The 1,063,305-nt window shown below is 43.6% G+C and overlaps 9 protein-coding genes, 1 long non-coding RNA gene and 1 pseudogene across 24 annotated transcripts; 6 read left to right on the top strand and 5 right to left on the bottom strand.

The window, feature by feature from the left end:
* Window positions 1-110,195: 110,195 nt before the first annotated feature.
* SNX29 (sorting nexin 29) lies at window positions 110,196-692,865 on the bottom strand. Of its 3 annotated transcripts, none has more exons than XM_037814025.1 (21): window positions 692,766-692,863; window positions 668,970-669,034; window positions 664,849-664,901; window positions 639,111-639,235; window positions 614,708-614,888; window positions 610,417-610,487; window positions 608,978-609,226; window positions 606,813-607,185; window positions 599,344-599,447; window positions 592,794-592,869; window positions 590,528-590,610; window positions 536,745-536,808; window positions 534,406-534,534; window positions 473,553-473,635; window positions 401,413-401,519; window positions 317,218-317,334; window positions 289,546-289,601; window positions 285,851-285,932; window positions 199,904-200,044; window positions 149,371-149,510; window positions 110,196-115,704 (listed from the first exon to the last, which is right to left on the bottom strand). In XM_037814025.1, exons 1-21 carry the CDS (start codon window positions 692,770-692,772, stop codon window positions 115,575-115,577), a joined length of 2,436 nt encoding a protein of 811 aa, XP_037669953.1. In that variant the 5' UTR covers window positions 692,773-692,863; the 3' UTR covers window positions 110,196-115,574. The 3 variants fall into 3 exon arrangements, 2 of the variants coding, with proteins under 2 accessions (XP_037669953.1, XP_037669954.1); XM_037814026.1 differs by lacking the exon at window positions 110,196-115,704 and adding an exon at window positions 141,256-141,325; XR_005213521.1 differs by lacking the exons at window positions 110,196-115,704; window positions 149,371-149,510; window positions 199,904-200,044; ... (1 more) ...; window positions 289,546-289,601; window positions 473,553-473,635 and having other exon boundaries at window positions 692,766-692,865.
* LOC119517400 (serine-threonine kinase receptor-associated protein-like) lies at window positions 239,926-241,108 on the top strand. Its single transcript, XM_037814027.1, has one exon. The coding sequence runs from the start codon at window positions 239,968-239,970 to the stop codon at window positions 241,003-241,005; it is 1,038 nt and encodes a 345-aa protein (XP_037669955.1). The 5' UTR covers window positions 239,926-239,967; the 3' UTR covers window positions 241,006-241,108.
* Window positions 692,866-694,607: 1,742 nt separating the features above from the next.
* TNFRSF17 (TNF receptor superfamily member 17) lies at window positions 694,608-700,273 on the bottom strand. Its single transcript, XM_037815479.1, has 5 exons — window positions 699,816-700,273; window positions 699,444-699,548; window positions 699,017-699,140; window positions 698,118-698,264; window positions 694,608-696,557 (listed from the first exon to the last, which is right to left on the bottom strand). Exons 1-5 carry the CDS (start codon window positions 699,909-699,911, stop codon window positions 696,301-696,303), a joined length of 729 nt encoding a protein of 242 aa, XP_037671407.1. The 5' UTR covers window positions 699,912-700,273; the 3' UTR covers window positions 694,608-696,300.
* A 5,894-nt stretch (window positions 700,274-706,167) lies between these two features.
* Window positions 706,168-706,861, top strand: LOC119517246 (annotated as a pseudogene).
* Window positions 706,862-792,503: 85,642 nt separating this feature from the next.
* GSPT1 (G1 to S phase transition 1) lies at window positions 792,504-822,476 on the top strand. Of its 4 annotated transcripts, none has more exons than XM_037815473.1 (15): window positions 792,504-793,014; window positions 804,302-804,346; window positions 804,443-804,484; window positions 805,199-805,423; window positions 806,312-806,345; window positions 808,008-808,085; window positions 809,210-809,390; window positions 810,017-810,171; window positions 810,343-810,483; window positions 811,654-811,747; window positions 812,518-812,598; window positions 815,149-815,322; window positions 816,311-816,400; window positions 816,562-816,730; window positions 817,923-822,476. In XM_037815473.1, exons 1-15 carry the CDS (start codon window positions 792,639-792,641, stop codon window positions 817,973-817,975), a joined length of 1,938 nt encoding a protein of 645 aa, XP_037671401.1. In that variant the 5' UTR covers window positions 792,504-792,638; the 3' UTR covers window positions 817,976-822,476. The 4 variants fall into 4 exon arrangements, with proteins under 4 accessions (XP_037671401.1, XP_037671400.1, XP_037671403.1 ...); XM_037815472.1 differs by having other exon boundaries at window positions 805,196-805,423; XM_037815475.1 differs by having other exon boundaries at window positions 792,639-792,999.
* Window positions 822,477-835,532: 13,056 nt separating this feature from the next.
* Window positions 835,533-849,636, top strand: RSL1D1 (ribosomal L1 domain containing 1). 2 transcript variants are annotated; one of them, XM_037815478.1, is made up of 9 exons: window positions 835,533-835,910; window positions 836,393-836,532; window positions 838,034-838,172; window positions 838,745-838,893; window positions 838,984-839,085; window positions 841,076-841,169; window positions 841,258-841,383; window positions 843,226-843,537; window positions 845,405-849,636. In XM_037815478.1, the coding sequence occupies exons 1-9, from the start codon at window positions 835,704-835,706 to the stop codon at window positions 845,732-845,734; spliced, it is 1,599 nt and encodes a 532-aa protein (XP_037671406.1). In that variant the 5' UTR covers window positions 835,533-835,703; the 3' UTR covers window positions 845,735-849,636. The 2 variants fall into 2 exon arrangements, with proteins under 2 accessions (XP_037671406.1, XP_037671405.1); XM_037815477.1 differs by lacking the exon at window positions 843,226-843,537 and having other exon boundaries at window positions 835,577-835,910.
* A 51,025-nt stretch (window positions 849,637-900,661) lies between these two features.
* ZC3H7A (zinc finger CCCH-type containing 7A) lies at window positions 900,662-936,702 on the top strand. 4 transcript variants are annotated; one of them, XM_037814145.1, is made up of 23 exons: window positions 900,664-900,796; window positions 911,981-912,082; window positions 913,091-913,130; window positions 914,697-914,894; window positions 915,880-916,038; window positions 916,268-916,348; window positions 916,437-916,475; window positions 917,180-917,213; window positions 917,677-917,960; window positions 919,484-919,685; window positions 920,766-920,830; window positions 921,359-921,545; window positions 922,653-922,814; window positions 923,714-923,910; window positions 924,203-924,303; window positions 924,717-924,898; window positions 925,262-925,338; window positions 925,957-926,090; window positions 926,493-926,598; window positions 929,170-929,278; window positions 933,096-933,229; window positions 934,784-934,947; window positions 935,791-935,980. In XM_037814145.1, the coding sequence occupies exons 2-23, from the start codon at window positions 912,015-912,017 to the stop codon at window positions 935,978-935,980; spliced, it is 2,913 nt and encodes a 970-aa protein (XP_037670073.1). In that variant the 5' UTR covers window positions 900,664-900,796; window positions 911,981-912,014. The 4 variants fall into 4 exon arrangements, with proteins under 4 accessions (XP_037670076.1, XP_037670073.1, XP_037670074.1 ...); XM_037814146.1 differs by lacking the exon at window positions 900,664-900,796 and adding an exon at window positions 900,923-901,205; XM_037814147.1 differs by lacking the exon at window positions 900,664-900,796 and having other exon boundaries at window positions 912,015-912,082; window positions 935,791-936,702.
* A 3,655-nt stretch (window positions 936,703-940,357) lies between these two features.
* Window positions 940,358-1,043,745, top strand: TXNDC11 (thioredoxin domain containing 11). Of its 6 annotated transcripts, none has more exons than XM_037813577.1 (12): window positions 940,358-940,681; window positions 952,308-952,442; window positions 955,489-955,586; window positions 976,765-976,894; window positions 985,723-985,816; window positions 1,021,326-1,021,438; window positions 1,023,496-1,023,696; window positions 1,028,801-1,029,584; window positions 1,034,777-1,034,919; window positions 1,035,244-1,035,353; window positions 1,037,923-1,038,003; window positions 1,042,990-1,043,745. In XM_037813577.1, exons 1-12 carry the CDS (start codon window positions 940,436-940,438, stop codon window positions 1,043,630-1,043,632), a joined length of 2,778 nt encoding a protein of 925 aa, XP_037669505.1. In that variant the 5' UTR covers window positions 940,358-940,435; the 3' UTR covers window positions 1,043,633-1,043,745. The 6 variants fall into 6 exon arrangements, with proteins under 6 accessions (XP_037669505.1, XP_037669504.1, XP_037669508.1 ...); XM_037813576.1 differs by having other exon boundaries at window positions 952,226-952,442; XM_037813579.1 differs by lacking the exons at window positions 940,358-940,681; window positions 952,308-952,442 and adding an exon at window positions 975,932-976,081 and having other exon boundaries at window positions 955,494-955,586.
* On the bottom strand, window positions 985,355-1,019,603 carry LOC119517086. Its single transcript, XR_005213468.1, has 3 exons — window positions 1,019,576-1,019,603; window positions 991,309-991,411; window positions 985,355-985,432 (listed from the first exon to the last, which is right to left on the bottom strand). It is a non-coding gene; the product is annotated as an uncharacterized LOC119517086 (long non-coding RNA).
* On the bottom strand, window positions 992,567-993,080 carry LOC119517083 (lysM and putative peptidoglycan-binding domain-containing protein 2-like). Its single transcript, XM_037813582.1, has one exon. It carries the CDS (start codon window positions 993,078-993,080, stop codon window positions 992,706-992,708), a length of 375 nt encoding a protein of 124 aa, XP_037669510.1. The 3' UTR covers window positions 992,567-992,705.
* On the bottom strand, window positions 1,043,743-1,053,796 carry SNN (stannin). Its single transcript, XM_037813583.1, has 2 exons — window positions 1,053,697-1,053,796; window positions 1,043,743-1,046,904 (listed from the first exon to the last, which is right to left on the bottom strand). Exon 2 carries the CDS (start codon window positions 1,046,815-1,046,817, stop codon window positions 1,046,554-1,046,556), a length of 264 nt encoding a protein of 87 aa, XP_037669511.1. The 5' UTR covers window positions 1,046,818-1,046,904; window positions 1,053,697-1,053,796; the 3' UTR covers window positions 1,043,743-1,046,553.
* Window positions 1,053,797-1,063,305: the final 9,509 nt, after the last annotated feature.

The following is a 1,063,305-nucleotide window of genomic DNA, read 5'->3' as shown; positions in this document are numbered from 1 at the left end:
TCTAATGCTCCCCCTTCCAGTTCATCATTTTAATTGAAAAAAATATATATGGGGCTGCTAAAGGGAGACGTTTATTTCAAGTGACCTAGAATTGGATTGTCAAGGCTGAAAAAGAATGAGTTCATGGACAGGGTAGAGACGTGATCATCTAATTGCCATTTACTTTGGGCAGTAAATAAGTTTATCTCAAGTCTTTGATCATGTTTCTCCTAATGTTGAGGGAAAAAGGAAAAAATCTAGTAAACTTTATGGGGATAGCAAACAGAACCATCCATCATGTCTTGTGCTTTTCAGCATTATGAGATTGTCAGTCATTGTCAGAGTTATAAGGCAAATGCTAGTTTTAGCCTGAATGTTACCAGGACCAATTATATTTCTGTAAAAGAAACAGAATTGTGTGTAATTGTAGAAAATTGTATACTTGGTACAGTTTAACACCGTAGTCTGTGTTCTAATACAGAATCTTTTGAGGAAAAAAATAGCAAAAACATCATTACTCAAACTCTTAGTACCTGCTGCCCAAGTAGTGCCTGAGACAGCTTTGTGCAATCACCAAATTAAGTAGCAGAATTGTATTGAGCTGGGGGGGAAAAGAAACAGATTGTCAAGGCAAGTTCTATTAAAAGCCTTCTGTGATAGACACCAGGGATTTTGTATTCAGATAACCGTAGCAGTTTGGGTTACACATGCAAGAGATAGTACTTGACAGGTAAAATTTATTTTTTTTATAACTTTATAAAATATTATGACACTGGAGAGCTCATAGGTATTTTTAAATATATGTGTTGTAAAATTGGAGGATTCTTTTCTTGGAATAATAGTGACTTTCTAGAAAAGATTTTACTGACAAAATCCTCCCTGCCCCAAAAGGATTTGTCCTTTCATTTTTTTTTTCTAAAAATTTTTATTTTGAAAGAATTTCAAATTTATGGGACAGTTGCAAAAACAATATAAAACTTATACAGAGAACTCCAGCATACCCTCACCTGGGTGCCCAGATCCACCAATTTGAATATTTTGCCACATTTTCCATGTCATTCTACCTACCTATCCATCTGTCTATCCATCTATGCATCATCTGTCTGCCTATCTGTCTGCCTATTTTTTTAATACATTTTATTGAGATATATTCACATACCACGCAGTCATACAAAACAAAGCGTACATTCGATTGTTCACAGTACCATTACATAGTTGTGCATTCATCACCAAAATCAATCCCTGACACCTTCATTACCACACACACAAAAATAACAAGACTAATAATTAAAGTGAAAAAGAGCAATTAAAGTAAAAAAGAACACTGGGTGCATTTGTTTGTTTGTTGGTTTGTTTTTTTCCTTCCCCCATTTTTCTACTCATCCATCCATAAACTAGACAAAGGGGAGTGTGGTCCATATGGCTTTCCCAATCCCATTGTCACCCCTCATAAGCTGTATTTTTATACGATCGTCTTCAAGATTCATGGGTTCTGGGTTCATTATATTTTAATATCAGTGACTATATATATTTGTGTGTATGTATATATGCACATAAACAAATATATATATACATGTGTACATAAATATATACAGATTGGATTTTTTCCCTTTAGGTTTAACTAAGTCAATTGACTGTGAATAATCATAAATGTCCCTTCATTATTCAGTTCTGATACTTTTGCTTTAAAAAGAAATTTTATTCATTAGAAGAGCTTTGCATCACACCTAAAATAAAGTCCAAACTCCTTACTCTGATTTCCCAGGCCCCATGCAGTCTGCCCAGTATCTTCTTCTCAAGCCTCACCTCACGCACCTGCCCTTGCTGACCACTCTGGTGCACTGGCCTGTGCACCTGCTGTTTCCTTGGATGGGAATTGGTTTCTTGTCATCATTTTGATCTCAGCGCAAATGATCCCCCACCCCCAAGAGTGGCCTGCCTTCACCATCCTGTGGACTGGGATGCAACTTATACCCAGGCACTTACATTGCCATTCCCTTGCTTATTTTCTTCTAGCACATTACTAAGAAATTTCCTTATTTAATGACTTGCTGTGTCTCTCCTGCCAAAATGCAAGCTCCAGTACAGAGGCAGTGCCTGTCTTGTTTGTCACTCTATTCCCAATGCCTAGAACCATGTCTGGAGCATAGACCAGCTGCTCAATGAATACTTGGCAGATGGTAGTGGGATAAAGTAAGTAAAGGCATATAGCAAAGGCAGTCATACACTGAGGGTGGCCATTCCTTCAGTGTGCAAATCATCAATATTAACTTTCAATATAGATTTAAGGAAGGAAAGAAAGGAGGTCATGTTCCTAAGTGTGGTGATGACTGTTTTGGGATTAGTTCCCAAATTAGGTATCGTCAGTGTGTTGGTAAATAATTAATAGCATCACTGTTGTCTTTGTTTTTCTGCTTATGTGCAGAAGTTGGAGGTGATAACATTTGTCTCCCTGTCTTAGAAATTCCAAGACTGGCTCACTGAATGAATACTGTACCAGTAATGGAAGCAATTGAGCCCAGAGAAGGGACTGTTCCTAGACTAAAGGTTATGTATGGAAATGTAAAGAGGTGAGTGGCAATAAAGTTTTGGAACTCAAAAGAGAGTGAGAAATTCAGGTTGAGAGTCCTGCCCACCGAGGTTATATGAGTGAATGGTTGAGGTTCCTGAGAAAATGTGGCAGCATGAAGAGAGGCCTAAGGACAGAACCTTTAGGTAGAACTTTAGGGAACAAAGAAGAGCAAGATGGAAGCCACAGGAATGAAGGGGAATCTTTGAAAATTCAGACTGTTGCACACTGAACAGAAAGGAAAAGGAATTGGCTCCACTTTGACATTGATGGTTTAAGTCCCCTACAAAGCTACCTGATGATTTGGAGAGTGAACAAAAGCATGCAGGTTGGCAAAAGAGTCAAAACTTGGCGAAGCATTAACACAGGGTGATTTCCCCTCTTTTTTATTCCTAGCTTTGCCCAGAGGGAAAACCATAGCATAGAGCAGCACAGCAGGGATGGCTAAAGTGTTTATCTAATGTCTGCTATCTATTTGGCCAGAGAAACCAGGAAAAGGAGCCCAGGATACTGGAAAGTGACAAATCCTAGAGGAGAGAGCCCTGGGGATGGGAATTCCTAAACTTGTCTATGAGCTTCCTACAACTCAGCCTATGGAATAGGGTGACCCATATAGCATGTATGAGCTGAACAAAAAGGGAAGCAAAAGCGTAAAGAATTGAACTGCCCACAGCAAGCAAGACTGAGTTTATAGTTTGAGTCTAAACAAGTTAGTTACCTTTTAAAGTGCCAAAAAAAAAAAAAAAAAAAAAAAAAAAAATTCTTCAGAGAAACATAACAGAATCCAGAGTCTCCACAACATAACATGTACACTGCCTGGGATACAATAAAAAAAATCACTTGACACACAAAAACCAACAAAAACAAAAACAAAACAAGATGAGCCACTCTCAAGGGAAAAGACAGTCAACCCAAGATGCCCCCATTGTTCGAATCATCTAGAACTAGGACTAAAGACTAGTCCTATTACAGGCTACGACGACTCTAATCAGCTGTTGTAACAGTGCTCAGTGAAGTAAAGGAAAATGTGCTTGAAATGAATAAAGAGTATCTCAGCTGCGAAATAAAATATATTTAAAAAATCAAATGGAAATTTCAGAACTGAAAAAATAAAATATCTGAAACTTAAAAATTCATTGGCTAGGCTTAATGCAGGATGGAAATGAGAGAGGAGAGTCAGTGAGCATGAAGATAAATCAATAGAAATCATCTTTTCTAAAGGATTAGAAAAAAGTATTGAAAAAACGATGCCTCAGAGACCTTTGGAACACTATTAAAAAAATCTAATCTACTGGTAGTAGGAGTCCCAGAAATAAAGGAAATACAGAATGGGGCAGAAAAAAAATATTTGAAGAAAGCCACCAACTTCCTATATTTGGTCAAAGATGAAAATGTGCATGTTCCAGACACTCAGCAAACTCCAAACAGGGTAAATCACATCTGTGTATATCATAGTCAACATAATGAAAACCGAAGAAAAAGAGAATATCTTGATTTAACATTCAAAAACCAAGCAACATGAGCCACTATATTACCAGAATAAAGGGGGAAACCCATGGGATCATGTCAATAAATGCAGAAAAAATCATTTAACAAAATTCAATTTGCCTATATAATGAAAACTCTCAGCAAACTAGCAATAGTATGTGTTGAATTTTGTCCTCCCCAAGAGATATATTGAAAACCTAACGCTTTAACTCCCAGTTCTTCAGAACATGACCTAATTTGGAAATAGGGTTGCTGCCAATGGGATTCGTTAAAATGAGGTCATCCTGGAGTAGGGTGGCCCTAACCCAATATGACTGGTGTCCTCATAAGAAGAGGGAAGTCAGCAGCAGACAGAGGAGATGGCCACGTGACAACAGAGGCAGAGACTGCAGAGCTGCAGCTGCAAGCTGAGGGACACTAAGGGTTGTCGGCAAACCACCAGCCGCTAGGAAGAGGCAAGGAAGAACCACCACACACACAGACACACACACACACACCACACACACACAGGCTCCAGGGGAAGCTTGGCCTGGCCAACACTTAGATTGCAGACTTCTAGCCTCCAGAACATGATACAATAAATTTCTGTTATAGCAGCCATGTGGAAAATAATACAGTAGGGACCCCCTTCATTCCGATAAAATACATCAGTGAAAATCTTAAAGCTGACATAATACTTACTGCTTTCCCCCTAAGATCAGAAACAAGGCAAGAAGCCCATTTTCACCCCTTCTGTTCAGCATGGTACTGGACTTCTTAGCCATTATAAAAAGACTAGGGAAAGAAACAAAGGACATAGAGATAAAAAGAAAAAACAGCCAACTTTCCCTATTTGCAGTTGATGTGGATTTTATGTAGAAAATCCCAAGGAATCTACAAAATGACTACTAGAAGTAACAGGTGAATTTAGCAAGGTTGAGAATAGGAGGTCAATGTACGAAATTCTTGTATATTTATGTACTAGCAGAGGTGATTGGAAAATGAAAAATTTTTAATGTAATTTACAGTAACAATAAAGATATACTTAGGAATAAATATAACAAAAAAGTGTATAAGACTTCTACATTGAAAACTTAAAGAAGACCTAATGAAATAGAGACATACCATGTTCATGAATTCAGAGACTCAATATTGTTAAGATGTCAGTTCCCAAATTCAACCCAATCCCATGCAAAATCCTGAAGGGCTCTTTTGCAGAAATTGATGTGTCGATTCTAAAAGTTTTGTGGAAATTCATAGGCCTAAATTCCAAAACAATTTTGAAAAAGAAGAATAAACTTCTTGCCTTACCTGATTTCAGTACTTACTAGGAAGTCACAGCACATGATGGTTTTGGTTGACAGATAGTCATAGAGACTCATGCAACAGAATAATGAATTTAGAAAGAAACCCACACATTGTCTATTGTCAGGTGATTTTATACACAAGTACAAAGGCAATCTAGCAGGGAAAGGAAAGACTTTTCAATTAATACTTCTGCCATAACTGTATATGTGTATGGAAAAAAAATGAACAATGACCCTCATTTCCCATCATACACAAAAACTAACTCAGAATGGATCATATTGCCAAGTATAAAAGCTACAACTATAAAATGTTCTGGTTTGCTAAAGCTGCCAGAATGCAAGATACCAGAAACGATTGGCTTTTACAATGGGGGTTTATTAGGTCACAGATATACAGGTCTAAGGCCATAAAAATGTCCAAACTAAGGCATCAACAAGTGGATAACTTCACTGAAGAAAGGCCGATGGCATTGGGAGCACCTCTGTCAGCTGGGAAGGCATGTGGCTGGTGTCTTCTGGTCCTTTGCTCCCGGGTTGTGTTGCTTTCAGCTTGTAATTCCAGTGGCCTTCTCTTTAAGCATCTGTGGGTTCTCACTTAGCTTCTCCGGAGCAAACACTAGGCTTCATCTCTTAGCTTAGCATCTCCAAAGTTCTCTCTGTCTGCATCTCTAAGCATCTGGGTCTGAGTCAGCTCTCAGGTCTCTTAAGGACTCCAATGAACTAATTAATGAACGGGTGGGATCACATCTCCATGGACATAACCTAATCAAAAGGTCCAACCCACAATTGGGCAGGTCACATTTCCATGGAAGCAACCTAATCAAAAGATCCCACTCATAGTAAGTGCACCCACAAGATTGGATTAAAAGAGTATGGCTTTTCTGGGGTACATGATAGATTCAAACCAGCACAGATATCCAGAAGAAAACATGGGAGGATATCTCTGCAAACTGAAGTAGGAAAAAATCCCTTAGATATAACACAGAAAACATGAATCATAAAACAAAATATTGGCAAATTGGACTTCATAAAAGATTTTGTTCTTCAAAAAACATCATTAAGAAAATGGAAGGCAAGCCACAGGCTGGAAGGAAATATTTGCAACATATTTATCAGATAAAGGGCTTGTATCCAGAATATGTAAAGAATTCTTACAACTCAATAAAAAGCAAAAAGCATAACAAAAAATTAGCAAAATATTTGATCAAAAACTTCACAAAGGAAAATATATGGACAATAAACACATGAAAAAAAAGGGCTCAGTACCACAGTCAGTTTGAAAGTGAAAATTAAAATGGCAATGAGCACATCACACCCAATAGAATGACTAAAATTAAAGACCAAAAATCCCAAGTGTTGGTGAGAATTTGGTGCACCTCTAACTCACATACACTGCTGGTGAGCATATAAAATGATACAGCCATTTTGGAAAATACTTCAGCAGTTTCTTAAAAAAATTAAACTGTACTTTACAACATGGCATTTCAACTCATAGGTATTAACCCAAGAAAAATGAAAACATACGTCCACCCAAAAACTTATACACAGATGTTCATAACTTGGTTTGTAATGACCAAAAACTAGAAAACCCACATGCCCATCAGTAACTGAATGAATAAGCAAAACTGAACTATTCCTATAAGAGGTACTACCCAGCAGTAAGAAGGCAGGAACTATTGATACATCCAATAACACGGATGAACTTCAAAATTGTTATGCTGAGTGAAACCCATCTGCCTTTGTTCCATATATTTAAGTCAGTTCCATTTACATGGAAGTCCAGAAAATGCAAACTAATCTACTGCAACAAAATGCAGATCAGTGGTTGCCTGGGAACGGGGTGGAGGAAGGGAGGGTTTGCAAGAAGCACAGAGAAACTTGAGAGGTGATGGAAGGTTTCCGTATCCTGTACTTGTTCCACAGGTGTATAATCTGCCAAACTCATAGAACTGTACATTTTCAGTATGTGCAGGTTAGCGATTTATTTTACATAAATTGTACTTCAATAAAGCTGTTGGATGATAAAAAGAAAAGAAATTTATCCACCCTGGAAGCAGGCAGCATTTTAGAAAGGAGGGTCAGGCACAGCTCGGGAGCTTTTTGTCACGTGAGGTAGTAAGTTTCCAGCGTTCATGGGTCTGTGGAGTTTGAATCTGAGCTCTTGTGCTTTACTGGAGCTGTGGGTTCTTTAGCAAGATTTCCTAATCTCCCCATACCTGAGTTTCCTCGTCAGTTAGAATGCTTTAAGCTGTTTGTAACAAAGTCAGATCAGAAGTGGCTTTTACAAATAGGGGGATTATTTTCTCACACTATATCAGTTCCGAGTCCTGATGTTGGTGGTTCCGGGATGTTCCAGAAGCTCAAAATGTCAGTCTCTGTGCCAGTGACTCCAGGGTTCTTATTTACATTGTGGCTGCCCAGCCTCCAAGCATCACCTCTTCACAGAACCAGGTTTAAAGATAGGAAGAAGGAATGGCCCTTCCCCCCAGGAGCTGCTTTTCTGTCTGAAAGGAAACTCTCCCAGGAGCCTCCCCCAAAATTTTCCCTCAGGTCCCAGTGGCCAGAACCAGAAACGTCCATGAGTCAACCCAACAGTTGTCATAGGTAGCAAAAAAGACAGGTAGGATGTGGGGTTTGGGACCATCAGGGATTTTTGAAAGAGTATCTCATTAAGTGCAAGGAAAACCACAACTACAAGTTGTTGAAGAAATTAATAATGAGAAAGAGCAGGGAATAAGCAAAGGCCAGTTCTTCCAGGGACCTCGGAAGAGATATAGACTGAGGGTTATTGGGTGGAGCATGGTAGCAGCAGAGAGGAAGCACTCAGGAGGACGAGGGTAAAAACAGACATGGAAAAGGGAAATACAAGGACATCAGAAGGAGAAAGAAGACAATTCCCAGCACAGCCTTGGCATAGAGCAAATATACTTCCTTTCTGAACCAAGAATGAAGAGGATAGAAAGGGTGATGACACCAAGAGGGCAGACGGAGACATGGGTTGGTTGGTTGGTTGATTGACTGATTGATAAGCATGTGTCCATTTCTCCTAGGCACTCTGGGTCTGTGCTTTGTTATGAAGCAGGTGAGACTTTCTGGATCTTTGCACGGTTTACCTTCATCTTCTCAGGCAAGAGCACTGGTGTCCCCATCATCTGTAGAGAATTGGTAACCATCAGACTTCCACTGAATCTCTGCCTCCAGGTAGACCATAATGATATGGTTTAGGCATCAAAGGAGAGCAAATTCAGGATGGGGCTTATTAGAATGACATATGAAAGTCTCCGCTTGGTCTTTGAACTGTCCTTTCAAGCTTTCATGGAGAAATTAGACAATTTCATCTCTTCTGATAGCTTTGAAAGACTCTCTGGATGTTTTTTCCCTCTGACTACCAAACTGGAATATCATATCCTTAAACCACATATATTAGCTGTCACAGATTTCACAAAAAGCCATTTAAATGAAATTTTACTGTACTCATCATAGAGGCCTGCCCTTTCCTTTTTGGTATATTTGTCTGGCAAGATCACGAGCCTCTGAAGGCAGGATCCTGTCTTATTGGCCACTGTGTTCTCACCTCCTGGCCCAGGGCCTGGGGTACCATAGAAATAATTGAACCTCCATCCAGCAGCCCTTCCACAATGAGTCTTCCCTCCAATTATTCATCTGCCCCAAAGACTTGTGCCCAGAAAGGATGTGCCACTCCCTGTGGCAAGCGCCAGTGGAGAGAAAGCAGTCTTCGACTTCATCGCACCCACCAGCTCACACAAAAAAGAGACCATGTAAATGTTGATGTTTCCTGTGATCTGGGCAGCCTTCTCTGCTCCCTTCTGTCCCTGGGAAACCTCATCTAAACCGGTAGTATTAATTACCATTTTTGTGGTGACCATTCCCACATAAACTGTTTCTAAGAGCAGATAAACTTCTGAGTCCCAGAGTCTTATATTCCAGCTGCCAACTGGGCAGTATCATGGGGTTACAAAGAGGACGCAAATGCACCCTTTTCAAAATGCAATGCCACTCCCTTCAAAACCAGCTTCTCTTCTGTTGTTCCCATCTCGGCAAGTGGCAACGTCACTCACCTATGGCCCTGAATCAGAAACCCAGTGTCTCCTGCTACCCCCTGCCCCACATCCAGTCTCCCACAACTCCCAATGCCTAAATGCCCTCCAAATCCCTTTGCACAGGGGTTAACAGCAGGAGCTCCCAAGTCAGACTCGGGATCCAAATCCTATCTGGGCCACTTCCCGGCTGCCTGACTTGGGGCAGGTTTTTTGTTGTAATGGTACCTGGGGAAGGATTAACCGAGGCAGTGCGTGTGGAGATGATGCTCGGGAAACATCAGTGTGACTCCTCTTCAACACCCCATAGCCACTGCTTCACTCCAGGGCACCTCACCCCTCACACGGACCACCACCCCAGCCTCCTCACCGGTCTCCCTGCCTCTATATGCTTTGCCCTTTCCAGCCCATTCTCCAGCCTGGAGCCAGAGACCTCATGAGGGCAACCCCAGAAAGCCCTTCCAAGTCCAGTACCTGTGAATGTGCCCTTATTTGGAAATAGGGTTTCTGCAGATGTCATCAATCTAAAAGGAAGTCATACTAGATTAGGGTATGACCTATGACCTTTGGCCTATGACACCAGTGACTGTTGTCTTTATAAGAAGGAGGAGATTTGGACAGAGACACACAGGAGACACGGAGGCAGAGACTAGAGTGAAGTGTCTACAAGCCAAGGACCATCAAGCGTGGCCAGTCACCACTGGGATCTAGGAAGAGGCAAGGAAGGATGCCGCCTCCATGCTTGAGCTGGAGCATGGCCCTGACGACACGCTGAGCTCAGACTTCCAACCTCCAGACCTGTGCGGAGGAATTTCTGTTGTTTTCAGCCACCCAGTTTTGTGGTAATTTGTTACAGCAGCCCTAGGAAACTTACACAACCACCTGCAAAACAAAACCAATTCCCCAGTGGCTCCCCATTGCCTTTTGGTTCAAGTCCGAGCTGCTGAAATGCCTGGCAAGGTCCCTGCCCAGCCTTTGGGCTCACCCTCAGCCCCGCCCCACCTCGGGCTCCACAACCTGCTGTTCTCGCTCATACTCTCACCTCCAGACCTTCACACACGTGCTTAGAGGTCCCTTTAGGTGCAAGCCCCTGCTTCGACAGCATCCTTCAGGGTTGGCCCTGTCCCTTGCTCTGTGTCACCCTTTCCCTGCAGTGTCACACCCCCTCGCCACTGCCTGGTTAGAGGCGGCCTTGCCCTCTGAACTGGGGGCAACTTGGAGCCATGGACCTCTTCCAGCCCTGTCACCGGGCACAGCACCCTGCATGCAGAAGGCACTCAGTAGGGTTGTTTAATTAACTAATGGGGTGTCATAAGAGCAGAGGGGAAGCGCATTGGGGGATGCTTGCCAAAAGAGATGATACCTGGATATGCGCCGACAAGGTCAAGCAGAAGTTGGCCTGAAGAATGAGGCTGTGTCAGGCATGGAGGCTTGGAGCAGGAAGAGTAAGCAAGAGCTGGGTTCACCGTTCAGCCTGTGGCTGGGGTGGCGGGAGGTGAGGCTGTTGTGGGGGGCAGTCCCACCAGGCTCAGGCACAGTGGGACTTCTGTGGTGCACCCCTCTGGCCTCACCTCTTCAGATTTTTCCCGTGCTCTCCCTGAGCTGGACGCCATCCTGCCCACCAATCCAGCCAAACAGCATCTTCTTTCAGGGCCCAGCTCCAGTCTCACCACCTCCAGAAAGCTCTCCCTGAGTTCACCAGTGGAACCTGGACCCCTTCCCCAGAACTGTCACGTGGACTGCACAGTGGAGGAGCATTCAATTCCCCTCTGCTAAGCGTATAGCAGGCACAGATTACACAGAATGTCAGCTTGAGGGTGGAGTCTGAATCCTCAATTCTAAGATGCACTATTTGTTTCACTATTAGTGTTTCTGAAACCAAAGTGTGACTTACAATCAGCATCTTCAAATGGGGGGAGAGAGTGGGGAGGAGAAGCAGTTAATGGCATGGGATTAGCCCATGGGGACTTGAATCCTGGCTCTGCCACTCAGTAACCCTGCGGCTTTGGGCAGGTCTGTGGGACTCAGTTTCTCTATAAAGTGGGAATAATACAGTACCTTCCGCAGAAGGTTTTAATAAGCTTACTCATTAATGCACTGAGCAGAATGTGTGCCCAATAGACGACAATGATGGTGATTTCATCACACATGATGTGTTTCACTGCCCACCCCATCCCCATCCCAGCACGGACCCCTGCAGCCGGTCCTCATGGGGCCCACTGTCACCCAGCTCCCGTGTGTTGAACCTTCACAGGATCCCATTGACTCCTTTATAGATTTATATCCCAGAATTCCTAGTATAACATCACCGGTGATAATTACATAAGGCAGCTGGGGAGGCAGGTGGCCTGAGAGAAGGGAAGACAGAAGAAAGGTGCAGTAAAAAGCAGAGTGGCAGTTGATGTTTTATAATTCAGCCTCAAAAGACTAAAAGGAGCTGCACTCTTTTCCATAAAGGGGGAGGCAGCTGAGACGGTGTGGTGGGTGGGTAGGGGCGTCAGCTAAGTGCAAGGCCCTTTTGCAGTCACTTCACATGTATGAATTCACTGAACGCTGAAAACAGCTCTACCAGGCAAGTATGATCCACATTTTACCAGTGGGGACCCTGAGACAGAGAGGGGTTGAGTAACTTGGCCAAGGGCACACACTCAAACATGGCACAGCTGCGTGGTTCCAGAACCCATGAACTGTACGCTGCACCAAGCTTCAGAGGGGCCCATGGGGGTCTGCCATGGGGCCAAGCCTCCAGCCTCCTGCAGCAGAAGGTGTTGAGACAACACAAGGAACCTCCTTAGCCGAACAGGGTCAACCATCATCTTGGTTTCCAGGCCACTGTGAAAAATACCACACAGCGGACTGGCTTATACAACAGGAATTTATTGGCTCCTGGGTTCAGAGGCTAGAAGGTTGGCTTCCTCCTAGTGCAGGAGCGTTCCGGCTGGCCTGAGACCCTTGGGTTCCTGGGCTTTCCTGTCACATGGCAACATCCTCTCCTTTCTCTTCCAGGTTCCGTTGACTTCCGGCTTCTAGCTCCTCCCCATAGCTTTCTCCCTATGGCCTCTCTGTCTAAGGCCTCCAGTGATAGGATCGAGACCATCCTTATCTAAAACTAACAACCTCAAAAGGTCCTATTTACGGTGGGTTTTCACCCACTGGAATGGATTAAGAATAACACGTTTGCCTGGGACGCATAACTCAACCCACAGCAAATGTTAACAAACAGGGTCCCCCTTCTTCTCCCAAACACAGAAGTCACTCTGCTCATCTCGGAGTCATAGACTGGAAGGCAAATATTTTCATCCTAAAATTATTTCTCCACTGACAAATGGAACCAAGTTCATCTATTTAATTATTCAATTGAGTTAAGTAATTTTTTTTCCTCTCCAAGGAATTCTGGCAATAAAGTCACACATTCCCCAAAAGCTCTCCAGCCGTGGGGTTTCTGGGCCAACCTTACTCACCTCTGGAGCCTCCGGCACAGACGAGAAGAAAGTTTCATTAGGTTTATTTACTGTTCCAGACATAATTGGCCAGTGGAGTATAAATGCTGATGTCATGTCTAATTAGCGGCGGCCTCTGCCCTGGCTCTCGGTACCGCGTCTGCTCTGTTTGCGTGGAAGGAGCAGTTTCCCAGGGAACGCCTTTATGAACTAGCTCCCCCATAGAGATGCTCTAATTGTCAGTTAGGAAAACAAGCTTTTGGATGTTGTGTAGACAGTTCGGCAACATCTCTCCAACTGGGCTAATTATGACGGTCAGTGCCCCATGGGTCTCCAAAGGTGGTAACATCAGATTCTGGGGACCAGAAATTACGAACTCATCTCTGGGTCTCCCTGTCCTGGAACCTTTGTCAGTTTTGACTCCAATCCCATCTTTGAAGAGCTCTACAGCAAATTATTTGCACTGAGATGAATTTCACCAAGCATCAGAAATTCAGGTTAAACCACTGATGCAATCACCATGCCCATGGGTACCATTTATTGTTGTGAAATCAAACCCAGCCTAAAGGAAAATGGTTCAATACCTAAAGGATTAAAGTGGATACAAATATTAATTGACACTGATAAATGTCACAATCTCCTTTGTTTAAAAAGAAAAAGAGTAGGGGAATAATTTGAATTCCCCAGTGGCAGGATTCCATTGAGCTACGGAGAGGTAGAGATTTTTAACAAAGTTAATTACAGTCTGAGGATGTCAATTCGGTAACAGGGCTTTCGTCTCAATTTACATCATTCAGTTCCAGAAAATCAGTAAGACAGAAGCCATGGGCCATGGGGAAGAGAGGCGGGCGTGTTCCAAGTTGATTCTGTTGCCCTCATGGTGTTTTCTTCTTGAACCTTGACTTCACAGCTTCCCCTCCATGGCTCAACCCTGCTTTCACTCTCGGGGCCCAAATCGCTCTCACACACATATGCACACACATGCACGCTCACACTCACACAGACACACTCACTCATTTGCACACATATACTCACCCATGCTCACACACTTGCACACCCCCCACAGTACACTCGCAACACTCAAAAACACTCACACACTCATACACGCTCACAGCCATTTAGGCTCTTATACTTATCACACACTTGCTCTCACAGTCCTACACACACACTCATACACACAATGCACTATTCACACACACCTCAACCCCAAAGGCCGCTCCTCTTCCACCCAAGCACCACAGAACCAACCCACCAGACACTTTCCTCCAGAATTCCATGTGGGACCCTGCACACAGCTCGGTCCCCCAGCTCCCCACCTTATCATCCCTCCTCGCACCACACTCCAACTCCCTCCACTCTCACAGCTCTCCCACACCATGAAATGCTTCCTTTCCCCCTTCTGCTCAGTTCTCCAGCTTTCCCTCCCCAAACCTGCCATCAAAGCCCTTGGATCTCTCATTGCTATTAAACAAACCCCCTGCATTTTCAACCTGAGCTCTAATTACTCCCTCCTCGGCTGACCTTGCTCTGCCTGCAGCTCCCCGAGTAAACGGGGCTCCCTGGCCAGGTGCTCGCAACACGATTCCCAAGAGGGAGACTGGTCCTCCCAGTACCCCAGAGTGTCTCCCACACCACTGTGCTCCACTGCCTTTCAGTCACTCCTCCATTCCTTTAGCAAATTACGTGGGAGCTGCCCTATACTGGGGGTACACCTCATGGCTCCTGCCATGCAAATACCCCACCCCCTTCCCTCCTCATCAGAGTCATCTGCCAATCTCCTGGCAACTTACCCTTCTTTTCTGGAAGGCTCTGGTACCTAATTAGCAGTCTTCCTGTCCACCCGAACCTAAGCTTCACCAGGGGTGATTCAGTGACCATGAGAACAACCCACCTATGACTGACATCAGTTGCTTATGCCTGGGCAGCACCCCTTACTCCTGATTCTACTTTGGGGGACCTTCTCGACCCACTTTAGTCTGTGGCCATTGGATGGGGGCAGTCCCATTCCCAGGCTTTGCCATGGAGGAAATAGGAGTGCATGTGACACAGGGTGACGCAGTTCTGGCCACATCCAGAGGTGCCAGGGTGCCAGAGGTGGCCATGAGTCCTGGGAATCTTGCTGGATGTATTGGGAGGAGAAGCTCTCACTGCTGGGGTTTGCTATAAGGCTGGTGTATGTTTGGAGCTGTGGTGTTTGCACCTAACAGAAAACCTACCTGAGAATGGAGCCAGAGCAGAGAAATGGGAAGAGGGAACAAAACAGAAGAGGAAGGAGACTGGATCCAGCCATGCCTGAAGTCAATGAACCCCTGGCTGCTCAGTTACATAAGCCAACAAACTTCCTTCTTTGCTTAAGCCTGTTTTCTGTTGTTTTCAACCAAAAGAGTCCTGAGTGATACACCATCCAACATGTTGCTCTCGACCCCAATTATCTTCTCCATTCCATCTCTGCAACTTATTTTCATAAACTGGAGCTGGAGATTAGATGGCAGAAAAGTAAGGCATCCTGACTAATCAAGAGACAGCACAGACTCAGTGGAGAGATGCCAGAAGTTCAGGGCCAACCCATTTGGGGTGGGTGCACTAACACTCCATGGAGGGCCCTCTTCCAGGTCCAGGGATAAGCAGTGAACAAGCAAGATGAACTCCCTGCTCTCAATGTTTCTTGAAGTCCACTGGCTTTTATGTCTGATCTGCACCCTAGTGTTGCTATGGAACAGTTCCAAATAGCCTGCCTTTCCTAAGCATCAAAAACGATGGCAGTCCCTGTATATTTTTATGATGTCATTAGGTTGTCACTTGGGTGACTTTTATTCTGCCAAAAAGAATAGATACTCTCAACTATTTCAAAATCTAGGCCATTTACAACTTGTGAATTGATGAGCTTTGTGATGGCGTGACAATGTTCCTCTTGACTGACGTCCTTCAACTGAGGAAAGCCTGCTAGGGGAATCTGGCAGTTGAGCTTCAAGAGATGTCTGTATATGGATAGGAAAAAATTTTAGTGCTGTGATAAAAATTTGTCAAGATGAACCTCAAAAACATGATGTTGAGTGAATAAGCCTTACACAAAAGAGGATGGGCCATCTATGTACTGCATGATTCCATTTGTATGACATTCTGGAGCAGGCAAAACTAACCTGGAGCGAAAAATACCGGAATAACAGTTGCCTCTAGGGAGTGGGGACTGGAATTGACTGGGACGGGGCATGAGGGAACCTTCTGGGGGGTGATGACCTTCTGTATCTTGGGAGGAGTTTAGATTACAAACGTACGTGCATTTGTCAGAACTCAATGAATGGGCACTTAGGATTTGTGCATTTCATATTAGGTAGATTTTTACATCAAAAGAAAGAAACCACCGATATTGAACTCTAGTTAACAACAAGCATGCCTAAGTATTTAGGGGTCAAGTAAATGAAGTATATGATGTCTGAAATTTACTTTGAAATGGAGGGATAAAGGAATGGATGGGTGGATGGAGGTGTGACAGAGAAAAATAGAGCAAAATGGTGGTAGTAGAATCTAGGTGGTGGATATTTGAGTGTTCCCTGTAAAACTCTTTCAACATTTCAACATGTTTGAACTTTTTCATTTAAAAATATGGAGGGAAAAAAGGTACAAGAGCTCAAAAATCTCTTTCACCCCAATTAAGAAATTTAACAGCTATCTGTTGGCATTTTTCATTGGCAGGTGCTGTGCTAAGAACTTTACATAGACATCCAATTTCTTTTCACAAGAACCCTACGAAGTAGTTGTGATACCAGTTGACAGGTGCAGACTCTGCGGCTTTAGATGGTAACTTGTACAGTGTATGCTGGTGGTACATGTCATAGCAAGCATGTAAACCCCTGACCCCAGCCCCTGCCCACTCTGTGCCACTGCCCATGACCAGGGCAGAAACAGGCCTCACTGGGAGACTACACTGGGCTCATGGATGACGGTCATCTAGGCCAAACTTTCTTAGCCTTTCCTTTGGACTCCCTCTCCCGTAAAAAGGCACATATGCATGCAATGTCCACACAACTCCAGCGGGCCCACCTATGGCTCCAGAAACCCCTTTGCTCAGGTCTGCATTGCCTCCATCCCACCACACAACCCTGTGTTCCTAGCTTCCCTGCCTTACCTTGAGCTGTTTCCTCTCCCTTTCCAGTTTTTATTCAAATCGCCACTAGAATGTAAATTCCTTAAGATCAGGACTCAGTCTGGTTCACCACCACATCTCCTTTGCCTAGACCCGTGTCTGCATATAGAAGTTATGCAAGAAGTATTTGTTGATTGGCACATTTTAAAAATGTATCTGTGGAGTGCTCACCGTGCACCAGGTGCTGGAGACAGTGTGAGCAGCACAGCCAGGGTTTCTACTCTCGTGGAACAGCAGTTTGAAGGACATATTCATTATTTATTATTGCATAACAAATTGTCCCCAAACTTACCAGTGTAAAACAATAAACATTTATTATTTCACATATTCTCGGAAATTAGGGAAACTGGGAGCAGCTCAGCTGGGTGGTTCTGGCTCCTGGCTTCCCGTGAGGCTACAGTCAAGCTTTTGGCTGAGGCCACAGTCTGCTCAAAGTCACTTGCGTGGCTCTGGGCAGACTTCAGCTCCTCATTGCTGTTGTCAAGAGGCCTTTGTTCCTCCCCCCGTAGGCCCCTCCATAGACTGCCTCAGTGTCCTCACAACATGGAGGTGGCTTCCCCCAGAGTAATGATCCACAAGCGACAGAAGCCATAGTCTTTTAAAACCTAATCTCGGAGGTAACATGCCATCACTTCTGCCTCATGCTGTTGGTCACATAAACCAACCCTGGTGCACGGTGGGAGCCGACCACACACGGTGTAAATACCTTGGGCGCCATCTTGGAGGTGGGTTGCCACTGTGGGGGAGAAAGACAGCAAACAAATAGTGGCACTAATGGATATATAATTACCAATTGAGAGGTGTGCTCTGAAAGTTCAGACCATGGTTCTGGGAAAGGAGAGAACAAGAGTCTAACTTAGCTATTAAGCGGGAGCCAGGGACAACACTTTACCTGGCATCTGAGGGATGAGTTAGTAGGAGAGATGGGCAGAGAGAAAGAGCAAGCTGGGCCAGTGGTTCTCAGTCTTGGCTGCTCATTGGAGTTACCTGGGAAGATTTGAATAATACCAAAGCCCAGACTGCTTCTCCACGGGTTCTGATTTCATGGTGGGGGGTGCAGCCTCGGCATCAGGATTTTTAAAAGGTCCCAAGGTGAGTTAAGTTTGAGAACCACCTGTCTAGGCTAAGGGAACAGCTGTGTAAAAGCCCTTTGCCCAGAGGGAGTATGACATGTTTGAGGAACTGAAAGGCTAGGGAGGCTGGAAAACAGAGAGGGAGGGGAGAGTGGCACGAAAGGGGGATGGGAGGTGGGTCAGGGCTGGATCACATAAATCCTCAAGAGAGCACGTTGGGGAGGTTAGTCTTGAAGGGTACAAGAGGATACGGGTGAGTAATACGATCCCATGTGTGTTTCAGAAATCTCACTCCGAAGATTTGGAGAACAGATTGGAGGGGAGCCCAAGTGCCTGTGGGGACACCAATTTGGAGTGTTTGGACCACGGTCTTGACCATGACAGTGGACTAAGGCAATGACAGTGGCAGGTGACAGTAACATGGTCAGCCAAGCCAAGAGGGATACGTTACCAATCATTATAGCCTAATCCAAATATTTTATTTCACAAATGGGAAACTGAAAGGCCATGGGGTTTATTCAAGGTGATTCAATAATAGGGAGAGGCAGAAGGAAAGAGAAACCAGGTTGGCACTGGGAACCCGGGGTTGTGGTCGAGATGATAAACAAAACCAGAAAAGACAAGACAATGATGATTAGGGGATTGGGTTAAGAAGGCACAGCTCAAACACTCAGCACTTACAAATGAGAAGACGAAAAGTTTACTGTAAGTTGGAAAATACATGGTATAATTATAAAGCTGTCTGAAATGCCAGCCAGGGTTGGCCCTGTGACCCGTTGCTCCAGGCTCGGTGGGGATGCTGGTGGAGGGTTGGAGAGCTCCCAGCCTCCCTGGCCTTCAGCCCCTGTGGGAGGTTTGGCTCCATCTCATGCCTTGCCTTCTTTCCCCACAAGTGAACCACCCTCCAAGACAGCTGACGCCTGTTGACAGCCTGTCCCACCTCTGCCATCACATGATAAAAGGTTATTTCCAGCATCCCAATTTTAGCCACACGTTAAACAGAAGGGGTCCTTCCCTTTTCCGTTGGTAATGACCCCCTGTCTCTAGAGAGGTGGCTTTTCAATGTCTTTCTTGGGAAAAAGAAGAAGGTGACTCACATCTCACAAGCCTGAAATCATTAGTTTAGGGGCAAGTGCATGTAGATATGGGTATATGCTTTAAAGGTAACCCCTCTAATCAATAATCTCTGCATTTATCAGGAAAGGAGCAGATGGCACGAGGTTTTAAAAGGAGCACAGAGTCCAGAAATAAATATTCCCCCTACATCCTGGGTTATACAGCTCAATAACTGGGTACTACATGCTACTGAAGGTTTAAGGGAGAATATATAATTCTGGAACATTAGAGCTAGAAGAACTCTCTAAGAAAATCTAGTCTAGGGATAGTCAATAAATGGCACTCTCGCCACCATCTCTCCTTGCACACCTGTGCAGACATTAATAATCTATTACCGCTCTACTGCTCTCTGAATCCTCAAGACACTATTCTAGGCATTCATTATCAATCCTGATTATCATCCTAGATCTGTGTTGTTCTATATGGTAAAATTAAAATTAAATTGAATTAAAAAGTTGATTCCTCAGTCACACCACATTTCAAGTGCTCAGTAGCCACATGTGGCTGATGGCTGCCATAGTGGACAACACAGATCTAGAATATGTCCATCCTTGCAGAAAGTTCTACTGAACAATGCTGCCCTAGCTCAATGCTTCCCAAATGACAGTCATCCATGTGTCATCCTCACGGTTTTTGCCACATTGACTACTTTTTAAAAGGGCATTTGTCATATAAAATATAAAGAAATTTTATCTCACCAACCAAAATGGAAAGCTGGCTCTACTGACCATAAAGACAAGGCATCCATTGGCATAGCCACTGAAAGGCAAGCACAGTTAACTTAATTCTGGATGGATATGATTGCTCCCCAAATGCTCTCAACCTAAACACTGGTTAATCCTCCACTGATATCAATTGACTGAATATGTCCCATGACGTCAATGAATTCAACAGATTTTTTTTAAATCATGTTCTGGAAGCTACTGATTTGCTTGAAGCAACTTGTTAAAATGACATGTAGCTAGTCTTCAAAGATAGCTCTCAGTTAACTGGTTTCTCAGTTTTCACACCCAGTGTTTTCCCTTCTCCTTGAATGTGGGCTGCTCATGAGACTCTCTTTAACCAACAGATGTACAACAGAAGTGGTGCCATGCCAGTTGTTGACCTAAGCCGTAAGAGGACGTGGTGACTTCCAGTTTTGTGCCCAAACTACATGAAAAGACAATGTGAGCAGAACTGTCCCCTCCACGGTTTTCTGTTTCTTGCAGCCCAAAATGGTTGTACCTTTTTTTAGAAGAGAAACTGAAGGATCAGCAAGAGGGAAACAGCTGCTCAAAGTCAGACAGCCAGGCCCCAGTGCTGCCAGATGTTGATCTCAGGGATGCCTGATTACAAAGCCAGAGTCCTTAGCATCCCCACAGCTCAGAAAAACTGATGGCCCAGAACTTACTCCAGGGATGGAGAAGGATTAGTGGTGAACTCAGGGTCATGCATGTCCGATGTTTGCCCCCTGGAATGAGCTCTCTGCAGAAAAGGCCTCTGTGGCTGTGGTTGATGCACCACAGCAGAGTCAAAATAATGCACATTTGCAACTGCCGTGGCCATTACAGTGCAGTGTGTTTGTGTGCTGGGAGACTGGAGTGTCAGGAAACAAATATTAAATTGAATATGATTTTTAAAAATTTCTCTTGAATGCTATGGCTGGGGAAATTTAATTAGGAGAGGAGGAAGTTGATGGAGATTTTCAGAGATTTGGAGGGAGGCTTTCGGATGGATTCAAAGGCCTTATGGGTTAAAATGCAGTTGCTCCCAGTTCTCCGCTGACAGAGTTGTGCAAGCTGGCCCTGTCCCTCCCCTGTTTAAACCTACAGGTGACTCCCTGTACTTCTAGGGCCAGCAGAGCCCAGTGGTTAAGAGTATGGACTTTGGTGTCAGACTACACTTGGGTTCAAGTCCTGACTCGGTCACTCTCCAGCTGTGTGGCTTTAGGCAAGTTGCTTACACACTCTGAGCCCTGTTCTTTCACCAGTAAAGTGTGGATGATAGTAAAGTACCATTCCAAGGGTAGCTGTGGGATGTAGGCATTATAATACAAGGAGTGCCCAGACTTGGGCACAGGGTGAGGATTCCGTGCCTCTCAGCAGCTGTTATAATTATCTGAGTTCAGAATCGAGTCCAAACTCCTTGTCTGGACACAAGGCTCTCTGTAACCTGGCCTCTGCCTGTTTCTGTTTGGCTCTTGCCACATGCCACCCCACGTCAAATGAGGTTGGGGTTCCTAGGGGCTGGGATGTGGCTAAATTGCTCTTGTCACCCCAGCAAAAAGCAAGCTCCCCACCCCCTGGCGGCTGTTGCCGTCAACATATATGGCTCTTGTTACAGCTGCAAAAGCATCGTGAACTGTACTCGCTGGTGGGGTTAGCATGAGTGGGGGACTCCCGACCACAACGACAAAAGGGAAAGGAACCTCTTTCCAAGGTTCCTGAATGAGTATTGTGAGAGGAAAGGTGATGGCGAGTGTGCATGTGTGTGCGCGCGTGCGTGCGTGTGTTTGCATGCGTGCTGCACAGCGGCCTTATAGAGAGCAGTGGTTGTGAGTGGGGGCCCCAGATCCAGGCTTCTCCCAAGTGAGATCACCTCCCTGAGCCGCAGTTTCCCTTTCTCTGAAATGGGAGAATTACACCTGCTTGAGCGATCCCTGTGAGTCAGGCTCTCAGCCTCGGTGCTATGGGAGTTTGGGGCTGGATGACTCTCGGTTGTGGGGGTCCGTCCGGGGCATTGTAGGATGTTGAGCAGCGTCCCTGCCCTCCTCCCCTCCTCCAGCTGTGACAATTAAAAATGTCTCCAGATAGTGCCCTATGCAGTAAGGATTCCAGATGCCATATGGAAAATAACTAAAGGTGCATTGTACATATAAGCACTCATTAAATCAGAGCTTCTGCCGCTATTATTAATAATATTATGATCATTATTACTTATTCCACATTTGCATTTTGAGTGGGGTTTATCATCCCCACTTTACAGATGAGGAAACAAAGACAGATCGAAGCTTGAACCGAGTTCTGGGTGGGAAAGTTACAGAGTCCACGCTGTGGGCAGGAAACCAGGCCACCTGCCTGGGAAATAATGTGGACTCCACCCCGTACGTATGTTAGACCTTCTCTAAAGGGTCTGACTGGTCAAAGAAGAGGGATGGTGCATTCAAATCAGTGCTTAACCACCTGCCAGCAAATCAGACTGAACAGGCGGATGCCCGCGTTTCAGGAGAGATGCCCAGCGGAGCCCCCAGGAACTCACTCCACAATGCCCCTGGCTCCATCCCCCCATTGTAAGGCTGACACTGACGCTAAGAAAAGCCTAACATCTGACCCACCAGAGATGATGTAGTGAATTTGTTATGAAATTGCTTTTATGCCTCCAAATACAGTGCAATTATCTAACCTCTTGTCCGTGAAGATGATCATCTTTTTATGAGCTCATCAGAAACCAGAACAGTGACTTCCAAAGTCAGGATGAGGGGCAGTGGCTAAGGGTTGATGCTGTCCATTCTCTGTTGATCTCCTAAATTCTATTTGCTCATCTGGTGACATCCACATCGTGATGCCTGGTCGTTTCCCCGCCCAGTCCTATCCCTCTCCATTTGGTTCTCCACCTATCCCTCCACACTGTTGTTTTTGCCACAAGAAGCTCTCTGAACAAAAAAGCATTCAGCATTTAAGTAAGTGTGGAAACACTTTACTCTCTCCCTTTATGGCAATTACAATGCATAATTATTTATTAAAGGCCTCCCAAAGTCCCACAGTAATAACATCTGTGTAACTGTTTCAAATACATCTTTTTCCAAACCTATTTCATCACAAACTCTTTTATATATAGGTAGCAAAGACTGGCTGGAAGCTCACCCAATCCACTCCCTCTCCTTCCAGGTACCCAGAGGGACTACATTTCCCAGCCTCTCTTGCAGTTAAATGTAACCATGTGATTGAGTTCTAGCAAATGGAAAGGGAGGGAAAAAGCAATGCGCACCACTCCTCCCCAGCCTGCCTCATAAATACATTCCACACTTAAGCCTCCATTCTCTTCCCTATCCGCTAGCTGAATGGAGTGGACTCTGAGAGGAGAGAGGCAGATGGAGCCACAAGGTGGAAGGAACCTGGGTTGCAGACTCACCCTATGAAAGGCTGCCTGCCAAACCCTTGCATCGGCTGAAATGTCGGCTGTTGACATTGTGGGGTTTCTTTATTAGAGTAGCTGGTGCTCCTTGCCCTGACCTACAGATTCTGGAGGGCCTGTGTGCTCCAGGACACATTTTGGGAAATCCTTAATTCCAGTCAAAGTGAACACTCAATGATATTTGGATATTACATGGTGTCTAAAGGGTGCCCTGCTTTATCTCCCTTGGATATTATTATATAATTTAAATGATCTCAGCCACAAGTGATGGAAAACTCACTCAAACTAGCTTAGACCAAAAATGAAAAAGAAAGGAAGGAAGGGAGGGAGGGAAGAAAGGAAAGGAAAGGAAACGAAAGGGGAAGGGAGGGAGGGAGAGGGAAGGAAGGGAGGGAGGGAGGGACGGAGGGAAAGGAAAGGAGGGAGGGAGGGAGGAAGGAAGGAAGGAAGGAAAGGAGGGGGCAGGGAGGAGAGAGGGAAAATAAATGCATTGGGTCCTGGAATTAAGGATGGGCTGCACACCCAAGTCAAGGGAAGGGGGCTACAGAGTGGTCTTGAGGGTTCAGATGTCCCCAACGTCATCCCTGGCTCCTCTTTGCCTGCCCTTTCACTTACTCATACCATAGACCGTTTTCTTCCCATATATCAGGAAACCCAACTTCCAACAGTGCCTGAATTTTCCATCCTAGAATGTCCATCACCCAATACAAGGAAAAGAATGACTAATGACTCAATTGTGGTTGTAAAAATCCCTCTGGGAAACCCCGATTGTCTTGGTTTGGGTCAGGTACCCACATCTCACCAGTCAGCTCCGGGCAGGGCAGGGTAAGGTCACGTGATAAAGACAGGGTGAGGGGGTTTCCGTCCCTGGACCGGAGCTGTCCCCCATAGTGGTCTCATTCTGAGCCAGCCGTCCCCCCAAGGGGTCTGCCCCAAACACGTGCTCAGCATCACACTACAAGTGGACGAGGATGAACATTAAGATAGAACCACCTCTATTCCTTCAGGGAAATGTGTGTTTTAATCTGAAAAAGCAATGGAAAGGGGACATGATGATGTTTTCTCTTCTTTTTCTTATTTTTCAGTGTAATAATTGTCAGTCTAAAAAAGGCATTCTATATCACGCAAGTAGGTTGGAAATTACAAATTTAATGGAGAAAGGACAAGGGGCTTGGGGAAAGCTTCAACGTCAACACCTACTTACTTTAGCACCTTCTATAGAAACTCCTCACTTTTGTATCTGTCCCCACGTGGACATGGCCGCCCAGTCTCTCCTTTGACAGTTGCCACCCCGTCCAGCGTCATGCTATTTGACTCCATGTCTGTGCCCATAGATGACTGGTCCAGAGGGAAACACATGTCCCCAGTGAGCCAATCAGATTCTCTTTCCTAAATCCTGTTCTGTCTGGGCTGGTCTCCCCAGGGAGACACAGATGGGCGTTTTCTGCCCAGCACCTGGGTGGGCAGGCTGATGAGGGAGAGGAAGGTGGCAAATGCACAAGGAGAAGCAACAGTGGGAGACAGAGAGGCAGGACTGGCTCAGGTTCAGAAAGTGGTAGCTTTCTCCTACTTCCTTTTTTTCGTAGGTTTTGGGGTACCCAAATCTATGAATGTTGCATTATATCTAATTGCTAAAAACACATACGTTCACATACAAATTGGAGCATTCTTCTGCACCTTGATTTTTTTTTTCGCAGTTAATAAAACATTTTGGACATCACTCAATATTACTCCATATAGAACTGCAGGATTCTTTCAACAGCTGCCCAGCACTGTCTGCCCTCGAATTCCAGACGATGCCCCTGGGTTTCTATGCCAAATTTCCTCAATTTTTTAAATAACTGAAAGTAGCCTCAAAAGGGTATCCATTACTGTAACTATGGATCCCCAGCTAATTCTCTTCTCTCTGCATTAGTTGATAAGCCTCCTTTACATCCCAAGCCCTGGGCTCAGGAGTCCACTCTGAACCTTAATTTCCTCATCTATAAATTATGAATAACAACAGCTACTTCATAGGGTTATAATAGAATAAGATAATAAACCTGGGAGTGCTTAAAAACTGTTAATTATAATATATTGCTTTTTTTCTTGATAGACCACAAATTACTTCAGAGCAAGACCATTTTGCTTTTTAATTTTTTTAATCACCAATGCTTAGCAAAAGATTTGGCACATCATAGGATGCTTGATCAATGTTTGTTGAAAGAAAGAAATAGCTAATATTTAATGAATGCTTACTGTGGATTAGCTCATTTAATACTTACACCCCCATGAGATATTATTGAGAAAGATATTATTAACTCCATCTTATAGATGAGGAAACAAAGACTCAGAGAAGTTGGGTCAATTTCCCAAGGTCACACAGCCAGTGGTAAAAGCAGGAATTGAACCCTGGGCTGGACACATGGTGGGCTTCAAAGCCGAGCAGCTGCTTCATAAACATAGAAGGAGGAGCCGGTAGTGCTTAAGAGACAATCAGGCCTCAAAGAAGCAGGAAGATAAAGAACCTGCCTGCCCTAGATTTGTTATAGGAAGAAGCATCGTGATTAGGGTGAGCTGGTTTGCAACTCCAGCTTCTCAGGTAGGGGCTTTGCATGCAGTGTGCAAACCCTCGCTGCAGTGGGGGCTGATGATGGACACATCACGATTGGGCCCACACCTCCAAGCTCACCCACTTTAATTAGGAGGAGGTGTCAAGATCCATGAGGATCACCAAGAAATCCCATGCTGGGGTCTGCACTGCTACCTGCACATATCCCATCTCCCCGCCTTTCTGCTCCAGTAGATGCTTCATTAACATTTATTTATTTATAGCTAGATTTTTTAAATTAAGAAGATAAAACATCCACAAGGTAAACTTTTCAAACACCACAGGAAGATATACAATAAAAAGCAAATCTTCCTTTTACAACCCAGACCTCTGACGCCACCTCCCCACAAGGCACAATTTTAACAATCTCTTGTGCATTCTTCCGAAAACAGCTTATGCCGTTTTATACCCCAAACCTATGAACATTCAGTTATATCTAATTTTTCAAAACACGTACAGACACAAACTGGAGCATCTTCTGCACCTTGATTTTTTTTCTCAGTTGATAAGACATTTGGACATCTTTCAATGTTACTACCTGCAGAACTGCGGAATTCTTTTAATGGCTGCCCTGCACTCAATGACATGAATTCTGTATTATGTTGATGGATAATTACATTGTGTCTCAATGACATGAATTCTGTATTATGTTGATGGATAATTACATTGTGTCCAGCCATTAGTTGTTACAAACAATGCCTCAGTGAGCTTTTGTGATCATCCATCTTTCTTTCATGTGCACTGTAGCCATAGGATACCAATTCCTGCTAGTGGAATTACTGGGTCAAAACTGGGTGTATTTTTAATTTCAATAGGCAATTGCTACCCATTGCAACAACCCAACCCATCCTTCCCCAACAGTGGGTGAGAGCCTCTGGGGGGGGACTTTAGTCTTGGGGGATTTCAGTGTCTCACTTAACTCTCTGTCCTGATGTGTGGGTCTGACTTGTCTCTTTCAGATTCCATAATGGTCCCTCTACCCATGCCATGGGCCTGGCTAGGGTACATCCTCCCATGCAAGTTATAAACCAGAAGTATGAGGATGGCTTTTAAAACAATTTTTAAATAAAAAATTCATTTGGATAATATAAATAATGCATGCTCATAAAAGTGATTGAAAAGAGCTTGTAATGGTAAAGAGGAATGTTTATGACATCATATTAAATGAAAAAGGCAGAATACAAAGAGTGGTGCTTGAGCTTGGGGCTGTATCCATATGTCCTGGGAATTTGTTTAAAATATAGATGTCAGGTACCCAGCTCCAGAGTCGCTGATTCAGTAGGCTTGGGATAGGGCCAGGGCAAAAATCTATATTATAAGCATGCTCACCAAGGGATGCTGTGCACCCACACAATTTTATATATTCTCTGTAATCTCAGATACAATAAAAGACCAATAAAAGGGGGAATCCATCAAAGAGTGAACAATGCTTGTCTCTGGGTATAGGAATTCTATGATTAGTTTCTTCTCTGTGTTTTGCTTTCTAAATTTTCTTACTCAGAAACTTAGATTTCAGAAAACTAAGGATTCTCTAAAAATCTTGAGATGCCCATTCCTTCCTCCCTCCCTCCCTCCTTTCCTTCCTTCCTTCCTTCCTTCCTTCCTAATGGCAGCCTACATGAGGTCCATGCTGAGCCAGGTAGACAGGACAGCCCCGCAGGTCAGGAGATTGCTGCACACAGGGGAATGAGCAAATAGAGAAATATATCAAGGACATTAGGAGAGGGTGGTGAGCAGATTTTTGGGAGAGGGTGGTGAGCAGATTTTTCACTGACAGAGAATGAAAAGATACAAATATGGAAAAGGGAAAGCTAGAGTGTACTCTGTAGTGTTGGATTGAAATTGAAGCTCTTAGTGTGAGCAATATATAACTCATGATGATTTACAAGATGGAGAGGTAGACAGACATGATAGATAGATGATAGGTAGACAGGAAAGTAAATATAGATGTAAAGGTATTGTATTAGTTAGGGTACACTGTCACCCAGAGCCTTCCTTTGTACAAGAGTATGATTAAGAGAATCAGACGGTGCTATTTTGTGTATCTCCTTTGCCAACTCACGCCATGGACTGTCAGTGCCACCTTGATTATTGGAAATGGAGTCATTAGTGCCTTTGAATCTAATCAGAGTAGAAAACAAATTGTAAAAGCCCATTTTAAGATTCTGTTTCTCAAGAACCACTCCCGGTACGAAGTTGTATTAGTTAGGGTTCTCTAGGGAAACAGAATCAATGAGAGATATCTATGAATAGAAAATTTGTAAAAGTGTCTCATGCAACTGTGGGTATGCACGAGTCCAAATTCCGTAGGGCAGGCTGCAAACTGGCAACTCCAATGAAGATGTTCGATGAACTCCTCAGGAAACGAACTGGCAACTTTGACGAACTCCTCAGGAAATACTTCGCTGGTCAGCCCAAGAAGAAGTGAAGGTCCTCTATCTGTTCACTTAAAAGTCTTCAACTGATTGATTGGATTAAATCCAGCCAACTGCATTCTCTCATTGTGGAAGACATGCCCTTTGTTGATGTCACCAGTCACAGCTGCAGCCAATTGACTGATGATTTAATAAACCAGCCTGTTGGTTTATTAACCAGCCACAAACGTCCTTGCAGCAATGGTTAGGCCAGTGCTTGCTTGACCAGACAGCTGGGTACCATCACCTGGCCAAGTTGACGCATGAACCTAACCATCACAGGTATGTACATGTATTTACAGACACACACACACACATATATATATATATATATATATACTTTCTAGCTCTGTCCACTGAGAGAATCTGGAATCAATCATACCCCAGTAACAATGAGCATATCTAGTACCCTCATTGTGGTTTCTAAATACCATGCTCCACTCAAAAGAACCAAGGCTTCTTGAAGAAATGACTTATTCCAGGGTTGAGGCAAGCAAAGCAAAGCAAAGCAAAACAAGGTGGGCCTAGAACATCTTGCTGTGACAAAAAGTAAGGAAATGTTCAGAGAACAATGGGACATGCCAAAAGGACAAGAAGCCTTCTTGAAGGGATTCCCATTGGCCAAATATGGAACAATTTGAGCCCAAATTAAATAATAAAAGCAATGGATTATAACCCACTAAAGAAAAATACACACGTGCACATCAATATAGAGATGAGAGAATCTTTTGCCTTAGGTAGCATGCCAAATAATAAATATATAGAAAAAGATGGAATCAGAAAATAAGCATAGCAGCCACACAGTAATAATTAATTTAGGCAATACATATCAATGGATGCTAAAATTAATGGGTTAAAGTGGGGCGAAGAACAGGATATTTACATAGCCTCAAACATCCACACACCAATACTTATTGATTAAAAAGAAAAAAAGCAACCTTATATGAAAACAGCTAGCCATATTAATCAAGTGACTAAAAGTAGCGTCACCAATAAGGAAAAATGAAATCATGTACCTCCTGATACAATGCACTGAGAAGGACACAAACAAATCGCTTCTGTGGTGTTCCTGCCAAAAAATGCATAACCTGAATCTATTCATGAGGAACCATGAGACAAACCCAAAATGAGGGCCATTCTATAAAATGACTGCCATGTAATGTGCAAACCCTGAGGCACTGTTCTGGATTCAAGGAGGCTGGAGGGACATGAAAACTGTAACAAGCATCATTGGGGAAGTATCGAAACTTAACTAACGTCTCTGGGTGAGAGTTCTTTGTTAAAATTTTGTAATGTTTCTGTAAATTTGAAACTTCAAGACTTTATGAAAACATCTCACCAGCACCTTGGGGCCGTAGAGTTCCAATTATAACATGTACCAGGTGGCCCCAATAGTAGACTTTTACTATAAAAGTGCTAAAAGACATATAATGATGCCTTACAATGCTTTAGGATTCAAATAACAGAAAACCCTGACCAAATGTGGCTTAGCTTATAAAAGCATTTTATTGTCTCACCTAAGACATCTGGAGATAGACAGTTCTTGGGTGGTTGAGTATATTTGGAACAGTGTCTGCCTTTTTTTGTTTGTTTGTTTGTTTTTTGCTTTCTCCCATGATCTCAAGATTTCTGCAGCAATTCTAAGCATTGTGCCCTCAAATGCTCATGCTCTTCCCAAGCAGGAAGTATAGGATTGTTAGAAAAGGGGTCTCTTCTTTTATTAAAAGGAAAAATGTTATGAAGTATAGGATTGTTAGAAAAGGGGTCTCTTCTTTTATTAAAAGGAAAAATGTTATTCAAAATCTATCTACCTCCTGGCTTCCTCCTATATTCATTGGCCAAAAGAAAGCCACATGGCAGCCTTCACTGCAAGGGCTTCTGGGAGGTGAGTGTCTGGCCAAGCAGCGTGGGTTGCTGTGAGTGGTTGAGACCAGTTACAATCCATCTCTGGGGCTGAGTGTGTTACCACCCAACAAAATTGGAGTTTGGTTAGCAAGGAAGAAGGCAAGAACATCAGTGAATACAGGGCCACATTGTGACTTGCATGGGCCCAGGAAATTTTACCTTCATGGCCTCTTCTTCTGTAAAAGTTATGAAAAATCATAATTTATGACTGGATTGGTATAAAGATGAACATAATATTATATATGAAAACATTTTCCTTGACCTAAAAGTTCTTTTTTCCTTCTGCTTTTAAAAGAAATTGAAACATTTTTGCAGCTGTAGCACTGTGCCTACCATGTCTAACGGAGACGCTGGCCCCGAGAAAACAGAGTCCACCCCAATGTAATGGTTGGTCTTTATTTTCACAAAAATGGGACCGTGCTAAATATATTCCTCTGCAAATTTCTTTCACATTTAACATAGCATAGCTACTCCTACAGGTCAACTGACAATTAAACTCATTCTGTGTAAAAGCTGCATAATAATAGTATTGCCTAGTGTGGATTTACCACAACTTATTCATTCATTCCACTCCCAGTCCTGCCCTGTGCCCTTGACCCACCCTGGAGGTCACCTGCACTCAGGCCTGAGCCCTCCAGGCTCCCTCTGCCTGAGCCTGTTCTCCCTATGGGTCTGTGTCCACAGGGCCAGCTAGAGGAGCTGGACAGCTGACACCCCAAGGGACTGTCCACCGTGAGGGACAGGAGTTGGTGGGCAAATACTCCTGCATCCTTGCCCTTCAAGAGGGACAGTTCTGTGGGGTGGTTCACAGCCTCAGGGACTGGAAGTACTTCCGCTAACCCCCTGGTGGGGTTTCTCCCTTCCCTGTCTCCCCTCCCCTCCCTGCCTCAGTGTCTCCTGGAATCACCTCCCAAATAAACTACTTGCACTTAATCTTTGTCTTAGAATATACCTTGGGATCCAAACTAAGTCATCCCTAGTAATTTAAGTTTTCTTTTTTTTTTTTTTTTTCCCTAATTTGGGGCCATGTAAAATAAAGCCATAACTCATATCCGTGGAAGGAGACAGTTGACTGATTTTTTATTTCTAGTATAGCTTCTTAATATGGGAATTGCTGGGTCAAAGAGAATGTGCTTTTTTTAAAAAAATGTAATAGGTATTTTCAATTATGTTCCCAAAAGATCATAGCAAATTCCCAGTCCCACAAACACTGATGGCCCCATTTTTCCTTCTAGGGTTGAATTTTCTCCTCTTTCTCTAGCTACTCACAGTCAATAGAAAGAGCCAAAAAAAAAAAAAAAAAAAAAAAAAAAAGCTGCATCATGTAGCTAGAAAATCTAGGCAGCAACCCTGACTGGGCCACTTTCTATTTGAGTGGCTGTAGGTGAGCACATTAAACCTCCAGAGGCTCGTTTTCCTCATCTGGAAAAGGGAGGCATTAATACTTACAAATTCTTTAAAGAGGTACTTTTTGGTAATTTTTTTATTTTGAAATAACTCTGTGTTTACAGTAATGTTACAAGAATAGTACAAGGAATTCCCTTACTGCCTTAACTCAGTTTCCCCAATGTTAAGATTTGACCACACTTGTTTTCTCATTCCTATCTCTCTCTCTCTCTCTCTCTCCCTCTCTTTCTCTCTCTCTCTCCCTTCCCCTCCTCAACTATCTATCTCTATTGTTTCTTTCTATCTCTAGCTCTCTAGCTCAATTTCCATCTGTCTATCCCCCTCTCTATATATAAATGTATATTTTATTCTCTGAGCCATTTAAAAATAAGATGCAGACATCATGTCCCTTTATCACAGTTACCTAGTCTGTATTTCCTAGGATCAAGGACATTCTCTTACACAATCACAATGCATTTATCAATGTCAGGAAACTAAAGCTGATATGGTTCCACTGCAGATTAATCTTCCCAATAATGTCTTTTATAGTGAAATAAAATTTCCTTTTCTGGTGCAGGATCCAATCCAGGATTATATGTTGCGTTTAGTGGTCATGCCTCTTTTATCTCCTTTTATTTAGAACTGATCCTCAGCCTTTCTTTGTCATTCATGACCTTGACATCTTTGAAGGAGACACCCAGTTATTTTGTAGAATATCTCTCAGTTTGGGTTTGCCTGATGTTTTCTTGTTATTGGATTCAGTTTACGTAGTATGGGCAGAAATATCACAGGCCAATGTCATGTTTTTCTTAGCCGGTCACATCAGGAGAGACATGATGTTGGTTTGTCTCATTTGCTATTGTTAACTTTGATCACTCGATTAAGGTGGGACCTGCCAATTTTCTCCATTGTCAAGTTGCTATTCTTCCCTTTATGATTAATAATAATATGTCAGGAGATCTTTCGAGACCCATGTAAATATCATATTTCTCACCAAACTTTCACCAATTAATTTTAGCTTACATTGATGATTCTTGCCTGAAACAAGTATTATTTTATCAATTGCCAAATCTTATGACATTCTTGAGAGGATTAGATGAGATAATGTGGCAGAACTTTCCAAAAAGCAAGTACAGTTCATTCTCATTATCTGTGGTACTCACGTTCTCTAAAGTTGCTTTGAAGACGTTAGCAAATACTGAGCCATGGCTCCTAAGGGAAATACACAGTTAGGTTCCTGTGAGCTTCTGGTCCTGTTTTTGTCAACAGGTCAATGTATAACTTTGTTTTAGGTGTATTTCTGTTTAATTTATATTGTTGATTCATTAACATTGAACTCATGGCCACCAGCACTATAACCCATGCCTGAAAGAAGCTCATCTAACACGTTTCCTCCACAAGACACATCACAGCCTTTTTGCACTTAGGAACACTAGACAGCTCTTCAGTGCTACACTTGAGAGCCACTTTAAAATGAAATCACCAACAAAAAGCAGGGCACTAAATACCGTGAAAAGGACACTTGTTTACAGAATGAGAAGTAAAACAAGATGGCAGAGTATGGCCTTGTTCAAGTTCGGCTGGGAACGTTTGCATCGGGCGACTCACATTTTTCACCGCTCTGTGCATCTCCATGAATGAATGTGAAGGTGCCTCAAGTATTGATTTGGGGTTACAAATGAATTTTAGCAAGTGGGCAAATTCACAAAAATGGAATCCGTGAACAATGAGAATCAACTGCATCAAGTAAAGGATCCTTGAATCTACTATCCTAAGGAAACAATACAAGATGAGAACAAAGGTTTAGGTGTACAAATTTCATTGCACCATTATTTATAAGAACAAAATTTGGAAATAACCTAAATCAAACCACATAGTAAATCAATATCAAGAAATATTAGGCAGTCATTTAAAACTAAGTTTTTGGAGGTGTTTTCACTATATAATGCAAAGTAATAAAAAGCAAGTAAAATTTGGCTAAAAGCAATGTGGTATCCTGGTTTGGATCCTGGAATAGAAAAAGGAAATCAGTGGAAAAGCTGGCGAATTTCAAATAAAGTCCATGGTTTAGTTAATGGTAATGCACCAACATTAATTATTGGTTTTAATAAATGTACCGTGGGAGTGGACCATTTAACATTAGAAGGAGCTGGGTAAGGGGAAAACAGGAGCTCCCTATTCTCTCTTTGGAAATTTTCTGTAAATCTAAAACTATTCCAAAATAAAAACTTTATCTAAAAAAGTGACTTGGGGGCAATGATCTGTTCATAGTTTGTGACAATGGTTGCCCAGGTATATACAGCTGTCAAAACATCAAATTATATATGTTAAATATGTGCAGTTTATTGTATGTCAACTATACCTCAGTAGAGCTAGTTTTTTGTTTGTTTGTTTGTTTTTAACAGACTGTATTTGGTAAGTTCCCAATTATGTTAAAATAAATGCATAGAAAAAGGACCGGATGGAAATTTCCTAGAATAGTAACAGGCATTGGTATCCACAGCTAGCTGGATTATAGGTGATTATAAATTTTACTTGTATCATTTGTTGTAGTTTCAAAATATTCTCTACCAGGCATGTAAGAGTTTAATAAAAGGGGGGAAACATTATTTTAAAATGGGGTGATTGGTAATTGTTTTAGTTTGCTAATGCTGCAGAATGCAAAACACCAGAGATGGATAGGCTTTTATAAAACAGGGGTTTATTTCACTACACAGTTACAGTCTTAAGGCCACAAAGCGTCCAAGGTAACACCTCAGCAATCGGGTACCTTCACCGGAGGATGGCCAATGGCGTCCAGAAAACCTCTGCTAGCTAGGAAGGCAGCTGGCATCTGCTCCAAAGCTCCGGCCTCAAAACGGCTTTCTCCCAGGACGTTCCTCTCTAGCAAGCTTGCTCCTCTTCAAAACATCACTCCCAGCTGCACTCTCTTTCCTCCCCCCCGAGTCAGCTCATTTATATAGCTCCACCGATCAAGGCCCACCCTGAATGGGCGGGGCCACGCCTCCATGAGAACATCTCATCAGAATCATTGCCCACAGCTGGGTGGGGCACATTCCAAGCAAATCTAACCAGCACCAAAAACGTCTGCCCCACACAAGACCACAAAGATAATGGCATTTGGGGAACACAATACATTCAAACTGGCACAGTAATAACAAAACTTTTCTTCCTTGTCTATAAAGAGAATGCAGGTAAGTAAAACCTGAAGAAAACCGCTGACAGCTGAGCGCCCACCCACCCATCCCCATCCCCTGTGCCAAATCCCTGAATCTCACTCAGAAAAAAGAACCTGAAACTACACACCCAGAGACTGGGGTCCTGGAGCAGTGGACCTCAGGCTCTCCTGTGATTGGGGGAGAGTGGTTTTGGGGATTGACTCGTGTCCCCCACAAAAGGCATGCTCAGGTCCCCCTGGCCCTGTTGGTGTGACCCATTTGTCAATGGTGCCCACACTGCAGGAGGGTGAGCTCTGATCCATTACAGCTGGAGTCCATATAAGCAAAGGGAATTGGACACGGGAGGAGTAGCCACGGGGAGCAGCCAGGAGCTGGAAGACAGTGAAACCCAGAAAAGAAAGGAGAAGATGCCACCATGTGCTTTGCCCTGTGACAGAAAAGCCAAGAAGGACCCAGAATCCCCGGCAGCCAGCCCCAGACGCCACCGTCCTCGGGAGGAAGCATCGTCCTGCTGGTGCCTCCACTTTGGACCTCCCCTGGCCTCAAAGTCATGAGCCAACAAATTCCGGTTGTTTAAGCCAACCCACTGTCTGGTATCTGTTTTAGCCATCAGGAAAGTAAAACAGGTGGGGAGGGGGCGTAGGTGTGCAGGGGAAGATGCTGACGACCGCCCCAGCAGCAAGCACTTCTGACCTGGGGGTCTGGGGAGCGGCCAGGAAGTGCTTCCCGGGCTCCGTGGGTGAGGCCCCGCAGGTGGCTGGTGTCTCGGCTCTGGCTCCCGAGGCTCACCTAGGCCAGGTGTGAGCCACGTAATCCACCGGCTCAGGGCCCAGGTGTCTCCGCCCCACACTGGTGGGCTTTTCCGGATCTCCACTAGCCCCGGGAGAAGCTCCGAGGAAGTCAGCGAGGTAAGCAGCCCTCTTCTCAGCTCAGCTGCACAGGCCACCTCCTGCTTCCACAGCGGGGAGTGGGCAGGCCTGGGGCACCCTGTGGGCCTCGGACGTGTGGCCATTCCCCTGGTGGCCCAGCCTTGGACAGGCCTCTGAGATCACTCATTTCGGGGGGACTCAGCTGACAGCTGGGGTTTAGGGAAGAGAGGGAGGGAGGGAAGGGGGTAGCTGAGAAAAGCTGAGTGTGGTGGGGCAGGGGCAGAGAGGCCAAGGGACAAGGTCAAGTGGGAGGCTGGATGGGTTCAGGCAGGAGGGCAGGAGGGCAGGAGAGGCGAAACCCTTGCCAGTGAGCCCTGCACAGGCTGCAGATGGCTAAGGGGGGGTGGGGGCAGAGGCCGAGCGCTGGGTGAAGCTTCTTAAGCCGCAGGCTGCACATTCTGGATGCTGTTGTTCTCGGACTGAGAGAACCAGTGTGAAGAGGGAGAGAGTGACCCTCCCTTTCTCCCCTCCCTGGCTGTGACCTAGTTAGGAAGCAGCTCCAGGGACTGCTGGGCTGGGAGTGGTCACCCCCTTCCCCAGTAATAATTCAACCCCAGGGACGCAAGACTTCTAAGTCCCAGCTCTTGCAACATCTGTGTCTCCACCTGGCTTCTTGTAAATGCATTCCTTCTGGTGACTGGAAAGTCACCTTGACTAGCGGGTTCTCCCCAGAGGAGCCTGACAAGGGCTTCGTTCCCCGTTGTGCAGGGGACTAGCTGGGGAGGGGGTGGGCCCTGAGCAGGAACTGGGCATCTTGAGAGGAGAACTGCAGAGGACAGTGCAGCTTCCTTCTCCTGAGCAGGCACAGGGGTGGGCTGGGGGGGGGGGTCTGGAGAAGGGACCCTTGCTTCATGGTGTGGTGGGGGCAGCTGACAAGTGACAGAGGCCTCCAAGAGAGCTGGGCAAGTGCAATGAGAGAAGGGGCCACGATTGCCCGGGAAAGGGGCTGGAAGTCCAGCCTGGGAGGTCAGGGAAGGATTCCTGGAGGGCATGGACAAGCAGGGGTGAGTCCCCCTGGACATCGGGGCAGGTGGAGGTGAGAAGGAACACCACAGAGCAGCAGCAGCAGCAGCAGCTCCTGGGAGCTCATCAGAAATGCACATTCTCAGGCCCCTCCCAGCCCTACTGACTCAAACTCGGAGGGTGGGGCCTGGTGGTCAGTGGTTTATTGTGCCCTGCAGGTGATGCTGATGCACCCTGGAGTCTGAGAACCACCACTTAATAGTTATCCAGCAGCTGAAGTTAGTCCGTGGCAGATCCAAGTATCCCAGGGCCTGAAGCAGATGCAATCTGGTGGGCCTCTTGAAGAAAAGATTACAAAGTGATGAACATAAAATTGGGTATGGGGCCTTGCAAGGGACCCTTGCAAGTGAGAGAGGCTGAAGCTTAAGCTTCATTAGCTTCCTTTTAAATCTGCCTCGGGCTTGGTCAGATCTCCTTTTCAGCAGAGGGGAGGCTGAGGCTGGCAGCGGAAAGCACAGGTCCGTTTGTCCCAGCTCCTTTCCGCAGGGGGACCCCTGGTTGTGCCTCAGTGGAGAAGTTCCACGTGGCCTTGGCCGATGCCTGCCTTAGGCAGCAGCTCTCAAACCTGCAGAGTATTTGTTAAGCAGATCGCTGCGCCCCGCCCCTAGAGCATTTGATTCAGCGGGTCTGGGGTGAGGCCCAATAATTTGCATCTCTAACTAGCTTCCAGGCAGGACTGGCTAGGTAAATTGCAGGGCCCTTGTTAAAAAAATTATTAAAAATTTCAAGGTGAGGAAAGCAGAGTCTTTAACCAAACACGGGGCGCTTCTGAGCATGGCGGGGGAGCAGTGAGGCTGCACAGGTGCACCCCATGGAGCTGGCCCTGGCCTTGGGGGGCACAGAGGCTGTTGGCCTGGGAGCCACACTTGGAGAACCACTGCCTTAGAACATTCAGAGTTAGAGAGACGAGTGCCACTACTGGAAATAGACATTGGGACAGGACATTACAGGGCACAGATTGGTACTTTACAGTTTGCAATGTGGTGTTCGTTACCTATTAAGTCAGACATGTGTTCAGCATCCTTTATGCATTCCCCCACAGTGTGCTCATCCACCCTCAAAGTAGCTGCTGTGTTGTCCCCATTTTGCAGATGAGGAAACTGAGGTTCAGCAATTTCACACGAGCAGCCCGAGAGCCTGCGGTGAGGCCCAGACCCAGGCTTCCAGCTCTAGGGACACAGACCTGCCGTTTTGTATCCGTCCAACTCCTTCTCCTGCCAGTGCCATGTTTCTTACCACCCGTGCGTGATGCACACACTTCGCTGGGTGGGTCTCAGTCGGGCTCAGGCCAATGAAAATCACTGCGATTTCCTGAGCTAAGGGCCGGCTCTTTCCAAACATCTTCTTTGAGGCAGGTGCTACCATCATTTCCATCTCTGCATAGGCAGGAGCCGGAGCTCAGAGAAGTTGAGGGGTTCGTCCCAAGCCTGGTCCTCGCCCCCTTGTCCCATCACACGGCCACTGCCGCCTTGTGTGAAGTGAGATGTTGCAGCTCAGAAAGGCCCCAGGATGGGAGGCTTCATGGCTGGGGAGGGTCCCTGCCTCAAGCGGCCACCACGTGACCCCAGCAAGGGAGCAGAGAACCCAGCCCTGCCAGCCGTCAGTGTTTTATTTGCTCCCCTGTTGTTCAGGCTCAGCCCTGCTTCCCTCATTCTGGGGCCAAGTGGGAATCCCCTTTCCTGACATCCAAGGCAGCCTCTCTGGGGGTGTCCCTGCTTCCCCCACTGCAGCCAGAGACATCCTTGGATGATGCCATCAGTTGACGCTGTTCTGGTCTTACGGCCCTGGAAACGCAGCCAGCTGCCCTGGGAATAACATCTAGGCTCTTCTGTGGCTGGAGGGCACCCCCTCCCTCCCACCCACTCACTGCTGCTGGACTTCCGCGCCCCTCCACCTTGCCATGGACGTTCCTGCCCCAGGGCCTTTGCACTGGCCTTACGCTCTGCCTCGTGTGTCCACCCCAGGACGTTCCCGGCTGACTTCTGCTGGTGGTTCAGATGTCAGCTTTGCAGAGACACTACCTGACTACCCTATGGAAAGAAATCCTCCCTCTATCAAATCGCCCTCTTGTGTTTGCTTCCTGGGGCTTGCTGCTACCCAAAATTTATTCATTATTAATTTGTTGGCTGGACTGTTGCCTCCCACTCAAATGTAAGCTTCTGTGAGGGCAGGGACTTCTTCTCTTTTTACAGCTTTGTCCCCAGCATCTAAAACTGTGTCAGGGTCATAGTAGATACTTGATGTTGTTTGCATATAAATGCCGCTCTCTCTTTTTTTTGCTCTGATCAGAAACCTTAAACTTGTCCTTGACTTCCCCCTCTTTTTCATATTCCACCTCTAATCCTTCAGAAATCATCTTGGCTAATCTGATTACTTCTCACCACCCTCAAGCCTCTCCTGCCTCTTGCCTGGACTGTTGGGGTCGTCCAGCCGGCCCCTTTTCTTCTGTCTTTCCTTTCGGTGCATTCCCCGTGGAGCCCCAGTAGCAGGGCTCCTCACCTCGGCACTGTTGACATGTGGGGCTGGATAATCCCTTGTCTTGGGGCTGCCCCATGGACAGCAGATGTTCAGCAGCACCCCTGGGACCTGCCCACTAGATGTCAGTTGCAGCCCCCTGCCCACTCATGACAACACAAACTGTCTCCAGATATTGCAGATGTACCCAGAGGGTCAAAGTCGCTCCCGGTTGAGAACAACTGCTCCTGGAAATAGCCTCTTGAAACATCAGCTATTTGTGCTCCTTTTTTGCTCAGAACCTTCCAGAGGCTTCTCACCTCGCTCAGAGGGACATCCAGGAGCCTTCTATTGGCCTCTATTGACCATCTCCCACCTCTTGCTTTCTCCTCTTCCAGCCACCATCACCTTCTCACCAGTTTGCAATCCCACCAGGCATGCTCTGCCTTGGGGTCTTTGCACCCAAAAGTTCTCCCTGCAGTGTCCTTCCCCTATGTCCCCCTGCCCACACTCGCTCCCCTCGGCTCTCTGCTCCATTGTCCACGGCTTGCCCTGAGCCCTCCATCTCCAATAGCTCCCTGGTCACCCTCTGGCCACTACCTCCTTCTCTTCCCCTTCATGGCACTTACCACTACCTTACCTGTTATTTGTCATCAGCCTTCTCCTTTGAGGATGTGAGAACTGTGAAGGCAGAGGCCTGGCATTGCCCAGCACATGGTGCAGTTGATTTTTGTTATGTGGTCATGTTCTGTAAAGTTCTATAATTTGTCATGAATGTGGAATTAGTGATCCCTGAACCATTGCTCCAGGGGAAATACAGGGTTAGAGGCTGTGAGCCTCTAGTCACAACATGTGTTAACTGACCAGTGCAGAACTTTGTTTCATGTGTGTTTCTGCTCAGGGACGTCTTATTTACTACACATTGTTGGTTCATTAACACTGAAATCACAGCCAACAGCACAATAACTCGTGCTTGAATGAAGCTTATCTGACACACGTGTTTTCTCCATGAGGCACATCACAGGCTCCTCGCACTTAGAAACACTAGACAGCACTTCAGCACTACGCGTGAGGGTCATTTTAAACAGTGAAATCACTCTCAAAAAGCACAAACATGCCAAAAATATGGCAGTAAATACACTGCAAAAAGACAGTTGTTATCATTGAGGATTGAAGTAAAAAGGCAGCTTGTCACCTTGTTCAGCCTCAGCTGGGAACGTGCATGGCAGGTGACTCAAATTTTTCTCCAATCTGAGCATATCCGCAAATAACCATGAAAGTTCTGCAAGTATTGATTCGGGGTTACAAATAAATGTTAGCAAGTAGGTGAATTCACAAATCCAGAATCTATAAATAATGAGGATCCAGTGTTGGTGCCCAGGGTGTGAATGGATTAGTGGGAACAGGAACCACACACTTTGGGTGGATCCCCTGATTATCCAATTCAGGCTTTATCGGAGAATGGTGTTGGCTTAGAGACGGTCTAGAAAGTGTCAGGGCCCTGGAGGTAGGAGTGGGAGTGGGGTGTGGGGAGACAGGACTTTTCTAGCTGTCCTGTTGTTGGGCACTTCACACCATGGGGCTCTGGAAAGATGGAGGCTCCCGTGTCAAATTTATCCTGTGTCCAGAGCCCCCAGCACCCTCTCAGCTTTTCAGCGTCTATATAGGTCTCGGCAACCACTAATCCGCTTTGATTTTCTATGGATTTCCCTATTCTGGACATTTCCTATAAATGGAATCATGCAATATGTAACCTTTCCGGTCTGGCTTCTTTCATTTAGCATAAAGTCCTCAGGTTCATGCATGTTGTAGCATATATCAGAACTTCATTCCTTTTTATGGCTGAGTAATATCTCATTGTATGGATGGACCACATTTTGTCTATCCATTCATCTGTTGATGGACACTTGGTTTGCTTCCACATTTTGGCTGTTATGAATAATGCTGCTGTGAACACTTGTGTACAAGTATTTGAACACCTGCTTTCATTTCTTAGGGGTATATACCCAGGAGTGGAATTGCTGAGGTTTACGGTAATTCAATGAAGCAATTCTTTTCTAGGAAACACCATTCAAACAAGTACTTGTATACGGTACTTGTAGAACTGTTCTACACCTTAGATCTCTGGCTGAGAGAAATGTCACTCTGTTATCCTGTTGGCATGTGGAATGGGGTAGGAGGGCCCCAGAAATAATGGTAACCATTGCTGGTGTTTATTCAGCACTCACTGGGGCCATGGGTTATGTTATTTAATCCTCACCATAGCCTCATGAGATAGGAACCATCATCATGTCCAACTGTCAGAGGAGGAAACTGAGCACAGAGACTGTGACTTGTTCCCAGAATCACTCCGTTCCCAAGAGGCAGAAGCAGCCTCTGAACCCAGATTTCAGAGCCCACACTTTAACATACTAAATGCGCTAACTGAAACACATGGAAATATTACAGAGAAATAAAACACAATGTTCTTTGTAGACTCAAGCTCCCCTAGGGCCCAGAGAATATGGTGGTAGCATATTCTTGATTTTCAGATAAATACATTTTCATATTCTAATGATTCTGGAATCGGCATGTGCCTTTGAGTTTACAGTACATTACAACTTACACAGCATTTCCACATTTTCTCTCACATCCTCTTCATAACCACTGTTCTGATAGGGATGGCAGTGCCCGCGAAGGTTAGGGCATGCTGAGCATGGGGCTACCTGCGCCCATACATCATCTCCTTAACCTGCTCCAGCTGGTGGGTGTGTTCTAGGATCCTCAGATCAGGAATGAGGAAATGGGCACAAAGAGGCTCGGTAACTCGCCCACAGCCGGGCAGCTGGCAAGGGTGGGAGTGCGGGTCTACCTGATGGTTACCTTTATGTGCCGCTGGTTATTCCTTCAGGAAGGTGCTGAGCAAACGGCCTCACTTCATGCTTGGTGCAGTGCTGGGTGAGGAGGGAGCCCCAGCCTTTGAGAGCCCACAGTCTGGCTGGGGAAACAGACTAGGAGGCGTGGCCCTGGGGCACGATCCACGGCTGTGATAATGGGAAACCCAGAAGCAGCCCCTGGGGCCAGCGTCAGTTTCAGGGACGCCTTCCTGGAGGAAGTGGCATCTAAGCTGAAACCTGCAGGGTGGGTAGGAGTCAAGGCGGTGGTGGGGGTGGGGGGTGGGGGGCATTCTTGGCAGGAGCAAAGGGTTGGAGGATGGGATCCTGTGGCCCCTGGACCAGAAGACAGAGGGCTGCAAAGGAAGTCAGAAGGAAGTATTGGGGAGCTGCTGAAGCGATCACACAGCCTGAGTGATGCACACTGCTAGAAATTCAATGGGGAGTCTGTAACGGTGGGGGCAGGAGACGGGAGTGATGACCTCATCAGCTGTCTCTTGTTGGCTTTCTAGCTCCGGGGTGTCCATGGGTGACCACATGCGTCTCTCCAGCTTTGGATGAAACCTCCCTTTGTTCCTGGCCCCTTCTCTTGCACCCCCTTCCAAGTCCCAGAGTGATTGTTTCAGTTTAGACTCAGCATCTGCCCCCAGCCTGGCCTGCACTGACCATTGCCACGCTGTCCCTTGAAATAATTAGAGCCCTGAGAAAGAGCATCCTCCTGCAGCTCCTCTGTGGGAAAGGACATTTGGGGGAGGATTATGTGTGAAGGAAGCCAGGATCTCTGAGAAGTACAATATGATGGGCGCAAATCCTCTGGAAGTTGTGTTGAGTCACTGATCCCCGGAAATCAGGCAATTGCTCCTTCCTGGCTCCCACACACCTGAATAGACCTCTGTTCTACCCCATGCTATGCTGGACCTAGGGTTAGATGCACAAGTTTCTGTTCCCAGCTCTTTATTAATGCAGGAAAGGGCAATGCCCCAGTCAGGCTGCCAGCTGCCTCTGTCTCGATCTCTTCCATGCAGTGACAGCAAGATCCTTCACTTCTCTGGGCCTCAGTTACCATCTCTGTAAAATGGGGATAACACTAGTATGTCTCCCACAGGCTTATTGTAAGAATTCAATGCAATGGCGCTTGGCACAAATTGTGATGCTCAGTGAATGTCACCTACCATCATTATTTGTCAGCTCTCAGTGCCCATCTTCCCATGACCAACCTTCGCCTTCCCCTCAAGACCAAATCAGGATCCTCTGTGAAAACCCTCTATTTTGCCTTTTATTTTCTTATATAAGTTCCAACATATAATTCTTTTTGTATATAGTATTTGGGGTTGGGTTGAATTGTGCACCCCAACAAAATACATGTTCTTACTTTTAATCTGCATTCCTGTGGGTGTGAACTGATTTGTAAGGAGGACCTCATGACGATGTAATTTTTAGTTAAGGTTGGCCCAACTGAATGAGGGTGGGTCTGAATCCACATTACAAGAGGCCATAAAAAGACGAAACCAGAAGCTGGAAGCCAGGAAGAAGCTGGAAGTCAGAAGAGCAGACACGAGAAGAGAGCGATCACCATGTGACGGGAGGCAGAGATGCAACCAAGGAACCCAGGCCAGCCGGCACCAGAACCCTGCAGACTTCGGGGAGAAAGCACTGCATTGATGATGGCTTGATTTACGACTTCTGACCTCCCAAACCAGGAGCCAATAAATGCTTGCTGTTTAACCCAATCATTGTGTGGCATTTATCATAGATGCCTGGCAAACTAAGACAGTATTTGATTAATGTTGGTCTCACTGTCTTAATCAGGGTATGTTTTGCTATGCTGCAATAACAAACAAACCCCGACATCTCAGTGGCTCAACACCCAAAAGCCTATTCCCCAGTGATGCAAAACTCCACTGCAAGTCAAGCTGTCCTCCGCATGGTGACTCCAGATCTGGGAGTCACCCAGATACACCATCCCAGGGTGACCCAGAGTCACCCTGGGATACACCATTTCTGTATCCCAGGGGCCTTGCCAGTGTCCGGCACATAGTAAGTGTTCAACAAATGGTGTTTGCATGAAAGGATGAAGTTGGCTTGGAACCCTGACTCTGCCATTTACTTGCAGTGTTGTCTTAGAAATGTCTTAGCTTTTCTAGCCCTTCGTTTTCTGTTCTGTGAAATAGAGATGATGGTCCATAGCCTGCAGGGTGGTATGAGGCTTAGATGTGAAAGTACGTGCAAATCTTAATCCAGTCCTGATGCACAGTAGGTGCTCAATAATCTATTCCCATCACACTGGCCTATGGAGTAGCTCATCGTAGAGCACACACATGCAATAATGAAAATACTTTGGCCTGATGTATTACAAATTATACTTGGTTATGACCCAGATCCCTGAGACAGGTGTTAGGATCATCTCAAAGGTGGAAGCTGAGGCACAGGTGAAGATACCCAGCCTGGGGCTCTTTCTCATTCATCAAACAATAAGAAAACAAACAACCCAGTTTTTTAAAAAAAGGCAAAAGATCTGAACAGACACCTCACCAAAGAAGATATACAGATGGCAAATAAGTATGTGAAAAGATGCTCATCATCATATGTCATTAGGGAATCACAAATTAAAACAATGATGCGATACTGCTGCACACCTATTAGAATGGCTAAAATCCAAAACACTGATGACACCAAATGCCAGTGGGGATGGAGAGCAATAGGGACTCCCATTCACTGCTGGTGGGAATGCAAATGGTACAGCCCCTTTGCAAGACAGCTTGGCAGTTTCTTACAAAGTTAAATGTAGGCTTACCATACAACCCAGGGATCGTGCTCCTATGAATTTACCCAAACAAGTTGAAAACCGATGTCCCCAAAAAACCCGCACACAAATGTTTATAGCGACTGTTCATAATTCCCATACAGCACAAGTCATCTGGGAATAGCATGGGAACACAGACTGTATGATTAAATCCCAGCCCTGCCACTTCCTAGCTGATTGCCCTTGGGCAAGTCAGTTGCTGTCTGTAAAATGGGGGAAATAAGCGTTCCTACTTCAGAAGTTGCTGTGAGAAATAAATAAGTGTCTTCATGTGAAGGACTTAGCAGAATGCTGGATACACATGGGTTCTCCCTTCTACCATCCTGGTCAAATGTTGTCTGAGAAGTCTCAGTGCCCCAGATGAGATGACAGAGGTCCCAAAGGGAAGTTTAGCAATTCTACAAGGAGTGTTGGGAGACCCGTTGGTAACTGGGGCAGAAAACATTCTCAAAGAGAGAGTAAAATGCATGTGGCGGAGGGGCCTTAACACACAAATGGAACAGAGAACAGCGAAGGGAAGAGGGGAGAGTATGGGGGCTGGGGCTGGTTAACTCTTGTTCCAAGCCATGGGGCTCTGTGGATCTTCAAATTGACGATTCTGCAGTTTTCATTTCCTAAAAGTCAGACTTGGCTTGTGAAAAGTCATTTAACAACATGCAAAATGTGAAATGTCAACACTGCCTCTAAACTTTCCCTGTTAATAGGATCGGATTGAAGACTACCAATGACGAAGAAGGTGACAAGGATGTCAGCAACTGGGAGAAGTGTGTCCATGCAGAGGGAGCATCAGGACGAAGGCCTTGAGACAGGAGTGTTGTGTGCACTTAGTTGTCAGGAGGACAATCTCTTTGGAGAGAGATGAGGTACGAGAGGATAAGGTCAGTGGAGCAAGGGGGTACCTTCACTGGAGGATGGCCAATGGTGACCGGAAAACCTCTGTTAGCTGGGAAGGCACGTGGCTGGCATCTGCTCCAAAGTTCTGGTTTCAAAATGGCTTTCCCCCAGAACGTTCCTCTCTAGGCCACAGCTTCTCTTCAAAATATCACTCTCAATTGCTCTTGGGGTGTTTGTCCTCTCTTAGCTTCTCCAGAGCAAGAGTCTGCTTTCAACAGCCATCTTCAAACTGTCTCTCAGCTGCAACTGCTCTCTCAGCTCCTGTGCATTCTTCAAAGTGTCCCTCTTGGCTGTGGCTCCATTTCAAAATGTCATTCTCAGCTGCACTTTCTGATTTTGATAGTCCACTGAGGAAGGGAGTCTAAAACGTGCTGTATACTTTTTTTTTTTTTTTTTTTTTACTTCTTTGTGGGTTTAAAAATCTTTTTAATTATAGAAATTGTAGGTTTACAGAAAAATCACAAAAAAAGTACAGCATTCCCAGATACCCCCTCCCATTATTAACAGTTTGCTTTAATGTGGTACCTTTGATACAACTGTGGTATTAACTATAGTCCATAGTTTATATTAGGGTGTCTTTTTTCCAGTAACCACCCTATTTTTAACACCTCCAATTAGTGTGGTCCATTTGTTATAATTCATGAAAGAATATTTTTATACTTGTACTATTGCCTATAGTCCCTCATTTGCAATAGGGGTCACTGTGTTGTACAGTCCTATGTTTTATCTTTTAATTTTTTATTCTAGTTATATATATATATATATATACCACCTAAAATTTCTTCTTTAACCACATTTACATATATAATTCAATGCTGTTAATTACACTAACAGTGTTATCTACCATCACCACTATTCATTTCCAAAATTTTACAAACAACCCAAATAGAAATTCTGAACAAATTAAGAATTAACTCCGCATTTCCTACCCTGGTAACCTACATTCTAGATTCTAACTCCATGAGTTTGCTTATTCTAACTATTTCATATCATTGAGATCATACTATATATGTACTTTTGTGTCTGGCTTATTTCACTCAACTTAATGTCTTTAAGGTTCATCTGTGTTGTCGCATGTGTCAGAACTTCATTCCTTTTTTTAATGTTGAATAATATTCCATTTTACGTATACACCACATTTTGTTTATCCATTCATTGGTTGATGGACACTTGGGTTGCTTCCATCTTTTGACAATTGTGAATAACAGCCTTATAAACATCAGTGGGAAAATATCTTTTCAAGTCCCTACTTTCAGTTCTTTGGGGAATTTACTTAGTAGAGGGATTGCTGGGTCATATGGTAATTCTATACTTAGATTTCTGAAGAATTGCCAAACTGCCTTCCACAGCTGCTGCACCATATTACAATCCCAGTAGCAATGAATAAGTGTTCCTATTTCTCCACATCCTCTCCAAATTCTAATGAGTGTGAAAAGCAGTTTTGATTTGCATTTCCCTAAGAGCTAATGATGTTGAACGTATTTTCTTGTGCTTTTTAGCCATTTGTGATCTCTTTGGAGAAATGTTTATTCAAGTCTTTTGCCCATTTTTAAATTGGGTTGTCTTTTTATTGTTGAGTTGTAGGGTTTCTTTATATATTCTGGTCATTAAACCCTTATTAGGTATGTTGTTTCCAAATATTTCCTGTCCCCCCCCCCCCAGCACCCTCCATTATGTAAGTTGCCTTTTCACTTTCGTGAACATTTTTCACAAAGTTTTTAGTTTTGATGAGGTCCCATTTATTTATTCTTTTTCTTTTGTAGCTTGTGCTTTGGGTGTAAAGTCTGAGAAACCATCTCCTAACACAGATCCTGAAGATGCTTCCTACATTTTCTTCTAGTAGCTTTATAGTCCTGGTTCTTATATTTGGTCTTTGATCCATTTGAGTTAATTTTGCATATGGTATGAGATAGGGGTCCTCCTTCATTCTTTTGCATATGGATATCCAGTTCTCCCAGCACCATTTGTTGAGGAGGCTGTTTTTTCCCAATTTAGTGGTCTTGGCAAGCTTGTCAAAAATCAAATGGCTAGAAATGTGAGGGTCTACTTCAGAACTCTCAATTCAATTCCATTAGTCTATATGTCTATCCTTGTGCCTGTACCATGCTGTTTTGACCAGTGTAGCTTTGGAATAAGCTTTAAAGTCAGGAAATGTGAATCCTCCAACTTCATTGTTCTTTTTCAAGATGGTTTTGGCTATTATCAAATAAATTTGATAATTGACTTTTCCTTTCCTGTAAAGTAGGCTGTTGGAATTTTATTGCAATTGCATTCAATCTGTAAATCATTTTGAATAGAATTGACATCAAAAAAATATTTAGTCTTCCAATTCCTAAGCTTGGAATGTCCTTCCATTTATTTACATCTTCGTTGACTTATAGCGAAGTTTATAGTTTTCAATATGTAAGTCCTTTACTTCCATAGTTTTGGATGTTTTATCGCTATTGTAAATGGATTTTTTTTCTTGATTTCTTCTGATTGTTCATTACTAGTGTATAGAAACACTACTGACTTTTGTGTGTTGATCTTTTACCCTGCCACTTTGCTGAATTCGTTAATTAGCTATAGTAGCTTCATTGTAGATTTTTGGGGACTTTCTGTATATAGTATCATGTTATCTGCAAATAATGAAAATTTTATTTCTTCCTTTCCAATTTGGATGACTGTATTTCTTTTTCTTGCCTAATTGCTCTAGCCAGAACTTCCAGCACAGTGTCGGATAACCATGGTGACAGTTGGCATCCTTGTCTTGTTCTTGATCTTAAAGGGAAAGCTTTCAGTCTTTCACCATTGAGTATGAAATTTGCTGTGGGTTTTTCATATATGCCCTTTATCATGTTGAGGAAGTTTCCTCCTAGTCCCATTTTTCTAAGTGCTTTGATCAAGAAACGATTCTAGATTTTGTCAAATGCCTTTTCTGCGTCAATTGAGATGACCATGTGTTTTGTTCCCTTTGTTTTGTTTATGTGGTGTATTACATTAATCAATTTTCTTATTTTGAAACACTCTTGCATACCTGGGATAAAACCCACTTGATCATGGTGTATAATTCTTTTAACATGCTGTTGGGTTTGATTTGCAAGTATTTTTGTTGAGGATCTTTGCACCTATATTTATTAGAGAAATTGGTCTGTAATTTTCTTCTCTTGTAGTATATTTATCTGCCTTTGGTATTAGGATGATGTTGGCCTCATAGAATGAGTTAGGTAGTGTTCCCTCCTGTTCAATTTTTTTGGAAGAGTTTGAGCAGGATTGGTACTAAATCTTCTTGGAATGTTTGGTAGAATTTACCTGTGAAGCCATCTGGTTCTGGGCTTTTCTGTTTGGGGAGGTTTTTGATGACGGATTCAATCTCTTTACTAGTAATTGGTTTGTTCAGATCTTCTATTTCCTCTGGAGTCAGTGCAGGTTTTTCATGTGTTTCTAGGAATTTGTCCATTTCATCTAGGTTGTCTAATTTGTTGGCATACAGTTCATAGAATGCTCTCATGATCCTTTTTGTTTCTGTGGGGTCCATAGTAATGTTCCCCCTCTCATTTCTGATTTTATTTATTTGCATCTTCTCTCTTTTTTTCTTGGTCATTCTAACTAAAGTTTGTCAATTTTATTAATCGTTCAAAGAACCAACTTTTGGTTTTGATAATGCTCTCTATTGTCTTTTTATTCTCAATTTCATTTATTTCTGCTCTAATGGTTATAATTTCTTTCCTTCTGCTTGCTTTGGGTTTAGTTTGCTATTTTTTTTCTAGTTCTTCAGGTGTGCAGTTAGGTCTTCTATTTTAGCTCTTTCTTCATTTATAATGTATGCATTTAGAGCTATAAATTTTCCTCTCAGCACTGCCTTCATTACATCCCATAATTGTTGATATATTGCGTTCTCATTTTCATTTGTCTCAAGATATTTACTGATTTCCCTTGTTATTTCTTCTTTGACCCACTGATTGTTTAAGAGTGTGTTCTTTAACTTCCATATGTTTATGGATTTTCCAGTTCTGTGCCTGTTATTGATTCCAGCTTCATTCCATGATGGCCAGAAAAGATGGTTTGTATAATTTCAATCTTCTTAAATTTTATTGAGGCTTGTTTTGTGATCCAACATGTGGTCTATCCTGGAGAATGATCCATGTGTACTTGAAAAGAATGTATATCCTGCTGTACTGGGGTTTCGATGTTCTGTATATGTCTGTTAGTTCTATTTCATTTATCATATTATTCAGGTTCTCTTTCCCTATTTATCTATTGATAATATTGGTGTATTGAAGCCTCTAACTGTTATTGTAGATACATCTATTTCTCCTTCAGTTTTCCCTCATTTCTATATTTTGGGGCACCATGATTAGGTGCATAAATTGTAATGATTGTTATTTCTTCTTGATGGATTGACCCTTTTATTAACATATAGTGTCCTCCTTTGTTTCTAGTAACAGATTTTGACATAAAGTCTATTTTGACTGATATTAGTTTAGCTACCCCAGCTCTTTTTTGGTTACTATTTTCATGGAATATCTTTTCCATCCTTTCAATTTCAATCTATTTGTGTCTTTGGGTCTAAGGTGAATCTCTTGTAAACAACATAGAGTTGGATCATCCTTTTTAAAATCCATTCTGCTACTCTGTATCTTCTGATTGGGGAGTTTAATCTATTAACATTCAGTGTTATTACTGTAAAGACAGTGCTTACTTCAGCCATTTTGTCCTTTGGTTTTTATGTTTCATATATACTTTGTCTCTCTTTTCCTTTACTGCAACTTATTTTCTTCATAGTTGATCCTTTGTGGTGTATCTGACTGATCCCTTTCTCATCTGTGGTTGCCCTGGGGTGGTACTACACAACCTGCATCTGTAAGCTACTAATTCGAAAAGATACCAACTTAGCTTCAATAACATACATGTTCTCTGCTTGCACATCCCCTCTATATGTTGTTTTTGTTCCACATTACTGTTTTTATATTTTGTGTATCCATTATCAGGAAATATGCCTTTTTCTTGTTCAATTGTATTTTGACTCATAGGAATTAAAGAGTAAAGTTGTATATTGAGGATATAGTACTAATAGGTTTTGCAGTTACCCTTTTAATTATCTTTACTGAAGATCTTCATTTCTTCACACTATTCCAAATCTCTCTCTACTGTCTTTTCCTTTCAACCTGCAGAACTCCCTTTAGTAATTCTTGTGGGGCAGATCTTTTATTGGCAAACTTTCTCAGTTTCTGTCTGTTTATCTGTGAATATTTTAAACTCCCTCATTTTTGAAGGACAGTATTGCTGGCAGTTTTTCTCTTTCAATAGCTTAAATACATCATGCCACTGCCTTCTCACCGCCATGGTTTCTGAAGAGAAATAGATCTTAGTCTTTTTGAGGTTCCCTTGTAAAGTGACAGATCGCTCTTCTCTTGGTGTTTTCAGAATTCTCTCTTTATCTTTGGCATTTGACATTCTGATTTATATGTGTTTCAGAGGGGATCTGTTAGGGTTTATTCTGTGTGGAGTATGTTGTGCTTCTTGGACATGTATATTCATGTCTTTCCTAAGAGTTGGAAATTTTTCAGCCATTATTTCCTCAAATATTCTTCATGCCCCTTTTCCCTTCTCTTCTTCTGGGACACCCATAATGCATGTTTGTATGCTTCATGCAGTCACGCGAATCCCTGAGACACGGCTCCATTTTTTCTATTCTTTTCTCTGTCTGTCTTCTCACTGTATGATTTTGATTGTCCTGTGTTTTAGTTCACTGATTCTTTCCTCTGCCTGTTCAGATCTGCTGTTGTATGCCTCTAGTGAATTTTTAATCTCTGTTATTGTGCCTTTCATTCCCATAATTTGTTATGTTTCTTTTTATACTTTCAGGTTCTTCTTTATGCTCACACACTGTCTTCTTAATGTCCTTTAACTCTATATCCGTATTCTTCTTTACCTCCTTAAATTGATTTAGATTTCTTTGAACTTCTTTGATTAGTTGTTCCTAATCTTGTGTCTCTCTGAAGTTTTAATTTGTTCCCTTGACTGGGCCATATCTTCCTGTTTCATTTTTTGCTGATGTCTGGGCATCTGATTATCTCGATGTGTTAACTCTGAAGGTCAGTTTCTCCCTCTTGTCTAGGTTTTATTGTTGGTTGGCTTTGTATTAAGTCTCTTCTTTTCACTTGGTCTCTCTTATTCTGGACCTTCAGAGTAGCCCATGTTTAACTGTTCAGATAGTCTCAGCTCTTTTTCATCTGATTCTTGCCCTGGATATGTGGTACAATTTTTAAGATTGCACTTGTTGTGCAATTTTTTCCCCTCCAGGAGAATGCTTCCTTTCCTCTGTTTTTTCTCTGGTAATCTTGATGTGTTTTCTTTGTTTTTTGTGCTGAATTTTCCGCCAGCTCCTATGATTTGTTTAAATTCTCTCCTTCACTCAGTGCCCCTTTTTCCTTACACTTTTCAGTTCTGGGACTTGTCCTGTCTTACAGCAGCTCAGCCCTCCTGTTCTGGTTTGCTAATGTTGCCGTTTTGCAAAACACCAGAAATGGATTGGCTTTTTATAAAGGGGGTTTATTTGGTTGCAAAGTTACAGTCTAAAAGCCATAAAGTGTCCAAGGTAAGGCATCAGTGGCAGGGTACCTTCACTGAAGGATGGCCATTGGCATCCAGAAAACCTCTGTTAGCTGGGAAGGCACATGGCTGGTGTCTGCTGATCCCAGGTTGCATTTCAAAATGGTGTTGTCTAAAGGGTCAGTTTTCAATGGTTGTCTTCAAGATGTCACTCACAGCTACTCTGAGTTCCTTCTGTTTGTTAGCTCTTTTATATGCTCCAGTGATTTAATTCAGACCCACCCTGAATGGGTGGGGTAACACCTCCATGGAAATTATCTAATCAAAGGTCTTGCCCATAGTTGATTGAGTCATATCTCCATGGAAACACTCAATAAGTTCCAACCTAATCAACACTAGTATGTCTGCCCCCACAAGATTGCATCAAAGAATATGGAGTTTTGGGGGACATAAAACATCCAAACCAGCACACCTCCCACCTCCCTCCCCCCATATTTTTTTCTGAGAGGCTTTTCTGACTCTGTTTTCCTCCTCTTTAGGGTATTCTACCCTGGGACCCAGATGGGGTCAGTCCAGAATGGTGGGTCAATCCAGAAACTTCCACTTTGCATTTAGGTGGGCCAGTGAACAGTGACTGTACTGAGTGAGCAAACCTCTTGCCCACAGTCTGCTGCAGTCTCTCTCGTTGCTGTTCCTTTAACGACCCTTTGCCCATGCCCAGCCTGAAATACAAGGTTGTTGATGAAAAGTATCTTTAATAAGGCTGGACACAGTTTGCCTTATTAAAGACACTTGAATAAATAAAGTGTCTTTATTTATTAAAGACACTTTAATAAATGCCTTTTTTTTTATTTAAAGACACTTTAATAAATAAAGTAGCATCTTAACATGCTACTTTAACATTCTAAGTCTCAGTTACCTGTCTGTAAACTGGAAGTGTACAGATTATAGGTAAAGCCTGTCTAGCATCTGGCACAAAGTCTGCTCAATGAATGAAATCTATTATTTTTTATTGTTGTAATTTTTATTCCTATTACTATTTATTTACAGTGCTAGAATTCGAGATGTGCTCATTGAGGCTGTAAGGGCTGAGCCATGGACTTCACGGAAAAACAGTTGCAGCAGGAACAGAAGAGGGTTATGGGTGGTTCCATCAGGAAGGACCAGAAGGCATGGGCAGTAGGGTAAGTCTCTTAATACTTATTAATATTGATCAGAGAAAGCCACTGTGTCAGGTTTACAGAGATGGAGAAAAGAACTGCCCCTGCCCACAGCCAGGTCATGGGTGGAGACAGATTTATTCTAGAGCTGTGCTAATACAGGGGCCACTTTTAAGCACTTGAGAAATGGCAAGTGTGACTGAACAAGTTAAGTTTTAATTTTGTTTAATTTTCACTAATCTAAAATTAAATTTTAAGCCTGATAATTGGTTCGGTTATTGGAAAACTTTCATTGGTATTTACATGAACTCGGGTATATGAGTCTGCTTTTTCAACAGAAAATTTTATGAAATTTAAATACATTTCCATTAAAAATTTATCTGAATTAAGATGTACTATAGGTATAAAATACATATCAGATTTAAAAAAAATTAGTACTGCCCCAAAAGAGAATGTAAATATCTCATTAATGTTTTCAATAATGATTATAGTTGAAATGAAAATATTCTGATATTTTGGGTTAAATACATATATTATAAAATTAATTTCAACCTGTTTGGTTTCAATATTTTAATGTAGAGCCTGGAAAATTTTTAATTATTTTTGTGGCTTAGATATATTTCCTTTGGGTAGCTCTGCTCTATCTTTGTCAGCATTAAATATTACTGTTATTTTTAATTTTGGGCCATTTGATAGCCCAAAAAGGTATCTCATTTGTTTTAATTTCCCTTTCCTTGATTTCCAGTGAGATCAACATTTTCTCAGGTTTGCTGGCTTATAATTCTGGAAAGTGTATATTTATGTCTATTTTTCTACTAGAGAATTACTATTTTTCACATTGGTTTATAGCATATCTTTCTATATTATATATGGCATTTATTACTTTTTAAGGTTTACTGTTTGCCTTTGAAGTTTTGCTTATGATATTATTGAAGTTTTTATGTAATCAGATATATCAAATATTTCTTTTGTGTTCAGGAACCATATTATTTGATGATTTTTAAAAAACTGTTTCATTTTTACCATTTGGCTGGTTATTTATCTGAGCTTTTGTTTTAGAATGTGGTATGAGTTAAAGATCCAACTGTTAAACTCTTTGGAAAGAAACATTTTTCTATTTTAAATGAATTTTTAATTACTCAAAGAGTATGTATGTACTTTGTCCTGGTTTATAAAAAAATTGCTTTGGAGACTAAAGTCCACTCTGGATTCCAGTCCTGGTCTCCATTTCCTCTTCTCTTCTCTTCTCTGGGGCTGATCTCTGTTACGGGTTTATATTGTACATTTCCAGACCTTTTCCTATGCATTAATGTCTGCATGTTGAGAAACTATTGTTTTTGTTTTTATATTAAAAGAATCATATTTTATCATTCTTCAACTTGCTTTTCCCCGAACTTAATACATCTCAGAGCTGTATCAGCATGCTTAGGAAGAATCCCTTCTTTCTCGCCACTGCATAGTATTTTTATGGTGCAGATATATCAGAGTTTATCTAGCTATTCGCCCATTGGTGGGCATTCAGATTTATCTTCTATTTTGCTGCTGTGAACATCCCCATGCATTCATTCTTGTTTACCTGGGCAAATGCTTTCTGAGGGGAGATACTGAAAAGTAGAACTGCTCCATGCACTTGTTTTACTGCCAAAACATTATCCAAAATGCTTATGGCAATTTACCACCATGCAATGTATGAAAACACCTTATGAGACTTTTGGTGATTTAATAGGTAGAAATGTTAATTCAGTGTTTTCATGGGTTTTTCTCTGATTGCGGATCTGATTGAGGTCGAACCTCATTTCATGTGATCAATGGGTACTTGTACTTCCTCTTCTATAAATCATTTGTTTATACCTCCAGACAATTTTCCTCCTTATTTGTCCTTTTTAAAATTACCAATGTAAAAGAGTTTTTTTTTTAACCTAAAATAATATTCTAGATAATAACTAATTTTTATGTTAAAAATATCTTCTGGAATGTTATAGGTCTTTTAACTTTGTAATATGTTTTTTTTTTCATGCAGAACCCTAAAATTTTGGTAGGGTCAAATTTATCAGTCTTTTCTTTTATGGCTTTTAAAAAATCTTATTTGTAAAAATCTGTAATACCCTAAAGTCATAAAAATTTGCCTATATTTTATTCTAATATTTTTATAGTTTGGGTGTTTGCTGGTATTTATTTCTGTGTGTGATACAAGGTAGAGATTTATCTTTGTTGGAGGTTGTTCCCATTTGCTAATGCTGCCATTATACAAAATACCAGAAATGGATTGGCTTTTATAAAGGGAGTTTATTTGGTTACAAATTTACAGTCTGAAGGTCATGAAAATATCCAAATTAAGGCATCAGCACAAGTATACACCGAAGGAAGGCCAATGGCTTCTGGAAAACCTCTGTTAGCTAGAAAGGCACATGGCTGGTGTCTGCTGATCGCAAGTTGTGTTCCAGCTCCTCTCTCAGTGCCTGTGCATTCTTCAAAATGTTGCTCTTGGGGTGTTTTGTCCTTTCTTAGCTTCTCCAGAGCAAAGTCTGGGCTAGAATCTCCAAAGCGTTAGCAAACGTCTGCTTTCAACAGCCGTCTCCACTATGTGTCCCTCAGCTGCTCTCCAAAATGTCACTCTCAGCTGCTCTGAGGTCCCTCTGTTTGTGAGCTCTTTTATAGGACTCCAGTGATTAAATCAAAGACCCATGCTGAATGGGTGGGGTCACATTTCCATGGAAACATTCAAACAAGAGCTCACACCCTAATCAAAGGTGTCACTCACAGCTGGGTGGGTCACGTCTCCATGGAAACACTCAATCAAAAGTTTCCAACCTAATCAGCACAGATACATTTGCCTCCACAAGATTGCACCAAAGAACATGATGTTTTGGGGAACATAATACATACAAACCAGCATAGGGTTTCTCTAAGACCATCTCCATGCTCAGCAATTCACCGGGAGGGCTCACAGGATGCAGTATACAGTCAAACTCACAGCCGTGATTTATTACAGTGAAAGGATTCAAAGCAAAATCAGCAAAGGGCAAGAGGTATGGGGTGAAATCTCAAGCTTCCAAGAGTCCTCTCTCGAAGGAGTCACACAGGATGCGCTTAGTTCCTCCAGCAAATTGTGACAACATGTAAAATGTTGTCTAAAAGGGAAGCTCATTAGAGACTCAGTACCCAGGGTTTTCATTGGGAGCTGGTCACACAGGTACCTTCTGCCTGGCAAGTGCCAAAATTCCAGACTCCCAGAAGGAAAGCAGGTGTTCAGAATAAGCTCCATTGTTTGTAGTTTAGGTACAGTGAGCCTTTCTTAGTCTGGGAGTGGTGGGAACCGTCCCCAAATCCCAGTTCCCAGACATCAGCCAAGGGCTACCTTGCAAACAGGCCTGCTATGTTAACTCTTTCCTGCACAGGACCCAACTTTTTTTTCTAAAGGCATAGCTGATTGTTCCAACACTATTTATTGATGAATATTTTCTTTCCATGCTCATTTGAAATACCTCCTTTAAGATATATTAAACTCTTATCTCCATTTGGGTGTATATTCTCTTTCATTGATTTATTTGTGTATTTCTGCCCTATTATCATATAACTTTGTATATAAGTTTTTGGTATCAGATGGATAAATTTCCATTTTCTTTCTCGTTGTTGTCCTGCCTCCTTTTTTCAAATTTCAGAATAAGTTGTCAGGTTCTATGAAAAATATTATTGGGACATTGACTGGGATTGCATTAAATTTATAGAATAATTTGAGAAGAATTGACTGATATCTTTATAATATTGAATCATCTCATTTATGAAGTTGCTGTATCTCTCCACTTATATGAGTCTTTTTTTATTAGGTAAAGATTTATTGTTTTTTTCTATAAAGACCTTGTTTCTTATAGTTTATTCCTAGGCATTCTAAAGTTTTGTGGCTATTGTTAACTTGATTTTTAAAATTTCCTATTTTATCTTCTATTTGATTCCACTTGATGTATAGGAAAAATAATCATTTTTATGTTCATCTACCTGGCCTCTTTGTTGAACTTTCTTATTTTTAAATGGTTTGTCGATTGGTTTCTGTTCCGGTTTGCTAATGCTGCCATTATGCAAAATACTAGAGATGGACTGGCTTTTATAAAGGGGGTTTATTTGGTTACAAATTTACAGCCTGAAGGCTTTGAAAATGTCCAGATTAAGGCATCAACACAAGTATACCTTCAGCAAAGGAAGGCCAATGTCGTCCAGAAAACCTGTTAGCTGGGAAGGCACATGGCTGGCATCTGCTGATCCTGGGTTGTGTTCCAGCTCCTCTCTCAGCTCCTGTGTGTTCTTCAAAATGTTGCTCTTGGGGTGTTTTGTCCTCTCTTAGCTTCTCTGGAGCAAACACTGGGCTTGCATCTCCAAAGTGTCAGCAAAAGTCTGCATTCAATGGCCATGTTCAAAATATCACTCTCAGCTGCTCTGAGCTCCTTCTGTTTGTAAACTCTTTTATAGGACTCCAGTAATTAATGGGCGGGGCCACACCTCCATGGAAATAATTCAATCAGAGTTATCACCTACAGTTGGGTAGGTCACATCTCCATGTAAACAACTTAATCCAAATATTCCAACCTAATCAACACTACCATGTCTGCCCTCACAAGATTACATTAAAGAACATGGCATTTGAGGGGACATAACACATCCAACTGGCAGTTTCCTTTGAAATTTCTAGCTAGACTATTATATTATCTGTAAATAATAAGTTAGTATCCCCCTTTCTAATAGTTACCATTCTTATTCTTTTCTTGTTACATAGGCTACAACCTGCAGTATAATTTTGAAAAGTCACAGTGACAGTATGCATCTTTGTCTTGTTCCTAACTCTTAAAAAGTTATACTGGGGCCCATTTTAAGGATATTAATTTACTTCCATTGATTTGCAGGCAATACTTATATAATATCATAAAGCCTTATTGTGCTTTAATATATAGATGACTGAGTCACCACCAATAATTTTTTTTTCCTTAACTAATACTGCTTTATTCTTCTGATGTCTTTTTCTCATTCTAAATATGAACAACAGCTTGATTTGGCATAAAAATTTTAGGTCATGGTCTTAACCTTAAAAATCCTTTAGATTTTATCTTATTTTTTTCTGAAATATCTGTGGCCTTTTGTGGTTAACTTTTACTTTATCTTCCTGGAAATTTGCAGAATTGTTTATGCTATCCTTGTAATATATAGATTTTGCCAAGATATAGATCTTCTTTCACTGTATTTTTCATGGCATGCTTTTCTAATCTGTAAAATGAGAATGATTTTCAGCTCCAAATAATTTTTCCAACTAAGTCTTCGTGTTTTCTTTCTTGTTTTAATTAATTGGGGGAACCATCAGTTTTAAGGTTCACTCTTTTTTTCTTATTCTCCATATCCATTATCTTCTCTTTGGGTGCCTTCAGTTCTTTGGCCCTTTCTTCTGCTGTGTTGGACAAATGAACTTTCTAATGTGCTGATTGCGTTCCTCATCTTAGTGTATTGATCCACTGACATTCTGTTCGATTCACTAACCTCTTCTGAAACAAGGGAATCTTCTACCTTTGGGCATAGCTCAATTTAGAGAAAAGAGAGTCCTTAAGGTTTTTTTTCAGCACTAAGATCTTTAAAAATTGTCCATGATAATAATGGATTAAATTTGCATATATATTATGACTTTGAATGCTTTCATGCACGTCCTCTGATTTGTCATGCATGGGAGGGATTCATAACCCCATTTCACAGAGAAGATGAATTCAGGATGTTCTGTACTACTCAGGATATCACAACTCTTAGGGGAAGGCAGAGCCTCTGTTCCTTAACTCCTGGTCCTCAAATTGGCTGACCATTGAATCACCCAGGCAGCTTTCCCAAATCATTCTTGTCAGGATCTGTTTCATCAGATCTGTGTACAGGAAGCACACACCAGTGCCTGTGAAAGACGGTATAGCTCATCGTGAAGAGCACAAGAGCTAGACCCAGAGTGTGTGGTTTAAATTTCAGATTTCCCACTGTGTACCTTGAGCCTCAATTTTCACATCTGTACAAAATGGATAATAATAGTACTTACCTGTCAAAGTGAGGATTTAACAAATTAGTCCACATAAATTACAGTAACTGCTACATTGTAAGCACTTGATAAATTTTGTCTTCTTTGATTTATTATTATTACCATAGTTGTTGTTGTTGTTGTTATATAATCTTTTAGGACAGAAATAGACAAAGCACATTTAGAACACTTACTTATTCCCTTTTGCTAGTTCTTTCCTTCCCTTCCATTATCTCCCATTAAATAACATCCCACATAGATATATAAAGCTTTAAAATTTTTTTACATAGTTTGTACACACTATTAAAGACTTAGATCATGGTAATCCACAGAGTTTATTGCCCTAAAATGAAGCAAAATTGGCTGGCTGTAAAATGTGAACTACGTTCATGTGAAAGGCGGGGTGCACACATCAAGAGATATCAGTATACATGGTCAGACATTCATTCCATTTCAGAATCAGGCTGCTCTACAATTTCAGGTTATAAACTGATGTTGAGCAAACTTGTCAGGAGCTGGCATGTGAGCCCAAGAAGAAAAGCAAATATGCATGATTCCAGCTCTGGTTCCAAGGCACTGTGCTTCCTTCGAGTTTCTCTTTGGACTGTTTAGTCTAAACACAGCAGCCACTGGAAAGTTTCTCATGGACCCAGAGGCTGTGGAAGGGAAGTGAGCAAGAATCCTCTCTTGGATTCTGTCTCTGTCTCTCAGCCCTTGAGTTCAAAGACAGAGGCACCCAAGTATTTGCTGGGTTAATAAATTATTAACATCCACCGGGCTGTAAAAACTTTCCCTGGGAACATGACCAAGCTCTCTCTCTCCCATTCTTCTCTTTCTGGCTTGAGTGTAGCTTTCCTCTAATTTACAATCTGCATTATAATTACAAAATCGTGAGGCTGAAAGAGACTTTAACCTCAAGCATTATCTAGTCCAGCGATTTTGGGGGCCCCCATGGGGAAGAAGGGGGAAATGTAAAAGTATCTTCCAGGGTCTGCTACCTCCCATTTCAACCAGAGCAGACCCCTTATTTACATATTGAGGTTTGATGTGAAGTCCCAGTGTCATCTGGGGGTCTTCTGGCCCCTTAAGCGCTACATAAGATTGGTTGAAATCCCCATTCCATGGATTTTGGAAGTTCAACGTGCCCTTCAAGATTTCCCCAAATCCCCAGGGCTTCCTACAATCTCATCACAACTTCTTTGATTTTATGCTTCCACTGTCTTCTTATCTGCCTTTCATCATGAAGACTAGTTCAGTTTCTCTGCCAAGAGGTGGCCTCACTTAAGGGATGGAGTCCTGTCTCTTTGACCCTGTCCTTCCCTTCCTCCATCAGGACTCCCAGCCCCAAACAACAATGAACACAAAGCTGGTGCATTTAGCCAATTTTACTGGTTACTAGGGTTTATGGAGAAGAGCTACATTTCACAGTGAACAGCAAACACCTTCAAGTCAAAGATTGGCCTTTTTTTTTTTTTTTTTTTTTGCCTTCCTTATTTAGGAATTCTCGCTGGCTATGTTGATGCCCCAGCTTTTCTTCCCCAGCCCTTCTCTCCTCAAAACCAGTTGGGAGCAAAAACACAGCCTCTAACTTTCTCAGCCTGAGAAACTTGGGTCCCTCCTTTTTGGCCTCGCTTCCCGCCAATACCCGCACTCTCTGGGTTTCATGAAGCAATTTTCCAGGTATTTTCCTAAGACACAAACTGTCTTCACAGCGGCTGTACCATTTTACATTCCCACCAGCAGTGAATGAGTGTTTCAATTTCTCCACATCCTCTCCAACATTTGTAGTTTCCTATTTGTTTAATAGCGGCCATTCTAATAGGTGTGAGAGGGTATCTCTGTGGTTTTGATTTGTATTTCCCTTATAGCCATTGAAGATGATCTTTCCATTTACTTTTTAGCCATTTTCACAAACAAAGATGCTTCCTTCCCTAAGAGGAGTTCAGGTGCACATCAGTAAGAGTTCAGCTACAGACAGCAAAAGTCACCCAGCCCAGCTACTTCAAGCAGAAAAGGATTGGTCCCAGGAAGTGGTAGTTTACAAAATCTTTACAAAGAGGAGATCAGCAGGCTTTAGGTTTCCCTTCCAGGAACCCCACCCTGCCCCCAGAGTCACCCAGCCTTTGCTGCAATCTGGAAAGCAGCCGCTGCAGGGAGCTACCAATTTGGGATTCTGACAACCACATAGTCACCCAGCAACTGCCTCCACTGGTGCCAGCAAAATGAATTCCTCTCACGCAGGGCATTTTGATTGGCTGTCAGAATCATATCTCACATGACCATATCTGATTGGCTGAACCTAGCTGCTGCAAAGGAGTTTGGGAAATGTAGTTTTATGCTCTCTCCTCTGCAGAATGTGGAGGGGCCAAGGTGGAAAAAGTTGGGATGGGTGGTGAGGGAGTCGGTCCACAGAATCTGCCATGTGGTGTTTTCCCCCCCTGTTTGTTTATTGAATCTGCAGACTTTATTGAGATATATTCACATACAATATATTCTATCCAAAGTATGCAATCAATGTCTCACAGTATCCTTACTTAGTTGTGCAATCATCAGTCTCAATTTTACACAATTTTCATTGCTTCAAAGAGAAAAACAACAGACACACACAGAAAGAAAAGAAAGCCCCAAACACCCCATATCCCTTATCCCTCCCAATTATTTACCCCTAGTACTGGTGTGTAATAGTAAGGTATTACTGTTTAATATAGTCCATAGCATGCAATAGGTAATTTTCCTCATATACCATTCTGTTATTAACTCTTTGTACAAGTGTCATACATTTGTAGGAGGACATACAAGGACATGTTTATATTTATAGTGTTAATCAGTGAAATACATGACTTTAAACAACCCCTTTCAAATAAATTCACCTTCCCTCTGGCACTATTACTTATAATCCCAATAACAAACTACCATCATCTCTGTCCATTCCCAAACACTTAGGTTCAACCTTGTTAACAGTTCTGTAAATATTAGGTAACCACTCCCTTTCTCTAACTTCTGTCTATCTCTAAGTCCCCTATATTCTACATTTTAAGACTCCTAGTTTACATTTTCTAGGTGGTTCATATTAGTGAAATCATACAAGATCTGCCCTTTTCTGTCTGGCTTATTTCACTCAGCATTATGTCTGTAAGATTCATCCATGTTGCCACATGCTTCAGGACCTCATTTCTTCTTATTACTGCATAATATTCCATCATATGTATATTCCACATTTTGTTTATCCACTCATCTGTTAATGGACACTTGAATTGTTTCCATCTTTTGGCAATTGTGAATAATTCTGCTGTGAACATCGATGTGCAAATGTCTGTTCATGTCACTGCTTTCAGATCTTCTGGGTATATACTGAGTAGCAGAATTGCCAGGTCATTATGATATTTAGTTTTCTGAGGAACCACCAAACTGTTTTCACAGAGGCTGTACCATTTTACATTCCCACCAGCAGTAAATGACTGTTTCAATTTCTCCATATCCTCTCCAACATTTGTAATTTCCTGTTTGTTTAATAGCGGCCATTCTAATAGGTGTGAGAGGGTATCTCTGTGGTTTTGATTTGTATTTCCCTTACAGCCATTGAAGATGATCTTTCCATTTACTTTTTAGCCATTTGTATTTCCTCTTTGAAAAGAATGTCTATTCATAACTTTTGCCCATTTTGTAATTGAGTTTTTTTGTCATTTTGTTGTTGAATTGTAGGATTCCTTTATATACTGGATGTCAAAGCTGTATCAGATATACGGTTTCCAAATATTCTCTCGCATTGAATTGCCTCTTCACCTTTTTGACAAAGTTTTTGAAGCTCAAAAGTGTTCGATCTTAAGGAGTTCCCATTTATCTATTTTTTTGTTGTTGTTGTTCTTTTGCTTTGGGTATAAGGTCTAAGAAGCTACCTCCTATCTCTAGGTCTTGAAGATGCTTCCCTACATTTTCTTCTAAGAGTTTTATGGCACTGGTGTTTATATTTAGGTCTTTGATCCACTTAGAGTTAATTTTTGTATAGGGTGTGAGGTAAGGTTCCTCTTTCATGCCTTTGGATGTGGATATCCAGTTCTCCCAGCTCCATTTATTGAAGAGATGTTCTGTTCCAGTTCAGTGGATTTGGGGGCCTTGCCAAAAATCAATTGACCATAGATCTGAGAGTCTATTTCTGAACTTGCAGTTCAATTCCATTGATCAATATGTCTATCTTTGTGCCAAAACCATGCTGTTTTGACCACTGTGACTAATTGAATCTCTTTACTTGTGATTGGTTTGTTGAGGTCTTCTATTTCTTCTCGAGTCAGTATATGTTGTTCATGTGTTCCTAGGAAATTGTCCATTTCATCTAAGTTGTCTAGTATTTTGGCATATTGTCGTTCATAGTATCCTTGTATGATTTTTTAAAAATTCTTTGGGGTCTCTGGAAATGACCTCCCTGGCCCCATTTCTGATTTTGTTTATTTCCATCTTCTCTATTCTTGACTTTGTCAGTCTAGCTAAGGGTTTGTCAATCTTGTTGACCATATTAAAGAACCAACTTTTGGTTTTATTGATTCTCTGTATTGCTTTTTTGGTCTGCATTTCATTTATTTCTGCTTTAATCTTTATTTCTTTTCTTCTTTTTGCTTTAGGGTTAGTTTGCTGTTCTTTCTTCAGTTTCTTCAGTTGTTCGGTTAGGTCTTTGGTTTTAACTCTTTCTCCCTTTTTAATGTAGGCATTTAGAGCTATAAATTTCCCTCTCAGCACTGCCTTCACTGCATCCCATAAGTTTTGATATGTTGTATTCTTGTTTTCATTCATCTCCAGATATTTACTGATTTCTCTTGCAATTTCTTCTTTGACCCACTGAGTGCTTAAGAGTATGTTGTTTAACCTCCATATATTTGTGAAAGTTCCATTTCTTTGGTGATTATTAATTTCCAGCTTCATTCCATTATGCTCAAAGAAAGTGCTTCAAATAATTTCAATCTTTTTATATGTATTAAGACTTGTTTTGTGCCCCGGTATATGATCTATCCTGGAGAACATTCCATGAGCACTTGAGAAAAATGTATATCCTGGCGTTTTGGGGTGCAACAATCTATGTGTGTCTTTTAGGTCTAATTCATTTATCACATTGTTTAGGTTCTCTAGTTTCTTATTGATTCTCTGTATGGTTGTTCTATTTATAGAAGAGAGTCATGTATTGCAGTTTCCCACTATTATTGTAGAAACATCTATTGCTCCCTTCAGTTTTGCCAATGTTTGCCTCATGTACTTTGGAGCTCCTTGTTTGGGTGCATAAACATTTATGATTGTTATTTCTTTTGGTGAATTATCCATTTTATTAATATACAGTGTCCTTCCTTGTCTCTTATGACATCTTTACATTTAAAGTCTATTTTGTCTGATATTAGTACAGCTACCCCTGTTTTATTTTGGCTACAATTTGCGTGGTATATCTTTTCCATCCTTTTACTTTCAACCTATTTGTATCTTTGGCTTTAAGATGAGTCTCTTGTAGCACCATATAGATGGATCACATTTTTAAATCTATTCTTTGTATCTTTTAACTGGGGAGTTTAATCCATTAACATCCAAAGTTATTACTGTAAAGGCATTTCTTGATTCAACCATATTATCCTTTGATTTTTATTTGTTAGATCTATTTTTCCTCTTTTTATCCTTTAAGTTACTCTTACTAATATACTTCAATTCTGTGCCCAGATCCAGACCTCTTTCTCCTGTCTATTTTTTCAGAGCTCCCTTTAGTGTTTCTTGCAGGGCAAGTCTTTTGTTAACAAATTCTCTCAGCATTTGTTTGTGAAAGTTTTTAACTCTCCATCTCTTTTGAAGGATAGCTTTTCTGTATAAATAATTCTTGGCTGACAATTTTTGTCTTTCAAAATCTTAAATATATCATACCACTGCCTTCTTGCCTCCATAGTGCCTGCTGAGTAGTCAGTACTTAGTCTCATGGCTTCTCTTGCATGTGGTGGATCACTTTTCTCTTGCTGCTCTCAGGACTCTCTCCTGTTCAGCATTCGACAGTCTCATTATTATGTGTCTTGGAGTGAGTCTATTTGGATTTATTCTATTTGGAGCACACTGGGCTTCTTTTATTTGCATATTTATGTCTTTTATAAAGGTTGGGACTTTTCCCCAATTGTCTCCTCAAATAATCTCCATATCCCTTTATTCTTCTCTTCTAGGCCATCAATGATTCTTGTATTTGTGCACTTCATGTTGTTAATCATTTCCCCGAGATCCAATTCAAAGTTTTCCTTCTTTTTCACCATTTGTTCTTTTGTGTATTGGAATACAGTTGGTCCTCTAGGTCACTTATTATTTCTTCTGCCTCTTCAAATCTGCTGTTGTGTGTCTCTAGTATATTTTTAATTTGATCTACAGTAATTTTTATTTCCATTAGATCTGCTATTTTTCTATTCTTTCAGATTCTTCTTTATGCTCTTCTAGTGTCTTCTTGATATTCTTTATGTCTTTAGCCAACTCACTGAAGCCATTTAGGAGATTTATATGAACATTTTTGATTAGTTGTTCCAAATTCTGTGTATTCTCTGGCTTTTTAATTTGGTCATTTGGTTTCTTGTATCTTCATGTGCTTTGTGATTTATTTTTGTTGGTTTCTAGGCATTTGATTGTCCTGATAAAGCTATTTTGAAAGTTGATTTCCCCTCCTTGCCTACGGTTTTGTAGTTACTTGGTTTGTGTTGAAAGTCTCTTTGGCTCTTGGTTTGTCGGTAATTCCCAGCCAAAGCAAGTCTGGGGCCTCACGCAGGAGGTGCAGTTCTCTTTGGAGATCTGTTAGAGGCTGGGAAGAAAAGCAGTTTCTAGAGTTTATTTTCCCTGTCTTCCCAGCAGATGGCACTCTTGGGCCACCTCTGTCCCTCAAGCCCGCCTCTTCCTGACTGTGGCAGCTTGCTGGGCATGGTCCAGACCAAGTGAAAATCCAGTCCATGCTGCAGGTCTCCATGCATGTGGAAGCTGCCAGCTCCAGGGGTGGGGGGTGGGCACTGTGCACCTTGCTGGAGAATCCACTTATAGGCACAATGGGTCTGGTGATTCCCAGACTCCTGGCTGGAATGACCATGGGCTGTGGGACTGCATGGTTCAGCTTTGCTAGCCCACAGCCAGCCCAGGAGTGCCCTGCTTTTCACCAACCCACAAGACCCAGCCAGGTGTGCACCTGCAGGCCTCTGGGGTAGGGAAAGAGCTCCTGGTGCTGCAGTGCAGCTCCCTCCCTTGTCCCCACTTCTCCATCCATGCACATTGTGAGCATTCTGGGCCTCCATGGAGAAAGGATAGAGGCAGCGGGATCCAAAGTGTCTCTCTCACCAGACAATTGTCAGATAGGCTCTGCTCTGCATCACCCCCTTCTCCCAAGGGGAGGGCCCCCATCTCCCTCAAACCCAGGCACCCACAGTGGCCTGCCTCAGGGATGGGAGGTAGGCACTGGGCACTACAGTAAGGTCTATGTATGTGGATTAAACAAGTCTGCAGGCCCTGGGGTTCCCATATGGGAACTCCCTGCTGCAGGACTGAGAAGGGGGATCTCCCCAGCTGGCTGCAGAGGTGGGGGTGCAGAAGTGCACAGCACATCCAGCACCTGACCTGGCTGATGCATAGCAGCTGGCCCCAGGTGTGGTCACGATTGAATAAACTCACTCCGTCCTTTCAGTTGTAATTTCTCTGCCTTTTCATCCAGGTTCTCTTTATATAATGTAATGTCCCTCTCTGGCCCCTCATACCCTGGAACTGCTGTCCCAGTCATTTTCTGCCTTTGCTCTAGTTGTTCCATGGTGGAAGAGTGAGTTTTGCCTATCCTCCTCCACTGTCTTCCCAGAAGTCTCATCCACCAAATTTTGATTCTTTCCTGGGTGCCCTGAAAGCACATTACTCCCAACTTCATGATCCACTCCCAGTGTGCAGTGGTGTGTTTTTAAGGCAATATATTTTTCACCACTGCAGCAATCATAAAAAAGAAGTTTTCCTATAGATCAGGGTTTTTCAACTTCAGCACTACTAATATTTAAGCCAGCTAATTCTTTGTTGTGGGGGATGTCCATGCAGTATGTTTAGAAGCATCCCTGGCCTTCCATGGATGCCAGTAGCATCTACAACCACCACCCCTGCCCCAGCATGACAAACAAAAATGTCTTCAAACATTGCCACATGTCCTTTGGGGGCAAAATTTCTCCAAGGCAATAACCACTGCTATAGTTTAACAATGATTAAGGGATAAAAAGAATTACATCCCATGATCAAGTGAGATTTATCCCAGGTATGCCAAGCTGGTTCAACATTCAAAAACCAAAAACCAGCATGGTCTACTATATCGATAGACTAAGAAAAAAAAAATCATATGAATATATCTACTGATGCAGAAAAAGCATTTGAAAAATTCAACACCAATTATGATAAAAACTCTCATCAAGTTAGGAATAGAAGGGCACCACCTCAGCTTCCACAAAAAACCTACAGCTAGCATTATACTTAGTGGTAAAAATCTGAACACTTTCCCACAAGATAGGGAACAAGGCAAGGATATCTGCTCTCACCACTGCTATTCAAAGTAATACTGGAAGTTCTAGCCAATGCAATAAGGCAAGAAAAAGAAATAAGGCATACAGATTGGAAAAGAAAAAATCAAACTGTCCCAATTACCAGAGTATATGATTGTTTATGTAGAAAATCCAAAGGTATCTACAACAACATCAATCTTACAGAAGCAATAAGTAAGTTCAGAAAGGTCTCAGTATCCAAGACCAACATAAAAACTCAATTATATGACTAGATACTGATGATGAACATGTGGAAACCAAAACTGAAAACACAATACCATTTATAATCACTCCAAAGAAATTTAAATACTTAGGTATAATTAACAAACATGCACAGGATCTATATGTTGAAAATTATAAAATCCTGATGAAAGAAAGAACAGGAGATCTAAATAAATGGATAAATAAACTGTATTCATGGGTTGGAAGACTCACTATAGTAAAGATGATATTTCTTCCCAAATTGATCTGTAGGATTAATGCAGTTCTTATCAAAATCCCAGCAACATTTTTGTAGACATAGACAAGCTTATTCTAAAATTTATATGGAAAGGTACTGGCCCTAGAATACCTAAAACCATGTTGGAAAAGAAGGATAAAGTAGGAAGAATCCTTTACTAACATTAAGGTCTACTATGTAATGACCATAACCGAGACAGTATGTGGTATTGGCAGGAAGATGGACACAGAGATCATTGGGAGGATAAGTCTTTTCAACAAATGGTGGCTGGAGCAAGTGGCATCCATAGGCAAGAAAAAAAAGGACTTCAACCTAAACTCACACCTTATAAAAATTCAACTCAGAATGGATCACGAACTTATGTATGTTGTAAAGCTATGAAACTTTTAGGAAAATACTTACAAAAAAAAATCTTTGGGATCTAGGGCTAAGCAAAGAGTTCTTAAACTTGACATCAAAAGCACAGTCCATAAAAGAAAAACTGGATAAATTGAATCTCATCATTTTTTAAAAAATAAAAAAAACATTTGCCTTCTGAAAGCCCATGTGGAAAGGAGGAAATGACAAACTATAGAATGGGAGAAAATATTTGTAAATCACATATCCAACAAAGTATTGGTATCTAGACTATATAGGAACTCTCAGTACTCAACAGTAAAAAGAAAGAAACACAAAGGATGCTATCAGAAAATGGGTAAGAGACATGAATAGACATTTCACCTACAAGGATTTACAGATGGCAAATAAGCACATGAAAAGATGTTTAACATCATTAGCCATTAGGGAAATTCAAATTGAATGCACATGTATCAGAATGGCTAAAATAAAAAATATTGGCAACATCAAATGCTGGTGAGGATGCAGAAACTCTGGATCACTCATTCATTGCTGGCAGGAATGTAAAATGGTACAGCCACTCTGGAAAATTGGCAGTTTCTTTAAAAAAAAAACTAAACTAAAAATGCAACTACCATTCAACCCAGCAGTTGTACTCTTGGGCACACAGCCTAGAGAAATGAAAACTTATGCTCACACAAAAGTGTGTACATGAATACTCATAGCAACTTTATTCATATTAGCCCCAAATGGGAAAGAGCTCAGGGTCCTTCACCAGGTGAATGATTAAACAAAGGGAATACTACTCAGCAACCATAAGGAAAGAACTACTGATACATGCAACAACTTGGATGAATCTGGAGGGAATTCTACAATTCCAACAGATTATGTACTGTATGATTCCATTTTAAAAATCTCTGAAATGACAAAACTATAGAAATAAAGAGCCACTTAGTGGTTTCTGGGGATTTGAGTCAGAGGAGTGGAGAGAGAGGTGAGTGTGGCTCTCAGAGAGAAACATGGGGTCCCCTGGGGTGCTGGCTGTTGTGTACGTTGACTGTCATTGCCAGCATTCGGCCTGTGATGTTCTATGATGGTTTTTCAAAATGTTACCATTATAGGAAACTGGGTAAAGGGGATATGGGATCTCACTTTATTGTTTTCTTACAACTACATATGAATTTATAATTATTTCAACATAAAATGTTCAATAAAAAATTACACTGAGAAAAGATAAAAGAGAAAGAGAGGCAGACAGACTTAAGTATCAATCAATTACAATGTGGCAGGCCAACAGGATCCTGAATCAAACAAATCCACATTGAAAAAAAAAATACTATGTGATAATTAGGGAGATTTGGACATTGACAGGATCTTTGATGATATTGAATAATTCTTTCAGTTTGGGGGATATGTTAGTTATTTTTCAGTAGATTCCTTATACAGTTGCTGTAAAGACTAAATGAGTTATTAAAAAGTTGTTTAATTTCTACAGAGTTTGGGCTTTATGATAATTTTCACCCCAGCTTTGCCTAGAAAATTATGTTCATTCTTAGAATGACATGAGAGACCCCTGCCCCAAACTCATGTGTCCCTGAGCTAGCAAGCCTTCATCCCTCCTTCGCCCTGTGTGATCATCTGCTCTAGCCAACAGACCTGTTTTCTGCCACCATCCTGTTACTCACTCATGCCCCCTGTCAGGGGTGCCCTCCCCAGAGCCCCAGCCCCCCCCCAACACGGACAGACCCCAACAGGCCACCCAGCTCAGTTTGAGAAGGCCACGAGCTGCCTTCCAAGTGGGGTCCAGGAAACTGCAGGTCTGCTAAGGGTATCGTCAAGGACGTCTGGGTCCCTTCAGCTCAGACCTCAAGAGCACCACACTCTTAACTAAATGGGGGTCACTGATCCCATCTCCCCATCCTAATCACCGTCCTTTCCCCATGCACCAGAGCAGATGGTGGTCATTTGCCTTCACTCTCCTCTGTCTCCTAATTAGCATTGTTCTTCCTCTGCCAGATGGTACATGATGACCCTTGTTTTGAGTCAAGTGTTCCTCTGGGGACAGGGGAGGAGCTTGCAGCAGCTTTGAGGAGTGGCAGAGTAGCTTTTGGAGACTCTGGCTCACAGTGGGGTGTGCTGAATAGGATGCTGTAGAAGGGATGTGTCAGGAACCCCAAACAAGGCACCCCCTGTCTTAGTTTCCCTGGCTGCCATAACAGAGCACCACAGTCTGGTTGCCTTAAATGACAGGGATTTAGTGTCTCCATTCTGGAGGCTTGAGTCTGAATCAAGGTGTCAGCTGGGACATGTGTCCCCTGGAGTCTGCAGGGTTCTGGCGGTGTTCGGAAACCCATAACTCAATCTCTGCCTCCATCCCATGGTCATCTCTCTTTTCATCTGTATCCAAATTTCCTTGCCTTACAAGGGCACCAGTCATTCTGGATTAGGGCCCATCCTGATTGGGTTTGGCCTTATCTTAACTAATTCCATATTCAGAGATCCACATTCAGTGGATCGGAGGTTAGGACTTGAATGTATCTTTTTGGGGACATGGTTCAATCCATAACTCCCCTATACAGTCCATTCTCATTCGCCATAGTTATGCTCTGTAAAGTCACCGCACACTCTGAATTAGCAAATACTGAGCCATTGCTCCTAGGGAAATACAGGGTTAGGTTCCCACGAGCCTCTGGCCACATTTTCATCAACCAGTCCATACATAACCTTGTTTTATGCATGTTTCTGCTTAAGGACACCTTATTTAATAGATATTAATGTTCATTCATTAACAATAAACTCAAAGCCAGCAGCACTATAACTCAAGCCTGAATGAAGCTTATGTAATGTATTTTCTCTGTGAGGCACATCACAGCCATCTTGCACTTGGGAACACTAGACAGCACTTCAGTACTACACTGGGGGTCCATTTTAAACAGCAAACTTTCCAACAGCATAAAAACATGAAAACCATGGCACTAAATACACCATGAAAAGGACACTTGTTTAGAGTATGAGAGCTGAGACGAGACAGAGCATTGTCTTATTTAACCTCAGCTGGGTACAGGCACATTGGGTGACTTCTAGGTAGAGGGTAAGGACCCAGGATCTGGAGGGTGTCTAACTGGTCGTAAGTCCTGGCCCCTCTGCTCACTAGCTGAGTGAACCAGCAAGTTGCTTAACCTCCCTGTGCCTCACTTTTCCCATCTGTGGATGGGGATAATATAAAATTCATGGTGTGGAGGAAAGCTTGCAGCCTGGCACAGGTGATCAGTAAGCAGGAGTGGTATCACTTCTCAGACTCCCCCACAGTCTTCCCCTTAGTTATTTTTCTTCATGGGGAAGAACCTCCTGCCCTCCCTGTCCCCCATCAGTGCCAGAGGTTCTGAATGTTAAAGGTCTGTGAATTAGTTTCCACTTGCTGCTGTAACAAATTATGCAGCCTTAGTGACTCAGAAGAACACTGATTTATTACCTCATCATTCTTGTGGTCAGACGGCCAAAATGGGTCTCACTGAGCTAGAATCATGGTGTCAGCAGGGCTGTGTTCCTTTCTGGAAGCTCCAGGGGAGAATCTGTTTCTGCCTTTTTTAGCATCCAGAGGCTGCCCGCCTTCCTTGACTCATGGCCCATTCTTCTGTCTTCAGAGCAGCCATCACTGATCCAGTCCTTCTCTCCCGGCCTCACTCCAACTTCCCTTCTGCCTCCCTCTTCTACTTTGAAGGGCTTGTTATTACATTGGGACCATGCAGATAATCCCGGATAATCTCCCAACTTTAAAGCCAGCTGATGAGAAACCTTGATTCCCCTTTGCCATTTAACATGACATAGTCATAGGTTCTGAGGATTAGGATGTGGACATGTTGGGGCATTATTTTTCTACCACAGTCCATGACCTCTCTCAAGCACGTGTCCTGGGGCAATGAAGACAGCAGCTCTTGGTGATAGAAGAAAATTTGGTGCCCAGACAAGGGAAAGATGAAATGTGTCCAGGGCAATGAAAAGTAGCTCCTGTGGTCAGGAAGAGAAGCTGGCTATGTCTGGGACCACAACTCACCTGAACAACCAGCAGTGTCCAAAACACCACGGACACCTCACTACCTTCTGCACAGCTCCCATTCCATCCACATTTGTTCCTCTCCAGCTCCCCCTTGCCCAGGAAACGGCACCCCTACTCCATTTCTGGCTCAGGACAGAAGGGTGTCATCTTGCCTTCTCTTTCCCCCACATGGCCATATTCAATATATCGCCAAGACCTATCCATTGTGTTCCTCTTCTCTGCCTCTCCAGCATCTCCACCCATCTCTTGCCTTGATCACTCTCGCTGCCTCCTGCCTGTTTGCCCAGCTCTGCTCTTGTCCCCCAGTTCTCCACTCAGCACCCAGAGGGGTCATCTCAGACTTAACCAGATCCTCCCATTTCCCCCAACTGGTCTTCAGATAAAGCCTTGTGTGACTTGTGTCCTGCCTCCTTCTGCAGTTGTCCCCTTCTCAGGAAAGCGTTCCATGACCTCACTCCCAGCCCAGTTGCGTTCTCCTGTGTTAAGTTCTAATAGCATCCTGTACTTCTCCTCCAAAGCACATTTTATGTCTATACTCAAGTCATTAAGTAACTCATCCATAAATGTCTCCCCAGTTATAAGCTTCACAAAGGCAGGGATGCTATGCCAGTCTTACTCATTTCTCTATGATGAAAATGAGAAGCAATTTTACCACGGGCACTTATCATGTCCCAGGCACCCCCGAGTTCTTTGTATGTGCAACTTTAGGAGATAGGTACAGTTGTTATCCCTTTTTAAGATGGGGATTCTGAGGCATAGCAAGGTTATGTAACTTTCTAAATTCACCCAGCTGGGAGGGGATAGAGCAGGGTTTAAGCCCAGGCAACCTAACTCCAGAGTTTAGGACAGACCAAAAGCCACCTCTCCATCCTCAAGACAGAAGAGACACATAACAAATTGCATTTTGCTGACAACTAATTATATTTGGCATTTTTTTCATGTGCTTATTGGACATTCATATATCTTCCTTTGTAAAGTGCCTATTCAAGTCTTTTCCCCATTTTTATCTTATCTTTTTACTATTGAGATGCAATATTTGTTTATAAATTCTGTATACAAGTCCTTTGTCAGATATATATATATATATTAGAATTTTTTTCTCCCAGTCTGTGCTTACCTTTTTATTTTCTTAATGGTGTCTCTTGGTGTACAAAAGTTCTTTTTTTTTTTATACCTTTTTTCCCTTTATTAGAGAAGTTGTGGGTTTACAGAATAATCATACACAAAATACAGGATTTCCATATACCATCCCACCACTGACACCTTGTACTGATGTGGACCAATGCTACGAAAAGTTGATGATAGCACATTTTTATAATTGTACTATTAACCATAGTCCATGGTCTAACTTAGGGTTCGTTGTGTAGTGTAGTTCCATGAATTTTTTTTTTTAATTTCTATTCTGTTACCATATATACAATCTATCATCTCCCATTTTAATTTCATTCAGATAAAAATTTCAGTGCTGTTAATTACATTCACAATTGGTGCTACCATCACCACCATCCATTGCCAAAATATTTCCATCATTCCAAACAGGAACCCCTTCCCCTGGTAACATATATTCTAGATCCTAACTCTTTGAATTTGCTTATCCTGATTCTTTCAAATCAGTGAGATCATACAATTTTTGTCCTTTTGTGCCTGGCTTAATTCACTCAACATGATGTCTTCAAGTTTCATCCATGTTGTAACGTGTCAGGACTTTATTCCTTTTTATGGCTGAATAATATTCATTGTATATATAGACCACATTTTATTTATCCATTCCTTAGCTGAGGGACACTTGGGTTGTGTCTATCTTGTGGCTATTGAGAATAAAGTCACTATGAACATAAGTGTGCAAATATCTGTTCAAGCCCCTGCTTTCAATTCTTTTGGGTATACACCTGGTAGTAGGATTGCGGGTCATATGGTAGTTCTATACCTAGCTTTCTGAGAAAAGTTTTTATTTTGATGAAGTTTATTTTAACTTCTAAAAAAATTTTTATGATCCTTTCTGTTCCTTGTCTAAGAAATCTTTGATCACTCTCAAGGTACAAAGATACATCCTTATGTTTTTCTAGAAACTTTATAAATTTAGCAGGTATATCTAGGTCTTTGACTCATCTCAAATTAACTTTTGTGTATGAAATGAAGTATGAGTCATAGTTCATATTTTTCTATGTGGATATCTAGCTGTTCCAGCACTGTTTGTTGAAAAGACCTTCCTTTCCCCATTAAGTTGCTTCAACACCTTTTTTGAATCAATTGATTTTATACGTGTGGGCTCGCTTCAAGGTTCTCTGTTCTGTTCTACTGATCTATTTGTCTGTCTTCATGCCAGAACCATCCTTTTTTTCCAGAATTGTTTTGGGTTTTCTAGGTCTTTTGCATTTCCATATAAATTTTAGGTTCATCTTGTCAGTTTGAAAAAAATCCAGCTGAAATTTTTATTGAGATGACATATAATATATATAGATGAATTTGAGAAGAATTGATATCTTCAGAGTATTTACTCTTCCAATCCATATATATGATATATCATAGATGAATTTGAGAAGATCTGGTATCTTCAGAGTATTTCATCTTCCAAAGCATATATATGATATATGATGTATCTATTCATTTATTTCAGTTGTTTTCTCTCAGCGATGTGCTGTAGTTTTCAGTATAGAGGTTTTACAGGTCTCTGGTGAAATTTATTCCTATGTATTTTATGTTTTTAATGCTATCATAAATGGTAGTTTTAAAATTTTGTTTTCCAATTATTCACTGCTGGTATAATAGAAATAAATAGATTTTTGTATAATTTTTATATCCTGTAATGTTGTTAAATTCATTTATTGGTTCTAGTGGGTTTTTTTGTGGATTCCTTTGGATTTTCTATATATTAAATCATATAATCTGTATATAAAGATAGTTTTAGTTCTTCCTTTCTAGCTTTTATTCCTTTCTTTTCTTGTTTTATTGCACTGGGTAGGACTGCCAGTAAAATGTTGAATAGAAGTGGTGAAAGCAGACATCTTTGACTCATTTCCAATCTTAGGGAGAAAGCTATCTTTCACTGTTAAGTATAATATTAGCCGTAGGATTTTTGTGGATATGCTTTATACTGTTGTCTAGCAATTTTTTTCATAAACGCATGTTGATTTTTTTCAAAGCCTTTTTCTGCATCTATTGAGGCAATCATGTGGTTTTTTCTGTCTATTCTCTTGATGTGGTGAATTACATTGATTTTCAAATACTAAACCGATATTGTATTCTTGGAATAAACTTCACATGATTGCTGGGTTTGATTTGTTAATATTTTGCCAAGGATATTTACATATATATTCATGAGAGTTATTGGTTTGTAGTTATCTTTTCTTCTAATGTCTTTGGTTTCATATTTGATTTTATGTTGGCCTCAAAAAATGAGTTTGGAGGTATTCTTTCCTCTCTCTTGTGAGTTTGTGTAATATTCATATTGTTTATTCCTTAAATGTTTAATAAAATTCACCAGTGAAGCCTTGGGCCTGAAGTTTCCTTTGTGGGATGCTTTTTGATTCAATTATTTTAATAGATATAGCACTTATCAGATTTGCTATTTCTTCCTGGTAAGTTTTGGTAATTTGTTTCATCCAAGGAATGTAATGATTTTATCTAAGCTATCAACTTTATTGAAATAATTGCTCATAAAATTATCTTATTATCCTTTATATATCAACTTTACTGAAATAATTGTTCATAAAATTATCTTATTATCCTTTTAATGTCTCTAGGATTGCAATGATGCCCTCTCTTTCATTTCTGATGTTGAGAATTTGTTTTCTCCATTTTTGTCTTAATCATTATAAATAATAGCATATCAATTTTATTAACCTTTCCAAAGCATCAATTTCTTTTAAACTGATTTTCTCTATTACATGTTGTCTGTTTGATTGATTTTCAATCTTATCTTTATTGTTTCCTCCTTCAGCTAGTTATGGGTTTAATTTACTCTTCTTTCTCTAATTTCCTAAGGTAGATGTTTAAATAAATAACTTGAGACATTTCTTCTTTCAGATCCAAAAACTCCCATCTGAGCCCTGCTTTAATATGGAAGCACTGATCCAATCTTTCTTCTCCTTCTGATGCTCCACTTACATGTATATTGGGCTGCTTGACACTGCCCCACAGGTCACAGAGGCTCTGTTTTTCCAGTTTTTTCTTCTCTCTGCTTTGATGTGGATAATTTCTATTGCCCTGTTTCCAAGGTTATTAAGCTTCCTTTTTTTCCCTGCAGTCTATAACCTGCTGTTAATTCTATTCTGTGAAAATTTTCATTTAAGATATTGTATTTTCAGTTCTAGAATTTCCAATATTTTAGTTTCCACTTTCTATTTAGACCCCCTATTTGTTCCGTCATTTTCTTCTTGTTTTCCTTTAAATCCCTGACTAAGTCTTTGTCTGCTAATTCCATGCTAGCTGTCATTTCTGGGTATGTTTTATTGACTGATTATTCTCTGGGTGAATAACCGTTTCCCTGCCTTTTCTTGTCTGGTATATATTTTATTATGTGCTGTATATTACGGATCCTCCGTTGTTGAGTTTCTGGATTTTTCTGTCTTAAAATAATTTTTTCAGTGGGCATTTATTGTGGATCAGCTTGATCCTTTTGAAAACACACCTTTCAAAACCTTGTCCTTGATATTTGTGACTGCAGGTCTGGGGACCCCAATCCCCAAGTCGGGGCCTCTCTGGGGTCTCTCCCACGTGTCCACGTGCTCAGTGAGGCCCTCCCCTCTGGCTGGGTTGGGGGCCACTGCCTCCCAGCACTGGGTGAGCTCTGGTATTTGTTCAGATCACAGCAGAGCAGTAAATACTCTCTCCAGACAGTTCCTTCCCCAGCAGTGGTTCTCAGCCCAATGTCACGCAGGACTGCTCTTTGCGCTGACAGCGTTCACCCCTACGCGGATCTCAGAAGCTCCGTAGTTCTCTCCAGGACACTTCCCCACAGAGTCCAGCCCGTTCAGGTGCCCCAAACTCCCGTCCTTCTGTCTCTTCAGGTTGCCTCGCTCTGAGGACTCCCTCTTTCTTTGCTGTCGTCCAGAAACAGACTCCAGGAAGAAATGCGGGGCTCACCTTACTTGTGCCCCTTCTCTCGGGGATGCCAGTGCTGCAGAGCCCAACGTCCAGTCCGAGCACAATCATCTCTTATATGTTGCCCAGTTCTATAGTTGTTTATTGCAGAAGGCTTACCCAGGTACCAGTTACTTCATCGTGGCTGGAAGTGGAAGAGAGAACAACGTTTTCACTCTAAATTAAACTGATGAGAAGAAGGGCTTGCTGATAAGAGGAGCTGGGAGACAGCTAAAACATTACTCACCTCTACCTTGAACAATCACAAGGAAGAGACAAGGTCACCTTTTCCTGCTGTTCTTTTCCTGTCCTGTTGACATGGGGAATGATGGAAAATTGACTTGGCCACAGTTCAAAGTCTTCATGTTGCCCTCTTGTCCCTACATCCCCTACCTTTCTAAATATATATACACATTCCTCCAAATAGCCCTGAAGTCTAGGGTGGTCGTCCTATTTGACAGATGGAACGACTGAGTTTTGGGGATACTGTCAGGCTGGGCACTCAGCAGCCACGGCTTCCTAACTCCAAAGGCTGTGCTCTTGGCTGCAGCAAGTTGCCTCCCATAAAGTGTGCACTGGGCCATTCCACCTCGATTCATTCATCTTAGGGCTGGAGGAGTCTTCAGGGTCATCCAGCACCACAGCCCACCCTGCACAGGGGCTTCTGCACATTTCTGACAGATGATACCTCACTTCCGCGTGGAAAGGGTTCCGTGACGGGAGGCTCAGCCCTCTGAGAGAGGAGAGAATGAATGTACGCTTTAGAGTAGCCCAGACCTGGGGTTGACTCCCGTGAGGATTCATGGTCCCAAATAGATTTTTAAAGCTAGCTGTGTCCCCAGGAAGGTTCTAGGCACTGGGGAATCCAGGGTGAATAAGACACTGCCCCCCCCCCCCCCAAAGTGTTTAATTTTATTTAGGGCTGGGAAGCTGGACTTTCTCATAAAGGTCAGTTTCTCCAAGAGCACTGGCTCTGTCCTTCAGGATGTGACTGACGTGGGTTGAAGTGGCAAACGGATGACACGTTAGACGGTGTCGAATCACATAAGGGAGAAGATGTTCCTTTTCCTTTCCCTTTCAAACCTGATCATAGCAAGGAGAAAGTCTCACTTGGGTTCTCACTTGCTTTAATACCTTTCTAACACTTGGTAATTTCTTTTATTTTTTAACAAAACGAGGGCAGGCCTTAGACAACAGATGCTTCTTAGATATCAGTCATGGGCTTGTTTTTTGTATTTATTTTTATAGTTACTATTTCTTCTAAGTGATAGTTTTTTCATTTAGAGGAGTAACATAAAGTTTTCTTTTTTAAAAAAAAATTCAGTAAAAAAGTGAGAGACTTGAAAGAAAAATGATAAGTGAAGTAATGATTGCACATAAAAATTTAACCAAGTGGTGTGCAAATGACCAGAGTTTAGGCAATGGAAAACCGCTGAAGGCTTTTTAAATCACTTAATTGAGATATAATTTATATAACATAAAATTCAGCCATTTAAAGTGTACAGTTCAGTAGTTTTTATTATATTCACAGAGATGGTGCAGCCATCACAATGATCTAATTTTAGAATGTTTTCAACACCCCAAAAAGAAACTCTAGCCATTAGGAGTCACTCCCCATTATCCCTGCCCCCCACTCCTGGGAAACATGGATCTAATTTTCTGTTCTATGGTTTCCCTTTCTGGACATTTTATATAAATGGAATCATACAGTCTATGGCCTTCTGTAACTAGCTCCTTTCAAGCAGCATGATGTTTCCTAGGTTCATCCGTGTTGCAACATGGATCAGAATTTCGTTCTTTTTCATGGGTAAATACCATTCCATTGTATGGCTAGACCACATGGCATTTATCTGCACATCAGTTGATGGACATTTAGGTTGCTTCCACCTATTTTTTTTGGCTATGATGAATAATGCTGCTATTATTTGTGAACAAGTCTTTAAACACCTGTTTTCAGTTCTCTTAGAGATATACCAAGGAACTGAATTGCTAGATCCTATTCTACTCTATATGTTCAACCTTTTGAGGAACTTCAGATTGTTTTCTAAGCATCTCCTCTATTTTATTTTCCCACCAGCAGTGTGTGCGATCCTACTTCTCCACATCCTCGCCACCACGTTCGTTGTCTGCCTTTTTGATTATAACAATCCTAGTGGGTGTGAGGTGGTATCTCATTGTGGTTTTAACCTATATTTCCCTAAAGACTACTAATGTTGGACATCTTTCCATGTGCTTATTACCCGTTTTTATTTATTCTTTGAAGAAATGTCCACCGAAGGATTTTGAGTTAGGGCACATGGCTGCTTGTTTCCTAGGTTGCTTAAAGCAAATACCATGAAATGGGTCAGGTTAAACAGTGAGAATTTATTCGCTCATGCTTTTGAGGCCAGGAAGATGTCCAAATCAAGGAATCATCAAGGCAATGTCTTCTTCCCAAGGACTGGCTGCTGGCGATCCGTGGCTCTTCTGTCACATGGCGAGGCGCCTGGTAGCAGCTGCTGGTCTCTCCCTTCTCCTCTGGGTTTCGGTGATTTCAGCTTCTTGAGCCATGGCTTTCTCTCTCTGTCTGAATTTCATTTTCTTATAAAGGACTCCAGTAAGGGGATGAAGACCCATCCTGATTTAGGTGAGCCACACCTTGACTGAAAAATCATCAAAAGGTCCTACCTACAATGGGTCCACACCCACAGGAATAGATTAGATTTAAGAACATGTTTTTTCTGGGGTATCTACAGCTCCAAACCCTCACAGTGGTGAATGAGTTGGCACTGGATGATGGCTTAGAATGTGATGACATCAGAGGCAGGGCCTGGAGTACAGTCAGTCCTCAAATATCACATTCTTCTCTTTATTCTCTATTAACTCAATTTTTAATAAAAGGATTTTTTTTTTTCATTTTTGAACCAAAATATGCCCTCCTGAAATGTCCAGTCTTAAAAGTCTCTTTGTCCATTCCCCAGTTCTCCTGGGTCTTCACAGAACGAGCCCACTCTGCTCCGACCCCAGTTTGAGGCCAGGGGCCGTGTGTCACTTTAATCTTCTCTTCCCTGGCTGAGCGTCACTCAGGACTTCAAACACTGATTTCCAGTCACAATCCCCAGACCCCACACTGTCTGGTGGCCCTGTCCTGGATTTTTTCTAGCTGTGAGCATCTGCAGTACTGGCATAATTCCATCTGTAGGTAATAAAAGACCTAGAATAACAGCCGCTGAAACAAGAAAGAGGTGGTTCTGCTCCGCAACCGTGTCCAGGGCCTGGGTTCTTTCTATCTCGTTACTTTGCCATCCCTGAAGCACTGCCCTTGCCTTCGTGACCCACGATGGTGCACCTTCGTGGCCGCAGTTCAGCCAGCAAGTAGAGGAAAGGGGGAAAGGGAAGGCACACGCTTTTCCTTTTAAAGGCACAGCCCAGAAATTGCACATTTCACTTCTGCTTACCACTTACTGGCCAGAAGTCACATGGCTGCGCTTAAATACAAGGAGGCCTGGAAATATAGTCTGTATCTTTGGTGTCCACACGTCCCATTTAGAACACTTAAAATTGAAGGGAGAATGGATATTGGGGGTCTTCAGGGGTCTCTCTCTTTGCCACAGCTTGGCCATTTGGAAATGGGTTCTTGGGCTTAACAGTGTGCATGTGTCCCCGGGTGTGTTTCCTTAGCTGAGACATAAGGCCCAGCCAAATTCAGCAGTTGTTAACAGAAAGCTCTAGGAAGGGTTGGGAGAAAAGGCCAAGGATGCATGGATGACAAGAAAGGATGGAGAGGGTACCAGGTGACTTTTGCACCATTTTCTTGTTCTTAGTTCCAAGGACACTCTATGTGATGACTGTGGCTGGCAACAGATGTGACGTTAATGGCCCTCTTGGGCCAAAACTGTTTGCTGCGGGGTCTCTAGTTAATCTGCTTTGATTGCTCCTATGGAGCCAGTTGAAAAGAGTCCTAAATACTCCATCTAACCCAGTGGTTGCCAAAATGGAGGACATGTGCCCCAGAGGATGCATAAGAAAATTGGTTGGGAAGCTACATAAATCTAAATAAAAATTCTACTTTAGAAGAATTTCCTTTTGGGGTATGTTTTGTAATATAAATAACTCATTATACTAGAACATGTTTCAAAATTTCTAAACCCCTAGAGCGGGCACGTGATCAAGAACATTTGGGGAGCACTGGACCAAAGAGAAGCTGATGTCATGGTAATTCCCCTCACCTGAGACTCCTCCCCAACTCCTGTCCATCACAGCCAGGACCTCACTGGGGCCCCTCCCCTAAAACTCTCACATCTGAATCACGGAGGGGACGCGCATCCTCCGGAATAAAGTTACAGTCGTGCTGGTTTGAATACTTTAGTTCACAGGGCCAAGACTAGAAACATCAGAAACTAAAACACTTGTCTGGTCAAATCACATCTTCAGCACAAAGCTTCCTCTCGACAATCATCAGTTTTATATCTGAATATTGTCATAATGTGATTACTGAATATGTCTGCTCTTTGCCACTGCTTTTCTCATTTTCCTCAAGTCTGTTTCACTGGCAATAATGGCAAGTTGCCTTGAACGAAAAAGAGAGTCTGAATTCTGAATTTCAATAGCAAAACAGGAGACCTCGGAAGGAAACTGTTTACAACAAGTAAATTACAGGCAGATGAGAAGCCCTCCTTTCAAATAGTTATATATAGTTATTGGTGCTTTCTCAACAATAGACTCCTACCTTTCAATGCAGTGTTGGCATTTGGTGTAGGAGTGCTAAGACAACTGCTGGGCACAGCAGACGTTTTCCCTCTCATTCAGTCTGATATCCATCCGCCCATCCATCATCCAACAAATGTTTATTGAGCACCTGTTCTAGAGACTAGGAATTCAGCAGAGAACAAACCAGACAAAAACCCCTCCCTTCTAAGAGTGTACGTTTTAGTTGGCAGAGAGAGATAGGAACAAATTAATATGTAAATATAAAATATGTGGCGTGTCAGACAATGATGGCTGATGGAGAAATGGAAGGGAAGGAAGTGGGGTAGAGGGCCTGGGGGAGGGTGTTAGGGGAAATCGTACTGGGAGGGTGACATTCAAGCAAAGACTTCAAGGAGGTTAGGGAGCAAACCATGGTGATATCTAGGGTGGAGTTTTCCACCAGAGCACTACTGACTTCTAGCCAGACAATTCTCTGTTCTGTGTGGGGATTGGGGGGAAGGGGGGGAAGGGGGTGCCCTGCACATTGTAGGATGGTTAGCAGCATCTCTGGCCTATACCCACTAGATGCCAGTAACATCCACCCTCTCCCATCCCAATTGTGAACAACCATGTCTGTAGACATTGCCAAATGTCCCTTAGGGTGCAACATTCCACCCTTCCCCTGCATTAAGCATCATTGATAAGAGGAAGAGATTTTCATGCAAGAGGTCCAAGCAGGAGAGTTCTTGGAGTGCTCACGAAATAGCAAGGAAGCTAGTGAGGATGGAGGAGAACAAACAAGGGAGAGAGTAGAGGCAGGTGAGGTTAGAGAAGCCTTGGAGAGCCAGGTCATCGTAAGTCACAATGAATAATGCACCTATGGATATTCTTATGCATATCTTTTATTGGTCATGTGGACTAATTTCTGTTGCGTATGTATGCAAGAGTGGAATTGTTGGACCATAGGGTAGCTTATGTTCAACCTCAGTAGATACTGCCAAATAGTTTTCCAAAGCATTTGTACCAATTTACTCTCTCACCAATATTATATGACAATTCCAGTCGCAACACATCCTGGTCAACACTTGGCATGTCCAGTCTCCATTTTAGGATTTGGGTGAGTGTATAGCTATCTCTTTGCAGTTTTAATTTTCATTTCCCTGATGATGAAAGACATTCGATATGTTTTCATATGCTTATTTGCCACTGGGTCTCCTATTTTATAATGTATCTATTCAGGTTTTTCACTCATTTTTCTATTCATTTGTCCATCTTTTTCTTAATGCTCCATAGGATTTCGTTATATCCTGGATATGAGTTGTTTGGGGGATATATGTATTGCAAATGTCTTCTCCCACTCTAGGGGTTTGAAGGTTATTATTTGTATTGGTTTTCTGTTTCTGCATCAAAACTACCACAAGCATAGCCTGTTTTAAATAGCACACATTTATTAGCTCCCAGTTCTGTGGGCCAGAAGTCGGGCACAATGTGGCTTGGTTCTGTGCTAAATCAAGGTGTCACATGGGTTAAGTAATCACCTGGAGGATCAGGGGAAAATTCCACTGCCGCGCTCATTCTCGTCATTGGCAGAATTTGGTTCCTTGTAACTGTAGGACCAAGGTCCCCATTTCCTTGCTGGCTGCCCATTGTGGGGTGCTCTCAGCAGCTGGGCTACCCCCATTCCTCTCCACATGGCCCCCTCCATCTCCAAAGCCTGCATAGTTACATCAAATCCTTCTCATGCTTTGAATTTCTGACTTCCTCTGTCTTTCACTTCTAGACTCAGACTTAAAGGATCCCCATGATTAGGTCAGACCCATCTAATCTCCCTTTTGGTTAACTCAAAGTCAACTGATTAGTAACCTTAATTATGTCTGCAAAGTCTCTTTTGTCATGGAGGGTGATGTAGTCATGGGGGTGGCACTCCATCGTATTCACAGACCCCGCCCACTCCAGAAAGGCACTGGGGGTCCTCGCAGAATTCTGTGTAGGGCTTTATTGAGATGGTGACACTTGAGCAAAGACCTGGAGTTGGTGAGGGAAGGAATCATGTAGATACCTGGGGGAAGAGGATTCCAAGAGAGGGTAGAGCAATTCTAGAGGCCCCGAGGTGGACACATGATATCCCGGGAAGTCAGTGTGGCCGTGGAAACAGGGGAGAGTCCAAGGAGATGAGGCCGAGGAAGCTGCGAGGGGCTGGTGATTAGGGCCCTGTTTGTTATTGTTAAGGATTTGTTATTAAGGATTTTGAATTTTACTCTGATAGAAACGGGGAGCAACTGAAGGGTTTTAAGCAGAAAAGTGACATTCTCTGAAGGATTTTTTTAGGCTGTAGAGTTGTGGAGGGAATAGTAGATGCAGGAGGGAGTTAGAGGCGAATGCAGTCATCCAGCTAAGACGTATGGGTGGCTTGGAGGAGGACAACAGACAGGAGGTGGTTGTAAGTGGTTGAATCCTAGATATATTTTGACAGGGTTTGCTGATAAACTGGATATGAGGCATGAAAGGAAGAGAGAATTTGATTATTCTAAGGTTCTGGCCTGCTTGTCCTAGTGACTCAGGCCCCCTGAGATGGGAAAGATTAGGGGAGGAACAGGTTTGAGGGAAAGACCGGGAACTCTGTTTTAGACATACATTAAGTTTGAGACGACTATGAGACAGCAGGTGGTGATGCCAGGTGAGCAGGTGAAAATACAGGACCGGAGTCCAGGGAGCAGACTGGATTAGAGATGTAAATTAGGGGGTCGTCAGCATGTGGCTGTTCCTGGAGGCCTGAGACTGGATGGGGTCACTAGTGGAGTGGAAAGACAAGGTCCGTGAGCCCTGGGAAATCCACATTAAGAAGTCATGGTGGGGCCCGAGGAGAAGGGGCTTCAAGAGCGAGTGGGAGGAGAGGAACGTGGAGAATGCACATGGGAAGGACACCTTCAAGTCAGGATAGGACAGGCTGGGATGGTAACAAACATCCCCCAGATCTCATTGCCTGCAAACAGTAAAAGTTTATTTCTTACTCGTGATACATGTTTGACACCGATCAGCAAGAGGTCTCTGGACATCACAGTTACGCTGGGACCCAGGTTGATGGAGGGTCTCTCTCGACGCACACTTCCACGATCACCGCGGCGGAGGAAGGGGGTATGTGATTCGCCCACTGGCCTTTTTTTTTTTTTTCATTTTTATTGAGATTGTTCAGATACCATACAATTATCCAAAGATCCAAAGGGTACAATCACTTGCCCCTGGGTACCCTCATACAGCTGTGCATCCATCACACTTAGTTTTTGTTCAATTTTTAGAAACTTTTCATTACTCCAGACAAGAAATAAAGTGAAAGATGAAAAAAGAAAAAAAGAAAAGGAAACTCTGATCCTCCCCTATCCCTAACCAACCCCCCTCAATTGTTGACTCCTAGTATTGATATAGTACATTTGTTACTGTTTATGACAAAATGTTGAAATACTACTAACTGTAGTATATAGTTTGTAATAGGTATATAGTTCTTTCCTATATGCCCCTCTATTATCAACTTCTAATTGTATTGTCATACATTTGTTCTGGTTCATGAAGTGATTTCTAGTATTTGTACAGTTGATCATGGACACTGCCCACCATAGGATTCAGTTTTATACATTCCCATCTTTTGACCTCCAACTTTCCTTCTGGTGACATATATGACTCTGAGCTTCCCCTTTCCACCTCATTCACACACCATTCGGCGCTGTTAGTTATTCTCACATCTTGCTACCAACACCCCTGTTCATTTCCAAACATTTAAGTTCATCCTAATTGAACATTCTGCTGATACTAAGCAACCACTCCCCATTCTTAAGCCTCGTCCTATATCTTAGTACCTTATATTTCATGTCTATGAGTTTACATATTATAATTAGTTCCTGTCAGTGAGACCCTGTAATAATTGTCCTAATGTGTCTGGCTTATTTCACTCAGTATATTGCCCTCGAACTTTTGTCATCACCCCATTTTTTATTTTAATATGGTTTTGTTCACTCACCATACATTCCATCCCAAGTAAATAATCGATGGTTCTCTGCATGGTCATACATTTATGTGTTCACCACCTTCACCACTATCTATATAAGAGCATCTACATTTCTTCCACAAGGCAGGAGGGAGAGTCAAAGAAGGTAGAGAGGCAAAAGAAAGAGGAAAAAAAAAATGACAGCTAGGAAGCAGCAAAAGGAAAAATAACCTTAAATCAAAGTAGAATAAAGAATCAGACAGTACCACCAATGTCAAGTGTCTAACATGCCTCCCCTATCCCCCCCTCTTATCTGCATTCACCTTGGTATATCACCTTGTTACATTAAAGGAAGCATAATACAATGATTCTATTAGTTGCAGTCTCTAGTTTATGCTGATTGCATCCCTCCCCCAATGCCTCCCCATTTTTAACACCTTGGAAGGTTGACATTTGCTTGTTCTCCTCGTAAAAGAACATATTTGTACATTTTATCACAATTGTTGAATACTCTGGATTTCACCAAGTTACGCAGTCCCAGTCTTTATCTTTCCTCCTTTCTTGTGGTGTCTCACATGCTCCCCACCTTCCTCTCTCAACCGTATTCATAGTTATCTTTGTTCAGTGTACTTACATTGTTGTGCTACCATCTCCCAAAATTGTGTTCCAAACCACGCACTCCTGTCTTCTATCACCCTGTAGTGCTCCCTTTAGTATTTCCTGTAGGGCAGGTGTCTTGTTCACAAAGTCTCTCATTGTCTGTTTGTCAGAAAATATTTTGAGCTCTCCCTCATATTTGAAGGACAGCTTTGCTGGATATAGGATTCTTGGTTGGTGGTTTTTCTCTTTCAGTATCTTAAATATATCACACCACTTCCTTCTTGCCTCCACGGTTTCTGCTGAGAGATACGCACATAGTCTTATTAAGCTTCCTTTGTATGTAATGGATCACTTTTCTCTTGCTGCTTTCAGGATTCTCTCTTTGTCTTTGACATTTGATAATCTGATTATTAAGTGTCTTGGCGTAGGCCTCTTCATATCTCTTCTGTTTGGAGTACGCTGCGCTTCTTGGATCTGTAATTTTATGTCTTTCATAAGAGATGGGAAATTTTCATTAATTATTTCTTCTATTATTGCTTCTGCCCCCTTCCCCTTCTCTTCTCCTTCTGGGACACCAATGATACGTACATTATTATACTTTGTTTCATCCTTGAGTTCCCGGAGACGTTGCTCATATTTTTTCATTCTTTTCTCCATCTGCTCCTTTGCGTGTAGGCTTTCAGGTGTTTTGTTCTCCAGTTCCTGAGTGTTTTCTTCTGCCTCTTGAGATCTGCTGTTGTATGTTTCCATTGTGTCTTTCATCTCTTGTGTTGTGCCTTTCATTTCCATAGATTCTTCTAGTTGTTTTTTTGAACTTTTGATTTCTGCCATATACATGTCCAGTGCTTCCTTTACAGCCTCTATCTCTTTTGCAATATCTTCTCTAAACTTTTTGAACTGATTTAGCATTAGTTGTTTAAATTCCTGTATCTCAGTTGAAGTGTACATTTGTTCCTTTGACTGGGCCATAACTCTGTTTTTCTTAGTGTAGGTTGTAATTTTCTGTTGTCTAGGCATGGTTTCCTTGGTTATCCAAATCAGGTTTTCCCAGACCAGAACAGGCTCAGGTCCCAGAGGGAAGAAATATTCAGTATCTGGTTTCCCTGCGGGTGTGTCTTAGAAAATTGCTCCACCCTTTGATGCCTCGGGTCACTGTGCTTTTCTGCCCAGCAGGTGACGCCTGTTAGCCTATAATTCTTGACTGGTGTGAGGAGGTATGGCCGTGTTCCCCCAGGCTCTGGGGTCTGGTTCTGAATGGAAAGGGCCCCACCCCTTTCCTCCTAGAGAAGACAGACCCCCCAGGTGGAGGTCATTAGCATTTCAATGGTCTCGCTCTCTGCTTGTGCTGTCTCCACCCTTCCCAGAGTCACAGCCCTGGAAACTGAAGATGACTGGGACTTTCTCCACTGAGCCAAAAAAGAAACAGATAGTCCCCTTCAGACCCAGTCCAAGGTGACCCTCCGGCTCTCCCAGGTCAGTCGTCACCCAAAGCCTCTGTCTGTTTTTTGGGGCTGCGTACCTGTAGTGAGCAGTTCACACTCGCTACTTAAAACCCCAGTTGGAGCTCAGCTGGGCTATATTCGCTTGCTGGGAGAGAGCTTCTCTGTGGCACCACGAGGCTTTGCAGCTCAGGCTATGGGGGAGGGGGTCCCATGACCTGGTTCCGCAGGTTTTACTTAAAGATTTTATGCTGTATTCTTGGGCATTCCTCCCAATTCCGGTTGGTGTATGATGAGTGGATGGTCTTGTTTGTCTCCCCGCAGTTATTCTGGATTATTTACTAGTTGTTTCTGGTTTTTTGTAGTTGTTTCAGGGGGACTACTTAGCTTCCACTCTTCTCTATGCCGCCATCTTGCCCAAGTCCCCCCCCACTGGCCTTTAAAGCTTCCACCTGGAAGAGATGCACATCACTTCTCGAAGCTCCTTGGCCGAAGCAAGTTATGCGACTACACCTAACTTCAAAGGGTGCCCGTGAGGAGAGAACCAGGAAGATCAGTGAACATCACTGATGAATAACACAAAAACCCTACCCTATAGTTGAGCATTCTTCCACGTCACTTCATTCATTCAACAAATATTTGTTGCCTGCTACTGTTGTGGATTGAATCGTGTCCCCCCAAAAAATGTGTTGTAGTCCTAACCCCCAGTGCCTCAGAATGGAATATCGTTTGGAAATAGGGTCATTTCAGAGGGAAATGGGCAAGTTCAATGAGGTCATGCTGGATAGAGTAGAGCCTTAATCCAGTGTGACTGGTGCCTTAGAAGAATAGGATATTTGGGCAAGACAGAGAGAAAAAGTGGAGAAACACCCTGTGACGGCCGAGTCGAGAAGCCTTGGGTTGTCGGGAACCAGCAGAAGGTAGAAAGCAAGGGAGAGAGTCCACCCTCTGGACGCTGAGGGCCTCGGAGCTAGGAGATAGTACATTTTTGTTGTCTTAAGCCACCCGTTTTGTAGTACTTTGTTGCAGCCCTTGGAAACTAAGGTGGCTGCCCGTCCAGAAGTTATCCCAGGTGCTGAGTTAGCATCACGCATAGAGCCCGGCCCTCGGTCCCTGTTGAGTCTGTGGTCTGGGGGGGTAGACCAGTCGCACACCTGCCAACCATGAGGTAACTCAGAGTAAAGTCAACCAAGGTGATGTGTGCACGGGTGTGTGTGTGTGTGTGTGTTGCTATTTTAGAATTCCCAGGGAAGGCCTTTCTCAGGAGATTGCAAATGACTTCAGATGGAAGGATGAGAAGGGTTCAAAGATGCAAGCATTTGGGTAAAGTGCAAACTGCAAGGCCAGGATACCCTGGGCATGTCCTGGGGGGAGAAGGAAGACCACGGTGCATCTTGGCCTGTGAGCAGGAGGCACGAGGAAAGTTGTGAGGTCACAGGGTCAGCAGAGGTCAAAGCCACAGGAGGCCCAGGGGCCACAGCGAGGGGTGGGGATTTTAGTCTAAGTGCCAGGGAAGCTGAGGAGAGTTTTAAGCCCAGAGGTGATGTAATCTGATTATATTTTTCAAAACATCATTTGGTGCGATGGAATACTACTCAGCAATGAAAAAGAATGAATTACCAGTACATGCAACCCCATGGGTACATCTCAAAAACATGACAAGAAAAAGAAGCCAGGCACAAAGATTACCATAAGATTATGATGTATAAGACATCTATGAATAGGCAAAGTTCATCTACAGTGATGGAAATGAGTAAGTGGTTTCCTGGTGGGTTGAGGGATGGGTGGGAACTACGTGGCAAAAGTGCAGGAGGGAATATCTGGGTTGAAGGAAATACTGTACATTTTCTTTTGAGGTGGTCACACCAGGGTGTGTGTTGTGTGCATATGTACATAACACACACACACATAAATAATATATACATCTATACACTATATTATTCATTTATTTTTGGCTATTGTGGAAAATAAAATGGGGGGTGGAATAGAGACCAGCTGGCAGTCTGTGGCAGAGTCCATGTGAGGGATATTAGCAACTTGGAAGGGGGTGATGACAGCAGAGATGGAGCAAGGTGTCTGGGTTGGATGGATTTTGGAGTTAGGGCTGAAGGGACTTGCTAGTGCATTGGATGTAATAGGAAGAGGGGTGATCTAAGAAGGGACATCAAGTATGACTCACGTTTTACTTTGCCCAACTGGGTAAAGGTGCCCTTCACTCTCACGGAGTCATAGGCCTGGGGGAGGCCTCGGGGTTCTGTTTGGCGCATGTGAAGTTTGAGATGCCTGCTGGATGCTGTTCCGGTTTGCTAATGCTGCTGTTATGCAAAATGCCAGAAATGGACTGGCTTTTCTAAAGGGGGTTTGTTTGGCTACCAATTTATAGCTCTATGGCTAAAAGTGTGCAAACTAAGGCATTAACAAGTGGATGCCTTCACTGAAGAAAGGCCAATGGCATCCGGAACAGCTCTGTCAGCTGGGAAGGCACAGGCTGGTGTCTGCTGGTCCTTTGCTCTTGGGTTGTTTCAAAATGGCTTTCTCCAAAATGTCTCTGGGCTTCTGTCTTCGCTCCTCTCTCTAAGCTCCTGTGTATCTTTGCTTCTTTCTCCCAGGGCATTTCTCTCTAAGAGTCTGAGGGGTGGGGTGGAGGGGGGAGTCTCCTCTCTTAGCTTATCTGGGGCAAACTCTGGGCTTCATCTCTTAGCTTAGCATCTCCAAACATACTTCTGTCTGCATCTCCAAGCATCTCTAAGCATCAGCAAATGTCTGGGTCTGTGTCGGCTCTTAGCTTCTCAAACACTCCAGTGAACTAATCAAGACCCACCATGAATGGGCGGGGTCCACACCTCCAGGGAAATAATCTAATCAGAGTCCTCACCCACAGTTGGGCGAGTCACATCTCCATGGAAACCCTCAATCAAAATTTCTACCCAAGAAGATTGTGTTAAAAGATCATGGCTCTTCTGGGGTCCATAACAATTTCAAACTGGCACAGATGCCCACGTGGGAAAATCTGTGAGCAAATACCTTTCTGGGTCCTCAGTGGATAGTCGGTTTGATAGTGGATGCCGTCCTCCAGGAGGGCACAGACAGAGAAAACAAGAGCATCAGGACCCAGCCTTGGCCTCCAACACTGAGAGGTTCAGAAATGGGAGGAGATATGGAGAAATATCAGCAGCATTTGTGAAACTTCAAACACAGAGAAACAGAAATGTAAGCCATGGTAACAACAATAAAAAAGCGTGGATTTCAAGACACTGCAACTGCATTGCAGAGATAAAATTATGTTCATGTTGTTTGACAAAACAACCTACTCAAATTCACGTAAAGTCAGACAAGGAAACACTTCTGCTTTTCAAAGAATGAGAAACTATTACAGTATTCAGCAAAATACTAGAAATAGAGAATTTCCAGCCTTGGGTTGATTCACTGGAGTTAGGCAACCACAAAAGTGAATTTTCAAGGGAGCGTCTCTGCACTGGACAAAGGATTCCCCAGGTACAGGATACAAGGGGCTCTCTAGAAGATCCCTGCTTTCATGGGATCCATGTCCTTGGAGACAGCCTACTGGGTGCCCCTTTGAGGGAGGGTAAACTGAAGTTTCCTGATGCCAAGGATGTGCCTGGAGCCCAGTGTACCCCGTGCCCTGGTTCAAGGCTTGGTTCAGGATTTGTAGACACCTGGGCAGGGTGTTTAAAGATGCATGAGCCCTGAAGACCAACATGTTTGCCCCCATTCTAGGAGAAACTTCTTGGGGACTGGACACAAGCTGGGATGCAGCAAAAAATAAGACACAAGTTATAGACCCTCCCTTGGGGTTTTTAAGTTTAGAGCTAAGGATCCCTTGGCATCTTCATGGCCAACTTTAAAGAGAAATCTCATGAACAAAAGCGGGTACTTGTGCCTTTTGACGAAGAAAGATGATAAAGAGCCAAAAGGGTGAGGAGCATTCATTCATTAATTCCCTTAATCATTTATTCACTCAACAAATACTTGCTGAGTGTCTACTGTGTTCCAGCAATGGTTTATTCACCATTTTATTCACCATTTTATTCACCAGCAGGTGAATAAAATGCTGCAGGGCCTAGTTTCCTCTAGAGCTTAGTCTAATGATGACAGCTGCCATTAAATAAGCAAACTTACAAATAATTATCAAAATAATATTACATGCCACAGGGAACTGAGAGACTGCTGGAGAAGGACGGATGGTAGACCAGAAGGCTTTCCTGAGAAGTGATGCTTAAGCTGGACCCAAAGGATGAGTGAAGTAGGCAGGGAATGTAGGAAGAAGAATCCAGCAGGGGTTGAGCATGTGCAAAGGGTCTGAGGTGGTAATGGGCTTGGTGTGCCTGGGTCACTGGAATAAGATCAGAGAGGTGGGTACAAAGGATTAGGGGAGGAGGAAGGCATAAGATACATTTGGAAAAGTATGCTTGGGCCAGAGTATGAAAACCGAGGGCAGAAGGCTGAGCAGGAAGTGGTGGTGGGAGAGACGTGTACTCTGCAGCCAGGAGGATGTGCGGGGTCACCAGTCCAGTGGAAGCACTGGCCCCAGGCTCAGAGTGTCCCCCAAACCAGAATGTAGGCACAGGCTTTGGAGGTTGCAGGCCTGGGTTTCAGTCCTGGCCTCAGCCCCAACCAGCTGGGTGGCCTTGGACAAGCTTCCTAAATGTCTATCAGGGGAATCTGCCTACGGGATGCTGAGCAGATTGGAGACAATGAACACAAAGCCCGAAGCCTGGCATGGAGGGGGTGCTCCATAAATGGAAGCCATCGTCCTCACCACCCAAAGCGGGGCTGAGTCAGCTCTCCCTGAGGGGATGTTGGTCTCGTCGCTTGGGCACTGAAATCTTGTTTCTCAATGGCTATTGATGCTTGACCCTGAAACTTTATGTCTGACCCCACCCCCTTCATCCCATGCCTGAGAGCCAGTAAATCTAAGTGGTGGACATTTCCCTCCTTTTTGGACAATGCCTTGTGATGTTTCTGGCTTTGATCTTGATGACCCTGTTCCACCTGGCACCTGACCCTAGACCCCCACCCTCCTTCCCATCCTTCCCTCTATCCCTCCTTTCTTCCTTTCTTGCCTCCCTCCCATCCAACCAATCCATCCAAGAGCCATTTATTGAATACTTGCTTTTTGCCAGGTGCCTTCATTTGTCCACTGACCTTGGGTATTTCCAAGCTTGCCCCAGGTCCTCTTTGGGGATGTGGCATCTGCTCACCCCCAGGGTCTGCCATCACAGGTGCTGTGGCTGCCTTTGGGATGAGTGGTTGTTGGAGTGGGCACATGCAGCCGAGGTACCCATCTGGGGCCGCTCGGGGCCGACCTTTGGGGTTTCCACAAGCCCTCCAGTGATGCTGACGGTTACGGGCTGAACTGCATCTCCCCCAAGGAAATGCGGACATCCTGACCCCAGCACCTGAGGATGTGAGCTTATTTGGAGGTGGGAGGATTGTAGATGGGGTTGGTCAAAGCGAGGTCATATTGGAGCAGGGTGGGTGTGAGGGAATCCATCTCTGCTGAGTCAAGCCCCCCAGTGGGTGGTCCTGCATTATGGCCCCTGGGAAATGAATACCCCTGTGCCCACTCAAGCGTGAGGGCCACTGAGGCATGGAGGCGGCGGCCGGTGGGTTTTTGAGCCTCACTCACGGGAAACCAGGAGCCGGCAGGGCCCCACGAGACCCTGGCCCCAGCCAAGCTGCTGCTGGGGGGTACCTCCCAGGCCCGGGGCTGCCCCTGGGCTGCCGGCCTCTTGTGTTGTGTGCTCACTGCATTCGGCAGTGATGGCTGTTCCGAGGCAGAGGACTGGCCTCTTTGAACTGCAGGCCCAGCTGGTGGGGGGTTTACAGTCCTCGGCCGCCAGGTCTCCAATTCGGAAAACCTGAGCGAACATAACTGCCTGTGTGTGCAACCCTTTGCTCCCTCCCAGAACCTGCTGATCACAGGAAGACAAAGAACCCAAGTGATAAATACACTCAGGCTAAAGCTGGAGAAAGGAAACAGAACAGGTGGACGCGGCAGGCAGGTAGATAATGTTGAAACCATAACGTCTGCAGAGTAACTATGTGAAATAAGAGCAAATTCAATTTTCTTTTTTCTTTTTTTTTTTGTATGGAAAAGGCACATCTTGGCCAAGCTGTTTAATTCCATCCACCCTCGTGTTGGCAAGACCTTGAAGAGTGAGTGGTCGTCCCAGGGTGGCAGAGGCTTGGCCCGGCAGCCCCACCGCTTAATCCTCGGCAGACATCCCCAGCCCCCCACCCCAGCCCACTGCTTTCTTATTTAAGTCTGCCTTGGAGTGCTGTGTGGCCTTGGGCACATTCCACAACCTCTCTGGGCCCTGGTTTCCTCCCGGGGCTGCCATGAGGCTGGTGGGGGTAAAGCCCAGTGCTTGGCGCATGGCAGGTGCGTGGCTATCAAGAATTATTGTCGTCATCAGTGATACGGGGGCTCCCGAAATAGCAGTCCATGGGCCTTTGTTTGCTGCTGAGGAGCTCTCTGATGGGACTGCCCGGGTTCCACGATAAGAGGGTGGGAAGGGCCATCTATTGACGCCAGCTGTATGCCCAAGGCTCTCATCAGGTTCTCCCGAAACCCTGTGGAGTGGGTAATACGTCATTCCCGCCTGAGAGGGAGACCGAGGCCACTCGGGAGGCCGCCTGCTCGGATCGCATTCCCTGTCGCTCCGGAATCTCTGCTGAGCTGCTTCGGGGTTCTGTGGTGTGCGCGTCACTTCCCTTCTCTGAGTCTCAATTTCACCATTCGTGAGAAGAGGCTGATAACAGTCCCCATCTGGGGGGACTGTGAGGATTTTAAATGAGATAAGGCGGGTAGAGATGTGCCCATGCATTCACTTTACAAAACATTTCTGGCTCCGACAGTGAGCCGGGTGCCCTGTGCTGCAGAGTCAGAGCAGAGAAGGTGAGAAGCAAGTGGAGCCCTGGACCGTGCAGCCTGGGGGGCGGGGCGGGGGGACAGGCAGGTGACGAGCTGCTGACGTCAGTGAACCCTTCAGTGCTGGCGAGGGGCCGGGCAGTGTTGGGTACGCTTTATGTATTTTACTCACTAACTGACAACAACCCATAAGGAAGGTGTGCTGTGATCCTCATCGAACAGACGAGGAAACTGAGCCCAGAGAGGTTAGGACACTTGCCTAAGGCCACACAGCCGGGGCATGCTTGTCCACTGCTGCTCTCAGGCTTCTTTCTGAACATCACACTCCTGCTCCTTGAACGCTTGATACTGCCATGTACGTTTCCAAAGAACAAGGACATTCACTTACGTAACCACCTCAAGTGCAGTTATCAAGTTCAGGAACTTCAATGTTGATATAAAGCTTAGAGTCTTTGCTCCCATTTTTTTCATATGTCCCAATAATGTCCTTTTCGTGCCCCCCACCTGGGTGAGGCCCCCTCCCCTGCCGCTTCACAGATGGCTCCACGGTCCAGAGGAGGGAGGAGAGGGGTGGGAGCCAGTGCTCTCTGCAGACCCCCTGCCTCTCCAGCTCCTCCAGGGACGTCACTGTTCGTTGTCCTCAGAGCACCCTGCCCGGCAGTGTTACGTTCTGATAGAAGACACTGAGGCTCCTAGATGGTGTGCAGCCTCCCCAAGGTCACTCAGCCGGAGAAAGGGCAGGTGGAGAACCCCAACCCAGGCAGGCTCCGGGCTGCTTCCTTCCGGGGGTCCCACCTCCACCCACCCACTGACGAGTCTAGCCTGTCGGATTCGTCTTGGCAGCTGTGACCCACCCCTGTCACCCAGGGAGCGAAGACGATAACCGACCCCTTACATGGAGCCCTTGGGGGGCCGTCCGGCCTCCATGTCACAGGCTGGGAAAGGGGGGCTTGGGTAGGGCCCGACCCCAGGCCCGGTGGCTAGCAGGCTGCAGAGCCGGGCTGTACACTCGAGTCCTTCTGACCCCAAACTCTTGCTTTTAACCTTCTGCCTTAGTGTCCTGGGGCTGTCAGAACCAAGAACCACAAATGGGGTGGCTGACAACCTCAGGAGTTTCTCGTTTCTCAATCCTGGGCTAAAGTCTGAAGTCTTGGGGTTCGGCAGTCACCATCTGGGACACTCCCGGGCTGTGGTGGTGTGACCCCATCTCTGGCTCCGTCACGTGACTGTCTCTCCTTCTCTCTGTCTCCTTCCGACCATGTAAAAAATTCTTCCTTTAGGGACCCCAGTCACGCTGGGCTTGGCCCACCCTCATCCAGTTTGGCCCCATCCTTAAAGACCCTATTTCCAAATAGGGTCACCTTCCCAGGGCCGGGCCTTGGGACGTGAGCGTGTCTTTTTGAGGCACACAATTCAATCCATGACACCATCAATCTAAATTAAAAAAAAATAAAGTGATCACATAGGTGCTAGGTTAAAGAAAGTTAAATCTGCTTCACATTTATCTCACAAACATTTACTGAGCACCTATTATGTGACAAAGGGCCCCATGGGCTGGATTCAGCGGTGAACAAAGGGCCGAGTGAGGTCCCTGTCCTCGTGGAGCTTACGTCCCCGTATACAGACCCCCGTGGGTCTGTACAGTTAACACATGAACGTACACGGCGCCCGACGGGGAAACGTGCTTGGGGGGAGATAAAGCAGGATGGGGCCGGGGGATGCTGGGAGGTGCTGGAACCGGGGTACACAGTGGCCCCGGGGGCCTCTCTGATTGTGGTACTTGCTTGAAGACCTCAGGAAAGTGAGGCCGACGATGACATCAGAATCTCGGGGGGCAGGGCCAGGCCTCAGCATTCCTGAAGCTCCCCAGAGATTCCAATGGGCAGACGAGTTTGGGTGCCACCATTCCGGGGTGATGGTTATGTGCTCTACCTTGGCATGGGGTATGGGTGACACAAAAGTGTATGCATTTGTCAAAACTCTTGGAACGGAAAGATGTGTGTGGTAAACAAAGGAGTGTAAAATGGTGTTCTGGTTTGCTAATGCTGCCATTCTGCAAGATACCAGAAATGGATCAGCTTTTACAAAGGGGGGTTATTTGGTTACAAAGTTACAGTCTTAAGGCCATAAAAGTATCCAAGGCATAAACATGAGTACACGTTCACCGAAGGATGGCCAGTGGCGTCTGGAACACCTCTGTTGTCTGGGAAGGCACGTGGCTGGCATCTTCTTTCTGTGCTCCCAGGTTGTATTTCAAAATGGCTTTCTTCTAGGATGTTTCTCTCTAGGCATCTGGGGGTGTTCTCTTAGTTTCTCCCAGGCAAACTCTGGAGGAGCAAAAGTCTACTTTCAATGGCCATCTTCAACATGTCTCTCTTGGCTGCAGCAGTGAGCTCCTTCTGTCTGAGCTCTTATAGGGCTCCAGTAAAATATTCAAGACCCAAGCTGAATGGGTGGGGCCACACCTCCATGGAAATAATCTACTCAAAGGCGTTACCCACAGATGGGTGGGTCACATCTCCTTGGAAACAACCTAATCCAAAGATTCCAACTTAATCAACACTAAAATGTCTGCCCACACAAGATTGCCTCAAAGAACATGGTGTTTTCGGGGACATGATACATCCAAACCAACACAAATGGTAAAGGTAAAATCTAGGTGGTAAGTGGGTGTTTGTAAAATTCTTTCAACTTTTCTGTATGTTTGAAAATTTTCATAGTGAGGATGGAAAGAAAGTGAGATGGTAGGTGACACATCTAACCAGGGCATTCGTGTTCCCACTGAGGGAGGGTGATGCAAAGGCCCTGGGACCAGCGGATGAGGAAGTGATGAAGGCAGAGATGCGGGACCCTGTGGGCAGGGCCAGGTCCACATCGCTGGCTCAGAGGACAGTCACCGGCCGGCTCAGAACAGAGGATGACGAGAAAGAGAGAAGCAGCCAGAGCAGGCCTGGCCCCCACGGCTAGACCTTGGTGCCCTCCTGTTGAGGATGAACAAAATTTCCAGGGCTTCTGTGTCCACAGTGGAGCAAGTGAGAAAGGCCATTCCATAACCATGTCTGGACACAGACAACATGACATTGTTCAAGCCACAGAAATGACCGAACAGCCCCCATCTTGGCTCATGTAAGTCGCTGCTGCTTCTCTATCAGTTAAAGCCCTTACCTGTTTCGGTTCTCCCCCCAAGAGAGAAGATGTAAGTTATACAGTTGTAGAAATATCCTGCTTCCTGACAGCATCGATCCAGAGCCAGGCTCCGCTTCCGTGAACTCTCCCCAAATCCCACAACACATCCTTTCCAGCACCTTCTTATCGAGTCACTCCTCAGGGTCCCAGTGTGAAGCCCCCACCTCATTACAATGGGCCATCAACCCAGCTTTCTCAATGGCTGGCGTGTCCCTGGTGGCCTCTGGCAGGAAGACATTGATAAGGGTGACAGATGACAGATTGTAGCAGCTCCCCCTGGCTCCATGTGGGCGGCAGACTGTAGGGTGGAAGAGGGAGACCCGCTGGAGACCCCCGCCCTAATCCAGCCCTGAAGTGATGGTCAGCCCCATGAGGTGGCCACTCCGGCTGCCCCACTTACAGGTGCCAAGATGGAGATTCAGGCAGACAGGGGTCTCGTCCACGGGCAGAGGGCTGGAAAGCAGCAGCATGAGGCTGTAATCAAAAATTGATGGAGGTGAAGCTTCCTGCAGAGTCGGGGTGCAGCAGGATGGAATTGGGGTGGGGATGGCATCCGAGCGGGAGGAAGACAGGGCAGGAATCCAGCAGCCACTTCCACTTTAAACAGCCCCATGATCCTCAGCCCCCGAACTGGGCCGGGGTGCCTTGTGGAGAAAGCTCCTTCCTGCATCTTGCCCGGCATGGTCCTTAGGGGGCGGCTCATCTACCAGGGGGGCATATTTGGATGGAGACTTGGTTGACAAGAAGGAGCCAGTGGTGGGAAAATGCAGGGGAGAAGAGTTCCCGGCAGGGGCTGGCCTGTGCAAAGGGCCCGAGGAACCGTGTTTGAGGAGCAGAGAGAAGGCGAGTGGGTGACAGGGTCGTGGGCACAGCGGAGAGTAAGAGGAGACGAGGCTGGGGAGGTGGGCAGAAGTCAGTGGAGACTGCGGCCAAGGCCAATGGAGGGTCTGAAGCAGGAGAGCGACACGACGTGGCTGATGGTTGGAGATCCTGGCTCTGGCTGCTGGGGCAGATGGGACGGTGCAGGCCAAAGTGGGTGCAGGGAGATGACGGAGGGTCCGGGCGTCTGGGGTGGCCTGGGCTAGCAGGGAGATGGCCAGACTCGGGGTGGACTTCCCAGGTGGGTCCAGCAGGACCTGGCGATGGTTTGCATGTGGAGAGGGAGGGAAGGGGCAGAGTTAAGGGTGACTCAGAAGTTTGGGGGCTCAGCAGCAGGATGTGACAGCAGCCAAACCGTTCCCCCCAGCACCAACCCATGATGGCATTAACCGATTAGTATGTGTATTTGTAATCAGTGGAACAAATCATCGAGCTTGCAGGGTAACGCGTCCTCACGGGCATCTGAAAGCCTCCAGCCGCAGAAATCTGATTTCAGTCGCTGCTGTTTTTCCCATCAGGTTTGCTCGGGTTTGGATGTGAGGGCCCCTGTTTGAGGAGGGGGATGTGGTGAGGGGTGTGGTTGACAGTCACACATCCATCAGCTAATATGATTTGCATACCTACTGTGCGCTCTGCAGAGATAGAACAGCAAAAATAATCCAGGGAAGTATTTAATGTATAAACAAACAGTTACAAATGGGCCCAGGTCACTTCCCTGTTTAGAAACTTGCAGTGGCTTATTGTCACATTACATGTAATCTGTCCCAAATTTCTCTATCTCACCACACAATGCCCCCCCCCACCCCCGGCCGTGCTTATTTCCCAGGACTCAAAATATCCCTGCAGGCTGGCCTTCCTAACCAGGGTAAAGTTATCTACAATGCATTTCTCTAAACAGTAGCTTCCAAATCAAACCTTTTCTGCCCAGACTCACTCCCTTGGAGATCTCATCCCAGCCTCATGGTTTTTTAAGATCATCAGTATGCTGTGTCATCTCCAGCCCATAATTCTCTGCTGCACTCCAGCCTTATAGAACCTCCATTGGGACGGCTAAGACATCTCGAGCTCTCTCCCTCCCTCCCTCCCTCCACACATCAGATCCATTAGGAAATCCTATTGGCTCTACCCTCACATTATACACAGAGTCCAATCACTTCCCACCTCCATAGGAACTGTCACCTCTGGCTGGGATTGTGGCAATAGCCTCCTAGATGGTCCCCTGCCCCACCATTGCCCACCCCCAACAGTCTGTTGTTGACACAACAGAGAGGTCCTTCTAAAATGCAGGGCAGGACACACCATGCTTCTGCTTAAAGCCCCTGCTGGCTCCTCTTTCCCTCCAAGCCAGAGCCCAAGGCTCACAGTGGCCCAGAAGGCCCCACACGGTCTGCAACCCCACGCCCAGTCTCCCTGTTCCTTACAGCCCCTGCTGGACCAGTGTCCCTCGGGGAGCTGCACAGCAACCTCAGCTGCTTCACGTCCCTGCTCCAAGTCCCCTTCTCAAGGAGGCCAATTCAGAACCCCAGTCGGGGATTGAATCCTGCCCCCAAACAAGTCCCATTCAGGTCACACCCCTAGTCCTGTGGGTGTGAACCCTTTGTAAATAGGGCCTGTGAAGATGCTATTAGTTCAGGTGTCCACACTGAAGGAGGGTGGGCCTTGATCCAATATGGCTGACATCCTGATACGCAAACAGGGAGGAGAGAAGAGCGAGGAAGCCACGGGAACCACCAAAAGTTAAAAGTCAACAGAACCCAGAAAAGACAGGAGAAGTCACTGCCATGAGATAGAAAAGCAAACACCAAGGTTGCTGGCAGCCAACCCCAGCATGCTGTAGTCTGCAGGGAGCAGGCATCACTTTGTTGACACCTTGATTTTGGACTCCTTTAGACTCAAAAATGCGAACCAATACATCCCTGTTCTTTTAGCCAACCCATTATATGGTATTTGTTTTAGCAGCTGAAAAACTAAGACACTACCCTATGTAAAATCAGTTTTCCCGTCAGCCTTCCTGATCCCCTTGTCCTGTGTTTTTCCTTAGGAAATATCAACTTCCCACATCCTACGTAATTAGCTTATGCATTGTGCCTGCTGTTTCTCGTTTAACTATATGTAGTAGACAGAATTCTCAGATGCACCCGAGATCTCTGCCCCCAGAGTCAGGCCCTACAGGATCCCCTCCCCTCGAATGCACATCCTGTGAGTGGTTCTAGCCAAGAGAATATGGCAAAGGTGATGTGTTGTCACTCGATTGATTGGGGTGCACTGTACAAGCCTTTCTCTCGGCAGACTAGAGTGAAATTCTCCTGCTTTGCTTGAAGAAGCAAACAACTGTGCTATGAGCTGTTTGTGGAGGGGGCCCATGTGCCTGGGACTGTGAGAGGCTCCTAGGACCCGAGGGTGGCCTCCAGCTTACAGCCAGTAAGAAACTGTGACCCTCAGTCAAACAGCTGCAAGGAAATAAACCCCCCACACCTGAATGAGGCTGGAAGTTGATTCTTCCCCAATTGAGCCTCCTTATAAGAACATAGCCCTTAAAATCCAGAATATAGAAAGATCTCTCACAACCCCATAACAAAATCCAAACAACTCAATTGAAAAATGGGCAAAGGATTTGAGCAGACGTTTTTCCAAAGAAGATCATAAAACAACCAATAAGCAAATGAAAAGCTGCTCCACATTATTAACCTTTAGGGAAAAGCAAATCAAAAACACAATGAGATGTCATTTCACACCCACAAATAGGGCAATTAAAATAATGGAAAACAACAAGTATTGGAGAGGGTGCAGAGAAATTAATTGGAACTCTTGTACATTGCTGATGGGAACATAGTGGTGCAGTCCTGTGGAAATCAGTAATGGCGGGTCTTCAAAAAATTAAATATACAATTACCATATGACCCATCAATTCCACTACTGGGTATATAAGCAAAGGAATTGAAAACAGGGATTCAAACAGATGCTTGCACCCCAATGTTCATAGCAGTGCTATTCACAATAGCCAAAGCAACACAAGTGTCCATCACAGATGAATGGATAAACAAGACGTGGCACATATACATAATGGGCTGTTATCCAGCCATAAAAGGAATGAACATCTGATTCAGGCACCAGTGTGGATGAACCTTGAAGACAGTATGTTGAGAGAAATAAGCCAGGCACATATGATGATTCCTTGTCTATGAAATATCTAGAAATAGCAAATTCTAGAGATGGAAAAAAGTGGTCTTCAGGGGTTGGGGGAGAGGATAAAGGGGAGTTGTTGCTTGGTGGGTACAGAGTGTAGAGTTTAGACATTTCAGGAAAAAAAGAAATCAGGAACCATTCCTCTAAAAGGGAGTGGTTTTCATATAGAGTATTTATAGGAATATGACATGTTTGCCAGCAGCGTTTCTGTACTAAGAGTTTTCACAAGTTAGTCATAAATCATACTGTTTTCTTCAACTCTTTCCTCAAACCAGGTTATAAATATCCGGTGAGCTGTGTGTTGTAAGTGACATGGCTCAATTGAGGAAGGACGGGCTAATGAAAATAAATGACTAAAATGAAGACAGCCCCAATTAGCACCTTGAGTGCCACCTCATTAGACCCTGGGCAGAGCAGCCAGCTAAGCTGGGCTTAGACTCCTGACCCACAGAAATGGAGAGATGGGAAGCGGGTGTTGTTTTAAGCTGCTCAGTGTGTGGATTTGTTACACAGCAGTAGAAAACTAACTGATACACTTCCCCTGCTGAAATGCCAATGCCACAATGGGGATTGTGGTTTGATCGCCTGTGTCCTGAGGGTGTGAAGCTCTCCCTGGCACATTTTGGGGGCTCAGTAAATATTTATATGAATGATGAGTGGAAATGTCTTCATAGACATTTCACATCCTCTTTCCCCCACTGCCGGCTGACGACTGGCTGATTAGCTGTAGGAAATCCCCTCCCACAGCCTCTCCTCCAGATTCCCAATCCCAGCCCATCCCCAGCACCTTTCGATTCCTCCTCCTTGTCACGCTGGTCCAGCTGGCTCCATCCCCAGTCCTGGTACCCAGGCAGGACCACCATCCCCTGAGCCCTGAAGCAGTCTCTCATCCATGTCCTTGTCCCCACACACAGTGACCAGAGGGATCTTTCTGAAGGTCAAAGCTGACCCCATTGCACCCTTGCTGGAGCCTCTTCCAAGTGGTGGGCAGGATCAAATCCTTCCAGATCCAACCCCACCCCACGTTCTGGGGTACATCACCCCTGGGTGATGCAGGGTCCCCAAAGCCGCCACACCCTCTGCACCCACAGAGCCTGAGCTCAGAGTACCTTCTTGTCTGCTCCCCTGACTCTTCCCAGCCCTGTCTCCTGGCCTGGGTCCCTTCTCCTGGGTTCTGGGTGCCCCCATCCCTGAGAATCCTTCCCGGCCCCTCCAGCTGCTCAGGGCACCTTGTGGAAGCAGCACGGCCCTGGGCTTCCGGTGCCGCCACAGTGTGGTGTCAGATTATAATTGCCTTTGTTTTTACAGCTTCCTTGGGGTTTAATTTCCACAGCGTACAATTCACCTATTATGAGTGTATGATTCAGTGGCTTGTAATAAATGTGTGCAGTTGCACAACCATCACCACAATCCAGTTTTAGACCATTCCCATCACCCCCAAAAGCTCCTTGTACCCATTTGCAGACAACCACTGAACCCACCCCTAGCCCCATGCAAACACTGACCTGATTTCTGTCTTTATAGTTTTGCCTGTTTTAGGAATTTCATATGAATGGAATAGGTGATCTCCAGTATTTGGTGTCTGGGTACCCAGCATAATATTTCTGAGGCCCATTCGTGTTGCTGCTTGTATCAAATTGTTTCTTTTTATTTGTCGAGTAGTATTCCATTGTGTGGATGTACTCCATATTATTACCTTTTAAAGCTCATTTTCATTATGCAAATAGAACAAGAATCATTCACCCAGTCCAAAAATTTAAACTTGATAAACCAGAGTAGAGCCCCCATCAATCTTCCCCCATGGGGCTCCCCTCCCCAGAGTAACTACCAACACTAACCTGATATGGATCCTTCCAGAACTTTCAAAAGTGATTAATCAACACGCCTACATATAAATCCAAAGAAAATATGTGCTATTGCTCTGTTTATGCAACTGATATTATATGGAATGAATCACTCTGCAACTTGGTTATCTTCCCTGAACAATTTGTCTTTAGGAAGGCTGCCAGTCCCATGGACCAGCCTAAATTCCTTTACCCCACCACGTGGTGCACACATGAGGATGTAACCAATCGAGTGGCCTTTCCTGCCTTCTTATATGGGTAGTTTCCACTTTGCTATGTTAGGAGCTAAAAGTTACAGCTGACACAAATTGAGCACATGCCACCTACCAGGTGCGCTAATCTCCATGGCACCCCTTGGGGGCAGATGCCATTTGTTTCCTCATTTCATCAAGGGGGAAACTGAGGCACCCAGAAAAGGTGAGCATCTTGCCTGTGATCACACAGCTACCAGGTGGTGCAGCTGGGATTGACCAACAGGTTGTTTTCATCCTGGACCCACCTCTGTGCACCCACCTTCATTTGAGCAGTTCACATGTTTTTCTAGATCAGGCTTTCTCACCTCGGCATGATCGACACTTGGGGCCGGATTGTTCTTTACTGTGGGAGCTCATCCGTGCAGTGTAGGATGTCGAGCAGTGTCCCTGGCCTTGGCCCGTTAGATGCCAACCAGCATCCCCGTCTGCTTGTGACAACTAAAACATCTCCAGATGTTGCCAGAAGTCCCCAGCTCCCCGGGAAAACCCCTGTGCAGGGCAAACCCAGATGTGTAGGGTTGCTGGGTCACAGGTACCATGTGGGTGGGTGGGGAGGGGATGGTCCCAGGGCAGCTGCCACCTTCCCCACGACCCACAGATCAGCTGAACCCTGTGCTGGGGACTGGGTCAGCCTGGCCCCTTCTCGGGAGCCCGGAGGTAAAGAGTGTCAATCACACCCCCTGGCAGAGAGGGGCCATGGCCAGTGTCCTTCCCCTGGTGCCCCGAGCGTTTGGCAACAGTCTCTGGAGATGGTCTGGCTAATGCATGTCCGTCTTATGGCCCGTGGCTCACCCCCATCGCCAGATCTGTTCCTGGCGGGGAGGGAGCGGCCTGCCCACTGCAACACAAGGGGTGTGCGTGGACCCTCTCCCACGGCCGTGGGGGTCTACGTCCACTAGTGAAGCTGGCCTTGCTGTGCCTCTGTGTGTGAGTGAATGCAGCTCCAGCCAGGGCCCGTGGGAGCAGTGATTTTCTTGGCGACTCTGACACCTTTATTGGACTGGGTTGACATCTCCTTGGTGTCACTTTCTGGCCGACAGCTTGCTGACTGTTCGGCAGTGTGGACGCCTTCAGATTTGGTGGACCCTGCACATAGCCCCCTGGAAGGGATGTGTCTGGTGACATTCGTCATGGCTGCTTTACTTGTCAGTCTCCTGCCGACCGTGTGCCCCCTGAGGACGGGGACTGAGGCCTGGTCCCACTGTGTCCCTGATACTGACCTTAGAGCCAGCCGCCCCTTGGGTGTCCTCCACCTTCTCGGCCACAGGCTGCAGCCCGCCATGCTGGCCCTGTCCTTCCTGCATCTGCACCCCCGGGAGGCTGAGTGGCCTTGTGGGTGGGTCTGGGTTTTATTCGCCAGTGGATCATTGGTGCCAACGAGTCAGCCCTCGGGAAATGGGTGCCGGGTGGCTGGTGACAGGCCCTGCTTGGCGACTCTGAAGGGAAAGGCCAGCTGGTGGCACTGGCCGTGGACTGATTCCCTCCTGGCCCTGGGGATGGCTCCACATGGAGCCCCCAGCTCACAGGCCACTGGGTCTGGTTTCCATAGTGTTCCCGACTGGGGTCCCCGTGGGCACCACACAGGGCCCCACCCACCTGATGGCAATCACCGGGTTTTACTGCCCTCCCTTGCACCTTCCTGGGCACCCATGGGAGAAAGGCTGTCCTCTGGAGGATGTGCAGGGCCGGGGTGGGCCCGACAGCCCACACACAGACCCCTGTGGGGTACGGTGTAGTACGTCAACGCAGGTGCTGGGAAGGCCCAGAAAACCTGCAGTTCACTCTGCAATTCTGAGGCCCTGTTCAGACGGGGACTTTTATTTTCTCTGCCTTTCCTCGAGTTGGCAATTGTTTTCCTCCTTGTAAATCAGGATATCCAAACAGCAGACATGACTTTAGCAGAACTGGAACCTCTGGCTTGATTCAGTCACTCGCCACGTTTGCTAGCACCAGGTACATGGCGGTCGCTGTCCCAGGGCAGGGAGTGCAGCCGCCAAGGTGTCTGCTCTCGTGGAGTTCCCGACGAGGGGTGACACATGTGCAAGGCCGGGGCAGGGTGTGATGACACAGATGTAAAGAGGGCGATGGGGCAGGGGTCTGGGACGGCCTCTGGAGGGGGGGGAGGGGGGCATCTGCGCCTGGAGGAGGAGCTGGAAGCAGCCAAGGGAAGGCTGCAGGGAAGAGTGTTCTCAGCAGAGGGAACAGCAAGTGCAAAGCCCTGCGGCCCAGGGGCTGAGGGGAGACCACGAGACTGGGGTGCAGGGGCTGAGTGTGGCTCCTGGAGATGGACAGGGCCGGTCACCTGAGGCCTTGCAGACCACTGTGAGAAGCTTGAGCTTTATCCTAACGCTCGGGGGCCATGGAAGGGAAGCACTGAGATTGTGTGTACATTAACAAAAAATTCTTCCTGTCCACCATCGGGAGAGGGGACGCAGCGGGGCACAGCAGGGTGGGAGACCTTTGGAGGGGACGGGCGTGAGCAGGTGTTAAAGGTCACGCCGGGTGCCGTGTGGAGAATGGATGAAGGGTGACTTGACGCAAAACACAATGGCAGCCGGCCCGTGGTGGTGGGAGGGGGCGCCGGGAGTGGCTGGAGCCGTGATATCCAAAGTGGGGCGCGAGAGAGAGTTGAGGAGTGGTGGCCCTGGCGGCTGGTGGAATGGAAGTCACCATCTCCTGAGCTGGGGAGAGCTGGGGCTGGGGGAGACCCTGGAGCTCGGCTGTGGGCAGGCTGTTTGCGGTGCTTGTTAGGTGATCCGAAGGGAGATGCGGACGAGACCACGGGGTGTGGGCAGGTGTTCAGGGCTGAGACTCGGGGCTGACAGGCAGCACGGGGGTGTCACCGGCCGGAAGAGCTGCACTGCCCAACTGTCCAGCGCAGGAGCCGCTGTCGCAGGGGCCACTGAGCACCTGATGTGGGGGTGGCACCAATCGAGATGAGCTTGAACAGCAAAATATATACCTGATTTTGAAGACTTAGTACCCCAAAGTATAAACGATTCCATTAAGTTTTAAAATAATGACTACATGTTGAAATAAACTTCTAAATATTTGGAGTGAAATGGAAGATGCTGGTAAAATTAATTTCACTGTTTCTTTGTACTTTTGAAACTGGGTGACTAGAACATTTTAAATTTCGTCTGTGGCTCAAGTGAAGCTTCACTGGTGTCGAAGGCAGGGAGGTGAGCTCGCTGTTAGGGGTTCAGTGTGTACCCCCAAAATAGATATGCTGAGGTGTTAACCCCAGGACCTCAGGAAGTGACCTTATTTGGAGACACGGTCATGTCCGGTGGAGGTGGTTAAGATGAGGCGAAACTGAAGGAGGGTGGCCCTTCAGCCAACACGACTGGCGTCCTCACGAGAAGGGGAAATTCGGATCTGGGCACAGAGCAGGGAGGTGGCTGCGGGTCGCCGGCCATCGCCATCGCCTGCCGCAGGCCTCTGCTGGGGACCGGGCACTTGGGTCACTCCAGGCCACCGTGCATGGTCCTTTGCTCTTCTCCTTCCATGCCGTGTCCTAGGGGGTCTCAGGTTCCTCGAGCTGCCAAACAGAGGCATTTAGAGGTGGGGGAGGTGGGGACAGCCCGACAGGGGTGACAGGCCCACGAGGCTCAGGAGGCCCCAAAGGAGCCGGGGTGCTGTCATCCCCTACAGGCGGGGAAGGCGCTGGGGAAAGAGGGGTGAGGGCCCCCGGATGTGTGTGTGGGGAGGCAGCTGTGCCGGCCCAGGGTCAGTGCTGGGGAGGGGGCAGCGAGATGCTAGGGGACGGTTTTGAAAGAGTGACAGACTGGAAGAGCTGCTGCTGTGGGGGCACTGGAGGGACACATCAGGAGGACAGAAGTGGACCTGAGTGGCAGAAGGGAGGCCAGTCTCCCGGGGGCAGCACGGTTGTTGCTGACGTGCTCGTCTAGAAGGGGACAGGTGGGGCGGTAGCAGAGTAGTTGGGGTGTCCGTGAAGCAGGGGCCAGCGAGCCGCGCCCTGATTATCAGGGATGAGTGAGGTGCAGCCACCGGGAGGTCAAGTAGGGAACAAGGACAGATGTGGGTCAGGGGAGAAGAAAACAAAAAATGGCCTCCTCTTGGAGGGCTGCAAGGGGGTGGCGGATCAGGGTGCGCGGGAAAAGGACCCCCGGTTTCTCCACTGCTCCCGAGCTGTGTGACCTCAGGCAACCCAGGAGGCTGTGTGGAGTTTTCTCATCCATTCAAACACAGGATGAGGTTGTTAGTGGGAAGGAATACACTGGAGGCTGCACCCCGAAAGCTCAACACTGGCCCCCCATCCTCCTGCGCTCTATTGGCCCGGGAGCTGCCTTCTCACAGCCCTGGGATCAGGGCTCTGCAGGACCCACTTCATGGGCCCGATTAGGGCAGACCCCGGGTTTTAGGGTATGAGTTTTGGATGCTGGCCTTTTGTCTGGTGTCTACTTAATAGCCTGGGAACCTTTCTTCTTCTCAGTTACCGTAATAGTTTAAAAATGTAATATACCCTTGCTGTATGGATTTATAAGCCAGGGTAAGTGACTCTGGGGGACAATGCAGTGTTTATTTCTCACCCCTTGGGTTTCAGCTTAAATGTCCTTACTGTGAAGAAGAGCCCTTGGCCTGGCCCTGTGGTTTTCAACGGGGGACATTTCTGTCCCTCAGGGGATCCCTGGTGATGTCTGGAGGCACTTCTGGTGGTCACGGCTGAAGGGGGGCTCCTGGCATCCCGGGTGCTGCTGAGAGTCTCAGGCTGCTTGGGGCAGGGCCGCCACGAAGGCTGCGCTCGCCCCGGGGCCGGGAGAGCCGAGCTGCGAAACCCCGGCCTCACCCGCCTGAGGCTGGGTCCTGTTGGTCTTTCTCTGGGCCCCGCTTATTTCTTCATGGCACTCGTCACAGGCTCAGATTACCTGGATAGTTCCTTTAAAAACAACCATCACCACAAATCTTTATTGTCTTTCGCCCTCCCCTGGAAGGTAGGGCCTTATCTGTCTTGTTCAATGCCACATGCTCACAGCCTGGCACCATGTCTGGGAGGTGCCCATAATGATCTGTTTCTTCTCTGAGTGAATGTATAGGAACCTGTCACAAGTAACTTGTTTTTCTATTGGGAATTTGGCTTCTACATCTCCAATTTATCCAGCTCTAATATAATTAATTTAAAATGGGATTCTGCCATGTTTCAATGTAAGTAAAATTGACGTTAGTTCAATCAAGTCCTGTTGTCCAGGAAATCATGCAGAATGGTGAAGGGCAGGCCTTTCTGGAAGATTTCATACTGTGCATGTCAAACGTGTCCCTAAATCCCCAACTGCTGAAAAAGAAATTAGACAAAGAAACAGAATCCAGAAACTGAGCATCTAACTGAGAAAATGTCACTCTTTTAATTTTGCCAATGTAAAGAGGTGTATTTCAACCAGATTGTAACAAAATTACCACAGCTTATTCCAAAAGAAAATTTTAATACAAGAGATTTTAGAAAATTAAACACATTTGTTTAAAAATTCTATTGTGTAAACGTTAACATAGGAGAGTGGTTAAGATAATACTACAGGTTGGGGAGCCTATCTGGGACCCTCCAGGCTTTATTTACACACAGCCTACCTCAGACTGCAGGTGGGGTTCCTTATTAACCCTTCACAGGCAGCGCCCCGGGCCAGGCCAGGGCTCCACGCTGGCTGCTGGGCTGGGTAGCATCTCCCCTGCCCTCAAAGCACACCAGGCCTTCCAAAAGTCGGCATCGGGCGAGCGAAGCAGACTGTCCTGTGCCAGGGAAGGGGACGCCACAGCCGCAGAGGTATAAAGCCATTCTTTCTAGGACAAATCCTCGATAATAGAAATCCTCAGGCTCCACCCCAACCCCCCACCCCAGAAATGCATGTTCTTGGGCTCAGTTCTTGGGAGGTTACCTCCTCTGGGCGCACTGCCCGTTTGCTTCCTCCTGTGGCCTCAGGCCCAGTGTCTGCAAGGACCTCTCCTTGGTGTTCTGAACCGATGGTGGAAAGTCTTCAAGGCTGAACAGAAAGTGTCTGCTAGTAGCCTTTCCTCACGGTTCACGAAAGCGGGGAGCAGGGCTGATGGAATCTGAGAGAAAGGTGGCACCCGGGGTGAGCTCAGCTAGTGGTTTTCCAGTTATGATGGAACAACGTACACGTGCCATAAGGACTGAGCCTCAAAACAAATGAATCTAGTGTCTTCTCACCTGGGGGCACCATCATCTTTTAGAGAAATCAGATTTTTCTTTTCTTTTACTTCTCTGCAGACTCTGTCAGAAGCTCATTCAATTTGATTATATTAGGATTTAGGGACAAAAGTAAGGGCTCCATGGTAAAATTTAGAGCTACTGAAAACCAGGCCCATATGTGGCAGCAGCTCAAGGTTAAAGAGACGGTGAAAGAGTCCAGAGGCGACCTGACTGGGTGCACGTTAGCAGCCGCGGGATGGACATACACTTGGTCTGCCCTCGGCGTTCCACTCTCATTCCCATCGATCCAGTAGCTGAAGTTTTATTTTAGAAACATAATCGAGACTGTGTGTTACAGAAACATAAAATGAACTTTTTGGCACAGAAACGTTAGATAAAATATACAGTGCTACAATTGTGCAAAATTAGCACAGAAACCAATCTGAAAAGCAAATATTTAATGTTAGGTTTAATAAAATAATGCACAATATTTTGAAAAGTGTTTGTATGATAGACCTTGTTTGGTAAGCAGACACCTGCCTTCTGGAAGCCTCCCCCGTGTCTGCCCAAGTCAGAGCCTTGACTGGGGAGAAGGTCTGGGCAGGTCTGGCGCTGCTCCTGAGGAGACACTGAGAAGAGTCAGGGCAGTTATTGCAACAGGAGCTCGGGCGGAGGTGGGCGGGAGGCACGGCCTCTCCAAGATGCCTCCTACCCGGTCTGAGAGCCTGGACAGGGGCTGCAGAGTCTTTCTCAGGCGGGTGATGGGATGTCCAGCCCCAGCTCCGAGCTGAAAAACCAGCCTGTCCTTTGCCAGCAGCTAAGGGCCCAAGCAAGAGGATGCTTCTGGAGTGGAGAGCTCCACTGGTGCTTGAGCAACGGAGCCAGCCTGAGAGATGGAGGATTCCGGGGGTGACTGGCGAGGAGGGCACCCACTGGGACCCACGGGATGGGGCCTGGCCTCCACAGGAGGAGCCAGCTGGTGTCCTGGGCCGCATGGATGGATCCACGTTCCCATGAGAAGCCAGAGCATGTGGGGGAATCGCCCCAAGAGAAAAAGAGGAGGCCGCTAGCCTGTGTCTGACACACTGGGGCTGGCTGGCAGTGTTCACTCCTGTTCGCTGCTCCTGGGACCCACACCTGGGGATTAATGATTGGGCCTTCAGAGCCTGCTGCTGCTTGGCAGTGGCCACAGCTATGTTACCCATCAGACTGACGCACACAGATTTCGATGGCCTCTGTTGGCTAAAGGCACAGCACACAACCTGCTGGCTGTTCCAAAATGTCTGCAGTTATCAAAGAGCTCTTCTTAATGGAGTCAAGAGCCTGGAATTAGACTCTGTCCATGAGCACTTGCCCACAGCCCTTGCACCCTCGCATTTATGCCAATCACTGGCCCTCATGAGGTGGTGTCGTCTCCTTGTTGAGTCAGTCCTGCAATTTCCTGTATGATCAGGGCCCCTTGGAGGTGCCTGGCTGTTGGGTTTTAAGGCCACCAGCTTCCTTGATAAAATCTCCCTACTTGCCAAGGGACCGAGCTTAGAGAAACGCTCTGCTTTCTGCTGAGGCTGGCTAGTCACAGTGGGCAGTGTCCAGCCAGGAGACTCCAGGGAGCTGGATGCGGCCTCCCAAGTCGGGATCTGGCGCCGACTCCAGGAAGAGACGCTGAGAAGGCTCTCCCCATCTGGGCTGCTCGGGCTAGTTTACATCAGCCTTCGATATCCTTCCTGGACGCTTTAGTTTTCTCTTGTCTGGAGAGACATGTCTGCCAGCTCTACTTTTCCTGAGTTTCGTTTCACCTGGGGGAAAAAAAAACAGAAATGAACAAGATGATGCCAGAGATGAACTGCTGATGCTCTGTTCTTGGTGAGCCAGGCTGCAAGTGGACAGTTTCTCCTTGGCTGGAAGGCCCGGGGCTGATGTTCCCTCCATGGGGCTGGTCTGAGAAGAGCAGGAGAGGCCGTTCCTGTGGGCTTTGTTCTTAGATGCTAACTTCAGAGGCACCAAAGAAGCTTTCTATTGGCTCAAGGAGACAGAAGCAAGCTCAGCTGGTCCTTTCTGTGGATGCTCTTTCCTCCGAGGGCCTGTGGGTGGCTGCGCGGGTGCCGCAGTGGGACAGGATACAGGTCCTGGTTTGACTCCAGGTTGGAGGGCGTGACGATGCTTCCTTGGGGTAGCACTTCGTGCACCGAGTTCTCAGTCTTGACCTCACTAGATGTGGGTGGTCTTGACCTTTCTCCGGGAACTGGGCATTCTGCCACTGTACAGTCAGTCACTGGCCTCTTTGGCCTGAGGTTCGTCATGACACCAGGAGCAGGGCAGGAGCACTCTGAGCAGCTGGGTGGATGGAATCGTCACAGGCCACCGGCCGTGATTCCTGGGTGCAGGCTCTGCAGAGCTGCTGGGAGGTTCGTGCTGGAGGCCTTTTTGAGCTGATCTGTGTGCTGCAGGATCACAAAGAGGGGTGCACATAGGAAGCAAACAATGGTTTCCATGTGGCCCTCGGAACATGAGTTTAAAATCAACATTTGGGGGAGAACAGGGCACATTCTCCAATGATACTTAAACACTTAAAAATGGGGAGCGGCCTTTCTTCTTCCTTTGAACCGTAGGCTGCACGCATCGCTCTCTTGGCGGCTGAGCACCCTCAGCTGCGGCTCTGGGGTCTTGCTTTGGTTTGTTGTGTAACGCCAGGTGCAGGCCTCAGAGCAGACGGGGGTCCGAGTGGGATGGATGGAGACAGCGAGGACAGACTCACACTCAGATGTGTGCCAGGTCAGCTGCCGGGGAGAGCAAGCTGACTACAGACCGTGGCCCGTGTGCAGGACGGAGAAGGGCACTCCCTTCTGCAGCGACTGTAAGGGAGAGGAGATGTGCGAGGTGCTGCTCAGAGGCCCTGCCGAGCACAGGCACTCGCTTGGCACTGAAGACCTACTCCAAATTAGCCAGGGCAAAGTAAATCAAGCTCACCGAGGCCGGCGTGGGGCAGCCGGCTCTCCATGTTCAAAGCAGCCAGCCACGGCGGCCTAGAATCCGCGCTCGGGGACTTGGAATTCAAATGGAGTGTTTGTGCAGCGGTGACCTTGGCAAACACAGAGGAAAGAAACCCCCCACCTGACAGAAGGTTCCACGGAAGCCATTCAGGCCCCTCCTGTTTCCCCGCAGGGCTGTGTGGAAACGGTCCCGGCTTTATCTCCTTTCCCCGAATGAGCTTTCTTCTGGCCAATGGCGGAACATGTAGCATAAACCTTCCAGGGGATTCTTTCCAGAAGTTTCCTTGAGCTAGAAAGTGTGTAATGCTCACCTAGGTCATCAAGCAAGTTTTACGCCAATGCGTTCAACAGTCTCAGGAACGGTGCGTGGTTAGCCTCTCAATGATTGCCTTTCACACACTTTTGCTTCATCAGAGTCCCCTACGTCTTTATTTTCTCAGTTCAAAGAGGAGTGAATTGATTCCTGTCTGGTCTATTCTAAAACCTCCTTTTCAGCTTGTAAATACTCCTCCCAAGCTCTTCGTAACCTCAGCAGCCGAGAATGGCTCCTGACCGGGGTGGGAGACACGTCCGCGAGTCCAGCGTCAAACTGGCAGAGGGGCTGGTCCCGTGAGGTGGTCCCTGCCATGGGAGCTGCGGCCTGGAGACAGGCACCTCCACGCTGCTCGCCCTCCTCCCTGGGCTGCTCAGTTCTCTGGACTCCAAGGCCTTGCTCCGAGATGGGAGGGATGGAGAATGAGGGGTCTGGGGCCAACAGGGCTTTCCTCCCAGAGCGCCTGGCACGGGGGCAGATGGTGCCTCGTGGCCCTGTTTCCAGGGAACAAACCTGATGTGTCCAGAGGGGACACTTGCGGGATCAGCTTCTCCCAAACCTCCGTGGTGGCCCCCAGGGCTGAGCCTCTCTACAGAGCGCGGCCTCCCCGCTGACTTGTGGACAGCCTGTGGGTCCTCCTGGAAGAGTGACGCCCACGACAGCCGCTGCTGGCCATTGTGACGATGCTGTCAGGTGTCCAGTGACCATTGGTCGAGAGTAGAAAGGAACAGAACAAGAACCCCAAGCCCCTATTTCCACAGGTCTAGTAGGCAACTATGTTAAAAAGGAAAAAAAAAAAAAAAGAGGGTAACAGTCATTCTTATCCCCATGTGGGAAAGTGTCAAGAGGCTGATTCTGAAGGAACCTTCTGGCCAAATGAGACACAGAGTCCTACAGCTCAAGATGGGTCTCGGGCTGGCCTGGCACTCCCCCTGCTGGCCCCCGAGCTGCGGGAAAGGGAGTGAGGGCCCTCGGCGCCCAGGCAGACCCCAGGGGGGCAGTGACCGCGAGTCTGAGCCGTCCCAGTGAGGAGCTGCTGCACTGAGGACAGGTCTGTGTGTGGCTTTGAGACTGACCAGTTTAATCGGGGTGTCACGTGGCCGGCAGGAAGGAGCACTCGCCTGGGGTCACCGGGGGGACACGGCTGTCATCCGGGGTGGAAGGGGCCAGCTGCTGCAGCCAGTTGGACACAGTTACCGGGTCGGAGGCAGCTGGTGCCACACACGGCGCCCGCTCCTGGGGTTCCATCAGGGTCAGAGGTCACCGCTCTGGGGCTCCACGTTGCGCGTCTCCCTGGGGTGGCCCCGGGACAGCTTGGGGAAGCGGGAAGCCACTTTGGGGCGGCTGTTCTTGCTCAGTGGCTCTCCAGGAGGGGTAACGTCACTGCAAGACAGAGCAGGGGAGAATGTGATTAGGTCAGGGCTCCACATTCAAACGGCTACGGGCAGGGAAGGAGCTGGGTTGGGGAGCAGCAGAGGCAACAGTTACAGGGGACAGTGGCTACTTGGCTGTGACTGGGGAGCAGCACTTGGAGAAATAGGAAATCCGTATATTTAACGTAACGCTTCCATCTTTCAACAGTAGCACAAGGGTCAGCTGTGCGTGGCTGGCTGTGTGACCCAGCTCGTGGGCCCCAGTTCTGGACCCTATTTTAAGGGTCTGAAAGAATGCACCAGCCACAGCTTTTTTCCCTGCCTTTTCTCTGATCTCCCAAGAAAGGCACATTTCAAAATCAAAGAAGAGAAAATGCTTTGGAGAACACTGCATTCGGGGTCACGGAAGATGCTTGGCACTCCTGAGGGAGTAATCCGGATGAATGCCAAAGTGTGATGGGAAGATGCCCATTTGCCCTGGGCAAAATAGCCCCAAACAGGACACAAACTAGGAGGCCAAGAGAGGGGGTTACTGAGATTGGTTATAAAACACCGACCCAACAGGAGAGTACATGGCCCCCAGACACCAGAGCTGTGTCTGACCCGCCCGTGATGAGGTTGAAGCGCAACAATCTGAACACAGGAGAACACAAAGTCGGTGGAGGATGACCCACCAGGGAGAGGAAAAGGGGAATATATGTTTCTCCCTCCCTCCCTCCACGAAAATTCCTTGAGGCCCCATATGGGCCAGCACCATTCTGAGCACTGGGGATACAGCAGTGAACAAAACAGATTCTCCCAGGCCCCATGGAGCTCACACTCCGGGGGAGGGTTAAAGACGAGACGCCATCAAGATTCCGGTTACGAACGCGGCCGGTGCATCTGAGAAGCAGTCTCAGGTCGATGCTTGCAGAAGGTGCCTGAGAGAGGGGCGCGTGGGGCTGGGAGAACACGGCGAGGCCCTGGGTCTGGGGGCCCGGGTGCAGGAGGCCAGGGGAGTCAGTTTCCTGTGGCTGCTGTAACGACTTAGCACAAACCTAGAGGCCTAAAGCCACACACTGTCATCAGCTCACAGCTCTGGAGGGCAGTCTTGAAATGGGTCTTATGGGGCTAACATCAAGTATCGACAAGGCTGGTTCCTTCTGGACACTCTGCAGGAGAATGTGTTCCTTGGCCTTTTCCAGCAACCAGAGGCCACCGGCGCTGCTTGGTTTATGGCCCCTTCCTGTCTCCCTCCTCTAGGACCCTGGGGACTACACTGGGCTCCTGGATCGTCCAGGATGATCTCCCCCTCCTGAGACCCTTCACTTGTCCGCCAAGTCCCTCTGCCATGAGGGTGACACAGCCACAGGGTCCAGGGACCAGGAGGTGGACGTATTTAAGGCTCATTATTCTGTCTCCCCCAGACTATGGAATTTGATTAGGAGGTAGAATCGACAGGACTTGGTGGCTGATGGTGCAATCGTTACCTCTAAGTGACAAGATGACAGATGAGTTAGAAAATATAAATAAAAGGAAAGTTTTCTACACTAAATAGCTCATTGGTGCCAAAGGCTTTAAGATCCTAACTAAAATTAATGCTCGTCCTGGGTCCTGCGGGCCTCCTTGGTAGCAGGCTCCAGGCTGGGGGCTTTCCGGATGGGGGCTCTGGGGGACAGAGCCCACCGAGGCTCAGGGGCCTCGAGGTCAAGGGCACCAGCAGTTAAGTGGCAGATCCAGGAGCCCCACTGCCAGGGTCAAAGTCGTTGCACAGAGCAGATGAGCTGAGGGAGTGTCCCTGTGGGGTGCCCTGAAAGAGCCACGCCCCTTCCTGCATTTCAAGAGAGGTTTCGTTCATGATGATCTGACCTGCATGCGCCTCTGCACGGCACAGCCCTGTGCTCAAAGTGGCCGTCATTTCAAGTTCCAGGCAAAATCTTGACGAGATCATAACTGACAAATCCCTTTTAATTACAAATCCCTTCTAATTATTACCTTCTCCTTTGGAAGTCAGGTTTTGTTTCACCTTCTGTGCATGGCAGAAAAAGAAACATTTGACCTTGAACAAAACAGCATCCCTCCTCGGTGATTTCTGAAGTAAGTGCAGCCCAGTTTGCCACAAATTCCTCCCTGTAGAACAACACTGGGCTGCGGCCCCAAAGCAAACGTGCCCCCCTCTTCCTTCCAAAGGCCTGCGTTAGTGAAAAGCCTCTTTATTCCTGAACACTCTGTATTAGGGTTCTCTAGGCCGACAAGAGGTATCTGTAAATATGAGATTTTATAAAAGTGTCTCATGCAACTGTCGGGATGCATGAGACCAAATTCTGTAGGGCAGGCAGCGAACTGGCAACTCCGATGAAGGTGTCTGATGAACTCCCCAGGAGATGCTGGCTAGCCGAAGAAGTGGTGAAGGTCCTCTCTCTTTCTCCCTTAAAAGTCTTCACCTGATGGGATTAAATCCAGCTGACTGCATTCTCTCATTGCAGAAGACACGCCCTTCCTTGATGTCATTAGTCACAGCTGCAGCCAATTGACTGATGATTTAATAAACCAGCCTGTTGGTTTATTAACCAGCCACAAATGTCCTCACAGCAACGGTTAGGCCAGTGCTTGCTTGACCAGACACCTGGGCACCATCACCTGGCCAAGTTGACACATGAACTTAACCATCACACACCCCTTTAAGGATGGGTAGAGGATGCTGGAAGGAGATCCATGCTCATACCCTAAGTGGGGCTGATTGTCAGAAGTGTACAAGTCAACTTGGATATTAGTTTTATTTTAAAAGTTCAATGCTCACCCCTGCCCCCTCCCTGCTGTTCAGGATCTGGGCTCCAGCCGGCCATCCCCAAACCTGCAGCTAATAGCATCAAAGAGAACGAAGTGCGAGGCCAGGATGTGACGCCCTTGCGGTCGTGTCATGGAGGGAAATGACTCTCGTCAGGTCCAGGAGAGGCCAGAGCCTCACTCGAGTGGGAGGAAGGCTTTGAGCCTGCGTGGGCCAGGATGGTGGACGCTGCCTGCGAGGAGAGCTGCGGGGTCTGGGCTGGGCTCCGAGGCAGCCACCTGCACACAACCCTGGCCCTGCTGCCCATGGGCCCTGTGCCTTCCTGTCTGTGAGCTCAAACCGAGAGGCAGAGAGGAGTGACGTGGAGGCCTCCTGTCCATCCTGGTCTATGGGGACATCTGTCACCAAGATTAGAAGCTCTCAGGGGACCTCACGCTCCCCCTGGCTGACACTTGCACCTGGCTCTCTGCTGGACGCTGGCCTGGACCCTCGGTTGAAGGCAGCTGGAGAACCAGCCCCTGGACACCGATGGCTGCCCACGCCAGCCCAGACGTCCTGGTGGGCCCTCCTCTCCTCTCCTGCAGGGACTGGGGACTCGGCCGAGGCAGGAAGCTCCTGAGAAACTCACTCCATCCCTTCCGTCTCTCCCCCTGCTGGCTACTGCCAAGGCCCCAAGGGTGTCACTTCCGGGTAAGTGGCACCCCCAAACACCCAGAGGCGACTGCTCTTTGCACTCAGCTTCTGGGGGACAGCACCCACGGCATCCCGTCCCCACCTGGGGGAGTGGGAGGGACTGAGCCAATGGTCTCAACCCTTAGTTGGGGAAAACGGCCACTGGGAGAGATTTGCTTTTCATTTTCCTTGTGAGCTGGGTTGGGAGGGCCGGTCAGTGTTCTGCCTGGCAGTCTGGAGGATGCTTCGCAGGAGCCGGGCTGCTGCTCGCGGGCTGGGTGCCTGGACAGAGCTGCGTCAGCCAGACGCGGCCGCCCTCCTCTGAGCCCCGGCTCCATGAGGAAGTTGTTTGCAGGAGTCTGAAGAACTGAGCTCTGCCTCCTGGACGTGCAGACTGTAGAGAAATGCTGCTTCCCAGAGGTGTCAGCCAGGCCTGCCAGCCCCATGGCCTTGGAACTCAGGACTACGGGGTAAGCGGCTGGGGGCCCAGACTCTCCCTGTCTACACCCTGTCAATCTGCTAACGATTATTAGGTTTCTCCCCGTGAATGCCTCTTCACTTCAGTCCTTCACTTCCAGGGTTCCTCAGCGGATGCATTTAAGGCCAACCTCGGACCCCGGACCGGTTCCCACAGGGCTTCCCCCACGGCTTGGTCCTGCAGCTGTCCCGACCCCTCTCTGCGCTGTTCCCGTCAGCATGGAACCGGGTCCTGAGCCCCCGGACTTCCCAACTGAGAGCCCTCCCTGGGTCTCAGGGTCCCCTCTGGTTAGCACTCGACTTCTCAGTTCTCCTGCACAGTAAGAGCTGTCTACTCCTTCATATCTCAATCCCTCTTCAGTTCACCCCTATTTCACTTTAAAAACTCTTCTCAAGGTCACCAGTGGCCTTCATGTTGCCAGATCCAATGTTCAGTTTTTTTGCTCTCACCCACTTGACCACGTGGCGGCATTTGACAGGATGACAACCCACTCCTCTCGGCGTCGGTGCCTCCAGTTTTCCTTTGACTCTCTTAAGTGTTCTTAGCCACTAAATCTTGGTGTGTCCTGGGGCTCGGTCCTCTACTCTCCTCTGTCTACACTCTGCAGGTATGAGCGCATCCAATCCAAAGGCTTTACTCAGATCTAAATGCCAAAGATTCCCAGATTTACCTTTCAGTCCCAACTTCCCTTGGGAGCTCCAGTTATGGATCCAGCAGAGTATTTGGCATTTCCACTTGGATGTCTAATAGGCATCCCTGCCTTGGACATGGCCAAAATGGAAATTTTTATTTTCCCCTTCAAACTTGTGGCCTTCTCCTCTTTAGTTCAATGGTCCAACTGCCTGGCTCAAGCTCAAGCCTCGGTGCACCCGAGTCCTCCTCTTTCTCACATCCCACGTCCAATCCACCAATATGCCCCTCCAGCCCCCCTCCAACTGCATGCACAGAGCTCCCCCCCACCCCCACCTCCAGCTTCCCGGGACCATCCTAGGTCCAGCCACTGTCATCTCTGGCCGGGACCCCTGCTACTTGTTCCCGAGTGGTCTCCCTGTTTCACACTCTTCCTCCAGCTGGGCCTTGTCCTCCCTGTGCTTCTGGCACCTGGGACAGCCTTAGAATCAGAAAGCCCCGGGCTTTCAGCCACATGACTGTGAAAAGGCCAGGTGACCCCTCTGAGGTTCAATTTGAGCACACAGAGAAATAATCCACACTTGGTTCTCTTTGACTAGATTGTGAATAAGAAAAGTAACCTCCTTCAAAGCATCCCCTGATTTGTCCCATCAGGCAAAAGCCACAATAGTTAAAACAGTATGGGTGTAGTGAACAAATAAGGAAAGAAAGGAAATTTAAAAACTGGCCAAGAGAACCATAAAGGTGGCATTTCAAGGCGGTGTGATGTGAACAGACCTAAGACCAAATGCACAAATAGATAAAGGAGAGGCCGTGAGATGCGACGCCCTGAAACCAAAGGCAGAGCGGGAGGGGACAGGCATCAGAACATCCCGAGTGGAGAAAGGGCTCCTACAAACCAACAAGAAAGAGGCTTGCAGCCCAGTGGACACCTCGGGGCAGGGTATGGAGACATGTCACAGAAGAGAAAACACATCTTTCAGTAATTCTATGACTGATACTCGCTGAGGATGTGCTGTGCTCCCAGTAGCACGGGGGCTACGAGAGGCACCGAGCAGACAGTTCCTGCTCTCGGGGAGGTGATGGCTTGGTCCAAGCCACCATCATCTCCGACCCAAAAGACGCCCGTGGCTGCCCAACAGCCCCCGCTGCGTCCGCCCTGCCACATAGCTGAGGACAAGCCAGGTGGTGTCACTCTTCTGCTCCAACCCCGTTGCTCCCACGATGAGCTCCCAGGCCCCACTGGGTGGCGCCCTCTTACCCGTGCGACCCGAGCGCCTTCCACCCTCCTCCCGGCGCCCACACCCCCTCTGCCTCAGGCCCTTCACCCCAAAGAAAGGATGTCTGCCCGGTTTTCGCCCTCACATGCTTTCCCAGTGCGGCCTTCCTTGCACCAGCCCCCCCATTTATCTCCCCTGCTCTGCCTAGTTTTTCCCCCTGCACTGTCTGTTTGATGCACCTTTGTAGTCCTGCCCGCTGCTCTAACTCCAGCACCGAGAGGGTGTGTGGCACCGAGTAGGTGGTCACTAAAGATCAGTGGAATGAATGGATGAATTCTAGAGGGGAATATGAAACCTCCAGAATGTTCATCCTTATTAGTCATCAGGGAAATGCAAACCGAAGAAATGCAAACTAGAAAAACTTAAAAGACAGTTAGTATCAAGCGTTGGTGGGGATGCCAAGAAAATGGCAGCATGTGATCCTGTTTTTATGCAAGTCTAACCCCCATGGAAAGTGTGTACAGGTACAGAAGCACACATCTAAATTCAGAGACTGGAAGGATGGGGGCGAAGGGTGATACTCATGTTTTGTTCTGTATACTCATATTGCTTAAAATGTTTCAACCAGAACTTACTCATGTATTACTCATTTACTGAAAAACACACTAAAGTCCAAAACAGCTACCGAGCTGCCACTTAAGAGACCCCCACGGAGCCCTTTCACTGGCCCCTTCTCCTGTGCTGTGATCACAAGTTTGCCTCAGCTTTGCCTTGGTTTGAACCATCCGAGCCAGGCTGAACCAGGCTCAGCAGTTTGCAGCTGATCTAATCTGTTTATTGGCCACTAGAACTGCTTATGGCCAGTTCAAGTTCCTACCTTCTCCAGGACACTCAGACTGAATTGCCTCCTCTGCCCTCCTCATCACCAAGTTTGCAAGCAGCCTGTGGCCGAGCTTTTGGTGTCTCTTTCCTCCACGCGCCGGTCCCCAGGCAGACAAGCCTCCGAGTCTCCCTCCATTCCCAAGACCTGTCCTCTCATACCACTGACGGGCGGGAAATAATTACTCTGTGGTGTAGCTGTACTCTGAATAAGGATTCTCACAATTCCAGGAAGACTCCAGAGCTGTAAGCCAGCTGTCCGGGACCTCCCCAGCCTGTAAAACCAAGGTCAAGCCGGAAGCGCATGGGAGTTCTAGGAAAAGAGAGCTCAGCCATCAGAATTATCCTTTCATTAGGTTTACATAGTTTCTTAGGACACGAAGCTGAGGCTATCACCCTCCCCTTCAGAGGCTGCCCACTGCACCTTGAATAAATCCGTGCTCCTTACAACCAGATCCGGCTCCCACCACTGGCCGTGCTTCCGTCCCGCTGGCAGCCCCGGTCCTCTAGCTGCCAAGCCCTTCCTGGGCAGGGCCAGGCCTCACACCTGCTGCTCCTTCCACCAGGAACACTCCCAATGGAGCTACATCCATGCTCAACTTGAATCCACATACTAGCTTGGCAGTGACTCCTCTTTGGAGAGAGTGTCCCTCACCAGCCCCCCAATCTAACAGCGCACCCCCACCCCCCCGTCACTGTCCTTCCTGGTAGGTACATCCTGCTGTAGTGATTTTAGCAGTTTGCTGCTTGGTGTTGGTTTAGTTTTTCTGTCTGCTCCCTGCGTGCAGCGCCTGTAACATGGAAGGTGCTGGAAGACCGTTGAGGAACAAATGGCCACCTGACCATACGTGCTGCTTTACACAGACCAACTCATCTAAGCCTCATGAGAGCTCACCTGGAGGTAGTGCAATTAACCTCTCTGGACCTCAGTTTCCTCATCTGAAAACGAGGGTAACTGGCTCAAGATTCAGAACACAAAAGGGAGGGAGCAGGGTCAGGCTGCTGGCAGCTTGGCTGGCATCCTCAACCACTGCACCTCCTGCCTCACGTGGGGCTGTTTCCCTTTTTACAGAAATGCTACTTTGATAGATGAAAACATTCTCACCCCAGCCTGGCTTGCGATGCTGGAGCTAGTAAGGAAGGCAAGATCAAATTAGAGCAAGTGTGCAAGGCCTAGGGCCTGCTGCCTGGCTTTGTAAATAAAGTTTTACTGGAGCACAGCCATGCCCATTAATTTCCATGTGGTCTGTGGGTGCTTTAGGGCTAAAACGGCAGAGTTGTGTTGTTGCCATAGATTATGAATGAAAATACTGAAAATATTTACCATCTGACCCTTCATGGGAAGTTTGATGCCCCTGACTCAGCCTCCTCTAAAGAAAGAGAGAGACCCAGGCGAGGGTGTCAGGAGAGCCAGTGGGCACTGCCACGACGGAGCACTTACACTGTGGGGAAGCAGCCCGCCAAGGCCACCCATGCTCTCCTCCCGGCAGCCCTGGGGGGGTGCCATAAGCCATCTCCCTCAATCCTCAGAAATCACCTGTGGGGGAGATGGCAGTTGTATCCTGTTTTACAGACGGTGAAACTGAGGCTCAGAGAGAAAGTAACTGCGCTCAGGCCACACAGCAGGGGCTGAGCTGGTGTTTAGCCCAGGTGGGTCTCTAGCCTATTAAAAAAAGCAGGGGTTCTCAACCCTGGGTACCCCCATAGCATGACCAGGGGAACAATCTCCTCTCTCTAAGTGCCATGCTGCGCTGAGCTGGGCAGGGCTCGGCCTAGGTGTTTTCGAAAAGCTCCTAAGGTGACCTAATGCACAGTCAGGGTTGAGGAACACAGCTTTACAGGAATCACATTCTTTGGGGGAAATTCTGCAAATGTGGAGACCAGTTAAAAAGAGAATAAAATTCTGCCTCTGATAAGTGCATTTATCTCAAAGGCAGCTCTTTGGTGAGTTGGAAAATCGGTTGAACATGTACAATTGCTGTGCCCTTTGTAGGGAAATGATTTTAAACCATCCTCGGAAGATGGCGGATAGGACACGTCTGTTTGTGGAGGCTGGTGGGTAGGAGAGCTGCAAGTTGTCTCCCAGGGGATTCCAAGGGTTTTCCAACTTTTCCCAGCAGCTGAGTGCAGATGTTTAATCATTCCAGATCCGGCCTTGTCCAGGGAAAGAGCTCTGCTCCCCTCCCAGGCTGGCACCTGGCTTGGGAGCACGGATTGCCCAGCCCGAGAGGAAGAAACGCTGAGCTCTGACACATCTTTCCCCAGGGCCCCGAACCTTCCTGTCTGTATGGTCCAATTAGAAATCTACTTACATTTAAATATAAATGGCAATTCAGAGTTTCTCTCACAGGTTTCCTCCCAGAAAGGTCTGTTACTAAAAAGATTCTACCAGTCAAACAAAACACGGGCCCACGTAAAGAAGACAGCCCCATCTTCCTTAGAAAGTTAACAGAAAGAAGGCAACAGATATTCCTTCCTCCATCTTCCTTGTCTTGACTTTTCAGCCTCAATATACTTTGTGAATTAAATTATGTAATTACTTGTTTGAATAGGTAACACAGAACGTGGTGTGAAATTGAAATCACAAAGCATGCAAAGATGAACAGTATAAAGAGCTTCTCATCCCTGTCTTCCAGGCAACCAGATAGTCTTTGCTTATGTATCTTTCTAGAGCTATTCTTTGCATAAAAAGCATATATGTATACACAGGTATATGTTGTGTCTGTACAAAATAAAAATATATATATCTATTTTTTTTATGCTATTTCTAAAAACAAACTTATACTGATGCTGCATCTTGCTTTTTTCCTTTTAACAATATGTCACAGATTTTTCCACTTCATATATATAGATCAGCTACAATGTTTTAGCCCAGGTATCGGCGAATACCTTTATATTTTCTGTAAAGGCCCAAATTATATTTTAGGCTGCGTGGGACATTTGGGGTCTGGCATAGCTACTCAGCTCTGCCGTTGCAATGTGAAAGCAGCCATGGAGAATATGTAAAGAAATGGGTATGATTATGTTTCAATAAAATTTTAATCTACAAAAACTGGCAGTGGGCCAGATTTGGCCTGTGGGCCGTAGTTTGCAGACTCCTCTTCTAGTCTCATTTCCCTTTGGCTGTCTAAGCCCAGTAGCACCCATCCATGGCCACCCCATACCAGGAAGGGCTGCTGCCCCAAAGCCCAGGGACCACGAATGGGCTGCTCTGCTCCTTCGTGAGCACTTGGCTGCAGACAGAGAACACCCACCTGTTTATCACCCGACAGATACAGCCTAACAGCCAGAACAGACATGGCTTGGCCACTCTGCTGACCCCCGAGTGGCATCCAGGACACCCTGATGCCAGGCCTGGGGATGGCCTCCAGCTGGTTTAAGCAGCCTGCTTTCTTTTTAAAGATGCATGAAGCTGAGTGCTCTGAAGCTTCAGAAGGCACCTGGTGTGGTGGGGGTATGTGGGCACGCGGGTGGGGGTCCTGGGTGTGAGCCCTGCTCCATCCCTTACCCACTGAGTGTGAGAAACACAGACTCTCCAGTCCAATGCATCTTGTAGGACGCCACGCAGGGAGACACTCAATAACCGGCAAACGTTATCATGATGATGAAAACTATTCGATAAAAGCGGAACAAAATGCAACCCCAGGGCTTTCCATCTGTCGTGTCCCCAAGGAACTACACAGTTCAGCACAAAGCCAGATGCCACAATGACTACCCATTTGCGAGTGCGGCCACACACATTCCAAGGTGTTCCGTGATCTGGCCTCGCTCGCCCGGCAGGCCTGGCCCTCCCCCCTGCCCACCCTCTTTTTGGCTCTGTGCTGGATCGCTTGCCCAGGTACCCTCACGTGACTGACTTCTGCTCAGCCTTCCAGACTCTGGAGAGACGTCCCTTCTTCTGGGAATCCTGCCCTGACCCCTTGCTGGGTGAGTGCCTCTCCTCCTAAGGGTCATCAGGATTGCCTGTTTGAGTTTCTGCCTCCCTTGCCTGGCACAGATCCTGTGGTTACCTTGAGGGCCTGGCCGTGCCGCCTCAATCAGTGCTGGCATCTTTGGGATACACACTAAGGACCCTGGCTAGAGACTGAGGGACTGAGAAAGAGCTGGACACAGCAGGCCCACCCCAGTCCAAGGCCAACACCTGCCCACCCTCCAACACAGGCCTGAGCTACTTGGTTGGTAGCTTCTCTTTCCTCATCTGGTTTTCCTGGGACACTACCTGTCAAGGTGCTTCCCACCCCCAATGGAAAAGGCCTTTTCCTCTGGGGTGATATAAAATAGAATCAAAGGCTTGCAGTCTGGGGGGGGACGAGGTCACCTAGGAAAGGGAAGGCAGCTAAAGGGATGGAGGGACGGACAACGCCTGCTCAGTGGCACAATTAGGCATGTGGCCTTATTTCATTCCACAGGGTGATCTTTGATTGATTCTCCCCCTTTTGAAAGAAATACCTGATTATTGTAAAGGTCTCAAGATTTAACTTAAAAGTGCAAGTCCCAGAAGGAGTGTGCTCTCTGGAGTGTTTCTGAGCATATACACACATTACACCAATGGACCTCTGAATATGTTTCAGGTTCCCTTAAGTCTTAATTTACTCTTTAGCAACCCCAACAGAGGGTTGGAGAGACTCAGGAGCTCCTGCCTGGACCAGTGCCTTGGGCCACTGAGGTTCCCGGGGAGGGGTGTTGTGGGTCAGGGCTCGGGAGAGGTAAGTAATTTGCTCAATGTCACGAAATCTGCCCCATGTCTGAGGTGTTAGGTGAAGGCACGCTGGGTTTGAGTGCAGAAATCCTGGGTCTGAGTCATGATTTTGCTGTGTGATCCTGGGCCAAGTCCCTAGCTTCTCTGAGCCTCAGGATCCTGTCATCACGTGGGGACACCATATACTCCACAGGATTTTGGTGAGGATGAAAGGATGTGGCATCCACTAAAGGCACCCCGGCTGGTACGTGGAGGGGCCAGGCCGAACTCGGAGCCATCGCAAGACGCCATGTCAGGGCTGCCGGCCCAGCACCCTGTTGAGCCCTCACGGGCCTGCTCCAGCAGTCTAATTGCAGTCTAACCCAGAGCCCTCACTCCTTAGATGGGGATGAAAAACAGTAGCTACCTTCATGGGCATGTTTGGAGAGAAGGAATGAGATCGAGGGGGTAAAGCAGCGGGCCCAGGAGCCGGCCCGGTGCCGCACGATGGACGGGGACGGTGCTGCCGGGTCCTGTGGAGAGCTGGACGGTGCACCGTCCCCACGGCTGGCATCAGGCCCTAATCACCTGCCCTGCTAGGTCAGGCATAGAGGAGGTGGCTTTCTCTCCGCCAGGGTTTCTCTGCCTCCTTACTCCTACGTATAAAGTGGGCATCCCAGGCTGCAGCGTGACGCTTCTTTCAGCCCCTGACACACCTGTGAAGAGGGCGGCCACTGAGAGGAGCTGCAGGAGCAGCAGGGCCCGGGCCCTGGAGGCAGGCGGTTCCACTTCCTCACCTGCACCTGGGGACCGCGACAGCAGTTCTGCTGTAAGATTGAGGATGAGGACAAAAAAGGCATACAGAGTGTTTCACACGGTCTCAGAGATAGGGTGGCTCTCAAGGAATGACAGCCACGATTACTGTCATCAGTGCTATTGTTATTATTCTATAAGAGTCCCAGATCACTTTCATCTTCTGAGCCAACCTGTTCAAGTGCTGAGGTCACCCCTGGGCCTGGCCCTACTTGCTTCCTCAGGGGGTCTGCCCTGGGGCCCAGGGGAGGGGCGGCCCGCATGCCAGGGTTGGCCAGGATGACATGTGCACTTGGTGCTGGCAGCGGCGCTCCACAGTGCACCCCAAATGGACGTGGCATCTGGGGTGCCTCCGCCACACAGCCAAGGGAAGCCACTCTGGGATCACAGCCAGCTCCTCTGAAGAGCCAGCCAAGCTGGTACGTCAGCCAGGGGGTGGCCTGATTCCTTCAGCTGCTTTCACCCACAGCAGACCACACTCGCTCAGGGGAAGGTGCCAGAGAGGGTCTTAGAGCTCCGGGTGCAATATGCTTACTTGAGAAGTGAGGAAGCGGGCACGAGCGAAGGCACGGGAGTTGTCGAGGGTCTCCGGCACACTTCCTGTTCCTGCCTGGGCCCAGGTGGCCCTCGCCGAGCCCGGCGCCTGCTCCGACCCCTGCTCCCTGACCCCCGCCTGCCTCGTGCGCACACTGCCCTGGAGCCCAGCCGGGGCACTTAGAGGGGGCCCAGGACAGGCAGTGCTGTGACGAGACCTAATCTCACTGGTTCCACCACCGTGACCTGCTGAGACTGAGTCACGTCACGCCCTTCACAGGACCGAGGTGCCACATGAAAGGATGAAGAGGCCGGAGCAGACCGAGGCGGAGCCGGAGGAAGCTCCTGCAGAGGTGACGGAGAGAAGCTGGGGCAGGCAGCAGCCCGGGAAGGGCCCAGCTCGGCTCGGCCTGGGGCTGCCACGGCCCTGCGCTCTCGGCCCAGCTTGGCTGCAGCCACGTACTTGGAACAGCGTCTGCTGCAGGCCGGGGCTTCGCGCGAGGGTCAAAGACTGGGAAACCACAGCTGTGGGCAGGGACAGAGGGGACCCGAGGGAACCAGCCCAGGCAGAGGGCACCCTCTGAGACGCACATTCCCGTCAGGTCACGGCTGAGCTCCTGGGTGAGTAAGTGTCACGGCGCCCCACATGGCGGGAAAGCGTGTGGCTCCCACAGCCTCCCTGCCTCCTGGACCCGGTTTAGAGAACCTTCCAGTCCAGAGGAGCCCCAGGCCTTGTTCTGTCTGCCTGCCTGCCTGCTGTGTGTTCTCACTGGGCTTCCAGGCCCTCACCCCCAGTCAGATTCTCCTCTGATCGCCATGGCCGCTCCTTCTCCATCTTCCCACCTGGTTCGTCCTTGTCTCCCCAACCTCTGAGAGTTGGGAGGGTCACCTGCAGTCCTCCTTTCTCCTCCCCAGGCTCACCTGTCCCTGGGTGACCTGAGTTTCTATTCCCAGCCCAGACCCCTGTCCTGAGCCCACCCCATGTCCCCACTGGATGCCTGACAAGCATCTGAAACGTGACACGCCCAAAGCAGCCTCGTGGGGATTGCCCTGCCCCCTTGGTCTTCCAGCTCTGTAACCACGAACCCTGTCCTGCCGCTGCTCACTCCAACAATCTTGGCGTCACCTGACCCCTCTCATCCTCGCACACCCACCTCCTGCCATCAGCAGATCCACCAGCTCCAGTTCTGGAACGCATCAGCATCGGACCACTGCTCACACCTCTCGCCCAGGGGACTGCGACTGTCCCAAATGGTGTCCCCGCTTCTCCCTGGAACCCTCCGTCAGTTCCCGACCGGAGCAGACAGAGCCCTGCTCATAAGAGGTCAGTCCCGTCCCTCCTCCGCTCCCACCCTCTATCGGCCCCATTTTACTCCGAGTGACAACCTGTGCTGTCCCTTAGCCTACGACGCCCCCTGTGTGTCCTCCCTGACCTCAGGTCCTCCTGCTCTGCCCCCCTACTCACTCAGCTATGCCCCACGGGCCGCCTCACTGTTTCTCATGCCAGCAGAGCACACTTGGCCCCAGGGCCTTTGCACTTGCTGCTTCCTCGGCCTGGCTCAGCCCTGCGGTCCCCACACACGTCACATGTCCTCGTGGCCTTCTCTCCACAGCCCCTTCCCTTCCTCACCCCTATGGTGTCCGCTCCCTGTTTTAGTTTTCTCCACAGCAATCACCACTGGCACATACACGCTCACTCATGCATTTAATGTCTGTCTTCCCACTAGAACCCACTAGAATGCCCATGAGTGCAAGGACTTTGTTTTAGTCACTGTTGAATTCTCAGGATCTAGAACGGCGCCTACTACACCTCAGGTACACGATAAATACTTGAGGGAGGGAGGGAAGGCGAGACAAGGGCAGGATGTTTGTCGAGAGGGACAGGTAGAGGGAGGGACTGTTAGAGAGAGAGGTGGGAGGAGGGACAGACGGACGGATGGACAGACTGAGGCACTTTGCTCCACAGCATCCCTGCCCAGGGGGAAGCAGCTGTACTTGTCCCCGGAACTCTGGCAGATTCTGGGGAGAAACAAGCTAGCCTGAGCTTACCTTTTAGTGTTTACACTAATTTTAATCCCTTTGTTATCACGTATTCTGAAAGCAATCTTAATCATTTATATTTAAAATTTCCTTTAATAAATGTACTTGCACGGAAGGTAGCTGTTTAAATGTCTCTGTAATTTTCTCATCATATTGTCTTGGTTTTCCAGTCAAAACAACAGCTTTAATCACTGTGGTTCCATATGTATTAAGAAATAAAGATTTTTCCACCTTATTCCTTTGTAATTGTTTTTAATTATCAATCAATCAATCTAGTATTTATATTCTACTCATATTATTCTTTTGGGGCGGAATAAAAAAAGGAAACAGAAAATTAATTTGTATTCTACAATGCTGAACGCTTCTGATGCGCCTGAGTACTTTCAATTCCCTCTCTCCCTCCCCACAGCTGCCCTCTGAGGACTGAGTCATTATTTCCATTTTTCAGTTAAGGACAGATAAGGTGCAGAGAGGAAAATAAATGGTTCAAGGCTACATAATTAAGTGACAGATCAGGGATTTGAATCTTGGTCTGCCCCACTCTTTCTAGCTGTTGTGGATTTAGATGCTTTTGTTTTGGGGGCACCCAGATATTCAAACTACAGGCCCCACCAAAGCACAAGTCCCACCCTTAGTTGTCAGGAGAATAATAAATACCCCCAAACATCTGGGCGCCCCCCAGGTGACGGCCCCGAGGCTCGGATCCTTCCTGACTCTTCGTCTCTCGGAAGCGACATGCCCCCCTCCATGGAGGAGACCCCTGTGCCGAGGGCCGAGGCCTGCCTGGGGCGGCCCTCAGGGTCTGACGACAAAATGAACCAAAGAGCCCCCCTGTGCCTAGCAGAGCAGTGAGAGCTGTCTTCCAAGGCCGCCCCTGGGGCTCAGGAGGGCTGCACACCTCACCCCGGCCCTGAGGGTCTGCCCCAGCCTCCGTCCCTGGCCTTGTCTCCTGTGCCCACCGCACTCCCCGCTGCCAGCCCCCCTCCCATCCACGCCCGTCCTTGGCCCGGCCCCTCCTGGCCACCCTTCCCGCTCAGGTTCAACATCACTTCAGCAAAGACCTCCCCGAGCCCAGAGCGAGCAGGCGCCCTGCGGGATGTTCTCGTAGTGCCTGTCCTGGGTCCCCGCTGGCGCCTCAGTGGAGGGGAAGCCCTTTCCCATGTGAGGGTTTCCATGGCTTGCTCACTCTCTCGGTGACAGTGCCAGGGGGCTGCTCCCCTAATGCCTGCCCTTCTCGCAGCTGTGTGAAGTGCTAGACAGACAGACCTGGCTCGATGAGGATCTCTGAACCCCACACCAACCCACGGGGGAACCGCCCCCCCTCCATCCGAGACTCTACGCTGATGCAGAAGTGCCGAAGGCCACAGCCCTGTGCCTTCCTAAAGGCCAGCCCAGTGCCTGGCACCTGGGAGGGGCTCGACAGGTAGTTTTTAAATAAAGAAAAGATCTCAAAGTAGGGGATGTAAGTCTCCTTTCCACCCTTGACCTCAAGGCCATATATCCGGAACATGACTTGCTGTCTGGCTGTGTGACGAGGACTTTAAATACATTAATCTCACTCCATCCTCTCAGCAACCCCAAGATGGAGGAACTACAACTATGCCCATTTTATAGAGAACAAATGAGGTTAAATGACTGTGCCAGTTTGGATATATTATGACCCCCCCCAAAAGCCATATTTGTTAATGCAATCTTGTGGGGGCAGACTGATTAGTTTGTTGATTAGGGTGGAAATGCTTGATTAAATTATTTCCTAAATTATTTCCAAGGAGATGTGGACCCTGCCCATTCAGAATGGCTCTTAATTAAATCACTGGAGTCCTATAAGAGCTCACAGACAGAAGGAGCTCAAAACAGCTGAGAGATGCTTGAGAGCTGACAGAGATGCTCGAGAGCTGACAGAGATGCTCAGAGATGCTTGGAGATGCAGAAGGAAGGAAGTTTGGAGATGCTAAGCTAAGAGATGGAGCCTAGAGTTTGCCCTGGGGAAGCTGAGAGACCCAGAGACATTTTGGAGAAAGCCATTTTGAAATGCAACCCAGGAACAAAGGACCAGCAGACGCCAGCCATGAGCTTACCCAGCTGTCAGAGGTGTTCCAGATGCCATCTGCCATTCTTCAGTGAAGGTATCTTCTTGTTCATGCCTTAGTTTGGGCATTTTTATGGTCTTGGAACCGTAAATTTCAACCAAATAAACCCCCTTTAGAAAAGCCAATCCATGTCTGGTATTTTGCTTAATGGCAGTATTAGCAAACTAGAACTGACTCACCGAGGTTCACTAACTGTTCCGGTTTGCTAATGCTGCCATTAATGTAAAATACCAGACATGGATTGGCTTTTATAAAGGGGGGTTATTTGGTTACAAAGCTACAGTCTCAAGGCCATGAAAATGTCCAAACAAAGGCATCAGCAGTAGGGTACATTCACTGAAGAACACCCATGGCATCTGTTAGCTGGGAAGGCAGGTGGCTGGCGTCTGCCAATCCTGGGCTGCATTTCAAAATGGCAGTCTCCAAAATGTCAGCGTCAGCTTTCAATGGCCATTTTCAAAATGCCTGTCTCAGCTACAGCAAGGGTCTGGGCCTGCGTGGCTCTTTTTAGAGTACTCCAGTAATTAAATCAAGACACGCCATTGAATGGGTGTGACCACACCTCCATGGAAATAATCTAATCAAAGGTATTACCCATAGTTGGGTGGGTCACATCTCCACAGAAACAACGTAATCCGAAGATTCCTACATAATCAACACTAATACATTTGCCTCCACAAGATTGCATCAAAGAACATGGCGTTTTGGAGGACATAATATATCCAAACTGGCACACCGACCAAGCACCAGAACTCAGACCTGTGCTCTTAACAACTGCAATTACGGTGGTGGCGGCGGCAGCACAGAGTGCAAATGCGAATGCCACCCTGGTCACGGGCCGGGCACCGTCCATGTGTTAACACATCTACTCTCTGCTCCGACCCGGCCAGCAGGGTCACTCTGAACTCAGAGACTGGGAAACTGAGGCCAGGAAAGGCCGGGTCCATGTGGGAGCCCACACTGGGCTCTGAGGTCCATGTTCTTGATCGCCATCCTAGACTCTCTGCCAAGACGGGGCCTCCTCTCTCTCTAACTCATAGTCTGAAGTATAAAACTGTCCTTCCCATCACCACCCACCCAGGCCACTGCTGGGAACTGCTTAAGGCTGCAGTGGGCAAACTTTTTCCATAAAGGGCCAGACAGTAAATATTTTAGGTGATGCAGGTCATGGGGTCTGTGTCACAACCACTCAACCCTGCAGCTATATATCAGGAAACAACGGGCGTGACTATGTTGCCATAAAGCTTGATTTCCAAACACCAGGGGCAGGCTGGACTTGGACCCCTGGTTTAGGCCACAGTGGGGCTGGGTTTGCACTCACCATCCACTCTCCTTTGCTCAGAGTCTACAGGCAAGGCCGAGGACCACAAACTGCCCATGAAACAGCCAGCCAGCCTGGCCTTTGCCTTTCTATCTGTCTAGATTCCAGGGGAAATTCTAGGCCCCCTGGCCTGCTCCAGCAGAGAACCCCACACTGCTCATTCGGTCCACCAGGACGGCTGAGTCTTGCTCAAGGCTGCAGGCAGGAGAACCGTCAGGACTGTATCAGTCTGTGCACAGCTGAAGGGCCAGTGCCGGGGGACGGAAAGACATGACGACTGCAGCCGGGCAGGCGTGGGCTGGGAGGGTGCCCGTGTACCTGCCTGTGGCGGTGGACTGCTGCCACCTGTATGCGCTGGGAGTGAATGTCCACCCCTCCATCAGATCGCATCAAAAGTAAAAAAGTTTTGATATGCAAAAGAAAAGAAAAAGACAACCTACAGACTGGGAGAAAATACTTGCAAATTACATATCAAACAAAAGACTTTTATCCAGACTACACAAGGGACTCTCAATTTCAATAGTAAAAAAGTAAAAAAAAAATATACATATATATATGTATATATATAAAACAGATATTTCCCTAAAGAGGATATATGGAAGAAAAACAAGCATGTGAAAAGATCCGCAACAGCATTAGCCATCAGGGAAATGCAAACTAAAACCATGATATTTAGATTAGTAACCCTGATGAGATGCTACTACAGATCCTTTCAAATGGCTAAAATAAAAAATTGTGATGATACCAAATGCTGGTGAGGGCACGGAGCAACTGGAACTCTCACACACTGATGGTGGGGATGCAAAATGGTAGAGCCAGGTTGGCAGTCTTTTACACTCACCCTATGACCCAGCGATCCCATGCTTAGGTATTTACCCTAGAGAAATGAAAACATATTCATACAAAACCTTTATACAGATGTTTATATCAACGCTATTCAGAATTGCTTTATTCAAATTGACTGGAAACAACTCAAATGTCCTTTGCAAATGGGTAAATGAACTGAGGTATGGCCATACCATGAAATACTACTGAGTGATAAAAAGGAACCAACTACTGATACATGTAACAACATGGACAAATCTCAGGGGTATTATGCTGAGTGAAAGAAGCCAGTCTCAAAGCTGTATGATTCCATACATAACATTCTCAAAAAGACAAAACCATAGTGATGGACACAGATCAGTGGGCCCCAGGGCTGAGGGGCGGGGGAGGGCATGACTAAAAAGGGATAACACAAGAGAATTTTGGGAGAGTGATGAAAATATTCTGCATCTTGATTGTGATAGTGGTTGCTCAAATCTATATATGTGTCAAAATTCATAGATCTGTATACCAAAAAAATAAGTCAGCTTTACTGTATGTTAATGTAAAATAAGTTTTTAAAAAAGCCAAGGCAAGCAGGATTCTAGCCAGTATATTAAAGGAATAACACTGACCCTTTCCCAAAATACAGTGGGATGACCCCTATCTGAGCCCCACTGTTGATTTATGGGTAGTTTTGGTTCCGATCGCTGGTTTTCCTTCTATCTTCTTACTAGTCTAAATATCATTTGCCTTAGAATTTCACAGCCATGCCTCACTCTCAATGCTATACTTCTTCTTTCTACCTAGAAAAAGTTAACATGTAGCTGTTGCAAAAACTGGCTCCAATTATTCACCCCTCTCTGAATCTTGCCCTTTGCCATGTAACTTTGCCGTGCCCTCCCATGCTGACTCAGCTCAGGCTTGTGATTTCCTTTGCCAAGGGGATGTTAGCAAACGTGTCAGTCTGAGGTTGAAAAGTGCCTTTGTGACTGGTCCTTCCCTGTTCTTGCTCTCTGCCATACATACCCAGGCTAGCCTGCTGGTTGCAGGAGGATGGGAGACAAAGGGAGCCAAACCTAGGGGTCCCCCACTTGTCCCAGTCAAGGCCACCCAAGACGAGCAGACTGCTAGCTGATGCCCAGACACGTAGGGGGCACAGCCAAGATCAGCAGAGCCTCCCAGCCCGCAGCCCAACATAAGCAATACGTTATTATAATGGCATGTCACCAAGGAAATGGGGTTGTCTGTTACACAGCATTAACGTGGCAAGAGATAACCGATACATAATGGAATAAAGTAGTCTTTACCAGTTACCACCCCATAGGTGTCATTTAAAAAGTAAATTGGGAAATGCAGGAAGCTGCGAAATTGTTTGACTGCTCAGTGGGACGGGTTATATTTGGTGGGAAATGGCAATTCCGTCTGTAAAGGGGAGTCAACTTCTTGGACGGTGTGGCCTCACCTCTGTATTTCAGAGAAATTTTCTTCTTATTATTTTACTAACCCCAAATCAGATGGAGATTATATTGTGCCCAAAATAACCCACTGTGCTTTCTTTTCTCCAAACTAAATTTTCAAAGGTTCCAATGTTTAAAAATAAAAGACATGAAGTAGGGCAAGCAATTGTAATAATATCTAAGCTGCCAACTCAAATCATTTTGGGACTGAAGTGAGAGCCTGAACAAAGATGTGAAATGTGACTGCAACTAAAATAGCTTCCCTTTGAGAAGGTCCTACTGGGTGACGTTTCATGTAATCCTCTTGAAGAGCCTGTGAGTTCTGCGCTACAGATGGGGACTTGGAGGCCTGGAGGTCAAAGCCACAAGGCTGTGAAGTAGTAGAGCCTGGATTTGAACACACATCTCTGGGTTCAATGACTTGTTCTTTCGGTTATGTTCAGACAGCCAGCTTATCCATTTATTATAATGAAATCTGCCTACCCACTATGCTGACCAGTTTACTGGGGTGGGGAGACGGTCTTCAGGGGCTGTTTGTAGGGAACCTGGCAAATTTGCAGGTGGGTCTCTGTGCCCAGTAATTTAGGCTCTGCCATGGGAATGCCAAGTTTGTGCGAACAAGATCATGGAGCCCCAGTTTCCTAGAGCAACTTGGCTGCCTAAATATCCTTGCTGAATGTGCTTGCTCTGCGCTCCTCTGGCTCTCATGCCTTGAAAACATGTAGTGCCAAGCTCGGCCTTGGTTCTAAGGACTCCACAATCAGCTATGTGCACAATCCCGATAACAACCAAAACAACTGTTATCATTACTGCAGTCACAGCTAAACCAGTAAGTGCTTACTGTGTGCCCTGTGTTAAGTGCATTCACATTGTCTCATCATAGCTTCAAATCCACTGGAGGGAGGGACTGTTATTAGCCCCATTTTACAGAGGATGAAACTGAGGCCAAAGCCCCCAAAGGGACTAATCCACAATCACCGAACCACTAAATGGCACAGCCTGGAGCCGACCCCGGGCCTGCGTGACTGCAGCCCCTTCTCTTAGCCAAGCTGACATAATGTGAAAATCCTCACCCCATACCCTGACAGCATGGCCTGCTCCCTGCTGCCCTGGTAATTTTTCAACCTGCCTTTCCAGAACAAGCTAGTGAGACAAATATCCATGACTCTGTCACAGCAAATTCTCAAGTGTGAAAGAGAAAAATAAAAACACGGAATCCTGTTCTTACTCAGCAAACCATGACCTGCTTTATCTTCCAAGTCAGGCTTCCTAAGCCAGCAGACTGTGTGCTCAAATGAGAGTGTTCCTGGGCAAAAAGAGGGCTTCTGTTCCTCTGGCTAAAACAAAGTCGACTGATGAAGAAAAAGAAGGGGCCACAGCTGATGAACAGGCCGGCTGGGAAGGGGCTGGTGGTGGCATGTGGGGAGCAGGAACCCGGGACCACATTGTCTCAACTGGGTGGAAGCCGTCAGAAGCCCCTCAGCCCTCCTGCCTCACTTCCCAGCGCTGGGAGTTAACCCCTTAGAGGTGGAGGGGGACAGGAGGTCGCCCCCCCACCCCCCACTACCCAGAGCCCTCATAACAGACCCAGGCAGTGAGAGGCTGCAGCAGGGACCTGATGAGAAGTGGCGGTGGTGAGTCCTCAGATGCAGCGGCCCTCGAGGAGCAGTGGGGAAGGTGGGCATGCTAAAGCCCAGAGAGCAACTCCTAGGGGCACGGGGGACCCACAAAGCCAAATGCAGCACACGGAGCAGGCCGATCATGAAGATCCGTAGGAGAGCTCCACTGTGTGCCCCATCTTGATGTCATGGTACGGGCAAGCAGAGGCTTCCAAAACACAAAATCCGCACAAACCCCCTACTCCCGCTCGCCCAGCTGCAAGGCGATGGCACGGTTGCTTCACTCTCTGGGGCTCAGTTTCCTCGTCTGAAAAAAAAGAACAGTGATGCCACCCTCAAGAGTGGATGTGGGACTCAGTGAAGGAAATCTGGCCTACTCCCTGGCCCCTGGTAGGTGCGAGCTGAACACTCGTCTCTTCTCCCTCTCTCGCTCTTGGCTGCGGAGTCTCGGGGGTTTCCAGCTGGTTACACAAGATCCAGTGACTGACGGGCAAGGCCGGGTTTGTCACTGCAGCACTGTCGACATCTGGGGCGGTCGTTCCTCACTATGGGGCTGCTCCGGGCACTGTGGGGCATTTGGCCGCATCCCCGGCCCCTACCCACCAGGAGCCGAGAGCACCTCCTTCCCCTGTGGTCACTTCTCAACTGAGGCTGAAGAACGAAGCTAATGCTCTTACCCCGAATTTCACACATATATTAACCAGCAGTTTAAGTGTCAGGGTGCTTATCATAGGACTTAAATCCCCCCAAACAATCGTGTCACCTTAAAAGCCACACCATTTGCCTATGTGTACCCAGTGAAAGCCAAGACGATGCTGTCTGCACCTCGTACACACGTCCTCCTTCCTATCCAGATTCCTCAAAGGAGCCCATCTCTCACCTGGCATGGCCAAAGGAGCTTAGTGGGACAGTCCTGGGAACACAGCAGATGCTAAAACAGTGCTCTCCGATCGATTGCATTAGATACAAAAACCACAGTGCCTGCTCCATTCATTGCCAGGTGTCCCTGGAGCTGGGGAGGCAGGCAAAACCACCCCCCGTTGAGAACCAGGGGTTAGAGGTACAAGGAAGCCTGCTGGGGGTCCGTAGGGTAGGGGCAGTGAGGAAAAGGAAAGGAGAGACATCAACAAAATCCGCTCTGCACGAAACCCCTTCAGATAAACGCTATCTGTGAAAAGAATTTGTTTCCTGAGACCATCAGATTTCCTTTTCAACCCTAATAACTTGTGACCATTCCCTTGAACAGTCACAAGTGCCCTCCAAGGACCCATGTCTCCTGATCCATTAAGAAAGTCAAACCATGACCGGCTGTGCTCTTTTCAGATAACCAAGCTCTGCCAGTAGCTACTCGAAGGGGGCAAGACACTGAAAGAACTGCCAAGAGGGCAGGGAAAACTCTGGCAGGGCAGAACATTTAGCTGGTCAAAGAAAGGGTCCTCTTTGGGAACGCGGCATCTCCTACCTGGGTGCTGGGTGGGCACTGACAGACCCATCCCTATTGGCTCCAACTTGGTTGGAACTGCAGGGGCCCGAGGACGTGGCATTGGGGCTACCCTGGTTGAAGTCCAGCCGTCACTATCCCGTAGTCCCGAGTGGGTCTCCACTGCCTGCTCTTAACCTGCATTTCCTCACGGGTTAAACAGATGCACCTGCCACAGCCTCTTTGAGCTCCAGGAGGCTCCTGATGTACAACAGTCTATAGATCGGTTTTGTTTGGCCCACAAATTAGTTGCCAACACTTAAAAATCAGAAGATTTTATGAAAAAAATGTGGGTTTCTGCCACCTCTTGAGGAAACAAATGAACAAACGGAAGATCTGGTAACCTGCAGTCCCATGTGGCAATCAGCGACCAGGTGTGTGACAGCCAACCCCTCCCACGGGGCCCGTGAGTCCCCTTCACGTCCCTCCCTGCCATCACCCCTCAGCGGCTTTACTCACCCTATGACCTGCCGAGACCCTGCCACGTTCCCCCAACCCATGAGGAAACTGAGGTGTGTGTTGCTGTTGATGTGGGACGCTGAGAGGGTGCCAAGCCCCTATAATCAAGACACTGACAGTCACAGAAACAAGTCAGGGGGGACCTCCCACCAGGGCGTATGTGCCCCTTTTAGGGTGTTGGTCCTGGTGGTGGCTCCTCCTGCCCCAGTCAACCCTGCTGAGGTGAGCGGGAGATGTTAAGAAAAGATGGCAAAGGCTGCCGGGGCAGCAGTCTCCCCTGTTGTGTGTATGCGCTGGCACCACGGTCCTCTCGGAGATGCGGGGAGGCATTAGTGCTTTGCCCCCTACAGGGTCTGAAAAGAGCCCCAAGATTCTACAAGTCCAGGTGGCCTCCAGCTAAGCAGTCCCAGGGCCCCAAGACACTGGCCCCATAAACAGTCACCAGTGCTGGCTTTCCAGGGGGAAGCTTCGAACTGTGCAAAGTGCTCCGCAGCAGAGTAAACTGCCCTGCTTGCAAGAAGCCTTCTCCGTTGCCAATGGCAAACAGTCCCGTGTGGCCTCGGACACTGCCGGCCTCGGAGCCCAGCTCACTCGGAGGCCCCGGCTGGCACACGCTGGCCACAGGGCTGCCTAAGGAGGGCTGCGGAGTTGAACCTGTTCCCACGTGCAGCCGCGACTATGCTGCCCTCGAGAACCTGTCTGCGGCACTCTCCCCACCACCAGGGTTGACAGGGATGCCACCACGGCTGTGCCTCACCATTTGCTCCTTGGTCCCCAGCCAGTCGGCAGACGGGAAAGAGGTCGGCGATTTACTCTAACTGCTCTGGGACTAGGTGTTAGATTTTGAAGCCCTTTCACACCCAGGACGGCTTCCTTGGAAACCCTCTGTCCCTGGGGAACCCTGATCTAGCCTCCCCGCCCTGCTTTGCTGGCTCCACAACACTGCCCGTGTCCCCCCCTCCTGAGTGGCCATCTCTGTGGCTCCTCTTCCTGCTCCTTCCTACCCTGGGTGTCCGTCCTTCCCCACATCCATGACCCCTGTGATTCCCTATGTGAACCATTCCCAACTTTATATCAGGAAATCATATCCCAAAGAGGGTTTCCAAATTCCTGAAAGGGATTACTCTTCGGGATTTGAGAATGAGAAGTCAGAATTCCTGAGAATTCTTGGGAATTCCTATAATCTTAAGTTTTTATTAAAAAAAAGTCCAACATTCTTCATACTATTTATTCATTAACGTGGCTATCTGAAATGATTTGCTTAATAAATGAGAAATATTGACTTCCACAATATTTACAAAGAGCTGTAGCCTAAGGCAAATACGTGAACGGTGGAAAACACCAGCAAACATTATTGGGTACTATTAGAATAACGCAACATCCAGTTTCCTAGAGAGGTTTACACAGAATTGTGTCTCAAAATTGCCAATTGAAGGACTTATTTTGCTTCCCTAACTTATTTCTTGGAATACCACTCACATTGAGTATACTACACACATAAAGGCATTTTATTTGCAAGAATGACTCACCGTTTGCAGCAGGGAGGGCCACGCACACCCTTATAAAACGGCCTCAGCCAACGGCAGGACTGACTCATCATTTCTCTCCTCTCATTCCTGGAAATGTCCATCTTCACCCCCAACTCCAGGCACGGCACTTCCTGCTCTTGCTTTTGTCACGGATTCTTCTGAACCAGGAATACTGATTGTTATGCTTTAATTTTCACAGAATTATAATACTTTTTCCCAATGTCTTGACTGATTTTTCCTGAGATACGAGACTCGAGATTTGAGGGAAAACATAAATTTCCTGATCCGGAGACATGGCTCTCTGGAAATCTCTTAAATGTCCGAGTAGAGCAGTGGAGAAATAAACTATGAAAGAGCCACTGCAAGGGAGATGATGTAGCTGCCGGAAGGAAAGAGCCAGCTTTGTTCAGTTAAACTGGGCACGTTACAGAATGGTGTGTAGAATTTGTGTTTTCTTGCATAACTAGCAACAATTTCTGCAGTTAAACAAGAAACTTGACAGTGATTACCTCAGGGGTCGGGGTGAGGTGGAGTAGTGTTTCAATTATCACTTCCCTAAAATGTCTGCTAACCAGATTCCCCCCTCACATGCTTACTGTGTGCTCATGAAACCCTGTGAGGCAGACACTGTGAGTATCTCCATGTACAGATGAAGACACTGAGGCCCAGAGAGGTTAAGGGACTTGTTCAAGGTCACACAGCTAGTCAGTGGCTGAGCTGGGGCACAAACCAGGCAGTCTGACACTGCAAATTCCTGTTGAATGAAAGAATGCATGAATGGAATTCTGCCTTGTATTACCCTGACCTTATACATGTGTTGGCCCTTGATGGCTGGGACCAGTCTGATTATTTGTGTGATACCCCTACCTACCTCCCTGCCTAGCCCAGGGGCCTGTACACAGTAGATGCTCAATAAATGTTCACTTGAATACAGAGGTTTTCTATTGTCTCAAACCAAACCTACTCAGCTTGGCAGGGCTCTTTTCCTCACCCCTCAACCAGCCCGTAGATCACCCAGAGGTCAATCATTCCTCGCACCCCTATAATCCCCATCTTGGTCCAAGGAACCAAACTCCTCCTGCCCGGACCCTAGAGGCCTCCCAACTGGCCCCTTTCCAATTCCGTCTTCTCCCGACATCCTGAAAGAGGGGTTTTTTTTTTTTTTTATCTTCATTTTATTGAGATATATTCACATACCACGCAGTCATACAAAACAAATCGTACTTTCGATTGTTCACAGTACCATTACATAGCTGTACATTCATCACCTAAATCAATCCCTGACACCTTCATTAGCACACACACAAAAATAACAAGAATAATAATTAAAGTGAAAAAGAGCAATTGAAGTAAAAAAGAACACTGGGTACCTTTGTCTGTTTGTTTGTTTGTTTCCTTCCCCTATTTTTCTACTCATCCATCCATAAACTAGACAAAGTGGAGTGTGGTCCTTATGGTTTTCCCAATCCCATTGTCACCCCTCATAAGCTACATTTTTATACAATTGTCTTCGAGATTCATGGGTTCTGGGTTGTAGTTTGATAGTTTCAGGTATCCACCACCAGCTACCCCAATTCTTTAGAACCTAAAAAGCGTTGTCTAAAGTGTGCGTAAGAGTGCCCACCAGAGTGACCTCTCGGCTCCTTTTGGAATCTCTCTGCCACTGAAGCTTATTTCATTTCCTTTCACATCCCCCTTTTGGTCAAGAAGATGTTCTCCGTCCCACGATGCCGGGTCTACATTCCTCCCCGGGAGTCATATTCCATGTTGCCAGGGAGATTCACTCCCCTGGGTGTCAGATCCCACGTAGGGGGGAGGGCAGTGATTTCACCTTTCAAGTTGGCTTAGCTAGAGAGAGAGGGCCACATCTGAGCAACAAAGAGGCATTTGGGAGGAGGCTCTTAGGCACAATTATAGGGAGGCCTGGCCTCTCCTTTGCAGCAACCACCTGAGGAGGTTTTAAAACATAAACTGGGACACATTACACCCTTGCTCAGTACCCTCCAATGGCTTCCCAACCCACCTACAAAATAAATCCCAAAGTCACTGCCATGGTCTCGCAGGCCCCTGTTACCTCTCCAATCACAACCCCTCGCCCTCTCTGTCCCCGCTGCTCTGGCCTTTGACACACGAAGCTCGCTCCTGCCTCAGGGCCTGCGCACTTCCTGCTCCCTCCGTCTGAACATTCTCCCCCCAGAAACTCATTCACAGGACCTTCCCTCAGGGGCTCTTCCTGACTAGCTGAAGGAACATTGCCCAGGGGACTCTATCCTCTTACTCTGCATTAATTTTCTTCGTAGATCTATTTGGGAGAATATTATATATTTACTTGTCCATTTCTGTCTTCCAACTCCACGAAGGTGGAGCTATTGTTTTTCTGTTTTGTTCTCTGCTCTATCCCAGGTGCTTCCTGAGTACTTAATAGATAGATGCTCAATAAACAGCGAAGGGATGAAAAAGATGTTTGCTGAACACAAGCCCCTCATGGGGAGAGCTCCCCTGTGTCTGCTGGGAGGTGTTTTATGTCCCTGAAGAGTTCCAAATTCCACCAGTTTTTCTGGAACTCATTAAAATTGCACCATCTCCCTCCCCTCACCCCCAGGAGAACTGATTTCTTCCATCTCACCATCAGACAGCAAGAAATGGAGCATAATGACCATGCCGGGGAGGCCAGGGGACAGGGAGGTCATAGAAATATCAGGGAAGAGGAGCTGTCACCCTCATCATTCTCAAAAAGAGCAATTCATTATCCTCTCCCCGGCGGGAGCCCCTCGGACCCAGAGGAGCAGGACCTGGGACCACAATCTCGCTGCATCTCTTAACAGCAGCCCCAGGAACCGGGCGGCTGGAGGTGATCAAGTGGCGTTTTGCATGTCACCTCCTCAGGCCACAGGGCAGTGGGTCCCCGGGGAGGGGCCTCCAGGTCATGATCTTTGGAGGCTGGGTGCCCTTTTCCTGCCGGGAGTAAGGCCAGAGCCCAGGGCTCCACCTGGTCACCCCAGGGAAGGCCCAAGTCCCTGTACCCAGACTCAGAGATCCCAGGAGGGGAAGGAGAGGAGGAGAGGTGGTCTTTGGGTGGGTTCATATTCTAACAGCCACCATTTCGTGAGCACCCACTGTGGACTCACTCCCCTTGGACTGACCTCAGGCAAATTCCAGTTCCTGAGACTACAGTTCCTCCCCTGTAAAGTGTCCAGGTGGATGGATGGATGAGGACATGGACAGAGAAACAGCTGTAGGGTTTTTGTAAGGATTTCTCTCCTCCTCTGCCTGGCGATTCTCATCATTAAGAGCAGCTAATGCACAGAAACACTGTGCTAAGCATTTTTACACAGATTATCTCATTTAGTTGCCCAACAAATCAATCAAGTTGGCACTTCTCTTCCCATTTTACACTAAGATTCAGAGAGGCTGAAAACTTGCCCAAGATCACATCCTTGGAGATAGAGCTGGGGGATTTCACTGACTCCAAAATCCCCATGCTTTCCATTTGGCAACCAGAGGTCTCAAACCCATCAGCTTTCAGGGGCCAGGTAGCGGACGTAAAATCAGTGAACAGGCCGAGGGAAAAGCAATAGGGAGTAGTTGTAAAGATGTCAAATTGTGACATACCCACCCCATCAAAAATCAGTCTGAATTTAAGTCTAAAACATTGCCTACACCTCACTGGTCCGCCAGTCCAATGTGACCGCATGTTTTGGTTCTCTTGAACAGCAATTGTACTCCTTTCTGATTATTTGGGCAATGCTGAGGACTTTTGAGCCTGGAAGCTTATGGGCCAGCCACAAAAGCAAGGCAAGTTAGAAGGTCCTAGGAAGGAACTATTTAATTCCCATCCACAGCAACTTCCAACTTAAGTCCAAGTGACCCCTGGCAATGCATAGGCTGGGGCATTTCATGCCTGAGCTAGACCCCTGCTCACAGGGAGAACAGGGAAGCTTATGTTTCAGCAAAAAAGACCTTTTAAAACACTTTAGGAGTAAATGTGGCAGCAGATGGGGGTTGGAGAGGTGGGGAAAACATAGACTGCATTTTCTGCTGAAAATCCAGTTGGGAATTTGTGCTGTGACCTATATTACTCTGCCTTCCGCCCCCGTAACGTTTTCTTTCCCCTCAAGGAATAGCAGAACTTGATGCATTTCCCAAGGAATTGCTCTGCAGAAAAACATTTTAATAGCTTGCTAAATGACAGCTCAACAAATCATTTAAGCCTTCACCGACTTGTGGTCCTGTTTTGCAAAATGAATTCTTGGAATCCAAGCCCTCCTTCATTAGCACACTTTCAAAAGAGCACCTGACATTTCTCTCGGTATCTGCTAACATCTGCAATGAGTCATGTCTGTGTCCACCTCTCCCCCAAATGCCAGGAGAATGCAAAGACATGGGACTCCGCAAAGAAGAGGATGTTAGGGAGCTGCTGATCCTCTGCTCTCCCTTGGGGAGTGGGGGGAGGTGGGGATGGTGATCCCCACCTGGGCCATCTGATGCACCGAGTTCAAAATGGAAAAGAAATGCCCCACTTCCTACTGTCCTACTTTCTCATTCAGAGCTGCTGCTGGCATTAACAAGGAAGGCAACCGGAGGCAGAGAGATTTGGGGGAAAAAAATTAACCTGCTGATTCTCTGATTCTCAGATATGCGCAGATGGCACAACCTATGGAAGTCATGATGTCCCTTGCAAAACACAGTAAAGTGCTGATATAGTAAACAGAAAAAAACCTAAATGGACAAGCATGTGCCAAAGGAGGCCCTGTCTAACCTGGGCTCTGGGTTGTACAAGCCCTAATGTTTTAAAGAATATTTTTGAGGAAAGATACTGAAGGAAAAACACAAACAAATTTTACCTACTAGTTTTTGTCCTCCTTCCCCGCCCCAGTGCAAACCGCAATGGGCCACCACCGGAGTTCAGCAGTGGACTGGTTCATGGAATGCACTGGTCGCTGCACAGAGTGTGACCCGAATGCATCAAGGGTCAAGTGGAGCATCTGGGCTTAAATCCAAAGCCCAAGATCGGAGAGGCCGACGGCAGGGGTAAGAGCAGGGCTGCCAAGTCACATGCCGCACCTAGCCGGGCAGGTACTGCGAGGGAGTCACGCCGCCTCGGTGTCTGTGGAGAGCGGCTGAGCAGCCAGGACGAAAGGCAGGGAGGCCCAAGAGCTAACGGGAGTGGGGGCTCTGTGGGGGCTCTGTGGGGCCGGGGCGGTGCTGTGCGGTTCCCCCAATGTGCGGTGAATGGCAATGCAGGTGTGAGCGGCTCTTCTGATGTTTCAAGGGAGGCCTGACATCTAGACTTTTAAATCTGAAACCTCCTAATCTGTTAATGTTGCCAACTACTTCAATTAAAACAAACAAACAAAAACACCCACTGCACTGGACAACTCAAGCATGTCGGAGGGCCAGGCCTCACCTGTTGTGACTTACACTCCCCTAACCTGGGCTTTGGCAGCAAACAGACCTGGACTGGAGCCCCGGCCTCCGTATGATGGGTGGGGACCCCAGGGAGCAGCCAGGTAACCTCTCTGAGCCCCATTTTTCTCGTGAGTATAGGGGTAACCTACCTAATTAAATGGAGGTAACGGTGCCCACCTGAGAGGCTTTCAGGAAGGTGAGATGGGATAAAGGAGGTGCAGCACCAGGCCAGTGCCTCCAGGAAGTGCACAGCCAACCGGGCTGCTCCCAGTAACAAAAAGGACCTTTAAAATCCCAAATTAGCCTTTGAAGGAACCAGAGAAAACCTGTCAAGATTGATAAGGATAATTATGCTTTCAGTGGGTTATTTTCATAGCCAACAGAGGTTTAAAAAACAAAACAAAACAATTTAACTAGAAATCTCTTGGGGTGAGCTTTTTAGCTGAGATTCCAGTCTCGCTGTTTTCCATGGGCAAGCACAAAAAGGAAATTATCACCGTGGTGATTCACTAGCATGGGCAAAACTTGGCTTCGGCTCATTGCCCATAACAGAAAATGAAATGATCTACAAATTTCAACCTGCAATCCCACCTCGCTCAAAACAAAGGTGGGGCGGGGTGGGGGCTGCAGCTTAACTTGGAACTTTGAGGAAAGACAAAGGAAAAAAACCTGAATTTCAACTAGGGTCTAGACCAATGTTTAGTCAAAATTCTGGTGTCAATATTGTATCATTTGCTACCATCCCCAAGTGAAATTCTTTTTAGTTTTTGGAGAGCCCAAAATTGAATCTTATGTTCTCTGTGCTAATTAGGCACAAAAGGTTTCTCTCCTGGCACTGATTAACGACAACCGTGAAGCTGAGAGTGCACATCAGGAGGAGAAGCTTGCATTGACATACATGTTGTACAACCTGGTGGGCTAATGCTTGGTGAGCACAGCGGAGAGATGTTGGCTCCGGAGCCAGGCGGACGGACACCTACCCCTGGGACCACGTTCTCTGATCTGTGACCCTCAGCCTTTCTAGTGCCAAACCTCCAACTCAATCCCAACAGGGAATTTAGCCAAAATGCATCTACCGCAGGGAAGATGACTTCCATCATGCACCCCAGGCAGTGGGCCACCTTTAGAGGAGGAACAGGAGCTCCTTCTCTAGTGAACTATAATCGTGGCACTTTCCAAACATTGACAGCAAAACCCTGGCATCACCAACAACTTGGGAAAAAAGGAAAAGACATTTTCTGTGTGGTGTAGGCTATTTGGAAAAGAGGCGTTTTTTATCACAGGCAGCACAGAACAATCACGTCGTCTCACAAAAGCTCTGCAACAATCAGGAAGACATAAACCAGCATCTTGGCTACAGTTCCCAAGGCCCACAGCAAGTAAGGAGGCAGCCCTGCCGACGTGTGTCTGGCTGGAACGTTGACTGGGAAATGCTGGCTAAAGTGACTCCAAAGGCACACCCCACAGACGGAGCAGAAATAAGCCCCCATTTTGAGCTACAGCATCATGGTTAGAATGAAACTGAGCCCCCCAAGCCCTCGGCATACAATTTTAAAGGACTACTCATTTTCTCCCAGCAATTCACACAGACCAGTGTTTCTCAAATGATGTGTCCTAAACCCATTATTGGAGAGCCACAGGCTTTCCATATGGATTTTAACATTTTGTATTCTCATTGCAATAATTTTTAGAAATGATGTAAGTATTTTCTACAGCACCTGAAGACTCTAAAAGCCACCTGACTGCTTCATCATTTTGGATTCCCTAATTCTCAGCAATCAGAGAGGAGCAGAGGACTAATCAGCAGTAAGGTGGTAACACTAAATAAGGGCTGCCTGCCCCAGGGTGCACCACAAATAAATTTTTCCCAGCAACGTGACGAGAGAAAAATGGCAGGGAATGGAGTCCACCTGCACACAGAGCCTGCACACACAGGGAGTGGAGCCAGACTGCATACACACCTTGCACACAGGGAAGGGAGCCAACCTGCACACAGATCCTGCACACAGGGAATGGAGCCAGCCTGCACACAGATCCTGCACAGAGATGGAGCCAGCCTGCATACAGACTCTGCACACAGGGAATGGAGCCAGCCTGCACACAGATCCTGCACACAGGGAATGGAGCCAGCCTGCACACAGACCCTGCACATAGGGAGTGGAGTCAGCCTGCACACAGACCCTGCACATAGGGAGTGGAGCCAGCCTGCATCCTCCATTGGGAGCCAAGATTTGGTTGCAGAAAAACAATAGCATCCATTAATGTAAACTGACAATTTTGTAAACCAACAATTTTGAATTTTAATGATTTCATATGTACTTAACAAGCAAATCTTTTTTCCCCACTTTTATAAGAGATTTAAGAACAAGGAATTTAAACCTAGTTTTAAGTTTGTTGATACTTAAATTATATTAATGTGAAATAATTTAAGTCCATACTGGTGGGCACCTGTGAGAATTTCCCTTTGGGTTCATTACCCAAGCTTGAGAAATGCTGACAGACCATTTTGTAGATTTGGAACATTTGTGAGCTTTATAGAAAATGACCCTTTCCTTTGATCAGAATGTACAAAAGTACAAAACCACGCAGCCCTGCACTTATTTGCAAACCTCAAGTCAAAGCCACTCATCTGCAAACTGGCTCCCCCCTGAAGCAGGGTGGTTGGAGTCTCTGTTTCAGTGCCTTGGAGCTCCAGAAGCACCACACAGAGGCCCCTCATCCCTAACCTCGGAAGAAGGAAAGAAGGGACGGCCCGGCGGGCTGCGCAGGGCACGCCCGCATCGCTGGCACTCACATGAAGAAGGGCATCAGCTGGATAAGGGTCTCTTTTTGGGGGCTGGCGGCAAACTCGGGGGCCATCTGGATGACTTTGTTCATGACGCTGCGCAGGTAGTTCTGGAGCTGCTTCCGACGTTCCTCTACGAACTTGGCGTCCTGAGAAAACACAGAACACGCATGCTCAGGGAGGCTTTCCTTGCCCACTCGGAAAGAATCCCAAATCCATAACAATCAGCGGCATTGCTAAAAGAGCTGACAGGAACTGAGCAATGACCACAGGCAAGCGGCCTCTGAGTATGTTACACACATTAGCACACGGATGATAGGGAAGGGGCTCCTGGTATTACCTCCAGGTAGGAGGCGAGGCAGGAGCATAAAACGACACAGAGTGTGAGCCCATTTTCAGGGTTTGGCATGGGCCAGAGACTTAGACGTGTTAAATGAATGAATGTTTCTAATGTTTTAAATATTCTATTCATAGAATAGAAAAAAACAGCAATAACAATTGTGGCTGTTATTTCTGGAGTGGTGCTGAGCAGTAGGGATGGAACCATGAGCACAAATCGTTCATGCCTGGCTCTCGGGGATCCCCGGGCTGGTGAGAGGGAGACACAAATAAATCCACTGGCCACAAAGGTCAACACGCAATTATTGATCTCTCGAAATGCCACCTTCCAGAGAGGTTTGTGTTCCCAGTAATTTTTAGAAATTTGAATCCACTGTTTAAGAAAGAGATTTTTGTTGAGAGACAGACAAATTGCTAACTTCTCTTGAAAAACTAGGAGCTGTGGCCCTGTGGCCCCACTCCATGGGCTGCAGGATGCTGAAGCTGAACAGATTATTCCCTGAAGCAGACACAGGCAACCCAGGCCAGGCCGTCTGCACCAGCCCGAGCCCCTGCTCCCCTCACTCACCCCCGTGTCTGCATGCCCCTCGCAGGCTTCGCGAGTGTATGACCTGTGCAGTGGCACAGGGTCCCACATTTGATTGAATGCTCTGCTGTTACCATCTTAAAATTATTGATAATTTTGGAACAACGTACCCTGCATTTTCATGTTGCTGTGGGCTCCCCAAATTATGTGGCTGGTCCTGTTAGTACACATCCAGTGCATACAAACTGGGGGATCCTGGCTTATAACCAGAAACCCTGGCCAGTGGTGGGGCTGGAATTTTCTCCAACGCAATGATACTCCTGGTCTGAAGGCCGAGGGGAGCGAATACGGGGAGGAGTGGAGCGACGGGGCGTGGGTGACAGCCCCGTGTCATCCTCCTGAGCACAAGGAGGGACCCGGAGTCATCTTACTTAAGGAACGAGGAACCGGAGGTCCACAGCTCGGGCTCGGGCTCTTGCCCACCTTCACTCACTCCCCCTGGGTCAGCACAGAGCCAGCCCAAGGCACGGATGCAGGAAGAATTTGTTCAACGGAACAGTCACAAAAACCCCAAAGATGAGCGGCTGCTGCTCAGAACCCGCCTAGCGCAAGCCTGGCCCCTGACAAAGGGCTCCCACATCCTGAACAGCGCCTCTAAGCTGGGGCCACCAGGGTTAGCACATAAAATGAATGATTTTTCAGCAAAAGTATGCCCCATGTAATAAAACCTCTCCATACAATATTTTGGTCTTAGTTATACTAAAAAATTATTCCTTGTTTACCTGAAATTTAAATGTAACAGGGCCTATCATATTTTATCTGGCAAGTTCCTCTAAGCACTAGGTGGGATGAAGAAATGTGGAGCATCGGCCGCCCGAGGGGGCCCCTTAGGGCTACCTTAAGGTCACAGCAAGGTCTTCTTGTCCAAAGCCCCCTGCCCACCACCCCTGATGAGCTGCCTCAGCGGGGACCTTCCTCCAGAGGGGCGGCAGCTCCTGAGCCAGCTGCACCACCTCCGCAGGCCAAGGCCAAGGCCAGGGCCTCGAGGCCTGGCGGGAGGGATGCTGCGTGGGAAGGAGGGAGGCATCTGGCTCTGGGACCTGCAGCGCCACTAGGCCCCGCTCACCTGGTCTGAGTGCCGGGGTCTGCTCCCGGGTCTCGAGTTGTGACCCAGCGTAAAGCAATGGAGGCTCCTGCTTGGGAAGGTGGCTAATGTTCCAGGTTAGCGCGATCGGGGCTGGCAAGCCTGGATTTTATTCTGCACCAGAAGCCCTTGAGGGCTCCTGAGAGCATCTGCCTCGGGAAGAGGAGAAGGGAGCTCGTCAGCCCTGGAAGAACTTGAGAAGGTTTTTCTTTTTCAGGGTGGGGGGTGTGGGGAGCTCAGAATGCTCTAAAGCAACAGGAGAGGTTGAGGACGGCCCCCTGCCCTGTGCGAGGGGTGGGCTGGGCCATGGAGCCCAAGGAGGGTGAGGACCCCCCAAAAAGAAGGTTGGAGGAGCCCCCTGAGTCCAACCTGTCACTGTCACTGGAGCAGCACACCCCACCCAGGCCCCAGAGGTGCATCCCAAAGGCTTCCCCTGTGCTCGCTTCTCTGAGAGGTGACAATGGTATTGTGACTATGTAGGAAAACATTCTTAGATTTTATGAACATACACTGAAGCATTTAGGGGTGAAATATCACGATGACTATAATTTACTTTAAAATACCTAAACAGCAAAAGTAAAAATGATGAAACAAATATGGAAAAGGATTAATACTGAATTAGATGAAGGAATATGGGGCTTCATTATATGATTTGCTCTGCTTTTTTGCCATATTTAAATTTTTTCATAATTAAAAAAGCAAAAACTAAAATCACGGTCCTTGGAAGGAATACTGCCTTCTGTGCACTGTTCCGAGACCTTCCCTACCCCTCAGGCCTCTGCCCAGGCTGGGTGCCTGGCCTGGGACACCTTGCCCCTGAGGTGTCTGCTTGTGTGCCACCACCGCAGGGCCTGCCCGACACCCCAGCCCAGGCCTGCTCCAGCCGAGTTTCTGCTCTCTTTTTCCCACTGCACTGTGGCTTCCTGGAACGTCTCATTCACTCAGCGCATGCCTCCCGCTCCCCCACCTCCACTTGCTAGACTGCAAGCTCCACGAAGGCAGGGACCTTCTGTCTTACGTACCCCTCTGTCACCAGAGCTCAGCACAGCACCTGGAGATTAGGTGGGGCTAAGCACTGGTTGAAAGAACAGCAGGGGAGGATGGATTTGGGGGAGGTTGTTGCTAAAGCCGGGAGAAATAACAAAGGCCCCTGGTTGGGTAGTGAGAGGGCAAGCAGAAGGCTGGCCCAGAAACCAACTCCTGGCTTCAAAGGCTGCTGGGTGGGGAGTCCAAGAGGAGACAGGCAGTAAGTCAACTGAGACAGGGGGCTGCTCCTCTAGAGACCCCGCTGCCGTGCACCTGCATCCATTCCAGCTCCTCTGGGGTGTAGGTGTTTATGAGTTTGCAGGCCGTGCTCCCACGGCCTCAGCCAGGCCCATGAGCAGTGACGGGCCTGGGTGCCAGCCCGGCCCCTGGAAGCCGCTGGAGTCCTCTCGTGGCACCTAATGAGCACCCAGCGCCGGGGCCCGGCGGTCGCTTCCCGTGGCATCCCCATCCTAACAGGACTGTCAGCGGTGGCTTAGAACTATTACTAGAGAGTCCGGGAGTCAGTCCTTGCTTTATAAAAAGAACACTCGGGACTATTTTAACGGGAGTACTGTTTCCCCTCCGGAAAAGGATAATTTTATATTGAATTTCAAGAAGATGAAGATGTCACCAAATTAAGGATAGGTATTTTAAAACAATGGAATGTTGTCAAAAAGGGTGGGTGTTGTTCCTGGAACAAACGCTCAGGCTCCCCCTCTCCCCACCCTGCACTTTCCTGACATTTTGCTTCCCGGGTCACTCCTGAGAAGTGCGCCTTCTCCACGGATGCCCCAGTGGTCCCATCCCCGAGCGCCGACCTCCACGCCAGCCGCCACGTGGGCAGAGGCGCCCCCTCTGCATTTCCGGAGTTCCTTCTGGGTTTCCTCTGAGAATGATGACGACATTTTATAAAACAAACAGAAGGGCCAGTGCAGCAGGAGCCACAGGCCGCTCAGCCCCTGTCCAGGGGTGGCTGCCTCGGAGTCGGCTGACCCGACTGCTGGGTGCTGGCACGGGAAGGCAGGGGCGCTGGCTGGATGCCCAAGGAGCCCAGCTTTAAGGCCCTCCGGCTACAGGATTCCCTCCCTCGCCCAAGTTTGATTAGACTGACTCACCAACCCCATTACTTCTGGGAACAAAGGGAGACGTGGTTTCTCAGCCACCTCTACAGTTCGACTAGAGCCACGGACATGCTCTGGCTGGGGTAAAGAGAGTGGAAGTGACTGGTGCCACCACCAACAAAGCCCCACGCGATGCCCCCACTACCTGCCCCAGAGCGTGGGGGCTGCATGAGGACGTGGCAGAACCACACAGAGAAAGGACCCATTAGAGGCCCCTGGACTGTGACGTGAGGGAGAAACTGGCTTCATTGTTGTCATAAGCCACCAAGTTAGAGACTGAAGCCACATGCTGGTTTCGGGCACTCCTGTTGATTATGCCGACTGACACATTGCTCGCTCAATGCCTACTTGTTGCAGGCCTGCCCGTGTCCATGGAAATGGGCCCTGGTAAGCGGAAACGGGCCCTGGTAATCAGACACGGCCTCTGCACCAAAGAGCTTCGAGTCTAATCGGGGAAAGAGGGAGGGCACAGGCTCCTGAACACCCCTCCGTGACCGCTATGAAGGAACCGGTCTGGGGTGGGGAGGGAAGACTGGCTCAGCCTGGGGTTAGGGAAGGACAGCAGCTGGGAGGAGGGGACTTCACACTGAGATCTGAAGGATGAGAAGAGCCAGCTGGCCAGAGTGGGCACAGACCTTCCAGGCAGGGAGACGGCAAGTGCAACGGCCCTGAGGAAACAAGCCTGGCATCTTCCCGGAACAGAAATGAGGTATTCAAGAGAAGTGAAGCTGCACAAGGCAGGGCAGGGCCAGGGTAGGCGGGGGGCGGGGGGATGGGGTGGGCATGGCTGGGGCAGGGAGGGGCTGGGGAGGGCAGGGCTGGGACAGGGTAGGTGGGGCTGGGGCAGGCAGGGCATCGTTGGGCAGCTGGACTTCATGACTGGTGTGAAGGGAAGGAAGCCTCCGGAGAGAGCAGGTTCTTGTTTGAGAAAGATCTGCCTGGCTGCTGGGGGCTGGATTAGAGGAGGGCAAACCTGGAAGCAGAAAGCACAGTGTGGAGTCCACTGCAGTCATCCGGCAAGAGACGGTGCTGGCAGGGCCCAGGCTGGCGGCCGTGAGAGCGAAGTGAATGGATTCAAGCTGTATTTTAATGCTAACAACCCAGCCAGGACATGGAGATGGACGGCAGTCATTCGCCCGCTCATTCAAGAATCCAGGTGTGCAGCTTTCATTTGGTCATTCATTCAATGGACATTTCTTGGAGGACTTCCATGAACAAAAAAATAAAGAAGCCTAGACCCTGCCCTCACAGAGCTTAGAGCCGGTTGGAAATGACAGACACATCAACAATCCCAAAGTGTCACAATAAAAGTAATGCAAAAGGTATATACAAGGTCTGCAGTGGAGACACACGGGGGCACCTGATCTGGAATGGGGGTCAGCGAAGCCTTCCCAGGGTTTTGTAATATACTAACAATCGTAGTGGTGGTAGTGGTAGTAATAGAAGTAGTAGCAGCAGCAGTGTCGGAAAGAGTACTTGTTACTACTAACATTTGCTGAGCATCTCCTCCGCGCCAGGCCTGGCTAAGCACACTGATGCATTATTCTATTTAATTCTCAGCAGACTGTTGACATCAGTATTTTTCAGGATTCCCACCCGAGAGAAGAAACTGAGGCTCAGAGGGGCTTAGTACCCCTGCACAGACACACAACCAACTGGCCTGGGCAGCCTGATTCCAGAGCCCTCCCCCCACCCCGCCCTTTATGTACTCAGTCCTGAGGAGAGAGAGAGAGAGAGAGAGAGAGAGAGAGAGAGAGAGAGAGAGAGAGAGAGAGAGAGAGAGAGAGAGAGGGAGGGAGGGAGGGAGGGAGGGGTGTTTCTGTTTAGGGAACACTCTGGAACCGGGAATGCCTGGAGCTGGGGGCCGCGGGCCTCAGAGAGCAGGGGCTCTGCAAGTGTGGGCCGTAGGGGAGGCAGGCCAGCCCTGGGGATGGCAGGAGAGATTGAGGATTCTGCCTTCGATGTGATGGGGATTTTGTCAGAAAGCAACAATCAGCTGTTCCTTCCATGAGAATGAAAAAAAAAAAATCGAATGCTTCAGGTTTAAAAAGCCACTATTTTGTCCCTGGAGCACTGAAAACCTGCCTTTCCTCTCTTGAGCCTGGGGCCAGCTGAGGGGCGCACGCAGCTCATCTAAACCATGGGCCCAGTTCGCCGTCCTGTGCCGTGGCAGCGAGGTGCATCCCACTGCCAAATGGATGCAACCCTGCGACCTTCGCTTTGGTAGCGTGATGCCTGGGCTTGCAACACTGCCACCGAGCAGCCGTTCCCAGGGAGACCACTCTGAGACTGTAACTGGGAGGACTGAGGAGAGAACCTCCTGTTGTTGCCAATTTAAAAACACACAAGGAGACACCTAGGAACAATGACTGGCAGGAGGGAAGCTCGCTGATGCCCCAAACATCCCGAGTCCTACTAAGCTTCTGATCTGACGCTTTTAGCGGAGCTGCACAAAGCACCTTCACCTGGTCAACGTGAGGAAACAATGGGACTGCGAACTTAGAAAAAGAAACTGTTGCTAATTTTTACGTTGGACTGGACTCCAAGTGTCGGGGGCGAGGTCCTGGTGTCCACATCTGGGCCACCCAGCTGGGGCAGCAAAGTGGTGCAGGGATTCACACACACAGCGCTTTCTTCCAGGTCGATCGTCAGTTGGATATGTCAGGTGTGGATCAAAGGGGAACGGAGGAGGGAAGGGGCAGGTCAGGACGTGTCTCTAAGGCATCCTTGCTGCGAATTTCCCCCCATAGACCTCTACAGACATCCACTAACTTAGAGGACAGAGTCACTGCCCCTCCTGGGGGCAAGAGAAGCCAAGTCCTGCTAATTATTTTACCCCAGTAACTCGACTCCATCCCCATTTATCGAGCATTTATTTTGGTGGTGGACTGGGAAGGACGGGGAGAGATAAGAAAGGGGCCTGGCCGCAGTCTTCCCTACCCCGCTCCATCCTGATTCCCTCTCCGAGTTTTTATTGGGTCCGTGCTGCATTATTGAGTTATCTCTTCAAGCAAACATTTACTGGCTACCCCTCTGGGCCAGGGGTAGTTAGAGATTAAAAGAGCCTAGTTCTTGCTCTAAAGGCACTCATGGTCCGTAGTGTGTTGAAGTGTGGCCCTAAAACAGGTGAGCCCACACCCTAACCCCAGTGCCTGGGAGTGTGACCTTATTTGGAAAAATAAAAGTCTTTCTCTGCAGGTGTAATTAAGTTAAGGATCTCTAGATGAGTTCATTATGGATTTCAGGTGGGTCCTGAATCCACTGACATCATAAGTGCCCTTAGAAGACACACGGAGGAGAAGGCCGTGTGATGCAGAAGCAGGCTGGGGCGATGCCTTTACAGCAGCTACCGGACACTGGGAGACAGGCAGGGAACAGGTTCTCCCCTGGAGCCTCCAGGAGGAACCAACCCTGCTGCCACCTTGATTTCAGACTTCTAGTCTGCAGAGCTGTGGGAGAGTAAGTATGGCAATTTGTTATGGCAGCCCTAGGAAAGGAACACACTATCCTCCACTCATTCACACCTCCAAGCAGAGGATAGACTCCCATCCAGCCATCCACACTTCTAGGCCTGCCTCGTGCCAGGGCCTGTGAGAAGGTGCTAGAGAAGGTGACCACGGAACCTGCCCTCACAGGGGTCAAATCTAGAATTCTTTCATTCTTCCAGTAAGGTTTATGGGAAGGGGCACCCCGGAGGCCAGGTGACATGAGCAAGCCACAGTGCTGATCATGAGCCAGTGGTGAACAGCAGATTGGTGGATAATTAACGAAGCTGTGTGGAGTCCCTGTCTGGTTCAGTCAGTGTGGAAGAGTGTTCGGGAAGGAGACACTTTTAGACTTGCCCTTGATGGCTGGGTAGGATTTCAACAGAAGGGAACCCAGGGGAAGGAAGGGCACTCAGGTGGAAGGAAGCACCGAGCAGAGGGAGGTGAGTGGAAGCAATGGGAGGAGCAAGGGCTGAGGGAGTCGGGGTGAAATCCTGCCAGTGACGGGGAGTGAGGCGAGTGTGTCCTGTGGAGAGAGCCCAGGAACATCACCCGGCATGGGCTGAAGCAGAGCAGAGGGGCAGCTGGGACACAAGCCAGCTGTGGGAAGAGCCCAACGGGAGGGCAAGGTGCTAGGTCAGAGGGGGTAGGGCCAGAGGGTGTGGGGGGCTTCGTGGGGGGGAGGACAGAGGGGGTCAGGCCCTTGTCTGGAGGTCAAGGCTCAGGGCAGGAGATGAAGGAGTTGACAATCTAATGCTACCATGTAACAGGCACTATTTACTCTCTGTGGCCTCCTGGGAGGCTGGGACTATTATCCCCATTTCACAGCTGAGGTAACTTGTACAAGGTCACACATTGGAGTCAAGTGGTGGAGCCCGGATTTGAACCCGGGAACAGTGAGGTCCCAGGGCAGACCTACCATGCCATGCTCCCACTTCTGAATCCTGGGGTGGCCATGTGAAAAGTGAGTGTGAACCCCAAAGAGACCCCACTTACAAAATGCCCCAGGCCTTCTGGGAAGAGCCTACATGGTGACTGCACAAGGGATACCCCAGGGTCCTCTAGTAGAGCAAAGTCGAAGTCTGGTCATGTTCGCTGCCAGCCGAGACGCCCTCAGTGGCTGCCCAGCGCCTGGGGACCCACTCCTGATTCCCCAGCATGGCCCTCAGGGTCTGCCTTGCTGTCTGCCCGCTGGCCCCTGGGCTTCATCTTCTCACCACAGGGGTGTCTCACCTGGGCAGGGCTCCCTTCCCCTGGCACCTTCATGGCCCAGGGAGATGCCCTCACCCCCAAACTCAATCCTCAAAGTCCACTGGAAATGCCTCCCTAGTTGCCTGGGAAAGGCTGGCTGCTCGTTCTACCAGGGAACCGGTTACGGTTTGGCCTCTTTTATTGATGTGTGTCTAACTCTCCCAGTGGCTGCAGGTTCCTCCAGTGCAGGGACCAGTGCAACTGGCTGGATCCAACTGCAGTGCCCAGTACAAGGTCAGGTTCATGACAGATGCCCCTAAGTGAATGTTTACAGCCACTGTTCACAGAGCGGCTCATAAGGTCATTTCCCTGCACTGCCCAGCAGGCTCCAGTGGGTCCCTGGCGCAACTGAGCAAAACCTCAAGGCCTCGCTGTGGCCCCCAAGGGCACCTGTGGCCTGGCTCCTCCCATCCTCTCTGACCCCATGTCCTTCCAGTCTCCTCCTCACTACTGAGTGCCCGGGCCTCTCTGCATATCAAGTACACTCCTGCCTCTGGGCCTTTGCACGGGCTGTCCCTGCTGCTGGAATGCTCTTCCCTCCAGACAGCTGCAGGACTCACGCCTGCTGTCTCTTCACATCCCTGCTCAAATGTCCCTCCTTCAAGAAGCCTTCCTGTCCGCTCTGTCTCAAAGAGCACGGCCATCACTCCCTAGCCCTCACCCTGCTTTTTCTGCATGGCGGGAACACCACACAACCACAGCACCTGGCGATAGTGCCCGGTATACAGTAGGTGCTCAATAAATATTTGTTGACTAAATGAACCCTCTGAGCAGGATCTCTGCTTACGGCAGGACACCTCTAAGGTCAGAACTGTTCCTCTCCCACTTGGAAGTTTGGGAAACTGAGGCACATGCCTCAGCTCACACAGCTAATAAGTGAAACCCAGGCCTATCTCACTTCTCATTTGAGAGCCCACACTCTTCACCATTTGCTGGGGTTTTAAAGTCCCCAGTGATGCTGTGACCATCCTTATTAAGATGCAAACACATTCCTTGGAAAAGCAGCACACTAGGGTACTCTCACATAACGGCCACCGTGTGAGAGTCCTGCACTCTTTGGGACAGCAGCTTCCTGATACCCCAGGTGGCTCCTTTAAGCAGCGGATGGGGTGGTCAGTGGGGCTGGGCTGCAGTGAGGGGGTGGGGGCAGGGAAGAGGATGTTGCCAGAGGCAAATTTTACCCTTTCAGTCCTCTCTAGCAGCAGTTTTTATGGTTTTCTTCTGCAGCCCTGGTTGGGGTGCTGGAGGTGAGACTCACCTCCCGTCCCCCCATGGGATAGGTTTGACAAGAGCTCTAGATGGGGGCATGTGGCAAACCCTACGAACCAACAGTCAGGAAAAACTGGCATCTAGACACCTCCAGTTCTGAGTTGAAGCCCAAAGAGACCATTTCCTTGATTTCATGCACAGAATAAACATGGCCCTCGGCTCCTCTCCTTGCCTGGCAATCTATGGCTAACCATGGTGTGGTGAGGTAGTGGGGTCACCGGCTGGGAAATGGGGGACCCGGGTCCTGGCCTCGGTGTGGGCCTTTGGGGAAGTCAGGCCATCAGAGCCTCAGTTTCCTCACTTAATCTGAGTGGGCCGGTCAAACAATCCCGCATTCCTTCCTGTGTAGAAGGGCTTTGGTCCTTGATTTCATTAGGCTACAATTCCTCCTTTTGTTCAAGATTTCAGGACTAATTAGAGAAGAAAAGGTCGAATTCCCTAGGTAGTCTCACCCCACATCATCCTTACCAGTTACAGGGCTTCTCTACAGCATGTGGGACAATGTAAACCCAGCCCTAAAATGAGTGCAACTTAGCCAGTTTGTTAAGGAAAAATGCAAAATGGCCTGATATTATTCAAGATCAACATGGTATAGATCTAAGAAGTCCTGAATCACTGCAGGTCTTTGAATAACTGACCTTCTGTAGCAGGAACCTCATTTGGAGAAAAAAAAGCACAAGACTGACAATCATCCCATTGCCTTATTCAGCCTGAAATCTGCCAGAGCCTTTTTCATTATTTGGGTACATAAGCCCCACTGTTCTCCCAGGATTCCTTTGATAACTTTAAAGCACTTGCTACCCTCCCCACCCCACCTCGCCCCGCCCCCTTTGCTTTTCTCCCCATCCTTGCCCCCTTTCCTACTGTCAAGAACTGCTGCTGTTGGTTTGTGAATGGGGAAAAACAGTAAGGCCAAAGGAAAGTACTGACCAAACCCTAATCAGGATAGCAGCTAACACCGCAGAGCTGGCAAGAGGCCCATGACCCTGGCTGGCCCTCACGGGCCCTCCGATGGGTACTGTTATTACCAGCTTTCCCCGGAGAAGGAAATTGAGGCTCAGAGAGGTCACGCGCCACGCCCAGGGCCAACAGCCAGAAAGCAGTGGTGCTGGAACTTGACCCTGGGTTGTCTGACATCCTAATCACCCAGCAACATTTTCCATAATATTTACTTAAGGAAGAAAGAAATCAATATTTCTTCAAGTCAGTGAGCTGGGTATATTCACAGGGGGGATTTTCCTCTAATCCTTTAAACATTTGGGCACCCTTGACAGTCTTATCCCCAGGGCATGGTGGAGGATGTGATCTAAGAGGTTATTTACTGCCTCCAAGGTCGTACAAAAAGTGCAAGGACCAGCATTCAAATTCTGGACCTGCTGGCTCAGTCCCCTCCCCTGTCTTTCCACTACACTAAACTGCTGCCCCCCAGTTTTGGGTAGAACACTGTGTGTGGGGAAGGCAATGAAAATCAAAAAGAGCACTGCCTTTCTAATGAGTATCACAGAAACTCCCAGGAAACCAAAGCCACCCTCACAATAGATGCACAGGTAGCAGTAGTAGTAGTAGTAGTAAGAATAATAATAGCAGCAAACATCTGAGTCCTGTTTTAAATTCTCTTCACCTGTCATCTTGTTTTACCCTCGGAACTTTACAAGGTGAGCAAGACGGCTTTATGGCTCCCCTCAGCTGGACTAATTTTGGAGAGGCTTGTCCCCGACCCCAGGCCCTGACACCCTCTCACCCCGGCCCTTATGGAAGCCATGAGGTCCGTGTTCCATCTGGCCCTTTTGCCATGTGATCACTCCACCCCATGGCTTGACCCCCACTGACGTCTTCCTGTCCTTCTCCGTTAACTCACTCCAGTCCTTAAAATTCCTACGCACTCCACTTCAGCAGTGCTGAGCTCAGATCTAGTTCTGCTCTCTCTCCTACTGCAGTAGCTTTGAACATAGTCATCCTTGCCTGCTGCACACTGTCTGGGGCAGTTTTTGCTTTGACAAGGGAAGGTTCTATAATCACTATTCCCATCTCACAGATGAGGACTCAGAGGGACGGGGAGACGAAGACACCTGCCCAGACCCATGGATCTGGTCAGTTATGGAGCTGCGATTTGGACCTAGGTACTCTCATTCTATGCAGAGCAAATGCTAACATCTCCATGGCCAGCCAGGAGGGTAGTGGAGACCTAATTGCTTCCCCAATACATCCTGAAATATGACTTTGCATGTAACGTAGATGAGGATCTATGACTATGTCGACAGCCCTGGGGCTGGGTGCTGACTGTCCCTGGGTGAAATGCTGCATGTGACTGGGGGAAGAAGGGCAGACTCAACCGGACACCACAGACCAAAAGCCTCCTCCATGCGACCTCCTGGAAAGAGCCTAGGGCTTGGCACCCACCCCAAACACAGGCCTGCCCCGCAGTCGGGCCAAGACCCTCCTCCTCCTCCTCAAACAGCCCCGTGTGGCTGGGGGGAGCCAAGGCTTGAAGGTGCAGCTGCACTGTTTACAAGCTCCTTCTTAAAAATGGGGGGAACCCAATGCCATGTTTCTGAAATCCTCCCGTTGGTCAAAACCCGAACAGAGCACAATGATAAGTGTTTGTGGCTGGATGGATTCTTGTCTTCCCCTCAACAGAGCCCCTGCTCTGCAGGAGGGTGGCCCAAGCACAGAGGCTCCATAGAGGCCTCTCTTTCCTGAGCTGGGCAGGACATGACAGCCTTTCTCCCACAGGCAGGAGCCACCTACAACAGTGTGGGGAGAAAGAGATATTGCCCATGTACAAAAATTTATCCTGCAGTCCTGAGCAACCAAAGGGGCCGGTGTGGACAGGGCCAGCCATGACTTCAGTCCTGGCAACTGTGCCTGCAGGGAAAGTGGGCCCACTCTTATCAGATCACTTAGAGTGTGAGCCGACAATTTTTAAAAAATGTAAAGACTATGTGGACCAACCAAAACACAAAGTGCGGGTCACAGAACGCCACCAATTTGAGACCTTGAATCAAATCAGATGTGAGCACTTTCCACAAATTCACAACTTCACGGCAGCCAGGCCCAAGGCCGGGAATTCTTCTGGAAAGTGTATGGTGTGTCCACAAGAGTCACCCAAAGCTGGACTCAGATACCAGCTGCAACAACTGCTTAGCCGAGTGACCGTGAGCAAGTTACTCGATCTCTGGGCCTCAGTTTCCCCACCTGTGCAACGGGGAGGTTAAGAACATCTGTCTCAGAAGATGACCATGCGATTGGACGACATGATGCTTTAAAGCAAAAATGGGGGCTGTTTCCTACCACAAAGTAATACTCGGTGAATCTGTAATCTCGGTTACCCGGAATTCTCCTCAAATCCACAGTGAACTTCCTTTTATGGAGCAAGTACAATTCAGGTTCCTTATGCCTTTAAAAATGATAATATTTGTGAGTGATTTGGTCAAGTGGACATGACCCAGCAATCGCTGTTAGAGAATCCCAGAGAAATTCCCACACCAGACTGTGAACATCACACACAAGGATATTTCTTGCTGTACTGCTGTGGGGGGTGGGGGTGGGGGCCAGGAGTCAGGGGCCACTTGGCAGCCAGTTCCAGGGGAAGGATAAGTGAAGAGTGGTGAACGCACACTCAGAAAGACAATGAACATTTATAGAAACAAAGCTTATGGACACACAGCCACATGGAAGGATCTTAAAATGTGACACTGAGTGAAAAGAGTAAGTAAATTAAAAATACACACAACACAATACATTCTAAAAGGATAAACACAAATTCACAGACACATGCCAAATACTATGGGGCTGCAGCCAGCGGTGGGGAAAAAAAACGGGAAGGTGACGGAGATCAGAGAGAACAGACAGTAACAGGGCTGTAGTGTCCCCCGGGGACAAGCACTAGCTCACTTCTCTGCACTGGAGGTGCCAACTGTTAGGGCTGGGCCCTGGGCCCCAACCCCATCTCCCTGTTTTGCAAAACCAGCCTGCGGATCAGCCCGTGCCTCATGTGCGCCCACTTCCCCCATTTCATGCCACTGCCTCACTGCCTTTGTTTGAACCCATCACTGCCCCCTTCCTTTCCCTGCTTCGGACCACATGGTTGTTCCCTCCCTCCCCCACCTCTCCTGTTTGAGTCTACAAACCAGGCATTGCCAAAGTTACATATCTTACATGTTCAACACACCGTGTAACCCCCTGATTGGCAAAAGACCCCATAAAAGGAAATCTCACCACCCGACTGCGCACTTTCCCCTCCAAGCAGCCTTACTGTCGGTGGGGGCAGCCCTGAGGTTTTTCTCAAATAAAACTTTTCTTTGTTACTTGTCCATTTGGTTTTTTTGCCCATCTTTCCAACCAAACTACCTTACACCAACAGTAGGAACAAAAGGGCCTCCCTATCTCTGCCAGGCCCTTCCCCATCTGACCCCCAGGCCCAAGCGGGAACTCCTGGGCTCAGATGTGTTCTGCCTTGAGAAAGCTTCCAGGTCCAACAATCCCAAGGGCTGAGAGGGAGCTGGGAAATCTGAGGACTCTCATATATGCTCTGTTCATCCCTGGGGTTGATAGGGCCCCACTGCCCCCACCCCAGTAAGTGAGCATGGTAGCGGGTGAGCACAATGACTGCCATGTGACAGATGGCACGCATGCTGCCACTCCCTCGTCACCAGCAGGTGAGCTCCCTCCCTATGCCCCTAGTCATTTCACACTCTTCTGCAAGTGGGATGGCTATAAGGGCCTGGCTGAGAGATGCTCAAAGGCTTTCACAGTAGCGGCAGCGGCATTATGCAGGCCCATCTCGAACTGTCTTAACTGTAGCCTCTACAATCAGTATAAATTCTTAACTGCCGGATGCCACAGGCTGGGATGGCTGGGTGGGCAAGGAGAGGCACAGCGGAGACACACTGCTGTGCAGAATGCCAGGCCCTGGGTGGAGGCACTTAGGAACTCGAACGTTTCACAGATGAGCAAAGCTAAGGAGCGGCAGAGCCTGCACCTGAACCGACTCCAGAGCCCATCCGCCTTTTACTCCGCCAAGCTACTGTGCCCCCAAGGAAGGCTCTGGCAGGGCTGGAGAAAGCTGAGGAGGGACAGACACCCTTCAAAGCCAGGAAAGAGAAGGTGGGAGTCATGTGCATCCTTCCCAGGGGCAAGTGGAGAGAAAAGAGAGCAGGAGTGAAGCAGAAGCAGACGCCCCGAAGGCACGCTTACCACCGCACTGCCAGAGGGTGCCAACTCAGGCATGAGCCACCAGAGGCCAGATGGGTAAAGGGATAAGTCCAGGCCACAGAGAATGACGGGAACGCTGGCGGAGCAGACTGCTCCCCGCAGATGACCGCTATGTGAGAATGGGTGGTGCCAGCTCTTCCCGGTTTTTAAGGGAAGCTGCAAAGCTGGATTGCTGGCTGAAGTCTCTCAATTCTCAAGTCAGTTGGTAGCTAATTCAAATGCAGACCAAACAAAACATATCTGCAGGACGTCTAGAAGCAACAGAACAAATCAACAGGTCACCTAAAACCTGTCTCTGCAAGATCAGTCCCGCCCCACTGTTCACCGAGCTGCTATTGAGAGGTTGGCGGTGGTGATGGCGATAGGTGTGTGTGTACGTGTGTGTGTGTGTATGTGTGTGTGTGTCCATGCTTCTGAAGGCTAAACAGAAATCTACAGAAACAATCCAGACACCCAAGGAAGGGTGAGCCCAGCTCTCCCTCCAGAGTGGTGCTGGGGAAGCCTGTGGTGGCCACTTCTCTAGATTTCTGACCTAAATTATAGCTGCTACAGACAGAACATCACCACACCCACCAGGGGCCAGACATTCAAAACATGGTGTTTTATTTAATGCTCAAAAATCTCTTCTGAGGAAGGTGGCAGTACCTCTGCTTAACAGATGAGGACACTGAAGCTTAGTGAGATGAATTAACTTGTTTATGGTCATGCTAGCGAGAATCAGAGCTAGAATTTGAACCAGGTCCATCCAACTCCACTGCCCCACCTTGTCTAAACTACTTTGTTTAACCAGTGGAAGTTTACACAAGTTCCATTCAATTCAGACTTTGACTGAGCTCCTTCCGTGTGCCCGGCACCAGGCTGGATCTCGATGATGAGAGAAGAGCACAGGAGCCCTGTGCTCTGGCACCTGTGAGTTTAATGCAAACCAAATGGTTAAAGGGATTACTTTCAAACTCTACCTGGGAACTGTATTTACCCTGGACCTGGTGCTGGAGTTTTCCCACAAGAAAAAAAGCAGAAGTAAAATCACAGGCAACAAAGGAGCCATTCTAGCTGTAGGTAGTATGTGACCCAACTAAGGGTCATGGTTTCTTCATCGAAAATGAGAGCATGGAGGCTGGAGTCATCCATTCATGCACCAACACAATATGCCAGGCACCGTGCTGGGAGCTGGGGTGCAGTGGTCGACAAGACTCCAGCAGAGAAAGCTGGTGCCCACAAATATCTCCAAGTGCCTCTCCATTTCTCAGGAACCTTTGTAATTCAGCTGGGGTCATAGGACTAGTTGTGGCCAATGGGTGGGAAGTACCAGTTCCAGGGTTAAGGGGAGAGGCAGTTAAGGGCTGGTGTGCCTCTCCCATCTCTCGCTCTCCAGGGGTGCTGAAGAGACCATGGGGAGCCCATCATTTCCCCTTCTCCTGCTCCCTGACAGTGTTCCCTCATAATGCACTCCTCACTTCTCCCCTCTAGCCCCTAATGACCTGCTAATGGCTGAAAGGTATTGTCAACCTCCCTGTACAGATGGAGCCCCAGAGGTTTGCCTGGAGCCAAGAATCAAATCCAGGACTCCTAGACCCCATAGTCCCTGAGTACCGAAAGGGATTTTTGAACTCAGAATTCATGGATTTTTCAGAGGTAGCTGAAGGGTCCTAGGGATCTCTAGAAGTATCTCAGTTAGGGGCTGCAGCTGGGAGATGAGGGGAGCCCCTGTTTCAACCAGGTGACTCCCCTTTAATCTGTTAAAGGATTGGGGATGATGATGTTGGGGAGAATAACAGCTGCCAGTTATTGAGAGCTTACTCGGTGCTAGGCTTAGTGGTAAACACTTTCCATAGACTATCCTGTTTAATCCTCACATCCTAAGTGGTGGACACTATTAATAAACCCATTTTACAGATAAGAAAATCAAGGCAACGAGATAAAGTACTTGTCCACAGTCAAACATCCAGTGAGCACTGGAGGCAGAAGTCAAACTTGGCCCATCTGGCTTCAGAATCCACCCACTATGCTGATCCCAAAGGGATGCCACTGCCAAAATTAAGTAAAATAAAAATAAAACGTGACCCCAATGCCCATCCTCAGAAAAGAAAAACCTGAGGTCCTGAAGGTTCTTTCTTCCAATCTCCAGTCTGGCATTCCTTCTACAAGATGATGGAGCATGCACTAAACACTTCTAGATGGCTGAGTCAGCTGGGGGCCAGGAGCCATTCTATGAGAAGTATTTATTTTTCAGGAGCAAGTAAGTATACGACACAGATAAACTTATAAAAATCCAACCCAGTTAATGAACACAGGTAAAGTGCATCTCCACTCTGGACACCTGTAACGTTCTCAGCTTGCTCAGTGCAGTGCGGGGGCACTGCTTCAAGGGGCTGTGGCAGAGACGGGCAGCTGGCCAGCACCCCACTGCTGCTCCCCTTCCAGAGGGCAGACATAGTGTTGAAAAGCAGCTGCCCAGCCAGAGGCTGTGCTTCCCAGCTCCCCTTGCATCCAGGTGAGGTTGAGGGACAGTTCAAGCCAATCAAATGTGGGAAGCTATGTGTCACTTCTGGGCCAAGGCATTGAACAGTGGCTGCATCTTCTTCCTACTCTCCTTTTCCCTCTGGGTCCACTGATGAAGAGTATTCCAAGACCCAAGGGGTCAGAAAACTGTGGCTCATGGGTCCAATCCTGCCCATCAACTGTTTTTTAAAATAAAGTTTTATTGGAACAGCCATGCCCATCCATTCCCATGTAGTCTATGGCTGCTTTTGCAGAGTCAAGTAGTTGCAACAGAGACAGTATGGCCTGCAAAGCTGAAAATTTTTACTATCTGGCCCTTTACAGGAGAAGTTTGCCAAATCCTCACCTAGGGGAGGTTAGAGGATGGAAAGAGATAGGGTCTATGAATAAGCCACATGCCGACCGCAAACATCTGTACTGGACAATAGCACTGACAGGAAATAAACTGAGAGTGTGGGGTTTATATTTGTTATAGCATCTAGTGCTACCACAACAAATACATGCTGAGAATGGAATCAGGCACAGGACTCCCTTCCCCACTAGGCAATGACTGTCCAGACTGGGATGAGGGCTCAGCATACAAATATCAGCAACATAGGACAGTAGTAAAAAATCTCTTTCTATGACTACGAATAGCCATTAACCTTCATCTCTATGCCCGGTACTGTTAAATGCTTTGTTTTGTTGGTAAAGAATCTGGGCTTGGGAGTCAGAGTCAGGCCATTTGGGTTTGAATCCTGGCTCCACCACTTACCAGGTCTGTGGCCTTGGAAAAATTGTTTCAGTTTTATAATCTCTAAAAGAGGGACAATAGTAGTAGTCATAGTGTCTGGCACAGAGTATGAACTCAGTACGTGTTAGCTCCTCCCATCACGATTATAATCATCTCCATCAGGTCATTTAATCCTCACAGTAACCCATGGGTTCCCTACAATAATTACCCCACTTAGCAGATAAGCACATAAGACATGGTTGTGCCGGTTTGAATGTATTATGTCCCCCAAACGCCATTATCTTTGATGTAATCTTGTGTGGGCAGACATTATCAGTGTTGATTAGATTATAATTCTTTGAATGTTTCTGTGGAGAAGCACCCCACCCAGCTGTGGGTGATGACTCTGATTGGATAATTTCCATAGGTGTTGCTCTGCCCATTCGGGGTGGGTCTAAGTTGAGTCACTGGAGCCATATAAATGAGCTGACAAACAGAAGGAACTCAGTGCAGCTGTGAGTGAACTTTTAAAGAGGAGCTACAGCCAAGAGGGACACTTTGAAGAAAGCACAGGAGCTGCAGATGAGAGACAGATTGAAGATGGCCGTTAAAAGCAGACTCTTGCTCTGGAGAAGCTAAGAGAGGACAAATACCCCACGTGCAACTAAGAGTGACATTTTTGAGGAACTGCAGCGTAGAGAGGAACGTCCTGGGAGAAAGCCATTTTGGAACCAGAACTTTGGAGCAGACACCAGCCACGTGCCTTCCCAGCTAACAGAGGTTTTCCGGACACCACTGCCCATCCTCCAGTGAAGGTACCCGATTGCTGATGTGTTACCTTGGACACTTCATGGCCTTAAGACTGTAACTGTGTAACCAAACAAACCCCCTTTTATAAAAGCCAATCCATATCTGGTGTTTTGCATTCTGGCAGCATTAGCAAACTAGAACAGTGGTTTTCACACTCTGGTTCACAACTTTGTCAGACACATGAGTGCAAACTGAATGATGATTAGAAGGTAGCAAGGTAGGTGATGTGCTAAGGACAAGCTCCGAGGAGAGAGACCTGAACAATGGGAAGGTTTCAGTTGGATTCAGGGGGTGAGTTGAGGGGGAGGTGTGGTTAGTCCATGCTTTCCAGACAGGGAGATCCTGCCTCATCAGCGAAGACTTCATTACCACCATTTGCTGACCAGAGAGGATGCTCTTAAACCTGCCTTATCTTAAGCCCTTGATCTGTTGCTTTTGCTGGACACAACAGCTCAACAAATCACCTCCCTATACTAGATGCTAGAGAGCTCAGTGATTTATTTTCACTTATTTTATGGGGTAATCAAATGGACAATAACCTTTTAAACACGTCTCTCTTGCATCCCTATAACTTTAGATGCTTTAGTGAAGCTTCAATTGTAGGACTATATAAAAGACATCTTTTCTTCTTCTTTTTCATGTCAGCCTGCCCTGCACCCATCCCTTCCAGGACTCTGTGAGGAGCACCATAATAAACCTGTTTGCCTCCCATTCTGAGATCTGAGACTGAGAGCTCCCATTTCCCACTCTCATCCCACGTGCTTGGGGAAGGACTACCCCCACCCCCCGACTTGCAGGGCAAGTGCAGGAATCAGAGCCAGCCCCTACATGCCCCCCTCCCCCAGTCACAGAGATGGGCTCAAAAATAGACACATGAACAAAAGAAGTACAAAATCTGTACTGTGAAACATTGTTAAAAGAAATTAAAGGAGACCTAAATAACGGAAAGACATTCCATGTTCATGGATGGCAAGACAATGTTAGTAAAATGGCAACACTCCTCAAACTTTTCTACATACTCAACATAATCCCCATCAAAACCCAGCTGCCAGGGGTAAGACTGCGAGGAGATGGTGGAACAAGGAGCTCCAGGAATTAGCCCCTCCACCAAAGTAACTACTGAACTGGAAGGAACTGCCTGAATCAACCATTTTGGAGCTCTGGAGTCCAGTGGAACACCATGCAATATTCAGGGAGGAGGGGGAAGGAGACACTGGTGAGTCCTGGTAAATAGCAATGAATCTCAAACTCCATGTAGCCAGAACTATCCTCCATCCCCCAGATGTGTGGCAGGCAGCAGTTGCTGCTCAGGCTCCTGGTGCATCCTGCTGGTGCCAGGGTGAGATATAAGGACCCATCCTCCAGCATCCCTGGGGTATGTGGTCTGATTGCAGATCACAGCTTTTGATCAGCTATATCAGATCACTGGGAAGCCAGCTCTGAGGGTGGGCGTTGTTCCAATCCTCCTCCTTTAAAAGTGCAGAAGAGTCTTAAAGATGGAGTACCTATTTAATTTTTTTCTTTTTTCTTTCCATTCCCTGGTTGGGAGCAAATATAGTTTGAAGAAGTTACAGATTGATGGCTCTAGCCCTCAAAAACAAAACAACAACAGCAAAAATAAAAAACCTAGCAATCCCAGTGTTGTAAAAACATAATGCTCAGAATGTCCAGCACTCCACAAAAATACTGCAAAATGTACAAAGCAACAGGAAATTATGGACCACTCACAGGAAAAAAAGAATTTGCCAGAAACCATCCCTGGGAAAGGTCATACACTGGAATTATTAGTCAAAGACTTTAAATTAACTCTCTTAAATACATTCAATGAGCTAAAGCAATCCATATACAAAGAACTAAAGGGAAAGATAGGAATTATAAAAAGAACCAAACAGAAATTTTGGAGGTGCAAAGTACAGTAAATGAAATGAAAAACTCATTAGAGGGATTCAAAGGCAGATTTGAACAGGCAGAAAAAAGGATCAGTGAACTTTAAGATAAGACAATTGAAATCATCCACTGTAAGAGCAGAAAGAAAAAATAATGAAAAAAGAAAAGAAAAGAAAAGAAAAGAACACAGAGTCTGAGAGGCCTGTGGGACACCATCAAGTGTAGTAACGTAAGTAGTACTGGAGCCCCAGAGGGACAAGAGATACTGAAAGAAGCAGAAAAGGTATTCCAAGAAATAATGGCTGAAAACTTCCCAAATCTGATGAAAGACATGAATATACACAGCCAGGTAACTCAATGAACTCCGAGCCTAGAGAGCTACAGAAAGACACATTATATCACAAGTGTAAAAATTCAGAGACAAAGAGAGGATTTTGAAAGCAGCAAGAGAGAAGTAATTTGTCACTTACAAGGGATCTTCAATCAAATTAACAGTGGATTTTCCATAAGAAACTATGGAGGCCAGGAGACAGTGGGATGGCATATTTAAAGTCCTTAAAGAAAAAAAACTGAACCCCAAATTCCATATCTGGTAAAACTATCTTTCAAAACTGAAGGAGAAATTAAGACATTTACAGATAACCAAAAGCTGAAAGAGTTTATTACCAAAAGTCCTGCCCTATAAGAGATGCCAAAGGGAGACCTTCAGGCTAAAATAAAAGGACACTAGATAGTAAATCAAAGCCATAAGAATAGATTAAAAATATTGGTAATGGTAACTACATTAGTAAATATAAAATCCTGTATTATTGTACTTTTGGTTTGTAACTGCTCTGCCCCTCCTATATGACTAAACAGGTAAATGTGTAAAAATAATATAAATTATGATAATGGGCCTATAATTTAAAAAGATGTGATCTAAGACAATAATGATATAAAGGGGGAGGGACAGAGACATATAGGAGTACAGAGTTTGTATACTACCGAGACTGTATTACTACAAGTCAAATGAGGTTATTAGGTTAAAATTGTTGTGATGGTTAGGTTCATGTGCCAGCTTGGCCAGGTATTGGTGCCCAGTTGTTTGGTCAAGCAAGCACTGGCCTAATTGTTACTGTGAGGACATTTCATGGACTTAAGCCATCATTAAGTTGATTGCATCTGTGGCTGATTACATCTATGAGCAACTGAGGAGACTGCCTTCAGCAACGAGAGATATTTCATCAAATCAGCTGCAGGCTTTAAAATAAGTGATGATTTCAGCAGCCAGAAGAAGAATATTTTCATCTCTACTTCAGCCAGCCAGTTTCTCCTGGGGAATTCACTGAGAACCTTCATTGGAGTTCCCAACTTGCAGCCTGCCCTGTGGAATTTGGAATTATGCATCCCCACAATTGTGTGAGACAATTGTATATAATCTCATAATATTTACACATATCTCTTTTCAGTTCTGTTTCCCTAGAGAACCCTAATACAGATGTTAAGTGTAATTTCAAAAATAACCACTAAGAAGATAACTAAAAAATGTAGAGCAAAGAAGGAAATCAAAATGGTACACTATGAGAAAGCAACCCGATAAAAAAAAAAAAAAAGGCAGTAATAAAGTAATTGAGGAACAAAACATGCAGCAAACAAACAGCTAAATGGCAGAAGTAAATGCTTCCTTCTCAGTTATTACCTTAAATGTCAATGGATTAAATGCCCCTATTAAAAGTCAGAGACTGGCAGATTGGATGAAAAAGCATCATGTTGTCTACGAGAGATTCACTTTAGGTACAAAGTTACAAGTAAGTTGAAATAAAAAGGGTGGAAAAAGATGTTCCATGCAAACATTAATAAAAAAAAGAGCTGGAGTGGCTATATTATTGTCAGCCAAAATAGACTTTAAGTAAAAAAAGATTATAAGAGAGAAAGTAGGATATTATATCTTGAAAAAAGGTCAATCTAGCAAGAAGATCTAACGATTATAAAACATGCACTTCACAACAGAGCCCCAAATTATATGAAACAATAATTGACAAAATTGAAGGGAGAAATAGATAGCTCTACAGTAATAGTTGGAGACTTCAATGCATCACTCTCAATCATTGGTAGAACATATAAACAGAAGATAAGTAAGGAAACAGAGGACTTGAACAACACTATGAACCAATTAGATCTAATGGACATAAAAGAACAACAACAGAATATACATGCTTCTAAAGTGCACTTGGAATATTTTCCAGGATAAACCATGTATGTTAGGCCATAAATCAAATCTTAATGAATTTAAAAATACAGAAATCATAAAAGTATCTTCTTGTACCATAATGGAAGAAAGCTAGAAATCAATAACATCAGGAAAATTGGAAAATTTACAAATATGTGGAAATTAACACACTATTGAACAACCAATGGGTTAAAGAAGAAATCTGTTTCCCTAGGTAACATCTTGAGAAAAACGAAAATGAAAACATAACATACCAAAACTTATGGGATGTAGCGATGGCAGTTCTCAGAGGGAAATTTATGGCTCTTAATGACTACATTAAAAAAAAGTAGAAAAGTTGCCTCTAGGCCTTTTGGCTAAGATTCAATGTAAAAAAGAAGAAAGATCACAAATCAATAAACCTAACTTCACACCTAAAGAAACTAGAATAACAAGAGAAAACTAAACCCGAAGTTAGTAGAAGAAGGAAAATGTAAAGATTGGAGCAGACCTAAGTGAAATAGAGAATAAAGAAACAATAGAAACATCAACAAAACTAAAAGTTGATTTTTTGACAAGATCAATAAAATTGACAAACCTTTAGCCAGACTGACAGAGAAAGAGAGAGAGAGGACATAAATAACTAAAATCAGGAATGAAAGTGGGATGTTACTACCAATGTTACAGAAAAAAAGGACTACAGAGGGTTCTATGAGCAATTATTTCCAACAAATTAGAAAACCTAGATGAAATGGACAAATTCCTAGCAACATACAAATTACATAATCTGACACAAGAAGAAGTAGAAAACCTCAAAATACCTATAACAAGTAAAAAGATTAAATTGATAATGAAGAACCTCCCCTCAAAATAAAAGTCCAGGTCTGGATGGTTTCATTACTGAATTCTATGTAATACTTAAAGAAGATTTAATACATATCCTTCCCAAACTTTTCCAGAAAAATAGAAGAGGTGGGATTACTTCCTAACTCATTCTGAGTCTAGCATTATACTGATACCAAAGTCAGATAAAAATAGCACAAGAAAATTACAGACCAACATCCCTTATGAATTTAGATGTAAAATTCCTCAACAAATACTAGCAAGCTGAATCCAACAGTATATTAAAAGGATTATAAACCATAACCAAGTTGGGTTTATTTCAGGAATACAAAGATGGTTCACCATAAGAAAATCAATCAATATAATACACCACATTAATAGAACAGAGTAAAAAAAAAAAAAAAACCCACATGATCATCTTAATTGATACAGAAAAGGCATTTGACAAAATCCAATATTCTTTCATGATAAAAAACATTCAGAAAACTAGGAATAAAAAGGAACTTTCTCAACAGAATGAAGGGTATTTTTGAAAAACCTACATCAAATATCATTCTCAACGGTAAAAGACTGAAAGCTTTCCCCCTAAATTCAGGAACAAGACAAGGATGCCCGCTCTTACCACTGTTATTCAAAATTGTACTAGAAGTTCTAGCCAGAGCAATCAGGCAAGAGAAAGAAATAAAAGTCATCCAAATTGGAAACGAAGACATCAAATTATCCCTATTCACTATGATCCAATATATACAGAAAATCACAAAGAATCCACGAGAAAACTACTAGAGCTAATAAAGGAATTCAGCAAAATTACAGAAGACAAGATAAACATGTAGAAATCAGTTGGGTTCCTATACACCGGTACTGAACAATCTGAAAAGGAAGTCGAGGAAACAATTTATTTGCAATAGCAACTAAAAGAATAAGATACCTAAGGATAAATTTAATCAAGAAGGTAAAAGACTTGTACACTGAAAACTACAAAACGCTGCTGAAAGAAAATAAAGGAGACCTAAATATGTGGAAAGACATCCTGTGTTCATGGATTGGATGGCTTGATGTTGTTAAGATGTCAATACTACCTAAAGTGATCCACAAATTCAATGCAATCCATATCAAAATTCCAGCAGCCTCTTTTTTTTTTTTTGCAAATATGGAAAAGCTAATCCTTAAATTCATATGGAATTGTAAGAAGCCCCCAAAACCATAACAATCTTGAAAAAGAACTAAGTTAGAAGACTCATACTTCCCAATTTCAAAACTTCCTACAAAGCTACAGCAATTAAAACAGTGTGTACTTGAATAAAGATAGACATATAGACCAATGAAATAGAATCGAGAGTCCAGAAATAAATCAACACATCTATGGCCAGGAGATTTTTCAACTACTGGCCACTGAATGGTCTTGATACCCTTTTTGAAATTCTCTTCAACAAATGGTACTGTGACAACTGGAAATTCACATGCAAATGAATGAATGTGGACCCCTACCACTTGCCATATACAAAAATTAATTCAAAATTTTTCAATGATGTAAATATAAGAGCTATCAGTATAAAACTCTTAAAAGAAAACATAGGAAAGTACCTTCAGGACCTTGTAGTAGGCAATGAGTTTTTAGATTTTATACCAAAAGCACAAGCACCAAAAGAAAAAAATAGATAAAAAGACTTCAAAAATAAAAGCTTTTGTGCATGAAACGACATCAACAATAAAGTGGAAAGACAACCTCCAGAATGGGAGAAAATATCTGTAAACTGTATTTCTGGTAAGGGTTTAATATTCAGTTTATATAAAGAACTCCTCCAACTCACCAACAAAAAGGCAACCAACCCAACTAAAAAATGAGCCAAGGATTTGAACAAACATTTCTTCAAAAGAAGGTATTCAAATGACTAGTAAGTATATGAAAACATGTTCCACATCATTGGCCATTAAAGAAATGCAAATAAAAACTAAGAGATACCACTTCATACCCACTAGGATATCTACTATTTAAAAAACCCTGAAAAGAACAAGTGTTGGAGAGGATGTTGAAATTTGGAACACTTGTACATTGTTGGTGGCAATGTAAAATTGTGCAGCCACTGTGGAAGGCAGTTTGGCGGTTCCTCAGAAAGTTAAACATAGAATGAACATGTGCTCTAGCAATGTGTATTTTACCACAATTAAAAATAAATAAATAAATTACATAACAAATAAATTCCAACGGGGTTTTTTTTTTTTTTTTAAGAAATTAACAACCTGATCCTAAAATTCTTATGAAAATTCAAGGGACCCAGAGTATCCCAAATCATCTTGAAAAAAGAAGAAACACATTGGAGGCCTCACACTTCCCAACTTCAAAATTTACTACAAACACTACAGAGCTTTGTAAGTGTGACACTAGGTTAAACAATACTTTCTTACACGTGACACCAAAAAGCACAGGCAGCAAAAGAAAACAAAATAATATTGAAACGCATTACTATTAAAAACTTTTTGCTACAAAGGACACCATCAAGAAAGTGAAAAGATACTCCATAACATGATAGAAAATATCTGCATATTGTATGTCTGTTAAGGAACTTGTGTCCAGAATATTTGAAGAACTATTATTAATTCAACAATAGAAAGACAACCCAATTTAAAAACGGGCAAAGGATCTGAATAGACAGTTCTCTGAAGAAGTTATACCAATGGCCAAAAAAGCATGTGAAAAGATGCTCAGTCTCATTAATCATTAGGGAAATACAAATCAAAACCACAATGTGATAACACTTCACATCAACCAGGATGGTGACAATAAAAAAGACAGATAATAACAAGGATTGGCAAAAATGCAGAGAAATTAGAACCCTTATACATTGCTGGTGGGGATGTAAAATGGTGTAAGCACTTTGGAAAACCATTTCTTCAAAAGGTTAAGTTAAACATAGAGTTACCATATGACCCAACAATTCTACTGCTAGATTTATATCTAAGGGAAATGAAAGCATATAGTCATGCAAAAACTTGTGGGCAAATGTTTACAACAGCATTAACCATAATAGCCAAAAGTGGAAATAACTTAAATGTCTATCAACTGATGAATGAATAAGCAAAATGTGGTATATCCATACTATGGGATATTAATAACGATAAAAAGAAATGAAGTACTGACGCAAGCTACAAAATAGATGAACCTTGGAAACATGCTTCTGTAAAGCCGTACATGATTGCATAGTGTACATATATATACTAAACCCCACTGCATTGTACACTTTGAGAGAGTGAATTATATGGTATGTGAATTACGTCTCAGTTTAAAAACAAGAATGAAATTCTAACTCAAGCAACAACATGGATGATCCTTGAAAATATTATGCTAAGTGAAAGAAGCCAGTCACTAAAGATCATGTATTATATGATTCTATTTATTTGAAATGTCTAGAGTAGGTAAATCTTTAGAAAGAGAAAGTAGGCTGGTGGTTGCTTAGGGCAGGACGTGGGGTGAGGTGAATTGGGGGTGGTGGTGACTGCTAAAGGATATGGGGTTTCTTTTCAGTGTGATTAAAATGTTCTAAAAATTATTGTGGTGATGGTTGCATAACTCTATGAATACACTAAAAACTATTACATTCTACACTTTAAATGGGTGAATTGTATCATGGAAATTACATCTCAATAAAGCTGTTTTTAAAAAAAGAAAGAATGGCACGTGACCCAGGCAAACCAATGAGATCTACTCAGGACTTTTGCTGGAACCACTGAAAAAGAGAAGTTCTTTCTGCTGGGGTTGATGTCAGGATGATGAAGCCAGCACAGAGGAAAGCAAAGGAGAGAGGGAGAGAGGAAAAGAGGGAAGGAGGAAGAGATCAAGTCCCGATGGTGTAACATGAGCCCTGGAGCCAGTTAATGTCTGAAGCTGCAATCCATTCCTGCTCTTTCCAATCACATGAATCACAGAAATCCATTTCCTTTCATGCTTCAGCCTGGGAGGATTTCTGCTTAGTTCCTCATGGAAATTTTGATTCTTCCTTGACATTCCCCACCCCGGCTCAGGTCATAGCCCCCTCCCCCTCTGGGCTTTGCATCCTGGAGCCTGACCTTACTCCCCAATACCCCAGCTCTCCCAGGCACAGGCTTAACTAAAAATACTCTCCCTCCCGCTCAGCAGCAGCCTCTCATCAACCACACGGCGCCTCCTTCCAGCCAAAGACACTTGGCCCACCTGGACTGCACCTGGAGCAGGGCTCTATAACTCAGCTGCTTAAAAATAAACATGAGCTGTGTTATTTCCACCCTATTAATTATTTATCCAGCACCTGCTTCACAAAAAGGGACCTAGCAGGAGCAGAAAAAGGAGAAGAGACAGAAAATAGGGTGGAGGCTCAGCCAGCAGTGGGTGCAGTGGTGTGCAGCCATGGGGGGTCAGGGGTTGGGGGAGAAAAGGACTCTGGGGTCTGGGGAGGCCCTCTCCCATCCTTGGTGATGTCTATAAGGCCTCTTAATTCTGTCTTTAAATTTATGAAGCAAAATATATAAGATTGGAAAGAAAAGCACATCTTAACACAGCTATCAGAACTGCAATACAGGAATTGTAAGGACTTCTTTGCTGCTGTATTCAATAACAAGAGCTAGCAGCAGGTCTAATGACTGCTGGAATTTCAAAGTAGTGATGGGCTCTAACAGTATTTGGAGACACCCTCAGCAAATGCGATGCGATATCAAAATACGCTTGACTGATGTCTACAAAGTTGGGGCACCAGTGCCCATACTAACTACTATTATGGTTTGTTGCCTACAGTCATGTTTGAAGGGGTTGCTACATTTCAGATAGAGGTTAGTGAAAATAAAACTGTAATTCTTTTTCACAGATCACCTGAGTTTTTCCCTCTGACCTCAGGACAACATCTCCTGGGCTAGGAGATTAGGCTGAGGCCCTGAGCAGACCACTCTGAGCCACAGTTTCCCACATGTAGAGTGGGGTTGGCAATGGTGTCCCGCCCATGGTTGGGATGGTGGTGAGAGTGGGAGTGAGGAGATGGCATGAAAATGGCATCTTGGCCAGGAGACCCAGAAATTCCCACCTGTTGCCTTGGTCCAGTCACAACCACCAGCTGCGTTTACCGGGTGCTGGCTGGGGGCTAGGCCTGGTGCTAAGGGCGTTACCTGCAGCTCCTCACTTAACCCTCAAGAAGCCTCGTGAGGGAGACATCATTATCTTTATTATCTTCACACTTGAGGACACCGAGTGGTGCCAGGACTCAACCCCATACGCTGACTCTGGAACTCGTGCCCTCCACTGCCTCTCACTTCCGCAGTACGAGGGAGTCAGACTTGATTCTGAGCTGGAGGCCTTGGTTTGAAATCCATGCACACCTGTACAGAGCAAGTTCTCTGCAGTTGTGAGCCTGGAGGAAAGCAGATCTGAGATTTTCGCCGAGAGCTAGGATCTTTACATGGCAATGAAGATGAAGAGCTGGGTGTGTCAGGAAAGAAGAGGCATCTGCACCCACCGGCTAGTGTGGAGCTGGCTGCAGGCTGGCATTTAGCCTTGCTGTTTCCTCTGCCTGGAGCACCCTCTCCTGGGCTGTTTCCTGGATGACTACCACACGTCCTCCACACGTCAGTGAAAGGTCCCTGCCCTGGCACCCTGACTAAAGCAGGGCCTCTCTCTTGCAGCAACCTGCACTGTTCTGACATAAAAACTTAGCACCATTTGAAAGTATGTTTATTTATAGGTCTACCTCCTCAGCTAGAATGAAAGTTCCACGAAGACAGTGATTATGTCTATCTTTTCGCCACCATCTTAAACACAATTGTTGAATGGATGTGAATGAATATCCCACAGGCAGGAGAGAAAGCATTGAGAGCCAGAGCCTGCCTGCTTCTGAGGAGCTTCCTGCTTCCTCCTGGGAGGGCGAGACAGGACTCAGGCACAACTCAACGTGCCAACTTAGCACGTGGTGACTCTGCCCACTGACAGGTATGGCCCAGAGCCCGGCAATCTGACAAGCTGAGCAGCAATCTTTCTCCTTGGAGGGGAACAAGGAAAGCAGGGCTGGAGGAGCCCTGTTGGAAGGTCCAGTCAGCTGGCAAATGCCAAAATGACATGGAGCAGTGCTTCTGGAACTTTCATGTGGTGTAACTGACCTGGGCAGACTGTGAAACATGCAGACTCTGAATCAGTAGGATTTTCCCTTTCTAACAAGTTCTCAGGTGAGGCTGATGCTATTGATCCACAGGCCACACTATAAGTAGCAAGGTATTTAGAAAGAACAGATATGAGATAGAATTTTAAAAGCCATTCTTTGAGGTTCAGTTTGATTTAATTCATCTCAAGCCATATTTTGGTTGGAAAACCTGGCACCAGCTCATGAAAACATTTGCCACCATAACTTTTTCTCCTCTGTATAACAGCACAAGCTTGACAGTGAGTTTCTGTTAAGGTTCTAGAAGAGAAGCGGACTCATATCATAAGTTCCAGGCATGGCTCTGGGGACATCTCGCAGTGTAATGCTGAACACGTTATTTCCTTCCTCTGGACCTTAACTCAGTAGTCCCCAAGCACTGGTCTACAGATAAGCTGTGCCAGCATGGCCCAAGGACCTTTCTAAAATACAGATTTAGGATTTCACTCCTAGAGATTCTTGTTCACTGGGTCTGGGGTGTGATCTGAGCATCTCAATTTGTGTAAACCCCAAAAACTCAGATGTGGCTCCAGGGAGGGAAACCAGAGGAACGACAGCCACGCAGAGCTGTCCGCGGTGCTGACAGCCGTGCCCAATGTGGCCTGAATACAGACTTAGGAGACCCTCGGGAACAATAATTTACCACTATGCCTGAGAAGCTGGAAAAGATGTGGTTCTTTTTTGCCTTGTTCTGTGCTGGCCTTATTAGTACACCCATCAGTCACCTTCCGCACAGCAGTGAAGCCTATCCCACCAGAAAAGGGAAAATAATGATGTTAAATTATTTCCAAAATCAGTGCATTTGAGGCATCTGCAACTGTCCCCAAAGCGACAGTGAAAGGCATGATTTACAGATCTCCAAACCAGCCTGAACACTACTGGTATTACTGAGGAAAATGCCCCAGATAGAAAAACCATTTTTTATTTGTTGCTCCAGTTTATAGAATGCCTGTGTGAAACCACAGCTTGTGCTTTTTTGCCAGGATTTCCCACTGCAGGAGGGAGAAATGAGCAGAGGCCAATGGGAGATGATAAAGACGGAAATGAGGATTAAGCAGAGTGACAGGTTTGCCTGGATGGTCCATCTTTCTAGTTTTTCAAAAAGATTTATGCACCTGTTCAAAATGAACTACAGTTCTACTGCCTAGCACCCAGAGCCACTTCTGATTTCAAGCAGCAGAGGGTCAAGCCTAAATAATAGTTCATTGCTAGCTGAACACCTTATCAACACTATTTTTACCCTTGTCTTTCAAAGGAGCTAAATAATTTCACTTTTGTTTGCAGTAGTGGGCAAAAAAAAGTTTTGTTTTGTTTTTTAATTTGCAAGTTGCAGAAAACTTCATACTGTATCGTTCAAAACTTAATACTTCCTTTCCAGGGACAGTTCCTATAGTGAGATCTCTACTGTGATGCTTTCTGAGCCACTGGACTCCATCTCAGAGAAAGAAGCTATAGAGCTGGTTTACTCCGAGTCTGCATTAAGGACTGCAATCCAGGGCCCAATATTCCTTCACGCAAATAACCACTAATCCTACCTCTATTTACACAAGACGCTATGCCAGTCCCTAGTGTGTACAGTCTAATGGGAAGTTATTGCTCCCCTGAAAAATCATCCCACCATGCAAGAAAGATACAAGCAAGTATGGGCACTATTGCATTGTGGGGACTGTGAAGGAAATGGGTACCAGGTCGGCAGGAAGCACAAGGTGGAAGGAGGGAGTGGTTCTACTGTGAGGGGAGCAAGAGAGGCTTTGTGGAGTAAGAGACAAGAGTTACAGCTGTTTAAATGTCTGAGATGACAAAGAATGGATCAGAAAACATAAATAAATCCAAGAAATCAATAAGAAGAAGTCAAAAACCCCAGTAGAAAAATGGAAAAGAGGATAGAAACAGCCAAGTGAGGGAAATGGAAATCCAAATGGTCAATAATTGGGAAAAGATCATCAGTTTTATTGGTAATCAGGGAAATGCAAATTGAAATCCAGTAAGATAAAGCGCTCTGTCACCCCCATTGCTCTTTCCCCTGCGCTGGCTGCGGGGGCCCTCGGGAGGACCCACGGAGACCCCAGGAGGCAGGAGATGATGCCTGTTGAGAGCAGCCACCAGTCAAATACTCGATAACAAAAGGTTGCTACTGGCTACCCTGCTGGACAAAGGAATAAGCACACTGATACGATTGGCTGGCACAGAGAGGTCCTCTCTTCCTCCCTGGCTGCCTAAGGATCAGCCACCAACGTGAATGACACGGTCACTAGCCAGGCCAGGAAGTTCACGACCAACTGACCACTTTAGCAGAAACAAACAATGTCTTTCATGCAGGGAAAGCAACAGAACTTAAGACAGAAATTTGGGAAAAACTAGCCAAAATGTACAAGACTGCACAAGATGTCATCTTTGTGTTTGGATTTACAACCCATTTTGGTGGTGGCAAGACAACTGGCTTCAGCATGATCTATAACTCCTTGGGTTATACAAAGAAAAATGAAATCCAAATGCAGACTCACCAGACACAGCCCGTATGAGAAGACCTCAGGAAAACAGCAATAGGGACAGAACAGAATAAGGAAAGTCAGGGGGACTGCAAAGGCCAATATTGGTTCTGGCAAAAAGATGGAATAAAGATTCTGCAGTGAGTTGATTGGTGATTGTGCACATTTTTCACCAGAAGATTTCTACGACTATAAAAACTTTAAAAAAAGTGAATAGACTACCAATCCACAGAAGACTCTACTGTAATTTGGAACAAAAGACACCTGATATAAAAATCATACATTTTGATTCCATTTTCATGCAATCTAAAATATACAAATTAAAATATTGATTTATGGATGCATACACAGATGATAATAGCATCAAGACAAAGCAAACAAATTTTCATCATATAATTCAGGACTCTGGTGACAGAAGGAGAGCAGAATGGGACTTATGATTTTGTGATTAGGAATTAACTCAAGTGGGGCATCTTGTGGGAGGATGTCTGTATCCTTCCCTAATTGTGACTGCAAGGATGTTCATTTTATAATATTTCTGCCAACCATATATTTGTTGGATTCATTTTTCTGCTTGTATGCTATATTTTACAATAAAACACTGTAAAATTAATGCAGGATGACACATTAAAGGAATAATAAGTGATTTGAATAGATGCGAAACAAATGATAGGGCTGATAAGAGCTTTGGGGTGTTTTGGGTTACAATAATTGTTTAAAATTTAGAGTGATGATAATTGATTGTTGACCTGCCAGAATATATATGAAATGAGGACCTCCTACTTAATAAGTCAAGCCCTCCACCTTGAGGCTTGCTCTAGTGAAACTTATGGCTGTAAAGAAGAGGCCAAGCCTACCTATAATTATGCCTAAGAGGCACCTCCTGAGAACCTCTTTTGTTGCTCTGATGTGGCCTAAGTCCAACTCTGCAAATAAATTCACTACCCTCTCCCCTACGTGGCATATGACTCCCAGGGGAATGAGTCTCCCTGGTGAAATGGGACACGACTCCCAGGAATGAGTCTGACCCTGGCATCAGGGGATTGAGAATGCCTTTTTGACTAAAAGGGAGAAAAGAAAGCTAAGAATATAAGGTTTCAGTGGCTAAAAGATTTCAAATAGAGTCAAGAGGCTATCCTGGAGGTTACTCTGAAGCAAGTTCCAGCTAGATATTCCAAATGCCCACAGTAAGCCAAGCCCTAATCACTGACAGTCTTTAAATATTAAAGAATACCCAGGTCCCAATCTGAGGCTCTAAAAGTTTCACTTACTAAGTTTACTTTTCAGAAACCTAGATCCTCCAGAGTGTTTTTATGCCAGATAAGTCCCCAAACCCAGAGGCAACAACCTCTTCAAGAACATCAAACAGATGCAGCCCCCTTCCCCATAATGTCAACACCCCTTTCCAATATGAACAAGTTAGGGTGGTCACTACCCAGCTATCCCTGAAGATTGAGAAAGTGATCAAACAAGAGAGAGGGGTAGCAACTGACAAGATAGGATTTAAGAAAGGATTATGAATACTGAATCTTTATATAAATAAGTATATATCTATATTTAGTTTCTAGGCTACTAGAATAGCTAGAAGGAAATAACTGACATGGTGGAACTGTAACCCATAATACGCTTTGAAATTTTCTGTATAGCTATTTGTTAAATTGTACGCTCAAAGTTATCACATTTCTATATATATGTTATATTTCACATTAAGGAAATAACTGAAATTGTGGAACTGTAACCCATAACATTCTTTGAAATTTGTTCTATAACTACTTATTAAATTGCACTTTGAAAGTTATCACCTTTCTGTATATATGTTATATTTCACAGTAAGGAAATAACCAAAATTGTGGAACTGTAACCCAAAAGATTCTTTGAAATTTGCTCTATAACCAAATTGTTAAATTATACTTTAAAAGTTATCACTTTTCTGTGTATATATTGTATTTTACAATAAAAAAATATATTAAAAATCCAGTAAGATACCATTTCATACCCAGACTTGGCAACAAAACAAAACAAAACAATAACAGTCTAACAATTCCAAGAGTTGTTGAGAATGGCGGGCAATGGGAATTCTCAGCCACCTGATGGGAGGGAATAACTGGTATCACCACCTTGGAGAGCAATTTGACAACTGCTAGGGAAGTTAAAGGTAAATATACCCTGTGAGCCAGCAACCTTATTCATAGATACGCAGCCTAGAGAAACTGAGTCTCAAACACGTGCACTAGGAGATACGTACAAGATGCTCACTGCAACATGGCTTGGACCGGAAAAAATTGTCGACAACCTAAATGTCCATTCAAAAGAAAATAAATAACTACAACATTATATATTCACACAATATCAGTAAGTATAGCAGTTAAAGTTAGTGCATTAGAATGTCATATATTTATCAAATGAATAAATTTCAAAATGTTATATAGGTGGAAAACCACTGGTTATATAAGGATAGGTAAGGTATGGTACCATTTATGTGAAGAAATTAAAAAAAAACCTTGCATAATTGTATGTAATAAAAGTTTAAAACCATAGACAGGAAGGATACAGAACTACTCCAGAGAGCGTTTTCCCTTGGAGAAAGGGTACATAGAAGATTTGGCTATATCTGCTTCACTTCTAAACATGAGCAATTAGTAAATCTGGATGGCAATACATGTGTGTTCATTATATTTTTTCTTTTTAGGCTGGGATACATTTGAAATATTTTTAAATGATTTTTTTAAAAGCCTAGAAGCAAATATGGCAAAATTAACAGTTGTTAATTCCAGGCGGTGGGAATGCGGGTGCTTGTTAACTTATTCTTTGTATTTTTTCCTTCCTTTTAAAAAAATCATTACTGTATAGCTGCCTTAGGAAACTCTCTGGCAGTATTTACTAAAATGGAACATATACACACCCAGTGACATACAGTAGCTCACAGAAATCAATGCTGATATCCACCCAAACACATATACAAGAATGTTAAAAACAAGAACAAAAACAACCCATGGAAGTGCACAACACAAACAGTAAGTTAAACCATGGACTATAGTTAATAGTACAATTATAAAAATGTGCTTTCATCAGTTATAACCAATATACCACACCAATGTAAGGTGTTAATAATAGGGTGGTATATGGGAATCCTATATTTTATGCATGATTGTTCCGTAAACAAAAAATTTTTAAAAAGAATATTAATTACAGCACTATTCGTAATCACACCAAACTGGAAACCACCTAAACGTCCATCCACAGTAAAAGACAAATAAGTTATGGTTTATTCATACAATGAAATACTACACAGCAATGAAAATGAAACATACGATTGCTATCCACGATGACACAGATGAATCTCACAATGTGATGTTGAGAGAAACAAGCCAGACACAAAGTAGTACATGCTACACGATTCCATTTATGCACAGTTCTAGAACAGGCAGAACTAATCCATGGGATTAAAAGTCAGAGAGTGGTGACTCTAGGGGTTAGGAGGTGACAAGAGAAGGCTTCTGGAGTTCTGTTAATGGTGTATTTCTTGATCTTGGTGCCACGTGCATAGGTGTGTTCAGTTTGTAAAGCTGTGCACTTAAGATGTGCGCACTTTTCTGAATATACATTCTATTTTAAAAAAATTTAATTTTAAAAGGGAAGGACCACCACCAGCATAACAATAAGAAAGAAACAACTAGGAGTTAGCAGGCAACAAGTGTGTGCGTGTGGGGAGGGTGGATCTGGAAGAGGACTGTCAGCCAAGGCCACGGCTCCACCAGTGTATATGGGGGCCGCTGCAGCTGTTTCACAGCACAGAGCATGATGGGGGTTCACGTAGGACAAAGGAGCCAAGGCTGGGAGGGCCAAATCATGGCAGCAATGAGCACTGTGGAGGGTTCCACCGGGGCTGTAAAATGGTCAGTCTGCAATGTAGAAAGATCCCTTTGGTGGTGGTGGAGGAGATGAGTTAGAGGAGGCCATGGTGGTTAATCTGTGCTGGTTAACTTGGTGCCCAGTTTTTTGGTCAAGCAAGCACTGACCTGTTACTGTGAGGGTATGTGGTGGATTTAAATCATTAGTCAGCTGATCGCATCCATGGCTGATTACATCTACAATCAACTGAGGAGCTGCCTTCAGCAATGAGAGGAATCTCCTCATCCAATCAGTTGAAGGCCTTAAAGGGAGAACTGATGATTTCAGCCGTTAGAAAGAAGAATTTCTGTCTCTACCCCCAAAAGCCAGCTTCTCCTGGGAAATTTTAGCATCACCTTCATCCAAGTTCCCAACTTGCAGCTTCTCCTAGGAAATATAACAACACCCTCATCAAGCTTCCAACCTGCACCTGCCCTATGGAATCCCCATGGTTGCGTGAGCCAATACCTACAATAAATCTCTCAGTAGTTACAAATATATATCCTGCTGGTTGCAGTATGGAGGTTCAGACTGACAATGGGAAGACTGGTTCAGCTGGAGTTACAACAGTTCAAGGGAAGGTGCTGGGGGCAGGAGCAGGGGCTTTGGAGAAGGAATATACCCATCTTTGCTGTGGGGTTAAGTCAGTCAGAAACGAAAGCACCAAGCGCAAGGTCCTGCAGAGAAGCTGAGATCCTCCCCTCTGGTCTGCAAATGGCTGCCAGACAAGTTAACTTCCTCAGTGCACACGGCCACTGGGAGCTCCTGGGTGAAACACCCAGGTGAGCCTCCATGGCAGAGGTAGGCATCAGGGGTGCCACAGCAGCTAAATAATCTACGGAGAAATCCAACCCAGCTGCAGAGTAAATGGCAGAAGAGCGGAGGAAAAAAAGTGAAAGCAAAGCCAAGACCATAGAAAAAGAAAACAGAATAAAAAGCACAAATCCTTAGAAATGTTGATGTGTGGAGTTGCCCAGCACCAACAGAGCAAATGTTGGGACTGGGAACACCATTAGCCTCAACATCTCAAAGTCTGCTTAGAGACTGGAAACAGCGCTTGCTTCCTTAAATTGGAAGATAATTAAAGGATAGACATACTACATTGGGCACCTGCAGTTGCAGCTTTTAAAAAATCATTAACAATAAAGGTAAACCTCTCCAGCTGGATAATAATTCACCACAAATGGCTGTTCTGGGGGATTGAGAGCATTCACACAGACACCCAGCTGACACTCCCACCGCCCCCTTCATGTGTTTCCCTTAATTTCAGCTTGAAGGCTTCATCAAGGGAGATCAGTTTTCTGATTGGAAGATGAGTGGGGTAAGGAGGGGAGAAAGAAGAAAAGGAGATGGGGAAGAGGAAGAAGTGAGGGAAGAAAGAACTCAGGCATGCATATGTCTGAGTTTCCAAAAATTACAAAAGAATGGAAACCAAATTAATGAGGCTCCACTGTAGATCTAATTTTTTGAGCTAGCGTTTGAGGGCTCACGATGTACTGAGCACCAGTTAAGCAGCTGGCTTGCGTTATCTCGTTGATCTTCACAAAGCTCCTGTACCCCATTTGACAGATGAGACAACAGAGCATTGGGAGGGGGGTGACTTTCCCAAGGTCACACAGCCAGTGTGTGCCAGATCCAGGATCAGAATCGAGGTCAATGAGACGCCACAGACCCCAAATCTTAACTCAATGTTGTGTGGAGTCTAAAAATGCACATGGCCGCTGGAGCTGCAGAGAAAGTAAAGAGAAAGAGTGGGGGGCTTCCTCCATACAAATTCTGAACCCTAGAGAGGTTGTATCAGGAAAAAAACTAAAATGGAAGTAACCCGAGAGACCAAAAATGTTTTTTTTTTCAGCGTGCTAAAGAGGAACCAAGATTGCGATACACAGTTCTCAAATATTAATGGGAGAACTGAAGGGGAAGGTAGCAATTATTCTCAATTATTCAAGAAGAAAGTAAGAGTTGAGAAGTACTCTTTTAAGTTGCGATTTTAATCAGGAATCCAAAAATGTGAGGGGAAAAAAGCAGATATGACATGGGTTAAGTATATTCAGAAGGCCTTTAGAGCTGGAAGAAGAGATTAAATAATGACGAACTTGTAATTTAAAAGCCCCAGAAATATTTTGGGCAACACTTAATGCCCAGCAGAGAGTCAAGTATCTGATAATTCATGTCATTTTCAAAACCAATGGGTTCAACACAGCTTACAGAGCGCCTTCAAGCTGAGATGAGGGAAGTAGGAGGAGCTGGCCAATTCCAACTGGTTAATTGGGAAGTTCAGACCTCAAATGTGTCAAGCAATTTGTCTTCATCACCAGAAAGGACCAACATAAAGTTTCTGTAGACCCTTCTGCAAATAAAATCGATTCTTGTTGTTTGCAGTAGTTATGTCCTATAAAGTTGTCACAAACACTGAGTTAGTGATTACCGAGCCATTGCTCTGAGGGGAAATACAGGGTTAGGTTCCTGTGAGTCTCTGTTCATGACATTTTCCTCAACTGCTCAGTACATAACTTTGTTTTGTGTGTTTTTCTGCTTGGAGACACCTGTCTTGTGACTCAGGCCCAAACAAAGCTCATCCAACACGTGGATTGTCTCCAGAAGGCACAGTGCAGCCACTTGCACTTAGAAACACTAGACAATACTTCAGCACTATGCTTGGGGGCACTTTAAACAGCAAAATCACACACACAAAAGAGCACAGAAATATGAAAACTGTAAGCACTAGATATACCCTAAAAAGGACACGTGTTTACCATCTGAGCTGAAACAAGAAAGCAGAGAGTCACCTTGTTCAACCTCAGCTGGGCAATACGTGTTGGTGACTCAAATTTTTCTCTGCTCTGAGCAAGTCCACAAAAGACCATGAAAAAGTCACAAGTACTGATTTTGAGGTTACAAATAAATTTTAGTGAGTAGATGGATCTGCAAGTTCAGAATCTGCAAACGATGAGGCTCAACTGCTATTGGCAGTGCGGGGGCAATGCCCAGTGGGTAGCATCGCATGGACAACTGAGCATCCCTTTCTACGAACAATTATCAAAGGTGGCACCCTGAAAGGTGAAGTAATGAAGGGCCTGGGGAGAAAGGGAATTGATACCCAAACAAAACCGGTGTCACACCGATTTCTATATAGCTTGAGTTCATTTTTTTGACAAACACTTTTTACCAGGCGACACGCTGAGAAGACCAAGACACAAGAAGGTCTGGTTCCTGCCCTCTGATTTCATGGCGTAACGTGGGGGAACCTGTCAATCAGGCAGCCATGATGGAGGGTGAAAAAGGAACACAGAAGAGGACAGCTAACCACCTGAGTTCAGGGAAGGCTCCCTGGAGGAGGTGTTGAAGCCACTGAGGAAGGTGGGACCTGCAAGGTCCGTGACCTGGAGGCTGTTTGGAATTCACCTTCTCCACGTACTACACATAGAGAATGTTCGCCAAATAATCTTTATTCTCTCCTCTTTCATTAAAAGATGGGGCAGAGAAGCAAATACATTTCTAGTTATCGCCTCCAGATTATTTGCTTATAAAATAACCTTGATTTTTCTTGGATTTTAATTTGGTATTATAGAAAAGTCCTCTCAAGAAACCCCATTTATTAAAAGTATATACATATATGTACTCCACAACTGAGGCTCATCAATGTTCCTCTCCCAGGACGATTTTTCTGGCAAGACAACTTTAGCGACTGCTCTCCTGGAAAATATCTTAAGACGCGTTTACCGTATTAAAGAGAAATGCAAAAGTATGATGTATAATGAGCCCAATTTCTCTCTTCTTCAGGCTTAATGCATTAAATGCCAGGACTATTTACACAGTGGTTGGCAAAGTGTCAAGATTAGAAACAAGGCTGAGTTTATGGCTCCATTCACTTGGAGCTTCTTTATTCTCCCCTCTCTGCCTGGCAAAGCTTTAGCTTCGGGTGACGCTGTGTGTGCTCCCCGTGTCTCCATTCCAAGGAAGTGGGGGCATTGTCATTGTCTTCTGGAGCCTTTTCCACAGGAGGGTGCTCCTGGCAGAATCCCCCTGAGATCTGGCAGATCCCCATGAAACCTGCAGCACCGTGGGGCTCCTGCACTACCAGCACCCAGATCTGAACGTGGAGTTTTGGGGCCCCTGGACCCAGGAGCTGGCAGCGCGGGGGCATCAGCCAAGCCTCCTGTGATCACACAGGCCTGCCATGTTCCTGGCTCCGGCATTAGGAGCTATGGGGGCCTGACAGGGGGCTTCCTGCCTCCAAGCCCATGTCTGCATCTGTAAGACCGAGTCACACTGCCCATCACTGAGGGCTCGACAAGAACTCCAGGAGGAGGAAATGAACAGAAAGCAGCAAGATACATGAAAAGTCTGGCATGAGCTGGCTGGTTTCAGGGGACACAGAAATGTAGGGTGCAGGGGCTCTGCAGGGACCACCTGTATTAAGCTCAGCCACTGCACAGGTTCATAGTCCCAGCTCCCCCCTACAGAGAGAAGGCACCGAGGTCTGCTTGCTCCTCCTAATTTGTAGCCCAGGTGCCCTTCTATTCAGAAAACCCAGATTAGCATTTCCCACAGGCCAGGCACTATTCTAGGCACTGTACAGATGCTAGCTCCTTAAACCCTCTCGTAACAGCACCAGGAGGGAAGGCTGGGACTATCCTTGCTACAGAAGAGGAAACTGAGGCACGGGGAGGTCAAATAACTTGCCCAAGGACACACAGCCTTTTTTTCTTTTCTGACTCCCAGGGTCTGTGTGTAGCCTCTTACAGAGTTGGCAATGCATGAATGAATGGACAGATGAATGAATGAATGAATGAGTGTTTGACTATCCCTCTGTACAATGAGGCTTACCGGGAAAGTTTACATAAGCCAACAGACAGACCACGAGGGTATCGGCTCCTGGCTCTGCAAATGGCTCTGAAGTGAGTGTGCAGGGGCGGGGGCGGGTGGATGGTTCACAGAAGGGGAGGCAGTGGGGGGCCCTCTGCTTCCCCAGCTCCCTGTGTTCTGCCCCACCGGGGCTGAGGAACAGACTTAGGGAAACCATGTAAATGTCCACAGATGGGCAATGGCTAAGTGATCTATGCTCATCCATCCTGCAGGGGAAAGAACGTGGCAGAGCATGGGGTGGAAGGCCCCATTTGGGGAGACAGAAGGCCAGGGCCCTATCAGGCCACGTGCTGGGGCCGGAGAGCAGCCCTGACTCTGCCTCGCGAGATGACCTTGGATGAGTCAACTCATGCCGTAAAGTAGGGATGACGGTATTGGGTCTCCACGCCAGGCACAGAAAGAGAGGCGCGTGGGAGCAGGAGAGCGGCCCCCCGGAGCCGTCCAAGCCCTCATCCTCGGAACCTGTGGACATGAAACCTTAAGGGTAAAGGGGAATTTTCAGGTATGATTAATGTTAAGTCCTGACGATGGGAGATTGTCCTGGATCACCTGGGTAGGTCCAATCTCCTCTCCTTCAAAGTGGAGAGGACGGTCTCAATCCTATGAGGAAGTCTTCTTGGCCAAAAGGGGGAAGAGAAATTAAACAAAATAAAGTTTCAGTGGCTGGGAGATTTCAAATGGAGTTGAGAGGTCATCTGGAGGTTATTCATATGCATTATATAAATATCCCTTTTTAATTTTTAGTGTATTGGAATAGCTAGAAGGGACATATGCTGCAACTGAAACACCTAGTAGCCTTGATTTTTTTATTTCATTTTTTTAAATGCAATTTATTCTGAGATATATTCTTCACAGCATACAATCATTCAAAGTGTACAATTTCACAGTATCATCATATAGTTGTGCATTCATCACCACAATCAATTCTTCGAACATTTTCATTACTCAAAAAATTAAAACAAAAACAATTTTAAAAATAAAAGCAAAAGTAAAAGCGAACAACCAAAACATCTCATACTCCCCCCCACCATTATCCATTTACTATTTGTCCCCCTTTTTTCTATTCATCTGTCCATATACTGAATAAAGGGAGTGTGAACCATAGGGTTTTTAATCACACAAGCTATATAGTTAAATTATTGTTTTCAAGAATCAAGGACACTGAATTGCAGTTCAACAGTTCCAGGTATTTCCTTCTAGCTATTCTAATACACTAATAACTAAAAAGGGACATATATATAATGCATAAGAGTAACCTCCAGAATGACCTCTCGATTCCATTTGAAATCTTTCAGCCACTGAAACTTTATTTTGTTTCATTTCTCTTCCCCCTTTAGGTCAGAAAGTCTTTCTCAATCCCACGATACCGAGTCCAGGCTCACCCCTGGGAGTCAGGTCCTGTGTTGCCAGGGTCATTTACACCCCAGGGAGTCATGTCCCACATAGCAGGGAGGGCAGTGAATTTACCTGCCAAGTGGGCTTAGAGAGAGACATAGCTTTGATTTTTGAAGATGAATGCACAACTATGTAGCTTACATGGTGCAACTGTGTGATCGTGAAAACCTTGTGGCTTACACTCCCTTTATCCAGTATATGGACAGATGAGTAGAAAAATGGGGACAAAAAGTAAATGAATAATAGGGGGAAACAGAGGGATGGGATGTTTTGGGTGTTCTTTTTGCATTTTTATTTTTATTTTTTGGGAGTAATGAAAATGATCAAAAAATTGATTGTGGTGATGAACGCACAACTATATGATGGTACTGTGAAAACTGATTGTACACTGTGGATGATCATAGGGTATGTGACTATTTCTCAATAAAACTGAATTGGGGAAAATAAAAAGTGGAGAGGAGACTTTCTGGCTATGGTGAGAGGGGCACATGGTGAAGGAAGCAGGGTCAGGGAACCGCAACACTGCTGGCTTTGGAGACGGAGGAGGGGGCCGTGAGCCACGGCATGCAGGAGGCTCCCTAGAGGCTGGAAAACACAAGGAAAGAGATTCTCCCCAAAGAGCCTGCAGAAGGAACACAGCCCTGCCGAGATCTTGATTTTAGTCTGGCGAAACTTGCATTGGACCTCTGACATCCAGAATTGTACGATGATAAATTTTTGTAGTTCTCCACCACTAAATTTGTGGTTATTTGTTACGGTAGAAACAGAAAGTGAATACAAAGTGTATAGAAGTAACCCCGTTGCAGAGAATGAAAGGATGACCCTGAACCGACCCCGCTTTCCCACTGGCTCCCTCTTGTGAGACTGATCACTCGCTGGCCCTTTAGGCCTTTCCCTCCCCACAGAAGTTGCCTCTGCCTCCTCTCCCAGCCCCTTCCAGACGGCTCTGGGGAACCTACTCCAGGTCTCAGGCCCTGCTCAGCAAGATATGGTTTACTTGTCTTTCTCCCTGTGGTGGTGTGGCGCTATGTACCCCAGAAAAGCATGCTCTTGTACTTGATCCATTCCCGTGGATGCGAACTCGCTGTAAGTAGGACCCTTGGATGAGGATGCTTCAGTTAAGGTGTGGCCCAGCTCAATCAGGATGGGTCTTAATCCTATTCCTGGAGTCCTTTATAAACAGAATGAAATTCAGACACACAGAGAGAAACCCACAGGAGCAGCCAGAAGCTGAAGTCACCGGTACCTGAGAGAGAAGCTACCACGTGCACTGCCATGTGTCAGAGGAACCCAGGACCACGGATCACTGGCAACCAGCCCCAGAATGCCACAGTTGTTGGGGAGAAAGCATCGTTTTGATGATGCCCTGATTTAGACGTTTCCCAGCTTCAAAACTGTGATCCAATAAATTCCCATTGTTTAAGCCAACCCATTGCTTGGCATTGATTTGAGTAACCAAGGAAACTAAAACACTCCCCTCTGGGACAGTGAACTTCTCAAGGACAGAGCCTGTATTTTCATACACCTTTGTATCCATGGCATGGGACCCCAGCGTGCTGGATACGTTCACCAAGCAGGAGAGTGATTCAGCTTCTGGATCTTCTAGACGTCCCCCCATTTCCACCTCGGCATCTACGATCCGCCCAGTGCCCTATCTGTCTCCAGGGCTGCGTTTAAAATCACACCTCCCAAGAAGCTGCAAAGGAGCTTTCCACAGCTCAGTGGGCACTGGTCGGTTTCCCAAGCACACACTGGTGTATGTGTTTTTAATGAGGATTTTAATGCATAATTTCTCCAACAAGTTGAATTATCTACAGCTCAGGGGAAAGCGATTTGCCTTGCCTTAATGCCAAATGAACTTTCAGAGCCCGAATCTATTATCCTAAGAAGGAATGACATTACTAAAAGCGAGTCCTTTACCTAAGCCCTAATGCGGGCAAAGCCTGTATGGGCAGGATGCTCACCAGTCCCCCGCTCAGGCCCTTAGACAGCCATCTTTCCTGTCTCCAAAAGCTCTCTTGGCCTCTTGCCCATTCTGTGAAAAAAATATTTAGCCATATTTTTTTTGAGAACAACCTCCCAAGTCACCCTGAAAAATTTTCTAATCACTTTTGGAATTTAGACTTTTTGTATTTGTGATGAGACGCAGGAAGGGAAAAAAGGAAAAAAACGGGGGGGGGGGGCTTTTCCATTTAATTTCCATTCATTTACTCATTAATTCCGGCCCTGAGGACGTCAGGCATGCCAGGTGCTATTCTGGGAGGGGGAACGGCACAGGAAGCTGAACCAGACCCAGGCCCTGTTTCACAAGCCTCACTCCAGGACAGACAGGCAGATCCCACTCAGGAACACGCATAAATAATTCCGATTAATGGTGAGTGCCAGGAGGAAAATGAGCAGAGGGGGGCTGAGGAGCGCCTGAGGAGCGGGACCAAGGCGGCTGGGAAGGCCTCCCTGAGGAGGTGACACATGCGCAGAGGCCTGAGTGAGCCGGGTAGCTGGTCCCGCAGAGGACAGCAGGTGCAAACGCCCGGGGTGAGAACCGGAGGTCAGTGTGACGGGGGGTAGAAGGAGATGAGTGGCAGGCGATGGTCTCGGGGTGGGGGTGGCAGGTAGGAGGGCACAGGTCAGGCAGCCCCTCACCGGCCACAGGAAAGAGGCCTGATTTTAAGTGCCACAGATGCACGGATGCCACTGGAGGGCTTTAATCGAAAGCAATGCAATCTGATTTATGTTGTACAAATTCAATTTGGCTACAGTGTGGAAAATGGATTTAGGAAGGCAAAAGTGGAAATGGGCACCCAAGCCAGAGATGGCAGTGACGTGGGGTAGACCAATTGAAGCAGAGTATCATTTGGAGGGAGGGCTCGGAGGACTTGGCATGCCAGTCTGGGATTGGTGGAGTTGCATTCCCTTCTTATCTCGATCCTGCTCAGTGATGTGCTTAAACAGAAGCTCCCCCGTGATGGGGTCATCAGAGCTGATCATAACAATTCTGGTTCTCTTGTGGGCACCTGGGAGGAGTGGATTCCTCTGCTCTCTTGGCATCAGGCATGACCATGTACCATGCTTGGGACCATGCACAGTGAGTGAAGCTGACCCATGTCACTTGCAGCAAAAGCTGTAGTGCCGGCATCTGCTCTGCCCCATGCCCCAGCCCCTGTTGCAGCCACCTTGTCAACAGGAGCTGCAAGGGAGCCTCTGGCAGCCTGGGGCCCTGCCTGCCCGGGACAACAGTGCTCCAAAGCAACCTGCAATGGACATGGACACTGAGAAAATGCACACCTTTATTGGTTTAGGCCACTACAATTTTGGAGTTGTTTGTTACCTTAGCCTAACCAAGCTGATCCTGACTGATACCAATTCCATGCCCGTGATATCTAAAGGTTAAGGAATAACTTTGATGTCTATGTTGAGGAGATAATACCTGACTCAACCACAAAGGAATAAATTTCATTGAGTGGAGGACTAATAGACAGGCAGATTATTTTACTTTGATTCTGGCCTGAGGTGGTACATGAAGGTAGGGATTCTGGGCATTCTATGCTTTTATAATTAAATACATGCATGGCATATTAAGGCAATAGAAAGGATTTAATAAAGACAAATCTTCAGCCCGCAAAGTAGATGATGTGCTAATCATTTCAATGAGGGCTTTGAAAAAAAAAAGTTCAAACGGGCTGATTTAAGATCAAATTTAACTCTAAATTTGGCAGAAAATCAACAATGGTGCTGGTGCTGGGAAAACATCTAGAAATTCAGGTTAGAGAGACACTGATCTCACAAATAAAAACAGCTAAGCTTTGTTTAATGTATGTTTGAATAATGTCCAGGTCTGTGGATTCTGGGGTGAACCATTCAATGGGCCCAGGGCTTGGAGCAGCAGGCATGTGTTATTCAACCAACACCAAAGCGCCATCTTTGCAGCTTTGTGTTCCTTACTGGTCCAAGTGGACAAGTGAGTCATTCACGAAGGACCCAATCAAAGAAAAGATTCCGACGTGGTTGAGTTACCAGGCCAATTTAGAATTAAAGCTCCCTAGACATTCTGCCCTTCGCGTATGGATGCAGGCATCCTGCACGATTAGGCCCCACTGGGGCTAGCACAAGGTCGGCCTCCTGACCCAGCCCTTGGTTCTGCTGGCAACGAGGGTCTTTCCCCGACTCCACCTGCCCTCAACGATCAGAAGGATCGCCCAGATGTATCCTGGGCAGCAGCCAGGTGCATTTGGGGAAGCGATACTGCCTCAGTCAGTCAAATGTGAAGGACAAGGAGGGAATCAGAGTGCAATCGCCGCCTGACTGATTCAAAGTTAGAGGGGCAGTACTGGCTGCAAAAGGGGTTGAAGCCCCAGGACTGGTCCTGAGCTGCAAGCTTCCTGAAGAGAGGAAAACTGTCAGACCCATCCCTGACCATGGGGAGCACGGCAAGAAATCTGGGGGAGAGCCAGCCTGTGCACCTGTACAAGCCATCCCTCATTGGGCCAGGCCACCAAGGGGCACCTTTTATTTCTGAAGCTCAATTATTTGCAGGTAAGAGTTGTGAGGAGAACCACCCCCTTCCCCCCAAAAACAACAACAACAAAAACAAAAAAAAACAAAGAAAAAAAACCCACTACCCTCTTGACACAGACCTCCCAGGGGAACAGTCACTGCTGTTGAGGGCAGTCCCATCACTGAGAGGGGTGGACCTTTTTTACCTGGAGATGAGAGTGCAGAGCAGGAAACAGGGCTGCAGGTGACCTACTCGCCATCGCCTCCCCCTTGCTCAGGCACAACCTGCAACTGCGTCACGGTCTCTTTCTAACCTACTTAACTCCGGAAACCCCTCCTACACCTCAGGCCTGAGCTTCATCTCACTAAATTTGAATCTCCTTGCACTACCGTGTTCTTAGGATTGGCAGTGTTCTTAGGATTGGCAGTGTTCTTGTAGGTTTGCTTTGTTTTGTGTAACCTTGAGGCTTGAGTGTAGGGAGGGAGGGAGTTGCTGCAGGCTGCAGGGAAAGCATTTAGCAACCGAACAATGCCTCCCCCACCCCAATCCCCCCAAAAGGAGGTCAGTGTCCTATTCCCAGAAGCTGTGACTATGTTACCTTACATGGCAAAGGGGACCTGCAGGTGCAGATCAGTTAAGGTCCTTGAGATAGGGAAATTCTTTTGGATTTCTCAGTGGGCCCAGTGTCATCACAGGGGTCCTTATAAGAGGAGGTAGGCAGGAGGTCAGATCAAAGAAGGGAAGGTGACCACTACTATGGAAGCAGAGGTCAGGAGGAGGTGACCACTGGTTTTGAAGAAAGAAGGGACCATAAGCCAAGGAATGTGGGCAGCCTCTAGCAGCTGGAAAAGGAAAGGAACAGATTCTAGAACCTCCAGAAGGAACACAACCCACTGACACTTTGATTTTAGCCCCGTAAGACCCATTTTGGACTTCTGACCTGCAGAACTGTAAGATAATAACTGTGTTGCTGTAAGCCATTAAATTTGTGGTAGTTTGTTACAGTAGCGAGAGGAAGTTAATACATGATGTAAGCCATTTCACCACCTGAATCCCGCAGTTTAGCCCTGTGCTGGGACAGCTTTCCCTTAGCAAAGCGCAGACAGGCCAGGTTCACTAAAGAGGGTGTCATGGAAGGGATGCTGCCGAGTTAGGCTTCCTTCAAATGAGATTATCTTATAATGATAATAATGTGGTTATGCCGAATTTTGTTTTATGACATTTTAAGATATTCTAGATGTGTTTACAAGATTTGTCAGAGCCTGCAAGTCATTAAATAATTTGTAATTACTGTCCCCTCTTTTCAAAAGAATTATTTTACTTGCTGTGAACAAGTGTAGAATTTCTAAGTCTTCCACGTTTATAGGTTCAACTCCCATTTTTCGTCAACAGAAAAATGAATGACATATTTATCCTGGGCCTGTGATAAACCTTTATAAGTATCTAAATTAAAATACAGCAGACCTTGACGTGTTCAGATTTCTAATCTGGTTTAAACACAGACAACTATGAATAAGTAATCACAAGGGTCAGTAACAGTTTCCCAAAGGAATCCCCAAGTGTTGGGGGTGAGTTATGGAAATTCTTGCCCTGCTTTTCTAAGCTAAAGCTCAGAGGCAATCCTAGCAGGCATCTCTTCAGGAGAGAAACCTGGAAATTCATCCCATATGGAATGTGCCACAGGCTTTCTCCATACAGCAGGGCAGCAGTTCTCCCAGGTCCACGCATCTCATCAGCCTGGATGGCTTGTGGGACCCACACTACTGGGCCCCACCCTCAGAGCTTCTGAGTCACCAGGTCTGGGAGGTGCCTGGTAATGTGCATTTCCAACAAACTCCCAGGTGATGCTGCTCCTGCCTGTCTGGGACCACACCTAGAAAACCACCACCATGGTGGAGAGCTCTGTCCTTAACACACTCCTGTTTCTCACCTGTCCCGAGAAGGCTTGTGACATTACTTCATCTGTTTGGGCTGTCCCTGACAAGTTTAATATGTTGAAATTGTAAAGGTATCTCTGTTTCCTACTTGACTGTCAGCCAGTGGTTCTCCACCTTGGCTGCACATTGGAATTACACGGAGAGCTTTTTAAACCCTCAATGCCTAAGTTGCACCTGAGACCAATTAAATTAGAATCCCCAAATGATGTCACCTGGCTGAGGCAGATAATTCATCAGGGATCCCAGTGCTGGGTTCCCGACCTTTGCCCAGGGACACACATCAATAAATGCTCAATAAATGCCTGCGGAATGAATGAATACTAATCGGCCAGCAAGCACGTGCGGGGCTAGGGCCTCCTTTCTCAAGGATACCTGGATGCTTGTACAGAAGCAAACTGTCATTATGAATGATCAACCTTCCCAAGAAGAGCAACCCTGTCACCATCTAAAGAAACTCCTTTGAGAAAGCTCTACTTTGGGAAATAACCCCAAATTGATAAGTCCAAATAAATATCGTGACAACTAGGGAGCAAAACTAGAAAAAGAATTAGGTTCATAACAGGAGTTGGCAAACTATGGCCCATGGGCCAGATGCAGCTGCCCCCTGTCCCTGTAAATAAAACGTTATTGCCACAAAGCCAAACCCATCTGTGGCTGTGCTGTCTATGGCTGCTTTCGCGCTACAGGTATAGCAGAGTTGAGTGGTTTGGGTAAAAGCAGTACGGCTCACAAAGTTGAAAATGTTTACTGTCTGGCCCTTTACAGAGAAAGTTTGCCAACCCTTGCTTTAGGAGATGACAAACAAAATATAATGCAATGGTCTTTAGCTTATGGAACGGTGGGTGCCTATTTTCTTTGTCCTACTTTTTCTTATCCAACTATATTTAAAGAAGAATGTATTTTTAAATAATGAAAAAGAAAAAAAGACAATAAAATGATCCGTCTCAATTGTAGGCCCAAGTGAGTGGGGCGCCTGGCACCCCGCGGTGGGCAGTACCTTGTTTCCAATGGCCTTTTTGGGTGGGAAGCTGTAGGCCCTCACTTGAGGGTACTTGGTCTGTAACTTGTGGTGCAAACTCCTGAACTCCGTATACCGCCGGTAGACATTCCACTCATCATCTTTTATCCGGATGTAGACCTGTCAAGAAGAGCAAAGAGAGAGAGTGCGTAAGCTTCTCTTAAAAACACGCATTCCGAAGGGACAGGATTTCGACAGTGCTCCAGCTATAATGACCAGGCAGGGCCCACGGCTGTTGTGTGCATACTGGATGCCCAGTGCCTGGCAGGGAACAAGGACCCAGCAGCTACGGAGTGAACAAATGTGAGACATGAAACAATCCACCCATCAGACAAGCTACGGAAACAACATGCTACACGCTTTTCCCGCTATCAGCGAGAAGGTCAGCCCAATTAACCCCAGAGATGCATTTTTCACACTTGTGTCCCAGACACACTGCTGGTGAGAGGCTCCCTGTGAAAACCGCCCAGCAGCCCGCGTGCAGACATCATGTAAATGAAGTGTGGCAAGGCGACTGAGGGGTCTTCAAGATATCCTTGTGAACAAGATGGAGAAAGGAGGACTTTTACTGAAGCATTTCAATTAATGGATAGAAGTTCCCAGTGTAGTTAAATGGAGAAGTAGAAGGCCGGTCAAGTTTGTAGAGGCCCCCAAGCAAAAAGGGAGTACAAATCCACTGGATGACAGGCATCAAACGATCTCAACTGGCCTGAGGAATGAGTCTAATTGAACATGCTGAGACTCAAAAAGGTCAATGTCAGGTTCTACATGAAAATGTTGAAAACCAGCAACATTAAGTATTCTTCCAGAATAAAGGAGTTGAATGTCCTGCTCTATTCTAAATTGACTAAACCAATTTAGGTATGTATGGTTATGGTTGCTGCCCATTAAGAGACAAACTGAAATATGTTCAGAGAAAGGCCCAGACCACTGCTACGCAAAGTGTGGCAGCATTACTGACATCACATGGTAGGAACATGATAGAAATGCAGAATCACAGACCCCACCCTCGATGTACAGACTCAGACTCTGCATTTTAACAAGCCACCCTTCCCCCCGCAGTGATTCACATGCACTTTATAGTTTGTGAAGCACTAGGCACTAGAAGATTTGAAACCAAATATCAGAGGGAGGATGGTGAAGCTGAGCATCCTCAGAGTGGAGGCGACAGGGACCGCTGAATTCCTGGAAAGGCTGTAATGAGGAAGAGGAGAGATCAGGATGGTCTGTTCCAGGTAATCCCAGGAGGCAGACTCCCAGGGGGTAGCAACTGGAGGAAACGGATTTCAGGGAGGGAGAACTTCCCAGCAGCCAAAGCTGCCCAAAGAGGAAAAGGTATGTCTCGAAAGGTTTCTTTGTACTGGGGTGTCCAAGCAGTGGGTAGATGATGACTGAGAGGATTTATTTCAAATATTCACAAATTTGGCTTATAACAGTGAAGTATACACTGGACCCCAAAGGCATCTGGAAGGGCTTTGTGCTTTCCACCAACTGAGACATGATGCACAGGGTACCAAGTAAACCCAGCAGAGCTCAGGGGACTTAGCTGTAGCACATTTGGGGTGTGGTTTTAGTCCTCCCAAGTAATGGCAAGTGCTAGTTGCCCACCCTATCTGTCCCCTCGCTCCCCAATTATTGCTGGGGATGGCAATGTGCTTTGCCAAAACAAAAACAGAGAATTACATTTTCCTGTCTCCCTTGCAGGTAAGAGTGGTCAATGATATGTAAGCAAATGTCATTGTGATGATCGGGTTCATGTGTCAACTGGGCCAGCTGATGGTGCCCAGTCAAGCAAGCACTGATCTAACTGCTACCATGAGGACATTCTGTGGACTTAAATCATCAGTAAGTTGATTGCACCTATAGCTGATGACATCTACAATCAACTAAAAGGAGTGTCTTCTACAATGAAAGATGTTTGATCCAATCAGTTGAAGGCTTTAAAAGGAGAAGTGATGACGTCAACAGTCAGAAGAGCGAATTTTCATCTCTACTTCAGCCAGCCAGCCTCTCCTGGGGAATTCATTGAAAACCTTTATCAGAGTTCCCAGCTTGCATCCTGCCCTATGGAATCTGGACTTGTGCATCCCTACAGTTGCATGAGATACTTTTATAAAATCTCGCATAGGAGATAGCTCCTGTTGGTTCTGTTTCCCTAGCGAACCCTGACTAATAGAGTCATTATTTGGTTTTTCTGCTCTTCTCCCTTACTTTTTCTTTCTTTCTCAAATACAGATGTGATAACTGGAATCCCAGCAGCCATCCTGTGATCATGAGGTGACCTTGAGATCACCCTGTGTCTGATGACATTTTAGAGCCACCACACCAATTACCTGACTATCAACTCCAATGTTTTTTCTAACAAAATAGAAAAATTCCTCCCAAATTTGTTCAGGCTAATGTTCTGGAGGTCTTTCCTTGTACTATCAGCTCAATGCAATTCTGAACCAATATATCTTGGATGGACTGTATCTGCTTGTAGTGTATTCCTATGCAAGTCCACAAACCCCCTGAAGAGTGGCAAATTCACAAAGCACATCAAGCACAACACTAATCATTTAGACTGGGGCAGGCTGACTGGGCCCAAGGCCAAAGCAAGCACATCCGTTTGTTTACTGTTGTCTATGAACATGTTTGTACCCTAATGGCAGTGTTGAACAGTAGTGGCAGAGACAGAAGCTGTTTTTCCCACAAAGCTAAAAAGATTTACATTCTGGTGCTTTACAAAAAAAAATTTGCTGACCCCTAATCTAGGTATTTAGGAAGTCCCTGTTATTGTTATTTATCCAGAGACATGTTCTGGGGGCTGGCAGTTTTCCAAATATCACCAGCCCCTGGGTGGGCAGCATTTAGCCCTCTGGGGCCTGGGAATTCACATGGTTCCAAAGCTTCCCTGGAGATTCTCGTGAGTGGGCATTTGGGGAACTGCAGGTGTGGGGCAAAGACATGGGTGTCAAACAGACAAGAGTCAACCTCTCTGGCCATTCGCTAACAGAGATGCTAACAGCACGGCCCTCCCCAGGTGCTGGCGGGGAGCGCAGCCATGTGGGTCAGTCACACAGCCGTGCCGGGGTCATGCCTGCCTCCGAACAAGGAGATGGGATTCAATATCCCATCGGGGGAAGCTGGGAGAAGCCGGGGTTGAGACCCAGCTGTCAATGATCACACCACCTGAACAAGGTCACACTCAGATGAGACGAGCACTTCCTGGGGCACAAAACTTCTTTATTTTAACGAGGCCCTGACTCTCGGGAGAACACTCTGTTAATGCCAAATGCGAGGGCTGTTTCATCAGCTTTTTACAGGATCTGATACCTTCCGGAGACACAGAGCAACTACCTTGCAAGGGAAAACAGAGAAGTGGGAGAGAGTTCGATATATTTTTTCAAAATCATACGAGTGAAGAACGGCACAGAGAGTAAAATCTCCAATGATAAATGGCTACTGTAATTTGAAATCAGTGAATGCCAATAAATATCTTAAAAACCTCTTTAACATAACTATAAAAATAGGCATCTCTAATATGGGTGATAAATTCTGAGTTTACATTTTTCAAAAACATTCAAGAGCCAATTGTTTCATCCCGTGAAAGCTCCAGCTCCCGTCAATGGACCACACGGTTGCAGAAGCTGAAGCACAATGGATGCATTTTATTATTCCTGACAGAAGGAGCCAGTTTCAATGCCAGGAAAGTTTAGATACATGTGCTTAAATTTGGGGGATTTCAGTTCTGCTGGATTGGAAGCTCCCTGAGGGCAAGGACAATCTTCTATCTGTGTCCCTCAGCAACCTGCAGAGCCCAGGAATAATATAAGCAAGAACTGGACTAAAGCCCCTCCTGGCTTCCCTCCAACTGCTCCTTCTCAGCTTCCACACGGGAACCTCCTGTCCTGGCCATGCCTTAAAAGCTGGGCTTTCCACCTGGCCCTCGTCTCCCTCATACACGCATCAGCCCAGGGCTGCAGGTTTCTTCTGTGTCAGTGATTCCCAAATAGGTATTGCCAGCCTGGAAGTCTGATATGAACTCCACAACCAGTCTTCACTTCCCCATGGCACCTAAAACTCACCGAGTCTAAATCTGAACCAATGATCTCCCCTGCAAACCTGCTCCTCCTTCTCCTGGGTGTCACTCTCAGTGAATGGACCACCACATTGCCTCCAGAAATCTGGGCATCAATTTTGGTCAATCCTATTCTGTATCCTCCATTTCCCACTACTGAACCACAGGGCCTACTGAGGCCACCTCCCCAAACTGCCTCCAGGGCCATCCCTGCCTCTGCCTGGGCCACTGCAACAGGTCCCTAGTTATTCTTCTGGCTCCTGTTTTGTCCTCTGTAATCTGTTGTCATCTCCCGTATGTACAACCCTTCAATGACTGACCAGGAAGGCACGCTCACGCCAGGGACGGGGCTCTGGGGTGGTCTGGGGGCAGCCTCGGTGGGCCCAGAAGGCTCCAGCCCTCAGGAAAATACCTTACTTTAGGCTCTGCTCTTTGTTTTCACAAACCCAGTCCATTCAGGATGGTGCCCATTTGCCTCCATGTTCTGTCTTTTGGAATGTTCAGAACAAATATCCTGCTCTAGAAATAACATTCCCTGGCCTTCCAGCTTCCTCCTGGTTGTATCCTCCTGCTATGGGGAACAGAGGGGAATCAACACCTGGGAACGTCACTGTGTTTGGACTAGACTGGACCTCAGAAACATCAGCTCGACCCTTCCTTTTACAAGTCATAGGACCGGTGTGACAGGTTCTCTGACCTCCCAACCCCCAGTCCCATGTTCCGTGCCTCAAGGAGGCGTGGCCCCGTCCTGGCTCCCACGGACCCATGGCAATGGGGGAGCCACCGGGACTGATATGAGTAAACACTCCAGAGAGCGGGGACACCACAGGCATGGCCAGGGCAGGACAGGGAGAAGGATCCTTCCACTGGTGGGGAGGAGACGTGGCACTGGAAGAACGTGATCAGGAAGGAGAGGAGAGCACAGGGGCGGGTAAGAGTAGACTCTGCAGCCGGATGCCCCGACTCAAATCCTGCCTCTGCCACGTGTGTGGCTGTGTGCCCTGAGGAAGTCCCTCCCTTCCTGGTGCCTCAGCTTTCTCCTCTGTGAAACGAGGGTGATGACATTACCTCCCTCGCTGGGTCCTGGAGAGGACTGAGTCAATTATGCATGTGATCTCCTTAGACCAGGGCTTGGCACATAGACGAAGCCGGTGTCTTAGTTTGCTGGGGCTGCCCTGACAAAGAACCCAGATTGCAATTTATTGTCTCCTGGGAAGAGGCTAGAAGTCTGCAATCAAGATGACAGCCGCACTCCTTCTGAAGGCTGTAGGTTCCTGGCAGTGGCTTGCCGACAGTCTGTGGCATAGCTCAGCCTCCCTCACGTGACAGCTGCTCTCTGCCTCGACCGCCCATGTCCAAGTTTCCTTTCCTTATAAGGACTCCCATCATGTTGGCTTAGGACCCACCTGATCCAGCTGGGCCCCATCTCAACGAATCACAGCTTCAAAGCTCCGATTTCCAAGTAGAATCACATTCCCAGGACTGGGTAAGGACTTGAACATCTTTTGGGAGGACACAGTTCAATTCAAAACACCATGTAAGTGTTTGAGGAATAAGCAATTAGAAATGGAACCTCAATGGTTAGGCTGCCACTGAGAAATGACAAGAGGCCTTGGATGTCTGAAGGTGCTTTACATGGCGATCAACTTTCACATTAATCACCTGCGACAGTCTGAATGCTGGCGAGCGGGACCAGAAGTCGGCACCTCACCACCACCTACCAGTTACGTGAGGTCAGGAAAACTGCTTCTCTCTGAGTCTCAGTTTACTTGTTTGTGAAATGCATGTAACCAAAAAAGGTGCCTGAAAGCATTCATCAAAGTGCCTGGCACTCTTCATTAGCTGCTTCTGCTATTACTATTGTTGTTACTGTCGTTGTCATCTCCATCATTATCATCAAAAGCACTAAATCCTGCAAACTTTAAGAAGCACTGCCACTGAAGCACACCTGCCTTGGCTTTATGACTCTATGAAAGAGTTTCTGATTAATAAAGAGCAAGTATGCAGACTGCCACTGAGTTTCACGCCTAGGGCTTAGAAGAAATTATGCTTTGGGCCATTAAAAATTTTAAGCAAGAATATAAATTATAATGTCCCCTCCCCCCAAAACATTATTTCTCAGTAAGACATGAAAGAAGCTCTGTCCCCAGGACCTGGATGACATCCCCCCAGCCCCGACCACCGTGCATGCTCCTGGGGACACCCCTCCTTCCTTCTCCCAGAGCTCTGTTTCCTCATGTACAAAACGCACTAGATGGTCTCCAAGGCCCTCCGCAGCACTTGAGTTCTGGTCCTCTGGGTCCTCAGGTGTTTTACACACTTAAGTACCTCACTGGGCTTCTTCCCAGTTATGCTCTGCTTGCATTTCATCACAGCATCCTGTGGCTCACAGAACCAGGCCGGAGGCTGGCCTCAGGCTCGCTTTAGGAAGATTTCATCCTCAAGGAGAAAATCAGAGCAAAAGCCTCCTTAGAGCCCGTTTCTCCAAAGCTCAGTTGTCTGAGAGTCATGCTGCCATGCTGGGGAATGCTGGGTGGTGACAGCTGATGCCACCAGGGGAGCTGGTGCAGGGGAGGTTCTGGGTGCTTCCATTGTGTTTGGTGGTTGCTCACACACCTGCTTCTGCCAGCACCATTAGTCCAGGGCCCTCTCGAAGGTGAAAAGGAGCCAGTGGGCATTTCTGGCACCGGCTTCTGTTAAATCTGGAGGTCATCTGATAATGTCCTGAAAATCAGTAATGTTGGTTTTTATAATGGCAAAATATTGGATAAGATCCAAGTGACCAACAATAGCAAAATGGTGACACTATGATACAGCTACATGATGGAATGTGACACAAATGTTTAAAGTAATACTGATGATGACTTTGTAAAAGTGAGGACAAGGGCTCTTTCTCATAATGTTAGGTGAAACAAGCAGGACACAAAACTATGTATACCTGATGAGCTTGGCTATGTATGTGCAGGGCCACCATCCCTTAGCCATAATTCCCAAATTCCCAAAAGCTCTGAAAACCAAAATGTTTTTCCTGTAAGTTTTCAGCAAACTCAAGGGAGTTTTGGTGGGCAAAACCTGAGCTGAAATGATGGGAGCTCTTTATCATCTTGGTTCATCCAACCTCTTCTATGGCCACAACGAATTCTTCATTGGTTCTCCTGAGCCCACTTCCAGGCTTCTATATATCCCATTCCCTTCTCATAAGATGCCTTTTCCCACCTTTCCCACTGGTGAGTGGTCAGGCCTGGCTGGGGTCTTATGTGACATCTTTACAAAAGTTGACAGACTCTGAATTTTGAAATACATCTGACCCTGGGGCACCAAGGGCCCGTGCACACACACACATACATACACACACACCTGCACATGCATACGCATCCCCCTTAAAAGGGCAGGAAAGAAACACACCAAAAGAACATAATATATTGGTGATGGCAACATGCCCAATTTTCATTTTCTTCTTCCTACTTTTCTATAGTTTCCCAATTTCTAGCATGAGCATATTTTACTTGTATAATGAAGAAACAAGTGAGCTTTCTATTTTAAAGCTAAATGTTCAAGCAGCTAGTTTCTCAGCTAAAATAAGCTGTGATCACATGAACACTACTGGAGGAAACGTCATGAGCCGTCTGTTCATGGAGAACCAGAGTGGGTACAAGGATCACTTTCATGTTAGGCTCTTTTTCTTATTTCAGTGGGCTGAACCTTACAATGAGCTGTTGCCCAGTGACAGATGCTAGAACAAAGACCTGACTATGCGGTGAGAGGAGAGGAGCCTCCTTCAGTTCTACGAGGAAGAACAGAGCTGTGCGGAGCTCAGCTCCTTGGCAGAGCTGCCAAAGAACTTGAAAAGTCTAACCACTCACCCTCTTCTTGGCCACAAGGAATTCTTCATTGGTTCTCCTGAGTCCATAGTCTCTTTCACTTCCAGGATTCTGTACATCCCATTCATTCTCATAAGATGCCTTTTCCCACCTTTCCTTCTGGCAAATTTGTAAACGTCCTTTAAGACACACCTTTCCTTCTGGCAAATTTGTAAACGTCCTTTAAGACACAGCTCAAATGCACCTTCTGTGACACATGTCCAATCCCACCAGAAAAGAATTAGGGACACACCTTCCTCTGGCTCCCACCGGTCTTTGTTGAAAACTATCGACGCTTTTCCCGGGTTGCGTTCTGATGCTGCCCTCCTGTGCTGACTGCCCCACAGATCACTGGCTTATTGTGAGCAGGGAGTGGGTCCTTTACATCTTAAAATCTCAATGACAAGCACATGGCAGGGACTCAATACATGGGTAGCTGGGTAAATGGACTAGACGGATGGAGGTGTGGACGGTCTGATGGCCGTCTGGTACAACTTCCCGAGCATTTACTAGGCTCCAAGTGCTGCACTAAGCACTTTGCACAATTCTCTCATTGAACCCTCTGCCAACCGTATTCGCCTTATTAATGCACAAGGAAACCAGCTCAGAAAGGTTAAGTAACAGGCCTAAGATCCCTCAGCTAGTAAGTGATAAAGCTAGAATTTGAACTTGGGCAGCCTCACTTTCAAAGTCCATATGAGAAGCCACTGGTTTAATAAACAAGGAGCAAGGGTCATTTGTCCTCATTAGGTGTTGGTGACAGAGGAAAAAGCTGACTCATTATACGTATTTATTCATTTGTGCCATGATCCCAGAGTTCTAGATGCTAACAAGGGTTTTTCTTCCATCACAGTCTCACGTCCAACAAATAACACATTGAGTAAGATTCCCATGACGCGGCTGAGGAAACCAATGGTCATTTCCAACAGTTTCACTGGGGACTGTGAATCCCTCAATGACGTACAAATAATAGTGCAAGTCAGGGCTCTTCTGAAAGCTGGGAACAGCCTGTTCAGAAGCTAGCCTAGGGCTGGGCCCCTAAGAAGACTTAGCCTGCATCTGCGGTGCCCCCTCCTACACCAAGCCCACCCCGTATCCCAGCTGCCGCTGGGTGCACTGTCGACCCCCAGGGGGTTCAGCCTCCTGAGCATTCACGGTTACACCCCTGTGTCTAGCCAGGCACCTGGAGCACAGTGGGCATTTAGCAAATGCTTGCTCAACACACGCAATGCATGAAAGAACAAAATTCCTTTTAAATAGTACAGGATTTCATAATGGTAACTGATTATTAAAAAAAGATTTGGGAAGAAAACAAAATTTCACTATGCTTCTGAAATTGCTGGTAATATAGAGGCGGTGTGGTATTAAGAAACCAGAATTTGACTTGGAATTAAATATCCAACCTGGACTCAAAGTCCAGGTTGAAATTATTTCGTCATTCCAAAATAAAAATAGTTATTGAGCCCTGTGGTAAACTGAATCATGTCCCCTCAGAAGACATGTTCAAGTCTTAATGAGCATTTCTGTGGGTGTGAACCCATTTGTAAATAAGACATCTGAAAATATTTTTAGTTAAGGTGTGGCAAAACTGAATGAGGGGCCTTAACTCAATGTGGGTGAAGTCCTTACAAGCAAAGGAAACTGGACATGGAAGTAGAAGCCAGAAGTCAGCGGAAACCAGCAGGACGGACACAAGGAGAGAGAAATCGCCATGTGACACAGGCAGAGATGTGAGCCAAGGAACCCCAAGTGTTGCAGAAAGTCAGCACCAGAAAGCTACAGGCTCCAGGAGAAAGCACGGACTGTCAAGACCTTGATCTTGAACTTCTCAGGTTAACATTCAAAGAAGGAATGAAGTTCTATGAGAAATTCAACAAGAGGAGAGTTGCCCATTGCTAGACCCAAGAGAATAAAATAGTATTTTTTCAAAACTCCTGTAAAATATAAATACCTCTAACACTAACAACTGTCATTTATTGAGCACCTACTATACATCAGGCAATGTATCAGGCACTTGACATGCCTTATATCTCATCCTCACGTTAATTCTGCAGGGCAGAAGGTTTGAACCTCCAGCTCTCACAAATGAAGACACATGGGGGTCAAAGAAGTCACATCGCTTGCCTGGAGCTGGGGCGGGGTGGGGGTGGTGTTAAAGGATTGAACCCAAATCCGCCTGGCTTCGAAGGCCCCACCCTTTCTATTATAGCACATGCTTGCCCAGCATTGGGGGCAGCTGGGAATGGCAGCTCCCAAGGTAAGGGTCCTATTCAAGTCCCTTTGACGTCCAACTGCCCCTTCCCCAGGGGGTCGCACACCCTCAGAATTGTCTCCTTGAATTGGTACCAGATGCTCAAATGCACCAGAATTGGTACCAGATGCTCAAATGCACCTTCTCATTTACGCCTCTCCTTGGGAAATGAGATGCCCTTAAAATCACCCAGAATCATCAGAATGGTCCGTCTTCAATTGCTGTGCTCTTAGCATCCAAAATTGTGAAAACTTCTCTGCAAATTAAGCTGTCCTTGAATTATGCTTAAACAAATTGTGGACTTATTTTACGGAAGAACGGAAAGGCCTTATGCCCCACATTGCTAGGTTTTTTGTTTGTTTGTTTTCTTTTTTACTTTAAAGGGCTTCCCACTCTGAATTAAGTTTTATAGGCCCCAATTCCTTCTGCTTGAGTCATAAAGATAATAATTCCTCAGAGGAATAAAAAGAGTTGACCTCTTCAGGCAGTAATAAGTTCCCTTTTAAAACAAGCAATAAAAAGCCACTTCAAGTCTAATCTCTTTGACTCAGCAAAGGAAAGAGAGGAGGGTCACCGCTGTAATCAGGAATCGGGACAAACCCTCTTGGCTGTTTTTAGAGGAACTTCAAATCTTGAGGTTTCTTTTCCGCTGGGAAAATCTGCTCCGGCATTATACTGGGGAAAGGGGGAGGTGAAGGAAGAGTAAAGGGTACAACTCCCAGTGTGACAACGAACAGAATCCAGAATAAACCCCTGCATAGGGAGGATCTCAGGGAATTGCCTTCATTTCAGAGATTATGAACAGCTACAGAAGCAGCCCCAGGGCCAGAGGGCCCCCTGCCCCTTCCCAGTCACTACTCACACTCACCCCCATGCTGAGCCCTGTCCCCATAGATTTGCTTTGCCCGGTTTTGAACTTCACAGAAATGGAATCATATGGTGTGTGCTCCTTTGTGCCTTATTTCTTTCACTCAATATTGTGTTGGTGAGATGCTCCCAAGTTGTTGGGTGTAGCATGTAGCTCTTTTCATTCATCTTTTTCATTGCTGTATAGTATTTCCATTGAATGGATAAGGCTGCTCAAGGTCTCTGAACTGGGACCAGGCATTTGGGCAGCTCTGGACATTCACGTGTGTGGATTTTGCACTCATTTCTTTGGGGATCACTGACCTAATGTGAAAGGTAAAATAATCAAGACATAGGAGAACGTCTTCATGACCACAGGAGTAGGGAAGGATTTCTTAGAGCACAAAGGGGCACTAAAGAGCCTTTTGGGTGCTGGGAATGTTCTATATCTCTATCTGGGCAGTGACTACACAGGTATATACAGGAGTAAAAATTAATTGAATTGTAAACTTAAGATTTATGCATCAGACTATATTTAATGTAAACCTGAATTATAACATAAAAGGGAATAAAGCCATGTCTTTACTACCCTCAGGAGAGTAGCCTTTATCCTAATTTACTGCCCTAGCATATCTACGCTAGACTAGGGACAGGGTAAGAGGCAGTGCCAAAGGCCCTGGGGGAGAACACCCACACGGACCTGCCATGTGTAAGATGTTAGCATTCAGAGGAGCCCAGAGACACAGGCAGGCCTGGTTCAAATTCCAGCTCCATCTCTTGCTAGTCAGGCAATTGTGGCTAAGCCAGTTTACTTCTTCAAGCCTGGAGGTCTCCATTTGGAAACTGAGGATAGTGCTACTTCTTAGTGGGGAGGAGAAGAACTAGGAATTACATTCTAAGTGCTTTACATCCATTATTGCATCAAATCATCAAGTCCTGAATGCTCCAGGGTAATACCCACACACACACACACACACACACACACAGAGAGAGAGAGAGAGAGGGAGAGAGAGGGAGGGAGAGAGAGAGAGAGAGAGGGAGAGAGAGAGAGAGAGAGAGAGAGAGAGAGAGAGAGAGAGAGAGAGAGAGGGAGGGAGGGGGAGAGAGGGGGGGGACAAAGAGAGAGAGAGAGAGAGAGGGAGAGAATGACATGAGATCAGATGAGCTGTGATGTGATATAAAAGTCTAGTTTTAAGTGGGTTGAAGTCCCAGATCTGGTTTAAAGGTCTGACAAGCACAGCCATAGAATCTTTGGCTAACAACATCGTGGATCTTGGGCACTCTTGAGGCTTTTCTGGTAAGATAATGGCATAGTGAACACAGGTTGTACAGGGCGAGAGACCTGGGTTCAAATCCCAGTCCTTTCGAGCTGTGACCCTGGGAGTGATACTCCATCAGAACACTCAGCTTCTTAATCTGTAAAATGGGGATAATACCCATCTTGTTGGGTGGTTGGGAGACACTGTACCCCACCCTATGCCTGGCAGGCAGTAAGCAGTGGCAGCTGTTAATATCGTAACCCCATCACCCTCATCGGTGTCTGCCTTTGTGTACATGAACTTCCCTATTACAGAATTAGGGGTAATTACAGGATGCGCAATCACAAAATTAAAGCAGGTAATTACCATGCCTAATTAATTGTCAAATGCTAGGCAGGCGAGGAAACACAAACATAATGCACAGTCTGTGGGTTGGGCAGTTAAGCCTCCCTTTTGCTTCCAAAAAACCATCAACAAAAGCAGTGTGTTCAGCAAATGCCCTTCTCGGGTGGGTTTTCCGGTACTCAGACAGAACCTGGGCAGCATTCCTCTGGCTTCTGACTCAGAATCAGCTTGGCACTTCTCTCCCCTGGCTGCGGGCTGGTGGGGGCACCTAGAAATGCCGTTTTACAGCCCTGTCACACAAGCACCAAGGGTCTGGGACAACAGGGATGTTTGTGGAGGACCCTCCAAGGAGACATTTGATGAACGCTGCAAACCTCTGTGCAGATTGGACCCCGCAGGGAAGCCACTGACGTGAATGCGGCAAGAACTTGAAATAAATGCTTTTTTACACACACTGGTTTGGAAACAAAACCAGGTTGCCCCTGCTTCTCTCAGCATAGATCAAATGTATCCCTCTCCATCTCAAACTTCATGTAACTTTTTTATTTATTAGAGAAGTCATAGGTTTACAGAAAAATCATGCAGAAAATACACAGTTCCCACCCACCCTCCTGCCATTATTAGTACTTTGCATTAGTGTGGTACCTTTGTTACAATTGATGAAAGAATATTATTATAATTTTACTATTAACTATGGCCTACAGTTTACATTAGGGTTTACTGTTTGTGCTAAGGTTGTTTTTTCTTACATTTTTATTCTAGTAACATATATACAACCTAAAGTTTCCCCTTTTAACCACATTCAAATATATAAACCAGTGTTACTAATTACATTCACAATGTTGTGCTACCATCACCACCATCCCACTACCAAAACTTTTCTATCACTCCAAATGGAAATTCTGTACCAACTAAGCATTAACTTTCTATTCCCTACCCCCCACCCCATCTGCTGGTAACCTATATTCTAGTTTCTGACTATGTATTTCCTTATTCTAATAATTCTATTTTATATCAGTGAACTCATTTGTCCTCTTTGTTCTGTTTTATTTCACTCCACATGATGTCTTCAAGGTTTATTCATGTTGTCACATGCATCAGAACTTCATTCCTTTTCACTGCTGAATAATATTCCATTGTATATATATACCACATCCTGTTTATTCATCGGTTGATGGTCACTTGCTTCCATCTTTTGGCAATTGTGAATGACGCTGTTAGGAACACTGGTGTGCAAATATCTGTTTGAATCCTTGCCTTCAATTCTATTGGGTGTACAGCTAGAAACGGGATTGCCAGGTCATATTGTAATTCTATAGTTTCTGAGGAACTGCCATACTGTTCTCCACAGTTGCTGTACCATTTTTTCATGTAACTTTTCAGTTATCCAAAGTCCTCAGAACTAAACACTCTTTTATGCATGCTGTAATATTCAAGAGTCAAAGCTGGCATTAACTATGCTTTCTTGGACTTATAAGATGACAACGTAGCATTTAAGTAGCACCTATCATGTGCCAGACAGTATATTAGACATTTTATATATGAGTTTTACAAAATTCCTGCCATTTGATATGCCTTGAAAGGGAGATTTAGAGCAACTAAGAAACCTGTCCAATATGACTGAGTAGTGAGGGGTAGAACCAGGACTGGTTTATGCCGCACCAGGAGTTATGTTAAGTTGATGCTAAACCAGAAGTCCACGCTATGTCTTCTCCATCTTGGAGAAAAACAAGTGCTATAAACTCTCACTGAAACACCAACGCCCTTTATGAGGAATGTTAAATTGAAAGATGGTCAGATGATATTAGGATAACAAAGACTCTTGTAAAAATGGCTTTAGGTTCCTAACTCATTTTGCTTCCTTAATAGCCAAGGAGTGAAATGATTTGTGTTTTGGTTCGCAGCCTGTGTTAATGCATCCTAACAAAACTTCCCTTTTAATGAAATGGCTTCATGTGTTATTAACTATAAGTGTCATCATTGCTAGAACAAAATGCCTGAATTACAGTCTGACCATCTTGATGGAGTGATATTATTACAGCCAAACGCCAAGAATAAGATGAAAAGCTTAGCCAAAGAAAAACGACTTCTCAGTCCACTGGGTTGTGTAAATGAGGCAGGCTGGGAATGGAGGAAATGCATTATTTACTAAGAGTTGCCAGCACAGCCCCTGCACCTTAGAAAGAAGGAGGACAGAGGATGACTGGTTTAGAAACAGACTAGCTGGGACCAGCACGTCTAAAGTCCCAGGCGCTGGCTGGCGAGGAGACCCTTCCCTTCGGGAAAGCACCGTGGTGCACGTGTGTGTGCTTGGCCCCCGCCCAAGCCTGGCTGCCATGGGATCTCTGACACCAAGTACAACGCTTCTGAAAGCCGCACTGCCAACCTTCCCACAGGATTCTGCCTGGACCAGTTTTTTTTTGTTTGTTTGTTTGTTTTGTTTTTTATTAAATTCAGTTTTATTGAAATACATTCACACACCATACAATCATCCATGGTATACAATCCACTGTCCACAGTATGATCACATAGTTATGCATTCATCACCACAATCTATCTCTGAACATTTTCCTTACATCAGAAAGAACCAGAACAAGAATAAAAAATAAAGGTGAAAAAAGAACACCCAAATCATCCCCCCATCCCACCCCATTTGTCCTTTAGTTTTTATCCCCATTTTTCTACTCATCCATACACTAGATAAAGGGGGTGTGATCCACAAGGTCTTCACAATCACACTGTCACCCCTTGTAATCTACATTATTATATAATTGTCTTCAGGAGTCCAGACTGCTGGGTTGGAGTTTGGTAGTTTCAGGTATTTACTTCTAGCTATTCCAATCCATTAAAACCTAAGAGGTGTTATCTATATAGTGCATAAGAATGTCCACCAGAGTGACCTCTCGACTCCATTTGAAATCTCTCAGCCACTGAAACTATTTCGTCTCATTTTGCATCCCCCTTTTGGTCAAGAAGATACTTTCAGTCCCACAATGCCGGGTCCACATTCATCCCCGGGAGTCATATTCTGCATTGCCAGGGAGATTTACACCCCTGGGAGTCGGGTCCCATGTAGGGGGGAGGGCAGTGAGTTCACCTGCCGAGATGGCTCAGTTAGAGAGAGGGCCACATCTGAGCAACAGAGAGGCACTCAGGGGGAGACTCTCAGGCACAATTACATGTAAGTTTAGCCTCTCCTTTGTGGTAACGAGCTTCATAAGGGCAAGTCCCATGATCGAGGGCTCAGCACATCAAACCGTCAGTTGCCTGGACTGGTTTTGAGGATGACAAGACCAGGGCACTGGGCTCAGGGTACCTCGCCTTCCACGAAGATACTGCTCCAGTCAATTCTCTTTCCCCAGCCCCACTGGCCCCCAACAGAATGGGCTGCTCTCTCCTCTGGGGAACTGCTGGTGCCTCCCCCAACCCTTTATTTTCTTAAACTTTAGTTCGAAGTAATTTCAACCTTACTGGACAGTTGCAAAAATAATACAAAACCCATACAGAGAACAACAGCATGCCCCCTGCCCCTCCCAGGTACCCAGATCCGCCAATTTTAACATTTTCCACATCTGCCATATCATTCTAATCATCTATCAGTCCATCCGTCTATCTAATTGTAGTTATCTATTTCCTGAACATTTGAGAGTAGGTTGTACACATCATGCTCCTTGAACACATAACCCTTCCATGTACATTTCCTAAGAACAAGGATATTCACTTATGTAACCACCTTAAGCGCAGTGGCAAATTCAAGACCATCAGGTGACTCTCACGTACCAAGAGTGGGTTAGAACCTGGGTTGATCATGAAGAACTGAACCATGTGAGACCCCTGCCCCCCTGGAGCTCACAGTCAGTTAGGGAAGATTGTGGATGTTATGCAAACAATCACACAAACATGTATAATTTCTACAATAAGAGCTCTAAGGAAAGGGGTGTGGTTCTTTGGTCAGCCAGGCAGTTATGTCTGATCTGGGGAGGAAAGAATGAATCAGAGTGGGTCAGGCAGGGGAAGGAAGGCAGCTCCGGGGCAAAGGGCAGCGTGTGCTCAAAGGCCCTGCAGCAGGGGGAGCATGGGACAGGAGAGAGCCGAAGGCAGGTAAAGTGGGTGGGTGCAGGAAGCGGAGGGTGAGAGGGACACGAGAGGATGCTGGACGGGTGGGCAGAGCCATGATTCAGGCGCTGAAGGCTAATAAAGGGGGCAGAGCCTCAGGGTCACTGCCTTCGCTGCAGCTCTGCCGGGAATGTTCTCCTGGGTGTCCCCTCCTGGCCTCCCACCCCAGGCTTCTGCTCAACTGACCCTGCTGCTCCCCAGCACCACCACCATCTGACAAGCTCGGCATTTGGTTTGTTACTTGTCTGTTGTCTGTTCCCCTCACCCAGGGCATAAATTCCAGGAGGGCAGGGCCCTGGCCGGTTTTCTCCACTGCTGTGTCCTCTGCCCTAGTACAAAGGAGGTGCTCAATATATATTCACGGAAATAAATTTACGGATGGTGAATGGATGGATGGGTCAAAGTGGACGCGACGCTCTGTTCAAGTGTCCCAAGGGCACTGCCAGCAGCTCCTGTGGACAGGCCTTGCCCGTCTGAGACCGCTGAGCCCACAAAGCAGGGACCTCAGCTGTGCATCTGCGTGTGCCCGAGGGATACGTGTGACACGTGCACACCAGCTGCTCAGAGCACAGGACTGTCCCCCCAGCTCCCACGGACAGGGCAGGGTGGGGTGAGGAGAACACAGACAGCGACTGACAGCGATTTGCAGACAACTGTTCTTTCACTCATTTGTAGAGTAGTGGACGGAGAACACAGACCTAAGTCTCTGTGAAGAGAGGAAAACTCTAAGAAAGGAGGAGGGTTTTCTTTTTTTTTAGACTGCAGGCCTCGGACCATGGCTGCCTACTCACACTTTCCACAGCCCGGTGGAGAGCTGTGGGCCATTCTGTTTCATCGAGGCAAAGTCACTGTCCCACACGGGGTCGTTGGAGGGGAGCAAGGACAGAAGGCCAGGCCTGCTGGACTCCAGGGCCGATGTCTTCCTGTTCCTGCCAAAGCTTCCCCCCTCGAGGCCAAGGGAAACTGGAAAAAAGTGGGGACCCTCGTTCCCTCACCTCACTGAGCTGCTGACACTGGCACCCACACTTTGGCTCTAGAATAAAGTCCAGGCTAGAAAAGTCATGGGGTAATGGCACTTGCAAGAAAGGTGGATAAAGATGGGCTTGCACGGAAGTCACAAGCACCGTCCTACCCCATGTCACCCCGGCAAGTTAAGGGTCTTCCAAACCCCTTAGAGCCCGCTGAGGCCCCTATTCAGCCAGACCCCTGCTGCAGCCCCCCTCAGTCCCAACACTGCTAACAGCAGCTGATGGCCAGGAAAGGGGGTGGTAAGCGGAAACCTGCTTCTGCCTGGGAGGGAGTGAATGAAGGAAAGAAGGGGGAGGGAGGGAGGTGAGAGACAGAGAATAGGAATATGAATAAATAACCTGTTACCAGACCCAAAGAGGGTGTGATGGTGGGTCTCTGCCTGCCAAGCTCTCTCCAAGTGTCCTTCCAGAAGCTTCCAGGTAGGGAATAATGGGATGATCTCCCAAAACATATGCAAAACCCAGTGTCCTCTCCAGGGTTCTCCATTTAGCTAAGGGCACCATGATCCGCCAGGAAGCCAAACTGTCCTTGACATCTCTTTCTCTCGTTCTTCTTTACCAAGGGTTGAATCTATCATACCAGGTCCTTGTGCTCTTTGCTCCTAAATATTCCTTGACTCCTACTTGTCTTCACCCAAATGCATAAGAATTACTTGATCCAGCCACTACAAGGGAAAGTTGTGGGGATTCCTCACTGGTCTCCCCATCCCCCTGCCCTCCCCCAACCCTTCCCACACAGCAGTAGAGCCCACTGACCCTTGCTGGGAAGCTCGGCCAGCCTCATCCGGAAATAGGCACAGCCCAGGCTTTGCCCCAAAGGGGAGGCAAGACTGAGATGAGGAAGGGGCCTGGGCGTGGGGCAGCACCACCCCAAAGGGTCAGCTCGCAGCCCGCATGTGACTCCACTCAAGGCTCCATGGGTCAGGCTTTGCAAGTGACGTCCACATTCAATTCCTGTGGCCGCTGCCTGCTCATCTCCCAGGACCAAAGCACAGTCCCTGGCGTCAATCATCAGGGGCAGGAGAGCAGGACTGAGCAGGAGGCCTGAGGCTGGACAGGGCTGCAGTGGAAGTTTGTTTGCACGATGGCCTCACACCCAGCCCTCTTCGTAGGTTAACAGCACTTAGATTTTCCTCCTCTTCACCTCATTCCTTGTGGTTTAGAGGAGACTGGCACCCACCAGCTCCAGGGGTGAGGCATGTGACCAGCTGGGGCCCATCAGTGCGACTGATTCAGGGGGAAGCGTGTGTCCCACGATGGGCCAAAGCCAACGAGGTTCTATCGAACCTACTTGGAGAAAGAAGCTTGCTCTCTGCTGGGCTTGCTAAGCCTGGGGCTACTGTAGCCATCTGCTACTCCTTGTAGAATGTAAGAATAAAGTCAACCCAGTAAAAAGCAGAGCCAAACAATGGATTATCATCCTCTTAGCACCTGGATCTAGCCATTCCTGGAAACAGATTGTTCCTGAAATTTTCAATTATGTAAACCAAAATATTTTTTTATTTTGTTTTGTTTTTGTATACAGTCACTGAAATGAATTTCCTGTCACTCATGTCAAATTGATTCCTGACCTTTAGAGGAAGAAAATCCTATCTGTCTCAGATCCGTGTTTGTTGAGCCTGGGCTCCAGATAGACCACTCCCCTTGTGGGGCTGTAAGCTGGCTCTGTCAAGGGGGTTGTGGACCAGAAGCAAGGCAGGGAGTTACCCTCCAGAGACCCCCTGAAGATTGGTCTGCTGTATTTCTCTCCCATGACCCTGCCCTCTTTGTACAGTGTGACTAACATTTATAGGCTGGTCTTGGTGTGCTGAGGGGCCAGAAGCAACAGGCCCAGCTGTCATACCTGGGTCTGGACAGCAAAGCAGAGGGAGCCCTGCACCCCTCCCCACCCTGAGTCCAAGCGACACCTATCACCGGTGGGCGGCTCTGCCTGGGTCCTGGTGTTCCAACAGTCATCCTCAGCATGGGCAGCAGCAGCAGAGGCCAAGGAGAAAATCACGAGGGGCACATCCCTGAGAGAATGTGAGGCTGCTCCAGGAAAACTCAAAAATAGACAGAGCCATCTTGATGGGAGCTAATTTCCGGCAATCAAGCTGCCAGGGGCTCCAACCATCGTATCTGGGGAATTTAAAAGGAACTATGACTTCATCGGGCAGTCACATGTTACAGCCTGGATATTTGAGTCATTAAACTCCTTTACCCCAGTGCCTTGCAACAGACACTCACTTGGAAAAAACTGGTTACTTTGTAGCACCAAAATTATACATAGAGTTTCTGACATCACTGGGAAAGTAGAAGTCTTCAGCTTTTCTCCTTACAGATCTAAAAAGCAGCCAAGTAATCTGGGGGTGGAGGGGCAGGCAGAGGCTGGACATCTGTTTATTCAGAAATAATTTAGGGACTACTTATTATATATTGATAAATATGATTCTAACCACACATGTGTGTAAGTGCAATTTTATCCCCAGAAATAAGAGCAGAGGGATACAAATCAAGACATAAACAGAGGTTATATTTGAAGGGTGACAGATTTAATTTCCTTTATGGTTTCTCTATGGTTTCCTGGGTATCCAAATTTCTTTCCTCTAATGAACACTGGATTTGGTAAGAGAAGAATTAAATGATATTTTTCAAGTAAGTGAGACTTCTAGGCAGCCCTGTGGAGACAATGCCCATATAAGTCTCCCTCCTGTCTCCAAATACAATTGGATGCATGTTAAATTATTAACATTTAGAGAGAAGTATTTTAATACTCGGCCACAACCCAAAGCAAAGGGAAGATCTCTGTCAATTAGGAGCAAACAGGAATCGTCACCCCCAGGAGTGAGGGGATGCGGAGCAGGCCACACAAGCAGGGCCCGGATCCGGGTGTGGGGCCAGGGCCTGAAGCCCTGCTGGGACTGGGGTCAGGCAGGGGCCCAGAGCTGGGGCCCAGGAAGTGTGCGATGCTGATCTCAACACATCCCTGAATTTTTTTTTATTCTAAAAAATTGAAAAGAGAACCCTCTTGGCAGTTTTGATGTTCCAGATTGCTTTCAGCCTCAAATAGAAATACTGCGATGGGCAGGAGGCTACTCTTCACTTTTCATAGAGCCAAAGCCTTTGAGAAAGCTGCCGGTGTGGGAGACGAGTTTTAATAACTGAGTGAGTTTCTCTTCCTGAGAGGGAGCGCGGGAAGGGCTGAGGTATGAACTTGCTCTCTGACTGCAGAACTCCACATGACTGGGAGGCCAAGCCTGCCTCAACTCTCCAAAGGCAGCAACAAAAGAAGCAAAGCCACATCTGGCAACATCCTTCTAAGTTAGCCGAGCTGCACATTTGCAGGTATCTAATTTATCTGAATCCACTCACTGTGTGCTGAGCACCTACATGTGCCAGGACCTGTGTCAACTGCAGGAAATTTATGGAGCTGGACTGGCAGTTTGGAGCAGTGCCTGTAAGCTCAGCCTTGGCACTAGGGCTGCCTGGCTTTGAATCTTGAGGTCACACTCTTATTAGCTGTGTGACCTTGAGTAATTTACTAAACCTCTGCAGGTGCCTCAATTTCTTCCTGTAAAATGATGACAATTAACGGTACCTGCTTTCTAGGACTCGTGAAGGTATACGATTGTGTGCCGGTTCTAAAAAAGTTCACATATTTGTGGGGCAGACAGACAAACAGACAATAACAATAGTCCAGTGGAATACGTGCTAAGCAAGAGGAAAGCACAGGAGGCCAGGAGAAGGTGATGTGGAAAGCAGGGTGAAGGCCACGAAGGAAGGCTTCCTGGAGGAGGTGATGCCTGAGCAAAGCTTTGAAGTTCAAGGAGGAGCTGGCCAGATGGAGAGGGACAGGGGGAGATGGGAAGGGGAAGTCCAGGTCGAAGCTACTGGAGGAGGTTTCTACTTTCCCTGATTACACCAAGACCTTTCCAAACAAAATGTTCTTGAGAACAGGAGATTAGTAAGAAACTGACTTTTTAACAAGCAGTATACTCAACTCGGAAGAAACAAAGACAAACCCCCCAAAAATGGTTTTAGGGCCACCCCTTCTAAACGCAGGGTTTGGGTCACACTGGGGCTGCTTGGCTGCATTTGGCCTCCAAGGAGTGGGTTGTGTGATGGAATATCATCCAGTCAGTGGCTCCTATATAAACAAATGGATCAGGGAAGCCATAATTCAGCAAGGATGGCTTTGAGTGTGACACTTTATAATGTAATTAAGAATGACCCTCTTCCTCCTAATGCTACTAATTGCCTTTTGAGGAAGTGGTAGCTTCTCTCAACGTATATGGAATTTGACCCAAGCCAGGCTCTTTTCCATCGCATTGAGCTTCTATGTGGCTCCCTGATCCCCACCAGGAGCCAGTACTTCTCTCCTAGAGAGAAACCCTTGAGCTGGTCTAAAGGAGTCCCCTGTCCTCTTGTCCTGTTCTTAGTCACAGACTCTTTGCCACTTGCTCTGGCTTCAGGGGGAAGCACTAGAAGGATGCAAGGGGTATCAGAGAACCAGGGCTGGGAAGTGCTGGTGGCCCCTGAGGGACTGGACCGGAAACCAGAAAGGCATTCAGAACCAACCCGATCCTGCATGCTGCAGGTGGATATGTGGTGTTTGTGTCTGCCTGGCCTCCACTCTCCTTTTGGGATCCTCTTTGCACCCAATCTCAGACTCTGCTTCCTGTGGGTCCCATTGCTGTGCTGATCCTAGGGATGGGCATGCCACCAAGGTCTGGCCAATCGGGGGCTTGTCTGCCGGGAAAGAGGTGTGCTGTCTTTTTAGTTACATTTGGCCTGAGAAGATGTAAGCCCAGAGCTTCTGAGGACCACCCAAAGGAGGGGCACCTGCCAGAGAATGAAACCACTGCAGAGAGAAGCAGCAAGGGAGGGAGCCAGAGCGGACAAGCCCCTGGATTAAGCCACAACTGGACTTTTTAGTTAGATAAGCCAATAAACTCTGTTGTTTAAACCCATTTAAGATGAGATTTTTGCTATTTGCAATCAAAAGAATTTAGACCAAAACTTTGGTTGGGCCAGTATCTGGATAGTTTCCCCCTGGGTTGGGTGCCCACCCTGGCCAATCAGCTAAGACAAGTGCCTGCCTCTGTATCTCAGAGGAGCAACAGATCAGTGAAGCACCTCAAAGGATACCTCCTCCACGGTGCTCAGAGCAGTCCTCTTTCTGCGTTTAACTGCGCTTGTTAACTTACACAATTCAAAGACTTTTCTTACACCCTTAGCAAAGACTCTGGCCATTGTTGGTGGGGACAGCCATGCAGCCCAAATCTTGGAGGAGGAATAGGACAAATGCTTCCCTCCTCACTCCAGAAACAGGACGAGTGATAACTTCCTAACAAAAATGCAGCTCATGACCATAGGACTTTCCAATTAGAAGTGATCCTTCATCAAATAGCTACTGATTCCCAGGCTGTCACTGAAGCAAGATTGTATGGTATATGGAGGGACACACTAGGACTAGATGTTTCTTCCTCCTTGCATTCACTCCAGCTCCCTGGGTGTCTTCTGAATGCCTCAACGTCCTTATCCTGGCATTGTGGAGCCCTACCCGCCACTGAAATGCACTGGGGAGGCTTTAATTTAATAACACCAAAAAGGCAGTACCTAGCTAAGAGCCCAAATGATACAAGACACCAACTTAGTTCCATCGGATTCACAGTGGGAGTGTGGCAGGTGCACCTCCCAGCCTCCCTGTGAGTCTGAAGGTTTCTCCACGGGCCACCCAAGCCCAGGGTGGTGTTGCTAAATCTCTCTACCCAAAGCATCCCAAAGAAACACAGATGCATGCTCTCTTTTTTTTTTTTTTTTTGACACAGCTGCAAGACTGTGCTTATGGTCTTTAATCTTCCTCTTTGAAAAGCATCCAATTTAAGGATTTTTGCAGTAATCATTTCAGAGTAATGAAAAACAAACAGAACAATAGAACATTTCAGACGTGATACAAGCAGCTCTGTGCACCTCTCTCTAATGCACGTTTAAAGAGACATATTTGCCATTATGAAGAACCCTTTTTATTTCCCTATACAAGCAAATTTTGCCTGCATGCAGGCCACAAACTTGTAATATAGCTAATTTACTCAATGTACTCATTTCTCCCTCATAATGATGCCCATAAGATATCATTACATTAAAAAAAGTTTCTGATTCCAAAGAAGGACTTGAATGAACCATTTTCATCTCTTATGCTTGCAAGGCGCTATAGGGGATGCTCAATGTGTGCTACTTTGTCTCATGTGCACCTTTTAATGGTGAGGTAAATGATGCGTAAAGAAGGGCCTTGCCCAAAGGCTGGAAGCCAGGAGGTGGTGGCGCCGTGATTTGAACCTCTGCCTTTTCAAGCCCCAAACCCATGCTTCTTCCACCAGGTCACTCTGTCCCCAAGCAGCAGAGAAAGAGCTCGGACCCAGGAGAAGGCAGCCTGGGTCATCCTTCAGCCCTGTCACCTCTGCAAAACCCAGGCAGATGCTCCCAGCCCTCCTCCAGGGGATGCAGGTTCACACGGTGGAGGGAACCTGCTTTCTCAGCTGAACCCTGCCTCTGCCACCAGATGTGTTACTTTGGCTGAGTCGCTTAACCTTTCTGAGCCTTCATGTTACCCCTCCATACATTGGGGGTAACATTAGCATTTACCTCCCAGGGTTGATGCGATGGCCTAATGGCATAACGCAGGATGGATGCCACCATACTATTATTAGCAACTTCATGAGGGCTTGAATTCCCCTTAAATGTTACAGGGGCTCAGAATGTGACTTGAATCCCCATGGCTGTACTGCTACTTGGTAAGGGGAAGGAAAGGGATATTTTGGTCTGAAATCTCAGCTTACAGCCCACTGAAGAGGTGGCACAGCAGCAGAGGAGGCCCACAGGGTCCAAATCAATTTCGTCGACTCAATTCAAACACTACTATGGCGCTGAGACATGCATAGTATTTTCTCTAGAAGCTGTTGGCAGACAGGAAGATGATAAAGGCCCCCTGCTTTCCAGGAGGAGCTCTAGAGCAGCTCCTATGTACTCTGGTGTACCTCCCTCTAGGTCAGTGGTTAGTAATCTTTCCTGGGTTACAGATGCCTGGGAAAAGCTCATAAGACCTGTGGATCCTCTCCCTGGAAAAAGGCTATTACAGTCAGACACACACACACCAGGTCCTGTACCTGTATACACACCCCACTAGGTACACACACACATACACATATCACCAGGTAAACACACACACACCACCAGGTAAATATACACACACAAACACCCCACCAGGTTCACACACACACACACACACACCACCAGATAAACACACACATACACACACCATCACCACCACCACCACCAGGTACACATATATGCATGCACACACACATACACACACATAAAGCCCCCACCAGGTGTGCAAACACACACCACCATCAGGTAAACACTTTTACAAATCATTTCAAGGTATTCAGGGCATTCAAAAAGCCCTGGGGGGAAACTGAGGCTCAGAGGGTTTCATGATTTGCTCGTTGCAGGGCAGGGATTCTACCTAAATCTGTCTGACCTTCAGAGCCTGAGCTCTTTAGCTCATGGCTTTCCTCCAGCTTTCATTTTGTTGGTTGTGAAAGAAGAATAAGGAGACAAGCTTCATGTATCTACATGGGATCCTGGGCTGGAGAGAGGAGAAATGACAACTTTATTTTTTGGGGGGCTGACTATATATCCAGGACAATGCAAGGCACTGGAGAAGAAGTAGAAAAAATATTAGACATGTAGAACTAATACTAATTATGACAACTTTCATTTCCCAAGAACCAAGTGTGCACCAGCCCCTGGTAGAAAGCATGTATATACCATATTCAATCCTCATAAAAACCTCAAGAGGCAGGTACTATTGTTATCCCTATTTTACAGATGAATAAACTGAGACACAGAGAGCCAGATATTATGGCCAAAGTCCTTGTTTCATAACTACACTCAACTTAAAGTCTTCAAATATCTCTCCCCATTGCCTAGGTCTTAGTTTTCAGGCATCCTTTTTAGCCACCACACGTCTTTTCCAACAAAATCCTATGTGTAGATCTGATACATAGAAGAGACAAGTGCCGAGCTGCTCCGGTTAAAGTGAGGAAGGAGTCAGAACCCCACCTGTCCCTTGCTGCTCACAGTGGATTTGAGGCACATCACTGGAGCTAGGTCACCACAAACTCAAATCAGAATGTCCCCCAAGCGGAAGATAAAATCCACACTCCCTGCCAGCACACACAAGGCCCCTCAGGGTCTCCTCCCTGCTGCCTGCCAGCCTCATCTCTCTCACTCTGACTTGCAGCCCGGGCCCTGATCCTGCAGAGACTCCTGAATCCTCCCTCCTCCAACCCGTGGCACCCCTTCTGCCCTTTGCCTGTTCCCAGCCTTCTGCCTGCAAAGCCTTTCCCTCTTCAGTCTATCGGGAAAAATCCCACGTTTCCTGAAAGTCAGCTCACGTCCACTCCTACCCATCCTCAATTCTCCTCCTCCAGTAAAACTGACCTCTCCTTCTGTTGTTCCCCCACTGGGCTCCATACAAACTGTTATCCTCCACCTGAAAACTGTTCTCTACCATCTTCCTCTTGATATATTTCTTTCTAACATTTGGCAAAAGCAGCAATTATCTTGCATATTTATTTATTTACTTCATTGCTCTTTATTTATTTACAACTAGAATATAAGTTCTTCAAGTCTCATTCACTAAATCTGGTACTTTAAACAGTACCTAGCAAATAACAGGTGCTCAATAAACACTGTTCAAAGAATAAATGAACAAACGAATAAATGAATATTACTTGGAACTTGTTGGATGGATGTTTGGATGGATGTTGAACAGACAGATGGGTGGATGGATGGGTGGATGGATAGATGAACAGCTGGATAGATGGACAGATGGATGAAAGGCCAGAGGGGGTGGGGGAAGGAGGGAAGTAAGGCTGGAAGGAAGAAACTCACTGCATCCAGTGATCAACATCCAGCCACGCACCTAAGCGTCTGTCCTCACTGGCATGACACCTCGCCCAGTCCCCCACACAAATAAAGACGTCATAAAACCCGTCTGATGAAATGCTCAGGCATTTACAATAGTGAAAACTAGGAAATTGGAAGGGTGTCCTATAAGACAAAAATAGACAGAGATAGGATCTGGATCCAGAATCCAGGGAGGGAAAAGACAGGGAACACTGGCTAATGTGGAGGAGAGAAAGAGGATATCTTGGTTGCCATGCCTCTGAGAGCCAGCACGGCAGCTGGCCACCACCGCCACCTAGAGGTCAGTTACAGACACGGCGGACGCGGGCCAAACCAGCTTCTATTTGGCACATGTCAGAAGGAGAAGGCTCTCAGCCAAAAGGTGATTGGTGGGTATGAACTAGGGTCTACAAGGCCCATCCCAGAATCCCGAGAGATGTGGGTACTTTAGAAAATGCCAGCTGCAGACCCACATCTGATTGGCTGCCCCAGCAAGTCTCAGGGCTCTGGTGTAGAAAGGGGGCCCTGGGCTGACCGACAGCTCAGGTCTTCTGAAGGGAGAAGGAAACCTGGTCAAGATGAGTGAAGTCGGCTCTCTTCCCTGTAGTCACTTCTCACCGTAGCCAGAGCAAAGGTTACAAACCACAAGTTAAAGTTCAATGGCTCTCCGCTGAGCTCAAGATCAAGGCCAAGTTCCTGGAAATGACTTAAAGGGCACCGCATGATGTATCTTTGCTTACCTACCTCCTCAGATTCTTCTGTGGCCATTTCCCCCTTAACCCAGCATATGAGCCATACTACTCAGCAGCACCTGGTGCATGTGGGAAGTCATAAATAGCTGCTGAATAAATGAACTCCACATCCCTTAATAACATGTGCGATGTCACCTGTAGGTTTCTGGACATGCTGTTTTCTCAACCTCTTTCAAAGAACTCTCTGTATCAGTTGGGAATTGCATTTGTCTCCAAAATAGCAGTGGCGTAATGATTGAGGGTTTATTTCTTCATGTCAAGCAGACTGAAGGGAGGTGGTCCACAAGTCCTCAGGGACCAGGTGCCCTCCCCCTGTCTGCTCTGCCATCCTCACTGCATGGCTGCCATTCTTAGGGACACCTCATTGTCCAAGATGGCTGCTGGAGCTCCAGCTTTCAAGTCTAAATTCTAGACAACAGGAAGGAGAAAGAGGAGAAGGACAAAGCATGTATCACCAAGCGGAGGTTGTCTTCCTTTTAGCAGCCCTTCTGGAAAGCCACACTCAACACAACCATCTGAATCTCACTGGCCAGATCTTAATCACATAGTTATACCATGGTCTCATAGCTGCAAGAGAAGCTGAGAAATACAGTGTTTTCATGTAAGCATATTTGCCCAGAATTCTGTTACTGAGACATAAGTAAAATATGGGTATTTTGGGTAAGCAAATACATTCTCTGCCACACTCCTATATATCCAACTACCACATCTTGATGGAAGGCCGGGGAACAAAAAGATCCTAAGACCCCATCCTTGTTCTCTAATGGCCTACAGTCCGACTGAAGAGTTAGACCAATAAGTCCTGGAAAGATAAATGACAATATCAGACAATCGGACCACGAGTCCTATTCCGGCCTTTGAAAGCTAAGTTTTATGCCAACAGGAAGGCAATTATTGAGCACTCACCATATGCTGGGTGCTGTGGAAGGCACTTTAGATATTTCACCTCACTCAGTTTTTGTAACAATCAGGTAAGGTAGGCATTACTACCTCCATTTTGCAGAAGAGGAAACAAACACAGAAGAGGTCTGTGATTTGACCAGGCCACATAGCCAGTAAGGACTTATAGTAAGAATGACAAATCTGCCAACTGTAGAGCTGCAGCAGTGGTAGCTGCCTGGGGAAAGCAGTGGCTGTGTGGAGAAGGGGCCTGAGGATGGGTCTGAGCAATCTGTGATCGATTAGTCAGGTCTGCCATTGACACAGTCGTGGGGAGACTGGCATGGACTCCCGGGTCTTCAATGTTCCTGTTTTGGAAATGTAAGGAGGTCGGCTCCCCTGTGGAAATGCCACATTTGTACTATGGAATCTCCCTCTGAACAGAGGGTGGGGGAGATGGAGGCTGCGAGGGGAGCAGACTCCACGGCCGGTGAGAGGGCCCCAGGCCTCGCTGTTTTTTGGGTCTAGGGCCTGCATGCCTTGAAAAAGTGGGTGCTTAGCAACTTGCCAAAATGAAGGCCACTGCCAGGCTCTAATTTATTCCTCTTAGTAACAAACGGACTCAATTAACTAAATAAATGACAGCTATGGTCAGAACAAGGTGCCATTTTAAGACCCAACTTTGAAAGGGCAGACCTGCATCCTGGATTGGAGCTGAGGTGACGGACACCGTCCGGAAGGCCGTGCCTGCCACCAGCTCGCCACCCTGCTACTCCCCTCTCCTCGACAGGCCCACGTGATGCACAGCCAGAGTGGTCCAGGAGTCCCCTCGGCAGGCCACCACACGTCACACCCCAGCCCTGGGCTGCTGCACTTCCCCTCACATCAACCAGGCCAAATGGAGCAGAGGAGGGAAGATGAGTCACAGCGTGTTCAGGTCTTGGAGAAGCCACTCCTGAACCTTCCCAGACTGGGTGTGCCTCTCCTCCGCACTGCCGTGGTCCTGACAGTACCTTTACTGCATCGCCTGGTAAGTTCACCTTCGACCTCTGACCCTCTGAATTTAACACAGGGCCTGGACACAGAATCCACCAGTTTACAGCCAGCACCAAGCACTGTCCTAAGTGCCTTCTGTACATCAGGGCTTCTCCACCTCTGTGTGATGACACTTTGGGCCAGACCCTTCAGTGCTGTCCTGCGCATTGTAGGATGTCAAGCAGCATCCTTGGCCTCTACCACTAGATGCCAGGAGCACCTCCCAGTTGTGACAACCAAAAACGTCTCCAGCCATTGCCCAATGTCCCCTTAGGTGCAAAATCACCCCTGGTTGAGAATCACATTATCTCAGAGAAGTTAAGCAACTTACCCAGGGTCACACAGCCAGTACTCCCACTAAGCACCTTAGGGTTGTTCTCATTTAAGCTTCACAACAGTACAAATGCAGGGTAGGGGGTGGTTTACAACTGCCCCAACATTCACAGCTGAGGTTCAAAGAGGCCTAATAACCTGCCCAAAGCCAAAGAGCTGGGAATGGACCTTCATTAGAACTGAATCCAGAACTATACAGCTAAAGCTGCCTGTACATGGTCAGATGCATCACTCCTTTATTTTAGGACAGAAAGAGTGGGAGGTGTCCACCAAGGCCAGTTTGGTTTTAAACAATCTGTTTCTTGAAGCAATGCAATCACTGTGCGCCAGCTTTTTGTGTTTATTTTAGTGCTGAAAGGCTGCTTGCATGGGATATCTTTTTGTTGGTACATAAAACAGGGGGTCACGGGTCACCCTGTGCACTGAGCCATCACCAGATCATTAAACAATGGGTTCCAGGAAGCAGCTACCACTTGGTGATTAGTAACCAAACTCCTGACCCCAAGGACTCCTCCACCGCCACCTCCTGCTCCCCCCACCCCACAAAGAATAGCGCCATCGATGGAAATAAAATCTCAACTTGGAGGGACTGGAAAGGAAGCTAATTTTCTATTACAGTGCAACTCCGTTTTCTCGCAGAGCCCTGAAACTGCGTTTATGAACATGATATGTACTTTAGAGGAAGGAGGTGAGGAGTAATGAGGATGGAATCTCAAGAGTTTGAGGGTAGATGATTGAATAAATAAAAATAGCCCTAAGAACTTTTGAAGCTCTTCTATGCAAGGATGAAAGTGGCTACTTTTTCTTTTCTTTTTTTTTTTTTTTTTTTTGCAGGCAACAGACTTTCTCGGTTTCTTGGGGAAGGTGAGCATTCAGTTCAAAATCACTGCCAAAAGCCTCAATTACTCCCTGGCACTTGGGCCCCGACTTGACTGCTCAATTCAGTTCAACTCAGTTTTCTCACTGGTCAAATGGGCGTGTCTGGTCCAGCCAATTCCTCCTCCTCTGGGTGTGTTCCCTCTTCTCCCCTCCTGAGCTCAGCTCTTCATCGGCTCTTGCCAGGCCCCCAACAGCCTCCCTTCAAGCCCATCTTCCCCGATGCCACCTCAAGGATGGGTCTCCATCACCAATTACACTGTGCTGTCCCTTCCTTCCTTAAAATGCTCTGCAGGCTCCTGGTCCCATTCGGGGTCATGCCCAAGCTCCCCAGTGTAAAAGACAAAGCCCCACATCACCTTTGTTGCCCTGGGCCCCGAGTCCTGTTTGTCAGGGCCCCGTTTGTCCTCTTCGGTAACCGTGGCCTGGCTGCTCTTCGGGAAGTCACCGTCTTCCCTTCTCTCACACCACGTGCTTTGGCGGAGTCTAGCACCCAGGGCTAGGTGGAAGCTGCGTAACCTCATTTACCTGGCCACAGGGATTGGTTCAAGAATGGGCATGTGACCTCCTATGAGTTGCTGAGGTTCTTCCCAGATTACTGAGAGAGTGTCTTACTCTTTTCACACTGACTTGAAGTCAAATCAATCAGACTGATAGCTGCCAAGTCGCCTTCTACTCATGAGAAGAAAGCCTCTCTGAGAACATGCCCACAGTGAACAGAGCAGGTGGACCTTGCTTGAACCGTTGATCAACCTGTGCCTGAAGCCAGACCTATCAGGGACTTTTCGCTAACAATGGAGTAATAAATTCCCTTTTTGCTTAAGTCAGTTTGGCTTTGCTTTCCTGCCACTTTTAAGAGAAAGCACCAGATACCAACTTCATTATCCACATTGAACCACATGATCTAACTAAACTAAATATTTTCTAGCTTTCCCAGTGCTTTCCCTCTCCGTGCTCTGCCTTTGCTCAGCCTGCTCCCTCTGCCTCGCCCTATCCTTGCCTTCTTTGCCTGGTGAAATCCTCCTTATTTTTCAAGGCTTGCCTCAAGCATCTTCTCCTTGGAACATCTTTCTCTGTTCCTCCTCTAGCTCCTGATTGTACAAAATTTCTGCATTCCCCTAGTGCCCTAAGCAAACCTCCATCACCAACCCCCCACCTGCTGCAGGGCCTGTCCCCCTGTTTTCCTACCTGACCGAGAAGCACCTGAGGGTAAGGAGCTACGTTGCCTCCATCTCTTGACCCCCAGTTTTTGCACCATACCTGGCAGAAAGCAGGTCACTAATAACAATTTATTCAAACTGAACTGTTCCTGGCTCCACAGTAAACCTCACAGGCAGCCAGAAAACATTCACCTTGGATAGCCAATCATTTGGAAACAAACCATTCCCTCCGGGTAGAGTGAATGCTGAAACCAAAGCAAATCACTATGTCTAAAAGGCAAAAAGAGATGCTTAAGTAGAAGTGAGAAACTGGGTAGGGTTGGATACAATGAGTTAATATTCAAAGCAACTCATCTGGACAGCGTGCATGTTGAAGAAAGACAGACAGACACAACTGTGAACCCAGATACTTTATGGAAAGTCTCAGCTGTGCTTCAGGGCAGTGGGAAGCCAATTTCATAATTAGCAGCATGGACTGAGGTCTGCACAATGGGATGAGGCCCTGTGACAGGGTCAGGCTTCTCCAGGCAACCATGAGGAGGAGACGATTATCTGGAAAAACAATCATCTGCCCTCTTGCTATCAGAACCCTGAGATAGCACAGTGAAAGGAAATTACATGTCAAACAGGATCACTGGATGAGGACTTTAAAAAAAGTTCCCATACAAACAGACATTTGGACACTGATATTCAGAGCGGCATCGTTCACACTTGCCAAAAGATGGAAACAATCCAAATTCCCATCAACAGACAAATGGATAAACAAATTGTGGTTTAGATATACAATGGAATATTATGCAGCAGCAAGAAGGAATGAGGTCCTGAAGCATGAGACAACACGGATGAATCTTGAGGACATAGAATGAGTGAAATAAGTCAGACACAAAAGGGCAGATATTGCATGATTTCACTAATATGAACCAATTAGAAAACATAAACCCAGAGTCTTAAAATGCAGAACATAGGATACCTAGAATAGACAGAAGCTACAGAAGGGGAAGTGGTAACCTAGTATGTTCAGAATGTATAATGAAGTTGAACTAAAAATTTGGAAATAGAGATGGGGTAAGGGTAGCTTGCTAGTGGGAATATAAGGAACAGTGCTGCACTGTAGGTGAATTTGGTTGAAAGGGTTGTTGAGAGTCATGTATATCACCAATACTACAAATTTAAATAAGTTCTTGCATAAACTGGTACAAATGTACAACACAGGTACAAAGAGTCAACAATAGAGTGGTATGTATGGGGAACATATCTATTGCAAGCTGTGGCCTATAGTTAACAATAATGCCTTAAAATTATTTCATCAACAGTAACTGGTGTACTAGGGGTCAATAACATGGGGAGATAAGGGATATGGGGTGTTTTGGGTTGACTTATTCTGTGTCTATCTGGTAATTTTCTTTTTGGAGTAATGAAAATGGTCTAAAATTGAGTGCAATGATTACACAACTAAGTGATGATACTGTGAGATACTGATTGTATAATTTGGATGGAATACATAATAAATAGATATATCTTGATAAAATCTGAGGGGCAAAAGACTTGCACAGACCTATTTCTCCAAAGAAGATATACATATAGACAAAATGCACGTGAAAAGATGCTCAACACTATTAGCCATTAGGGAAATGCAAATCAAAACCACATTGAGATACTATTTCACATCCAATAGAATGACTACTATTTAAAAAATGGAAAATAACAAGTGTTGGAGAGGATGTGGAAAAACAGGAACACTTGTTCACTGTTGGAAGAATGTAAAATGGTACAACCACTCTGGAAAACAACTTGGCAGTTTCTCTGAAAGTTAGGTATAGAATTACCATATGATACAATCCCACTTCTACGTATATATGCAAAAGAATTGAAAGCAGGACTTGAACAGATATGTGCACACCAATGTTCACAGCAGCATTATTCACAATAAAGCATTATTCACTTGGGAAGCAACCCAAGTGCCCATGAACTGATAAATGGATAAACAAAATGCAGTATATACAAGCAAAGTATATTCAGCTGCAAAGTAGCATGAAGTTATGATACGTGTTACATCATAGAAGAACCTTACGCTGAATGAAATAAGCCAGACACAAAAGGACAAATAGTGTATTAACATTTCTACGAATACCTAGTGTGCCAGTTTGAATGTATTATGTCCCCCCAAACGCTATTATCTTTGATGCAATCTTGTGTGGGTAGACTATCAGTGTTAATTAGATTGAAATTCTTTGAGTGTTTCCATGGAGATGTGCCCCACCCAACTGTGGGTGATGACTCTGATTGGATAATTTCCATGAAGGTGTTGGCCCGCCCATTGAGTGGGTCTGAATTAAATTACTAGCACACTATATAAGATCAGACAGAAGGAGCGAGCTTTCTACAGCCAAGAGGGACACTTTGAAGAAAGCACAGGAGCTGCAGATGAGAGACAGTTTGAAGACAGCTGCTGAAAGCAGACTCTTGCTCTGGAAAAGGTGAGAGAGGACAAATATCCCAAGTGCAACTGAGAGTGACATTTTTGAGGAACTGCAGCCTAGAGAGGAACGTCCTGGGAGAAAGCCATTTTGAAACCAGAACTTTGGAGCAGATGCCAGCCATGTGCCTTCCCAGCTAACACAGGTTTTCCAGACACCACTGACCATCTTCCAGTGAAGGTACCCGATTGTTACCTTGGACATTTTATGGCCTTAAACCTTTAACTGTGTAACCAAATAAACCCCCTTTTATAAAAGCCAATCCATCTCTGGTGTTTTGCATTCCGGCAGCATTAGCAAACTAGAATACCTAGGATAAACAAATTTATAGATTCAGAAAGTACATTTAGAGGTTACCAATGGATGGGGAGGGGTCAATGGGGAGTTAATTAATGGGTGCAGAACTGATGCAATGAAAAAGTTTGAGATAACGGTTGGTGTTGATGGTAGAACAACTTTGTGAATATAAATAATACCACTATATTACACTCTCTAAAATGGTTAAAATGGGAACTTTTATGTTATATATATGTTACCACAATAAAATTTAAGAAGAAACAAAGAAGTTCCCAATTGCCTTGAGCAATTTTAATTGAAGACATGGCTCATCTACCATGAGAAGAGTGTGAAAACATTGCTACATGGTGTATGCCAGGGTTGCCATCATCTGACCAAGGGATTTCAGCAACAGGATTGGGGCAGCTCATTGGAGCTGGGGAGGCAGGTGATCGGCAGAAAACATTTAGGCTGGGAAGTAATGTAGACCTGGATTCAAATACTGGTTTTGTCATGGCAAGCTGTGTAGCCTTGGCCAGCTCAGACAACCTCTCTGAGCCTCAATGCTCATTCAAAAAATGGGAATCATCATTTGTTAATAACGTCACCCTGTGGAACCCTTGGGAACACCAGCATTGTCCTCATCAGGCCTGAAGCCTGGTCTTCAGGCTTCCGTGGGCCAGATGCGGGCAGCCTCAGCTACCATTTTCTAATTTGGGAGGAAATTTTTTATCTTAGGTAACCATTTGAAACAAGTGTTTTAAAAGCCCTTCCCCCATCCTTTCCTGAAAACTGTGCCACCAATAGAGACGTCCTGAAGGATGCTGAGAGGGGCAGGATGCAGGGGAGGAAGCCACCATATAGCTGGTGGAGCTATTTTAACTTTTATTCAGAAAAATGAGGCATTCTAATTAGTCACATCACAAAACAACCCTCTTGGGACAGAGCTCTGAAAAGTAATACATGAAGCCGACACCTCAACTCAGGCTAGAGGATTCTCAAAATCCAATTAGACCCCTCAGCCAACTGGTTTCCACAATCTCTGCTATAGCAACAAGAGGAAATTGATTTTGCTCTAAGAGTAAGAGCAGGCTGCTGGCTTAGACTCACTCCCTTCCTATTTACGGAATTTCAACCTTGTCCCAGTGGTTTTCTCTGGACTTCTGCTTTCATGGTTAAAAATGAGATTTGATAGAAGGTAAAAATTGATACATTAAGTACCAACTGAGTCTTTGGAGCATCAAAGACTGGGTAGAATCAGGCACTACGCAAGTTTTCATTTTTGTTTCTTTAAAATTCTACTAATGACAAACACCTACTAATGTGTACTTCTATCCATTTATAGAAAAAAGGCAAAGTAGAAAAGGCCTCTGAATTCATGCTGATACTCGGTGGCCTTATTCAACTATCCGAATGCTTTAAGAATCAAAGATTTGATTTGAAAGAACGGCGGCAGCTCATGATATTTATTTTAAATATTTATTTCCAGTCCTGCTAAAATAAAGAATGTAAGGCGCTTCTGTAATGGTGGAGAGCCATTTAATAAAGCAGGATATAATAAATAACAGTCATTTCACATTGAGAGCTGAGTACGCATCAGGGCCTGACCTAAGGGCTTTCCATACGTTAACTCATTCAATCCTCACACGACTGGAGACACAGAGGTTGTCACTTGTCCAAGGTTGCACAGCTAGCAAGTGGGGCTGCGACAGAACCCAGACCATTTGGCTCCAGAACCTGCCCTCTGACCCTGGTACAGGCCCAAACGAGTGCCAGTGAAGACCTCCTGTGGATAATGCCACCAGGCAGGTCCAAACAGTGCCAGGGAATACGGGAGAGAGTGAGGGACCTCGAGTTAGGTGAGAAGATTCAAAATGGGTCTTGGAGGGCAGAGAAGGAAAAGATGAGAGAGAATCCAGGCAGAACAAACATCTAAATTCTAAAGAGACCACAGAGGCAGGATAAAGTGCAGGAATGTTTACAGAACACTTTGGATAAAACAAAGGGGAACAAAGAATTGACGCTCAAGACCCAGTTTGAGGTGAATGTTATCTGTGGTATGGCTCACATCAAGTATGTGAGGCCACCATCAACACCTGGACCGTGATCAAAGGTCAACGGGGTCGTCAGTATGTGGCAGGTAAAGAGATTTTTTTCCCCAAGAACTTGGAAAATTGAGAGAGGAGACTGTCCTTAGGAAGTTGAAGTGTGTGAGCCACACATGGTAGATGTGAGCTGAACTTGGCAAGCCACCTTAGAGAGAGTGCCCCCTGCTCACAACACCACACAGTTAACTACATAAAGGCTTACGTTAGGTTGAGCCATGTGAAATTACCAACACTTGACTACTTTTGACCTATAAAAAGGGAACTTTTGACCTAATACTCAGCCAAGAAAGACTGTGCTGGGCTGGAGGAAGCCAACACTGGCAAGGCCCAACCCAGCACTGCCCCAGGTAGGGAGAGTTTCTGCCAACAGGTCTTGAGGAGTTCGGATTCCATAGGCAAGAACTTCCCTACTGTGAGATGAAACATCCAGCCCCGAACCTGGTGCCAGCAATATCTCATTCAGCCAGTGGCCCCTGGGGGCTTGGAGTCGCAGCGTTCCTCTGATTACCACCTGGCTTCCCTCAGTGCTCTCCCAGTTTCCACAAAGGCAAAGGACAGGAGTGTTTTGCCCGTTAATGTACTCTCAGCACCTAAGACGATGATTAGCATATTTGTTGATTGAAAGAAAGAACAAACAAGAAAGAATACACTAATCACACACACACACACCGTTTCAGTTCCTGTGGCAGTAAAAGCAGGAGACGTTTTTCTTGTTCGTTTTGCGGTTTTGTTTTTCGTCCCAGTGTGTTCACTCCCACTTCTTGTCGTTGATCTTGCTTTAAGGGTCCTTTCTCTTACCCTTACTTTAACCAACCTCCTACCACCTCCAGAAAGACAAAACCAGGGCTCCTTGAACGTCATTAGAGCTTCACTGCCATGAAATCATGCAAGGCATCTCCTCCACAGGGCCAACTCTTCCAGAGGAAAACACTTACTGCCAGCTATTCTGAGAATTATTCCTCACGAGCTCTTTCGACTCTCTTCTGTGCTCATCAAGCCCACAATGGGTGCCTCTTGGAGTGTTAGATCAAACCTGAATTACCCATTCAATTACAGGAGGTTAATTTCATTAAGTATGCCACAGGATGATAAAGCACAATTACCGACTGTGCTGTGCTGTTGAGATTGGCAGTGGAGAAGCTGAAAGGAGCTTTCTTGTCTTAGCACACAGGGAAGAAGACACCACTGTGTCCCATGTGCTGAGGGGCCACAGTGAGGCAGGACGCTCAGTGGTGGGGGGCCTGGACCCTGGGCTCAAGTGCACGGGTTTGAATGAGGCATCCCCCCCCGCCCCTCACTAGCTGGGTGACCTCGGGCAAGCCACATATAAGCCCTCCGTGCTTCGATTTCCTCATGGGTAGAGCAGAAGCAGCAACAGCACTTCCCTGCCAAGGTTGACGTGGGTCTTTTAACACCCATAAAGCACTGAGCACAGTGCCCGGCGCTCAGTGGCACCACACTGAGTGTCAGTCACTTTTGCTAGGGACCCCACCTGCAGGCTGGCCGGGGCTGCACTGCTGGACTGCAGAGAGGGAAGGTGTGCAACAGCTGTGCACTGGGGCCACTTTTCTGCAGAGGAAAAGCTTAGCTTAAGTCCACCTAAAAAGAACTCCACCTTAATCAATATTTTAATGTTTGCTCCCTTCAGCCAGTCAGTCAGTCAGTCTGTCAGGCATTCAATGTGTCAGTCAGCAATCCATCCCTTAAGGTAGTGAGCACCTACTACGTGAGGAGCCACCACCCTCAGGGAGCTGCTGGTTTAATGGGGAAGCATACCCAGGAAAGCGCAATCGCTGCAGTGTGCACAGTGCAAACGCGGGCACCTCAGTGACGTCTAGACCAGGGCCAGCAAACGTTTCCTATAAAGGGCCGGATATGGAATATTTTAAGCCTTGCGGGCTGCTTGGGCATAGGGTGAGACCAAATTAGCAATTAAAAGACCGGGTCTGTCAGAGCAAAGAGAACTGAGAGGAGGAGCAGAAGCACAGCAGAAGGAAAGCAAAGGGGGAGACGAGCACCGCACCCCGCTGGGCTGCTGAGTGGGGTGAAGGCTCCCAGGGAGAGGAGAGGTGCCGCCCTGGCTGGAAACTGCTAGGGAGTGGCAGGTCTGCCATGAACAGCCCACAGTGGGGGCCTCGCAGGGGGCTGCCCCGAGGCCACCTGATGCCATGAAGCAGGCCAGAGGCCCCGGAGCCAGCCCGCAAGGCAGACCACTGAGGCCGCCAGCAAAGGGCAAGAGCAAACTCTCCATTCATCCCAACAGGACGGGCTGAGAGCTGCCCGGTACTCCTCTAAGCCCAGAGCTCTGTGTTTGTCCCCTCACAGGGTACAGGCACCCAGACCATGCAGGGCTGGAGCCTGGGCTTTGGGGAGCTATGGAGAGCTGAGTGAGAGTGCCAATGAGCCCTCCTCAGAGGCAGTGAAAGGCCAGCCCGTTCACTGCTGGCCTCGGCAGAAATGAACAGCAAGTGCCAGCAGCCAGCGCGCGTTTCTCATTATCATCCTATAAGGGGAAGAGGGGGTGATGAATCGTGGCGCTGGGGTGCTCCTGGCATCTCCCAGAGTCTTTGAGTCCTGGGGCTGGAGGGCTGGGGGCCAGGAAGGAGCTGGGTCAGAGGGGAAAAGGAACGGGATCTGTCAACCGGAAAGCGCAGGGGATGGAGACGTTTCCCTAACGCCAGCCCCATCCTCACCGTCACTTCCTTTGCCATCTGTTTCAGCCCATGGCCCGAGACTCAGCTCGGGCAACACCCCCTCCCTGGCTCCTGGGGCACGGGCAGCCCACCTCTGCATGTCACCACCCCGGGTGCTCCTCTCTCACCACACCTGGCCCAATGCATCACTGTGGTCTGACCACACGAGTTTCTTTCCCAAAAGACTGGAATACAGTGCATTGTGGCCAGGGGCACCATCCCTTCTACCCCCAGCCCAAGCACTGAGCAGTGTGGCATGTCACAGGCACTCAGATGCTGAAGAGAATGAATGAGTGAAAAGAAGGGAAGAGGAGGAGGAGGAGGAGGAGAGAAAGGATGGAGGGAGAAAAAAGAAAGGAAAAAAAAAGGGAGCTAGAAAGAAATTTACCACATTCATTTTAGCCATGTTGAAACAAAGGATTTCAGTAACATTAAAAACAATCACGGAGGGTGTGGACGGTGTGGGTCGTGGCTGAGCCGCTTCTCCAGTTGTCTCCCCTCCCCTCCTCTCCTTCTTCCCTCCCTTTCCCTCCCTCGGTGGCTGTCGCTCGCCGGTCGCGGACTCCCTGACCCTTCCCCACCCCCTCCTGACCTTGGTGCCACAGGATCGTCCTCCTTTTCCTGTTTTCCAGTCAGGGTGGGGGACCTCAAGGAATCAGAGGCACCACAGTTGAGGAGAGAAAGGACAACGATGACCCTCAGCTCACCAGCCAGACCGCTGGTTCGCCGCCGCCATGGCAATGAGGCAGAAGCCGCTCACCTGCTCCGGCCACATGAGACCAGTGGTTGATTTGGCCTTCAGTGGCATCGCGCCTTATGGCTATTTCTTAATCAGCACTTGCAAAGATGGTAAACCTATGCTACACCAGGGAGATACAGGAGACTGGATTGGAACATTTTTGGGTCATAAGGGTGCTGTTTGGGGTGCAACACTGAATAAGGATGCCACCAAAGCAGCTACAGCAGCTGCAGATTTCACAGCCAAAGTGTGGGAAGCTGTCTCAGGAGATGAACTGATGACCCTGGCTCATAAACACATTGTCAAATCTGTGAATTTCACTCAGGATAGTAATTACTTGTTAACTGGGGGACAGGATAAACAGTTATGCAAACCTGAAGCAGAACCCAAGGAAATCAGTGGTCACACCTCTGGTATTAAAAAGGCTCTGTGGTATAGTGATGATAAACAGATTCTATCAGCTGATGATAAAACTGTCCGCCTTTGGGATCAGGCTACTACGACAGAAGCGAAATCTCTAAATTTTAATATGTCTGTTAGTAGTATGGAATATATTCCTGAGGGAGAGATTTTGGTTATTACTTATGGACGATCTATTGCTTTTCATAGTGCAGTAAGTTTGGAGCCAATTAAATCCTCTGAAGCTCCTGCAACCATCAATTCTGCATCTCTTCATCCTGAGAAAGAATTTCTTGTTGCAGGTGGTGAAGATTTTAAACTTTATAAGTTTGATTGTAACAATGGAGAAGAATTAGAATCCTACAAAGGACACTTTAGTCCTATTCACTGTGTGCGATTTAGTCCTGATGGAGAACTCTATGCCACTGGTTCTGAAGAAGGAACATTGAGATTGTGGCAAACTGTGGTAGGAAAAACATATGGCCTTTGGAAATGTGTGCTTCCTGAAGAAGACAGTGGTGAACTGGCAAAGCCGAAGATCAGTTTTCCAGAGACAACAGAAGAAGAGCTAGAAGAAATTGCTTCGGAGAATTCAGATTCCATCTATAGTTCAACTCCTGAAGCTAAGGCCTGAATCTGACATATGCCACAGATAGTACAAACTTATGGACTAAAACAAGCAAGCAGAGAAGAGCATCAGCCTTCCAGAGAGCTGCTCTCCGCATAAGGCAAACACAGGCAGTAAATAATGGGAATCTGAATTAGCTCCAGTGCGGGCACTAACTTGGTGTTACCTGTAAGTGAAAACTTTTGAGTATCAGAAGGTGGCAGATGGAGTAATTCGCTTGTAGTAATGACCAGCCTACTGTCTTTTTGAATGAATATGTGTAAGCCAACATTCAGTTTCTCTTATTACAAGACTTCTTGTAACTGTTTATGTTATTATGGAGAAAAAAATATATAATGGCCTATTTTTCTGACATTTCCCTTAAAGGAGAAAGCCTTTTATGCTTTAGTTGTAAAGAAAAGGGAATACATGATCAAGTAATTGGTTTGATTTCTCTTTCATTGTATACTGCTTCTAAACAGCTCATTGTTTTTAGTTATCCAAATAAAATGTCTCTAAAACAAGAAAAAAAAAAAATCATGCACATGTCTGTCTGTCTCTCATCCTGAGCGAGACCACAGGCCATGTTTCAGAAGTGCAGCTCTGATACCCTTCCTTTCATGTATTCAGAGATGTCGGGTCTGCAGCAGGCAGTTGAAATCACGCGAGCCTCAACACGCACGTTTGAAGACAGGGAAAGCAAGGCCCAGGGAACGGACAGGACATGGCCAAGGTCACCTGCGGCAGATGAGGGGCCGAGGCCCCACAGAGGCCTTCCAGGCAGTGGGAGCTGGGAGGGCGCCCTCAGCCGCAGAGCCCAGAGCCAGCCGGCAGAGGAGCAGTCGGGCGATAGGATGGCATCTTCCCGAAATGGCATCTGGCAGGAAGACAAGCCACCAGGTGCTTGCTCTCCGCTCCAACAGGCAGCACACACCTTACACACAGAAATGTCATGCATCACACGTACACCAGGCTGTTGCCATCTCCTCATACTAAAAATGGCACCATGTTGCTATCTTAGTTCCTTCCCTCCCTCCAAATAGAAAGGCCTGTCTGTGAGCGCCTTAACCCACCCCCTCCAGGAAGAGCCAGCCGCTGGACACTCGGGCCCACAGGGCAGACATGGCCCTCACCTGTGCTGATGCCACTCCCAGGAGGGTTGACAGAGCATGGCAGTGGTCTCGGGCATTTCCAAGACAGAAGCTTTAACTTTCTTTGGAAAATCGACCTTGAGCAACGTCTGCATTGTCGGCCTGAAACTACGGGGGTTGTGTGCAGCCCCGACTTAGCTCCATGGATCACCGTCCTGCCTGGTCCCAGCAGCCACGCAGGAGTGAGGCGGATCAGAACCCAGCCTCCGTAACTGGCCCAGGTGCGGCAGAACTGGGTGCACCCCACCATGCCAACCTGCCCCCGGCCCAGGGGGGCAGGGGATCAAGAAGGAGTTTCCTTGTGGCGTGTGGCCAGCGACATGCAGGGAGTTCCAGGATCACAGCTGAGGGTGGCGACCGAGGATGGTGACCCTTTCCAGCCAGGATCTCAAGGAAGCAAGGAGGCCCAAGGATGAAGCCCCCAATGGGCTCCTCGATGCAGCAGCTAATCAAGGGGGGCACAGGCATCTAAACTAGTGTTTTCTAGTGAGTCCCAGGAGATGGCTACAGGTATTCATAACATTTAACTTCCCAAAGCCAGGCCCACTCTGTCTATGTCAGGTTTATACCCACCTCTGGGCAGTGTGAACCTCCAGGAGGGTGATCCAGAAAGAGGTGGTTCCCTAATTGTTGGTCAAATAAGTTACCTGACCACCTCCTTGCAGGTCTACAATTTAATAAATGGGATACTTTTCTAAGCCAGAAAGAGAACAGTCCAGAATTCTAAGAAACAGGTGTAAGGTAGAAGAGTTTTCCTACAAAGTCCTTTTGTTTTTGACAGAGGCTAACATCAGGTAGCTTATAGGCAGGTATTATTTGCACTGCCATTGCAAGGCAGGGAGGTAGGGTGTTCTCTTTAATGGAGGAACAATTCCAAAGGTCCAAGCAGAGATATGACTCCTCCACCCACACCCTGGGCCTGAGGAAGGTCGGCCTGGTCCAAGGTCAAGCTCCTCAAAAATGGCCCAGTCCTGGTCCAAGATCAAGCTCATCAGATTCAGCCCAGTCCTGGCCGAAGGACAAGCCCCTCAGCTACAGCCCAGTCCTATCTCCCCAAGGTCACACTCGTAGGATACAGCCCAGTCCTGGCCCCCCAAGGACAAACCCCTCGGATACAGCCCAGTCCTAGCCCCCCAAGGACAAGCCCCTCGGATACAGCCCAGTCCTGGCCCCCCAAGGACAAGCCCCTCGGATACAGCCCAGTCCTGGCCCCCCAAGGACAAGCCCCTCGGATACAGCCCAGTCCTGGCCCCCCAAGGACAAGCCCCTCGGATACAGCCCAGTCCTGGCCCCCCAAGGACAAGCCCCTCGGATACAGCTCAGTCCTGGCCTCTTCCCCTTGAAGGAACTGGCCTCCCTCTTTTAAACCAGATGGCAGCAAAGACGCCATCATCACTGCAGTTCTCAGGGTACAAGGCTGTCCCCAGGGCCTAGGTCTCTGATCTTAGAGCTCAGTGATCAGCCACATCTATTCTGGACAAACAGAAGCGCAGGAACAGTCACCGAGAGCTTACTACACTGCAGACACTCTGGTCAACCCTTCATATGATCTTATGAAATTGTTCCTTTTATCATCCCCATTTTACAGAGAAGGAGACTGAGGCTTGGAGAGGGCAAATAAGTTGTCCAAGGACACGAAAGAGAAGATGGTGAAATGGGGACCTGAAACCAGGGTGTTTGACTCCAGAGCACAAACTCTTGCTGCCCCATCATCTCAAATGATATGAACTAAATGCCACCTGGTAAACCTGCCCATCACCCTTGGTCTAGGGTTGGGAGAGATTAAAGCGATGCCCAAGTGAATGCTGATGTACGCTACCACATGGATGAACCTAGAAAGCATCAGGCTAAGTGAAACAAGACACATGCAAAAGGACAAATATTGCAGGATTTCTTTTACAGAAAAGATGTAGAATGAACAAATTCAGAGGTTACCAGGGACCAGGGAGGGTTGGGAACAGGGAGTTACTGCTCATGGGGTACAGAGTTTCTGTTTCGGCTGAAGAGAAAGGTTTGGAAATGGAAGGTGGTGACGGCAGCCCAACACTGTAAATGTAATTAATGCTACCAAACTGTACACTTACGAATGGCTAAGACGGCAAATGTTGTGTTATATATATGCTACCAGAATAAAATTTTCAAAAAATGTTTTTAAATTCCATCAAAGGGGAAAAAAGGATACCCAACGTGAGAAACTTAAAAAAATGCCCCCCAAACAGGGTGGGGGACATGCACCTTGGCAGGCTGAGTCAAGCCCAGAGACTGATTTTACAAACATCAAGAAGAAAAAAAAGCTGCTAGTTGGAATGACCAAGAAGGGGGTGGGGTGGGTGGCTTTTAAATTCTCTCCTGTAGGTCTCTTAACAGTTCTGGGCTCTGGCATTGTTTTCACGCAAACACCAGAAAGTTGGCCAGGGCCTCTGATCTCTGCAATTCTCATTATTTTCCTGTTGGAAGATTTTCTAAAGGGCATATTCCAATTAATGGACATTAAAGCAGACTAGGGAGGCTCATTATGTAGACCATTATCTCCTCTCAAGACCTTTCTTTTCCTTTCCTTTTTAATTTTTAATTTTTTTTAAGTGACAAAAGCTGCCCAGAACCACGGCTGGCCAAGATGTGAACGAAGGAATTACCCCTGGCGGCAGGGACCTTACAAGTGGATTTTCTTTGGGTGGACTTTCCTACTCCACCGAGCAGCCCTTGCCACAACCCAGCGTTCACATGAACATGGTTGTTTTTGCTTGTGCCTCTTCCTTTCGGGAACCTCCTCACCCGGGTGCGCTCGGTCCTGGCGGCTGGTCACAGAAGCCGCCTCTCCCCGCAGCCTCACCCCGTGATGGGGTCCAGGCCCGGCCCATGACACTACGCGCGGCCCTCGCAGCAGGGACTGCTCAGTGGGGTGGGAAAGTCTACCCAAAGACTGGTCCTTTGTCCTCAGGGGATCTTACGGTCTGGTGGAGGAAACAGATGCATTTTTTTTTTAATGCTGTCATATAATACAATGTAGTAAATTAGGGGTAAACAGAAGACTGGAGAAGTCCAGGGTTTGGGCTGCTTAGTTCAGGTGGGATGGGGTGGCCAAGAAACACCTTGGAAGAGGGTGCCCATGACACTACGTGTGGCCCTTGCGGCAAGGACCGCTCGGTGGGGTAGGGAAGTCCACCCAGAGAGAATCCACTCAAGTCCTTCCCTGAGGCGAACACACAGTAGAGAACTGGGGAGAAAGTGCCCTTTCCACTGGCGTTGCTTTCCTGGGAGAGCAGATCTCGTGGGAAGTGCCAAGAGAGGGATGTGGTGGGTGGTGGCAAGTCCTGATCCCGGCCCACGGCTCACCTGTACTCTCCTAGCTGCACAGGATAAGACCTGTCCTCTCCTCAGTCATTTCTTTCATTTAAGCTGGCCAGGTTCCAGTAATTAGCAAGCGAAGATGCAGGGGAAGGCAGCTCTGTACTTGGACTTCACAATAAACAAAGATCTGACTCTCTGCCTTTCAAAGGCACATTGCAGCTGTGAGGCCCCCGCGGCTATTCTGACAAAGCCTTTTCATGGGTCCTGCTTTGTCCCTGCCCCTCCCCGCTCTGCCTGATCACTCTTCCACCCGCCCAGCACCCTCCTCCCAGTGTTTCTTGACCGCCCCATCCCGCCTGAGCTAAGCAGCCCAAACCCTGGACTTCTCCAGTCTTCAGTGTTTACCCCTAATTTACCACACTGCATTATAAAAAAAAAATGCATCTGTTTCCTCCACCAGACCATAAGGTTCCCTGAGGACAAGTCTTAGAATACAAAGATGTACAAACAGCTGGAAGTAGCACTGACAGGAACTGTCTGTTGAACCTGAATGGGGAGGACGGATTCACTCAGGGTTGGGATTGCCAAGAAGCCAAAGGACTTATTCCCAAGCAGACTGACGAAGAAAGGCCCTCCCTCATTACCCACCCACAGCAGCCTCTCCACCGAAATATGTCCCAATTCTCGCTCATCACCCCATTTTATTTTATTCCCAACATTAATCACTAAATAAAACACCAGTGTTTACTTATCTATTTGTTTGCGGAGCCTCTGAACTAGGACACATGCCCCGGGGCAGCAGGACCTTACCTGTCCGGGCTCACTGGTATCCCCAGGGCACAGAAGGTGCCCAATACATATTTGTTGGTGGTTTCACTGATTGGTTGGTTCACTGAATGAATGAATGAATGAATGAATGAATGAACGAACGAACAAACTTCCAGAAAGGAGCTTGTGAGTGCTCACTACGTTGCGGGCATTGTGTGACCTCGTGGTGCCAGCAAAGGGTTTTGGTACCAGCTCAGCAGATGCCAGGAGCAAGAGCAGCATCTCTGAGTTCTCAACCCTGATGCAGAAAAGGTCATTCACTTGGCTATTCTTTTACTTTGTCCAACTTAGGGAGAAAATAGAAGAGACCGGTATCTAACACAAATGGACCATTCTCAGAAACTCCTTGTAAAAGGTCAACTTTTTTTTAAACAGGGAATGAGTCGACTTCACTTTCCTATGTGCTCATCAAAGTCCGAATTTTTCATTATCCCACAGAGACAGAAAGCATCATTCACAGATTGGGGATCAATAACTTAGATGAAAAAACGCCCCAAGACTAAAGCAGCAAGAAGAAATCACAATCTAATACTCACCTCCCCATGAATCCCAAACCCCCATGGCTGAGTTAACTGGGGGGTGTTCATGGGATCGGGACGGATTTGATCCTTGGATCCAGGGTCCGAGCCTTTCCTCTGACAACCCCCCTTCTCCCTTCACCCAGCCATCCCCGGCTTGTTCTCGTCTCTGGCCTGTAAGCACACTGGGCCCTCGCCTCTCTTACCCAAACTCAGCACTAAAGACTGGTTCAGGCATCACCTCCTCCTGGAATCTCCTATGATCTTCCACTACTGCTCACAAACAGAGTGAAGACTTCCTCCTTATTCTCCCACAGTAGCGTCTGTAAAGCTCACTTATACTGTGCTGATAATACCACAGATGATAAAAGTAATAATGATGATGGTGGTGGGTACTACATATTAAACATAAACCATATCCAGGTACCATACTAAGTGCTTCACATAGACAATCAAATTTTGTTAGTCTCATTTATTCCTCATAATCACCTTATGAGCCTTGTATCACTGTCCCCACTTAACAAATGAATAAACTGGGGCTAAGAGGTGCTAAATAACTTGTCCAAGGTTACAGATCTGTCAAGAAAGAGCTGAGACGTAAACCCAGGCATGTCTGATTTTGAGGTCACTGCGAATCAGTCCTTCTCTTACTTGCAGCCAAAAGCACACCCACTGAGACAAGTGGCTCCTAGATGCCAAGTACTTCACAGTCACTATTCCTAAACTCCACATAATTCTGGAAATTGGGTGATATTGCCTCAACTGTGCAGATGAATAAAGCAAGGCACAGAGTGTCTCATAGTCTGCTGTGATCACAAGCAAGTAAGCAGTTGGGCCAGGATTGGAACAAGTCTGTGCTCTTTCTAATATACCACACTGCTGCCCCCTCTTCCAAACACAAACCTATTTAGAAAAAGAATCTAAAATACAGAACAGGCCTGGAGGACAACGTGGTTCCCAATAGCTATTTACGACACTGAGAAATCGGAAAGATCCTAAATGTTGCACAACTGGAGGGATCAAAGAAATTATAGTACCTCACTAAGGCAGACTATCACACAGCCGCAAAATATGCTTTAGACCTAAAATACAGAGTAACATGGGGAAAATATGTCATGCTACAAAATTATAAAGCAGGACACAAAATATTATATATGGGTGATTCCATCTTAATCATAGAGAAAAGACTAGAAGCAGCTATTAACTGCAATTGTATCTATGTGGTGGGGCTGTCAATCACTTGTTTTCCTTCTTTATAATTTTCCCTAATTTTCCAAATTTTCTAGAATGAGTGTATTAGTTAGGGTTCTCTAGGGAAACAGAACCAATGACAGGTATCTATGAATATAAGATTTATAAAAGTGACTCATGCAACTGTGGGTATGCACGAGTCCAAATTCTGCAGGGCAGTCAGCAAACTGGCAACTCCAATGAAGATATCCGATGAACTCCTCAGGAAACGAACTGGCAACTTTGACGAACTCCTCAAGAAATGAACTGGGATCTTCGACAAACGTGTTCGATGAACGTCTCAGGAAACGAACTGGCAACTTTGACAAATTCCTCAGGAAACGCTTCGCTGGTCAGCCAAAGAAGAAGTGAAGGTCCTCTCTCTGTCTCACTTATAAGTCTTCAACTGATTAGCTGGATTAAATCCAGCCAACTGCATTCTCTCATTGTGGAAGACACGCCCTTCGGTGAGTCATCAGTCACAGCTGCAGCCAATTGACTGATGATTTAATAAACTAGTCTGTTGGTTTATTAACCAGCCACAAACGTCCTTGCAGCAATTGTTAGGCCAGTGCTTGCTTGACCAGACAGCTGGGTACTATCACCTGGCCAAGTTGACACACGAACCTAACCATCACAATGAGCATGTACTACTTTTGGCTTTGTTAAAGTTTTGCTTTGTTTCTTTAAGAAACTGACTATTATTAACTAGGGTTAAGTCCCAGCTTATTTTAATCCTTGGAATGGATGCCACTCTGAGTTCTGAGTAAGGGTAATTCAAGCCTTTCAAATGTCCAAATTGTCTCTGTTGATTTTTTGAGGCAAATAATTGCATTTTATACTAAACTTATTTGTGGCTCAAAACCTTGTTTTGATTACTTGTTTAGGGAAAGAGTTACATTAGAAAATGCATAAGAACTACATTTGCATGATGGGTGATGAGGCAGGGAATTACAGTTGGGGAAAAAAAAAAAGAAATGGAAAAAAAGCCCTGAATATTCAACAGATGTATTGAATCTAAAGACTACTCCGACATTCACATTTATATCCAACAAATTTTCCTTTCCCAGTCCATGCAATCTCCCGTGTCTTTAAAGGCAAAAGGCACATTTGGCAAATGAAGCTGCTGCAGCGAGTTATATTTTGAATAACTGCTAAATTGGAGTTTAAACATTTGATTTGATTTGATTTGATTTAGCAGCTGTTCTGGGAACTTGCCCTCAGAATGTTTCTCCTTTTTCCCACTGAGTTAAGTGGCTTCTTTCCAGATCTCCTCGGTTACAGGGTCATTTTCAATAAAGACGCCCAGGAGTCTCCTACCCCAGCCAAGAAAAGCCAGCAAAGTGGATTTTGGTTCTTGAAATCAACAAACTTCAAGGAAGACCTCTGTGCTTTCTTCCCTGTGACCTTCTCTTGGATTTGGGCCTTTCCTGATCACGAGCATTGGTCTTGGTAGTTTTACTGACAAATTAAGCTACTCCAAGTTTGGATGATGCTTTGGGTCACTATTTTTTGATTAGCCACCAGCTATCAACTGAATAGAAAATTAAAAAGTCACGAGCAATTCTTGGAACTAAAATCCACTTCCTTTCATTGATGGCTTTGTTTGTTTGCCCCTCATTGTTATTTGTCATAAAAAAACACACAGTTTTTAGGTAAAGTTAGAAAATACAGATCAGTAAAAAGTAAGCACAGTGTGTGCACATACACACATACACACAAACACACAAAATCTCACCATCCAGAGACAGTCATTTTTGGTTCATATTAGGCTGCAAAATTGCAGTCTTTGTGGGTTAAATTTTTAATTTAGTTGGCAATATTTAAAAATAAGAGATTTTAGCATTTAAATCCAGATTTCCATCCTTAAAAAAAATAAAACCTGGAAGACTGGGGGATGCAGAGCCCGAATCCCTGCATGGTGACAATTGGTTGGCACAGAGAAAAAGTCATTCATTTCCCACCTGGGCTCTGCAGACACCCAGGTTTGTTACATCTGGCCTAGATTGTTCCATTTTATTTTTCTGTCCTAATACACAGCTTTATTTTTTTTATTTGAGAAAAATGGGACTGCACTATGTATTCTATTTACTTGCCTGCTTTTTGTTTTCCATTTTTATATATATAAATAATCTTCCAAGCTGACATATAAGATCTAAATCATCATTCCTACTGGCTACATAACCCTTCTCCATCTTCCCTGATGTTTCTAAAATGAGGGACTACCACTTGCTGAGGTACATCACATCACCGCTACACCAGATGCTCCAGTTCCCCTCTCTGCAGAACCCCCCAGTGAGAGGACTATTCTTCTGGGCCCATTGTCATCCAGCTTGATCATGTGTCTTACAAAGTGATGTCTGTCAAGTCTGAGCAGAAGCTTTTAGAACCAGAGCATGGTTTAACCGTTTCTCTCCTCCTTCTGCTGTGAGAGTGGCGTGTTCCAGCCAAGGCTGCTCCTTCGTTCTGGATCTCGGCACAGAGATAACGTGGGGCACAAGCACAGCTGACCCACAGTGGGTGTGCAGGGGAAGAGAGAAATAGACATGTACTAAATCTTGAAGCTTCTGAGATTGGGGGATTGTTTATCACAACAGCATAACTTGGCCCAGACTGACTGCTGTACTTAAGTATTAAAACCACTTTTAAAAATACAATAACAAAAACAAAACAAAACAATTTTGAAAAGGTCCAATGCCCAAGGCCTGGCCCTGAAGGTCTTGGTAGGACTGGCCTCACAGAACACACACCAAGTTTTCTGCCTGAGACAAAAATGGTTATTTGTGTCAGTGGTACTTTAAGCAGCAATATATGCATAATATGAAAGGGATTTAGAAACTAAGGGTGGCGAAGGGAAGAACAGATCCCTGCCACCATGTCATGTACACTCCAGGACACGTGCTCTCTGAACGGAAGAGCCAGCCCAGGTCTTCCGGGATTGAAATGAGGATGCAATGGGGCTGTCAGCCAAGCAAACGGCTCCTGGGTCCTTCTCCTCCATGGCCCTGTGGTCTCAGAGCCAAAACTGTCTGCTGTTCCCTTGACTAAATAATAAGGGTGATAATCCAGAGACACAGGGACTCAAGGGGGTTTTCTGTAACTTTACGACATTTGCTGAGCTAATGAATGTAGACAGTTTCAGTTTGCTTAGCCTCTTTGGAACCCGTCATACCTGGTTTCTCAACGTGTGCTTAGTGATCCTGCTCCCTCTCTCCCCTGAGCCCTGCTAACACCACCCACACCTCCCATGCCCCTTGGAGGACAACCACAAGGCAACCTCCAACAGCAACGATTAGCCTTGCCTGCCTTGTATTTAGATAAGTACATGTACAGAGCACATATTTCTTGTATTTGACTTCTTCCATTCAACATTATGTTTGTGAGGTTCATCCATTTGGCTCCATGTCATTACAGCTCTTCATCCTCATTACTGCCCAGTGTCCGGGGAGTGACTATCCCACCATGAGCTCAACGTTCCTTTGTGGATGGACATGGCACAGTGGTTACTTTCACTAATTTATGCAGTTGATTAATACTTATTTTCCCCTCACTAGACTGTAAACTCCATGAAGACAGGAACCTTCTCTACTCTTCTTGATTACTACACCCCGGTCCTTAACACAGTGCCCGACACATTAACAGGAGCCCCAAAAATATCTATAGGAGGGGAATAAGGAAGGAAACACCTAAACAAATTATTTTGGAAAGTGGTTGTGCCAGTTTGGATGTATTATATCCCCCAAAATGTCATGTTCTTTGATGCACTCTTGTGGGGGCAGACATGTTAGTGTTGGTTAGGTTGGAATCCTTTGATTGTTTCCATGGAGATGTGACTCAATCAACTGTGGTCAAGACCTTTGACTGGATAATTTCCATGGAGGTGTTACCCCACCCATTCAGGGTGGGTCTTCATTAAATCACTGGAACCATACAAAAGAGTTGACAAACAGAAGTAACTCAGAGCAGCTTAGACAGACATTTTGAAGATGGCCATTGAAAGCTGACACTGACATTTTGGAGAACGCCATTTTGAAACGCAACCTGGGAGCAAGCAGATGCCAGCCACGTGCCTTCCCAGCTAACAGAGGTTTTCCGGATGCCAATGGCCTTTCTCCAGTGAACTTGGACACTTTATGGCCTTAAGACTGTAACTTTGTAACCAAATAAATCCCCTTTATGGAAGCCAATCCATCTCTGGTGTTTTGTGGAACAGTGGTGTTATAAAGGCCGTAAGAACAGAAAAATGCAATGGAACGTAAAGGGAGTGGGAGGGGACTTCAGCTGGGGGTGGTGAGGACAGGCCTCTCTGATCTGCAGCTGGAAGTCAGGAGGCAGCCAGCCAGAGACACACCTGGAAAACAGCATTCCAAGGCGAGGGAAGAGGAGCAGAAGCCCGGAAGAACCGGGGCAGCCAGTGCTGACTCCGAGCCCAACGGCTGCTCCCCAGGCCTGGGAGATTCCGCCCTCCTCTGACACCTTTCCTCACTGGGTGAATCCCCTGTTCTCAGGACGGAGCAGGTTTCTGCCTGCCCGCCACCCCCTCAGCCCCAGACAGGTGTGGAGGCCCATCGTCTGCGCCCACAGAACCTGTCCCCTGGCCCCGTCACGGCACATACCCCCACTTCCCTGCTTGCTGTTTCAGAGCTGCCTCCCCAGCTAAGCCATACTTCAGAGACCTCATATTCATTACCTTGTCATTCCCAATATGAAGACAAAGCCTGGCAGTATGCCCCAATCTCAACTTCCTGGATTTGATGATGTACTATGTTTAAAGATTTTATCATTGGGGGAAGTTGCGTGAAGAATAGGCAAAATTCTCTGTACTATTTTTGTTAACTTCTTTTGAGTCAAATCGTCTCAAATTAAAAATTAATAAAAACAAGGCCTGGAATACAGTAGGCATTAAATACAAGTCTGGTGAACAGACCAATAACTGGAATGAACACAGAAATGAATGAGTCAACAGCTGGTAATATAAGAGTTCACTGAACCAAGCCACCATCAATGTAGGCCTATCCTGATTGCAGAGATGTCAAAACATGAAAATGATGCCTGTCTCAGAATCAATACATTCTGGGGGTTATCTTCTACTCCAGAGGCCTGGGGAGTGGGGGTGGTGAGAAGCTGCTAAGCAAATCCTCCTCCTGAGACCGAGTGGTGGCTCCCTGCAGGGTGCTGGCAGCTGGCTCACATGGAGCCTCAGGGTGGAGCATGGGGTTGAGTCAGAGAGGCCTGAGTTCACACCCTCCAAGGGCAAGAAGTTTCTGAACATCTCTGGGTGTCAGTTTCTTGCGTCCATAAAAAGGAGAGTAACAGTGCTGGCCTCACAGAGTTGATGTGAAGATTAAGCGAGACAATGGAGGCAAAATGCTTAATAGAGGGTGTTGCTCACTGCAGGCACCCAACAAAGGCCCCATGAGAGGAAGAAGATGGAGGTGACAATATTAGAGAGACAAGGCATGCCCAAGGTCATGGAGCTCATGCTTCCTGTAAAAAATATTTATATCCCTGCACCTGGGAGGGCAGGGGAGAGGAAAGGAAGGAGAGTGCAGTCTGTGCTGCTGAGAACACCATCTCCTTGCCTCTCATGCAGGAAGTTTGGCAATAAGATGGGAACATGCAGGAGACAAATGTCTATTAAGCACCTACTATGTGCCAGGGACTAAGCTTGGCAATTTTTCTAAATATCTCACCTAATTCTCACACCAACTGCTGCTACATTTTAAAGATGGGGAAACTGAGGCACAGAAAGGTTAAGTACCTGACCTAGAGTCACACCATTGATAAACAGAGGCAGGCTTTGAACCCTGATCTGCAGGGCTCCAAAGCCCAAGGTGTTTAAAAAACATACAGACAGAAACCAAGACAAAAAGAATTACTGAATTTTTCCTCAAAAGGGCTGGAAGTCCAAAAGTGATGAATGCTATTCCTAAGAGCCAAGGTGGTGGAAATTCAAAGTAGCCAACTGTTCCCTTTTAGCAAGTCCAGGAAAAGATCCAGTCAGGGGGACAGTAAAAACTAAGGTCTCAAAGGAGATTTAGAGACTGAATGGGGCTTTCAGTTCTGCAGGCTCTGTCTGGCCCTCAACCGTGCAACTTGAGAACCAGCTGTGACAGGGAGAAGCTGTTCTCTGAACAGTGAAGAAATTCCAGGATCCTTCTTGATATGCTTTTCCTTAACACAGATGGGGTAGTCAAAGGAAACAATGGCCTCTTCTTATCCTGCTGCTGTAACTAGAACTTATGCGTAGGGGTGTTGTGAGATTTTAGGGGGATAAAGCAAGGAGAGAATCTGGCAGAGTGTCTGGCTCATGCTAAGCACTCAGGAAACATTATAGCTGCCGCGGCCGTCGTTGATCATCATCAGTCAGCATCATCATTGATCATCTGCACAGCACCACCTCCACCACTATGACCAATCATCATCACTATTATCAATCATCATCATCATCATCGTTATTTCACATTCGCTCTCCTTTCTTTCTTCGGGAAACTCATGAAAGAAAGAGGCAGTGGAGGAACTTTCAGGGAAGATGGTGGAGTAGGGAGCTCCAGGATGCACTCTTCCTGGCATCCTGGAAACATAGCTGCACACAGTTTCCAAAACTGTCGGAAACAACTGTTCTGAGGATCTGGAGGCCAGGGGAGCACTGAACAGCATCCAGGAAAAGGCAGGATAGAGCATCTAAGATGGTGGCATAGAGAGGAGTGGAAGCTAAGTAGTCCCCCTGGAACAACTAAAAAACACCAGAAACAACTAGTAAATAATCTGGAATAACTGCAGGGGGACAAACATGACCGTCCACTCATCATACACCAACCTGAATTGGGAGGAATACCCGAGATCACAGCATAAAATCTGTAAGTGAAAACTGCGGATCCAAATCGGGAGACCCCTCCCCCATGTCTGAGCTACAAAGCCTCATGGTACCAGAGAGAAGCTTTCTCCCAGCAAGCAAATATAGCTCAGCTGAGCTCCAACTGGGGTTTTAATTAGCAAGTGTGAACTGCTCACTATGGGGTACAAATCCCCAACAAGTAGACAGAGGCTTTGGGTGATGACTGACCTTGGAGAGCTGGAGGGTCACCTCGGACTAGCTCTGTTCCTTTTTCGACTCAGTGGAGAGAGCCTAGGCCATTTTCAGTTCCCAGTTCTGTGACCCAGACAAGAGTATAGCACAGGCAGAGAGAGGCCACTGAAATGCTAATGACCTCCCCCTAGGGCGTCTATCTTCTCTAAGAGGAAAGGGGTAGGGCCCAGCTCTACTACCTGCCTTTCATTCATATCTTACACCAGTCAAGAATTACAGGCTAACAGGCGCCACCTGCTGGGCAGAAAAGCACAGTGACCGGAGACATCAGAGGGTGCACCAATCTTCTAAGACACCCTCAGGGAAACCGGATACTGAATATTTCTTCCTTCTGGGACCTTAGCCCATTCTGGTCTGGGGAGGCCTGATTGGGGTAACCAAGGAAACCGTACCTAGACAACAGAAAACTACAACCTACACCAAAGAAAATGAGGTTATGGCCCGGTCAGGGGAACAAACTTGCACTTCAACTGTGATGCAGGAATTGAAACAACTAATAATAAGTGAATTCAAAAAGTTTAGAGAAGTATGGCAAAAGAGATGAACCGTATAATGAATACACAGGACATACATAAGGTAGAAATTGAAAGTTCAAAAAACCAACTGGCGGAATCTATGGAAATGAAAGGCACAACACAAGAGATGAAAGACACACTGGAAACATATAACAGCAGATCTCAAGATGCAGAAGAAAACACTCAGGAACTGGAGAACAAGGCAGCTGAAAGCCTACACACAAAAGAGCAGATAGAGAAAAGAAAAATACGAGCAACATCTCCGGGAACTTAAAGACAAAACGAAAAGCAAGAATTTACGTGTCACTGGTGTCCCAGAAGGAGAAGAGAAGCAAAAGGGGGCAGAAGCAATGATAGAGGAAATAATCAATGAAAATTTCCCATCTCTTATGAAAGACATAAAATTATGGATCCAAGAAGCGCAGTGTACCCCAAACAGAAAAGATCTGAATAGGCCTACGCCAAGACACTTAATAATCAGATTATTAAACATCGAAGATAAAGAGAGAATCCTGAAAGCAGCAAGAGAGAAACGATCTATCACATACAAAGGAAGCTTCATAAGACTATGTGTGGATTTCTCAATAGAAACCATGGAGGCAAGAAGGAAGTGGGGAGAAAAACCACCAACCAAGAATCCTATATCCCGCAGAACTATCCTTCAGATATGAGGGAAAGCTTAAAATATTCTCTGACAAACAGACGACAGAGTTTGTGAACAAGAAACCTGCTCTACAGGAAACACTAAAGGAAGCACTGCAGACAGAAAGAAAAGACAAGAGTGAGAGGTTTGGAAAACAATTTTGGGACATAGTAGCACAACTACGTAAGTACACTGAACAAAGATGACTATGAACATGGTTGAAAGAGGAAGGCTGGGATCATGTGGGACACCAGAACAAAAGACGAACGACAAAGACCGAGACTGTGTAACTCAGGGAAACCTAGGATGCTCAACGATTGTAATAAAAGGTACCAATGTTTTTACATGAGGTAGAACAAATGAATGTCAACATTGCAAGATGCTAAAAATAGGGTGGGATTAGGGGGAAAATAAAATCAATGCAAACTAGAGGCTAGAATTAACAGAAACATTGTATTATGCTTCCTTTAATGTAACAAAAGCAATATACCAAAGCTAAATGCATATGTGGGGGAGGGTGCAGAATAGGGGAAGGGTATGGGACTCCAGGACTCTTTATTCTACTTTAGGTTAATGCTATCTTTCCTTTTGTCACCTTCTAGCTATCAAGTTTTTTCATTTGTTTGTTTGTTTTTCTCTCTTTCTCTTGCCTTTTCCTTTGCCTCTCTGCCTTCTTTGACTCTTCCTCCGTCTTTGTGGAAGAAATGTCCTTATATAAAGAGTGGCCATGGTGCTCAATACATAAATACGTCACTATATGGGGAACCAATGATTGTTTACTTAAGACGGAATGTATACTATTTGAACAAAACCATCTTAAAAGAAACGGTTTGATGAAGAAACCTTGAGGGCACTACACTGAGTGAAATAAGACAGACACATAAAGGCAAATATTGCAGGGTCTCAATGATATGAACTAATTATAATATGTAAACTCATAGACATGAAATATAAATTACCAGGATATAGAATGAGGCTAAAAAATGGGGAGCAGTTGCTTATTACAAGCAGAATGTTCAACTAGGGTGAACTTAAATATTTAGAAATGGACAGGGGTGATGGTAGCATGTAATGAGAATAACTAACAGTGCTGAATGGTGCATGAATGTGGTGGAAAGGGTGAGCTCAGAATCACACACGTCACCAGAAGGGAAGTTGGAGGTTAAAAGATGGGGATGTTTAAAACAGTGAATCTTGTGGTGGACAATGTCCATGATTAACTATACAAATATCAGAAATCTCTCTCACTAACTAGAACAAATGTATGTCACTATAATTAGAGGTTAATAATAGAGAGTCATATAGGGGAAAAAAATACCTATTGCAAACTATATACTACAGTTAGTAGTATTTTAACATTCTTTCATCAACAGTAACAAATGTACTATACCAAAACTATGAATCAATAATGGAGGGGGGGCATGGTTAGGGGTATGCGAGGATGTGAGTTTCCTTTTCTTTGTCTTTGTTTCTTTTCTGGAGTAGTGAAAATGTTCTAAATATTGAAAAAAAAATAATTGTGTTGATGAATGCACAGCTGTATGGTGGTGCCGTGGGCAACTGATTGTACACTTTGGATCTTTGGATAGTTGTATGGTATCTGAACAATCTCAATAAAAATAAAAAAAAATTAAAAAAAAAAAGGTGGGACAAGGAGGCTGAAAACCTGCAGTAAAGAACTGCGAGTAGCTCACTCCACAGCGGCTCTGCCACCACCCATTCCCCACTCTCGAGGCAGGTTTCCCCGGGGTCCAGTCCCTGGCTGGCTGCTATGGATTGAGAGGGACAAGGAAGCCCTTTTTCACAGATGGGGTGGGAGCAGCACAGCAGAGCACTGAGCATGACTTTTAATGGTGAATTCAGATCACTGAGTACTGGCTCTGAGTGGCTGTTTCAACCTGCCCTGGACAGGGACAGCTGCAAACATTGTTTAAACCTCATCTCCAACAGGGGCGCGAGCAGTTGACATTTAAAGACACAGTACCTCCTTAGGGATGCAGGGAACAGTTTGCTGAAGGGTGCCATCTGCTGGGCAGGCAAGGAAAGCGCAGCTTCGGGGAGCCATCAAAAAGGCTTTAGGCGTCTTTCCTAACCCTCTCCCCAGGTCTCTTTGGAGCAGGTCTGAGACCCCTTTCTGGGTCCCTGGCCCTGTTTTGGCTGGGAAACACTGACATGGGAAAGTCCTCTCCAGGGTGACCCTCCTCCCAGAATTTGCCCTCCAGGAAAAAGCCGCTGGAGGCAATGAAAGGAGTGTTAAAAAAAAAAAAAAAAAAAAGAAAAACTATAGAGGCAAAACAAAAACAAACAGAACAGATCAAGATTCCCAGAGAAAGAACAGAGGAATAGAAGCTTTCTCCTGGGGCTGAAGCAATTGCATGAATATTGTAGTCATAAAAATTATACAACATATCTAGGGCAAGAATCAGATGAAGAAGAACTGAAAAAAATCTGATCAAACATGGACAATTGTAAAGGTCTCCAATCATTTGAACCAAGTGTTACAAAAGATCTTTAGCACAAAGCCAATCAACAATAAAACTCTAGGCAAGAGAGAGAAACCGACCTTCAGAATAAACTCATCAAGATAATCAGATTCCTAGACAATAGCAAAAAATTACAAGCCATATTTAGAACAGAAATATATGGTCCAGTTAAAGAAACAAATTAAAACTTCAGAGGAGACAGAATCTGGAACTAATCAAAGATGTTAAAACAAATTTCCTAAATCAATGCCAGGAGATGAGGGAAAATAAGGCTAAAGAGATAAAGGATATTACAAAGACACTGGGGGAACATAAAGAAGAATTTGGAAGTCTAAAAAGAAATGTAACAGAAATTATGGGAATAAAAGGCAAAACCAGAAGAAATTAAAAATACACAAGAGGCAGATTTGAACAGCCAGAAGAAAGAGACAGTGAACTAGAAGACAGGACAATGAAAATCTTTTAGACAGAAGAACAGATAGAGAGAAGAATGGAAAAAAAATTGAGCAGGGTGTCTCAGGAATTTGAATGACACCATGAAGCATGCAAACATACATATCATGGGTGTCCTAAAAAGAGAAGAGAATGGAAAAGGGGCAGAAAGAATATTTCAGGATATAATGGCCAAAAATTTCCAACTCTTATGAAACATATAAATATACATGTTGAAGAAGTGCAATGTACTCCAAACAGAATAAAAAGGCCTATATGAGACACAAACTAATCAGAATGCCAAATGCCAAAGATAAAAGAGAACCCTGAAAGCAGTAAGAGAAAAGAGATTCATCACATACAAAGGAACCAAAAAGACTCAGTGTCAATTTCTCATCAGAAACCACAGAGCAAGAAGGCAGCAGGATGATACACTTAAGCTACTGAAGAAGAAAAGCTGCCAGCCAAGAATTCTTAATGAAGAAATGAACAGAAACGAGAGAGTTCATCAAAAAGAGACCTGCCTACAAGAAATTCTAAAGGGAGTTCTGCAGGCTGAAAGGAAAAGACAGGAGAGAGAAGCTTGGAGTAGTGTAGAAATGAAGATTATCAGTACAGATAACTAAAAGAATACAAAGAGACAAAAATAAGATATAACACATAAAAATCAAAGGAGAATGTGGTTGAAGTAAGTACTGCCTTTAGAGCAATAACATTGAATATTAATGGGTTAAACGCCCCAGTCAAAAGATACAGATTGGCAGAATGGATAAAAAAAAATGATCCAACTATATGCTGTCTATAAGAGACTCACTTTAGACCTATAGACACAAATAGGTTGAAAATGAAAGGTGAGAAAAGATATTCCATGCAAACAAAAACAAACAAAAACTGGGTAGCTATACTAATATCAGACAAAATAGACTAAGTGCAAAACTGTTATGAGACAAAAAAGGACACTATATATTAATAAAAGGGGCAATCCACCAAGAACAAATAACAATCATAAACATTTATGCACCTAATCATAATCATGGTGCCCCAAAGAACATGAGGCAAACACTGGCAAAACTGAAGGGAGAAATAGACTCTTAGACAAAAATGGTTAGAGACTTCAATACAACACTTCCATCAATAGATAGAACATTTAGATAGAGGATCAATGAGGAAACAGTGAACTTGAGTAATGTGGTCAATGAACTAGACCTAAGAGACATATACAGAACATTGCACCCCAAAACAGCAGGATATGCACTCTTCTCAAGTGCTCAGGGATCATTCTCCAGGAGACACCACATGGAGGTCACAAAACAAGTCTCAATAAATTTAAAAAGATTGAAATTATACAAAGCATATTCTCTGACCATAATGGAATGAAGCTGGAAATCATTAACAGGTGGAAAACTGGGAAAATCACAAATATATGGAGGTTAACCAACATATTCTTCAACAATCAGTGGGTCAAAGAAGAAATTGCAAGAGAAATCAGTAAATATATCAAGATGAATGAAAACAAGAATGCAATATATCAAAACATATAGGATGCAGTGAAGGCAGTGCTGAGAGGGAAATTTATAGCCCTAAATGCATACATTAGAAAAGAAGTGCTGAAATCAAAGACCTAACAGCATCCCTAGAGGAACTAGAAAAAGACAGCAAACTAATTCCAAAGCAAGCAGAAGGAAAAAGATAACAAAAATTAGAGCAGAAATAAATGAAACAGAATAAAAAACAACAGAGAATTGACAAAATGAAAAGTTGGTTCTTTGAGAGGATCAATAAAATTGATAAACCCTTAGCCAGAGAGACAAAGAAAAAAAGAGAGAAGATGCAAATAAAATCAGAAATGATTGGGGGACATTACTACTGACACAGAAATAAAAAGGATCCTAAGAGGATATTATGAACAACTGTGTGCCAACAAATTAAACAACTTAGATGAAATTCCTAAAAACTCACAACCTATACTGTCTCTAGAAGAAACAGAAGACCTCAACAGACTAATTCCAAGTAAAGAGACTGAATCAGTCATCAAAGCCCTCCCAATAAAGAAAAGTCCAGGACCAGATTTTTTTACAAGTGAATTCTATGAATAATTCCAAGAAAAATTATAACTAATTTTGCTCAAATTCTTCCAAAAATTGAACAAGAGGTAACACTATCTAGCTCATTCTATGAAGCCAGCATCATTCACAATTGCGAAAAGACGTAAGCAGTGTCCATCAACCAAAGAATGGATAAACAATTATGGTATATACCTAAGATGGAATATTATTCAGCTATAAGAAGTAATGATGTCCTTCTTCATCCCCTCTAGGGATGCTGTTACGTCTTTGACTGCATGTGTGAACATGGATGAACCTTGAGGACATTATGTTGAGTGAAATAAGCCAAACAAAAAGGATAAATATGTATAATCTCACTGATACGAACTAATTATAATAAGCAAACTCACAGAGTTCGAATCTAGTATATAGGTTACCAGAGGATAGAATGGGGGTAGACAATGGGAAGCTGATGCTTAATTTGTATAGAATTTCTTTTTAGGTTGATTGTAAACATTTGGAAATGGAAAGTGGCGAAGTAGGCACATTGTTGTGAGTGTAATTAACAGCACTGAATTATGTTTGTGAATGTAGTTGAAAGGGGAAGTTTGGGGAAACTTAGAAGATAAATCATGGGACTGTATAACACAGTGAACCCTGTCATGGACAATGAACTGTGGTTAATAGCACAACTATTATACAGATATACAAAACAGACACTATTACAAGGTGTTAATAATAGGGTAGTATATGGGGGAAAATACACCTAATATAAATTATGGACTATAGTTAATAGTAATATTTTAACATTCTTTCATCAGTTGTAACAAAAGTACCGCACTAATGCAAAGTGTCAACAATAGGAGGGTATATGGAAACATTTTATTTTTTATATTACTTCGCTATAAACCTACAACTTCTCTAATTAAAAATAGAACAATAAAAAAAGCGGCAGCATTTTCTTTTAAAGAACAGAGGGCTGGAAGGTTGTCTAGACCTAGGCCTGCAGCTCAGCTCAGCCACCTGCTAGCTGTGTTACCTTGAGTAGGTGACGTCACCTCTCTGAGCTCGCAGCTTACCCATCTGTAAATGGAGATAAAAATACTTCCCCTTGCAGAGGAAGAAGAATGTATGTTAGACCTATGCATACAGAAGATTCAGTAGTTATCAGTGCTTACTGATCAGTGCTTGCGGTAGCTTCATGTATCGGTTTCCCATGTCCTTTTTCCATAAATACATCAATCCAAAAGTGAGAGGGAGTAGGGCAGACGCGGTAGCATGGAACTTCCTCTAAATCCCACCCCGCAATTTGCAGCTTTTTCCTTTTGACTTCTTCTGTGTCACCGAGGTGTTCTAACTTCTTTCCCTCCGAGTCTCCCCTGGGCTCCCTTCTGTAGCCCTGCCTCCTGTTTCTCTGGGCCAGGTCAACCACAGCACCCTGTCCCCATCTCTGCCTTTCCATGCTCTGGCGACCATAATTCTGTTGGGACTTCTTGAGACCCCAATCAGCAAATTACACATTTTTCTACACACTCCTTTCTCAGCCCCTGAGGACCAGCCTCCATGCTGCCGCCAACTCTAGCTGCTGCTTCCAACTCTAGACAGCTAAAGCGGTCTGACAATTCCACTCTGTCGGCAAGTCTGGCCAGGAACTGGAACTGACAGTCTCTCGGGATGTGGCTGCCAGTGGCACAAGGAGATAACCTTTAAAGGGTGGAATAAAAAATGCTTTTCTTGATCTGGAAGGGGTAGGAAAAAAAGAGGCAAAGCTAAAAGCAACAGCCCCTCCCTGTCTCCTTCAATACAAGACTAAGGCTCCTCAAAGCCCAGCGCAGAAAAACCAGACCAGCCCTGCCGGAGTAAGTTCATCAAATGAACACTTATTAAGGTGATGCTAAAGCACAATGCAAGTTCCAAAGATCCTGAGAGAGCTCACCCAAACTTAGAGAGGCATTTACTCACCAACATGCAGCACTGTGTTTTTCAAAACACAAAAATAAAATAGGTATTTTATTCTCAAGTCGCAGCCTTGGTAACCATTTGTCACATAAACATAAATCATAATAGCTGGCATTTTATGCTCACAAACGGTCCCTAGGTACCGCCTCCTCCAACCTCAGGCTGAACACCGGGGCGAGCAGCGTCACCAGTCTCAGAGGAGGAAGCTGCTGCTCGGCAACACCTAGTTAGGAAGCACAAGAATCCAGTACGGGAACTCTAGTGTCCATTAAACCCCATCAGCAGTGGAGACACAGGCAGGTAATTGTGTCCAAATGTTAAATCCACTAGAATGAGGGATGGGGTAATATAAGTTCCTAATTCTCTGCTGGAGAGGAAGAAGTTTCTGAGATTGTTGGGCCACTGTGTGTCTACAAGTACACACACAAGGGAGTCAAGAACCACGCCACACATGCACCTATAAAATCATGGGCACATGTGTGGGCCCGAGGAGGCAGATGCTGGTTTGGTTGAACAAATGATAATAGCAGCTCCATTCATTGAGCCCCTTCCATACATCAAGTAGGCTAAGTGCTTTAGAGACACTTAAATCTAAAGCTCACAACAAACCTATAAAGGAAGCACCAACCCTATTTTAAAGGTGAGACAATTGTGACTTTGAGAGGATTAGAAAGATTCCATCATCCAAAGCATCCAAAGTCATGCAACTGTGAGACTAAGTGGCAGATCCAAGATTTAAACTTGGACTGACTCTCTAAAGTGCACAGGTATCCAGACCTCAGGTATCCAGAACCCTGACCAACTTACATTGCAGACTCATCACCTGCTCTCCTTTCCAAGGCCACTTAGTAGGTCTTAACCATAATTCTCTCTCCTCTGGACTCCTGCACTAGTGATTAGTCTTGCAGGAAGGCAAGCAGGCAGGTAGGTAGATAAGCGTGTAGGTGGGTGTGTAGATGGATGGATGCAGACCCCCGAGCCTGCCCTCCCACTTCTCTCGCACTCTGCTCTGGCCACCCTGGCCTGCCAGCTCCGCTCAGGCACCAAGCTCTTCCCTACCTCAGGGACTCCGTACCTGCTGTTCCCTCTACCTAGAATATCCCTCTTCTGTTTACTCAGTGAAATATAAATCATCTTAGGGAACGGGCAGATGACCCAAGTTAAACCATGGACTAGTGTTAACAGCACAAGTATAAAAATGCACTTTCATCAATTGTAATAAATGTACCACACCAATGCAAGGTGTTAATAATAGGGTGGCAATGGGAATCTTGTATTTCATACATGGTTGTTCTGTAAACTCACAACTTCTCCAATTAGGAAAAAAAAAAAAAAAAGAATGAGCAGATGTCCTCAGAGAACTACTCTCTTGATCCACAATTTAACTGGGCCCCCTAACAAATCTCTGGAACCCTATTCAGTATTGCTGTATAGCACATGCTACAGTTTGTAACTATATATTTATTCATGTATTATTTTTACACTGATGTGTTATAAGGTATCTTTTCTGATGAGACCGTAGGCTTCATGGTGGGGGGGTGGGGATGTCTAGAATGTTCATTGCTGTATCCCCAGGCTCTAGCACAGTGCCGGACTGACAGAAGAGGCACAACTTTTCCCTGTTGTCTGACCTTCACCATAAAGTCCCTCTTGCTGGCCCTCAGCTCTTACTTGCAGATGTCTCATGGAGTTGGGGCAGGTGCTGGGCTAGGGACTTGAGTAAGTAACCATGATTATGAGAAAGTTTGGGATTATAGGTGTAAACACACACACACACCCACACACACAGACACTGACTATGTATGAGGCATTCTTGACTGCTGAACTCTATAGAGAAACTAAATGCTATTAAACCATAAAGCAGCATAAACCTAGGGCAGGTAAAACTTTCTGTACTAGGGCCGGACCAGTTTTAAGTAATGAAGAATGTTGTTGCCAACAGTAAGGAAACAAGGCAGAGCTGACCATGAATGATGAAAGGTAGGTTTTGGGAAGGGCTGGTACTTTCAGGAAGAGTTTGATAAATCCAAAATGAGAAGGCTGACAAGAGGGTCCTATTGGCACTTGCTAGGGTGGGAGAATTGGAGTCAAGCATATGAAGTCAAGACGAGAGATCAGGGGCCTCCTGCTAGAATGGTTTGTTCATCCATTTGACAAATATATAATGAGCTCACCATCCCTGTTCCTGGCGCTGGGGATACAGCAGTGAAAAAAACTGACAAAGAGCTGTGCCTTCCTGGCGTTACTATTGGGTCTGGGGGAACAGCACCCCTAGAGAGGCAGGTCACAGCCTGCATGGCTGCACACTACAGGCCTGGGTCCAGACTTCAGGGGCGAGGCCCGGGCTAGTGATATAAGCATGGCACCCGTGACTATGCTGTGTGAGAACCAACGCCTTCTGGCTTTTCTGAGTCACACGGTGTGCAGTGATGGGCTGAGGCTGGTACACCCTCTGCTCTGGGGCGCCACAGGTTGGTCAAGTCTTCTGACAATAGTCCTGACTCTGCCAGCTGCAAAGAGCCTGGACAGAGTTCCCTCCAGAAGTGCAAGGTAGGAGACCCAACAGTATATTGGCTGCTTCTTGCACTTGGGACAGCCTCAAGATGGATGGGTGCCTATGTACCCCACTGTTCTTAGAGTGGCAGTAAAACCAGCAAGGACAAAGGACAATGTTTGTCCATGCAGATCGAGAAGGTCTGAAAGTCAGCAAACGTTTCACAAACTCATAAGCTTGGAAAGGGGCCTCGGAGGTCAGTCTTGCATGGACAGGTCTTCCAGCACCCATGAGATGCATGGATCTTGGGGATCAGGCTCAGAATTTGAAAAGAGCATCCTGCCTTTGAACAGCTCTCCACATTCAAATATTCCTTCTTGTATCAGTCAGTTGATACTATGTCTCTCTATCATTTACAACTCCATTCCCAGCACCTAGCCCAGTGCCAGAAGGTTGGACAGATGATCAGATGAGGAAAACCTGTTTTTCTCTCACTTCTACCCATTAGTCCCCATTGTATCCTCTGGTAGTCGATGGAAGAAGAGGAAAAAATCCTGGACTTGGTGGGAAGAGCAGCAAGGAATCTGGCTCTGATATGTTTGAGAGGTGTGACCTTGGCCAAGCAATTTATTAAGCATTCTGAATATCTTTTTCTCTACCTCTAAAATAGAAAGATATCTAAAAACTCTCAGAGCTTTGATGACAATAAAATTAAATAATGCATAGTAGTTTGACAGGCCAGCTAAGAAATCCCTTTCTTCCCTAGATTTTGGGGGTTGAGAAACAAAAGAACAAACAATAAATCTCGTAAACCAAGATAAAAGAAAAGTCAGAGAATGAAACATATAAAACAAAGGATTACTATCCAAAGAACTCCAACAAATTGATGAGAGATGAACAATATCACAGAACAATGGGGAAAGGATACAAACAGGCAATTTATAAAATAAAAATACAAATGGCAAATTAAAGCATAGAAATATCACAAGTAATAAGGAAAATTTCAACAGTGAAATGTCATTTTTCCCATCAGATTGGTAAAAACTTAGAAGATTGATAATGGTCAATGTTGGCAAGGACATGGGAGCAAAATACTCCTTACTTTGTTGGTGTAATTAAAAATTGGTTCAGCCTTTTGGGAGAGCAATTTAGCTGGGCCTATTAAAATAAAATATGGGTATATTTCTCATCTGAGCAAATCCACCTCTCGCTATTTATCCTAGAGAAATGCCTAAAATGTATGCAGTGAGTTCTATATAAGGACAATTCTTGCAGCTTTGTTTTCATTGGTCAAGAAATGGAAATAATCTGAATGTCCATCATCAGAATAGTTGCAGGAATAACGGTTGCTTCATATCAGGAAACACTGTGCAGAAGTTTTAAAAGAGTAAGGAAGAGAGGTGTTGAGGTACAGATGAGGAAGGTGTGTATCATATGATCCTTCTATGTCAAATAAAACAAAACCTTAACACATTCAGTGGATCAGTATAGAGCAGGGGTCTCAACCTAGGGCAATTCTAACCCTCAGGGGACATTTGGCAAATGTCTGCAGACGTGTTAGGTGTCACAGCTGGACTGGGGGTGGTATTACTAGCATCTAGTGGGTGGAAGCAAAGGATGCTGCTCAGTGCCCCACAGTGCACAACCAGACCCCCACAACAAAGAATTAACTGGCCCAAAATGTCAAGAGTGCCACAGTTGAGAAACCCTATATACACGAATGTCACCAAAATGGTCCTTAAGCCAAGGTTGGACCAAACAGCCCAAGGACTGTAGTGGACATGTGCTGTGTGGTAAGTCTGGCCCCATCCCTTCTGCCAGTAAGAGCACCTTCTTCTTCCTCTGGGGAGAAAGGCCTCTCCCACACAGCTGCAGCACTAGGAGTAGGTATATGACCTGAAAGCCTCACACCCACTGGCAATACACAAGGGGCACAGCCCAGAACACCGAGAGTCAGTGAGACTCAGTTCAGGACTGTTGTCAGCCTCGGAAGAAACAAAGGCCTCTCCTATGGGGGCTACAGAGTTGAGGGGATATAAGCCTGGAGCTGTCCAGAGATTTCTTGCTACCATAGCCTGGCCGTGAACAGAGCAGTGAGCAAAGGAACTCTCTGGGAAGATTGCAGACTGAGTTCTGATAACAGTGAGCCACTGATATTCAAGCTCTGCCCTTGTTTTTTTTCCATTAGGCAGGTCAGGGATATCCTTCATTTCTAAAGCCAGCGTGATTTGGGCTTCCTTCTTCTTCAACCAACAAAGTACAGGTGTAGATAAAGAATTAGTATTTTGGAAATCTAGTATCACGGAGTTGACCAAGATGGAAGCATAAGATACTTTGGGGTGCTGTTCCCTCACAGAATCTTTGAACAACTAGCAAAACTTGGCAAAGCCATGTTTTTCAAAGCTCCGGAAAACAGTTAAAGGGTTGTAGTAATGGGCAAGTGCCAAATCAAGAAAAATTCAGCTTCAAAAATGGTAGAAGATCCTGGTGCCTTGCTGGGCCCCTCCCACCCCTTCCCCAGCACAGCACGGAGCCAGCCTGCACCCCACTGTGCATCCCGGGTCTCCCACCCTTCCCCAGCACAGCACATAGCCAGCCTGCACTCCATTGTGGATCCCTGGTCTCCCACCCTTCCCAGCACAGCACATAGCCAGCCTGCACCCCGTTGTGCATCCCTGGTCTCCCACCCTTCCCCAGCACAGCACATAGCCAGGCTGCACCCCGTTGTGCATCCCGGGTCTCCCACCCTTCCCAGCACAGCACATAGCCAGCCTGCACCCCACTGTGCATCCCTGGTCTCCCACCCTTCCCCAGCACAGCACATAGCCAGGCTGCACTCCATTGTGCATCCTGGGTCTCCCACCCTTCCGCAGCACAGTCTGCACTCCCACTGTCACCCCTGGGCTTCCACCCTTCCCCAGCACAGCACGGAGCCAGCCTGTACTCCCATTGTGTATCCCTGGCCCTGCATAGAAGGAGGAGAGTAATCCCTATGCACTTACCGAGGTTCCTGTATGCTGGTGCCAATCTACCAGGTGGTAGCTGAAAAGACGGAATGGGGAAAGGAGTCTCTGGCATGCCCTCCCACAACTTGCCCTGTAGGCAGAAGCAGCTTGCAGACAGCCAAAATAATTTAATAATCAATTAAGTCAAAACAGCCTGGAGCAAAGGATTACCTGATTTAAATCATAGGATAGAGCATGCAGGAGGAGGAGAAAGTACATTTCATAGGGAGTAGGGGAGGAGGTTATTCAAATTCCTGTAAACAGGGAATTTCTAAGGCCATAAGCAAGCCCAGGACAAGACACTGCACCTCACATCTGCTTTGGACAAATCTTGAAAGGAGGGCTAAACTCTAAAAGAGAGCACCAGCTAACCCAGATCCAATTTACAAAGACTGTGAAAGGTGTTTTTTGCATTGATTTGTTTGTTTATGTTAGCTTCTGGCATGTGGGAAAATCTCTGTAATACTGCTAGCTGTATACAAACTTAAGAAACAGACACCTCAGGGACTAAATCCAAGATTTAGCACTTTAGAATATTAAAAGTACAATGTGCAAAAAAGACTAAAAGACAAACAAAGAAAAAGGAAATGATGGCACATCCAAAAGAACAAGATAAAAATCCAGAAACCAACAACAAAAAAGACCAGACTTCGGACATACTAGAAACAGCTAAAAAAAAAAAAAAAAAATCCTCAATTTACTCAATGAGATAAAGGAAAACACAGAAAGAACTAAAGGATATCAGGAATACAATGAATGAATGCTATGAGAACACCAGTAAAGACATAGAAATTTTAAAAAGGAGCAAAAGAGAAATACTGGAGCTGAAGACCACAGTAATGGAAATGAAAGCTTCCTAAAAGGTTCCAACAGCAGACTGGAGCTGGCAGAAGAAAGAATCAGTGAATTAAAAAAACAAGACAATTGAAATGATTCAGACTGAAGAGTAGAAAGAAAAAAAGAACTTAAAAAAGTGAACAGAGCCTAAGAGACCTGTGGTACACCATCAAGCATGTCAATATACACATTATGGGAGACCCAAAAGGAGAAGAGAGAGAGAAAAGGGCAGAAGGAATATTCAAAGAAATATTAGCATAAAACATACCAGATTTAACAAAAGACATGAATATATGCACATTTAAGAAGCCTAACAAACCCCAAATAGGGTAAACTCGAGGAGAACCATACCCAGACACATAGCAGCCAAATTATCAAATAAGAAGACCAAGGAAAATGTTCTAAAAGCTGCAAGAGAAAAGCAAAGTGTTAGTACAAGGGAGTCCCAATAAGATTAAGAGCCAATTTGTCACCAGAAACCATGGAGGCAAGAAGGCAGCGTGACAGAATATTTAAGCGATGAAGGAAAACAACTGCCAACAAAGAATTTTACGTCTGACAAGGCTGTCTTTCAGAAATGAGGGAGAGATTAGGAATCAGATAAACAAAACCTAAGAGAGTTTACCACTAGCCCTTCACTGGAGGCAAATGGAAAGAGAGTTCTTCAGACTGAAAGGAAAGGACACTAGAAAGTGTACTGAAGTAGCATAAAGAAATACAGGTAACCATAAGTGTAATTATAAATGCCAGTACTAGCGCTTATAATTTTTGGTATGTAACTTCAGTTTTTACTTCTTACAAGTTCTAAAAATGCAAATGCATAAAAAGTAATGTTAAATCTATGGTTTTGTACATACAATGTATAATGATATAATTTGTAACAGGTACAACAAAAGGGTTGGAGGTCGGGGGTAAAGGAACAGTGCATGCATATGCTATTATAATGTTAAGCTGGTATCAAATCAAACACGACTGTTATGATTTAGGATGTTAAATTTAAGTACCAAGGCAATTACAAAGAAAACATATGAAAAAATACATACAGAAAGAAACGAGAAAGTGCTCACAATGGTATAAAACAAAAAAAAATTTTTTTTAAATGAAAGTAAATATTACTGGAAGAATTCAGGGTGAAAAAAGGTATAGAACTTACAAAGATCTAAAAGAAAGATGACAGAATAAAGTCCATTATTGGTAGTTACTCTAAATGTAAATGGATTAAACTCTCCAGTCGAAAGGCAGAGATTGACAGGATGGATAAAAAGCATGACCCAGCTATATGAGTTTGCAACAGACTCACCTTAAATTCAAAGACACAAGGAGGTCGAAAATGAAATGATGGGAAAAAATGTACCACGAAAAGTTACCAAAGAGAGCTGGGGTAGCTATACCGACATCAGATAAATGACATTTTAAGTAAAAACTGTTACAAGGGACAAAGAAAGTCACTATATACTGATAAAGGGGTCCATTCAACAAGAAGGCGTAACAATTACAATAAATATGCACGTAACAGCAAGTCCTCAAAAAAAAAAAAATGAAGCCAATATTGGCTGATTAAAGGGACAAATAGGCAATTCTACATTAATAAGTGGACTTCAATATGCCATTTTTAATAATGGATAGAAAATCCAGACAGAAGATCAATAAGGAAATAGAAGACTTGAATGTCACTATAAACCAACTAGACTAACAAACACACACAGAACACTTAACCAAACAGCAGAGAATTCACATTTCTTCTGTAGTACACATGGATCATTTTCCAGGATACATTAGGTCACAAAACAAGTCTCAATAAACTAAAAAACGTTGAAATCATACAATATATCTTCTTCAACTACAATGGAATTAAGCTGGATAGCAATATACCAGAATAATAATTTTTTAAAAAACCATAGTGGTACAACACAGTGACCCTATTGTAAACAACAGACTATAGTTAATAGTACAATTATAAAAACATTCTTTTGTGAATTGTAACAAATGTACCACACTAATGCAAGGTGTTAATAATAGGGTGGTTCATGGGAACTCTGTATTTTATGCATGATTTTTCTGTAAAACTACAACTTCTCTAATAAATTTTTTTTTAATGCAAAAGACAAACAAAAAAGAATTAGCTTCTCAGTCAGTCAGCTGGCCTCCCATCCTGTCCCAGGGAGAAGGGCCCCCCTGGAGGTGAACCACAGCCTGGTTATAGGAGCAGGCTGGGGGCTGCGAAGGCGATGGCTGCATCCAGAATGCCAGGGCCCTGGTGCACCCAGGACTGCTCGGAGTCCACCTCCCCAACGGGCCCTTGGCCTAACGTGGCTCCCCAGGTAAACGTGCCCACAAGGGGACAAGCACAATGACCAAGAAACTGAGGCACCCAAACCACCCGATGCTTTCGTTACTACTGTAGACTGGGGTTTCTCCACTGCAAGACTGGTCACATTTAGGCTGGATAGCTTGCTTTGGGGGTGGGGGTGTGTCTATGCATGGTAGAATGTTGAGGGGCACCCTTGGCCTCTACCCGCCAGGTACCAGCCTCCCCCCCCCACCCCGGTTATGACAACAGAGACGTCTTCAAACACTAATAAACATCCCCTGGTGGGCAAATTTGCCTCCCGCTGAGAACCACTGCTGTAGATGACAGAAGAGCCTCTGGTTTTTCACTCAGGTCTTCTGGTGTGTGTTGGTGTCCTTTAACCCCCATTACCTCTAGATTCTCAGACCATCTAATTACTGAGCTGTCAAAGTTGTCTTCAGTGACCACACCAAGGGACAGACTCACTGGAAGAGCCATCTGGGGGATCATCCAGTCTGTCCAAGTCACACCTCCTCTCCTGGGGGGGGGGGGGGCTCTTCTTTCCAGCAGCAAATGTTTAATAAGCACCTACTGCACACCAGGCATGAACGGGTCTAGCACAGAGGACAGACTCAAAAATATGAGCTCAATCAGAGCCTGCAGAAGGAAAATTTCCATCAAGGCGTAAGTGGCCCAAAGTCTGCAGAGGAGAGAAGGTGTGAGGTTGTGGGGACTCCCCTTTGTGAGTTTGGGGTTCTGCCCTACCTCACTGCACTTAGGGAGCCTGCCTCACATTCCCCGGGGAATGCCCCTTGTGGGACACATCCTCCAGGCCTCCTGAGGGCTCACCTCCCATCAGCAGGTATTTCCTGAGAGCTCACAGCATCCAGGAAGACAAAGGAAAGTAGATGGAGTCATGCCAGGGGACGCACAACACCCAGCACACACACATAACTCATCTCAATATAATGTACAAGTCCAAGGCAAAATCCAGATGAGCAGCCACGACGTGCTGGCACCGTGCTGGCCACAGGGTGATGCTGGGGAAGGAGACTGGGGGTCTGCTCTGAAGGAGGCCTTGGCCTGGCAGGGAGACGCCACATGGGCCAGGTAGCTTTCGGTTCTGCTCGTGGTGAAGACGCTGTGATGGGAGAAGCTGAGGGGAAGGCACTGACCCACTCCTGAGACAGCAGCAGAGCTTCTGGGGGAAGGGGGTGCCTGAGTGACCTCTGCACAAGAGGCCCCCAGGGCTCAAGGCCAGAACCGATATCAGGGACACCCCGATATACAGAGGGACGGGTAGAAATGACCAAGCCATGCCCAGAAACTCCAAAACGACAACCAGAAGAAGCACGGCTCCCCTCCCCCTTCTTATCTATTACACGTGGAAAAGAACCTTCTGGCAAAGAACCCTCATCTCGACATGAACACCCTAAGTCTGATTTGTGCTATGACTCAAGATCTGTTTTCTTTCTTGATCAGGTTAATTTCAGGGACACTGGCATACGGTTTTATAGCAATGGGTGAAAAATAGTATTTAAAATTCTTACCTCCTTAAGAATAAAAATATCACCAACCAATTAACATTTATTTTAAATGTGTAACAGAATAATTGGTCATTAAAACACTGCAGGTGATGATTATTAGGAGTGACGAGGAACTCATGCCAGGGACCGTAACCAGTGTAGAGACTGCTCAGCTAGAGCTTCCGAGAAGGCCTGCGGGTCTGGGGCTGTCACATGTGCACGCGGTTCAGGCTTCCAGGGAGTTAGTGCCCCCTGGGCCTTGGCTGACCTCTGCCCTTTCCCCTCAAGAGCTCGGAGCAGAAAGTGGCCGCCAAGCAGAGAAAGGAGGAACCCGAGAGGCCCTCCAGTGGCTGAAGGCAAAGAAGCGGGGAGGAAGTGGCCCTCCCCCTCCGCCTCCCCCTCCCCTGCCCAGGGCTCAAGAGAAACAGGTGGATGTGGGGGTTGGGAATTTCCCCAGTCAGGGATCAAAGAGGGGCAAAGAGAGAAGGAAAGGGAAGGCAGGAGAAGAAGGCTGGGAGGCCGGGGGGTAGGCAGAGACCAAACAGAGAGCGGGAAAGAGGAAAGGATGAGAAGGAGGAAAAATGGGGGTGAGCAAGGGGGGATAGAGGGAAACGACGGAGGAAAGGGAGACAGCAGAGACAGGAGGGAAGGGGTGGGGGTGAGGAGACCAGAAGAGGAGCAAGAAAGAAAAGAGGGTGGGAAGGGAGAGAGCAGGAAGGTGGGGTAAAGAAGGGGATGGGGGTGAGAAGTCCCCACCTTACCCTCACGCTCTAGCCTGTCTTCTTGGTGGATGAACCCAACGGACGGCCTCACCCCCCAGCTCCACCCCTGCCTGCATCCACGGTCCTGGGGACCTGGGAGAGTCCAGCAGCTCCAAACAGGCACATCCATCTGTTAGGGGAGGCTCTATCTAATCCCACCTCTGGAACCGGGGCCCCGAGAAGCTGAGCATATGAAGGGGTCTGCCACAGGGTAAGCAAAGCCCAGGCTAAACATAAGAAACACGGAGCATTTTCACTACAGATCAGCCTGGGAAATACATGTTTTTTTGTGATAAAATAGGGACAGATTGTGGAGGAGAAGGCAAAATGCCCCCATGGTCAGGGGCCTCCTGAGTCTGAGTTCCAGGCGGGAAGTCCCACACCATCCCCTTTACTCCCTCAGGGCCCGGCACGGAGCAGGAGCTCAAGAAAGGTTTGTTGAATGAATAAAGGACTGGGCTGGGACCCTGAACTCCCCGGCCTCCACTGGCCTCTGCGTCAAGTGGACTTGAGTGAAAACGTCTGAGAAAAGCTGAGCGGGATGCAGCGTTTTGGAGGAGGGCCATCGGTGGCCCTTCTGGTTCAGATTTGAGCAGGGGGCTGCCCTCTCCCTGGGGTGGGGACTCCCGCCATCCTGGTGTCCTCATCTCCCCACAGCCTGCTTTAACTTTACAAACCAGAGGACAAGACAACGAGAGCTCTGCTTTCAAACAAACACCTTTTCTTGGCACAGCAACAGTTGGCAGAGCCCCCTGAACCACGTGTCGAGGCAGGAGAAGGTGGGAGAGAAGAGGAAACGGGCTTCAGCCATGCTCTGGAAGGAAGCTTCTCGCCCAGCACTCCTCAGGTGAGCTTGACAAACCAGCTCTCCATCAGCTCCCACAGCCTCAAGCTCCTCCCCAGTAGAGACGGGGATGAAACAGCATCACTCACCACTGACCCGAGTATCTTAGGGTCGTACTGGTGTCAGGGAAACAACTCGGCATTCGCGGCCAGGGATCGGTAGCAGATAGGTACATGGTCTGGCACCTTAGACGAGGCACCGTCTCTTCTACATGGAGACTGGCTGGGGAGTAACCCATCTACCCACCAGCCCTGACAGGTCTACTCACTAGGCCTTCTCTCCTGCCCTGGATGAGGGAAGTAACATCCTGGGAGGCTGCACACCTCCTTCCTCCTGCTGCAAATGACAACTGACTGGCCCCAGCCACCAGGCAGCACCTTGAGACGCAAATGCCAGCCTTCCTGTGAGGAGACCTTCGTGGCTGAATTAATTCATCTTGGAAATTGTTTAAGTTATATATTCTGTTTGGGAGGGGGTGCAAGGTAGAGGAGCAGGGAGAGACAGCGTCTTCTTCCTGTGTAATTACAAGACTTCATTCATTCAGATATGTTACATGGTGTTCTGGGTCAGTATGATATGCAAGGGTACAAGAAGCAACTGTTGACTGCATTTTGATCAAATTAACTTTGACTCCAAGACGGTCCTGCCAAGTGGATGAGAGGAAGGCCATTTCAGCCCTTATGGGGTCCTGCTCCCCCTCCCATTTTGGCCTGCAGGACAATCTGGGTGCTGTGTGGTGCTCCGACCATGCACAAAGGGCCTTGAACCTGAGTAACACCGGCACACTCGCTGTCAGCTGCAGGGTTGTGTGTGTGCTGCTCCCGTGCCACGCAAGGCAAATGAGGGATGTTGCCCAGGCTGAGAACTCCAGCCCCCTTGGAAGTCCTGTGTGACCTGGGCCCTGCCACCAGGAGCTTTAGCTCCCTCCCTCACTCTCTATTTGTCTCCAGAGTATGCCAACAAGGACACTTAGGAGTCTCTTTTTAAAAAAACAGATTAATATCTCAACAAGTTATAGTTTCTTAGATTTTTATTTCTGTTTTTGGAGGATGGGATATGCTGACCAAGTTTAAGCCATGCTTAATAGGCTTAGACGAAAAGAAAATGGCTTTCAAACAACCCTTCTAACTTATTATGTAATTATTTATACCCTGCCTCATTTCAAAAAGAATTTAAGGTGGGCTTAGAAAAACCCACACTGCCCTTTAAAAACAATAAGTGAATAAGGTAACCCTTTCCCCAAGGCTTGTGGAAGCTGTGCCAGGGCATCGGTCGCTAGTAGACGCCCTTGCAAACATGCGCCACCTCTGCTCAGAATTCTGAAGGCAAAGAGGCAGTTTCAGTTGTATTTGAAAATAAAGCTGTCCTCCTCCTCTTCCTCCTCCTCCTCCTCCTCCTCCTCCTGCTCCTCTGCCTTATCAAAGGAGGGGCCGGGAGGGGCTGGGCCAGGCCCTGGAGCAGGGCGGGGGTTCTGGGGATGGAATCAGGCCCCCCACAAAAGGCATGTTCAGGTCCCAACCCCTCGTCCTGAGGGTGTGCACCCATTTATAAAAACGACCTTTGAGGATGTGACTAGTCAAGGTGCCCACACTGAATGAGAGTGGGCCTTGACCCAATATGGCTCAAGTCCTTAGAAGCAGAGGAAATTGGAGCAAAAGGAGAAGCCTGGGGAGCAGTTAGAGGCTGGAAGGCAACAAAACCCAGCAGAGGAAGAAGACGGCGCCATGTGCATTGCCATGTGACAGGAAAGCCAAGGACAAGGACTGCCAGCAGCCAGTCCTGGAACGCCACAGTTTTCTTGGAGGAAGCAGCGCACTGCCGACACCTTGATGTGGACTTCTCCCAGCCTCAAAACTGTGAGCCACTAAATTCCCATTGTTTAAGCCAATCCACTGTAAGGTACTTGTTTTCACAGCCAGCAAACTAAATCATGGGGGGCGGGGGACACCAGTCTCCCTGGGAGCCTGGGGAACAAGGGCTTTGGCACTGGAGGGGCCTCAACGACCATCTCCTCACACTTGCTGCCCACCTCTTGCTGGACTGGGGAGGGGACGGAGACCCAAGGAGGGGCACGGCTGGGCCAGTGACACACAGGGCAGGGCGGGTCTTGAGGCCAGGGCTCTGCACCTCCCGTCAGCTCCTGGGTCCATGGAGTCAAAGACTCAGGGTACACCGGACCCGGCCTCCCAGGTCACGTCCCTTCCCCTCTCTCCCTCTGCCCCTTTCCGCTGAGTCGCCCACCAAGTCCTTACATCTGGGTCTCTTTCTGCCGTGGTACATTTCCTGCCGTCTTCCACTTCGCCCAGCTCCCTCCATCTCAACCTTTAGGGCTCCTCTAAGAGCTGACTGCTCTGTGATCCCCCGGGATTGGAGCAGACGCCCTGCTATGACTTCCAATGTCCTCCCTGTACAGCCCCCCAACACCCCCAGAGTTTTCATTTCTGAGGGGATGAGAGTTCTCAACCCCACGGCACTCTGGGCAGTTAGGAGACACCGACGCCATGCCAGCAGTGGTGGCTAGGCCTTTTATTGTTTTTGTACACTCTCTTCTGGAACATCTCTGTATTCGTAGTTATTATTTAATATTCACCTTCTTCATTACAACTTAACTGTTTTACTCACAGGTGGACCTTGCCCAGCTCCACTCCCTTCCCCACAAAAACCAAACATGCGGTGAGTGCCACCTGTGACAAAAGCTGCCGATCTCCACGGTAAGAAGATTCTTAAGCACCACGCCCTGGTTCTCTGAGCCACCCACCTGGCCAATGCCCTGGGCAGTCTCTGGATTAAAGCTGGGTCGTTTCCAGGCCCTGGGTGAATTAGGAACACGAGAGGGCCCGGGAGCCCTGCAACAGAGAGGAAGGAGCAAGGACTAGAAGGCGACGTCCCCGTCTGCTCCACCTGCTACTGGTGTTACAATCGTGTGCAAATCCCCTCTCGGTTTCCTTAGTGACACATAAAAAAGGAGTCAGACCATACTCCCCCATTGCCTGCCACATGGAGTGTTCACCTCTACTCTCTATAGACTGCGTGATGACAACGGGCCTCACCTTTCTCTGGCTTTCCAAAGATAAAAGGCACACTGTACACGCCCTTCAAAACACACGAACATTCACACACATACAGGCACACACACAGGTGACCCCTACAACTTCTCCAAGCTCTCATACTCTATGATTTATACATTTAGGCTCAAAGTCTCTGCTTTAATGAGTTCCTCAAATTGCCAGGGACTGTCAATTCCATACCCCAGTCTCCGCAGCTCTCTACCCTCTGAGGCTGTAGCTTTGTCACCAATATCAGCTGCCCACAGCAGCTTTGACAAGGAGTGATGGATCGACGAAACAGCAGGCAGAATTCCTTGGAGGAAAGACGTTACAGAAATGGGTTCATTTCACTGAAACAAATACTCATGGAGCAGGAACTACGTCGAGGGTGCTGAGCAAACAGAGGGGACAAAGAGAGGGCCAAGGCTGCATCTTGTGTGTGACCAGGAGAGGTTATTTAACCCAGAGTCACAGCTTCTGGATCTACCAAATGGGATGATAATAACTTGCCTACCTCCTGAGGTTGCTGAAAGGACTAAATGACGCTGTGGATTAAAGTGCTCACAGCAAACCCAAAGGCCAGCTCCCCACCCCTTCTCCCTTGGGGCAGAGAGATGGACAATGCCAGGTGCTTGTTTTCCCAGCCTCCTTTCAGCAAGAGCATGAATGAAAGTTGCCAGGGGCTTCAGGTAAAGATTTCCTACCCGATAAAAGGAAACCTCCCTTCTTCCCAATTCAGACGTTGTGTAGTAACGAGGTAATGCCAGGAGCTCTGGGAGCCATCTCCCAGGCATGAGGGGAAAGCCAAAAGAACCTCTCGAGGCAGGCTTACCCAAAGCACTGACCTCACGGGCCTGCGGGACATTCCCTTCAAACTTTCTATGTGTACTGACTCCTATTATTTAAGTCACATTGAGCAGAGTGATCTATTACTTGCAGCTGAAAACATTCCTAATGCAGCACTTAACACTCTAAGTGTACCAGAGTCCATTTCTACGCCAAATCAGTGCTGGAGATGTCCCGGAAGTGACTCAAGAACTACTGCCCATTCACAGTCTGAAAATGCCTTGCAAAGGGCAGAGTCTACAGAGCAGCCCTCAAAGCACCAGGCGGTTCGTAGGCATGGCCATGTGCCAGCTGCACAGCACCACGAAGCAGACAGGCCAGAAGGGGAGGAGGGGGCAGTGCCCCCCTTGAGGCTCACCTCAACTCTAATCCCACAAATGGAAATCAAGGACGTCTGTGCTTAAGTAATCCAGTTCTGTACAGGAGCCAGGCTCACGGCTACAGACACAGGGGCAGGGTCTGACTACGACCCCACCTCAGGGAAAGCTCCCCAGGGAAGGCCGTGAGGTTGCCAAAGCCATGGGAGGACGTGTGGGCACCTCGGAGCTGCCAGGGAATTCCCTGACCCAACCCATGGACTCAGTGAGACACGGTTGGGCTGCGATTCAAAAGGAGGCACCCAGGCCCACGGGGCAGCTCCCACCTAGCAAGACAGGACTTCCTGGGGCTGGGCGCTCAGTCTAGGCCTCTGGGAAGTCACACGTGCAAAGGTAAACATGACACTGGATTCTCTTTACTAGGCCCCTACTCTGGAAGCCCGTCCTGATCTCCCAGCTAGAAGAGCTTGCCCAGGGCAAAGTCTTTGCTGAACCTCTCACAGACACAGCCTTGCATTTCAGCTACTTGAATGGAGGTCCTTCCTCTCCACTGGACTCAGAGCCCAAGAGGACAAAGCACCATGCTTCCTGCAGCCCCCATGGCAGCTGACGTGGAGCCCTTCATAAGTAGGTGCTAAATAAAGGCTTGCTGAACCCACCAGCATGTCCAGAGACATTCAGTTAAAGAGGGGAAATTATGTCTGTGCTTATATCCCAAGTCAAGTGGTTATTATTATCACTAAAGGCAATTCTTCCACAGTAGATTTGTACTGTTGGGTCAGTTACGCATTGTCACCCACTGTCATGTCCACTCTGCCAGGTAAGGGGTATTACGTCCCTCCCACCTGTAAAGCACCACATGCCCCCTATCACAGTGGCAATGCTGCATTTACTTGACAGCAGTGGTCTCCCCCACTAGACTGTAAGGTCGGGGAGGGTGAGCTCAAGGTCAAGTTTTGTTCCTCCCAGCGCTACAGAATCTAGCACATGCCTGGATGCCGTAGGCCCTCAAAATGCAGCTTTTGGATGAATAAAGGAATTATACAGTGGAAGAAAAGGAAAAAAAGCAACACCACGTTCTTTCTATTAGGAAAGATAAAAGCTGTAAGAGAGATTAATAGTAAGACATACCTGCAGGGGAAGGAAACAGGCTTTGAGTTTTTTTGCTTTTTGTTTTCAGACAAGTCACCTATATCAAGCTTTCCCTGAGGCCTTGAGCACTCGAGGAAAAGCAGGTGCTAGACTTGGTGGGATGGAAGGTTCCCAAGGGAGGGCAACAACAAGAACCAAGCCAAGTGTCCCCGCGGTTTTGCTTATGTGACGGCACAGGGGCCAACGATGGCTGGACTGCAGGGCAGAAACCAAACCGCCAATGGCTAACTCGGTCCACGCGGGCTTTCCTGCTGGCCTGATGTACAATACGGGCAACAGGAAGGGCCAGACGTGCAAAAGACAGAATCACTTTAGTCTTATTACTGGTCGTCCCACACTCCCCCCACCCCACCCCCAATCTGGAAGGGGATTCGCTAGAACTGAGGCTTCTTACAGCCCACGTTACTGCAGCTGCGGCTCACAGTTCTGCACTTGGCTCACCCCCTTCACCTTGACCTAACGAGCTCCTCCCTGTCTGCCCAGCTACACTGGAAGTGAGCACAAAGACAGAGCTGCAGGGGAAAGAAAAGTTGAGGGCCCAAGGAGAGAACCATTTTAGGAAAGAGGATGAAAAGGAAGAGCTGAGCAGCTCAAAGCCCGAAGTCCAAAATCATCAGCATCCTCCAAACCATTAAAGCCCCATGCAGCTACCTAGATCCTGTGACCTATTATTAATAGGAAAAATAATGGATCTTCCCTGTATCACATATATAAATATGCTCAGCTGGAATCAACCTTTAAAAAATAATCGTCCAGGCTACTTGACGCCCCTTGCAATGGGACCTCAAATATCGGACAAGTCTTCCTGGGGAACCTCCACTCCTCTAAGCTGAGCCTTCACCCTGTGTTGTCTAAGAAAGGGGACTTAATTGAGATTAAAAAAAAAAAAAAAGAGTCTGGCTGAAACAAAGCAAACTCCTTTACAAAGGAGACTAATTAGTTTTGCGAAGCAAATGGAATATTGTACGATAGCCAACGATGTTTCTGGTGGCTAAATTTGAAGGCGGAAATTAATCCCACACAGAGTAACTGGCGAGGACCGGTTCCCGCAGCACTTAAGAGTTAAGGCCGTTTTCAAAGGGAGGGAACCCAAGGATTCAGAAAGTAAGCGCCCTGATGTATTATTTCATACCGCAGTAGTGGCTGTCATGTTTGCTTAAGGGCCAGCAGACCTCTACTAAACTTCAGTGGGATCTTAAGACAGTGAATCTCCAACGTGTTTGGAAGTCAGGGTACTTGGGAAATGAGATCAACATTTGAAAAGAGATAAACTAGGAACCATTTGATGAACAATAAATTTAACTATGTCACATGGAACTGATAGAAAAATCAAACTCACAAACACTCCTGCAGGGTAACAGAGAGAGGGAGAGAGAGAAACTAAGGAAGACTGGTCAGTAGATTGAGGGTTTTTTAAAGTTATTCATTTTATTTGTTGCTGCTTACGTAATCATTCTGTCTGTGACTAGTGCCTGCTGGCAGCCAAGCGTGAGCAGGTGCCAGGAGTCAGAAATATTCATGGATGAAAAACTTCAAGTTGGGAAAACTCTAGACATTGACTTTACTTTTCCTCTGAAAGCTGGGAAAAGGATGCCATTTCTTTCTTTTAGTGGCGGAACGCACCTCAGCCCACCTAGTGTGACACAGGAGCACAGCACAAAAACCACAGTGTTACAAGGTCTGAGGATTTTTTAATAACTTGTGTTCAATCCTGTCAAGGGACAGCACTTCTTGCTGGAATCCTCTGTGCAAAACAGGAGTCCAGGTGTCTTCCACGACAAACTGGGGAAGGCCCAGTAACTGCAGGCAGCAGTGAATTACCTGGGTTCCTACGTGTCCTGACTGGTCCCACGTGGCAGGCTCTCTGGACCCTGACATTGCTCAAATGAGAAGTTCTGCAGGAGCACCCCCAAAACATTCTACCACCAGAGGAGGTCACCATGAACCAGCACCTGCTCTGTTGACTTTCCACAGCAAACTGTGTTGGCCTGACTCTGGGATTTGGAGGACTTGATGCAGCACTGCAGTGGGCCCAGAGCCTTTCTAGAGAACATTCCGGTGTGGCTGCCGGCGTGCCTCTGGCCCACTGTCTCAGGGATGCAGATGACCATCCATCCACACAGGCAAGATCTCAGTCAGGCTGGCTGGCTCCCCTCACAATAGGGCACGTGTCCCAGCTGCTTCGCAGATTCTGAAAGAGCTTGAATCAACCCTCAGTCAGTAGCACAGAATCTCTGCAACGCAGCACTTTGTCAGAAAATGCTACTTGGGCTGAAAAACAGGTTATCAAACCAGATGCTTCTCCGGTTTAGTTTCTTCCTCTATAAAATGGGAGACAAGAGTTTGTTACCTCGCAGGGTTGTTGAACTATTTGCCGATTGAATGAGCTCTTTTATGTTAACACACATGGAGCAGTGAGGCAGCTTATTTTTATGATCCCTCCTCCAACTGATATTATTTTATCATAGTCTATTCATTCCTTAGATCGGTGTTTCCCAAACACTCATTCACATAGCACTGTCCTGAAACTTCCTGTGTTTTCACTGCCATTTATTTAGTATTTTTCATTATGTGGACTTGCTTTTCTTTTTTACTGAAATTTATTTTAAATGGAAACTGTACATCACCATGGTAAAGGGAAAACTAGTATCCTGTGCTATAACCAGAAGGCAAATGTAAAAAATAGACACAATGAAAACCAAACCCCGTGATTAGAATCAAGTCTGTTGCCTTCCTCTGTCTGTGCTAAAAGAAGGATTAGAGGTGCAGTAGCAACGCACTGAGACTTTCTCCTCCAAGTAATCAGAAACCAGGAAAGAGAGCTGAAAATCCTTCTCCCTGAAGGATTTGTGAATTAATGCCCAGGCTCCGTCCCTCTAAAACTCGACTGAAGCAGACATAAAATAATCTTGCTTGCCCACGCTCTGGGAGAATATGGCTCTAGAGCAGTGGTATCCATAGAACTTTCTCCAGTAATGGAAATATTTTCTATCTGCATTCTCCAATATGGAGTCACGTTTGGCTGTTGAGCACTTAAAATGTGGCTAGTGTGACTAAGGAAGTGAATTTTTAATTTCCTTTTCATTGTAATCGAAGATTATATGTTATATTGGACGACACAACTCCACTGAGAAAACTACATGTTCTGACCCTACCACCTTGGCTCTCCAGAATTTCAGTGCTTGTGTTCATTTTGGGGTTATGACCTTGGCTTTGGGGCTATATCCTTGACTTCCCTTGAGGGAATTCTTATGAAACCTGACAGTGAATTTCCTCACAAACATAATCAGGGATCATCTACTACATTTGTCACTATTGCTGAATCACAAAGCCCTGGGTAGACATTTCTTTTACAGCTCCCTTTAAGGAATTAACATATTGTCTCCTTATGAGCACTGAGAATTATCCAATTAACCACATTTCCATTTTCACAGTTGCTGCCAGGAAATTCACCCATTAATAAAGCAACTATGTAGGATCTCATGACAATTATATGTATTTTCCACTTTTCATTTAAAACTCTTTGTTCACATTTTATCTGACCCTGATATTTTATTTTTTACTTCTCTTTTATCATTCCAGTCTATGAGCTTCTCTAAATTAACTCAAATCTTTTGGGAAATTAAATTTAATGCATTTTCTTTAGAAAAACTAAGAAAAACAATGTCCAATGGTACCAGTATCTTAAAAGTCACCTTCTATCCAATATCATTTTACAGTTTAAAAAAAAAAAAAAGTCATAACAAGGGCTTTCTAAAATGATTCCAAACACATGCTCAGATCTTGCTCCTCAAGCACTAATCAGAAGCACCACTAGTTGAAAAGAGAAAAACAATTGCATGCAAGAGGTGCTATTTCACACACTGTAGCTTCAAGAAAGACTTCAGAGGGTCCAAGGTGTGGGTTTAAGTGGCTCTGGGTGATGTGGGAGATGCCCAGCCCATGGCTTGCTGAAATCTGGGACATGTCCTCAGTGCACTGGCTGGACCACCCCTAGGAAAGCTCTGGAAACAGTGAAGGATGGGGAGAGAACGGCTTTAATGCCACTCGACCGCTGTGGAAACAATCTCCCTGGCAACGGCATATTGCTGTGTCCGTCTCATTTCATAGCTGACTTTCAGAAGCTAGAAAGTGCCAAGTTGCTTTATGGGGTGAGGGGGGGAAAGGGCAAAAATGAAAGGCCAAGGAAACCTCTCAAATGATATCACATTTTAATTTCACTCTAAAATAAAGCTGTCTGCTTCATTTTTTTTTTTTTTTTTTAATCCACCAGGCAACACCTCCCAGCTTTCTAATGACCACAAAGCGGAACTTGAAGGGCACTGAAATAAGAGACTTTTTTTTGGGGGGGGGGGGGGTTAAAAAGAGAAAGAAAGGAAGAGAAGATATTCAGAATCTGTCGTATCTAATTCTCTTTTTTAAAACAGAGCTGAAAACATAATGAACCTTCTGATTTCTCCTAACACTCATTAGTGTGCTACTGTTGCCAACCTGAACACGTAAACTAAAATGACCTTCTGGTGCAAGCTTCTTTGTGAAACTTAAGCTCATTTTTTTGTACGACTGTAAAACTCACATGTATGTACTCAAACCCATTCCTGCGTATCACATGCTCACCACCAGTACCTGCCACCAAAGCCCAAATGTGGCGACCATTTGGAAGGCAAGAAGCAAGGACTGAGAGCCGTCTGTGTGCCACATGCTCCTAATCCCAACAACAGCTTTGTAAGGTTTGCATCATCATTATTTCTCTTTCACGGCTGAGGAAACTAACATTAGCCTAAGGTTACTGGATTCAAACCAGGGCTGCTATTTTCAAGCTCACTGTCCTTTTTTCATCACCCCAGTCGCTGGGGAAAACATCTTAATAGCCAAGAGGACTTCTTCAATAGGCCAATTCCCCATGAAGCAAGATGTCACAAAACTTGAGGCTTTTCACCGAGCTCATGGGGAGTAAGAACAGAACTTTGTGAAAATTCCTGTGATACAAGAGGACAGTAGAACCTGGGGGCAGTAAAGAGCGTGAAAACAAAACAGTGAACAGAATAGACTGAACATCAGGACCCACAGTAAGAAAGAGAAAGAAAGACAAAAAGGAGGATAAATAGGCAGCGCTGAAAGAAGCATCAGAAAGTCAGATAGAAAGATGGAAACTGGGGTTCCATTTACTGAGGCAAAATCACCTCCACGGCAAAGTTCTCACGCTCCAAGGCACTCAACCCCCATCTTCACCCCAAGGGATAGCGTTTTTGCTTATCACATATCCATTTTCAAAAGCCTGGTTTTCTTTGGGGAACCACCTGTCTCCACTCTCGGCTGACGTCAGCTCCAACCCTCCCTCCAGTGGAGTCACATGATCCTGAGCTGGCCAATCACAGAAGCCCATGTCCGACCGCGGAGTGAGGCACCACCCGCCAGTGGGAGGCGCCGACCCAAGCGCTGGTGGGAACTTCCCAGCAACCCTCAGGGACTCCAGCAGCGGGAGGGCGAGGGCCTCCCAAGTGGAGGGCTCCACCCCCCAGAGGCAGAACAGCCTCACAAGCAGGAAGGGGGGACCCCCGCGCTCACCTGGTACACGTGGAACGCATTCGCTGCCTTGCCCCGGAGGAACACCGATGGGATCCAGACATTGATCAGCGCCCGGTTGGATCTGACCGAGAGAGAGATCAAAATTGGTCATTTCAATCTTAAATTAAAAAAAAAAAAAAAAAAAAAGCCAATCTTCCCTTTTAAAAGGCATTACGTAGAAGCCATTTATGACAACCTGTATTACACTTAGTAGGAAACTAAAGGACAGGCTAAGTCTCATCATTCAGTCCCCCAAGACTATCTTTAAGGGCAGTTTGTTTATAAATACATTTAGCATGTCTGTATGTACATGCATGCCACAGTGCCCTGCCGTGGGAAAGAGCTAGAATAGCTCTGGCTGCGTGGCCTCGGCCAGAATTAGTCTGAACCTCGGCTTCCTCATCCAGAACAAAGGGACAGGCGTTGGAAGCCCTAGTGACGCTGTGAAGGGCTGTGTGCAGTGAGGCCACTGAGCTCCTGCTCACCCAGTGGGGTCACTGCCCTCCTCCTTGTGCCCATGTGAGACCCTGAGTCCCACTTTAGGATCAGCCTCCATGGAAGAGCTCAGAAGAACATTCTGGCTATCAGAGTGACAGCTGGTGGAGGGGGAGCCAGGGAGGAACACAACAGAAAATGGCAAACTGGAAAACCAGGATGTCGGGGCCCAAATACTCTTTCAACTTTTCCAAAAACATTTTGTCTATGGGTCTAATCAAGCCCTTTTTAAGTTCAAATATAACAACTTTTACTGAGTACCTCCAATGTGTGGGTCCATGCTTTGACTTATCTGATACCATGCAATCCTCCCATGGGCTAGTTAAGTGATTTTCAAGGGTAATTTTGTTATTTTGGTTATATGACAATTTTGCCTTATGTGATGGCTTTAAACTTATAAGCCATTATATGTACACACTCACACACGCCACCTCCAAACTCCCGCCTGGCTGGATCCATAGAGATGACAAGTTGACTGCCACTGAAATTTCAAGATCAATAACTACAGCTATCAAGACGGTCCTGCATGATTCTGGATGTTCTCCTGCCTTGGCCTCTACTCAGAGCTGTCCAGGATTAAAAGCTTTTTTCTCCAAACTCCCTTTCTCTGAAGAGCAGCTCATAAAAATTCACCAGCCTCCTGGGCTTGGAGCATAGTTTGAAATAATGATGGAAGATTCCACAATGCAACATTTTCACAACCTCAAGAGTAAAGAGCTTTTTATTTTCATAAAGAAAATAGCCCTTCAGGCAATGGTTCTCTCCTGAAGCAGCATTTCTTCTGCGTTTGAACTGAGGTGGTGGCATCCTTCATGGGGCAAAATAAGCCCTACTGATCACTTCTCCAGGGCTCAAAGTACAAACTGCAATTGTGAGCCATCAAATTGGTTTGCATATCTAATGACAATCTTCCTGTAAAGGTCCCCAAATTGTGTCAGTGCCCAGAGTGGTCCCTTTCACTTATCTTCCAGAGGGGGTGCAGGAGGACATCTAACACTCTGTTTTATGTTAACCTTCCTGGAGAGGGGAAGGCTGGACAACTTCCCAAGGCTGCAGTGAGGTCAGCCCAGGCTGGGTAGGTGCTTCTCCCTTTCTAAGCCTCTCCTACGTGCTTTCATAATTGATTGGTTACCATCTTCCTCCCTGATATGAGTTCATTGTTCATATATCCACTCATTAAACAAGTATTTTTTGAGAACCTACTACATTACAGAGATAGAACAATAAACAAAGCAGATGTGGTGCCTGCCCTCAGGGAGCGTGCAGTCTATTATCTCAGGAGGGAGACAAATCTCCATAAAAATGACTGAATTACCATCATGACAAGTACCACCCAGGAACACTGGATGCCAGTGAGCAGAGCAGGGGCCTGATTTGGCCAGGGGCACCTGAGGCTTCCTTGGGGAAGCAATATTTGGGCCAGGCTTTCAGAAACATGGAGGAGAGTTGGCCAAGGTGGGGAGGGGAGTCTGAGGATGGGACTGTTCCTTAAGGCACAGGAAAGGCATTTCTGAAGAGCAGAGTCTAGATCCAGACCACCTGGGTTTCCATCCTGGCTCAAATCCCTTGGCTATAAAACGATGCCCATCTAAGACGGCTGCTGAGGGGCTGAACGGGGTTACAGCAGGCCTGGCACAGAGTAAAGGCCGTGTACATTTGAGTTAAATAAATACAATAAACATTAGGTGGGGTCAGGTCAGCGGGGGTGGCTGGTGTGCAAGGAGGGAAGAGGGAGGCTCTAGATGAAACAGGAGGTTGACCAGGGACTTCCCTGTAAGCCCCATGAGGACTCTGGTCTTCCTGCTGAGGGGGGAATGGCCCCATTGCTGCCCTCTGGCCTCACTGCAGAGGAGCACGCAGGTCAGGAGGATGTTGCCAGCCTCCAGGGACAAGATGATGTGGGCTGCACGGGCAGAGGCTGCTAGAGGGCAGGGGCTGGCTTGTTCACCCCCCACCAGGCACCCGGCCTGTTACCTGACCTCCAATAAGTGCTCGGAAAATTCTTGCTTTCACAAGGAGTCTCTTTTGCCTCACCACCCACTGCACCCGTCATCTCTGAGATCCCCCCTCTGTGGCTTTCACCCCTTTTCCCAGCTTGGCCCCACCCTGCCTGCTGCCAGGCTGACATCCTGTTTCATCTTCATGCTGTGCTCCCCACCCACAAGCCCACAGGAGGCCGACTCGCCCTGGGTTCTCATCCTTCACCTCTTAGCCACCTCGGCCTCTCACCTACCAACCTAGCCTCCTCCTCTGCCAGTACTCAGTGCTCTTTGAGGCCCTCTGTGGTCTTCGTAATCTCACTGTGGTTACTGATACAACCCCGCAAGCTCGGTGTCCTCATGAATAAGGAAACTAAGGAGCAGCAAGGTCACGTGGCCTGCCCAAGGTCACACCGATGGAGCCCTCAGCTAAGATTTCAATGCAGGTCAGCCTAACTGACACTAATGTTCTTTCCAAAGCCCTCCCCTCCCTCTCCAGGAGGAGGATTTTCCCAGCTGACACCTTCTCTGGAGAAGCTGAACCTTCTTCCACTCACCACGACCGAATGAGAGAGGAGGGAGGTTCTGCCGGCCCATAGCCAGGACTCACCCCACCTTCTTCACAGTCCAAGGCAATCGTCTGCCCACAAACCAAGGCAATCCGCTCAGAAATAAACACTTGGAAGACCAACTAAACTCCTTAAGGGTTATCAACAGAGGCATTAAATGGAACCAAATCCAACCAAAAATCAGACCAGTGCACTGAACCACTGCTGGTTCCGCTAGCCCAGGGGTCATGAACTCAACTGCCTCCAGCAGATAATGAAATGACAACACAGGCCGGGGCAGTGCAACAGGGAGGAACGGGGGCTGTGGTGCTCTGCAGGAGACAACCAACTGTGGCCACGCAGGGATGTGGGTCCATGAGTCAAGGAAAATAGAGAATTCTGAAGTTTTAGGTGAAATCTCCCATCATTTAAATGCCAGCAAAAATTCAAAAACAACAACAATAAATCAATGTTTTAAATACCCAACAGGGAAATACAATATGCTGGAAGGCTAGGCTCAGGCAAACAGCTCCCCACCTCCACAATAACCAAATCAGCATTGTGCAGATTTAAACAATGATTTCTGTTCCTCCCCACGGGCTTCTGGGACACAAGCCAAACAACAGAACCCTATTTCTAAGGATCCCCTCATGAGCAGACGCCCTGGACTTACATTTCAAAATCCGACAAACTCTGGTCTTCGGATGTCTGACTCAAATCTCCAGGCACCTGCCATCAGGAGAGGGGAAGGGAGGGAGAGAAAACGCAGAACAGTTACTACGGTTTACATAACGATGGAAGGATTCTGCCTCTCAGTGACTGCCGAACATTTTCCCTTTAGCGTGAGGTGGAAGAGCAGTTACTGGAAAACAATAAGAGATTTTGTGGAGGGATGGTTGGGGACTGTGTTGCAGTAATAAAAATATGCCACCATGAGAGATCTCAATTATGTTTATGGGAAAAGGACTGCTGATCCTATTGAGATCATCACAGGCACGTACAAGCATGTAATTTTGGAACTGTAAAGGCCTAATTAGGATTGGAGATGTCGGGTATCAGATGTGCGGTGGGAAAAACAGTCACTGTTGTCTGATGAGCACCACTCACACACACAGGCAGGCGCTGCACACGAATGTCCAAGGCCAGTGTCATCCCCAAAAGGGGCTCCACCCTATCCTCCTCCTAACGTATGAGCAATCTAGTCAGCAGAACGCAGTTTCCCCTTCAGACTCACAAGGGCCACAGGAGAACAGGATTTGGAGAGAGAAACTAAACGGCCTGGCACCCCTCAGGGCCCCCATCGGCATCGCTTAGGGGTCTGACCATACTCCTTGGGGGGAGCTGAGAACCCAGGAGGTGCCCATCTGCCGGGGTGACCTCAGGCAAGCCCTGCACCTCCCTCGCCCTCAGCTGGGAAGATGGATTCTCAGGGCTGCCACAGGATTCACAATTGCTTTGTAAAGTCATTAGCAGAGTGGCCAGCACTCAGCAGACGCTCAATATATGGTGACATTATTGTCAAAAGAACGGGAATGAGCTTTCTTTTTTGATCCAATCAAATCTGAACTGGCGAGATTTTTAAGAATTTTGGTCAAGACTAAGAGGATACAAGCGGAATAGAGAAGGGAGTGGTGTGACGAGGAAGAGGAGGAGAACATTTGTGTCGTACCTTGCACGCTTCACACCTTACACCTTACACAGGTTATCTACCATCTTTATCACAGGAATGGGAAGCAGTCCCCTCATTTATAAATGAAGACAAAGTCTCAGAGCAGTCACGTCATGTGCCAAGGTCACACAGCTAGGAAGAGGCAAAGCCAGGATTCAAATCCAGCCCTCCCAAAGGCTTTCTGTTATGAATCCTCAGCAAACAGCGGGAAAGTCAGTGCACTAGAAGGCAAATGAAGGGGAGGCCTGAAGACGATCTGCCTGCATAAAGATTTGGAAGACCCTAGGGGGAATTCCTAAAGAAACAGTGGGTTCTGCCTTTGGGGCAGGAGAATGCAGTAGTTACAGAGCCCAGGCTCTCGGCATCAAATCCCAGTCGCCTCTTCCTGACTGCGTGGTCATAAGCAACTCATTGGGCCCCCTGCGCTGCCCTGCCCTCACCTGTAAAACAGGGACAATTGCAGTAACACGCACAGGGTTGTCCTGAGGACAGAGTGAGTTAACACCTCTAAACTGCTCCCAACAGTGCCAGGCAAACAGGAAGTTCCCAGTAAAGGATGGTGGCCTAAAATATTAACATGGCCCTTTCTGAGAAGTAAAGGCAATGTGCTCTGCTCTTCTCAACACTGGAGGTAAAATCTGCTCTGCCAACTCCAAGGGGTGCCTCTCACACCATACGGGGCAGCCTAGAGGGAGAATGAGGCAAAACGAGGCCTCTACACATATCCGGAGTTAAGCAAGTAAACTGGGTTCAGGCAGCAGGCCCTACTGAGAGACTCCTGTGAACACAGCAAGGAGTTTCATAGACCTGAGGCCTCACTGGTCCAGGAATTTGCTGGGCTGGGGTTAGCATGGCCTCACTGTTACGGCAAGACCATTACTCTCCTGTGGGTGGCTGGGAGGAGACATGGTACACTCCATCAGGGAGGTAATGCGGTCACATGTTTCAAAACCTCTGAAAACATGCAGGCCCTTTCACCCAGAACTGCAGTCCCAGAATTTATCCAGGGGAAACAATCGGAGACACCAACCAAGACTTACACTGAAGATCATTCCCCTTTTTGTTGCTTAGACAAGTAAAAAAAAGAAAAGAGAAGAAAAGAAACAATCTAAAGGAATGGTCCATGAAATTATGGCTTATCTACATGAGATGGCCAGGTTAAAAAAAATAAAAGGTTTTCTGTATACATATATATAAACACATTCTTAAAGGTACAGGCATAAAAATAATTCTGGAAAAATATGCAGGAAAATAGTAACAGTGGCTACCACTGACAACAGATTAGGAGTGGTGCTGGAGGGAAGAGAGACTAATTTTCCATTTGCTACCTTTCTGTAAGATAAAATACATCTCTAAGATGGAGTGCTAAAATAACAAAACCTGAGCACACTTTTGAAGAATGAGATAGCTTTCTGTGCACTCTTGTGGATCTCCAGGATAGCATGTTGAGTGAAAGCAAAAGCACCCCCTGGGTGTAAAAAGGAGAATTACAAATATCAAATTGTATTTGTTTGCTTTTGCATCAAGAAGCTATAGAAGCAAAATACAAGGCACTAATAAAAGGGGCACCTGTGGTGCTGGTGGATGGGGTTGGGGGCAGCTCACAACACTGGGAGTTGGGCTTTTCATTGAACAAACACCCTTTCATTTCATTGAGTTTTTAAGTAAATCAAATGTATTACCAATTGAACACACAAATTCAAAACTGTAGCCCCCTCCAATAAATTTTTGATAAATTTTAATGGAATAGGAAAAAGCTCATGGTATCTGTTTAATAAAGGGCACAGGCTAAAACTGCACATGCCCAGGACGATTCCTAAATATGACTTACAATGCCTGTGTGTCAGTCAGGCTGGAGTGAAATACAGCAGCAAGATGACAGATAGCTCACAGGGATGGAAAATTAATTTCTATTATATTTTGTACTCTTCTATGCTTTCTACAATGAAGAAGTATTAATCCTGTAATAATTACTGTGCATATTATATATTAAGTGTGTATCTTATGACTATGTAAAGTAAATAAAAACTTCTTCCCAATTCCCACCCACCTCCACCCCATATCATCTCACTAGGATTCTGTGAGCCGAGCCGGGTAGGAAGGACTCCGCCTTTAAACTCTCAGGCATCAGAGTTGGAAAAAGGCAGAGGGAGGGTTCTGGAGACCCACCTCCTGCCAGGCGACACCCACCCTCCCCTTCACTCCCGCGTAGAACCGAGTGGAAGTGCTCCTTGCCGGTGGGGACTGTAGGGCAGCTGCCCTCAGCGCCTCCTTTCCTCAGAGCGTCCCCCTCAGCACCTGAGGCAGCCGTATGAGGGTCAAGGAAAGGGCTCTAAGGAGGAACTCAAAGTATTAGACACCCGCTCCGGCATTCTGCCAACTCCCGCCTCCCTTCAATGTGCCACATTTCAGACGGAAGGTGAGCAGAGCTTGCCCTGAGGGAACCTCTTTCACAACAAGGAAGGTTCTGACTCTACCCACACAGCAGAAGGGAAGGTGACCGAAAAGACCCAAGCGAAAGAGAGGATGGTGTTTTAAAGGATGGACATCCCTTTACAGTCTCACTACTGCAGACAGGAGCTGATCTGTGTGCCCTTGGGTTGACCAGAGGTGGCTGGTGGGCTTCTTGCCCACCATGCTCCCTTCTTGCAAACAGAACTCTCCGCCAACACACAGGACTGGGCTTGTCATTGGGGGAAACCCTCTGGGTGGAGACTGGGTTCATTTATTTTTCCATTTCCAGAATCTAAACCCAGGATGCCTCCCCATAAGCTAAATCAGAGGTCGGCAAACCATGGCCCACAAGCCAATTCAACCTGTTCTTCTAAATGAACAACCTGTTCTTGTAAATACAGTTTCACTGGAACACAGTCACACCACCGTGATGTCTATGTTTTATCTCTGACTGCTTTCATGTCACAGAAACAGAGTGGAATAGCTGTGACAGAGATAGCATGGCCTGCAAAACCGAAAATATTTACTCTCTGGTCATTTGTAGAAAAAGTGTGCCAACTTCTACTCCTGATAACGGAACAGATGTAGAGGGATTATTTGTAACTTCAGGGAAACACGTCAGGAAGAAACCTTTGAGCTCCACGGCTTCATGAAATGACACACGGTAGCTATCACAGTAGCTTGAGGATAAAGTGAGGCCCCAGCTCTTGATGCAGAAAGGATGAGAAATGGCCTTTAAGGAGCCAGCATTTATGTGCCTTCACTCACGGACTCCTCGGAGCAGCCTTGAGACATGAAAATTATGCTTCCCATCTTCCACGGGAGCTCACAGAGGATAGGTGTGGTTCCCCCAGGAAAGCAAGAACCCCAAGCCAGACTTGGCCAAATCCCAAGCTGTGCTTTTTCCACTACACCTGCCACCTCCCCAGGAGAAACCTGGGTGCCAAACAAGAATCCAGGCTCATCCCTGAAGGCCTTTTACTCCCCTTCTCCAGGAGGGAAGCCGCAAGGCTTGGCATCTCAGAAAGGCAGTTTCTTGAAACGAGAAGTGAAGATGCTCGGGCAGTTGGAGCAGGAGTACGTCTCTGCACTTGCTGCTAACTACACGTATGGCCTGTATTTTTAACATTACAAGTGTGATGACTGCAAGTGCAATGAGGAGGCGCCGTGCTAGCTGTTAATTTGCAGATAAAAGCAAAATGACTCTGGAATGTTTCCTCCCAGAGGAATTCTTCCTGGAATTTAATTTTCACCACTTAGAAGTAAGAAATCCCCATTCTGGAGGCCGCTCTAGGTAGTGTGAGGGGTTTGTTTCTCATGAAGCTCTTTTTTTGAGAAGTTATGGCTCCTGAGGTCCTATAGAAAGACCGGGAGGACCCGGGCCTCGCCATTTATTAACTGTGAAACCTTGAGCAAGTTTTATAACTCCTCTGTGCCTCAGTTTCCTCGTCTGTAAAATAGGGCCACTACTCATCCACTGGGACCACTGCAATGTCAAATAAGATAAACTTGTAAAATGCCAGCACACTGCCTGCTCTATAATAATGTATTAGTCAGGGGTCTTCAAAAACAAGCAAACAAAAAACACACAGAAGATTTATTATAAGGAATTGGCTCATCAACGGTGGGGACCGGCAATTCCAAACCCTACAGGGCAGGTCACAGGCTGTACACTTCAGTAAGGGTGATGGCTCAAGTCCTTAGTCTGAAAACCCAGGGGAAACTGGTTGGCTACAGATTCCAGCAAGGGTCAAGGCTAAAGCTGAGACAGAAATCCTTCTTCTGACCTTGTAAATCTTTAGTTCTGGCTTTTAAGACCTCCAGCTAATTGGATAAGGAGACTCCCCACATTGCTGAGGGCAATCTCCTTTGTTGACTGAAGATGCAATCAGCCATGGATGCAATCAACTGATTATAGATGTAAATCCCAGGCAGGAAATACCCTCACAGTAACAAGCAAACCAGTGTTTGACCAGACTGGACACCATAACTTAGCGAAGCTGATACATGAAACTAACCATCACAAATGATCAGCTCTCAAAAAGTGGCACCTTCTCCTTTACTTCCCTGTACCAAAACGGTAACAGGAATGAGGGTGCAGCCTGCTGGGAACCTGGAGTGCTCCTTTAACAATCTCCCTCTCAGCTCGTTTTTGGTAGGAACCTTTTCTTTGCTTTTAAGAATCCAAAGTTTGTCCTGATCTGCCTCTGGGGAATCTCAGGGCACACGCACTGGCCATTCTCAGCAGAGCACTGTGCCACTGGGAAGAGTGGATGCTAGAGAAAGCTGTCGGCTTTCTCCCTGGGCCGCTGCATTTGCTAGACCCATTCAGTTGTGCAACAAGGAACAAAGAGAATCTAACAGCCCCGCTTCCCTGCCAATCAGTGCTAAGTGCTCAGGCACCAGGAAGTGACTAGCCAACTCAGTGTCTGTGTATCGTTATGGAAGCCTGGGTGCTGTGCCCCCTCTCTCTCACTCTCTGTCTCTTATTTAACCTATCCTTCATTCTGGAACAGAAAGCTTTTTATTTTAGTTTTTATCCCTTCAGCTCTTTTCTTACTAACACTAAGCTGGCATCTGCATTTGCCACTTGTCTAGAATGAGTCATCCCAGGCTGAAAACACACATGGCGTTTCTGTCACCTGTGGTTTCAAGGTTTCATTTTTTTTTTTAGCAAATTCTCTTGCATGGCATCTTACCAGGAGCCCCATGTCAGTGGCAGTGCCACCGGTGCTTACAGGACAGCAGTCTGCTGCCAGCAGAGCTGAGGGACTCAGTTTTGGGGAGAGTGGCTGAGAGCATGGAGCCGGGAGCCAGCCGCCCTCGTTCAAATGCCGGTTTTCCTCTTCCTAGTGGTGTGAGCTTGGCAAGTTACTCGACCTCTCTGTGCCCCAGTTTCTACCTCTGTAGAATAGAAATAATAATTCTACCTCCCCCATAGGGTCATTGAGGAGATTCAATGAGACGATTTATGTAAAGCGCTTGGGAGAGTGCCTGAAACCTCAGGGCTCCGAGCAAGCAGAACTATTGCGACACTACGCCACACCGAGTCCCAGGCGGGGCCCTTAGCTGGTCCCAAGGCTCACAAGAATTGCCCTGGTCTTCAGTCCACAGGCCCAGAAACATATGTGGACCAGGCTGTGCTGCCTGGGGAGCCGGAGGTGAGGGAGGAGGATTTATGTAATGGCTGGGTGGACACACTGCAATCTGTCCAACGGCAGCATCTGTGACTGGTGGGGTACACCTAGCCCAGGCGGGGTTGCCCCTGTGTGTACCCAGACAGAGGCAGGTATGCTGGGGCTGGAGAAAGGATCTCAGGTTTCCAGAAGGTCTGAGGTGCCCCTTGCTTCTCAGAACATGGCAGAATGGGCTGCTAAGATTCAGGCCTTGGAAGTGGCACATCCCATTAGTCCTGGGCAGCGTGGTCCCTCGTGCTGCCATGCGTCCCAACCTCACCAATTCCTTATATGTCCTCCACATGACAAGACCTGAAAGGTTACTTTAGAAAGTAACCCAGGTGGTGTTCCGTCTGGTCTTTCGGTCAGTCTGTACCTATGACTGTCATTTGTTAATACAGCCGTTGTCCAAAGCACAAAGGCTCTGCTTCATCTGTATGTCTGTTTGGGTGGTTTGGGACACCTGTCAAAGATTGGAGGAGGGTGACTCTAGTGCTGACAAGCCCCTCAGTGGAGAAGAGCCTGCTCTGGTCCAGAGCGGGGGGTGAGGGAGAAGCCCTGAGCTCTTGTCTCCTTCTGCCTCCCCACCCCCCTTGGTGCTACGGCCTCTTCTTAGAGCCCAGGGGCCCTGTGGGACACAGCTGGAAAGCCACTACCCCATAAAGAAAGAATCCACATCCCTAAGGACAACAACCAAGATCTTCAAGAAACTACTTGTCTAGATTCACTTCCTGCCGCTGGCCACATCCACTTACACAGTTATCCACAACTCCACAAATGTGGATCTTTCTTAGTTTACATCTTTCCAAGCCTGCAAAGCTCAGGGGTCCCCATTCTGTAAAGCCTTTGAACCTGACATTCCACTCTACCTGACAGAGCTGACAGTGCCCCTTTTTCCCCACAGTACTCGTCTGTGTGTCTATCCCAGCACCCCCACACTGCCTTGAGACCTTCACTTTGCTTCCTATTTCCCTTAGAGTCTGCAAGCTGACTGAGCTCCGGGGCTGAGTCTCCACTCATCTGGAGCCCCCAGGGCCCACCACGGTTCCTGGGGATGGGGTGACACCACATGATAACATGCCTTTCTATTGGAACAGATCTGGAAAGAGATGTGGAGGAGAAGCACCAAACTTGCCAGGGCAGTTATCCCCAGGGAGGGGAGTGGCCAAAGAGATTTTTAACTTTAACTTAATGACAGAATTTTTACATTGGGCATGTATTCATGTATTACTTGTGTCTTCTAAAAAAAAAAAAAAAAATAGCAGATGTAGAAGTTTGAGGTGGCCCCCAAAAGATCTGCCTAGGCCCTACCCCCAGAACCTAGGAATGTGACCTGATCTGGAAAAGGGGTTCTTGTAGACATAATTGAGATGAGAGCCATCCTGGGTTATCCAAGTGAGCCCTAAATCCAATGACAAGTGTCTTGGAGATCCCGAAAGGAGAGACATGCAGGAAGAAGGGAACAGCACGTGAAGATGGAGGCAGAGACAGGAGCGATCCAATGACAAGCCAAGGGATGTCTGGAGCCACCAGAAGCTGGACGAGACAAGGAAAGATCCTCCCTAGAGCCTTCGGAGGGAGCAAGGCCCTGCTGACACCTTGGCTTTGGACTACGGCCTTCAGAGCTGCGAGAGAAGAAACGTGTGCTGCTTTACACCCCCAGTTTGTGGCAATTTGGTAGAGGAGTAGCCTTGGGAAACATGCACTGAACTCTTGCTTGGTGCCAGGCCCCATGCTACACATTTTGTATATCTCATCACCCTAAGGGGTAGATACTACAACGATCTTCATTTTACAGATGGGGAAACTGAGGCTTGGAGGGTTTATTTAACTTGCCCAAGGGCACAGGGTTGTAAATGGCACAGCCAGGACTGGTGCCAGAGGAGGATCTCGAGTCCATATCTTTAAGCCACTGGCCATAAGACAGCCTAGAGAGAGGCTCTGGGGTTACACAGGTCTAGGCCTGCACTATGACTTTGCTATGTGAACCAAGACACCCTACTACTCTGAGCTTCACTTTTCTCTTCTATAAAGTGGGGAAATAATATTGCCCTGCTAGGCTTCCTATGGATTACGTGAAAGAGTGAAAATACAGAGCCGGGCGCACTGCAGCCCCCAGAGGAGGTGCTCACTGGACATCTCCTGGATGAATGAAACGGGCAGTGCCCAGGCCCGGCTGCTGTCTCCCCTGAGCTGGGGCCCAGGTGCTCGTCGTCCATGGGGACAGTCACTTCATAAGGCCAGGGGTAGGGAGCACTCAGAGCCTTGATCCTCTTCACCACGATGAAGTTGAGGACTGGAGGTCAAACCATTTTCTATATTCACTCTTCCCACCTCCATCCACCATGGGCTTTTGGAAATGCCAGATGGCTGGGTGGATGGATGGGCAAATAAACTTCCCAGAACAGTTCAGGCAGCTGATTAGCCTCAGGAGTTCCATTCTTCAGACTAGAGATTCTGGCACTAATGGCAGAATGTAAGAAAGAATTCTTGGAGCCAAGCTCTCTGTCCTCAAACACCAAGAAATCACATTCTGGTACCTTTCTCCTGGGCAACTTGTTCTGTGGCATTCAACAGTGAAGACCAGCAGTAACTCCAAAACAGTGCCTTCCAGAAACACTCATACGTGGAGGCTAACACTCCCCCCCACCCCACACCAGCACCTCCCAGGACCAATGAACAATGGCCTCATCACGGCTGAGCAGCCCCACTGCTGGCAGTGATGACTTAGGAATCCAATCACCAAAACCCTCAATTAGAGACCCCAAACCATTCCCCAGAGAGATCAGATGCAAAAGGCAGCTCTGCTAAGGAGAAATCGGCCTAATTTTCAATCTGTCTTTTGTCAATAAGCAATAAATGATCAAGGGCTGCTAATTAAGGTGACAGGCATGGTGCAATTTAACATCCCTTTTATGATTACATCTCCCAACACGTGAGGCTTCCCCAGCTCCCTCTGCTAGCGATGACTCCTTGAGAGGAGGTTTTTGGAACTGAGTCAAAGCAATAAAAGGATTCAGTCCCAGCCCCACAGCCTGTCCCCTGCTCTACTTCTAACAAGCTGAGTGGTATCAGGCAAGTCATTTCCCTGTGTTGAGCTTCTGTTTCTCCCTAAGGAGAGGCAGGGGCAGGATACAGGAGGGGGTCGGGGGTGGGGGGACTGTTGTTGTCTGCTGCCCAGCATCCAACCCCCTCCCAGGAACTCACTCCACCAAGATATTCGTGTGGAATGAACCCCAGTCCTGATCCAGGTAAGCACTGAATAGCTTAAGTCAATCAGCACATCCTGCCCTCCTGGCCACAGTGACTGGTTCAGAATTGGTCAATGAACGAAGCTCGATTAATCAGAGTGAGCCTCGGGGTTTTGCTGGCAATGTTGGTTATCAGCTCACTCTTTCTCTTGAGGAGGAGGGTGAGGGTGAATGGCCTGGGACCACTGCAACTACTGTTGTTTCCATGAGAGGAGCAGTCCTGGGGGTGAAGCGGAAGAGGGCAGTGATGACAGAATCATACAGAAATGGACCAAGGTCTCAAGGAAATTGCAAACCTCTGGGTCAGTACAGAGCTGAAACTCGCCTACTTCTGGTCTTTTGGGTTATCTAATGCAATAAGTTCCTTGCTTTGCTGAACTGGGTTCTCTGTGTATTTCACTGAAAGCATCCTAACTGATACAGAAACAATGACCCTAAAAGTCCCTTCCAGCGTGAGCATTTTATTTTATTCTATAAGCTTCCCTAGCAAAGCCAAGCCCTAAAAACAAAAACCCAAAGGAGAACCCTCAGTCCCTGCTGCCAAGGAGAGATTCTGAACTACTTAAGGACACAGGCCATGTCTCTCTTGTCTTTCTTCTCCAGTACAAAGCACAGTACTCAGAATTCAGCAAACCGAGAAACTAGGCACAAAGTGAATGAACGGATCAGTAAGACAAAGATTTGCAAACTGTAGGTTCCTAGAGAAGCTTGAATTCTCTCATCAGCATCACTGCCACCACCACAACCACATCTAGCACCATTAGTGAGTGCTTACCGGGTGCCAGGAACTAGACTTTACATGTATCATCTGGCTGAGTCCTCATAACCACCCTGGGAGGCAGGTTCGGCAGCCACCTGTGGAAACCATCAGGGCTGCTCACACGGCAAAACGTGCTTCCCCACCCAGCTGCGGGTAGGTGCATCCATGGGACCTGCTCTGCCAATGAAATAAGAGAGAAGGGCCATGTGTCATTTCTGAGTGGAAGCTCTAAGAGCCAGTGTGCACTTGGCTGGACTCTCTTGTCCCTCTGCCACAGCCAGGGCCTCCCAGGATAGCGGTAGCTTGCAGCAGAGCCCAGCCAACCCACGAAGGACAAGTAACATGAAAGAGACAGGCACCTTTGTTGCTTTCCGTTCATGAAATTCTGAAGTGGTGTGTTCCTGAAGCATAATCCAGCCTACCCTGATGCACAGATGTGAAAGCTGAGGCTCAAAGAAGTAAAGCATCTTGCCCAATGCCTCAACGTGAATGAGATGGACAGGGTTTCATAGGCCTGGAAGACACAGAAAGCCCCGGCTGCTGTTCCCTGCGTTCTGGGAGCACGTGACTCCCCTTCAAGCCAGCTGACTTAGGACTTCCCATGAGAGCCTTGTCCACATGCTCCCGGCTGGACAACCCAGGAGCAGGAGAACAGAGGCGTCTGATGGTCACCTTTGGACCTCAGAGACCAAGTCTACCCCAAGAAAGAGTAAAACTCACAGAGACCAAGTTCCCCAAACCAAACCACAAGACATATGAGATCACATGCTTGTGAGATTATATACAATGCAATAAAATAGAAAAATGTAGAGAGACAGAGGAAAGGATAAACTAGGAGTGTTATTGAAGACGTGACCAAAGAGAGTCAGTTATGTAGCATTTCCTGCTGTGGAATTCCTGCATGATGAATTTCTGCATGATCAACTAAAGGAGAGCAGTAAATCTGATTCAGATGCCTGGTGGCCAGTGTGAAGAGTGAAAAAGAACTAGTCACTAAGATTCGTTTTGTCCACAAAACAACCAGTGTTTACTTAGAAGTGGTACAACTTCTCCAGGCATTAGGACCCAAGAGAACTCTCTCCTGTGGGTGCTCCTAAAGGAGGGATGTGATCTAGGAGGTGTCTTCAGCAACATTCCTTCTGAAAGAGACTGCCATGATCCCTGTCTCCTGGTGATCACACCCATGAGCTCCCTCTTCCATGAGTGTGGGCTGGGCCTAGCGACTCGCTTCTTAATGGGCAGAGTAAGGCAGAAGAGATGGGATGGCACTTCCGAGATTACGTGATAAAATACCATAGCTTCTGTCTTGTTGGACTCTCTCTCTCTGTGCTGGTTTGAATGTATTATTTCCCCCAGAAAAAGCCATATTCTTTGATGCAATCTTGTGGGGCAGACATATTAGTGGGGATTAAGTTGGAACGTTTGGATTAGGTTGTCTGCATGGAAATGTGCCCCACCCAACTGCAGGTGATAACTGATGAGATATTTCCATGGAGGCGTGGCCCCACCCATTCAGGGTGGGCCTTGATCAGTGGAGCCATATAAATGAGCTGATAAACAGAAGGAACTCATTGCAGCTGTGAGTGACATTTTGAAGAGGAGCTACAGCCAAGAGGGACACTTTGAAAAAAGCACAGGAGCTGCAGATGAGAGACAGTTTGAAGATGGCCGTTGAAAGCAGACTCTTGCTCCGGAGAAGCTGAAAGAGGACAAATATCCCAAGTGCAACTAAGACTGACATTTTTGAGGAACTGCAGCCTAGAGAGGAACATCCTGGGAGAAAGCCATTTTGAAGCTGGAACTTTGGAGCAGACACCAGCCACGTGCCTTCCCAGCTAACAGAGATTTTCCGGACACCATTGGCCATCCTCCAGTGAAGGTACCCGATTGCTGCTGTGTTACCTTGGACGCTTTATGGCCTTAAGACTGTAACTGTGTAACCAAATAAACCCCTTTTTATAAAAGCCAATCCATCTCTGGTGTTTTGCATTCCGGCAGCATTAGCAAACTAGAACAGTCTTTCCTTCATGCTCACTGCGATGAAGCAAATGGCAGGTTGGAAAGGCCCATGGAGAATCAAATCCTGCCAGTAGCCGCGTGCGTGAACTTGTAAGCGGATTCTACCTCAGATGAACCTTGAGGTGACTGCAGCCCCCAGCACACCTCCACTGCAGCCTGTGAGAGACTCTGAGAGAGGACTCAGGTAAACTGCACCGGGACCCCTGACCACAGAAACCGAGATGATAACTGCTGTTGTTTTGATCCTTTAAGGGTTGGGATAATTTGTCATGCAGCAATAGTTAACTATTATAATCTCTAAATAACATAATAGTGAGTTTTGTTCAACCATTTCTAGTGCTATGGCTTGGTGAATCATTGGCATACCCGAGTTAGTTTCAGTGATTCTATGGAAGACGAAATAATGAGGCCGACTGCTTTGATCCTGTGGTAAAATCTAGAAGGGTATTTCCCAAACTTCAGCCAGCCACAAGGCATTGTCATGATTTCTGCCACACTCACACAACACTTACGTGATGCTTTACTTAATATTTTTAAGATACCTTTTTTTACTTGTAAAATTTACTTCAAAAGGAAAATGTATATCACTCAAACAACCAGAAAACCAATATCCCTTGATATGTATAGAAAGCAAGTGAATTCAAGAAAGTTTATAAAATCCAAGGTGTCCGTGGTTCTTGTCACCAGCTGTGTCAGAATTTCCAGAGGTGCTCTGGGAACTAGGGATGCCCAGGCCCCACTCCAGGGACTCTCCTTCAGCTGGTCTGGGGTTGAGCCCTGGCACTGAGAAGCCTCGAAGCTCCTCTGGAGATTCTACTGTAGCCAGAGTTGAGGAGCCCTGAACTAGGGGCCATGGCCTACCGGGGCCTACCAGGGCCCTGATCCCAAAGCCCAAACTCAATTCTGAAGGGAGGCTGAGAAGTGTTAAAGATGTGCTAGCACCAGACTGAGACAGAACCAGCATTGCTAAAAGAAAACCCAAAAGGCAATCATGCCCTCTTCCTAGCAGAGCCCACCTTATTTAACATCTGACTCCTGAACCACATGAAATCATCTTGCCCATCACCTGGGCTACACACCTCATGCTTCAGGAAATTGTGATCCCAAGAACTAGACAGATGTGCCTCACTGGGTAATCCTCCATGGGAGGGATCTCTCAGAATAAAGAGGTTGTGAGCAATGGATTCGTGCAGGGTACAGTCCCCGGCACGTAGCTCGGCTCCCACGGGCACCTCCTCTGCCAGTAGGGCAGGACTGGGGGGCAGTGCCAAGGCCTGCGTTCTGCCTCACCGGTGCCCAGAACAGCTCCTGGCACATGGAGGACACAAACCAGCATCCAGGGAATAAATGAATGAGGTGATGTCCGGACTGGATTTTGGGGACAAGCAAGGTTCAGACTCATCCAGAGGGAAAAGTGATATCCCTGAGGGAGGCCCAGAGAGCTATTCTACCAACAGCTTCTCCAGTTGAGCTCAGGCTTGTTCTGAGAGCCACCACCCAAGCACAAGTTCTCTGTACTGATGGGAATTTCATACCCAAACTGGAAACTTTAAATCAAGGCATCAGGAAAATCAGGGGTGGGAGACATCTGATGGCTCCTTGTAGTTCACAGCAAATAAAAATAGAAAGTGGCAACCTTGATCATCCCGACATAAATTCGTGGCCCCTTGTTGGTTTGTGGAGCTGGCAAAGGGCGTTTAGTTTTTATCTAATTTACTAAGAATTTTGTGGGCACCCATAGTCAGGATGCTGTGGAGAGACCTGGGAACTAATTTTTATTCATCCATTCATTCATGCATGCATTCATTCAACAAATACTTAATACTCCACACCACATACACAATGGACAAAGGGAAGCCACACACGGGGCGGGTGGCGGGGGGCATCAAATAAACAAAAACAACTCAATGTCAAATGGTGATAAATGCTATGAAAAAAATTAAAACAGCGTGGGGAGTGTGCTCTTTTATTCGGGGTGGTCAGGGATAGCCTCTTTGATAAGGTGATATTTGAACCTCTACTTCGGATGATTTAGAGGCATTATCTTATTTAGTTTACAAACATACATGCAACTGTCTTTGGTGGGCATTACTAGTCCTTTTTTTAAGACAAAGATACTGAGACTCAGAAAGAAGAGACATGCCAGCTTCACTACTTACTAGACACGAAGACTTGGGGAAATTAGCATCTTAGCTGTGCCTTGGTTTTCTTATCTACCTCATGAGCTTGCTAATGCATGTAAAGTAGTTGGAACAGGATTTGGTATATAGCAAGTGCTCAGAAAATGTTACCTCCTGTTGTAGTAACTGGTGGAGTGTGAATGTCACTCCCACTTTTCTTAAAAATTAGAGAAATTGTAGGTTTACAGAAAAATCATGCAGAGAATACAGTTCCTATATATCTCCCCCCATCACCAACACCTTGCATAGTGTGAGACATTTGTTACAACTGATGAAAGGTTAGTATTATAATTGTACTATTAACTATTGTCTACAGTTTACATTAGGGTTCACTGTTTTGTACAGTTCTATGTTTTTTTTTTAAAAAAATTTTTTATTCTTATAGCTTATACACAACCTAAAAATCACCACTCCCACTTTTAAGGACTTTATTATCTCATGGAGAAGCCAGCAGACATACCGGATGAAACTGGTGGATGATAATACCCATGAGCAAACTATGCCAATGCATACCACTATTCCCACTGCCTAACAGGCCCATCTTCCTGGCCAACTTCTACTCATCCTTCAAGACCCAAGTCAAACATCACCTCCTCTTTGGAGCCTTCTATGATGTGTCCTACCAGAGTTAATCAACCCCACCATTGTGTCACCATTATACCTGCTACTGACACAATTATATTTCTTGTTCATTCATTCATAAATTCAATCAATCATTACTTATCAGGAGCTCACCATATGCAAGATACTCAACATACTCCACTGAAATTATGTATTAACATATCTCTGACCTCCATTGGGCAACAAACTTCTTGAGGGCTGAAAAATAACTGAGTTTAGTTCAACAGAATGAATGAATTAATAATAAACAAAGAATAACATGAGAAAAAGAGACAAAACGCATGATCCAAAGAGAAAACAGGATTGCAGAAGTTCAAAGAAAGTTAAAAAAACAATAATTCAGTCTTGGCAGGGCCAATAAGGGTTTCTAAAAGAATGAGCTGGACTTTGAAGGATGAGGAAGATTTGGAAGGGTGAGGAAGCCAACACATATTCATGAATGGAGAAAGCAAAGTTTCATATATATATATAAATCATAAAGAAATATCTGGAAGGGTACATACCAAAGGCTTAATAGCAGAAACCTCTCAGAGAGGAAAGGAAACTTGTATTTTGTACCTATATAATTTTATATTATTTAAATCCTTTTAAAATATATCTCTATATTCTTTATTTTTTAAAAATTCTGAAAAGAAGCATGTCTAACAAAAGACAAAAACTGGCAAAGCAAAGCAGTGCAAGTAGAAGAAAAAACAATAGGTCATGTCAAGGGGCAGGCCCCAGTGCTGTGCAGGGCTCAGTGAAGAAAGAGTTGACGGAGAGATGCAAGAAAGATGGCTAGAGTGAGGTCTTGCTTCAGAAAATAACCAAAGCTAAAAAGTATCTACACTGCATCGAGGCACTGGAGGCAGCAGGTGGCTACAAGCTTTGCTGTGCAAGAGAGGGAGGTGACTCCCACTGGGGGCACACACGCTTGTGCTAGCAAAGGTGATGGAACTTCCGGACAGCAGAAAGAGCACTGCCTTTGCTGAAAAGATACAAAAATTCTGAGCTAGCCCGAGGTTTTTCCTCATTTTATCAAAAGCTTTGGCAAAGTCTGATTTCAAATGCCCGTCTGGCAACTTCACAGTCTCTCAAACCCCAGTCACCCATTTTGGTGTGGAAAAGGCCTTGGATTTTGAGCACCTGGGAGAACCCCATTTGAATCCTGGTCAAAAAAAATCACCTTCTTCAGGAACCAGAGAACCAATTCACCAGACCCCAAGGGCAAGAGGGCTGCAACTCAGGAGGGGGTGTAAGTCCAAGTTGGTTCCTGTCCATGAAGATGTCATTTCCAATAGAACAGGTCAAGGGGGCCAATGGTTTGGCTTTCTGCAAGTAAATCAGGGATCTCTTTCCCAAGATGCCTCAGTCCCCATCCAATCACATGACCTGCTGGTCTCACAGGAAAGAGAAAATGACATATCTAGGCACAATCTGCTCTGGAACCCACAGGCCAATCGGCCAGTGAATCACTCTCCATGAAACATACAGCCAACACGGCATTGGTTTTTACTAGAAGACTGTTTACATTCACTTTGAGCAGATGGAAAAACCTTCCAGAACAAAGTATAAGATGTATTTGATACCCAAATGTTACTCAAAGTTAAATCTGCTCACTCAGAGGCCTGAAGTTAACCATGGGCCAGGAGAGGAGGGAATCAGAGATAGCCCTTTAATTTTTAAGGGAGATTAACAAAAATAGAAAGAAATCTTAAACAAAACAAAATGTAGAAAGACATGTGTTACTGATGGAGAAAGGAGAACTAATTAGAAAGGAACTCTCTATTATCTTGAAGAGAAAAATTTATTAAATTAAGGAATAAATACATATAATATATTTAGTTAGAGGGTTTGTGCAAGTAAAATCATTTGGTTATTAAGTATCTTTGGAAATATCATGTGTGCTAATTTAGCAGAAACAGAATAAATTAAATTAGGATTTAGATGGATACGTCTTGGTCAGTAAGATTTACAAGGCACGGTTGAGACAGAATGAAAGGGGCCGGGGAAGTCTACATTTTGAGGATGACAAACGGCAAATGGGTCAAGGACAGCGCCACGGTCATCACATGGGCCTGGGGTCCTAGCCCAAAGTAGCGGCTCCAGGAGTCCCCTGTGGTTGCCCCAGACCACAGTGAAGTCAAGCTGGAGGAACAAGTCAGAGAGAACGCTCTGGTCTCTGGCCATCTCCAGGGCTGAAACCATGTCTTTCCAGTCTGCTCCATTCCCGCAGGCAGCCACAGGAAACATGAGGCAGGCAGTGTAACCCAGTGCTGAAAACGACCCCCTCAGCTCACAGCTGAAGTCGTTTTCCAGCTAAAAGTCTATGAATCTTTATTTTGTACCTTGCTAGTGCTTCCTATTTGCATCAGTATGGGGCCAGCTTTGGAGTGGAGCTTGAGCATGCTGTTTGGCCAATAGATCCACACCTCTGCCCTCACTAGAAGTGTATTTTCAAAGTCTCATGACCACAGGCCCTGGAAAGCCAGGCTCCGCCCACCCACACCCCAAACTCCACTCCCTCAGGGCTCCCCGGAAGAATCCAACTACCCATGGTGATGATCGCTGGGCATAAACCAGCAGCAAGAGCTTAACAAAGGCCCAGCAGGAGGGACCGACCTGGGATTCCAGCAAAGCACTGAGGGGCAGAGGCATTTGTACTCGGGTCAAGGAGCAGCGATCGCTTCAGACATTTGACCATCATCAGAAAAACCTAGCTGAGCCTTGGAGGGGCTTTTAGTTGCCAGCACTGAGAGGTTTTAAGTGGGTTCTGCAAGCATTTTTCCAGATGACTTTTGTGTAGAAAATTGAAATTTCTAAGTTAAACCTTCAGGTGAGACATATTTTTAGTAGCATCTCTTCAATGGCACTTTTAAAAATAATCTCCTTCAAGACTTGGAATGTCCAACTGCAGAATTAAAAAAACCTCATAATTTGGAATGTGCTGTTTAGAGCTGCTGAGGGACTGCATACAATTTAGTACTCGATCATTAGATATGTGGCAAGTGCCACCCAGCTGAAAAGTATATTTCTTATTAAGCTTCTGCACTTAAATAGCATCAGCCCTCAAATGAGATCACTCCTCTGAAGATTTTAGAGATATCTGGAAAGTCCCAAGAAGCATTTTATTTCAAAGTGAACCTTATTACAAAACTTTGGATGGGTTTTTTTCCATCTATCCCACCCCTGAATTTTAAATTACTCCTCCGTCTCTCCCACCAGCTCGGTCGTTTCAACAGTGGATAGAAAGTGTCAGGTGGAAACGGTAGGCAGCTTGCAGTATGAACTAGCACAAAGCCTCTGTTATCCAGTAGGATCCAGGGAGGTGGGTTTCCAGATAATCAAATGTTCTGGTTAATAGAGTGTTGCCATAGAAACTACAGGCACCTGGGCAGATTTATACAACACATGCTCCGAGACTGACTGTGTGTGCCAGGCTCTAAGAAGAGGCTGAGAAGACATGGCAGCCCCAGTTCAGGGAAGCAATAAGTCCCCTGGGGGGCCTGGGGGAGGTGGGTGCAACAAAAATTCCACACAAAGTGATAATACAGAGCGTCAAATGCTAGCACAGAGGGAGGCACAAAGTGCCCCGAAACACAGATTAGGGGCCAGCCAACTGCTCAGGTGGGGAGGGGGCAAGAGGGGACTGTGTGTGGAGGCACCCGTGGAGGTCGATGACACTGTACCCCACTTCAGGGACATCCTGTGAGGCACAACAGTCCTGGATGGGGAAGAGGAAATGGAGAGGACTTGCTTTTTTTCCAGGGCAACTGCAGTGAAGAGCCATTATCTTGGGGCCATCCAGCAAGGCAAGTGTCTGTTGAACTAAACAGAAGAGGAAGGAAGTGGCGAGGGGAGAGACAGAGGCACAGACACACAGAGAAAGGCACACAGGCGTGGGGAAGTGCAGACAGACAGTGAGACAGACAAAGAGACCAATGCACACTCACAGGGGATGTGAGGGAGGCAGAGGAATAGAAATAGACAGAGAAAGAGGGGAGCAGAGAGTGAGAAACAAAGACAAAGATATGGGGGGTGTGGAGAGAGGTGCAAAGAGACCAAAGGGGCACCAGAGCAGCGACAGACTGAAAGACAGAGAAACAAAGAGCCACCGAGAGCGATCAGCAAATACAAGAGAACTAGGGCAACCTGCTCAGGGAGAGCGATATCACTTAACAAAGTAAGTGGGGCAAGGAAGGGGCACAAAGGGCCTCGGAAGAGAAGATAAAAGACCCAGCCTGGGCTGGGAGTAGGGGGAGGCTGCTCAGAGGCCCAGCCTGCCACCCACCGCCAGCCATATAACACCACCTCCTCTCCTCCAGGCCCCACAGATGCCCTGGCCAGGCAGTCTCACCAGATGAAGCCGGCTCTGATGACCTCTTTGCTAGCCAGGGCATCAGTAACAAACAGGAGATGCAAGCCGCCCTAACTTTCCCAAATGTATTCCTCAGGAAACACTTCCATAAGCATCTTCTTAGAAAAGGTGTGCCTTAGGGAAATAATTTGGGGACATTACGCACAGCATATCCACCACCCTTGGAGAGCCACAAGGCAGCCGGTTCATTGGCACCCATAGGAATTCCTACAGTAAAAAAGCCCACCAGGCTTTCTTCAATCCAGTACTTCTCAAATGTATTTGACCATGGAAACCCCTTCACCACCCCCTTTTTATATGAACCAGGACGCACAACTCTCTGAATCATTGTTCTGCTTTTAGGAAACTTGGCCTTCCCCAGGTTCCAAGTTTCCAAAGAGCCTTTCTCATACCAAGGAAAAGTGATCTGTATGCTAAAAAAAAATAATAATTATCTAAAACAACACTTTGATGCCTAATATGAGAAGGAGAGACAAAGAAGAAGGAAGAGCTTCATTTTGGGGGTAGGGAGTGGTGACACGGAGGGCTTCACCAGGGCAGCATCTGAATCTCTCAAACCACCTCGAGTCTGATGCCTGGAGCACAAGGGACAGTCACTAGATTTTGCCTGAAATGGAGGGGGATAAAGAATAAGCAGTGTGGAGTTACGGAATGACTGCGTCCTGGGGTGCCTCTGGGTGCATCAGAAAACCTCACTGTCCTGATTATGGGTTGAATAGTGTTCCTCAAAAGACATGTTCAAGTCTAACTCCCAGGCCTGTGGATGTGACCTTATTTGTAAATAGGGTCTTTGAAGATGTCCTATTTGAAGTAAATAGGATGAGGAGGGCAGACCCTGATCCGACAGGACTGGTGTCCTTACAAGGGGAGGAGCTCTGGATGGACAGCCAGAGACAGCCACATGCCGGAGGCAGAGCCTGAGTTACGGATTCTCAGCAAACCGCCAGAGACCGTACAGACTTCTGAGGGGGCATGGCCCTGTCAATACCTGATTTCATACTTGCAGCCTCCAGAACGGTGAGACAATACGTTTCTGTTGCTTACAGCCAACTGGTCCATGGTATTTTTTTATAGCAGCCCTGGAAAACTAAGATAGTACCTCAGTTTGCTCAGCTGGAAAATGGGCCTAATAAAGTAAATTATACAGAGTTGTCCTGGGGATGAAATGCAAACCCCAAGGACACAGTATGTGGGTAACAAAGGGTGGTCCTCTCATCAGACAGACGAGGGAGGACACAGGTCTGGGGACAATGATGGGCAAAACAAGATGATGGGGGATATTTTGAGTCAGGACAGAGATTCCACAGACCTCCAATCATACCAAGCCAGAACATCTTTTCAGTGTAGGTGGTGGAGATCAGAAATGGGACCAGGGAAGGAGAAATAGAAACCCATCAAAGGGACAAAAAAAAAGAGGACTCCAACTTCAGTTATATAAAGTAAGACCATGTTTCCTCCCCCACTGGAACAACCACCTGCATTTAATGAGTTGCTTTGCCTTTAGCTTTCACTGTGCTGTGACTTTAATTGACCTCTACAGCTTGCAGTCTTACAAAGATTCTATTTCCTTGCCTTGATTTATTATTCAAAATAAGATCTGTTCTCCCAGAGAATTTTCAGGGGTGTGATCAAATCCAGCTAAAAGGTAAAAAACTCCCAGCATTCATTCACATCTTACACCAGAGGGAAAAAAAATAATAATGAGGAAAGAGTCCTAAAAATACTTACATTCAAAAAAAAAAAAAAAAGAAAAAAATTCAACACTTAATCCCCAATTCCTTTTCCTTAAAATAAGTGACTTAGCTTAAAAGTCTACAATATTTCAAAAAAAGATACCACTGAGCGGAAGCTGTGTGCCCTGCTCCAATCTGTCTTCTTTATTATTATTAGGTCTATGCTATCATCTTCTGCTGTATGAAAATGAAGTTACCACTTAGCAAACATTTACTGAGTACCTGCTATGTGCCAGGCACAGGGCCGGGCACCAGGGATTTGGAGATGAGAAAGGGACGGGACGGGATGCTTTCCTTGGGCTGAAGGCTGTGGGCCTTGCTTAGCTGGCAGTCCACTGAACAGCCCAATGAGGCTGGCTCCATGCTTATTCCCACTTGGCAGAAGAGGAAATTGGGGTTTCCGAGCAAAGGAGAAAATCCTAACCCTTGAGTCACTTAAATACTTGGTGGTCTGGGAGGACGTGCAGTCCAGTGTCATCAGAGAGCCAGGTCAGGAGGAAATGAAGGAAAGGGAGGCTGAGATCCCCCAACACAGATGCCTCTCACAATGAAAAGGAGGCAGTGGCTCCAGATCCGAGCCTGAGCTTGAAACTGCTCCTTCCTGCTGCCTCGGCCATCTAACTCAGGGGACACCACAGTGGGCCTAAGGCAATAATGACAAGGTCAAGGCCCCTTGAGGCCACTGCCAACCCAATCATCCCTGACTGGCCAGCCCTCCCCAACAGCCTTCAGGCCCTTAATGACCGTCTTACTCTCTCCTTCCTTGTGGCCACCACAACCTGCCCCCAGGAAAGAATCTGATGGCAATTAGAGCTACTTCCGTGTGAATGGATGTGACTGTGCTGAAGGGTCCGGACTTGAAGCAAAAGGGAGCATGGCACAGAGAGGATGGGCTTGCATAGAAGATGGACCCCAGGGAAACCTGGACTCCGCCACTCACTACCCAGACAATCATTCCTTCCTCCACTCTCACTCAGCCAGCCCTCATTTATTGAGCATCTACCATGTGAATCACTGGGATTCAAAGGGAGCAGAAAGAGACAGGGATTACCTTCATGGAGCAGGGAGACAGACACTGATCAATGACGAGTTGGTGTAAAATTATATGAAGAGAGGGAGGGAGTGATACATATAAACACCCTACTCACCAGGGAGAACCTGACCTTGGCAGGGCAGCAAGAAGGCTTGCCTGAGCAAGAGGCGAGTTGATACTGAGGGGTGCACAAGTCACCTGGGCCCAGAGCATCACTCCAGGCAGAGGGAACAGGTGATGCAAAGGCCCTGTGGTGGGAGAAGCAGTGGGCAGGAACAGGAAGGAAGCCCATGTGGCTGGGGCCAAGCACTGTGCTGGGGCCAAATGGGAATCCCATCCATCTCAGCTGCCATGTTTATAAGAGGGGATAACAAACGCAACCTGACTCACAGGGTGGTCTTCAGAATTAAAGAAGAGAAGGAAGGTGACGAACTGATGTGCACCTGACACATTGGGGGAACGCAGTAACTCACGAGCTCCTGAAGGACGCTGGCCCTCTGGAAAGATTTTCCCACAGCAGGTGGGGGAGGTTGGGAAGAGCCAGTGTCCCTTCCCAATGCCCCAAGAATCCTGCACGGGAAGAGCTCTGGGTCTTCACCCAGCCTGAGTCCCAGGGACTGCCAGACAACCTTCTAATCTGAACATGAGATTTCACACGGATGTTATTCTAACATTGTCATAAAAACAAAAATTGGAAACAACTCAAAATCCATCAACAGGAGCCTGGTAAACAAATTATGGTCTTGCCAATTCAAGGGAACATGATGCAGTTATTAAAAAGAATGATGTAGACCTACATGTAAAGAAAAATAAAGAGATTTCTAGAGTATATTATTACATGGGGCAGGGGAAGTAATATACAGAGCAGGGAATACAGCAGGCTACTAGTTATTAAAGTGTGGCGGTGGGTATGCAGCTTACAAGGCATCGATCATCTCTGGTAAAATAAATCAAAGACCAGTAACAGTTAATGGCTCTGGAGAGAATAACTAGGGATCCAGCGGTAGGAGGGAGGTTTATTTTTTCATTAAATACTCTTTTTACTACTTTATTTTTTAACGTGTATATATAATGCTTGTCAAGAGTCCAAAAAAATTTGATAGTTTTCAATTATTAAAAATAAATAAATCCAGTCTTTCAAGTCAGACAGACCCAGACCTGCCACTTCTCACTGTGTGGCCGTGGATGAGTTATTTCACCTCTGAGACTCAGTTTCCTGTTCTACAAAATGGGAATCATAAGAGCAAGTGTTGCTAGGGTTGGTGAGGATTAACGACTACTACTACTTCAAACGTATTCAATTTTGGGGGCAGATACCAATTAATCGATATTAGCTATTCATACTAAGAGTTATTGATTTGTACTAGCTAATTTGTTTTTATTATTCACAAGGAGAATGACATGCCTAATTTGCTCTATGGAAATGCAGCATAAAGGAACCACAAGGGCTCCATCAGGACCAAGCTGACTCGGTTCCTTGGGGAGGGCCAGGGCCTGCTTCACCCCTGTCCCTCAGCTCCTCTCTCAGTGGGGTGGGCCCTGGAGTGGACTGCACCCTTGGGGCTGGGCAGGGGCAGGGAAGAGACTTACTTGCCCTCCAGACCAGCCCTGCTCACAGCGGGAAACAGGTCAGAACCAGAACTGCCCAACCCCCACAGGGCAAGACGAGACACTGCCCAAGTCTTTGATGTGCCCTGCTTGGAAGGCCACACAGGGACCATGAAGACCTTGCTCAGAAGGGCATGGATGACATAAAGGACCCCCTCATCCCTGCTCCCTGCACTTCCCTGGAGTTGGTATAGTGTGGTGAAAGAAAGCAGGCACGCAATCAAATCTGAGTTTGAATCCAGGCTCCACTACACACTCACGGAAAGATTTTGGGCCTCTCTGAGCCTCAGTTAACTTATAAAACAGAGATGATACCACCTCCCTCAGAGGGTTCTTAGTACACAATAGAGGCTTATTAAATGTGCTCTCACTCAGGGAAACTGACATTCCCCTAATTAAAGAAGTCCACAAAGACTTCTACTAAGTTTTGTATCTGTTGGAGTCAGGGAAGGACACACAGGCGGTGACGTTAGCACGCTAGCCTCACAGAAAAGAAGGGGGTCTGAGTGAACTGGCCCCTCCAACAGTGCTTTCCCACTATAAATGCTGAGCCTCCTGATGGAGTACTGACAGTGACAGTACACACTGTCAAAAAAAAAAAAAAATATATATATATATATATATATATATATCAAACCTGCATTTCATCAAGCCTCTAGAGCTCATCATCAATTTAAAGGAAAGAGGGGAACAGAGGACCATATTAAACAGCACTACAGGGTTGCAATCACCAACTCCAGACTGTGAAAACCTATCGTACAAAAGACCAAGTTTCTTCAACAACAAGAAAAAAGACAAAGGAAAGGATAAAAGATAAAAGAGTGAGATGGATGGGGAGTCAACATATTATGAGAGACTTACGAGACATATCAGCCTATTGCATTATTTGGACTTCATTAGGATCCTAATTTGAGCAAATAAACAGACAAAAATTTTGAGATAATCAGAAAAAAAAAATTGAACATTGAGTGGATATTTGATGATGATAATAAATTCTTAATTTTTAGGTGTGATAATGGTATTGTGAACATCTTTGAGAGATAAACATTACAATATTTATGAATTAAGTGATTCAATGGCTTGGATATGCATGCAAATAATCTGGTTTGGGAAGTGGATGAATAGAATGCATATGCATGAAGCAAGACTGGCTGTGAGTTGTCTAGAATTGAAGCTGGGCGATGGTCTGTAAGGTTCATTGTAGGGTTATGTCTACTTTTATATATGTTTGAAATGTTCTATAATATGAGGCTTCATTAATAGTGAATGATTATGCACAGATTGGGAGGAGATACTTATAATGCATATAACTGAACAAATACATAAAGAACTGCTACAAATCAGTAAGAATAACAGATACAATTCAATAGAAAAAAAAGGGCAAAGGCTATCTCAGAAACAAGTCATAGAAATGTAAATAGGGCAATTCTCTGTGAAGTTTAAGATACCCCCACATTGACCTTAAGGAAACAACTGTGACCTAAGAAGAGATAATAAATGGGCTGCTGCTGTCGTAAGAGAGAAAAGTAGACATTGTGTGTCTCCTAATGGAAAATACTGCCCGACAATAGAGCTATGTTACCAACAAAATTAAGCCTGAACTGAAGACTCTAGAGCCACATGCCAATTTAAGCAAATACAAGGAACACAGGGACGTTTCAAGTAACACCACAGAGATGCAGTCAGGAAAATCCAGGTGGTGAAAGTTGACTCAGTGCCTTCAATAAATGAGTCATGAAGAAAAAAATGAGAGAAAAAGATGGAGGAGGGCTCTATAGGTTAAAAGAAACATAAGAGATACATCAACAGATTACAATGTGTGGCCCTCACTGTGGATTGTGATTCAAAAACCTATAAAAAATTATAAGGCAATTAGAAATTTGAGCACTGACTGGATATTTGATGATATAAAGGAATTACTGGTAATGGGGGAGAATGATAATGATATTATATTTATGTTTTGTTCTTCTTAGAAATATATACTAACACATCTAAAGATGAAATAATACAATTTGATTCAAAATAATATAGAAGGGGAAAGTGGGTGCAGCAACTTGAAACAAGACTGGCCGTGCTTGATAATAGTTCAGCTGGATGACAGATTTGTAAGGTGCTTTATAATCATCTGCCTGCTATTGGGTATTTGCTGGGTATTGAATCATGTACCCCACAAAAGACATGTTCAAGTCTTAATCCTCATTCCTGTGTGAGCCCATCCACAAATAGGACCTCTGAAGACGTTATTAGTTAGACTCATTTGTGAATAGGAGCTTTGAAGACCCTACTTAGATGAGGCCAAACTGAATAAGGGTGAGCCTTAAACCATATGTTCGGGGTTCTTGTAGGCAAAGGAAATTCAGAAGCAGTGACTCAGAAGGAGCCAGAAGTCAGTGGAAATCAGAGGACCGGACAAGGAAAGAGAGAAGGCCATGTGACAGAACGCAACAGACTCTGGGACAAAGCCAGCCCTGCCGGACCTTGGAGTTGGATGTCTCACCTCCAAAACCTTGAGACAGGAAATCCCTATTGTTTAAGCCACCCACTGGGTGCTTTTTATAGCAGACCTGGCAAAGTAAGACAGTATTTCACATTTAACATAATTTTTTTTAAAGGTTTTAAAACAAAGAAATTATTTTACATGTGAACAAAAGGTCAAGTATTACAAGGTTCATGGCATCAAGGTTCATGGCAAAATACTGAAAACAACTGGAATGCCTATGAATACAGGACAGGACTAAAACTATTTGTGGTATTTCATTCAAAAAAGAACCAAGAGCAAAAAAGCAAATGACCCAAATGAGCATGATTCTGTCCACCAGGGGCCCTTTGGAATGTCTGGCAACGTTCTTGATTTGTCACAATGCAGTGGGTGGGGTGGGGGATGCTACTGGCATCTAGCGGGGAGAGGCAGGGACGCCACCAAACATCCCACAATGCAGGGGACAGCCCCACGACAGAGGATCACCCAGCCCCAAATGCCTTCAGTGCTGCAGCTGAGAAAGCTGTTCTACAACTACATGGGTACACTCCAAACCATAATATTGAATTCAAAACAAAACAATTTAAAAGGTGGCAGACAGATTTTCAGCGATACCATGGAGGGAAGAGTTAAGAACAAAGCACTAAGACTGTTTAGTGCTCATGAGAATGTATCTGTGTAGTAAAGTATAAAAACCATGGGGGTTATCCAGCAGGGTGGGGGTGGGGTAGGAAATAGGGCAAAGGGGGCTTCAATAGAATTTGTAATATTTTATTTATCCCAATTTACCCTACCAAAAAATCCCAAATTTGGTAAAGGTTACTACAGGTAAAATCTAGGTGGTGAGTACACAGATATTACTTCTTTTGGTCTCTGTGCTCTTCTATCCTCTTGACATTGCTAATAACTGAAAAATAAAGTGGGGTGGGGGGCCGCAGAGGCAGGTGAAGGGACAGGGAAGCAGGCAGCAGGGCGAGGCCGAGAGCTCCCCGCGCACACACTCACCGGGCCCCGGAGATCGATGAGCTCCTGTCTCATCTGGGACACGAGGGCCTCCCTGGCCACCAGCGCCCTGTGCAGCCGCTCGTTGAACTCGATCAGCTCGCCGTGCATCTCCGCCACCTGCAACACACAAGCGTGGGACACGGAGCTCAGAGGCAGCCCCTCTCCCTCCTCCCTGATGCTCTCTGCTGGGCCTTGGCAGGCTGTTGGGGCTGGAAACGATGGCATGGCTTCTTGCCACTAGACCCAAGGAGCTCATGTAAACCTACCCATGAGGAGAGTAAGTTTTTCACTTGGTCGATTTTAACACTTTAGCATCCACAGTCCACACATCAGAATATGCCCGCCACTGGACTATTTTGGACTTCTTTTATTCTCAGTTAGTGAATACTGTTCTAGCAAAGGCTTTCTTTCTAATCTGAGTTGTACCAAGGCCTCATCAAAGATGGTGACAATGACGGTGATAGATCCAGTTGCAGCAGCAAAACTACCCTTTAGTCACTGCTCATTCTGTGCCAGGATAAATATTTTCTAGAAATGTCAACTGTCTTCATCACAGTAGCTCTAAAATGTGAGCAGTATCATTCCCATTTTACAGAAAGGGAAAAAATATCTTTGGAGTTTAAGAAGCTTGCTTAACGTCACCTAGCTAACAAAGAGCAGAGTCGGGGTTCAAACTCAGCCACAACTGACTCCAGAGTCCCGGCTCCTGGCCACGGGGCAGTGTGCCACAGTCCCTCCACCCAGGTGCCCGGCTCGGGGTGGCAGCCCACTCGGATCTGCTGTGAGCACTCAAGGTTTTCCCAGTGTAGTCAATACACTTGGCTGATCGCAAATAAGTTTAAATGGAGGTGGCTCTAAGGTAGGCTGCAGTCGATGTATGCAATGAACAACAGCATTTCCAGCTGTAACTTACAAAGGGCACAAAGATATCCCATATGTCTGAAGCATTCAATAATTTCTCTGATTTCAAGAGTGATCTTGCTGGGGTTTAAAAATCAAATTCAGTACTGATACATGCCATAACCTGAATAAACCTTGAAAACATTATGCTAAGAGAAAGAAGTTCAGACACAAAAGGCTGCACATTGTACGAATCCATTTATGTGAAATATCTGGAATAGGTAACTCCATGGAGACAGAGAGCAGATTAGTGGTTGCCAGGGGCTGGGAGCAGGGAGACACGGGAGTGACTGCTTAGTGAGCATGTGGTTTACGTTAGGGGTGACGAAAATGGTCTAGAGCTAAACAAGTGGTTGTGATTGCACAACACTGTGAATGTACTAAATAAATGCCAAAGTGAACTGTACACTTTAAAATGGTTAAAAAAATCTAATTCAACTATAATTTTTTTATTTCAAATTTTCTAAAATTTACAAACACTCTAAACCCATCAACCAACAACTCCCCCTCTCCCCTCCCCCAGCCCCTGGTAACCTCTAACCTACTTTCTGTCTCTACCAATTTGCTAATTTACTATTTCATATAAGAGGAATCATACAGTATTTGTTCTTATATGCCTTGCTTATTGCACACAGCATGTTTTCAAGGTTCATCCATGTCATAGCATGTATCAGAACTTCATTCCTTTTTACAGCTGAAATTCAATTATAATTTAAATGACATTTTAGAGAAATATAAAAGTCAATTCTGCCATATTCTTCAGATACTCTGAATGAAGAATCTTGAAATCATCTTAAACAGAAGACTCCCAGAATGCAGAGATGGAGCAGACCCTCTCCAACCCCTGTCCCCCTGCTCTTCCAAGAGACCACCCTCTTGTACCTCCGACTTCACAGGCACTTGTCAACCGCATGTAATGTGTAAATAGTATCAGCCCACTTGCAATAAGTATTCTAACTGAGATAAAGCATACTCTCAAAATAAAGAAGGTATGTAGGGAGAAGCTTGGTGGGGAAAAAAATGTCATTAAGCTGAGCCTTGATGTCTCAGGCGGAATAGAGTGGTCCTCCTTTTTTTCCTTTTGATATGTTATACAAATAGTAAAAGATGCAGAAAGAAACACACCAAGATATTAACGTTAGTCAAAGAACTGTTTTCTTCCCATTCTTTGTACCTTCCCATAGTTTTAAATTGTCTAATAATGGGCACTCTTTCATTTACTGGCAAGGCAAATCACTCAGACCCTTTAAAAGAATTAAAATTCTCCACCTGAACCTAAAGAGTCTTCGTGCAATCAACATGAAATTTGTCAGGCTCCCAACCGCAATCCTGGTTCTTGCATTAAGTTGCTCTGTGACTCTGCACTGAAATGGCAACCACCCTGTCCCTGAGGTGACTCCTCTTTCAAACCTGAAATACAAAGTGAAAATGGCACAAAAGACCCTCCCTGCACACACCATGCAATTAACGAAGCAAGAAAAGTCACTGAGCCTTTTAACCGGCCTTTTTCCTTGTATACACCCAAAATTAACATTCCGCAGTTGCCTTATTCCTTTTGTATGAATAAAGCTTCAGTTGATCTTCTTTTGGCCTTTAACAAACCAACACAATATTACTAATAATGCCTGTCCAAAATCTCTACAGGAGCCACAAATACCCTCCAAGAGCCTCCTCAGGGCTGTGAATCCATTTACCAGGCAATAAGCAAAGAAATACACAACTGCCAATACTCCTGCTAACTACCTGCTAATGTGCCCCACAAAATGCAAGCTTTAAATAAATGCCACTGTCACTTCCAGAGCAGAGCAGGTTTTCTGTTTGGTTTTGTTTTTGTTTTGTTTTGCGGTGGGAGCCTGAGTGCTAAAACAATTTTCCATTAATGCATAAAACATCGAAACATCCAGGCTTCAAGTAGTGTTTATTATGAGCTGTCAAAACCCTGGTTCTCTCTTGCAGCCAGAACAGTGACTTGACCACATCAGACAAAGAGTTCATTTTCACTAGGGAATGGGGAAAAAAAAAAAAAAAATCAGATGGAACCGAGGAGACAAAATCTGATGAAATTTCTAGCAGCTATTAAAACTACAACATTCGTTGTTACTAGGTTCTGAATTTTCACATCACATATCCCTATGTTCAACCATCGATGTAAACAACTTTTATCTTACATACACTATACTGAGCTTACTATTCCTCAAATAATTATTTCCAAACCTAGTAAAACTAGAAATAAATTCAAGACTTAGAGAGAGCTGCAGAAGAGGCATCTGGGATCACAAATAGTTCTCATTATCATAAAAATAAAACTAGGCTGCACAACCACTGCCTGCTGGAATTTCCATTAGGCTTTGAGGACACATACAGGTCTCATCTGACTGTCATTCCTTATTTTAAACAGCCAAAGAGAATCGCTGGGAATAGGAGAGAAAGAGAATATGTACACTCCAATCCATTCTCTGCCAAGCAGCTAGTGATCTTCCCAAAGTAACATCTGATGTTGTCACCTTCTGTTTAGAACCCTCAATGCTGCCCACTGCCCTAAAGGTAAAATCCAAGCTCCTCCAAGCTCTGGCCCCAGCTGGCCGCCCACCCCAACTGCCATCCCATCCCCACTCAACTCCCTCTTGGCTCCTCACTAATGTTGCTCCAGCCCCCCAGGTCTTGGCTGTCCCATAAACAGCCTGCAGACAAAGAGGAAAAGGACACATCCAGCAGAGGAAACTATATGCAAAAGTCAAGCGTTTGGCAGGGAGGCCCTTGAGAGAGGTGGTTAAGGGCTCAGGTTTGGTGCAAATCACCAGAGGTGATTCATCTAGGAAATGAGGATTAAAAAGAACGTACCCACCTTTATATCCATACAGTGGAATATTAGTCAGCCATAAAAAGAAATGAAGTGCTGAGACATGCTACATATGGATGAACCTTGCAAACCTTATGCTGAGTCAAAGAAGCCAGATGCAAAAGGACAATAATTGTAATGACTGCAAGTACATGAAATATCAAGAATAGACAAATTCACAGAGACAGAGTAGATTAGAGGGGGAGCAGGGATGAGGAGTTATTACTTAATAGATACCGAGTTTCAGTTTTTGGTGGTAAAAAAGTTTCCTCAAAAGAGGCTAAAATGGCAAACTGTAGGTGCTACATATGTTACCACAATTTAAAAACCAAGTCCCCACCTCGCAGGCCACTGTGAGGATTAAACGAGCTGCAGCCCTCTTGGCGCTGCAGCACCAGGTCAGGAGCAGGCTCGAGGCTCCAGGAACGAGAGCTGGTTTTACTTTTGAATGCTGAAGCTCAGGATGGGTAATCAAGAAAGAGGACATGAAGGAGGATGAGGACAGGCAAGTTTCCAGGGGCCAGCTGGAAAAGGGGCCACACGTACCTGACCGAGGAGCTCAACCACCTGTAGGGAAAGACTCAGCATCCCGAGCGAGAGCATCACAAGCAGGATGACTAACCCCCTGCCAGGCATTGTGCTAGGAGCCGGGGAGCCCGGGAAGCAGACGGACAGGACCCCTTGTCATGGAGTCATAAAGTCCCCATCCATGCGGTCAGACAAATCATGACAGAGCTCAATGAGAGAGGACAGCATGGAAGGAAGCCTGGGTGTCAGGGAAGGCCCCTCCAAGGGATGATGTTGAGGGGTCACTTGGCACCATCAAGAGGACAGCCTCCTATGGCAGGACAGATCCACCCCCTACACCACCAGTAGGCACTCACTGTGCCCCGGTACCACCAAGCTCAGGGCCAGCTTGAGAGTCTGGCATAGTTCTTTCTTACTTTCAGTAGTTACATTTTCACAAAGAATAATCAGAAGGCAGTGAAGGAGGTGGTGCCACTTGACAACACTAATTACTGTCACAAAGCAAAAGCCAACACTGGGTAGAGATACACTGACCAGGGCTGATATGGCTTCAAACACAGCCCGAGGTGGGCCAAAGGACTGGGAATGGAGTCTTGGCTCTCTGCAAGGCTTCAAAGACTTTATGGGCCCAGCCCAGGAGAAGAGCTGGCTGATAGAAGATGTGGCTCCTAAGTGGAGCTTGGAATGGGCACAACTTAATGGTTAATAAATTAGTATGGTGCAAATGCTTACTGGTCATCATTTTGGTTTCAATCCCTTAAGATGGGGAAAAGAAGACAGAAAAATTTAAGAAGTTTTAAGTCACAAAACTATTTGTTACCATCTATCAAACTTTTAAAATTGCTCACCTTTGGCTTGGCACATTGCTGCTAGGGAGTTATCCTGTCCGTAAACTTGCATATGTCCTTGAAGCATGATTTTAACTGGAACCTAACCTAAATGCCTACCAATTAGGGGCTGGTAACATATCATGATTCAGCGTCTTTCTCCTACTGCCCCCTGGACAGACATCACTAATCAATCATCACACTCCTTCCTTAAGAAAGTGCACTGGCCTGCAAGATGACCCCTATTTGGTATCCCTGGTGTAAAACGTGGGGGAAGCATCATCAAGGTGTGATTTGAGTTGGGCTGTGGAAGATGATGCCTTGGAGCTTCAGGAGACTGAGCAATCCCTTTCAGCTAGAGCTGGAAGACAGTCAAAAAATAATCTGTGAAAAAGCCTTTCAGTCTGTAAAAATCCCAGGAATTATCATAATTACCTGCCAAATCACAAAAAAATTATAAATTAAAAAAAAAAAAAAAAAAAAAAGCTGGTCTGGCAATTCTTTTTGTATCAGAATGTTCTCTCTAATCACATTCAGGTAAATCACGCTTTGTCATCCTTTGGCTGACTAATTAGATATTTCCTGATTAATTAGATCAAGACATCCCCCAATTATCAATGGCAGCTGAGGCTCTTCTGTTCATAAACTCCAAAACTCTCCAAAAACATCCATTCAGATGCCTCAGAACTAAGTTTTCATAAAACTCACAAGTCATTTTCTGACCCCACTAACACTGGCTACAGAGAGGGATCTAGAATCTTTCTGTGATGACCACTTTGCTGTACCTGCCTGGTTAAGGGCAAACACCACCTAGCCAGTGCCCACTTTGCCTTAACATGCAGCACCAACCACAGTCAGGCATTTCATGTACACCCCGTGCATTGGCTCGTGTAGCCTCCGCAGCCCTCCTGCGGGGTGGGCACATCCATCTAATGGAGGAGGCCGGCAGGGCTCAGAGAGGGGACAGCGGGAGCGTGACCCCACACCCTAATGGTCCCTGTCTGTGCTCTCTGCACACTCTCACAGCTCTTGGGGTATGGAAGAAAGCTGACCCCCTCCTAGTGGTTGATGGAGAGAAAGTTTAAACCACAGAGTAGAGAGAAAACAGTGGCCAGTGACAGTGGCTCTCAACCAAACTGGTTCTTAGTCACTTAGAGCTAGAATGATGCTATCAACATTTGTCATTCTTTGAGTGTTCTTGTGGAATTTTCAGTTTTGCTTTCCTGTGGAGTGTCAATGTAGACTTGAAACTAAGAGAATTACCTAATTTGTCTAGACCTAGCCTAGGACACATGGGCAAAGGCAGGAAGCCCTTAAAAAATGACAGTTGCTATTACTCTCTCTGACCCTGGGCTGTTGAGGCTTCTGCACAGGCACCTTACGGTATCAGGTCAGGGTTCTCCAGAGAAACAGAACAGGAGAAAGAAATATATATATTATTAAATCTTATACGAAATCTCTTAATGTATAGATTAAGAGATTTATTCTAAGGATTTGCTCCTACGATTGTGGGGGCTGGTAAGTCTGAATTCTGTAGGGGAGGCCACAGGCTGGAAATTCTGATAAAGGTGATATTGAAGTCTTGACTCCAAATTCCTTCAGGGAAGCTGGCAGGCTGGAAATTCCAGTATGAAAGATGTGATGTGGAATCTTGAGGCAGGATTTCTTCTGACCTCTGGAACCACCAGTTCTTGCTGGTAAGATGTCCAACTGATTAAATGAGGCCTTCCCACATCAAGGAAGGTAATCTTCCCTACTTAAGGTCAAGGGGTTACAGATGCTAATCTCATCTACAAAATGCCTTTACTATAACAAGCAGGCCAGCATTTGACCAAACAACCGGATGCCACAACCTAGCCGGCTGACTCATGGACTTAACCATGAACACATACGCCCATTTCCCACAGGAGGAAGGTGAGTCTCAGACACTGAGTCACAGAGCTGAGGAGCGAGAGTTCAGATTGGATCCCAGTTTTTACAGCTCTAATGCCCATGCCCTTCCCATCACGTGGCCCTAGAAGGTGACAGACAGATGAACCAGGAGAAGTACTGTGCCCACTGGAAAGTGGGGGACACCTCGGCTCAGGGAGGTTAACAGATCCATCCAGGCACACGCAGTCTATTCCCTCACAGAGCCAAATCGGTAGGCAGGTTTCCTGCTTTCAGATCCACTGCTCTCTGCTCCTCCCCTGAGACCGTGAGACACTCAAAGGAGATGGGAAACGGGGAGGTATCCCGTCAACTGACACTCTCTCCCCACATAAGGGGCACTGATGACAGTGGGGAGCAGGGGCCGTGGGCCGGGCACATGGAGCACCCACTCTGTGCCAGGGCTGCTCTGAGCACTCTCATGAATTGCCTCCTTCAGCCTCCACAACTCCCCTGGGGGGTACGTGCTGTGACTGTCCTTAATTTTACAGATGAGGAAAGTGAGGTACAGAAAAGGTAAGCAACTTGCCCACAGCCCACAGGAAGGAAGCAGCAGATCTGGGATGCGGGCTCCTGAGCCCACGCCTCGCAGCCTGACCATCGCCGTGATTCTGAGCCAGCGTTCGCAAGGCGGCAGCAGGAAGCTGAGGACCTGATGAACCGCCGGACAGGGAGCATCTTAGCTTCTGAGCCAAAGGTCAAGAGCACCGCTGCCCCGCTCCTGGGGAAAAGGCACTGTCAGCCCTCGGCAAATGATGCTGATCAGCAGACTGTGGAAGAAATTTGCAAACATCCCCTTTGGGGTGAACCTAGCAGTAAAGGAAGGAGCACCCAGAGTAAGCAAGAACCTCGGCAAAGGCAGGGCCTGCTGGGTTCTGGGTTCAGAGTCCAAAGCAGACCCCCAGAGATTCCAGGAGCTTCCCGGCAGCCAGGATGAAGCTTTGCAATTGTATTTGCTTCATGTGAAGGCGTTCTGGAGACCAGTTTCAAAATGAAAATCCCAATATGAAGACATTGCTACAAACTGTCAGATATAACTTCTGAATGTTCCATATTAAGGAACCCTCTAATGGGGAGAAGCCTCAGATGGGGTGTAGAAAAACAAGGGGCATGTAGGTTAAATCCAGCCGAGGTCCTGTCTACTCACTGCTGTGTGACCCTGAACGAATAATTTCACATCACTGAATTTTGATACCTTATTTGTAAAATGAGGCTATTACCCCCCCCATTGAACAGTTTTTCGTAAGAAACAAAGAAATAATAACTTCCCAAGGCTCTCAGCTTTGCAGACCATCACTGACTCATACTTAAGCAATCATAATGAGTGCTTCCTGACTGTCAGGCACTGTCCTAGGTGTTGTACACATTAACGCTCAACAAGCCTGGAAGGTACAATTTATCCCCATTTTACCGATGAGGACATCAAGGCTCAGAAAGGTAAAGCAACTGTCCAGAATCATGACACCTACCAGGAGGGCAGATGGTCTGCCTCCAGAGCTCCCAGGCCAGGACTCCCACCTTCCGATTCCCTCCAGCTTCTTTGTCTTTCCTGCCCACCTTTCACTTTAGTTCTTCTGGGGATGGGGAGTGACCCCAGGAAGGTGATGGGGAAGGAGCTGTGGTTTCTTGGGCCTGATCCTCCTGGACATCCCATCCTGAAGGTGCCTGAGCACGTGCTCAAAGCCCTCAAGGCAGATCCCGCCTGAAGTGGCCCTGAGATAAAGTTGCAAGGGCTCTATCTGCCTGAACCACTGAGATAAGTACAGGATTGTAAGGATACCCTGGTGATAGCTCCACATTTAAAAAAGACCCCCTTAATCTCCTCTGTAACAAGCCCCTCTGTGCTCAGAATGTGGAGTTGGAGAGAAGAAAGACTTCAAAACATTTGGCTGAAAGTAGGGTTTAGTAGAGGGGAGAAAAAAACCTAGCGCCAACAACAGCTCAATTAATAATGGCATGCTTCTGAGAAACAAATGTTTATATAACTGTCACAGCTCTGCCAGGAGCCACTGAGCCCCGGTCCCTCAGGCTGGTTCTCATCTCCTGTGATGTGTGACCTTTCCGGGTACACACAAGGCAAGCCACAGGGAAAGCCTGCTCTGAGCAGCAGCTGCGAACAGCCCCGATAACACCTTGTCTCTCCTGTCCCCCACTAAGGGCCCTTAAAGAGCAGAGGCAAAATATAAGGAAACGACAATGATAAAACACCAGACAACAGCTTTCTGGTGGTTGTTTGAAACAAGTAAGCAATGATGGGAGAAAAAAACAAAAATGAAACTGTAAGTTCCAGTCCTCTGCAAGATGCATGCACACAGGAAGGGAAGGCGAGCAGAGGCACACACACAGCTGTTAAGAGTTTTACACAGGTTCCATCGATTCTCATCCATCCTTTTAGAGCAACACTGAAGATGCCACATGGGTGAGGGCAGCGACTATGCAGCCAGGCGGCAAAACCCATCTGCCCCCAACTAGCTGTGACTTCGGGCAAGTGACTCCATCACTCTGCACCTCAATTTCTCATCCATAGCTGAGGTGAATAACACTGCAAATTCCACAGGGCTTTACTGAGGTTTAAATACGTCAGTACATAAGAAGTGCTTAGCTCTGGCCTGGGCATGCACAAGGTACTCCCTGAATGTCAGCCATTGCCATCCCATTATCCTGGCGCCAAGGAAAAATCCCAGTGTGCTCGCTGCTCCTGGGGATTCAACATCCTTAATCAGATCTGCCCTTTCCCCTCTATTCCCCGCCCCATCCTGTCCCCTCTTATCTTCCTTTCCCACCCCCAAACTGACACTCAAATGGCCCTTCTAAAATGCCCCCTCTGCAAATAAAAATATAAAAAAAAATAAAAAAAACCCTTTGATGTTTACAAATAAAATATGATGTCTGCAATTTCTTTCAAAATAATATGGGGGAGAGGGCTAGTGGGGGACAAGTATTGGGTAGGATTGGCCTTGGGATGATGGCTGCTGGGGCCTGGTGGGCCATGTAATGGGTACAGGGAGGTACCTTATACTGCTTGTCTACATTCACTTTTCTCTGTAGTAAAAAGTTTAAAAAAAATCCCTCAATAGCGTCTCACTAGTCTCCTTGGCATGAGATACAAGCAGGGGAGGGAAGGAGAGGGGAGAGAAGAGGGGAGGGGATACTGTAAAAGAAGAACTGGCACTGACCAAGCGAGAACACCTTCTGCCCCTCCACCTTGCCCCCGCCCTTGCACCCCTCCTACAACCCTGTCGACCATTCAAAGTTTAACTCAAATCCCAATTTACCTCCCTCCTCCACACCTCTGATCCATTTATCCATTGTCTCCATAAATGGTTCCTCCCAAGTAAGAACAGCAGCAGTTACTGTTTCCTGGGTACTTTCTACATGTCAAGCACCATCAGGGCCTCAGATAAAGGCTCTTTGGTGCAAATAAGAAAAAGGTGTGCCTTCTGAGAGGCTGCAGCCCCCACAGGGTCTTGGCTTGGTAAACAGAGCACAGGCTGGATACAACTTCCTCTGGTCCCCAGAGCCATGTGTCCTTGGACAGTGTACAGCCTGCACAACTGCACACAGCAGCCTCAGACACTGTGCTGGACGCTGGGGTTGCTCCCATTTTACCAAAGAGGAAACTCAGTTCCAAAAAGACTAGAACACTTGCCCATGGTCATACAGAGATTGCAAGTAGCAGCAGTAGTAGACACCCAGACCCACCCTCGTTTTGTTACACAAACCTCCCACAGAGAGAGGCATGGCACTGCCAGGGTGGGCCCTCATGCACCCCAGCAGACAGTGCTGCTCCCCAGCAGCTCACACAGTCCTGGCCCAGTCCTGACCAGAGCACTGGATCTCCCCCAACTACACCAGTCCACCGGGGATCCTGCCAAAGCCACAGTGAAACCAGACACTTGCAGAGCTTATCTTTGCTCAATCAGTTATGGGAGGGTCAGTGGAGGAGAAGGGGGAAAAGGCTCCATGCTGGTGACACAGCAGATAATGGAGTTTACCTGGCACCATACAATGGTGGTAATTACAACCCATTACAAGCATAAAACACTGCTCAGCTGGGCTTGTGAAAGTGGATCAAGAATTACTTGAAAAGGCTCTGCAGCCCTCTCTTTTCAAACACACGGCTGTTACACGCTCACAGAGGATGGCTATCGATCTACCAAGAATCCAGGACTAGAAGGCAGCTCAGGCCTTGGCCCCTTTGCTCCCCAGCCCAGAACACCATCTCCAGCCAGCAGGACGGGTGGCGGGGGAGGGAGAGCAGGGCAAGGAGGAGGTGGTAGCAGAGCCGGTTCTCAGCATGCCATCTGCGTAAATTCATCCAGAAGGTCCCTTACGTGACCTGTCCATGGCACAGTCCCTCCTATGGAAACTCATCTTGAATATCTAGGAGTTTCAGATCTGGGCATTTACTCATCATTCATTCATTCAACAAATATCTACTGAGCATCTCCTCCTGTCTACCAAGCCCTGTTCCAATCACTGCAGATACAGTAGCAAACAAGAGAAAAAATTCCATCTACCAGATCAGGAAAGAGGCTTGCACAGGGTCAGTCCTAGTGAAAGCTCATCAACAGAGGACTTCACATCAGAACCCAGAGCCTGTGCTCTTAGCCACTGGGCTGCAAAATCTCCTGCAGCTCTGGGGCCATTATTGTTGCTACAGAGTTTCTTCTCTGTGCCCTTCTGGAACTACTTACTCATCCACTCATGAGAAAATAATGCAGTGCACATTGTTTCACTCATTCAACATTTACTGACTGAGCGGCTGTGCCAGCCACTGTCCTGGGTACTGGTGTCACTGGTGACCAGGACCTTACCCTCAAGAAGCCCATGGATTCTTTTAGACTCAGATGGGCAGTCCACAGTTCCCATACCGCATGGCAAGGTCCCTGGGGCCTGGAGGAGAGCCACCCACCCAGCTGGGAGGTCAGGGAAGGTCCAGAAGAAGTTACAGTCAGCGAAAGCTTTCAGGGAGGGAAGAAGTCAGCCAGCCTGAGGCAGGAGAACAGATTCAAACCCTGGCACAGCCACTTCCAGGCCATGCCACTTCCCTGCTCCTGCCTCCTAAAATGGGGACACTTCAAGCTGAGTGGGCAGGGTCCTTCGGAGAGTCAACTGTGTTAAGAATGGACTTGAAAGCACACAGCTGGCCCACCACAGGCAGCTTATTATTCCTCAGAATTGGTTGCCAGGCCCAGAAAGTTATATAATATCACCCATCTAACATTAGGCTCCCCGATTCAGAGGTTTCTCCAGAAAATAAAAAGTGTTGCTTTTACAGTAATTGTGCAGGTTGCTGGAAAGCAGAGAATTTCATATGAAGATGTAAATTCTAAAACTATGTAGCTCTTTGTCATATCCTAATATCTTCCAGAAACCAGGGAAGGCTGGTGTGCATTTTTAATCATATCCTTCGGAAGGAATACACAGGGAACTCCCAAATATTTCAAATGCAGCTCAATAAATTATGTCCAAGTTTCAGATGAAAGACAGTAAATGAAAAACATTAAATTTTATGAGGATCAAAACTGTTTTTCTCCCTTGAGAGCCCCTTCCTCATACCAAGCGGCACTTGCTTAAAGCTGAAAAGAACCCCCTGTGGGCAGCGACCACCTCGCTTCTCTAGGGAGGACAAGGTCACGGCTTCATGCCAAGTGGTAATTTGTGATGCGAACCCCCCTGCAGGTGTATAAACTGGCGCTGCGGGGTGGTGCTCAGGAGGAGGAACTTGGAGGCTGAGGACCCGGATTCAGATCCCAATCTGCCAGTTACTTGTCCTTAAACCTCTCGGGGACTCAGTTTCCCATTTGTAAAAAGGCAGGCAATTGCCATGATGAATGGAGGAGGTAATAGCTAACTAGCGCCCAAAAAATGCTACTGTGATCATGATCCTGTTTAGAGCCTCAATTCAACACTGAAATGTATGCAGCTCTAAAATTTCTTTAAGCCCCCCAGGCCATTGCAATGGAAAGACAAGATGGGACACTTAAACACACACACACACACACACACACACACACACACACACACACACACACCATGGAATTTAAAGACAGACTGGGTAGGAATCGGGGACCAAGCTTTACTAGGTGTGTCCCATCAATGCGACCAGCTATTATTTCCAAACAGAACCAAAGTTCTGAGTCTCTCTCTGCCTCACTGTTTCACCTGCAAAATGAGTACTGCAACCTCTTCCCTCGAAGGGGTACTGTGGGCTGTGAGAGCACACAAGTTAAAGTACCGACAGACCGCCTGGCCCCGGGCTGGCACTCAGACGTTAGTTACCTTCCTTCCTTCCACAGAGGGCCACAGGGAATACAACTTCTTCTCTGGGTCACAGCAGCCCCCATGACATCCTCAGTGAAGACAAATGTAACAATACCGCAGTGCTTCCCTCCCACCACCGCCTCCAACACGGTGCTCCATCATGTGTGATTTTCCCCGTTTTCTATGACTCAAAGTAACTGGCATTACTGACCAGACTCTGGAAGGTGAAAAGGGAGTTCACGTTGTCAGCAGCATCTGTCAAGGTAGGGGTTTAGATCTAAATTTCTTCACCTCCTGGCAGAAAGCACTGACCTCAAAGTGGCCTGGCTGGCTATAAAGTCACAAGCCCACAGTTGTTCTAAAATGGAAATGATACTGTGATGACGTATCACTCTGCCTCTGGCAGAGACAGTGGTGCTTACCAAATATTCCGTCAGCACCCTACATTTCCCAGCCCCCTTTGCACAGGCTTTTGACTCTTCTGGCCAACGGGCTCCAGGCCAAAGCTCCATAGGCTGCTTCTGAGTCAATGCACAGGGTGGCTGGTACGCAACCCTGCGACTGACCCTTCCCTGGCACACTCAGTGAGAAAGCCATGTTCTCCAGATGGTGGGGCTGCAAAATGCCGGAGCCTCTGCCAGCCCAGATACCCAAGTGCCTGTCTGGAGCTGAGCCATCCCACCCACCCCTGCTTCTGGACAACCCACATTGGACAAAGTTATGAATGGGAAATATACTTGTTGATGTTAACGGTTCACACTGTTGAGACTGGAGGTTGTCTGTTACAGAACCAAGGCTATCCTGACTTACACAGCCCTTCTACTTGACAACTCTGTATCTTCTTGGCTCTCTCAATGGGCCTGAACATATAAGAAATGCCACAGAAGCCAAAGAGGCTTGCTAAAGACCTGTCTTAAGGCATCCACATGAAGTAGATATCATGATCCCCCTTGTACTGAAGACAAAACTGAACTCAGATAAGTTAAATCACTTGTCCTATCCAAGGTCATGCATACTAGCAAGTGGTGAAGCCAAAATGTGAACCCAGGTCTACCCATCCAAAGCTTGTGTTCTGGGTAAGACATGGGTCCAACAAGTAGCTCCTAATGTATTCTACATCCTGCGAAGGCTCTAAATACAAATCAGATCTCTCCTTGGGTCCCAGGGATAACAGTGACCATAGTTTGGATGCATTCTATGTGACAGACACTGTCCCAGGTCCTTTACCAACAGTCCTTCACTGTATTATTCTCATCTCTGCAAGGTCATTTTCCCATTTTACATATTAAGAAGTAGAAGCTTAAAGAGACTACAGGCAGAGTACTCACAATGAGATGATGATGAAAGTACGGGAAAGATGCTGACACAGATGGGCAAAGAATATATGTTCCTTTAATGGAAGCAAAGAAAAATACTCCACAGCAGGAGGCGCAGGTACACTCCCTATCAGGGGATCCCTGGCCTTCAAGAACCCTCAAAGATGCCTCGATGCAGAAGACACCACATGATCAGAATGATCTAATCAGATTCATAGAGATGTTCCTTCCTGGGGTGGAGTTGGGTGGGGCAGGGAGGAGGAGGATAAGCCCTTCTGTGCCCTCCCAACCGTCCTGAGGTTCTAGCCTCTTGTCTACCTGGCCTCTGGGTAGAAAGAGCAGAACTAGGCTTCAAACCCTTATCTGTCCAGCTCAAAGCCATGTTCTTTCCTTTATGCCTCCTTGTCCATCCATCCATTCATTCATCCATCATCCACACATACAAATATACAGCCAATAAATATTTACTGAGCATCTACTACAGACCCTGAAGATAGAGCAGTAAATAAACAAAAATCTCTGCCTTCCTTGTGCCTACCATCTAGTGCCCAAGATTATAAATGATTCCTAACCAAGGAACAGAATCTTTGTGCCCAGTTATAGAGAACAGGACTTCAAACAAAAAGTCAGGCTTCAACTGACATTCTGCTTCTTTTGCAGATTCCAGATTCCGCATCTGAGAAATCAACCAGGGTTCCTGTGCCACTAGGGTTTATTCTAGTTAGTTATCCCAGAAAGGAGAGGGGGTGAAGAAGACCAAGAAGGTGACAACGAATAGAAAAAAGACAATGAAGAAGATGAAGATGAAGATGAAGAACCAACAGCAGCTGCAGACACTTTGTGACTATGACATTAGAGCTGGTCATTACATCTTAGATAAGAAGATCTCCAATTCTCCATTTGATGCTCGAGGACACTTTACCAGGGGCCCTCGTGGCCAATATCCCTTGTTTTTGTCCGCCCAGTTCCCTCTTCTTCAGCTAACGAACCCTGCTCTTTCTTGGTAAACCACTTCTTTTCCACTCTTAGCTCAAGTGGTTTGGTGAGGGTGACCATACCCCCTCTGCCCAGGTGGGCATGTGGCCTGACCCTGCCAGTCAGGACATTTCATCCCCTTGACCATGGTGTTTGGTTCACGGATGGAAGGAGACCTAAGCGAGGCTAGGAAGACTCAATTTTCATGATCCTTGTTGGAGCTATTGGGAAAAGTTCATAGGCTATAAGCCTGGAGCTGCTGGGAACTACCACAGGGGGAGAGCCTGCCTGAGAATAAAGACCACAGAGAAGAAAGCAGAACCAAGTGACAGAAAAAGATGAAGTTCACATAATATCATCTGAACCCTGGATGCAACCTTGCCTGACGTTAGACTAACCCTAGGTTTTCCTGTTTTTGTGAACGCAGAGACTTTGTTTTTTGTTAAATCCAGTTTGAGTTGGGTTTTCTGTCATTTTGGCTTCAAGTCCTGACTAAGAGAGCCACTAAGTAATTGCCTAGTCTCTGCTTGAATACTTCCAACCGTAAGAAATTCACATCACTCATCTCTGAATGGCAATGATGGCACAGTCCTCTCCACTTACTGACCTAAATTTATCTGTGTAGCGTCCTAGGACAGCCAACGAGTGTGGAGAGAACAAGCTCAATCCCTCCCTCCCCTGACATCCCCTTAAATAGCCGTGGGACAGCATCGTCAATTCTCCATTGGGGAACAGTTGCATGGGCTTGGGCCATACATTGTGAAATCTATGTCTTTCAATGTCTTTTATTCAACAAATATTCCATGAAGGACTCCCATATGTAAGACAGGGAAGGGGGTGCTGTAGAGAAGGACTGGTATAGCCCTATCCCCCAGTCCCCTGCCATCCAGTAAGTCAAGAAGTTTTAGGATGACGCACTTTATTAAGACACACAGCAGTTTCTGATTTGCCTGTGGGAAGGTGGCATGGGCTACGGGTTCAGGCAGACCTGGTATAAATGCTACCATGTGACCTCGAACAAATTATATAGCCTCTATGAGCCTCAGTTTCCCCACCTGCAAAATGGAAATGTTAATGATACTGAGTTCCCACAGCTGTGAAGAGAATGCAGTAATGCCCTTAGCACAACCCCTGACATGCAGAGAGCAGGATTTTTTAGTGTAATCAGGAACAGATCACAGTGGGGAGGCAGCCAAGGGAGAATCATTCGCTGCTGGCCCAGGCCCCAAGGAGCTTTGTTATCCACAACCAAGATTCTGGACAGGGTGTTGCTTCTTTCCTCCTCCAAACCAAGGCCTCCCAGGCTCCTGCCATACTGGTTATGGAAGTGGACTGTGCTCTAACACTTTTCTCTTTCAAAGAAAAGAAAGGCCTTGCCTTCCGCAAGTTAAAAAAGCAGTCAATGTCTGGCCTCAACAATTGATCAACCTCCCACCTCCCAATGACTCAGCCCCTGCAAACACCGATGAGCCATTTAGGTAGAAATCTTTCTGTGCCAAAAAGAACAATTCATCATATGCCCATTCCATGAGGCACTGAATATTCATTCTCCAATTGCAGAAGCCTCACAAGCTCCCCTGGAAGTGCTGCAGAGAAAGCACCACTCAGCTCAAAGACCTCAGCAAATTCAAGGTGAAGCAGCCGAGGGAGGGCCAAGGAAGTGTTATGCAAAGTTACTCAGCCCCAGAAACTTTCATTTTGCACTAATTTTGCAGGCAATCTATCTGCTTCTTCAGTACTTTTATTCCTAAGACCTGGGATGACGAGAAAGCTGCTGAGAACTGCAAGTGATGGGGAAGGAATGTGAAATCCCAGGGCTTCTCCTCACTGCCAAGCAGACCCCTGCCCTCACCATTACGGGGACACGATCCCTTATGAACCAGCTGGTCAAATGGGGCCCCAGCCTTTAAAATTAAAGAGATTTTAAAACCTCTTTAGATGATCTCAGCCAGCCCCATGGCTTTAAACACCACCTGTACTGACGGCCACTCCAATATGGCTCAGCACAGCCCTGACCAGGGTGGGATGTTATTTCCTAACACAGACATTTACTCATTCGACAAACCTTTACCAAGCCTACTGCTGGAAAACAGGTGCTGCTTCTCTGCTAGGCTTGCACCTGGGGAGATACAAGCTACTAAGAGGAGAGCGACACATGAGCGTGGAGCCAACACTGAGGAAAGACTAGCAGGTGGAGGGCCAGGAGAGGAACAGAGCCCTAATTCAATCTGCTGCACTCCTGGATGCAGCAGGAGCAACTGCTGGATTTGCCAAGCGCATGAGCAAATAAAGGCCCTTTTATGCTTAAGCTAGGTCAGGTGTAGACCGGGTGTAAATGAAGCACTGCTGAGGCAGGTGAGAGGCAGTGGCCCAGCTGGGGTATGGGGTGTATGGAGACAGCACATTGGCAGGTGAGGTGGGAGGTGTAGGCAGGAGCCATGTGGTGTGTGTGTGTGTGGGGGGGGGGGTGTCCTTGTTTGCCATGACAAGGGGTTGGAGCTTTATGCAAACCCTTCACAAGGTTTTCTCAGGCAAGTGTCACTGTCAGGCATGGCTGCAGCGTGAAGAGAATGAAGTGGGGAGATGAACTAGATGAAAGCTGCAGCCAGGCTAGGGGCAATGCAGAGTCCAGGTGAGAAAGAAATACAAACAAGGACGTTTCATTGGGAGTCCATCCCACAACAACAACAAAGAAACACTACTGACTTAGAGTCTTCGAAATTCCCCTCCTGGGTATATATATCCTATGACTTAGAAATTCCACTTCTACAAAATTCCACTCAGGTATGTAGCCAAGGAAAAGCAGTACATGAGTCGGTCCAAAATGCAATGGAAAAACTTATACAAGGATGTTCATGGCAACTTTGTTAACAACAGCCCCAAACTGAAAATTATACAAATGTCCAACAGGAACCTGGAGGCAGCGCTCTGTGGACTAGTCACACAAAGGATGTCTCAATAATAAAACTCAATGATACAAAGCAACATACTGAGTGCAAGAAGCCAGACACAAACAAGTACCCACTAAACGACTCCACTCTATGAAGTTCAAACACAGCAAAGTTAATCTCCAGTGACAGGGTTTGGAGGGGGTAAGTCCTGGTGAGGGCCGGGGAGGGAAGGTACTAATTAAAAAGGGACCCAAGGGAACTTTCTGAGGTGAGCTGGGTGGGGGTCACGCAGCCACAGATATCAAAGGTCAAGCTGTACACTTAAGGTTTGTGCATTTTCCTCCAGGTAAATTACAGTTTGATAAAGTATGCAAAAAAAAAAAAAAAGGAGGAAATATGAAGAGTTCACAAAAGAAGGAAAAGAAATTACCTATTAGTATTTTAAAAATATTAAAAAAGAAACAATACCAAAAATCCAACCACATAGACTCCAGGACTATTTCCACAGTGAATGACCTGCATTCCCACAACCTCTGCCCACAACGAAAGTTCAGGGTGTGGCCCATGAACCAGCTTTTGCTCAAGAAACAAAGAGGAAGATGACGGAGGAGGGTCTGACGAGCCTCAGGTGAAGCTAAGGCTGCCAGCCAGGGTCACCGCCTGGTCCTGCTCCTCCACAAGTCGGAGGGCTCTGCTGACGACCAAGGTCCCCCGCAGCTGCCCCTGCCGTGCCCCAGCAGACCATGTGGGGACTCCTGGGTCCTGGAAGGTCAGCTCAGCTCTGATGATGAAATCACAATGGGAATGATCACATAACTCTTTTTGCATACCCGTGTTTCACAGTGGACTGGAAGCTGGTGTGATTTAGGCAAGGACTGTTTTGTTCACCACTATATAAGACAAAAAATAGTAGGTGGCGCACAGTCCATGCTCAAAGATCATTCGCCAATCAATCGATTGGTCAGTCACTGCAGAAAGCCCAGAGAGTCCATGCCGTCGAGAGCAAATGCATGAAATACCTGCCCTTATTCCCAACTGCTTCCAGGAAATCCTTCCACACAAAGCCAAAGCCTCTCTCTACACCTGTTTACGGGTCCCTGGCAACTTCTTTTGGGGATTTTTAACTGGACACTAAGGATGCTTTCTGATCCAAAGCATTACAAAAGGAAAAGAAAAGAGTGGGTGTGGACACAGAAAGGGGACAGGCTGTGAAGGCAAGTGGGCGTAAAGATGGAGCCTTCCTCCGTTCCTTCCCAGCTGGGAGATCCTGGGCAGGCTGACGAAACGTCCTGGGCCTCAGGTTCCACATCTGTAAAACACAGGCGATAATGCGCCAGCTCCTTGGGTGGTTGTCAAGAATTAAGTAAACTTGTATACATAAAGTTCTGAGGAGGGCACCTAGAATACAGCAAAACAGAGGGCAGAGGAAGAGGAAAGAAAATATGACAGCGAAACAGAATACAAAGGACTGGCCTCTGGTCTGGCCCTCCTGCCTGTTAGTCTCCTGGAGTGTGCACACTGTACTGAGAAAGGTGAACCCTGAAGCCAATGACAGGCTCTGGGACCCTTTCCAACTGGTCAAGCGTGAATTCCCAAATACAACTTATCTTGGAGACATTCCCCATCTCTGAGAAATCTGCCATTTACACTTCGGTCCTGAAGTCCATTCTGGCTCCATCTCCCTCTATTTCAATGGTGAATGTATCACTTTTCTGTCTTCACATGTTCCGTTTCTTTTACCAGGCAGGATCTCTCTCCACCACCCCATCTGAGGAACCACTAGATGTCTCTTCCAGAAGGTGTTGTCTCTTCCAGAAATCTTCCACCCGTCCCCTCCAGCTAGACATGACCAATCTGACTTCGCCTCTGTTCTGGTTTGAATGTATTGTGTCCCCCAAACGCCATTATCTTTGATGTAGTCTTGTGGGGCAGACGTTTTGGTGCTGATTAGATTTGCTTGGAATGTGCCCCACCCAGCTGTGGGTGATGACTCTGATGAGATATTCCCATAGAGGCATGGCCCACCCATTCAGGGTGGGCCTTGATCGGTGGAGCCATATGAATGAGCTGACTCAAAGAGAAGGAACTCAGTGCAGCTGTGAGTGACCTTTTGAAGAAGAACAAGCTTGCTAGAGAGGAACATCCTGGGAGAAAGCCATTTTGAAACCAGAACTTTGGAGCAGACGCCAGCCACGTGCCTTCCCAGCTAACAGAGGTTTTCCGGATGCCATTGGCCATCCTCCAGTGAAGGTACCCGATTACTGATGTGTTACCTTGGACACTTTATGGCCTTAAGACTGTAACTGTGTAGCCAAATAAACCCCATTTTTATAAAAGCCAATCCACCTCTGGTATTTTGCATTCCACAGCATTAGCAAACTAGAACAGTCTCCCAGAAGGCCGTGTGTTTCTCTACCACCTTCTGTTTGTGCCTGTGTCCTGTAAGCTCCCTGAGGTCTTGGATGCTATCACTCTCACCTTAATATAAAGCCCATGGGGCCCAGCCCATTGCACTGTGCATAGCTGGCCCACTGCACTCAATAATTGCATGACTCTCTCCAAATACAAAGGGCTAGGATGAGTGGGCCTGCAGCCAATCCATGAAGATCAGTTGCAGCTCAACATAAAAGTAAAACTCCCCAACAACTGCACTCAAGCCCCAACTGGATGGTAAGCTCCCCGTCACCTCAAGTTTTGAAGCAGAGGGTGGTCCCTGCCAACCTTTTCAGCACTATTTTTTTAAAAAAACACACTGGTCTCCTTCTAGTTCCTCCAACAAGCTCTTCCCTGCCTCGGAGTCGACACGTGCTGTCCCTTCTGCTTAGACTACTCTTTCCTGTACTTCCACGGCCAGCCTTCTTCCTTCTCATCACTCAGGTCTTAGCACAAATGCCACCTCTGCAGAGAAGCCTTCCCTGATTGCTCTGCCTGCAGGAGGGTCTTCCCAGAGCCCTTTTTGGTTTACTGCCATTCCTGGTATGGTAAATAGCTTCTAAGATGGCTCCCAACAATTCTGCCTCCGGGTATCCATGGCCTTGTGCAATCCCCTCTCTAGGGGTGTGAACCTCCTACAGCTAAAAAATGACAAAGTGTTGGAATGTCACTGCCAAGATTAGGTGTGACTTCTGTCTGGCTCACAGTTTGTCTGGTTCTTCTAGCTTGTTCACTCTGAAGAACCAGCCCTCACATTGCGGCTAGTTCCCCGGAGAGGCCCAGGGCAAGGAACGAGGGCGGCCTCCAGCCAACAACCTGTGAGTGAGGCTTGGAACTGGGCCCTGCCCCGGATGACACCTTGACTGCAGCCAGATGAGAGAGATACTGAGGCAGAGGACCTAGTTATGTCACCCCTGGGTTCCTGACTCACAGAAACTGTGAGATAAAATGTTGCTTTAAACCATTAAGTTTCGGTATAATTTATTATTCTATTAAAGTTATTAGCAAGAGATACCCAATACACCTAGTCATCAACAAATCATTTATAGTCTCTTTCCTGTGCTTGAATATAAACTTCACAAAGGCAGTGCTAAGTCTGTTTTACACACACAGACACACACACACACATACACACACAGTGTCTGGAAGAAGTACTCAATTAAATATTTGTGAAATTTAAAAAATAACATCAGCAAATTTTCCATGTGTAGACAAGGACTCTGGATCCCCCCCACAGCCCCCTCAATGACAGGATTCAGGGACACTCGGCTGCCCACGGAGATGATTTCCTGGGAGAGTCTGCCTGGGAAGCTCTTCAGTGGGACTTCCACACATGGAGAGAACATCTCATGAACTAACAGCCAATAACGACGGCTGATTTTTACTGAAATGTGCTAAGCACTTTATATGAACTGCCTCATCCAATCCTCTCACAACCACATGGGTATTATTCTCCCTTATTCTACAGAAGAGAAACCTGGGACCAGAAAGCCAAAACCACCTGGCCAGTAGGATTCAAAGCCAGGTCTGTCTGATTCCCAAACTGGAGAGCTTCCCCACGTAACCCTAAACCTCACACTACTGCTTCTGGCACAGACAGGTCTGGAAGAGTCACGATTCTGCAGCTGCCCCTTCTCTTTGAGAAGTTTGTTCTGGGGATGGGAACTGTCAGGTGATTTGGGTATTGATGGACTAAAACACTCATATGTTGGTTGGACTACTTAGCCATAAATCAACAATAAAACAGCTCTTTAAAAACAACTTGATGCTCTGCTAGCACCCTGGTCATGGGTGCTTGGGAAGGGCTGTGCAAGGGGCAGGGGGCACTGACACACTGTTCTTCACTTTCAATCGGGGCCACTGCCTGGGGGAAGGGGTTCTATTGGTAGAAAACATAGGCCAGACTAGCCGTCCCTTTGCTCAGTGACAAATGGAGGTATGCATGCCTGTCACTTGACAGGATGAGACCTGGAAGGACTGCGGCAGTCAAAGAAAATACTGTATGTGCCAAGGACAGATATTTTAGGGGGAAGCTATCTGACTGGACCAAGCATGTCTGAGTTAATAATAGTAGCAACAGGTTTATTATATCAAACATAACTTGAATGTCACACCAATCCCAACCCCTCACCCACTTCTTGACAACACCCCTCCCCAAAACACACACACACACGCAGCATGTGGACTCCAATCTTCCATGAGCATCTCCTTGTAGTCGTGTCTGCTTCTTATTGTGCAGCATCAGCATTTAATCCTCATTGCAACAGAATCGGGACTTTCCTTTGCAAAACCATCCCTCCTGAAAACCCTATACACTATACTATACTACACTATATCGTACTATACTATTCAAGATGGACATAGTTAAGTGTACAAAAATGTTAAACTTTAGTACGAACAAACAACCATCAACAAAGTCAACAGGCCAGTGCAGTCACACAGGGCCCCTCACTCAGAAGGGGGCCCCATGCGTGGGGATTAATGCTCCATGGTCACCATCTTGAAACTCTTAATAATTGTATCTTTATATTTGTGTTCTGAAAGCGAAGTCTGATGGGACAATGGGGCACATATGTGAGCACAGGTGACCTGGGTTCTGGGATGCCCACTCCCCACCTTACCTAGTGACTGCTGCCACCCTCTTCCCTGGGCAGGGACAAACACACTCTGTGTGTCAAGTCATGGGGTCAGACCCCAGGTACCCGTGAGGGTCTGCACTGACCCTGCAAGTGTCCCTGTGCCCAAAGAAGCATAACATTAAATAGAGACAAACCAGCAAACAAAAACCCATGTCAGGGCAAGAGAGAGACTGTGGAAGAAAGGAAAAGATTTTATCCTGCTCCTTGAACAAAGGACCCACCTTTTCATTCTGCACTGGGCCCCACTAATTATGTAGCCAGTTGTGGATGGGCAAATGACAGATCTAAGGAAAGTATTTCTAACACAGATGACAAAGGGCTTTTAGAAATTACCAAGTGAAACGGTCCCTCTCCCACTTTTTGCCATAAGCATTTGGCAGGACTGATCCCAGCCGTTCCTGGTCCACACCCACCACCACCACCCACCCCGCCTGGAGTGAACGGTACAGGGTGGCCACGTCAGAGTCAATGGAAGGCGAAAAGAGGTTTGTGGAGGCTTCTGGAAAAAGAAGTTGGCTCCTCCTCCCACTGGGTGACATGGCCAGAGGCTGTGAGTTCTGGAGCAGCTGAGGAAGCTGGAGTAGAGGCTTGAGGGCGGCCACGGAAGCAGGACAAAGATGCAGAGCTCTGGTCCTTGGTGACCTCTCCTCGGCTACCTCACCTCAAGCTACCTTTGTCAGAACATTCTGGAAATGCTCCTCTGGAATCATGGCAGATAGTCAAATGGGCCCCTTGGGAAAAGTGGAACTTCAGTGGATAATTTGTAAGATCTACCTCCAACAGGGCAATGTGGTATGATGACACACACATGGCTTTTAGAGGAAATACAAACTTAAATTATGAGGTAATTAAACAAACTTCCTATTATGAAAACTTTCAAACATATATAAAAACAGGGAGAAGAGTGAGATGACCATCACCATTTCAACAATTATCAACTCACGGCCATTTGTGTTTCATCTGAATACCCTTTCTCTCATCCCTACCCCAACTGATTATTTTTAGGCAATTCTCTGACATCATAAATTGATCTGTAAAAATTTAGTCTCTACTTCTTAAAGTAAAAACTCTTTTAAAAATACAGTGTAACCACCTGCTATTATCATACGAAGCAAACGGTAATTGCTTAGTGTCACCCAACATCTTGTCAAAGTCCAACTTGAGTGAGGTGGTTTTGAGATAGTGGCATCTTCCCTGCAGAACTTGACACCATACCACTTCTCTGCCAGGCATATCCAACCAAAGTAAGAGTCCTCATTATCTTGATGAGGAAGGCCCCAAGGGACTTGAAACCATCAAGTGTGCTCTGAGAACTGGAGAAATCCCTCTGCTTGCAGCATAAAATGCTCCTCAGGAGGCAATTTAAAGACAAACCTAGTTTTGCATCTCACCTCCAACAGCTATAGCTGGGTGACCTTGAGCAGGTGACAGATCTGCGTACTCAGTTTCCTTATCTATAAAATGGTATTCTACTACCTGTTTCCTAGGAGAGTGGAAGAAGATAAAATTGGAAGAATAAAAATCTCAAGGACCTGGCCAGTTGCTGAGACTCAACTCATGTTCAGTCCCTTTGCCTTCCAAGACCTCCCCTGGTGCCAGCCTCAGGTACAGGCTACAGGAAAACAACATGGTTTTACTGTACCATTATTTCCCAACTCTAAAATGGGAGAATAAATGATTTGTCACTTGCCACCCCTTCAGAATACACACAAAAAAAGAGCAGATGTTACCCAGTTTAAATGCAAAACCTAGACAAAGAGAAAACAGCATTCCAATGAATTTTCTCTAAGAGGATACAATTTTAAGAAATTTAGAGGTACGGCAATACAGAGAGCAGCTAGAGAAACACGCCAACCCGCCCAGGCCATCGGGGCAATGCAGGGACAGACAGAGGGCAGTGAGGGCGGTTTCATGTCACTTGCTACAAGCTTTTTTTAATTCCTGTTCCTGCCAAGAACTGCTCTGCTCAAATTTATTTGTGGCTCCCATGCTGTGGAGGGATGCTGAGCAGAGACTACTTTGAATGCCTTGCTTTACCCATGTTGCAGTGAGTTCCAAACCCAAACTTTCTCCCTAAAAGCTGAAAGGCCAACAGTAGTAAGTAATTTCACCCTTCTGTAAGCTACTCTGAGAATAGTCAATGCCGCTAGGTCTCTGGCAAAGGTCTAATTTAATTTAAAATGTAAATATTATGTTTTTCTACATCCCTACATGCCAACTGCTTTATCTTCTAATTTGATAATGGTTTAATAAAAACAAAGTGCCAGGCCATTGTTACACACACAGAACCAGGCAGACTGTGTGGATGGGCCCAGGCCATGGGAGGCAGGAGGGTTAGGTGAAGATTCCAGTGACCTGGGTTCAAATCCTAACCCACCAGGTACTGGCTGTATGAGCTGCAGCCTGTGACTGATCCGTGCTGGGCCCTGGGGTTAATTACGGCCTCCATCCCATGGGGCTCTCACCGGGAACAGCTGAAATCGTCTGTGTGAGGTGCCCAGCACACTGTCTGGCACATAAGAATGCAAATAATGTTAGCTGCTACTGCAGTTATTAATAAACATCACCACTTAGAGCCTTTTAAAAAATTGTGAACACACATATATATAACAAAACAAAAAAGTTCCCATTTTAACCTTTTTTAAGTGTATAATTCAGTGGTATGAATTACATCTGCAGTATTGGTGCAATCATCACCACCACGCATTAACACAATTTTTTCATCACTGCAAACAGAAAGTCTGTACCCATTAAGCAATAATTTCCCATTCCCAGCTGCCCCCTACCTCCAGCTCCTGGTAACCTGTAATCTATGTTCTGGCTCCATGAATTTGCATATTCTGGGTATTTCATGTAAGTGGAATCATACAGTATCTGTCCCTTTGTGTCTGGCTTCTTTCACTCAGCATAACGTCTTCAAGGTTCATCCACATTACAGCATGTACCAGAACTTAATTCCTTTTTACAGCTGAATATAGAGCTTTTTTGGAGGGACAAATTCTTACACTCCAGGCAGCAAGAGCTGTGGGTAACATCGAAGATTCTTTTCCAAGTCTAGAAGACCCCCTTGTCCCTGCCCCGGGGTCCAAGGACTTCAAAAGTCTATAATCCAAGTGTCTAAGACAACAGCAAAACGATGACCACTCTTCCTGGAGCTCTCCAGCGAAGCCCCTCATTTATGGGACACCACCTTGGGAAGTGCTGCGGAGCGTCCTGCTCATCTCCCCTGTTGCAATTTCAGTCGTCACCCACAGGAAAAGTAGAGAAGCAGCAGCCAACCTCCCCTTGTCAGCATTGTGGCAAATTTCATTTTTTGGCACAGATTTGCTGAATGAATGTTGAATGGATGACATGTCTGAAAGTTTGTGTATAAAATCAAATTTGACAAACTGTTGCCTTAAAAAAACCCTGGGATGGTAGCATGTTATTGTGAGTGTAATTAACAGTGCTGAATCGTGGATGAATGTGGTGGAAAAGGGAAAGATTAGAGCCATGTATGTGACCAGAGGGAAAGCTGGAGGTTAAAACATGGGAATGTGTAACACAGTGAATCTTGTGGTGGATGATGACTGTCATTAAGAGTACAAATATTAAAAAGTTCTTTCATGAAGTAGAAAAGAAAAGAGACCCTGGGGGCTGATAATTTAAAGCAGAGGGGCCAATGCAAACACCCACCAGGACCAGGCAGGTTAAAAACAAAAAAGTGAGAAGCCGGTGAGACAGGAACATGGTGATGCAGAGAGAAACCATTCCCCTTGAAATGGGGCAGCTGCTACTCACCCCAAAGTGGGCTCCCTAGCACGAACACAGACCCAGTGCTGTTGGATCTTCCCATTTTTCCAAGAGAAACCAGTAATCGAGGGTTTTATGGGAACTGCCCTGCTTGTTCAACTTTTTCAACAAATTCCATTTAAACACTGCAGGAGCCAAATGGACAGATCTACGGACTGGATGTGGCCCCAACTTTGCCAGATCCCAACCTCTGATTCAAATGAGCCCCAGAGATGAATTTGGCAGGAGTCCTTTGTAATCAGGAGTCCTCTGTAATCCCTTCATCTGTGTGCTTCACAGGTGAGAATTAAATGAGATGACACCTGCAGCGTTCACACATGTCTGGCACACAGGAACATTCAAATGCTGCCTGGTATTATTTTTGTCCCTGAGGTGGGACCATCTTGATACAAAAGACAGATTCACAGAAGCAAAGCCCCAGGCATCCAAGTCTCCAATGTTTCTTCATCAAAAGAACCAGCAACAAGCAATAGTGATGAATGTTGCCCCAAGCTAAGATGGTTCATCTGTGTTGTGCTTTGTTTTAAACATCGCATCCAAAAGGTCTCCAGACTTTGTAGAATTGTAAATCAACATTTATTTCTTTGCACTTGTTTCCACTCAAAAATTCAAATGCCTTGAGGAGAGGGCTGCAAAGGTGACACTGTCTTTAGAGTGTGATTCTTGACTTGTTTCTAACAGAAAGGGGTGATCCACCTTTTCTTTTTCCTAAAAGGCTACCCAGAAATTAAACAACCCAGATATTTAACAAAAAGGCCCAAGGGCTACAGAAGGGAACACCAAATAGCCCCATGAGGTTGCTTTCATTGCAGTGAAGTGACAAAGATAAGCACAAGACACAGAAACAATTGTTTGGGCAGCCACAACTGTTGTTGTCAATCGGGTCTCTGGAAACAACCAAATTGGACTTGGCTAAGCACAGTCTTTCCTAAATCTGTCATCCAACCTTATGGGAACCTCTACTTCCCACCCAGTCCCCAAGAGGCAGGTTCTGTGAGACATGCAGATAATGGCCAAGTGAGACCTTATCTCCTGGCTGGGAAGAAGTCCTTATCAGACAACGTAGTGTCACAAGAGAAACAGACAGACCTGGGTCTCAGTCTGGACTGTGGGACCCAGAAAAAAGGGAACCACACCCATCTTGCTCCCAGCCACCAGCCCAGCCCCTAGAACAGTGTGAGACCCACTACAAGTGCTCACCAAGCTTGATGAGCACTTGTTGAATGAATGAATGAATGAATGAATGAATATCACCAATGAAACTGATTTAACAAGACATCCCTAATAGGCACGACTACTAACGGGCAATCTTATCTGAAAGCAAATGGTAATTTTCTCAGAATCCATGGAAAATGGCAGAGCTACGTGCAGAGGAAAACCAGAGGCAACCATCTGACGAGGAGCTCAGGACAGACACACTTGCACATACACACGCATGTGCACATGCACTGACACTTGCGTGTGCACACACACACACACAAACCTGGGTCTGAGCCAAACTGAAATTTCTCTCTTCCCTGACCTCAGTTTTCTTCTAAGATCAGTTTAATAGCAGGGACATTAACAACAGCAGCAATAACCACAAAAGTAAAAACCATGTGCAACAGGAAACTGAAGCTCAGAGGACTTAAGGAACATGCCCATGATCACACAGTGTGTCTGATACAAAAGCCCATGTTCCCAGCACCCAGGTGTAAGATATGGGGTCTCAAATGCTTTTTGGAACAAGACAGGGTATAAATCAATAAATAACAAAGCAAGCTGTGGGCAGCCTCTGCATCCATTTTTGGCTCGAGAAAGTTTAGAAGCTGAATTGTTTCCAGTGAGTGGACAGCAGTGAAGAAAGCCTCTGTTAGCAAAAGCGAGATGTCTATAAACAGGAAGAAGCAGCCTGAGTGGTGTGAACAACCACATTCTGCCATCAGGGCTCTGTCCTGGAAATCTTGGTAAGCAAATGCAGAAAGACAAGATTTTCTTTTAGAACATGGAGCTGCCCCCAAACCCATCGGCCAGTCAGACTACATTGGACTGGGTGAGAGCAGTGAGGTCCACGGCTAAAAATACGTGATGTGACTACTGAGAGCCAGGATGCCGACTTCATCACTGGACATGCAGTAGGTGGGAGGCACTGAGTCGCTGGGACCAGTGCACTGGGCAAGAACCAGGTCTCTGGGAACCAGCTGCCCGCTCCACTTCCTGTACGCTGCAGCCTCGGGCATATTTGTTAAGCTCTCCGGGACTCAGTTTCCTCATTCTTTAAAATGACTAAAATTTTAACAGTACCCATCAGAGCTTCTGGAAGGATTAAATGGTTCACACACATAAAAACTGGCCCGAAGAAGCACCCCGTGAGTGTCAGCTATTTTTTTTATTTTATGTCCATTTCATAGGTGAGGAAACTGAGGCTCAGAGGGTCACCAGGGGCCTCCATCTCCTGAGCACCACCTCTGTGCCAGGCACCAAGCTGCCGCGTGACATGTGCTACTCCTCCCACGCCTCCCAACATTAGGGTGGTATTAGGTCCCCTGTCTACAGAGACTGGACCCCGAGAAACTAACACAGCCATGGTCACAGAAGAGTAAACTCGGGGCCAGGATTAACATCCAGGTCTTCTTGAAAACAAAATCTACATTCTTCTGACTATCAAGTATTCTCTAATGACCAACCCAAGAGATGAGAAACGCCACCCAGAACCACTTAGAACAGGGGTCGGCAAACTATGGCCCACAGGCCAAATCCAACACGTGACCCGTTTCTCTAAATAAAGTTTTACTGGAACACAACCATGCCCATTCATTTACATACTGTCTATGGCTGAGATCACCTTACAAAGACAGAGACCGTATCATCCACATAGCCTAAAATATTTATTATCTGGCCCGTAACAGAAAAGGTTTGCCAAGTAATGCCTGGAAGAGAATAACAAATGCATGGCAGCTATTATCATCACTACCCAGGTTATTTCCACTATTGCATGTAACATGGTACAATGAGAAAAAGCAGAAACTAAGCCACCAGGTCAGCTTCAACTCTAATTCAGGTTCCACTACTCACCAGCTGTGTGACCTTGGTTTCTTCGCATGTACAAGAAGGAGAAGGCTGCCTGGGGTTTCTCAACCTTGGCACTACTGACTTTCGGGGCTAGATAATTCTTTGCTGTGGAGGGCTTCCTGGCACACTGCAAGATGTTTAGCAGAAGTCTTTGCCTCTACCCACTAGATGCCAGTTCTGTTAATGCTACCAAGTGAACGCCACTGCGGGTCACACAGGGTAAAGTGGGCCAGCCTGGGAAGTGAGGCACCACAATTTATAGTGGTTTCTATGGGGAGAGGCATGACCCGAAGGACTGACATACAAACCCAACTGACAAATGACACTTGCCACACAGTACATTCTGAAAATGGAATCAGCTGTAGACAGGGGCACAGACACAATTCCAAAACATATAATCCTTTTGGAAAAAGCCCTTTAATCAAAGGTTACGAATGATATCTGCACTATTCAATGAACATGTCTAGAAAATACCCATTCAGGTGATTCAAAGTTGGCTGAAAAGAGAAGGGCCACTCACACAGGTACCAACACCTTTATTCTACCTGCTCAGTGACATAAAGCAGGAGGATGAATTGCCAGGAACTGTGATCCAAAGAAAGCCAACACACTCAAGATAAACGTGCTCAATGTTTGGCATGTGTAGACACTAAAATAACACATGCTCCAAGTGACATATTCGTGGACCAAGTGATGCCTATGTCACTCTGCCCTACTTACAGAAAACACTCCTCCTTTTAGGAGGAAAGGAAGTGTCTGGAAAAGATACCAAGAGGAAAAAGGTAGCAGGAAAGAATCAGCTCAGCCAACATTGCCCAGATACCACAGAGATGCCAGTGCCCATGCTGAGCATGTATGGCCGAGACGGGAAAAGCTGCCATGCTGCCCCTGACATCAAGAGCAGAGAGTGAAGTTCAAGACACAGGAGAACACAGGCAATGCCTCTCTCTGTCTCATCAGTGCCTCATCTGTGAAATGGGGAAAATCACCTACTGTCCCCATTCCCTAAAAAAAAAGTTTTGATGAGAAGAATCCAGATAAAGTGATGTGCAGACACCTCTGGCTGCAACCCCAACATCCATTCTCTCCTTTCTTTCTTATAGAACCTCATGCTTTTGAGGAGCAACCATGTGTCCAGTTTAGAAACTACATTTCCCAGCTTCCCTTGCAGCTAAGGCTGGCATCTGACTCAGTCTGGCCAATGAGAAGCCAGTAGAGTGGGGGGGGGGGCTGGGCAGTGGTTGAAAAAGAGTTTTCAAAGAGAGCAGACTAAGCCAGCGAGGTGCTTTGTGCCCTCTTATCTCTTCCCTTCCCCTTCTTCCTGCCTGGAAGGTGGGGTGTGTGGCTACAGGTGGAGCAGCATCCATCTTGCATTCTGAGGCAACAAGCATGGCTAAGCAGAAAGATGGTACTGTCTGGGTCCCTGACAGTATCCTAGAACCATCATCCCTCAGCTGGTTCCAGGTTTCTTGATACACGAGCAAAATAAACTGTGAATTTTGTTAAATCACTCTTGGTTTTCTCTTACATGAAGCTAAATTTATTCCTGATAGAGAACCCAGTACAGTGCCTGGCACTTGATAAGTGGCCATTATTATGATCCTGTTTACCACATAGGGCTGTATAGGGTACAAATCACTCTCAAATCATTTATGTCACTGAGAGATACAATCACAAAAGCCAGTAGGAGGGCTAGGTCCAAATGAGGATCCAAATTATCTTCACATGACAACACTGTTCAATTCTTGCGATGGATCTGCCAGGTACTAGGAAAAGGGGCTAGGCAACAATCCCAGCAAGCCAAAATTCCCTGCCTTTGAGGAGGTTAAAGGTTCATCAGCTGTTTGTGGTAGCCCAGCATCTCCTCCGCTTTGACTGATAACAGCACAAGGTTTGGTTTGGAGAAGCCATGACTTACCCAACACCAATCTGCATGGCACCAGGGATTGAACCACTGCCAGGTCCTGACCAGTCTACCTAGTCCCTCCCAGGTCACAGGAACATGCACACAACCTGGGCAGCCACTGAGATCCCATCGCAGGTCTTTGGCCAGGTACTTCACCTTCTGCTGGGGTTCCTAAGGTAGGATGGAAGCCTAGAGCCGCTGGTGAGGATTTTGCTGCTGCACATGAAGAGCCCACCGAGAATGAAGCCAAGACACGAAAGCTGAGCTATGAGAAGCAGGAAGATTGTGCACTGACCACATCACTTTAGCACCCATATTCAGCCATGCCTGAGGCTGTCAACACTTACAATTGCCTGTTATATAAGCCAATAAATTTCATCTTCACTTAAGTACAATTTAAGATGAGTTTCTGTCTACTGTAACAATTTAAATAAGCCTGACTGACACAGGAGACACACATGTAAACATTAAAATACAGGAAAAGTTAGCCGAGCTTGATAGAAACTTATCCAGGTTTAGAAGGTGCCCCAGGAAAGGGATCAACAATTCCTCTTTGTGAAAGGCTTGAACGTGGTAAGATAATGGAAGCTGACTGATCAGTTGGCAAGATGGGTTCTCTGGGGACAAAGAGCCACAAATCCCGGGCACACAGGAATAGGCCATGCTCCTGGAAGTCTTGACATCAACAACTCACCCCGGCTAAGAGTGAAGTATTCCAGGGCCAGGGCCACAGCCTGTGCTTCCATCTTCTTAAGGTGGTGCTAGTGTGAAAAATACCATTACAGGATGTGACACAGCGCAATGGGTTGCCCAATCTTCTCCACATGTGGCTAAGATGCTGGAAATCATCAATTCACTTTTAGAATTAGTTGCTTTAAGAAACAATATTCATCCTAATGATCCACAATCTAGAAACATCTTTGGCTGAGAGTAATAGCAGTAGTAGCAAAATAATAAAAATAAACAAAAATAGTTATAATTTAAAAAAAATCTAACATTTATCAAAGGTGTGCCTTTGGGCCAAACTCTTCATTTTTAAATTTTCACTAAATCTTCCCAATAATATCACTTCATATTATATTACAATACATAAATAATATTCCACTTTACAGATGAGGAAACTGAGGCTCAGAAACGTAGGTGACTTGCCAGAGCATGCACAGCTAGAAGCAACTCATTCAACTTTGGAATCCACAATAGTCTGACTCCATGATGCAGTTCGTGTCACCAGGCAACACCACCTGAATGTGGTTCCTGAACAGGACTGAACTCCAAACAGAAGTTCTGTAGGAATCAGGGGACAGTGCCACAACCCAGGCCGGTGGCATGGGGGGCCCTGTCCACCCGGCCCTCAGTAGAATGTCACTCGGGCATAATCTCAAACAGCCACGCAGCCAGAGAGAAACCCTGCAAGCCTCAGGGGCCTCACACTCTGTTTTTCGCACTCGCTCTCTCACTTACACATCCTCTCTTCCTGTGAACCAAGAGATTCCATACAATCTCCTCCAACTGGAGAAACTCCTGGCTAGTTGCAAAGGCTGAAATCCATTCAGGAAGCTTAAAAAGGCCCACATCTTCTATGAAGAAAGCTGTAGGGGGTGTTATTTCACCCGTGTTGACTGGAGATCAGTGTGACTTACACATTGATGTGACTTGAAATCCGAAGCCAGGGCATGGTTTTACTGGCCTGTTGGGGGAGGGGAGAGGTTGGGCAGATGGGGTATAAAGTGACCCCAAGGGGGGGTCTATGGTTCCTAACCAGGGTCACCCCTCCTCTTCTCTCACAGAGCAGCCCAGACTTCCGCCAGCCGAACACGGAAGCCTTGAGCCTGGCTCTCCTCGTTGAGCAACCCCCTCACCCGTAGCCCAGTGCTTCCCACGCAGCTTTGGTCGCAGCCCACAGTAATGAACACACGGAGTTCCAACCAAATGGGGCTGCCTCCACCTCCCCGCTCCCCACTCGCACAAACGCTCCCACGCCCTCCACACGGCTTCAGGCCTCCGAGCCCCCTTCGCTAGACCCCCAAGAATACATGGGGTACTACCGTTGCCCTCATTTTGCCCTGAGAAACCTAAAGCACAGAGAAACTTGTCCAGGCTTGCAGCCTCGGAAGTGACCTGGATTCACCCAGGCCGCCTGACTCCAGTAAGCAGGGGTTGGCAAACATGGCTGGTGGGCCAAATCCAGCCCACTGCCTAACACGAAGTTTCACTTAAACACGGCCCCACCTATTTGGATATGTACCACATATGGCTGCGTGAATGATACAACAACAGGGTCATGACTCAGAAAGCCTGGCCCGCAAAGCTGGAAATATTTATAATCCGGCCCTTTACAGAATCAGTTTGCCAATCCCACTCCAGACTCCAATCTCCAACACCATGCCCGTCCTCCAGGGCCTCCCCCCACCCCGGCTGCCTCTCACAACCAGAGAGAAGGAAGGAAAAAAAAAACAAAAGACTAAAAAAATGTTTAAATATAATCCCACTGATAAAATAAAGAGTGAACCTAATTCTCTGCAGATTCCTTTGTTCTCAGAAATTGCCAAGATGTCAACCTCACACAAGATGATAAATAAGAACCAGCAAAGTGCTTCCCAAATATTTAATTAATGCATTTTATCTGCTTCACCACCTGGGAACAATGGGCCACAGGTTGGAAGATCAAGTTTAAACCTTAATGCTGAATTTTTGGTTTTATAAAGCGCTTGTCACAACCTTAATAAAACTTAAATGTAGTTTTTTTCTGTTAATATTACTTAGGTTTTCCCTAACATTCAGTATCATAATTAACCTTCAAAGAAAAGCTGCCAGAATGCATTTAACTAATTTTTAGAAAGCAAACCTTTGCCGAATCACAGTGCCCCCTTCCCTTCCCAGTTCTTCCTCTCAGGCAGTTTCCTTGTCAAATTGAAGGTGGCTAGGACGCCACGTCACAGGATGCCCGTGACATTCGCATAATGCTGCTCCTTCTAAACAATGCCTTTCAGAGAGGGCAAAATGGAATGGCTACAGTAAAAGTTTAGACACTTTGCTTTGTATTCTCTCTCCCCATTAGGGGGAGACCTGCAGAATGGCAGACGTGGGATAAATTGCCAGTGAAAGGCAAAATTTTGCAAAGGATGACACCGGTTAAAAATTAGGGGCAGTAACACATCTCCATACCTTTCACAGGGCAGTCATTTTGCAATATTGTTGCAATATACCTACCATTATGGGGGATTATATAAAGGGCCTAAGGGGGGGAAAAAAAAGTCTTCCAAGTCAAGTCACCCAGAGCTTGTGCCCTGGTTGAAACTTGGTTGTTATTGTTACTGAGGTTCTAATTTCCCCAGGTACCGTTCATTACCTGCCAGAGGAGTTCCTGGGGTTTTAGAAATGGATGTCTGGGTGGCTTGGGAGGTGTGGGTAATTTCCCAGCCAGGTAGATGCTGAGTCAGGAGGGCCGTTCTGACAGCTCGGAGTGGAGCTCATGGTATCGTTTCCCAACCACGGGCCAAGAGACCCGCCAAGGGCCAACCTGAACCTGGAAGGCCCACCATGTGGGGGCAAGAGAGGGAAATGGAGTCAATCAGCAAATGCACTTAGGCCAGAGACTACAAACAAGGTTTACTCACCCAGTGTAGCTTAAGCAAAGAAAATGTTAATTAGATGCCTGCACTTAAATGCCAAGAGCATTCCTGCAAGGCACCAATCAGCTGGAAGTGAGGAGGGGGCATCCCCAGGAACACTCCCATCTGCCCTCACCATTCTCCTGCGGCTTCTGTCCCTCACCCACAACACGGGCCTGGACCCCGCTGGCATCCGAGTCGGGGACCCCCACCTCTGCAGCATCCAGGGACCAGTGGGCAACAGGCTTCTCTGTCTTCTGAGGTTCGAAGGACGTCATTTTCAGTGTGACAGGACCCCCAAGAGCCCAAGGCTGGCCCCCTGGAATGTTGGGAACAGGGAAAGTCCTACGTGAATTTTCATACTAACGACGCACACACAAAAAACCCAAATACACCTATGATGACTCAGTGTGGCTCGTCTCAGACCAATCTGATCTTGGTCCCATGGAGAAGTTTGCCAGATTCTTCTGCGGAATCAGATTACTCAAAAAAAAAAAAAAAAAAAAGAAAGAAAAGAAAAAAAAATACTTAAAGTCAAACTCCAACTTACTATTATTAAATTTAAAATAACTCCTAAAAAGTCTGGGACAATTCAAATAACAACTCAAGCCAATAATAATAAGAGCTAGCATTTATCAATAGCTTGTTACATGTGAGGAGACCTAAAAATGCTATTCCATTTAAACCCAACCATCTGCTGTTGTAATTTATAAGCAAAAATTACAGAACCAAGGCACAGGAGGGAAGTGATAAAGACAGTACTCAGCCCTGGTCTGTGTGACCTCAGAGCCTGAGCTCTTATCCACTTGTTTCCCCAAGTGCATTACTCAGAACCCAGGATCATTTTCTGTAATGCCAGGGCACCAGGGTGAACACACTGAATCCCAAAGGCAAAGCTTCCCCTGTCTTAATATGCTCTCAGTCCTTCTGGAGGCCTCAAGAAGAAATCTCAGTCTGCTGTTCACCTCCTTTGTCCTCTCTAACCTTTGTTCACCCCACCCCCCCCCCTTTTTTTTAACCTTAGGGCAGGCAATAGTTTCTACCTAGAAACTCACCATTCTTTCCTATTCATCATGGTACTTTTGCAGTTAGTTTCTACAGATGGCAAATGCTACTGGTTTTCTTTACAGATACATTTATTTTAGACAAAACTAGGAAATAACTCAAAGAAAATATTAAGTAAGCAGGGGTGGGCATTGATGGCAAAAATCCTGCCAGGCGAATGGGAATGACTCAAGGGGAACGGAGTGAGTCAGCCCTGGGGCGCTGCCGGCAGCTCCAGAAAACCCGCGGGACGCAGAAGGAAACATCGCAACTTCCAAGTCCAATTTATTTTTACTCCATTACCTTTACCTTTCTGTTTTCTGCTTGTATATGATAAATAATATAACTGTATATTGTGAAGGAACATTTGTATATTAATGTGTGAGCTCAAAGTTCTGTTCATCAGTAGGGAGAGTTCATCAAAGAGCCTGTCGACCCCATCACCAGCGCCCTCGCACCTTCCAAGACTCCACAGCGAACACTGCCCAGGGGCCTCGCCAACACCCGCCTGAGTCCCTCCCTAGGGGGACCCCTGAGCCCCACCCCCAGGGACCCCGAGTAAATTGGGCGGGCTGGCTCCTCCCCCTGCTGCAGGGGCGGCACAAAGGGTCTGCGTTAGCCAATCAGGGTGTCTCCCTCTCCCCCACCCTCAGGATTGGCCGAGGAGTGAGCACGTGAACCAAGGCGGCCTGGGGGCTCCGGACCAGCGCTGGGAGCAGCTTGGCCTCGTCCTTCGGCGAGTGGAGCGGCCAGTGCAGCTCCGCCATCTGCACGGCCGGAAGTGGCTGTGATTCTGGGGAGGGGGCTCTTGGGTCTCGACTGCGGGTGTGAATCCTGAAGGCGCAGCTGTTTCTCTCCAGCTAGCTGGGCCTGAGCTTGGGCAGTCATCCCTTCACCCGGGTGTGAGCAGGCTCTTCCTGCGCGCCCTGCTCCCCTGGGGGTGCTGGGAGCTAGGGCAGGGCAAGGCGGACGAGGAGCCAGCAGCGAGGAGGTGGGCAAACCCAGGATGCCGCGGGAACAGGGGAGGCCTAGTGTGGAAGGTGAGAGAAGGGCCTGCTCAGGAAGTCAGGGTGCAGCTGAGGCCGAAAGAATGGGGTGCAGAATGGCGGCGCTCCCTGGGCCTCCTGGGGAAAGGTGAGAAGGCAGCTGAGGAATTCCCTCCCATACAGTTTTGTTCCCGTCTTAATCCCTCACTCCCAAGGTGGCGTTACGTTTTCCCGACTTCACTTACACACTTTCAACGCTGCCCTAGCCCTTCGTGCATGCCTGCATTGTAGCTAAGTTCCCAGAACTGCTCTTCTCGCACCCCTCCCCCCCAAAAAAAATCCCAACTGCCCTTTCATTTAAAGAATTGGAACACAATTCTTATTAAGCCTTGAATCTGACTTGGGAGTTGTGAAAAAAAAAATCATGACCATTTCATCCATAATCACATTGCCTGGTGATGCTATTTTCATATTTGTCTTTTTCCCTAGACTGAGCTCCTTGAAATGGGGCCACAGTGATCTGCAGTTTCCTCAGCACAGTGCCTGGCTCACAGCAAGTGGTTCAGAACATTTTAGAAGGGACTAAGGATCACTCACCATTCCTAAATTCATATAGTGTATATATACATTTAGTTAATATTAAGGATTTGCCAGGGAGGGCACTAAAACAGAGAACCACCTGGCCTCAGACAAATAATGTATCAGTCTGCCCAGCTCCTGCCCTCCAGTTCCCACAGCTCCAGGCGGCTGATGGTGGGCAAGTGCTTCCTGCCCTCTTTCGTTCCTGCACACAACAGACATGCATAAGGCACCTAACATGGGCCAGGCACCATGCTGGGCACAGGAACTAGAGCAGCCATGAAGATACACATGGTCCTGCACTCACTGACTGCTCTGCAGTTCCTCACCAAGCCCCTAACAACCCCAGGGCCTTTGCATGGCTGTTCCCTCAGCCTGGGATGCTCCTCCCCAAGTCTCCATGTGGCTGCTCTTTCTCCTGCAGGTCCAACTCAAAGGACACGTCTTCAGAGAGTGACCTTCAGTGAGCGGACAGGATCAAACCTAATCATCTCCTTGCTGGCCCTCATATCTCTCAGCACAAGATGTAATTAGTTGGTTAACTTCCCTCTTTGTTTAAGGTCCAAGTCTGCCCCACTAGAAGTTAAGTTCTGTGAGGGCAGAGAACAGTTTGTTTCATGCACCAATTAAATATTCTGTTGACTAGAAGAACAACAACAAAAAGACAAACAACCCAACTAAAAACTGGGCAAAGGACTTAAAGAGACCTTTCTCCAAAGAAGATACACACATGGCCAATAAGCACGTGAGAAGGTGCTCAACATCATTAGTCATTAGACAAATAATGTAAATCAAACCATGAGATACCTCTTCACACCCACCAGAATGGCTATTATTTAAAAAAAAAAAAAAAACATAATAATAAGTGCTGTCATAGATGCGGAAAAATAGGAAACCTCATACATGTTATTGGGGATGTAAAATGGTATTGCTGCTGTGGAAAATAGTTTGGTAGTTCCTCAAAGAGTTAAACATAAACTATCATATGATCTGGCAATCTCACTTCCAGGTATATACCTAAAAGAACTGAAAGCAGTAACTTAGATTTCCGTACACCAGTGTTCATAGGAGCATTATTCATAACAGCCAAAAGGTGGAAACCAGCCAGGCACCCATCAGAATCTGGATATACCAAGTGTGGTCTATACACACAGTGGAATACTACCCAACCCTGGAAAGGAATGAAGTACTGACACATGCCACTACGTGGATGAACCTTGAAGACATCATGTTGAGTGAAATAAGTCAGAAATAAAGGGACAGATATAGTATCACTCCACTTATATGAAATACCTAGAATACCTGACCATGTCAGGTATTAAACGAAATGTACAATAACTTACTCACAAGGTGAGGAACTGAGAATGTTATGCAGCAAGACATAGAAATGTAAACCATATTATTTGTTCACCATGATTTTATAAGCAGCATGCTCCCACCCTGAGGGGATGGAAAGCTGGTTCTGACTCTGGGTCTAAAGACAAACCAGGAAAGGCCACCAGGGCCTCACGTGGTCCCAGGGTCTGGGGCCCAGCTGCCCAAACTCCCCAGCACTTCTGGATGAGTCATCAAGCCCCATCTCAAAAGAAAGGGATGAGAAAAGAAAGGATTTATCTGTGAGGGCTAGAGGAAACAGCCAAGACAGAAGAAGGGTACAGAAACCAGGAGGAGAAGGGGCTGCCAGAGAACAGAATCCACCTGCTCTAACCAAGCACAAGGGAGCAGGACTGAGCCCCACGTGTGGGGGGCCTGGGGGTGCCAGGGGGAGGGGGAGTGGCAGTCACCAGCAGAGGCCCCCCACCAGCATGGACCCCAGAGGCAGCCACCCCTGTGCACTGAAACCAAGCCTGTCCACCTGTCCCTTCTGTAGAAGTTCTGGGTTCCTGCAGATTAGGAGGGTGGAAAGAGAAAACTTCCAGGGACAAAACAACCATGACTGAATTTCCCCCAAACTGGGCAGGTAGGACGCAAGCGGGTCAAGAAGGTCCAGGCCAAATTTCATTTGGTGAAAAGCCAGATAAAACTTGATGTTTCTATATCTGAATGATGTGGGGCTTCTGCCCTGGCCACACCCTAAGGTGTATTTCCAACCCAACAGATGGAATGAGCCTTTAAAAACCTGTCTCTGCTCAGAAGCCCCCAATGGCTCACCCATATGGCCCTGGGAGAGCTCACTTCCCACTGCCAGCTGGGATTGTCGCGCCAGCCTTGCCTCATTCACTCTATCCCTAGAGGGCTGCAGAAATGAACCAGGACAGAAAGGGATACAGGGAAAGCAGGAGAAGGAAAGAGGCAGAGAAGAGGACCCACCAGCTCTAATGGGGCACACAGGGCAGGACCTCGAGATGGGCAAGTGTGGGGGGCAGTATCGGGGACTTTGGGAGCATGGAGGGAGGAACCGAAGGTGGGGAGGGAGGGATCACACCTGAGGTGACAAAGAGCAAGACTGGTTCAGGTGGGAGGGGACGTTGTGAATGTGACACTAGTTTAGATGTGAGTCAGCCCAGACCCTGGGGAATCGATCCCAAAGTCCTCTAGCCCTTCCAATCTGCTTGCTCCAGCCTCGGGCCTTTGCTGTCTCTCTCTGCCTGGGACATGCTCGTCGTACATCTTCATGCTTCGAGCATCACCTCCCGAGTGGACCCACCTGACCACCTCACTTAAAACCATACCACCCTCCACCCCCACCTCAGCAGTCACCTAACCACATCGTCCTAGAGTAGTGTTTTCCTTCAGAGCGCTGAGCTCCATCTGCAATCCCCTTGTCTGTGGATGTGTGGATTGTTTCTTTCCCCGACTGGAATTGCACATTTGTGGACTCTCTCTCTCCCTGACCAGAATGGAGCCTCCACAGGAGCTGAGGCCTTGTGCCTGCCTCACCCCTTATGTCACCAGCACTTGGCCCAGGTCCCGGTGATTTCTTTAATGTTGACATTTCTCTAGAGCAGGGTCCAACAAACCATGGTCCATGGGCCAAATGTGACCCATCTCCTGGTTCGTATAAATAAAGTTTTATTGGAACACAGCCCCACTCATCCTTTTACATTTTGTCTATGACTGTTTTCATGTTCTAACAGCGGAGTGAAGCAGCTGCAATGGAGACCACATTTCCTGCAAAGCCTCAAGTATTTATAATCTGGCCCTTGAGAGAACAAGTTTGCCAAACCCTGGTCTAGAACAAGGTTCCCCTATGTTTAACACGTCACAACAACTGCCGTTTTCCCTGTGGCTCTCCATTGGAACATCCTATGAAAGCCCAGTCCAGCACAGCCAGTTTCTTTCATTTTGCTTCCTGATTCCCAGTGGTCTCCCATGATTCCAGCACATAAAAAAGCATAAGCCTCACAAAATTGTCATTAAGGTATACCCAGGAAATTAAGGAATAGAATTACCTGTCAAATACCAGGCCCAGAGCCATTTGGCAGGACACGTGGTTCCCTAACATCACGTCCATCAATAATTCAGAAACCACTTGGGACCATTCAGAAGACAAGGGGCTCTGGTGTTTTAGGGCTTCTGATGTGAGACCAAGTGACCCCATGTGTGTCTCTTTATCCACCAAAATGTATCAAGGACCAAGGACAAGACTGGCTTTTATTCCTCTTGTTACTTTTTTCTTTCTGGTCAACCACAATTTCGCTAAGAATCAAAGAACGTCAGTTTCAAAAGCTCACAGAGAAGATTCTGAAGAACCAATTTCTATTTTTTTAACAAAGACTTAACATAGCGCTTACTGTGTGTCGGGCACCATTCTAATCTCTTCATGTATATAAACTCCAGTAGGCACAAAGACCTGACGAGGTAGACACTGCAATTCCTCACATTTACAAACCAAGGCACAGAAATGCTGAGTAACTCCACCAGGGTCACTCAGTAAGTCATGGAGCTGAGATTCTAGACCCCGCCATCTGGCTCCAGAGTCTGCTTTCCGCCATCACTCTGTTTCTTCTCTTTCAGGTCTGAACTATACAGATAGGTCACACTGTGTTCATTCATCCAGCCAGATCTTTCTAAAATTAATAGAGCAGGGAGATTTAAAATAAATGTTAATTAGCTTGGAAACCAAAGGTCTGGCTTGAATCCTGGAACTTCCGTTTAATAGCCAGATGGCCTTTTCTGAGCCCCGGTCCTGCCAGCCGTAAAACAGGGATGACAAATACTCTCTACATTACAGGAAGCCACTGTTGTGAGACTCAACTGTGTTGGCTCCAGTTTACTGGGCATTTATTACATATGGACTCACCCCCTCAACCAGTGTTAATGGGGTTACTACTCCAGGCCAAGTGCTGGGTGAGGTGTGAGGATGAGCAAAACAGACACCGTCGTTTACACGGCCCCTGGGGGGCTTTCAGTCAAGTGGCAGAAACATCACAAAAGAAACACTCACACACATAACCACAGAATTAAGAACTAGGATGAATGCCACGAGGGTAAAGAATCAAATGCCACCGAAGCATTGTGGGCCGCGGTCCCTGGTTACGCAGGTGGGCCGTGGGAGGGCCCTCCTCACCTGGAACCTACCAGGTTGTGGTGGCAGGAACTTTCCAGGAACTGAGAGGAACATGTAAAAGGCCCTAGATCAGGCTGTGAAAGAAGGGAGCCGTGGCTTATCAGCACCATTTTATCCTCTCATCAACTCAAGAGGTGGGTATCACTATCCTTATTTCTCATAGGCATCATTCAAGATACTGAAAGGTTAAGAAGTCTTCCCCAAGTCCCAAAGTTCCTAAGTGACAATGTCCAGATCCAAAAAAACAGCTCTTCCTGACACTGAAGGCCATCCCATATCCAGTGGGCTGCATAGCCTCCTGACTGTGAAAGGACTTTTAAAGCAGCACAAAAATTGGGGAAAGCTTTTTTCTCATTCTTTTGATACGCACTAGAATGTCTCAGAGCACCACAGAAAACAAACTGTTAAAAACTCTTCGATTTCCGTCTCCTAACAGTAGATAACACATCTAGAGAATCATTTTCTTCCTCAACTTGGAAGTTATTTAACCTATAAAATTCTTTTAAATGATGGGACCCAAGACCATTTGGAAGCTCCCGCTCTCAGTCTCCAAGACAAGCAGAAATATCTGACATTCAGCAAAGGGGCTTCCTGAGACAGGGAGGAGCAAGAGTCAGCTCTTAAGTTCCAAAGCAATATGAGACCCCCCTGGGGTACACTCGCCACCCTCCATCCCCACCTCACCCCTGCTCCCGGCTCACAGGACTTATTTCCTGACAAATCTGGCTGAGTGGGACGCTTCATTTTCATCTTCATTTATAAGGAAGCGCTCTACTTGTAGATGAAAAGACCGTTCTCAAAAATAGACCCTGAAATGCGCCCCCCACCCCACCCCCCAAGTGGCTCAGAGGACGAGAATGTCTTGATAGTACAGTTGTTGATTTTTCAATTCAACTTTCCCTAGGCATCTCTTATGTACCAGGCCCTGGGTTAAGTGCTGGGAATTTGGAGATGAATAAGTCATCTAGCTTGGCAAGTGCTGTGCTAGAAAGAAGCACAAGAGGGCTGGGGGAGTATCATTCATTCATTCATTCATTCACTCAGCAAATACCAATCAAGCCCTGTAACAGAGATATCCTTTTTGTTTTTGACTAACAAAACCACTGAGCTGTAGCTGACTACATGAATACCAGATACAGGCAGGCGAGCTCACATCCGAGTGACCGTGGGCATTCGTTCACTGGACACTGACATTTGAAAGACCTACTATGTATGGTGCTAGGTGCAGCTAGGTGTGGCCATGTGACTAAATTCTTCCCAGGGGGATGTGAAATATGTGGTGTGGGCAACTTCTGGATCACGCATCCAAACGGTCTGCCTGCCCCTTCCTTTTTCCCCTCTTGCCACAGGCCCGCAGAGCAATTAGATGGAAGAAATCTGGGTCCAGGGCCCCTGAGTGACCTACTACCCCAACCCCACTGCCTACCAACTCAGACTTTTATATAGGAGAGAAATGGCTCTTTCGTGTTGTTTAACCCACTGACAGTCTGTGGTAAAGAATCTGAATCAATATCCTTAATTAAAACAAGCCCGAACAGTGACAAAGTTTGGGTAATGGATGATAGTGATGGTACTACTGAATTGTACACTTAAAATTGATTAAAATGGCAACTTTTATGTTTTATAGATTATCACAATTTTAAAAGTTTTTGATAAAAGCCCCAACTATGTGGCTGGGTGCCTGCCTGTCCTAGATGCTAGGCAAAAGGCAAAATCCCTGTCCCCAGGGAGCTCACACTCCAACTAGAGATAGTGAACAAGTGAACAAGACATTTATTTAGATTGCTGTTCTGGAGGAATAAACGGGGTGAAGGGAGAGAGATGAATGTCTGTGAGCACACGCAGTCAAGAGAGGCCGCTCAGGAAGCGAGGAGAGCTCAGGCCTGGAGGCCGAGGAGCGGCCAGCTGTGGGAAGAGCCTTCCGGCAGAGGGAACGGCAAGTACAGCAGCCCCGAGGTCAACGTCGCTGGAAGGAATGAAGGGGAGCGAACCTGGCGCCGGCCAGTGTGCAGACGGGAAGAATGAGACTGAAAGAGAGCTCCAAGTAAGATCCCTGGCCCCACCAGAGCCCTGGGGGCTGCCCAGAAGAAGCCGCGCCTGGGCGAGGTCACAGGTGCCGTCCAGGGCTGGGAGGGAGTCTTTCGAGCAGGGAAGTGCACAAGCAAAGGCACAAGGTGGGACATCCGGTTCCCATTCCCGCTGCACGGAACGGAACCAGGTGGAAGGGACCTTGACAGATTTCAGCAGCTTCTGGGGAGCAAGGTCTAAGGGCACTGAAGGGTTAGATAGAAAAGTTTCCATGCCTGGGGAGGTTTCAGAAAACCAGAAAATGACTTGTCTGAGCCCCAGCAGGGTCTCAAATGAAGAGCCTGATTTTTCAGCGATGAGTCTCTGTCCTGCAGAGTTGATTATAAATGACCAGCCCTCACTTATAATTTTCTCTTTAAAGGGAGCCTTATTTACTTTCTTTTTGCTACAGTTTATCACTGGGTTATGGTCCTCCTAGGGAACCCTCACCTCATTGCCTACCTCCTTCCCTCCCTCCACAGCACTTATTTTAGAAATAACAAACTTCTCCTGTGGGGTGATGTGCTCCTTGCTCACATGGCTTCTCCCTGAAATGAGGGGTTTTTACTGAGCTTTAGGAGCAGTGGGGCACTGCTCCTAAACAGCTCTGTTGAGGTAGAATGGACATAAAATCAACTGCAGTTAAAGTAAATAACAATATTTTTCATACGTTAACACCCATGAAACCATCACAAGTATCAAAATAGTGAACATCCCCATCACCCCCAAAAGTTTCCTGTGCCCCTTTGTGATCCCTCCCCCCATCCCCAAGCAACCACAATCTTGCTCTCTTTATAGATTATTTTTCATTTTCTAGAGTTTTACATAAATGGAATCATACAGTATATACTCATTTTTGTCTGCTTCTTTCACTCAGCATAATTATTCTGAGATTCATCCGTGTTGCTGTGTGAACCAACGGTCCGTTCCTCTTTATTGCTGGGTAGAATTCCGTTCATGGATACACCACACTCGGCTTATCCAATCTCCTGTTGATGGAATCCGGGTTGTCCCCCAGTTTGGGGGTGTTACACACACAGTTGCTTTGATCATTTGTGTACACGTCTTTGAATGGACACATATTCCCTATTTCCTTTACTCTTGGATAAAAACCTAGAAGTGGAATTCCAACCTTGCCTTTGAAGGAGTATGCTGTCCCTTTGGTGCATCCCCTTGCTCGGGTTCAGATACTGGGATTAGTATTTAGATGATTTTAACCCACAGGTGGGTTAAAAGTGTGTCATCTCTCCAACTGCAGTTCACATATGATCTCTGATACGAGAGAGAAGTTTAGGTGGTACAGGGATAAAGGCTTTTATCTTATTACTATTAACATTTTTGTGCATTTAATACATGCCCCAGGACTGTGCTAAGCACTTCATTTACTAACCAAATGAAACCTCTAAAGCCTTATGAGGAAGGTATTATCATCATCACCATTTTGCAGACAAGGAAATGGAGGCCCAGACTTGGGCCACGGTGACTGATACGGCAAATGTAGGCAGATACATGATGGAGGCAGGATTTGAACCCAGCCCATTAACCACTCTGCTCAGCTGCCTCTCAGTGCTTTAATATATTTTAATAGTATATCTAATAGTATATACTTTGTGGTGGCTTTGTAATGTGTCAACTTGGCTAGGCTGAACCAAACTTCCCAGAATTCCCTTTCCCCCGTCTCCAGGTAAGGTGGTCCAGGAGCGATTCTCGTAGAGGAGGTGGGGGCAGAAGTGAGGCAGGCGACCTTCCGCAGCGCAACACGGCCGGGCTGGTCTGCTGACTCACCTCAGGGTGAAGCAGCGGCTGGGCCCACAAACACTCCACCAACTCCGCCTTCCTGTGGATCCGCCGTCCCGGCTCCCTCTCCTGGGCCAGAGGAAGGGCCCCTGCTTCTGCAGGATGCCCACACCACCAAGGTCAGGGGCCACAAGAACTGGCGTGTTTGGGCCTGCGGGCTCCAGCCTGCTCCTATCGCCCCACTCTACACCCAGCCTCCCTCCCTGGCTGCCAGTACGGTGGACTTCAAGCTCTGCACACAAAGCCTTTTGAGGCTGCTTATTTGACTCCCACAAAGTGAGTTGGCCCCAGCCCAGCATCACTCACAGGCAGGCGAGCCCACATCCGAGTTGCCATGGGCGTTAGTTCACTGGACACCAACGTTTGAAGGACCTACTAGTATGGAGCCCTGCGGTGCCTCAGGGGATGCCAGCACAGCCTCCACCCCACGGAGCCCAGAGGACGCAGGTAAGGCGGGGGGGGGGGGGGCAGGAGCAGGATGGGAGGTGTGGCGGCTCAGGAAAGAAGGTCCTGATAGGCAGAACTTTCAGCGGAGACCGTGGAGAGCCTTGGGCACTGTGCCCGGTGCAGTGAGGGAGCCTGCCCTGGTGGCTGGCTATTGAATTATCTACTGCACATCTGTCCCGTCTCACCCAGGACCTTGAAGGCAGGTAGTGTGGCGCTCTGCTTGGCAGATGACATAACTCTTTATCCACAGCACAGATCTTTTGAACTGAATAAAATAACTCCCAGGCACACTTGGTAATTTTCTTTTTCTTTTTCAGTCTAACGTAAACAGAGAATCTCTTGGCCTCTCTGCTGCAGAGTGGGCACTGGCACAGGGCAGCACCTGAGTAAGAAGCCCACTGGTGTCTTTTTGCCTTAAAACCCGTGAGTGACCTTATCAGCCAGCTTGGAAACAAGGATGCCCTTCTCCTGGTGGGTAATCTTAGAACAGTTTCTCAGTCGCTGCTAATGTCCCAAAGAGAGAGAACCTTTCTATCCCCCTCTCTTGGAGCAAGTCTTCCTTTCCAACCGTGTCCGCTGTAACTATTCACGGTTGTCCCATTAGCCACCTCCAGGCGCAGCCCGCTTGTTTCCGACGCGCACGTCCCGTCTCTCCATGCAGCAGGTGTAATCGCCTTCCAATGTACTTCAGCGTAATAGACAGTTCACCTAATCATGGGGATCGTGGCACCTTGTCGGCACTCTTACCGCTTTTGCTCATTAGATAAATAAATCCCTACGTGTTGTCAAGCCCTCCAGCTGAGAAACTGATGGAATTGTCTTTAATTTGTACCCAGCTAGAAAAATTATTTATGTGTAAATAGCAATGCTGAATATTAAGCACGTGTTGCGGCAATCAGCCTTAGACTGAAGAAGTCAAGAGTTTTGTCTGGTTTGCTCACTCCTTATCCCTGGCAACCAAAGCAGTGACGAGCACAGAACAGGTCCTCAATGACTCTTTGTAGACGAGGTCAGTAAGTTAAAAACACTTAGCAGCAGAGGATGAACAATATCTGTGCAGGGGGCCCAGGGGAGGGTAGGCCAACCTCACTTACCAAGCAATGGTGCCTATTAAAAGGCAAATCCATGCAGAATGGAGGGCATTCAGCCCCAAGCCTGAATGAAATTCGGACACCCTGTGTCCCGGCGGGGAGCATGCACACAATATTTAATCATCAGTACGGGACATGGCAGAGCCTGCAGGTCCCCAAAGCCACCGGGGACTCGAGTGGAGTGCCAGCAGTGGGGGGCACAGAGGAAAAGCAGGGATTTGCCTACCTGGGGCGAGGGTTTAACTGCTGCTGCCCGTGAGGTGCCACCTCTGCCAGTGGGATCTGGACCTGCTCTGGTTGTGGAAAGGCTCAGAGCAGGGGTGGCTGGCAGGCAGCTGTCCAGAGAGTCGAGGCCACTGGGGAGATGGAGGATGACACTTGGGGTGTGTGTGTGTGTGGGGGGGTGGGGTTAGAGTTCAGGGCAGCAGCCCTTTACCTGCCAGTGGGGGCACATCTCCCCATTTTGCTCAACAGCCCAGCCCTGCGTGTGCACACGTGCTAACACCCAGCCCTGACCGCGGGGCAGCCAGGCCCTTACCACCGGGCGCACAGACCCAAACTCCAGGGCCACTTCGGGCTCGGACAGAGGCAGGCCACTGGGAACCTGCGTGGCCTCCACTGGCCATAACCACAGACACCTTCTTGGCTCTTCTTGACCTAGGTGTTCATCCAGCAAACATGTACACCCACGAAGCCACCTGGTCTGTGGCTGATACTCAGGTAAAGTCATGAACAAAGAGAACCCAGACCAGCACCACCTGAGACAGGTGGCTTCATGCATCCATCCCTCCATTCAACACCCACAAAACACGCTCATGGTGGCAATTCCAATCGCCCGGCTCTGCTCTGCGTGCTCCTCGAGACATCGCCTCAGTTCCTGATGGGAAGTGTGTCCTCATCTATACTGAAGGAAACAGTTCTCTCTGCCCTCTTAACAATAAGCACTCCTTTATCCCACACCTCTATCTGCCAGGCACCTGACACATGTAACCATTCTTTGTCATGGCGATATGCAGTTAGCATCATTACTCAAGAAAGTTTAGACTCAAAGTTGTTAAACATACCTAGAACTTGAACTCACAGCTTTCTGTCACCAAAGCCATTATAGTTTATAGGGTCCTCTTCCCAAGTCCAACTATTTAAGAACAAGGAAACTGAGGTTTGGAGAAGGGGAGGGACCTGATTCAGGTCACACACACCTTGTAGGGACAAAATACTGTGCTCTCTAGGACCCCTCCTGCTTCCCGCACCTCCCCTCCCTCCTCGAGGGGCACAGGCAGCCCACCCAGCCGTGTGCCTGCAGAGCCCAATGCTCTGGCTTAAAACAAAGCTTTGAAGAGCAGCTATTCCACCTGCCTCCCACTGAAATAAAGATTCTGCCGCAACTGGGGGCTGGAGCTTCTGGTGAGTCTTGCAGGACAGCTCAGCTGACAAGTCTGTCCTTTGCTGTCAGATTCCTAATAACTCTTTTGAAGAATTCCCAAAGTGCTGGGGAAGCGGAATCGGACATCTTGCTGTTATCCCCGAAGGCCAGGCCACTGCGGCAGAAGCTGTCATTAGCAGTGGGCTACACGGAGCCATTATCATTAAACTCGAAAGTTGCCTTCAATTTCAGCTGGGGGGAATGTGGCTGTAAAGGCAGCGAGATCTGTATTCGAAGGCATTTACACACTCAGCCTTGGCCAGGACAGGACAGATATCTCAGAAGCTCTGTAACATCCCAATTCCCCAGCTAAAGATTCTGCTATCTCAACAAATCATAAAATGAATTTACGGTTATTTCTTGTCAGTACTCTGCCTTGCCATCTAAGAAGGACAAGTGATTTGACCAACTTCTAAGTGGAAACACTGTCTTTTCCTATTCGAAGCCCAGAGAACTGAAAATGAACCACATCACTGGTTTGTGGGTTTCCCATGGGTCCTGAGAGCCCAGCGCAGTCTGTGTTTCAGGGCAGGGTCCAGGGAGAGGTAAGGGAGGCACTCGCTGTAGGGGCACAAAATTTAAGGGGCACAAAAATCTCAGTAATCATGATAAAGAATATTTCCATGCAATATTTTGAAAAACCAAAATTAATGCCAAAAAACTAAGAAAAACAAATTTTCAAATAAAGCACAATCAGTATTACTGATTTTTCCTTTGGCCTCGGGCTCCAAATATGGCTCCACACGGCACTGCAGCGCTTTCCAAAGATGGTAAAACATACTCAGAGCTAAGTGACTTGCCACCATCACCCAGCAACTTGTAAGCAGAGTTTCTGGGTCTCCAGGACCACAGCACCGAGCCTTCCTAGACCGTGTCATCCTGTGCAGGGATTCTTGCAACAGCCTCCAAACCTCACAGCCGTCCTCAGGAGCTGTACAAAACGCACATCTCATCTCCTCATCTCTGCTTAGGGTCCTCGATGGTGCTCCCAGATCTGCAGAGGGCTTGGCAGAGTGGCAGCCAACAAATTGGATTCAGCCAGCACATGTGGTTTCTGTGGCACCCAGGAAATTGATTGCCAACATTTTTCAAATAAAATCCTGGATGTATGACTTCTCTTCACAAAGAAAGGTTTTGGTGGCACTGAGCCCACCTTCCAAGTGGCAGAAACTGACCACAGCTGATACATGCGGTCTGATGGGCCTGGCCCCACCACCTGCTGGGCACTGTTCAAGGGATCACACGGGGTTGGCATTCCAGTGAGGAGAGATGACGAATAAAGTGGACAAAGTAACAGTAAATCAGAAGATGATAACTAATGTGGAAAAAGACAAAGCAGGCAAAAAAGACTGGGGTAGCTGTCCAGTGGGGGAAGGGCAGCAGTTACACATAGGGTGGTCAGGGAAGAGCTAAGAAGCTGCACATGAGGAAACACCTGACAGAGATGGGGGCAGGGGCCCGAATCCAGGCCTGGGGCACCCTCTTCTCACTCCTGTCTCTGGAGAAGTGTACTTAACCTCTCCATGCCTTGGTTTTCTCATCTACAAAATGGGAATTATAAAAAATACCTACCCTTATAGGGCTGCTATATACCTATAGTACTTATAATGCCTGACACAGAACTGCTCAATAAATGCTGCAACCACCATCACTATCTCTATCAGCACCACCTCCATCACCCTCCTCCATCACCACTATCTTCTCATCACAACTCCATTACCTACTCAGACATCCCACCCCCACCCCACCACTACCAATTTACATCACCATGAGGATGAGGACAAGGAAAGAGATGAGTTTCTAAAACAACCCAAGCCTTCTTAGATCTTTACACTCCCCAGTTCACCCACACTGTACCTCCCAAATGAACACGCTACTTCCTGGCAGGGTGACTCCTTCACTGAGGTAAGAAACCATTCTGTGGTGCCAAAGCTTTCACATTTATTTAAACATCTATTTACATTCCTGTCTTTCACACTCAACCAAAAGGCAAAGACTTGTTTTAGTTGCCCTTGTATTTTTATCACCCAGTACATGGTGGGCACTATCTGGCAAATGTAGGGGAAAGTAAATTCTTTCCACTATGACCCCCTGCCTTCCCTTTTCAGACACTAATCAACTGTGATATCATATGTGAACTCATCAGATGTGAGGGTTCTAACAACCTATATATACACTGAACAAATGCATAGACTATAAATTCTAGTTCCTACAGATTTCAAATAATGAGAAAACTGAAATACCCAGATTTTTTTATAGTGCCACACTATGATAACTGATGTTCATAATTATGGCCTTGAGGCACGGCAAGTTCCTTAACTGCTTTCTAAATTATCAAAGATCAAATTATGTTCAGTCATGTTTTAGCGTTAAGTGTATTTTAATTATATTCTCGTTCTTTGGGAAAATTAGTAACCCACGTGGCTGAAATAGATGATCTAGGCAGCTTTGTGAATAAAACATTCTGGATAAAGCTCTGATTTCCAGAATGTTCTCACAAAATCATATTCTGTCATCATTGTAGATAAATGAGAGTTTATAATTTATATCCTCCCTTTTTCTGAAAAGAATGTGGCCACTTATAAAAAGATATATTATAGATAATATTTTTAAATTAAGTGAGGAAATAAGGAGAGTAAGGTTAAACAGTAAGGTTACAACATAAAACACATGTCACAAGGTCTCCACTTTTGCTAAAATGGGCATCCATCGGCCTCTGAGCTTCCAGGCAGCCAAGGCAACGAAGAGTGCATGATCAGTGACAGCACTCACAGCATCCAAAAGAAAAAGTAACCACTAGGTCAAGAAAATCATTACTCAGACCTCAGAGGCATTTCTCTCATACAGACAACACACAATGTGGATATAATCAAACACCTCCTTACCAACCAGCTTCCAGGTAATACAACGATGACTTTCAGCAGATTGCATCTCCTAATACCCCTCAGTGTAGACCAGGAGTCAAACAGAGGGCAGTAGGAGAGATAGGCTGTGCTAGGGGAACAGTAGGGGACAGTAGGGGATTAAGGACAACGGTAACCCAGAAAGGGCATATCACATTTGACAGAAGCAACTAAGACTCGGTGCCAGCCAACTGATGCTATGTGGGAATATGGGCCCAATGCTTCCAGATCATCTAATGTTAAAGATTACAAAATATTTCAAGCATACAAAAGAATAATGTGCATCTGTATTTGTGTGCATGAAATAAATAACAGTAATAAACCAAACATTGGTGGGCCCATTGCTCAGCCTAAGACACAGAACTTTCTAGTACTTTTGACACTCTCTCCCTAATCTTAGCCCTCCCCCCCATTATCACCACCCTGACTTCTATTTTATGTTTGACATCCCCTTGCTTCTTTGTATAGTCTTACCACAACTGTGACTCCAGAAGCTGTTATTCCATTGTATGCCTCTGATCTTTACAGAAATGTGTTCTGCTGTAACTGGCTCTCTCTGACCACATGATACTCATGAAACCCACTGTATCCATGTGCTGAACTGATGCTCATCCCTTTGCACTGCTTTATTGATTTCTGTCCTGTGCTGCACGTTTTTGATTTGGTTTTGTTTTATCTACTACCTTCTAATGAATATTTGAGCTGTGTTAAATGTTTTGTGTTGTGAGCAATGCTGTGAACATTGTGTGTGTTTCCTGGCACACATGGGCAAGTGTTTTTCTAGGGTGGGAGTAACTAAAATCTAGATTTCAATATTGGCCAAACTAATTCCAATAGGGAAAAAAAATCAAATGTACCAACTCCATATATGCAAGCAAAACACATCCGAGAGCTGGATGCCATCTATGGGCTGCTGGTCTGCAGCCTCCAACACTAGCTGACAGCTTCATGGTGAACCACAAAAGAGTAATTCTATAAGCAGTGAAATAACTCAAGCCACAGATGCACCTGCCCATGATCTAGCTAATTCAATGACAAAAGGGTCTAGACTTGCAAACTGAGCAGACTACATGACCTTCAGGCAGGTGCTCGTGAATATAATTTCTTGAAAATGAACTTCTGAAAACCTTTACACAACAGAGACTTTGACCTTATACTCACTACTCAAACCCAGAGGGGAGACATACATGCTGGGGACCAAGTGCAGATCCTGAGTCTTTCAAAGCCTGTTGGTTAAGAGGGAAATCTGCTCATCTGTTAGGAGGTCACGTGATGTACTAAGAAATGTTGCTACGAACAACCAATTACAGACAACGCCTCAGTTGTGGGAATTTGATTTCAATGACAAGAGAAAGTTATAACACTCTGCAGAACATATGATCCTAATTTTTAAAAATTAACACATTATGGTCAAAAAATGACTACATTAAGTGGTATAAAACACTCATCATTATGAGATAGTTATGCATGGGAACAAAATATTATCAAAACAAACCACAAACTGTCTCCAGTAATAGTCTCTGGACAGAAGTGCAAGTGAATTTTATTTTTAAAAACTGTATTTATCAGTACTTTTTTAAATGAACACATATCACTTTTATTCCTAGTAACATGAGCAGGTATGATTAATCACGACTACTTTTGATTACAATAACTCTTAAATAGTCCGAAAGGGATCCTCTTGAACTTGACATGCTTTTAGAAAAAAATATACTGCTGAGATTTCTTTCAAACTGCATTCACCCTAAAGTGTGGCTCCAAGACACTCCTCTGTGCTTTGTAAAAGGTATGGCCCAGCAGAAATTTACAAAATAACAAAACAGCAGATACCAGAATCAACAGCATTAAATGGAAAATTAGTGCCAGTATAAAAAACATATAGGAAATATGCCTTCTTTTTAACTGTAGAAGTTCGTTTTGATTTTCATGTTTTGGAAATTGTTTTTTATAAATATTTTTATGAATAAAATTTTGTTGCAACACAGCCACACCCATGCATTTACTGTCTTGTCTAAAACTGCTTACATGTTACAACAGCAGAGTTCAACAGCTGCCACAGAGACCACCTGACCTACAAGTCTACAATGCCCACTATCTGGCCCTTTACAGAAAAAGTCCGCTGCTCCCCATCTCAGATCATCAGATATCACACATCTTCTAGAGGATTGTGCACACCAGATAATCTCCTACATTGTGAAGCAAGACAGAATCAGATTCTAAACAAATTCTTTTGTATATGATGCATCTTTACCCTCGGATCAATATATGTATTTTTAATAATGATTCTGTATGTATTTATCTAGTTCCCAGAGACCTTTAAACAGGGCACAAAAGATGATAAAAAACCACAGCAATGTAAGATAGGGAGGGAACTGTGAAAGCTAATGTGTCATTACTTTGTTTCATTTGAGAAAGAGTGACATCTTTATACAACAGCAAGGTCACTTTATGACTATAATCTTCCCACAGAAACCCTACAATTTTCCTTCCACAGCTAGTTACTTCATGCCTGTCATAGGGAGGATACCATTCTCTGAGGTCAGAATTCAGCAACAAACAAGACAATCAAGATCCCTGCCTTGTGGAGGTTATATTCTAGAGGGGAAGTGGACAGTAAAGAAGCAAACAAGGACATAAACTAGATGACTGAATATCACAACATTTCAATCAAGAAAGTAAACCAGGGTAATGTGATGGATTAACCAGATGGAAGACGCTGTCTAATCAGACTGGACTATCAGGAAGGGCTCCCTGAGGAAGTGACATTAAAGAAGACCTGGAGGACTTCAGGAAGATGGCGCAGTAGGTGAGGCGGAACGGGCTTCTCCTCTGTGAAAGTAACTAGAGAGGAGCTAGAGGACACCCAGAACCGCGGTTTCAAGGTATGACTAGCTGTAGAGGGTCCCCCACAGTATTTGGAGGGGACACCAAAAAAATGCAAGAAAGACGGAGACTTGAGGGACAGGGTGAGTTTGTTCCCCTCCAGATGCAGTCCCGTCCAGGCCAGCAGTAGTGAGACTACCACCAGGCAGGGGAGTGAGCAGCGGCTCTCACTCCCGTGCACCTACCTTAACAATTGGCTAGGGGGTGATCTCCACAGCCAGATGGTGGGGAGCTCCCATGAGGAGTGTTTGCTCTCTCCTCACAGAAGTCCGGGGGGAGCACCAGCAAGAAGCAGGAAACAGAGAGACACCATATTGATGATCAGGAGTCCCTCCCACACCCCAGAGACTCACAGGTGTAGGGCAGGCAGGGAGCGGGCAGGCAGGGCCCACGTTCAGTCTGCGGGTGCCCTTGAGCAGGCAGATTCCTTGCCTACCAGCCCAGGGCCCACGTCTCAGCCCTGGGACAGGCATTCCCAGTGCACATGGAGAACCGGTGCACTGATTGGTTCCCCACATGGTTTGGACTCCAACCACTGCACAGAAGTTTGGGGAAGACTGACTTGCGGGCACTACCTGCTGGTAGTTTAGGGAAATGGCATTCCAGCAAGCTGTGCCTCAAAAGCACCACCTACTGGTAGGATTGGGAAACAACACTCCAGCAAGCTGTAGCTTTATCAAATTATATATCAATGCTCAAATAATCCTGCATTTCCCAAATAACCTTATCAAGACAAGCAAATGCCCAAAAGCCAAAAGAAAATTACAAAACACTTGAAAAATAGAAGATATGGACAAGCCAAATGAACAAATTAAAAAGCCGGCAAAGACACAAAATTTGGAGCAATTAATTAAAGAAGTATAAACGAATCTCCAAAACAACTTCAATGAGATGGCAAAAGACATACAGGAAATCAAGAAGACTCTACAAGAACATAAAGAAGAATTTGAAAGAGTAAATTTAAAAAAAAAATAGCAGACCTTGTGGAAATAAAAGACACTGTGGATCAAATTAAAAATATACTAGAGACACAACAGCAGATTTGAAGAGGCAGAAAAAAGGATAAGTGAACTTGAGGACACAGTAATTGAATGCAAGCACACAAAAGAAAAATTGGGAAAAAAATAAAAAAATCTGAAATGATCGCAGAGAAATGATGGACAATATGAAGCAAACAAATATGAAAATCACTGATGTCCAAGAAGGAGAAGAGAAAGGTAAAGGGCTAGGAAGAGTGTTTCAAGACATAGTTGGGGAAAACTTCCCAACCCTTTTAAATGATATAAATAGGCAAATCAAAGACACCCAATGGACTCCAAATACAATAAATCCAAATAAAACTACTCTGAGACATATACTGATTAGATTGTCAAATGCTGAAGAGAAGGAGAAAATTCTGACAGCAGCAAGAGAGAAGCAATTTACCACATACAAAGGAAACAGCATAAGACAAAGTACTGACTACTCAATGGGCACCATGGAGGCGAAAAGGCAGTGGTATGACCTATATAAGATTCTGAAAGAGAAAAACTGCCAGCCAAGAATTCTTTATCCAGCAAAACTCTTCTTCAAAATTGAGGGAGAGTTTAAAATTTTCACAGACAAATGCTGAGTGAATTTGTTAACAAGACACCTTCCCTGCAAGAAATACTAAAGGAAGCTCTACCAGCTGAGAAAAAAAAGAGAGAGAGCGATCTGGAGAAGAGCACACAACTGAAGAGTATTAGTAAGGGTAAATTAAAGGAAAAAAGAGAGGAATAGGATAGGAACATGCTGGAAGCAATATAATTATTTTAGGTTTTGTTTTTTCTTATTCCTTTGTTTTGGTTTTGTCTTAAATTTTTTTTCATTATTTTTTTTAATTTTTTGATAAAGTTAAAAAAAATGAATGAGTGTGAAAAAAAGTAAATGAAAATGGGGGAGGAGGGGAATGGAATGTTTTCGATGTTTTTTATTCTAATTTTTATTTTATTTTTCAGAGTAATGAAAATGTTCAATGATTGACTGTGATGCTCAATGCACAACTATGAACAACTCATTGTACACTTTGAAGGATTGTATGTTATGTGAATATATCTCAATAAAATTGCATTTAAAAAAAAGAGAAAGGGGAAAAATAGGTCTAACAACTAAAAACCAAAGGATAAGATGGCTGGTTCAAGAACTCCCTTTACAGTAGTAACTTTGAAGGTGAATGGATTAACTCTCCAATTAAAAGATGCAGACTGGTAGAATGGATTAACAAGTATGACCCATCAATACGCTGTTTACAAGAGACTCATCTTACACCCTGTGACACAAAGAGACTGAAAATGAAAGGATGGAAAAAGATATTCTATGCAAACTGCAACCAAAAGAAAGCAGGGGTAGCTATATTAATATTGGACAAAATAGACTTAAATGCAGGATGTCATAAGAGAAGAAGAAGGACAATATATATTAATATAAGGGACAATTCACTAAGAAATAAATGTTTATGCACCCAATCAAGGAGCTCCAAAAATACATGAGACTAATATTGGCTAAACTGAAGGGAGCAATAGACATATCTACAATAGTAGTGGGAGACTTCAATACACCACGCTCTTCTATAAATAGAACAACAACTAGAAGGAGAACCAATAAGGAAATTTAGGACCTAAATAATATGATAAATGAATTAGACTTAGACATATATAGATAATTACATCCCAAAGTACAAGGATATACATTCTTCTCTAGTACCCATAGAATGTTCTCCAGGATAGATCATATGCTGGGGCATAAAACAAGTCTTAATAAATTTAAAAAGATTGAAATTATTCAAAACACATTCTCTGACCACAATGGAATGCAAGTAGAAATCAACAACCACCAAAGATCTTTCACAAATATATGGAGGTTAAACAGCACACTCCTAAACAACCAGTTGGTCAAAGAATAAATTGCAAGATAAATTGGTAAATATCTAGAGAAAAATGAAAAACAACAGTACAACACATCAAAACCTGTGGGATGCAGCAAAGGCAGTGCTGAGAGGGAAATTTATAGCTCTAAATGCATACATAAAAAAGCAAGAAAGAGCTATAACCAAAGACCTAACTGAACAACTGAAGAGACTAGAAAAGATCAGCAAAGTAACCCTAAAGCAAGTAGAAGAAAAGAAATAACAAAGATTAAAGCAGAAATAAATGCACTGGAGAAGAAAAAAACAATAGAGAGAATAAATAAACCAAAAGTTGGTTCTTTGAAAAGAGAACAAGATACACAAACCCTTAGCTAGACTGACAGTCAAAAACAAAGAAGACCCAAATAAACAGAATCAGAAATGAGAAGGGGATAATGACTACAGATCCCCAAAAAATAATTTTAAAAAATCATAAGAGGATATGATGAATAATTGTATGTCAACAAGCTAGACAACTTAGAGGAAACAGATAATTTACTGGAAACACATGAACAACCTAGACCCAAGAAGAAAGAGAAGACCTGAGCGAACCTATCAAGCAAACAGATCCAGTCAGTCATCAAAAATCTACCTACAAATAAAAGCCCAGGGCCAGATGGCTTCATAGGGGAATTTTACCAAACTTTCCAAAAAGAATTGACACCATTCCTGCTCAAACTCTTTCAAAAAATTGAAGAAAAAGGAACACTACCTAACTCATTTTATGAAGCTAATATCACTCCGATACCCAAACCAGATAAAGACACTACAAAAAAGGAAAACTAGATGCCCATTTCCCTAATGAATATAGATGCAAAAATCTTAACAAAATACTTGCAAATCGAATCCAAAGGCACATTAAAAGAATTATACACCACGACCAAGTGGGGTTTATTCCTAAGAAAATCAATTAATGTAATTCAACACATTAACAAAAGGGAAAAATCAACTGATCATCTCGATAGACGCTGAAAAAGCATTTGACAAAATTCCATATCCATTTTTGATAAAAACATTTCAAAAGGCAGGAATTTAGGGAACCTTCTTCAATATGATAAAGGGCACATATGAAAAAGCCACAAGCAGCATTGTACTCGATGGCAAGAGGCTGAAAGCCTTCCCCTTAAGATCAGGAATGAAACAAGGAGGTCCACTGTCACATCTATTATTCAACATTGTGCTGCAAGTTCTAGCCAGAGCAATTTACCAAGACAAAAATATAAAAGGTATCCAACATGGAAAGGAAAATGTAAAACTGTCATTAGTTGCACATGATATGATCTTATATTTGGAAAATCCTGAGACTTCAATAACAAAGCTTTTTGAGCTAATAAAAAAATTCAGCAGAGTGGCAGGATATAAGATAAATGCACATAAGTTAGTAATGTTCCTATACACTAGTAATGACCTAACTGAAGAGGCAAGCAAAAAAAAAAAAAAAAAAAAAAATTCCATTCACAATAGCAACTAAAAAAATCAAGTACCTAGGAATAAACTTAACCAAGGATGTAAAAGACCTCTACACAGAAAATTACAAAATTTTACTAAAAGAAATAAAAAAGGACCTAAATAGGTGGAAAAATATTCCACGCTCATGGATAGGAAGACCAAAGGTTGTTAAGATGTCAGTTCTACCTAAACTGATCTACAGATTCAATGCAACTCCAATCAAAATTCCAACAACCTACTTTGCAGACTTGGAAAAGCTAGTTATCAAATTTATTTGGAAGGGAAAGGGACCCCCAATTGCCAAAAACATCCTAAAAAAGAAGAACGAAGTGTGAGGACTTACACTTCCATACTGTGAACCTACTATAAAGCTATACTGGTCAACACAGCATGGTATTGGCATAAAGATAGACATAATGATCAATGGAATCGAATTGAGTGTTCAGAAACAGATCCGCAGATATACAGTTGACTGATTTTTGATAAGGCCCCTAAGTCCACGAACTGGGACAGAACAGTTTCTTCAACAACTGGGGCTTGGAGAACTGGATAACCATAACCAAAAGAATGAAAGTGGACCGCTACTTCACACCCTACAGAAAAATTAACTCAAAGTGGATCAAAGACTTCAACATAAGAGCACAATAAAACTCTTAGAAGATAATATAGGGAAACATCCTCAGGACCCAGTAATAGGTGGTAGCTTCTTAGACCTTACACGCAAAGCACAAGCAACAAAAGAAAAACTAAATACATGGGAACTCCTCAAAATCAAAAGCTTCTGTGCCTCAAAAAACTTTGTCAAAAAGGTGAAAAGGAAGCTAACTCAATGGGAGAAAATATTGGAAACCATATATCTGATAAAAGACTGATATCCTGCATATATAAAAAAATCCTACAACTCAACAACAACAGTACAAACAGTCCAATTATAAAATGGGCGAAAGATATGAAAAGGTATTTTTCTGAAGAGGAAATACAAATGGTTAAAAAACAAATGAAAAAGTGTTCATCTTCACTAGCTATTAGGGAAATGCAAATCAAAACCACAATGAGATACCATCTCACACCAATAAGAATGGCTGTCATTAAACAATGAGGAAAACAATAAATGTTGGAGAGGATTTGGAGAAATTGGAGCTCTCATTCATTCCTGGTGGGAATGTATAATGGTAGAGCCACTCTGGAAGACAGTATGGTGATTTCTAAGAAAACTAGATATTGACTTACCCTACAATCTGGCAATTCCACTTCTTGGTATATACCTAGAAGATTTGAAAGCAGTGGCACGAACAGACATTTGTACACTGATGTTCATAGCAGCATTGTTCACAATTCCCAAGAGACGCAAACAATCCAAGTGTCCTTCATCAGATGAGTGGATAAACAAAATGTGGTATATACACACGATGGAATACTACGCGGCAGTAAGAAGGAACAAGGTCCTAAAACATACGGCAACATGGATGAACCTTGAAGATATAATGCTGAGTAAAGTAAGTCAGACACAAAAGGAGAGATATTGTATGTTACCACTTCTATGAATTCTCTGAACAATGTAAAATCAATGTCTTATAAATTGGGGAACCAGTGATAGAAGCTGGTGATGGGGAATAATAATCTAATTTGTTCAGATATGTTAATGATGGTGAATTCAAAGGTATGGGAATGGACAGGGATGACTATTGTTTGCTAAAGGGATTATAAGTATCAGAGCTGTATTAAAGGTGAATAGGTTTGAAAGAGGTTGTTTAAAGGCATGTTTCCCACAGTTCAGCACCACAAATATAGATAAGTGCTTGCATGATATACTTCTAAGGTATGACACTGGCACAGAGAGTTGAAAACAGAAAAATCTACCCATTGCATACTAGGGACTGTAATTAATAGGAATACCATACTAGTACCACACAAATACTAGGGACAAATAATTAAGGGCTGACAAGAGCTACAAGGTGTTTTGGGTCATGAGAATTGTTTAAAATGGAGAGTGATGGGGATTGTACAACTAACTGATGATAATGTGAGCTATGGATGGGTTATCGTGGACATAACATATGCCAAGTGAACTTACTAGCCCCCTACTTTATAAGTCAAGCCCTCGATCTTGAGTCTTACGGTCTCAACTTTTGTCTGTAAAGGGGAGGCTAAGCCTACCTATAATTATGCCTAGGAGTCATCATCTCCAGAGAACCTCTTCTGTTGCTCAAATATGGACTTTCTCTCTCTAAGCCTAAATGTTCAAATAAATTCATCACCCTCCCCCCAACATGGGACAGGATCCCCCAGATGAATGAGCCTTCCTGGCAATGTGGGACATGGATTCCAGGAATAAGCCTGACTCTGGCATCGATGGATTGAGAATGCCTTTTTGACCAAAAAGGGGAAAAGAAAGCCAACAAAATAAGGTTTTAGTAGCTAAGAGAATTTAAATAGAGTCAAGAGGCTCTCCTGGAGGTTACTCCTATGCAAGCTTCACCTAGATATGCCAAAAGACCACAGTATGATAAGCCCAAGTCAACAGTAGTCCTGAAAACCATAAAGAATACCCAGATCCCTATCTGAGACTCCATAAAGTTTCACTCACTAAGTTTCTTCTTCAGGAACTTAAATCCTTCAGAGAACTCCTATGCCAAGTCCCAAAACCCAGAGGCAATAACCTCTTCAACAACATCAACTAGATGTGCCCCCTTTTCTCATAAAGTCAACACTTCTTTTCAACATGAACAGGTTAGGGTAGTCACTGCCTAGACTTTCCTGAAGATCGAGAAAGTGATTAAACTAGAGGAAGGGGTAGAAACAGACAATATGGAATTTAACAAAGGATTACAAATTCTGAATCTCTATATAATTTTCTTTTTCTTATCTGCTAGGGTATTAGAAAAGCTGGAAGGAAAGAATTGAAATGATGGAACTGTAACCCATAGCATCCTTTGAAATTTGTTCTATAGCTACTTGGGAAATTGTAATTTGAAAGCTATCACCTTTTGGTATATATGATATATTTCACCATAAGGAAATAACTGAAACTATGGTACTGTAACTTATAACAACTTTGGAAATTTCCTATATAATTACTTGTTAAATCATACTTTGAAAGATATTAACTTTTTGTATATTTGTTATATTTCACAATAAGGAAATAACTGAAACTGTGGAACTGTAACCCAAAATATTCTTTGAAATTCACTGTCTTAACGACTTGTTAAATTACAGTTGGAAAGCTACCACTTCTATGCATATATGTTATATTCTACAATTTAAAAATGATTTTAAAAAAAAGGAAAACCTGGAGGACATGAAACCAGCCATGCAAAGATTTGGGGAGGGAAAAAATATTAAAAATGCAGAAGCCCTGAAAGAAGAATGCATTTGGCATTTTCTAGGAACAGGAAGAAGGCCAGTGTGGCTAGAGGGTAGACCGAGGAGGGCAGTAGCTAGTTAGGTCAGAGAGGAAAGGTGTCGCCAGACCACGGACAGATATAAAAGGCCCAGTGAGATCGGTCAGGAATCTACTTTTAGTAGTCCTGGCAAAAGAAGATGGTAGGTGAAACTAAGATAGTAGCAACGCAGAAAGTAAAAAGTGGAGGGATGAGTCGGGCAAGATGGCGGCATAGAGAGGAGTGGAAGCTAAGTAGTCCCCCTGGAACAACTACAAAAAACCAGAAACAACTAGTAAATAATCCAGAATAACTGCGGGGGGACAAACGAGACCATCCATTCATCATACACCAACCTGAATTGGGAGGAATGCCCGAGAACACAGCATAAAATCTGTAAGTAAAACCTGCGGAACCAGGTCAGGAGACCCCCTCCCCCATAGCCCGAGCTGCAAAGCCTGGTGGTGCCAGAGAGACGCTCTCTCCCAGCAAGCGAATACAGCTCAGCTGAGCTCTAACTGGGGTTTTAAGTAGCGAGTGTGAACTGCTCACTACAGGTACGCATCCCCAAAAAAACAGACAGAGGCTTTGGGTGACGACTGACCTTGGAGAGCCTTGGACTGGGTCTGAAGGGGGCTATCTGTTTCTTTTTCGGCTCAGTGGAGAAAGCCCCAGTCATTTTCAGTTTCCAGGGCTGTGACTCCAGGAAGGGCGGAGACAGCACAAGCAGACAGAGAGACCACTGAAATGCTAATGACCTCCACCTGGGGGGGTCTGTCTTCTCTAGGAGGAAAGGGGTGGGGCCCTTTCCATTCAGAACCAGACCCCAGAGCCTGGGGGAACAGGGCCATACCTTCTCACACCAGTCAAGAATTATAGGCTAACAGGCGTCACCTGCTGGGCAGAAAAGCACAGAGACCCGAGGCATCAAAGGGTGGAGCAATTTTCTAAGACACACCTGCAGGGAAACCAGATACTGAATATTTCTTCCCTCTGGGACCTGAGCCTGTTCTGGTCAGGGAAAACCTGATCTGGATAACCAAGGAAACCATGCCTAGACAACAGAAAATTACAGCCTACACTAAGAAAAATAAAGTTATGGCCCAGTCAAGGGAACAAACGTACACTTCAACTGAGATACAGGAATTTAAACAACTAATGCTAAATCAATTCAAAAAGTTTAGAGAAGATATTGCAAAAGAGATAGAGGCTGTAAAGGAAGAACTGGACATGTATACGGCAGAAATCAAAAGTTCAAAAAACCTACTAGTAGAATCTATGGAAATGAAAGGCACAACACAAGAGATGAAAGACACAATGGAAACATACAACAGCAGATCTCAAGAGGCAGAAGAAAACACTCAGGAACTGGAGAACAAAACACCTGAAAGCCTACACGCAAAGGAGCAGATGGAGAAAAGAATGAAAAAATATGAGCAACGTCTCCGGGAACTCAAGGATGAAACAAAGTACAATAATGTACGTATCATTGGTGTCCCAGAAGGAGAAGAGAAGGGAAAGGGGGCAAAAGCAATAATACAGGAAATAATTAATGAAAATTTCCCATCTCTTATGAAAGACATAAAATTACAGATCCAAGAAGCGCAGTGTACTCCAAACAGAAGAGATATGAAGAGGCCTACGCCAAGACACTTAATAATCAGATTATCAAATATCAAAGACAAAGAGAGAATCCTGAAAGCAGCAAGAGAAAAGCAATCCATTACATACAAAGGAAGCTTAATAAGACTATGTGCAGATCTCTCAGCAGAAACCATGGAGGCAAGAAGGAAGTGGTGTGATATATTTAAGATACTGAAAGAGAAAAACCACCAACCAAGAATCCTGTATCCAGCAAAGCTGTCCTTCAAATATGAGGGAGAGCTCAAAATATTTTCTGACAGACAGACAATGAGAGACTTTGTGAACAAGACACCTGCCCTACAGGAAATACTAAAGGGAGCACTACAGGGTCATAGAAGACAGGAGTGCGTGGTTTGGAACACAGTTTTGGAAGATGGTAGCACAACAATGTAAGTACACTGAACAAAGGTAACTATGAATACAGTTGAGAGAGAAAGATGGGGAGCATGTGAGACACCAGAAGAAAGGAGGAAAGATAACGACTGGGACTGTGTAACTTGGTGAAATCTAGAGTATTCAACAATTGTGATAAAATGTACAAATATGTTCTTTTACGAGGGAGAACAAGCAAATGTCAACCTTGCAAGGTGTTAAAAATGGGGAGGCATTGGGGGAGGGATGCAATCAGCATAAACTAGAGACTGTAACTAATAGAATCATTGTATTATGCTTCCTTTAATGTAACAAAGGTGATATACCAAGGTGAATGCAGATAAGGGGGGGGATAGGGGAGGCATGTTAGACACTTGACATTGGTGGTATTGTCTGATTCTTTATTCTACTTTGATTTAAGGTTATTTTTCCTTTTGCTGCTTCCTAGCTGTCATTTTTTTTGTTTCCTCTTTCTTTTGCCTCTCTACCTTCTTTGACTCTCCCTCCTGCCTTGTGGAAGAAATGTAGATGCTCTCGCTTAGTATGAGCAGAATGTTCAATTAGGATGAACTTAAATGTTTGGAAATGAACAGGGGTGTTGGTAGCAAGATGTGAGAATAACTAACAGCGCCGAATGGTGTGTGAATGAGGTGGAAAGGGGAAGCTCAGAGTCATATATGTCACCAGAAGGAAAGCTGGAGGTCAAAAGATGGGAATGCATAAAACTGAATCCTATGGGGGGCAATGTCCATGATCAACTGTACAAATACTAGAAATCACTTCATGAACCAGAACAAATGTATGACAATACAATTAGAAGTTAATAATAGAGGGGCATATAGGGAAGAACTATATACCTATTACAAACTATATACTACAGTTAGTAGTATTTCAACATTTTTCCATGAACAGTAACAAACGTACTATATCAATACTAGGAGTCAACAATTGAGGGGGGTTGGTTAGGGATAGGGGAGGTTTAGAGTTTCCTTTTCTTTTTTTCTTTTTTCATCTTTCACTTTATTTCTTGTCTGGAGTAATGAAAAGTTTCTAAAAATTGAACAAAAATTAAGTGTGATGGATGCACAGCTGTATGAGGGTACCCAGGGGCAAGTGATTGTACACTTTGGATCTTTGGAAAATTGTATGGTATCTGAACAATCTCAATAAAAATGGAAAAAAAAAAGTGGAGGGATTTATATTTTATAGCCAACATAACTCATTGAGGGACAAGATATAGAGGGTGCGGGAAAGAAATAAAGCAAGAAGTATTTAGCTTTTTAAACTTGAGTAACTGGTTGAATGGAAGATGATATCTACAAAGACAGGAGAAAACAGTGGGAGGAATAGGTTTGGATGGGAAAAACTAAGTTCTTTTGAGGCTTTGTTCAGTCTGAGATGTCTTTAACCAGTGGTTCTCACTTAAGGGTAATTGTGACACTGAGGGGACAAGCTGGCAATGTCCAGAGACACTTCTGAGTGTCACAACTAGGGAGGGGGGTGCTACTGGCATCTAGTGGGTGAGGCCAGGGATGCTCCTAAACATTCACAATGCACAGGACAGTTCCCTACAATACAGAATTATTTGGTCCAAAATGTCAATAGGGGCGAAGTTGAGAAACCCCAGTTTAGCCAATTAAACAGAGGTATCAAGAAGGCTGTGAGATAAATATGTCTGGAACTCAGAGGAGAGGTCTAAAAATATACATTTGGTTTTTCTCAATGGCTTATTTGTCTTGTGTTGCTACTCTTTCCCAACATTCTCTTTTTTACTACTCTACTGGGGGAAGAAGTTACTTCAGAATTAAAAAGAGACTGAGGTCAATAAGTCTTAAGTAAAACTGTCAAAATTCTTCATTCATAGACACTAAGGCCAAACACAATGCCAAGCAATTAGAAGATAAAAATCAATAAAATACATAGATCATCCTACGGAAGAGTAAACAGAGTTGGAAAGACAACAAAATTGATCAATGATGATAAATACCACAACAGAGGTATTTCAAAGCATTCTTGTGGCATTAATGAAAATGTGATCAACAATGCCTTGGCTGGGGGAAAGGAGTAAAGAAAGGGGGGGAGTGTGGTTCAAGAAAGAGTTCTTCTAACTCATAATTAGAGAAATTCTAATTAAAATGACATCAAGACGATACTTCTCAAAGATCACGTTAGCGAAAAACCAAAATATATTTATGTCTTTATGAGTTTTTCAGTGCAGTGAAGCAAAAAAAACCAGTAATTCTAAATTGAAAGTAAAGATACTTTCAATTCAATAATATATTGAAATATATTATATTGAAGAAGGAAGGGAGAGAAGGAGGAGAGGAGAAAGCAAAGGAAGGGAGGGAGGAAAAAAAGGAAGAAAGATTGATTTCCTAGTTCTGACCACTGAAAAGGCTAGGAAACAATAACCAACCTGGCAGCAGTGTGCACCCCATCATGTTTTTAACCACCCCTCGGTGAGGAAACAGCCTGCAGATACAGCAGACGGCAGAGGTCCAAAGGGGAATCAGGGAAGCAGGGGGTCTGAAGGAGAAGAGCATGGAATGTACTAACCAAGGGAAAGAGCCTTTGTTGGGGGCAGTCATTATTTCTGTTAGGGAAAACAAAACCAACTAACAAACAAACAAACAAAGAAAAATCATATCCCAGCAGCAAAAAGTATTTGTAATAAGAGGCCAGAGAAGCCCTCTTTCCAGCCCTGATTTTGACATTGAAAAGTGGTACAGCCTAGAGCAGTGGTTCTCAACCAGGGGCAATTTTGCACCCTAGGGGACAGTCAGCAATGTCAAGATATTTTTGGATATCACATGGGAAGGAGGGGTGCTACTGGCATCAGGTGGTTAGAGACCCAGGGCTTCTAAACATCCTAAAATACACAGAGCAGCCTCCCCTTACCAAATAATCCAGCCCAAAATGCCAGCAGTGCTGTGAGGCTGAATACTCTGGCACGGAGCAGGTCACTTAACCCAGATGAACCTCACTGTGTTTTTTTTTGTAGTGGCAATAATCGTACTTCCCCTTCCTTAAGGTGTCATGAGCATTAAATATGTGTACTGCTTGGCACTACGTGACGGGCACTCAAAAACACAGCTAGCTGACTGACCACACAATGACCAACATCACTACTGTCATTAACCAGGAGAAGCATCTAGAACAGGGATTGGCACACTACAGCCTGCTGCCTGTTTGGGTAAAGAAAGTTCTGTTGGAACACAGCCTCAGCCATTCATCTACCTAGTACCTATTTACTTTCATGCTACAATGGCAAGAGCCAGTAGCTGCAATGGACACCATCTGGCCCTCAAAGCCTAAAATATTTACTGTCTAGGCCTTTATAGGAAAAAGTTTGTTGACCCATGATCTAGAAACTGAAATGCTATTAAAAAAAATTTTTTTTTTCTAATTCTGATGTGCCAAAAAGCTGTAGGAAATTTACACTTCTTTCCTCAACGACATATGGCTATTGGCACCAAGTTTCAGGTGCAAAATGGCATTCTAGCTACTGAAAGCCAATTTAATCCACTCGATTTTATCACTTTTCATCCAAATTGACCTTCACTTTGCTTTAAAATATACACCATCAAAGCAGCTCACTCTCAAACACCAGCAAGGCAGTTGTTATGTTATTTACAGAGAAACTGATATCTTATTCTCCTCCTGAGCCAAGGCAAAGGGATGGGAGAATTTTCCATTAATTTTAAAAGCTTTTACTACCAAAGGCAGAAAAGATTTTTCAAGAAAACAAAAAGGTAATATTTTAGCATTTAAATCCAATTTTCTTCACAAAGGGAAAATAATTTCTACATATTACACAGTGGGAATTGGGCCATTACCACTGAACACATTTCATTTAGAGGAGAAGAACTGAATTTAAAAGATGTTTTCAGAAGCATTAATCTCAGGCACCTGCAAATGAAAGAGCTGGTGCACAGAAGTTGGTTTTTGTAGAAAGAAAGTTTTCAAGTTTTTGTTAAGACTTGTCTCCCTTCTCTACTTTTACATTGTTAAAAATGGATTTTTTTTAACCACCTGGAGGGTGTAGTCAAAAAAAAAAAAAAAAAAGAAAGAAAAAAAAAAAGAATCCAATTTCTATCTTCTCTGCTAAAAAAAAATATCATTCCTTGCCCAAAGCAGGGCACAGAGTTGCCTGCATGACCCAGAGAAGTAAATGAAGTAGGGCATTTTAAAGATTCCAGGAAGGGGAAAAGAAACTTTGAAGAAGTACTTCTCACTGTAAAACAGAGGCTGACAGTTTGCCCTGGCAAAGCTGAGTTTTCAGTACTGAAAATGGAATCTGTGAGTCATGTCGAGCGAGCCTGAGGAAACAGGGTATATTCAGCTCTTTGCTTCACTGGTTCCAGAGGTAAATTTTACCTTCATCAACGGAAGCTGCAGAAAAAGCAGGATGCTGATGGGAAAAAAATTAACCACAAAGAAAGTTGTGAGGGAGTGTTGTTTTCTGAAAAACAAAACTAACAAAGCAGACGGCAAAATGGCAAGCAAAAGTCTTAGGCTGTAGGAAAAGGAGAGGTGTCCGGGCCTCCACAGATAAGACTGGTGAGGAATCTGGAAAGGCCAGACTCTCGGAAAGCCATGACATTGGACTCCAAGGGCAGCAGGAGACAGACCTCACAGCCCTGAGGTGGAGTGTAGGCTTCCCTAAAGGGAACTGGGGACCCCACTGTTCATCATTCAGGAAAAGTCAATCCCAGGACAGGCAGACGTGGAGAACCAGGACGTGAGAAGAGAAAGACATCTTCTCCCTGGGACAGCAGTGTTAGGCCTGGAGTCTAAGACCCAGAGAAGCCAAGGGAATTCTAGTGGTAGAACAAGCTGTCCTTGGCCATAGGACAGCAAGCCAGGAGGGAGATGGGCAGCCAGCCAGGCAATTGAAGGACCTGAATCTACCGGAGAAGAGCTGTGTCCTCATCCTTGAGCCCAGGATCCACACCCAGAACCAGGACCAGCTTTCAGAGAACAGTGACGATGCTTTCTGCTGGCAGGGGTGGTGACAGCATAAGCCCAACAGCTTTGGCTGTATAGATTCCTATACAGAATGTAGAGGGCTAAAGAATGTGGACCTCTCTGGCCTTGGGGTGGAAGGGGTGAGTCCTCAGAAACCAGCAATGACACACTCTCTCTGGATAAGAAGGCCTGGCCACCCTTGACCCACAGAGGAGGAGGCCCCAGGGGAGACAAGCCTTGTGGCTAACCTGTGCACGGGAGAGCTCAGGGCTGTTTAACTCGGGACTGATGCTGCCTGTGCTCCCAGCAGGTAAATAAGACAAAAGTGCCCTCCCCAGCACACACCTGACCCACAGAGAAGATGGGTGGCAGCAAGCACTGCTTATGATTCCTCAGCCAATCCGTAAATGCTGCATGTTAGAAATCACTACTCCTGGGCTGGTGAGGAGGAAAGCCGAGGCTCATAGGGTGCACAGGCCAGGACCCTCCCCCTCTGGCCACTGGGGGGGACACACCAGCTACCAAATCCTGTAGTTTGGATTCAAGGTTCTTCTCAACAGAGACTGGTTACTCCCAGCTCTGCCACCAGTTCCTTTATTTACATTGGTAATCTCACCGTGCCTCAGTTTCCTCCCCTATAAAATGGAAATAAAAGTAGTACCACCCCATGCAGTGACCGTGAGGATTCAATGGGGTAAATAAAGTGCTTGGGAAAATGCCTGGCAATTACAAGCACCAAATAAATGTAAGTCAGTCAAGCTGACAACGATCTTAACAATGGCTAAGAAAGCACCTGCAGCTTCCCAAAAGAACAAAATGGCTCAAAGTTAATTGATAAAAAAGGATGCTTGATGCCTTTATTTTTTTAATCCACTCAATCATGCCCCCAAAGAGGATTAAATAAAAATGTTCAGTTCATTCTTTCTGCAGCACTATTGGATCAAAGCAAGTAATGAGCAGAGCTACATAATTCATTTGATTAGTTTGCCGTGAAATGAATTAAGAGAAGCCCCGAAACCTCAAAGTCACTCAGTCAAATCTTGGGTCTATTTCAAGCTTTAGAAAAGTCTTCAGCTAGAAGACAGTCATAAAATACGTCAGGATCCAGAACTGGTGAGCTTAACCGCCAAAGAGTGACATTATATCTCACAGCGACACTCAGAGAACGAATACAGACACTGAACAGCCAGGTGGTGGCGCCGTCGTCAGAACTGGGTCAAAATCCTGGCTCCACCAATTCCCCGCTGCGTGACGGGATAGTTTACTCAACCTGTCTGACTCTCAGTTTTCTGCTCCAGGAACGACCCCACCTACCTTGCAGGGTTGTGAGGATGAGATGAGATGATGCACATGGAACCCCAGGCCAGTTTCTGTTTATGAAATGGTATCAATAACATTCATTTGCATTCAACAACTCATTCATTTATTCATTCAATTCTAGATGAGGGAGTCAGTATGGTGAAAATTCCTCCTTATTCCACACAAGAAAGTTTGTGAGATTCAAGTCAGCAGCAATTCGTACATACAAGCTTGAAAAACTTAGATGAGCCTCTGGGTTTTGCAAGCCTAATGCCAGAGCCACTGTGCTTTGTAATAACCTCTCAGAGGAAAAGATGGGCAGGTGATGGAAGGTTTTTAGATACTTAAATAAAACAAATAAGAACACCAAGCTATTAGAGGCAAAATCCCAGGACTGACTGTCACAGATCAAGGGTCATTTCTAAAATGGCAGGGTACCCTCAGGCAAGGCTTTGCACAAGATGCTTCCCAATTATGGCCAAGCTAAACGGCTGCAAACCGTGCAACCTGACAGTTTTCTGGCATGGTCCCTTAGAATCCACGAGCAGAGAATTTTTAAGAAACAACAGTCTCTCAGCACAACTGACTTGCCCGACAAAGCTTAATCTTCCTAAAGGGGTGTGCCGGTTTATATATATTATGTCCCCCAGAAAAAGCCATATTCTTTAATGCATTCTTGTGGGGGCAGATGTATTAGTGTGGATTGGGTTGGAACCTATTGGTTCAGTATCCATGGACACCGTAGGTGACAACTCTGGTTGGATAATTTCCATGGAAGTATGGCCCCACCCATTCAGTGTCGGCCTTGTTTAGTTTACTGGAGCACTATATAAGCTCAGACAGAAGGAGCTCACAGCAAGCTGGAGCTGAGACAGACATTTTGAAGATGGTCGTTGGAAGGTGATGCAGACATTTTGGAGAATGCCATTTTGAAATGCAACCTGGGATCAAGCAGACGCCAGCCACGTGCCTTTCCAGCTAACAGAAGTTTTCCGGATGCCACTGGCCATCCTCCAGTGAAGGTACCCTTTGTTGATGGACACTTTATGGTGTTAAGACTGTAACTGTGTAACCAAATAAAGGGCAGTCCATTTCTGGCGTTTTGCATTCTGGCAGCATTAGCAAACTGGAACAAGCGGCCAGAAATCTCTGGCTGGGATTGTGAAGGGAATCTCTAGCAAATAGCAGTGAGGGCGGTGAAAGGGTGGGAAGTGTGGCAGTGCTTATGTACCTGTGTCAGGGAAAATCAGAAAGAGGAAGATACAGAAGACAGAGACTTGCCAATTGTACCACTTTCAGAAAAAGAAATAGTCATTGTGGCACCTAAAATTGAAAAGTCCCTCTCTAATAGCAATGACAAATAGATACTGCTAATAAAAAGAAAAAGTGAAGAAGTTTTGCCTTTCACTCTATCATGTGTCAGTCAGTTGTCTCCTGACACTCAAAGGTGGTCAAGCCTTCGCACATGCTGTTCCCACAACCTGGAATGCCCTTCCCCACCCTGTCTCGCTGGCCAATTTCCAGTCTACCCTCAAAATCCAGCTTAGACAGGAACACTTCCATGTTATCTTCTCTGAGGCACCCCAAACCATGCCCCTCCACCATCAGATCTCGGATAGAGTTAATTCCCCTCTGCCCCACACTACTTCTTTTGGGTCACTGCTCATGTGCTGCTGTAAATCTCTGGTCTGTGAAGCCAGAGCTCCCTAGGAGACTGTGAGCTCCTTAAGGCAAGGAAGAGGGTTTATTTATCAGTGGCCCCACTCATCTGGCACTCATTCATTCAGGCATTTATGGAGCACTGAAGTGGACGCTGGTTTCTGCCTCAGCAGCATCCATTTCCCCTTCTAGCCACAGTCTCTGTTTTCCTTTAGGGACCACCCCTCTCCCCAACCTTCATTCCCCATGTGTAATTGGGGCTCTTCCTTGAGCCTTTACACATGAGCCAGATCCTGTCGTTGGTTGAGAAGTGAGAGTGGGACCTAAGTGGGCCCTATCAGAATCAACTCAAAGCTTTTGCCTGAAATGGAAAAACGGACTCTTACTTTTTCCCCTGAACACGGCCTTGAAAGGAAAGCTATCTGCCCAGGGGTGGCTGGCAGCCATCTTGTGACCATGAGGAGAAAATCTTGTAAGAGTGATGTCAACCCAGAAACAGTGGAGGCAAGAGCTAGAGAGAGTAACCAGTGTGATGACATAGTCACCTCTGAAGACCCAGCAACACCTAAAGCCAGACTTCCCCTTGAGCCAAGGAATTTCCTTTCTGGCTGAAGCTGTATACTAATCAGGATAGGCTGTGCTCTCCTGTATTAATAAACCAACCTGAACTCTCAGTGGCCGAGATTTCACACAGTCTGTAGTGGCCCAACAGCACAATTGGCAGCTCCCTCCCAAGCAGCAACTCAGGGATGCAGACTAGGCCATCCTGTAGCTTCTGCCACATGGAACACATGGTTTCCAGGGTCACTGTGGCAGGGGAATGAAGAACATGGAAAACTCACACCAACTCTTCTATGCCTCAGCTCGGGACAATGCCCAAAACTCCTACTTATAGCTCATTAGTCAGACGGACCCAACTTAAGCACAGGGAAGATGAGGAAATGCACCAATCCTTGTCCAGGACTGAGAAAAATGAGAGAGAACTTGATAAACACCTAGTGTGGTCTCTGCCACAGCCAGTTTGAGCCAAGACAAGAGGCTACTAACTGATGCAAGCCCCAGGTGCAAGGGATCATGCAAGATGCTGGAGCTGCAACAACCAAGAAGTCAACTTACAGCACAGTGGGAGGGTGTGGGGAAAGAGTGAGGGGAACCAGAACCCTGACAAGACAGGCAAACACTCCATGCTGCACTGTCAGACTGAGGATGCAGCGAGGACACTGGGGTAACTGTTCTTCAAGAGCATGGAGGGGTGGCCAGGGGAGCTTCCAGGACCAGCTGAGCTCTGAAAGATCAGAAGAAGTTGGCCAGGGAGAATGGGGAAGGGAGGGTAAAGGGCCTGAAGCCATAACATAAGGGGTCTTATGTTAACATACAAACACTTTAAGTTCAGATGGACTTAAGGGCAAAGGCAAGCCACTGGAGAGTTTTAAAGAGGAAGATGGTCCAAGCAGAGTGCACCAATAGTATTTTTCATTATTCCATCCACATGATTAAACCCAATTCCTCCCTGTCTCAGCAATCCAGCCCCCCTGCCCCCCACCCCACCCCCACCACCCCCCATTTCTATAGCTTCATACTGTCAAGCTCTGATGAGCTGAGCTCATCTGGCTTTTGGGGCAGCCCTGTCCCTCTCCCAGAAGCCCAATCTTGACAGGACAACACCTCCCCTACCTCCTTCCACCAAGACCAGACAATTCCTACTAGAGAGCCACGAGGAGCTGCAAGAAGCCACTTCCTGCCTCAAGAAGGAAAGCAAATATAAAACAGGCCTAAAACATTGTGGTCTGAAAAGCTGGAAACCAGCCACTATAATTGCAAGGATTTTATCTACCACCCAGAAAAGAGCACCAGCTCATTTTCCAAGTGTTTCTCTAAGGAAGTTCATCTGTTCATTCCTGAGTAGTCTAGACTCCCTGAGCAGAGGCACAGTGGAAATGAAGGCTTTAACAGAGGAAGAGTAGCCCAATAAAGAGCACAAGGTGAAGACGCTCAGTAAACAGGGCCTGTGGCTCAGTCGAGGTGGTGACCCCTCCAAGAAATGGGAAAACAGACACCCAAAGATCTCTACGAAAAGAGAAGCCCAAAGATGGGCAAGGACAGTGCAAAGAAGCCTGGGGGCAGGACTATCATTTGCAGCTGAACAAGCTGCCCAATGCATTGGATGACTGAAAGACCGGGAGTGATGGAGGAAAGAAAGATCTAGCAGCAACAGTGAAACCTCGTCCCCCCCCTGGTGGGTCACCTAAGAAAACAGGACCTGACCGGGGACACCGATGGGCACAAAGGACCTCGGAACAGGCCTGCCATCTGAGCAAGCATATGGGGCTTGTTTACATCAGCCAGCTCTTTCTTCTGGAACTGTGACTGTCAGCTAGACTTTATTTCCATCCTCCTTCCTTAACTCTTTGATAATTCCTTCAGGCTTGGAAAGCTAACAGCTAACATGTTACTCACTGCAGTCATCGCCTTGATGTCCCTTAAAGTTAAAAGACAGCTGGCCAGCAAGGAAGGCCTGATTCCTGTTTCCAGCCTAGCATGGAGAAGGCCACAGGGGTTAGCGGAAAGAGGGCTGACCCTGGAGCCTGCCCAGGGGTCAGATCCTGGCTCTACACATCCTGGCCACGTGACCTCGGGCAGGTGACGGACTGTGTCCAAGCCTCAGTTTTCTCAGCTGTAACAGCAGCATCTACTACAAGGATGCAGCAAACATTAGACACTCCGTGTAACACAATTAGCACGGTGTTTAGAAACGGAGTAAGTTCTCGATTAAGGTTAACAGCCATTACCGTCATTATCAACAATGTTTGGTAGTTGCCTTTTTAAAATAAAGGTCACCATAAGACTAATGGGTCACAGTACCAAGCACATAACCCTCAAAGAATAACGGTGGGAGAAGTTCTCCAGGACAAACGACCATTTTCTTCAACTAATAAATTACAGATAAAGAGGAAAGGGAGGGAAGACACAGGAGAGGAGCCCATGCATCAAAAGAGATTCAAGAGATATATCAACCAGCACAATGTATGACCTTATTTCAATCTTTCACCATACAAATAACTGGAAATTTGAACACTCACAAGATACTTGATGATATTAATGAACTACTATTAGTTTTTAGATGCAATAATGATTTTTAAGGGCCTTCATATTTTAGAGATATATTCTAAAATACTTAGGGATGAAATAAATGATGTATTTGAGATTTGCTTCAAAATGCTAAAAAAAAAAGGAGGGATTAGGAAAGCACATGGATGAAATGAGATTGGCCGTGAATTGATAGCTTTGGAAGTTGGGTGTTGGGGGCATACATGGAGGTTCATTATACTCTCTCCCTACTCATATATATTTGAAATATACATAATAAAAAGATTTTTTTAATACTGATAGGTAAAATGGAGGGAGGGGATGCGACTGGTCAACATATTCAAAACAAGTTTTTCTGGCTTCCACTTGGGATCTACCAAAAATCATGAGGAAAACATGGAGCTACCTGGGACACAGCCAGCCGCCTCCTCCTTCAGAGACCTTCATTTGGGAACTAGCTCATTCAGCACACGCAAGGGCATGCTGGAGGTCTGGGAACCTGTAACACAGTGAAAACCTGAAGGCTGTGGTCAAACTTCTTTATCTTCATTCCTAAACTTCTAAGAGCCGGTGGAGCCATGGCTGGTGACACAGTTATGTTTGCTATTATGGAGTCAACATACAAAGCCAAGCAAAAGGCAGATTCAAGAGGCAGAAAAGACCTGGGCTTAGACATCTTGCATGACTTAGATGCTAAGGTTCTTTCTTCAAGAAGCTGAGTAAAAAACAGTAAGCGAGGGGCCCCCTCCATTGAAAGGCGTCCCTCTCCCTGCTATTCCAATCTGAGATCCACTGGGCCTAGCACACACCTCTTTCATAAGGCTTTTTTTAGATGTGATCATGGCACTATGCTTATTTTATTTAAATGAGCTCTTATCTTTTGGAGATAAATTCTGAAACAGTTGGGAATGAAATGATAAGCAATCTCAGATTTATTTCAATATAATATGAGTGGTGGGAGTAGGATGGGATATTGATGAAACAAGATTGGCCAGGGGTTACTAACTCTTGGAGCTGGGCGATGGGTACATGGACGATCATTATACTATCTGTCTATTTCTGTATATTTCAACTTTTCCATAATAAAAAGATTTTAAACATTCTTTGGAGGTTTAACCTTGCTGGTCATTCACACTTAATGGGAATTACACCCATCCCTCTATAATAGATAACTCCTTACCAATTTTCATTCACTCATAACATGCACTTAAATGCCCAGTTGTGCTTGATGAACAAACTTTTTTCTCCTTTTATGAGGTGAGGATCTGGTCTCAATCTCAGCATCCCATGATTTGCCAAAAAAGAAAATCATACTTTTCCTTTTAATGTAGATCGCAGTTCAGAGTACTCTTTATCCTGAGTACTTATATAGAATCCAGAATTTTACTTAAAAGTCCATGCTTCCTTTGTATAAAAATGGCTCCCAGATACATCAAGAGTGTTGGAACCGGTTAGTGCCAATTTGTGAAGCAAGCGCTGATGTTATAACTGCTCCCAAGGCTCCGGCTGCTTCAGGAACTTTTACATTTTATTAAAAATGATGATTGCATTTGCAGTTATCTACAGTGTGTGATTATGAATGTATTTTTTAACAGCTTGATGCTTGAGCTTTCTTTTCCATTAATAGTAACTCTGTCATTATAATGAGAATAAATGTTGCTAATACACCATTTATTTCACCCAAGAGCAAAAATTCAGGGACTAACTACATAGATATGGTAAATGATAAGTATTCTATAATTTGAAAAAACCAACCAGCAACTAGCTGAGTCCTGCCAGATGGAAGGAAGTAAAGCTTTGTCTGCCAAGGATGGACTGGTAACGTTAAGTACAAGGCATATAGGAGAAACAAACAGCTGGGGTGTAGTGCTGTAAAACAAGACTTAAGACAGTCAAAAGGCTATAAAGGTACACGTGGAAGTAGAAGTGACAGCTATTGATATCTACCATATAAAAGCTTCACATCAGACAGGGTTCTTTGGTGGTAAGCATAGAAACACATTTTAACCTAAGCTAAAAAGAAATCAATTGGAAACAGCCAAGAAAGCAGGAGAATCAAGCTCAGAGAAAGGACTGGAACCAGAACAGCTCTGGCAACTTCAACTTTCAAGAAAAGAGTTGTATTAGGGTCCTGATTTGAATAAATGGCCTCTCAAGCATTTTTGCCATTCTTGGATAACTTTGGTCAGAAGTTAAAGCGTCAATTGTCCTAGGTCAGGTCATATACCCACCCCTGGGCAAAAAGAGGGCAGAATACTTGGATTTACTGTCCCACCAAGAGAGCAAGCAATGGTGGAAAGGTCAAGCAATGGTGGAGAGGTAATCCCTCCAAAAGAAATCAGAAGAGAAGGAAGAGTGCTAGGAGGTATAAAGATACCTTCTGTCCATCATATGCACTGAACTGGGTTCTTTACGTCTAATCCTCAAAGCAACCCTAAGCAGGTATTATTGACAGCATTTTCCTGATGAAGAAACTGATATATGATAGAAAACGGCAAATCTGAACTCAGGTCTGTCTGATGTGGGACTGTGTGCTCTTCAAGTCAACAGGTTGCAGAAGGGGATGGCAAAGAGATGAGGATGAAAGTCTAAATGCCACCAGGATTTTATATTTTTGTTTTGACAGCAACTGCTGGAATAGAATTGAAAATCTCTGGAGTTGGTCTCAACCAAAGGAATTATATTCATGGGAAATTAAAGAAGCAAGAATCTTAGAAGAGACCTATCTTGATAGGATGTGTCCACTAATCTTTTATCTTCGAAATCTTTGGTGAAAGAAAATCCATGATGCCTACTATCTCCTCTGATATTTAGACCTAATGCAGGCTTTAAGAGAAATAGGACACTTTGTAAGAGATTTTGCATGTCATCACTAACAATCCCAAAGAAGAATGGAGGCACAAAGGAAGATCTAGTTAGGTGCCCAGTGCCCAACCTCTGCAGAACAGCTGGGAAAGACAAGGCTCCACGATCCTATAAGGCGGAACTCTACCTTTATACTTCAGCACTGCCTCCTACTGATCACACAGGATAGATCTGCCTCATCTACGATACTCCAAGTTGCCTGAAGAAAGCACTGTGTCTCGTTCGTCTTTGCGGCTGTGTAATAAAGAATGTGGCCTCAGCCCAAATAGGTCTGGTCCTTGCCCCCAGTTCCTGGGAAATAACCGCTAAGTCCTGGAATTTCCCAAGTGACTGGAGTGCCTTTGTCATTTATGGTGGGTCCCTGGGACCACCCCTGATAGTTTATGTAAATGAGATGACTTAGGGTGGAGACTAGACAGTTCCAAAAGAGGAGCTAGGGGATTAGAGGACTGCGGTCTTGAGCAATCTATAGCATATCAGCCCCAGGGGGAAGGGGGTAGGGGAGATGGTGGGAGGCTGGAGATTGAGTCCGACCACATGGGCAATGATTCAGTTAATTATGTCTACACAATGAAGCCTCAAGAAAAATCTCTGGACAGCAAAGCTCGGGTGAGCTTCCCTGGTTGGCAATACTCCATGTGTATTGCCACACATTTATATGCTCAGAAAGTAACACATCACTCCAGAAAACGGAAGCTTTGCATTAGGGACCCTCCCAGACTTTGCCCTATGTGACTCTTCCTTTGGCTGAATCTGATTTGTATCCTTCTGGTATAAATAAAACTATAACCATAAGTCCAGTTTTTGCCTGAGTTCTATGAGTCATTCTAGTGCATTACTGAACCTGAGGATGGTCATGAGAACCCCCTAACTCGCGGCTGGTGTCTGAAATGAGGGGAGTCTTGTAGGCACTGTTCCCTCTGCCTTTGTAGTTGGACCCCAAACTCTTTGTAGTAACCTAGGTCCAGACATGGGGTAATGAAGGGCTACTGCTGTTCACAGATGAAACACCACTGACAGAACCTCACTTTGCACCAAAAAAAAAGAATGAAAAAGCACTCTGGGGTAGTAAGTGCCATTCAAGGACCACCTCTGCTTCAACCTCACATCCTTCTTGGCTCCTAGAGCATCAACTCCATGCTCTCAGGGTAGGGGAAACCACAGAGGAGGAGAAAGAAAGCTACTCAGTAAGTGTGCGCAGAATGAGTCAGCACCGTCTTGCCCATTACAGTGTCCAGGCAGCCTTTTTCTTCAGTGAGTTCAGCTTTCCAGGGCACAACCAGAAGGTTTTGGGCTCCAGAGCTTGACTGCTGGGTGGCAGGAATGGAGCTCTGCCTTCTCCCGTCCAAGTAAACCTGGGCAAGTTACTTAACAAAACTTCACCTGGGAACTGGAGAGCACAAGAGTACCTTCTTCAAGGGCCTCTTGTGAGGATGCGAGAACTCAACTACGTAAAAGCCTCGGCATGGTGGCTATAAATAAAAGTATGTGGCCAATGTCTAGCTGCGGTCACTGTTATTTATTAGTGTTTTTTATATTAGTTTCCCTTTTTTTCCTGCCAGATTAACCTACACCTCTCAGAATTCTCCTTTCTTCCTCATTTTCAAAAGTTAACTATCATAGGATAGTTAATCTCCTTTACATATAATCTCCTTTATACCTCCAGGCCATCTTGCCTCTGTTACTGTTACTTGAGGGTCAGCACCTATTAAGAGGTGGCTTCATGGTGCTGACTTTGGATTCTGAGCTGTTTGGGATATCGTTAGATTCCAGGTTGTTGAGCACAAATGTGCAGTGTGTATATGCAGGCAGCAGAAGTGGTTTCAGTGCTTTGAAAGGCACAAAACAGAGAAAGGATGCCCAGCAACTCCCTTTTCATTGGACTGAATCATAAAAGAGTAATTCAACTCTTTGGAATATTCCAATCATATTACTATTTAAAATAAAATTTCTTCTTCCTTTGCCCTTCTGAAAGGGAAAGAGAACTGCATCAACTTTCCCCCCACATTCTTTCATTATGCCACACCTGACATGTTTACAACTTTCCCTTGGTAAAAATGAACCCATTAAAAAAATGACAGATGGAACAACACAAAGATTGGTGTAAAGGGTTCCACTAATGCCAGCAGAAAGGGTTCAGCAAAAAGTCTTGGTGTAATGAAATGCTGATGCTACTCACAGATGAAGCATCGCTGACGGAACTCACTTTGCAACCAGAAAAGAATGAAAACTCGAACTGGGATAGGAACTGCCATCTATATAGCACCTCTGCTTCAGCCTCACATCTTTCTCCGCTCATGTCCTACAGCCAACAACTCTACTGCTCCCAAGGCAGGGGAAACCATAGAAAGAGGAGAGAAGAAACTTAGGGGTGGCCAGAGAACTCTACACCTCAGCCGCCAGCCCATCTCACGGTGCAGGCCAACACTCAACTCTCTCACAGCTACGAGAAAAAGCAGGCGAGAGGAGCCGGCAGCACCTTCCATGGCACCTTGACCTGCCCACGCATCACAGCTGAAGGCAGCACAGTGAGACAATGGGACCGTCACAGGGTCAAAGCAGGTGGTGACACAGCCGTGACCTGCCTCCGAGGCTCTGGTGGTCTGACCACCCACCTCTCCAGCCAGTGTCACCTTTCCCTGTCTCATCTACTTTGTTCCAGACCCAGGGGTCACCTTTCTGTTCCTTCAATCTGCCAACTGTTTCCCCCTACTGGGCCTTCGTTCTTGCTGTTTCCTGTGCAGAAAACAGGTGCCCGATAAACACTGAATAAACCCGCCAACCACCTGGCCCAGGAAGGAAGTTAGAGTACTTTGTTCAAGGGGTCAAGCAGCCAGCCCCCGACTTCTCCAGCCCTCTGTGCTGGAGCTACTGATGAACACGTCAGCCTTCCAGGTTTAGCACTGCAGCCCCGGGCCAGTGCTCAGGGTGCTCAAAGGAATCCAGGGAAGCGTGTTCCTCAAACCTGTGCCGGTCTGACAAAGTCCTTCCACCGAACTCCTTGCCCTAGTTCCCTGCCAGGAACAGACCCTTTCAGCCTACTCAGCTGGAATTCTTACCCTACTCAGCTGGAGCTCTCTCACCCTTCCTAGCTCAGTCCTTCATTCATTCAACAAACCACTGATGCCCTCGCCCTATGAAAACTTAAAAATACATTCTTTCAAGGGTTATTTAGCACCTACCATTTGCTAATAAATTTGGCATATGGAAACAAAAAAGACACACCCTCGCCTTCCTAGGACTTAGAGTTCACTGGGAAGGGGGTGGGCACACAGTTGTCACAATCCTAAGGAGAGGGGCCCTGTCCCCATCTCCACCTGCCTTTCAGTGGATGGACTGACGGCCCAGGACCAAGCACTACCATCGGCTGCCTCTCCATCTCAAGACTCCCCCGAGTGGGCCTTTCAGGATGTGCATGGTAGTGGGGAAAGGTCTTGCAGAGATGGATAGTTGCTCCAGGCCCCAGGCCTTTCTGTCCTGGTTTTTAACTATTCCCCAACCTGCCTGTTTTGCTAAGACCTCAGCTTATCTTGCCCTTTAGCTCACTTGAGTTAGAAATCACTTTGTTCCTAAATTCACCTCCCTTCTTTGGAGTTCTTTCAGAAACTGGACAAAACAGACCGGAAGAATGGCAGTCAGAACCAGGCGTGAGCTTATGGGCCGCTCTTCAACGGTTCTGTCTCTGAAACTGGCCTCCGAGGCAGTCCAAAATCTAACAGTGAGTGGGTGTGGTCCCGACTGCAAACAGAAAGCTTAACTCACTGTGTAAGATTTAGAAAGTCCTGAAAGCATACTTCTATAATTGTGTGTATGCTTGTCTCTGATAATATCTAACATCAAGTGACCACCACAACATACACATACCAAAAATTTTTTGCCTAATTGATAACTTAGCCTCCTAGCTTTTCCAATGAGTGAGGTGATAATTAATGATAATTTAAAAAAATCTTTATCAAATCAAGGAAGTTCTTTTCTTCCTTATTTATCAAGAATTTATCAAATGTTATCAAATGACATTTTAGTACATCTCTAGATTACCTGGTTTTTCTCTTCTGACCTATTCATGGGATGATGCACATGGATAGATTTCCTAACATTAAACCACTCTTGAAATCCTAAAATAAAACCTCTTTAATGTGCTTTGTTCCTTCAATACTCAACTGAATTTGATTAGCTAATATCTTTCTACAATTTTTACATGTCTATGCACAAATGAGACTAATCTATAGTTTTTTGGGTTTTTTATATGTGTGCTATCTTTGTTAGGCTTCTTGTATCAGGGTAATACATACTCTACAAAATAAGCCAATATACAGATACATCCAAAAATGCCTTAATGACATATAAAGAGAAAAGGATTTATTATGTTTACCTCAAAGAGTCTGAAAATCACTGTAAAACCACCTGGGCTTGACACCTTTCAGAGAAGCCATTCCTTAATTATTTGAACAACTTTCTTTCACAGTTTTTGATCCACTCAGGAAGTCTGCCTCATCTTCAATTAATTTTAATAGTGAATGTTATCCTAGAAAAAGTCTTTGTTATCCTAGAAAAAGTCTTTGTTGATATGTGATGCTCTCTTCTCTTTTTAATCTTCTCCAAATCTGAGGTTACATTTGTTTTATTTTTTTAACATGGCATATTTATGTTTTCTGTCTTATTTCCTTGCCATATGTGCCAAAAGTTTCTAGTTAGTAATATTTTCAAGGAACCAGCTCTCCCTGCTCATTATGAAGTACAATGGTTTTCAAATTTTGTTGTTGTGTTTTGTTAGGGAGAAGAGCAGTGCGTGGAGCAAATGCCTGGCTAGTGATTTTGTTCAGTCTCTGTCTTGACGGGCTGGAGCTGTTCTCGGAAAGTCTCAAAGACAGCCGACATCAGGAGTAAACCACGGCCCACCATGCATCCTTACCTCTATGAGCTTTCTTTCATAGGAACTTGCCAGCTCTTCAGCAACTTCTCCCGGCTTCTGTTCAGCGACTGTAACTTCTCCATCGACATTCCAGAGATTGGGTAAAACTTTAGGAAAAGAAAGACACTCCATAAATATTTTAATACTATATCAAAAGTAGTCATCTTGTCACTACTTTCCATTTCTAGGGGAAAACCAACAATGCTTTCACAAGATCTAAGAGCCTACACTTGCATCCTTTAATATTGGTCAAATTTCTTTTTCTCCAGGAAAAACAGCCATCCACTGAGGTAGAGCCTACCACAGCCTGAGGTGAGATGGTGGTGGCAGTCAGATTACCTGTAACACCAATCAGAACCGGCATTTGTAAAAGATCCATTGACGTGTTTTAAGAATATGGATTATCTTCGAGTCTCAAGCATCAACTGTGCTGACTCAGCTTCCTGTGTGCTCTTCTATGCCTTTATGACATATAAAGAGAAAAGGGTTTACTACATTTACCTCAAAGGGTTTGAAAATCACTGTAAAACCACCTGGGCTTAATACCTTCTCCAAGCAGAGGACTGGAAAAGTATTCTGTGGGGAATCTGACCAGCCCAAGAGAAAGGCTCTTCTGGATGCCCCTATCAATTGTAATTAGATGGCAATGAGGAAAAACAAGGAAAACAAGACTGAGGCTGGCATTCCAGGACGGAGACTTGAGAGACACAGAGGGGTGACAGGGAGTGGCACTGAGGAAGAAACTGAAAGTGGGGAAAGGCAGAGCCAAGACATGAGGCACACTCTGCACTGATCTGGGACTCAACCTCCCATCCTGTGGCCAATATGGAGCATGCTAAAATTTAAACTCCAAGTTGTTGCCATCCCGGTGGTGACTGTAGGCCCAGTCTCTCCTGTAGACAGTGACTCAGTAACAATCTGTAACCAGATATAGTATTCTTAAAAATATTTAAATGACTTCCAGTTGGATGACAGACTGGACACATTAATTTACATTCTCATCCTCTCAAAATCCCATTTACAAGCCAATTTTAAAAATTCTTTCTAAAGACATCATCCTTAAGGAAAGAGGGAGCAGGAGAGGAAAGAAAACAGCAAAACTTTACAAGCTGAGAAGAAGGTAGATAACTATTAAGTGACTTGACAGACCTGAGAAAATGCAGTCCTCCACTGGATGCAGGTAACACCAAAATACAACCAGATTAAAACGGAACAACTGGCAAAAGGCTGAGAAAGTGCTAGCACAAGACACCTCTGAAAGTGCGGGGTGAGCATGGGTCTAAAAAGTGCAAGAAGGGATAAAAAGTCTGGGCAAAAAGTAATAAGCAGAATTCTCTGGAGAAATTAAAATGGTAGGACTGGATTGAGTTGAAGGTAGGGGCACTTTACTGAAAATAGGAAGATAAAAATAATACACACAGAACTTTTGATGTTCTCATCATTCTTCTCTCCCCATTAATTCCCCAAACAGCTGGCAGGCAGCGTAGACCTCCAAGCAGAGGACTGGAAACGTAGTCTCTGGGGAATCTGACCAGCCCAAGAGAAAGGCCTAAAGAGACTATCTGAGGAGGTTGCAGAATGACAGGGCCTGATCATCCCTCTAGGAAACCCACAGCAAATGCTCCCAGGGAGCCTCATCAGCTTTTAGTGTCCCCTCCTATATTTGGGGAGATAGCCAGACATCATGTGAAAGACAGAGAGAAAGAAAAGCAACTTTGAGGAAAGAGAGACTACTTAGGGAAAAGAACACTTCAAAAGCAATCTATCACTAATCTCTCCAAAGAAAGGGAAGATTCTATAGTCACGAAACAAGAATAGAGGGATATTTATAAAGAACAAAAAGAAGAACTGGCAGAGAAGAAAAAAAAAAACTCTCTGGAGAGCAAAACTATCACAGCAGAAATGGAACACTGAAGATAAGGGATAAAAGATAAAAGGTAAGGAAATCTTCCAGAAAGTAGAACCAAAGGCTAAAAACATGGGAAAGAAGAAAGGAAATAGAAAACCACAAGACCAAGTGAGAAGGGTTCCGAAAAAGGTAAGAAAAAAAAAAAAAAAAAGGAAAAGAAAACACAAAGAAGAAGAAATTAGAGATATAATTCAAGAAATGTCCCAGAACCAACAGACCCGTGTGTCAAGATTAAAAGAAGTCACTGAGTACCCAGTACGAGGGATGAAGCCAAAGTCACACTGAGCCACCTCACAGTGAAATTTTAGAACACAGGACAAAGAGAAGACACTAAAACTTCTGGGACAGTGGCAGAATTTACACAAAGGATGAAAACTTAGACTGGCACAGCCTGTTAGCAGCGCTGGAAGCTATATAATGGAGTAAAACTTTTAACTTAAGGAAATATACTTTCCAATCTAGAATTCCAAATCAAGCCAAACCATGTGAAAAATAAGATAAAGACATTTCTCAGACCCGCATCCTCTGAAAAACTTTACCTTCCACCAAAATAAGGGAGAAAATCTAGGGAGAGGTAGACATAGACTCCATGAAATAGGGAATCAAACATAAAAGTGAGTCAGAGAATTATTCATAATAACCCAAAAGTGGAAATAAACCAAATGTCCATCACTGATGACTGGAAAAACAAAATGTGGTCTATCCATTCAATGGAACATTATCCAGCCATAAAAAAGAATCAAGTACTGATACATACTACAACATGGATGAACCTTGAAGACATTATGTAAGTGAAAGAAGGCAAATGCAAAAGGCCATATACTGTATGACCCCATTCATACAAAATGTCCAAACTGACATGGGTCGCCAGGGGCTGGGGTGGGTTAGGGAAATGGGTACAAGGTTTCTTTTTGGGGTCATGAAAATGTTCTGGAGTTAGATAGTGGTGATAATCCACAACTTTGTGAATACACTAAAAACACTGAGTTGTACACTTTAAAAAGATGAATATTGCATTGTATGTGAATTATATCTCGATAAAGCTATTTTTAAAAATGGGTCGAGGGATGTCGGCCCTCGGAAGAGCCAGGCTTCCTCTAGCTTGGCCGGGCCGGAGGGATCCAGGGGAGAGGCCACCCACCACGGAAGGTCAGACTGAGGGGTCAGTCACACAGCTGAGGGAGAACCGGGGCTTAAGTTAGTGATAAATATGGAGAACACTGAGAAAAATTTTGTAAAAGACTATTAATGCCAGAGAAATTAAAATTTGTGCAGAAATAGAAAAATGATCATGTATCTCATGGCTCAGATGTGAATAGCATCTGCACAGTCGTAATCACACAATCACTGAATACTGGTTTCACCTACATGATGGTGTGACTATGCCAGGAAGATGAAGAAGTGTGTGTGTGCACGTGTGTGTGCACACACGTGTGCACTTGTGAGTTTTGTGGTGTAGAGGGGCCAAATAGTCATTCTTCGTCAATAAACACCTATGATTGAAAAATCAACAGGTGGCAATATACAGACATCACGTAGTTACACCGAGGCAACTAACAAAAGAGTCAATTAAAAAACTCGAAGCCTTTGCTTCTGGGGAGTGAAAAACAGGGAGGTGGTCAGAGGTCTCACGTCTTTTATAACAAGGCTACGTGCAAACTCGTAATTTAAAAAAATAAACCAAACTTTATTTGAACTGTGTTAACGGGAATTTGAGGGGAGGCCTTAGAACAGTTAGGTGAGGTCCAAGAAGTGCCCGCAGGGCAGCCAGGGAAGAGGATCCTGGCAGTGCCCCATCGTGGCGGTGGACAGAGCTGGACAGCAGAGTTGGCGAGGGTGTAGTGTGGTGTAGAGCACACAGCAAGTCTTCCAACCCACAGCCTCGGCTGACTCTGCTCTTCACGTGACCTTCTAAGCGCTGCCAGGCCCAGAACATGGCCAGGGTTCCTCAAAGACAAGCCCATGCTGGCCGCCAGGCCATCCAACCTGCTCAGAGTCTGCATATTGTGCTAGAAATCAGCTACTGGCATCCTGCCTCCAGGCCTGGGCCCTGTGAGCGTATGTCAGAGGAACTGGCAATCTACCACGCCAGGGGAGGCACGTGCAAAAAAAAAAAAGATTTTTGGCCTTCTAGGCTGGGGAACAGTCCCTGGACAGTCGTAAATACATAGATCTCTTAGAAACCAGCCAGTCAACCTTCCCCTGCAACATCTGACCTCCTGCTGCCCTGGTTCAGCTCCTGCAGCTTTAACAAGCATGTCAGAAACTTCAACTTCATGTTCCAAATAATATAATAAAAAACTGATCCCCACAGTACCACAGCCTTCTGACCGGTACCTGTGGTGAGGAGCCCTGGGATACACACCCCCTAGAACCCCCGCCCCTCAAGTGTAGCTGGGCTCCCTGACTTGCCTCTGAGGAACAGGATGCAGCAGAAGCATCTCACTCATGGTGCCACACTGTGAGCTGCCCAAGGGAGAGACCCACTGCAGGAAACAGGAGGGAACTGGGGTCTCCAGCCAACAACCCCAAGAGCCACGCGACTGGAAGTGGACCCTCCCCCAGGCAGGCCTTGACATGGTGGCACCCTGATCGCCGCCCTGAAAGAGATCTGAACCAGAGGCACCCAGCTAAGCCACAACCAGATTCCTAATCCCGCATGACACTGAGATAATACACATTTGCTGTTTTAAGCGGCTAAATTTGGGTGTGATTTGTTACACACCAATAGCTAACTAATACAGTACCTTTAATCATTCGACAGGTACTTCCTAAGACACTGCTCTGAATAAGACTCTGGGTTTGGAAACATTAAAAAAAAAAGAAAAGAAAAGAAAAGAAATTAAGAGACTGACTTGCCCAATCCAATATATCTCTATAGCTTAAAGATTAATATCTGGGAAGTGAGGGGACCCATTTAAGAGGTTGGACAGTTCTCACCCCTCTATGGCCAAAGGTGAGTATGTGGTGAAGCACAAGAAGTCTTCAAGGCCACCAATCTGGTTTTATACAAGTGCAACATCTAATTTTATTTGAAGTCAAGAAGATTTCAATTTTCCTTGGGAGTAAAAGGACATTAGGGAGTTCAAGGAAGATAACACAATAAAAGTCTGAAAAACATGAAGTCATTTGAGAGCCAAAAATAACAGGTTGCAGCGCCATTCCATACTGCCTGCACATCCCCCAAAAACCTATCAACTTGGAGAGAATCAATTGTGATTGAATTCTTAAAGTCAGACTGACTGATAAGACTAAAAAAAAAAAAAAAAAATGCCTTTGTTTTAAAGTTTCATATTTCCTGAAGGTAATTTATTAGCTCTGAGATGGAAAAACTGGCAATTTAATACCATTGGTTAGCAATGCAATCCTAAACCTAAATTTAATCATTAAATTTTAGTCCCTACCTTTAGTTATATTCTGGCCCTAAATTGAAGTCCTGATTTTTAGTTGCTTTGACTCTGTTCAGAACTTTAGAATGTGCCGTGGTCAAGGACTGCAGGAAGAGTGCAGCTGGTGGCATTCAACAACCTACACTGACATGGCTGGACATTCCAATTTTGGATATGATGAAAAGGCCAAAATACAAAAAAAGGTCAGAAAAGCAAAAAGAAATAGGGGCTGTATTTCATGTGCTAACCAAAAATTGAAAACCACACACATATACAATGGGTTTGCTGCACCTTACATAGCACTTTGCAGTTCACGAACATTGTCAAATGCATAATCTCATCAGAGTCTCCATTTGTAACTTAGCCTGATCATATTTTGAGTGACAAGACATACATGATCTGCTCATCATCACCAAGGGATTTCAAGTCCATTGTTGTTTCCATTCAACAAGTTTGTGCCAAACATTATGCATCTAGCATAGGCTCCACATCAACCTAGTTAGCATCCGCACTGAGCACAGGAAAGGCTGCACTCTGTTTACTTGCACATACCCTGAATAGTCACTCGGCAATCTTCTCCTGCGTAATTACAGAAATCAGACTCCAAAAGGAAAAAGAATTATTTGGCAAAAATGAAAAGCCTCCTCTTTTTAAAGCCAAATAGTCAGAAACTGAAACTGTGTTTGATAGAAGCACAAAGACGTTTACTTTAACTGAGAACTATGTTTCATGTCCCAGAAACGCCAGGGGATTGTTAGAGCTATTAGTAGGTCATTTAAACTTAGAGAAGCGTTCAGTTTTTCGCCACACTGCAGCCACCATCTCTGTTTGGGGTGTCTATGACAAGTCATCTGAAATAAGTAGACACTGTGCCGGTCTCACTAGCAGGGACCAGAGGACACACAGGGTTCTCTGCCTAAATTATTTTAAGCAAAACTTCAAATGCCACAGAGAGCAGCATGGCAAACAGTATGATAAGGTTACCGTTTTGCTTTCAATTTGAACAAGCTTAGCATGACCCCAGATACAAGCAGTGTGAGATGCTGGTGGTGAAAGAGGACAAAGAACCATTTTAAATTCAGAGTTGGCTTCCTAGGACATTCTAACAGAATAAAGGAGGCGCGCCCAGATCCTGGAACAGCAGGCCAGCTTCAGGGTGATGGGAAATTTGGGACACTGAAACGCTACCAAGAAAACAGGTTCTTCCAGGCAAGGTGACTGTGATCCCCACAAGACAGCAGGTGCCCCCCAGTGTTCCTGCAAAGGAGAGAGTCTTCTCCACGGTCATATCTACCACCTTCCAAGGGTCTACAGTGGCACAGTAGAGCACAGAGATCAAGACAGTGTGAGCTCTGAATCTCACATGCCCGGGTTCAAAGTTGGGCTCCACTGCTGACCAGCTGGGTGTGCAAGTCTGTCAGTTATTCACTCCACAATTAGCTACTGATGACGACTTATATGCCAGGCCCTAGACAAGAGAGATACAGGGATGTATTAAGAAAAATTAAAAAGTGAATGCCCATATGAAGCATCATTCTAGTGGGGGAATTCAGAAAGTAAAGAAGTAACTATTTAATACACTAAGCTGTGAAAAACTGCTATGAAGAAGAATAAGGAAGGGTTAGGCCTGAGAAAATGGTGGCGAAGAGTACTAATAAATAAGGTGAAAGGAAAGGCTCCGCTAAGGAGGTGACATCTGAGCAGAGAGCAGCATAAAGCGGAGAGTGCATCATGCAAAGACCTGTGGCGAGAGCATTCCAGGGACAGCTGGTGCAAAGGCTCGGAGGTGGGCACATGCTTAGTGTGCTCCAGGATCAGCAAGGAGGCCAGCGGGGCCGAAGGACAATGAACCAGGGACAGAAAGACAGGAAATGAGACCAGAGAGGGGAGGGAGGGGCGATGCAGGCTATAGCAAGGACTTTGTACTTTATTCTGAGCAAAATGGGAAGCCTCTAGAAAATTCTAAGCAAAATGTAGAATAATCTGACCTATTTTTAAAAAGATCTTCCACTGGCAAAATGAAGAAGAAACTACACAGGTAAGAGGAGAGCTGAGAGGCAGGCATAAAGCAAGGAGATGTGCCAGCCACTAGGATTTCCCTTCAAGAAAGAATATGCCATCGCACAGCAAGGACTGCAGCCAGCTGGCAGCTTCCAGCTGTTGTACCTTCTGGACGCGCTGCTCTTCTTGGTCATTTCTGGCCAATGCAAGAGCCCTCCAGTGAAAATCCCTGCATGCTGGGTGGGCAGGAGTTTGGAATATCTGCACTGAGGCTTGTGGCATTCCCTGTCCAAAAGTCCAGGGACCAGTGCTCAAAAGCTTTCTCTCCCCCTTTTAATCTTTCACAGGCATTACCCCCATAAATCTCTTGCACATCCCTTGCACTCCTAACTCCATTTTAGCCTCTGCTTCCTGGAGAACCCAACTGATCCAGCTGGTTCAGGCAGGAGGTGGTGATAGCAGAGGATTTAACGAGAGGTGGAAGAAGGTTAACAAGAGTCAACAAGTCCTGCTGATAGATTTGAAGTGGGATTCGAGAGAAAAAGAGGAGGCAAGGATAACACCAAGGCTTTGGGCCTGAGCAACCTCGAAGAATGGAGTTGCCATTCTCCTGGGGAAGACTGGGCAAGGAGCAGGCGTGGTGGGGGAGAGGTGAACGATGACCAAGACTTTGGTTCTTAGACAGTGAGGTTTGAGACAACTGTAACTCATCTGACAAGAGATATAACAAATGCAGGAGGATAGGTTTGGAGTTCAAGGGAGAGAGTGGAGCTAGAGATATAAAATTAGGAATCAGTGGCGTAAAGACGATAAACACCATAGGACTAAGTGAGATCACAACCTTTGAAAGTTCAGTTTCCTCATGTTGTAAAATGGGAAGAGTCACAGTCCCAATCCCCAGAGTATCACAGGATTAGACAAAACACAGGCAAAGCGCCGAGCCTAGCACCTTCGCTGGAGGGGCTCGAGGACGTCATCGGATTAAATGTTATTCTCACTCTCCAGGCACAGTGCTAAGTACTTTTCTCAATTATTTCTGGTTCCCACAATAAATGTGCAAAGCAGGTATTATTAACCCAAGGAAAATGAGTTTCTGAGGGGTTAAATGATCTTCCAAAGGTCAGACAGCTATCAAATGGCAGAGTCGGGAACTAAACCCAAGCCCACTTCCTCCCCCCACAACGAGCTGCCTCCTGGTCAGCAGCCAAGAGGCAGGTGAGAACCGCCCTGTCTCGTGCTCAGCCCTCGATGGCAAGCCTTCAGGAGGCTTCCAAGTGAAGGTGAGGGAAAGTGGGGAGGTGACAGCGCGGACAGGAGGAAATCTAACCCTGCCTCCAGTCCCCTGCGTCGTTCTGGCTTCATCAGAACCAGGAGTCACCAGGGCGGCAAGTCTCCAGCCTCTCTCGGGAGTTTGTCACCAGCTTTCTGCTTCAAGACCGAACGTGCTCTGGCTTGAGGATCAGGGCAACAGATGAACTCTGACTGCAACTCAGCTCTCTTCTACCTTGGGGACAGGGATCCCCAAAACCCTGAGAACTACTTATTCAATCTAGGGCTTCTCATGAGAAGCCAGGGGAAAAGGTGGCACGAAGGACATAAGAAATTGTAGCACTGAAGAGAAACGGCTGCCCTCATCTGGCTTGAGAGGAGGTTCCAGCACCCTGCCTGCCACGGATTCAGGCTACAGCACAAACCAGCTACGGGTACCAATAAAGTGGCAAGGCACTACCATTTACTGAGCGCCTGTGAGCACAGCACTGCATGAACAATCTACATAATCCCACATAAGACTCAAAATACCATTACATAATATCTCCATTTTAAAGATGAGAAAGAGGAGGTTTGGATTTTTAAAAACACCATAAATGGTGGACTCAGCAATCCAAACTCCAGTCTGCCCAATTCCAAAACCCCAGGCTCTTCCCACCTCACACACTGCTTGCCTACCATCAGAGCCTACTCACCACGTGGTGCCAACTTCCATTTCTGACAGACTTCCAAGGCCATGTGCTAAAACTCCAAAGGAAACCTATTTCCTTATGTACGTCAAACACACACACACACACACACACACACAGGCACACACACACAGGTACACACGCTCTTAAATTTTTGGTTCCCTACTCATGCTGTCAGAAAATTATAGATTTCAAACACTCCAGAAAGTTGAAAACAAATTCTTTAAAAACATGATATAAACTCATTTCACAGAGAGCTAATTCTCTGCTACAAAGCAGTAAGCTCATGTGATATTGAAGCCAAGAAAACAATCCCCAAAGAGGGCAGGCTCATGTGTATCCATCAGGGACAGGACTGAGAGAGGGTGACTGAGAGGGATATTCTTTTTTATTACAGAAAAGGGGTCGTAGATGATCTCAGAAAAGACCTAAGAAAACCCCAAGCTTTCACCTCACCTTATCTCCAGGCTCAGTGCAAGCCTGGTTAACAGTTGAAGGAGCTCCCCAACACAGAGCCAATTTATAGACTAGTAGAGGTGTTTTTTGTTTATTTTCATTTTGGGTTTGTTTTGTTTTGGACTTCAACAAAATCCCTGCCCAAACACTAGCTGAACTCAAGCTTCATCAAAGGAACACAGACTTCATGACCACAGACAAACAAGGAATACAGACTCGGCAAAAACAGCTGCAAAAATCACTAAACAAATGAACTACTACACCCTTCAAATATCAACAAAAAGCAAATCCTGGGGAAGGGAGAGACTCACAAACATATATATTTTTAAAAACAGATAAAATTGAGGAAACCAAAGCTGCTGCTTTGAAAAGAGCAGTAAAATCGACAAACCTTTAGCTATATGGCAAAGAAAGAAGAGAGAAGACACAAATGACTAAAATCAGAAATGAATGTAGGGACATTACTCCTGACTTTTCAGAAATAAAGAACATTCTATAAACAATTATATATCAAAAGTTAGAAAACCTCAATGGAATGGACAAATTTCCCCAAAGCACACAAATTACCTAAACTGACTCAAAAAAACAGAAACTCATAACACACCTGTAACAAGAGACTGAATCAGTTATCAAAAACCTCCCAACAAAGAAAAGTTCAGGACCACATACCTTCACTGATGAATTCTACCAAACATTTAAAGAAGAATTAACACTAATTCTTCTCAGACTCTTCCAAAAAAAACAGGACATTATCAAGAAAATGAAAAGACAACCCACATAATGCGAGACATTAGCTGCAAATCATATATTTGATAACTATTTAATATCCACAATATATAAAGAATTCTTACAACTCAACGACAAAGACAAACAATCTAATTAAAAAATGGAGACAGAACTTGAACAGACATTCTCCAAAGAAGATACTAAAATGGTCAATGAGCACATGAAAAGATGCTCAACATCATTAGTTATCAGGGAAATGCAAGTCAAAACTACAATGAGATACCACTTAATACCCACTAGGATGTCTATTATTTTTTTAAAATGGAAAGTAACAAGTGTTGGTAAAGATGTGAAGAAACTGGAACCCTTGTGCACTGCTGATAGGAATGCAAAATGGCACAGCCACTGTGAAAACAGTGTGGCAACTCCTCAAAAACGTAAACATAGAATTTTCACAGGACCCAGCAATTCCACTTCTAGGTATATACCCAAAAGAACTGAAAACAGAGAATCAAACAGATATTTGTACACCAAGTTTCACAGCAGCATTATTCTCAATAGCCAAAAAAACTGAAGCAACCCAAGTGTCCATCAACAGATGTGTGAATAAATAAAATGCAATATATCCATAAAATGCAATATAATTAAGCCAGAAAAAGGAATGAAATTCTGATACATGCTTCAATATGGATGAACCTTGAAAACATTATCCTAAGTGAAATAAGCCAGTATAAAAAAGACAAATATTGTATGATTTCACACATATGAAATATTCAGAATAAGCAAAATCATACAGACAGAAAGTAAATTAGAGGCTACCAGGGGCCAAGGGAGGGGTGATTGGGAAGTTACGCATGATGAGTATAGAGTTTATGCTTAGGATAATGAAAACATTTTAGAAATAGATAGTGGTGATGACTGAACAACATTGTAAATGTAATTAATGCCACTTAATTGCATACTTAAAAATGGTTAAAATAGCAAATTTTATGTTAGATATATTTTAACACAATTAAAGGGGGGAAAAAAAAAAAAAAAACAAAAAAACATGTGGGCAGAGGCACAGCACACTCCTGGGTTCAAGTCTTGACTCTGCCACTAACCAGCCTGGGACCCTGAGCATATTACTTCTTTTCTCTGAGCTGCAGTTTCCTCATCTGTAAAACTGAGCTAAAGATAGTTCTTTGAGAATCGAACAAGATAAGAATATGAATTACCAAAGCCCACCAGTTGCCTCACTCCAAGTGATATTATGTTAATTAAAAAAAAAAGCAAAAACATGCAAAGTGAAAGCCTGACTTCTTTTTCAAATCGGAAAGCCTCTTCACTGTCTTCTAAGTTTCCATCTCCCATAGGTTTCTCCATACAAATCTGCTCGTCTGTTTAGATGTCCCATCTCTCTTCCAAGAGATCATCTAAATATATAACACATGCACAAAGACAGCTGGGAATGACTGTTGCATAAAACCAAAACTGTCATCACACCCTTCGCCAGCCACATTTTCACCTGCTCATGTGATATACTCTAGCAGAGGCTCTGACAGAAAATTTAGAGTTGTGTTTCTCCCCCTACATGAAAAGCAGTTTGACAGTGAAAACCCTTCTTTGCTGGAACAAAACATGCATGCAGATTTGCCAGACAGAGGGACTTCTTGCCTGGACCCCAGCAGTGTGAGAGTGTTTGCCGAACAGAACTCTGGCTCCAACCGCAATCTAGAAACCCCCAGAGGGTCAGGTATAGAGCAGTAACATTATCAGTGATCGGCAAAGTGACGCAGGTGGCTCCAAACGTTCTTTTTAAAAACTGCTTGCTCCAAAATACAGATGTGTCTGGGTTCAAGAATTAAACCAGCACCAGGAATGTGGAGTGAAAGGAAGGAGGGAAGGGACACAGAGGGATGGAGGGGTGGAGGACAGACTCCATCTAGGTATGTGCCTGTTTGTCGGAGCAAAGGCAGACCCAGGCAGTTAACATTGGTAACTTGAGGTGTGCAGAGCAGCAGATAATCAGTATTTGCATTCTAAATCTCAGAACAGTCTTATTTGGTACAACAAATACGTGTTTTCTGCAATTTGAAAACATCAAATACAAACATCCTTAAAGCAGTAGAGCTATACACGTCTTACCCCCTTAGCCACAGAACAAGAAGGTAAGAAGCAGAAATTGTTAATCTATGACTCTTAGGTTTACGGCAGTCGACAACTTCCTTGGAAAACTGCTGTACAACCCGCCCTGAGTATTTCTGAGGGTTTCTCTGAACTCCTTCAACCCCTGAGGTCTGGCCACAGCACAGGCAGTTAGGTGTGGTGCAGGTGATGACAGGTGTCAACAGGATGAGAGGAGCACACCAGCACAGAGGGCCCAGGGGCTGGAGCCGCTCAGACCTTGGGTCAGAGCCCAGCTCAGCCCCTCGCGGCCACGGGACTGTGTGTGAGGCCTTGAGCCCCATCTCCCGCTCGGCGCAGGCGGGGTGACAGCACCTGTCTTGCGGGGTGGCGCTGGAGGAGTTAACAAGGAAACGGAGGAAGCAACTAGCAGGGTGCCCGGCACAGGGAGGAAGCCCTGTAAACGGCCCCAGGAGGGCGGATGTTGGAGGAATTCGTGGAACATCAGATCATGACCTTGACTGTCTACCGAGACTGGAAGCTCCTAAAAGACTCCAATTTGTTTCTCTGAACCCACAAAACATCTAGACTCAGAAGAGGCACAAATTAGAGTCTCAATACTTTCTGACTGACTGACCAACATCTCTTTGAGCCTGAACAGATAAACTTACCATGAAAAGCAATCAACAAAGACAAAATTTGTCACTTACACTGGGAATGTCATCTATCCGACAAGATGGGCTTAGCCTGGCCCTTGCATAACCAGAGGGAATCTCAACTCCAGAGGCAAAGTCTCAGCAAGCTGCAGACAGAATGGGTTTCCTATGCCCCAGGGTTTTAAATGTTTTTTCTTTTTTCTTTTCTTGTCTTTTCATTTCCTTTCCATATGGCCTATCCATACAATAGAATATTATTCAGCCATAAAAAGGAATAGAGCACAGATACATGCCACAACATGGGTGAACCTTGGAGACATTATTTTAAGTGAAAGAAATCAACCATAAAAGGCCATATACTGTATGGTCCCATTTATATGCAACATCCAGAAGAGACAAAGTCATAGAAACAGAAAGAAGATCAGTGGCTGCTGAGGGCTGCAGGGAGGGAGGGATGAGTGCCAAAGGGTATGGGGCTTCCTTGTGGTTTGATGAAAATGTTCTGGAATTAGATAGCGGTGATGGTTGTACAACTTTGTGAAAATACGAATGTCCACTGAATTGCATACTTTAAATGGACAAATTTTATGGTATGTGAATTATATCTCAATAAAATATTCAAATGCATGAGTACAGCACGTAAAAAGTGCAGGTCATCCTTTACCACAGTCCACCCTCCCACCCCAAATCCCACTCTCCCCACCACTGTCAAAAGGATTATTCTCCTAGGCTATATCTTTTTCTGTTGTTATAATATATAAATATATACATATTTCTGTACTCCTATAGGCTTTATGTTTTAAAAAAACATGACTGGCATGTGTTGTACAGACACCTTTCACTCAGTACCAAACCTGGACATTCTCTCAGTACATCTAGGCCAGCCTCGTTCTTTATCACCACTGCATTATATGATTGAACCATAACCAATTTCACCAGTCTTTTAGTGACCTCCAGTTGAAAGGATGCTACAATCCACAGTCTTGCACCTGTGTAAATATTTCTTTGGGATGGGCTCCCAGAAATGGAAGTGCTATTTCAAAATGCAATACGGTTTAAAGTTTGATAGCTAACAAATGCTCCCCAGTCCACCCACACACCCCCCCCCAGATTCCCACAGAGAGCTCTGTGACCCTAACTGCTCTCTCACTTCCAAGGGTCTCAGCTTCCTCATTTATCAAAGCAGGCAGTGGACCTTCTCAGTCCATGTCAGTTCTAACATTCTTTTCTTAAACGACAAGATCCAAAGGAAGCATAACAGAGAACCAAGAGGAGCTGGAGTAAATGAGCAGACCTGAGCTCACGGCACACACAGCTGTTCCTCCCGGACGGCCGGGCTGGGAGATCCCAGACAAGCAAAAGGAGAAAAACACCCTAAGACTGAAACTCAGTCAACAAAACGACAAGACCTCAAGTCACAGAGGGACTGGCAAGCTGAAAGGCAGGGCCCCTGATTCCCAGTGTGAGAGAAAGGAGAACCTGGGAAAGTGACGGCAGACTATTCACATGGGTCTGCGCTTTTGAAGAGACTTACCCCATGCACAAGTAACACCAGCAAGTACCCGAGGCCACGTGGAAAGGAAATCCACCAAAGCCAGTCAAAGAAAGCCAGTAAGAGAAAAGGTTAAGGATAAGGATAAAGGTTTTGCCAAGAGGAAGGAAAGCTCACCCTGTTAATGTTTAAAACTCAAAATCTATCTCTGCTCCAGGGACCCAGAAGGAGAGGAAAGTCAAGGCTGAAATGGCAACACCTCATACATGGGCAAGGAAAGAAAAGTCATCATCCCTGAAACTCAAGGTCATGGCAGAACCTAATGTTTTAAGATTGGTCTAGAAAGGAAATTGTGTTGAAAGCTCACATCCCTTATGAATTCTGGAGATTGCCACAGGGTCAGTTTCACAATGGAAAGAAAAGAGAGGTCACTGACAAGCAAACGAGCGGCCTCCTAAGGGGACAGAGGAGACGAACAAGGAAAAGTGGGCACCAGCCAGGAGGAGCAGAGATCCAAGGGCTGCATTCCCCGGGGCGGAGGTAAGTGCAGAAGGCAGGCAGGACGAGAGGGCTGCCTTTGTGGGGATGGGAGGGCAGCAAGGCACATGGACACGGCAATGGCCCAGGCAGAGAGAGCCAAAAGATCAGGTGGCTCTACGGATGGATGACAGATGACTCTCTTCAGGATCACCTGGGGAGGGATGGGAGGAGGAAATTGCTAAAATACAGATTCCTGGGCCTCAGCTCCCATAAATGGGTTCAACAGATCTGAGAGGAAGGTCGGGAATCTGAATTTTAATAAATATCCAGGTGATTTCAATGCACACTGCAGTTTGAGGTCTGGTGTATTAGGTGATGAGAAAATGCCCTGAAGACAAAGAAAATAGGAAACAAGAGAATAACCGTCTCCAAGGACTTCCCTGCAGGAGCCACCTGGGAGCCTCCAGGGCTGCATGGTCCTGCTCCTTGCGCTTCCAGAGTCTCCCTGAGCGGTGGCGGCAGTCACAGCTCCTGTCAAAGGCTGCCGAGGGCGTCTGGGGGAGGGAGGGCAGGGAAGTGCCTTAGGACCCCGACACCCAGCACGATGAAGGCATATTCAAGCAGGAAGGAGAGCGAGGGAGAGCTCCATGTCAGCTCGTGACCCGTGACCCCACCCAAGGAACCAAGCTAGCGGTGCCTCCCCTCCAAGATGGAACAGAATGACCAGGCTGCCCAGCCATTACCACACTGCATTTTTAATAAATCCCACGTACATCTGGAAGCTTAGTGCACTTTTTCTACATGTGAGAAAGGACCTTGACATATTTGGAACAATATGATAATATAGGACAGACCGGAGGCTATTTCAGAAAGTCCAGGAGATGTTCTGCGGCCCTGACAGCTTCCCAGAAAAAATCTTAATTACATCTAGAAACCCAAAGCAAGAAAGATCCAGAGAAAGTGGCGCACAGTGGGGAGAAGAATCTGGGAGGGATTTGTAGCATTCCACGCCGGAGGGCTGAAGCCACCTCGCTGTCTCTCTGCAGATGGGATGTCTCTTGTCTCCTGATGAGACCCTTTGTACCTGACATTACAGTGTGAGGCAATGACACATGCCAGAAGTCCTCCTCCTACTGAGATTCAAGGAAATTTCCCAAGAGAGTCTGGAAGTCCTCTAGGGCATCTGATTAGGTATTAGATGAAAAATAACAATTCTCTCCACACTTGGCACCTTCAACCGAGGAGACGCTGGATGCGGAACTAACTCCCAAACCTTTACAAGCCCCCTGGGACATGGGTGGAAGGAAAGTGTTTCTTCTTCTTAACTGATAGGATGGACAGGCAGAGAAGGCAATGCATTCTCCAAGAAGGCTCTAGAATTCTCATCCCTCAATCTCGTTTGTTGTGGTACATAATCGGGAGAGGCAGGTATGGGGCAGAAGTTCCAGATCCCACGGGGAACAGGATGTGCCAGGCTGCCACCTGCCCAGTGCTTACAGCTGGTGTGCAGCAAGTAAACAAACAGGGTGTGTTCTGACAGCTACAAATGCCATGGAGAATATTAACCTGGGAGTGTGGGAGACAGTATCTGGGGAGAGTCCATTTAGTCAAGAGGGAAGAGTAGGCCTCTCCAACGAGTCAGCCAGGAAACTGGCAGCTGACAAGAGGGTCAGTCATGGACTGTCACAGGGAAGAGTGTGCTGGCAAAGGGCAAGGCAAGGACGATGACGTGGGATCAAGAGGGGTCTCTTCAAGGAACAGAGAGAAGGCCGGTATGGTTGAAGCATGATAAACAGGGAAGGGCAGAGACTGGCCAGAGCAGGGAGACGGTGGCCGCCAGGTCACAGGGGGCCTTGTAGGCCAGGGGGTAACTTACACTTACTCTCAGGAGGCTTTCAAGCAGGGACTCGTGTGATATGGTTTCATATGTTTGCTTGTTTTTTAAATTCCTCCCATTGCTGTGAGAAGGGACTGCAAAGGAGCAGTATTAGGAGCTGGGAGGCCAGCTAGGAGCTCCTGTGACATTCCAGGCAAGAGACAGTGGCAGCCTGGCCCAGGCGGGCAGCAGTGAAAATGGCCATGAATGGTCATCTTTGGGACGGATGCTGGAGCTGGCAAACCTACTGATGGACTGGAGTATAGAGAGAAATAAAGGATGACTTCTGGATTTCTGGTCTGAGCAACCAGGTGGCAGTTGAATGAATGTCGAATAAGTATTTGATTTGTCCTCTTAAAAAAAAGAAAAAGCTCACTCCCCATCCCTGCCATTTGCAGCCAACCTCCTTCTAAAGAGTTGTCTCTCCTTGCTGCCTCCCGTTGCTTGCCTCCCATTCACTATTCAACTTTCTGCTGCCCGGCCTCTGCCCCATGGCTCTTATCCGTGCCAAGGATTGTTGGGAGAGCAGCCAGAGGTCAGCTGTCCTCGCCCTGCTGGACCTCCTGGTAGCACTCTCTCCTCCTTCACGCACGCTGTCTTCACTTCCCTCCTTCCTCCCAGGTCACTCCTTAATCTCCTTGGCTGGATTCTCCCCTTTGCTACATCCTAGTAGGTGGGAGACCCCAGGCCTCAGTCCTGGCCCATCTACATTCACTTCCTTGGGGACCTCATCTCACCTCAAGGCTTTCAATACCCTCGAGAGGCCCACACCTTCTGAGTTTGTATTCCAGCCCAGACAGTTCAACCAAACCCAACCGAACTCCCAACTTGCCTGTGCTCCTCTCTGTCTCCTCTTAGATGTCCAGATCTCAAACCTGGGATATCCACACCTGAACAAAGCCAATTCGGCCCAAAGCCACCGCCATCTGGGTATTGGCAACTCCATCCTTCTAACTGCCTGGGCCAAATACACTGGAATCACCTGTGGCCCCTCTCACTTGTACCTGTGCTCCAAGAAATCCTTTTAGCTCCAGCTTCAACACAAAGCCAGGGCCCAGCCATGTCTCACCACTTTCCCTGTGACCACACTGCCTCGGACCATCATGGCCTCCTGCATGGACTCCTATAACCTCCTACATCTTCTCCCTGCATCTGCCCCAACCCCCCTACATTCCAGTCTCCACGCAGGAGCCAAAGCTAGCCCTTGAAAACGTGAGTCAGATGACATCCCTTCTCCACTCCAAATCCCCCATTGGCTCCCGTACCACTCAGAAAACACGTCAGCATCTTGCAATGGCCCATGAGGCCCTGCAGGATCCCAACCACCTGAAAGCTCCACAACTTCACCTCTTCCCACTCAGCCCCATGACATTTCTCAGACACGCCAGGCCCACTCCCACCAAGGGCTGCTACCAGGCTGACCCCTCTGCTGGGAACACCCTCCCAATACCTACGTGGCTAACGTCCTCCCTTCTCCAAATCGGTGCTTTCAGTGATGCTCAGCCTGATCTATTTAAAGTCATCACCTCCCCACATGCCTGATTCCCCCTTAACCTGCTCCATTTTTACTTTTCTTCAACAGGATTTGGAAGTAGTGCTTGTTTATCATATTTATTGCTTATGATTTGTTTTGTTAAGTGCTAGACCAAATGCCTAGAACAGTATCTGGCCCAAGACAGGCATTCTACAAATATTTATTAAAACAAGGAATGAATGAATGAATAAACAAGCCAACAACCACATCTTCTCCACCTGGGACTGAAAACGCCTGAAATCCACCACAGGAGCCCTGCCCAGCCCGATCCCAAGGCTGGCAGTCCAGACCAGGATGAAGGAGTCAAGTCTGCTAAGCTGGAGCCACCGTGGATCTGACGAGCAAGTAGACAGCTGGAAGAGGCAGCTGCTCCCTCGCCGCGGGCACCGTGCCACCTACAGAGGCAGCTGGTGGCCCACCAGAGGCGCCACGTGGCTGGGTGCCGGGAGCCCCTCCAGTTGGCTGCTGCCCGCATGAGCCAGAGCAGCAGAGTCTCCCCGTGACACCTCGGCTCCCCGCACTCCAGCGAGGCTGCTGGCACAAGGAGGCGGCAACTCCCCGGCAGGTGACGGGGGGCCACGCTCTATGAGAAGGAGGGAACAGTCATAAACGGTGGGCTTCTTGTTAGACTGTCGTTATTACATCAGCAAACAGTTATTGAACTAAGCCCCGCGCATTACCTCATTTAATCTTCTCATCAGTCCTAAGAAATAGGTGTGTTCCCTCACTTTGGAGATTGGAAAACTGAACTCCCAGGAAACCCAGAAGCGAGTTGGTGGAGAGAAGGGGTTGAGGCGTGGCGCTCCAGAGGAGATTAGAGGAAGCCATGACGGAGGAACCCGTGGGCAGCTCCCGGTTTTCTGCCTTACACCCAGGGAGCTCAAATGCTTCTGGGTGGGGTGGGACATGGGGTGAGGGGCGGGGAGTACATGTGAAGGTTTCCTTTAAATCTGTCACTCTGAGGTTTGAGGAAGTAGTCTGTGGACTCGGTTTTACTTGTCCATCAACTGTTTCCTGAAACCCTGTGGATTTGAGAGAAGCCTGGTAAGGGCGGGATTATTTGTGGCAGTAAGCATAGCCTGGGGGGGGGGGGATGTTTTACTCTTCTTTAAAAAACAAAAAACAAAAGTTAATGGCTTCTAACTCAGCAAGTGAACTCACTGCCCTCCCCACTACCTGGGATCCAACTTCCAGGGGTGTAAATCTCCCTGGCAATGTAGGATATGACTCCCGGGGATGAATCTGGACCCAACACAGTGGGATTGAGAACATCTTCTTGACCAAAAGGGGGAAGCGAAATGAAACGAAATAGTTTCAGTGGCTGAGACATTTCAGATGGAGCCGAGAGGTAATTCTAGTGGGCATTCTTATGCAGTATACAGATAACCCTTTTTAGGTATTAATGCACTGGAATAGCTAGAAGTAAATACCTGAGACTATCAAACTGCAACCCAGTAGCCTTGACTCTTGAAGATGATTGTGTAACAGTGTAGCTTACAAGAGGTGACAGTGTGATTGTGAAAACCTTGTGGATCACACTCCCTTTATCCAGTGTATGGATGGATGGGTAGAAAAATGGGGACAAAAACTAAATGAAAAATAGGGTGGGAGGGGGGGTGATTTAGGTGTTCTTTACTTTTATTTTTTATTCTTATTTTCACTTTTTCTGATACAAGGAGAACATTCAAAAAATAGATTGGGGTGATGAATGCACAACTATATGATGGTACTGTGAAAAATAGGTTGTACACTTTGGATTACTATATGGTATGTGAATATATCTCAATAAAATTGAATTTAAAAAAAGTTAATGGCTTCTGTATTGGAAGGTTTAGGTCACTAAAAACTCTAATTAGCAGGAGACTAACAGTCAATAATATTAATGGCCATGGGGCAACTGCATTTATTGAGATCTTTCTAATGTTCATGCTGCTGAGACTCATTTTCAGAGACAGGGACTGTTACTGCCCCTTTGTCAGATGAACAAACTGAGGCCCAGGCAGACTGGAGCCAAGACTCCAAGCCAGGCAGCCTGTCTTCAGGCCTGCTTCTGAAAACGCACGATCTTAACAGTGCCTTGCACAGCTTGTAGCCCACAGAGCCCTGGGGGTCAGGCAGGGGCCCCTCAGAGAGCCTCGAGAAGGAGCAGCAGCCGCCCTCCCTCATGCCCATGACCTTGGCGGGGAGGGTAACTGCAGTCTCCCAGGTCAGTGATCTGCAGACCAGCCAGCCAGTGCACAGTGCCCCAGCCTGTGCCAGGGACAGCTCCCAGAAGAAAAGCAACTGCCTCCAGTGGCCATGGATACAGACCCGGCTCTTTCCTCCACCCCATCTCTGCTTGCAAAGTTCCTATTTGTCTTTCTATGCAGAGCTCAGACGTCACCTCCTCCAGGAAGTCTGCTCTGATCTACCCAAGACAGCCCAGCTTATGTGTGCTTCAACTGGGGAAGTTATAACCCAGAGCTTCAACCCTCTGCGTACAGATCTGTCTTCTTTTCATCTCAGGCACAAAGGTAAGAGCTTCAAGAACAGAAACAGATAACAGCCTGCTGCCAAAACCCAAGCCAAGGATATGCAAGTCAAGCCCTGCACTGTTCCTTCAGGAGCCTGTACCAGTAGGCCAAATGAGTAGGTCGTGCACACAGAAGGCCCAGTCCAGCAGGTGCAAAGAGCACCGTGGGCAGGGGTAGCTCCCCAGCCACCCATCTGCCCTATGCGCACTTCGGGCCAGCTCTTGGCCAATTCACATCTACCTTCCTTCCTCTGCAAACTCTCTTATTCCTGCCAGGTCCTCCCAGCTGAAGGTTTAGCCAGCCCCTGCCCAGCTCCCAGGCTTTGCCTTCTCTCCCAGGGCTCTGGTTGACTTCTCTTCTTCTGGAGCCACATCTCTATGGCCTGAGAAGAAATAACCAACCCCATGGGAGCTGGGCATAGACATTTCTGCCTTCTCCACCCCCACCGCCACCCCATACCACCATTCTCTATGCCCTTACTTGTCTCTGGGCCTCTGCACACGCTCTTCTACCTGCTGGGAACCCTTGGCCCACCTAACTCCTTCTAGTGCTCCAAGGCTCTGTTTATGTCATCTCCTGCAGAAAGGGCAAGGAACTCCTGCCTCTTGGTTCCCCCAGCACTGGAGCTCCCCATCCCAGTAAGCCCCTTGCTTTACTGAGATTGCTCTGTGAACTGTCATGCTGCCTTCCCCAGCCTCCTGCAAGCTCCATGAGGGGATTCTCCCGAATCCCAGAGCCTAGCACAGGGCTGGTATCTAGCAGTTGTTTAATAAATGTGATAAGTAAGAAAATAAAAATGAGTACAAGAACAAAGGAAAGAGCAAGTAAATGGATGACAGAACAGCTTGTCCCACAGATGGGTTTTGGTCATCCAGTGGCTAATGCTGACATAGTGCTCACCAGGCACCAGGAAGTATCTGAGAACTCTGACATCTGGAATCCACCCAATCCTCAATAACAACCTGAAGGAGTAGTCCCAGCCCCTTTTTACAGATGAGGAAAACAGAGGCACAGAAAAGTTAAGCCCCTTACCTAAGGTCACCCAACTGGAGAATGGTTAAGTAAGGATTCCAAGATGGCAGGCAGGTTAAGATCCATCCTTCCAACGACATATGATACGCCAGTGGTCAACTGTTAGACTAGGGACCCACACCTCCTTGTGTCCATGCCCTTGGGTAGTTCCCCATTACCCCCTCCCGACTCTGAACTTGACCATGTGACTTATTCTGGCCAACGGAGCATTAGCAAGTGTGAGAGGAGCAAAGGCTTAATAAGCCTTGCACATGGAGCTATTCCTATTGGAAAGCGCACTCTTACAACCCCAAGACCACTGTGCTGTGAATAAGCCCAAGCTGACCACATGGCAATGCCAGGGAGAACTGGGGAACCCAGCCAAGAGCCACAGCCAAGGCCCCAGATCTAGTGGGCCTTATTCGGGCTTGCCCAGACAGTCCCCCCGCGTCTCCTAAGCCCCTAGGCTGAGGCTTCAGGCGTTAGGGAGCAGGGACAAGCTGACCCTGCTGTGTCCTGCCTGAACTCCTGACTCAGAATTATGAGCAGATAAAATGGAGGCTGCTTCAAGCCATTAACCTTTGGGGTGTTGGTTAAGCAAAAATAGGTAACAGAAACACTGCCTTAGTCTCAAAAACAGAATCACACCAATGCTGTGTGTCAATTCTCAGATGCTTACCCATTCATTCAACAATCACTCACATCACACCCTGCGTTCGATGCACTGTTCTAGGCAGCAGGATTGGCCAGACAACAGAACCAGGTCCTACCCTCAAAGCGCTTACATTCTAGTGGAAGAGTCAGACAAATCAACAAGCATATTTTTATGTCAAGGAATGCCAAGAGCTATGCAGGAAAAAAAATTAAAGCAGTGTCAGGGGTGCAATTCTAGATGGAATGGCCTCATGATGGAGTGACATTCAAGCAGACATCTGAAGGAAGAGAGGAAGAGTGCCGTGCAGAGATCTGGAGGAATGCGCCAGGCAGAAGGAACAGCAAGAGCAACAAGGGTCCTGAGGCTGAGATGCGAGGAAGGGCAAGGAATGGAGGTGACAGGGCAGGAGAGTGAGGAGAGAGAAGGAGGGGAAGCAGGCTGCAGCCGGACCCTGTGAGGCTCAGCAGGCCATGCTTAGGGCATGACTGAGTGTGAAGGGAAGTCTTGGTGGCCAGAGCACAGAAGAGTGGCATGTGTCACCTCCATTTCCAAAGGATGCCCCTGGCTGCAGCGTGAAATCTCAACGGTGGGGTAAGGGGAGCCGGAGCAGGAGCAGGGAGACCACTGGGGAGGCAGCTGCAACCTCCCAAGTATATGATGATGGCCATGTGGACTGGAGAGGAGGAGGCTGCAGCGGAGGAAGACAGATGCTAAGCTTATCCTTGTTCCTGTGGGATTCCCATGCAGGTGAACAGCAAGTTGGATTATCTGTCTTTCTCTGGGATAAAAACCAGATTTACCTTCACTGTTGCACCCCTGCAGGGTTGGAGTAGGAAGCACATGTGGCTGCTGTCACAGCTGGTTTTCTTTCATAAGACATGCTTCAATAGCACCTCCTGAGCATGCTGCATAAGGAACCCTTTCTCAAGAAAAACAAACCTATTCTGAAGACCGTTTGGAAGTGGGACATTTTTAAATCTTAATTGGCTGAAAATAAACTAAACAATATTGTTATGCCCCACTGGGTAATGCCAGTCCAAAACATGGGCCCTGCTGTGCATTGTGTAAATGGAACACAGACCCAACAGCTCTCCGGGAGGACATGCTGCACCTGTGTCCATCACGGATGCTGGTTCCTTTCTCATTGCAAATCACTGCTCACTTCAGTCTCTCGTTTATTTGCTTCATCTGGAAGAGGAGCTGCTCTAAGTTGGAAGATATTTCATTTTACCCATAGAAACATTTGCAGGGTAAAGCAGCAGAAGGAAACAGACTGCACAGGCCATAGGGAAATTAAGTAGAGACAGACTAGAGAAACAATACACTCTGATGAAGATGAGTTTTATCTAAAAATTTAAGACATGGGCTCCCGGTTCTGTCTACTTTATCTCCCATAACTCTTAGATCCACTGAACTTCTTTTCATTCCCACCATCTCTACCCATCCCAAGTGCCAACCACCAGCCCTGGCTTGGATGAAAGTGGTTGCAGCCAACCGGTCACCACATACCACCTCCCAACCTCACCAATTCTCCCTCCATAGTGATCCATGAAAAGGAAGATCTGGTCCTGTCAGGCCCCAGTTTATAACTCTTCAAAGACTTCCCATTTTTCTTGGCATAAAGATCAAACCCTTTCCTGGAACCCAGGAGGCCCCAGGTGCCAGGGACTCTCCCCCCACACTCCCCTCCCTCTCTGAAGTACAGCCACAGGGGCCTCTTTGAGCCCCCCAACACTCAGCCCACACCCACCCTAGGCCTTCTCCCCTTGCTAGATAAACAGCCTGAGGGAATGTGAACTCCTTCTCCTTCAGATCTGAGCTCCAACATCCCTTTCTTAAAGAAGCTTTCCATTGCTTACACCCTGTGATGGTTACGTTCATGTGTAAACTTGGCCAGGCAATGATACCCAGTTCTTTGGTCAAGCAAATGTCCTCACTGTTACCATGAGGACATTCTGTGAACTTAAATCATCAGTAAGGTGATTGCATCTATGGCTAATTACATCTACAATCAACTGAGGAGATTGCCATCAGCAATGAGAGACATTTAATCCAGTCAGTTGATGTCCTTAAGAGGAGAAGTGATGATTTCAGCAGTCAGAAAAGAGAATTCTCATCTCTACTTCACCACCCAGCTTCTTCTGGGGAATTCATTGAAAACCTTCATCAGAGTTCCCAGCTTGCAGCCTGCCCTATGGAATTTGGACTCATGCATCTCCACAGTTGCATGAGATAATTTTATAAAATCTCATAATACTTACAGATAACTCCTGTCTGTTCTGTTTCCCTAGGGAACCCTAACTAATACACACCCCTACCCCCCAGACCCGGGCAGAACCTTTGAAGCTGATGCTTTTGACAGTGACTGCCGTGGGCAGGGGTTATTTTTCTCAGAATACCACAAACTGGCCCTTTCTGTACTGGTGACACATAATGCCCTCTGGCTCGGGGACTCAATCAGTCATCAAGCTTAGCACTGTTTTTAATCCAAAGATTATCCAAGCTGTGATCCACCCAGAAAAGAGGAAGGAATGAGCAGTTGTCTGCCCTGCAGTTTGGCCCCCACCTGCATCCTCTGGCTTTCTCAGATCACCCAAAGTCATAGGTCAAAGCTTCTGCAAGCTAGATGTCCTCGGAGACATCAAGAGACATGCCCACCTCCGAAATAAGGCAACTGTCTTATTTCAGTATTAACGTATATCAGCCCAAATGACAGACTCCCAGGAGAGGGGAGGCAAGGTTGACACACAGACACCCTCTGAGCCATCATAAATGCTTTATGAGGAAAGGAATACTTGAAATAAAAACACAACAGCTAACATTTATGGAGTAATTACTACATACACACTGTGCTAATTACCTTTTGTGAACTCACCGAATCTGCACAAGCACCCAATAAGGTAACAAGTGTTACTCTCCCTGTTTCACAGATGAGGAAACCGAGGCTTAAGGATGTGACTAGACCAAGGTCAAATGGCCCTTCAGTCCAAAGACATAACTCCCCACTGCCTCTCAGTAGAGACAGCCAGTTCCTGCCGTGGAAACTCTATGTCCTCCCAAACAGCTCACCTCTCATGCATTTACCTCAAAACCACCCTACCCCAGAGCAGCAACACAAAGACACAGACACTGCTCCCGCAGGGGAAAAACCTCGTTTCAGAATTCATCGCCCAAGGCCTGGGACTATTTCCATAAGCCAGGAGGAGGGGTGGCAGCAAAGTAAGCTAAATGTCAAACACGGTATTTTGTTTGGTCATAAAGAAAAAAGTATAAAGTTAAATTTTTATAAGCACTATACTTGTAAATATGTTTAAGACTTTTTCCCACCCTTAAACATAATTAGAAAATGTCAGCACATCTGATGCTAGAAGAAACTTAAACAAGAAGTCGTCTCTATAATTTAAAACCCACCTGGCATACAGACATAAAGAGGATTAATGGGTGTCGGGGAATGGGGGAAGAGGGTGATGGGGAGCGGCTGCTTAATGGGTACAGGGTGTCCTCTGGGGTGATGAAAATCTTTGCAAACTAGACATGCAAAATAGAAGTGATAGTGACTGCACTGAATTGTACACTTTAAAATGGTTAATTTTATGATACGTGAATTTCGCTTCAAAAAAAAGTAGATGACAAGAATTCAAAGTAATTGCAATGACATTCATACTCCCTGAGTAGTTTCTAGGGGAATGGGACACTCTACCAAACACTCTGCATGCACTGCCCCAGCTAAGTATCCCAACAACCCTGCAAGTAGTTTCTAGTATTATGCCATTTACAGATGAAGAAACTGAGGCTTGGTGATGTTAAATGTCTAGGCCAAGATCAAAAAGCTAGTAAGGAACAGCAGGATTCCATCCTAGTGCTACAGAGTCCAGAGCCCAAGCTCTCCACCACCACATCAATGCATCCAACAAAAAGGAAAAGTCGTCGTTTGGCAATTTAAGTTTACCATTTAGGAGCAATTTTCCTAAGGGAGAGAAAAAAAAATCAATGTTCTTACCATTATAAGAAAAACATGCCCTTTCAGACAATTATTTTTAAAGCAGTGCTGTTACCACTTAGGTGGATCCTACCTGAAGGGCCTCATCAAACAAACATTATAATTAGATTCACTAATAAATTGCCACAACAAATCTGGAAGGAGAAACGTGACTGTTTTTTTGAGAACACAAAACTGTCATTTCAAATTAAGTAACAGCAACAAATGGTGAGAAATCTGAGTCGCGAGCAACACACATCTGTGTCTGAACATTAACTTAAGACAGTCCTTGTTAACCCATCTAAACCATTCCCTCCTGCCGCAAACAGGTCTTAGCAATGTTGAACAGTTTCTGAAATGATGGCAAACCGTCTTCCAATTAGATAAGACTGGGGACCAAGTCAGCATTTAAGAGATGATTTTGCTTCTAAAGGTCCAAAACCCTTGATTCTGCAAATGGTGATTTATGTGCTTATATCAAGGAAAACACAGAATCATTTCTTCCATTCATCAGAATTTTAGGCTCTACTTTATCACCCTGAGGGTCTAATTAAAAGTGATACAACAAACTCACTCCACCTAAAACTGTGCTCTTATTTAATTGTCAATAAACTCATCACCAAGGTGCCACATGATATTACCAACTGCAAAAGGAGACATCAGGCACATGAGACAGATCAATACCAGCGTAGCAGAAGGGAAGAAGCTCAGAGGCCAGAGAGACAGGGGTGGGAAACCAGCGCCAGCACTCTCTATACAAGATGTGGGATGCCCTAGGCCAGGGGCTGGACCTTGGTCACATGGGGAGCAGGGATGACATCAAGTGCACACCTAGCTTATTCACATTCAACAGTATGCACAGATCAGTGTGTGCATGAGAGAGACACCAGACCCACACCCACAGATACAGAAATAGGGAAAGAAGAGAGAAATCATGTTAATCCTGTGTGCCAGCCACCATTCCCCTCATTGAGGCAGTGCTCCCAGGGCACGCTGGGCCTGTGAAATGACATCACTCCAGAAGGCTCTGCAGCTGCATGCTTTGAGGACCAAGGCTCCTGCTGAACAGAGAGAAGTCCTAGAGTTTAACAAAGTATGGGGAGGGGAGTGGGGAGGGCACATCATGTGCATGCATGTGCACATTTGTGTTTTAAAACAACCTAGCTCTTAAATACCCACCAACCTCTTCATCTGGTGTTCAACTTCAGCAACAACAATCTGTTTCACTGCTGGAAGACAGAGCTGGGAACTAATGAGACTGGATGCCATCTCCAAAATGGTACCTTCCTAAGGGATTTTCCAGGGTAATTCTGACTATCGGTGATTCTCAGCTTACATGCTGGTAGGAACACAAGCTCCACCAGAGCCCTGGAGGACTCCGTGACTTTAGATGACAGATGCTGGTGTGCTGAATGGATTTGTATAGCGATACAAAGCTTTGAAGGATAGTATCCTGTTTAGTCCGCACGATGCACTGATGTGCTCGGGGACACTGAATAGTCCCGCCAGGATGCCATGAGGACAGAACCAGGCCTGCAATCAAGGCCTCTGGAGTCTTCTAAATGGATGCACCTGAAACCCAACCACACAACCATCCAACAGGACTAAATGCTCCCAGATGTTCTGAGACAGACAGAAGGGCCCAGACAGGGTATCAGCATTCTGAAATAGATAAGAGGCAACTTTTAATCTGGCCAGTGACTCAATCACAATATCACATATATGAAACTTGGCAAGACTTCTCACAGGAAACCAAAATGCTACCCATGGCCACAGAACAATGTGGTAGAAAAACACAAAAGACATGGAGATCAGGCGTGCTTTTTTACAATGGAGCATACTTTCATTAAACTTATTGCTTTAATGTGTACTTACTGCCTCCTTAGAAGCACATATTTTCCCCCTCTTGCATACATTCTTAGTCAAAAGGATCCTAATGAAATTTCTTGCTGACTAACTACCACCATCTTGCTTTGCACCAACACTTATATGAATAACTCTCTGCTCTGCCTCAGTCCTAAGTGAAATCTGCTGTTGAAGGGGCAAACAAATTGGAAAGAATGTCTTCATTCTCTGTTGGGCTACATTTGATGTGGAGTCACTGGTAATAACTGAAGCCAGCCAAATCAAACAAAACTGAACTCTCGGGATCAATCCTCCTCTCTGTGAGACTTCGCAGCCCAATGCTCCTCTAACCCACTGATAGGGAAAGAAGACAGCAGCTTTCAAGATAAAAGACACGAGGACTATAAACATCAGTACTGGTAGGACTCAAGATTAGCATCGACTATGGCGCCCCATCCTGGAAAGTCAAAGCAATGGTAACTTCCTTCAATATTTTTTTCCCCTGGAAGGAGATTTAAAAAAAAAAAAAAAAAAACTGGATTCAAGGCTTTGCTCCCACACATAAGCAATTACTGTACACATTTGCTGTATGTTGGATGTTTAGACTCCACTCACCAAACTGCTGGAACAGACACCCAGTTTTTCCTTGGGAAGCCAGTTCTCCCCAACTTTCACACTCCACTGACTCTACCCCAGGAATAGCTCATGCCCAGCGCTACAGGGACCCTGGGACTCAGGCCTGGCCTTTCAGAGCCTTGCAACCCCCCACCCCACCCCAGGCAGCTCTTGGCTCTTGGATGGGCACGTTGAAGTCACTGCAACTCCAAGAAACTTCTGCACAGCCTCCTTGCACCGAGGCAGGAGCTCTTCCCCTTCTGCCACGATGGACTTGGACTAGAAAGAACCTAAGTTCTAGAATTGCTGCACTCATCTTCTAGTCAGGACAGGAGACCCGTCTGATGATAGAGCCAAAGTGGAGGAGAGCAAAGCTGAGAGAAGGAGACAGACAGGGGACAGAGACAAGGAGGCACAGAAAGACAAGCACATCAGGCACAGACAGGCAGTACAGACAGACAGACAGAAAGCTGAGGCGCTGGTCACACCATACCCTTAATCAAGCATTGCCTAAAGAAAAATTTTTCTGTGCCATAAATTAATAAATTCCCTTTGTTTAGGACAATGAATTTTAAGTGACCACCAGGCCAAGGCCAGACAAGAATTTTACTCAATAAACATCAATCCTCTTAAAAAGCCATTTAGGCAGCTTATAAAACTCCAGCCAAAATCCTAGTTAATTATTTTTAAAATTCTGACCAAATTCTAAAGCTCAGATTGAGCAAACAGAAATTGCTATGTTTTTAAAGAACAGTATGTAGGCACTTGCTCAACACTCACACGTTCTACAGAGTTATAATAATTAACATGGTACACTACTGGCACAAGTGCCCACCAACAGATTCAATGCAATACAAACAATAGGCGGATATGGATACATGCACTAGCATGTTTTTAAAAAATTTATTATAAGCATAAAAAGGAAGCGTGACAAATTATTGAGGGAAAATAACTGTTAAGAAATGATGCAGAACAAAAGAAATGGTTAATGGAGAAAAAAATCAGATCTCTTTACATCTAACAGCAAAATAAATTCCATATGTATTAAAAAGTACAGGTCACACAAGAACACAGTAGTTTTCAGGACCTTTTAAGGAGTTTCCAAATCAATGTAAGAAATCACAAAGAAAAGTCAACAGATTTGACTAGGTAAAAATTAAAAACTGTTATAGAACACAAAACTCTACACAGAGAAATAAGAGGAAAACAAATACTATTTGCCACAAAAATGGCATATATTGATATTCTTGATAAATAAATAGCACACCAAATCAAAAACAGAAAACAACCTAAATCATTTACAATAAATGGACTGTTCACACCACAACCAAACAACAAAACAAAACAACAAATGGTAAGCATACTTGGAAAACTCCAACCACTCTAGAAATACAAAACAAAGAAGATAGCACTTTTCAACTATCAGATTAGCAAAGTTAAAACAACCACACTCAATACCAGTCAGGGTAAAGCACAACTGGCATGCATGCACACAGCTGGGGTGAGCACACTCTTTCTGGAAAGCATATTGGCAATCTTATCAAGAACCTACAATGGCCCATTGATTCTCTTCACAGTAACTGATCCTAGAGAAAAAAATCAGAATAGCATACTAAAACATATACATAAAGATAGTCACTATCGCAGTGTTAATACTAAGAAGCAACTTCAATGTGCAGCTGTAGGAAATAGGAAACATTATGTAGCCACTGAGACTGTCATTTAAGAAAAAAATATATAACAACATGAGAAAATGCCTGCAATGTAATCCCAAGTGAAATGACAGAATGCAAAATTATAAACTCAATAAACAACAACTATAGCCAGCACCCCCTCTACAACCAAGGCAGACTGCCGGCAGCCTGCCTGATATCCATCCTCTCCTTTCCTCCTAGCAGAAGGCCTGTCTTATTGAGGACAGCAACACAGGTTCCCTTATGTCCAAGTGGGGCCATTGGCTAAATTATGGTGAGATATAAACACAAGATGGTAGATGGGACTTCCAAGAAAGCTCCTTAAAGAAAGGGCAGACAGCAAAAGTGTCTTTTGCCCTTCTCTGCTTTCTCCTGCTACCTACCTAGAATGCTGACATGATGCCAAACCACCACAGAAGACTTGCGCTCAAGACGGTAGAGCAGAGGGATACAGCAGACCAGGACAGGGGTCACGTGGCGGTGCCACCCATCAGCTCCCAACCATCCAAGTCTGAACTGAACTTGTCTTACATGAAAGACAAGGTGTCTCATTTAAGTCACCAGTCACAGCTTTGTTACTAGCAACTAAACATAATTCCAAACTCATTGGACCAATACCATTATTGTCATGTTTACTGCAGTGGTTTTTTTCCTTGCAATTTTATTGAGATATAGTCACATACCATATAATCATCCACAGTGTACAACTGTTCACAGTATCATAAAGCTGTGCATTTATCACCATAATTTTTGATCATTTTCATTACTCAAAAAAAAAAAAAAAAGAAAGAAAAAGAATAAAAATAAAAGTAAAAAGGAACACCCAGAACAACCCATATCCTCCTCCTCCCCCCCATTATTCATTTACTTTTTTGTCCCCATTTTTCTATTCATCTGTCCATACACTGGATAGGGAGATTTACATTCCTGGGAGTCATGTCCCATATAGGGGGGAGGGCAGCGAGTCCACCTACTGCAGTGGTTTTCAAACTTGCTTTAAGAAACCCTAAAGGCTCCTCAGAAGAATCCATCCAAAAGTGTGCCATGAAGAGAGAAAGAGAAGGCCAGAAGGTAGAGCTCTGGGGTTCCCACCTCCTATTTCTCCCTCTTTTAAAAATTAGGGTTCTCAAAATTTTGCCTGCAGATTTTAACAGTTAATTTAAAATAACATTTAAAAAAAGGCTAAAACCCACTGACTCACCCCATCAAGGTTAAATCTCCTTTCCCAGCTTTTAGGCCACATCCTTTCCAGCCAATCCTCAGCTCCCCCAGGGTGACCTTTCTCCTAAGCTGCTACACTGTTACACAAGGATGCCAAGGTTGCTGCTCCACGGAATCTTCCCCACCTGAGCTCCCTTCTAAATCCAACCCAAAGACATGTTATCACAAGGGCACAGCAGTGTGACGGTCAGAAAGACACAGACAAGGAATGTAAAATTCCCTTAATTGCAAAATCTAAAGAGGCTTACAGATAAGATCCTGTCACAGGGGAGAAATGCACACTGCCAGGCAGTGCAACAGCTTCCCAGGTCCCCCAAAGTTCCCCCAATGGACACACTTCATGGATGATACCAACTACACAATGTGAAGATAAAGCAGGAAAACTGCTGGGATTGAGAAATTCCTTTACCCTGTCTCATGGAAGGGGAGTCCTCACAGAGCCTTACTTCTCACCTGACTGTTCTGCTGACGCTGGCTGTGCACCTGCCTGCTCCCCAACCCCAGTCCAACACATTCCTAAGGATTTACTGTGAGGCTGAAGGTCAATTTCCCCAGAGATTCGTAAGCATGATCCAGCCGGACAGAGGTCTAGTCCTGCACCAGCTTCAAGTTCCCCGAAAAGCCCACGTACTGCCCACAGCCTTCCCTCTCCTCCCTTTCTCCACTCCTCCAGGTAGCAGCTGCTTCCTAACACCTGACCCGTAGTGAGCACCAGCTCAAGTAAGACAACATCCACCACCTCCCAGGGATCCAGAATCCAGAGGGGTAAGAGATGAGCAAACCCACTTGGGCCCATGGAAATGTGTGTGAGGAGTGCTCAGAAGGATGACCGCACAGGGCTGTGGGAACATAGAGAACCCCTGAGCCGCCCAGGGGGCGGATAGCTTCACATCCCAGTGCTGGCTCAGGAGGCCAACCTGCCTGGGTTACAATCCCCACTTTGCTACCTAGCAGCTGTATGACTGAGCAAATTACTCAGCCTTTCTAAGCCTCCTCTCCCCTTTCTGGGAAGTGGGTTTAACAAAAGCCCCAGTCACATCGGGCTGGGGTGAAAGCATGGTGCCGTCATGCTGAAAGGGCTCTTGTGAGACCTGGCACATAATAAGTGCTCAATAAATGGCAGGGGCAGCTGTGGTGGTCACAATTATTGTCAGCATAGCAGTGGTCAAAATAGCACCTAAGGATCCCAAAACCCTTTCCAGAGCAGGTAACACCTAAACCAAGTCCTTAAGGAAGAGAACAAGTTGGTGGGGGGTGGGGGGGGTTGAGGGGCGGGGGATTCTAGGGAAAGGGCTTAAAGGCATCACCCATTGCAGTGATGATGTGGTTGGCAATGGAAAGTAGTTCAGCCCTTCGGCACTCCTAGGACACCAAGTACGAGAAGAGCAAGAGTGAAAAAGGTAAACTGCAAAAATACACAGGCCACACCTCAGCAGATGCTTAGACCACTGGCCGCCACCTCCACCCCCCAGGTCTGCACACCCCTCTCCACCAGTCTTCAAATGAAGTCTTCTAAAACACTCAAGACTAAAACTGACTGCCTTCCTATCTCCAATCCAGCCTTTTGGTTCAACCAACCAATGTATTAACTGTTGGGACACAGTTGAGGTGCATTTATTTAACGATATGTGTGTCAAATTGATATGAGGAAACCAGAGATGTAAAATCAAAAGCTATGGTATTGGGAAATGAACATGTACGCAGTTCTGGTTTATCTATGCAACTGGAGGCAGGATATATTAACAAAAAAAAAAAAAAAAGAAGAAGAAGAACAAGTTTTAAGTTACTATACTCCCCCTCCCTCCAGGCAGAAATAAGTCCTACAGAAACAGAAAACTGTACTTTTTCAATAACCCCTAAATTGTTATTTATTTAGAATCCTTACCAGCTTTCCTAGTCAGTTCCCTAAGGTTTCTGTAGGCTGTCAAAAGGAACTGTGATTATAAGTCAAAATCTATACTCTAAACACACATATATACACAAAGATCAAATTTACAACCTGTATTTTCATCTACCTTTTATTGTGTTTAAGTTTTCTGTCCAAAACACTGATTAATTTTCCTTTCAATAGAACTGTGGAGTACAAATCTTCTTTACCCAAAGGTTTTTCCATTTCTTTCCTCTGTGTTATTTTGAGTCTCGCCACTGAATCAGAAAGCAAGAACCCTGAAGAATATTCCAGTGTTATGCAGGTGAAAATATATCAATATAGAAAGTAACTTGGGAAAATGGAAAGGCAGAAATAGTGATTTTCATAATAAAGCTTTTGACAAACCCCAGCAGTAACGCACAGGGCAAAGTGTGCCTGTACTGCTCCCATCCGACAGGCCAAAAACATACCTCAGAATGTGGAAATGCATTGGTGTGGCTTCCTAACCAAATCTCAAATTAAGCGCTGCCAGTCCTGGGGGACAGACTGGGAGGCAGCAGCGTGGAGCACGAGTGCGGCGGGACGCTCGGCACCAGCTGGCTCCTGAAGCTTCTGCCAACTCCAGGCCGATCGTTACAGGGAAACTGAAGTTTCTGTGTATCTTCCCTAAACTTATTAAACACCAGAGACAATCAAAGAGCAAGGGAAAAAAAGAAACAGAGAGAAAGCAGGTCTGCTTCCAATTGCCTGCAAAGATCACCTGATGGGTAAACTGCTTAGAAGAAAGTTAAAGAAAGACAAGAAGAGAGAGGGGTGTGTGGCAGGGAGGGAGGGAGAGAGACACACCAAGACAGAGATAAAAGAGACCAAGCAAGAGGAACCTAAAGACAGACAGACAGACGACCAAAAGGGATATACACACACAGAGACAGAGAGAGAGAGACCGAGAAAGACAGAGAGAGAAACCCAGACGTAGAGAGAAGAGACTGAGCTAGAGGAAACTACAGAAAAAGACACCGGGAAAGAGAAGCCAAATGACCAAAACCAGAAGAAAGGATAAAGTAAGAGCAGTGGAGAAGAGAGTGAGGGAAAGACACACAGAGAAAGGGGTTGTGGGGCGGGGGGGACAACATGAGAGAGAGAGAAATAACAAGAGAAGAATAGACAGAGAAATAATGAGAGACGCATTAAGGTGGGAAACCCACGAACCAAAGGGAGAAGTCCATCATTGTGCCATCCATTCAGCAGACTTTTTCTGAGTATCTACCAAGATGATCAGCAGAGGGGCAGACATATCACAAGTCATTTAGTACACAGTGCTGTCAGCCAAAGAGATGTGTAAACACAGGGTGGCCACAGAGAAAATGAACAACTTTCCATTGCAAAAGATCTCCAAAATCTTTGGGCCAAATCAAATGGTATTTAATCTCTAAATATCAAATCATTTCAAGGCATAAAACTGCCCAGAACAGTGATTTAGAAGCAAACTCAATTGGATATGACACCAAAAGCACAAGCAACCAAAGAAAAAATAGACAAATGTGGCCTTTGTAAAAATTAAAATCTTTTCTGCTTCAAAGACGCCATCAAGAAAATGAAAAGAAACCCCACAAAATGGAAGAAAATATTTGCAAATCATATATCTGATAAGGATCTATTATCTAGAATATATAAACAACTCTCACAGCTCAACAATAAAAAACAATAATAACCCACTTAAAAAAATGGTCAAGTGTTTTGAAGACCTTTCTTTAAAGGACAAATAGCCAATGAACTAAGAAAAGATGCTCCACATCATTAGCCATCAGGGAAATGCAAATCAAAACCACAATAAGATACCACTTCATACCTACTAAGCTGGCTACAATGGAAAAGATAGATGATAACAAGTGTTGTTGAAGATGTGGAGAAATTGAAACCCTCAAACACTGCTGTTGGGTAAGTGCAGCCACTGTGGCAAACAGTCTGGCAATTCCTCAAAAATTCAACAGAGTGACCCTATGTCTTGGCAATTCCACCCCTAGATGCATACCCAAGAGAAACAAAAACATATGTCTACACAAAAACATACATGAAAGTTCACAGAAGCATCATTCACGATCACCAAGACATGCAAACAATCCAAATGTCCATCAGTTCAATGGATAAACAAAATGTGATCTATCTATACAATGGAATATTATTCAGCCACAGAGAGGAATGAAGTTCTAAAACATGCAACAACATGGATGAACTGTGAAAACATCATGCTGAAGTGGCAGATGCTGGATACAAAAGGACATATACTATAAATTCCAGATACATGAAATGTCCAGGATAGGAAAATCCATAGAGGCAGGAAGTAATGAATGGTTGTCAGGGGCTGGAGAGAACGGAATGGGGCATGACTGCTAATGGATGATGTTTTCTTTTGGGGGTGATGAGAATATTCTAAAATCAATTACGGTGACAGCTGCACAACTCTGTGAATACACTAAAACCACTGAATTGTACACTTTAAAGGGGTGAATTGTATGGTATGTGAATTATATCTCAATAAAGCTGTTTAGAGGGAAAAAATCAAAAAGGAAAAAAAAATAGAAATAGGGAACATTTCCAGCCAAATGGAGACGTCTCATCTCCCACCCAGAAGTATGGCACCCTGAGAGTGAGGGTCAGGGTGTCGGCCTCCCATCTGGTACCCCACTGGGCTGGAACTCTAGGGTAAACCACCTTCACTCCCGCCACCCTGGGCCCTTGCCTACCCCCACCCTCACCCCAATCCCATGCTGGGCAGATGGAGAAAGCACTGGACTCTCAGGATCGAGTCTACAGATGAACAAAGAGGCATCTTGACAAGATACTATTTTTGAGGTGACAATCTGTTGATTTCTGTGTCTTTTCTCTCTCCAAGCTCCTTGGGTGTTAGGGGGAGGAGTTGTGCCCAAAGTCACCTGGGAGCCACCTCCCTTCCAGGCTTTTGTGTACAAAGGTCCTTTAGCAGTTTCTAAAGATCCTTAGGAGACAAGGGAAGGCATTACGTGGAGGGAGTGGAGAACAGACGGATTAAGGAAGGAGGCCTAAGGGTGAACTCGCAAGGAGGAGCCAAGGCCTCAGAAGGAAGCAGGCTCTAGCCTACAAGCCCCACGCTCCTGCCTCACTGCAGAACCCCAGCCTGGCCCTGCACACAGACTCCCGAGCTCCAGGACCAGAGGGACAGAGGCAGAGGAACAGAGCAATTAAGGGGGCAGACTCAGGAGCCAAGCGGGCAGGGTTCGAAGGTCTTGGCTCTGCATCCTACTAGCCACATGACCTAAGTGTAGGTTCCTCAATTTTTCATAGAACTCAGTCGCTTCATCTGCAAAATGGGAATAATAATGGTAGCAAGTCATGATTTGCCTCTGGGGACATGTAAGAAATTTAGAACCCTGCCTGGCACATGGAAGACACTCAATTATTTGGTTATCCATTAAAGATAATAATATCCTCTTCCATCGCCATTTTAAATCCAGTTCCACACAATGCTCTGCAAGTCTGCACGCCAGTGCCCCTGTCGCCAACTCCGCCGCACAGAGCACATGAACGAGCATAACAACAGAGGAGTTCGCGGAGGGAGCCGAGATCAACATGAGCAGGAATCAGCAGGACGGTGGCAAAATAATTATTGGAGGCTTGAGCTGGGATACAAGCAAGATTTGACTGGTATTTGTCTCGATTTGGAGAGGTGGTAGATCCTGGCACTGGAGGAGAATTTGGAATTGTGCTTCTTAAAGATACCCCTGTTAGTAAGGTTTTTGGAAGAGAAAAGAACACGAACTGGATGGCAAATTGATTGACCCCAAAAAGCCCAAAGCTTTCATAAGGGAAAGAACACTCAACCTCCCATCCCCCTGAACTCAAAAATTCTATGGGTGGACTGAGCCCAGATACTTCTGAAGAACAAATTAAATACTCTGGAGCATTTGGAGAGATTGAAAACATTGAACTTCCCATGGATACAAAACAAATGAAAGGAGAGGATTTTGTTTTCTCATATATACAGATGAAAAGCCAGTAAAGAAATGATTAGAAAGCAGAAATCATCAGCTTTGTTCTGTGAAGTGTGAAATCAAAGTTGCACAATCCAGAAAAATATGTAGGCAGCACCAGGAACCACAGCAAGGAGGAAGAGGGGCTGCAGTTGGTGGGCCAGGTGCTACTAGGGGTCGTGCACGAGGTGAGGGCCGATGCTGGAAGCAAGGATGTAGTAACTATTCCAGTCAAGGACGCGGAAATGACAGCAGCGCCTGTGGTGGCCACAGCAACAGCAGTTATGGCGGATATGATAGACGGGGGATAACCCTGGGACCTACGATAAGGACGGCATGTGCAGACTGCAGTGGCCACCGGAGAACGTGGGACAGGGCATCACGAGGGGGTGTCCATGACCCCTGCAATCACCAGCCAGGCTAATGGAAGGCCTTGCTAAACTAACCCACCCTGCAGGGTGACATGAAGACGGGTCTTCTGTCGATCTAGGATGATTATTTTGTAAAAGACTTTCTATTGTATAACACACAACTGTGGCGAACTGTACAGAGCTGCCAATTTGTTTTCTTTTTTTACTTTGTCCTTTGCTACCTGTGTTATGACTCAGATGGAGTTGTGTTTATACAAATTTTACTTGTATGATTTCATGTTAAATCTCAAATAAACGCTTCCTTATGTGATTGTTAAAAAATAGTGATAAAGGACCCTTGGCCAAGGCCTAAAGGATGCAGGTGCTGGCCAGTCAGAAAGAAAGAGGTTTTTTGTTTGTTTATTTGTTAGTTTTTAGGGGGTGGGGGGTTGTCAGGCAAAGGAAATGGTAAGTGCCAAGACACTAACAGGGAAAGGGATGTGGCTCCTGGAAACTGGAGAAAGATTTAGGACCCTAAGGCGGAGGAGGGTAGCAGGGAGGACATGGGGATGAAGCTGGGGAGGCTGGCCCTGTTGAGTTGGCGTCCAAAAGCAGCAGGGAGTTGTGGAAGGGTGTTCAGCAGCAGCATGAGGATGTAATTCAATTTGCACGTTAACAAGACCAAAACCCATCAGATTATTTTAAAGATGAAAACAGATGACAGATAGGAAAGCACTTTCTAAATGCTTAAAAAGCAAACCAGGGGCGTCACTGTAGGGTCAATGTGGGAGTCTGTCCCCTTCAGCAGGTCCTGGGCTGGGCTTTCACAAGGACAATTCTCAGGGAACTATCACCTCGCCCACTTTGCAGGTGAGGAATGTACAAGTTCAGAGAAGCTGCTTGCTGGAGACTCACTGCTCAGAAAGAGGGATCCACCCCTAGCCAGCCTGCTCCCAAAGCCTCAATTTCTGATGCCTCCAGGGCTGGGCACAGAACAAGCTCACTGAACACGGTCACCCAGCAGCATTCCTTCTGCACAGGGCTGTAATTAAACCCCTGCTTTACTTCTACAGTAATGGGCTCCACAAGGTAACCCAACATCAAAGTCCCTGTAGCTCTGGGGAGAACTACACTCTTGTTGCATAGCCTGATTTCTTAAAGTTTCAACTACACTGCTGTGAGGCTCACTGGAAGATTAAAATCCAAAGCTGTTCTTTTGTTTACCACTGAAAATGTAAGTCCAGGATTCCAGCTTTTAAACTACATCCACTACCAAAGTAATTATACCGAAGGAAAGACTGCAGGGGGATTTCAATAGGGCTTCAAAAGGCCCTTAATGACCATAGGTCCTTTTAAGTACCTTCAAACAAAAACTTGAAGTTTTCATCCTCAACATACTAACTGCCAAAGTGCTTAAACCAGTCCAATTGCTAATAAACCTGAGCTGGGGGACCTATCCAAAAGGGAAGAACCATCTATGGCAATTCCAAGACACTGCAACTATAAGTCCATTAAAACAAAGGGTCAACATCTTTACTGATGCAAAACCTTCATGAAACCCATAAGAAAAATCCTTAAAACATATATGCAAAGGAATGCGCTGATAATTCACCAAAAGGAAATTCAATTAATAAATAGAGAAAAATATCTCCAGAGCAACTCAGGAAATCCAACTTCAACCAGCGGGGTTCTGTCTGCTGGAGTTTAACTGGCAATCCTTCCTTAATGCTGGTAAGAATGTGGCCAATAGTCCCCGCTGGCTGGTGACATTTTCAAATGGACACAAGCCTTCTGGGAAGCAATTCGTAAATATATATCAAAGTCATTAAAAAACTGTCACAGCATTTCAGCTAGTAATTCCGTTTATGGGACTATATCCCCCAAAAAACTGGAAACATGAGAAAATTCTTCATATAAAACACATTCCCTGCAGCACTTTTTCAGTAAAATGACAGTTAAAAACCTGGAAAATAATAAAAATTCAATAATAGGAAATTGACTAAACAAACTCTGGTTTATCCTCTAGATGGACTATCATGCAGTTGTTAAAAAATTGGAGTTATGCAGCCTGTGTATGATAGAAAAAGCCTCATGATAGACAATTAAGGAAAAAAGCAAGACACAAAATTGGATGTACAGCCTGAGTCCAATTATGCTTTAGAAAAGTATATTCAGAGGCAGAAAACATTTTGGAAGAAGTTCTGCTTTCCCACTTTTCTCTAGTGAGCCGGCATGAGGTAGTGGAAAGGGATAAAGTCTTGGAGGCTGGTTAAGGGCACTTTGGTACCTTATTTAACAAATCTGGGGCTCCATTTTCTCATCAACCAGTACATCCTCTAAATGACCTCTCACGAGGGAAAATAAACACTTATTCTTGTATACTACTACTGTTACTTGCAACCCAAATCATTCCTAGGCAATAGTGTATTATTATTTCTCACTTTGGATTTGGTCTTGCATTTTTTTTCCAACCAACTTAAAGGTAAGTGTTTAGTGTGGTTAAGGTGCACCAACCGATCTGCTCATTGGTTAAAAAACACATGCTAAAAATTGTCCACTTGCAGCTTTCACTGAGTTCCCTCATAGAACACTAGCATTCCACTTAGGCTGAATCTGCCCTTCCAGCATCTGGGAGAGGACAATGGCCCCATCTGCAGAATGGTCCAGTTGCCCCAAACAAGCTTTTACTTAAAAAACAGGGTTAGTTTGGACTATGCAATCTCACTCCCGTGTTTACAAAGGACTCTTTCCTCACACTGCTGGGAGCCCAGCAGATGGGTAACTAATGAAGAGAACATGGCTGTTTATTTGAAAAATAAAGGCTATTTTTGCAAATGATAAATCATTGCTTGACTCTGCCCAAAGAGGAAGCCAAAAACAATATTTCTCCAGTTTAAGAACCAGCTCCTGGTCCAAAGAACAGTTTCAAAGCATCTTTCAGTACCATGCAAGAGAATTTAGACAAAAAATGAAAGCAATCTATTAAGGATTTTTGCATAAAGTTATTTAAATTTGGAATTCTAGAACAGGGGTCAGCAAACTATGGCCCTCACACCAAACCTGGGATGCCACCACCTGTTTTTATAAGTCAAGTTCTATCGGAACACAGCCACACCATTCATTTATATACTATCTATGGCTTCTTTTGTGCAACGAGCACAGAGTCAAGTTATTACAACAAAGACCTGTCTGGCCCACCAAGCTGAAAATATTTACTCTCTAGCTATTTGCAAAAAATGTTTGCCACCCCCTGTCCTATGCAATTAATTCACTTGAGTCATCTCATGGGTCCAACAAGACGACCTCATGATAGGACTAAGCTACTCACAGAGACGCAGCACAAGCCAAGAAGCTCGCCAGTCCAGGGAGGACTACAGAGATAACTCGGAGGTACCACAGTTCATCCCTCTTGATCTGGCTGAAGACACCACCCTGGGGAGACTGTCCACACAAGAAAAGCAAGCCTTCCACTTCAAATGCTAGGCAAATCCCTTTGATGGAAGATCTCTGAGGAACTCAGAGGTACCTTTCTTGATTGAAGAAAATGTCATGTGACAGTGTTAAAAAGACACCATTCTTCAAAGGGGATAAGAAAAGATAAAAATTGGTATGAGGAACAGAGTATTTACTTGGGGGTATCTGATATAGCCCAGGGGGGTAGGTAACTTACAAAAGCATCCATGCAGGGGAACAAACTCACTCCAGCTCTGATGGGCCTTGTGACCTCAGGGAAACTAAACACCGTATGTACAATGTGGAGACTGAGTTAGACGTTCTCTTAGGTCTGAACCAGTTCAAAACTCGAGGACTAGCCTCCCCGCTCAGATCATCCATTCAACATACATCCAAATCATACTTAATGAACACCTACTATGTGTCAGGCTCTGTGCTGGTGCTTGTCAGGATGCGGGGTGGGGGTGTGAATAAAATAGCCAGTAACATAAACAGGAACCCTGCTGCCATGGAGATTACAGACCACCAGAGACAATGAAAACAAGTCAAACAACACAAAGTAAAGCTAATTACAAATTACGACGAGTCTCTCAAGGACCCTTTTAGGGAAGCTGAACTACATAATAGTCGGGGGCTGCTTTAGAAGAACGGCCGGGGTGGCCTCTCTGAGGAAGTGATGATGTGCCCAAGACCAGCCCAGAGGACGGAGGAGGAGCTCGCCATGCAAGGAATTTGGGAGCGGGGGAGGGGCGAGCATCCTAGACATAGGGAAGAATCAGAGCATTTGCTGGAAGCTCCCTAGTGTGGCCCACTGGGGTTGGTAACTCACACAGCATCTCAAGGTGAACGTGTCTGGCTCTGATGGGCCAATCAAACCTCTGTGCTCCTCAGCTTTCTCACAAGAACAATGGAGAGACAGGTGAGGTGGGGCCATAGGTCTGTCCCAGCCCTGAGGAGGGACAGCAGAGAAGAGCAGGTAACAGGGAAGAGCAGCACATGGCAAACTGGGAGAGGTGAGCAGGGGCCAAATCATGCAGGGTCTTGCAGGTGATGATAAGGAATTCAGATTTTCTTCAAAGTGTAATGGGAAGCCCCTAAAGGGTTTTAAATAGGAAAATATCATTATGATTTGTATTTTTAAAAGATGACTCTGTGTTCTGGAAAACAGGGCAAGACAGGGACAAAAGTAGAAGTAGGTAGACCAGGATGTCACCTTCATCCAGGTAAGAGATACCATGAACTGTGGCAGAGGTTGGGGAAAATGGTTGAACTTGATCTCAAGTACCTGCTCTGGTCAACTGCAAGTAGCTACCCAGAACACTGTGTTGAGAAGGACTCTGAAGCTTAGACAAGGTTCAGTGGGAAAAAGTATCTTGTTTGATTAGTGATGCCTGCCACAGGTGCAGGAAGGGAAAGAGCAGCAACACGTGCCAGTATCTGTCTTCCACCTGTCTATGGGAACCTAAAGCAGTGCTGCTCACACTGTAGCGTGTGTACAACTCAGCTGGGGATCTTGTTAAAGTACAGATTTTGAGTCAGGGCACCTGGGGAGGGGGCCTGAGGTTCTGCATTTCTAACATGCTCCCAGGTGATGCTGAGGCCATTGGTCCAGAGACCTCACTCTGAATAGCAACCATCTAGAGAACGACTCCCCCGCCCTCCCCAACAGATTTGCCCAGAATGAGCATCAGTTCCCAGGACCTGGCATAGAAAGGACACTCAACAAATGCTGGTTGGAGTTGTTTTTGGTTTTTTTAAATGGCTTTCAGCCCTTAACTGCTATAAAAAGAATTCTGAAAAATTCCAGGTAGCTGACCATAAAGAGCACCACCCCAGCACCTATGTAATATGTTGTATGTATCTTCTGGGGACATGCACTAGTGAATTGAAGATCATTAGGGGATTGGGGGGGGGTGTTCAAAAAAAAGAAGTAAGGAGAATACAAAGGCTAGAAATCTGCTTAACGAGGCTGATTTTAATTACCATATTATTATCTGAACAGGAAGCTCTGTGGGGATAACAGGGGACTACGATAAGGAAATAAAGTAGGAAAGAGGGGAGCTGCTGCAGGACTGAGAAGAGCAGCTCCCGTCTCCTGCTAGACTGCACTGCATCACGATAGCAATGCTGACTCCTACAAAGCCCCAAAGGGGAATCTGTGCCCCCTGCCTGGATGCCACCACTCTTCTGATCCATAATCCCAACGAATCCAAACTTCGGCCGAGTCCAAATTTCCCTCCCAAAGACAGATTCAAATCGGGTCTGAAACAAGGATCTCAGCCAGACCCTGCTGCCTGCAGATGTATTCTGCTGGCCAGAGGACTCGGTGTTACATAAATGCTGCCAAAACCCAAAGGCTCAGTCCAAGGCATTCAGTGTCCCTGGAAACCAAAGCCCCTTTTCTAAAATAAACAGACCCAATAAGCCCCAAGAGCTGTCTATCAATCATATAGCCTACAGATTCTTTCTCCCTCTTTTAAATTCAGAGAATTACAAAAGCCTTAATTTTTAAAGAGTTTACCTTAAGAGTGCACATTCATTTCCAGGGGGTCCATTAAAAAATAACGAGAACATTCTCCTGTTGTGGGGAGCACACACTTCACTTTTGGGCTTCTGCTGGTTCCAGCCCCAAACTCCCAGACAACAGTAATTCAACTTATTCTGCACCTTTCTGAGTGGTTGCATGTTAACATTAAACACAAACAGTGCTTTTCAGGTCCTTAGGATGTTGAATGAGACTGCTCTTCAGATAATGTAAGAAAAGATGAGTCATCTCTAGGATTAGCTGTTAGGAAGGACTGGGGCAGCAGAGAAGTCATTTGTATGTGATGGATTGAGAACCTTGGATGAATCTGGCTCTTGCTAGAATGCCAGAGCGGGGCTAGGTGCTGGCTCATTGCCAAGGGTACAACACAGATGCCCCAGTGCTTCATCTGTCCAAATGGGGTTAGTTAAAAGGCAGGAGAGCCTCTTCATTAACTCCAGCATGTTATGGGAAAGTTAAATACAACAAGAATGACAAAGTAAATGTGGGGTTTACTGAAGGAAATGCATTTTTTTGGTGTTGCTGTTGCTTTACTTTTTATTTTATTTTTAGGAAACACTTTTTAATAGATGAGGAAGGTTCACTAAGCTCAGAACTAAGAAAAAGATTTGTTTGTATTTTTCTGGGATCTGATCAAATCCCTAAGTCAGAGCCCCAAATCTTCAAACAGTTCAGGAGAGGACCTTACATATTCCATCTGCCTCTACTTTGCAAAGGTACCTGGACTGACCCCAGATGGCTACCTCAAACTTTATGTCATATCCAATATCAAGGACAAAAGATGCCTTTTAAAAAGAGGCTCTATTAAGACTTCAGCCATCTTTATCTCTGATCAACGCCAAAGGCTTTGTTCCTTAACATAATAGATGTGAGAAGCGACTTTCAACGAAGCAAATGGATGTTGAGATCTATAGAATGGCCTTGGCCTGAGAAAATAGCAACATCTAATAAGCCCAATAGCTTTCACCTGGTGGGCAGTGCCCAGGCCTAATTCTGAACTGCTCTTGTGTCCAGCACTGCTCTGAATCCATAGCTAATGTTAACTGAATTCTGTCCCTAAAATACTGTCACATTCGCCTTGGGCTCTTTTGTTAGGGACTGTGGAAGCATCCAAAAGGCTGACTCCATCAAGCCTGTCGTGGAGGACCATCTGGTTTTGTGCCTGCTTGCTAATGTGTTTATATCTGAGGCAGAAAAAAAAAAATTGACTCAGGAAAGATCGATCGGAAAGTTCAGTGATGCCTTCATGCTTCTGTACCTGCTGCTGCTTTAGAATCCTTCAGAAAGCTCTGCCCATCTCACCCTTTCTATTTTGGCCTGGAGAACTCCTCTTAAACCTTCAAACCTAAAATGTGCTGTCACTTCCTCCAAAAACCCTTCCCTGATGCCCTTCCTACACCAGAAGGGGCTGCATTCGTGCTGCCCCTGGAACTCGCCAGGCTGCACATCTCCCTGCTAGGCCGTGGGTTCCGAGGACAGGGACTCGGTCTCAGGTCCACATCTCACACCCCACACTGGGCCGGGTCCAATCCATGGCAGGCCCTCTGTAAATGTGGGCAAGGGGGTGGGGTGGCGGGCAGAGGGAGGTGCATGACTTGCACATCTCTTCCATTCTTGACTTCCATCTGCGTCTGAAGGCTGACGCAGATGCCCAAAAACCTACTGCTCAAGTGGATCAGTATTTCACACTCTGAGAAAGAAATGAAAAATATCTCACTGCAGCCCTCTGATAACAACAAACAGGACAGAGGACAAAAGGTCCCCAAATGCAAAGCCGTCCCAGGGGCAAGGACTGCAATCTCTGGCACTGGCATGAGAAGATCTGGGCTTCCATCTCAGCTCTGGCCTATTATCCACATGGCCTTCAACGAGCTGCTTATGTAAAAAAGGAGAAAATGCTGACCAGGAAGTGCTCAGCAAACACCTGGCAAACAGTAGCCACCATGACGGCTTGTGAGGGGGAGTCCTCTCTGATACTCAGGCCTCACCTCGGCCTAAGGCACAGATGTCAGGTGCCACATCCAACTCAGTCAAGTACTCCTCTCACCTGGTCTTTTTTTTTTAAGAAATAATAATAGTTAATGCTTACTGAATATTACCTCATTCATTTCATTTTATAGTCATAACAGCCCATAAAGGAGGTGCTGTCCTTACCTCAATTTCACAGATAATAAAGCTGAGGGCCGGGGAGGTTAAGTAACTTGCCTGATGCCACACAGCTGGTGAGCAGAAGAGCTGGCTTCACCTCAGTCGGTCTGACTGCAGGAACTGGACCCTTACGCGTGACTCTCACGGACAAGAGCACATTCCAGAATTATTCACTTCAACAGGAGGCAAGCACCCAAGTCCCAGGTTTGAAACCCAAAGACCTGGATTCAAGTCCCAGCTGGGATGGATGCAGCTGAGTCTCCGCCTTTTCACTTATAAAGTGAGACTAATAACATCTACACTAGAGACCTCAAAAGGTTGGCAAAAGATCGAAAATACCCTGCAAACCATAAAGCCTCAGTCCAACAAGAAGTGGCCGATGCTACTCCTGTTTCTGCCAACACTGGAAGTTCACAGAGACATGATCCCAAACGAATGCCCCTTTGAAGCAAACCCTGAAGCTAGTGGCTATCTTTTACCATGTTGGCTTTTTCTCTGATGTTTAAAGTAATGCACGTCCACTGTGGAAAATGTGGAAGGAAAAGTTCAAAGAAGAAAATAACCATTGCCCTTAATCCCACCAGCTCTGCATGTTTGAGAAATTTCCAGACAATCAGTGGGCCTGGAGCAGAGCAAGAACAAGCAAGAGTGGAGCAAGGTTGATGGAGAATCAAAGAAAACATGGAAATAGGTCCAAGAGCACTTCAGGAATAAGCAGCTATAGAAGAACCAAGGGAAAAAACACGTACCCAGAATCAGACCCACAAGAAAGGACAGTAAAATGTTTTAAAAGAGGCAACTTAACACCAGCAAGTGGCTATTATAGGGGTTGGTAAATTACACTCCATGGGTGAAATCTAGCCTATTTTTGTATAGTTTTTACATGTTAAGGATTATTTTAAAAAAAAAGGAAAAAAAGAGGATGTGATAGTGAACATATAAGGCCCACAAAGCCTAAAATATTTACTATCTGTCCCTTTACAGAAAAAGTTTGTCAACCTCTGGTCTATAAGATACAATAGAAAGTAAGCATCTACTCCATATAGTTCAGAGGCAGAATGTGGTTTGTGTACATTCTGGAAGAAATCCAAACACCAAGGGGGGGCTGCCCAGACACAAGGTAGTGAGGACACCATCCACTCATGTGCAATGAGGGTGTGTGTGGGCATGCAAGCAGGCAGCACGGTAGGCACCTGGGGTCTAAAGGAAGCCAGGATTAAGTCACAAGAGGTAACAAAGAAAAGAGGAGTCTGAAGGACATGTCCACAGGAATAAATCGAAGCATGCTTATTTGAGAACCTCGAGGACAGGCATCTCCCAGTGAGCAGCTGCCAATCAATGGAAATTTACCAGCATTGTTTCACCTTCCCAATTTGCTGTGTGACCTTGGGCAAGGGCCTTAAGCTGTCTGTGTCTCAGCTTCCTCATCAACAGAATGAGGATTATAATAACATCTACTACAGATGGTGTGAGGATTAAAAGAGTTAATGTGCATATAGTTCTCAGAATAGTACCTGGCACAAAGTAAACACTACTTAAATGTAGCCTTTATTATTTTTATCATCACGCCTCTTGCTGAACGACTTGGTGCAAAGGGAGGGAGATGGGAGAGCTCCCCATCAGCATGCTTGTGAGTTGGACTGGGATTGTAGGGTCAGGGAAGGCACTCTGCTGTAACCAACTCTCTCTCCGTGTTCTGAGGAGTCCCAAAGAGGAGTGGACCACTTGGGGAGCAGGTGGGAAGAGGACATTATCAACAGAGATGCTGGAGAGGCAGGCAGGGGCCAGTTTATGTGAGGCACTGGAGCCACGACTTCGTAACAAACGCAATGGGATGCTCCATTAGTTCTCTTTTCAGTGCTTCCCCACAAAACTTCCATGGTTAAACCCAAGAAGAGGGTTGGCCCCTATGAACCATGAACATCCCACCTGGCCACCCACTGGACACCAACCAGGTGAGGTGCAGATTTCTCAGATTCAATGACCCTGAAAGCCATCATCTGGAACAGCTGGACCCCAGCCTGCACCCTCACCTGCAACCTCTCCCGCCCCACTCAGCCCTCTCTGTATTAGTGACAAGCTTGTCATTCTTAAGAAGTATGCGATTACTACAGCATGCTTCACAGAAATTGCTGAGTGGAATGAAGGAGGAAGGGGGGAAAAAACTTCTCCTTCATGTAATTCATATATGGGCAAGAGCTACAAACAATTCAGGGCGCTAAAATTAAGTTGCTCCTCTGCCAATGAAGACGATGCACATCAAGGCAGACTGTAATAAAAACGTACTTAGTGTGTATAGCACATATTTATTCATTTTTAGAAAATTTGCTATGCTGCCACCCCCTTTTTCCATAAAATCTGACCATCCTACTCAGTTTCTATTCTTATCCCTTGCTCATTTGCGTAATTTTAACACACACTGAAGAATATAGCTAGCCTAAGAATATTTTTTTATAATTACACCCATCACAGGAACTGTCAGTATCTAATGAAGGATAATTTCAGCTATTATAAGAAGCTTAAAAGATCATTTTCATGAATAATTCGTAATATGAATCATTAAATTCAAACAATGTCAGAAATTACAAAAAAAAAAAAAAAGAAAAGAAAAAATATTTTAGGTGTCTAAAAGTACCCAACCCTTTAAAGGCAGAAACCAGTTTCTGACATGCCCAGAAACAACACACCACTAAGGAGAAGACTAGCAAGGAAGGGAAGAAAACATGCAAACCTGCTCATGTCACTTCCTCTTTGAATTCTTCTCTGGGTCCCCAATCCAAGAACAAAAGCCAAGCCTCTCAGCAAGCCAGCCAGAGTCCTCCTCGCTCTGGCCCCTGCCTGTCTCCCCGGCTCATCTCTCACCCCCTCCTCCTTGACACACCACTCTCGTGCCACCCAGAATCCTACGCAGAGCCCCAGCTCCCAGGGCTTTTGTGTCACTACACACAATGTTCCCCTGCCTTCCTCTAGGAAAGAAAATATGCCTGAAAATGAAATAAACCCACACTGGAAGTAGAGCCAACAGTCAGAGAGATCTTCCTGGTAAACTGGTTGAGCACCTGGATTCAGCCAGACTTGCACCTCACCTTCACAGTTCTGTGAAATACCAAATTTTCTTGTAGGCTTCAGTTGGTTTATATTATTTTCCAAAGGGAATTAAAAAGTTCTTATTACCAAATAAGGCTGAAGACATCAACAGACCCTGAGGTAATAGAATCATGGCTCACATGCATCTCTGGGGCAGAGAAAAGGGTCCAAAGGAGAGCACTCAGTAGAAGACACCCTGGGACCCAAGGGGGGAGGGCAGGGGCGGTGATGTGTGTGTAAGTGAATGTTAGGGGAGGGGAATGATGAGGATCAACTGGGCTAGACAGGAGAGGGGACAGGTGACTCTGCAATGGCTTGGACATCAGGTGTGCTCCATGCTGGATGGTGACAAAGCACCCCAAATCTGCTCTCTTTGGGGAAGCATGAAGACCAGAGGATGGTCCCATTTCCAAAGAAATTTGATCTGTGTCCCACCTTGCAACTATAAAAACATTGTGTAATAAAATATGGATGAACTTCCAATAAGGGAAATAATGTTTATAAATTAAATAAGGAAGGGAGGGAGAGAGGATTGGCTTTGACTAACAAAAATATCTAACTTTTTAACTAGACAATGACATTCCACAATACTACCCCTTTCTAGAAAACAATGTTTTTCAAACTACAGGTCATGTCCCTTTAGTGGAGTGGCAAAATTAACTCAGTGAGTCACAACTGATGCTTTTTAAAATGGAACAGAACAGAAACATGAGGACGTTTTGCCTACAGTGAAGGTAAGCATCATTCCTGGAGAGTTGTGACTCAATTACACAGACGAACAACCGCACATGCTTAAAAATTTATTTCTTACTGTGGCTCATAGGAGAAAAAAGATTGAACTCCACTTTTATAAGAGATGTTGGATCAAAAAATAAATTAAGAAAAACAACAACAGAGTGTCAAATTGGAGAGGATTTTTGATGACATACTGGTTTCAGACCACAAGGCGAATGACTGGCACTGGGCTGCCCAAACTTTAACCCAGCAACCACACTTCTGTCAATCTTTCCACCAAAATAAACCCCAGCCTACCCCCAGAATGCAAGGGCACAGGCACGAGGGGACTTACTGCAAGACTGTTCATGATGGCACAAACCTAGTGAGCAACCTAACTGCCATCTGTAGGAGAATGCTTTTAAAAATTACAGCATAGCAAGATGGTAGACCCTAATATGCAGATATTAAAAAGAATGCCTGAGATCTATATTGATCTGAAGGAAGGCTCATGACCGTTAAGTGATATAATATTATTTGCAAAAGGCAATGTAAATAAGAGGTCAGCAAAACGTTTCTATAAAAAGCCAGATGTTAATTATTTTCGGCTTTGTGGACTAGATGGAGACTCTCCATTGCAACTATGCCCATCTGTCGTTGCAGCAGCCAGAGACAATGTATAACCAAACAGGTGTGGCTATGTTCCAATAAAACTTCATTTACAAAAACAGGTGGCATGCCTGTGGGCTGTAGTTTGTCCTAATATAGACTATAATCCTTTTTGGGAAAAAAATGAAATAGGTAGAAAGGGTATGGGTATGTTTGTAGAGTATGGATTCATGTAAGTTTACATACATCAATTATCTAAAGAGGTAGTACTGGGGAAGATATAAACTTCTTTATATATCTCCATATTGCTGGACTTGTTAAGAGTACTATTACTCAAAAAAATGCCAATAAAATATTCAATTATAAAAAATCATATGAAATACAAGGTATCTAGTGATTGCTTTTACTGAAATCAATACTCCAACATATTTAACCAATATTTTTTGTGATTGCAAGTAACAGATGGAATCTTCCATAACTGATATTTAATTGCATGCCGACTGTCATGCAAAAGCTCTCCACTCACAAATTGCCCACACAAGATAGAAAGAGTAATAACAAGTCAGCAGAAACCAAGAAAATGAATTTTATTCTCCTCTCCCAATGAGGGACCAAATGATCTAGAAAGAGTAGTTTAAAACTTAAGTTCATAATAAACCTGAGAGCCACTGTTAATTGAGCCAGGTGTTACCATCCACATTTTACAGATAAGTTTACGCCTCCCCAAGATGTCATGACAATTCAGCCTCGCACAAGATTTGGAGCTGGGTCTGAATTCTAGATTAGTGAAATTCTCTTATACTCACCAATAGCTCATAAATAGTGCATATGTCCATGGTAAATGCAATCCTTGGTGCTACAAAGGAGCCCTAGATTCACAGGGGAAATAAGACTACCACAGCGGACAAGGCAAGGAAGCAGCAAGGCAGCAACCGCCAGCTGGCACGCCCATGGAGCCCTACTTTCTGTCATCTTGGGCACACATGACTGGGTACTGACAGGCTCCTGACACAATTCACACTCTTACTGCACCATTGCCTGATTTCCCTATTAAAATCCCCTCCAATTGTTTGACGGTACTGGTTTTTTTGTGTTTTTTTTGTTTTTTTTTTTTTAACTCCTTCAGTTTTCTTCTTGGCCCAAAAAAAGTCCGTATGTCCAGTAATGGTGGGGAGAACCCACTAAACCATTCAGACAGAGGATGCTTTTCCAGCAGTGTCCTAACAGCAAATCTCTATGCCTATCTGGAAGGATATGTTCCAATAATGTTGAGGGTTTGTAAGTGACTTCTATTATCCCCCTTTTTTGCTTGACTATTTTTAAATTTTTTACATTGACTATAGTTTCGTTTTTCAACAAGGAAAGAAAACACAAATTGTTTTTCAACACAATCAAGTTGCTGAAAAACAATTATAAGGCAAGCCACGCTGAGTTAAGCAGGTAGCTTTGGGCCCGTGGGTGAAGTGTTTGCTTGCTGTCAATTCCAAGTCCTTCTTTTCACCCAGAGGGAAGCCAAGACCACAGGAAACTGCAGGCACCATCCCTCGTTGCCCAGCAATGAGAACCCTGCACTCTGCTAATGGCATTAAAATGAGGTGATCCAGATGCAAATGAAGGCAAAAGTACTTAAAGGTAGAGCCAAGCTTGGCCTAATTGGCTCCACCTGGAGGAAGAAGGGCTTTTGGGGGGACTGGCTCCCCAAAATGGTGAGATTATGAGGAAAGAAATGGAGAGAACTAGACGAACAGTAGGGACTCTGCCAAGGTGAGTGCTGCTGGGTACAGTCCCCACCTAGAAAGCCTCCCAGTAACACTGGTCAAGAGCTGCACATCTACATCCAGGCCTGCTATGCTCGCTGGCTTGGCTGCTTGGGAGAAACGCCTGGAAAGGCTGGCCCTTCCTTCTGCCCCTGCCTGGAACCCAAGCCCATGAGCTCTAGGTAGGCAGACACCATGTCTCATTCACACCCGGGTCAGGGCATCAAAGACCCAGGCCCAACTGCTCACCAGCCTGGACCTTGGGCAAAGCCCTTGATAACGAGGCTGATAATCACAACAATGAGGATCTAACACCCATGTGGATGGCAGGGACTTCAATCCAGACAATTTGGCCCCACTCTACACACCTTCCCTGACCTTCCTGAGGTCAGTTCCCCTCTATAAAGTGGGGATGATAACAGTACCTACCTCATAGTAAGGTTGCCTGTTGAGAAGTTAACCACATGAGTGCTCGATCGTGTAAGCTCTTATTATTATTACAAGGTTCTCAATAAAGTCACTCATTCACTCACATTTCACCAAACATCTACCGATCAGGTCCACCAGGGGCCAGGCACTGATGAGAAGCTGGGAGCACAACAGCAAGCAAACCCAAAGCCAGTCCTACTCACATGGAGTCTGCATCCCAGTAAACTTTTGTCAAATAAGTCACTAAAGGAAGGAAGAAATAAAAATGTACAAATACAAGATAAGCAGCCACACTACAGATCTAGGAGTGGCCAAGTAGGAGCAATGATGAAGCAGAAGCCACGGGGTGCTTCCTGGAGCGGTGGTTTTTGACTGGTGAGCAGGGGCCGTGCCAGGCAGAACAAGAGGATTCTAGGACAAGTGAGGAGACAGCACAAGGGTGAGGAGGCACCCGACAGCAAGGGCAGGCAGGGAGGATGCTGCTTCTGGATCACAACGATGCAAGTGAGGCCATAAACCAATGAAAGGGCCCCAGACCAAGAGACTGGCTTGATCTCTTTGTCAAATGTCTATTTTTCTTTTCAGTCCAGGAAAAAGAAAACATTTAGACAAGTCACTCTTCGCTGAGGCAAGGAAGCAAAATGACCAGTTGCCTTATGAAAGTTGTAATTAGAAACTTAAAGCGGAGCAGTTTTCAAAACCAAAATGGCATTTAACAAAACAAGCCACGTGTCAGCTTCCAGAAAGGAGAGGAGTCGAAAATCAAAGGAGACACTGACTGACAAACTGCACAACGATAATCACCAAGCCAAGACAGCCCTAAAAAGTAACAACAGCAACAATAAATATACGTCTGGACCAGGGCTCCGAAGGAAGGAGCTGAAGCACTCCAATTGCTCCCATTTTGTCTCTGGGCCTTTGTTTTCTACCAAACAATAAAAACGGAAAAGAACAAAAATCATGAACTGATACTTGGTATTTCCAGGCAATTGTTTTTGCAATGATTTGGGAGAGGAAAGCGTCCTGCCGAGGATAAAAGCAAGTTGAGCAAACAGAACATTACCCACATTACGCCTTATGGAGGCCTCGGGAAAGACATGGGCCACTTCCAGGGGCAGGGACTGATGCCTCTTGCCACCAGGACCCTGTAATTTTGATGACGCTTTTCCCAATAGTGATGGCACAAAGGTGTGCCTCTGGGGACTCTAGCAACCCTCCCTCTCCCACATAATTTCTATCAGCCTCGCTGTTCCCAAAGTCATCGGGGGCAAGAACCGCTGGCCATGTACCCAATATCCATTGCCCCCGCCTCTTTCCTTATATACCAATTAAGCCACCAAATTTCCCAGCCTCCCTTGCAATTAGGGGTGGCCAAAGAGCTGTAAGTAAAAGTCACTGAGTGGAGCTTCAAGAAAAGCTCCTGAAAAGAAGCTTATTAACCTGAAAGCTTTAAATCATTATAGAATTCTGCTGTGAAATGCATTCTCTGACCTGCCTCACTTCCTGCTTCTATTTGTCTGAAATGCAAATGGGATGGTTGGTGCACTGGCTGCCACATAAGTACCATGAGGCAAACACAAAGATAAAACGCCAAGCACTGAAGGTGGTAGAGCAGAAAGAGAGAAGCGGTCTGAGTTCCCAATGACCACAGAACCACCAAATCAGCCCTGAACTACCTACTTCTGGACTTCTGTCAGGTGAGAGAAAAACCACCTACCTTGTGGAAGCCACTGTTGTTTGGGTTTTCTTTTTTATGCAGCCAAACCTAGTCCTATCATGGATATACTATCCAAAAAAAAAAAAAAAAAAAACATACAAACTCAATAAAAATAGCATGCTTGTCACACAGATGCAGTCTCAAGACAACATCTCTAAACCTCCTTTCTAACAATTAACCACTAAACCTCTCCTATATAAAAATTCTGGAACTACTACTGTTTCCCACATCACTCAGTGGCATGATCAACTGTGCTTTTGCTACCCAGCTTCTTCTCTTCTCTCATCAGAATCCACTTCTCTTTTTTGGGAATCTGCCCCTCTCCTTTTCTCAATCCATAGTGTTTAGAGGGGGCTTGAACCATCAGAGTCTACATCTTCCTCCCCAGTTCCCAGGATTAGTTTAAATGAGGCAAGCCCTCCAAGCTGGGCCAATAGGAGTTAATCTGGAAACGTCTCTGGGTATAATCAATAAGCCTTTTAATTATTTTTTTTACAGAATAATCTGAAATAAACATGGAAAAATACAAACATCAGTTAAATCAGGGTGGTGGGTACATTGAGGGTTGGGTACATTGTTTACTGGACTTTTTCAGTAAATTCTAACTTTAGAAAATCAGACCTTTGGCCACTGTGCCCTGGAGTGCCCTTCTAATGCCTGGCAGCACTGAGCACTCAGCCAGGCCCAGGTACTCAGGCTACCTGTCCAAATTTTTGTTTAAAGGTCAAGAAACGAAGCTGATCACACAATTACTGTTTTATCAGGATAATGGACTGCAAAGCTTTCAAAGAGGTTTACTCTACAATTATCACCATAATTAGTTACCCATTTTCAGAAAGTAATTTAAAGGTGTTCTGCTAACATGCCTTGACCCTCTATAGCCTGGATGCCCCTCAAAATGCATCCCCAACCCAAAATAACACCAACAATTGCCTGGTACTTTACATGTCATCCCTTCTAAACTTTGAATAATTCTATAAAATCAACATCATTATCACTATTACTCAGATGAAAATACTAAAGCTCCGAGTTAAGCAGAAGGTATTCCAAGAACACGGAGCTAGTAAATGATGGAAGCTGAGGTCGGTCCACGCGACTGGAAACCTGTGCCCATCTTTCCCCTCTACGCTCCTTCATGATGCAATGGCGTCTCTATTACCACGTAAAGGAGGGGTCTCGTGGAAGAAGAAAAAAATGCCAACAGACTGCCATGTCTACACACACCACACAACTGGAAAATGGGAAGTCAAAGGTTCTAGTCCCTCCAGCTCTGACCTGGGTCCCCGAGTGACTGACAGCATACGATTCGGTTTCAGTCATCCAGGAGGAAGAGGGAAGTGGAGTGGATTTTTCTCAGGATAAAGTGGTAGATGTGAACCAGTGCAACAACCCAGCCCCGGCAGGGCCTCCCCACACGGGCATGCATGGTAGGTCACCTTTTCACCTGCAACCGAGACCCCAAAGTGAAGCAACGCGTCTTATCACCGGAACACATGTGGAAGACTGAACTCACAGCAGGTAAGTGCAAGTGTTGAGGCGGGCACAGACTTCGCAGCCGGACCTAGGTGGCAATCCTGCCTTGGCCACTTTCTAGGAGGGTGGCCTTGAGCACATCAGCATATCAACGTCTCAGGGCCTTGGCCTCTTCACATCTGTGAGTTGGGGACAATAGCACCAACCTCACAGAGCGGTAACAGGGGCAGAGATGGTGCATGTGATGAACATGGCACAGGGGCCGGCGCGTGACAGGTACCCACCCCCCGATGAACAGGAGCTTTTGCCATGACTCAACTGAGGATGGTTAAAAGGCCTCATGGGCAAAGGCTGATCTGTGTCCTGGCATGTATTTGTAATAATCTATTTGTTTATGTGCTTATTGTCCATCTCCCTCACTAAACTGTCAGCTCAGGAGCAGAGCCTATGCCTGTCATATTCACTGAAGTATTCAACTTGGCCCGACACCTGGTGAGTCTGCCCATGACGATGACGGAACGAATGAACTGGCACCCAACTTCATATCTGCACAACACCTACTGTTTATTTGGTCAATTAAAAAAAAACAAAATCTAGTTTCTAAGTTATAGACCTTCGTCCTTGCACGATTTTACAGTCTGGCTGAGGAGACCAAGAACACAAGCAAGGCCTGATTGCAAAAAAACTCATGAAAGCATATAATTAAATGCTAGATTTTCATTATTACTGATAATAAGCGCACGGGAGTTTAGAAAACTGAAAGATCAATGTGACTGGATTTCTTTAAGGTGATAGGAGAGCTATATCTTATAATAAATGCAACATCTGGCCTGACAGAGTAGAAGGGAAATGGCAGTCCCACAAGGGGAAATCAGATGAGCAAAATTCATGGTGGTGAGAAGTGACCAGGTTGGGGGCATGTGGCGAGACAAGAGTGACTGCAATGAAAGCTTCACTACGAGAAGCAAGAAGGAAAGGACACTGGACATGGATGAGAACGGCCAGTTCCAGTGGCCCATGCAAGTCAGAGAGTGGAGATGAAGTGTGGTCCCTAAGGGGGAACAGGGCAGGTGGGGGGAGGTGGACAATAAAAACTCTGCATTAACTTGTAGGGTGGTGTGCATGGGCTTCCTTGTACCTGCCTGATCGTCTAACCTATCTGGAAAGACAAATTCTCAAGCCAAATTTGGATTCAAGAGGAAAAATGTAACCCTCATTGATCTGAAATGTCTGTGCCTGGCCAAGAATCAGAGTGTGTTGGCACATTTGGAGCATATTTGCTGACCATGAACTTCATTAATTTGAAAGTGATATCTTGTAAGGCAGTGGTTGCGATCTTGGCTGCACACAGGAATCACTTGGGAGGCTTTAAAAGCATCCTGATGTCTGGGTCCACCTTGTCATTAATGGATCTAGGTGAGGCAAAGCACTGGAATTTTTTAAAAGTTCCCCGGTGCCTCAATATGAAGCCAAGATTGAGAACCTCTGCTCTAAGAAGGGGGAAGACAGGATGGTGGTTTACAAGGAAGCTGATGGGGAAGAAGACAAGTGCTCTCTTCTGCTGGGATTGCTGGGAAGGTTAAACCTGGAGCTGCTGGCTGCTATCTTGCCAGCACAAGGAGAACACCTGCCTGAGAATGGTGCCAACACACAGAGGGTGCCCAGCTGGCTCATTTGGGATCATGGGAGCAGAGGTGCACATCTCTCCCCAGCTCTGCATTCTGTCACACCATGTTGGCAGCTTGAAATTGGCCATGGTGGGAATTTACCCCATGGAAAGCAGCACACACCCAAAAATGAGGACCTTTCCCCCCAGAGAGCCAGGTGTTAAACAATTATCAGCATACCACTGCCAATACTGAGAAAAGCAGAGCTGAGAAATGGAAAGAAACCAACTCTTGATGATAGTGTTTGAGACCCTGGATCAAGCCATCCCTGAAGGCAGATACTTTTGGACTTCCCTTTTGTGCTTGGGTCACATCAAATTGGACTTTATGACTCTTGTAATCAAAAGAGTGCTGAATGATGAAGCCCATGGAAGAGCCAAAGCCATGATATAACTGTAGTCACAAGAAGCAGAAACTATAATTGATCAGAAGACTCTAGTTGGAAGCAAAACTGAAAGAGGCAGTTACGTGGGGTATAGCAATTTGTTGATGTGGCATTGGAGTAAAGACCCACGAAATTGTCCACTGCTGAGCCCTTTGTAGCTGCCGTGGGCCTGGAATCACCTAACTGCCATAAGGCCAGGTCCTCGGATTTGTATTCATTCATTTTACAAATGTTTGTGGAGCAAAGATGGATCAAGCAGTATGTGAGGCACTCTGAACACAGCAGGGAAGAAACAAGCAAGGCCGCTGCTCTTGGGGACTGTACAGTATGGGTTGGAATACAGACAGCAAACAAGTAAGGGAATAAACACTGCAATAATGTGAGATACTGACAAGTGCTGAGATGAAGTTAAAGGCAGAGATGGGATAAAGAATGAGGGAAACGGCACAGCATGCGGCGGGGTGGTCAGGAGGCAATGACATATCAGCAGAGACCTGGATGACAAGAAGTCAGCCACACAGAGACGGGGAGAAGAGCAGCCCAGCAGAGGGACAGCAATTGCGAAGGCCCTGAGGCAAGAACCAGCCTGGAGGCCGGCTGGGGCAGAGACAGCGGGTAAGCGTGGTAGGAAACGAGGTCAGAACTTAGGGAAGAGTCAGTCATACCAGGCACTGAAGACCAACATCACACGTCTAGGCTGGGAAACCACGAAGGGGTTCTAAGCAACAGAGGGATGGGATCTGCATTATGTTTCCATGAGATTCCATGTTTAACCCATTGGAAGCACACACACGTATGCACACATGCACACACACACACTAATTTTGGTGGCTTGCTCCTCCTTGCAACCAAAGAAGTCTTCCTCAAACAAAGGCGTCTTTGCCTCTGTGCGCACTGGGAGTGAGGATGACAGGCCACCACGTGGGGATGCCCAGAAGCCTACAACGATTCACACTGCAGGACAAACGCTTACAGTGTACGTTCCTTTGGAACAGAGGCTCTAGGATTCATATAGCCCACGACTATCCATCTGCACCATCAGACTCCCAAGCCATCCTGACCACTTTGCTGGAAGCCCAGGAAAACATGATCTCAGTAAGAGCTCAAAGCACAAGCAGGTGTGGAACTGGGTCTCTAAGCACACCACCCACCAGCCCAGATGCAAAAGGCAAGAGAAGCTGGCAACTTCCGGGTTTTTTTTTTTTTTTAACTTCTTTTGCATCTTAGAGCAAACTTTTAAAATTGCTCCCAAGCTTCCCTCATCTGTCAGATTCCTCCCACTACATCTCCTCCCTTGCTGCTGATTACTCTGATTGCCACTAGCAAGAGCCATTTCTTCTTCTTTTCTCCCCAAGTCTATGGCAGATTAACTAAATGGAGATGCCAACCAGAGCTTGATCCCTTAAAATCCATCACTATGGAATGGTCTCACGGTGGCCAGCACAGATTATGCCAGTGGAACGTACCCTAATTGGGTGGGGGAGCCTCACAACACAGGAGCAGACACTGTATATTTGGAAAGCTCTAGACTCAAAGAAATAACCCTTCAAGATGACAGGATGGACTTCATATTCAGTAAGGATACAGTCGGTCGTAGAGCTTATGAGCTATGGAAACCTAACTCAAGCTTGAAGACAGGGGTGGGAATGGAATTATTGTTCATAATACTAATAAGCTCAGGGCACAACTCTCATATCAGGTATGGCTGGCTCCAGGGCTCGGGACTTGGCACCTCTCTCCTCAAGTCATGACCTCATTTCCAGGTTCCATTTGGAGATGAGATGGCAACAGTGGTCCCAACATCCAAAGCCTCACAGGAAAGAAAGAACTCCTTTCTAGATAAGTCTACTAATGTCCTGAGACCCAGCTGGGGCCAATGGCTGAAGTCATGTGCACGGCCAAGGACACAGCCCCACCTGCATCACAGGGACTGACAGTGAATGAAGACACTGGTCAGATGAAAACTGGAACAACAGGACCAGACACAGTAGAGAGCATAAATGTCCACTATGCACAGGCACAAGGGGTGGCCACTCAAGCCACGTGACAAGAGCAAACCCAGGTCCTTCTGGGATTCCAGTTCAGCTGCCCCTGGCAGGATCCTCTCTTCTTTTGGACAAAGAGCAAGCTCAGATTCTCAAGCAAATGCACCTGAGAGCACTCCAGGAGAAGTCCAACATCTAGCAAGAACTGTGTAGCAGAGACCATCCTAAGAATGTCCACCCCATGGGGACATCAGAGAAAGCAGCCCCACAGCAGCACATGTCACCACTGACCATCCAAAAGAATGACCCCCAACAGCACTGCCCAGCACCTTGAGGCCACCTGGCAGTGGGCAGACCAGGTGGTGACAGGAAGGATTATCTGTCAAGGTGAGTGTGTGACTTGGACAAGGGCTTCCCTTGCTGGGGCAGAAAAGCCCACCATGCCCAGGTGTGGGGGAGGGACTGCGGGCTTTCCTGGCCCAGGTGTAGCTGGAAACGACAGGCCACAACTCTCCTGAACCCGTCTTCAAGTCTGTCCACCGGGGGTCCTCTGACCCATCGAGTATATGTCTCCCACCACGCGTTCCCTCAGGCGAGGGTGAAGGTCGTCCCCGTGCCCAGCATAAAGTTAAGACCTCATTTTAACAGAGTATCTGTAGCACTTTCCTTTTGTTGCTGTAACTTTTGACCACAAACCTAGCGGCTTTAAAACAATGCAAATTTATAATCTGAAACTTCAGGAGGTCAGAGGTCCAAAGTGGGTCTTACGGGCTAAAATCAAGGTGCCGAGATGGCTGTGTTCCTTCTAAAGGCTCCAGGAGAGACACTGTTCCCTTCCCTTTACCAGCTTCTAGAGGCCACACACAGTCCTTAGCTGATGGCCCCTTCCTCTATCTTCAATGCACATCACTCCACCCTTTGCTTCCGCTGTCACATGTCCTCCCTCCCTGGGACCCTGCCTCCCACTTAAAAGGCCCTTGTGATCAGGCCCACCTGGATAATCCAGGGTCATCTCTCCATGTCAAGCTCCCCAGCATCATCACATCCACAAAGCCTCTTCTCCCACATAAGGGAACATATTCACAGGTTCTGGGATTAGAATGCAGACATGTTTGAGGGGCCAGTATTTGGTCTACCACAGTATTTTCTAGATCCCAGACTCTGATCCAAGCATGTTATCTGAATTATGTCATTTAATCCTCACAGCAACAACCCAGAAGTAGTTACTATTTTAATCCTTAATTTAATGATTGAACAAAGGGGCTCTGGGAGTAATGTGAGATAGTAAAAATAATATTAATAATTGCTAACATTTATTGAGTGCTTACTGTGTACCAGGCATTTTTCTAAGGGCTTTCTGTGTATTAATTCATCTCATCTTCCCAAAAACCCTATGAGGAAGTACTATTACGATTCCCATTTTTCACAGGAGGAAATGAGCCACAGAAAGGTCACATGGCCGTCAAGTCAGCTGCCCTGAGGAATCCTCAGTATTGTTACCACAGAAGTCACTAATTCACTAATTTCCATCATGACTCTCTAAGAAGAATGTGCAATGTGCAGTGTTCTGCAAATTTACTTGGCCATGACAGCCTTCCTCGTGGGGCACGTGCAGGGGGTAGGGTAGACAAACCATTGGGGACAGATGCACAGCTACAGGCTGGCCTGGCCTTCCTCTGAGGACGAGCCTTTCTCCAGATGATCAGATGCAATGGGAAGGTACCCAACTACTAAACTACAATCCTGTCCAGACTAGCTGCCCTCGGAGGTCCCTCCAGAACCATCTCAACAGTTGTTGTCACAGAGATGGTGAAGGACCTCCATCCTGGAGCCACATTTCCATGAGGGACTTTAACCATAATGATACTCTCAGCCTCACTCCCTACTGCAAACCCAATTGGTGAGACGCTCAATCAGGTGCAGATGATGTATTCAAAGGAAAAACACCCCCTGGTCTCTCTTGCCCCTCAGCCCTCAACACGTAGAAGGAATTCTGCAGGCCTGACAACCCTTCACAAGGGGGTCCCCAGGTCTAGACCTGGGAGGCAGTGTACTGGGGAGCATGTCTCTGTCTAAAGGTCAACCTGGAGTCTCCAAATCTACCATCAGAAATAAAATGCTTTGATCACCATTTATCTGTATCTATTGTTTAAAATAACTTGAGAGTGAAGGGAGAGCCATGATTAAGTATGATCTCTGGATTCAAACACAGCCATGATTTAATGCGCACTTGGTATGTGTAGGCACAGACTATGGAAGCATCTCAGGAAGAGCTGCCCTCTCTCTCTCAACACTGACTACTATCCACAGAACACTCTTTGGGAAACAGACACCTGGGGGGGAAAAGGGGCTACATAAAGAGCCAGACTTTGACAGTGTCGTTTCAACTTAGGGCTTGCATGCGCCTAGAGACCTTTCCCTCTCCAAGGGATGGACCTACCAGGTCTGATGCCACTGAATATGCGAACCACCCAACTAGTTCCCCTTCTCCTGCTCACCAAGCAGCTATCAGGTGAAACCAGCTTCCCAAATCAAGCAGCCCAGAGGGATAATGTGACTGGGCATCAGGTGTGGGCCTACTGGTCTGCCCAGTGACTCTATTTCTCATTACCAGTGAATAAACTGCTCTTCTGGCTATACATCACTCTCCGTGTGCTTTGCTAATATAAGTCCATTCCTAGAAGAACAGGCTGCTCTTGTCAACAGAACCCACCAAGTATCCGAGCCTGAGGTGATTCACCTGCTCCCCAGACCCCTCCCTCAGTGAGCTGCCAGGCGGCCTTGCAAGGCAGGAAACCAACTGGCAACACATCTTATTCCAAACTTCAGCAATAGGCCTGAGATGAAAACACGAGTTTGCTGAATGATCTCCTGCCCTCCCTCCATAAGTGAAACTGCTCAGCTCCCTGGAGAGAATATGGTGTGTGGGATCACAAACAACAGAACAGACTGAATGGCCAATAAAAGTTATGATGGAACTTTGATTGCCAAACCAATTTCTCATGGTTATGGCAGCCTTTATAATGCAGCTCTAACACTCAAGGGAGAGTACAAAGATAACATGCTCCAGGATGAGAGAGATCCAAAAACATAAATGGAGGTATAAGCTTTCAGCAAGTCTTCTGATCCCACCAAGGAAAAATAGCACTTGAGAGGTGAATAAACCAAAAACACTTCTGGGCCAATTAGGGAAAAAATTTCAATTAGACAATGAAGCTAAAACCCAAAACTCTACTCCATATTTTGCTGGTTAAGTCCTGATTTTTGTTTAGGGGGACTGCATCACTCTTTAAAATATAGTGGGGTGGGACTCTGAAATTTGATATCTATAAAATTAAAAGTTAACAACCTATTCTAAAAGTTCATTTAAACTTGAATTCTTAAAACACTGAAGGTGTTTTCCTAAAACAATATGAAGGTGAGTGTTCCAGTTTGCTAAAACTGCCATTATGCAAATACCAGAAATGGATTGGCTTTTATAAAGGGGATTTATTAAGTTACAAATTTACAGTTGTAAGGCCAAAAAAGTGTCCAAACCAAGGCATCAACAAGAGGAACTGTTCTAGTTTGCTAATGCTGCCAGAATGCAAAACACCAGAAATGAACTGGCTTTTATAAAAGGGGTATATTTGGTTACACAGTTACAGTCTTAAGGCCATAAAGCATCCAAAGTAACATATCAGCAATCAAGTACCTTCACTGGAGGATGGCCAATGGTGTCTGGAAAACCTCTGTTAGCTGGGAAGGCACGTGGCTGGTGTCTGCTGCAAAGTTCTGATTTCAAAATGGCCTTCTCTCAGGATGTTCCTCTCTAGGCTGCAGTTCCCCAAAAATGTCACTCTTAGTTGCACTTGTGATATTTGTCCTCTCTCAGCTTCTCCAGAGCAAGAGTCTGCTTTCAACAGCCATCTTCAAACTATCTCTCATCTGCAGCTCCTGTGCTTTCTTCAAAGTTGTCCCTCTTGGCTGTAGCGCCTCTTTAAAATGTCAATCACAGCTGCACTGAGTTCCCTCTGCCCATCAGCTCATTTATATGGCTCCACTGATCAAGGTCCACCCTGAATGGGTGGGGCCATGGCTCCATGGAAATTATCTCATCAGAGTTATCACCTACAGTTGGGTGGGGCGCATTTCCATGCAAACAACCTAATCCAAACGTTCCAACTCAATCCCCACTAATATGTCTGCCCCACAAGATTGCATCAAAGAACATGGCTTTTTCTGGGGGACGTAATACATTCAAACCAGCACAGGAAACTTCAGTGAATAAAGGCTGATGGCATCCGTAACCCCTCTGTTAGCTAGGAAGGCATGTGGCTAGGGTCTGCTGGTCCTTTTTCCCTGGTTCTGGTTTCAGAATGGCATTCTCCAAAATGTCGCTTGGCTTCTGTCTCTCGTAGCTTCTTCAGCTCCTATGCATCAGAGCATCTGGAGGTCCTCTCTTAGCTTCTCTGGGGCAAACTCTGGGCTTCATCTCTTAGCTTGTTTCTCCAAACATCTTCCTGTCTGCATCTCCAAGCATCTGGGTCTGTGTCAGCTCTTAGCTTCTCCTGGGGGCAAACTCTGGATTACATATCTTAGCTTCTCTCCAAAATGTCTCTCTCAGCTTCTCTGAGCTCCTTCTCTCCATGAGCTTTCTTAAAGGACTCCAGTAAACTAATCAAGACCCACCATGAATAAGTGGGGTCACACCTCCATAGAAATGATCTAATCAAAAGGTCTCACCTACAGTTAGGTGAGTGATATCCCCATGGAAACAACCTAATCAAAAGGTCCCACCCTAATCAAAAGGTTAATAAGTCTGCCCCCACAAGACTGCATTAACAAACATGGCTTTTGTGGAGGATGTAATAGATTCAAACCAGCACAGCGAGGATCCCAGCATAGCCCTTAGGAATCTATTTAATCCCAAAGGTATTTGGGGCTCAAATGATTTTCACTCTTTTCCATATTGATGAGTTTACAGTTTCACAAATAATTTTTCTTGCCAAAAGAAAAAAAGAATCTTTATATCCTCAAACTAAAAGGCTTATATTGTGGAAAATGCATTCTGAATTCTCACCTAGAATTTGGGAAACTAGAAAACATCTCTATGCCCAGCTCGTCAACACCCAGAGCCAAGGAAATTGAATCACAAAAAAGATCCACTCCCTCTGCAGCCTCTCCTTTCCCCTGCTAACTTTATAGAAACCCCGAGCCTGTGCAGCCTGGCCAGAGCACCCCATACCGCACATACTCAATGGTTTTCACCAAACTGAGTCAGTAATTAGCTGGGGTTGAGGAGTGGGTCCCAATTTCTGAGTACCAGATGACATCCCTTGAACATTATAAAAAAGCTCAAATTCTGAAAGGAGGCCAGAGTGTGGTTTTTTTAAGATTAATGTTTTGTTCAGCACAAGGTGAGATCACTAATATTTGCTAAGTGAGAGACAGATTCTCCCATTTGGGGTGGGGGGAGTGGGGGATCACTACAACAATAATACTCAGAAATATACTCTATAGTGTTTAGGTTTTTAAATCAAAAGCAAAATCAATGGTGCTTCTTTTTCCCTAGGTTTAATTTTCTTATTGCACCAAATCAAAGCAAAGTTCTGTGTAGGCAGAGTGCTGGTTTCTCAACAAGTGGTGGTGTGGCCCACACACCACTTGCATCAGAGCCACACACTTGGATGTGCAAATCTCAAGCCCCATCTCAGAATGACTAAAACAACAACTAGAGTAGAGGCCTGGGAAGAAGCAAATTTAATAGATGCTCCAGGTAACTCCTTTGCACACTAATGTTTAAGAACTTTATAATGCAAAGAGCTAGGGATTTGGAGGGAAATAACCTGAGTTCAATTTCCACCCCTGATGCATGCACAGGGCCCTTCAGCTCTCCTGAGCATGCAATAACTTTTTTTCTTTTTTTCTTTTGAAATAAATTCAAACTTACAGGAACAATTGCAAAAACAATACAAAACCCATACACAGAACTCCAGCATACCCCGACTCCCCTCCCCCAATACCCCAATCCACCAACTTTAATGTGCTGTCACATCGCTATTTCTTTCCCTCCCTCCCTCCCTATCTATCATCCATCATCTATTGCTCTGTCTTCTGAACATATGAGAGCTAGCTGCACACATCCTTGAACAAACAATATAATTCACACCTACAATTCCCATGAACAAGAACATTCTTTTATGCAATCCCATTAAGCGCAGCTAAGAAGTTCAAGAAATTCAACATTGATACAAAGCTTACATTCTATATTTCCTTTTTTTTTTTTTTTTCTTATGTCCCAGTTGTGTCCCTTTGAGCCTCCTCTCCTCCATCCTCAGATCCCATCCAGGATCATTCTTGGCATTTACTCGTCATTGCCTATTTCAACTGTCTTTTTCTTTTTTTTTTTTTTTTTCAATTGTGGAAACATATATACAGCCTAAATCTTCCCATTCCAACCGCTCCCTAGCATTACATTAGTGGGATTAATCATATTTAGAATGTTGTAATGCTATCACCTTCCCGCCATCCATTACTAGAAATTTACCTTCACCCCAATCAGAAACCCTACACTCATTTCTTAACTCCCCATTGCCTCTTCCCCCATTTCTCGTAACCCATACTCTACTTTCCATCTCTATGGTCCTATTCTCTGATAATTTCTTTGTGTCTACCATGGGGCTTAAATTTAACGCCTTAAATCCATAACAATCTTGTTTTTCTTTGGTACTAACTTAACTTCAATAGGACACATAAACTATGTTCCTATACTCCTCCATTCCCCCACCTTTATGTTGTTCTTGTCAAAAATTACATATTTTATTTTGAGTCCAAAACCATTGATTTGTCATTAGAGTTTATGTCTTTTAGATCCTATAGGGAGTAAATAGTGGAGATACAAATCAAAAATTATTGACTACCATTTGTATTCCATTGTGGTCAGAGAATGTGCTTTGAATATATTCAATTGTTTTCTGTTTTTTTTTTTTTTAATTTATTGAGGCTTGTTTTATGTCCCAGCATATGGTCTATTCTGCAGAAAGATCCGTGATCACTAGAGAAGAATGTGTGTCCTGGTGATTTGGGATGTAAGGTTCTATATATGTCTGTTAAATTTCTCTATATCTCTCTCTCCTTTCTTTGTTTCTCTGTCAGTAGGGCTCCCTTTAGTATCTGAAGTAGGACAGGTCTTTTATTAGCAAAATCTCTCAGGATTTGTTTGTCTGTGAAAAATTTAAGCTCTCCCTCAAATTTGAAGGAGAGTTTTGCTGGATAAAGTATTCTTGGTTGGAAATTTTTCTCTCTCAGAATTTTAAATATGTCATGCCACTGCCTTCTCGCCTCCATGGTGGCTGCTGAGTAGTCACTACTTAGTCTTAAGTTGTTTCCTTTGTATGTGGTGAATTACTTTTCTCCTGCTGCTTTCAGAACTTGCTCCTTCTCTTCAGTATTTGAGAGTCTGGTCAGAATATGTCTTGGAGTGGGTTTATTTGGATTTATTCTATTTGGAGTTCGCTGGGCATTTGTGCTTTGTGTATTTATATTGTGTACAAGGATTGGGAAGTTTTCCCCAGCAATTTCTTTGAATACTCTTTCTACACCTTTACCCTTCTCTTCCCCTTCTGGGACACCAATGAGTCTTAAATTTGGATGTTTTATTTTATCTATCGTATCCCTGAGATCCATTTCGATTTTTTCAATTTTTTCCCCCATTCTTTCTTTTGTTCTTTCATTTTCCATTCTGTGGTCTTTGAGGACGTTGAGTCATTGTTCAACTTCCTCTAATCTTGTATTATGAATATCTAGAGTCTTTTTAATTTGGCCAACAGTTTCTTTTATTTCCATAAGATCTTCTATTTTTTTATTTACTCTTGCAATGTCTTCTTTATGCTCTTCTAGGGTCTTTTTTATGTCTTTTATATCCTGTGCCATGCTCTTCTTCATGTCCTTTATGTCCTGTGCCATGCTCTCGTTGTTTGATTTTAGGTCTTTGATTAACTGCGCCAAGTACTGTATCTCTTCTGATCTTTTGATTTGGGTGTTTGGATTTGGGTTCTCCAGATCATCTGGTTTTATCATATGCATTAAGATTTTCTGTTGTTTTTGGTCTCTTGGCATTTGCTTTACTTCACAGGGTTCTTTCTGGATACCAAAAATACTGATCTCTAATTTGTCAGATCTACAGCTTGGTGGTGCACACTTTCTCTAACTAACCAGCAGATGGCATCTGTGAGTCACCTATTCCCCTCAAGTCAGTTCTCCCCAACTTTGTCTTTGTGGAGTGTGGGGATCTGATTCTTGTGGGGTTCAATTGGTGCACTAAGTTTGGGTGTGCTCTTGGTGCTGTCCAACCTGAATAAGGGCATGTGTCTGGGTGGTTAGGGAGACAGGGCAGCTTTAATAATCAAACCTCCCAGGTGTTCCCAGAGATTTGAGGCTGTTTCAAGAGTCTAAGCCTTCATTTCAGTCTTGCCACAGATTGTCTCTGCCGCTGACCCACAAGTCCTTGGTATTGGCGTAGGGTTCCTAGGATTTCCAAGCGGGTCCCCATTCCCAGCCGTGCTCTTCCAGGACCTCTGCTGAGGGAAGGCTGTGCCACGTCACAAGTACACACCAGCCTCCAGGGAAGCCCTGGGCCACTGGGCCGTGCAGGGGCGTTCCCAGCCCGCTTTAAAGATGACTGAATGGGGCACGTTAATTTCCCCCTTTTCGCACACCTTCGCCTTCCCAGCTCTGGGACAATTAGCTGTGGGTGCACTAAAGGCCACTGTCCATGGCCGACATTGTGGCGTGTGCACGATGCTGTGGGAAACTCTCTTGGCATGGCTCTGGGCTACAGCTCCATCCCTGGGCAGAAATGTCTCCAGCCCGCCGGGGAGATGGCTGCAAGGGGCACGGTTTCTTTCTCCTTTTGGCTCCCCTCTGTCCCCCTGGTCAGGAGACAATCAGCAGCGGGTGTGGGAAGGGCTATCCTCCACGCCAGATACCGAGGCAATGGCAACAGCCCGCCCCTGCCATGCTTCACTGTGTGGTTCTCACTGCCGTATCTGCAGTCGCTCCCAGGTGGGTTTTTTTTTTGTTTTTTTTTAAAAAGAACTAGTCTGTCCCCAAATGCCAACCTGTGGTTTCCCCACACCGCAGTATGGCCACCGGACTTTCAGCCGGCTCACTCACTCATTTCAGAATGCAGACTCCCGGTTTCACCAAATGCACACTCCCTGTGGATTCAGCAGACTTTGTTCAGCTGGTGCATCGCTGGAACTGGTGTTCTGGGTCACTTTCTGGCTTTTATCTAGTATCTTTCATCAAGGTGGTTTTTTTTTTGCCCTGTCTCACCTAGCCACTATCTTAGGTTCTCCCGATAACTCATTTTTAATGCCATTTTATTGAGATATACTCACACACCATATAATCCATCCAAAGTATACAATCAATGGCACGCAGTATCATCATACAGTTGGGCATTCATTTCCACAATCAATTTGAAGCATTTTCATTACTCAAAAAAAAAAAAAGAAAAGAAAAAAAGAACACCTAAGCCATCCCATACCCCTAATCCCGCCTATTATTTATATATTTTCGTCATTATTTTATTACTCATCTGCCCATACACTGGTTAAAGGGAGTGTCAGTCACCAGGTTTTCACTATCACACGGTCACACGATAAAAGCTATATACTCATACAATTATCAAGAATCAAATTTACTGGATTACCATTCAACTGATTCAGGTTGAACAATCTGAATCTATTCTAATACCTTAGAAACTAAAAAGGAATATCTATATAATGCATAAGAATAACCTCCATATGGACCTCTCAACTCTATTTGAGACTTCTCAGCCAATGAAACTTTATTTTGTTTCATTTCTTCTCCCCCTTTTGGTCAAGAAGGCATTCTCTATTCCACAATGCCAGGGCCAGGCTCATCCCTGGGAGTCCTGTCTCTCATTGCCAGGGACACTTACACCCCTGGGAGTCATGTCCCATGCAAAGGGTAGAGTACTGAGCTTATTTGGCAGAGAAAGAGTCCACATCTGAGCAAAAAAAGAGGTGCTCTGGCGATGACTCTTAGGTATAATTGTAAGTAGGCTTAGCTTCTCCTTTGCAGGAAAAAGTTTCCAAAAGGCAAGCCCCAAGATCGAGGGCTTAACTTACTAAATTGGGATTTCCTAATACCTATGGGAGTATCAGGAATTTCCCAGGTGAGGAAGTTTAATATTTCTACATTTCCCCCCCCCCAGTCCCTCAAGGGGACTTTGGAAATACTTTTTCATTTTTAGCCCAAAGTACTCTGGGGTGCATAGGGGCAATAACTCATTTTTTAAAAAGAGAGAAACTATCTACTCATCACAGAGCTACTGAATGAAATGAGAGTAGACTTGAACTTATTTGAACAGAATAAAGGGCTAGATACATAATGTTCATTCAAAACATCTAAATTGAATGACTACAAAAGTCAGGTACTAGAAAAACAAAGCCGAGAAGAAGTAAGCAAGTAGAAAGACCAACATATACATAATTCAGCATAATGCAATAGTTTCAGGGCCATAATAACAACACCTATATGAAAAGAGTAAGCTATGAGGCACTGATAACTCCCAGACTGATTACAGTGACAAACCAATCAGGAATAAAGCAAGACATGTTATGAAGAAACCATCATCAGCATGTTCATTCTGATCAAACTGAGACCAGAAGAAATATAAAAGCTTCAAGGACAATTCAAGTCTTTATGATAATACTATGTGAGGTATATCCACATTCTAGTCCTGTCTCCTTCCAGCACACAGAAAACTACCATGTACTGAGCATCTGATATATGCCAGGAGCCACACTGGAAGCTTTGCATTCACTGTTTTGGTAAATCTCCTCAATGACGTCATGACATGGGTATGCCGTTTCCTCTTACAGAAGGAAAAATAATGCGAAGAAGTTACATGATGATGGGTGAGTCTGCATTCAAATTTAGGTCTGGGTGACTCGAAAGACCAGGGTATACAGAACATCCACCCCTTTATTAAAATGTCCACATTACAAGAGCTCATCTTTGCTTAAAAATATCTTGTTAGGTCAGCTGGCTGAGAGCTTCAAGGCACTTTAGTAACAGTTAAAGGTCCTTTCTTCAGGCTGATGTAAGATTCTTGATGGTTGAACTGAAGCCAAAGTGCAGAGAGAAGCATATGGGACCAACATGGTTTTACTGAGATCTTCGTCAAGTGATCATTTTTCTATCTACTTGTAATTTGTGACTAATAATGTCAACAACAATAACAGATAAAGTGTATTCAGTATTCTGTTGTGGACATTATGCTCAGACGTCTAAATGGATTGCCTAATCAGGTAGGTACTATCAACTAGCCCCATTTTACAGACGAGAAAAAGGAGGTACAGAGAGAATAGAAAGATTAGAAACTTATCCAGAGCCAGAGTTGGAACCTGGTCAGCCTAAGTCCAGAGCTATGATTCTGTACCATTCTGGTGTTCTGCTGCTTGCATCCTCAACCTGATATGACTTAGCAAATAATCACAGTCATGCTACATGATTCACCATCGTGAAAGTGACTCAAAATTATAGACATAAAATTTTCTAAGTATACAACTTGATACAACTGCTGCTAATATTCTAGCAAGTGAGTCTTACAATAGTAGCATTGCAATCAGGAAAAATACACAGTGTGGTTTTCCATATAATTAATTTTCTGGACTATAGACCAGCACCATTTTTCTAATTTATTTGCACATTCACTCATCACATGTTGAGTGCCTAAAATGTGCCAGGCACAGGGATTACAGAAATGGAAAACCTCAGCACCCTCCCCACATGGACTCAGACTCCCCCCTCACCTTCAGCTGTTTGACCTTCTCTTTTCAGCATCTGGACAGCTCCTACATATTTCTTCAGCTGGACTTTGAGCACCTCATTTTCTCTGCAGATACAAGAATGTTAGAAAATATATTTTAAAACAGGTGAACTCAGACCTGAAGTAGGGGGAGTTTATGTAAAGAAAAGGAGGCAGAGCAAGATGGCGGATTCATGAGCTGTATGTTTTAGTTACTCCTCCAGGAAAGTAGGTAGAAAGCCAGGAACTGTGTGGAATGGACACCACAGAGCAATATGACTTTGGGCACACTTCATACAACACTCATGAACACGTCGAACTGCAGAGATCAGCGAAATCTGTAAGTTTTCGCGGCCAGGGGACCTGCACCTCTCCCTGCCAGACTCAGTCCCGTGGGAGGAGGGGCTGTCAGCTCTGGGAAGGAGGAGGGAGAACTGCACTGGCAGCCCTTATCGGAAACTCATTCTACTGATCCAAACTCCAACCATAGATAGACTGAGACCAGACACCAGAGAATCTGAGAGCAGCCAGCCCAGCAGAGAGGAGACAGGCATAGCAAAAAAACAGCAAGAAAAACCCCAAAATAAAAGCGGAGGATTTTTGGAGTTCTGGTGAACATAGAAAGGGGAAGGGCAGAGCTCAGGCCCTGAGGCTCATATGCAAATCCCGAAGAAAAACTGATCTCTCTGCCCCCTGGATCTTTCCTTAATGGCCCTAATTGCTTAGACTCTTAGCATTTCAGTAACTCATTAGATCTGCCAGAAGGGCTTCTTTTTTTTTTTTTTTTTTTTCTATTTCTAAAACAATTACTCTAAGAAGCCCAATACAGAAAGCCTCAAAGACTTGCAATTAGGGCAGGTCAAGACAAGAGCAGAACTAAGAGAGCTCTGAGACAAAAGGCAATAATCCAGTGGCTGAGAAAATTCACTAAACACCACAACTTCCCAAGAAAAGGGGGGGTGTCTGCTCACAGCCATCATCCTGGTGGACAGGAAACACTCCTGCCCATCACCAGCCCCATAGCCCAGAGCTGTCCCAGACAACCCAGTGTGACGGAAGTGCTTCAAATAACAGGCACACACAACAAAACTGGGCGTGGACGTTAGCCTTCCCTGCACCCTCAGCTGGTTGCCACGGAGTTGGGAAGGTGGAGCAGTGTGAATTAACAAAGCCCCATTCAGCCATAATTTCACCAGACAGGGAGCCTCCCTACACAGCCCAGCAGCCCAGAACCGCCCTGGGGGGACTGCACTCACCTGTGACATAGCACAGTCATCCCTCAACAGAGGACCAGGGGGGGCAAGGCCTGGAAGAAGCACCCATTCCCAAGTCTCAGGAGCCATACACCAATACCAAGGACTTGTGGGTCAGTGGCAGAGACAAACTGTGGCAGGACTGAACTGAAGGATTAGACTACTGCACCAGCTTTAAAACCCCAGGATCACCAGGGAGATTTGATTGTTAGAGCCACCCCCACTCCCTGACCGCCCAGACACACGCCCCATATACAGGGCGGGCAACACCAACTACACACGCAAGCTTCGTACACCAATTGGACCTCACAAGACTCACTCCCCTGCTCACCACAAAGGCAAAGAAGGGGAGGACTGGCTTGGGGAGAACATGTGGCTCATGGACACCACCTGCTGGTTAGTTAGAGAAAGTGTACTCCACGAAGCTGTAGATCTGATAAAATAGAGATAAGGACTTCAATTGGTCTACAAATCCTAAAAGAACTCTATCAAGTTAAGCAAATGCCAAGAGACCAAAAACAACAGAAAATTATAAAGCATGTGAAAAAAATAGATGATATGGATAACCCAAGCCCAAGCACCCAAATCAAAAGACCAGAAGAGACACAGTACCTAGAGCAACTAATAAAAGAAATAAGAACGAACAATGAGACCATAGTAAGGGATACAAAGGATATCAAGAAGACCCTAGAAGAGCATAAAGAAGACATTGCAAGACTAAATAAAAAAATGGATGATCTTACGGAAATTAAAGAAACTGCTGACCAAATTAAAAAGATTCTGGATACTCATAGAACAAGACTAGTGGAAGTTGAACAATGAATCAGTGACCTGGAAGATGACAGAATGGAAAATAAAAGCACAAAAGAAAGAATGGGGAAAAAAATCGAAAAAAACGAAATGGACCTCAGGGATATGATAGATAATATAAAATGTCCAAATATAAGATTCACTGGTGTTCCACAAGGGGAAGAAAAGGGTAAAGGTCTAGGAAGAGTACTCAAAGAAATTGTTGGGGAAAACTTCCCAAATGTTCTAAACACCATAATTACACAAATCACAAATGCCCAGCAAACTCCAAATAGAATAAATCCAAATAAACCCACTCCGAGACATATTCTGATCACACTGTCAAAGACAGAAGAGAAGGAGCAAGTTCTGAAAGCAGCAAGAGAAAAGCAAGTCACCACATACAAAGGAAACAGCATAAGACTAAGTAGTGACTACTCAGCGGCCACCATGGAGGACAGAAGGCAGTGGCATGATAAATTTAAAATTCTGAGTGAGAAAAATTTCCAACCAAGAATACTTTATCCAGCAAAGCTCTCCTTAAAATTTGAGGGGGAGATTAAATTTTTCACACACAAACAAATGCTGAGAGAATTTGCTAAAAAGAGACCTGCCCTACTGGAGATACTAAAGGGAGCCCTACAAACAGAGAAACAAAGAAAGGACAGAGAGACTTGGAGAAAGGTTCAGTACTAAAGAGACTCGGTATGAGTACATTAAAGGATATTAATAGAGAGAGGGGAAAAATATATATGACAAACATAAACCAAAGGATAAGATGGCTGATTCAAGAAATGCCTTCACGGTTATAACATTGAATGTAAATGGATTAAACTCCCCAATTAAACAATATAGATTTGCAGAATGGATTAAAAAAAACGAACCATCAATATGTTGCATACAAGAGACTCATCTTAGACACAGGGACACAAAGAAATTGAAAGTGAAAGGATGGAAAAAAATATTTCATGCCAGCTACAGCCAAAAGAAAGCAGGTATAGCAATATTAATCTCAGATAAAACAGACTTTAAAGCAGGGATGTTTTGAGAGACAAAGAAGGCCACTACATACTAATAAAAGGGGCAATTCAACAAGAAGAAATAACAATCATAAATGTTTATGCACCCAATCAAGGTGCCACAAAATACATGAGACAAACACTGGCAAAATTAAAGGAAGCAATTGATGTTTCCATAATAATTGTGGGAGACTTCAACACATCACTCTCTCCTACAGATAGATCAACCAGACAGAAGACCAATAAGGAAACTGAAAACCTAAACAATCTGATAAATGAATTAGATATAACAGGCATATATAGAACATTACATCCCAAATCACCAGGATACACATACTTCTCTAGTGCTCATGGGACTTTCTCCAGAATAGATCATATGCTGGGACATAAAACAAGCCTCAATAAATTTAAAAAGATTGAAATTATTTAAAGCACATTCTCTGACCACAACAGTCAATAGAATAGAAGTCAATAACCATCAGAGACTTCGAAAATTAACAAAAACCTGGAGGTTAAACAACACACTTCTAAACAATCAGTGGGTTAAAGAAGAAATAGCAAGAGAAATTGCTAAATATATAGAGACAAATGAAAATGAGAACACAACATACCAAAACCTATGGGATGCAGCAAAAGCAATACTGAGGGGGAAGTTTATAGCACTAAACGCATATATTAAAAAGGAAGACAGAGCCAAAATCAAAGAACTAATGGATCAACTAAAGAAGGTAGAAAATGAACAGCAAAACAATCCTAAACCAAGTAGAAGAAAAGAAATAACAAGGATTAAAGCAGTAAGAAATGACATAGAGAACAAAAAAACGATACAGAGGACAGATATCACCAAAAGTTGGTTCTTTGAGAAGATCAACAAGATTGACAAGCCCCTAGCTAGACTGACAAAATCAAAAAGACAGAAGACACATATAAACAAAATAATGAATGAAAAGGGTGACATAACTGCAGATCCTGAAGAAATTAAAAAAATTATAAGAGGATACTATGAACAACTGTATGGCAACAGACTGGATAATGTAGAGGAAATAGACAATTTCCTGGAAACATATGAACAACCTAGACTAACCAGAGAAGAAATAGAAGACTTCAACCAACCCATCACAACCAAAGAGATCCAATCAGTCATCAAAAAGCTTCCCACAAATCAATGCCCAGGGCCAGATGGCTTCACAGGGGAATTCTACCAAACTTTCCAGAAAGAACTGACACCAATCTTACTCAAACTCTTTCAAAACATTGAAGAAAATGGAACACTACCTAACTCATTTTATGAAGCTAACACCAATCTAATACCAAAACCAGGCAAAGATGCTACAAAAAAGGAAAACTACCGGCCAATCTCCCTAATGAATATAGATGCAAAAATCCTCAACAAAATACTTGCAAATTGAATCCAAAGACACATTAAAAAAATCATACACCAGGACCAAGTGCGGTTCATTCTAGGCATGCAAGGATGGTTCAACATAAGAAAATCAATCAATGTATTACAACACATTAACAAATCAAAAGGGAAAAATTAAATGATCATCTCAATAGATGCTGGAAAAGCATTTGACAAAATCCAACATCCGTTTTTGATAAAAACACTTCAAAAGGTAGGAATTGAAGGAAACTTCCTCAATATGATAAAGAGCATATATGAAAAACCCACAGCCAGCATAGTACTCAATGGTGAGAGACTGAAAGCCTTCCCTGTAAGAAGGAACAAGACAAGGATGGCTGCTGTCATCACTGTTATTCAACGTTGTACTGGAAGTGCTAGCCAGGGCAATCCGGCAAGACAAAGAAATAAAAGGCATCCAAATTGGAAAAGAAGAAGTGAATCTGTCATTGTTTGCAGATGATATGATCTTATATCTGGAAAACCCTGAGAAATCGACGATACAGCTACTAGAGCTAATAAACAAATTTAGCAAAGTAGCGGGATACAAGATTAATGCACATAAGTCAGTAATGTTTCTATATGCTAGAAATGAACAAACTGAAGAGACACTCAGGAAAAAGCTACCATTTTCAATAGCAACTAAAAAAATCAAGTACCTAGGAATAAACTCAACCAAAGATGTAAAAGACCTATACAAAGAAAACTACATAACTCTACTAAAAGAAATAGAAGGGGACCTTAAAAGATGGAAAAATATTCCATGTTCATGGACAGAAAGGCTAAATGTCATTAAGATGTCAGTTCTACCCAAACTCATCTACAGATTCAATGCAATCCCAATCAAAATTCCAACAACCTACTTTGCAGACTTGGAAAAGCTAGTTATCAAATTTATTTGGAAAGGGAAGATGCCTCGAATTGCTAAAGACACTCTAAAAAAGAAAAACAAAGTGGGAGGACTTACACTCCCTGACTTTGAAGCTTATTATAAAGCCACAGTTGTCAAAACAGCATGGTACTGGCACAAAGATAGACATATAGATCAATGGAATTGGATTGAGAATTCAGAGATAAACCCCCAGATCTATGGCCAACTGATCTTTGATAAGGCCCCCAAAGTCACTGAACTGGGTCATAATGGTCTTTTCAACAAATGGGGCTGGGAGAGCTGGATATCCATATCCAAAAGAATGAAAGAGGACCCCTACCTCACACCCTACACAAAAATTAACTCAAAATGGACCAAAGTTCTCAATATAAAAGAAAGTACCATAAAACTCCTAGCAGATAATGTAGGAAAACATCTTCAAGACCTTGTATTAGGCGGACACTTCCTAGACTTTACACCTAAAGCACAAGCAACAAAAGAAAAAATAGATAAATGGGAACTCCTCAAGCTTAGAAGTTTCTGTACCTCAAAGGAATTTCTCAAAAAGGTAAAGAGGCAGCCAACTCAATGGGAAAAAATTTTTGGAAACCATGTATCTGACAAAAGACTGATATCTTGCATATATAAAGAAATCCTACAACTCAATGACAATAGTACAGACAGCCCAATTATAAAATGGGCAAAAGATATGAAAAGACAGTTCTCTGAAGAGGAAATACAAATGGCCAAGAAACACATGAAAAAATGTTCAGCTTCACTAGCTATTAGAGAGATGCAAATTAAGACCACAATGAGATACCATCTAACACCGGTTAGAATGGCTGCCGTTAAACAAACAGGAAACTACAAATGCTGGAGGGGATGTGGAGAAATTGGAACTCTTATTCATTGTTGGTGGGACTGTATAATGGTTCAGCCACTCTGGAAGTCAGTCTGGCAGTTCCTTAGAAAACTAGATATAGAGTTGCCATTCGATCCAGCAATTGCACTTCTCGGTATATACCCGGAAGATCGGAAAGCAGTGACACAAACAGATATCTGCACGCCAATGTTCATAGCAGCATTATTCACAATTGCCAAGAGATGGAAACATCCCAAATGTCCTTCAACAGATGAGTGGATAAAGAACATGTGGCATATACACACGATGGAATACTACATGGCAGTAAGAAGGAACGATCTCATGAAACATATGACAACATGGATGAACCTTGAAGACATAATGCTGAGCGAAATAAGCCAGGCACAAAAAGAGAAATATTATATGCTACCACTAATGTGAACTTTGAAAAATGTAAAACAAATGGTTTATAATGTAGAATGTAGGGGAACTAGCAATAGAGAGCAATTAAGGAAGGGGGAACAATAATCCAAGAAGAACAGATAAGCTATTTAACGTTCTGGGGATGCCCAGGAATGACTACAGTCTGTTAATTTCTGATGGATATAGTAGGAACAAGTTCACAGAAATGTTGCTATATTAGGTAACTTTCTTGGGGTAAAGTAGGAACATGTTGGAAGTAAAGCAGTTATCTTAGGTTAGTTGTCTTTTTCTTACACCGTTATTATGGTCTCTTTGAAATGTTCTTTTAGTGTATGTTGTTTTTTTTTTTTTTTTTTTTCATACAGTTGATTTAAAAAAAAAGTTTAAAAAAAAAAACAGGAAAAAAAGATGTAGTGCCCCCTTGAGGAGCCTGTGGAGAATACAGGGGTATTGGCCTACCCCACCTCGATGGTTGCTAACATGACCACAGACATAGGGGGCTGGTGGTTTGATGGTCTGAGCCCTCTACCACAGGATTTACCCTTGGGAAGACGGCTGCTGCAAAGGAGAGGCTAGGCCTCCCTATAATTGTGCCTAAGAGCCTCCTCCCGAATGCCTCTTTGTTGCTCAGATGTGGCCCTCTCTCTCTACCTAAGCCAACTTGAAAGGTGAAATCACTGCCCTCCCCCCTACGTGGGATCAGACACCCAGGGGAGTGAATCTCCCTGGCAACGTGGAATATGACTCCCGGGGAGGAATGTAGACCTGGCATCGTGGGACGGAGAACATCTTCTTGACCAAAATGGGGATGTGAAAGGAAATGAAATAAGCTTCAGTGGCAGAGAGATTCCAAAAGGAGCCGAGAGGTCACTCTGGTGGGCACTCTTACGCACAATTTAGACAACCCTTTTTAGGTTCTAAAGAATTGGGGTAGCTGGTGGTGGATACCTGAAACTATCAAACTACAACCTAGAACCCATGAATCTCAAAGACAATTGTATAAAAATGTAGCTTATGAGGGGTGACAATGGGATTGGGAAAGCCATAAGGATCACACTCCACTTTGTCTAGTTTATGGATGGATGAGTAGAAAAATAGGGGAAGGAAACAAACAAACAGACAAAGGTACCCAGTGTTCTTTTTTACTTCAATTGCTCTTTTTCACTTTAATTATTATTCTTGTTATTTTTGTGTGTGTGCTAATGAAGGTGTCAGGGATTGATTTAGGTGATGAATGTACAACTATGTAATGGTACTGTGAACAATCGAATGTACGATTTGTTTTGTATGACTGTGTGGTATCTGAATATATCTCAATAAAATGAAGATTAAAAAAAAAAAAACTGCTCATATTTTTCCATTATTTTCCCTGTCTGTTCTTTTGTGTGTAGGATTTCAGATGTCCTAGTTCGCTAGTTCTCTAGTTCATTAATCCTTCCTTCTGCCTCTTCAAATCTGCTGTTGTATGTCTCCATTATGTTTTTCATCTCTTCTGTTGTGCCTTTTATTCCTGTAAGTTCCGCCATTTGTTTTTGCAAGCTTTAGAGCTCTTCTTCTCTTTTGCCACATTTTTCTTCAGCTCATTGATTTGATTTAGATTTGTTTGAACATCTTTAATTAGTTGTTTCAACTCCCGTATCTCATTTGAAGTATTAGTTTGTTCCCCTGACTGGGCCAAATCTTTGTGCTTCCTAGTATAACTCATAATTTTTTGCTGGTGTCCAGGCATCTGACTTTCTTGGTTAGTTTATTTTGTAGGTAATTTTCTCTTTTTTGCCTAGGGCCTCTTATTGTTTTGCTTTGTTCTCTCTCTGTTCTTTGGTGTTCAGTTCAACTTATTCTAGACTTTTAGTGTAGCTTATGCTTGATCAGAATTTTTCAGCTCTTATTTTTTCGATTCTTGCCCTGCCTATAAGGAAGTTTTTGAGATTGCCCTTTTTTGTGTGTATGGTTGTTTCATCCCCAGGAAAAAGCTCTCTCTTCCCTCTTCCTCCTCAGGGAATGTTAATAGCTGTTTGTTTTGCACCTTTGTATGTTTTTAACACTCCTTTCGTTACCTCTAGCATCTTTTACCTGGAGGTCTGTCTCTGGAAGGAGGGTTTCCCCAGATAGGACGGATCCCAATCAGGTTTTCCCAGATGAGATAGGCCCAGTACTCATGAAGAGGGTATAATTAGTATCAAGGTTCCCTGAGGGTGAAACCTAGCAGGGAGACTGTCTTTCCTGTGAAGTCTTTTTATTCTGTGCTTTTCCTGTCCTGCCCAGCAAATGGCACTTTTTTCAGCCTACAGCTCCCCACCAGTGTAAAGTGGTACTTGCCTTTAATTCTCAGCAGACCCATCCCTGCCAGGGGCACGGTTGAGAGAGAGGCTGAAGGTAGGCTTAAACTGTTTCCCAATTCCAGCTCTTGTTATTTCTCTAAATAAAAACAGTCACTGTCTGTGTGTTTTTTTCTTGGGAGAGAGTGTGGAAGAGCCACTCTTCAGCCCTCTGTTCCCTGCAGGCTGGAAAAGTTACAGGACTCTCAAGCAGCTCCACTTCTGCCCCTGCCGGGAGCACATTTGAGCCAGGATGGGCTCAGTTTTTTCTGGTTGAAACTGTTGCATGTTTGAGACAGAGGCTGGGCTTTGCTTTTTGTTGGTTGAAACTGCTGCTGGTATCCCAGCCCCTGGGGGGTCTAAATTCTCTAAGAGCTGCCACTTGCCCACGATGCTGCCCAGCCCCCTTATCTTGGGGGAGATATGCCCTTTAAGCAACTATCTCCTTCACTAGATTACTTTGTCCCTCAATCATTCCTTCACTCCACCCATGACTAGGGCAGGGCTTAAAATTGAGAATGCCTGCTCCATTCTTTAACGAGCTGCCAAAAAAAAAATAAAAAAAGACAGAGAGAGAGAAAGAGACAGAGAAGGAAAAAAAAAAAAACCTGTTCCCAGAGTCAGTCCCTAGACCCACCAGGTTCAACAATCATGAGCTGGAATTGATACCTGGCTCTATGTGCCCCCTTCCTTGGTGCACAGCCCTTATCCAGTATTCTGAGCTCAGTAAACTCCTAAAATCCTCTTTTTTTTTTTTTGTCTGTGTTTTTTTTTGTGTTTTTTTTTCCTTTGTTTTCTGGTCAGCACTGCCTCCTCCCCACTGTCGTCAGGGCTAATATAGATCTCCAGGTTTCTTGTTTGAGTTGTAGCTTTATCTGTACTCAGAGCTGGTATTCAGCAGTATGAATCTGTTAATCAACTCCGCAATTGGAGTTCTGATGAGCTCTCCTTCTGCTGCTCCCAGTAGACATGGTTTCTGTTTCCCACCAGGGAGAGAGCGGAGTCAGCCTGCTGTGCCAGTGGGGGAGAGGCATCAGCCTCCCGGCATGGAGGAATTTACTTACGGTTTTGGGTTGTGATTTAACAATCTTGGCCCTTGCCCTCATTCCAGACTGGTGTACAATGTGTGTCTGGTCATGAAAGTCCCCAAAACAGCTGTTCCAGACAGTTCCTGGTTATTTACTAGCTGCCCTAGAGGATGAACTAAATCCCCCACCTCCCTACACTGTCATCTTGCCCCTCATCACACATTCTTATAATGACACAGGTCTCTGGTATGATTATCAAATAAAAATGCTTTTTATATTTGATAACTCATGAGACAGTGGAATACATGAAATAAATGCATCTTAACAATAAAAAGCCTCAGAAACTCTCTTAATATGTGTGACAGGGAGATAGGAATCATGGCTGAGATTAAACTAGCAAGGGCTTCAACCCCAGCATGAGCCACACTGCCTGTCAGTCTAAACAGGTGAGAGGCAAGGGGACCAGGAAAGACCAAACCTGGCTAGGACTCTGCAGGAGTCAGCACCTACCTCCAGGGGCAGAGGTGGGTTGGCACTGCCACAAAATAACACCAGGGAGCAGAAAAGGCAGAGAAGAGGGAAGTCCCGTAAAGCAAAAACAAAAAGTACATGAGAAACTAATTGCCACTAAATGTCCAGGGTTAGAGTTTGATGACAACATGATTAATAAAATCAAATACTTTCCAGCCAGTAAAAATTAAAAGAGTACATGAAAAGATGCACAACATCATTAGACAGCAGAGAAATGCAAATAAAAGCATGACGAGAAAGTACTTCACACCCACAAGCATGACTATTATGGAAAAAAAAAAGCAGAAAATAACAAGTATTGACAAGAATTTGGAGCAACTGGAACTCTCATACACTGTTGGTGAGACTGTAAAATGGAGCAGCTACTGGTGAAAAATAGTTTGGCAGTTCCCCAAAAAGTTAAACATAGAAATATCATGTGATTCTGAAATTCCACTCCTAGGTATATACCCAAAAGGATTGAAGGCAGGAACTCAAACAGATATTTCTACACTGATGATCATAGCAGCATTATTTACAGTAGCCAAAAGATGGAAACAACTCAACTGTCCATTGACATAGGAGCGATACTTCACGTTTGTATCTCAGATCTTAACAATGAAAAACCAAGCAACCCAATTTTTTTTTAAATGGGCAAAAGATTTGAACAGACCAAAGAAGATATAAAGAAGATATAAAGATATAAGTAGTACATGACAAGATGCTCAACCTCATTAGTCATTAGGGAAATACAAATTAAACCACAGTGACATACCCACCACATACATATTAAAATGGCTAAATTTAAAAATAAAAAAAAGTGAAATTACAAATTGATGGGGAGAACATGGAGCAACTACAACTCTCATAAATTGCTGCTGGGAATGCCAAAGCATTCCCTGGAACATAGTTTAGCAGTTTCTTATTTAGTTAAACATACATTTATCATATGACCCAGCAATCTCACTCCCGGACATTTTTCCTGAAGAAATGAAAACTTATTGTCCATACAAAAATCCGTACATGAATGATCTATAGCAGCATTATTCTTAATTGCCCAAAACTGGAAACAGACGGTCCTTCAAGGAGTGAATGGTTAAAGAAACTGTGCTACACCTACATAATGGAACACTACTCAGCCACAAAAAGGAGTAGAAGAATCTCAAAAGCATTGTGCTAGGGGAAAGAAGTCAGTCTGTAAAGATCACAAACTGTATGATTTCGTGTGTGTGAAATCACAGACTGCATGAGTTCACTCGAGAAGAGGCAAAACTATAGGGGTGGAGGACAGATCAGTGGTAGCCAGAAGTTGGGGCAAGAAGAAGGTTTAACTACAAAAAGGCAGCACATGAGGATTTGGGGCGGTCGATGAAATTGTTCTGTATCCTGATTGTGGCCATGATATTCCACTGATCTGTGCATGTTTTAAAATTCAGAGAACTATAAACCTTCAAAAAAAAGGGAATTTTACTGTATATAAATTAAAACAAAACAAATTTAGCTAAAAAAAGAAAACTGAATAAGAGAAGATAGGGCCATATAAGCCATGTGCCTGCCTAGAAAACAACCCAGGAGTCATTTCCCATGATGAGGGTCCATAATAATAATACGGGCATCTTAAAAGACGTTATAAAGCCACAGGCATCCCAGCTGAACACTTCTCTATGTTATATTTAATAAAAATAAGCTAAAGTAAAATCAACCCCCCAGATACCATGAATAACCTAAACAGATGGTTTAAGTGCTTTTTTATTCCTTTCTATAACCTCTTTCTGCTTTCCCATTTGGAGGCAGGGGGTGGGGTGCAGAAAAAATAACAGTAACAAAGTCAGCTTCTGACAGAGAAGATTTGTTTTTCAATATCCCTTTACTTTTAAGAAAGATGATTAAGCAAATGTAATTATAACCAGTGATGTGGCTTTGGATGTGGCTTTGGGGAAGGGGAGGCCCATCATCAAGTCAAAACTCAGTTTGAAAACGTGTCTCCAAAGACTCCGAGCCACAAACCAGAATCATTTGAGGACATGTCAACAGAATTATCCTGGTCAGACCTTGTTTGTTCACTCTCCCAACATGGAGAAATCTCCATTACACACCACTCCATGCACATCCGGGGCAATGAAAACTGATGATTTGACGGACACCCTGAGGTTTCCCAAGATCCTGAGGTTTTTTTTGTTTTTTTTTTTATCATCAGATTTTAATTCTTCGAAAATTGGCTGTTCACAACCAGAGCATAAGATGCATTAAAATCCACATGGAACTAAACACTGCATCAGGTAAAACTCAAGCATTTACTCTCTATTAACCACAACATCTGCCAATCCCCTCCTAGCCAGGTAGGGGCTAGAGTGCTTGCTCTAACAAGGCATCCACTCCTCCTCCCCCATTCCGAAGGCATGCACTGAATGCCAGGCAATGATCTAGAGCTGGGGATACAGCAATAAACAAAAAAGGCAAAATTCCCTGCTCTCTTGAAGCTTCGTTTATTTCCCTATTTTCAAACCACATTTTATTTTTCTGTTTAAATACATACGAGGTACAATACTTGAAAAGTAAAGTGAGACTCTATCTCACCCTTTTGGCCCACAAATCAGACAGTCTCATCAGATCATCTCCTAAGACGTAAATCTACTCTTGGTTAACCTTGACTAGTTTTCCAGAGAATACAGACTTTATTAAACTTTTGATTATGGACATTTTAAAACATTCAGCAATGTGGACTAAACAGTATAGTGAACCTCTAAGCACCCATCACCCAGTCCCCACGGCACAGCCAGTCTTGTTTCTTCTAAATACCTTCTCTACCAGTCCCCAGTTTACTTTGAAGTAAATCTCAGATTTGGACATAAGTCTTAATTATTTCAGAATTTAACTCTAGAGGGTAAAAAGGTTAGGTTCTTTTCCAAACCTAACCACAAAACCAGTATCATACCTAAAATATTAACCAAATGTCATCAAGTAATCAGCCAATGTTCTCAATTTTCTCAAAAAAAATTTTTTGCAATTTGTTCACATGAGTATTGGAGCTTAAATTTTGGTGGGCTTTTAATTTAAAATACCGTATCCTTTTATACATATAGAGACCAAAGAAAAACACAGTGTCTGGCTCTGGAGTTAACAGGCCTGGGTTCAAACACTGTTCCTGTCCCACCCAGCTGTGGGTCATGGGCCAGTTACGAAGCTTCTCTGAGCCTAGAATTCCTCAGCTCCAAATTAGAAGGTGAGAATATGAACCTTGCAGGATTGAGATGATTAGAGATAATGGGTGTAAAATGCTTCAGTCAGTGTCCAACACACAGGAACCCTCAATTAATAACTTCGTTTTCTATAAGAATATGCATTAGAGTCAATTAACACAAAACTTGGGCTCATGACAAGGGCTCCGTCTTTGTGAATAGCTTACTTTTCCCATCATGTACTAAGTGGATTGTACACAGTTTATCCTGATGGTGGTTCTATTACAGGGTCATCGAACAAGAGCTGGGTGCAGGAGGCATGAGGCTGCATGAAATGGGCAAGAACCCTGTTCAATTTAGTGGGAATAAGAAGATCAGCCCTGGTAACCATGATGCAGAGTAGAAAACTCCACTGGAGGAGACAGGATAGGAATTTGGAAATATCACAGACTCTAGCATCAGATGAACTGGAGTGAAATCTCAGTACCAACTCTTACCAGATGTCTGATACCATCTGGTAGAGGCAGGAGTCGGAGCAGTATCTAACCCTGTGTGGTGCCCACTGGGTCCTATTCAAAATGCTTCTGTGGTAGCAGCTTCTATAAGTCGTCCCCCAATGACCCACCTCCTGGTATTCACACCATGTGTAATCCCCACCCCTTCAGTGTGGACTAGACTCTTGAGTGTAGACTGGACTTATTTGTTTCTAACAGCAGAGCAATGAGTTGCCACTTCCAAGATCAGGTTATAAAAAAGACTATAACTGAAAATAGCCTAAGAGACCTCTGGAAAACCATCAAGCGCACCAAGAAGTGCATCAAGCATATTACAGGAGTTCTAGAAGGAGGAAAAAGAGACAAGGGGGGCAGAAGGAATATGCAAAGAAATAATGACAGAGAACTTTGTAAACTTAGCAAAAGACATGAATATGCACAGCCAAGAAGCCCAGAGACCAAACAGAGTAAACATGAAGAAAAACATGCCCTGTCATATAGTGATCAAACTGTTGAATGCAAAGGACAAGAGGAGAGTTGGGAAAGCTGCGAGAGAACACTCCTGTGTTATGTTCACAAGAATCCCAATAACATTAAGTACAGATTTCTCATCAGAAACCATGGAGGCAGGAGGCAGTGGATAGAAATACTTGAAGAGCTGAAAGAAAACAATTGCCAACCAAGAATTTTATATCCAAGAAGACTTTCTTTGAAAAACAAAGGAGAGATTAAGACATTCCCAGATAAACAAAAGCTGAGGGAGTTTACCACCACTAGACCTGCCCTACAAGCAATGCTAAAAGGGAGTCCGTCAGAGTGAAGAGAGAATAAAGAAATAAAGATCTCCAGTAAAGGTAATCATTTGGGTAATTATAAATGCCAGTAGTATTGTACTGTATTTTTTGGTATATACCTCAACTTCTCACCTCCTACAGGTATTAAAATGCAAATTCATAGAAAGTAATGAAAAATCCATGGTTTTGGACATACAAGGTACAAAGATATAACTGGTAATAAGTACAAAAAAAGGTAAAGGGATGGAGAGGTATAGGAAAAGTGTATGTGTCTGCCACTGAAGTTCAGTTGTTATCAAACCAAACAGGATATTTGTTTAGGATGTTAAAATTTAATCCCATGATAACAACAAGGAAAATATGAAAAATATATCCAGAAATAAATGAAAAGGCACTCAATATAGTACAATACAAAAAGCAAATAAATATGAAAGCAGGCATAAATGGAAGAATTGAGGAACAAAAAAGTATGACTTACAAAATCTAAACAGCAAAATGGCAGAAGAAAGTCCTGCATTATCAGTAGTGACTTTAAATGTAAATGGATTAGAATCTCCAGTCAAAAGTCAGAGATTGGCTAAATGTACAAAAAAGCATGGTTCAACTATATGCTGTCTGCAAGAGACTCGCCTTAAATTCAAAGACATAAGTAGGTTGAAAGTGAAAGGATGGGGAAAATATACCATGCAAACAGTAACCAAAGGAGAGCTGAGGTAGTTTTACTAAAATTAGATAAAATAGACTTTACATCAAAAACGGTTACAAGGGACAAAGATAACTATGTACTGATAACAGACGAGGTCCCTTACCTCACAGAGGTTACATTCACAAAGAGTAGGTGATCAAACCAGGTCTGAATAAGTAATATAGTTTCAGACAACAATACTTCCTACTCAAAATAAAGCAAGGGCAAAGGCTACACAGATGGGGCAAGCTGAGAAGAACTTTCGGGAAGGCGACAAATAAATAAATCCAGACCTGAAGGAAGAGAAGACGTACACCAGGTTAGGCTAGAGTTTCAGATGCGTGCAAGTCACCTGGGGGTCTTATTAAAATGCAGATTCTTATTCAGGAGATCTGGGGAGCCTGACACAGCATTTTGAAGCTCTACTGTGATGGCCCTTGGACCACATTTTGAGTAGCAAAATTCAAGCCAAAGGAAAGAGCAAAGGAAAAAGCCCTAAGGCCAGCCTACGCCTGGCTCATTCCTGGAAACCGGGTAAGCCAGAGAGGCTGGAGCAGGGCGGCGAATCACAAAAGAACTTTGAGGTCAGGGTAAGCAGTGTGACATTATTCTAAGCATGAAGGGCAGCCAAGAAAAGCTTTTAAGCAAGGGCATGGCATGCCATGTAGGGAAACCAAGATATGTTGTGGGGGGGGAGGGGTGGCAATGGGAGATGTGAAGAGACCAGAAAGAGGCAATCGCAGTCATCCAGGCCAGAAACGACGACGGCCACGAGGGGGTGGTGGCAGTGCAGATGGAAATGGAGAGAAGTAGTCAGATATTAATCTCTAGGTATCCAAAAAGACTTGCCAACTCCCACCCCTCTCAATTATGCCTGCTGATTACCCTGCAGTTTTCTTTTAAAGCAACAGGAAAGAAAGCAAATCATCAGGTAGGTGGCAAGTACCTCTCAAACAGTTTCAAATGACTGCAATAATTAACGTTTGTAAGTCAAAGCAATTATGCCTGCCCCAATGTCAGAGTAAACAACCAGCAACCCCAGACAGCACTACTCAAAGGAAAATTGCTCAAAACAAAACTAACAACCCTGTTAAGTGCACTTGGTAATTCCAGGCATTGAAATATCACAATAAGACATACCTACAGGAATTCTGCTTTCCTGGACCACACCAAAGCTTGGCGAGAGGATACTGTTCTGGTTTGCTAATGCTTCTGGAATGCAAAACACCAGAGATGGATTGGCTTTTATAAAAGGGGGTTTATTTGGTTACACAGTTACAGTCTTAAGGCCATAAAGCATCCAACTTAACACATCAACAATTGGGTACCTTCACTGGAGGATGGCCAATGGTGTCTGGAAAACCTCTGTTAGCTGGGAAGGCATGTGGCCAAAGTTCTGGTTTCAAAATGGCTTTCTCCCAGGACGTTCCTCTCTAGGCTTCAGTTTCTCAAAAATGTCACTCTTAGTTGCACTTGGGATATTTGTCCTCTCTTAGCTTCTCCAGAGCAAGAGTCTGCTTTCAACGGCCATCTTCAAACTGTCTCTCATCTGCAGCTCCTGTGCTTTCTTCAAAGGATCCCTCTTGGCTGTAGTAGCTCACTCCTTCTGTCTGATCTTATATAGTGCACCAGTAATTTAATTCAGACCCACACTGAATGGGTGGGCCAACACCTCCTTGGAAATTATCCAATCAGAGTCCTCACTCACAGTTGGGTGGGGCACATCTCCATGGAAACACTCAAAGAATTACAATCTAATTAATACTGATAGGTCTGCCCACACAAAATTACATCAAAGATAATGGCATCTGGGGGACATAATACATTCAAACTGGCACAGGTACCTCAGATCAGCTCTCTGGTGGGGTATGAGGCACTAACCATAACCAAGCCTGACTAGTAGAAGAATGTGGATAAGTGACCAGGCTATCCAAAACCACAATGACTAACCCCAAAGCAGCCCCCCACACAAGGCAGGAAGGGAGGCATAAATCACCTAGCTTTGTGGCATTTACAGCTACTCCTAAGTATTCAAGGTCAATCTCAGTGCAAAATAAAACAACCAAAGCTAAAACAGGATTTTTTGTCCCAAACTGGGCACATCCTGTCGGTTTCCTCAGACCCCTACTCCAGCCCTTCCACCTCCATTGGAGGCATCATAATCTGTCAGGGCTGTTCCTAGCACGAGAGGCAGGCGACACACGTGTTTCCACTGTGCTTTACATGATGCTTCTGCATCCACATTCCCATTTAACCTTCACCATGACATTCAGAATAGCTGCTAACAGAATTGCAGCACAGACTTGGGGAGGGGTGGGAGGACTGGGGGATCCAGCAAAGCTTTCTAGAAACCTACATATTTACATACCTCCAGAGGGGCTAAGTAACTTCCTGGCAAGTGGCAGAGTTGGGATTCAAATCCAGGCAGTGCAAGTTCAGAGTTAGAACCTGACCAGGTCTTTATACCACCTTTGTAATGCAATAAACAATCCGAAGAGGTTTTGGGGAATGAAACCCAGCCCGTCAGCCAGCCAGCCTCCCGGCGCCGAGGGGATCAGGTGGAACTGAAAGGAGGGAAAGGAAAGGATGCCTTGAAGGCATCCTACCCCAGGGCCGCCCTGAGTAGTCCGCCCAGGCTTTTAAACAGGCTAGTACACACACATATGCACACGCACACACAGTGCTCTTCAGGCTGGACCTGACCCCTCCTCTCCTCTTCAGCTGTCCAGGCTCCTGGGGCCACCCAGATGGCCATCTGACCCAGCACCCCCACTCCAACCTGGGACTTGGGCAAACACAGCTCCTCACTGTCACCCACACCAGCCATGCTCTTTCTGATGCCTGTGCCACCACGAAGGCTGGTCTGACCCGTCTGCAACTCCCCCTGCTATGATGCACTGAGAAGAACATGCGTTAATTCTGTGATGCTCCCACCCAAGGTAAGGAAACATCAGACAAACCAAACTGAGGGGCAGTCTACAAATAAACCAGCTTGTAATCTTCAAAATGCCAAGGTCATGAAAGTCAAAGAAAGAGTGAAAAGCAATTCCAGAATGAAGAGACATGAAATGATAGTGAAGTGCATGTCAGTCTGAACTCAACCCTTGTGCATGCAAGAACATTTTACTGGAACAACTGATGAAAGCTGAATGTGATACGAAGATTAGATGAGAGAAATGGATCGGAGTTAATTTGCTAATTTTGATGGTTGTATAGCAGTTACGAAAGAGAATGTCCTGTTAAAAGTATTCAGGGGTGAGAGATTAAAAGGCCCTCCTACAGACTCTCTGGGGTAGGGCCTGGATTCTGTGTTTTATCGAGTGTCCAGCGCCACCCTCGAGTGTGAGAACCACCCGCTGCCTCTGCTCCTGCCCCCATGATCCCCACGAGGTCCCAGACAGCAGAATAACCTCCCACTGTTCAGAAAGCAGTGCTTCCTCCTCACACACAAGACTGGCGACTTTTCCTTCTTTCTGGCAGTTTCCTCTAATTGCCAGGGAATTTGGATTCAGGGAAGTCTGCATTTCTCCTTGACCACTCTCTGACTTGAGCTGGTGGCGTCTCATTGCTGCCAGCTGGAGGGAGGGGCAGAGGGAGCCGTAAAAAGCTTGTTTGAGTTTTAGTGCTCTCTCCCCCAGTTCCCATCATTTCATTCTTTCTTTTATAAACCCCATCTCATTAGCCACCTGGTAAATTCTACACAGAATGGCACACTGGCCCCCACATGTCATATCCAGAGCCAGGAAAACAGCCCAGACAACTCCAGTAACTCGTGAAGGTAATTAATTGCAGATGACACGCGCCCAAAATATCCTGAGCACAACAGGAAAATCACAGGGTTCCAAACTCAATAGCCGGAATCGCAGTTGACTGCCATTTCACTCACTCAAAACTCATATCCACGCTGCTCCTCAGGCACTTATACATCAAGAAGGCAGTGCCTTCCTTTGTGCCATTAAACACATTCGCTTTGAGGTAAGGCAGGACTGATGTGAACGCTGGCTCTGCCTCTTGGAGCATGGGCAAGTCACACCAGTTTTATCACGTGTCAAATGGAGATGTAAGAGTCCCTACTTCAGAAACTACTGGGAGAATTAAAATAGAAAGAAAGAAAGAAAAGAAAGAAAGAAAGAAAGAAAGAAAGGAAGGAAGGAAGGAAGGAAGGAAGGAAGGAAGGAAGGAAGGAAGGAAGGAAGGAAGGAAAGAAAGAGAGAGAGATCGAGATCTATAATACGAGAATAAATCAAGAAGAAAGAAAGAAAGAAAGAAAGAAAGAGAGAGAGAGAAAGAAAGAAAGAAAGAAAAAGATATTGGCTGGCACTTAGTAAGTACTACATAAACGTTAGCTTTTATTATTTTTATGCTTGCAACATGTTATCATTACCCATTGGTCACACATCAGGACTCCACCGTCATATTTCAAACCAGGAGGACAGTTTTCTCAGGTGGAGGGAAGGGCCAGGGGGACACTCAAATCCTCCCCTGGATTTCAGGCATCAGATACTGAGTCCTCTTCATCACTCATTCCCTAGCTAACCCCCATGCACTGCTTATTCAACCTCACCTCCTCAAAAAATACTTGTCAGATTTCCCCAGGCTGATTTAGGTCCCTCTGGGGATGTAGCACTTCCCAAACTAACTGGGAGTTGAAAGAGCCTCTCTCTGAACTGGGCTCCCATGGGAGCCAGTTTTGGGTAGCCTAAGGTACCCCATGTGATAATTTACCTTTGGGAGAAGCAAATCCACACAGTATCACTACAGGGGAAATAATCTTAAGAATGGATGCAAATAAACCACCCTTCCCCAAAAAGAGGAGAGAATGGGCAAGAAGAACAAATATGAAGTAAATGGCAAATTAGGTCCTGAGGGATTACGAGAAGAATGCAGGTGGCATAGCAGAGCCGAAAACAGAGAGCATAACTGCAAGCCTATCCCAGATGTTCCAGGGCCCCGCAGGTGGCAGAAAGGAGTGGAGTACGCCAGGGGGAAATGCACAGCGGGCATCGTGTGGGTGGTGGGGGCCCTGGTGAAGTGGAGAGTGCCCGTCCCGTCTCTACTTCACAACTCCAGACATAGGGGAAGTGAGACCCAGCGTTGCCAGGTCTACACTATTTTCAAGACAAGTCGGAAATCTGGTTTTCTCAGTGAAATGCCAAGGTTTTAAAACACTGATTCACAATTTTTTAAAACATTTCATATTCCAAACCAACCACATCTCTAAGCCATCTTCTGCCTGGGGCTGTCCATGTGCTACCCTAATCACAACCTTCACACGTCGTGGCATTGAGATTTACCATCTGTGAGACTAGAAGTCTTTCCAGTTAGTGCCCCTTTATTAGGCCAAGAGGAAGTAGATTTAAAACCCTTGAAAGTCTGTCAAAAACACATAACCTGAATCTAATCATGAGGAAACAGGTGACAGACCTAAATTGAGGGATGTTCCACAAAGCCAGTGGCCAGAAAAGGAATGCAAAAAAGTCAAGGCCACGAAAAGACAAAGAGAAGCAGCAGAAGAATTGGAGATTAAAGAGGCAGCGCAATTCAACGCAGGGCCTGATTCTGGATAGATCCTGGATCGGGCAAAGAAAATCACCATAAAAAATAGGCTTAATTGGCCCAATTGGTGAAATATGAATATGGACTGTATATTACAGAATTAATTAATTACATAATAATATTGCATCATGTTAAATTTTCTAAATGTTATCATCATACTATACTTATATAAAAGTGTTCTTGTTCTTAGGAAATACATCAGTAGTCAGAGGCAAGAGGTCATGATGTCTGCAACCAACTCTTACATGGATCAGGAAAAAAATATATGGAGATATAGTTATAGACATACTTATAGACCTACAGATAGATCGAGTGCTCAAATATGGCAAAATGCTAACAGCTAGTGAATCTGGGAGTAGAGCATATGAGAATTGTACTATTCTTGCAATTCTTCAGTAAATTTAAGGTTATTGCAAAATAAAAAGTCAAAAATAAAAGGAACCCCTATAACTCTTATCAACAAAATTAAGGATTTATAACAATGGCCCACACAGTCGGCCTGAAAAGGTTACCTGAAAAAAAAAGCTCATGACTTGCCCACAAAACCAAGAAAATAGCACATTAAATACAAAATAGTGTCCTGCAACAACAAGGCCCAGTTACTATTGTAACTCTGATAATTACTGTGGTCAGAGCGGTGCCCGCCTCTGCGGGGGAATGCCAGCAGGGCCACAGAGACAAGCCTAGAAACATTTTGAGCGGCATCTGGGAAAGAGGAGGCTCGTTACAATGTCTGAAACTAACTTTCAAATAATAATAATAATATATATATATGAAAAAAAAGCATAAGAGTAAAAGCAAGTGTGGCAAAATATTAACAAGGATATATGCACCCAAGTTCAGTGTACTAGTCTTGCACCTTTTCTGTAGGCTCAAAATTTTTCCAAGTAAAAAGTTAGGGAATGTTTTTAAAATAAATGTTTGATGAATAAATAAATCTACAAGCAAAGCTCAAAATTCCATTGCTTACAGCTAAAAGACAATATGAAAATTGCACAAGACATGACAGAGCAATGCAATTCAGAATCAGAAAAACTCAATAATGAGGTGACAGAACTCAAGAAACAATTAGAAATTAAAGAAAATAATTTCAGAAATGAAGACCAACCTAGAAGGAACACCTAGAAGGCAAAAAGTACAAACTTTCTTAAAAACTAAAAAGAAATAAGGATGAGATAGAAAAAGATTTGAGAAAGTGACAAATATTGAATACAAGCAAATAAGGTCCAACATACAGAAAAGAGAAGCCCATGGAGAGAAAAACCAAAAGAAGGCAACGGATACTAAAAACTATGATTCAAAAAAAAACTCTGCTGAAATAAAGAGATTTGAAATTATATATCGAAAGAGCACACTATGCACCTGAGAATACTGGCCCTGAGTGACTATCACCAAGACGTATTCTACAAAAATTAATGAACTTTAAAGAAAGAGAAAATCTCATTTGAGCATCTGGGCAAAAACAGCAAGTGACTTCTAGGGGAAAGAAAATTAGATGGTCACCCAACCTTAACAGCAGTGCTTCAGGAAAATGTATATAGCATATTTAAGATACTAAAGAAAATGTGAGCTAAGGATTTTAGGTCCAGGAAAAAATTGATTTTCTACTATAACGAGTACAAACTTGTAACAACTAAGGAAATATTATTCCCATGACCCTCCCTGTTAATCTATCATAGAATAAGCTTGAGATAATAAAAATGACTAGCAGGAAAGCAACATAGGTGGAAAGAATTACACATAAACATATGTTTTAGCTAAGACTATGCAGGGATTAAAAGGCAAAGAGCAAAATATGTGTTGACGGTATGATCAAGGAATGCAGATACAGAACAAATGTTTTTCAAAAATGGGGGAGAATGGGGAAAGCATACACAAGTTTTTAATCTGTTCTCAGTAATTATATTGTGGTAGTAGTACTGGTATTGTTATTCTGAAACTTTACGGATTTCTGCACACATGAATACGTTCCATTGCTTACAAGCTAAAAGACAATATGAAAATTGTACAAGACATGAAAGAGCAATACAATTCACATATACACACAACCATATATTTATTTTTAAGGTAAGATCATGAACTCATACTGGTGTTTCCTACTCAAATTCAATATTACAGGATTTTTTATTTAACCTCTTTTATATTACATTTAATCTCTTTTTCTCCTCATACAAGATATCTCAGGGATACATGGAATGATAGAATTAGAATATACGATGACAACTCATTTGCTTTATACCACAATATATACCCAATAGTATCAGATATCAGTGTCAATACTACCACTACTACCTCAGTGGGGAAGCAAAAGAAATCCATGTCCATCTTGCCAAATATGCCCTATCCAAGTTACACATGCTTACACAACTGAAATAAAGTAACTTAACCACCAATTAAGTTAGACTCAACTACACGATCTCTCTCTGATGACCTCAATGTCATCTCGGGGTCCACAGAGTCAGGTGGCCACCATTCAAAAACTGCCTTTGCTGGTTGGGAAAGGGAGGATTCCGGGGCACATACTGGAGGTCCATGTTTGACTCATCTCTAGTAAATCTGATTACTTACCATTCTTATCTCCAGGAGAAAAAGACAAAGAGGCCTACTGAATGAGCTGCCTGACTGTTTGGAGTTCCAAACAATCTTTGTGGATCTTTGTGGTCCTGGGTGACTTGATAACCCACATGTCATGACAAAAGGAGGGCAACAAACCCAGGAGGGACCAGAGGTGTCGGCCACCCCTGCTGCCATGCCCTGTGACCAGAGGACACTCATCCTGAGAGGCTCCCCTCACATCTCATGCTCTTCAGCCCACAGCATCTTGTAACCTCCAGCCTAATAGTTCCTGCCCTTTCTCCCCTCCCCATGCCCAGCATCCATTGATCAGATAAAAACTAAAATGACATAGACCCTGTATTAGCAACTTGGGGATATGGAGATGATCAAAGTCTGAGGCAAAGCAGACTGTGGGTTACCACCAGGAAGCTCTATTCAATGGCTAAAGAAAAGCTGGATGAGAGAGAAAAGAGCAAACACTGCCCAATTTTGGTGCAGAGTGATCTCCCAGCAAGAATGTTAGCTCCATGAAGGCAGAACATTTTATCTGCTTGGGACACCATTGTAACCCCAGTGTTGAAAATAGTAAATCAGCAAATATTGATTTAAAGAATATTACATATGAAACAGCAGATAAATAATTCATTGTCATTTAAAAATAATTGAAAAAAATCAAATAATTGGGCACTGGAAATATACTAAAAACTATTGAATTGTAACACCTTAAATGGCTGAATTGTAATGATAAATGTTTCAGTTTCCTAGACGCTAAAACAGATATCATAAACAGTAATGGGTTGGCTTAAACAACAGGACTTCATTGGCTCAAGGTTTTGAGGCTATGAGAAGTCCAAAACTGAGGCTTCAGCAAGGCGATGCTGTCTCCCAGAAGACTGTGGCATTCTGGGGTGGCTGCCAGCAATCCTCAGTCCTTCGTTTTTTCATCACATGGCAATGTATATGGCAGTATCTTCTCCTTTCTCTTCCAGATGGGTTCCACCGACTTCCGGCTTCTGGCTGTTGCCTGTGGCTCTTCTCTCCATGGCCTTTTCTGTAAGGCGTCCAGTAACCCGATTAAAGCTCAGCCTGATTCATTTGGGTTATAACTCAACTGAAGTAACATCTTGGAGAGATCTTATTTAAAATGGGCCACACACACAGGACTGCAGACCGAGACCAAGAACATGTTCAAACAGGGATCCACAATGCAATCCATATCAACATGTGAATTATATCTTAATAAAGCTGTTAAAAATTACAAGTAATTCAGCATCTACTATGTATCAGGAAGATGAGCAGTGAGAGAATATGATGAACAAAGCCCGCCTCTGAGGAAGAGAGAGAGGTATGTCCTTATTAGGACTAGATGCAGACTAATACCCACACTAGGGAAGAAAGACTACAAGGACAGTCCTGAGAGGCCTAATCATATCTGAATTGCTAAAATAGAGCCAGAAAATCACAGATTTTGTATCACATACAAGAAAGGTAGTGATACAGCAAAACTTCACTCCCACCCCCATTTTAAAGCTACGCAAACTGAGGCTGTGAGTAGGAGAGCAACTAGTCAATGGCCGCACCCAACAGAAAGGCAAAACTGAGATGAACACCCCAGCAGCCTGACCCCAGAACCAGCACTTTCTCCCCTCACATGACACTGCCTCAGTCAAATATCCTAGTGAGATACTCCTCTCCAGTGCTGACAACCATGCATCACTAAATACGAATTTGGAGTCCCACAGGGACATCGGACATCAGTGTGTGGATTAACATTTGATAGCAGGCCTCAGATGTAGTCAGTCCTTTCCACAATTCACCCTACAACAACACAACACACAATTTCTGGAACATACACTACCCCCATGTCACAGAAAAGGAAGCTGGGACATGAAAGGTTAAGCAGCTAGCCCAAAGAATCATAGTTAGTAAGTATTAGAGCCAGTATTTGAACCTGTACCTGCCAAAAACTGGGAGAAAAGACATCGCCAATAGTGACCCACTTTGGCTAGGGGGCCAATGGCTACTGCTGTAAACTTATAACAGAGAGTGAGGAAAACACAGCCTTGTAATAGATTAGCAACTATTTAGATAATCCTTGAAAATCAACCCCCCCCCCAAAAAAAAAAACAGAATAATCCCCAAGTAATTATTCCCAAGTGAATTTCCCTTTATAAGCTTACCTAAGTGGTTAATGAAATATAATTTGCATTTCTTATTAGGCCTCTCAGGAGAGTGGACACTAAACTATTTCCTTATCCTCCTACCTCAGGGACAAGAGGATTGGATTTTTTAAAATATTAACAATACTTCCAATTTACAGAAACATTTTTCTCTCCTTAAAAATCCAAAGGGCAAAACAGCCAAACACAGAAATCTCCTTAAACATGCTGTTTACAACTAAGAGGGGGAGAGAACTTAGCAACTTTCAAACAAGTCACACAGCAGAGATTCCAGTTGTGTGTCATTTTGTAACCTCCTAATCTTTTTATTCTTCATTATTTATAAAGCACCAACAGCATTATCACGCAGAAAATAAATCTACTCCTTCAGTTTTTAAATGAGCTTTGAGGATCCTTTTGTGCTGGTTCAAATGCTTCCTTGAACATTGGAGAATGTCACATGAGGTACTTTGTCTGTCATCATTAATTCCTTTTCTCACCCAGCTCAGGGCAACCGAGAGCTCGGGCTGCCGTAGAGTTGGCTGAAACCCAAAGATAAATCTCTCTGCCTCCCATCTACCCACAGCCAATACTAGCAGCAACAACTGGATGCTTTCACACTTTCCTCTGAGTAGAGATCAAGACTGAACATCTCAAATGACTCATCTCGCCAAGACGGGGCCGTCATCTTCTTGCCTTGTCACCTCGTGGTCAGCGTGGGCCTCTTGCTCTCTTGATGGGTTCCACACCACCATCTTCCCCACACATAATTCCAGCAGCTCAAGGACACCAAGGAGATGCCTCTGCCATGTCCCAGGAGATGCCCTTATTGGAGTACCAACTGAGGCTGGGCAGGAATGTCGTTTCTCCTCTGTCGTCTGAGATATGAGCTAACAGGAGCCTGTGCTGCAGATAACTGCTTCAGGTTATTCAGATTTGCTTTTGCTGAACTGTCAACAAGCAGCAGAGGGGCAGCGACACCCACCCAAGAGTCAAGGGAATCAAGACCTATTATGTCAGAAGAAATGAAACAGCTCTGCAGGCATCTCAGAAGTTGGGAAATAGAGCCTTGCCTCCTCCCAAATTCTTGAATCAGCTCCAGGAGCAGGAGACACTTGGCTCCCGGTTGGCAGACAAGCTTCTCCTGCTCTGGATGCAGAGGAAGCAGTGTGGCAGAGTAGAAAAGGCCTAGCATTTGGAGCCAGAAGACCCAGATTCAAGATTATGCCACTTGCCAGCTATGTCAGGAGTCAGCAAACTACAGCCTACAGGCCAAATCCAGCCCACCAGCTGCTTCTGTGAATAAAGTTTTTTTGAAACACAGCCAAACCCATCCGTTAACTATCATTTGTGGCTGCTACCCCCACACCACACTGTCAGAGTTAAGTCATTATAGCAAAGCTGCATGGCCCTCCAAGTGGAAATACTTGCTATTTGGCCCCTTACAGAACAAGTTTGCTGACCCATGTGATACTTTAGTTACTTTACATCTTTGAATCCAGTGTCTGTGTCTCTTGAATTACACAACTATCTGTCCTTCCTATGTCAAAGGACTATAAAAATAAAATTCATTTGCTGTAACATCATACTAATGATGGTGATGATTCTTTGAGCCCTTGTTATCTGCCAGGTTATGGTTCTAAGTACTTTACCTGGATTATCTTACTCAGTCCTCACAACAAACCCTGTGAGGTGGTTAACGCCACGAACCCATTTTACAGGTGAGGAAACTGAGGCTCAGAGCCGTGAAGGCTGTTGCCCAAGATCACAATCTAGTAGATGGTGGAGCTGGGACTTCAACCCAAGTCCCTAATCTCCTTGCCACCCTCTTCTCTACTCTATGCCAGGCCCTGGGGACATGGAGGTGCTAGAGGTGTCTGAGCACCAGACCATGACATGGCAGGTCTCAACCCCACAAACACCCCGAGACCCTCTGCTCTGGCTCCACCACATGTTCCATCCAGCCTCGCCCCTCTCCTCCTCCCTTCCGTTCCCATCCCCATTAAATTGCCGAGACGAGTTTGTCATCTTTCCTTACTTTAAGAAACAAACTCAGCCTACTTCCCCCTCAACTCACAAGCAAAACCAAACAGCATGAGAGCTGGCTCAGGTACCAACATGAGCTTCATTGTTACACAACACTGCACATTAAGTAGTTTAAAAAAGAAAAAAATCACCTCTGAAGTAGAGAGAACAATATCTTTGGAATACTCAAAAGGTTTTGGTGTAATTCAGAAAAATGCCTGTGTGACCATGAGGACCTGAATGTCTGCTGGGCACTTTGCCATTCCCCCATATGACGACACACCCACACACAAGCACACACCCCCACAACTGCCCCCCACTTTAACCAGATGACTCCTACTCTCCTCTAAGGCTCTGTGGGATGTGGCCTCCTCCTCGGACTCCCCCCTCCCCGGAGCCCCGGGGATATGGTGAGCTCCACTGCACCCTGCACGGGCCCCATCGGCTCACGCACCCACCCCAATGGCCGACACATGTGGGGCACTTGGTGGGCAGCAGCCCCAGAGCAGCACTGTGTGTGCAGCAGGGCCCTCCAGCTCACATCAGTACTGTGAGCCACAATCGATTCCCAAAAGGAAAGAGACCACCCCTGAGCAACAGGGAACAAAGGAGCCGGTGCTGCCACCAGGACTCCCTCCAGGGCTCGCAACCACTCCCGTCGCTACACTGTCTTTCCAGGACTGTGCTGCAGACTCGGTGCGGTAATTCCTCCAGGATCCTGCCCTCTGGCCTCATGGCATCAGCCTCTGTGGCCTTCCCCTTCAGACCCACGTGCCCACCATGGTTCCTTCACCAGGGATTTGGCACAAGCTACTCCCACCTTCTAGGGCAATGGTTCTGCACTGGTGCTTATTTTGCCCCACTCCTCCTCCCCAGGGGACATCTGGCAATATCCGGAGATAGTTTTGAGTGTCACACTGGAAAGAGGGTCCTTTTGGGATCTAGTGGGTGGAGGCCAGGGATGCTGCTCAACATCTGACAATGCACAGGACAGCCCACACACGCAGAATTATCTGGCCCCAAATGTCAACAGTTTTAAGGTTGAGAAGCCCTGATGTAGCCTGTGAGCCCCACAAGGAGCTGGCTACCTTCTCTATTGCTTTCTGCAGCACCTGGCACATACTCACACAGGTAATGAATGAAGGAAAGATTCTTCTGAGTGTCTGCCGTGCTCTCCGATTTACAAAGCACATCCGTGTGTGCTCAGCTCAAAGGTGAGGAGGCTTCACCAGGGTCCCTCAGGTGGGAGGCAGCAAGTCCAATCCCAGCCCAGGCCCTCCATGCCTGTGTCCATGTGGCAAGCCCCACAGGGCCTCCTAGGATCATTTCTGGGAAGAAATCCCATGAACGGTTCCTGCCCATGACAGGCACAACCTGGATCATTTCCGTCAGAGGAGGGCCTCACTTGTGCTTCGAGCATAGCAATCTGGGCTACAGGGCACGGCCGTGCTTCCAAAGGGCATCAACGGGCCCCTACTTTACACTGCGGTTCCGCCACAACTATCTACAGAATCATCGTCCTTGAAACTGCTTTTAATGCTTCTAATTCATCATCCAGTGTGCCCCTCCCACACCTTTTATATCAAGCCTCAATGAGCTCAGTTTTTTTCCCTTTCCCTCCATTCCCTTTTGCTAATAATAGCTTTAAGATATAATTCACGTACCCTACAATCCACCCATTTAAAGTATACAGTCAATAGTTTTCAGTATATTCATTGAGTTGTACATCCATCACCACAATTTTAGAATATTTTCATTACCTCAAAAAGAAACTCTTAGCAGTGAGGTGAAGTTTGGAGTTCACTACCAAAATTCTTCTTCAGATATTCAGAAGGAACACCCTTTCTTGTGACTATTCTCTCCTGCAGGTGATGTCCAAGGGTAGAACCGGAGTAGACCAACACCCACCCCACCTAACCCCCAGCCACCAATGCCCAGCCCTTTCCCAGGATGAGCTGGGACAAGAGAAAAACAGCATTCAGATAACCTAAACTCATTCAGATCACCTAGATCATCTGTCAATGAATTTCCTTCATCCTCTTAAAGGATATCTTCAGAACACAGTCTACCAAAAGGTATTGATATGAATTTATCTAACAATCTAATTTTAAGTCAAGACATTATCATTAAAAAAAAACCTTCTTCTAGCAGCAAAAGTGAATTCAGGAATGTGATCAAATGGCCTCACCATGAAGATGGGTGAATAGAACCCCCGAGAAATCACCTCAAGGAGGAAACCAAGAACATCAAGTGGGTCAGGTTCCAAAGGGCATGCCCAATTCTCAAGACTCCAATTCACCTATGCTATGCCTGGCAAGTGTCCAGGCTTCTTCCCCGGATCATCGGGACAGCCATCGGCCTCAGTCTGATTAAGGGAAGATGATGCCATGCAGGATAAGGTGGTGATGAAGACAATCAGTGAGTGCACCTCTCAACTCTAGGCTCTTAGTAAGTACTGATGATGATGGTAGTGGTGATGAGCCCAACCCTGATGAAGTAAAAGGCAAGCAAATGAGCCTAAAGAAGGGTTCTACTTGGGTCCACAGGAGCTCCATACATCTGACACCTGAACAGCCTGGACGGCCAGACAAGTCACCCCGCATTGTCACCTTTCTCCAACTGACCCACCTGTTCCCTTGGCAGAGCTCAAACAAGGACCACGGGGAGACTCCAGTTCTGGGCCAGACGACTGGCTGGTACTGTTAGGGGCCACTGGAATTACATTTCTCAATAGACAGGGAGACAAGAAAAAACCACAAGGCATTTCCATTTCAAAATGAGGACAATGGCCTCGCCAGTTGAGAGCTAGCCAGGAATGTGGTTTTCCTAGTTCAGCCAACAAGCTGAGACAGGGTCACCACAGGGTCCCATAAAGTCAAAAATTCCTTTGGATGCAAAACAGACATGCATCAAGCTACTGGGCCATGTGTTAGATTGTAATATAGTGTCCCTGGTTTACCACCATCATTAGCCACCAGCTGTCCCCACACAAGGATAGATCCATCACTAACCCAAAGCAAGAATAGAGCATTTTCATTTCATAATAGGGCTTACATTTTATTTTCTCAAAATAAACATATAACTAAATAGCCTACCAATAATTAGTTAGAGTCATTAAATTCAGTCATAAGTTGGACCAGGGATTCTCTGGAATCATTTAATAAAAGTATATCATGTTCTTATCCACACTCATCCACTTACACATACATACATATACACAATCAAGCTTGAAGCTATTGTTAGCAGTTCTCAAACAAATAAATAAAGAGCCCTCAAGGGAGGCAGGTATATGGGATTTTCAGACTTTCCATGAGTTGTGTTTATCCAATGATTTGCTGCCTTCTAGGCCCCCGACAAAGAGCAGCCACATGGGAAAGTAGCAGGCAAAAGCTGTGACAACAAGAGAACCCAATGACCTAGTGAGCTCTGACCAAGTTCCATGCCACAGCCCTCTCCCCTGGCTCTGGGGTCTTGCCTGCACACCACAAGGCTCACCCAGAGACACCCGATACCTTCGCACATGCAGATCCTCCTCGGCATGCAGAGCCTTCCCTCACCACCTTCCCTGGGCTGACTCCAGCTTCCAGGTTCAGCTAGGGTCCACACCTGCAGGCAGCTTCTCAGACCTCCCCCTGTGCCCCCACAGCGCCCTCCACTTAACTCCCTCCGAGCAGTCGCCAGCCTGTACCCCCGCCTGTGTGGCTTGCTCAGCTCTCCCACTACGCCGCACAGTCTTCAAGAACAAGAAGCCTGCCTGTTCACCTCTGTACCCCGATACTTTGCTCACTGCCTGCCATACAGTAGATGCCCAATAAATACTTATTTCATTAGTGAATTAATGTATCTACTTCACTGAACCTCCAAAGCAAATTTTTCACAATGAGCTACATCTCTCCTTCTCTTCCTAATACTAGTAATGACTGATACATATGCAACATTTTCCATGTGTTTAGCTACAATTCTCCTGACAACTCTCCATCATAACCCAACTCCCCAGAGGGGAAACCAGTTTAGAAAGGTGAGGCTGACGCTCAGGCTCGCCCCGCTGGCGTGCGGCAGAGCTGGTTGACTCCCGGCAGCCTGGCTCCAAGCCCGGGACTCGTCACTCGCTCCTGCGCCATGGGTCATCGGGTTCTCTCATTGTCACAGCTTTTGCCTGCTACTTTCCCATGTGGCTGCTCTTTATCAGGGGCCTAGAAGGCAGCAAATCATTGGATAACCACAACTCATGGAAAGTCTGAAAATCCCATATCCCTGCCTCCCTTGGAGGTTCTTTATTTACTTGTTTGAGAACTGCTAACAATAGCTTCCTGCATACATCATCCGCTCCCAGGCCATGCCTGCACCTCTTACCATATCCTTGTAGCATCTGCACTAACATTTGCTTAATATTTTTCTTTAAATTGACTTTTTTACATTGCCTTGTCCTACACAATAAAATCTGAAAAGTCACACATCTTATGTGTTATTTTAAAACTTCAGGCAAATAAAATTATTGAAATAGAAAACATTCATCCATATACCACAAGAAACCGTCCTGTTTCCCAGACCTGTGAACTCTGCCCAGCTCTGCGGCGCCCCCTCTGGCCGGCTTGCGCAGCCTGACTTGCAGTCTCCATGGGGCACGTGACTGGATTCTGAGGACAGTTCCCTAATCTAATCAGCACGTGCTGAGCACCCTGCTGGGCACTTGGGAGGGGGGGGTGTAGAGGAAGGATACACAGGTGAACAAGATCCATCTCAGGGGCGGCTACTATTTTGCTCTTGGCTAGAACAAACCTCTACACCTGTTTTCCCCCAGGGTGCTCACCTGGGGGCTAACTGCACCACCTCACCTCCAGGGATTAGTGTGTAATTCTGACCTGGCCAATCCAGCCACCACCCTCCCCAGCAATAAGGATTCTCAGGGATGGGCACACATCGGGACCCAATTTGAGCCAATGAGCCAAGGCTGAGGCTTCTGTTTGACTATTTCAAGGCTATTCGTTCTTGCACTTTGACACAAAAGTGAGAGGATGGGAGGGCTGGAGCTGTGGCACCATCTCATGCATGTCACTTGAGAGTCTGCCTCGGAACGAGGGCCACATGTGGAGGGGAACGGTGGTGGAACCTGGATTCAGCCAGGCCTGAAGCCAAAATCTACCTAGGTCATGTGCGCCCATTTATTTCCTTTATGCTTCAGCCAATTTGCATTATATTTTCTGACACTAACCACGAAAAGAGCACTAAATAAGCCAAAGAAGGTTTCAGGGAATCCAAGTTTATTTTCATTATTTGTATGGTACAAGTAGTCACAAAAAAGTAGGCTTGCAAAAAATATTTAGGTGGGTAAGAATTCAGAAGCTAAATGAGTGACTATTTTGACTACTAACAGCAGCCATCCCCTTTACTTAAACATAACTGAGTTGACCTGAGACAGAAAATGAAAGGCAAGTTATCTTTTCACGTCACCAAATCACTGAACAACTAGACAAGCCCTATACGTGCCTCTCATGACTAGGAAGCAGGTTGCCCACAGGAAACCTGTCACGCAAGCATGTTTGCAAATCTCCAAAGATTTCAAAGCAAAAACACGGGCCTACTCTGTTTATACTCACTTCAGTATAAAACAATATATTTTCCACTAAATAAGTTAATGTCTCTCCAAAAGTTTTTTTTTATTTTTTTATTCTTATTGAGATTGTTCAGATACCATACAACTATCCAAAGATCCAAAGTGCACAATCAATTGCCCATGGCACCACCATACAGCTGTGTATCCATCAACACAATTATTTTTTTTCAATTTTTAGAACATTTTCACTACTCCAGAAAAGAAATAAAGACAGAAAAAAGGAAACTCACATCCTCCTATACCCCTCACCACGCCCCCCTCCATTATTGATTCATAGGTTTGGTACAGTACATTTGTTACTGTTGATGAAAGAATGTTAAAATACTATTAACTGTAGTATATAGTTTGCAATAGGTATATATTTTTTCCCTATATGCCTCTCTATTATTAACCTCTAGTTACAGTGACATACATTTGTTCTAGTTCATGAGAGAGATTTCTAATATTTGTGTAGTTAATCACGGACATTGTCCACCACAAGATTCACTGTTTTATATATTCCCATCTTTTAACCTCCAACTTTCCTTCTGGTGACATACGTGACTCTGACCTTACCCTTTCCACCACCTTCACACACTTTTTAGCACTGTTAGTTATTCTCATTACATGCTACCATCCCCCCTGTCCATTTCCAAATATTTAAGTTCACCCAGGCCGAACATTCTGCTCATAATAAGCAACCGCTCCCCATTCTTTAGCCTCATTCTATATCCTGGTAACTTATATTTCATGTCTATGAGTTTACATATTATATTTAGTTCGTATCAGTGAAACCCTGCAATATTTGCCTTTTTGTGTCTGTCTTATTTCACTCAATATAGTGCCCTCAGGGTTTCTTCATCAACCCATTTCTTTTAAGACGGTTTTGTTCAAACACTATACATTTCATCCTATAAACAATCGCTGGTTCCTCTTATAGTCACATATTTATGTATTGAGCACCATCGCCACTCTCTATGTAAGGACATTTCTTCCACAAAGACGGAAGAAGAGTCAAAGAAGGCAGAGAGGCAAAAGAAAAAGGCAAGAGAAAGAGAAAAAAAACAAACCAACCAACCTTGATAGCTAGAAGGTGACAAAAGGAAAGACAGCATTAACCTAAAGTAGAATAAAGAGTCAGACATCACCAATGCCTGGAATCCCATACCCTTTCCCTATTCCCCACCCCCCCATATGCATTTAGCTTTGGTATATTGCTATTGTTACAATAAAGGAAGCATAATACAATGTTTCTGTTAATTCTAGCCTCTAGTTTGCATTGATTGTATTTTCCCCCAATCCCACCCTATTTTTAACACCTTGCAATGTTGACATTCATTTGTTCTACCTCACGTAAAAACATATTTCTACCTTTTATTGCAATCATTGAGCACCCTAGGTTTCCCTGAGTTACACAGTCCCAGTCTTTATCGTTCATCTTTTGTTCTGGTGTCCCACATGATCCCAGCCTTCCTCTTTCAACCATATTCACAGTCATCTTTGTTCAGTGTACTTACATTGCTGTGCTACTATCTCCGAAAATTGTTTTCCAAACCTCTCACTCCTGTCTTTTCCTTTCTGTCTGCAGTGCTTCCTTTAGTGCTTCCTGTAGAGCAAGTTTCTTGTTCACAAACTCAGTCATTGTCTGTTTGTCAGAGAATATTTTAAGCTTTCCCTCATATCTGAAGGATAGTTTTACCGGATATAGGATTCTTGGTTGGTGGTTTTTCTCTTTCAGTATCTTAAATATATCACCCCACTTCCTTCTTGCCTCCATGGTTTCTACTGAGAGATCCACACATAGTCTTATGAAGCTTCCTTTGTATGTGATGGATCGCTTTTCTCTTGCTGCTTTCAGGATTCGCTCTTTATCTTTGATGTTCGATAATCTAATTATTAAGTGTCTTGGTGTAGGCCTATTCAGATCTATTCTGTTTGGGGTATGCTGCGCTTCTTGGATCCATAATTTTATGTCTTTCTTAAGAGATGGGAAATTTTCATTGATTATTTCCTCCATTACTCCTTCTGCCCCTTTTCCCTTCTCTTCTTCTTCTGGGACACCAATGACACGTAAATTCTTGCTTTTTCTTTTGTCTTTAAGTTCCCGGAGATGTTGCTTGTATTTTTCCATTCTTTTCTCTATCTGCTCTTTTGTGTGTAGGCTTTCAGCTGCCTTGTTCTCCAGTTCCTGAGTGTTTTCTTCTGCATCTTGAGATCTGCTGTTGTATGTTTCCAGTGTGTCTTTCATCTCTTGTGTTGTGCCTTTCATTTCCATAGATTCCGCCAGTTGGTTTTTTGAACTTTCAATTTCTACCCTATGTATGTCTTGTGTTTTCATTATACGGTTCATCTCTTTTGCCATATCTTCCCTAAGCTTTTTGAATTCACTTATTATTAGTTGTTTCAATTCCTGCATCACAGTTGAAGTGCAAGTTTGTTCCCCTGACTGGGCCATAACCTCATTTTTCTTGGTGTAGGTTGTAGTTTTCTGTTGTCTAGGCATGGTTTCCTTGGTTACCCCAATCATGCCTCCCCAGACCAGAATGGGCTAAGGTCCCAGAAGGAAGAAATATTCAGTATCCAGTTTCCCTGAGGATGTCTTAGAAGATTGGTGCACCCTCTGATGCCTCCAGTCACTGCTTTTCTGCCCAGCAGGTGGCGCCTGTTAGCCTGTAATTCTTGACTGGTGTAAGATCTGAATGAAAGGCAGGTAGTAGAGCTGGGCCCCACCCCTTTCCTCTTAGAGAAGATAGACGCCCTAGGGGGAGGTCATTAGCATTTCAGTGGCCTCTCTCTGCCTGTGCTATACCCTTGTCTGGGTCACAGAACTGGGAACTGAAAATGGCTGAGGCTTTCTCCACTGAGTTGAAAAACGAACAGAGCTAGTCTGAGGCGACCCTCCGGCTCTCCAAGGTCAGTCGACACCCAAAGCCTCTGTCTACTTGTTGGGGATTTGTACCTCACAGTGAGCAGTTCACACTTGCTAATTAAAACCCCAGTTGGAGCTCAGCTGAGCTATATTCGCTTGCTGGGAGAAAGCTTCTCTCTGGCACCACGAGGCTTTGTAGCTCAGGCGTGGGCGTGGGGGAGGGGTCTCCCGATTTGGATCCGCAGTTTTCACTTACAGATTTTATGCTGTGATCTCGGGCATTCCTCCCAATTCAGGTTGGTGTATGATGAGTGGACGGTCACGTTTGTCCCCCTGCAGTTATTCCGGATTATTTACTAGTTGTTTCTGGTTTTTTTAGTTGTTCCAGGGGGACTACTTAGCTTCCACTCCTGTCTATGCCACCATCTTAGATCCTCTCTCCAAAAGTTTTGATAAACATTCCTTAGCTGTTCCTCAAAAGAATGAACATGACACATTTTTGATTCATTAATATGATGATGACGCCAACTCAGAACAGCCGTGGGACCAAGTGAGTCAAAAAAGCATTAATAAACACGCCCCACAGGAATTTCACCGCCCCAAATAAGAAGATCCCATGATTTAAAACATGCCAAATGTTCAGACCATTCATACAGCTTTCAAATGCCAGCCCATTTCGAAGTGAGAATTTTAAACAAATATATTATCAACCAAAAAGGAGCACACTCATAAACAGTACTAAATCTTCTTAAAGTAGTAATGCTAGGCCAGAAGGAACAATGCAGCAGCTAAACTTCTAAAAGCCCCAAGCCTACACCTTCAAGGATTCCCAAGAACGTTTTATAAATCCCTAACAGATAACAATCGGCTGTTACACAGTTTTCCTTAACCTGGCCTATCCAGCATCCTCAGCCAGAAATCTCCACTTGCCAGAAACTGTCTTCCAGACTCCTAAGGAGGCCTCTGTGATGGGGCTGCTTGTGCCCCTCAGCCTCACTTCATACCTCACCCCCCTACACGCTGACCTTACGCCCCACACCCATTCCCACCTCAAGGAACGCACTGATTCCCTGCACATCTGCTTTCCTCTGTCTGGAACAGTCTTCCCCCGGACCCTGGAGAGCTGGCCCCTTCTCCTCCTGATCGCAGCTCCTTGTTGCCCCCTCTCCAGAAAGGCCTTCCCCACCTAGGAAAGCAGCCCCTTCCCCTCAAGCCCCCATCTGTTTCATATAACCATCTTTTCCTGTCTTCTCAGGAAGAATCTTCCTTTTAAACTACTGTTTATTGTCTCTCTCCACCCTACCCCATACTGCATCCAAACCTCAACGCAGTCTCCCTTTTCCACACCTGCTCATCCTCCTGTGCCCTTTGCATGGGGACAGTCCCACCCTCCCACCCTCCATCGAACCAGAGATGAAATCTGCATGGTCTACCCTCCACCTTCTCCCGCACCAAGTTCCAAGGCAGGGAGCAGCTCCCAACCCCAGATGAACATCAGATTTCGCTTTGACAAATACACATCTTCCTGAAACCCCCGCCCAGACCAAGACCAACTATTGGGCAAGAAGCTTCTGAACAGTCTTCCTGCCTCCTATTGCTACCAGTCCCCCTCCCATCATCCTCCAGATAGCTCTTAATGACACGTGTCTCTAGCCACGTCAATTCTTCAATTCAGTGTCCTTTAGGAGCCCCCCACCTGCCTGCAAGGCAATAACCAAACCACAAAGCCTGGCATTCAGGACTATATGGGATCCCTGTCAAACCAAGCTGCTCTCCAGTCACTCGCAACCACCTGGGTGGCAGAGGCAAGTCCCTTAAACAGGCCACCCCCTCCCACCCTTGTTGAGAAGCCTTCCTCCCTGCCTCCCTACCTTGTCCACCTGCTAAGCCCCATGACCATCCTCTGAGATACAGCCTGAGGGTTCCTCCCTAAGGGACCTGCCTGACTTTCCCAGCAGGGTGAGCCGATTCACCCCGTGAACTCCCAGAGGGCCGCTGCCATCTATCATCAAACCAGCAAATATGGTGTTTAAGAAACACGCTTTTCTGCTTCCCAGGGCCCCTGAAGGCAAGGACTATCTTTTTCCACCATCGCCACCACTGCCCAGCATGGTGATCCCCTGGAGCAGGCATTCAATAAGCGTTTGCATTCAGGGAATATTTACTGCTGGCTTCCTATGTACCAGGCCCCAGTCAAGTGTTGGGGTACAATGGTGAACAAGAAAAATAAGGTCCCAGGGTTCACGGAGCTTTCAGTCTAGTTAGGGTCTGCAAACTGTGGCCTGCAGGCCATATCCAGCCTGGGGCCTACACAGATAGAGATATATAGATATACATATATATATATTTAATAGCTTATTGAGATTTAATTTATATACCACAGATTTCTGCTCCACCTGTTTTTATAAAAAAAGTTTTACTGGAGCACAGGTACACCCATTCGTTTATGTATTTTCTATGGCTGCTTTCTTGTTACAGCAGCAGAGCTGAGTAGTTGCGACAGAGACCATATGGCCCGCAAAGCCAAAAATATCTACTCTCTGTCCCTTTATAGAAAAGTTTGCTGAACCCTGGTCCTGCTGGGAGCCTGGGTTGTCTCAGCCCAGCCAGCCAATCAAGTAAAAGATCGTTTTGAAGGGTCAGAAGTGCTATAAAGAAAACAAAGTGTGGTAAGAAGATGGAAAGTGAGTAGGAGGGCAGACAGACGAGCTCCCTCCGAGGTGGTGACATCTGTGCTGAGCCTGGGGATCCTGAGAAGGGGACGACCGTGCCAAGATGGGGGGAAGGAATGCTCCAGGAAAAGAGCAGTCAAGTGCAAAGCACAAAGCTGGATCCAACCTGCGCTGCAGTCCCAGCCCAGCAGAAAGCAGATGGCACAGTAAAGGGGGACGGTGGTGCTTAATGAAGAGACTGTTGACAAAACGGCAAGGTGAGGAGAAACCAACAAAGGGTGGTGACAGACTCCGAGGTGGCAACAGAAGAAAGCTGCAACCCCTGCTCCCCATCACCCCCGGCCTGAGGGGTGAGGGAGGCAGCCGGTAGAGAAGCCAGCATGACATGGGAGCACTGGCCTCCAGTCCAGGAACACAGCCACCACCACCAACCCGAGGCCGGGGGGGAGCCCAGGAATAAATATCCCAACCTCGCCCTCCTCCTGCCGGGGCCAACTGGAAGCCAGGGGCAGGGAAGCCACCCCACAGGTGGTATCCACCAAGGCCCGCCTCCTGGGAAACAGAGCCGGGTGGAGAAGGGTGGAGAACAAACCTGGAGGCGAAAACAAGTCTCCATGGGATCGCTCATGTATCTGAAGGGGACAACGTGGCTTCAGGTGCTGTCAGTGGGTGATAAAATCAACCTCAAAGGATATTGGGGGGGGGGGGTTGTATGCAAACGAAAGATAAAATTATCGTGACTGTGTCTCTGTCAAAAACGTAATCAAGAGTGATCAATTCTAACATGTCAGCACTCCTGAGAAGAATTAGGAAGCAAGAGAAAAAGGATTTGCACATCCTGAAACACATGTACATGCACAGGCCAGAAATAAAAGCAACAAAGTTTCTAATACTTCAGATCCAAAAGAGAAAGGCCACCGTTGTCGCACATTGATATTCTCACAACAGCACTAACACGTGTGCTGCCATGTTATTTCTTTAAGTGCTCAATAAATGCAAGTTGACATTCTTTTTTTTTGCTTAAAATCCCTATGCATTTTCTTTACTGCTTTTATTGAGATAAAGTTAGGATATCATACAATCCACCCTTTTTAAGTGCACAATTCAGTGGTTTTTTAATATATTCCCAAGGTTGTACAGCATCACCATCTAATTCCAGAACATTTTTATCACCTCAAAAAGAAATCCCCTACCCATCAGCAGTCTCTCTCTCTCTTACACACACACACACACCCACACACACACACACACACCATTTCCCCTCAACCAGCCTTAGGCATCCACTCATCTACTTTCTGTCTGTATCGATTTGTCTACTGCGGACATTTAAATGAATGCAATCATATAATCCCAGCAAGTTATTTTTAAACTCTCTGTTCAAGACCATTTTTGTGCCTATGACCTTTCAAAGCCTGTCAGCAGGTCAGCACATAGCCCCTCTGCTATGTAACCAAGGAGGCAGAATCAGGCGGCTGAAAGATCCTGTATCCAAACCAAGATTAGGGTCTAGCATCCTCCATCCATGCAACAGTTTTGTGGTTTTAAATCCTAACACGATTCCTATGACAGCCACCTGCAGGGAAGGCAGTGAGGGAGTGGAGTGGAGGCAGGTCCTGGGGGCCAGCGGAACTGGCAATTGGGCCAACCATGCCCTCCAGCCCTGCAGCCTGTGCCCACCGTCATCAGGGCCACGGCGTGCTTCCCAGCTGGGTGAAGCTCATCATCCCCAGGGGGCTTGAGAACGGTTGGTTCAAGGTGTTTCACTAGCCTGCCCTTCCTTAGAGTTCACAGAGAAAGGAAAGGTAAAGAGCAGATTTTCAACGGAGAACCAATTCCAATGGGAAGTGGCTACCTAGAACACTGGGCTACAACGAGTCTGGGGCTGTGATTCACAGGGTCGGCCATGGCCTAGGTGAACAGCAGCACACGACCCTGGACCTTCCATCTCTCTCTCAGACATTCATCAGGGTGCTGAGCCCAGTACCCACAACTTGTGAGGTCTCCCAATTCCAGGGGGTATTTCTATTCTCCTCCTAGTGATGAGATTAACTTCTCTAAATAATACACAGTCAGGTCTCCAAGTTGATGTGGTCCACAGGGCCCAGAGTCTCACCAACTCCTTTGGTGAAACTTCAGCATCATCTTTAGGGAGAAATGTTTAGTCCAAGATATCCGGAGCCAAAGCCTACCCAGGAAATGGTGAGAGCTCCCCAGATCCTCTTAGATCTGCTGAACACTGGGATCTCTGCTTACTAGGAAATAGTTCTCACCTCTGTTCAGAAAAGCAGCCAAACACAGGATGCACTGAGCCATCATCCCCGAAAGAGTGAGGCTGGGGGTGGGGGTTGGGGAATGCAGCCAACTCCTTGTAATACTCCACAGGCTTTGCCTGGACCTGGGATTAGGCAAAAGGATTATCCTGGCTGGGAATCCTCACACACCTGCAGAGGCACCAGCCACTACTGGGAGCCAAAGAAGCCCTTTGTTGGACTGGTATCCTCAGTAGGGGTCACTTGGAACTTTTCTTTGGGCTAATGGCGATGACAATCAACAAGACGTGCTTTTTACCAACACCTATACCATATTAACTCAAGGATTTTCCTGACAGAAGGGCTGATCTAAAGCCAGTAGGCAAGTGTGTTGCAAACCTCATCCTCCATTCATTTCCCATGATTAGAGAAACAAGTCAACCCCATGGGCAAAGCTTTTCATTCTGAGTTGGGATCAAGTCAATAACAATTAATGGCACTAACTGGGAAAAGTGAGGACAGAAACCACGGTCAATAACTGCATGCCAACAACTGAGCTCAGGGCTCTTTTCCATTCCATCCCCACATCCTCGTTTGACAAAAGAAACAGGCTCAAAGATGCCCACCTCCCCCACTTCTACCTTCACTGGGTGCTCTGATCTTCCTTGGAGCCAGCAAGAGGCAGGGAGGAAATCAGTGCAGTGAGGGACAAGAGCTGCCAGCAACCCAGGCCCCTGCAATGTAGAGGCAGCAGAACAGGGGAGGCCACAGGACCCGTGACCAGTTAGTGTGTTCCCTCTGCTTGTCACCACTCCAGTAAGATAAACCACGGAGTGTCCTGGACCCAAGACACTCTCAGACACTCAGCTCAGTTCCCCGCCGCGCCCCCCCAACTTTTATTTTCCATCTACGCCCAGCTCCAACCTCTACCCCAATGCCTCTCAACTCCACCCCAGTCTCTCCTCCAGAAGGAGCCAGCAAGGCCACCTTTCATTTGACCCTTGATTACAGTCTTCTTCATCTATAGCTTCTCTCCAACGATGATATCATTGCCCCAAGAAGGGCCCTGTAACCCAGCAATGGAGGTGTCTGGTGGATTTAATCCAAGCCAATCCTCTCCTCCACTGGTTAAAGACCGTCCTTGGCTCACCTCATCCTTGTGGTCTCCAGAAGACAAACATTCTGTGGATCTTAATATTAGCTGTTCCTCCCAGTGGCTTTCTAAATTGTATGTGTTGCTCTGAATTCACTGACTTAACACAATGTTTTTCCACTGACATAATACACAGATTATTTCCAAGTGCACAGAGCCATAGAATTACACTGCTACAAACCTTCTAACCAAATACATTTTCTCCTGGGATGAATTTTCTCCTCTGATCAGCACAGCGGCAAAAAGCACCAGAGTAGCCAGGGGCAGGGGAAGGGGCAATGTTTAAGTTGAAAATTAGTAACAACAGAGTCAGACAAGTAAAAAGTCCAGAAGAGGGACATCCCAGCAGGGCAAACCACCAGTGGCAGGGCAAGTGGGGTGGGCAAAAGGTAAGAGGGTAAGTCTTATTCAAACTGCACTCATCCATTCAGCAAACACGCCCATCAACTGCCATGTGTCGGGTAGTGGGTACAAGCCTGAGGATGAGGAGATGGCAATGAGGGAACTAGCCAGGATCCCTCTCTCATGGGGCTCCAGGTCTAGCAGAAGAGACAGAACCTAATCAGAGATGCACTCAGATAAATACTTACAAATGGCTGAGTGCTGTGACGAAAAGAGAAGGCTCCCAGAATCCACAGAAGGCGAGCCTGCTCCAGTCCTGGGGTTCTCAGAGGGGCAGGGCAGCCAGCTCCAGTCTTGGGGGTCCCAGAGAGGACAAGGGAGCCCACTCCAGTTTCAAGGGTGTCAGTAGGGAAGGGAAACCAGTCCCCCTCTCAGGGTTCTCAGAGAGGAGGGGATATCCAGTCCTATCAAGGCCATTCAGGTCTGAAGGATCAGCTTTCACCTCCAAAAGTAAATGTATTTTTTCTCCCTCTTTGAGCAATTACAGTAAGTCTGCAGCTAAATTCTCCCCAAAATACATTTTATTCCAGTGCTTTGTGAATTCTTTTAAGGAAGAACAACAACAACAAAAAAAATCCAATTATTTACATGTCAAAATCTGCAAAAATAAAAAAGGACTTTACATCTAATTGTTCCTAATGCTTTAATTTAACACTCTCTGATAAAACAGCTCCCAGCAGTTTAACCTTCAAAGCAAGAGGAAACCATCATCATAATTCAAACATGAAGAAGGTAGAAGAACAGAACTGGAACACATCAGACAAATTGCCTTCTGTTTTTCTTCAATTTAAACCTCAACGATTTGTCTTCCTGTCACGCTGCCTTGTTACATGAAACTTTCTGGAAAAGCTACATTCAAAAGTTTGCCATAAAAATTCAGGGAAAGTGTTTGGGAAAGATAAAATGTGGGGCTCTCCAGAGAAGCCTTTAGACTGCACTGACATGGCATGAGACAGCCTCAGTCAACTGGCCTAGAGACTTAGAGGGAAACCGGATGGAAGATTCAGCACCAGACAGGATTTGGGAAGATGAAATATCTCTCTTTGTGGCTGAAAATGAAGGACATGAGCCCTTCTGCAACATTATTACCCTTGACAAAAATCATTATCCTTGATTATCCTTGGTGGGGTTTAAAAAAAAAAAAAAAAACAAAACTCCGGAAATGTGCACAACAGCAGACTCTGTGCCAATCACTAAGCACAGAAACCACTTGACAACCACGAAGAAGGGATATCAAGGGGGACTTTATACAGAGCCTGGGGCTCAAAAGGGCTCAAATCCCAGCCCTGCCACCGTGTGTGCGACCTCGGGCAATTACATCACCCGTGAACCCTCCTGTAAACTGAGAAGGTAACAGTACCTTCCTCCCAGGACAGCTGTGAGGATTAACTGAGCTAACGTCTGTGAAGCAGGGCAATCCCTGGTGTGCAGAAAACACCAAAAAGAAGAAGAGGAAGATAGAAGGAGGAGGGAGACAAGCACAAGCATAAGAAGAAAAGAGAGCTGTTAAAAGGCATGTTGCCCATAATTATCGGAGGCCTCTGTTCTAGGGACCTTGGGGGTACGCTGCCTTCAGCTTTCGGCCCACGCGGTCACCAATTATGCTGGCTGCTAATACACATCGGTCTCTGTGCAGGACTTGTGGAAAAGGCCTGAGGAAGTGCCCTGCCTCCAGGTGGTTTGGAGATGTTGGTTCACCCCATTTTATGGATGAGCAGCCTGAGGTTCAGAGAAGGTAAGTGACACACTCGAGGTTGTGCAGCTAGGAAAGGGCCGGATCCCCAAACAGCCCAACTCCAAAGGCCAGCGCACCTTCCGTCACACCACACTATCCCTCTCAGACACCAATCTGGTAAAACCTCACAACGACCACCTGTGGGCTTCCCGATTTCCCAATCTATAAACCTGGTCTGGACGTGGAAGGTGATGTTAGGGCTCAAATGTGGGCTTGCGACCACCTTTCAACAGGAAAGAACCATATAAGCCAAAGATTCCAGGACACACTTGTCTAACAGTATATGATTTACATGAAAAACAACTACCACTGGCATGGCTTCATCTGAGAGCCTGAGTTGCCCCTGCCAACAATGCAATTATAAGAAATTAAAAAGAAAAAGAAACTCTCTTTACTAGTACTTTTCCTTGCAAAGAGCTGAGTACTCCAGGCTTCCAGGCCACACTCCTGCTGCATAAAATCCTCCAACCACCTAACAAACGCTGACTGAGCACATACTCGATGCAGGGCCCTGCTCCAAGCACTGGGATTACAGAAGTGGACAGCCAGGCCTGGCCCCAGCCCACACTGAACCGACATTCTGAGTGGAAGGAGGTCTAAACAAGAACACAAATAAATGTACTAGAGCAGGTGGTGTGAGGAAGTTTAAAATCAGAATGAATGACAAGAAAATGATTGGGTAAGGGAGAAATTCTGCTTTGCACAATGATATCTTCTCTGAAGGGGAGATGAGAAGGAACAGCCATGCAAAGATCTGGTGTGTGTGCAGCCCCAGGCACGAAAATCAGCAAAGATCCTCTCAGCCGGGAACTGGGCAGGTCAAAGGGCTTGCAGGCCATGGAAATGAATACAAGCTTTTTTACCGAGTGCAAAGGAGGGTTTTAAGCATGAGAATGACATGAGCACATTTACTACTTTAAAACGTGAAACCTGATTCAAAGCCACCATAAAAAGACAAATTTGAGACAATCAGGGAAATTTGAACTTGGAAATTAGATAATATCAAGGTGCTATTAACTTTATTAAGTGTGATAATAGTGTTGTGGTTCTGTTTTGCTTTGTTTTTAAATTCTTATCTGTTAGCCATTAGAAATTCATACATAGCTAAGTATTTATAGGTGAAATGATACAATATCTAGGATTGGCTCTGAAGTACTTAAGCAAAAACCAAAGCAGGGAGTGGAAGGCAATAGGTGAAACAAGATTGATAAAATATTAGTAACTTGAAGCTGGGTGATGGTTGGGGGTTGGTTATACTATTCTGTCTACTTTTGTGTATGTCTGAAAAACGCCATGATAAAACAAAGTTAAATCAGAAACATCAACAAACAGGTATTAAAAGTTTCACTCTGTGGCTGTGTGGCAGAGAAGAGGAAAGGCAGGCTGGCCCTCCGAAAGCCAAGGTCAAGTCCCTATCAGCAATGAACCTGGGAGAAAAACCAGATGGTATCCCACCTCACACTCCCATCTCAGTGCTCCCTATGCTAAATGACCACATCTCTTGCCCTGCTGAGCAATTTCCAGCTCAAATAAAGAAGCCCAAGCAAATTAGCCCTCATGTGCACAAATTATCAGCTGTGACCCCACTGGTGACCCAAGGACAAACCCCTCCTCGTGGGCTCAGGGCCTCCTGACACTGTGATCATGCTAATTACACAGGATGCGGACTCACACAGACTAGCTGGAGATGTGATCACTGGGCAGTAATTAGCTCCTTAGCTGCCAGTTGCTGGTTGCAATAACCTGCCACAGGGCTCATGTTATTAAAGTTGAGCTGCTGACTCACTCTTCAGAAGACCTGCTACTTAATGGCTTCAGGTCAACAAAAGATGCGCAGAATAAGAAATGAGGTCAATATCCTCAGTGAAAACATTGGTGCCGGCAAGGACCTGGGTTAGACCTGGTGGTCAACATTTTCCAGGAGCTATGCAACTTCTTCATTTATCTTGCTTATCCTCACCTCATCCCCAGGCACAAAGTCTACTGGGAAGACACTCTAATCCAAGAACTGAACAAAGAGAAATCACACTTAGCATCCTGGGTTCTACCCACTGTCTCATCCTCCCATCTTTTCTGTGAAATACTTGGCCCTGCATCAGATCTGAGCAGCATTGTCGCTTGCCCAAATTGCTCAATGAAGCTGCAGCCCAGACTCAGCCCCTCCAGGACTGGCCTTCTCCCAGCCATTCTCCTTAACGGCTGGAGGGTGAATCACCCACAGAACAGATCTGATCAATTATCCCCTCTACTTAAAGGCCTTCCCTAGTTCCCCACTGTCCACAGAATCAGGACCAGGCTCCCTCTGGGGGTCTCTGGGTTCTGTCCCCAGGCCGCCCTTCCAGAACCCTCCCTAGTCATTCTCTTAATCGGCCCTGGACTCCAGGACCCTGCCCTGGTCACAGTGAGCTAGCCACCTGCAGCTTCCTCAGCGCCCCAAACTCTTTCCTGCCGCTCTCCCTTTAAACAAACTGTTCTCTCTGCCTAGAATGCCCTCTGAGAGCTTCTGGAACACAGGGATCATGTCTCTACCATCCTTGGACACTCAGCACCTAGAAACCACACTTGACTGGAGATGGTGATGAAGACCATGGGAGATAAATATTGGCTTCCGTTTATTTACCTACGGTGCCTCAGACACCATGTCACATTCCTTTACCAGTATTATCCCATTTAATCCTCACCATCACCTGTTATTAGCCTCATTAAAAAAAAAAAGGGAGGCTTGTAGAGGTAAAGTTAACTTGCCCAAGGTCACACAGCTAGCAAGTGGTTAGTGCAGGGATTTGAGCCAAGATCTGCCTGACTCAGAAGCCCTGCTGCTCACTAAGAGGACAGGCTGATGTACCAGTGACCACGGCACAGAACTCAGGCTACCTCATTGCTCTGTGCAACAACAAAAGTAACATTTTAAATTTTACACAGTAATGTACATTTTACTATGTGCAAGGCACTAGGCAGAGACCACTATTTACCCACCAAAATACCCACTCTCTCCTTCTTCTGTTTTACTTAGGGTGATAATGTGCCCTCCTAAAAAACAAACAGAGTAAGTTCAGGCCACTGAGATGTGAAGGTAACTGTCTTGAGTGACTTGCAGATATCCTCCTTAAAAGAAGTTGACAACATTCTTTTTCCCCTTCCCGTTTTAGCTTTTTTGCTGCCCAAAATGCAGACGTAATGGCTGGGGCTTGGGCAGCCATCTTAGACCATGAGATGACCTTGGAACGTAACCCAAGCACAGCTGAGCAACAACATAGAAGCAACTGGAAAACCCTCATTTGTTCATTCACTCATTCAACATTTTTTTCCTGAGCTCTTTTATGCGCCAGGTTTTGTGCAGGGCCCTTGGGATGGATACATCCATGAACAAATCAGACAAAGGTCCCTGTCTCCATGAGGCTTACAACATAAGAGAAAAGGCAGTAATAACTAGTGAAAGTAATAAATAACATCTTAGAAGGTGATAAATGCTGTGGGGGAAAAGAAAAAGAGTAGAGGGCAGGAAGGGGAGAGATGGCACTCTGAAATGTGATGAACAAATGATGGAGGGATGAGGAAAACAGGAAGATGAAATAAGTCATGGTTAATTTTGTTCCCAGGTAAACAACCTTGGGAGAGGAGGCAGCCTTACAAGACACAAAGGGTTTGTGGAGACCATTCCTGGATTTACTTTAGCCATAACATCACATTCCACATTACCAGAAACAAGAGAGAACTGGACTCCAAGGAAAACCTATTCCATCCTAGATCCTCATTTTTAAATTGTGCTCCTTGGCATTGGGGTGGCTTGTAGCAGGCCCCTGAGGGCTCAGGCAGGGGCATCCTGGACTCCCACTCTCCACTTCAACCCAAGCAGCTCAGCCTTCGGTGGATTCACATTTGGGGCTCCCAAGCAACACTGCATTTGAAGAAAGGGTTCTTCTGCTAAAAGTAAGATGGTTCTTTGGTGGCAGGAGCAGGGTGACAGTGGGGTGCATGTCTCACGTGTCTACATTGTCAGGGCTTGGCACCCAATCAGAACTCGGTGAACTTTTACTTGCTCGGTGAACAAATAAACTTTGCAAACTTCAGACTCACCAGACTTGACAGTTGTCTCTCTTTAGAGTGCATCGCTACTGCTGCCAAGAATATCTCCCCTCTGCTGCGCTTCCTGTTGCTCCCCTCTCTGGCTCCAAAATAACAAGAAGTTGCTTGGCAGTGATGTCACTGCAACTGTCACTGCCTGCAGGGCGTTCACATGCTGGCTATATTTAAGACCCAGGCTTCATGTTCAGGACACGGAAATTGCCACCTTGTGAACCATACCGGAAAGGCAAAGACTTGAAAAATTATTTTCCATGAATAACCAGGTTATAAATTCTGTAACCAGGCAAAGAGGAAAAGCTAGGTGGTTAAACTGAGCACCAAGCTCCAGCTCCTTGGAGCAGCTGGGTCTGGTTGTTTAATTTCAACCATTTCTCTGAAGTTTCACAAAAGCTAGCATTTAATTAGCAGCATCATCCCTCTTCCAGTTGTTCTCCTTTCCTGGACTCTTTTGTTACGCCTTACAATGAGTCTCTTATTTTTATTTACTCCTCTAGACATCTCTGCATATTTATCATTAGACAAGATAGAAAATAGAGCATTAATGGACATAAATGCATATCCCTCCCCAGTGGATAGTTATCATAATCTTTTAATGAGAGTTCTATCATATTTATTGGTTTCAGTAATTTTTTATCTCATCCTGCTTCTTTGCTGTGACGGTGAAAAGTGATGGACTAAAGCAATGTTTCATACACAACCTTCTCCTTTTTCCCTTAACAGCTGCACACTTTTTGCATCTTGATGAAAGCCCAGTCCACGTTTGATGCAGATTTTGCAGGAACATCTGACGTTGGGGACTAATGGGTCTGATGCGCAACGATTTGACATGGGTACGTGCTTTAAGATGCAGACGTTCATGCAAATATACCTTGCTGCTTACTCTCTCAAAATTTTAGTTCATCAACAAAACCCGAGTCTTTGATGGATTCTAGAAGCATTACAGAAAATAAACAAGCACATGGCTCTCTCCCTTGTACATGACTGCTTTGAGAGATGCTATGATACTGCTTTCCTCTCCCATTTTGCTGCTATCATTTCCATGTGGAAAAGTATCTACATTGGTCACAACTTTTTAAAAGGGATAGGAAGGCATTTATATGGCTCTCCATACAAATATATGGTGTTTAAGAAGGTGCTCCTGTGATCTATCTAAGTTTAGAGATTAATGCATCTGGCATTTCCATTCTCCTAACTTTGGGGGAACCCCATGCAACAACTCCTAAAAGAGATAATCAGCTGGGAAGGCCCTCATGTCAAGGATACCCTCACTTCCATAGAAGCCAAGAGATGACGGCTGATGATGAAACCAGCTCACCGTCCGGGAGTAGATCCGCCTGCCTGACCCTGGAGCCAGGAACGACACACAACTTGTGCCACTGAAACAGTCACCCCCTTGAACCCGCAATCCCTCTCCTGGGAATATACTACAGAAAGAAACTGACAGAGGGAGAAGCAGCGACACACACGAGGATATTCTTCTCAGCTTTACCTACCATCAGAGAGGACCCGAAGCACCTGAACACTAACTCTTACAGAAGCCACTAAGTCAGGCGTGGTCTGCTGGGCAGCCACTGAAAATGATGACAAGGCAGGCCTTTCACACACTGCCAGGGGGTACAGAGCAGTACCTCCATCTTGGAACAGACTTTGTTGGTATGAATCAAGATCTTACAAACAAACACTCTTACCTCCTAACATGGGAATTCCACTTCTAAGAATCTAGCTTAAGGAAATAATTTCTTAAAAAAACAAAACAAGAAAAGCTTTATGAGAAGTGTGTTTATGGAAACATGACCCCTAAAGGGGGAAAAACTGGAGATGACCTAAACGGTTAAGAAAAAGGAATAATATGGAAAGCAAGGATGCATCAAAAGAATTCCACATAGCCATCAAAAGTGATAGCCATAAGAAGTCAATAACATAAGGAAATGTTTGTGACAAAATGTTATTTTTCAAAGTAGAATATCAACTCAGATTTGAACTGATCAAAATTATGTAAAATTAATACATACATAAAACAAACTGGAATAAAATACCTTAACACATTACCAATATGTCCAGATAAGAGGGGTTATAGGTGATTTTCTTCGTTAAACTTTTCTGTTCTTTCTAGATTTATGTATTGTAACTTGTATACTACTTTTATTCACAGGGGGCAGAAAATTTATACAAACACAATTTGAGATCTACATAGAAATACAAAAAAAGTTATAAAATAATATAAATTGCTTGTACACAAAGAATAGTAATGGTGGCACAACTATGTAAAAACTGTACTTAATGAACTGAGAATGGAAGTACTTATTGTGATAAGGGAGTGGAATCTGTGGCACTTTTTCCCATTTCAGATAGTTTGCGCTGCTTTTACCATTTAAAGGTAATTTTTTAAAGTATTTTTCCTAGTTTACCAGAACTGCTATAACAAATACCACAGACCGATCGGCTTAAACAACAGGAATTTTTTGTCTCACAGTTTTGAAGGCTAGAAACCCAAAACCAAGGTTTCAACAGGCCATGCTTTCCCCAAAGTCTGTGGCCTTCTGGAGGTGTCTTGTCGGCCATCCCTGACTCAGTCTCTGCCTTCATTACATGACATCTGTCTCCTTCTGCCTCTTCCTCACTCCTACTACCATGCCCACATTTCCTTTGCTGAGAAGGATTCCAGTTACATGGCCACTCTCATTCAGTTTGGCCTCATCTTAAAAGGATCTCGAAGATCCTACTTACAAACGAGTTCACACCCATAAGACTGTGTAGGTTAGGGCTTGAACATGTCTTTGTAGAGAACACAATTCAATTCAAACAGCATGGAAACAAGGGCTTTCTCAAGGAATCTCAAGCTGGCCAGTCATGGCAGAATTCCACTGTAGTGTCCCTTCTCATGTACATTTAACCTGAAAGGTCAACTCAACATTGAGTGAGCAAAGCAAGTTGTAAAACCACGGACAGACGACAGAAGCTTGCATGTAGATCCCTAAACACCCACAAAGAAAGCTTGCATGTTGTTTATACACTATTTTTTAAAAAATCTAAAGCAAAAATGACAAACGTTAATATTGTTAATTCTTATAATGGGTCATAGTATTCTTTGTACTTTTTCAAACAAACGAAACACTTCAACTCCCAACTTAGTTCTGAGATAAAAATCACCTTTACCCTCACCACTCTAAGAGCCCAGGTAAGGATCTCAAATAAGTTAACAGGGAGTGTTACCCTTTCTGATTCTCTCTAATTCTCTGCTCCTCAAAGTGTGGTCCAGGAACCACCAGCATCAGCATCATCTTGGAGCTTGTTCAAAATGCAGGCTCTCAGGCCCCAGCCCAAACCTCCCAAATCAGAATTTGAATTCTAACATGACCCTCAGGTGCCTCTGGGCACATTAACGTTTGAGAAGGTTGCTCTTAGCCACTGATTCTCAACCTCAATGGCACACTGGAATGACCTGAGGAATCTGGGCCTCATCTCCAGAGATTCTGGCTGAATTGGTCTGGAAAGCAGCCTGAACAGACCTAGCAGTTTTAAAAGCTCTCCAGATGACTGTGATGTACCACCAAGGCTAAACACATTTTGCTCTTCAAACCAGAAAATAGTTTTTCAGGAGTTAGTTACATCTGAGCACCAGAAGGCTCGATTAACTCCAGAAAATGACTTTGCAACCTTGAAATGTAGGGATAATTTACTTTCAGGAAAACAACAATAAGGACCCTGGCTGGCTTTTGCTAGGTACTTGAGCAGGGCAATGAGCTTAGCCCTCTTGGAGCACAACCTCTCACATAATATCTGAAAGGGAAAAACTACTATCAGCCCAATGCTCCAGATGAGAAGCGTTAGGGGGAGAACAACCAGCAGAGATCCTACTCCAGAGGCAGAGAAGCACTTGCACGACCCTGGAGGTGAGTTCAGACCACCTTAAATTTGTACCCTCGGTGCCTCACTTGCCTCACACTAGTCTCAGCCCTGAGAGGCAGGACTCAACCCAGGCTTGCCCTGCACCATTAGACCACACTTGTCCCTAAGAAAGGCCAACTCAGCTGGAGCACATGGGGCTGTCAGCCAAAAGGTTAGAAATCTTTGCTAATGCATCTCCCCAATCCATCCCCAATTTTCAGTTCCTAGAGGTTAGAAGCAGCTGCATCTTGTTTATCTCTGAACTGCTACAATTCATACAACACAATAAATGTTTGATGAACAAATGAACAAATGAATATTAATTACCATCCATCCTTCCTCAATTTCTGGTGGCATTAAACTTCAAGAAAACAGCTCCTCCCATGCCGTCTACTCTCCTGCCCTGCTGTGCTCCCGTATTCAATCCTGTCCCCGCACACCAGTCCCAACTCAGGCTCGGGTATCAGCATTCGAGACCTGCCATCCGCTGGCCAGGATGTGCTGAAGAATGAGGAAGGAACCCAACTCACTCAGCTAATGAGATCCAGTCACGGGAAGGAGCCAGCAAAGCAGCAGGCCTCAGGCCTGGAGCAGTGAGTGACGGGAGGGCCGAGGGGGCAGCACATACCATAGGGGCTCAACAGAATCACTGTGAAAGTCAGTGTTGATGAGATCCAAGGGGCCAAGGTCTCTGAAAGGGTGGGGCAATTGAAAAGGACCAGAAGGCTCCTGAACACAACCTCCTGAGTGTATATTTGCAAACGGTCTTGGGAAAGAGAACCCTGGGGAAATACCTAAAGCAGTGGCCTCACTGGGGGCAGGGCTGCCTTCTAGAGGTTTATCAAGAACTTGTGGAGAAGCTTTTGGTCACCATGAGGATGATGGCGTGCTAGGAACATTTGGAGAGTGGGGGTTACAGATACTGGCCATCCTGACCAGTGCCAGGTGGACCCACACAACCAAGAATCCACTACATCCTGCACTACTCGCAACTGTCCTACCAGCAATCCCTGTAGGTGAAAAAAACTTGTTTATAATCTGAGCCTACAATCTAACTCATTTAATATGCACTGAATATACTAGTTTTTACTCTCGAGTCCACCCATACTCTGCTCTTTCATTATCCGTACATCTTACAAAGAATGACATCTAATCTTCTCACATTCCTAAAACCCAAACTCATGCATTATAAACAGGTGCAAGCACTTAACTACATCATGTTTTCTCGCAGTTTTACCCGACCAACAAAAATATATTGAAACTATTTTTATTACAAATTACTCTTCTTTTATTTCTCCTTCATATTAAATTTGAGCATTATACTGATTTTTTTAATTATGTGTGTAGGTAGGTTATATTAGCTATGAACTTCTTTTCAGGATAATAATGGGGGTGTTATCAAATATTTTTACTAAAATATTTATTTAAAAGAAATAAGAATCTGTTAAGACTGAGAGCTATAGGTCTAAGGATGCCCAAGACACTTGTTGAGGAGCCTGCAAATGAGGTCAAATTATTCTGCGCATAAAGATCTAACCAAGGATGAGTAAACACAAAAGAGAATACAGGGAGGGCGGGGCAAGATGGCGGATTGGTGAGCTGTATGTTTTAGTTACTCCTCCAGGAAAGTAGGTAGAAAGCCAGGAACTGCATGGACTGGACACCGCAGAGCAATCTGACTTTGGGCATACTTCATACGACACTCATGAAAATGTGGAACTGCTGAGATCAGCGAAATCTGTAAGTTTTTGCGGCCAGGGGACCCGCGCCCCTCCCTGCCAGGCTCAGTCCCGCGGGAGGAGGGGCTGTCAGCGCCAGGAAGGAGAATGGAGAACTGCAGTGGCAGCTCTTATCGGAAACTCTTTCTACTGATCCAAACTCCAACCATAGATAGACTGAGACCAAACACCAGAGAATCTGAGAGCAGCCAGCCTAGCAGAGAGGAGATAGGCATAGCAAAAAAACAGCAAGACAGACTCAAAAATAAAAGCGGATGCTTTTTGGAGTTCTGGTGAACATAGAAAGGGGAAGGGCCCACAGGCTTATTTGCAAAACCCAAAGAAAAACTGATCTCTCTGCCCCCTGGATCTTTCCTTAATAGCCCTAATTGCTTTGTCTCTTAGCATTTCAATAACGCATTAGATCTGCCAGGAGGGCCCTTTTTTTTTTTTTTTCTTTTTTTTCATCTTTTTTTTCATTTTCTAAAACAATTACTCTAAGAAGCCCAATACAGAAAGCCTCAAAGACTTGCAATTTGGGCAGGTCAAGACAAGAGCAGAACTGAGAGCTCTGAGACAAAAGGCAATAATCCAGTGGCTGAGAAAATTCACTAAACACCACAACTTCCCAAGAAAAGGGGGGTGTCCGCTCACAGCCATCATCCTGGTGGACAGGAAACACTCCTGCTTGTCACCAGCTCCACAGCCCAGAGATGCACCAGACAACCAAATGTGACGGAAGTGCTTACAATAACACGCATACACCACAAAATTGGGCGTGGACATTAGCCTTCCCTGCACCCGCAGCTGGTTGTCCCAGACTTGGGAAGGTAGAGCAGTGGGAATTAACAAGCCCCATTCACACATCATTTCAGCAGACTGGGAGCCTCCCTACACAGCCCAGCAGCCCATAACCGCCCTGGGGGGACGGCACTCACCAGTGACATAGCACAGTCATCCCTCAACAGAGGACCAGGGGGTGCACTGCCTGGAAGAGGGGCCCACTCACAAGTCTCAGGGGCCACACGCCAATACCAAGGACTTGTGGGTCAGTGGCAGAGACAAACTGTGGCAGGACTGAACTGAAGGATTAGACTATTGCAGCAGCTTTAAAACTCCAGGAACACCAGGGAGATTTGATTGTTAGAGCCACCCCCCCTCCCTGACCGCCCAGACACACGCCCCTTATACAGGGCGGGCAACACCAACTACACACACAAGCTTGGTACACCAACTGGACCCCACAAGACTCACTCCCCCACTCACCAGAGGCAAAGCGGGGGAGAACTGGCTTGAGGGGAACAGATGGCTCGCGGACGCCACCTGCTGGTTAGCCACAGAAAGTGTACTCCACGAAGCTGTAGACCTGAAAAATTAGAGATAAGGATTTCAATTGGTCTACAAATCCTAAAAGAACCCTACCAAGTTAAGCAAATGCCAAGAGGCCAAAAACAACAGAAAATTTTAAAGCACATGAAAAAAACAGACGACATGGATAACCCAAGCCCAAGCACCCAAATCAAAAGATCAGAAGAAATACAGTACTTAGAGCAACTAATTAAAGAACTAAAGATGAACGATGAGACCATGGCACGGGATATAAAGGACATCAAAGAATAGCATGGAACAGGATATAAAGGACATCAAGAAGACCCTAGAAGAGCATAAAGAAGACCTTGCAAGACTAAATAAAAAAATAGATGATCTTATGGAAATTAAAGAAACTGTTGACCAAATTAAAAAGATTCTGGATACTCATAGTACAAGACTAGAGGAAGTTGAACAACGAATAAGTGACCTGGAAGATGACAGAATGGAAAATGAAAGCACAAAAGAAAGAATGGGGAGAAAAATCGAAAAAATCGAAATGGACCTCAGAGATATGATAGATAATATAAAACGTCCAAATATAAGACTCATTGGTGTTCCAGAAGGAGAAGAAGAAGGTAAAGGTCTAGGAAGAGTATTCAAAGAAATTGTTGGGGAAAACTTCCCAAATCTTCTAAACACCATAAATACACAAATCATAAATGCCCAGCAAACTCCAAATAGAATAAATCCAAATAAACCCACTCCGAGACATATTCTGATCACACTGTCAAACACGGAAGAGAAGGAGCAAGTTCTGAAAGCAGCAAGAGAAAAGCAATTCACCACATACAAAGGAAACAGCATAAGACTAAGTAGTGACTACTCAGCGGCCACCATGGAGGCGAGAAGGCAGCGGCATGACATATTTAAAATTCTGAGTGAGAAAAATTTCCAACCAAGAATACTTTATCCAGCAAAGCTCTCCTTTAAATTTGAGGGAGAGCTTAAATCACAGCTGCTGCACTGTGAGCAGCCTCATGGAGAGGCCTGCACGGCGAGGAACTGAAGCCTCCCACCAACAGCCACGTGTGAGCTAGAAGGCAGACCCTCCAGTCCCAGTCGAGCCTCCAGAGAACCGCGGACCAGAACCCCCGAGCCAAGCCATTCCCAGGCTCCCAACCCACAGAGACTGTGGAAGATCATGAACATTTGCCATTTGAAGCTGCCAACGTTGGGGATAATCTGTTACATTCCAAGAGATAACTAATACAATGATCAAAAGCAGAAAACATCCCTACAATAATCCAACAACCCTGTACACCCACTTCCCCCAACAGCACTTCTTGTGTAAATTTGCATCTTCTTTCTTTGAACATCTGTCTCAGAGCTTGAGTTTTCTTAATTCAGTAAGAAATAAGGCAATCAATTATTTAGGGAATCAACCTACATAACCTAAACTGCTACTGATTCTAATGCCTCCTCACCAGCAACCAGCAGCTGCTTGGGGCCACAAAAGCATAGGCCAGTGACATGGCCTTGTTCTTTGTTGAGCTATGACAGCGGGAAAGGAAAGCCATTCCTTTAGAGCAAAATAAATGATGTTTCAGTTTTACAGTGACACACACAGAGTCAGGAAGCACACACACAAGCACGCCCTGAGTATTAAAATACTTACTGCAAAAAAAAAAAAATCATTTTTCTAACTGGCCCTTAATTCTTTCTCCACCATTTCTCCACCAAAGTTAAAACAGAACATTAGGCAAGGCTTCTGAATAGCATAATTACTATATTAAAGAAAAGATTATATTAACAGTTAACATATATTGAGCATTTATTTAGCACATCTATGGTGCCAACACACGGTCTCTAATGTTATCCAAGCAACAACTCCATGTGGTAGTGTGCTGGTTTGAATGTATTATGTCCCCCAAAATGCCATTATCTTTGATGTAATCTTGTGTGGGCAGATGTATCAGTGCAGTGTTAATTAGATTGTAATTCTCTGAGTGTCTCCATGGAGATGCGACCCACCCAACTGTGGGTGATGACTCTGACTGGATAATTTCCATGGCAGTGTTATCCCATCCATTCAGGGTTGGTCTAAATTAAATCACTGGAGCCATATAAATGAGCTGACAAACAAAAGGAACTCAGTGCAGCTGTGAGTGACATTTTGAAGAGGAGCTACAGCCAAGAGGGACACTTTGAAGAATGCACAGAAGCTGAGAGAGGAGCTGCAGATGAGAGACAGTTTGAAGATGACTGTTGAAAGCAGACTTTTGCTCCCAAGAAGCTAAGAGAGCACAAATGCCCCAAGAGCAACTGAGAGTGACATTTTTGAGGAACTGCAGCCTAGAGAGGAACATCCTGGGAGAAAGCCATTTTGAACCCAGAACTTTGGAGCAGATGCCAGCCACGTGCCTTCCCAGCTAACAGAGGTTTTCCGGACACCACTGGCCACCCTCCAGTGAAGGTACCCGATTGTTGACACTTTAGAAGGTACCCTTGGACACTTTATGGCCTTAAGTCTATAACTGTATAACGAAATAAACCCCCTTTTATAAAAGCCAGTCCATCTCTGGTGTTCTGCATTCTGGCAGCATTAGCAAACTAGAACAGGCAGATTGTATTCTTATCCCCATTTTACAACTACAAAAGAGAGGTCAACTTGCCCAACTCACATAGCTGGTGAGCCATGGAGCCATTATCTGGCCCCAGTAGTAGTCAGCTGCCAGAACCTGGGCCCCAAACCACCAGACTGAACCACCAGCATGACTAAAACTGAGACCTGAACACCTGCACACCTGGGAGCAGGGGAGCCCTGTGCACACAGGGGCATGCCTTCCAGCCTGGGCCACTTCCCTGACCCACGCTACCTGTGCCCAGTCAGATACGGCATCCCCAGTATCCTAACAACAACCAGCCGAGCAGGTCCACTGCCCAACAACATCAACAGCTGCTCCTTCTGTGGCCAGAAGCAGGAAGAAGGTTCTGACAGGTGGCAGAGGTGAACTCTGTCTGACATATGTCAGCAATTGAATGTTTCAAAGTGTACAAATCCAGCTGCTCTGTTTTTGTTTCCTTCCCTTTTTCTCCTTCTAAAGTAAGTCATCTATTTTATAAATGTTCCTTCCCCCTGCAAACTGCAAACTTGCAGGCACCGCACACTTTTTAACCACTGTTTAAATGGGGAAACTATGGTTTATAAAATTGCCTGGTTAAGTTTTTGTTTTTTTCTACTCCATTCATGAGCTACAATTTTCCCAAGAATTACCATATACTAAAATACCCTTACTATAAAATACACTGACAATCGCTGGCTTGTCCCTAGCCTTAGGTACTTTCATATTTGTTCCTCGCCATTCAGTCCTTCAAGGATAAGGCAGTGTTATCCTCCCCATTTCACAGATGAGGAAACTCATGCTTGCAAACGCTAAGCAATTCACCCAGAAACACACAATTTGCAAGTAATGGAGCGGGGATTCGACTAAGCTGACTCTATACACTCTGTTAAAAAGACAGGGAATATCATCCTGTATTTCTCTGATGATTCAACATCAGAGTCTCTAGAGACTTTAGTCTTTATTGTGACTATCAAGCACAACTATGCCACAGAACCCTAGCACGGGCAGGGAAAATGGAGGTCCAGTTGAGAAAATGCCCAAGTAAGCACCTATTTCTGTATTTATAATATTCATTTAACTGTCTCTGATGTTCTTGAGATGTCATTTTAAAAAGGAAAAAAGGGGAGAAGCTCAAAGAATAGGAATGAAATATGGGATCATGGCACCAGCTTTCGATGACATAACACAGCAGTCACATGAGCACCATTCACAGCACCTTCCAGGGTGAAGACGGGAAACGCTGCTGGAAACTTTCTTAACTCTGGGCTCCTCTGCCTAGGCCACAAGACACGGTTACCTCCCAGTCTTATTTAAAAGCCATTTTAAAGAACAACCAAGAATTTTCATCATCTCTCTCATAGATTTACAAAACTAAACTGCTTATCTTACCTAAAATGGGGAAAACTGGAAACAACCCAAATGTCCAGCAATCAGGAATGGTTAACTTAATACGGAACAATAACCCAATGGAATACCACCTCCAGGTATTTTCAAATATGGTTAACAATGAAGTCTATATGGAAACAGTAAAAACTACTTTTATAATCATAAATACTTCCAGGGAGCAGAGAGGGTAAACTAAAAGAGAGTAGGCTATAGATTATAAGTACAGTATATAAAAATACATTCACATGTGGACTAGTTTGGTAAGAATGGATGTTATTACGGGAGTTGGGATTTTTTTGGTTCACTTTATCTTGTTCTTGAATGAAATACAAATGTAGTCACAGAAAAGAAAATTAAAATGGCTATGAAACAGAAAGAGGCTTAATCACGTTCAATCAGAGAAACACACGTGAAAAATACTGTGCCAGCTCATTTCCCACCTGTGATATTATCAAAGACCCAAAGTTGGATCCTACCCCTGTGGGCATGGCGGTGCAGAAGCAGGCCCTCTCGTGGGCCACACGCTGGCTCAGCCTTTGTGGAGGGCAACTGGGTGATCTCTAGCCATCATACAGTGCACTGCACTTTGACCCAACAATTCCAATTCCAGGAATTGTTCCGACAAATATACTCACATAGGAACCAAATGACAAATACAGAGGTTACCCACTGCAGCATTATCAATAATAGCAAAAGACAGGAAACAAGCTTAATGGCCAAGTATTGGGGGGCTGATTAAATGAATTCTGGGGCAGTCAGACAATGAAATACTATAAGCTGTGAAGCAGAAGCTGGCAACATCATGGACTCTACTACAGAAAAATCTCTAAGGGGTAAAGTGAACGGCATGTAGCACAGGCCACCAATCTGCCTTCAACAAAAAAGGGAGAAGGGAGAGCAAAAGAGAAGTTTAAAAAAAAAAAGACATGCACCTCTATCTGCTTGTGCAAACATGGGACAGTCTGGGATCAGTCACAGGGACTGCCTCCAGGGAGCAAAGTGGGTGACAGGGCACGAGAGAGAGGGGACTTTCATAGTCTAACCTTTAATAGCTTTTGGGTTTTGAACCACATACATGTACAGTATTTATTCAAAGAAATAAGTTAAACTAAAACTTCAAACATATAATTTTTACTTCAATTTCTCACTCTTTTGGTTTTTTTTAATTAAAAAGTGCCAGAGAGCAGTATGCTGGGGGGTTAGAGGCGCCTGCGCACGCCCACCTCCCCACCCCCTGGCCTCCCCTACCTTGCCAACGCCTGGACCTTCGTGACGTGCCGTTCCTCCTGCTCGGCCACTTTCTTTCTCAAGGTGTCGATCTCCTGCCGGAGCACAGCCGAGTGTTCCATCTCACCATCCAGCAGGTTCCGCAGCGATCTGGGAAAAGAGGGCCCATCTGTTCAGACGCTGCCACCCTGGGATCCACCAGGCCCAGAACACGGTTACAGGCAAACCTCGTTTCACTGCACTCCGCTTTATTGCGCTTCACAGATACTGTATTTTTTTTACAAATTGAAGGTCTGTGGCAATCCAGCATCAAGCAAATGTATCAGCACCATTTTTCTACCAGCATGTGCTCCATGTTGTATCTCCATCACATTTTAATTAAGGTATATACACTGTTTTTTTAGACATGATGCTAGTGTACATGAAGGACTACGTGTATAGTGTAAACATAACTTTTATATGCACTGGGAAACCAAAAAATTCGTATGACTTGCTTTATTGTGATATTTGCTTTATTGCACTGGTCTGGAACTGAGCCTTCAATATCTCCGAGGTATGCCTGAGTCAAGTCCTAATTCATTCATTTACCACAAGGCTGTATAAGACTTGAAATAAATCTCAAATAAATTGACGTAAGGAGATACCAAACTACAGTCAGGAGCCTCAAAGTCACAATTAGGATGGGTCCGGGGAATCACCCATGGCCTGCGGTCTGCATTCCTGATAGTCTGTGTGCAGATGAGCTTAAATCAAGGGAAAACAATGGGTTGAGCAAATCCCAGGTATGTCCCTTTAAAGACATCCCACTTGAAGGTGTAACACATTAAAAGGACACCATTTTGTCACAGCCAAACTGGAGATTTAACAAAGAAAGAGAAACAAGGAGAGGCCAAAAGAGTCATCTGAGGCACAAAAATGGAATATATGCTCGGCTTAGATTATCTAACAGACGTCTAGTGTCATTTCCAGTACTACCCACATACACACTTTGCCACCTCCAGGCGAAACAAGCAAAGGTTTTTATATTCCGTTTATTAGCCCTAAAAACATACCCGCTTGTGTGTCTGCCATCCCTTGTCTTAGATAAGGGAGAACACGGCAGCCCTTCCAGAGGTCATCACAAGGTACCACCCAGAAAGGAGCTACGCCCGGTTCTGCTGACCGTCTACCTCACTGTCCCCAAAACAGCTCTTTCCAGGGCAATACTGACCTTGGTGTGTCTTCATACCAGAGCTAAAGGACATTTGCCATGTGACATCAGAATATAAGCAAAAATGTCTAGATCCCATTGTTTATTGAACTAAGACCAGTGTTACTTGAAAGCTTTAAGAAAATTCCTCTCTTGAGGCTTGGGACCCCCGGCACAAACTTGATTGTTCCCTTCTCTGGGATGGAGAAGAAATGAATAGGCCATGATTATTGTTCTTCACAGGGTTAGACAAAAATCCATGGCTTCTTCCAAGATAATAGCTCCAGCTACAGCAAGGAAGAGAATCCTGCAATGTCTACAAGCCCTTTGTTGAAAATTTATTGTATTTAGAGAATTAAGTTGTCTAAAGATTCCTTAAATAAAAAAAGAAAAGAAAAAAATCTTTTGTTTTAGAAGTCATGCTTGTTTGCTTTTATATGTTTCCATAAAGGATAAGGGAGAAGCTTGTCTGTCCATTGAGGTCCCAAGTAAGGTTTAAAGAAAAAAAGAGAAAAGAATCATGATTGGAAGTCACCATGTCACCATGGACACAATTTCTGCTCTTTTTAAAAGAATAAGAGGTTGATGTGAACACACACACATGCATGTCACCATCCCCAGCAGCCCTGGGAAAGAAGCTCATTGTGCTCACAGAAGCTTAGCTGCCGTTTGCAAGAAAACCCACCGTCTCCTGTCTACAGGGCTGTTGAGAAGCTCACTTTTGGGCAGTCAGATGGTTGCAGGGAGGCTATTACCTAGGTAGTATCTAGTTTCAATGGGGAATAAAAGACAAATAAAACCCTTTGCCTTCTCAGGGTCTGCAACTGGGCTCACAGGGAAGTCAAAGAATCCAAATACCATCTCTCCCTAAGTATCCCTGTTTTGGGAAAACTTTAAGGCAAGTATCCAAGTACCTGGGACATGGCAGAAAGGCCCTCAAATTAAAGATTACTCAAATGACTGCTTTACGAAAAATTCTTAAGTTTGTTCTAAGGTGGTGCCAGTATTGTAAGGCTTTCATTTCTTGCTTACACTCAAGCCAAAATAGAAATACTAAAGTGGTACATTCAAAACAAAAAATTTAAAAAAACTTTTCCTTCATTTCTTATGTTCTCTCCATCCCAGAGGTAGAATGTCTAAGACAATCTCTCATGCCTGAAGATCAAGATACCTGTTCTCTTCTTCCAACTCATCTTTCCTGTTCATCATGGCTACGATGGCTTGTCGGAGTTCACCTAGAAGAGAACAAAGGCAAAATTAATCCACAGATCTCTCCTGTTACATCGTCCCCTACCCGCTCTAGATGATGTGCTCTTAAGGAGGACTTGTCTAAACAACTTTCTTTTATCCTTTCAAAACTGATTCCTACACAGTCTTACTTAAGTGATCCACTGGGCTCAGCTGATGACTCTTATTAACCACACAGAATGGAAAGGCAAGGCAGAATGAGAAAAAGTACGGAGGTGTGCGGGTGACTGAGCTTGTACCTCGGCTTGCCAGGCCTGGGCCAGGGGACCTGATATCACCCCCTGGGGAGGGTAGTAGGTACGGGCGTGAGTGCCCTCTGCAGCCCCCCCGAGCCTGAGGAGCGAGGTCGGGGCAGCTCCCTTTTCCTCACCCAAAATGCCACTGGCAGGGGAGGCTTGCCGGAGGAAACCGCCTTTCTCCCAACTGCCCTTTCCCCACTTCCTTATCTTACCCGCTCACTCCCTTGTGCCAAGGCCACTCCTGCCACCGCCAGCGCGCATGCACCGTGGCCAGAACAACCCCCGCCCGCTGCAACGGCTCCTGCGTCCTCTCAGAACCAATCCTAGCCCCTCTCCCTTCAGTATTGCCATTTAAGGCTGCTTCACCTCCTTTCCAGCCCTGCCCTTCTTACCAGCCTATATAACCTGTAATCACCCCTGAATAAAGCCTCTTTGGCGCATACTCCTACTGGATGAAGAGTGTCTTGTCCTTATCGCCGCCCTCCTCACCTTGCACGCCTCTCGCCGAGGACCCGGCCAAGTCCTCCGCCTCGCCCTCGCCTCCGGGAAAGAGCCCCCGCCGCCGGTACCCTTTAAGCAGCCCCGAGAGCTGAGGGCTCGGCTACCGGCCGCCACTCCCCCTAGAAGCAGTAACCCCGACCGCAACTGGTGCCCCGTGTGAGGGACGTCTCCACACGACAGTTCGGCAGGTCGCCCGCTCGCCCGGACGCCTCTCCAGCTTCCCGTTTCCTCGCCTGCAAGGTAAGGGCCGCCTCTCCTTCGCCGCTTCCGGAGCCGTGTGAGGTTCACCGCTCCGAGGCCGCTCCTCCCTTCCCCCACGCTCTCTTCATCCAGTAGGAGTATCTCCCACGCTCTCTTCGTCCTCTTGTATGCGCACTTCTATGACCCCCGTTCCTCCTAACGCTCTCCCTCTTCCCCTCCATTACTTTGCTGTAGTTCTTTGTATCTTTATTTCCTCATTTGGCGCCGTGTGCCTCTTTGCAACCGCCCCCCCCTGACTGCTCCCGTTGCCAAAGGGCACTGCTTTCCGCTCTCGCCGTCTCCTTCGGCCTTGCGGCCACAGTTTATCTCATTCTCTCTGCTCGGTAAACAACTCCTCCTCCTCCTCCCCGCCAGCCGGGCCAGCCCGGCTCGGGAACAACTCCCCCTCCTCTCCCCTCAGCTATGGGTAATCGTATATCTACGTGCCAGGCACCTCAAGTTCGTGCTCTAGCGGGTCTCCTAGACACTCATCGCTGTAAAGTGTCTGTCCGGCAGCTGCAGATATACTGGGATCTCCTGCTGCCCTTTAACCCATGGCTCACCACTTGCCATCTTTGGGACCCTGTTACTTATGATCGCCTTATTGATCGAGTCACTAACGCCATGGAACATGAGAGCAAGCGCTTCCCTCCCGGCTTGCTCCCCACTCTGATAACCATCCGCTCCTGCCTTCAAGGCTCCCTCCCCCCTGATCGAGGCCCCGTTAAATCCAAAGAAGCCCTATCAACCCAGCCAACAAATTCAGATAGCGATACTAATTCAAATCATGACTCGGACACGGAGTCCTTAGTCGAGCAGATTAACAACGCGCTCGAGGTGACTCCCAAAAAGCAAAATAACACTGCGCCACGCCAAGATGGCGAACTTCCTCCTTCTTCTTCCATCGAGGGGAGGAAATGCTCTGGCGATGACATCAGCCCTAAGCTGGGCCGGAAACCACATACGCTTTACCCCGCCCTTCCACAGGGCGGAGCTAGTCCGTCATCTTGTGCCTTAGACCCCGCCCTTTCACAGGGCGGGGCTGATCCACCATCTTGTGTCTTAGCCACGCCCACCGCGCCGCCATCTTGCGACGCTTGGGGCCTCCCACTCCCGCCTCTCCCTCCGGCGAGCTCCCCCTCGGAGCCGCTACCGGCAGCTGCCGCCGCTCCTCCCACCCTGCCGACTAACAACCCCTGGCTGCCTTCTGCACCTCAAGGCAATCCTTGGGGCAACGCTCCCCCTACCCCCACTCCCGCGCCAAGTCCTCTGCAAGCGCGTCCTCCTTTCTCTCGTGCTTTTCGCTGTTTTCCTCTTAACCTTGCCCCCACCCCACAGAGGCCGCATGACTGGTATCCCATTGACTTAGATACTATCAAGCGGCTTCGCAGGGCCGTCAAGGAGGACGGGTTAGGTAGCCCATATGCTTCCCAAATACTGCAGGATCTCGGCATGGACTATTGCGTCCCCCAAGACTGGGCCTCGCTTGCCCGTTCCATTCTTAACCCCGGTCAGTTTGTTGACTGGCGTGCTCACTTCCAGGCAGAAGCAGCTCAGCAAAGTGAGCAAGACGCAGCCATTGGAGTCTATCATCCCCCTGAAGCCTATTTGGGCACTGGAGCATTTCTAAATGCGTCTGCTTATATTAATGTCCCTACCACCTTCTGGACTATCCTCAGAGGCATCGCCTTACGCGCGTTTGCCAACTGCTCTGCCTGTCGGCCTAATAAATTCACCAAGCTCTTCCAGGAACCGAGTAAGCCTTTCACCACCTTTGTCTCCAGAGTCGAAGAAACCTGCACTCAAAAGGTAAGTGATCCCCAGGCCCAATATTACATGTGCCCATCCTCAAATCCTGGAAAATCGTACTGTAATTCCCCCAACGAGTACTACTGTGCATACTAGGGGTGTGAAACACTAACCACTAATTGGAAACCTCCTGTTCCTAATCATTACCTTACCTTAAAGTGGGCCCCTACAGGGTGCAAACTCCCTACTGTTAACTGGCTCGGCCAAGAAAGTAAGGGATCCTGCACACATCTTAATCTTACAGTGCAGCTCCCCACTAATCCCTCCTGGTTACTCAGTCAAACTTGGGGCTTCAAAATCTATGAGAAAGGAACCGACCGAGGATCACTTATTCTAATAAAAAAGGAGGCTGTAAGCCAACCAGGCCAAAATACTGCATTAAGAACACCCTCTGGCATAGGTCCCAACCAAGTCCTTAACCCCCTTTTTCCACAGCCCTCCAGCCGCACTTCAAGTACAAGCAGCGCATCCGGAGGCCGCACCTCAGCTACAAACAGCGCATCGCCAACCCCACCACCCCAACCTTTTCTGCCCCCCTCTCGTTATTCCTCTCCCCTCCTCAGCCTCATCCAAGCCGCCTTTGCTTCAGTGAACTCCTCCTACCCCAATTTTACCTCCTCCTGCTGGCTCTGCCTCTCCACCTCTTCCTCACTGTACGAGCCCGTTGCCTCCAACCTCTCCTTTTCAGAAAGCACAGAAGACAGCCCCTTGGAATGCATTTGGAATACCTCTGCCGTCCCCCTGACCTTTCATTCAGTCTCCTATACGGGAAAGTGCGTCCGCCCTCGCTCCAGTAACTCTCCCGACCTCACTGCCTGTGCCAGCTACTCATCTCCCAGTAGCTCGGCAAAATTTCTCATTCCTCATAATTCCTCCCAATGGCTCTGCTCCTCTACAGGACTTACCCCCTGTCTCAGCACGAATGTCATCAGTGAATATAAAGAAACTTGCCTCCTAATTGTCCTTATCCCTAGAGTCTTATACCACAGCGAAGAAGACTTCTTCCTCCGTCTGGAAAGAACTGCAGTTCCTGCCCTTCTGCAAAAGCGAAAGCCCATCACCGCCCTCACAATTGCCTCCCTCCTAGGTCTTGCCGGCGCTGGCACCGGAATCGCTGCACTAGCCAGTCAAGGCTCCGCCCTAACTCACCTCAGGGCGGCTGTTAACGAAGACATTCGTCACTTACAAAACGCTATTTACCATCTAAAAAATTCTGTCAATTCCCTCTCTGAGGTAGTGCTCCAAAACCGCCGAGGTCTTGACCTTCTCCTCCTCAAAGAAGGAGCCCTCTGCGCCGCCCTAGGAGAAGAGTGCTATGTATATGCCAATTCCACAGGTCTCGTCGAGGACAGCCTAAAAAGGGTCCGAGAGGGACTGGAAAAGCGTAAAAGAAATCGTGAAGCCACCAGTTATTGGTCCAGTTTTTTCACTCCCATCCTCCCATACATCCTTCCTTTTCTTGGCCCCCTATTAATAATTATTCTAGCTCTCATCTTAGGACCCTGCCTCATCCGCAAAATTGTCCAGCTTGTAAGAAAACAAACGGATGCCATTTTTTCCTCGTTCGTGCAAATCCAGTATCAGCGACTCGCCACCTCTGACGCCCCCCACTCCAAGATGACAGCCAACCCTCCGCGACCTCAACGCCACCGGTCAACCCGCCGACCGCGAAGCCCTTCCCAATCACCTGAACATCGCTCTCGCCTCGAGTTCCAGCTTCTCTAAACCCCTGAACTTTAAACCCCTCACCTTCGCCCAACCCGCTGCAGCGAAGCCCTTGTCGAGCGCCCGGGCACCACACCAACACTGAGCTCCAGCCTCGCTGAGCCACCGTCAACCCCTTTTTCCCTTCCCTTACCTCCCCCTTCCCTCACCCTTAGCGGGCCTCTCCGGTAAAGCCTCTTCCTCTAATTAGAAAAGAAAGGGGAATTGCGGGTGACTGAGCTTGTACCTCGGCTTGCCAGGCCTGGGCCAGGGGACCTGATATCACCCCCTGGGGAGGGTAGTAGGTACGGGCGTGAGTGCCCTCTGCAGCCCCCCCGAGCCTGAGGAGCGAGGTCGGGGCAGCTCCCTTTTCCTCACCCAAAATGCCACTGGCAGGGGAGGCTTGCCGGAGGAAACCGCCTTTCTCCCAACTGCCCTTTCCCCACTTCCTTATCTTACCCACTCACTCCCTTGTGCCAAGGCCACTCCTGCCACCGCCAGCGCGCATGCACCGTGGCCAGAACAACCCCCGCCCGCTGCAACGGCTCCTGCGTCCTCTCAGAACCAATCCTAGCCCCTCTCCCTTCAGTATTGCCATTTAAGGCTGCTTCACCTCCTTTCCAGCCCTGCCCTTCTTACCAGCCTATATAACCTGTAATCACCCCTGAATAAATCTCTTTGGCGCATACTCCTACTGGATGAAGAGTGTCTTGTCCTTATCGCCGCCCTCCACACCTTGCACGCCTCTCGCCGAGGACCCGGCCAAGTCCTCCGCCTCGCCCTCGCCTCCGGGAAAGAGCCCCCGCCGCCGGTACCCTTTAAGCAGCCCCGAGAGCTGAGGGCTCGGCTACCGGCCGCCACTCCCCCTAGAAGCAGTAACCCCGACCGCAGAGGTGTTCCTTGGTGAATATACTCAGCCACTATAGAAAGAATAGGCTTGTATTTGCTAAATGCTTTCCCAAGTCTCTGCTACTGAACATTTGTTTCGAGCAATGATTCATTCCCAGTTATAGTCTATCAACCCGGACAGCACAGCAAGTGACATCTGGCTCCACAGTGGTATATAAATACTTACTCAAATTTAAAAGGATACCTGGTTTTCCTACATTGACTTCTAGAGTTAGTGTACAGGTTACACCATGAAACAGGGCGGGGGGGGGGGGGCCTCTCCATTACACAGTTTATACTCACTTATAAGAACTACTCTTTTGGGTATTTCCAACATAGGAAAGTGTTCGCAGATAGAAAAAAGGACCCATCGAACTTAACTGTTGTCACTGTCCACACGTTGAAGGCATTGTGCCATATCGCTTGTCAGATCTCAAGCCCAGGAACTTCTGAATTTCTCCCGAAGAGTCAGGATTTTTCTTTTCTTCTTCTAATGGACACCGTGAACTGCATTTTCCCATTGGAACTGGCTGGAGGAAGCCCAGGGCCCCTCTGCAGCCCAGACCTAGCAAGCGCACAGAGCCATGTGGCAACCTGCCTTCGGGTCTCCTTTCCCCACCCTGTAGTTCCACCTTGCACCAATATGACTTATTACCTACCTCACTTTATTTCTTATCTATTTTTATATGCTGCTTTAAATGTTCTTTTGAAAAGGCCACAACCAAAACGAACCATAAGTGGTTTCCTTGTTTCTTCCTTTCAGCACAAATCTGAACCCTCAGACTGGCCAAGCGCTGTTCAGCTCTCTCCCTGGCAGTGTCTCACACTTAATCCTTTCAAAACACCCAAGAAGTGCATGTCACTGTTCCCATTTTATTGGGGTATAAATGAATGGCAAAGAAGTGAATGGGGGAGGGAGAAGATGGAGGTAAATAGGTAGGGCCCTCTGTTCCCCTTATACTCAGGACGCCAGGGAGAAAGAAGCCCACCAAAGACCTAGAGGCGAGAAATGGGGTAATAAGAGCAGTGCTGTCCACAGCTGGCAACAGAGGGGAGAAAACCCCACAGCCCAGGGCTCACAGGGAAGAAAAGAATGACAGGGGCTCCTCCCCAGCCTGCAGGTTGGCTCGCCTAGGCCAGCCCATCTGGTAGCAGGAGGGACAAAGAAGAGACCCTTTCCTTCTTTTCTAACCCAGAGCAGCCACCGGTCACTAAGAGGGAAGGACAGAGGTGTTTTCCCTGCTTCCCCACCGCATTCTCAGTGGTGTGAATCCCACGGGTTCTACTGAATTCAAACTGTGACTTCCAAGGCACCTGTGAGGCGATGTATGTCTGAACCCCTCTGCTGGTGTCACCAAGGAAGACTCAAAATTCACTGCGTCCACACACATTCACTGTGTGCCTGCAATGAACATGCTCTGTTCCTGGCACTGAGAATAAAGAGTGAACAAAACAGACCAAAGTCCTTGCTTGCAAGAAGCTTCCACTCAAGTGGTGGAGACCATCAGATACGTGATATATGGAGTGATGAGGGGTGCCAAGAAGAAAAATAAGAGGAGATAAGGTGAAGCAGCCCAAAGGAGGAGAGAGGTGTTACTTCACGTGAACTGGAAAGGCCCCTCTAAGGAGACGGGCATCAACAAAGGCAGAGGTGAGAGGCAGGGGCAAGGGGGAAGGTGGCAGAGACACAGGCGAGGGCAGAAACCAGCAGACAGCATCGACCAGGGCCAGGGCATGTTGCATGCCTGTAGCACCTGGCCCTGCCTGCAGCAAGCTTCAAATCTTGAGGACTTGATGATAATTCTAGAACCCACCAGCTGAGAGCTTTATGCATACGTTCTCACTAGTGTGCTGGTTTGGATATATTATGTCCCCCAGAAAAGCCATGTTCTTTAATGCAATCTTAAGGGGGTAGACTTATTAGTCTTTTGATTAGGGTGGGACATTTGATTAGGTTGTTTCCATGGAGATGTTACCCACCCATTGTAGGTAAGACCTTTTGATTAGATCTTTTCCATGGAGGTATGACCCCACCCATCCAGTGATTAGTTCACTGGAGTCCTTAAGAGAGCTGAGAGCCCACACAGAGCCAGACACTTGGAGAAGCTGGGAGATGCAGACAGATGGACGCTAGGAGATGGTAAGCTAACAGATGAAGCCCAGAGTTTGCCCCAGAGAGGCTAAGAGAGGACTCCCAGATGCTTAGAGAAAAACACCCCGGGAGAACCAAACAGAGAGCAGAGAGAACCTAAGAGAGACAGAAGCCCAGAGAAATTTTGGAGAAATCCATTTTGAAATCCTAATCCAGGAGCAAAGGACCAGCAGACACCAGCCACATGCCTTCTCAGATGACAGAGGTATTCTGGACGCCATTGACCTTTCCTTAGTTAAGGTATCCTCTTGTTGATGCTTTAATTTGGACATTTTCATGGCCTTCAAACTTTACATTTGTAACCTAATAAATCCCCTTTATAAAAGCCAATCCATTTCTTGTATTTTGCATAATGGCAGCTTTAGCAAACCAGAACACTGGCGAAAAGACCAATACCATGTTTGTGCTGTGTCCAGAACCGAGGAGCTTTTAAGGTCTCTGAACAATCCAAGTCCAGGTGATAAGCCACAACTGGGATACTGCAGGGCTCAGCTCCTGGCACCATGTTGTAAACCACAGCCATATGGATCCCTTCAACTCTTCTCAGTGTTTGAAAATTTTCATAATTTAAAAGAAGGGGTAGAAAAAGTACATCTGGAAAAGATGCTACTAAAGATAAGAAGGCAAAGGGAGCAGGGCTGAGAAGGGAGGGGGAAGATTAAGTCCATGTCAAGTTCATCATCCTGCAAAGTCAGAAGGGAGGCCAGGCTGCCTTCCTACAGTCACTGGGAGGAGGAAACTGCAACATGAAGCAGGTAAAGCTAGGGCAGAGCATGCTGCCTGCTTGGACCATGCTCCGCTTGGACTTATGGTGGCCAAGAGTGACGCATTCACTCATTCATAAACATCTACTGAGCACCTACTGGGCACAATCTTCCCAAGGACAGAGTCAGGCTCCCAACTTACCTAAGGAAGGAATATCCCCAAAGAGGACTTTTTAAAAGAGAACAATACTACACATCACTGCCTATGATGAAACAGCATCTGTCTGTCTTTTCATTCTGAACATGACCAGATAACTAGGATTCGAACTACAGCCCAGTATCTCAGCCTCTCTGAACCTTCCTCTCAGGTCCAGGGGCTGGTGGCACTCATCCTCCCACTGCACTGGGGCACTGTAAGGATTAGGGGAGAGATGTGATGGTGCTATGCCAGGGCACTGACCCTTACAGAGGGCAGGAGAAGGGGTCATTAACAACATAGAAGAAGTCATCATAACACGAGAGTTTAAAATTTTTTTGACAAAAACCACCGATAAATATGTAGGAGGAAAAATGCTAGCAATTTATTCCCATGACATCATAGCCAAGAAATAAGTCAGACTTAATATATTTTTGAAGACAGGCGGGACAATATCTCTCTGGGTCTTATCTTCAAGAAACCCAGAGCAGGTGCAAGGTTGCTGCTGACTACCGTGGACACAAAATTTGGGAAATTCCTCCTTTACTCCAAGGCCTGTTTGAATTCTGAATTTTCTTACAGAGCCTTCTTCCCCACTGGAGCTCTTGACTAGCCATAACTTCATATAGGAGACAAAGGAATATGACATTCACAATTACAATACGGGGCCAGAAGCAGCTGAAATCCCTCCTTAATCAACAGAATTACCCTCCATTTGCCAGGTGTTCCTGGTCAAACCTATGTCTCTGGTTCTACGGTGGCATACCATATGCACATGTAATTTATACTAATGAACTGCTTGCATAATTTATCTCTTCATATTTACCCCTACCCCCTCCCAATCTGATAAAACTGAACTCACCTGTTCAGGCCCAGATGAAAGGCACCTCCTACAAGAAGCACGCCCTGACCCCATGGAACTTGGCTCCTTCAGTGACGGAATTGCAGCACGCTGCAGGGCATGCAGTAATTAATCACCTCTGTTTCCCCCACTAGCACACAGCTCCTTAAAGGCACCCAGGGTGTCATTCATCTTGGTGTCCTCAAAGCTTCCAAAGGCTGGGTGCTCAGTCAAGGTTTAAAGAGTTGAATTGAATTCTGTGAAAATGAGTGCTCCAGAGAGACTATTTCTATCTCACTACTATACTTTCAAAACTAAAAGCAAGGTGATGGCATCAACATGGTGACATAAGACAGCTACTGAAACCTCTCCCCAGAGACTCAGCAAAAAAAACAGGACAATTCTCACTTGTTCAGAACTCTGAAGGAAGGTAAAGACTAGAGAAGGTTCCCACAAATGCTGAATCAAAGAAAGAGAAAAACATCAGGTAGGAAACTTCCATCCTGGACTAGCCAGTCCCCTTCCACCTCGCTCATTGGGTCCCACACAGCTGGAAAGTACTCAGAAGCAGCACCTGGGATCCCTCCCCCACTCCCACCAGGACACAGAGCATAAAATCTCTCACAGCAGTGAGACAGGTCCCCACCTAGATCCAAACACAGAGACCCAAGACCACAGGGACCCGTGGCAGGACTTAAGCTACTGGGGATGACAGAACATAAGAGGGCAACAAGGAGTTTCCAAAATGGAGGATTGGGGAGGGAATGGCAGAATATTTCCCAAAAGCATCAAGTAGTCAGGCAGAAACTGCCCAAATCAACTCTTTGGGGACCCAGGGGACAGGGGAGGACAGCTCAAGGTCCCAGTCAGTGATAGACGAAGAGTCTGAGAAAACGTGGACAGAGACTGTGTTTCCAGCCCTGGGTCCTGGTGCCCATTCCCCACCCTTGAGGAAAACAGCAGCAGGTGGCTCGACCATTGCCTGGGGGAGAGCTGCAGCCTGGGGCAGCTCTGGGAATCCTCCGCTGCAAGTACAGTGGGCTACAGAGACCGATAATGAGCCAGACTTTGGCCAACAAAGTGAGGACACAGGAACCTGCAGTTTCAGCCCCACCTGGTCAGACGCTGCCTGGGCTCCAGGAGGTAAACAGCATAAGTTTACTGAACAGCACCATCTGCTGGGCGGGCTGGAAAGTGCAGGGGAAAACTGCAAGGCTTTGCAGAGCCTCTCCAGACCCCATCCCAGGTACATGGGAGCTGGTCTACACCCCCTGCAGGGGTACCCAGCCCTGTGTGAGCTGAGGAATAGAGATAACCCAACAGTCAAAGCAGTGCCCTAGTACAAACCCAGGCAACAACTAAATCCTAGACAAGAGAGAGAAATCAACCTTCAGAATAGACCCAGCAAGATAATCAGAAGACCAGATAACCAAAAAAAAAATGACAAGGCATACCAAAACTCAAGATGAAATGGCCCAGTCAAAGGAACAGATCAAAAAGTTGGAGAAGACATAGAATCTGGAACAACTAATCAAAGATGTGCAAACAAATCTCCTGAATCAATTCAAAGAAATGAAGAAAAACGTGCATAAAGAGATAAAGGATATTAAGAAGATACTAGAAGAGCATAAAGAAGAATTTAAAGAATACATAGAAAAATAACAGACATTATGGAAATGAAAAACACTGTAGACGAAATTTAAAATATACTGGAGACACAAAACAGCAGATTTAAAACTAACCAAAAAATAACATCCAGCATGCGGCAAGAACTTTCTAGTTGCCTAGCACACCTGGCTTCAATTGTCACCAACATCTGATAGGGTACTTGATAATACAGAGCAGGAAACTAAATCTGGGACAGGTTTCCTATAGGGTACCAACTTGCCTTCTGAACCGTCTGTGTTATCTTCCTGCGGCTGCTGTAACAAACTCCCACAAACTGGGTAGCTTAAAACAACAGCAATTTATTATTTCTTAGTTTTGGAGGCTAGAAATCCAAAATCAAGGGGTGGGCAGAGCCACGTTCCCTTCCTGGTCTCTTCCAGCTTGGAGAGCTCCTGGCCATCTGTGCCATTCCTTGGCGTCAAGCTGCATCATTCCAATCTCTGCGTCTGTTTCACATAGCCTTCTTTCCTGTCTCTATCCAAATCTCCCTCTCCTTTCCCTTAAAAAGGCACCAGTCATAGGATTTAGGGCCCACCCTACTCGAGTATGACCTCCTCTTAACTTGATTACAACTGCAAAGACTATTTCCAAATAAGGTCACAATCACAGGTACCAGAGTTTAGGAAGTGAGTAGAATCCATGGAAAAGCTGCTGTCAACAGGCTCCAGGGCCAGGTAGATTCGAATTCAAACCCAGTCCTGTCACTCATTGGAGGGTAACCTCGAGCAGGCTTCTCCTTTAGCATAATAATATCATGTCCCTGCAGGATGCTTGAAAGAGTAAACTAAAGCACAAATATAATGCATCCAGGCTGGTGCACAGGCTGCAGTGAATGCCAGGAAGGCAGTTTAGGGCTTGGATCTTAGAGTACAGTCTCTGGAATCAGGTCCCCAGGTACAAATCCTGGCTCCAAAGCTGGGTTACCTTGGGCAAGTTACCTACCCTCTCTGAGCACCAACTTCCTTACCTATAAAATGGGATCTCAGTAGCAACTACCTCATAGAATTGTATAAATTCAATAAGGTAATATGTAAGTAAAGTGCTTGTGACATTGCCCAGCACATAGCAAGCAGTCAAAAAATGTTATTCGTCACTGTCAGAAGTCTCTTTTTCCTTAATAGCAAGGGAAGGAAAGATAGTGATAAGGTAGCAGTGATTGCTCACAAGTTAAATTGGGTACATTCTCAAAAGTTAAGGGATTTATCAATCTACTGTGTATCCTGACCTTGGGAAGTGAGAAGGAATTTTTTTAAGTGGTCTATGCCCTAGGCAGCAGACCAGATAAGAGAATTAAGTGTCAAACAAGATCGCCACGGGCACCATGGGAAATCAGACCAGAAAATGCCATGCCACTTGGAGGAGACAGAAAGTGCCTGGGTTCCAAGCTTTGTAGACCAGAGAATGGCATGGCGTGAGGGGATCCCAAAAACTGGCACCCAAGCTTTGCAGCGGAAAACATTATATTCCATGGAATAAAACTTGGACGGGGAACTGTTCGCCAGGGGGATACAGAAGACAAAGCAATGCTCTTCTGGAAAAAAAAAAGCCACAAGTAACTTTAAGAGATCTTGCCCTGGAGGATCTCAAACCCCCCTGCACAGAAGCTGCCTGCGAGAAAGCTTCTCGTGCACAAGGCTGAGCCGGTGCTCAACATCCTTCCAGCAAAGCCCTTCCCTTCCTGTCCCGTCCCCCTGCTCCATGTGCTGTACATTTCCAGCCACTTGAACGGTGTCCCTGGATTTGTAATAACATCAAAACGACTAATAACACTTACAAGTGCAGCCAAAGTAGTATTCTGATAGTGGGAAACTTTATTTGAAAAACAAAATCCACCACAGAAGGAACAGTTGTCAGAGTCGTCCCAGCTGCCTTCCCCACCCTGCCATGGCTGAACTAACATTAATGGTGGAAAAGGTAATGGGCCGAGAACTGATACCCACCCCACAAAAAGAGGCTTCACTGTGCATTCACTCTTGCTAACACAGTGGTGGTTTTGTGGCTTTTCTTGGGCAGTAAAGCCGGTAGGTAAGGTTGGGGTTGATTTCCATGCATCACGTAAATATAATACTTTGCCAAGCATGTGTGACACACAGAGCAGAGGCGCTCCCTAACATGTAATTTTCTCTCCTCTCCCAGTACTGCACACCCCATTATTTGTTTAGTCTCTTGTCATTGTGGCTTCCTTCATCTTTATTACCTGCCACAGCACGGGCGTCAAGTGACCGCAGAGCAACTTCTCTGCACTGCAGCCCCTGCGGAGGCTGACTGCTGGGGTTCCCCCTTCCAAGGCTGCAAAGCAAATGCCCATCCATCTCACAAACTGTTCCTTGCTTGGCCTCAGAGGGCTTAACCACAAAGCCAGTCAAGTACACAGGCAAACTGTCAGAAATCGATCTGAGCTATAAAGCAGTGTTTCAAATCCCTGTGGAAAGGCTGGATCTTTCCATCAATGTTGCCAGAGCAAGGAACCATTTGGGGAGAAAGACCAAGACTTAAATCCCTGCCTTTGCCAAGTATCAAAATACATTCCAGACTAAATAACATTTAAATATGTGAAATGAAACAATAAAAGAACCATATAAATATACAAACAAACATTTATGCAATTGTGGGGTGGGGGAGGCCTTTCTTAGCATGAAACCAAAGAATGAAACCACTAAGGAAATGAGTTTTGCTATTTAATTTTTTTTTTAACTTCCATACTTTAAGGGCCAATCTCCCAAGAGCTGGTCCGTTATCTGTGGAAACTTTAAGCTCTTCAGGGGAACCCAAACGTGGAGCAAAAAGCACACAAGTTATCTAACCAGATCTGCATTCAAATCCCAGACCCACTGTACCTTAGCACTGTGACTGGGGGGATCCCCAACCTCACTGCCTCTCAGCCTCCCCAGCTGGAAACATGTTGCTGATACTGCCTACCTATGGGCTCGAGCAGGGGTCGGCCAAAAGTTTCAGTGGAGCACTGCAATGCTCATCCATTTCCGGGCTGTCTGCTCTCATGCTACACGGCAGAACCGGATAGTGGCGATGGAGACTGTGCAAGCCGCAAAGCCTACAGTATTTACTCTCTGACCCTTTAGAGAAACAGGGTGCAGACTCCAGCCTTAAAAGTCCCACTCTTCCCCACCACCTGCCTTGCAGCCTTCTCCAGCTCAGGGATGGAGGGAGCTCTCTGAGCTCAGGTCGCAGCAGCTGATGCCAGAGCTAGTCAGTGTGAGCCCACCGGCTGCACCCTAGCAAGACACTGAGGACCAAGCCTCCGCAGAAACGAGAAGGCAGTTGGGCAGCTGCGCCTCGACCCTGCAGATCATCCTCCCTCTGGAACGGCCGCCTCTGCTTCCCGCATCCCCTCCAGCCCCTCTGGCTGTCCCAGAACAGCCCCCTGCCATGGCTCCTGCTCCACCCTCAGCCACAACCTTCTCTTCCCTTCACTGTTTCCCCCAGGCTTCCACCATCGCCTCCACCCTGAAGACACCTGAAGCTCCAGGACACAGGGACAAGGGCCTCCCCACAGCTCAGGCCCCTGCCATCTCCTTCACTACCCCCTCCTTCCCAGTGCAGTCTCATCTGCTCTCAGTCTCCCACGCCTCTTTGTCTTTGCACAGGCTGTTTCCAGGGCCTGGAAGACCTGGCCCAACTCCCTAACTTGAAGCCAGTCTGCAAGCTACGATTCAGGATTATCTCTCCCACAACGCTCTGCTCGCTGGCTGTAGCTGATGCACAGTGAGTAGCCCACTCTGTCTTACCCACAGCTGTTCTCAGTCTCTGCTCCTCACAGTCCTCCTGAGTGAGGCACAGCCACTGGGCCTCACTCCCCAGCCCCAGCCATAGCTGGGGAGACCAAGGGCTGCTAGTTGACTCAAACTGAGCCAATCACATAGAGCCTTCCAGAAGTTTGGTATGGGCAGCTGTCTTTCACTAGAGGAATAAAAAAGCAAACACAAATGGCCCAAGGTTCTAAATCACCAAAATCCATTTACTGAAAGCCAATTTGCTACCACTTTAACAAACACTGCCCTTAAATGACACCTTAAAACGGTTCAGGACAGTTGCCATGGCCTGTTTGTCACTAGGGGCAGAGGTCTAGACAGCGACAAATGCAGATGCAGGCACAGGGCAGAGATCCACAAAACAGAGGAGCTAGTAAGAGTCCCCAGGGGCAAGGACCCCTCTTCCAGCCACAGAGGAAAGGCTGAGAGTTTGGCAAAGTGGTCAGTGTCTGAAACATCAAGCGTGCCTGAGAGCCCTGCACTCACATTTCCAACACCGTGACAAAGACTTTGGAAAGAATCCTGTTGCTTCAGTGAACTAGCCATTCAGTAACACAGTCTCTTCCTATACAGATGCAGCCAAGACTGCTATCTGGGAGTGGGCAGGGGTGAGCCGACTTGCAGAGAAGAATAGAGACCACGTGGCCACAGGGAAGAAGGCAGACACATAAGAATGGCCGCCCCGGCTCCCACTGGGCTCCCATCCAAGCTCCTGGGCCCCTAGGAGCCCCAACAGTTCCCTCTGCCCTTGTGTTCTAAACTTGAGCAGGTTTTGTGACCTCAGAGCCAAACAACCCAAGCAGAGGTGGACCCTACTTTCCCTAAGCTTCCACTGCACCTTGAAGATCCCTCCAGGGACGCACTATGTCCGCTGGGTTAGAACTGTCCATCTGCAGTTCTGGTCCCCAAAGTCCCGCCCCAGCCGGAAAGCCCCCTGAGAATGGGGCACATTCATCTGGATGGCCTGCGGGACACTCACAAGACTTGAATGAGTAAAAGGCTGAATGAATACATGAATTAACAAACATGAATGACTGCATGACGCCCACTGCCAAGACCTGCTCCACCTCTCCAGGAACCGAGGAACAGAGAAATGTCAACTGCCTCTAATAATAAGTTCAAGGCCTCACCAAAGAATGTTAACCACAGGTTCACAGCTGCAATTTCCTGCCCCAGTGACAGCCTCTGAAGGGACTTGGGCTCAAACTGAGCCTTTTCCAATATGGGCCTTGGAAATGTGATACACAAGGGGGGAATGGGGACAGATTCTTACATTATCATTACCGTGACCTAAAAACGGAGCGGCTTGACAACCATTCCTGTCCTTCCCCGCCACTGACCACACAAATCCCCCTGATTTCAAAAAGACAAAAAACAAGAATAGCAGAGACCAACCCCCAGACCCCAGAGACCCAAACATAAACAGAGACACACATGCCAGATGACACACGTGCCCATTTGTACAAATGCCTGTGGTCAACAGAGGATGCCATATGAAGATGGCACTGAAACAGTCATGGTGAGGCGGGGCAAGAGGCGCCCATCTTCAGCCATGAAAGGCCCTCCGGGGGGTAAATTACCCCAAGACAGACTGATCTTCAATTCTCCTGTCAAAGTTAAAAAGGGAGGCGGCTAAGTGACCAGATATGGTACATCTGGACATACACACACAGATCCGCGTAATGATTCCCTGGCTTTATACAGCATCTTTTCCCAAAGACCTCAAAGAGCTTTTACAAACATTCCCCCAAGGCCCAGGCTCAGATATATTTAAAGAGGAAGCTCACAGGGGCACACGCACAGAAATAAAAAATGTTCTTCTGTGGATTTATACTTAACCTACATCATCATTTTTCAGATTTAACATCCTGCTTGTTATATCATTTTCTGCCTACCCACTCTCTTTCCTTTTATCTTTCAAAAGAAAGGATAAAACCTCATGGAGCTCCAAAATGCAACTTTTTAAAACCAATCTCATATCCGCTCTAGTTTTTGTGTTCTCAATTTCTCTCTCCTGCCTCCCCCTCCCCCTGCCCACCCAGAGCTTCTACTTTCCAGTTTGTTGGGTGAAAAAAAAACGCCTCACAGCCAGTAGCTACCGTGTATTGTTGGTTTTCTGAATACCTGGCAACAGGGAAGGTGCTTTAAATACAAACTTTCATTTGATTTTCACCATCCCAGAGAAGCAAGTGTTGCCACACCCACTACACCTACGAGGAAGGAGGCCCGGAGAAGCTAAGTGATGTGCCCGTGCCACACAGCCCGGAAGTGGCAGGGCAAGGACACCTGGCCAGGCTCACTCGACAGCCTGTCCCCTGACCTGCACCGACAGCACCAAGCCCAGGGGCTGGAGCACACACCCTCTGACACCACCATCTCCCAACTGCATGGCCTTTCCTCTTTTGGAAAGCCAAGAATTGACTGAATTCTTGTCCCTCCCAGCTTTCAAACTACTGCTTCTACATTATTGGAAAAGGGAAGGGAAGGTTAGAGGAATCCATGGGAACAGACCCTGAAATATATGAAATTTACAAGTTACAAAAAAAAAAAAGCTTGCGATAGCTTGTTCAAGTTCTAGAATCTTTAACTTTCCCATACCTGTAATTTTTTGGTTCTCTCTCACACACACACACACATCATGTTTCTGTGCAGAGGTCTGTAGTACAAGCAGTTAAGGCTGCTCCCCCCCGAAGCAAACCCACAGAGGCCACGCAGGCAGCGGCCCAGGGAAACGGGGCCCCCGGGGCAGGCGGGAGCAGACACACCCAGCCTGAAGCCGCGGCCCCGCGGGGAGGCAGGCCCAGGCCACCACCAGTTTCAATTTGTCAAGAGAAGCCAAGACCCACATTTCTACACAAACCTGATTTTTAAATGTTGTTAACTAAAATTCTTCCCACACAGGCCCTATGGAACCTAGCTGCGGGCACCTCTTCGAGACTACCTGTCCTTAAGTTTCAGTTCCTGACCGTCAGTCAGTGTGGGAATGCCAAGCTATGTAGCACATTTTGCATAGCTATTTTTATCTTAGCACATTTTTATACCTTGCGGGGGTTTTTTTGTTATTAATTTTATTTACAAACACTCCATATCTACCAAACTGCACATCTATTTTTTAAAATCAGCTTTCAGTCCCATGTCAGAGAATACCAAGTGTAGATAGAATGGGAAGAGGCCTGAGGCCGGCTCTAGTCGAGTTCTCAAAGAACCAGAGAGAAGGGGCAGCGACTGGACACCCCAGGGCAGTCCTTACATCACCCCCAGGGGGCTTAAGTGATGAAAACAGGAACCAGAGCGGGTCCAAGCACCCCTGCTCTGACCGGCTCGGCGTTAGAAACTGTTACCAAACTGTTAGAAGTAAGAACTCAGCACAGGGGAGAAGGTGTCTTTACTTTCAATTTTACACTTTTCCATGTATGTGTGCTCATTTCATATCAAGGAGTCCAGAAATAGTCTCTAAATGTATTCTCTCAAGTTAAAAAGAAAAAAAAAAAAGAGAGAGAGGCATAAGCACATCATTTAGCTTTAAAGAGGAATCTACCAGGAAAACGAAAAACACAGTTTTCAAGGGTGCTTTGAGCAACGGATTGAAAGACTGCGGGAAAGACTCACCCGGCCAGGAAGAAGATGGAGGGGGTGTCGTTTCTTAAAAATCACTAAATATTTCTCACTTACAGAAAAGCTCAGAAATTTGTTCAGTGGCTATCTATGTCCCCAACACCCAGGATGGTCAAATAGTATTATTTTACTGTGTTTGCTTCAAATATTATTTTTTTAAAGAAAAAATCATTACAGATATAGTTGAAAAACAAATTCTGGCTAGTGGGACAGTGGGTACAGAGGAGGGAGCAGAAGACAGTTGCTTTTCACCTGAAATTCCTCTGTTAGATTTGTTATGTATGTGAATTATTTTTGTTTTTTAAACTTCAGCATCCTCTCCCTTTTGAAAAATTGGAAACAGCCCTGGGCAGGAGGACTAAGGGGTGGCTGCTATGGGGGCTGGGGGTGGCCCATTTATCAATTATGCACCAAGCTTCTCGGCAGAGAAGTGCTAGTTATGTGCAAAATGGTTTTACAAAGAAAGGCCTCGGTGAGAAAAATGTAGCAGAAACCAGTGAAGTGCATGGAAAAGGGCGAGAAGTGGAACACGGATGTTAATTAGATGGCGTGGGAGAAACGGGAAGCTATGAAAAGCAGGGCCTACCTGCTGCTTCACTGCAAAACAGTGAAATCAGGAGCCACCCGTAAAGGGGTAGGGAGGTGCTACATTCTACAAAGATATTCACTGTGGGCCCTTTTAAATAACAGGCTGATCCTACTGCTTCTATAGCAAGATTCCACTTGGTTAGACAAACCTAGGGAGAAAGGCCCTGGAGAGGCCAACGAAAGGAAAGCCCTTCAGTAGGGTTTTATTTGGCCAGCAGAATGTTGAAAATAACAGTAATTTGAATTTCTTTCGACAGAGCACACCCTATCTCGCTGAGCGCCCGGCCTGCCTGACCCTGCCTGAGGTTTTACTGGCCTGGCTCCTGAAGCCACATGGCTCTCTAACCCCTGGGTAAACTGAGGAACCACATTCTTCCAGTGGTTGTTGTAAAGGAGAATCCAACCAGCAGCAACTCCACTCCTGAGGATGCCCTCAGAGGGCACCATCTCCCAGCTGTGTGGCCTTGAACAACCTCCCAGCCTCCCTTGGTCTTCATTTCCTCTTTTGGAAAGTCAGGAATCTGCCTAAATTCTGGTCTTTCCCAGATTCCAAACAGAGAGAAAGAGAATGCTGGTGGTGCCGCCCCTTCCCTGCTAGTTCACAGTCCACTGCCGGAACTCTCTGGCCCCACAATTGCACATATCTGTGGAAATAAACCTCAAGGCAGTCCTCCCTATCCTGGAAGGCTAACCAGGTGTTATCAGCACCCCTGACATTCATGTACCACCTTAATCAAGAAACAAGAGCGCACCCGCCACCCCATCCTGCCGGGTGCATCTCTTCTGGATGCAGGAGCTTTGTCGATGGTGTGGACTGGGGCAGTGGATGGAGAGTGAGGTCTCTGGAAGGAGGCAGATTTTCCTGGCATCAGTCCCTGAGAGAGAGGTTCTTTTTCCAGATCTCACACTCTGGGGTCTGGACTTGGCAGAGCCTCGACAGGTGAGGGCACACCCAGGCGGTGGGAAGGATGGCCTCGGCCCCCTGGGGACAGAGCAGCTGATGGCAGACACTGGGCAGAGTGGTGGTGCTCCAACCTGCTGCACATTACATCCACCCAGACAGCTATAAAAAAATGTCCAAACGTTCATATACAAAACAGACTAACTAAATCAGAATCTTGAGGGGTGGGGCCCGGGCATCTTGTTTAAAGCTCCCCAGCTGGTTCCAAGGTGCAGCCCAGGTTGGGAACTACAGTTGTAGGCGCCCCCAAGCTGAAGGCGACTCGACGCAGTTAACAGCAGTAGCAGCTAACATTCAAAAGCTCCTACTATGTGCTGGGCACCATCCAAAGTACCTGACAAATACTACTTTCATCAGCCCCACAACCCTCAAAGGGACACACTGTTACCATTCCTTTCCTCAGACTTGCAAACTAGGGTTCAGAGAAGTTAAATAGTCGCTGAAGGTCATTCAGCTGGGAAGGAGGAAGCCCGGGGCCTGCTCAAGGTGGTCTGACGCTAGAGCCCTTGCCTTCCCATGATGGGGAGCCAGATGGGGGGGGGGGAGTCCTTGGTCCTGACCAATCGCAGTGATTTCCCTCCTGGGGGAAAGGCAGTGAACGTACTCCAACTCCCCACCAACGCTCAGGCAAGCCCAATTAAGAGAGTCCAACGTCTGGCTACACGGTTACAGGAGATGCTGCCCCCACTCTCCAGAAGAGGCATCGGCCTTAAGCGGGGAGCACACCAACAGGGGGAAGGAGCGGGAGAGAGGACTCAGGGCCTTGGGAGCTAGCTGGCCCCCTGCACGTGGCATTTTTCATCCCCTGCCAACAGTATAGGATGGTTCTGGGCTTGGCTGTATTAACCAGGGATGATGAAAGGATGACCTGGGGGTGTCTTCCACCATTTTACAGGTGGAAACTCTGAAAAGAGTTAAGTGGCTTCTGTAACAACCACAGCTGGTAGCAAGGACACACCACATGCCAGACACGAGGCAGAACACTGTGCCTAGATTATCTCATTAAATCCTCAAACCAACCCCATGAAACAGGGCCTAGAACCAAACCTATTTACAGGTAAAGAAACTAAGACACAGATGAAGTGATCTGTCCAGGATTACAAAGGAATTAATTACAGTGCAGTGCCAGGATTGGGACACAGGCCATCACCACTGCAGCCCGCGGTCATAACTCCCACATGAAACGGACCGTCCCCCCAACACCACAGCAGGATTTCAGGAAGAAGAGACCAGGTCTCATGTCCACTCCATATTTTACCCCCCAAAATCAACATTCTCAAGATCTTCATTGAAGAGACAAAGCCTCAACAGGCTCTAGGCAGAGTCAACCTGGCCACAGGTGAGTGGACATGTGTTTCACCCAGCTACTCTGTGTGGCTCCTGCACCCATCTCTCCAGGAAGGAGACCTGAAAACCATCCCTTCTGGGGATCTGCTGGCACCCCCAAATGTCTGGGTTACAAGAACAATGCCATTCCTTAATACTGAACTTTAGCTTGTTTGAGCTGATTTCTGTCACTTGCAACCAAATGAGTCAACCTCACATGCTACAGCTTGGAACCTCCGTAGAGTTGGCACTGGTCAAATGTCCTGCAATGTGGGAGACACACAGGATGAGAATAGTGAAATAAAAAGCAAAGATGTGCAAAGTCACAGAAGAGTAACAGACAAGGATTCAGGGTCACGGCTGAACCCTGGCTCTGCCACTAACTGGCAAGACGGCTTGAGGCATTCCAGGCCCACTTTAGGTCGCAGGTGCTCGATCCGCAAAATGAGGTTAGTCAAGCTGATCATCTAGATTCCATCCAGCTCTGCAATGCTATGGTTCAGCATGCGCAGCAGACAAGTATTTCTGCTTTCTGGCTCCTGCAATCAAACGTGGCATGTTAACCGTCCCCGTGACATCTGTTCCTACGCTGTGGCTGGACGACAGGGCCAAATGCAACCAGCAGAAACACCGAGTTTGCCATGGCCCAAAGGCTGAGGGCCCAGCATCTGTTGTGATTGGCCTCACACCCAGTGGAGTGGTGGGGTTAACTGATGGCAAGGAAGATTAATTGCATGTGAAATAACTCGTAAATAATTAGGACATAAAGCTGCACAGCTTCCTTCCACCCTCAGGCTGTGGTATCACATGTATGGGCAATTCTTAAACAGACTCACACACATAATCTGCAATTAATTAAGAGCATACAGCGACCCAGAGGGCACATGCAGACTGATTCACACCCACTCCGTGATGCCCTGCGCCACCCCTTGACACGTCAATGAATAACCGTCTTACCTTTAGACAGAACATGCTCTCCATGTGGTCACAGAGGGCCAGGCCCCAGTCCCAGCTCTGCTACTTCACCTCCTGTGCAGCCATGGACGTGTCACTTGCCCTCTCTGAGTCTCAGTCTCCTCACCTCTACTATGGGCATGAAGGCACCTACTGTGTACCCCCAAAGTTAAGGAGGTGCCTCAAAGGGAGAAGGGGCAGGAAGGTGCTCCATAACCTGAAAAATGTGATGCTAACGTCGCCGAGGGAATCACTACTCAATTTGTGTCCTAGCCCTGGCCAGTAGGGAAGGGAAGTAGAATCAGAACCCCTACTGTTACACTCAAGGCAAGCAAGGAGGGGTGACAGTCAAGAGGCACCCAGAACAGAACTGGCCAAGAAAAAAGGGGAAACCGCTTGGATGTCCCTCCTGACCATCGGAGCCTGTTGGGCTGCCTGAGCATTGTGCTGTCCCAGCACTGCTGCCGACCACCACCAAAGACTCCCTCCAAGTGCTCTTTTGGTTCGAGAGCAGAGGCAATCTCCAACAGAGGCCACCTTCACCTGACAGGTAGGAGGTGGGAGTTACGTGTCAAGCTGCCCCCAGTGCAGGTAACCGTGATTTCTCAACAACAGTAGGATATGCAGGACCAGCCTTGTGGGGGAAAGAATAGAATCAGAAACTGCACAATTAATGGCTTTTAACCCCTCATTCCTATTGGCCCTTTAAAACTCAGTTCAGACATCCTCTCCCGCAAGAAGCCTCCCAGGCCTCTGCTAGACAAAGCAGCCAATCATCTTTCTCCTTGGGACCTGCTGCCTATGCCTCTTGGCTCTAGCTGTACAGCCTCCCCTACTAAATGGCAAGTTGTGTGTGATCAGGAAGAAGCCTATCACTTCTGAATTCACCTCCCAGGTCCCATCCCATACACTACCCAAAACATCGTAGGACCTCCATAAATGTATGTGGACAGGATAAATGAGCACTTGACCACAACTTCAGCTGCCATTTGGAAAGGACGCTGGAGATGCTCCAAGGGCTACCTTGGCCCCTGCAGCCAACAAATTCCAAGTGGCCTCCTCACCAAGAGCCTTCTTTTTCCATTTTTGTTCTGGTTTTTAGAAGCTTCAAAAGAGGGGTGGGGGGACTGCTGCTTCCAGAGTGCGCTCCAACCCTAAGGAAGGGCCTGTGGCTTGTGACTGGCTGTTCTCAGGACAGATTGGTGGCTGGTGGCTCCATCTCCCCATCCCCTTGGCCATCAGAAGCTCACAACTGCCAGGCTGAGCTCTAAGCCCTCCAGGGTGTGAAGGCAGAACCACTAAGCTGACCTTAAATGACAGGCAGGTCAACATTTTCATTGTTTGTCCAATTTCACTCAACAAGCGCCTCCCTGGACTCCCAGTTTTCAGCAGTCATGTATCTTTTAGACCCTTGCAACAGCATTATGGCCCCATGTACCCCCTTGCTCAGGCCACTCCCCCCTCTGCTGGGAGACCCCGGGAACAGTGGGCACAGGATGGACGTGGCTGTGGAAGCTCAGTGCCAGAAGCAAGTGTGCACATTTTACTCCCACGTACTGATGCTTCCTAGAGGCTCCACCATCCCTGTCAGATCCCTTCAGGGAAGAACCCAGGCAGGTGCCACGGGGCTCAGGAGGGTGAACGATCCCACCACTCCCAAATCTTAATTCTCTCCCTTTCCATGATCCGCTTTTCTCCATCTGCTCCAGCAGCCTAATGACAGTCTCTCATTCCTTGGGCTTCCTTAAATTGTCTGAAACGACTCTGAGGCTTCCCAGAATTATAGCCCTGCCTGATGCCACTGCATTGCTCAGCTCAGGCGACCTCTTTGTCACCCTCAACTAAACTAAGCAGGCTCTGTTGGGGGGTACAGTGGATTGAACTGTCGGCCCCAGTGTGGACATGTTCTTGGTCTTGGTCCACATTCTGGTGGGCAGGGGCCCACTGTAAATAAGACCTCTCCAAGATGCGCCTGCAGTTAAGGGGCCGCTTGACCCACTCAGGCTGGGCTTTAATCTGGAACTGGAGTCCTTCATTAGCAGAGCGAAAGTCAGACACCGGGCAGGAGAAGCCATGGGGAGCAGCCGGAAGATGAAGGCAACAGAACCCGGAAGAGGAAGAGGATGCCGCCATGTGCACTACCATGTGACGGGAAAGCCAAGGAACCCCAAAGACTGCCTTCTAGCGCCCGGGAGGAAGGAAGCCTTACAGCCTCTGAAACCACGAGCTAATAAATTCCTGTTGTTCAGCCAACCCACTGCATGGTATTTGTTTTAGGAGCCAAGAACCTAAAACAGGGGGCTACCCTAAAAGCCACTCAACCCATTCTCTTTTGTTGCCTTCCATTCTAGAGGCTGGAAAGCCAAATACTGGATTTCCCGATTTTCCTTGCAGCTAGAGGGGGCCAAATGACCTAGTTCTGGTCAATGAGGTATAAAGGGAAATCTGCTGGATGGACTTATTTTCTGGTAAATGGGAAGAAATAGCAGGTGCAACCCCTTCTCCATGCTTCCTGTTTGAAAAGGATACATTAGCTGAGGCAGCAGCAATCATCTTGCAACCACGAGGTGACAAGCACTAAGATAAATGCCAACAGGTAAAAAAAGTGACAGCAGAAAGAGCCTGAATCCTTGATGGCCCCACTAAGCTGCTGACCACTACCAGCCACCACTCACTTCGAGACCTCTCGTCACATGAGAAAGATAAATACCTGCTTAAGCCACTGTTAGCTGGGCTTTCAATCACCTGAAGTTGAAGGCATTCCTAACTGATTCACCACCTGGACACAGCACCACGCTTGGGCCCCACCTGGAACTGAGAGTGACACAGATCGTCTTTGCTGTGAAGCCCTCTCTGGGACGACCCTGACCTGAGCTCAAACCCCGGCCTCACCACTCAGACTCCAGTTACTTGTCCTCTCCAACCTTGGAGACCAGACTATTACAATGGGGACTGCACTACCCGTGCCACAGGCTGGCCTTGGGGATTAAATGAGATAAAATACTTGATGGCATGTAACAGTCTCTAACACGTAGAATGTCCTCAGTGTTCACTACTTTCCCTGGGAGGCAGCACAGCTCAGTGGAAAGAACCCAGGCTTTGCAGTCAGGCAGGCTGAGGTTTGAAAATCCTGCCTCTGGCAATTACCAGCTGTCTGGCCCTAACCTCTGTGAGCCTGTTCCTCGCCTGGAAAAGAGGGTACGGATATTTCCCTCCAGAAGCTGTGGTGAGGCCTAAAGGAGAACAAAGAGAAAGCACCAGGCACACAGCAGGAACTGAAAGGCCAATCCCCTCCCATCCATGCCCCTCCCTGTCAAGTCCTCCAAAAGGAGCAGAAGCACACAGCCACCTCCCCATGTGCAGTCAGGTCCCCAGATGAAAAATGACAAGGCTCCCCTCTCAGATAGCTCTCCTTTAAACCCTGACTTGTGCTGAGCTCTTTCAGCTTCATTTCCCCAACAGGAGCAGAGATGAGAGAGGAAAAGCTTTGCATGGAGTGGAGTGCTAGTTTGAAGCTGTTACGTACGCTAGAAAAGGCCATGTTCTTTTAGTCCACTCCTTTGGGTGCACAGCTATTGTGGGTGGGAACTTTGGCTAGATTATTTCAGTTGAGAAGTGACCCACCCCATTCCAGGTGGGTCTTAATCCTTTAACGGAAGTCCTCCATGAAGAGAAGAAAAGACAGAAAAAAGCTGAGAGAGCTCAGGGAGAGAAACACCCAGAGAGCTTGAAGAGAAAAGCCCCAGAAATGCTAAGAAAGGACCCACAGAAGCTCAGAGAGAAGCCACTGGAACCAGAAGCTGAGAGCAACAAGACCTGGGAGTGAAGGACCAGCAGACGCCGGCCACGTGCCTTCCCATGTGACCGAGGAACCCTGGATGCCAGCAGCCTGTTCAGACTCCAGGTTTCATCCTGTTGATGCCTTCACCGGGACATTTTCATGGCCTTAGAACTGTAAATTTGTAAACTGATAAATCCCCATTGTAAAAGACAACCCATTTCTGGTATATTGCATTCCAGCAGCTTTAGCAAACTCAAAGAAGTAGACAGGATAAAAACCTCTTCCTGGTAGAAATAGTCAAACTCCTGACTCAGCTTGGGATTCTGTACCTAATGTAAGACGCAGGTCAAAATAACCATCTCCCTTCTTTCATGTTAAATCGCAGTTCCCAAGACTTCAGAAGCCACAGAGGAAGGCCACCCCGGTTTCAGATGGTGCAGCCCATCACTGTGACCCATCCCCAGAAGGCTGTCAGGCCAGGCAAGCAAGATGGAGTGTGACCCATTTCCTCCAGCTCGGTGACCAAATGCCACTTCCTGCTCCTGGCAGCAAGACTCCTGCTACAAGCGAATCATGCAGTTTGGGTTTTCTTTTAGTTTAGAGTTTCAAAACCTGGATGACAATGAGTCACCACTGATGGGATCCAAACTGCCAATAAAACCCTAAGAAAGGATGAGGGTGTGAGATGGAGGCCACCGTCCTGACCCCTGGGGCAGGTGACCCTGTATAAGAACATGAGAGGGAGGGCCCAGGTATTGTGAATGGCACCACTTGGCTGGGACTCCTGAACTCCGCTGCCAGGAGGTGCCGCCCCAACCGCCATGCTCTGAGGCGCATCCAAAGTCACACCAAGGCTGAAGGGCACACAGAGACATGAACTTCAGCTTGAGCCCAAAAAGTGCCATGCTCTTTCCTCACAGCAGCCACAAGTCTGCTCTGCCCAGGCACTTCCTAAAACCAAGGGCTCTCTACCTCTCCACCCTGACCCTCCTTTAGGAACTAGCTCCCAACCCACCGCTCCAGGAGTGCAGCTCCCCCAGGTGCCTAGACCTCTCTGACCTCTCCCAGCCCTTCTCACTGCCGCCTGCCCTGGGCAGCTCACAATGCTGGGAACTGCTCCAGCACTGCCCCCTACTGGGAGCATTCATTCATTCATTCATTCAATAACTTTCCCGAGCACCTGCTGTGGCACTAGACCTTGGGAACTCAGGGTTACCTCTGCCCTAAAGCAGCAGACTGGTGGGGAGACAAACTTAACAAATGCAGAAAGAAATTGCAAACTGAGAGAGATGCTGGGAAGGAAAGGAAGAGGAAGGACCTACCTAAGTGAGGAGGGAGTGGTCAGAGTGAACAGGGAAAGACGATTAAATGAGGAGTCCTACAAAGGACTAACGAGATGATTAAATGAGAGAGAGAGACAGAGACAGAGAGAGAGACAGAGACAGAGAGAGACAGAGAGAGAGTGTGTGTAGGGGTATGTGTGTGTTGGGGGGCAAGGTTCTACGCATAAGGACGGGCCTGAGTCAAGTCCCTGAAGCAAGAAAGAACATGACAAATCTGAGCAACTTCCCAAAGCCATGGGAGATCATAAAAGAAAAAGAGGCAGGCCAGGGGCCCACCAAGCAGGCTCCGCAGGCCAGGGCAGGAATTTAGATCCTGCCCTAAGTGCAGCAAAATGTCACTGCAAGGTTCTAAGGAGGGAAGTGGCCTGAGCAAGCTGGGTGGGTGGGAGGGTCAGTACAGGGGGCGCCTGCGTCTCATCTGCCCAACACACCGCCATCCCACTGAAGGAGAGTGCAGTGGATCTCTTCAATGTCCCTGTGAATGCTCCATTTTATTGAGATCTTGCACCTCAGAGGAAAAGCACCATTTCTGCTTATGATTAGGCTTGCTTTCTCTGGCCACCAGATGCCTTAAAGTGGTACACGTGGGCACATTTTGGGCAGAGACGGCTGCTGCACCCGACTTATCACACAGGGCTGACTTCAATACCAGTGCCCTGTCTGAAGTGACAGTGAGGGGCTTGGTGCCTTGGTCTTGCCTGGGGAGCCCAGGCCCTAAGTCTTCTGGAAGGCCCAGAGGGATGTGAGCAGCCCGGCCTCTCACCCCGGCTCTCCCCCAGGGAGACTGTCTTCTCTTCAAGGCTGGGAGGCGGCTCCAGCAGCTTGCTTCCATGTTCACCACAGTCCACGATCAGAGTCATCTGTGTAAAAGCCACTCATCTGGAGAGAAGAAAAAAATCTGTCCCAAGTTCCACCTTGAGAGCTGGAAAATTAGCCTTAAATCAGACTAAACCATGGGCACCATGGAGGGCAGCAAGTGTGGGAGGGCTGGCCACTGGCCCTGGGGCTGGGACTGGCTGAGTAGAAGTAAATCACCTCCATCCTGACTTGGGAGCCTCTGGGAAAAATGCCCTGGACAGAGACATGGGAAGAGAGTCACCTGGACCTTCTGCAATTTTAGACATGCAAGGTGCAGCTCTGAAAAACTTTCCGTCTGGCTCAGCAACCAACGAAAACTCCATCTCACCAAGGTGCCACCCTTCAGCCTTTTCCAGTGACCTGCAAACTCAGTGACTGCTTCACCTGGAGGAAAGCAGGGCAGGGGCCACCACTCTCAATTTAGAGATGAGGAAACTGGCAGCTAAAGAAGTTAAGCCTTGGGTGCTCTAAGAATTTTTCTGAATTTTTCAGGAAAGGCCCATTGTCAGTGGTGCTGAGGCCTCCCCACTGGAGGGACAGCTTGCTCTTTGTGCTCACGTGTCCCTCTGTGCTCTTTAAAAATAAAGATTTTTTTTAAAAAAGGATCCTCAACATCAATAGTAAACATGGAAATGCACGTTAAAACAATAATGAGATAGCATATTACACCAATCTGATTGGCAAAATTAGTCTATAACTCTAGTATTAATGAAGATATGGGGGAAATAGCAATGTTTATAAACTGCTAATGGGAATGTCAATTGGTACAACTTTAGAAAGCAATTTAGAAACACTTAGTGAATTTTAAGGCGAGCAAATCTAAGACCCAGCATCTCCACCAGTCGATGTGTGCTGTCTTAGCTTGGGTACCCTACGCAGAGCCTGAGACAGGGATTTTCATGAGATGATTTACTGAGAGAGAGCTGGAGGAGCTCCCTGGTGCAGATGTCAGGGACCCGTATACAGAAGTTTAGGCCTGGGCCAGAGGTGCAGATGCCATTAGTGTGAGGACACATCCTGGCATGGGGAGCAGAGGCCTCGGGGTGCAGCCTGGGCTCGAGTCCTTGCCCCAGCAATCACAGCTGGGTAACTCGGAGCGACGCGCTGAATCCTGCTCTGGTGGCCTCGGGGCCAGAGATATATGATCACCCAACCTGCAAAGCTGCTGTAGGTGTGAAGCAAGTTACAGGCTATGAACACTCCTGCTGGCACAGAGCACAGACATAGTAAGTGCTCACCAAGCTCAGGTGCCTCTCACCTGTCTCCTTAAGGATGAAACACCTGAGTGCAGGGGCTCCTTTTACTGCCTTGGTCTCCAGGGCTCAAGTCTAGCACAGTTGTCATCTTTATGGAAATCACTTACGAAGTGTCCACATGGCCTGGAGTGGCACTGCCTTTAAAGAGGGGCTCCAGGATTGGCACCGCAGCTCCAAAAGCCAGATGCCATTCTCCGCCAACCTCACCCCACCCCTTCCTGATTTCCATCAGTGCTTCTCAGAGAGTGCCAGGCAAGGATGGTAAAAGCCTACTTCCTCTCCCACAAAGGAGCTGCCCTTGCCCCAGGACTGACAAAGAGGAGCCAGGCCTTAGGATGCCAGGCCCTTCTGCCATCTCAGCTGTAGTGGCAAACTGTCCTCTTTCAAACAAGAAACAGTGATTGATATATCAACAGGAAAATCTCTGTAGTTCAACACTGACCTTTCCCTTTTTCCGTTATTTTTCTAGCAATTCCTAGCGCATTTCTAAGTCTCATGCTGGTACTGTCAATCAACACTCAGCCTTAAAATTAAAAGTTCATGGTCGAATTCATCTGCGAGCCTCTCTTGGTGCCTAATTCTATCACTTAAAACAGGCTCTTTAATCTCTCCAAGCCCTGGTTTCTTATGAGTAAGATGAGTAAAAGAACACCTTCCTGCTATTGGCTATTCCCCAATTTAGTCTATAAATTTTATTTCCAATAAAGACTGCAACAGGATTTTCACTGCAATTTGCAAGATCATCATTTAATGCACATGGAATAATAAATAACCCAGAAGAGCCAGGATAATTTTGAAGAAAAAGGAGGAAGAGGAAGAGTGGGGGGTTTGGACTCAGGAAAAGACAAACAGCTAAAAAGAGCAGAGAATAATGTCTAAAAAAAGATCCAAACATATAAGGGAGTGGGAATATGACAAGGGGTTATGGATGGTCTAATTAACAGATAATGCTGGGACAACTGACTACCCCCATGGAAAAAGATAAACTTAGATCTGTGTTCACACCACCCACAAAATAAGTGCCAAGTTAATTGAAGTCCTAAATGTACAAAGCAGACCGGAAACCTTTTAAGAGGAAAATAACTATATGCCTTAGAATACAAAATAAGTGAGACACACAAAGCATCAACAATAAAGGAAAACGATGATAAATCTTATTTCATTAAAATAAATAACTTATAGATGACGAAAAAAAGATTTTTAAAGTCACAGGCTGGGAGAAGATATTGTATATGTTTAAAATAGTTTTAAAAAAAAAAAACTCCAAAGAACCAATTTTCCAAAATATTCCAAAGCAATATAAAAACGGGCAAAAGATATAAACAAACAAATCAAAAGGAAGAAATCAGAAGAGCAAATAAAGATTTTTTTAAAAAAAAGGATCCTCGATTGTGGTGATGAACGCATAACTATGTTACCATATTGTGGACAGTGGATTGTATACCATGGACAATTGTATGGTGTGTGAATGTATTTCAATAAAACTGAATTTAATAAAAAAAATTTTTAAAAAAATTAAAAAAATAAAAAAGGATCCTCAACATCAATAGTAAACATGGAAATGCAAATTAAAACAATAATGAGATAGCATATTACACCAATCTGATTGGCAAAATTAGTCTGTAACTCTAGTATTAATGAAGATATGGGGGAAATAGCAATGTTTATAAACTGCTAGTGGGAATGTCAATTGGTACAACAACTTTAGAAAGCAATTTAGAAACACTTAGTGAATTTTAAGGTGAGCAAATCTAAGACCCAGCATCTCCACCAGTCAATGTGTGCTGTCTTAGCTTGGGTACCCTACGCAGAGCCTGAGACAGGGATTTTCATGCAGAGAGAGCTCTCGGGTGAAAGGAAAGAGGAAAGCAGACTGGGGGAGGAGATGCTGAGCAAGGGTACGTTCTCGGTTGAGACTAGCTTCAGCCGGATCCACGGGGAGCTCTGAGGCATCAATATCACCACAGACTTGATCCTGCCTTCAGGCAAGGGGGTCAGCCTTTTGTACCCCATGACTGCCAGTCATGGCTAAGGGCTGCCCACAGTGGAACGGGGAAGGTGCCACTTCCTGGACCGGGCAGCTCCCAAAAAGGGAAGATATGCTGGCAGCCAACACTCATAGCAGCTGGGGATGGGACCACCAGCAGGCAAAGGGAGTCTGGGTAGGGCACTAAAAATATTTGACTGTATCCTAGAGAAACTCATATTCATATGCAACAGGATCCATGTTCAAGGATATTCATCGCACCTTCCTATATAATAGAGCAAGGAGAAGTCTAACTACCTCACAGCAGGAAATAATCTGCTTTATGAGTGCAATGAAATAAGCCACCACAGTTAAAATGAATGAACTAGATCAATATGCATCAATATAGATAGGTATCCAAAACATAAGGAGTGAAAAAGTAAATGACAAAGGAATATGTACAATATTATACCATTTAGGTAAACTTTAAAATTATGTAACAATAGAATATACAGGGTTTGAATGCATAGCTAGGTAATAATGGTACAAAAACATGCATGGAAGAGATAAACACTAGCTTCAGCACAGAGTTTCTTCTGGGGAAGAAGGGTAAGGAGGAGAGGATATTTAGCTGTATCTATAATGTTTATTTATTTATTTTTTTTTTTTTTAAAAAGGGCTCTGAAGCAAAAAAAAAAAAAGTGGCTCCTGACTGTGGTGGTGGATACATGAATTTATACAAGGGATAAAATTTCTTGGTAGCTCACAAACACACACAAGCTCATGTAAAAAACTGGTGAAATCCAAATGGCCAATTTCCTGGTTTTGTCAATGTGCTGTGGTCAGGCCAGATGTTATCACTGGGGGAAGAGACATCAGAACTCTTCTGTTCTATTTTTGCAACGTCTTATGAAGCTTAAGTTATTTCAAGAAAAAAGTTAAAAAAGGAAATGTGCAAAATAAAAAAATTTAAAAAAAAGAGACATGCGCTCTGCTCAGGCAGACCACTGCTGCTCCCCTGGGCCGGGCGCCAGCTGTCCCAGGGCACAGCCTCCTCTTCTTCTCAACCAGCTGCCATCTCCTGTGGCTGGATAAGGCCATATGATTAATTCCAGCCAAAGTGAAGCGAGTAGAAAGTGATGCTAGAAGTTTGGGGCTGTGTCCTTAAAAGAAGGGGCCCCGGCTCCCCTATTCCCTTCCCCTCTCCCTCCTTTCTGGTGGAAATGTGAATGTGGGGGCCATGAAGACAAGGGCAACATCCTAGAAATGACAGAGCAACCAGATAAAAGGGGCCTGGGTCCCGAACTGCTATGTGGGAAGAAAAAAAATTCCATTGTTCCTCTGGGCCCTTGTTACCACAGCCAGAGCATCCAGAGCAGCAGTGTCCTAACTGCCACACCCCCATATACAGCTCTCGGCAAAGCAACCAAGAAATGCATTAGCAAATTGACTTTTCAGTTCCATCTCTCAGCCCACACAAGCCAAGACAAGCAAATGAAATCTGCAGAAGCTGAACTTCTAGGGTCCCTGGTGGAATCATCTCATATTAAGACGATCCTGCTTCAGCATCTTCATCCTTCTCCCTCGTGTTACTGAGATGGAGATGCATGCTCTGTCCTTCAGAAGGTCCCAGCTTCTCAACTCAACCACTTGAACTTAGTATCTACGCAAAGAGAATGGTGCAACACTGTCCTCCCTAGAGTAATCTCTCCACTTAAAGGAAAGTGGCTCATCTGTGTGCCACCCTATGAATCTCAAGGCTTCTGGGAGGAGAGGAGACAGGAGGACAGGGACAGGAGTCCCCAGAAACAGTCAACAAGTGTCTCCATTTCTTGAGTTTCCCATTACTAATGCATTACCTGAAAAAAGACATGTGCCACTAAGTCACCAATGTTACTCAGAAGATAAAAAAAAAATCCAATTTAGACTCAAGGGTCAAACTTCATTCAAGATTTGTTGGTGGATCTTTTCTTCCAAGGTGCACTTCTAGAACTGGATTCTTAGTACATTCGGGCTTCCTACTTGGGCTGTGGCCCAGCTGTGGAGAAACCTGCTCATTTTGTTGTCTCACACTCTGAAGGCTGAGGCTGACTTCCCTGAAACTCCCAAAGCTAGCCTCAATCCACTTCCTGTATGGATTAGCTGGGTAACTGGCAAATAGAACCGTAATAAACTGCAAGTAGATCCGAGTTCAGAGCCAACTTGCCAATATTCAACACACCTACAGAGAGTCAGATCAACCCGATATTCCCAACAGACACTGGGCTGCAGTATTAGAAAGCAAGTCTCGGGCATTCCTTCCAGTTCGTTCTCAGTACAATTTGTCTTTTGGATCTATCTCTGGAAGGCAAAGAATGCTCCGAATACAACATACAGCAATGAAGACAAGGGTCGTCAACTATTTTTAACAAAGATTTGCTTGGAAAATGTAACAAAAGATTTTCCCGTATCACAGTAAACAACTATTTGTGCTACAAAGAACATTTCAACCACTGTGCATGAGAATGATGGCCCCACCCAAAGCCGGTCCTGGAGCAATCCTGGGTGACACCACACGGTCGGCCACACGTGTGCCAAGAAGACGCAGCAAGAAATAAAAACGCTCTGGTCTCCAAGAAGTCTAGCAAGGGTGATTGTTGTATCTGCTCTTCTTTGAGAAAATTCCCCCTGCAGCTAAGTGCTCACAAGCAACAAACTGCACCGTGATTTTCAAACAAGGCACACAGCTGTCAGGTGATTTGGGAACAAGGAGCATCCACAGTTCCAAGGAATTAATTCTGAGTTTTTGCTGCCTCATCTGGAATCATAGCCTTAGATGTGGGTTTCCAAATCTAGGAAACTGAAGAGGGAACAGAGGTCATTTTTTAAAGTACAGTCTTCTTTTCACCAGAAAATTCTAGAAGGGTTCTACGCTCACAGTTAGAGCTCTGTGAACAGATGAATAAATCAATGATTACAGAAACACTGTGAAGCGATGATAAAGGGAGACATTTTTAAAACACTTACCTTTTCCATTATTTATATAAAAGGACTGCTGTGACTAACTAAAACTAACAAAACTGCCTCAGTATAAAATGATTAAAATTAATAGGGGATCAACCTTTTATCAGAAGGAGGGAGAGGATGAGAGAGAAGCCAAAGGTTCTGAAAGGCAAAGAATGGGCAAAGGCTACCAAAGGACACCTTGATTTTTCTAGAGCCTTGAGAAAGGGAAACAAAATAGGCTGCTTCTCCCAGCCCAGCAGATGCTCGAATCAAAAGCACAATCCTTACCCACTCTAGCGGGAAGCTGGCCAATAATTTCGAGAGTGCTGATTCAGGAAAATGTGGTAGGAGAAGAGAATGTGGCAGCAGAAATACAGCTAAAAGATTAAGAAGCGCCCTCTCAATCCTGGGAAGAAGGGGGCTAGAACTGAGAAGAGGTGGGACAGGGACAGTTTTTTAACCTTGGGCATGTATTAAATTTTGGAAAAAGCTCCGCAGATCACCCCCCAACCAGAAAGCCCTGGACCCTTCCCCAAGTGACCAACACGTCCTGCCCAGACGACGGCCATCGCTACCAGCTGCTCTCCTGCTGTCTCCCTTGCCCCCCACCCCCACCCACAGCCAATTCTCCACCCAGTGGCCATGGTGATCCTTCCAAAACATGGGTCCGATCACATCACTCCTCAGCCACAAGCTTCTAGGGGTTTCCCACCTTCCTCAGAGTAAAAGCTAAAGCCACACTGGCCTGCCCCATGCCCTCCCTCTCTGTCCTCATCTACAACTCCTCGTTCACTCTGCTCCAGCCACACCCAGAACCCTCCGACCTGAGGGCCTCTGCACTGGCCGCTCCTTCTGCCAGGAACCCTCTCCCCTATATCCCCATGGCTCTGACCACTCTCGGTGTATGCAGTCTATCCTCTTGCTCGGCTTTGTTTTTCTGTAGAGAACAGAGCATCACCTGATGTGTTCATTTATGTTTGTGGTCATCCCTCCCCCACTAGAATATAAGCTCCATGTTTCCTGCCATATCCCTAGAGCACTGGCTCTCCACTGGGGATGATTTTGCCCCCCAAGGGGCATTTGGTAATGTCTGAAGACATTCTGGGTTGTCATAACCCAGGAGGGATAGGGTGCTACTGCATCTAGTGGGTAGAGCAAGGGGTGCTGGTAGTCATCGTACAATGCCCAGGACAGCACCCCACAACAGATGGCAACAGTGCCCAGGCTGAGAAACCCTGCCCTAAGGCCCAGCACAGTGCTTGACACATAGAAGGCTCTCAATAAAGTCAGTGAACGAGTAACTGAGTAAATAGACACCCAGAAGCAGTAGGGGACAAGGTTTAAGAGCCTGGCCTCTGAAGTTCTAAACTCTCCCAAAATGTAGTACCTGCGTGGTGCTGAGCAAGCTCCTTGATCAGTGTTTACTCATCAATCAAACAGGGACAGTAACAGTAACCTGCCTCCTAGAGTCGTGAAGATTAGATGAGTGAAAACAACATAAGGTGCTCACCAGTGCCTGGCACAGACATGATACCAATGAGTGCTGATTATCGTTATCAGCCACACTGAATTCATTATGCCTTCTAGTCACTGATGAAGCCACTCCAGAGAAAGGGGTCTGTGTCTAGGGTCCTCACATCAAATTCCATATCAAAACCAGGTAGGTAAAAGGGAAATAAATCACAGAGAGTGGACAGCAGGAGAGGGGCATTCCAGCATTCTGGAGGCAATGGTGATCCTGGGCACTCTCGCTTTCTCCCTCCAACATTTCTCAAACACATACACACACCCCCACACCACAATGCCCAGTTGACAAACATTCCTGTAATCAAAAGTACAGAGATGACTGTTGCAAGTTCCTCCCAAATACTGGCAGACATCTAAGTACCAAAGGGCAGCAACATGGTCAAAACCAGGCTCATTTCTCCTGGCTGGCAGGACTAGGTCACTGGGCATCCAGGCCAGCAGAGCATGGGAAGGGGACCTGGAGGCGCGGGAAAAGCCACCTAGACAGGCTGCACCTGCTCCTGCTTCCTAGGTCCTCCTTGATTCCACTAAGTTCCAAATTCTTGGCCAAACAAATTAGGAATCTCAGAGCAGCAAGTGTATATGTGTGGGGAAGGAGAAGCTCACCAATGCATGGTCTTCTCTCCCCCTAGCCAACCTAGAGCCTCCCACAAATGCCCAGCCCGCACCGTGCACCCCCCAGGAGGTGCTAAGTCAAGGTCACTCAATAGTCTCCCGAGCCCAGGCAGCACCAGCTCACCAGCTCCTCCCTATAAGCACACAACTTACCTACTAGAAGCATATCCCCATTCGACAAGTTCGGTTCCCGTTTCCTTGCTTCAGGAACAAGGGGAGACGTGGGTTTCAGGAAAGACCAGGGAGAAGGGCAGACAACAAAATGAGTCAAGGCAATCAGTGGAAAGGGGAAATGGATTTAACAGCCTCTCACTGAGCACATTCGGGCAAACTTGTGAGGTAGAGGTTATTAGTTCCATTTTGCAGAAGAGAAAACGGGCTCAGAAAAGTCACCCACCCATGGCCACAGATCTCAAAGCTGGCTGGAATCTCAATTTCTCTTCCCATATGAGGCACTCGGCGTTGGAGGGAAGCGCCAGTTCTCTGGCCTCTGGTTTCCAAGTGGAGCAAGTCCCCCCAAACCCACCCTGCTGGCTGCCTCCACCTGCCCTCACTGTTCCCAGGAAGGGAGGAGTGACTTGTGCCACTGAGGACACTGGGGGAAGGAGGGGAGCGGACTCAGCTCAGCCCCTGTGGGTGCTCGCTCTCAGGGCCAGCTCAGACAGCTCAACTCGAGCCCACCTGCCCACAGGCTGAAAGCTCTCATTTCCAATCAGCTTTACTGCTAACAAAGCTACCACTTTGATCTTCGTCTGTCTGCCTGGAGGAGGCAACCACCTAGGCTGAGTCTGGAAAGATGAAATAGCACTACCCAGGCAAAAAAACAACAACAACAAAAAGGCGGGGGGGGGGGGTCCAGGCAGAAGGAACGGCATGGATGAAGTCATGAGCACTGAAACCCGAAGGTGTGTGCAGAGACCCGGAAGCGCCTCGGTGCTGCTGAAGTGCAGACGGGCAGCCCACGGAAGGGGCGGGTGGGCGATGGCAAGCGGCAGTGCTCCACACAGTCAAGCCCAGTTCTGCCTGGCAGCTGCATTCTTCCCAACACTGAACTAAAAAGAGTCCTCCAGAGAGGGGACTAGGAGGCTGGAGGCGAGCATGGAGGAGAAACTCTTTACTGTGTCCTTCTTGAACCTTTTGAGCTTTCTTCCATGTGAATGTGTTACCTACACAACAACATTTAACTACTAATTGTTAAAGTTAACATTAAAGATCCTCACACAGCACAGGATGGGAGCTGGGGAAGGAGGACACACTGGAGCAGTTGGGCCAGGACCATTTAATGATCACAATCTATATGCAAAGCATGCACAGGGCACTTCACGGGGCAGGTATTATTCATTTCCTTCTAGAAATAGGGAAACGGGGATCCAGGAAGGAGAACTGATGAACAAAGGAAGAGGCAGGGCCGCTGTCAGACGGCAGAAGTCGGGGGCCTCTCCCCCTGCCTCGCTGCTCCCTTCCCTCCAGTGGAGCAGCACAGAGGGAGCCTCCCGGCTCCACCCGCCACCGGGCCCAGCCAGGCCCCACCAACGCTTCCAAAGCAGAGGGACCACCACCGCGTGACGCAACACTGCAAACCGAGCTGCCCTAGCTCTTCCAGGGGCACGTTCCAAACAAGGTCTGACAGGTGCCTTTTCCCCATCCAAGAAGCCCGTTTTGGATCAACTGTGAATGGCATCAAGCTGTTCCATGAACTGCTGCCCAACCCAGCCAAGAGCCAACTAGAAACCTCAAGATCAAGTTTATACTAACTCAGTGTTCAATGAGAGCACTTTCCTGAAAGTCTGTAAACAAATTAAGGGTCTGAGTTGTTAAAGAAGTATGCAGGAAAGGCACCAGGCCTCGACTAGGATGAAGAAATTTTAAAATATAATAAAACGAGTCATGTTTTGCTCAAAAAACCACCAATAAAACAAAATGAGACAGACCTCAGAAGCCAATCGCAGCCCCGACTGTTAACCACAGTCAAGAGCAAGAACCCCCAGCCTGAGGTGGGCATCACCCTGAAACACAGATCATCCGTCAGCGTGCCCTTGGGAACAGGCTTGGGGCAGGGGCTCCCTTCTGGGCTATGTGCCCAGCTGTGAATCCAGCTCAACCATCCACCAGCTCCGTAGTACTGAGGAGTTTACTGAGCCTCAGTGTGCCTCTTTTTCCTCTGAAAAATGGGGATAATTGCAGCCCCACCACATAGGTTTGCTGTGCAGAGGACCAGGTGAGTCTTCCACGCCCCTCAGCAGCCACCATCATCATCACTTCATCAAGTGCTTCTCTGTGATGATTACAGCCCCTACCCCAAACTTCCCGAGGTCCTGCAGGGCTTAACAGCAGAATTCAGGGGCCCAGCTAGGTAAATTTATGCTGCCTTTGTATGTGCCATCTCCGTCCCTGGAGAGCTCTCCCTCCTTGTCCACCTGGAAAGAGCAGTCCAAACATGTGTCTCTGAGAAGGCTTCCTTAAGGCCCTGCAGCCATCCCCGTAACCCTTCCCTCCTGTCACCCTCTACCCTCAGCCACCCATCCTTGTGACATTCAGCCCCTTGACTCTCATCAACCCGCCCCCCATCCTCACGAGGAAACAAACATCTGTAGTAGCTAAAGGTGGCGCCCACATGTGGTTAAAAGTCTCTGTGGTTACAGATAAGGATTTCCTGCTTCAGGAAGATGACTGTGGAGGGCACTCAGCACCCAGAGGTAACAAAGAACACATTCCAGTGTGGCCCAGTGGCCTTTCTTTTGTTTTCATCCAATCCATTCTTGCTTTGTTTCTATATTTTATCACCATAGTTATTGCCAATAGATGCTGAGCTCCTAGTAGGCAGGTCCCCGTTAAGGGTGCTAAATGTTAGCACCATTTACTGAGCACTGTCATAAGAACTTTCCATGTATTAACTCATTTAATCCTCACGACTGGTACTCTTATAATCCACAGTTTAATGATGGGGAAACCGAGGCACCGAGCTTGGGAGGGGCAGGGGCTGGAGCACTGTTGACTCCCCAGTCCCTAGAAGAGTACCCAGCACGTGAAAGTTCCTCAATAAATTTTGTGGAATGAATAAGCAAATCAGTGAAAACAGAGGCACATGGCTAAGTTCTATCTGGAAACTCCCGATTACCAAGATAGTTACTGACAGGCTAATACATAAAATGCAATGGGAAGGTTCCCCTTTAAAGAAACTTGCCCAACTTTAGGGCTATGTGTTGGCCGCATCAAGTAGATTCGGGCCTTGGCAGTTAAGGAGTGGAGGATTTGGGGTGCAACCAATTTAATGGCTGTTGACACACCATCTCATCCTGAAATTTTATCATCAAGCCCTCGGCCCGCAATCGCCCAACTGCTGGGCCTCGCCATCTCCCTCTGAGTCATTACTACGGCACGCTACAACTTCATTTCTTGAGCTGCCGAGTGTTTGGAATTGCGTTGCCAGGCAACGCGATGGACCATAACATCTCACTAGTATTTAGAATCCTTCCCAATAACAGCCGAGGTAAAAAAGGACCCGCTCAACAAGGACTACTGACAACCAAGGGTGTTTTTCTTGCCCTCTCTGCCCTGATTCAAGATTTAAAAAAAAAAAAAAAAAAAAAACAGTAAATCAAAAGAAAGCAATCGGATTGATTATCTGAGCTCATTTAGCTCCACTACCAAACACCCAGCAAGCCCCCAAAAAGATGAAAGAAGGCAATAATTTAGATTCAAAAGTTGAATAAATACCCACGGATAAGAGTTATAGCTCATGATAAACAGTGACAAAGGAGAAACATTTCTGATTAGCTGTATATTCCCTTTCAAAACAGGACGCAGAGACCTCTTTCTCCCCTTCAGAAAGTCACTGGCAATGCATGATGACACTGATGCCGACAGCAAACAGAACGCTCTATGCAGACCTGGTGTTTTTTAACTAGAAAAGGCTGCTGCTCCCACTACCACCACCACTCCACTTCACCCCTAAATAGGCCATCAGTGCAGGACTTCAAAAATTGAGACAGCAAAAACGCACCGCAGCGGAAGGAAACTAGCCAAGGGGCGGCAGAGAAAGGGCCAGAGCGCACCCTGGCTGCGCCAATGCTGCTCTGCCGGCAATCTGCAGGAATAAAGGCTGAGCCTTGCAACTTCCAGCTCCAAAATGATCACACATTCAAACAAAGAAATTAATTCAAGAGTAGGAACTCGTTTTTTGAAAAGGAGGTGAAGGAAGAGAAGGCTAAAGTGAATACCAATAAATATCAAATGAATGAATTTGCAATAAGGGATGGTTATTGGCGTTCAAGCGAGATAGCACAATGGACCTGCACAGGCTGAATGTGAACGTATTTCTGCAGCTCTCAAGTTGGGATCATTTATTCTGATACACTGTACAGGTGTTTAACTTATTGGACCTACAGCCCCGCAAACTCACCTTCATTGCAAGGGTGGCAAGACTAAACATCCCCCAAATACACACACCAGAACAAACACTTTCTGGAGGCTATCATTTGGTTTACGCTCATTTTTCTCCTAGATTTGGTTCCCTGGGCTCTGCAGGAGAGAGAGTGGTAAACACAAAAGGCTGAAACAAAATCTGGACCCTGGAAAGTAGCTCTGCTGCCTCCTTCTCCTGTCTTGGAGTTTCTCGACCTCCGTACAATGGACCTGTGGAGCTGGATAACTCTGTGCTGTGGGGGGCTGTTCTTGCATTGTACGATGCTTGGCAGCACCCTGGCTTCACCCAGACGCCAGTAGCTCCCCCTACCCAGTTATGACAACCAAAAACATCTCCAGACATTGCCAAATGTCCCCTGGGAGGTGGAATCACCCCTGGTTATGAAGCCCTGTCCTGTCTGATCATTTCTTCCAATCTTCCAAGCCACCAGCAGTGACAGACTACACAACACAAAGATCGTATGGGTTAAGAGGACTTAACCAGAGAGAAGTTTAAGGAGTCGAGGCCAGGTAAAGGGAACTTTAGGGGCATCTGGAGTGGGGATGGCTTCAGTAGAACAGGAAATCAACTCTATCCTTTGCAGTTCAACAAGAAGGCCCAGATATTGTTTTCAGCATGGTTAGCCAGCAATTTACCCTTTGAGGATGGTAGTAATAATCGTACCGAATAGCAGCACTTAATATGTGCTGGCCACTCATCTAAATTTTTTCCCATCTTTTCTTGTCAAGGTATAATTGATAAAGTATAGCTTCTGAGTATTTTTCATATCAGCCCCATTTCGCAGGCGAGAACACTGAGGCACAGACAGGTTATGACTCGCTCAAGTTCCCACTGCCCCATGGTGGGGAGTGAGTAAGAGCACTGCCAGTTTAGCCGATACTAACTGCCACGGCATTAAATCAGACAGGAGAGCAACAGCATCAACAACGACGGCACCATTACTAGTACTGCCGCAGAGCTATGTGCAGTGACCACAACCTGAAACCGAAAGGGTTCCTTACTCTTTTTTTAAGGTCTGGAACCTTTTGAGGGAGGAGGATGAAAGCAGGAAAATCCACATACATGCACAAACACAAACCCAGTTTTGCATACAAATGGAAGAGGCTTCTGAAATCTCTGACACTATCCACAGGCCTTCAGTGAAGCTCCCCAGATGCAGTATATTCTAAGCTCCACGCTGGACACTTCATATACTCTGTAAGCATCCTGCAAACAGATAATACCTCCATTTCACAGACTGGAAAACTGAGGTTCAGAGGAGTTAAGGCATTTGCACAAGGTCTTGAACGTTGACTCCCCCGTTTGCTTGGCCCAGTGTTCTTTCCACCCCAGCAGGCTGCCTCTCAACTAAATACATCCACAATCACCTACATCAGGGTATTTCCAAAATAAAGGCTGCACAAAACAGAGAAAGGATTTAGATAACTAATCTTCTAGCATCTCTGAGGATAAGCTCAGCAGTGACGAGGTAGGGGTGGCTGATCATGCAGCGTTAAAAACCAATGGCGACATTTATCTTTCATAAAGAAGGTTGACTCACCTTTACAAACTCTCTAAAGATAGTGTCTTTTCAAAACATTCCACAGGCATCTGTACACTGATACAAATAACCATTCTGCCTTTTTCCAACCCAGTCATTCTTCCTACATCAGTCAATACTTGGCCTAAGGTACAAAAAGTTAACCTGTCAAATGTCAAAGCCAATGTGTTTCTCAATACCAGCTTATCTGGGCCAAAGGTCATTCAAAGTCAACTGAAGCATCCACACACCTGTAATGGACGCAGTGAGCAAAGGAAGAATGGGTGTACCTGCCTTTGACATCAGAGCAACCAACAAGAGCAAGCAAGTCATTAGAAACATTCAGATGTGGCGAACTTGACTATTCAATTACTGCAAATGAGAACTTGGGTATTCCTGTCCTAGAAGAGATGGTTAGAATCACAAAGAATCCTTGAGTCCAGCTTCTTTCACTTTACAGTGTGGGAAACTGGGGCACAGAGATGTCAAGGGATTTACCACTATGAGAGCCAGGGTCGGAACCAAGTTTTCCTGATTCCCAAATCAGTGCTCTTTCCCTTATAATCAGCTGCCTCCCTGATACAACTGAAAAAAATAGAAAATCCACTTACTCATCCACTCCCTGTGGTGGCTTGGAGTTATGTACTCTAGAATAACATGTTTTTAATCTTAATCCATTCCTGTGGGTATGAACCCACTATAAATAGGAACTTGTGATGCAGTTACTTCAGGTAAGGTGTGGCCCAACTGAATCAGGATGGGTCTTAATCCCATTACTGGAGGCCTTGTAGAGAAGGCCACAGAGAGGAAAGCCACAGGGAACAGCCAGAAGCTAGAAATCAGTGAAACCTGGAAGAGAAAGGAGAAACCGCCACCATGTGCATTGCCCTGTGACAGAAAAGCTGAGGACCAAGGATCACCAACAGTCAGCCCTCGAATGCCACAGTCTTCTGGGAGGAAGCATCACACCTTGATGGCACCTCAATTTTGGACTTCTAGCCTCAGAACCATGAGCCAGTAAATTCCCACTGTTCAAGCCAACTCACTGTATGGAATTTGTTTTAGCAGCTAGGAAATTAAAACAGTCCCTCATGCAACTAGTATTAACGGGCTTTTACTGCCTACCAGGTTAGAGACACAGTGATGATTAAAACAGACATGATCCAGTACTCAGGAAACTTCTCTAATTCATTCCTAGAGAACACGGTCTAAACTTTTTACACTTATTAGAATTATAATAAACAGTACATTCATTCACTCAACAAATGTTTCTTGAGTAACTACTACACATGAGGCACAATTTTTGGCTCTGGGAAAACAGCAGGGAACAAGCAGGCAAAGCCCTGTCCTCAAAGAGCTTACATTCTAGTGGGGAGAGCAGAAAGCAGACAAAATGTATATTTAGGTCATGAGAGGTTCTGAAAACTGAAGTCATCAGCTGTGAAGAAACCAAAGTGGGGTCATGTGGTGAGGGTGGTGTGATAAAATCTGTTAGGGCGGTCAGGGAAGGAGAGTCATTTTACAGACCTCAGTGTTTTCTTCTGAAGGCAGAACATTCCACAAGCCTGTGCTTTCCAGGAACAGCAGAGAGGGAGAGAGAACTGTGAACCCCAGCTCCACCACCTACTAGCAATAGGACCTTACTACAACCTCTCTAATCCCCACTGTGCAGGGAGGCTGTAAAAACTAAGAGATAATATAGATAAGCCTAGTTCACAGTAGGCAAAATAAATAAATAGTTTTCCATCCTATTATTATTTTCCAGGCACTACCTGAAGGAAAATCTGGATGGACTCATCTCTAAAAACACTAACAGGTCAACTGGAAAGAAACCAGGAGGGAAAGGGGAGTGACCAGAGAGGGTTCTAGAGTTTAGAGCCAAAACACCGGGGACAGGTTTAGAGCTGGGGCTTAGACTCTTGGGGAGTTACTGAATGGACTCAAAATTATTCCAAAAGAAGGTCTCCAGAAATGATTCCAGAAAGGACCTTCTCCCAGGAGTGATGCCCCCACCTGACCCTACACACGTGGGCAATCCACTCACACTTGCACCAGTGGTTCTCAGTCCTCAACTGGGCCTCGGTCCTCCTGGGACCCCAAAAGACCAAAGGCGGAAACACTCACAGTCTCTGGAAGCTTCCAGATGTCTGAGAACACCCCAATCCAAGCAAGTGCCCACTCGACATGCGTGCGCATGCCTGGTTCAACACCCGAGTCTGGGGCCCTCGTATGTTAGTGTATTTAGTCCTCAGAACAGCCAGGAGAAGCTAATGTCAATGCCCCCATTTTACAAACAAGAAACAGGACTCTTTTTTTAAGAAAAAGAATGAGAAAACCTAGGTAGGAAGTACTAGAGCTGGGGCTTTGAGAACCCAAAAGAACCCAAAACTCCAGGCTCCAGATGGCCCCAAGCAGCATCTCTCCCTCGGCTCTCCGGAGCAGCACTCAGCAATCACCCTCGAAGGCCCTGACTCAGGGCACTGACCAAGGATCTTCAGCAGCTCGAGAGCAGCAGTGACAACTGGGTTGGCTCTGCACACCCCACCCTGGGAGGCACAGAGGAGGCCTTCAAGAACCACTGTGAAAGGAAGGGATGTCAGGGAGGAAAAAGAAGGCCTGGAGGAACACACGGTTTTAAACATGCTTGAAGTAGAAGAAAACCTTTATATCCCGCTCTGCACAAGAGGAAGTGAGAAAATCACACCATCCCCTGCTAAAAACCCTCCACTGGTGTCCCACTGCATTTGAAATAAAATCCAGAAGGACCCACCTCTCCAGCATCCTCCCATCGGCTCTCCCCTCCCCCCTCTGCCCAGTCACTCTTCCCGGCTACCACCCACCACCAAAGCCAGCCACAACTTTCAGGCCACAGTGCCAATGTCATCTAAGAGAGACCTTTCCTGACAACCCACCTTAAAACAGGTGTCCCATGCTTCACCTTTCTAGCACTTGTCCCAATTCACAGACTCACGGAAGTGTTGCTGACTTCTCACTGTTTGTCTCCCACACTGATCTGGCAGCTCCTGAGGGCAGGACTTTGGCTTCTTGTCGCCAAGATTAGCAGAATGCCTAGCACACAGTCGGCACTGGGCATAAATCGTTTTTGAAGGAAAGGAAAAAAATAGGAAATAGTGGAAAAGCACCCTCACTACACGATTCCTCTTTCCCAGCCCACTCGCTGCATGACCACAGACGAAGTCCTCACGTGTTCTAAACCAAGCCTTCCCGCCTAAGTGACGGGCCACAGTAAGTGAAGGCGAGAGTCCTCTCTAGGCCTAAGATCAAGGGACAGCAGCATCTAGAACCTCAGTAGCACAAGGCAGAGCCTACGCCTCAGAAGCACCTGTCGAGCCCAGGGAGGGGCGCACACCTGACAACCTGACACCCTCTCTTAGGCGATGTACAAACACTTCCCCCCAAACCCCCTCCCCACCCTGACCCCTGAATTCCCTCTTTCCACAGCCCTTCTGCAGGCACTCTGTCAGACTAAAATATGTGCTCTTGCCTCTTCCTATTTCTGGCTTTCTGGCTGCACTTAAGAGTGACATTATTAGGCCTGCTGAACAGACCGAACGGATTCCACACAGCCTGGGGCGTCACCATCAGAACCTGTTTGGCTGTGCACGCCCTTCCAAGGCACGCAGCCTAAAGAGGCAAGGCAAGTCAGAGAGAGACAGTGCAACATTCACAGCTCCAAAGGGGTCGTGCTCCCCTGGGGACTGGCACAGGACATTCAGGGCCCGCTACCAGACAGTGCCTCCTCCCAGAGCACATTTCAAGGGCAGTTGCAGAGCTATTAGCAGTCATCAGGCTGCCAGGCCGGCCTACAAAAGGCAGAAGCCACTGCTCCCCAACCATGTCAACATCAGAAAGAAGAGAGACAGAGAAAGAAGAAGACCTGGAAGTCTTGCTGCATGATCTGGGCACTGTATTCAGCCTCTGCCTGAGCAATTTTCCCATCTGTGAGATGGAGGCAGTGATACCCACCCTGGGTGGGCTGATGTGAAGCATCCAGCATGGTGTCTGCTGCCTTCCTGCTTAACGAGCACCCGTCATTACCAGAACTACCACCACCACGGCAGCTGTCATCCCTGTGGACCACATCTGTCCATCAAACAGCCTTAAGTATGAGTTACCTTGCTTTTCATCAAAACCTGCCAATTCTCCCAGCCAAAGCAGGGGCAGTCGCTATTCCACAGCCTCAAGTGCTCTGGCCTCCAACAGCCTCCACCTTGACAGCTGACGGCGCTTCTCACTCACCCTCCGTTTGCACCCCTGGGGACCCCAGATTGGGACCCATGGGGCTATTTAATCCAAAACTTTGTTGAAACATTGCTGCCACAAATCAGGTTTAAAAGCATGCCAATATAATTAATAGTGAAACCTGAAAATAGAAAAGGAAATATATTCATCATAAAATTTGGTCTTCGTGGTAAGTCAGCTTAAACAGCAAAGGATGACCAGGTGGAGAGCTATTCTGAGCTATTCGGTGAGAAGGTCTGCTAGATATTTTTAACTGCTTAGAGGTTAGCAACATGGATTCCTTATTAGGTTTAATTTCACTTCAAAATATACATGGCTTTCTTTTGCTTCGATTCTAATACATCAGGCAAACTACTTTTCTATTTATCCACTAAAATTAAGGTCATATTCTGATCCCATATAAGGGAGACAAAGATTTTTGAGATAAAAGAAGAGAAAAAAGAAAGGGAAAGGGAGTTAAAAAGATTTGAATAATAAACATTTATTACTTTATGTAAATATGAAAATAATAAGGCAAAATTTCCTGAACCATCTATAACGAAAAATACAACTATCATGTATTCTGGTGGCAGTGGATGGAGGTGAAGGGGAAGAGAAAGATGTGTGGGCTGGATCCTGGGCCAAACATTACATGGAAACATTAACCCTGGGCAGCTTGGTTGTTCCCTGGCAGTTTCTTGGGGCTAGTGAAGGAGGTGAAGTGGGAGCTAGACAGGCAGCAACTTGCAAAGAGGGGTTGGTAGGTATAAGGGGCCAATCTTTCCAGTTTCCATAGCCCTGCTAATCCTGGAGCTAAAAGAACCCCTAGAAATAATTAAACATATTTGACATGTTCATCCTAAAATGTCCTCACTCAGGAACTCAGGAATTCCTTGCTTTATTAAAAAAAAAAAAAAAAATATGAAGTTTAAGGCTCTCAGACCCGGATACCCACATATTTTTAATGCCATACTGCATTCTACAGCTGGGTAAAGGAAGAACATGTCTTCTTGGGTAATTTAGAATTAAGCATGCAGGCATCACAGTTAAAAAAGCCTGGCTTTATCACCAGCTTCACCACTTACCATACCTAGGGACATGCCTGGCACACAGTAGGTGCTCAATAAATATCTGCTGAATGATACTAGCTGCACAGCCCTGGACAAGTTTGATACCTCAGAAGACTGCTGAGGGACTCAATGAGAAAACGTGAATTAAAAGGTTTAGGTCAAACACTTGGAGCATAGCCAGCTCTGCAAAAGTCAGCCATAATTATTTTTACTAGGTTATGCTTTTACACAGTGTTATTGTCAAAACTGGGGTAATATGTAGACACATTTGATTACAGAAGAAGGAGAGGGTTGGAATATGGGGCCTCCCCACCCACCCAAAAAAAAAAACAAAAAACAAAGAAACAAAAAATAAAGTACTCCTTTCCTCAGACCTGCTATTTCTAAACAAACCAAAGAGTTCTAGAAGTTCTGTTCAGGGCCGGTCAGGAATCTGTGGTAAAAGCTGACAGGAAAGGGCTCAAGAAGGAAGCCACGGCCCACCTGGCCACGGGGATAACCTCAGACAAGGGAAGAGAGCTGGCGGCGACAGAAGCCCTCAGAAGCCCCTCGGAGTTGAGGAGGCAGGACAGATGGGGACGCACCGCGGTAAAGCCTTTCAGCCAACTCAGCCAAGAAAACGTGTAAGGCCCAGCAAGAAAGCCTTGGTGACTTCTAAAAGGAAGCGGGGCCCTTAGCACCGCTTTCCAACCCCCTCCCCAATCCACAGAGCTCCAGGAGCAGCAGAGAGGAGATTGTTTCAACCCCATCCCTCCTATTCTCATCTTCCTGTCCACGTCAGGCAGGTCATCCCAGGTGAGGACGAGAGGCCCAGGACTAAAGAATATAAATAATTCACATGGAGGGGAGGTATCAAATGTCACAACAGAAGAATGAAGATGGGCCATTCCTCAACAGAATGCACAGCCATTCAAGCACAGGTGCCACTTCCAGATCCCAAATGTTAGCAACTAGTGCAGGGGAAGTATAAAGAAAATGGCAGCTGTCATGCCACTGGCAATGTGGACAAAACAGCTACTCATACCGAGCCTGTAAAAGGGGGCACAACCTTGGTCTCAGTAACCCCACAACCAGGAATGTACCACCAAGGAACACTTGAGAAGAAAAAAAGAAAAAAATCATAGCAGCTAATATTCTTAGGTAGCACCTAATACAAGCCTAGCACTTCATGTATAGCACTGCTCATTTCCTTATAACAAATTAAGAAAATCACTGCAAAAAAAATCTGGCTGGTGACCCCACACACACCAAGAAAAAATATATAATAAATCAAGTGATGTGTTTTAGTTTGCTAAAGTTGCTGGCATGCAATATACCAGAAACGGGCTGGCTTTTAACAATGGGAATTTATTAACTGTAAGCTTACAGCTCTGAGACCGTGAAAATGTCCAAATCAAGGCGTCAACAGGTGATGCTTGCTCCTCGAAGAAAGGCTGCTGGCGATCCAGGGCCCTCTGTCACATGGCCAGGCACACAGCCAGCATCGGCTGGTCTTTCTCTCCTGGTTTGTTGCTTTCAGCTTCTGGTTGTTTCTCTCTCAGCTTTTCTGACTTTTCTCTCTGAGTTTCTGTCTTCTGTCTCTCTTAGCTTCTCTGAATTTCATCTCTTATACAGCACTCCAGTAAAAGGATTAAGACCCACCAGGGGCATGCCTCAACTGAAACAACCTAATCAAAAGGCCCCACCCACAGTAGGTCTACACCCACAGGAATGGTTTAGCTTTAAGGACATGATCTTTTCTGTGATACATACAACTTCAAACCATCACGTGATGGAGTATTACGTAGCCATTCAGCATGATGATGAGGGAGATTATGAAAAAAAGGATGTGTAGGAAATAATGTTAAGAAATCAGCACAGAAAACAAGCACATTAGTAACAGCTGACATGTACTGACTTAGCCCTTCACAACAGCCACACAAGATGGGTATTGATCCCATCCTGGTGTTATAAATAAGGAGACAGAGGCACTGAGAGGTCAAGGCTGCCCAGCCGGGACTTGGACCTGGGCAGCCTGATTTGGGGGCCAGCCCCCCTGGCTATGAGGCCACATCACCTCCCTACAGTAAGCATGCTACAGTTCCAACCAGGGGCTGTGTGCTCAAAACATGCTCAAAATACACAGTTGTATGCTCAAAACACTGTATGCTCAAAACAAGACCTGAAAACTTACCTGCAGAATTGGAAAGTATCTCTGGGGCAGAATTATGGGTCCTTCGGGTTGCTCAAATCTGTCTTAACTGCTTTGTTAAATAATTAACTTTCTCATTATAGGATTTTTGTGTTTTCTTAAGCCCCAGAGGGCCTGGTAGAAAGAGAAAGCAATAAAGTGGGGGTCTGGTCACACCATCTTCTCTTGAATAGTAAATAACAATGAAAATACACACAACTCCAAAACGCCTCAGGATAAAACCACTGGCACTTTCAGAGACACTCAAGAGGACTGGTCAATTATACCCCAGCACTGAGGATGAAATAACCAAGCTCAGTTACAGAGGGAGCCGCCTGCACACAGTTAGCAAAGAACGTGAGGGAAGTGATGGAGGGATGCAAGCTGGCACTCGCTGCTTCGGGGAGCACCGGGTTCCCTTTGCCAGCATCTTCTGCAGTTTGTAAGAATTGACTATGTCCTCTAAAGTGAAGTTCCACATGCTTCCCCCACTGGGATATGATTTCTTAGCCTGAAGTCCAGTCATTCTTGGGATACCCGGATGCCCAGACAGACCCCCATCTTATTTCTCTCGCAGAGAACGGAGGAGGCAGGAGCAGGATGGGGAGGCGAGTAGCAACACCAAACCACACACCTCCTCATCACTGCTAAGGATTCGGGGCTCTTGGCTGTGCTGGAACATGCAGGGTGGGCAGCACTTCTGCCCCCAAAAGGCTGCCTGAAACCCACAGCCACCTCGGCACAGAGCCCCCCACACATCCGCGTGTCCACCACAAACCACATAAGCATGAAGCATCGAGGGGCACAATGTGCACACCGTGATAGTTTTCTTTAGAGACTGAAGTTGTAAACTCTGGATATGTCCTACTTGCCAAAGATACCAAATCATAAAACGGAATTTACATTTTCAGAAAAGTGTATGAATAAAAACAAGGGAAAACAGCTTAAATCGCTGCCATCAGTTCAACTCCCGTGTATCCAGAGGAATGTTCGTAATGAAAACACAGAAGCAGAGCCAGCACCTTCCTCAAGGACCAAAGACGGTTGAGGGAGACCCACAGGCTGTGATCTATGTCTCCCCCAGAGATCTGCCGATAAAACAACCCGCGTTTAGCTGAGATTCCAAGACCTTCCCCCAGGGAGCAGGAAAATGTCTTTAAAGTGTGATGTTGGATACCCCTGGGGTGCCCAGAGATGCCTCCATCCCTACATCAGCGATTAAAACAAGGTGCCTATAAAGCGGGGCATTCACAGGCAAGCACTCGGGGGCACTGTCTCTTTAAAACTGTAAATAAGGCAAAAATCAATGTTCTTTAGAGTAGGGCAAGAGGAAAGTCTCATCTATTTACATCAAAGTGTAGGCCATATAAAGAGAGAGAACTGTAGATGCTAGAAAGACAAGGCATTAAATAACAGTAAATCAGAGAAGGCAGTTCCTTTTCCCTTCTACAGTCATTTTCATTAGTTTCAGGGGAAAAAAGCACAGGTTTGGCACTAGGATACCTTCAGCATCTTTCTAAAGCTCACGTATCTCCCTCTTTAACAAGGGGAGCAGGCCTTGGTTCAGAACCTGGAGCAGCCAACAATATCCAGGCAGAACTTAACATTGTTTCATTTCCACTGTCTGCTTTTACAGTTACTGCTGTTTAAGGCAAATTATAGTGGCTCTACATTGACAGTAAGATATAAAGTTTCCTTTTTAAATAAAGGTGTTCAAGTTTTTTTTTTTAAGTGTACCATTACAAAAACAACTATTGGGTAAATAATAATACAGTAGTAAACAAATGACTGAAACATAGGAAGTAGCAAGCCCCGTCTTCTACCCCATGTGTCCCTCCTTCCGGGTGATCATCAAAATCTGCTTATCTGAGTTCAAGGTTGACAAGTGCCATCATAAACAACATCACTTTCATCATGTGAAATGAGACCACACCAACCTTCCAGCATCTATTTCCTTTTCCACTCTTGAACTGGAGAATATTGGTTGCCTCTAAAATTCCATTCTTCCTTCCTTCATAATGAAAACCCTTTTGTTTTTTTAAATCTGAGTACACTGCCTCCTTTGCAGCCAGAGGAGGCAATGGGACAAACCAGTAAGTGGAGTACTATATACACCTTCTAGGAAAGGTTCTAGAAGCCCACATACCCCTAGGAAAAATGTGCTTAAATATATAAAACAAAATATACAAGATTACAAAAGAAATCAATTATATTAAACTAGAATTATCAAAACTATATTAAAAATAAAAGAAATACATATTATTACATTAATACATAGGTTTCTTATCACATTAAGTAACTACCATATTTTCAAGCAGAAATGACATTCTGAGATTTTTCATGTCATACTGCAGGTACCCATGACTTCCATGGGTGACAAAGTCACTTGTTCTGCTAACATCACGATGGTTTGTTTGCTGCTACTTTCATAATGGAAGGAAATGCTAAATCCTATCTATGCTGAATTCTATCAATGGAACCCTCTCCTTTGCCCCCTTCTCCTTCCTGCTAGCTGGGATGAGAATGGGATGGCTGGAGCTAAAACATCCATTTTGGACTATGAGGCCAGACAGAGCCCTGGTCCCTAAGACCAGGGCACCACATACCCACCCCAGCCTGCCTACTTGCAGAGAAATGAATTTCTCCCTTGTTAAACCACAGTTGGTTTGTTCTTTGTTACACAAAGCCACTCAAAAACCTAACTGTTTTGGTTTGCTAAAGCTGCCAGAATGCAATCTACCAGAAATGGGTTGGCTTTTAACACTGGGGATTTACTAACTTACAATTACAGTTCTTAGGTCATGAAAATGTCCCCATTTAAGACATCAACAGGATGATACCAGGACTCTGACGAAAGGCCGCTGGCGTCATCTGGCACACCCCTGTCATATGGGAAGGCACTTTGCTGGCATCTGCTGTCCTTCACTTCCATGTTCAGCTTCTGACCCACGGATTCTCGTCTATGGCTTCCTCTCTGAGTGTCTGTGGGTCCTCTCGCAGTGTCTCCTGGGCTATTCTCCCTCTGTGAGCTCTCTCCCTGGGTGTTTGTCTCTAAGCTCTCTCTGGGTGTTTCTCTCTCTGAGCTCTCTCTTCGAGTGTTCTTCTCTCAGAGCTCTCAGTTTTTTCTATCCTTCATCTTCTCATAAAGAACTCCAATAAAGGGTTAAGACCCACCTTGAATTGGGTGGGTCGCATCTCAATTGAAACAACCTAATCAAAAGGTCCCACCCACAAAAGGTCGATGCCCACAGGAATAGATTAAAAGAACATGGCCTTTTGTGGGATACATAGCAGCACACTAACCTTGTCTAATATATCCTATAACCTCACTGGGTGGTGAAGGATTCTTGGAAACAGTTTGAACGTCATCAGCAGCAACATTTAGTCACCTTTGATGTATATACTCATCCTTACTTAAATAAATAAAATTTTAAAATAAAATAAAAAATTTAAAATAAAAGATTTCTCCAGAGTTACAAGGCACAACTAACTGGAAGAGTTCCTCTACAACCGACTGCCTTACAGGAGGCAAACTTCAGAAACTTGAACAACCAGAAGCTTCCCTTCCAACTAAATGCTGTTCCATTTCCTATGTGTGCCCAAGCATCACACATTAACACACAGTTCAGGAAGCCCCCACCACACACTTCAATCCACAACGATGTACAGACACCCTGTACTTTATCCCACATCTCACGTCTGCCACCACAAAAGCACGAGCCCAAAGGCTCTGCAGTGAAGGAATAGCCCAGACGTCATCCAGGATTGGGGAGGTGGCTCGAAAGTACTTACTAATGGTCATTGACTCTGGCACTGAGGCAGTAGGTAACAGGCTGCTCAGGGGACTTCCTTGCTCTGGAGGACTGGCTTCCACACTGAGCAAAAGAAAGCAGAAGGAAGTTACTCTCATGCTTAACATATTTCACTAAAACAGCCTAGCCATCATATGGTTAAAACACACACATGCATGCACATACACATTCACATAACTAGGAGGAAAAGCACCGAAACATCAATGATGTCATAGAGGTGGGGGTTAAGAGTGACATTTTTTCATTCACTGTTGCATTTTCTGAATTTCCTAAAACAAACATTGAGAGGACTCAGCATCCTGCAGGGGTCTGGCAATGTCAAGCCTTCCTGATGCTGTTCCAACTGATACAGCCTCCTATGGGAAGTACTGCTTGGGAGGGCAAAACCCTGTCCATTCAGGGTGAGAACAGAACTCCAAGCACGGCTTGGGGTGTCAGCAACTCCGGCCTGGAGCTAAGGGTGCAGCTGTGGATGTGATGGCACCCAGGACACCAAGTCAATCCACGGGGAGAAAGAAGAAGAACCAGAGCAGGGCAGCAAGGGTCATGGTGGGGGGTGGGGGCTCTGGCACCTGCCTTAGCTCTGCCACCACACATGCAGTGACTCCAGGAGCTCAGTTTTCCTTTGAGATACCTTTATTTGAAAGAGAAAGAAAGAAAGGGGGAGAGAGAGGAAAGGAGGGAGAGTAGGGAAGAAAAAAGAGAACCTATGGAAAACCTGTATAGCACTTACAGCACTTACTATATGCCATACAGTATACTAAGCACTTCAGAAATATTATATAACATCTGAGTAGTTCATAAAAATTCTCAGGTAATCCTCATAGCAACTCTATTATCCCCAACTAACTAGTGAGGAAACTGAGGCACAGAAAGGTTAAGTCATTTATCCAAGGTCACACAGCAAATGGACAGCCGAGCTGGGATTTGGACCCAGGCAGCCTGGCTCCAGAGCCAATACTCGTGAGCACTGCAACATGATGCCTTAAGCACCCTTTTCTATGGACAATGACAGGCACAGAAGCTGATATTTCTGAAGCACATACAATATCAGACAGTGAGCTATGCCCCATAATCCCCTCACATAATCCCCACAAAATGAGGTTGATAAGAGTTACTGGTCTCATTTTGCAAAAGAAGAATCTGAGGTCTAGAGCAATGGTCAGCAAACTAGGGCCCACAGGTCTGACCCACCATCTGCTTTGGAAATAAAGTTGTATTGGAACACAGTCATGACCATTAATTAACACAGGCTCTCTGGCTATTTTCACACTACCACTGCAAAGCTGAGCAGTCGCAACAGAAAACTTATGGTCCAGGAAGACTAAAATATTTACTCTCTGGCCCTTAACAGAAAAAGTTTGCCAACTCCTGGACCAGAGAAATGAAGGAACTTACCCAAAATTAAATAATGAGTAAAAGTGTCAGAAGCCATACTTAAATCCAGTTTTATCTCAATGCACATTTTCCCAAAGTGTGTAATAAGAGCCAGAGATGATTTCAGAGAGTGCAAGGGCATTTGTATTAAAAATATTCTGCCACATGGTCATTTTCAATCTTCTTTTCATCTTTGTGATAAGGTCAAGCAAACAGTCTCATTTTAACACCAATGCATCTTTTATACCTCTTCAGCAAGCAACACTAGACTAGATTTAATACACTGTGGTTTTCACTCTATATAGCAGTGGTTCTCAAGTGGAAGTGAATGTGCCTCCCAGGGGACATTTGGGAGACATTTTTTGGTTGTCACACCTGGTGGGGAGAAGGTGCTACAGGCATCTAGAAAGTAGAGGCCAGGGATGCTGCTAAACAACCTACAATGCATAGGACAGCCCCATGACAAAGAATTATCCAGCCCAAAATATCGACAGTGCTGCGGCTGAGAAACCTTAGTGCATAGTTTTAAAGGTGCCCTCTATAACCAGTGATACTGGTTTTCCATTCACTGCAGTGGCAAATCTTCCTTTGCAAATCAACGTATTTTGAGGATTTTTTTTAAAAAAAAACAAAAGCCAACATTAAGCAAATAGTTTACAATGTTAAATTTTACTTTTCACATTCAGCAAATAATATACAGGAGGTGCTCAGAGCTGGCCCAAAAAATGTAAAAAGTAAATGTGATATGCAAATGAAGTGTGGCAAGGACTTTAACTTCTGTGATGTAAGATTAAAACTGAACAAAAATGTGAGGCAAGGCCTTGCCCTTTAATCCTAGCAGGGCCCCTACTTGGTTTCCTAATATTCACCTGAATTGCAGCCCAGGCTCAGTGAGCACGTGGTCCTCAGGTACTGTCCCATTCTCCAGGCTTCCAAGGGGGGCATCTGTGGCACAGAGAACAATCAGGAGAGAAAGTCATATTTTTATCATTTCATTTTCTCCATGAGACATGGACACAGTACAAGCAGATATTTCCTCATCAGCCACTGGATTCTAATCTGCTGCTCATTTCATTCTTTCAGCCGTAATCACAGATCTAGCATCAGGCTCTACACTTCCACTTAAACTATTCTCTTTTTTGCCTTGAGTCACCCAGAATCATGTGTGAAGCCCAAATTCAGAACCAACCTCAGAGCAGAGACTAAGAAACCAGCTTAGGCAACATTGCTCCTGCCTGTAGTGGCTTGAAGCAGGCACTAGAGGGCAGCATGGCCCAATCGCTGACAGCATCTGCAGGTTTCAAAACCAAGTCACTCTGTGTGATCAAGAAAACTTTGTGACTAACAGTCCGTTTATCCCGTGTATCAGCAGATGAGTAATAAAATAAGACTATATATATATATATAAATAATAGGGGGAGCTATGGGGTATGGGTTGTTTTGGGTGTTCTTTTTAATTTTTTTTCCTTTATTTTGGAGTAAAAAAATGTTCTAAAATTGATTGAGGCGATGAATGCACAGCTATATGATGATACTGTGAGCCACTGATTGTATACTTTGGATGGATTATATGGTGTGTGAATGTATCTCAATAAAATCGCATTTAAAAAAAATCACTGCAGCTTTCTAAAAAGCCACTAGCCCTGGGGCATTTGGGAAAGGCCATAAATAAGTCCTAGAACAAACACAAGAAACATTAGCTATTTTCACAAACGTATTAGCTGCGGCTCAAGTCTCCTTCCAAGAGAAAACCCAAGTCCAGGAGCCTTAGGCCTGACAGTGGCATGAGGCCAACAGCACCCAAGAGGACACTTGCTCATACCAGAAACTTCCCATTTGTCAATGCTCACTGCAGAACCAGCCCTGCATCAGGGGAGGAGGTACAGAGATGGAAGGCAACACGTCTTGCTGCCCCATCCACTGCCACGGCCTCCTCCACTCCCCTTCTGTCTATCACCCTCTCCGTACTCAAGCCCTTCCCTTGTTTGGTTTACAGTCACGCTCAACAAGTTACCAGCTCTTAAGAGGGAAAAAAATGTGTCTAACCTTTTCTTCTCCCTGCTGCCCCCATCTAGCTGTTCCAGTCTAACTCTTTCAAGAAGCTCGGAGGCAAAGTAGAAAGTATGCTTCTCCGCCTCCCCTCCCTTGCCAGCTGAATTGTGCGTAGTTTAAGGGTTCTGCCGCTGGAGCCCGAAGGCCTGGGCTCAAGTCCCCGCTACCCCACTGTAATTCAGTGAGTTATCCAGCCTCTCTGTGCCCAGTTTCCTCAACTGTAAAATAGGAAGACATTAGTGCCTCCACCCAACACAGTGATAGCACCTCCCAGAGAATTAAACTTTACATTTTAATACACGTAAAACTCAGTGAGAACACTCACTGTGTGGTGATGGCATCATCTTCCTCCATAACCACCCCGGCTATCACAGGCTCTCATCCTCCCGGACAACTGGAATTGCTGTCAAAGGATCTCCTAGGAACCCCTACCTCAGTCCCCTTCCCTCCCCACCTGCCTGCAGCCGATGACCAGCTGAATAGCCCCCCTCTTGGCAATCTCCCCCATACCTGCGTAACACTATTCTTTGGTCCTCCCCACCTCCCCCATGCCCCCCACCCCCAATCCTTAAGTGGAGGTATCTCTGAATCATGCCTCCGTGGTCCTCCCTGCCCCTTGGCCTTGACACCAGCTCTCTCCTCTGAAGATGATAACTCCCGAGCCCTCACCTCTAGCTAGGACCTCAGGCTAGAACCCCATGATTCTGACTGCCTGCCTGTTCCATGAGAATATCCTACAAGGCTGACCTCTGATCCTGATCTTCTAAACTGCCCCTCTCATATCACCACTGCCCACTGGGTAGGGAGCTCAGTGTGACCCGCCCTCCCCCATCACAGAGTCACTTGGTATCTGGGCTCTCTGACATTTGCACACTCCTCGTCTGCAGGCTGTTTCCACCACCCCCTGGTGCAAAGGCTCAACATCTTCTCAGGGGTCTTCTGCAGCAGATCCCTCAGTTCTGTCCTCCATCTCTAATCTAATGCATGGAGCTGTGGGACTCTGCCCCTTAAAGCAAAGACGGGGAGTCCAAAACATATATTAGGAACCCAAGGCCAGAATAAAGGCCAGCATCACCCACCAGGCATTCAAGACACTATGCCAGCTCAGCCCAGCTCTAAAACCAAGCGTATCAGATCAGAGCAGGACTACAGCAGAGCCTCCTCAACCTCAACAAACAACTCCAAAGACCTGGGGCAGGACAAGGAGAAGCTGAAGAACTTGAGACTTGATGGGTGTTAGGGATTAAATCATGTCCCCCACAAGAAATATTCAAGTTCTAACACCCAGTCCTGTGGGTGTGAACTCATTTGTAAATAGAATCTTTGAAGATCCCACGTGAATGAAGTCAAATTATATCAGGGGGGCCTTAAACCAATATGATAGGAGTCCTTATAAGCAGAGAAAACCTGGACACAGCTGGAGACAGATGGGAAGAGAGATAGCCATGTGATGGAGGCAGAGACTGAGTCATGGACACCTGGCAAGCCACTGACAGAACCCTACAGACTTCAGAGAAAGCACGGCCCTGCTGACACCCTGATTTTGGATTTCCAGCCTCCAAAACTGTGAGACAATAATTTTGGGTAGCCAAGCTGTCTGTGGTATTTTTTCATAGCAGCCCACCAAACTATGAAATGGGAGCCTAAAGGGTTCCAGGACCCGAGGTTTCAAATGAACCTAAGAAAGTACTCAGAAATAGGCTTTGCATTTGCTAAACCCAACAAAAAAAATGCAGGATGTTCAATGAAGAAATGAGTAATCACATTTTCCTACCTCAAATGAGTAGAAATAGGTATTTTTTTCACCTGCATTTTTCTTCTCAGTTAAAAGAAACTTTGAAATGGCAAGGGGGTGGGGGAGAGCTCCCAAAGAGATGTTGGTAAATTTGCTTTGTATTGTTGAAAGTGTACACACCAAGGGGACCTGCTGACTGTGCTCAGCCTCCGTCTACTTGTCCAGGGTCTCAGGCTGGAGACTGAGCAGGGATTTCCTTCTCTGAGTCCCTCCCGAACCCCAGAAAAGCAGCTCCAAAGCAGAGAATTGTCAAAAGGACAATTCTGCATTCAGGGTTCCCTTCTTCTCTGACTTAGCTGCAAGCAAGTTCCATCCTTCCAAGCCATGTGTCTCATTTCCATTTTTATTCCCAACCATCAACCCCTCCCTCTCTCTTTCTCTAAATACCCCCAAGAGTGGTGACAGTAAAGGCACCAACATTTTCTAAGATGATTGAAAAGTCTCCAAAGATGCAAACTCGCTGTCTGCAAAGTCACCAGTAAAGAGACAGAAGAGCTCCCCAGCCAGAATCAGAGACGGCGAGTTAACATCACTAGAGCAGGAGCGTGTTGATCAGAAGCTAGGCAGAAACACAGCAAAACAAAGGAAGTCTCAGAGGCCCAGGCTGGCAGTCTCCCCCCAGGGCTGCCCAAGGAAGAGGTGCCCCATCTCAGCACCGCCTGGCCATTAGGCCTCCAGTGGACACAGGGTGTCAGGCCATTCAGCATTCCCAATCAGGTAACCCGTCCCCTAGCTCTGACTCCAGCATCTTCTCGCAGCCTTAGAACAATCCGCCTTCCCAGGCAATGTTTCTATCCACAGCAAGTCTACCCCTCAGGCTGCCACAAGCTTCCAAGTCTCTGGACAACTTTGTTACCAGAGTAAATTAAAAAGTTGGCAACACTGGTGAATGGTTATAACAATACCTAAATCATCAGGATATGTGACTAATTAAATAGGACAACGGCTGTAACAGAATGCAGCATGTGGTCTGGCACGTAAGCATGTGCTTAGAATACGGATCTGCATACTGTTTAGTATTAATGTCAACATAATTATAAAAATCCCTTAACATAATCAGTAATACTGCATTTTCTAGATATTTCAAATATAAATAGCAACATATAAAGTTTAATTACTGAACCGATCATAATCTATTAAAATACCATACTAATCATAATGTAAATTTGACCTCTTAAGAATTCTAATACTTCCTCATAAATTTTAAATGTTTCCCTTATCTCTGCTGGGAAACAACTCTAGTTGGTTTTTTGGTTTGTTTAATTTTCAAACAGTGATATGAAACCTATTATTTGTTTGTTTATTTCCTATGAGAAACTCTATGAACTTTTCTTGCAATAAATGAGATTTTAAATTCAAAAGTAAAAAAAAATGGGCAGACGGGCTCACATGCATCATGTCCGGTGAGCACGATCACCACAAGCGGGAGCTCCAGTCCCCATCAACCGGGACGAGATCAAGCCCCCAGGCCTGCGAGGCTGACAGGTGGGACCGTGGGAAATCGGCCAGGGGGTGGCCTTCTCCAGCGGATCCTGGCTGGCCAGGAGCCACTTTTCCTGGAGCCCTTGTCTACATAAAGGGTGTGTATGTGTGTGTGTCTGTATGTCTGCGTCTGTGTGTGTATAGAATACTAGATGAAACCTCAATGCAAATGGCAAGCAGCAGTGCTCCAGGAGCCACCAGCCAATGGTCCCTGGAGTCATGGTTTAGAGAAGCCCAGACGAGAACTCAAGGAGCTCCCTAAAGCAAACTATCTGTTGCATGTACGGCACAGCTCAGCAACAATTCACGAACCCAACAAAAAGACCCCCTGGGCGTAGAGTGAGACAAGGTAAGCAGGGAAGTAGGTGAGGAGCTGGAGGCCAGGAGCAAAGATGCTAAACTCTCCAGTGGTGACAGACATGCTTTGGGACCACTTGGTCTCTCCAAGCCCCCAGCCCCTTCTCAGACACTCCACCCAGTCCATGTGGCTGCCAAATGGGCAACGGCAAGGGAACCATCCACCCCAGGGCTCAGGCATCTGGACCAAGGTTGATCACTTGAGGGAAAGGGGCCGCTGATGCTGACCAGCGACGCGGGACTTCTGCAGCTTGGTCTGCAGAAATGAGCCAGGACCACCAGACCTCAGACCCTCAGAGAGACATCCCAGTGGGGAAGGAAGGTCACAGGCCTGAGGCAATGGCATTGGCACTCAGCCAAGTACAGGGAAAAAGGGGAGGGGGAGAGAGTGAGGAGGAAGCAAAGACAGACTGGGGAGAGAGTGGTGGCGGGGACAGATCCCCATCAGGAAGTGAGGGAAGATGGCAGGACCACGTCCCCGCCATTGTGACGTCCCAGGCCCAGGCCCATCCCGTCGAGTCACTCCTGCAGTTGCTCACAGGAAACTTTCACGGGGCCTTGCGTGAGCCTGGTCCTCTCCCCAGACTACCTCACGGAATCTCCCCCATAGCCCTGAGCGGAGGTGAGAGAACAGAACAGCCCGGCCCAGGCAGCTGTGGGGAAGAGGGTGTGGCTCACTGGAGCCCAAGCTGAAGTGTTGGCGGCAGTTGTCGTCCTCACCTCCTTTCCACACGCGGAGCCTGAGACTGATGGACACTGAGGATGGAACCACATGCCCTGCGGCAGCCTCACTGACAGCCGGGGACACCGTCGCTGGAGCAGTAGCTGGCCCAAGCTCATGTGACTCTAGAGCTGAGACAGGCTCAGACCCCCATGCTTCACCACTACCAGGAAACATCCCAACCTGTCTCGCTGCTCGAGCTGGTTTGAGGCGTTCTCCGTTCCCTGCCAACTGACAAGAACAACAGCCGACCATCCAGTTCAGAATTTCAACAACTTCCTGAGCAGCCAGGCGGGCCCTAGCCACAATTTCCTAAATCTGGACCCAGAGGAGGAACATGTGTTTCCTAAGAAATTGAGGGGGCACATAAGCGGGATGGGCTGAGTCCTGCCTGACCCGGCAGGCTTCAGGGCCAGTGAGTGGCAACAAAGGAGTTCTCTGTGCCAGGTGCTGCGCCAGCTGCACTGCACGTCCATCGCAAGCCAGCCGGGGCTCATCCACGGCCTGTGAGACCTGCTCTAGCTAAAGAAAACAATAACAAACCACACACATACACGTGCTTAACCACAGGGAGTGCTACAGAAACACCCACACGTAACAAAGCAGGTTTTAACCAAGCTACTCCCTGATCCCCAAGACTATTCTGCAAAGGGTGCCCAGGCCTTTATCAATATGAGTTCAGTGACCTTCCCCTTCTCAAAGGCAGATATAACAAATCATTCATGGTCAACTTCTACATGAACAAGTCTAATAAGTCACTAGGGAGAAAAAAAACAGGGCCTCCCTGGTGACTTGCCGGTGGGTTCAGCCCACTACTCACTAAGCCGAGGGTGCTTGAGAAAAACCCAGGTTCAGCAAGAACAGAAGCAATGTTCCCTGTTACTTCAGAACTTCGACAAGCCCCTCACTGTTCAAATGCTCCCATTCCTACCTGAAAGGTGGCCCCATGCTCCCACCAGTCCTGGGAGCCCCAGCTCTCAGCAGAAGAGAAGAGTCCTCAGGAGACACCCACCTTCAGGGCCACTGACAGGGAAGAGGACATCGGCGTCACCATGCAGCACCTGCAACGGAGCCCACCTGTGCATCTGGGAGAGGCAGGTGTTCGCATCCAGAGGCCTAAGGTGAAAGAATACAGTGGTGTGACACGGTGAAGAGCCCCCACACATGCATAACTCACCACGAGGGCCCAATGGGAGCTGACCAGGCCAGGAGGGGCTGAGGAGAGAAGGAGCCGCAGGTTGTGGGCTGGGAAAGTGCCGCTGAGATCCAGGTCCCCGGCTTGCCTTGTCCCAACCAGGGTTTCCTGGGCATCTACTGTGGGCCAGCCTCACTCCAGAGGTCAAAGGGCAAGCAGTCTCTATCCTGTCCTCTCAGTGCTTACAGTCAGGTGGAGGGCACAGACAAGAATCAAATAATCATGCAAGAAGGTGTAAAACTGCAGCTCAGGAAAGATCAGGGAGCATGAGAGTGTAGAACAAGAAGAACCAGGAAAGGGAAGGCATCCTTGAAGAAGGGAGATCAGAGCCGAGGGCTAAAGGAAGCACAGGAGGTACGTGGGTGAAGAGGAGGGACAAGCAGGGTGGAAGGGAAGGGAACAGGACAGCAAAGTGCTGAAGCAAGAGGCAACTGGCGTTCAGGGTTCTGAAACAATGGCAGCCACGTGACCTTGGGCTAGGCTTACTTAACCTCACTGGTTCTCCAATCCTCATGGGTAAAAGGACAGAATCCTACCAGGTCGTTTCTGGGTCCCTCCTAAGAAAGGGAATCAGCTCAAATATTAGCCAGGATCATATGACAAAGTGCAAAACTAACATGCCCATTTTTTATAACACCCAGTGTGTTCAGGTGAACTTGTTTAAGAGAACTTGTCCATTGCAGCACTTGCCTCTGGGGAATTTGTGTAGTACTTTAAAGTTTATAAAATCACTCTGGAACTCAGTCGATAAAGAAGTCCAAAAAGGAAACCAAAAATCATAATCATACCCACCCACAGATGGGGAACAGGGGGAGGGAAGGAGGGGAGAGAGAGAAGGGAAGGAGAGAAGGGTGAGGCGGTGGGGACAGAGTGGGGACAGAGGAGGGAAAGAGAGAATTGGAGAGAGAAGCAGGGAGAGAGAAGGGGGGAGAGAGAGAAGGGAAGGAGAGAAGTGGTAAGAAGGGGGAGAGAGAAGTGGGAGAGGGGGGAGACAGAGGGGGGACGAGAAGGGGGAGAGACAAAGGGGAGAGAGAAAGGGGAGGGTGAGGAAGAAAGAAAGGAAAGAAAATAAAGGAAAGGGGAAGGAAGGGAAGGGAAGAAAGCAAGAGAGGAGGAAGGGAGAGAGAGAGAAAGGAAGGAAGGGAAGGAGGGAGGTCAAAAACATTACGTGACTTGTCCGAGGTCACCCAGCCACAGAACCAAGCCATGGGATACCAGCCCAGTTCTTCCAAGCCCAGATAGGATGGGTTGCCAGCCTCCTGCCCACCGTGTGACAGAACCGTGTAGTTTTTCTTTTATTTTAGAGCAGGGAACAATGAATTTTTTCTGTAAAGGGCCAGATAGTAAATATTTTAGGCTTTGTGGGCCAGGTGGTCTCTGCTGCATAGTCATCTCTGTTCCTTTTTGTAGTTGTGGTTGTTAATCTTTAAAACATAAAGTCACCAACCTAAGGCTCAGGGCCAGATTTGGCCTGCTGATGTAACCTGCCAACCCCTGTCTTAGAGGCCTGTCATCTGAAGATTCTCCTTTCAGCCCTCTCTAGCTTGTAGTCATATATTTGGCACTCACTGTGCAGTGAACAAGGGGGAAACAAGCCTTACAGAACACTGCAAGTTTTGGGGTTTAACTCTGTAGTTAACAAGACTCTCGGACAACAGACTGGAGACAAAAGAGTCTACTCCGTTCCTGGATAAACTTGGTGCTTGTCTCTAACCCTCCTGGGGCTCCAATCTAGCAGCTGGTGACCAAGGGGACACTAGAAGGTGTCAGGGCACCCTCACAGGAGAAGGTGGCCAAAACAACAATCCTTTCCCAGTCCACTTCACCATCTCCGGGCAGGTGAGATTTTTTGCTGGCTTCTTAGGGAACGTTTGTCACGTCTCAGCAAGAAATGCAGAGCACAAGGTGGAGCCAGGGCCCACCACGCTATGGCTTGGGACACAGTTAAAGGAGGTCACCTTGTGCCACAGCTTCAAAAAGGAGTTACATTAAAGTGATTCCATAAGCAGTGCCCAATTCAGAATACAATGTCATAACTAGCTTAAAAGCAAAATTATGGGTATTGTTTTTCATCAGAAAAGTAGAACATACTTTGTGTGTGTGTGTGTGTGTCTGTGTGTGTCTGTGTGTGTCTGTGTGTGTTCTAGTTTGCTAATGCTGCCAGAATGCAAAACACCAGAGATGGATTGGCTTTTATAAAAGGGGGTTTATTTGGTTACACAGTTAGTCTTAAGGCCATAAAGTGTCCAAAGTAACCACATCAGCAATCGGGTACCTTCACTGGAGGATGGTCAATGGTGTCTGGAAAACCTCTGTTAGCTGGGAAGGCAATGTGGCTGGCGTGTGCTCTGGAGTTCTGGTTTCAAAATGGCTTTCTCCCAGGACGTTCCTCTCTAGGCTGCAGTTCCTCAAAAATGTCACTCTTAGTTGCGTGACATTGGGATATTTGTCCTCTTTCAGCTTCTCCGGAGCAAGAGTCTTCTTTCAACAGCCATCTTCAAACTGTCTCTCATCTGCAGCTCCTGTGCTTTCTTCAAAGTGTCCCTCTTGGCTGTAGCTCCTCTTCAAAACGTCACTCACAGCTGCACTAAGTTCCCTCTGCCCGTCAGCTCACTTAGATGGCTCCACTGATCAAGGCCCACCCTGAATGGCCTTGAAATATCTCATCAGAGTTATCACCTACAGCACCAAAACGTCTGCCCCACAAGACTGCATCAAAGAATATGGCTTTTTCTGAGGCACATAATACATTCAAACCGGCACAGTGTGTGTGTTTCCTTTATGCTTTATTAGTTACTTTTCTTTCCATTGGATTTTGTAACCTTCATCCATCTGGTGAATAAAGCTCCCAACTTGGGTAGTACATATCATACTTTTTCTCCAGAATTCAAAGTAGATAACTAAATTTAGTGTAGCAAATTTCAAAGCATTTTTTAACACATCTTATCTGGCTTAATCATATAGCAGGTGGATTAAAAAAAAGTGCTTTTTAGGACATACTTATTTAAAAACCTAGAATATACCCCCCAAAAAGAAATTAAAAATTAAAAAAAAAAAACACCCATAGCCACATTATCAAAACAAAACTGGGTTAACTAATATCTTAGGGTCATAATGAAATGAAGTATAGAATTTTGTATCTTGTTTTTATCATTGAACATTAATTCATAAGCAGTACTTAAAGATGTTTGCAACCCTGAATGTTAGGAACAGGTAAGATCTTGCTATGAACCATTCCTCTGAGGTTGCACGTTCAGGTCAGCTCCAGTGTTTGGCTTCTCTGCATAAGGGCCAAGCTATCCAGATGCATCAACTGTTTCCCTTGGCAGTGAATCCTCCGGCTGGATTTCCATGGAGGAATTGCTAAATCGAGTGGTACAAACATTCTTAAGGCTCCTGGTAGTTTGTGGAGCTGGTTCCCTCAAGGGCTGCCACTCCTCCCAGCTGGGAGAAGGCACCCTGTGCACTCGCCTTCCCAATCATTGATTCCCCACAGAGATCCACCAAACACCCGCTGGGTGCCTGGAGCTCTGCTGTGCACTGAGGATACCCCGAGGAGCCAGCCTGCCCCCCACCCCACCCCACCCCCAGGTGCTAACCCCAGAGCTTGACTTCTATCCAGTTCTCATAGTGAAGCTTGGCAAATCTGACAGGTGAAATATGATATCTTGTTTCACTGCATTTTCTTAGTTACTAGTAAGGTACAACATTTTCCCATGTATTTGAAATTCTTTTTGAATTATGTTTTCACCCCATTTCCCTATTGGGGTCATACTGAGTAGGAGGAAAATTCCTTCCTATAATATAGGTTTTATCCCCTTAAAGAAAAAGTGCAAAGCCAGTATGTTGGTAAATATGAGGCAGGAGGGCATCACCATGAAGTGGTTTAATTACCTGTAAACCAAAGCATAAGTCCAACCTGGACACTTAAATGACAGAATTCCGACTTTGCCATGGGCAAAGTCACAATCCACAGATGTGCTTTTCCTGGTCCACAATCTGTTTGTGCTTTCATGTGAACATTAGGTCAAACTGAAAGCATTACCCAGCAGCCAGCTCCTCCTTCCTCTGCTCTTTTCCCTGGATGCTCTGCAGAATGTTCGATCACGATCCCCACTTTCTGCAGGGCGAGGTTGTCTATAATCTGCAGGAGGCCCAGTGGCCTCCGGGGGCCTCGGGCCTTGCAGGGGTAGTCCTGCACAGTTTGTGCTTTTGCACCTCACGATGCCAAGGCCACCTCAGCTGCAAGCTGTGCTCACCCATCAAGCTGCCCTCTGCTGGCACTGATGAGGCGGGAAGAGGAACAATTGTATTTGAAGCCAAATAACCCAAGAAGGGAATCAACTCCTAAGGATGCACTCACTCATACAGCCAGGGAATGCAAGAGGCGTTCCCTACAAGGCCCAGATTAAAATCGAAGGCACGTCACAAGACTTGCATACTAGGTATGAACACTTTCACACCCTGTGGCCAAGAACAAGGGCGCTGGGAAGCCAGCCCAACATAAATGATACAGGAGTAGAAAAGAGCCTTTGGTGTGAAAATGTCCATTTCAGAGTGGCTTTTAACAAAAAACAGAAACAAACCACCAATAACCTAAATGTTCAACAATGGGGGAGTCCTTTAGTAAATAGTGACATATGGATCTGATTGAACTTCAACCAACCTATATTCATAATTATGTAGAAACATTTTTGACAGCAAAAGCTTTGGAGTCCAATATATGCTAACCTAAACCCCAGCTTTGCCACTGGCTTTAACAAATCTCAACCCTCCACAGAATCCAATTCTTTCAGCTGTAAATCAGAGGTGATGCCCAGTAACCACAGGGTGGTGAAAGTGTGAAGATGAGGTAGATAAAGGGCCCCCTGGCAGCTGGTACAGTATAGACAAGCAGTAAGGCAAAGCTGCCAACACGGGTGTCCATGAAATGTGGACTAGAGGGAAAGCAAAAGCAAAATTAGGCATGGCCTCATGAAGAATATTTTCCTCTCCTTGAAATTCTTATACATAATATTTTTGTTTTTATTCCCCACAAGGGAGAGAGAGAAAAAACAAGCTTATAATTAAAACCGTATGAAAATGACAAGCTTAGGGCTGGACAGATTGTGGCCCTTAATCATATCGTGGAGTTTCGTGCACAGAGAAAGACACATTTCGGTATATTCATTTTATACTTTAATGGGTTGGGTCTTGAAGTCAGCTACACTTAGGATGGGGTTATGCATCCTAATATGCAGAGGAATTTGTGAAAGTCGCAAGCTTATCTGACAATAAAAGAATTATGAGGACAGTGGCTGACAGGTATTGCATCTGACTCAGTGTGCCAGCACCACACCAGAGGCCCCACCCGCAGCAACTCATGGGCTCGACAGCAACCCTGCGAAGCAGGTGCTTCATTCTTCCCAGGTCTCAGGTGAGACCCAAGGCCCTGGGAGGTGAAGCAGCTTGTCCAACAGGAAGCCACATGGTGGTCAACAAGACCCCAGCTCTTGGCTGTGCTTTCCTGCTTTACGCCTTCAAGTGCATCAAGCCCCTTCCATGGGTATAAACCTACAGCAAACCAAATGTTAAAGTAGCAAATGCAGGCAAATTACTGTTGTTCACACCCCTGCAGATAAACATAGAAATTATCTGCCCATGACTAGTCTCTAGAATAACCCTGCCTTTCTCTGAGCTTTCTATGCTAGTGGCAAGTTAGAGAAACAAGGAAAATCCAGGCAACAAAAGTGAAAGATGTGAATGCTGAGAACTGAATTCAAGAGCGTAGGTTATCAAGGGACAGAACACGGGCAGGGATTGAGCAGTCGATGATGAAGGATAAGACTTATTATAAAGGTTCCAAGATTGTAAGCTCTAATAACAGTCACATCTATTCTTGAGTTTTAACTGTTATTTAAGAGATGTTCATTTGGTACAAAATTTATATTTTCTGTAGCACACTATCTAACTTAACCTGTATGGTCAGTTTATTTAAAAAACATAAATACATGGAACCTAAAATATGAAATCTTGTTATTCTGTACAAGTTAATATAGTACTCAGATACACCTCAGAGTACTTAGGGCAGAAAATAAAAAAATATTTGCAAAGTCCCTTTGAGAGACTGGGGAAAATGTGGAAATATTAAACTTCCACACCTGGGGAAGTCCTGATATTCTCACAAGCATTAGGGACTCGCAAATTAGTAAGTCATGCCCTCAATCTTGGGACTTGCCCTTATGAAACTTATTTCTGCAAAGGAGAAGCTAAGCCTACTTATAATTATGCCTAAGAATCACCCCCAGAGAACCTCTTTTGTTGCTCTGATGTGGCCTCTCCCTCTCAGCCAACTCTGCAAATAAACTCATTACCCTCCCTACTACGTGGGCCGTGAATCTCAGGGGTCTAAGTCTCCCTGACAACATGGGTCATGACCCAGCAGGGATGACCCTGGCCATGGCACTGTGGGATTGAGAAAGCCTTCTTGACAAAAAGGAGGAAGAGAAATGAAACAAAATAAAGTTTCAGTGGCTGAGAGACTTCAAATGGAGTCAAGAGGTCATTCTGAAGGGTATTCTTATGCATTATATAGATATCCGTTTTTGGTTGTTAGTGTATTGGAATAGCTAGAAGGAAATACCTGAAACTGCTGAACTTCAATCTAGTAGATATGATTCTTGATGATAATTGTATAACTATATAGCTTTTATCGTGTGATCATGTAATTGTGAAAACCTTGTGAGTGATACTCTCTTTATCCAGTGTATGGGAAGATGAGATTTCATGAGATAATTTTTATGAGACAAAATAAAGACTAAATAAATAAATAATAGGGAGAGATAAGGAGTATGGAATGTTTTCAGTGTTCCTTTTTATTTTCATTTTTATTTTTTTGGAGTAATGAAAATGCTCTAAATTTGATTGTGGTGATGACTGCACAACTATATAACACTGTGAGTCACTGATTGTATACTTTGAATGGATTATATGGTGTGTGAATATATTGCAATAAAATTGCATTTTAAAAAAACAAAAAAAGTGAAAGGTGTATTTAAGCAAGAATTTCAAGACACACATCTTGACATTAACTTTGACATAGTTACCGTCAAATATTCTCCCTTCCCCTCTTCTTAGTTCCCAGGAGAATAGCAAGCTAACACTCCTTCCTCCTAAATCAAGATATCTGAAAAACGAGTAACGCCCTAAATGAATTTAAAACGGCGCTCGCTCTTATTTCACCCAACACTGGTAAAGAGCAAGCAGTTATGTCAACACCCATCATCAAAAGCTGACGTGGAACTTACTTCTCAGGCGACTCTGAGCGACCGGAGCACTTTCTTCCCAGCATGTGCTGGTACACACCATCCTCGTTTTCATCGACATCTTCATCATCAATGCTTTTCACGTCAAGCTTCTGGTACCCAAACTCCCCATTCAAAGACAGAGAATCAATTTTCCACGAGCTGCTGCTCTGACTTCCATTGGAATTTGGCCCAAAAGGGCTTTCAAAGGCTGAAATGATGTTGACAGAGGAGCGGTCGGAGTTCTCCTCTGAGCTCTCCCCCGCCCCGGCTATCTTCTTAAAAATGTCACCAGAGTTCTGCTCATCCTCCTCGTCAAAGGAGATAATGTTGGTCACCTTCTTCTTCTTCTTTCGCTCCCTTTTACTTTTGGCATCTGGCAGAAGAAAACGTAAGGTACAAGAAAAAGTAAGCCAGATAAAGAGATGATCAAGCCATCTTGCCTCTAGACTGTGGAAAAATCCTACTATTCTATTGAGAAATAAAATTCAGATTTTTTTTTAAATACTTGAAAAAAGTCTACAGAAGACTGAGCAAAATAGAAGGGGGCCTCTGCTTCCCATTTCAACAAACACGATAAAGCATACATTATAATTAGTCCATCTAAGCAGCCACTTCGATTTGCCATGTTATTATGGCAGAAACAATGGTGTGTGAGTTAGACCCAGGCCTTAAGGGATCTTGCAGCTTCTGCCTTCACCCTCTTGGAAAGCTGCCTTGAGACCATCTGGTAAGGAAGCTTCTTGGAGGATGAGGCGCCACATGTAGGGGAAATAAGGTATTCAGCTAGAAGCCAAAACCAATTCCAGACATGTGAGTGAGGCCGTCTTGGATCGTCCCACTAAGTCACCAGCTGAATGCAGGATCATGAGTGAGCCCAGGTGAAACCCACAGAATCATAAGGGATAATAAATCATGGTCATTTTAAGCCACTATATTTTAGAGAAGACTGATACAAAGCAAAGGCTAAATGAAACAGAAACCGGGGGTGCCTTAGAAATTAGCACTGAGATGAGCCCATTTCTTCATGCATCTTAATAATCAACTTGGGTAAGACCATCTGAGTCATTTCCAAAATATCTAATCCATCTAGACCAGTTTTGACATGCTGATCCCTTGCCAGCATACCACAGCACTGAGACAATTTCAAAAGCAGAGTTCCAAAAGTGGATAGGAATAATGCTCCTTTGGGTATTCAAATTCCAGTGACTGATACACAAAGCCCTTGACAGTCATATTTCCTACATCATTCACCTGGGGGATCTCTGCTCAAGAATGAGAGGGCCAAACAGATAAAGCCAGCAGGTACCAAGCCCCTACTGGGTCCTTGAGGTTCTGAGTTTTCACCATAATTAATAATTCCAAAGGGATGGCTAAGATTATTGGCTTCTTTAGGAGATTTGGGAATTTTAGGACTAAGTACCTAAACCCAAATTTTCCAATCTTGTTGTAGAAACATTCTGGATATCCCAGAAGGCTCAAGGGGTACTGTAAACTTCTCACAAATTAATCTTAACTGAGCCAACTTTCTTTTGCCTCTCCATAGCTTAGAATCAAAGCTGGCCAACTCCTCCGTCCCCTAGTACCGCAGTTAAATGTCACTCCCCAAAGGAGGCAGTCCAATAGCATACATTCTCCATAGCACCCTATGCTTGGCTTTCATCCCACTTATCATAAGGAAAATTCATTATAATTTGTCACTAGATGCCTACCCAACCCAACCCAAAGGAGACTGTAGGTTAAACGATGGCAATCATCTTACTCACTTAGCTCAGTGCCTAGCACATAGAATGTAATAAATGAACGAACCGAAGAATGGACAAAGGAATAAATGAATGGAGATCCATCCTCATCTGGCTTCATATGATGATCACACCCTCACTTTCACAGCTTTCTCTGATTTAGCTATTTGCTTTTCTACCCTATTATCTTCTCCCCATCCAGATAAGGCTCTCAGATCCCTTTTGGAGTGAATAAGTTTAAGTAAAATAAATAAATACAAACATTCACTGAAAATGCAAAGAAATCATATTTCATTCCCCTTGGCACTTTTAGAAGTGGGACAGTAACCTCAAGTTAGATAACAAGATACATCCACCACAACCACGGCCTACAGTGCTTTTAAGCGACCTTTCTCTGTTCTACCTCATGGTTCCCTTCTCACTCACCAGCACTGACATTCTTGGACACAACAGGCAGAGGGTCGGTCTCCTGTTCAGGTTTGATGAGGATGGAGACAGCAGAGGATGCTGTGATCTCCCTGAGAAGGCTGCTCATTCCTTGTGTGGATTCCTTCAGCAAGGAGGTCACGTTCTGCGTTGATTCCTTTAAGAGGTCTGACACACTAGGAGCAAACTTACTCTGCCCATTTAAATCCTTGTTGTCAATATTAATTGCAAAAAGAATGGAGTTCAGACCTGCCATAAGAAGAGATAAGTCTGGAGTGTTTGCTAATGAGCAGAGACACTCCTCTGACATAATAAACAAGCAGCAGACCCTATAGCCCACATGGCATACACAAATCTTAAACATTTATAAAGAAACTTCCATAAAACTGGGGTCAAGAGGCACCAGCTATCATGGAGTTGCATCTTTCCAAATGGAAATACCTTTCCCCATCTGCAGTGCAGATAGATGCATATAAGAAGTCAACCAGGAGAAGGTTACGGCACAAGTTCTGGGGTTAGACTGCCTGGGGCTGAATTCTAGCACTGCCACATACTAACTATAAGACCTGGGGCCAAACAGCTTATCACCTCTGAGCTTCAGTTTCCTTACCTGTAAAATGGAGACAACAGCCCCTCTCTCACAGCGTTATAAGTGTTAAAGATGATAACCCACCAAAAACACTTAAGGCCAATCAAAATATGAGTGCCAATATCATTATCATTACTTCAGGCAGAAACTTGTACTGGTTTCCTATGGTCTACAGAGGATATTATGGTCAAATCCTGACTTTTCTCATCAATGGACAAGACACACACAACTCGCAATATGTGGGGCTTAATGTAAACCATCAGCAGAAAACAAAAAGGCAACAAAAGATTTGGGAGAAAGAGGCAAAGTACCCACTTTTGTTAGGCTGTTTCCATCACTCACCCTTTGGTGAGCACCAAATGATAAACAATTTAACAACCCCCCACATATCATCCATCCCGGGCTTTCCATGAGTCTTTATCATATATGATTCTCTCACAAGCCCTATGAGGGCAACTGCTGAGATGTCGGGATTCCTGTCCAACAGAAGAGGAGGTAAACCTACCAAAGCTTACAGGCTCTGTCCAAGGTCCCCCAGCCAGCAAGGGGCAGGGGCAGGACCCAAAGGCAGGACCCCTGCCTCCAACTCCCCAGCTCTTCACGTTACATTGGCAAAGCCATGACCAAGACCCCTCAACCCCACACTTCCTCTGCCAGGTCATCCAGTACTAGGTAACTGGAGTCAAAGCCCAGTCCCCCTCCAGTAAAGGCAACAAAGAGTGACTCCTAAGTCAGCAAGGAGCAAGGAAAAATCAAAGCATCATTTGGAGTTATAAATTAACTCCCGGGCTTCCTCCTCTGCCTCCCAAGCTTCACGCAATCCATCACTCCGGGCTTTGGCCAGGCTTACCAGCTGCCATAGTGGGAAGCATGCTGGACCTTTCTTCATCCATCATGAAAGACCCGTCTTCATAAAAAGTGCTACAAAGTGAAAGAGAAAGTGGAAAATCTCTGAATAGTGGTTCTCTGAGTTTGTTAGCCAGACAATTCAACTATATTGCTCCCCGGGAAATCTGTGGCAGGCATCCCAGACTGGATGCGTATGTCTGAGGTCTCTACTGGGGTGAAGCTTCTGGTTATGAACACATGTAACCTACGACTTCCTAGTTGGTCCCTGGAGGCCCCAAGTTTAGAGTACTGAAATAGGCATGATCTATAAATGCAGTATTTATGAAGCAGCAAAGTAGTAGGGGACCATCAGGAGACATTCACTTAAGTGATGTCTCTAAGAAACAGACCAGGAAACCCAAGCTGGCAAGAGGGCTCCCTTGAATCGGTTAACAAGAAAAGAGACAATATCAGAAAGAAATTATAGAGCTCCCTGGCTGCAATGACCAGGACACTTACATATAATGCCTCCTTGAGGTGTAGACTGAAAGCCCAAGCTATTGTGGAAAGAGCTGGGAGGCTAAAAAGGCCCCACATATTCAAACAGCAGGAGGCGGGGGCAGTCAGAGAAGCCTATGGGGTCATCTGGCTAATGAATGGGGCAGCCAGGCTCAAAAACAGGTCCCCCAGGTCCAACTTCCCAGCTCTTTATACAACTCCCTGTTAAGCAATAACAAACAAGTATCTTCAACCCATGATTTCCTTGCCAGGTCACAGAATTCTAAATTAACAGAGTCAAATCTCAATTCCATTAAAGGAAAGTTAGTGATGAGTAACCTGTAGTTTAGCAATAAACTGGAAAAATTAGCTGCTTAAGCCACTGAATACAAGCAAACAGAAAGAGAAACGCAACATTATCAATAAACTCATCCAGCAAAATGTCAGTGGAAGCACAAACCATATGTTCAAGCCAGCATTTCAAGTATACATCTGATTCCCAAAATTGAGATTCTTTAAACATCTGAGCCAGTTTCAAATGTAGTCATCACAAATGAACTTGGTATTCTTACATCAAGTTAGGTAAGTGGCTAGGGAGTCAGGCAAGCTCAAGTGTGATTTTTAACAGCCAGATTCACTTCAACTGCCCATCATCACATTCAACTTTGATACTGAGTATGAAACCACTTGCAAATGATGTGCTGGAAAGAGCATCACAAAAACTTATTTCAAGAAACATGAGTATGTTCTTAATTAAAGCTGGCTGGTGCTCAGAAAGTTCAAGTTCTTGGCCTCCCAACTCAGACCCTGAGCAGCAGAGTGCCAGGGACTGTCATCCTGGCTCCCCATCCCTCCCGTTTCAGACCACGGGTGTCTTACCACACCAGCGGTAAGTGGACAAGTAGACAACTGGATAAGGCATCCCAGTTAGTGCAATGTAGATCTTCAATGGGAGAACCTCAAGGGTATTTTTAAGAGCCCTAGTGCACAGTCCCAGAACACCCAACAACTTCCTGACAGACACGTGACCACAAGCAAAAGGAGACACAGAAGAGGTGAGGTAAGCCAGGGAATGCATGACAAGATATGAAATCACTGCAATGCACAAAGTATGATGATACGACAGCTTATCAAATTAAATGAAATTTCCCTGTTGAGGATCTGGGCATTTCATTTCTTTTCTTTTTATTAAAGAAGTTGTGAGTTTATAGAAGAGTCATGCATAAAATACAGGATTCCCATATACTACCCTATTATTAACACCTGGCATTGGTGTGGAACATTTGTTACAATTGATAATAGTACAATTATAAAAATGTGCTTTCAACTATAGTCCATGGTTTAACTTGGGGATCACTGTTTGTATAGTGCAGTTTCATGGATTTTTTAAAAATTTTTATTCTATTACCATAGATGCAACCTAACATTTCCCCTTTTAACCACATTCAGATATATATTTCAGTGTTGTTAATTACGTTCATAATTGTGTGCTACCACCACCACCATCCACTACCAAAGCATTCCCATCCTTTCAAATAGGAACTCTGTGGTTTGAAGATATTATGTACCCCAGAAAAACATGTTCTTAAACTTAATCCATTTTTGTGGGTATGAACCCATGGTAAGCAGGCCCTTTGGATGAGGTTACTTCAATTAAGATGTGGCCCGCCTCAGTCAGGATGGGTCTTAATCCTATGACTAGAGTCCTTTCTAAGAGAATGAAATTCAGACAGTGAGAGAAAAAGCCACAGGAAGCAGGAATTTGAACGTCAAAAGAACCCAGAAGAGAGAGAAAGACCAGGAGATGCTGTCATGTGCCTTGCCATGTGACTACCTAAGGACCAAGGATCGCCAGCAGCCAGCTGGGGAAAAAGCATCACCTTGATGATGTGATGATTTGAACTTTTTTCCTAACCTCAAAACCATGAACAAATAAATTCCTATTGTTTAACCCGAACCATTTCATGGTATTTGCCTGAGCAGCCAAGGAAACTCAACAACTCCCTATTCCCTATCCTCACCCCACCCCCTGGTAACTTATATTCTAGTTTCTGACTCTAAGAGTTTGCTTATTCTAATTATTTCATAGCAGTGAGATCATACAATATCTGCCCTTTTGTGTCCAGCTTATTTCACTCAACATGATGCCTTCAAGGTTCATCCATGTTGTCGCATGTATCAGGACTTGATTCCTTTTTACAGCTGAATAAGATTCCATTATATAAACATACTACATTTTTTTATCCATTCATCCATTGATGGACACCTGGGTTGCTTCCTTCTTTTGGCAACTGTGAATAATACCTCAATGAATATCAGCGTGCAGATATCTGTTTGAGTCTCTGCTTTCAATTTTTTGAGGTATATAACTAGAAGTGGGATTGCCCAGTCATACGGTAATTCTATACTTGGAACCACCAAACTGTCTTTCACGATAGCTGCACCATTTCACATTGCCACCAGCAATGACTGAGTGTTCCTATTTCTCCACATCCTCTTCAACACTTGTTATTCCCTGTTTCGTGTTGTTTGTTTGTTTGTCTTTAATAGAAACCATTCTAGTGAGTGTGAGATGGTATCTCGGATCTGGGCATTTCTGATGGGGAAGATATTCAAGGGACCAGGGCCATATTGATCACAGGCCCTTCGTATCATCAGGTGACATAAAACAATGTGTCCAGTCTACCATTCTCAGAGGGAAAATAAGAGCTATAGCCAGAAAGAAAGAGAGAGAGAGATTATAACATCATGATTTTAGGGAAAATGACAAGAAAGAAATATACCAACATGTTAGCAGAGTTATCTCTCTGTGTAAATTATGGGTGATTTAAGTTTTCCCCCAGTGGGCTCTAACAGCATTTTCAAATATTTTTGAAGTGAACATTGTTGACCATTCTATCACTGAGTCATATTCAGCACCCTCTCCACCTCACTGTGGGACAGCTATATCTCCCCTCCCATCCTTTGGCACTTGGAAATAGCCATGTGACTCGATGGGGCAATGAGAAGTGAGTGGAAGTGAGGGATCACTGCAGGCAGAAGCTTTAGAGCCAGCACTTAAGGCAACCTTGGCAATCACGAAAGCACCAACAGAGATAGAGCCTGCATCAGCCTGGGTCCCTAAGATGAGAAACCCCCTGCTCACCCTTGATAGACATATAGCACAACAAGAAATAAACTTGGTTGTCACAAACAACTGAGGTTTTCATGGTGCTTGTTATTGTAGCATGACCTGACCTGTACTAACTGATATAGTGAACATTAGGTTCATGATCAAGAAAACATAATACAGTGGAGCTTTTTCCATAGTAACGACTTCTTTCCTCTATTTAAAATTCTTTTTATTTCCCTCAGTCATTTTGAGATTGATTAACCTTGAAAAACAGAAACAACTAGAAAGAATCCAGCACACTAGGAAAGACAGAACATCACACTGGGCATAAACACCTAACATCTATAAAAAGGAAGCAGCTCTGAATCTGTAAAAAGCTCAAACTAAAACTCCACAGAAGTGAAGCACAGGCTGTGTCCTAAGACAGTAGCTCTCTCCACATTCTAAGCCATATTAATAATACCACAAACATTTATTGAGTCATTTCTGTAGACAGGTATCATGCTGCGCTTCATAAGCATTCTCTTATTTATGCTCCCACCACTGTCCCACAGGACAGATGGACAAACTGAAGCCACAGGAGAGGCACTCAATGGCCCCGTGTGGAAGGTCTGGGATGCAAATCCTGGCAGCATGACTCCAGATTCTGCGGTTCTAACCACACTATTATCGGCCCCCCAGAGCTCCAGCCCAGCCCAGGTACCTGAGCCTGCTGCGATCGGCCAGGAGCATGTGCAGGTAGCGTTCCAGAGAGTGTTCGTTGAGGGCGCAGCGCAGCCAGGCGCGGCCACGGCCCACATCGGAGGCGATGTGACGCAGGGAGTAGAAGCGCTGCAGCTCATGCTTGTTCAGGACCTCCTTCACGTAAAACCAGAACACGGGCTCTGGAGAGAGAAGGGGACAGCACCTGTCACTCGGGCCTGGGACACTCATCACCATTAGACTAACTGTACCTAGGCATTTGGGGGGGGATGGTAAAAGAGTTGCCTGCTTAGCACAGAAAAGGTGGAAGATACAGAAGAGTACACAAAAACTAAAAATGACCCCAAACCCATCATCCAGAGGTGACCACCATTAACATTTTCAAGGATTTCCTCCCCATCTTCCCTCCTGCACTGTTTTTTTGTAGACAAAATCAACACCTGTGGTCACCTGAATAATGGCCCCCAAAGAAGCCACATCCTAATCCCAGGAACTTATGAATGTTCCTTATAAGGCAAATGGGAATTTGCAGGTGTGATTAAGTTAAGGATCTTGAAATGGGAAGATGATCCTGGCTTATTCCTGTGGGTCCAATGTAATCACAGGTGTCCTGATAAGAGAGAAGCAGAGGGAGATTCGGCACAGAAGGGAATGTGACTGGACAGCACAGACAGGAATGGCATAGCCACAAGCAAAGGAATGCCAGCAGCCACCAGATGCTGGGCAAGGCAAGGAATGGACTGTCCTGGAGTCCCAAGAAAGAACCAGCCCTGAACAGCACCCCTACTACAGCCCAGTAAAACCAATTTGAACTTCTGGCCCCTGGAACTGTAAGAGAATTGTATTGCTTTAAGCCACAAAGTTCACAGGTAATTCATCACAGCAGCCATAGGAAACTAATACATCATTCATATATATATATATATATATGACATGTATAAGTTTGCATCCTGGTTTGTATATTTTCTTGTCCAAAAGATAAGCATTTTCCTATGAGAGTCAAAGGTCTTTGAAAACATAACTACTGATGGCCTCCCAAACATAATTTAACTCTTTGCCTAAATGCTGGGAACATGACACATTGCCAATTCTCCCTACAAACGACAATGCACGTCCTCGCACATAAATAACTGTCCTCATTTCCAGTTGCTTAGGAGAGATGTCCATATACTGAATTACTAGGTCTGAAGATAGGAACAGATATAAGGCTTTAAGGAAATTCTTAGTTTGTTCTTACCCATACAATGGTCCTTCTTACAGCTACCTGCATCTCTTCACATCCCACTTTTTAATCCACCTGCACACAGATTTCTACAGAGTTGTACTAGTATGCACATAATTTCTGGGATCTATTTTCTTTCCTGAACCCTGGTTCCACAGCACTTTTCCATGAAACCAATAGCAGCAGGAGCAGCAGCAGCTACTACCTGCTGAGCATTAACCATATACCAGCAACTGCACGAAACTATCCACACAGGGCCTCAGTCCTCACAACAAGCAACGCTGTCTCCACGTCAGAGGAAAGGACCAAGGCTGGGGCCAGTGAAGGGACTCGCCCCACAGTACACAGTTCAGCAGAATGGAACCCTAGAGGGGCCTAACTCCAAACTCCTAAATCACACAACCATGAGAAGTGAGGGGAGATATGACTTCTTCAAAACGATCTCAGTAACAATCGTTTGATGTTCCAAGGAGGAAAGAGGTGAGCTGCTGCTCTTAAACCTGGGTTCCAATCCAGGGGCTAAACAGACTCACAGACCCCTCTGAGAATGTGAAAGACCTTTGAACCTTCCTTCTAGAAGGATGCACACACACACACACACACACACACACACATATACCCATAAACTAGAGGACAGGTTAATGGCCTCACTCCCTGACTGCATGCTCACTCGGAGTGGAGAACTGGTTAGGCAATGGACTGCCTAGGGGCTTCTGGTCTAGGGGGTGGGACAAACAGGTGAAGAGACCATTCAGCCAAATGACCTGGGCTAGTCACTCAGCTGTGCTAAGCCTTGGTTTCCATAAAATAAAGCCAAAACTACAGAATCCCCCAGGGTTATTGGGGTGATTAAAGGTGCAAAGTGCTGAGCATAAGGCCTGGAATGACCAGCCACCATTTCCTTAATAATTACCTTATTGTAAAAGAGCATTTGTGTTATCTCCTCGTTCTGTTAACACTGGCTAAACGTATGTGCACGTGTGTGTGTCTGTGTGTGTGTGTGTGTGTGTGTGTGTGTGTGTGTGTGTGTGTGTGTACACACACTGGGGATCAAGTCAACCTTTGAGGTCATTTAGAATAAACCTCCCTGGATAAAAAAAAACAACAAGGCACTTTATCCAGGGCCATCATCTCTCTCAAAACCTAAATACCAAACTAATCCCCTTCCCAACCCCATCTGATCAGCCTGCCCAAACCACACATCAGCCTGCTTTCTCCTCTCCGCCTCTCTCAGAAACCAGGACACAGGGGACCTGGCCAGACCAACACCCTGGGAGAGCCGGCCAATAACTTGTTTTGAAACACACCAGGCAACATCTGTACGTCCATCGCATTTCAAACCAACTGACTCTCTCCTGCACCCCGTCCTTCTTGAAAAATGCAGTCACCCCCCTCTGACCTTGAAAATACACAAAACACCTGACAGTGTGTTTTCACCTTTCAATTTCACAAATTGCTTACTGCTGCAGAATCCTTCTAAGGCATGTCAGAGTGATGCTGACAATGTTAGAATTATCCCAGTAGGACTCCGCTCCCACTGCCAGAATTAATGTGGTCCATTTAAACCCCAGCTCACCTGCCACTTAACACATGCAGTGTCCATAATTTAATTTGGGAATATATACCCATCCCTCATTGCCAGGAAATGTCGAGCTAATTTCAGAAGTGGGCAAGGGCTTCTGGTTCTCCCAACAACTGAAAGCCAACTGCCAACAAGAACAAGAGTCAAGGAAGGAGTGTTGAGGCAAGCTACCCAGGGAGTAGCTTTGTTAATAAAGGATGGTTAATAGCACAGACTCTTTGGCAAACTTTCTAATGGGCCTCAAATTTAATTGAAGCCAGAATTCATACTTTGAAAACTGCAAGGACAAAACTTTGGCTCAGATTCTAGTTCAGGCATTGTATGACCTTGGACAACTTATTTTAAACTCTCTGGACCCTCAGTTTTCTTCATCTGTAAATTGGGGGTAACAGTACCTACCTCTGAGGTTTGCCATGAGGAAAAAATGAGAAACTAAGAGTATACACCAAGTGCTTCCAGTAAATGCAGTAATGCAAGTTAACTATAATTATTATTGTTAACATACCTGACATATACTTGGTGCTCAATGAGATACAGCTATTAATATCATTATTACACTTGAACCAGAAATCAAAGCACTAAAGCAGGCCAACAAAATCCCCTCCTCTTTCTTCTGGTAACAGCACCCTCTCTCCCATGAGAAACGTGTTCTATCTAGTACCCTTGGGAAGCTGCCTTCAGCACCACCACAAGTTCACCCTTCCGCAGAGTAGGCAGGTAACCCAGGCGGGACAACCACATGGCCAGAGCTGGGCATGCACCCCCACAATACACCTCAGTCTCCTGACTCAAATCCTGACCCTGTCGGACCCTGTCTTTAACAGTGTTTCATTTTTAAATTTTTAGTTTAAAATAAATTCAAACATACAGGACAGCTGTAAAAGTAATACAAAACCCACAACAGAGAGCTGCAACATACCCCCAACAAAATAAACACCAACATTTAACATTTTGCCACATTTGCCATATTCTATCCATCTATTTTCTAAACATTTGAGAGAATGTTGTCTACACCATGCTCCTTGAACATCTAATACTTCCATGAACATTTCCTAAGAACAGGGACATTTACTTATGTAACTACCTTAAGTACAATTATCCAGTTCAAGAAATTTAATTTTGATATAAAGCTTAGTCTATTTTAATTTTTTTTCAAATGTACCAATATGTCCTCTCTTTTTTAAAAAATTGTGGAAATACATATACACAATATAACTTTCCCACCTCAACCACTGCCAAGCATACATCTCAGTGGGGTTGATCACATTCACAATGTCGTGCTTCCCTCATACCATCCTTTACCAGAACTTTCCCAACCCCCAATCAGAAACCCTGTACCCATTATGCATTAACTCTCCACCCCCACAGCCTCCCTTGCCCCTGATAACCTATATTCCAACTTTTTCCTTTATGATTTTGCATATTTTAGCTATTTCATATAGGCAGAATTATATAATATCTGTCTCTTTGTGTCTGACTTATTTCACTTAACATGTCTTCAAGGCTGTGGTGGCTTAGAGCTATGTACCCCAGAAAAACACGTTCATGTTCTTAAACTTCATCCATTCCTGTGGGTGTGAATCCATTGTAAGTATGCCCTTCTGACAAGGTTACTTCAGTTCAGCTGTAGCCTACCTCAGTCAGGACAGATCTTATTCCTAACTAACTGAAGTCTGTTATAAGCAGAATAAAATTCAGACAAAAAGCGAGAAGGCCACAGAGGGAGAAGCCAGAAGTTGAAAGTCAGTGGAACCCGGAAGAGAAAGGAGAGGCCAGAAGAGGCCGCCATGTGCACTGCCATGCGACAGAGAAGCCAAGGACCACGGGTCACCAGCAGCCAGCCCCAGAACACCAGTCTTCAAGCAGAATGCACCACCTTGATGAGGCCTTGATGTGGACTTCTCACAGCCTTAAAACTGTGAGCCAATATATTCCCATTGTTTAAGCCAACCCATTGCATGGTTTTGCTTGAGCAGCCTAGGACACTAAAACAAAGGTTCACCCATATAGTAGCATTTATCAGAACTTCATTATTTTTTAAGGACAAATATTCATTGTACATATATTTGTTTTTTCATCTGCTGATGGATATTTGGGTTGCTTCCACCTTTTGGCTATTGTGAATAATGCTACTATAAACACTGATGTACAGATATCCGTACAAGTCCTTGCTTTCAATACTTCTGGGTATATACCTAGAAAGTGATTGCCAGGTCATGTGGTAGTTAGGTTTAATTTTCTGAGGAACTGCCCAACTGTTTTCTACAGCAGCTGCACCATTTTACATTCACACCAACAATGTACAAGAGATCCTATTCCTCCACATCCTTGCTAGCACTTGTCATTTTCAGTTTTATTTTGTTTTATGTAATGATAGCCATTCTGGTGAGTGTTAAATGGCATCTAATTGTTGTTTTGTTTTGCATTTCCCTAATGGCTAATGATGTTGAGCATCTTTTCATATGCTTATTGGCTATTTGCATATCCTCTTTGGAAAAATGTTCAAGTCCTTTGTCCTTTGTTTAACTGGGTTTTGTATTTTTGTTGCTGAGTTGTAAGAGTTCATTATATATTCTGGATATTAAGCCCTTATCAGAAATATAATTTGTAACTATTTTCTCCCATTCTGTAGAATATCTTTTCATGTTCTTGATAATATCCTTTGATACACAAATATTTTTAATTTTGATGAAGGTGAATTCATCTATTTTGTTGTTATATGTTGTGCTTTAGATGTTATCTAAGAATCCACTGCCAAATCAAAATCATGAAAATCTGTCCCTATGCTTTCTTCTAAGAGTTTTATGATTTCAGCTATTATATTTAGGTCCTTGATCCATTTTGAGTTAGTTTTTGCATATGGTGTGAGGGAGTGGTTCAACACCACTCTTTGGCATACCAATATTCAGTTTTCCCAACACCATTTGTTGAAGAGACTATTCTTTCACCGCTACATGTACTTGGCACCCTTGTTGAAAATCAATCGTGTGGATATATTGTTAAATAATGAATAAACCCACAATAATTTGAAACACTGTATTGATTTTGGAGACTTTAGTAGATTAAGTTAAAAAACTAAACATCCCTACTAACTCCATAGAACAAAATGCCAATTATCTTGGTAAGGTGGGGGTGGATGGAGATCACACACAAAAACAAGGAAAAAAAAGGATAAGTTATCACTCACTGCCTCTATATGATCTGCCCACCCCCCCATGACCCTCTGCTACATTTTATCCAGCTCTCCCAGTTGCTCACCTGGTCTCCTTGATGTTCTTCCAACATGCCAAGCCTGCTCCATCTCAAGGCCTACTCAGCCATGAAAATAGAACCCACCTAGGTAGTCCAACTGAAGGAATTTAATACAGACAATCTGTTACAAAGATTTTGGAAAAGCTAAAAAGGCAAACATGAGATAATGAGGCACTCAGAGATTACTGATATCAGAGAGCCACAACCATTCCTAGAGCCAGGAGAATGAAAGGAAGAGGTGGTGGTACCAGGACTGTCCCACAACCACTGGTCCATGGCAGAGGCACCCAGGAGGAAACCAAGAGCAGACGAGGAAGGCCCAACCATGGGGACCATGAGGGACCTCTCTGGGACCAGGGAGGAAGCACAGCCACTGCTGGAATTGCCAGCAGTCAGAGGCAGAAACACTGGCTTCTCCCTTCCTCCCCTCCTCTAAACTCTCACCACCATCTCCCATTGACCAAAACAAGCTGGAGGTCAATGAGCAAGGGAGCCTGGGAAGAACAGAGAATATATTGGAGAGCAATAGGCAACTGACTGGCACAGGCCTTTGAACTTGCTATTTCCCCCTGCCTGGAATTCCTTCCCCAAATAGCATTATGGCTAATTCCCTTACTTCCTTAGGACTCTATTCAAATGTCTCCATAAGAGGCCATCTCTGACCACTCTGTATAATATAATGAAACCTCCACTCTATGACAGACTGCTAACTGTGCATCAAAATCTGTCCTTCTCTTCTTCCTGAATGCACAAGGCTACATGTCCCAGCTCCCCTGCAGTTAAGTGTGGTCAAATGATTCGAGTCTCCACCACTCCCAATCACGTCCCACCTGTCTACCTCATCCATTTCTGTCATCTGCCTGGCCCATGTGAGCATCTTAAGTTTGAGGCCCTGAGCTCTGATAGCTCAAAATAGCACACTTGGCATTCACTTCAAGATACAAGAGTTCTACAGCATCTCCTTTTATTAAAAAGTGGAAAACTTCTCTAGCACCAAAGAAACAAAGATTTCTAACATTTGTGTCTCATTTCTGTTTAGGGTTCATGCTGCCAGGAGCAAAGCCAAGGAACCATTTTAACCTACAGGTTGGATAATTATGTCCTAAAAACTAATAACTCTGAGGGTAAATCTTAACCTTAATTTACAAGACAACAGGACCTCTGAAACAGCCCCAGGTCACCTTCTGCCCAGAGGTATCATTCCAGCTATACCAAATCAGAACATGCTGGAACACACCCTTAGCCACAGGCCCAAGCCCTCCACCACCCCAGTTCCCCACCCTCCCCAGGACCCTAGGGATATAATCCAGCAACCCAAGGATTAACACCTAGGCCATGAGGGATAGACAGCACTTGGGGACTGTCTCCCTCCTTAAGACCCGCCTTGCTTTACCAGATATTAAACATTTTTTATCAGCATTCATAGAAAGACCTAAGTATTTTCTCTGCACCTTCAGCCAACATCCTCTCAAGTTCTCTTTCTCCAGAAGTAGCTGATTTGCATGTTCACAAACACAACAGAGAAACACAAAGAGGGAACTGAGAACCTTAGGGGGATAGGAAGTGGGGGGCGTGAGTGGGAGGGACACTTCCTCTTACAATCAAAAGGATAGGCCCAAATGGATGGAGATGTTGTAGCACACATTGTTAATGCAATTAACACCCGTGAACTGTATATACTTCCAAGTTGTTACAATGGGAAAAATTACATTGTATATATGTTACCACAAAAAAAAATTTTTTTTAAGGATGCACCCAGTATTCTCCTGGCACATGCAACTTCCTCCAAAATTAATTTTCTGCAGAAATGAAATTGTTACCCTGGGTGACCCAATGAAGCAGAACATAAATTCTGCTGTAGTTGAGTTAAATGCAATCAACCATTTTCAAAAATCCCCACCAAGGATCAAGGAAGTCAGTTTCTCTAATTTTACAGTTGGGGTACATTAATCCCACCTGCTTGCAACCGACTGTGAAGCGGTACAGACAGCAGAGTGGGTGGGTGCTGGGCCTCCCGGAAGATGAGCCGCAGGCCTGAAGTCAGGGTTCTCCAAACATGACTCTGAACACGGTCTTTTGGTGGCCTCTAGTACACAGGTGGGCAGGTGCCCTGCAACACAGTTGAGCTACAAGGATGAGTGGAACAGACCCAGTCCCTGGCTGTCAAGAGAAAGAGTCAGGAAAACAGGGAGTGCTGCAGGTTCAAAGAGAGGAAGACTTGGAGGCCCTTATCCTAACTAGGTGGGGAACTCATAAATGGCTTTCCAAAAGAAATCTGAAACTTCAAGAGAATAAATGTGTGAGCAGAAGTTTTGGGGGAGGGGATGGTGGGAGGAAGAATAAAGGGCACTTGCAGACTTGAAAAGTTTCAGGAAGTGGAAACAAGGAGTGCTGTTCAAAATTCAGTTAGCATGAGCCATCTCGACAGGTGAACTCGCTGCCCTCCCCACTACGTGGGACCCGACTCCCAGGGTTGTAAATCTCCCTGGCAATGTAGAATATGACTCCCGGGGATGAATGTGGACCTGGTATCGTGGGACTGAGAGTATCTTCTTGACCAAAAGGGGGATGCAAAATGAGACGAAATAGTTTCAGTGGCTGAGAGATTTCAAATGGAGTCGAGAGGTCACTCTGGTGGACATTCTTATGCACTATATAGATAACACCTCTTAGGTTTTAATGTGTTGGAATAGCTAGAAGTAAATACCTGAAACTACCAAACTGCAACCCAGCAGCCTGGACTCCTGAAGACAATTATATAATAATGTAGATTACAAGGGGTGACAGTGTGATTGTGAAGACCTTGTGGATCACACCCCCTTTATCTAGTGTACGGATGAGTAGAAAAATGGGGATAAAAACTAAAGGACAAATGGGGTGGGATGGGGGGATGATTCGGGTGTTCTTTTTTCACTTTTATTTTTTATTCTTGTTCTGGTTCTTTCTGATGTAAGGAAAATGTTCAGAGATAGATTGTGGTGATGAACGCGTAACTATGTTATCATACTGTGGACAGTGGATTGTATACCATGGATGATTGTATGGTGTGTGAATGTATTTCAATAAAACTGAATTTAATTAAAAAAAAAAAATTCAGTTAGCAACCTAGAATGGTCAGAGGCACTGCCCAATCAGAAGACAGTGGCTCAAAGTGCCCCCTGCCCCAGAGAATCTGGCTTTGGCTGTGGAATTGTGGGGAGGTTGCAGGGTCCCAAAGGAGGGGCCGTGGCAGAGGATGCTTGTAGAGCTCAGGTCACCATTTCTTTACCAACAGGAGAGAAGTGTTGCAACATTTTACCTACCAGCATGTTAGCCCTGGGTATAGGGTAGGGTATGAGAGGAACAGCAGCAACAGACAAAGCCGGGAGGGCCAGAACCTTGGAAACCGTGTCCAGGAGTGTGCACTGTGTCCAAAGTCTAGCAGAAAACCCTTAAAGAGCTTTAAATAGGGGTGGGATGTTCATTTAAGAAGATCCCTTTGGCTATAAGGTGCAGACTGAATTAGAGAGGAGTAGATTACAGCTAAACAAGCCTGAAAACAGGAAGACATGTCTGGAGTAGAGAGAAGAGAACTCAAGAAGCACAGAAGAAACGTGAATGGACTGGGGGCCATCTGAAAGACAGAAAACACAAAACTTTAGGAAGGATTGGTTTGGGACAGATGAGAGGGAGAAGAGGATGCTGGGAGGAAGCTGAGGGATGTCCAGGGGACCCGGGTGAAGGGCAGAGCCATTCACTAAGCAAGGAACACAGGAGCTAACGTGCAGGAGAATGATGAGGACGGAATTTTGTACCTGGAAGCCTTGACACACCTGTGGGACATCCAAAGAAAGATACTCATGAGAAGGACAGAGCCCAAGGGAGGGACCTGGGCTGGAGGTATAACTTTCAGAGTAATCAGCACAGACAGCAATTTTCACCAAGGAATCCAGACAGCATGTGTAGACAGGAGACTCAACAACAGAATCTGAGGAATAATAATACTTGAAGACGTAGAAGTGATATGCCAAGAAGGATCGGAAAAGACAAATGAAGGAGAGCAGGAGGCTGCAGTGTTGCAGAAGCCAAGGGAAGGCAGAAGGGTCCTCAGTATCAAAGGGTGCTGAACAGACATGGAAAATTAGCCTTAAAATTAGACAGGCAGCTCAATAACAGCAATTTTGCCTCTGGTATATTCTGAACCATGCCAATCACCTTGCAATCAACAGCCAAAACATAACCTAATGATGATATATTAATGATTAACAAAAACATCACATTCCACGGTTATGCATTCAAATGCCATTGACTGCAATGGCTCTTTCTTCTTTCTCCAGTGGAAGGGAAAATAACTCAAATTGCCTCACTAACTTCTGTACTGGCTATTTGGGGGGACAATGGCTATAAAGCCTACAATCCAAGGCCAAGCCATTGCAGAGCTCTGGGTCACGTCTATTTTCTTTCTTTCTTTTCTGCTCTTTCCCTCAAAAATTAATCTCTTCCCCTGTAGCACTCTGCAATAATCCTGGTATAAGTTACCTTGTGAACCATGAAATACAGGACTGTACATGTGGCATAAGGCCCTTCCTTTTAACCAAGATATATTCATTTATTAAGCATATCTTTATTGAAGTACCGCTAAATTAACAGCCCCTATGTTAGGAGCTGGGGAGTCAAAGAGGAAGTAAAACAGACATGGTAGCCTGCCTTCACAGAGCCTCCCATCTAGTGGAGGTACAGAAAACAGACAGCTGAATATGGTATGATAATAAGATAAAGTAGAATCCCCTGTTCTCTAAGTCAGGAGTTGGCAAACTTTTCTGTAAAGGGCCAGATAAATACTTTGCAGGCCAAATGATCTCGGTCACTACTCAACTCTGCCTAAAAGCAGCGATAGACAGTACATAAATGAGTGTGGCTATGTCCCAATGAAACTTTACAATAATAGTGGTGGAAAACAAACAAATAGGGAGCATAACTTGCTGACCTCTAATCTAAGGGACCACTGCTTATTCAATCCTTGCTGCCTGATTTACTCATAAATTCAAATTGTGGGGATGTTTTAGTTTCCTTGACAGCTCAAGCAAATACCATGCAATGGGTTGGCTTATACAATGGGAATTTATTAGCCCCCACAGTTTTCAGGCTAAACAAAAGTCCAAATCAAGGCATCATCAAGGCGATGCTTTCTTCCCAAAGATTGGAGTTCTGGGGCTGGCTGCCAGCAATCCTTGGTGCCTCCGTCATATGGCAAAGCACATGGTGGCCTCTCCTGGCATCTCCATTCTCCACCGAATTTCAACTTCTGGCTGCTCCCTGTGGCTTTTCTCGCACTATCTGAATTTCATTCCACTTATAGAGAACTCCAGTAATAGGATTAATACCCATCCTGATTCAGTTGGGCCACACCTTAACTGAAGTAACTTCATCAAAAGGTCCAACTTACAATGGGTTCACACCCACAGGAATGGATTAACTTTAAGAACATGTTTTTCTAGGGTACTTACACCTCCAAGCTCCAAACCACTGCAGGGGATCTTGTTCTTTCAGAGAACCCTCTTTCTGGAAGCAATATGACATTATGGATAAGAACAGATGCTTCAGAATTAGAATCTTAGAGACCTGAATTCCATCTTAGCCACTTCTTAGCTCTGGAACATTGGGCAACTTATTTTTTGAGCCTCGTATTCTTCATTTGTAAAATAAGAACACTTGTGCATAGTCATCACAAGGATAAAATGAAGTAATGAACATGAAGGGCCTGGCAAATTCTCTAGGTCACAGGAAATGCTCAATGTGAGTCACCAGCAAACAACATGAAAGCCTGTGGTCAGCCCAATAATCAAAGAGAGTAGAAAACAGCCAGGTGTCATTGCCAAGATGAATGTGCAAGCCATCTTTCCTCCCATTTCTGGAGCACAGGACTTTGACTTTTTTTTTTTAAGTCAATTTGCTTTTCCCTATTCATTCAGTTAGGATGTTTCTGGATGCAAGTTAAAGAAGATATAACTCAAATTAGCTTAAAGAATTAGGTGATTTATTATTTCACGTAACAGTATGGCTGGAGGTAAGAGCTGGTTCTTTCAGGAGCTCAGTGACACTATCAAGGATCCAGACACTTAGCCTCTTTCTGGGCAGCCATCCTCAGAGGACGGGCTTTTGTCTTCAGACCTGTTCTCTATGATCACTGCCATAGCACCAAACATCACAACCTCACACAATAACTCAAGGCCACTAACAAAAGAACTTTTCTCTCATTTCTCTTTTTAAACATCAAGAAACTTTCTCAGAATTCTCTCCGCTGACTTCTTCCTCCTCTTTGGCCAGAATCTTGCCTCATATTTATTCCTAAACCAACCACTGGCAAACCAATAACTATTATGGCTGACTTAATCCAATCCAGAGTCCCTGGGGCTAGAGAGGGGAATTCCTGCAGCCCCTGAGGCCCATGGTAACCCAACATTTGAACAAAATCAGAGTTCTATTAGCAAGAAAGAAGGGACAGTAACCACTATTGTCTGGGGAATGTCCAATGGCTGATGTAATTATTCACACTAATCTGCATACCTGGGGAGAAAAGTTTAAATAAACTGCAGGACCTGACTTTGAAAACGCAGACTCCCATTTCACCAGCACCAAACCAATCACTTGCAAAGACCAATCCAGTCATCTGTCAAATAGGAAAAGGATGCACTGGACACAGCAGATCCTAACTTTGATAACTGGGTTCTCAATCCAGCATCTCCTAAAGGGGATACACTGAGCCTCATCCCAAGCCACTCTGGGTCCTGCATAACCCAACTATCAGGACAGTCTACTCAAGGAGCATCTCAGTTTGAGATGTACACTGCTTCCCACGCTCACCACTGATGCTTGGCAAGACAAAGCTGAGTAGGGACATAACCACTTATATTGACATCTGCCTTACCAACATTTCAAAAGTCAGGGATGTTCAGGCAAAAATTCTCCAAATTCAAAACAATAAACCTGAAATGCTAGGCCAAAACAAAACAAAAACAGACAACAAACAAGGGTATGGGGGAAGTATGCAGACCCTGATTAGTCAATCACAAAACAGAGGGGAAAATGCGTACAAACTCCCTTTCCCAGGCTATATTTCATCCCGGAGAACCTGCCACCTGGTTTGAGAAAAGTGGATACAGATGGTCACACACAAGAGCGGCACATCTGGCAACAAGAAAAGGCACACACTAAAAAAGACCACTTCCAGGGTCCTCTTTCAGCTGTGGGAGATTAACTCTCCCACCAAAAAAAAAACTAAAAAAGCTAGACAAATTTTTTTAAAGCAAATAAATTAAAACTGAAGGCACAGGAGCTCTGTCAAAGCTGGAAAGACTTGAAGGACTCAGATCCCACAGATTAGGGGAGTCCATGGACGTGAGGCCTACAATTGGGGCATTTTTTCCCTTGATGCTTTTTCTAACCCTGAAGCTTCTATGATGAAAGTTAAGCATTGCTTTCATCAGAAGTCCCACAAAGGCCACAAGGAAAAAAAAAAAGAATTTGGGGTCTTCCAAGAGGAAGACACTAAACACCTCAGGGGTTCATCTGGAAACCCCAAAGGACCACATCCCAGAAATAAGGGAGAAACAGAAATAAAATATATCGGCCATCACAAATGCTGAAGCCCAGATGAAAAGGGGCTTAGTCCTTGACTAGGTTAATGCAGTCCTCCTCCACCCCAATTACCTGCCAGATGCAATTTGACATCCTAAGAGTCAAATCTCAACAATTCTTCAGACAAAATATCTGACATTCAATAAAAAATACTAGGTATGCAGAAAGACAAGAATTTATTCACAATCAAGACAAAAGCAAAGATCAGGAACTTCTGTCTATGGCTAAGTGAGAAGGTCAAGAAATCCTCATCCAAAAAAGCAACCATAAAACAACCGTTTCAGCACTCTGGAAATCATCCAAAGGCAGAGAACAACCTGAGCATATTTTTGCTTGAAAACTCTTAAATTCCAGGTAAGAAATTAAAATTTCATGTAAGATCGATGCAGTTCTTGCCTGAGGTTTCTCCCATCCCCACATTCCCTGCTAGGTTTGCACAGAGGTTCTGCAAGGGTGCAGCAGGCCATGAGGACCAGCAGCTTCACTGCTGAGATTGCAGGGGCTCACCTGAATTGGAGTGACAAGTGACACCCCCACCAGTGGTCCTGTTGGTGGAAGTGACTTTTCTTGGTGGCAGATGTGCAGGGAGAGACATTAACTCTACCAGCCTGAGACTGTGCTCGTGGTTGGGTCAAGTATATTCCTAGTGAAGGCTCCAGCTACCACAACAGAGACCGGAGAATGCCCAAGAGATTCACACACTCCTAGCCACCCGAGGCTGCATACTTGCACAAAGAAGAAAGGAGTGCAAGAACGAAAGGAGACGACAGGGCAGAAAAAATGTTTGAAGAAATAAAGGCTAAAAATTTCCAAAGTTTTATTTATAAAGAATCTATACATCCAAGAACCTTAACAAACCCCAAGTAGAATAAGTAAAAAGAAAAAAAACTTCACAACTAGACATATCGTGGTCAAACTTGTTGAAAGCCAAAAATAAAGAGAATTTCTTAAAAGTAGCAAGAGAAAACTGACTCATTACATACAGTGGAGCATCAATTTCACAACCAGCTGAGTTCTCATCAGAAAGTATGGAGGTCAGAACTACAAATGGACAAAAGGGAACTTTTTGAGATGATAAAAGTGTTCTAAAAATGGATTCTGCTGATGGTTGCACAACCCTATAAATTTACCCAAAAAGTCACTGAATTATATACTTAAAATGGGTGAATTTTATGGCAATTAAATTATATCCCAATAAAGCTGGTTTTAAAAGAAGAATGATCAATTTAAAAAGAGAGAAAGTACAAATATTCAATGTCAGAAATAGGCATGTCACTAAAAAAAAGTGTAATAAGAAGATAAGTGGGTATTACAATTACATGCCAATAAATTTGAAAATTCAAAAGCAATAAATATGTTCCTAAAAAAAACACAACTTAAAAAATTCACACATGAAGAAACAGAAAATGTGAATAGTTCTATGTCTATTAAAGAAAGTGATCTATAATTAAAAACTTTCCTACAAAGACATCTCCAGTTCCACATTCATCAGTAAATTATTCCACTTAAGGAAGAAAAAGCTCCAATTGCATACAAACTCATTCAGAAATAGAGGGACTAAGAAGAAATACTTCCTGTCGTCATATGCTAGCGCTTCTATGACATATACCACATACTGGTTGCTTAAAAACAGGAATTTGTTGAGTCGCAGTACTGGAGGCTAGAAGTCCATGATCGAGGTGTCAGCAGGAACATGCTTTCTCCAAAGACCTTTCTAGCAATCCTCTCTCACATGGCCAGCTAGCTCTTCCTGTCTCCTCTGATTCCTACTGACTGTTTCTGAATTTTCTCTGTTTACTAGAACTTCAGCCATATGGGATTAACACCCACCTTCATTCAGTTCCATCTCACCTTAACTAATAGCATATTCAAAGATCCTACTTACAAATGGGTTCACACCCACAGGTCTGGAAGGTTAGGACTTGAACATGTCTTTTGTGGAGGACACAAGTCAATCCCCAACACTTCCCAATTATTTTATGAGACCAGAATAAACCTGATCCCAAAACATGAGAAAGAAATTACAAGAAAAGAAATGAAAAAGTCAATCTATCCCACAAATATAGATGCAAAAATCAATTTTAAAATCAAATCCAATGGTACACTTGAAAAAAAAGAATACTACTTTCATTATCAAGTTGGGTTTATTCTAGGAATGCAAGGTTGGTTTAACACATGGGAGTCCATCTCAACAGATACAAAAAAAGCATTGAATAAAATCCAACATACATTCATGATAAAAACTCTTAGCAACTAGAAATAGAAGAAAATATTCTTAACCTTATAAAGGTTTTACTCTGAGATCAGGAATAAGACAACAATGCCACTGTTACTACTGCTCCTCAACAACAGCCTGGAGGTCCTAGAAAGTGCAATAAAGCAAGGGGAAAAAAAAAGGAATCATAGAAACTGAAAAGGAAGAAATAAAACTCATTTCCAAAAAAAAAAAAAAACTATTATATATATTAAAGTTCAAAAGAATCCAAAGATAAACTATTAGGACTAAGCATAATCAAGCAAGGTCACTGGATGGTCAAGATACACAAAATGAAATCACATTTCCACATACCACAAGCTAACTATCAGAAAATAAAAAAAATTTAAATACCATTTATAACAACATCAAAAATATCAAACATATGGTTATAAATCTAACAAAACGTATTCACCAAAACCTACAAAACATTTTAGAGAGATACTGAAAAGGACTTAAAGAAAGGCTATACCATGTTCATGGACTGGAATACTCAATATTGTTAATATGTAAATCCTCCCAAAATTGATCTAGTGAACCAATATAATCCCAAATTTCCAACAAGCTGTTTTTTATTGCAGTAAAATACATATGACATAAAATTAACCATTCCAAAATATACAATTCAATGACATGTGGTACAACCAAAATGTTGTGCAACCATCACCACTATCTAGTTTCAATAATTTTTCATCACCCCAAACAAATGGAGCAGGGAAAACTGGATAGCCACATGCTCATTAAGCAATCACCTTCTATTTCTCACTCCCCCAGCAACCATTTATCTGCTTTCTGTCTCCACAGATTTGCCTATTCTGGATCTTTCATATAAATGGAATCATACAATATATCGCCTCTTCTTTCTGGCTTCTTTCACTTAGTATTATGTTTTCAAGTTCATCTATGTTGTACCAGGAATCAGTACTTTGTTCCTTTTTACGGCAGAATAATATTCCAATGATGAATATACCACATTTTGTTTATACATTCATCTGTTGATGGACATTTGGGTTGTTTCCTCTTTCAGGCTATTTTGAATAGGGCTGCCATGAACGGGTGTGTATAAATATTTGTTTGAATAGGAATTTTCAATTCTTTTGGGTAGATACCTATAAGCGGAATTGCTGGGGAAACTGATAAGTCTATGTTTAACTTTTTGAGGAACCACCAAACCATTTTTCACTGTGGCTGCACGATTTACATTCCCATTAGCAGTGTATGAAGGTCCCAATTTCTCCACATCCTTTGCAACAACTGTAATTTTCTACTGTTCTTTTTTTAAATTATTTTTATGGTCATCCTAGTGAGTGTGCAGTGATATCTCATTGTTGTTTTGATTTGCATTTCCCTAAAAACAAAGGATGCTGAACATCTTTCATGTGCTTACTGGCCATAAGTATAACTTCTTTGCAGATATATCTATTCATTTCCTTTGCCCATTTTTCCATTGGGTTGTTTGTCTTCCTGGTGTTGAGTTGTGACTATTCTTTATATATCTGGAAATAGACTCTTATCAGCTATATGACTTTCAAATGTTTTTTACATTCCATGGGTTACCTTTTCACTCTCTTGAGATTGTCCTTTGATGCACAGAGTTTTTTAATTTTAAGTCCAATTTACCTATTTTTTGTTGTTGCTTGTGATTTTATCATACTTTCAAAAACACTACCAAATCCAAGGTCAGGAAGGATTGCCTCCATGATTTCTTCTAGGCATTTCATAGTTTTGGCTCTTATATTTAGGTCTTTGATCCATTTTGAGTTAATTTTTGTATCTGATATAAGGTAGGAGTCCAATTTCATTCTTCTGCATGTGGCTATCCAGTTTTCCCTACTCCATTTGTTGAAGAAACTATTCTTTCCCCATTGAAGATCTTGGCACCCTTCTCAAAAATCAGTTGACTATAAACCCAGCAAGTTGTTTTATTCCAATGGTAATTGACAAGATGGTTCAAAAATACATGTGGAAATGCAAAAGGACAAGAATAGCCAAAACAATCTTGAAGAAGAATCACGGCGAAAGATTTACACTTAACAGTTATAAAGACTTTTCATAAAAATACAGTAATGAAGGCAATGTGTCATTGGCATAAAGATAAACAGGCCAATGGAATACAGTAGAAAATTCAGAAAAAGATCTAAAAATATATAGACACCTGATTTATGACAAAGAGAAAGAATAGGCAATAAATGGTGCTGGGTCGAATGGATATCCATAGGGAAGGAAAAAACTTGATTCTCTACCTCACACCATATATAAAAATAAATTCCAAGTATCATAAATCTCAAAATGAAAGATAAGGCTATCCACATGCAAAAGAATAAAGTGGACCCCTACTCACACCATATATAAAAATTAACTCATAATGGATCAAAGCCCAAATTTGTAAGACCTGAAACTATAAAACTCTTAGAAAGAAACAGAGGGAAATATCTTTAGGATCTTATGTTAGAAAATGGATTCTTAGATTTTACACCAAAAGCACAAGCAACAAAAGAAAAAGCAGATAAAATGGACTTCACCAAAATTAAAAACATTTGTGCATCAAAGGATACTATAAAGAAAGTGAAAAGATAACCAAGAGAATGGGAGAAAATAATTGCTAACTATATATCCTAGAAGGGTATAATATCCAGAATATTTAAAGAACTCATACAACTCAAATTTTTTTTTAAAAAAAAGCAATTAAAAAATTGGCAAAGGACTTGAGCAGACACTTCTCCAAACAACATACACAAATGGTTAAATATAGAACTACCATATGACCAGCAATCCTACTTCTAGGTATGTACCCGATGAATTGAAAACAGGGACTCAAACAGATATTTGTACATCAATATTCATAGAAGCATTTTTCACAGTAGCCAAAAGATGCAAGCAATCCAGGTGTCCATCAGATGAATGGATAAACAAAATGTGGAATATTATTTAGCTATAAAATGGAATGAAGCTCTGATATATGCCACAACATGGATAACCTAGGAGACATCATGTTAATGACAGACATGAAAGGATAAATACTATTTGATCTAACTTATATGAAATAACTTGAATATGCAAATTAATAGAAAATAGATTAGAGGTTACCAGGGACAGGGGAATGGGGGATAGTAGAGGGGAATGGGGAATCAATGCTTAATGGGTACAAAGTTTCTGTTTAGGGATAGAAAAGTTTTGGTAACGGATGGTGGTGAGGGCAGCACAACATTGTGAATGTAATTAATGCCACTAAATTGTATGCTTGGTTAAAACGGGAAATTATATGTTGTATATATGTTAACCATGGTAACAAAGAAAAGGGGGAGAGGAGTAAAGCAAAACTAGAAAATCAACAGAGTATCTTCATGACCTTGGAATAAACAAAGATTTCTTTAAAAGGACACAAAAGTGGTTAACACTAAAGATGAATAAATTGGATTAATTAAAATTAAGTATTTCCGTTCACCAAAAGATATGAAGGGAATAAAAAGGTAAGTTAGAGAGTGGGGAAAATGTTTGCAATGCATGTTTCCCATGAAGAACTTTATCTAGATAAAATAAAGAACTCCTACAAATTAATAAGAAAAAAATAGCAACCCAAAAGAAAAAATAGGCAACAGATTTGAACAGCCACTTCACCAAAGAGGATATCATAAGAAATGGGGCTCAACATCTGTGGTCATCGGAAAATGACAACTAAAACCACAATGAAATACCAGTGTGCACCCTTCAGGACAAAACTAAGTGTTGACAAGGAAATGGAGCAACCACAATTCTCAAACTCTGCAGATGCAAATGTGAACTGGGATAGCCACAGTCTCTATTAAAGCTCAGAATATACACCCTATGACTCAGCAATTCCACTCTAGGTAAATATCCTGAAGTGCATACATACTATGGTAGTCTGAAGTTTTATGTACCCCAGAAAAGGCCATGTTCTTTTACTCCATTCCTGTGGGTGTAGACCTACTGTGGGTAGGACCTTTTGATTAGGTTATTTCAATTGGGATGTGACCCACCACACTCAAGGTGAGTCTTATTCCTCTTACTGGAGTCCTTTATAAGAGGATAAAACACATACAAAAGCTAAGAGATGAAATTGAGATAAACTTATAGAGAAAAGTCCCAGAGAAGCTAAGAGAGGATGCACAGAAAACAGAGAGGAAGCCACTTAAGCCAGAAGCTGAAGGCAATGAAATACAGGAGAGTAGGACCAGCATACCCCGGCCATGTGCCTTCCCATGTGACAGAGGTGTCCCAGATACCGGCAGCCTATCTTCAGAGACCAGATATTGCCCTGTTGATGCCTTGAGTTGGACATTTTCATGGCCTAAGAACTATAAATTTTAACTTAATAAATCCCCATTGTAAAAGCCAACCCATTTCTAGTATATTGCATTCTGGCAGCTTTAGCAAACCGAAACACAGACATTCACCAAAAAACTCACACAAGAACAGCCACAGCCCCAATACTCATAATAGCCCCAAACTGGAAACAACCCAAATGCTTCAATAGTAAAGTAGAAAAAAAAGACATAAAATACCAAACATCAATGAAGATGAAGGACCTACCCAACAACTTAGCAGAATCTCACAAAACAATGTTGAGTGAAAAAAGCCAGACACCAAAGGTAACATATTAAAAGATGTTCAAAATCAGACACAAGTAATACATCATGTGAGAAGTCAGGGTAGTGGTTATCTTTGGGAGAAGGTGGGCAAAGTAACTGAAGAGGGCCTGAGGGAGGCTAATGGGGTGCTGATAATGTTCTATACCTTAATCCCAAAAACTAGTAACATGACTGGATTCACTCTGATAATTCACTGAGCTGTACACCTATGATTTGTGTGTTCATCTGTCTGTATGCAAAATATATACCCTTTTATTACAATATACAATATACAATCAAAGCTTAGGTTTCAAAAAATGTATCACTGTCCTAATTTGGCACCACAGGAAAGGCAGCAATAGGAGTCTGTAAAGTGAGTTGTCACAAAATTAACACATTGAAAAATTTATTTCCCTTATCCTGGACTACAGTCCCCAAAGAGCCAAATTAAAATATCAAGATATGGAAACAAAAGGTATTTTCCTCTTGATTCTAACCACAACAAAAACAGCAGCATAAGTACAACAGTAAATGGCAAACAATACTCTATCCCAATTGTTAGGGACAACAGGGAGAAGTGGAGACTGGTGAACTACAGCACATCTGCCCTGGATGCAGAGGACAGTGGTATCCAGCCACAGCTGCCAGTGCGAACATGGGCCCACATTCACAGCATTTCAGAAATGCTAGAAATCTACATTTCAACATGAAATTGCACAACATGTAAAGGTTACAACTTTTTTGTATTTCAGTGTTTGAAGCACACAGTATGAGGGCACCAGATCCCAACTGAGTACTACAGGTGCCCTAACCCCAGAGGACCAAATGCAGCCATGCCCCTGGCAGACATTTGATATTTATCAGCTGTACTGTTAATTTCAACACCATTTTGTTCAGTGTCATCACTTTGAAGTTCAACTTTACTATCTCCAAAGGATATGCTCATCTGTAAGCCGAGCTAATTCAGCAGCTTGTAGATTAATTCAGCATTATATTCTCTCCTGTCACTTTCAATTTAGTTAACCACTGAGCCTGAGTGTCCACAGAGGCACAATATTAGGCATCAGGCCCTCAGTTGGAAATGCGGTTAGGGAACAGGAATTTGGAGTCAGCCTGACCTGAGTTGGAATCCTCAGTTTTACCACTTCTCACATATGGGAACCTGGGCAACTTACTTTTTTTTTTTTTATTAACTTTTTTGAGCCTCAGTTTCATCCTCCAAAAAACATGGGCACCACCAACTATCCTGAACAGTTGCTGCCCCAGCAACAGCAGCAGCAGCTCTGTGGCAGGGCCGGGGCTGCAACTATCCTGAACAGTTGCTGCCCCAGCAACAGCAGCAGCAGCTCTGTGGCAGGGCCGGGGCTGACAGCTTCGCAAGCACTTTCTCCTCAAGCCTTTGCCGCAACCTTGAGAGACAAGTACTGTGATTACCCTTATGTCACACATGAGAAATCGGAAGCTCAGAGATGTCACTGAGAGTCGTGTGTGACAACTCACTGAGTGGGGATTGCAAGCCCTCAGTCTGGCTCCGGAGCCTGGGATCTTAATCAGGCACTAAGTAAAGGCCCTGGCCCATCAGCCAGCAAGAGTGAGGGACAGAGAGATGCTCATTTCCAAGCAATCCTTCCCTTCAGATCTCATTCTCTTCTTTCTGTCTGAAAGCGCCACTCCCAGGACGAAGAACAATCTCAAAAAACCACTGATCTGCTCTTTCCCAACTCTTAGCAGTTGAAAACCTACCTCCCCTCGGTTGTGAGGCTTTTAATCAAGTGTTCAATAGAAGGAAAGGAGTTTTAATCAGCCAAGTACTATCTCGCAAACAGTGAACGGCTAATCCTCATTGCCCACAACGATGACAGAAGCCTTCTGCAGCCACTCAAGGGCTAAGCTAGTTTGTTCTTTTCCCTGTTTCTGGTTGGTTAGGAGGCCACCCAACATCCTCATCAGCAAAATCCAGAGCCAGAGACTCTAAGTATTTGCCAGTCTCTATGGGCTTCAGATGCAACTCATGGTGGAATAAAGGGAACAGACAAGAACGCAAGGCCGGGGAGCCCTCAACAACTTTTTGGTTCCTCCCTGATTATTGGGGCCAAGAAACAAAAAGACAAGAAATCCAGTATGCCTTGATGGGAACAGAAAAACCCATTCTTCGCGGCCACAGAGTCAGAGTCTTAAGGGTGGAGGAGATGGAGGAACAGGTTAAAATTTAAAATGTGTTGGGAGAGGAAGGTAACTGGTTCAACTTTTACTGGGTGCTACGACCTAAAGCAGGTGTTTTACGGGAGGCTCCCACTGAATCCTCCCAATTGATACACTATCCCTCTTTACAGGTGAAAAATCTCAGGCTCAGAGAGGAGAACTTTCCCAAGGTCATACCAGACACACCCTGCCCTCTGACTCCAGAGCCAAGGTTGTCTCTGCCATACCCGGCACCTGCCCCAGGCCTGGAAGGAAGCAGACCAAGAGCCTGGTGGTTTAATCCACACCAGTTTACCTAGGGTGGGTAGCTTCTCCATTAGGCTGATAAGAAGGAAACAAGAAGAAATGCAAGGGCCCAGGAAGCCTAGGGGGTCTAAGGGAAAAGTCTGTCTGAGCCTCCTCAATCAGCCCGCAACACTAAGCCACCTCCACCCAGATGCTCAAAAGCGTCACAGAAATGAGAAGCCACTGAGACACAATCGAGGTTGACATCGGAGGGGCCAAGGCAGGGGGTAGCAATTTCCACTGGGCCTGAGGGCCTGCTGCTGGCTCTCCCCTGAGGCGGCTCCCCACTCCCTGGCTCCTAAAGGAGGGGACCCCAGAGCACAGGAGAAAAACCAACAGGCATAAGAATCCCTCTCGCCACTGACCACTGACTGCTGACCCCAATAGGAACCACATCCATTTCTGAAAAACAGCAACTGCAAAGATAAGCGATAAGAATCAAAGATGTGTTGAAGGCTGGAGGGATGGGGAAGGAGATACACCAACATGAGGGAGAGAGGAAGGCTTGGGATTCAGACATCAGAGAATTTCCACAGACATCTCACCAAACACAGCAAGTTCTGATTTTTGATTGTGAAAGAAGGGGAATTTTCCAAAGATAACATCTTACTCAGCAGTGACTCTGATGTTATCACATTAACAAGAAAAGATTCGGGAATTCGAGACAGCAGCCACAAGCCCGGTCTGAGAGAACCTTCTTTTTCAAGTTTGGAGGGAAGAGAACAGGGGATGTTTTTTATACAACATGATACACTTCAAGGTTCAGGTCTAAAGCGAATCACTGTTAACATTTTACTTGTCTGTAGATGGAGATGGTATCTCCCCTCTCACAGGGGCCTGAATGAGTCAATTTACTTATCCAGTAAGTGTTAATAGTTATAAACATTATCATTACCACAATCATTCAAAGACACTAGAGCATGGCATCCAGGAAGTGCTTTTTATGGCATTAAAATGGATGAGAGCAGAACAAGCTCAGACACCTGAGGGCTTTCTGTTGCTGTTGAAGACAGTTTTAATTATAAAATGTCATGATATCTCCATGCATAAAATTAAAACATATTATTAATTTCCCAGCAATTGCGGCGCCACATTTGTGAAATAAGCACCTTGGTAGCAGGCCCCTGAACCCCGCGGAGACATAACACGTGGCTCGGAGAATTCTGCACAATGGACGGCTTCATTTAACATGACAGACAATGCAATTTTTTTTAATACAAATAAGACAAACTCACACATAGTTTTCTGCTCCTCTCCCCCACCCCACCCCCTGCCCTCTGAGCCAATTCCACACAATGATAGGCTTGCCCACTATTTAAAAATAAATAAAAATATAAAGAGGGAGAGCAAAACCGGGAGGGGAGAGCACATCCTCCCCACTGCAGCCTGGCAGAGTAGTACCTGTTTCGGTTTTGCTGGCAAAGCCCGCTGCCTGCTTGATCGCTGCCGCCGTGAGTGCGAGTCCCCGACTCCTCCTCAAGCCATGCTGCAGGACGGCTTCCAGCTGGGCGCACAGGCAGGTAACCCTGCGGGAGAAGCAAGAGGTTCGTCATCCACCTGGGAAGAGGGCCAGCCCCAGCACCTCCAGGGAGCGCAGAGTCGCCAGGTGCAAACCTCAAGGTGAGAGTGGAGAAGAGACACCTGGAGGGACCTCAGAGGCTGGGAACTGACTCGGGCTGCTCCCCACACTTCTCTCCATTTACATTCATTTCACATGACCCTGGGAAACCCCACACTGGCCACACTCTTCAGACTCCTGAAAGCATAGCAACAATTCACAAGGAACTATGGAAAGCTGCTGAATTGGGGCCAGCTGGGGGTTTAAAAAAAAAAGCCAATTTAAAAACAAATCAGTTCAGGGTGGGGAGGGATTGGCTTGTTAACTGCATCCAGTTCACAAGTTTCAACTCTAATTCACACTGCACATAGTTTAAGGAATAAGATTACATTTTCTGAGATTGAATTCGCCAGCCTGCCAAGTTGGAAACATTGTGCAATTTCATGGCCTGTTACATACACTGAAAAATAATATGAATTCTGATCCTTGTTCTTTATTTTATTGTAAGAGATTACATTGTAAAGTCAGATCCAGAGTTGACTGAATTTTCAATAACATTACAATTACTATGCACTTAATTGAATTCATTTCTCAGTAACCAAAGAAACAGGAGATTCAGGAACATGTTCAAAAAGAGATGAGGCCATAGCAACTACACTCACTTCTTAAGGATCCTCCCTGGGCTCCTGGGCCCCCGCAACTGGATCTGTGGACTTCAGGGCCCCCTCCATTAACTCATACTTCAAATGTTAATGTTCCAGGTGTCAGACATTATTCCGAGACAAAGGTGAGACTGAGACAAGCACGCTCTCTACTTTGCTGCATTTACGTGGTGCCAGCACAGGGAGATACACAAGCGAAACAGCTAACCAGACCATATCAGTTGATGAGCACTTTAAAGAAAATAAAACAGAATGAGGTGGGAGGTTGAAACAGGGCAGGGACTAGCTTAGATTCTGTGGCCTGAATGAAGGTGACCTTGGAGCTATGACCAGGCCATGATAAGAAGCAGCTGGCTGGGCAGAGGGACCCAGTGCAAAGGGCCTGAGGCCCCGTTCATCTGGCTCAACTCTGCCTAACTGCTGGCATTTCCTGCCCCACCCACCCCCACACCTGTAGTAAAAATACACCAAGTATTCATCACTCTGAAGGTGGTAAAACATCTTCATGTCCATTATGAAATGAGCTCCTCCATCAACATTATGATATAGGTGGAGGCAGGTATTATTATCACCACTTTACACCTGAAGAAACAAAGACTTAAAGGCATTTGAGTGACTTCCTGAAGACAGCACACATTAAGCAGCAACCTCTGTACTCCAGTTCCACCCACCCCCATGCTGACCCACACCACCAGGTCAACATCCTGTCTTCTAAGACAAACATCCCCTAACTCCCATACCCAACCTGCACCCATGTCATTCCGTCAATGCCAGGAAACCACAACATGGAGTCAGCAAATACACAGCACTCGTGCCTTGCTCTCCCTCTGTGCCCGGGCTGACACTGCTAATCCATTCCAGCGTTTTAGGTGCCCCTGCCAAAGGATCCGAGTCGGCCTCCCCAGGAAGGAAGGCTCTTTGCCACCCTTAACCTTTCCCCTCAACTACACTATCCAGTTTCCAACTCCTATCATGGCTTTCCCATATTTATACTCCCTGAAAACAGCTCAGTGCCTGGCAGACACAGCATACACCCACCAGACACCCACCAAAACTGACCATATTCCACAGTAATCAAGAAAAATGGAACCATGCCTAGGAAAACAGTCCTGGGCTTTGTTTAGAGTGCTCCCTAATTAACCAAAGCCAGTACTTTTTAAAAATCACCTGCAAATACATTGAGCAGCTCAGCATCATGAAGCTTACACAAATAAGACAGAGCCTTCAAAAATTAGTACAGGGGAAAAGAGACAAAGGCTGTGCAACAATTAAAGGCATTTTTTTCGATAGAAATGATGACACCAGACAAGAATTGAACAATGCTCAGAAGTAAATAGGAAGGCCAATCAGAGTAGGAGCTTTGGGATTTGTTTTCCTTGTAATAGAATAAGATCAATTTTACATTCCACATCCAGAAAAGCAACTCTTCTACTCTTGCCACCACTAATCTGATGATGCCAAATGCAGCCCAGAATTTGACAAGTCCTTAAACAGTCATCCTCAAAAGGCAAAGAGCAAAGAGGAGCTTAGCAACCCTAAGACACAGTCAATGTCCTTGCACAGTATCTGGCACACAGCAGGCCCACTAAACGCCTGAACGGTGAATGACGGCCAAATAGTCAATCTGCTCCCAAGGAGCTTAAAAAGACTGGAGAGACATGAAACAGTCATGCAGAAAAATAGCAATACAAGGAAGCCTGTACCAAAGGGTGTTTCACTGTGAGCCAGGTGAATCAGAAAAGCTATTTGCATTGGGTGTAGACCAGGGTTTCTCAACCTCTGCACTGACATTTTGGACTGAATAATTTTTTGCGGTGGGGCCTGTCCTGTGCATTGTGGAACACTGAGCAGCATCCCTGGCCTCTACCCACTAGATGCCAGTAGCACCCCCTTCAGTTGCAACAGCAAAAATGTCTCCAGACATTACCAAATATCCCCTGGAGGCACCATCGACCAGCTGAGAATCCCAGGTTTAGACTGACTCTGGTGTCAATTCTGGCTCTGCCACTTCTTAAGAGTGAGGCCTCTTCAGATCTCCTCACCTACAAAGTAGAACACGCAAACTCGCCTCCAGCAGGTGCTGTGAGAACTGTCTGATTCGAAGGTTCCCTCCACTGACTCAGTGGCTCTCAAGCTGGCTGTGCAGTAGAACCACCTGGGGTGCTTTAAAAAGATGCTAGGCCCAGGCCCACACCAGACCAATGAGTCTGGGGGTCAGTTTGGGCCTGCATACTTTTTAAACTTATTTCAGAGCACCTGTGGCACCACACCAAACTGTCTTCCATTGACCTTGTAGGAATTAACAAGATTTTAGACATTAGCCTCCAATGACACCCAGGCTAAGTCAGACAAGGGTACTGTCAATACAGCTTGGAACCATCCATCCACATCATCCTAGCCTCACCGGTCTCCCTGACAAGGGAACCCAGGACCCAGATCAGGAGGAGCATGTGTTGAACATCCCATTCTCAATTCCATAGCTTGGCTCTGATGCACAGGTCATCATCTCTAGGTAAAACTTGGCCCCTAAGGGCAACAGAAAGCAGGTGAACAGCACAAATCCCATTTCCACATTGGGGGAAAATCCCAGCAACATAACCTATAGGTGAGACATTTTCAGTATTCTCCCTGATACACCCAGGTCAACCTAACCTAATGCAGCAGAAAACTCCCATGGCCACAAGTCCTGAAATTAGCTCATTATGATGCTTGCTTTGCTGCAGGCTATTCTACTTAAGAACAATCCCACGCACACAGCACACCCCTTTTTCACCTCTCCATCTGACCTGAGCATACACCTACTGGTCAAGACCTAGCTCAAGTGTCCCCTCCTCCAGAAAGCCTTCCTGAGTGCTTCCTCATTCTGAGCTTCTTTCTACTGCAGCACTTGCCCCTCTCTAAGTTTATGATCTGATTTCCATGGCTGCCTCCCCTTACTAACTGTGCGTTTCCTGATAATAAGGGTCATGCCTCATTCATCCCTGACAATAAGGGCTGTGCCTCATTCATCGTGGTTGCCCCTGCACCTAGCACAATGCATGGCACATGGTGCTATGGTAACTAGAATGAAAACAGCCCTTCCCCTCAGGGAACTCAGAATGCGGACTTGATTTGGACATTTTTATGGCCTTCAGACTGTAAATTTGTAACCAAATAAACCCCCTTGATAAAAGCCAATCCATTTCTGGTATTTTGCATAATGGCATTAGCAAACCAGAGCACCTGGTTATCTGATAATTCCTGAAAAATGAAAGGGGCACCTGCTTTAGTGTAGCTCTTTAATTTCTCAGCTCACTCTCCACTATTTCCCAGAATGCTCTCTACTAAACAACCACCCAGAGCTTCACTGTGGTGAGTTAGCTGCCTCTCCGGCATTTTATCACATCTAACTTCGATTCCATGTTATTGAATTGGGACATGTTTTATTAAGTGGGGCACTTAATTAATAGTAAATGTTTTTTTAAAAAAAAAGCATCACATGACAACATCACTCTAAGTTTTTATAGATACAGCTGTTTACTTGTAAATGGTCCAGCCACATAGCAATAGCATAAACAGTTTATAATCCAGCCCACCAGTTTTGAAATTACATGAAGATATTCTATTTTTTGTTTTTTAATATAGGAGGATTACTAATTTTTCCAAGTGGATTTTATTCATATTTTTATACCTCACTGTTTCAAATTTACATAAAACATAGCTGCTTTTCAGCATTATTTTTAATAGCCAAGAGCTGGAAGCAATCCAAATGTCCACCAACTGATCAACGGATAAATAATACATGGAATACACTAGAATACTATCCAGCAAGAAAAGGAATAAGGTACTGGTACATGCTACAACATAAATCAATCTTGAAAACATTATGTTAAATGAGAGAAGCTAGTTACAAAAGACCACATATTTTATTATTCCATTGATATGAAAAGTCAATAAAGGGTAAATACACAGAAATATAAAATCAGTTAGTAGTTGCCTAGGGCCTGGAATAGAATCATGGATTAAGTGTAAACTGGCACAGGGAAACTCTGGAGTGATGGAAATGTCCTAGAACTAGACTGGGGTGATGGTTGCACAAATGTGTAAGTTTATTTTTAAAAACTCACTGAATTGTCCACTTAACAATGGGTAGATTTTATGGTATGTAAATTAAATGTCAAGAAAGGTGTTTTTAAAAAATGCTCTGAAGGTCCTCAGTAAATGTCTGATGAAGGAACAAAGGAGTTAATGAATGGAAAATGAAATAACTTCCTCCTGCTGAATTTTAAACTGTTCACCAGAGCCAGCATAGCTGGACACCACACTGGCTAAACTAGTTTACTGCTAAGATTCATAAGTGTTTGCCTTCCTGAGCTTTGTCCTAGATTTCCAGACTGTTTAACCTACCACATTAATCTACAAAAAGATTCCTAAGAATCCTGTATTTTTTTAGAGCAAACGTTAGAACAGATAGGATCAACAATAAATGGTGCAGTCTAAGGAACTGTCACAAATTAGCCTTGTGACACAAGGGCATATTTCAAACAGAGCCTTTTCCTACCATTAGAGCTTTACTGGAAACTTTTTGAGAAAACCAAGGGCGATCATGGAAATGGACTGGAGCATTCTCATGTGTAAAGCCCCAATATCACCAGAAATAGAGCCAACTGTACCCTAAAACTCAGCCAACTAACAGCATTAGCCATAACTCATATCTAACACAGAACAGTCATCAACCAGCATGGCAAAAGCAAGGCCATTACATGGCAAGAATGTGAAACAGGCCATGCCCCTACATTTATGTTTTATAAATTAAATATAAATTTCAAAAAGGTTCACACCCTTTTGGCCCATGAACTTCACTAGCAGAAATCAATCCTTCTATAATCTACAAATCACACAAAAATTTAAGAATAAAGATATTCAAAACAGCACTACTTACACTAGTGGAAAGTTGGAAACCTCCTGGATATCTAACATCTACAGAACTCATTAAACAAATTATAGCATAGCATATAACTGAATGTTATTTAGTTCTTAAATACAGCTACCGAGGGCTTACAATGATAAGGCAACATGTTTACAATATAATGTAAAATGAAAGGTAAGCAGAACATGAAACAGTACATTAAGTATGCTCTCAACTAAAAAAAAAAATCACAACCTGACGGGAATTGTGTGAAAGCATCTTTGTGAAAAAATTACCGGTGATGTTTTTTCTGGCATCTATAGTTTTCTGAACTTAGCTCATTTTCTAAAATAAGCATAAAAATTATTCATGACTCAAGAACCAGAAACACTGCTAACTTGGGCTATAGATAAAAAATGGAGAAATATGGTTTAAAGGTTATGATGAGGAAAAAGCATGCAACTATTTAAAATACATGTAAAGAGTATTAAATATCATTTTTAAAAAGCTTAGATTATACTTTAAGTGAAAAAAGCAGGTCTAAAAGTGTCTTACTTACAAACCAAAAATACTACAATAAAAGACAGCACAACATTAAAAGGTATGGACAAAATGGAAGAAGGGATCATAAATCATATTTTTAACAAGAAAGATACAGAGCCTATATGAAGAAAACTATAAAATTTTATTAAAGAGTAAAGAGGGAGGTGGGGCAAGATGGCAGACTGGTGAGCTGTATGTTTTAGTTACTCCTCCAGGAAAGTAGGTAGAAAGCCAGGAACTGCGTGGACTGGACGCCACGGAGCAATCTGACTTTGGGCATACTTCATACAACACTCATGAAAACGTGGAACTGCTGAGATCAGTGAAATCTGTAAGTTTTTGTGGCCAGGGGACCCGCACCCCTCCCTGCCAGGCTCAGTCCCGTGGGAGGAGGGGCTGTCAGCTCCGGGAAGGAGAAGGGAGAACTGCAGTGGCAGCCCTTATCGGAAACTCATTCTACTGATCCAAACTCCAACCATAGATACACTGAGACCAGACACCAGAGAATCTGAGAGCAGCCAGCCCAGCAGAGAGGAGACAGGCATAGAAAAAAACAGCACAAAAAACTCCAAAATAAAAGCGGAGGATTTTTGGAGTTCTGGTGAACATAGAAAGGGCAGAGCTCAGGCCCTGAGGCTCATATGAAAATCCCGAAGAAAAGCTGATCTCTCTGCCCTGTGGATCTTTCCTTAACGGCCCTAATTGCTTTGTCTCTTAGCATTTCAATAACCCATTAGATCTGTGAGGAGGGCCCATTTTTTTTTTTTTTTAATCCTTTTTTCTTTTTCTAAAACAATTACTCTAAGAAGCCCAATACAGAAAGCTTCAAAGACTTGCAATTTGGGCAGGTCAAGACAAGAGCAGAACTAAGAGAGCTCTGAGACAACAGGCAATAATCCAGTGGCTGAGAAAATTCACTAAACACCACAACTTCCCAAGAAAAGGGGGGTGTCCACTCAAAGCCATCATCCTGGTGGACAGGAAACACTCCTGCCCGTCACCAGCCCCATAGCCCAGAGCTGCCCCAGACAACCCAGTGTGACGGAAGTGCTTCAAGTAACAGGCACACACCACAAAACTGGGCGTGGACATTAGCCTTCCCTGCAACCTCAGTTGATTGTCCCAGAGTTGGGAAGGTGGAGCAGTGTGAATTAACAAAGCCCCATTCAGCCATCATTTCAGCAGACTGGGAGCCTCCCTACACAGCCCAGCAGCCCAGAACCGCCCTGGGGGGACGAGACTCACCTGTGACATAGCACAGTCATCCCTCAACAGAGGACCAGGGGGTGCACGGCCTGGAAGAGGGACCCACTTCCAAGTCTCAGGAGCCATACGCCAATACCAAGGACTTGTGGGTCAGTGGCAGAGACAAACTGTGGCAGGACTGAACTGAAGGATTAGACTATTGCAGCAGCTTTAAAACTTCAGGATCACCAAGGAGATTTGATTGTTAGAGCCACCCCCCGTCCCTGACTGCCCAGAAACACGCCCCATATACAGGGCGGGCAACACCAACTACACACGCAAGCTTGGTACACCAATTGGACCTCACAAGACTCACTCCCCCACTCACCACAAAAGCAAAGCAGGGGAAAACTGCCTTGTAGAGAACAGGTGGCTCGTGGACACCACCTGCTGGTTACTTAGAGAAAGTGTACTCCACGAAGCTGTAGATCTGATAAATTAGAGATAAGGACTTCAATTGGTCTACAAATCCTAAAAGAACCCTATCAAGTTCAGCAAATGCCAAGAGGCCAAAAACAACAGAAAATTATAAAGCATATGAAAAAAACAGACGATATGGATAACCCAAGCCCAAGCACCCAAATCAAAAGATCAGAAGAGACACAGCACCTGGAGCAGCTACTCAAAGAACTAAAGATGAAAAATGAGACCATAGTACAGAATACAAAGGATATCAAGAAGAACTTAAAAGAGCATAAAGAAGACATTGCAAGACTAAATAAAAAAACAGATGATCTTATGGAAATTAAAGAAACTGTTGACCAAATTAAAAAGATTCTGGACACTCATAGTACAAGACTAGAGGAAGATGAACAACACATCAGTGACCTGGAAGATGACAGAATGGAAAATGAAAGCATAAAAGAAAGAATGGGGAAAAAGATAGAAAAAATTGAAACGGACCTCAGGGATATGATAGATAATATAAAACGTCCAAATATAAGACTCATTGGTGTTCCAGAAGGGGAAGAAAAGGGTAAAGGTCTAGGAAGAGTATTCAAACAAATTGTTGGGGAAAACTTCCCAAATCTTCTAAACAACATAAATACACAAATCATAAATGCTCAGCGAACTCCAAATAGAATAAATCCAAATAAACCCACTCCGAGACATATTCTGATCACACTGTCAAACACGGAAGGAGCAAGTTCTGAAAGCAGAAAGACAAAAGCAATTCACCACATACAAAGGAAACAGCATAAGACTAAGTAGTGACTACTCAGCGGCCACCATGGAGGCGAGAAGGCAGTGGCACGATATATTTAAAATGCTGAGTGAGAAAAATTTCCAACCAAGAATACTTTATCCAGCAAAGCTCTCCTTCAAATTTGAGGGAGAGCTTAAATTTTTCACAGACAAACAAATGCTGAGAGAATTTGCTAACAAGAGACCTGCCCCACTGGAGATACTAAAGGGAGCCCTACAGACAGAGAAACAAAGAAAGGACAGAGAGACTTCGAGAAAGGTTCAGTGCTAAAGAGATTCGGTATGGGTACAATAAAGGATATTAATAGAGAGAGGGGAAAATATGTATGACAAACATAAATCAAAGGATAAGATGGCTGATTCAAGAAATGCCTTCACGGTTATAACGGTGAATGTAAATGGATTAAACTCCCCAATTAAAAGATATAGATTCGCAGAATGGATCAAAAAAAATGAACCATCAATATGTTGCATACAAGAGACTCATCTTAGACACAGGGACACAAAGAAACTGAAAGTGAAAGGATGGAAAAAAATACTTCATGCAAGCTACAGCCAAAAGAAAGCAGGTGTAGCAATATTAATCTCAGATAAAATAGACTTCAAATGCAGGGATGTTTTGAGAGACAAAGAAGGCCACTACATACTAATAAAAGGGGCAATTCAGCAAGAAGAAATAACAATCGTAAATGTCTATGCACCCAATCAAGGTGCCACAAAATACATGAGAGAAACACTGGCAAAACTAAAGGAAGCAATTGATGTTTCCACAATAATTGCGGGAGACTTCAACACATCACTCTCTCCTATAGATAGATCAACCAGACAGAAGACCAATAAGGAAACTGAAAACCTAAACAATCTGATAAATGAATTGGATTTAACAGACATATATAGAACATTACATCCCAAATCACCAGGATACACATACTTCTCTAGTGCTCACGGAACTTTCTCCAGAATAGATCATATGCTGGGACATAAAACAAGCCTCAATAAATTTAGAAAGATTGAAATTATTCAAAGCACATTCTCTGACCACAATGGAATACAATTAGAAGTCAATAACCATCAGAGACTTAGAAAATTCACAAATACCTGGAGGTTAAACAACACACTCCTAAACAATCAGTGGGCTAAAGAAGAAATAGCAAGAGAAACTGCTAAATATATAGAGACGAATGAAAATGAGAACACAACATACCAAAACCTATGGGATGCAGAAAAAGCAGTACTGAGGGGGAAATTTATAGCACTAAACACATATATTAAAAAGGAAGAAAGAGCCAAAATCAAAGAAGTAATGGATCAACTGAAGAAGCTAGAAAATGAACAGCAAACCAATCCGAAACCAAGTAGAAGAAAAGAAATAACAAGGATTAAAGCAGAAAGAAATGACATAGAGAACAAAAAAACAATAGAGAGGATAAATATCACCAAAAGTTGGTTCTTTGAGAAGATCAACAAGATTGACAAGCCCCTAGCTAGACTGACAAAATCAAAAAGAGAGAAGACCCATATAAACAAAATAATGAATGAAAAAGGTGACATAACTGCAGATCCTGAAGAAATTAAAAAAATTATAAGACGATACTATGAACAACTGTATGGCAACAAACTGAATAATGCAGAGGAAATGGACAATTTCCTGGAAACATATGAACAACCTAGACTAACCAGAGAAGAAATAGAAGACCTCAATCAACCCATCACAAGCAAAGAGATCCAATCAGTCATCTAAAATCTTCCCACAAATAAATGCCGAGGGCCAGATAGCTTCACAGGGGAATTCTACCAAACTTTCCAGAAAGAACTGACACCAATCTTACTCAAACTCTTTCAGAACATTGAAGAAAATGGAACACTACCTAACTCATTTTATGAAGCTAACATCAATCTAATACCAAAACCAGGCAAAGATGCTACAAAAAGGGAAAACTACCGGCCAATCTCCCTAATGAACATAGATGCAAAAATCCTCAACAAAATACTTGCAAATGGAATCCAAAGACACATTAAAAAAATCATACACCATGACCAAGTGGGGTTCATTCCAGGCATGCAAGGAGGGTTCAACATAAGAAAATCAATCAATGTATTACAACACATTAAAAATTCAAAAGGGAAAAATCAAATGATCATCTCAACAGATGCTGAAAAAGCATTTGACAAAATCCAACATCTGTTTTTGATAAAAACACTTCAAAAGGTAGGAATTGAAGGAAACTTCCTCAATATGATAAAGAGCACATATGAAAAACCCACAGCCAGCATAGTACTCAATGGTGAGAGACTGAAAGCCTTCCCTCTAAGATCAGGAACAAGACAAGGATGCCCGCTGTCACCACTGTTATTCAACATTGTGCTGGAAGTGCTAGCCAGGGCAATCTGGCAAGACAAAGAAATAAAAGGCATCCAAATTGGAAAAGAAGAAGTGAAACTGTCATTGTTCGCAGATGATATGATCTTATATCTGGAAAACCCTGAGAAATCGACGATACAGCTACTAGAGCTAATAAACAAATTTAGCAAAGTAGTAGGATACAAGATTAATGCACATAAGTCAGTAATGTTTCTATATGCTATAAATGAACAAACTGAAGAGACACTCAAGAAAAAGATACCATTTTCAACAGCAACTAAAAAAATCAAGTACCTAGGAATAAGCTTAACCAAAGATGTAAAAGACCTATACAAAGAAAACTACGTAACTCTACTAAAAGAAATAGAAGGGGACCTTAAAAGATGGAAAAATATTCCATGTTCATGGATAGGAAGGCTAAATGTCATTAAGATGTCAATTCTACCCAAACTCATCTACAGATTCAATGCAATCCCAATCAAAATTCCAACAACCTACTTTGCAGACTTGGAAAAGCTAGTTATCAAATTTATTTGGAAAGGGAAGATGCCTTGAATTGCTAAAGACACTCTAAAAAAGAAAAATGAAGTGGGAGGACTTACACTGCCTGACTTTGAAGCTTATTATAAAGCCACAGTAGTCAAAACAGCACGGTACTGGCACAAAGATAGACATATCGATCAATGGAATCGAATTGAGAATTCAGAGATAGACCCCCAGATCTATGGCCGACTGATCTTTGTTAAGGCCCCCAAAGTCACTGAACTGGGTCATAATGGTCTTTTCAACAAATGGGGCTGGGAGAGTTGGATATCCATATCCAAAAGAATGAAAGAGGACCCCTACCTCACACCCTACACAAAAATTAACTCAAAATGGACCAAAGATCTCAATATAAAAGAAAGTACCATAAAACTCCTAGAAGATAATGTAGGAAAACATCTTCAAGACCTTGTATTGGGCAGACACTTCCTAGACTTTACACCCAAAGCACAAGCAACAAAAGAAAAAATAGATAAATGGGAACTCCTCAAGCTTAGAAGTTTCTGCACCTCAAAGGAATTCCTCAAAAAGGTAAAGAGGCAGCCAACTCAATGGGAAAAAATTTTTGGAAACCATGTATCTAACAAAAGACTGATATCTTGCATATATAAAGAAATCCTACAACTCAATGACAATAGTACAGACAGCCCAATTATAAAATGGGCAAAAGATATGAAAAGACAGTTCTCTGAAGAGGAAATACAAATGGCCAAGAAACACATGAAAAAATGTTCAGCTTCATTAGCTATTAGAGAGATGCAAATTAAGACCACAATGAGATACCATCTAACACCGATTAGAGTGGCTGCCATTAAACAAACAGGAAACTACAAATGCTGGAGGGGATGTGGAGAAATTGGAACTCTTATTCATTGTTAGTGGGACTGTATAATGGTTCAGCCACTCTGGAAGTAAGTCTGGCAGTTCCTTAGAAAACTAGATATAGAGTTACCATTCGATCCAGCGATTACACTTCTCGGTATATACCCGGAAGATCGGAAAGCAGTGACACGAACAGATATCTGCACGCCAATGTTCATAGCAGCATTATTCACAATTGCCAAGAGATGGAAACAACCCAAATGTCCTTCAACAGATGAGTGGATAAATAAAATGTGGTATATACACACGATGGAATACTACACGGCAGTAAGAAGGAACGATCTCGTGAAACATATGACAACATGGATGAACCTTGAAGACATAATGCTGAGCGAAATAAGCCAGGCACAAAAAGAGAAATATTATATGCTACCACTAATGTGAACTTTGAAAAATGTAAAACAAATGGTTTTTAATGCAGAATGTAGGGGAACTAGCAATAGAGAGCAATTAAGGAAGGGGGAACAATAATCCAAGAAGAACAGATAAGCTATTTAACGTTCTGGGGATGCCCAGGAATGACTATGGTCTGTTAATTTCTGATGGATATAGTAGGAACAAGTTCACAGAAATGTTGCTATATTAGGTAACTTCCTTGGGGTAAAGTAGGAACATGTTGGAAGTTAAGCAGTTATCTTAGGTTAGTTGTCTTTTTCTTACTCCCTTGTTATGGTCTCTTTGAAATGTTCTTTTATTGTATTTTTTTTTTTATTTTTTTTTTCATACATTGATAAAAAAAAAAAAAACAAGGAAAAAAATATGTAGGGCCCCCTTGAGGAGCCTGTGGAGAATGCAGGTGTATTGGCCTACCCCACCTCGATGGTTGCTAACATGACCACAGACATAGGGGACTGGTGGTTTGATGGGTTGAGCCCTCTACCATAGGTTTTACCCTTGGGAAGACGGTTGCTGCAAAGGAGAGGCTAGGCCTCCCTATAATTGTGCCTAAGAGCCCCCTCCCGAATGCCTCTTTGTTGCTCAGATGTGGCCCTATCTCTCTACCTAAGCCAACTTGAAAGGTGAAATCACTGCCCTCCCCTCTACGTGGGATCAGACACCCAGGAGAGTGAATCTCCCTGGCAACGTGGAATATGACTCCCGGGGAGGAATGTAGACCCGGCATCGTGGGACGGAGAACATCTTCTTGACCAAAAGGGGGATGTGAAAGGAAATGAAATAAGCTTCAGTGGCAGAGAGATTCCAAAAGGAGCTGAGAGGTCACTCTGGTGGGCACTCTTACGCACACTTTAGACAACCCTTTTTAGGTTCTAAAGAATTGGGGTAGCTGGTGGTGGATACCTGAAACTATCAAACTACAACCCAGAACCCATGAATCTCAAAGACAATTGTATAAAAATGTGGCTTATGAGGGGTGACAATGGGATTGGGAAAGCCATAAGGACCACACTCCACTTTGTCTAGTTTATGGATGGATGAGTAGAAAAATAGGGGAAGGAAACAAACAGACAAAGGTACCCAGTGTTCTTTTTTACTTCAATTGCTCTTTTTCACTCTAATTATTATTCTTGTTATTTTTGTGTGTGTGCTAATGAAGGTGTCAGGGATTGATTTAGGTGATGAATGTACAACTATGTAATGGTACTGTAAACAGTCGAAAGTACAATTTGTTTTGTATGACTGCGTGGTATGTGAATATATCTCAATAAAATGATGATTAAAAAAAAATTAAAAAAAAAAAAAAAAAAAGTACAGGCAGAGCTTGTAACAAATGAATTAAAAAAAGACAACTCACAAAAACTTACTAAAAAAAAAAATACAGGAAAAGAAAAACTAGTAAAGAATGTGAACCAAACACAAAAGGAAGAAATATAATTGGCCACTAAACATAAGAAAAGATATTCAACCTCACTAGTAACCAGGAAGTTTAACAACAGTAAGATACCAATTTAGGACTATCAATTTTAAAACCAATTATAGGGCTAGCAAAGGTGTGGGAAAATGGGTACCACTGGTAGAAGCATGCATAAGAATTGCTACATCTTTCTGAAAATTAATCTGGCAATAAAAATTGTTTTAAATGCCCATACCCTTTGACCCAGTAATCCTGCTTCTAGGAATTCATCCTATAAAAATAAAAATACTGTCACTAGGAAAATGAGCAAAAGACAGGAACAGACATTTTACCAAAGAGGACATATAGATGGCAACCAAGCACATGAAGAGATGTTCAACATCATGAGCCAACAGGGAAATGCAAACTGAAACCACAATGATGTGTCACTACACACCTATCAGAAGGGCTAAAATAAAAAATTATGACAATACCAAATGATGGCAAGGATGCAGAGAAACTGGAACCCTCATACATTGCTGATGGGAATGTAAAATGGTACCGCCACTCTGGAAAACAGTTTGGCAGTTTCTTGTAAGACTAAATATGCAAATACCACAGAGCCCAGCAATTGCACTCGTAGGTACTTATGCCAAAGAACTGAACACTTTCGTTCACACAAAAACCTGCACTGGAATGTGTGCCGGAGCATTAATTGGAATAGCCAAAAACTGGAAACAACCCAGATGTCCCTCAATGAACGAAAGGCTAAACAAACTGTGAGATACCTATACCACAGAAAACTATTCAACAATAAAAAGGAACACATGATTGTTACACGCAACTACCTGGATGAATCTCAAGGGAATTAAGCTGAGTGAAAAAAGCCAATCCCAAAAGGTTATATACTGTATGATTCCATTTAGATAATATTCTTGAAACAACAAAATAATAGAAATGGAGAACAGACTTGTTGCCAGGAGCTAGCGATGGAGGTGGGAGGAGCAGGAGAAGGTGGTTGTACGTGTAAGAGTACCACGTGAAGGATGCCTGGGGTGACGGAATTGTTCAGAGTCTTGACTGCGGTGGTGGACATACAAACCTACACAGGTGACAAAACTGCACAGACCCAAACACACACACAAACACACACACACAAATGGGTAACAGCAAGATAAAATAGAGAAATCCAATTGAAATGTATTGTGTCAATGCCTATGTCCTTTTTGTGTTAAAGTACCAAAGTTTTGAAAGATATTACCATTGGAGGAAACTGGGTAAAGGTACCTGGGATCTCCCTGTAGTATTACTCAAAACTGCATGTGAATCCACAATTTTTGAAAATTAAAAGTTTAAATAAACAAAGAAATATAAAAACACTCGTAGGTAAAGATACATGCATACACAAATATGTTTACTGCAGCACTGTTTGCAACAGCAACAACAAAAAAACAAAAAAACAAAACTACACACCACCTGAACATCTATTAACAGGAAAATAGTAAATAAAGTATGGCAACTCCATACTACAAAGTATTACATAAGAAGTTTTTTTAAAATGAGGTCATATTTAATGGAGCCTAAGGAGTTCTTCATTCCCCACATTTTAACATTCCTGAAATCCAGGTGTGCCTCATAACTGATGAAACTGTACAATTAAAACTTGTGATTTTTTCTTCCCTAATTACACATTAAGATGCCACTGATGGTAAGGTCCACCATTATATTATCTGCTGACCTGGAATAATGTCCACAATATTCGGCCGGGTGAAAATTAAAAAGCAAGTTACAGAGTAATATAAATGGTATGATTCCCATTTGAAGAAAGAGGAGTAGGCTTTGAAAGAATGCCCTCTCAGTTATTTGCACCACCATCCTCATTAGGGTGGACTTAAGTATACTAGAAAATGCAGGCACGCTTGTCTAGAGCATGGACAACAAGGGCTGGGGCTTGATGACATCAACACGCAAACGGCCTCCCGCATCCTCGCTGTGCCAGGTGTCCCAAGATCAGAGCAAACCAGCATACAGCTCTTAGTCCTACATGATTTGGTTCAAAGCATCCCATTTTGGGGCAAAGTAAAAGGAATTAAAATATACTGCAACCCAGAGATAAAGGACCAAAAAGATCTATGAGAAAGATGGCAACCTTCTGTAAAAAACTAAAATACCACAGACCATACGAAAATAAATTCCAGATGGATAAAAGCTTAAATGTAAACAATAAAAATCTTACAAGAAAATCAAAAGACCATATGTACAATCTAAGGTTGGGAAAGGTTGTCTTAAAAAAAATTGAAACCTCAAAACCTGATACATACGTAGGTATATAAATCAGTAAAAAGACACCTGATCATGTTAAAATTTAAAATTTCAGTATTATACAGTAATAAATACATTATCTTTGCTTAAAGTGGACATATTCGAAAAAAAAATTTGCAATGCAAAGACTAGAGGAAAGCTATAATATACAAAGAGCTCCCACAAATGGACAGGGAGACAAATAATCCAATAAGAAAATAAGCAAATAATACAAAGAAGCTTTGCACAAAAGAACAAAGCCAAATAGCCGACAACATTTTAAAAAAATATTGAAATTGACTAGCAATCAGGGAAATGCAAATTAAAGTGACAGTGAGCCACTATTTTTCTCTTCTCCTTTTTTTAATTAGAAAAGTTGTGGGTTACAGAACAATTGTGCATAAAACAAGTCACTATTTTCTTGGGGTAGGGTAGGAACATTTGGAAGCAATGTAGTTATATTAGGTATTTGTTTTTCTTATTCCTTTGTTGGGTTATGGTTTGTTAATTTTCTTGGGGTATAGTAGGAACATGTTGGAAGCAATGTAGTTATTTTAGGTTGATTTTTCTTATTCCTTTGTTTTGGTTTTGTTTGAAATGTTTTTTTATTGTTTGTTTTTTAATTTCTTGATAAAGTTAAAAAAACAATGAATGAGTGTTAAAAAAAGTAAATAAGTAAATGAACAATGTGGGGAGGAGGGGAATGGAATGTTTGGGATGTTCTTTTTTATTTTAATTTTTTATTTTATTTTTTGGAGTAATGAAAATGTTCAAAGATTGATTGTGGTAATGAATGCACAACTATATGATGATACTATGAACTAACTGTACACTTTGGAGGGCTATATGTTATGTGAATATATCTCAACAAAATTGCATTAAAAAAAACAAGTCACTACTTGTGACTCATCAGACTGACAAGACTTCAGAACAACACTTGACTACTGTTAGAAAGAATGAAGAGAAAAGGGTAGTCTCATACAATGGTAGAAATTTTTAGAAAGTTATCTAATCACAATTATCAAAAATAAACACATATTCTCTTTGATGTAGCAACCTGACTCCTTTATCACAAAGAAATAAATTCCTCATTACATAAGGAAGATGCTCAAAGATTTTTATTGCTTCACTCTCCATTTAGCAACAATTGAAAACAAAACCAATATTCCTTAGTAGGCAATTGTTTGTATACCCATATCATGCAATATAATGCAGCCATTTAAAAGAATTACTAAAACTAATTTGCAGAGGCTTCAACAAGGTAGTGCCGAGAGAGAAAATCAAGATGCAGAACATTATGTTTGATTTCATTTTTGCAAAACAATGATAACAAAACCTATATGTATATGTATACATGTGTACACGTATATTTTATTTGTAAATGACTATATGAGTATGGAGAAAAACACAGAAGACATAATTCTTGGTCATAACATAGGTTACCCATATGGAAGGAGAAGAGGATATAGGAGAGAAAACAAGGGCAAAAAAAAAAAAGATAAAACAGTTGACAAAGAATCAGGAAAAAATGCAAGCAAGCTTGGCAACACTGACAAGTCACAGGCAGCAGATTTCAAGAAGCTGTAAGGATCAAAGTTTAAGGATGTTAGGCATTTAAAAAGAAATCAAGCTAATCTACTTCCAGAAGAACAATAAATGGGAAAAGAACCAATTTTAAGTGGGTTAGATCATAATTTCTGACAATTTTCTAAACAGTTATTAGGACAAACAAAGTAACTGTGTTCTCTGGTAGCCAGCCCTCCAACACTTGGTCTGGATGAGGACACTGATCATGACTCTCAAAGCAAATGAGGAGCATCGATGTCAGGGACACGAGCTGGCAGCTGAAGGAAGCAGCCAAAGGAGCTGGGAAATCAAAAGGGAAGAGAATGGAGAAAAAGGAGAGCCCCTGGATTTAGAAGGAGCAACTAAACGGGAAATGAGGGAAAAGACGTGATGTTAAGGCCACAGTCAACAGGATCCCCAAGTTTGGTCACAGTCCACAGCCCTTGAGAAAGAAAACTCCACAACAAAATCATGCTTAAAAAAAAAAAAAAAAGTTTTTTAAAAACGTAAAAACCACACACATTTGTTCTCATGTCGAATTTCTTGCCACATTTGGTTTTATTGGCCAATCTTACCAGGGCTCCGTACTAAGCCTTTCCAATCTTTCCATCTTTTACCCTACACGACACCTTGGCTTAGCCCTCCTGTCTACTGCCCTGAGCTACTCACTCGCAGACGGCCTCCCAGACCACCCACCGTCTCACTCCTGCCTCTCCACCTTGAACCCTGAACAGAGAGGCCTGCCCCCTAAAAGACAAATCTATTTCATTATCTGACTTACTTCTTACCCATTCCGAAGTATGGTACAGGACCACTGGTGGTACGTACCATGATTTCAGGGAAAACACAGATGATATTTTCATGTTACTCATTTTAACAGTGTGTAAGAAAAAAATAGAACCAGCTCATCAATCTTCTATTTCACTAATGCCATTACAAGGCCAGAGTACAGAATACCTGGGAATTCCACCACATGGCAACCTTTGGCTCAGACAGTACACAGATTTGGGAAAAAATGTGAAAAATGGTACACAAATGGTTAAAGTTAAAGAAATTCTTTAATACCATAACAGACAAAGTTCAAACACTTCCTCCATCACAGCAGAGAAGAATTTACTGATGTTCCAGCCTCATCTCCGAACACACACAATGCACTCATCTGCGGCACCACACCATTTTCTCCCACATCTTTGTGTCTTTGCATTTGTGTCTGCATGGCATTCCCATCCCACCCATTTGACCACTAAATACCATCTACTCAGCCGTCACATCTATACTCTATAATTATTATTACAGGTCATCATGCTTGTCCATCTCCCAGACTCAATTGTGAGCTCCTTGAGGACAACAACCATCTCGTCCAATTTGCAGCCCCAATGCTAATATAGTATTCTATAAGGAACTGTCTGTTGAACAGAGGAATTAACAAGCAATAATTCTAGCCTTTAATATCTAGTAATTATCCAAAAACTCGGGTATATTTAGTCACAGAAAGCAAATGTATTGAGTTTATTAAATTCTTACTGGATGCTCCAAGTAAGCATTATTGCACCTAAATCCTCACAAAAACCCTAGAAGTGGGTCCTATTACCATCATCTGGTTCTCCAGATGGTGCCACAGAGGCCTTGAGGAGCCAAGTCAGTTTAAAAGTACACAGCTGGTAGTGGAAGGGGGGGTGCGGGTGGGATAAGTGTGTCTTACACCAAAGCCTACACTTCGTGCTCACTGTCTCTACCACTTCCAGAAGGAGAAGGATGGGGAGGGACAGGGGGAGGGGAGGAGGAGGGGAGAAGGGAGGGGGATGGTAGCAACTAATCGTTTGCTATGGGCCAGGCAGTACTCTCAACAGTCAATATAAATAATATGAATCTTTATTAAAATTCAGACATAGAAACATGTTCACCAAACTGGTGATAGACTTTTCTAAAAACAAAATAATTTATTTGATCAATACAGTAAAATAAAAGAATATGCACTGTAGAATCGCCTATCTACCACGGAGCCCCCAAGTGGAAATAAAGTGCTCAGGGCAGGGGGCGCACGATCCAATTAACCAACTGCAGGGTTTTTTGCCAGGATGACAAGAATTATAACACCCAGTCAACACCTCAAGTTTCTAAGAGGTTGTTGGGAAACTTGTGACGAACTGAAGATAAAAATCACATGACAGCCTTCAGAGATATTTAGAAAGAGGAAAAAGAAAGCCTGGAAAAGCCACTCAGGGAGGCTTTTCAGCAGAGGGAATACATGTAGTAGTCAGAGCAAATACATGTGACAATTTTCAACTGCACCAAAAATAACATTATTAAACAGCAAAGGGCAGCTGTTTTTGTTTTCAAAGAATCTTTAAAGTTCAAAAATGTTTTCAATTCCTCAACACGCAGAGAAAAAACACCAAAACAAATCACTGTCCACCAGCATGCTTTTAAAAGAAGAACACTCCCCTCTAATTTCTTCTGATACAGGCACCTGAAAGCTTCAAAGGAATTTACAATTACTAAACGTCCTGAGAAGAATCCCAGAAACCAACTCACTCCCACCCTTACTCACAGAGAGACCCAGTGTGCAGTGAATGCTTACCGAGTGTAAATGTAATTACAATAACAACAGCTAACTAGTACTGGAAATTTATTCTCTGCTAGGCACTTTTCCAAGAACTGCCCATGAACTAATTCATAACAACCGCATGAAGTAGATCTTATAATTGCTAGCGCCATTTTACAGATAAGGAAATATAGTACAAGAAAGCCAGAAACTGGCCCAAGGTTGCAACACAACTAGAACTGGCAAAACCAGACCCAAGCTCCGAGCTCTTAATCCCCCACTCATCCCCCCAGTGCCCTGCAGTTTCCTTCTGCTATTTGTAATTCCAAGGGGAATGTCCAGGTTATGTTCTGTAATTCCACATGGGAAGGAGATGCTTCTGTAAAACAATAATGAACCTAGCCTTTGAGGCCAAGTTCTTCTTGGGACATTATTTCTAGAAGGCAAAATAATCAAAAGATATTTTAAAGCCAAGATACAGAACACAGAATAATTTTAATGAGCACAAAAATGAGACTTTGTTCTTGGAGGGAAACAGAGCGAGAAAACGCCAGCAGAAAATGACGAGGAGAAGCACATGCGCTTCGGAGCCCAGGGATGCCACCACTTCTTCCTGGGAGCTTCTAAGGACAAAATCTGAAGGGAAAAAATGAGTCCTGCCTGCAATTTCCTCTAACGTAAATATCGTTTCCCACTTCAGGGCAAGGCTGCTGCACCTTGCCATGTCAATCCCACATGACAACACAAATCTCACAAATCTCTTCCTCACACCACACTCACATACACACACACACATATACACACACACACTCACACAGACACACAAGTTTTAGGTTTTTGGCTTTAGCAGAATAACAACGTACATCATATAGGTCCAAAAACCCAACAATAGCTTCAGTCCTGGTAGCACTCTCTTTCCCAACTTCATTTGTTCACAAACCCCTTAGGAACTTTTGTCACACCTGAGGATATGTACTACTATTTACTTATTCGTCTTAAATTTGCCTCACTTTTTCCCACTCAAATAAGCCTGTTTTAAAAGGAAAAACTATCACCACTGTAAGTGGAAAACCAGCATCATGTGCCATAAACAGAGTAGCCCTAAAAGCAAATACATTTAAATAAAGTATTAAATTCTGACACTCACCACTGCCCAGAATCTTCTGACCTGATCCCTCTGTTTAAAAAAAGAGGGGAGGCGTTGGGGACATATTATTTTGAACCCTATGATACTGTCATTTTGTAGATCAAAATGATTCAAATATCAACAATTTCATTTAGTTTAACTTCATATTAATACCAAACTCCTCTCTCTCCCTCATATTAATACCAAACTCCTCTCTCTCCTTGATCTCTTTGGGACTGAAAAAGAATTGAAAAGAGATCAACTTGCCCTTAGGCAATTCAAAGGAATTTAATAACATGACGTTTAACACCTAAAATAATTTTAAGTACTTGCAGTGACACAAACCTCTCATTTGGGGAAATGGTGCTAGAAACACAAGAAAGAATGCAGTGTTAAAGAATGAGAACTTTGTTGGGAATGAGAAGTCTGTGTGCCAAACTCTGTTCCACCAAGTACAGACCATGAGTTCCACGTCACCCAGCTCTGCCCCCCCCCCACCAACATTTAGGAGATGACAATAAAGAAATGCTAAATTAGTGACCTGTACCCAAGCTTTTACACCTGTAAAAGTAAAGAAATTCACCCCAATTGCTTGCCTACAACCTGGGGGCATAGCAAGGATCAAATAAGATTGATGAAATGCACATAAGCCTTTTGAGGTTGTTGAGTGCCGTCACAAGAAAGAGATTATCATTTCAATGTGGCAGCCACAGGGGACAATTGTTGGAAGCAGGGGCCTGTAAACGAAGGCCCTTGGGCCAAATTGGGTCCACTGCCTGTTTCTGCAAATAATGTTTTCTTGAAACACAGCCATGCCCATTTGTTTGTATACTGTCCATGGCTGCTTTCATATTCCAAAGACAGAGTTGAGTAGGCCCACAAAGACAAAAATATTCACTATCTGTCCCTTTACAGGAAATGTTTCCCAAGCCATGGTTAAGAGCAAGGAAAACTGATCCAGAAGGCCAGAGTGGTTGGGGGGAAGGAAGGTTGTAAAACAAGCCAACAAAAAAGGCCAAGGTGGCTGGAGGAGAGAGCCAAGTGGAAGAGGATGAGGCCAGAGAGGTAGGTGGAGCCAGGGAGAGGCAAGGCTTACAGGCTGGGTTAAAGATGTGGGTTTTTCTCCCAAAAGCAAAAATTCCCAGTGGGGGTTTTCAAGCAGGGAGTGGCAGGGGGAATCTCTTCTGCAGAATTCTCTCAGTGCAGGAAAATGAGGACAAGAAGGATGTAGGAAGCCACTCTGGAAGCCCAGCATTCATGCAGTGGGAGATGGAGTTGAATGGGGCAGGGTGAGGGCAGAGGAGCTGGCAAGAGGTGAGCGGAGGGAGACAGGTAGATACCACCAGTGCTGGATGAGGAAGAGAGGTGACTCGTCTATCTTTTCAGACTCCACAACAGGTATTTAAAAATGTTCAATGACTTTCCCTCTTGAGGTCAAACTTTCTCACAGAATAGAAACGAGGTGCTCTTTCTTACATGAAGGTGGTGCCACCTTTAAGCAAAGGCATTTCTAAGGTAAGACCAGAACTTTGATAAAGAGAAGGAACCACCCCACTAAGGAAAGGGGGAGGAAAAAAAACTCCTTGTTTTTTAAACTCAGCCTTAAAACCAATTTAATGAATCACTAAATGCAATATAATAGGAAGAGACCTTGGAGTCCAAACACCAGGGCTCACCTTCCAACTCTAACCCTTCCGAGACGTCTAACCTAGACCGTATCGTTTAACCTCTCTGAGCCTCTGTTTTCTCATCCATAAAGAAAGGACAACACTATTGCTCCTCTCCCAGTTGTCCTGGAGACTAAGAGTCAACCTAAACAAGGAGATAGCAGTTCTAGGGGCAAACAGTAACTCTTACTTTTAATATTAAGTAGCATACTCCTTATGCTGTAAACAAGTTACTCAATTTTTAAATTCTACTATAAAACATAACACTTTACATCATGAAAGTAAGTAACAGTAAATTCTATTATGTAAGAACACGTTATAATGTGCCATTTATAGGACTGTCTTCCTCAGGAAAGGGACAGCACAAATTACAAAAAAAAGTAAATAAGTCTTACATATGTATACACTTACATACATACATACACACTCTCACATAGACAAACCTACCTGGGCAGGGGAAGGGTGAGCCGTTTATGATTATCCTAGTACCTGGAACAGTGATCGACTGGCAGCTCTGGTGTCCCCCAGAATCACCTGGGGAGACTGTTGGACATGCAGATTCCCAAGCTCCCCCACCATACACACACGCACACGCACACACCACCTGCACGCATGCACACACCATGATTCAGATATAGGATGGAACATGAGCACTGCATTATTATTTAGCATCCCAGGTGATTCTGATGCAGGTGGACCCTGTATCAGAAAAGGAGAAACCCTGTGTTGAATGATGGTTGGTGCTAAAGCAGGACCTCAGGAAGAGCAAAATCAATAGATAGGTGACATGATCTAATGTCACAGACTGAGACAGAAGGCCTTAAAGGGCAACAGTCACAAAATGCTTGTGTATAACACTGAGAAGTGAAAAATGGAGAAGCAGCCCTTCTGTCCTCAGAGACCACCAGACTCAGGGTGGGGCAGACATTTGAACCTTTGACTACAGTCTGTACACTGCAACTCATCCAGACAACAAATCTGTACAGAGCACCTTCTAGATGCTGTTCTAATCACTGGGTACATATCAGGTATATTAGTGAACAAGGCAGCAAAACGTCCCTGCCGTCACTGAGCTGACATTCTCATGATGGAAGACATATAATAAACAAAATAAGCAAGCATAAGGGGTAATCAGGTAGGTGGTGATAAGTGTTACGGAGAAAACTGAAGCAAAGAAGGGATAGGGAGCATCAGGAAGGGAATGCAACTTTAAACGCATCAGTTTCAAATATTCCCCATAGCTCTGTTAAAATTTAGCTCCTTGTGCTTGGCTAATGGCTGTCAAAGTCTCACACCACAGACAAACAAGGGTATAAAAGGACAGAGAAGGGAATGATTCACTCTGCTGGGCAGGCTGGGCTAAGAGCGGGGCGGGGCATGGAAAGTTTCCAGGATGAGATGAATGCTGAGCAAAGAAGATGCCTTCCCGTCCCTTGCAGGAATGTTCCTCGTGCCACTCCATAGCTGCAGAGCACTGATTGGATCTGACTGATGTCAAAAGCCTTCCCAACAAGGACCTGGACACCTTTATGTGTCCCACTTGCCAAAACATGTGCTTCTCCTTCCAGTCAATGACATCACCTTATTCAGTGATGTCAGCCTTCTCCGGGTCATGAATATAATGGTGATTGTTAGAACCTTTTTTTTTTTAATTATTATTATAAAAGGGATACATGTTCACAACAGAAAATATAGAAAATACCAGAAAGTATAAAGATCCTCAATATTCTTACCCCCAACACTACCTCTGTTCTCACCAGTTTTGGGGGTTTTTTTTAACCTACTTGGTGGTTGTTTTTGTTTAACATAGCTAGTACAACTCTGCATCCATCTAATTTTGCATCCTGCCCTTTTCATTTGTCATTATAGCATATGCATTTTTCTGCTTTAAAAAATTCTACTTGACATCATTTTTAATGGCTATGTAACATTCCATCCTATTGATATACCATACTTTATTAACCATTTCCTAACTGTTGGGCATTTAAGTTTCCAAGTTTTCATTACAAATCGCCCTAAAAATAATTTTATGCAGAAAGGTATTCCAAGTAATTCTCTCAAAATAGATTCCTAGAAGTAGAATCATGGGAAACTGGAAATGTTTTAGACAAATAGTTACTGCACAGACGATCTACAGATCTCCCAAATTTAATCCCAGTACTTCTTGGCTGCAGAGTCAGAATACAAAAGGCGGTCTTCTCTTTCCTCCTTTTTGTTTTTGGTGGTTAATGGTTTTAAAAGCAGCATATTTACCTGCTATCGGAATCTGAGGCGATCTCCTTTCTCCCTCCAAAGCGGATCTGGCACTGCACAGAAAAGAAGTCACTGAGATCAGCTGTTGGGATGGGATGTTCAAAACATGAAACCGTCCTCGCAAGCCCTCAGGGTCAGGAGCATGCGGGACCAGAAACTCCGGATGCCGAGTCCTTGCGTCCCTAGGCCCCAGGGGTCAGCACAGGACTTAAAGACAGTGGACACCCCAGCCTTCAAGCTGCCATGGAAAGGAAACCCTTATCTCCCACTTGGTACTGACCCTTGTGGGAAAACAATGCTAAGAGGACAACAAAACAACACAGCCTTCAGCAAATTATCTAGGAAACTTCTTATATCTGTCAGCAGCTGACTGTCTATAACACAAAGCTTTCAAGAGAAATAATTACAGCATCCACAAATCTGTGATAGTTGCTCCTTTTTGACAGAGGCCAAAACTTGTTATGACTGACTATAAAATTACAGCTGCACAAACCAAGCTTCAAACAAGGCACTCAATTGTTCAGAACAACGGTTTAGCCAGGGTTGGTAAAAAGAAAGCAAACTGCTCTGTTTTAAAGATGTAGAGTCTCCACTGTGGGTAGCAGACTTGCAAGACTCCTGAACATACTATTAAAAAAATAAGTGAAGATACTATTTTAAACAATACATTTGTCAAAATTCATGGAATTGTACCTTTCAAATTGATGTACTGTATGTAAATTATACCTCAATAAAGTTGATTTTTAAAAGGCATATACAACACTACCACCCTCCATAATAATAATAATATAATAATAATAATAATATGGAAGAGGAAGAGGAGGAGGAAAAGGAGGAGAATGTGTGCTCTGGGCATAAGCTCCAATTAATTCCCACTTAACGGCTACATTTAAAGTGGCTCGACTTGTCTCCTCATCTTCATGTCTTATGTCCTTCTTCTGGAGCAAAGAAAGAAGAAACTAAGAATGTGGGCTCTGCAGTCCCTTGGACCAGGCCCTGGCCAGGCCTTTCCTACTTTAACAAATGCGATTTCCTCAGCAGCCCTGAGGCGATAAGTGACCTGACTACAGAGGAGAATACTCGAGGCGTTGAGTGAGTTGTCCCAGCACTCACAGTTGTGAAAAAGATGGAGCTGGCGTTCAAGCCCAGCCACGTCTGAGCCCAAAGCTGGGTCCTTCCCGCTATGTCACCACATCTCGAGGCCTGGGCAGACGCCAAAGTCTCTGGACATCTGAGAAATTCACTTTAACACGTAATACACCCCTCTATTAAAGTTTTCATCTCCCTGCTATAATGCTACACGACCTCTGTTCTCACCAGTGTTTTTTTGTTTTGTTTTGTTTTGTTTTTAATCTATCTGGTTGTTGTTTTTGTTTAACATAGCTAGGATAATTCTGTATCCATCTAATCTTGTATCCTGCCCTTTTTATTTGTCATTAAAACATAAGCATTTTTCTGCTTAAAAAAATTCTATTTGACATCGTTTTAATGGCTATGTTACATTCCATCCTATTGATATACAGTTGCCCCTCCTAAAATGTGAGCTCCTGGAATTCCAGGTTTGGGTCCTAGCTCTGCCATTTACCATGATCCCTTGAGCAAATTATTAAGCCTCTCTGAGCTTCAGTTACTTCATCTGTAAAATGGAAATAACTGCAGTTAACTATCTCATAGCCCAGTCAGAAGGTTTAAATGCAAAGCATTTATCAGAGATCCTGGCACACGGTGAACATGCGATAAATGACCACTAACAATAGCACGTGTCTCTGCATGCCTGGTACCTAGTACACGCAGGCAAGCAAACTGATTAAAGCCTCCTAGCAAAGCTCGCTTCCCAGCCCAGCCAGAAGCCGGGCCTCAGCAGCAGCATCAACCAACCATAGCCAAGTCCACGTGGGGGTCCACTCAGCTGCTCCGGCAGCAGACTGTCCTAGACATGGCCTCTGCTCTTGGGCAAAAGGGCCTAATGCCAAACCACCACCACAGCACCCTTAAAAAGCAACCAGATTGCTAACATGACCACAGACATAGGGGACTGGTGGTTTGATGGGTTGAGCCCTCTACCATAGGTTTTACCCTTGGGAAGACGGTGGCTGCAAAGGAGAGGCTAGGCCTCCCTATGGTTGTGCCTAAGAGCCTCCTCCTGAATGCCTCTTTGTTGCTCAGATGTGGCCCTCTCTCTCTGGCTAAGCCAACTTGAAAGGTGAAATCACTGCCCTCCCCTCTACGTGGGATCAGACACCCAGGGGAGTGAATCTCCCTGGCAACGTGGAATATGACTCCCGGGGAGGAATGTAGACCCGGCATCGTGGGACGGAGAACATCTTCTTGACCAAAAGGGGGATGTGAAAGGAAATGAAATAAGCTTCAGTGGCAGAGAGAATCCAAAAGGAGCCGAGAGGTCACTCTGGTGGGCACTCTTACGCACACTTTAGACAACCCTTTTTAGGTTCTAAAGAATTGGGGTAGCTGGTGGTGGATACCTGAAACTATCAAACTACAACCCAGAACCCATGAATCTCGAAGACAGTTGTATAAAAATGTAGCTTATGAGGGGTGACAATGGGATTGGGAAAGCCATAAGGACCAAACTCCACTTTGTCTAGTTTATGGATGGATGTGTAGAAAAGTAGGGGAAGGAAACAAACAGACAAAGGTACCCAGTGTTCTTTTTTACTTCAATTGCTCTTTTTCACTCTAATTATTATTCTTGTTATTTTTGTGTGTGTGCTAATGAAGGTGTCAGGGATTGATTTAGGTGATGAATGTACAACTATGTAATGGTACTGTAAACAATCGAAAGTACAATTTGTTTTGTATGACTGCGTGGTATGTGAATATATCTCAATAAAATGATGATTAAAAAAAATAAAAAATTAAAAAAAAATTAAAAAAAAAAAAAAAAAAGCAACCAGATTGCTAACATGACCACAGACATAGGGGACTGGTGGTTTGATGGGTTGAGCCCTCTACCATAGGTTTTACCCTTGGGAAGACGGTTGCTGTGGGGGAGAGGCTAGGCCTCCCTATGGTTGTGCCTAAGAGCCTCCTCCCGAATGCCTCTTTGTTGCTCGGGTGTGGCCCTCTCTCTCTGGCTAGGCCAACTTGAAAGGTGGGGTCGCTGCCCTCCCCCCTGTGTGGGATCAGACACCCAGGGGAGTGAATCTCCCTGGCAGCGTGGAATATGACTCCCGGGGAGGAATGCAGACCTGGCATCATGGGACGGAGAACATCTTCTTGACCAGGAGGGGGATGTGAAAGGAAATGAGGTGGGCTTCGGTGGCGGGGGGATTCCGGGGGGGGCCGAGGGGTCACTCTGGTGGGCACTCTTACGCACACTTTAGACAACCCTTTTTAGGTTCTAGAGAATTGGGGTAGCTGGTGGTGGATGCCTGTGGCTGTCAAACTACAACCCAGAACCCATGAATCTCGAAGACAGTTGTATAAAAATGTAGCTTATGAGGGGTGACAATGGGATTGGGAAAGCCATAAGGACCACACTCCAGTTTGTCTAGTTTATGGATGGATGAGTAGAAAAATAGGGGAAGGAAACAAACAAACAGACAAAGGTACCCAGTGTTCTTTTTTACTTCAATTGCTCTTTTTCACTCTAATTATTATTCTTGTTATTTTTGTGTGTGTGCTAATGAAGGTGTCAGGGATTGATTTTGGTGATGAATGTACAACTATGTAATGGTACTGTGAACAATCGAAAGTACGATTTGTTTTGTATGACTGCGTGGTATGTGAATATATCTCAATAAAATGAAGATAAAAAAAAAAAAAAAAGCAACCAGAGTTGGTCTAAAACACAACTGCTTAAAATCAGATTCTGAAACCTACACCAATGTCCTTCTCAAAAGGACATCACTGAAGGGATGGTCAAACAGAGGGCTTTGGAAACTCATGCTACAGGAACTCCTCCATCCCTACCTCTGATCATCTTCCCTGCTCTATCATTTCCAGGGAAAACTATTAGCCTCACTATTCCCAGATAAAAAAGTGGGAGTGGGAGTAAGCAGGCGGGGGGGGGGAGTAATGGCCACCCTCCTGCCACACATAAATGACTTCTGCATTTATTATTACTCGAACCAAAAGTCTAACGTATGTTTTCCTCTTACCTGTTTTACTGCATCCAATAGTCGCTCCAGCAGAAACTGTCTTTTCATGTCATTGTTCTGTGATCCTAAAATGTAACAAGGCTTGATTAGTTCTGTTTGACGTTAGCCTTCTATTAAGACTTTCTGTCTCTAGGACACATGGCTGTTCCCAACTAGGACCGGCCCCGCATTAACAAAACCAACAACAAAACTAGGTGCCAAAAATCTGTATCATTATAATGAAGTTCGACCACATGTCTGTCATGGAAACACAGGAAAAGAGCTAAACTAATTTTCCCCAAATTTGAATGATGTGTCCGGAATGGTCTAACTCAGGGTTTCTCAAGCTTGGCACTACTGATATAGGATATTTAGCAGTATCCCTGGCCTCTACCCACTAAGATGCCATTATCCTATATACGTGAATGCGCGCGCATGCGCGCGTGCACACACACACACACACACACACACACACACCCTGAGCTGTGACAACAAAAATGTCTCCAGATATTGCCAAATGTCCTCTGAGGGACAAAATTGCTCCAATGGAGAGCCAGCAGTCTAATTTGAAATACAGGTTTCCTCGCATGGCAGGCACTACTCATCAGTTGACCTCGCCATCTTCTCTAACATCCTTATCCCATGCCACTTTCCACCATACAAGCTGAAAAACCTAATTGTGCCTTTTTTCAGGCTGACCTTAAGAAGTTCTTGCCAATGACAAGTAAGCAGAAGTCCACTGGGAGGTTTCTAGAAAGTTATGCCTTCCTAATAAAAAGAACAGATGTGAAAGGCATCTTTCCTCTCTCCATCCTTCATTACTTCATCACAAACAGGGTGGATGGGGCAAGAACAGCATCTTGTTCCCATGAAGCAACAAGCCTGAGGAAATGCCAAGAAAATCACTAAGGCCCCAGCCTGGATATCACCACGCAGCTGAACCAATACCAGAAATCTCCTTCCTCTCATAAAACAAATGAATCCATTTGTTCAAACCACCACACATTGGGCTTTACTTGCAGCCAAAAGCATTCCCAACTGTTACACATGGCATACACCGAACTTTCATTCAGGAAGCCCTGGGGCAAGGACACTTTGAAGCACCAGGTCAGCTAGATACTCCAAGGACCAACAATAAAACAGCTGAACTTCTCAAATGTTGCCATTATAACTTTTCCTGGAACAGGCTTTGATAAAGGATAGCCTACACACTACTGTCACCATTAAAGAGGTCATCACAAAACACCATTCCCAATGGTTGCAGACTCACCTGCCCAAGCCCCTCAGACACCTGTTGACACCTGTATCTATCATTAAAACCTGCTCTTTGCTCAGCAGAAAGTTTGGTTCCTGCTGCTTCTCTCCCTAGCACCAGGATAGAGAGGTCAAGTTTTCTTTCTTCCTTTTTTCCAGGTACTAGACCCAACCAGTCTATTTACCCTTGGGCAACGCCAATTGGAAACTCTGCAGAGTTTCCTCCCCTGGAAATATCTTTGCTATTTCTTCTGATCATAAAAGTAATTCGTGTTCATGTGAAAAAAAATAATTTTAAAAATCAGGAAAAAAAAATATACAAAGAAAATTAAATTGTCCCTACTGATAATTTTTTAATGCAATGCTTCTCAAACTTTAATATGCACAAGAATCTCCTCAGGATCTTGTTAAGATGCAAGTTTTGATTCAGAAGGTTTGGAGGAAGCCTGAATTCTGCATTTCTAAAATGCTCCCAGGTGATGCTGATGCTGCTGGTCCCCAATGTACTCTTGAATAGCAGCAAAGAACTACTACCTATCCTTCCCAATATGTACTTTGATCCTAGATATGTCTCACGGTATTTTGTTTTATTGCTTTTTCTAGATGAGGTATCAGCAGCCTCCTCTGCCTTACCTTGCAAAGCCTCTTTACATGATGGGGAAAAGGGGCCTGTTCTCTATATAGAAACAACCTGAAATTTTGCAGGTCTCAGTCCAGAAGTTCATACACCCTGGCTGCAGTCTCTTTCTGCAGGGAGAAATGTACCCGAGGAAATTCTGGGGGTGAAGGGAGCACAGGCGGTACCCATGAGGGGCCCAGAGAGGCCCGTGGCCCTGAGGAGGCATGGAGATGGAGCACTGAGCCAGAAGTCACAAGGCATGAGTTCTCATTCGGCTTGACCGCTTGTTGGCCATGTGACAGTCACTTTCCTTCTCAGGGCACTGGTTTCTGATGACATCACGCCTTCTTAGCACTGCAGTCTGCAAACATGGGGACTCTGTGGAGTCAGGCAGGCAGAAGCAATCAATGCTACCAGTCTCTTTCTTACATTCTCACAGAGAATATTTACCACCCCTGCCAGGGCCAAGAAGAATCCTCCAGCCTCAAACTCTGCAACCAACCAGAGAGGAACAGGAGTCAATGTCCACCTTCTGAGCCCCAACCATGGACTAAGTCATTAAATGACTGATGTAATCCTTCACAAAGAAGAAAAGGTAGCTCCAACCAAGAGATACACCCAAGGCTCCGAAAGGAAAAGACCTTTACCCAAGGCTCCTCCCAGGGAAAGCAGACAAGGTGGGATTCAATTCCAAGTTCACTGTCACCTGGCTCTGCCAGCTGCTAAATCCTGCTTGCCCCTCAACTCCTGTAACAAACCTGAAGCTGTGGCCCTACACCAAGTTCAGGAGCAATTACTCTGTGACACTCAAGTGAAAAAGCCCCAATCTTCCTGCTTCTTTCTTCCTGCAGTCAACCAGAAGAGCCAGAATCACAGCATTAGAAACTATTGATGAGGACCAGACCTGAGACATACCAAATACTTTAAAAGTCGGTCCTTGTATGAGAGGCAGATACAAGGAAGGGACATGGGATTCTTGGTAGTGGTGTTGATGTCTGACCCTACTATTATATTGTACTGTAAGATATTTTATTTTTCTTTTTATCTTCTTTATTATTTGTTAAAAAAATTTTTTTTCATAGTAATCAATATGCTCAAATGCTGACTGTGGTGATAAATGCACAACTATGTAATGATACCGTGAACAAAAAAAACAGTCCTAAATACACTCAAAACGTTAAAAGAAAACACGGACAAAGAACTAAAGGAAAACAATAGATGAACACAAAGAGAAATATCAATAGAAAGGTGTAAATTAAGAAAAGGAACCAAACAGAGCTGACCACAGTAATAGAAATTTAAAATTCCCAACAGGGGTTCTTCAGCAGATTGGAGCTAGCAAAAGAAAGGACCAGAGAACCTGAAGATAAGTCAATTGAAATCATTCTGTCTGAGGAGCAAAAAGAAGAAAGAATGAAGAAAAATGAACAGAGCCTAAGAGATCTGTGGGATCCATCAAGAGTCCCAATATATGCATTGTTGGGGCCCAGGAGGAGGAGAAAGAAAGGGGCAGAGAGAATGTTCAAAGGATGAATGGCTGAAAACTTCTCCAATTTAACAAAAGAAATGAAGATACACATCCAAGATGCTCAACAAACTCCAAACAGGGTAAACCCAAATAGACCCACACCGCACCATGATATAATCAAACTGTAGAATGCCGAAGATAGAGAATTCTGAAAGCCACAAGAGAGAAGTAACATTAATGTACAAGGGCACCTCCATAAAATTAAGTGCTGACTTCTCATTGGATACCACGGAGACAAGAAGTTAGTGGAATAACTTACTTAAAGTGCTGAAGGCAAATAATTGCCAGCCAAGAAGTCTGTATCCAGCAAAACTGTTTCTCAAAAACGAAGGAAAGATTAAGATATTCCCAGATAAACAAAAGCTAAGGGAATTCATCACCACTAGACTGGACTACAAGAGACACTAAAGAGAGTTTATTTCAAAATAAAAACTTTCTTTAAAAGTGAAAAGACAATCTAAAAGAATGGAAGAAAATATTTGGAAACCATATATCTTTAATAAGAGTTTAATATGTAGAATATGTTTTAAAACTCCTACATCAACAACAAAAAGACAAAAAAAAAAAAAAAAAAAAAAAACAATAAAAAAAAAAAGGCAAAGGAGTTGAATAGACATTTCTCCAAAGATGACATACAAATGGCCAATAAACACATGAAAAGATATTCAACACACCATTAGTCATTAGGGAACTACAAATTAAAACCACAAGAAGATGCAATTTCACACCACTAGAACAGCTACTATTAAAAAAAAGAAAAAAGAAAAACAGAAAATAACCAGTGTTGGTGAAGATGTGGAGCAACAGGTGCCCTCAGCCCTCATACATTGTTAGTAGGAATGTAAAATGGTGTAGCCGCTGTGGAAAAGAGTTTGGCAGTTCCTCAAAGGTTAAACATAGACCTATCATATGACCTGGTAATCCCACCACTAGGTATATAGCCAAAAGAATTGAAAACAGGGACTCAGACAGACATTTGTACACCGATTTCCAAAGCAGCATTATTCACAATATCCAAAAGGTGGAAGCAACCCAAATGTCTATCAACCGATGAAGGAGTAAACAAAATGTGGTATATCCATACAATGGAATATTAAAAAGCCATAAAAAGTAATGAAGTACTGATGCATGCTACAACACGAATAAACCTTGAAACACTGCTGAGCGAAATAAGCCAAACAGAAAAGATATTTCACTTACACGAAATTCCTAGGATAAGCAAACTCACAGAGACAGGAAATAGAACGCAGGTTTCCAGGGAGCTAGGCAGGAGGCTAGAGAGTTATGGCCTAATGGGTATAGAGTTTCTGTTTTGGGTGATGAAAAGGTTTTGGCAAATGATAGTAGTGATGGTGGCACAATATTGTGAACATAATATCACTGAACTGTACACATGAAAGTGGTTAAAATGGGAAATTTTCTATTGTATATACGTACCACAATAAAGATTGGAAAAAAAAAAAAGGCAGGAGGTGGGATGGGGACAAGGGAAGGTCTTGTCCATGGAGACAGAAATCAGACTGGTGATTGCCAGGGGCTGTGGGAAGGGGAGAATGGGGAGCAACCACTTAATGGGAACAGGATTCCTTTTGGGGTGATGAGAACATTTTGGAACTAGATAGAGATGGTGGTTGCACAACACTCTGAAAGTACTTAATGCCACTGAAGTATTCACTTTAAAGTGATTAATTTTACGTTATGCAAATTTCACCTCAATAAAAAATTTAAAAAAAGAAAAGGGAAGGAGTGTATAGGTACATTTGGGCTAAGAGAACATTCCAAACCAAAGAAACAAGTACACTAGGATTGTCTGGAGGTAGGATAAGGCAACTCAAGCAAGCAGATGAATCATTCAGAGGAGAAGTTACTCCCCACTCACTTCTCTTTCTTATCTCTGCTTATACTGAGGGGAGTGTCTATCTGATGCTGAGTTTGGAACATCTGCATCAGCCAGGGTCCTCATGGGAAACGACAGGCACATCAAATAAGGAGAGTTTGAGGAGGTTTATTTGTAACAAGACTCTTTACCAAGGAATGGGTATAGACAAGTGTTTTCAATCGGAGTGATTTCACCCCCCAGGGGACATTTTGCAATGTCTGAAGACATTTTTGGTTGTTACAATGGGGAGCATGCTACTGGCATCTAGTATCCTGGATGCACAGGACACCCTCTCCACCATACCCACACCAAAGAATTATCCATCCCAAAATATCGATAATGCTGTGGTGCACACCCATTTCACAAATGATAAAACAGAGGCTCTGACACCCAGGGGAGTGAATCTCCCTGGCAACGTGGAATATGACTCCCGGGGAGGAATGTAGACCCGGCATCGTGGGACGGAGAACATCTTCTTGACCAAAAGGGGGATGTGAAAGGAAATGAAATAAGCTTCAGTGGCAGAGAGATTCCAAAAGGAGCCGAGAGGTCACTCTGGTGGGCACTCTTACGCACACTTTAGACAACCCTTTTTAGGTTCTAAAGAATTGGGGTAGCTGGTGGTGGATACCTGAAACTATCAAACTACAACCCAGAACCCATGAATCTCGAAGACAGTTGTATATAAATGTAGCTTATGAGGGGTGACAATGGGATTGGGAAAGCCATAAGGACCACACTCCACTTTGTCTAGTTTATGGATGGATGAGTAGAAAAATAGGGGAAGGAAACAAACAGACAAAGGTACCCAGTGTTCTTTTTTACTTCAATTGCTCTTTTTCACTCTAATTATTATTCTTGTTATTCTTGTGTGTGTGCTAATGAAGGTGTCAGGGATTGATTTGGGTGATGAATGTACAACTATGTAATGGTACTGTGAACAATCGAAAGTACGATTTGTATGACTGCGTGGTATACGAATATATCTCAATAAAATGAAGATTTAAAAAAAAAAAAAAAAAAAAAAAAAAGAAATAATGCTGAGCAAAATAAGCCAGGCACAAAAGAGAGATATTGTATGTTACCACTAATGTGAATTCTGTGAAAAATGTACAATGTTTTATACTGTAGAATGTAGGGGACCTAGAGATACCAATTAGTGGAGGGGGAATGATAATCTAATAAGAACAGATAAACTATGGAGGGTAATCTCAATGTTATGGGAATGCTCAGGAATGATTATGGTTTGTAAACTTTCTTGGATATAGTAAGATCAAGTTGGAAGCAATAGAGTTATTTTAGGTTTTTTTTTTCTCTTATTCCTTTGTTTTCTTAGGGGTTGTTAATTTTCTTGGGGTATGGAAGGAACATGTTGGAAGCAATGTAGTTATTTTAGATTATTTGTTTTTCTTACTCCTCTGTTTGGACATGGTTTATTAATTTTCTTGGGGTATGGTAGGAACATATTGGAAGCAAAGTAGTTATTTTAGGTTATTTGTTTTCCTTAATCCATTGCTTTGTTTGAAATGTTGTGGGGTTTTTTTGGTTGTTGTTTGCCTGTTTGTTTTTAATTTTTTGATAAACAAAGTTAAAAAATTGAAAAAAAATCAGTAGAAAAATGGGAGTAAAAACTAAATGACAAATAGGGTGGGATGGGGGGATGGTTTGGGTATTCTTTTTTCACTTTTATTTTTTATTCTTATTCTGATTCTTTCTGATGTAAGGAAAATGTTCAGAAATAGATTGTGGTGATGAACGCATAACTATATGATCATACTGTGAACAGTTGATTGTATACCATGGATGACTGTATGGTTTGTGAATATATTTCAATAAAACTGAATTAAAAAAAAAAAAAAAAAACAGAGGCTCTGAGAAGCTAAGTAACTTAAAGCTCCACTTGTGCTCTGAACCCCATCTCTGTTCACCTGCTCAAAGACGTGCTCCAACAACTGTCCCTCTTTTTCCCACATCATCAACTTTTCCCTCTCATACATATGAGTATGTCGGACACCCCAGATTTAGTAAAAGTCCTCCCTGCTCCACATGCCCCTCCGCTGTGACGTCATTCCCCTGCTCCCCTGTCCAGCGTGGCGCGTCCTTTACACAAGTTGCCATGCCTGCCAGATGGACACCCCTGCCACGCTGCTGTTCCTACCTCTGATCTCTGTGCCATGATCTCCTTCACCTAACACCTGGAAGCACAAGTGAATACATAATGAATAACTTACTGATATTCTATGACAACATGAGAGATACTCAATGACACTATGAGATAGGTCCAACGAGCCCTGCAAAACTGCAATTACACAGTGTTCCTATTATGCCCTGCACATGTACCTGGCCTCAGTTGATTCATGGTTCTGATTTTCCCCAAATAAACCTGCCCCTTCAGCATACCCTAAAGCTGGGGTCAGCAAACTCTTTCGGTAAAGGGCCAGACAATAAATATTTGACGCTTTTCAGGCCGTTTGGTCTCTGCTGCAATTACTCACCAAGGCACTTGTCACTGTCATGCAGAAGCACCACAGGTAATGTATAAATGAATGAGTATGGTTGTCTACAAAAATAAGTGGTCTGACCAAGAGAGATGGGGAACTAATATCAGATAAAATAGACTGTAAGTCAAAAACTGTTATGAGGGACAAAAAAGGTCACTACATACTGACAAAAGGATCAAATTACAAGAAGAGATAACAATTATAAATATGTATACCCCTAACAGCAGAGTCACAACATATATGAAGCAAATATTGACAGATTTGAAGGGAGAAACAGACAGTTCTATGTTAACAGTAGAGACTTTCAATATATCACTTTCAATAATGGACAGAACATCTAAACAGGAGATCAATAAGGAAATAGGTCAAGTTGGTTTAGAGTATTGTTCAACTCTTCTGACAGACATATTGCCCAACAGAAGCAGAATACACATTCTTTATATTGCAAATGGATCATTCTCCAGAGTAGATCATACGTTAGGTAATAAAACAAGTCTCAATAAATACAACACTATTAAAATCAAACAATGTAACTTCTCCAATAACAATGGAATGAAGCTAGAAATCAATCACAGACGGAGAACTGGAAAATTCACAAATATGTGCACATTTGACAATGCACTCAAATAATCAATGGGTCAAAAAGAGGACATCCCAAGGGAAAACAGGAACTATCTTGAAGTGAATGAAAATGAAAACACAGCATACCAGCAAAGGCAGTGATGGAAATGTATACTTTTATATTCTTACGTTAAAAAAGAAGAAAACTCAAATCAGACCTCACTATTGGAGGAAGTAGAAAAGAAAAAGAATACCAAACTAAACCCAAAGCAAACAGAAGGAAGGAAATAACAAAGATTATAGCAGAGATGAATGAAACCAAGAATTTAAAAAAAATAGAATCAACAAAAGCAAAAGTTGGTTCAAGTTGGTTCTTTGTAAATATCCGTAAGATTGACAAACTTTTAGCTAGACTGACAAAGAGAAGATATAAAGAATTAAAATGAGAAATGGAAGAAGGAACATTACTACCAACCCCAAAATAAAAGGATTATAAGAGGATACTATGAACAACTGTATGTCAACACACTAGATAACACAGATGAAATGGACAAATTCCTAGAAACACAAACTACATACAGTGCCTCAAGAAGAAATTAAGATCTTGACAAACCAGTAACAAGTAAATAGATGAATCAGTAATCAAAAACCTCCCAACAAAGAAAAAACGAGGACCAGAGGGCTTCACAAGGAAATCTGACCAACCATTATGAGAAGAATTAACACCAATCCTGCCTAAACTCTTTCAAAACTCTGAACAGGAGGGAACACTCCCTCATTCATTCTATGTGGCCAACATTACCTTCATATCAAAGCCAAATAAAGATACTACAAGAAAAGAAAATTACAGACCAACATCCCTTATGAAATAGATGCAAAAAGCCTCAACAAAATATGAGCAAACTGAACCCAACAGCACAGTAAAAGAATTATACACCATAATCAAGTGGGATTTATCCCATGTAAGCAAAAGGGGTTCAACATAAGAAAATCAATTAATGCAATACCCCACACAAATAGAACAAAGGGTAAAAAACACGATTGTCTCTACTGACACAAAAAAGACACTTGACAAAATTCAGCACCTCTTCTTGATAAAAACACTTACAGAACTAGAAATAGAAGGAAACTTCTTCAACATGATAAAGGATAAATATAAAAAACACACAGATAACATCATACTCAATGATGACTGAAAGCTTTCCCTCTAAGATCAGGAACAACACAAGGATGCCCACTGTCTCCACTGTTATTCAATATTGTACTAGAAGTTCTATACAGAGCAATTAGGCAAGAAAAAGAAATAAAACTTATCCAAATTGGAGAGGAAGAACTATAAGTTTTCCTATTTGCAGATGACGTGATCCTAAATAAAGAAAATTCTAAAAAATCCACAACAAAGCTAATAGAGTTAATAAATGGATTCAGCAATGTGACAGGGTACAAGATCAACATGCAAAAATCAGTTAGTGTTTCTATACACCATTAATGAACACTCTACAGAGGAAATCCAGAAAAAAATCCCATTTACAACAGTAAATAAAAGAATCAAATATCTAGAAATAAATATAACTAAGGATGTAAAGGATCTGTACACAGAAAACTACAAAACATTGTGAAAAGAAATCAAAGAAGACCTAAATAAGCAGAAGGACATTCTGTATTCAACACACTGATAACATAGATGAAATGGACAAATTCCTAGAAACACACAAACTACATACATTGCCTCAAGAAGAAATTAAGATCTCGACAGACCAGTAACAAGTAATAGATGAATTTATTTAGGATTGGAAGATTAAATGTTGTTAAGCTGACAGTTCTACCCAAGGTGGTTTATAGATTCAATGTAATCCCAATCAAAATTCCAACAGCCTTCTTTGCAGAAATGGAAAAACCAATGAACAAATTTATATGGAAGGATAAGTGGTCCTGAAAAGCCAAAGACATCTGGAAAAAGAAGAATGAATTTGTAGGACTCACACTTCCCAATGTTAAAACTTATTACAAAAGTTTACAGTAATCAAAACAGCATGGTACCGGCACAAAGACAGACGTATAGACTAATGGAATCAAACTGAGAGTTCAGAAATAAACCTTCACATCTACAGCCAAGTAATTTTTGACGAGGATGCCAAGTCGTCTCAACAGTAAAAGAACAGTCTCGTCAACAAATGATATTGAGAAAACTGGATCTCTATCTGCAAAAGAGTGAAAGAGGACCCCTACCTGACACCTTATGCAAAACTTAACTCAAAATGGATCAAAGATCTAAATATAAGAATCTAAAATATAAAACTCCTAGAAGAAAACAGAGGGAAATATCTTAAGGACCTTGTGTTAAGCAACAGTCTCTTAGACTTTACACCGGAAGCATGAGCAACAAAAGAAAAAAATAGATAAATGGAACTTTGTCAAAAGTAAAAACTTTTGCACATCAAAGGACTTCAATGTGAAGCTTAAATGACAACCTACAGGATAGGAGAAAATATTTGGAAACCACTTCTACAATAAGGGTTTAATATCCAGAATATATAAAGAACTCTTTCAACTTAACAACAAAAAAGACAACCTAATTTAAAAATGAGCAAAAGATTTGTATGGGCATTTCTCAAAAGAAGATACACAAATGGCTAAAAGCACATGAAAAGATGCTCATATCATTAGCCATTAGGGAAATGCATTATGAAACCCACAGTGAGATACCATTTCATACACACTAGAATGGTTACTATTAAAAAAAAACAAAAACAAGTCTTGGAGAAGAGGTGGAGAAACAGGAACACTCATTCACTGTTGGTGGGAATGTAAAATGGTGCAGCCACTGTGGAAGACAGTTGGCAGTTCTTCAGCAAGCTAAATATAGAACTACCACATGACCCGGAAATCCCACTACTCAGTATGTACCCAAAAGAATTGAAAGCAAGGACTTAGACAGATATTTGCACATCAGTGTTCACTGAGGCATTTTTTACAATTGCCAAAAGGTGGAAGCAACCCTAGTGTCCACCAACAGATGAATGGGTAAACAAAATGTGGTATAAGCACACAAGGAAATATTACTCAGCCATACAAGGAATGAAGTTGATACATGTGACAATATGAATCATTCTTGAGGACATCATGGTGAGTGAAATAAGGCAGGCACAAAAGGACAAATATTATATGATCTCACCGATACGAAATAATTAGAATAAGCAAATTCACAGAGTCAGAAAATGCAGTACAGGTTTCCAGGGGCCAGGAAGGGGGAAGAGAATGGGGAGTTAATGCTTAATTGGTACAGTGTCTCTGTTTGGGGTGATGGAAACGTTTTGGTAAAGGATGGTGGTGATGGTAGCATAACATTGTGAATGTAATTAACGCCAATGAGTTACATATTTAAATATGGTTAAAAGGAGAAAATTTAGGTTGTATATACCTTAGTAGAATAAAAATTTACAAAAAAAACATAGGAATGTACAACTCAAACAATACACTCTAATGTAAACTACGGTCTATAGTTAATAAGTATGATTATAATAATATTGTTTCATCAATTGTAACAAAGATACCACACTAATGCAAAGTATGACTAATAGGAAAAACTGGAGGAAGTAGGGGGATGCGAACAAAAAAAAACACAGATGGTTGATAAACCACCTCAGGCCATAGTTTGCCAAGAACTGTCCTACTAGAAATAATCAAGAAGGGGTGGTTATCTGTTAAATTAATAGTGTCTATGTTTCCAAATATTATGGCGACCTGCAGTTAGGCAGTTACAGGTTAGGTTTTCCCAGCAGGCTGGAGACCAGCTCCACTTCACATTCCTCCGACCCCTAACCAAGACTCCACACAGGGCCTTGCAGGAGACAGGTACATCACCTTCTCGTGTCAAATTGAAAGAAATGCTGGCACCAATAAAACCTCTCCATCACACTAGCAGGCATCTGAATGGCTGGCGTTATTGACGTGATGAGTTTACTGTTGTTCCTATTATGTGTGTGTGTGTGTGTGTTTTACTTCCCACTCCAACAACAAAATTCACTACCATTCCCAATAAAGTAGTAGAAAGAAAGCAGAAGAGAAGGAAGGAAGTTGGGGTGAGGGGAAAGCAGAAAGGATTGCCCAATATATGCCAGGATCGGATCCTTCCAACGCCTACAAGTTCAGGCAGAGAATGGAAACAAGCAAGGAGAGATGAAGGCAGGAAAAGGGGCAAGAGAGAGACTGTAAAGCAGATGCCCCTCCAGAGATGGCAGCTGCTACTCAGCTCCACCTGGTAATTATCCCACAGCACTGCAAGGCCAGTATTGCCCAATCTCCTGGTTTTTCAAGAGAGGCTGGAAATCCAGATTTTCATGTCAATTAGTTGGCATCTGTGCTGGTTTGGAACTGTTATGTACCCTAGAAAAGGCCATGTTCTTTTATTCCATCCCTGTGGGGGCAGACCTATTGTGGGTGGGACCTTTTGGTTCAATTGAGATGTGACCCAGCCCACTCAAGGTGATCTTAATCCTGTACTGGAGCCCTTTATGAGAGCACAGAGAGAGAAAAGCCCGGAGACATTTTGAGAGACAGCAATTGAAACCAGAACCCAGGAGAGAAGGACCAACAGACATTGCCATGTGCCTTCCCATGTGACAAAGGAACCCCAGATGCCAGCAGCCTTTCCTCACAGAAGGTCTCTTCCTCTTGATGCCTTAATTTGGACATTTTCATGGCCTTAGAACTGTAAATTTGTAAACTAATACATCCCAATTGAAAAAGCCAAGCCATTTCTGGTATATTGCAATCCAGCAGCTTCAGCAAACCAAAAAAAAAAAACATCTACTTACACTCTTTTTAGCATGCTTTTTTTCCAGCCAAGTCTGCATGAGACAAACATAACATGCTTGGAGGCCAGATCTATCACCAACTTGCCATTCTTACACATTTAACCTTCACACCTACACCATGAGGTGGTTGCTGGCAGCCCCAATGTATCAGAAGGACTGGAACTTGGAGACACTGAGTCACTTGCCCAAAGAATGGCTCAGCGACAGACATTTTAGCTCATGCCTTACAACCTCCACAAGGGCAGGCTATCTCTTTGTGTGGCTCAACTTCAGCACAGGAAAGGGGCTCCCTCTTCAAGGTGCCACCAAAGGAAAACCAACCGTCTCTTGATCTCGAATAGAGCCGAGAGGTCATTCTGGAGGTTATTCTTATGCATTATATAGAAATCCCTTTTTAGTTTTTAATGTATTGGAATAGCTAGAAGGAAATACCTGAAAGTGTTGAACTGCAACCCAATAGCCTTTATTCTTAAGACTGTATAACTATATAGTTTACACTGTGTGTCCGTGTGATTGTGAAAACTCTGTGGCTTCCACTCCCTTTATTCAGTGTATGGACCGATGAATAGCAAAATGAGGACAAAAAGTAAATGAATAATAGCGAGGGATGGGGAGTATGAGATGTTTTGGGTGCTCTTTTTTTACTTTAACTTTTATTCTTTTCATGTGTGGTAATGAAAATGAGTTCAAAACTTGATTGTGGTGATGAATGCACAACTATATAATGGTACTGTGCAACCACTGTGAACACTGTGGATGGTATGAGAATATATCTCAATAAAATTGAATTTAAAAAAAAAGGTTACCGTCTCTGGAAAACCTTTCTGTCGAAAGTCCTCCATGAGCACAACAGACTGCTCCCTAAACATGCTCCCTCCAGCCATGTCACTCCCCTGGTATAGTCCCTATCACAGAAAGGATGATGGGAAATCATAACCCACTCCAGCCCATACCCCGGGTGGTGAGCCCTCTCAGGGAAGGGAGTGAGCCTTCCTGAGCTCCAGCTGCAGAAGGAGTTAAATGATTGTTGAATCAAGACTCCAATGGGGTTCAACTCCACAGTTCCCCAAGTGGCTGCTTTAAATGGAGAAGACCACAAAACGTTAAACATAAAATTACCATATGACTCGGCAACCCCACTGCTAGATGTATATCCAAAAGAATTAAAAGCAGGGCCCCAAACAGATACTTGTTTGCCAATGTTCACAGCAGCATTATTCACAATTGCCAAAAGTGTCCATCAACAGATGAATGGATAAATGTAAGGTGATATATCCATACAATGAAAATACTATTAGGCCATAAAAAGAAATAAAGATCTGACACATGCTACAATGTGGATGAACCTCAGAAACATTATACTAAGTGAAGTAAGGCAGAAACAAAAGGACAAATATTGTATGATTCCATTTCTATGAAATATCTAGAACAGATAAATTCATAGAGACAGAAAAAAGATTACAGGGTACCAGGGAAAAGGGTCGGGGAGGGAATGAGGAGTTACTGCTTAATTGCTAAAGTTTCCGTTTGGTGTATTGAACAAGTTTTGGAAATGGATGGTGGTGATGGTAACACAATATTGTAAATGTAATTAATGTCACCAAATTGTATACTTAAAAATGGTTAAAATGGCAAATTTTATGCTATATTTATGTTACCAGAATAAAAATAAATAAATGGTTATTTTTAAATTGAAGAGGACCGGAGCAGGCAAGGACCCAGCAGCAGCCGCACGCGTGTAACAAGCAGCCTGATGCAGTGGCTTTGTCTGCTCGTGCACTGGCAAACAAAGACCTAAAATGGACAATCATTCTTCCCCAAAGTCAGGGCACTGGTTCCCAGTATCATGGAGTAAAGTGGCACAGCTGAGCCAGGACAAAAGGACAGACTGTCAGCCACCACACAATGGGCTCAGGCCATCCAAGTGGGCTTGCAAAGTCTAAGATCAAACTGAGTCAAAAGCTGATTCATAAAAGGGCAAAGAATGAGGACCATCATTTATTCTAGAACATGGGTAGTAAAATTCTTTCAGGAAAGGGCCAGAGAGTAAGAATTTGAGGTTCTGCGGACCACAAGATCTCTGTTGTAAATACTCACTTTTGCTGTCATGGCTGCGATATCAGCCATAGACAATACATAAATGAAAGAGCATGGCTGTGTTCCAATAAAACTTCATTTACAAAAAAGGCAGCCAGGCCAGAGGACTTTGTCTGCCCACTGCTGCTCTAGAAAAAAACACTAAAATGGAATTGTACGAACACTTTCAAAGGGAAGTGTATCTTCCCTTGTGGCTGGAGAAATGCAAATTACATACTTACCAAATTAAACATGACATGACACCATTATAGAACTATTAAATTAACCAAAAAATATTTAAAAGAAAATCTCCCAAATCTAATAAAGCTACAGTGAAACAGGTACATACCATTGGTAACAATATATTGGTGCCATACATTCTGAAAAGCCATATGGCAGTACATACCAAAAGCTACAAAAATATCAAAATACCTTTTTGATACCTTGGAAGTTAAGGTAAGGGGAAACGAGGGAAATAAGAAAGGAGCAAATAGCTATTTCATCATTCCTCTATTTTCCAAGTACTGAGTAAGGCATTATACATTCATTACTTGCTTTAATTTCCATTTTCTGATGAGGGAATTAAGAGTCACAGAAGTCCAATAATCTACCCAAGGAAGTTAAATCCATGATTGTCTGAATCCAAAGCTTCTTCCATTACAACCCAGTGACTGCCTGAAGATAAAGTCATGGGCACAAAGATTTTTACTGTAGTGCTCTAGAACAAGGGTCAGCAAACTATAGTTTATAAGCCAAATTCAGCCGCTGCCTGTTTTTGTGAATAAAGTTTTTCTGGACACAGCCATTGCCCTTCATTTACATACCATCTGCAGCTGCTTTCATACTACAGCAGCAGAGTTGAGCAACTGGGGCAGAGACCACATGGTCCATGAAGTCAAAAATGTTTACTATCTGGCCCTTTACAAAAGAAGTCCACCAATCCCATCCTAGAACATCACTAATGAAATTTACTTTCTTTTCCTACAATGAGAGGTTAAATAAGAACACCAATGCAATAGAATATTATGCAGCCATTTTTCATAACTGTGAAGAGAAGGAACATGGATATGTACTGTAATATAAGTGAAAACACTAATACATATGTAGACTCAATGCAATTATATAAAACACATAAGCTTTGAACAAAGAAAGAATGGAATACCTAAAAATCTAAATATTTAATGTGCTACAAGGGTGCACATCACAGCTATATTCTGTTTTTCACTATAGTCTTTACTGTCATTTTGGTTTTCAGCTTTGTTTTTCTTTGTTCTTTTTTTAAGATAGGGGAGGAAAAAGCAGATTCTGAGATAGGCAAACACCAGCAAGGACGAGTGTGATGCAAGTGGTCGAGGTTTCTCTTGAAGGAAGCCAGCGAGCTCACACTGGCACGGTGCTGCCGAGGAAAGGGAGGACACACTTCCATCAGGCTTCTGAAGCCCACCAAGCAAATGTCAGAGACGGGAAGGACCCAAACTGCTCTACCACCACCACCACCACCACCACCACCCACCCTGCTCCTCCCACAGCCCTTCCCACCCCTTCCAGCTGCTAAGGAGCAACAATCAGCAGACATCCTTCTCCCCTCACTCAGGCCTCTGCTCGGATCTCACCCTCCTGCTGAGGCCTTCCCTGACCACCCATTAAAAATTACAACAGCCCTCTCTTCTTTAGTTCATCCTCAATCCAGACAAGTAAGTAGGGCAGACTCTAACCTCGGGCTCTCCACAGGGCACAGGACTAGAGTGTGGTGAGCTCAAGGATGACACGTAGCCAGCCAGACCCCAACAAGTCAGCCCCAGGACATTTGCTGGAGCTCCTGGGAAAGAGGCCCACTCTTTGCTCAGGTGTTGCTACATTGTAGGATGTGACCCAAAGCTTCTGTTGGCCATCTTGCCTCCTTGGAGGGGAGGTTGCCTGAGGATGAAGCTAACAGAGGGGAAAGCAGAGTTGACAACTAGACAGAAATATCCTTGATGACTCTCTAAGCACCTGAATCCAGCTGAGCCTGAAACCAGACAAATTCCTGGACTTCTCCATCACAAGACGCCATAAGTTCCCTTTTCGCTGAAATCAGTTTGATCAGCTTCTGCCACATGCAATTGAAGAGTCTTGGCTAAAAAACCCATCACTCCAATGAAGCAGTTTTTGGTTTGATTATTCAATGCACTTCAATGGACACCAATGGTACAGCCCTTTGCTAAGTGATAGCGGATGCACCAAATGGCCATTTGATAAATATTTGATGAATTTTGAATCCTGGATTTCTGGCCAGGCTCCACTACCACTGTAGCATTTTAAACTAGTACAATCACTCTATTATAAAAAGCAATCAAGGACCATCAACACTTTCATGTCAATACTATTTCTGGGAAATCATCCTAAAGAAATAATCTAAAAGAAGGAAAACTACCTTGCACAAAAATTTTCAATGCATCATCCCTTACAATAGAAAAAAAAAGGAGGGAGGGTGGAGATAACCTAGTTTCACAAGTTGGGTCAATAGTTAAAAAATGATGCTATGTGCAAAATGATAGAATAATGATAGATTACGCAGTTCATACAAGTGATCAATATGAAGACAATGTAGCATTGTGGTCAAGTTTTATCCTGAAATGTTAAAGGCAAAGGCCAAAAGTAAATTTATGCACATGATAAAATTAATTCTGCCTGTATCAGTGTTTTTCAATCTTTTTTTTTTTCATAATATCCCAAGGAGTCTTTTTATACCTTTTTTTTTTCTAATTGCACCCTCCCTGAAATTTCATTTTAATTTTTTAATTTATTTCTTAGAGCAATTGTAGATTTACAGAAAAGTCTCTCATGCAGAAACATAGAGTTCCCATATAACCCTTCCTCGAACACCCAGTTTTCCCTATTTCAATGAAATTTTAATACCACAGATATATTGTACATCTGCTTATGTAATATATGCATATCTGATACACCTTTCTGATATTTTTCTCCTCCTGGAGAATCAGTGCCTCCTGCTTTGCGGGTGACAGCATCCCCACTGAGAATGCATGGCCTATGTATAGACAAGATGATGGAAGGATGGAAGGGGCTCTATTTGGAATTATGTTCACATGGCCAGAATTTGAGGAAGTCCACAAAATCTTCGATTTTAGTTCCAAATTTTAAAAGCAGTAAGAACTCAGCTTCCTATTGGTTACCAAGGTAAAGTCATGCAACAAGGAAGCGAAAGAGGTCAAACATCAGCAGGATTTAAACCAATGCCACTCGCAAATGTAGGAGGTAGTCAAATGTTTACTGACAGTGGAACACTTACTTTTCACATTCTGCCATAACAGATCAACCTAGTGCTTTCATTAAGAAAGAAGTTGACGATATCACTTTTTCTGCTTTGAATGAAAACCGCAAATATTCTTTTTCCATTCACTCATTTCAGCTGATTCTTCATTCCAAGTAGAAGCCACTGCCACATCAGTGCTAAAGAAAAAACCGTGACCTTCAACATTCCAGAAAAATAAGAGAAAGCTTCCAAAATGTTCAGAAATACCAGGTAAGAAACAGCAGTAAATTACCCAGTAAGACCAAAAGTTGGTATATCAGACCCTTAGAGATGCAGGAATTATTGAATTATTTGACCTCTCAGGGTGTGGCTTTCCTACCCTTGCAACAGGGATTTCAGTGTGTCTGTGTAACTTCAGAATGATTCTTGACAAAATAATTACTGATGGAAATGAGCATTACAAACCTTCAAATATAAAGTCGGACAAGAGACAATGCTTAGGAATAATAATGACTTTCTGGCCTTACAAATTCTACTTTCCCGTAAAAGCAAATGCATTATCTGGAAATCAGAATTCCTTAGCTTGAAGAGGCTGGCAAGTGCGCATTCCTACCTACTGGATTCTTTAAAACAAAGAAAACAAATCACTACTGATAAAGCTGAGCACCCTGTGAGCACTGCAACCCTCGGACAACCACCCACACTTGTTAGGCAGGCAATCTTCTTCCTGACACTGTGTGCACTTCTACTTACATGTCTGAATCCATAAACACTGTTTTGTGTGTATGTCGTAATTTGCATGAAGGTATATATTTTTTTCACAATCTGTAATTATTTTGTGTGCATTTTTAAATCTGCTGTCTCCCCTACTGAGTAAGTTCTGTGATGTCAACACATATTTTCCTTTCCACTGCCACAGCCTCAGGGCCATTTCCAGCACCTGTCTCAAGGATTGCTCAATACATCTTTATTAGGTGGATGAATCCAAGGTCACGTCACTAAGAAAGGGTCCATATCATTGAAGTCCTTTCATGCAGCCTAAAGGGTTCCTATCTTATCTTATGATTCCTTCCCTAGGAGATGGGAAGGAATCATGTGGTCAGAATAGCCTGTTGGAACTATTTCACTGATGGTCAATTTAAAGGAAAAGAAAGACTGTAGTCTAGGAGACCAGTCAAGAGATGATTTGCCGTGGTCCAAGGGAGAGAGAATGAGGAATGGAGCAATAGTGGTGCGTCAAAGTATATATTGTAATTATAATTCTTCCCCTTGCTTTTTTTACAGAGCATTAATGTTGTTGAGATACAACTATGATGATTGGTAGAAATCCATTTTATTCCTTGTAACATCTTTGAAGTTTTCCATCATGTGACTATAACACAGGTTTATCTGCTCTCATATTAATGGGTATTTGGGTTGTTTCTGGCCTCCTGATACCCATTTATCTTGTATATGAATTACCAAGAGACATTCCACTTCCTGGTTATTTGCACATAATGTAATCAGCCTTGAACCCATCTGACCTCTGACTCTACTCAAACATTCTCAACTCAAAAAAAAGCCCATGAGACTCCAATTATCAATTTATAGGACATACAAGAGACAGAGAAACATTAAGCCATACCAAAAGGATGCAATCAACAAAATCCCACAAGGAGCCCTTACAAGATATATGATTATGTTTCCTTCAACAAAAACAATTGCAAGAGGAAAAAAAAGAGAGTTGAAAGGGGAACCTATAGTTTAAAAAACACTTAACTTTGTGCTTCAGAGAAGATTATTAAGAAAGTGAAAGGACCAGCCACAGAATGGGAGAAGATTTTTGCAAATCATATATCTGATAAGGGACTTATATACAGAATATATAAAGAATTCTTACAGCTCAACAATAAAAAGTCAAATAATCCAATTAAAAATGGGCAAAGGGCCTGAAGAGATACTTGTTCAAAGAAGATAAACAAATGGCCAACAGGCACATGAAAGATGCTCAACGTCATTAACCATCAAGGAAATGCAAATCAAAACCACAGTGAGATACCAATTCACACACCCTAAGATGGCTATAATCAAAAAGACAGATAAAAGGAAATGTGGGTGAAGACATGCAAAAATTGAAGCCCTCATACATTGCTTGTGGGATGGTAAAATGGGGCAGTCTAGCAGTTCCTTAATTGGTTAAACATAGAGTTCCAAACGACCCAGTAATCCCACTCGTAGGTATATATCCAAGAGAAATGAAAATAAATGTCTATGCAAAAAGTTGTACACAAATGTTCAGAGCAGTATTATCCATTAGCCAAAAAGTGGAAACAACTCAAATGCCCGTCAATGGATGAATGTATAAACACAATATACATTGTAGTATGTAGCCAAACAATGGAATATTATTCAGCCATAAAAAGGAATGACTTACTGATACATGCTACAGCATGTAACATTAACCTTGAAAACATTATGCTTTGTGAAAAATGCCGGACACATAAAGTCTCATATTGAATGATTCCATTTATACAAAATGCCCAGAATAGTCAAATCCATAAAGACAGAAAGTAGATCAGTTGCTTAGGTCTGGGGGAAGGAGGGAATGGAGAGTGATGTTGAATGAGTACAGGAGTTTCTTTCAGGGGTGATGAAAATTTTCTAAAATTGATTATGGTGATGTTTGTACAACTCTGTGAATACACTAAAAACCACTGAATTGTTAAAAAAAAAAAAAAAGAGAGAGAGAGAGGGAGAGAGACTTAAAAAAACATAACCAACTTGTAATGCTCAAACTTTATTTAGATCCTGAGTTTAAAAAATAAACTATAAAATAAAATTATAAGACAATCATGGAAATTTGAACACTGGATATTTGATGATATTAAAAAATTATTGCTAATCTCTATAGGTATGATAGTGGAATTGTTTTTTTTTTTTAAAGGGTCCTTCTGTCTTAAAGATACAAATTGAAATATTTACAGGTAAAATGATATGGTCTCAGAGATTTGCTTCAAAATAACCTGGGGAAAGGGGTAGGAAGTGGGCCGGGATATAGACGAAATGGTCATGGGTTGGTAAATATTGAAACAGTATGACAGGTATATGGGGATTCATTATATTATTCTTTCCACCTTGGTGATCTGCGAAATTTTCTATTTTTTTAAAAAAAAGCAGAAAAGAGAGGAAATATTTCCATGCCACATTAATTTATCATATGACAAATGTCATTTCTTGCAGGTGGAAAACCAGTTTTAAACTGCATTGTCAAGAAACTATTGAAAATACCTTGGACTTCCCCTTCCTTCCTCAGCAACCACTTTTTCTGCCTCAACTACAATCTTTCTAAAAGAAGGTTTCATCCTTAATGCTTTTCCCTAAAAAGCCATTTGTTGCTTTCCTCTTGTAATTTGTTTGGCATTGGACCTAATGATGAATTAAGAATAAAATTAAAACCTTCCTTAGCTTCAAAACTAACTTCCTCCTTTAAATATAAGCTGATCAATGTCCCTTGGCTTGTCAATTTCACTTGCTCCTGCGAGGAAGGCAGATGACAGAGTGGCCCAGAACTGTGATGCTGAGGCAGAAACAACATGGTCACTTTAAAAGGACAAATTTTCAGGCAGCGCCTTGCCCCAGCCCTTTTCCCAGAGCTAAGCCAAGAAACAATAGAGCTCTAAGTTCGGGGACTACATATCACGGAGACAGCATCAATCACTTTACTGAGTAATGTCACTTTGTCATTGCAAGAAGCCTGGAAGGCAGGTACTCCAATATATCCCCATTCTGCTGAGACTTCCAGACTGATCCACTAACTTGCTCTAAATCACATAGTTTATATGGGACAGAGCCAGGATTTGAACCCAGACTGTCCGGCTCCAGGGCTTGCACTTTTACAAGGCTATATTTCTCCTGGGGGAAAGCCAACTCATCACATTTTTGCTGTATTATCACTAATATTCAAGAATCAGAAAACTTATTTAGGCCAAAAGTCCTGCACTTTGACAACAGAAGATGGACTAACTCCCTGGGACTCCCCACCCCCCCATCCATCTTCCAAATCCCCTCCTTGGAATCCTCCTGATCTTGAATAGCAAAGGCAAAAGACATGTACCTTGAAAAACAAAATCCACAGAGATAACATAAAAATTAAAAATGAAGAGAATAGCATTTTCTTCACCTTGCCCCCCTCAACCTCTAGAAATGCCTCAGTAGAGAGCTAGAGCAGAGGGGGCTGGGTGCAGGGATTCTTCAGAAGCGATTCCACAGTGTGGGAAAAACAGGCAATAGCAGGCTAGACGGGTCCTCCTAAGCAAACCCAGAGCCCAGAGTGGCCGGAAAGACAGGGGCGAACAGAGATGCTTCCCTGAGTCACTCCCATCTCCACATACACCACCCAGGCATGACTTAGCACCAAACACCAATAGGACTCTTCAGAGCAAAAGGGCCGTGAACGCTGAATCAGAGTCAAGGGACCGAACTTTAGAAACACTGAAGGCAAATCGTCTGTGGGTTCCCACCTCCCTCCCTCTCCCAGCCTCCCCACCAGAACCACCCCTCTCCCTTGGGTGGGAGGGACTGGGAAGGGCAAAGTGGCGGTCCCCATATAGGCTCAGCACTGGGCAAGAAGGAAAGGGTTGCAAGACAGGACAAGAAAGACCTTACACGAGCTAGAAAAAAGGAATGGAAGGGGTTGGGGTATGAAGAAATAACCCAACTGTAAGAACCAAAGACCCGAGAGGGAAGCAGAGATAGTAACTGGGAACCAAATGGTGACTTAGAACATCAAAGCATTGTGGAGGACAGGGTACAAGGGGCTAAAAGGGACAGTGTGACAAAGGGGTTGGTGCACTGGGGGTCCTTTGAGGACTGGAAGCTATTGAAACACGGGGGTTCAGGGGTCGGCAAACTAAAAATGCCGAGAGACTCTCTTTCCCTTTGTGGAAATTAGAGTAACTGCAGACAAAGAACCTGGGGACTGGGGATGACTGGGGAACAGGGAGACAGGGATCTGGGACTGGGACTCAGGGGCTCAAGGTACTAGGGAGGACTGAGAACCGGGTGGCTAGCTAGTGACTGGGCAAGGGGGTTGGATGACAGGAAGGCACAGGGGAACCCATGGTCTAGAAGCTGGATGCAGCTGATATTGAACTGTCAGGGGAACGGTAGTGTCTGGACCCGAGAAGTCAGAGCCCTGGAGGCGACCAGGGGCCAGGACCTGGGCGTCTCGGTGGCCAGGGGTCAGAAACTGAGAGCGCTGCTTGGGGAGCCCCGGAGATCGGAGTGTGCAGCTGGAGCGGCGGGAGCCGGGGCGACCGGGACGGGTGACAGCGGCGAGGCCGCCACTCACCGCTCATGGTGCCGCTCCCCGAACCCGTGCCTGCGCGGTCCTGCTGCCACCGCCGCCGCCGCCCAGCTGCAGACAGGCCGGGAGACAGCGCGCCCGTCCAGCCCCGCCCCGGAAGTAGAGCCTCGCCTCCACGGTCCCGCCCCCCGACCCGGAACGAAAACACGGGCGGCGCGCGCGGATGACCGGGATGGGAGGGGTGGCGCGCAGCTGTGGCGGCTGTGGCTCGGGGTCCGGTGGGGACCCGGTGAGGAGGCGCCGCCCTTTCCTGGATCCCAGAGCGCCCCACTCTCCTGGGTCTCACACCTCTGTCGGTGAACACAGTCACGAATTTTGAGAAAACGTCGTTCCAGAGAGGGAAGAAAAGTGAGAAGGGAAAGTTAAAAAGAGAATCGAGCCAGGGCTTGGGGGTGGGGGAGATGGGCAGTCCCGAGGGTCCTCTGAGAATAGGCGACTTTTCGTCTGAGACTGGATGACCTGAGGGAACCTGCCCAGGAAGATCCACTGGAAGGGAGTTCCAGAAGGAAGAGCAAGTGCAAAGGCCCTGGCCGAGGTTGAAGAAGCGGGCAGACGGCCAGACTCGGAGGGCGTTGCAGGCCATGATGGGGAGTTTGGACTTTTCTTACCGATCTCTAGTGGAAAGCCATTGCAAGGCGTTAAGCAGAAGAGTGAGATCTGAATTGGGTTTAAGACAATCACTCTTCCGGTGTTGGGAATGGATTATAATGAGGCAGGGTGCAAAACCAGCAGCTTGTTAGGGGGCTGTCCCAGTTGTTCAGGCAACGGATAACAGTGCCTGGTGGTGGCAGTGGAGATGAAGAAGATGCAGGGATTGAGTATAAACGCTGCCGTTATATGTGCACAACCACCTTGTGAAGTCCAGATTATTGCCCCATTTTACACATGGGAAAGAAGGAACTCAGAAACTTGGGGAGTATTTTCCCAACTTGTTTTGCCAGCAACCCAGAATAAAAAAATAGTTTGTCATAACCCAGTATACACTTGCATACACATAAATAGATGTTTTAACAAAAACAGTTCAGTGTGTAATGTGTTGTAGTCTTTTTTTTTTTTTTTAATGCTCACTGATACTCGATTGATCCACTCATGGGTCTTGATCCAGATGAAAACACTGAATTGAAGACCAAGCCCTACTAGAATATGGAGCCATAATTCTAGCCCAGTTCTGTGTGACCCCACAGCCCCATACTTAACTGTGTTGCCTCTCAACACTTAATCTCCATCCTTGAGAGTTTCTCTTTAGGGAAACCAAATCAGTAGCAAAAATCTCTTTGGAGAAGGAAGCTCTGCAACATTATTTTTAATAGCAAAAAAATGGAAAGCACCTAAAGCCCCAACTACAGAAGAGTAGCCAAGCGAATCATGGCCCATCACACAAGGAATCTCTTGCAGTAATTGAAAAGCTAATTATAAAGATTAACAAATGTGGGGAAATGCCAGAGATATATACATGAAGTGAAAAATGCCCGATGTACACCATGACTACAACTGTGTCAAATACAGCCATGTGATAAGGACAAAGAGGATGCAAAAATGAGAATTCCCATATTGGGGTGGTCTATCTTTTGTTTTTTTCCAAAATGATATTTTACAGTTGTTAATTTGTTATTTCAATTAAAAAGTCAGTGTGTCTTACCCTTCCCCCTAGATAGCCTAGCTTAGCTCTGACCATCTCTGTTACCCTTTGACTGGGCACAGGTGTACCTGCTTTCATGGAGTTGCCAGGATACCATCTCAGAGTACCCTAGACCGTTTCTTCATAGCCACTTGATGCAGGATGATTTATTGAAATAGTACTTTGTTTTGTTTGTTTTTTTTTCCCTCTCTACATTTTCTACCATCAGCCACCTCCTTTAAGTACTGTAATTGCTTCTTCCCAGAATTTTAGCCTGGAAGAAGCTAAAATTTGGGTTGGAATCAAAACAATCAAAAGTCTGAAGTCAGCAACCCTGCTAGGCTTTTTGAAAAATTTAAAGTCACTGAGGAGATTGTACTAGGGGTTAGTGGCCGGAGGGGAAGAAAGAGGACATGTGAGAAGCTAAAGCCAATATTCTGAGGCCACATAACAGGAAAGGTGGGTGTGCTGCCCTCAGAGACCAGACCTCAAAAGGACCAATGACTGATAACAGAAAGAGCAACTACCACAAAGTACTTAATAAGAACCAGATACTTAGAAAACCTCAAAATTATAATATATAATTATATACATAATATAATTATATAATTAAGTCATTTCATCCTTAAAACTACCTTATGAGTAGACACTATTTTTATCCCATTTTACAGTTGGGGAAACTGTGGCATGGTTAAGGAACTTTCCATGGTCACCCAACGTCTGTAACTTCCTAATAACAGCCAGGATTCAAACCCAGGCAGCCTGGCTCCAAGAGCCAGTCCCTTAAATGCTGTACTCTGTTGTCTCCTGCAGCCCCAAATGGAGGCAAGATGGGCCCCAAATCGGCAAAAAAAGCCTCATCAAACTTCCCCAGATTCCAACTTGGCATAAAAGCCACAGAGTCCCAATCCCTCTATGCTGTAGAGCCATGGGACATCTTAACAATGACCAAAATCATCAGGTGACCAGAGGTATCCCCTGTTGCATTGCCTTTCTATGAGACCCCAGGAGAAAGAAAGGAAGCCCTCCCCCGATAGTGACTAAGATTGTAGCTCAAAGAGATGGGGATCTCAGAAACGGAATTAAATTGATGCAAAAAGAAAAAAAAAAATAGATTAATCTATCTGAATTTAAATCCCAGCACTGCCCACTTTCTGGCTATATTCCCTTGCTCTGCCTCAAATATGTCATCATCTATAAAACGGGAATAATAATGGCACACCTACCTTGTAGTTTGTTGTGTGCATTAAATGAATTAGTATAGGTAAAGCACTTAGAACAATTCCTGGCTCATTAATAAGGCTATGTAAGTGTTAGCTGTGATTATTATTACACACCTACATTAGAGCCTGAAAATGATATCTACTGTACCTTACCACAGTTTGTAATTACACATTTATTTGTATGACTGTAGTAATGTCTGATGCTTGCACCAAACTGGAAGCTCACAGGGTTGGGAACCACCATGCACTGTACACTGAACTGGTGTGGCTGATTGATTCTGGGTTTCTATTTACACAAGTGCATAGGACAACTTTGCTTTCTTTAGCAATAAAGAGAAAAATCCAATCCATCCTGAAATGTATGTGTGTGTGTGTATATATATATATGCATGTTCAGGAAATAACTGCTCTAGCCATAAAAATGTGTGACTCTGGATCTATACATTGCAGTGGCTTTTTTTAAGTGAGTCAAGAATTTAACCATGAAACCAAGTTAACCTCCCACCAATAAAGTAGAGAAATACATCTAACATAAAAAGTTTCCAGAATGAGGGGACAAAAAGCTGTATCAGCAACAAATAAATACAGATATAATGCATTGTTATTTCCTTTTGACAAACGATTTTCAACGTAGCTCTACACCAGTCAAAATGGTTCCTTCTCTGGTAGAAATTGACTTCTATATCCCTGTGACACTTGCAGCAGCTGACAGGCTATTACAATAGTCATTCGTTTTGGTGGTGACAAGAAGAGTGGCACCTTCCTCCATAGCTGGGAGTGGGAAGACCTGGTCAGAATCAGCCTTTGGTTTGCTCTTGACACAGTCTTCACAGGTACATTCCTCCACTGTGTACCCCAGGCCTCTCGGAAGAATAACTTCAGCACCAGTCATGCTATTGGCCAGCTCAGCATTATGTGCCTCCCGGAGAGCTGATCCTGATGATGCAAAAACAAAAACATTAACCTAAACCTTCCAAGGGGCATGGTCTTAACAGTCTTAGCAGTACACATCAGGACTCCCAAGCAATGCGAGATGGAGCTTTTCATACAAGAATGAGTATGTCCTACACTGACGGTCACAATCCGACAGATGACTTGCCGCATTCAGTTAAAAGACATGTTTTGTTTGGGTCATACAGCATTTTTGAGTGTGTGTTGTTGTTTTATGTTGGCTCACATTGAAAAAACAAATTTTGTGCACAAATCTAGATTACAAGACTCTTCCTTTAAAAGGACAACAAAATGTGGCAACATGGAGACAGCCTTTCTGGGTGGAGACAATTGGTTGGAATCAAGAGCAGCTGTCACTTTCAGCCAAGGCATGGCCCCTGGTGCCAACCCCTCCATTTGGTCCACTGCTCTCATTTGTCACCCACATGGCCCTTTGAAGTTTTGACCCTATCTTACGTGCTTGAAGACAACAGAAATCACCACATGTTACAGCCCACCAAAATTAGCCAGTGGGGAGCTCTCTAGAATTCAGAAGTAAAGATACTTCTCTTACAGAGCATTTTGCAGCAAGTTAAATTTTTTAAAAATCAATCTCTTGTGATCACACAAGGAAGGAGTCTCCATTATGTCCCCATTATACACCTGTAAAGCTGTTTTACTCCCTCCCTGACATTCCACAGTCTAGCTCCATCTTTTAAAAAAAACACACACACACTTAAAGTCACTTCCCACCTGGGAAAAGAAAAGAAAAATGAATAAATGAGGCAAATGTGGAACAGCCATTTACCTCTCCTTATTGCAGAGGAAAGCAAATGAGATACATGCTTTACAGATTATGCATGGAATAGAAATGCATAAAGAAATAGGGCAATTGCTATAAGTGTTTGGGAATCAGCTCACAGGCAAAGGTGCTGCAGAAATATTTTTATCTCAAAAAGTCCTTTATATTTTATAAAAATAAAAAAAGATTTTTATCTCATATTTTTGAGATAAAAATATGAACATATTGAACATTCACTTCTCTGGGACTAATTCTCCACTGCTTAATAAAGTAAAATATTTTTCTAGATGGTTGCTCAAATAATCCAGGAACAACTGGTTATTCATTTCTAGCATTTTTCAATAGTAATGTGTTCCCCCAAGCAAACACATTTGTATTAAAAACACAGCCTTGAATCTTGCCAAATATACTTTTCCTGACAGTATCAGGCCTGGCTAGCAGTTTTTGATAGTCTGACATTTAATCAATGAGCTAACTTTAGCCAAAGAGACAGATGTTTCCAAAAGAAGCCTTTGGTAGAGTAATTACCGAGGGAGGAATTTGGGGGAAAGGCTGACATAGTAGGAAACTTGCAGAGAAGGTATCAACACCAGAATGAAGACAGCTGGCTTCTACTGAGAAGTTCACTTAGCCTCAACGTCCTCTAACACATTTTAAAGAGCTCTAACTGAATGAAATACTCAATGTTAAAAATAGAAAAGGAACTGAAACTTGCAACAGCCACCTCTTCGAAATAGATTTCAAAGATTCGCCACGAAACCAACCTGTGTTTTTAAAATTGTCCTTTAGTTGTTCAGAGCTCATCTTCTTTAGTAAGAACATTAACACGAAAAATGCCAAACAAAGTATCAAGCCCACTGCCAAACAGGTCCAGAGAATCGCATTTGTTCCCTTCACTGACTTGGTCACACCTTTATTAAAAGAATGTCAGAGAGATAATGCACTGATGACATAACATCCACATTGATTACTGATTATTTGTCATTCAATGCTCCTAAGTGACGAGCACCAACCTTTTATTATGTACTTAAAAAAACACCTTATTGAGATATAATTGAAATACAATAAACTGCATGTAAAGTGCACAATTTGATAAGTTTTGACATATGTATATATATGTCAATGAACATATCCATCACTCCCCAAAGTGATCTCATGCCCCTTTATCACCCATCCTTCCCGTGGTCCTTGCTCCCCAACTCTACCCCGAGCCACCATTGATCTGCTTTCTCTTACAATAGATTAGCTTGCATTTTCAAGAATTTCACATATATGAAATCATATAGTATGTGCTCTTTTTTTTTTTAACCTAGCTTCTTTTACTGGACATACTTATTCTGAAATTCACTCATGCTGATACATGTATCAATAGTCCACTCCTTCTTATTGAAACCAGCATTGACATTTACATTCTAAATAACACTAAATTAGAAGAGTTGATAGAAATCTATGTTGCTACTATTGATGAATAAAATTGAGCTCAGTTCTAAATAATTACTTTGCTCCTGTAGGCATTTAAATCAGTGCCCTTTTTTCCTTTCTCTGTTTGATTCAGAAAATCTCACCATTTTCTCTATCATGTCTACTCTTTGGATAAATACAACAGTCAATATAGAAAGAATACTTCACACCCGTGAATAATTGTTTAAGAAATATTACTTACTTGCATTACAATAACGCTGACATGTTAGAGGAGGGGTATTAGAACATCGAAGGTGACACGGTTTGCAAGTATGAAGCAAACTGTCAAAATATTCATGTTGGAAGCACTGCTGAGCCATCTGGAACTTGATCACGAGAAGAAACAAAGGAACAGCATGGAAGGATAAGGAAACTCTCGTCAGGAATTCCCTAGCAAATGTAGTGACACCAAATAGAATATCGAGGGGGAAAAAACAAACAAACTTCATAACACGCTTAATTGGCTCTCAAGGGGGCTGTTTCCTTGCACTGTGGCAAAGAATTTGAATACCAACTCTAATACAAATTTCTGTGTTTGAGGCCTGGGTTGAGTAGGAAATAGGATGTAAATATCAAGGGCAAACCATACTTGAAACAGAAATTGCTTATTTATAGCAGAAATCTCTCACCCAGGTGACAGTTGTAAGATGTAGACAAGCCTGGAAGCCTGGGGCATGGAGCGGAAGCTTTGGTAACCATTTATGGAGTTTTTGAGAGATGCTATGTGATGGTTCCTGGAGAGATAAATAAGGCAAGGGTGACGCCCCTTAAGAATTTAAAATCTAACAGGGGAAATAAGAAATACTCTCAAGGAAACACGAAGTATGGTAGTAACAGATAAAATGTGAGACAGGAAAAGGGGTATCAAATATGACAACCAGGTTGTAAACCTAGCAAAACTGCAGTGCCACTGGTGGAAATAGGGGCGTCTGGAGTAAGAGGTGAATTGGCAAGAGGGTTGGGTGGAAGATAGATTTGGGTTATTACATTATTATAATTACCATTATTGTTGCTGTTGTTAAGGTAATCCACAGCCACTGTTGAAAAGTCAGAAAATACAGATGAGCAGACAGATAAACCATCCACAGTCCTACCATCCAGAAATAATCAGTTAACCTTTTTGCCTATCACAGAGGTTGGAAACAGGCCTAATGATGAGTTTTGTTTTGCCAACCGCTGTTACACATCCTTCTGGAAGGTTTTCTCTATACATGTGGACTAATATCGTATATTTTCCTTTCTAAATAAATGTAAACTGAGTTTGCTTTTTAAACATACAACATGAGACATCCATGTAGACATGTCCAGAAGGCAACTAGAAAAGCAGGGCTCAATGGAATGCTATTCAGCCATAAAAGTAGCTGAGTTCTGATCCACACATCTACATGGATGAACCTTGAGAACATGATGCCAAGTGTAATAAACCAGACACAAAAGGACACATATGATTCCACTTATGAAATATCTAGAATAAAGAAATTCATAGAAATAGAAACAAGATTAGAGGCTGCCAGGGACTGGAGGGAAGGGGAATGGGGAGTTATTCCTTAATGAGTATAGAGTTTCTGTTTGGGGTGATAAAAAAACTCTTCAGTAATAGAAGGTGATGATGGGAGCACAACATTGTAAAAGTAATTGACACCACTGAATTGTATACCTAAAAAAATGGTTAAAATGGAAAATTTCATGTTATATATGTGTTACCAATTTTTTTTAATATGCAAGGAAATGACAAACTCCAAGTTCGATACAGCAGTTATCGCTGGGTAAGGGCAGAGGACCCCAAAAGTTTCATCTGATTTGGTAGTATTATCTTTTGTAAGCTGAATGGTGGGTAAGTTGGTATTTGTGGTATTGTCCTTTTGTTGTATTTTTTGCATTTTTGTATTTTTAAAATATTGCATAATAAAATTTAAAATAGTGACAACAAAATAAAATGCAGGAATCAAAAACAATGAATTTTTAAATTCAGGACTTGAGTTGAGAAGGGAGTTTGGACTTGGATATTAGTGAAAAACTCAGATTTCCCTGGGGGTCCAAGCAAGGAGGTAGATGAATGAGGCTAGCTGAGTGGGGCCGTGGGGAGCTGGCCCAACAGGTTCTACTCCTTCAGTTCCTGTGCAATGTCAACCTTTTAGAAAACAGGCTAAGCACTCAGGAATAGCGGGAGTAGAGAAGTGGGAGGAGGACAAAGACAATCCCCCATAACCACCAAGCAAGGAATTTCAGCATAGGATGGGCAATGGGGTCCAGCTCTATAGAAAGGTCAAAGGCGATGAACTAAGGAATGAGGTCACTGGTGGCCTTTGAGAGGGCAGTACCAGAAGGTGGAAGCCAGATTATAGGTATTTAAGGGGTGTGAGAAAGAGGGTAAAGCCAAAGTGAACTATGCCTGAAAGTTTGGTGGAAACAGGAAGACTAAAGCTATGGTAGCTATTTGGAAAGAAGCACCATTGCCATTGGGTCTGATAGATGTACTTGCTCTGTTGCTTGAGGACATGAGTACGATGATGGTCACTGCAGCACCACTGTATACACAAAATCCTGGAACAATTGAAATGTCCATCAGGAGGGGGCCTCCCAGTGGAATACTATACAGTCATCAAAAGGAATGGGTCGGATAGGTTCTGATATGAAAGAAACATTGCTAAGGGAAAATGCAAGGGACTGAACAGTGTGCATAATATGCTCACCTGTGTTTACGAACAAACGGGGAAGGGTATGTATATACAGGCATAAACACAGGCTATATCCAGAAAGATGCACAGGAGGCTGACCACAGTTACTGCCTCTGGAAAAAGACAGGAAGTCTTCATTGAAAGATCTTTGGTACTTTTTGAATTATTATTTTTTAAATAATGATAAATATTATTTTTTAAAACAAGAATCTTTTTTTATTTGGAGGAGGAAAATAGAGTGAAAGATGAAGAGCATAGAATAAGGGGAGAAGAATAAAGATTAAAGACATCAGGAAGATCACTGATGGGCAGAATCTGGGGAGAGGGGGACAACCTAAAGCCAAAAGCACCAAAAAGAGATTGACTTGCTTACTTACTTACTTACTTACCTACTTCTTCCTTCTTCCTTACATCCAACTGTGTCCCGGTTTCTTTCAGGCATTTGGCTCACCCACACCATGTTCTGTATTGTGGCTCCATTCTCAGGACCTCCCCTCATGGGCACAAAACAGCCACATTCCCTCCAGACTTTGCACACTCTCCCATTTCTTCTAAACTCTCTCCTTATAATCTCATCTGCTCCCAGGGTTTTAAATGTGTTAACTCCCAGATCTTTACATCCAACTATAACCTTGCCACTGAAATCCAGACTCATATACCAACTGACTATTTGGTGTGTCCACTTACTAGTCTAATGGGCATTTCAAACTTTACCACATTAAAGTACATTTGGATTCTCCAAGAAGGAGACACTGTGCACTGCCTTCATCATCAAACCTACTTGTTAGTCCGTTTTTCCAGGACCACCTATGACCTTTCAGGAATATATGTTTTGGTCGAACGCAATTTGCAAAAATTAAGCTAGTTTATCTCCACAATTCCTTCCAGCTCTAAAAAAGTATGAACACTAAAAACAGAAGTAGTGTGGTTTTAAAGCAAGGATTTTTAGTAGTTTACTGATATGGAGTACTGGTGTTTAATAACTGCCAAAAGAGTGATGTATCTGACCTTGCTCCACCCAGAAGGAACAAAGAAAGGAAAAGCAACTCACAAGTCAGCCCCAAGCTACAGCACTCACTCACAGTTCCAAAGAAGCAAGGAGGTGTTGCCTCAAGCTTCCAAAGCCATCAGTAGCATCTTCTGTGAGGTAAATTCCATCCAACCAAGAGGTTCTTTTTCCAAAATTACTAAACTATGGGCAAGTTTTCACAGCAGAACACTTCGCCTCTTAGCCCTTATCTCCAAACCACTTTGAAAGGCATACACTTTCTTCCAAGGACCTTCATAGATTTTTTTCACTTAAACAGACATCTAGGCCTTCAACTACATATCCAACCCTTGCCTTCTCCTGGCTTACTGAATCATCTCTGTGCTGCCTTGGGCTGTGTCAATTTGATTACACTGAGAGATTTCCAGAATCCCCTTCTCCTTATGGATCCAGGATAGAGTTGGCCAAAAGAGGAAGGTGCATGAGATTTGGAAGGTGGACATGGAGCCACAGCCACTACTCTCTGAACGTCATCATTGTCAGATGAAATGGTGGATGGTTGCAGAGATGCCCAGAGGGTTCCAGCTTGTCCTCATTCTCTTTAGCACAGCATCCAGTCCCTCTTTTTGACTCCTGGCCCTGCTGACCTGATTAGTCAGAAAGACTTCTGCTCCCAGACCTTTACCTCCCCAGCTCCTCCCACAATTGGGAAAGGTCTAATTCCTACACGACAACCCTTCTCCTGTAACAATCATGGCGGCTCTGCTCCCCTGACTGAACCCTGACTGAAACCACCTCTTCAACCTTATTGTATTGAACCTACAGTTCTAGGATTCAGGCAGAACAGTTCAGGTCCTGCCCATGGACTGGCCTAGCTCTATGGTTAAAGCAGAAGTTTGGGAGTCAGAAAAGTCTGAATCCCAGCTCCACCACAGTGGAACTAGAGTCGTCTTGAACAAGTGACTTAATCTCTCCGAGCCTCAGTTTCCTCACCTGTAACAAAATGAATGATGATAGTTCCAACCTCCTGGGATTGCTGTGAGATTATGGAAAGCACTGAGCACAGTTCCTGGCCCAGAGGAAGTGCTCAGCAAATGTTAGCTAATTTCTGATTATTAACAGGAAGTTCAGAGTCCATCAATCTCTGGGAAAGGGTGTTTGCCAAGGCAGGCTGAGGCAGCAAAATCAGAGGGAGACTCAAGGATGAGCCAAGGTCATCCCAAAACCAAAGCCGGGAAAACAACATTAAGTATCAAATCCTGGAATGGCAGGAGAAGATGCAGCAAAAAAGATGGGAAGTGTGCGAGACTAGAGGGCAGGATGGGTGGGAGTTTGAGAAATGGGTTAAGGCAAGGGGTTAATATTCAGGTGATGAGTAGCAGGCAAATGCTATGATTCCCCTTTTAATATGACTGGCGTAGTAAATTGAATAGTGTCCCTTCAAAATCCACACCCACCTGAACCTCAAAATGTGATATTAGGAAATTGGGTCTTTGCAGATGTAATTAAGACAAGGATTGAGCTGAGGTCATACTGGATTAGGGTGGGTCCTAAATCCAATCAGAGTGTCCTTATAGGAGTCAGAAGAGGACATACAGGGATGCAGAAGACAAGGCCATATGAGAATGGAGACAGTGATTGGAGCAATGCATCTACAAGCCAAGGAACGCCAACGATTGTCAGCAACAGCCAGAAGCCCGGAGAGAGGCCTGGAGCAGTTTCTCCCTCGGAGCCCCCTGATGGAACTGACCCTGTCAACGCCTTGATTTTGGACTTTCAGTGTCCAGAATAGTTTGAGAATAAATTTCTGCTGTTTTAAGCCGCACAGTTTATGGTCATTCATTATGGCAACCACAGGAAACTACTAGCACTGGTGTTTAGCATAGAGCAGGTGCCCTGGCCTAAAGGAAGCCTGTAATGCCAGACCCAAACCCTTACCTTTTCTCAAAGTAGATGAATACCTTCTGGAAATGAAATATCATTGCAGTACTGCAGGAATAGCCAGATGCTCTCACTATAATTTACTTCAGTGGATATAAATGGTATTATTAAGGCAAATTATTTTGGGAATTATTATTTAGTGCTTTCTCTAATGCTTTCAGTATATTTAAGTAAATCTTTATAAACATGTTCCTTCCCTCAATATACTCTGATACATAGTATATAAAAGATCATTTCTCTATACGTTTGGATAATTGCTCTTTATTATTTTCCTGTAGCTGCCGTAACCAAGTACCACAAACTTGTTGGCTTAGAGCAACAGAAATTTATTGTCTCACAGTTCTGGAGACCAGAAGTATGAAACCAAGGTGTTGGCAGGGCCACGCTCCCACTGAAACCTCGAGGGGAGGTTCCTTTCTTGCTTCTTCCGGCTTCCGGTGGCCCCAGGCTTCCCTCCAGTCTCTGTGTCTGTCTCCCCTCTGTGTCTGTGTCTCAGTCCCAATTTCCCACTTCTTGTAGAACAGTAGTCATATTGGATCCAGGGCCCAGCTTAATCCAGTATGACCTCATCTAAACTAATTCTATCTGCAAAGATCCAATTTCCAAATAAGGTCACATTTTGAGGTTCTGGATGAACAGGAATGGGGGGGGGGCTGCTATTTAATTCAAGATATAAGTAATCTATTGTGGCAGATTTTAACAAGGCATACCCATATATGGATATAGATCCATTTAACTTTCCATTGACTATCATGCACCTGATCAATATTATGCTTTTGAAGAATTTTGAAGGCTATGCGACAAGTACAGGATAGGAAAAAATAGAGAACGAGAGAAAAAAAGAGAGAGAGAGATTCTCATTGGCGTAAAAGGCATGTATATATAAAAAATGGGAAGGAAATGCCTATCAATGCCTCTAGCTGAACAGAGCTAAGAAAATTGACTTGTGCACACAATGGTGGCCCTGAGCTGACCTCCTGGGCCTGGAGCCTACATGATCACACAGGCCCTGTCTTCCCAAGTGCTGTGTGCTTGGTTAAATGCTCTGCTCTCAGCATCTTGAAATTTTTAATAGTTTTTTTTTTAACAAAGTCCCAGCATTTTCATTTTTCACTGGCCCGCAAATTATGTAGCCAATACTGAACAACTTAATAAGATGATGTTAGAAAATTCTTATTGTAGGATTTGGACTTGTGTTAGGGGATTTGGGAGAGGATTAAGTCTGAAATGGATGTTGGCAGGAAGCAGGAGCAATTCCATAATTAGGGTTTATCTACAATTGGGTAACTTACTATTCAGTCAAGATGAGCTCACACTTCCTAGGAGACAGGATGAACGGAGCAGAGCTACAGGAGTGATTGGGAAAGAAGCAGCAGACCCTCATATTAGCCAGGATGGGAGACATTTGGTCTTTTTTTTTGGTTGGGACAATGTTGACGTTTTGTCTATGTTCGGGCATGATTGCAGGGTGGTCTTGTTTTTGTCTTGATCCATCCTGGTCGTGAAGTGGCCTTGTCTGACGTTGATGTTTTGAGAAAGTATTATTGTTTAACATGAGAAAACCACTGCCTTCCTGTGGGTGCCAGGTCAGTGCTAGCAACATCAAGGCTTTCTGACAGTGGCTGAAAGGGGACGGTTTTCTCTTTGTCGAACCAAAATATTAACAACAGAGTGCCATCAGGGGCCATCGAGAAGTTGGGGAATGTATAAGCTTAAACCACCTAGAATAACAAGGTCCACCATTTTATGGCTGGTGAAAGAACTGCTATATATTGTTTCACGTAGAACGATTGCAAACTAGAAGTGGCACCAGACAACTTCTAAAACACAGATTCATTCTACAAAGAATCCATGAGAAATTCAGTAGACAAGACAGTAGAACAGGTACAAAAGACCCACGAGATGAAAATAAAATTGGAATTGATGGGACTCAACAGTTTTGTGGTGATTTAAGCTTAGACTTGCCAAATCAGCATTTTGGTCACAGCATGAAAATTCAGGGCAGTTATTCAATGTGAATTTAGCAAAAAGGAACTTGTTGATGGCATGACAGAGCTTGAATACAGTAGCACAGAAAAGCTAAAAGCTCTTTTGCCAAGATTGGAACAAGTACTTAAGGATAGCAAAGTATAAAGATTTTTATCAAAACCTGAGCCAAAAGTCTTGATTTAGAAATGGCTATTGCGTATTGGAATTTAACATTATCTAGAAGGTTTAAATTTTTAAATCTTTAGAACAAAAATTTCTGTTGGAACATCACAAAAGATCATTCCCAAGGGACAGTGGGAGCCTTCTATCAGATTTTGGAAATATGATCACTGATGCTATCTCTAACTGCAATGAATAAAGAGCATGGCCTGTAGTTATGGATGATTTTGTAGAATATGTATGGCCAGTGTCAAAGATGGAGAGCACAGCAGTTTCAAATCAGAAGAATTAGGAAGGAATAAGATTATAAAATGAATCACATCCTGTGAGGAAACATTTGGGTCAGTTACTGTGTACATTTGTCATGGATTTCAGAAGTCATCCTTGACCAAAAGTAAAACTGAAGTAGCCGTCTTATTCTGCTACGGACATAATAAGAAATATCATCAGAAAATAACTGCTGCAGAATATTTGGAAATGGGTCATTATTCCTGTTGCTTTAAAAGATTTATGCGAGAGGGGGGCGGAAGATGGCAGACTGGTGAGCTGTATGTTTTAGTTACTCCTCCAGGAAAGTAGGTAGAAAGCCAGGAACTGCGTGGACTGGACACCACAGAGCAATCTGACTTTGGGCATACTTCATACAACACTCATGAAAATGTCGAACTGCTGAGATCAGCGAAATCTGTAAGTTTTTGTGGCCAGGGGACCCGCGCCCCTCCCTGCCAGGCTCAGTCCCGTGGGAGGAGGGGCTGTCAGCTCCGGGAAGGAGAAGGGAGAACTGCAGTGGCAGCCCTTATCGGAAACTCATTCTACTGATTCAAACTCCAACCACAGATAGACTGAGACCAGACACCAGAGAATCTGAGAGCAGCCAGCCCAGCAGAGAGGAGACAGGCATAGAAAAAAAACAACACGAAAAACTCCAAAATAAAAGCAGAGGATTTTTGGAGTTCTGGTGAACACAGAAAGGGGAAGGGCGGAGCTCAGGCCTTGAGGCGCATATGCAAATCCTGAAGAAAAGCTGATCTCTCTGCCCTGTGGACCTTTCCTTAATGGCCCTGGTTGCTTTGTCTATTAGCATTTCAATAACCCATTATATCTCTGAGGAGGGCCCTTTTTTTTTTTTTTTTTTTTTTAATCCTTTTTTCTTTTTCTAAAACAATTACTCTAAGAAGCCCAATACAGAAAGCTTCAAAGACTTGCAATTTGGGCAGGTCAAGTCAAGAGCAGAACTAAGAGAGCTCTGAGACAAAAGGCAATAATCCAGTGGCTGAGAAAATTCACTCAACACCACAACTTCCCAAGAAAAGGGGGGTGTCCGCTCACAGCCACCATCCTGGTGGACAGGAAACACTCCTAACCATCGCCAGCCCCATAGCCCAGAGCTGCCCCAGACAACCCAGTGTGACGGAAGTGCTTCAAATAACAGGCACACACCACAAAACTGGGCGTGGACATTAGCCTTCCCTGCAACCTCAGCTGATTGTCCCAGAGTTGGGAAGGTGGAGCAGTGTGAATTAACAAAGCCCCATTCAGCCATCATTTGAGCAGACTGGGAGCCTCCCTACACAGCCCAGCAGCCCAGAACTGCCCTGGGGGGATGGCACTCACCTGTGACATAGCACAGTCATCCCTCAACAGAGGACCCGGGGTGCACGGCCTGGAAGAGGGGCCCACTTGCAAGTCTCAGGAGCCATACGCCAATACCAAGGACTTGTGGGTCAGTGGCAGAGACAAACTGTGGCAGGACTGAACTGAAGGATTAGACTATTGCACCAGCTTTAAAACTCTAGGATCACCAGGGAGATGTGAGTGTTAGGGCCACCCCCCCTCCCCGACTGCCCAGAAACACGCCCCACATACAGGGCAGGCAACACCAACTACACACGCAAGCTTGGTACACCAATTGGGCCCCACAAGACTCACTCCCCCACTCACCAAAAAGACTAAGCAGGGGAGAACTGGCTTGTGGAGAACAGGTGGCTCGTGGACGCCACCTGCTGGTTAGTTAGAGAAAGTGTACTCCACGAAGCTGTAGATCTGATAAATTAGAGATAAGGACTTCAATAGGTCTACAAACCCTAAAAGAACCCTATCAAGTTCAGCAAATGCCACGAGGCCAAAAACAACAGAAAATTATAAAGCATATGAAAAAACCAGACGATATGGATAACCCAAGCCCAAGCACCCAAATCAAAAGACCAGAAGAGACACAGCACCTAGAGCAGCTACTCAAAGAACTAAAGATGAACAATGAGACCATAGTACGGGATATAAAGGAAATCAAGAAGACTCTAGAAGAGCATAAAGAAGACATTGCAAGACTAAATAAAAAAATGGATGATCTTATGGAAATTAAAGAAACTGTTGACCAAATTAAAAAGACTCTGGACACTCATAGTACAAGACTAGAGGAAGTTGAACAACGAATCAGTGACCTGGAAGATGACAGAATGGAAAATGAAAGCATAAGAGAAAGAATGGGGAAAAAAAATTGAAAAAATCGAAATGGACCTCACGGATATGATAGATAATATGAAATGTCCAAATATAAGACTCATTGGTGTCCCAGAAGGGGAAGAAAAGGGTAAAGGTCTAGGAAGAGTATTCAAAGAAATTGTTGGGGAAAACTTCCCAAATCTTCTAAACAACATAAATACACAAATCATAAATGCTCAGCGAACTCCAAATAGAATAAATCCAAATAAACCCACTCCGAGACATATACTGATCACACTGTCAAACACAGAAGAGAAGGAGCAAGTTCTGAAAGCAGCAAGAGAAAAGCAATTCACCACATACAAAGGAAAACAGCATAAGACTAAGTAGTGACTACTCAGCAGCCACCATGGAGGCAAGAAGGCAGTGGCACGATATATTTAAAATTCTGAGTGAGAAAAATTTCCAGCCAAGAATACTTTATCCAGCAAAGCTCTCCTTCAAATTTGAGGGAGAGCTTAAATTTTTCACAGACAAACAAATGCTGAGAGAATTTGCTAACAAGAGACCTGCCCTACTGGAGATACTAAAGGGAGCCCTACAGACAGAGAAACAAAGAAAGGACAGAGAGACTTGGAGAAAGGTTCAGTACTAAAGAGATTCGGTATGGGTACAATAAAGGATATTAATAGAGAGAGGGAAAAATATGGCAAACATAAACCAAAGGATAAGATGGCCGATTCAAGAAATGCCTTCACGGTTATAACGTTGAATGTAAATGGATTAAACTCCCCAATTAAAAGATATAGATTCACAGAATGGATCAAAAAAAATGAACCATCAATATGTTGCATACAAGAGACTCATCTTAGACACAGGGACACAAAGAAACTGAAAGTGAAAGGATGGGAAAAAAATACTTCATGCAAGCTACAGCCAAAAGAAAGCAGGTGTAGCAATATTAATCTCAGATAAAATAGACTTCAAATGCAGGGATGTTTTGAGAGACAAAGAAGGCCACTACATACTAATAAAAGGGGCAATTCAGCAAGAAGAAAATAACAATCGTAAATGTCTATGCACCCAATCAAGGTGCCACAAAATACATGAGAGAAACACTGGCAAAACTAAAGGAAGCAACTGATGTTTTCCACAATAATTGTGGGAGACTTCAACACATCCCTCTCTCCTATAGATAGATCAACCAGACAGAAGACCAATAAGGAAATTGAAAACCTAAACAATCTGATAAATGAATTAGATTTAACAGACATATACAGGACATTACATCCCAATTCACCAGGATACACATACTTTTCTAGTGCTCACGGAACTTTCTCCAGAATAGATCGTATGCTGGGACATAAAACAAGCCTCAATAAATTTAAAAAGATTGAAATTATTCAAAGCACATTCTCTGACCACAATGGAATACAATTAGAAGTCAATAACCATCAGAGACTTAGAAAATTCACAAATACCTGGAGGTTAAACAACACACTCCTAAACAATCAGTGGGTTAAAGAAGAAATAGCAAGAGAAATTGCTAAATATATAGAGACGAATGAAAATGAGAACACAACATACCAAAATCTATGGGATGCAGCAAAAGCAGTGCTAAGGGGGAAATTTATAGCACTAAACGCATATATTAAAAAGGAAGAAAGAGCCAAAATCAAAGAACTAATGGATCAACTGAAGAAGCTAGAAAATGAACAGCAAACCAATCCGAAACCAAGTAGAAGAAAAGAAATAACAAGGATTAAAGCAGAAAGAAATGACATAGAGAACAAAAAAACAATAGAGAGGATAAATATCACCAAAAGTTGGTTCTTTGAGAAGATCAACAAGATTGACAAGCCCTTAGCTAGACTGACAAAATCAAAAAGAGAGAAGACCCATATAAACAAAATAATGAATGAAAAAGGTGACATAACTGCAGATCCTGAAGAAATTAAAAAAATTATAAGAGGATATTATGAACAACTGTATGGCAACAAACTGGACAATGTAGAAGAAATGGACAATTTCCTGGAAACATATGAACAACCTAGACTGACCAGAGAAGAAATAGAAGACCTCAACCAACCCATCACAAGCAAAGAGATCCAATCAGTCATCTAAAACTTTCCCACAAAATAAATGCCCAGTGCCAGATGGCTTCACAGGGGAATTCTACCACACTTTCCAGAAAGAACTGACACCAATCTTACTCAAACTCTTTCAAAACATTGAAGAAAATGGAACACTACCTAACTGATTTTATGAAGCTAACATCAATCTAATACCAAAACCAGGCAAAGATGCTACAAAAAAGGAAAACTACCAGCCAATCTCCCTAATGAATATAGATGCAAAAATCCTCAACAAAATACTTGCAAATCGAATCCAAAGACACATTAAAAAAATCATACACCATGACCAAGTGGGGTTCATTCCAGGCATGCAAGGATGGTTCAACATAAGAAAAACAATCAATGTATTACAACACATTAAAAACTCGAAAGGGAAAAATCAATTGATCATCTCAATAGATGCTGAAAAAGCATTTGACAAAATCCAACATCCCTTTTTGATAAAAACACTTCAAAAGGTAGGAATTGAAGGAAACTTCCTCAACATGATAAAGAGCATATATGAAAAACCCACAGCCAGCATAGTACTCAATGGTGAGAGACTGAAAGCCTTCCCTCTAAGATCAGGAACAAGACAAGGATGCCCGCTGTCACCACTGTTATTCAACATTGTGCTGGAAGTGCTAGCCAGGGCAATCCGGCAAGACAAAGAAATAAAAGGCATCCAAATTGGAAAAGAAGAAGTAAAACTGTCATTGTTTGCAGATGATATGATCTTATATCTAGAAAACCCTGAGAAATCGACGATACAGCTACTAGAGCTAATAAACAAATTTAGCAAAGTAGCGGGATACAAGGTTAATGCACATAAGTCAGTAATGTTTCTATATGCTAGAAATGAACAAACTGAAGAGACACTCAAGAAAAAGATACCATTTTCAATAGCAACTAAAAAAATCAAGTACCTAGGAATAAACTTAACCAAAGATGTAAAAGACCTATACAAAGAAAACTACATAACTCTACTAAAAGAAATAGAAGGCGACCTTAAAAGATGGAAAAATATTCCATGTTCATGGATAGGAAGGCTAAATGTCATTAAGATGTCAATTCTACCCAAACTCATCTACAGATTCAATGCAATCCCAATCAAAATTCCAACAACCTACTTTGCAGACTTGGAAAAGCTAGTTATCAAATTTATTTGGAAAGGGAAGATGCCTCGAATTGCTAAAGACACTCTAAAAAAGAAAAACGAAGTGGGAGGACTTACACTCCCTGACTTTGAAGCTTATTATAAAGCCACAGTTGCCAAAACAGCATGGTACTGGCACAAAGATAGACATATCGATCAATGGAATCGAATTGAGAATTCAGAGATAGACCCTCAGATCTATGGCCGATTGATCTTTGATAAGGCCCCCAAAGTCACTGAACTGAGCCATAATGGTCTTTTCAACAAATGGGGCTGGGAGAGTTGGATATCCATATCCAAAAGAATGAAAGAGGACCCCTACCTCACACCCTACACAAAAATTAACTCAAAATGGACCAAAGATCTCAATATAAAAGAAAGTACCATAAAACTCCTAGAAGATAATGTAGGAAAACATCTTCAAGACCTTGTATTAGGCGGACACTTCCTAGACTTTACACCCAAAGCACAAGCAACAAAAGAGAAAATAGATAAATGGGAACTCCTCAAGCTTAGAAGTTTCTGCACCTCAAAGGAATTTCTCAAAAAGGTAAAGAGGCAGCCAACTCAATGGGAAAAAATTTTTGGAAACCATGTATCTGACAAAAGACTGATATCTTGCATATACAAAGAAATCCTACAACTCAATGACAATAGTACAGACAGCCCAATTATAAAATGGGCAAAAGATATGAAAAGACAGTTCTCTGAAGAGGAAATACAAATGGCCAAGAAACACATGAAAAAATGTTCAGCTTCGCTAGCTATTAGAGAGATGCAAATTAAGACCACAATGAGATACCATCTAATACCAGTTAGAATGGCTGCTATTAAACAAACAGGAAACTACAAATGCTGGAGGGGATGTGGAGAAATTGGAACTCTTATTCATTGTTGGTGGGACTGTATAATGGTTCAGCCACTCTGGAAGTCAGTCTGGCAGTTCCTTAGAAAACTAGATATAGAGCTACCATTCAATCCAGCGATTGCACTTCTCGGTATATACCCGGAAGATCGGAAAGCAGTGACACGAACAGATATCTGCACGCCAATGTTCATAGCAGCATTATTCACAATTGCCAAGAGATGGAAACAACCCAAATGTCCTTCAACAGATGAGTGGATAAATAAAATGTGGTATATACACACGATGGAATACTACGCGGCAGTAAGAAGGAACGATCTCGTGAAACATATGACAACATGGATGAACCTTGAAGACATAATGCTGAGCGAAATAAGCCAGGCACAAAAAGAGAAATATTATATGCTACCACTAATGTGAACTTTGAAAAATGTAAAACAAGTGGTTTATAATGTAGAATGTAGGGGAACTAGCAGTAGAGAGCAATTAAGGAAGGGGGAACAATAATCCAAGAAGAACAGATAAGCTATTTAACGTTCTGGGGATGCCCAGAAATGACTATGGTCTGTTAATTTCTGATGGATGTAGTAGGAACAAGTTCACTGAAATGTTGCTATATTATGTAACTTTCTTGGGGTAAAGTAGGAACATGTTGGAAGTTAAGCAGTTTTCTTAGGTTAGTTGTCTTTTTCTTACTCCCTTGTTATGGTCTCTTTGAAATGTTCTTTTATTGTATGTTTGTTTTCTTTTTAACTTTTTTTTTCATACAGTTGATTTAAAAAAGAAGGGAAAGTTAAAAAAAAAAAAAAAGAAAGAAAGAAAGAAAAACAAGGAAAAAAAAAAAAAAGATGTAGTGCCTCCTTGAGGAGCCTATGGAGAGTGCAGGGGTATTCGCCTAACCCACCTCCATGGTTGCTAACATGACCACAGACATAGGGGACTGGTGGTTTGATGGGTTGAGCCCTCTACCATAAGTTTTACCCTTGGGAAGACGGTTGCTGCAAAGGAGAGGCTAGGCCTCCCTATATTTGTGCCTAAGAGTCTCCTCCTGAATGCCTCTTTGTTGCTCAGATGTGGCCCTCTCTCTATGGCTAAGCCAACTTGAAAGGTGAAATCACTGCCCTCCCCCCTACGTGGGATCAGACACCCAGGGGAGTGAGTCTCCGTGGCAATGTAGAATATGACTCCCGGGGAGGAATGTAGACCCGGCATCGTGGGACGGAGAACATCTTCTTGACCAAAAGGGGGATGTGAAAGGAAATGAAATAAGCTTCAGTGGCAGAGAGATTCCAAAACGAGCCGAGAGGTCACTCTGGAGGGCACTCTTACGCACACTTTAGACAACCCTTTTGAGGTTCTAAAGAATTGGGGTAGCTGGTGGTGGATACCTGAAACTATCAAACTACAACCCAGAACCCATGAACCTCGAAGACAGTTGTATAAAAATGTAGCTTATGAGGGGTGACAATGGGATTGGGAAAGCCATAAGGACCACACTCCACTTTGTCTAGTTTATGGATGGATGAGTAGAAAAATAGGGGAAGGAAACAAACAGACAAAGGTACCCAGTGTTCTTTTTTACTTCAATTGCTCTTTTTCACCCTAATTATTATTCTTGTTATTTTTGTGTGTGTGCTAATGAAGGTGTCAGGGATTGATTTAGGTGATGAATGTACAACTGTGTAATGGTACTGTAAACAATCGAAAGTACGATTTGTTTTGTATGACTTCGTGGTATGTGAATATATCTCAATAAAATGATGATTAAAAAAAAAAGATTTATGCACAATTTTTATATTGAGAGAAAAGTAACATGGAGTCCATTTTGCAGGACTGCAGAGCATGCTATTTCTTTACTTCATGATTTAAGGTGAACACCAGCAGTTACCAAAATTCCTGCTGAATTATATATTATTTACACTTAAAAAACAGTAATTGTGTTCTCAAGTAGGATGTTGTATTTTTGTACAAGTCGAAGTTGTAAAAAAATGTGCCCTAAAGAAGCTGATCTTATAATGGATTCGAACAGTCTTTAAACTTGGTGCCAGGAATTCAAGATTTATATTTTTGGAATTATTAAATATCTAGAAATACCAGATCTATTCTTGTTTGTTTTAATTTTCTCTGGATGTTCAGCTGAAACTTTCCTGTTTTCAACACACCATTATAGTTTGCACAGTGATGGCCACATGTATTGTGTGATTTCAGGAAAGTTTTATTTTAAACTGTTTACAAGTCAGCAGGCCTATTTTACTTCTAATAATGTTATTTGAACTTCCTCAGAAGTTTCTCAAAGTATGTTTTGTAAAAAATATATTTTATTACATTTAAAAAGACATTTTTTCCATGGAAAATATTTCTTTTACAAGTGATGAATTACAGATTTAAAATCAAGTGAGTTGGTTCCTTTAAACTATCTGTAATATCTATAATGTCTAGCTTCCAGTACTTTGTACAAATTGTACGCATTTAGAAGTGAAAATATACATCATTGTCAAAAGAAAAAAAAAACCAGAAACCTTTGTCTTATTTGAGAGCTGAAATCTATCTTTGCATCATGTTATCATCTGTGGGGTTTTTTTTCCTGATCTCTGCCTAGTCAAAGTGAATCTTCTAGAGACAGAGCACAAAAATAAATTATATGTTGTCTCATGGCACGAAAAGTGTTAAGATGTTACCCTACTCTTCACTTGGAAAAGCTCTTGTGGAGACTTTTGAAAATCAGTCTCTGCTGCCCCTCCCTCATATATGAAAAGAGGATCTTAACATATTTGATCTTCACATTTCAAGTGTGCCTTGCTGCCCTACATACAAAACAGTTTATGAAACAGATAAATTGGGGGTTGTTTTATAGGAGAAAGAGGGATAGAGAGGCAGTTAACTTCAGATATCCTGTAAAATAGAAAGCATTCCTAAAATTTGTAGTTTGATTTGACTTCCAAAACTGTGATTCATTCAGTGTCTGGGGAAACATTCATTTGTAACACAAGGTATACCTGTTTGTGTGTACTTGCTACGGTATGAACTATTGATGTTTTTGACTAGAGGTCTTTAAATTAGGGCACCAGGGGATAGAGGACTGAGAAAAGGACTTGGAGTCTGAAGACCAAAGACTGAGCTGAATCTGCCACTAACAGCTAGATAAGTGGGGTAAGTCACTGTTTCCATATCTTTAAATGGAAAAACTAGGCCATCTCCTACCTTTAAATGTCTATGATTCTAAGAGAACATTGATTTAATATCATAAAAGGCAGTTTTAATGAAAACACCCCAAATTTAAAAGCATCCTCCTAAGATTTATGGATTCTTGACCTGTAAGTGTTTCCATTTAGGGAAATTTATAGAATTCACATAATCCTTTGTTAATAATGGAGGTCTGCAATACTTTAATATTTTTAAGACTTAAAGTTCTACAGGGTTGTTTATCAATAGTTACCCAAATATTAGCAACTGAACATAAGATCTTCAAAAAGTGTGGATTTATTTTTTCCTATTACATACATTTAAATCACACATGCTATTAAAATGCTAAAAACTTCAGAGGAAAAAAACATTAACCATTCTCTTGGCAATAAGTGCCTTTTTTCTTTTTTATATTTTTCTGTATTCTTCCAAATTTTCTCCAATGAACAAGCATTACTTTTATAATTGAAAAAAAAAACAGAAATAAAACATACTTTAAAATAATATATTCAGAAAGTGTTCTAGTAAGTGGTGAGAGTGTTCTAGTAAGTGGTAAACTGCACAGAGAAAATTCCTGCATCACTGGCCTTTTTCTGTGGGGTTAATAGCTTGGCTCCATCCTCAATTGCTAAACATCAATATCAATTAGGATGCTTTCAACTGTCAGCAACAACATACATAAAATAGGGAAAATTAATGACTCACATGATAAGAAGACCAGAGGCAGAAAACTTCCAGGGTTGGTTAATACAGTGACTCAATGACATTACTGAGTATTCAGAAGCTTTCCCTATTTCCATTTGGGCACCTACAGTTGTTGGCTCTTGTCTTGAGTTTATCTCCTCATGATCACAGAGATGGCTGGGAAAAAAAATGATAAAGCAATGAAGGCTCAGAGTGGTTAGGTATCTTGTCCATGATCACACAAGTAAGTAGCAGAATCAGCATTTAAACTCAGATCCGTGCAACAATATGGTGATCATTAGAGCTATTCCAAATAATAGAGTTTTCCTCTCCCTCTGAGCACAAGGCAGGAATGTACTTTCCAGGCCCCCTTAGAAGTTACACATGGATGTGACTTGCTCTGACGCAGGAAACGTAAACAGAAGGAGTGGGTGTCATTCATCCTCTTTCTCTCTGCTGGCTTGACTGGCAATGCCCTAGATGGCGACCTGGGGACTGGGTTCCAAGGAGAGGAAGATATGGAGCAAAATCCCAAGCCAATCTGGGAGGACTAGGCTTGGTGAATAAGAAATAAACCCCCAAGAACTGGGTATTGTTTGTTACTGACACATAACCTTGCCTATCCTGACTGATACAGGATCCAAAGCCATTGTATTAACTACTGTGCAATTCTGCCTCCTTACTTCCACTAAAAATGACTTCATGATAATTTATAAATGAATATTAATAAGTACGTCATTTCCAGCTTACTGCAGTCCAAAATAAAAGAAACCTCAAAGGAACACAAAACTAAGTCAAACACAAAGGAACCACAAATACTAAGCTGGAAACACTAGCCCTCTGGTGTGCCCATATGCAGATGGTGTAGTCTCTTTTTCAACATGAAACACAGCCTTAGGGAAGTTGGCCTTGTGTTTCTGGGAGCTGGAAGAGAGGACACAGCTAAGAGCTAGGATCCAATGAAGAAAAAGCTCAGAAGTCATACCGAACAAGTCCTCCGATGGCAGAGACCAAAGCAGAAATAGTCTTCTTCCCTTCCCTCCCTCTTACTTAGGTCTCTGCACACTCCTTGTTTGCTGTGGACATGAAAAGCCTAATCTGATTTGGGGCCAAATTCTCCAGGCCCTCTGGTAGCTGTGCGTGAGGATTCCCTTTGAGGATCAGCTCCTCTGAACTTCTGCTTTCTGTCTGCACTGTCTGAATTGCCACGTTCTGTCAGCTCTTTGGAAGCTTTCAAAGTGACTCCACTCTGATTTCCACTGAGTGCTCACAGTGGTCCAAGTCAGCGAGGTTTGATTTTTATTTTTTCACTCACTGACTCCTCACTGTGACACTTTATGTCTCCACTTTAAACACCAACAACCACAAGACACAGAATATGCCAAGACTGGTGTCTGCATCTGTCTTGGTTTGCTGGGGCTGCCATAACAAAATACCACAAACTGGGTGGCTTAACACAACAGCCATTTATTGTCTCACGGTTTTGGCCAGAAGTCTGAAACCAAGGTGTCCGCGTGGCCACGCTCCCTCTGAGGTCTGTGGGGCTCTGGCCATGGCTTGCCAGCAATTCATGGCCTAACTCAGGCTCTGCCTCTGTCACATGGCCGTCTTCTGTCTGTCTGTCTCCTCCTGACTGTGTCCAAATCTCCTCTCCTAAAAAGGACACCAGTCATGCTGGAGAAGGACCCACCCTCATCCAATGTGGCTTCATCTCACCTAATAACATCTTCAAAGATCCTATTTCCACATGGGATCACATTCATGGAATTGGGGTTAGAGTTTGAACATATCTTTTGGAAGGACATAGTTCAATCCATTAGATGATTTGAAGGGCAGAAGAAAATAATCCTTCTGTTCAATGAATATTTAACTCAGCAATGACCCTGTTAAATATGGTCTCTGCTCTAATGGAGTTTACAGTCTGGTGAGGGCAACAAAAAAAATTAATCAAAGTAATAAAGTATGCAAAACCATGAAAGTGCTAGTAAAGAAAAAGCAAGGAGTAAAATAGAGACTGAAATTGCGTTGAAGTTGGAGAGGAAGAAACTCCTTTCTCAGTTGAGATCTTGCAAGATGCAGTCTGTAAAATGGAATTAGACCTGAAGAGTTTTCATGGGAGAAACATCTGCAAAGAGTAAAGGGAGGAAGCCAGAGAAAGGAGAAGAAACCCCAAACCACAATGAATAATGTTTCCCAACAAAAGACATGTTCTTAATCTTAATCCATGTTCCCATGGGTGTGAATACATTTCTAATTTGGACCTCTTGAAGATGTTATTAGTTAAGGTGTGGCTAATTGAATCAGGATGGGTGTTATTCCATAACACTGGAGGCCTTATAAAGGGAGGAAATTCAGACATGGTCCATAGAAACCAGTAACTGGAAGAAGCCAGAAGACATAGAATCCAGAAGTCAGAGAAAGCCACAGGAGGAGAGCAAGGATGTTACCATGCAACAGAGGCAGAGCTGCAGGTCAAGGATTGCAGCAAGCCAGCAGCAGAAGACTACAAATTCTAAAAAAAATAAAAAAATAAAGCATTGTCTTGCTGACACCTTGATTTGGGACTTCTGGTTTCTAAAACCATCAGCCAATAAATGCTTGCTATTTAAACCAACCTGTTGAGTGGCATTTGTCATAGCAGCTCTGGCAAACTAAGACACCGTGAAGCAGTCAGGAGAGGAAAAAGACTTGGATTGGAAGGGTCTCGGTCTGCAGCACAATTCCAAGAAAAGTTCGGCTGGTCCAATGGGGAGTTGTTGAGCCCAAGTTGCTCATCAAGGGAGGGCCAGATCTCACAAGAGTGGGCCTGCACCAACCCCCTTGGAGTGCACAGTCACTGGCAGGAAGCAGCCTGCAGGAAGCTCGGCCTCGGGGCCAATGCAGTGGTGAGGGGCAGCAGCTGGGCGTGTGGGCAGTTGTGCTCCCCACAGCACATCTCAGAGGCCCATTGCCGTGGCCGGCATAGTCCACCCCTTTGGCTGCACAGATCTACTTCTCCATGCGTGTTCAGAGAGCAGCTCCTCCCTGGTTCCCATGAGCCATTGTTCCTGGGGGAAATTTCAAAGAGGGAAGTTAGTGGTTCAAACTACAGCCTTCACCTTGCAGTCAGTCTTGGGGCTGCAGCTTGTACTCAACTTCTCCCTCGTCCACTTCTCATCTGAACTCTCCTCTCCCTCAACTATCACCTTGGCAGGTCTGGATCACTTACCTGGCAGCATGACCCAACCTTCCTTTCTGAGAGGTCTTGGCAAATCACACCCTTCTCAGGTCAGGGATGCTGCACACATTCATTCAATTTCAATGGGGCAAGGAAGTGCTTGAGTGCACCCAAGAAGATCGTCTGGGTCCCACACATACTCTTCCCCTGCCCGCATGCTGATCCGGTCTCTGGGCACAGGATCCAAAGGGCCCCGGCACAGCTTATAGTTCAATAGGACCCTTGCTGTGTCCCCAGTCAAGAGTCTACTCCCTTTGGGGACCAGGACCCATCACTTTGCAGAGCCTGGCCTTGCAGAAATGGGAAGCACAGAGTCTCCCACAGTGGATCACTGGGAGCAATGGTAAGTAGGGTCACTCCGGCTTCTCTCCTTAGATTCCTGGACCCATGTGTTCTCCCTCTTTTGAGGACACAGCCCCATACAAAGGCAACTGATTTAACACATATGTCACATCCTAGGGATGGCAGCCCATCTTTCAGAGTGTCTCATATGAGCTGGTATTTCAGCTGTGCCTGGGTGGCTTTTCCAATGCTCTACATGACCAGCTGCTTCTGGATGTGACCGATGATCATGGGCCGACTCCTGTGCCTCCTCAGTGTGAAGAGGGTTGCGATGGTTTGAAGCTGTATGTACCCCAGAAAAGACTGTGTTCAGAAAAGATCAGCTAATCCATTCCTATGGGTGTAGACCTATTATAGGTCGGACCTTTTAATTAGGCTATTTCAGTTGAAATGTGACCCACCCCATTCAAGGTGGGTCTTAATCTTCTTCCTGGACTCTTTTATAAGAGAATAAAAGACAGAGAGAACACAGAGAAAAAAGGCCCCAGAAAGAAGCTAAGAGAGACAGAAGCTACAAGAGGGATACCTGCAGAAGCTCAGAGAGGAAGCCACTGAAGCCAGAGGCTGGAAGCAATGAAACCCTGGAGAGAAGGGAGAGACCAGCAGACTCATCATGTGGCTTCCCATGTGACAGAGGTGTCCTGGATCACCCGGCAACCTCTTCTGGAAGAACATATCATCCTGATGATGCCTTGATTTGGACATTTTCATGACCTTAGAACTGTAAACTTGTAAGTTAATAAATCTTCATTGTAAACACCAGCCCATTTTTGGTATATTGCATTTTGTCAGCTTTAGCAGTCCAAAACAAGGGTCCTCTGGTCAAATGTGATACTTGTGGGATTTTTGTGCCTATGGATCAGGATTTCTATAAGCCTCCAGGTAATGAGACTGGTTAAGAATCACCAAGTTGGAGAGGCCAACCAACCCATATCCAGACTAATGCAGAAGAGATATAGATCTGTGGGAGGACGAGCCAAGGGCCACCACTGGGGACATCCAATTACCCACCACCACCACCCACAGCAGGAGATCTGAGCACCTCATCTTCATGGTTGTGCACTTCCTTTAAGTAAGGTAGGAAGGGAAATGCACACCGGGACTTGTGCTCAGGGACTCGTGCTGAAGACGTGAGATTTACTCTGCGACCCAGCAGGTCAGGAGCAGGTAGCCATGGGAACCACCTAAAAACAAGGTTCCAGGCAGAGAGAACAGCAGGAGTCATACCCTGAGGTGAGGCAGGGTCCCGGAAAGAGGGCCTGTGTGGCCAGAGCACGTTGGAAGTGAGAATGAGGAATGAACAGGTGCCAGGTCAGGTGGGACCCTGCAGGATTAGGAGTGAAGGTTTAGTCCACATGTGCTGAGAAGCCATTGGTGAGTTTTATGGAGGGGAGTGGGACGATCCAATTTAAGTTTTTAGGAAACCACCGTATTGCATAAAAACCATTTCACTTGACTCCATGGTGACATGAAACATAGATTTGGTGCTAAACCACAGGTGTTTGTTGTTTTGTTTTGTTTTTTCCTAATGATAGTGTATTAGCCCAAGTTCCTTAGAAAACAGTCTGAGGTAAAAACGAAAGTGCTGGTGCTTTATTTGGGAGGTGCAAACAGGACAGTGAGAGTGAAAAGAAAGGGGAGTGAAGCAAGGGAGGGTATGAAGAAATGTAAATAATGAGTTACCTCAACAGCTACTTCTTCAGGGTGAGCCGTGAGGAGACAAAGCAGGCAACATTTGCTCAACAGGCAAATCTTCTCTAGATGGGCTATGTAGTGAGGACAATCATTTTCCCCCAAAATTCACATCCACCCAGAACCTCAGAAATAGAGTCTTTGCAGATGTAATTAGTTAAGGATCTTGAGATAAAATCATCCTAAGGATTCAGGATGGGCCCTAAATCCAATGGCTTGTGCCTTTATAAGAGAAAGAAGAGGGAGATTTGGACACACAAACACATGGAGAAGAAGCCAAGTGACGATGGAGGCAGAGGGTGGAGGGATGCAGCCACAAGCCAAGGAGCACCTGGAGGCTCCGGCAGCTGCAAGAGGCCAGGAAGGATTTGTCCCAAGAGCCTCCAGACGGAGCGTGGCCCTGCCGACATTCTGATTTCAGACCTCTGGCCTCCAGAGCTGTGAGAGAATAAAGCTCTGTTGTTTAAGTCTCCCGGTTTGTGGTAATTTGTTATAGCAGCCCAGGAAACCAGTACAGAACACAAGGAGAAACTCACCATCACACTGCCTTAGGGTTGTGAGAATTTAACAAAAGAATGTCTGTAAGCTCTTAGCACAATGTTTGGCATATAGTAAATGCTGGAAGAAATGATAGGTTGTATTATTCTTATGAAAATACCTCACACAGTATCTGACACATGGTAGAGACTCAACAAATAGTTGTTGAATCACATTAAAGAATATTGGGTCCTACAAATCGGCAGGGGAACTCACTGCCCTCCCCCCTATGTGGGACCTGACTCCCAGGGGTAAATCTCCCTGGCAATGCAGGGTATGACTCCCAGGGATGAATCTGGACCCAGCATCGTGGGATTGAGAACATCTTCTTGACCAAAAGGCGGATGTGAAATGAAACAAAATAAAGTTTCAGTGACTGAGAGATTCCAAATGGAGGCGAGAGGTCACCCTGGTGGGCATTCTTATGCACTACATAGATAACCCTTTTTAGGTTTTAATGTACTGAAATAGCCAGAAGTAAATACCTGAAACTATCAAACTCCAACCCAGTAGCCTTGACTCTTGAAGATGATTATGTAACAATGTAGCTTACAAGGGGTGACAGTGTGATTGTGAAAACCTTGTGAATCACACTCCCTTTATCCAGTGTATGGATGGATGAGTAGAAAAATGGAAACAAAAACTAAATGAAAAACAGGGTGGGAGGGGGGATGATTTGGGTGTTCTTTTTTACTTTTATTTTTTATTCTTACTTTTACTTTTTCTGGTGTAAGGGAAGTGTTCAAAAAATAGATTGGTGATGATTGCACAACTATATGATGGTACTATGAACAGTTGATTGTACACCATGGATGACTGTACAATATGTGAATATATCCCAATAAAACTGAATTAATAAAAATAAAAATAAAGAATATTGGGTCTTAAAAGTACAGAAGCATTCATTAAATGACTGGTATCTTTCAGGAAAGAATTTGATGGTTATTCATCTTTATATCACCCTCTCCTCCATCACGTAGCAAATGCTTTGAACATGGTAGGCATCTGAGGGATGGCATATATCCTGCTGTAGAGTGGTAGTCTGAAACACATTATAACTAGTTTTGCTCCTGCCACCTTCCCATCCCCAGCATCCATGCACCCTACTTCTAGTAGGAGCTGTCTGGAATCCATCTCTATCTCATTCTGTCCTTGAGATTCCAGTGGGAACGTTACCTGCCATTCCCATGCCTTCCATCACCCTGCCTTGTTTCCAGAGTTGGTGCCCATGAAAGTAATAATAGATTACCTTGGAGTCCATGATGGGACAGGTGATTCTTTGATGAGACATTTGGGAAAGAGCCTCTTACCTTTCCTACTGGACTTGAGTGTGGGAGGAGGGCTACTGTCATTTTGTGACCCAGAAGGGAGAGTTGGTCTGAGATTGGAGCCATACGAGAGACAGCTGCATCTGAGAAGTAAAGAGGGGAAAATCAAGCTGTGTTTGAAGTTACAGGAGGCAACAAATTCCCTTTTTGCTTAAATCAGTTTAGATTGGTTTTGTATCACTTCTGTCAGAAAGAACATAGAGTTATACATGCCACATAAAAGGCCATGTTTATGTTGAACTGAAATCCAGTAGCCTTGATTCTTCAAGATGACTGCATAACTATACAGCTTTTACAGTCTGACCGTGTAATTCTGGAAACCTTGTGACTTACAACTCCTTTTATCCAGTGTATGGACAGATGAGTAAGAAAATAAAGACAAAAATAAATAAATAATAGGGGAGGATAAGGGGTATGGAATGTTCTGGGTGTTCTCTTTAATTTTTATTATTTTTATTTCTTTTTTTGGAGTAATGAAAATGTTCAAAAATTAATTATGGTGATGAATGCACAACTACATGATGATACCGTCAATCACTGATTGTATACTTTGTACACTTTGGATGATTATCTGGAATGTGAATAAATCTCAATAAAATTGCATTTTCTAAAAAAAGGCCATGTTTATGGATGATACTACAAAATGGACCAATTGGCTATAAAGTTTATCATTAACCATGAGACCCATTTATTCACAGCAAAAATAGCCAATATCTCACAAAAGAAGACAACAGTAGTGTAAGAATTTAGAATCTGGTGCTAGAAAACCAAGATTACATGTGCTGTGTACATAGGGACAACACTGAGCTTTCCCCAAGAGCATCCATTCAATCTTTCATCAAATTTCTATTCCATAAAATGGAATATTATTCAGCCATAAAAAGGAATGAAGTTCTGATACACACAACATGTGAACCTTGAAGACATCATGTTGAGTGAAATAAGTCAGACACAAAAGGATAAATATTGTATGACCTCAATGATATGAAATAATTAGAATAAGCAAACTCATAGAGTCAGAATCTAGAATACAGGTAACCAGGGAATGGGGTGGGGATAGGGAATGGGAAATCAAGGCTTAAAATGTACAGGGTTCCCAATTGAAACAATGGAAATGTTTTGGTAATGTATGGTAGTGATGGTAGCACAACATCATGAACATAATTAACAGCATTGAAATATATATCTGAATGTGGTTAAAAGGGGAAATGTTAGGTTGTATATACGATAATATATGCAATTTTTTTTTTAAATCATGGAATTGCACTACACAGTTAACCCTAAGTTAAGCCATGGGCTATATAGTTAATAGTATAATTATAAAAATGTACTTTCATCAATTGTAACAAATGTTCCACACCAATGCAAGGTATTAATAATATGGGACTCCTGTAAACCACAACTTCTCTAACAAAGAAAAAATAGTTTAAAAAATTTTTCTATTGAACTCCAGCGACTTGCCAGACATTAATTACACAAGGCTCTGGAGACAGAGAAGTGAACAAAATGGTTATAGTTCTTGCCTTCATGGAGCTCAGTATTGCAGAGAAGATAGACATTGCATAAGTAGCTAATCACAAGTAGTTGTTCAGAGGTGATAGATGCTCAATGGGGATGTTGTAAGGGAGTTTCTTATCTACTGTCCACCCAACAGTGGAGAGATGTATTAACAGTCTCTTTATATTGGAACCACTAATGTTCTGACACAAGCAACTTTTTAAGTACTTTTAACCATCTCAAATCTGTAGATATTGCCTTTTAATCCACATTAAATTAAGCAATTCTCCATTAAAATGTGATTTAGAATCATAAAGTTCATTAGGAAGACCATTATACATCAAAATGTCAAGAGCAATGACTCAATTTCTTCTCAAGATCATCACATTAAAAATTTTAAAGAATCAGTATCTGACTCAACATTTTGAAAAATGAAGAATGGAAAATGTGTTAGACTAAGAACTGAAGCTATGACTTAGGGTCTTCATAATTTTCTTTAAAATAACCTGGGGGGTGAAGATGGCAAATAAACATATAAAAAGATCCTCAGTTTCATAAGTCATTAAAGAATTGCAAATCAAAAAACAAGGTATCACTATATACCAATTAGAATGACTGAAATCTGCAAAACTGACAATACCCAATGTTGGTGAGGATGTGGAGAAATGGGGACTCTCATTCATTGTTGGTGAGAATGCAAAGTGGTACAGACAATCTGAAAGACAGTTTGGTAGATTTTGTTTGTTTGTTTTAAGGATTTCAGTTCTATTTATTCAGAAACACTTAGATTTAAGGGGTTAGGGGTTAATGGTTATTTTGGAGGGATCATCATTGCTTCCTTGTTTTGTTTTGTTTTTAATTCAGTTTTATTGAGATATATTCACATACCATTCAATCATCCATTGGCAGTTTTTTAAACATAGTCTTATTATAGAATCCAGCAATCACATTCCTAAGTATTTACCCAAAACTTATATCCACACAAAAGACTGCACATGAATATTTATAGCAGCTTTATTCACAATTGCCTAAAGCTGGAAGCAACCAACATGTCCTTCAAAGGGGGAATGGATAAACAAACTGTGGTGCATCCATACATTGTGTCATTGAATATTATTCAGCAATAAAATGAAAATGAAATGAGATATCAAATCAGGAAAAGACATGGAGGAAAATTAAATGCATATTGCTTAGTGAAAGAGGCAGTCTGGAAAGGCTACATACTGTATGATTACAATTATATGACATTATGGCAAAGGCAAAACTATAGAGATAGTAAAAAAAATCAGGGATTGCCAGGGGTTGGGGATACAGGTCAAATGATGAATAGGTAGAACACAAGGGATATTTAAGACAGTGAAACTTTTATTTATGGTACTAAGATGGTAGATATGTGATGTCATGCATTTGTCAAAACCCATAGAACTGTACAATAGAAAGAGTGAACCCCAATGTAAACTATGAACTTTAGTTTATAATAATGTATCAATATTGATTCATCAATTGTAACAAACGTACCACACTAATGCAAGATGCTAACAATAGAAGAAATTGTGAATGGGAGATTGAGGGGATATATGTGAATTCTGTGTACTACCTGCTCAATTTTCCATACACCTAAAACTGCTCTAAAAAATAAAGTGTGTTGATTTTTAAAAATGAGGGAGTTCCAGTTCCAGGTATGATGAAGTAAGCTCACTCTTCTTAGTCTCTCCCACTGATTGTAGCTGTTAAACTGAGACAGAATGCATGAAGCAGATATTTGAGGATGCTGAAAAGGAGGAAACAGTAGCAGTCAGAGGGGGAAGAAATGGGAGACTATTAAGGACTAGCAAACCAGAGATGAGTTGACCATTTTTTTCCTCCATTTCACCTGCTACTTGGCCCTGGAAGCAGGTGCAGCCACAGAAATGCACGGCAGAGGATTGTGAGAAGACGGCAGAGTGGAAAACTCCAGGAAACAGTCCCTCCACCAGAACAAATATTAAGCAGGCAGGAACTGTCTAATCAACTATCTCAAAGCTATGGATTCCAGTAGAACACTTTACAACATCCTGGGAAAAGCAGGAAAAAGAGGCTGGCAAATTACAGTAAATACCAGTAAATTGCTGTCTCTACTCAGAGTAGCTACCAGTGCCCAGCCCCACTTTTGTGACAAGCAGCTGTAGTGTTCAGTCCCTGCCATCGCTTGCTGGTGCCAGAAAGAGACATAAAAATCCATTTCTACAGGACTGGGGTGAGGACAGGCTGATCAGTAGTCATGGCTTTGGATTAGCTACTTCGGATCACTGGGGCTCAGCTCTGAGGGTGGCCACTGTTCCAACCTACCCCAGGTGGTGAAGACTTAAATATGGAATACTTCCACAGAGCTGCAGAGGACAGTTGAATTGCTGCATTTGCTGTGTAGGTAAAGAAAGCACAGCTTTGCGGAGCTGTGCTAGAAGCTCCTGGAACCTTTCCTGGCTCCTCCCTCATCCCCCTCTAGGGCAGTTTGGAGCCAGCTGGCACTCCTTTTGGGGTCCCTGGCCATGTTCTGGCCAGGAAAGACTGACTTGGGAAACTCCTCTCCGGTATGCCCCTCTCCCCAGAATTTGCCCTCCAGGCAAAGGAAGCTTGAGACAATGAAAGCCCATTGGACACTCATTGTCACCACTGTTAGACAACACTGTACTGGAGGTTCATTATACTGGCACAACTATAGACATATAAGACCAATGGAATAAAAATGAGAGCTCAGAAATCAACCCTCATATTTATGGCCAACTGATTGTTAACAAGGGGGCAAAGACCACTCAGTTGGTAAAGAATAGTCTCTTAACAAATGGTGCTGGGAAAACTGGATTTCCATTTGCAAAAGAATGAAAATGAACCCCTACCTCACACCATATACAAAAATCAACTCCAAATAGATCAAAGACCTAAATATAAGAACCAGAACTATCAAACTCCCAGAAGAAAACATAGGGAAGCTTTTTTAAGGACCTTGTGTTAGGCAATGTTTTCTTAGATTTTACAGACATAGCATAAGCAACGAAAGATAAAAATAGATAAATGTGACCTCATCAAAATTAAAAACTTTTGAGCCCCAAAGGGCTTTATCATGGAAGTAAAAGGACAACCTACAAAACTGGAAAAAATATTTGGAATCCATGCATCCAATAAGGGTTTAACATCCAGAATATATAAACAAATCCTTCAATTCAACAACAAAAAGACAACCCAATTTAAAAATGAGCAAAAGACTTGACTTGAATAGACATTTCTCAAAGAAGATATACAAATGGCCAAAAAGCACGTGAAAAAATGCTCAACATCATTAGCCATTAGGGAAATGCAGATCAACACCTCAATGAGATATCATTTCACACCCGCTAGAATGGCTACTGTTTAAAAAATGGAAAATTACAAGGCTAGAAACGATGTGGAGAAATAGGAACACTCATCCCTTGCTGGTTGGAATGCAAAATGGTAAGCTGCTGTAGAAGACAGGTTGGTAGTTCCTCAGAAAGTTAAGTATAGAATTACCATATGTACCAGCAATCCCACTTCCAGGAATATATACAAAAGAATTGAAAGCAGGGACTCAAACAGATATTTGCACACTGATGTTCATCAAGGCATTATTCACAATTGCAGAAAGGTGAAAGCAACCCAAATGACCATCAACCAATGAATAAACAAAATGTGGTATATACATACAATGGAATCTTATTCGATCATAAAAAGAAGTGAAGAAGTACACGTTACAACATGGATGAACTTTAAAGACATCATGTTGAGCGAAATAAACTTGACACAAAAAGACAAATATTGTGTGATTTCCCTTACATGATATCCTTAGAATAAGCAAATTTATGGAGACAGAAAGCAGAATAGTGGTTAACCAGGGATGGAGGGAGGGAAATGGGGAGTTATTACTAAATGATTATGAATTTTGGTTGGGGATGATGAAAATAGTCTGGAACTAAATTGTGGTGAAATTTACACAGTATTGTCAAGGTACTTAAGGTCCAAGAATTATCCACTTCAAATGGTTAAAATGATTTTTATATTACATTTTTTATTTCATATATTATATATTTCTACTTATATATTTCTATTTTTATATTATATATATTTTACCATAACTAAAAATGAATTAATCAATTTTAAAACAGGATACTAGGCATTTGGGGACTCATGATAATAGTTTCTTTATTTTGCACATTATAAAAATTTCATACTATAAAAAAAATTTTTGTTAAAAAAATTTATGAAAGAATTTATGCCAAATTATTAAGAAAGCTTATTTTTGAGTGTGCTTTAATGTGTGATTCTTATTTTTGTCTGTAGTAATTTTTCCCAATCAATATATGTTACTTTTGCAATAATGAAAAATTATTGTAATCATAGAATTTTAAATGAATATTGGGTGATTTTTTAAAACAGTAAAGTACTTGAAGCAGTATTAGTATGTTATGTAGCAGTTTGAGAAATCTTGGTTTTTAAATCCAACAAAATCAATCTATATTCCCTGTCAATTAAAATTTAAAATTATTTAAAATCTCAACTGACAACACATAGAATAAAGTTGGCATGGTGCATAAGTTTGGATCATGATCTTTAGAATCAGGCAGTCCTGGTTTAAATGCTAGCTCAGTCACTTATTAGATGTATTGAGCAAATCTCCTCACCTGTAAAAAGGAACAACCCCATAGGGTTGTCACAAGGATATCATGAGGCAATCAGTTTAATACAATTCTATAGGGCCTAGGACCAAGGAAGTACTAAGTACTGGCTAATTTTAAAGCTTGAATAGTTTTATAATCCACAACATCTACATCATCTGGACAAAAATCAGGAACATTATAAAGACAATTTGTGCATCTTGTATGATGCCACCAATGTTCACCTACAAATATTTGATAATATTATGTGGAATCGTATAACCTGTACATGTTGTACCTCAAAAGGATTAAGAATATCATGATCATGCCAAGAATATTATTTGTAAAAGTCCTATGGCTTCGAAAAAAAAATAGCATAATTATTTAACTGATTGTATATTTCTCCTGTCAAGATGTCAAGTTCAAGAACCTTTGCATTCTCTACAGTGCTTTTGGGGAAAGACTATCCTAAGATATAAATAACTTTAAAACATACACATTTCTAATTTGAATTGATTAGCAGAGTGAGACCATGTTTTCCCCCAACTCCTGTTGTGAAATCACTCAAGCATCTGAAGAAAGAGCATTTTTCACAATTGTTTCACTTCACTTTCTGGATGATGGAGATTTAGGTACAAAACACAGTGAGGAAATTGACTTTGAAAAGCCCCAAGCCAGAGCCCCAAGCAGTAATTGTGTTCTATGATATGGTAAGCATTGCCATTTTATCACAATCATCTGTAACATTTCCTCTCTGAAGGCACAGAAAACCCCAGAATGCCAGCCTCTGATTAAATGTGAGGAGTGAATACCTGCTACAACTCAAGGTGTCTGTGCCTCTCTTAGGGACACAGAATGCAACATCTATGTCATGCTTCTTTTGCATTGCCTTTCTAATGTCCACTCTCTTCTCCTGAACTTTGTGCTCATTTAGTTGCAAGAGCAACTTCAAACCAAAGAGAACATTGCCTCTCAGAGCAACCCCAACGTGGGCCCCATGTAGGGGTCCTGGAGTCAGATTGCATGACTTGGGATCCTGGCAAAGCCCCTTATGAGTCATGTGATTTAGGTCAAGCTTCTTTAACTTGTCTGAGCTTCAGTTACTTCCTGGGTAAAAGAGAAATGATAACATCAGCCATCATGTGGTGTTGAGAAAATGAAATGAAGTAACACTTAGGAGAGCAGTGTTGGGGTTTGTGGAGGAGGGGAGATGGGTCCCAGAAAGAAGGACACTTCATAGTGTTTAGGATTGCCAAGATCCCCCATTGTGGCTTGGTACCTGGCACTCAGTAAGGGCTCACAGATGATGGTCTTTTAATCTTATTTTAATCTAGGCTTTATTGAGATATAATTCACGTACTATAAAGTTCACCCTTTTAAAGTGCGCAATTTGAAGGGTTTTAGTTTTTAGTATATTAACAGAACTGTACATCAATCACCACTATCTAGTTCCAGAACCTTTTCATCTCCCCAGAAAGAAACCCCCCTATCCATTAGCAGTTACTCCTCAATCCCCCTTCCTCCTGCCCCTGACAACCACTTACCTACTTTCTCTCCCTAGGGGTTTGCTTATTCTGGACATTTCATACAAATGGAATCATGCAATATTGAGTGGCTTTTTCCACTTAGCATAATCCAAGATCCATCCATATTATAGCACCTGTTCTTTTTTATAGCTAAATAATATTCCACTGTATGGATATGCCACATTTCTTTTACCAATTCATCAGTTGATGAACAATTGGACTGTTTCTACCTTTTGTCTAATATGAATAATGCTCTCATGAAACATTCACGTTCAAGTTTTTGTTTGACTATCTGCTTTCAAATCTTTGAGGTGTATATTTAGCTGTGGAATTGCTGAATGACAACTCTGTTTAACTTTTTCAGGAACTGCCACCATTTTGCTTTATTACTCACCATGATTTTCATCTCAGTCAACTGCTTCCACAACTACCTAGCATTCAAGAGTACCTTATTCATAGCCAATAATCAGTGTTTCCTTAAGTGAATTTTACAGAACACTACTCCCAAAAGGTGTTCTATGTGGAAAAGTTTTCACATTCAGATAAGTTTGGGAAAACGTTTCAAGTCATATGTTGGAGAGTTATAATGCACATTCATATTTTAAATGTTCTGTGAATACTCTGCAATAGGGAACTCTCTGGGCCCCAGTATTTCCCAAACTTATGTGACCATGGCACTCTTTTTCACAGAACAACTATTGACAGAACTGGGGTTCTAAGGAACCCACTTTTGGGAAATTCCATTAGAGATGCACACATTATAGCCTAAAATGTACAGGCATTTGTGACATTAAGAAAAAAAAAGGGCACCACACCTGAAAATCACTTTTCAGAAAATTCAATGTACTGAATTGATACTTATGATTGCAGAGATTTCCTTAACTTTGGTGTTATTTTACTTTACATTTTGACTAAATTTCATACTTACAGAAAATTTGCAAAAATAGTACACAGAAATTCCCTAATTCCTTTCATCCATATTCCCTAAATGTTAATATGTTGCATTTTTTTATTCTCTCTTTATCTCTTTTTATATAATAATTACTTTTATGAATGATTTGAGAAGCAATACCATACCATATCCCTTTATCCTTAAATATTTCCATGTCTATTTCCTAAAAACAAGGACAGTCATCCAATTACCAGAGTATGATTATCAAAATCAGGAAATACATATTGATACAATATGATGATCTAAGACTTTATTCAAATCTCACCAATTGTCCCATTAATGTCTGTTCCAGTTTGCTTAAAGCTGCCAGAATGCAAAATACCAAAAATGGATTGGCTTTTACAATGGGGGGTTATTAGTTCACATATTTACAGTTCCAAGGCCATAAAAACGTCCCAATTAAGGCATCAATAGAACAATACCTTCTCTGAAGAAAGGCTGATGGCATCTGGGGTTCCTCTGTCACATTGAAGGCACATGGCTAGAATCTGCTGGGCCTCTACTGGGTTTAGCTTCTGGTTTCCGTTGCTTTCTTCAAAATGTCTCTGGGTTTCTGTCTTAGCTTCTCTCTCTCAGCTCCTGTGCATCTTTGCTTGTTTCTCCCAGGGTGTATCTCTCTAATTGTCTGGGGGTCCTCTCTTAGCTTCTCTGAGACAAACTCTGGATTTCATCTCTTCTCTCCTGGCTCTGATTTCAATGGCTGTCTCCAAAATATCTCTGGGCATTTTCTCTCTAAGAGTCTCTGAGCTCTCTTCAAAATGTCTCTGCCTTTTATCCTCTCATAGAGGTTGCTGGTAAAGTAATTAAGATCCACCTTGAGTGGGCAGGGTTATATCTCCATGGAAATAATCTAATCAAAAGGTCCCACCCACAATAAGTCTGCACCCACAAGATTGGATTAAAAGAACATGGCTTTCTGGGGTACATAATAGATTCAAACCAGCACAATGTCTGTTATAACAAAAGAAAAAAAATTTCCTGGCTCAGGTTCCAATCCAGGAACAAAGATTGCATTTAGTGGGTCTCATTTAATTGGAACAGTTTCTCAGCCTTTGTTTTTCATGAAGTGTACAGGACAGTTCTTCTGTACAATGCCCTCACTTGGAGTTCATCTGATGTTTCCTCGTGATTAGATTCAAATTATGCACTTTTGGCAGGAAAGCCCCAGAAGCGGTGTTGGGCTTTCTCAGTCCTCATATCAGAAGGCACAGGATGTTTATTTGTCTCACTACTGGTGATGATAACTTTGATCACTTGTTCACGGGGGTCACCATCAGGTTCCTCTGCTATAAAGTTACTACTTTTTAAATTTGTGATAATAAATATCTTACAAGGAGTTACTTTGAAGCTACATAAATGTCCTATTACTTATCAAACCTTCCCCCCAGCATCCATTGAAGATTCTTGCCTGAAACAATTACAATCCATTCTTAATCTTCACAGTAGTTATGTTCTGTAAAGTCACCACAAACACTCAATTTGCAAATACTTAACCATTGCTCCTAGGGGAAATACAGACTATTAGGTTCCTACGAGGCTCTGGTCACAACAGTTTTGTCAACTGATCAATACATGGCCTTGTTTTATGTGTGTTTCTGTTTAAAGGCACCTTATCTAACATATATTGTTGATTCATTAACATTGAACTCATGGTCAAAGGCACTATGACTCGTGCCTGAACAAAGCTTATCCTATACATGTATTTTTCTCTGTAAAGCACATCATAGATTTCTTGCGCTTAGGAACACTAGACAGCACTTCAGCACTATAATTGGGGATCATTTTAAACACTGAATTCACCAACAAAAAGCACAAAAACATAAAAAACCAAGCATTAAATATACCATGGGAAGGACACTTGTTTACAATACGAGAGCTGAAACAAGAAGGTGGAGAATGGCCTTGTTCGACCTCAAATTTTTGTTGCTCTGTGCATGTCTACGAATGGCTACCAAAACACTGAAAGTTTTGATTTGGGGGTTTGGATTAGTTTCCCAGCTGCCATGACAAATACCATCCAATGGGTTGTCTTAAATGACAGGAATTTTTTGGCTCACAGTTTTGAGGCTAGAAGGAGTCCAAAATCAAGGCATCATCACGACAATATTTTCTCCCAGAAGACTGTAATGTTTCGGGGCTGGTTGCTGGCAATCCTTGGCCCTTGGATTTTCCATCATGTGGCAATGCACATGGTGGTGTCTTCTTTCTCTTCCAGATCCTATTGATTTCTGGCCTTCAACTGCTCCCAGTTGCTTCTCTCTCCATCTCACTTTCACTATGCTTGTAACAGACTCCAGTAATCTAATTAAAGCCCAACCTGATTGGGTTGGGCTGCACCTTAACTGAAGTAGCATCTTGGAAAGCTTTTATTTACAATGGCTCCACACCCACCAGAATGCACATCCAGACCAAGAACATGTCCAAACCGGGGTACACGATTCCATCCACATCAGGGCTACAAAATATTTTAGTGAGTAGGTGAATTCACAAATACAGAATCTGCAAATAATAAGGAACACTGTATTGCTGCAGGGGCTGCCAAATGGTGACGTTCTAATTCCATCACTCCTCATACATGTACTAGTTAGCATTATACATACCATAAGGAAAACCTTTCTCTTCCTCCCCATTTATTCGTGTACGTGTTAATCTCAGTATGGCTTCTTCCATCCTGACACCAACAGCTCCAACATGTGGCCTCTACCCCTCTACAGTCACTATGGAAAGGAAAAAGAAACTAGAGTGAAGATTACACAGGGGTTTCTGGCCAAGTCTGGGAGCGACATACATCACTTCTACTCACATGTCCTTGGCTGATCCCCATCTATCTGCTGTCCTTCAGTGAGGAAATGGAAATGGTGAGCATGGAGTTAGACTTTGCCATAGAATGTCTTCTTTATGATTCTAATTTCCCATAAACTAACCAATTATAAGTCCCAATTATGTCAATTAAGAGGGCTTCTATGAACCATTCGAGCACAAAGCTAAGGAGGGTATTATTCACACCAACAGGGAAAGATTGTCAAAACACAATGTTAAATGAAAAAAAGGAAGAATACAGGACAATAAGTAAAATAAGATCCCATTTTTATAAATATACACACTCTACCCATATACCTGCCCTCAGAAAGCCACTGGAGATGTGTTCTAATTTGCTAAAGCTGTCGAAATGCAATATACCAGAACTGGGTTGGCTTTTACAATGGGGATTTATTAACTTACATGCTTACAGTTCTGAGACCATGAAAATGTCTGAATCTAGGCATCAACAGGTGATGCTGTCTCCCTGAAGAGCAGCTACCGGTGACCCTGGACTCTTCTGTCACAAGGCCAGGCACATGGTGACGTCTGCAGGTCTCTCCCCTCTCTCCTGGGTTTTATTGCTTTCAGCTTCTGGCTCCTCCATTGGTGGCTTTCTTTTCAGCTTCAGTGTCTTTTTCTCTGTGTCTTTCTCTGAATTTCATCCTCTTATAAAGGACTCCAGCAAGAGGATTAAAACCCACCATGAATGAAGTGGGTCACATCTCAACTTAAGATCCTACTCATCAGCAGACCCTACTTACAATGGTTCCACACCCACAGGAATGGATTAAACTTAAGAACATGATTTTCCAGGGCACATAGAGCTTCAAATCATCACAAGAAGGAATTAAATACATACTAGATAGATAGATAGATGATAGACAGATAGATAGATAGATAGATAGATAGATAGATAGATAGATAGATACATAGATACATAGATACATAGATACATAGATACATTGACAGGAAGATAGATAGGAAGATAATAGATAAAATAAGACAACATAGGATCCAGGTACATAAAACCTAACTCAAGAGAAAGGGGAAAGAATCTCAAAAACATGCTGAGTGAAAGAAGCCAGATAAAATGTCACATATTGTGTGATTCCATTTAGATAGATGGTTTCCAGGGACTGGGGGAGTAGAGAACAGGGAGAGACTGCTCAGTGGATAGAGGGTTTCCTTTTGGGGTGATGAAATTGTTCACAGCATTGTGAATGTACAAAATACCACTGAATTGTCTGCTTTAAAATGGCTGATTTTGTGCTATATGAACTTCACCTCAATAAAAATAAAATAAATAAAATAAAATTTAAAGAGAGAGAGAAAATGACAGAGGAAAAGAAACCCAGGTAGATGAGAAGGAAGTTCCCAGGCTGACAGCTGTGCATTGGGCTTAGAGAGAAGGTCCAGAATGGAGCAGGTCAGAAGACTCCTGGAGGGCAATCAACAAGGAGAGGAGATGGAGAGGAAACTCAATGCACATGACAATGTGGAGGGGAGGGTGGATAGCTGGGAAAGAACTTACAGCTTAGTTAGTGATAAGGATACAGAAAACTAAGCAAATGGAAAAATGTGACAACTTGTCTTCAAAGAAGTAAATAAAAAATGGGCCAAAAAAAAAAAAAAAAGAAATCATAGTACACTACATGGCTCCACTGGGAAAACGGCATATCCCTATTCATAATCATGTGAACATTGAATATTGATCTAACCACAATTTTGATATCACTTTGATGGGAAGACAGATGATGACACTGGTGGTGAAAAAGAGCTAAAACTTCACCTACCACACTGAGAAGTCAAAAGTCAATGCCTACAAAAAACTAAATGAAAAATAAGGTGGTGGTGCTGCGGGGGGTGGTTTGGGTGTTCTTCTTTACTTTTATTTTTTATTCTTATTTTCACTCTTTCTAGTACAAGGAAAATGTTCAAAAAATAGATTGGGGTGATGAATGCACAACTACATGATGGTACTGTGAACAATTGATTGTACACTTTGGATAATTGAATGGTAGGTGAATATCTCAATAAAATTGAATTTAAAAAAAGTCAATGCCTAAAACTGAAAAATGCTGAAATAGAAGTCTAAGCATGTTAGTGAGAGATATGGAGGACTCAGAAACAAGTTGAAAGTGTTTGCCTTAGAGGAGTGAGAAATGAGACGGGCTACTGTTTATATAAGAAAAGTTTTATACAATGATTTGATCCTTAAACTGTGAGCATGTATAACTTAGAATAAAACAAAAGTAAATTTAAAGTCACATGCTAACCTTACACATTTTAATATGTGCATATGTGTATGCAAATGCATAGAAAGATATCTGGAAGGGGACACATTAAAATAATAACACTAATGCCTGATGACTTTGAAATGCAAGGAACCATGTCCCAGGTTTGAGGGAGGGGTGGTAGATGGTCAAAAAGGATTGACATTTTTGTTTAACTTTTTATTACGGCAACATACATACAACTCAAATTTTCCCATTTTAATCACTTTCAAGTGTACAATTCAGTGGTATTAATGATATTTACATTGTTGTGCTACTATCAACCAATAACCACTACCCAAACATTTTCAAAACCTCAAACAGAAACTCTGTACACATTAAGCAATAATTCCCCATTTCCCTTTCTCCCAACCCCTGGTAAACGCTGTAATCTGACTCCATGATTTCGCGTATTCTAATTATTCCATATCAGTGATACAATATTTGTTCTTATGTGTCGTTTTTTTCACTCAGCATGATGTCTTCAAGTTTTATCCATGTTGCAGCATGTATCAGAACTCATCCCTTTTTACAGTTGAATAATATTCCACTGAGTGTGTGTACAAGGACTGTCATTTTATCTGTATTTTAATTGCATACAATGTGAAGACATCCTTGTATAATTTAAAAGAACTTTTTAGAAGATTTTATTTTTTAAAAATTTTCCTATGACAACCTATATATTGCATAAATTTTGCCATTTTAATCTTTTAAAAAAAATTTTGTTGCGGTACCATGTCTAACATAAAACTTACCATTGTAACCATTTTTAAGGTACAATTCAGTGGCATTAATTACATTCACAATGTTTTGCCACCTGCATTACCAAAACTTTTTCATCATCCCAAACAGAAACTCTGCACCCATTAAGCCATAATTCTCCATTCCTCCATCTCCCCAGCCCCTGTGATTTCTGCTTTCAGTCTCTGTGATTTTGCCTATTCTAGATATTTTGTATAAGTGGAATCATACTTTTGTGTCTGGCTTCTTAATGTTTTCTAGGTTCATCTATGTCATAGTACACATCAGAACTTCATTCCTTTTTATGGCTGAATAGTATTCCATTGTCTGGATGACCACATTGCATTTATCCATTCATCTGTCAAAGGACACTTGGGTTGGTTTCATCTTTTGGCTATCCTGGATAACACTGCTATGCATGTTGGTCTCCTACTATCTTTTTGCATCCTTGTTTTCAATGGAAGATTTTCCTTTCTCATAAAATTAAAACCTGGTGAACGTTCTCCCCTTCCACTGGGTGTGGACCAGATCACTGCTCAGTTCCTGGAGTCACTAAAGTCCCTGAAGAGTCTCCCTGCCCAAGTTGCTGCCTCCTAGAGTGATTCCAAGATCCCAAGCACCCAGAACTCCCGCAAGGATGGGTGCAGAAATAGAAAAGCCCCAAGGTGGGAAAATCGTTAACCACAGACACCCACCCAGAGGGGAGGACAACTGGAATGAGCGGCTTGAGCCCCTCAGGGAGATGACAGCCTCAGGCCTCACTTCCACCCTGGCAAGAGAGAGCACTCTGATGAAAAGGCCCTCTGTGTCTTCTACTCATTTTTAGGAGAGTTTCTAATTCTAATAAGTAATAAAGTAACCGTGTGCTTGTTCGGCTGGGAGCTTCCCTGGACTAGATGCAATGGCAAGGTGAGTTTATATTTCCATTTTCAGTCATTTATTCCCTTCCTTGCTGGAACTATTTTCAAGACTTTCCAAATCTAATAAATACAGCTTCAGAAAAAACAGCTGGACACATCACAGTTTGGTTCAGTTCTACAGAAAGCCTGACTTTCTGAGGGAAAGCTTTTTGAAAAAGGGAGGTTCTCACCAATTTAGCCTTTCAAATCAATGCAAGTGGTGACCTTATTAAACAGCTAGCACCTTCTTGAGTGCTCTGAGTCGATAGGAAATTCATTGCACTTATGGGGCTTTTTAGCAGCTAATGGATGTTCCCTTACCCTGCACTTGATTCCCCAATTCTGACATGCTATCATAAAATTATGAATCTGTGAATAATTTGCATACATTAAATTTTGGAATTGCTCTGAAATGTGTTACCATGCATTTTAAACATTTGTTTTGAAATTTCCTGATTAAGAGGGTTTTAGAAATTAAGAACACCAATTCTGAACTATGGTTAAAACAGATTCCTTTATTTCTATATTTAAGGTATGTCTATGGTGCAAATGATATGATTTTAATATTAATTTGAGCCCACTTTAAGTCTTTCACTTAATGTATTTTCATTGTTTGTAAAATGATAGGCAAACTCGTTCTTTCAAAGTAGACATTTTCTCCAAACTTCAACAGACCAAAATGCTAGGCAAGCTTTGCTTTTTCATCATTTAAACAGTTCTTGGGAAAGTCACCTTTGAACATGTGGTTTTTCAAGTATCTTTCTCCATTTTAACAGAGGGCGCATTTTATAGCTTCACGACTCTAGCCTCAATCCAAACAAACAATGACCTTGATAATGAAAGCTTGTGTGATGGGCTGGGCATTGCGCTAAGTGATTTGCATGGATCCTCATCTTATCTTCACCCCAACCTTGTAAGGTAAATGCAACTATTACTCCCATTCCACAGATGAGGAAGCTGAGGCTGGAGGATAAGGGAGATTGCCCCAGGTCTCACAGCCAGTATATGGCAATGGGGAAAGGGGAACTGGTTTAAAATAAAAAAGTGAGAAGATCAGATTTGTGTTAAAAATAAGGAAAAAGTTACATGCAAGGATCCCAGATGGCAGGCTGTTGCAGTAACTCAGAGGGAGATGATGAAATGAGCAAGAGCCAGAGATGGGGTGGTGGGAATGGACAGGATAAGGAGACCAGGAACTCAGGGTAAGCTAACTTGATAAGACTGGATGCAGGGGGATTGATTCAGCCAAATATTTATTGAGCACTTACCATGTATTGGGCATGGAACTCAGCACTAGGGATACAAGAGAGAAAAAAAAATCAAGTCCTGTCAAGTGGAAGAAAAATTCTAAACAAACAAAAAGCAAACAAAATAACCGCTAACTCTGATAAATTCTAGGAAGGAAATAAATAGCAACCCTTTTACTAAATGAATAATATACATCAAATATTCATATGTTCCCCCAAAATGAGGAGGAAAGGGACCAGCTTAGGTGATCAGGGGAGGTCTCTTTGAGGCAGTAACACTTAAGCCGAATCCTCAGAGACAGAAAGGACCAGATTCTTAGCAGTCCCTGAAGAGGAAGCCAGAAGTGCAAATGTCCTGTGGTAGGGTAGGTGGTGCTAAGAATTGGGGACTGAAAAAAGCCAGTGTGGCCACAGCAGAATCCAGCCGGAGGAGGTGGGCATGAAGGGGTCAGCTCATTTGTGGCCTCAGAGGCCAAAGGAAGGAATTTGGACTTTTTCTAAGCCATCAAAGTATTTAAAGCAGAATAGTGACAAGATCTGATTCCTGGTTTTGAAAGACCACTTCTGCCTGTTTTGTAAGTAATGACTGTCGTGGAGAAGAAGGGAAGCTGCAGATTGTTCAGGGGACTGCCACCACCCAAGCGAGAGCTGAAGGTGGCTGAGGCCAGGGTGGTGGCAAAATAGACAAGGAAGAGTAGAAAGCTGTGAGACATATTTTAGAGGCAAAAATCAATAGGATGCACTGAAAGTTTTGAAATGGTCTAGAGAGACTAAATCAGAGAGATTGATGGTGTGTGAATGTGGGGAATGTGGGAGAGTGGAGGACTTTGCTTGAATTTTTTATTTGGGAGCCCAGAGGAAGGGACTGGGGCTCCCACTGCAAAATGATGGCCAAGCCCTAAGCCACATTGACACTTGCATTTGGAGATCTCCCCATCGCGTGCCTTTATACAATGGGGCAAAGTAGGAACAAGGAAATCCTGTCTCAGGTCATTATTTTACATTTCACTTTCAAAGGGGCAATGTTCTTCCTCTCATGTTCGTGTTTGGTGCCTTCCCTGGTGCTCCACAGCCTGATGAGGCCCGGCCCCAGCCTCCATTTCGGCAAAGCTTTCAGACTTCGCATTATTTATACAAGACTGTCCATTGGCATGATGGGAGAACATTCCAAAGCCCCAGTGTGGGCCACCACTGAGCTATAATTTCCCTCAACACTGACCCAGCTCTGATCTCTAGCAAATCTACCAGGAGAAGCTGGAAGTCCTTCCCCATAAGTAGGCTTTCCCTCTAGAAGGCACCATCTTGGGTCCCTGCCTGTACATGGAAAGTGCCATTGGCCAATATCCAAGCCACCTCTTGCCTGGCCTTACTTTTCTTAGATTGCCCAGGTTTATCCTCGGGGGTGGATTTATTGGGCTGCCCCTCTGGTATGACTTCCATCTGCTGTATTAGTTCTAAAAACTGAACCCGAAGGTAGGAATGAGGGCCTATCAGAGGTCAGGCAGACCTAGATTCAAAATCTCAGTTTCATGATTTGCTTGCTGTATAACTTTCAATGAGTTTATTCATCTCTCTTGCTCTTCCTCTTGGGCAAAATAAGAATAATTAACTGTGCATCTCATTGAGTTATCGGAGGCCTCAATGAGCTGTTAGAGGTAAGGCCCTGGTGGAACAATGGTGGTCACACAAAATTCCAGAAATAGGGCTCCCATGACTCCTGTTGAGACAGAGCCCAAATGACGGCTCATGTTTCCAAGCAGACACCTGCAGCGATCTCTAGGAAGATGAACAGCAGCATCTGTACATTGCCGCACCCTGGGGTGTCTCTACTTCCACAGTCCCAAGGAGCAGCAGCCATTCTGTCCATGATTGGTGCTGCGTGAATGAGGAGGTAAGGCCAGCTCTGAAACCCTCTCTTCCAGGCTGGGGAGAGAAGGGAGCCTGGAAGACAGCTATGCCTGGCAACCCTGGGTGAAGCCCACTAAGGATGGAGATGGGGAGCCTGTCAAGAGCAAGGGAAGTTTTCAGAAAATGGCTCAGAAAATCCTGGGAGTGCCCCCGGTGGAGATTCCTGGGCAGGCCCTGGGCCACGCCAACATGAGAGGCTGTTGCTGGGGCCCGTGCTTCAGATCATCTTCCTTCCAGATGGCTGGTGAGACTGGGACCCGGGAAGGATCACAAAGCTGCACTCAAGCCCCAATCTCCCACTTTCAGGCTGGCGACCTGCAGCAATTCCCTTTCCCTCTCAGCTGTGGCGTAGAAAGCCCCATCCCCCACGCCCCCCAGATGTCAGTGCTCATCAGTATAAGATCATGTGGGTGAAGGGCACGCACAGGACCTAAGGATTAGTGGAAACAGAGTCCGAGTGGGAGAGGGGCAGAGGTAAGACTCCCGTGCCACTAATGTACACACAGCAATTTCCTCCCTGGCTGAGAAATGAATAAAAAATAAGTGAAAACTTAGGGTTAAAGCAGAAGTTTTTGGCCTGTGGGGATTCTACTGTGGACCAGCAGGGACCTGGGGCTGGCTGAATCATCCAAGGGGGTGATGGTTTTTGCCATCTGTAAAACAACAGCAGGGCTCCCCAGAAGGGCATGTGGAATGTGGAGAAGTGTTTGCCCCCAGAGCCTCCCATGGAAGGGCAGGCTTCCCACATGGGCTGGAGGGGTGACTTTCCCTTTCATCATTCTGGAAGAGCTAGGAGGGGTGGGGGTGAATTTCTTATCCAAAGATATTATCTCTCAATCTTGACTCCACAGATGGGCATGCTGTTCCAGGATTTGCTTCAAAATAATAGAGGAGGAGCAGAAGTGTACGGGAGAATAGATTAGACAGGGTTGATGAGTGATTGGTATGCAGGAATTTATTTTTTTTTAAAAATTGATGTTTCTTTTTTAAATAAGAAGTTTTTTAAAAAGATAACATTTAATACCCAATAACATCAAAAGCCTTTAAAAAGTTAATATTCTCTAAGTAAGCAATCCCATTTTAAGAATTTACCATAGAGAGATGTGGAAAGAGATATGTAGTTTATAAAAGCAAAAAATTGGAAGCAACCAAAATGTCTAACTGTAAGGACTGCTTAAAAATTATGGTATACCCATTTACTAGGGTACTACGCAGCTGTTTAAAAAGATGATATGAAAGCAAATATTAAACTGAGAAAAAATATTTCCATTTTTAATTACAAAGGGATAGTTTCCCTTATATGTGAAAAGCTCCTTCAGATCAACAACCCAAGAGAAAAGTAGGCAAGGCATATGAAAAAGAAACATGTATGTGTGTACGTTTGTACAGATAAGCAAAGATCAAAATTTTATAGCACTTTCTATTAGAATCCTAACTGAGAATGAAAATTAGTATAATCTATTGAGATAACTTAGCAATATGTATTAAAATTACAAATGGCCTTAACCTTTGGCCACACAAAACACTACTTCTAGCAACTGATTCAACATGCATAAAACAGAGGATGAACAAGAGTATTTGTTGCAGTATTGTTTTGTGGTAGCAAAAGATTGGGAAAAACCTAAATGTCTATCAACAGGGGACTGGTTAAATAAATAAATTGTGATGGAATAAATGCAGCAGAAGCCTGATCAGGGAACCAGAATGACCGAGTGAACATAACCCTATGTCCTCAACCCTACCCAGACCCTCAAAATCCACAGGGAATGGATACGGAGTTCAAGCCAGTCTTTAGAAAAGAGCCTTAAGTGGCATTTGGGGACATAGATTTTTATGTTCTAACATGGCAAGGTGACCATAATACACAAAATGGGGATCAAACAATAGGTGTGATCCTATTTCCACCTAAAATTTAAATATCATGTATACATGTCATTACATGCATGGAAAAAAATAAACTGGAAGGGAAGGAGGGAGGACAGCTGGGCTAGGAAAGAGCGCCTGCCCCCAAGGAGCTCAGGGTTGGTCACAGCCTAGCGTAGACACTGGCATTTTGAGTCGATGACTTCTCTGAGAAGGGACAATGCAGAGAACTCTGGGAAACAAGGGGCTTGAGCTGCTAGGGGCTTTACACACACACCCCCCACACACATCCTAATGTTAGCAGACAACGGGCCCCTGGGCCCATAGTCAAACTCAAGGGTATCTGGCTGCAGGGAGCCAGCTCACTTCTTTCAAGATAATCCTTGGCCCAGGGCAAATGAGAACCAGATTGTTCAGGCTGAGTTGGGGGCGGGAGTGCCAGCGAGGAATCCCTTGGAACTAGATCTGAGAGAGCCAGAAACTCTTGGAACTGGGCGCATTTTGTCAACCTCTGCAGAAATTGGCTTCAGACGACTCAAAGGTGACACCCAACGTCGCTCTAGAGAACTACACGGAAAACCTAAATAATGACTCCAGAAGAGGGAGCTGAACCTGTTCCTTTCATTGTTTCCCAGTCTGCTCGGAGAAGAGACCGTGCCGGATCTTGATAAAGGACCCTCTGAATCTACTGCATGCAAAGCCCAGAGCCAGGTGAGCTGCTTTCTCAGACTTGCCATAGCTTCTCTGTGCCTGAATAAGCTGGTAAGGATGTAATTATGTGGATTCTTCTCTGGATTCCTTTCTGGAGGCCCTTGCTTATTTACCTCTGTATTTGAATAGCAGAAAGGGCAAGAGGTGACAGTGATGCAGATTCAGGTTAAAATCTTGACTGAGGCTAAACAATTGAGGATCACCCAGATTTGGGTCGGAATCTTGTCTCCACCTCTTACTGGCTTTCTATCCCTGGGCATGTTACTCCAAGACCCTGAGCCTCAGGTTTAATTCTCACTCGTCAAATGGAGATGATATTACCTACTTTGCAAGGTTATCATTAGATTAAATGAGATCACTTATGTGCACATAATGAAAATAGTAAGAGCTCAGCAAGTGTTGTCGCTGCTGTCATGTACTGAGCCCTTACAGAGCATTGCCATGCGGCGTCTGGTTTAATCCTCACAACCACCCTATGAAGTAGATGATATTTCTGTGCCCATCGTGCAGGTGGGAAAAACTGAGGTCCAAAGAGACAGAGTGGCCAAGGTCAGGCACTAGTAAGTGGCCAAGCTGGAATGCAAATCCAACGCTCCAAAGAAGACATACAAATGGCTAAGCCCATGAACAGATGCTCAAAATCATTAACCATCAGGGAAATGCAAATCAAAACCACCAAGAGATACCACATCACACCCACTAGGTTGGTGTATTAGTTAGGGTTCTCTAGGGAAACAGAACCAACAAGAGATATCTGTAAATGTAAGATTTTATAAAAGTGTCTCACTCAACTGTGGGGATGCATGAGTCCAAATTCCATAGGGCAGGATCCATGAGTCCAAATTCCATAGGGCAGGATGCACAAGTCCAAGTTCCGTAGGGCAGGCAGTGAACTGGCAACTCCAATGAAGGTGTTCGATGAACTCCTCAGAAACACTTCACTGGCTAGCCAAAGAAGTGAAAGTTCTCTCTCTTTCTCCTTTAAAAAGTCTTCAACTGATTGGATTAAATACAGCTGATTGAATTCTCTCATTGCAGAAGACAATTAGTCACAGGTGCAGTCAATTGACTGATGATTTAATAAACCAGCCTCCTGGTTTATTGACCAGCCACAGATGTCCTTGCAGTAATGGTTAGGCCAGTGCTTGCTTGACGGGACACCTGGATACCGTTACCTGGCCAAGTTGACACATGAACCTGATCATCACAGTTGGTTATTATTAAAAAACAAACAAACAAACAGAAAATGGCACATGTTGGAGAGGATGTGGGGAAATTGGAACCCTCGTACGCTGTTGGTGGGAATGTAAAACGGAGCAGTCACTGTGGCAAGCAGGCTGGCAGATCCTCAAAAAATTGGATAAAGAATTAATATATGACCTAGCAAATACAACTCCTAAGAGTACATATATCCAAAGAAATTGAAAATAGGGTGCTCAAACAGATACTTGTCCACCAATGTTCCTAGCAGCATTATTCACAATAGCCAAAAGGTAGAAACAACCCAAGTGTCCATTAACAGCTCAGTGGTGAAACAAATCGTGGCATATACATGAATTGGAATATTATTTAGCCATAAAAAAGAATGAAGTTCTGATACATGAGGCAACATGGATGGACCCTGAAAATACGCTGAGTGAAATAAGCCAGACACTAAAGGACAAATACTGTATGATTCCATTACATGAAACATCTAGAATAGGCCACTTCATAGAGACAGAAAGTAGACTACACGTTACCAGGGGGAGGGGAAGTGGGAGTTATTGTGTAGTGGGTACATAGTTTCCATTCAGGTGATGACAGATTTTAGAAATAGATAGTGGTGATGGTGGCACAATATTGTAAATATCATTAATGCCACTGAATTACACACTGACTAATGGTTAACATGGCAAATTTTATGTAATATATATTTTTTACCACACCTTTTTTTTTTTAAGAAATTTTATTTTAAAATAAATTCAAACTTCCAGGAACAGTTGCAAAAACAGTACAAATCCCATGCATAGAACCCCAGCATACCCCGACCCCCTCCCCTGATACCCCAATCCACCACCTTTAACATCTTGTCATACCACCCTTTCTTTCTTTCCCTCCTTCCCTCCCTATCATCCATCATTTATTGCTCTGTCCTCTGAACATATGAGAGCTAGCTGCACACATCTTTGAACAAACACTATAATTCACATATACCTTTCCCATAGACAAGAACATTCTTTTATGCTATCCCATTAAGCGCAGCCAAGAAGTTCAAGAAATTCAACATTGACACAAAGCTTACATTCTATATTTCCTTTTTTTTTTTTTCCTGATGTCCCATCTGTGTCCCTTTCAGCCTCCTCTCCTCCATCTTCAGATCCTATCCAGGATCATCCTTGGCATTTAATTGTCATCTATTTAGATTGTCTTTTTTTTTTCTTTTTCCCAGTCGTTTACCACATCTTTTTTAAGGTGGAAAGTAACGATCTTTGCTGACGCAGCAGGGAGCCTCAGCCTTGCCTTTTCTGGGTGAGGCGACAGCAGAGCTGCTGGGTCACACTCCTCCAAGAATGTCATTCCCATCTAGTGCTTGTGAATGAGGGTCCCGACCCCCAGATTCGGGTCGGGCACAGCCCAAGAGGTTATAAGCTGCAGCTCTGGGGAGAGGACATACCCCAGGTAGAGAAAAGGATCCCCACACTTATCTTCATTATTTCAACATGACGTTTCTCCCTCCCCCCAGCCACACCAACCACCCATGCTCTGCCTGCCTCTCTGTTGGCTGTGTAAATATTTTGCCTCCCCATCAGGATTATAAGAAATTACAAGGCAGGAATTATCACTGACTTTTCTTGCTATCTCCCACCTAAATATTTACAACCCTAAACTCTGGACACACGGTGTGGTCGGCTGAACAATGGTCCCCAGAGAATCCACGACCTGATCCTTGAAACCTGTGATGTGTTACCTTACGTGGCAAAAGGGCTTTGCAGCCGTGGTGACATGAAGGCCCTTGAGATGCAGACGTGGTCCTGTGTTATTCAGGGGAAAGTGCAATCCCAAGGGTCCCTTGAGGAGGGTGGCAGGAGGGCCAGGGTAAGAGAAGGAGCGATGCAACTGCTGACTTGGAAGGTGGAGGAGGGCTTGGGCCAGGGAGCCAAGGGCCACGACAGTGACTAGCAGCTGCAAACGGTGAGGAAACGGATCCTCCAGAAGGAACACAACCCTGCCAACCCATTTTAGTCTTTCGACCTCCAGAGCTGTAAGAGAATAATTTTGGGTTATTTTGAAGCCACAGAGTTTGTGGAAATTTGTTACAAGCAGAAAGAGGGACCTAAAACACATGTCATCACCATCGTGGTAAACTAGATTAAGTTCACTGATAGAACCCTTACTGAAATGAATAAATAGAAGGTGCTATTACTACCCCCATTTTACAGATGAGGAAGACTGAGGCTCATAGAGGTTACAAGACTGATGGTTCCTTGGGATGTAAGCAGCAGAAACTGACTCTGGCTAATGCATCAATCATCAAGGAAATGACATCTGGCAACAGCCTGGGAGCTGACCACGAGTCCCCCCGAGGACACTTTGATCTCCCAGTACACTTTTAGTTATTCATGAATGAAATATTTATGAAGAACCTGCTCTGTGCCAGGCCCCAAGCTAAATGCTGGGGATAAAATGGTGAACAAAAACCAGAAAGGATTCCTGCTCGTGATGCTGACGGCTGAGCAAGGAAGTAGACCCTACTCAGATCATCACCCCAAACAGTGAAACACTGCGACTGTGCCAAGTGCTACAATTGGGACATGCTGTGAGCACAAACCCAGAGCAGCCCCAGGGAAGTGACAAGCGAGGGACGACTGGAGGAAACTAAGTAGAGTCAGACACCTCCCCTTGTGGCCATATGGGAATGTGGGCCAATGTTGCCAGAGCTTTCTGTTGTTAAAAGAAGCTGGGTATCTGGAATTTTATGGGAATTTGCCTGATTTTCAAATGCTGGCAATTAATTTTAGAAATTTATTATACATGGTGCAATCAAACCAAACATACTCGGTGCTTGCATCTGATCTCAGGATTCCTGGTGTGTGGCCCCTGTCTTAAAGGACCCACAACCTGCAAAGAGACCAGATGCAGGTGCCCAACCCACACCCTGGTCAGGACCGGAGGCTCACAGCAGAGGGGGAGGGTCCACAGGTGCTGCTCAGCCCCACTTGGCTCATTTGCCATGTGGCCTTGAACTCATCACTTCCCCAACCTGTCATATGTGTCCATGAGTTTTAAAGAAAAAGGAACTCGCATCTGATCCCGAAATGTGTTGCCTTAAGACAGAAATCAAACCCTCTTGTAAGTTGGGTTATGGGTGATGGTGAGAAAGGGGAGGGAGAGAGAAGCAAGTCCCACGTGTGATATGTCAGAGCTCCCCAGCGCTCGAAGTTTCACACACCTGGCCGGCAAATGCTGTCTCGGCTCTCGGGGGATATCTGAAGGGGCTACTTCAGTATCAGCTGGGGACAATTACAGAGACCCTTGCTGCCTGGGACTCAGCTGTCGTTCTCCATTCAGGTTAAAGGCGTTTCATTCCAACACCCCCACATCTGGTGAGTTTTCAGCAGGAAAACCCATCCTGGGTTTGCAACTCCCCCCACCCCCACACATACAGGATTCCCTCTCCTTTGAGAGCAGGGAGGGGATGGAGAAGGGAAGTGTGTCCACAAGCAGCTGGGGACCCTACTGGGGGACACTCACCTCTACCCCTTGTGCAGCTTGTGGCTTTAAAGCCCTGTACTTATAATGGAAGCAGCCTCCAAGTCCTTCGCTTGTCAGCAGGAGGGGAAGTGAGAGTAGCCAGCTCCCAAAGCTTCCTTCCTCATCTCGGTGTTTCTGTAGGCAGCTTCAGGGCGACTTCAGAAAAAGATGGACACCAGCAAATTTGTCCTTAACGCTAATTGTGTCCAATTGAAAAGCAACCGACCCTACTCTCTGAGATGGTGTTATTGGGCTTTACATGCCCTTTCTTTTATGACATGATGCTGAGATTAGATGGAAATCTTTTGTTTTGTTTTTAATTCGGCAAAATGAAAAGTGGACTATGTCCTCCACCCCCAATTTTGGAAAATTCATTGATCTGTGAAATTCTGAATTCTGTTAAGAGACTGGCCCATTTGTTACTAAGGACAGCCTCTGAGCAGGGAGGGGAGGGAAATGAATTGTTTTGATTATGGAACATGTTCTAGTTTGCTAATGCTGCCGAATGCAAAACACCAGAAATGGATTAGCTTTTATAAAAGGGGGTTTATTTGGTTACACGGTTACAGTCCTAAGGCCACACTGGAGGATGGCCAATGGTGTCTGGGAAACCTCTGCTAGCTGGGAAGGCACGTGGCTGGTGTCTGCTCCAAAGTTCTGGTTTCAAAATGGCTTTCTCCCAGGACGTTCCTCTCTAGGCTGCAGTTCCTCAAAAATGTCACTCTTAGCTGCACTTGGGGTATTTGTCCTCGCTTAGCTTCTCCGGAGCAAGAGTCTGCTTCAACGGCCGTCTTCAAACTGTCTCTCATCTGCAGCTCCTGTGCTTTCTTCAAAGTGTCCCTCTTGGCTGTAGCTCCACTTCAAAATGTCACTTTCAGCTGCACTGAATTCCTTCTGTTTGTCAGCTCATTTATATGGCTCTACTGATCAAGGCCCACTCTGAATGGGTGGGGCCACGCCTCCATGGAAATATCTCATCAGAGTTATTACCTACAGTTGGGTGGGGTGCATTTCCATGCAAACAACCTAATCCAAACATTCCAACTTAATCCCCACTAATATGTCTGCCCCACAAGATTGCATCAAAGAATATGGCTTTTTCTGGGGGACATAATACATCCAAACTGGCACAGAACATTTCAAAAAGTGAAGAGAATTGTATAATAAATTCTCATAAACCATCCCTCGCCTTCGCCTTCAAAAACTACCAAAACAAGTTTGCTTTATCTTTTCTAATTTTTTTTAAAACTTGCTTTATCTTTACCCCTCCCTACTTCCCTCTGCATCATTTTGAAGCAAAACCCAGATATCATATCATTTCAGCTGGACATATTTCATAATGTATCTCTAAAAGATAAAAACTCTCTTTGAGAAAACATAACCACTATACATAATACCAATAATTTCTTAATATCATTAAATGGCTTTTTAGGGTTCAAAATTCCCTTTCATTTTTTTTTTTTTTTAGCTTGTTCAAATCGAGATCCAAATAAGATCCACAGATTGCAATTGGCTGGTAAGTTCCCTACATTTCTTTCATCAATAGGTTCTCCGTCCATCTCTGTTTTTTTCCTTCTCCCTTCCAATTTATTTGTTGAAGAAACTAGGTTATTTGTTCTATAGTCTCCTTGGTCCTTTGTATTTCCTATGATTTGAGTTAGATCTGGAGGCTTATTTATATTTAGGTTCAACTTTTTTTTTTTTCTTTTTTTTTGGCCAAAACAATACCTCAGAAGTGGGTTGCCCATGCCTTCCTCAGATGCTCGTAACGACTGCTTGTTTTTCTATGGTGTTAGCAGCCATTGTGCTTGATGCCTAGATCCCTCAAGTCAGAGAAGTACTTCTCTATTTCTGTCTGTTGAGATTATCGGGTGACCCACACCTCCAAGTTTGCCTGGAACCTCCCCATTTTAACTGCTTAAATTCCACATCCTGGGAACCCACTCAGTACCATGCAAACCAGGAAAGTGGTCTAGCTGGGGAGCCATGTTTTCAGGAAGGGATTCCTCCCATGATGCCTCGCTCCATTGGCCATGGCCAGCAGAGAACTGGGAGAGACAGCGTGGGAAGCAGATCAGAGAAAGCAGCGTGGAGTGCTGTATCCAGAAGCCCGTCTGCGTAGGTGACACCTTAGTGGTTGCCTATCCAACACCCACTCCCACCTTCCTGGCAATAGCCTAATTTTTGTTTTCATGGTGATCCCACCTCTTTGCAGCCCATGCTTCAGAGGTGCTGACCATGGCCCCAGCTCCAGGGATGGGCTTTCCTCTTCCAGAATCCAGCCTAACCCTGTCAGCACATAGCTCTCCCCAAGCCATAGTTTGGGTCAATGAATCACAAGGGGTGATCCTTTAGGGGCTTTTGGGAAAATACTTCTTCACTCTCTTTTTTTTACCAACATATCATAAAATTCATCCATTTTAAGCACAGAATTCAATGACTTTTAGTAAACTTACTGAGTTGTGCAGCCATCACCAAGATATAGTTTTAGAACATTTTCATCACCCCCAGAATATCCCTCATGCCCAATTATAGCCCCCGGCAACCACTAATCTCTTCTCTGTCTCTATGGATTGGCCTTTTCTGAACATTTCATGTAGTTGGAATTATATAATGCACGGTCCTTTGTAACTGGCTTCTCTCGCCTGATGTTCACGCATGTTGTACCAGGTATCAATACTTCATTCTTCTTTTATTGCTGAAAAGTATTTTATTGTGTGGATCTATCACACTTTATCTACTCATCCATTAACGGACATTTGGGTTATTTACACTTTTGGGCTGTTTGAATAATGCAGTTATGATCATTTGTATCCAAGTCTTTGTTAAGACATGTGGACATGTGCCTTCATTTCTCTTGGCTATAAATACCTAGGAATGAAATTGCTGGCTCATATAGTAAATTTATGTTCACATTTTTAATAAACTGCCAAACTGTTTTCCAAGGTGTCTGTGCCAATTTACATTCCTACCCGCAAGAATTCCCATTCTCCACATCCTCATCAACACTTGCTACTGTTCCTCTTTTTGATTATCATTATTCCACTGGATATGAAGTGGTATCTCATTATGGTTTTACACTGCATTTCTCTAATGATTGTTGTTAATCATCTTTTCATGAAACATTGCTTCACTCCTAAGAAAGACTCATCTTGCTTCTAAACAGATGTGAGGTCAGTGCTTTCCCCCATCCTGGGATGAAGCTGATTCATGGAGGAGGGCAGAGGTCAAAAAACTGCACCGGAACAGGGCCAGAGTCCTGACGAAAGCGCATCCGCAGTCCATCCAACACCAAGCCTTCTTCAATCACAAAAGGCAGTAAGTCCTTTGTGTTGTGTAGGCCACTATGAGTTGAATTTTCTGTTACTTGGATTTTATTGAACCTAATGGAGAGAGGCTAACCTTCTCATCGATTCTTGAGGCAAAGACTGAATATTGGAGGTGAACTTTGCATGCTTAATGAGCTAAAGACTAAGAACTCTCTCCAAACAGTATAAAGGGCTTGATGTAAGGATGCAACCAACACCAGCTGAGAGGCCAAGGAATAAGAATAGAGGTGGGCACAGAGAAGAGAATGAGCTAAAATTGGGAAATTCAAGAAGACACCAAATGAAACCACAATACAGAATATTATTTCATCCAGAACCAGGACATTTTTCATCCTTCCTTTTTGGGAAAGAACAAGATGCTAATATCAAAACCCCTTTGTACAGAATACTGTTTTAGTTTGCTAAAGCTGCCAAAATGCAGGGTACCAGAAATGGGCTGATTTTAGCGATGGGAATTAATTAGTTTACAAGCTTGCAGTTCTAAGGCCATGAAAATGTCCAAATCTAGGCAACACCAAGACGGTACCTTCTTTCTCCAGAAAGGCTGTCAGCAATCTGGGACTCCTCTAGCACATGGCCAACATCTGCTGGTCTTTCCCTTCTTTCTGGGCTTTGTTGCTTTCAGCTTCTGGTGGCTCCATCTGGCTTTCTTTCTGAACTTCTGTGTGTTTCGCTTTCTCTCTCCTTCTCTGTCACTTTCTCTTATAAAGGTCTCCAGTAAGACAGTCCACCTGGGACACGCCTCAACTGAAATAACCTCATGGAAAGGCCCCACCCACAGGAATGGATTAGCTTTAAGAACATGATCTTCTGGGGTCCACTCAGCTTCAAACTACCACAAATAATAATCCATTGTGTACCTTTCCACTTAAATTATTAAAGATTCAGAGTTTTCATTCCAGAGGATGGATTCAATCATTCTCAATTTTTTCTTTTCTTAATAAAGTTCCAGTAGTCAAATATTATAGTATAAATATAATGAGACAGAGAAAATAGTATGACTTTAACAGCAAACTTAGAATTCCCTCTAGGGAGGGAATTGGCTTTGTTGGTAAAAATGACGGGATAAGTGCTTGGGTTCAAAAGTGAGCCTCTTCTTCTTTTTCAGGCCTGAGGGTCATATGGGACCCAGGCTCCAAAGGAGGGGGAAGCTACCCTGAGAAATAGAAAGAGAAGTATTTGGGTTACCTGGGGAATCTGAGAAGGAGGCAACAGGGACAGAGATGGGAGGAGAAACAAGAAGTCAGCAAGACGGTGGAAAACGATGCACCATATTATGTGACCCCACCCCACTTGGCTGTTGTTGGGGAAACTGAAGAAGAGACTGAATTCACCTTGGGTTTGACATGGTGTGGGAAAGAGCACATAAAACAAACCAGAACACAAGAGGCAGGGAAGGCCAGGTTACATATAAACCTCCTGGGAATCAGCAGAAATCAAAGGGAGGACCGGGGATTTCCACAGACCATGGGTGTAGGATGAAAGGTGTTTCTAAGACAATTTCATATTTCACCCAGAACTATTGTGACAGGAATATCTCTAGCTGGCATCTGACTTGCACACATATATCTGAACCAGGTGAACTCTTATTCAACCAATACAATCAGTGGTTTGGGAAATAGATGAATTTCTAGCAACAGGCTCAAAAAAGGAATAGAGTACCAAAACAAACTAATGATACGAAAGAAATTGAAGACCTCCCCTCCCCAAAACATTCCTGGTCCAGATGTTTTATAAATAGATTCCATATGAGAGAGAGAAAGGATTGAGAGACAAAGCTTTCCAAATGACATAAGACTGATGTAATCTTGATTCCAAAACCAGATAAGATCAAACAAGAAAATTATAGGTCCATTTCACTTATTAATATAGATGCCCAATTCTAAATAGAATCTTAGCTAACCAAATCCAACAGTGTATTTAAAAATAGTATATCATGATCAAGTAGGACTTATCTCAAGAATGCAAGGATGGCTCAACATAAGAAAATCTGTCATTGTAATTAATCACATCGTTAGGCTAAAGGGAGCACATCACATGATTTTTGCAATTCACGCAAAGAAAGCATTTGATGACATTCAATTAAGAATGTCATCCAGAGTGGTCAAAATAACAAAGTCATCACCCTTCTAGAATTCTGTCACAAGATGTGCTCATTCAGCAAGTACTTTTTGAAGGCCTGCTAAGATCCAAGCTCTGTACTAATTGCCCTTCTCACGTGGCAGGTACACTTTACTTCTCATGGCCACCTTATGCAATAGATTCTATTATGCACCCCACTTGATAGATGCACGATTTATGGCATACTGCCCCAATGTGCACCACGTGGCCCTGGCATTGTGTCTCCCTCTTTGGAACTCAAGAGCCCGGCCAGCTAGACCACAGCACAATGAGTTTGCTGTCTAGTGTTGGAGGCCCCTGGAAGGCCTCGTTCCCATTCAGTGTGCCAAGACACACACAGATCAGCAGAACCAGGCCTGGACGTCATCAGAGGGGAAGACAGACAAGTCTTGGCCACCACTCGTGTCCTCGCTCCCATGAGAATTTGGTTCCAGGCGGAACCCCAACTTTCTTATTTATAGCTCTTTCTCAGCTGTACGGGACGCTCTATTTTTTATTCACCCGGCAGATGACTCAACCGGAGACGGAGATGGAAATGCTGACTGGGCCCTGGTGAACTGTCAGGAAGATCTGCAACTGGTGACCCAGACAGCTGGAGAAGCCAGTGAGGCCTATGCTTCCACACACTGGGGTCAGGCTTCCAGCACACTCTGGACTCCAATCTTGGAGATTCTTGGGGGTTCTATTCTTTCCAGAGTAGTGCTATACAGCCTCCTCACTCTCCTTGCAAGACCACTTCTGTTTCCTGGTTCTCAGGCCATGCCAATCCATAACGAAGACCTGGGTTCAAATCCCAGCTCTGCCAGTTACTAGTTGTGTGACTTCCAGTAGGTTACTAAGCCTCTTTCTAATCTTCAGTTTCCTCATCTATAAAATGGAATCAGTAAAAGTACCTGCCCCCAAAATTGTTTTGAGGAATAAACAAGGAATAAAGGGCTTAGCACTGTGCCTCTCTTACCATGAACTGCTTACATGTTAGAAGTGGTGGTGATGGTGGTGGTTGGTATTATTTTTATTATTACTATTATTATTAATACTATTACTATTATCCCATCCAAGGATAAAGCAGAAGGACAGCTAGTCGCCGTTGTTCTCATGAAATCACTTATTCTCTTAAAGCCCTATTAATAAGTCCTTGGTCATCTAGTCCAATTTCCCAGCTGATGTCTGATCCCTCCCAGGCTGTCCAAAATCTCCATTCTCTTCTACTAGGCAGCTCATTCCCATTCCATCTTTTGGACTGTTGCAGAGCCCTGTCTTGCTGCACAGGACATTTGGAGTGGCTTCCTGTGCTGGATGTTTTCCATTTGCCAATCCAGATCCACTCTCTACCCTGCTCTCTGCCCCAGAAGGCTGACCATAACAGACTACATCAACAGGTTTCTTTGCCCTCCTGCTTATAGTTGGGTTCAGCCACTGGGAGGCACTAGAAGGAGAGTAGAGAAAAAAGAGGTCCAGGGTATATATTCCTCAGCTCCCTACCTGCGCTCTGCCAAATCCACAGCTCTTGCCAGGCAGCCTTTCTCTGGGTTCTCTCCTCTTGCCCCTTCAGCCTTAGGAATGGTAAAAGATTTCAGCTTTGCTACCCTGGGGGTGCTTCACTCTCCTTTGTTGGCTTCATTTAGCCTTGTCTGTGCCTTTATAAACAGAACCTTGATTAACCACTGTTTCCTCTGGGCCTGACGGGTATATCTCCTCAGCCTCCATTTCCCCATCTCCCATTGCTAGCAGTTCCCAGTTTCCATTTGGGGGATCCATGTGTTTCTAATGGATCTGACTCTTTGCATTCCTAGAGGTAGAACATCTGGATTAAGCCAGTCAGTGCATTCCATTCCCCTGGCTGCAGGGATTGGTTTAAGCGTTGGCCTGTGACCTAAGCTGATCTAATTAGAGTAATGCTTTGTAGTTGTTATTAGTTAAAATGAAGCCAATCTAGATGGGGGTGGGCCCTAATCCGTTATGACTCGAGTATTTCTAAGGAGAAGAAATTTGGACAAAGACACAGACAACAGATGCAGAGACAGAGAGAGAGAGCGCCACATGATGGAGGTGGAGATTGAGTATGGACAGCCACCACCAGAACGCAGCAGCCCCCAGCGGGAACGTGGCCCGGTCAACACCTTGATTTTGGACATCTGGACTCCAGAAACGTGAGAGAATAAATTTCCATTGTGTGACCCAACTGGCCCATGGGACTTTGTTACAGCAGCCCTGGCAAACTAAGACAATCATCTTTTAAATAAAGACGGGAGGGAGGGGAAGGAGAATCACATCACCCCACCTCCATGAACCCCTAAGTTCTCCTTCTGCAAACAGCTTCACCCTGACATTCGAGGTCTCCTTGACAGGCCCCCACACCATCTTTCTTCTTTCGACGTGCACTGGGTGCCAACCACTCAGTACTAGTTAGGGTCCCTTGAACCCTCCATGAAGCCGTCGTCCTGCCCTGAAACACCTTTCTCATTTTCTGCCTGTAGAGATCTTTTTCATCCTTCAAAGCTCAGTTCAAGTGCTGCCCCTTCCGTGAGGTCTTACCCATCCCTCTACTCGCAATGAATCACTTCTTCCCTGTATTCTCACAGAATTTTGCACATGCTTCTTTTTATGTTAGTCTGCCCTTGATTTAGTGGCTGCTGTGGCTTGAATTGTGTTAAAGATATGTTCAAGTCCTGACCTGGGGTGCCTGTGAACGTGACCTTATGTGGAAATATGTCTTTATGGATATAGTTAATTAGGATGTGGGCAGGCTGGAGGAGGGTGGGCCCTAAATCCAATGTGAGTGGTGTCCTTGTAAGGAGAAGGAAATAAGACATTTAGACACATGGCGGGAAGGCCATGCGACAATGGAGGCAGAGATTGGAGTGATGTGTCTACGAGCCAAGGAAGGCCAAGCATCACTAGTAACCACCAGAAGCTGAATGAGGCAAAGAAGGCTTCTTCCCTTGAGCCTCCAAAGGACGCCTGGCCCTGTGGACCTTCGGCCTCCAGAACTGCAAGATGACTTCTGTTGTTTTCAGCCCCCAAGCCTGAGGTGCTTTGTAGGGCAGCCCTGGAAGCTGAGAAGGCACCTGCTTCTCTGGCCTCTGCACCAGTCTGTGAGCCCCCTGGGGTACTCTGTGTGCCTAATACAGTGGTGAGCACACAGTAGGTGCTGAGTAATGGTTGCTTGGCTTCTTTATTCAGTGGCTTGTACAATTTCTTCCCTGTTCTGTACTGGAAGGGCCTAAAGAAAAACCAAGGGACTTCCCTGAGGGCATAAGCGGCCAAGGAGAAGGGCTCCATCATTCATTCATTGATTCATCCCATCCATCTATTCCCATAATAAACATTCATTGAGCATCTCCACCAGGCCAGATGCTGTGCTGGTATCTGGGGCTATGGCAAGACAACTCTGGCCATTGCACCATGGGAGCTGAGAATATCCTGGGGGAGGCACACAAGAAAACAAGAAAATATCAAACCAGAAGGTAAGTGACATGATAAGGGAAGTAAGAATGCTGAGTGAGCAAAAAGGAGGGGCCTCCAACCCAGGCTGGGAGGAATCCAATTCCCTACAGGCTGGTGAAATTGCAAGCCTTCTGTGTGTGATCAAAAATAGTAATTTTGCTTATGTCTAGGATAGACATGTCTGGAGCCAGCGAATTCCTCTATCTTCCAAAACTTTGTACCAGATGAAGGTAAGTTCCCAGAGGGCAGGAGGCAGTCAGTTTTGCTCAGTGCCATATTCCCAGTACCGTGTACATGGTCATGGCTGCCAAGGCCTGCACTCCAGGGGCACTGGGCACACTGAATTGTATGAGAATGTGCCCCCTCCCCCAGAAATGTACAGTGTGGGGGAACTGAATCAATTGGCACCCAATCAGTAAATAGTTGAATGAATGAATGAATGAGTGAATGGATTTGCCCCCTCCCCAAATAGTTGAATTAGTGACTGGATTTGCCCCCTCCCCAAATAGTTGAATGAATGAATGAATGATGAATGGGTTGCCCCCTTCCCCAAACCAAAACAGCCCATGGGCTCGTTTCATTTTGAAAATTTCTCTATGGCTCATGAGAGGGAGAAAGGAGGAGGGAGGTATCTTGAGAATGGAAAGGTGAAAAAGCTTTCAAACGCGCTGGAGCCAGAGGGCCCGATCATCAGATAGGATGTAGCTCAGCCTCCTATTTCTACACCCAGGAACCCCACTCAGCAGCAGAAAAGCCGCCACCACCCCCTCGCTGGGGCAGAGCAGGAGGCTGGGCAATGTTGAATTTTACCCAAGCCCTGTGATCCTGGGAGACAGCATAAGTTAAGAAACTCCAGTCGGGTTACTCTCCAAGACAGCTTTAGAGGAGCTGCTTCCTGACTCACCTTGGCCCCCAAGAATCCAGATACAACACGGCCCACCCGGCTCCACAGTAAACTCAGGACATAACGTCTGGTAATGGACACACCCCATTGCTGACATCCTACTGCTCATCCCAGTCCTTAAAACTCTCCTACCTGGTGAGTAATAAAATAAAGACAAATAATAATAATAATAATAATAATGGGGCGGGGGGGGGATAAGGGGTATGGGATGTTTGAGGTGTTCTTTTTTATTTTTATTTTTTTTAGAGTAATGAAAATGTTCTAAAATTGTGGTGATTAATGCAAAACTATGCGACAATACTGTGAGCCACTGACTGTGTACTTTGGATGGACAGCACGGCGTGTGAACGCATCTCAGTAAAATTGCATTTAAAAAAAAGCAAACTCTCCTGCCCCCTGCTTCAGCGGAGTTGAGCCTTTTCCTTCTCCCCTATCCTGATAGCCTTCTGCTCTCTCTCTTTTTCTCTCTCTTGTGTTTACCTGAAAGAACTCATCCTTGCCTGTTTCACATTGTCTGTGCAGATTGGCGTAATGGGGAAATTTGCGTCTCTGCCCTCCCACCAGCAAGCCAGCTCTCTTCCCTGCCCAGCCCAGCTTCCCTGGACCACTGCCAGTTCTCTAGGAAAGCAAGGGAAGCCGCTGGAAATGGCTGAAAACTCCCGAGAGCCCTCCTCCAGCCTCAGTCAGAGGGATCACCAAGGTTGCCAAATGCCACTCAGGGGACAGATCTGGGAGACAGCAGGCCTGAGCGGAGGGCCACAAGAAGTTTCTTAATCACCTGTTGTGAGCCAGACGGTGGATCTTAACTGAATCCTCACAACTGCCCCCCCCCCACTGTGGTTGTTGATTTTATAGTAGGGAAACCGAGACCCAGAGAAGTCAAGGGACTTGCTCCATTTTACAGATGGGGAAACTGAGGTACAAAGGGGTAAATGGCCTGACCGCAACCACAGAGCTGGTGAGTTCTAGAGCAGGGGTTTCAGCTCGGCTGTCCTGCCTCCCGGAACCCAGCCTTGTCACCCACTGGCCAGGGAACCACTGCTCCAGTCCAGTCCCTCGGCTTCCCCACTTCTCCCTCCCCCTCTGTATTTTTCCCTCTCCTGTTCCAATCTTCTTCAAGGCAACTTCCCTAACTCCTGCCCTTCTTCCAACTCCAAGCTACAAACCAGCAGCCTTAAATGAGTTTTGTGGGGTATTTTATTTTGACATGCATTTGTTATTAACATTTACAAATTGGGAGCTTTCACATTTTAAAACATTTGTGAGATTTATGGCCTTTCTTTAATAATCAGGTGTTTTGGTCTTCCTGGGCCCACACTGCCCTGTGGAAGAGTCTGCTCCCTTAGAGGAGGCCCGTGCCCCACCATCAGGCTCGCTCGCCCCACCTCGGGCACCACCACCAATTTGAGCTCCTCTCTAACTGGCTGCTCCTCGCACACCCCCACCTGCTTCCTGGACTGTTCTTCATCCAGGTTGGCTGGGGACTGGCACCCTCTTTCTCCATCCCTGTCGATGGCTGCCCCACTGAGAGGCCTTTTCTGGTGCCTGGAACCTAAATAGCAAATACTCACCAAAGGCCCACAGATTGGAGGGGATTGAGTGGAACTGCATCAAGGTTTACTTTGGGATTTCCCAGCTTAGACCAGGCAGGGTGGGAGATAGGGAGTGTGCTGAATGGAAGCTGGACATGCCACCTTCCCAAATGCTGGCTCCAGGTGCTCACTGCTGGCAGTTTCTGGGTCTCTTGTTCACGCTATCGAGGCAGGTCCTGTTGTGAATTGGGACTCTGCCATTTATTCACCTTGGGCCAAGTCATTTCACCTCTGAACCTCAGTTTTCTCACCAAGAAAATGGGTTCCTAATGAAGCCCAACTGCAGGGCTTGTTGTAAGGATTAAATGTAAACTATCAATTAAATGGCAAATTACACTTTGCTATACAAATATAAGTGGCAATGGGGTATCCTCTACATGGACAAAATTCTTAGGCTGCGTTTCAAACAGAACCCCTGATCCCTTAAACATGGATGTAAACATAGTCATCCTTTTGGTAAAGAAGCAACTACCACTGTTGGGGAAATGATTGAAAATAAAATTTCTTACCCACCCAGTAAAACCTCTCCACAAAAAATAGACAAGAATGAAAGAGTTTTATTACTGAGTAAGCATTAAATCAAACTGATATACATCAAGGGAATCCACTAAACAGATCATAAAGAGAGAAAGAAAAATCTCACCCTTTTATATGTCCAGGCAGATACAATCCATTCCATACAAGCTATCTGCCTTTAACCAAAGGAAAAGGAAAACTTCTCTCTTTACAAGAAGCTGAAAGTTATAACTTGGAGCCAGGTGCCCAGGCTAAATTTCCAGAGACAGGAGATGGGGCCACCCTTCTTGATATCATGTTTCAAAGACAGAGCTCCAAGAAAGACATGCCTGAGAAACAGAATAGGCAAGAGGCTGATTTCTCAAAAAGACAGAGAAAGGATTTATAATTATAAGTGTGCTAAAGAAAATGCTCTATGAAAAGGGAGAGGGGGAAAGTTCTCTTTCTCTTTTGGCATCAGGGAAATCTCAAATTTTTTTAGATTTACATTTTCCTTACACCACTCATAGCAGCTCACATCCATGTGCATTCACTGCACGGCTCACACGGAAGAGCCAGAGAGTCTCGGGCTGACCAGAGTGGGAACTGGAAAGCAAGCAGGAACCGGATCACTCTTTCTCCATCGCTCTGTTGCTCTCTGGAGGTCCCCTCCTCCTTCTTCTCCTCCTCTGTCTCCCCTCCTCTTTCTCTTTCTTCTTCTTCCTCCTCCTTTCCCCCCTCCTTTTTTTCCCCCTTCCACTCCTCCCCCTCCTCTCTTCCTTCTCCTGTTCCTCCCCATCCCCCCTCCTCCTTTTTCTTCTTCTCCACCTCCTCCATATCTATCAGCCTGCATAGCTCCCAAAAGACCACCACAGCCCCCTGATCTATATATTTCCCTGGCTCCAGGGAGTTTCTGAATCAGGTACCCATTTTAGTCCAATCATCTGGGACAGGCAGGTGGAGTAAACTGGTACCAGCAAGCCTGCCCACCTGGGCCTATTGCTCCAGAAAAGCCTCCAAAGACAGAGGAAGTCCCACAAAACAGAGGGGAAGATAGCAATATGTGAAATGCTAATGGTGTGCTCCAAATGCCAATGGCTAAACCACTGGACAATATTCAGCAGGTATTTATTGAGCACTTATCTTGTGCCGGGCCCTGGGAATGACCAGTGTGCACACAGTGCCAAATGCTAGCTATTTCCTCTGCTTGACCCACATAACGTCCTCAAGCTGATAAGGTACATACCTTGCAGGACTGGGAGCCCTGGTAGAGTTCAAAACAAGTTCAACTGGCCCTGGACTAAGGAAGCTAGAACATAGAATAGCATTCACAGATCTGAAAACAACTTTTATCACTGTGAACATATTTCTTGTTATAACCCCACATTCTCAAATATTCTACTGGAAATTTCCACAGGAAGATCCTGCAGGAACAGAGGACAATGATGATCAGCAGCAACAACAATTATAATAGCAAATATTTATGGAGGGATTAGTCTATATTCTTGGCACATGCTGGCATTTTTACACTCATTAGCTCATTTAATTCTCATAAAAATTCTAATAGGAAGCTATTTTTCTTACTTTTTTAATGGGAGAGGTATAGTCACATAACATGAAATTAACCATTTTAAAGTGAACAATTCAGCGGCATTTAGTACACTGACAATTTTGGGCAACCACCCTCTCTATCTAGTTTCAACACGTTGTCACCCAAAAGGAGGCCCTGGTACGCATTGGGCAGTAACTCCCCATTCTTTCCTCTTCCCAGCCCCTGGCAAGCCTCAGCCTGCTCTGTCTCTAGAGATTTGCCTATTCTGAATATATAAAATTTATATTATATGGAATATATACATATATAATATACATATTATATGGAATCATAATATGTGACCTTTTGTTGTCTGGCTTCTTTTACTCAGCAAAATGGTTTTGAGGTTCATTTAGGTGTAGCATTTATCAGAACTTCTTTTCTTTTTATGGCTGAATAATAATCCATTGTATGTCACATACCATATTTTGTTTATCCATTCATCTGTTGATGGACACATGGAATGTTTCCACCTTTTGCTATTGTGAATCCTGCTGCTGTGAACATTGGCGTACAAGTGTCAGTTTGAGTCCCTGCTTTCAATTCCTTTGTGTATAAACCTAGAAGTAGAAATGTGGGGTCATATGGATAATTCTATGTTTAACTTTTGGAGGAATCACCAAGCTGTTTTCCACAGTGGCTGAACCATTTTACACACCCACCAGCAATGTGTAAGGATTCCAGGATCTCCATATTCTTGCCAACCCTTGTTATATTCTGCATTTTTTTTGTTGTTTTCTTTTTTAAATTATGATTGTCATCCTAGAGAGTGTGAAGTGGTACCTCATTGTGGTTTTGATTTGCATTTCCCTAATGACTAATGATGTTAAACACCTTTTCATGTGCTTGTTAGCATTTGTTTATCTTCTTTGGAGAAAGGTCTATTCAAGTCCTTTGCCCATTGTTAAAATTGGGTTGTTTGTCTTTTTGTTGTGGAGTTCTAAGAGTTCTTTTTGTCATTCAGTTGTCAGAGTTGTCACATTCTGGGTACTAGATCCTTATCAGATGTGTGATTTGCAAATATTTGCTCCCATTCTCTAGGTTGTGAGTAAACTATTATTATTATGCTTTTTGGCGAATGAAGAACTTGATGCATATTGAAATTAAATTACTTGCCCAAGATCACACAGCTGTTATGTGTGTAGGACCAGGTCTACCTGAGTCTAGAGCTTTAGACCCCTCTTTTCTGCTGTCTTCTCAGAACCAGACCATTCATTCATGACAGGTGATGCAATATGATAACGTAAATATCATGTATGCCAAAGACAGCGAGAGCCGTGCACTGTGGCAAAGTCATTTTTGTTTGTGTGTCGTTGTACAGGATCTATGCAAGTCTTCTGCATCACTGCTGCATCAAGACAATGGGCAAGTGGAGACACAAACCAAGTACATCATCATAAGCAATCATTAAATAACAATGGTGTGAGTATTTGCCCAGGAAGCATCAGAATGTTTCAGACAAATTATCATTCTCTGAATTTGTGTTTAATTAGAAATTGAATTATGGAAACACTAAATTTATTGTATGCAAACAAAAATTGTCAATGAATATGATTAGTCTGGTTTGCTAATTGGAAATCATCCAGTCTTTCTGGCAGCCAGTTTTAAACAGGCTCTATTCTCCTGGCTGGGAATCAAAGGCAAACCTGCTTGGAGTCTGATGTTGCTACTGTTACTAGCTCAGTAATATTAACAGTGTTTAGTAACAGCCAGGAGGATTAGTAGCAACCAGCAGGGTAATCTGAAACAGGATGTAATTATAATTTATAGGGGGCAAGGGTATATAAAATGTATTTCCTGGCACTGAACTACTATGGTGTCCTTCTCTCTACAACGTGGGTGGCCGTGCAAGTGCTGCTCCTGCTCCAAAGGGTATCAGGTCATGTGGATTGAAAGGCTCTGAAAAGTACATATTCTTTGATCCAAAAATTCACATCTAAGAATGTATTTTAAAGAAGTTTTCAAAGATTTGGTTACAAGAAGTTCATCATGTTGTTTAAAATAGTGAAAAGTGTCCTACCATAAGGAATTGCTTTACTTGAATTCATCTATGCAATGAAGTACTATGTGGCCATTAAAAATGATGGTGCAGACCTATATATACTGACTCATAAAGATGGTCAGAACATTCTGCAAAGAAAAGGGGGAAAACAGGCAACAAAACAGTAACTAAAGAATGGTTCAATTTTTCTTTAAAGAGAAAAAAACAGGAGACTTTTGCTCTTTCGTTTTTCTACAATGAACACATACTTGTACAACTTTCAAAGTTGTAAAATGTAACATAGGAAATTAGCCAGACATAAAAGAAATCACATCAAAAGACAGTTGGTAAATGTGTCACTAATAAAGATGTGAAGAATGCCAAGGTCAAGCAAAGGGACTGGAGCATATCATCCACCCAAAAATGAAAAAAACTAATTATTTATTTGACCACTATTTAGGGAGTGTTGGCTGTGTGCTAGGCACCATTCAAACCCTGAGGATACAGCATGAACATGATAGACGCAGTGCCTGCTGCCAGGGAGCACTGGGGAGAGAGATATTAGGAGCAAGAGAGCAAGTTAAAATGGTGATTGTTTCAGATGGTGAAAGGTGCTACAAAAAATAAAAGAGAGTAATTGGAGAGATAGTATCTTGGGGGAGAGACAAGGTGTCTTCAGATAATGTGTTCCGGGAAGGCCTCTCTGAGGAGGTGATATCTGAGCCGGGGAAGGCCTCTCTGAGGAGGTGATATCTGAGCCGAGGCTCAAATGATAAGCAGCAGCTAAGGGCAGCCAAGGCAAGAGGATTCCGGGCACAGAAAAGAGTGAGGACAAAAGCCGTGGAGACAGAACAAACCAGCCCCACCGAACAGTGGTTCTCCAGCCTGGCTCCCCCTCAGAATCGCCTGCTTTGAAACCACACTGACACCTGCACCCTGATGTCCGTAAAACCACTGTTCATAGTAGCCAGGGGTGGAGGCAACCCAGGTGTCCACCAGCAGGTGAATGGATACGAAAAGTGGCTCATCCATGTAACGGAATATTCAGCCATAGAAAGGAATGAAGCTCTGATACATGCGACCACATAGATGAACCTTGAGGACATCATGTTGAGTGAAATAAGCCAGAAACAAAAGGACAAACATTGTATGATGCCACTTACTTGAAATACCTAAAACAGGCAAATTCATAGAGACAAAAGCATATTAGAGGTTATCAAGGATGATGGGGAAAGGAGACTGGGGAGTTATTGTTTAATAGTACAGAGTTTCTGTTTGGGATGATGAAAAAGTTTTGGTAGTGGATGGTGCTGATGGTAGCACAAATTTTGAATGTAATTAATACCACCAAAGTTTACATTTAAAATGGTTAAAAGCAAGAATTATGTGTGTATATATATAACCACAATTTAAAATTAAAAAAACAAACAAACATCAATGCCAGATCCATCAAGAAAAATAGAATCAGAGTCTATGGGGGTAGACCTGGGGAACAAGACACTTTTTGGGTGATTGGTTATTTTGGGTTTGCCCGTGTCTTTTTTTAAAACAGCTTTATTGGGATACAATCCTTATACTAGACAATTCCATTTGAAGTGTACAATTGTTTTTTAGTGTATTCACAGAGTTGTATAACCATCATCACAGTCAATTTTATAACATGTCCATTAGTTGAAAAGGAAACCCCATGCCTCCTAGCAGTCACTCCTCACTCACACCCTCCCCAGCCCTAGACAACCACCAGTCTATTTTATGTCTCTATAGACTTGCCTTTTTTGGATATATCATATAAGGAGAATCATAGAATATATGACCTTTTGAGTCTGGCTTCTTTCACTGAGCATAATGTTTTCAATCTGGTAGCATATACCAGAACTTCATTCCTTTTTATGGATGAATAATATTCCATTGTAGGTTTTGTATCCATTCATTTGTTGATGGACATTTTTGATTGCTTCCACTTTCCATATACAAGTTTTTGTGAGGACATATGTTTTCATTTCTCTTGGAAATTGCTATGTCATATGGTAACTCAATGTTTAACCTTTTGAGGAACTGCCAGACTGTTTTCCAAAGCAGTTGCATCATTTTATATTCCCACTATCAATTGTATGTGGGTTTCAATGTCTCCAAATCCTCACCAACACTTGTAATCTGTCTATTTGATTTTAGCTATCCTAGTGGATGTGAAGTGGTATCTCACTGTGGTTTTGATTTGCCTTTCCCTGATGGCTAATGATGCTGAGCATCTTTTGATGTGCTTTTTGGCTACTTGTATATCTTCTTTGGGGAAATGTCTATTCAGATCTTTTGTTCATTTTTAATTGGGTTATTTGTTTTTTTGTTGTTGTTGTTCAGCTTTAGGAGTTCTTTACATATTCTAGATACAAGTCCCTTATCAGATATATGATTTTTAAAAATCTTCTCCCACTCTAGGGATCTGTATTTTTTAAAAGCTCATTCTCTATACTAGCAATGAACACATGGATACTGAAATTAAAATATGATGCTACTTTCAATTGCCAAAAAAAAAGAAAGAAAAGAAATATTAAGTTATAAATCTTACAAAATAAGTACAAAACTCACATGCTGAAAACTACAAAGCACTGATAAAAGAAAATCTAAATAAATGGAGAGACATACCATGTTCATGGATTAGAAGACTTAATATAGTAAAGATGTCACTTCTCCCAAATTTATAAAAAAAAAATCAAATGATCACAGTTTAGAGACACTCACCAAACAACTTCCCTGGAGTAATATGACTCCCACACACACTTTCCAATATAGCAGAAAATTGCAGACCAAGTCAGCACAGGATTCCAGCCTGTGTAGCAACGAAATTTCTGTAGCTTTATGAATGAACTGACATTTTAAATTCTATATCAGACTCTTACAGTTTTAATAATTATGGATTAGTCTTTGAATCTGATAAACTCTGAATGGCTTAATAGAAATCCACAAAATCAACTCACCAGACCATGGACCACTAGGGCGATACTAAGGCACAGCTACTCTTGGAGGCCCAGTGTCTGCTGGTGGCCCTCCGGAATTCAATGGTGGTAAGACAAGGTGTGTTGTGACAAAGGAATGGAATCCACAGCCCCAGTGCCATTGTACCTTACTTACCCATAAATAACATTGAGATGAAATGCTGCATGTAAATCTAAATCAATCATTTAAGATACAAGGAGGGTGGGGAGGATTCCACAATTCAAAGAGCCCATACAGAGATTACTTTTCCTTTGGTCATGAGAGAAAATTAACCACTGGCCTTTTAGAGTTTTTTGCTTTTTTTTTTCAATGAAGGTTTCTATTGTCTTAGCCCCGTTAGCCCAAGATGACATGGGACAATCTATAGTCCCACAATGTCAGGTTTATCGATGTTTCAACAAAGGAGTCTGCTTACCAGAGGAACTGTGAGGCATCTCACAAACAAAGGAATTTTTAAAAGGAACATTATTATAGGATTTGGGGGAATGATGTAGTTTAGGTGAATCTTAAATCTGAAGTGATAGATTCAAAGCAAAGCAGGGCTGTGAGTAAAGGGGTCGACATGAGTTCTGGATTGCAAAGGGAACCCAGGGTCCTGTTTCCTAAGAAACCACAAAGTTAAGATTGTTGCAAAAGGTCCTGTTCAGAAACGCCTTATCCTTATCAGGTGCTCTGCACCTGGATTGGAAATCAAGACTGCTTCTTTGTGTCAAAGTGACTTAGATCCTGAAGGCAAGACTGGGATGTTTCCTTCTTAATGATATAATTTCAAAGTTTCCAATAGCCTATGATTTTAGAGAACAAATTTCTCAGAAAGTAAGAAAGCAGTGGGTACTCAAAGAAAAGAGTCTTTATGACACTCTACAGCTGCTGTACGGCCTTGGGAGATTCATTTAACTTTGTGCAGAGTTTTAACTGTTTTTGTTCTCCCAGCCTGACGAAAGGCCAGGTAGGTTTTTTACTTTCTCACTCCAAGCTATTTTTTTCTTTATTTCTTTTTAAAAAGTGAGGCATCTCCTATTATATTTCTTAAACTTATTGTGATTACTGTGACATTGATAGACTCAGAAAAAAATCGAGCAAAATGAGAGCATGTCATGGGACCAAAAGAAGGTGGTTGTATTAATCCAATAGATCAAATTTTCTGCCTAACTCTAGAGCTGAATAATAATAGTGTCAATTGAGGTTATTGCTACAGAGAAGGATTTGATTCATCAAAGTATTCATTAAGTGATTACATTGTAATTGTGAGCTGCACTTCAGGACTCACATATATTATGTATGTTGGAAGCAATTTATAAACAGGGTCAATAATAATCACACTGACAGTGTTATTTTCAAAGAGTTTCATTTGCAGAACTGCTCTGTTAAAAGATAAATTTTTCATACAATTTAGGATCTTACAGCTTTATTGAGCAATTCATGAATTGAGCAGCATCCCATTCAGAAAGTAAAAGGGAGCTCCACGGAGGGAGTAGAAAGGAGAAGCTCATAGAGGGTGAACGGGGACAAGTGAGGAAATGTTCTAATTGGCTGACATTGACTTTCCATTTTACCTGCGGGGTGGGGAGGGGATCTTACAAAGCGGGGAGTGGATATACAATGACTAATATGGTATGCTCATCCATTCTGATAAGCTCTCTGAACTGAAACTGGTTTATCACTAGATGTTGCTTATCAGGGACCCTGTAGGGTGTGTTAGTTTTCTTGGAAAACCCCTGCAGGTCAATTGTTTTTGTCCTCTGGAAAAACCTTCTCAAAAAAGGGTTTTGCTCCCAGCAACACCCAATTCAGGTGACCATTTTGTTTTGTTTTCTAAACAGTTTTATTCACACACCATACAATCCATCTAAAGTGTACAATCAGTGACTCTTGGTATAATCACAGAGTTGTGCTTTCATCAACACAATCAATTTGAGAATATTTTCATTGCTCCAAAAGAGAAAAACCCCATGCTCCTTATATTCCCTATTATTTACACTTAGTATTGGTCTGGTAACTTTGTTACATTTGATGGAAGGACATTAAAATATTATTGTTAACTATAGTCCAAAGTGTGCATTAGGAGTATTTTCCCCACATACCATCCTATTATTAACACCTTGTAATAGTGACATATATTTGTTCTAGTTGGTGGAAGAACATTCTTATATATATGCTAGTAACCACTTTCACCATCCACAACAGGGTTCACTGTGTTATACAGTCCCTTCTTTCATCCTTTAGCGCTCCTTCTAGTGACATAACAACCCTAAACTTCCCTTTTCAACTATAATCACACACACAATTCAGCACATTACATGCATGATAATGTATTACCGTCACCACTATCCATTTCCAAACATTTACAATCAATCTTACTTTAAAATTCTGGACGTATTAAGCTTCAGTTCCCCATTCTCTACCCTCATTCTGTCTTCTGATAACCTATATTCTAGATATTAACTCCATGCGTTTGTTTATTATATTTTATTCATATTAGTGAGACCATAACATATTTGTCCTTTTGTGTCTGGCTTATTTCACTCAACATAACGTCCTCAGGGTTCATCCACATTGTTGTATGCATCAGGATTTCATTCCTTTTTACAGCTGAATAATATTCCATTGTATGTATATACCGCATTCTGTTTATCCATTCATCAGTTGATTGACACTTGGGTTATTTCCATCTTTTGGCAATTGTGAATAACGCTGCTGTGAACATTGGTGTGCAAATGCCTGTATGAGTCCCTCCCTGCTTTCTGTTATTCTGTGTATATACCTTCTAGAGGATTGACAGATCATATGGCAATTTTATACTTAGCTTCCTGAGAAACTGTCAAACTGTCTTCTACAGTGCCTGCACCATTTTACATTCCAACCAGCAATGAATAAGTGTTCCTATTCTCCACATCCTCTCTAAGACTGGTGGTTTAACCTCCTTTTTTTAATAGTAGTCATTCTAGTAGGTGTGAAATGATATCTCATTGTGGTTTTGATTTGCATTTCCCTAATAGCTAGTTGAAGTTGAGCATCTTTTTCACGTGCTTTTTAGTCATTTGTATTTCCTCTTTGGAAAAATGTCTATTTGTGTCTTTTGCCCATTTTTAAATTGGGTTTTTTATCTTTTTATTTTGTCTTTTATTGTTAACTTGTAGGATTTCTTTACATATTCTGGATATTAAACCCTTATTGGATATATGGTTTCCCAGTATTTTCTCCCATTTAGTAGGCTGCCTTTTCACCTTCTTGATAAAGTCTTTTGGAGGACAAAAATATTCAATTTTAAGGAGGTCCCATATATCTATTTTTTTCTTTCATCACTTGTACTTTGGAGGTAAGTTCTAAAATACTACCACACAACAAAATCTTGATGAAGCTTCCCTACATTTTATTCTAGGAGTTTTATGGTCCTATTTCTTATATTTGGTCTTTGATCCATTTTATAGTATGTGAGATAGGTGTCATCTTTCATTCTTTTGGATATGGATATCCAGTTCTCCAGCACCATTTATTGAAGAGATGGTTCTATCCCAGTTGAGTGGATTTGGGAGCCTTGTCAAAGGTAAATTGACCATAAATTTGTGGGTCTATTTCTGAACTCTCAATTTGGTTCCATTGATCACTATGTCTATCTTTATGCCATTACCATGCTGTTTTGACCACTGTACCTTTGTAATATGCTTTAAAGTCAGGAAATGTGAGTCCTCCAACTACATTCTTCTTTTTCCAGATGTTTTTGGCTGCTCGAGGCCCCTTACCCTTCCAAATAAATTTGATAATTAGCTTTTCCACTTCTGCAAAGTAGGCTGTTGGAATTTTGATTGGTATTGCATTGACTCTGTAGATTAATTTTGGTAGAATTGATATCTTAACGAAATTTAAGATATCCATGAACATGAAATGTCCTTCTGTATATTTAGATTTTCTTTGATTTCTTTTAGCAATGTTTTATAGTTTTCTGAACACAGGTTTTTACACCCTTGGTTAAGTTTATTCCTAGATATTTAATTCTTTTAGTTGCTACTGTAAATGGATTTTTTTTCTTTATTTCCTCCTTGGATTGCTCATTACTAGTGTATGGTAACACTGCTAATTTTTGTATGTTGAACATGTATTCCACCACTTTGCTGAACTTGTTTATTAACTCTAGTAGTTTTCCCATAGGTTTTTTGGGACTTCCTAAATATAGGATTGTGTAATCTGCAAATAGTGAAAGTTTTACTTCTTCCTTTCTGATTTGGATGACTTTTATTTCTTTTTCTTGCCTAATTGCTCTGGCTAGAACTTCTAGCAGAATTTCAAATAACAGTGATGACACTGGGCATTCTTGTCTTGTTCCTGATCCTAGAGGGAAAGCTTTCAGTCTCTCACCATTGAGTATGGTGTTAGCTGGATTTTTCATGGATGCCCCTTATCACGTTGAGGAAGTTTCCTTCAATTCCTATCCTTCAAGTGTTTTTATCAAGAAAGGATGTCAGGTTTTGTCAAATGTGTTTTCTGCATCAAGCAAGATGATCATGGAGCTTTTCCCCTTCGATTTGTTAATGTGATATGTTACTTTAATTGAGTTTCTTGTGTTGCACCACCCAGGCATACCTGGAATAAAAGCCACTTGATCATGATGTATAATTCTTTTAATGTGCTATTGGATTCAATTTTCAAGTATTTTGCAAATTGATCCTCCATTTAGATGTTTTTAGATGTTCTGCCTATTGATGAGAGTAGTGTACTGAAGTCTCCAACTACTATTGTAGAGACATCTATTATTCCCTTCAGTTTTGCCAGTGTTTGTCTCATGTACTTTGGGGCACCCTGCTTAGGTGCATAAATATTTGTGATTGTCATTTTTTTCTTGGTGGATTGCCTCTTTTATTAATATTTAATGTCTGTCTTAGTCTCATATTTTTGCTTTTTTTCTGTACTAGTGTCATACCTTAGAAGTATATCATGCAAGCACCTATCTATATTTGCATTTAAAGCCTATTTTGTCCAATATTATTGGAGCTACCCCAGCTGTTTTTTAGTTACTATTCATGGAATATCTTTTTCCAGCCTTTCACTTTCAACTTATTTGTATCACTCAGTCTAAAATGAGTCTCTTGTAGACCGCATATAGAAGGATCATATTTTTTTATTCATTCTGTCAATCTGTGTCTTTGACTGGGGAGTTTAATCCATTAACATTCAGTGTTATTACTGAAAAGGCATTCCTTACTTCAACATTTTATACGTTGGCTTTTATTTGTCATATCTTACTTTTGTCTCTCTTTTTACCCTGTTAGTTACCCTTACTGATAATCTTCATTTCTACCTTCTACTCCAAGCCTCTCTCTCTTGTCTTTTCTTTTCAGCCTGCAGAACTCCCTTTAGTATTTCTTTTAGGGCAAGTCTCTTGTTAAAGAACTCTCTCAGCTCCTATTTATTGGTAAATACTTTAAACTCTCCCTCATTTTTGAAGGGTAGTTTTGCTATATAAAGAATTCTTGGCTGGCAATTTTTCTCTTTCAATATCTTAAATATATCATACCACTACCTTCTCACCTCCATGGTTTCTGATGAGAAATTGGCACTTAGTATTATTGAGCATCACTTGTATGTGGTGAATTACTTTTCTCTTGTTGCTTTCAGAATTCTCTCTTTATCTTTGGCATTTGACATTTTGATTAGTATGTGTCTTGGAGCGGGTCTATTTGGATTTGTTCTGTTTGGAGTACATTGCATTTCTTGGACATGTATATTTATATGTTTTAAGAGTTGGGAAATTTTCAGCTATTATTTCATCAAATATTTTTCTGTCCCTTTTCCCTTCTCATCTCCTTCTGTGACACAGATGATGTACATGTTTGTCTACTTCATGCTGTCATTCAATTCTGAGACCTCGTTCAGTTTTTTTCCATTCTTTTCTCTATCTGTCCTTTGTTAAATTTCCAGTGTCCTGTATTCTAGCTCACTGATCTTTTCTTCTGTCTGTTCAAATCTGCTGTTGTATGCCTCTAGTGTATTTTTAATCTCATGTACTGTGCTTTTCATTCCCATAAAATCTGTTAGTTTTTTCTGCATGCCTTCAAATTCTTCTTTATGTTCACCCAATGTCTTCTCAATGTCCTTTATCTCTTTAGCCATATTTTCCTTCAACTTCTTGAATTGACTTAGATTTGTTCGAACATCTTTGATTAGTTGTTCCAAATTCTGTATTTCCTCTGACTTTTTAATTTGTTCCTTTGACTGGCTATATCTTCCTGTTTCTTAATATGGCCTGTAATTTTTGGCTGATATCTGGACATCTGATTATCTTGATGAGTTTATTTGGAGAGTTGATTTGTCTCTCTTGTCTAGCATTTTGTTGTGGATTGGGTTTGTGTTAGGGCTCTTCTTTAATAGTTGTTTCATCAGTATTTCCCAGTCAAAACAGGGCCAGGAATCCACACAGGGCCACATACCAGATCCAAAGAGCCTTAGGGAGAGGTTTAGGATAGACTCCAAAAAGCCTTTTCTTTTTCTTTTTTCTTTTTTTTTCTCTTCAGCTTCCCAAGGCTGTGCTTTCCTGACAAGCCCAGCAGATGGCATTCTTCAGTAATCTATTCCCCACAGCCCTAGAAAGGCAGGGTATCTTTAGCTCTTCGCTGGCTCTACTTCTGATGCATGTTGAAACAATGGCCCACTGGTGCCTGACCAGACAGGATAGAACAGCGGGATCCTGTCATCTAAATTCACTGGCCAAAAGCTGGACCAGTGCTGGGCCATGTCCCCTTCTCTTCTTGGAGTGGAGGACTCCCATGGCCCTCCCTGTCCACAGCAGCTGGCCAGGAAACGATTGGACCATCAAAAGCTGTTTGCCTGGAGGGTAGGGGATGGGACCCAGGAGCTGTGGCCAGTTACTGACACTTTTGCTGCAGTTTTTCAATCTCTTTGTCCCACCCTTCCCTGGATCTGCACAGTACTCCCCTAGTCTCTGGAGCCCCAGAATAGTAGATTTGGACAGTTTCTGTCTGTCCACTTGCTGTCTGGGGGAGAGGAATGAGCCCAGCAGTCCCCTCCCCATTCTGCCACCTTCCCAGAAGCCCGGCCATTTTGTTTTACTTAGCACTCTGCCTGAGAAGTAAATCAATACTATCCACCATGGACAGAGACTCAGGAACTGTGCAGACTAGAGTTGGAGGAATACTTAAGTTAGGATTTCTCTACCCTTCCCAGTGGCTTCCCCACCCAAATTTTGAAGCTGTCTAGATATTTTTCCTCTCGGGTTCACTCCAGGACTTTGTCAATGGAGCAGTGTGAGAACTACCTGGTTAAAAAAGGTGGGGAGGCAGTGTTCAGATCTTCCTGCCTTATTTTTGTATAAATAACAGGAAAAACAAATCGGGAGGAGAAGCGTTGAAAAGCAATGTGGTAGAGTCGTAGTACATGTGCATTTAACTATGTATAATTACATATGTAAGACAGAGAGAGAATGAGAATGAGAACAATCATTTAAGGAATGCAGGAAATTCTGCTCTCCACTCTGCTCCAAGAGTGCAGACCCCAGAGGGTGAGCCCCGGGAGGAAGAAGCCACAGGAGTCTGCTATTCCTGCAGGCTCTTTCAGTTCCAGGGCCTTTCAGTGTAAGTACTCCCTCTCCCCCGCATGATTCCAATGTTTAGAATGAACTTGGCTGTCCAGTGTGGTAGCCTCTAGCCACACGTGCCTATTTAAATGAATTAAAATTAAAATCTCAGGTTTCCTTTTTCTTTTACTCTCTCTAGCCACATTTCAAGTGCTCATTAGCCACAGAGCAGATACAGAACATTTCCATCATCACAGAAAATTCTAATGGATAGCGCTGGTTTAGAAATATGCATTTTAAAAATACATCATGGGGCTAGAACACAAGACAAGAATCCAATAAAGAAACAACCCAGCACTTCCAATGCAGAAGGAAGAAATTTAAATTGAGTTAGATGTGGTATGGAGATCCTCAAGGATCATTCTCAAGAGATGGTCAAAGCTAATTTTGATTAAACTCGATTTTCTCTTCACTTACTGATTTGGCTGTAATCTCTACCTACATTACAGATTAAGATGCATGCTTTTCAAGTTGAAAGCTGGAAACCTGGGATATGGTATGCCAAAGTGTGGTGGGTGGACCACCGGCCATAGAATGACTGCAGATGCTTATTTAAAAGCAGATTCCTGGGCCACACACCAGGTCTACTGAGCTAGAATCTCTGGAATCTGCATTATTCATTGCTTTCTCTCATGATTTCTTGTGGACTAGTGTTTGAGGATACCATTTAGGAACCAGAAGCTGGGAAGTTGAAGGAGTGATACACTTCCAAACAGGCTTAGGTATGAAAAGAGCAGGTTATGTGAACTAATTTAAACAGCCTATTCCTTGTGCCTAGTTCACTGCTTTGTGCATTTCCTGGCTTCTAATAAGGGATGTAGATTTGCATTCATCTTGTACCATCTGCCTGGAGTGCCCTGGAGGGCTTTTAGTCACTCTTCAAAACCCAACCTCATCACCTCTTCCAGGAAGCTTCCCTACCTACCCAGATAATTACTCCTTCCTGTACATCACTTTGCCTTCTACTTTGTCAATTGATTAAGATATTAGTAATAATAGTTTTGCATCATTGAGCTCTTAACAGTATTCCAGGCTCTGTGCTAATGCTTTACATGGATTAATCCATTTAACACTCACAAAGAACCCTGTGAAATAGGTACTACTGATTTCCCCATTTGACAGATGCAAAAAAGCAAAGTGACTTATATAACTAGAAAGAAGTAGAGTAGGAACCAAACTCAGGTAGGTCTGTCTTAAACCCAAGCCCATGGCTCTTAACTATTATACAGTATTTTATGTTCATTTATTTGTCACTGAGTACCCTTCACCAAGACAGTGAAGCCCTAGAGGTTGGCAGATAAATATCTTATCCATCTTTGGCTGCCCAGTGCCTAGTATAGTGCCTGGCATATTGTGAGTGGCAAGTATCATTTGCTGAATAATTGAATTTTTTATTGTGGTAAAATACACAAAACAAAATTTACCATATTTTAAGTGTACAATTCAGTGGCATTTAGTACATTCATAAGTTGCGCAACCATCACCGCTATCTAGATCTTGAACTTTTCCATCACCCAAAAACAGAAACCCCATACCCGCTAAGCAATCACTTCCAATTCATCTTTCCACCCAGACCCCAGAAATCACTAATCTGCTTTCTGTCTCTATGGATTTGTCTATTCTGGATATTTCATATAAGCGGGATCATGGAATATGTGGCCTTTTGTGTCTGGCATAACGTTTTCAAGGTGCACCCATGTTGTAGTGTGTAGCAGAACTTTATTTCACTTTATGGCTGCTTGATAGTCCTTTTATGGATATACCACATTTGGTTTATCCATTCACATGTTGATAGACATACGGGTTGTGAATAATTGAATTGTAATGGAACACAGATAGATACTTCTTGGATCTCCTTATCCCACCTTTTAAATGAAGACCCATTCATTCTAAAATGACAAACAATGAAGAGCATAGGAGAGACAGAAAATTGAAGACAGACAGGATGTTTGCCTTCCCAACTCACCATCCTCCTCTTCTCTCCTCAAACCTCTCCCCTCAATCATCCAAGCTGCATGCCAGTTCTAAGATACCACAAGACCCACTTGATTTCGACCCCAGGCTGCCTCATGTATATCCCAACAAATGCGTCTTATCCTCCAGTATCCCTGGTCATGAGTAGGCTCTATAACTTAAGGCTCCCTGAAGAATCCCATGGCTTCCCCACCTTGACACTCCCTCCTTGTTTTTGCACCTTTGGGCATGTCTTCACTTTCTCTTTGCACAGCAAATACCTTGATTCATTTACCAAAAGGCCTGGGGAGGAAAACTCAGGGCAGGAGACAGATTCAATCCTTCTAAACTGGGTTTCTACCTGTTATGACCTATGATGCCCTCCGTGTGAATTTTGGTTTCCTCCAATGACCCTTATTATCATTTCCAAATGACTTCCTTAATTCTTTGATGTATCCCCAGAATCCCTTCTACAACTTTCCATAATGTAAGGTTTTCCTCCTTCCTCTGTTTTTCATTGCTAGGGTATAGATAGGCTACTGATTTTGGGGTGTTGATCTCATACCCACCACTGCTGAATCCATTTATTAGCTCTGGGAGCTGTGTTGTATATTTTTCAGAATTTTCTGTATATGGGATCATGTCATCTGCAAATAGAGAAAGTTATACTTCTTTCTTCCTGATTTGGATGCCTTTTATTTCTTTTTCTTGCCTAATTGTTCTGGCAAGAACTTCCAGTACAACATTGAATAACATTGGTGACAATGGGCATCCTTGTCTTGTTCCTGATCTTAGAGGAAAAGTTTTCAATCTGTCACTATTAAGTAGGATGTTTTCTGTGGATTTTTCATATGTGCCTTTATCAGTTGAGAATGTTTCCTTCTATTCCTAGTATTCTAAGTGTTTTTATCAATAAGGGGTACTGAATTTCTTCAAATACTTTTCTGCATCAATTGAGATGATCATGTGGTTTTTTTCCTTCATTCTGTTAATTTGGTTTGTTACATTAATTTATTTTCTTATGTGAAACCAACTTGCATACCAGGGATAAATTGCACTTGATCATGGTGTATAATTCTTTTAATATGCTGTTGAGGCTTTTGGCATCTATATTCATAAGGAATATTGGTCTGTAGTTTTCTTTTCTTGTGGTATCTTTATCTGGCTTTGGTATGAGGGTGACGTTGGCCCGGTAGAATTAGGGTGTGTTCCCTCCTCTTCAAAGTTTTGGAAGAGTTTGAACAGAATTGGAGTTAAGTCTTCTTGGAATGTTTGGTAGAATTCCCCTGTGAAGCCATCTAGTCCTGGGATTTTCTTTGTTGAGAGCTTTATGATTACTGATTCAGTTTTTTACTAATAGTTCATTACTAATAATTGAGATCTTCCATTTATTCTTGAGTCAATGTAGGTATTTTTTGTTTAAGAATTTGTCCATTTCATCTAGGTTATCAAATTTATTGGTATACAGTTGTTCATAGTATCCTCATATCCTTTTTATTTAGTGGGGTTAGTAATAATGTCCTCCTTTTCATTTCTGATTTTCATTATTTGTGTCCTCTCTCTTTTTTTCTTTGTCAGTGGAGGCAAAGGTTTGTCAATTTGTTGATCTTTTCAAAGAACCAACTTTTGGTTTTGTTGATTCTATTGTTTTTGTTTGCTTTGTAGTTCAATTATCTCCTCTCTAATTTTTGTTATTTCCTTCCACTGCTTGCTTTGGGTATAGCATACTCTTCTTTTTCTAGTTCTACCAGTTTTGGTGTTAGGTCTCTGACTGGTGATCTTTCATCTTTTTAAATGTAAGCATTTAGAGCTATAAATTTCCCTCTCAGCATTGCCTTTGCTGCATCCTATACTTTTGGTATGTTGTATTTTCATTTTCATTTGCCTCAAGAAAATTTCCTAAGTTCTTTCTGATTTCCTCTTTAGTCTACTGGTTGTTTAAGAGTATGTTGTTTAATTTCCATATATTTGTGAATTTTCCATTTCTCTCTCTGTTGTCAATTTTAGCTTCATTCTGTTGTGGTCAGAGAATATACATTTTATGATTTCAATATTTTTAAATTTATTTAGACTTGTTTTGTGATCCATCATATGGTCCATCCTGGAGAATGACCTATGTACACTCGGGAAGAATGTGAATTCTGTTTTTGTTGGGTGAAGTATTCTACATAAGTCTTTTAGGTCTAGTTGGTTAAGAGTATCACTCAAGTCTTTAATTTCCTTATTCGTCTTCTGACTAGATGTTCTATGAATTATTGAGAGTGGTATATCAAAGTCTCCAACTATTAATGTAGAACCATCAATTTCTCCCTTGAAATCTGTCAGTATGTGCTGTATATATTTTGGGTCTCTGCTGTTAGGTGCATATATATTTATAATTGTTACATCTTGTTGAATTTTTCCCTTTATCAGTATATAGTGGCCATCTTTGCACCTTGTAACTGTTTTTGAATTGAAGTCTATTTTGTCTGTTACTAGTGTAGCTACCCCAGCTCTCTTTTGGTTCTTACTTGCATGGCATATCTTTTCCATCCTTTCACTTTCAAACTACTTGTGTCTTTGGATTTAAGGTGAATTTCTTGTATACAGCATATTGTTGGGTTATTTGTTTATTTATTTATTTATGTAGTGGTGGATCATGCTTTTTTATCCATTCTGTCAAACTCTGCCTTTTGACTGGAGAGTTTAATCCATTTACATTTAAAGTAACTACTGATAATACACGACTTTCTTATGCCGTTTTGTCTTTGATCTTCATAAGTTTTAGATGTTTTTTGTGCTTCAATTTTCCATTAATGCCTACTTTCATGTTTATATGATTTTTTGTATTATGTCTTTTTGGGTCCCTTCTCACTTATCACTGTATATATTTTTCTTATATTTTCTTTGTGGTTACCATGCGGCTTAAATTTTATATCCTAAATCTATACCAATCATGTTGATTTGCTACTAACTTGATTTCAAGAGCATGCACATATATTAATCCTATACTCTTCTGTCCCCTAAGCTTTTTGTTGTATTTGTTGCAAATTATATCTTTATGTATTGCATACCTATACCAAGAGTCATCATTACTTTTTATTCTTTTACATTTTAGAAACTGTAAGAAGTAAAACATGAAGTTACAAACAAAAGTAAAAAACAATGGGACTAGCATTTATAATTACCCATATTACCTTTATTGGACATCTTTATTTCTTTATGCTACTTTGATCCACTGTCTAGTGTCCTTCCCTTTCAATCAGAAGAATTCCTTTTAGCATTGCTTGTAGAGGGGGTCTAGTGGTGATGAACATCCTCAGGTTTTCTTCATTTGGGAATGTCTTAATATCTCCCTCATTTTTGAAAGACAGATTTGCCAGATATAAAATTCTTGGTTGGCTATTTTTTTCTTTGGCACTTTATTTTGTCTCATTGTCTTCTTGCCTCTATGGTTTCTGGTGAGAAACCATTCAGCACTTAATCTTATTGGGACTCCTTTGTACATAACACATTGCTTTTCTCTTGCAGCTTTGAGAACTTTCTCCTTGTCCTTGGCATTGGACAATTTGACTACTATTTACCTGGATGTGGATTTCTTCAAGTATATCCTATTTGGGTTTGTTCGGCTTCTTATATGTGTATATTCATGTTTTTCTTAAATTTGAGGAAGTTTTCTACCATTATTTCTTTGAATATTCCTTCTGCCCTTTTTTCTTTCTTCTCCTTCTGGTATTCTCAGAATGCATATATTAGTATGCTTGGTGGTGTCCCACAGGTCTCTTAGGTTCTGTTGACTTTTTAAAATTATTTTTTTCTTACTAATCCTCAGCCTAAATCACTTCAATTGTCTTGCCTTTTGAGTTCACTGATACTTTCTTCTTTCAGCTCCAATCTACTGTCAAAACCCTCTAGACCACTTTGACTTCCTTGTTTCTTACACTGCTTTAGCTGTCTGCAACTTGCTTCTGCCTCAGGGCAAGTTCTTGGAAAGCAAGCCAGAGAACAGTGTCCTGATTCATTCTTTCAGGCTGCTACCTGATAGACTGGCACCGACATACAGGTACCCCAGCATGTGTATAGGGGTTACTCTGCTCCTTCTGGAAAGCACCAGACACCCAAATTGGGAGCGCTGGCTGGTTCCATGCCGCACCATTAAGTGGGGAGGGGCCAGCAAGGGCACCAGGAGCTTCTCTTACCATTGTAAATGCTTCATTTTCTTGAGTTGGCATTTGCCCAGTTATTTTAACCCTTTAACTGTTTTCCAGAGTGTGCTAATTTGAATGTATTGTGTCCCCCAAACGCCATTATCTTTGCTGTAGTCTTGTGGGGCAGACGTTTTGGTGCTGAGTAGATTTGCTTGGAATGTGCCCCACCCAGCTGTGGGTGATGACTCTGATGAGCTATTCCCATGGAGGCATGGCCCCACCCATTCAGGGTGGGCTTTGATCAGTGGAGCCATATAAATGAGCTGACTCAAAGAGAAGGAACTCAGTGCAGCTGTGAGTGATGTTTTGAAGAGGAGCAAGCTTGCTAGAGAGGAACGTCCTGGGAGAAAGCCGTTTTGAAACCAGAACTTTGGAGCAGATGCCAGCCACGTGCCTTCCCAGCTAACAGAGGTTTTCCGGACGCCATTGGCCATCCTCCAGTGAAGGTACCCGATTACTGATGTGTTACCCTGGACACTTTATGGCCTTAAGACTGTAACTGTGTAGCCAAATAAACCCCCTTTTTATAAAAGCCAATCCATCTCTGGTGTTTTCCATTCTGCAGCATTAGCAAACTAGAACACAGAGATTTAAGGAAGATGGCTCTGCCAGTTTTTGTTAGTTGTACCAAGATCCTGGGTAGGGGGCGAGGGGAGGAGATGACACCCTGGAGCAGCTATGCCACCGTCTTTTTTTTTTAATTATTGTGATAACATTTATAACATAACAATTTCCATTTTATCCATTTGAAGGGTACAATTCAGTAGCATAATTACATTCACAATGTTGTGCAACCATCAGCACCATCGATTATCAAAACATTTCATCATCCCAAACAGTAACTCTTTCCCCATCAAGCAATAACCCCCATGCCCTCCTCTCTCCAGCCCCCAATAACCTCAAATTGACTTTCGGTCTCTATGAACTTGTTTAGCCTACGTATTTAAGTGGAATCATGCAATATTTGTCATTTTGTGTCTGGCTTATTTCATACAGTATTGGTTTTTTAGTGTGAGTTTAAGCATTTTTTCATAATAGGTATCATATTGTACACATTTTGCAACTTATTTTTGCCCCTTCATCATCAAGTTTTTTGAGATCTGTCCTTATTGATGTATTTAGATCTGGTTCATTCCTTTTTGTTGCTGAATAGTATTCTGTCATATTTTTTTAATCCATTCTCCAATTGTTGGGCATTTGGATTATTTCCAGTTTCAGCTATTTCCAACAGTGCTGTAATGAATTCTCTCTTTACCCATCTCTCGGCACTCACCTGGGAGGGTTTCTCTGGGGCAGGGCTTCCCAGTCCTTTTCAAATCAGGCTCACGGAGGCAATGGAAACAGAATTACCAGGCTGCTCTCCGTCAGAGGCAACAACAGGTCCAGGGCCAAGGGGTAACCTGGCCCAACCTACTGACCTGAGGCCTGAGGGCATCAGTCGTCAGCTCACCACTCATTCACTCAGCCACCCACAGGCTGGGGGGTTCAAATCAAGGGAATGTGCTTAGAAATGGAATTGCTGGATCAGTACAGGCACATCTTTAGTCAATGCTAGGTACTGCAAAATGCCTTCCAAAGGGGTTGTAGCAATTTATATCCCCACTAGCAGCATACAAGAGTTCCTGTTTCCTAATGGTGGAAACAACCCAAATGTTCATCAGCAGATGAATGGATAAACAAAATGTGCTATATACAGACAACGGAATATTTTTAAGTCATAAAAAGGAATGAAGTTCTGATACATATTATGATATGGATAAAACTTGAAAACATTATACTCAATGACAAAAGCCAGACACAAAAGGACAAATATTGCATGATTCCACTTGTATGAAATATCTAGAATAAGCAAATTTATAGAGACCAAAGGTTAGTAGGAACTGGGTGGAGAGGAAATGGGGAGTTATTGCTTAATGGGTAGAGTCTCTAGGGATGATGAAAAATTTTAGTAATGAATGGTGGTGATGGTTGCACAATATCTTGAATGTAATTAATGGCAATGAATTATAAAAAATGGTTAAAATGGGATACTTTGTGTTTTATATATGTATGTTACCACAATACAAATTTGTAAAACATTTTTTAAAAAGAGTTCTTGTTTCCTACATATTCACCAACACTTGGTGTTAATCAGACTTTTTAATTTTTGTCAATCTGATGTGTGTGAAATACAAGATCACTATTTCCTTTCATTTAGTTTGCTTTTCTGTGGTAACAAGTGATGATAAGTGTGTTTGTATATGTTGGGCATTCAGGTTTCTTTCTTCCTTTTTTTTTTCCATTTTGTCTTTTTCTTTTTGATTTGCAGTAGCTCATTATATAGTCTGGCCAACTTTACTCACAGTATGTATTGAAATATCATTCATAGTGTCTGGCTTGTCTTCTCAATTGTTTATGGTGACTTATTTTCATACATAAAATTTTTACTTTGCTATATGCAAATTTATCAGTTTCTGATTAGACTTAAAGACGTGAAAGACCCTTGGCCCTCTCTCTTTGACTGTAAGCAACATGCCTGGATCACCTTAGCGTCCCCAGTGCCTGGCACACGATAAGCATTCAGCACACGTTTGTGGAAATGAATGGAATCTAAGTACAAAATAATAAAATTTTTCAAGTGAAATGTTTTTGTCCCTTCCCCCCACTCACACTCTCCCCCATGTTTATTTCTGGACACAAAACAAAGCAAAACCAAACCTCAAACTACCCAGAAAGGAAAACAATAAAGAAGAGAATAAGTGGGGTGGGAATCAAGCCCAGAGAGGCATGAGCAGTTCTGGGTGCAAGATCCTCTCCTATCACCTTTTGCTAGTTCCCAGAATATTGATGAAGCTGCCTAGAGGGGCAACCCCCATTGCAGAAGGTGTCAGAGAACCAGATGGCTGTTAATGAATCAATGAGGCAAGAATAATCACAGTGAAATGAACTGAGGACAGAGACAGTTTTAAACTTCCTCCTGCCTGGAAAACTGCATATTAAGCTTGTGTAGATTCATAGGCTATAAATGTCTAATCATACATTGTAAATGTCTAATCAGCTTTCCTGAGCTTGCCCCAACTCTTGTCATGACCTTGACAAAGATGGTATCAATTAACAGAGGCCAGTCACTTTTGGGAGGCCCAGAAGTCAGGAAGAGGCAGTGGAACCCCAAGTCACATGGACCTATCAGGTATTTTGATTTTCTCCAATTCCTTGGGAAATCCAAGGGGTAGATTGTACATGTTGGACGAAAACAAACGAACAAAACTATAGAAAAATAGACCTTACTTTTGCCCACAAGTATGTGTACATCCAACTCTGAATCATTTTCTGAACAAGACTGCATATTTGTTATTATTGAGTTGACAAACTATCTTTCTGCATAAATTGCATACTGTTCTGGAGCTAAAGAACACAGTATCATTTTTGCTATTAAGCATTCTAACAGAGGCTTCTGATCCTAGGTTGAGTTGTGTTGGTTGTGCTAATATCAATTTCCAGGAAATTACTTCAGGATCAGGAAAATGTTTGTTGGCCCTTGACAGACTCACAAGGAATTGAAATTGAATGAATGAATGAATTGGTGTGTATTCTACTACCAAAGAGAAGTGCTATGATCACATATTTGTATAATATATGCATTATTTATAGGCTAGCTATGCAGCTCAAAACTACTGAATCTTGGTGAGGCTTTCCTCTTTCCACTTGCAACGCATCTTCCCAACAAGGGGTCTGTAAAAATGTGCAGGGGGCTCTGGAATGACAGGTGTCAGGCTCTTGAGTGCAAAACATAATAAGCAACATGTTTGTACCCCAAGAACAATGATCCCTGATTTCTGCAGAATGAATCAACTTTTCATCTGAGTCAACGGATTATTACCAGGTTTTTTTCCTCTGCTCTCTTAGTTATGGATCTTTTAGTCACAAAACGGATGAAATGAGGCAAGCACCAGCAATGAAACAGCTGTTTCAGATGCAAATCAATAAGCCAGTTCAACCTGGGGGCTGCTGCTGTTTAGACACTGTTTAGGGCCGGGCTCTGCTCACTCAGGGAGCAAAACTAGGCCGTGATGACAAAGAAATACTAATGGCTCTTAAGGGTCCCGGTAGCTCCACTCTGAGATCTTAGGCGGGGGTGAACCAGTTTACAGGGAAACGCAGGGGGTCAGAGATTCTTAACACCTAGATTTTAGCCACAGGAGGCAACCGCAATTTCATCAGCTTCACTGAATATAAGCTCTTCCTCCAGATGGACGGGCTTGGAAAACAAGGTCTGCTAAATGACGTAAAAGATTTACTCACCGGAGCATCTCTGTTTCCTGGGGAAACCAGAACGACTGGTTTTTCAGAGCAGTTCATTGAAAAGGCAGTTAAACCCCAAGAGCTAGTTACAAAGCCAATTTCGGCAGCTGAACTGGTTGGCTGACTCTCCTTCAGACAGAGCTCTCAGGCGCCATGCCATGTTTATCATACGGGCATTGCTAAGTTTCAGCATCCTCTTCCTCTAACATCAATTCAGTCTTTCCTTACCTTTTTTTGCAATTATTTTTATTGGAGCAGTTGTAAGTTTGCAGAAAATCATGCAGAAAGTAGAGTTCCCATATACATTCCCCCTCAAACACACAGCTTTCTCTTTTATTAACACTTTGCACTAGTGTGGTATCTTTGTTACAACTGATGAAACCATAATATCATGGTTATAATATTAGCTATAGTCCATAGTTTACATTACAGTTCACTCTGTGTTGAACAGTTCTATGGCTTTTTTATTTTTTTAATTTTTATTCTGGTACTATATATATATATGTACACAACCTAACATTTCCCATTTTATCCACTTCTAGATATACAATTCAGTGGTGTTAATTCCATTCACAATGTTGTGCCACCATTACCAGCACCTATTACCAAAACTCTTCCATCACCCCAAACAGAAGCTCCACACCACCAAGCATTAACACCCCCATTTCCCACCTCCCACCCTGTCCCTGGTAATCTGTATTCTAGTTTCTGACTCTATGAATTTGCTTCTTCTAATTATTTCGTATCAGTGAGCTCATACAATATTTGTCCTTTTGTATCTGGCTTATTTAACTCAATAAGATGTCTTCAAGGTTCATCCATGTTTTAGCATCCATCAGAAATTCATTCCTTTTTTTCCCCTGCCTTTTTTATCTTGCACGATTCAGTCTTTGTGAAGCATTGTTTATATATTTTGTGAATCATCAGGCCCCCCCTTTTCCTGTTTTTTTTCTGCCTACTGGCAGCTTCTGAATCATTTCATTCCAAAATGCATTTCCACTAATCCAGCCTTAAAAACAATACTCGGTGAAATTTGGTGATGGTTGCACCGGTCTGTGAATACACTAAAGCCACTGAATTGTGAACTTTGAGTGAATGAATTGGATGACAGGTGAGTTATACCTCAATAAAGCTGTGAAAAACAGAGCAAATGAAACAAGAAAGTTAAGTCAATGAGCAGAACCAGTCAACTTAATGCAATATTGGTTGCCAATTCTAACAAAATGTTTCATGGGTCACGAAATTGAGCAGCAAAAGCATATTTTCTGCCCATTTTAGTTACCTGGACTAACATTCTACTCTGGTGCTAAATTTCTGTGAATAATTCAGAGTTGGCTATACATTGTAAGAATGAAAACCCAATAGGCTTCAGTAGTTCCCTTCTGAGTAGTACTGAACACTGTAATTGAGACCCTCAAATCTTTTTTATTTTATTTTATTTTTTTGCTTAAGATAGATGACTATCTCTAGGCTAGCAGTTCTCAAGCTTGGTCTTACAGAAGATCAGAGGAATGTATTTGAAATATACCAGTGCCAGGTCTGACCCGAGACCAATTAAATCAGAATCTCTAAGGACGGGTCATGCTTAAAGTTCTCCCAGGTGAAAAACACTGGTTTAAGAGATCCCCTTTGCCAGAGATGGGGTTCAGGATGATCATGTGACCTAGTTCAGGCCAATGAGATGACAGGAGGAACGTGGTGGAGGGTTTCTGGAAAAGTTTCCTCACTCTTGGGAGAGGGCAGCAGGCTGGGATACTCCTTTGTTTCTATCGACTTGGCATCTAGAACTCCTGCAGCCATCTTGCCACCAGCCTGAGGATGAAGCCAACGCTGATGTTAACAACTGGCAATCTTGGGATTCTAGCTAGGTAGGTGAGTCTTTGTGATTCTTTGTAGTGTTCTGTATTTATAAAATTCTCAATGGTGGAAAAAAAAAACACCCCTCTTCCCCAGGGCTACCCAGCCCCAAACAAATTTAATTAAGGCAGGCAGCAAAAACCTTTTGATAAAGCCTTGGGGACCCAGGCTAAAATCCAGGTAATTTCACATGGCCTCTAAGAGCTTGGAAAACATGGCTTTTTGTTAGTATGAGAGTTTAATCGCTTAACTTTTTTACTTTGAAATAACAACAGACTCACACGAAGTTGCAAAAATATCACAGAGGGGTCCCATGTACCCATCACCCAGCTTCCCCCAATGGTGACATCTTACATAACTACAGTACATCATAAACCAGGACATGGGCACAATACCATTAACTAGACTTCAGACCCTACTTGGATTTCTTCAGTTTAACCTTTCTTTTAGTTTTCATTTCTTTAAATTACAAAAAAGCAATTTGTTTGTTGTAGGAAAATCTAAACTCAAAAGCATACTAGGTGAAAAACTGTAGTCTCCCCCCCCGACTCTCCTCCCTACTTCCAATCCCACCCTACAAATATATCTAGCATTTATTATTTAAGATGTAATTGTGCACACTTTTAAAATTTTTATAACCTACAAAGAGATATGTATTTTCCCTTTTTTCAGCAAACGTTTGCTGAGCACGTTTTCTATGCCAGACGATGTTCTAGGTGCTTGGAACATGATAGAGAACAAGACAGACTCGTAGAATTAATTTTCTAATGGGAGGAGATGGGCAGTAAGCATGGAAATGAATGATAGTTTCAGCTGGTGCTAAGTGCTGTGAGAAAAACAAACAGGGTAAGAGACTAGGGAGCAGTGGGTTTGTGCAGAGCCAGGGTGACCAGGGGAGGCCTCTGAGCTGAAGACAGAACATGTGAACAAAATGATAAGGAGCTAGAGGCAAAGATCTGGGGGATAGAACATTCCAGGAAGAGGAAAACTGGGGGTACTAGATACATTGATCTACAATATAGTCTAAGTATACTAGATATATTACTTTTTTCCCCTACTTTACCATATATTATAAATATATTTCCATATCAGCACCTAGTTTTTGTTTATTCTTTTAATAGCTGCATATTATTCCATAATATTGATATTCCATCACATATTTAATCATTTCCCTACCGATGGATATTTAGGTTGTTTCCAATTTGGAGCTATTGCAAAAGTGTTGGAAAGAGCGGCTTGGTACATCTTTGCACACTTTGGCTCATATTTCTGTAGAAAATTTTCCAGGTATGGGACTGTTGTACCACTGTCCATTTGTGTGCATGTGTTTTCATCCACTAGAATCCTGGGAGAGCAGTGAGTTTTTATATCAGGTTTATGTTCAGGAGCACAAAAGGTAAACTCTTATTAGATTAAAAAAATGTACTCTATAGTTGCTTAAAAGGTGCAGAATTTACAGGGAGAATAAAGTTTACAGGGAGAATAATTTAAGGAGGATGGGAAAGCAGCAGAGAACAAAAGAGAGAGTCTACTAGGAATTCCAGCTGGTAGAAGTTGCATCGGAAGATAAGAATTATCGGTCTTTGATATGGTTCAGACCTTGAACAAGCATTGCTTTGCCAACTGAAGCTCTAAGTTCCATCAGACTAATGCTGTGTGTGAATCCCAGTGAATAGCAGAAGGTCCAGGGACAAACTGTCTCTTGAGTTGAGGGTCCTGCGTGTCAACAGTCCTAAATGAGTATAGAGGAGCAGTATCCTCCCAAACGCCCCATTGATTCCATTCACTAAACATTTATTAAGCGCCCATTATATTCCCGGCATTGTACTCCATGTATTCCATGGGAATACAAAGATTAAGAAAAGATCCTGCCCCTCAAGTTGCTCAGTTTTAGCAAAACCATAATTATCAAGAAGGACATCTCACTTTCCTGCTGGAACTGTGCCTCAACTAGGGCAGGCCAAGACTTTTGAAAACCAATGGAGTGGATTCTTTTGTGAATATTCATAGTTATCCTATTCAGGGAAAGGGAAGTTAATAACATCAACTGCTTTTCTAAGCAGCCGACTTAGCAGTTTCTGTCTTTGTCCCTAGAGGAAGCACTAGGCACAAAGAAACTGCTAATTTAATTAAACATGAAGAACTCACCAATCAGAGTGTGGTCATCCAAGTGCTCTGGGGTGATAAACTTGAAATGTGGTGTCCCATGACAAAGTGGCTGAAGACCAGTGTGGCTCATCATTCAAGTCAGCTGTATGTGTTAACATTTTCTTAGGAGTGCACTGGGAAGGGCAAATCTTGAATCAGAAGACACTTTCTCTATTTCAGGCATATTGCATTTTCTTCTTGTGAATATATGATGAAATATGTCTCTCTTTCAATAGCAATGCAGGTCTCCCATATATGCTAGAAACTCTGATTTTTATATTAATTGTGAATAAATTATCTGTAAATCTGAGGGCAATCACATAATACAAACTTTAAATGGGACACTCTTAAGAAGGACTCAATTGAATCTTGAGGGAATGATATTAATAGGCTGTAACTTTGTACTAAGCAGAGGCATACATCAGGTAACCTGAAAAAAAAAAGTCAGTGTTCATACGATTTGAGGGAGTATGCCCACAGATCTGAGATCTGATGAAAAACTTAGTCCTGTTATAATGGAGTCTCTAGTTTCTTTACATACATTGAGTTCAACTTCCAAAGTGTTATTAAAGAAAAAAAAGCATCCAATAAAATTTTCTGGTTTAATATTAAACACGATTTCAAACTACCACAGCTTAGGACTTCCTTTAAAAGGTACCTGACAGCTTCATTTTTTACCTATCTTATTTGGCTGAGTTATCTTTTATCTTTAAAATACAGATGTTTAAAATTAAAATTCCCATCTGGATCCAGACTTGGGACCTAATCTAAGGTCGTTAAGAAACATCTATTTTGGGCGTGTCCAGTTCTTTACTCTGTAATTTTAAGCAAGTTGCACTCTGGACTCCTTGCAGAAAAATACCAACAATGCTTTTCTCTGTCTTGGGCTCCACGTGAGTGAATGGCAGGAAAATTTTACAGGCACTGACAGAAAGGTTGTCTTCCTGCTTCTTGCAGTTGGTTCTAAATGCCAACTGTAGGAACTATCTTTTTCTTTTTTCACGTTTACCTAAAGGCAACCTCTAAGTGTGAGCTGCAGTGAATATAAAGTACTATGGGAACACGTGAAAAAACCTGGCCATTAAAGAGGACAAAACTTCACCTAAGAGTGCAGAAGGAAGTTGGGCGCACCAAAACAGTCTTACTAGTTAGGAACAGCCGAATACATCATGGAACATGGGAATCCTCTGTTTGATTTGCAAACCCCTTGGCGGGGAGGGGGAAGGGATGGAAAAGTTTGGGTAAAGGCTTTAAGTGACTAATCAAACAGACAGTGAGTCATTGAAAGTTTCCAGGGAACAAACTCCTCTGCCGGCCCTGTATGCTTTGCGAGCCAGACTGCAGTTTAAGTTGTAAGGGCTCACGTTTTTATTGTCTTCGAATGAATACATCAAATGGAAGACGCTCCGCGTCGTCTTCAAAATCTGGCCGGGGGTGGGGAGAAGAAAGGTGGAGCAAAAAGGAACGAGGTAGGGAGACAATGAGGCAGAGAAGGCAGGAAGGGTGGTGAAAGGAAAGGGATTTTCAGGAGCGCAGAACACGTTGCTCCACGTTGCAGCTGCTGTCCGTTTACCACACCCTGTGCCTAACAGGACCTAGTGGACCTGAAAGACTCGCGCTGAAAGACTCGCCGTCCTCAGCCCAGAGCCGAGTCGCCAGGGCCTGCCCCCGACCCCACCCGGTGACAGGTGGGGCCGCCAAGCGTCGGCCCGACCTCCGCCTCCTCGCGCGGCCTGCCGGGAGCCCAAGCCCGAGCCGCTTCCGGTTGCGTCCGGCACTCCGAACTTCGATTCCCATCGGTCTCTGGGAAAACCGCAGCGGGGTCAGCGCTGGCACTGCCGGAACTCGTAGTTCCGCCTTCTGCCACTCTTCATTGCCGGAAACTGGGGCGGACAGGGCCGAGAACTACCGAGCCGAAGGTACGGGTGGCGGCGAGGGGTCAATCTGCGCCGGGCGTGGGGTTGGCGGGGAGGCTGTCGGGGGTGGTTGGGGCTGGGTGGGAGGAGATCCGCTTGCACACACGAGGAGGAGGGTTGAGACGCCGCCGCCGCCGCCGCCGCCGCCGTCGTGAGTGCGGAGTCGGGACTGGAGCTGCCGCCACAGAGACGCCTGGGATTGTGTCGCTAAGCCCCGGCCCTTCTGCCTCGCCGCCTTCGCTCGCTCAGCGCGGCCTGTTCCTTCCCGGCCCATCGCCCCCGCCTCCATTTCCCGCCCTCTCTTCACCACACACACGGCCCCCCCGATCATGGATCCGGGCAGCGGCGGCGGCGGCGGCGGCGGCGGCGGCGGCGGTGGCGGCGGTAGCAGCAGTAGCAGCAGCGACTCGGCCCCCGACTGCTGGGACCAGGCGGACATGGAAGCCCCCGGGCCGGGCCCTTGCGGCGGCGGCACCTCCCTGGCGGCGGCGGCGGCTGAGGCCCAGCATGATCACCTCAGCGCGGCCTTCAGCCGGCAGCTCAACGTCAACGCCAAACCTTTCGTGCCCAACGTCCATGCCGCCGAATTCGTGCCGTCCTTTCTGCGGGGTCCGGCCCAGCCGCCACCAACCCCACCTGGCGCCACCGCCAACAACCACGGAGCCGGCTGCGGCGCGGGAGGCCCTTCGGGTAAAGGGCCGGGAGGTGGGATAGCCCCGGGCTCGGGAGGAAGCTGACCTCGGAGGGCGGGAGCAGCCGACCGGAGCCCCGCAGCCCACATGGGTGGGGGTGGGGCGGCCGGCGCGCCACGCAGGGGCCCGGTCGGCACGTGTGTGGGGCGCTGACAGCGGCGCCCGGAGCCGGCAGGTCTGGGTGGAGAGGCCGGGAGCCGGCCTGCGTGGGGCAGCGCGCGGGGGAGAACCGGCGGTGCTAGGGCCCGCCCTTCCCCGACCCCCGGGGCCCCAGCTTCCCCCTGGAAATGGGAACCGTATGGGACCGTGGCCGAAGGGTGCCACGAGGCCGGGTGGTGAGGACAGATGGAGCCAGCCTTCGGTCGGGTGGGCGTTGAGAGATCCGAAGAGTTGGGGAGGATAAATGCTTGAATTTTCACTTCACCTTAGGCCTAATCTAAATATCTTCCTTTGCTGCAACGTCTATTATTGAAACTGTAATTACGTTTTAAATATCAATGGCACCGAACCGTCCTGAAGGAATCCCAAGATGCACTGCAGTCTTGTGATCGGGCAGAAACTGTTGGCTATCAATACAAAGATCGTTTTCATTCTTAGTTTTTTTTGTGCTTATGAAGTTCACAAAGTGTCATAAAGTTAGCGTTCATCATTTTAATATAAATGTGTGATAGGAAACTGCGTGGATTTTTGTGCCCTTTTTCTTAGGGAGGACTTAGATTAAGGGCATGGCTTTTCCCCTTTGTCAGTGACACGTTTCGAATTTTTATTGCTTTAAAATCATTTACCTTGTTCAGGTTGCTCGGTATAACTCTGTCTTTGTGTTCACGAGGTGTTAGTAATCTAGTCCATTTCTTCGGACACTTGAGCATTGGTTACAATTTAGTAGTTGTCACGTACCTTTCTGTCCATAGCTAATACACATAATATAATTTCAGGTTAAGTTTGGTCTCTCAAAATCTTCCCATGTTTAGGGGCTGCTTTAAGTGCTTCCAGGTACTGATTTTGAAGGAATGTCAAATGAGTCAACTTTAAGTATTCTCTCTATTTAATGATACTTATTTTAGGAACTTTAAGTATTGGTTTAAAGAAAAAAAGGAAAAAGCTGAATATCTCATTATTTAGTGGGGCATTGTGGGCTGCATCACAGACTTTCCTAGCTCATTTTAAGCGAAGGCAATTTGTTGATTTCTCTCTATATTACAGTATTACAGTAGTTCTTAAAGATAAGTGGACATCATAAAAGTGCTCTAGGAATTTACTTGCTTTGGAAACTTTTGCTATAGTTTGCTCTCTGGAGGCAGAAGATTAGGGTTTGGAGAAATATTTTTGGGAAGTATTTGTATGTGAGCACACAGGGCAGCGGAAAGTTTAGATTTTGTTGTTTTACTGACTGTGGATGATTGGTGTTTTCCTTTTGAACAAGGAAGCTTAGTTTTGTTTGTTCTTTAAGCAGTTTTGAGATAAATTCACATACCATACAATCAAAGCTTAGCTTTTATTTTTTTGCGCAGATCAAGTCATTTTGCCTAGTTCATTTACCAGCTCCTAAAAGTGCCAAAGCCCCCTCCCCCCATACAACTTATCTTATAAATTCCATTTATTTAGCCATTTTCTGCCTTGCCCCTCCCTTCTTGCTCTGGGGCCACTGACAACACTTGACTAGACTTAGGGCCCCATTTGCAGCCTGTCTGGTCATCTGCCAGATAGTCATTGACGGATAACCATCCACAGAGCAGTGGTCTGGAATGGTAATCATTGTTGAGTGACCAGGCATTACCTCTGACTAAGAAGGGCTGTCTTCTCTTCTTCATATTTGCTGATTTGCAGTTTTATTCTTAATCCTTTTCTCTTTGACACTATCAGAAGTTGGAGATATAAAAATGTGTAGAGAAGTGGTTGTCAAGAAGAAAAGTCCCTACATTATGGGCAACTTTTTGTTTTTATATCAGAAACTTTGTTTTGGTGTTATTGACTTTACCAGCTGCTTCTACAAAATGCCAGTTAATGTTAAATTATGCTGAAACTAAACTGTCTATTTGGAAAAGTACGGGTTTTCTAAATTGAGGTCCAGAGATACATGGGACTGTGGGATTGCATGTTCTGTCCCATAAAGGTCCACAAAATGCCACCATTAGAGAATTAGGCTAGGAAGCAAGAAAGCAGGGGAAAAACTGGAAAGAACACTAAGACTGAAACGTACAAAGGGGGAACCATAAAGTTCACAAGTTGTTTTATAGTAAGGAAATGGACAATAATAGGTGTAACATGTTTACTTTTATTAAGCCATAGCTGAAATTTGAGGTGGGTGTGTTTTTTAACTAGGTATCAGGAGAGCTTTTGAAGGATCCTGGAGATCAAAGTGCTAAGAATGGCTGTTTTAAAGGTGATTGTTTTGGATGAATAGCCATCATTTTTTCCTGAAAATAGGCTGGTTAGTTTGTTTTTTTCTTTTTGAAATACCTTTATTGCTGCCTTGAGCAGTCAGTTCAAGGAAGATGCTTTTGTGCTAAGTGTCCTTCACTTTCACTGGAGGACTCCTGATTACGCCCTTCTCTAGCCATCTCAAGTTTAGAACTTGGGACTCATTGTTGGCCTTGCATGTTTTCAAAATTTTAAGAATACAGGTTTCCAAAGAAATGATTAGTGGAGCCCATTTAAGTATTGATGCAGTTCTCTATGAATTCAAGTAAATTGGTAAGTGATTCTCTTCATTAGGCCCAAAGATGAATGAAAATGTTGAAGACAAGGCTATGTGTAGTAGAATAAACATTTTCTCCTATAGAATGTACTTACATTAAGTTCCAGTTTGCATTTAGTTCAGCTTTTACATTGCTAGACAAGAAAGGAGGTTTTGCAATGTTAGATAAATAGTCAAGGTTACTTGGACTTGTAGAACAGCCAAAGTATTGGTGTAGTGTTCCTTCCATCATCCCACCCTCAGGGCCTCTCAAAACTCTGCCTTTAATGAATACAGAATAAAACAAGCAGTTCTCAGGAGAGGAAACATCTCCAAAATACTATATTTTGCATTTTAAAAAAAAATGATATGTAATTCACATATAAAGTTCACTGTTTTAAAGGGTACAGCTCATTGGTTTTTAGTATATTCACAGTGTTGTGCAGCCATTACCACTTGTAATCACTGATTATTCTCAAATTATTCTTCAGGGCCACAAGAGTAGAGAAGATCTAAAGTCAAAGTAAAGACTGTTTTGTCCATAGGGGTTCTTACACTTTACTGTTATAGTAAATGATACCTACTGAAGGGTAGGTGATAGCTGAGGTTCTTGGCTGGAGGTTTGTTTCTCTTTTCCAGAAGACTGAAATGCCTGCAGAAACAGTTCTAATATAAAGGCTTTTTTCAGGCTTCATTGGGACAGTAAATGGAATAGAGTAGGAGGAAGAGATCAGTGAAAAGTATAGTTGGTTCCCAGAATGTCTGTCACACTGAGTACTTCAGTGCGTTTGGTTTTTAGTTACTTCTTTTCCTGGTTTGACTTACTGATTTTTAGATGATTGGATTTGGACTTTGGTTTCATGGGGTTACATGTTTGAGGCCTGAGCAGTGAGGATTTAGGGAACAAGTGAGGGTATCAACTAGTGCTGGGCAGTGTTGAGCAGCTGTTTAAACTGCTAGAAATTTTTACTGGGAAGGAAGGTATCCCTTTCTGGAGCAGGTGCACAGCTTACTGCATTCTTTTGTTCCTTGTTTATTTGTCACCCTTTTCTGGAATTGTACTCCATGAAAAGATAACAATTTAAATTTACTAGGCGAGTTAGGGTAATGTAGTGGACAAAGTTTAAGCTTTGTTTTGCTTGCTTTTCTTTGCTTGGGAGGAACTGTTTCAAATGTTATAATAGTATTGTCTTTCTGGTTAGAGAAAAAGGAATAAAAATGATTAGCAGTATTAGAATGAAATATTTTTGAAATGTGAAATCTCTGGTTTTGCTCAGATATATGTACTGGCAGTTAATTAACAGACATTTGCCTGCCTACATAATGCAGGATGTTGTGGTAGGCACTTGAAGTGACACCAAGATGAATAAATTGTGGTCTTCAAGGAGTCTAGAAAGGGAAATAGGGCAAATACCTAGTGTGCTCTAATGGAAGACACAGTATCTTTGGAGGTCACAAGAAGAGAGTAGAGGACATTCCAAGTAGAGAAGAGGGTTTGCTTATAGGTTCCCTAATGTGTATCATTTCACTCTTGTCATACTAATCATCAATCGTCAAACTATAGATATGCCTATTTTCTGCTAAGTGTTCTTAGTGAATACCTCATACTGTTTTACTTGTTTTTATGGTCTATTTTTTAAATTGAGATATTCATATATCATATAATTCAGCCTGATTGTGTGTGTTTATTTAAGTTTGCCAAAGAGAGCACTGGTTGTCTTAATTATTTGCTGTCTTCTCTTTCATATCAAACAGCAGTGAGTTTGGTTACTGTGATTCCAGCTATTGGAATTTCATCATTCTACCCGCATTTCTTTAAGATCTTTGGAAAGCAAGAACTTCGCCACTAGTTAAAGGTTCTGCATTATTCTGAGGTCCTGGACTCTGTTTTTAAGCTGTCAATTGTTAAAAGTTTTGTCCTTGCTTTAGATAGATTTTAACAAAGCATGGCTGGGCTGTAGATGGATTTGGTCTTTCCATAAATGACTTCATTCTAAGGAAACCTGGTTGTTACAGTACTCCATTATAAATTCTACTTTCCAGGTGAGAGAAACACTTAGTAAGGATTTCCCAAGCATTTTTTACTAGCCTAGCCTATGAGTGGTGACGCTAAATTCCAAACCACATTCCAACTAGATAATTAATTATATGTCACTTCACTTGGGGGAAAAAACACCAAAACTGCATACCTTTGAATGTTGTTGGGGCAGTCTTTCTAATTTCCCACTGACTGTTTCTATAGAACTCGAGTGTGCTATCATGCTACTAAGCAGACTGTGTCCATTATCCTTCGGGTCGTTGATTTTGGTAGCACAAAGATGTTTTTCTGTTATTTTTGTACCTTATTGGGGCTGTCTGAAATGTTTTAATTTGTGTATTTTAAATATATTTCAAATTATTTTTGAAGTAGATGGGATAGAAATCATAAACAAGACTGTCTTAGAGTTGTTTGTGGAATATTAGTTATTCTACAGAAAGTCTAATCAGGTTGATGTGTGGCATTTCTTTAGCGACCGACTAAACAGGTTCTTAGAATGTTGAAGCTGGAAATGACTCTGGTAGTAATACAGTCTCCTCATTTTCGGATAAAGAAATTGAAGCCTAGACATGCTAAGTGAATGCCTAAGATCACTCACAGAGTTAATGATACAGTTGAGTCTAGAATCCAAATTTGCCAACTGCTAGTTTAGTGCTCTCTCCACCCCACCATGCTGTTTAATAAAGGAAATAAGGGCATGCCTAGAGGTAATTACTGCAAGGACTACCACAACCAGCACGGATTTTTTTTTTTTTTTTTTTTTTTTTTTTTGAGAGAATGACTCTGGAATTTGCCTTTCTTATGTTTCATTCTTAAAGGTTTTTGTAATTATTATTGGCTTTTAAATGCTTGTGGTGATAATTAATTTAATGAGCAATTACATTGTGCTTTAATGTGCTCTTACCATTTAATCTTGAGGTAGAGATACTGTTGACCCATTTTAAAGATGAGAAAATTAAGGCTCATAAGGTTAAATAACTTATCAAGGGCACATTCATTAATTAATGGAGGAGCTAGGATTAGAATCTAGGTCTGATTTCAAAGCTTATTCTAGCAGTGGTAACTGCTATGCTTTCCTTGTGATTTAATATTAAAAGGTCTTTCTAGCTGAGATGCTTTTACAGAAATGGGCCCATGAGTTTGGATTATGGCATTGTTACAGCAGTGTTTCTATTTTGTCTTGGTAGTAGCAGAGTTGACATTGTCATAAGTAAGCAGTTCTCTAATTTAAAATAATATTTCAAAATTGCCTTTCTACATTTTAGAAAATGATGATGTAAAATACTTTAAACAGCTGTGTTTGCCACTGTCTGTAACATTGTGCCGTTTTATTTTTAGTGTGTTAGGCAATTAAGGCAAAACCATTGACATTTGTATGTGTTCTGTGGGCTTCTCTTTCTGATATCTGCTTTTACTAATTTCCAGTATTGTTTATGGGAGAAAAATACCTTAGCATGCAATTTTGGTAAGACTAAATGATCACCTGAGTGTTGGAGAATTTCTAGTTCCCTACTCGAGCTGTGCTTTAACATCTCTTGAATACAGTGTTTCTTTAGCCCCTTCTAAAAAAGGTGGCACATGTAAGTGCTTTTACTCTATTGAACCCTAATGAAAATGCAGTAAATATATATACAGAAGCCCCAGGGATGGTGAGAAAAGTGAAGTGATAAGACTACCAGGAATTAGTGACCTATGAAAATCAAAAGGAAACTGCAGAAGTTAATTCAGTAAAAGTTGATTGTGCATTTATTCTGTACAACCCATTGTGTCAAAATGCGGAGGCTACAAAGAGTAAAGGGGAAAAAAATTTCCTGTGTTCCAGAAAACTACAGTCATTTTGGAAGTTTATAATTGAGAGAACAAGATCTAAGACATATCTATGAGTACCTGTAATTGAAAGAAGTATCACATCCTAGAATGAGTTCAGAGAGATCAGTCTTAGCTCTTCAGGATGGGGAAGGGTAGATGGGAAGTGGGGTACAGGTAGAATGGAATAGACGTGGAAAATCAGATACGGTAAGTGTGTACCACAATTAAGGAGTATCCTTAAGAGAGGCTAGAGCTGAGTGTCCAGTATGGTAGCCATGTGAGGCTACTTAAATTTAATTAAAATTAAATATAAGTTTGTTGGTCACCATACCATGTTTCAAGTGCTTAATAACCACATGTGGCTAGTGACTATCATATTAGACAGCTCGGGTATAGAACATTTCCAACACTGCAGAAAATGTACTGGACAGAATTCTGTTGTGCATATTTCTCACTTCCATGCAATGTAAGATATTTGTGACTTCTTTGACAGCATTAAGTTGTTTTTGTTTTTTCCTATAATGAGTACCATTTAGCTAACAGGACTAAGAAATTTTAGTTAGGATGATTATTTTTTAAACATTTATTGCTGTTTAATATGTATGAAGCAAGTAAAGATTATTTTTGTATCTAAAGCAGTATATATTTAAATTGCTCATTTATGAAATACATAGATTAAGCACTTTTCAAGGATTGGCGAAAACATTTGTGTTTAAAACACATAGCTCTCTGCCTGCCATATGTATGGACTTAAATGATTTGTGCTGTACTGATGAGCTGGCAGAGGAAGATTTTCTATGTTCAGGTCCTTTGATTCATGATCAGATCTTTAAATGTACTTTAAAAAATTATGAAATTTATATAATGTAGAATTAACTATTAACCATTTTAAAGAAGACAATTCAGTACATTGATAATCTTGTACAACCGCTACCACTGTCTAGTTCCAGAACTTTTTCATCACCTGAAACAAACCCTGACCTACTAAGCAGTTACTTCCCATTTCCCCCTCCCTCAGCCCCTGGTAACCACCAGTCTGCTTTCTGCCTGTATGGATTTGCTTGTTCTGGATATTTCATATAAATGGAGTCATACAATATGTGATTTTTGTGCCTTGACTTTTTTCACCATGATCAAATCTTGAGTAATAATCTTAATACACAGGTCATTATCTGGGTCAAACCATAACTAGTGCTGTTGCCCAACTGACTTCTGGTGAAGTCTTTTCATATCTTGTTTTAAACTTTGTGGTAATGTACCTAGTATCACAGCTGATTCATTAATCTTTATCATAAACTATAGTACTAGTTGCTTCTTTTAATTTGGGGTATGGTGGTTACACATCAACAACTTTCCCATTTATTAGAATTGTTTTTCTTTTGAACACTTGATAAGGGTGTGTTTTTGGACAAGGAGCTAAAGTTGAAAATACAAAACCATAATTTTATTCCTGGGGAAGTTTTCCACCTTCTCTTTCACTAGCAGATGTGAACCATGCAGAACTGAAGAAATCTGTTTTCTTTAACCATGAACAAATGACTGAGTTTGGTAGAAGTCTAAGCTCAGGCTCATTAACAGCAAACTAAAATCTGGGTATCACGTACATTAGGAATAAGACCAGAGTAGAGGGAATGATTAAGGGTTGTTTGTGTTTATGTGGTAACTGGGCACAACCATATTGAGATGTTTAAATTTAAACACCATCTTGCTATATCTGATTTTTCTGCTTTAGTAGTCCAAAAACAAACAGTTCACAAGTGGTGCCAGCATTGCCATTAATTTTATAATGTGGTGCATGGTCTGGATGTTTCAAGGACAGCTTTTTTTCACTGTAGAGAACCTATGTCAACTTCTTATTCTTGGGCCCTTTAATACCACTATTATCACATGTATATTATAAGCACGTCATTACTTTTGGTACTTGACACTGTCTCTCTAACTTTACAGTCTTAAGACAAATGTATTATAAATGGACATATTGAAAAACAAAACTATGAACAGATTTTAATTACACTGTATTATGCAGCCCTGGAGATGGTCTCACAACAGATGACACTGTACTGAAAAGTGCCTCACAGCCTTATGAGTATATATTGTTTGTAAATCTAAGAGTTAGTTTAAGTAAGTAGGTGATCCGATGTAGGTACTGTTTGGTTTTGAAACCTCTACTTTAAAGTCCGGGCCACATTATTACTGTACACGATAACCCACTCGTTAGACTATTAGCATGGTTTTCCATGGGAAGCATATCAGAAAGGGCAAGATGGCACCTGCATAACTTGGAAAAGCCCATAGTTGCTTCTCACATGCCCAAATATTAGATGGTAATGATAACAGCATTTTGGGAGCATTAAATGAGATAGCAATCAGCACATGAGGTTCCATAAAAATTTGTTGGTTATAGTAATTTTCCACTTCCCTACCCCCAACACTATATGGACATGGGAGTGCTTTGTGTCCCCATCTGGCCCATAATAGATACTTGTTACATGTTAGTTGATATTATTACATATTGGGGGTGGAGACAATGATTTGTTTAATATCTGTTAGTTGCCAGGAGTTATATAATTGACGCTACACAATATTTTCTCATTTAGTGTTCTTAGCAGTCCTGTCAGGTGATGGTATACATTCCCATAATTCAGATGAAACTGCTGCATCACACAACTTGTAGGTGACAAGCTTGCAAGTGCCTCCTCCATCACTAGGGTGGCATATGAACTTGACTCACTTAGCACTGCCTCGCTTTCTCTGAAATCTGTGTTTTTCCTTACTTTAGCCTTTAACTTGTCTTTGAAATAGGAAAATGAAAAAAAAGTTAATCTTGTGTCTGAAGTGCAATTCTGTTCCCTTCTAAACCTAGTCCAAGTGATTTTTCCCGTTTTTGTTAATATCATGCCAGTCACATAGGTTGAAGTAATCTTAGACCTTTCAGTCTTCTTCCTACTCCTGTAAATTTTGCCTTTATACAATATTATGCTACCATCACCATCATCCATTACCAAAACTTTTTCATTCCCCAAACAGAAACTCTGTACCCATTGAACAATAACTCCCCAGCCACCCCCTCCCCTCAGCCCCTGGTAACTTCTAAGCTACTTTGTTTTTATGAATTTGCTTATTCTAGATATTTCATAAAAAGGGAACCATACAACAATTGTCCGTTTGTGTTGCCTCCATTATCTTTTGTGCCCAACCCCTCCTTTAGTTCTGCTTGCTAACGGTATGCTTTCTTGTAGTGATAACTGCTCTTCCTGCCTGCAGCATTTTTCCCACTCCAGTTCCTCTACAAAATACCATGATAATGATGTTCCTCAGTGACACACTGAGCATGTCAGTTCTCTGCTGAAAAAAGACTTGGTTGTCCTTTACATATCAGGGAGGGGAAATTACTTTCTTCAATACTTAATGTTATTAAAAATTGGGCCCACAGCAGATGAGGGCCATGTGCCTTCCCATGTGACAGAGGAATCCCAGATGCCATCACCTTTCTTCAGAGAAGGTATCATCCTATTGATGCCTTAATTGGAACATTTTCATGGCCTTAGAACTGTAAATTTGTGACTAATAAACCCCCATTGTAAAGTCAAATAAATAGGCCCCAAACAATTTATGACTTATAGGTGTTAATGTTTTCTGGGCAGGGGTTTTAAATATGAGTTTTGTGGGTTATGAATGATTATTTATTACTTGGCTTGCTCTGCATGGTTCATTGTGACTCAATTCTAATGTCTTTTTGCATCTTGGAGATTCTTTAAAGTAAGGACACTTTCATATTGGAATAACATTTAGATTTACTGGACATAAAAACAAACTTACGTGTTTGTAAATCAGTATATGTTTTCTCATACATCTCTTCCAGTGATGTTATAAGTAGATTTTGTAGTGTGACAACTGTGGAAACTGGATTGTTGCTTGCTCTTAGAATTCTAGTATAGGACAAAACTGGCATCATTGGAATCACCATTTCTGCGGATGCTTTAACAGTCTATATGCATCAGGGACTTTATACAAATGTTTATTTTATTGATATTAAATTGAATTATTTAAGGATCTTGGTAATGTATGTTTATGACACATGAAAAAGGGCTAATCATAGCCTTCTTAGGCTAGAGGGTTACCAAGAGAGTCTAGAGAAATAGATGTGTTTTTATTGAGCAAAGTCTTGACTGTTTTTACCTGTGCTGGGCTGCAGAGAGTACTTCTACAATACCCGTGAAGGAAAGGGTTTATAAAGCAAATCAAGAGAATAGGCATGATTTTATGATTACATTTCAGTTACTGAAAATGTTTTAAAATTGGTTATGATTGGTGGATTTTTAAAAAAATAGGTTGAATATTGTTCTTAGGAAATATACATACAAGTATTAAGCATTCAAGGAGCATGATGTATAGAACTACTCCCAAATGTTTAGAAAGTAGATGAATAGGTAGATGGACAGACAAATGGATAGATAGAATGATATAGTAAATATGACAAAATGTTAAAAATAGGTAGATCTAAGTATCTGGGTAGGAGGTATGTTGGAATTCTATATGAGGGATTTTTATTAGCTCTTTAACTGTACTGTAAGTTTGAAATTATCTCAAAATAAAAACTTCTTAAAAAGGTTTAACAAAGACTTCTAATTTGAAAAACCTATGTTAGTTGCCATCGTTCTGAATTTTTGAAGATTTTGTGTTATTGAACTTCTATTTTTACTGTATTTCAAAGATAAATAAAATGGATGTAAAAGTTCTCCATTTTTAATTGTAGAATTTATTTCTATTAAACAGCACCTGTGGAACCTTCTCAAGAGGAACAGCCATTGTTGTATGAAGGTAATTTTCTATGATTTGACTCTTTAAAAATCTAATTGAGAAACCACCTTGTCTATGGTGTGTAAAGTATATATTATATCTCAATTTCTTGTTTAGGTTCAAATTCAGCTGTTAGCATGGAACTTTCAGAACCTGTTGGTAAGAAAATTTCTGTGACTATTCAGTAATGTGAAACTTTCACTCTCAAGATTTCAAGTGCTAATGTGTTATGAATACCGTAATGTCTGCATCAAGACTGACATTGATTGCTATCCGGGTTTAGAAAGCAGAACTAATTGGGTATAAACACTGCTGTAATATATTTAGTGACTGCAAATATAATAGAATTGAGTGGAGGAATGTTGAAGTCAACTTAAATAGTTATACTTGTTCCATTTTCTTTGGAAATTTTCCTTCCTTTTTTGTAATTTTATTACTCTTAAGATTTTTTACCTTGATTATTAAAGTTGATATTACATGAAGAGGAAAAAAATGTCTCCTAAATCCTTTCACATTTTTCCTGTGCTCTGATTTTCAACTCCCCCCCGCCCCCGTCAGTGTATCTTGATACTAGAATAAAAGGACTGTTAGGAATGTCAGATCTCCTGTTTGCATTTTGTTTGATCTCATGAAAATGAAGCTTTGTTAAAATAGCATTCTCTTGTGGTCTCTGAGTCAAAGCTCTCTGATGGTAGCAGTGAAGCCAGCTTGAAAGTCATTATCCATTTCTGTTGTGAAAGAGATTTTCCTGCTCACATGTCACTGGACTTTAGGGAAAGGAGCTGAATAAGCAAAGTTCCATTTGTTGTTTAAAAGCGCCTGTATTTTATAAGTCTTTTTAGAATACTAAGTTAAAATGTCTTATTTCAGTAGAAAATGGAGAGACAGAAATGTCTCCAGAAGAATCATGGGAGCACAAAGAAGAAATAAGTGAAGCAGAGCCAAGGGATGGTTCCTTGGGAGACGGAAAGCCCCTAGAAGAAAATGCCCAAGAAATGATGGAGGAAGAAGAGGAAATACCAAAACCTAAATCTGTGGTTGCACCACCAGGTGCTCCTAAAAAAGAACATGTAAATGTAGTATTCATTGGGCATGTAGGTAAGTTGCACTCATAGCAGTGATAAGAAATGACCAAAGTTATTGGATACATAAAACATAGATTTTTATTTAGCTACTTGGAATGTTTAATGAAACCAAAGTGATCTAAAATGCTTTGATTTTTAATTTGCTAGATTTTTTAGCTGCAAAGAATTGCTGCTACTTAGCCCTTAAAAGTTGGAGAGGGGTACATTAATTTGTTGAGTTTTTGGAATTAACCTTATTAGGAAGCTGAATTTTGAGTGATATAAATTAATCAGTTGGAGTAACTTGTGGATGCTTGTCAGGTTGGCTCATTAACAAACATATTTAATTTACTCAGATATTTTCTAATCTGACCTATCCCTAAAATTGTGAGAAAAAAACTAAAATTATATGCCTTTTCTTTCTTTTATCTCTGCCTCTTTCTGCATATGATACACCATGCAACTTTTTAGTAGCAAGAACTCCTTTTAGTTTATAAAGGAACACCTATCCTATTTGCTAAAAATGAAAGGAAGAATACCTAAATGTAGTTCACAGCTTATTAGCCACTTTTGCTCTCCTCTAAGGCTCCCCTTGGGAAATTTATATTCTGTGGTTGCTGTTCTATTAGCTGACACTCAGGGAGCAATCTGTTAAAAAAAATTTTTTTTCTTTTCTTCCTTATCAGTAAAGTATTTCTAAGTTATTATTGAACCTTGGGGGGTCTTAGCAGCCTCATTTTCCAAGGGAGAAGGTAACTAACTACTTAGGGCTTATATCCAAAATTCCTATTATAGTTCATTTGTTTTTGCAAGATTTAATTATATATGCTAAAAGTTACTTTTAGTTGTGTTAGTGTGTGTAATAGTTTTTTTTTGGTTTTTTAAAAACAAATATATAGCTTACATATTGTTCTTACTTTAGACGCTGGCAAGTCAACCATTGGAGGACAAATAATGTAAGTATTTTTTGTTAAAGAATAAAAGGCTGAGGAGTTAACTTGATTGAATGAAGTTTGGGCATTGTAAATGTTTACATGAAGTTAAGAAAAATTAACTAAAAATTGACATTCCCTTTAGGGAAGGCTGTTCTTGAGTAATTTTTTAAGTGTGATCATTCTTAGTATTTTTGTTATCACTGTCAGACTCGCACAGAACATTAATTTGTTTCTGAAAGCTGTCTTTTTAAGTTTTTCTTTTTTTAGAAAACCAATGTTGAACCATAGATCACAGGAAATCTTAATCTGCCTAGAATATAATTTACTTGGGAATAATGAAAGTCAGCTCTTGAATCGGGGGGAACTGTTTTTTTTTTTTTTTTTTCCCATTCATCAGCTACTTAAATTTACATGGATTTAATCAAAGACAGGTAGTCAGGCTGTCTTTGCAGGTAAGATGTTAAGAAACTTTTTAGTCATGTTACACAAGTTATCTAGGTATGAAAATACTGTGATTGGCCTTTAATACTACATTCTAGTATTGAAAAATCTTTATAAATAAAAGGTCCTAAATTTTTAATCTCTTTTAAATTAGATCCATTTCCTTAAATTGTGTTAACAGAGGACATAGAGGGCTTATCATCGTCTTGCCTAGTTAAATAATCCTAAAATTTCCATTATAGACACTCTTAGAAGAGATCCGTAACCTAGGTTCTAAGGATGGAAGTGTGGGACTCTCTTGATATTGTGTTTTAATGGGAATGTATATATTTTGGTTGATGGGGCCCTAAGTTTCATTGGCCTCTCAGTGGCATTATACACTAAAGTGGTTAGGACTACTGCTGTGTTCTATAGATGACTATATAGAGAACACAGACATCACAGCTAGGAATAGGAAGGCTTTGGTTTGGATTGAGTCAAGAGAAACAGGTATTACCAAGAAATTACTTTAAAATTATCATCTCACTTTCACAAGTGATATTTTTAAAATATTAAGTACTGAAATGTATTAGTAAGATTCCATTGCCTAGATAACACAGTTGGAATTTTTTTCTTTTATAGAGTAGTTACATTTACTTTTTAAAAAACGTTTATTCTGAAATAATTTTAGACTTACAAAAAGGTTGCAAAAACTGGACAAAGAGTTCCCATATGCCCTTCATTCAGCCTACTCTAATGTTAACATCTTTCATAACCATAATACAATCATCAAAACTAGGAAATTAATGTTGGTATAATACTCATTGACTACAGACCTTGTTTGTATTTCAGCAGTTTTCCCACTGATGCCCTTTTCCTGTTCCTGAATTCTACACTGCATTTATTTGTTCTGTCTCCTTAGTTTCCTCCAATCTGTGACATTTCTTCAGTCTTTCATAAACCTGATAATTTGAAGATTACAGTTCAGTTACTTTATAGAATGTCCATCAATTTGGGTTTGACTGATGCTTTCTCACAATCAGATTGAGGTTATACACGTTGGGGCAAGAAGAGACATGCCCTTCTCAGTGCATCCTGTTGGGGGTACATGATGTCAATATTTAATATGTTTTATTAAATAGCTATTTTCTGGGGTTGAAATTCACCTTAAAGGCTTTAAAGTTTTTCTGATTTCACTGAGTAATTTGTGAGTAATTAAGTGCTTGCTTCTTTCCTTTTTTTTCCCCCCTTTAACTTTTTCAGGTATTTGACTGGAATGGTTGACAAAAGGACACTTGAGAAATATGAAAGAGAAGCTAAAGAAAAAAACAGAGAAACTTGGTATAGCAAACTTGTATGACACTATAAAAATTACTTTTAAGGAAACCCTGAAACCCTGCCTGCTTTTAGTGCTTTTGCAGTCTATTAAAGTATAAGTTCCTAAGGTCTAAAATGGTGTCAGAACCACACAGCAAAAGTTTGGAAACTATCCAAACATCCAGTAGGAAATTTCGAATAAATTATAAAACATCCATTCAGTTGGGTCATTAAATGGATGAATGGATTGATTTAAATGAAAATTACATTTATAGAATTTGTAATAACTGGGAATAAACTTAGTTATGGTTGTAGTTGGGGAGAAAGCTGGAAACAATTGTATTTAGGGTATGATCATTAACTATGTAAATAAACACTGGAATGAAAGAATGGAATATTATTGACAGTGGTTGCCTTTCAGTGGTGAGAGAAAGGGTCAACTTCTTTCTGCTTTCTAAACTTATCTATTTGTTACATTCTTTTATGAAAAAATTAGCAGGCCTTAATCTGGATGGAACATTGATACTCTTTTTTTAATTTGTATACCTTTGTATTAAGAGAAAAAAATTTATAATCGGTGTTCCATTAAAAAATAGATTACATACTATGAAGTACAGGTGATGAGGTAACCTAAACTAACATCTATTATCGATGGTTTAAGTTTATACGTAAATAATTTTTTTGTGGTAAAATAATTTTTAGCAAGTAACCATTGTTCCCAAATGGCAGGTAAGTGGCCTTTACTTTTAATTTCAGTACCCTTTGAAAATTATCCCTACACAGCCATTATTTGTGTTAACCTTTGATTATTTTAAAAAAAAAAAAAAGGAACTTATTATTACTGAACTCAAAATGATACTGGCATTGGTAACTAAAGTAGTCTTTTTGTGTACATTGTCAGCTTGTTTTCATAAGTAATGTTTGCTTTTAGAATATATAATTGACTGTGGATATGTGAAAGCTCCAGGTGTTTGAATCACAATGATACAAGTTTTATTTTCTTAATTTTCATTTCCACTCGATCCTGTTCATAGTTTAGATGTTGCATGATGGATGTAAAGCTAGAAGTTATCAATTACACCTTTAATTACAGGAGAGCTTAAAACCCTCAGGTTCTTAGCAGTATTCATATTTTTAAATTCTTTCAGGTATTTGTCTTGGGCCTTAGACACAAATCAAGAAGAACGAGATAAGGGTAAAACAGTAGAAGTGGGTCGTGCCTATTTTGAAACAGAAAAAAAGCATTTCACAATTCTAGATGCACCTGGTCACAAGAGTTTTGTCCCAAACATGATTGGTGGTGCTTCTCAAGCTGATCTGGCTGTACTGGTAAGAGTTTTTCCAATCTGTGTATTTGTTGCAGCCCCACCTGAATTTCAGTTATTTGAGTTTGCCTTCTAAAAGCAAGAATTCAGGTGGCAGGGAACCATAATAATGTTCATGTCACAATTTACATTTTAGTTTGAGTAATCTACTCAGGAAATCTCTGTAATTTGACTTATTTATGAATATGTTGCAAATTTTTTCTCACATTGCTTACTAATCTATTATCTATTGCTGTGCCAGAACTTAGTGTCTGCTAAAAGCCAAGACCAGTGCTAGGTAATGTCAGTACGAAGATGAATAAGAAATAATTTGTTTCCTTTAGGCCTTAAGGTCATTCTGCAATTTTGACAAAGTACTGGCCCTGGATCACATACATTTTGAATTATATAATACACGGGCACACCAGATTTTGGAAGAAATGGTTACCAAAATCTGAAAATCATCAAAATCTTAAACATAAACCATCAAAATTTTAAACGTTCTTCAGTTTGTGATGTTCAAAAGAATGTATATTATGATTCGTTTGCCTCTATTGTGAAAAACTTCTGCTATAACTGAAAGGAAGATTTTTTTTGCTAGAAGGGTAGACCTGAATGTGAAAGAAAAAACTATTTGATTTCTTGGAATAGGTAATCTCTGCCAGGAAAGGAGAGTTTGAAACTGGATTTGAAAAAGGAGGACAGACAAGAGAACATGCAATGTTGGCAAAGACAGCAGGTGTAAAGCACTTAATTGTGCTTATTAATAAGATGGATGATCCAACAGTAAACTGGAGCAATGAGAGGTAAGCTTGGAGCCTTGCTCTTCTTTTACATACATGTTAGTATATTAAAGGATGGTTTTGTTATTGTATGCCTTTTTCTCGAGGGTTTTACTAAGTTTTGAATTTTTAAAATGATGAAACCAGAGTCCCGTTGCTTTACATTATAATCAGGTTCTTTATAAATCTTAATAGATACGAGGAATGTAAAGAGAAACTAGTGCCCTTTTTGAAAAAAGTTGGCTTCAATCCCAAAAAGGACATTCACTTTATGCCCTGCTCAGGACTGACTGGAGCAAATCTTAAAGAGCAATCAGATTTCTGTCCTTGGTACAGGTAAGTAAACTTTTTTTCCCATTAAAAAAAAAAGTATATGTCTTAATAAGTAATTCAAGAGAATATTGGTATTACCTTGGCTTTGAAACATATCAGGACCTTTGCCCACTTTTAAATTGGATTGTCTTTTTATTATTGAATTTCAGAATTTTTTTTATATATTCTGGATCCAAGTCCTTTTTCAGATTTATGTTGTACAAATATTTTCTCCGATTCTAAGGCTTGGTATTCTTTGAAGCACAAAAAAGTTTTAAATTTTGATGAAGTCCAGTTTTCTTTTGTTGCTTGTGCCTTTGGCATCCTATCTAAGAAAATTCCTGTTTCCTTTAAGCATTGTATAGTTTTAGCTCTTACCTGAATGTTTCATTTTGAGTTAGCGTGGTGTAAGGTATAAGATCTGTCTATGTCTAGGGGTTTTTTGGCATATGGACATCCATTTGTTCAGCTACCATTTGTTGAAAGTATTCTTTTGTTATTGAATGTTCTTGGCAACGTTGTTGAAAATCACATGACCATAAATGTAAGAGCTTATTTCTGAACTCAGTTCTGCTCCATTAATCTATATGTCCTTAGGCCAGTACCAGTCTTGATTACTTTGTAGTTAAGTTTTAAAATTGGCAAGTGAGAGTCCTCCAACTTTGTTTTCAAGATTGTTTTGGAAAGTCTGGGTCCCTTGAATTTTCATAGGAATTTTGGGATCAGTTTTGTCAATTTTTGCAAGAAAGGCAGCCTGGGATTTTAATAGAGATTGCATTGAATCTGTAGATCAATTTGGGAATTATTGCATCTTAACAATATCAGATCTTCCAATCTATATTCTGTAGTTTTAAAGAGGAAATTATTATGGACTCTCAATTTCAGAGCTGGAAAAGTGCATAAGCATTAAGTGATACAGTGTAGTCATTTTATTGCAGTGTGTGTGCTATTGCTATAAAATAGTTTTCCAAATCTTAACTTATTTACAGGGAAGCTTATCATGATGTTCTATTTTGTTGTAGTTTTAATTTTCTGAGGAGTAAATGAGATGCAATGGATAATAAATTATTTGAATGACAGGAGTACATGGGTAGAATAAAAATAGTGTTACAACCATGTTTTTATATAAAGGTACAGTTGTATAACTTATTAAAATTTTGATATTATTTACTTTCTTTATTGTTATGTTCTCAGTGGATTACCATTTATTCCCTATCTGGATAATTTGCCAAACTTCAATAGATCAGTTGATGGACCAATCAGGCTGCCAATTGTGGATAAATACAAGGTATCTAAAATGTTGAAGAAACTGGGTTCTAGGAGAGGTGGGGTCATTGTTTCATGTTTTGTTTTTAATTATGAAACAAACTTTATTAAACAGTAAAACAGATTGTTTTAAAAATAGCTACATATTAAAGTGAAACTGCTAGATCTCAAGGATTTGTTCGTAGTAAAGTTGATGGATATTAACAGTCTTCTAAAAGTACTGTGCTAGTTTATATTACCACCAACATTGTATGAGTGCTAGTTTTACCACAGCCTCACTGACCCTGGCTGTTAGTCTTCTTAAAAAAAACAACATAAGAAACTATCCTTATTGTTTTTAACTAAAATTTCAACTTAATTTTTTAAGTTTTACAGTATCAATTTATGTAATTTTTGCCCTCTACAAATACCTCATTCTTCATTAGTTTCACGGTATACTTTTTGAACAAAGTTTTTTCCAATTTTATATATGAGGAAACAGGCTCAGAGATTGAGATAACCTGAATTCATACAAATAATTTGGATCTTCTAACAACATTTTTTTACTGTCTCCTGCTTTCTTTTAAATATTGGGCATATCTATCAATATTATAATTTTACATATTCCTATTAAAACAAATAGTATAGGTTATTACCCACCCTGTGTTTAAGATTAATCCTAGGCATTCTACCACTTTAGCCAAATAATTTTCCTTTATGAGTGAGCCTTGCATAATTTCACTTTGGACTACTGAGCTATTTATCGAGCATCAATAAGTCTGAAACTTGATTTTTTATGTTAAATTTCATCAGGATATGGGCACTGTGGTCCTGGGAAAGCTGGAATCAGGATCTATTTGTAAAGGCCAGCAGCTGGTGATGATGCCAAACAAGGTAAAAATTAATAATGCTCTTTATTTGAATTTTCTCAGAAATATTAGCAAGAATCCAGAACTTTTCAAATGCTTAGGGGTTTCCCTTCAAAGAAACTTAGCTTTTAAAATTCAGGATTACATTTATTAATGTCAAGTTCAAATTTTGAGAAAGGCTATAGTTACTCAGTAACAAATGTTAATGGAGAAGTCAATATTAACAGGTTAGGCTTTTTCTTCTCATGTTAGTGCTAAAAGATCATCATCAAGAGAGCTTATAAAGTTCAACCCCATTTTTTTACAGGCCTGATAACAGAGATGTGGCATGGTTAAGCAACTTACTTAATAAAATGAATTAGTAAGAGAGGCAGAGATGAAAGCTCAGGTTTAATCGTGGTATAGTAAGCTTTTTATTTATACATAGTTATGTCGGGTACTATAAAATAACGACTCCAAGCTATGCTTTTAAATTGTTTTGAGAGCAGAGGATAGGCCTTTATCCTACATAGGTCTCTTAATGTTCCTTACCTTACTGTAATTTCTTCCTCATTGGAGTTTCATTAAAACATGCAAAATCACCTTTGTGTTATTTCTGACAGCTCAGTTGCTGACATTTGCAAATGACCTGTTGCTAAGAAACTGTTAACCTGTTTCCCAGGAAGAGGGCTTCTCTGACAGCTCCAGTGATGTTGCTTATGTAGGAAAATAGACCTGAATCATTAGAACCTCTAAAGACAGATTTTGTTAGACTTAAGTGGGAATTTCTTTACTATGTTCATTTCAGGCACAATAAATTAGAAAACATGCATTTTATCTTAAAGTATCCTCAGTGTTAAATCCTACTTTTTCTGAGGTAATTATCTTTGCAACTTGAAGGATGACAACTGAATGAAAATAATGGTCATTTTGAGTCTTGCTCAGTTTTGTTTGTACAGTGGTCACAAAAGTGCAGTTTGCTCGTGGAGATGGAGGGCAGATTGGTGGTTGCAAAGGGCTGAGGAGAGGGAGGAGGCAGTGGGAAATGACTGCTTAATGGGTACAGGGTTCTTTTTGGGGTAATGAAGATGTTTTGGAACTAGAAAGAGGTGTTAGTTACACAACATTGTGAATATAATAAATACCACTGAATTGTACACTTTTAAAATGGTTAAAATGGCAAATTTTGTGTTATATTTGTATTCTATAACATTAAAAAGAAAGGATGATTCGGTTTGGGTAGGTGAAGTTAGTGCCTGGTGGTAGCTGCAGGTCAGGAGCCTTAATATATACTAGTACAAAGGAAGTGGCTATTTTCTGTGGAAGCTGTCCCTTTATAAAATTACTGGACATATAATATTCAGCCTTGAAAACTCAGTTCAGTTTAATCTTACTGACTCAATGGAACAGAGCTACGATATTTTTAAAGGTGTAGAAGTCACACTATTTTACACTAAAAAATAAATGAAGTTCAGTAAAAATTGGCCATTTTTTTACTTCAACCTTCTAAAAAATTGTTCCAAGAAACAGATTGACTTTTAGACTTTTTCTAGGTGGGTAATTTGTTAACTCTCGGTTTTTACAAAACAATCCCCGGAAGCCTGTGGTTCTGATACCTATGTCACTCTTAATACCTTTCCTTAACTTGAGAGTTTGTTGGTCTCAAACTTAATTTTTGGTAACTATGGGTAAAGTTAATCTTTAGATGAGCTCAATTATATTTGGTCATAAAAGGGTATTTTTGGAGAGAAGGCTTTATGTTGGATTATTTGGGCAAAAAGTAGTAAATAAGTCTTATTTAATTTGTATATGGTAGAGCTGTTAGTGTCTCCCTCTGTCCCATTTCAAAAATGAAAAATTGAGCTAACAAATACAGCTCTATTTTAGTTCTTGGAAGGACTTTCAGTAGACAGGTATCATTGAAGTATAAGCTACTTTTTGGGAAAGAAAACCGTTGTTTCAGGGGGATGTGCTAATAGAGTTTAGCAAATGACATTTTGTAGAACTCTAATCTGTCATCAGAATGGTTCATGTTGTTTTGAGGGCTGTTTTTTTGTTTTGTTTTGTTTTGTCTTGTTTGCTGGCACATGTTTAAAAAATCTGAATTCTCTTCAAGAGCAGATACGGAATAAAATGAGGGAATATTTTGGGTATTGCTTTCACTTTTTTTTCCATTGATATGCTTTTGTGTGTGTGTGGTGAAATACACAAAACATAAAAGTTAACATTAGTGACAGTTACTACATTTACAGTGTTGTGCAACCATCACAACTATCTAGTTCCAGAACATTTTCATTACCCCAAAACGAAACACCATATCTATTAAACAATTGGTATGCTTTTTAAGCCTTATTGTTCAAATAACTTGAGAAATACATACTTCAGATGTATTTGGGGATTGATAGGTATTGGGAGATTCATCCATTAAATCCTGGAATTCCGTAAGTTTTTTATTCAAATAAATATTTTGACTAATGAACCACCACAAAAATATGAGACTGTAATTCTTCAGCAAACATTCAGATCATTTTATGTTCAGTAATGCAGTGAGTACATTTAATATGTCAGAAAAATGCAATCTTGGTTTTTCTTTAAGCACAATGTGGAAGTTCTTGGAATCCTTTCTGATGACGTAGAAACTGATTCTGTAGCCCCAGGTGAAAACCTCAAAATCAGACTGAAGGGAATTGAAGAAGAGGAGATCCTTCCGGGATTCATACTTTGTGATCCTAATAATCTTTGTCATTCTGGACGCACATTTGATGCCCAGGTAAACTAGTTACTTACTATAGTTGCCTTAGTGGTCTTTATTGTCTTTGTGAAATTAGGATTTAAAATGCCTTTTGTTCTGATTATTGGTGATATGCTACTTAACCCAAATTAGTGTGTAGGAGAATTGAAATAGTATAAACCATATAAATTATATGTTACAACCGTGATGTATGTATTACACAAATTCTTTAAAAGATAGTACGAGTGCTTATTGGATAGGTATTATTCTTTGTTAAGTTCCTTTTTATTTTTGATCTTCTGGTGGTGATTTTTAGAATGCCTCATATCCACTTCATAAAAACAGATATTTGTGTCATGTATCATTACTGTATTTTTCTCAATGTGTCCTTCCTTTAAGTAGGGCACAGTTGCCTTGGAGGTTGTGATGTGTCTGTTCATTTAGAACAAATAACTTTCTAGACTGGAAAACATGCATTTTGTCCAATTAGCAGCAGCCTGCCCTCCACAGGGAATGACCTAGTAAATCACTGGTGTGGGCTAACAGAACTTTTGAGTTCTGTTAGAAGGGTTTAATATAATGACTAATTAATCAAGTTAGGGTTTGATGCCAAAGGATATAAAAGGTTATTTCCTTTTACGGGACCTTGGATATTGGGATATGGCTAAAGCTCTGACAAGTTTACGTCTAGAAAAAAACAGCATGTGAACAGTAACTTAATTCTTTGAGGAGTTTAAAGGAAAGGCTCCCCAGTAAAGATAGTCTGTATATTGTTTTTAAAGTTGAATAGGCGTTTGCCAAGAAGATCACTAGGGTAAAGGGTATTCAAGTTCATGCTTTGAGGCCAGGCAACCTGACCCATCCCATGAACAAAATTAATATGACCCATCTCTTCTAACACAAAAATAACTTAAGTTGTTGTCCTGCTGAGGTGGTGAGTTACATAATCTTGTGATACTGTATGACACTTTAGAACATTCTTTTTACCCTAGGGATAAAGATAAAAATTTTTGTGTTTATTTGACAGATAGTGATTATTGAGCACAAATCCATCATCTGCCCAGGTTATAATGCGGTGCTGCATATTCATACCTGTATTGAGGAAGTTGAAATAACTGTGAGTTTAAGATAATTATTTTTTCATTTTGTCTTAAGGCTGTTTTCATCTTGATAATTTCTAATAGGCAATAGTGATGTACTCTTTTTTTTTTACTCCTTAATAAAAAGATTCTTTTGTTTGGTACAATTTTGATCTTTTCATCCTTTTTTCCTGGGTAGGCCTTAATCTGCTTGGTAGATAAAAAATCAGGAGAAAAAAGTAAGACTCGACCCCGTTTTGTGAAACAAGATCAAGTATGTATCGCTCGTTTAAGGACAGCAGGAACCATCTGCCTTGAGACCTTTAAAGACTTCCCTCAGATGGGTCGTTTTACTTTAAGAGATGAGGGTAAGAGCTTTTAAAATTGATATCTAGAAGTATATCTATAAGATGCTTAGCTTCGGTAATGTTCTTCTGAGGACAGTACACATGGCATTGTGTTCAGAGAAAACTTGGATTCGTGTACTACAATATATTCATATGATAAATGCTCTGTGAGTTGAATAAAATGAACAGCAGACAGCATGGACCATACATTCTAGCAGTAATGCCCTGGGTCAAGTAAGAATCTTCATGTTGATACTCAGATAGTAATGGGTTTTGAGAGCCATAAGACAGCCAGCCCTAAGACGAAATCCTTTGTAATTTGCATGATTAAAGCCCACTTTAAGGACTTAATCCTGTACAGCAAGTTTTTGCTAAGCTCTACTTGTGGTAAGCACTGGGAATATAACCTTAACTTCAGAGAAAACTGTATAAAGACAGTTTTATTCATTTTTCTTTAAAGTCTTTATGCTAAAATTTGTTGATAAGGGAGCTGGTTTTGAGTTTGTCCTATTAAGATTATTAATATACCAATCACATCTCAGGCAGTCAGAAGATAAGAAGTTGAGATAGCAAGAATTTTTAACCCTAGAGAATTATGTTTTTCTAAAGAGTAGCTTGGCTTTTAGGTATTTCACAAGATCCAGTGGGTTCTGTATCTTTTATAAACTGGGAGTGCTTTTGAGCTGCAGGAATGCTACCAGAGGGTTCTGTTTACTGGACTGCAATTGAGCATTAAGTGGTCTTTTGTGCTTAGTATATGTCACCCAGCATGAAGTTTTCAAGGTTCAATCATGATAAAGCATGTATTGTCCTTCATTGCTTTTTACTGCTGAGTAGTATTCCATTATGTGGCTATTTTGCATTTTGTTTATCCAAGGGTAGGCTTTTGATGTAGGAAATCATATCTTCTTTCCAGCTCCCCTTATAAAAGACACACTAACATAATCTTTATTTTTTGATTTTCTGGTAGGGTTCAGATTGATAGTTTGTCAGTGATTCATACTTGTTTCCTCTATGAGTTTTGTAATAAGACTACCTAATCAGAAGACATGCTTTTGGTGGAAAAGTGAGCTAGTTAGCAATGTGGTTGTAAAAATTACTTTTGTGATTTAAAATAATGATCTATGATACCTTTCATAGACTTGCTGTTAACTACTGAAAAGTTTTTGTTTTTTTTTTTTTTTGTCTTTTACTTTTAAAATTTGATTTCTAGGTAAGACCATTGCAATTGGAAAAGTTCTGAAACTGGTTCCAGAGAAAGACTAAGCATTTTCTTGATGACCCTGCACAATACTGTGAGGAAAATTGACTGCAAAAGCCTACTTCACACCGCCTTCTCTTATTTCTGCCCATTGACAAACCTCTCCCCATATTTTGCAAAGAGAAAATTCACAGCAAAAGTCCACATTATGTCAGCTTTCTCATATTGAGAGCTCTGCTATGCCACTGTTGAATTTTTCCCCAAGATTTTTTTCTTCCCCTCTCAAACTCTGCTTCCTTGGACAGATTTGGCAATAGCTTTGTAAGTGATGTGGACCTAATTGCCTACAATAATGAAAACCTACAGAATTTTTTTTTTTTTTCCTTCATTTTCCCCTTAGGCATATTTAGGCTTTTTTTCTCCCAGGCAGATCATTCTGAGTGTGCGAGTGTGTGTGCACATGTTAAAAACACAACTACCATGTTAATAAAATATTCAATTTGAAATCCTTTTCGGTATTTGAATTGCTTTTAAATAATGTTTTTTATCTGGATGTAACATTGTTGCATTAGCTTTTTAACTTAACCAAGTAATTGAATACATTTTATTACTTGGATTTTTCTAAACTCTTCCCCGACCCACTACTTTAAATGAGGCATTTACAAACAATGTTCAAGTTTGTATTAAAGGAATTAGTTTGACCCCTTCTTTTGATGGTTAATGCATAAATACAATTAAATACCTTTTTGCAACTGTGACACTGCTTTATTAGGTCTATCCTTATTTTATGCTAATTTATATTTTAACATGATTTCTTAAACACAGTATGTTTAAAATAGAACAGCATACTGTAGTTTTTATAAGTAAGCATAATGAAATTGTACCCCTACAGGAAATTCCATTAACTCATTAAATCAGTGGAATTTATAATAAAGAAAGCATGTTGAGACCTGGCACAAATGCCTCCTTTAGCATTTATAAGAGCTGCATGCATCCAGTATGAAAACTATTGATTTTACAAGTGCCAGTTCTCCAAGGTCCTCAGTTCATTCTTTGTATCAGTAACTAAAGGTTGGATAATCCTTGCTGATTAAATCTCAGTCTAGGAACTAAGTGAACAGAGTCATCAGAATTTGCACAGACTGAAATTTACAGTGATGAGCAGAATCAAGCACAGTTGAAGTTTTATCTCAATTATTTGAAATTGAGTTTTCTTAAAGTATGAAGCTGAAATTTGTTAAACCGTTATTTAGACAAACCACACAATGTGGTGATTTTTAGATTGAAGGCTGTATTTCTGCTGTAACTATCATGACTGAAATTTTTTAAGAGGATATAATGGGAAATAGAAGACACAATTTCTGGATTCTTTGGAAGTCCCCTTGATTTTTAGTGGTGCCATTCATTGAAAACTTGGCCACTTTTAGATTGTCATTTAACTCTAAATAAGATACTTTGTAATTGTATAATTAATGGGAAATCCTCCTTATAATCTTCCTCCTCAGAAAAGAAAAGCCTAGTTAGACTCTAACTTGATGTTACCCTGTTTTCTTAATTATGGAATCCCCATTCATTTCACGAATGAGGGAACATTTTATGGACAGACTCGTTATTGTCCTGCAGCTTCCTATAACTATACTTATGGCTATTTAATTGCATGAAATTTAAATAAATTTTATTATGCTTGCAAATCTCTGGGCTTTTATTTTTCTGGGAAATAGGAGAGCTTTAATCAGGATATAACAACTTTGTACTTCCAAGTTAATAAGAACAAAATACTAGCAACTGCTTGGATTTTTAACGAATCACTGAAATTATTTCCAAAGATAGATTTTCATTTTAAAATTGAACACATTTTTAAAAACCAATTATGTTTGCTGTTAAAACATTTACACTTTTAGAATATTCCTGTGCATGTTGCCAAGACTGTTAAGTAAACCACATGGATATCAACTGAAGGGCCTACCTCTAAAAAATAAGACATAATTTTAAAAATACAGTTGTAATTTTAAAATAAAAATTTCATTGGATTGTACCACATTTGAGCAAATAATAATTGGATTACTTAGAAGAAATGTCAATGTTCAATTAACCAATTACCATACATTTTATGGGGTTTGAAGTTCATTGAGGCAGTTTTCCCATTTAAAACTGATGCATTTTAAACTCCCCCAGCCATACTGGCTCATTATTTCCATGAGGAAATAAACTGTCTGAGGTGAACTGGCAGTGTGTGGAGATGTTGGGCCTTTAAAGAGCAATACAAATTCCTATTTTGTCATTGTCTTTTGCAATGCAGTATGCTTTTGTGGAAGACAATGAAAAATAGGGCAGTTGGCTATATATTTAGGATATTACAGACCTAAACATTATTCTTTACCTTTAGCATAGATAGGTTAGAATCATTGTTTCCTTTGCATCTTTTTCCAGTAGTGAAGCTTTTTCTCTAACTTTCAAGTGAGATTATTTAATTATAATTTTTAAATTAATAAACTGAATTTAAGTGAAAAGATGTCACTGAAATAAACCTAATTGTCATTTTAAACCCTTATGTGGGGGAAGGAAAACAGCAAGTTTGTAAGATGCAAAAAGGACTTTTTAAGCAAAAATCTATGTAAATTCACACCAGAAGAGTTGTACTGAGTGTGTATTGCCATGAAATTAAGCAAATAGTAAAGTGGTCTTGAATAATTAAACCCATGTGTATTTCTTTGTTTGAATTGAAAGTCTTGAAATATGTGATAAATGAATGTAAAAATTTTGTAAGCTGTCAAAGAGTACAGGTTGTTCATTGTAACATAGGGTTATTCATACTTGTCTGCTAGTTACATAAACTAGAACTGCTTTTAGAATATGGGACTTTGAACGGCTGTAATTGAACAATTACTGGCATCCTCAGCTGGAGCGCTGCAAATATTTTGGGTCTTACTTAAAACCAGATGCACTTTCACAACCTAAGAAAAAGGTGAATATCATCAAAAATTGCTCCTCTGATGAACTTTTGAAAAAAATTCAGTTAAACTCACTGGTGATCTTCAGGAACACTAGTCATGTGACTAAGTACTCTCTGATCCTTGATGACTACTACAATGACAGCACTCCAGCACCTTTCCTCACTGGCATGGACTTTCTCATGGAATGCTGCTTCATGGATGATCACTTCATTGCTTTGGGTGGGGATTAAGGTAGTCAAGGGGGGAAATACACAGTTTTTATTACCGTTCTTAACATAAAGCAACGTTCAACCTTTAAAACTCTTTATGAAAACTCTGGTTACAGCACTATAGTTCTGGTTGTAGGATGATTAAATGTTATATTCAGTGTTGGCCTCCCTTATCAGAACAAACTGTGCCATTAATCCTCTCACAGACATATGTAAGGTAGATAGCAATCAACTAGATTTTGGGGGATGATTTTTTTTACACCAAATAATATACTTTATTTCTCCAGCTAACTTTTCAATGATTCTAGCAGATGCCATCTAATATATTCATTATCTTGTTTCTTTCTTTGGCAATCTTGCTATGGCAGCAACTTGGTAAATAAGTGTGATTACATATGCACAACTCAGACGACTTAATAGGTTTAAAGTTAACAGTCAGTTGGTTATATTAGATTTCATAATAAATGTAATAGGAAGTATTTTTATTTTCCAGTACAGTTCAGTGGATTCCATTTGAACCAATTACTGCCAGAATTCAGGCAGGGTAGATTTGGTTCAACTTTTGATGGATTTGGCTCTAGGATAGTCTTGATTTTCAGTATCCTAGAACATATTGAGTCTTCCCTACAATAAATACACTTTTCACATACCTCTAATCCTATGCTTCCTTGAAACATTAACATACTAGCTGAAGTGTTTACTAAGAAATCATAAGGGCCTGCAGGTGTGGGAGTGGAGATTAAAAACTTTACCTCCAGTATAAGGGAAGAGCAGATAGGCACTATGTATGAGAAGGCAGAAAATGCCAGGACTTCTTAGGCAGCCCTTGGAATGTAATGTCTTCTCTGCCTTGTTGTACGTGCCACTGTGCCCTTTAAAACTTAACATGGACACCTCAGGTTTATGGACAGCAAAAATGGAATGACGTTTGTTTCCTGAGGCCCTCTCCACCAGGCACGGTAGCTTCGTGCTTCAGATGTCAGCCCAAGTCCTTGCTACCTCCTTTCCTGCTACCCATGGAGGAGGGTTTGTGCTGAAGCTGGAGCTCTTCATGCCTCAGGGGACTGCCCTTGCCTCCATTTTCCTCTCATACATTAGGTGAAATTGAGGTCCCAGCCTGGAAGGTCTGCAGTTTTGTTTTTTTTTTTAAGTAGGGAGGATTACAGGAAACTGGTTAGGTTGTGAATTTTTTTAACCTAATTCCAAAGCATAAAAGAATATGTAGGAATTACGGGAGTCCAGAGGTCAACTTTTTTTATGATTTGTAGCTACCTACTGTGCCTGAATTGGTGCCTGTGTGAGGATTAAGCCCCTTAGTCTGCTCTTGCAATTATTCAAATTACTGAAGTAAAAAAGAAATGCTTTTGTAATAACAATAAAAAATTGTCATCTTCCCTTTTGAAGGATTTGTCTGTTTGTTTATAATCACCTGTATTGTATCATACTATGAGTGTATCTGTTCATTTTCTGTATAATCCTTTATTTTTGTATCAAGTGTTAGAATCACCTACCAGCAGATTTGTTGGATGGATCTATTTAATAAGCTCTGTCATAAGGAATTTACAAACTTGTGATCTGCTTGCATATGGTATATATAAGGCTTTTGTGTGGTGTATATGACTGAACCATAAAAAAACCCAGCAGCCCCACAGGAAGTTAGACATGCTTAATATTAATAAATCAAATAACTACATCACAGTATGTGATTTTATCTGACCAGTAAAGTTGGGTAAACATCAGTGATTATTCTTTCATATCTATGAAACTATATTCAGGATTTTTAATAAGGATCAAGAGACCAAATAGTACTTGCCTTTCTTTACTGTACAGGGCAAGAAGAAATTGATAAACAGAGGCAGTATGTGTTAAATAAATGGCAGCAATACATTCCTGTACACTTTTTTATCCTGTGAGCTAGAATAAAGGTTCTAAGTACCTGGCTTTTGTGACCATTTCCCAGTAATTAACACAACTAATTGTTTTTAGTCTTAAAAGACTAGGTCTCCAACCCTGCTGCTCAAACATCTGTACTTGATGTTTCTTGTTCCTTAATTGTCTCTGGGCACCAAACCGCATTATAGGCACTCTACTGCTGTGGTAAAAGACTGATAATAAGATCTTTGTACTTCCAACACCAGAGGACTTTACACTTCATGGCATATGCAACCAGTTTTGGAGATGCAGGGCTTTATCAGTGCCTTCCCAAGCATAAAGAAAGCATGAATACCTTTAAGGCTGTAGCTTTGTTGTGAAGATTTGTGTATCCCCCAGTCTAGAATAACTTAAGGCCAAATAACAAAATGGAATTCGAAGTATTCCAAATTTAAAAGGACCCAAAAAAGAAATGCCAGTTAGCCTCTTTGGCCCTGTGGAAAAAAGATTATGAAAAATGTATTTTATTGTAGTACCCTCTTCAGTAATGACGTTATTTTTAGCCCTTATGGCCACTTTGATGTTGTGTGGAGAATTTTTTTTAAAAGTCAATGTATTGTCCCGGAAGATCGGAAAGCAGCGACACGAACAGATATCTGCACGCCAATGTTCACAGCAGCATTATTCACAATTGCCAAGAGATGGAAACAACCCAAATGTCCTTCAACAGATGAGTAGATAAATAAAATGTGGTATATACACACGATGGAATACTACACAGCAGTAAGAAGGAACGATCTCGTGAAACATATGACAACATGGATGAACCTTGAAGACATAATGCTGAGCGAAATAAGCCAGGCACAAAAAGAGAAATATTATATGCTACCACTAATGTGAACTTTGAAAAATGTAAAACAAATGGTTTATAATGTAGAATGTAGGGGAACTAGCAATAGAGAGCAATTAAGGAAGGGGGAACAATAATCCAGGAAGAACAGATAAGCTATTTAACGTTCTGGGGATGCCCAGGAGTGACTGTGGTCTGTTGATTTCTGATGGATGTAGTAGGAACAAGTTCACAGAAATGTTGCTATATTATGTAACTTTCTTGGGGTAAAGTAGGAACATGTTGGAAGTTAAGCAGTTATCTTAGGTTAGTTGTCTTTTTCTTACTCCCTTGTTATGGTCTCTTTGAAATGTTCTTTTATTGTATGTTTGTTTTCTTTTTAACTTTTTTTTCATACAGTTGATTTAAAAAAGAAGGGAAAGTTAAAAAAAAAAAAAAGAAAAAAGAAAAACAAGGAAAAAAAAAAAAGTCAATGTATTGTCATGGCATTCCATTTTTTCCCTCACATTTAATTTTTCCTCTGTAGAGCTAATTCAACATGCCTGTCTTAAAAAGTGAAAATTTTTTATTACTGTGAATTTATCTTTCCTTTAAACTCTTTCTGGAGGCCTGGTGTGCCCAAATTTGTTGCATGAAATGTTCAGTTTTCCCTGCATTTTCTACAGAAATAAGAGATTGCCTAAAACGAGAAGAAACAAAACTCCTGTAACTGACAAGTGTAATTTCTGTTATTCAGTAACTATTATTTGTGATGTGATTCTTCTATTAAAAATTAGGAAAAAATTTTCCCTTAATATGCATTGGGGACACATTTAATGTGACCATATTTGATCTCTTAACATTTCACTTAAATGGTAACAATGATTATAATTCCCAAGTTCATTAAGAATACATAAGTGGTTACAATTTTATGATTTATATGAGCTTAATTTACAAGTGAGAGCATTTTCACTAAAAAAAAATTCTGTTCTCTGATTTAAGAACTTAGTCAAGAGTTTGGCTACTGATAGTCTACTGGCAAAAATTCAGTGGAGGAGATAATGGAAAAAATTACATATTTAACTTATTTTGCATCCTTTCACATGATGTAGGTTGAAACTGTATATGGTTTCACCCCGTTTAATTCAGCAAGAGCACTTTGTGTTTGGTTATAAACTACAGTTACTTAGAACAAAAGCAATCTATGTCACTACTTTTGTGATTTCCCTGGCAAATAGGATGGAAAAGAAATCTTTGAAAGAATTAAAGATTCTTAGTTGAGAGTAATTATTTGTCAAGTTCCATCAGACAAACCTGTGTACAAAGGAGGGTATTTTTTTAATTAAGGATAAAATTTACCTTAAAGTAAAATTTACATAATGAAATGCACAAATCTTAAGTTTACAATGAGTTTGACAAATGTATGCAACTGTGTAAACACAAGACAGAAAACTTCTCTTCTGCCCCTTTGCAATCAATCCCCGTCTCCCACCAAGGCAATCACTCACTCTTCTGTCCTGGAATAGTTTTTGTCTGTTTTTGAACTCCACATAAATGGAATCATACAGTATGTACTCATTTGTATCTACTTTCACTTAACATCATGTTTTGGAGATTAACTCATACTGCGTGTATAAACAGTTCATTCTTTGTTATTGCTGAGTAATAGTTCATTTTATGAATGTATCATAACTTTAACCATCCTTAAAGGAAGGGAAATTAACTATTTTCCAATTAGGATTCTTTTTAATGTTGGTTGCAAATACTAATAGCTTTCTTTTGATTATTAGAAATAACAGGGAAGAAAATAAACTAAAAGGGAAACACACACAAAAGATCATGTTCTTATTTTGTGTAAAATAGATCACATTCTATATTTGAACAACGTTTTACCTCAATTCCATTATGTCTAGGATAATATGTAAATGAATATACTTTCCTAGCAGATTTCAGCACCAACAATGTGCTGAATATCTTGAGGACAATAACAGATTCTTAAATGGCTTATAGCTAATCCAAATATGGATAATTGATTATTTACCATTCTTTTTGTTGTTTTGTAATTTGTGACTAAACTCTGACTTAGCATGGCTCACTGAAAACGATTTCTAACAGTTTTCTATATTTACTATCTGATTCTAGCAAATATTTACTTTGAAGTAACTAGAATTTGAGTTCCATTATTCTACAATCTCAATTTTGCAGTTTCTTCAACTTTTTGTTTACCATCCAACAATATATTCAAATCTTCTTTGCAGGTAGTTGCGTTATGATCTATTAAGTTCTTAATAAAACTATATACTACTTTGAATATGTTTAATGCCATTTTCTTTAGCATATTTTCCAACAACTGAAAAAAACTTCAGTAAGTTAGAAAAGAACAAATTTAATGATATTTATGGTATTGACTGAGACCTGGGTATTCAAATGTTAAATGAATTTGAAGTCTAAATTACTTAATGTACATTTACTTTAAAAGAAATTATGCCACAAAAGTTAACAACTATTCCATTAGAAATGTTCACTATGGTTACTTAGATGTCCTCCCAAGATATTATTTTACAAATTAATTTTTTAAGTTATTTGCATACTTGGTGCAGGATACTTACTATAACTCTTCTTCTCATAACTCAATCTCCTGTATTGTGACTTATTCCCTTACAGGTAGTACATTTATTCTGGCTGGCAATTACTACATTTAATTCATTCCAAAAATTTATTATTTATTTTTCATGGATAAAGGACAGAGGGCATAATTTAACTTAATATGTAGAGTCTGGATAGAGTGCTCATACATTACCAAAAGTAGAACTGACACATTGAAATCTTTACCCTCCGACTACTCTGTGAAATTAAATGTAACAATATGGACTACTTTTTTCAGGTTAATTTTTTCTAAAAGACTAATTGGTGAGATTTTCTAGCATGAATTCAAAAGTTAAGTAAAATAACATGCTATGATATTTAAACAGAAAAAAAGGAGTAAGTTTCTGGAGATGCAGTCCAGATTGAAAACTAGTGCTCAGAAATAGCTAACTCAGGCCTTAATAAACAAAACAACAGGCTTAGAAATTTAGGCAGGGTTAAAAATGCTGTAAAATTTCACTGTAACATGAAAATGGTTTCAAACACAAGAGATAAGAAGAATGAGGACCACCTCGATGGTTGCTAACATGACCACAGACATAGGGGACTGGTGGTTTGATGGGTTGAGCCCTCTACCATAGGTTTTACCCTTGGGAAGATGGTTACTGCAAAGGAGAGGCTAGGCCTCCCTGTATTTGTGCCTAAGAGTCTCCTCCTGAATGCCTCTTTGTTGCTCAGATGTGGCCCTCTCTCTCTCGCTAAGCCAACTTGAAAGGTGAAATCACTGCCCTCCCCCCTACGTGGGATCAGACACCCAGGGGAGTAAATCTCCCTGCCAGCGTGGAATATGAGTCCCGGGGAGGAATGTAGACCCGGCATCGTGGGACGGAGAACATCTTCTTGACCAAAAGGGGGATGTGAAAGGAAATGAAATAAGCTTCAGTGGCAGAGAGATTCCAAAAAGAGCCGAGAGGTCACTCTGGTGGGCACTCTTACGCACACTTTAGACAACCCTTTTTAGGTTCTAAAGAATTGGGGTAGCTGGTGGTGGATACCTGAAACTATCAAACTACAACCCAGAACCCATGAATCTCAAAGACAGTTGTATAAAAATGTAGCTTATGAGGGGTGACAATGGGATTGGGAAAGCCATAAGGACCACACTCCACTTTGTCTAGTTTATGGATGGATGAGTAGAAAAATAGGAGAAGGAAACAAACAGACAAAGGTACCCAGTGTTCTTTTTTACTTCAATTGCTCTTTTTCACTTTAATTATTATTCTTGTTATTTTTGTGTGTGTGCTAATGAAGGTGTCAGGGATTGATTTAGGTGATGAATGTACAACTATGTAATGGTACTGTGAACAATCAAATGTACAATTTGTTTTGTATGAGTGCGTGGTATGTGAATATATCTCAATAAAATGAAGATAAAAAAAAAGAAGAAGAAGAATGAGGAGTTAGAAAAGATTACTGACTTAGTTAAAAGCAGGTTACTGGTATCTTTAGTGGGAACATTGTGATTGGAACCAGATTGCAAAGAGGAGAGAGAGAGCTGAAATCATATGAAGGCATTGTCTACAAACAGATTTAAAAAAAAAAAAAAAAAAAGGGAAGGAAAAACATATTCTTTCTTTAAAAAAGTGCATATGAAGCAGAAAGACAGCTACCAGAGGAGAAAGAAAGAATGTTATTGGAATAGGAGGAGGGAAGTTAGAAGTAAAGCCTTAAAAGCCTTAAGGCAGAAAGGGAGTCATCGATTCTTTCAACATTCTGTGTTTGCTTACTATGTGCCAGGCAGGCCCTATGGATCCCAAGTAATTCAATAAATGCTATACAGTGAGATGAATAAAGTGCTATTACATACAAGTTACCCTCAATATTAAAAAAAACTTGTAACAAATTCCCTGGGGCACAAAAATGCTCTTTTATTAAGTTTGTTTACCTTAGTGATAAAAATTAAAAATAAACCAATGTTTGATTTCTGTTGTTTCAAGCCAAAAAAAGGAAATAAATTAATGTTCCATGTTTCTTCTATCCCTAACATTCCTCATAATCCTTTTCCTGAAACTGCATTCTACAAGGTCACAAATGACCTAACTGCCCAACAATACAGCCTTTAAAAAAAAAAAAAAACTTATTCTAGTGACAACATACAAGCTCAAATTTCCACTTTAAGCACATTCAAATATATGTTAATTGCACTGACAATGTTCGGCTAGCATCACCACCATCCATTAACAAAACCTTTCCATTGTCCAAGATAGAAACTCTCCACCCTTTAAGCCTTAACTCCCTATTCTTTAACCCCACTCTGTCCCCTTGTAACCTATATTCTAGATCCTGACTCTTACAAGTTTACTTATCATAATTATTTCATATCAGTGAGATCATACAATATTTATTCTTTTCTGTCTGGCATGTTTCCCTCAACATGATGTTCCGGTTTGCTAATGCTGCCATTTTGCAAAATACCAGAAATGGATTGGCTTTTATCAAGGGGGTTTATAGTCTTAAGGCCATACAGTGTCCAACGTAAGGCATCAATAGGGTACCTTCACTGAAGGATGGCCACTGAGGGATGGCTAACCTCTGTTAGCTCGGAAGGCACGTGGCTGGCGTCTGCTTCCTCCCAGGTTGCGTTTCAAAATGGCATTCTCCCAAAATGTTGCTCTTGGGGCGTTTTGTCCTCTCTTAGCTGCAGCTCCTCTTCAAAATGTCACTCACAGCTGCACTAAGTTCCTTCTGTTTGTCACCTCATATATATGGCTCCAGTGATTTAATTCAGACTCACCCTGAATAGGTGGGGTAACCCCTCCATGGAAATTATCCAATCAAAAGCATCACCCACAGTTGGGTGGGTCATATCTCCATGGAAACATCCAATCAAAAGGTCACAGCCTAACCAAAAAGATTAATCTATCTGTCCCCACAAGATTGCATCAAAGATAATGGCATTTTGGGGGCCATAATACATCCAAACCAGCACAGATATCTTCCAAGTTCATCCATGTTGCATGTATCAGAACTTCATTTCTTTTTACAACTGAATAATACTCCATTGTGTATATATGCCACATTTTGTTTATCCATTTATCACTTGATGGACACTTGAGTTGCTTCTATCTTTTGGCAATTGTGAATAACAGTCTATGAACATCTCCGTAAATATCTGTTCAAGTCCCTGCTTTCAATTCTTTTGGGTATTTACCTAGAAGTAGGATTGCCAGGTCATATGGTAATTCCGTAGTTAGGTGAGGAACTGACAAACTTTCTTCCACAAAGGCTGCACTATTTTACATTGCCACCAGCAAAGAATGAGTGTTCCTTATTTCTTCACATCTCCAACACTTGTAATTTTCCATTTTTTAAATAACAGCCATTCTACTGGGTCTGAAATGTTATCTCATTGTGGTTTTGATTTGCATTTCCCTAACAACTACTGATGTTATACATCTTTTTATGTGCTTTTGGGCCACTGGTGTACCTTCTTTCGAAAAAAGCCTATTCAAGCCTTTTACTCAATTTTACTTGGGTTACTCGCCTTTTTGTTGTTCTGTTGAAGAATTTCTTTTTATATTCTGGATATTAAACCCTTATCAGATGTGTGGTTTACAAATATTTTCTCCCATTATGTAGGTGGTCATTTTATTTTATTTATTTATTTATTTTTTTATATTTATAATATGTGTGTATTTATAATTGCATAGAAATAGCACTAAAATTAGCCATATTTAACTCTTGGTTCCAAGAATTGGAATGTGTGTATGTCATTTTATTTTCATGATAAAAGTCCTTTGATGCACAAAAGTTTTAAATTTTGATGAGGTCCTTTATCTATTTTTTTTTTTATTGCTTGTGCTATGGGTGTTAAGACTAAGAAACCACTGCCTAACACAAGGTCCTGAAGATGCTTCCCTACATTTTCTTCTAGGAGCTTGATAGTTCTGGCCTTTTATATTTAGGACCTTGATCCATTTGTTGATTTTTATATACAGTGGGAAGCAGGGGTTCACCTTCATTCTTTTGCAATGGAGATCCAATATTCCCAGCACCATTCATTGAAGAGACTATTCTTTCCCAATGGAATGGTCTTTGCCCCCTTGTCAATAATCAGTTGGCCATAGATACAAGGGCTGATTTCTGAGCTCTAAATTTGATTCCATTGATTTATACGTCTGTACCATACTGGGGTTTTTTTGTTAAGTTATATTCACACTCCATACAGTCCATCCAAAGTTATCATCAGTGGCTCTCAGTATAATCAAAGAATTGTGCTTTCATTGCCACAATCAATTTTATTAACATTTTCATAGCTCAAAAAAGAGAAACACCATGCCCTATATACTCCCCGCCCCCCCCCATTATTGACCTTTAGCACTGGTGTGGTACATTTGTTACATTGATGAAAGAATATTAAAATATTACTATTAACTATAGTCCATAGTTTGCATTAGGTGCATTTTTCCCATATACCACTCTATTATTAACATTTTGTTAATAGTGACATACATTTGGAAGAACATTCTTATATTTGTACCATTAACCAGTCATCTTCCACAACAGGGTTCACTATGTTATATAGTCCCATGTTTTATCTTCTAGCTTTCCCTCTAGTGAGACACAACCTAAACTTCCCCTTTCAACTGCAATCACACCCATAATTCAGCATTGTTAATTATACTCACAATGTGCTATCCTCACCTCTATCCATTTCCAAACATTTATAATCAGCCTTATTAAAAATTCTGCACAAATTATGCATCACTCCCCATTATCTACCCTCATTCTATCTCCTGATAACCTATACTCTAGATTTTAACTCCATGAGTTTGCTCATTAAAATTAGTTCATATAAGTGAGACCATACAATATTTGTTCTTTTGTACCTGGCTTATTTCACTCAACACAATATCCTCAAAGTTCATCCATATTGTTGCATGCATCAGGACTTCATTACTTCTTACAGCTGAGTAATATTCCATCATACATTTATATTACATTTTGTTTATCCTTTCATTGGTTGATGGCCACTTTTTTTTTCCCCCATCTTTTGGCAACTGAGAATAATGTCTGTATGAACATCAATGTACAAATGTCTGTTGATGTAGCTGCTTTCAGTTCTGAATATATGCCTAGTAGCAGGATTACCAGATTGTATAGCAATTCTCTACTTAGATTCCTGAGGAACCACCAAACTGTCTTCTGCAGTGGGTACAACATTCTACAGTCCTACCGTCAGTGAATAAAATGTTCCTATTTCTCCACATCCTCTCCAACCCTGTAGTTTTCTGGGTTTTTTAATAGTGGTCATTCCAGTAGGTGTGAAATGATATCTCATTGTGGTTTTGATTTGCATTTCTCTAATAGCTAATGATGCTGAGCAGATTTTCATGTGCTTTTTAGCTATTTTTATTTCCTCTTTGGAGAAGTGTCTATTCAAGTCTTTTGCCCATTTTTTAATTGGGTGGTTTCTCTTTTTGTTATTGAATTGTGGGATTTCTTTATATATTCTGGATATCAAACCCTTATTGAATATGTGGTTTCCAAATATTTTCTACCATTGAGTAGGCTGCCTTTCTTTTTCTTGATAAAGTCCTTTGAAGGGCAAAAGTTTTTACTTTTGAGGAGGTCCCATTAATCTATTTTAAATTTTGTTGCTTGTGCTTTGTGTGTAAGGTCTAAGAAATCATGTCTACTATAAGATCTTGATGATGCTTTCCTACATTTTCTTCTAGGAGTTTTATGGTCCTGGCTCTTATGTTTAGATCTTTGATACATTTTGAGTTAATTTTTGTATAAGGTGTGAGAAAGGAGTCCTCTTTTATTCCTTTGCACGTGGATATCCAGTTCTCCCAGCACCATTTGTTAAAGAGACTGTTCTGTGCCAACTGAGTAGATTTGGCAGCCCTGTCAAAATTAATTGACCAGAGATGTGAGGGTCTATTTCTGAACTCATTCAGAATTCCATTGGTCGGTATATCTATCTTTATGCCATTACCATACTGTTTTGATGACTGTAATATGTTTTAAAGTTAGGAAGCAGGAGTCCTCCAACTTTGTTCTTCTTTCCCAAGATGTTTTTGGCTATTTGGAGCCCTTTATCCTTCCAAATAAATTTGATGATTTGTTTTTCCGTTTCTGCAAAGTAGGCTGTTGGAATTTTGATTAAAATTGTGATGAATCTGTAAATCACTGGGTAGAATTGACCTCTTAGCAATATTTAGTCTTCCAATTCATGAACAGGTAATGTTCTTCCATTTATTTGGGTCTTCTTTGACTTCTTTTAGCAAGGTTCTGTCATTTCCTAGGTCCCTTATATCCTTTGTTAAATTTTTTCCTAGATATTTGATTCTTTTAGTTGCTATTGTGAATGGATTTTTTTTTCTTCATTTCTTCTTCTGATTGTTCATTACTAGTGTATAGAATCATTACTGCTTTTTGGGTATTGTTCTCATACTCTGCCACTCTGTTGAATTCATTAATTAATTCTAGTAGCTTTATTGTGGAGGTTTCAGAATTTTCTGTATATAGGATCATGTCATCTGCAAATAGGGAAAGTTATACTTCCTTCCCAATTTGGATGTTTTTAAATTTTTTTTTCCTTGCCTAATTGCTCTGGCTGGAACTTCCAGAACAATGTTGAATAACAGTGGTGACAATGGGTATCTGTGGGGACCCAGGGCCCAGGCTCCCCCTCCCTAATGGGGAATGAAGCCCCATAGCACATAGCAGCCTGCTTGACAAGGACAGAAGTTAAAGGTCATTATCCCTCCTCAAGGAAGAAAGTATGCACAGATGGTATTATAAACAAAGCACTGAAACTCTCCTACCCTGATCACTGTTGATAACAAACCTCCAGACCCCTGTGATTTCAGACCCTGCTGAAATTCTGTTCTCATACCCTATAGAATGTCTTTGTCCTAAACTCTTATAAGCTGCCCTTTGCACTCCCCACCCTTTCAGAGTGCTAATTCCATTTACCTTTGCTGGCCACCATAGAGAAGAACCCTCTCCTGTTCATTACTCCTGATAAACCCGTGTCTCACTCTGTGCCTGGTGTGTGAGACCCAAGCCCTTCAAGAGCTGGGTGGGAAAGGCATGCTTGTCTTGTTCATGATTTTAGAGGAAAAGCTTTCAGTCTTTCACCATTGAGCCTGATGTAACTGTGGGTTTTTCAAAGATGTCTTTTATCATGTTGAGGTAGTTTCCTTCTATTCCTAGTTTTCTAAGTGTTTTTGTCAAGAATGGGTGCTAGCTTTTGTCAAATACTTTTTCTGCATCAATTGAGATGATCATGTTTTTTCCCCCTTCATTAATGTGGTGTATTACATTAATTGATTTTCTTATGTTGAACCACCCTTGCACACCTGAGCTAAATCCCACTTTATCAGTGGTATACAATGCTTTTAATGTGCTGATGGATGCAGTCTGCTAGTATTTTGTTGAGGATTTTTGCATCTATATGAGATATTGATCTATAATTTTCTTTTCTTGTGGTATCTTCATCTGGCTTTGGTATGAGAGTGATGTTGGCCTGGGAGAATGAATTAGGGAGTGTTTTTTCCTATTCAGTTTTTTGAAAGGGTTAGAGCAGGATTAGTGTCAATTCTTCTTGGAATGTTGACAGCATTCCCCTAAGAAGAAATCTGGTCCTGGCATTTTCTTTGTTTCTGATTCAATCTCTTTACTAGTTTTTGGCTTGTTGAGATTTTCTAGTTCTTCCTGAGTCAGTAAATGTAGTTGGTGTGTTTCCAGGAATGTGTCCATTTCATCTAAGCTGTCTAATGTGTTGGCCTACAGTTGTTCATATTATTCTCTTATAGTCCTTTTTATTTCAATGGGGTTGATAATAATACTCCCCTTTTCATTTCTGATTTTAGTCATTTGTGTCCTCTGTCTTTTTATTGTTGTCAGTCTAGCTAAAACATCAATTTGCTGGTATTCTAGCCTCATCTCCCAGTCCTCTTTGCTGTACATCCCTGCTCCAGCCACTCACTACTTCCAAACATCTCCATGCTCTTTTACCTGAATCCATGCAGTCTCCTTCACCTAGAAAAGTCTGGTTCTCACACTTGTTCAGGTGAAAAAGCACCTAACAGCCCAATGCTCTTTTCAGAATACTAGACAATATCCATACATCAAACCTGACATAACAATTCATAATTTTGTGCTAAATGTAATTCCATCTCATGCTAGATTCTAGAATGTACCAAAGATTTAAGAACATATTTTCTAAAAGCTGGTTAAAAACAAGGGCACCATTAGAGATTAGGAACAGAACATTTCTTCTTCGAGCTTTGGCAATACAGGACTACTTTTTGAAAACAATTGACACAGAAAGCCTTCTACTCCCATCCTTTCATTTCTCAGAATTTTACTTCATTGGTTGCCAAGAATGGAACCATCCTGAATGTCAATTAAAAGGTACCTAAATAAACTATAATATATCTATGGCATACAGCTGTTAAAAATGAGACAAAGAGGTTTATGTACTCCAAGACACATTATGAGACAGAGAGAGAAAAAAAGATAAATTAAGAGGAAAAACCAAGGTGCAGAACTGTGGGTATACTATTCCTCCATTTGTGTAGACGAATAATAAAGATTAAATTTAAACTCACTCAAATCCATAAGAGAATAATAAAGTATAACTACTCCCTAAACATGCCTAGGACATCTCTGGAAGGTTACAGTGGCTGCCTCTGGGGATCTGGGGCGGGGCTGAGGGTGGGGGAAGATTTTCTACTGTATTCCATCCTGTCCGTTATCCAGTCACCACACTTATTTTATATGATCTTACCTCCCGCCTCTCTGAGACCGGAAGCTCAAAAGACTCTGAGTCCGGGTCATCTTTCGGGCCCTCACACCGCTCAACGACGTGTCTGGAGGTTCCCGCGCATTATTACTTCAGTCAATCTTCGCGCGCCCGTGAGGAGGCACGTGACCGTTATCCTCGTGTTGGAGGAAGGCGGCTCGGAAGCCAAAGTGGTTCGCCCAAGTCACAGAGCAGGTGGGTGGTGATGACGGGACCCGCGCCCGTCCCGCAGTCCCCCGCGGCCTTCCCGAAGGCGGCGTCCGGGCAGAACGGGTGACGCACGGGATCGGCGGACAGGACACCTCGCCCGTCTCAAGGCGCTTTCTCGAGGTTTTTTCGGGTAGGAGTGGTTAGGAGGTGGCGCCGCGCTACCCCCGGGCTTCATGGAAGCCGGGAGCAGGGCAGGATTGGTGGGAGCCTCAAGCAAGCGACTCGGACAGCAGGCGGGGACATCCGCTTCGTCAGCTCCCGCCTGCCCAACCCTTACCACACGGCACCCAAACCGAATCCCGCGCGCTCACGGAAATGACCCGAATGGCTCTGGCACCGCCCTTCCACTTCCGCCTACGGGCCTGGGTTTGCGCATGTGCAGGAGAAGAAATCCGGGATTCTGTTCTCTCGTCTGCACGAGGCGAGAAGGCCATGGAGGTCTCCACTCCCACCCTGGCTACAACTTCGACTCCAGAAACCCCTACGGCACCCGAGCGGCAGTCGCTGGTGAACAAAGCCCAGGTGCGTGGCCCCTGGGGAGGACCATTCTGAAACGGGGGTGCCGGGTCAGCACCCGGGGGCCTACGTGCGGGCTCCGCGCCTTGGTGGAAGTCCCCGGCGCTTTGGTAGGGTCGCTCGCTCGCTCCTTGATCCGCGGGAGTAGGCTCCTGCTTCGCGGCTTGGCCCCTTTTTTTTGGTTTGCAAGTGTAACTGGGGTTCTTAAGAGAGACCTGGCTTTGCTTCTCAGCTGTTTCTCTTGCCAGGTCACTTAATTTTGCAAGCGTAAGTTAATCCTTATTTAAAATGGGCTCTTTGGCCCTCTGCTCTCCAGGATCAGAGACGGCACTGTATATAAAGCGCTTTAGCCAGGGAGCCGGTTCGCCGTTAACTGCCAGCAATTAATTGCTAGTTGCAAAAAAAAAAAAAAAAAAGTTGGGGTGGGGGGACAGGAAAATACTGAATTAGATTAAGATCTAACTTATTTTTGTATCTCCACGTTGCAGATTAGAAAGGCGTTGGCAGCTTTGTTGGAAAATTCCAAGTCCAGGAAAAACGCTGATGACTTGCTTTTGAATGAGAAAGAAAATTTATTTTTAATGGTGGTATTATGGAAAATTCCCAGTAAAGAACTGAGGGTCAGATTGTAAGTTCTGATTTTCTACATTTGCCCTTTTAAAAAAATATATAAATTTTTTAATTAGAGAAGATACATGTGTACAGAAAAATCATGTAAAAAATACAGCGACATTACTGTTTTTTATCTGCTTGGTCATTCTGTGTAACTTCAACAATCGCAAGTTAGTTTCTAATGGACGCTTTGCAAACTCAATTAAAATCTTATATGAAATAAATAAATGTGCCTAAAAGACCCATAGGAGGAGTACAGACATGCTATAATTTTCTAGAAATATCACCAGTTTTCTGGGGGCTTGTGGATTCTATTGAATCTACTTTTTGAAAGAAGGAAGGTAGAATAATTTAAATAGTTTTTGTATTTTAGCAGAACATGTTACATTTTCATATCAAGCTATTTCTGGGCTAGAATTATTGAGGCTCTGGACTTGCTCTCTTGTACAGAAACCAAAGACTTGCCAGTGAATTCCTTTCTTTGGGGAAAAAAAAAAACATTGTGATTACACATTCTTATTGCCAGTAATCTTAGGTCAGAGATGCCCTCTCCATATTTGCCAGATTTATCTCATAAAAATAGAAATAATTCTTTTAGTATCAGTAGGTCCCATGCAATACTTGGGGCATACTTACACCAAGAAATGATTCCTTATTGATCTGAAATTCAAATTTAACTGGGTGTCCTATATTCTAACTGGCAAAAAACCCCAGCTCTGCTTAAGAAAGATGTGTGGAGGATAGCTTCTTTTTCCCATAGAAGGGAGGTGGAGGTGGTTGATTCTCAAATTCTATCTAACTGATAGTCAAAAACCTCCTGCTCCAGCCAGTTTACCTTATTTATTGCTTTATGTATTCCATGTGCATTCTTTGTTCTACACCTTTGCTGAGGCTTCTGAAAAGCTTTCTCACTTTCTCTAAGTTACTTTGCCAACTTCTTGGTGATTTCTGCCACATGCCAGCTTTGCATTACACACCTTTCCTCTCATTTGGCAAGTCATGCCCATGTATTGCTATCTCTTCTTAAACTAAGGAGGTGTTTCCTCAAAACATGTAGGCCTGTGGAATGCAGTAACCCTGTTTTTTGTTACTATTTTTTAAGACTCAAGGTACTATTCAACACATTTGTTGGTTCCTCCTGATTTGCTTCATGTTTTCTGTTTTAGCTGTTGCAATTAAATTGTAGCTAAGAGTTTCGAATACAGGTGTATATATAGAACACATAAATTAATTGCACATTCAGTATTTTGGGTGTCTTTGTTTAGATTTTAGATCTTCTATCCCAAATGCTTATTGGTCTTTTAGCCTTTGGGTGCTTGTGATGTCCTTGAATCTTAAATCTCTTCTCTGTATCATGGAAAACTGGATATTATATTTAAATGTTGTACTTAGTAATAGTATTTTCTTAAATAGCATGAATGAGGTTATTGAGATAACAGTAAATTTATTGTATATTTTGCAGAATATAAACATACACATTGTCTGTAATAATGCCTTACTTCTCATGTATTTTGCAGGTCTTTGCCTTATAGTATTCGGTCAGATTTAGCAGAAGTCTGTTTATTTACCAAGGATGAACCCGATTTAACTCCTGAAAAGACAGAACATTTCTATAGAAGTCTTTTGAACAAGCATAAAATTAACACTATTTCTCAGGTACGGAGCAGGTTAATATTTTCAAGACAGAGGATTTAATTCAGTTGAAGTGATCAATGATACATTGACCTATTTCCTAGTATTTTTTCCATTTTTTTTCCTCTTTAATTTAATTTTGGTGTTTTTAGGTAAGTTGCATTCTGTCTTCCCTGTGATGGAGGGGCTGTCAAGATTTGTTGACCTGAAAGCTGAATGTATACATCAGTAACCTTTATGTATTGTAGATTATACAAAAGACTAGTCTACTGTAATTCTTCTGGACTCCCAGAGCATCCTATATTTGCTTTTGATTTGGCACTTAGCACCCTGTTTTGTGGATGTTGGTTTAATTGTCTTTATCACCCTTCCAATCTAGGTTTCTTTGGCTGGGATCCCTTCTTATTTGTCTCAGTAGCCCCAACATGTAGATTAGTGCTTGGCACGTATTTGGCACTCAAATATTTCCTAAGATAGGCTAGGTATGGCTTGAGGACGTTTTAAAATACGAATAGAATTAGAATACAAATTGTTGCCTAAATATTGTTCTTGTCATTCAGGGTCTTAATTTTTTTTTTGCTCTCTTTGTTTTTTAGATTATCCCCCTCCGAACTTTAAAAAAGGAATATAAACCCTATGAAGCCAAGCTCCGCCTCTTGGGTAGTTTTGACTTCTTCCTTACTGATGCAAGAATTAGGCGGCTTTTACCCTCCATCATAGGGAAACATTTTTATCTCAGAAAGAAGTAAGTTTCTTTGCAATGACTGGAATTTAGCAAAATGAAGTTTTATAGGTGTGTATGTATTGTGCTCTGAACATCTATGTGTTTTTATAGAGTTCCGGTATCTGTAAACCTTCTGGCCAAGAATTTATCAAAAGAGATCAATGGATCTATAGGTGGGACTGTCTTAAACATCTCTAAAACTGGTTCCTGCAGGTAGGTAAAGGGCACTCATGGGTGCCTTTATTTAATCTTATGCTTAAGATTTCAGAAGATAGTGTTAATGAAACTAAGTTCTGTAGAAACTAAAATCTGTTACTTAGAAGTATTCAGTTCTCTAGAACAGGGCTATCCAACAACCCTTTCTGCAGTGAATATCTGTACCATCTGTTACAGTAGCCACCAGCTACATATGACTTGAGCACTTGAAATGTGTCTGAGAACTGATTTTTATTTCATTTCAATTTAAATTTAAGTAACCGCATATGGCTTGCGGATACTGTGTTGTACAGGGCAGCCGTAACTATTAAGGAAAGGAAGAGAAATAAGATTAGTGCTTAGAGAATATAGTAGTCCTGGGATTTCACATCAACATATTAGTTTATCCTTTGAAGTGAGAGTCTGTTTTAGTCTTCCTTTAACTTTTGAATGAACTCAGTGTTCATCCTGTTTCATCAACTTGTCTGGCATCTTTGTGTTGGCACATTGACTTAAATTTGCCCAGGATACTGACTTAGATGCAGCCCCCAGCCCCGGGCTCAGATACCGGACACTTGAGAATACCAACTCTTCTCAGTCACTCAAGTGAAGGGGCTTCCCACCTGTAGCCAGACTTTATTGTTGGGCTGAGAGGTGGGTTAAATTTGAGAGCTTGGCAGTTTACCAGCTTTTGGGGGTGGGGGAGCAAGTTTTAAACATTTGAAATGCAGTATACTAAATACTGACAGTGCACCTGGGGGCTGGGGAGTGGGCAGGTGCCAGCAGAGCAGAGCTGTAGGAGACAGCCCTCCCTCCCATGCCTTTCCACCCAAAGATAGCCAAGGAGCCCAGGTAGTCCCAGTCATTACACTCCAGAACACCAGACAGCAGAAGTTTCTTGACTCTTGGGAGGCCAGTCCTCAGCGAGCATCTCCAGGTGGTGTTAGGCAAGACCCATGGCCCTGGGTGTTGCCTCCTGGCTGCAGGTGGGAAGCCCCTTCACTTGAGTGATGGAGAAGAGTTGGTTGCCAGGTGTGGACCCCGAGCCCCCCTTGCATTGGTTACTGACCCATAGGAAGCCTAGAAGATTGGCTGGAAGATCAGAGGCCTGGCTCATGGAGTCATTAAGGAGCTGGGAGAACAGGACAGAAAAGGAGGCAGCAGTCTCCTGCCTCTGGGGTTTTTCCAAGTCAGAATCCACAGCTTAAGGAAAGTAGAAAACTGGAAAGAAAAAAAAAATAGCAAAACTAAAACCATTCTTTTATCTCTTTTTTCTACATGTTCCTAACAGAATAGCTCTCTATTTTCCATCCCTCCTTTCCCTTTCTTCCCTTCCTTCCTTCCTCTGCCCCATGTTTCCATCTGGGAAGCTAAGAAAGCTGGTGCTTACAGGCAGAGCCCTGTCTTTGGCTGGAGGGAGGTGGGTGCACCAGTGTCTACCTCATTCGGTAGACACCCAGCCAGCAGTGAGCCTGCCTTTCAGCTCCCATGGGGCTGGAGGAGCTTGCAGGACAGGGACAGGCATCCCAGTGGCTGAGTGCGGGCACATCTGGACTTTCACTTGGCTTAGGTCTGCTCTCTACTTCACCTGAAGGGATGGTCTTGATCAGGGCCCGTAGAACTATAAAGGTAACAGGAACCCCTCTCCTTGCCACTTGTGGAGGTAATTCCCCACACAACAACTTGATTGTGGGTTTGCTACAATGAAGGAGAAACTGCCTCTGTCCCTGCCCACTGACTCACACAGCTAGATGCCAGCTCTTCTGAGTCACCTCTTCATGGTGTGACTTTTGATTTCAAGTGTAAGGAATTTCTAGAACATGGAGCCCACACTTAAAGATGATAATTTTCCTTTAATATATTTAGACCTAAAGATTTTAATGTTTCTACCTCTTAAAAAAAAATAAAACTTCAGGATTGTGTATTTGTTTCCCCCATAGCTCTGCTTTACTTTGGAAAACAAATTATTTTTAAAAATCTTTTTATCTAATACTTTTTTAAATTTTAGTACTATTCGCATTGGTCACACTGGAATGAAGTTGCAGCACATCCTTCAGAATGTCGTTGCTGTTGCAAAAGGGCTTTCAGAAAAATTGCCAGAGGTACATGGTCTTGCAGATATATCCCTTGACTGTTCATTTAAAAGAGGCAAAATATGTATCAATTATGTTATTCTCTTTTTTGTTTCAGAAGTGGGCAAGTGTGAAACTTTTATACCTAAAAACTGAGAAATCGGTTGCCCTTCCAATCTTTTCTTCGTTTAAGAGCAATTGGGATGATGCTAGAGGAGTATCCCTTCCTGGTCAGAAGAAAAAAGTTAGTAGGTTTTTTTTAAAACTTGATAGGTGAATTATCACGTAAACTGACCCAGAGAACTGGATTGCCGCTCCTGCCTTTTCAAGTGTCTTCAGCTTTCCAGTGATTGTGCTCACTTTAAATAAGAGATTAGTTAGTATTGCTATGAAAGGGATACATTAAGACCTAAATATTTTGTATTTGTTAACAAGTATTTTAATTTTTAATATCATAAAAGTGGTAATTAGGCTTAGAAGAGGCCTGTGCTGTGGCAAGAGGGAAAGAGGAAAACCAAAATCTGCTTTATTAAGTACTTTGTTATTTGTAGGCAAAATTTGAGGTCATATTAGGACAACAGATGCTTCTTGATTTTGGTTTGTGGATAATTAGTGCCACTGGTACTATCTCAAGAAGCCAGAATGAGAGAAAATGCAGTCCATTCAATGTTGTTTGTTAGACTTGTCTACTAGTTTGTTAATTCTCTTTTCAACCAAATTTTTTACTTTTAATTCATTATAATTTTAATTTTTTACTTTTAGAAGTTGGATGTTTTATTCTTTTTTCAGATCTGTCTTGTCACTTTTCTGGGTTCCTATGAGCTATAAATAATCTCCCAGTATGTTTTCAGTCTTTCAACATGTTAAGCCTGGGTGTTTTGCAGGTGCCTGATAAGTCATGTAGTAGAAGTCTCTGTGTTACAGCTAGTTGTCTGTTTCTGCTGGTTCCTTGCGTGTTCAGTCATCTTTGTGTGATGGTCATCATCTTTGAAAAATTGTTTGTAGAAATACCTTGAGGCGTAGGTTGAGGATACTTTTCTCCAGAGGATTTACGTTTACTTCTGCCAAGCACCAGGGCACACTCAGCCTGGGCTACCTTAAAGCACATTCGAAGCTTGCGATTCCCCTGTATGACTCAAACCAAACAGTGGCCAGAAGTTTGCCTGGGCTCCATTTCCTTTACATCCTACCCTGAGCGTGTAAACCTTCGGGGCTCCCAGCTTATTGTGAGGAGGGTCTTCTCAGAATCCTGACCAGGTGTGGACTCTGGAGTTTGATTTCTCTCGACTTCACCCCCTGGTCCCACCCAGTTGTTAAAAGTTAGGGATCAGCAAATGTTCTCAGGGCAAAAGTGACTGATGTGCTTGCTTATCCTTTTAGGTTCCCATTTTAAATTACTTGCGTGTAATCAGCTCAAAGCGTTAAGAAAATACATTTTATCCCACTTTTTTACTTGTTTTCATTGGGAGGATGGCCCAAAATAACAGATCACTGCTGTTCGAAGCAGGATGTCTGAATTTTTTGCCATTCTTGAGCAGATTCAGTAAAGAATTTTGTGAAGATTTTGATATTAATGGTTAAAATGGAATTTGGACACTTGTAGATTTCATTTAACAGTGCTCTGTGTTAAGGATAATGTTCTTCCAGCTATGTAAACTTTCCTGTGCTTTAACTTTAAGCCACATTCTGAAGTAGGGGAAAAATGGTCAGGATTTCTTTTTCGGTAATAGCTTTATTGAGATGTAGTTTACATGTCACGCAACTCAGAATTATTCTTAACTCACCCGTAAAAGAGGTTGACTTTTACAAAATGTGTAACCATATACCTCAGATACCCAGATACTGGAATACCTGTACTGTATATGATTTATCCATAAGACGCTTCTCTGGCTTTGAGTTGAAAATGGTAGAGTAGAGTTGTTATTCAAGTGCTGGTAATGGGGTTTGTTCACTCAGTGTGTACATCTCACAGACCTTTCAGGTATCTCATCAGTCATTGGAACTGCAAGTGCTCACTCAGTCTGTGATATTTATTTGCCAACAGAAGTATCCTCTGCTAAAGTGATGTTTGGGTTTGTTTTGGTAGGAGGCAAAGAGAAAAGAAAAACTAAAAATCAAAGAAAAAGAAAAGCTCGAATTAAAAAGGGAGAAGAAGAGAAGGAAAAGGGAAATGCGAGAGGCTAGAAAAAGAAAAAGCCAAGTCCTTACTAAAGGTCAGGCGCCTCAGGTCAGTGGTGCTCCAGGAAAGGGCCCTGGGTCCCCAAAGCGGGGCACCCCAGGACCCGAGAAGCAGGAGCCAAGCAGAGTGAAAGCCCCATTGAAAGTGGAAGATGGATCTGATGAGGAGATTCCACTGCTGATACCAATGGACAGAATGCCTGCTAAAGAAATTGTGGAGGTATTTGTATTAATATTTAAGGTTCAGAGCAGATAATTGAGTGTTCTACCCAAAGATTTCTAAATAATAGATGAAAAGTACTAGGACAAACCCCAAGACCTATGGAGATTGTTACCTTGATTTACTGTACCCTTATTTTAGATATTAAAATTCTCAGTTTGGGGAGTGATGCCTGGTAAACAACACCTTTTACGTACGTTGGGGATCAAGGGAGATTTGGTCTTATTTATAATTCTGAGAAACATTGCCTGTTGTTTTAGAAAGTGGGACAGGGCAGAAAGTGGAGCAAATGGTCCCATTTCTAAAGGTGTGTTCTGGCTCAGCATGTAGGTTGTCCTGGAGAATTTACCGGGGCAAGCTTGGGTACTAGATCATGTCTCTAAAGTCTCCGTCCCCCATCCCCACTCCCACATGAATTCTTAATCAAATTCTGACTTCATGAGTTAGAGGAGATGATTTAATGAGTTATGAAATTTTGTTCTTTGCAAATGCGATTTGTACTCAAGGTATCCAATTACTGGGGGAATGACTCTTGAAAATGAGGGGGAAATGGGTCCCTGAGAGACTCGAGGGTCGCCCTCGCCGTGCGTTCCGAGGAAACTCCCTGGGCCCTCGGGGCAGAGCCTCTGCTGAGGGTGCCCAGGGTGGTTCCCACCAAGCCGGAGGAGCAGTCCCAGGGCCCAAACTGCACTTGACCAACTTTATGTTTTGTGGAACAATAATCCCTCAACAGCATGATGATTTTCATTTACTAGTGAAGTATTTCTTTTAAAGTGCCCCAAAATGCTATTGAGATTTAAAAATAAAAAAACTAGAAATTAACATAATAGACCCATATGTTAATCATAAGCTGTTTAGTCAATTTTCTAAAAAAGTAAGCTGTTACTGTTATGAAGGATCAGCAGGTAATGTGTTAGAAACTAAAGAGTGAAAACACATAGCTGCCTGGGTGATGCCTTCGAAGTGCCAGCACCCTTTGAGCCTATCTAGGAAATGAGATCAGAGTAACAAGTCTACTCAGTGTTCACTAGAGAAGCAAAGAGTAGAGAACATATATTGGAGTGGTTTTTGAAAGTAACTAAAAGGGGTGTGTTTAGTAAGAGTTTATAGTGCCAATGAAATCATTGGGGAAATGCTCAGCTCCTTCGACAAATACCTACTCCTGGGGCAGGGGGAGAGACTAAGGAAGAGGACACTGTGTGACAGGGTTATTGGGGGGTTTGGTTTTATATATTTGTGATGTTTTCCAAACTTCCCATGAAAGTCCTTATTATATTTACTCAAAACCAGTTTTGGGGTTTTTTTTTGTCTTTGTATCCCACTTCTATATTGGGCAGAGCCCACTGTTAGAATGTTGTCCTTGGACCCCCAGGAACAGTTATCTGGGGTGTGTGCTTGGAGAACCATGATTTCTGGCATGTAACACTCCCCACGAGGAGCCTCTGAATCACACTTTCGGGAGGGTGTTTGTAACGGGCACCCAGTCCTCATGGACTGGCCTCAGTGAGGACCCCTGCTCTAACCTACCAGAAGGAATTTACAGTTTCATGTGCAGAAGAGTCAGGATTAGATCACAGGTCTCAAGTTGTGTTCCCAGTGGTTACTTCCAGGGGTCCCTACCCTCAATCCTAGGAAAAAGCTGGATTTCTTTTGATTGCACCAAGGAGACCAGAATCCCTTTTACAATTGTTAATAATGGAATCCAGCCACCTTTCAAACCATCCGTGAATCAAAAGAATAAGCTATTCCTTATTTCATTGCACTGAGGTGTGCCTTTTTGGTGGTTACCTAGTAAAACAAAACAACTACTAGAGTTAATATTGTCAACTTTTTCCCCCAGACCTGAGAACTTTCTTCTTTTTCTTAGGTGCAAACATGTGCCATAGTAAAGAAAACTCCAGAAAATAGTCCAGGTTCCAGCACACCTCTAGGGAAGAAGAGAAAGGCGTCTGCAGCTTTGAAGACCCCTGGAGCTGCAAAGCAAGATACCCCAGGTAAAGGCCCAGGAAAGAAGCCAAGAATCAAAGAAGAGACCGAGAAGGAAATCAACTCTTCAATGGGGAAAAAAGACCTAAGACAGACTCCAAAAAAGCCAGAGGCTAAATTCTTTGCTACTCCTAGTAAATCTGCCAAAAAAGTGCCCCAGACCCCCAAGCAGTGGCCCCTCAAACCCAAAATGTTGTCACAGACAAACTAAAAGCAGCAGCTTGACCAGAGGGAAAGATCAGGGCTTCCTGATGAGCTTTTTTAAAATACCCAAGCCCTGGCCCCTGTTACACCCTTCTCCAGAGTGAGGCCTGGACTTAAAATATTCCTAAAAACCTCCACATGTTATTCTGATTTATGTTCCTGAGTGTAGGAACCAGTGGTGTGAAGTAAAATCTTTTTTAATTGCTCTTCTTGTGTTTGCTAATATAATGGGAAAATACACTGCTTCTCTGTGGTTGTGTTTTTTATTAAAGTGTGACATTTGCTTCTGGGTATACTGTTGGCATGCCAAATCTTGTCAGTTGTATTTGAAGGCTTATGATTGGAACTTTCCTTCCCTATTTTAAACCATTTATTGACATGAGCTCTATTCCACTCGGTTGTGCAGACATTCCCAAAGCTGATTTGTGAGAATTGGCTGTGGAACTTAGGAGAAACATGGAGTTCTTGGCTCTCCTGCTGAGATGGTATATCTTGGCAGGTCTTAGGAGGAGCCCTGGAATCAGTTTTTTTCTTTAATTCCCAAGTTGTGAATCACTGAGTTAGCAAACATACAGTGAGGGAAATTGCAAGGTCATTTGTAGAGGGATTGAATGGAATCCTGCCTACTAGAGGCAAGAAAATGTTTATCTTACCTTCCTCCAAATCACTCCTCACCCTGTGTAGATGTACCTACCTGTGTAGATTTACCTACACATGGCAACTCTAGGTTGGAAACCTGGGAAAGCAGACTCCTAAGAAGAGTTGTCAAACACATACCAAGGCAGTAGATGGCTTTTTCGGTACATGACCTTTCACTGGATTTGAATTGGGGAACACATCCCTAGTAGTGATGGGTTCACTGTAGTGCAAGCAGGTGCTCACCTGTGAAAAGGCCCAAGAGGGGCACGCTTTCAAAGATTGAGTGGTTCAGAAGCAGTGGAAGGAGTTGTCAAGACTGCTTTTGCTCTTTAGTAGTACAAGTTGATTTGTAATGATTTTTTTAAATTGTGAAAGCCCCTAAATACAAAGTTATTTGTAATCCCACTGTCCTTTCAGTCTTAAAAATGAATGTACATTTACTGTGTTGTAGGGATTTGTCTTAATACATTTGAAAAGCTTCTTTTCCATAGAAATTAAGTCCTATGGAAAGATGATTAGATGGACCTGCTTTACTTATTTGTGACTCCAAGGATGAAGCTTTGTCTCCTTTTTTCCACAGGACAAACTCATGTACATATTCATGCTAACCTTTTCTCTAGATGATGTGATTTTGCAGGCGTAACTTGTCTTGTTTTGTTTTGTTTTTCCAAGTCCCATCCTTTGGCCAAGTATTTACAACACCAAATTCTTTGGCTTGTAGCTTAGTCTGTTGAATATGATGTAGACTTTTCCCTCTTGTTCTGCTGTGCCCTAGTTTCACTATAATAAACTCCTAATGTTCTCTATATTAAAAAAAAGATTTACTTATATTTCTTGAACATGATACTAGTATTTTGAGAGGAAGGCCATAGTTGAGGAATGGGTGATAGTTCTGAATTGTAACGAAAAATGTCCAAATCATGGTACTGGATTTGCAAGGCTTGGGAAGGACCAGGGACATGCCCTTACCTGGCCGATTGAATGATTTCATGGAAGAGAACAGATCTAATGGGAGAAATTAGAGTGTAACATTTTTGTTTTGAAAAAGTATTTGAATTTTAGGTAACTTGTTCAGGAACTCTAATGAGCATTAAAAGTTTAATATTTTTAAATGCCTTGAATGTATTAAGGAATGTGTTTATTAAAAGTCACATAGTATTTTACAGTTCCCTTGAGGAATGTTAAAGTGAGGGTATGAAGAAATTGCCAAGCGTCATGATGTCTCACCAGACTAAAAACCCTTTCTCTACTTTTAATTCATGGGTGTTTAAAGGTTTTAAGTAGCAAAGAAAATCTTTTGCCATCAAATTAAATATTTGAAGGTTCTTCTGACTTTCTACATTTTTTTTTTCTTAAATTGCTCTGGTATTCCCAACCTACAGTTAGTGTTAATGTTCACAGTACTCCATTAGGGATTCCCCGCTGGGACTTCATGAACTCGAAGAAGTCCTTGTCAAACCCTGGCTCCTAAAGGAATTAGTGCTTGTAATGAAATGACGCAAAAAATTTTGATTATGATCGTTTCAGTATATTGGTGCTAGAGAGACAATATGGCAAGTTATTTAGCCTGTTATATTTTAACCTAAGTTCAACACTGTCTTAAAATGATTAATCTCTTGTTATTAAAAAACTCAGTTTGTGGCATTTTCTATACTTGAAGTTACAGGAAATAGGGCCTCTAGAATTTTGACTCACTTAAAAAATGTCTCAGCATTCTGAAAGACATTGGCTGGTAATGTGAGACACTCAATTTTCGTTATAGATGTCCCTCAAAATCTTCTCCAGTATACTCAACCGTACAATAATGACAGGCTCAGAAACTTCGTTGAACTCAGCCACCAAGTTTTATCAGATTTCCCTACATTCATCCAGCCGTCTACACATCCTCACATGCTGTAACTATTAAGTTCCTACAAACTGCGAGTACAGTACTAGACTTGGGAAATTAATGTATAAAACATAGCCTCAAACCTCTACAGCCCTAGTTTAGTTGGTGGCACCCTTAGAATTTGATGTCCAAGGAAGCAGTTTGACTGCAAGGAGGTGGGGGCAGGGGCTAAGGGACTTCTCTTGATAACTGCATTATCCAGTCATCACTGTTTTTAACTTAGAATATACGTTATTTTGAGGGGGAGAGGTCCAAAACCTCTCCGAGCCACTCCATTTCTGAATGGAGAAAGGGATACCAGAAACAAAGAAGGAAAGTGCGAAGTGCCCAGCAAAACACGTACCAAACAGCCCAAGAGTTACTTAGAAACAACAAAACCAACATTCAAACAGCTTCCCAAAAGGAAACTGCCCAAAGCTTACACACTTTACTACAAACAAGCTGTGTATACTGGGTACATTAAAATGGCCTTACACTATGCCTGCTGTATGGCTACATCTTTTCATTTAGCGGTGCATCTTAAACTTCTTCCATTATCAGCACTTATAGACATATTACCTGCTTGGTATCCCATTGTATGGATTATTGACATACCAGAAATTTACTTCTGTATTGCTGAATGTTACGCATCTTTCTGGTTCTTTGCTAGTCTGAAGAATGCTGTGTTGCATATCTGTATATTAGAGCATGTATATGGAAAAGATGGAGTCAAAAGAGGAAGCATGCTTACAATAGTGAAAGATACTGCTAAAACAACTTTTTAAAAGCCCGTGTAATGCTTTGTATGTTTTTTCCCCATATTTGCCTAGTATCAATATTGTCAGGTTGTTGAATACAAGTAAATCTGTTAGATTTAGTTTGTATTATCTGTTAAGTGAGGTTGAATATTTTTTATTATGGCTTTGACAATTTGAATTGTATCCTTTCCCATTTTGTATTGGTTGGTTGCCACTAATATATAGCAGTGTTGTTCCGTTTTTGTTTTTTAATGCTTATGTCTTATGTTACAAATAGCTTTTTAGCAGGCTGTTGGGTTTTATTTAACTGTTAAAAAATAACTGCTCAAGAAAATTTTAGAAGACTTTGAAATGAGCAAAAGAGATTATTGAGTGTTCTTTCAATGGAATGTTGGCCATAATCTAGCAGACCCTTCATGGATTATTTACTTCTTTGACTAGGCCATTTTACAGCTTTGTAGAGATAAAAGTTAACTTGTAGAAAATTGATAATAATGCAAATGTTTCCTGTCCATAATAATGCAAATAAATTCTGTTACTTAGAGGATATAAATCTCTGTAAGTCATATCCTTATTTGAACCACTTTAACCTCTTATTGGTCCTCTCATTAATTAATGTGTAGAATAAAATCTTTGACATGCTCATTTTATATTTGTATGAGTCATGATTTTATCTTTTTGAAAAATATACTTTAACAAATACCTGGGGTCTCTTGTCAAAGTTTTAAATTCTGAATGTAATCATATTAATTTTTCCTCATGACTTTGTGCTGTCTAGAATTGATTTTTCTATGTGGTGTTTACATCTCACATTGTCCTTAAATTGACAACCACATGTTCCAGAGCAGTTGGAATAGTCTAAACTTACTTAAATGAGTTGATACACAACCTTTTATCAGATTTTAGTCAACATACATTCGTAGGTCTCTTCCTCTGGTTATTTATTTTTCCTTTCCTGTGCCTTGGGAGGTGAAGAAGTACTCTTGGGAGGTAGCCAAAGTGGAGAGGAATGGGATGCTCTCGTGAAAGTGGCAAACATGTTATGGCACTTCATGTTCCACTGGGATGTGCTGAGCAATGACCTGAATGTTGTTCTACCACCTGAACAACACTAGCAGCCAGTGACAGCACATGTCCTTGCATGTCATAGACTTGGGATCTGTTGCTTCTGGAAGAATTTATGTACTAGATAGGTGCCCAAGAAGTGTAAACTGGTCAGTCCCATGGTGACCAGTGGTGCAGCTCCAGGTTGTGGCTCCCTACCCTTGTTTCCTCACAGGAATTTTTTTTTTAATCTAATTGCAGTCCCTTTAGTTGTGTCCAAGCTAGTCTGTGGGGTGACCATTCCAAGGATGCGTGCATAGGCTGCAAGTTAGACCTTCACTAGTATTTCAAAAGGAAAGCAGTTAGATTCTAAATCCAACCACATCATCACAGGAAATTTCAATAATACTTAGTAGCAATGAAAGAAAAGAAAGAGCTGTTCATTCTTTAAATATAATTACAATTGTTGTAAAAATCTGAATGGCTACTTCAGAAGGTTTAAATACTTCATTGCCCACTCTTGTTAGCAAAGCTTTTTGTTAATGGCAACTATGAAGAATTTGAAGAGATCATGATTTAAATTTTGATCAGGAATTGAATTTTCAAGCAGGAACACTAATATTAAAAAGTGATGTTGTTAGACAACCTTTTTTAGGTTCTAAAGAATTGGGGTAGCTGGTGGTGGATACCTGAAACTATTAAACTACAACCCAGAACCCATGAATCTCGAAGACAGTTGTATAAAAATGTAGCTTATGAGGGGTGACAGTGGGATTGGGAATGCCATAAGGACCAAACTCCACTTTGTCTAGTTTATGGATGGATGTGTAGAAAAGTAGGGGAAGCAAACAAACAGACAAAGGTACCTAGTGTTCTTTTTTACTTCAATTGCTCTTTTTCACTCTAATTATTATTCTTGTTATTTTTGTGTGTGTGCTAATGAAGGTGTCAGGGATTGATTTAGGTGATGAATGTACAACTATGTAATGGTACTGTAAACAATCGAAAGTACAATTTGTTTTGTATGACTGCGTGGTATGTGAATATATCTCAATAAAATGATGATTAAAAAAAAAAAGTGATGTTGAAGAAATAGAACTATCTCTATTTACAGATATCTTGCAAATAAGAAATCCTAAGGATCCCACAAGAAATGAGTAGATAACTATAAATAAACGAGTTCAGCAAGGTTACAAGATGAAACATCAATATACAAAAATCATTTGTCTTTGTACATGCTGGTGATGAACAATCTGAAATTAAATTAAGACAATTATGATAGCATTGAAAGAATAAAATGCTATCAGAATAAATTTAATGAAAGTGCAAGATTTGTAGAAAATTACAAAACATCATTGGAAAAAATTAAGGATCTAAATAAATGGAAAGATGGGCCATGTTCATGAATGGGAAGATTTAATATTGCTCATATGGCAGTACTTCTCAAATTGATCTGCAGATTTAAAATAATTCCTATCAAAATCCCAGCTTCCCTTTTTGTAGAAATTGACAGGCTGAACCTAAAATTCATATGGCAATGCAGGGAACCTGGTATAGCCAAAACAATCTTAAAAAAGAACAAAGTTGTAGGACTCACACTTCCAGATTTTCAAAACTTATTACGAAGCCACAGCAATCAAAACTTTGTGGTGCTGGCATGGGGATAGACCTATAGATCATCTGTATATAATAATAATAATCTCCATAGTTCTACCTCCCTAGGTGCAGTTAATATTTTGATATGTTTCCTATGCATAAGGTTTTTTCCCCTCTTCTGATTTTCCAAGGCTTTCTTTAATGAAGTTATTTTGTAATGGACGAATAATACAAGCACTCCTTCACCTTACCCTCTTAAATGTCTATAATTAAAGCACAGTGAAAATGTTAAAAACCCTTGGGTGGGCAGTGCTTTTGAAAAATACCCACTCCTGTGTCCCACTGTAGAACTTGATTGGAATTCTACATGGTGGGGTCTAGGAATCTGCATTTTTAACAAAAGACCAGGTGATTCTTACGCTAGAGAAGGTTGGGAAACTGGTATAAAGTGTATGGTAGCTAGAAGTTACCTTCACTTAGTAGTAAAACTTTTACCAAACTCTCAGCAGGAGAAACAGTGAAACCAAATGAAACAGCTAACTAAAAGACAACCAGGATAAAACATCTGTTCTTTCCTCTTATTATTTTTCTTTTTCTAGACATTCAAGTAAATTATCATATACATTTGCCTCCAGTCTCTCCTTTTAAAGAGTTTCCTCAAAGCCTATATATAGAATAAGACATTTATATTATTGGATTAATTAAGCAAAAAAAATAATCTGATGTGTGAAAATTACCTCCCATGAAAATGCATGTTATTTCAGTTATCCAGTCAAGAGCCTAATTATATAAAAGAAACATAGCCATATTGACTATCTTTTTATCTTAAGAACATTTTATCTTCAAGGGGATTCTGGCTATTTCTGGGAAACTGTTTCTGATATTTTTGGTTTTTTTACTAAAAAGCTGCCTTTTAAACCAGGTGAAACTATAATTTATTTTATAAAATCAGTGGCTTGCTTTTTTTTTTTTTTTTTTTTTTTTTGGCTAAGTTTGGACATAACTTAAAATGCTTTTGTAAAGATTATTGTTGCTAGGTGAGCTGGGTATCTTTTGATGTGTACTAATTTAAAATTTGCGTTTCTTAAGGGGTATGAACAGGAAACCTACCTCTGAACTAATTTTCTCTTAGGAGGTTGGATTTTTCTTCTTGATTTGCAGAAGCTCTTTGTATTTTAGGGGTCTTAACTCTGTCTTTAATTCTTACAAATATGTTCTCTCTGGCTGACACTTGTCCTAATTTAATTAATGGTAGCTTGCATTCTAAAATACCGTTTTCCCTAAAAGGTTCTGGGTTTCATTTTTTGTTGCAATACTTTCTTTCTTTTTTTTTCATTTTTATTGAGATTGTTCAGATACCATACAATTATCCAAAGATCCAAAGTATACAATCACTTGCCCCTGGGTACCCTCATACAGCTGTGCATCCATCACACTTAATTTTTATTCAATTTTTAGAAACTTTTCACTACTCCAGACAAGAAATAAAGTGAAAGATGAAAAAAGAAAAAAAAAAAAAGGAAACTCTAAACATCCCCATCCCTAACCAACCCCCCTCAATTGTTGACTCCTAGTATTGATATAGTACGTTTGTTACTGTTTATGGAAAAATGTTGAAATACTACTAAATGTAGTATATAGTTTGTAATAGGTATATAGTTCTTCCCTATATGCCCCTCTATTATTAACTTCTAATTGTATTGTCATACATTTGTTCTGGTTCATGGAAGCGATTTCTAGTATTTGTACAGTTGATCATGGACATTGCCCACCATAGGATTCAGTTTTATACATTTCCATCTTTTGACCTCCAACTTTCCTTCTGGTGACATATACGACTCTGAGCTTCCCCTTTCCACCTCATTCACACACCATTCGGCACTGTTATTCTCACATCTTGCTACCAACACCCCTGTTCATTTCCAAACATTTAAGTTCATCCTAATTGAACATTCTGCTCATACTAAGCAAGAGCATCTACATTTCTTCCACAAGGCAGGAGGGAGAGTCAAAGAAGGTAGAGAGGCAAAAGAAAGAGGAAACAAAAAAAATGACAGCAAGGAAGCAGCAAAAGGAAAAATAACCTTAAATCAAAGTAGAATAAAGAATCAGACAATACCACCAATGTCAAGTGTCTAACATGCCTCCCCTATCCCCCCCTCTTATCTGCATTCACCTTGGTATATCACCTTTGTTACATTAAAGGAAGCATAATACAATGATTCTATTAGTTACAGTCTCTAGTTTATGCTGATTGCATCCCTCCCCCAATGCCTCCCCGTTTTTAACACCTTGCAAGGTTGACATTTGCTTGTTCTCCCTCGTAAAAGAACATATTTGTACATTTTATCACAATTGTTGAATACTCTAGATTTCACCAAGTTACACAGTCCCAGTAGTTATCTTTCCTCCTTTCTTGTGGTGTCTCACATGCTCCCCACCTTCCTCTCTCAACCGTATTCATAGTTACCTTTGTTCAGTGTACTTACATTGTTGTGCTACCATCTCCCAAAATTGTGTTCCAAACCACGCACTCCTGTCTTCTATCACCCTGTAGTGCTCCCTTTAGTATTTCCTGTAGGGCAGGTGTCTTGTTCACAAAGTCTCTCCTTGTCTGTCTGTCAGAAAATATTTTGAGCTCTCCCTCATATTTGAAGGACAGCTTTGCTGGGTACAGGATTCTTGGTTGGTGGTTTTTTTCTTTCAGTATCTTAAATATATCACACCACTTCCTTCTTGCCTCCATGGTTTCTGCTGAGAGATCCGCACATAGTCTTATTAAGCCTCCTTTGTATGTAATGGATTGCTTTTCTCTTGCTGCTTTCAGGATTCTCTCTTTGTCTTTGACATTTGATAATCTGATTATTAAGTGTCTTGGCGTAGGCCTCTTCATATCTCTTCTGTTTGGAGTACGCTGCGCTTCTTGGATCTGTAATTTTATGTCTTTCATAAGAGATGGGAAATTTTCATTAATTATTTCCTCTATTATTGCTTCTGCCCCCTTTCCCTTCTCTTCTCCTTCTGGGACACCAATGATATGTACATTATTGTACTTTGTTTCATCCTTGAGTTCCCGGAGACGTTGCTCATATTTTTTCATTCTTTTCTCCATCTGCTCCTTTGCGTGTAGGCTTTCAGGTGTTTTGTTCTCCAGTTCCTGAGTGTTTTCTTCTGCCTCTTGAGATCTGCTGTTGTATGTTTCCATTGTGTCTTTCGTCTCTTGTGTTGTGCCTTTCATTTCCATAGATTCTACTAGTAGGTTTTTTGAACTTTTGATTTCTGCCGTATACATGTCCAGTGCTTCCTTTACAGCCTCTATCTCTTTTGCAATATCTTCTCTAAACTTTTTGAATTGATTTAGCATTAGTTGTTTAAATTCCTGTATCTCAGTTGAAGTGTACGTTTGTTCCTTTGACTGGGCCATAACTTTGTTTTTCTTAGTGTAGGTTGTAATTTTCTGTTGTCTAGGCATGGTTTCCTTGGTTATCCAAATCAGGTTTTCCCAGACCAGAACAGGCTGAGGTCCCAGAGGGAAGAAATATTCAGTATCTGGTTTCCCTGAGGGTGTGTCTTAGAAAATTGCTCCACCCTTTCATGCCTCAGGTCACTGTGCTTTTCTGCCCAGCAGGTGAGGCCTGTTAGCCTATAATTCTTGACTGGTGTGAGGAGGTATGGCTGTGTTCCCCCAGGCTCTGGGGTCTGGTTCTGAATGGAAAGGGCCCCACCCCTTTCCTCCTAGAGAAGACAGACCCCTCAGGTGGAGGTCATTAGCATTTCAATGGTCTCGCTCTCTGCTTGTGCTGTCTCCACCCTTCCCAGAGTCACAGCCCTGGAAACTGAAAATGACTGGGGCTTTCTCCACTGAGCCAAAAAAAGAAACAGATAGTCCCCTTCAGACCCAGTCCAAGGCAACCCTCCGGCTCTCCCAGGTCAGTCGTCACCCAAAGCCTCTGTCTGTTTTTTGGGGCTGTGTACCTGTAGTGAGCAGTTCACACTCGCTACTTAAAACCCCAGTTGGAGCTCAGCTGAGCTGTATTCGCTTGCTGGGAGAGAGCTTCTCTGTGGCACCACGCGGCTACGCAGCTTGGGCTATGGGGGAGGGGGTCTCCCGACCTGGTTCCGCAGGTTTTACTTACAGATTTTATGCTGTGTTCTCAGGCATTCCTCCCAGTTCAGGTTGGTGTATGATGAATGGATGGTCCCCCCGCAGTTATTCTGGATTATTTACTAGTTGTTTCTGGTTTTTTGTAGTTGTTCCAGGGGGACTACTTAGCTTCCACTCCTCTCTATGCCGTCATCTTGCCCAAGTCCTGCAATACTTTCTTAAGCAAAAACTTAAAAATCATACACGGATTCAACCTAAGAAACTGGAAAAAAAAAAAATCAGTAAGCCTATAGAATACAGGAAGGGCTTTTAACAAAGAAAACTGAAAATAACAAATTAGAAAACAAACTCTACAATTAACAGATAAAATCAAATGTTGATTCGTGAAAAAAGATGACAGATCAATAAATTCCTGGAAAGCCAAACAAAACAAATATCATTTAATGAATAAGATAAGAAAGAAAGTCGTGCTAGAAAAAGGAAATTATGCCCAACTTCATACCAACATACTTGAAAATCTAAATAAAATGAAAGTTTTGGGAAAACATTAGTTATCAAACTTGAATCAAGAGAAAAAACCTGAAAATTAGAAGAAAAAAGGCAGTGAGATCTAATTTAAATTGATAATAAGCACACGAATCTTGAGTTGCTGCCATTGAAACTTAAAGCTTCCCAATTCATTTTACAAAAGGAGCATTCTTAGTACTTAGGGGTTCTTGGTGATTGACTCTTTATTATTATTATTATTATTTTAAAATTGCTTAATTTATCAAATAGAAAAACATTTCTAAACAAAATAAAGCAAAGCAATAGGAAAAACAAATATCCTGAAATAACTTTATTGACTGATTCTATTGGGGAAAATATAGAACGATATTTCAGGCAATGTATACATTCTAGAAAATGTTAAGACTTGATAATTTTGTTTTGGTCCAAGGTCTTTTAATCCTTCTTGAAGTGATGAAAGTGGCAATTGTGTAACAAGATGTGCTCAGTTTTTCACCCAATACATGGGGTTTGTCTGTTTATATTAAGCAAACTATTGATTGGTGAGTTGGGTATTGACTTGGTTAATTATAAGCCAAGTCTTTTCACATGGGCTCTAGCGTATTAACAAAACTCCAAGCAACCCATTTTTCTTTGAAATACCAGCCAACACTTGAGCTCTTCCGGTGGCCGTGCATTCTGCAACTCACAACTGATTCTTCTTAATAACTAGTGAACTCAAGCGAATTGGCGTTGCTAAGACCAAGGCCACCGGAGTACCGGGAAACATTTGGGAATTCCTCTCCCCACTTGACCTTGCTTGGTAAACTTCGTGCCTGGGTCCTCCTACTGGCAGGAGAGAGGGAAAACATTTCCCTTGAGCAATACTCCAAAGTTTCCTTCCAGTCCTTGCTCTTAATCTGTCTTTTATCTTGAATTTTATCACTTCTTCCTAAATTGTAAAATGCTAAATATTTTTTCTCATAGAATTTTTGTGTATTTTTTATTGTGAAGTTCAACATATATAAGTAACAGTGAAAATTTTCAAAGTACAATTTAACAAATAGAGAGCAACTAACTCTCTAACTACAGCTATTTCCATAACTTCAGCTATTTCCATTATTGTAAAATATAACATACATACATGCAGAAAGGTGTTAACTCTCGATGTTCAGCTCAACAAGCAGTCATATAGGTAATTTCAAAAATTGTTATGGGTTCCAGTTCCACAGTTTCAGTTCTTTCCTTATTATGCAATATAGGGTATATACAGAAAGGAGAAGACTTTCAAAACACAATTCAACAAGTAGCTAAAGAGCAATAAAATTCTAAATTTACCATCAACTAGTAACAAGGATTCAGGAAGATGAAATGCTAGCCCTAATTCTTCATGTACTCCTGGCACACCTAAGTAGTACAGGGTACCTTATTTTCAGAAGTAACCTCTGTGGATGTGATCCAAAAATTGATGAAACATAAAATTAAAAACAATTCATAGAATTTATGTGGAGATGTATTTAAAAACATTAAAACCTTATAATGATCAATTTGGACCTTCTGCAGGTCTCCCTGAAGAGTAAATTTTAGCTCCTCTGAGAAGCCAGCCCTTTGAATTTCACTTTCAGGGCAGTAGAGAGGGTAAGCACGGTTCTGATTGATAACTCATGGTAGATGAACTTCACAACAACGTCTCCACCAAAGAAGGAAGGTTTCTACTCAATCTTTTGACATTTCTGATCTGTAACATTTTTTCCTTTCCTTAACCATGGCAGCAAACAATGATACTGCAGCCTATCCAAGTTCACAACTGGAGGAGCAGTCTACAAAAAAGAAGACAGGACAAGCTTCCATGCCCACTGCATACCTGCCCACTACCTGCTTAGGATTAGTGACCATGTCTCTGGGGATAGTTGTCAATGCCCATGACTCCTCTGACCCTGAGGTTCTCTTTGCTGGAATAACAATGATAACAACCAGCATCCTTTTTGTTGTTCTCACTGGAGTGGTAGCCCTGTGTGGGATGAGCCAGAACTTGCAAAGAACCATAAAACAAAGACCAGCAGAAGCAAGGAGGGATCTAAGTTCTGGAGATAGTTTAGAGCCTTTAGTGTCAGATGGATCAACAGCCAGCACCTGGCTATAATTGTAGATGAAACCCTGAGGTCTTTGGCCCTTTGGAACTTTTAAGTCTTTTGAGCAGTGCTTTTAAATACAAATAACCTCTGGGTTCTAAAAAGCTTATCTGATTTTGGAATGTTCTTGTTCCATATTGCGTCTATGAATTCTCTCTGCCAAAGTCTTCGTTCCCTCAAATTCACATCATCTGGAGGAGTCTTCTCCTCCTTGATGCTGCAGCTAGCAGCCTTCTTGCTTTCTTCCTACATCATTGAAGAGCCAGCGGCTGCCTCTTTCTGGCTCTTCACATCTACTCCTGCAGAGCTCAGTTTACACAGAGATGAACATCCAACACAGTAGGCTCAGCTCACAGGCCTCCTGCCCTGCGCTGTCTGTCCCTTACTCTCCCCCCACCCCATCAGATGCCCACTTTCCTGGTCACGTCCTGTACCTTGTCATCACTGCTACCTGTGAGAGTCCAAAACGTGTCAGACAGCCCATTCTCTCACCATCACCACCCATCATTGTCAGCCACTGTCTCTCATACTCCTGACTTGACAGTTCTCAAATGTGATGGTTATCTAACCCTTTGACACCGTGGTCTCCTCACTCTCCCACATGCTTTGCCTTTCTTTTTGTCCCACTTGGGAAACACCCACCAACATTTGCCCCACCTCTAACTCTACATGCACGGTAACATAAGCACCTGATATAACGGAAATATCCATCCTGTACATGAATCCAAGCACACAGACCTCCTGGAACAAATCAAGTGATAAGGATGAAAGACTTTCTTTAAAATCGTGATCACTAATGTCAAAGGGAACTCCCCAATACTGTCCTGCTCTTTGATGTGTCCCCCACTCCTTCAGTTCAGGCCAGATTCTTTTTTGAGATAACTGGCCAAAGAAAAATCTTTCCTTTTTCCTTGACTGCCATATGGGGGACCCCACAATGAAAATGACTTACCATGCCATCTACCCACTCTAAAAATCCCACTAGTCAACAAGCCCTCCCCAATAGCCCTTTAATACTTCACTTTGAAATATGTACAGAGAACTCAGAAACTAAGACCTTTGAGGAAGACCCCTGCTGTGACAAACTAAAAGGACACTAGAGGACATAAAGACAGTGGAAGGCACAGTACACAGAAATATCATTCAACTTTTAGCTTACATTTTCAGCTATGTAGGAGAACATACTCCATAAATGAGATAAGAGTAGGATGTTATAATTGCCAATGAGGAAAAAATCAAGAGCTCTTGGAAACTTAAAATTAGGGTAGGAAAAAGTCCAAAAGTTTTTGTAAGACAGAGGGGAGGGGACTTATTCAAAGGATTTTTCTTTGGCCAATTATCTCAAAAAAGATAATTGGGGAAAATTGAAAGCAATGTCGAACAATTAAGGATTTCAAAAACCATGATAGAATAGAATATGACAATGAAACATTCTATTGTCACTGAAACTGACGTGAAAACAATGTAGACACATTAGGAAATCATCATTAATGGTGATTATTTTCTGCATAGTGGAAAATAATGACCTTTATTTCTACTGGAATCTTTCTTGTCTTTTCCAAAATTTCCCCAATGTATAGGTATTTGTAATCCAAAAAACCAAATTTTGACAAAACAAAATTGCCTTTATATACGCATGTATGTCCCATTATCTTGGTGAAAGATTGCAGAAAATGGAAATATATTCCCCCAAAAGGATTCTGCCTTTATTTAAATTGCCTTTATATATACACATATGTCCCACTATCTTGGTGAAAGATTGCAGAAAATGGAAATATATTCCCCAAAAAGGATTCTGCCTGTGTTCTCCAACTGCAAAGAGCTGGAAGCTGGCTATGTGTGGGTACTTAGCTGTTATTTTGCCAATCTCTCACTGGCATTATTTTAACAACTATAAATATTTTGCCTTGGCTTTTCCATCACTGACATGGGGTTATATCCCCTAGATGTGTTTGAAGTGTCTTGCCTTTCTGAGACTGAACATTTGTAAGAACATAATATCCAAAACCCCACTTCCAAACATAAGGATAACGTATTTTCTCAGTCTTTCGTTTTCTCATATGTATAGGGTCTTTATTTTTCCTTCTTTTTTTGCTGAGTGTAATTTTCAAGTCCTTGTAAATGAATTTGCTTTTCTAACATAAAGGGGAAAGTTATCTCTTCTTCACTGTATCTCTGTAATTATCTACAATTATTGGTAATGACCCCAAATTGTAAAAACCTAAATATCCATGACTGTGTGAATGGATTAAAAAACTGTGATATACGCATACCATGAACTACTACTCAATATAAAAAGGACAAATTTTTGATATTCAAAACAATGTGGAAACAACATTCAATCGATCTCAAAATAATTATTCTGAGAGAAAGGAGAAATACACAGAGGAGAACACACTGGATGATGCCATTTGTATAAAGTGCAAAGTAACCACAGTATCAGGAAGCAGATCGGTGGTTGCCTGCAGATAGGAAGGAGGGAGGTGTGGAGTACAAAAGGGCACAAAGACGCTTTTGGGGGTGATGGGTATGTCAGTGAACTTGACTGTGTTGATGATTTCACAGGTGTATATATATGTCAAAACTCACTTCAAATACATGCAGTTTTTGTAGCTCATTTATACTTCCATGAAACTGTGAATTAAGAAGTAGACAGTGAATGAATTAAATCAGTGTTTCCCCAATCTTCTCTGATTTTAAGAATCCCCTGGTTGATTGTGGAAATTGCACACTCCCGGCCCTGCTGTGAGATCCTCCAGGAAAGAGCCTGGTGCCTTGTGCTTTCAACAAGAGACCCGGGATTCTCCTGCTCAGGGTGGTGGGAAACTCTGGTAGAAAGTGTGGGCAGCTGAGAAGGAGTCACCCTCATCTTCCAAACCATCATCAGGTGGAACCAAATGAAACAGCCACCATCAAAAGTCTGTAATTTCCCAGGTTTTTACAGAGTTACAAGAATATTGACTACAGTACAAGTGTTTGTCTCCAGTCTCTCCTTTCAGGAGGTTTCTCAGCCCCTCAGCATCTAGAAACTTTAAATTTAGATTAATTGGGAGAAAGCTAAGTTGTTAGGTGAAAATGGACTGCTACAAGAACCCACATTATTGCAATTATCCAATCAAGAGCCCATGTCCCATAAAAGAAACACAACTGACCGTGCTTGGCATTTCGTCTTGAAGAGCATTTGGCTGTTGCTGTTGTGAAAGAGCTGCATTTAATACCAGGTAATGGAAACTGCAAATTTTTAACATATAAATGTGGTGGTGTGTTCAGAAGTCCTTAAAGATGCTCCATTCCTTGTTACTAGGTGAGGTCAGATATGTCTTTTTAGATTCACTGAGCGTTGCATTTCCTCAAATGTGGTTTTCCTCTTCTTGCTTTGTTTGTCTGTTTTTCTTTTGACTGTCCCCTCCCCTCCCCGCTTTGTCAATGACCTTTATATTTAAGGAATCTAAACTTTTTGCATGTACTCATTATATCTGTGTTTAAGTTAACTAATGGGCTCTAACTATGTGTTCCATTTTATCTGTATCTGAATTAGTCTAATGATCTTAAATATATCACCAAAGAACACTGATACTCTGGTAGAATGCAATTTTTTATCAGAGTTTACATGATATCAGGTAATTCAGTATTTTGGGCTTGTGCTAGCTTAGTAGTTGTCTCTGGTTATGATCCAGATGTTTTGTGATAGCTTCATGAACATTATTGAAAGGAGGAAACTTGAGGAAATTAAGAACAGATGTTGATCATCCCTGATTTTCTAGCCATCTTCTTTGGAAGTCACCCCCCAGGTTGTTTTAGAATAAGCACGTTGTAATACACACATCAGGACACTTCATAACTCAGAATCCAGAACATCATCTGAAAAAGAGTTACTGCAAATGGGAAGAGAGCTTCCCAGGCATCCTTTTGATTTATCAAACCTTAAATGTTTATCTCCTTCTAACCCCTGCAGATAAGTCATCATGAATTCGACTACTCAAGCTCCTAATCAAAGGAACTGGTTGCAGAGAATAATGCAAGATGAGTTTTCCTGTAGAATCTGCCAACAGCTCTGTTGTCTCTGTATTGGAATAATAATTTTCATTATTGGAATTGCTGTGGGAGCTTTTTATCCAAATGGTATAACTTTCCACATTGCAATGACGTTAATTGCTTCTGGTATTGTGGTGGTCATCAGTGCTGCGAGGATAACCTTTTGTGAAATATACCAGAAGGCACAGGAATTCACGTATCTTCAGCTAGAAGAATTCTCAAGGCGTCCTTAACCAGCATCAGGTGGAGGCTTCAGCAATGGCGGCCCCTACAGCTGGCACCTCCTGCTAATCTCACATTAAACCCGGATATCTCTGGGCCTCTGGACCCTTTTAATGTCTCTTGAGACTTTTTAAATAGAAATAAACTATGCTTCTCAAAAGCTTGTTATCTGTCTTTAAATTTTCTTGTTACCATTGCCTCTGTGCCACTCTTTTTTTTTTTTTTTTTTTTTTTTAATTATTCCTGTACAAGTCTTTGCTCTCCTAAATTCATGTTGGACAACTGAACCAGTCTGCTCTCCTTGTTGCCACAACTACCAACCTCCTTGCTCCCTTCCTCTCCCTGTTGCCGACCCAGCTGCTGCCTCCCCCTGGCTCCTCGCTTCTCCCCCTGCAGAGCTGAACGTGCACAGGGATGACTCACCCATCGCACAGGTCCCAGCTCACAGCCTTCCTCCCTGCTAGGTCCGTTCTTCTCTCCCCTTCAGAGACCCACTGCCCTGATCACGGCCTGGGCCTTGTCATCACTACTACCTGTGAGACCCCCAAGCCACCCGTGCAAACAGCCCATTCTCTCACCGTGTGGCCCCTTGCCTTCTTGATCACTTTCTCTAGTATCCCTCCCTAAGCGATTCTTGAATGATGGAGATCGCCAGGCCTCTGATGCCCTGATCTCCTTGCTCTCCCACAGGGCATTGCTTTTCTTCTGGCCAACTTGGCTCCCTTTTGAAATTCCCCCCAACTTTTGCCCCCTTATAACCTCAGATGGCTGGTAACATAGGAACTTGATGTACATAAACTATCCACCTATGCACATAAACCCATCTTGGATAAAAAGCACGTGGTAAGGTGACTGGCTTCCTGTATAACCAGGGTTGCTAACACAGACAGGCTCTCACTACTGTTGCCCACCTATTTCAGGTTCCCTCACTCCTTCAGCTCAGGCAGGGGACTGCCAGATTCTTTCCTGAGATCACTGACAAAAGTGCTTCCTTCTTCCTCAATGGACATTGATAGGGCTCCGAAGTGGCAGAGTTGTCCTGCCAGGCTGCCCACCCACTCTAGAAATCACACCAGCCAACAAGCCCTGGCCAATAGTCCTTGAGCCTCACTCCAAGTCAGAAAGGGAGAGCCCAGGATCAGGAGCTCTGAGGACCACCTCTGCCTTAATAGAAAGAAATGTGAGGATGTGCAGGCAGAACAGGGGACATGTCACAGAAAAAAAAAAAAAAAATATATATATATATATATGTATATATATATCTTTCAGCTTGTAATTAACATTTTCACAAATGTAGAAGAACATACATACAGCACAACTCAGATGAAAATAGGGTGTTACAAAGGCTCCGAAAGAAAAAAGAAAAGCTCTTAGAAATGAAAAGTGAGGGCAGTAAAAAATCTAAACACTTTGGAAGATATAAGTGAGTGGATATACTCAAGGTGAAGCACTCATCAAGGGGAAAATTGGAAACAATGACCAAAAATAGGGGATTTCTAAAAATCATGATACAGTAGAACATGACAAGGAAACATTTAACTATCACTACATATGATGTGAAAAAGATGTGAACATATTGGGAAATCATCATTAATGGTGATTGTATCTAGGAGGTGTAATAACTAATGGCCTTTATTTTTACTTGGATATTTCTTGTTTTCCAAAATTTCTTCAATACTTCATAATACAAAAAAAAATTGTTAAATAAAATTGTTATTTTATATATATATATAAATATATATATATATGTCTCTCAGTGACTTGGTGAAAAGTTACAGCAAATAAAAATACATTCTCAAAAAGGAGACTTCTGCACACTACAGCAGCAAGGAAGGAAAAGCTGGCTATTTGGGGCATAGTCATGTTTTACCATCTCTAACACAGGCAATTCCTTGATATTATTTTTAAAACAACTATAACTTTTGTTTTCCATCATTGAAATGTGGATACTTCCTCTAGATGTTTTAGAAGTGTCTTCCATTTCTGAGACTGAAAATCTTGAAGAAAATAGTATCCAGTGTCCCATTTCCCAACATAAGGATAGTTTATTTTCTGGTATTTCCATTTATATAGGATTTATGTAGGATTTTTCCCTTCCCCCTTTTTTTTTTTTTTACCATCTATAATTTGAAGTTTTAATGAATATCGTCCTATGAAAAGGGAAATTATGCTCTCATTACACGTACCTCCTTAATCACCTAAAATTTTGTGTAATGCCCCAAACAGGAAACAACCTAAATATCCGTCAGTGGAAGAAAGGATTAAAAAATAACTCTGATAATCCCCCAAATGCAATACTACTTAACCTAAAAAGAAAGAAAATATTGTTACTCAAAACAACATGAATGAATCTCAAAATAATTATTCTGAGTGAACGGAGAAATAAACAGAAGATTACATACTGGATGATGCCATTTATATAAAATGCAAAGTGATCCTCAGTGGCAGTAATGTACAGTGACTGCCTGGGGATGGGAGGGAGGGAGAGAGGCGTGGAGTACAAAGGGCACAAGGAAACTTTGGTGGTGATGGTCATGTCCATGCATTTCATTGTGCTGATGATTTCACAGGTGTATATATATGTCACAACTCACTGAATTTAACATTTGGAATATTTACAGTTGTTTGTTCCTCATTTATACCTCCATGAACCTGTGAATAAAGATGTATAGAATGAGTGGATTAAATCAGTGTTTCTCCTGTCTTCTCTGACTTTAAGAATCCCCTGGGTACTTGCGGAAAGTGCACGCTCCTGGCTCTGCTGCCAGATCCTCCAGGAAAGAGCCTGGTGCTTTGTGCTTTCAACAAGAGACCCGGGATTCCTCTGCTCAGGGTGATGGGAAATTCTAGTAGAAAGTGTGGGCAGATGAGGAGGAGCCATCCTCATTGCTCCAAACCATCATCAGGTGGAACCAAATGAAACGACCGCCATGAACAGCAGGGAATGCAAGTCTGTGATGTCCCAGGTTTTTACAGTCACAAGAACATTGACTACAGTACAACAAGTATTTGTCTCCAGTCTCTCAGGAGTTTCCTCAACCTCTCACCACCTAGATCCTTTAAATTTTGGATTAATTGGGAGAAAACAAAACTGGTGGGTGGAAAGGGCCTTCCACAAGAACCCACGTTATTGCAATTATCCAGTTAAGACCCTATCCCTTATAAAAGAGACCCAACTACCTATGCTTGGCATTTCTCCTGGAGGGGCGAGGGACGTCTGGCTGTTTCTGTTGTGAAAGAGCTGCATTTAATACCAGGTAAAGGAAACTGCAAATATTAACATATAAATGTAGTGGTGTGTTTGGAAGTCCTTAAAGATGCTCCTTTTCTTGTAATGGGTGATGTCAGGGATGTCTTTTTAGATTCACTGACCATTGCATTTCTTCAGATATTTTTTATGTCTTTGTTATAGTATTGGTTTTTTTTCTTAATTTTTCTTTGTTGTTTGTATATACTATTAACTTTGTCTTCTACATGCTGAAAATATATCCTACCAGACTATCTTTTGCCATAATTTTGTCTATGGTGGCTTGTGACTTTCAAGTGAATTTTTCCTTTAAGGAATCTCTGTTTCAGTATTTCCAAGTAAAACTTGAAATGCATTCTTTATTTACCAAGAGAGAAAATAAATCAAACATGCATTCAACCCAAGGAACTTGAAGGAAAAAAAAACAAAAAACAAAACACCAAAGGAAATAGAGGAATTTAATAAAGAAACCTAAAATAAGAAATTGGAAATTGAATACCTGACCTGGTAGATAGAATTAAAATTTATTTTTGTTGGAGTTGTTGGAAAAGTTGGCAGATAGAGAAAATAGATAAACCCCTGTCAAACTAATTAAAAATGAGCATTTTATGAATGAAACAAAAAATATAGTCAGATTAGAATCATAAAAATGTTATCATACAACATTATTCCAATATCTTTGGCATTTTATAAGGGTTTTGTTACCTTACCCCAGCATACAAAAAATTTCCCAGGCAAAACTGGGGCCTAGTATTATAGAAAAATGCACATTAAAAAAAATCATAATACGAACAAATAAAATCCTGTCTTTTAAAATCCTTTAACACAATTGTTTTCAAATATACAGAAATTTTTTTAAAATGCAATTTCAATGCAACAATTGTTAACATTTTATTGAAATTGTGGTACATGTGTATATCATTTATTATTTGTGAATCATTTATGAGTATATTGCAGATCTCATGATATTTTTCCCTAAATACCTAACCACGTATGTAATATAAAATATGGGCATGTTTCTATAAAAATTCAGTACCAACCTTCCTCAAAATTTCCTTAGGGTTTTAATATAGTAAAGATGTCTATGAAGGTTTATTTCAAGAATACAAGGAGGGTTCCAAATTGAGAAAATAAACAAACCTCATCATATTAATAAAAGAAAGCAGAAAGTCACATGTAACAACAAATGCTGAAAATGTATTTGACAACAAAGCATAGCAATTAAAATTTCTAAAAGAAGAATAGAAATGCTTTATAAAGATACAAATGATTCAGCAAATGGTAAGCAGCTTAAGAAATGGAAAAATAATCAAATGTTTCCATTAAATGCAATATATGATGCCATGTCATTTCCCCGTGATGTTATTCTCCACTGTGTTGGGAACTCCAGCTTCTCTGATCCCAAGAACCGTAAAATTTTGTGGGACAGCTCTATACTTTTATCTTATGTTGATCTTCTACAGGTTTTCATAATGAACTAAAAGAGCCATCAAGGATGCAATACCTGTCATACTTCAAATGCTGACATTTCAGTGTAACTGCTATGTCATTTTTTTAAATGGTAGATTTTTTTCAGACAGAAGTAGGCTTACAGAAAATTGAGCAGATGGTGCAAAGGGTTCTTACATGTCTCCTCTCCCCATTCACTGTTTCTCTTGTTATTAATGTCTTGCATTGGTGTGTTACATTTGTTACAATTGATTAGCCAATATTGACAAAGTACAGTCCATACCTTACATTAGCATTTACTCTTTGTGTTGTACAGTTCTACAGGTTTTGCTGAATGCATAATATTATGTATCCCCCACTATGGTATCTTACAGAATAATTTCACTGCCCTAGAAATCTCCAGGCTTCTACCTTTTCATCCCCTGACCCTAACCCCCTGCATTCACGGTTTTTTACTGTCTCTATAGTTTTGCCTTTTCCAGAATGTCACAAGGTTGGATTATACAGTATGTAGCCCTTTCAGACTGGCTTCTTTCACTAAGCAATATGCATTTAAGAGCCCTCCATATCTTTTCCTGGCTTGATAACTCTTTTTTTTTTTTTTTTTTTTTTTTTTCCCTGAATAACATTCCATTATATGGTGTACCACAGTTTGTTTATCCATTCACCTTTTGAAAGACATCTGGGTAGTTTCTAGTTTTGGGCAATTATGAATAAAATTGCTATAAACTTTATTTGGATGCAGGTAAATACCTAGGGTTGCTGGATCTTATGGGTAGACTATGTTTAGCTTTGTAAGAAACTGCCTCTCTTTCAATTGGCTTTACCATTTTGCATTCCCACCAGCAATGAATGCATCTTTGTCAGCATGTGGTATTGTTAGGTTGTTAGATTTTAGCCATTTTGATTGATTGTATAACGGTATCTTGTTGTTTTAACTTGTAATTTCCCAAGGAAATATGATGATGAGCACATTCTCATGTGCCTATTTGCCATCACTATGTATTCTTTGGTAAGTGTCTGATCAGACCTTTGCTGATTTTTAAATTTGGTTGCTTGGTTTCTTACTGTTGAGTTTGGAGAGTTCTTTGTATATTTTGGATACACCCTGTTAATCAGATATTTATGTGTTTTGCAAGTATTTTCTCCCAGTCTCTGGCTTGTCTGTTCACTGTCTTAACAGTGTTTTTTTCAGGGGAGAAGTTTTTAATATTAAAATTAAGTTTTAAGTCTAATGTATCAAGCTTTTCTTTCATGGATTGTGCTTTTGTGTTGTATCCACAAACTCATCGCCAAACCCAAGGTCACTTAGATTTTCCCCTATGTTATCTTCTAGAAGTTTTATAGTTTTGCATTTTACATTTATAACAATGATTTATTTTGAGTTAATTTTTGTCGAAGGTGTATAGTCAGTTCTAGGTGCAACACCATTGTTATATGAATGCGTTGAATCTGGATCTTTACCACTGTCATCCATTTGAAATACACCTGAATAAGCTGCTTAACAGTCTGAAACATTGCTTCATTCCTTTTTCTTCTCTAACTTGTTTTTCCATTCCTTTCACTACCTGCAGAATTGTATCCTAGTGTAAAATGTCACATTTAAAGTCTTTTTTAATCACCATTTCATAGTTTTCTGTGACAAATGTATTCATATAAAATTTTTTTTTTTTTACTTTCTTCTGACCATAAGGCTCTAAGTGTAAAATTTCTTCTTAACTGGGTTCCTACTTCATTTAGTGTACATGAGATCAAAACAACATTGGCAAAACTTGTTATTCAACGTGAAAAGGAAACTTTTGCCAAGACATGATCCTCCGATCGTGTAAACTATGTACTTTTTAAAAAGGCATCTTTATTTTGAGATAATTTCAAACTTACAGAACTGTTGCCAAAATAATACAGAGAACTTAATGTACCTCCACCCAAACACCCAGATTTACCAATTTTTAACATTTTGCCATGTTTATTCTGTCATTCTGTCAATCATTCTATCATTCTCCCTCTCTCTCTGTACTTCTACTTCCCTTCTCTGTCATTGCTCACTCTCTCACTGGTTCTTAATATTTAAGAGTAGTTTGCTTACATCTTAATGCTTCCATGTATATTTCCTAAGAAAAGGATATTCACTTATGTAACCTCAGTAAGTTCAATTACCAACTTCAAGAAATTTAACATTGATAGAAAGCTTTACAGTCTGTTCCAGTTTTTTCATATGTCCCAATAATGTCCTTTTGGACCTTTTTTTCCTGTATTATTAGATCCAGTCTAGGATCATGTATTGTACTTAATTGTCCTCGTCTCTTCAGTCTTTCTCTTTTTAAAAATTGTGGTAATGTATAAATAACCTAAAATTTCCCATCTCAACCTCACCCCAACAAACCATTCAGTGGCATTAATTACATTCACAATGTTGTGCTAATATCACCTCCATCCGTTCAGAAACCCTCCCAGGACCTCACACCGTCACCCTGCACCCAGTATGCCTCCCATCTGGCAGCCTTTACTCTACCTTCTGCCTCTGTGAATTTGCAGAACCCAGTTCTTCCAAATAAGCAGAATCATACGATATTTGTCCTTTTGTGTCTGGCTTATTTCACTCAACATGCTGTCTTCACTGTTCGTCCACGTAGTAATAATGTGTGTACTTTAAAATTACTTTTTCTGTTTTCTTTCTTCTCTATTTTTAGTGCATGTTTGCATGGAGAACTATTACTGCTAGAATGAGACCAAGTTCAGCATCATTTCTTAACTTTCATTTTTCATAGGCAGGAGCAAAAGAAATCTTGTTCACACACATGAAAAGATAGAAAGGGAAGGGTTTTATTATAGCAGAGTTACCTTTGAACTTCAAGTTACTTGCAAAACTCACATAATCTTTTTTTTTTTTTTTTAATCTTAAATATACTGGTTATTTGCCATCTCAGGAAATGGTGAAATGAAGATGTGGAATCATGCTCTGTAATGCATTCCTTTAAACCAACGATACCTCTCAAAGTAAAGCATCCAAGTCACTTGAAGTGCTTTTTTTTTTGTCTTCTAGAAGTGCATTTTTTTTTTTGTTTTTTAAGCAGTTTTATTGAGATATATTCACATACCATATAATCCTTCCAAAGTGTACAATGGCTTTTAGTATAATCAGAGTTGTACATTCATCACCACAATCAATTTTAGAACATTTTCATGACTTCAGAAAGAAAACCCTGATGCCCTTAGCAGTCACCTCTCAATCCGTCTATCCTTCCCTAGCCCTACATAACCACTAATCTCATTCTGTCTCTATGGATTTATTTATATTTATACTTTATTACAAATGAAATAATCACACCATACATAGTACTTAATGTCTGGTTTCTTTCACTTGGCATAATGTTTTTTTAAATATTTTTTTTAATTAGAGAAGTTGTAGGTTTACATAAGTCATTTAAAAAAAATACAACATTCCCACATACCCCCCATGTGTGGACAGTTTGCATTGGTGCAGTACTTTTCCTACAATTGATAAAAGAATATTATAATATTACTGTTAACTGTAGTTCATAGTTTGCATTAGGTGTATGTTTTCTCATATACCACCATATTATTAACACCTTGTAATAGCGATGTACATTCGTTATAGTTCATGAAAGAACACTCATACTATTCACCACAGACATCGTCCACCATAGGGTTCACTGTGTTATACAGTCCTGTGTTTCATCCCGTAGCTTTCCTTCTAGTGACATACATGATCTAAAACTACCCCTTCCATCTACATTCACACGCATAATTCAGTGCTGTTAATTACACTCACAGCAATGTGCTAGCATCACTACTATCCATTTCCAAACATTTACAATCAACCTAACTAGAAATTCTGCACAAATTAAGCATCAGCTCGCCATTCTCTACCCTCATTCTATCTCCTAGCAACCTTCTAACTCTGTGGCTTTGCTTATTATAATTAGTTCATATTAGTGAGATTATACAATATTTGTCCTTTTGTGTCTGGCTTATTTCACTCAGCATAATGTCCTCAAGTTTCATCCATGTTGTTGCATGAATCAGGACTTCATTCCATCTTACAGCTAATAATATTCTGTCACGTGTATCTACCACATTTTGTTTACCCATTCATCAACTGACGGACACTTAGGTTGCTTCCATCTTTTGGCAATTGTGAGTAATGCGACTATGAACATTGGTGTGCTAATGTCTGTTTGCATCCCTGCTTTCAGTTCTTCTGGGTATACACCTAGCAGCAGGATTGCTGGATCACATGGCAGTTCTATACTTAGCTTCCTGAGGAACTCCCAAACTGTCTTCCGCAGTGGCTGCACCATTTTCCATTTCCACCCACAATGAATGAGTGTTTTTGTTTCTCCACATCTTCTCCAACACTTGTAGTTTTCTGTTTTTTTAATAGTAGCCATTCTAGTAGGTGTGAAATTATATCTCACTGTGGTTCTGATTTGCATTTCCCTAATGGCTAGTGATGTTGAGCATCTTTTCATGTGCTTTTTAGCCATTTGTATTTCCTCTTTGGAAAAATATCTATTCAAGTCTTTTGCCCATTTTTAAATTGCGTTGTTTGTCTTTTTATTGTTGAGTTGTAGGATTTCTTTACATATCCTGGATATTAAACCCTTACTGGATATGTGGCTTCCAAATATTTTCTCCCATCAAGTAGCCTGCCTTTTCACTTTCTTGACAAAGTCCATTGAAGTACAAAAGTATTCTGTTTTGAAGAAGTTTCATTTATTTATTTATTTTTCTTTTGCTGCTTGTCCTTTGGGTGTCAAGTCTAAGAAATCATTGCCTACCAAAAGATCTTGAAGGTGCTTCCCTACATTTTCTTCTAGGAGTTTTATGGTCCTGGCTCTTATATTTAGTTTTTTTTTAAATCCATTTTGAGTTAATTTTTGTATAAGGCATGAGGTAGGGTCCTCTTTCATTCCTTAGGATATGGATATCCAGATCTCCCAGTACCATTTCCTGAAGACACTGTTCTGTCCCAGTTGAGTAGACTTGGCAGCCTTGTCAAATATCAGTTGGTCATAAATGTGAGAGTATTTTTGAACTCTCATTGGATTCCATTGATCAATATATCTTTCTTTATGCTAGTACCATGCTGTTTTGACCACTATAGATTTCTAATATGCTTTAAAGTCAGGAAGTGTGAGTCCTCCAACTTTGTTCTTCTTTTTCAAGATGTTTTTGGCTATTTGGGGCCCCTTACCTTTCCAAATAAATTTGATAATTGGCTTTTCCATTTATGCAAGAAGACTGTTGGGATTTTGATTGGGATTGCATTTAATCTAAATCATTTATGGTAGAAGTTACATCTTATTGATACTTATTCTTCCAATCCCAAAACAAGGAATGACCATTCATTTATCTAGGTCATCTTTGATTTCTTTTAGCAATGTTTCATAGTTTTCTATGTATATGTCCTTTACATCTTTGGTTAAATTTACTCCTAGAACTTTGGGTATCTGTGTGACACCTGAAACTCAGAGCTAGAGCTCAGCAGCTATGAATGTCAGTATTAGCACATACAGCAACTGTTAAAAAAGCTGAAAAAGAGTTCAGACTTCAATTAGAGAAAAGAATGAAGCAGATCTGGCTAGGACTAACACAAATCGGGTCAAAGGATAAAGGATGATATTGTCTGTGTTTTAAAACTTCAACTTCTGTGTGAGACCAAGAGAAGAGATGTTTATTTGGTGCAGGATCTACATTTTCTGTAGCACACTAAATAATTTAACTTGTGCAGTCAGTTTATTCAAACACCACAAATACATGGAATTTTGAATAGGAAGTGAAATCTGGTAGGTTTATATAGGTTAGTGTGAAATCCCAATACAGCCCAAAGTAATTTGGGCAGAGAATAAAAATGTATTTGCAGGTCCCCCTGAGGAACTGGGGGAAAATGTGGCAAGGTTGGACATCCCCACCTGGGTTATTATTGATATTCTCACAAATATTGAGGACTAACAATTTAGTAGGCCGGGCCCTCAATCTTGGGGCTTGCCCTTATGAAGCTTCTTACTGCAAAGGAGAGGCTAAACCTGCTTATAATTGTGCCTAAGGGTCTTCCCCAGAGAAACTCTTTGTTTCTCAGATGTGGCCTCTCTCTCTAAGCCCTCTCTGGTAAACTCACTGCCCTCCCCTCTACAGGGGACATGACTCTCAGGGGTAAAAATCCCACTGGGAACACGGGACATGACTCCCGGGGATGAGTCTGGACACGGCATAATGGGATTGAGAACATCTTCTTGACCAAAAGCCCCAAGGATATGAAATGAAACGAAATAAAGTTTCAGTGGCTTAGAGATTTCAAATGGAGTGGAGAGGTCACTCTGGAGGGCATTCTTATGTGCTATATAGATATCCCTTTTCAGTTTTTAGTGTAGCTAGAAGGAAATACCTAAAACTGTTGAACTGCACCCAGTAGCCTTGATTCTTGAAGATGACTGCATAACTATATAGCTAACATGGTGTGACTGTGTGATTGTGAAAACCTTGTGGCTCGCACTCCTTTTATCCAGTGTATGGACAAATGAGTATAAAAATGGAGACAAAAATGAAATGAAAAATAGGATGCGATGGTGGGGGTAGAATGCTTTCGGTGTTCTTTTTTACTTTTACTTTTATTTTTATTCTTATTTTTTTTTTGGAGTAAATAAAATGTTCAAAAATTGAATGCACAGCCATATGATGATACTGTGAAAAGTTGATTGTACACTATAGATGATTGTAAGGTATGTGAATGTATCTCAATAAAACTGAATTTAAAAAATTAAAAAAATTTATTCCTAGATATTTGATTCTTCTGGCTACTATTGTAAATGGAATTTTTTCTTAATTTCCTCCTCAGATTGCTCATTACTATTGTATAGAAACATTACTGAGTTTGTGTATTGCATACCTGGGATAAAACCTACTTGATTTTTGGGATTATCACAATAATCTATAATGGCTAGCTATAAGTAATGGTACACAAAACCAGTAACTTACCTTTATGGGAATAATAACCAATAATAAAAATGATATAATTTCAATTATAATATAATATTATATATAATAATGACATAATTTTGTTATATAATTGTACATATACAATTACATATTATGTATAATTATATATACATATAAATTATATAATTGTATAGATATAATTATATGTGTATCTTCTATAATTGTGTTATAATTGTATTTACATGATTATATCTATATATTATACATATACACTTGTATTTGTATATTGTGCATATAAAATCATGTTTATCATATGCCCATAACTGTATAATTATTATATAATCATGTATTTTGTGTATGCATAAATACATTTAATTATGAATTTTTAATTGTGTGTGTATATATTGCAATTTTGGTTGTATATAAATTGAGCAGAAACATAAGTATTAAATGGCAGATAAACATAAAATAATAATGAGGGATTTAAAGATGAAGTCAACATGTAAAGAGTCCTTCCTCAAAAGGAAGACTTAATATTATGAAATGTAATGTCTTCCTAAGAAATTTTCTGCTGCAGTTTTGATAAAAAACCCAATTTATCTGCTTGTGTTTAAGGTAGTACAGGGAAAAGTCTGAAGACTTTTTTTTTTTTTATGGGGGATACTTTCAATGAGTTCACAAAACAGGATCTAAATCTATACAATTTGGAACTGAGGAAAGACAAGATCAGTAAAAGGGAACATGTCAAAATGCATCCAAGAGTGTGGGATTATTTAATGTGATAGAGTTGGCACTTCAAAATAATGGGGAAGGATGAAAAATTCCATAAATGGTAAAGGAATATGTGGATATTCATTTTGGGGAATAATATTGAGTCCATATCATGCAATGTACAAACATTCTTGATGGACTAAATTGACTAAAGGTAGGTATCATCATAAAACTTCATAAGACGTGGTGGAGCATTGCCTCCTAAACATTTCTTGAAGTGTTTAAAAAAGAAAAAGACAAAAAAAACCTGCACCATGATTTGCTGGCAAAATGGTTTATGTGCCTGCAAAAAAATAAAAGCATTAATGGGAGAGTAACTCTTGATTCAGAACAACACTGTGCCCTCAACCACATTAATTAGAAACAACCAGGACATTCTTCAGATGGGTCCTGGAGTGGTTCTCAGACCCCAACCAGCCCACCATCTGTGAAACTGCCAACCATGAGTTACCTGGTGGCTGTTTCCTTAACCCAGTGCCTCACGAGTGACCCTGCTAGTGTCTGGGGAGCTCTAGAATCCCCCTTCAGTTCTTCAGGCAATGCCAGCAGCAGTGAACACCTGGACGTCTTCATCACCTGGTGTGTCAAACCTTACGCCCAAGTACTCCTGCCAACAGAGGAGAGAAAAACACAACCCTTGTGCTGGAGTTCAAGGAGCCCTTGGTATGCTTTGTCTGAAATGCATGTCACTTTTAGAATGTATTCCATTATATCTGCGTCTAATTACATTAACAAGCCTCTTGCTTTGTGTTCCATTTTATCTGTATCTGATTTAGTGTGACAGTGTTAAGTATACCACAAAGAATACTGCCACTCCAGGAAAATGTGATGTTTATCATGTGTCCTCAAGGGAACTTGGGATTACTAATCAGGAGTGGTCTCTATGGAAAGGATCCGGTCATCCATGATAGATAGCTTCATGAATGTTATTGAAAGGAATAGTTAAAGAAAATTGATAACATAAATTGATTATTCCTTTCTGACACTCACTTTAGGAAGTCAACACCCAGGTTGTCCTAGAAACTAACTCTTCAGGACACCTGATAATTCATAGCAAAAGTAATTCAAAACTTCATCTAAAAGCAATGTTACTACAGCTGAGAAGATAGATTTCTGGCCAACCTTTTGCTGTATCTGGCACTGACTTTTTTCTGGTTCTAATCCCTGCAGATAAGAGTCATCATGATCCGGGCTCGTCAGAGGACCAGGTTGCAGAGAATAAAGCAAGAAGTGTTTTCGCCTAGATGCTGTGATCTCTTCTGTTGGTTCTTTGCCGGAATAATGATTTTGACTTTTGGAATTATTGTGGTGGCTTTGTACCCAGCTCCTACAACTTTCTCCCTCGGAATGACATTGATTGTTTCTGCCACTGTATTTTTAGTCGTTGTTGGAGTATTGGTCACTCTTGAACACCACACATCAGGCGATTCTACCACCATGCGACTAGGAGAATTATGACTTAGAATCCCCCAGAATCAATTGGCGGCACCAGCAGTCAGCGCCTGACTATTATCTTATATTAAACCTGGATATCTTAGGCTGCTGGGCCTTTTTTAACGTCTGTTGAGCATTTTTAAATAGAAATAAACTTTGGTTTCTAAAAAGCTTCTTATCTGCTTTTGGAAAGTTCGTTTTCCCTGCTGTCTCTGTGAAATTGCTTTCTTCCTGCAGAAGTCCTTCTCTTTCAAATTCATGCAGATGGCGGAAGCAGTTCCCCCTCGCTTGTTGCAGCAATGACCAAACTTCTTGTTCCCTCTCCACCATCACTGATGATCCAGCTGCTGCCTCTCGCATGTGCTCTTTACATCTTCATCAGATTTTAATGTGTATGGAGATGACTATCCAACACTTAAGTGCTCCGCTCACAGCCCTCCTCACCGGCGATGTGCTGTTCTTCTCTTCCCATCAGAAACCCACTTCCATGATTAGATCCTACACCTTGTCATCACTCCCTCCTGTGAACCCCAAGTCATCATTTCACCACCACCCCCTATCATTCTTGATCACTTCCCTGGATACTCCTCACTTGACAATTCTCCGACATGATGGAGAGCTCCACCCTTTTGCTGTCCCAGTCTCTTTGCTCTCCAACAGTGTATTGTCTCTCTTCCTGTCTTACTATTTCCCTCTAGGAAATATCCCCAAACTCCTCCCCCTTGTAATTCCACCATCCTGGTCACATATGAACCTGATTAAGTCAATGTATTCACCTGAGTACATGAATCCAAAGAGTTAAACTTCTCAGAGCAAATCATGCAATAAGGTTGAGAGGCCTTCTTGAAAAATCATGATCACTAACCCCAAATGACACTCCCCACTGCTGTCCTGCCCCCATTCCTTCAGCTCTGACTGGAGACTGGAAAATTCTTTCCTAAGATACCTGGCCAAAGAAATGTCTGGCCTTCTCTCTTGCTTGATTTGGGGGCCCCACACTGAAAAAGATTACTTACCCTGTGCCTACTCCAGTACTCACCCTAGAAATCCCACCAGTCAACAAGCCCTCCCCCAAAGCCCCTGAGTGCTTCCCCCCGAAATACTAAGGGACAACCCAGGGAATAGCATCTTTGCAGAACACCTCTGCCAATAGGCAAACTCAAATTGCCATGGAGGACATGGAGATTGGAGGCAGCAGTGCACAGAAACAAATCTTTCAACCTGTAATTAACGTTGCAGACACATAGAACATACTGCATAAATGAACTAAGAATATAGTGTTATAAAGGATCAGTAAGAAAAAAAGCATGCACTCTTAGAGATTGAATATGAAGGCAAAAATTAAAAATCCAAAGACTTTTTAAAAGATAAGGGTGAAGGGATTTATTCAAGAAAAACCTTTCATAAAGGGGAAAACTAAAAAAAAAAAAAAAAAATTAAGATACAATAGAATGTGACATTGAATCATTTACTACCTCTAAAACTGTTGTGAAAAAGAGGTAATGACAGTAGGAAATCATCATTAATGGTGATTGTTTCTGGGAGATGGAATAACTAATGACTTCAGTGTGATTTGCAACCTGGAGATTTGGTCTCCTGAAAAAGGCATCCAAGAAAAACTGTGAGCCTCGATGGAAAAAACCATATCAGGTTACATTAACAAATGATGTAATAGACTTTCAAATTGTTGATACGTAGTTTCCTGTTTTTAGACTTAAAAGACATTTAGTACTCCTTGCTAAACCTGTATCACCTCCTGATGGCTGACCATCCATTCCACTGAGATACCTTAACCTAGATACTCTAAGGAAACTTCCAGAAGCTGGCTTTAGAAGTGGCCAACTTATGCCCCAGACAAAGGGAAAGAGTAATTTTATGAAATTTCAACACTCATTTTTTTTTGTCTCTTTGGTTTACTACTAATCCTGCTATCACATTTTTTTGCTATCACATTCTTTTTCTACTATCACATTTTGACACCCTCTATAACACTAATATGATCTCCTTTATACTCATCCTACATTTTTTTATTCCCAACGGTCTCCTTCTGCCACTTAAGAAAAAGAAAATTCCCCTGTAAGTTTTTCCCAGGCCATACCTACTGCTCTAATTTAACTGGATGTCTGGGTCTCACATCTGCCACCTAACCCTGCTGACAAAAATGTAAGTTATTCCTTTAAACCCTTCAGACCATAGGTTTCTGTTTATAGTTCCTTTCTGTTTCTTAAGTTTCCCTCACATCATTAATCCCAACCTTCAGTCTTGTAAAAAACTGGACCTTGCCTTCGCATCATCAAAATGTTTCTGCTGAGGTCATTAAACTCCTGTAAGCAAGACCCAGCTAATCAGAAATAGACATTAAAATCCACGTAGCCTGCCTACTCTAACCAGTGTGTTCTCTTTAGAGACATTTGAGCCGGAACTTTTAAACTACACTCAAGAAATTTTTCTACATCGAGGGACACAGAATTGGCTCACACCTGTTGTGATCAATGTAACTTGGGCTCCCACTCCAGCTGGGACCCAGTGGGGCACTACCTCTTACCTGGACATTAGACTCACAACTGCCTGATACACCTAACACACCCCAGGAATTCAAGTAATTGCTAAAGACTTTCAAATATTTAAAACAACCACCCCTCCCAGTGGATCCATATTTCACTGAAAAAAAAAATTATCCAGGAACCTCCAAAATGAGACATGGAAAAGCTACCTTGAAAAGGGGATAAGTGGCTCCCTCTTCATTCTTACTGTGTCAGTTTCCTGGAGCTGCCGAAAGGAATTGCAGCAATCTGGGGGGCTCAGAACAGAACTCTCTCACAGTTCTGGAGGTTGGAAGCTCAAAATCGGGGAGCCCGCAGGGCCATGCACTCTCCGATGGCTCCAGCAGAGGAGACTCCCTGGTCCCCTCCAGATCCTCGTGGGCCTGGGTGCTCCTTGGCTGGGGCTGCCTGGCTCGTTTCCACCTCCATCTTCTCCCCATCGTCTCTTAGAAGGACACTTCATTGGATGTAGGGTCTGATCCAATAACTCAGGAATGATCTCATCTCGAAATGCTGAACTCAGTTACACCTGCAAGGCTTTTTTTCAAATAAGGTCACATGCACAGATGCAGGGACTAGGACATGGGACATGCATTTTTAGGAGCCATCATTTGACCATGACACACACCATGTGAGTTGCAATTCTCACAGCTGGGATGGTTGGAAACTGGTCTTTGACCCTAACAAAACTCGTAAGTAACACAACTGCTCTGAAAGCTAAATTCATTAGCCAGGATTGTTACGATAAGCCCATCATCCTCAATTTCCTCTTATCTAGCCAAGGGGGAATTATACTATAGCAAATAGTTCTTGCTATACCTATCATACAAGATGTGTACATACAGCCTGGCCTATGACAAAGCTTTAAAAAAAAGAAAAAAAAAAGTTTATTTGGTGCTCTAAAACAGATCCAGCTGGATTTATTGAATTGGTTTTTCAGTCAAGGTCCCTGGCTTCAAGACTTGTTCCCAGGACTAATAATCCTTGTGTTTCTGACAATAATTTGGGTGACAGTTGGCCAATGTATCCTGTGCAGAATCTTAAATACTGCTGGGCAGCTGTTGTCACATCAGAAAATTCAACAACTCACCCTGCAACAGAAGGAACAAGTGACTAGTGGCTTATGAATGGGACAGAAAGGCACAGATTTTCATTAGAGCACATACACTACTTTATTCAGTTTGTCTATTTGTCTCCCATACTAGGCTGCAAGCTACTTGAAGAAAAGTACTATTCATCAATGTATTCTCAGCATCATGTTTAAAAGAGAGGTCCATGGACTCAAAGTCCGAGTGATAAACTTTTAATCATTGGACTTGATGAAATCTTGGAAATCAACTGTTCCAATCCCTTCATTTTACAGATGAGGAAAATAAGGCCCAAAATGATTAAACAATCTGCCCGAAGTCATTCCACCATCTTGACTCAGACCAGGGACTAGAACCTGAGCTTTGTGGTCCTCAGTTCAGAACTTATTTCATTATATCACACTTTTGTTAATATTTGATTCAACAAAATTGTAAGTTTTTGAATATTGAGATTAATTTTACTTTGTCATAGAACTAAAATAGAATTTCTAGGTGGTCATTGAATTTCATTATTACCTCATGTGTCAGTTTGAATGTATTATGTTCCCCCAAACGCCATTATCTTTGATGTAATCTTGTGTGGGCAGATGTTATCAGTGTTGATTAGATTGTAATTCTTTGAGTGTTTCTTTGGAGATGTGCCCCACCCAGCTGTGGGTGATAACTCTGATGAGATATTTCCATGGAGGCATGGCCCCACCCATTCAGGGTGGGCCTTGATCAGTGGAGCCATATAAATGAGCTGAGGGGCAGAGGGAGCTCAGTACAGCTGTGAGTGACGTTTTGCAGAGGAGCTACAGCCAAGAGGGACACTTTGAAGAAAGCACAGGAGCTGCAGATGAGACAGTTTGAAGACGGCCGTTGAAAGCAGATTCTTGCTCTGGAGAAGCTGAGAAAGGACAAGTATCCCAAGTGCAACTAAGAGTGACATTTTTGAGGAACTGCAACCTAGAGAGGAACGTCCTGGGAGAAAGCCATTTTGAAACCAGAACTTTGGAGCAGACGCCAGCCACGTGCCTTCCCAGCTAACAGAGGTTTTCCGGACACCATTGGCCATCCTCCGGTGAAGGTACCTGATTGCTGATGCGGTGCCTTGGACACTTTATGGCCTTAAGACTGTAACTGTGTAACCAAATAAATCCCCTTTTATGAAAGCCAATCCATTTCTGGTAGTTTGCATTCTGGAAGCACTAGCAAACTAGAACACCTCACCATCAAAATAAAAGAACTTCCTGTATAATGTTGATCTGATGCAATGTTTCTCTGGCAATTCAAAATGCTGTTGTCACAAATGAGTGCATGTATAATTGGCGAAGTCTGAATAAGCCCCATGGATTTGCACCAATGTCAATTTTGGGTTTTGATATTGTACTATAGTTGCATAAGATGGAGGGAGGCTGGGGGAAGTGTGCACATTTTTTTTTTTGAAACCTCCTGTGAATCTATAATGATTTCAAAATAAAAAGTTAAAAAATTAAATAGTATAAAAATACAGACCTTTAAATGAAAAAAATCAACTGAAGTCAGTTTTTCAAATTTTACATTTGAAAGGAACCCCCCAAAACTCTTGTAATTATAAAAATTAGCCACAGGGTGTCACTAGTGGCCTGTCATATCCCTCTGAAGACTTTTTAATTTTTTTTCACCCCAGAATTGTCACTCACACAGAAAGACTTGGCTTGGAATACATAAGTGCCATATTCAAATATATATATTTTTTTCTGATAGGGAGCATTGCAAAACCCCAACATCCCCACACCTTTTCAGCTGAAAACACAGCAAATACTAAGGAAAGGATAGAGTTTAAAGAAGGTGAATAGGACATCTTCTGGAGGAACCTCACTTCTTGTGCCAGTTTGAATGTATTATGTTCCCCAAAACGCCATTATCTTTGATGTAATCTTGTATGAGCAGACACATTAGTGTTGATTAGATTGTAATTCTTTGAGTGTTTCCATGGAGATGCGACCAACCCAACTGTGGGTGATGACTCTGACTGGATACTTTCCATGGAGGTGTGGCCCCACCCATGCAGTATGGACCTGGAGCACTGTATAAGCTCAGACAGAAGGCGTGAGCTTGCTACAGCCAAGAGGGACACTTTGAAGAATGCACAGGAGCTGAGAGAGGAGCTGCAGATGAGAGACAGTTTGAAGATGGTCACTGAAAGCAGACTCTTGCTCCGGAGAAGCTAAGAGAGGACAAACACCCCAAGAGCAACTGAGAGTGACATTTTGGAGAGAAGCTGAAGCCTAGAGAGGAACATCCTGGGAGAAAGCCATTCTGAAACTAGAACTTTGGAGCAGATACCAGCCATGTGCCTTCCCAGCTAACAAGGTTTTCCGGACACCATTGGCCACCCTCCAGTGAAGGTATCCGATTGCTGATGTGTTACTTTGGACACTTTATGGCCTTAAGACTGTAACTGTGCAACCAAATAAAGCCCCTTTTATAAAAGCCAATCCATCTCTGGTGTTTTGCATTCCAGCAACATTAGCAAACTAGAACACTTCTCCAAGTGGCTCTGTGGACCAGTGATGCCGGCACTAAGGATTAGTAGGGAATGGACAACCTCAGCACCCATTTCAGACCTGTTGAATTAGATTCCTTGCAAGCTCATTGGTCCTTTGCTGCTGGTCTATGGGCCATTCTTTGAGTATCAAGGATCTAGAAGAGAGCAAAGAAAAAGTATGGAAGAATGGAAAATATTAGTGGCTGCTAAGACAGTAAGACTTTCTTAATTTGGAACTCACTAAGTCAGAATTATAATTTTAAACTGGACTGGATTAAATATTACAAGCTGATAGTTTATGCAACATGCATAATTATTCCTGCAAAATGTTTGCATAAATATGTGTATGCATATGAAATATATAAATTTTATTAAATGCTTCTTTGACATCAAACATTGGTTTTCAGCTTGCAAAAAATTTTAGCAATAACTCGTTTTAGAAACTTAGATCAAAACATCAGTGGTTTACACTGTCCTGTTGGCTTCCCTGATTAAATAATAATTTCTATTGTCATTTAATAATTACTGAACTCCAAGAATATGTCAGCTGTCCTCTCCTTTCTTTCTTTATTTATTTTTTTTTCAATTTCCTGTGAACTATTTTTTTTTATCTTCATTTTATTGAGATATATTCACATACCACGCAGTCATACAAAACAAATCGTACTTTCAATTGTTTACAGTACCATTACATAGTGGTACATTCATCACCCAAATCAATCCCTGGCACCTTCATTAGCACACACACAAAAATAACAAGAATAATAATTAGAGTGAAAAAGAGCAATTGAAGTAAAAAAGAACACTGGGTACCTTTGTCTGTTTGTTTCCTTCCCCTATTTTTCTACTCCTCCATCCATAAACTAGACAAAGTGGAGTGTGGTCCTTATGGCTTTCCCAATCCCATTGTCACCCCTCATAAGCTACATTTTTATACAACTGTCTTCGAGGTTCATGGGTTCTGGGTTGTAGTTTGATAGTTTCAGGTATCCACCACCAGCTACCCCAATTCTTTAGAACCTAAAAAGGGTTGTCTAAAGTGTGCATAAGAGTGCCCACCAGAGTGACCTCTCGGCTCCTTTTGGAATCTCTCTGCCACTGAAGCTTATTTCATTTCCTTTCACATCCCCCTTTTGGTCAAGAAGATGTTCTCCGTCCCACGATGCCAGGTCTACATTCCTCCCCGGGAGTCGTATTCCACGTTGCCAGGGAAATTCACTCCTCTCCTTTCTTTAGATCAAGGTTGTTAAGATGCCTAAAAGTTTCAGGAGTTATCAGGGTCCTCTCGGACTATTCTGAAGTAAAGCTTTGAAAGATTAATGGGAAAACATTTTATTATTTTTTTCCCTAGCACTTTTACTTTTTAATCTTTTGATACTGAAGTTGTTTAGATCCATTATCTTTTCTTCTTGCAGTTTTACATATCCACCTTCCTGACTTTTTAATTCAATCTATAACATTTGTTCCAGTACTCCTCCAGGATCTTTTGCCTTCAAAAATGGACTCTTAGTACGAATGCCTTTTTGTCCACAAAATGAACAGATCCTGGCAGTTTTAAAGCCGTTTTGCTTATTTACTCCTTCACTGGTTTTTAAGAATTTACGTAATTGTCCTAGTGAGGCAAAATTTCTAGAGCTGCTACTCTTATTTGTAAACATATTTAACTTTGTTCAGCCTTGGCTTCCTTGAAGGACAATTTGCTCCCTAGCCAGGAATCACAGTTTTTTGTTTACTTTTCCTTCCTTGTCTTTTCATATTGTTCTCTGGACTTTTATCAGTGTCTGCGCTGCTTCCTCCTGGGCTGACCACTTCTCTCACCCTGACATCTTAATCATGAGGAAGACAATATGATTCGATAATTGCTTGATTTTCATAACTAAATATAAAATGTCACTTGCGTTCTAGTTGACTTACGTAACTTCCAGGAGCCTTTGTTCGATCTGGAAGTCTCTCTGGATTGCCTTCTAAATTCCCGTCAGAAGCCGTCATCAAGGAACACATATTTATAACCAGCCTCTTTCCATCCACCATCCACCATCTGGTTTGCCATACTTTGGATTAATGTGCCGGTTTGAATGTATTGTGTCCCCCAAATGCCATTATCTTTGTGGTCTTGTGGGACAGACGTTTTGGTGCTGGTTAGATTTGCTTGGAATGTGCCCCACCCAGCTGTGGGTGGTGACTTCGGTGGGATACTCCTATGGAGGTGTGACCCCACCCATTCAGGGTGGGCCTTGATCAGTGGCGCCATATAAAACATGCTGACTCAAAGAGACTGAACGGAGTGCAGCTGTGAGTGATGTTCTGAAGAAGAGCAAGCTTGCTAGAGAGGAATGTCCTGGGAGGAAGCCAATTTGAAACCAGAACTTTGGAGCAGACGCCAGCCACGTGCCTTCCCAGCTAACAGAGGTTTTCCGGACGCCATTTGCCATCCTCCAGTGAAGGTACTTGATTACTGATGTGTTACCTTGGACACTTTATGGCCTTAAGACTGTAACTGTATAGCCAAATAAACCCCCTTTTTATAAAAGCCAGTCCATCTCTGGTGTTTTGCATTCTGCAGCATTAGCAAACTAAAACAATTAATTTCTCACTAACTATAAAAAAAGAGTAGTTGTCCAGTAGTGAAAAATGTTTCTCAGTAAATGGACATCAATAAATACTAATGTAGTCAACAAAATATTTATTGAGCGTCTGTTTTCCAGTCACTATGACACAAACGGGACACAGTGTGGAGAAAAAAAGATACAGCCCTGCTTGCAGGGAGCTTACGGTCAAGAGAGGGTGACAAACAGGAACCAAACAATCATCAGATGCACATGACCTTGCCATGTGGCCAGTGCCAAGAGGGAGAAGCGCAGGACACCCTGAATCCCTCTCCTGGGGAGATCTGAGCTTCTCAGGAAGGTTAAGGAGGTTTTCCTAAGTGTCACATCGGGAAGGGGAAGTCATGAGTCGGATTTTTGACATGCTGTGTTGGAAATGCTTCTGAGATATCCAAGAAGAATGTTAGGTGACACTTGAATGTAGAGGGTTGGCCTCAGAGGACTGATCTGGGCCAGAGATATAAATTTTAGAGTCATCAGATAACAGCTGAAGCCAAAAATGTCAATGAGATTGCCCAGGTAAGCAGAGAACAGGAAAAGGAGGCATCTGTATTCGTTTGTTACTTTCTCTCACTGGAGTCACTGTTTTGGACCTATGTTCCGTTCAGCCATAGCCTTCTTCAGGTGCCAGCACCTTTCCTTTGGATGCTGCCCCTCCCCTTCTTAGTCCCTGCACTTTGGTGGGGATAACGCCACCCCCAGGTCCAGGGCCCCATCTGTCAGTGAGACCAGGTCATCCTTGATGTCAAGGGTCACATGCCCGGTACTGGCCAACGAGAGAACATTGCAAGGATTCTGGGTGAGCCTGGAGCGGTCCCAGCTCTCTGGCCACTGTATGGGAAATGCCCGCTGAAAGTGGAAGCAGAGTTGACAGACAGGGAGAGAAAGCCTGGGTTCCAATGACATCTAGGCTGACTTTACCCGGACGATTAAGTTACATGAGTTGATAAATTTCCTTTTTGCCTTAAGCTGGTTTAAATAGGATTTGCTAGTTAAAGGTCACTTGCAACTAAAAAAAAGTCTTGCTGTACACATTCATGAACTCCTTTAAAGAAAAGCCCAGTAAAGCACTTGAAAAGGAGCTGGGCTCCAAAACGGTTTCTGGATCACGGAGCCCTTGGATCCCTCTGGTTGGGGAGATCTCATTGCTAGGTCTTGACATCATCTTGTCAAAGAAGATGCCCAGTCACAGGACCACTGTGTGGCCCCAAAAGCTGTGTTCATGTTCTAACCCCTGGTGCCTGTGAATGTGACCAGATTGGAAAACAGGTCTTTGCAGATGTAATTAATTGAAGATGAGGTCATGACGGATGAGGATGAGTCTTAAATCCAAAGAAAGGGAGATTTGGAGACACACAGAGGAGAAGGCATGTGAAGAGTCTGGAGTGATGCGTGTACAAGCCAAAGAGTGCAAGGATTGCTGGCAACCCAGGAGCGAGGAGACAGGAAGGTGACAGGTTGTCCCTCGAAGCCTCCGGAAGGAACCAGCCCTGCTGACACCTTGGTTTTGGATTTCTGGTCTCTTGAACTTGGAGAGAACAAATTTCCATTGTTTGAAGCTGCGCAGCTTGGGGTCATTTGTTCCAGCAGCCCTAGTAAACTGACACATACATACTATGGATAAATTAGTGCACTTGAAAGCAGTTCCTGTAATCAAAGCTGGAGAAAAGCAACATAGACTTCACTGACACTGTGGATGAGGTGGAGAAAATAAGATCTGAGTTAAGAAGCCCGGAAAGCTCTTACAAAGCCACGTTGAACCCAAGGATGACCAAACCTAGTTAGATATGCTTATTTTAGAAAAGAAACAGGAGTTTTATGCCTGTTCTGTGACAAACTTAAGTGACATATATGGAAATTTTGGGTGTTACTTTTTTTCCTTCTGAAAGAAAAGAAAAGCACAGATATTTGGTTCTCTGTACATGTACACCTGTAGCGGCACACCTGTAGCAGTACCTGCTCCCAGACACACCTTTTCTAGTGAAGACACCTCCCTTAACTATCACTCTTGAAGGGTGGATACTGAATATTAGGGAGCAGAATTGGCACAGTTGCTTTAAAATTAATATTTAACACTTGCAGCACAGTCAGATCATCACGATTTTCATTTAGAATTTATTCCCATTCATTCCTTTTTACAAATAAATATGTTGATTGGAAAATTTGCTGTAAATCAAGCTACAGTAGCAGACATTGGTTTGTGCTAAGTACTTTTTATAATAACTCTGTAGTAGGAAAATGGTTTGGATATGTTATTGGAAACAGTTGTGGATTATTGAAGCGAAAGTGTGCATTTTTTACATTTATGATTCCTGCTAATTTCCTAATAAGCCTGGGCTTCCTGCCAAGTGATATAAAAGACTGAGTAAAATTTATGATTGTTGATCATGTGGGGGGAAGAAGTTAGCACTCTATTATTGATTAGTTGGATTAAAGGAGCCTGACAGCAGTTTCCTTTAATTGTGGCAATAAGTATCTTTTAAACCAAGTGTCAGTGGTGACTTTTCTCTAATTTCATGTTGTTTCATTCTCTTCATATACACACATCCTGACAAATTTCACTTGTTGAAAGACAAAGATCTGGGACTCTGCACACAAACAGGTCAGAATCCTTCAATCTTGTTTTTATTTTTTCTTCATCACAGGGGTCTCTTTGTCCTGCCTAGTCCATAGCCCATTTCCCAAATCCACACTTCGAGGGATTCTTCAAACAGCATTTTTAATTTTAAGAATCTTGGGTGTTGGAACCACAATGGGTAGATTTGGGGACCTAGCAAACCACCCTGGATTTACCTGGAGCTTCTATTTGTGGAATAGATGGATGGTGCTACCTGGACTCCATCCACTGTCCCAGAAGGACCAATTCCAGGTGCCTTGAGTTCCGGAAGCTGGGAGCAGTGTAAATTATGGGCAGGATTAGCTCAACGAGTCAGGGAATGGGGGGAGGAAAAAGAGCTGGAAATAGACACTGTGTGGAAGAGAGAACACGTGGGAAATGGACCCTGTATTCCCAACTTTGTGGCAGAGGGAAATGGTGGGGGGATTGGACATGTGTTTGGGAATGGGGGGGCGGCCTCCTGAATTCTCATGCTCCTCCGTTCCAGCAGCTCCTGGGAATTGGATTGGTAATTCTTTTTTTCTGCATATGAAATGTGTCAGCTCCCTACATACAAGCAGGGAACTGTGTGATATATTTTGGCATTAAACTTAGCATCTGAGAACCAAAGGAACCCTACTCACTTCAGAGGGAAAAAAATCTGCTTTCCTCCCAGTGAATCATTCAGTAGAGTTTCTGCAAATTACTGGGGGGAGGAGAGCTAGGGGCATGTATGACACCAGAAGGAAAGACAGACGATAAAGACTGGGACTGTAACTTAGTGAAACCTACAGTGGTCAATGATGGTAACTAAATGTACAAATATAAAAATGTTTTTTCACATGGGAGGACAAATGAATGTCAACCTTGCAAGGTATTGAAAAAGAGATGGTGTTCCAGTTTGCTAATGCTGCCGGAATGCAAAATACCAGGAATGGATTGACTTTTATAAAAAGGGGTTTTATTTGGTTACAAAGTTACAGTCTTAAGGCCATAAAGTGTCCAAGGTAACACATCAGCAATCGGGTACCTTCACTGGAGGATGGCCAATGGTGTCCGTAAAACCTCTGTTAGCTGGGAAGGCACGTGGCTGGCGTCTGCTCCAAAGTTCTGGTTTCAAAATGCCTTTCTCCCAGGACGTTCCTCTCTAGGCTACAGTTCCTCAAAAATGTCACTCTTAGCTGCACTTTGGATCTTCGTCCTTTCTCAGCTTCTCTGGAGCAAGAGTCTACTTTCAATTGCCGTCTTCAAAATATCCCTCTTGGATGCAGCTCCTCTTCAAAATGTCACTCACAGCTGCACTGAGTTCCCTCTGCCCCTCAGCTCATTTATATGGCTCCACTGATCAAGGCCCACCTAATGGGTGGGCCAACACTCCATGGAAATTATCCAATTAGAGTCATCACCCACAGTTGGGTGGGGCGCATCTCCACAGAAACACTCAAAGAATTACAGTCTAATCAAAACTGATAACGTCTGCCCACACAAGATTACAAAAAAGACAATTGCGTTTGGGGGACACAATATATTCAAACTGGCACAGATGGTATTGAGAAAAAAATATAATCAATGTAACTGGAGTCTATGGTTAACAGTAACATTGTAATATGTTTCCATTAAATGTAGCAAAGGCAATATACCAAAGCTAAATGTCTATGAGAGAGATATATAAGGGAGTGGTATGGGATTCTTGGTAGTGGTGTTGTTGTCTGACCTTACTGTTGTATTTTATTTTATTTTTTCTTGTATCTTTTGCATTATTTAAAAAAAAATTTTTTTTTTGAGTAACGAATATGTTCAAGTGCTGATTGTGGTGGTGAATGCGCAACTATATGATGATACTGTGAACAATTGATTGTACACTGTGGATGATTGCATGGTATGTGAATATATCTCTATAAAATTGCAGAGAAAAAATAAACAGAGGGATACAAGTGCTGGAGAAAACATGGAGAGAGGGATATACCTATTCACTGTTGGTGGAGAAGTAGAATGGTGTAGCCTATCTGGAGGACAGTGTGGTGGTTCCACAAGAAGCTAAATATGCGGGTGACATAAGGTTCTGCAACCTCATTATTGGGTATATACTTGGAAGATCTGAGAGCAGGGACACAAATGGACATTTGCACACTGGGATTTATGGCGACAATATTCACAATTTGCAGTGGATGGAGGTGGTCTAAGTGTACATTGAAGAACTGAATGGTGAACTATGGTGTACGCATACAATAGAAAATTGAGCAACTGCAAGAAGGAATGAAGTTGTGAATCATGCAATTAAGTGAATGGATTTTGAGGACAGCATTTTGAGTAAAGTATGCCAGAAATGAAAAGACAAACATAATGCCTCATCTAATATGGACTAACTATAATGTGCAAACTCTGAGAATTGAATCTTAGATCACAGGTTATCATTATGCTTATTCTAATGGTCCCTAGATTGTAAGCTCTTACAGCAGTCACTATATATTCCTGAGTTGTAATGGTTATCCTTAAACTCTGAGATGCTGAACTCTTTGTGTATAACCTGGTCGATCTCTGAACTTTGGGTATCTATGTGATACCTGAATCTCAGAGATAGAGCTTGGAAGCTATGAATGTCAGGATTACCTCATATGGCAACTGTTTAAAAAGCTGAAAAAGAGTTCAGACTTCAGTTAGATAGAGATATGAATGAAGCAGATCTGGTTAGGACTAAGGCAAATCATGCCAAAGGGTAAAGGACGATACTGTTTTGAAACCAACTTCTGTGTGAGACCAAGAGAAGAGATGTTTATTTGGTGCAGGATCTACATTTTCTGTAGCACACTAAATAATTTAACTGGTTTGGTCAGTTTATTTAAACACCGTAAGTACATGGAACTTTGAATAGGAAGCGAGAGTTGGTAGGTTTACATAGGTTAGGGTGAAATCCCAATATATCCCAAAGTAATTTGGGCAGAGAATAAAAATGAATTTGCAGGACCCCCCTGAGGAACTGGGGAAAATGCAGAAATGCTGGACTTCTCCACCTGAGTTATTACTGATATTCTCTCAAACATGGAGGGCTACCAATTTAGTAGGCTGAGTTCTTGATCTGGGGGCTTTCCCTTATCAAGCTTGTTACTGCAAAAGAGAGGCTAAGCCTACTTATAATTGTTCCTAAGGGTCTTCCCCAGAGAAACTCTTTGTTTCTCAGATGTGGCCTCTCTCTCTAAGCCCTCTCTGGTAAACCCACTGCCCTCCCCCCTACATGGGACATGACTCCCAGGGGAGTAAATCCCGCTGGCAATGCAAGACATGACTCCCGGGGATGAGTCTGGACCCAGCATTACGGGATTGAGAACATCTTGACCAAAAGGGAGAAGTGAAATGAAACAAAATAAAGTTTCAGTGGCTGAGAGATTTCAAATGGAGATGAGAGGTCGCTCTGGAGAGTATTCATATGCGCTATATAGATATTTCTTTTTAATTTTTAGTGTTGGAATGGCTAGAGGGAAATATCTGAGGCTGTTGAACTGCAATCCAGTAGCCTTAATTCTTGAAGATGATTGTATAACTGTGTAGCTTACATGGTGTGACTGTGTGATTGTGAAAACCTTGTGGCTCACACTCCCTTTATCCAGTGTATGGACAGATGAGTAGAAAAGTGGAGACAAAAATTAAATGAAAAATAGGGCAGGATGGGGGAATGGAATGTTTTAAGTGTTTTTTTTTTTACTTTAATTTTAATTTTTTTTTTTTTTTGAGTAAGGAAAATATTCAAAACTTGACTGTGGTGATGAATACCAACTATATGATGGTACTGTGAACAAGTGATTGTACACTGTGAATGATTATAGAGTATGTGAATATATCTCAATAAAACTGTATTACAAATTACTGGGGGGGGAATACTGACAAGTAAAATATAAAGTCTGTCTAATTATCTCCCAAATTATTTATGTATGCACTCCTTTTTTTTTTTCTTGGATAATTAGGGATCTCTTTACCTTATACAATGTTTAGGAGCTTGCAGTAAATTATGCATTTCAATTGATAGCCATGTAACCAGCCTATGAGTGGAGATTTTAGCAAGCCATTTTCCAAAGCTGAAGTGCTTGTGATGAAAACCAAGAGAACACAGGAACACAGCAAATGCATATTGCTACCTGCAAAGCAATGAAGGGAGCCAGTAAATATTTTGTGTGTCTTTCTTATGCATTTCATCAAATCATAATTTGGAAGAAGTATAGTTCAGCTGATCCACAGTGATTATGTGATTCAGAAAGAATGTTATGATGTTCCAGTAAAATGAAATAATTTTTATGCTGGGCATTTAGGCTTCAGCACTGATTCCCAAATGAATCCTGATAAAATTCAATGCACGTGGCTTGTCAACGTATCATGTGATCATTTGGCAAACATTCAGTCTACGTCTTTCACATTTTGAAGGATATAAAATTGAGGGTTTCCCTTTTCTGGTGTGAGTATGTAATATTTGCAAATGGATAGTTTTTGTCATTTGTTCATTTTGAAGTTGGCTCTGGGGTCAATTCCTTTCCTTAGATAATATGGTGATAATGGCCCCAAGATTGCGGGTTTCTCTCCTAAGCTCCATTTTTAAGCCAGTGACTCCCAATCATTAATCCTCCTCAGTGCACCTGAAGGATTTGTCATCCTTCCATCATGCCCTCCAGGAACTGTTTCTCCAAAGGCAGTGATTCCCAGGGCACCAGGGAGCCAGCCCCATCATCCCTGGAGGTGGGGTGGGATGCAAGTGCCCTTCAAACCTCAAAAATGACTGCTAGAAGCTGACTCCATTTATTGGTTAACATTGCTAAGGAAAGGTGACTCCTATTCATTGAACACATTCTCTGTGCCCAATGCTTTACATACATTGTGCCAGTTTGGATATATTGTGTCTCCCCAAAAGCCATATTCTTTAATGCCACCTTGTGGGGGCAGCCATATTAGTGTTGATTAGGTGGGAATCTTGTGTTTGTTTCCGTGAAGCTGTGACTCAATCAACTGTGGGCAAAATGTTTGATTAAATTATTGCCATGGATATATGGACTCCACCCATTCAGGGTGGGTCTTGATTTAATCACTGGAGTCCTATAAAAGAGCTCACAAACAGAAGGAGCTCAGAGCAGCTGAGAGGGATATTTTGGAGAGAAGCTAAAAGCTGACACTGACACCTGGAGATGCTTGGAGACATTTGGAGACATTAGCCAAGAGTTTGCTCTAGAGAAGCTAAGAGAGGACCCTGATGCTTAGATGTACAGGAGCTGAAGAAGCTAAGAAAGACCCAGAGACATTTTGGAGAAAGCCATTTTGAAACACAACCTGGAAGCAAAGGACCAGCAGACGCCAGCCACGTGCCTTCCCAGCTGACAGAGGTGTTTTCAGATGCCATCAGCCATTCTTCAGTGAAGGTATCCTCTTGTTGATAGCTTAGTTTGGACATTTTTATGACCTCAGAACCATAAATTTGTAACTTAATAAATCCCCTTTATAAAAGCCAATCCATTTCTGGTATTTTGCATAATGGCAGCATTAGCAAACTGGAATATACACGTTACATAAGCCTCATCACGCCAGGGGTATCGTTATCCACATTCCAAAAAGATGAAATCCAGGCTCTGAGATGTAAGAAATTTGCCGAGGTCCACACGGATAGGTAAGGATCAAGTCGGGATTTATACCCGTACTTCCCTGCTCCTCCTATTACTGTTCTACTTCCTAATAACTAGTTATATTTTAAATGTTCACTTTGTATTTATTTGGAGGAGCTTGAGTGAGACTGTGTGGTTTTATCACAATACAGAACACCTTTTTCCTTTGGGGGGCACTGAGGGTGTGAATACATAAAACAAAAAAGACTTTCGCCATAAGTGCATGCCAGCCTTAGCTGAGAATCTTGGAGAACTTTTTACATAAAACAGAATCATTACTGCTCATAAGAGCAATTGTTCATATATTTTTTGGACATTAAGCATCTTCTGTGAGTTGCCTGTGGTTCTCCTCAAACCACATTTAGAAAATTTTTATTGTGTTGACATATATAAAACACAAAATCCCCGTTTTTAACCACTTACGTGTGTATAACTTGACAGTATCAATTACATTCACAATATTGTGCCACTATCACCACCATCCGTTACCAAAACTTTTTCATTGCCCCAAACAGCAAGTCTGTATCCATTAAGCAATAAACCCAACAGCGCCTACCCACCCACCCACTCCCAGCCCTGGTAACCTATAATCTACTTTCTATTTCTATAAATTTGCTTATTCTAGGTATTTCCTATAAGTGAAATCATACAATAATCTTTTCGTGCCTGGCTTATTTCACTCAACATGATGTCTTCAAGGTTCATCTATGTTGTAGCCTGAACCAGATCTTCATTCCTTTTTCTAGCTGAATAATATTCCTTTGTATGAATATAACACACTTTGTATATTCATCTATTGATGGGCACTTGGGTTGCTTCTAAATTTTGGCAATTGTGTATAATGCTGCTATGAACATTGGTGTATAGATATCTGTTTATGTCCCTGTTTTCAATTCTTTTGGTGGAATTTCTGGGTCAAATGGTAATTCTATGATTAACTTTCTGAGGAATCACCAAGCTGTTTTCCACAGTGGCTGCACCATTTTACATTCCCACCAACAGTGATGAGTGCGCCTATTTCTCCAACTCTAGTCATTTTCTGTTTTTTTGTTTTTTTTTTTTAAATAGTTGCCATTCTACTGTATGAGAAATGGCATCTCACTGTGGTTTTGATATGCAGTTCCCTAATGGCTAATAACTTTGAGCATCTTTTCATGCACTTTTTATCCATTTGCATATCTTCTTTGGAGAAATGTCTCTCCAAGTCTTTTGCCCATTTTAAAATTGTGTTGTGCATCTTTTTTTTCTTGAGTTGAAGGAGTTCATTATACATTACGGTTATTAAACCCTTATCAGATATGTGGTTTCCAAATATTTTCCCCATTGTGCAGGCTGTCATTTTATTTTCATGATAAAGCGCTTTGACACACAAAAGTTTTTAATTTTGATGAGGTCCCATTTATCTGTTTGGCCAAAATCATCTTGAAAAAGAACAAAATTGGAGGATTCACACTTCCTGACTTTAAAGCTTATTACAAAGCTACAGTGGTCAAAACAGCATGGTACTGGCACAAGGATAGATGTACAGACCAATGGAATTGAATTGAGAGTTAGAAATAGACCCTTACATCTATGGCCAACTGATTTTTGACAAGGCTGCAAAGGCCACTCAATTGGGAAAGAATAGTCTCTTTAAGAAAGCTGCTGGGAAAACTGGATATCCATAAGCAAAAAAAAGGGGGGGGGCTTATCTCACATCATATAAAAAATTAACTCAAAATAGATCAAAGACCTAAATATAAGAACCAGAACTATAAAGCTGCTAGAAGAAAATGTAGGGAAACATCTTCAGGATCCTATGTTAGGCAATGGTTTCTTAGACTTTACATCCAAAGAGAAATGAGAGAACAAATAAATGGGACTTCATTAAAATTTAAACCTTTTGTGCCTCAAGGAACTTCATCATGCAAGTAAAAAGACAATCTACTCAATGGGAGAAAGTAATTGGAAACCACATATCTGATAAGGGTTTAATATCCAGAATAAATTTAAAAATCCTGAAACTCAACAATAAAAAGAGAAACAACCTGTGCCAGTTTGAATGTATTACGTCCCCCAAAACTCCTTTATCTTTGATGTAATCTTGTGTGGGCAAAGGTATCAGTGTTGATTAGATTGTAATTCTTTGAGTGTTTCCATGGAGATGCACCCCACCCAACTGTGGGTGATGACTCTGGATAATTTCCATGGAGGGGTTACCCTATCCATTCAGGGTGGGTCTAAATTAAATCACTAGAGCCATATAAATGAGCTGACAAACAGAAGGAACTCAGTGCAGCTATGAGTGACATTTTGAAGAGGAGCTACAGCCAAGAGGGACACTTTGAAGAACGCACAGAAGATGAGAGAGTACCTGCAGATGAGAGACAGTTTGAAGATGGCCATTGAAAGCAGACTTTTGCTCCGGAGAAGCTAAGAGAGGACAAACGCCCCAAGAGCAGCTAAGAGTGACATTTTTGAGGAGCTGAAGCCTAGGGAGGAACATCCTGGGAGAAAGCTATTTTGAAACCAGAACTTTGGAGCAGACACCAGCCACGTGCCTTCCCAGCTAACAGAGGTTCTCTGGACACCATTGGCCATCCTCCAGTGAAGGTACCCATTTGTTGATGCATTACCTTGCACACTTTATGGCCTTAAGACTGTAACTGTGTAACCAAATAAACCTCTTTTTATAAAAGCCAATCCATTTCTGGTGTTTTGCATTCTGGCAGCATTAGCAAACTAGAACACAACCCAATTGAAAAATGGACAGAAGATTTGAATAGACATTTCTCCAGAAAGGAAGTAAAAATGGCTAAAAAGGACATGAAAATATGCTCAACATCATTAGCTATTAGGGAAATGCAAATCAAAATCACAATGAAATACCACCTCGCATCCACTACAATGACTATTATTTAAAAAAAAAAACATAAACAAGTGTTGACAAGGATGTGGAGAAATAGGAACACTCATTCATTGCTGGTGAGAATGTAAAATGGTGCAGCTGCTGTGGAAGACAGTTTGGCAGTTTGTAAGAAAGCTAAGGATAGAATTACCACATGACCTGCCAATCCTTCTACCAGGTATATACCTAAAAGGAATTGCAAACAGGGACTAGAACAGATATTTGCACTCTGATGTTCATTGTGGCATTATTCCTAATTGCCAAAACATGAAAACAACCCAAGTGTCCATCAGCAGATGAATGGATAAACAAAATGTGGTATATACAAAATATGGTATATACAGCAGTAAAAAGAAGTGAAGTTCTGATACATGAGAGAACATGAATGAACCTTGGAGACATTATGTTGTGTGAAATGAGCCAGTCACAAAAGGACAAATATTTATGATCTCACTGATATGAAATAATTAGAATAGGCAAACTCATACAGTCAGAATCTAGAATATAGGTTACCAGGGGCTGGACTGGGGGTAAGGAATGGGGATTTAATGTTTAATTTGTACAGAATTTCTATTTGGGTTGATTGTAAAGTTTTGGAAATGGATGGTGTTAATGGTGGCACAACATTATGAGTGTAATTAACAGCACTGAATATACATGTGAAGGTGGTTAAAAGGGGAAATTTTAGGTCATATAACTGGAATAAAAATTAAAAGATCATACACAGGAATGTATAACACAGTGAACTGTATTGTAAATGAGGGACTACAGGTAATAGTACAATTATAAAAACATTCTTTCATGAATTATAACAAATGTACCACACTAAGGCGAAGTGTTATTAATAGGGTGGTACATGGTGAAAACATAACACACCCTAATGTAACTATGAGACTGTAGTTAAGACTACCATTATAATAGTCTTTCATCAGTTTTAGCAAAGATACCAGAATAGTGCAAAGTGTTAATAATAAGGGGGTGAATATATAGGAATGCTATATTTCCACATGATTTTTCTGTAAACCTACGAAATCTCTAATTAAAAAAAATTTTTTTTAAAAATGTGACCATAAATGTGAGCATTGATTTCTAAGCTCTTGATTTGATTCCATTGGTCTATATGTCTGTCCTTGTGTCAGTGCCATGATGTTTTGATTACTGTGGATTTGTAATACGTTTTAAGATGTCCTTTCTTTTAATGTAGTATTCACTAGAATGACTTGTGCCACATCATAATTTCCATGAATGAATCTAGGACGGCTTGTCCTGGACCTATCAAAATCCTTTTAGTTTTCAGGACAAAGGTTGTGAATCAATGGCCAGTGGGCTCCAAGGTGTCTATGAACATGGTTTATTTACACTGCATCATTTTTTAATTTTTTAAATTGAATTAACATTTCCAAATATGGACCTTTTTGTAATAAAATGCCAATTTCTAGCTTATCTTGAAATAAGGCTGGAATTTCTGGCAGAGGGGGCTTGTAGGGGACGAGGTCACAGTCAGAGGGACTGAGAAGCAGTTGCTATCTTAGCTAGAGCTTGAGCTCATCGTCTTCTCCGTCCCCGCAGGACAGGTTCCTTATATCACCTGCCCGACCTCTGTGGGAATGTGACCTTGCAAGCCCTGCTGTCTGACCTGCTCTGACACCATCTCTTTCATGATATACTTTCTGCCTGGCATTCGTTGACCCCATCCCCCTGCTCTTCTCAAAACCCCATCTATGTCAGTGTCTTTGATAAGTGCTGATTACTTCTACATCCTGCCCTTAACATCCACCTCCCCAACACTCAGGTTCCCCTTCTTTGCTTTTTTTTTTTTTTCCCCCAAACACAGCACTTAGCATCCTCTAACATCCTGTATAATTTACTTATAATTTGTTGTCCTTTTCACCCTCCTGGAATGTAATCGGCCCAAGGGCAATAAGGCTTGTTTTGTACACTGATGTATCCCAAACTTCTAGAACAATGTGTGGCACACAGCGAGTGCCTGGGAAATACCTGTGGACAGAGTGAAAAGCCACTCCCTGTGCTCCCAGACTCCTCTGCCCATCCTGTGCTGCTGGAATTCCTGCTGTATGGAGCCTCTCCTCCCACCAGCGTGGCTGCAGAGAGAGGAATCCAACTTATCCAGCTTTGTATCTTAAAGTACCTTGCTCGGGGCCCGGCACGTGGTAGGTACCCAGCACATGTGTGTTAACATATTTGGTTGCTGCTCTGAGGCCCAGCGAAGAGTCTGAAAATTGATCCCCACTAGAGAGGAAGAAGACGAGGGTGACTCGGTCTTTTTTGCCCAGCACAGGATTGCCCAGTGCTACTACTGGGCATCAGCACCTTACAAGGAATTCTGGTGGGGACTGCAGAGAGCAGACCTCTCCAAACTCAGACCTCCTGGCCTATGACTCTTGTGGCAGGCAAAATAATGACCCACCCTCTCGCTCCCTAAGGATATCCAGTCCTAATCCTTGGAACCTGTGGCTATATCACTTTACATGACAAAAGGTACTTTGCAGGTGTGATTAAGTTCAGGATTTTGAGATGCGGAGATCCTTCTTCAGATGAGCCTTCTCTAAAGTCCTAGCTAGCTCAGGTCTCCCTGAAGTTTCCTGTCACAGTACTTACACTGGCTCGTAAATCTACAGCACTCAGACAATTGTAGGAGCTACTTTGCTATTCTCCCTGCATCCTCTCTTGTCCCTCTTACAGACCATTTGGTGCACAGCAGCCACAGAGAACTTTCTAAAATATAACCAGATCATGGCATTCCCCATTCAGTTTCACCAGAGTGACTCCCATCCACCCAGAACAAACTCTGAATTCCACATCATGGCCCCTGCCTGTCGCTCTGACCTTTCTCCCCTTGCACACACCGGCCACCAGGGCCTTTCCTGTTCCCTGGACATCAAGTTCCAGCCCCCCACCCCCTAGCCTCTGCACCTGCTCTTCCCCTACGTGGGAATTACTTCCTCCATCCCTGCTGGCTCTGACCTCCTTGTAGGCCTTCCCTGATGTGGAGGCGCAGAGCTACATACCCCAGAAAAGCATGTTCTCAAGTGCAACTCATTTCTGCAGGTATGAACCCTTGTAAATAGGACTTTTTGATGCAGTTACTTCAGTTAAGTGTGGCCCAACTGAATCAGGATGGGTTTTAATCCTATTACTGAGGGCCTTATAGGGAAGGCCACACAGAGAGAGATGGCCTCAGGGAGAAGCTGGAAGTCCACTGAATCCAGAGGGGCAAGGAGAGGCCACCACGTGCACTGCCGTAGTACAGAAAAGCCAAGGACCAAGGCTCACCAGCAGCCAGCCCCAGAACTCCACCGTCGGCAGGGAAAAAGCATCGTCTTGCTGATGCCTTGAGTTTGGACTTCTCTTGGCCTCAAAACCATGAGTCAGTAAGTTCTGGTTGTTTAAGCCAACCCATTGCCTGGTATTCGTTTTAGCAGTCAGGAAACTAAAACACCTGGTCCCCCCCCCACCCCCCCCCCCCCGTCCATGACAGACATATCACCCCGCTTTAGTTTCTTCTGTTTTCTTTGGCCAGAACGGTCTTATTTGTGGGCTTGTTGGCCTGCATTCCCACTCTGCATCCCATGGGCCAGGGGACCCTGCCTTCTCAGGGGGTACCTGGCCGGTTGGAAACACAGGTGGACGAGATGGCACTTGGGCTGGGACCTGAAGGACAGAGTCAGGCTTTCAAGGGCCAGCAGATGGTACCCGAACGACGCTGGCACTCGGCTGCCTGCCTCCCTAACCTCATCTGTAAGAATGGGGTCAATAACGGTTAGTCTGAGGATCCAAAGTTACTACTTTTCATACGGTGCCTGGCAGGAAGCACTGGATACAGTATCGCTAAATTAGATCTCAAGAGAGGCCTCCTGACAGCGAAATTAGGTCAGTTCCTTGTCAGATGTTTTCCGAACACCCCACACTTTATAGCTGCAGGGCCCCGGTCCTAGGGCGGCCAGCTAAACCCCAGGACGCCGCCGAGTCAAATTTGAATTGCGCATCAACAACCAATCAGTTTTTAGTATAAGTGTGTCCCGTGTAATTTTTGGTCCTTTTATTGGCTAACCCCGGCGCCTCGGCCCTGCCGGTAGTCGGCCGCAAATTTCTGAGCCGACCCCGCTAGAGGGCATGGCCGAGGGTCGCAGACGCGCCTGGGCCGCCCGGGGTCCCGCGCTCCCCGCGCGGCCCCTTGCCGCCGCCGCCGCCCGGCCCGACGTGGCACCCGGGCCACCCCCGGCGCCGACGCTCCCGGCCTCAGCCAATGGCGGCGTCTCCCGGGCGGCGGGCGCGGCCTCCCGCCAGCAGAGGGCGCCGCGGCGGGCGCCGCGAAGCTACTACCGCCGCCGGTTGCGGGGCAAAGCTCCGAGCGAGCGCCCAGGCCGCCGCCTCCGCCGCCGCCCGCTCGCCTCCGCGCCTCTGCTCGCTCGCCTCGGCGCCGCCGCCCCCACAGGTAGGTGGGCGCCACCCGGCCCCGCGCGCCCGCGCCCCCTCCACCCCGGGCCCGGCTCGCGCGCGGCCCATCCCCCTCCCGGCACCCCCCGCGCGGCGCGCGCCCGCCGCCGCCTCGCTCTCGCGCGGGGCCGTTAACGGGCGCGGGGCGGGGGAGGGGCGCCGGGACCCTCCCCTCGGCCGCCCCCCGCCCCGGGCCCGACGGCCCAGCACGGAGGAGACCCCGGAAGCGGGGCAGGGCTGGGGCCCCGCCGGCCTCCGCCACAAAAGAGCCGCGGGCGTTGGCCGGCCGCCCGGGAGCGGGGCGCGGCGCCCCGAGTGCGCGAGGCCGGCAGGGCCCCCCAGGGGGCTCCCCTCTCGGGGCGGCCGGGAGAGGGAGCGGTGCGCCCGCGGGGACTGGCGAGGAAGGGGTGCGTTCGCCCTCCTTCGGCGAATGACTGCCTGACCCAGTTCCCGCCTGCATTTCCGTTGGCGAAATGTCGCCTCTGTGGCCAACTTTTATAATTTTATTATTCGGGGCCTGCTGTGGTGTTCGCGGGGACCCTAATTAAGGATCCTGTGTTTGGGGCGGGAAGGATGCGCGTGGAGTGCTTGGCTCGCTTATTGGGACAGTTGCTGGTTTATTGTTTTTTGCGCGGGGCGCACATCTAGGATGGGTTCCCAACAGGTTTATGGTGGCTGCGGGGGCTGCCAGGGCACGTTTCTTTTCTTCACCCTTAAAGAATGAGGATCTGTCAGTTCTATTAGCGCGAATTTCCTGTTGGGGATGGCATGGAAGGGGTGTGGTCGAGCTGAAGGGGCTGGCTGGCCTGAGCGCTTGCCCCTGCGTCCGGACTGGGGGAATTTTTCAGTAGTTGGGTGTTTTCCCTGATGTTCCCCTATGTTCGGGGCTGAAACGCAGTACCCGTGTTGGGTGAACTTAAGACCAAATATTTGCCTAAACTGGACCTGCGCTGTCCAGTGAGGTGGCCGCTGGCCACGGCGACTATTGAGCAATTGAAATGTGGCTAGACCTAATTGAGGTGTGTGTGAAACACACACCGGATGTTGAAGACTTAGTATGGGGGAAAAAAAAAAGGAGGTAAAATAGTCATAATTTTTAATGCTAAATACATGGTGAAATGATAATGTTTTGGATATATTGGGTTAAATAAAATGTTATTACAATTAATGTCATTGGTTTCATTTTACTTTATTTTATGTGGCTACTAGAAGATTTAAAATTACATATATGGCTCCCATTTTGTTTGTCTTGGACCGTCCTCAAGTAGAGCATCTGACTGGGGGCAGGGTGGCTGGGAGCCTGTGCCATCTGGTTATCTTTTTCGGCTTCTGTTGGCTGGTGGGGTGACCTCCTCCCCACAAGACTCTCCAAGGAACCCCCCCCCCCCCCACCTCCTCACCCTGAGTTGAACCGGGTTGTTGAGCTGAATTGCACAATAGGGGTTTTGTCTTAATTTGCAGAACAGTTCAAGTTAGTGGACAGAATTTTCTCTGTTGAAAAAATTTTCTTCTCTGCTGTGTCCTGGAGTCTGAAAATAGTTGTATGAGTTTCAGCTTAGAATTAGATCCTGAGTTACTGCTGGCTGAATATTAGCAATATATTTGTTGTGTGATCTGCAAAGTGGATGTTGACTTTCACGGCCTCTGCCTCCCAGGAGAACTTGTGCCTCACTCAGCGTTGCTGTGACTTGGTTGGGGGCTTGTCATACCCTGGCCTCTTGCCTTCCCATTCCCCAGATTCTGTCATTTTTTTGCCAGTAAGAATGTTGATTGTCAAGCACATTGTCCCACAGTTCTTGAAAGGACTCAAGGAATTTTGATTGATTTTAAAACCTTTCGATTTGGGTGGGTTCACATCCATGTTGTGAGTTGCAGAATCAGTTGTGATAGAATTGGAACTCTAGGAAGGGTGAGAGTGACTTAAAGTTTTGCACATTTCAGTAAAGAAGGAGGTAGAAACAAAAGCATATATCTGTTCCCTGTTGCCATGGATACTTTAGAATGGGCTTTCAAGATAACTTATGTGAGAAAACTGTCTTGTAGGTAATATCTTGAATTTTTGTTTAGTGAAAATACTTTTTCTCCTCAATTTTAAAATTAGAAGTGAACCTCCCCCCCCCCCCCGCCAAAGTGTGTTTATAAATCAAGAAAAGAACTTTAGACTTTAGATAATATTGGGGGGGGGGAATTAAAATACTAATCCAGAAGTGAGAAGGTTTTTTTAATTAACGCTAGTGAAAATACATTTATTTTGAGTCACCAAATAAAAAGGCTCATCAAGTGGGGTGATTCTCTTTGATGTAAAGAAATGAGACTACTTATCTTTACCAGGTTTTGTCCCAACAAGAATTTACTTTTTTATTTTATGGGTTTAGTACTTTTACGTTTAGTTAATTTGATTGTTAAGTTTATTCTTATTGTAACCTTGTGAAGCCTCAGCAACCATATAACAGGACTGGGAAGAGAGAGGCATGGTTCTGTTTTCACAAACAGAGAAATGGAACTTTTGTACTTTCATAAAATACCTGAATTTGGAGTGAGACCTTAATTGGCAATTTTGATGAGAAGGTGAGGGTGTGTCGGGCTCAGCTGGCCAGCGTTCACTGAAAACCCTCATCTGCAGCCCTGGGCATGTCACCGACAGGCTGGGTGACCTGGGCAGATCACTCCTCCCTGAAGATGTCCCATCTTTCTTGTTGAATCCTACTGTACAGAGATGTCTCATGGGAAACACCTCACTGTCCTGGGTGCTGTAGGAGGCACTCGGCAGAGGTAGTATCTGACCCCATCTGAAATCTGACCTAGCGATTTCAAGTTGAATAGTTCCTGTGGAAAAAAGAAAAGGCAAAAATATGGAATTACCTTCCTAATTTGCTTAGCACAGCCTCCAGCAGGAAGTTTTCATTTTCAGTGAAAGGGAAAATCTGTCTCTTAAGATATCCTGCCACTGTTACAAGACAGTGGTGGAATGTGGAATGTATTTAATAATGTTTTGCTACATGGGTGTGTTAGCATTCTGCAAGCTGCATTGTGTCCCAGGAGCTTTTGTAAGTGTTACTACAGTAAGCAAGGACACTGTTGCAAGGGTTCCACCGCTTGAAAATAATGTTGCTTTGTTTCTTAGTTGTTGTTTTTAAAGCTGTGGCAGGGAGAGGCTTAAGTCTGAGAATGGAATTTAAGGTAGAGTAGCAATATAATTGTACACTTGAAAGGGATACCTTTTTAGGCAAAAATCCAAGCACCATGTCACCTGCCCCCATGTACCGCCCTCACCAGGACACTGCCTCTGGCCCTGTGCTAAGTCCGTCTTGTAAGTAAAGCTGTGTAATATTTATTCTTCATATCAAAACACGTTAGCCCATAGGCGGAGCCTACTTCTGTGTAAAGATTTTGCCTGAAGCAGTACCCTAACTTCCTGTGCCTACTGCATTCTTGTGGACGCCCTCTGCTTCCTGTAAGTCACTCCAAATGATGACCCTGGAACATATGGTTTTTTTTTTGTTTGTTTGTTTGTTTTTTTAATTCAGTTTTATTGAAATACATTCACACACCATACAGTCATCCATGATATACAATCCACTGTCCACAGTACGATAACATAGTTATGTGTTCATCACCACAATCTATCTCTGAACATTTTCCTTACATCAGAAAGAACCAGAACAAGAATAAAAAATAAAAGTGAAAAAAGAACACCCAAATCATCCCCCCATCCCACCCCATTTGTCCTTTAGTTTTTATCCCCATTTTTGTACTCATCCATACACTAGATAAAGGGGGTGTGATCCACAAGGTCTTCACAATCACACTGTCACCCCTTGTAATCTACATTATTATATAATTGTCTTCAGGAGTCCAGACTGCTGGGTTGGAGTTTGGTAGTTTCAGGTCTTTACTTCTAGCTATTCCAATACATTAAAACCTAAGAGGTGTTATCTATATAGTGCATAAGAATGTCCACCAGAGTGACCTCTCGACTCCATTTGAAATCTCTCAGCCACTGAAACTATTTCGTCTCATTGTGCATCCCCCTTTTGGTCAAGAAGATACTCTCAGTCCCACAATGCTAGGTTCACATTCATCCCCAGGAGTCATATTCTACATTGCCAGGGAGATTTACACCCCTGGGAGTCGGGTCCCATGTAGGGGGGAGGGCAGCGAGTTCACCTGTCGAGGTGGCTCAGTTAGAGAGAGAGAGGGCCACATCTGAGCAACAAAGAGGTACTAAGGGGGAAACTCTTAGGCACAATTACATGCAAGTTTAGACTCTCCTTTGTGGTAACGAGCTTCATAAGGGCAAGTCCCATGATCGAGGGCTCAGCACATCAAACCGCCAGTCCCAATGTTTGTGGCAACATCAACACAAGTCCAGGTGAGGATGTCCAACACGTCCACACCTTCCCCCAGATTCTCGGGGCTGGGGAGTGGGAGGCTGTAAATATATTTTTTATTATCTGCTCAAATTACTCTGGGATGTGTCACTATTTCACTCCAGCCTATACTAACCTACTGTATCTCACTTCCTATTCAAATGGAACATATGGTTTTGTGTGTGTGTGCTCGTTCCATTCTTCCTATGTGGCTTCCCCTGCCCACCTGTGTGTCGTCCTAGTCCGTGGTCACCTTAGACAGGTGCTTGCCCTCCTCTTGGTGTCACTGGCTCTCAGGCACAGTGGGTGGCAGCCCAGGCTTGAAGCTAGACTTTCTGGCTTTAAAATCTAGTTCTACCACTTCCTAGCTGTGTGATTCTGGGCTTCTCTGTGTTTCTGTTTTTCTCTGTGTTTCTGTTTCCTCCTAGTGCTTACCTCTTATTGTGAAGATGAAATGATTTGATCCACGGGAAATGTTTAGAACAGCGTCTGGCCTCCATAAGAGGGCAGCTGTCATCTCCTTGTATGTCCATGTATGTCACAGTCACATTTCACTTCCCTTGGCGTCTTCTGGCAACTAGACTCTAAAGTTACTGTGTCAGGCCTAAATCTCACGGAGAGGAACACTTGTGTCTAGTTGCCAGTGCTATGCTAATCTTTAGTGCAAGGGCTCTCACCTCCGGGAGGGGATTATAATGAAGATCCAAGGTGCCTTTGGTTCTTATGTAACTTCAGATTGACTGACAAATTTAAAATCAGCTAATCCCAGAAAGATGATGTTCCAGCTTGCCAACGTTTAATTTAATTAAATTCATATTTAATTGAGTTTCTTGTTTTAAAGTGTTCTGTTCACGGCTTTACCTCCCCCACCTCCCCTGCAAGTTCCTTTTTTTTTTTTTTTTAAGGAGAAGAAGGAGTATCTGATGTGCTTTTTCCCTGTTGGCAGTAAAGGAAACCCATCTCTGCCCTACTTGCGGTTTCAGGTCTTTCTCTCTGTCACTGTCCCCAGTTGATTCCCACTATATTGCTTCACATCCCACCTTGAAGGGTTGAAGGCTGAGGCCCCACAGCCAGCTCTGCTCACCTCCAGTCATTCCCTGCCGGGCACCCTCCTTTGTCACGCGTGCCTTTCTGTGAACAGTTGTCCCAGGTTCCAACTATTAGGCCTCCGAACTTGTATGAAGCATTCTCTTTACACATGGCCACTTTATTCATTCTTTTAAATATTTATTGCTCTGGACCCAGCTGTCAGTAATGCCATCAGGATTAGGAGAGACAAGGTGCTTCTTGAAATGAGGAGATTGTGAGAGGAGGTTATGAGAAGCGGTCAGATTTGGGACAACCTGCACATGTTTTGACAGTGTAACTGGTAGACTTTGTCAGTGGATTGACTGGACGTGGAGTGTGAGAGGAAGAAAAAGAGGTGGGCTTCAGCATGAGTAACTGGCTAGAGGGTGGTTTCATTACTGAAAAGGGAAGCCTGGACAGGTTTGGACGTTAAAAGTCACACATAGACCCAGAATTTTGTATATGATAAAGGTGGCCTTACACGTAACAGGGAGGAATAGTTGGACACTTTAGTAAATTATGTTTGGGCAACTGGATAGTTATTGGGGCAGTGGGATGAGGGTAACATATATATTTAAATCCCTACATCACTCCTGCCGGTAAAATGGTGGATAAGATTAAAATTAAAAAAAACCAAGAGTACTGGAAGACGGCTTGGGAGAATTATTTTATAATCTCAGAGTAGTGAAGGTATATCTGAGTATGCCAAAATCTAGAAGCCATAAAAGAAAATTGTTAAAAAATTCAGCTACTTGAAAATAAAACTTATGCCTTTCAAAAAGTACCATAAAGTCAAAAGAGTGACATCAAATTGGGAGAAATATTAAAAACATCACAAAGGTGTACTTTCCTCAATATATAAAGAACTTTCATAAATAATTAAGAAATGCCCAACCTGGAAGAAAATGGGTAAAGGATATGAGCAAACAATTCACAGAAAAGGAAGTACAAATGACTCTTAAATCTGAGAAGTTCAGCCTTACGAATGATAGAAAGACAAAAACAAACATCACATTGTTTTACTGTTTCTTACACACCTAGTTGGCAAAGATTAAAATGTTTGATAAATCGTAGGTGAGGGAGTGGTGAAACAGGAACTCTGATGTATCACTTGTGAGTAGTGTAATTTGGTATAACTTCTCTCAGGAGCAGTTTGACAATAGCTGGCAAAATAAATGCATATATGCTTTATCCTACAGAAATTCTTTAAAGATATACCTGTATGGCATGACTTGTGTATACACTGAACTTTAAAGATTGGAAACTACCAGAATGTCTATCACTCGGGGCCTGGTTAAATTACGGTGTAACGTGTAGTGGAACATGCCACGTGGCTGTTAAAAATAAAGCAGCTTTATATGTACTGATGTGGAATGACTTCTTAGATTAGGTGCTACGTGAGAAAAGCAAGGTGTAGGACATGTTAGCCTGCTCTTATTGGTATGAAAAATATTTTTTAACTTTTTCAACTTTTTACTTTGAATATCTTTTTCAACTTTTCATTTTGAAATAATTAGAGACTCCCGGGAAGTTGCAAACACAGTATGTAGAGTCCCATGACCCCTTCACGCAGCTTCCCCCGACAGTGACATCCCAGGGAACTGTGGTCCAGTAGTAAACCCAGGACGTTGATATTGGGGCAGTGCAGTTGGCATATTGGCTACAGTACAGCACAGTACAGATCTTACTCAGTTTTCACTAGTTTTCACACATGTGTGAGTGTGCATGAGGTTCTGTGCATTTTTATCCATGCACAGATCCATGTCACTGCCAGTGCACGGCTTGGTTGCCCTCAGGGAGGGCAAATAGTGGCCGAGTGGCAGAGTTGGGGTGGACATTCCTTTTCACTGTCATATTAAAATGCTATTTTTTAAACCATGCCAGACGGGCAAGAGACATCCGAGTAGCACTTTCAAATGGGCAGATGGAGAGGTTGTTGGTGGCTCCCTGCAGAGCTCTGCCCAGAGCAGGGCAGATGAGGGTGTTTCAAGTCTGGGCTGTGCCGGAGGGTCCCCCAGGGAAAGGAGGGGATCCGGATGCAGCCCTGGGGCTCTCACATTGAGCGACCAGGTAGAGGGGGAGCCTCAGGCTGGGAGGAGCTAGAGTGGTTGTGAGGTAGGGCCGGGTGGTGGGAGAGCTTTCAAGGAGGGTGGGGGAACCTGTAAGTGCTGCTGAGTTTGAGTAGGAAAAGAGGCTGTTGGATTAACTTCATCAAATTCTTCCTCACTTAAAAATTGAAGCCAGATTTTAACTGGATCAAAATACAAGATGGTGTGTAAAGCATGTATCTTTTTTCTATCTTTTAAAAAGAAGAGAGGGGTTATTTCACAGGTAAAACTAATCTATGGTGAAAAAAAAGAATCAACAGTGGTTGCCTGGAATGGGGGTAGGCAGGGATTGGCTGGGGAAGGGGCATGAAGGAACTTTCTGGAGTGAAGTTAGTTGTCTATATTTTGATAGGGGTTTGGGTTATGTTACATGAATATATCATTTGTCAAAACTTATCTTAAGATTTGTGCATTTTATCTTAAGAAAACACGAACTGTAAACAAATATTGAATTCTAGGTAATGATATGCATGGTGAAGTATTTGGGGGTGAATTATAATTGATGTCTGCAGTTCAGTTTAAAATTCATCAAAATAATAAGGTGAATTGGATGGACAGAAGGATGGACAGATGTGATAAATATAGCAAAATATTAAGCATAGACTAGGTAGAATATGGGTTTGTGATATTCGCTGTACAATTTTTTAACTGAAAATTTTCATAACTTTGGGGGGAAAAACTTTTTAAAAATTACTGAAAATGAAAAGCTTTGTCTTATATTTAAATGTCACCTGATACTATGTTCCCAAATCATTAAACATTTAAAAGGGGGGGGAGGGATTTTATGCTATTAAACAAGTCTGCATCTAATCTCTTTCTGGGCACTTAGTTGAGCTGTCACCTCTTTGCCACATACCCTTTGTAAAAGGTTGAGGTTCAAGGTTTCTAGCACTTTCTGGGGAAATAGCTCTAAGGCTATTATTTTGGAGATTATCATTACCAGGGAGGCCTGTCTTAGCTGACAGAGTTACTTTCTGAGTGAACCTCAAGCATTCCCCACCCCCTTCCTCCCCACCTTGGCTGGACAGAGGTTGGAACATGGATATGTCATTGAAGAGAGCGGGAATAGTTCTTGCTTTAGGCTTCCCTTTCTTTTGTCTGAGCTACAGCACCCCCAAATGCTACCCCAGTTTCCTCTGAGCTCTGAAGTTTGGACTCTGAGTTGGCCCTGGTTTAAATAAAACATAAGGGAAGCTTGAAGATCCCTTTAGTTGCCTTTCCAATGAAGGCTCAGAGGCTATGCAGACTTTAATACTTTAGTTTTTTTCCCAGAAGTAATACTTTTTAGATGGCTTTAAAAATGAAGTTTTAAAGGTGCACAGTGAGAAGATACCATCCTAGCCACCCAGTTCTCTGCCATGCTATAGTTTCCTGTGATTCTGTCTGGAGCTATTCTATTTATGTACTAGTAGATTTGATTATGCACCCCCCCCACCCCCACCTTTTTACAAAATAGGGTCATATTATCTACACTTCTGCACCTTTTTTTTTTTTTTTTTCCTTTTTTGTTCTTTAACTGCAGAGTATTCCATTGTATGGATGTAGCACAATTTTGTTCAGCCAGTTCCTTTTTGATAGACATCAAGTTAATTTTTAATCTTTTTCTCTTACAAATAGTGTCTCCTTAAATAACTTTATACAGACAAGTAGGAATTTTTAAAAAAGCTTTTATTATGGAAATTGTCAGACATATAAAAGAAGATAGAAGAGTAGACTGAACCCCTACTTATCCATAATTTGGTGGTTCCAGTTATCAGGATTTTGGCAATCTTGTTCCGTCTCTACCCATCCACCCCTCTTCTTTTGGCTTGAGTTTTTTTTTTTTTTTTTGAGTTTCAAAAATATGCAGAACAGTACTCAACTACAGTGAACGTAAGAAGACTCAAATACTCAAATTTAATATTCAAATATGTGATTCTACAGTGTGCTTTTTTTTTAAATTAAATTCAGTTTTATTGAAATATATTCACATACCATATAGTCATCCATGGTGTACAATCAACTGTTCACAGTACCACTATATAGTCATGCATTCATCACCACAATCTATTTCTGAACATTTTCCTTACATCAGAAAGAATCAGAATAAGAATAAAAAATAAAAGTAAGAAATAACACCCAAATCATCCCCCTCATCCCACCCAATTTTTCATTTAGTTTTTGTCCCCATTGGCTAGAGTATTTTAAAAGCAAATTCAAAAAAAAACCAAAAAAACAAATTGCAGCTATTGTATCATTTTACTGTAGTGCCATGGACTTTTTAAACTTTTATTTTGGAAATTTTCAAATGTAGACAAAGTAGAGAGAATAGTATGAAGAATTCCCATATACTCATTGCCCCCTTTCTGCTGTTACCAATAGTCTCCTATGTCATCTTTGCCTTCCCCTCCTTTTTTGTGGTTGCGGGAATATGTTAAAGCAAATACCAGCCAGCATATCCTGTCACAGATAAACATGTCAGTAAAATACCAACTTTTAAGAATAAGATCAAGCAATTCAGAACTGACAGTATTGAAAAGAATGAAAGAAATGAGAAGAAATTTTCAACCTTTGGGTGGCATTCCAATCCCCAATCCCATCCCCATTCTTTGTAAAAGGCAGATTTAAAAATAAAACTATGGATGGTAAATGATAATGAAACTAAACAGTTCAGCTGTGTGCTTGCAACATAGGTGGAATTTCCCTTTCTGTCCCCTGGGTCCCAGTGCACGTTTGGGTCTCAGTGGTTCAAAATTGGGGGTGATTGTGCCTCTCAGGGGCATTTGGCAATATCTGGAGATTTTTTTGGTTGTCACAATTGGGGCGTGCCACTGGCATCTAGTGGGTGGAGGCCAGGGATGCTGCTGAATATCCTGCAGCGCACTGGACAACCCCCGACGACAAAGAATTATCTGGCTCCAAATGCTGAGGTTGAGAGCTCTTGATCTGGGACATTGGGAGGTGATGTTTTATCAACAGGCCACCTCTCTGTGCCTCTCCTTCAGCTTGCTGGAACTGCTCAGTGAGCGTTGATCTGTGAGTCTAGATTCCAACAGCCCCGAAATGTATTGACATTTCATGTGTTGCGTTGAAAAGAAACTCTTCCCATCCAGAAAATGCCAATTGAAGTCACTTCATTTAGATCATTATTCTATCAGCCAAAAAGGATACTCCAGAAGTCGGTGTAACAAAATCCGTGTAAGGTTTAGACTCTGCTCACAAGAAAGGCAGACTTCCCCAGAGGCAAGCGGATGTGAAACCTTTTTATTCTGGGGAGCTTCCAGAAGTTAAACAAGGCCGGGTCTGTTCTGGTAGCAGTTGAAGCCTATAGACAAGGAGAAAGCAAAACCTGTGGTTGAGGGAGGGAAGAGAAGAGAAGGGAGGAGAGAAATGACTTTTCAGTCTTGGAGCTTATTTAGGAGGGGCATTCACAATCTGCACAGAGGCTCAGCCTTTAGAGTGTGAAAACCTCCCCTCCTTTGTGTGTGTGTGTGTGTGTGTGTGTGTGTGTGTGTGTGGCCTCCAGACCCCAGGGGACCACTGAGGGACCACAGAGATAACTCCCTACACTGTCCTTGGCCTCCAGGAATCCAGTCAAGTTGGGAGATGGGCGTGTCTGTGATGCCTTAACTAATTTTGCATTCTTTCTCTTTCCAGATTGCTCACATAGAAAGTGGATGTGCAGGATAACATGTCCAGTGTGTCCGAGGAGAGAAGAAAAAGGCAGCAGAACATTAAAGAAGGATTGCAGTTTATACAGTAAGAGCTTGAGGATTCGTGCTTTGTGTTCTTGCCACATAACAGTTCTTTATTATGTGGTTCAGCATTTTGCAGAGATTATGAAATCTCTGGTCATATTTGCAGGCCCTGTTGATTTGAATTAGAGATGACATATTTTGGTTCAATCAATATTTTTTCTCTTGTATGTGAGGATTATTCTTTGTGCTCTGACTGTGGATCCTACTGTGGCTGATGAAATCCTTTAGTGTCCCCTCAAATGGTTAGATTGAGGAATTTGATGCTAATCTCAAAAGAACAGTTCTGATGAAGGAAAAGCAACTGAGAATGAGCCTCTGTTGGCACAGAGGGCTTCTGTGGTCAGTCATTTCTGCTAAGGAGCACAGCCTCCCACGGGGCTTCTGGAAGCACGTCAGTGAGGGGACCACTCGGGGCTCGGGGGGGCATGGCCGGGCGGAAGGGCCTCGCAGTTCCTTCCTGGGTAGGAGGCATTCTTCTTCATGTGCAGTGAATTGGAACAAACTGTATCAGTGGTTCTGTACTATTTTTAACCTTGTTTGGCATTTGAAGAATCAAGGCTGCTTTTAATAGAAGTGTGATTTGAAAGAAAAAATGTACTTGCTGAAGAAATTACTAAGGAATAGTTTTAGATTTTTTTTCATGACTATAGTCATGTGAATAATGGTACAAAGGAGAATTAAATCTTTAAAATATGCTTTAGCAAATTCATAGAGAGAAAGTGGATTAGAGGTGATCAGGGACTTGGGGGAGGGTTTCTGCTTTGGGAGATGAGCAAGTTTTGGTAATGGATGGTGGTGATGGTAGTACAATGTGAATATAATTAATGCTACTAGATGGTACTCTTAAAAATGATTAAAAGGGCAAATTTTATGTCATATATATGTTACTACATTTAAAAAAAAATGCTTTTAGCCAGTGGCAAGCTAATAGAACTTTTAGGGTGACTTCAGACTGAACAGATCCTGATAGGATCCTGATATTTACAATAAATTTATTTCTTTTTCTTAGGTCACCGCTGTCGTATCCAGGAACACAGGAACAATATGCGGTAATGGCTCTGGGAAGGTCTGCTTGAAAACTCTGCAAGTAGCTTGTGAACACTGATCTAGAGCAGGGGTCTGCAACGTCTGTGGGCCAGATCGGACCTGCGGCCTGTGTTTGTAAATAACACTGCCACACCCAAGCGGAAAATATGATCTGGCCAATTCCTGATATATAGGATGATGTTTTTTTATTTTGGCATACTTGGACAGTTGTCCTGTATTTTCTTTTCCCTGTTAGTTTTGAATTGATTTATCTTTTCAGCTCCTTGAAGATTACTTTTAGCCTATTTCATTTCATTGAAAGTTAGTGGGACTGAATTTGTGCCTAGTATCTTCTGTTTTTATTTAGGAGAGGTTCTGACAGCAGTAAAGGGGGACTGGATAAGAGGGAAGAGCTAGTGATGAATCTACCAGTTGGAAACAGGGAGAAAGCCCTGTTGGTGGGTCTCGGCTGCAGGCCTCCTTCTACAGATTGTTGGTTCATCTGTGGCTTTTTGTTTCTGAGGGTTTTGATGCTTCTAAATGTTATTCTTTCTCTCTGCCCCCTCCCTCCTTCCTTCTTTCTTATCCCCTCTTCCCTCCTTCCTTTAAGTGCTGAACTTGTTATTCGTAAGTCATCCGAGCAGCTATAGAATCATAAAATAGTAGAATTAGAAATCACCTGGGACAGTTCTTTCATTTTGAACATGTGTAACTGGCATCCCAAGAGGTTAAGTGGCATGTCACAAGTCACATCAGTAGTTAAAGGCTGATTTGCCCAGCTTTCTTTAATTAATCTTATAATGGGAGAAGACTTTTCAAATATTAAAGCAATGGTGGAAATTGTAAAGGAAAATTAATTAAAAACTTTCGTATATACCAAAAATGTGTGTATACTTACTTGATAAGGACAAGGTTTAACACTCCACCCCCTCACCCACCCCCCCAAATAAGTAAATGATCTGAGCAAACAGTTTACAAAAGAAGAAATACAAACAACCTCGGTGGTAAAGAAAGACATGCAGATTAAAAAAGGGTACCTTTTTTCACCTAGAAATTGGCAGAGATTTTGCACATACACACATATGCAACCCAGTTTTGGTGAGGTTGCTGAGAAGCAAACCACTAGACCTATCTCAGTCATTACTGCCTTTTTGGAAATACTAGTCAAAAACTTTAAAATTCTCTTTTGACCTAGAGTTTCCACTGTATGAATTTATCCTAGGCACAGAGATACAGCTTCTGCTGTATCTTTCTTGATAGTGGGAAATTGGAACATTCTAAATATTCCACAGTTGGAGGCTAGTTAAATAAATAATAGAATCTATAGAATGTCTCTGTGGTGGAATTACTTTTGGGTGATTTTTAAGCTTTTTTTTTTTTTTTTTTTTTTTTTTTTTTGTATTTTCTAAGATCGTCTATTGAAAAAGCAAGCAAGACAAATAAAAGCCCTAGCTGACTTGTTCTGGATTTCACAGTTTCTCACAGCACTGCTTGTTGATCTGTCAGATTGTTTCCTCTGAAATTTTAGGTATCAAATTAAATTATCTTTTTCTAAGAAGGGTTTCAAGTGGCAACTTTCTTTTTTTTAGGTATATTTGCGTGCCCTTGTGAGAAATCTTTTTAATGAAGGAAATGATGTCTATCGGGAACGTGATTGGAATGTCTCCATAAGCCAGTACATGGAAGCTTTGAGTATAGCTGATTATGCAAAGTCTGAAGAAATTTTAATCCCTAAAGAAATAATTGAAAAACTGTATATAAATCGTATTGCCTGCTTTTCTAATATGGTGAGCTGTGGTTTTTTAAACAAGTGTTTCCAGAAGGAAAAAAAATCTTCAATAACACAATATATTAACAAAAAGTCAGTTTTCCAACTTCAGTTTTAAAGAAAGGCATAATAACTGCTTTTAGAGGGGACTGAAGCTTTTGAAAGTCAACTTGGGACAAATGTTCAGGGATTTTAAAAATAATTTTTTTTTCTCAGTTACCAGTCCTTAGAGAGACCCATTTGAGTACCATCTTTGGGGGCATGTCTGCTTATGAAAAGTCAGGTCTGGGAGGATACTGGTGTTCACAGATCAGGGCATCCAGTGGGTATCTGTGTTGGCAATCCACTTCTCAATCAGAATTTGTTAGTCTTCTCAGGAGCCGTTTTAAACAAAAACAGTAACTAGCCTTTAAAGGAATGAACACAGGCTTTTCACATGTCCAGGCAGTACTTTGATGTGCTTATAATTTTCACTATGGATATTAAGTAAAATCTAACCAGTAATTTAAGAAAAGTATCTGTTGTTGCCCAGTTTTTTGTTAATGGGCATTCACCCAATGTTTTATTTATTTATTTTTTCATTTTTTTCTGTACTTAGTTCTTATCAATTAATTCCCTGGGAGTTACATTTCCTTTTGGCATCTTAATGTACTCCAAAAAGGATAACTATGGAGGGGAGAGGGATGACAACGGAGAAGGGCACCCATGGGCTTCGTTGGTGTCTGTAAAGTTTTATTTCTTGAAGAGCTGGGGACTTTGTGGCCACGTGTTAACATTTGTCTGGTCTGGGTGGTGGGTGCATGGCTATCTGTGATAGTCCTACTTTTGCTTATTTGGAATTACATAATGAAAATAATTTTAAAAAGAAAAGTAACACTGCTGGCTTTGTGTTTCAAAGGAGGGTAACAGGCTGGGGTTTTCATCTGTTCGCATTTACAGGAAGGCATCAGGTTAAGAAAAGAATTGTTTAATTGCTAACTTTTTTCTTCTGTCTTACACTCCAGGGTTTCCATGATAAAGTGTTAGAAGACTGCGATACAGTCCTCAGTTTAAATGGCAGTAACTGCAAAGCTCTGTATCGGAAATCTAAGGCTTTAAGTGATTTAGGAAGATACAGAGAGGCTTATGATGCTGTAGCAAAGTGCTCCTTAGCAGTGCCTCAGGTATGGAATTTAATGTTAGTTCATTTGTTTGCATCATAAACATTTTATTGCCCCATGTGGAGAAATGGCATCTCCAGAGTTAAATTTTCCTTGTAGGCTTTTTCTCCTTCAGTTGGGCATAATTGCTGAAGCAAGTGTCTTAATGGGAAATGTTACAACTGTTTTACCTATTCCTGTCTGCCCTTAGTGTATGCAACCCCCCATTCATCATACATGCTGACTTTTTCAGGATGAACATGTAATAAAACTAACTCAAGAACTAGCTCAGAAATTGGGATTTAAAATAAGGAAAGCATATGTGAGAGCTGAGGTAAGCTGGAGTTCCCTGCACAGCTTCATTTTGACTTGTAACTTGGAGTCAGTTCTGTTTTTAAAGTAGTGTCTTTATGTTATTTCAGCTCTCGTTAAAATCAGTGTCTGGGGATGGCGCTACCAAGGTAAAGTTATTACTTCTGTAAGAATGGTAATTTAAATCAAAAAAGAAAAGAAAAGAAAAAAAAAGATGGATGCCATTCTGCTTTTAATGTCTTGGAGTGTGTCTATTTTTGAGACCTATTTGTTTCTCAAACACATAATTGGCCATAGCTTTCTGTGACCATAAGAAAAACAAACAAAAACACTTAGTAATGTAGTTTAGTGTTAACCAGGATTACATCTGTTAGAATATTTTCCTGGATGTTAATAGATGTTAAAGAGTGATTCAGGGCCAAACAGTAATTTTGGGAGTCATTGGGATTAAGCAAAATTTAAAAAGCATCCTCCCACCCCCACGTCTTCTTGGAGCTAAGCTAATGGGCATGCTTAAAATATGCCATTGGCCATTGTGAGTTGGGGGCTAGGCGGTGGCTAGTGTAGGCCCCAGAGTTCAGTCTTTGGGGTCCCTCTTGGGGCTGATAACTCCACTGAACACCCTTTGAGAAGTGCTGCTCCACAAGAAATGGGTGGTGGTACTGAGAGACTAGACCTCATTTAACACCATATATTACAACAGTTTGAATGTTCAATTTATTTCTTGAACCAAAATTGGAAGGGAGTCATGTATCTGTGAAAACCTGCATTGTTATCTTAGAGTTAGTTTCACAGATTGCTTTTATGGTTTAGAATCCTGAAAACATGATCCATTATTTGGTTTAATTTCCAGGCTTCAGACTCTTCTGTGGAAGATATTGAACCAGGTATGTTTTCACATCTCATCGTAACAATCTGAAAAGTGCCAGCTTGAGAGTTTATCTAGGTTTTGTTGTTGTCAGAAAGATTGCTATGTGACTTTTAGTGTTAGAGCAAGGATAATTTTGAAAAACACCTCTGGGTGTACTGGCGAGTGACTAATATCAGATTCAGTAAGTGATCCTTGAGAGCCTATCATGTCCTGCTCACTGTCTGGTAGCTGTGCTCAAAAGGCCACAGGCATTTTGAGAAAGAAGGAAGAGTTTTCACAAAGGCATATATTTCTGGATAACACTAATTATTTTAGAAAGGTTTTTACTATTTTATTTGTAATGGCTTTTACTATCTATCTCATAACTGCTTTTGTATCTTCGCCTGGCTCTTTGTTGTCTCTGCTATTGTTAGCTAATTAACGCTAGTATTATGTTAGTACACTGAAAATGAACGAGTGCATTTCCATCCATGTTACAGATTTATTGCCTCCGAGGCAAGAAGCAGTCCCTGTTGCTTCTTTACCTGCGTCCAGTTTTTCTCCTGAAGTTGGAAGTGAATTGTCCTCAGTCCCTCTTATGCCCTTAACTTCTGTTTTGCCACTGCAAGTGGAGGAGAGCTCCCTGCCCTCTGCAGTGCTGGCAAATGGCGGGAAGATGCCCTTCACGATGCCGGAAGCTTTTTTGGATGATGGGGACATGGTCCTTGGAGATGAGATAGACGACCTCCTTGATTCTGCACCTGAAATGAATGAAACTGTTATGGTAAATTTCAGTGCTACTCTTTTTTTTTCTGAAAGCAGGGTTAAGTTATTGTAAAAATTGTAATACAACCTGGGACATACTTTCAGTATTGCCTGTGGGCTAAACTTTGGGTTTCTTATCTTGTAAACTCTCGTCCTTCTCTGGTGGTAACTCGCCAATTTTGATTGTTTTTGAAATAGAAAAAGAAAGAAATGTGAGTAATTAGCCAGTTTTTCTTCTACTCCTATTGGGATCACATATTATGGAAAGGATAAATTTAAAATTCTGAGAAGGAATAGGTATTTGCTATTTAAAGAATAAAATCAGTTTTGTGGGTTAAAGGCTTCTTGTCTTTTGAGGTTAATTCTCCATTAACAATATCCCACCATAAAGCAAGGGTTAGCACACTTCAACCCCCAGGCCAAACCTGATCTGCTGTCTGGGTTTTGTTCTAAGAATGGTTTTTACATTTTGTAATGGTTGGGGGGAAAACAGAAGAATAATATTTCATTTCATGACAAACATTTTATGAAATCATATGAAATTCAGACTTCACTCTCAGTACATAAAGTTTTGGTGGCGCCCAGCCACGCTACTCATTTGTGCCTTGTCTGTGGTTGCTTTTGCGTGGGAACAGTGGAAGGGAGGAATTCCAGCAGGGACTGGGTGGTGTGCAAAGCTGAACGTATTTAGCATCTGGCCCTGTATAGGAAAAGTTTGCTGATCCGTGTCATAAACCATCTTAAAATATTGCAACAACAGTCGTAGTAGGATGATGACAAGAGGCAAGAGAGGTGAATTAGAGGGAGAAATTCAGGGCTGGTTTCCAGGGTGGGTCAACTAGGTAATGTCAGTGTGGAGTTGACTGCGGGAAGAAGCATTTGTGAAAAGCAGACAGACGTGGGTCTGATGCTTGCCAGCTCCAGCCTCTTAGACAAGTCAGTTCACTTTCTGGCACCTCAGTGTCCTCGACTGTGCAGTGATGGTCCCAGTGGGACATAGCTCAGGGAGCTGTTGTAAGGATTAAATAAAATAGCATCTGATACGTAGCATAGTACAAGGCACCCGTGACGCTCTCAATAAATAGTGGCCGGAAGAGCAGAGGATGGAGTTAGAATTCTGTTTGGTCTTGTGGGAATTTAAATTCACATCTCCAGAGAGAGGGGCCCAGTCCTTACTGGCTTCCCCAGCTCCCTTGTCCTGAGCCCCTTCACCCCACTCTGCTATTCCCATCCCTGTGATTCCTGTTTAATTAATCCAGTTCTTACCAGCCTTATGTCATGGTCAGGTGACCGTGGGGAGTCCTAGGAAGTTTTGGAGATGAAACACAAATATGACGTTTGGATGAAAACAGTGTTAGACATTATACCTTGATTCTTTCTAAAAATTGGGCTTGGAAAGGAATAAGCGTGGTAGCTAAAACTCTTCTTCTGAATCTTACATTTGATTTAAACTTTATTATATGTTGTGATTACTCAGTGTAGTGATTTTTTTGGTTTTATTCCCTGATGTTAAATTTTGATCAAATCCTTTTCCTTCCCTAGCCATCAGCTTTGGTCCGAGGACCCCTTCCGACCACCAGTGTCCCTCCTAGCATACCCTTTTCGGCATCCCTGTTAGGAACCTTATCCGTTGGTGCGAGGTATGCTCCTCCACCCGCCTTTTCAGAATTGTATCCACCTTTGACTTCATCTTTAGAAGATTTTTGTTCTTTAAATTCATTTTCAATGAGTGAATCCAAACGAGGTAAGAATGGAGCCTAAATTGTAACCAATTGCAATTAGTTTTCTAAAAAAGAAAATGTGTGTTTGGCAATTATTTAACTAACTAAGTAGTAGGAACTTGAATTATTTTCATTGTAGCTGGGCATGTGAGGACTAAGCCTTCGGTTTTAAATTCATCTTTGTGTCCTTTCTGGGAATCAGGAAACAAAGGCACGAGAGTAGGGATATATGTGGCACTGATATTTATATAGGTTGGTTTGTTAAGTTGGATGTCTGTTTGGGGCAAAATGACTTTTAATGTATTCTCCAAGAAAAGTGTACTCCATCCTAAGGGGTCTTGAAGACAGCTTATCCTTTTAAAAATCTGAACTAGGCAAACACTAATTTAAGACTAGTGGGATTAATGTTCAGAACGATAACAATTAGATTTAGCTCTTTGAGGCTCCATCCTTTGAGCCCAGCAAACTGTGGCTGATGCCTTAATTTAATTTTACAGGGGATTGCCGAATTTTTGGTTGGACTCCTATTTCCATAATCCTATGCTTAATTGACATTTTAGAAATTAATGATAAAAACCTTCATATTTTTCTGAGTCATTGTTGAAAGGTTTTTAAAGGGACAAAATCTAAATAATTGATCTAAAGATTCACAATGGGAGAGATTAAAATGTGTGGGAGACAGAAGTCAGGGAGGAAATAATTGAGAGGTAGACTAAATAAAAGAAATTGGACCTTACTGATTTTTTTAATGTGGTGGTAAGTTGCTGTTTCATATTTCTAAAGGGAGAGGCTCTTTTTTCCTTTTGAATGTAAATTATTAGACTTTTTAACAGCCCCATTTGTAGGCCCTGCCTTAGTTTGTTTCTTGAAAATAGTTTTTTATTTAAATGTGGTTGACTAAGGGTAATTCATGCCCTTGGTTTCTAGAGGAAAGAAACAGTTCCATAATCCTCTTTGAGTGTCAGTAATGAACCAGAAAGCTCCTTGGAATTGGGATGGGAATATAACGTGGGGAAAGCCATACCCAGTAAGCTGCTAAGCCCTGATGTTCTTATTACATGATTAGAATGAAAAGGTCTGTTGAAGTTTTTTTATTATTTTAGATCTGTCCACCTCAACTTCTAGAGAGGGACCACCGCTTAACAGCAGTAATTCCTCCCTTTTACTTGTAAGTGCCACTTCCTCTTTTGTAAATACATCGCTTAAATTGAAAATAGGTCTTTTACTTACATTTCTTAGTTATTTGAATGAATATGGCAGTCTCCCTTCAATTTTGTGTGTGCCGTGGGAAATAGTGTTGTACTGAGACTGTTCTGGAACATCCAGTAATAAATGCTCTGTGTTTAAGACTGGATCTGTCATGGCAGGTTAATTGCTAGTACAGACAGTATAAGAGGCTTTAGCCCAGCATAGACAAAACAAGGAAATGCAAGATTGGGGCATGCAAAATATGTGTACTGATTACTTTTAACAACTTTGGAGGATCCCCCCTAAAATACCTAAAGACCAAAGAAGAGGAAAATGTAGAAAGAGGTAGCCTTTCATACAGAAGAGCAATTCAGGATGTAGTAGTACTGACTTCAGTTCTGTGAAGGGTGTTTATTTTTCAGATAAACTCAGTTTTCCTTCTTTATTGATATGCAATATTTGTTGGCTGTTTTTTTTTTTTTTTTTTTTTTCCTTATTCGTCTTGCAGATGAATGGACCAGGTAGTTTCTTTGCTTCTGAGAGTTTCCTGGGAATTTCAAGTCAGCCTAGAAATGACTTTGGAAACTTTTTTGGAAGTGCAGTTACTAAACCATCTCCATCGGTGACTCCAAGACATCCCCTTGAAGGAACCCATGAATTGAGACAAGCTTGCCAGATCTGTTTTGTAAGATCAGGTCAGGATCAAACAAAGGAGCAGATAGTGTTAGCTAATGAATAACTCTAACATTCTTATGAATTGTAAACATGTGAGAAACACCAGCTGTTGTGAATCTTCAGTTCCCATTTTGTTGATTTCTTTCTAACGAAGCAGCAGTTACTGATTGGGGGCCTTTGGCGTTTATTAGCATAAGTCTCTGCTTATATTTGGTGTCATTTTATTTATAGAAACATGTGGGTTAGAATATTTACCTGATTTTAGAAGCTTTTTGAAATTTTCAAGAAGGCTTTTTGTTCCAAATATATGTTCAGAAACTTGAGAATTTTGAAAAGTGCAAGAACAGTAAAAAAGCTTTATAAGTCCAGTATATGATAAAACATTGTTGAAAATTAATGGGGCATGCAAAATATGTGTACTGATTACTTTTAACAACTTTGGAGGATCCCCCCTAAAATACCTAAAGACCAAAGAAGAGGAAAATATAGAAACTTTTTTGGAAGTGCAGTTACTAAACCATCTCCATCGGTGACTCCAAGACATCCCCTTGAAGGAACCCACAAATTGAGACAAGCTTGCCAGATCTGTTTTGTAAGATCAGGTCAGGATCAAACAAAGGAGCAGATAGTGCTCCTATCTGGCATTGGTATGATTCATTTGTTTCATTGAGGAACCAGTAACGATAACATTGTTACTGACTTAAGGCCATGGCTTAAGTACTTACTATTGGTTTGTTTCATAGCTTTCCCCCTAAGTCAAGTGATATAAACACAATTTTTTAAACTGGATCCAACCTCGTTTTATTTCTTAGTTTTATGTTTAAAACTTTACCTTTACCTTTATAAGCCACCAGAATTCCTATCCAAGTTATTTCCTGATAGTTAAATATGTCCATGTTTTGGGGGGAGCTAGTTTTGAATAGAACTTTGTGTTGTCTGACAAATAGCATAAAAGACAAAAATCTGCTTTGCTGGCTTGTTTACATTTTGGGGTTGTGAAAATTTTGTGGGAATTTTGTGGGAATTTAGCCATCAATGTGCATCTGCTCACATCTGCTTATAAAAGTGCCTGTAAAGTGAAATGATATTTCTGTGCATATGAGCAATCCTCTTTACATCTTTTTCAGGCCCTAAATTAATGGATTTCGCTTACCATGCAAATATAGATCATAAATGTAAGAAAGATATTTTAATTGGTAGGATAAAGAATGTTGAAGATAAATCATGGAAAAAAATACGTCCAAGACCAACAAAAACAAATTATGAAGGACCATATTATATATGTAAAGGTATTTCATGTTATTACTTCACTGGTATATATTACATATGTGAATAAATGATTGGCTGCATTTATTATAATGTTTCCAGTATTGACTGTTACTAAACGTGTGTAGACAGAGTTATTAGCAAGTTCCTTGGATTGAGACATTCATGTTTTTTATACGTTCTTTACTGTTGTTTTTAAGTTCTTGTGTAGTGTATGTTTTCTGGTTTATGGACACAGGGCTTTGACCAAGTTTTAAAGAGGAAACTGTCTCAAACTTTAAATCCTCTAACTTAGTCTAAACAGAATCAAACACTGAGCTAAGGCTTTGCAAATGTTGCTCTCTTTAAACTGCTTTTGAGAGAACTTGGTATTTTCATTTTTGTCAACTCTTCCTCAGAATGAGCTTTGAATGTCCCTATTCAAAGTGATTTTTTTGTTTTCTTTTGTTTTAATAGATTTCATTTTTTCAAGCAGTTTTAGGTTTACAGAAAAATTGTGCAGAAAGTACAGGGAGTTCCCATATCCCCTGCCCCCTCCCTACAGTGTCCCCCAGGATTAACATCTGGCATTGGTATGATTCATTTGTTTCATTGAGGAACCAGTAACGATAACATTGTTACTGAGTTAAGCCCATGGCTCACATTAGGCATCACTTTGTGCCCAGGTGGCACTTTAAATTTAGGCCGAGTACTTGAGGCTTTTTTGCTCTGGCTGCAATGAAAGTAATTTAGTCTTTCCATGCTGGTTTTTTTTTCCCAAGAGTTAATACCATTCTTAGAGAGCAATCTGCATATCACCAATTGAAGCTATCCATGAATTGTTATAAAAATTCCAATGATGCCCCAAATATATTTAAATTCATTGACCCTGCACAAACAGTTGCTCCCAACTTAAGTGCCTTTTGGTTTCCTGTCTCTCCAGATGTTGCTGCTCAGGAGGAATGCAGATATTCAGGGCACTGCACGTTTGCTTATTGCCAAGAAGAGATAGACGTGTGGACGCTGGAGCGGAAGGGGGCGTTCAGCCGAGAGGCTTTCTTCGGTGGCAATGGAAAGATAAACCTTACAGTATTCAAACTTCTCCAGGAGCATCTTGGAGAATTTATATTCCTTTGTGAGGTGCTTTTTCCAAGACTTGTTTTCTGCTGTAAAATTATTGGCGGTTTCTGACTTGCAATCCAGGCATGTAAAGGTCTTAGCACAGGCTTTGGCATATAATAAGCATTCATGCAGTAACTGGTAGCTACTATTGTTATCAAACAGAATAATATCAAGACGGCATATTGAGTATTAATTGATAGACGTATGCAGTGTATAAGTATGTAATATTATGTAATAATATTGGAGCTAATGAAACATTAATATTTTATATTATGTTTTTGTGATAATCCCTCTTCTCTGTCTGTTCCAGAAATGTTTTGATCATAAGCCTAGAATGATAAGTAAAAGAAATAAAGATAATTCTACTTCCTGTTCTCACCCAGTTACGAAGCATGAGTTTGAAGACAATAAGTATGTTGGTAGTTTCTAAATTTTATACTGATAAAATGGATTCTTTTCTTAGAGCCAAATAAAACCAGTAGTAGTATCTGCCTAAGCATCTTCCCCCCATTTTTTCTTTTTGTTTTTGTTCTTTTGAAGGAAGATGACTAGATTTGGCTGGGAATTTTTAAAAAAAGAGTTATTAAATTGATTATTTAATACAGAAAAGCATTATTGTTTCATAGTTTCTCACAACATGAATTTAGTTTTTTTATGGCTCATATAGAATTATCTCCCTTTCCCCCCAACCCATTAATCTAAAGGTTATATACAGTGATTTTTTTTTTTTCTGGTAAAGATTTAAATTGTATTCTCAATGTAGAACTTCATTTGAGAAAGCTACAAAATAATAATATTAAAATACCACTCCATTTTCATCTTAGGTGCCTTGTCCACATTTTGCGAGAGACTACAGTAAAATACTCCAAAATACGTTCTTTTCATGGTCAGTGTCAGCTTGATTTATGTCGGCATGAGGTTCGATACGGCTGTTTAAGGGAAGATGAGTGCTTTTATGCACACAGCCTTGTGGAATTGAAAGTCTGGATTATGCAAAATGAAACAGGTAGGTTTGTACGTGACTGAAAAATATGTCTCATGAGGCCAGTCAGGTTTTGATGGAATGGTAATTCAGAAACTTCCGTCAACCCCATGTAGCAACCCTGTCAGTTTTGTCCTGAGCTTCAAACTGTGTAGTCACTTATAATTTTTAGAGTTGCCTGTTCTGAGTGTGGTCTCATATAATTAATAACTGACACACGATCATATATGTAGCATGTATTTGAGAGAGGAAAGAGGCCTCAGGAGGCACAGATTGCCGTGTGGATCAATAGTGCTTTTTGAAAAAGTTCTCCGATATGGCTGCAACCACATGGGTGGGGTGTTATTATATAAATGTAACCTAAAGGAGGGCTTGTGCATTTCCCAGGTATCTCACATGATGCTATTGCTCAAGAATCTAAACAATATTGGCAAAATTTGGAAGCAAATGTACCTGGAGCTCAGGTATTTTCTCTTTTGTACTTTTCTAGAATGGCCTGATGGAGGTGTGTTGTTGGCGGGTGCAGTTTATGTGTATTGTCCTGTTACTTTCTTGTTGCCTATTGAGTTGATAATTCCTATGTGAAAAAAAATTCTGAACTTTAATTGATCATTATATGTATATATATGGCATCCCATAATACCTGCCAGGAATATAGGATACTGTTTTCTTATTCAGTGTGATTGGCAAAACAGTTGGGATCTTGGGCTTCGGAGATTATTGGGGTAAGGGAAGCGGATAGTGTATGTAGTTTTGCTTCCCACCTGACATAACTTGTTAATCCACTCCTCAACCACACACACACACACACACAAAATCTAGTCATCAGTTCCAAAGCTGACTTTCATAAATTGAGGTTTGGCATCTACAATCTGTTTTTATCATATTCTCTTGGATTTGGGGGAAAAATTGGACATTTAGTTATCAGTCTATTTATAATGGTCAAGTCATTAAACCAGACAAAAACAGAAAATTGTGTGTTATTGTGAAGGGGAAAAACTGCATGGTGATTCATTATTTTGTTCTCAGAAAACTGATTTTCTGTTAAAAATTTTTAAAACTGATCTTTTTAATTGTTTAAGGTACTTGGCAATCAAACAATGCCTGGATCTCTTAATATGAAGATAAAATTTGTGTGTGCTCAGTGTTTGCGAAATGGTCAAGTCATCGAACCAGACAAAAACAGAAAATACTGTAGTGCAAAAGCAGGGCATTCGTAAGTAGTGTGTATGGAAACAATGCTCGTTTCATAATTATCTGTTTCATGGGTATAAAATTATATAAGAAAAATGACTCAGGCTTTGAAGAGGGCAAAGGAAAGGAGATAATTTAGGAGTAAATAGAATGCAAAAGGGAAGAGAATTTTAGGATTTAGTAGCTAAGAATTCAACAGTAGTGTTTTTCCTGTATTTTATTATTCATTTATTTAGGATTCAGAGGAATATGCATTTATAAATATCAACAGGAACTGAAACAATTATAGAATTGTAAGGCATCTCTTTTAGAAGAGTTGAGGAAAAGAAAGTGTCTTGTCCTTCAGGTACAGACTTGGTGCCTATCCTTACCTTATGCCTTTTGCCAGTGTGTCTTTGTTTTTTCTGAACTCCATTTTCCTTAGGTGGACCAAAGACCGTCGTGCGATGAGAGTGATGTCTATTGAACGTAAGAAGTGGATGAACATCCGTCCTCTCCCCACAAAGAAACAAATGCCTTTACAGTTTGATGTACATACGTAATTTTTAAGCCACTTTTTTTTAATTTGGCATTTCAAATCATTAGAAAGTAGTAGTAATTCAGATTGAAACACAAGCCCTTTAATGCTCAGCAGTCATAATAACATTTAAGTAGTTCCTCTTTTGTTTTCCTTCTGCTTTAGTATGTGTGTGTCTCTAATAACAGGTTTTTAATTGATTGGAATTTTATGAATTACTTGGAAAAAGTTATAGGTAATAGAATGGATAAAAAGTTATAGGCATAATTTAACCTATTATTCAGATGACTTTCTTTTGGGAGGGAATGAGAATTTCATTTACTTTTTGTATCTCAACTTTGATATCAAGCCCAAGGTTTCCATGATATTAGGAATGTTGTTGATAAGTTTTTTTTTTTTAAATCATACCTTGTTTCTTTCACCAAACAATGGATACTAGCTGAAAGTCACCCGCCTTGTAGGACTTTCTAAAAGGAACCCAGAGGAAAAACATTCAGTGTTTTTCAAAATACCTTAGACTGAAAACCCAGACCAGTGTCGTGTTAGGTTAGAAATTCGTTGTGCTGTGGCACGTTTCTCCTTGGTGCACTGCAGCGCCTTGCATGTTCTTGAAGGTGACTACCTGCTCCAGGCTGAGCAGCCTCCCTGAGCTCTCTCTAGATGTTTCCTCTTGATGAGAGAGGGTCTGGAGAGGGTCTAGAGGTATTTCACTATGCAAGTGCACGGATGGGGACACTTGGAGCATCTGTGGGTACTAAACTTGCTGCCCTGATGGAGGAAAGATGGAGAAAACCTTTAGCCCAGCAAAGCAGTGCAGATGGATTGCCGAGTTCCCTCATAAATGAGCCCTCCCTCTCCAAATTGCCAGAAAGAGTTGAGGGAGTAGATTAATTTTCTGTCACCAGAGTAACTTGTAGTATTATAAAACTTATACAGATTATAACTTCAGTCTTTGCAAGGTGGTGATGTGTTTGTGTTTTACCCACAGTGGTTTTAGAGTCATCGATTTGGGTGGTTTCATTCATGGGTGGGAAGTATTATAGAAGGGGGAAAGAAAAGCTTTATTGGAATGAGGGATCGCTTGTGCTTTAAAAGATAATGGAGATAATTGGAGTGTCAAAGAATTTGTTAAAAGCAGGACCGAGAACAATTCTAGTTCATGAGGCAGCTGCCCAGGTCTACTGATTAGTCTTTCATCTCAAACATGGTCTATACTGTGCAGTATTAAAGTAGGTTGTTTCCTCTTTTTTTTTTTTTTTTTTTTTACTCTAATGGCTATTGTTAAGGGATCTTTTTTTAAAAGAAGAAATAATTCTCTGAGTGTGTATGAGTAGAGGTGTGGTGAGGTGGAAAGAGAATGGGCTTCAGAGTCCACCAGGAGGGCACTGGTGGAGTTATTCTGCCTCAGTTTGCTCATCTGTAAATGGGGACAGTTACGTCATAGGGAAGATGGCGTGCGATGGCGTTATATAAAAACCTTGCACAGCACCTGGCCCTCTCCCTTCTCTTCTCTTCTCGCTTCTCATCATTAAGGTTTGAAAGACGTTGGTGAATGTTTCCCTGGTAATATCTGACCAAGTGCTTCCTGGGGCTTGCCTGGGGCAAGAAAGTTTTATTGACTCCTGGCTTGATGCAGATTTTAAGGGTAGGGGTTACTGGCGTTGCTCTGAGGGAGGAAATGTGCACTAAAACAGGGGTAAGACTCCTTTTAGGTTTTAGCAGAAACAGTGCAAAGCATTTAATTTTACGTAAGTTGAGTGACCTACAGGGCCAGCTCTCGTTGAAGCACAAATAAACGAAAATGAACTAACAAATAGTTGTCCTAGAATTTATGCTGCATAAAGACACTGATGATATTTGAGAATTGAGCTTTGAAGGTGACAGGGGTTTTCTTGCTTCTTCATGGTTGTGATTTGTAGAGAAGCCTGTGTTCAGCTGATCCCTATCACCGTATTTTCCTGCCAGTATCTCTGTATTTACTTTGTAGATAAAAATACAAATAACAGGAAGGAGTATTATTTGAAAGCGATGTAACTTGATGGCTTGGTTAGTAATTGTTTCAGTTAACGTATACCTAGTGAATTATGGCCGAGGTTAGCTGCCATTATTAGTTATAGGTAAATTAAATTTCCGAGATTTTTCGGACACTGTTTAGTAACCTCTGGAGTAGCCTGCAGTGTCTTCACTGCTTCTCAAGAGCTGGCGTGAAGGCACACAAGTGTTCTGCAGAACAGACTGGAGCAGTCAGATTAGGGTGCCAGTGGTTTTCATTGCAAAGATAAAGTGTTCTGCTGTGTTAAAAGCTGTTACGCTGAATTAGCACATTTATAGACATTTTCTTGTAAGAAAATATTCCGTACTCTAATTCCATACATAGCTTACTTTTGAAAATTTTGAGATAGAAAGCTTAATAATGTGTCTGTTTTGGGCTTATAGTCAATTTGAGTAGAATTGCATTAAACTTATGTTAAACTTACATTACTAAGCAGTAGCATGGATAATAATGTTTATTTTGCCTACATGTGAAAGCTAGGCAGTTTTAATAAGGGCACGTTTTAAAATATCCTTTTTTTGATATCTACAGCTGTGCAATCATATTGCTTCTGGGAAAAAATGTCAGTATGTTGGAAACTGTTCCTTCGCTCATAGTCCTGAGGAACGAGAAGTATGGACTTATATGAAGGAAAATGGAAGTAAGTTGATGTTTTAACCTGCGTTCTTGACATCCATGAAATCTAGCCTGCCTGAAAGTCTGTTTTCTCTCTATAAATATGGCAGCTTACCGTGAACACGGAAAGCTGTTTGTGCTCTGTACAGTGGCACCGCTTCATCAGCAGCTGTGAGATGGGCACACTTGCTGGAACATGTGGCCATAGCTTCAGTGGAGTAGGATCTGGCATCTGATTTGTGTTTGGTTTGGCCAGATTTTGATATGAACATACATACAGGTCTGCTCCTTTGATGTAACAGATGTGTTCCTGAAAAAGGCACTGGGGAGGTTCAGTTCTTCAGTGGCTGTTTATACCGCTTATGAATAGTCACCCCCTCAATAATCAGGTTAGAATTTGGGGTATCTTCAAAGAGACCTTGCTTGTAGACGCAAAGATCCAAGGGAGAATGTTTATCTTGGTCAGATTTCAAATTTATTGTGGGAGCCTGGGAGGAGCCTCAGACAGCTTTTCACTTTTGACATAAAGTGTATTACTACAAGGATGATTGAAATTTTTTTTTTTTTAATTTTATTGAGATTGTTCACATACCATACAATTATCCAGAGATCCAAAGTACACAATCAGTTGTCTATGGTACCATCATACAGCTGTGCATCCATCACAATTAATTTTTTTTCCAATTTTTAGAGCATTTTCATTACTCCAGAAAAGAAATAAAGACAAAAAAGAAAACTCAGTTCCTCTCCTACCCCTAACCACCCCCCTCAATTTTTGACTCATAATATTTATAGTACATTTGTTACTGTTGATGAAAGAATGTTAAGATACTGTTAACTGTAGGTACAGTTTACAGTAGGTATGTTCTTTTCCCTATATACCCCTCTATTACTAGCTTCTAGTTACAGTGTCATACATTTGTTGTAGTTCATGAAAGAGGTTTCTAATATTTGTACAGTTAATCACGGACATTGTCCACCACGAGATTCACTGTTTTATACATTCCCATCTTTTAACCTCCAACTTTCCTTCTGGTGACATACGTGACTCTGAGCTTCCCCTTTCCACCACCTTCACACACCTTTCAGCACTGTTATTTATTCTCACAATAACATGATACCATCATCTCTGTCCACTTCCGAACACTTTGGTTCAACCTAGTTGAACATTTCGCTCATAATAAGCAACTGCTCCCCATTCTTTAGCCTCGTTCTACATCCTGGTAACTTATATTTCATGTCTGTAAGTTTACGTATTATAATTAGTTCATATCAGTGAGACCATGCAATATTTGTCCTTATGTGTCTGACTTATTTCACTCAATGTAGTGCCCTCAAGATTTCTTCAAGGGATGATTGATTTTTAATCTTAAGTAAACTGATGGAAATTTACTGACTGCCTATGATCAGCTGTCTCTGGATCGCAAGAACCAGTTAGATTTAGGGCTGTCACTTGCCACGTTTCAATCACATATAAATTCAGTGACTCCTGCATGGAAGGGACTCCTTCCTGGCTGTCTTGCTTGGAGTGAGAACACAGTGTTGGGCCTTACTGGAGATATCCTTGCGTTTCACTGCTCCTACAGTGATTCCTGCCACCACTGGTCTACAGGAAGAGGAATTTCTAGTTCATCTCTAATCTTTGCCTGATGATACATTGTTGGAACCACTTGGGCAGGCAACAAAGCCAAGTTTTGACCAGATCTCATTACTAGATTTTTTAGCACAGTGGTTCTCAACTGAAGATGGTTTTATACCCCCTTGGCCCCTGGGGACATTTTGATTGTCCTGACTTGGGCCAGGGGAGTGCTCCTGGCAGTGAATGGTAGAGGCCAGGGATGCTTGTAAATATCCCACCATATGTAGGACAGACCCCCAGAGCAAAGAATGTTCTGGCCCCAAGTGCCTGTGGTGCCAAGGCTGAGACGTCCTGGTTTTAGCACTTGGTAGTAATGCAGAATACACTTGTTCTCACCACAGGAAGCAATGGGTAGCCACTGCCCAGGACCTGGTCACAGTCATGTGGTTATAAAATTGCACCCCTGCAAGTCAGTCCACCCCTGCGACCGTGGCTTGCTTGATGGATTCCCATCAGGGTCAGAGTCTGGGTCCCAGAGTAGTGTATGTTTCATCTTCCTCAGCAACAGTGAGGAGCACATCAGCTCCAAGCCCCCGGGCCTGAGAAGCCACCTCGTGGTTATGGCAGAGAAGACTGAGCATTTCATGTATACATGGGCAACATGAAGCAGCAGCGAGGTGGTTGTTTTTTTTTTTTTTTTTTTTTTTTTTTTGCAATCCCTTTATGTTGGTTTCTGAGGTTTTAAAAACCCCAAAGTGTGTTGCAAGTGAAGGGAGGAGTTAATCTGGAAAACAAATGTTTTCAGCCTAACAGTCCTGAATTTGGTTCTCAAGCATGAGAATTTACCTGCTGCTCGAACATGGGCTAATATGATCAGTCTCCTTTCAGCTCTCACACTTTTCTTTCCTCTTTAGCTTGTACTTTTGAAATAATTTCAAAGGTACTGGACATTTGCAAAAATAATACAAAACCAGTATAAAGAACTGCAATATACATCCCTTCCCAGGTACCCAGATTTAACAGCTTTTAACATTTTGCCACACTTGTTATATTGTTTTCTGTCTTTTTTCTTTCTTCCTTCTTCCTTCCTTCCCTCTCCTCTCTTTCATCTATCTGTCAACTATCTATGCAATTTTTAAACATACAACAGGTTGTATACATCATGCTTCTTTGCCACTTAATACTTTCACGTATATATCTTAACAGCAAAGATATTCATTAGGTACACTTATCAAGTTTAAGAAATTTAACATATTATTTGCTTGATATAAAGCATATAGTCTATATTTCCTTCTTTTTTCAAGTGTCCCAAAAAATGTCTTTATTTTCTTCTCTATTAGATAGGTTCAGGATCATGTTTTGCATTTAATTGTCATTCTTATTAGTCTTCTTTTTTTTAAATTGTGGAAACATATGTAAAACATAAAGTTTCCCATCTCAACCACTCCCAAGCTTGGGATCAATCACATTAACAATATTGTGCTACCCTCATCACCATTCATTACCCCAATTTTTCCATCACCCCAAACGGAAACCCTGCACCCACTGGGCAGTAATTCCCCATTCCCCTTGTCCTTGCCCCTACTAATTTGTACCCTACTTTCTGACTCGGTGAATTTGCGAGTGAAATCATACAATATCTGTCCTTTTGCGTGTGACTTCTTTCATTCAGCCTAACAGACTTCAGGGTTCATCCATATTGTGGCATGCACCAGAACTTCATTCCTTTTTAAGGCTGAGTAATATTCCAGTGTATGTATGGACCGTATTTTGTTTATCCATTCATCAGTTGATGGACACTTGGGTTGCTTCCACCTTTTGGCATTTGTGAATAATGCCATTGTGAACATCAGTGTTCAACTATTTGAGTCCTTGCTTTCAGTTCTTTTTGGTATATATCTAGGAGTGGAATTGCCGGATCATATGGTAGTTCTATGTTTAACTTTTTGAGGAGCTACCCTACTGTTTTCTACAGCCGTGACACCATTTTACATTCCCACTAACAAGTAGGAGGGTTACAATTTCTCCACATCCTCATCAACACTTGTTTATGTTTCTGAAGAATAACAGCCCTTGTAGTGGATGTGAGGTGATCTGTGATTGTGGTTTTGACTTGCATTTCCCTAATAGCTAATAATGGTGAACATCTTTTCATGTTCACTTTTCCTTTAAAAATGTATGCGAATACAAAAAGTCTGCATGGTGTTGTGTGTATTGAAATGGCATTTAGTTGTTTCTGCTGAAATAATTTATTTTTCCTTAGTACAAGACATGGAGCAGTTTTATGAACTCTGGCTAAAGAGTCAAAAAAATGGAAAAAGTGATGATGTGGCCAGTCAGTCAAATAAGGAAAATGGAAAACAAATCCACATGCCAACAGATTATGCCGAGGTTACTGTGAGTGCTGTTTATTACTTCCCCTCACCTTTGCTTCTGAGCCCTTGATGGAGCCTCTCTTTTCCCACCTCTCCACGAGCTAGCCCCATCGCTTAGAGCCTGCCCTTCTGGTATCTTCACTCTCTCTCCAGTGGCTCCTGCCATTAGCTCAAGTCTCCCTCATTCTAAAAAACCCTTTCCTTGATCCTGATTCTGACCTTGGCCCCAGAGAATTACGAGTCCCAGTCTGATTCCTCTCCTTCCAAGCCTGTGACCTAAGGCAGATTACTTAACCTTGCTGATTGGGGTTGTGGGGACAGTTAAGTGAAGTGTAGTGAGTGTACAGCACTTACCGATGCCAGGCCATAGAACGTGCACAGGAAATGGGGGCTGTCCCCTCTGTCTCCCGGCTCCATCCTTGTTCCCTCCTTACCCATCTGCAGTTTGCCTTTTGCCTCCACAGCCCCACTGTGGAGACACTGACCTGTAGTCTTTTATGGTTTGGGTTTTTTCTTTTAAAACATTCAAAAAAGTAAAGAGGATAATGCAATGAATATCTTGAACTCATCACCCCAAGCTAACCCAAGTTAACAGTTTGCTGTTTTGCCTTCTGTAAAATAAATAAAATGTTACAGATAAAGTTGAAACCCCATTTGTTCCCCTTCCCAGAGGGAATCAGATCCAGTGTGTATTTTTCCAGGCCATGTTTACATATCTCACGACACATAGATTTCTTCTTGAATAAGCTCGAGTTCTGCCTGGCATGCTTTTTAAAATTTATCCAAACGTGTAATTCTGCTACTTGTTTCTTGTTCTGTTTTTTGACACTTCTCTGTATTGATTCCTGTGGATCCAGGTCCACTGCCCACCTGCCTGGCATGTCCGTGGCCTGGTCTTGCCCTGTGTCTTCTCAGGGCTCGGTACCGATTCACCTGCTGCCTTGTGACTCACCTGGGGTCTTAAGTTTCAGATTCTTGGTACTTAAGCACTTGAAACATGCATCTAATAGGCACTTATATCCCATCTTAATGAAGTTCCTTCTGCGTAGATCTTTCCTCCCAGGGGGAGCATCTTACCAGCATCTTTACTTCCCTAGCTCTTGGCACAAGGCCTGGCCCACAGGAGGGGCTCAGTTTCCATGCCTTGAGTGCAGTCGCTGCTTGTCCCCTGGGGTTGGCATGCCCTGGTCTTCCCATCCTCTCTGCTTTTCCTCATGGTGTTAATTCTCCCCAGAATCCTTATTGGAACCCGGCATCTTCCTCGTGACAAATATCCTTGTTTGCACACCAACTCCCTCCTCTTGCCTCCTTGCTGTTACCTTCCTGGACACCTGGCAAAGTCTGTCCCCACTCCCACCCCCCTCCCTGCTTCCTGGGTCTGGCATGCCTCCCAAGGTGTGATCCTTTCCTTGCCCTGTTTTAGACTTGAGTCTTATGTTCTTGCCTGGCTCCCTGAGAATAGAGCCTGGGTCTTCGGTTGGGTTGTGCCTGGTGCACCTGGTGACCTGAACAGTGGGTAAGCCATCAAGGGGTACATGACAGCACGCACTGATGGACATGCCCTTCATGCCCCCAGGTGGACTTTCACTGCTGGATGTGTGGGAAGAACTGTAATAGTGAGAAGCAGTGGCAAGGCCACATCTCCTCAGAAAAGCACAAAGAGAAGGTTTTCCACACAGAAGACGATCAGTACTGCTGGCAGCACCGCTTTCCGACAGGGTATTTCAGTATTTGTGATAGGTATGTAGGTTTTAAAAAATTTCCAGTGAAAATGGTTGATCTTGTATGACTCTCAAGGATATTACGTCAGTAGAGAAATGATAAAGGCTTCTAGAATTGTGGCCATACCCTGACAAACCCTGAAAGATAACTTACATTATGGCTCAGAGTTTTTAAAAGTTGCTTGTTGAACATTTCTTCACTTTTCTCTGGTTATATGAAAGATTAGTCTTCTGACACTAAAAAATATCTTAAGATAATTGAAGTATATTTATTCAAATTTGCCCAAATGACTGCAGCTCCAATTTCTAACCCTTCACCACAATTTTTGCTTGAAGTAGATGTGAATCAGTTTTAAACTGCCTTTAAGTTATATTTCAAGTGTCAAGTCTGGAACTTACTTAGATCAGTGTTACTTAGGACAGTGTTAGCATAACGATATCACTCCTTTGTTTATTTAGAAAAACTTTCAAGGGAAAATGAGACAATTTTGAATTGTTCCTCATTTTGTTAAATCACTGTTAATTTCTGTATTTACATTCATGGGATCCAAAAACTATGGACGACATTTTTTACTTAATCCTATTTATGATTTCTTTCCACTGCATCAGGATTATAGTCTTTTTTTCTCCCATCAATCAGTATTTTTCATCATGTGGTTTTCATCAACTTAACATAGTATAAAGCACTACTTTCTCTATTGTAGGCATCAAGGCTATACAAAATATTCTTTTTTCTGGGTTTAAGGTTCCTATCTAAAATTTTATGCAATCATAAAGCTAAGGAAGCAAAAAATTTTAAGAAACATAATGTGATTTTCCTAAACAACTGTGGACACTTAACCCAGCTGACTTTCCCTCACAGGTATATGACCGGTACCTGCACAGAAGGAAGCAGCTGTAAGTATGCACATGGCAATGCTGAACTTCATGAGTGGGAAGAAAGAAGAGATGCCCTAAAGATGAAGCTCAACAAAGCAAGAAAAGATCACTTAATTGCCCCAAATGATAATGACTTTGGAAAATATAGTTTTTTGTTTAAAGATCTAAACTAATATGCTGGCTTTTATGTATGTTATCTAATCAGAGCATTGACCAGAAAAATTGAAACTATTCCAAGGCACGTAGCAGAGGAGCTGCAGATTTTCTGCTTGTCTTGGCATCTATCGTTCCTCCTGAGCAGCAACCCACAGTAGGTAGGAAAACAGGCTGTTTAACAGGTCTGGCCACGCTCTCACGGAGCCATTGGCATCAAATGGCAAAGTGACCGCTGCCCGGTTGCCATCTGTTGAACAGACTTTTGGATGAAGTGTGTTGGAGAAGAGGGCAAGGTTATGTCTGGGATGACTCCCTGAGTTGGTCCTTCAGATACAAACCATGAAGATAAGAGAATAAGCACTTGTAGTGGGATCAGAATGCATGATGGATGAAATTCTTTAATGTTTTAGCAGAACGAATTTGTTTACTATAATAAAGTTTGCTACTTATCTGTACGTAGGTTGCTAAAAAGGATTTTCTTAACTCCGATTTTAAGCCAAATAACCATTTAACACTAGTATATGTTAAATGGGGTATTTTTCTGTATTTGTATGTTTCACTATAATAAGGGAACTGAGAATAATGTGCATTGAGCATTTTTTGAAAAAAAAATCAGTTGACTCAAATTATTTCTTGGTCTTTTGCTGTTTAAATGATGATTTTGAAAGATTAAACTTGTACTGTTGGTATTGTGTAGTGTACTGGACCAATATTGCCTGTAATAAAGAGTTTATATAGAGATGTCTTGCACTTTTTGGTGTGGAGCTTTCCCCACACAAAATATTTTTTTGTTGAAACTGGGTACTAAAATCACAATAGTTGTTTTTTCATGAATGCAACTTCAGCTTCATGAAAGCACCTTTCCCTTTCCTTCTTGGCTGACATGCCCTCCTCACCTCCTCTGGACTGGAGTTGATAAGGGGCTTCTCTTAAGGATTGATTTGGTAACTCTCCCAGGGGGTCTTTTATGATTCATGAAAGTGAATGATTAGCAGGAAGAAAAATGGTAGCTAAGACTTGGGTGGTGGGATTCCAGGGACAGCTGTTAGTTGGGGCTGTGTCGGTTGTTGAGAGAGACCACCACGGTGTGGTCAGGACAGGTTGGCTGAGATACCCTCCCTGAGACCCTAACTGGCCTTTAGAGGCTGGGGTCCAGTGAGTCATGGTTTGGGTGGTCGGGAGGGAGGCTCCCTCATCAGATTACTAGCACAGAGTTCTTGTTGGGGTGGGCAGGGACTGGCTAATGGTGTCCCTTTAAGGACAGGGACTCTTCTTGCTGTTACATGCTGACCCTTAAACCCTCAAGCAAAGTCACTAACTCATGACCACCTCGAACGAGTGGCTCTTGTGGAGAACACAGAGAAGTCTTTGTTCTGCCTGTGAGTCCACTGGGGGTGGAAAGGAAAGCACAGCTGCAGGAAGTGAGATGAGGGAGGAATAGAGCATTTAGCAGACCCAGAGGCTGCAGAGTGACACATAAGTGTCTTTGACTCCTCGTAGATATTAGAAGAAGCTCTAGTTTCCCTCCAAATGTGGGAAGGCAGTTGGGACCAATTTTATTTGACAGGCACATTATAAATGCATCTCATTTGCCAAATAAATAATTTGTTAGTAGGGTGACATTTTCTGTAGGACAGAATGTTAATTTTATTATTATTGGGTCTCCCTAGTCTGATGGCCTTCATTATATTTTTCTTTGTACTTTCTCCCAGACTCCTTTTTCTAGGGAGAATAGTAGTTGCCCAAAAGCTGTCTCAGGCACCCTATTTCAGTTTAAAGACTAAAGAGTTGGTTCTTTTAATCTTTGGAATCTAGGCTAGAAATGTAAAGTTTGAGATCCTGTGCGAGATCAGGATGAAATTTTTTTTTTTTTTTTCCCCAAAGTCCCCCTACATTTTCTGTGCTTTGGCTCCCAGGCTCCTCAGCAATTTCTGTTCTCTACACCATCCTTTCAGTAAATTCCATTCCTGCCTAAATCAGCCAGAGTTTCTTGCCCTGGTTTGCAGCTGAGAACGTGGCCTGCCACAGCCTGGGTTCTGGTGTTAGGGTTCCATGGTGAGATCACACTCACAACTGAGACATGGGAGGTGGTACTGGGAGGGGGGAAAACAGGAAAAAAGGCATCAAAGAGCAAAACTCCAATCCCAATTAATAGTAGAGGTAACAGAAATAATTGGCATGTCTATTCAGAAATGTTAGTACCACAGGGGGGTTATGTTTTGTTTTTTAACATTTTAAAAATTAATATAATTCACAGAACACAAAACTTCACCATTTTAAGGGATACAATTTAGTGCTTTTTCCTTATATTCACAGTGGTATACAACCATCTCCACTATCTAATTCCAGAACATTGCCATCACCCCAGAAGGAAACCCCATACCCCTTAAGCAGTCATTCCCTATTTCCTCTTCCCCCCAGCCCCTGACAACTACTAACCTACTGTCTTTCTGGATTTACTTATTCTGGACATTTCATATAAATTGAGTCATACGTTATGCAGCCGCCTTCTGGCTTCTTTCACTTACAATGTTTTCAAGGCTCATCCACATCATAGTATGTATCAGAAATTAATTCCTTTTTTATGGCTGAATAATATGCCACTATATGAATATACCACATTTTGTTTACCGGTCATCTGTCGATGGACATTTGGCTTGTTTCCACTGTTAGGCTATTATGAATAGTCCTGCTAGGAACGTGTGTGTACCAGTTTTGTTTCCCCACTCACTGTTAGCTGAAGTGAGACGCCCCATCAGCCTGAGGGAGCATGAGGGAGGTTGTGGGTCCCCCTCCCTGTGCAGTCTGTCCACTCTGACTGAAACACCCTGGCCAGGAAGGCTAGTACCCCAAGCTGAATGCCCCTCCACCACTTCCCCTTCCCAGGGCTGCTTGCCAAGGGAGGACTGTTTGCAGACGATCCTCCGCGTTTGTTTCAACTTAGTTCCACAGACCTGCATGGACTGTGGGAAAAGTGAAGAACATGTTCCCTGGGCAACTAGTTAATGCAGGTTTCAGACACTTTAGTTGGCCTTGGAAAATTAGAATACAGGCTTCCCGTGAGTATTTGTTGCGAGTGATGAACGCCAATTTCTGGCAAGTCAATTCTGAGGTCTTGAGACAAGGTCTCCAAGAAATACAGAGTTGCTCAGAGTCCCTGGGTTCGGGGCCTGGGCTTCACTCCTTTGTTACCTGGTTCCTGGGCCGCATTAGGTACATCCTGTTTTGTAAGGAAACACTTGGAAACTTTAAAACTAATGAGCATTATTTCTTTCTGGCTCTAAGAAAGGATTCGTATCTGGGAACAACATTCCCAACCCCCAACAATTCGATCATGGTATAACAAGACATACTATTGAGCATCCCCTGGCACAACATTTTGCAGGACGGCCGCATATATAGCCTGGCCCTCAAAAAACCCTGCGTTCTAAACGCCTTTAACTTCTGAGCAGCGGGTGATGACCTTGACTTGTTCACATAAAAAAGTACCGAGGCGCACAGCGCAGCGGGTCGCCCAAGAGCCCCGCATTTGCGTCTACTAGCTAGGTGACCTCAGGCAGAAAACTTCTCCCAGCCCCGGTTATGCCATCTATAAAAGGAGCACAGGAGGCACAGACCCTCTTCGGTGGGCCGTGGTGCAGGGAGGTGGCGCCTGGATACCCTCCCTCATCGACCTCCGGAGGCGACAGGACGGATTAACTGAGCACTTACAATGGCCCTGGCGCTCCGCAAGTACTGTAATCCTCAAAACAATCCTGTGCGAGATGGTTACCACCCCGTTTTCCAGATGTGCAAACCGACGAACAGAGGCTGAGCAACTTCCCTCTAGCCTCACTCCCGGGTCCTCGGGCACTTTTCGCCTCTGCAGGTGTTTTCCTTCCCTAAAGCGGCGACAATAAACGGCCCCCACGTGATCTCGGGCAGGCGAGTGAGCACCCGCTAGAGGTCAAACAGCCAACCTTGCTGTTATCATCCCGGCTCGTAAAGCCCAGTGGGTCAAGCGGGGACTCCTTGCAGCAGCGGGACCCTCAAGCGGGACCCGGCAGACCACAGCCTGGAAGCTGCCGGACGCACCAGCATGGTGCGGCGCGGGCGTGGACGTAGCCTCCTGCGCCCGGCGCGACGTGTCAGCCTCCGCGCAGACTCTGCGTATGGGGGCGGGGCCTGTGGGGCGCTGACAGGGCGGCCCGCGGCTGGCACGAGGTGGTATCCGCGCAGACTCCGTGGCGCGCTGGGAGGGCGGGGCTGCCGGTTCCGGGCGGTGGCGACGTCCGCGCAGACTCCGTGGCCGGGGCGGGGCGGGGCGGAGTCGCCCGCGTGGGGGCGGTCACGGCGGGGGCCGGGCTGACGTGGAGGGTCCGGGTTAGCGGGCTCGGGGAGCTGCAGGATTGGGAAGCAACGGACCGGGCCGTGCCTTCCAGAGGGAGGCGGCGGCGGTATAAAGCCGGCGACGGGGAGCATGTAATGTCGGAATGCGGAGACCGCGGCGGCGGCGGCAGCAGCAGCAGCAGCGACGACGCCGAGGACGAGGGTGGCGGCGGCGGCGGCCCCGCGGGCTCCGGCTCCCCCAGCCCGGCCCCGGCCGGAGCCTCCTCAGCCGGCCGGCTCCGCCGCGGCCTCTGCGGCGCCTCCCTCATGGCGCTCCGGCGGCCCGAGCTGCTCTGCGGGGCCGTGGCTCTCGGCTGCGCGCTGCTCCTCGCCTTCAAGTTCACCTGCAGGTGAGGCGACCCGGACTCCCGGGTCCCCGCCCGGCGCCCCCTCCGCCCCGCCGGCGGCGCGTGGCCGGCTCGGGGCCCGCAGGGTCGGGACCGGTGGCAGCCCTGACCTGCGGGGGTGAGGGGGTGTCGTAGTGACCCATGCCCGGGGAGGTCGGACCTGACCTTGCCTGGAGCGACTGGCTTGACATCCTCCTCCCAGCCTGTGGCCATGGCTCCCCACTCCGCGCCCTCCCGGGTCGGCCAGCCAGCCACATGGCGAGGTTTCGGGGTGCTGCCTAGGCCCCCTTATCCCATTTTATTACCGAGGGAATGGGCCAGGTTTCTGAGCAGCTCTTCAGCTGGTGGGGTTTCTTGGCCTGCACCTGTCACTTCCGTGCAGGTTGGAGAATCCTTAGCTCCCTCGTATGTCCCTTATGCCTCCGGTGTAGTGGTTAACTACCGTTTTAGGGTCCCAGAGCCCTTGTAGAATTCATACGCTCATTGATCCAACATTTGCTTATCAGCACCTGCTTTGTGCCCAGTACTAATCCAGGTGAGCAGTGAAGACACTGGGTGGGACAGACAGCAAACAAGTAAAAACAATACTTTTAAAGGGCTTCTGCAAGTGCAACGCAGGGAATAGAAGCAATGGGGGTGGGGCAGGGCTCTCCTAAGGAAGTGACACTTGAAGCTTACGCAAGAAGGAGAGGAAGGGACAGCCTTGGAAAGTCGGGGAAGAGTGTCGGAGTTAGAGGGAACAGCAGGTGCAAAGGCCAGAGGCTGGACAAACTTGGTATTTTCCAAGAATTGGAAAGAAGGCCTGTGTAGGCTGGAGCATAGTGAGTAGGAAAAATGGAAACTTTTGGGAAAGGTACACACAATAAAAAACTGGTTTACATTTCAGTAGTGCTTTTGGCCTCCCAAATCCACAGTGGATCTCCTAGGACTCCAGTTTAAAAATCCATGTTGCCACTGACTGGCCTATTGGCCAAGAGGAAGATTTCAATTTGAAATATTTTTGTTGAGTCTATTAAGCACAATATGTGGCCCCTCATATCAAAGGACTGGGGATTTTGGTGGAAAGAGAACAAATTATGACAACTTTCACTAAACATTTACTGTATGCCAGGTACTGTAAAATGAGCAGGGTTTCTCAACTGTTGATAATTTAGACTAGATATTTCTTTTTGGGGTGGACAGGGTGGGTGTGGGGCTGTCCTGTGTATTGTAGGATGTTCAGCGACATTCCTGGCCTCCTCCCATTAGAAGTCAAGTAGTGCCCCTACCCTCAAGCTGTGACGGTAAAAAAATGTCTCCAGACATTGCCCAACATCCTCTGGGCAGCAAAATCGGCCTGCTTGAGAATTGCTTTAGGCAAATGCATTTATTCATTTAACACATATCAAGACCCTGGAATGCATCTCATTTAAGCCTCACAATCCCCAGTGAACTCTGGATATACTGGTAATTTTCAGTTTACAGATGAGGGAGTTGAGCCATGGGCAAGTCTCAAAACTTGCTCCACATCACACCTAGCCAGTAAATGGCTGAGCTGAAATTGAATCCTTTACTGTCAGGATCTGGACTCTTGACCATGTTCTTTATCACATCTCCAAACAGGAAAATATACAAAGTTAAGGTAGAATGTTGCAAAGTGGCATTTGGGTTCAAATTTGAAGAGAGGTTTTCCCACTCCAAGGTGGGGTTGGGTGGGGGTGGTGCTTAATCGTCATTGGGTTGGCCATATACAGAAATAATGCTTAATGTTTGCCTTGAGAGAACATGGCTTAATAGATATGAAAGTCCTTTGAAATTTCAGGAAGAAGAGACTGAGAATCCAGTTCCTAGAGCTGGCAGAGTAAGACCCTTAGCTGCTTCAGGGGAGGAGAATGAGCCAGGGACTGGCTGCTTGCTTGTCAGCTCATTTCCACTGGCAGATTTCAGTCTTCTGATCAACTCAAATTAATTTCTTTAGAGTCTTCTTGGATTGAATGGTGTCATGATACTATTTTCTCACTGCATAACTGACTGTAACCTTTCTGTACCCATTTTCCTATTTTACATTTTTTTTTCTTAAAGCCAGAAAAGACGGTTTCAGGATTTTCCCTGTAGATCTTACACATTAGTACATATTCAGTAGCTATGTCTGCTTTGTCATTTCTTTGGCTATTTTTTTGTTGTTGTTTTGTTTTATTAGAGAAGTTGTGTGTTAACAGACCAATCATGCATAAAATACAGGATTCCAATACACCACTTCACCACCAACACCTTGTATTGGTGTGGAATATTTGTTACATTCATGATAGCACTTTTTGTAATTGTACTGATTTTTTTGTAACAGTAGTTACCTTTGTTAAATTGATGAAAAATTATTAAAATAAGTACTGTTAACTCTTGTTCATAGGTTACTATAGTACATATAGTCCATATATCAGTTTATTCTTAACACCTTGTTTTAGTGTTATATACCTGTTATAATTCATGAAAGAACATTCTTGTACTGTAACTATAGTCCATCATCTGTAGTAGGGTTCATTGTATTATATGGCCCTATGCTTTATTTTTATTTTTGTTCTAGTAACATATACTACCCAAAGTTTCTGCTTTTAACCACATTCATCTATGTAATTCAGTGCTGTTAATTACATTCACAATAATAGGGCTATAAATTTCCCTCTCGGCGCTGCTTTCACTGCGTCTCATAAGATTTGATATCTTGTGTTCTCATTTTCATTTGAGGTATTTATTGATTTCCTTTGCAGTTTCTTCTTTGACCCACTGATTGTTTAAGAGAGTGTTATTTAACTTCTGTGTATTTGTGGATTTTCCAGTTCTCCCCCGATACTGATTTCCAACTTCATTCCATTATCTTCAGAGAAGATGCTTTGTATAATTTCAGTCTTTTAAAATTTATGAGATTTGTTTTGTGACCCAACATTGTTGTATCCTTGAGAATGATCCATGTGTACTTTAGAAGAATAGATATATTGCTGTTTTGGGGGTGCAGTGTTCTGTGTATGTCTGTGTATGTTCATTTATCATATTCTTCAAGTTCTCTGTTTTTTATTGAATTTCTTTCTTGATGTTCTATTTATTGATGAACTATCTACTATTTATCTACTGTTATTGTAGAGGTGTCTGTTTCACCAGTGTTTGCCCCTTGTATTTTGGGGCATCCTGGTTAGGTGCATAAGTAATTATGATGGTTATTTCTTTATGGTGGATCACTCCTTTTATAAATATATAGTGACCTTTTTTGTCTCATATACCAGCTTTTGACTCAAAGATTATTTTGTCTGATATTAGTATTGCTACCCCAGCTCTTTTTTGGTTACTGTTTGCATGGAATATCTTTTTCCAGTCTTTCACTTTCAACCAATTTGTGTCTTTGGTTCTAAGGTGAGTCTTTTGTAAGCAACATATAGTTGAGTCATGGTTTTTCATCTCTTTTGCCCTTCTGTGTCTTTTGATTGGGCAGTTTAATCCATTAACTTTTTTTAAATGAAAACTTTATTGAGATATATTCATACACCATACAATCCATCCAAAGTACTCGATCAGTGGTTCATAGTGTCATCACATAATTGTGCGTTCATCACCATGATCAATTTTAGAACATTTGCATTACTCCAGAAAAAGAAAAAAGAAAACCCAAACATCCCGTACCCCTTATCCACCCCCTTAATTGTACTTTACCCAATTTTAAGACTTAAAATAAAGGTAGATTAACTAAGACAGTATTGTATTGTCAGAAATAGTTCTATAGATCAGTGGAACAGAATAAAACATCCAGAAGTAGATCCATACAAATATGGGCAACTGACATTTTTTTTTTTGCTGTACAGCTATACAATCATTATCAAAATCAGGGCTACTGGATTACATCTCAACAATTTCCATATTTCCTTCTAGCTTATTCTGTTACACTAGAAACTAAAAAGAAATATCTATATAATGAGTCAGTAGTCATAATCATTTGTTAAATCCTAATTTCTCAGTTACACCTCCTCCCTCTTGTTTAATCATTCTCTCAATCTTCAGGGATATCTGGGTAATAACCATTTTAACCTTTTTTGTGCTGGAAAGGGGGTGTTGACCTTACAGCGTAGAGGAATGAAACTGTTATATGTTCTTGGAGAGACTGGTACCTCTGTTTCATGACATATCTGGTGTAGGAACAATCTAGAAGCCTCAAGTTTCTGAAAAAATAAACTTAAAGAGTAAAATATTTACAGATTCTTAGATAGAGCCCAGGGCATTCTTTAGGGTTTTCAGGAATACTGTTGGTTGGGCTTTGCATACTGTGGCAATTGTTTTGTCTAGGGTTTTATTGTTGATTGGTTTTGTGTTAAGGCTCCTCTTTGGTGCTTGGTTCAACTTACCTTTAGAATAGTCAGTGTTTAACTTTTCAGATTTTCTCAGCTCTACTTTATCTGATTCTTGCCCTGTATATATGGTATACTTTTTAGGCTTGCACTTTTTGTGTGTAGCAAATTGTTTCACCTCCAAGAGAAAACGTCCTTTCCTTTATTTCTTTTCTAGGAATCTTGATCTATTCTGTTTGTTTTTGTGCAGAATTGTCTCTCCAGCTCCTATGATTTGTTCAAATTCTCTCCCTCACTCAGTTCCCCATTTTCCTTACTCTTTTCAGTTCTGGGACCCTCCTGTCTTACAGCAATTCAGGTTAACCCACTCCCATCCACCTCTTTTTTTTTTTTTTTTTTTTTTCTTTTTTCCTTCTCTGTGAGGCTTTTCTGCCTCTGGTTCTTTGACATTAGGGTATCCCACCCAGGGGAGCCAGATGGGGTAAATCCAGAAAGGTGGGTCATTTCACCAAAGTATATTTTGCATTTAGGTGTTCCAGTCAACAGAAAGTAGGTTGAGTGAGTACAGCACTTTCCAGCCACAGTTTTACCACGGTCTCTCTCTCCTTTTTCTTTTTTTTTCTTCCCACTTGGGAGCCCTTCTCAGCAGCTTGTGTTCCACCTGGGTCTCTGTGGACTTGGGTCCTGTGCCTCGATATACGTGAGGTTTTATTGCTGCTCTACCCAGTGAAGGTGGGAAGGATCTGGATGGCTGCCTCTTAGCAACACCCCAGCTATGTGGGATGGAGTGAGGCAGAGGGAGTGGACCAGCGGGTCTAGGATGGAAGTCTCCTACCTGATATCTTCCTTTTTCTCTGATTCAGGGTTTGTGGAGTCTTTCTCCAGTCTCTGCCATCCTCCAGAGTTCTATGCAAGAGGGATTTGTCCTTTTATTTGCTGAATCTCTGGGGAGATTTTTTCAGGGGATGTCTTATGTTGCCATGTTGATGGCTTCACCCTCCCTATTTTACGTTTTAAGATTTTTGCTTTAATGAGGACAGATCCTTGGAAGGAGAGTTGTATTCTGACATTTTTGTTTTTCTTTTTAAAATACTTTATTAATAGCTCTAGGCCTAAAATAAGTGACTACCATCTTCAGCATATGTTGCTTAGCCCAGTTCAAATTAAATAGTACAAAAGATTGATTTGGGGTTTAGCCATAATTAAAAATTTTGCATTTCTTGTGCATTTAATTTCTATCCTACCTGTATTTTAATTCATTTAATTTCTATGATTTCATCTTATTCACTTTCCTTTTACTCTAACTTGGAGGGAAAAATTTTTTATGTATATATATGTGTGTATATTTATTTGTTTTGCTTTATTACATCTAGTAATAGGCTACCTTGGCTCCTGTTTGGATTGAGGTGTAAGATATGAATTTCATATAAAAATTGGGGGTTTAACAAACCTTTTTCTTTTCACCACCAACTCTTGAATTTTTTGTTTCTGAGACTTAGACTTCAAAGCTGCAGGAAACCTTTGATCTGGGTATAGTTCCTCAAAAATGTTAAGCAAATTTAAGGGTTAAGTGGAACTTGTGAATGTTTCTGATAGAGCAGAGGCATGTGTTCCTTTGTTCCTGACTAATGTTTGGATTTTGATGGGTCTGGTATTTTATCTGGCTCCCTTACTTTTGCAGCTCCTTTGAACATGCAGAGCAAAATACTAAGTCGATTATTCTGTGTGTGTTTTGCTAATGTCTTTGACATTTAATGTGCAATTTGAGTAGTAGAAAAATCATACCACCAAAGAGCAGAATTTTTGTAACTCTTAAAAAATATGTTGCTTTTCCACCCAGGTAGGGCCTTCCCCACCTCTTTGAGTAGCTCTTCTTGTCATTCAGTTCTTAGCTTAATTGATACCACCCTGACCCTAACTAACGCACATCATCTTGTTTAACTTCTCCACCACTCATTTTGTGTCTTTTTAATTTTTGTTGTTTATGCATTTGGTTGTTTGCCTATCTTTCTCTCCTAAAAAGTAATCTTTAAGAAATGATACCATGTTCACTGTTATAGCCTGAAAGCCTGTGGTTCAGTGCTGACTCAAAATGATATTTGCTCAATAAGCATTTTTGACCCAAGTCCACAATTTTTAATTATGACTAAACCCCAAGTCAATCTTTTGTACTATTTAATTTGAACTGGGCTAAGCAACATATGCTGAAAAGGGTAGTCACTTATTTTAGGCCTGGACTGTTGTGTGAGTGAACAAAGTTTTTGGGTTATGAAGATATTCTACATGGACTGAAAGCTCCTGGGTTGCAGGGTTAAAATGTCAGTTTGAATGAATCCATCAGGGATTTGCTTCTTTTAACACCACTGCTTAATTATGCTGATACTTTTTGGTTAAAATAGGGAAATAATATATATAAAACTGTCTTCTTAATTCAGGAAGTTAACATTTTTTGGGGGATGCACAGGAGAGTGTGGGACTCTTTCCCCCCAGAAATGACCAAGGCTTTAGGAGTAGCTTAGATCTTGGGTGTTTTTATGTGTTTTCTTTTTTGGTTCTGCCTGTTGCATATCTCAGAGTTGGCAGTACCTTCCTTTATGCTCCTCCTTCCTGCTACTTTGCTGTTTTCCAAGAAACCAGATTATCAAGTTCATTTAACACATATAAAGCTAGAATGTGATCAGGTGGCCCTTAGAATCATCGCTAGTAAAGCATATGTGCCCTTTGACACTAATTTTGATTCTTTCAGTCTGTTCTCAGTAATACGTCTGCATTGACTTATATTTAATTTGCTTTCACATATGTTCAGGTTAGGTAAGTAGTGTAGGTTTGTTTATTTAACAAATTATTGAACTGCAGAGTACCAAAAACTGCTAAACAGTGAAAAATATAGAACAGAAGAGTCCTTACCCTAATGGAGGTAATGGTCTGGTAGAGTAGACAGATAATAAATGAGTAAGTTACAGATTGTGATGAGGGCTGTGAAAGCAGCCAATGGGGAGCTGAGAGGGAAAATGAGGGCAACTTGCTTTAGCTAGAGTCCTCAGAGAAGCCCTCACTGAGGAGGTGATGCACTAGCCAAGCCTTTTGTCTAATCAGTTTCATTGAAGTATAATTTACATTTAATAAAATTCACGTATTTTATGTGTACAGGTCAATGACTTTTGACAAATGTAACCACCGCCTCAATTAAGATATGGAACATTTGCATCTCCTCAGAAAATTCCCTCGGTGCTCCTTTGTAGTCATTTTCCCTGCTCCAGATAATCACCAGTCTGATTTATTTCACTGTAGATTAGTTTTCCTATTTTAGAATTTCATATAAATTCAGTCATATAATATGTACTTCTTTTTAGTGTCTGGCTTCTTTCATTCAGCATAACTTTTGAAACTCATCCAAGTTATACAATGTACCACGAGTTTTTTTTTTTTTTTTCCTGAATAGCATTTAATTATAAGGGTATAACCCCAATTTATTTATCCATTCACCTGATGAGTAATGCCAGCCTTCTTCTGCTTACTGTTTAGATGGTTTATCTTTTCGCATCCTTGTACTTTTCTCCTGTCTATGTCTTTTTATTTAGAATGTGTCTCTTAACTTAGAATTGAATCTTTATCCTATCTGGCAATCTCTTCCCCTTAATTGGGGTGTTAATAGTCCTTTTATATTTAATGTAATTATTGACATGGTTGGGTGTAAGTATACCTTCTTGCTATTTGTTTTCATTTGTCCCTTCTGGTTTTTGTTCTTCCCTTGGTGCTTTCTGGCCTTCTTTTGGGTTAATGGAATGTTTTTAGAGTTCGATTTTCTATTACCTCTGTTGGTTTCTAAACTGCTATAATAATAATTTATTATTATTTAGTGGTTGTTCTATGGCTAACAATATGCACACTTACCAACGTATATTTAGAATAAATATTCTACCTCTTTATACTTCATACCTGATAGCTGTGTTTCCTACTTTTGCCTTCCCCTTTCTCTGCACCTGACATTTCACTTTCCTACTTCAAAAAAATGTAATAACGTTGCAACAATATAATATCATTTACCCACCCCTCTTTTCCTTTGTGCTATTGTTATTGTATCTTTTACTTCTAGTTTTACATTGTTATTTTTGCTTTAAATAATCAGTTATCTTTTAAGTAACTTATGAGAAAAAAAGAAAGCAGTCTTATGTTTACCCACTTATTTACTGTTTTTGGTGCTTTTTATTCTTTACTGTATCTCTCTTTTTCCACCTGGTGTCATTTCCCTTTGTCCAGAAGATCATATTTTAGCATTTCTTGTAATGCATGCTTGTGGGCAACAAATTCTGTTAGCCTTTATTTAACTGGAAATCACTTTGATTCTTGGTTTTGAAGGATATTTTTGTTGGATCTAGAATTCTACGTTGCCAGTTTGATCTTTCAGGATTTTAAAGATGACATCCCATTGTCTTGGCCCCTTTTATTCTGATGAGAAGTTAGTAATTATTCTTACCTTTGATTCTCTGTATCAGAAGACATCTTTTTTTCTGTGGATGCATTAAGAGTTTTTTTCATCTTTTATTTTAGGCAGTTTGACCATGATGTGTCTGAGTGTGCTGCATTTTGTATTTATACTCCTTGGGTTTACTGAGCTTCATTTCATCATGTTTGGGAAGCTTTCAGCCATTATTTCTTGAAACATTTTTTCTGCTGAAATCTTACTCTTCTGGGACTCCAATTATACCTATGTTCAACTTTTTAAATGTTGCCCCCCAGCTTCCTGAGGCTCTGTTAATTTTTGTTCCATTTTTTCTCTCTGTTCTTCCGATTTGATCATTTCTATTATGTTTTCAAATTAACTAACTCTTCTGCCTTCTCTGGTCTACTACTAAGCCCATCCAGTGAAGTTTTCATTTTGATAGTTATCATTTACCTGCTGAGGTCTCCTGTGTGTTCACTCATTAGGACCTTTTTTTTTTTTTTTTTTTTTTAATTCTTTGAATGTTTGCACAATAGTTACTTTAAGGTCTTTATCTGCTAAGCCCAGTTCTGGGTTATTGCATTCAGTTTCTGTTGACTATGTTTTTTCTTTATTATGCATCACATTTTCCTGTTTCTTTAGATCTTTAGTGAATTTAGATTAGATTAATGGACTTTGAGAGGTTAAAATCTCTAAAGATTCTGGATCCTGTTTTCTTTTTCTGAAAAATATTGATTCTTGTTTAGCAGACTGATTAATAACTGACTGACCACCTTGAATGTGTACAGGCTTGGTTTTATCCTTCGTTAGTGCAGATATGTGGAAAGCTCAAAGTGTTTACCAGGCACCTTTAAATTGGAGAAATGCAACTTAAGCCAAGGCCTTTTTGTCTTGATGGGGAAAGTTCGTGGCAGCTCTGTGACTTCAGACTGCTTCTCCAACATCCTTGTTTTTGCTCCTGACCTCTCCCTTCGGGACACCTCAAGTATTCAGGAAGCCAGTTTTCCAGATAAATAGGCTGTTGCTTTGTTACTCATCTTGATTAACCTTTGGGTTATGATATCTACCTGCAGAAATTGATATTATTATTTAATTATTAATTTTGACTGCCCTGGATAAGAACAAGCCAACTCCAGCTAATAAACTTAATGTTTTCTCAAAGTTGAGCTGATAGTAAACATTTTATAGAACTCTTATTAGTGGTGGCTATGTATGCTCCCTCCCCTTAATTCTTCTTTTTTTAATTTAAGGGAATGTACGAGGTTAGCTATCAGGTGGCCATTAGGACAATTTTTCTGAACTTTTTCTTACATTAAAAAAAAAAATTAGAGCAGTTATAGATTTATAGAAAAATCATGCAGAAAGTACAGAGTTCCCATGTACAACTTCCCACCTCAGACATACACAAAGATTTCCCTATGAACATTTTGCACTAGTGTGGTACCTTTGTTAAAACTGATGAAACAATCTTATTATAATTATGGTCTTAACTGTAATCCATAGTTTACATTAGGGTTCGCTCTTTGTGTTCAGCAATTCTGTGGGTTTTTAAAAAATTTTTATTTTGGTCACATATATACAACCTAAAATTTCCCATTTTATGCACTTTCAATTATACAGTTCAGTGGTGTTTGTTACTTTCACAATTTTGTGCTACTGTCACCATCATTCATTACCAGAACTTTTCCATCCCCCTGAACAGACACTGTGGACCAGTTAAGCTTTAACTGACCCCACTCCCCACCACCACCCCATGCCTGGTAACCTATATTCTAGTTTCTGACTTTATAAATTTGCATATTCTAATTATTTCAAATAAATGAGATCATACAATATTTGTCCTTTTGTTTCTGTCTTATTTTACTCAGCCTGATGTCTTCAAGTTTCATCCGTGTTGTAGCATGAACTGGAACTCACCCTTTTTAAGGCTGAGTAACATTCCATTGCATGTATTGTCTATATTTTGTTTATCCATTTATCTGTTGATGGACAGTTGGGTTGCTTCCACATCTTGACAATTGTGAATAATACCTCTATGAACATCAGTGTGCAACTATCTGTTTGAGTCTCTGCTTTCAAATCTTTCCGGTATATCCTTAGAAGTGGAGTTGCTGGATCTTGCGGTAAATCTGTATTTAACATTGAAGAACTGCCAGATTGTTTTCCACAGCAGTGGACATTTCACATTCTCACTAACAAGTATGAGGGTTACAATTTCTCCACATCCTCTCCGTCACTTTTTTTTTTTTTTTTTAAGAAGTAAACATTCTTGTAGATATGAGGTAGTATCTCATTGTGGGTTTTGATTAGTATTTCTCTATTGACTAATGATGTCAGGCTTCTCTTCATGTCTTTATTGGCCATTTGTGTATCTTCTTTGGAAAAATGTCTATTTAGGTCCTTTGCCCATTTTTAAATTGCCTCCCCTTAATTCTGAATGGGCCCTGCAGTGGCTCTGCAGCCCTCAAGATCAATATGGAGAGCAAGGCTGCATGGAGATGAGGATGGGGTCTTTGGGGATGGGAATTATTCAAAGAAGCCCTTCTCCTCTGCTCTCCACCGCCTTTCCACCTACACACCTGGGGAGACAGAAGGCTAAAAAATAATTTTCAACACATGATTCATGTCTTCTCTCAGCCTAAGTACAGAATATTACTTTTTTACTCCAGGACAAAGTTTTTGGGACTCCTTTCGTTATTCAAAAGGAGACTTTTCTTTTACACTCCATTCTTCTTCTACATAAAGCTGTTGTTAGAAGTAGACTAAATGATCATGTTTGTTTATTCTCTTTTTTAGTCGAGCAAAAGATGTGATAATACCAGCAAAGCCTCCTGTCAGCTTTTTCTCCTCAAGGTCTCCGGTCCTTGACCTCTTCCAGGGGCAGCTAGATTACGCAGAGCACATTCGCCGGGATTCAGAGGTGGTGCTGCTCTTCTTCTATGCCCCGTGGTGTGGACAGTCTATTGCTGCCAGGGCAGAAATTGAGCAAGCAGCGAGTCGGCTTTCAGACCAGGTAATGCTGACATTCACCCTACAAATCACATGGCTTTCAGTTCTCAGTGTGCATGTCACCAAACAAACACTTAGTCCAACTGGCTGATTTTGCCCAGGTGTGGCCCAGGAGCACCTTTGTAAATTGTAACTTTCTGTAAAGAAGCAAGAAGGGTTTCTGATTATGATGGTCATAGTTGGTTAGGGGCAGGAGTGGGAGCAGATTCTGCGCCTTGTGATGCAGGCTGGTGCCCACCCCCAGGGTGCCATGCTATTTGGTTTCAGTGCTTGAGGGGGGAGGGTTGGGAAAACTAAAAATCCTAGTTCTTGAAATCCATTTGATATTTACTAGTTAGAAATTTTATATAGAGGAAATGTATACATGATGTGATAACACTATGAAAAGGCTCACCTTTTTAATACATGGACCAGAACTATATTCAACAAATATTTAATGAATACCACCTTTGTGCTAGATAAGAGAGCTATATAGGCAGTTGAGTCGTCTCTTCTGGCAGTTGTTTTCAACCCGTGGACCCTGATTGTCCTTCATAAAACAAGTATTTTTCTGATGCCTCCTTTACCATCCTCAAAAGGAATTCATAGATGGTAAAACTTCCCTACATATATAATTTCAAAATAATTTAATGCCCTAATTCTAATATAAAGGTGTAAAAGGGGAAAGTAATTTATAGTTAAGCCATAGGTTTCTCAGTGCGTAAATGCTCTGTGTCGAGCCCTGTGAGTGGAATAGGTACAGATGCAGACTGTGTTCTGTTGGTGTCTTAGATGCCATGGGGGCATTCCACCCAGTGATTTGATTTGCCAAGCTGTGGAACAGCTTTTCTTAAAGTTCTGAGCCAAACAAAGTACTTTCTGCCTGCAGTTTACCCAGAAGTTGCCTCCTGAGAGATTCAGTGTGCATTTAAGCTGTGCTTTGGATTTGCATATTCCATAGAGTTAGGATCTGGGCTTGGGGAATGAGAAACAGGTTTTTCCCCAACATCAGTTAAAATTACGCCGGGATGGTACAGATGATTCTTCTCTGTGCAAAGCAGTTTTGAGCACTGCAGGATCTTTCCCTGCCTACCACGTGTCTTCCAGCTTCATCCAGTCATTCAGCAGGAAGCATCCCATAGATTTCTAAGACTTCCTGCTGAGAACCACTGATCTGAGGTACCTGTGTGGGCAGCCAGAGTTCCCCAAGTTCGTGTGGAACTCCTGGTTGCTGTTTCTTATAAACAATGTTATAAGTAGTGGGTAGGCTTCCAGCCTGGCTCAATAGAGGCTTTTTAACCAATATATTCTTGAAAATGGTGCCAAGTACTGTTTAAATATAATTCTCTATTCCTTATAACATTGATTCTGGAGGGAAAGTGTTTATGTTCCTCCTTTGGACCCATGCAGCTTAGCTGTTTCCTGTCTTCCCTTTCCCACCCCCTTAAAAATCACTAACAGTAACTAAACTGGCAGGTACTTCTTCTGGGAGGAAAGAGGAACTCTTATAGAGTAGTATGTTAGAGAAAAGAAGTCACCACTTTGGCAGTCATTCCCCATGCTTCTGAATTTAAAGAGTGAAGATCACTTCTCCCATGTGGGGAATAGGGGAGAAACCTATCTGTACCTTCAGATGGTTCATAAGTTAAGTGTAAAGTAGTTGAGTGATTGTGTTGGAATAATATTCGGGTGTGCCAGGCTCTGTGCTAATCTTCACAACAGCTCTGTGACACAGATGCAGTTATCTCTGTTTTCCCGAAGGCCCTCAGGTTTAGAGGGGCACCACTGTTAAAGTAAAGATCACATAGTGCCAAGTGACAGAGGTTATCTAGTGCCTTCCAGGGCACTGCTTCTTTCAGATCATTTTTTCAGCTCCTTCCAAATCAAGAGCTTATTATTCTGTGTTCTCAATAGGGGAAAGAGTGGGTTTATTTTTGGGAATGGGCCAGTCTTTTGAGCCATTTTGTTTTGTAAAGTAAGCAAACATGATAGACTGTGCCCTGTTTATGAGTAAAAAATGACATGTGACCCCCAAGAAAAGATGATATTCTTTTTCTTTCTTATAAATAGACTCTAAACAGAACTCTATAGAGTTTCCACTGAGTTTTGAGAAGTGTTGCTATTGTTCTAGTAGTATAAGACATCCAAAGGAGACTTTTCATTTATAGTCTTCATATTTTTTCCAATATTTTATTACAATAATGTTCAAACATAAGGCAACATTGAAAGAATTTTACAGTGAATACTCATATACCCAACACCTAAGTTCTGTTAACATTTTATTATGCTTGTTTGAATACATATTTATCCATCTAACCATCCCTTAAATCCAGTGGTTTTCAACTAGAAGTGATTTCACTCCCCAGGAGACATTTAGCAGTATCTGGAGACATCTAGAGGCCAGGGATGCTGCCAAACATCCTAAAGTACATAGGACAATCCTCACAAAAATGAATAATTCAGACCAAAATGTCAGTAGTGCTCAAGTTGAGAAATCCTGCTCTAATTGATTTAATTTGGGTCTAGTTTGAAATAAATTGCAGACATAGGGACAGTTCCCCCAATTGCTTTAGCACCTATCTAAAAATATATATGTAATCTATATTTTTATTATTTATATTTCCTTTTAGAGCACAGCTTTAATCCTCTATTATTATTGGTTTTTAAAATAATCATTTAAAATGGTCCTTTGAAATTCATGGTGGTTTGATTGCAGGTAACATTTTTCTTTTTCATTCTCAGATGTTCAATTTGACTATCAAAGGCATATCCCTCTACTAAGTTCTAGTGTAACCATTGGTGCAGAATTCAAAGCAAATAATTTTTTGTTTGGACCAGACTCCAAAATATTCTGTTATAGCTAGAAATTATAGATACAATTTTTTTTTTTTATTTTAATGATAAAAGATACCATTCAAAACAGCTTTTTGAAAATTCAAAACAGCTTTTTTTTCATACTTTCTGTTTCAGTGAGAAAAGAATAGTTTCATTTCTATAATTTCATCTTTTAAATCTTGGTCATTTTTCAGTTGTTATTCATAGTCGTTTGAAAACCTGTTTTGTCTCTGCAGGTGTTGTTTGTGGCAATTAACTGTTGGTGGAACCAGGGGAAATGCAGAAAACAGAAACACTTCTTTTATTTTCCTGTAATATATCTGTATCATCGGAGGTAAGAACTTTTAAATAATGTTTCTAATTCCAATTAAGTTCATCAATTTAAAAATGAATTTTTTTGTTGTTTAAAAATATTAGTCTCTGTAGAAAATTGAGAAAATATAGATAAGTCCAAAAAAAGGAGAATCTTGATCATTTTATCAGCCATACATAGTCATATGGTGTTTCCATTTAAATCTTCCTGTCACTATGTAATATTCACTCACCCCTTTTTAAAAAATAAATGAAATCATGGAGTAATACTGTTCCTAAGCTGCTTTTTCTCAGTGTATCGTGAACATCTTTTATTGTTGTAACATATTCTGTGGCATTGTTTTTTTTAATTCAATTTTACTGAGATATCTTCACATACCATACAATCTTCCACAGTGAACAATCAGTTGTTCACAGTACCATCATGTAATTGTGCATTCTTCACCCCAATCTATTTTTTGAACATTTTCTTTGTACCAGAAAAAGTAAAAATAAGAATAAACAATAAAAGTAAAAAAGATCACCCAAATCACCCCCCCACCCTATTTTTCATCACAATTTTTGAACACTTTCATTACTCAAAAAAAAATAAAAATAGAAGTAAAAAAGAACACTCAAAATATCACACACACACACGCACCCCATTATTCATTTAATTTTTGTCCCCATCTTTCTACTCATCTATCCATACATTGGATAAGGGGAGTGTGAGCCACAGGGTTTTCACAATCACATGGTCACACTATGTAAGCTATATAGTTATACTATCGTCTTCAAGAATAAAAGCTACTGTGTTGCAGTTCAACAGTTTCAGGTATTTCCTTCTAGCTATTCCAGTAAACTGAAACCCAAAAAAGGGATATCTATATAATGCATAAAAATAACCCCCAGAATGACCTCTTGAGTCCATTTGAAATCTCTCAGCCACTGAAACTTTATTTTGTTTTATTTCTTTTCTCCTTCTTGGTCAAGAAGGCTTTCTCAATCCCACGATGCCAGATCCAGGCTCATGTCCCATGTTGCCAGGGAGATTTACACTTCTGGGAGTCATGTCCCCTCTGTGGGGGAGGGCAGTGAGTTTCCTGCAGAGTTGGCTTGGAAAGAGAGGTCTGGCATTGTTTTTTTTTTTTTTTTTTTAATTCAATTTTATCAATATATATTCATATAACCATACAATCATCCAAAGGGTACAATCATTTGTTCAAAGTACCATCATGTAATTGTGCATTCATCACCCCAGTCTATTTTTTGAACATTTTCTTTGTACCAGAAAAAGTAAAAATAAGAATAAAAAATAAAAGTAAAAAAGAACACCCAAATCACCCCCCACCCTATTTTTCATTTGTTTTTTTTGTCCCCATTTTTCTGTTCATTCATCCATCCATACACTGGATAAAGGGAGTGTGATACACAAGGCTTTCACAATCACACTGTCACCTCTTCTAAGCTACATTGCTGTACAATCGTCTTCAAGAGTCAAGACTACCGGGTTGCAGTTTGATAAGTTTCAGGTATTTACTTCTAGCTATTCCAATTCCTTAAAACCTAAAAAGTGTTATCTATATAGTGTGTAAGAGTGCCCACCATAGTGACCTCTTGACTCCATTTGGAATCTTTTAGCCACTGAAACTTTATTTTGTTTTATTTTGCATCCCCCTTTGGTCACGAAGACGTTCTCAATCCCACGATGTTGGGTTCACATTCATCCCTGGGAGTCATATCCCACATTGCCAGGGAAATTTATACCCTTGGGAGTCAGGTCCCACATAGGGGGGAAGGCAGTGAGTTCACCTGCTGAGTTGGCTTAGCTAGAGAGAGGGAGCCACATCTGAGCAACAGGGAGGTACCCAGGGGGAGACTCTTAGGCACAATTACAAGCAGGTTTAGCTTCTCCATTGCAGTAAGGAGCTTCATAAGGGCAAGTCCCATGATAGTGGGCTCGGCACATCAAACCGCCAGTCCTCAATGCTTGTGAGAACATCAGCAACAATCCAGGTGAGGAAGCCCAACATCTCTGCATTTCCCCCAGCTCCTCGGGGGGCCTGCATATATATTTTTATTCTCTGGTCCAAATTACTTCGGGATGTGTCACTATTTCACACTAACCTATGCAAACCTACCAGGTCTCACTTCCTATTAAATATTCCGTATAATTATGGTATTTGAACAAACAGTATGAGTTAAATTGTTTAAGGAATATAGATCTTGCACCGAGTAAACATCTCTTCCCTTGGTCTCACATGGAATTTGAAGTTTTAAAACGCAGTCAGACATAGGGGACTGGTGGTTTGATGGGTTGAGCCCTCTACCATAAGTTTTACCCTTGGGAAGACGGTTGCTGCAAAGGAGAGGCTAGGCCTCCCTATGGTTGTGCCTAAGAGCCTCCTCCCGAATGCCTCTTTGTTGCTCAGATGTAGCCCTCTCTCTCTGGCTAAGCCAACTTGAAAGGTGAAATCACTGCCCTCCCCCTTACGTGGGATCAGACACCCAGGGGAGTGAATCTCCCTGGCAACGTGGAATATGACTCCCGGGGAGGAATGTAGACCCAACATCGTGGGACGGAGAACATCTTCTTGACCAAAAGGGGGATGGAAATGAAATAAGCTTCAGTGGCAGAGAGATTCCAAAAGGAGCCAAGAGGTCACTCTGGTGGGCACTCTTACGCACAATTTAGACAACCCTTTTTAGGTTCTAAAGAATTGGGGTAGCTGGTGGTGGATACCTGAAACTATCAAACTACAACCCAGAACCCATGAATCTCGAAGACATTTGTGTATAAATGTAGCTTATGAGGGGTGACAATGGGATTGGGAAAGCCATAAGGACCACACTCCCCTTTGTCTAGTTTATGGATGGATGAGTAGAAAAATAAGGGAAGGAAGGAAACAGACAAAGGTACCCAGTGTTCTTTTTTACTTCAATTGCTCTTTTTCACTCTAGTTATTATTCTTGTTATTTTTGTGTGTGTGCTAATGAAGGTGTCAGGGATTGATTTAGGTGATGAATGTACAACTATGTAATGGTACTGTAAACAATCGAAAGTACGATTTGTTTTGTATGACGGCGTGGTATGTGAATATATCTCAATAAAATGTAGATTAAAAAAAAGTAATTTCAAAAAAAAAATCTAGCGGGGGAAAAAAGACAAGAAATCAGACATAAAATAAAATAAAATGTAAGATAAAAAAAAAAAAAAAAACGCAGTCAGACACTTAGGCACAATTACAAGCGGGTTTAGCTTCTCCTTTGCAGTAACAAGGTTCATAAGTGCAAGTCCCATGACAGAAGGCTCGGGACGTCAAACCACCAGTCCTCAATGTTTGTGAGAACATCAGCAATAATCTAGGTGAGGAAGCCCAACACCTCTGCATTTTCCCCCAGCTCCTCAGGGGGACACTGCATATATATTTTCATTCTCTGTCCAAATTACTTTGGGATGTGTCTCTATTTCACACTTATCTATGCAAATACCAGGTCTTACTTCCTATTAAAAGTTCCATGTAATTATGGTATTTGAACAAACTACAAGTTAAATTGTTTAGGAAGTATAGATTTTGCACCAACTAAATATCTCTTCCCTTGGTCTCACATGGAAGTTGAAGTTTTAAAATGCAGTATTGTCCTTTACCCTTTGGCCCTATTTACCCTAATCCTAACCACGTCTGCTTCATTCATATCTCTAGTTGAGGTCTGGACTCTTTTTCAGCTTTTTTAACAGTTGCTATGTGTGCTAATACTGAGATTCATACCTGCTGAGTCCTGGCTCTGAGTTTCAGGTGTCACACAGATACCCAAAGTTCCAGGGATTGATCAGGTTATACACAAAGGGATCAGGATCTCGGAATCTGGAGACAGCAATTGCAATTCAGTAATAGATGTGACTGCTGTAAGAGCTTATAATCTAGGAACCATTACAATAAGCATTCCCCTGATAAGCTGTGCTCTAAGGTTCGATTCTGAGTTTACACATTGTAGATAGTCCATATTGGTGAGGCATTATAGTTTTTGCCTTTGTTTCCGGCGTAGTTCATTCAAAATGCTGTCTACAGGATCCATTCATCTCGTTGTGTGTCTCACAGCTTCACTCCTTCTCGCAGTTGCTCAATATTCCATTGTATGCACACACCACAGTTCACCATTCTGTTCCTCAGTTGATATATCTTTAGGCCACCTCCACCCATTGCAAATCATGTGTGCTGTCTCCATAAACACCAGTGTGCAAATATCCATTCATGTCTCAGCTCTCAGATCCTCCAACCCCCTAATGAGGTTGCAGGACATTATGGCACCCACATACTTAGCTTGGTGTGGAACCACCACACTGTCCTCCAGAAAGGCTAGTCCATTCTGCCTTCTAACCAACAGTAAATACGTACATCCCTCTCTCCGTGTTTTCTCCAGCACTTTTATCCCTGTTTATATTTTTCCTTAGAATTTTATAGAGTTATAGTCACATACCATATAATTATCCACAGTGTGCAATCAGTTGTTCACAGTATCATCATACAGTTGTGCATTTATCAGGTGTGGCATTGTTTTTTTTTTTTTTTGATATTTATTGATTTTTTTTTAATATTCATTTTATTGAGATATATTCACATACCACGCAGTCATACAAAACAAATCTTACATTCGATTGTTCACAGTACCATTACATAGTTGTACATTCATCACCAAAATCAATCCTCGACACCCTCCTTACCACACACACACAAATAACCAGAATAATAATTAAAGTGAAAAAGAGCAACTAAAGTAAAAAAGAACACTGGGTGCCCTTGTCTGTTTGTTTGTTTCCTTCCCCCACCTTTCCACTCATCCATCCATGAACTAGACAAAGGGGAGTGTGATCCCCATGGCCCCCCCAGTCCCACTGTCCCCCCTCATAAGCCACATTTTTATACAATTGTCTTCAAGATTCATGGGTTCTGGGTTGTAGTTTGATAGTTTTAGGTGTCCACCACCAGCTACCCCAATTTATTAGAACCTAAAAAGGGTTGTCTAAAGTGTGCGTAAGAGTGCCCACCAGAGTGACCTCTCAGCTCCTTTTGGAATCTCTCTGCCACTGAAGCTTATTTCATTTCCTTTCACATCCCCCTTTTGGTCAAGAAGATGTTCTCCGTCCCACGATGTTGGGTCTAGATTCCTCCCCGGGAGTCATATTCCACGTTGCCAGGGAGATTCACTCCCCTGGGTGTCTGATCCCATGTAGCGGGGAGGGCAGTGATTTCACCTTTCAAGTTGGCTTAGCTAGAGAGAGAGGGCCACATCTGAGCAACAAAGAGGCGTTCGGGAGGAGGCTCTTAGGCACAATTATAGGGAGGCCTAGCCTCTCCTTTGCAGCAACAGTCTTCCCAAGGGCAAATCCTGTGGTAGAGGGCTCAATCCATCAAACCACCAGTCCCCTATGTCTGTGGGCATGTTAGCAACCATTGAGGTAGGGTAGGCCAATACACCTGCATTCTCCACCAGCTCCTCAAGGGGGCTCTGCATATTTTTTTTCCTTTTTTTTTCCCCTTGTTTATTTTTTATTTTTTTTTAACTTTTTTTTTCCTAAATCAACTGTATGAAAAATAAAAAAATTAAAAAAAATAAAAAAAAATACAATAAAAGAACATTTCAAAGAGACCATAACAAGGGAGTAAGAAAAAGACAACTAACCTAAGATAACTACTTTTACTTCCAACATGTTCCTACTCTACCCCAAGAAAGTAACCTAATATAGCAACATTTCTGTGAACTTGTTCCTACTATACCCATCAGAAATTAACAGACCATAGTCATTGCTGGGCATTCCCAGAACGTTAAATTTACCCACGATAGCTAATCTGTTCTTCTTGGATTATTGTTCCCCCTTCCTTAATTGCTCTCTATTGCTAGTTCCCCTACATTCTACATTATAAACCATTTGTTTTACATTTTTCAAAGTTCACATTAGTGGTAGCATATACTATTTCTCTTTTTGTGCCTGGCTTATTTCACTCAGCATTATGTCTTCAAGGTTCATCCATGTTGTCATATGTTTCACGACATCGTTCCTTCTTACTGCTGTGTAGTATTCCATCATGTGTATATACCACATTTTATTTATCCACTCATCTGTTGAAGGACATTTGGGTTGTTTCCATCTCTTGGCAATTGTGAATAATGCTGCTATGAATATTGGCGTGCAGATATCTGTTCATGTCACTGCTTTCCGATCTTCCGGGTATATACCGAGAAGTGCAATCGCTGGATCGAAGGGTATCTCTATATCTAGTTTTTTAAGGAACTGCCAGACTGACTTCCAGAGTGGCTGAACCATTATACAGTCCCACCAACAATGAATAAGAGTTCCAATTTCTCCACATCCCCTCCAGCATTTGTAGTTTCCTGTTTGTTTAATGGCAGCCATTCTAATTGGTGTTAGATGGTATCTCATTGTGGTCTTAATTTGCATCTCTCTAATAGCTAGTGAAGCTGAACGTTTTTTCATGTGTTTCTTGGCCATTTGTTTTTCCTTTTCAGAGAACTGTCTTTTCATATCTTTTGCCCATTTTATAATTGGGCTGTCTGTACTATTGTCATTCAGTTGTAGGATTTTTTTATGTATGCAAGATATCAGTCTTTTGTCAGATACATGGTTTCCAAAAATTTTTTCCCATTGAGTTGGCTGCCTTGTTACCTTTTTGAGAAATTCCTTTGAGGTGCAGAAACTTCTAAGCTTGAGGAGTTCCCATTTATCTATTTTTTCTTTTGTTGCTTGTGCTTTGGGTGTAAAGTCTAGGAAGTGTCCGCCTAATACAAGGTCTTGAAGATGTTTTCCTACATTATCTTCTAGGAGTTTTATGGTACTTTCTTTTATATTGAGATCTTTGGTCCATTTTGAGTTAATTTTTGTGTAGGGGGTGAGGTAGGGGTCCTGTTTCATTCTTTTGGATATGGATATCCAACTCTCCCAGCCCCATTTGTTGAAAAGACCATTATGACCCAGTTCGGTAACTTTGGTGGCCTTATCAAAGATCAGTTGGCCATAGATCTGCGGGTCTATCTCCGAATTCTCAATTCGATTCCATTGATCTATATGTCTATCTTTGTGCCAGTACCATGCTGTTTTGACAACTGTGGCTTTATAATAAGCTTCAAAGTCAGGGAGTATAAGTCCTCCCACTTTGTTTTTCTTTTTTAGAGTGTCTTTAGCAATTCGAGGCATCTTCCCTTTCCAAATAAATTTGATAACTAGCTTTTCCAAGTCTGCAAAGTAGGTTGTTGGAATTTTGATTGGGATTGTATTGAATCTGTAGATGAGTTTGGGTAGAATTGCCATCTTAATGACATTTAGCCTTCCTGTCCATGAACATGGAATATTTTTCCATCTTTTAAGGTCCCTTTCTATTTCTTTTAATAGAGTTACGTAGTTTTCTTTGTATAGGTCTTTTACATCTTTGGTTAAGTTTATTCCTAGGTACTTGATTTTTTTAGTTGCTGTTGAAAATGGTATCTTTTTCTTGAGTGTCTCTTCAGTTTGTTCATTTCTAGCATATAGAAACATTACTGACTTACGTGCATTAATCTTGTATCCCGCTACTTTGCTAAATTTATTAGCTCTAATAGCTGTGTTGTCGATTTCTCAGGGTTTTCCAGATGTAAGATCATATCATCTGCAAACAATGACAGCTTTACTTCTCCCTTTCCAATTTGGATGCTTTTTATTTCTTTGTCTTGCCAGATTGCCCTGGCTAGCACTTCCAGCCCAATGTTGAATAACAGTGGTGATAGCGGGCATCCTTGTCTTGTTCCTGATCTTAAAGGGAAGGCTTTCAGTCTCTCACCATTGAGTACTATGCTGGCTGTGGGTTTTTCATATATGCTCTTTATAATATTGAGGAAGTTTCCTTCAATTCCTACCTTTTGAAGTGTTTTTATCAAAAAGGGATGTTGGATTTTGTTGGGCATTGTTTTTTTTTTTTTTTTTTTAATCATCATTTTATTGAGATATATTCACATGCCACGCAGTCATACAAAACAAATTGTACTTTCGATTGTTTACAGTACCATTACATAGTTGTACATTCATCACCTAAATCAATCCCTGACACCTTCATTAGCACACACACAAAAATAACAAGAATAATAATTAGAGTGAAAAAGAGCAATTGAAGTAAAAAAGAACACTGGGTACCTTTGTCTGTTTGTTTGCTTCCCCTACTTTTCTACACATCCATCCATAAACTAGACAAAGTGGAGTTTGGTCCTTATGGCATTCCCAATCCCACTGTCACCCCTCATAAGCTACATTTTTATACAACTGTCTTCGAGATTCATGGGTTCTGGGTTGTAGTTTAATAGTTTCAGGTATCCACCACCAGCTACCCCAATTCTTTAGAACCTAAAAAAGGTTGTCTAAAGTGTGCGTAAGAGTGCCCACCAGAGTGATCTCTCGGCTCGTTTTGGAATCTCTCTGCCACTGAAGCTTATTTCATTTCCTTTCACATCCCCCTTTTGGTCAAGAAGATGTTCTCCATCCCACGATGCCGGGTCTACATTCCTCCCCGGGAGTCATATTCCACGTTGCCAGGGAGATTCACTTCCCTGGGTGTCTGATCCCACGTAGGGGGGAGGGCAGTGATTTCACCTTTCAAGTTGGCTTAGCCAGAGAGAGAGGGCCACATCTGAGCAACAAAGAGGCATTCAGGAGGAGACTCTTAGGCACTAATACAGGGAGGCCTAGCCTCTCCTTTGCAGCAACCGTCTTCCCAAGGGTAAAACTTATGGTAGAGGGCTCAACCCATCAAACCACCAGTCCCCTATGTCTGTGGTCATGTTAGCAACCATGGAGGTGGGGTAGGCGAATACCCCTGCATTCTCCACAGGCTCCTCAAGGGGGCACTACATCTTTTTTTCTTTTTTTTTTTTCCCTGTTTGTCTTTTTTCTTTTTTTTTTCTTTTAACTTTCCCTTCTTTTTTAAATCAATTGTATGAAAAAAAAAAGTTAAAAAGAAAACAAACATACAATAAAAGAACATTTCAAAGAGACCATAACAAGGGAGTAAGAAAAAGACAACTAACCTAAGATAACTGCTTAACTTCCAACATGTTCCTACTTTACCCCAAGAAAGTTACATAATATAGCAACATTTCAGTGAACTTGTTCCTACTACATCCATCAGAAATTAACAGACCATAGTCATTTCTGGGCATCCCCAGAACGTTAAATAGCTTATCTGTTCTTCTTGGATTATTGTTCCCCCTTCCTTAATTGCTCTCTACTGCTAGTTCCCCTACATTCTACATTATAAACCATTTGTTTTACATTTTTCAAAGTTCACATTAGTGGTAGCATATAATATTTCTCTTTTTGTGCCTGGCTTATTTCGCTCAGCATTATGTCTTCAAGGTTCATCCATGTTGTCATATGTTTCACGAGATCGTTCCTTCTTACTGCCGCGTAGTATTCCATCGTGTGTATATACCACATTTTATTTATCCACTCATCTGTTGAAGGACATTTGGGTTGTTTCCATCTCTTGGCAATTGTGAATAATGCTGCTATGAACATTGGCGTGCAGATATCTGTTCGTGTCACTGCTTTCCGATCTTCCGGGTATATACCGAGAAGTGCAATCGCTGGATCGAATGGTAGCTCTATATCTAGTTTTCTAAGGAACTGCCAGACTGACTTCCAGAGTGGCTGAACCATTATACAGTCCCACCAACAATGAATAAGAGTTCCAATTTCTCCACATCCCCTCCAGCATTTGTAGTTTCCTGTTTGTTTAATGGCAGCCATTCTAACCGGTGTTAGATGGTATCTCATTGTGGTCTTAATTTGCATCTCTCTAATAGCTAGTGAAGCTGAACATTTTTTCATGTGTTTCTTGGCCATTTGTATTTCCTCTTCAGAGAACTGTCTTTTCATATCTTTTGCCCATTTTATAATTGGGCTGTCTGTACTATTGTCATTGAGTTGTAGGATTTCTTTGTATATGCGAGATATCAGTCTTTTGTCAGATACATGGTTTCCAAAAATTTTTTCCCATTGAGTTGGCTGCCTCTTTACCTTTTTGAGAAATTCCTTTGAGGTGCAGAAACTTCTAAGCTTGAGGAGTTCCCATTTATCTATTTTCTCTTTTGTTGCTTGTGCTTTGGGTGTAAAGTCTAGGAAGTGGCCTCCTAATACAAGGTCTTGAAGATGTTTTCCTACATTATCTTCTAGGAGTTTTATGGTACTTTTTTTTTTTTTTTTTTTTTTTTTTTAATCATTTTATTGAGATATATTCACATACCACGCAGTCATACAAAACAAATTGTACTTTCGATTGTTTACAGTACCATTACATAGTTGTACATTCATCACCTAAATCAATCCCTGACACCTTCATTAGCACACACACAAAAATAACAAGAATAATAATTAGAGTGAAAAAGAGCAATTGAAGTAAAAAGAACACTGGGTACCTTTGTCTGTTTGTTTCCTTCCCCTACTTTTCTACACATCCATCCATAAACTAGACAAAGTGGTGTTGGTCCTTATGGCTTTCCCAATCCCATTGTCACCCCTCATAAGCTACATTTTTATACAACTGTCTTCGAGATTCATGGGTTCTGGGTTGTAGTTTGATAGTTTCAGGTATCCACCACCAGCTACCCCAATTCTTTAGAACCTAAAAGGGTTGTCTAAAGTGTGCATAAGAGTGCCCACCAGAGTGACCTCTCGGCTCCTTTTGGAATCTCTCTGCCACTGAAGCTTATTTCATTTCCTTTCACATCCCCCTTTTGGTCAAGAAGATGTTCTCCGTCCCACGGTGCCAGGTCTACATTCCTCCCTGGGAGTCATATTCCACGTTGCCAGGGAGATTCACTTCCCTGGGTGTCTGATCCCACGTAGGGGGGAGGGCAGTGATTTCACCTTTCAAGTTGGCTTAGCCAGAGAGAGAGGGCCACATCTGAGCAACAAAGAGGCATTCAGGAGGAGACTCTTAGGCACAAATACAGGGAGGCCTAGCCTCTCCTTTGCAGCAACCGTCTTCCCAAGGGTAAAACTTATGGTAGAGGGCTCAACCCATCAAACCACCAGTCCCCTATGTCTGTGGTCATGTTAGCAACCATGGAGGTGGGGTAGGCGAATACCCCTGCATTCTCCACAGGCTCCTCAAGGGGGCACTACATCTTTTTTTTTTTTTTCTCCCTTGTTTGTCTTTTTTCTTTTTTCTTTTTTTTTTTTTTTAACTTTCCCTTCTTTTTTCAAATCACCTGTATGAAAAAAAAAGTTAAAAAGAAAACAAACATACAATAAAAGAGCATTTCAAAGAGACCATAGCAAGGGAGTAAGAAAAAGACAACTAACCTAAGATAACTGCTTAACTTCCAACATGTTCCTACTTTACCCCAAGAAAGTTACATAATATAGCAACATTTCAGTGAACTTGTTCCTACTACATCCATCAGAAATTAACAGACCATAGTCATTTCTGGGCATCCCCAGAACGTTAAATAGCTTATCTGTTCTTCTTGGATTATTGTTCCCCCTTCCTTAATTGCTCTCTACTGCTAGTTCCCCTACATTCTACATTATAAACCATTTGTTTTACATTTTTCAAAGTTCACATTAGTGGTAGCATATAATATTTCTCTTTTTGTGCCTGGCTTATTTCGCTCAGCATTATGTCTTCAAGGTTCATCCATGTTGTCATATGTTTCACGAGATCGTTCCTTCTTACTGCCGCGTAGTATTCCATCGTGTGTATATACCACATTTTATTTATCCACTCATCTGTTGAAGGACATTTGGGTTGTTTCCATCTCTTGGCAATTGTGAATAATGCTGCTATGAACATTGGCGTGCAGATATCTGTTCGTGTCACTGCTTTCCGATCTTCCGGGTATATCCCGAGAAGTGCAATCGCTGGATCGAATGGTAGCTCTATATCTAGTTTTCTAAGGAACTGCCAGACTGACTTCCAGAGTGGCTGAACCATTATACAGTCCCACCAACAATGAATAAGAGTTCCAATTTCTCCACATCCCCTCCAGCATTTGTAGTTTCCTGTTTGTTTAATGGCAGCCATTCTAACCGGTGTTAGATGGTATCTCATTGTGGTCTTAATTTGCATCTCTCTAATAGCTAGTGAAGCTGAACATTTTTTCATGTGTTTCTTGGCCATTTGTATTTCCTCTTCAGAGAACTGTCTTTTCATATCTTTTGCCCATTTTATAATTGGGCTGTCTGTACTATTGTCATTGAGTTGTAGGATTTCTTTGTATATGCAAGATATCAGTCTTTTGTCAGATACATGGTTTCCAAAAATTTTTTCCCATTGAGTTGGCTGCCTCTTTACCTTTTTGAGAAATTCCTTTGAGGTGCAGAAACTTCTAAGCTTGAGGAGTTCCCATTTATCTATTTTCTCTTTTGTTGCTTGTGCTTTGGGTTGTAAAGTCTAGGAAGTGGCCTCCTAATACAAGGTCTTGAAGATGTTTTCCTACATTATCTTCTAGGAGTTTAATGGTACTTTCTTTTATATTGAGATCTTTGGTCCATTTTGAGTTAATTTTTGTGTAGGGGGTGAGGTAGGGGTCCTCTTTCATTCTTTTGGATATGGATATCCAACTCTCCCAGCCCCATTTGTTGAAAAGACCATTATGGCTCAGTTCGGTGACTTTGGGGGCCTTATCAAAGATCAGTCGGCCATAGATCTGAGGGTCTATCTCTGAATTCTCAATTCGATTCCATTGATCTATATGTCTATCTTTGTGCCAGTACCATGCTGTTTTGGCAACTGTGGCTTTATAATAAGCTTCAAAGTCAGGGAGTGTAAGTCCTCCCACTTCGTTTTTCTTTTTTAGAGTGTCTTTAGCAATTCGAGGCATCTTCCCTTTCCAAATAAATTTGATAACTAGCTTTTCCAAGTCTGCAACGTAGGTTGTTGGAATTTTGATTGGGATTGCATTGAATCTGTAGATGAGTTTGGGTAGAATTGACATCTTAATGACATTTAGCCTTCCTATCCATGAACATGGAATATTTTTCCATCTTTTAAGGTCCCCTTCTATTTCTTTTAGTAGAGTTATGTAGTTTTCTTTGTATAGGTCTTTTACATCTTTGGTTAAGTTTATTCCTAGGTACTTGATTTTTTTAGTTGCTATTGAAAATGGTATCTTTTTCTTGAGTGTCTCTTCAGTTTGTTCATTTCTAGCATATAGAAACATTACTGACTTATGTGCATTAATCTTGTATCCCGCTACCTTGCTAAATTTGTTTATTAGCTCTAGTAGGTGTATCGTTGATTTCTCAGGGTTTTCTAGATATAAGATCATATCATCTGCAAACAATGACAGTTTTACTTCTTCTTTTCCAATTTGGATGCCTTTTATTTCTTTGTCTTGCCGGATTGCCCTGGCTAGCACTTCCAGCACAATGTTGAATAACAGTGGTGACAGCGGGCATCCTTGTCTTGTTCCTGATCTTAGAGGGAAGGCTTTCAGTCTCTCACCATTGAGTACTATGCTGGCTGTGGGTTTTTCATATATGCTCTTTATCATGTTGAGGAAGTTTCCTTCAATTCCTACCTTTTGAAGTGTTTTTATCAAAAAGGGATGTTGGATTTTGTCAAATGCTTTTTCAGCATCTATTGAGATGATCAATTGATTTTTCCCTTTCGAGTTTTTAATGTGTTGTAATACATTGATTGTTTTTCTTATGTTGAACCATCCTTGCATGCCTGGAATGAACCCCACTTGGTCATGGTGTATGATTTTTTTAATGTGTCTTTGGATTCGATTTGCAAGTATTTTGTTGAGGATTTTTACATCTATATTCATTAGGGAGATTGGCCGGTAGTTTTCCTTTTTTGTAGCATCTTTGCCTGGTTTTGGTATTAGATTGATGTTAGCTTCATAAAATGAGTTAGGTAGTGTTCCATTTTTTTCAATGTTTTGAAAGAGTTTGAGTAAGATTGGTGTCAGTTCTTTCTGGAAAGTTTGGTAGAATTCCCCTGTGAAGCCATCTGGCCCTGGGCATTTATTTGTGGGAAGATTTTTGATGACTGATTGGATCTCTTTGCTTGTGATGGGTTGGTTGAGGTCTTCTATTTCTTCTCTGGTCAGTCTAGGTTGTTCATATGTTTCCAGGAAATTGTCCATTTCTTCTACATTATCCAGTTTGTTGCCATACAGTTGTTCATAATATCCTCTTATAATTTTTTAATTTCTTCAGGATCTGCAGTTATGTCACCTTTTTCATTCATTATTTTGTTTATATGGGTCTTCTCTCTTTTTGATTTTGTCAGTCTAGCTAGGGGCTTGTCAATCTTGTTGATCTTCTCAAAGAACCAACTTTTGGTGATATTTATCCTTTCTATTGTTTTTTTGTTCTCTATGTCATTTATTTCTGCTTTAATCCTTGTTATTTCTTTTCTTGTACTTGGTTTAGGATTGGTTTGCTGTTCATTTTCTAGCTTCTTCAGTTGATCCATTAGTTCTTTGATTTTGGCTCTTTCTTCCTTTTTAATATATGCGTTTAGTGCTATAAATTTCCCCCTTAGCACTGCTTTTGCTGCATCCCATAGGTTTTGGTATGTTGTGTTCTCATTTTCATTCGTCTCTATATATTTAGCAATTTCTCTTGCTATTTCTTCTTTAACCCACTGATTGTTTAGGAGTGCGTTGTTTAACCTCCAGGTATTTGTGAATTTTCTAAGTCTCTGATGGTTATTGACTTCTAATTGTATTCCATTGTGGTCAGAGAATGTGCTTTGAATAATTTCAATCTTTTTAAATTTATTGAGGCTTGTTTTATGTCCCAGCATATGATCTATTCTGGAGAAAGTTCCGTGAGCACTAGAAAAGTATGTGTATCCTGGTGATTTGGGATGTAATGTCCTGTAGATGTCTGTTAAATCTAATTCATTTATCATATTGTTTAGGTTTTCAATTTCCTTATTGGTCTTCTGTCTGGTTGATCTATCTATAGGAGAGAGTGATGTGTTGAAGTCTCCCACAATTATTGTGGAAACATCAATTGCTTCCTTTAGTTTTGCCAATGTTTCTCTCATGTATTTTGTGGCACCTTGATTGGGTGCATAGACATTTACGATTGTTATTTCTTCTTGCTGAATTGCCCCTTTTATTAGTATGTAGTGGCCTTCTTTGTCTCTCAAAACATCCCTGCATTTGAAGTCTATTTTATCTGAGATTAATATTGCTACACCTGCTTTCTTTTGGCTGTAGCTTGCATGAAGTATTTTTTTCCATCCTTTCACTTTCAGTTTCTTTGTGTCCCTGTGTCTAAGATGAGTCTCTTGTATGCAACATATTGATGGTTCATTTTTTTTGATCCATTCTGCGAATCTATATCTTTTAATTGGGGAGTTTAATCCATTTACATTCAACGTTAAAACCGTGAAGGCATTTCTTGAATCGGCCATCTTATCCTTTGGATTATGTTTGCCATATTTTTCCCTCTCTCTATTAATATCCTTTATTGTACCCATACCGAATCTCTTTAGTACTGAACCTTTCTCCAAGTCTCTCTGTCCTGTCTTTGTTTCTCTGTCTGTAGGGCTCCCTTTAGTATCTCCAGCAGGGCAGGTCTCTTGTTAGCAAATTCTCTCAGCATTTCTTTGTCTGTGAAAAATTTAAGCTCTCCCTCAAATTTGAAGGAGAGCTTTGCTGGATAAAGTATTCTTGGCTGGAAATTCCTCTCACTCAGAATTTTAAATATATTGTGCCACTGCCTTCTTGCCTCCATGGTGGCTGCTGAGTAGTCACTACTTAGTCTTATGCTGTTTCCTTTGTATGTGGTGAATTGCTTTTCTCTTGCTGCTTTCAGAACTTGCTCCTTCTCTTCTATGTTTGCAAGTGTGATCAGTATATGTCTCGGAGTGGGTTTTTTTGGATTTATTCTATTTGGAGTTCGCTGAGCATTTATGATTTGTGTATTTATGTTGTTTAGAAGATTTGGGAAGTTTTCCCCAACAATTTCTTTGAATACTCTTCCTAGACCTTTACCCTTTTCTTCCCCTTCTGGGACACCAATGAGTCTTATATTCGGACGTTTCATATTATCTATCATATCCCTGAGGTCCATTTCGAGTTTTTCAATTTTTTTCCCCATTCTTTCTTTTATGCTTTCATTTTCCATTCTGTCATCTTCCAGGTCACTGATTCGTTGTTCAACTTCCTCTAGTCTTGTACTATGAGTGTCCAGAATCTTTTTAATTTGGTCAACAGTTTCTTTAATTTCCATAAGATCATCCATTTTTTTATTTAGTCTTGCAATGTCTTCTTTATGCTCTTCTAGGGTCTTCTTGATTTCCTTCATATCCCGTACTATGGTCTCATTGTTCATCTTTAGTTCTTTGAGTAGCTGCTCTAGGTGCTGTGTCTCTTCTGGTCTTTTGATTTGGGTGCTTGGGCTTGGGTTATCCATATCGTCTGGTTTTTTCAAATGCTTTATAATTTTCTGTTGTTTTTGGCCTCGTGGCATTTGCTGAACTTGATAGGGTTCTTTTACGGTTTGTAGACCAGTTGAAGTCCTTATCTCTAATTTATCAGATCTACAGCTTCGTGGAGTACACTTTCTCTAACTAACCAGCAGGTGGCGTCCACGAGCCACCTGTTCTCCACAAGCCAGATCTCCCCTGCTTAGCCTTTTTGGTGAGTGGGGGAGTGAGTCTTGTGGGGCCCAATTGGTGTACCAAGCTTGCGTGTGTAGTTGGTGTTGCCTGCCCTGTATGTGGGGCGTGTTTCTGGGCAGTCGGGGAGGTGGGGTGGCCCTAACAATCAAATCTCCCTGATGATCCTAGAGTTTTAAAGCTGCTGCAATAGTCTAATCCTTCAGTTCAGTCCTGCCACAGTTTGTCTCTGCCATTGACCCACAAGTCTTTGGTATTGGCGTATGGCTCCTGAGACTTGCAAGTGGGCCCCTCTTCCAGGCTGTGCACCCCGGGTCCTCTGTTGAGGGATGACTGTGCTATGTCACAGGTGAGTGCCGTCCCCCCAGGGCAGTTCTGGGCTGCTGGGCTGTGTTGGGAGGCTCCCAGTCTGCTCAAATGATGGCTGAATGGGGCTCTGTTAATTCACACTGCTCCCCCTTCCCAGCTCTGGGACATTCAGCTGAGGTTGCAGGGAAGGCTAACGTCCACGCCCAGTTTTGTGGTGTGTGCCTGTTATTTGAAGCACTTCCGTCACACTGGGTTGTCTGGGGCAGCTCTGGGCTATGGGGCTGGCGATGGGCAGGAGTGTTTCCTGTCCACCAGGATGGTGGCTGTGAGCGGACACCCCCCTTTTCTTGGGAAGTTGTGTTGTTTAGTGAATTTTCTCAGCCACTGGATTATTGCCTTTTGTCTCAGAGCTCTCTTAGTTCTGCTCTTGACTTGACGTGCCCAAATTTCAATTCTTTGAAGCTTTCTGTATTGAGCTTCTTAGAGTAATTGTTTTAGAAAAAGCAAAAAGGATTTAAAAAAAAAAACAAAAAAACAAAAAAAACAAAAAAAAAAAACGGCCCTCCTCAGAGATCTAATGGGTTATTGAAATGCTAATACACAAAGCAACCAGGGCCATTAAGGAAAGGTGCACAGGGCAGAGAGATCAGCTTTGCTTCGGGATTTGCATATGCGCCTCAGGGCCTGATCTCCGCCCTTCCCCTTTCTGTGTTCACCAGAACTCCAAAAATCCTCTGCTTTTATTTTGGAGTTTTTCGTGTTGTTTTTTTTCTATGCCTGTCTCCTCTCTGCTGGTCTGGCTGCTCTCAGAGTCTCTGGTGTCTGGTCTCAGTCTATCTATGGTTGGAGTTTGAATCAGTAGAATGAGTTTCCGATAAGAGCAGCCACTGCAATTCTCCCTTCTCCTTCCCGGAGCTGACAGCCCCTCCTCCCCCGGGACTGAGCCTGGCAGGGAGGGGCGCGGGTCCCCTGGCCGCAAAAACTTACAGATTTCGCTGATCTCAGCAGTTCCACGTTTTCATGAGTGTTGTATGAAGTATGCCCAAAGACAGATTGCTCTGTGGTGTCCAGTCCACGCAGTTCCTGGCTTTTTACCTACTTTCCTGGAGGAGTAACTAAAACATACAGCTCACCAGTCTGCCATCTTGCCCCGCCTCTGGGCATTGTTTTTAACAGTACCTGATACTCCATTGTATCACTGCATATTTCAGATATCCTAAGAGCTTTTTACAGTTTTAAAATATGCAAACCTCCTTATCCTTTTACCTGGCAGTACCTCACCATCTTTTAGGTTGGGAAGAGAATTAATCCAGACCCATAATCCCATATCCACAATTCTGAAATCCAAAAAGCTCTGAAAAAAATCTAAAAGGATTTTCATAAATTTTTTTCTCCAAATGCATTCATCTAGATTGAACTAACAAGAGACCCATCTATCAATTTTATCCCACTTTACCTCCTTATTGATTTTTCTTCAAAAATATTGGTGTTTGATTTTGAGCTACTGCCAAGACCTTGCTGTGTGTGTTCAGTGATTTCTAAAATCTGACTTCTGTCACAGAAGGTGGGCTTTCAGACATATAATTGTGTTTGTTCAGTATAGTTGCCTTGAAGTTTATTAATAAAGGTAAAATGGGTAAAGGAGATTTAATTAGTGAGAGCTTGGCTATGTATGCTTTATTTTTTCCCTTCTTTCTAATCTTCCCGGGACTTAGTCATTGGGGATTTATAACATATTTATCACAATTCCATGTCTCTAATATAAATGTTTTGTGGCACATAGTATTGTTTCCCGGGAACCATTATATAGAACACTTTCTAGTCCATTTCCACCCCCAAATTTTCCTCTGATATTAAATGTTTATGATTTTAATATTTGTAGTAATAAGCCAGTTTTTGCTCGGGAAGACCATTTTAAATATTTTTTGCCTTTTTGGCCCGTAATTTAGAGGTTCTGCTGCATCCACTTTGAGGGTAAAGGTATAGGATTTTTAGAGTATAAGAAATACTTTCTCAGTTACTTCTTTCTGTTTTATAGGTAAGTGTAAGGTGTTGTACTTAGAGGTTCCAAAACTGCATTGTATTGGGATGATGAGCTTGCCCTACTCAGGAACCTGCATTTCTTTTTACCTTTGGAAACAGTACAGATGCCTGGGCGGGGGTCAGATGGGGTGAGAGTGGGGGTGAGGTGGAGGGTGTGTATTCATTGAAGCTGTGTGTAAACAAGTCAGCTGTCCATAGGTGGATTTAACCTATGTGATGTGACATTAAAATCAAGAGTTCCCTTGAATTGAGTACAAAATATCATTTTGGGATATACATACAATATTGTTTGTATACAATATTGTCCTATACTATTTTGTTTTCTGAGCTTTTGTAGAAAGATTAAAAGGATATGAAAGGAACTTTAGAAATAGCTAGTCTAACCCTATTTTACAGATGAGCAGCTTGAGGCTGGTACTTACTTACCTTCATCTTTGCCTGTTGAAGTTTTACTTAAGTCAGTTCAAGCCCATTAATACTCATTTCAACATCCACTGTTCCCAAAATACCTAAGAAAGAAACAGAAGGAAGTGCTAAGGCACAGAAATGTACCTCAATTTTATGAATATATGAATATATTCCATCAGTTAAATTCTCATGAGCAATCAGTAATCATGTGGTTCTTTAAATAAATAGTGCTTGTAAATGTAAACCTTGAGTCTTGTAACTGGGCAGACCACTGCTGCTTGAATGTTGTTGGTGGTGGTGTTTGTTTAATGGCTTACCTAGTAGTAGCTGCTTAAATAAACTAATACGCTTTTCTGATTTGTGAAAGTATATATTCCATGTTTTGACTCATATTGACACCAACCACAAAGAAAGTTTATAAGAGGGTCTGAGGCAGGGAGTGGTTTCTCAGATCACTGTACAGAAATCAGCAGCCTCAGATAAGCTTGTCCTATGGTGATGACTGTAGTTTATTGGTAAAGCATGTTCCACATCCTACATTCTGGGGTCTTGTTAACTTTTGCAATAAGTCAGCAAGACCCTTCTAACATCAGGCGAGAAAACTCAGCAGAATAGATGAAGTTTCCAGATTGGCTGGCTCTTTTTTGTTCAACAAAGTATTTTTTTATTTCCCCTTTAAAATAAAAATTGTTACTGGGGTTAGTGGTGTGGTAATTGTTAAGCTTAACTACTTTGTAATTGAGTCTTGAATTGATAGAATTATAGATTTTGTCTCTAGCAGTGCATGTGGGATGCTGTTTTAACTTTTTCCTTGTTACATAACTTTGGCATCATATTTTGCAGTGCATACTGAAGAATTGTCTGTCTCATCACGTATGTGTGTGTATTAAGCTCTGTAACCATATATTATAGCATTTGATACTGTAACATGTATCACATTTCTTTATTGTGCTCGGTTGTTGCCGTTAACAGTAAATGTAATGTCAATTCTATTTAGAAAGAAGAATGGTTATGGAGTTGCTGAATTTCACTGTTCCCCCTCACCACATGCTGTCCAATTATATTTGAGCACTGTCTGTATTGTACAAGATTGAAGAAAGCCCCATGAGGATTCTGATTAGCTAAGGAGGAAAACCGAATGTTGATGGTACTACTTAGCAATACTGAATCAAATTCCTGTGCGTACCCAAGCACAACTGAAAGGGAAAGTAAGGAAGATCATTTTTTAGGTCCCTAACTTCATACTGTTGTGTAATTTTTTTGTGTTTCAGTAAAGCTTTAAATAGGTTTAGGGTTCATTTAGCCATCCTGTGTGTAAGTGCCTTTGGGAATATTTAATAACTGCTTTTTGGTAGGCCAAGAGGCAACTGCTCAGTTTGTCCCTTATTTCAGAGTGATGTGTTGAAGGAAAGTCTGCCTCCTACAATGAATTATGTTAAGGTCCCAGCATCCTTTAGCATGTGGTCGGTTTCCAGGGCTGCCTTCTTTTTTATTCTTTCTGTTTTTTAAAGAAATACCATAGTGGGAATTTTTTTTTTTTTTTTTTTACAGATTTGAGAATGAATTGTTCTTTTTATGAAACTTTGTTTGTAGTGGAGTTTAGCTCATAGAAGAGTAACAGCTGCTTGCACCTCCCTTCATATAAAATGCTTACTTTTAATTGGCCCCTTAGTCACCTTCCGAGACAAAGGCGGCTATTTATCTACGACCTGTCTGGGTCCTAAAGCAAGAAGTTTCCATTTTGTGGTATTGATGATTTCACTTATACATTACAGGTTTAATGCATGGTATTATTTTTATTTTTATTTATTTTTATTTTTTTGGTACTAGTTTTGGACCAATCGAATACAAAGGCCCCATGAGTGCTGTGTACATTGAGAAGTTTGTCCGCCGGGTGATGAAACCACTTCTCTACATCCCATCTCAATCAGAATTACTAGATTTTCTCTCAAACTACGAGGTACCTGCCTTTCCTATCTCCTCCCATTCCCAAGGCCTTTCACTGGGTTGTGTTTGATTGTTGGTATTAAAAGGTGTTTCTTTTTTTCATACCTCTTGATTTGAAGCAATTAAAAGAGCACATCGTAGAGAAGCCCAGTCAAATGCTTCTTGAGAAGTGAGTATAGAGAATAGAATACTTGCAAAATCTTGTCTGTTTTTTGTTTGGGAATTTTCAGCAAATGTTCAGTTTATCTCACAGTTAACTTAGAGTTGGTGAGAATTAACTTACAATTTATATGGAGCTGAGGATTATTTTACTATGAGATATCTGGTTTTTCTACTCAGCTATAGTTTAGTTGTTTTTTTTTTTTAAACTGGAAATATGTTCCCATTAAATGCACACCTATTTCAAGGTCTTATTAATAGAGGGTTCCTAACGTGGCTTCTCTCCCGCTTCCTAATTGCCGGCTTCAAAGCCTGGGAAATTGTTTTTATAGATCTTAAATGAGTGGTCAGGACAGCTTACTATTGAGATACCAGTATAAAGTTTAAAATAATCTTAATAAATTGTTCCCCCCCAAAAATTCACTGGTACAAGTATAAAATCATGCTTGGGTACAAGTAAAAATGATATGTAGGTACAACAAAATTAAGACTGTAAGAACCTGGTAGAGATGAAAACCTTATGAGGCTAAACCTCACTAATTTAGAGTTAAGTGATTGTCTCTGCATTACCTTTTACCTTTTGCCTTTTATATTTTGAGTAGTTTGTAAATTTTTTTCACCAGAACATTATTTACAGCTTTTTTCAATCATGTTAGAAATACTATTTACATGTTAACTATTAGCAGATTCCCCAAGCAGCAGTGTTAATATCTGGTTATTCTGCTTGTAGTTCTTGGATGTGTAACAGAGTAAATGCTTCCTTAATCTTATCTGGATAAAGGATGGATTTCCTTGTGCCTCACGGGCCTGTCTCCTGTCCTGCCTAGCCAGGCTAGGGGCTGGGAAGCTATGCAAGGAGGCAGGGGCACCTGGGCTTAGTCCCTGTGGCAGCACCAGGTGGGCCTGTGATTTGGGGCAGGTTATTTACCTGCTGGGCATTAGGAGCCCAGGGTAGGGTGTTCTAGAGAGTGCTTTTAATTCTTAAGTGCTATGATTTTGTGAGAAGTGAATTTTCATGTAGATTTGCAGTAGATAGAAGGCAAATCTGTGTGACCTCTGATAGTTAAGTATGAGCTTTAAGCCTCCACTTCATCATCTGTAAAACAGGGATAAACAAGATAAGACAATAAGACAGAAAATGCGTAGGATATAGTCCTGATAATGAAAACTTGTCATCAGTAAAAATGACATCGTGGAAAAAATCGGATACTTAGTGCCATTGGGACAACTTTAAATGTGCATAATATCTGCTGGAATTCCTTACTTGCATGAAAAACCTTTTGTTTGTTTCTTGTGTAATTAATGTTTCCAAAAATGACCTGCAAGGACCGAGTTGGTTACGCTCTGTATTAGACTTTTTGTGGAATACTGTGTCTCAATTTTGGCTGATAACCTTTGATTTTTCTTCAATTTTTCACCCAATTGCTTCTAAAAAGAAAAGAGAAAAGGGAGAGGTGCTGGGGAAGTTAGTAAATATACAGCATGTTTACTCTTCCAAAAAACGTATGTAAAGAATTGAGATTATTTAGCCTCATAATAAGAGGACTGAGCGGGAGGCATTATTGTTATTTTCAGGCCTATCAGAGATTTGTAACAAGAAAGTTTTGAGCCAGTTTTTCTGCTTGTGTTCTTAGCAGAGGTCAGGTGATAAAGTAGAAGGAGGACTCAGCTAGAATTCCAGAGGCCTGTGTTTTAGCCCTGCCTTAGCATATCTCTATTTCTGCGTATTGCTCAGATTCCTTGTCTCTACAATGAGGGAGTTGGCCCAGATAACCAATCCCTACTGACCCTTTTGATTTTGGTGAAATTTAGAGGTTGGAAACAGGCAGAACTGAAGAAGGTTCTGAAGTTTTTGGTTGGGAAAGCATTTCTGAGGGAATGCCCTTGAAAATCTATGTCAGAATTCTTTCTAATCCTTTTTTTCTTTATTGTCTCTCAGATGATTCTAGTGTTCTCTCTAGTTGTATCTGCAGGAGAGAGAAACACATTTATAACTGAGCAACAAGGATATGAGGCCTTACCTGCAGCCTTTGCATTGTTTGAATCTGCTTTTCAGCAGTGCTTTCAAAGATTATACTCCAAGTATTGACACTGGGTTCACATCAGACTCCTTGATGTGCCGATTACATGACTCAAGACTGTGTTTTGGCAGCCCACTTAGGGTGATGTACCACAGTGGTGTGATTGGTTTGCCAAGATTGCCTTTAAAATGGGAACTGAAAGAGTGTTGCCAAGACAGGACCTCTCTGTCGCTTCTGTCAGTCTTTAAAATGGCTTTCTCCCAGAAGCTTACATAGCTTTTCTCATGTTGGTATCATCGTTTGCTGGGCTTCTCACTGAGATGAAATTGTCAGGGTGGCCAGAGACAATACTTGATTCATAGGACTTCTGTGAGAGGACTGGAGTCATCAGGCACTTGTGAAACCACTCATCTTGTGACGCATACCAAGTGATACTTGACAGAAAGAGGCTGCATTCTCTGTGTGAGATAACAAAGACAAAATTGCAGATCCGGAAGTGAAACCACTGTCATGATTTTTACAGTTAAATAAGTAGTATTAGAAAGCTAAAGGAGTTTTTGGATGCCCTGCCCTAGAGCACAATTTGTATTTGGATATTCATCTCAATTAGGGCGTCTCAGCCTCAGCACTATTGACATTTGGGGTCAGATAATTCTTTGTCATGGAAGGTGGTCCTGTGCATTGTGGGGTGTTTGTTAACATCCCTGGTCTCCACCCACTGGATGCCAGTAGCACCCCACAGTTGTGACAACCAAAGTTGTCTTCAGACATTGCCAGATGTCCCTTTGGGGGGCAGATTTGCCTCTGGTTGTGAACCACTGTTCTAAATAATTTGGTTTCCCCAAATAAGGCATTAAATCATGTGCCCCGAGTGTTATTAATACACATCTTTCTTCATGTACTGCAATCTAATTGTTGAAACTTTGCTTATATTAGTGATAGTAGAGAAAAGAAGAAAATTAAACAGTGCTTTGACAAGAGAATTCTGGAGTATTATATGTGGGGTATTTGAGCCAGGAATGAGTTATATTGTTGTCAAAAGAGCTGTCCCTGATACTCAACTTTTTACTCAAACCATTTCCTCCCCCCCAAAAAAAATGTAAAACATGCATCTTACATATGTTAAGGAACGTGCTTATTTAAAGAAATCTTAGTATGAAAGATACTTGTTTTGGTCAAGAGCCTCATCTCCTAATTTCTATTTTTTATGCATTTGGATTTCAGTAACAAGTGTGTTTAAATTTAGGCATACCAAAATTAGGTCAAAATAATTATATATTTTTGTGGCCCTTCTGAGATTTCTTATAATAGCACAGAATATTTATGTATACTGAACTCTATTCATATATGGTTATATTGCTGTTATAAAGCGGGATGCTCTAATTGTATCTTGTTTTATATGTTTATAAATCCTGCAGGTGAATGCTTTCAAAATATATTTCAGATGATTTTATATTGAATTGTCTAGAAGAGTAGAAGCTTTTAACAAATGGGAAATAGTTGATTTGGCTTGGATATCTCAGACCTACACAAATCAAATTTTAATCATTAACCATAGTTTTATGTTTGTAAAATATGACTCTGAGCCCAGATGCAATTTCTAAGTAAATTTTGCCTTTAATTTACTTAAACATTGCAGAAAGACATTAAAGAGTGAATGTTCTAAGTACAAACTATAAATTCTGAAATACTTTTATCGTTATTAGCAAAGAAATAATGAGTAAACCATGCACTAAAAAGTGCCCTTCATTTTCAAGTGCTTTTACTTCTGCTCTTCCCAACAGCTGTGGGAAATAGGTGGCGATTGTAGATCTTTTCAACAGATTAAGAAGCTGAGGTACAAAGAGGGTGTAATTCACCCTAAATGGAGACTGGATTTTCTGGCTACTAAAATTCTTGCTTGTGTACCATATTCCTTCCTTAAAGAAATGTTTAGGCCCCTGGGTTGAAGCTTCAGTATCTATCCAGAGGTAGGACTTGAATATTTAAATATTTTACATCATTTTTTAATCTTTCCATATTGTGGTAGAAAACCTTTGAAGATGTTGGCTTCTTAACCTACCTGTAATTTTTTTTCTGTCATTTTTTTAATCATTCCAAGAATAAATGGTGATAAAGGATGGGGCTGTGCTGTTAAACTGCAGACTTTTATGATTTCCTATTATTAATTGTTGGGTCATTGGCATTTTTTCTGCAGAACTGGGAGTATTTTATGTATGGGAATCACAATACTGAACAGAGTGGAGTCTAGAATTTTGTTCCCTGATATGCACTAAAATGACACGTGTCTTATAAATACTGAATGTAGCTAAAAACTGAGGTGAACTTGCCAGTGGGTATTACAAAGGCAGATTGAGAGCTTTAAGTCATCTCATTGCAAACCATGTTAGGAAATTTTACCTCTTTCACATACTCCACCCACAGAATCCCTCTTCCTGGAGAATTCTTTCTGTCTATTTGAGATATAGACAGGAAAATGTTGTTTATTAGTTGTTGACAACATCGTCAAACAGGACCCAGTGCCATTTTTATCTTGGTGGACATTAAGTTAATCAGAAAGGGAAGAGGGCTAAATAATGGTAATGTAATTTTCAAAATCACTTGTTTTATGGCTCTTCTAATTTCAGTATTTTTAGGCATCATTTGTTCCAGATATTTGTAGCTTCTCCATCAGTCATGCTTTCCTTTTTAATTTTTAAAGCTCTTGTCAGTATAAGCTGATTTGTACCTTATAATCTACTGACAAAATACCAACAGTTTTGTTATTTAGAACCCTTATCTTGTATCTGCAGCTGAAGTATTTTCCAAATACTTAAGTGACTTTCTATAATTTATCCATTTAAGACAGTGATTTAGCATACATCCATTTTTTATTCATAGCAGTTTTGGTAAACCAAATTGTTTTAAATTTAAGTGGGGTGAGAAGAGGCTTGGGAATCTTTTGGGAGGGTTGCTGGGGAGACACATCTGGTATTATATTGTTTGTAAGTAAAATTCTACTAGAATGTTGAGCAAATAGATAATCTTTTCTGTCAATTCAAAATTTTATAGCACAGTGGATGAAATATTTGTATATTTTCTTGGTGTGAGTTGACATCAATGCAGAAATATTTCAAGTACTATTGAGTAAAAACATACCGAGGAACTATTCTCATGGCCACTAGAGGGTGTGTAGACCATCTGCTGAAATTTATACCACACTGCAGACGGTGCCCACTTAGGAAAGTAGTTTATGCTGAGGAGGATTTGCTGGCCTAGCAATGCTGCTTCCTGTAAATAGTCTGTTTTCAACCTCCTCATGGTAGCAGGTGCTGAATCAACTGTACATCATGGCATGGCATTAAAAACACACAAACTGGGTCAAGTTATAATTTAGTACTCATTATGTATTGTTCTTTGCTAAATTGTAAATTTGATGGAAGAGCTTTGTCATATTTCTCTTTTACCCCATTGATTCATTAACAAATGTTTCTTGTTTACTTGCTCTGTGCAGGCCTTCTCTGAGCTGGCAATGTGGTGATGAACGAGAGGCAGGGTCTGTTTTGTGGAGTAAAGTCCAGTAGGAGAGAGAGACAACAGGCAGGAAACCAATGAGCAAAGTAGTTTCAGATGATAAGTGCCGTGATGAAAAATAAAGAAGGGCAAGGTGATAGTATAAGGGCCATAGATGTGGCTATTTTAGAAGACAGGGAAGGCCCCTCTGACGGGATAACATTTGAGCAAAAAACCTAGTAAAGTGAAGTTTATTTGATGGGACCTCTCCCTGAGGAGATTTGGAGAAAGCAAGTTCCCGCAAATGGGAACACTAAGTGCAAAGATGCTGAGGAAGGTACAGGGTGGGGGTGGGGCCGAGCTGAAAGAACAAATGGAGGAGAGGTAGGAGATGAGGTTGGGGGTGTCTCACTGCCCTCCTATGTCCCCATGAAACCTCTGATTGGTTGGACAAATGAAGAGAAAAGGAACCCTGACAGCTGAGCTCCTTAGGAGTGTTGTTCATTTGATAGCGGCTTAAGCTACTGGGAGTGAACTAAAAGAAACACTGCGGGTTAGAAGCTGGGGTCAGGATGATCTGTGCACATTTGTAAGCATCAGAGTGAGGAGGGATAACATGCGTAGCAGCAGGGCTTGAAAATAAACTTAAGGTACCTGGTCCATTGTCAGTCTGGCCTATTTGCAAGGCCAGGTCATCCAAAACAGGGCCCCAAAAGGAATTGAGTACAGTTAAACAGGGTTAGAGTTATCTGCTTTGAATCAGCCTATGAATTTATTTGCAGCTGAACAAGAGTAGGGCCTAGACCTGGAAAAGTCTGTGTACATATGCATGTGCATTTTGTTCACTAAATCATCCCTCTTTCCAGATTTAAGAAAAACTGTAGAAGGATCTCTGAAATATATGTAGCTAATTTGTAATAATTTCTCAAATAATGATACTGCTTGGGGAAATGTCATAAAATTTATTTTATCAAAAGCATAAGCAGAGCCAGTTGAATAACTTAAATGGTAATTTGCAGTAGGAATAAACAGATAACTGTTACCTCACTTTATTTCATTTTTTTTGCTATTTTGAAGTATCAATTAGAATTTGTTCTCTTGGCAATGAGGTTGTTTTGTATTCTGTGCTGAATTTCTTTTGTCTAACTACTTGAAAATTTTGATACCAATTCTTGTGAAGATAGAGGCTACTTCATTCAAGCTGTATATGAAAACTGCAGTGGTGATACCATTGATAAGAACAAGCATTTACACTGTAGGAAACTGTCCACAAAGGACACTTGCAAATGGTCCAGCCTTTATTCATTTTTAAAAGTTTGTTTTGGATTTCCTTTGGAGACTCCGAATTCAAATTTATTTTACTTCCATTAATATGTGCCCATGTGTGTATCATATACACATATGAAGTTACATACATGCATGTAGATCTATACATGTTTATGGGACATGTATCCACTTTTGTGCAGCCACCTAAGATAATGTAATATGAACAGACCTAAAATTCACCTTATTTAATTTCTAGCCATGGAACTTTTATTAGTATTTAGAATTAATTTACTCCATTTGATTTGGGGAGTTTGATAAGAATTTAGAGAAATTTAAGTGGGTTTTTCGATTTTCTTTCTATTAGTTTACATTTTTGTTATCTTTGTGTCCAATATTATCTAATGACTAGATTTCTGAAGATTTTGTTTCCCTTTGTTCTTGGTAGGAAAGCTTATTACACTGTCATAGTATGGCTTTAAGCCTTAAAAACCCAAATACTATGTAATCCTACTCTAAACACATTCTAGATTGACTTGTTAAAAACATTTTGAAGGAGTAGAGCAAAAGAAAATCCTGTTTTTAATAACTTTGCTTTCTGATTTCCTCAGTTGTTTGACCAACTGGTTATCTGCTTGCTCTTTTAGATGTTAGAATTAAACATTCTGACCTATCTAGGTTCTGTCAGCCTGAAAACCATTTGATTTATTTAAAATTGAGAACAAGAAAGTGGTTTAGATAGCACACTCCATTATAGGTCAGATGTATCTTCTTTTATACAACATATTAATTTTAAATTTCACCAACAGCTTAACTTTTTGATGTGATTTTTGTCCCAATAATCAAATAAGCTCTACAGTTGTTTATTAGGAGCATTGCCAAGTGCTTTGGGGCTAGAGAGATGGATTCTTTATACTTGTCTGGCACTGAGTTGTTCATTGGGCTCATTCTTCAGAGTCATCCCATGAGGAATTGTCCCTGTTTGACAGATAAGGAGACTGAGGTTTCACAGTGAAGGGGTCACCTGGAGTCATTCATTCAGCTGATAGAGCTTGGACTGGAGTTCAGGTCTTCTGACTGCAAGCCCAGCCCTCTTTCTTCAGGGGCTTCACAGTTTGGTCTTTGAGGTAGAGAATAATTATTACAAAAACAAAAACAACCCCCCCCCCCCCCCACAGAATGAGTGCCCCAGGCCTTCAAAGAAGGAAGAAATTATTCCAAGCAGGAAGGCAGAATGTAACTGGTAGGGGAGAGTTAATTGATTTGACTGAATGGAGGGCCGTGTGCTAAGCTTAGAGAAATGGGATGAGCCGATGGGGTTTTGTGGTGGTGGAGGAGTGGGAGGTGGGACCCCTGCAGATTGACCTGATGACAGAGGAGGGTTGCTACAGCCAAACAGATTTAACCTGATTTCAAGCAAGTGTAAAGTTTGTTTGTAGTGAGTTAGAGGAAGTAATTGAGGAAACCTAAGAAGTGTTACCAAAAAAAAATTACTGATACAGCATGACTGAAGTTGTTAAACAAAAGCAAGTGAGTACCTGAAATTGACGGTAAGGTTTTGAGCTATTGGTCTAGGAGAACTGTGCCGTCTGCAGAGGGTGGAAAGAAGCACCTCCCTAGGGAGAGAGAAGGCTGTTTCAGCTTTGAATTGCCCCTAAGGACCTCTGTGCCATCCTGTAAAAAGCTGCTGTTTGGACATATCCTTCCTTACTTGTAGTCTAAATGGAGAGAAAGGTCAGCCCAACCTGCAACCTTTCTCTTGTGTTAGGCTTTTTTTAAAACATGAAATGCAACTAAATGCAGTATTTTCATATTTTAATTGCATGTTGTTCTTGTTTCCGAATATCCTCCGTTACACAGTTGCCAGCCAAGTTTCAGTGACCTAATTCTGCTTTTGTTTCTACAGCCTGGAGTACTTGGCTACTTTGAGTTCAGTGGCTCACCCCAGCCTCCTGGTTATTTGACATTCTTCACTTCAGCATTACATTCATTAAAGAAAGGTAAAAGTGATCATATTAAGACATATTTTAATAGAAACACATACATATTGATGTTATCTTCTTTTGCATATGTTATGATTATGATTGTAATTTTAAAAGTTGATTTGCTTGATTCCTTTCCTCGTGTTTATAATAAATGATGTCATTGTTTATGTTCCATCAGTAGCAAACAGGAAGTGCTGTATTATTTTAAATGTTCAACTTTTTAAAAACATAGCTTGATCATACTTTGCAATTTTATGTTTTGCATTTAAAATGTGTTATACCTAATTATTTTTTTCATGTAGTTATAAGTTCTAGTCAAAGTTTTTAGTGGCTATACAATCTGTTGGTTACGTATATTATGAATTAGTAATCCATTTTCTTTGAGAAGTATTTTTGCAAGTGTAAAAGTCATGACACATGGCGTATTTAGAAAATAGAAATTACTTACAAAGCTTGGTGACCAGTTTCATTATTCTCAAATCCATATATTTTTGTACTTAGTTGAATCATATGAGGTCTTACTTTTTAAATTAAACATTGTATCATACCCATTTTTCCATGTTGCTTCATTCTCTTTCTAGCAGTCACTGCTTCCAAGTCCTATCAGTTCACTATCAGATACTCTTTCATTTGTTTGCATGTCTCCATCTCCTTTGGTGCCACTCTGGTCCAAGCCCCTCCTTCCTGCACCTGGGCTATGCCATGGACACTTACCTGGTATCTACGTTTGCCCCTTTTCGAGCCACTCTTCACCTGGCTTGATAGTCATAAAATATAAATCCCAGCTCACATCACTCCTCTGCTTCAAACTCTTCATGGTGGGCCACTACACTTAGGAAAAAATCTAAAATCGTACCATTGCCTCTGACCTCTTCTGTCTCATCTGTGCCCTTTGAGCTCTGACAGACTGGCCTTCTCCATGTTCCTTGAGCTGGCCAAGTTCTCCCTCACACTAGACCTTTGCATGTGCTGGTTCTTATGCCTGGAATGCCTGCATGCATGTGCTTGCACACACACACACACACACACACACACACACACTTACCTGGTCCCTAGGGCCCAGCTTAATATCATTTCCACAATCTAAATAACTGGTGCCTCCCCACCCCCATCTAAATTGGGTACGCTGTTGTTTTTCTTCATAACACTTAACACAACTTTTTGTTGTGTATTTAATTATGAGGTGATTGTTTAATGGCTGTCTTCTTCCCCAGACTGAAATCTCTGAGGGTAGGGACAACATGTCTTCAGTTTAGTGTTCTTTCTCCAGAGCTTGGCACAAAGCAGGGGTTCAACCAGTATTTGCCAAATGAGCGATCAGATTAATGGCTATATTTCCCCCCCAGTAGTTCAACCAAAAGAATATAACCATCCTTTTATTACTTGCTTCAGTGTTTTGTTTTGTTTTATGGGGTATATTAAAACTGTATGCCATCTTTTTTTGTTTGGGGAGTATTGGGGGAGGAAATCAAGTTGTCACTTAAGTATGTTTTCTGTCCGCTTGAAAGACTTTGTGCTGCACAGCTTCAAGTAACTAAGAAGACTTAGCAAATCAAAGTTTGAACTAACAAAATACTGCCAACTTAAATAAGCTTAAGAAGCAGACATTCACAACTCTTATGGAAAATTAAATAAAGCTCTTCAAAGAAAAGACCTCAACAAGATTATGTATGAAAGGATGACCTAGAGTCGTTCATTAAAAGTTCCTGAGCAAAGAGAGCATTTCGAGATTGTGGAATGATGTTTGGTTATCTATAGTTAGCTCACATTGTGTGCTGTATGCCCTGTTAGTAAGAAATAAGTCATTCATCTTAAGTAGTTTTTTTAAGAGATTTCAAAGGTTTGTGGGAAAACCTTTCCAAGTGTGCGACAGTATCTTTTTTCTTCTCTCTTCTTCTTCTTTTCTTTTTTTTTTAAAGCAAAGAAAGGTGATAAATGGGTAAAAATTACTTGAAGGTACAAAATGAGCCTCTTTGGTCAAATCGCTACTTTTGACAAACAAGTACATGAAAGTTCTTCTCAGAATAAATGTAGTCTGATTTACCTTTACCACATTTCTTCCCTATCTTGTGATTCTAGTTGGGGCTTATAAAAATCCTGTTGCAGGTGTAAGATTTGTCCTAATTACTCCTTTTCCACCCCATTTTTATGGATAAGCTCCCACTTAAGTTTGATGAACCATTTTTAGATTGGGTGTGATGATTTTCCATAATATATGCACTACGAAGGATTATCTAAAATAAATCTTGCCTTGGGCCATCTGGATTTTTTCCCTTTTCTTTCTCCTATCCTCGAGTCAAATGGTACTTTACTTATGAATAGCAGATGTGTGGTAAGAGAAACATATGCATGGCATGCTTTTTTTTTTAATGGTACGTTTTCAAATGTAAATTTTAGGTCAGTGTCATGTTTAGATTGTATATACAAATCGAAGCCTGAGAAACATTTGACACACTTAACATTTGGTTATAGAGAGCTTAACTAAAGAAGTGTTTAGACTGTTGTGGTAGAAAGCAGACGTCGTGATTCAGAAAACTACAAGTGTTTACAAAATGCACGTGTCTTTCCATTGCTGCAATGATTTATTTTTAGTTGTCTTAGAAATAGGCAGGATGTTCTCTGAGTCTTTCATTTGTTTCTTGAAGCTAGCTGGTCATCCATCTGTGAATATTTTGAGAGCTTACCACTTATCAAACATCATGACTTAGAACTACAGTACATGCTAAGAAGGAAACTCATTATAGGAACTTAGGGTTTAGTTGTAATATCTGGTTCTATGGTACCTTATCACTCCCTTAAAAGTGTTTGTATGAGGTTTGATACTGTTAAACATTAAAAAAAAGGAAATTAGGGGAAAATCATTTACCACCTCAGGGCTCTTGGATTAACTGCTTACTTTCTCTGTTTTTCTTAACGATTTCTTTCTTCTCTCTTAACCATTGTCATTTACCTGTTGATTCAGCCTTAGTGCTGAGCTGTCAGTTTATGTAAGCCCACCTAGTAGGTGGTAGGGACAGTAACCCTTTGTTACATTTCTGCCCATTGTTTTCCTAGCCTTTTTACTTTTATTATTTTTTATATAATAATTTTATATTTTCATGTTGTTGAATCTGTGGTTCTTTTTCTTGATTTCTTTTTCCTGCAAAAAATCTGACCAATAATTAGTTTATTTCCTTCTTCCTTTTCAGTTTGAAAATATATGTAGTACTTTACCTAGAATTTACTTTGGCTTAAAATATAAAGCACACACACACAAATATAGAGTACAATTGATTTTTGCCCCCAGTAATTGGCTGATCAGTTAGCAGTATTTACAAAATGATAATTCCTTTCTTCCTCATTTTGATGATGCCTTCATCACAAAATACATTCTTACATGCAGTTGAGTCTGTACCACATTTTCTCTTCATCTAAGTATCTATTCTTTTTTTAAATTTTATTTTAAAATTTTGGTAAAATATATAACATAATCATCTTAACCATTTTAAGTGGACAATTCCGTGACCTTAAATACATTCACATTACTGTGTAACTTTCACCACTATTTCCAGACTCTCTTCATCATCCCAAAACAAAACTCATACTTATTTAGCAGTAACTCCTCATTTGCCTCTCCTCCCACCTCTGACAACCACTATTCTGCTTTCTGTCTCTATGGCTTTGCTTATTCTAAGTAATAATAAACCACATTTTGTTTACTGATGCATCTATTGATGGACACTCGGGTTGCTTCCACCTTTTGGCTAATGTGAAAGTGAATAATGCTACGATGAACATTGGTGTGCAAATATCTGTTTGAGTCCCTGCTTTCAATTATTTTGGGTGTATACTTAGAAGTGGAATTGCTAGGTCATATGGTAATTCTGTATTTAACTTTCTGAGGACAGGATAACTGTTTTCCACAGTGGCTGCAGCATTTTGCATTCCCACCAACAGTGTACAAAGTGTTCCTATTTCTCTGCATCCTTGTCAACACGTGTTATTTTCAGTTTTTTTAATAATGGCCATTCTGATGGGTATAAAGTGGTATCTCGTAGTTTTAATTTGCATTTCTCTAATGCCTAATGGTGTTGAACATCTTTTCATATAATTGCCCATTTGTATATCTTCTTTGGAGAAATATTTTTTCAACTCCTTGGCCCATTTTTTTGTTGTTGAGTTGTAGGATTTCTTTACATCTTCTAGATATTAAACACTTATCAGATATATGGTTTCCAAATATTTTTTCCAGTTCTGTAGGTTGTCTTTTCATTTTCTTGATAACTTCCTTTGATGCACAAAAGTTTTTAATTTTGATGAAGTCTATTTCATCTGTTTTTTCTTTTGTTGTTTGTGCTTTTGTTGTAAAATCCAAAAATCCATTGCCAACCACATGGTCCTGAAGATATTTCTCTATATTTTCTTGTAAGAGTTTTATAATATTAGCTCTTTTTTTTTTTTTTTTTTTTTTTATTTTAAATCTTCATTTTATTGAGATATATTCACATACCACGCAGTCATACAAAACAAATCGTACATTCGATTGTTCACAGTACCATTACATAGTTGTACATTCATCACCTAAACCAATCCCTGACACCTTCATTAGCACACACACAAAAATAACAAGAATAATAATTAAAGTGAAAAAGAGCAATTAAAGTAAAAAAGAACACTGGGTGCCTTTGTTTGTTTGTTTCCTTCCCCTATTTTTCTACTCATCCATCCATAAACTGCACAAAGGGGAGTGTGGTCCTTATGGCTTTCCCAATCCCATTGTCACCCCTCATAAGCTACATTTTTATACAATTGTCTTCGAGATTCGTGGGTTCTGGGTTGTAGTTTCAGGTATCTACCACCAGCTACCCCAATTCATTAGAACCTAAACAGGGTTGTTTAAATTGCGCGTAAGAGTGCCCACCAGAGTGACCTCTCGGCTCCTTTTGGAATCTCTCTGCCACTGAAGCTTATTTCATTTCCTTTCACATCCCCGTTTTGGTCAAGAAGATGTTCTCCATCCCACAATGCCGGGTCTACATTCCTCCCTGGGAGTCATATTCCACGTTGCCCCGGGAGTCATATTCCACGTTGCCAGGGAGATTCACTCCCCTGCATTCACTTTTGTATAATTTATCTAAACATCTATATGCCATGATGAAAAATAAATTTAATTAGGGAGTGTTCTGGGTTGAATGGTGTCCCCCAGAATTCATATCTACTCAGAACCTGTGACTGTGACCTTATTTGGAAATAGGGTCTTTTTAGATGTAATCAAGTTGAGAACATACTTAACTAGAGTGGAACCTAATCCAATATGACTGGTGTCCTTAAAAGAAAAGGGAAATGTGGACACAAAGACAGACACACAGAGAAGGAAGAGACAACCACGTTAACAATGGAGGCAGAGATTAAAGTGATGTGTTTGCCAGCCAAGGAACGCCAAGGATTGCCAAGGATTGCCAGCGGCCCGGAGAAGCTAAGAGACAGGCATGAAGGAGTTCTCCCTCAGAGCCCGCAGAAGAACCAACCTTGCTGACACCTTGATTTGGGACTTCCAGCCTGCAGAACTATGAGGCCATAAATTGCTGTTGTTTTAAGCCACGCAGTTTGTGGTAATTTGTTACAGCAGCCCTAGGAAAATAAGACACATCTGTAAACCATTCAGCCTGGAGGGATGAACATGTGCAATTCTGGTTCTGCAAGCTCTGCTGCATTAACACTTAAGGGCACTTGTTTCCTGCTTAATGGAAGAACTGGTTGCTAGACAGGGAGGAAAAAAACTAGGAAAGAGAAGAGGATAAAAGGAGAACAACAAAGGTCCCAACTGGATCCTTTTCTGCCCCATGGAAAGCAGACTCCTTTGGGAATGTTTGAGAAGGGTTTTAAATAAAACCTAAAGATTTATTTAACTTGTGGTTGAATAGAAATTAAGACCAAAAATATTTAATTATAAATGATAAATTGTTTTATGTTTACTGCAGTAAACTATACACGTAACAAAGGTGAGACAATTAAATTACGAGAATAAAAACCCAGCACTCAATTCAAATGAGCAGAGTAATTGCAAAGCAATTCCAGGTTACATAAAGTAACCTGTCAATGAAATCTAAACTAGAAACCACCAATGTTGTCAGATAATGGCATTATTTGTTCTTTTCATCATAACCATGTTTCCACTATATCTGAAACACAGCAGGTCAAATATTATGAAAATGCAAAGGTTACTAGTAACTGTAATTGATTGAAACTTTTTTTTCAAAATTGCATTTATAATAAAAATCATTAAAGTGAGGGAGAAGCTATCACCATTCCACAAATATAATTTAAATATCAATAATATTTTGCCATTTTTAAAAAAATTTGAAGACTGAAGTATGAAAACATAGTTTATTTTCTCATCCAGACTTTCGTAACTTATTTTTACAAAATAGCAGACAAAATTTGGTTCTTTATATTAATTCAGAACATGTAATACATATTCTGAATGTAATACATACAGCACGCATAAGTTATTATAAACACACAGCAGTTTCAGCATCACTTAAACAGCAATCATGTTTGTCACATAATTAGGAATTCATCAGGAGATAAACATTGCTTTTATTTTGAATATGCAAATAGCCTTTGACGCTTTATGTTAACCAGTATTTACAAAAGCTAGTCTAAAAACACAACCACCTACAAAAGTGATGAGCTTTAGGATACAATTTTGCTATCATGCCATAATAAAAGACTTAAAATTATAGAAAGCCAGAGAAAGTGAAACATTTCAGTGCAATTGCTGTAGGTGGAACTACCTAATTGTGATTTTAAGATATATGGTCTGGGAATCCAAAAGACATCCTTTTGAATCTTCAGTTGTTGGTTTTTTTTTTTATGATCCAACCATTTCTAGATCCAAGTTAGAGTTATGCCTCTTAATCATCTAACTGTGATAGAGGGAAGTTGCATAGGGACTTTCTTCATCTCTGCTCTCTTCTTTTAGTTTCTTGGCTGCCTGTGTTGATAACTTTATCTGCAAGTCTAGTCTCTGCAGAAAATCTCTGGCTGACACCTCCTCGGGCTGTATAGGCTGAACGCAGGATTCCTGAGGACTGGGAGGAGGTAGGTCCTCCCCAGCCACCACTGGCTGTTCTTCAAGAGAAAGACTGCTGTCAACAGTTTCCTTTTCTGGAGAATCGATTGAGTTAAGTCCATTAAACAACAAAGGCTTCTCTGATATAATTGGGATGTTCAAAGTTTTCTTCAGAAATATACAGTCATTGGTAAACAGTTTATTTGCCCTTTTTATTTGCTCCATCTGATTGTGGAGGAAAAAGAATTTATTCACGATCTTGCAAGAACAGACACAGCCAGAAACGTGGCTGGCACGCTGAACAATAGACTATAATATTAGCTCTTATATTCAGGTCATTGATCCATTTTGAATTAATTTTTTGTGTTTGGTGAGAGGTAGGGGTCCATATTCGTTCTTTTGCATATGGATTTCTGGTTGTCCCATACCATTTGTTAAAGAGATTATTCTTTCCCCATTGAATGGACTTGGAACCCTTACTGAAAATCACTTGGCCGTAGATGTATGGATTTATCTCTGGACTCTCAATTCTGTTCCATCGGTCTGTATGTCTGTCCTTAAGCCAGTAGCACACTCTTTTAATTACTGTAGCTTTATAGTGAATTTTGAAATCAGAACATGTGAAACTCCAACTTTGTTCCTCTTTTTCAGATTGTTTTGGCTATTCAGGGGCCCTTGCAATTCCATGTGAATTTAAGAATCGGCTTTTCCATTTCTGTGGGGAAGAAAAAAAAAAGGCTAGTGTAATTTTGATAGGGGTTATATTGAATTTGTAGATTTCTTTAGGCAGTTTTGACATTTTAACAATATTAAGTCTTCTAGTCTGTGAACACAAGATGTCTTTCCATTTATTTATGTCTTTAATTTCTTTCAGCAATGTTTTGTAGCTTTCAGTACACAAATCTTTCGCCTCCTTGGTTAAATTTATTCCTGCATATTTTATTCTTTTTGATGCTATTATAATTGGAATTGTTTTCTTGATTTCCATTTGGGATTGATCTTTGCTGTTATATGGAAAAACAACTGATTTTTGTACTCCTTAACTTTGCAAAAATCATTTATTGGTTCTAGTAACTTCCTTGTGGATTCTTAGGGATTTCTGTATATTAGATCATGTCATCTGTGAATAGGGGATAATTTTACTTCTTCCTTTCTAATATGGTTGCCTTTTATTTCTTTTCCTTGTCCAATTGCTCTGGCTAGAACTTCTAGTACAATGCAGTATAATGGTGGTGACAGCTGGCATCCTTGTCTTTTACCTGATTTTAGGGGGAAAGCTTTAGTCTTTCACCATTGAGTATGATATTTTCTGTGGATTTGCATAAATGCCTTTATCATATTGAGAAAGTTCCCTTTTATTTCTAGTTTTCTTAGTGTTTATATCATGAAATGATGTTGGATTTTTGTCATGCCTTTTTTGCATTCTGTTGATGGTGATATATTATGTTGATGGATTTTCTTAGGTTTAACCATCCTTCTATTCCTGGAATAAGTTCCACTTGATCATGGTATATAATCCTTTTAATATACTGTTGGATTTGGTTTGGCCAGTATTTTGTTCAGAATTTTTGCAGTGATACTCATAAGGGATATTGGTCTATAATTTTCTTTTGCTGTCTTTATCTGGCTTTGGTATCAGGGTAATACTGGCCTCATAGATTGAGATAGTGAGTAATCCCTCCTCTTCTATTTTTTGGAAGAGTTTGAGAAGGATTGGTGTTAAATCTTCCTTAAATGGTAGGGTAGAATTCACCAATGAAACCGTCTGATCTTGGGTTTTTCTTCATTGAGAGGTTTTTAATTCCGTCTTTTTACTTATTATAGGTGGGTGTTGAGATTTTTTATTTCTCCTTGTGTCATATTAAGCAATTTATATGTTTTAAGGAAGCAGTTACAAAGCTAAAATACAATAATACAGGATTTTATATTTACCTATGTAGTTAACCTTTATTCTGTATTTCTTATAGCTTCAAGATACTGTCTAGTCAGTGTCTTTTATTTCAGCCTCAGTGACTTACTTTAACATTTTTTATAGGGGAGTCTTGTGGTAATGAACTTGTTTAGCTTTTGATTCTCTGTAAATGTCTTAATTTCTCCTTCATTTTTTAAGGATAATTTTGCTGGATATGGGATTCTTATTTGACATTTTTTTTTCTTTAAGAACTTTAAATATGTCATCTCTCAGTCTTCTTGTGTCTGTGGTTTCTGATGAGAACTCGACTGTTAATCTTATTGGAGATCCCTTGTATGTGACAAGTCACTTCTCTCTTGCTGCTTTCAAAATCCTCTCTTTCACTATATTTCCCTAAAATGTGTCTTGGTATTGATTTCTTAAGCGTTTGTCTTGCTTGGAGTTCATTGAGCTTCCTGGATCTGTGTACTCATGTCTTCCATTAGATTGGGGAAGTTTTCAGCCATTCTTTATTCAGATACTGTGCCCCTTTCTGTGTTGGCTTCTGGTTTCTAGTGATGTGTATGTTGGTACACTTGATGGTGTCCCACAGATTCCTCTGTTCATTTTTCCTCATTATTTTTTCTTTCTGTTCCTCACACTGGATACTTTCAATTATCTTGTCTTCAAGTTCACTGATTATTTCTTCTGCCTGTTTTAATCTGCCTTTAAAATCCCTCCAGTGAGTTTTTCATTTCAATTACTATACTTTGCAGCTCTGAAATTTATGTTTTGTTCCTTTTTATAATCTCTCTCTATTTTGTTTAGACAGTGTTTTAGTTTGCTAAGCTGTTCAGCCAGATACCATGAAATGCATTGGCTTTGACTATGGGAATTTGATACATTACAAGCTTACAGTTTTGAAGCTGTGAAGATGTCCAACTCTAGGCATCATGAAGATGCTACTCTTTCCTGAACTCCAGCTGTCAGAAATCCTGGATTCTGTCACATGGGAAGGCACATGGCCGTGTCTGCTGGTCTCTGTTCTCTACCAGGTTTCGTTTGCTTTCAGCTTCTTGCCTCCATGGCTTTCTCCCTGTCTGAATTTCATTTTCTTACAAAGGACTCCAGTAAGAGGATTAAGACCCACCCTGAATGAGGTGAGTCACAGCTTAGTAAGCTTAGTACAGATCCTATTTACAATGGGTCCACACCCACAGGAATGGGTTTACTTGAAGAACATACTTCTCAGGGGTACATACACCACAGACAGTGTTTTCCTAATTTTCTTTAGTTATTTGTATATGATTTCCTTTAGTACCTTGAAAATATTTGACAGTTGATTTAAAGTCTTTAGTGTTCCAGGATATGAGCTTCACCAGGGATGGTATTTGGAAAATTCTTTTTGTCCTATGAAAGGGCTTCTATTTTTGTATGTGTATTTTATAATTTTTTGTTGAGACCTGAGCATTTTGAGTATCATGTTGTTATAACTCTGGAAATATAGTTCTTCCACTCCTCTGGGATTCCTAGGTTTTTGTCGTTGTTGAGGATGGAAGCCTTTGATTTATGACTTTTTCCAAAATGTTTTTGCTCCCGAAGAGGAAATGGAAAGAGAAATGAGAAACAAAAAATACTGCCTCTTTAAGACTCCTCTGCCACTTTTGCACCCTTAAAGAGGCTCCCCCAGCAATCTGAAGAAGCTGATCAAAAGCAGCGATTAATGGTCAGATCACACATACCCAGGGTTTGGAGGACTAGGTCCTTCCAGGCCGTCCTGGCATCAGCAAGCTGCACTAAGAGCCCCGGCTACAGCCCCACTGTCTGCCTTGCAGTTTAGGGCTGAGGGGTGAAATTTACCAATAGTTACCACACTTTACCAGCTTCTTTCTCTAGCTACTTGTTGGAGCAGCTGCACAGTGTTTCACTGTACTCCAGAGTTTCAGCATAGTTGATTCAGGCATTTCCTGCCAGTTCAATAGTTGTTTTGGTATTGGGACTTATTCCTGAAGCTTCCAACTCCCCCATCTTCCCATAATCCTTTCCTAGGTATCTAATATTTGTGTGAATACATATGATTTCATTTTGTGCTTCATAAATTGCTTTTACCTGGTAAAGTTTAGACCCTACTTCCTCTGGTTCTTGTGTTTTGTGACATATTATTTTATATCCATACATGCCTTTGGCTGGATTTTGCTTAGACTTGTAATAAATGTATAAATTCACTTGGAGATGATTGACATGTTCATAACATTTAGCTTCCCTTTATAGGTTGACAGTATGATTATTCATTTATTCAATGCTTCTTTTTAATTTTTTATAATAGGTCTCACACATCTCTCATTAATGTTTAATCATTTTAAACTGCTGAATGATTAGATGTGGTCCAGCAGTCTTTGTGTATTGTTTCTAAACGGGAAAATTTGCGGCAAATTTGATCCCATTTTTCATCTGATCTACAAAAGGGATGCAGTGTGCAGTCTAGAGGGAAAAGCAATGGCCTGGGAGCCAGCGCCGGCGGATGCTTATTACCCTTTGCCTGCCCCTGATGGGGTCTATGAACTTGAACAAGTTATTTAACTTTTCTGTATTTGAGTTTGCGTATCTATAAAATTGGAGAGGCTGGAGATAAGGGTGAATGCTTGTTTTATGAGACTAAGTAAATCGTGTGAAATACTTGGTGTGTGAATAAAGTAATAGTCTCAAAGTCTATAATTAGCTGAATTAGAAACTGAGCCATCTGGCTGAAAGCACTTGAAGTAAACCTTGTCTTTACCTTATTAAAAGCATATACTGGAGAGAGAACCTAAGATGGCGGCTAGATGAGACAGGGCAAAAAAACACCTCCGTGAAAAATACTAGATAAAAACCAGAAAGTGACCCAGAACACCACTTCCAGAGTAGCACCAGCCAGACAAGGTCTGCTAAATCTACAGAGACTGTGCATTTGGTGAAACCAGGAGTCTGCATTCTGAAACGAGTGAGTGAGTCGGCTGAAAGTCTCTCGGTCATGCTGCGGTGTGGGGAAATGGTGGGTTGGTGTTTGGAGATGGACTAGTTCTTTAAAAAAAAAAAGAAGCCTGGGAGCAGCTACAGATACGACGGCAGCGGGCTGGGCTAACGCCTCGGAGTCTGGCATGGAGGATACCCCTTCCCAAACCCACTGCTGATTGTTTCGGGCCCAGGGGAGCAAAGGGGAGCCAGAAGGAGAAAAAAAATGCACGACTTGCAACCATCTCCCTGGTGGGTGGGGGCACTCTTGCCCGGGCCAAACCCACAGCACAGAACCGCGCCAAGAAACCCAGCATGACAGGGAGTCTTTCCCGCAGCACCGCTCACACTCCACAATATCGGCCGTGGACAGTGGCCTTTAATACACCCATGGCTGATTGTCCCGGAGCTGGGAGGGAGGAGCTGTGCAGAAAGGGGAAAGTCAACACGTCCCATTTAACCATCTTTGAAGCGGGCTGGGAACGCCCCTGCATAGCCCGGTGTCCCAGGGCTTCCCTAGAGGCCGGCGTATACTTGTAACATGGCGCAGCCCTCCCTCAGCAGAGGTCCTGGAAGAGCACAGCGTGGAAGGGGGAACCACTTGGAAATCCCAGGGAACCTACGCCAATACCAAGGACTTTTGGGTCAGCGGCAGAAAACAGCCTTAAATCTCCAGGAACACCTGGGAGGTTTGATTATTAAAGCTGCCCTTCCTCCCTAACCGCTCAGACACACGCCCCTCATTCAGGGCGGACAGCACCGACAGCACACCCAAATTAAGTGCACCAATTGGACCGCACAAGAATCAGATCCCCACACACCACAAAGTTGGGGAGAACTGACTTGAGGGGAATAGGTGACTCACGGACGCCATCTGCTGGTTAGTTAGAGAAAGTGTACGCCACCAAGCTGCAATTCTGACATATAAAAGGTCAAGTAAAGCAAATGCCAAGAGGCCAAAAACAACAGAAAATCTTAAAGCATATGATAAAACCAGATGATATGGAGAACCCAAACCCAAACACCCAAATCAAAAGATCAGAAGACACACAGTACTTGGCGCAATTAATCAAAGAACTACAGACAGGCAACGAGAGCATGGCACAGGATATAAAGGACATGAAGAAGAGCATGGCACAGGATATAAAAGACATAAAGAAGACCCTAGAAGAGCATAAAGAAGATATTGCAAGAGTAAATAAAAAAATAGAAGATCTTATGGAAATTAAAGAAACTGTAGGCCAAATTAAAAAGACTCTGGATACTCGTAATACAAGATTAGAGGAAGTTGAACAACAACTCAGCCTCCTTGAGGACCACAGAACAGAAAATGAAAGGACAAAAGAAAGAATGGGGAAAAAAATTGAAAAAATGGATCTCAGGGATACGATAAATAAAATAAAACGTCCAAATTTAAGACTCATTGGTGTCCCTGAAGGGGAAGAGAAGGGTAAAGGTCTAGAAAGAGTATTCAAAGAAATTGTTGGGGAAAACTTCCCAAACCTTCTACACAATATAAGTACACAAAGCATAAGTGCCCAGTGAACTCCAAATAGAGTGAATCCTAATAAACCCACTCCAAGACGTATTCTGATCAGACTGTCAAATACTGAAGAGAAGGAGCAAGTTCTGAAAGCAGCAAGAGAAAAGCAATTCACCACATACAAAGGAAACAACATAAGACTAAGTAGTGACTACTCAGCAGCCACCATGGAGGCGAGAAGGCAGTGGCATGACAGATTTAAAATTCTGTGAGAGGAAAGTTTCCAACCCAGATACTTTATCCAGCAAAACTCTCCTTCAAATTTGAGGGAGAGCTTAAATTTTTCACAGACAAACAAATACTGAGAGATTTTGCTAATAAAAGACCTGCCCTACTTGAGATACTAAAGGGAGCCCTACTGACAGAGAAGCAAAGAAAGGAGAGAGAGATGTAGAGAATTTTAACAGACATATATAGAATATTACATCCCAGGTCACCGGTACACACATTCTTCTCTAGTGATCACGGATCTTTCTCCAGAATGCACCATATGCTGGGACATAAAAAGAAGCCTCAATAAAAAAAAAAAAAAAAAAAAAATGAATTTGTTCAAAGCACATTTTCTGACCACAGTGGAATACAAATAGAAGTCAATAACCATCAGAGACTTGGAGAATTCAAAAACACCTGGAGGATAAAAACGAGGGGGAGATGAAAACATTCCCGGATAATCAAAAGATGAGAGACTTCATCACCAGTAATCAGTCCTATAAGAAATGCTAAAGGGAGTTGAGCAGGCTGAAAGAAAGGGACACTAAACAATTGACTGAAACTACATGAAGAAATAAAGATTTCCAGTAAAGATCACATGGTAAATATAAATACCAGTACTACTGTATTGTTGATTTATAACTCCATTATTTACTTCCTACAGGATCTAAAATACATGAACTGTAATGATATATCAGTGGTTTTGGACTCAATGTAAAATATGTAATTTTTGGCAAGAACTACATAAAGGTGGGGGAATGATGGAGTATAGGAACATAGTTTATGCGTCATATGGAAGTTAAGTTGGTATCAAAGAAAAACAAGATTGTTATAGATTTAAGATGCTAAATTTAAGCCCCACGGTAAACACAAAGGAAGTATTAGAGAATATGACAATAGAGATGAAAACTAGAGTAGGTGTTCCGAGAAATGCAGGAAGGGGCAGTGGGGAGTTAAGAAATGAGAGTAGGGTTTCTGTTTGGGGTGAAGGGAAAGTTCTAGAAATGGATGGTGGGAAGGTGATAGCCTTGCAACATTCTAAATGTGGTTAATCCCACTAATGGAATGCTAAGGAGGGAGTGGAATGGGAAGATTTAGGCTATATGTATGTTTCCACAATTGAAAAAGAAAAAAGTCTAAATAGATGACAATTAAATGCCAAGGATGATCCTGGATGGGATCTGAGGATGGAGGAGAGGAGGCTCAAAGGGACACAAGAAAAAAAAAAAAAAAGGAAATATAGAATGTAAGCTTTATATCAGTGTTGAATTTCTTGAACTTCTTAGCTGCGCTTAATGAGATTTCATAAAAGAATGTTCTTGTCCATGGGAAACGTATATGTGAATTATATTGTTTGTTTAAAGATATGTGCAGCTTGCTCTCATATGTTCAAAGGACAGAGCAATAGATGATGGATGATAGATAGGGAGGGAGGGAGGGAAGGAAAGAAACGGTGGTGTGACAGGATCTTAAAGGTGATGGATCGGTATCGGGGGAGGGGGGTCGGGGTATAATGGAGTTCTGTGTATGGGGTTTGTACTGTTTTTGCAACTGTTCCTATAAGATTGAATTTATTTCAAAATAAAATTTATTAAATTAAAGAAAAAAAAAAGCATATACTAAGATATTACATGACTTCACTGACCAGTGGAAACAGGTCTTTGTCCTCCCTTTTCCTGTAGCATTCCCTACCTGCTTCTGTACAACGTGGTGTCCTAACTCTGGAATTCACTGTCTTGCTCTCCCTCCAGAATATGAGCATATTTGTTTAGAAAATATTTATTAAGCACCTTGAGTCCAGAGTTTTGTCTTGTTGTTACAGCTACAGCATGCTGCCTGACCTTAGTCATAGCTAAAAGCCTGAGTGAATCACTTAACCTTGAAAATTATCGAGTAAGAATGACTTTAGCTGCAGGATTGTAAATGTCCTCCCACCACCACTGCCGCTTGGGTCTCATGCCTGGCTCTTCAGGCTCTGTGACCAGTGTGTAGGAATCACATGCACAGGGTGGGGTGGAGCCCCTGCTTGGGCCTCTCTTCTCACTTTTTCTCTCCACCTGCTTCCCAATGAATCCCGATGAATCAAATTGAAATTTACATGGTGCCTGAATGTTACCTTGAAAATACACTGAAGGAGGAGAAACTAAGATGGCGGCTAGCTGAGACAGGGCGAAAAAACGCCTCTGTGAAGAACACTAGCTAAAAACCAGAAAGTGACCCAGAATACCGGTTACAGCGATGCGCCAGCTGGACGACGGTTCCTAGCTCCAGAGGGGCCGTATACTTGGTGAAACTGGGAGTCGGCATTGTGAAACAAGTGAGTAAGCTGGCTGGAAGACCCGCAGCTGTGCGGCGGTCTGGGGAAGCCAAGGTTCAGTGTTTGGAGACTGGCTGGCTCTTTAGGAAAAAAAAAAAAAAAAAAAGGGGGAAAAACCCAGGAGCGGCTGCAGCTGCAATTGTGGGAACCATGCAGTAAAACACAGCAAGAGGGGCTGGGCCGGCCTCTCGGTGTCTGGCCAGGAAGATAGCCCACTGCAGATACCCTTGGTTCTGGGGGAACAGAGGGGAGAGCCGGAAGCAGAAAGAAACCCCGTAGCTAGCAGCTGGCCGCGCGGAGGGCTGGATAAACTCCTGCCTGGGGCTGTGCCCACAGCCCAGAGCCCCGCCAGTTGTTCCGGAGCTGGAAAGGAGGAACTGTGCGAGGAGGAGGGGGCTGAGACGCCTCGTTCAGCCATTTTTGCTTCAGGCTGAGAGCGCGCTGCTGCACGGCCTGGTGGCCCCGGGGCTTCCTTTGAGGGATGGCACGCACTGGTGACGTAGCACGGCATTCCCTTGGCTGAGCTCCTGGAGGATCGCGGCTGGGAGGGGGTACCCGCTCGGAGAACCCAGGGACGCTACGCCAAGTCCGGTGGTTTGTGGATCAGCGAGAGAGAGGGTCTGGGGCTGAACTGAAATGAAGGCTTAGACTCTTGGCGGCAGCCTTGAATCTCCGGGAACCTGGGGGATTTGAACATTAAAACTGCCCTTCCTCCCTGGCCACCTGTACACACACCCCACATTCAGGGTGGACAGCTCCAGCAACACACCCAAACTGAGTTCTCCAACTGAACCTCACAAGAATCATTTCCCCACACACAGCGGGGACAAGGTGGAGAACTGACTTGAGGGGTATAGGTGACTCACAGACACCATCTGCTGGTTAGAGAAAGTGTACGTCACCAAACTGTGTTTCTGAAAAATTAGATCGATATCCTTTTTTTTTTTTTTTTTAACAACTTGAAAGAACCCTGTCAAGCAAAACAAATGCCAAGAGGCCAAAAACAACAGAAAATCTTAATGCATATGATAAAACCAGAAGATATGGAGAATCCACCTCCAAACACACAAATCAAGTTATCGGAAGATACACAGTACCTCGCAAAATTAATCAAAGAACTACAATCGAGGAACAAAAACATGGAAAGGATTTAAAGGACATCAAGAAGACCATGGTCCAGGATATAAGTGACATAAAGAAGACCTTAGAAGAGCATAAAGAATACATTGCAATAGTAAATAAAAAAATAGAAGATCTTATGGAAATAAAAGAAACCGTTGGCCAAATTAAAAAGACTCTGGATATTCACAATACAAGACTAGAGGAAGCTGAACAATATCTCAGTGTCCTAGAAGCCCACAGAACAGAAAATGAAAGAACAAAAGAAAGAATGGAGAAAAAAAATCAAAAAAATCGAAGTGGATCTCACAGATACGGTAGATAAAATAAAACATCCAAACTTAAGACTCATTGGTGTCCCAGAAGGGGAAGAGAAGGATGAAGGTCTAGAAAGAGTATTTCAAAGAAATTGTTGGGGAAAACTTCCCAAACCTTCTACACAAGAGTATTTCAAAGAAATTGTTGGGGAAAACTTCCCAAACCTTCTACACAATATAAATACACAAAGCATAAGTGCCCAGTGAACTCCAAATAGAGTGAATCCTAATAAACCCACTCCAAGATGTATTCTGATCAGACTGTCAAATACTGAAGAGAAGGAGCAAGTTCTGAAAGCATCAAGAGAAAAGCAGTTCACCGCATACAAAGGAAACAACATAAGACTAAGTAGTGACTACTCAGCAGCCACCATGGAGGCGAGAAGGCAGTGGCATGACATTTTTAAAATTCTGAGAGAGAAGAATTTCCAACCAAGAATACTTTATCCAGCAAAACTCTCCTTCAAATTTGAGGGAGAGCTTAAATTTTTCACAGACAAACAAATGCTGAGAGACTTTGCCAATAAAAGACCTGCCCTACTTGAGATACTAAAGGGAGCCCTACCAACAGAGAAACAAAGAAAGGAGAAAGAGATATAGAGAGTTTTAACAGATATATATAGTACCTTACATCCCAAATCACCAGGACACTCATTTTTCTCTAGTGATCACAGATCTTTCTCCAGAAGGGACCATAAGCTGGGACATAAAACAAGCTTCAAGAAATTAAATTAAAAAAAAATTGAATACACTCAAAGCACATTCTCCAACCACAATGGAATACAAATAGAAGTCAGTAATTTTTGAACTGTAACTCCACTATTTACTTCCTACATGATATAAAATACACAAACTCTAAGGACAAATCAGTGGTTTTGAACTCAATGTAAAATATGTAATTTTAGACAACTATATAAAGGTGGGGGAATGAAGGAGTATAGGAACATAGTTTATGTGCCGTATTGAAGTGAAGGTGGTATCAAAGAAAAACAAGATTGATATGGATTTAAGAGGTTAATTTTAAGCCCCACAGTAAACACAAAGAAATTATCAGAGAATATAACCATAGAGATGAAAAGTAGAGTTTGGGTTAAGAGAAATGGGGGAAGGGGCAATGGGGAGTTAAGAAATGAGTGTAGGGTTGCTGTTTGAGATGAAGGGAAATTTCTAGTAATGGATGGTGGGAAAGAGCATTACAACATTCTAAATGTGATTAATCCCACTAATGGAAGGCTAGGGAGGAGGTGGAATGGGAAGATTTAGGCTGTATATATGTTTCCACAACTGAAAGAAAAAAAAAACAGTCTAACTAGATGACAATTGAATGCTAAGGATGAACTTGGATGGGATTGGAGGATAGAGGACAGGTGGGTCAAAGGGACACAGTTGAGACATAAGGAAAAGGAAATACAGAATGTAAGCTTTATATCATTTTTGAATCTCTTGTACTTCTTAGCTGCGCTTAATGGAATTGCATAAAAGAAGGTTCTTGTTCATGGGAAGTGTATATGTGAATTATAGTGTATGTTCAAGGATGCGTGCAGCTAGCTCTCATGTGTTCGGAAGACAGAGCAATAGATGATGGATGATAGGGAGGGAGGGAAAGAAATAGTGATGTGACAGCATGTTAAAGTTGGTGGATTGAGCTATCGGGGGAGGGGGGTCAGGGTATGATGGAATTCTGTGTATGGTGCTAGTATTGTTTCTCCAACTGTTCATATAACTTTGAATTTATTTCGAAAGGAAAAAAAAAAAGAAAATACACTGAAGTATTAACTGAAGACAGCATTTCCACTTCCTCCTACCACCTTTGGAAATTCCTAAATTTAGTTAGCTAGGGAACTCTGTGGTATTAATTTTCCAAGGAGATGCTTTTCTAATGCTGGGAAATGCCTTCTAATGAATTTGTTTGCAGGATGCACCTCTAATCCCAGCGTAGGGTTCCTCTACTCTGCTTGGTGGTATCTATTGGTACAGTGATTTGCTCCTAGAATTAAGTCAGGACCTGCAGAAAGAACCCTCCTCCATATCCTTATTTGTGAATAAAGCTTTTTATGAGCCCATTTTTGTTAGATTGAGAAGTTTTATACAGCATCAAGAGGTTTAAAGGGTAGAATTTTCTTACCTGGAATGTGACATTTTTAAAGGCATTAAAAAACAAGGGACTGATTTCTTAGGTAAGATAGACTTGGGAATTGGCTTTATTTTCTCAGGTTCCTGGATCTAACTCTTGGCTCTTTGGACCAGATGTTGGATTTAACAATTCAACACAAGTAGAACAGGTTCTAGGGTCACTTGGTTTTCTCAGATAATTTCATTCATTGATTGTCCCTATACTCACCCATAAAAAGAGATCCTTTTCTAACCATCTGCAGGGTTCTAAGGACCTCTAGGAACTGATTAATATATGTCAGAATAACCACATTAGAAATTCCATACTTTTTTCCCCCATACATAACACTGACATTTAATTATATTGACATTGTTTTAGTACAGAAATCATCATATTTCATAGGAGATGGTTTTATTCCCATTATGGCTTATTTCTTAAGCCTTGTAGGTGCTGTTAGGTAAGAACTAAGGTCACAAGAAGGGCTTCCCAGAAACTTAAACATGATTTATTCAGCAAACATTTGAGGACCTACTATGTGCTACCACTAGATGAATAAAAACTCAATTCCTCCTGTCAATAAGAGCCACTGGCTAGTGTGGCCAACAGTAGGCTTTCCTAACAGTGTGAGTTGTGACAGTGACAGGTTTATGACAGGCTTGTTTGGGGGTTGGGGATGGAGCATGCAGCTCAGATCAGGGAATCTTTTCCCATCAGAGAAGACAATGCTGGGTTGGGAGAGTCTCCCAGGCAGAGAGGAGGGTCAGCAGGAGCATGGGCCTCCAGGTGAGTTGCAACTCAGAGTGTGTAAAGAACTACAGAGTGGAAGATGGATGGGCCTGGGGAAAGCAAGAGGTGTATCCGTCTTTGCTTTGGCTGCAGGAAGCACAGAACTAAATTTAGTGTTCATCAGTAGGTGCTGATTGATTCCTTGAACCTATGTATTTGAAAAATTGAACCATCTTCACTTTTGTGGTGTTTCCTACCTTTTTTATTTGTTAATTTTTTTTAATTATCTTGTTTTGGGGGGAGGGGGGTGTTGATCCTTTTTTTCCCCTAAGTTTTTTTTTTCTTTTTTTCTTTTTTTTGGGAAGTTAAGACTTAGACAAAGAATCAAAAACATTAAAATTTTAACATGATACAGCAACAGTTAAAAAAGCTGAAAAAGAGATCAGACTTCAATTAGAGATATGAATGAAGCTGATCTAGTTATAGCTAAGGCAAATCAGACTAAAGGGTAAAGGACTGTGTTTTTATTGACTGTGTTTTAAAGCTTCAACTTCTATGTGAGGCCACAGGAAGAGATATTTATTTGGTGCAAAATTTATATTTTCCGTAGCACACTGTCTAATTTAACTTGTATGGTCAGTTTATTCAAACACTATAATTACATGGAAGCTAGAATAGAGAGTGAGATCATGTTGCTTTGTTACAGGTTAGTGCGCTGCCCTGATACATCCCAGAGTAAGTTGGGCAGGGAATAAAAAAGTATTTTCAAAGCCTCCTTGAGGGACTGGAGAAAAATATGGAAACATTAAACTTCCCCACTTGGGGAATTCCAGATATTCTCACAGGATTGGGGACTACAATTTAATAGGCCATGCTCTCGATCTTGGGGCTCGCCCTTATGAAACTTATTTCTGCAAAGGAGGAGTTAAGCCTACTTATAATTATGCCTCAGAGTCACCCCCAGAGAACCTCTTTCGTTGCTCAGATGTGGCCTCTCTCTGTAAGCCAGCTCAGCAGGTAAACTCATTGCCCTCCCCTCTGTGTGCGACATTACTCCTAGGGGTGTAAATCTCCCTGGCAACATGGGACATGACTCCCAAGGATGAGCCTGTCCCTGGCATTGTGGGATTGAGAAAGCTGTCTTGGACCAAAAGGGGGAAGAGAAATGAAACAGAAGAGAGTTTCAGTGGCTGAGAGATTTCGAATAGAGTTGAGAGGTCATTCTGGAGGTTATTCTTATGCATTATGTAGGTATCCCTTTGTAGTTTTTAGTATATTGGAATAACTGGAAGAAAATACCTGAATTTGTTGAACTGTAATCCAGTAGCCTTGATTATTGAAGATGAGTGTATAACTGTATAGCTTTTAAGGTATGACTGTGTAATTGTGAAAACTCTGAGACTGACACTCCCTTTATCCAGTGTATGGACGGATGAGTAAGAAAACAAAGAGAAAAATAAATAAATAATGGGGGGGAAAAGCTCAGGGATCACCTTCTGTAATAGAATCACAAGTATAAAGTCAAACAACTCAGTTTAGACAAGCTCATTTCTGGTCTGTGCTGGACTGCCTTTTACATTTAGTTGAACATGATGAGCTAATACTTGACTGAGCACTTTCACGAGCCAAGCACTTTACCTAGATAATCCGTGCCATCCTTTAGAGCAGTGACTATTATTATCCCAGGGTTACAGATGAGGAGACTGAGGCTCTGAGGAGGTTGTTAATTTGTTCATGGTTACTGTGGTAGGCAGAATAATGCCCCACCCCCCACTCCCCAAAATTTCTGCTTTCTAATCTCCGGAAACTGTGAATATGTTATATTTCATGGCAGGGGGTGATAAAGTTGTTAATCAGCTGACCTTAATAAGGGAAATTATCCTGGATTATTTTGGCAGGCCCAGTGTAATCTCACAAGGTTCCTTAAAAGTGGAATTGCTAAACAGAGCAAGTCAGGTGTCAGTGTGGTGAGATGCTAGAAGGACTTGACTGGCCATTGCTGACTTTGAAAATGGAAGGGGGCCATAAGCCAAGGAATGCAGGCTTCTAGAGCTGGAAAAAGCAAGAATACAAATTCTTCCATAGCACCTCCAGAAAGAACACAGCCCTGCCAACAACTTCATTTTAGCCCATTGAGACCCAATTTCAGACTTCTGACATCTGAAACTGTAAGATAAATTTGTGTTGTTTTAAGCCACTAAATTTGTGGCAGTTTGTCAGTAGCAGTAGCAAACTGATAGTCAGATAGGAACCCAGGACCATGTGATTCCAGAGCGCCTCTTCATCCCTACTCCATTCTGCCTTTAACCACTGCACTCCCCTGGGGTGGGGTAGGTGGCACAGTATGGAGACTCCCTCTTCCTGGCCTTTGTCCTTAAGGCTGCTTTGAATATAATGCCTCTTCCTGGTTAATTTCCAGCTTCCTAGTTTCTCAAGGCCTAGCAAAGCCCTGCAGGATTTATAAATTTCACCTGGCTAACATGATGTCTGGCACATTATGGACATCAAATGGAAATTTCCATGGCACGGGCTCCCTTCTTGGAACTCCTATTGCGCTAATAGGCTGCATCTCCCCACTGAGCAGTTGGTGTTATTTTCTTATTTTCCCTCAGGCCTTAGTGTTATCTTCCCAACAAGAAGCTCCAGGTGCCAGAGCCCAACTCTCCTGATAATAAGTCATTTTCATGGCTTGTGTCCTGTATTACTGTTGCCCAGTCACCCCTTCTCACTGGTCTTTAGGTTCCCCATCTGTAAAATAAGGGAGCTCTGCCCTAATTGTGTCTAAGGTATACTTCAGCTTAAAAGCCTGTTTTTGTGCAGCCCAGGAGCTGCTGAAAAATTAAAAATAAAATAAAAATTTAAGAAGATTGTGACAGAGACGTCCTGTAGCTGACTCATGTGCCTTGACCACTGGAACATCCTTAAGAGGGAAGGCAGAGAGGGTGGAATTCTAAACCAATAGATTTTGTTTGTGGGGTCCTTCCTTCTCTAAGGGTATAAAAAAAGAATTTAATTGAAATACATACAAGGGAAGTAGTTGAATTGATCATTTTAATATTATGCTTTGGTTAAATGAGAACAGGTGCTGTTGAAGGCATTTAGTTTACTGTCATGATTTTTTTTGGTTTTGTTTTTGTTTTTATAAAGTCCTTCAAAGTGTACAATAAGTTCTTCATAGTACTGTCATGTTAAGAGTAGGTGACAGTGCATATTTAGTTCTATAGTTTACTTTCCCCTAAAATCATTTATTTGGAACTATATTTCTCTTTCCCTCCCTCCTAACTCACAAGAAAAAAAATCACAGCTAAGTTTTATATTTAAAAAAATAAAGTTTTATATTTGCTCTGAGTTTAGCAGTATCCTGGCAAGGACCAGAATGTACGTTTTGTCTCTGGTGCCCAAAATGCCAGATTTTTTTCCTATTAACTGCTTTGTGTTTTATATTAAGAATTTTGTAAATATACGAACCTGAAAGTCACATTTCCAGAGGAAAAATGCAAGTAATGGTTAATAGCTTATGCATTAAAACAAACATTTCTGTAATGTGTTAAATTTCTTTGAAGGTATTTTTCATTTTGATGGATATATTTATTATTGGAAATGTATGAAGTCATCATCTGAACGGTTATGAAGCACTTGAAAAATGAATCATTATGTAAATGCTAAGTAAAATTGGAGGGGTTATTTTTATCGCTTTTTATGTAATCCTCTTCTTTTTTCTCCTTGTCCAAAACCTTGGAACAAAGAATGGGAATGCAGAAGTTGAAAGTGACAGAAAGTGTAGAGTAAAGGAAGGATTGTTTCTGAGCAGATGGAGGGTACTGTGATTACAGGTCTGTCTGTTGGAACATTCGTGACTTAAGCCATTTACTCTCCAAGTAAAAAGCGAAGGAAGATTTCCCAAGGAGTGGATGGCTTTTATCCATGCCGATTAAACGCCATGTGACTTCATCCAGAAGTATTAGGTTTTGAAGTTTGATAGCTGTTTTCTTTGTGATTATTTTTTCTGACCCAGCGTTCTGTTTTGTTCCGTGAGCCCTGCAAGATTAGCTCACACTGAAGTGTTCTCGTTAACTGAAGGTGGCCAGCCCTGGTGTAAAGAATCCCGCATTGTTCACTCCGTCATTTCTGGTGGTTCTTTCAGAATGCCCTCGGGTACCTTCTTTGGTAAAACACTGAATTCTCTGAGAGAGAATTCATTTCAGAAACTCAGTTTGTCACACCCAGAGCCACAGGGTCTTGAGGCCCACCATTTCCTTTCTGAAGAGAGAGGGTCATATTCTTTAAAGTGACTGTTCTCTGCTGTTGGACAGTTTTTGGTGGAAAAAAATCGAGAACTATTGTCTTATGTACTCTTCCCAGATAATTGGCCATTTTTAAGACTTACTGGCTGCTGGCTTTATTGTCTCAGCCTAATTTTTTTTCTGAGATAAATGAATCTTGCTTTTTCATCATTACGACCCTGGCACAATCCAGTAGAAATATGATACAAATCACATGGGTAATTTAAAATTTTCTGATGACTCAGTGTATCCATGTTATTATCATTTCAACATGTAATCAGTATAAAAATTGAGATATTTTACATTCTCTTTTTTGAACCAACCTTTGCAAAATATTTTATGCTTTTATACTTAACAGCACATCTCTGTTCAGACACTAAATTGTCATTGGAAATACTTGATCTGCATTTAGATTTCGTAAAATTTACAATTGAAAAAGTAGATTCACATACCCAAGTTGTTCCAAACATACTCAAAAGTTCCCAATAACTGAGACAAGTCTCATTTTAAAATTTAAATTTATTAAAGTTAAATGAAGTTAAAAATTCACTTCCTCAGTTGCTCATGTTTCAAGTACTCGTAGCCATAGTGGCTACCATCTAGGACAGGGTGACTGTGAACACATGCCCCACTGCAGAGGTTATCCAAGTATCCAGGCAAAAGCAGTTGTTTAGTAAGATTCTGAGTTTCCTGCAGTCACTTCGTTGGTTAACATGTCGTAGTGTGGTCCTGGTGGTCTGTTAGTTGGTGATAGTGAATGTGAGTGTGTAGTTTTGCTTTTGGAAGGACCCTTTATTATTAATTTTAATACACAAATTTAGAAAGTCTATTTGCTCTCCTAACAAAAGATAAACTGTTCTTATTCTTTCTGGAATGTTTGAGTATTTAAACATCTTCCCTCACTGATGTGGTTCATGGCTCAGAGTGTGTGTTTTACCCTAATATTAAACTGAAACCTTAATATTAAAAATTGAAGTTAAAGTGAAATCAAGTAATTTGGTATTAAAATGTTATACAGAGAGCCAAAACCAAAAAAACTTGATGCAAACCAGAAAGAACTTGAGCAAGCCAGATGAATCTGAGTGGAAACCAGATGGAATTTCAGATCCTTCTATTCTCAGTGCATCTTTGGTGGGAACCATGAGGTGAATGGTAGCAACTGAAATTATACCTAGGGGTGAGTGGGAAGCAGGGAAGAATCCCAACCTCATAAAAGATGGCAAGGAGTATGTGCCAGTTTGAATGTATTGTGTCCCCCCAAACACCATTATCTTCGATGTAATCTTGTGTGGGCAGACCTATCAGTGATAATTAGATTGTAATTCTTTGAGTGTTTCCATGGAGATGCATACCACCCAACTGTGGGTGATGACTCTGATTGGATAATTTCCATGGAGGTGTTGGCCTGCCCATTCAGGATGAGTTTGAATTAAATCACTGGAGCCACATAAATGAGCTGACAAACAGAAGGAACTCAGTGCAGCTGAGAGTGACATTTTGTAGAGGAGCTACAGCCAAGAGGGACACCTTGAAGAATGCACAGGAGCAGAGAGAGAAGCTGCAGATGAGAGACATTTTGAAGATGGACGTTGAAAGCAGACTTTTGCTCTGGAGAAGCTAAGAGAGGACAAATGCCCCAAGAGCAACTGAGAGTGACATTTTGGAGAGAAGCTGAAGCCTAGAGAGGAACATCCTGGGAGAAAGCCATTTTGAAACCCGAACTTTGGAGCAGATGCCAGCCACGTGCCTTCCCAGCTAACGGAGGTTTTCCAGACACCATTGGCCATCCTTTGGTGAAGGTACCCCCTTACCTTGGACACTTTATGGCCTTAAGACTGTAGCTTTGTAACCAAATAAACCCTCTTTTATAAAAGCCAATCCATTTCTGGTGTGTTGCATTCCAGCAGCATTAGCAAACTAGAACAGAGTAAACCTGCATAGATGCTGGAAGTAGACAATTTTTAATGGATCAGAGCAAGACAGAAGAAGACAGAGCAAGAAGTCAGAAGAAGAATCAGAGCAAGGCAGAGCAAGAATTTTTAATGGATCAGAGCACAGCAGAAAGCCTGAACCTCAGCAGGGTAGTATTGGGTCCCATGGGGGATATTCTGTGTTGGCCCAGGTGGTGGCTGTGAGCAGTAGGTGCCCCATAGCTGAGGGGCCAGGGGCTCGGCACCTTTTGTGGCAAGCAGCAGACCAGCCAGTCCTCCCTCCCACCCCCCTCCCCCCCCTCCCCAAGGGAGTGAGCCATCACACACAGTCATTCTGCAGCTGCCTCCTCCCACTCAGCTGCCCACATGACCAGCCACAGAAACTGCTCAGTACCACGGAACAATAAGCCCTTACAGTGTGGCACTCTCAACAAGAGTGTGCAGGGACACTCGGGGCCATGGCATGTTGCCTTTTTCAAGTGTTTGCTTCATACATTTTTTATTGATTTCGTTACCTGGGGTTGGTTAGCCAATAGAACCTCAATCTCTATAACACTATTTTTAGTAAGCCAGTTAGGACTCATATTGGGTACTTTAGTCTCTAACTTTATGGTTCATTCCTGTTTTCCAAATTCAATGCTTAGTTATACTCTTGTAGTGTGACCATATAATTTTTGTTCAAACTGAAATACTTTTGAAAATGAAATAGAGCAAAAATTGGACAGAACATCAGAACTACATACCCTCCTGTATTAGTCCCCTCCAACTGTGGCATGCAGGGCTTGCATGGCATTTTTTTTTTTTTAACTACTTACTCTATACAAGAATATATCAAAGTTCTTCTTTTGTTTTTAATTTCTCATCTTGAAATTACTTTAGACTTAAAAAAAGTTGTTGTATTTAGCTAGAACTGATCAAGGTGAAAAGAGAGAAGACTCAAATAACTGAAGTCAGGAATGAAAGAGGGGCATTACTACCAACTTTTCAGAAATAAAAATAATTATAAGGGAATACTATGAACGATGGTATGCCAACAAATTAGATAAGTTAAATGAAATGTATAAATTCCTAGAAAGACACAAACTACTAAATTTGACCCAAGAAGAAATAGGAAATCTGAACAGACCTATATAACAAGTGAAGAGGATGAATCCATAACCAAGAACTTCCCACAAATAAAAGCCCAGAACTGGATGGCTTCATTGGTGAATTCTACCATTTAAAGAAGAATTAATACTAGTTCTTCACAAACTCTTAAAAAAAAAAAAAAAAAGAAAGAGAAAACAAGAGTGAACACTTACAAACTCATTTTAGATGGCCAGTATTACCCTGATAAAACCAAAGATAACACAAGAAACAGACCAATATCTTTTGCAAATAGAGATTCAAAAATCTTCAATAAAATACTAGCAAATTGAATCCTGTAAAATATTAGAAGAATTATATACCATGACCAAGTTGGATTCATTCCAGGAATACAAGATTGGTTTAACATCCAAAAACCAATGTAAGACACCACATCAGTATAGTAAGGAAAGAACACCACGTGATCATCTCAATGAATGCAAACAGCATTTGGCAAAACTCAGTGCTCCTTCGAGATAGACCCTCAATGAACAAGGAATAGAAGGGAACTTCTACAACCTGTTAAAGGGCATCTACAAAAAACACAATAAAGCTGTTTAAAAAAGAAAAAAACTGTAACAATAATATTAAGCGTTTCCATAGACTGTTCACCCAAAATTCCCCAAAAGCTAACATCTTATATAATCACAGTTCAGTTTTGTCAAGGTTCTTCTTTATGTAATCTCCACACTCTTCTTTAGAACCTAGATTCTCTGGCTTTTCTTCATTGCATTCTTCTAGCTTGGTTTACCTCCAAATGTCTTATAATTCTGTAAGCAATTTCATAAGAAAACTAACCTCTAGTAGGTATTTTAATCATCACATGAATCACTACCTCAAATATCCAAAAGGAATTGGGATTTTTGACATTCATATCTATTTTGCAATGATGCTACAAATAATTAATCCTCAAGTCTGATTGTGCCATGCACCTTTACTAGACTAGAGTGTAAAAGCTAGAAAGGACTCTAGAACTCAATCCCCTAATTAAGTAAATGAGTATAATTAGCTGTTAAGGCCTTTGCTCAAGGTACACAGCTGGTTAATAACAGCTGGGACCAGAAACTAGCTACCCTAACTCCCAATCTGTGGCTGTTTCTGCTAAACATTGCCTTGTTTTTCTATGTATAGGTTAATAATATTTAAGTTAATAAGAATACAATAATATATATCAATACTACGTAAAGAAGAACTTTGACCAAGTGCATTATATTCTTTAGAGCTCTAACTAATTCTTTTACTGAGGTGTTCTTTCAAGATCTTGTTACATCTTACAGTGGTCTTTCTGACACCAAGTTGTCATGGGATGGTAGATAGCGATATTAAACTGGCTAATTACCAGACTAACGGAGTTTACTGAGAAAAAAATTTTTTGATTAATTGAATAAGATCATGCCGTTGTTGGACCTTTTTGAGGGGGAGAGGGGACATTATTCTGAATTTATTTTTAGTTATTCAACAGACTCAAAGTGCTTAATGAAAATATTGAAGCTTCATTATTTATAGGACCAGAAAGTTCATTTTGTGACTTACAAAGAACCACTATTGTTGAAAACTCTGGAGCCCTGCTTAACAGAGAATGCTTTGGGTATGGAGATGAGAAGTGCTATTTTCTTGCATTATTCTGACACTATAAACTTCCTCTGCTAATCCAAGTATTCTTCATTCACATGAGACTGCAAATTGAAGCTGTTCTTCCAGCAAGACTCCCACCGTGTGCAGAAACTTAAGTAGATGTGTGATTTTTGTGAATTTCTCTATGTGTGAAAAATGGTTTTGAAGTTGTAATATGTACGAGCATGTTAGAATCTGTTCTGTGCAAGCAAGCTGTCCGTTCTTATTCAAGCAGTAAAACAGTTTTTTGAATGGGCCCTTTCAACTGTTGGTACAGACTGTCACTTCTTATTCCTCTGCTCTTATAAATCTTGTTGGTGACTTAAGCAGAATATCAAATGAATTTCCTCCCTGGCTGCTTTTCCTTCTCTTTTTAACCATGGCTGCCCACCAAGATTCAGCTCTCTCCTTCTGGAAGAAGGTATCTTTTGGCTCTACCAGTTCATATCCTCTCAGATCCTGCTTATTCTTCTGGCAGCTTTAGAATTTGAACTTGCTGCTACTCTCCTCCTCAATCCAGGTTCTTGTATTCTTACACATGGATCATGTCAGCTTCTTAGCTTAACCTTATGCCTGTATCATGCCCTTATGCAGAGATGCAGAACAGTGGAAACTGCCTTGAACTTGAAATCAAGAGTCTGAGGTTCAAATCCTGGTTTTGACATTTCAGATGGTATGACCTGTCAGAGCCAAGTTTTCTCACCCGCATTACAGTTTCTCGTAGGAGTTCTAAATAATATTTGTCACACTATAAATGCTCTATAATACTTTCAGACACTGAAACCATCCACACACTTGCTTTTCCTTGTCATTCATCCAGCAAATTGTATTGAATACTTCAGGTGGCAAAGCATTGTTCTCATTCTAAAAAAAAATGGTGTTGAAGAAGACAACTGGTATCCCTGCCCTTGTGGGATTTATATTGTAGGAAGGACAGCAGGCATTCAGTAAATAAACAAGTAATATAATTGCAGATCGGACCTAGTGCTAAGAATAACATAAAACAAGACAAGGGGACAGAGAGAAGTGGGGGTAGAGGTAACGAGAGGAACTCAGTTTAGAGGGGTTAGAGGTCGTGGAAGCCCTTCCCGAGAGGAGGTATCCTTTGAATAGACACCTGAACCATGAGAAGGAGCCAGTTAAGGGTATTCTAGGCAGAAGTGTTCCAGGCCTGGTAGGAGATGGGAGGAAGCTGTGTGCCCCAGAAACAGCAAGACGACTGGTGTGACAGAAGCATAAGAGGTGAGAGAAGAGTAGTAAGGGATGAGGCTGGAGCAGAAGACAGGGCAGATCACATGGAGATTACAGCTTTGTTATTTTAAGGTCACTGAAGGGTTTTTTGTTGTTGGTGTTCATATTGAATTTATTTGAAAATTAGTAGGGTATTTCTAATAAACATCTAGAGGAGCTTTTGTTTTACCGAAAAAGTGGACATTTGAATGTTGTTTTAAATCATGCATCATCAAACAATTTAGACTTTGTTATACCACAGTTTCACTTCTTAATTGAAACTCTATCATCAAAATCCCAGTCAGAAGCAAGAACAAAGGAAAAAGAAAAAATTCACATAAGAATTGACTCGTCAATAAACTTGGCCTGTTTACATATAACATGCCAATGACTTATTCACAGAGAAAACAGCATAAGGCTTTTCTAACCATACGCGCGCACGCACACACACACAAAAGTAGCTTTTCCTAGTTAGAAAGAACAGTGGGATATATATATTTGGTAAGTGATATCCAGTTTTTGACACATGAAGCCACTGAGAAAACCAACAAATTACAAGTGTAACTTTTCTTTGTCCCCTTATTTACAGGACAATTATTTCTGCCATGGTATGATTGAATTAGTGAAAGACTTTTTCGCGTTATTTACATGTATAGGGTTTCCCTCCCATGTAAGTTCTCACGTGTTTTTGCAATGGTGAAGACCAACTGAAGACTTTCCCATACTTTTCACATTTATACGGTTTCTATCTAGTGTGCATCCTCACTTGCTTTTGTAAGGAAAAGAGCCTCTTGAAGATTTTCCCACGTTGTGTACATCAGTAAGGTTTCCTTTCACTGTGGGTTCTCACATGGTCTTTTAAGAATGTGGCCCAACTGAAAGCTTTCCCATATGTTTCACATTTATACAGCTTCTCTCCAGGGTATGTTTTGATGTGAACTTAAAGGGATGTGCACCCACAGAAGACTTCCCCACAATACTTATCTTCATACAGCTTCACTGCAGTGAGCCCTTCTATGACTTTGACAAAAAGTGGGTCTAAGGAAGGCTTTGCGACATTGTTTACATTCATTGGTTTTCTCTCCAGTGTGCATTCTTGCATGTCCCTAAAGGATGGGAGCCAATGGGAAGCACTCTCCCAGTATCAGTATTCATTGGGCTTTTCTCCGCTGTGAGTATTTTCATGTCTTCAGAAAGAGGTGGAACTACTGGAGGTTTTAGCACAGTTTTTACATTCACAATGTTTCTCTCTAGTGTGTGTTATGTGTCTTCTGAAGAATGTGGGATAAATGAAGTCTTTGCCACATTCCATTTATATCATCTATATGGCTTCTTTCCCACTGTGAGTTTCCACACACTTTCTTAGGTAGGAGACACAATTGCAGGCTTGCCCACCTTCCTGATATTCGTGTGGTTTGTGTCCAGTATGAGATTTGGTGTGATGCTTCAAGTCCTGATGGTGCTTGAAGACTTTTCCACACTGTGTTCATATGGATTTACTCTGCTTCAGGAGGAGATTTTTGTGTTCAGGTGAAGAGCTGGAATCTTGCTCAAGGTTTTTCCCTATCAAATGCCTTTGTTGTTTTCATAGACTGTACCCCCCATATGATTTCTTCAAAAATGAGAAGCACATTTATTAATGGTGTGTTTATTCATGATATAATGTCAAGTATTAGAAGTAAATTTTTACCATTTTCCATGAAAGTGGTTTTTGCCCTGGGTGAATTGACCGGTAATGTAATAGACATTCTGAATGCTCTGGAAGAGAGCATGACACTAGCTGCTCTGAAAATTATTTCTCACATATAGGGTTTCCTGATACTGTTTCCAACTGAATTATGTTTCAAGCACTGAACACGTATTCACGTTAAGAAAGAAAATACTTTTGGTGAAAAGTCTCTGAAAGGAAGCAAATTTGAAACTAGACTTGGGTGTTTGTTTGTTTTTTTAATTTCATGATGTACTGAGATTCTCTCTTGAGATACTGCTTTCTCTTGTGAATAGAATTTGCCACAGATATCTCTGCTGGTTTTTATGCTGATTCTCCAAGTTATGGTCTCCCCAGTAATTTCCTAAAATGCAGATGCTAGAATCATTTCTTGTAAAATTTGCTGTTATCTGTTCCTTGGACTTCTTTGGCCAAAAAACATCATTGTGAGAAAGTGACACATTGACTTTAAATTGATTCTCATCATCTACTGAGAAGAGGTTCCCAGAGGTTTCCAACATGACGTCTCTGTACAGTTTTCTCTGAGAAGGATCCAGCAAAGCCCACTCTTCTAACTAGAATGAATTCCAGAGCCACAGCCTCAAAGGTCACAAGTTGTTTCCACCTTCTGGAGGCCCCCCGGGCTGCCTGCCTCTGGCTCTGAGGCCCATGCGGTTGACAGAGTGACAGCAGCACAGGCAGGACCACCAGAGGGCACCCGGGGAAGGAGAGACACGTTTGCGCCCTGGCCAGGAGGAACAGGCATTTAATTACCCCATGCGTTTCTCCACGGGAGGATTTTTAACCAAGGAGTGATATGATCCAGTTTATTTTTTTAAAGATCACTCTGGCTGCTGAGTGGAAAATCAACTATAGGGACCAAAAGTAGAAACAGAGAATAGGCAGTCATTGCAGTCTTCTAAGAAAGAGATAATGAGGACTTGAACCAAGTTTCCAGGGTGGCAGCAATGAAAGGTAACGATGGAATTTACAATCTGTTTTGTATTTTTGATGTTCTGGACATGCTAATGATTGACTGTCAGGGATGAAGGAAAGGGAGGACTCAAGGCTGTGCCACCTGAGTGGAAGAACGGCAGTGTGGTTGACCGAGTGGAGAAAACTGACGAGGAGCGTGGACTTTTTATATTTGAAATACTCATTAGGAACCCAGATGTAGCCATCCACAGGCCGGTGCAGATCAGAGGCTCGTGCTCTGGGGAGAGGTCTGGGCTAGAGATAGAGATTTTGAACTCCTCACTCACCCTGCGACTCAGAGTCTTATTCCCTATTGTGCCATTTTGAAAAACTTCTTTGAACTAATTTTATGCTTCCAGAAAAGTTATAAAGTAGAGCAGAGAGTTTAGCATACCTTTCAGCCAGCTTCCCCCAATGTTAACAACTTTAATAATCATATTCATAACCATTTGTAATGGTGCATTTGTCAAAGGTAAGAAATTAACGTTGGTACAATACTATTAACTCGAAATCTTATTTGAATTTCACCAGTTTTTCCACTTATGTCTGCTTTCGGTTCTGGGGTATAACATTGTATTTAGATGTTTTTTCTCCTTAGTCTCCTCCAAAATGATTGCTTAGTCTTACCTCGGCACTTTTGAAGAATACTGGTCAGGTATTTTGTAGAAAGTCCTTCATTTTGAGTTTATTTTCTTGTGACTGGAATGTGTGTAATGCTTTTTTGGCAAGAATCCTGCAGGAATGACGATATGTCTCTCTTGGTGCTTCATTATCAAGGGGTTCATGAGGGCTTCACTGCTCTAAGTCTGGGCTTATGAGATTACGCCCTAAGATATTAATAGCTTAACATTTTTCTCCATTAGCTACATGGGTATAATGTGGTAATAGTCAGAGTTTAACTGATATTTAACTTCTGTTAAAAAAGCAGAAAGAGGATAGGAAAGAATGTACCTTTTCCTACATTTTTCCCCACCTTTAACATTAAATATTTTAATCAGTTTTTAATCATACAAACATTGCATGATTATGTATGTACTCCTTGAAAAAATGAAAACTTTATGGATAAGTATAAAGTCCCTTTTCATCTCCACCTCCAAAACAATACCACTTTGATTATCCTTTCAAATTTTTTTGTCTACTTCTAAACATATGTGCCTATAGAAAAAAATACGTTGTTTTATAGTTTTTATTTTAACATAAAAGTTACATTATTATCTCTCTTAAGCTTGTCTTAAAGATCTATCTGTGTGTGTATAGATAGTTCTACCTCATTGTTTTTAACATCTGTGTAGCATCTCTTGGTGAATATCCTTGCATGTGACTCATAATGCACATATGTGGTTGTTTCTCTGAGATTGAGACTAAGAAGTAGAATACTGGGCCACAGGCTATGTCCATTTTTTATTGTGATTATCACAGCAAATTGCTTTCCCAAGTGTCTGTGCCATTTTACCTTTCCACCAGCAGTGTATGAGTGCACTCATTTCTCTGCTGATCATCAATACTTTGATATTTCCTAAGTCTTAAATTTTGGACAATTTGAGGATAAAAAGTGGTATTTCATTTTAATTTGCTTTCCTCTGAAAACATGAGGTTGGGTGTATTTTCATGTAATTACTAGCCATTTGTATTTCCTTTTCTGTGGCGCCTTTTTTAAAATTATTTTCTTATTGATTTTTATGAGTTCTTCATAAATGCTAGATTCATTCATCAAGCAGATATTTCTTGATTTCCTACCATATGCCACTCAAGGTGCGGGGGAAAGAGCAAAAAACACAGTCCCTGCTTTTACAGAACTTAAGTTCTGAAGGGGAAGTTAGACCAAAGAAAATTAAAGTAAATGCATAAGTTAGGTAGATGTTGATATGTGCCATAAAAAAAAAATAGGGCGTTGGTGAAGAGAGTGAGGAGGGGGCTGCGGTTTCCCACGTGGTCTTCCCTGGAGTATTTGGCTTTGGGAGGGGGTGGTCGGGGAAGTCTCAGAGAAGGTGGGGTCGGAGCTGAGATCTGCTCGTGGAACGGCCCTGGGAAGTTTCCAGACAGAGTGGCATGTGCCTCGGCTCTGAGGTGGGACTAGGCTGGGTGCCCCCGGGGAGCAAGCGAGGTGGGGAGGGTGGCAGGAGATGAGGTCAGGCCATCCTGGACAGACCCAGTGGGCGTGGGGGCTGTGGCTCTCAGGAGTAGCCATGGTGGGGAGAAGTTTGGGGTCTGCTTCTGGAGGAGGGTCTCCAGCACCTCCTCGTTCGCTGCCTTGGCCAGGTTGCCAAAAAGAGCTTTGCTCTTGGGGGAGTTTGTGCATCAAGATTTGATCACTGGGTTTTGTGGGTTTTTTAAGGCATCGGCCTTTTCTTTAATGAAGGACCATTTTCTGTTTCAGATTACCTAGGAACAGTACGATTTGGGGTTATCACAAATAAACATCTTGCGAAACTGGTATCCTTAGTGCACTCTGGAAATGTGTATTTACATAGACATTTCAACACATCACTTGTAAGTATTTTGAAATCTGTTTCTATTAGTGCAGTGGTTCTAAACCTTGTGTAGGTCACAGACTCTTTTGAGAATTGGATAACAGCTATGGACACTCTCCCCAGGAAAGTACACATGATTTTATATGCAAATTGGGAGTTCCTACAAGCCCACTCTAGTCCCCATGCCCCCGGGTTAGGAACAGTGTGCATTCTATTTAACATATAGAACTTCTTTGTTTATATTCTTAGATTTTGTTACAGCCTTGTTAGTTTTCCTTCTTGGGTGAAATTGTAGAATTGGATTATTCTGTTGGAGAGTTGTTACTCTGTGCCCATGTTCTTAGGGGTAAGGCTTCCACTGGGCTGTGTTCTTTGTTCATTTGTTCCATTTATCAAGAGTGGAAATGTGACATGCTTTTCTCTCTAGATGAGGTAATGGATTTTGGAAGTTCTTATCAATTCACCATGAGAAGTTAATGGCTTCTCTCCCCAGAAAGCCTCTGTTTTCCATTGTCGCCTTTGTTCCTGGATTTCATTTGCTTTTTGGTGGAACAGAACTCTACTCTGCTGTTTCTGAGCTTTGACCTGTATCCTGCTTAGTGTGCTTCTATTCCTTCTTCATTGCTACTTCCGTCACATCACTGAGAGCATATTTTTCTTTAGCATTTTCTGTCTCTCTGATATCATTGAAGTGTCAGTGGCTTTTGGCCATATGAAGATCAGTATCCCTGTACCTAGTGTTGCCCGGCCTATTTGGACCCAGGACCCCCTGGGGTAGTGTGGCCTGCCTTCAGGGGCACTGTTAGGCCCTCTGCAGCAGGTGCCCCTTGTTTGCCAGGCAGCCTGTCTGCTCTGAACTTCTAGTAGCCCAGATGTTGTGCTTTACTTCTGGCAGTTTGTATTCCACAACTCAAATGCATTTTTGTGTTTTCCAAATAGCTATGTTTATTAAGTGTTTGAATATGTTTTTTCAGACTCCCCAGCTGCACAGAATCATTGCTGTGTAATTGCTTCTCTGCCATCCACCCGTTCTCTTTGTGCCTCTAAGCTTCTTTCGACTTCATCTGCTTTTGCTGTCGTTTTCTTACATTCTTCTTTTTTAGCACGATATAACCTACATACATCATATTTATTTACATTTAAGGCTACTAAGGAAGAAATTTAAAATAGAAGGAGAAATTAAAGTAGAACTATGAGAATGACACAAAATATATTGGGTGTACTACTTGGATTCAACCTTTGGTAAAGTTGGTTGGTTTAGCAGCAGAATTCCTTTTTTAATCGAATGAAATAACTGGAATACCAGTGTTTTCTAAAAAAGTAAAAACAGAGGACATAATTTTGAGGCAGTTTAAATCTTTGTTTTGGGGGTATGAAATACTTCATTTGGCGGAACTCTCCAAAGCACCTTTTTGGGAGTTCTCATCGAAACCCAGTGATTTATATCATTGTCAACATTAACATACTTTGGTTATTGTAGAAAAGCAAAACAAACAAACAAAAAATCTAGTAGTGTCTCTTTCCTTCATGCCATATACATGAAATGTGATCTGTGGCCTCATGTAAGTCCAAAGTCATTTATTGATTCATGAGTTTCTGTTCTGTGCCAGGTGTTCTTCTAGTCACTGGGAATACACAGGTGAGGAAAACAGATGCAAACTTCTGCTCTCCTGGGGCATCCATTCCCGTCCTAATGGGGCAGCTTTTGTGGGACCAAGGTAAACATCTAAATGATCCTTGTCCCCGTAATTTCTGCTCCCTTAGCTGTGCTTTGGTCCTTTTATAAATATCCAGCAATGTTTACTAACTCCCTTTGGACAGGATGGTAGAGGTCATTCTTACCAGTGGGGAGAATTTGGTGTTGATAGATGAGTCTATCTAAAGAGTCTGTCATGTGATATGAAACTCACCTGTTGCAACCACTTTTATTTTTTCATCCACTTGTGATGAAATGCTATCTCTGGAGAAGCAAAGAATGTGGGTTTTAGCTGCAAAACCAGGGCAGTGCTAATGTCCTCTGGTCCCATCCTGTGTCTCTCAGTTTTCTTTTACCCTCTATGCGTTTGTCCTCCCTAGGTCTTTCCCAAGGAGGTCATGAACTACACGGCTGAGAACATCTGTAAGTGGGCCTTAGAAAACCGGGAGACACTCCTTCGATGGCTGCAGCCCCATGGAGGCAAGAGTCTTCTGTTGAATAATGAACTGAAGAAAGGACCTGCACTTTTTTTATTTATACCTTTTAATCCTTTAGCAGAAAGTCATCCTTTAATAGATGAGGTAAGAGTCATAATGTTGAAAGGGACCTCTTATCTCTTCAAAGGAGTAGGAAAACCTCATTCCCTTGGACTTCACTCATTCCACATTCAGAGTAATTTATACTAGCACTGAGTGGCTGCCAGTAATGGCAGCTGCATTCTTCCGCATTACTCCTTCCTCCTATAAATGGGCCAGGAGGAAAGGGGCCAAGAGCCCAAGCCTAGGATGGGAGCAGCCACAGCCTCCCTGACCACACATATGGACAGTTGCTCAGATCTGGGGGTGAGTAGGAGGGACCGGGAAAGCCACAAACCATCCCTCTCCAGAGAATACCCAGATGTACGTCTTCCTAAGGCAGTTGGTGTTAAGCTTCCTGCCCTAGGGGGTAGGATTGTGGGGAGGGTGGTAGGGTGGGACAGAAGGAATGGATAGAAACACAGCAGGTTTTAGTATGGCCTAGGAGATGTGCAGCCTCAGCAGCCAGGAGTAGCAGCAGTGACACTGGGATGCCTTATTTTTCTGAACCTTTCCTGTTGTGCCGATAGTCGGAGTGGTTTTCAGAGACAATGGCTGTCAGAAGTCGGCCCCTTCTTAACTGCTTTTTCTGCTTCAATTCTAGTAACATACTCACTGTCTCTGGGTATGAGTTTATTTTATACATGGATCATTTGGAGGCACTTAGAGCAATAACAATCAGCAAGAGTGCCTGGGATTGCTGAATTGGATTTACAGAGGGTTTTATTTTTCCTTCCCTCAAAGATGCCTTAATTGGCCAAAAGCAATTTCAGTCAGTGTACCGTTCACCAGGCTACCCAGACATGGCCTCTGCTCAAGCTACCTCCACACTAGCCTGTCTGCCTGCCTAGAGTGAGAGAGAGGAGGCAAGACTCCTTTGCTAGCCAGACCCTTCCTTATGCCTTTGGTTAAAGTTATCATCCCCACTGGGGAGCGTCCTGAATGAACGCTGCTACCCTGGGTTAGAGGAAGAAGGAAGAAGAAAGAGAAGAAATGGTTTTGTTTCCTCCTCCTCTGATTAGGGGAGGACCCAAAATAATAAAACTTCATTTGTTTAGAAAAGCTTTGCTCTACAGACATTTTATGAACTAAGAAACTCTTCCAAATTAGTAGGCCTTTACTAGACTAATTTTAAGAGCCTTAGAGCTCTTTGTAGGAAAGGTGGGGTTTTTCAGCTAAGTGGGTAGCTATGGTTGTGAATTTTTGTTTTAACTTTTAAAGTTTGCTTCTGAAGAACTCTGTGTTGTCTGGTTTGGGCCTGTCAGGGTTGTGCAAGGTGGTATTTTGTGGCAGTAGCCCAGTTCTTCTGTTCGGGGGTCGTATTTAGATTTAGGCAACTTGCTTTCTTTCCAGCCCTTTGTTTCTGGCTGGATGGCTTCCCCTACTTCCACTCTATGCCATCTATCTAAAGCAGAAAGTGGGCCTTCTTTTTATCATAGTTTTGCCTGTGACTGTTTTCCTTAGGATTCTCAGTGTCCCTGCGAGGTGAGTAGGACACCCTTAACCCCATTCTACGATTGAGATTGCTGAAAACCAGATGGTGTCTTAGCAATATTGTTGATGACTTAACTGCTCTGTCCAGTACGTTTCCCTCTTCATTTCAGGTCAGTTTAGCAAATAATTTTTTTGCACACTAACCTTGGGAGCTACAAGGAGAAAAGATGTATAAGCCTCACAGGCTCATCCAGTAGGGGAACGAGAGCCTGCCTATAACTGGAGGCAGAGGAAGAGCAGCCCCAGCCTGAGGGTCAGGAGAATTGGAGGAGGGAGGGCTGCTGGGAGGAGTCAAAAGAGGCTTTGGGAGGAGGAGTGTTTGAGATGGACCTTCCAGGGCAGCAGGATCTTGATGGGTTAAGACAAACCTAAAAGAAGGAACAGCCTGAGCAGAGGCATGGAGTGGGAAAGTTGCAGCATGTTTAGGAATTAGGAAATAGTACAGGCTTTATGTCCCCATAAAGGGCTGGTTGGAGAAGACCCTGAAAAAGCCTTTGAGGAAAGGCCTTGTTGCTTCTTTGAGGATTTCAGGATTAATCATAGCCATTGAGTCTCACTGACAACAGAGATATGACTGGAGCTGTGGTAATGTAATGAGAATCTTCCTGGCAGCAGCATTCTGTGAGAAGAAATGAGTATCTGAACGCAGATGGTGGTGGGTTAGAAAGCAGAGTCTGTGGGACTTAGCTGTGCGTGATCAGGGAATAGGTGACACAGTGACCAGAGATAAGGAAGTCATTGAGGTTTGGGTGTGGTGGGAGGGGATGAGCATCACACTGGTGCCAGCTGACCTGTAAACTTACCAGCTCCTTGATCACGGAGGAGTTAAAGGCAGCTTTGCATTTCTGTTACCACCTTTAGGCTTAATTTTGAGCAGAAAGTTGAGGACGCTTACATTGTTGAGAAGAGAGAGGCTGTCCTGGAGTGAGGATAATGGGATTGGGAGGCATAGGCAGCAAGGACATTTGGAACAGTTTTAGTCAGCAAGAGGTAACCCCACAGAAGGTGGCTGCTGCCAGGGGTCCGTCCAGGGCTGGGCGGCTGCTCCCACACACGTGTACACCTTCACATGCACCTTCAGGCACATCCACATGCAGGACGACACAGATCCTGATGGCACCCCCGAGCCTCTAGAGACTTCTGGAGAGGTTATAAGATGTCCCATTGCACATTGTGCAACTTGTTTGTCAAAAGAGATGGTTACCTTGGTCAGCAGGGAATTTTTGTGATTTGTTTTCAGCTTTTAAAAGCTTTTCTTTGAGGCATTCACAATGTATGAAGCTAGCAAGCAAAGGTATGGTTATTTTGTTTAGATGTACGAACTTCTCTGATTAAAAGAAAATGAAGGAAAGCGTTTACAGTGCAGCCACTAGAGTTTTTTGCCAAAGTTGTCCTATTTGTTCACATGAAATTAAATATGGCATCTGGTGACACACATATGTGATATAACTGGATTTGTGTTTTCGAAACTGCCTGTTATATAAAGGGAATACAAAAGTGAAAATCTGATTCAGTTTATTGGAGAAAAATAAGAATTCCTCACTCTTTAAAAACATTACACTATACAGAACATTTTCTTCAATTAAAAATACCCTTTAAACGGCTTCTTTGTGAATTCAGAAGATGAGGAAAGATCTTTTTAGGACATTTTGCTCCCCTTCATGTACTCCTGAACTTGGATTTTTTTTTGTAAAAGACAATAGTAAATACTTCAAAGTTTTGTGGAGACTGGGTGGGGTGGTGATGTGCTCTGTGAATGTAAAGCAGTACCAAGATGGGGCCACAGGGCCACAGGCTTGACCTTGTTAGTGTAATGGACTGTCAAAGCCTATCCAAAAAAGGCAGAGATGCATTTGTGTGGGGAAAAAGCTATTTAAAACACTGGTTTATCAGCTAAAGTGACTTTTTTTATGCTGAGAAGTATGCACACAGATTCTTTTTCTGTAAAAATGCATGTTTTGAATTAACTCTATAAACATTGTTATAAAATGTATGTGTTTTTTTGGAATTGGAAATACGCTCATTAAATAGTAAAAATAAACACACACACACACACACACACACACACAAACACAAACACACATATAAATATTCTAATGAAAACAAAATCCTGAGTGACCAAACACCTTTCAACTAACTGGCAACATTTGATCCATGGTAACACACTGTTCTATTTTAGAGAGTAAATGCCTCTGGATTAGGATGATTCATTCTTCTTTCTCATGAATCTGGGGAGGGTGAATGGTGAAAGACAGTCAGTTTGGAAATGGAAGATTCTTGGAATAAATTTAAATCTAAATCACTAAAACTAGCTTGAGGGTAAAGCAATTAACCTACCCAGGATATTGGGATATGTTACCCCAAGCCGCCTTCATCTGCCAGGTGTTTCTTGAGCCTTTGGTGTGTGCCTGGCCTGTGCTGGGCCCCGGGGAGCTTGTGACAAGTTAACAGAGCCTGCCCTTGAAACCCTTCAGCCTGGTGGGAGTGGGGCCTATGGGCAGATGTTTATGAGCCTGGGAAGGGCGTCAGGGACACTGAAGATGCAAAAGCAGACTTCCTGGGGTGAGGGTGGGTTTAGCTTCCCTGAAGCAGCAGTTCTGGGGCTGGGTCTTGGGAGAAGGGTAGACATTTGTCACATGGAGAAGGCAGTGTCCCAGGCCTGTAACAGTAGGGCCTTGCGAGAGGGCCTGGCCTGATCTGCAGAGGGTGGGATGAGCCTGAAAGACAAATGGGGGTCAGATTGCATTACATCCTCCAGGTAATAGGGAGCCATCAAACATTGTTGGGCTGAGGAGTGTCACGCTTAGGGCCGTATTTTTAAAAATAAATGGTGACAGTGCAAAGGCTTAGGTAAGGTAGGGAGAGAAATCGGTGGTGGTCTGTGACTGTCAATGCCCTGAGTTGAGGCAGTGGCTGTGGGGGTGGGAAGGAGGGGCCTGCTGAGTGATGCTGAAGTTGGAGCTGGCTGGGTGTGAGGCCCATGGTGATACGGAGGATCAGCTGAGGATCATCTGAGTTTTCTAGCTCCACAATGCTGTTACCCTAGAAAGGGCATTACAGGAGGGGGAAGCCATGGGTGAAGGGACGATGGATGAGTGAGATTTGGCACTGGCTGGATTCACAGCTTCCTAAGGCAAGAATTTATTTGGAAACATATATGCTATGAAATATTTTGATCCACTCATTAGGAGTTTGGGAAATTTTTAGACTGTCAGTGCAGTTAAAGTGAAAAAAGAAGACATAGTATGGAGGAGTTAAAGGAAAATGCACTCAACTGAGAGTTGAGAAACTTAAATTCTGTCCCTGGTTCTTTGATGACCTGGATGTAAGCTCAGAGCGGCCTCTGCTCTGTTTACTTCGTCCTTTCAGCTGGTGGTCTAAGGCAGCTCTAAGACCCTTTCCATCTCTAAAACATCGCTTTGTTATTTGCTAGTAGAGTGCCATGTTCTGACATCTTTCTTATTCGTGGGTTTTGGTGTTGCAGCTAATTTGAGGCATCCTTCCGGACAAGCATCCGTCTTGTGAATCAGACCAGGCTGCTCTCCAGGCCTGACAGCTCCAAGGGCTCTCCCTCAGCCCACCCCACGCCTCTCACGAACTCCACCCTGTGTTTCAGATCACCGAAGTGGCCTTGGAGTACAACAACTGTCACGGGGACCAGGTGGTGGCGCGCCTCCTGCAGCACCTGCGCCGGGTGGATGCGCCTGCATTCCAGCCCCTGACACCCGAGACCCCAGCCCAGCGGCCAGAGCCGCCGCTGATTGCCGCCTCCCCCTGCTGCAACACCGTGGTTCTGCCCCAGTGGCACTCCATCTCCAGGACCCACAACGTCTGCGAGCTGTGTGTCAACCAGACCGCTGCGGGGATCAAGCCGAGTTTGGTCGACATGCCACAGTGCAGCTTTTTTGAGATGGCGGCAGCTCTGGATTCTTTCTACCTCAAGGAGCAGACCTTTTATCATGTGGCATCAGACAGCATAGAATGCAGCAATTTTTTAAGTTCCTATAGCCCTTTCAGCTACTACACTGCATGTTGCAGGACCATAAACAGGGGCTTCATTGATTCTGAACACAATGTCTTAGAAACCCCAGCCTTTGCATTTTCTTCCCTTGAGAAGAAATGTGAGGTTGCTCCCCGAAGCTCCGTTCCTCACATTGAGGAGAACAGGTATCTCTTTCCTGAGGTGGACATGAACAGCACAGACTTCACAGGCCTGAGCTGCAGAACCAACAAGACCCTGAACATCTACCTTTTGGATTCAAATTTATTTTGGTTGTATGCAGAGAGGCTGGGTGCTCCGAGTTCCACTCGGGTGAAAGAATTTGCCACAATTGTTGATGTGAAAGAAGAGTCTCACTATATCTTGGACCCCAGACAAGCTCTTATGAAGTTCACCCTAGGTACCGTTGACAGCTCTCTTCCCCAAGCATAATTAGTTTTGCTTAACTTGACATAGGTAACCTTTATGCAGGGTCCATTACACTTGCTCAGGGTGGGTGATGTCCTCCCTCTAGTTCATTTTATCTTTAGTCTGCAGTTGGTCATAATTTTAAAAGTAGCCACTTTAGTCAAATAGAGCAGAAACTTCCTAACTGCAGATTTTGGATAAGTTTGCCAGTGAGCCCTTGGGAGAATGAGTCCAGCTTTCTAGATGGGCAGTGTCTGTCACATTTCTAAGGCAGAGGGAGTTGTGGTCATTGGGGCCACTATGACAGGCCGGGTGGTGGGGACATCCTGGGGGCTGATGGCTGTGAGCCCCAACAGCAGCTTCATTCTAAAGGAACGTAAGTGAAGGCAGGGAAAAATAGAGCTGCATTTCCTCCCTTTTCTACAAAACCTTTTATTTTCAAATAACTTAACACTTCTAGGATGGCTGGAAAAATAAGACAAACTCCATACAGAGAACTCCAACATATATACAACCCAGATATGCAAATATACGAATTATAACATTTTGTTACCTTTGTTGTATCATTCTCTCCCCCCTCCGTCCCTCCTCCTGACTCCCTCTCCTTCCCCCTCCCTCTCCCTCTCATCCATCCATCCCTCTCTCTATCTGTCCATCTGTCTGTCTGTCTTATATATTATCCATCTATCCATCTTCTGAACATTTTAGGCCAGGTTGCACACATCTTACTCCTTGAACACATAAAATATCCATGTACATTTCCTATGAACAGGATATTCATTTTTGTATCACCTTACCAAGTTCAAAAAATTTACAGTTATCAAGTTCAAGAAATTTAACGTTGATATAAAGCTTTCAGTCTATATTTCACTTTCTTCATGTGTCCCAACAATGTCTTCTTGAGCCTTTTCTCCTCCATTATTAGATCCCATCCAGGATCATGTATGGCATTTAATTGTCATTATATCTTTAGTTTCTCTTTCTTTTTTTGTAAATGGAGATACACATATACAACATAGATCTTCCCATCCCAACCCCTCCCAAGCATACCGTTTGGTGGGACTCATGACATTCACAGTGTTGCAGTGCCTGCACCACCATCCATTAATAGAACTCCTTCACTCCACACAGAAACCCTATGTTCGTTTGCATTACCTCCCCACTGCCCCCACCCCCAACCCCCACCCATGGTGACCTGTGCTCTACTTTCTGTCTCTGTGAGTATGCATATTCTCCAGCATTTTCTCTGGAGCTACTATGGGCTTAAATTTAATGTCCTAAATCTGTAACGATCTTGTTTGCTTTGATACCAACTTAATTCCAATAGTGTGCACTATGTTCCTATACCCGTGTATCCCCCCCTTTATGTACTTCTTGTCACACGTTACATGTTTATACACTATAAGTCCAAACCACTGATTTATCATTACATTTTATGCATTTGTCTTTTAGATCCTGAAGGAAGTAAAAAGTGGAGTTAGAAATAAAAAATACAGTATAGTACTGATATTTATATTTAACCATGTCATTGTCTTTACTGAAGATCTTTATTTCTTCATGTGACTTCAGACAATTCTCTAGTGCCCTTTCCTATCAACCTGCATCCCTTTAGCATCTCTTGTAGGGCTGGTCTTGTGGTGACAAAGTCCCTCCGCTTTTGTTTATCTGGGAATATCTTAATCCCTTCCTCATTTTAAAAAGTGGTTTTGCCAGATACATAATTCTTGGGTGGCAATTTTTTGCTTTCAGCACTTCAAATATGTCTTCCCACTGCCTTCTTGCCTCCATAGTTTCTGATAAAAAATCAACATTTAATCTTGCTGGGGCTCCCTTATATATGACATGCTGCTTCTCTCTTGTGCATTTCAGAATTCTCTTATCTTTGGCATTAGACAGTTTGATTAAACATGGCATGATGTGGGTCTGTTTGGATATATTCTTTTGGGAGTTTGTCGAACATCTTGGATGTATATATTCATGTCTTTCATTAAATTGGTGGAAGTTCCCAGCCATTAATATTCTCTCTGCCCCCTTTCCCTCTTCTTCTTTGAGGACTCCCACAGTGCAGATATCGGTACTCTTAATGGTGTCCCAAAGGTTCCTTAGGCTCTGTTTACTTTTCTTCATTCTTTCCTCTTTCTGCTCCTCAGACTGGATGATTTCACTTGTCTTATCTTCAATTCATTGCTTCTTTCTTCGGCCAGCTCCATTCTGCTGTTGAACTGACTCTATGGAATTTTTAATTTCTCTTACTGTTATCTTAGCTCTGTTCCTTTTCATCATTTCAATCTATTGATATTCTCTGTGTTCATCTGTCATCTTTCTGATTTCCTTTAGTTCTTTGTCCATATTTTCCTTTAGCTCTTTGAACATAATTAGAACTACTTTAAAGTCTTTGTCTGGTTTGTCCCAAGTCTGGTCCTCCTCACTGATGGTTTCTAATGCTTTTTCTCCTTTGCCTGGGCCATCCCTTCCTGTTCTTTGTATATTTTTGTATGCTTTTGTTAAAAACCAGACATTTTGATATTTTAATGTGTTATTGCTGGAATTTAGACTCTGAGGTATCTAAATCTGTTCCTTAGGCTTGCATCCATCTAGTGTTATGGCAGAGCTTTCCTTAAATGCTAGAAAGTTACCTGAAAAGAAAACACCTTTCCCAGTCTTCACAGATTGACCTGTGCAAGTGCTCTCCTTCAGGGCTTGTCTGTACGAGTTAGTGAATAGCTCCAGACTATAGCTTAGGTGCCTTCCTGGTCCTTTCTGCACAAGTGCCTTGTCTTGGGTATGTGTGTTTGATCCAGGAATTCCCCTGTTTACACGGGTACAAATGTTCCCTCTTTCCTACAGAACGGTGTGTGTGTGTGGGGGGGGGCAGCCAGCAGTCCCTTGCTGCAGGCAGGCGCTTGACTGCTCTCCGACAGCGTTCTGTGGAAGAGCTCTGTGAGCTGCCTTCTGCACGCAGGGCGAGTTCTGGGCTGAGTCCCTCAGGCCACCAACGGACAGATTGGGTCAGGCATACACGCTCCCGGTATGTGCATGAGGGTTACTCTGCTTCCTCTGGGACTGGGACCAGGGATCTGAGCTGGGAGTGCAGTGAGGGGTTGCAGAGGGACCAGCCAAAGGCACCCCCAGCTCCTACCATTCTAAGTAGCCATTTTCTTGATTTGCCCTGTTTCTGCAGTCCTTTAACTGTCTTCTGGAAGTTTAAGAGAGATGTTTCTGCCCATTCTCGTTAGTTGTTCAAAGTTTTTGTGTAAGGACAGAGCCCCAAAGCATCTCACACTGCCGTCTTGATCAGGGCTGGGGTGTGGGAAGGGGGCTTTCAGTTATCCTTTCCCTCCGTATTTGTTTCACAGGTTTAAATGTAAAAGTATTAAGGCCACCAGAACTAATTTGTCCTGCTGCTGTTTTAAAACTTGAGTGCCTTGATTGTAACAATAAACAAGTGTCAAGCAGCGAACAAGGGTCAAGTTGCAACCAACAGAAATTGCTTTTGGGGGTAAAGGCGCCATTATGGGAGCATCTGAGAGCTGGCCCTTGGGGCTTGGCAGCAGCAGTGAACTAACCCCCGCTGTCCTGTTCCCAAGGCTCTGCTGACATCTTTGATGCACACACAAGGAAGTGAGAATTCAAAAGCCACGTTAATTCAGCCTCAGTGGAAACCCAGGAGGGAGTGGGGGTGGTTAGTATTTGCCAATTGGAGAAAGGAGGAATTCAGTTGGGAAAGAAACTATATTTTCAAGTCTTAGAGTATCAAAGCAAGAGTAAACTCAAAATCCCTAAATAACAGTCTTTTTAGCAGTCCTCTTTTAAATCCAGGTGAAGCTTAGACACATTTGTGAAAAGATGTAACATGTAAATGTTAAGTTTTCCATATCAAACTGTGTATTATAAACACTGGGGCTTTTGTTTAAAGGAACCCTGTGACCAATCACTTTATGATCTATTAAGATTACAAATTACTCCCAATTTATGTTTTCTAAAATTATACTTTGGTGTATTGTGTGTGTGTGTGTGTTTAATGAAACAAGCCTGTATTTTTTTAAGTGTTTGTTGGATTTTTCTGAATTATATTCAGTAATACTCAAGTGTTCGGTGAGATCATAATATGTTCACTTTGAACTTAAGGCTAACCCAAAAGAAGCCTTCTTCAGATTTCTTTTAGTTTTCTATATCTACTCTGAAACATCCATCTCAGTTATCCCTTAACCTGTAATAGGTGACACAATTTTAGTGGTCCTTGTAAGAAAAACATCTGCTGTGTAACATTGTTGATTTGGAGAGTTGACTCTTAAGTCATCTGTCTGTAGGGCAGTTTCAGAATTTAGGCTTCATTCCGATCAGGAAATAATTCTTGGTTTTATGTTTCAAAAACATAGCCAGCCAAGTGAAATTCAGATGCTCATAATGAACTCTCTTTAGTATTCACATGACATTCTTCACTTCCTCCTCCCTCCGCAGAACATTTCATTGTTTATTAGGACCTCAGAATGGAGGGAGTTAAGAGACAGAAAAAGAAGTAAAATTCAGATTAGTGCAGCTTCAGAAGAGGCAAAGGAATCTGAAGGTGGTAGAGTTGGTGGGGAGGGTAAAACTGTTGGTTCAAGTTAGGTTTTGGAATTGTAGGTGGGTTTTATTTATGTATTTTTCCACTAAATATAATTGGGTTTATTTTCCTTATCATTTTAAAAAAGAAACTTGAAGAACTTTAATAAAGGAAACCAAAAAATCTTAGCTCCTTGTCCTCAAATTAATGAACATCACTTTCCACTTTACAGCACGTTGTGCAGTTTTTGCATTTGCAATTACACTTAAAGGTCTTAATGTTGTACATTGAAATGTCTTAAAGATTGTGGCTTGTTGGCGAGTCTCATATGCAGTCGCACTTTGTGTCTATTTGGGGACCAGGCCTGTTAGAAAAGAAGAGAACAGAATTCCTAGCCTGTGAATATTGGCGCATCTAACATTTTGTGGTGTTTCATTATCAAAATTACTGCCCACTGAGTTCATACTAAACCTGGTACCATACTGGGCCGCCTTGTTCAGGGTTGTGCCTTTAGGTGAAATGTTAAAAAATATGAGCCTCTGAAACCATTCCAGTTGTTGAAATGTGGAGTTTAAAGTAGGCCAGCTACTTGCTTTGTACCAAGAGAAGAATTGATCTCATTTTCTCTTTATTTTTAGAGTCTTTTATTCAAAACTTCAGCATTCTCTACAGTCCCTTGAAAAGACATCTTATTGGAAGTGACTCTGCCCAGTTTCCTTCTCAGCATTTAATCACTGAAGTGACAACTGATATCTTTTGGGAAGTAGTCCTTCGAAAACAGGTATGGAGTCATGAGAGAGGCAAAAATCAAGCCTTTATCTCTAATAAAATGATTTCCAAAGCTGCAATTGTTGGAGTGAGCAGTTGGTTTTTGATTAACTACGTGACAGTCCTATTGCAGAACACGAGTGAATTACATGGTGATTTTTTCATTACAAAAGGCCCTTAAGAATGTGCGTAATTAGAAGGATCTAAAGATCAAACTTGTAATTGTCATCTCTGCATAAGGCGACGTTTATTGAATGCCTGCTGTGTTCTAAGCACAGCAAGGAAATGAGGAGCCCATTCCCTGGTGGAAGTAACGCCCCTCTTCCCTTTCCCACAGGATGTTTTGCTGCTTTATTACGCACAGTGGTGTGGCTTCTGTCCATCTCTCAATCACATCTTTATTCAGCTCGCTCGTCTCCTGCCAGCAGATACGTTCACCGTGGCAAGGTGGGGAAGCCTGTTCTGCAGCACTTCGGGCTGTATGCCTGCCTTCACTTTCCTTACAGTTTAGCCTTATGGTTTGCGAGGGTCTGCTCATTATCTGTTAACTTTGGGTAAGATGCAGTTGAAATTTAATCATCAGGTTAAATCCATGAGCAAAACCTTGTTGAAACCAAAGTTTTCCTGATGGATTTTGAGTGTTCTTTCCATGTTGTTAAGTGTGTTTAGCCCTGACCAAATTCATTGGGGGTTAGTGTGTTTCTGTGTTAGGACCACTGACCTGGGAACCCAGACGACCCACCACCGGCCAACTCCTTGGAATGCCATGGGAGGGGCCTCTGCACTGGCCTCATTTCCTCCCCAGTAACAAATGAAGAAAAAGGGTTGGCTGATACCCAAGCGTTCTTATTTTGTGATTCCATGGGTACTGTATGTAGGCTCTTAAGTAAACAACAGCAACAACAAATTTTAATAGTTTTTGGGGGGGGCGGGAATAAGGCTCAAATAGTTTTTGGATGAGGTATTAGCAATTTTAGGGGAAAATTTGTTTAGATTTAAGCTGTATCTTCTCATCCCCCCAAAAAAACTCCAGATAAAGTTGAATATAAAAGATAAAATCATACTAAAAATAGAAGATAGAATATTGGATTTGCTAGTTCCATTTATAGATGGAAACTTTCCAAAGTAGAAGCAGTGGAAAAAATAATGAAAGAAAGATGAACAGATTTCACTAGAAAAATGTGCAATGAAAACAAATAGACTAGAAGATGGACAATAACTAAATTTTATACTATATATATTTCACCTATTTTAAGTGTTATAAGCAATAATAAGAGCCAAATTTGAGGAGTTACTATACGGAGAGATTTTTTTAAAAAACATATTGTCTGACTTAATCCTCACAGTGCTCTGTGAAGTAGGTGTAGTTATCATCCGCTTTTTATTGATGAGGAAACTGAGACACAGGAAGGTTAGGAAACTTGCCCAAAGTCACACAGCCCGCAGGTGAGGGGGCCAGGATTCAAAATAAGGCATTCGTACTCCAGACAATTACATGGGAAAAGAAAAAGCTGGGAGGGGTCCCAGTGTTAACAAAGGAGATAAACTGGTTTTTCATATGAGGAGAGAATAAACAAGTAAGGAAATCATAATCTAATAAATGCAAATTGAAACAGTAACAAAGTGTCATTTGCACTGATTAAATTAACAACAATGTTTTTAAGTGACAATTTTGTGTTGATAAAGTGAAATTTACATGGTCAGATGTAGCTATTTTAATCAGTAAATTGGAAAACCCTTTTGGAAAGCATTTTAGCAACATTTGTAAAAAATCACAAAAACAATTATACATTTTTGACCCGTTTATTTTCACTTTGGGGAATGAAGGAAATAGGAATTCCAGAGACGCATGAGCTAGTCATAATGGCATTATCTGAATCCAGCAGTAGGGGAATGGTTAAGTAAATTATGGTTGGGCATTTGATGGAATTTTGTTTATCCATTGAAATAATGATTTTCATACAATTAATTGAGAAGAATAGAGTATGAGATATTTGATTACAGCTCTTTAAAAAGTAAGCATATACACCAAGCCTGAATGAGAATCCCAGAATGAAGATTCTGGCTAGTGCAATAGAATTGTGAGTGGGTTTTTACAGTCTTGTTCTTTTAATTTTACAGATTGGTCTTTCTTTGATGTAAAAATTAAGAGAAAAAAAGTGTTATTTTAGAATATGGTTATGCCATTTTTTAAGTGAATTTCATCCTTTTAGACAAATACCCAGCAATGACCCCTACCCACTCAGTTTCCAGTTATACTTTCTGAAATCCTTTGTCAAGTTATGATGCAAAACATTTCTGTCTTTTGTATTTACTGTTTGTGAACATTGATACTCTTGGAGCCACTTGGCCCAGCAGCCCTTCCACAAGGATGTGTGCTTTCTAAGCACAGCAAGGAAATGAGGAGCTGAGGATGCTTTAACTGCTCCATGGTCATCAGCAAGTGCTTGGGAGCCTTGTTGCATGCCCAGCTCAGTGCCAGCTGCTGGAGGGGAATCCACCTAGAGCAATTGCAGTTAATTTGATAGTAATTGGGAACAGGTTGCATGGCTTAGTACTGATGTAATTTTCTGTATTAGAAAATTAATCTAAAATCTGGTGAAGAAAAAATGCATGCACACTTTTAAGGGTCTCTGTCTAAATTTATAAAATATACAATAGAGTATAGTTTTTCTTTTCCAGTTTTCGTCCGTCTTCAAAGAGGCTTGGTGTGTGTTGCTCAGACATAATGACTTTGTTTCTTTTTCCAGAGCTAATTCAAGGAATAATGAAATCCTTGGCCAAATCCTACTGGTTGAATGAGGCATTTTTTGGAAGTTCATTACTTGCAGGACAGCCTGTTACCACTCAGGACACTGACAGGGACATTGCACATCCTGGAAGTGTCAGGAAGGGGCTGGGCAGCACCAGCCAAAGAAATCCTCCTGGCCTACGCCTGTCAGAGAAGGTTCTTTCAGGTTGGGTTTTCTTGTGCTGATCTTTTACTTTTTCTCTTCTTTCCCTTTGCCTTTGACAGGATTGATGTTGCCCAGAATGATCTTCCTTGGGAATTTATGGTTGACCGTCTTCCTACCATCTTATTTTTTCCCTGCAACAGGTAATGCTGGATTTTTTTCAATATTGGGCAAATGGGACTCTGTTGATGTCTGAAAACAAAATGGGTTTAAGGCACATCATGGACGTGAAATGTAAATCCTGATAGTTATTACTGAACTACCTGAGTAGAATGTATTGCTCGAAAATGTGCTGTTAGGGACAAAGGTTTGTAAAAGGGCTTTGGTGTTGGACTGTTTCATGTGGTGTTGAGTTTTTGTAAGAAGTCTGCTCTTTCCAGACTCCGTTTCTTGCATGAACATCAGTGTGGCCTTCAGAACTCAGCTCTCACGGCCTCCATGAGCATGCAGTGGACGCTGAGATTGGCTGGGAAGGGTCACACATTTACATGGGGGGGACAAATAGCAGCTCATCTGTTGCGCCTTCATGGGTGCCAGGCCCTGCCTGCCCAGGCTTTTCACACGCATCATATCCTGTTTATTCCTCACAACCACCTCATCCCACGTGCAAGAAGGAAATAGAGGCTTTCTTCACCACTGCCCCATCCCTCCTAGGATTCAAGAAGCCTTGAAAAGGAGCTTTCTCCCTGGTGTTCAGACTTTTGTGAATGCCACAGGGTTGTACACCTTGATCTTTCCATAATTGTCTAAATAGTATTCCGAGTTCAGTTATTACAGCAACCACCCTGAGAGCCCCAGCAAGCAGGGATGGGATATTAGCCAAGGGGAGGCAGACTTTGCAATTAATGAGTATGGTTGCATATGTTTCGGTAGAAAAGGAACTCTTGGCCCTTTGAAACTTAATAAACCAGAGTTCCTCTCCCTTTTTACAGATCTCCTTTTTTTATTTTTTATTTTTTTATTTTTACAAGGTTGAGTACTGTTGGGGATCCAGTCACATTGCTTTGGCGGTATCTTCTTTACAGGGAAAAGCGTTCACGAAGTTTTTTTTAGCTAGGTCCCCAACAACGGCATACGTGACATTTGGTGTTTTAATTTCCTGCATTCACTTTTACTGTTCATTGCAGCCACTGCTATATTTTTCATGTTTCTCTAGGATATGCTTCCTTCCTATATCAAGTCATTTCCTTGGTTTTTGCTCTTTATCTCAGACAAAGAATTTTTGTTGGAATACTTCCTGCGATAGTAGGGTCTTGTCAAATCATGCACTAAAAACAGAATGTGACTCACCCTGTTCACTGCTGACTGTGTTGTGATGAGCCTTTTTCTTTCTAAGAAGTGTTTAAATTGCCACACAGTCAAGGAATTGTGGACAGTCACACTAGCAATTTCATCTGAGTGGGACAAAGGTTGGGCATGTAGTTTAAAGAAGAGTAATTTTAGAATTCCAAGCATAGTTGGAAGTAGATTTTCAAGAGTGATATTAAAGTCATAGCACCCATTTTTTTGCATGAAGTTCCCAGCAACTGGAGTGAGTGGATGTATAGTGAGAGGGACAGACAGACAGACAGGAGGAGAGCTGTACAGGGGTTGTTTGTGTGGGACCCTGAGTCCGGGTGGAGTGATTTTCATTTGCAAGCTGCCCAGGGTGGCAGACATGGGGATGAGCTCGTACTCCTGATACCATGTTGGGCAGTTGCTGCAGCTCCCTCCTATTTTCTTTGAATTGGAAAAGTCAGCAATGCAAATATTGAATATGAGAAGGCTGTCCAGTTCTCTTTTATTGTCAATTTCTATAAATTATCATGGAAGGTTTCGTATTTCCCCAAAAGGAATGGTTGTCAGAAGTGAAGTAAGCAGATCATATAGCTGGTCCAAAGTGAACATTTGGCTTACCCAGAAGGTAAACGGACCATGGATATGAGCTGCAATCTCAGAAAGGCTGGAAACATGATGAGACCTTTTCCAGGGTTTGCATGCTTGTACTATTTTTAGCCAGAAGAACATGAAATTGTATATGCACTGTGATAAAATATAATCTTGTGCATGCACTGGGTTAAAAATGTATACACAAGAGAAAATGTAAAGATGTCGATTGTGATTACCTTGGAGGAGTTGGGCTTACAGTGATTTGGGGGATACTGCTTGTCTGCTTTTTACGTCCTTGGCAAATTGTTCACAGTGAGCACTTCTTGTTTTCAAGGAGAGAAGCCATATGAAAGACCCTGTCCTCTGCTCTGGTGCATGACCTGGGCCTCATCCTGCGGCGCAGGCTGGAGGCAGCGCCCTGGGTGCCCAGCCTTCCTTCCTGGCAGGGGCCGTCTTAGAACTCGTCCCAGCCGGGTCCTGCGGCAGGCCCTGCAGGGGCTCTGGCAAGGGGTGGGGCGTGGGAAGGGGGGAGCACGGGCTCCCAGACTCTGGGGTGTGTCCCCTGGTGAAGAAATGCACTTCTTTAGAGGGACAGCTCCGCCCCTCCTTCAGTATTTTAGCCCTTCTTTGGAGCTATACACCCCTTTCGTCATTTTTTATACTGGGCTTTTTATGTGCCCGAGGTGCATCACCGTGTTCTCAGTGAATTTAGAGGAGAGGTGAACAAACAGAGGGACCTTTGGTTTTCCTCAGGCATTTGGCTACTGGCTTTGTGGAATCGGGTGTGGAGGGGTCTGCAAGCTTCCAATTAGTGGCTTCCTGTTGGTTTTCTAAGGACAATGCAAGTTTTTTTTTCTCAGCTAACATTTACTAAACACTCCCTTCCCACATTTAATCTTTCACAACTGTCCTGTGAGGTAGGGGCTACTCTGTGTCCCCCATTTCACAGATGAAGCAGTGGAGGAGCACAGAGGGATCACCCTGCAGGCACAAATCGTGCCCGGCAGCCCAGGCCCTGGAACCTGCGACTTCCAGCCTGTTAGCACTTCCGGCGGAGGGGAGCGGCTCTGCTGGCCCCCTCATGCAGAAAGCTGCTGGTTTTGATTCATTATGGCCAGATTGGGTATACACAGGTATATGTGTCTGTGGTAGAAGTTGTGGTTGTCAGATAATTAAATGAAAAGTTCTAAAAAGGAGTTTTCTAAATCAGGACTTCCAACAGATCTCCTGGGGAAAACCCCTTGGCATGTCCTTCCTTATTTTTGTGCTGAGGGTGGGGCAGTGCTAACTCAGCAAGGTGCCTTGACTGCTCTGTGGGTCAAGGATCAGGCCACAGTTTTCTGAGAGGAATTTAGCAAAACACACTGTCAGAGGTGAGTGTGGGGAAGTCCCAGATGGCCTGAAACTGAATTTTATATCCCAGTACAACTGCAGGCTAAAAACTTCAGTAACTTGCACTTTCTCTTTGAAAACTTGCACTTTCTCTTTGAAAACGTGTATCCCGACCCCTTCAAAAGGCTGACGATTATTTTGTATTGAAAGGATTTGGGATGGGATGGGGTGAAAGTGCTCATGTCCATGAAACAATTTTATGAAAAAGTGAATTGTGCTTCCTACTGACCAACTCAAATCCGGCCTGCTCTTCCAACAACACATTTTCAGGGATAGGAGGACATGGGAGCCCGGGGACTGGCGACTGCCCTGCTGCCTTTGGATGGCTGTGGGGGGCTCAGGGTTCAGAATCACAGCCTGTTAGAGCAGGAAGGACTTGAAGAGAAGCGCCTGCCAGGGGCTGTGAGGATCTCCCGGACAGGGCTGCCAAGACCACGCCATACCAGGGCACATGGCAAGCTGAGGCCGAGGCGGGTGACGGGACCCAGGGCTCCCAGGCATGGCCAGCGGGTCGCTAGCTCCAGCTCCAAAGGCACAGAACTTAAGATACAGGGCGTCCCAGTGTTAGGTGGCTCACTGTGTAGTCCACTGTGGCTCGCACCTCGACCGTCCTTTGCCCCCTTAGCCACATTCAGGTAGCTGGAAAGACTGGATTCACTCTCTGTATTTAATGCAAAGACATTTTATTTGTCTTGTGCTGTGAGGCCCTAAAAAGGGAACTCCCCCCCCCCCCCCCAACACATACCTTGTTTTCAGGAACACTTACTTAAAAGTGACATTTAATTTTTTTTTAAAAAAGCAAACCTTGGATTGAGCAGCTCCATGATGAGGAAAGAGAGGAAGAAAGGTGTCATTTTTGCTAATGACCAGTGCTTCAGGGCCAGAGGAACACGGCCAGAGCCCCTGGTGTGCCTGGCCGCTGCCCCTCGTTCTCAGATGGGCTCCGTGACTGTAATCCCACCCGAGACCGGGGAGCTGGGAGGGCTGTGGGTGGCCTTGAACACACTCTGAAACCTTGGTCTTGAAACTTCACATTTCCACATGGATGGGTGTGTATGGCACAGAAAAATATCAAAGCATCTCTGAATCTTTCCTAAAAGAGGAAATTAGTATGCAGTTAAGTCTGAATCTGAGGTACAATTTTTAAGGGAGAATTGGGATATACAAATTATTTGGAACATTGCCAACCTCTTAATCTAGGGTTTCTCCACCTTGGCACCTTGTCTGGGCTGGCTCGTTCTCTGTGGCGGGGACCGTCCTGTTCACGTAGGATGTCGTGCCACCTCCCTGCTCTACTGGATGCCAGCAGCTCGCCCCAGAAATGACAAGAGAAGGGTCTCCAGACGGTGCCAGGTGCCCCCGTGGGTGGAGTGCCCCCCAGTTGAGAGCCCTGCCTCAGGGAATGTGTGATAAATGCTTGCCGAAGAAACCAAACTTTTCCTAATTTGCCAAGCACGGTTGATGGCCACAAGCACCTCTCGTGGAGGAGTGTCCCACCCTGGACGCACCCTGGCCACGCCCCAGCCTCTGCCCACACCCCGGCTGCCCTCCATCGCTGGCCTCGGGCTGTGGCCTGGGAGTGCTTGTCTTGGAGGATTTTAGACAGAAACTGTGAACTCCTTGTCCTCAGGAACAGAAACACATCTTAGATAAGCTGTCTTAATTACAGAACAAGCAGATGGAACATCCTCTACTTTGTACAAAATTTCTTACCCAGATAACATTTTCCTGGGTAACTTTCAGTAAGTACAAATCCTCAGAATGTTTTTTTCTTGGTAAGAAGTAAACATCCTGACCTTCGGTAGCAGTCTGGTTGGACTAAGTGTTGGTGTGACTCTCATCTCTTATTCTTCTTCCTTTCTCTTCAGAAAAGACCTAAGTGTGAAATACCCCGAAGACCTTCCCATCACCCTTCCAAACCTGCTGAGGTTCATTCTGCATCACTCAGACCTTGCATCTGCTCCCCAGAACTCGGCTGATCCCCCTACCAAACAGTGTCTTCAGAGCGAGGCAGTCTTGCAGCAGGGCCACATCTCCCATTTGGAGAGAGAGATTCAGAAACTGAGAGTGGAGATCAGCACTCTTCACCGAGTGCAAGTGCAGGTGGAGGCCCAGCTCTCCAGTGCCCGCCGCGACGAGCACCGGCTGCTGCGGCAGAAGCAAACCCTGGAGAAGCAGCACCGCCTGCTCCAGCTGCACAGTGAGCAGCTGCAAGCCCTGTACGAGCAGAAAACCGGCGAGCTCGAGGAGGTGGCCCGCAAGCTCCAGGAGCTGGCCGACGCCTCGGAGAACCTCCTCACCGAGAACACGTGGCTCAGGATCCTGGTGGCCACCATGGAGAGGAAGCTGGAGGGCAGGGAAGGAGCTGGGGCTCTCACTCCTCCAGCAGAGGTGCACTCTGACCACCCCGAGGCCTCGGGTGCTCCCCAGTTACCTGCCAGCACCCCACCACCTTCCAACGTCAGCTCCACGGTGGCAGCCGAAAGTAGTAATGAGAACAGGACAGATTAATGTTTAAAATGACATGAAGAAATCAGAGGTGAAAACTATATTGGGAATATATTTATGCAAATTTTATTGAAATTTATTGTAAATAAAGATTTTCTCAGTGGTCTAGAAAATCAGTTTGAATGTCATTCAACTTTTATTGAAGAGGGACAACATCCCTTCCACTTATTGCACAAACTTGGTAGCTTTGAGACAAAAACAGCACAGTCCAATTGAAGATTTGTCTGAAAAATCAGTCCCTATTTTAGTGGCTCAGTGTCACAAAGTTCCCTCCCGGCTCCCTGTTGCTGATTCTGAGATGCTGGGAAGGATGAAAGGCTAATTTCTTGACTGACTATTCAGAAAATTTGAATGCAACAGTTGAGCTAGTCAGAGCGAATTCAATGAGAGGTCACAACTTACTAAGCCATTTCAGTGTGTGGCTCTGATATCTATGCTAAAAAAAAAAAAAAAAGAGCTACTGATAAATAAGGACAGTAAGGGCTATTATGTGGCCATTCACCAGCTCTACGGGCATTTTCATTTTCCTCCCAGAGACCCCCACCATGGCCCACCGCACAATTCACCCCCAGCACTGCCAACTCACTTGGAGGGGCCCTGTTAAACTGCAAAGATGTGATCCCTGGTAAGGGGGGAGTGGGATAAAAAAAAGTCCCCAAGAAGTGAAACTGATGAGAAAGCAAAGTTTAATGCATTTCAAAACAAATTCTGCCAGCATGGTAAAAACCTCAGGGTAAAGCTAAAAATCAAGCGTCGTCAGTTTCAGGGGTCAGGCCCAGACTGAAAATGCAAATCCCAGTTGTTCCTGGATTGCTCCGGTTTTGAGCTGAAAGCAAAACCACCAGGCCTGCGCTGCTGGCTGCAGTGAAAGTAGAGGTAGAAAGCTTGGAAGTTGGGAAGCACGAGGGGAATGGACCAAAACCTCACTCGGTGTCTTCTCTCACCCCGACACTTTCACAGTTTGTGAGCCTCCTGCAAAAAGCAGAGCAAACCTTCCCCATCTTCCAGTCAGAACTTCCGTTCTCCTTCCTGGTCTTGATTTCTGTGTCTGGACACACAAACACCTCCCCCTCCGCCCCTGTACCCCCTTGGCCTGCAAGGCCTTTGCTAATCCCACCTTAACTGTCATCCCACTCTCTCTTCGCCAGGGGGCCGCCCCCGTGAGGGGCCAGAGGCATTTCCTCTCCTGGGCAGAAAGCCCAGCTGCTTTCCCGGGGTTCCCCAGGAGCCCACCTGCAGTACTTTATTACTGCCTAATTAGCCACTCCTCTTCCTCGCCAAGCTATCACATAATGTTTGACCCCGTTTAGGTGCACACTGCTGAAATACAGCTCCCCCTTGGGGGTTCTGAAAGGGAGGTAAGCTCAACATGCTTTTTCAAGGAGCCCTGGATGAGGCCAGAGGAGACGCCTCCACCCTGCCCAGGAAAGCAGGGCTTGGAGGGCAGAATGGGGCCAAGTGTTAGGGGCCGGCGCTCCCTGTCAAGCCAGGGCTGACCCGCAGATGCCTGGGGATGCCCACAGCGGGCACGTGTTAAACATGACGGCTGGGAATGTGCTTACAGGGGTAGAATTAACAATCTAAGCGAGCTGATTTACATGTATACAAGGGACACCTCGGAGACCCAGACTGCTGAGGCACCAAGGGGACCAAGGGCCACCATCATCTTTGCAAAAATCCGGTCCTTCACCCGGAAGTCCCTGGCCCCCCTTCAGTACTTGCTAAGCCCCAGCTGGCAGGAGGCAGCCCAGCGGCTTCTGTGTGGACACGGAGGCCTTCCTGCACAGATGACCCTCCGGCAGCCCCAGGGCCTCACGGTCTCCAGTGACTCGCTGAGGAAACAGACTCAGTCAGTGCCCTGCAGCTGGTAATCTGGGAGGGAAGGAAGATAACTCAGGAAAAGGGAAGAGGGAAGGGAAGAAGAAAACACACGAGGATCCCCTCCCCTACCCGTCCAGTGCAGAAAATATTAAACAACAAAACAACACAACTTTTGGTCTCTCCTGGGCCAACGCGGTGTCAGCGGCCACCGTGGGCTCTGGTGTTTTTTCGAGGATGAGAGTGACGACAGTGAAGCTGGCGGGGGGCCGGGGCAGTCCTTGGCAGGCTTGAGACCAAGGGGCAGGAACTGCTCTGCTACCGGGGTGCCTGGCAGGCCTCGGGACTCGTGCCCAGACGTGTCCTTCACCAGCTCCCAAGTGCCTCTGGTAGCTTCCTTGCAATAATCCCACTATCCACAGGAATGGACGCTTCACAGCCGAACCCATCCAGAGGAAGAAGAGAGGGGCACAGTTCTTCTATCCACTGCTGACCAAGCAAAAGTCACCAATGCACCCCAACTGGTCAGCCACGAGATTCAGGATTGACATTTCACTTCCTTTACATATATATATGTGGATATCCATGAGAGACCCCTGCCAGGTGCAGGTGCCTTCCAAGTCTAAGCCCCTCTTCCACCATCTCCACTCAGCTCATCCTTTGGACTGTCATCAGCTAACTGGTTCCAGGTGCTCCGGATGATAATTTTTAAGAAATCAGAAAAAAGGCATGAGCAAGTGCTGCTGGGGCTTATTTACAGTTCACAGGTTTGTTAGTTCACGCATTACAGTAGTAGCTCCATCAAAAACAGGCTCAGCTAAACATTCAAGTAACAAAAAATGCTATGGGACCAGCCGGGAGCCCCTGCAGGGTCAGCCTGCCCACTGCCTGCAATGGGCAGCCCTGCCCGGAGGCCCGGGGGGGGCCCGGGGCCACCGAGTCCCAGCTCAGGACCCCAGGAGTCAGTGCATGCGATGGCAAAGCCCGCCGAGGCCATGCTGGCGAGTCGTCAAGCCGTCCTCTCGTCAGCAGCCTGCCTGGGTGCTTCTGCCCTTCCGGCGCCTCGTGGCTGGCTGCAAATGGGACCGGGAGCCCCACGTCCCTGCTCAGCCATGGACCTCTGGGCCGCTGGGGGTCAGCTTGGCCTTCCTCTCCACACACGGTCCCTTGGCCGAGTACTGCACCAGCAGGAAGGGCTCCTTGGTCTCGCCATCCCCCACAATGCTCTCCTCGTCCTCCGACTGGCCGATGTGCTGGAGCCGCAGGTAGCACCAGCAGCCCAGGATCAGGGCCCCCAGGGCGGCGATGGCGATGAGGATGACAATGACCGTGACCACCCCTGTGGTGGGGCTGTGGTCCATGATAGACATGGTCGGCGCTTGGTGGGGGCTTCCGCAGCAGGGAGCACTCGGGGCGGCCACTCAACGGGGCTGGCACTTGGGCTGGACACGAGAATCCTGAAAGACAGAGCGAGTGAGGCTGAACTGGGGGCTCGGCCGGGGACCCTGAGTGACCCCGAGCTCCAGGTGGCCCTTCCATGGGGTCTTTCCAATCACCTCTTAGGCCTAGCTGCCCCCCCTGCCCCCATCCTAGTGAAGAACACACTGGGCAGCCAGCTGGTTGGCTCTGGCCATTTCTCTTTGTTCCCCGCAGTTACCAGCTTTCTCTTGGCTCCCCCCAGCCTGCCTCCATTTAGTGCTTCTGCTACCGGACCTCAGCCCCGGCCCAGGGAGCAGGTGAGACGGACACCACGAGAGCCCCACTGCGGCTGGAAGGGGCTGGACGCTCTTCTGTTCCAGGTGCGCGTCCTGGAAGCCCCCCACACACATAGCAGGTGTTCAGGCACCGCTCGGTGACTCAGAGGAGCCCGTGGCCTCGTGAAGGCCAGAGCTGAGGGATTCGAAAGCAGGGGAATGGTATCACCCCTCCTGCAAACAGGTATGTAAGTCAACCAGATTCTTGTGGAACATCTGAGAGACAGTGCCCATCAGGGAACTGCACACCACACACCGTCCGGGGGCAGGCTGGGCAGCAGAGATGCCTGTGGGGGTCAGGGAGAGGCCAGCACGAGGCGAAGGCAGGCCCAGCGGACAGAGCATCCGGAGGGGGCGGGGGAGAGCGGGACAGACCGGCTCCGGCCCTCACAGGGCTCAGCGTCTAACGTGGGAACCAGGCCGTGATTTGGGTCATTTACCAAAACATCACTAGCAACTGGGGGATGCCGCGATGCCAAATGGGGAAGTGACACTGGTGCTGAGACCTGCAGGAAAGCAGAACCAGCCCCTGGGGACTCGTGCTCCTGGCAGAGGACAGCGACTACTAAGGCAGACGGGCAGGTGCAGGCCTGCTGGCAAGGTGGGGAACTGGACAGGGCCAGTGGCCGGAGCCGGAGCTGGTCTGGGTGGGGGGCCAGGAGGTTTCAACTCCAAGAGCCAGGACCACCACCCCCAGCTGCAGAGCCTCAGGCAACTCCCTCCACCTCCCCGGGCCTTGGAACCCTCACCTGTGAGAGGGGCCAGCACCGTGGGGACCCCCTGGCTGCGGGAAGCCCGTGACGTCTACAGAACCAGCACCGGAGCCGGCCCATCCGGGTGAGGGCTTCCCGCTATTGCCACCCTGGGGGCTGAAGGCACAGACAGGAGGTTCCTGGCATCTCCTTACCCCTGCTGTCCCTCCACAAATGAAGCAGATAATAGCGACTACGCCCCAGGCGGCCATGAAGATGGGGGACAGCTCATGACGCATCCTGCACAGGGCCAGCCACGCGGCCGGCGGGCAGTAAGCGCTGGGGGCTGAGTGAATTTTGTTTGGAAGACTGACGTCACCTCAGCACTGGAAGGGCACGGTTTTCCCTCCAAGCAAGATGGAAGCTGGGGTCTCCTTGGGCAGTCGCAGCTCTAATTAGAAATGATTCTCATCCACCTCAGGGTGTCTCCCCAGAGGCCAGGCTGACCTGAAGGTGAAAGGCAGCTAAGCCGGCACCCCCAGTCTGGCCAGGGACCAGGCCCCAGGAAAGCTCTGCAGACCCCTGTGGTCCACCTGCTGCCTGGTCCACGTTTGCAGAGGGGCCCTGGGGGGGAAGGGGGCAGTTACCCCTCGCATTTCCAACTCCAGGGCCCACGCTGCTGCCATCGGGCTCGACGGGCCCCCTGGCCCACTTGTGGGGGCTCAGGGCCCTTTACACTCAGGACCCGACATGGCCCCAGCACCCCCGTCCCCTCCTGCCCGCCTCCACCCTCCCTCCTGCCCCCAAGCCTCTGTCCTGGCTGCTCCTGCTGCCCCCTCACCCTCCACATAATTCGGGGTTCTCAACTGGAGGTGACTGTGCCCCCCGGGGACACTGGGCAGGGTCTGGAGATATTTTTGGTTGTCACAACTGCAAAGATCAGGGGGTGCTCCTGGCATCTACTAGATAGAGGCCAGGGAAGCTGCTGAACATCCTGCCATACGCAGGGCGTTCCCGCCACAAAGGAGAGACCCTGCCCCATCAACACAGGGAACCTCCCAGAGGCCCATGACCCTCGGCCGCGCTCCGCCTCCCCCCCAGGGCTCGGGCGCAGTTCACAGCCCTGTGGGCTTCACTGTGGCCATCTCGCTGGCGCCCACCTCCCCAGCTGCCTGTCCGCTCCCTCGGGTGCCACAGGTCGTCCCGGCCTCTCCCTGCCACCGTCGGGGCAGCTCTTGGCTCGGCGTCTCCTCTCAGGCCTCCAGATGGGACCGGTGACCCCTCGCCCCCCAGAGCTATGCGGTGTCCAATCTCAGTGTGCCCACTCGCCCCAACCTCACAGGCCCTCTTCCTGCCTCCCTCTCTCCCCCGGCCTCACACACACACAGGGCCTGCTGGGGCGCCGGGCCTCCCACCTGGCTTCTGGACAGGAAGGCAGATCAGAATCAATTTGGAAGGGGAAGTGTGTGGGTTTCAGGGATGGTTCCTGGGCAGGAAGTATCAACAATCAAACAATGGCAGTGTGGCCTGGCAAGGGACCCGAGGGCCAAGCTAGCTCAGATGCCTAGAAGACACCCACAGGGGGAAGCCAGCGGGGCAGAGAGGGGCAGGGGAAAACGGTGGACCCAAACCTAATGAGGAAACTGAGGCACAGGCAACTCCAGTCCAAAGGGGCCTTTTGAGAGAACTGGTGACCCCAAAGCCCTGTCTGCTGCCCCCGGCCCCAGGCTGGAGGAGTGGGCAGGGCCGGGCTGGGCAGCTCCCCCTGTGAGCTGAGCAGGTGTCCACTCCCACCGGCCCCTCCTCTGAACTCGTCTGTTTATTACTTCCTCGTTCACTCAGCAAGTATTTCCTGAGAACTGACCTTCCAAAACAGTGACCACCCCTGAGGGCTTCCCGGGCATCAGAATAAAATCCAAACTCCCTGCCCTCCCGCCCCCTCCCGCCTTCTGCACACCCGGCTACACCCCCCCCCCGTTCCTGGCCTCTGCACTTGCTGTCCCCTCTGCCCGGAATGTTCGTCCCTGACTGTCCCTCCTGCACTGGGGACTTTCTCGGAAGGCGCCCGATGCCCCCTGCCCCACACTCTCCGTTAGCTTGCCCAATGCCATTTTGTTTCCAAGATCTCTGCGCGACCTGAAGCTCTCTGGGGTGGGGTTGGGGTGGGGTTGGGGTGGGGTGGATGGGCCTGGCTGCCGTCGCCCTCCCTACCGTGAACTCTGAGAAGGCAGGAGGAGGGTACTGTGCATCTCACCTACTACCCTGGCTCTATCCCAGGGAGGCACACAGTAGGTGCTCCATAAATGTTCGTGAGCATTCCCAGCCCAGGGATGTAGTGATGGAAGAGAGGAGATCCTGAGACAGCTCTCGAGCCCCCAGGCCACCCCCAGGACCCTGAGCATGGTGCCCCCATGTCTGTCCGCAGCAGCCGAGGAAGCTGGCAGCCTGCACGGGAGGGTGGGTGGCAGCTGGGGCGCAGGCAGGAACCCACCAGGGACAGCTGTCTCCAAGGTAGCTGGGAGCGGGGCAGGGAGGAGGAGGCCCCGAGGCAGAGCCTGTGGGTGGGCTGCCCCGCTGAGGCCCCCTGAGCTCGGGCTGCACCACCACCTCCCTCAGGCCCCTGGGAGGAGGCGTTCTCTCCTGGCCAGCTGATCTCCTCCCTGCCCCCCAGAGCCCACAGGACAGGGTGGGTCTCAGGGGGCTGGGGGACAGGGGCACAACTGCCTGGGCTGGGCAGAGGCCAAGGAGGGCATGTGGGAAACGTAGACCACCTCAGAATCAACAGCAAAATCATCCACGTTCATTCTGTGTAATCATTTCATCCTCTCAACAAGCCTGCGGCTAACTCTGCTCACCACTGTCATCCCCATTTTCCAGAAGAGAAAACTGAGGCTCAGCGTTTCACTGAATTGCCCAAGAGAGAAGAGCCAGAAAGCAGCAGGGTGGGATGTGAACCAGAAGTGGAGGCAAAGCAGAGCAAAGGGAGAGGCTCGCAAGGGGCTGCCCTGGGAGGTGTCCCGCCTGGGGGGCCTGAGGTCTCTGGGTCAGCATGGGGATAGGGGGCAAACGGGGCTCCCCCCGCCCAAGCGTCTCTTTGGCTGGGTCTCAGTCAAGGCAAAGCATGGCATTCAAAGCCCAAGGCAACCTGGGTCCCCCAAACACCCACCCCATGTGCCTTCATTCCTGTCTCTCTCTGCCATTCCTGGAAAAACAAGTCCCCAAGGAGAGGCTCCCCCTCTGCATTCCCCAAACCCCTCCAGTGACAATGACCCGGCCCAGATGTGAGGTGGGCATGTCTGGGGCCCTCAATCGCTCCTGTAGCCCGTCCCCGAGCCCGTTTCCAAGGCTCAGAGGGGGCAGTGAGTAGGTCCCGGGCACCCGGTGGCAGGACCAGACACAAACACCCAGCCGTCAGAGCCCCGGCTCCTGCACCCGGCTCTAAGTGCCCACCAATGGGCTCCAAAGGACAGTCCCAGCCTTGGCTACCAGCACCTAGGGCAGGGGTCTCCCGCTGCCCTGCTCTCCCGCAGAGGCCATGGCTTTTCCTCTGGGTCGTCGTCAATGTGAGGGGTCCCCAGTTACCCCTACCTCTCCAAGGGACCCTGAAACTAAGCCTTAACCCCCTGCACAGGCCACTCCATGCGCTCAAGGCCCAGTGGGGCCCCAGCCAGTAGCAGAGCAGGTCCAAGGCCCTCACCCTCCCTGCCTCACCCCTCCACTCACTATTGGGCGCCGCTGTGGCCCAGCCCAGCAGGCTGCAACTCCTCATGGCCTCAGTTTCTCCATGTGCAGAATGGGGAGGATGAGAAGTAATAAGAAACGTGGGGCCACCAGGTTTGCATGGCACCGGGCACCCTTCCTGGGAGCCACGAGGAGGACAGAAAGCCCTTGGGAACACCCCCCCACCCCGAGAAGGGCACAGAGCCTGGCCCAGGCCCGATGCCACAAACAGCCCCTTCCCCAGGGACACACTGCCACCTTCTCAGTTCACTGGGCACATCACAAGCTTGCCACCCCACCCTGTGGCCTCTGCCTTCTGCAGCCCCTCAAGGGAAGCCAGGGGTCTGCCCTGCTCACTAGAGGGCCAGCCCCTTCCCAGCCGGGGCATCCCATCACTAGCCCCTGGGCTTGAGCCACGTTCTCCCCATTCCCTTACCCTATTCCCTCACCCCACTTAAAAAAAAAACCGTCACCCAAGTGTGCCAACAAACCCAGCTCTGCCTCCTCAGGCCACCCTGATTCACAAATCAAAAACACTTCCTGCCACTGCCAGGAAAAGAGGACTGCAGGCAACACAGGGCACCGCTGGACACACACAGGGCCCACGCAGGACGTCCGCTCCGAGCTGGGTCCCCCAGCACAAGGATCCACACCTCAGGAACCTACCCTCCAAGAGCAAGACCAAGAACAGGGGCTGGGGGTGTCGCTGTAGGCTGCGGCCGACCGTGCCATCACACCCCGGGCCGCCAGAAGAGGAAACCTGCCCCAGAACCCCCCTGGTTCCCCTTTGAGAGAAGAGGAAGCTGGGGCCCACAGAGACGCAGGGACTGTCCCAAGGTCACCTGGGCTCTCCTGCAGCCCAGGCCCATGCTCCACCTGGGACCCACCTGCTGGTCACTCTCACCAGCTGCCCAGGGTCAGCCCACTTGCCCAAGCAACTCTGGTGATAACAGTGGCTGCCTGGCAAAGTTGCCAGACACCCAGCTGACTGCTTCCCACTGTCTTTCAGCCTCAAAGCAACCCTCGAGTTACTACTATTCCCACTCTGCAGATAAAGACTGTGGCTCAGAGACGTTAAGTCCATTGCCCAAGGTCACATAGCACGAAAGTGGCTGCTCAGGGGGTCAAACCCAAAGCACCCGAGCTCAGAAACACCGGATTTCAACTCCGACTCTGAAATGTCATAGTCCTGACCCCACCCTCCGTGCCTGAGGAACCAGGGGGCTGGAGGAACCCCAGTTCTCACCCCTACAGGAACGTGCGGGGTGACCTCGACCGAGGGCTCGATGCTGGGGGCACAGAGATGACAAGCACCCGGGCAGCTCCCGTGTGCCGAGCGCAGGCGACGTGCAGGCGCGGTGCCAGGCGCGCTCCACGCACCCTCTCTTTTAACCCTGCGAGGCGACGCTGCCATCTCCCCCACTCTCCCGAGGGGCAAAGCAGGGCTCGGAAGGGGAGGGGGCTCTGCACAGGGGGCGACAGCTGCAGAGGGGCGACAGCTGGAGAGGCAACCCAAGTCGCGCAGACGGCGTACGGGGGGGAGACCACGGACCACGAGACCCAGTCATGCCCATGGCGCGCAGTCAGTGCCCACGGAACCGGCCGCTTTACGCTGCGGCCCAGCCTCAGTTTCCCCACAGGCGCAAGGGACGCCCGTCACCGCCCGGGCCTCCACCCCTAGAGCCCTCCTAACCAAGCTGGGGGCGGCCAAACCCGCCGCCTCCCTTGGAATTTTGGAAAAAATCCCGAAGTGTCCCGGGGAGTCCTGCGGCCGGCCCGGGGCGCCCGACTGCGGGCTGCAGTGGGGGGCAAGGGATGGGGGGGGACACTCGCTCCCCGCCAAGCGGCATCGCCCCCCGCCGCCGCCTTTGTCCGGATCTCGCCGCAGCACAGCGGACAAAGAGCCCCCGCCCGCAGGCGCGGTCCCGCGGAACAGACCCTCCCCCCGCCGCCGCGCCCCCGCCGGGGCCGCCCCTCCCCCGCCGCCGCCGGGACCCCCGGCCCGCGGCAGAGGCGCCCCCCCTCCCCGCGCGCCCCACTCCCTCCCCTCCTGCTCAGCCCCCGCCCGGCGGGCCCCGCTCACCATAGCGCCGCCCGCAGCCCGGCCCGCTCGCCCCGCAGCAGCCCCGCCAGCCCGGCCGGCCGCCGCGCACCGTTCAGACGCCGGAGCCTCGCGCTGCGGCGGGCGGGGGCGCTGCGGCTCCACCCCCCAGGGGGCGGGGCCCGCCCGGCGCGGCCAATGGGAGCCCGCGCGGGGGGAGGGGAGGAGGGGCGGGGCTGGCCGGGGCGGGGTCACGTGCGCTCCGGGGCTGGGCGGGGCTGCGCGCAGCTGGTGGGGCGGAGGGCGGGCCCAGCTCGGCGCGCCCGGATTGGGCGCCTGGGGGTGCGGGGGCCCCGCGCCGGGCGTCTTCCCTCCGGCCGCTTCACCCCAGCCCGGGGAGGCCGCCCTTTCTCCCTCCTGCTTACACAAGGAGAAACTGAGGCACACAGCCCGGAAACGGGAAGGACGGAATCGCCGGCAGGGGCAGGGGGCAGGGCAGGACCCCTGGCTTGAATGGCCTGGCTTGGGTGGGAAGCTGGCCTTTCATTGGGTCGTTAATTCACGCATTCATGATTCATCCTTCTATTCACTCAATCGTTCATTCCTCGTGGATGGGACACCTACAGCGAGGCGGGAACGCCAGTCATTGCAGAAACAGCCTGGACCCAAAACCCACAAGGCCCCTGCCCTCCCTGAGCTCTCCCTCCCGCTGCGAGCGGGGGCTGCAGCCCCTTGGCCTTTTAACAGAATCCGTGGTTCGGCCTCCATTAAAGTGCCAGGTCCTGTACCGACTGCCGTACACATTTTATCAAAACGACCCCAGAAGAAAAATCATCCCGTTTCATAGATGAGGACACCGAGGCTCCAAAGAGACCACAAGCGGGTGGTGCTGGAGGCACGAATCCAGGCTGGGCCCACCTGCCAGGAAACAGGGGCACCAGTTCCTGCAGAAACCTGCGCTTGTCCACCCCAAGAAGAGGGCCCGGCAAGAGTTCACTCCCTCTTGTGGCCAGCTGGGTCCTTCAGTCCCCCGGGCCTTGGCCTCTGGCTTGGAAGGCAGGAGAGTGCTGGGGGAGCCCCTCGTTCTGCTGCTGGTGGAGACTTCTTTCCCAGCCTCCCAGCCTCAGAGCAGAGGCCTCTGGGAGAAGATAGAGGGCCGGGCTCCCCTCACTCCCTCACTCAGCCTCGCTGGTCTCTTATTCTGCTCCCAAAGCACCAACCGTTTCCCACCTCTGGGCTTTAGCCAGCTGGAACCTTCCTAAGGAGACCAGAGTTAGGCATCCCAGAACAGTGGGGCCCCAAGTCCACCCAGTGCTGCCCTCAAAAGCTCCATCTGCTACACCTGGGAGTCTTGAATAGAAGGAAACAGGTTCTTCCCACTGAGCCAGTTCCTGTGGCCAGGGCCTCATTAGTGGTGAGGTCTGGGAGGGGCAGGCTCTGATCCCCAGAGCCAGGGATGACAAACGGATCCCTGGGGAGGCAGACCCACTATGGTGGTGGTGGGGGGGCGGGGGGATGATGGGGAGACACCGCATGACATAGAAGTTGAGAGTCAGACTGCCTGGGTTCAAATCCAGCCCTTCCTGCTGGGTGGCTTTGGGAAATCAGGCTAACCTCTCTGCGCCTCAGTTTCCTCATCTGGAAAATGGGGATGACTATAGGGTCGACTTCATGGGGTTGTTGGGAGCTCATGAAGTGCTGAGTGCAGAGGAAGCACTTGCTGTTTTTAACATCAAGAACAAGTTCTGGACAGGTGTGGTGGTGACCCTGGGCTTCCCAAAACTTGGATTTTCTCTGAACCTGTCTCCTTTTTTCACAGCAGAGCACCCCCAGGATTCTGGGGGTGTAGAGAGGCTGGGGTGGAGCGTGGGACTGGGCGAAACCCATGGGGGCCCAGTCATCACCTTGCTCAGCATAAGTTGCTTCAACAATAAAACAGTAATAGTAACCAGGATAGCAACAGCAGCTGGCACTTATCCGCATTTACTACATGCCGGCACTGTTCACAGCTCTACATACACGTAAAGCAATTTAATCCTCATTTTACAGATGAGGAACCTGAGGCACAGAAAGGCCCAGAGCTCCTCAGCCTTACAGTGCCCTGCAGTCCCCTGGGGATCTTGATAAAATGCAGATTCTGAGTCAGTAGGTCTGGGGTGGGTCCTGAGATTCTGCTTTTCTAACAAGCCCCTGGGTGATGCTGAAAGCTAGCTGGGAGGGGAGAAAGAATTTGCTGAAGATCAGGCAGGTGGTGAGCACACACGTAAAACTGCAGGTGACCCTAACTACCTGCCCGAGCCCCAGCTTTCTCCCCAACGAAGACGCAGGAAGTGGAGCTCCCCTCCCCCAAGCCCATTTCCTCTCTCTGGGCCCCTGCCACCTCCCTCAGAGGTGACATCTGGCCCATGGAACCTCCCACCCCCAGAGGCCGGCAGGGGGGGTGTCCTCCCTGGCAGATGCAGGTTCTCAGATGCTCATTAGCTAAGAAGATAATGAGGGGCAAGGATGAGCTCACTCTGGCTCCCTGGGCCTGCTGGGGCCGTGCTGGGTCTGTCCTGTGCCAGCCAGAGCCAGGCTGGCAAAGGGCGGATCCAGCAGGGCCCACTTCCCTTGGGGTGCCAGACGATGGGCTTTCTGGGGAGAGAAGAGGCCTCGGTCTGCTCTAGGGAGACTCCCTCCAGCTCATGGCTGGAGCTCCTGCTCCTTGGGCATCCCTGGAAGGGCTTCAGGACTAAAAACCAAATGAAAACTGCTCGGGCAAAGAGGAGTTTCCCAGAGGCTGACGTGAATCACCAGTGAGTCCTGCAGGGAGCGTTTAGGTGGGGCACAGAGAGGGCGTCACCCAGCTTGAATCACACAGCAATTCGGGTTCAAGGAGAGAAAGTTTCATGTGCAGCAATCCAAGGGGAGTACAGACCTGGGCTCAGAGCCCGGGGCAGTCAACACGCTGGAGCTAGGATTTAATACCATTGTGTTTTTGGTATATTTAAATTTCTGATGACCTTCTATTTACAGCACTGGGATTGCTTGTAAAATCAGTGTATTTAGGGGGGGAAATTAGTTAACTTAAAAATCTAAAGGAAGTAACTATAGAGGGGGTTCGAGGGAGGTGGAAGGCATGGTGGTGGGGACAGACGGGTGACTGAAGTGGGGAGAAGGCCCAAGATGAACCAGGTAGCTGACCCCCAAGCCCTGGGCCCAGCAGAGGCTTTCCATGGCCCCTGTGTCAGCCAGAAAAGCCTGGGTTGTCATGGGTTGGAGGGGGCCTGGGTCTGCTCTGGCCGTCCCTGGGGTCAGCAGTGTGAGTGTGACGGGGGCTGATGGAGGGAGGACACCAGCACGCCCGCCCCCCGGTGTCCCTGCCTTCCCCAAACACACAGACAGCACACACAGACTCCTGTGCAGTGGAGTGGCTCATCATTCATTCACTCACTCGTTCTTTCTTTCATCAAATCTTTATTGAGCGCTGACTGTGTGCCAAGCACTGGCCGTGAAGCCGAAACAGGCAAAATTCTAGCTTTGCCTTCTCCTGGTGCATGTTCAGTATCTGCCATGAAGAAAGAAAACGGGTAAGGTAAGAGGTTTGGGAGCTGGGGCGGGCGGAGGGCAGAGGCCCCTCTGAGAGGCCCCACGGAAGCTCACGGACTGGGCAGCAGGCAAGGAGCCCCGCACCAGGCAGAGAAGCATTTATTTTAATTTGTGAGTAATTTTTTAAGAACTTCAGTGTTACGGGTTGAACTGTGTCATCTCAAAAGGTCAGCTCAAGTCCTGACTCCAGTGACTTCATCTGGAAGTAGAGTCTCGGCAGATGTCCTCAGGTTGAGGTGAAGTCGTACTGAGTTAAGGTGGGCCCTAAATCCGATAAGACTGGTGGACATGGAGACAGGGACACAGCGGGAGAAGAGAGCCACACAAGGACGGAGGCAGAGTTTGGCTTTTCTGCTGCCACAGGCCGTGGAACGCCAAGGATGGCCGGCCACCAGCCGCAGGTGGAAGCGGCCAGGAAACCTCTCCCCTGGAGGATTTTAGGGCCCCGGATTTTAGACCTCCAGCTTCCAGAACTGTGGGAGAATACATTTCTGGAGTTTTAAGCCACACCATCTGTGGTTTGTTACAGCAGCCCTGGGAAAGTAATGCACTCGGGAACACAGAATTATGGGCCGGTCATAATCCTCAGGTCATGACTTACTCTCTCCTTTGGCGCTTGCGTGATCTACTTTTATTTTCGATTTTCTGCAGTTATCTGACTCCTGCAGTACGCATCTGATAACCCACCAATCAAACAATAGCCAGGACCTTAATCATGACCCATATCCAAGGGGAGATCCCCTCCCCTCTCCCTCCCATCCCTGCCTGGTATCCTCATCGCCTCGGAGCCTGTCTCCATCGTTTCTTGTTTTCTTTTCTGTGTAGTTTCATTAGACCTACATCCTAAAGTGTGTATTTGAAACGTTAGTTTCCTCCTGCTAACTTTATTAAAAGGGACTCCAAACAAGCAAACAAAAAGGGCATCGTGCTATATGAATCTCCTGGGACTTAATGTTTCTACGTCATAGTATATTGCTAAGATTTATCCATGTTAGTGTTCCTTGTTTTCCCTGCTGCGTAATATTCCCCCAGGTCAATGGGCCGCAGTTGAGCACCTCCTCCTCTGTGATGGGCGTCCCAGTGGCTTCCAGATGTCTGCTCATGTGAAGAGCTATTTGACTATTCCTGTAAGTGGCTCTTTGTGCACATGGGCAAGACTTTTTCTGGGGCATTTACCTAGGAGTGGAGTTGCTGGGACAATGAGTGAATTAATTTCAGGAGATAATAGCAGACTGCTTTCCAAAGTGGTGGCACCTAATTGCCCTCACATCAGCCGCATACACAAGCCACGTCCTCTCCAACACTTGGTATTGTTGGATTTTTAAAGTTTGCCCGTTGAGATCGTGAGTGACATCTCCTTGAATGCCAGAGGTGCTAAACATCTTTCCCAATCCTAAGGCTTAAAATATATTCACCTATATTTTCTACCAAGGGTTTTGAAGCTTTATATTTTACGTCTGAGCCCATAATCTATCAACTTTTTAAACATTAAGGTCCAAAAGGTATGAACCTATAATTTCTACTCTGGATTATAAAGGGTTCTTCATATTTGGCACGTGACCTTAATCACCCTGGAGCTGGTTTTTGTGTATGGTTTGAGGTAGGGATTGACCATATAATCTTAGGATCCCTTTGGCAGAGTGACAAGTTTACTCAGGAGACAGGGAGACAGGATATTCAGCTGGGACTCTTGGATGTACTGGAAATTGCTCACTGGATTCAGAGTTCAAATTCTCATCCTCCCACAGACTGCTTGTGAGATCTTACACTTTGCCTCTCTGTGAACCTCAGTTTTGTCATCTATAAAATGGGAATGAGAGTAGATACCACCCTGGTTTGCCATGAGGATTAGTTGAGAGAAGGTTTGCAAAATGCTGCCCATGTTTGCCCAGGCCATGGCATGAGAACACTAACTGACATTTACTGGGCACTCACCAAGCACTTTACATGTGTTATTAACCATTTAACTCCTGACAACTCCAAGGGGTAGATGGAATTTTCCGCACTGTTCAGATGAGATACCAAGTCTCAGAATGGATGAGTAACCTCCCCAAGGGTGCTCAGCCAGCACACGTCAGAGGACTTGAACCCTGGCATAGGGCTGCCGGTTCCTCTTCCTTACCTAGGGAGCCTCCTCCTTACCCAGCGCACATCAAAGCAATTTCCCTTCCTTTCCTCAGGCCTCAAGACTCCATTCCCCTGACCCAGTGGGGAGTGGGGCAATGACCGCCTCACCAGGATGAAGGGCTGGACGTCAAAATGGGGGAGCAGCTGGCAGGGAGATAGAGCCCCACTTCCCTTTGACTCCGAGGCTGGTAGAAGGCAGAGGGGGGTGGGGCTGGGCCTCTCTGTGGAGGTGTCCCTCTATCCTCCCCCTTCCCAGGCAGTTGGTCAGCCACGATGAAAATGAATCAGCAGCCTCTTTGTTCCCCGGTGTCATCCAGAGGAATTATTCCCAAAGCCCGGCTCCCAGGTGCTTTCACCGCAGCTGAGCCTGAGCATAAACCGCTGTGTTCTCTAGATGGGTCAGAGGACAGGGGGCTCCCCGCTGAGAAGGGATGGAGACTCTAACTCGAGCTTCAGGCCTGTGGCCAGCTGGGAGGGTGAGCGGCTCTGAGCCCAGCTCTACCACTCCCCAGCCCTGCAGTACTGGGCAAGTTGGTTACCTTCTCTGAACCTCAATTTCCTTAACTGTAAATGGGGATAACTGGCCCTATCTTGCTGAATGATGTAATGTACCCAAGGGGCACAAGTATTCCATAGCTGGGCCTGATCATAGCAGCTGCTTGTTACCATTTCCTCTCTCAATGATTGGGTCCCAGGCCCCGCTGGAGATATGGCGATGGAGTGAACCCTTGAGGAGACAGACCCCAATGCCTTACCTGCAACAAGTGCTTCTCATGAGCGTCTCATAAGCCAGTGTGCCAACCCCCACATACACACACAATAGAAGCTGGTTAAAGGGAATTTATTCAGGCAATAGTTGTTTAATAAGCACCTACTGTGTGCCGGGCAGTTGCATCAGTGATTGAAACTGTCATGTCCCTGCGTTCATGGTGCTTATAGTCTAGAGTCCCAGGAAAAGCTGGCACCTCTGGGCCACTCTGCACAGCTGGGGCACCGGCTGGGGTTGGGGGTTCATGAGCCTGTCCAGCTCTGCATCCGGCGTGGGTGTGGTGGAGGGCTCACGGGCACTTATGCCCCAAACCTACAAAACTCACACTCTCCTTTGCCTGTGGGAAGGCTCTGACTGAGGGCAGGGATGAGACTGGAGCCCCTGGAGCTGCTCAGACTAGAGTTTGACTGACAAGGTGTATTAGTTACCTACCGCTGTGTAACAAATTGCCCCAAAACGTAGCAGCTTAAAACAGCAAACCCTTGTCGTCTCACAGATTCTCTGGGTAAGGAATCAAGGAGCAGCTGACAGTCAAGATGTCACCCAGAGCTTGAACCATCCAAAGGCTTGACCAGGGCTGGAGAATTCCCTTCGGAGATGGCTCCCTCACGTGGCTTTGGGCAGCTGGCCTCAGTTCTTCACATAAGGACCTCTCTGCAGGGCTGCTTGTTTCCCAGTCCCTTCCCAAGGGCAACCACTTAATTCATTTATCCAACCAACATTTATTGCCAGGCATTGTTCTAGGCTAGCAATATCCAATAGAAGTATGATGCAAACAACACATGACATTTTAAGTTCTCTAGTAACCATTAAAAAAAAAGTAAAAAGAAGCAGGTGAAATTAATTTTAATAGTATATTTTCTTTAACCCAGTATATCCAAACCCAGGATATGGAATCAATATAAAAATTAAGAATGAGACCTTTCACATTCTTCTTTTCACACCAAGTCTTCAAAATCCAGTGTGTGTTTTACTTAATTCCGACCAACCCCATTTTGAGCTCTTGGTTGCTTCATGTTTCCTCTGTTGGACACTTCTGGGTGCCAGAGGCTCAGCAGCAAACAAAACAGACAAAAATTCCTGCCCTCATGAAGCTTCTCTTCTACTGGGTGGAGATAGACAATAAATGAAGAAGTAAGTAAAATACGTAGAATATCAAATACATTCTAAGGGGAAAATCAAAGGAGAGGAAGCGGTACAGATCCAGGGGTGCCTTATCTGTTTCTTTGGGTATGTGTGTATGTATCTCTCCCATTTTTTTAACATAGATGATAATTTTTAATACATGTTTTTTTCCTTGCTTGTCTCATTTGCAAAAGAACTTGAGACATATTATCTATCATCACATATAGACATTCCTGTTATTTAGGAATCCATATATATAATATATAAAATATATAATCATCAAAAAATTTCTACTTTAATCATTTTCAAATGTACAATTCAGTGGCATAAATTACATTCACAATATTGTGCCACCATCGCCACCATCCAGGACCAAAACTTTTTCATCACCCCAAACAGAAACTCTGTCCCCATCGAGCACTAACTCCCCAGCCCAAGTTGACCTCTAATCTCTTTTCTGTCTCTATGAATTTGCTTATTTTAGGTGGAATAAGCAAATTTTATATAAGTGGAATCATGAACTATAAGTGGAATCGTATAGAAGTGGACTAAGTGGAATCATACACCATATGGCCTTTGGGCCTGGCCTCCTCTCCCTAGCAAATATGTCCCCGGTTCATGCAGCTGAGTCATATTCCTTTGCGTGGCTGTGCCACAGTTCGTTTGTCCGTTCATCAGTTCGTGGGCATCTGGGTGGTTTCCACTCTCTGCCGTCACGAATAACAAATGCTGCTGCGAGCATCGGCGTGCACGCATCTGATGGAGCCCCTGCTTTCAGTTCTTTGGGGTATCTACCTAGGAGTGAAATTGCCAGGTAGGTCATCGTGCCTATTCTTTTTGGTTTCTTGATTTTGAAGAATAATTTGAAACAGACAAAGACACCGCGTGGCTGAGCTAGAATAACAGGAGCTGGCGGTTGTGGGGGTGCTCCTGGGGCCCCATCCACCCCTCGTCCCGAGCCCGCGAGGTGAGCGCTATTTCCAAAACCAGTTCGAGGGCACGGACAGCATTTATAAAAGGGTGGGTGATAAATACCCCTTCAGAGAAATGTCAAGCGCGGGATTATGATGCTGCCAAGCAGCAGGGTCCGAGAGACCTCCTTGCCGAGGCTAATGGCATAAAACAGAAGGAAAAGAAAGAGCTGGGGAAGAGCAAAGCCAGGAGCAGCTGAGGATACTCCGGCAGGTATTGAGATCGGGGTCAGCTGTACTCGGGTCTGGAGGGGTCCAGAGCACCAGTCGGTGTTCCCAGATCCCACTCCAGGCAGAGAGAAGCTTCCAGAAGGAGAAACCTGTCTGCCAGCCCCTTGTGCAAAGTGCACATTTTCCCATCCACAGCTCATCCTCTGTGCCCTGGAAACCTCTGGGCCCCGTTCGCGGGGGTGACAAGTCAGAGTCCTAGAGGGGTGTCCGGGGCCTTCGCAGATTCTGGGATTGCAGGCCTGGTGCCTGCCAGAGGGAGGACGGAGCCCCAGGTGAGTCTGGAACAGTCTGGGGGTGTAAGGAGCTTATATGTGTGAGCACTCAGAACAGGGCCAGGAACACCCCAGAAAGGGGGGCGATACCGCTTTGATCGTCCTGACCTCTGACCCGGCCTGAACTCTGACCCGGCCTGGCCCAGGAAGCAAGCCACCCCCCTGGACTGGGCTCCACTGGGAACATGGTTTTGGGCTCTGAGCCCTGCAGGCTCTGCCCCTCCAGCCCTCGGAGCCTCAGTTTCCCATCTACCTCCACCTAGCCCTGGGCACCCCAGAGGGCAGACTGAGCACACACTTAGGGCTCTGGCCAACATTTGTGCAAGAAAATGGGGACTTGTCTCTGAGCAGAGCTGGCACTTTCCTGAGGCCCTCTGGAAAGACGGCCACCCTGCCCTGGGCCTGGCCAAGCCCCTGAGGGAAGGACCGCAGCCCAGGGAAGTCTGCAGCAGGGCCTGAGGCCGCCCGTCCATCTGCCCCTGCAGCTGCTGCCCTTGTGTTCCCACCGCCCCCTCCAGCCCCACCAGGCCCAGCCACAACACTTCCCTGAATCCTCAAGTCTTCTCCC

The sequence above is a fragment of the Choloepus didactylus genome, chromosome 21 (genome assembly GCF_015220235.1).
Source record: "Choloepus didactylus isolate mChoDid1 chromosome 21, mChoDid1.pri, whole genome shotgun sequence".
NCBI classification, from domain to species: Eukaryota; Metazoa; Chordata; class Mammalia; order Pilosa; family Megalonychidae; genus Choloepus; species Choloepus didactylus.
The sequence above is the reverse complement of the archived record's forward strand: the minus strand, read 5'-3'. Positions and strand labels throughout refer to the sequence as shown.

Bases quoted from the DNA above. Each gene is read 5' to 3' on its own strand.
- LOC119517400 (XM_037814027.1), top strand. From the start codon at position 239,968: ATGGCAATGAGGCAGAAGCCGCTCACCTGCTCCGGCCACATGAGACCA.
- SNX29 (XM_037814025.1), bottom strand. The intron at 289,602-317,217 runs GTGAGTGTGTGC...TCCTGATGGCAG, and splicing joins TCATCGATCTCCGGGGCCCG to GTGCCTGGAGATTTGAGTCA. The intron at 200,045-285,850 runs GTGAGCGCGGGG...TCTTCTTGACAG, and splicing joins ATGCGTTCCACGTGTACCAG to GTCTACATCCGGATAAAAGA.
- TNFRSF17 (XM_037815479.1), bottom strand. From the start codon at position 699,911: ATGGTAGGACTGTGGATGGTTTATCTGTCTGCTCATCTGTATTTTCTG. The intron at 699,549-699,815 runs GTAATTATAATA...TTATCTCTCCAG, and splicing joins TAACAACAGCAACAATAATG to GAACCATCACATAGCATCTC. The intron at 696,558-698,117 runs GTTGGTTTCGTG...TTGCATCATCAG, and splicing joins GGACAATTTTAAAAACACAG to GATCAGCTCTCCGGGAGGCA.
- GSPT1 (XM_037815472.1), top strand. From the start codon at position 792,639: ATGGATCCGGGCAGCGGCGGCGGCGGCGGCGGCGGCGGCGGCGGCGGT. The intron at 810,484-811,653 runs GTAAGTAAACTT...TTATGTTCTCAG, and splicing joins GATTTCTGTCCTTGGTACAG to TGGATTACCATTTATTCCCT. The intron at 815,323-816,310 runs GTAAACTAGTTA...TTTATTTGACAG, and splicing joins GACGCACATTTGATGCCCAG to ATAGTGATTATTGAGCACAA.
- RSL1D1 (XM_037815478.1), top strand. From the start codon at position 835,704: ATGACCCGAATGGCTCTGGCACCGCCCTTCCACTTCCGCCTACGGGCC. The intron at 835,911-836,392 runs GTGCGTGGCCCC...TCCACGTTGCAG, and splicing joins CGCTGGTGAACAAAGCCCAG to ATTAGAAAGGCGTTGGCAGC. The intron at 838,173-838,744 runs GTACGGAGCAGG...TTTGTTTTTTAG, and splicing joins AAATTAACACTATTTCTCAG to ATTATCCCCCTCCGAACTTT.
- ZC3H7A (XM_037814147.1), top strand. From the start codon at position 912,015: ATGTCCAGTGTGTCCGAGGAGAGAAGAAAAAGGCAGCAGAACATTAAA. The intron at 916,039-916,267 runs GTATGGAATTTA...TGACTTTTTCAG, and splicing joins GCTCCTTAGCAGTGCCTCAG to GATGAACATGTAATAAAACT. The intron at 926,599-929,169 runs GTACATACGTAA...TGATATCTACAG, and splicing joins AAATGCCTTTACAGTTTGAT to CTGTGCAATCATATTGCTTC.
- TXNDC11 (XM_037813576.1), top strand. From the start codon at position 940,428: ATGTCGGAATGCGGAGACCGCGGCGGCGGCGGCAGCAGCAGCAGCAGC. The intron at 955,587-976,764 runs GTAAGAACTTTT...TTTTGGTACTAG, and splicing joins ATATATCTGTATCATCGGAG to TTTTGGACCAATCGAATACA. The intron at 1,023,697-1,028,800 runs GTAAGAGTCATA...CCTGTGTTTCAG, and splicing joins GTCATCCTTTAATAGATGAG to ATCACCGAAGTGGCCTTGGA.
- LOC119517083 (XM_037813582.1), bottom strand. From the start codon at position 993,080: ATGGAGCAAATAAAAAGGGCAAATAAACTGTTTACCAATGACTGTATA.
- SNN (XM_037813583.1), bottom strand. From the start codon at position 1,046,817: ATGTCTATCATGGACCACAGCCCCACCACAGGGGTGGTCACGGTCATT.